The sequence below is a fragment of the Scyliorhinus canicula genome, chromosome 18, assembly GCF_902713615.1.
Source record: "Scyliorhinus canicula chromosome 18, sScyCan1.1, whole genome shotgun sequence".
Classification (NCBI taxonomy): domain Eukaryota; kingdom Metazoa; phylum Chordata; class Chondrichthyes; order Carcharhiniformes; family Scyliorhinidae; genus Scyliorhinus; species Scyliorhinus canicula.
The window spans coordinates 97,020,012-98,018,133 of NC_052163.1; the positions used below are offsets into that span (position 1 = coordinate 97,020,012).

At 50.2% G+C, this 998,122-nt stretch overlaps 6 protein-coding genes across 8 annotated transcripts; 2 read left to right on the plus strand and 4 right to left on the minus strand.

Moving 5' to 3' along the window:
- Nucleotides 1–5,232: 5,232 nt before the first annotated feature.
- Nucleotides 5,233–55,079, plus strand: LOC119953498. The gene is made up of 2 exons (XM_038777840.1): nucleotides 5,233–5,406; nucleotides 53,641–55,079. The coding sequence occupies exons 1-2, from the start codon at nucleotides 5,277–5,279 to the stop codon at nucleotides 55,044–55,046; spliced, it is 1,536 nt and encodes a 511-aa protein (XP_038633768.1). The 5' UTR covers nucleotides 5,233–5,276; the 3' UTR covers nucleotides 55,047–55,079.
- A 2,418-nt stretch (nucleotides 55,080–57,497) lies between these two features.
- LOC119953485 (la-related protein 6-like) lies at nucleotides 57,498–70,181 on the minus strand. The gene is made up of 4 exons (XM_038777816.1): nucleotides 70,075–70,181; nucleotides 68,420–68,579; nucleotides 65,981–66,191; nucleotides 57,498–59,000 (listed from the first exon to the last, which is right to left on the minus strand). The coding sequence occupies exons 2-4, from the start codon at nucleotides 68,569–68,571 to the stop codon at nucleotides 57,915–57,917; spliced, it is 1,449 nt and encodes a 482-aa protein (XP_038633744.1). The 5' UTR covers nucleotides 68,572–68,579; nucleotides 70,075–70,181; the 3' UTR covers nucleotides 57,498–57,914.
- A 10,964-nt stretch (nucleotides 70,182–81,145) lies between these two features.
- Nucleotides 81,146–841,456, minus strand: LOC119953484 (cation channel sperm-associated protein subunit delta-like). Its single transcript, XM_038777815.1, has 22 exons — nucleotides 841,342–841,456; nucleotides 800,389–800,446; nucleotides 758,263–758,339; nucleotides 718,842–718,914; nucleotides 694,155–694,269; nucleotides 635,808–635,875; nucleotides 585,686–585,805; nucleotides 571,452–571,523; nucleotides 530,659–530,815; nucleotides 505,313–505,405; nucleotides 474,552–474,634; nucleotides 436,732–436,905; nucleotides 415,515–415,628; nucleotides 390,944–391,033; nucleotides 332,920–332,978; nucleotides 320,691–320,769; nucleotides 303,527–303,579; nucleotides 199,502–199,576; nucleotides 153,607–153,741; nucleotides 120,771–120,957; nucleotides 113,090–113,244; nucleotides 81,146–81,730 (listed from the first exon to the last, which is right to left on the minus strand). The coding sequence occupies exons 1-22, from the start codon at nucleotides 841,416–841,418 to the stop codon at nucleotides 81,592–81,594; spliced, it is 2,253 nt and encodes a 750-aa protein (XP_038633743.1). The 5' UTR covers nucleotides 841,419–841,456; the 3' UTR covers nucleotides 81,146–81,591.
- Nucleotides 841,457–870,397: 28,941 nt separating this feature from the next.
- lonp1 (lon peptidase 1, mitochondrial) lies at nucleotides 870,398–935,915 on the plus strand. Its single transcript, XM_038776511.1, has 18 exons — nucleotides 870,398–870,906; nucleotides 875,042–875,130; nucleotides 876,400–876,519; nucleotides 877,775–878,012; nucleotides 878,621–878,682; nucleotides 880,671–880,800; nucleotides 885,594–885,677; nucleotides 886,121–886,341; nucleotides 890,132–890,270; nucleotides 891,871–892,049; nucleotides 900,240–900,327; nucleotides 900,594–900,716; nucleotides 902,684–902,800; nucleotides 903,385–903,525; nucleotides 910,175–910,340; nucleotides 930,427–930,635; nucleotides 933,841–934,005; nucleotides 934,677–935,915. Exons 1-18 carry the CDS (start codon nucleotides 870,427–870,429, stop codon nucleotides 934,824–934,826), a joined length of 2,901 nt encoding a protein of 966 aa, XP_038632439.1. The 5' UTR covers nucleotides 870,398–870,426; the 3' UTR covers nucleotides 934,827–935,915.
- Nucleotides 913,908–916,683, minus strand: LOC119952897 (YTH domain-containing family protein 2-like). Of its 2 annotated transcripts, XM_038776512.1 has the most exons (3): nucleotides 915,135–916,683; nucleotides 914,891–914,949; nucleotides 913,908–914,808 (listed from the first exon to the last, which is right to left on the minus strand). In XM_038776512.1, the coding sequence occupies exons 1-3, from the start codon at nucleotides 916,612–916,614 to the stop codon at nucleotides 914,752–914,754; spliced, it is 1,596 nt and encodes a 531-aa protein (XP_038632440.1). In that variant the 5' UTR covers nucleotides 916,615–916,683; the 3' UTR covers nucleotides 913,908–914,751. The 2 variants fall into 2 exon arrangements, with proteins under 2 accessions (XP_038632440.1, XP_038632441.1); XM_038776513.1 differs by having other exon boundaries at nucleotides 913,908–914,970; nucleotides 915,128–916,632.
- Nucleotides 935,916–951,479: 15,564 nt separating the features above from the next.
- Nucleotides 951,480–961,700, minus strand: rpl36 (ribosomal protein L36). Of its 2 annotated transcripts, none has more exons than XM_038777603.1 (4): nucleotides 961,671–961,700; nucleotides 959,353–959,447; nucleotides 953,003–953,137; nucleotides 951,480–951,610 (listed from the first exon to the last, which is right to left on the minus strand). In XM_038777603.1, the coding sequence occupies exons 2-4, from the start codon at nucleotides 959,443–959,445 to the stop codon at nucleotides 951,521–951,523; spliced, it is 318 nt and encodes a 105-aa protein (XP_038633531.1). In that variant the 5' UTR covers nucleotides 959,446–959,447; nucleotides 961,671–961,700; the 3' UTR covers nucleotides 951,480–951,520. The 2 variants fall into 2 exon arrangements, with proteins under 2 accessions (XP_038633531.1, XP_038633532.1); XM_038777604.1 differs by lacking the exon at nucleotides 961,671–961,700 and adding an exon at nucleotides 961,425–961,443.
- Nucleotides 961,701–998,122: the final 36,422 nt, after the last annotated feature.

Below are 998,122 nucleotides of genomic sequence, written 5' to 3' on the forward strand. Positions count from 1 at the left end.
TCGAGTGTATCTCCGTCATGACTCATCGTGTATCTCCGTCATGCACTCTATCTCTACAAGGTGATTTCATTTTTGTGTTTCATTGGCTCCACCATTAGTTTGACTTCATATATATAACATATATATTTGTGTTTCCTTTTATGTCACCTGCTAAGGTTTTGCATATTATCCCTTTGCCGTTCGTGAAACCACCAGGAGTAAAATGAACTATCAGAAAAGGATTGGAGATTTCAAATTTCACATAAAATGGACTTTGACTCTTAATTATATTACAAGGATGTGCTTTTAAAAAATTCTAATTGTCCTTTATCTGGCTGGATTTTAAGAAACCTGTAATCCAATTAAGACTGGCCAAAGAACAATTAGCCATATATACTTTTGATCCTCATCTTAACAAATTGTTAAATTGTATTAACAATTTTAATCCTACCCTTACCATCTGTACCAGCGTATGTGAGATACCCAGGGAATGGGTGTTATGAATGCTACAATTGACCAAGTTTAAAAAAAAATTTGGATGGTATTGTCAATAAACTTATTTTGTTCTGTGTTTAGACTCAAAACTTGGTTTGGTTATTTTTTTCTCATTTGAAAGCATACTTAATGGGACTCCTGCTGTATTGGCAATGTACATATTTGCTAAATTCAGGAAATAACATAGTCAGAATTGGTCTGGTATAAGAGGACAGTAATGCTTACCTCTCCATCCATGGCTCTAACAAACATTTGGGAGGTTAATCCAGGCTAAGATCCCAAAGAGTAAATTGTTTCCAGGCAATTTAAAAAATGAACTGCTACATGTGTTCTTCAATTTACAGTACGAAAGTGCAGATTTCTAAAACATGGAAATTACTTTGAGGTGTTAAAAATTGTAACTAAGGAGTTGGGAGTTCAAATTTCACACAAAAGCCAGGAAAGCAATAATTTAAAAAATAGTCGCCAGCGAATTGGATTGCAGACCTGGAGAAATTGCAACAGATAGCCTAGGTTTAGCAAAATTACAGCTGGAACAGAAACAACTGGAGTTAAAATTCTAAGCTAGAGAAAAACAGAGGAAAGCCAAAAAGAGAGGGGGCAGGAAAAGGAGACAGAACAAGGTGTCCAAAGAGAACAGCAAGAAAGGGAGATATGAATATGTGAACTGTATAGGGACAGGTTCACTGTGCCCACTGAAGAGATCCCCAGACAGAGTACTGAGTTATTCATGTATGCCCATTTAATCCCTAAATTTGATGAGGAAGAGTAGGAAGCCTTCTTCATCTCTTTTGAGAGATGGACTGTAGAAAGGTGGACCCTGCTCCTGCAAAGTTTGTTATTAGACAATGCTCATGTTGTTTACTTTCTACTGTTTGATGAAAGTTTGGCAAACTATGAGGTGGCAAAGGCGGCTATTTTAGGTGCATACAAATTGGTACCAAAGGCATACCATCAGAATTTCTGTACCATCCAAAAATGGGCAGGACCATATTGAATATTCATGGTTAGCTCATGTTTGATTGATGGATACGAGCACTGAAAATCAAGGCCACAAATGAAAACCTTTGAGAAATAATGCTCCTCAAATAATTCAAAAATTCACTCTCTCCCTATAACAATGGACATAGAGGAACAGAAAGTGGTAAGGGCAAGGCAGGCATAAACTCTGGCTGATGATTATGAGCTTGACAAGAAGCCCTTTTCCCAAAGGAAACCCTTCACTGATCACCCACAGCAACCTGATAAGGGTAAGGAAGTGAGAGAGTGATAGGTAGCTGAGCATCCATGGGAGAGAAAGGATGATTGGAAACACAGGGACCCCCTCCTCAGACCAGAAAGGATGGCACTGAGAAAAAGAGTGAGCCTCAATGCCTTGTTGACTGTAGGAGGTTACAGGGAAAGCCTGTATGATTCATTGGGGTACATAGGTCCTATGCAGAAAAGGGGAGATAGGCAGAGAACATAACAGACCAGGTTGTGGCTATGATCAGTGTGTAATCTCTGTGTTGCACACCTGTGAAACTGCAATTGAGACTAGCAAAGTCTCTAAGAGTTACAGAGATGTGTGTTAGAAGGTGTCTCCATTTTCCTAGAGCGACGTGAGTAAACTGTTACACTCAGTAATACTGGTGCCAACAAATCTCTACTGCTGGGAAGAGGCATGACCTTTCCCCAGAGAGTGTAGTACATGCAAAGACTATTGGCCCTGACAATATCCGGGCAATAGTACTGAATACTTGTGCTTCAGAACTTGCCCCACCCCTAGCCAAGCTGTTCCAGTACAACTACAACACTGGCATCTACCTAGCAATGTGGAAAATTGCCCAGATGTCCTGTACACAAGTAACAGGACAAATCCAACCCATACAATTACCGCCCTATCAGTTACTCTCTATCATCAGCAAAGTGATGGAAGGAGTCATCAATTGTGCTATCAAGCAGTACTTACTCAGCAATAACCTGCTCATGGATGCTCGGTTTGGGTTCCGCCAGGGTCGCTCAGCTCCTGACCTCATTACAGCCTTGGTTCAAACATGGTCAAAAGAACTGAATGCCACAGATGAGGTGAGAGTGACTGACCTTGACATCAAGGCAGCATTTGACCGAGTATGGCATCACGGAGCCCTAGCTAAACTGGAGTCAATGGGAATCAGGGGGAAAACTCTCTGCTTGTTGGAGTCATACCTGGAGCAAAGAAAGATGGTTGTGGTGGTGGAGGTCAATCATCTCAACTCCAGGATATCACTGCAGGAGTTGCACGGGGTAGTGTCTTGGGCCCAACCATCTTCAGCTGCTTCATTAATGGTCTCTCTTCCATCATAAGGTCAGAAGTGGGGATGTTTGCGGAAGACTCACAATGTTCCGCACCCTTCATGACTCCTCACATAATGAAGCAGTCCAAGTCCAAATGCAGCAAGACCAGGACAATATCCAGTCTTGAGCTGACAAGTGGCAAGTTACATTCGCACACACAAGTGCCAGGCAATGAGCATCTCCTGCAAGAGAGGATCTAACCACTGCCCACTGACATTCAATGGCATTACCATCACTAAATCCCCCACAATCAACATCCTGGGGATTACCATTGATCAGAAACTGAACTGGACTGGCCACGTTAATACTTTGGCTACCAGGGCAGATCGAAGGCTAGGAATCCTACGGCCAGTAACACATCTCCTGATCGCCAAAGCCTGTCCACCATCCACAAGGCACAATTCAGGAGTGTAATGGAATACTCTCCATTTGCCTGGATGAGTGCATTTCCAACAACACTCAAGAAGCTCAGCACCATCCAGTACAAAGCAGCCCACTTGATTGCTCCCCCTTTCCACAAACAGTCAAACCCTCCAACACCGACAAACAGTGGCAGCCCTGTGTACCATCTACAAGATGCATTGCAGTAACTCACCAAGGTTCCTTATACAACACCTTCCAAACCCATGACCATTACCATCTAGAAGGACAATCTGGAGGTTCCCCTCCAAGTCACTCACCACCCTGACTTGGAAATATATTACCGTTCCTTCACTGTCACTGGGGCAACATCTGGGAACACCCCCCCTAACAGCACAGTGGGTTTACCTACACGGTTCAATTCCAGTACCAGCCTCCCCGAACAGGCGCCGGAATGTGGCGACTAGAGGTTTTTCACAGTAACTTCATTGAAGCCTACTCGTGACAATGAGCAATTTTAATTTTTTAATTTTTTACATGGCACAGGGCATTTTACTGACAGCCTTCAGCTGTCTGCCATGTTAGCTAACAACACATGAAGGATTGACCAGTACTATGAGAGGCTGGCCAGCACTATGCCACGATGATAGAGAAAAACATGGAATTGCATAAAGAAATATTGGAGTTTAAAGAAAACCCATGGATCTAAACAAATGGACATTCAAATCAAAGATGGCTGGAGATGTAAATTTAGTCACTTACTGAAAATAGTTAGTGATGATAATAAGAGAGAATGGAATCATTCCAAGAAAAAAGTCTCCAAAGCACAAATGCCATCCAGAAACTAATTACTATCTTGTATGGAGACAATGGAAGACGGATATCATCTGTATCCTGTGAGCAATGTTCCAGACAGATTTGGGGTTTTTACCGTGCGCCTGTGGATGCGTTAGGGAGTAAATGCAGAAGTTAATGGAGGGTAGTGAGGGTAGAAAGGGATGGAGTTGAGAGAGCATCGTGGTTTTACGCCACGTTTAAGGAGGAGGGTGTCAGCTGTTCTGATCCTTGTTCCGATGTAGCCATGCAAGTGAGGGACTAGGTTGATGTCAGTGATCTTCTATTCCAACACTTACACTAAGATCCTCCAATCGAATGCGTTCCACTATAAAACAGAGAGAACTTAAAACAACAGGTGAGGAAACGGTGAAGCTTACGTCATCTTGTCTAACATGCCCATTCAGGCGTTCCAGCAAGAGACCGGGTATAGAAGTGCCGCAGAATAACATCACCAGTATGGCTTTGGAAAAAGCTTGTCTTCTTCAAATATCCCACTTGGGTCTGTTATCCCTTTCCCAAATCTGCAGTAGTTTAAAAAACTTAGAGGAGCTTCTCACAAATTGATTCAGAATCTTGATATCAGAAAGGTCTAATCTGGGTGATTTGATTTATGCACGAGAGTACTTTTGCCTTTCCAGACAATTTCCGCATCATCTACTCCTACAGAACACAAAACCCTGCAGGTGTTAGCAGCGGTTTACAAACCATCTCGAACTACACATCCTTAATCTCAAACATAACCATAATTTTATTTTTACCCCTTGCACTGCGCTCACCAAGCGACTCCACTAAAAATCTGAAGCCACCTGCCAATGAGACTAAGGTTGAATTACAGAAAATATGAGAAAAATTGGGAACACATGCTCACCATCACCATTTGTCGTAGTAAAATGGGCGACTAAGTGAAAAATTGAAAGATGAAAATTAGATTACTTATATTGAGATCATGCAGGAGAACTGCATTATTATCGTTACATCTCAATATCAATGTGCAAATGATGGCAAATTTAGGAAATATTGCATATGAACCTTTTCCACGATCACTCTTCCCAGTTATCCTGACATTTGCGTGAACTGCGAGGAGTTTTGGAAATTGTAGAATAAAATAACTTTTAATTGCTTGGAACGTGTCAATTCTTACTTAGAACCTCCAATTGTCCATTTTCCGAACATTTCGTTATATATTTGGAACGCAATCTCCCTGGAAACCCATCGATAAACATCTTATTTACTGTACGTCTTTAGCACACTAGGTCGCTTTCTCAGGGACTAAAAAAGTTGGTCTCAAAATGCAGCGTTCGACGGGATTTCAGAATGAAGGATTTTCACAGCGATCCAATCTCTCTCTCCCTGGACAAGCGGTAGCCCAGTTCCCATCAAACTCAGCAACAAGGCGATATGTTCTGCAAGAACATCAAGGTCTGTTGTGTTTCAATTTATCTAATTTCATGATTATATTCTTTTATTTCCACGTGTTGCACGCCCTTTCATATGTACAGATATATGTATAAAACTAAAAAGTGTATGGGTTCTAATTCAGATTTTATTCTCTTTCAGTTAATTGTTCAGTTTTTATGTTGTTCAACGGTGTGGTGCTTTGGTTTGCCTTCACTCCTGACATGTGAAAATCGCTTATTGTCACGAGTAGGCTTCAAATGAAGTTACTGTGAAAAGCCCCTAGTTGCAACATTCCGGCACCTGTTCAGGGAGGCTGGTACAGGAATTGAACCGTGCTGCTGGCCTGCCTTGGTCTGCTTTAAAAGCCAGCTCTTTAGCCCTGTGCTAAACCAGCCATGTTTCAAAATATAAAATATTCACAAGGCATTAAACTTCAATTTAACAGCATCTAAATCTCCTCACAATATTCCAAATTAAGTGTTTGAAGTGCAGGCAGCAGTTTATAGCAACCCCCCCAAAGCAACACACGGAGTTAAAGTTTAGTTGTGGTATTGGTTGAGAGATGAATTTTGACCAGGACACCAGGAAAACGCCTCAGTCTTCTTCCAATAGTGCCTTAAGATTGTTTGCATCTCAGACAGACCAGCCCTTTATTTAACATCTCATCCTTCAGCGATACATCACCTCTTCAATGTTTCACTAAAGCAACAGCCTAGGTCACGTGCTTAAATTACTATAGTAAGAAGTCTTACAACACCAGGTTAAAGTCCAACAGGTTTGTTTCAAATCACTAGCTTTCGGAGCATTGCTCCTTCCTCAGGTGAATGAAGAGGTAGATTCCAGGAACATATATATAGACTAAGTCAAAGATGCAAGCCAATGCTTTGAATGAGAGCATTTGCAGGTAATTAAGTTTTTACGGATCCAGAGAGAGGGGTAATCCCAGGTTAAAGAGGTGTGAATTGTCTCAAGCCAAGACAGTTGGTAGGATTTCGCAAGCTCAGGCCAGATGGTGGGGGGGGGGGTCAATGCAATGTGACATAAATCCAAGGTCCCGGTTGAGGCCGTACTCATGTGTGCGGAACTTGGCTATAAGTTTCTGCTTGGCGATTCTGCGTTGTCGCACATCCTGAAGGCCACCTTGGAGAATGCTTACCCAAAGATCAGAGACTGAATGCCCTTGACTGCTGAATTGTTCCCCGACTGGAAGGAAACATTCCTGCCTGGTGATAGTCACGCGATGTCCGTTCATCCGTTGTCGCAGCGGCTGCATGGTCTCGCCAATGTACCTCGCTTCGGGACATCCTTTCCTGCAGCGTATGAGGTAGACAACATTGGCCGAGTCACACGAGTATGTACCGCGTACCTGATGGGTGGTGTTCTCATGTGTAATGGTGGTACCCATGTCGATGATCTGGCTTGCGCTGGAGTCACCAGGCTAGCTGGGTGAGCTAGTCTACGGAAGCCAGATGGAGAGTGTGTATATAGCTAGTTTATGGCAGGCGTTAGGTTACAGGGTGTTGTTGCTAAGGGTGGGAAGGGGGGTAGTTGATCTGCTGACGAGGGAAGGACTTGGGTTTGGGAACATGGAGGAGGTCAGAGGTGGGGGCTGCCAGGAGGCGGGCCAGGGTAAGTGTGACACAGGGGCTGGGGGCGGCCCCAAGAAAGGAGATGGCTGATCGGTGGGGGGGGGGGGCATGGTGCCCCCCCAACCAGTCTGATCACCTGGAAGTTAGAGGGTTAAACGGGCCGGTAAAGAGGGTACGTGTGTTCGCACATCTGAGGACGCTGAAGGCGGACGTGATAATGCTTCAGGAGACTCATCTGAAAATAGCTGACCAGGTCTGATTGAAGAAGGGCTGGATTAGCCAGGTCTTCCATTTGGGGCTGGCCACTAAAACCAGGGGGGTCACGATTTTGATTAACAAATGGGTGCAATTCGAGGTGGGTAGCACAAGGATTTTTAATGAGGCAAGAGACAGAGCGGTGTTACTCCCATCTATGTCACAGGCCACCACCTCCCTGATATTGAAACGGGACAAAGACCCGGAGGCATGTGGGTCCTATAGGCCAATCTCTCTGCTCAATGGAGATGCTGAAATACTGGCCAAGCTCTTGGCTGCTCGGATTGAGGACTGTGTGCCGGACGTTATTGTGGAAGATCAAACCGGGTTCGTCAAGGGCAGGCAGCTGGTGGCCAACCTAAGAAGGCTGCTGAATGTGATCATGATGCCCCTGGAGAGTAGGGAGGCAGAGGTAGTTGTGGCAATGGATGCCGAGAAGGCTTTCGACCGGGTTGAGTGGGACTACTTATGCGAGGTGCTGGGACGATTTGGGTTCGGGGAGGGCTTTATCGACTGTGTCTGACTGTTGTACCAGGCTCCAGGAGGCTAGTGTAAGGATGAATAGGATGACGTCTGACTATTTTAGACTGTACCGAGGGACAAGGCAGGGGTGCCCCCTCTTCGCACTGCTGTTTGCGCGAGCAATAGAGCCACTGGCAATTGCCCTGAAAGCTTCTAGGGGTTGGAAGGTCCTGGTACGGGGAGGGGTGGAACATAGAGTTTTGTTGTACGCCGACGACCTGCTCTTATACATCACGCATCCAGTGGTTGGGATGGATGAAATCAAGGGGAACCCTGAAGGAATTCGGCTGGTTCTCGGGGTACAAACTGAACATGGCAAAAAGCGAGTTGTTTGTAGTCCAGGCAAGGGGCCAGGAGGGTCGGTTGAGGGGGCTGCCGTTTAGGTTAGTAGGGGACAGTTTTAGATACTTGAAAATGAAAATCGCTTATTGTCACGAGTAGGCTTCAATGAAGTTACTGTGAAAAGCCCCTAGTCGCCACATTCCGGCGTCTGTCCGGGGAGGCTGGTACGGGAATCGAACCGTGCTGCTGGCCTGCTTGGTCTGCTTTAAAAGCCAGAGATTTAGCCCAGTGAGCTAAACCAGCCCCACTTAGGGATACAGGTGGCGCGGGACTGGGGCCGGTTCCACAAGTTAAACTTATCTCGGTTGGTGGAGCAAATGAGGGTCGAGTTCCGGAGGTGGGATGCGCTCCCACTGACGATAGCGGGGAGAGTGCAGACGGTTAAAATGGCGATCCTCCCAAGATTCCTTTTCGTTTTCCAGTGTCTCCCCATTTTCAAGAAGGTTAATAAAATGATTATGGGATTTGTGTGGGCGGGGAAGTCCCCGCAGGTGAGGAGATTGATGTCGAGAGGAACCGAGGGGAAGGGGGGCTGGCGCTGCCAAACGTTAGTAATTACTACTGGGCGGCCAACATAGCAATGGTAAGGGAGTGGATGGTGGGTGCGGGGTTGGTTTGGGGGCGGGTGGAGGCCGCTTCATGCAGGGGGACCAGTTTGGCAGCCCTGGTTACAGTGCCCCTGCCGCTCTGGCCGGCACGGTACTCCACCAGCCCATAGTGGTGGCGACTTTGCGGATCTGGGGCCAATGGAGAAGGCACGTGGGGGAAGTGAAAGCATCGGTTTGATCCCCAGTCTGCGACAATCACCGGTTTGCCCCAGGGAATATGGACGGTGGGTTCCGAGCATGGCGGGGGGCTGGGATTCAGAGGATGGGGGATCTGTTCTTGGAAGGGAGCTTCCCGAGCATGAGGGCGAGAGGGAATGATTTCAGGTACTTGCAGGTGCTGGACTTTCTACGCAGACAGATTCCATCCTTCCCACACCTGCCACTTAGGGGGATCCAGGACAGGGTAGTGTCCAGTGGATGGGTGGGGGAGGGGAGGGTCTCGGATATATATAAAGAACTTATGGGAGCAGAGGAGACGCAGACTGAGGAGCTGAAGCTCAAGTGGGAAGAGGAGCTCGGAGGTGAGATAGAAGAGGGCTTATGAGCGCAGGTGTTGAGTAGGGTAAACGCGACTGCAACATGCTAGGCTCAGCTTGATTCAATTCAAGGTTGTCCACCGGGCCCACATGACAGTGGCCCGGATGAGTAAATTCTTTGGATTGGAAGATAGGTGCGCCAGATGTTCGGGAGGACCAGCGAACCATGTCCACATGTTCTGGGCATGTCCAAAACTCAGGGGGTACTGGCAGGGATTCGCGGATGTTATGTCCCGGGTACTGAAAGCAAGGGTGGCGATGAGTCCTGAGGTGGCTATTTTTGGGGTTTCGGAGGACCCGGGAGTCGAGGAGGAGAGAGAGGCTGACGCTTTGGCCTTTGCTTCCCTGGTAGCCCGGCAACAAATTCTGCTGGCATGGAGGGACTCAAAGCCCCCGAAGTCGGAGGCCTGGCTATCGGATATGGCGAGCTTTCTCAATCTGGAGAGAATTAAGTTCGCTCTGAGATGGTCACTGCCAGGGTTCGCCCGGAGGTGGCAATCATTTATCGACTTCTTTGCGGAAAATTAATCATCAGCGGGGGGAGTTAGGGTAACGTAGATTAGCGGGATAGTTAGGCGGGTCCTTGTAGGAGGGGAGCTGGTTTTTCCACTATGTTGATTGTTCTTTGCACACTGTTTTCTATTGTTGTTGTTTACTTTGCCAAAATGCCTTAATAAAATTGTTTATCAAAAAGAAAAAAGAATTTATGCACCAATTCTACCTCCAGCCCAATCTGTGTAAGTCTTCCATCTCAGTTTTCTTCCTCCACTCTTGAAGCTTTTAAAATCCAACCTTTGCGCCACCAAATCCTTCTACTCCTTACAACAACAGAGTGCCATCCATCAGCAGGATGGTGAAATATGGAAGGAGTTCAGCATTTTTCATATACCCAATCAATATTTTGTTAATACCAATCTATTGAGGAGTGGCGAAGTATTTTCTCACGTATCACAATAATTTGCTTCAGACTGTCTTTAACTAGCAACGGAGATGACAGAGAAAGAGGAATGTGGCATGGCGGGGGTGAGGGGGGCTAAGTATATTTCAAATGAGTAAAAGGACATTATAGGAATAATCAGCAAGCTTCACACAAATGTGAATGGTCAACATGCAACAGGACTATTGGACTAGAAAATGGAAACAAAAAGCAATAAGAAAATATTGGATTCCAGGATTGGATAGGGGCAGCAGAGGCTCATTGAACAGAGGAACTTCCTCAATTAAATGGCATTCTTCACTTTCTATTTCACTTTTGTATTTGGATGGATAATTTGGTTCTGAACACACCCTTTAAGGAAACAGGAGCAAGATTTTCAAAACTGCAGTTAAAATTGGCATAAAGTGTCCAAGGCCCCCATCCCAAAAGTCTAACAAAGTTTCCATGTGATGGGTAAGGTTCTAGAAACCTTTCTTGCTCTTTTTAATGAGTTGAATACCCTCCCACCAGCGCTACCAATAACGTTGCCAATCGGCACCAATAATGTTGCCAAATTAACTAGATATGGCAGTTATTAATGATAATATTGCTTTTCAGGGTCGCCAGGTATCAAATGACACCACCACAAGGTTTTACCGGATATCGATCAAAGATCAAACAACCAGTTAGTTAGTTCAAGTTCAATGATAGTTTATTTACACACAATAATTACTTTGGCATGCAACATAAAACACTACAAGCTAAATTACACCTAACACTACAACAACCTGTACTTAACTTCAGGCACCTGGCTTTATGCAGAGGAACAAGGCCTTTGTTTGGATCTTGCGCGGCTGGGTCTGGAGAAGTTACTTCATTTCTGCTGGGCTCATCCGTCTGGTAGCGATCGTTGGTCTTGAACTTGCTTTTGGTCGTGATGCTGCAATTGGTTTTAGGCGTAAGCCAGGGCCAAGAGAGACCGAGCGCCGGGGCCAAGAGAGACTGAACACATGGCAGTGTCTCTCTTTATCCTTCTGGGGTTTCGCGCTCTTTTGGGCGGTCCTTAGCTTTGGACTCAATAATTCGGCAGGCTTCGATTACTGCTTTCCATTTTGGCCAATAAAGGGGTGGGTGCCTTGATGGTGGGGCGTGTCCTGAGAGGTCATTGACCGTGGCATTTTGGACTCCCTGAGCAAAGGGAGTGGCGCCGATGAGTTTGTTTCTGTATCTGTTACTTGAGTGCAGGGGCGCGATTCTCCGAAACGGAGAGAAACAGCCGAAGCCGGAGTGAAACCCAGAGTGTTTCACTCTGGCGTCGGAGGCCGCTCCTCGCCCCCTATTCTCCCCCCCGGGGGGCTAGGAGCGGCGTTGCACGATTCTCGGGTACCGGGCCTTGACGCTTGCGTCAAAGCGGCGCGCCGGGAATGACGCGGCCGGCGGCGCCTAAGTGACGTCAGCCGCGCATGCGCAGGTTGGCCTTGATCATGGCGGCTTGATCTTGCGGGGCGGCAGAGGGAAAAGAGTGCGTCTCTTAGAGACACCGGCCCGACGATTGGTGGGCACCGATCGCGGGCCAGACATCTGATGAGCATGCCCGCGGTGCTCGATCCTCTCTCCGCCCCCCACAGGCCCCACACTTACCTGTCGCGCGATGTTCACGCCGGCAGCGACCAGGTGTGGTTGCCGCCGGCGTGAACCGGTCGGGGTCATCAGGCCGCTCGGCCCATCTGGGCCGGAGAATCGCCCGTTGCCGGGAAAAACGGCGAGCGGCGATTCTCCGAGCAGCGTGTGGGAGCAGAGAATCGCGGCCCAGGCCTTTTGTTCTGAGGAAATGGGCCATTAGAACGCAAAGTAGCTGGGGTTTTGATAGCGTCTAGCTATCTGAGTTGCCAAAATACATAAGCTCTGAGCGTCTGAGTCCTGGGTTGACCATATTTCCCATGGTCCTTTGCAGGTGGCCATATTTCCCAGGATCCTTTGTAAGTGGCCATCCCAGATGGCTACACCTTATATTCGGAGATAAAATTAATAGGCATTTGGAGAGGTTTGAGTTCAATAAGGAGAGTGATTGTATTTGACTAATCTAACTGAAATTTATGATGAAGGAACAGAGAAGGTTGATGAAGGAATGACAATGGATGTTGTCTATATGGATTTTAACAAAGTATTTGACAAAGTACCACAATAAAGGCTGGCTAACAAAATTAAGGTTCATGGCATAGGAGGGTCAAAGGACAGAAACAGTAAGTAATTGTAAATGGTTGTTATTCAGACTGGAGGACAGTAGACCATAGCATTCTCCAAGAATCAGTTCTAGGACCACTGCTTGCTTTAATGGCACAGTTCTAAAGATTATGTAGGGACAAAGGGATGTTAATGGATCTATGAAGGTGATGGGACATATCAATAGAGTAGTTACCAAAGCACTGAGTGGAGATGATGGGGACAGAGTTTAATGAAAAACAAATGCTAATTTGAGAATTTGGTACAGGTGGGAATTTAGTGCTCAGCAGGAAAGACCTAGCTATAAAAAGCTGGTTGTATACCTTTTCTCAGCCACCTGTACGTATTTAAAAGCATTAATTCAATGAACAGGTAGGTAATTGGTTGACGAGTTTTAAGATTTTCTCTTACAGCTCAGGTAATCCAGAGATTATTACCTCTGCGTTTCTACCTTTATAATTCAGAGGCTGAATTATAATAGGGGCAGTTGTTTAAACCAGAACTGGGGAAATAGTATTTTGTTAAATTTTTAGTTCAAAAAGTTAAACTACTTGATATAACAAAGAGTGATATTTATTACACAAAATGTTTTAAATAGAACACAATAAAAGATGTCAAACCAGGTGATGTATTGCAGCTGAAGCACGTGGGAGCTGGTGACAACCACATTGGCAGAAAACATCTGCAGTTTGAGAAATTTCAGCTCAAAGATGAGACAAAGTCGCAGTTTTAAACACTGACACATTAGGAATGACATTTTATTCCTGGAGAAAGTCACACCCATTAGGCTAGATACCTCTGCTTTGATCCATGTTCAGTGATAGAAGGGTGTAACTAACCGTAAGTGAGGCAGGTATAGGGGCCCAAAGTTAGCAATGGAGGAGCCTCAGTCCCTGAAATTGACACTTGAAGAACACACTTGGAATCTTCTCCCAAAGAACTCTTTCTTTCAGATGGCTTCACAAAGGTTCCACAGTCAGAATTTCAACATTTCCTTCCAGTATTCTTCTGCCCTGAAACAGCACGCGCATGCCACAGACACCCAGCCACATCAACAGAACAGCACACGCATGCCACAGACACGCAGCCACATCAACAGAACAGCACGCGCATGCCACAGACACCCAGCCACATCAACAGAACAGCACACGCATGCCACAGACACCCAGCCACATCAACAGAACAGCACACGCATGCCACAGACACGCAGCCACATCAACAGAACAGCACATGCATGCCACAGACACGCAGCCACATCAACAGAACAGCACACGCATGCCACAGACACCCAGCCACATCAACAGAACAGCACACGCATGCCACAGACACCCAGCCACATCAACAGAACAGCACACGTATGCCACAGACACGCAGCCACATCAACAGAACAGCACACGCATGCCACAGACACCCAGCCACATCAACAGAACAGCACGCGCATGCCACAGACACCCAGCCACATCAACAGAACAGCACACGCATGCCACAGACACTCAGCCACATCAACAGAACAGCACACGCATGCCACAGACACCCAGCCACATCAACAGAACAGCACACGCATGCCACAGACATGCAGCCACATCAACAGAACAGCACACGCATGCCACAGACACCCAGCCACATCAACAGAACAGCACACGCATGCCACAGACACCCAGCCACATCATCAGAACAGCACACGCATGCCACAGACACCCAGCCACATTAACAGCACAGCACACGCATGCCACAGACACCCAGCCACATCAACAGAACAGCACACGCATGCCACAGACACGCAGCCACATCAACAGAACAGCACACGCATGCCACAGACACCCAGCCACATCAACAGAACAGCACACGCATGCAATCTCTGAGCTACCCGGCCACATCAACAGCACAGCATGCAATCTCTGAGGTACCCGGCCACATCAACAGCACAGCACTGTTTCATAGGCTGTATTAAGGCTGTACTAACTTTAGGATTACTTCAGATGTCTACCTTCTCTTGAGCCGATTCAACAGGTCTGGTGAGCTTGTAGCTGTGATTTAGGAATCTTTCCCTACTCCTAACTTTAGTGAACAGCAAGTACATTGTTCAAATTGTCCCCTTTACTTCAGTTTTCCTGCAACTCCTCTTTTCATTCCCTGGTTTCTGACTGTTTTCCAGCTTCAGGGACTTACTTTCAACTCCTTACTTTTTGTCCTGCCTATGCTTGTAGCCTTAGTTCTTTTGAGAGATCTGCTTTCTGCAGTTCCCTTCCTTGTGTTTAGCTTCTTGAGTTACCTGGTTTGAACTGAACTCAAAATGCTTCTGCTGTTCTGAGTGAGTCTCTGGTTGCTAAGCAACAGCTTAGTTTTATTTTACTCCTTAATTGCTTTCATGTCACAAAATCTCAATTACAATGCAGACACAGTTTAAATGAATCTAAATTCATGCTATGGACATGCAGGTATCTTTATTTAACATGATGCTAACTGAAACTTTAACTCTTCCTCTTAGCATTCAAATATAGAAACACAAATTAAGTTTAAAATCATACCTTATTCCTAACATGTAATATAAAATTGTTTAAACCAGTTCTATTTGGTAACAGTAAGGTTCATATAAAGAATAATAGTAACATAAAAATTGGAGTCACTTTATCTGATGTGTGTAGTACCCACAATAAGTCTAATGAACTGCTGGCACAGATAGAGATAAATGGATAGGATGTAATTGTCATCACAGGTTACAATACAGGTTACAAGGGTTGGGTAATAAATATTCCAGGGTATACAATATTTCAAAAAGATGCAGAATGGAAAAAGAGGGGTTGCTGCAATAAAATATGACATAAAGACATTCGTAAGAAGTGGTCTTGGTTCAGAAAATCAGGAGGTAGAACGAGTATGTGTGGAGAGTATGAGTAAACAAGGGTCAGAAAGTCCTGGTGGGAGTAGGTTATAGGCCCCCGAACAGTAGTTAGACCACTGGACAGAGCATTAGGCAAGAAATTATTGAATAAATTATTGGAGCATGTAACAAAGGCAATGTGATATTTATTGGGGATTTTAATCTTCATAATTCAATCAAATTGACAAATGTGGTCTGGAAGATGAGTTAGTAGAATGCTTTCATGTCAGTTTCCTGGAGCAATGTGTTGTGGAAACCACAAGGGATAAAGCTATTTTCAATCTAGCATTGTGCACGGAGGCTAGCTAGTTAGGGTATTGTTGTAAAATCATTTGTCTGTCCTGTGTTACTCTTTTCATCCCCGTCCTGCTGTCTGCTTTTGTCTACAGTCTTTTGGTTAGCTACAACCTTGGGGATTTCTGCTAAACTACAAATTTTAGGCAGAGCCAAACACCCCTGTCCTGATCCACCAGGCCGGGACGTCCCTTTACGTTCTGTGCCAGAATCTGTAAGGTCGATTTGATAGATTTGGCAAGCAGCCAAACGGTTATGTAGAGGTCTGAGCCTTCTCCTATTGTTGCCTGTGATTCATGGAGCCAGCCCGAAATTTTCAGAAAAGAAGGCGGGTCTTCTGCAGAGTTCCATCTTTTGTTCAGTTCTGAGACGGTATCAGCCAGGTTGCAGCTGGAAGGCACTCTCTCTTGAAAGTGAACCCGCGGAAAGCGACATGCCCCGACCGAGCCCCTGGGCAAGCACTCAGATCTTGCACAGACCAGTTGGCGAGTGTATTCACAGACATCTTCAACACCTCACGTCTCCACTTCGAGGTTCCAACCTCCTCAAGAAGACCACCATAATACCAGTACCAAAGAAGAACAAGGTAGCGTGCCTCAACGACTACCGATCAGTGGCCCTGACATCTGTTATCATGAAATGCATCGAGTGGCTGGTTATGAGACGGATAAACGCCAGCCTCACAGACGGTCTCGATTCATTGTAGTTCGCCTATTGCCACAACTGGTCCACAGCAGATGCTATCTCCCTGGCCCAACAATCAACACTCACCACCTCGACAGAAAGGACACCCACGTCAGACTGCTGTTCATAGACTACAGCTCTGCCTTCAACACCATTATCCCGACAAGACTAATAACCAATCTCTACAATCTTGGACTTGACCCCTCCCTGAGCAGCTGGATCCTTGACTTCCTCACCAACAGACCGGAATCTGTCAGGATAGGCAACAGCACCTCCTCCACAATAGTCCTCAACACCGGGGCCACGCAAGGTGTGTGTTCAGTCCTCTACTGTACTCCCTATACACATACACAATTGTGTGGCAAGATTTAACTTCAATTCGATCTATAAGTTTGCAGATAATACAACTGTAGTGGGTCGTATCTAAAACAAAGACGAGTCAGACTACAGAAGGGAGATAGATCACTTTGTTTCATGGTGTACCGAAAACAACCTCTCTTTAAATGTCAGCAAAACCAAGGAACTGATCATTGACTTCTGGAAGCGTAGTACGACACATGCACCAATCTACATCAATGGGCCTGAAGTGGAGATGGCCATAGCTTTAAGTTCCTGGGGGTCACCATCACCAACACTCTGTCCTGGTCCATGCATGTTGATGCAAGAGCAAAGAAAGCCCAACAACGTCTCTACTTCCTACGGAAGCTAAAGAAATTTGGCATGTCTGCATCGACTCTCACAAACATCTACAGATGTGCCGTTGAGAGCATCCTATCGAGCTGCCTCACAGCTTGGCCCAAGAACGCAATAAACTACAGAGTTTGGTGAGCTCAGCCCAACGCATCACACAAGCTTTCCACACTCCCATTGATTCTGAAAACACCTCCTGCTGCCTTAGGAAGGCAGATAGCATTGTCTGAGACTCCTTGCACCTAGGCTTTGCCCTCTTCCAGACCCTTCCATCAGGCAGAAGATACAGGAGTCTGAAGACCCGCACATCCAGACATAGAACAACTTCTTCCCCACAGCCACAAAAGTCCTCAACAACTCTCCCTTGGACTGATCTGTTCCCTGTAAGACACTATTCATGATACCCTATGCTGCTCTTGCTCATGTCATATTTGCTTTGTTTCACCCTTTTTCTGCACTGTAACCAATTACTTATTTGTCTATGTATTTTGTCGGTTATTCTTTTTGTCTACTGTGTAGGTACTATATACATTCCCTTTGCTGCAGGAAAATACTTTTCACTGTACTTCAGTACATGTGACAATCAATCAATGTCTCTCTCCCCACCCCTTCGGCCAGGCGATATCAAAGACCTCAAAGCAAGTTCTGTGAAGAAAGCCAGCTAGTAAGGACTTGAAAATCTCTCCCTCTCTGTCAGGGGTTTTTAAGAGGCATTCTATCTAAACCTGTGGTGACCTTCTTGTTAAAAAAGGCACAGGTATCCATCAGAACCGGCAAAGAGATCTCTTGAATGTGAAAGTGCTAGCCGTTTCTACAGGATGGTAACAATATAATTCTCTGTCTCAGGGGCTGGGAAGAGCTGAAGATTGAAGCTTAAACTGAAAATATTCCTAAAAGTGTGGCCAAAGTTCTAGTGTAGAGCTCAGGCAAAGGGGAATAAACCTATGTTTACCCAGTAAGGAAGCTGTAGTAGTTACACAGGGAGACGGAGCCCCATCTGGTGATAGAGGGGTGAAATTGCACTGATGAGCATCCTGTGTACAGCACCATCTGGCGGCTGACGACAGGAATTGCCCCGACCTGGAACTCTTGGATAAAACAAAGGATGGCCAAAGGATGGAATTGCGTCAACCTGAAGCTCTTGCATTCATTGATTCCCAGAGGCTGCAACCACAGCAGTGAAGACTCATCTCAAACCTACCTATTAATCACTTTTTTTATCCTCACCAACCATTATCTTGTGACTGTCCGGGTGGGGGGTGGGACGGGGATTTGCTTTTCCACTTTTATTAATAAACAGTTTGTTAATGTTTTACTTATAAACCTGGGGCGAAATTCTCCCCTACCCGGCGGGGCGGTGGGTCCCGGCATAGTGGAGTGGCGCCAACCACTCCGGCGTTGGGCCTCCCCAAAGGTGCGGAATTCTCCGCACCTTTAGGGGCTAGGCCCGCGCCGGAGTGGCTCCCGCTCCGCCGACTGGCGCCAACGGCCATTGGCGCTACGCCGCCCAGCGTCGGGGCTGGCCGAAAGGCCTTCGCCGGTCGGCGTGAGTCTGCGCATGCGCCGGAGCGTCAGCGGTCGCTGACGTCACCACTGGCGCATGCGCGGTGGAGGGGGTCTCTTCCGCCTCCACCATGGTGGAGGCGGCGGAAGAAAAAGGGTGCCCCCATGGCACTGGCCCACCCGCCGATCGGTGGGCCCCTGATCGCGGGCCAGGCCACTGTGGGGGCACCCCCAGGGTCCGATCGCCCCACGCCCCCCCCCAGGACCCGGGAGCCCGCTCACACCGCCTACTCCCGCCGGCACAGAGGTGGTTTAAACCACGTCGGCGGGAGAGGCCTGACAGCGGGGGGGGACTTCGGTCCATTGTGGTCCGGAGAATCGCCGCGGGGGGCCCACCGACTGGCGGGGTGCGATTCCCACCCCCGCCGATTCACGGGTGGTGGAGAATTCCGGCCACGGCGGGGGCGGGATTTACGAAGGCCTCGGGCGATTCCCCGACTCTGTGGGGGGTTGGAGAATTCCGCCACTGGTGTCTGTAACTCATTGGAGCAGTGAAGGGTTAAAGATCTTCGGAAAACACAAATTATCGTTTAATTCACTTATGCTGGAACTCAAGGGTCTAGAACTGACTGTGCACTCAGCCAAGGGTGTCGAAACAAGCTTCATTAGTAACATCATTGTAAAAGATCCACTGGGAAATACTGATCATAATGCAATTGAATTCCATATTAAGTTTTAAAACAACATAATCCAATTATGAATAATTATCTTAAACGTAAACAAACTCATACATAGGTATGAGGGGAGAGCTGGCTAAGATCAATTGGATAAATAGACTAAAAGGGAAACATTTAAAGAAGCTAATCAAAATGTTCAACAAAAATACATCCCAGGAAGAACAAATTCAGGGACATGTCCTCCATGTACATAGATCCCTGAAAGTTGCCACCCAGGTTGATAGGTTTGTGAAGAAGGCCTATGGTGTGTTGGCCTTTATTGGTAGAGGGATTGAGTTCCGGAGCCATGAGGTCAAGTTGCAGCTGTACAAAACTCTGGTACGGCCGCATTTGGAGTATTGCGTAAAGTTCTGGTCGCCTCATTATAGGAAGGACGTGGAAGCTTTGGAACAGGTGCAGAGGAGATTTACCAGGATGTTGCCTGGTATGGAGGGAAAATCTTATGAGGAAAGGCTGATGGACTTAAGGTTGTTTTCGTTAGAGAGAAGAAGGTTAAGAGGTGACTTAATAGAGGCATACAAAATGATCAGAGGGTTAGAGAGGGTGGACAGTGAGAGCCTTCTCCCGCGGATGGAGGTGGCTAGCACGAGGGGACGTAGCCTTAAATTGAGGGGTAATAGATATAGGACAGACGTCAGAGGTAGGTTTTTTACGCAAAGAGTGGTGAGGCCGTGGAATGCCCTACCTGCAACAGCAGTGAACTCGCCAACATTGAGGGCATTTAAAAGTTTATTGGATAAGCATATGGATGATAATGGCATAGTGTAGGTTAGATGGCCTTTAGTTTTTGACTTCCCATGTCGGTGCAACATCGTGGGCCGAAGGGCCTGTACTGCGCTGTATCGTTCTATGTTCTATGTTCTATGTTCTAGGGAGAAAGATCCATCCATGGTTTACTAATGAGGTTAAGGATGGTATTGAATTAGAAGAGGCTTCTAGAGTGTGAAAAGTATAGGAGTGTGAGGACTGGGAATATTTTAAAAACCAAAGAGCCACCAAAAAGTTGATAAAAGCCAATAAAGAAAACGGAATGGGAGAATGAAATGAAATGAAAATCGCTTATTGTCATGAGTAGGCTTCAATGAAGTTACTGTGAAAAGCCCCTAGTCGCCACATTCCGGCATCAGTTCAGGGAGGCTGTTACAGGAATCAAACCGTGCTGCTGGCCTGCTTTCAAAGCCAACGATTTAGCCCAATGTGCTAAACAGCAAACTAGCCAGGAGAATAAAACTAGATTGTATGGCCTTTTAAGTACTGTATAAAAATTGCAGAGATCTCCTAAAATAAACATTGGTCCCTTATAAGCAGAGACAGGAGGAATTATCATGGGGAATTAGGAAAGGGCAGATATATTGAACAAATATTTTGTGCTTGCCTTGACAATAGAAGACACAAGTTATATAACAGAATTAGAGGGTTGCCTAGGGGCGATTAAGTGTGAGGAATTAATATTGGGGGAAAAAAGTACTGGAGAATGAAAGGGTTTGAAATCTGAGAATTCACCAGGACCTAATGTCCTATATCCTAAGGTTCTGAAAGAGATAACTGCAGAGATGGTGGATGTGCCCCAGATTCTAGAAAAGTCCCATCAAATTGGATGTTCTCAAATATAACACCACTATTTAAGAAAGGAGGAAGAGAGAAAGTAGGGAAAGACAGGCCAGTCAGCCAAACATCGGAAAAGTGCTGGAATTTATTATTATTTAAAAAAAATATAGGTTTTTTAAAGAGTTTTCATTTATAACAAAGAATAGCAACATGGGTAAATGGATATCACAAATGAAGTACTCCAATTATACAAACCCCACCCAGGAACAAACCACCCTTCCCCCAACAATGTAAACTAAGAACTAACCCCTCCTCCCCCACTAATTGCCAAGACATGAATGGCCGCCACCTCAGATAGAACCCTCCAATCGACCCCCTGATGGTACACTTGACCTTCTCTAGATGTAGAAATTTCATAAGGTCACCCAACGAGACCGAGGCACTGCGTGGAGCAACAGGTCTCCATTGCAGCAGAACGAGCCTCAGGCCTATCAGCGAGGCAAAGGCGAGAACATCGGCCTTCACACTCATCTGCAACCCGAGCAAATCCGATACCCAGAAGGACCAGGCTCCAGATGAATGTTCAGAATCGCTAACGTGGGACTTCCAGTGACAGCATGTGAAAGCAAATTGCACAAAAGGTGGCTCCTACCAAGGTCCCGGTATTTTCAGGAGATTTTAGGTTCTAACCCAGTAGACTGGTGTGCAGTTTGAATAAGTTTGTTGAGGAATGTCAAAATCCTCGTCGAAGGCGACTCCGGGAAAGAAACCCCAGGCTGGGAGCCCAGCAAAGGAATCTGGGGGAAGAAAGATGGCAGAGGCAGCCACACCCATCATGCTAGAGTGATGGCACCGGAGTTGGAGAGGTTTGGCAGGCAGGTGGCCAATCCCTGTCACAAGGGAAGGAGATCAAAGAGTCGTTCAAAGCCACCATCGAGGAGTCATTGGGCCTGATACGGGAGCAGCTGGGCAAGACTGCCAAAACTGTAAAGGAGCAAAGGGAGACACTCAAGGGCGTGGATGAGGCCTTATCATGGCAAGAGGACCAATCTGTCTTGTTGGAAGTGAAGATGCTGCTCATGTTGACAGGAATACAGGTCTGAAGGCCAAAGTGGAGGATCTAGAGAACAAGGTTGAGTTGTATGAACTTCAGTATGGTGGGCTTGCCGGAAGGCTTGGCGGTCCCGAGGCCGACCGAGTATTTTTCAGAAATTCTCTCTAGATTGGGGGTGGGATGAAGTATTCGCCATGCGGGAATTGAACAGGTCGCATCGGTCCTTGTGGCAGAAGACGCGGCCGAACGAGACACCGAAGGCGGTGATTGTGTTTCTACAGTCAGTGGCGGACTGGGTCTAAAAATATTGGTTGCCAGGAGACAAAGGGGGCCCACCCACAACTACAATGCTATCATTTAATTTTCATAACAAATAAATAACATTTTCAAAAAATACATATGGAAAAAAGGGTACAATTAAAATTTTTGTGGAAAAAATGTGTATTTCTTAGTAATTACAGTGTACATGTACTGTACATATTACTGGCAGTAGATACCAAATGTAAATACAGAATGTTATAATTGAATTTTTAATTTAAAATTTTTTTTTAAGTAATTGGTTGATATTTTTAAATAGTTTACTGCACAAGTTACACATTAACAGATAGTTCAAAAGCACAATAGAGCATTGCATGCAGTCCACTATATTAAGAGCAATCGTTTGTGTTCGCTAGATGATTGTGCGAATCTGCCAATAATTGCTTCTGCATCCAATTCATCTAACAATTCCTTTTCAATGGATAGCAACATGTATGATTCCAAATTCTCCTCAGACAGCGAATTTCTTAACCTTGTCTTTATGATCTTTAGCTTTGAAAATGTCCTCTCACATTGGACTTGAGTAACTGATAGTGTGCAGATGACTTTCTAAAGTTCATAAAGGTTATCATATGCCTTGTCATGAAGTCTGTTGGATGCCAGAATTTTTAGTACACACGATGGGCAAGTGCTGCAAATTTTACAATTGTTGCAACTGGAATCCATATTCTCACCATCATTAAGCAATAGCTTTAATACATCAAAGTTTGAAGCAAAAGAAAACAATTCCAATATTACTTGATCTTTGCTGATTTGTGGAAACAGCTTAATAATACCTTCCAATGCTTCATCTTCAAGGACCTTCTCTGCAATAGTTTTTAAACTTTGCTGGGTCCAAGCAGGACAAATCTTTATACAACTGTTTATGTTGTACAAAGCGTGATTCTAGTGACTGGACAATACGATCCATTATTAGGCTAAACACATTTACTCAAAAATCATCTAGAGAATCTGAGGAATTTCTTTCATCATCAATAAGCTCATCTGCCATTCTTTTCGTCTTCCTCTGCCTCTTAACTGGCAATGCTGTTTCCAACGCATCAATTTCCAAGGTTTGATTTTCATCCATATTTATCTGTGAAATCCTGTCATTACATTTATTTACAAATTCCAAAGCCGTGCTGTGAACGTTATCAAATGTTCTTGTCTGTTCCTTCAACTTTGTTGTAGCTGAATCTACCAAACTCCATGCAGTAAACATATCTAAACCACTTGTCTGTAGATAACTTGATAACGGGCTTGTAGTTTCAAATATATACAAGTAAGTAAATGCTGTCAATATGGTTTCAAACTTTAGAAGACTTTGAAGTAAAACATTTGCTTCATGTTTTGTTTTTGCATCAAACTTTTCTGAATCTTGTATCATTGATAAGCATGTCAATAGATTTACGAAAGTACTGGCAGCGGCATCATCAAAACGTCCAAATATAGATGTTGCTGCATTGGATTTTCCTGACCATCTGGTCTCACCAATTAGCTTTAATCGTTTCATTTTTTCTTGTCCTAGATGTTTTCCAACAACTTCTATCCATACAGCCACTCTCTTGTATGATGCTTTCACAAAAGTTGCTATATTCTGGAGCAAATTGAAAAAAGAAACTGCAGGCACACAACATTTTGTTGTTTCAGTTATCACCAAATTTAAGACATGGGCATAGCACCATATATGAAGATGTTGATCAGCCACATCAGCAATTTTACTTTGTAAACCATTATACTGGCCATGGTAGCTTGCAGCGCCATCTGTGCTGTCAGATAAACATTTTTGGGGGTCAATTTTAAGATGCTGTAATGTTTCAATCAATAGATCAAAAAGTCCCTGTCCTGTACCATCATTACTTGGCACAACTGAAAGTAGTTGCTCACAGATAATACCTTTAAGCACATGCCGAATAATAATGCTAAAGTGATCGATGGATGAATTATCTTGTGTTGAATCAACCTGAATAGAATAATATTTTGCTTGAGAAACTTCATGACTAATTCTTTCTTGTATCATATTCTTCATAATTTTGATTAACATGTTTATAGTTGTTTTACTCAGGTATGTAACAAGTCCACCACGGCCTTTACTTTGAGCCTTTCCTTGTTGCTCTAATCATTTGATTCTTTGTTTAGACTTGTTTTGCACTGCAGACACGTGAGCTGCCATAATGGGGTCATATTTTGCCATCAACTGCACTGTAGCTAAAAAATTGCCATGATTCAGAACCTCATTATCTAGAGTGCAGGCCGATTCATTTCTGTGACCTCGAAAAGGAAGTGCTTGCTTGCCTAACATCTTTATGATGTCTATAATCCTCATGACAATACTTCTCTGCTTCAATACTTCTTCTTTCCTTTTAATTAGTGATGGCTGCTGCATGAAGGACACACATTATTTATACTTCGCCTACTGGGCGGAGCCAGCAGGCAGGGTCTACCGTCGTACCTGTAGTGCAAGTCCTACCATACATCACCTAATAAAGGTGTAACAGTGGTTTACCACATTCACCCCCTGTTAAAATTGAGTCCGGCGGGGCTGGTGGAGAACTATATACAGCAATGAATTCATATTTACAATATTTGAGAGCAAAAAAATGTCTTTTGAAGTCCAGTGGACCAGTTAGAGGTTTAACCGGGCCGGGGCCTTAATGTTCCGCTGGGAGCGGTGTAGTGGTGGCGGCGGTGTCGATGCTGGCCTGATGTTCGGTGACTCCGGGAACGTGCCGAAATCCTCTTTGTCCTCGGGCGTGGGCAGGGGGAGGACGGATGGTTCTGAGGGGGGTGCTGATGGGAGTGCCGGGGGGGGGGGGGGGGAGGGGAGGTTGGCGCCGGGCCGGAGGGGTCTGTATGTGTGGAACCTGCTGGTGCCAGGTCCCTGAGGGAGACAGTATCCTGGCGGCCGTCGGGGTACACCATATAGGCATACTGAGGGTTTGCATGGAGCAATTGCACCCTCTCTACCAACGGGTCTGCCTTGTGGAGTCGGACGTGCCTACGGAGCAGGACTGGTCCTGAAGCTGCGAGCCATGTCAGGAGCGACACCCCGGATGTGGACTTCCTGAGGAAGGCAAAGAGACGTTCATGGGGTGTGTTGTTAGTGGCGGTGCACAGTAGTGACCGAATGAAGTGTGGCGCATCAGGGAGGACCTCCTGCCAGCGAGAGGCTGGGAGGTTCCTGGACCGTAGGGCCAGTTGGACGGCCCTCCATATCACCCTGTTCTCCCTCTCCACCTGTCCGTTTCCCCGGGGGTTATAGCTTGTCGGCCTGCTGGAGGCGATACCCCTGCTGAGCAGGAACTGATGCAGCTCATCACTCATGAATGAGATCCCCTGTCACTGTGGATGTAGGCGGGGAATCCGAACAGAGCGAAGATTGTGTTGAGGGCCTTGATGACGGTGGCAGACGTCATGTCGGTGCATGGGATGGCGAAGGGGAATCTGGAGTACTCATCGACCACACTGAGAATATACGTGTTACAGTCGGTGGAGGGGAGGGGCCCTTTGAAATCCACGCTGAGGCGTTAAAAGGGGCGGGAGGCCTTCACCAGGCGCGCCCGGTCCAGCCGGAGAAGTGCGGCTTGCACTCCGCACAGACCTGGCAGTTCTTGGTGATTGTCCGTACTTCCTCGACTGAGTAGGGCAGGTTGCGAGCCTTGATAAAATGGTACAATCGGGTGACAAAGGCTGTCGTGCAGGGCCCGTAGTCGGTCTACTTGTGCGCTGGCACATGTGCCTCAGGAAAGGGAGGGGGTACGAGTCGAGCTGCGTGTACCGATTGATGGTCTGGCTGTAGTCCCCAACCATTCTGTTTTTCTCCCCAGTTTTAACGACTACCACTTGGGCTCTCCAGGGGCTGTTGCTGGCCTCGATGATGCCTTCCCGAAGCAGCCGCTGGATCTCGGACCTGATGAAGGTCCTGTCGTGGGTGCTGTACCGTCTGCTCCTGGTGGCGACGGATTTGCAATCTGCAGTTTGATTTACAAAGAGGGAAAGCGGATCGACCTTTAGGGTCGTGAGGCCGCACACAGTGGAGTGGTAGGGGCTTGCCGATTTTTAGGGTTAGGCTCTGGAGGTTGCACTGGAAGTCCAGGCCTAGTAGTAGGGCAACGCAGAGGTCAGGGAGGACGTAGAGGCGGAAGCCGCTGAATTCTACACCCTGGACCGTGAGTGTGACCGTACAGTACCCCCGGATCACGACGGAATGGGATCCGGAGGCCAGGGAGATTCTTTGGTTGGAGAGGGAGCAGCGCCTTACCGTATCCGGGTGGATGAAGCTTTCGGTGCTCCCGGAGTCCAGCAGGCAAGAGGTCACGTGGCCGTTGATTTTCACGCTGGTCGGTGCGGTGGCCAGGTTGTGCAGACGAGACTGGTCGATTGTCACTGAGTCGAGTCGTGGTCGGTCGTCGCTGAAGTCGAATGATGGTGAGCCTGGGGGGCCCAGGTCCTGAAATGCTGTCGGTGTCCATGTGCCGTGGGGAAGACAAGATGGCGGCATCGGAAGATCTTGAAGGGGACAAAATGGCAGCGCCCATGGGCCGCATGTTGCGGGGGTTGGACAAGATGGCAGCGCCCATGGGCCGCATGTGGCCTGAGGGGGCAAAGATGGCGGCACCCACTGGCCATGCGTGGTCTGGGGAGGTGAAGATGGCGGCGCCCATTGTGCATAGACTAGGGAGGGTGGGTGCGACAGCGGCGACTGCACGGGCCTGGCACACCGCGGCAAAGTGTCCCTTTTTTACCGCAAGCTTTACAAAGGGCAGCGCGGGCCGGGCAGCATTGGCGAGGGTGTTTCTGCTGGCCGTGGGGTCCACGATGCTTAGGAGGGGTGGGCTGCCTGGCTGGGGGTATAGGCCTGAATGTTACGTGAGGCGACCGTCATGGAGAGCGCTAGCTTCTTTGTCTCAGCTAGATTGAGCGTGGCCCCCTCTAACAGTCTTTGGCATATGAGGTCCGACCCAATCCCCGTAACGAACGCGTCCCTCATAAGGAGGTTCGAATGTTCAGTGGCCGTAACGGCCTGACAGTCACATTCCCGGACTAGTGGGATGAGGGCCCGCCAGAAGTCTTCGATGGACTCACCAGGGAATTGAGAGCGAGTGGCGAGTACGTGCCTGGCGAAGAGCGTGTTCATCTTCTGCGCTTAGTTTTCTTTGAGAAGCGTCATTACTTCGGCGTAGGTTGGCGCAACCTGGATAAGCGGGAAAACGTTGGAGCTCAACCTTGAGCACAGGATCTGTATCTTCTGAGCCTCCGAGATAGCGCTGGGTGCCGAGTTGATATACGCCTCGAAACAAGCTAGCCAGTGATTAAAGTCCTTTTTGGCGTGGCTTGATTGTGGATCCAGCTACAGGCAATCGGTTTGATACGGAGGTCCATTTTTAGAAAATCTTGGAGCAATAAATTGATGCATGATCAATTGAACAAAGACTACAGTTGGGTACAACTGAGGCTTTATTGCTCTACGATGTGTGGCCTCCCACAGCAACTGGCGAAATGGCTGCTGCATGGAGGACACACATTATTTATACTCTGCCTACTGGGTGTAGCCAGCAGGCAGGGACTACTGTCGTACCTGTAGTACAGGTCCTACCATATATCACCTAATAAAGGTGTAACAGTGGTTTACCACACTGTGCTCAGTCATCTACTGTACTCCCTATACACACGCGTGTGGTGATCCACTACTGTGTAATTGTGTGTGTGTCTGTATTAGGGGATGTACAGCAGTACCTGTATTACAGGTTTGTCGGTAGCCCCTGCCGGCTAGCTCCGCCCACAGGGAGCAGTATAAATATGTATGAGTTCTCCTGAGCTGCCATTCTACCCAGCTGCAGTTGGAGGATGAACATCTCACGGCAATAAAGCCTCTCTTGTACCGATTTGAGTCTTTATGTGCAATTGATAGCGTATCAATTTTCTGCATCATGGACATCAGAATAAAACCCGATCGCTTGCAGCTGGATCCGCAATCGCCAAACGCCAGAAAAGACTTTAACCTCTGGCTGGCTTGCTTCGAGGCCTACATCACCTCAGCGGACCACGCACCGTCGGAAGCTCAGAAAATTCAACTCCTCTACTCAAGGTTGAGCTCCAGCGTGTTCCCACTGATACAGGACGCGCCGAATTACGCACGCGCCATGAAACTTCTCAAAGGAAATTTTGTCCAGACGACGAACACTCTGTTTGCGAGGCATGTACTCGCCACTCGCATGCAACTACCTGGTGAGTCGATTGAAGACTTCTGGTGGGCCCTTATCCCTCTAGTACGGAACTGCGAGTGCCAGGCCGTCACAGCCACGGAACATTCCAATCTCCTCATGCGTGATGCATTTGTGACAGGGATTGCATCGGACACCATCCGACAACGACTGCGGGAAGGGGCCGCGCTCGACCTAGCGGCCACAAAGACTTTAGCGTTCTCCATGACGGTCGCTTTGTGTAACGTACAGTCCTACCCCGCTTGCCGCATGGCTCACCCATCCTACCCCTCGTAGACCCCGCAACCGACCCACCCGACTGGGGCCGCTTCCGCGCAATATGCCTGCGCTGCTCGCCACACCGCGCACTCTGGGGGTCCCCGCTGCTACTTCTGAGGCCAACAGAAGCACTCCCGCCAGCGCTGCCCGGCCCACGCTATGACCTGTAAATTCTGTGGCAAGAAAGGCCATTTTGCAGCCGTGTGTCAGGCCCGCGCAGTTGCTGCTATCGCACCCGACCTCTCTCCCTTCCCTCAGCCGATCACGCAATGGGCGCCGCCATCTTCTCCCCCCAAGTCCACGTGCGGCCCGTGGGCACCGCCATCTTGCGCCGCCCCCACAATGTGCGCTCCATGGGTGCCGCCATCTTCCCCCCCAGGTCTACGTGCGGTCATTGGGCGCCGCCATCTTGCCCTGCCCCCACAACATGCACTCCATGGTCGCCGCCACCTTGCCCCACGCCCGCAACGTGCGCTGCATGGCGCCGCCATCTTCACCCCCACAGGTACTTCGGATGCCGCCATTTTGTCCTCCCCTCGGGACAGGACCACGGGACCCGGGGGCTGCCGCTCCTCGTCGGACTCCTCGGACGATTGCCCGCTACTCGCCTCCATGGCGCTCGACCAGTCCCGTCCTCACAACCTGGCTACCGCTTCAACGACGGTGCTCATCAACAGCCACCCGACCTACTGCCTACTAGACTCCGGGAGCTTCATCTATCCGGACACGGTAAGGCGCTGCTCCCTCGCGGTCCATCCCGCCAACCAGCGGATCTCCCTGGCTTCCGGATCCCACTCTGTCCCGATCCGGGGTTTCTGTCTGGTCAACCTCACCGTACAAGGCGTTGAATTCAGCGGTTTCCGCCTGTACGTTCTCCCCAACCTCTGTGCTACACTATTACTGGGCCTGGATTTCCAATGTAACCTCCAGAGCCTCACCCTCAAATTCGGCGGGCCCCTACCCCCACTCACCGTTTGCGGCCTCACGACCCTCAAGGTTGACCTTCCCTCCCTCTTTGCCAATCTGGCTGCAGATTGCAAGCCTGTCGCCACCAGGAGCAGACGGTACAGCACCCAGGACAAGACCTTTATCAGGTCCGAAGTCCAGCGGCTGCTTCGGGAGGGTATTATCGAGGCCAGCAACAGTCCCTGGAGAGCCCAAGTGGTGGTGGTTAAAACTGGGGAGAAACACAGGATGGTCGTCGACTACAGCCAGACCATCAACCGGTACACGCAGCTCGACGCGTACCCCCTCCCTCGCATATCTGATATGGTCAATCAGATTGCACAGTACCGGGTCTTCTCAACGATTGACCTGAAATCCGCCTACCACCAGCTGCCCATCCGTAAATCGGACCGTCCCTACACTGCCTTTGAGGCGGACGGTCGCCTCTATCAATTTCTTAGGGTTCCCTTCGGCGTCACTAACGGGGTCTCGGTATTTCATAGAGAAATGGACCGAATGGTTGACCGGTACGGACTGCGGGCCACGTTTCCGTACTTAGACAATGTCACCATCTGCGGCCATGACCAGCAGGACCACGCGCCAACCTTGCCAAATTTCTCCACACCGCATCTCTCCACAACCTCACTTATAACAAGGAGAAATGCGTATTCAGCACAAACCGCTTAGCCATCCTCCGCTACGTCGTCCAAAACGGACTCCTGGGGCCCGATCCCGACCGCATGCGCCCCCTCATGGAGCTCCCCCTCCCCCACTGCCCGAAGGCCCTCAAATGATGCCTGGGGTTCTTTTCTTACTACGCCCAGTGGGTCCCACAATACGCGGACAAGGCCCGCCCACTGATCCAGTCCACACAATTTCCCCTCACAGCCGAGGCACAACAGGCCTTCGCCCGTATTCGCTCAGACATAGCCAAGGCCAGGATGCACGCAGTAGACGAGACACTGCCCTTTGAAGTAGAGAGCGACGCTTCAGATGTCGCCCTTGCCGCCACTCTAAACCAGGCAGGCAGACCCGTGGCATTCTTTTCCCGCACCCTCCATGCCTCCGAAATTCGACATTCGTCTGCTGAAAAGGAGGCCCAGGCAATTGTTGAAGCGGTGCGGCACTGGAGGCATTACCTGGCTGGCAGGAGATTCACTCTCCTCACTGACCAATGGTCAGTAGCCTTCATGTTTAACAATACGCAGCGGGGCAAGATCAAAAACGATAAAATCTTGCGGTGGAGAATCGAGCTCTCCACCTATAATTACAAGATCTTGTATCGACCCGGCAAACTCAACGAGCCCCCAGACGCCCTCTCCCAAGGTACATGTGCCAGTGCACAAGTGAACCAGCTCCATGCCTTGCACGACAGCCTTTGCCTTCCGGGGGTCACTCGGTTGCACCACCTAGTCAAAGGAAGTACGGACAGTCGCCAGAGACTGCCAGGTCTGTGCGGAGTGCAAGCCGCACTTCTACCGGCCAGACCGCGCGCTTGGTGAAAGCGTCCCGCCCCTTTGAACGCCTCAGTGTGGATTTCAAAGGGCCCCTCCCCTCCACCAACCGCAACACGTATATCCTTAGTGTAGTTGATGAATTCTCTAGGTTCCCATTCGCCATCCCATGCCCGGATATGACGTCTGCCACCGTCATCAAGGCCCTCGATTCCATATTCGCTCTGTTCGGTTTCCCCGACTATATCCACAGTGACAGGGGATCCTCATTCATGAGTGATGAGCTGCGTCAGTTCCTGCTCAGCAGGGGTATCGCCTCCAGCAGGATGACCAGCTACAACCCCCGGGGAAATGGGCAGGTAGAGAGGGAGAACGGGACGGTTTGGAGGGCCGTCCAGCTGGCCCTACGGTCCAGAAACCTCCCAGCCGCTCGCTGGCAACAGGTCCTCCCGGATGCATTGCACTCCATCCGGTCCCTACTGAGCACTGCAACGAATAACACGCCCCATGAACATGTTTTTACCTTCTCTAGGAAGTCTACATCCGGGGTGTCACTCCCGATTTGGCTCGTAGCTCCAGGGCTGGTCCTACTGCGTAGGCATGTCCGACTCCACAAGGTGGACCCTCTGGTGGACAGGGTACGCCTGCTCCATGCGAACCCCCAGTATGCCTACGTGGAGTTCCCCGACGGCCGACAGTCTCGCTCAGGGGCCTGGCTCCCTCGGGTGCCGATCCCACTCCCACACACCTCCCCACCCACGCGCTACCCTCCCCTCCCCCGGCACTCCCAGCATCAGCCCCACCAGGTCCATCCCTCGTTCCCCTGCCCACACTAGAGGACATGGAAGATTTCGGCACACTCCCGGAGTCATCCAGCCACTGGCCAGCACCAACACCGCCAGCACCAACACCGCCAGCACCGATGCTGTCGACGCCGACACCGCCTGTACAGACGTCGCCACCACTGCTGTGTCGCTCTCAACGAACCGTCAGACCACCGGTCAGACTCAACCTCTGACGGGCACCGGGTTGCAAGATGGACACTTAATTTTTTTCCCCCTCCCCTCTGTAAATAATTCACGGATTATGTATATAGTTCCACATCACCCCCACCGGGCTCATTTTTAACAGGGGGTGAATGTGGTGATCCACCACTGTGTAATTGTGTGTGTGCCTGTATTAGGGGATGTACAGCAGTACCTGTATTACAGGTTCGTCGGTAGCCCCAGCCAGCTAGCTCCGCCCACAGGGAGCAGTATAAATATGTATGATTCTACCAGCTGCAGTCGGAGGATAAACATCTCACGGTAATAAAGCTTCTCTTGTACCGATTCGAGTCTTTAAGTGCAATTGATAGCGTATCAACGCAACTGTAAGGCAAGATTCAACTCCAATTCGATCTATTAGGTTTGTGGATGATACGACTGTGGTGGGCCATATCTCAAACAATGACGAATCAAACTACAGAAGGGAGATAAACCGAAAACAACCTCTCTCTAAGCGTAGCATCTCCCCCCATCCCTCCCCATCTACGTCAATGGCTCCGAAGTGGAGATGGTCGATAGCTTTAAGTTCCTGGGGGTCACATCACCAATAGTCTGTCCTGGTCCACTCACGTTGATGCAACATCAAGAAAGCCCAACAATGCCTCGACTTCCTTCGGAAGCTATAGATATTCGGCATGTCTGCATCGACTCTTACAAACCTCTACTGATGTGCCATAGAGAGCATCCTATCTGGCTCCATCACAGCTTGGTAAGGCAACTGCTCGGCCCAAGATTGCAAGAAACTGCAGAGCGTGGTGAACTCAGCTCAACACATCACACAAGCTTTCCACCCTCCCATTGATTCTGGCTACACCTCCTGCTGCCTCAGAAAGGCAGACAGCGTTATCAGAGACACCTTGCACCCAGGTTTTGACCTCTTCCAGACCCTTCCATCAGGCAGCAGATTCAGAAGTCTGAAGACTTGCAAATCCAGGCATAGGAACAGCTTCTTCCCCACAGCTACTAGATCTTCAACGCTACTAGACACTCCCTCGGACTGATCTGTTGCCTGTAAGAACATTATTCATGACACCCTAAGCCGCTCTTGCTCATGTATTGCTTGTTTGGCCCTTGTTTCGCACAGTAATCAATTACTATTTGTTGATGTACCATTTGTCAATGTACTCTGTCAATTATTCTTTTGTCTACTATGTATGTACTGTGTATGGACCCTTGGCCGCAGAAAAATACTTTTCACTGTACTTCGGTACGTGACAATAAAGAAAAATGAATCAATTACTGCCTGCGTCAAAGTCTCCGGCAGCTCCTCCTTCTCCAGCGCTTCATTAAACACCCCCAGCAGATGTGGTGCCACGTCAATCGCAAATTACTTATAAAATTCCCTCGGGTACCTATCCCGCCTTGGCGCCTATCCCAACTTCATACCCCTGATACTATCCAGCACCTCCCTCAGCTCCAGGGACTCCTCGAACGCCTGCCTTTTCGCTTCCTCCCCCTAGAGAAATTCCAGCACATCATGAAACGGCCCCGTGTACCCCTCCTCTCCCCCCTGGGTCCACCTCGTAAAGTCCCTGGTAGTGCTCCCTAAATGCCTCATTTATCTTCCCCGGCTCCGACACCATGGCCGGGATTCGCCCCTACCCGGCGGGGCGGGGGGTTCCGGCGTAGCGGAGTGGCGCCAACCACTCCGGCGTCGGGCCTCCCCAAAGGTGCGGCATTCTCCGCACCTTTAGGGGCTAGGCCCGTGCTTGAGTGGTTGGCGCCACGCCGACTGTCGCCAAAACCGGCGCCAATGGCTTTTGACGCCCGCCGCCCGGCGTCGGAGCTGGCCGAAAGGCCTTCGCCGGTTCGCGCATGCGCGACCGCTGATGTCACCACCAGCGCATGCGGCGCGGTAAGGGGGGTCTCTTCCGAGGCGGAGGCCGCCATGGTGGAGGCCGTGGCGGCGGAAGAAAAAGAGTGCCCCCACGGCACTGGCCCGCCCGCCGATTGGTGGGCCCCGATCGTGGACCAGACCACCGTGGGGGCACCCCCGGGGTCCGATTGCCCCGCGCCCCCCCCAGGACCCCGGGGGCCCGCTCGCGCCGCCAATTCCGCCGGCACCAGAGGTGCTCCAATTCCCGCCGGTGGGAGAGGCCTGTCAGTGGCGGGACTTCGCCCCATCGCAGGCCGTGGGGGGCCTGCTGACCGGCGCGGCGCTATTCCCGCCCCCGCTGAATCTCGGGTGGCGGAGAAATCCGGCCACGGCGGGGGAGGGATTTACGTCGGCCCCGGGTGATTCCCCGACCCTGCGGGGGGTCGGAGAATTCCGCCCCACATCTCCAGCCCCAGTCCATATCTTCAATATTTCCCTGGAGGCAGCCTACCTCCGCAGCTGGTGCACCAGCCTTACTCTCCATACTCATATTGCACCCCCGTTGCCCTATGCAGTTGCCCTACCCACTCCCCATTATCAGCCTGTCAAACTGCCCCTGCAACCTTTTCCTCCTCGTTAATCCCGCCCAGGACTCCCTGGTCATGTTCCTCCCTCTTTCCCTATCCGCATGAGCCTTAAACAAAATAATTTCCCCCCGAACTATTGCCTTCAGTGCTTCCCAGAAAACGGCCGCCGACACCTCCCCATTCTTATTCAACTCCACATACTCCTCAATCGCCGTCCGCACCTTATCACAAAAACCTCCATCTGCCAATAATCCCGAATCAAACCTTCACCCCGGTCTCTGCTCTTATCCCGATCTAACCCGTATCTCCTGCCAGTGGGGCGCATGATAACTATCCCCGCATACTCTGCCCCCTCCACCCCTATCAAAATCCACCGACTCGCTACAAAGTAATCAATCCTCAAATACATCGGTGAAAAGAAGGAATACTCCCTTCTCACTGAATTCTGAAAACACCATGGATCCACCATACCCATCTTACCCATAAATCCCCCCCAGCTCCCTTGCCATTTGTACCCTACCCATCAACCTGGAGCTCGATCTATCCACCCTCGGCTCCAGGACACAGTTAAAATCTCCTCCCATGATCAACTGGTACGTGGCCAAATCCGGGATTGCTGCCACCAACCCCCTCATAAAACCCACATCATCCCAATTTGGGGCATACACATTTACCAACACCACCGGTGCCCCTTCCAATACCCCATTCACAATCACATATCTCCCAGCCGGACCCCTCACTTCCTTCACACTCACAAATCCCATTTTTTTGCTGATTAAAATCGCCACGCCCCTCGATTTCGAATCAAACCCTGAGTGGAAAACCAACCCAACCCACCCCTTCCTTAACCTAACCTGGTCCTTCACATGGAGGTGCGTCTCCTGCAGAAAGACCACTCCCACATTCAAGCTCCTGAGGTGCGCAAACACCTGCGGCCTTTTAACTGCCCCATTCAGTCCCCGGACGTTCCATGTTAACAGCCTTACCGGAGGCTTCCGCCTCCAATCCTCTCTAGCGTCCGTCATCTTCCCCACTTAACTCCCACCCCCTAAATTCCACTGTGTACCTAGCTCATCCCAATGGCCCCCTTCTCTGTCCCTGACCGTGTCATCTCTCACCCCCTGCTGCATCGCAACAATCACTTCACCCCCTCCCCCCCTCCCTCGGCCACTGACATGGGACTTTTCTTTGTCTCACCTGTTGGGTGTGGCAGGTGGACTTCTTAGGTGGGCCTGGGGCCTAGAAATTCATGGCGAAGGTATGAAGCATCCTGGTGGAAATGGCTTGCTGGACGATGGGGGGGGGGGGGGGGGGAGGGTTGATGGTGAGAGGCCCCCAACAAGATTGGACACCTGCAACATGCGTGGCCTGCGGGGTGAAGTGTTGGGCAGTGTAGACTTGTGAAGCTAACATATGCCACCAACACTGAAGAAGGTTCAACTCTATTTTATTAACTACTTATAAAATAATAGACATACGAGAATTGTGGGTTTAAACGATGCTAGTTTAACTAGAGACCTGTGCCTGTCCGAACCAGTTGAATCTCTCAGCACGTGGTGTGGTCTGTACTATACTTGATGAGCTCTTGTGCTTCTGAGAGGCAGCATCCAGAATGAGCGGGAAAAGTGATGCCCTCTGCCTTAATAGTGCGTGTTCTAACTGGTGATTGGCTGCGGTGTTTGTGCATGTTGATTGGTCCTAGTGTATGTCCCTCAGTATGTGTCTGCACCATGATATATTGGTGTATATTATGACATCCCCCCCCACTTTAAAAAAATTGTTGATGTGAATGCGTAACAATAAATAGTTGGGTGTGTGAAGAATGTTCCTAATCCTAACTACACGTGAGGTGCGAAGACATATGTCTATATACAGGAAACAAAGCTATATACAAGGGAAGGTGCCTGCTGCAGATAATTAATATGCAGCAAATTTAACAAGAACAATGCTATATACAAACTACTGGAAAGCGATTTTAACAAGGAAGGAAACAGCTCAGAGAGTCCACATATTTGCAAAGTTCATAAATTCAGTCTCCGAGGTGGGCGACGAACACTGGTTGACCGCCTCAAGGGTGGGTCAATAGCCACCAGGTCAGGAGCTGGGTGGGCTGCAGCACAGTCAGGGAGAGGCAGAGTGACCGGAAGCTCTGCACAGTCCATGGCAGGGCCAGCAGAGGGGCTGGGTGGGCTGCAACACAGTCAGGCGGAGGCAGAGTGACCGGAAGCTCTGCACAGTCCATGGCAGGGTCAGCAGAGGGGCTGGGTGGGCTGCAACACAGTCAGCGGGAGGCAGAGTGACCGGAAACTCTGCACAGTCTATGGCAGGGTCAGCAGAGGGGCTGGGTGGGCTGCAGCACAGTCAGCGGGAGGCAGAGTGACCGGAAGCTCTGCACAGTCCATGGCAGGGTCAGCAGAGGGGCTGGGTGGGCTGCAGCACAGTCAGGGGGAGGCAGAGTGACCGGAAGCCCTGCACAGTCCATGGCAGGGTCAGCAGAGAGGCTGGGTGGGCTGCAGCACAGTCAGGGGGGGAGGCAGAGTGACCGGAAGCCCTGCACAGTCCATGGCAGGGTCAGCAGAGGGGCTGGGTGGGCTGCAGCACAGTCAGCGGGAGGCAGAGTGACCGGAAGCTCTGCACAGTCCATGGCAGGGTCAGCAGAGGGGCTGTTCGGAGGATCCCGTGACGACTGTGGAACGAGGCGAAGGGCACGCCGATTGCGGCGCCGAATGGATCCATCCTGTAACAGGACAACAGCAGGTGCAGACCAGCCACCATCCGGGAGATGAATGTGAACCGTGTCGTTGGGCTGGATGTTGGGAAGATCAGCAGCACGTGAGTCGTGTGTTGCTTTTTGCTGCGCCTGAGACGTCTGCATCCCGTGGAGCACGGGGACATGATCGAGATTTGGGGTGTGAATCGATGGCACCGTCGTCCTGAGGGTGCGGTTCATCAGTAACTGTGCAGGCGACAGCCCAGTGGAGAGCGGGGTGGAGCGATAGGCCAACAAAGCAAGATGGAAGTCAGATCCGGCATCAGCAGCCTTGCAGAGTAGCCTCTTGACTATATGAACCCCCTTTTCCGCCTTGCCATTGGACTGAGGGTACAGGGGACTGGACGTGATGTGTGCGAAGTTGTAGTGCCGGGCGAAGCTGGCCCATTCCTGGCTTGTGAAACAGGGGCCATTGTCCGACATCACTGTGAGCGGAATGCCATGCTGGGCAAACGTCTCTTTGCACGCCCGAATGACAGCAGAAGAAGTGAGGTCGTGAAACCTAATGACCTCCGGGTAGTTGGAGAAGTAATCAATGATTAGGACATAGTCCCTGCCCAATGCATGGAACAGGTCGATGCCCACCTTGGTCCAGGGCGATGTGACCAACTCATGGGGCATCAGGGTCTGCCGTGGCTGGGCGGGTTGAAAACGCTGGCAGGTGGGGCAGTTGAATACCGTATTGGCAATGTCATCATTAATGCCCGGCCAATACACAGCTTCCCTGGTCCTGTGGCGACATTTTTCAAATCCTAGACGGCCTTCATGCAGTTTCTCTAGGACCAGCATGCTGTGCAGGATCACGATGCGGTCTAACTTTAGGAGAACCCCGTCAACAACCGCTAGATCGTCACGAACATTGTAAAATTGTGGGCATTGGCCCTTGAGCCACCCGTCCGTCATTAAACGCATGACACGCTGCAGAAGGGGGTCAGCCGCTGTATCGCGGCGAATTTGTACCAGGCGTGCATCCGATGCTGGCAAGTGGGAGGCTGCTAACTGAACTTGAGCGTCGACCTGGCAAACGAACCCTTTGTGATCGCATGGAGTGGTGACTGACCTAGAGAGGCCGTCGGCAACGACAAGGTCTTTGTCAGGGGTATAAATGAGTTGGAAATCATACCTCCGTAGCTCGAGTAGGATGCGTTGGAGGCGAGGCGTCATATCATTCAAGTCCTTTTGTATAATGTTGACGAGCAGACGATGGTCGGTTTCAACAGTGAACTGGGGAAGTCCATGTACATAGTCGTGGAACTTCACAACACCGGTCAGAAGGCCAAGGCACTCCTTCTCAATTTGCACGTGTTCCGTGGAGGTCATTGCCCGTGACGCATATGCAACGGGGGCCCATGACGAGACCTCATTGCGTTGCAGAAGCACGGCTCCAATCCCAGACTGACTTGCATCCGTAGAGATTTTAGTCTCTTTGTTCGGGTCGAAAAAGGCCAGCACTGGGGCCGTGGAAAGCTTGGCCTTCAGTTCCCTCCACTCGAGCTTGTGGCCAGGGAGCCACTGGAAGTCCGTTGTTTTACGAACCAGGTTTCTGAGGGCCGTGGTGTGCGAGGCGAGATTTGGAATAAACTTCCCGAGGAAATTCACCATGCCCAGGAACCGGAGGACCGCTTTCTTGTCCTCGGGCGTTTTCATGGACTTGATTACCGCAATCTTGTCCTCATCCCGCCGCACCCCTAAATGGGAGATATAATCACCCAGGAATTTAATGGCCGACTGGCCGAAGGAGCGTTTGGCCCTATTGAGGCGGAGGCCATGTTCGTGAATGCGCTTGAAGTGGCTGATGTGTTCCTGCAGGGTGGTGGACCAGATTATAATATCGTCGACGTATACACGAATGCCTTCGATTCCCTCCATCATCTGTTCCATTATTCTATGGAATACTTCAGACGCTGAGATGATGCCAAATGGCATTCGGTTGTAGCAGTATCTGCCAAAGGGCGTGTTGAATGTACACAGTTTTCTGCTCGATTCATCCAGCTGGATTTGCCAGAAGCCTTGTGAGGTGTCGAGTGTTATGAAGAGTTTGGCGTGGGCCATTTCACACATGAGTTCCTCACGCTTTGGAATCGGGTAGTGCTCCCGCATGATATTCCAATTAAGATCCTTAGGATCAATGCAAATCCTTAGCTTGCCAGACGGTTTCTTCACACAGACCATGGAACTCACCCAGTCAGTCGGTTCCGTGACTCTGGATATGACCCCTTGGTCCTGGAGTTGTTGCTTGAGGCGGTCCTTAAGGGGCGCTGGGACTCTGCGAGGTGTGTACCACAGGCGTGGCATTTGGCTTGAGTAGAATCTTGTAGGTATACGGGAGCGTGCCCATGCCCTCAAAGACATCATGGTAGTGCTGGATTATGGAGTCGAGTTGTGCCCTGAAGTTGGTGTCAGGAGAGGCAGACATGTCGCTGGGAGAGAGAGAGTGCAACTTCTACACGAAGTTCAGCAGCTTGCATGCCTGCGCACCAAGCAAAGAGACTTTTGAGGTGGCAACGATCTCAAAAGATAGGATAGCTGTGCGAGAACGGTGTGTCACCTCGAGTCGGCAGGATCCACTGGCAGCGATGGCATTCCCATTGTAGTCAAGCAGGTGGCATGCAGATGGCAGGATGGCAGGCTGGACACAGAGGTTGGCGGAGGCGCCAGTGTCCAGGCGGAACCTCACATGGGACCGGTTGACCATCAGGGTGACACACCACTCATCATCCGGATCAATGCTGTGTATGGGAATGGGCTTGGTGCTGCGCTTAGGAGACATCCTGTTCTTGGTTATGATGCCAACGTGGAAGGGGGCTTGCAGGTTGTCGCTGTCAAAGTTGGAGGACAGGTCTGGAACAGGTTCGTTGATTGTAGGCTAAATGGCCCGGACATCCCTGCGGGGCTGGCTGGATCTCCTGAAAGTAGCAGGTTGGGTCCAGCTGCATAAAGCAGCGTAGTGGCCCAGTTTGCCACACCGCAGACAGCGTTGGGTCTTTGCGGGACATTTCCGCTTTAAGTGGGCGGAGCCACAGTTGCCGCACGCCGTTGCGTCGGCACGTTCATTGTGCCACTGCACATGCGCGGGATGATACAGCGAGGTGCGCGCCTGTGCAGAACGGTCTTCGACGTCACCACGTTCGTTGCGTGCCAACGCGGGAGCCCACAAAAAGCACGCGAAAAGGCCGCCATCGTCCAGACTTAGGCCCTGGAGAGACTTTATAACTTGGACCCGTTCTGCCTCGTGGGGAGCTTGCCGCGCCATTTCAGCGGCCTGGATGCGGGAATATCGCGTGGAGGCGTGTTCATGGAACACGCAGGTCTCTATGGCAGTGGACAGGGAGATCTGTTTTACTTTAAGTAGCTGCTGGCGAAGGGGCTCCGTCTGCACACCAAAAACTATCTGGTCACGTATCATGGAGTCAGAGGTGGACCCATAGTTGCAGAACTGTGCAAGGACACGGAGGTGGGTGATAAAAGACTTGAAAAGTTCATCCTTACCCTGTAGGCGCTGCTGAAATACATATCGCTCGAAGCTCCTGTTTACCTCGACCTCGCAGTGGCTGTTGAACGTTAAGAGGACTGTCTTGAACTTTGATTTATCCTCCCCATCAGCGAAGGTGAGCAAGTTAAAGATGTGGAGGGCCTGGTCCCCGGCTGTGGAGAAGAACAGAGCAATATTCCGTGCATCCGAGGCAGCTTCCAGGTCCCTGGCCTCGAGGTACAGCTGGAAGCACTGTTTAAAAATCTTCCAATTGGAGCCCAGGTTCCCGGCAATGCGGAGGGGCGGCGGCAGGCGAACGCTGTCCATACTGCAGGATGGCTGAGGACTGGTGGAAGGCGGATCACTGGTAGGTAGGTCTCAGAAGTACTAACATCCCTCAACTACTGGTACCATGTAGTGTTGGGCAGTGTAGACTTGTGAAGCTAACATATGCCACCAACACTGAAGAAGGTTCAACTCTATTTTATTAACTACTTATAAAATAATAGACATACGAGAACTGTGGGTTTAAACGATGCTAGTTTAACTAGAGACCTGCGCCTGTCCGAACCAGTTGAATCTCTCAGCACGTGGTGTGAGTCTGTACTAAACTTGATGAGCTCTTGTGCTTCGGAGAGGCAGCATCCAGAATGAGCGGGAAAAGTGATTCCCTCTGCCTTTATAGTGCGTGTGTTCTAACTGGTGATTGGCTGCGGTGTTTGTGCATGTTGATTGGTCCTAGTGTATGTCCATCAGTATGTGTCTGCACCATGATATACTGGTGTATATTATGACAGGGGGAACAGGTAAAGAAGGCAAGAGTTTTTGCTCATTTAAACAGCCTTGGAGCCGACGTGGTATTGTCACTGTTAGACTTTGAAATCCAGGATGGAAGGTCTGCAGGCACCACACCAGATTTGAGTCACTGGGAATATAGATGAGAATTGGCGTGTATTCAAACAGCAATTCAAACTCTATGTTGCAGCCTTTGGTCTGCAGGCAAAGCCTGATGAGAGGTGCATAGCATTGCTGCTCACTGTAACAGGTCCACAAGCGATAGAAATATTTAATACGTTTGCTTTCGATAGTGAGGAGGATAACAAGAATTTTTGAGGAAGTTGTAAAGCAATTTGATCGGCATTGCTCTCCAAAACAAAAATGAGACATTTTGAGCGCTACATATTTCGCACGCGCACCCAGAAGGCAGGCAATGGTGAATGTATTATGGCAACCATTCACCACTGTATTGCATTATACTATGTTGATGCCCTTGTGGGCTCCACCTATGGGCCATTGTATTACATTACATAGCATTGTATCATGTTGGTGCCCTCGTGGCTCTGTCCCTGGCTCCGCCCCCTCGGGGGAGGTATATAGATCTGCTGCCCTGCAGGCGGCTCTCAGTGCAGAGCAGTCGCAGGCAGGCATAGTTCTAGTTGATTAAAACCACTGTTCACTTCAACTCTCCGTCTCGTGTGAATTGATGGTCGCATCACCTACCATCGATGATCCACGATCAGATTATGTTCGGGATTTGTAACGGCGAGGTACACGAGAGACTAAGAGAAAATGAGCTTCAGCTTGATGGAATTCAGAATTTGTCATGCCAGCGAGCTAGCTGCACAGCAGGTTAACACTTTTGAATCTCAAACACTTTGGCATGAAGATAGGAGAAGCAGCAGACACCAATAGTGCAGTGACGCAGTCGAGTATAAAACGCGATCCCAACACCGGTGGCCATTTTAAGCAGCCGACTGGATCCTCTATTTCATGCCAGCGATGCAGAAATCGACATTTGCCACGACAATGTCCAGCTCCAAATGTAAAAGCAAAAATCATTTTGCTAAGCAGTAAAAAAGTAGAAAAGTAAAAAAGTAGAACAAGCAAAATTAATCAACATGGTTGATGAAGTATGCCTCGGAGATACGTTCTTCGATGGCATGATTTCTAGTGAGGACAAGGATAGTCAAGATACGCAAAATGACAATGCTTTCATGATGATTTGCAGCAATAGTGAAGTAAATGCAAATACTCCAAATGACAAATGGACAGTTCCATTCATGATTATTGACATATTAATTAACTTCAAACTTGACTTGGGAGTGAGTGCCAACCTCATCAATTTGTCAGATTTAAAAGAGCCGAGAATTAAACTGCAAGTGTGAAATAAAGCAGTATTACTGAAAGACAACAACGGAAATCATAGCATTTACAGTGCAGAAGGAGGCCATTCAGCCCATCGAGTCTGCACCGGATCTTGGAAAGAACACCCTACCCAAGTCCACACCTCCACCCTCTCCCCATAACCCAGCAACCCCACCCAACACTAAGGGCAATTTTGGACACTAAGTGTAATTTATCATGGCCAATCCACCTAACCCGCACATCTTTGGACTGTGGGAGGAAACCGGAGCACCTGGAGGAAACCCACGCACACACGGGGAGGACGTGCAGACTCTGCACAGACAGTGACCCAAGCCGTGAATCGAACCTGGGACCCTGGAGCTGTGAAGCATTTGTGCTAACCACTGTGCTACCGTGCTGCCCCTAAATTAAATTACTATGCTAAGAGCATGCGAGCTCGATGTAACTGTGAAGAACAGAGTTCACAAACAGTAAAATTATCCATTGTTGAGGTGGAACGTAAGTCTCTATTTGGAGTGGAAGTATGTGTGAAATGCTTGAGCTGGTTAAATGAGTTTGCAATGCAAACTGCGCTGCAACCGGACAACATGCATCGGCAGTTTCTATGCTGATGGAATTTTCTGAGTTATTTCAAGGCTTTAGCATTTTACCTTTCATGTATCAAATCCAGTTAAAAGAGAACATGCAACCAGTAATACACACACCAAGACGTGCACCAGCTCCATTGAAAGACAAATTGAAGGATGAGCTAAAAAGGATAATGGTTTTAGGCGTAATTGATGCGACCATCAATTCATTCAAAGACACGAGTTGAAGTAAACTGTGGCTTTAATCGGCTTACAACTGAGCCTGCCTGCGACTATGCTGAACTGAGGGCGGACTCGCAGGACCGCAGCACTTATACTTCCTGCTGAGGGCAGAGCCAAGGGCGGAGCCATGTACATGCTCCTCATCTCCCCCTGTGGGCAGAACCGGCAACGGCTCACAGATGGAGCCCACAGGGACACAGTAATGTACAGTGTAAATTTATAGTGGTTACACATTCACCACATTCACCATGGAACGGCGAGTTCCATGTGCTGGGAGGCTGTCACGGCCTGGAAGTTACATTCGCGTGCTAGGGCTTTAAGATCGCGCAGATAGTCTTCTAGAGACTCCCCAGGGCGCTGGCGGCGAGTTGTAAAGATGTGTCGCGCGTAGACTTCATTCACGGGCCTCACGTACAGGCGGTCGAGTATCGCGAGGGCCTCAGTATAAGAGTCAGTTCCATCAAGTTGAGTTGAAATACGATGGCTCACTCGTGCGTGGAGAAGACTGAGTTTCTGTTCTTCTGTAACAGAGGAGGTAGTCGACACAGCCAGGTAGGCCTTGAAGCACCGAAGCCAATGTAAAAAAATTTCCTTTGCTTCTGCGGCCTGTGGATCGAGTTCCAGTCGGTCAGGTTTGAGGGCTGATTCCATAGTAGTTTTTAAGTTGATTAAATTGATGCGACCATCAATTCATTCAAAGACACGAGTTGAAGTAAACTGTGGCTTTAATCGGCTTACAACTGAGCCTGCCTGCGACTATGCTGAACTGAGGGCGGACTCGCAGGACCGCAGCACTTATACTTCCTGCTGTACATGCTCCTCATCTCCCCCTGTGGGCAGAGCCGTGCAACGGCTCACAGATGGAGCCCACAGGGACACAGTAATGTACAGTGTGAATTTATAGTGGTTACACATTCACCACAGTAATCAAACACATAGAAGAACCTACAGATTGGGTAAACTCTGTGGTGCGTGTAAAGAAGAGAAATAATGACCTACAAATCTGTATGGACCCCAAAAATCTGAATCTCAACATTAAAAGAGAACATTATCCGATATCGAAGAGGGAAGAAGTCACATGTGAGATGTCAGGAGAAACATGTTATCCACATCATGTTTTAGTAAGCTAGATGCTGCACAAGGTTTCTGGGCAGTACAAGTTAGACAAAGAAAGCACAAAGTTCTGTACTTTCAACACTCCATTCGGACGATATTGTTTCTGAAGGATGCCATTTGACATAATTTCTGCATCAGAGATTTTCTATCGTGCCATGGAGCACATCGTTGATGGGATTCCGGGGATCAGAGTTTATGTTGATGACATAGTCAACTGGGGATAAACAGGGGAAGAACATAACAATCGGCTTCTCAGAGTGGAGAGCATTAAAAAGAATGGTTTAAAGTTGAATAAAGAAATTGGTGTTGACATTGTCACAGTTTTAGGAGATAAGCTTTCTGCAAATGGGATACAACCTGATCAAGAAAACAATAACGGCAATTTTGAATATGCCACGTCCCAATGTCAAAAAAGGTACACTGAGAATGTTAGGAATGATAAATTTAGTTGAAAAATGTATTCCTAATATCGCAGCTAAAACTTCATAACTCTGAGAAACAATCAAGAAAGACATGATATTCCAATCGTCTACTAGACATGAACAGCTATAGCAAGCATTACAAGAAGCATTGACAACAGTGCCAGTGCTGACATTTTTTGACCCAACAAAGAGGTCGAAAATATCGACAGATGCATCAAAATATGGGTTGGGAGCGGTGTTACTGCAACAAGACAAGGAAGAAAATTGGTTTCCAGTTGCCTATACTTCCAAGTCAATGTCAGATACGGAACACGGGAATGCTCAAATTGAAAAGCAATGCTTAGGTTTAATTAATGGTCTTACTAAGTTCCACGACTATGCATATGGTCTACCAATGTTTGTAGTGATAACTGACCGCAGACCACAGGTTGCAATAGTTTTTAAAAATCTGTGCGAGATGTCTCCTAGGATCCAGTGCATGATGATGAAGCTACGAAGGTATGATTACGATCTAATCTACATATTGCGCAAGCATCTTATTATAGCTAATACACTATCCCGAGCCACAGGTAGAGAAGAGTTACACTAGCTGGATGATGATGTTCAAGTCCATGTGAGTCTTGTCACTGAGTCTCTTCCAGTATCTGATGACAAATCAAGATTAATAAAGGAAGAAATGACCAAAGACACAGTCTTACAAAAGGCGATAACATATCTCCACGAGGGATGGCCTCAACGTTCCTGCTCCAGCTATAATGTTTGGGCAGAGTTAAGTGATGCAAATGGGTTTTTGCTTCGCCAACAAAGGATTGTAATTCCACAATCGTTAAAGTTGATGATTCTTCCACGAAGGGCACTTGGGAATAGAAAAGTGCAAGAGAAGAGCCAAGGACACAGTTTATAGGCCGGACATCAACCAGAGTTAAGTGATGCAAATGGGTTTTTGCTTCGCCAACAAAGGATTGTAATTCCACAATCGTTAAAGTTGATGATTCTTCCATGAAGGGAACTTGGGAATAGAAAAGTGCAAGAGAAGAGCCAAGGACACAGTTTATCGGCTGGGCATCAACCGCAATATTGAAGTAATGGTGAAAAACTGCACACAGTGTAGGAAGCTTCAGTTCAAATTGCCGAAAGAAACAGTTACTCGAAGATTAGACAGGAAACTGATCTTTCAAAAAAGGAGGCAAAGCAGATTTGATCACAAATCCACAAGAAGGTTCCAACCATTGCAACCAAATGACACAGTCAGGCTGGAAGATCCAAATGGGAGTGGATGGTTAAAGTATCCAAAGGTACTGCAACAGGCAGATCCTCATTCGTATCTGACCATCACTGATGATGGAACAGTCTTAAGGAGAAACAGAAGAGCTTTGCTTGAAGTTCAGCAACTTTGTGATAGAACCACAAGAAGAAATTGTGAACAATCCTAAGACAGTTGCAATGATTCAGTTCAGCATACAGGGCCAGAACAAAGTAAAAATGCACAAATACAAGAACAACAAACAACTGCAACAACAAATGAAGATGAAACACGGTCACAAATTCAACCACTGCTCAGATGATTAACAAGGCAAATACGTAAACCTGTTTAAAAGAATTCTGCATATCATATTGTATTGTAAAACAAAGTCATGAAATAATTACATTTCCAAAGGAAAGGGGATGTGATGATATGCATAAGCACTCATGCATATAATGATGCAAACGACCTCCGAACAGCAGGTGGCAGTGTAGATCTATCATGTGACTCTGCACCTGGGGAAGCTGGGAGTTAGTCATGTTAGTGGATAGTCATACTTGCAGTAGCTCTAGGATAATTGATCAATATTAGTAATTTGTAATATATTTCTCATTGTTATCTTTGCCATACATTTGTTTTATAATAAAATACTTTTACTAGTCAAGAACTAGATGTTCTATTGTGCATCATTCCTACTGGCCATAGCACAAGAACATAACAGTTGGAGCCTTGACTCTTGGAGAGGGTAGGGGAGGATCAGACGGGATTTGTGAAGGGATGGAAGTTGTCATTGAATGTGCACTGGTTGCTGAAAATGGTGCTTACCCCTGTGGCCAGCCCGATTCAGGAGATCATTGTTTTGTTGGATGCAGAGAAGGCGTTTGACCAGGTGGGGACACCCGAAGGCATCAAAGGAGCAGAGGCCGGCACGTTTGTGGCCAAACTGTTGGAAAAGCTCATGTGGGAGGGGGCCTTTGACTGGCCTCTGGAGGTTGACTGAGCACAGAGGGCACAGATGAGGGGGGGGGGGGGGGGGGGAGTAGGCAGGCAAGGCGCAAAGGGTGGTGCAGTTGCTTCACTTCTTAGGCAAACTGAAGATTCTTCAGTGGGTGAGGCAGACGAGGAGGCGCACCTGGGAAGGGAATGAGGTGCCGGTGTATCAAAGACCTGGGTGCAGAACTGAAGAAGAGAGGGCCAGGTTTAACCGGGTCAATGCTGCCCTCTTCAAGAAGAGGGTGAAGTTTGGAGTGGAGTGCTGTACCCCGTCCGCTTCAGAATGCCTTTCCAGAATCGAGAATATTATTTTGGTACGCCAGAGGAATCAATAGAGTTTTTGACGGACAATGGACTGACAGGAGAAGGAGGACATTGAACTGTTGTTTTGTTTGAGAGGGGTTTGCTGACGAGGGTGTGGTTGTTGTGGCTCAATTGGAAAAGGAGTGATGCAGTGGGCATCCGGGGGTGGGCCAGGAGGGTCGCGTGACATGGTTGATCGGCAGGGGAGGGGTGAAGGGAGCTTCCCATCCAGGCTGGTCACGTGGAATGCGAGGGGGCTGAATGGGCCAGTCAAACGGTCACGTGTATTTGCGCACTTGAGAAGTCTGAAGGCAGATGTGCCTTTTTCTAAAATAAGAGATGCATTTAAAGATTGGGGACCAGACAAGGCTGAGCATAGGTTCAGTAGGGCAGGTGTTCCATTCGGGACTGGACATGAAGATGAGGGGGTGGCGGTGGTGGTGAATTAGTGGGTGGTGTTCGAGGTGGGGAACATTGTGACAGATTCGGTGAGGGGGGTGGGGTGAGTGATGGTTAGTGGGAAGTTGGAGGGGATGCCGGTGGTTCTGGTAATCATGTGTGCCCCTAATTGGGATGATGTGGATTTTATGAGTTGGGTGTTGAGGAAGATCCCTGATCTGGACTCGCGCCAGTTGATCATGGGTATGGATTGGACCAGTCGGGCCTGAGGTGGGCAAACGTGTCAGCTGTGGCGAAGGAGCTGAAGGGGTTTATGGAGCTTATGAAGGGGATGGACACGTGTAGGTTTGGGAGGCCAAGGGTGAAGGAATTTTCATATTTCTCCCATGTCCAGGATGTACTCCTGGATTGACTTTTTCGTGATGGACAGAGTGTTGTTGTCATGGGTGGTTGACTCAGATTATGGGCGATTGACTCAGATTATTCGGCGATTGTGGTTTCCGACCACTCGCCGCACTGGGTGGATTTGCGAGTGGACTCAGGGGGACAGCACCCACAGTGGAGGCTGGATCTGGGGTTGTTGGTGGATGAGGTGGAAGAGGTGGTGTGCAAGTGGGTGAGGGTCACCAGTTGGGAATACATGGAGCTGATCGATACAGGGGAAGATTACGGTTACCACACTGTGGGAGGCACTCAAGGCAGTGGTACGGGGAAAGTTTATTTAAATTTGGGCACATGGAGAAAAGGTGGAATGGGCACAGATGGCAAGGCTGGTGGAAGAGATTGAGGATGGATAGGAGGTATTCGAAGGCCCTGGAGACAGGATTGTTGAGGGAGAGGCAGGCTCCAGATAGAGTTCGGATTGGTGTCCATGGGGAAGGCAGTTGCGGAGGGTAATATATGAATATGGGGAGAAGGCGAGCAGGATGTTGGCCCGCCAGCTGAGGAAGCAGAAGGCAGTGAGGGAGATTGGTAGAGTGAAGGATGGAATGGGAAGGGTAGTGCTGATCCCGGTGGGGGTGAATGGGGTGTTTGAGGACTTTTATAGGGGGTTGTAGGAGTCAGAGCCCACGGCCGGGCACAATGGGGGGTGGGGGGGGGGGGGGGGGGGGGGGGGGTAGGAGAGGAGAAGAGAGGGAATGCGGCAGTTCCTGAACGGGTTGGAGTTTCCCAGGAGGAAGCTGGTGCAGGAATTATGGGCTCCTATTGGGTTGAGGGAGCTGATGCAGGCAGGGAAGACCCCGGCCCGGATGGGTTTCCGGTGGAATTTTATAAAAAGTAATCCATCTCCCCTATATTGAAAAAAGACAAGGATCTGGAGTGGATCGTACCGTTTGATATCATTGTTGAATGTTGTTGGTGAAGGTGTTGGCTTTGCTAATTGAAGACTATGTCCTCTGGTAATTTGAGGGCTTAACAGAGTTTGTGAAAGGGAGACTGTTGTTGGCAAATGTGAGGACGCTGCTTAATGTGATTATGATGCCCCTGGAGTGGTGGGAAGTGGAGGTGGCAGTGGCGATGGAAGACAAGGCGGCTTTCGACCGAGTGCAGTGGGAGTATCTGTGGGAGGTGTTGGGGCGGTTCGGGTTCAGGCAGGGGTTTGTGGACTGGGTCTGGTTGCTGTATAAGGTGCTGGTGTATTGATGAACCGGTGAGCTTGGGGCATTTTGGGCTGCATCATGGTACGAGGCGGGGGTGCCCGCTCTCCCTGTTTTATTTTCTTTGGCTATAGAGTAATTGGAATGGCGTTAGAGCATCAAGGGGTTTGAAAGGGATTGTGCGGGGCGGAGGGGGGGGGGGGGGGGGGGGGGGCAAGCGCACTGGGTTTTGCTGTACGCAGACGACTCGTTACATATGTCTGGGTGGCATTGGGGATTTTGGCAGGTTCCCAGGGTACAATTTGAACATGGGAAGAGCGACGATCCCACTGAGACCAGAGGGCAGGGGAGGAGGTTAGGAGAGGTGCCGTTCAAGGAGTTGCGGATGAGTTTTAGATACTTGGGCATTCAGGTGATGTGGGGTTGGGCACAATTACAGAAGTTTTATTTGACTCGGCTGGTGGAGCAAATTAAGCGGAATTTTAAGCGGTGGGATGTGCTGCCATTGTCGTTGTCGGGATGGGTGCAGACAGTGAAGATGAGGGCAGCACGGTAGCATTGTGGATAGCACAAATGCTTCACAGCTCCAGGGTCCCAGGTTCGATTCCGGCTTGGGTCACTGTCTGTGTGGTGTCTGCACATCCTCCCCGTGTGTGCGTGGGTTTCCTCCGGGTGCTCCGGTTTCCTCCCACAGTCCAAAGATGTGCAGGTTAGGTGGATTGGCCATGATAAATTGCCCTTAGTGTTGGGTGGGGTTACTGGGTTATGGGGAAAGGGTGGAGGTGTTGACCCTTGGGTAGGGTGCTCTTTCCAAGAGCCGGTGCAGACTCGATGGACCGAATGGCCTCCTTCTGGACTGTAAATTCTATGATGACGGTGCTGCCAAGGTCCCTGTTCATATTTCAGAACCTCCCGATCTTTGTCCCGAAGTCATTCTTTAAGTGGGAGGAGGAGGGTGGTGGAGGCCGGGACATGGGTGGATGCTCTGCGGAGGGTGAATGTGTCCTTGCTGTGTGCGAGGCTCAGTCTTTTTCAGTTTAAAGTAGCTCATATGACAGTGGTGAGGATGAGTAGGTTCTTTGAGGGAGTAGAGGACAGGTAGAACATAGAACATAGAACATAGAACAGTACAGCACAGAACAGGCCCTTCGGCCCTCGATGTTGTGCCGAGCAAAGATCACCCTACTTAAACCCACGTAACCCGTATACCCGTAACCCAACAATCCCCCCATTAACCTTACACTACGGGCAATTTAGCATGGCCAATCCACCTAACCCGCACATCTTTGGACTGTGGGAGGAAACCGGAGCACCCGGAGGAAACCCACGCACACACGGGGAGGACGTGCAGACTCCACACAGACAGTGACCCAGCCGGGAATCGAACCTGGGACCCTGGAGCTGTGAAGCATTGATGCTAACCACCAGGCTACCGTGAGGCCCACGGTGTGGGCTGTATATAATTTATATAATATCCTTATATAAATGCATGTTCTTTTTGAGGTTTCAGAAATAATCTTCAGGACTTCGTAGAGGTGAATATATTTGTGTGGCAGCACATGAGCCAGGTTGAGCAGTAGTACTCTACTGTTGGGTAGACCTGACAAGTGAAGTCATGCATAAAGTGCTTCGGATCTGCTGCCCCAGGTGGTATCTATCAATTTCAGCATGAGTTTCATCCTGGGTTCTGGAACTGTTGCTGTTAGTGTACAGTACAGTCAAAAGTGATACCCAAATATTTTGGTGTTGAGTCCTGTGCCGCAGAACCCGACACAAAGGTCTTCCCTGGACTGATTGTTCAGGTGTGAAATGAGGATCTTAGCAGTATTTGGTCAGAATCTCCATTTTCTGAAGTAGGTTAGGTCAGATGAACAAAAGTTTGGTCAAAAAGAGGTAGTTTTAAGAGTATCTTGAATGGAAGAAAGTGAAGCAGCAAGGTGTAGAAAGAGTAACCCAGAACTTGGAGCCCAGGTTATGGTCATTATTGGTAGAGCAATAAAAATTGGGGATACATCAAGAGTCCAGAATTAGAGGAGCACAGATATCACCTTTGTGTGCTGGAGATGATTACAGAGATAGGTAGGGGATGAGGCCATGGCGGGGGTGAGACCATGAAAATATTTGAAAACAAAGATACAAATTTTAAAATTAAGACGTTGCTTGACCGGGAGCTAATGTGCATTGGAATAGTTGAGGCTGAAGTGCATAAGGGTTGATTTTCAACTGCCACTGTCTGCTTTTCCTGCAAATTGGGGGAAGTAGCTAGATTAAGCTAAAATCGCAAACTGACCAGGGCCAGCCAAATACAATTTCTGAATTCAGCTGAGGTGCTACATTATTTGTAGGACCTCAACATGTCAGATTAAGTCAATCTGTTCACAACTTGTGTCAAATTTGATGAAGGTGAACTTCTGACTTCATATTTATACCATTTCCTCCGTATCATCGTTGACGTCACTAGTGGCTCAGCTCATCTCTTGTCGAAACCTTAATTCATGCCTGCGTTACCTCTGGATTTGACTATCCCAATGTATTCCAAGTTGCTCTCCCAGATTCTGCACTTTTGTGAACTTAAGACAAGGACAGCAGAATTTGGATGTCCTCAACACACACCCGAGTCTCATTATATTGGTGCTTGCTGACTTACATTGGCTACTGGTAAAGCAATGAGTTGATTTTAAAATTCTCAGCCTTATTTTTAAATTCCTCCATGGTCTCACCTCTCCTTAACCCTGCAATCACCCCATCCCTCAGGGAAATGCTTTTCTAATTCATCCCAAAATCACTCCAACATTAGCGGCCACGCCTTCATTGACTAGGCTCCAAGCTCTGGAATACCATCCCTAAACCTCTTGCCTTGCTCCTTCAAGACACTAGTTAAATTCTACCTTTTTGACCAAGCTTTTGGTAATCTGCCTTAATATCTCCTTTTGTGCATCAGTGTCATACTTCGTTTTGTGCATTGAGTGTTTTATTTCTTAAAGCACAGTACAAATACAAACGGTTATTGTTACAAATAGGTAACACATGTATACTACATGTGTAGGTTCCACTCACTGATGCATGACATAGAAGGCTACTGTAGGCTGTTCCATAAATTCTGCAACATAAAAAAAAAGCCTGTGTTACTGATGTTTGGACCGAAAAGGATCATGAACGATTCTCCTCATTCAGCAACAAATTCCACTTGCTGCTGGTTCATGTGCTCCATCCATCCTGTCCCTGCAGAGAAACCTCAGGATTTCTCATTTCCCTGATCTAGGAGATGCCTGCCCATTGACGGCTGGTGACCTGTCAATCAGATTAATGTGAAGGCTGGTCATGAAAACATCTCGGCCTCTCCTCACTAAGTAGGCAACTGTGTTACGGTTGAAAATCAGTCTAATTGTCTTCCCTATATGTTAAGATAATTATCATTTGATAAGTATCTGTAATGCATACATTTATCAAAAGAGCAAATAAGTATTTGTAACTTTCAAGTAGAGCTAGCTAACCGTATAAATATATACACCATATGTTTTCTGTAGCTCAGCTGGTAACACATCTTCAAATCAGAAGTTATGGGTTAAAATCCCACTCCAGGACTTGAGCGCACAAAAATCTTAAGACGATATGAGTTTGAGGGAGCACTACTGCCTTTTAGATGCAATGTTAAACAGAGGCCCTCTTGGGTGAACATAAAAGATCCCACAGAAATATTTCAAGCAAGAACATTGGATTCTTCCTACTGTCCTGGCCACTCCCTCATTCAATATTACAAAAAACAGAATGTCTGCCCATTATCATATTGCTGTTTGAGAGCTTGCTGTGAACAAATTAGCTGCTGCATTCCTACATTAGTGACTACACTTCAAAATGTACTGTATTGGCTTTAAAGGGCTTTTGGATGTACGTGAAATATGCTCTATAGTTTTAAGCACTGCAAAAATGTTTATTTACAAAAGTGTAAAGCAGATTTTTGAATTTTGTTTTACAGGATTCCATGTAGCTCCATGTGGCTGTCTTTATGACCCCAGAATACACAATATTGGGAATAATGGAACCCACTGTGAATTGCCACCCCGACTTGCTTCACCATATTATAGTCATAACTTTATTTTAAACACAGCAGCACCAATCCCAACACATCCTGACTTGCAATACCTTTCCCCACTATATTGTTCCCCTTCTGACCAAAACAGTACCATTTACCAACCACCCCAAGTCTATTATCAGCAAACTCCAATGTTACATTCGGGAAGAAATCAAGTTGCATATTCCGGTCCATTATTTCCTTTTAATGGTAAAACTCATATGTCCCATGTTCCTGCAAGGTTTCAAAATGATTTGAGACAACATCAGGTTCAATTACAACAGCATCATAACCCAAGACAAAAGCAAAACAATCAACCTCCGAAAGCTTTGAAGTCCGAGGATACAAAGAGTAAGGCAAGCCCACTGCCTGTAGATATGCCAGCTCAGGAAAGTTCTTCTGATCAACGGATCCCAAACTTCAGCCCTACTGTTAATGTTGAACATGAAAAGCAAAATTGTATAGTTTCTGCAACCTGTAATAAAACTCAATTAATGGACGATGAGGAGCAAATGCTTGCCGCACTGGATGCAGTGAGTGAAGAAGAGTTACACGAACTTATTTCTAATGAAAAGACAGCAAACAAGGATTCTGCAAGTCCAGATGCTCAAGTGTCAGATGCACTGCCTGATGAGGTTTCATTAGAAGATGCCATGAAGATGTTTGATTGTATCCCCTTTCATAATACATCACTGAACAATTCACCTGTAGTAATGTCAGGAAAACTTTCTAGTAGTGCAGATTTAAATGAATACCGAACAGATAGCAAGATCAGCCAGGATAATAAAGAAGAAAACACAGCTGAAGATGTTACAAATGCCATGGAGATTCCTTGGGGTGAAATATCTGACCTGTCTCTGACATTTGAGAAAAGTTTAGAAGATAGCATGGGACTTCTAGCACTGCCCAAGGAGCTGATATCCTCGGATTATGAAGTACCTGAGATTGCAGACATAATCACAACAATGGATTTTTTTTACAGTGTTAGCATTTATGGTCTGTTCAATGATGAAATATCAAACTGGAATTCACATATACCATTTTATAATACCATAAAAGAGAACAGTTGCAACTCGGGTGTGATTACCTTACCAAGACCTGGAGAGTCATCTCCAGGAACTGATATTGCCACAAAAATAGTTCTCGACTCTGTCAAAAAGGAAAAGCGACATTCTACAGATATGATCCCACACCCCATCTCTAAGAAGTGTAGAATTGCTGATTCTGCAGCTTTAGAAGCAGTTCAGGAATTCTGTACAGTTTCAATGTCTGCTACAATGAAAAAGCGACTAGGGATTGAAGACCAGTGAATGCTCAATTTGACTTTATGGTGATGTTTTGAAGTTCAGTCCAATACAATAAATACATATTTTAATTGTGTATGTGCAAATAAATAATTTGTGATAAAAATTCTTTTAAGGTGGTCAATAATTCTATTGCACATAATGGAGGAACACAGGCAACACACACAATATCATTGAAATAGCAAAGGATGAAATTGAAAGAGACTGCGGTATCTTAGTAAACCAAATGCTTTTTAATGTCCAACCAATACAGAGTAGCAAGCAACACCTTTACCCCACATGCTCAATCTGGCCCCCCAGGATCACTCCCCCAGTAGAGGGGGGGTGACCCTATTCCTTAAATAAAGAAGGCCCCCAGAAAAGAGACCCCTGTCCGGAAGCCCCCCAGAAAAGAGACTCCTGTCTGGAGGTTAGAGAGCAGTCCAGACAGAGGCAATGAAAAAAAATCAGCGCTGCTTTAACACTCATCTGGGAAATACACGGCGTCAAATACATGCTTGCCAGTACCAGCAGTAATTCTCACCCATGTGATTTCTGGCCCAGAGGACCATAGAATCGTGCGGGCCTGGAGAATATGGTGCCTGGCCCAGTAATTGGATGCTGGGTCTTAATGATGCATTGGCATTGTCCCAATGCCACGAGGCACGAACCTCAATCCCGATGCAGTCATGTTCAACATAGAATGTTGATTTATTAACTGAAAGGAGGGGGTGGGGGAAAAGGAAGCGCTAACCAGATGGATATTTCCTTCCATGTTATTGGGTTCCAGAATCAACCCATAGATGTAATTAATGAGAGTACGACCAGGAGGTGTTGGTTGACTAATTTGTGGTGCAGGTCTCCTAAATTTTGCACAAGCCCCAGGTGCTAGTAAGGAGAATTTGCAATATTGACAAGGTGTGTTTGACTTTGTTTCTGGTGCCTAGGTCGATGTCAGATGGTCAATGCAGTTTCACGTCTTTGACTGCTCTCCAGTTTCAATCCTTTGACTTCATAGCAATTCGATACAACAGAGCCCTTTGCCAGGCTATTTCTGAAGGTCAGCCACATTGCCCTGGATTTGGAGTCACAAGTTGGCCTGACCAGGTAAACAACAGTGTTGTGTTAAGCACACTGAGATAACACTGGCTGCAACTGGATGCAGCTTTAACCAAAAGATACTCCAGACCTTGATGTTAGTTCAATCTGATTTATTGAACCTGTCACACAGTTAGCACAGTTCTCTTGAGTTCGACTCTCTGCTAACCCAAGTGTGATTACTCTGTCTGACTGAACCAGACTAGCTCTTAACCACGTTCTGGAGGTGTTATGTGATATATACACCCTGACTCACTCTGTAGATGTCCCCAGTGGAAAGAAGCGGAGTGTGAGTGCCTCGTGCTTTTTATAGTGGGAAACCACTCCCAAGTGTCTGCCTGGTTATGTCCTGTACGGTGTTCATTAGCCTGTCTGTATGGTTAAGTCCTGTTCTCTATGTTCATTAGCTGCCTGTCTGTATCGCATTATGTGCATGTCTACATATCATGACAAACAGTGGATTCCCTTCCCTGCTTGATCTCCGTGAAGCAGATTTTTATCTCGTGGTCACCATGAAGCTAGCTTTTTATTCCAGATTTATTAAATGCAACCAGCGCCATGGCAGGATTTGAACCTGTGTCCCCAAAGCCTGGGCCTCTGAAATTCTAGTCCAGTGGCATTACCACTCCACTATCACCTCCCCATCAACAATTAATTTACTTAATCTTCTGATGCTGGTTATAATCAAATGATTTCCTCTGGGAGGAAAACACTGAAACTAGCTGATATATTCACCAATGACTTGGAGGACCACACTCTTGGCAGACATCAAGGAGTGAATACTGCTGCTACACTATGATGTACATTGGTTGCAAACAGGTAATGGAAAATCATTTGGGTGGTGGGTATGAGAAGGAGGCAAGCAGGCATTTTCTGAATGACTGGGCCAAAATTGGTCAAGTAATCTTTAATATCTATCTAATGATGTCTGTTGGAGCATCATATATAGACTATAGGATCAGATGAAGGTCACAACTGGGATTCATTCTTGGGATGTAGCAGTGTGTAACATTTTCCCACTGTGGTAGTATGACTAGGGGTATTACAGTACCTTGGAAGTGAGCTGCTATTGCTGCAGAGGACTCGCTGCCCATTGGCCCGGGTAAGTCATGTGCCTCTCAGCCGATTGGCTGAGGAAGTCATGTGTCTCAGCCGATTGGCTGAGAGGTAGGTAGCTCCGCCTACAAGGCGGAATATAAGAACCCATGCTTCCTGGCAGTCGGCCTTTCTTCTGTACGTCTGCTGCCGGGCACACATCTTGTGCATTAAAGCCTATCGTTTGGATCTCATCTACGTTTCGTGTCCATTGATTATGCACCATCCACTACAGCCACTTATTATGGCTGCTGAAAGTGATGTTCACTGTAGTGTCAATAATTCTAAAACAATGCACTCCAATATGCATTTATTTATTAATCAGCAACGATGAAGGAAATGTCACATGTACACCAATCAACCCTATAGTGTAATAATTTTTTCTAAGTTTCTTTGCGTACTCCAAGTACTTTATACACACTTCATTCCATTTTCTGCACAGCATAACAAATAGATAGTAATGGCTTTAGTAACCACAGCTACACTAGTTGCCATAAAAAATATACATAATTTCTGTAAAGCACCTTCTTGCTACAGGAAGAAAATTTCAACTTTTGTTGGTACATGAGTGATAAAGTACTGAATTACAAAGAATGTTGTGCCGTACATTGCAGTTCCTGCAAACTATATTGTGAATCCCTCACTCATCTATCATAAGTGGCCATTAAATCTTTTTTCAAGATGTTAGTTTTGAATAGAAGGTCAGTGCCTTAGTACTATCCTCCCTCTTCCAATGCTGTTATGAAAACCTTTAGTGCCATCTGGGCCAAAAGGAAGACGGACCAGTCTTGAAGGAAGACCTGTGCCATTTTGATGCTTCCTTACTGACTGCTTATATGGTGTTTGGTTGATTTCTAGAGAGGTAGCCTGACTGGCAGCTAGCTTACGTCTTTGCACCCAGGGACTTCCGGAACAATTTCCACTATCCGCCAAATGGTCATGGAATTTCTTAGTAAACTCTGGACTTGTACCTGGACTGGGCCAAACTTCTTGTGCCACAAAATCTGCAAGGGGTGATAGATGGTGATAAACTAAGCTTCTGCGGGAAATGCACTGCCCGCAGTAATGGTCACTCCACGAGTGGGACAAAGAAGTTGTGCTTGATATTTGGCTACTGCAGTTATCGGCATCACATATTTTATGCTGCAAATATCTTTGGACATAAGCAGGTGAATGAGCACCATCAGATTCTGAAGAACTGTAAATAAACTCTCCCATTGGATATTGCATCTGCTCTAACTTTGCTGGCCGTTTTGAAGGCTTTTTGGGGTTTGATTTTTTTAAATCGTCAGATTCATCTGTATCTATGCTATTTATTTTTTTGGTACCTTTTCCTGTCAGTATGACAACTTTAAGATTTTCACCATTGTGGCAATGCTTTTTGCCAAGTTCTTCGTAAGCCTTTTTGGCACCTTCATAATATTCATACTCAACCAAAATGCAAATCTTGGTTCCAACTTCTGGATACTTCAGTGTATACTTTTTCAGTTCAGCAGGAATTTCCCTACCTGGTTGCAAGATGCGAATTGAACTGATTGAACCATGAACACTAAAGATTTTCATTGCTGTTTCCATGATGTTTACATGGCCATGTATTTCACTATTATTCCCTGGAGAATCCTTGTAAAGGTCCCATGCCAGTATACGTTTACTTGGTGGGACAGAGAGGAGGAATTCAGGTACTGGATTTTTTCGCCGAATCTTTGTTCCTTCTTGATTGATTTCTAGTAATTTAGAATAATTCAACGCATAAGCGGTCACCTTCCAGTCCTTAGTCAAACATTTCACCTGTAAGGCAAACAATAGGTTAGAAATGCACAGTAATTTTAAGATGTGGATTAAAGTTTTTAAAAAATGGTATTTAAAGTACCCAATTATTGTTTTCCAACTATAAAGGGGCAATTTAGTGTGGCCAATCCAATGGTGTGCACCTATCCTGCACATTTTTGGGTTGTGACCCCGGGGAGAAGGTGCAAACTCCACATGGACAGTGACCCGGGGCCTTGATTAAGTTATTATTAGGAGGGTTGAAGAGTCTGGTAGCTCTGAGTTTAATGATAACCAGTGGAAGCAAAAGTGGCAAAATATATACATAGTGGAGGTTCTGGAACATTTTAAAAGATGGATTACTGAACTATAGCAATACTGTGATATTTAATTGACAAATATAAAAGTCTGGGGCGGAATTCTCTAATCCCGCGGCAGAGTGTCCATGCCGTCGTAAACGCAGTCACGTTTTAAGGCGGCGTGAATGGGCCTCTCCCACGTCTAATTCTGTTCCCTAGGAGGTGGCCCGCACGGCACTGGAGTGGTTTGCGCTGCTCCAGCTGCAGATCCCAGCATGAACTGGGCGCCACGGGATCCGCGCATGCGCAGTTGCGCCAGCGAAGACATGCGCAGTGGCCTCCTTCAACGCGCCGGCCCCGATGCAACATGGCGCAGGGCTACAGGGACCTGTGCGTGGGAAAGGAGGCCCCCAACCACAGAGGCCAGCCTGCCAATTAATGGGTCCCAATCGCGGGCCAGGCCACATCGGAGGCCCCCCTGGGGTTGGACACCCTCCCAATTCACAGGCCGCCACCCGACCCTTACACGCTGGGTCCCACCGGCCCAGTGCAGGCTAAAACGGTGCCGGCGGGACTCTGCTCCTTTCCTACGGCTGCTTGGAGTCGGCAAATCGGCCGCGTGGAGCGGCCTGCAACTGGCACCACGCCAACCATGCTGGCGCCAATGATGCGGATTCTCCACACGGCGGAGAATCGCGTGCCGGCGTGGCCCGCTCATGGGGATTCTCTGGCCCGGTGCAGGGTTGGGACAATACTGCACCTGATCTTTCGGTTCTGCCATTAAATAAGGGGCGGGACCCCCCCCCCCCCCCCCCCCGCCGGGTGGGAGTATCGCCGGGGGTCGGCATGAATCCTGCCCCCGCCGTCCTCCCAATTCTCCCGCCGCCAAAATCCGGCTGGCGTGAGTCGCGTCACCCGCCTTGGAGAATAGCGGGGTCCAGCACAAGGCAATGGGCACCGGGGCCGCCTGAATTCTCCGGCCTGCGGTGGGCCGAGTTACCGCCCACCTGTAGCCGGTCCCGCCGGCGTAAATTAGAGTAGGTCCCTTACCGGCGAGACCTAGTGGCGCGGGCGGGATCCGGGGGCGGGGGGGGGTTGCCCCCATGGTGGCCTAGCCTGCGGTCGGGGCCCACCAATCCATGGGCGGGCCTGTGCCGTGGGGGCACTCTATTCCTCCGCATCGGCCGCGGTGGTCCACCGCGCGATGACCGATGCGGAGACGAACCCTCCCGCGCAGGCATGGGGATGACGCCAGCACATGCTGGCGCTCCCACACATGCGCCGACTGGCGGAGGCTTAGCTACTGAAGGTGCAGCCCAACGCCGGAGTGGTTCACGCCACTCCGTCCCGCCGGGACCCCACGCTGGGTACGGGAGAATCCCACCCAAGGACTCTCTATTTTAAGAATCCTGCTGCCAAAAGCCAGTCTGATTTTTGCATGGCACGTTATTTCTCAGGGCTGCATTCATACTATATTTCCAACTTTTTTCAGCTCTGGCCCCGCTTCTCTTTTAATCAGTCCTTGCATCGATGTGCACATTTTTTTTGTCTTTTCTGGTTCATACATGTGCTGGCCGATGTTTTTCAAAGGCAGAGCCAAGTTAAAATGTTTAAATCTTTGCTTGTTTGTGGCGGCCATGGATATAGAAACACAAGCTGGCATGGTGGAAGTGGTGTCTTGTATAATATCCTCGAGAGATTCTGTTCAGTGCTTGTTGATCGTGATCTTAGCCATCTTTGTGCCCCAGTGAAGAAGTCTTTATCCTGAGGACGGCCTTGAATTTCTGCATCCCTGTTGTTATCCTGGACTTTCCTCTTGTTGATCATGCTGTTGCCTGCTTGAAGTTCCGTTTACCAGGAAGTGAATGATGTGGAGGTGAGTACTGTTTAGTGGAATGTTGATGCATAAACGTATTTGGGTTTTACATGGCCTGATAATCCTTGAAGGGAAGGGGGGGGGGGGGTGATTCTGTCGCTTTCCTCGCACCTCCCCCCTCACCCAAGTCTCACCGAGAAGGAAGATGATGAGTAAAGTAGAGCAAAATTAGCTTTGTGGTGAACGTAGAGATTTCAGATATATTATCATAGATTATCATAGATATTCTTTAAGTAGTGGTGAGGTAAGGGTTAAAAGCCTGGGTTAGAGTGTTTGACTGCTGCAGTCATTAGGTTGAAAGGCAACAAAGCTTTCAGGAGCCAGACATGCAATGAACAATGGTAAAATGCTTGGGCTAGTGCAATTTGGTGTTAAGGGGATTCCCTGGGGAGGTAATTAGTTTTCAGCTTGATGAGATGATGTTATTGCTGGGTGGAACCAAGGCATCAGGCTTTTTGAGAAAGCATTTTCAGATCAGATCTGGATGAAGCTGGGATCACAGGTCAGGTTTTGCTCTCTGCAATTTAGTTAAAAATAGATTAGCAGTAAAACAATGCAGTCTTGTCCGAGCCAAAACAAAAATGGTTGAAAAAGCTTTTGAAGACATACAGCCAGAGTTTTTGTTGCGAATCTGACTGGAATTAGATCTTTTCTGTAAAGCAATGTCAAGAAATCTCTTTCTCGGTAAAGCAAGTATTCCTCTATGCCATTGGTATTTAAGGTGGACTGAGAGCCGAGATGGTTGTTTCCTTGTTTAAATGGGAATAAAGAGTGCATCATAGTCACTGTATTTGGTAAGAATATTCTGTTTGTAAGAAAGTTTGTTTTAATATACCATTCCCTTATTTATTTGTTCAATGGAGTATTCTTTCTTCACAGTCTCACAAAATAAAGCATTGGGTTTTCTGTTCAGTATCCTAGCAACTGTTGGGGTCGTAATAGTTTGTCCTCAATCTGATTGAGGAAGGTTCCTTCTAGTTAGAGCTAAGCTGTTTAGGTTTGTTTTCCTTTTGTTTTTCTCTTTTTTCTCCATGCTTTAGAAAGCACAGGCAGACTCCTTGTTATCCTGATGAGGAATAGGTTAGATTTGTTTACTCCAGACTTGAAGTCAGTCTTTTCTCCTGAAACGGTTCTGCCTCCAACTGTTTTTGTTGCTGGTGGAACATTACTGAGGACAAGGTTGGCTCCGAGTATCTTTTCTGGGATGATAGTTCTGTGATTTGGCATCATGCCAGCCTTTTCTCCTCCCATCTTGGGGGGGGGGGGGGGAAATAATGCAGCTCCCCATCCATCCTGCTGGAGGCAATTGGGTGCTTTTGATATCCTTCTTGGCCTTGAGCCTGGTGACTATTTGGGTGTGTTTTCCCTCCCCACTGGAAGGGGTGTGCCATTGTTTGATGGTCCGGTGGCCTGTTCGTCCCTTGGACCAGAGACCCAGTGGATGGGCGTCTTTTGCTTGATGCTCATTTCTTACTCCTTATCTTCAATGGGAGACCTAAGATTTTCATAGAATTTACAGTACAGAAGGAGGCCATTCGGCCCATCGAGTCTGCACCAGCCCTTGGAAAGAGCACCCCATTTAAGCCCCTACTTCCAACCTATCCCCGTAACCCAACCGAACCTTTTTGGACACCAAGGTCAATTTAGCATAACCAATCCACTTAACCCGCACATCTTTGGACTGTGGAAAAGAAACCACACAGACCACGAGTAGAACGTGCAGACTCCACACAGACAGTGACCCAAGCCGGAATCGAACCTGGGACCTGTGAAGCAACTGTGCTACCGTGCTGCCCTAATATTCTTGGACTTGTGGACCTCGGTCCTCTCCGTATTGTCTTGCAGCTATACTATGGTTGTCTGCTCTATCCTGGGCCTGGAATGGTGTTTGATTATACTGTGGGCGTCAGCGCAATTCTCATTAGCTCTGGGGTTCTCTAGGTTTCTTATTCCTCTATTAGTTCTGTTCTAAAGCTATAGGTATGATGCAACTCTTATTGACTGTATGCTGCTTGATGCAAACAAATCTTGTATTAGTGGGAGACCCTGACTCATTTTGTCTTATTTGTTGCTATGTTGGTATTATATGCTATATTGGTTTTGCATTGATACCTATGGTTTCCAACCCCCCTCCTTGGTTTTAATGAGACTGCTGTTAAAAAGGTGAGTTCAGCACCACCTTCTCCATGGCAATTAGGGATGAGCAATAAATACTGACATGTCCACATCACATGAATTTAAAAAAAAATTAAATCAAGTTGCCTTACTCTCCTAACCCCAGTGGATACAAGCCTAGTCTGTGCAACCTTCCCTCACAAGACACCAATTCCAGGTATTAATCTAGTAATACTTTTTGAAACTGCTTCCAATATATTTGCATCCATCCTTAAATAAAGAGACCAATACTGTACACAGTACTCCAGAAGTGGCCTCACCCCTGTGCAACTGAAGCATAACCTCTGTACGCTTGTAATCAATTCCCCTCACAAAAACATTCTATTAGCTTTACTAATTACTTGCTGTATTTGCATATAACCTTGATGATTCATGTACTAGGACACCCAGATCCCTCTGCATCTCAGAACTTAATTTCTCATCATATAGATAATATGCTTTATTTTTCTTGCCAAAATGGACAATTACATTTTCCCATTTTGTACTCTATTTGTCAGATCTTAGCCCACTCACTTAACCTATCTATATCTCTTTGTAGCCTCACGTCCTCTTCATTTCACAGCTTGCTTTCCTATTTTAGTATCATCAAATTTAGCAATCATACCTTTGGTTCCTTCATCCAATTTATTTATACAAAATGACAAAAAAGTTGAAGCGCCAGCATAATGTGGCACACCACTCATTACATCCTACCAACCAGAAAGTTACCCATTTATGTCTATTGCTTCCAGTTCGAGCCAATGTCCATACCAACATGTTACCCTGGATACCATGAACTTTTATTTAACCTTTGGGCGTCACGGTAACAGTGGTTAGCACTGTTGCTTCACAGTACCAGGCTCAATGGATCGATGCCCAGCTTGGGTCACCGGAGTCGCACGTTCTCCCAATGTCTGTGTGGATTCCTCCCACAAGTCCCATGCTGTTAAGTGAATTGGACATTCTGAATTCTCCCTCAGTGTACCTGAACAGGTGGAGGAGTGTGGCGACGAAGGGATTTTCAAAGTAACTTCATTGCAGTGTTAACGTAAGCCTATTTGTGACAGTATTAACAAAGGTCATGATGATATGATACGAATGCCTTCTGGAAATCAAGTACAATTCATCCACAGTACATGTTGCTATTTCCCTCCCTTTATAGCATTCCCCTCTCTTAAAACCATGTGGATTCTGCCCGATTATCTAGTGCCCTGCTATACTGTCTTTAATAATAGTTTCTAATGTTTTCCCGATGACAGAATGTAACCTAATTGATCTATAATTTCCTACTGTCTCCCTCACTTTGGAGGTAAAGTACATTTGCTATTTAGTGAAATCTTCCCCAAATCTAGGGAGTTTTAGAAAATCAGACCCCAGGCATCAACTCTCTCGTTCGCCACATCTTTTAAGGGAAAAAAGAAAATACTGGTCTGGATTGTTTTTTCCTTCTGGGAAGCTTGCCTCTACACAAGGATCTTATCAATCCACCCAATGCTCGCCTCCCATCATGCCAGCCTGCATGGCTAAGACCATCATGCAAAGGAATAATAGCAGAGGCACTATGGCAGCAGAAATAGAACACTATTAAAGACCTCCTCCTCATCACAGATCCCACAGCCTGCCCACTCAGCTTCAACCTGCCATACCAACATTGGGCACTCCTCTACTGTTTCCGTACTGGCCAAGGCCTTTGTGCAGTAAATTGACAAAAGTGGGCCTAGCAGGGAACCTGGACTGCAACTATGGTGCACCTCACTCAATGAGTCACATCATTGAAAATTGACCCCTGACAAAATTCAGCCAAAGGCTCAGAGTCCAGCTCCAATTAACCGCTGCTGAAGCCTAATGATTATTGCACACGCCAAGGACTAACGCTCACTTTGTTAAAAATATTACTACATTCTCTTGTAATCGAATGTATCCCTCTTTATTAATCATTTAGTCTTTAAGATTCTGCCCAATCATCTGAGACCTTACACTCCCTCTACCCCTGTCCTCTCCCTCCTTTACTCTCCTGTCGGATGGGGAAGGGAATAAACTATAACCATGTGAAAAAACTAACTCAGGGAACAAAAATAAAAATATAAAATCTTGTGATATTTCCTGGAAGGTTCCAAGACTAATCTACAGATGTTACCCACTGCCTGCTGGTTGTTTTTACTCCATGGTTTGCTTGTTACAAGCACCAAAGACAGATATTGAAACTGTCACTGTAGATAAAGTTCAAGAACTTATGGAAAAAGTTAAAACCGTGGCAATGGGTTTATTTAACCACTTTTTAAACTGAGTTACAGCAAATTATTTATGGTGACTGTACACCTCAGAGGAATGATCCATTTTCCAAGATCTATTCAACAGTATCAACTGGTAATTTTGAACTGAAGATGCATAGTCAGAAGTGACAACAGCAATACTACTGTCTAATATTTGCCCACTTCTAATTTAATTCCATTTAGAGTGCCAAATAAAACAGTCAACTAAGGCAGCTGAAATGCTCCAACATGCCGGATAAGAGAACTAGAACAAAGAACACAATAAGAATCATAATCATTGAATGTTACAGCATAACTAGATCATCCTGCCCAAATTTCGACTGTTTTTTCCCCTCAATACCATCAAGAGATAAATATTAATGTCAATAAGATGATTTGATTACATAGCAAAACACTTACCTTTTTGAATGAAGTAAGAAGTTTAATGCTGATGTAACCCATTTTATTCCTTTTCATGTGCTTTAGTAGAAAACTATCCACTGCCAAGTTTTCATCAGATAAGTAAAATTCAACTTGAGCAATTATTTTTTGAATTTTATCAGAATTTGGAGGGATCCATTCATTATACTCTAAGCATTCATCATTGGTCTCACTCAGGTCACAGGAATTACTGCGTAAAAAACAAGATGGGGAATAAGTCCTCACTTAAAAATCATCACTTAGCTCATCCTTTTGAGACTATTTTATAAATTTTACTCAAATACTTTGAATTTTGTGGCAAATGCTGTAGGCTTTTGTTTGATTCCCCAAAGAGAAATAGCTTATTTCCACTTCAACCGATGCATATATTTTGAAGGCCTTTTATGCTTCTTCTCACTTCCCCTTCACCACCACATCTTCCCCCCACCCCATCAACTCTAATTGGACAAATCAGTAAACCTCCCAAAAGGTTACAATTAATGGCTCATTTCATAAATATGAAAATATTATACTTCTCCTTGACCTTAGACCCAGTACCTTCCCTTTAACCACAATGCTTAAAAATAAAATCCAGAAAATTAAATGCGTTGTCTGCACCGTGCAAAATTGTGCTTCATATGCCCAGAAATCCATCCAAAACGTTCCGCTTTTAATGAGACAAACTTCATTTTAAAAAGTTAATTTTATATAACATGCTCATACATAGAATTGCCCTGCCCTCTTTGGTGTAGCCTGAAGACTTGAGAAGTCTACATATTAGCTAGTCAGCTGCCATCAAGAATCTAAGTCAATTATTACTGCAGTGCCATATCCTCACATTGTATGCTGGGAGTCTGCAGGTCTACTAAGCTGACACTAAATGGCTATTCTTTAAATCTGACCAAGTCTGGCATTATATTAAAACACTTGGATAAGAATGCAAGGAGATTAAACCACTCATTTTAAACAAAAGTAATTCTGAGAAGATTTAGCAAATTAATACCAATGTACTGTATCAGTTTTGGCTCAGTTGGTAGCACACCCATCCTCTGAATCTCAAGGTTCAGGGTTGAAGCGCCACTCCCAAGTCATGAGCAAAAAAAAAACGAGGTTGACACACAGTACAAGGGAGAACTGCACTGTCAAATAGGCTGTCATTTGGCCAAGATGTTAAACCAGGCCTGCATCTGCCTGCTTGGGCAGACATAAAGATCCCACAGCGCTGTTACGAACAAATAAAAGTTATTGGGAAATGGGGAGGAGTGTTCTAGATGTGTGGCATACTATTGACAGGGATTATTATTGGTCAATATTTACTCCTCAAGACGAATATTACAGAAAAAATCTGATTATGGCATCGCTGTTTCAATTTGTAGGAGTTTGCCAACTGCAATTAGCTGTCATATTTCCTACATCACAGTGACTATGTTTTAAAAAGTACTTTGTTAACTATAAGGCATCTGAGATATTTGTGACATCCAGCATGCACCAAACATGCTAAATATAGGTCTATTTACCCCAAGTGAAAACTTTACCTGCAGATTGTTGACATTGCACATGTTAAAGCAATAGCACTGTTTTGCCAGGCTACCCAAGTAAAAAAAAGTAGAACGTAATAATTTTGGGCTATTTATATTCTCCCATACAGTGACGGAGCAGAAGTAATATATTCATTGTTGGTCATTAGTATGCCACACATCTAGAACACTTTTCTCCCCAATCCCCCCAAAAAGGTGGTGGGTGCAAGATCAACTGAAGCTTTCAGGTCTGTGATTGACCAATTTATTATGCATGGGTATCAAGGATAAGCATATGATTTTGCCTTTGCGCAAGGCTTTAGTCAGGCCTCAGATAGAACACTATTTAAAAGGTTTTGGAAAAAGGCCCAAGGGCCACTAGACTAATTCTCAGTTTAAACCAGCTTGGGTATCAAGTTCCATTCAAAGACATGGGAAGAGAAGGAAATTTGTTCAGAGTTGAGTTTGTTCTAATTAAATTAGTGAGGGATAACCAGGGGTATAGCCACAAGTTTATAAGGCTAGATTTAGATTAGACAGCAGGCGGCAGTTCTTTTCCCATAGAATAGTGGTCTTCTTGAATAGGTTGCTAGTTTGTCGGGTTAATGAATTTTGTTGAGTTCCTTCAAGTGAGATCTGAACCCATTCCTGGTTGGGATAGAAATCACCTCTCTGCATGGAATTATCAAGACTAGAACAATCTCTTGAGCTTGTTTGATTGCCTAGCAGGGTCAAAGAAATTTAGTTGGTTTTCGATGAGGGTGTTTTTTTTTTATTTGGCATTATTGATATGTGGAACAAATGCAGATCAATGGAGTTGATGCAGAAAAGGCTAGAACTTAATGACTATTTCTATATATTCAAGAAAAAAAAAATCAAACACCACAATAAATGGAACAATTCAGCCTGACAGAGTACTTACTGTTGGTCACTATTGCAATGGAATTCTTCAGCATCCTCAGTACCGATTCTCTTCCGAATACGTGAGGGGCGCCCTTGTCCTCTTACTTGCACTGGGGAACTGCAACTAGCAGGAGACCCTAACCAAGAAGCTGGCGAGTCCGAAGATGACATTGCAAAACCTTAAAAACAAAACCCAGAAGGAACAAAATCGTAAAAGGAAATAATCAGATATCTTATCAGAATGACCAAAAGTGAACAGAATGAATTCAAACCATCGTGGTGACAGTCAACTGAGGTTTACATTCTCCCTTCGCAGATTATGAATTCAAATGGACCACATCCCAACTACAAAGAAGTGGCTATATAATGTCTTTAGTGCCTTCTAACAAGAGTAAATATTATGCTTTTGTTTGAAAAAAAAATAGGGAGCTCTTATTCTATTATAAGGCTCATTTCAGAAGCTACACTTCTTTCTACACACAGAGATCTAAACTGCTCACTTTAAAAGAAAACACACACATATATATATATTTTTATAAAAATAAAAGAAAATGTAAACACTAGAATATTGACAACCATGAACATATTTCACCTTAAAAAATACACTCTTAGATGCAATAATATTAAACAAATGATCAAATAAAGGAAACCCAAGCCAGCCTCATAATAATTAAGCATAGTGGACAAGTGAGAAAAGTTGCAACACCTATACTTGCTAAAATTCTTTAGTAAGGGTAATAACAAATCTAATACAAGACATGAGGAAATGAGCAATTTTAAAAGTACTGAATTGAGAAGTGTGAAAAACAATCATTTTGAAGTACAAGATTTAAGCAAAAGGTAAATTAATACTACAAATATGAATCTTAACCATACAGAAGCAAAAGAGCATGAAGTGAAACCCTCAAAACACAAAGGACATCGACACTTGAATCTAATAAGAGCATTAACTGAAAAATAAAACTGGTTTCAACTAAGTAGGGGTTCAGGTGCAAACAATAAGAATCTGGTTGTGCTGATTAAATCCTAATTAGTATAAAAGTCTGTGGTTAGAGACATATGATCGCTAGTGTATTGAAAATTTGATACCTTGTACACATAAGATATGAAATGGATTTCATTTATCAGAACTATTTTCTTATGGCCCATCCGTAAGTTGGCACAAAAAGTATTCATCTTTGAAATTCAGTAAATGACCTCCAGTTAATAAATGCTGCTTCATAGTGCTAATCAAAAGACAGCAATACTGAATCAAACCACCACTATTAACAGGTGAGACCTAAAAGTAAAAAAAAATAACAGGTAAGTGTGTTGTAAATATTTAGAAGATGTGAATATTTATTGATTTACATAATTTCCCAGGGCAAAATCAGAGTTCACATACGTATGATGTTAGATCTTGCAATCCCTGTTTCAATTTAAAGGGCTGGATGTTGTATTCTGGTTGAACATGTTTTTCCCCTCCCAATTACACAGTATTGGCCACTCAGTGCAAGGAACTACATCGTGGCCTTTTGTATTGCATGAATCTGGTCCTGTATGGTACAATGAAGACCTCCTTTGCTTGATAACTGAGGGTTTACATGATTAGTTTAGTTAATTGCCTAAGAAATAACCAAGTGCTATTGAACCTGCTTGGCTAATCTGATTGTGGTCTTGACTGCACTTTCCTACCTGTCCCCCGTAACCCTCGACTCCCTGCCTGGGTTATTCCGGGCTGAATTATCCCCGTTTTGGGAGGGGTGGACTGTTCCCTCTCCTCCGCCGTGCTCCGTGTTGGAGTGGCCTATTCCAGTGGGTTGGGCTGGTGTGCCTTTCTGCTGATATGGGTGGGGGGGCAAGTGCTATTTCGGGCTGACTTGTGCTCCTCTTGGGAGGGGCGGAATGGTTTTTCTCTCCCTTCCCCTCCGTGTTGGAGTGGCCTTTTTGCGGTGGGTTGGACTGGTGTGCCTTTCCGCTGATGTAAGGGGGGGAGGGAACTAAAAGATTGCCCTTGATTCCCTTGTTGATCAGAAATCTGAGTAACTTTACCTAACTCAATTCTCTGGGGAAGAGAATTCCAAAGTCGCACGACTCTCTGAACAAAGAAATTCCACCTCATCTTCATCTTAAACCCCTTATTTTTAAAATGTGCCCCCAGTTCTAGATTCCTTCAGGAGAGGGAATATCTTCATAGCATCTGCTTTGTCAAGTCCCGTCAGTCTTCATCCCCATTCAATAGATGGGAGCATAAAACTGTCTGAAATTTGGTACATAAATTTGTAATCTCATTCAAAGAATTAAGCCAAAGATGGCTGGTACATTAAATGGAAAGGGCATCAGTGCAATTGTGAGCGAGTTTAAGACAGAGTAAAGAGAGCTCTACCATTGCATCTTAGAATGGTTTAACTGACTGAGCATTCCATAAAATGGGTCAAATTTGTTTTTTTTCAAAAATGCCTACCTTACAGACGTTTCTTCATGCTCGGCACATATGACTGGGCCATTAATGGAGGAACCAGCAGGCAGACTGAAGACCTGAAGATGAAGCTTCACCGACTCCACTAAGGACATCTCCATTCTTAAGCTCTTCTCCAGAGAACTTGTGTTGTCACAGCCATATCTGCCATAGCTATTTCTGTGGACACTTGTACAATAACCATCACCCTGTACCCTTCCTCAGTCATCTTTGAGCTTCCTTCCACCACTTTCAACCCTCTCTCCATCACCCTATCCTGTTTTCGGTGATCCACTACTCGCCTTTCATTACCCTTGACCAACTAATATTCGGCCTAGAGCTTCCCTCCATCACCATCAGTCAGCCCCCTTACCCTTGGGTTGCCATCCATCATCTTTAACCTTTTATCTATCAACCTCGATCTGCCTTCTGTTACTCTTGACTCTCAGGACTTCACCAATGGCCTTCCCTGTATAACCCTTAATCTCCCCACAATCATGCTTGACTTATTGTCTGTAGACATTGAACCTCCCTGTGTAGTTCAACTTCCCCCTCTGTCCCCTATGCGGCTTTGTAGGATTGTCACCTCCCTGCCTCACTCAGTCAGCTATGCCCTGTTCCCCTTTCATAGCCAACACCATCCCTTCCTTGGTCAGCCATCCCCTATTCCCCTTTCACGCTGCCACCTAATCTCAATCTTCAATGCCTCCTCTTCCAGGTTCGATAGAGTTCCCATACAAGAAAAGGAGTGCCTACTCAGTCCAAACACATTAAATTGAATGCCACCTTTAACCACTTGTTCTGAACGCAGATGTTTCTCATGAACGATGCATTTAATTCCAAAGGCACATCTTTTTTCTCTTCAAAGGCACATTTTAATCTGGTGAAATTGTGTTTTAATAAGCATGCGTGTTAACATATTGAAAAGACGTTCCTGCCACTTGCCATCACCAAACATGATCTGCCCTCTATCCACTGCTAACTTAATAGCCAACTTTCATTCCGTCAGGAAGCTGATATTTTGCTTCTCACTCAGTTAAAAAGAAAGAAACATTAGAAAAGTTGTCTACCTGTTTCATATGAGAAACATTGGTTTGATCTAATCTCCTTCAAAAATAAATTTGCAATATCAACATTATCACATCAGACAGCTCCTGATGCATTTTGTGCTGGCGTAAAGGTATGCAATAATGAGGTTCCACTGTATCAAGGGTTTCCAAACTGGGATCTGCGGTTCCCAGGGAGGCCTCCAGAGGTTCTGTAGGAACCATGGAATACACCTCATTGACAGTTACAAGGTGCGCAAAATGCCTAAAACCATTGTTTTCGCTGTTCGCCATTCAGAATTCAATGAGCACGGTAGCACAAGTGGATAGCACTGTGGCTTCACAGCGCCAGGGTCCCGGGTTCGATTCCCTGCTGGGTCACTGTCTGTGCGGAGTCTGCACGTTCTCCCCGTGTCTGCGTTGGTTTTCTCCAGGTGCTCCGGTTTCCTCCCACAGTAAAGACGTGCAGGTTAGTTGGATTGGCCATGATAAATTGCCCTTAGTGGCCAAAAAGGTTACGAGGGGTTATTGGGTCATGGGGACAGGGTGGAAGTGAGGGCTTAAGTGGGTCGGTGCAGACTCAATGGGCTGAATGGCCTCCTTCTGCACTGTATGTTCCATGTCTATGAAAGCAAAAAAATCAAATTGGCTATTCAGAACCTGGCCTCTCTGAAAATTGATTGCTGATAGGCTGACTAGCCAGATTCTGATTGGTCAATTATATTTTCTCAGTTCCTCTGTTGTTGGTCATAAAGTGTCGAGCAGCAACCCGAACAGCGATTAGGAGCATGAGGAGCAATGGCGGCATCATCCAAGGAGCACAAAGCGTGACAGCAGCATCTAAGGAGTGGTGGTGAAATCCAAAGAGCGTGAGTGGGTACTACTTCCACCGGTTAATATTAAGATGCCATGAGAGGGTGGCTTAGCTTGGAGTTTTTAAAAATAAATTTAGAGTACCCAATTATATTTTCCCAATTATGGGGCAATTTAGCATGGCCAAACCACCTACCCTGCACATCTTAGGGTTGTGGGGGTGGGACCCACGCAGACACGGAGAGAATGTACAAACTCCACAAGGACAGTGACCCGGGGCCCGGATCGAGCCCGGGTCCTCAGTGCCGTGAGGAAGCAGTGCTAAACACTGCACCACCATATTGCCCTTGCTTACCTTGGAATTAATGTTAAGTGACCATCACTTCCGGTGGCGGCTATGAGGAAGTAAGTCACGCATTTGGTGGCTCTCGCTCCGGTCAGACTTTAAGACCTTTTCCCCTGACCTTTTTGAACTTTTGAGCACAGGAGTGAAAAACAATAGCAGTCTAGATCTGAATCCATAGAGTTGTATGGACTTAAGGAACAGAAGGGAGCGAAAACAGGCGAAGAAGGGGCTGAACAAAGGTGGTGTGGAAGCTCAAGTGGGAGGAAAGATGGCCAATGAACAGACCACGGAAAGGACGGTCCAGACAGCACTGGACAACATGCTGCAGGTCATGAAAGAGAGCTTTGCAGCACTGAAGCGGGATAATTTGGAACCGCTCCAGAAAGCGGTGGAGCGACTTGACCAGAGGCTGGATGCTCAGGATAAGAGGTCCGAGGGCAGGATGGTGGCGCAGTGGTTAGCATCGCTGCCTCACGGCGCCGAGATCCCAGGTTCAATCCCGGCTCTGGGTCACTGTGTGGAATTTGCACATTCTCCCTGTGTTTGCGTGGGTTTCACCCCCACAACCCAAAAATGTGCAGGCTAGGTGGATTGGCCACGCTAAATTGGCCCTTAATTGGAAAAAATGAATTGGGCACTCTAAAATTTTTTTTAAAAAGGATAAGAAGATCCAGGCACTGGAGAAGACAGTGGAAGAGCAGGCGGATTTCCAAATGGTAGCGGATATGGAAATTAGTAAGTTGAAGGAGCAGCAGGCAAGGCTGATGGACAAGCTGGAGGACCTGGAAAACAGGTCTCGCCGGCAGAATCTGAGAATCATTGCGCTCCCGGAGTGGGCCAAGGGAGTGAATGCCACGGCATATGTGGCAGACATGCTGCAGAAGCTGGTGGGGATGATTTCTTCCCGTGTCCGTTGGAGCTGGACAGGGCACACAAGAGTGCAGGCGAGGCAGCCACGAGGACCCCCCCCCCCCCCCCCCCCCCCCCGGCGATGGTGGTCAGGTTCCATATGTTCGTGGACAAGGAGCGGGTTCTACAGTGGGCCAAGAGCACAAAGAGCTTCTCATGGAACAACAGTGTCCTGCACATCTACCAGGATCTGAGCCAGGAGGTGGCCAGATGGAGGGCAGCCTATAGACAAATTAAAGAGATTCTGTTTAAAAAGGTCAAGTTCGGGCTACTTTTCCCGGCGCGGCTTTGGGTCACATACCGGGAACAGCAACATTATTTTGACGACCCAGAGGAAGCGATGGACTTCGCTAAGGGGCATGGACTGGTGCCGAACTGAGGACCCATGGACTCAAGTAAGAATGTATTAAGGGATGTTTGCATTTGTTCACAGATTGCCCTTCGCGTTAGCGATGTCGTTCGGCATGCTCTTTTACTTAAAATTGGGGGTGTTCTTGTGTTTGCGTTTGCCTGTTTGAAAGTTTTAAAGTTAAAGCCAAAGTTATAGTTAAAGTTTAGGTTGTTGGGTGCTGGGGGGCTGTTCGGGTTCTCTTTGCTTTTTTTCCTTCTGGGAATGTTGTTTTGTTCTTAGTTTGTTTTTCTCTCTGTTTCGGTCTGTGGTGGTATGATTAACATAGCTGCCTGCCATTGGTGCAGAACACCGGCTTACCACTGGCCCTGGTTGGTCATGTGCCTCTCGTCCGGTTGGTTGAGACCAGTCATGTGACGGCTCCCCGATTGGTCGAGAGGCTGAGTTAACCCTGCCTCCAGGGCGGGGTATAAATACCAGTACTCCCGGCGGTCGTCCTTATACTGTAATCGACCGCAGGACTAACATCTAGCTGATTAAAGCCATACTTTTGTCCAGCAACTCGTCTCGCGTTCAATTGATGGTACATCACGGTCCCAGAGCGATTGCTCGAATAGGGCTGTTCTGGGGAGGTGGTGTTGATGGGAGGGGGGTGGGGGGGGGCGGAGGGGAGCGGGGGGGACAATAGGTGGGAGACATGGTGGTGCATTGAGAGCCACCAGGCTAGCTGCTTTGAGCTAGTCAACGGGAGCGAGGTGGGGGGTGTGTATACAGACAGTATATGGCAGGGGTTAGGTTACAAGGGGCTGTTGCTGGGGGGTTGGGGGTGGGGGGGGGGAAAGAGGGGGGAGGAAGATGATCTGCTGACGAGGGAGGGAACTGAACCAGGTAACAGGGAAGGGGTCGGGGGGTGGGAGCTGCCAAGAGGCGGACCAGGGGAGGCACGGCACATGGGCAGGGGGTGGACCCAAGAAGAGGGATGGCTGATCGGCGTGGGGGGGGGGGCAGGGTGCCCTCCAACCAGGCTGATCACCTGGAATGTTAGAGGAGAATTCAATAAAGACGTATTGGGGGTTTGAATGAAGTAGTAGCACTCTCTCCATTAGCGGGTCTGTCTTGTGTGCCCGGACGTGCTTCCGGAGGAGAACCGGGCCCGGTGTCCTCAACCAGGATGGGAGCGAAGCCCCCGTGGTAGTGCCCCTAGAGAAAACAAATAGTCGTTTGTGAGGGGTCTGGTTGGTGGCGGTGCATAGGAGGGGCCTAATTGCATGGAGCGCGTCGGGGAGGACCTCCTGCCAGTGGGAGGTCGGGTGATTCCTGGACAGGAGGGTCAGTAGGACGGTCTTCCAGACCGTCACGCTCTCCCTCTCCACCTGCCCGCTCCCCCTGGGGTTGTAGCTGCTAGTCCTGCTTGAGGCGATGCCCTTGTCGAGCAGGTACTGACGCAGCTCGTCGCCCATAAAGGACGAACCCCTGTCGCTGTGTACATAGCTGGGGAAACCGAACAGGGTGAAGACACTGTGCAGGACTCTGATGACTGTGTTGGAGGTCATATCGGGGCACGGGATGGCAAAGGGGAAGCGGGAGAACTCATCAATGACGTTCAGAAAGTACACATTTCGATTGGTCGAGGGGAGTGGCCCTTTGAAATCGATGCTCAGGCGTTCAAAGGGCCGGGATGCCTTTACCAGGTGGGCCTTGTCTGGTCTATAGAAGTGCGGTTTTCACTCCGCGCAGATCAGGCAATCCCTGGTGATGGCTTTTACCTCCTCGGTGGAGAAAGGCAAATTTTGGGCGTTGACATAGTGGGCGAGCCGGGTGACCCCCGGGCTGCAGAGGTCATTGTGGATAGCCTTCAGGCGGTCGTCTTGCGCGCTGGCACATGTGCCGCGGGACAGGGCATCTGGGGGCTCGTTGAGCTTCCCCGGTTGATATATGATATCATAATTATAGATGGAGAGTTCGATCCTCCACCGCAAGATTTTATCATTTTTAATTTTGCCCCTTTGCGAGTTGTCAAACATGAAGGCAACCAATCTTTGGTCGGTGATAAGGGTAAACCTCCTACCTGCGAGGTAGTGCCTCCAGTGCCGTACGGCTTCCACAATGGCTTGAGCTTCCTTTTCGACTGAGGTGTGTCGAAGTTCCGAAGTGGAGAGGGTTCGGGAGAAGAAGGCGACTGGTCTCCCTGCCTGATTCAGAGTGGCGGCGAGAGCGACCTCTGAGGCGTCGCTCTCCACTTGGAAGGGGACCGATTCATCCACCGCCCGCATGGCGGCTTTGGCGATGTCCTCCTTAATGCAGTTGAAGGCCTGGCGGGCAGTGGAAAGAGTGTGGTCTTAAATAGTGGGCGGGTTTATGCCACTGGGCATAATAAGAGAAAAATCCCAGGCACCTCTTGAGGGCCCCAGGACAATGAGGGAGAGGGACTTGTAAGAGGGGGTGCATACGGTCCGGGTCGGGGCCCAGGACTCCGTTTTCCACGACATAGCCGAGGATGGCCAGTCTGGTAGTGCGGAAAACGCATTTCTCCGTATTATAGGTGAGATTGAGTTTCTGGGCGGTTTGGAGAAATCGGTGGAGGTTGGCGTCGTGGTCCTGCTGATCATGGCCGCAGATAGTGACATTGTCCAAGTAAGGAAACGTGGCCCGCAGCCCGTACTGGTCCACCATTCGGTCCATTGTTCGTTGGAACACCGAGACCCCATTCGTGACGCCAAAGGGGACCCGGAGGAAGTGGAAGAGACGGCCATCTGCCTCGAACACCGTGTAGCGGCGGTCCTCCGGGCGGATTGGGAGCTGGTGGTAAGCAGACTTTAGATCCATCGTGGAGAATATGCGGTACTGGGCGATCTGATTAACCATGTCTGCAATTCTGGGGAGGGGGTACGCATCGAGGTGCGTGAACCGGATAATGGTTTGGCTGTAATCAACCACCATTCGGAACTTTTCCCCGGTCTTGACGACCACCACCTGAGTTCTCCAGAGGCTGTTACTGGCCTCTATGACTCCCTCATGTAGGAGCCATTGGACCTCGGATCTGATAAATACCCTGTCCTGCAGGCTATACCGCCTGCTGCGATTGGCTGCGGGTTTACAGTTCAAAGTGAGATTAGCGAAGAGTGGAGGGGGGTCAATTTTTAGTGTCGCTAGACTGCAGATAGTGAGTGGAGGTAGAGGTCCGCCGAAGCTGAGTGTGAGGCTCTTGAGATTACATTGGAAGTCGAGTCCAAGTAACAGTGGGGCGCAGAGGTCGGGGAGTATGTACAGCTGGAAATTAGAATAGCTGGCGCCCTGAATTGTTAGGGTCGCGATTGTGCGCCCTTGTATATGCACTGAGCATGAGCCCGAGGCGAGGGAGATAGTTTGCCGTGCAGGGAAGATAGGGAGCGAACAGCGTCTTACCAGGTCAGGATGTACGAAGCTCTCGGTGCTCCCGGAGTCGAAGAGGCACGATGCCCTGTACCCATTGATTTTAATGGACATCATCGAGCTCTGGAGGTGCTTCAGATGCGACTGGTCCAACGTGACTGCGTTGAGTTGCGGGTAGTCGGCGGCTCGATCAGCTGTGCTGGAGTGGCCCCGTGATGTCTGTCCACGCTTCGGACGCGACTGGTCCAATGTGACTGCGTTGAATTGTGGGTAGTCGGCGGCTCGATCAGCTGTGCTGGAGTGGCCCCGTGATGACTGTCCGCTGAGGTCGTAGTCGTCGAGGTTCGGTTCGGTTGACGGCCAAGATGGCGGCCCCCGTTGATCGCACGTGGCGGGTGCTGAAGAAGATGGCGTCCAAGATGGGCGCCCCCCGTGGATCGCACATGGCGGGCGGCGAGGAAGATGGCATCCAAGATGGCGGCCCCTATGAATTGCATGTGGCCGGCCACGTGGAGGAGGGTTGCCAAGATGGCGGCCCCCATGAGTCGCACATGTCGGGTGGGGGCGGAGTCGGCAGACACGCTGCAGCATTACGGGGCCTACGGGCCTGTGAGTTTGGGAGGCGAGTGCTCTGGACTGCGGGGGAGTTTGGAGTTTTAGATTTTGCGAGGCATATTCGGGCATAGTGTCCTTTGCGACCGCAGCTGCTGCAGGTCGTGTTGTGGGCCAGGCAGTGCTGTCCTGGGTGTTGGGGCTGGCCACAAAAATGGCACGCTGCGCTCCATAGTGGGTGGGTGGCCGCATGGCACAGGCCTGGGGCAGTCGCTAGTCGGGGGCCCACGATGGGGTTGCCTGGTCCGCGGGGAATGAGTTCAAACTGCGGAACGCAACCTCCATAGTTGTAGCTAACTCTACCGTGTCCTCCAAGTTCTGGGCCCCTTTTTCAAGCAATCGCTGGGGCACATAGTTAGATCTAAGCCCTGCAACGTATACATCACGTACAGCGAGTTCTATACGTTGGGAGGCTGTTACAGCCTGAAAATTACAGTCCCGAGCAAGGGCTTTTAAATCGCGCAGAAAGTCTTCTAACGACTCTGCGGGGCGCTAGCGGCGAGTCGTGAAAATGTGCCGCACGTAGACCTCGTTAATCGGCCGCACGTACAGTCAGTCGAGCATAGCCTGTGCCTTAGTATATGAGGTGGTACAATTGAGTTGCGTAGAGATACGATGGCTCACCCTTGCGTGCAGTAGGCTGAGTTTCTGCTCCTCTGTAGTCTCGGATGTGCTTGATTCAGCCAGGTAGGCCTGGAAACATCGAAGCCAGTGTAGGAAGATTTCCTTCACCTCTGCAGCCTGCAGGTCGAGATCTAGTCGATCAGGTTTGAGGGCTGATTCCATAGTAGTTTTCTTCAAGTTTTCTAAGACTATTAAATTGATGTGACCATCAATTCACTAGAGACACGATTGGAAGTAAACTGTGGTTTTAATAGTCTTACACCTGAGCCAGCTTGCGACCAGAGGAACTGAGAGCAGGGCTTACGGCTGCAGCACTTTATACTTCCGGTAGTGGGAGGGGTGGAGCCATATGCGGAGCCAAGGGTGGAGCCCTGAACAAGCTCCTCATCTCCCCCTATGGGCAGAGCCGTGAAACGGCTCACATACAGAGCCCACAAGAACATAATACATTGCAATGCAATACAGTGTGAATTACAATAGTATAATTCTCCACAAGGAGCGAGTTTCGGAGGTGGGATGCACTCCCGCTGTCACTAGCGGGGAGAGTACAGACGGTGCAGATGACGATCCTCCTGAGATTCCTGTTTATTTTTCAGTGTCTCCCTATTTTCATTCCACGGTTCTTCTTTAAAAGAATCAATAAAATCATCCTGGGATTTGTTTGGGCATGGAAGTTCCCGCGGGTGAAGAGGGGGATGCTGGAACGGAACTGTAGCGAGGGGGGGCTGGCGTTGCCAAACCTCAACAACTACTACTGGGCGGCTAACATAGCCATGATAAGGAAATGGATGGTGGGTACGGGGTCGGTTTGGAAGCGGGTGGAGGCTGCTTCGTGCAGGGGCACCAGCTTGGCAGCCCTGGTCACAGCTCCCCTGCCGCTCCCGCCGGCCAGGTACTCCACCAGCCCTATAGTAGTGGCGGCTTTGAGGATTTGGGGCCAATGGAGGAAGCATCCGGGCGAAGTGGGAGCGTCGGTCTGGTCCCCAATATGTGACAACCACCAATTTGTCCCGGGGAAGATGGAGGGCGGGGGTGGGAAGGATGGGCGACTTGTTCCTGGAAGGGAGCTTCGCGAACATGAGGGCGCTGGAGGAGAGGTTCGGGCTGGCGAGGGGGAATGACTTTCGGTACTTGCAGGTGTGGGATTTCGTACGTAGACAGGTCCCGTCCTTTCCACGCCTTCCACTGAGGGGGATTCAGGACAGGGTAGTTTCCAGGGGTGAGGTAGGAGAGGGAAGAGTCTCAGATATTTATAAGGAGCTTATGGGAGCGGAGGACACAGGGACCATGGAACTGAAACTCAAGTGGGAGGAGGAGCTTGGTGGGGAGTTGGAGGGAGGCGTATGGGCAGACGCTCTGAGGAGGGTAAATGCAACCGCACCATGTGCCAGGCTCGGCCTGATTCAGTTCAATGTGGTTCACCGGGCCCACATGATGGTGGACCGGACGAGCAAATTCTTTGGGGTGGAGGACAAGTGTGCTAGATGTGGGGGAGGACCAGCGAACCATGTCCACATGTTCTGGGCGTGTCCAAAACTCAGGGGATACTGGCAGGGATTTGGGGACGTCATATCCTGGGTACTGAAAACAAGGGTGGCGATGAGTCCAGAGGTGGCGATTTTTGGGATGTCGGAGGACCCGGGAGTCCAGGAGGGGATAGAAGCCGATGTTGTGGCCTTTGCTTCCCTGGTAGCCTGGCGACGAATACTGTTGGCCTGGAGGGACTCAAAGCCCCCAAGGACTGAAGTATGGCTGTCGGACATGGCAAGCTTTCTCGGCTTGGAAAAAAAATCAAGTTCGCCTTGTGAGGATCACTGTCGGGGTTCGCCCGCAGGTGGCAACCATTCATCGACTTCTTCACGGGGAACTAATTGTCGGGGGGTGGTGGTAGAATAGTGTAGAGTAGGGGGGAAGAATAGGCGGGTCTATTTGCGAGAGTGGTACTGTTATTTGCACTATGTTTTTTGTAATTGGTATCTGCACACAAATGTATATTGTTACTGTTTACAATGCCAAAAATACCTCAATAAAATTGTCTGTTTTTAAAAAAAAAATGTTAAGTGACCATGTGACGGTGCCTTGGCCAGGGGTTAATGTTAAGGGGCCATGAGAGTGCATTTTGGCCAGAAGCTAATATTAAGGGGTGATGTAGCTGCCGAATGTATTTGTGACTGTGTGCCTATTTCTGTCAGAAGAGGCACGTAGAGACAACAGAAAAGTCAGCCTTCAGTTCTTTGTTGAATAAAATAAACATGTTTTATTGGTAATATATGCATCGATATATCTAGAGAAGATTTGCTTACATTTGATTTCTGTGTTCGCACCTATTTCGAGGCAAAAAAGGGGCATCAATGTCATGCGATTGTTTGGGATTCCCTGATGTTCTTGGGGGGTCACTCTGTGTTATGCTGCTCGAAGTTTGGGAAACCTTGAACTGTATGAAAGTCAGTATACAGAACTTTACGTACATCTTTTTCAAATGTCAATAACTGCTATGACTGATTAACAATTCTTGAGTAAACATATCCGATAAAATGAGAAGTAGGTGAGGTGGAGAGGATAGAGAATTATGTATAACTTTATGACTTTTGTGAACAGACTTCAAGAACAGGCCTCAAAACATTTGCAAGTTCACAGTTTAAACATACATCCTGAACACTAACTATAAAATGTTTCCATGCATTCATCGCACAGTAAAGCCAATGAAAATGAATACAATGAATAACAAAATGAGAGCACCAAGCAACAGTTCTGATGAATAAATGATTTCTGGATAGGCTCCATATATAAACACAGCAAATGTGGTACTAAGTTCACAGAAACTGCAAAAAAAGATGAAGAAGAAAGTCAAAATAATTAAATTTGCTACAGTTCTTCCTCCTAAGTATGCAAATGACTTTACAAATAACCCATACCAATAAACAAACATCTTCTGGAAATGTTGTGCCTGATCACCACCCACACAAATTTACAGACATAATTATGAATATATATTTTAGAAATCATCAGTTGAGTATCATGAAATATATCTACTCAATATTATGAAAAAAACATATAATAGAGCAATGTACTGAGGATGTTATATTGCAAATTCACATTGGATCTGGCACAATCTGTGGAGAGAAAAATAGAACAGGGAATTTTCTCAAGCAAGGGGAGGTGGGTTTGTGTGTGATTGGGATAGAGGAGGGATAGGCGTGAGGTTACAGATTGTGATGGATTACAACACTGCGTTTCCTGATGATTCACAGCTCCTCATGGATGCAAAGTTTTGAACTGCTAGATTTCAGAATCTATCCTGTTAGTCAGCCCCACTCATATCCCGTAAATTAATTTCTATGAAGTATGTTGGTAAAGACACGCAGCACGATGGAGGGTGTCCTCAGTGTGAAAACGTTCTATTCAAGGACTGTGTGGTGGTTACTCCTACCAGTATTGTCATGGATAGATGCATATATAATAGGTAGAATGTTGATGACGAGGTCAAGTGTGTTTTTTGTTCCTGTTTGTTCTTTCAGCATCACAGGCCACTGCCACAGGGCAGTCTGACAAATATGTCCCTAATGACATAGCCAATTCTGGCGAAGTTCTCTGTTTATTAAAGCCTTCGTTTTACGAGTACATGTTTCTATGCATTCATCGCAGAGAAAAGCCAATGAAAATGAATACAATGAATAACAAAATGAAAGCACCAAGCAACAGTTCTGATGAATAAATGGTGGTGTTATATAGTCACTCTTGGTGATGGATACTGAAGTCGTTCACCCTGGCTTGGTATCCTCAGTGCTTCTTCCAAGAGGTGTTCAACATGGAGTACTGATTCATGAGCTGAGAGAGGGTAGTATACAAACCTGGTAGTAACCAATAATTTTGAATATAGAAATTCAAACTGCCAGTTGATTGGTGAAATAATGGCATGACAAGGTTTCACATTTTAAGATTTTTACTGTTGCGAACACGCTAAAAGCACTATTGAATAATCACTATTATTGTAGACATCTTATGCTTCAAACTACTTTTTACCTTTAGCACAATCAAGACACCCATTTCACAGATATATTTTATACTAGCCCTTAAATAGTCATTCAATTTTCCTGGATAGTGGCAGACTGCCTGTGAGTATGGGTTGTCTGTGATAACTAACCCTTCTACTGTAAAAAGTAAGAGGGTGGCCAGGGAAAGGATTGGACCACTTAAGGACAGTGAGGGTGTAAATGAAAATGGGAAAGGAGAATGTAGTTTGGAACAAAATAAACAGAGTAAAAGAAACATATAAAAATATAGATAAAGGAACATACATGAGGGAAAGTCAGAGCGCCATTTTAAAAAGGTTGAAGGTAGCAAGCACAGAAGAGGTTAAACGTTTGAGAAAAACAGCAGTTTTGAGAAAACTGCGAGTTCTGAAATAGATGATATAGCTGTCAATTAGTTTAAAAAGCTGATATATCCTCAATTATAACACAAGTGAGTGTACTCGTAAAACAAAGGCTTTAATAAACAGAGAACTTCGCCAGCCGGGGAGATGAGTGCTCACTGAGCACTGCCCACAGGACGTCACCTTATATCCGGCCCCTGGGAGGTTGAGCCGGAGGCGGAGTCCCCAAGGGTTCCAAACCCGGTCTTAAAGGGACATTACATGCATGATCTTAAAGGCACAATACCCATCCATCACATTCACCCCCTGTTTAAGAAAAACACATAGTCGGGGGTGAAGTGGGATCACAAGTCCATTCTCTTTGGAGGCCTGATCGTCCTTGTCGACCTTCTCATCTCGGGCGGTGGTGCGGCGGACACGGACATCTTTGATGAGGGTACATCCGGGAGCACGGTGGCCGGAGCTTTTGTGCGGTGCGGGGTAGGGGGTTGGGGAGTAGGGAGGGTAGCTGGGGGTCGCGGTGACATCATCGGCGTGAAGGAAGGAGGAAGAGGCGTGGGGGGACGGTTGGTTGTGACAGGCGGTGTGGGGGTGCAAGGGGGAACATTGGCGAGGGGGAGAGCGTCAGTAGGGGAACCAGCGGGTGCCAGATCCCGCAGGGAAACTGTATCTTGCCTTCCAGAGGAGTGTGCGACATAGGTGTACTGGGGGTTTGCATGTAGCAGCTGGACCCTCTCAACCTGAGGGTCCATCTTATGGCTCCTCATGTGCCTCTGCAGAAGGACAGGTCTCGGAGTCGGCAGCTAACGTGGAAGCGAGACCGGAGGTGGACTTCTTGGGGAAGGCAAACAAGCGATTGAGAGGGGTCTCATTCGTGGCCGTGCAGAGGAGCGACCTGATGGAGTGGAGCGCGTCGTTTAGGACCTCCTGCCAGCAGGTGGTCGGGAGACTTCTCGACCGTAGGGCCAAAAGGACAGCCTTCCAAACTGTTGCATTTTCCCTCTCCACCTGTCCGTTTCCCCACGGGTTGTAGATGGTCGTGCTGAGCAGGTACTGACGCAGCTCATCGCTCATGAACGATGTACCCCAGTCGCTGTGGATATAAGTGGGGAAACCAAACAAGGTGAAGATGCTGTGCAGTGCCTTTATAATGGTGGCCAAGGTCATATCGGGGCAGGGTACAGCGAACGGGAAGCGGGAGAACACGTCGATGACGATTAAAAAATAGGTATTGCGGTTGGTGGACGGGAGGGACCCTTTGAAGTCCATGCTTAGTCGCTCAAAGGGCCCAGAGGCCTTTACCAGGCGAGCCTTGCCTGGTCGGTAGAAGTGTGGTTTGCACTCAGCGCAGATTTGGCAAGCCTTGGTCATAAGAACATAAGAACTAGGAGCAGGAGTAGGCCATCTGGCCCCTCGAGCCTGCTCCGCCATTCAATTAGATCATGGCTGATCTTTTGTGGACTCAGCTCCACTTTCCGGCCCGAACACCATAACCCTTAATCCCTTTAATAAGAACATGACCCTGACCTCCTCGGTGGAGTAGGGTAGGTTGCGGGACATAAGAAAATGGGCGAGCCGGGTGACCCCCAGGTGACAGAGGTCATTGTGGATAGCCCACAGGCGATCCTCCTGCCAATTGGCGCACGTGCCGCAGGACAGGGCATCTGGGGGCTTGTTGAGCTCCCCTGGACGATACTTAATATCGTACGTGTCGGTGGAGTGCTCGATTCTCCACCTCAAGATCTTGTCATTTTTGATCTTGCCCCGCTGTGCGTTATCGAACATGAAGGCGACCGACCGTTGATTAGTGACGAGGGTGAACCTCCTACCGGCTAGGTAGTGCCTCCAGTACTGCACGGCCTCCACAATAGCTTGCGCCTCCTTTTCGACTGCAGAGTGCCAGATCTCGGAGGCGTTCAGGGTTCGGGAAAAGAATGCTACTGGCCTACCTGCCTGGTTGAGGGTAGCAGCCAGGGCGACGTCTGGCGCATCGCTCTCGACCTGAAAAGGGATGGTTTCGTCCACTGCGTGCATAGCGGCCTTGATGCTGTCGGCCTTGATACGGCTGAAGGCCGACCGGGCCTCAGCTGTGAGGGGAAAAATCGTGGTCTTTTTGAGTGGGCGGGCTTTGTCCGCGTATTTGGGGACCCACTGGGCATAATAGGAGAAAAGCCCCAAGCACCGTTTAAGGCCCTTGAGACTATGGGGTAGGGGGAGTTCCTTGAGGGGGCGCATGCGGTTAGGGTCGGGCCCTAGGACCCCGTTTTCCACGACATAGACGAGGATGGCTAATCGGGTTGTGTGGAAAATGCATTTTTCTTTGTTGTCGGTCAGGTTGAGGGCCCGGGCGGTCTGGAGGAACATTTCAAGGTTTGCGTCATGGTCCTGCTGATCATGGCCGCAGATGGTGACATTGTCCAAGTACGGGTAAGTAGCCCGCAGCCTGTATTGGTCCACCATTTGGTCCATCGTCCTCTGAAAGACGGTGACCCCATTAGTAATGCCGAAGGGGACGCTAAGGAAATGGAAAAGCCGGCCGGTTGCTTCAAAAGCAGTATAGAGGCGGTCTTCCAGGCGGATAGGGAGCTGGTGGTAGGCAGATTTCAGGTATTGCGCGATCCAGTTGACCATCTCTGTTATGCGGGGGAGGGGGTAGGCATCGAGCTGTGTGAAGTGGTTTATGGTCTGTGTGATGAATGTTATCAGTAGCTGCTGTAACAGTACCTTACCTTTAATGCATTGGCCCTTTAAGACCGGGCTTGGAACCCTGGGGGACTCCGCCTCTGGCTCCGCCCCTAGGAAACGGTATATAAGCTGAAGCTCACTCGGCAGCATATATGAGCACACTTCTCGGCTGCTGTTCAGTTCTCAGATGATTAAAGCCTTTGAATCACCTATCTTCTCTCCTGTGTCGTGATTGAGGGTATCTCAATTTAATCATCTGACACATCAAGGTGGACAGCGCTCTAAAGCCGGAGAAACTCAACCTGGACGCTCGGTCGCCGGAAGCCCCGGAATTTTTTTTATATTGGCTGCAGTGTTTTGAGGACTATATTGACTCCTCAGCGATTGATGTTGACGGCGCTCGCAAGCTGCATTTACTACATGCCCGGGTGGGCCACCAACTCTCCTCCGTGATCGAGAATGCTGCAAATTACGAAGCTGCGGTCGAGATACTGACGAAACGCTTCGTGAAGCCGATTAATGAGGTACACGCCAGACATTTGCTCTCAACCTGCAGCCAGCGTTCCGGGGAAACTCTCGACGAGTACGTGGAGAGACTCACTGCGCTCGCGAGGAACTGCAACCATAAAGCAGTGACGGCAGAAACCAACATGAACTTGCATATTCGCGATGCCTTTGTGTCCGGTATCAGGTCCTCGTACATCCGGCAGCGGCTCCTACAAGACGGGGCAAAGGATCTCCAAGGCACGGTAACGCTCGCCTCTTCTCTAGAAATGGCCCACCGTAACCTCCGTACATACTCCACGGACCTTGCAAACCCCTCTCGATCCCCTCCAAACTCGGACACGCTACAGGCCTGTGCCGCGTGGCAATCCGCTCACTCCGGGGGTTCCCCATGCTATTTCTGTGGGCAAGGTCAGCACCCACGGCAACGTTGCCCGGCCCACTCCGCGATCTGCAACGACTACTGGAAGAAAGGGCACTTCGCTAAAGTCTGCCTGGCAGGCCCCAAAGGCCACATCACCAGGCCCAGAAATCAAGCTCCCGGTCACACAGGCCCCGCAACGTGGCCGCGCGGTGGCCAGACACGCCCACGTCCGATGCGTCATGGGAGCGGCCATCTTGGCGGCTGCCATCTTTGAACCCCGACACGTGCGACCGACGGCGGTGGCCATTTTGTGACTCCAGGCGGCCATTTTGTGAGTCCGACTTAACCGAGGACTCTGATTACCTGCAACTAGGAGCGATCACGCTCGATCAATCGCGGCCAGACACGGTAAGGCGCTGCTCTCTGCGCACCCACTCCGCCTCCCAAACTATCGCCCTCACCTCTGGGTCCCACTCGGTTCAAATCACGGGGTATTGTGTCGCTGACCTCGCAATTCAAGACCCTGATTACACCCGTTTTAAACTTTACATCTTTCCTCAACTCTGCGCCCCCCTGCTGCTCGGTTTGGACTTTCAATGCAGCCACCGGAGCCTGACACTGAAGTTTGGCGGACCCCTGCCCCCACTCATGGTATGCAGCCTGGCGACACCAAAGTTGCGCAACCCCCCCTCTTCGCGAATCTCACTCCCGACTGTAAGCCCGTCGCCACCAGGAGTCGCCGGTACAGTACCCAAGACATGACTTTTATCAAGTCAGAGGTTCAGCGGATACTAAAAGAGGGGTCATAGAGGCCAGCAACAGCCATTGGAGGGCTCAAGTATTGGTAGTCCGCTCCGGGGAAAAGCAACGAATGGTAGTGGATTATAGCCAGACCATAAACCGCTTTACGCAACTCGATGCTTACCCACTTCCCCGTATAGCAGAAATGGTGACTCACATCGCCCAATATCGGGTATTCTCCACAGTCGACCTAAAATCGGCCTATCATCAACTCCCTATCCGCCCCTACACGGCTTTTGAAGCAGCCGGTCGGCTGTTTCACTTCCTCAGGGTCCCTTTTGGTGTCACAAATGGAGTCTCCATTTTCCAGAGGGCGATGGATCAAATGGTGGACCAGTACGGCTTACGGGCTACCTTACCATACTTGGACATCACCATCTGCGGCCATGACCAGCAGGTCCACGACGCAAACATGAGAAAGTACCTCCAGACTACCCGGGCCCTCAACCTCACGTACAACAAAGAGAAATGCGTGTTCCACACAACTCGGCTAGCCATCCTCGGCTACGTCATGGTAAACGGGGTCCTAGGCCCAGACTCCGACCGCATGCGTCCCCTTAAGGAACTCCCCCTCCCCCGTAGCCTCAAGGCACTCAAACGGTGCTTGGGGCTTTTCTCCTATTACGCCCAGTGGGTCCCCAGATATGCGGACAAAGCCCGGCCACTCATTAAGACCACGGTTTTTCCCCTGACGGCTGAGGCCCAGTCGGCTTTCAGCTGTATCAGGGCCGGCATCATCAAGGCCGCCATGCACGCGGTGGACGAAGCCATTCCCTTCCAAGTAGAAAGCGACGCATCAGACGTCGCCCTGGCTGCTACCCTCAACCAGGCGGGCAGACCAGTAGCGTTCTTCTCCCGAACCCTCACCGCCTCGGAAATTCGGCACTCTGCAGTCAAGAAGGAGGCACAAGCCATAGTGGAGGCCGGGCGGCACTGGAGGCACTACCTAGCCGGTAGGAGGTTCACCCTCATCACCGACCAACGGTCGGTCGCCTTTATGTTCGATAACGCACAACGGGGCAAAATAATGAATGACAAAATTCTGAGGTGGAGGATAGAGCTCTCCACCTATACGTACGATATTAAATATCGCTCGGGGAAGCTCAACGAGCCCCCAGATGCCCTGTCCCGCAGCACGTGTGCCAACGGGCAAAAAGACCGCCTGAGAGCCATCCACGATGACCTCTGCCACCCGGGGGTCACCCGACTTGCCCACTTCATCAAGTCCCGCAACCTACCCTACTCCACAGAGGAAGTCAAGGCCATGACTAAGGCATTCCAGATCTTTGCGGAAGGCAAACCGCAATTCTGTCGACCACACAGGGCCCGCCTGATAAAGGCCTCTGGGCCCTGTGAGCGACTAAGTGTGGACTTCAAAGGGCCCCTCCCGTCCACCAACCGCAACATCTATTTCCTCATCGTGATCGATGAGTTCTCCCGCTTCCCTTTTGCTGTCCCCTGCCCCGATATGACCTCGGCTCCGTGATCAAGGCACTGCACAGCATCTTCACACTGTTTGGTTTCCCCGCTTATATCCACAGCGACCGGGGTACATCGTTCATGAGCGATGAGCTGCGTCGATATCTGCTCAGCAAGGGCATCGCCTCGAGCAGAACGATGAGCTATAACCCGCAGGGAAACGGGCAAGTGGAGAGGGAGAACGCGACAGTTTGGAAGGCTGTCCTTCTAGCCCTACGGTCAAGGAGTCTCCCAATTGCCTGCTGGCAGGAGGTCCTACCCGATGCCCTACATTCCATTGGGTCGCTCCTCTGTACGGCCACGAACAAGATCCCTCACAATCGTTTGTTTGTCTTCCCCAGGAAGTCCAGCTCTGGGGTCTCGCTTCCACGTTGGCTAACGACTCCGGGACCAGACCTACTCCGGAGACACGTGAGGAACCATAAAATGGATCCCATAGTCGAGAGGGTCCAACTGCTACACGTGAACCCTCAATACGCCAACGTTGAGCACCCCGACGGCAGGCAGGATACCGTCTTCCTGCGAGATCTGGCACCCTCTGGCTCGCCCACCGACCCCGACGCTTTCCCCACTGACCCCCCCCTCCTACCGACGCTCCCCTCCCCGCACCGACTGCCGACCCCGACAGCGCCCCCCCCATAGCGCCCCCTGTCCCCCAGCCGGCGCCGGCACCGATCACCCTAGTCACCCCGGATACGCCCCCCGCTCCAAGGCGGGCAAAGGCTCAGTCAACCGTGCTCCCGGATATACCACCATCAAAACCGACCGTATCCACGGCACCACCACCGGAGTGGAGAAAGTCAGCACGGACGGTCAAACCACCCACAAGACTGAACTTATAACTCCACTTCACCCCCGACGTTCTATGTGTTTTTTTTAAACAGGGGGTGAATGTGATGAATGTTATCAGTAGCTGCTGTAACGGTACCTTACCTTTAATGCATTGGCCCTTTAAGACCAGGCTTGGAACCCTGGGGGACTCCGCCTCTGGCTCCGCCCCCAGGAAACGGTATATAAGATGAGGCTCACTCGGCAGCATGTGATGAGCACACTTCTCAGCTGCTGTTCAGTTCTCAGATGATTAAAGTCTTTGAATCACCGATCTTCTCTCCTATGTCGTGATTGAGGGTATCTCAGTCTGGCTGTAATCCACGATCATCCATTTCTTTTCCCTGGACCGGACTACCAGCACTTGTGCCCTCCAGGGGCTGTTGCTAGCCTCGATGACCCACTCTTTCAGTAAAAGCTGGACCTCTGACTTGATGAAAGCCATATCTTGAGCACTGTACCGCTGGCTCCTGGTGGCAACGGGCTTACAGTCAGGGGTGAGGTTCGCGAATAGTGAGAGGGGGTGCAACTTTCAGTGTTGCGAGGCTGCATACCGTGAGGGGGGGCAAGGGTCCGCCGAACTTCACGGTCAGGCTTCGGTGGCTACATTGGAAATCCACGCGAGCAGTAGGGGGGGCGCAGAGGTGAGTGAGGATCTACAGCTTAAAACGGGCGTATTCGGCGCCCTGGATCGCGAGACTCTCAATATGTACCCCTTGATTTGGACTGAATGGGACCCCGAGGCGAGGGTGTGGTGAATTATACTGTATTGTAATTCACACTGTATTGCATTGCGTTGTATTATGTCCTTGTGGGCTCTGTATGTGAGCCGTTGCGTGGCTCTGCCCATAGGGGGTGATGAGGAGCTTGTACTGGGCTTCACCCTTGGCTCCGCCCATGGCTCCACCCATGGCTCCTCCCATTAACCGGAAGTATAAAGTGCTGCAGCCGTAAGCCTGCTCTCAGTTCCTCTGGTCGCAGGCTGGCTCAGTTGTAAGACTATTAAAACCACAGTTTACTTCCAATCGTGTGTATAGTGAATTGATGGTCACATCAGAGGACGATGGTTTGGGATGTGGGATAGGTGCGCAGGGAGCAGCGCCTTACCATTTCTGGGTGCACGAAACTCTCCGTGCTCCCGGAGTCGAAAAGGCACGGAGTGTCACGCCCGTTGATCTGGATGAGTATCATGGAGTTCCGCAGGTGCTTTGGCCGCGACTGGTCGAGGGTGATTGCTCCCAGCTGTGGGTAGTCTGAGTCTCCTGCCGAGTTGGAGTCACAAAATGGCCGCCCCCGTCGGTCGTACGTGCCAGGATTAGAAGATGGCAACCGCCAAGATGGCCGCCCCATAGATTTTACATAGAATTTACAGTGCAGAAGGAGGCCATTTGGCCCATCCAGTCTGCACCGGCTCCTGGAAAGAGCACCCTTCCCAAGGTTAACACCTCCACCCTATCCCCACAACCCAGTAACCCCACCCAACACCAAGGGCAATTTTGGACACTAAGGCAATTTATCATGGCCAATGCACCTAACCTGCACATCTTTGGACTGTGGAAGGAAACCGGAGCACCCGGAGGAAACCCACGCACACACGGGGAGGATGTGCAGACTCCGCACAGACAGTGACCCAAGCCGGAATCGAACCTGGGACCCTGGAGCTGTGAAGCGATTGTGCTATCCACAATGCTACCGTGCAGCCCCATGACTCGCATGAGGCCGATGATGCGTCAGAAAGGGGCATGTCCAGCCGGCGTGCAGCCACGTTGCGGGGCCTGCGGGCCTGTGAGCTCGATTTTTGGGCCTGTTGTTTCTGTGCCTTGGGCCTGGTCAGGCAGACCCTCGCGAAATGCCCCTTCTTTCCGCAGTCGCTGCAGGTCGGGAACAGGCTGGGCAGCGCTTTCATGGATGCTGGCGCTGCCCACAGAAAAAGCACGGTGTGCCCCCGGTCAGGGCGGGTGGCCGCACGGTGCTGGTTTGTGGCGTGGCTGAGTCTGGGGAAGGCCGAGCGGGGCTCGCAGGGTCCGCGGGATACGTGCCGAGGTTCTGGTAGGCCACCTCCAGGGAGGTGCCGAGCGTTACCGTTTCCTGCAGATCTTTCGCCCCGTTTTCTAGGAGTCGCTGCCTAATATAGTTTGATCAGATTCCAGACACATAGGCGTCGCGGATGTGTAGGTTCATGTGGACCTCCGTGGTCACATTTTGATGGTTACAGTTTCTAGCGAGCATGGTGGGCTTTTCCAAGTACTCGTCCAGCGATTCCCCTGAGCGCTGCCGGTGAGTAGAGAGCAGATGCCGTGCATGTACCTCATTGATGGGTTTTACGAAACGCTTCCTCAGAATCTCGATCGCCGCGCTATAATTGGCCGCCTTCTCGATCAGGCTGGAGATTCTGTGGCTCACCTGGACGTGGAGTAGGCACAGCTTGCGGGGCTCGATGACGTGGTCTGGCGTAGAGTCCAGGTAGGCCTCAAAACACCGAAAGCAGTGTTCAAAAATTTCTTTGGCTTCTGGTGTGCGTGCGTCCAGGTCAAGCTTTTCTGGCTTGAGGCCGCTATCCATCCTATCGTAATCTGTTTATTAAATTGATATACCCTCAATTAGGACACGAGAGAGTGTACTCGTAAAACAAAGGCTTTACAAAGAGTACTTCACCAGCTGGGGAGATGAGTGGTCACTGAGCACCGCCCACAGGACGTCACCTTATATCCGGCCCCTGGGAGGTGGAGCCGGAGGCGGAGTCCCCCAGGGTTCCAAACCCGGTCTTAAAGGGACATTACATGCATGATCTTAAAGGCACATTACCCATTCATCACAGAAGCATAACAGTACTAATGAGGTTTTGTAAAAGTGGCAATCTTGAGAACTAAGTAATTTATTCAGATTTTGTAAATGTAAGTAAAAATAAGTTTTATTTTAAATTTAAACCTGAAACAGTGGTTAATTCAAAATCTAAACCTGAAATAGTGGTTTATTCCAAATGTAACCCTGAAATAGTGATTTACCCAAAAGACTCACTTATACATCCTCAACAGATCCAGACCCTTAAAGGACATTGAGTGATAAGTGAGTTAAAATCCTTCCTTGTATATTTGGGACCCTATAATAACTTAAATATAGTTTGAAATAGATTAGTTCCCATCTGGTATCAGCAAGGGAGTCTAAGAGATAGAAGACCTTAGAGTGGCCAACTAGTTAAGAAGTTATAATAATTCAGAAAGGATTAATATTCTTAATGAAAGCTGACCTTAGAAATACAGGGGGAATTTATGTGTTGAGCCAGAGAAATAGGGTGTGGTACTAAATGAATACTTTCCATCAATGTTCACCAAAGAAAGGGACTTTGTGGAAGATGATTTTTGGGTAGGGTGTGTGGACAGTCTGGATCATGTTAACATCGAAAAGGAGGAGGTATTGGGTCTTTTAAAATATATTAAGGTAGATACGTCTCCTGGGCCAGATGGGATTTACCCCAGATTGCTGAGGGAAGCAAGGGAGAAACTTGCTGGGGCCTTGACTGATATCTTTGTATCCTCATTGGCTACAGGTGAGATCCCAGAGGACTGGAGAACAGCTAATGTGAATTCTCAGGGACAGGATTTATACCCATTTGGAAACAAATGGACTCATAAGCTATTGACAGCATGGTTTTGTGAAGGGAAGGTCGTACCTCAATAACTTAATCAAGATTTTTGAGGAGGTGACAAAGATGATTGATGAGGGGAGGAAGATGGATGTTGTTTACATGGACTTCAATAAAGCCTTTGACAAGATGCCTCATGGCAGACTGGTACAAAAGGTGAAGTCATGAGGGATCAGAGGTGAGGTGGTAAGATGGATACAGAACTGGCTTGGTCACAAAAGGCAAAAGGTAGCAGTAGAAGGGTGTTTTTCTGAATGGAAGGTTGTGACTAGTGGTGTTGCACAAGGATCTGTGCTGGGGCCTCTGTTGTTTATAGTGTACATAAACGATTTGAAAATGAAATGAAATGAAAATCACTTATTGTCACAAGTAGGCTTCAAATGAAGTTACTGTGAAGGAGGAAATTGTAGCCGGTCTGATTAGTAAGTTTGCGGATGACACCAAGGTTGCTGAAGTGGCAGGTAGTGTTGAGGATTGTCAGACGATACAGCAGGACATAGATAGGTTGGAGACTTGGGCAGAGAAATGGCAAATGGAGTTTAATCCGGACAAATGTGAGGTAATGCATTTTGGTTGGTCAAACATAGAGGGGAAATATACCGTAAATGACAAAACTCACAAGAATATAGAAAGTCAGAGAGAACTGGGCGTGCAGGCCCACAGATCTTTGAAGGTGGCAACACAATTAATAATAATAATCGCTTATTGTCACAAGTAGGCTTCAATGAAGTTACTGTGAAAATTAGACAAGGTGGTCAAGAAAGCATACTGAATGCTTGCCTTCATTGGACGGGGCTTCGATTATAAAAACTGGCAATCTTGATGAGGCTGCACTTGGAATATTGTGGACAATTCTGATCACCACACTACCAGAAAGATGTGGAGGCTTTGGAGAGGGTGCTGGTCTGGAGGGTGTTAGCTATGTGGAGAGGCTGAATAGACTTGGACTGTTTTCATTAGAAAGACGGAGGTTGAGGGGTGACCTGATAGAGGTCTACAAGATTATGAGGGGCATGGATAGAATGGATGGGCAGGCACTCTTTCCCAGGGTGGAGGGTTAGTCACCAGGGGAATAGGTTTAAGATCCGTGGGGCAACGTTTAGAGATGTGCGAGGCTTTTTTTTATGCGGAGGGTGGCGAGTGCCTGGATCGTGTTGCCAGGGACGGTTGTGGGAGCAGATACATTAACGGCATTCAAAAGGCATCGTGACAAACCCATGGATAGGATGGGCATAGAGAAATATGGCACCAGGAAGTGCTGAGGGTATTGACAAAGGTTGGTATCATGACCGGTACAGGCTTGGAGGGCCAAAGGGCTTGTTTCTGTGCTGTTTTGTTCATTGTTCTCTTTGTACTTTCAGAGACCACATATAGAAAAATGAAACACACAGGCCCTGTATCCAGATATACATGCCAATTAGCTATCCTTATTTTATCTTAGAAATAAATGGACAGTTTAATGTATAATAATTTGCAACCCAAAATTCTCAAAACATTCCTGGGACTTTGGAAACTAGGGGCAAGGATGCTCTGGCCTTGTTATGCTCTCCAGTGAATAGCAGGAGAGACCTCTATTATTCAACAGCCTCCCATCATTCATTGCCTCCCCAACAAGTGTGACGCAGGCGCTGATTGGTACTACTTTTGAAAAATGCGAACCTGGTCGAAAGGCTTCTGTGGGGAGGTATCAATTTTCGCTCACAGGCAAAGAGCCCGGGGGAACTGGGCTTGCCACCAAAGAGCTCGGCGGGGTGGGCCACCATGGGGGGAGGTGCTGGGGGGGGGGGGGGGGGGGGGGGGGGAGAGAACCGTTGGGGCAATCCTTCATGGCACCACCATGCTAAACCCTGGATCACAACCCCATTCCGGGGGCAACCATTGTCCCTGCCTATCTGTCCCACTGATCATCCAACTGCTGAGGACTCTGGCTGTATGGCTGAAGGCTATCACTAATAGGGAATTGGCAATCGTGGGTAAGTGAGCACTTGACACATGCCAAGTAGATTCCTGTGGGTGGGCGGGCCATGTAGCGTGTTGGAGTCATTGCCTCGCATTCCAACTGCTCCTTGATGCCTGGACACAGTGCTGAACACTGCGGGAGGCAACACCACACATGCAGCAGCCAACATCCGAACACCCAGGGGATGGGACACAGCTCAAGGGACATGTGCAAGGCTGGTGGGTGGGTGAGTGCCACGTGGGGGTGGGGGGAGTTGTTGGCTGGAGAGATGGGCAAAGGATGGGGGTCAGAGGCATCATAATGGTTGTGCAAAGAGTTGTTTAATGTTCTGTACAGTACTCTATTCCTTATAGTGCCGGCCCTCACCCCGCAAACCACCCACTACCTACCTACACACCCCCCACCCTCTCCCCCTACCCCAGTGCCCTCGGTGATCCTGAACAAGCATGGCCCTCCTAGTTCTACCACTACATCGATGTTTCCCCAGGGTGCACCTCAGAAGTAGAGGCAGCTAGCTGCTTCCCTCCTCGTCCCCTGGACCTTGATGCCCCTGGTGGGCGTCCTCTGGGGGCTCTGGGGCTGGAGGGCCCAGACTCACTTATCGACGGCACATGCACAACCGTGCCACCCCATTTTGTGTGCTGCCTATGTGATGTGGCTTCTTGGTGGCTGGTGGCCACAGTCGCAACTTCACGGGACTGGTCTGGGTTGACACTCAGCACACCTCCTCCTGATTGGTGCCCATTGGGCCCTGGGGTCCACCTTGGGATGGAGGGGCAGCTGTTTTTGAGCCCCGGTTGCCCCTGCATCGTCTGGCTGTGCCAGCCCTGGCGGTTCCCCATTGTGTCGATGCTCTCAGCGATGTTCCTCAGTGACTAGGACAAGCTCTGCAGTGCTTCAGCCATGCCCACCTGTAACTAGGACAAGCTCCGCAGGCCTCAACCATGCCCATCTGAGAGCGAGACATGTCCCGCAGAACCTCATCAAGGTCAGCCTGGTACTGGGTGATATATCCCAGTGAGGTGGTCATTCTGCCGAGTCTCTCAGCCATGGCCGTGACCAACTGCGCAACACCTTGGACACCTTCATTCATGGTACCGACGTCATGCACCAGGCTCTCTACTGCTGTCGCCACCCTAGCAGTGTTGGCCTTGGTGCCACTCATTGCCGGCGCCATCTGCTGCGCCTCCTCCAAGTGGCTATTGATCTGCTGGAGTGGCGCTGACATCTCCCTCTGAATGTCCCTATTGTCTCCAACAACTCTGGGTAACCATGTTCCAGAAGCTCAGCCTCAGGCTGGAACCCAGCTGGGTCCTGGCATCCTGCAGCCCTCTGACTGCTGTCTCGCCTGGAGGTTCCTGCCTCCACCTGATGTGCATCATCAGCAGTGTGGTGCTCACCAGATTGTGCCCCAGAAGCCTGACCACTAACATATCCCACCGAGGTGTGTGTATCTGCGCTGGTGGAAGGTGGGAATGACATTTGTGTCGCGACCACCGTGGCATCCTCGGAGCTCTCCTCCGTGTCATGAGAGGGGGCCACCCAGAATGGGTTGGAGCCGTCGGCTGGGGGACCTGTGGGAGAATGGACATGTGGTCAGTGGGACAGATTGGTCAGTCAGTAAGGCAATCACTACTCAGGTTTGACAGGTGGCCTGGGTGGAGCCCAGTGATTCCTCATCTGTGCGGCATCCGCCAGCCTCCTCGTGGGTTACAGATCTGTCCTCGGCCACCCCAGTCACCTCCAGGCACCACTCCTCAAAGGAGGTGAGGATTTCCAAGTCCAGCACCCCACCGCCAGTCCATGGCCCTCTCCCGGCGATTGTGGGAGAGCTTTTCCCGAGGAGACACAGAGAGAGCATGGTTAGCCATACACGGGGTTGGGAGGGAAGGGGGAAGGAGGGCTGGGGCTCACTTGGAGAGTTGGGGGGTGGATGCTCCCTTGTGGGGAGCGGATGGCACTGATATCTACTCACTCCTGCTGCCCCATGTAGGTCTTTGACCTTCTTCCTGCACTGGTGGCCAATCCTCTTGGTCATGCTGCTAGAACTAATGGTCGCTGCCACCTCATTCCAGGCAGCATTGGCTGACTTGTGGCTCAACCTCCGGGCCCCCTGAGGGAACTGGACATCCCTCCTTGCCTCCTGCATGTCCAAGAACCTCTCCAGGTCAGCGTCACTGAATCTTGGGGACAGTCTCCTCTGCGCCATTATTGCGAGCTGGCTGGGGTTGCCTAAGCAAGTGCAGTTTAAGTGTTGCCTGACCTTGTAAGCTGGGGCCTGCCGAGTACGGTTCCGGCGAATCGGCTGGCGAGGCGTTATTTGCGGCAAGAAGCTTGAGGCTTCTTTAAGTGGACCAATAACGTTGAATTGCGTTGTTGATTTTGCTGGGCCGGGAAACTCGCTGCAATTCCTCCTCGCTACAACGCTTGGAAATTTTTCCAGTGAATCGTGCTATAACAGTCTAACTACTGGAAACACAAATATTATTGTCATTGGGTGCGATTCTCCCCCAAAATTTTGAAGTTCATTTGTGGCGGGACTTTCAGGGGGTTTCCTGCCGGCTCTGCCGAAGAGTTCCCCACCACAATTCAATGACACTTTGTCACTTTTTTGAGTTTCTCACCGGTTGAGCCCACACAGAATTTGTTTTAGCACTGGGGACCTTAACTCAGAGATTGGGCCGCCATTTTGAAAGGGTGCCCCAATCTTTAAGTGAGCTTGTGGGCCCCACACCCCCCACTCATGGGCAATGTTACCCCCCACACATACATGGGCACTATCCCACACCTCCCAAGTGGGGACACTCTGCAGTGGGGTCTCTGGGGGTCCCCCCCCTCTTCAGGCCCTCCCTCAAGCCCCCTTACAGCACCCTCTCCCTTCCAGGTCCCCCACCCATCACCCTTCAAAACACCCAGAGGCCCCTACTTACCTGCCCTACACTCCCCCAACCTTCAAATATCCCCTCTACCCTCCTTTCATGGGGGCAAGTCCCCCCTCACCCACTGGCCCTTGGCAATGCCACCCTGGCACTTGGGCACCATTGTACTGCACCCTGGCACCCAGGCAGTGCTCCTGCCAGTTTGGCAGTGCCACCCGGGCACCTTAACAGCCATGTTACTCAGGCCTGCTGTCAGGCAGATTTCAGAACAGGACACATGGGCATCATGGTGTCGCAGTGGTTAGCATTGCTGCCTCATGGTGGTGAGGACCCAGGTTCGATCCCAGTCCCTGGTCGCTGTCCATGTGGAGTTTGAACATTCTCCCTGTGTCTGATCGGGTCTCACCCCCACAACCCAAAGATGTGCAGGATTGGCCATGCCAAATTGCACCTTAATTGGGGAAAAAAAAGAATTTGGGACTTTAAATTTATTTTTTAAAAATGACACATAACCTCCTTAATTTTTATCCTAAACTGAAGGCACAATCCCAAACCATAACCATCTTATAAATCTCATAATTGTAACAATGGTAGGTGGTAATCAGCAGGAGGTTTCCTTGCTTGTGTCTGATCTGATATCATGAGACATCATGGGGCCCAGAGTGAAAAGTTGAGGACTCCCAGCACCATTCGCTCCTTATTGTATACTACTATACCACTGGCTCTGCAGGAACTGTCCTGCTAGTAAAACAGGACATACCCAGGGGTGAAGATGGATGAATCAGAACATTGCTGCAAGATTGTGGTAGTCACCACTGATGTATATACTGTATTACGGTAAGGCCCCTGTACTACAGGTACGGGGGTAGATCCCTGCCTGCTGGCTCTGCCCAGTAGGTGGAGTATAAATATGTGTGCTCCCGTACAGCAGCCATTTTGTCAGCTGCTGTAGGAGGCCACACACCTCTGTGTAAGAAAGCCTCGATTACATTCTAATCTCGTCTCATCGTAATTGATAGTGCATCAAAGATTTGATGTGAATAAGTATGTTGCGCTGTTGTTTGATAAGCTACTTCTTGGGACATTGGTGCGAACTCCGGTGGCAAGACCCACGGCCATGGAGCACAGGGACTGTGCCACATCACTCAAGGACTGGTGCCAGGCCAATGCCCTCGACCTTCACAGTCATAATCCATAGTGACTGTGCCAAGCTCTGGAATGCTACTGCAAAGTTCACTGTGGCCCAGGTAAATGGTTGTTTGTGACATGGCTGCCTTATCCTGTGCATCGGCTACCATCCGCACAGAGTGCCCCAGGCCTTGGACATAGAACATACAGTGCAGAAGGAAGCCATTCGGCCCATAGAGTCTGCACCGAACCATTTAAGCCCTCACTTCCACCCTATCCGTGTAACCCAATATCCCCTCTTAACCTTTTTTGGACAGTAAGGGCAATTTAGCATGGCCAATCCACCTAACCTACATGTCTTTTGACTGTGGGAGAAAATCGGAGCACCCGGAGGAAACCCACGCAGACACGGGGAGAACGTGTAGACTCCGCACAGATAGTGACCCAGCGGGGACTCGAACCTGGGACCCTGGCGCTGTGAAGCCACAGTGCTAGCCACTTGTGCTACCGTGCTGCCCCATCTTGACCCATGGCCGATATCTTCGCACCCAAGACCTTCACCTCAGCTGGCACCCGTTCGGTGTTGGCCTGGTCGTCACCGCCTCCTGCATCTGCTGCTGGATGGTTGCCAACACCCTCTGTAATAATAATAATCGCTTATTGTCACAAGTAGGCTTCAATGAAGTTGAAAAGCCCCTAGTCGCCACATTCCAGCGCCTGTTCAGGGAGGCCAGTGCGGGAATTGAACCCGCTGGTATTGTTCTGCATTACAAGCCAGCTGTTTAGCCTACTGTGCTAAACCAGCCGCTCATGTAGCCCCCAGCTCTGGCCTGCATCTCCAGCATTGATCGGACTGCCCTTTATAGAAGCCCAAGACCCATGTAGATGGCAGCTAGTCCCTGAGGTCGGACTGCCCTCCAACCGTTCGTCCTTTTGAGGTTTCCTACCTCTACCTGATATACCGCTGCATGTGTGTGGTGCACACCGGTAGTCCCAGGGAGCCTCTTCACTGACATGCCCAAGCGAGGTGAGTGTCTTTGGGATGGGTGGAGGGTGTTGGTGATAGCAGGGACAAGAAGGCGGTATGGCCCCGAAAATGTGCTCTGGGATGTTGTGGGGTTACGGCTGTGGGTGTGGGTCATTGGCAGTTTCCACATCATTGACTGGTGAGTCGAGGAGTTGCAGCAAGGTGTGAGGGACCCCAGATGGACCCACCTCATCGACAGGTGATCCCCAGACAGTACGCAGTCCTGCCATCGCAAAGGCCGGCCCTATAAGTAGGGGATGCCAACCTGGCCAGACTATTGGATGCAGTGGAGTCCAGACGGGATAGCCTGTTCCCTCGAGTGGGTCGGAGGGTCAGCCACAGGTCAGCTAGTGCTGCCTGGGAGGCAGTGAGAGCGACTGTCAGCGCGGGGAGCGTCAACAAGAGGATCGTCACCCAGTGCCGTAAAAAACTTAACGGCCTCCACTGAGTCACATGGATGAGTTGGTATTGGTCTCTTGACACTGGTCCCACATGCCACGAATGCCGCCCCCCCCCCCCCTCCAACAGCCCTGCGGTTGGCACCGCACCACCACCCCCAGCACAATACTGCCCCTGTGCCCCTACACACTCTGGCACCCACCTGCATACCCAGCCATGCCCAGCAGTGCCCGCACCTGTCTCCCGCCCCACAATGCATGAAGTATGCGGCTCACAATGCCCTCTCTCTGTCCCCGCAGGAGAAGTTGGCCCAGACCAGATGAGAAAGGGCCCAGACAGGCAATGGAGTGCAGGACATCTTGAGTCCTCAGCCCCTACAAGGCCCTGGAGATTGCAGGGATGACCGAGGACAGATCAGTCACTGATGTCGAGATTGGTCTGCACCGTAGGGTGAGTATCCACTGGCTCCCACCCATATGGCCTGTCACATGTACGTTGTTCATGCCAGACATAATAATCTTTCACTCTCACTGACCACATGTCCATTCTCCCGTGGATCGCCATCTGATGGTGCCAGCCAATCCAGGCTGGCACCATCGTTGCTGTCCATGAGAACAACTCCAAGGATGCCACCGTTGAGGCGTCACAGCTGTCATCCCTACCCTCCACCAGCACAGAGACACACAACTTGGTGGATGAAGGTAGTGGACAGGCTTCTGAGGCATAATCTGGTGTCATGTCAGAGTGGCTTTAAGAATTGGATATTTCAGAAATGTACCTTTAAGAAATAAAGCTGATCATATTACTGAAGTGATGTCACGTCGGGGGGGGGGGGGGGGGGGGAGCTGCGCTCACTTCTGCTTTTTGGGAGTTTTAGTTTCAGTTTGAAGAAAGCTTGGGTGTGGCTGTGAGCTGCATTGCTGGTGATATCTGCCATGAAGGACTATCTCTTAATCCTTTGATGAAATATGAATTGTAAAAAGGTCTCAGTATTGAATATAAATCTAATGTGCTTCTGTTTGAAGGATTTATTAAGTCTTTTGGATATGTAAAGGAACAGTTTGCAGGATTGGGTAGTGTTGTATTATTTTCAGGGTTATCTTTGAAGTAAGGGATGTTAAGAGATCCAATGTATATTGGAAAGGTTAATTTGAGTTCATGGAATAAACATTGTTTTGTTTTAAAAACCACGTGTCCATAATTGTAATACTACACCTGGGGAACAAGCCGTGTGCTTCAAAAGCAACAATCCATTAAAGGTGGGGGTTGGTTGAACTCCATGATACATTTTAGGGTTCTGAAAACACCTCTCCCATAACAATTGGGGGCTCAAGGTGGATAAAAGTCTATCTATTGGATTGGCTTTTGTGAACTTAAAGACAGTGAAGGATTGTTGCTTTTCCGGTGTGGTATTTTAGTTTAAGTGTGCTGTGGACAATGGCTCTTTCAGAGGCACAGATGTTTTTGTGGGTGGAAACTGTCACACGCAGTACCTTACAGACAGAGACTAAAAGCAGACTGTTAGATTTGGCAAAAACATTGCAGTTAACATTACCTGACAAAATGCAAAAAGGTGAGGTAATTATGGCGGTGGCTAAGCATTTAAGTTGCCTGAGATACAGTTTGGAAATGGCAAAAATTCAGTTGCAAATTAAACAAATGGAACATGAGAAAGAATTAAAGCGGCTTGAATACGAAAGAGAGAGAGAGAGGAAAAAGAAAAGGAGAGAGAAGAAAGGAGAAAAGAAAGAATAGCCCTAGCAGAACAAAAAGAAAGAGAAAGGGAGATACAGATCAGGGAAAAAGATAAAGAGAGTTTGAACTTCAGAATATGGCCACGAAACAAGACAGTCGGTTAGAATTGGCAGATGTAAAGGGAAATGTACAGTTGGATGACAGTGATGAGGATAGTGAGAAAGAGCGTCAAAGTCGAAGGCGTGGCGGGGATCTATTTAAATATGTCCAAGCATTGCCAAGGTTTGACGAGAAGGAGGTGGAAGCCTTTTTCATTTCATTTGAGAAGTTAGCTAAACAAATGAAATGGCAACAGGACATGTGGGTGTTACTAATTCAAACAAAGCTGGTAGGTAGAGCTTGGGAAGTGTTTGCATCACTACCGGAGGAGGTATCTGGAACATATGAGGAGGTGAAGAAATCCATCTTAAGTGCATATGAGCTAGTGCCTGAAGCTTACAGCCAAAGGTTTAGAAATTTAAAGAAAGAATTCGGTCAAACATACATGGAGTTTGAAAGGCTCAAACAGAGTAATTTTGATAGGTGGCTAAGGGCTTTGAAAATAGACCAAACGTATGAAGCTCTCAGAGAAATTATACTTTTGGAGGAGTTTAAAAATTCAATTCCTGATGTAGTGAGAACTCATGTGGAAGAACAGAGGGTTAAAACTGTGAGATTAGCAGCAGAAATGACAGACGATTATGAATTCATTCATAAATCAAAGATTGGTTTCCGACATCAGTTTCAGCTGGTGAGGGATAGAAATTGGGGACATGAGAAATACTCAAGTCGTAAAGGTAAAGGTGATCTGATGGAAGACAATAAAGAGAGTGTACCTCAGATTAAAAAAGAAATCCAGGAGGGTGGAAAAGAAATAAAAAGTTTCAAATGTTTTCACTGTAATAAACTAGGCCATGTAAAGTCACAGTGTTGGTGGTTAAAGAAAAGCACTGGAAAGGCTGATGTGGTAAAACAGGATAAGACAGTGGGATTTGTTAAGAGTGGTAAAGGAAAGCCCAAGGGAAGTGAAGGAGGTGCAAATGATTGTACAGCCTGTTCAAGAAGTAATTGTTAAGAAGGTGCCAGATGTCTTTAAAGAATTTACTTGTGTTGGTAAAGTTTACTCATGTGTATCAGGAGGAGCAGGTAAAGAAGTCACAATTTTATGAGATACAGGAGCTTGTCAATCTTTAATGGGAAGAGATGAGGAATTATGTAGTTTGGGAAGACTGTTGCCTGAAAAGAAGGTGATATGTGGAATTCAGGGTGAGAGGAGTAGCATTCCATTCTATAAGGTAAGGTTGGAAAGTCCAGTGAAGAGTGGTGAAGTGGTAGTAGGAGTAATAGATAAACTGTATTCCTGGACAAGATAGTTTATCTTGGGTAATGATATAGCTGGATCGCAGATGGGAGTGATGCCTACTGTGGTTGATAAACCAGTGGAAAATCAGTGTTGAAGGACAAATATCCTGGGATTTTTCCGGACTGTGTAGTAACAAGGTTGCAAAGTCACAGATTAAGACAAGAGGAAAAATCAAAGAGTGAAGATGAAGTTGAAGTGCAATTATCAGAAACCATTTTTGATCAGGTGGTTGAAAAAGAACAAGAACAGGTGGAGGACGAGGCGGATATTTTTAGTTCAGGGAAATTGGCGGAGTTACAACAGAAAGATGTAGAAATAAAACGGATCTATCAGAAAGCATTTACGGAAGAGGAATCTGAGAGTATACCCGAGTGTTATTACCGTAAAAGTGATGTCTTGATGAGAAAATGGAGACCTGTACATATGCAGGCGGATAAAAAGTGGGCAGAAGTTCATCAAGTAGTATTGCCGGTAGGGTATAGAAAAGAGATGTTGCGAGTTGCACATGACGTACCAGTGGGAGGTCATTTGGGAACAAGGAAATCTCAAGCTAAAATCCAGAGACATTTTTATTGGCCTGGACTACATAAAGATGCATTTAAATTTGGTCAATCATGTCACACATGTCAAGTGATAGGGAAACCTCAAGCAGTGATAAAACCAGCGCACTTAATACACATTCCAGCATTTGAGGAACATTTTACGAGGGTCCTAATTGATTGTGTAGGACCGCTTTCTAAAACCAAAAGTGGGAATCAATATCTTTTTACTATAATGGATGTGTCTACTCGGTTTCCAGAGGCCATTCCAGTACGTAATATTACAGCTAAAAAGATTGTGGAAGAGTTACTTAAATTCTTTACTAGATATGGACTACCCACAGAAATACAATCAGATCAAGGATCAAATTTTATCTCGAGGTTATTCAAAGAAGTTATGGATAACTTAGGAATAAAACAATTTAAATCAACTGCGTACCATCCAGAATTGCAGGAAGCGTAAGAAAGGTTGCATCAGACATTAAAGACAATGTTGAGGGCTTATTGTCAATATTATCCAGAGGATTGGGATAAAGGAATTCCATTTGTACTGTTTGCAATTAGAGATGCACCTAATGAGTCAACCAAATTTAGTCCTTTTGAACTAATTTTTAGTCATGAGGTAAGAGGACCACTTAAATTGATCAAAGAAAAATTGGTGGGTGAGAAATCGGAAATTACACTATTGGATTACGTGTCAAATTTTAGGGAACGATTAAATAGAGCAGGTGAATTGGCTAGACAACATTTGAAAGTTGCACAAAATGTGATGAAACGGGTAGCGGACATGAAATCCACAGTTCGTAGTTTTGCAAGTGGAGATAAAGTTTTAGTGTTGTTACCAGTGGTAGGGGAGCCTTTAAAAACTAAGTTTTGTGGACCATATCAGGTTGAAAGGAAATTAAGTGAGGTGAATTATGTGGTTAAAAACACCAGATAAAAGAAAGATTCACCAAGTGTGTCATGTGAATATGCTTAAAAGGTAATTTGAAAGGGAAGGAGAGAAAAAGGTTTTAATGATTCTAACTCAATGTGACGGACCAAATCCAGATGACTGTGAATTTGACATACCTCAAATTAAATTGGAAAATGAGGATGTTCTTAAAAATTGGGATGAATTGTTAATTTACCTTCCAGAGGAAAAGCAAACTGACCTGAAAGAGTTATTGATATCACATGGGCAAGTTTGTAGAGATAAATTGGGAAGTACTAAAATGCCTATACATGATGTAGATGTGGGAAATGCTGTTCCGATCAAATAAGGGCAGCACAGTAGCATTGTGGATAGCACAAATGCTTCACAGCTCCAGGGTCCCAGGTTCGATTCCGGCTTGAGTCACTGTCTGTTCGGAGTCTGCACATCCTCCCCGTGTGTGCGTGGGTTTCCTCCGGGTGCTCCGGTTTCCTCCCACAGTCCAAAGATGTGCGGGTTAGGTGGATTGGCCATGATAAATTGCCCTTAGTGTCCGAGATTGCCCTTAGTGTTGGGTGGGGTTACTGGTTTGTGGGGATGGGGTGGAGGTGTTGATCTTGGGTGAGGTGCTCTTTCCAAGAGCCGGTGCAGACTCGATGGGCCGAATGGCCTCCTTCTGCACTGTAAATTCTATGTAAACATCCATATAGACTTAGCCCGTTAAAATTGGCACAGGTTAACAAAGAGATTGAGAGTATGCTGAAAAATGGCATAATTGAAGTGGGTTGCAACCAATGGAGCTCACCCATAGTGATGGTACCTAAACCAGACGGTACCCAACGGTTGCGTGTGGACTATCGAAAGGTGAATGCAGTTACAAGAACAGACTCTTATCCTATCCCACATTTGGAGGATTGCATTGAGAAAGTGGGACAATCCGCTTTTATTTCCAAATTGGATTTACTGAAAGGTTACTGGCAAGTACCTTTATCTGAAAGGGCGAAGGAAATTTCAGCTTTTGTGATTCCAGATGGTATATACCAGTTCAAAGTTACGCCATTTGGCATGAAAAACGCCCCAGTAACATTTTGGTTAACTAATACAGTCGTTTCAGGATTACCCAATTATACGGTATACATCGACGATCTGGTAGTTTTCAGCCAGACATGGAAAGAACATTTAAAACATCAGAGGGAGTTATTCGATCGACTTCAGGAGGCGGGTTTGGTGATAAACCTAGCCAAAAGTGAATTAGGAAAAGCCCATGTCACTTTCCTTGGCCATACAATCGGACAGGGTCGAATGGTCCCACGGGATGTGAAAACGAAAGTTATTGGAGAGTTTCCGAGACCCTCGACATGGTGGGAAATAATGTAGTTTCTTGGTATGAGTGGATTTTACCGGAAATTTGTACCAACTTTTAGCAGTGTGGTCGCTCCACTGACGGACTTACTCAAGAAGCGTAACAAATTCCAGTGAACAGCGGAGTGTCAACAGGCATTTGACGGCCTGAAGGCTGTGTTAACCACTGCTCCTGTGTTAGCCATCCCAAATTATACCAAACCATTCAAAGTGGCTGTTGATGCGAGTGATGTGGGCGTAGGTGCAGTGCTTCTACAAGACGACGACGAAGGGCTAGAGCGGCCTGTTGGTTGTTTTTCAAAGAAATTGAATTCTCACTAGAAAAAGTATTCGACGATTGGGAAGGAGACTTTGAGTTTGGTGCCGGCTTTGCAACATTTTCACATTTATGTGACCAGCAATCCATCTGACACCATTATATATACTGACCATAATCCTTTGACGTTTTTGGAGCGATTCCGGAATAACAATGCAAGGCTGTTTCGCTGGAGTTTATTGCTACAGCCATTTCATTTAAAAATAGTACATGTGGCAGGACGGGAAAATGTGATAGCCGATGCTTTGTCACGAATGTGATGAATGGAAGGTTTTCGGTTGGAGGAAGAAGAACGGGAAAGATGGACTTTATTATTATGCCTGTTTGCGTGTGTTGTTTTTTAAAAATGAAAACGTATATTTACTGTGTGCATTTCTTAGTGGATGGTGCAAAAGTGAAAAATGAAACCATCTTGAAGTTGTTGGTTTATTTTTTTTTTCTTTGGGGGCGGTGTCATGTGAGAGTGCCTTTAAGAATTGGATGTTTAAGAAATGTACCTTTAAGAAATTAAGCTGATCATATTACTGAAGTGATGTCATGGGGGGGGGGGGGGGGAGCTGAGCTCACTTCTGCTTTTTGGGAGTTTTAATTTCAGTTTGAAGAAAGCTTGGGTGTGGCTGTGAGCTGCATTGCTGGTGATCTCTGCAATGAAGGACTATCTCTTAATCCTTTGGTGAAATCGGAATTGTAAAAAGGTCTCAGTATTGAATATAAATCTAATGTGCTTCTGTTTGAAGGATTTGTTAAGTCTTTTGGATATGTAAAGGAACAGTTTGCAGGATTGGGTAGTGTTGTATTATTTTTGGGGTTATATTTGAAGTAAGGGGTAATTAAGAGATCCAATGTTTATTGGAAAGGTTAATTTGAGTTCATGGAATAAACATTGTTTTGTTTTAAAAACCACGTGTCCATAATTGTAATACTACACCTGGGGAACTAGCCGTGTGCTTCAAAAGCAACAATGCATTAAAGGCGGGGGTTGGTTGAACTCCATGATACATTTTGGGGTTCTGAAAACACCTATCCTATAACACTGGTGAGCACTACACATTTGCTGATGCACATCAGGTGGAGGCAGGAATGTCCAGGGGGGATAGTAGTCGGATATTTGCTGAATCCCAGGGTCCAGCTGGTCCCAGTCCAATGTCAAGCCTCTGTACCCCAGAGCTGATGCATACGCTAGGGTGCGGCCGTGATATTCAGAGGGGGATGTCAGTGACATTCCAGCGGGTCCATTGCCAATTATAGAAGTACTAAAGCTTACATGTTCAGGATATGGATCCGGCAATGCATAGATCGAGGCCAACACTGCTAGGGTGGTGACCACAGTGGCAATCCTGGAGGACAACATCGGCACCTTGATTGGTAGTGTCCAAGGCGCTTAGCCAGTGACAGCCATGACTGAGGGCCTTGACTGCGTGTCCTGGTCACTGGGGGACGTGTCGCCGACACTGGCGGACCTTGCCGAAGCACTGCAGAGCATGTCCCAGTCTCAGGTGGGTATTGCCGGGGCACTGTGGAGCATGACCCAGACGCAGGTGGACATTGGCAAGATACTGCAGAGCTGGCCCATTCACAGAGGGGTATCGCTAAGGGAATCAACATCATAGTGCAGACAATAGGGAGCCGCCAGGGCTGGCAGAGCCAGAGGATGCAGGGGCCCCTGGGCACTGCACCTGGCACCCATGCCCTGCTGGGAACAGCACTGTGGCCAGACTCAGCCACCCCAACCACCCCCACTGATCCACACACCCACTTTCCAATCATGATGTATCCCAAATGCTGCGACCCAGCTCTTGGATGTTTGATTGTTGCCTGCTGTCACTGCGGTTCTGGGGCCTCCAGTGCAAAGGCTGCACAGTCTGAGATGCTTGGTAGTCACACCCACCTGTGACATGGCTCGTCAACCCACGGGTATCTACTTGGGAGCTGTGAGGTGCTCACATAACTAGTATTGCCAATTCCCTATTAGCTATAGCCTTCCGCTGTGCGGCCAGAGGCTGGCACAGCCAGTGTGGGTTAAAGTGACTTTCAACACATTACCACTGATGGGGCTCTCTTCTGGGGTGTTCGGTGGGATGAACAGGTAGCAGCTGGGGTTGCCCTGTTATGAGTATACACAACCTGGGAGTGATATGTCAGAACCGTGGGCACTGAGCCCCTCGTCCCCCAGTCCAGGGAAAACCCCACCCCCCTCCCCCATCGAAGGTGGCTCTTATACACCCCCTATCCCCAATTTGATTTGATTTATTGTCACATGTACCGAAGTGCAGTGAAAAGTATTTTTCTGCGGCCGAGCGAATGTACACAGTACATACATAGTAGACAAAAAGAATAATCAACAGAGAACATTGACAAATGGTACATCGACAAACAGTGATCGGTTACAGTGTGGAACAAGGGGCCAAATAAAGCAAATACATGCGCACGAGCAGCATAGGGTGTCGTGAATAGTGTTCTTACAGGGAACAGATCAGTTTGAGAGAAAGTCCTTGAGGCGTCTTGTAGCTGTGGGGAAGAAGCTGTTCCTATGTCTGGATGTGCGGGAATTCAGACTTCTGTACCTTCTGTCTGATGGAAGGGTCTGGAAGAAGGCAATGGGTGGAAGGGGTCTCTGATAATGCTGTCTACCTTCCTGGGGCAGCGGGAGATGTAGACAGAATCAATGTGGGGGTGGCGAGCTTGTGTGATGCGTTGGGCTGAGTTCACCACACTCTGCAGTTTCTTGCGAACTTGAGCCGAGCAGTTGCCATACCAGGCTGTGATGCAGCCGGATAGGATGTGTCCTGAGCACTGGGCTAGCAGCCTCAGGCTGACTACCCATTTTCCAAAATGGCTACTCACCTTCTCCAAACCCCACAGTAGCTAGTTTCAGGTTTCTAAATATGTGCTAACTGGGAAGCCAGTTAGATCATGGGAGGCTGTTAAATTGGAAGTCCTTCCCGTTACAGGATGGAGTTTGACCTTAATTGGTGATTATTGGTTTCTCGCCAGCTGCAGCGGGATCCGGATCTTGCCAATGGGAGTAGGCCGGTTAGATCAGAAACAGATCGGCACCTGCCGAGGTTCCCGATTTCAGACTCTCCCGCGATCTAACCGGCTCGCTCAGATTCCCAGCTGGCAGAGCCGTTAGACTGCATCCGAGGTCTCTTTCTTCATTGTCCTAAACTTGATCTGATAAGCTTCAGGGACTAGCTCATAAGCATTTAATATTATCTTATTTACTAGCTCATAGTCTTAAAATTGTTCATCAGATAAGCTTGCATACACATTCATGGCCGTACCTGACATAACACTCTGTAACATTTTAACCAACCATCTATTGCCAATTCAATTTCATAGCTATCTTTTAAAATTAGGTTGTAGCCTGATGGATATTTGTAAAGACACCAGCAAAGTGAAGACACCAACAAAGTCTGATAGTTAAAAAGACTAATTTTGTATCAGTATAAACTGCTACAATCTGCAGCCAAGATTAGGGTGTGCAACCAGGTAGTGAACACCACCTCTGATTGGACAGCGGTTCTTGCTGTGCATTGAACAGACAGTGATTGAACACAGACCCCTGTCTTATGCTCCTGAGAGAAATAGTATCGCTGAGAGTCACGACTCCTGGAGTATTCACGACAAAAAAAACAGTGATTGATTAGTGCTTGCCCTGTGAGATTGTGATTGGCAGCATGGTCAGTGACAGCAAAATCTGCATATGACGGAGAGACAAAGAAATTTCTGCAGCGATAACCTGCAGGAACAACCATCATTAGAAGCAGCGCCCTGGGTCTTGGACTCAGAGAGGAAATCAGCATCCACCAACAGGGAAATTGATCACTTTGCCTCTTAATGGGTGGTATTTGGGTCCAAGCTGAGTTTTGATACTTTTTGCAGAGCAGAATCTTTCTTACCCTTTATTGTGGAGTTCTGATATTTTTGTGGTAACTGGCTAAGGTAATATAAAAGAGATTATTGTAGGATTATTTGAGAGTTTGAGTATTTTGACCGGCTAGTCGGCCCAGTTTGTGGGGCAACAAGGTGAAATAGCTTTCAACTCCGTCCTCTAAACTTTAGGCACCAACTGAAGATTCTTGGTTAAATCAAATCTCTCAAAAGAATCAAGAGCCCTCATCTGAAAAATTGGTGAGATCCATTTTCCTGTTCATGCTGACTGGATTTTGTCATCCTGCCGACAGCACATCCCCAGCATAGTTTCCTGGTGGCATGGGTGGATTCAATGGGAAATCCCATTGACATTGGCAGGACCAGAAGGTCCCACTGCTGGCCAATGGCGGGCCACCTCCCATCACCGAGAAACACGGCGCGGGGAACTACCAGAGAATCTCGCCCACTATCTCTCTTCCTTTATTCACTTTGGATAGTTCCAACTGTCTGGCTTCTTTCTTCTCAAAAGTTCTCTATTGCTTTCCCCGTCTAAAGTTCTCTATCTCCTTCTCTATCTCGTTCCTCAATAGCTAACTTCTCTCTCTGAAGTTCAAGATGAAGCTTTTGCATTTCTGTTTCTTCTAATCTCTTTTCCTGCTCTTTATCCATGCAAGTTTTTAAATTTATATTTCGTTTAATCAATTCTTGCTTTCATTTCCTCTTCCAGTTCAATTTTTGCCTTTCTTTCTCTATCTCTTTCTATGTCAAATAGTTTCATTTGCAACTAAAGTCTTACTACCTCCAGCTTTAAGACACTAGTTTCAGATGTCCCTTCATCCAACGTTAAATGTAAAGAAGGACTTAACACTTCAGCCCCACAAAACTCTGGGTGTGATTCTCCGGCCTCGTTGTGCTCTCGCTCAAGCGAAACAAAGCCAGTGAATAATGGAGAGGCCGAAAACGAGAACCACGCCAGGCGCCAAACAGTTTGCGATGCAACCGGCATACTCCTGTAGGCAAAATCGAGATCACACCATAGCATGGTGAGAAACCAATTATCACCACTTAAGCCCTATTTCCATGCAATTATCAGTCACCCGCGAGTTGTTAATGCCATACAGACTGAGCCATCCCTCCCAATTACTACATGTCATTCTCCCGCAGGATCTCTATCTGTTGGCGCCAGCCCATCCGGGGTGGTCCTCACCCCCCTACCTCCCATGAAAACACCTTGGAGGAAAGCTCCGAGGATGCCTCCATCAAAGCGTCACAGCTGTCATCCCCATCCTCCAGCAGCACAGAGACCCACACCTCAGTGGGCAACGGTAGTGGACAAACCTCTCGGGCGCATTCTGGTGAGCACCACACAGTTGCTGATCCACATCAGGTGGAGGCAGGAACACCCAGGCAAGACAGTAGTTGGAGGTCTGCTGGATCTCAGGACCCAGCTGGGACCCAGTCAGATGCTGAGCCTTTGGACCAGGTTTACCTGAAGCTGATGCAGATGCTAGGGTGCAGCCGTGCTTCATGGGAATGTCAGCAACCCTCCAGGAGGTCAATAGCCGATTGTAGGTGCAACAGATGGTGCCGGCAATGTGTGGCATCAAGGCCAACATTGCTAGGGTGGTGACTGCAGTGAGGAGCCTAGTGCACAACATCGGCAGCATGAGTGGAGGTGTCCAAGGCGTGGCTCAGTCAGTGACGGTGTTTATTTTAGCCTCATGTATTACCATTACTAGCTTGTATGAGAAACAGAACTTTGGAGAATTCAACAAGCACATTTGGGTCTCATTAAATTCTTAGAAATCAAATGAGACAGTAGATTAAATATGTTATGAATTCTCATCCCACTCTGTGAATTTACCACATTGTTACTGAAACATACTTCACAATTCATAAATAAAACATCTTCAACATTTTTTTGCTAAAATGGATATAAAGTAGCAAGAAATTAATTCCTGAAGAAAAAAGTAAAATCTAAGGCGAAAAGATGCTGCTGAACCTACCTGTATGTGGAGTTTATCACAATTGCTTTGAAAATATAAAAGCCATTGCGTTTTGCAAACAGGATTCTGTTTCGATACCATCCACCCATAATCTGGTATTCAGAAGTCTTCGGCGCAGTCGGCGGTGGACCTGCTTTCTTACAACTACGGTAATTCTTTGAAATAAAAACAAAGAAATGCGATTGAGTCTCAAAAAAATGAACAACAATTCTGGTGAGCAATGGGAAAGTATTTAGAGAGGACCTCTATCATGTCTCACAGAAACAATCATAATCAACATATTTAAAGCGTTGAATGGTGGTGAACAGATCTTCAGTCAGTAAGAGCGAGTGATGATGAGCAACTGATGTTCTCCCAGCTAACCTTACAGAAATTTTGTGAGGATGAAGGATGTGTTAACAACAAGAAAACTTCTGCTTGTAACAAGGAAAAGCCCTTAAGGTGCTACATTCTATCCAGTTTCTCGGTTGCCTCAGAAACCTAAACACTAAGTTAAGATCTCTAGAACAAAATTGGAGGCCTTTGAAATGTGAATGTTATGACACATGTTAAAAATTCCATATGGGCGGCACGGTGGTGCAGTGGTTAGCACTGCTGTTTCACGGAGCCGAGGATCCGGGTTCAATCCTGGCCCAGGGTCACTGTCCTTGTGGAGTTTGCACATTCTCCCCATGTCTGCATGGGTCTCACCTCCACAATCCAAAGATATGTAGGGTAGGTAGATTGGCCACGCTAAAATTGTCCCTTAATTGGGAAAATTAAAAATAAATTAAAAATTCATATACAGACAATAAGACAAACAAAGAGTTACTTGAAATAGCAAGCGTGAAAAGAACTCTAAAATGTGACATCCAGAAAAGAAAATATCAGTATTTTGACCTTTTGAACAGATCTGAAAAGCTATTGAGATCTCTTATAGAGGGCAAAGACATGGAATGGTCTGGTTGGTTCTGAAATACATGTTTGATGATTAAAGCCTTGTGACTTACTGGGGGAAATGGGCTATGAAAAGCATGACAAGCTGTTAGAAAAAGCAAAAAGTATTTATGTGTGCTTTCCAATGAACAGGCACTACTGTCATCCTATTCTCTTGCCCCGATTCCAGTGTACTAATGCCCGCGCTCTCACCATGTGCCGTTTCCACAACTATCTATTCTAAATTACACAATGTCCGTATATAAGGTGATGGCTGCAACTGTGGTATCAAGTGATTGTGTCCCTTCAACTTCACTTCCTTCTTCCGATTCCTTCATTGCTTAGCGTGGTTCCTGTTCTTAAAGTTTGAAATGACAAGGGTTTGTTTGCGATGAGGAGAGAGGACAAAGTCAGAAATGCAACCTTGTTGAAGCTATTTTAGAAAAGGATATCATATCTAATCCTCTTTCTCTAATCCCATTTCTCCCTCATCCCTCAATCTTTTCTCCTGATTTACAATCTTCTGGTGACATAAGGATGCACTTCTTACTTTCTCTTCTCTCCTCGTCACAACCACACCTTTGTTCCAAATCCATTTCAAATACTCAACAGCCAACACCTTGTATATAGATATTTCATGTTATTTAGGGTAGGATATCAATGGGATTTGCCTATAGCGAGACAGTGGGCACTAATGTACTAGAGTCAGGGATAAGGGAAAAGGATAACAGTGATGCGCACTCACTGGAGGGCACATATAACTGCCTCTTGTTTTTTCTCTCTTGTTTTGAAACTTTAAACAAATATGGAAAAGCACCCAAAACATGCTTTGGCCACAGTGTTCGCCAATGGAATTTCTCATAATGGCTAGCACTGCCTCTTAAATAGAGGTTAAAATATGCAGATGCACGTCTTCCATTCTCGTTAATTCATGCTGTTTCCTATTGTGTGCTACCTTCTCCTGAGAAGAGAGATGTGTGTCACCACGTGTCATGCACAATGTTTTGGTGATGTGGCTATCAAGGAGAATAGTTACCAGTATGTACAAGCTGTGAGATCTGGATGTAAGGCATCCAACAGTGCCTGAGGATGAGGTAATGCATATGAAATGTTACATATGCCTACAGGTTGCCAGTGAATGTTGGTGAATGATAGTTTTATTCATAGTTTATTCATATAGGAGCCAGTTGAATGCATACAGCTAAAGAGTGCTAAATATTAAAAGTGTCTTGACTGGGAACTCAGTCAGTGTCTCATATAATGAATTAACCATTGTATTCCAGTGTATTCAGCACTGAGAGTGCACTGTTCTCTGTCTAATCGACTAATCAGTTCTAGCAAGGTCTCTGCCAAGCTGTGTAACATGGCAGGTGTGAGAAAACAGTAATTTTCCAAAGAGTGCGCACGCAGACGCTAAGGTAGTTTTGATAGGCACCAGTCAATCTTAAATAATGTCCAATGTTTGATTAACAAATCATCCTCTAAGTAACAGAGATTCATTTGGACAAACCGGGAGGTCTCAGCTGCGAACTAGAAACCAATGCAAGTAAAGAGGGGTTAAACCAGAGATAAGAATTCCCTTAAAAAGTAAAACCTTGTGGTCGAGGTCCTTGTTCCTGAATTCCTGAATCATCTGTTTGTTTGTGTTAAAGTGATTTCCTTTGGTGCTTTATTCTTTTTTGCCATGTTTGATTTTTTATGTATTGTTTGATATTTTGTTTCTATGTTTTTATTCAGTTCTTATTGAAGTGAGTAATTAATAATAATAAAGTAGTATTTTTGACACCTCCCACCAACCTGACTACTGATTCTTATTAGAAGATAAAATAAGAGTCCCACAATTTGGTGAGCCAGCCAGGAGTGCTAGAAGGAAGAGACCGAACACACACCGAGGCATCGGGCAGTGGATTGGCAGAACTGAAGTAAGAGACCCCTATGTCTGTGGCCGTTTAGAGTCGAGTGACCTCCTACGTACCCCTTACGAAAACGTCCGGGTTGAAATTGGCCCAAGTCCCAGTACAGACAGACATCTGACGATGTGTGTGTGTATATATATATATAATTATACAACGTTATAGGTATATAGATATATATTGTGACCCCCCACCACCACCACCACTCCCGACTGGGGAATAGTCTATGACTTGAGGCTGGGGCTAGAAAATACTATCTCTGAGTTGAAATGGAGGCTGAACATCTGCCTACAACTTTTAGGGACAACTGAGCAGAAGATATTTTTACAGAAGAAATGTTTCAGGTAACAAAGGATTGCATAGAACAGCAATATGACTTGGCTGAAACCGGTACAGAGATTGAACAGAAATTTCTAAAGCACAATACTTCCAAAGGACAATGGTCCCTTGATGATATAAGAAGAGTTTGGAAAAAAACTACCCATTTGAGAGAGAAAGAACGGACCAAATGGTCTCTGGTTGTGATGAGCCAGCTCTGATAGAGAAACAAGACTATAGCAAGTACCAACTATGTCCGCAAAATAAAAAAACAGAAGGAGCAATTATGGGCAGTCTGTGAGGAGCTAAAGACAGGGAAACCCAAAATTGAAAATCTAGAAAGTTTAGAGAAAGAAGTTGAGAGGCTCATACGTGAAGTCTCTTAACTGAAATTAAGCCTTACCGATTCAAACTCGAAAAAGATGAGCTCAAATTAGTGAATAGCGAGTTAGCATCGGAAAATACAAAGCTTAAAGCGGAAGAATCAGAACTTCAATTGGGAATAAAAGATCTTCTGACCCAGAATAGGGAACTAAAGATAAGTTGCCGGCTAAATCCCTGACCTGGGGAAAACGCCTTTTCAACGGGTCCGTGACACCCATACAACCAAGGCCCGTCCTAGAAACAGTAGATCCAACTCCAGATGTTCCGCATTCGCCAGTCTGCGAGGTAATAGAGGCCATTCCCGACGTGAGACATACTGTCCTAATGAAAAAGGAGCTGGCCGCGACCGCGAGCTCTTCTGCAGCAGTTTCATTTTATCCCAAAGTAAAAGTAATTAAACAAGAGCATTCGAAAAAGAAACTACCAGAGGTGGTCTCAGAGCCTGATTTTGTAACTGATTCGGAATCTTTAGAATCCTATAGCGACTCTGGTGAAGAGATTAGTCAGGAGGAGAAAACACCCCAAAAGTGGAAAACAAAGTCCATAAGAACTCAAGTACACGGTTAGCCACTTTAAAGTCAAAATGGTACAAGACCGAGGCAGTTAAAACAGTGGACAGGGAACAAAGAATTACCTGAGCCAAGTATACCCAACAGTTGATCATTGAACCAGTTAATCAGGAAAAGATTGATAGATGGTCTAAAGAATTACCGAATTCCAAGAAAGGGAGAATGGGATCATGGGGAGGGCTGGAATGATTACAAAATAGTTGCAATCTCCACCCGTTGGACGGAGTCCAGGTTGTATCAGTAATGATCCCTAGATGAAACAGCGGACTGCTTTCCCTGCGTCACTAGGGGTTGACGAACTGCAACTGGAAGAGGGGTGGACTGCGGTTAAGCAGTGGCTACGAAAATGCATTCCTGCCAAAAACTGATTGGGCAAAGGTCACCCCTTGTATTCAGAAGGTGACAGAGGAACTATTAGAATATGAAGCAAGGGTTAGAGCAATATGGAAAGAGCACTCAGGAATGGAAATGCGTGGTGGGGGGGGGGGGGGGGGGGGGGTGGGGAAGCTCCCGAGGTGGGTGGGCCACCAATGATGGGGGATTGCCCCTGGACTGGGAATGAATGGTCATGCCACCCCTGGATTGTGTATGCCATAACGAGGGGCAGCTCCGGTTGCTGCTATCTGTTCCACCAACAGTCTCATGATAGAATCCCGTCCATGGTAATTTGGTGATAGTCACTTTAACCCCGACTGCCCATGGTAGTCGCTGGCCGCACAGCTGAAGGCCATTGCTAATAGGGAATTGGCAACTCTAGTAATGTGAGCAGTTTGCTGCAGGCATGCTCTTGTAGACTATTGAGCACTTTAATATACTGCTGACTGTTTACTGTCTACTGCACTGTTGGAGCTTTGTGTTTATCGGGCCAGCACGGTGGTGCAAGGGTTAGCACTGATGCCTCACGCCACTGAGGACATGGGTTTGATTCCGGCCCCGAGTCACTGTCCATGTGGAGTTTGCACATTCTCCCCGTGTCTGCGTGGGTCCAACCCCACAATCCAAAGATGTGCAGGGTAGGTGGAATGGCCATGCTAAATTGCCCATTAATTGGAAAAGAATAATTGGGTACTCTACATTTTTTTTAAAAAGGAGCTTTGTGTTGAGACCGATGGTGAATACCGATTGACGGTTACTGTGATGTAAGTGATCTGTTTTATCTTTTTGTATGATGTTGTCTGTTTAATAAACAAAATATTCTGAAATGGATTCCCTTGTGTAGGCGTGCCATGCCGCAGATGAGTATTATTGGCTAGCATCCCAATCAGGCTGTGAGGCCTGGATAGTTTGCCTGAACTCCACACCACAGAGGCAGCAGCCAGCAAAAGACCACCCAAGAGCCTCAGCACTGGGGACATCACCACAACCAAAAGGTGTGTGTGTTGATGGGAGAGGGAACCAGCGCCTGGTCCAGGTACCTTTCCAGAGCCCCTCAGGAGAACAGGGTATCCCGCCTTGACTCCACCGCATCCACCAGTCTGGCATGATGGGCATCCCTGGAATTGTGGAGCTGGTCTGTGGCATGGCTGTATGCTGTCTGGGGTTTGTGCTGCAGGATCGGTTTAGATGCTGCTCCCCCTCACTAGCAGGGAGCTGCCGGGCACGGTCCCAGCGAATAAGCCAGTGGGACAGTCATTTGTGGCGTGAAACCCGTGGGGCATCATTAAGTGCCCTAATTAACATTAGATACCAGTGACAGCCTCGCCGAATCGGCCATAGGGAAACACCCGGCATTTCTGATCGCTACCACACTTAGGAACTTTTCCGTTAGATCGAGCCCTATGTATGTCTGACAATGCTTGGCCCACTTCAAATTCTGTGGTTTATTGATAATGCTGAAAGATTTATTTAAAATTGAAATGTATTATTAATCTAAAATCTGTGCAGCATCCTTTTTATCATAAACGTAAATTCATATTACTATTGTCTTTTATTTTGCACATAAAAACAGATTTTTTTCTTAAATATTTGTATGCTAAACAAATAGGTTGCTTTTCACAATTCCTTTTTGCAGTTTTATGATCTATGGTTTCAGTAGAAATTGTAGTTTATAATGAATACTTAATATTTGTGAATCACATTTCTGTTTGGACTATTTTAATATAGGTGTTAGTCCCTAGGCAGAGAAATTTGGTACAAACATATAATAGTGTTGGAAAACCATTTCAGAAGAAATGATAAAAAAATAGGCAAGGAAATGAAAGAACAAAAACACAAATGATGGTAAACAATTGTATAGGGTACTAATGGGTTAATACAAGAAACCGATTAGGCAAGAAAGAGTTGGTGGGGAGACCAATGAAAAGAATTGGAAGAACTACAAAAAAATGGAAGAAAGGATAACTTTCTATCGGGAATTGACTGGCGGGAGGAGAGGGACGCAAGCACAAACAGGAACTGATAGATGGTATGCTGCTTATGGAACCTGAGAAAGTTAAGAATAAATGGAAAGAATACATTTAAGATTTGTATAAAAAAGATGGCAACTAATAGAACTGGAATCAGAGAAAGAAGATATGTCCCTGAGTGATTTTGGACGTGATCTCCTAGAGTATGAAATATTTAGAGGTATAAAAGAGCTGAGGCCAGGAAAAACAGAAGTATATTATGGAATCCCTGCATAAATGATAAAATAGCTTGAGAGAAGACACCAAGAAAATGAATTAACCTGTGTAATGAGATGTACGCTGTGGCCAGAAAACTTTTGATGAGCACAGTGGTCCCATTGGAGAAGAGGAAAAATACCATGAAATTTGAAGCACATTGTGCGATTACACGTGGTAATGTTAAGGTTCTAAAAAATAGACTAGAAACCAAAGCAAGACATTACATCATCTGTGATCAGTTTGATGTTAGGAAGGATTATGGAACTAGAGAGGCGAGAAGTGGTGAGAATGTTAAGTGGAAGAAACATAGAAAACCAGCAAGAAGTGTACATCTGCTTTGTGATTATGAAAAAGCTTTCAACTGAGAAAGCTGGAAAAAGCTATTAAAAGTGCTGAAGGCAATCAGATTTGATTGAAGAGATAAAAGAATGATTATAGTTCCGTGTATGGGACAGACTGCGATAATGATGACATATTGGGTGAAACTGCAATTGTAATTGCGGATGGAACAAAGTTGTCTGCTATCAGTATTGCTCTTTAAAATCTATGTGGAAGCTGTGATAAAAGATGCACTAGATGAAGTACAAAAGATGTAAAAGTAAGATCAACTGGTGACAGTTGTGAGATTTGCAGATGACCAGGCCCTAGTGGCTAGTACAATAAAAGATCTACAACTATTACTAGATAAAATTAATGAGCTGGTGAAAACGTACGTAATGAAAATTTATATAAAATCTAAAAGTTGTGACGACTGAAATAAATAATGATGACAAAGCTGATGTCAAAGTAATTGGCTGACTGCTGGAATTGATATCAAAATTTAAGTACCTGAGAAGCATCTTGTCAGAAGATTGTTGCTGCCATAAAGAAATCAAAGCTTTATTGTCATTTACCAAAATTAATTACCACACTAGTTACAAATTACATAGTTTGGAAACGTTCCTTGAAAATATAAGAATTCAGCATATAGTTTATTTACCTTAAAATTCCAGGCAGTGTGAGGATCGGGATTAGCCTGTTTCTTTAACATAGATGTCCAGTTTTGTACTTCTGACACACATTCAACGTCACTCAAATGGAGTTCATAGGTATAATCATATATCCCGTTCACTTCAAACATTACAAAATGCACTTTCACCACCTCATAATAGCTATTATTATACCACCTGAAATATGATAAAACAGGAAGTGAACAAACTTTTAAAAAATTGGTCAAGATTGCAGGAGAACTCCCTGACCTTATTTAAATATTGCCATGGGCTTCTGTACTGGACTGAAAAATGGGGGTGGGTGGGGGGTGGAATTCTCCATTTGAGAGACTAAGTGTTGATGCCGGGACTGAATTGTGTCCGAATTCATGTTCCCATTGCGGGTGCTGGAGGTTACTCATGATAGCCCACTTTCTCAATGTTGCCCCTTGCCTGAGGCGTGGTGATCCTTAGGTTAAATCACTACCAATCAGCTATCCCTCTTAAAGGGGAAAGCAGCCTATGGTCATCTGGGACTATGGCGACTTTACCTTTACCTTCATTTATGGAGCAGTTCAGAACATGCTAATAGGCCAGCACTCTGCCCACCTGAATCTAGAGCAATTCTCATTCCTGCCAGTGCAGATGTGCTGGGGCCGGGTTTGCACTGGAGACCTTGACAAGCTGAAGCTGCTTATAAGCTCTCCACTCCTCACACACTTATTCTAGACAAGAAGATGGCCCAGCGAAGTGCAGCACAATGCTTCACTGACGCGGAGCTCGATATAACGTTGGATGCGATGGACACCCTCTTCCCCAGGGTGGGCAGGAGTATCCCGCCCACAGTTGTCAACTAGACCTGGGAGGAGGTGGCAAAGGCAGTCAGTGCTGTGACCCTCACCAAGTGAATAGGCTCACGGTGTCGCAAAAGATGAATGACCTCCTTGGGGCAGTCTGGTGGAGCCTCCGCCTATTGTTCCTCTGGCATCACTCCTGTCCTTCACTCCTCACATCACACTCCCATTCCCATACGGGCCATTTAAAACTCACCTACCTGCATGTCCCTCACATCCCACCTTGCACAAAACCCCAACAACTTTATTGTCCACTTTGGCCAGGTGCCTGCACACACATGCCACCATCTACAGACCCCTCCCCCCTGTTTAACCAGCCTCCATGCGTCTCACCATATCTTTGACCCCAGACCTCAGGGCTCTCATCCCCAACGCTCCCCCCCCCCCCCCCCACCCCCAGCAGAGGGCGATGGAATTATCCAGGGAGGTGCAGGGGAGGGCTATCTCTGAAGCGGAGGTTAGTATGCAACAACCAAGTGAGTCCCGAATGCAAAACAATCTCCTTATAGCAAGTGAGTTACCCTTCTCCTCCAGACCGCTCCTTCCCAAGATCTCACCTTGTGTCTTCTCTTTTGTCTTGCAGGATTACCATCAGACCATGCCAGCCGGTCTAGGGTACCTCGCCCCCAGTCACAAACCCAGCATACCGCCCGTGAAGACCAGTCTGGGGAAGACACAGACTTCTCAGCACTGCATCCACCTACACCCTCCACCATGGCAAAGATATCACCTCGGTGGGGCATTTTATTGAGGAGGCTCATGGGTCACCTTCTGGTGTGCACGTCATGCATGCTGCAGCACATCAGGTGGAGTCACGGATGGCTTACCGATCCCAGGAAACACTTCTGGAAAGTATGATCCAATTACTGGCAGAGATGCAGCAGTAGAAACAGGATGGGGCGTCAGCAACTTTCCAGCACCTGTAAGTGGAGCTGGAGGAGTCCAACTGCCTTCAGGTGCACGTGATTGTGCCGATAATTCTCGGTACCCAGGCCAACACTGAACAGGTGGCATCCGCAGTGGAAGTCTTGCATCAAAAAGTCACAGCCATGGGTCAAGACGTTTAAGGCTTGGGGCACACCGTGGTTGATAGCCGAGGCTCAGGTCAGGGAAACCCAGTCACAGGCAGCCATGTACCGGGCCAGATGGACATTGCTGTGGCACTCCACAGCTTGGCCCAGTCATAAAAGGTCATGGCCGAGGGATATCGAGAGCATTGGCCGGGTGCTGACTGACCTAGGCCAGTCACAGAGAAGCATGACTGAGGCAGTGAGGAACATGACACTCACTGAGGGACGTGGCCCAGTCTCAGTGCTCCATGGTTGAGGGCATTGAGACCCTGGTTGAGACGAGGGCAGCCTCCAGGACTGGCAGTGGTGACGGTGGAGCCCCCAGAGTCTACTCCGGCCTCACTTCCATCCTACAAAGTAGCCCAGGAGCCATCAAGCATCCTGAGGGAGGAGGACATGTTAGGGCCCAGCCCCTGCACCGCCCCCCCACCCCCCTGCCTGACACTGATGTATCTGATGGGCAACGGGCAGAACAGGGTTGCACCTCATCGCCTGTGTCACCCAATGTCGGCCGGGCCCATCCAGGTCCAGGCACTCCAGAGGATGGCTGCCAAAGGCATCTCCGGTCAGAGGGCAAGGTGTGCTGCAGGCTCTCTCCATATCTGATGTGCTATCTGAGATCACGCTTAAGAGGAGCGGTAGGCCACCAGTAAAGTTGGCATGGGTGCAGCACATAGGTTAGAGGTAGGAGTCAGGGCACAACATTTGTGTATAATCCCAATTAAACACCTTTTCCACCAATAATCCGACCAGCCTCAATCCTCTGTCTGAAGGGTTTGAGGGATTGGCTGCGCTGGGTATGGAGTGTGTGCCGGGTGGGGGTGTGGGAAGTTGGTGGTGTGGGTGTTGGAGGATGGCATGGGTTAGGGCCTTCAGAACAATTGAACGTTCCACCTGGGGTCACCCTCCCCTCAGAGGTGGTAGGGAACGCGGCCAGAAGTGTGAGGGCAAGTAAGACAGCTTACCCAGTGAGTGACCCATCATCGTTCACCATCTCCATAACAGCATCAATCTCCTGTCCAGCACACTGTAGCGCTAACAATTATACTCAAAGCCGAGAGACTGGTTCAATAGAGGCTTTATTGTTGTACGATGTTGTCCCTCCATCTGCAACTGTAGACTAAGGGTCTGAGCGGCTCTCATGCATATTTATACACAAGCTCCCTGTGGGCGGAGCTAGCTGGCAGGGGCTTACCGGAGGAACCTGTATTACAGGTACAGGCATACATCCCCCTACTGCAGTACGGAGTGGTTATCTCACCACATTCACCCCCTGTAAAAAAATGAGTCTGGCGGGGGTGACATGTAACTCTAATACAAAGGATGCTATTTACAAGAGAGTCCAACAAGGAAAATCAAGAGTCCATCCGGTTAGCAGGTTACAGGTTGAGCCGAATCGGTGGTCGAACGTTCCGCTGTGATCGGCGTAGCTGTGGTGGTGACGTCGGCACAGGCGGTGATGGCAACAATGGTGCAGGTGTTGGCGGTGTTGGTGCTGGCTGCTGGCGGGATGACTCCGAGAGCAAGCCGAAATCTTCCGTATCCTCCAGGGTGGGCAGGGGGATGAGGGATGGACCTGGTGGGGACGAATAGGGAGGCGCTGGGGTTGGCGTGGGAAGAGACAGGGGTGTGGGCATAGGATCGGCACCTGAGGGAGCCAGGTCCCGGAGCGAGACTGTGTCCTGACGGCCATCGGGGAACGCCACGTAGGCATACTGAGGGTTGGCGTGGAGAAGGCGTACTTTGTCCACCAGGGGTTCCGCCTTTTGGTGCCGTACATGCCTACGGAGAAGGACTGGGCCCGGAGTCGTGAGCCACGTCGGGAGCGACACCCTGGATGTGGACTTCCTAGGGAAGGCAAAAACACGTTCATGGGGTGTACTGTTAGTTGCGGTACACAGTAGCGACCAAATGGAATGGAGCGCATCAGGGAGGACCTGCTGCCAGCGAGCGGCTGGGAGGTTCCGGGAACGTAGGGCCAGCTGGACGGCCCTCCATACCGTCCCGTTCTCCCTCTCTACCTGCCCGTTACCCCGGGGGTTGTAGCTGGTCGTCCTGCTGGAGGCGATACCCCTGCTGAGCAGGAATTGACGCAGCTCATCACTCATGAACGAGGATCCCCTGTCGCTGTGGATGTAGTCGGGGAAACCGAACAGGGCGAAAATGGAATCCAGGGCCTTGATGACGGTGGCAGACGTCATATCCGGGCATGGGATGGCGAATGGGAACCTAGAAAATTCATCGACCACACTAAGGATGTAGGTGTTGCGGTTGGTGGAGGGAAGGGGCCCTTTGAAGTCCACGCTGAGGCGTTCAAAGGGGCGGGATGCTTTCACCAGGCGCGCGCGATCTGGCCGGTAGAAGTGCGGCTTGCACTCCGCACAGATCTGGCAGTCTCTGGTGACTGTCCGTACTTCCTCGATGGAGTAGGGCAGATTGCAGGCTTTGATCAGATGGTACAAGCGAGTGACCCCCGGATGGCAAAGGCTCTCGTGCAAGGCACGGAGCTGGTTCACTTGTGCGCTGGCACATGTACCTCGGGAGAGGGCGTCTGGGGGCTCGTTGAGCTTGCCAGGGCGATACAAGATCTCGTAGTTAAAGGTGGAGAGCTTGATTCTCCACCGCAAGATTTTGTCATTCTTGATCTTGCCCCGCTGCGTGTTGTTGAACATGAAGGCTACCGACCGTTGGTCAGTGAGGAGAGTGAATGTCCTGCCGGCCAGGTAATGCCTCCAGTGGCGCACCGCTTCAACGATTGCCTGGGCCTCCTTTTCAACAGAGGAATGCCGAATTTCGGAGGCGTGGAGGGTGCGTGAAAAGAATGCCACGGGTCTGCCTGCCTGATTCAGCATGGCGGCAAGGGCGACATCTGAAGCGTCGCTCTCTACTTGGAAAGGCAGTGTCTCGTCTACCGCGTGCATCCCCGCCCTGGCTATGTCAGATCGAATGCGGGCAAAGGCCTGTTGTGCCTCGGCCGAGAGGGGAAAATGTGTGGACTGGATAAGTGGCCGGGCCTTGTCCGCGTATTGTGGGACCCACTGGGCGTAATAAGAAAAAAACCCAAGGCAGCGTTTGAGGGCCTTGGGGCAGTGGGAGATTGGGAGCTCCATGAGGGGGCGCATGCGGTCGGGATCGGGCCCCAGTAGTCCGTTTTGGACTACGTAGCCAAGGATGGCTAAGCGGTCTGTGCGGAACACACACTTCTCCTTGTTGTATGTGAGATTAAGGAGAGATGCGATGTGGAGGAATTTATAAAGGTTGGCATCATGGTCCTGCTGGTCATGGCCGCAGATGGTGACATTGTCGAGGTACGGGAAGGTGGCCTGCAGTCCATACCGGTCAACCATTCGGTCCATTTCTCGCTGAAATACCGAGACTACATTCGTGACGCCGAAGGGAACCCTAAGAAATTGGAACAGACGACCATCTGCCTCGAAGGCAGTGTAGGGATGGTCCGATTTACGGATGGGGAGCTGGTGGTAGGCGGATTTCAGGTCAATAGTAGAGAAGACCCGGTACTGTGCAATCTGATTGACCATATCAGAAATGCGGAGGAGGGGGTACGCATCGAGCTGCGTGTACCGGTTGATGGTCTGGCTGTAGTCCACGACCATCCTGTGCTTCTCCCCGGTCTTAACCACTACCACCTGGGCTCTCCAAGGGCTGTTGCTGGCCTCGATGATACCCTCCCGAAGCAGCCGCTGGACTTCGGACCTGATGAAGGCCTTGTCCTGGGTGCTGTACCATCTGCTCCTGGTGGCGACGGGCTTGCAATCTGTGGTCAGATTGGCAAAGAGTGAGGGAGGCTCGACCTTGAGGGTCGCGAGGCCGCAAACGGTGAGGGGAGGTAGGGGTCCGCCGAATTTGAGGGTGAGGCTCTGGAGATTGCACTGGAAATTCAGGCCTAGTAAGAGTGAAGCACAGAGGTTGGGGAGAATGTACAGACGGAAACGGTCGAATTCTACGCCCTGTACAGTAAGTTTAACCAGGCAGAAACCCTGGATCGGGACAGAGTGGGACCCGGAGGAGAGAGAGAGATCTGCCGGTTGGCGGGATGGACCGCAAGGGAATAGCGCCTTACCGTGTCCGGGTGGACGAAGCTCTCGGTGCTCCCGGAGTCGATGAGGCAGGAGGTCACGTGGCCGTTGACCAGCACCGATGTGGAAGAGGGTGCCAGGTTGCGAGGACGGGACTGGTCGAGCGTAACGGAGGCGAGCAGTGGTTGATCGGCGGTTGAGTCAGATGAGTCCGACGAGGAGCGGTAGCGACCCGTGTCCCGTGGCCCCGTCCCGGGGAGAGGACAAAATGGCAGCACCTGGAGACAAGATGGCGTCATCTGCAGTACCTGTGGGTAAAATGGCGGCGTCCATGGAGCGTACGTTGTGGGGTCGGAACAAAATGGCGCCGCCCATGGAACGCACATGGCGGTGATGGATGAAGATGGCGGCGCCCATGGAGCGCACGTGGCGGGGCGGCAAAAGATGGCGGCGCCCACTGATCGCACGTGGGGTCGGGGGAAGCGGACAGCGGGGCCCATTGAGGGAGTGGCTGAGGCGAGGGGACCGGCGGTGCAATAGCGGCGACCGTCCGGGACTGACACACCGCTGCAAAGTGGCCTTTCTTGCCACAAGCTTTGCAGGTCGCTGTGCGGGCCAGGCAGCGTTGGCGAGGGTGCTTCTGCTGACCGCAGAAGTAACAGTGGGGACCCCCAGGGGGTGCGGTGCGGCGGGCAGCGCAGGCATAGTGCGCGGGGGCAGCTGCTGGGGGGGCCGTTTGCGGGGTCCACGAGGGGTAGGACGGATGGGCCTGGGGGGCCATTTGCGGGGTCCACGAGGGGTAGGACGGGTGGGCCGAGTGGCTAGCGGAGTAAGTTCGCGCACTACAGGAGGCGGCCGTCATGGAAAGCGCCAGGGCCTTTGCGGCCGCGAGGTCGGGGGCGGCCCCTTCCAGCAGTCGTTGCCGGATGGGGTCCGATGCAATGCCTGTAACAAAGGCATCGCGCATGAGTAAAGCGGAATGTTCCGTGGCTGTGAGGGCCCGGCAGTCGCAGTCTCGTACCAGAGGTATAAGGGCCCTCCAGAAGTCCTCAATCGACTCACCCGGCTGCTCGACGCGAGAAAAAGTTGATGCCTCGCAAACAGGGTGTTCGCCAATGGTGCATAGTTCTCCTTGAGCAATTCCATAGCTGTGGTGTAGTCAGTCGCATCTCGAATGAGCGGAAAGACGCTGGAGCTAAGTCTGGAGTACAGGAGTTGCTTTTTCTGAGCCTCCGTCGGGGGAGGGTCCGCTGAAGAGATGTAGGCCTCGAAGACTGCGAGCCAGTGAACAAAGTCTTTTCTGGCGTGAGGCGACTGCGGATCCAGCTGCAGACGGTCAGGCTTGATTCTGATGTCCATGGTGAATGGGAAATCGTACAACAATAAATTGTAGCGCTAACAATTATACTCAAAGCCGAGAGACTGGTTCAATAGAGGCTTTATTGTTGTACGATGTTGTCCCTCCATCTGCAACTGTAGACTAAGGGTCTGAGTGACTCACACGCATATTTATACACAAGCTCCCTGTGGGTGGAGCTAGCTGGCAGGGGCTTACCGGAGGAACCTGTATTACAGGTACAGGCATACATCCCCCTACTGCAGTACGCATAACTACAGTGGTTATCTCACCACACACACATGCAGGGATCACCCAGGCGGACAGTGGAAGGTGATCTTAAAGGCAGGAGTCGGACTGTGTCAAACAATGATGAGCATTATCAAATCGGCATCATCCTTGACAAGCCCTGCTGATGCTGCCTATTATGACCGCCTCGGAGGCCATGGGCAATTCACCATCTGGTTCCCCATGACAAATATTGAATATGAATTCCCCCGGTAAAACGAAGTGGGGTTTCCCCTTAACAAGAGGGAACCTCACTGTACAAAACACCAACCTGGGTACAGGTCGGGAAGGATGACCCTTCGGGATGAGGAGAGTTAGTTGTGTGTACCTAAATAAACCAGAGTTCATTTTATCCTGCCATACGTTCCTGAGTGTCTCTTTGTTGGATTCTACACTTGCAACAAGGCTGAAGTGGAGCTGCTGCAGGCATCAGGTACTGTACTGCTGAGCCACTTCTAGGCCCCAGGAGGTCTTTACTCCAGCTGTAGAGTTGTTTCACATCGGGAACCTTGAACATTTCGATGTGAGTAGCGATGACTGGACCCAGTACATTGAGAGGGTACAAAATTTTTTTCGTTCAAATGCCAGAGTTGGGGATAAGCGGCAAACTGCGATATTTCTGATCACAGTTGGTGGGCTGACCTACGTGCTGATAAAAAGCCTCTCTCACCTGGATAGGCCAGACTCCAAGTTTTTTGATACATTGGTGACTTTAGTTGAGGTGCATTTGAACCCAATTATAATTCGCAGGTTTTGTTTCCATGTGACCTTGCAGCCCAGGGAGAGTCCAAAGACGCCATCTTGGCACGCTTGAGGACGTCGCTACCACTTGCGAGTTTGGACCCATGTGTTTTGTTTGTGGACTCCACGATGCTGACACCCAAATCAAGTTGCAGCCGCAAAACCGCTTGACTCTCAAATGGGTGATTGACATCGCCATCTTCTGGGAGAGCACAGAGCTCTGTGACCAAGAGCTTCAGGGCATGGCAGTCCTGAACCTTGCCCGTTGGAGTCACGCCAGCCAGCCAGGACCTGACCTGAAAGATGCTACTTTCTTTATACTCCTCAAGGGTTTTGACTGTCCCCACCCTTCTAGATCGTACAAAATCTTCCTTTTCCTTTTTGACAAGGTTCACAATATCCCTAGTTAACCATGGCTCCCTGAACTTCCCATACTTATCCTTTGTTCTCTCAGGAACATGACTTTCCTGAATCCTAATCAACTGTCACTTGAAAGACTTTCATACCGATGTTGATTTACCCTCCAACAGCTGCACACAATCCAAATTCTTCAATTCCTATCTAACATTATTGGAATTTGCACTTCCCCAGTTTAGCACCTTAATGAGAGGGTTATCCCTATACAAAAGTAAACTTACGGAATTGTGGTCACTACTCCCAAAATGTTCCCGTACTAAAACCTCAACCACCTGTCCAGGCTCATGCCCCAATACCAGGTTCAGACTGCCCCTTCCCTACTAGGACTATCTACATATTGCATCAAGAAGCGTTCCTGGATACACCTTACAAACTCTGCCCCATCCAAGCCCCTAGCACTAAGTGAGTCCCAGTCAATATAGGGGAAATTAAAATCCCCTACCACAACAACCCTGTTACTTTTGCACCTATCCAAATCGCTCTACCTATCTGCTCCTCTATCTCTTGCTGGAAGTTGGGGGGCCTGTAATAAACGCCAAACATTGTGATTGCCCCCTTCCTGTTCCTGAGCTCGACCCAGATTGCCTCATTGTACGAGTCCTCAGAGATGTCCTCCCGCAGTACGGCTATAATATTCTCCTTAACCAGTAATGCTACTCCCCCACCTTTTACACCTCCCGCTATCTCTCCTGAAGCATCTATATCCTCCAACGTTCAGCTGCCAATTCTGCCCTTCCTTTAACCATGTTTCTGTGATAGCCACAACATCATAATTCCATTACTAATAAGTACTCTAAGTTCATCTGCCTTACTTGCTATACTTCTGGCATTGAAACAAATACTCTTCAAATCACTGCATTTGAGCAGAGAGGGTGATGTTGTTCTCTTATTTTTATTCTCTATTTTCCCTTCAGTTATTACACCTTCTAAGCTAAAATAAGCTTCGAAGCAGAGATAATAAATTCAGGGAGGTCATGATGAAGCTGTATAGAACTTTGGTAAGACCACAACTGAAGTACTGTGAGCAATTCTGGCAGAATGGTTGCACAGTGGTTAGCACAGGTGCTTCACAGCTCCAGGGTCCTAGGTTCGATTCCCGGTTTGGGTCACTGTTCAAGAGGAGTCTGCATGTTCTCCCCGTGTCTGCATGGGTTTCCTCCTGGTGCTCCGGTTTCCTCCAACAGCCCAATGATGTGCAGGTTAGGTAGATTGGCTATGCTCAGTTGCCCTTAGTGTCCAAAGAAAAGTTAGATGGGGTTACGGGGATAAGGTGGAGGTGTGGGGTTAGGGTGGAGGTAGGGGCTTAGCTAGGGTGCTCTTTCCAAGGGCAGGTGCAGACTCGATGGGCCGAATGGCCTTCTTCAGCACTGTAAATTCTATGACACGACCACACACAGACTGGGGCCCGCCGGAGGAACAGAAGCCGTCCCCAGGGACCAGAACGACTCCTCCGAACTGGAACAGCAAGATAGCGGCCGCAGACATCAGGCCCGGAGCTAGGACCAGGACCCCAAGTGCGCTTGTGAAGATGCGTTTCCCCACTAGCCCCCCAGATGTTAGCGCTCCCTAAAGGCCAGGCATACTATGTTGGGTTGGTTACGTATACAGGGGAGCCTCTGGCCATTGAAGGCCCACCCAAGTGCCTGTGACATATGGGGACCAGTCGACATGTTTGCCCTTGTTGGTGGTCTGCGGTGGAAGCCCCAATTTGTTGGGCTGCGACTGGCTGCCCCATTTGAAGTTGGACTGGCAGAGAGTCTGCCACATGTATCCCCATGGCCCGGAAGGGGTTCTGGCAAAGTTCCTGGGGCTTTTCACCGATGGTCTCGGCACCATCAATGGAGCATTGGCTAAATTCAGCATGGACCCACATGCACAACCCTGCTATTTCCGTGCCTGGCTGGTACCATACACGCTACCCCCAAGGTTGACACCAAGTTGGATTGCCTGTTGTGATTGGGCATCATCTCCCCCGTCCACTGCGCTGACTGGGCTGCACCGCAGGTGTTCAAAGCCGACGGATCCAGGCGGTTGTGTGGGGACTATAAAATGACGGTGAACTGGGTTTCCCGTCTTGACCATTACCTGGTCCCGTGCATCAAGGACCTGTACACCACGCTCAGTGGTGGCAAGATATTCACCTACAGTTAGTTCTTACACCCGTTTGCCGTTTGAGGTTTCCTCGGCCTGTGCGATAGTCCAGCAGGTTATGAAGAACATTGTGAGGGGTCTGCCCAAGATGGCCGTGTTCCTGGATGGCATGCTCAGCACTGGGGCCTCGGACAGGGAAAACCTGGACAACCTGGCTAAAGTCCTCCGGCGGTTTGAGCAGGGCGGCGTCCACCTCCAGAAGGAGAAGTGCGTTTTCAATGCCCTGGGGTCACCTATTTGGGGTATCAGGTGGACCAACATGGCTTACACCCAGTGGAAGACAAGGTGTGAGCCATCCACAGGCATCCACCCCACACGTTCAAACTGAGCTACGCTCTTTTTTTAGGGCTCATCAATTATTATGGGAAATTCATCCCCAACTTGGCCATATTGCTGAGCCCACCCCACCAACCGATGGAAAAGGGGAGCTGGTGGGAATGGGGTTCCCCGCATCTGAAGAAATCCAGGAGGTGAAACAATGATTGTCCTCCGAGAAGTTGCTCACACATTTCAACCCTGCCAAGCCGCTTTTCCTCACGTGCAACGCTTTTCCTTACGGCGTGGGGGCCGTCCTCAGACACTGGATGCCTGACGGATCATAATGGCCAATCGCTTTCGCATCCTGCACACTTGTCGATGCAGAGCGTAACTGCTCACAAACCAAGAAGGAGGGCCTGGCTGTGTTTCGGAGTTCGCAAATTCCACGTATACATCTACGGCAATGGGTTTACAGTTTATGCCGAACACAAACCCTTGCTCGGGTTGTTTAAGGAGAATCGTGTGATTTCCCTGATCGCATCAGCCAGCATCCAGCAGTAGGCTTTGCTTTTGGCCGCCCGAGGAGTATAAGTTGAAAGACCACCAGGCATGCGGATCCCGCACGCCGACGCATTGAACCACCTATCTCTCTCAATGAGACCACCCGCCTCAGCCTCGGAAGTCATAGCTGCCATCAGAAAGTGGATCTAGACGGACCCACAGTAATCCAGGGTCCAACTATGGCACAGTATGGAGCCTAGCACCGGGCCTTGCTCGACGACTTGATGTCCTTCACTGCGAAGCTCCCGGAGCTTAGCGTGGAAGACGGCATCTCATTGTGGAGGATGCAGGTGGTCGTCTTCCAACCGCGCGCCGCTGCTACAGGACCTCCACAGTGGACACCCGGTGTTGAAGATGAAGATGCTCGCCTGGAATTACGTCGGGTGGCCCAGAATCAATTCCAACATTGATAAGGTGGCCCAGTGCTGCAGGCTGTGCCGAGAGCATCAGAATGGTCATGCCAACTGCACCGATGCACCCATGGGAGTGATCGGGGAGGCAATAGTCCCACGTTCGCATCGACTTTGCTGGCCTGTTTCGGGGGCAGCTCTCCTAATCCTAAGACTAGAGGGTCCGTCTTATGGCTCCTTGCGTGCCTCTGGAGTAGAACTGGCCCCGGAGTCGTCAGCCAACGTGGAAGCGACACCCCAGAGGTGGACTTCCTGGGGAAGACAAACAAGCGATTGTGAGGGATCTCGTTCGTGGCCGTGCAGATGAGTGACCTAATGGAGTGTAGGGCATTGGATAGGACCTCCTGCCAGCAGGTGGTTGGGAGACTTCTTGACCGTAGGGCTAGAAGGACAGCCTTCCAAACTGTTGCGTTCTCCCTCTCCACCTGCCTGTTTCCCCGCGGGTTATAGCTGATCGTTCTGCTCGAGACGATGCCCTTGTTGAGCAGATACTTATGCAGCTCATCGCTCATGAACGATGTACCCCGGTCGCGGTGGATATAGGCGGGAAACCAAACAGGGTGAAGATGCTGTGCAGTGCCTTGATTACGGTGGTCAAGGTCATATCAGGGCAGGGGACAGCGAATGGGAAGCGGGAGAATTCGTCGATGACAGTGAGGAAATAGATATTGCGGTTGGTGGACGGGAGGAGCCCTTTGAAGTTCACGCTTAGTCGCTAAAAGGGCTCAGAGGCTTTCACCAGGCGAGCCTTGTCTGGTCGGTAAAAGTGCGGTTTGCACTCCGCAAAGATCTGGCAAGCCTTGTTCATGGCCTTGACCTCCTTGGTGGAGTAAGGTAGATTGCGGGACTTGATGAAATGAGCAAGCTGGGTGACCCTCGGGTGACAGAGGTCATCGTGGATGGCCTGCAGACGGTCTTTCTGTGTGTTGGCATCTCGGGACTCATTGAGCTTCCCCGGACGATATGTAATATCGTACGCCGAGGTGGAGAGTTTGATCCTCCACCTCAAAATGTAATCACTTTTTATTTTGCCCCGTTGTGCGTTATCAAACATGAAGGCTACCAACTGTTGGTCGGTGACGAGGGTGAACCTCCTACCGGCTAGGTAATGCCTCCAGTGCCGCACGGCCTCCACAATGGCTTGTGCCTCCTTCTCAACTGCAGAGTGCTGAATTTCCGAGGCGGTGAGGGTTCGGGAGAAAAATGCTACTGGCCTGCCTGCCTGGTTGAGGGTAGCAGCCAGGGCGACGTCTGATGCATCGCTTTCTACCTGGAAGGGGATGGTTTCATCCACCGCGTGCATGGCGGCCTTGATGATATCGGCCTTGATACGACTGAAGGCCGACCGGGCCTCAGCCGTCAGGGGAAAACCCGTGGTCTTAATGAGTGGTCGGGCTTTGTCCGCATATCTGGGGACCCACTGGGCGTAATAGGTGATGTACCATCAATTGAACTCGAGACACGATGAAGATCCAAACTGTGGCTTTAATCAGCTAGTTGTTAGCCCGGTGGTCGACTACAGAGAAAGGCCGACCGTCAGGAAACCTGGGTACCTATACCCCGCCTCGGAGGCGGGGTCTACTTGCCTCTCGATCAATTGGTGAGCAGTCACATGACTAGTCCCAGCCAATCGGACGAGAGGCACATGACCAGCCAGAGCCAATGGGAAATCAATGCTCTGCACCAATGGCAGTGCTCACATTCATACCACCACATTCACCCCTTGTGGAGAAAGAAGGCGGGGGGGGGTGTAAGTGGAAGAGAAAGGTGGGCTGCCCACTGGCTCATGGCAAAAAACAATACTACTACTACTAACTTAAGGTGCAACAGAATAACAAGGTCCAAACGAAAATGTCCCATGGTCGCATCTGATGGACACGATCAGCCTGTCGGGTGCCCGTGGTGTTCTGGAGGACCGTCGCAGTGGAGCCGGTGACGTCGGGCCGATGGTCGTCCTTGCCTCCGGGAGCATCGGTCGTAGATGTGTCTCCGTACCCCGGGCCGGTGATGGAGACGCTGTAATCGGGGGAGAGGGGGCTTGTGCGCTGGGTCGTGGGGGCGCGGGGGGCGCTGGGGGGAATTGGTGTTGGGGGGGAGGTGTTGATGTACGGGGGGAAGGCCGCACACCGGCGGGTGCCAGGTCCCGAAGCGAGACCGTATCCTGCCGACCGTCTGGATACTCCACGTACGCATACTACGGGTTGGCGTGGAGTAACTGGACTCGCTCAACCAACGGGTCGGACTTGTGCACCCGCACATGCTTCCGGAGCAAGATGGGGCCGGGAGTGGCCAGCCAGGTCAGGAGAGGGGATCCTGAGGACGACTTCCTGGGGAAAAGAAGAAGACGTTCATGAGGTGTTTGATTAGTGGTAGTACAGAGGAGAGACCGGATTGAATGCAGGGCGTCGGGGATGACCTCTAGCCAACGGGGATAGGGAGATCTCTGGACCGTAGGGCAATCAGGATGGTCTTCCAAATGGTGCCATTCTCCCGTTCGACCTGACCGTTACCCCGGGGGCTATAACTGGTCGTCCTGCTAGAGGCTATACCCCTGCTGAGCAGGAATTGATGCAGTTCATCACTCATAAAGGAGGACCCCCGGTCGCTGTGGATGTACGCGGGGTAACCGAACAGGGAGAAGATGGATAGGAGGGCCTTTATGACGGTTGTTGTGGTCATGTCGGGACAGGGAATGGCGAAAGGGAAGCGGGAGTATTCGTCGATAACACTCAAGAAATATGTGTTACGGGACCTCCGGTGGCGGCAATGCGGAGCTAAGCCGCACGTTCGGCAGTTCCCGCTAATTTAGGACTTTTGGGCTCTTTTAAGAGCCCACAACGGCGTTTTTACAACTTTCCCCTGGGGGGGGGGGGGGGGGTGGAAACACAGCCAGTGTGCCCAGCAGCCGGTGGATGGACTGGACTCGCAGTAGAGCGGGCCAAAGGTCGATTCTATCACAGAGAAAGGCGAGAGGCAGGAAAAACAAAATGGCGGCGGGCGGGAAAGCAGCGTGGCAGCAGTGGGCGCGGGAGCAGCAGGAGCTGCTTCAGCGCTCCTTCAGGGAGCTCAAAGCTGAGATTTTGGAGCCATTTAAGGCCTCGTTGGACAAGCTGGCAGCGACTCAGACAGCTCAGGCCGTGGAGGTTCGGAAGCTGCAGCACAAGGTCTCAGAGAATGAGGATGAGCTTCTGGGCCTGGCAGTGAAAGTGGAGACACACGAGGGACTGCATAAGAAATGGCAAGATAGGATGGAGGAGATGGAGAACCGCTCCCGCCGGAAGAATCTGCGGATTCTGGGCCTCGCAGAGGGGCTAGAGGGCTCGGATCTGGCGGCCTACGTGGTCCTCATGTGAAACATGCTGATGGGTGCGGGGTCATTTAACGGACCCCTGGAGTTGGAGGGCGCCTACCGAGTGTCACAGCGGAAACCTAAACCGAACGAGCCGCCCAGGGTGGTGCTGGTCCGTTTTCTCCGTATGGTTGACTGGGAGTGCGTGTTGAGGTGGGCGGAGAAGGAGAGGAGTAGCAGGTAGGAGAACACGGACGTTCGGATCTTTCAGGACTTGAGCGCGGAGGTGGCGAAGAGAAGAGCTGGCTTCAATCGTGCGAAGGAAGTGCTCCACAGGAAGGGGGTGAAGTTTGGCCTTCTACAGCCGGCTCGCCTCTGGGTCACGTACAAGGACCGCCAGCTCTATTTTGACTCTCCGGAGGAGACCTGGACTTTTGTCCAGGCTGAGAACTTGGACTCAAACTGAGGATTGGGGGGGCCGAAGAGAAATGTACTTTGATTGAAGGCTTTGCTTTCCTAGGTATCCTTTTAGCCGATTTTGGCTGTGTTTACTAATGGTTGTTTCATGTTTGTTTTTGCTGTTTTCGCTATTTTGGCTATTGTCATCTGTGTTCTTTCGGGGTTTTTTTTCTGGTTTTGGGGCTGTTGGTTGTTTATCAGGATGCTTTTCTTTGTTTTTTCCACTGGTGGGTTGGGGAGTAGGCTGGGGCCCCGATGGGTCATGTGCAAGCCTCTTTCCCGCGGGTCGGGCTGAGGGGCGGGCTCGGGTTGGAGCGCGGGCTTTCTTCCCGCGCTGGAGGAATTGGGGGCGGGGCCAGCACTGATAGGGAGGGATTGGTGGCTTGTTTCACCGGGGGGGAGGGTTATGGCTACGGCGGGAGAGGCCGGGGTCAGCAGAAGTCAGCTGACTCATGGAAGCATAATGTTGGGGGTAACGCAGCTAGGGGAGGTCCTAGCTTGGGGGGGGAGAGGGGGCTTGGGGGGGGGAGGAGGCGGGGGGGGGGGGGGGGTTCCGGGTTGTTGCTGCAGGGACTGTGAGGGAAGGGATGGCGAGGGGGGGATTGGGTGGGGGGTCTTCCACCGTGGGAAGCGGGCCTGGGGGTTTCCCTGGACACGTGGTGGGTTGAGGAAGGGGTCTGGCTGACAGGCACAGAGGGAAGGGGACGGCCCCCCCGGATTCGGTTGGTTACATGGACTGTGAGGGGGCTGAATGGTCCAGTGAAGCGGTCTCGGGTGTTGGCTCACTTGAGGGGGCTGGGAGCGGATGTCGCTATGCTCCAGGAGACGCACCTCAGGGTTACGGATCAGGTGAGGTTACGAAAAAGTTGGGAGGGATAGGTGTTCCACTCGGGGCTTGATGCAAAGAACTATGGGGTGGCAATCTTTGTGGGCAAGAGCCTATCGTTCGTCGCATCCAAAGTGGTGGCAGACTCTGCAGGGCGATATGCGATGGTGAGTGGGAGACTTCAGGGGGAGCAAGTGGTCTTGGTCAATGTCTACGCCCCCAACTGGGACGATGCGGGCTTCATGCGGCGTATGCTGGGCCTGATCCCGGACCTGGAGACAGGAGGATTGATTATGGGTGGGGACTTTAACACGGTGCTGGATCCGGCTCTGGATCGTTCGAAGTCCAGGACGGGCAGGAGGCCGGCAGCGGCCTCGGTGCTGAGGGGGTTTATGGACCAGATGGCGGGGGTCGACCCTTGGAGAATTTTGGAACCGGGGGGGTAGGGAGTTCTCCTTTTTGTCCCATGTTCATAAGGCATACTCCCGAATTGACTTCTTCGTGCTTAGCAGGGCGTTGATCCCGAGAGTGGTGGGGGCGGAGTATTCGGCGATAGCTATCTCTGATCATGCCCCACATTCGGTAGACTTGGAGCTGGGTAAAGGGAAGGATCAGCGACCGATGTGCAGGTTGAATGTGGGGCTGCTGGCAGAAGAGGAAGTGTGTGAACGGATCCGTAGGGGTTTAGAGAGGTATTTGGAAACTAATGATAACGGGGAGGTACAGGTTGGGATGGTTTGGGAAGCACTAAAGGCAGTAGTCAGAGGGGAGTTGATATCCATCCGGGCGCACAGGGAGAGGGTCGAGAGGGTGAGACGGGTGGCAGAGATGGTCAGGGTGGATAGGAGTTATGCAGACAACCTGGAGAAGAGGCTTTTGAGGAAGCGGCGCAGTCTCCAGGCGGAATTTGATGTTTTGACCACCCGTAAGGCGGAGGCGCAGTGGAGGAGGGCACAGGGGGTGGCGTACGAACACGGGGAGAAGGCGAGTCGGATGTTGGCCCACCAGCTCCGGAAGCTGGAGGCGGCTAGGGCAATTGGGGCAGCCACGGATGTAGATAGGAACCTAGTGCGGGGTGGAAAAGACATCAACAGGGTGTTCAGATCCTTCTACGAGGGGCTGTACCGGGCAGTTCCCCCCGGGGAAGCAGGCAGGATGGATCGCTTTTTGGATAAGCTGGAGTTCCCAAGAGTAGGGGACGAGCGGGTGGAGGGTTTGGGGGCCCCAATCGATTTGGAGGAGCTGGTGGCGGCATTGGGCAGCATGCAGACAGGGAAAGCGCCGGGGCCGGATGGGTCCCCGGTGGAATTTTACAAGAAATTTATAGATCTGCTGGGCCCGCTGCTGGTGAGAACCCTGAATGAGGCTAAGGAGGCGGGGGTTCTGCCCCCGACGATGTCCAGGGCGATTATTTCTTTGCTCCTGAAGCAGGACAAGGACCCCCTTCAGTGTGGTTCCTATCGGCCGATCTCGCTCCTCAACGTAAATGTCAAGTTGTTGGCAAAGGTGCTGTCCAGGAGGGTGGAGGATGTGGCCCCGACGGTGATTCATGAGGATCAAACGGGGTTTGTAAAGGGGAGACAATTGAACGCCAACGTGCGGAGGCTCCTGAATGTCATGATGATGGCACCGGTGGCTGGGGAGTCAGAAATAGTGGCGTCTATGGATGCGGAGAAAGCTTTTGATAGGGTGGAGTGGAGCTACCTGTGGGAGGTGTTGCAGAGGTTTGGATTTGGCGAAGGGTTCATTAGCTGGGTGAGGCTACTGTACAGCTCCCCGGTGGCGAGTGTAGCGACGAACGGGAGGCAGTCGGAGGACTTTCGGCTCTCCAGAGGAACGAGGCAGGGGTGCCCCTTGTCTCCCCTGCTCTTCGCGTTAGCAATTGAGCCCCTGGCCATGGCGCTGAGGGACTCGAAGAGTTGGAGGGGGATTGTGCGGGGGTGGGGGGGGGAGGAACACCGTCTGTCACTATATGCGGATGATCTGCTGTTGTATGTCGGGACCCGGTTGAGGGGCTGCCAGAGGTGCTGAAGATACTCAAGGAGTTTGGGGACTTTTCGCGATATAAGCTCAATGTGGGGAAAAGCGAGCTGTTTGTCCTGCACCCGGGGGGTCGGGAGAGAGAGATAGGGGAACTCCCATTCAAGAGGGCTGAGAAGAGTTTCAGGTATCTGGGGGTCCACGTGGCTAGGACCTGGGGGGCTATGCATAGGCTCAATTTTACGAGGCTGGTGGGGCAGATGGAGGAGGGGTTCAGGTGGTGGGATGCGCTGCCGCTCTCGCTGGCGGGCAGGGTCCAGTCGGTTAAAATGGCGGTGCTCCCGAGGTTTTTGTTCCTTTTCCAGTGCCTCCCCATGCTGATCCCGAAGGCTTTCTTCAGAAGGGTCAACAAGTCGATTTTGGGGTTTGTGTGGGCGGGGAAGGCCCCGAGAGTAAGGAGGGTATTTTTGGAGCGAAGAAGGGAGGTCGGGGGCATGGCGCTGCCCAAATTATGTGGATATTATTGGGCGGCGAACGTGGCAATGATTCGTAGGTGGGTGACGGAAGGGGAGGGTGACGCATGGAAAAGAGTGGCGGCAGCGTCCTGTGCAGGCACGAGTCTGGAGGCTTTGGTGACGGCCCCAGTCCCGCTCCCCCCGGCAAAGTACTCTTCGAGTGCGGTGGTGGTTGTATTCCTTAAAATTTGGGGACAGTGGAGGCGGCATAGGGGGGAAGTGAAGGCCTCGGTTTGGGCCCCGATACGAGGCAATCATCGTTTTGCGCCAGGGAGAATGGATGGGGGATTTGGGAGCTGGCACAGGGCGGGCATCAGACAGTTTGGGGACCTCTTCCTGGATGGAAAGTTCGACTCTGGAGGAGCTGGTGGGGAAGTGGAACCTCCCCCCTGGGAACGCCTTTAGGTACTTGCAGGTCAGGGACTTTGTTAAGGGGCAGGTGGCGGAGTTCCTGCGGCTGCCGCCAAGGGGGGTGCAGGATAGGGTGCTTTCAGGGATGTGGGTCGGGGAAGGGAAGATCTCGGCTATCTACCAGCTGATGCAGGAGGAAGAGGAGGCCTCAGTAGATGAGCTCAAAGTGAAATGGGAGGAAAAGATAGGGGAAGGGATTGGGGATGGGATGTGGTCGGACACCCTGGAAAGGGTGAATTCTTCCTCCTCTTGCGCGTGGCTCAGCCTAATCCAGCTGAAGGTGCTGCACAGGGCTCATATGACGGGGGCTAGGATGAGCCAGCTTTTTGGAGGGGAGGACACGTGTGGAAGGTGCTTGGGCGGCCCAGCAAACCACACCCATATGTTTTGGGCATGTCCGGCCCTGGAGGGGTTTTTGGAAGGGGGTGGCGGGGATTTTGTCGGATGTGGTTGGGTCCAGAGTCAGGCCGGGCTGGGGGCTCGCGATCTTTGGAGTTGCTTTGGAGCCAGGAGTGCAGGAGGCGAGAGAGGCCGGCATTCTGGCCTTTGCGTCTCTAGTAGCCCGGCGTAGGATTCTGTTGCAGTGGAGAGATGCGTGGCCCCCTAGTCCGGAGACCTGGGTCAACGACATGGCCGGGTTCATTAAGTTGGAGAGGATGAAATTTGCCCTGAGGGGATCGGTACGGGGGTTCTTTCAGCGGTGGCAGCCCTTTCTCGATTTCCTGGCGAAGGGGTAGAGAGAGATCAGTCTCTGCAGCAACCTGGGGGGGTGGGTTTGGGGATGGTCGGGAGGTTCGATTTTGCAGCGGTGGGTTCGTTCTGTTTTCTTTTTTTCTGTTCTTTTTTGTATAACCATTTGCTATTTGTTACTATTTATTTTGGGGGGGGTGAGTTCTGCTCTAGCTTCGGTGTGGAAGCACGATATGTATGTTTTAATTTGAGGGAAACCTTTGTTATTGTTATTAGAAAACTTGAATAAAAATTATTTTAAAAAAAAGAAATATGTGTTACGGTTGTTGGAGGGGAGGGGACCCTTGAAGTCTATACTGAGATGTTCAAAGGGGCGGAATGCCTTGATCAGATGCGCTCGATCGGGGCGGTAGAAGTGCAGTTTGCACTCGGCGCAGACGTGGCAATCCCTGGTGACGGTCCTGACTTCCTCAACGGAGTAGGGCAGGTTGCGGGTCTTAATAAAATGGTAAAAACGGGTGACTCCTGGACGGCAGAGGTCCGTGTGGAGGGAGCGGAGGCGGTCGATCTGCACGCTGGCGCAGGTACCGCGGGATAGGGCATCGGGAGGCTCGTTGAGCTTCCCAGGACGATACAAGATATCGTAGTTGTACGTGGACAACTCGATCCGCCACCGCAAGATCTTGTCGTTCTTGATCTTGCCCCTCTGTGCATTATCGAACATGAAAGCTACTGACCGTTGGTCTGTGAGGAGGGTAAACCTCCTGCCGGCCAGATAGTGCCTCCAATATCGCACAGCTTCGCTATGGCCTGTGCCTCCTTTTCCACCGAGGAATGGCGGGTTTCGGAAGCGTGGAGGGTTCGTGAGAAGAAGGCCACGGGTCTGCCAGCTTGGTTCAGGGTGGCCGCCAGAGCTACGTCAGACGTGTCGCTCTCGACCTGGAATGGGAGGGACTCGTCGATAGCATGCATCGTGGCCTTTGCGATATCCGCTTTGATGCGGCTACAGGCCTGGCGGGCCTCCATCGACAGGGGAAAGGAGGTGGACTGGATGAGGGGCGGGGGAGTTCCATCAGGGGGTGCATGCGTTCGGGATCAGGGCCTATCACTCCGTTACGCACTACGTAGCCAAGAATGGCTAGACGGTCGGTGCTAAACACGCACTTATCCTTTTTGTAAGTTAAATTAAGGAGTTTTATGGTTTGGAGGAATTTTTGGAGGTTGATGTCGTGGTCCTGCTGGTCATGGCCACAGATGGTGACATTATCGAGATACGGGATGGTGGCCTGTAATCCGTGCTTGTTGACCATTCGGTCCATCTCCCGTTGGAAGACCGAGACTCCATTTGTGACACCGGATGGAACCCTGAGGAAGTGGTAGAGGCGCCCATCTGCCTCAAACGCGGTGTACTTTCGGTCACTCACGCGGATGGGGAGCTGGTGGTAGGCGGACTTAAGGTCCACCGTGGAAAAAACTTTGTATTTCGCGATCCTGTTAACCAGGTCGGAAATACGGGGGAGAGGATACGCGTCCAGCTGCGTAAACCTGTTGATGGTCTGACTGTAATCAATGACCATCCGGTTTTTCTCCCCAGTCCGAACTACCAGCACTTGGGCTCGCCAGGGACTGTGCTGGCCTCGATAACTCCTTCCTTAATGAGCCTCTGGACCTCGGACCCGATGAAGGTCCGGTCCTGGGCACTGTATCGTCTGCTCCTAGTGGCGACAGGTTTACAATCTGGGGTGAGATTAGCAAACAAGGTAGGCGGGTCCACTTTGAGGGACACGAGGCTGCAGACAGTAAGAGGGGGAATAGGGCCGCCGAATTGGAAGGTCAAGCTCTGCAGGTTGCACTGGAAATCCAGGCCCAAGAGTGCCGGAGCGCATAGACGGGGAAGGATGAGGAGTTTGAAGTTTTTGAAAACCCTCCCCTGGACCGTGAAGTCCGCTATGCAGCATCCGGTGATTTGGACAGAGTGCGAACCCGAGGCCAATTCAATCTTATGCTTAACTGGATGGATGGGGAGCGCGCAGCGTCTTACCGTGTCGGGGTGGATGAAACTTTCCGTGCTCCCGGAGTCCAGCAGGCATCTCGTTTTGTGTCCGTTGAGCTGGATCGTTGTCGTAGTCTTGGTGAGCTTGCGTGGTCACGACTTGTTGAGTGTGATGGAAGCAAGTCGTGGCGAGAGTTCCAGATCCTCCTCGGTGGCAGAGTAATCGCTGGCACGGCCTTCCGTGTTGGCCCAAGATGGCGGCGCCCAGGACCCGCACGTGGAATCGGGGTCCCAAGATGGCGGCGCCCAGGACCCGCACGTGGAGCTGGGGCCCCAAGATGGCGGCGCCCATGGCCTGCACATGGCGTCTGGGTCCCAAGATGGCGGCGCCCGTGGGAACCTCGTGGCGGCTGGGGGCAGTGTTAGCGGCGTCTGCGGGCCGGTCGGGGCAGGTGGAGTGCGGGTTGCGAGGACCGTGGGGCCGTTGCGGGGGCCGGAAGGCGGGCCGGAGAGGTTGGTGCGCGGGGGGGGGGGGGGGCATCCGTGGTCGCTCCGTGGAACAGCAGCGACCGACTTGGTCTGGCAGACCACCGCGTAGTGGCCCTTCTTCCCGCAGCTCTTACACAGAGCGGAGCGGGCCGGACAGCGCAGGCGGGGAGCTTGGAGAGGCCGCAAAAATAGCAACGGGGCCCTGCTAGTTTGTCGGAGCAACCCGCAGCGCAGGCCTGGGGGTGGTTGGGGTCCACAGAGGACGGGGGTGGCGCGTGCCATGAAGTCCAGGGGGTTGCTGCGCGGCCGGGGGCGTATGCGCGGGCGTTCAGGTCAGCAACCTCCAGGGAGGTTGCAAGGGTCCGTGCCTCAGCTAGGCTGAGGGCGTTCTTCTTCAGTGTCAGGCTTCGGTGGCGACACTGAAAGTCCAGACCGAGCAGCAGGGGGGGCGCAGAGGTGAGGGAGGATATAAAGTTTGAAACGGGCGTATTCGGTGCCTTGGATCGAAAGATCTGCAATACAATACCCCTTGATTTTGACCGAGTGGGACCCGAACGCGAGGGCGATAGTTTGGGAGGCGGGATAGGTGCGCAGGGAGCAGCGCCTTACCATTTCTGGGTGAATAAAGCTCTCTGTGCTCCCGGAGTCGAAGAGGCAGGTGGTGTCGCGCCCGTTGATTTGGACCTGCATCATGGAGTTCCGTAGGTGTTTCGGCTGTGATTGGTCGAGGGTGATCTCTCCCAGTTGCGGGTAGTCCGAGTCCTCAGCTGAGTCGGACTCACAAAATGGCTGCTCGGAGTCACAAAATGGCCACCACCGTCGGTTGAACGTGGGCTTGGGAGCTCGATTTTTGGGCCAGATGAGACTTTTGTTTCGGAACCTTGGGCCCAGCTAGGCAGACCTTTGCGAAATACTCCTTCTTTCCGCAGTCGTTGCCGATAGCAGAGCGGGCTGGGAAACGCTGACGAGGGTGCTGGCCTTGCTCACAGACATAGCACGGTGTGCCCCCAGTGTGAGTGGGTCGCCACGCGGCGCAGGCCTGTAGCGTGGACGAGTTTGGAGGGGACCGAGAGGGACTCGCAAGGTCCGCGGAATATGTGCGGAGATTATGGTGGGCCACTACCAGAGAGGAGGCGAGCGTTACCGTGCCTTGGAGATCTTTTGCTCCGTCTTCAAGGAGTCGCTGCCTGATGTGCGTGGATCGTATACCGGACACGAAAGCATCTCGGATGAGCAAGTTCATATGGACTTCTGCCATCACCTCCTTGTGGTCACAGTTCCTAGTGAGTGCGGTGAGTATTTCCATGTACTCATCTAACGTTTCCCCAGAGCGCTGCCGGCAGGTCGAGAGTGTGGTAGTATGACTAGGGAGATTACGGTACCTTAGAACCATGCTGCCATTGGTGCAGAAGACTCGCTGCCCATTGGCCCAGGCAAGTCATGTGCCTCTCTGCCAATTGGCTGAGGCTAGTCATGTGACTACCTGCCGATTGGCTGAGAGGTTGGTAGATCTGCCTACGAGGCGGGGTATAAGAACCCGTACCGGGTGGCAGTCGGCCTTTCTCTGTGCGTCTACTGATGGGCACACATCTACTGTATTAAAGCCTGTTGTTTGGAACTACTTCTCGACTCGAGTCCAATTGATGGTGCATCAATTTAATACACTAGAATTTTGAAATGGAGCTACGGATCAAGCCAGACTGCCTCCGTATCAGCCCGCATGCTGCAATCGCGTCAGCAACGTTTAAACATTGGCTGGCATGTTTTAACAGCTACCTCACCACAGCAGAAAACCGCCCGACAAGGGAACAGAAACCCCACATCCTCCACTCGTGTGTTGGCACCGCCGTTTACTCTCTGATAGAGGATGAATTGGACTATGACGCCGCTATGGATCTGCTGAAGGGACATTTCATCAGGCCAGTGAATCAGGTCTATGCGCGGCACCTACTGGCTACGAGGCAACAATTCCCCGGTGAGTCCCTCGACGAATTCTATCGGGCCCTCATTGACCTGGGGAGAAATTGCGCCTGCCCGCAGGTCACTGCAGCGGAGCACACCGAACTCTTGATCAGGGACGCCTTCGTGGTGGGCATGTAATCATCCCAGATACGCCAGAGGCTTCTGGAAAAGGACACTTTAAGCCTCGCTGAGGTACGGACCCTTGCATCCTCCTTGGAGGTCGCTGACCGCAATGCCCGCACATATGCCCCCGGCCGCGCAGCGGCCCCTTGGGCAGTGTGGCACGCAACCCCCGTCCCCCCTGCCGACTCTGACCCCCCCCCAGACATGCGTTGCAGGGCGTCCCGATAAGCCCACGGGCCCCCGCTGCTACTTTTGCGGTCAGGCCCCCACAAGTGACTACTCCATGATGGATGACGACTCTGAGTTCCTGCCACGACTCACCGCAGTGACGCTGGATCAAACTCGGCCCCGCACGCTTTCCACAGCAACCACACAGATCCTCCTCAATGGTCATGAGACGAGCTGCCTACTGGACTCCGGGAGCACAGAGAGTTTCGTCCACCCCGACACGGTAAGACGCTGCGTGCTCCCCGTTCACCCAGTAAAACACAAAATCGCTCTGGCCTCTGGTTCGCACTCAGTCCAAATCACCGGGTGCTGCGTGGCGGACCTCACGGTCCAGGGGAGGGTTTTAAAAACTATAAACTCCTCGTCCTTCCCCGCCTCTGCGCACCGGCACTCCTAGGACTGGATTTTCAGTGCAACCTGCAGAGCTTAACCTTCAAATTCGGCGGCCCTATTCCCCCCCTTACTGTCTGCAGCCTTGTGTCCCTCAAGGACGACCCCCCTTCCTTGTTTTCAAACCTCATCCCGGATTGCAAACCCGTCGCCACCAGGAGCAGACGATACAGTGCCCAGGTCCGGACCTTCATCAAGTCCGTGGTCCAAAGGTTTCTGAAGGAAGGAGTCATAGAGGCTAGCAACAGTCCCTGGTGAGCACAAGTGCTGGTGGTTAGGACTGGGGAGAAAAACCGGATGGTCATTGACTACAGTCAGACCATCAACAGGTTTACGCAGCTGGACGCATATCCTCCCACCCGTATCTCCGACCTGGTTAACAGGATCGCGCAGTACAAAGTCTTTTCTACGGTGGACCTTAAGTCTGCCTGTCACCAGCTACCCATCCGCGCGAGGGATCGAATGTACACAGCTTTCGAAGCGGATGGGCGCCTCTACCACTTTATAAGGGTTCCATTCGGTGTCAAAAATGGGATCTCGGTCTTCCAAAGGGAGATGGACCGAATGGTTGACCAATATGGTTTACGGGAAACCTTCCCATATCTCGACAATGTCACCATCTGCGGCCATGACCAGCAGGACCACGACATCAACCTCCGTAAATTCCTCCGTACCGCAAAACTCCTTAACCTCACTTACAATAAGGATAAGTGCGTGTTTCGCACCGACCGTCTAGCCATCCTCGGCTACGTAGTGATAGGCCCCGACCACGAACACATGCACCCCCTAATGGAACTTCCCCTCCCCAACTCCCTGAAATCCCTCAAACGCTGTCTGGGCTTCTTTTCCTATTATGCTTAGTGGGTCCCTAACTACGCCGACAAAGCCCGCCCTCTCATTCAGTCCAACACGTTCCCCCTGTCGATGGAGGCCTGCCAGGCCTTTAGCCGCATCAGAGTAGTTATCGCAAAGGCCACGATGCGCACTATCGACGAGTCCCTCCCATTCCAAGTCGAGAGCGACGCGTCTGATGTAGCTCTGGCAGCCACCCTCAACCAAGTGGGCAGACCAGTGTCCTTCTCCCAGACCCTCCACGCCTCCGAAATCCGCCATTCCTCGGTGGAAAAGGAGGCACAGGCCATAGTAGAAGCTGTGCGACATTGGAGGCACTATCCGGCTGGCAGGAGGTTCACCCTCGTCACAGACCAACGGTCAGTGGCCTTTATGTTTGATAATGCACAGAGGGGCAAGATTAAGAACGACAAGATCTTGCGGTGGCGGATCGAGTTGTCCACGTTGAACTACGATATCTTGTATCGTCCTGGGAAGCTCAACGAGCCTCCTGATGCCCTGTCCCGCAGTACCTGCGCCAACGCATAGGTGGACCGCCTCCGCACCCTCCACGCGGACCTCTGCCATCCAGGGGTAACCCACTTCTTTCATTTCATTAAGACCCGCAACCTGCCGTACTCCATCGAGGAGGTCAGGACTGTGACCAGGGAATGCCACATTTGCGCAGAGTGCAAGCCGCACTTTTACCGCCCCGAGCAGGCGCATCTGATAAAGGGTTCCCGCCCCTTTGAACGTCTCAGCATGGCGTTAAAAGGTCCCATCCCCTCCAACAACCACAACACGTATTTCTTAAATGTGATTGACGAGTACTCCCATTTCCCGTTCGCCATCCCCTGCCCCGACATGACCACGACAACCATCATCAAAGCCCTCCACTCCATTTTCTCCCTGTTCAGTTACCCCACATACATCCACAGCGACCGGGGGTCCTCCTTTATGAGCGACGAGCTGCGTCAATTCCTGCTTAGCAGGGGCATCGCCTCTAGCAGGACGACCAGTTATAACCCCTGGGGTAATGGTCAGGTCGATAGGGAGAATGGTACGGTCTGGAAGACCGTCCTGCTGGCCCTGCGGTCCAGGTGTCTCCCGGTTTCCCACTGGCAAGAGGTCCTCCCAGACGCCCTCCACTCTATTTGGTCTCTCCTCTGTACTGCCACGAATCAAATACCTCACGAACATCTTCTTGTTTTCCCCAGGAAGTTGTCCTCAGGAACCCCGCTCCCAACCTGGCTGGCCACCCCTGGGCCCATCCTGCTCCGGAAGCATGTGCGGGTGCATAAGTCCGACCCGTTGGTTGAATGAGTCCAGTTACTCCATGCGAACCCGCAGTATGCGTACGTGGAGTATCCCGACGGACGACAGGACACGGTCTCCCTTCGGGACCTGACACCCGCCGGTGTGCGGCCGCAACACCCAGCACCAGCACCCCCCCTCCAGTCCCGACCGCACCCAGCGCCCCCGCAACCCAGCGCACAGGAACCCCCTCCCCTGGCCCGGCTACCGCTAGCACCGACCAGGGGTATGGCCACAGGACCATGACCGCCGCTTCTGGAGTCACGGGCGACCACTGCTCCAACATCACCGGCACCGCTGCGCAGGTCTAGCAGGACATTGAAGGAACCCACCCGGCTGATCGAGTCAATTTGATGTTCTGATGGACCTTATGGACTCTTTGTGTTCGTGCACATGTCCTTTGCATGTTTCTTTTCATTTTTTTAACTTGTTGTTCGCTTGTATACTGTGTGCAGTGATATTGCCTTTTGCACGTTCGTCGCGGGCCAGTGGGCAGCCGTAGATACCTCGGTACAACTTGAATTATCTCTAGTCATACTACCAGTCTTATGGAGCACCCCCCCTCTCTCTCTTCCACCTCTCCTCCCCCCCCGGCTTCTTTCTCAACAAGGGGTGAATGTGGTAGTATGACTAGGGAGATTACGGTTCCTTAGAACCATGCTGCCATTGGTGCAGAAGACTCGCTGCCCATTAGCCCAGGTAAGGCATGTGCCTCTCTGCCAATTGGCTGAGGCTAGTCATGTGACTACCCGCCGATTGGCTGAGAGGTTGGTAGCTCCGCCTATGAGGCAGGGTATAAGAACCCGTACCGGCTGGCAGTCTGCCTTTCTCTGTACGTCTACTGCCGGGCACACATCTAGTGTATTAAAGCCTGTTGTTTGGAACTACTTCTCGACTCGAGTCCAATTGATGGTGCATCAGAGAGCAAATGCCAGGCGTGTACCTCGTTTATTGGCTTAACGAAGCGCTTCCGCAGGATTTTGACCGTCTCGTACGTGGTGGCCTTCTCGATCGTGGAGGAGAGTCTGTGGCCCACCCTGGCGTGTAGTAAGCTCAGCTTGCGAGGTCCGTCGACTGGAGTGTCTGAGGAGTTCAGATAGGCCTCAAAACACCAAAGCCAGTATTTAAAAATTTCTGCAGCCCCCGGCGACCAAGCGTCCAAATTGAGCTTCTCCGGCTTTAGACCGCTGTCCATCTTGAAGTAATCTGCTAATTAAATTGAGATACCCTCAATTACAACTCGAGAGAGATGATTGGTAATACAAAGGCTTTAATTAGCAGAGAACCAGACAGCTACCGAGAACTGTGCTCGCTGCACACTGCCCACTGAATGTTACCTTATATGTGGCTCTCTGGTTCCAAACCCAGTCTTAAAGAGATCATTACATTAAAGGTGCAGTAATCATTCATCACAGGGCTATATTGGAGCACCCCACCGGAGCAGTCCAGGCATCGGGAGCACATCTTGAAGATGCCCGCTCAATGACGTCCCTGGTTGCTGTATGGAAGTTGTTATAGCAATTCCCCTTTTTAGTCTGGGGCCTCCAGACAGTGGATATTAGCCAATACTTCAGCGGGTAATCCTTGTCACCCAAGAGCCAACTGCTCACCGAGGAAATGCCTTGAAGGTGCCGGGAATCAACGAATGCTCCAGGATGTATGAGTCATGCATGGTGCTTGGGTATCGGATGTGCATGCTGTGCTGCATGATGTCACAGATTAACTGCACATTCAGGGAGTGGAAACCCTTTTGATTGAAGAAGGGCACTCCCTAATGAGCCAATACTCGTAGGGGGACATTTGTTTGCTCATGGCAAATGAATGGAATCCGTTTTGCCACTGATGAATGGCATTAACTGTCAACCATGACCCCCCTTCATGTTGGGATGGGAGAATCGATGCAGCTGTTCCCCATTCAGTGTAGCCTCCAAGGCTGCATTACTGTCTTCCACTGTAGCTATTTAAAATTTGACGTGAAGCTATTGAGTTGAGTCGATCCCTTTCAAATCACAAAATTGGAAATCTGGCTTGCTCTTGCTTCCAGGGCAACAGGCTCTGGATTTGGTGTCATTGACCTGGATCCTGTGCACTGCAGCAGCATAAGTGAGTGAGCATGAGTGAGCATGCATTGATAAGGAGCCTCAGAGCCCAGTTTCATGGCCCTCCCAGACAGAACCAATGTTACTTTTGCTTTTGGAACACTCGATTTTACATGAGCATTGAGATGGTGATGCTGCACCTTTTATTATAAGACAGAGTTTGACCCACCCTCCCTCACTGTCCACATCCCTCTGATTTACTTGGAGCCTCACTATGTGCAGGTAGAGATGCCACGGGTGTGATTCTCCAATATTGGGCCCAAGAGTTTGCGCAGTCGCGTTTCACGACAGCGCGAACCGGGCCCGGTCGCGTACAATTCTACGACGCTGGAGCAGTTCACGCCGCTCCAGCCTCCTTACGTGGTGCCAAATGGGCGCCGCTCTAACCCACGCATCGCAGTTGGGCCGCGCCAACCTGCGCATACGCGGGGTACTTCTTTTGCGCGCCGGCCCCAACCAACATGGAGCCTGTGTTCAGTGGCCGGTCGCGCGAGAAGTAGGCCCCGGGGGGTGGGGGGGAGAGGCCGGGCCACCAATTGGTGGGCCCCGATCATGGGCCAGACACCATCGGAGCCCCCCCCCCGCCCCCGGTGAAGGAGCCCCCCCATCCCCCACAGACTGCCACCCCCCCCGACCATTCCCGCAGAGTTCCCGCTGGCAGCGACCAGGGGTGAATGGCGCAGGCGGGACTCTGTCGCATTGGAGCAGCCGCTCGGCCCATATGGGCCGGAGAATCGGCAGCCACCCCGATTCCAGTGGCCGGCGTCGCGCCAAACGCACCGGCGCAAATGGCGCCATTTCTCTGCACCTCGGAAAATCGCGTGCCGGCGTCGTGGCCCGGTTGCGGCAATTCTCCGGTGCAGGGTTCGGAGAATCGCCGCCCCACATGTTATTCTCCAGGTTCCCCCATTAATACTGGGTCCTGCCATTGGGGTGGTGGACATTGACACATTCCCCCCCTGAGCCCATCACCTATGAAGCACCTGTGCCTCACATGGACCTGTACCCATCCCATTTGTAGGCTGTGTACGCCGTCACTTACAGGGGCTCTCCCACCCTGCCATGAGAGCTTCGCATACATATTATGTGCTCCCTATTTACAGGCAGCGGATGCCCCATGTGACCATCCCCATATTCTCTGAACCCTAATACAAAGCCTGTCGCACCCAGAGATCTTGATTATAGGGGAGCCCTGCACATCAAGCTTTCGCATTTTTCCTTTGAAGCACAAAGCCCTTATCTCTCCCTGCAGCTGGGATATGCCATGCTTCCAATCATTACCCCTGCTACATAGCCACTGCCCTTCTTCATTGTCTCCTTCCTCTGACTTCAGACTGAGGTCCAAATACTAACTATCATCTATGACTTCTTTCCATTTTCCAGCAGTAATGTCTGCATTCTGTAATGCCTATCCGTCAGCCCCTGAACTTAAACAGGTGCGTGGACATTACTTCTGTTTCTAAAGAGGACTATGGACAACAGTGACCTTCACAAAGCACTGCAGCCAGCCTGTTTCGTGTTTATGCAAACCATTCCTAATATGCCACACTAATATGCACCCACCCCATAATCTGCTGTCTGCATGCATCCCCTTCCAGTAATACATGTGCTAGTCCTTAGACCCCCTTGTTTGTCTGCATGTCATGCAGCCTTGTCAGTGTCCACCTTCCTTCCCCTCGGTCTTCCCATTGCCTCCCATTATTCATCGTCTTGAACCACCTCCTTGCCCTCTGCCTGCCACTGTAAGCCCTTGACCAACTCCATTCCTTGCACAGTCTCCTTCCATATTGCCGCCCCTTATCTTTGTCTGCACCACCCCCCTCCCGACCCCCAGTCAAACCTGGGACTTTTGTTGCGGTGGCTGCACAAGTCCTGCAGGAGTGTTGTTCAGATGGACACTGGTGTGTGGAAAAGGGTGGTAGTAGGACCCTGTGCTCCCCAACCCCAAGCATAGTACTGATATGAGTTGGTAATACAAGAGGGTCCATGGGTCCAGCAGCACATGCTGTCTATGAAGGCCAGCCTGCCCCGGCAGGCTACTGTGCAGCGCATCAGAAGTATTGCAGCACTATGGCAGGTCGACTTTACATTTTGCACACGCCTCAAATCTCTGGTGAACTGAGGGTTGGCTTGTGCACATCAGCCTTTATCAATCAGGTTTAACATTGCCGGGATTTCCTGTTGGCGTGATGTAAGATTGAGAGGCCTGACGGGTCTCTGGCGACCAGCTTTTTTTTTTACTGAGCATGCAAATGAATGCAAATGGCGTTTGCACCACCTGCCAGCAGGTAGAGCATCCTGCCTTTAGGAGAATTGCAATGTGATTTTACACCGGCGGGTTTCCAACTTTTTGGCTCCTGCCAGATTCACCATGCCTGCCTGCCAATAAATCCATCGCAGATAGGTTGGGAGAATCCTGCCCTTAAGCTCTGAATTTAGACAGCTCAGACCAGTAGACCAATTTACAAAGAAGAGCACAATTTTCAGAATGGATCTTTATCAGAGGTAGGAACTTCAAATTATTTCCCTACTTAGCCTGGTGACAATTGTATTCCCATTGCTATTCTGGCAATGATTACCTAAATCTGCCGAGAGGAGTTATCAGAACATTGAACTTCCTGGAATGTATGGCTCAAAATGACATCAAGTTGTGCATTTACCAGCTGACTATTTCTTCTTAATATTTTAAATTTGTGACACCTTCTCGGTTTTTTGCCTAAATCAAGCATAGGATCAAGTGCGAGAGCAGGTGTAATGCCTGTTCTTGGCAGCTTGGATCTATGTTTCTTGTGGGGACCAAGAATTGGATTCAATTTGAATTGGTTTTTGGAGCAAGCAAATTGGTTGAATTGGTTTTTGGAGATGGATTAAGGACTTGCCCTGTCCATTCTGCACTTTGGCTTTGTAACTAAGAAAGGAATTAAATTTTAAAATATATATTTTAAATATATTTTTAATTTGTGACACTTTTCTCTGTTCTCTTACATTCTTTTACCTTTTTTCAGACCAGTTTTTATTTTAAGGTAAACACGTTTGAAAGCAGTAAATTTTCTTATTTTATTTACTCCACAAAACACTTTTTTCCAAAGCAGTTTCAACTCACAATAAGATCTGAAAGAACTTACAGCTGGAGCTCTGGTAACCAAGGAGCTGAATAATGTGCCGCCAAAGGGCATCCTAATGAAGCATAGTCATATGTCACAATTAGGTCTTCATTTGCTGAATTCGGTCGAAATAACTTGAGTGGATCATAGAAATTCCTGAAAAGAAATTAATGCTATCAGTATGAACATGGTCAAGGATGAGTTAAATTGTAAAGGTGTTTGGCAACAGAAATTTGTGTTTGAAAGATAATCAGCGGAATTCTCTGTCGGTGGGATCCTTCGGTCCACCGGCAGCGCACCTATGCCCGTGGGTTTCCTGACAGCATGAGGTAGCCACAATGGGAAACTCTATTGGCCTGCTGTGGGAATGGAGAATCCCATTGCGGGTGGGGGCACGGCGAGGCAGAAAATGTGGCTGGCAGACCGGAGAATCCCACCCAATAACTTGCACTTCTACAGCACTTTAAAATAGAAAAACATTTCAAGGAATTACACAAAGAAAAGGAAAATCTGATTGCCAAGCTAAAGAAGTGCGAACCAAGAACCATGTGGATTTTAAGAAGGATCTTCAAAGAGGAGATAGAGAGGAGAAAAGAGGTTCACAGAGTAAATTCTAGAGCAAGGGGCCAAGGCAGCTGAAGCGATAGTTCTCATTGGAAGAATGAATAGGACTAGGTGTGAAAAAAAGGCCTCAGACAGAGGAATTAAGAATCCAGGTGGAGCAATTCCAACCACTTTTATTCTGCTTTTAAAATGGGAAAATGACCAGACGCACAAAACGTTGGACCAAAAAAGGACTTATTAGGAAGAGAAATTTAGAGATTTGTCAATGTAGTAGGTTTAAGGAGAGTCTTGAAGGAAGAGCAAGAATGCAGATATATTCATAGGTCAGATTCCAGAGCTACATACAAACACATTAGGAGAAGGATTAGAAGTGCTGGCTTCACAAACGCTGAAACAAGGACTTGCAGCAAACAATGCTTTATTCACTAGCTGAGCAGCTACTCTGCCCGTATTCCATGCGAGAAGTCCCGTGCTCCCGACATATGACCCATTTTGTAGCTGCGTCCTCAGGTCATCTCGTGACCACTTGGTCTACATCTTCCCCATTTAATTTGAGACAACATGTGGTATAAGATATAACAATGTACATGGACAGAAACTGTGTACAAAAAAAATTAATAACATACAGATTGAACAGGCTAACAATGCATAAGTATTTACATTATATAAATAGTGTTACTACCAGATAGGAAGTTTCCGGAATGGAACCCGTGCTCAAAAACTAACTTTTACTTTAGTTTTAGAAAATGAGGATGAACAGAGTCATAGGACTTTCAATTTAACTACAAACAAAACATTCACTAAACATGGAAAGTTTGACTACAATAAGATACTCCTTCACTCCCATTTACCTTCACAAATGTACACAGATTTTAAGGATAACACAGGTTACAAAATATATCTTGTGCAATCAGGTTTTAATAAACACAGTCCCTGTAACCCAACAGGCTAACTGTGGTCATACAACACCCCTCTCTGATACCAAGTGGCAGATGACACTTAATTGATCTTCTGTGGAATTCCCCAAATGATTGTCACACACAAGTGTTTTCAAACTTCACTCCCAAAAAGAAAAAGCCTTCCTGTCCTAAAGATGTCCCTGGTTACTAAGCAACGCCTCACACTTTCTCCAATGCTCATTTACTTTCATGTTATAATTTTCCTAAGCTCAATGCAGTTTGAATTAAAAGCAAATACTCCCATATTTGCAAATAATTTTTTTTAACATGAATCTAACTAGAGTTATACCCTTCTCATACAGAAACACTAAATTAAACTCGCTTAAATCTATACCTAATCTCTAATATCCAACAATACAAATATATTTTCCAACTACCTCTGTTTCTGAAAATCTGGTGAGCGACAGATTAAGCTGTTGCAGCTGGTGCATAGCCCACCTTGTCTCCTTTTCCCGCACCCCTTTTGGTAGCATAAAGATTATATTCAAAGGCCAGTTATAGACTAGAGGCCGGATTCTCTGGCTGTGCCTGCCCAGCGTCTGGAGAACCCCGCCCGAGGTCAATGGACTTCTCCACTGTCGAATCATAGAATTTACTGTGCAGAAGGAGGCCATTCAGCCCATCGAGTCTGCACCGGCTCTTTGGAAAGAGCACCCTACCCAAGGTCAACAACTCCACCCTATCCCCATAACCCAGTAACGCCACCCAACACTAAGGGCAATTTTGGACACTAAGGGCAATTTATCGTGGCCAATCAACCTAACCTGCACATCTTTGGACTGTGGGAGGAAACCGGAGCACCCGGAGGAAACCCACGCACACACGGGGAGGATGTGCAGACTCCGCACAGACAGTGACCCAAGCCGGAATCGAACCTGGGACCCTGGAGCTGTGAAGCGATTGTGCTATCCACAATGCTACCGTGCTGCCCCTCCTTTTCTCGCCCATGCATTCTTGCAATGGATGAAAGAATCCAGCCCTAGGTGGTAGACTAATCCTGGAACCTTGTGTTTGGTTTGATCAGATGACCTGAGCATTTGGTTATGCCAGTTGGTTACGTTGTAGTTTTTCTCAGGCTGATGTCTGTAGCCATCTGGGATGGCCACTTACAATAAGAAACATGGACAGTCGCAAAGCATAATGGGAAAAATGGACAATGTAAGGTTCAGGCAGACTCAGAACCTGAATGTATATTTGTGAGCGAAGAATCCAGACAGCATCGAAACCCCCAACCTATTAGCATTTTGATGGCCCATCTCCATAAGACAAAAGACTGATACTTGAGCAACCGATACAATCCCAGACATTTCGGCGCCACTCCCTGTACCCAGGAAGCATCAACAACAGGGTCAATGACCGCTTAGGACACGCCCAGCCATCAAGGCACCCGCCGCTTTATTGGCTCAAATCAAATACAGTAATCAGGAACTACCCAATTAATAGGGTCCAAACCGAAGGACCGCCCAAAAAAGTGCAAAACGTCCCATGGATAAAGAGAGAGACCGCCATGCGTTCGATCTCTCTTGAAGCTGGCGCTCCGGCAACGTCAAGTTCAAGTTCAACGCCCGCTACCAGTTGGATGAGCCCAGCTGAGCAGCAGTTACTTCTTGAGACCTGATAGATCAAGATTCGAACAAAGGCCACTGTTCCTCTGACCTAAGCAGGGTGCCTGAAGTTAAGTACAGGTTGTCATAGTTGATAGGTGTAGTTTAACTAGTAGTGTCTATATGCATGGTTAATTGTGTGTGTAAATAAAGTACCCTTGATCTTGAACTAACTAACTGGTGTTTGGCTCTTTGATCGATACCCGGTTGAACCTTATGGTGGTATCATTCGATACCTGGTGACTGAGTAATATAATATCGATATCTAAAGAAAGAAGGGTAACCTGATTGATTGCCATATTTATAGCAGCTAAAAAAGGCAACAGCTATTGGCGACATTGACCCAGAAGTGACTGTGTCACTCCGAGAGAACCCACAAAACGGTTGAATTGGAAATCCAAATTGGCAAAGTAAAAGCAAACCACAAGCGTAAGATCAGCATCGATCAAATCTCCAAGATTCGGAAGTGTGTAATTTGCATGCGTACTACAAGATATATAAGGTAACCTTGATAGATTTTGTTGCGTGAAACTTTCGGGAGTTGCGTAAACCGGAAAATAGCTTGAGCCGTACCAATGTTTGCACCACCACTTTTTTCCCCCTTGTCCCAAATTCCCGGTAGAAAACAGAGATAATTGTAGAGATGGCAATGAAGGCAATGGAACGCCTACATCTCTAGGAATGCATCTACAAGAGCCCGAGGTCGCAGCGACCAACAGAGCAGAACAATGTCCCATATGGGAAGAGGAGGTTAGGAAATACCTAAAGGGAAAAGGATGGCCTCTATGGTCTGAGTTTTGTGTGAATGAGGAAACAGGTCCTGGGAGCATAGGACAAACTTGGTGGGACAACCTGACTGAGATCCACAAGAAGAATTTGAGTAGAGTCCAGAAGCCGATGGCAATCGTGTCCTGCTTGGCACAATTACGAGGCACAGAGGAGGTCGTGAGGACGCTCCGTAGACAACTTGAGGAGAAAGAGAAGAGTAGAGAGGGAAATGTTAGTGAGTGTGAGAGAGTAAATGAGTAACTCCAAGAGCAGCTAGCGGCCAAGGACAAGGAGATGGCTGATGTCAAACGGGCACACCAATCTTGTCTCGCTCACCTAAGTAGCTTTCAAATTCAATATGATAAGGCTTACCAGGACACACAACATGGGGTTTTGGTAAGAGAGGAGACAGTAAACCAAGCAGAACAGTTGAGAAAACAATGCGAGGACTTAAAATTCGGAGGACTACGCCAAGTGCAGGCAGCAAATTGCAAGATTGCAATCACTGCTCTCAGTTCAGAATGGGTTCAGAGATACCGTTGGCCCACAGTTAGATCAAGAAGATGGCCCCGATTGGCAGGAACTTAATTAAACGGCCCATCAATATGTGAACGAGACAGAAAGTCAGAATAGAGCCCCCCCAGGCCCCGAAAAGGAAAGCACCAGCACCACTGACTTCACAGGCAGCACCCAACCCAATGAATCCATCACCACACAGCGTAGAGTAACAACAGAAGAGCAACCCGATTTTGTGTACACCATCCCACTAACCATCACCCAGTTAAGAGATGCCTGTGATAAAATTGAAACTTTGCACACCACGTCAGACTCATACCACTTTTTCTAAGGATTAGGCAACAGACCATCATGTATGGTCTGGACGAGCAGGAAGAAGTAAAACTCATTGTAATGAGCCTTGACCCGTCTGTTAGTTCGGCCCTTTCCGACCCACAAAATGTAGTCTCCAAGACATGAAAACAGCAATCCTAGATGCCATTGGCTACAATAGAGGAGATCCAGTAGAAGGACTCAACTGGTGCAGATGAAAAAGAGAGAGCATCCAACAGCATTTGCTGGATGCCTCTGGATCCACTTCACCGCAGTATTCTGTGATTTAACACGTGCCCATTTATCTGTAGACAATACGGCCAAATTGACCCGTATTCTAGTCTCCCACGCCACGGAGGCAGGACAAAAGGCATGTGTGAATTATGACCCCTCAGACACAGCACACAATGAAGTGTGGGTACAGAAGTGATTATCAAGAGCTTGGGATCAGTCCCAACAGAAAAAGACAGAGTAGGAGAGAGTAGACGCCAACATGAATCCAGGAAGGACACACCAAGACCCCACATGGGTAAATGAAGGCAGAGGTAACACGCAGCACCCTAAAGTGCAGGGATGCTACAATTGCGGACACGAGGGACATTACGCCCAAGAATGCAATGCCCCCCCCCCCGAAACAACAATGGAATCAGTCCACAAATGCCCCACCTAGAAACAATGCCAGACCCATCCACAGCGTTAGCGCCCGATCAGATAATTTGGGCATAAATGGCACCAATTGACGGTGTTGGGACTCCCCAACTTGGGTCTGCGACACACTTTGGGATAAGTCCGGAAGACTGGTAGTTGCAGGCACAGTCCGAGGACACCCAGTAGAGTTCCTTTGGGACACAGGAGGGTCACGAACCACGTTAAACTCCTCCACAATGTACCAGTAAAATATGTGGCTCACTACAAACACCATCACTCTTAGTGGATTTACAGGGCACCTCCAGCAGGGACACATTACAGCCCCTGTGGGGATATCCAGATCGGTAACACTAAAGCTAAGCACTCAGTAGTTTTGGTAGATTTACCCCAGACAGCAGAGCACATCTTGGGAATAGATTTTATAAGCTCACAGAACCTTTCTTTCGACGCCGTAAATAAATGTGTGTGGAAAATGGCCAGAGCAGCACGAGCCCCCGCCATGCTCACAGTAGGAGACTACGCACACAGGATTAGTTCAGTGGGAGAGTACTGGTTTGATCCACAAACCATTACCACGGACAAAACTGTTCAAAAAGTTTTGAAGAGACATAAAGCATTGTTTGCCCAGCACAAGCATGATTGTGGTAAAATTCCAGGAATGGTCAACATTACAGGTCCCGATCCTAAGCCCCAAAAACAATACGGTTTTCCACAGCAAAACAAGGGAGAGATAGCTAAAGTAATCCAGAGTTTATTGGATCAAGGTGTAATTCGGCCCGCAACCTTAACGAACAATGCCCCGATCTGGCCCGTAAGAAAATCAGATGACCAGATGGTTCATGGCGACTGACCATCGATTATAGGGAATTAAACAAAGTAACTCTGTTAGCAGTCCCCACTGTTGCCACGAGTCTTGAGACCATGTTAAAACAGAGACTTCACTCAAAATATTTCATGGTTTTGGACATTAGCAATAGCTTTTGGTCCATTCCATTGGACAAAACGTGCCAGTTCAAATTTGTGTTCACTTTCCAGGGACAGCAGTACACGTGGACGTGCCTTCCACAAGGTTCCACAACTCCCCCTCCATTTTTCACAGACAATTGGCGAACGGATTAGCAAAAGGTTCCCGACCTGAATGCCTCGTTCAGTATGTGGACGACTTGCTCCTACAGACTGACACCAAGGAAGAGCACATTTAGCTTCTTTTGGAATTATTAGGACTCCTAACAGAAATTGGATACAAAATTAACCCCAAAAAAGTCCAAATTCTCCAAGAAAAGGTCACTTATTTAGGTACGCTCATAACGCATGGTAAGCGTGAGATAGAACAGAAATGGATAGATTCAATTGTAAAATTGCCCTTACCCGAAAATGTTACAGCACTCGGTCATTTTTAGGATGGTCGGATACTGCAGGAACCATATAGACGGTTTTGCCACAACAGCAGCCCCACTTTCCGAGCTCCTTAAGAAACGGGCCCCATGGAAATGGCTTCCAAAACACTCAGATGCCGTAGATACATTGAAACGCGTCCTGTGCACAGCCCCCGCTTTGCAGACGCCAGACCCACACTCCCCATATGCGATAGAGGTAGCGACCACCGACTGAATCCTTTTGGCCGTACTACAAGGCACGATCGTTTAGGACCTGTAGCCTATGCCTCACGAGTTTTAGATCCCGTAGAGCAGGGATTTTCAGCCTGCGAAAGGCACTTGCTCGCAGTTTTTTGGGCTGTACAATGCTTTTCATTCATAACAGGACTCAACCCCGTAACCATTTTGACCGAGCACACCCCGACACAGCTATTATTAGACGGTAGGCTAAAGGACAGCACAGTAAGCCAAATTTGTGCAGTACGCTGGACTCTACTCCTACAAGGACGCAACATTACAGTAAAGAGGATAATGACACACACGTTTCTGGCCGACAATTTTCAATATGCAGGAACCCCACATGAATGCGAGATCATTGCAGCCAAGCACAACACAGGCCCCTTTGTTCCCAAATCAGTGCCGAAAAAGACAGGCATCCGACCACAGACACCCCAGCCCACAGGCAAAGCTCTAAAAAATTATGTAGATGGCTCCTCCACAGTTCTATATGGAAAAAGGATCATAGGATATGGAATTTATGTAGAGGACGCGCAGGGACGCACTTTAGAGGAAATCTCATTAAAATTGCCTGGACATTTAGGTTCGCAGGCAGCCGAGTTAGCAGCCATTGCTTACATTGTGCATTCCAGTATGGCCTCGACCTACTTCACCCAGGTCTCCTGCCATCTCAGCCTGTTGATGCCGCAATGTCCCTCGACACTAGATATCATCGACAATGTCCCTCGACAACATGGACCTGGCAGCTATCATCCTCCACCACACTTGTGGGCAGCACAACGGTTAGCACGGCTGTTCCACAGCACCAGAGTCGCATGTTCAATTTCCGACTCGGGTCACTGTCTGTGCGGAGTCTGCACGTTCTCCCCGTGTCTGCATGGGTTTCCTCCAGGTGCTCCGGTTTCCTCTCAGTCCAAAGATGTGCAGGTTAGGTGGATTTGCCATGCTAAATTGCTCTTAGTATCCAATAAGATTAAGTGGGGTTACTGGGTTACGGGGATATAGTGGAGGTGTGGGGCTTAAATGGGGTGCTCTTTCCAAGGGCTGGTGCAGACTTGTCGGGCCGAATGGCCTCCTTCTGCACTGTAAATTCTATGTAATTCCATGTAACTTCAGTCAGCCACAACCTACCTTGACCTCCTATCGAACATCCTCTGCCTTCCCTCAATCATCCTCGACTCTCCCAGCATCACCCTTGAACTACTCTCAGTGACATTTGAACTTCCCTGTCACCCTGTGTCCCACCAAAAAGAAAAGCCACATCTATTCACTGAAAATTCACCAACACCTCACAGACTACGGGCGGGATTCTCCCAACGGGAGTCTAAGTGCCGACGTCGGAGTAAAGACCAGGGTGTTTTACTCCGGCATCGTTGCCCGTTCCCAGACCCCATTCTGGGGCCTCCGTGGGTTGGCAGAGGCGTGGTGTGATTTGCGGGGGCGGGGCCTCGGCGCAGCATCAGAGAGTCAGCGCCGCGTAAAAGACGCGACGCCTTGGGTCCCACGCATGCGCAGTTGTGCAGGCGCCAACTAGTGCATGCGCAGTGACCATCCTCCCCCAGGCCGCCCCGCACAAAAAGGGCACAGGTATATAACATTGCCGGCAGAGGAAAAGAGGCCCGCCGACAGAGAGGCCAGCCTGCTGATCGGTGGGCCCTGATCGCGGGCCAGACACCATCGGAGGCCACCCTCCCCCCCCTCTGGTGAAGGAGCCCCCTCCCACATCCCCCCCACCCCACAGGCCGCCCCCCGAGCATTCCTGCAGAGTTCCCACCGGCAGTGACCAGGGGTGAACGGCGCTGGTAGGACTCTCTCGTGTCAGAGCGGCCCATCCGGGCTAGAGAATCGGCGGCCCCGCCAATTCCAGCGGACCGCAGTCAGCGCAGTGCCAAATGCGGCAGCGCAAATGGCGGTGTAGCCCTCTAAGATGGACACCAGTCTACAAAATGGAGAACCGCAAAGAATACAGGGAAAAACAGCCATAGTAAGGACACACAGCTTGCAGAAGCATTTAGCGTTTTGCACGTACAAAACCGGTTTCAAGGCAGTTGCAGAAACTCAGCCAAAGGTGCAAATAGGAAAGCGATTTGCATACTAATGAGGTGATACCGGCCCAGTCCCAGATACAATAGAAACATTTTAAGTATCAATCGATACTTTTCTATAGCTACCCAGCCAGGATGGCGCCAGAGAAACCAGAACAATGACCCCTAGGAACCGCCCCAGCCATCGAGAAACGACCCCAGGATAGGGGAGTTCAAAACGTATCGATCGGGAAAGACCCAATCGATGAGGGAACCGCCCCAAGGGGGCCTGGACCTCCTGGGACCTATAAAAAGAAGGCCCCACACATGATTCGGTCTGTTGCTTCCTGACTCCGGCCTAGGCTGTTGCATCCTGACTCCAACCTCCGACTCCAGCCTCCAGATCCTGTCTTTCATCACTGGCCGTTGAGCATCAGCCATCTATCAGTAAGTGCCAAAACAACGATCGCTATGTGACCCAGGCATTGCTTATACTCTTGCCGACTTTAATAACCAGAAGTTGCAGACCAAGAACTGGACGAAGGCCTTGCCCCCCTGACCTTGCCTGTTCCTTTCTAGATAAGTATTTAGTCGTTTAATAGTAGGAATAAGTATTAGTCTTTTAGCGTGTGCATGAGTATTTATTATATTTGTTATAATAAACACTAATTGTTTGGACTTACTGATCGGTGTTTAGATTTATTGCTTTGAACTTGACCTTGATAACTTGTGACGGTGTCTCTTACGGAACCTGGCGACTCCAGAGCATAGATACAGATACAGAGCCAAACCAGTGTTAAGCACATGTCCTTTATTGGAGGCGTGTTAATCACACTAACAGTAGAACGAGCAACATTTAGTGGCAGACTCCGGACGGGACGCGATTAGAAGTGGCACCCCCACTCCGTGAGAACCCCAGAAATTTGAATTAGAAATCTGATTGGGAAAAAGAAAAAATCACAAGTGGTCAAGGTGTTCAAACCAATAACGATAATTTGGAAGTGTGTTTTGTGCATGCGTACTAACAGGGTTGTAAGGTTAACCTGAGAGCTTTTTGTTGCGACGAACTGTCGGGAGTTTTGTAAGCAGAACATAGCGAAAGCCTTACCCGTCTTTTAAAATATTACCTCAACACCCCCTGTTCCAAATTTAAGTAAGAAAGAGAAAATGGCCATGCAGGCAATGGAACGCCTCATGAACCCAGAGCAGTTCTTGGTCGCAGTGACCAGCAGTAGCAGAGTAGGTCAGTGTCCCGTGTGGGAGCTGGAACTCCGCAAGTATCTAAAAGGGAAAGGATAGCCCCTTTGGAATGAGTTTAGTATGAATGAGGAGACAGGTCCCGGGAGTATAGGACATACTTGGTGGGAGAACCACTCTCAAATTCATAAAAAGAATTTAAGTAAATCACGCAAGCCGATGGCAATCGTGTCCTGTTTGGCACAGTTGCGAGGCACTGAGAAGGTCGTTCGGACGCTCTGAACAGAGTTAGAAGAGAGGAATAGAATGAGTAAAGTGGATGTCAGGGACATCGAGAAGGAAAACTTAGAACTAAGAGGGAAGCTGGCAGAGAAGGGTAGAGAGGGGGATGATGCCAAGAGGGCACATCAGTCATGTCTAGCCCATCTGAGCAGTTCCCAGACCCAATACGAAAAAGCCTATCAAGATGAGCAACGTGCAGTCCTGATAAGAGAGGAATCGGAAAAGCAGATAGAGGCATTGCAGAGGCAATGCTCTGACCTAAAGGCAGCTTTAAGAGCACTCCATGCTGCCACTACTGAGCAAAGACAGAGCACAGTAGACCATGCAAAATGCAGGAAGCAGATTGCGGAGCTGCAATCGCTGCTTTCAGTGCAGAATGGGTTCCAAAGCACCTTTGGAACGAAGTTAGATGAGGAGAATGCCCCAGACTGGCAGGAACTGAGTGAGACAGCACAGCGCTATGTTCAAGGAACATGTGCGCCAGCAGCGCAGCAGAAAAGGAAAGCACCCCAACTCCCCACAGATCAGATAGCATCCGCACCTATGAACCCAGTCACCACCCAAAGAAAGGCAACCACAGACGGCGCACCCGATATCACCTACACCACCCCCTTAACTGTAACGCAACTCAGGGACGCGTGTGAGAAAATTACTCCGTTTCTTCCCACCGCAGACCCCCACCAATTTTTCGTAAATGTTAAACAGCAGGCTATCATGTACGGCCTGGACGATAGAGAGCAGGTTAAGCTCACTGTTCTGAGCTCAGACCCATCCGTAGTAGCAGCCCTCCCCGACCCACAGAACGTTGGAGGAGGCACACTAGAGGAAATGCACACCTCCATTTTAGATGCAATAGGGTATAACAGAGGAGACCCAGTTGAAGGACTAAATAAATGCAGACAAAAGAGAACAGAGCATCCCACAGCATTTGCAGGAAGGCTGTGGATCTATTTCACTGCAGTTTTTGGCGAATTAAACCGAGCGCATTTGAACCGTGACAACATGGTTAAATGGACGCGCACCATAATCTCCCATGCCACAGATGCAGGACAGAGTGCTTGCAATAGTTACAACCCCTCAGAGGAGGCCCATAACGAGAAATGGGTTCTGAAAAGATTGTCCCGCGCTTGGGAACAATCGGTTCAGGGCAAAATTAGAATAAAGACCCCAGATGAAGCTCAGGCTGCAGCGGACATTCAGGCAGTGAGAGCGCACCAAAACCCCACATGGGTAAATGAAGGGAAGAACAGCCCTCCACAGAAGTCGCAGGAATGCTACAACTGTGGTCAGTTAGGACATTTTGCTAAGGAATGCAATGCACCCCAAAGATCACAGAGAGGCCAGCAGATAGGCACTCTGAACAGAAATAGAGCGAAGCCTATTCACAGTATAGGAATACAGTCAGGACAGACCAATGTGGACGGAACGGACTGACGGTGTTCGGGCTCCCCCACTTGGGTCTGTGACACCCTCTGGGACCAATCCGGGAGACCGGTAGTCACAGCAAAGGTTCGAGGGAAGCCCATAGAGTTACTTTGGGACACAGGAGGGTCCCGCACCACAATTAATTCCACCACCACGGCACAGGCAGACATGTGGCCGACCACATCCACCATTACACTCAGCGGTTTTACAGGACACTCACAGCAGGGACACATTACAGCCCCCGTAGCAATTCAGCTAGGGACCATCTCCACCAGGGGTATTAGTTAATCTACCCCGTACAGCAGAACACATACTGGGTATAGATTTCATGAATGCCCATAGCCTGTCGTTCGATCCAGTAAACCAGTGTGTCTGGCGAATGGCAAAATCAGACTGAGCACCCGCTACTCTCACAGTAGGAGAGTATGCGAATAGGATTAGCGCAGTAGGCGACTATTGTTTCGACCCTGACCACGCTTAGCACGGACAGACAAGTGAGAGTAGTTTTAAAGCGAAACAGGACAGCATTTGCCAGTCATCAGCATGACTGCGGCAGAATGACTGGACAAGTTCAAGTTACCGGACCTGACCCCCGACCACAGAAACAGTACCGATTTCCCCTAGAAGCAGAGGGAGAAATAGGAAAAGTAATAGATAGCTTATTGGAGCAAGGGGTACTTAGGACAGTAGCCTCGACCAATAATGCACCTATTTGGCCAGTGAGAAAGCCCGACGGATCATGGCGTCTGACCATCGATTATCGGGAGCTCAACAAAGTAACCCCAGCAGTAGCCCCCACGGTAGCAACAAGTCCCGAGACCATGCTCAAACAGGGACTCCACTCAAAATTCTTCACGGTTTTGGACATTAGCAATGGCTTCTGGTCAATCCCATTGGCAAAGGCGTGCCAGTACAAATTTGCCTTCACATTTAAAGGACAGCAGTATACGTGGACATGCCTCCCACAAGGATTCCACAATTCACCCTCCATTTTCTACCGACAGCTGGCAAATGGTTTAGCAAAATTTTCCCGCCCCGAATGTCTGGTACAGTATGTGGATGACCTATTACTGCAGACAGACACAAAGGCAGAGCACATTACGCTTCTGGCCGAGCTCCTGGAACTTTTAACCTTGATCGGATGCAAAGTTAACCCCAGAAAGGCCCAGATATTAGAAAACAAAGTGATGTATTTGGGTACAGTCATCACGCACAGCAAACACGAGATCGAATTCAAAAGGATTGATTCGATTGTCAAATTGCCCCTTGCCCAGAATGTTTCAGCCCTCCGGTCATTTTTAGGACTGGTTGGGTACTGTCGGAACCATATCGATGGCTTCGCGACAAAGGCAGCCCCACTCTCAGACCTCCTTAACAGCGCCGGCCCTAGGGTTGCTGGCGCCCCGGGCAAGCTGAACTTCGGCGCCCTTCGGGGGGGGCGGGGCTGGGGGGGGCCGGGGCGGGGGGCGGGGCCGGGGGGGGCCGGGGGGGCCGGGCCAGGGGGGGCCCGAGGGGGGGGCCCGAGGGGGGGGGGGCCCAAGGGGGGGGGGGGCGGAGTGAGCCCGAGGGGGGGGGGCCGGAGTGAGTCCGAGGGGGGGGACCGGAGTGACCACCGGCGAACCTGGATCCATCCGCCATGTTTGTGTGGGGCGGCCTGAGGGAGGGCGGCCACCGCGCATGCGCTGGTTGGCACCGGCCCAACTGCGCATGCGCGGGACCCGAGTCTTTTACGCGGCGCCCCTAGCACATGGCGCCCCGGGCGACTGCCCGAGTTGCCGGTACCTTGAGCCGGCCCTGCTCCTTAAGAAAGGAGCACCTTGGGAATGGCTTCCGCAGCATACAGAGGCTGTGGAAGAGTTAAAGAAAGCCCTTAGCGCAGTACCCGCGCTACAAGTCCCAGACCAACTCTCCCCCTATGCAGTAGAGGTAGCGAGCACAGATCTGACCCTCTCGGCCGTACTACTCCAGGAACGGCACGAGTAGCTACGACCCGTGGCTTATGCCTCAAGACTTTTAGACCCCGTAGGGCAAGGATTTTCAGCCTGCGAGAGGCATCTCCTAGCAGTTTTTTGGGCAGTATAGTACTTTTCGTACATTACCGGACTCAATCCCATCACCATTTTAACCGAGCACACCCCCACACAGTTACTTCTAGACGGTCGACTGAAGGACGGCTCAGTGAGCCAGATCAGAGCAGCTAGGTGGACGTTGCTTTTACAAGGACGGGACATCACAGTTAAACGGACCAGGACACACACATTTTTAGCCGACAACCTCCAATATCCAGGACAGCCCCATGAATGCGAAATTGCAGCACCCCTACACAACACAGGACCCTTCATAGCAAAGACACCCCCCAGAAAGATAGGGAATTCAAGCCAGAGCCCCCAGCACACAGACACGTGTGCCCCACTGAAAATATATGTGGACGGTTCATCCACAGTTTTAGATGGAGAACGCATCACTGGATGCGGAATCTATGTTGAGGATGCACAGGATCGCGCATTAGAAGAAATCTCTTTAAAATTACCAGGACACTTAGGCGCGCAGGCAGCAGAGCTCGCGGCCATCGCATATATAGTGGACCACCCAGATTCGTTTCCCAGCCCGGCAGACATATATTCGGACAGTTTGTATGTCTGTAACAGTTTAACAGACTTTCTACCCCTGTGGAGGACACGAGGTTTTGTCTCCACAGACGGGAAGCCCCTTCCATCAGCCCCATTACTCCGCCATATCTTAGACAAGGCAAAGGATAGGACGTATGGCATAATCAAAGTTAGAAGTCACCATAGGTCATCCCCCCCTGGAAATGTAAAAGCCGACGCATTGGCAAAAGCAGGGTCCAGGCGAGGTCACTCTTGGACACCCTCAGCTAGCGCACCAGCTAGCGCCCCTGTGAGTGCAGTTAAGGTCTCACAGACGGAAATTAAAGATTTAGTTGAGGCACAGAAACAGGATAGAGATCTCAGGGAGATTTTTAAAGGAAATTTTGTGCACCAATACGGTAAGTTCAGACACGCTTTGACCACACATGAGGGTGTGATCATTAAGGATAAACTTTATGTGGTTCCGGAACAGGATAGGAATCAGATGATTGCCTTGTTCCATGACAGTCATGGACACCAAGGGATCGACCCGACCACAAGGCACCTCAGGCAACTCTGTTGGTGGCCAAGTTTAAGAAACGATGTGACCCATTACATCGAGAATTGCCTAATTTGTGCACAAAATAACCCGGAGAGGTACTCGAAAAAGGCACAACTTAGACATACTCGACCAGTTAATGGCCCCTGGACTAACCTCCAGATCGATTTTATAGGACCATTGCCCCCTTGTAGGAATGGCTATAAATATGTTCTGGTCGTTATAGACACCTTTACCAAATGGGTAGAGGCATTCCCCTCACGAACCAATACAGCTAAGACAGCTGCAAAGATCCTGACCCACCACATCTTCACGAGATGGGGTCTCCCGAGAAGTATAGAGTCAGATCAGGGATCTCACTTCACAGGACGGATCATGCAGAACGTCCTGACAATATTTGGCATTAAACAAAATTTCCACATTGCGTATCACCCCCAGTCAAGCGGGATAGTCGAACGCATGAATCGGACCCTAAAATCGACCCTTAGGAAAATGGTTCAGGAGAACAATTCAACATGGGATTCAGTACTCCCATTCGCACTCATGTTCATCCGCAACACGGTTTCATCATCCACAGGATTCACCCCACACACACTCATGACCGGACGCCCTATGAAAGGTACAGAATTCCTTTTAGGACTGGACATGACTAGCCCCGAAGTGACGGCCCTCACACATGAGAAGGCAGTCAAAGACCTAGTTGAGACTGTGAGGTCTGCACAGTTAGCAGCCGCAGTAAAATTGGGAAAAAGACGAAAACAAAGCACAGCTTGCTTTAATAAGAACGTACACCCCACAGAATTTCAGGTTGGACAACAGGTAATGTTATCTGTTTATAACCCCAGCAGCTTTTTGGCACTTAAATTTTCCGGCCCGTATTCAATTTCGGACAAAATTAGCCCCTCCGTTTACAGAATAAAATACCCCAACGGTAAGACTGCGTGGTTTCATATTAACCAACTGAAGACATATGGAACACAGTCTAACCACACACACCATGTCCTGCTAGACGCAGCAGAACATCTCGCCCCGCCCACTAGAGACACATTCCCACCATCCCCCTCACAGACCAGTTCCTCATCGGACTCGCCCACGACTCCGCCCACTGACTTCAGACCACGCCCCGAAATGCCCACAAGCTGCCACAGCAGAGACAACGACACTAACTCTGACAATGAGGACAGCCACAGCACCCCACCCTACAGCCCCCACTTCACTGCGACCCCGACTCCAGTGACCCCATGGAGGTCACCTATGTTAAACACCCAGACCCACCACCCGACCCCGACGACACCGACAATGCCCCTTCAAACTTAGACACCACACTTTGGCACAGGGACAATTCATGGAGACTTGTCCGTAATGATGAGAATGACCCCCAGGTCACATAATGCACAGATCGCATGCCTGATCCATACAAGAGTGTGGGATCCGGGAGAAGAGAAAGACGTGATGTCTGACTCCCGATACGGCAACCCCTTTGTGACCCTGTTCACACAGAGAGAGGAGAAGTGAGGTGTCCAGATGATGTAAAAGAGGAACCGCTTGAGGGAAGCGATATCCTTTCTGATGGAACCTGCACATATGTTTTGTTTGTTTGTGTTTGTTTGTTGTTGATATGTTAAGGGTTTGATTGGAGATCAGATCACAGTCTTTTCAGCTGAAAAGCTTGTGACCGCCTCGCACACACGTTAGTTTGTTCGCAGATACCTCTGAGAACTTCAGTTAAGTATCCTCTGGTGAACCGACAAAGTTCACGACTTGTAATCTGTTTTCAGATGTTGGAGCATCTTGGCTCCTCCCTTGTTTTTCAGGTGCCCCTCTATTCTGTGAATAGAGGCTGCAATCCCACGATGAATACATTCCTACCCGTTCATCTCAGGTTGCTCAGGCAGTGGAGAAACGGCATTGAGGACCCGCCCTGTCTGAGAACCCCTTTGGTCAGCCAAGCTCGGGTATGGCACAGCACGCCTTACCCGGAGATCCCATACAAATCTTACCCGTAGCGGCCCATACGCAACTCATTCGACCTTTTCGTTCAAAATTTGGTTTCATTTTTCTTTAGGTAGCCTTTCGGCAGCCATCCCACATGATATTTACATCCAGGAACATTCGGCTGGTAAATCGCAAAGCCTGCGAGACGGCTCGCAGTAGAAAAGTTGTTAGGTGTATATCTGCTCCTAAATTCGCATTTGAAAAAAAAAATGAGGGGAGTCACAGGGTGTGACTTGGCCATTCATTTAAGGGTCAATTGGAATGAGAGGACAGATACACTAACAGTACAGATATTAAACTGTATTGACAGATACTGTGCTTGATCCCATAGTTTTCGAACAGTCGAAGGAGGGTTCACGGCAAGGATCAGCCATACAAAGGAAGAGAAGGAAGAGAACAAAGAAGACCATGATGGAAGCCTACCTATTTATTTTAAATATTGTTGTATTTTTGCATGTTGAAGCAAATCATGTTTCCCCCACGACCCCCGCCATTAATGTTTCCCACATACCGACTTCTCCGTGCTCAGCACTGATCAGTGAGGTTCAGACCTGGTGCACGAAATTCATGACCTGGTACTCAATGTCGTATGTGATTGAATCACTGTTGGTGATTGCAATTCTCTGCATCATAGTACAGACCCTCAGGTTGAGGAAATGGAAAAGGAGAGCCTCCCGTTCCAGCCCCTCAACCATTTACAGAGTTCAATCCCCTATTTTCGGTTTTCACCAATCTCCCCAACCCCTTGATGCATAGGAAATGTATTTATAGCCATATGTAAATAAAAATGAGACACTGATGTATTATATGGTTCTGAACTCGACTGCCGAGTCAGAAAGCGACATGTAATGTGGTGTGAATGGATAAGACTTTAGAATGTGATGAAATGGTTAAAGCAGGATGAGAGTAGGAATTGTGATAGGTAGAGGTTCCCAAATATTGGTAATGCATGTCCCCTTTGACATAGCGCCAAGTAGAAAATGTGAGTTAAAATGTTCTTGCCATAGTTAAGGACAGAGTAGACGCCCAGGAACTTGCTAAGGACAGGGAACCCAAAAAGGAACCCAAAGGAAATCGAAGTAACATAGACGAACCATACATAGGTGATCCTTCACAATTTCTCGTGAGGATCACAAGGAGGGAATGTAGCCCTCTAAGATGGACACCAGTCTACAAAATGGAGAACCGCAAAGAATACAGGGAAAAACAGCCATAGTAAGGACACACAGCTTGCAGAAGCATTTAGCATTTTGCACAAAACCGGTTTCAAGGCAGTTGCAGAAACTCAGCCAAAGGTGCAAATAGGAAAGCGATCTGCATACTAATGAGGTGATACCGGCACAGTCCCAGATACAATAGAAACATTTTAAATATCAATCGATACTTTTCTATAGCTACCCAGCCAGGATGGCGCCAGAGAAACCAGAACAATGACCCCTAGGAACCGCCCCAGCCATCGAGAAACGACCCCAGGATAGGGGAGTTCAAAACGTATCGATCGGGAAAGACCCAATCGATGAGGGAACCGCCCCAAGGGGGCCTGGACCTCCTGGGACCTATAAAAAGAAGGTCCCACACATGATTCGGTCTGTTGCTTCCTGACTCCGGCCTAGGCTGTTGCATCCTGACTCCAACCTCCGACTCCAGCCTCCAGATCCTGTCTTTCATCACCGGCCGTTGAGCATCAGCCATCTATCAGTAAGTGCCAAAACAACGATCGCTACGTGACCCAGGCATTGCTTATACTCTTGCCGACTTTAATAACCAGAAGTTGCACACCAAGAACGGGACGAAGGCCTTGCCCCCCTGACCTTGCCTGTTCCTTTCTAGATAAGTATTTAGTCGTTTAATAGTAGGAATAAGTATTAGTCTTTTAGCGTGTGCATGAGTATTTATTATAATTGTTATAATAAACACTAATTGTTTGGACTTACTGATCGGTGTTTATATTTATTGCTTTGAACTTGACCTTGATAACTTGTGACGGTGTCTCTTACGGCACCTGGCGACTCCAGAGCATAGATACAGATACAGAGCCAAACCAGTGTTAAGCACATGTCCTTTATTGGAGGCGTGTTAATCACACTAACAGTAGAACGAGCAACAGCGGCGATCCTCCGCACCTCGGAGATTCGCGCGCCGCCTCTGGGCGTCGTTGCTCCGATTCTCCGGCCTGGCGCAGGGCTCAGAGAACGTTGCTTGCTCCATGTCAGCTTTAACCAGTTATGAAAATGAAGATACATGTTTCCCATGCATCTCTAACTTAATTGCAACATCCATTTAATTTAACAAAACCTTTGTTTCAATGACGATTCACAACACTCTAATGTATTTCAAAAGGTTCCTGCCATTTGCCATTGGGGAATCCCAATCCACCTCCAAGCTGCTACTGACTTAATTCGCCATTGTTTCTCGACGTTGGGAAGCTGAAATTTCATCTCACATCTCCTTCAGCCACCGGTAAATTCTGCTTAACAACTGAAATGCAGATGCAAGAAGTGAAGAAAGGACGTTTTGCCATTTCAGGGCTATGGTTTCATAGAACAGTAGTTAATATTCCCTGGCAGGAAATGTGCATGAAATTTGGAACAAATATTTGATTTTAAAAAATAGACTAAGTAACTGAGTGATCACTACATTATACCAAGCAAATTGCTAACTATATGTAGTATGGAGGGCATTAGCTATGAAGAGAGGTTGGATAAGCTTGGTTTGTTCACACTGGAATGACGGAGGTTGAGGGGTGACCTGATAGCAGTCTACGAAATTATGAGGGCCATGGACAGAGTGGATTGTCAGTAGCTTTTTCCCAGGTGGAAGAGTCAATTACTGGGGGACACAGGTTTAAGGTGCAAGGGGCAAAGTTTCGAAGAGATGTGCGAGGGACGTGTTTTTACACAGACGGTATGGGTGCTATTATATTACTCTTTGGTAATATGTCATTACTCTTTGCTTTATATATCCAGAATGTTCTGATGGTGTGATTCTCAAGAAACTACCAATCTTCAACTCAAAGCAAAATAGATTTAATGAATAACGAATTGATTGATGTTGAGTTCATACACTGTTACAGAACTATAACTAGTGATCAAGTAATTCAGAATAAAGTATTAACTATTTTAACTATACGTGCTAACTGTGCTATTATCTATCTCTCTAACACTCTGCTGTTTAGGCACTTCTGGTTCAAAGAGACCCAAGATCCTTTGAGTTCTCCTATTTATACATTGGACTGGATTTTGTTTATTGTCACGTGTACCGAGGTACAGTGAAAAGTATTTTTCTGCGAGAAGCTCAACAGATCATTAAGTGTATGAAAATAAAATAAAAGCAAATACATAATAGGGCAACACAACGTACACAATGTAACTACATAACATTGGCATCGGGTGAAGCATACAGGGGTATAGTGTTAATCAGGTCAGTCCATAAGAGGGTCGTTTAGAAGTCTGGTAACAGCAGGGAAGCAGCTGTGTTTGAGTCTGTTCGTGTGTGTTCTCAGACTTTTGTATCTCCTGCCCGATGGAAAAAGTTGGAAGAGTGAGTAAGCTGCGTGGGAGGGTCTTTGATTATGCTGCCCGCTTTCCGCAGGCAGCGGGAGGTGTAGATGGAGTCAATGGATGGGAGGCAGGTTTGTGTGATGGACTGGGCAGTATTCACGACTCTCTGAAGTTTCTTGCGGTCTTGAGCCAAGCAGTTGCCATAACAGGCTGTAATGCAGCCAGAGAGGATGCTTTCATCACATACGGTGCATCCGTAAAAGTTGGTAAGAGTTAATGTGCTCATGCCGAATTTCCTTAGTTTCCTGAGGAAGTATAGGTGCTGTTGTGCTTTCTTGGTGGTAGCATTGACATGGGTGGACCAGGACAGTTTTTTTGGAGATGTGTATTCCTAGGAATTTGAAGCTGCTAACTGTGGTGATATGCATCATTGTAGATACACAAGGGGTTAATGTAAGTACATGTAGACTAGCTAGACACTAGAGGGAGCACCAGAGACATGACACACAGGCACTCAACCAATAGGTCAGTAAGATAGGACACGACCAATGGGCATTCATGATACATACAGAGGTGACACTACCACAGGGGGGCATTACACCAACCCATATATAAAGGACACAGCACACATGATCTTCCTCTTTCCAGTGGAGACACTCAGTGAGTAAAGGCACAGGGTTGATTCAACACATCATACCCACCACCTGGATTGTAGCAGACTAGTTCGTCAGTCTGAGTAGCTATAGAAGGGTTAACAGTAGAGTCAAACCTAAGTAGGAGAATTGTTAATAGTTCAATAAATGTGTTGAAGCTATCTCCATGTCTGAACCTTCCTTTGTCAGAGTGCACATCAAGGAAGCAGCTTATGCTACGCCAAGAGCATAACAAGACATGGTACCAGTTGAGTGACTGTTTCAATCCATATAGTTACAACTCAGCAAACAGTGACAACCAGCAACAACAGCCAGGCAAGGCGATGTTCGGGATTCCGGATCCGCAGCAGTTCAGGTACCAAGGGAATCTCATTGAAAACTGGCATTGGTTCAGGCAGAGATTCGAGATCTACCTGGTAGCGTCCGACCTAGATGGCATGGCAGATGCAGAGAAAATAATGCTTCTTCTCACCATCGCGGGTCCAGAAGCAGCTGAAATCTTCCAGACCTTCAAATACTCAAAGGGGCAAAACAAGAGCGATTTCCAGGCAGTTCTGGACAAATTCCAAGAATTCTGCGAGGAGAATACAAGAAAAAACGGTAAAAGAAACACCAAAACTCACCATGAGGTAGGCTTGCAGCAGAAATCTGCAGTTTTGAATTGAAGCCATCTTGGTAAAAGTGCTGCACATGCACAGTGGAGAAAAAGGCCCCAAGTAAAGGAACAGCGATCTGAGCATGCTCAATCGCTTCCTATGACCTACATCACATGCACCATGACGTCAGAGGCCCCAGACCACGCCCACTTAAAGGGGAAATGTCCCAAAACACGAAAAAAAAATTTAAACCCGTAAAACTTGATTCTTTTACCTAGAATGACAGCACAATGCCTGAAATTCGATCTGTAGCTGAAAGTAACCTCCGCAGAACCCTGCAACAAGCAGTTAGCACCGCCCAAAGAGATGATGCAGTCCTTGAAGACTATCACTCAGACCTTGAATTCTTCTTTGGACATCGCAAGCCCAATGCCAGCTCCGACACAAAACTTGATGATATGGTCTTGGAAGACAACGACTCAGACGAAGCTTTCACCTTGGGAGGCTACCCCAGTACCAAATCCAAATCGCAACTAGATGTGTTGTACATTCAAGACCCCGATGACGAGTTCTTCGGATTTGAGGATATTCAGCCCAGCACATACGACATCCCGACTCGTGAGTGCAGGGTTATGATGCGGCCTGACACGAAGAGACAGAGAACGGTACAAGCCCACAGAGAGCGGCCTGCTGCCACACAGAGAGTGGTCCACACACCGCTAAGGGTTCCCGACTCTACACAGAGAGTGGTTCACGCACCACAAAGGATCCCAGCCTCTACACAGGAACCGATGAAAGACTCAACAGCGAGACAACTGCATGTCTCCACACAAGAAGTGACTCCAGTGTCACAAGCCTCCGCAGCGAACTCGTGGACAGACTCCACAATAGAAGAAATGCAAGACTCCACACCGCAGTCCTTGCATGAACAAAAAGTGACTCGAGTGACACAAGCCTCCACAGCGAGCTCATGGACAGCCTCCACGATAGAAGTAATGCAAGACTCCAAAGCGCAGTCCTTGCATGAACAAGACCATGGGGGTCTAGCAACCTCCTCTGAGCAACCAGCAGCAAACTATGAAGTCTACCACGCTCCAGTGAACAACAAGAAGACTCTGACAGTCTACCCAGCTCAAGTGAACAACAAAGCGACTATGACAGTCCACCCACATTGTTTGAGCCACCAGAAGAAGACTCTGATAGTCTACCCAGCCTAAGTGAACACCAAGAAGCTACTTAGACTCTACCCACTGTATGTGAAACAAGTGATGACAGCATCCCACTTCCCATACAAGATGTGCAATGTGACAGACCTCAGCTAGTGTGTACAGAGGCACTCGCTGATCACAGTGAGACCACTGGTGACTCCGGTGACACCACGTTACTTCAAATCTCATTCGCTCGAGCCTCTCCACAAGCAAATGCATCCCTGAATGTTTTGACACCAGACGTGGAGCATGAAGAAATCTCAACTGACTCCAGTGAACCTGTTATAATTCCAGACGGGGAGCAACCACAAGCCAAAGCTGATTCAAGTAAGCCAGACATGACTCCAGATGGGGAGCACCGCAAACTCAGTGACGACACGCTCAAGAAAACAGCAGATGCCACAAAGCACGCTGACACGAGTAACTGTGTGAAGGACTCGTATTATCCACAGAGTGTGGTCCTTGAGCACAGCAAACACAACAACAAAACTAACCAACACAACAGCAACATCCAGAAGCGTACCAAAGGCAACATCGTCGACAACAAGCACGACAAAGACTACACCAATGCAACTACGACTGATACGACATGGTACAACTCTGCCCATGAGGGACAGTTACTGCTCAGCTCAGTACAATGACATATCATGGCAGGGCAACGCATCTTCCCAATTCACGTTTGCTGCACTACCAATAGGCAACCTGGCTTTCAGGACAGATGCCATCCAACATCGCTAACACAAGCATCGGAAGAAAAAAAGACTCCAGATCAGACAACAAAGTGATTTGACCACTTGGTTCCTTATGCACAGGGACACTGATGGCGTTCACAAGGACGTGCCACCATCAAAATCACCAACTCACCAACCCAACAAGAAAGACATTCGACCATGATAATTGATGGGTTTTGGACTCATACATATGAGTTGGACTTATTGTTTAATGACTGTTATCATAACTTGTACAGAACATTGCTTATCTACCTGTTTTTTTGTTCAATTTTCTTTAACAGTGTACAGAAAATATGTAACACGAAAAAAGGGGGGATGTGGTGATATGCATCACTGTAGATACACAAGGGGTTAATGTAAGTACATGTAGACTAGCTAAACACTAGAGGGAGCACCAGAGACATGACACACAGACACTCAACCAATAGGTCAGTAAGATAGGACACGACCAATGGGCATTCACGATACATACAGAGGTGACACCACCACAGGACGGCATTGCACCAATCCATATATAAAGGAAACAGCACACATGATCTTCCTCTTTCCAGGGGAGACACTCAGTGAGTACAGACACAGGGTTGATTCAACACATCATACCCACCACCTGGATTGTAGCAGACTGGTTCGTCAGTCTGAGTAGCTATAGAAGGATTAACAGTAGAGTCGAACCTAAGTAGGAGAATTGTTAATATTTCAATAAACGTGTTGAAGCTATCTCAACGTCTGAACCTTCCTTTGTCAGAGTGCACATCAAAGAAGCAGCTTATGCTACGCCAAGAGCATAACAAGACACTAACCATCTCCACCTCGGCCCCGTTGATACTGACAGGGGTCTGTACAGTACTTTCTGAAGTCAATGACCATTGTAGCCATCTGGGATGGCCACTTCCAGAATATAAAATGGATGCTCGCAAAGAATATAGGGAACTGTGGACAATGCTAGAAAACAAGCAGGCACAGAAGCCTGAATGTATATTTGGGAAACAGCTCCCAGATGGAATTGAAACTAAAGGTCGATTAGCATATAGATGGCCCATCTCCGGGAACAAAGGAATGACATTCAAGTAACCGATACTATTGCAGACATCCCGCCGCCAGAATTACACAAACAAAGCAAGGCCAACGGCCACCTAAGACACGCCCAGCCATCAGGGCACCCACACCTTTATTGGTCAAGATCGATAGCAATGATCGAGAAGCGGCCCAATTAATTGAGACCAAGTTTAAGGCTCACCTAAAAGCGCACAAAGCCCGTCCAGGTATAAGAAGGAACCCCCACGAGAGAATTGCTCTCTTGGACTTGGCTCTCAAAGCGGAGAGACCCGTCCGCCAGCATCACCAGCAGCAAGTAAGTTCAAGGTCAATGCTCGTTACCAGATGGACGACCTTAGCTGTTCTCTTGTACCTCATCAAACCCAACAACCTCAGATCCGAACAACGGCCATTGTTCCTCTGACTGAGTTAAGTATAGGCGTTAGTGTTAGAGATAGTTTAGTTTGTAGTACTTTGTGCACGTGTAGATCCTACTGTGTGTGTAAATAAATAGTATTGACTTTGAACTAACTAACTGGCGTATTGGCTCTTTAATCAGTATTCGGGTTTGAACCTTGTGGGGGTATCGAGAGATACCTGCCGACTCTAAGTGTAAACATAATTAGGATTAAGGAAGGCGACCATATTGACTGTTATATATATATAGCATGTAAAGAGAGCAACACCAGCTCTTTACCTTTGCTGGCATTGAGGGATAGATTGTTGTCGCTGCACCACTCCATTAGGTCTCTATCTCCTTCCTGTATTCTGACTCGCCGTTATTTGAGATCCGATCCACTACGGTCTGACTTCGGAAGCTATAATGGTGGGTATGGGTGTGTTATGGGTTGCTGGGGCACTTGACAGCGGATTATAGGTTTCCTGCTCGAACCGAGCAAAGAATGCATTTAGTTCATCGGTGAAGGGTGCACTGCTGCTGGAGATACTGCTCGGCTTTGCTTTGTAGCCCATTGCGTTGTTTAGGCCTTGCCACAACCGGCGAGAGTCTGCAACGCTGGTTGGTGACTCTAGCTTGGTCTGATATTCTCTCTTGGTATCTCGGATGGCTTTGCGGAGGTCGTACCTGGATTACTTGTATGAGTCAGGGGCGCCTGACTTGAATGCCTCAGACCTGTCCTTCAGTAGGGAGTCAATCTCTCGACTGAGTCATGGTTTCTGGTTGGGGAATGTACGTACTGCTTTCTTTGGCACGTAGTCGTCCACAAATTTGCTGATGAAGTCTGTGACAGTGGTGGCATACTCATTTCAGTTGGTCACTGAGTTCCTAAATGTGGACCAGTCCATTGTCTCTAAGCAGTCTTGTAGGAGCTCTTCTGTTTCCTTTGTCCAGCACTGCACGACCTTCTTAGCTGGATTCTCCCGCTTGAGTTTCTGTTTGTATGCCTGGAGAAGGAGCACTGTTTTATGATCTGATTTTCCAAAGTGCGGTCAGGGGATGGAACGGTAGGCGCCCTTGATTTTTCAGTAGCAGTCGTCAAGAGTGTTGTCGCCCCTGGTGGGACGGAGATGTACTGGTGGAATTTTGGTAGTACTCTCTTGAGGTTGGCCTTGTTGAAGTACCTGGCCACGATGAACATGGCCTCCGGGTGTTCTGTTGATGTAGACCACTGTGATAATGGCTGAAGTGAACTCACATGGAGGATAGTATGGACGGCACTTCATGGTCAGGTATTCCAGGTCTAGGGAGCAGTGGGCCACCACGGTCGCCACATCTAAGCACCAGGAGGAATCTCATGAAAAATACATGAATCTAGTTATGCCATCTCGTGGTTGTCTTACACTATGATGTAGTCATTAACTCTTTATATGTTTCTCTATATATACATATCACTACAGGTGCCTGGAACACGCTGACGGAGGAGGTGGTGGAAGAAGGTACGATAGTGACCTTTAAGGGGCATCTAGATAAATACATGAATCAGATGGGAATAGAGGGATACGGACCCCAGAAGTGTAGAAGGTTTGAGGTTGGATGGGCAGCATGGTTGGTGCAGGCTTGGAGGGCCGAAGGGCCTGCTCCTCTGCTGTACCTTTCTTTGTTCTTAAGGGTTCTTTCACAATGTTGGTTACACTTTGCAAACCAATTGGACTCTACACAATACAGTAAATATGAAGGAAGGATGCTACAAATTCTATTTACCCTTGGCAGCAGGAACGGGCACTAGGGCCAGAGCCCCTGTGGTTCCTGGCACCAAGAGGGCCAGGGGTACAGGCATGAGGGAGGGGAAGAGGAGGGGGACATGGGGGGGAAGGGTCAGAAGTGCCTGCTGGGCCACCACGTACCCCGTTGAGCATGGGGTTCCTCTCCTTGCTATCATGTCGACCTTTCACTCCCTGCAGACAATGGATTTGGCATTCAACCAGCAATGGTGGCCTTCCTCCTAGTCGCTGCCGCCCTAGGGCATGCACTGCAGCTGTACAAGCCGGAGCTTCTTGAGAGGAGGAAACTGCAGCAACGGAGCCTGCCCCAGGATAACAGGAGACAGCCAATAAGGGTGGAGTGCTGACTGCCCAACAGGATGAGGAGGAGGAGATGCAAAGAAGGCGCTGCATGAGGCCTCACGTGTACTGGTAGCGCCTGTTATTCGAGGACCAGCCAGAGCGGGCATGTCATCGAAGACTCCGGCTGAGCAGGGCCACAGAGTGACATATCTGCCTGACATGGTGCATCTGGCATCGAGGGGGAATGGGGGAGGACACCCTCACCCGGTGGCAGTCAAGGTGACGATCGCCCTGAACTTCTACTCCATGGGGTCCTTCCAGGCGCCGAGTGGGGACCTGTCCGGAACCTCACAGAGCTTGGTGCACAGGTTCATCCACGCCATCACCGAGTCCCGATGTGCTGTGTGTGTCTGATGGGGGTACACGGCTTCCCTCCTGATAGGGAATCAGGTACAGAGTTACAATACACACACGGGAATTGTGTGTGACTGTTTATTTCTCCCTTTTGTTGCCAGAAAAATTGTGTTCAGCACAATATCCATTTCAATGTAGACCAAACCTACTAGGATACCCGGACAGCGGGATTCACCACCAATTGCTGAGATGCCCCGGAACCAGGGGGTGATTGCCCTCCGAGCACCTTTCTGATGACAGGCTGATCTTCACAAACTGAAAGGGGTTCCACTCAATTAACACGTAGCTGGTGTGTGACAATGAGATGTGCACCATTCATGTCTGCGCCCGGTACCCAAGTGGTGTGCACAACGCCTTCATCCTTGCACACTCGATGGTTTCTGGCCTCTTTGAGGTGCACCCCTGGTTGGGGGATTGCCACCTGGGCAATAAGGATGATTCACTGTAGTCGTGCCTGGTGATGCCCATCCGGAGGCTGCAGATCGACGTGGAGACCGGCTACAACAATGCCCATGCAGTGATCAGGGGCGTGATCGAGCGGTGCTTCGGCGTCCTGAAGAAACGGTTCAGGTGCCTGGATGTCTCCCACATCGTGATGGCCTGTACAACATCGAGCAGCAGAGGGTTGACATGCTGGAAGAGATGGTTGAACGCTTACAAGAAGCATGCGGGGGAAGGCAGAGATGGGAAGGACATGGGACCCGGGCAAGCACGGGAGGCTCCACAAGGTACGTGCCAGGGCCAATGCACATGGGACGCTCTAATTGCCACCATTAAGGTTCACTGACTGGGTGGGGGTGTCTTGTTATGCTCTACGTGTAGCATAAGCGGCTTCCTTGTGGTGCACTTGACAAAGGATGGATCAGACGTGGAGATAACTTCAACACGTTTATTAAACTATATACACTTCTATAACTCAGGTTCGACACTACTGTTAATCCTACTATAGCTACTCAGACTGACTAACCAGACTGCTACAATCCACGTGGTGGGAGTGATATCAAATCAACCCTGTGTCTGTACTCACTGACTGTCTCCACTGGAAAGAGGCAGATAATGTGTGTGGTGTCCTTTATATATGGATTGGTATAATGCCCTCCTGTGGTCGTGTCACCTCTGTGTGTATCGTGAATGCCCACTGGTCTTGTCCTATCTAACTGATCTATGGTTGAGTGTGTGTGTGTGATGTCTCTGGTGCTCCCTCTAGTGTCTAGCTAGTCTACATGTATTTACATTAACCCCTTGTGTATTTACAGTGATGCATATCACCACATCCCTCCTTTTTTATATGTTACATATTTTGTGTACACTTTAAGAAAATTGAACAAAAAACAGGTAGATGAGTTAAGGTATATACAAGTCATGGGAACAGTGATGAAACAATAAGTCCAAATAATTCGTGTGAGTCCAAAAACCATCAAACATCTTGGTCATGGTTGGTAAATTTGATGGTGGCAGGTCCTTACGAACTCCATCAATGTCCCTGTGCCACAGGAACCAAGAAGTGGTCAAATCACTTCACTGTCTGTTTTGAAGTCCCTTCTTTTTGCGATGTTTGTGATGGTGATGTTGGATGGCATCTTGTAGCCGATAAGGTGTTGGCGTTGAAGAGGTACCATCAACAGTATAATTCGATGTCATGTATGTGTCATGTGTTGAAGTTGGATAAGACTGTACATACTGGTTTTGGCCAAATGGTGTGCAGGAAGGGTGATCCTGATGAGAACTGTTGAAGCTCGTCGACTTGGAAACAGAATCGCTGCTGATTCTGCTGATAAATACCTGGTGATGGTGTGAAATTAGAGCTTTACATCTGATAGGAATATGCCATTTGGCCAGGTTGGGGTGCAGCAAATCCTGGGCTGTAACTAAGTCATCCAGTCTGTGGTGCAGATTGCGCCTGTGGTAGTCCTCCTTCGGTCTTGATTCCACTCGTGGGAAATTCGTGATGCTGGCCTGGTTGAGAAGATGCTGCACAGACCGCTGGCTGCTGCATTCCTGACTACTGGGTTTGTCCAGCAAAAGCTGTCATTGGCTGCACTGCTGGTGTGGAAAAAATGTGTGGATATGGCTGTGGGGAATATTGGTATATTCCTCTCGGACTGTAGCCACTGCTTGTTATTACTGACCCAGTGTAATTGTCAAGTGATCCATCTCCTGTCATTGTGGCATCTGCTGTCACCCTGAGCGTGCCAGCACTGAGGCTGCGGCACTCCCTGTCTAGAGTAAAGTTCGGCTTATGTGAATTGGTGTTTGGTTGGTCCCCATCTGGATTCCGGTCTGTCTTAACTGAGTCAGTGTTGGTTCGTTGGTGCTCCCCGTCTGGAGTCTCGTTTGTGTCACCTGCGTCAGGTGTGGTTTGTCAGTGCTCCTCGTCCGGAGTCTTAGCAGGTTCACTGGAGTCCGCTGAGAGTTCTTGAAGCTGTACGTCTGGAGTTGGAAAATGCAGGAATGCATTGACTTGTAGAGAGGTTCGAGCGAATGAGGTTAGAAGTATCGTGGTGTCACCGGAGTCACCAGTGGTGTCACAGTGATCGTTGAGTGCCTCTGTGCACACCAGCTGAGGTATGTCACTTTGCACATCTGACATGGGAAGTGGGATGCTGTCGTCACTCATCTCACATACCGTGGGTAGAGCCTCAGTAGCTGCTTGCTGTTCACTTGGGTTGGGTAAATTGTCAGAGTCTTCATCTGGTGGCGCAAACACTGTGGGTGGGCTATCATTGTCTTGCTGTTGTTCTTCACTTGGGCTTGGACTGTCATCGTCGCTTTGTTCTGCACTGGAGCATGATAGACCGTCATGGTCATCCTGCTGTGCGTTGGAGCGTGGTGGACTGTCATGGTCTTCTTGCTGTTTGCATGGCAGACTTGCATCGTCTGCTGCTAGTTGGTCAGAGGAGGTTGCTAGACCCGCATGGTCTTGTTCCTGCAAGGACTGCACGTTGGAACCTTGCGTTGCTTCTATCGTGGAGGCTGTCCACGAGCTCGCCACGGAGGCTCATGACACTGGAGTCACGTCTTGTGTGTGCAAGGACTGCACTCTGGAGTCTTGCGTTTCTTCTATCGTAAAGTCTGTCCATGAGCTTGCTGTGGAGGCGTGTGATACTGGAGTCACTTCTTGTTCATGCACGGACTGCGCTCTGGAGTCTTGCGTTTCTGCAATCGTGGAGACTGTCCGCGAACTCGCTGTGGAGGTTTGTGACACTGGAGTTACTTCTTGTTCACGCAAGGACTGCGGTGTGGAGTCTTGCCTGTTTTCTTTCGTAGAGTCGGGAACCCTTAGCGGTGCGTGGACCACGCTCAGTGTGGCAGCAGGCCGCTCTCTGTGGGCTTGTACCACTGTCTGTCTCTTGGTTTCATGCCGCAGCATAATTCTACACTCACGAGTCGGGATGTCGTAGATGCTGGGTTGAAGATCCTGAAATGCGAAGAATGAATCCGCATCTGCATCGGATTCAGTATGGGGGTAGCCTCCCAAGGTGAAAGGTTCGTCATAGTCTTCTAGGACCATATCATCACTGTCTGCGTCGGAGCTGGCATTGGGCTCGCGAGGTCCAGAGAAAATATAAAGGTCAGTATCAAAGTATTCCAGGTCGGAATCATCGGTTTGGGTATAGGTAACTGCTTGTTGCAGGGTTCTTTGGAGGTAAATTTCATGTTCTGGTCCAATTTCAGGCATTGTGCAGTCATTCCAGGTGAAAGGGGGTTGTTTTACGGCTTTAAGAGATTTTTTCTTTGATTTGGGACATTTCCCCTTTAAATGGGCCTTTGACGTCATGACGCATGTGGCGTCAGACGTAGGAAGCGTTTACGCATACGCAAATCGCTGTTCCTGGACGGGGCCCGTTTTCGCCATTGCTCCGCATGCGCAAAGGGACCTTCCGTTCGGCGCGCCTTTCGCGCAACTGCGCATGTGCAGTTCCTTCACAAAGATAGCCGCCAATCAAAATTGTTCTCAGCTCCGGGATCTCAGCCTCGTGGTAAGTACTAAGGCTTTTCTTACCTTTTCTTGCTGGTTGGAGTGTGTTTTCTTCACAGTATTTGCCGAATTTGTCCAGGACTGCCTGGAAGTTGCTCCTGTTTTGCCTTTTGGAGAACTTTAACTTTTTTAAAGATTTCTTCTGCTCCGGCACTGGCGATGGCGAGCAGAAGCTCTGTCTTTTCAGCATGGACCACGTTTTGTAGGTCGGCTGCTACCAGGAAGAGTTATAACCTTTGCCGGAATGCCTGCCAGTTTTCGCGGAGGTCGCCGTGGCACTGGAGCCGCTGCGGAACACGGATCTCGAACATCTTGTCTGGGTATTGTTGCTGGTTGTCACTGTACGCTGAGGTATGGCTATACAGATTGAAACAGTCCACTCCTGGTATCATTCTTGTTATGCTCTTGGTGTAGCATAAGCGGCTTCCTTGTGGTGCACTTGACAAAGGAAGGATCAGACGTGGAGATAACTTCAACACGTTTATTAAACTATATACACTTCTATAACTTGGGTTCGACACTACTATTAATCCTACTATAGCTACTCAGACTGACTAACCAGACTGCTACAATCCACGTGGTGGGAGTGATATCAAATCAACCCTGTGTCTGTACTCACTGACTGTCTCCACTGGAAAGAGGCAGATCATGTGTCTGGTGTCCTTTATATATGGGTTGGTGTTACTTTGTTTGGCGGCTTTGCCCTCCTGGGTATCCTGTCGTTTATATTGGCTGTGTTTGTCGATTGATGTTGCCTGTTCGTTTTCGCTATTTTGGTTTTTTTCGGGGTTGTTTTCTGGGCTGTTGTTTATTTACTGTGGTGTTTTGTTGTTTTGTTTTGTCCACTGGTGGGTTGGGGAGTAGTTTGGGGTCCCGATGGGTCATGTGTCCGTCTTTTTCCCGTGTGTTGAGTTGAGGGGCGGAGCTCGGGTTGGAAGCGCGGGCTTTCTTCCCGCGCCGGAGGAATTGGGGGAGGGGGCGGGGGCGGTGCTGGTAGGGAGGGATTGGTGGCTGTGTTGCATCGGGGGGGGGGGGGGGTCATGGTTATGGCGGGAGTAGCCGGGGTCAGCAGAAGTCAGCTGACTCACGGAAGCACAAAGTTAGGGGTAACCCAGCTAGGGGGGCCCTAGCTTGGGGAGGGGGGAGGTTTGGGGAGGAGGAAGAAGGGGTTGTTGCTGCAGGGACTGTGAGGGAATGGATGGTGAAGTGGGGGGTTGGGAGGGGGTCTGCTACCATGGGGAACCGGCTTGGGGGGTTCCCTGGGTGCGTGGCGGGTTGAGGAAGAGCTATGGCTGATCGGCGTAGGGGGAGGGGGATGGCCCCCCGGGTTCGGCTCATCACATGGAACGTGAGGGGGCTGAATGGTCCGGTGAAGCGATCCCGGGTCTTGGCTCACTTGAGAGGGTTGGGAACAGATGTGGCCATGCTCCAGGAGACGCACCTCAGGGTTACGGATCAGATGAGGCTAAGAAAAAGTTGGGTGGGACAGGTGTTTCACTCGGGGCTTGATGTGAAGAACCGTGCGGTGGCAATTTTGGTCGGTAAGAGCCTGTCGTTCGTTGCGTCCAACGTGGTGGCGGATAGTGCAGGTAGATATGTGATGGTGAGTGGGAGACTTCAGGGGGAGCGGGTGGTCTTGGTTAAGATTTATGCTCCCAACTGGGACGATGCGGGCTTCATGCGGCAAATGCTGGGCCTGATCCCGGACCTGGAGACAGGGGGATTGATTCTGGGTGGGGACTTTAACACGGTGCTGGATCCAGCTCTGGATCGTTCGAAGTCTAGGACGGGCAGGAGGCCGGCAGCAGCCTCGGTGCTGAGGGGGTTCATGGATCAGATGGGGGGGTGGGCCCTTGGAGGTTTTTGGAGCCGGGGGGGTAGGGAGTTCTCCTTTTTCTACCATGTTCATAAGGCGTACTCCTGGATTGATTTTTTTGTGCTTAGCAGGGCGCTAATCCCGAGAGTAGTGGGGGCGGAGTATTCGGCGATAGCCATTTCTGATCATGCTCCACATTTAGTGGATCTGGAGCTGGGGGAGGAGAAGGATCAGCGCCCGCTGTGGAGGCTGGATGGGGGGCTTTTGGCAGAGGAGGAAGTGTGTGGGCGGAACCGTAGGGGCATAGAGGGGTATCTAGAAACTAATGATAACGGGGAGGTGCAAGCTGGGGTAGTTTGGGAAGCGCTAAAGGCAGTAGTCAGAGGGGAGCTGATATCTATTCGGGCGCACAGGGAGAGGGGGGAGAGGGCCGAGAGAGAGAGGCTGGTGGAGGAAATGGTAAGGGTGGATAGGAGGTATGCAGACACCCCGGAGGAGGGCCTTTTGAGGAAGCGGCGCAATCTCCAAGTGGAAATTTGAAATTTTAACCACACGGAAGGCAGGAGGCGCAGTGGAGGAGGGCGCAGGGGGCGGTATATGAGTACTGGGAGAAGGCAAGTCGGATGTTGGCTCACCAGCTCCGGAAGCGGGAGGCAGCTAGAAAAATTAGGGGAGCCACGGATGCAGGAGGGAACTTGGTGCGGGGTGGAAAGGACATCAATGAGGTGTTCAGATCCTTTTACGAGGGGTTGTACCGGGCGGTGTGAAGCGGGTGGGATGGACCGCTTTTTGGATAGGCTGGAGTTCCCAAGAGTAGGGGACGAGCGGGTGGAGGGTTTGGGGGCCCCAATCGATTTTGAGGAGCTGGTGGAGGCGTTGGGAAGTATGCAGACAGGGAAAGCGCCGGGGTCTGACGGGTTCACGGTGGAATTTTACAAGAAATTTTCAGATTTGCTGGGCCCTCTGCTTGTGAGGACCCTGAATGAGGCAAGGGAGGGGGAGGGGGGGTGGGGGGGGGGGGGGGGGGGCTCTGCCCCCAACGATGTCCAGGGCAATTATCTCTTTGCTCCTGAAGTGGGACAAGGACCCCTTCAGTGTGGGTCTTACAGGCCGATCTCGCTCCTTAATGTAGATGTCAAGTTGTTGGCAAAGGTGCTGTCCAGGAGGGTGGAGGATGTGGTCCCGACGGTGATTCATGAAGATCAAACGGGGTTTGTAAAGGGGAGACAACTGAATGCCAACGTGCAGTGGCTCCTTAATGTCATGATGATGGCGCCGGCGGCTGGGGAGTCAGAAATAGTGGCGTCCATGGATGCGGAGAAAGCTTTTGACAGGGTGGAGGGGAGTTACCTGTGGGAGGTGTTGCGGAGGTTTGGGTTTGGGTTCATCAGCTGGGTGAGGTTGCTGTACAGCTCCCCGGTGGCGAGTGCGGTGACGAATGGGAGCAGGTCGGCGGTCTTTCAGCTTTCCAGGGGGACGAGGCAGGGGTGCCCCTTGTCTGCCCTGCTCTTCGCGTTAGCGAGTGAGCCCTTGGCCATGGCGCTGAGGGACTTGAAGAGTTGGAGGGGGATTGTGCGGGGGGGGGGGGGGGGGGGAGGAGCACTGGTTGTCGCTGTACGCAGATGATCTGCTGTTGTATTTCGCGGATCCGGCTGTGGGGATGCCAGAGGTGCTGAAGATACTTGAGGAGTTTGGGGACTTTTCGGGCTATAAGCTGAATGTGGGGAAAAGTGAGCTGTTTGTCCTGCACCCGGGGGATCAGGAGAGGGAGATAGGTGAACTCCTGTTGAAGAGGGCTGAGAGGAGCTTTCGGTATCTTGGGGTCCAGGTGGCTAAGACCTGGGGGGCCATGCATAGGCTTAACTTTTCGAGGCTGGTGGGGCAGATGGAGGAGGAGTTTAGGAGGTGGGACGTGCTACCGCTTTCGTTGGCGGGCAGGGTCCAGTCGATTAAGATGACGGTGCTCCCGAGGTTTTTGTTTCTTTTCCAGTTCCTCCCCATATTGATCCCAAAGGCTTTTTTCAGAAGGGTGAATAAGTCGTTTCTGGGGTTCGTGTGGGCGCGGAAGGCCCCGAGAGTAAGGAGGGTATTTTTGGAGCGAAGAAGGGAGGTAGGGGGCCTGGCGCTGCCCAACCTGTGTGGATATTATTGGGCGGCGAATGTGGCGATGATTCGCAGGTGGGTGACGGAAGGGGAGGGTGACGCATGGAAGAGATTGGAGGTGGAGTCCTGTGCGGGTACGAGTCTGGAGACTTTGGTGACGGCCCCACTTCCACTCCCCCCGGCAAAGTACTCCACTAATCCGGTGGAGGTTGCGTCCCTTAAAATCTGGGGACAGTGGAGGCGGCATAGGGGGGAAGTGAAGGCCTCAGTTTGGGCCCTGATACGGGGTAATCACCGTTTTGCGCCGGGGAGAACGGGTGGGGGATTTGGGAGTTGGCACAGGGCAGGCATCAGACAGTTTGGGGATCTCTTCCTGGATGGGAAGTTCGCGACTCTGGAGGAGCTGGTGGGGAAGTGGAACCTACCCCCTGGGAATGCCTTTAGGTATATGCAGGCAGGGCATTTGTTAAGAGGCAGGTGGCGGAGTTTCCGCGGCTGCCGCCAAGTCGGGTGCAAGATAGGGTGCTTTCGAGGATGTGGGTCGGTGAAGGAAAGATCTTGGCTATTTACCAGCTGATTCAGGAGGAGGAGGAGGCCTCAGTAGAAGTGCTCAAAGCGAAGTGGGAGGAAGAGCTGGGGAAGAGATTGAAGATGGAACGTGGTCGGAGGCCCTGGAGAGAGTGAATTCCTCCTCCTCTTGCGCACGGCTCAGCCTAATTCAGCTGAAGGCGCTGCATAGGGCTCACATGACAGGGGCAAGGATGAGCCGGTTCTTCGGAGGGGATGATAGGTGCGGGAGGTGTTCGGGAGGCCCGGCGAACCACACCCACATGTTCTGGGCTTGTCCGGCCTTGGAGAGGTTTTGGAAGGGGGTGGCGGGGACTTTGTCGGAAGTGGTCGGGTCTAGGGTCAAGCCGGGCTGGGGGCTCGTGATCTTTGGGGTAGCTTCGGAGCCGGGAATGCAGGAGGCGAGAGAGGCCGGCATTCTGGCCTTTGCGTCTCTAGTAGCCCTGCGCAGGATTCTGTTACAGTGGAGGGATACGCGGCCCCCGAGTTTGGAGGCCTGGATCAACGATATGGCTGGGTTCATCAAGTTGGAGAGGATGAAGTTTGCCTTGAGGGGGTCGGTACAGGGGTTCTTTCGGCGGTGGCAGCCCTTTCTCGACTTCCTGGCGAAGGGGTAGAGAGTGGTCGGTCTCAGCAACAACTTGGGGGGTGGGGGGGGTGGGTTTGGGGATGGTTAGGGGGTTTGTTTTTTGCGGCGGTAGGTTTGCTATGTTGTTATTTTCTTATTTCTTGTATTGCTGATGTTTTTTTTGTTATTATTTATTTTGGGGGTTGAGTTCTTTTCTTGTGTTGGTGTGGAAACATGCTTTGTTTGTTTTAAATTGTGGGGAGAAAATTTGTTATTGAAAAACTTGAATAAAAATTATTTAAAAAAAAAATATATGGGTTGGTGTAATGCCTCCTGTGGTCGTGTCACCTCTATGTGTATCGTGAATGCCCATTGGTCGTGTCCTATCTAACTGATCTATTGGTTGAATGTGTGTGTGAGAGATGTCTCTGGTGCTCCCCCTAGTGTCTAGCTAGTCTACATATATTAACATTAACCCCTTGTGTATTTACAGTGATGCATATTACCACGGGGGGGGGGGGAAGGACTGACTGCGGGAACGGACACCACATCCCACCTCCACCACCCCTTGCAATCCATTCCCATCTAATCCCCGCGTTGGCAGAGTTGGGACGTGGGGATGGGAGTGATGAGCGCTGGCTGAACTGCGGTCTCTGGGCCCAGCCCACCCTCAACCTCTGCTCGTCATCCGCCCATACCCCTCCCACCCTGCGTCCCTCTGTGGCAGCCCAGCTCAGCCCACACCCTTTTGACAGAGCACCGAGGCTGGTTGTAACATTGTGCGCAATGTTTAATGTGAACAAATATATACAGATATGTGTCCTAGCCCCGAATGCTATACTGTGCCCTGCACCCATGCCAACTTATCTGGTGTCTACTTTCCTGGCTTTACGGGCCCTACCGCTACGCCTAGGTGGATCCCCCATACGGTATATCAGGAGTAGAGGTGGCGTGCTATGATTCCCTATGATACCCTGTGACCTAGGTCCCCTTTGGCAGCCATCTTCTGGGGCAACTGCGTCTGGATGGGCCCAGTTGCTGCTCCAGTGTCCCAGGTGACATTGTGCCACCCTGATCTGCCCGCTGCCTATGTGATGCGCCAGGGACAGGAGGGGGGATTCCGAGGTATTGCAGTGTTTGGGCACCTCCCCTGCGGGAGTCACCGGCATGGACCCCATCACCTCCTCCCTTGGAGTCCTGGTGGCCCCCGGGCTACTCCATGAGACAAGCTTGCTGATGGATCTAATTCCTGAGGCTCCCCATCACCTGGCACTGCCAGTCCCGGAGGCCAGCTCTAGACTCAACCAGCATATGCATGCTCGCAGCCATGGAGCACAGGGAGTGGACCATCTCCATCTGGGACTGCGCCACACCACGCTGCTACTGTGCCACCACGACCAGCACTGGGCCGTGCCATTGACGCTCTCAGCTATGGCTCACTGTGACTAGACCACACTCAGGAGTGCCACTGCAGTGTCCAGGTGGCTCTGGCACATGGCTGCCTGTGAGAGGACAGCCCTGTCTTGGGCCTCCAGCCACCGCCTGCACAGATTTTCCAAAGCCTTGGACATCCTGACCCCTGCCTGAAACCTTCGCCCCCAAGGCGCCCACCAAGGACGCCACCCATTGACATAGGTAGCAGGTGAAGGATGCTAGCTGGCAATCCCTCATGCAATCCATGGCACTGCGACTGCATCTCCACAATCGATGGGACCGTCCGTTCCAGAAGCCTGAAAACCCATCTGGACAGCAGTTAGTCCCTGGGGTCGGACTGCCCCCCGAACATCTGCCCCTTTGGGAGTTCCAACCTCCACCTGCTGTACTGGAACATGTGTGTGGTGTGCACCAGATAGTACCCCAGGACCTCTTCACTAAAGTGCCCAGCCGAGGTGAGTGTCTCTGGGAAGATGGAGGGTGTTGGAGGCAGCTGTGATGGGAAGTCAGTGTCATCCCCGGACCCGAGTTCCAGGGTGTCTCAGGATGCAGGGCTCCCCTGCATGTCGGTGTTGTCCTTGACGATGGTCGAAACACGGGGTTCTGACTGTGGCTGGGGTCGGGGATACCAGAAGGGCTGTCCCATCACCAGCAGCTCTTGCAAGACATAAGACAAGATGCATGATTGCTTTGGGGAGGTGGGGGAGGGAGTGGTGGGAGTGTGTGAGGGTGGGTGTGGTGTGGGGGGTGGTTGTGTGGGTGTGGGGATGGTGGTGGTGGGGAGGGGGAGGGAACACATTTCTCACCCGATGTCAACCTCCACCCCAGCGACTGCCCTTTCTCCGGCCCCTCCAACCATGTCCTGTGCTCTCTGCTCTGCTGCGGGACGCAGGCCTGCTTGCAGTCTTCTCCCACTCCCAACAGTTGTGCATGGCCTTCTCCTTGGAGGAGGCAGGAAGGGGACAGAAAATGCAGTGTTGGACAGTCCAACGTATGCAGCCCAGGGGGTGGGTAGCTGGTGGCTTCAGTGGCCAGGGCACCCAGCCATGGCGGCATGTTTGGGTGGGGGAGTGTGGTGTGGGTGGGGTTTTTGCCGCCCTCCGGCTGTGGTGGTTACGGTTGTGTGGGACCGGGGTTGGTGCCAGGGGCCGCACTGAGGAGATTGTGCAGGATTTTCCAGCACTTTTGGCCGGACCTGATGGTGGTGCCGATGGCGCTGACCACCTCTGCCACATGTGCCCAGGTCTGGCGAATGGCAGTGGTTGGCAGCCTCCTTCCCACCCTAGGGTACAGGGTCACCTTCCTGTCCTCCATAGCGTCCAACAGGGTCTCTACTTCTGCAATGGTGAATCTCAGGACGGGCGTCTTGCTGCCATCGTGTGGGCTGGGATAGTGTGAGTGGGGAGTGAAGTGTGTATATGCGGCTGCAGCTTGTCAACCTCCTGAGTGTCAATCCAGAACCCAGTGAATCCGGCGCTGTTTCCGATTTGAATCAATTGTGTTCCACAAGGCACCGGTGCTAGACTATCTACGGTCAATGAATTGGTCCAGATGCGGCGACAGTTTTTGCTGTCGTAGAACTCCATAATAATTTTTAAAAATGTATTTATTCCAATCTTACATATAAAGATACAAAACAGAAACAATTTGGGGAAACCCCCAACACAGTTATACAATTTGTACAAATTTTTTCCCTTTTTCACCACCACCCCGGTGACGAACAACTTCTCAAACACGACCACGAACATCCCCCATTTTCCCTTGAAGCCCTCCGCTGATCCCCTTAATTCGTATTTGATCTTTTCCAGCTGCAGAAAGTCATATAAGTCACCCAGCCAGGCCGCAACCTCCGGTGGCGTTATCGATCGCCATTCCAGTCATATTCTTCGCCGGGAAATAAGAGAGGCAAAAGCCACAATGTCGGCCTGCTTCCCCTCCATCAGATAACGGCTTCTCTGATGTCCCAAGTATCACCAGCAAAGGGTCTGGCTCAACCACCTCCCCCACTATCCTCGTTAGCCCCGCGAGCACTCCCACCTGGAATCTCTCCAACTATTCACAGCCCTAGAACATATGTGCATGATTTGCTGGTTCCCGCCCACACTTCTTACAGTCATCTGCCACTCCCTGGAAGAACCCACTCATTCTTGCCCAGATCATATGTACCGTGTACGACCTTGAATTGTATCAGGCTCATACATGTGCACGAGGAGGTCGCATTTACCCTTCGTAACACCTCACTCCATACTCCCCAGTTTTTCTCCTCTCCCATTTCCCCCTCCCACTTCTCCTTAATTGTCACCTCTTGTTCACCTCCCTGCTTTCCCAGCCACCCGTATATGTCCCTGATCTTACCCTTCCCTTCCATATCCAGAAGCAGCAGTTGCTCCAGCAGGGAACAAAGATCGGAAGTGTCTGGAATATGAACAGGAATTTTGGCATCTTCACCATTTGGACCCTCTCTACCAGAGTCAAATGCCACGTGTCCCACCTCATCAGATCCTCCCTTACCTCCTCCACCAGCTTTGTTAGATTCCATTTTTGTAGCATCGCCCATTCCCTTGCTACCTGAATCCCCAGGTATCTAAATCTGTCTCTACTACGTTAAATGACAACCCCCCCCCTAGATTGGCTCGCTGACCCAGCTTGTTCACAGGGTGCACTTCGCTTTTCCCTATGTTTAACTTATCTCCGAGAATGCCATGAACTTCCCCTACAGGCCCATGATCCTCTCCATGCTGTCCAGTGGGTCCGATACATATAATAATAGGTCGCGACACCCAATGTTCCCTGTGTCCTCTCGTAATCCCATGCCACTGTCGACCCCCTCAGAGCCATTGCCAGAGTCTCTATAGTTAGCGCAAACAACAGTGGGCACAACAGCCTTGTTTCCCTGTGCAATTCAAAGTTTTGTGAACCATATCATTGGTCCGTACACTCGTCAGTTGTGCCATATACAACAGGCGCACCCATGCCACAAACTATTGCCCAAACCCGAACCTTCCCAGTACCTCAAACAGGTACTGCCACTCCACCCAGTCAAATGCCGTCTCTGCGTCCATGGACACCACTCCCACTAATACCTGAGCACTCAACAGGGTTATGATCACATTTAACAACCTCTTTATACTACTACAACGCTGCCTGCCCTTTACGAAGCCTATTTGATCCGCTGCAACCACCCCGGGATACAACCTTCCATCCTTCTTCCAACTAACTTAGCTAACACTTTCACATCTGCATTTAACAACGATATGGGCCAGTAAGACCCATATTCCAATCGGTCTTCCGCTTCTTCGGTATCAATATGATTGTTTCCTGCGTTATCGTCTCAGGCAGCTCCCCCTTCTCCAACGCCTCATTAAACGCCCCTAAACAGATGATGCGCTAGGTCCGTTGCAAACTCCTTATGAAGTTCCGTTGGGTAGCCATCGGGCTCCAGGTCATTCACCGACTTCATACCCCTTACAGAACTAGAACATACAGTGCAGAAGGAGGCCATTTGGCCCATCGAGTCTGCACCGACCCACTTAAGCCCTCACTTCACCCTATCCCCGTAACTCAATAACTCCTAACGTTTTTGGTCACTAAGGGCAATTTATCATGGCCAATCCACTTAACCTGCACCTCTTTGGACTGGGTTGGAAACAAGAGCACCCGGGGGAATCCCACACAGACACAGGGAGAACGTGCAGACTCCGCACAGACAGTGACCCAACGGGGAATCGAACCTGGGACCCTGGCACTGTGAAGCCACAGTGCTATCCACTTGTGCTACTGTGCTGCCCAGCAGTGTCCAGTATCTCCTGTGGTGATCTTTGTGAGGGGTTTCCAGGATGGTAGATGTAGTGATCACAAAGATACACAAAGCTGTTTTTAAAGAACTAAACTAACTTAATTTTAACACTGCTAAATGTGAGTTTGACACTTATTCCAAATAGCAAACATACATATAAGAATTAAACTACATTCACTAACACTATCTATATCTATTAACTATAACAATTATATTTTAACTAATTCTGTAATACACTGAATCTAATCTACTTGAGTTCTAACCTAATCTGACCCAGAAGTCCAAGAGCCTGTGCAATATGTAGCACTGCCCTTTACCTCCCTCTTGTGGTGAGGCTTAACATAACATTAACTCTTTACATGCTGTACGTTTGTGTAATGTCACCCGTACCTCAGCTCTAAAGACTCCTCAAGGGCCTGCCTCTTCTCTTCCTTCAACTGTGGAAACTCCAGCCTGTCTAAAAAACCGTCCCATGTCTTCACCCCTCCAAGTCCGCCCTGTACAGCTCCTTATAATAATCCCTAAACACCTCATTTATCTTCCCCAGCTCCGAAAACACCTCCTGCCTCAGTCCGTATGTTCAATATTTCCCTGGACGCAGCCTGCCTCCATAGCTGATGTGTAACATTCGATTTGCCTTCTCCCCGTATTCGTACTGCACTCTCCTTGCCTTACGCAGCTGTCCTACTGCCCTCCCCGTCATCAACCTATCAAATTGCCCCTTTTCCTCCTTGCCAATTCCTCCGTGGTGGACACCCTCGAATACCCCCTATCTACCTCAACTATCTTGTTCATTAACCACTCATAATCCTTCCTCCTTTCCCTACCAGCGGACCACCGCTTTTAGTGCGTCCCAAAATGTGGTCGCCGACAGCTTCCTGTTTTGATTCAATTCTACATAATCTTTAATCACAGCCCGCACTTTATCACAAAACCATTTATCTGCCAACAACCCTGAGTCGAGCCTCCACCTCGGCCTCTGTTCCCGTCTCGATCCAAGCCGAGTTTCCAACCAATGGGGCGCATGGTCTGAGATTATTATCCCTGAGTACTCCACCCCCTCCACCCTAACCAAAACCTCCTGATTCACCACAAAAAAGCTGATTCTTGGATTCTCTCTATAAACATGTGAGAAAAAGGAATACTCCCTGCCCCCGGGTTCTTAAAATGCCACAGGTCCACCATACCCACCTTTTCCATAAACCCTCCCAGCTCCTTTGCCATTCCGATCCTACCCACTGCCCTGGGGCTCGATCTATCTACCCTCGGCTCTAGGATACAATTGAAATCTCTTCCCACAATCAACTGGTGCGTGGCCAAGTCTTGCATCGCTGCCAGCAACCCTCTCATAAAACCTACATCATCCTAATTTGGTTCATATACATTCACCAATACCCCACTCACCATCACATATCACCGACCTGGGTCCCTCACTTTCTTCGCGCTCACAAATCCCGTTTTCTTGCCCAGCTGAATGGCCACCCCTGCGACTTTGAATCAAACCCCGAGTGGAATGCCTGACTCACCCAACCCATTCTTAGCCTAACCTGGTCCTTCATGCAGAGGTGCATCTTCTGCAGAAAGACAACCTCCGCCTTTAAACTCCTGAGGTGCACAAAGACTCTAGGTCTTTTCACTGGTCCATTGAGCCCTCACAGGTTCCATGTTATCAGCCTTACAGGGGGGCTTACGCCTCCATTCACCCTACCATCCGTCATCCTCCCCTTTCAGCTCTACCTCTCTTGATTGCATCCTGTACCTGGCCCATCAAGATGGCCCCATCTCCGCCCCTGACCATGCTTCTTCTCCAACCTCGCCGCGTCATATCCCCCCCCCCCCCCCCCCCGCACCCATAGCCACATCTCTCGGCTTTCTCCTGCACCTCACTTCCATTCACCAGCATTACCTGCCAGCGTGACAACTCCTGCCCAAAGGTTCCTCTAACTGACCATCCTACCTCCTTCCCACCCTAACCTCTTCATTCTATGAAGAAGGCTCCCCGCGGACCTCACCCTTCTCCACCCAAACACAGACTCATTTTGACCATAGGTCACCTCCCCCAAGACAAACAAAATGAAAAGCACAGCCACAGGCAGCAGGAGGGGGGGGGGGGGGGGGGGAGACGACACCCATCCCCTTACACCCCTGCTATCCTTTGTCAACCCAATAGAAAAAAGAAACCCCCCCCTTCGGAGGAAAAGAAAAAAGCCACCTTGCTCCTTCCAACCCCCGCTCTACCCATTGTGATGATATGCATAAGCAGTTATGTATATTATGATAGACAAGACCTCTGACGAGCAGGTGGCAGTAGAGAACAACCATGTGACACTTACCTCAAGGAGTTGATAGAGAGTCTTTGTCGTAGATAGTTACAATTTATAGTAGCTCAGAATTAATGTATTATAGTTGGTAGTTTTTGATGATATTCTTACAGTTATCTTACCCGCACAATTTTTAAATAATAAAACTTTAACTAGTCTAAGAACTAAAAGTTCTTTAGTGCATTTATTCCGAAGAATCCCACCTCCACTTCTAATGCCATCACTCTGTTGTTGTGTTCCGACATCAACCTCTCCATTTCTAGGATAAGCGACCCCTGTGCCTCCAGACATTTTTCCACCCTCTCCATTGAGCCCTTCAGGGGCGCCACAGCCCCTTCGATAGCCTTTGATCCATCCTCCTGCATCTCCTTCCTCTGCTGACGGAAATCTTTCCTGATGAAGGGCATCAACCATTCCATCTGGGGCCTTCCAACTTGCACTGACCCTTCCTCCACAGCATCTTTCCAATAGCTGCTGCGCCACAGGTCTCTTCCAGCTCCTTGGCCAGGCCTTTCACCTTTTGGTTTGATAACCAGCAGACATGCCACTCCCGGGGGAACATCTCCTCCGACCTTCAACTACACTTTTCCGTTGAAGATTTCAGATCAAAAGAGCACTATTCCCAGCCTGGGTCACTGTCTGTGCGGAGTCTGCACGTTCTCCCTGTGTGTGCGTGGGTTTCCTCCGGGTGCTGCGGTTTCCTCCCATAGTCCAAAGATGTGCAGGTTAGGTGGATTGGCCGTGATAAATTGCCCTTAGTGTCCAAAAATGTTAGGTGGGATTACTGGGTTACGGGGATAGGGTGGAGGCGTTGGTTTAAGTGGAGTGCTCTTTCCAAGGGCCGGTGCAGACTCGATGGGCTGAATGGCCTTCTCTGCACTGCAAATTCTATGAAACCCGGAGCACCGGAGAAAATCCATGAATACACGGGGAGAATGTGCAGACTCTGCACAGACAGTGATCCAAGCTGGGAATCGAACCCGGGTCCCAGGCGCTGTGAAGCAACAGTGCTAACCACGGTGCTACCGTGCCACCATTAATCTTGCCCTGGCAGCAACGTCTCAGGAACGGAGAATCCGGCAGCCAAAATTCTAGATTAATCATCCAATTTAAACAAACTCTCTAAGTATTTCCAAGGTAGATAGGGAGAACTATGGCAACAGGTGGGAAGAAAATAAGGAGTGTAATAGCTTCTTCAAAACTCCAGATCATTTTGACTGTAATATGAAGATGGCCTGATCTCTGGTTTGCGAAGAACTCAAAAGATAGAGAAACACTGAATTCCATATCTATTACAATAATTTTGGTCACAGTTTTTAGCATTCAAACCATGCTTCTTCAAAATGCACAACCAGGCTGGCTTTAACATCCATGTTACATGAATGGGATAAATAGACTGTCGAGTTCAGGCGTCAGTAGTGTGAAATTACAGTTCAGATGATTTGCGAGTGATCCCATTTGTTACGTAAGAGATCACAAGATCTATGCAAGAGCACCATGTGGTTCAATTGAAGTTATCCAGATAATTAAGTTAGGATAAATGCTGGCAGAATATTCCATTAATAACCTATACATTTCGGGAATGATCCTGTCAGGCAGAAAATATAACCCATTATCTCAATGTCATTCATTTAGCCCATAAATACCATTCAGGAAAATAAAAATATTTAATACTCACTTTTTTATAGTGTATTTGAAATTGTTCTGCAGAACTGATGGATCCAGTATTCCTTTACTGCATGCAGTCACTCTTCTATTTCACAGAACCAATACAGAAAAATGTAATATTTCCATGAAAAACAATTTTGTCAACTAAAACTTTACAAACTCAAATAAGATAAAGCAGCATTAAATTAGCTAGCCTGGTCCCATATTAGCTGGCAACTGGGAGATTAACAAAATGGTGGGTGTCGGGAAATTTAACAGCTCATAAAGAGCTGTAACTAAGATTGAAATGGATTGGCAACAAAATCAAGGAAAGGCAAAACAAAAGTCATGTTGGAGAATTAATTTGCAGCATGGTAGCACAATGGTTAGCACATTTGCCTCACAGCACCAGGGTCCCAGGTTCGACTCCCGGCTTGGGTCACTGTCTGTGCGGAGTCTGCACGTTCTCCCAGTGTCTGCATGGGTTTCCTCCGGGTGCTCCAGTTTCCTCCCACAGTCCAAAGATGTGCAGGTTAGGTGGATTAACCAAGCTAAATTGCCCTTCGTGTCCAAAAAGGTTGGGTTGAATGGGGTTACTGGGTTACAGGGATAGGGTGAAGGTGTGGGATTGGGTAGGGTGCTCTTTCCAATGGCCGGTGCAGACTCGATTGGCCGAATGGCCTCCTTCCACACTGTAAATTCTATGATTCTATGATAATTTAATGGGCAATTGATAGAAAGGTGCATTATACAAACCCCTTTATCTTCTCTTCTTGGTTCCAAACTGTTACATTTGGAGCCTCCAGGGATCTCATGCCCTCCAAATTCTTAATTACACACTGCCACTCAGCAACATATACATGTACACTGACTAATATATTTCTCAAACTCTCTACTGCATCTAATTTGTCATGTTGCTTGTCCTTTATCCAGTATTGAATGGAAAGAATGTTTTAGATTAAATACTGAGAAGACCAAAGCCACTGTCCTCAGCCCCCACAACAAAATTCATGCCAAGCACTCACATATTACTGATCCTTTGATGCTTCTAATGCACATCCAGACTCAAGAGGACACACATTCAAATTGCAATCCATAAGTGAATGAACTGACACATGTTTTCAAGGATATTTTCATGGAAAACTATTGCACTATAAACTGGCTACATAATTCTTGGTCATTTACTGACTTGGGATAAATGCAAATGGGCTCTTTATTTTATTGTTTATGTGCTTCGTGAACTTGCTGCCTAGAAATTCAATGGAATTGAATCTGTTGTTTGGGCATCAAACAGGTGCCTAAGCCTCCAATGTGCCTCAAATGTCTGAGCAGAAAGGCACAAACACCTGCCATATTGGAGCTGGATTTCTTGTTTGTGTCAGAAGCACAAATCAGAACTATTTAAAGACATTAATAATGTATTCAAATATTCTTCTTGAAGCACACTTTTCAGATTTTGGTGTACTCCAATGCCCAAATGACAATGTGCTAAACCTATCCAGCAACCTTTAAATGTATAAGCTCTACCTGACAGGTCGAATGTCTCTCATCAATTATTATTATTATTGGCTATCCCTTGTGAGCAAGGATGGTAAACCTCAATGAATCCAAAGATGGCTGATGAGGCCAATTTGGGATCCAAAGGCTTTATGGCGTGTTGGGAATTTGTTGTCATGTAGGATGTTTCGTCATGCATTATTAGTTCGGACCATGGTTTCCTTTACGTTTTGTCATCGTTGGGTCTCAAAATGCTGGGATCCTTCCCACAGATTCTGCTTTATCTATTTCGGCCCAGGGCGATGGTCTCCCAGAAGTTGGTGTCAATGCTGTATTTCTTCATGTTGGCTTTCAGCACATCCTTCAAGTGCTCCATCTGTCCTTCTCTGGTGTCATAGAACCATAGAATTTACAGTGCAGAAGGAATTCGGCCCATCGAGTCTACAGTAGCCCCTGAAAGAGCACCGTACCTCAGCCCACACCTTCACCCTGTCCGCATAACCCAGCAGCCCCACCTAACCTTTGGACACTGCGGGGCAATTTAGCATGACCAATCCACCTAACCTGCACATCTTTGGACTGTGGGAGGAAATCGGAGCACCCGGAGGAAACCCACGCAGACACGGGGAGAACGTGCAGACTCCGAACAGACTTTAACCCAAGACAGGAATCAAACTCAGGTTCCTGGTGCTGTGAAGTAACAGTGCTAACCACTATGCTACAGTCCTGACTGAGCAGGGAGAAGAACATCTGCTTTGGGAGCCTGACATCTGAACTATATAATCAACTGAACAAAGTTGATGGCAGATAATTATTGCTTCAATGCTTGTTGATGCCTGCTTTTGAACCGTCTTTGATGTTGGTGCATCTGTCCTCTCACTTAACACATACAATCTCTCACAGGCAACGTTGATGATATGGCTTCAGTGCCTCTTAAACATTGTCCATGTTTCAGTAAGATAGGGATTTACAACCACATGGTAGACCATGAGCTTGGTTTCAGTTTAGATTTTATGATCTTCAAACACTCCCTTCCTCAGTTGGCCAAAGACTGCTCCAGCAGATTTTAGGTGATGCTGGATTTCTTTGTCAATGTCAGGATTCTGCGAAAGGTACTAATAGTGTTCCACATTTTCCAGGTTCTCATCATGAATCCAAATCAATGGGGTTGAGTCATGTGCATTTTGAGCTTGCTGGTTTTTTTGTGACTCGTGTTCTCCCTTGGATATTCCTGCCTCAACCTGATGTGCATCAGCAACTGTATAGTGCTCACCAGATTGTTCCCCAGAAGCCTGTCCAGTAATGTCATCAACCGAGGTGTGAGGCTCTGCGATGATGGGAGTGCAGGTGATAGCTTTGATGCTTTAAAGGTGATCCCCTGGAGCTCTCCTCCAAAGTGTTCTACTGGGTGGTGAGGCTGAGGAATTGACTCCGGATGGCCTGGTGTGAACAGATGGAGGTCCTGCAAATCAATGGACATGTGGTCAGTGAGAGGGAAGGATCATTTTGTCTGACAGGCCATCTGGGTGAAGGAACAGTGGATTCTCACCTCACTGGCACATGCCAACCTCGCTGTCTGTGACTGCTCTTTCTTCAGGCAACCCCGTGATTTCCAGGACCCATTCCTCAAAGGGGCGAGGATTCGAATCTCTTGGACTCCGCCCCTGTCTTGGCCCTTTCCTGTTTATTATGGGCTACCTTCTCCTGCGGAGCCAAAGAGAGGGCAATGTGAGCCACATGCTTGATGGATCAAGCAGGTCTATAGCAGGTGGCATGTGTGGGAACGCCACCTGGAAATGAAGGGGTTGTACTGTTGGGCGCTGCGGGTTCTGAGGAACAAGCACGAAGATCGTATGTGGGGAGGGTGCGAGGTGTCATCCAGTGATTTGGGGGAGTGGGGGGGATCTGGGATTTTGAGGGGCAGAATTGATGCTAGAATAGACTTACTTGTTAATAATTGATTCTTGATTGAAAAGGTTGTCAAATATTTTCCCTCCAATGGACAATCAATGTGGTGATTATGCATAAGCAATCATGTAACTTACCCTTGCAGCTCTTTGGAGGTAGTTTGTCTTCTTTATACAATGGACGGCGGTCCTCCTGGTCATGCTGCCCGCACTGACAGCCACCGCCACTGCCTCCCAAGCGGCATTGCTGACCCTGCTGCTGGTCCTCTGACTCCTTCGGGAGAACAGGGTAGTCCGCTTCTCATCCACAGCTTTGAGAAGCCTTGAGACGTTGGCATCCCCAAAGCAAGGAGCAGGTCTGTGAATTGACATGCTTGTGTGTTGATTGGGAGTGAATGGTGAAGGCGCGCTTAAAAGCAGCTCTCCCTTGTTAGCGGAAAGCTGCTGAGGCATGAGTTAGACCAATCAGATAGCAAGGGAGCCAATAATGTTGAGAATCATGTGGGGCTCATTTTTGGCACTAAGTACCATTGAATATGGGACGTGATATCGCCAACCAGGCCTTTGCGAAACACCACGCCAAACGTGCCCAAAACTGGATTTTGAAATTTTCCCATTGAATTGAGCCCTATATCACTTCCTGCGGCTTTGCTGTTCTTCAGTAGTCTGACGGCTTTCACCACTTCCGGAGATGTTGGTTAATTTATTAGTATTAGTAGTTAATAATATATTTCTTATAGTTATCTTTACAACACATTTGTTTTATAATAAATTACTTTAATTAGTCAAAAACTAGATGTTCGATTGTGCATCATTCCTACTGGCCATAGCACAAGAACATGACAATTGATAGCTTCCCTTTTCTTAATCAGATCACCCCATCCTTAGCCTTCAGAGGAGCTGGACATTGAGTATTTGGGCCATAAATAGTGTTTGTGGCAGTGGTGAAGCCATGGATATCATTCATGTCATCAAAGTGCTAATTTCCTATGTCTCTGAGAATCATGCAACACAAAAAGAGCCCCTTAGGCCCACCACGTCTCATCTGCCCACCACATGTTCTTCATGTCACAGATGCACCACTGTACCTTGGGCCGTTACTTACTGGTAAGCCAGTTTGTTTTGCTTTGCGTTTGGGTCTTCTGCAGGGCACAGAAACTCTTGCACTTACGGTTAATCAGTTCATTGATACCTTGAACATTTTCATCAAACCAATTCTGATGTTTCCTAATCGAAAATCTAAATGTCCCTTTGCAGGTCTCAATGATATTGAATTCAAGGGACATCACAATACCTTGGACACTCTCTTATTCTGTTCTGGTCTCAGTGAACATCCGGGAGTTCTCGCCAACTGGCCTCAGCTTTGCAGATGAGCGTTCTCTGGCACAGGTTGATAGCCACGATTAATGTTAGGCAAGTTCGAGGCGGGAAGAGACAGTGTGAGAGAGTCAGAGAGAGAGAGAGAGAAAGAGAGGCAGAAAGACAACAACGGGATTCTCCATTGGCTGACATGGAGAATAGGTTCTGACGCTAGAATCGCAGCGGGTGCCAATTTGATGCCAAATCACTATTCTCCGTCACCTCGACAGTGGCGTCAATGCAGTCCGGAACACACATACAGTAGACACCGTTTGCGTATCATCAGCGGGCCTGACCTAGTATTCTCCACGGCCTCCGCGATGCTCTGCCTCCAATGGGCCGAGTTCCCGACGGCGTGGTTCGCTTGTGCATTTAAAAACCGCCGTTGTGGCTGCTGAGAGAGAGAGGTACGGAAAGTGTCCAACATCGCCATAGTTTGCTGACAGTTGTGTCATTGGCTGTAAGGCTTCTGCCAGGGCCGGGGAGCAGCAGGGTTGGCCAGGAGGTGGCTGTGGAGTCGCGGGGGATGGACGCGGAACACCATTGCCGCAGCAGGAAAGGCAGCCATGCAGCTGCGCAAGCTGCTGGCAGCCCACTGTGTATTTAAGGCCATAGATTGATTGGGTGCCCCCCAGGCCACCTCCCGAGGTATCCTCTGTCCCCATCCAACTCATCAACTGTATGGGTATGCTCCAGCACAGTCAGTGTCATACTGTTGGCTGGGATGAGTGTGTGTGGGGACGGTAATGTGTATATGCGGCTGCAGCTTGTCAGCCTCCTAAGTGTCAATCACAGACTCAGTGAATCCTGCACCGTTTTTCAGTCACTGAATCTATCCAGGTTTGACACCAATTTTGCTGTCATGGAAGTCCACGAATTCTGCGTCGGCGCCAACACTTAGTCTCAGAAACGGAGAATCCCGCCCGTCAAGAGAGAGCTAAAGGGTGCGATTCTCTGACCTTGTTGCGCTTTCACTTAAGCGAAACAAAGTCGGTGAATAGCGGGAGAGGCTGAAAACAAGAACTGCGGCAGGTGCCAAACAGTTTGCGATGCAAGCGCCCTCTCCCGTAGGCAAAATCAGGATCTTACCTGGTGAGAAACCAATTATCACCACTTAAAACCTATTTTCATTCAATTAACGGAAGCCACCCCATATCCTATGGCCTCTCGTCATTCATTGGCCTCCCCAGCAAGTGGTCACGCTGGCGCCGATTAGTGCTCATTTTGAAAAACGTGAACCTGGTGGAAGAACTGCTGCGGGCACCCTAGGTGCTGGGTTTGCCACCCCCAGTGCTCGGCGGATGGTGGGTGATCCTCGGGTGGGGGACCCTCCGCAGGGGTGGCCGACGTGAGGGTGGGGGAGTGGGGCTGGGGGTGGGGGGGAGCAATGGCGTCAACCCCTGGTTCATGTGTACCCATTCCAGGGGCATCCCTTGTCCCTGCCTGTCTGCTCCACTGACCATCTATAACCGCCATCGGCAGCCGAGGCCTCTGACCGTACAGCTGAAGGATATTACTAATAGGGAATTGACAATCGTGGTTGAGTGAGCACTTCACACAACCCAAGTGGATTCCCGTGGGCAGATGGACCATGTAGCATGTGGGAGTCATTACCTAGCATTGAATCACACCTTGATGCCTGGACACTGTGCCTCAACACTGCGGGAGGCAATGTGGTATTGTGTGAAGCAAATAATGGCATGATGGGAAAACTAGTCAAGTTTTCTTGGTACAAGTGAATTTAAACTGATGTCATATAACCTAAGGCACAGAATACACCGAGACAGCCTGTCTATGGGAACCGGGTGACTCTGAGAGTCTAGATAAGGCTTGGAGCTAGAAGTAGTCTTAATACATAACAAGCTGAACAACTATCTCTTCCTGTTCCTAAACAACTTCTTCCCTTTCTTAAAACAAAGACAAGATAATAATATGAAACTCAAGTCCCCTGGAGGTCAGCAAGGTGCCGCCATTGTAACGATTATTACTTATGTTTTACTTTTGATCAAATTCCTGACCAAGCTGTATTCATGTTATCTTGATCCTATAATGTATAAGAATCGCCTTCTTTTCTGTACTATCGCAGACTTGAGACGGACTCAGCAGTTTGTAATTGACTGCTTTCCGACTCCAAGTATCAGCCATATACTGCTAGCAGTCAGTTCTAAATTCGGAAATAAAGTTCAGTTTTGCTTACCTAATGAATGCTGTTTGAATTTCTCTATCACAGTCAAGACGCGGGGAAAATATAAAATACAACATTTGGCGCTGCGAGAAAAAATCCAATATCCTGAAGTGAGCTTCCATGAGGGACTGAGAAAAAGTGATCAAAGCCACGACCGGAGTAAAGAGACAGACGCCGGCACAAGGTAAGATTGACCTTGGTCTCTCTCTCTCTCGGATCTGTGCTGCGACCCCTCATCCCTGACGGAAGTAACTAAACAGGTGACGGTTCTCGAATCTAAATTTGACTGTGAGTACATTTTTTTGTGTAATTAGCAGCAGGTCAGGGACCTTGTTGATCTCGTTTTTCATCCGCATCAGATTTATACAGGCTGTCAATAAATTTGGGTCAGGGACCCTTTGATTAAGTTTTGGGGTCAGGGACCCTGTCAATAAGTTTTCGGGTCAGGGACCTGTCAGTAAATTTTTGGGGTCGGGGACCCTCCAATTTGATTTGGTACCAGAAATTTTGTTTGAGCGTTTTTTTGCCTGGGGCACATTTTACTGACATTATGCAACAAACTTTAGACAAAACTAGCGGCAACTCCCCTCTATTTTTCATGTGTTTAGAAACCTCTTCTCAAGAACGTAATATTCGAAGATTGGCTGCAGCACTGCTATAAACAATAAATTAGGTAACGATATCTGGCCAGTAGGTAACACAGGGAACTTGGAACGTTGACAATAGCATTGATGCAGGAAAAAAAAGCAATCTGGAAAAAACATGCCGGTTTCAAATTGTTTAATTTTACAGTGGAAAAAAAAACAGTCCACTTAACGCAACGAACAATCACTATTAATGAGTTGGAGAGATAAAGCCCGCAAAAGAGATATTAATGAGTGTGTGAACGGTAAATTGAAAAATTGGGAGACTTTAAAATTGTAATGTGAGCTTTGGTATGGAAAACAGTCAAAATGATAAAAAGCAATCTGGCAATAACAAACCTCCTGTTAGCAGAAAAGTAGGACTGGCCAATAAGATTATAGGAAAGGAGGATCCTCCCAGTTGCTCTGGCATGCCGATGTTCCCCTATTCAAGCGATACGGAAGACGAGGAGGATTTGAACCCTGGACCCCACCCTCATTTTGCGCTCCCCGATCTTGCAATTCCACTGTCCTAAGTCCTGACTCTCACTTCTGATCCCATTACCAATGAAACTCCTGCTAACGTATCCCCCTTAGCGACACGCACTCGGTCACAGACGCAAGCCGTAAATATCGAACAACCTTTCTCTACGGAAAACATGATAATTGACTAAAAGATGTTGATTAAACGATCCACAATAAGGGAATTATAGAAGTGAAGTTAATGAGTTACCGATTTAGAAGCATGCTGGCAATAATGACTAAAGTTTAACATTGCTTTTGAACGAAATTTAGATGATCAGATGATGTTAACTAACTACTGCTTGGAATGTTGTACTGGCCTTATTATGATAACAAGTGGTTCTTCTAAAGGACAACAATATGCATATTCGAATAGTTTTTAAACTAATGGCAAAACATTCATATTTCCTCTTGCAAATGTTCCCAAGCTTCCCAAAATGTTCCAAAGTTGTTCAGTTCACACTATATCAGTTTAAAAGAAAGTAACTTTATGAATAAGAGTAATTGAAATGTGAATAAGTTTTTAGATTGCGTGAAAAGACGTAAATGGCATCACGCCAAGTTCTCTGCCCCTTAGATTCTGCAGGAAACATTAACCATTTCAACAGACAGTTGGTCTTTTCTGAATTGACAAAGAAAAAATACTTCTCAAAGAACAGCTAATACCTCTAAAATTAATCAGTGCAAATTGACTTAAATGGAATAACACAGATAAAGTTTTCGAAAGAGAATGAAAAATTTTTGTTCAAAATTTGTCCGCAAGGACAAGGGCTGAATCCAAGAGAGAGAAAGAGAGACAGAGGAAGAGATTGAAGGAGAGAGAGAGAGCCAGCGACAAGAGACAGGAACTGTTAGAGAGAGCGAAAGAGAGCGAGTCAGGGAGAGGCAGAGATGGAGAGGTAGGCAGATAAAGAGAAAGAGCAACAAGAGTTCCAAAGACAGACAGAGTTATGTAGAGAGGGAGAGAGATAGATAAGAGAGAGAGGGAAAGAATTCATATTTCATTTTTCAGACTTTGACTTTAAAAATTATGTTTCAAGCTGTGATTATTTGAAAGAGGTAAAGAGATATCGATGCCAACATGGTCCTTGTTATTACTTGAAACCTTCGCGATAAAAGGTTCCCGTTAACTTTGTAAGGCGGGTGGCATAGAATCTTTACAGTGTCACCTTCGAGCTGTTAATTGGTTTGCACGGAGCGCGATTACTCCGTGATTTAAATTATAATCTCCTGCAGATGCAGATAACTCTGCTTAACAACACATAAACAGGGCAAAAAGCGTGCAGACCCTGACATAAAACATCACACACGTAATTTCCTTAATCAATTGTTAAAATTGTAATCGGAAGGACCATCTGGCATCAGACAAAGTGTGCAATGGGTAAAACTTTAGATACAACTTTTTAAAATGGCAGCGTACTGCAAACGCTGGGTGAACAACTAAAGACCTATCAACAGTAATAGAAGCTCAACAAGTGATTTAGGAAAATAATAGGGGGTCAACTGCTAAAAAGTTAGTTGCTCTATGGAGGGAATATTGTCCAAAATTGAAGGATGCTTCCTTGTTAGCCAGCTGGCAGGATAAAGAATAAAAATTGAGTATAGAATTGACAAGTCTTGAAAACGGAATGCGCACATGGAAAAGAACAAAGTTAGGCTATCCACCTTGATCAGAAAGTTGCTGATTAGACACTGCAAATTCAGAGCGGTAATACAGTGCATTGATAATGGTATGTTTATAGAACTGTCTCAATGCGAGGTCACCAGCTGCAGAATTTAATAACTTCTGTGCCTGCGCCTGATTGCTGTGTTCTATGCTGGCAGCTAACGTTAACCCTGATTACCACTGTTTAAAACACCCGATAGAGTCCAGATGAGAGAATATAGTGACCAAAGCCTTGATAACCGCATTACCATATCACCTATCCCGCAGGCCCATCTTCGAAACTTTCCCCTATTCACTACTCCACAGTGGTGGTCGATTGATTTTGATCCCTCACATTTTTCACCTCCCTTAGATATTCCCAATCCACATGTCACTCTTTGCTACGATCATACAGTAACCTCGCCCGATTTGGAGAGCATTTACCAAGACAAAAAAAGGGTCTCCCTTTCTTGTCGATTTACCCCACAGCCTATGACGTCAGTCGAGACTTGTGTCACCCCACGTGACCCTTTCTGTCAATGAAGGCTACAATGCCAATTCCTTGGGATTTCTGGCAGCTGCACTACGAGGAAAAGCTGATCTTTTCCTTAATGATAGTCAAACCCTACCCGCAGGCACTTTAGAATATTTTAAACGCCCATTTGTCCACATTGGCACACTGCACCATCATCATTCAACCCAATCTACAACTCCTGAACTACCCGCAGATTTATGGGCAGCCTCCAAGCACGAAGTTGGTCTCACTAATGTCCCTCCCGTTGTTATTAAAGTCAAGCCTGATATGCCCTTGCCCTCGATTTCACAGTACCCTTTGCGCCCCGAGGCTGAAGAAGGAGTCTCGGTCATGATTCAATCGTTCCTTCAACAGGGAATTCTGATACCATGCCAATCGCCCTGTAACACCCCGATTCTTCCAGTTCCTAAGATAGGAAGACCATCCGAATAGCGTTTAGTCCAAGACCTCCGGCTTATTAATCAGATAGTTGAACCCTTACATCCCATTGTCCCAAATCCAGCGACAATCCTTAGCAATGTCCCACCGGAAGCGACTATTTTTACCCTTGTTGATTTGCAACATGCCTTTTTTGCGATACCCCTCGCCCCTGAATCACAGTATTTGTTTGCCTTAACATTTAAGGGGACGCAATACACTTGGACTCGACTTCCACAGGGCTTCATTCATTCTCCAAGCCTTTTCTCACAGGCATTGCACTCCCAGTTAGCAACATTAGCACCTCCTGGTGGCTCCACCATCATTCAATATGTTGATGACTTACTCCTTGCCAGCCCTGATTTCATCGCTAACCAACGTGACACTTTTTACCTGCTCATCCGTCTCCATTCATGGGGATATGTGATCCCGCCCGCTAAAGTTCATAAAGGCCAACGACAAGTCAAATTTTTGGATGTCCTAATTAGTGCTACTGATCGCTCCCTTACTCAAGAACGCATTACTCCTATACTGCAGACCCCATTTCCTACATCGCCCAAGCAGGTGCGAGCCTTTTTATGATTAGTGAACTTTTGCAGACAATGGATTCCTAATGTTACTGTGCATTCTAAAGAATTAACTCTGTACTCCTCTCAAAATGCTCCTCTTAAGTTTGAACTACCTGATTCAGCAAAGCAATCTTTTATTACTCCGAAAAACGCCCTGGCTATCGCCCCAGCACTAGGACGACCTATGTATGACAGACCTTTTCACCCAAATTCTTACTGCTGTCCATTTGTTAGTCCAGGCAGCCTCTAATCTAACCCTTCACCAACCAGTACAAGTGCATACTTCACACTATCGTGGCTCTCCTAACGTCTCAGCAAACCCAGCATCTGACTCAAGCGCGATTGAGCCGCTATGAGGTTTCACTATTGCAAAACCCCTACCTCTCTTTTCATTATTGTTCAACATTAAATCCTGCTGTGTTCCTCGAATAGCCCCCCGATAACCTTAACCACCACACGATTGTTTACTTCGGAATCACTTCCTTACCGCACCTCGCCCGGATTTAACAGACAGGCCTATTGATAATCCAGATCTAATTTTTTATGTTGATGGCAGTTCTTCCATTTCCCCATTTCCCGTCCCACAGTCGAAATATGCCGTGGTAACCGACACCGACGTGCAGGAAGCAGCAGCCTTCCAGACCCCTGTCTCTGCACAAAAAGCCGCGCTATTCGCCCTTACTCAAGCATGTATTTTAGCCACTGACAAAATTGCTAATGTTTACACTGATTCTAGGTATGCCTTTGGCGTGACCCATGATTTCGGCCGCCCTTTTGGGTTAAAAATCTCCTCGATGCTATTCAGCTTCCCCGTCAATTGGCAGTTATTAAATGCGTTGCGCACACGAAGGGTGAGACTCCTGTTCAATTAGGAAATGCCCGTGCTGATTCAGCTGCTAAAACTGCAGCTTCATCAGCCTCTTTAATTGTTCCCAGTGGGGCTAATCAGGCTCTAAACCAGGTACCTGCATTACGGACGAAGGGCATGCCAGAGATAGCTGAAGTTCAAAATTTACAGAGGGACGCCTCTGATTCTGAGTGAACACTATGGAAGTCAATGAGGTGTTCGCACTCCTTGACACGAGACCTCTGGCTGACTCCAGTTGGTCAAGTTTGTATTCCGAATTCTTTATTGCCGTTACTTGTTAATTATTTGCATTCTTGTACCCATCTTGGTAAGGAGGAAGTGGTACAGCTACTCCTAAAAACTTGGTGGTACCCAGATTTGAATACAGCAGCGCAAACGCAGCTGGATCGATGCGTCATTTGCATGAAACATAATAAGATTAAAGGTCCTCCGGGAACCACCCCCTTGCCAGATGATCCTTTTGCTTGTATACAGCTTGATTTTATTGAATTGCCAAAAGCACAGTGTTATAAATATTGTTTAGTAATAATCGATGTGTTTAGTAAATGGATTGAAGCCTTCCCCACCACTAATTGTACGGCACATACAGTAGTAAAGTTGTTGTTAACAGAAGTCATGGTGAGCTCAGACAATGGACCACATTTTGTAGCTCGGATCAATACTGAATTGTGCAAAGCCCTTGTAATTAAACAGCAACTGCACTGCGCGTATCACCCGCAGGCAGCAGGAATTCTGGAAAGAGCCAATGGGACTTTAAAAGAAAAATGATCTAAATTAACTGAAGAAACTGGGTTAAATTGGCTAAAAGTATAACCCTTGGCACTGTTTCACATGCGAGTGACTCCCCATTCGCGGACCGGACTGTCAGCTGCAGAGATAGTCTATGGTCGGCCAATGAGGACTCCCTGGGATGCCCATGAAAAAAACCCCTAGAGGGAGTAGACCTCCATGTGATGGGGGAACAAATGCAGAACTATTTGAATCAATTAACACTTTCTTTGAAGTTTCTTCACTCACAGGTAAAACAGGTACATCTACCAGTAACGACAGGGACAGCCGTCCCTCGATATCCAGTGGTCAAACCCGGAGACCTCGTGTTGGTAGAAAAACTGGGACAGAAAGAAACTAGGACAACGCTGGAGCGGACCATTTCTCGTACTACTGACGACGCCAACTTCGGTCAAACTTGAAGGACGTTCAAGTTAGATACATCTATCCGATTGCAAGACGATAGTCTCCAACCCAGACGAGAACACAGGATGAAGATCTTCAGTATAATTTTTGGACTTTCTGGACTACTTAGCCTTGATGGCCACTCGGTAGTAAAAAAAACGAACTAAACGAGACCTGCCTTCCAATACCTATTTACATATGTCATATCTTTACGCCGAAAAATTGAATATTAGCAAGTGTTGGGTTTGTACCCATATCCCCGTCCATTCAAGGGAAGGAATACCTCTCCAATCCCTCGCCTTTCATACCGCAGAAACAGTTGAATGGATTTTACGACAAAACCAAACAGGAATCAGGGGAGATAGGGGGAATATGAAAATATGGAGATCTGTTGGCTATGACATGACTAAATTTTCAGCTTCGTATCAACCTACCTATAATCATGCCTTAACTCCACCCTCCCTCACTGTCCACTCATATAATGTTCAAGGTTCCATATGTTTTAATAAATCAGGGAAAGGAAAGTTAATGGGGCAAAGTAGGTGCAACCTACCAATATAATCCCCTGGATGACATCAGCTGATGATTTTACAGCCGACAATGGAACCTATTTCATATGCGGCACTAAAGCATATCCGTGGCTCCCCATTAATTGGACAGGGTCCTGCTTTTTGGGATATGTCGTACCCCAAATGCGTCATCGACCCACCCTTAAGCACTCCCCCTCGCGAGCAAAAAGAACAATTTCTAAAACGGAACGGGCAAGGCATGAACGAACTGATCTACATGGCCTCAGCATTGGAACATCTGGCAAACGTAATGGCAACAGAAGCCAGGGACACTGGACAGGCACTGGCCGAGGTCTCAGCTGAGCTAGTGGCTGTCCGGACCGTGGCATTAGAAAATCGACTGGCTTTGGATTATCTGTTAGCCTCGCAGGGAGGAACGTGCGCTATCATAGGCCAAGAGTGCTGTACTTAGATTCCAGATGGCTCTGAAAATAACACTAACCTGGCCGACCATATTAAGAGACAGGCTGCTCAAATTCAGGAAATTGGCAGTGAATTTCACGACTATAACCCGCCGGGATGGCTAGGATGGTTGGGTCATGGATTATTTGACTGGATCTTTAAGGCCTTTTTTCTACTTCTACTAATGCTATTAGGGATAGGATTGCTTGCCTGCTTGTGTAAATGCATTTTCAAACGAATCATGGATATACCTATTTAGCTAGTTGTCATGATATGACAAAAGGGGGGAGTGTGGTATTGTGTGAAGCAAATAATGGCATGATGGGAAAACTAGTCAAGTTTTCTTGGTACAAGTGAATTTAAACTGATGTCATATAACCTAAGGCACAGAATACACCGAGACAGCCTGTCTATGGGAACCGGGTGACTCTGAGAGTCTAGATAAGGCTTGGAGCTAGAAGTAGTCTTAATACATAACAAGCTGAACAACTATCTCTTCCTGTTCCTAAACAACTTCTTCCCTTTCTTAAAACAAAGACAAGATAATAATATGAAACTCAAGTCCCCTGGAGGTCAGCAAGGTGCCGCCATTGTAACGATTATTACTTATGTTTTACTTTTGATCAAATTCCTGACCAAGCTGTATTCATGTTATCTTGATCCTATAATGTATAAGAATCGCCTTCTTTTCTGTACTATCGCAGACTTGAGACGGACTCAGCAGTTTGTAATTGACTGCTTTCCGACTCCAAGTATCAGCCATATACTGCTAGCAGTCAGTTCTAAATTCGGAAATAAAGTTCAGTTTTGCTTACCTAATGAATGCTGTTTGAATTTCTCTATCACAGTCAAGACGCGGGGAAAATATAAAATACAACAGCAACACCACACAGACAGCAGTCAATGTCCGAATACCCAGGGGATGGGAGACACTGCTCTGGGGCATGTCCACAGCCGGAGGGTGGGTAAGTGACATGAGGAGGGCGAGATGCCTGCAGAGATGGGCCAACTGTTCAGAAGTTGGCCCACACTGCAGAAGAAAGTGACAGGCACCATACAGATTGTGCATAAGGGTGTTTATTGTGTGTAATAATTCCCCACTCTCCTGATGGTGCTGCCCCCTCCCTCTCTAACCCCCTCCCCCTCTCCCGGTGCTGTCAGTGATCCTCGATTTTCTTTGCCTTCCTAGTTCTACCGCTTTGTTTCGGTGTGTCCCCTGGAAGCACACGAGAGATGGAGGCAGCCAGCTGCTTACCACGTCCCGTGGCCTTTGATGCTCCTGGCGGGCGTCCTCTGGGGGCTTTGGGGCCGTCTCACTTGTAGGCGGCACACAAATAGCCTTGCCCCTTGTTCCGGGTACTGGCTGCGAGATGCGGCCTTATCAGAGGGATAGAACTCGGGGGAGCTGGCGGCCCCCGTTGCCACTCCATGGGATAGCGCCGCGTTTTTTTTAATCATAGAATTTACAGTGCAGAAGGAGGCCATTCGGCCCATCGAGTCTGCACCGGCTCTTGGAAAGAGCACCCTACCCAAGGTCAACACCTCCACCCTATCCCCATAACCCAGTAACCCCCCCCCAACACTATGGGCAATTTTGGACACTAAGGGCAATTTATCATGGCCAATCCACCTAACCTGCACATCTTTGGACTGTGGGAGGAAACCGGAGCACTCGGAGGAAACCCACGCACACACGGGGAGGATGTGCAGACCCCGCACAGACAGTGACCCAAGCCGGAATCAAACCTGGGATCCTGGAGCTGAGAAGCAATTGTGCTATCCACAATGCTACCGTGCTGCACTCAGCGCCCCCTCCATCCACTCAATGCGCATAGGGATGGATGGGCAGATGACTCGAGCTCTGACTGCCCCTGAAACATCTGTCTCTGCCAGTCCTGGCAGTTTCCCATGGTCTGCACTATCAGCCATTCCCATGTAAGAGTGGGACATGTCCCATAGCATCTCATCAAGGTCAGCCTGGTACTGGGTGACATCCTACAGCGAGGTGGACATTCTGCCTAGACCGTCAGCCATGGCCATCACCGACTGCGCAATGCCTTGGACACCTCAATTAATGGTGCCAATGTCATGCACCAGGCTCTCCACTGCGGTTGCCAACAGCAGTGTTGGCCTCGGTGCCACGCATTGCCGGCGACATGTCCTGCGCCGTAGCCTCTGGGACTCCTCCAATTGGCTATGGACCTGCTGGAGTGTCGCTGAAATCTCCCCCTCAATATCCTGGCTTCAACCTAACATCTCCATCAGCTACAGGGAAACGCCTTCCACAGGCTCAGCATTAGGCCGGGACCCAGCTGTATCATGGGATCCAGCAGACCTCCGACTACTGTCTTGCCTGGCGGTTCCTGCCTCCACCTGATGTGCATCAGCAGCTGTGTGGTGCTCACTAGATTGTGCCCAGAAGCCTGGCCACTAACATTTCCCACCAAGGTGCATTTGTCTGCACTGGTGGAGGGTGGGGATAATAGCTGTGATGCCTCGATCCTGTCTTCTCCTGGAAGGCTGGAGAGGGTGCCAACCAGGATGGGCTGTCACTATCGGTTGGAGAACCTGCGGGAGAATGGACATGTGGTCAGTGGGAGGGATGGGTCAGTCAGTAAGGCAATAACAACTCACGCTGGACAGGTCCTTCGGATGGAATCTGGTGGTTCTCGCCTCTACATTGGTGACTGCTATGTCCTTGCCACCCCAGTCAATTCCAGGGCCTGCTCCCCAAAGGTGTTGAGGATTCCTATGTACGGCCCTATACCGCCAGTCTGCCCTGTGTAGGACATTTTTTCCGGAATTGGAGGCCAGTCCTCCTGGTCACACTCCTGGCACTCGCAGCCGCCACCATCCCATCTCAGGCAGCACTGGCTGCCCTGTGGCTGACTCTCCGGGGCCCCCAGGGAACAGGACATCCCTCCTGGCCTCCACTGCATCTATGAGCCTGGCCAGAACTGCCTCCCCAAATCTTGGGGCTGGTCTCCTGGGCAGCATTGTTGCGTGCTGGCTGGGGTTGGCTGTGCAAGAGCTGTGTAAGTGCTGCTCGACCTTGTTAGCGGGGGCTGGCGAACACGGTGCTGGCGAATCAGCTGATGAGGCTTCATTTGTGGTGAGAGGCCCGTGGGGCCTTGATAAGTGGACTCTCCAGAATCGGTTGCATTCTTGGACACACTCATCTCCATCAAGGACGGTCACCTCAGCACTTCGCTTTACCGCAAACCCTCGGATAACTTCACGATGCTTCACTTCTCCAGCTTAAATAAGCCATCCTTATGGACAAGCCCTTTGTATACACAGGATCTTATCAGATGAGGAGGAACGTAACAGCCATCTACAAATGCTGGAAAGATGCCCTCGTACGTACGGAATATGGCGCTCGAGTCATCGATCGACAGTTCCAAAGCGCTACAGCAAAAAAACGCCACAACCTCCTCAGAAGGCAAATACGGGACACAACTAAAAGAGTGCTCTTTTTGTCGTCCAGTACTTCCCTGGAGCGGAGAAACTATGACATCTTCTTTGCAGCCTTCAACACGTCATCGATGAAGACGAGCATCTTGCAAAGACCATCCCACACCCCCACTACTTGCCTTCAAACAACCATGCAACCTCAAACAGACAATTGTAGCAAACTACCCAGCCTTCAGGAGAATAGCGACGACGCCAGCAGACAATCCTGCCATGGTAACCTCTGCATGACGTGCTAGATCATCGACATGGGTACCACCATTACACACAAGAACAACACCCACCAGGTACGCGGTACATACTCATGCGACTCGGCCATCATTGTCAACCTCATACGCTACGGGAAAGGATGTCCCGAGGCGTGGTACATTGGCGAGACCGTGCAGCCGCTGCGACAACGGATGAATGGATATCGTGCAACAATCGCCAGGCAGGAATGTTTCCATCCAGTCGGGAACACTTCAGCAGTCAAGGGCATTCAGCCGTTGATCTTCGGGTAAGCGTTCTCCAAGGTGGCCTTCAGGACGCGCGACAACGCAGAATCGCCGAACAGAAACTGATAGCTAAGTTCCGCACATATGAGTACAGCCTCAACCTGAACCTTGCATTCATGTCTCACTACATTCACCCCCCACCATTTGGCCTGGGCTTGCGAACTCCTATTAACTGTCCTGGCTTGAGACAATTCACGCCTCTTTAACCTGTGATTACCTCTCTCTCTAGGCTCTTCTTCTGGACCTGTAAAGATTTAATTACCTGCGAAGACTCGTATTCAAAGTATCATCTTGCATCATTGACTTTGTCTATATATGTGTTTCTGGAACCCACATCTTCATGCACCTGAGGAAGGAGCTGCGCTCCGAAAGCTAGTGATTCGAAATAAACCTGTTGGATTTTAACCTGGTGTTGTAAGACTTCTTACAATTAATGTTGAATAGTTTTGCCAGCCTTGCGGCAGTTCCTGCTCACAACAACACTTAGAAATCTTTCCGGAGAATCCCACCCAAAGAGAGAGAGAGACAAACAAACAGAGAGAAACAGAGAGAGTGAGAGTGAGAGAGACAGTTATGGTAGCCTTTCTTTGTCAACATGTTCCCCAACAAGGATATCTTCAAAACCAGTAGGTTCACAACTTAAGTTTCTTTTTCTCTCCTATGTGATTCATATGAAGTTATCAACTATCGTTTACTCCATTGCAATTTTTTGCCCCCCATCACTTAGTGATTGCAGTTCAAAACAAACAATCAAATCTTCCTCAAGTACCATAAATGTCAGGTAATGTGGTGGCTCAAGGTAATACTGCAGAGGCTTCTTGTATAACTAAAAGGGGCTTATTGAGAACAGGGAAAAGAATAATTCTATACATGTACAGAGGTCACTGAAACAGGTCTTCACTCTACGACTCCCGGGACCACATTGCCTAAGCCCTGGAATTTTCCCCATTTGCCGGAGTTCATGTGGTCATGCATGATAGGCCCTGAGCTGGTCACGTAGACCACGAGGGATCGTCCCTTAAAGGGGCTGTGCTACCACATACCTGCCTCCCCTTAACTCCCTCAGTAATATATACACAACATGAGTCATTTGCAGTCAATTAGGTACAAGGAAAAATTGAGACAATAAAAAGAGGGAGTCCATAAGTCCTTTACAGGGAATTGACCAGTGCTTTGGGGGTGCCCCCTTGCAGTTTTCTCAAGGGTTGGTGGCGTGACCTCTACAGAACTCCCTGATTTCCTCGGCTCATGCTCGGCAGCAGGAGCACCGATGATGTCTGCTGGATCCACCTGTTCAGCCAATGGGGTTGTTGCCTTTCAGCTCCTTACATGGTCTACATGCTTCCATACTCGTCTGCTTTGCAAGTACACCATGTATGATACTGGACCTGACTTCGCCACAATTCTGCCAGGTAACCACAGTGGGCCAGAATCAAAGTCTTTATATAGACCAGGTTGCCAATTTTAAATTACCTGTTTCCTTTTACTAACTTGTTCTGCTTCCTGTGAGAAATATGCCAAGCCTACACCCTACCTGTCAAATTGGGAAGAACAAGATCCAAGAAAGTCCAGAGGCAATGACACATTAGGAGCTCTACCGGCATCACTCCAGTGGTGATATGGAGTGTTATGGGCCAGGATTTAGAGAACCCCAAAGGGTATCATGGAGTTCACCTGACCCACAACTTTTAATAGATTGTGGTATGGGGAGCACATGGCCCACTCTACAAGTGTGGTACAGCAGAAATGGAAAAGTATTTTTAAAAACAAAACAATGTTTATTCTATGAACTCAAGTTAACCTTTTTAAAACATACAGTGAACATCTTAGCAACCATCAATTCAAATACAGCCCCCAAAGACTACAACACTACGTAAACCTTTAAGCTTTCCTTTTTAACATCATACGACTTAAAAACACATCCTTTATCAGAAGCACATCAGGTTAAAGTCACTACTGAAAACATTTATAATTCTGAATTCACCAAATTATCAAGAGATGGTCTTTTGATGGCAGAGAGATCAACAGAACACCTGCTCTGTCTGGCTTCAGCTCCAACACTGAAAACAAAACTAAAACACACCCTGCAGTCTGCTCAGAAACAAAAGTAAAAAGCTGACAGGCTTCCCAGCTCCACCCACTCTGACATCACTGCAGTAATAAACACCCATTTCTTAAAGATACTCTCATATGACAGGAGTGTAGTGTTAAATACGAGAAGGAAGTTGGCCAACTTCAGGTGTAACAGTCTTTACTGCTTCCTTTTTAAAAATTCATTTATGGGATATGGGCGTCGCCTGTTAGGACAGCATTTATTGCCCATCCCTAGTTGCATTTCAGAAGGTGGCGGTGAGTTGCCTACTTGAACCTTTGCAGTCCCTGAGGTGTAGGTACACCCACAGTGCTATTAGGGATGTGGTTCCAGGATTTTGACCAAGTGACTGTGAAGGAACAGCGATATATTTGCAAATTGTGTTAAGTGACTTGGAGAGGACCTCCAGGTGATGGGGTCCCAGTTATCTACTGCTCTTATCCTTCTAGATGGTAGTACTCGTGGGTTTGGAAGGTGCTGCCTAAGGAACCGTGGCGAGTTCCTGCAGTGTATCTTGTAGATGGTGCACATGGCTACCATTGTTCATCGGTGGTGGAGGGATTGAATGTTTGTGGTAGGGTTGCTAATCAAGCAGGCTGCTTGGTCCTGGATAGTGATGAGCTTCTTGAGTGTTGCTGGAGCTGCACTCATCCAGGCAGGGGAGAGTGTTCCATTACACTCCTGACTTGTGCCTTGTACATGGTGGACAGGCTTTGGGGGGTCATGAGGTGAGTTACTCACCGTAGGATTCCTAGCCTTTTACCTGTTCTGGTAGCCACAGTATTAATATGGCTAGTCCAGTTCAGTTTCTGATCAGTGGTAAGTCCCAGGATGTTGATTGTGTTGGATTCAGCGATGATAATGCCATTGAATGTCAAGGGGTAATGGTTAGATCTTCTCTTGTTGGAGATGCCTGGCACTTGTGTGGAGCAAATGTAACTTGCCACTTGTCAGCGCAAACCTGGATGTTGTCCATGTCTTGCTGCATTTAGACATAGACTGCTTCATTTTCTGAGGAGTCGCAAATGGTGCTGAACATTGTGCAGACATCTGCAAACATCCTGATTCTGACCTTATGACGGAAGGGAGCTCATTGATGAAGGAGCCAAAGATGGTTGGGCCTAGGACACTAGCCTGAGGAACTTCTGCAGTGATGTCCTGGAGCTGAGATGATTGACCTCCAACTACCACAACCATCTTCCTTTGTGCTAGGTATGACTCCAACCAACGGCGAGTTCCCCCCCTGATTCCCATCGACTCCAGTTTTACTCAGGTTCCTTGATGCCATAATCAGTCAAGTGCAGCCTTGATGTCAAGGGAAGTTACTCTCAACTCACCTCATGTTTGAACCAAACCTGTAATGAGGTCAGGAGCTGAGTGACCCTGGCAGAATCCAAACTGAGCATCTGTGAGCAGGTTATTGCAGACCTAAACGTCTGAACTGCTCTCTCTGCCAATCCTCGTAAAGCAACGAGTGCTGATGGAGACCCTGGTCGTGCACTGAGATCCTGGGCGGACCACCGCCACCTTCTGAAATGCAACTGGCGGGATTGTTCGCAGACTTCTTCAACCTCTCCCTACTCCGTTCTGAGGTTTCCACCTGCTTCGAGAAGACCACCAAAGAAGAACCAGGCGACGTGGCCTGGTGGCCTTGACATCTATCATTATGAAGTGCTTCGGCAGGTTGGTCATTAGACACATCAATCACGGTACTCCCAGAATGCCTTGATCCACTACAATTCGCATACCGGCACAACTGGTCCAGCAGACCAACAGCAGACGCCATCTCCCTGACCCTACATTCATCCCTGGAGTATTTCAACAACAAGGACTACTACGTCAGACTCCTAGTGATTGACTACAGCTCCACCTTCAAAACCATAGTGTCAGCCAAGCTCATATCAAGGACTTGGCTCCTCCCTCTACAACTGGATCCTCGATTTCCTGACCCATAGACCACAATCAGTAAGGATAACAACAATACCTCCTCCACGATAGTCCTCATTACAGGGGCCCTGCAAGGCTGTGTACTTATCCCCCTACTATACTCCCTATACACACACAACTGTGTGACAAAATTTGGCTCCAACTCCACGAACTCTACAAGTTTGCTGATGACACGATCGTAGTGGGTCAGATCTCAAACAACAATGAGTCAGAATACAGCAGGGAGGTAGATAACCTAGTGGTGTGGTGTAATGACAACAATCTCTCTCTCAACGTCAGCAAAACTAAAGAGCTGGTCATTGACTTCAGGAAGAGAAGTATCGGACACACCCCTTTCTGCATCAATGGTGCCGAGATGAAAATGGTTGACAGCTTCAAATTCCTAGGTGTGCACAACACCAAGAATCTGTCCTGGTCCATCCACATCAGCGCTATGACCAAGAAAGCATAACAGAGCCTAGACTTCCTTAAGAAACTAAGGAAATTCAGCATGTCCACATTGAATCTTACCAACTTTTACAGATGCACCATAGAAAGCATCCTATCTGTCTGCATCACAACCTGATATGTCAACTGCTCAGACCAACAGTGCAAGAAACTACAGAGTCGACTTCTGGTGGCAGCCATGGAATGAGTGGTCGCACATTTGGCAGCTCCCACTGAAGGTTTTTTTTTCGATACTTATCCCCGGTTGCCCTGCGGATCTTTTGGTGGAAAAAGGTGCAGAGGTGGTGGAGGAAAGTTATACCCCATTGGTATTGGATGGATCCGCGGACCAGAAGTGGGTCTAGAAGGAAGGAGAAGCAAGAGAAAAACCTCTTTTTGCGACACAGGGGAAGTTGGCGGAGGGTAAATGTGCTGCCCTACCAGCCCAATAGTTGACGGAACAATTGGTGGACTTTCTGAATGAGGTTCAGCCATCAGAGGAAGGAGGCACAGGAGGACCTGGCGAAGTTGGTAGACCCGATGAAAGCGAAGATCGACCGTATGGAGCTAATGCTGGATACCAGAGCCAGTCGATTCAGAAAGTGGAGGTGGTGGGGCAGCACGAGGAGCAGCTTACCTCGTTGGTGACCGAGATTGGATGTGGAGGTAGACCCAGAGGGGCTCAAGGAGAAAGTCGAAGATTTGAAGAGCCGCTCTGAGACAAAATTTAAGAATTGTGGGGATGTCGGAGGGCATCAAGGGAGCGCAGCGAAAATGCTGGAGCAGCTGATGGGGGACGGGGCCGTTGACCGGCCCCTGGAGGTTGACCGGGCGCATAGGGCGCTGATGAGGAAGCCGCAGGCGAATTAGCTGCCGAGGCCAATGGTGGTGAGGCTTCATCGGTTCCTGGATAAAGAGAAGATCTTGCGGTGGGCCAGGCAGATAAGGAGATGTACCTAGGAGGGTAATGAGCTCCAGGTATACCAACACCTGGGTGCAGAACTGGATAAGAGGAGAGCCGAGCTCAACAAGTCAAGGCTGCCCTCTTCAAGAAGGGGGTGAACTTCAGGGTGCTGTACCCGTCGCACCTTTGGGTGACCTACAACGGCCGTGAGCTTTATTCTTGGACACCGGAAGAGGCAATGGAGTTTTTGAGAGACAATGAACTGGCAGGATGGGGAGGATATTGAACTTTGGAGGAAGTGTGAGTTTTTGGTTCTCTCTCCCTTTCTGTCCTGTTGTTTGTTTTTTTTTGGGTGATGGTCAGAGGAGAATCTCTCTTCTTTGAGGGGTTGTTTTTTTGGGTCCTTTGGTGGGATCAGAGGAACGTGGAGGTGCAAGTACACCTTATTCTTATTTTATTGTTGTTTTCACTATGGACGTGTGCAGGCAAGGGGGAGGGGAATCAGTGGGGGGTAGGATGTTTGGTACCATGGGTGGGGGCAGCCAGACTAGCTGGGCGGGCTAGTTAACAGGAGTGCGGTGGGGGGTGAGCAGCTGGTTGGAGTGTTAGAGGTGAATGGGATTGTTGTTTAGCTCAGGGGACGGGAGAAAACTGCTGATGGGGTGGGGCTGTCAAGGTGCAGTTGGTGACAGTGGACATCCGAGGATGGGCCTGGAGGGCCGTGTGACATGGGCTGGGGGCTGGCCCAAGAAGGGTTGTGATTGATTAGCAGGGGAAGGGGGTGGGGAATGTGATGGGGGTGAATGGGCCAGTCAAATGATCTCATGTATTCACGCATTTGAGGAGCTTAAAGGCGGACGTGGCATTTGAAGACTGTGGACCAGACTAGGTGAAGGAAAGGGTGGATAGGGTAAGTCTTACATTCAGGATTGGATATGCAAATGCGGGGGGTGGCGGTGCTGATAAATAATTGGGTAATGTTTGAGGTGGGAATATAGTAGTAGATTCGGGGGGGAAGGTTTGTGATGGTGAGCGGGAAATTGGAGGGGATGCCAGTGATTGTGGTGATGCATGGCGGGGTAGACCTGTGGAGGTTTGGAAGGCCGAGGGCGAAGGAATTTTCGTACTTCTCCCGTGTGCACAGGGTGGACTCACAGATCGATTACTTTGTGGTGCATAAGACTCTGCTGGTGGGGGTGGTTGACCCGGGGTATCTCCGACCATGTGCCACATTGGGTGGACTTGCAAGTGGACTGGTGGGGGGTGCCCAGCATCCGCAGTGGAGATTAGACGTGGGGTTGTTCGCGGATGAGGAGGTGTATGAGTGGATGAGTGCCACTATTCGAGGGTATAGGGAGCTGAATGACCCAGGTGAGGTTTCGGCCGCAACCCTATGGGAGGCGCTTAAGGCAGTGGTTGGGGGGGGGGGGGGGGGGGGGTGTTTATATTGATCTGAATGCATAGGGATGGGACAAAGTGGGCAGAGATAGCTAGGCAGGTGGATGAGATTCTGTAGGTGGATAGGAGGTACTGAGTGAAGTGTTGGCTAGTGCAGGCTTGAGAGATGAACAGACACTTCCAACACTGATGAAGGTTCAACTCAATTTTATTAACTACCTTCTAACTAACTAACACACGATGACTGTGGGTCTAAATGATGCTAACTTAAACTAGAGACCTAAGCCTTGTCAGAACCAGTTGATTCTCTCAGCACGTGGTGTGAGTCTGTGCTGGGCTGGATGAGTTCTTGTTACACTGAGAGGCAGCGCCCAGAATGAGCGGGAACCGTGGTGCCCTCTGCCTTTATAGTGTGTGTATTCTAACTGGTGATTGGCTGCGGTGTTTGTACATGTTGATTGGTCCCTGTGTGTGTCCATCAGTGTGTGTCTGCACCATGATATACTGGTGTATATTATGACATCCCTCCTCTTATAAAAAATGTTGATGTAGGCATGTGATAATAAATAGTGTGGGTGTGTGAAGAATGTACCTAACTACGTGTGAGGTGCGGAGACATATAAACAAATCTATATACAGGAAACAAGACTATTTACACAGAAAAGTGCCTGGTGCAGATGACTACCATGAAATGGAACAAACAACGAATCTATAGGGGCAGCAGGGTAGCATGGTGGTTAGCATAAATGCTTCACAGCTCCAGGGTCCCAGGTTCGATTCCCGGCTGGGTCACTGTCTGTGTGGAGTCTGCACGTCCTCCCCCTGTGTGCGTGGGTTTCCTCCGGGTGCTCCGGTTTCCTCCCACAGTCCAAAGATGTGCGGGTTAGGTGGATTGGCCATGCTAAATTGCCCGTAGTGTCCTAATAAATGTAAGGTTTAAGGGGGGGGGGGCTTGTGGATATGTGGGTTTGAGTAGGGTGATCATGGCTCGGCACAACATTAAGGGCCTTTTCTTTGCTGTACTGTTCTATGTTCTATGTTCTATTTACAAATCACTGGAGAACGAATGCAACAAGGAAAGATATAAAAAAACATTTCAGAAAGTCCACATGTGTACAGAGTTCATAAGTTCAGTCTCTGAGGTGGGCGACGAACTCTGGTTGACCGCCTCAAGGGTGGGGCAATAGCTGGCACATCAGGAGCCAGGAGGGCTGCAGCACAGTCGGGGCAGGCAGAGTGACCGGAAGAGCCACACAGTCCACGGCGGGATCAGTAGCAGAGCTGGTCGGAGGATCCCGTGACGACTCTGGAACAAGGCGAAGAGTACACCGGTTGCGGCTCCGAATGGATCCATCCGGTAAGCGGACCAGGAAGGAGCGGGGGGCCACCTGCCTTAGAACAACAGCAGGGGCAGACCAGCCACCATCCGGGAAGTGGATGCGAACCTTGTCGCGTGGATGCATGTCGGGAAGGTCAGCAGCCCATGAGCCGTAGGAAGTTTTCTGCTGCAGTTGAGACATGTCCATGCGGTGAAGCACGGGGACATAATCGAGGTTGGGAGTGAGAATCGATGGCACCATCGTCCTGAGGGTGCGGTTCATTAGTAGCTGAGCAGGCGACAGGTCAGTGGAGAGCGGGGCGGAGCAATAGGTTAGCAGAGCAAGATGGAAATCTGAGCCGGCATCGGCGGCCTTGCTGAGTAGCCGCTTAACTATGTGGCCCCGCTTTTCCACCTTCCCATTGGATTGCGGGTACAGGGTACTGGACGTGACATGCTCAAAGTTGTAGTTTCGGGCAAAGCCGGCCCATTCCTGGCTCGTGAAACAGGGGCCATTGTCTGATATGACCGTCAGCGGAATGCCATGGCGGGCAAACGTCTCCTTACATGCCCTGATCACAGCCGAGGATGTGAGATCGTGCAGCCTGATGACCTCCGGGTAACTGGAGAAGTAGTCGATGATGATGACTTAGTCCCTGCCCAATGCGTGGAACAAGTCGATGCCCACTTTGGTCCAAGGCGATGTGACAAGCTCATGGGGCATCAGGGTCTCCCGTGGTTGGGCAGGCTGAAAGCGCTGGCAGTTAGAGCAGTTGAGCACCACATTGGCGATGTCATCGTTAATGCCCGGCGAGTAGACGGCTTCTCTGGCCCTGCGGCGGCATTTCTCGATTCCTAAATGGCCTTCATGCAGTTGCTCCAACACTAGCTGGCGCATGCTTTGTGGAATGACGATGCGATCCAATTTCAGGAGCACTCCGCCGACAACCACCAGGTCATTGCGGACGTTGTAAAATTGCGGTCATTGGCCCTTGAGCCACCTGTCTGACATTAGACGCATCATGTGCTGCAGAAGTGGATCAGCTGCTGTCTCGCGGCGAATTTGCATCAGTCGTGCATCCGAAGCTGGCAAATGGGAGGCTGCAAGCTTGAGCATCTAATTGGCAGACGAAACCGTCGTGATCACACGGAGTTGTGATCGACCTTGAGAGGGCATCGGCAACGGCAAGGTCCTTGCCAGGGGTATAAACCAGTTGAAAGTCATACCTGCGCAGCTTGAGTAGGATACACTGGAGGCGAGGCGTTATGTCATTCAAGTCCTTTTTGATTATATTTACAAGAGGGCGGTGGTCGGTTTCAACCGTGAACTGCGGAAGTCCATAGACGTCGTAGTCGTGGAACTTCATGACTCCAGTGAGAAGGCCGAGACACTCTTTCTCAATTTGCGCATAGCGCTGCTCTGTGGGGGTCATCGCCCGCGACGCATATGCAACGGGGGCCCATGACGAGGCCTCGTCTCGTTGCAGGAGCACGGCACCAATCCCCGACTGACTGGCATCAGTAGAGATTTTGGTCTCTTTGGTCGGGTCGAAAAAGGCCAACGCAGGGGCCGTGGAAAGCTTGGCCTTCAGCTCCTGCCATTCACGTTCGTGAGCGGGGAGCCATCGGAAATCTATGGTTTTGCGACCCAGGTCTCTGAGGGCCGTGGTGTGTGAGGCGAGATTTGGGATGAACTTCCTGAAGAAATTCACCATGCCCAGGAACCGGAGGACCGCTTTCTTGTCCTCGGGCGTCTTCATGGACGTGATTGCTGCAATCTTGTCCTCGTCTAGACGCACCCCCTGGTGGGAGATGTGATCCCCCAGAAACTTGATACTCGAGTGGCCGAAGGAGCATTTAGCCCTATTGAGGCGGAGGCCGTGTTCGCGGATGCGCCTGAAAACACACTTAAGGGGGGCAATGTGTTCCTGCGGGGTGATTGACCAGGTAATAATGTTGTCGACATATACCCTGACACCGCCGATCCCCTCCATCATCTGCTCCATGATCCGATGGAAAACCTCGGACGCAGAAATGATGCCGAATGGCATCCGGTTGTAGCAGAACCTGCCAAAGGGTGTGTTGAACGTACACAGCTTCCTGCTTGACTCATCTAGTTGGATCTGCCAGAAACCCTTCGAGGCATCCAGTTTTGAGAAGAGTTTGGCGTCTGCCATCTCGGACGTGAGCTCCTCATGTTTCGGAATTGGGTAGTACTCCCGCATGATATTCTGATTCAGATCTTTATGATCAATGCAGATCCGCAGCTCGCCGGATGGTTTCTTGACGCAGACCATGGAGCTTACCCAGTCTGTGGGTTCCGTGACCCTAGAGATGACTCCTTTGTCCTGGAGGTCCTGGAGCTGTTGCTTGAGGCGATCCTTAAAGGACGCTGGGACTCTGCGACGTGCGTGAACGACAGGCATGGCGTTGGGCTTGAGTAAGATTTTGTACATGTACGGGAGCGTGCCCATGCCTTCGAAGACATCATGGTATTGCTGGATGATGGAGTCAAGTTGTGCCCTGAAGTCTGTGTCAGAGGATGCAGACACATCGCTTGAAGAGAGAGAGTGTACTCTGCACTAAGTGGGGCAGCTTGCATGCCTGCGCACCAAGCAAGGAGGCTTTTGAGGCAGCAACAATCTCAAAAAGGAGAATGGCTATGTGAGCACAATGTGTCACCTCAAGGTGGCAGGAGCCGCTGGCAGCGATGGCATTGCCATTGTAGTCCAGCAATTTACACGCAGATGGCAGGACAGCAGGCTGTACGCAGAGCTTGCGAAAATCAGACGACGCGATGAGATTGGCAGAAGCGCCAGTGTCCAGGCAGAACCTGACGGGACCGGTTGACCACAAGGGTGGCACACCACTCATCATCCTGGTCGACTCTGTGGACGTGGACGGGTTTGGTGCCACGCTTAGGGGACATCCTGTTCGTGGTAATGACGCCAATTTGGAACGGGACCTGTGGGTCATCGCAGGCACAGTCGGAAGCAAGATCTGGCGTAGGTTCATTGATGGCAGGCTGGATAGCCCTGATGTCTCTGTGGGGCTGGGTGGACCTCCTAAAAACAGCAGGCAGGGAAGATCTGCACATCGATGGGACTTTTGCGATCCTGGGGGCACTAGAGGAGAAATTTGGGTTACCTCCCAGGAATGCTTTTAGGTACATGCAAATGAGGGCGTTATTCGGGGTATCGGACGAGCCGCGAGTGCAGGAGCCGAAAGAGGCCGGTGTTCTGGCCTTTGCATCCCTGATAGCCCGGCGGAGGATCCTACTAATGTGGAGGGATGCGAAGCCCCCAAGCATGGACGCTTGGATTAACGATATTGCAGGGTTCATCAAACTGGAAAGGATAAAGTTTGCCTTGCGAGGGCCTGTGCAGGGGTTCTCCAGGCAGTGGCAACCGTTCCTAGACTAGAACCCAAACCTCCTAAGCACATCCCAGAGATACTCCCACTCCACCCGATCGAAGGCCTTCTCCGCGTCCATGGCCGCCACTACCTCCGCTTCCCTCTCCACCGAGGGCATCATGATCACATTTAAGAGCCTCCACACATTCGTGTTTAACTGCCTCCCCCTCACAAACCCCGTATGGTCCTCATGGATCACCCCAGGGACACAGTCCTCAATCCTCGTAGCCAGAACCTTCGCCAATAACTTAGTGTCTACATTGAGGAGCGAAATCAGCCTATATGATCCACATTGCAATGGATCCTTGTCCCGCTTCAAAATCAGCGAGATCAGTGCCTGGGACATCATCGGGGGCAGGGTCCCCTCCTCCCTCGCCTCATTAAAAGTTCTCACCAGCAACGGGCCCGCAGGTCCACATACGTTCTGTAAAATTCAACCGGGTGCCCGTTCGGTCCCGGAGCCTTCCCCGCCTGCATGCTTCCCAATCCCTTAACCAGCTCCTCCAGCCCAATCAGTGCCCCCAAACCAGCCACATGCTCCTCCTCCACCCTCGGGAACCTCAGTTGATCCAAGAATCACCGTATCCACCCACCCCCCCCACTCCGGGGGCTCAGACCAATGTGGTGAACCACTGTATGCACCTGTATTAGGGGATGTAACGTAGGATCTGCACTACAGGTTCGCCGGTAGCCCCTGCTGGTTAGCTCCGCCCACAAGGAGCCGTATAAATATGCGTGTCCTCCTTCTGATCAGCCATTTCGCCAGCTGCAGTAGGAGGCCATGCATCTGACTGTAATAAAGCAACAGTTGTACCAATCTGAGTCTTTCGTGCAATATATCGTGCATCAATTTAGACTGTCAGGCCACTGAACATTCCAATCTCCTCATGCGCGACGCATTCGTAACAGGGATTGCGTCGGACCCCATCCGACAACGACTGCTGGAAGGGGCCTTACCCAACCTAACGAGTGTGGCCCCTTCTCTCCATGACGGTCGCATCTCAAAACGTCCAGGCCTACCCGCTCACCGTGCAGCCCACCCGTCCTACCCCTCCTGGACCCCGCAAACGACCTCCCCGGATGGGGCCCTGCCGACTCAATATGCCTGCACCGCCCGCCAATCCGCGCACCCCAGGTGTTCCCGCTGCTACTTCAGTGGTCAGCAGAAGCACCCCCGCCAATGCTGCCCGGCCCGCACCGCCACTTGCAAGTCCTGCAGTAAAAAGGGCCACTTTGCAGCTGTGTGCCTGGCTCGCGCAGTCGTCGCTATCGCGCCCACAATCGCCCCCTCCCCCCTGCTGAACGCACAATGGGTGCCGCCATCGTCTCCTCCTGGGGCCACGTGCGACCAGTGGGTGCCGCCATCTTCTCCCCCCAGGTCCACGTGCGGTCAGTGTGCGCCGCCATCTTCTCCTCCCAGGGCCAGGTGCGGCCAGTGGGCACCACCATCCCCCTCTCCTCACTCCACGTGCGGCCCATGGGCGGCGCCATCTTGCCCCGCCCCCACAACGTGCACTCCATGGGCGCCGCCATTTTGTTCCCTACAGGACCCTGCGACGGTGCCATTTTGTCTCCCCCACGGGGCTGGAACGCCAGATCTGGGTCGCCGACGCTCTACATCTGAAACCTCGGACGACCACCCACAGCTCGCCTCGATGACATTGGACCAGTTTCATCCTCACAACCTGGCCATCGCATTGACTACGGTGAAAATTATCGGCCATGTGACCTCTTGCCTGCTGGACTCCGGGAGCACAGAAAGCTTCATACACCCAGACACGGTAAAGCGCTGCTCTCTCAGTCCAGCCCGCCAACCAATGGATCTCCCTGGCATCCGGATCCCACTCTGTCCCGATCTGAGGGTTCTGCGTGGTCAATCTCACTGTCTAGGGCGTAGAATTCAGCGGTTTCCACCTCTATGTCCTCCCCAACATCTGCGCTGCACTATTGCTGGGCTTGGATTTTCAGTGTAACCTCCAGAGCCTCACCCTCAAATTTTGCGGGCCCCTACCTCCACTCACCGTTTGGGGCCTCGCGACCCTCAAGGTTGACCCCCCCCCTCCCTCTTTGCCAGTCTAACTGGATTGTAAGCCTGTCGCCACCAGGAGCAGACAGTACAGTACCCAGGACAAGACCTTCATCAGGTCCGAAGTCCAGCGGCTACTTCGGGAGGGTATCATCGAGGCCAGCAACAGCCCCTGGAAAGCTCAAGTCGTAGTAGTAAAAACGGGGGAGAAACACAGAATGGTCGTGGACTATAGCCAGACCATCAATCGGTACACGCAGCTCGACGCATACCCCCTCCCACGCATATCTGAGATGGTCAACCAGACTGCGCAGTACCGGGTCTTCTCAACAACTGACCTGAAATCCGCCTACCACCAGCTCCCCATTCGTAAATCGGACCATCCATACACTGCCTTTGAGGCGGACGGTCGGGTCTATCAATTCCTTAGGGTTCCCTTCGGCGTCACTAACGGGGTCTCGGTCTTCCAAAGGGAGATGGACCGAATGGTCAACTGGTACGGTTTGAGGGCCACGTTTCCGTACCTAGACAATGTCACCATCTGCGGCCATGACCAGCAGGACCACGACGCCAACCTCGCTAAATTCCTCCGCACCGCCACTCTCCTCAACCTTACGTACAACAAGGAGAAGTGTGTGTTCCGCATGACCTGCCTAGCCATCCTCGGCTATGTAGTTCAAAACGGACTTCTGGGGCCCGATCCCGACCACATGCGCCCCCTCATGGAGCTTCCCCTCCCCACTGCCCCAACGCCATCAAACACTGCCTGGGGTTCTTCTCCTACTTCACCCAGTGGGTCCCAAACTATGCGTACAAGTCCCGCCCACTCAGACAGTCCACTCAATTCCCCCTTGCGGCCAAGGCACAACATGCCTTCGCCCAGATCAGAGCAGACATAGCCAAGGCCGGGATGCATGCAGTAGACGAGACACTCCCCTTTCAAGTTGAAAATGACGTTTCAGACGTCGGCCTTGCCGCCATTCTAACCCTGGCAGGCAGACCCGTGGCATTCTTTTCCTGCACCCTTCATGCCTCTGAAATTTGGCACTCATCCGTCGAAAAAGAGGCCAAGCTATCGTTGAAGCTGTGTGGCATTGGAGGCATTACCTGGCCGGCAGGAGATTCACTCTCCTCACTGACCAACGGACGGTAGCCTTCATGTTCAACAACACGCAGCGGGGCAAGATCAAAACTGATAAAATCTTGCGGCGGAGAATCGAGCTCTCCACCTATAATTACGAGATTTTGTATCACCCCAGCAAACTCAACGAGCCCCCCGACGCCCTTTCCCAAGGTACATGTGCCAACGCACAAGTAGACCAACTCCGGGACCTGCCTGACAGCCTTTGTCATCCGGGGGTCACACGACTGGACCACCTCGTCAAAGCATGCAATCTGCTCTACTCCGTCGAGGAAGTACGGGCAGTCAGCAGAGACTGCCAGGTCTGTGCGGAGTGCAAGCCGCACTTCTACCGGCCAGACTGTGCGCACCTGGGGAAAGCCTCCCGCCCTTTTGAACGCCCAGTGTGGCTTTCAATTGCCCCTCCCCTCCACCGACCGCAACACATATATCCTCAGTGTGGTCGATGAATACTCCAGGTTCCCCTTCGTCATGCCATGTCCTGATATGACGTTTGCCACCGTCATCAAGGCACTCAACACAATCTTTGCTCTGTTCGGATTCCCCGCCTACATCCACAGTGACAGGGGATCCTCATTCATGAGTGATGAGCTGCGTCAGTTCCTGCTCAGCAGGGGTATCGCCTCCAGCAGAACGACCAGCTACAACCCCCGGGGAAACGGGCAGGTAGAGAGGGAGAATGGGATGGTTTGGAGGGCCGTCCAGCTGGCCCTATGGTCCAGAAACCTCCCAGCATCTCGCTGGCTGGAGGTCCTCCCTGATGCACTACACTCCATACGGTCACTACTGTGCACCGCCACAAATAATACACCCCATGAACGTGTTTTTACCTTCCCTAGGAAGTCCACATCCGGGGTGTCGCTCCTGACTTGGCTCGCAGCTCCAGGACCGGTCCTTCTACGTAGGCACGTCCAACTCCACAAGGCGGACCCCTTGGTGGACAGGGTACACTTGCTCCACACCAACCCCCAGTTTGCCTACATGGAGTTCCCCAACGGCCGCCAATATACTGTCTCCCTCAGAGACCTGGCTCCCTCAGGTTCCACTCCAACACACTCCCCCACCAACGCGCCACCCTCCCCTCCCCCGGGGCTCCCAGCATTAGCCCCCCCAGGTCCATGCCTCCTTCCCCTGCCCACGCAAGAGGACGAGGAAGATTTCAGCATGCTCCCGGAGTCACCGTATTCCCCCAATCTCCCTCGCTGCCTCCCTCTTACGAAGCTGATGTGCCAGCATCCGGCTCGCCTTCTCCCCATACTCATATATCACCCCGTGCGCTTTCCTCCACTGCGTCTCTGCTTTTCCCGTGGTCAATAGATCAAATTCCATTTGGAGGTTTCGTCGCTCCCTAAGTAGGCCCTCCTCGGGGGCCTGTGCATAGCTCTTGTCCACCCTTAATATCTCCCCCACCAATCTCGCCCTCTCCCTCCTCTCTCTCTTCTCCCTATTGTCCCTAATGGAAATTAGCTCTCCCCTAACCACCACCTTCAAAGGCTCCCAGACTACCCCCACCTGCACCTCCCCATTATCGTTGGCCTCCATGTATCTTTGAATACACCCCCAGATCCTCCTGCAGACCTCCTCATCTGCCACCAGTCCCACATCGAGGTGCCATAACAGGCGTTGGTACCTCTCCTCCCCCAACTCTAGCTCCACCCAATGAGGGGCATGGTCCGAGATGGCTATAGTCGAAAATTCCGTTCCCTCCACTTTCGGGATTAGTGCCCTACTCATTATAAAGAAATCTATCCGGGAATAGGCTTTATGGATGATGCACAATCAATGGACACAAAACGTAGATGAGATCCAAACGATAGGCTTTAATGCACAAGATGTGTGCCCGGCAGCAGACGTACAGAAGAACGGCCGACTGCCGGGACGCACGGGTTCTTATATCCCGCCTTGTAGGTGGAGCTACCTACCTCTCAGCCAATCGGCTGAGAGGCACATGACTTACCCGGGCCAATGGGCAGCGAGTCCTCTGCACCAATAGCAGCTCACTTCCAAGGTACCGTAATACCCCTAGTCATACTACCACATTCACCCCTTGTTGAAAAAGTAGCGGGGGGGGCGGGGAAACACGGACATGAGGGGGGGGCGTGTCCCATGAGTACGTGAGACTGGTAGTATGACGAGAGATGTTTAGGTCGTACCATTGCATCAATGGATGCCCACTGACCCGGAACTTATGTGCAAAAGAAAACAGCAACTATGTACAGTGCATAAAATTGGGGGGGGGGGGGAAATGGGGAACAGGCAAGTAACAAAAAAGGACACGAGTCCAGTAGGTCACATCGATTCAATCAGTCGAATGGGCGCCTTCGATGTCCTGCTTGACCTGCGCAGCGGTGCCGGCGACGTCGGAGCGGAGGTCGTCCGTGACTCCGGGAGCGATGATCCTGTTCCTGTGTCCAGAGGGAGGGATTCATGTCCGCTGGGCTGAGAGGGAGTCGGTGGGGCCGGGTGGGGGGGGGGGGGGGTGCTGGGGACAGTTGGGGTTGGGGGGTTGCTGGTGCTGGATGTGTGGCCGAGATCTGGCGGGTGCCAGGTCCCGAAGGGAGACCGTGTCCTGTCGGCTGTCGGGATACTCCACATACACGTATTGCGGATTTGCGTGGAGTAGCTGGACTCTTTCGACCGACTTGTGCACCCGCACCTGCTTCCGGAGCAGAATGGGCCCGGGGTAGCCAGCCAGGTTGGGAGCGGGGTCCCTGAGGAAGACTTCCTGGGAAAAACAAGAAGACGTTCATGAGGCGTTTGGTTAGTGGCGGTAGAGAGAGTGACCGGATTGAGTGGAGGACGTCTGGGAGGACATCTTGCAGTGGGAGACTGGGAGATTTCTGGACCGTAGGGTCAGTAGGACAGTCTTCTAGACTGTACCGTTCTCCCTCTCGACCTGTCCGTTACCCGGGGGTTGTAACTGGTTGTCCTGCTGGAGGTGATGCCCCTGCTGAGCAGGAATTGACGCAGCTCGTCACTCATAAATGAGGACCCCCGATCGCTATGAATGTATGCGGGGTAACCGAACAGGGAGAAGATGGTCTGTAGGGCTTTGATAATGGTGGTCGTGGTCATGTCGGGGCAGGGGATGGCGAAAGGGAAACGGGTGTACTCGTCAACAACGTTGAGGAAGTACGTGTTGTGGTTGTTGGAGGGGAGGGGACCTTTGAAGTCCATGCTGAGACATTCAAAGGGGCGGGAAGCCTTAATCAGATGCGCTTGTTCAGGGCGGTAGAAGTGCGGCTTGCACTCCGCGCAGATGTAGCGTTCCCTGGTCACTGTCCTGAACTCCTCGAAGGAGTAGGGCAGGTTGCGGGTCTTTATGAAATGGAAAAAGCGGTGACCCCCGGGTGACAGAGGTCCCCGTGGAGGGTTCGGAGACGGTCCACTTGTGCGTTGGCACAGGTGCCGCGGGACAGGGCATCGGGAGGCTCGTTTAGCTTCCCAGGCGATACAAGATGTCGTAGTTGTACGTGGACAACTCGATCCTCCACTGCAAGATCTTATCGTTCTTTATCTTGCCCCTCTGTGCATTATCAAACATGAAAGCCACTGACCGTTGGTCTGTGAGGAGGGTAAACCTCCTGCCGGCCAGATAGTGCCTCCAATATCTCACAGCTTTGACTATGGCCTGTGCTTCCTTTTCGACCGAGGAGTGGCGGATTTCGGAAGCGTGGAGGGTATGGGAAAAGTAGGCCACGCGTCTGCCCGCTTGGTTGAGGGTGGCCGCCAAAGCAACATCAGACGCGTCGCTCTCGACCTGAAAGGGGAGGGACTCATCGATAGCGCACATCGTGGCCTTTGCAATGTCTGCTTTGATGCGGCTAAAGGCCTGGCGGGCCTCCATTGACAGGGGAAACGTGGTGGACTGGATGAGTGGGCGGGCTTTGTCGGCGTAATTGGGGACCCACTGGGCGTAATATGAAAAGAAGCCCAAACAGCGCTTGAGGGCTTTGAGGGAGTGGGGGAGGGGAAGCTCCATCGGGGGCGCATGCGTTCGGGGTCGGGGCCTATCACTCCGTTACGCACTACGTAGCCGAGGATGGCTAGACGGTCGGTGCTAAACACGCACTTATCCTTATTGTAGGTCAGGTTAAGGAGTTTTGCGGTACGGAGGAATTTGCGGAGATTGGTGTCGTGGTCCTGCTGGTCGTGGCCGCAGATGGTGACATTATCGAGATACGGGAAGGTTGCCCGTAAACCGTGTTGGTCGACCATTCGGTCCATCTCCCTTTGGAAGACCGAGACCCCATTTGTGACACCGAAAGGAACCCTTAAAAAGTGGTAGAGTCGCGTATCCGCTTCGAACGCAGTGTACTTTCAGTCACTCGCGCGGATGGGGAGCTGGTGGTAGGCGGACTTAAGGTCCACCGTGGAAAAGACCTTGTACTGCGCGATCCTGTTGACCAGGTCAGAGATATGTGGGAGTGGATACGCCTCCAGCTGCGTAAATCTGTTGATGGTCTGACTGTAGTCTATGGCCATCCGATTTTTCTCCCCGGTCTTAACCACCAGCACTTGTGCTTGCCAGCGGCTGTTGCTAGCCTCGATAACCCCTTCCTTCAGAAGCTTTTGGACTTCGGACCTGATGAAGGTCCGGTCCTGGGCACTGTACCGTCTGCTCCTGGTGGCGACTGGTTTTCAATCCGGGGTGAGGTCTGCAAACAAGGATGGGGGATCGACCTTGAGGGGCCCGAGGCTGCCGAATTTGAACGTTAAACTCTGGAGGTTGCACTGGAAATCTAACCCCAGGAATGCTGCCGCGCAGAGGTGGGGAAGGACGAAGAGCTTATAGTTTTTGAACTCCCTCCCCGGACCGTGAGGTCCGCTATGCAACACCTGGACTCGGTGATCTGGACCGAGTGCGAACCGGAGGCCAGAGCGATTCTTTGTTTCACCGGGTAAACGGGAAGTGCGCAGCGTCTTACCGTGGCGGGGTGGACAAAACTTTCAGTGCTCCCGGAGTCCAGCAGGCAGCTCGTCTCGTGGCCATTGAGAAGGATCTTCGTGGTCGCGGTGGACAGCATGCGGGGCAGTGACTGATCCAACGTTACTGAGGGTAGTCGTGGCAGGAACACTGAGTCGTCATCCGGCAGCAAGTGGTCACTTGCGGGGTCCTCAGCGCCGATCCAAGATGGCGGCGCCCGTCGGCCGCACGTGGAGTCGGGCGCCCAAAATGGCGGCGCCCGAGGATCACTCGTGGCGGTGGGGGGTGGGGGCAGCGAGGGCCGCGGGCCGCACGGGGCCCTTGGGGAGCGCGGGGGGGATGACCCGCGGTCGCTGCTCAGGACTGCAGTGACCGCCTTGGACTGGCAAACGGCCGCAAAATGGCCCTTCTTGCCGCAGCCTTTACAGGTTGCGGTGCGTGCCGGGCAGCGCTGGCGGGGATGCTTGGCCTGGCCACAAAAGTAGCAGCGGGGCCCTGTGGGTTTATCGGGGCACCCTGCGGCGCAGGCCTGAGGGGGGTCCGAGTCTGCGTAGGTGAGGGGAGTCACGTTCCATGCTGCACTTGGGGCACCTCACGGTCAGGAGCGTACGCGCGGGCGTTGCAATTAGCGACATCTAGAGGGGAGGCGAGGGCCCGTGCTCCGGCAAGGCTTAAAGTTTCTTTTTCTAAGAGTCTCTGGCGGATCTGGGAAGATTGCATACCCACAACAAAAGCGTCTCTGATTAAAAGTTCGCTGTGCTCGGCCGCAGAAACTTGTGGGCAGGCGCAGTTTCTCCCCAGAACAAGGAGGGCCCGGTAGAACTCGTCTAAAGACTCACCAGGGAATTGCTGTCTCGTGGCCAGTAGGTGCCGAGCGTGGACCTGGTTCACCGGCCGGAGGAAATGTCCTTTAAGCAAGTCCATGGCCTCGTCATAGTCTGTCGTGTCCTCTATGAGCGTGTACACGGCGGTGCCAATGCACGAGTGGAGGATGTGCAGTTTTTGTTCCCTCGTCGTGGGGGGTTTTCGGCTGTGCTCAAGTAACTATTGAAACACGCCAGCCAGTGTTTAAATGCTGCTGTTGCATTTGCTGCGTGCGGGCTAAGTCGAAGGCACTCAGGCTTGATGCGAAGCTCCATCCTTTAAAAACTTGTGCATTAAATTAATGCACAATCAATGGACACGAAACGTAGATGAGATCCAAACGATAGGCTTTAATGCACAAGATGTGTGCCCGGCAGCAGACGTACAGAAGAAAGGCCGACTGCCGGTACGCACGGGTTCTTATATCCCGCCTTGTAGGCGGAGCTACCTAACTCTCAGCCAATCGGCTGAGAGGCACATGACTTACCCGGGCCAATGGGCAGCGAGTCCTCTGCACCAATAGCAGCTCACTTCCAAGGTACTGTAATACCCCTAGTCATACTACCACAGGCACAAGGAAGAACTGATTTTTTTTTGGTGAATATGCAGAGCCTGGAACTTTGGAGATGGGATAAATTTACTTTTATTTTATTTTTTCTCAGTAATGAGTTGTTTTATTTAGAATGTCATGGATTTCCTCAGCTACTGGAGTGGAATTTGTCACAACTATAGATGGCTATAGTCGAAAATTCCGTTCCCTCCACTTTCGGGATTAGTGCCCTACTCATTATAAAGAAATCTATCCGGGAATAGGCTTTATGGATGATGCACAATCAATGGACACAAAACGTAGATGAGATCCAAACGATAGGCTTTAATGCACAAGATGTGTGCCCGGCAGCAGACGTACAGAAGAACGGCCGACTGCCGGGACGCACGGGTTCTTATATCCCGCTTTGTAGGTGCAGCTACCTACCTCTCAGCCAATCGGCTGAGAGGCACATGACTTACCCGGGCCAATGGGCAGCGAGTCCTCTGCACCAAAAGCAGCTCACTTCCAAGGTACCGTAATACCCCTAGTCATACTACCACAATGGACGTGGGAGAAAAAAAATTCTCTGGCCTCTGGCCTGGCAAACCTCCACGGATCCACTCCCCCCACCTGGTCCATAAACCCCCTGAGCAACTTGACCGCAGCCGGCCTCTTACCCGTCCTGGATCTGGAACGGTCCAGTGCAGGGTCCAGCACCGTGTTGAAGTATGTTCAAGTGTGTCTCCTGAAGCATGACGTCTACCTTCAGTCCCTTTAAGTGCGCGAACACCCGGGCCCTCTTGACCGGCCCATTCAGGCCCCTCACATTCCATGTTATCAGCCGGATCAGGGGGCTACTCGCCACCCTCCCCCCTGCCGACTAGCCATCCCCCTTTTTAGGCCAGCCACGTGCCCACGCCTCCCACACCCTCCAGTCTCCCAGGCGGTGAACCCCCGCCACAACTCCCTCTTCTACCTCCAGCTCCCCTTTGGCCAATACAGCAGCATTCCAGTCCCCCCCCCCCCCCCGCCAGACCACCGTCCAGCCATTCTGCTCCCCCATTACGCTCCCGTAAGTCAGCTGACTCCTGCTGACCCCGGCCACTCCCGCCATTCCAACGACCCCCCAGTGTGGGAATCCCCCTGCCTCCCCCTGGCGATCAATATGCGCTCTCCTCCAGCACAGACCTTCCCCCCCAGGCCCCGACCCTCCCTTCCTTAGTGCGGGAAAAAGCTTGCGCTTTCCATCTGAGCCGCCCCCACCCCCAATGGCGCAGCTCCTTTTTCTGCGACCTCGCCCCAGCTTCCCGACCCAGGGCCTCCAACCCTCCCTTCATCAGCGGGGGCCTGCCCCGACAGTACCGGCGCCCACACTCTCACACAGCCCCCACATCATATCCACTCATCCCTTCCCATGTCCCCTCTTCCCAACCCGAAACCAGAAGAACACCCCCACAATACAGTAAACACCCCCCCCCCCCCCCCCCCCCCCCCCTCAACAAACCCTCAGTTCGAGTCCAACTTTTCAGTCTGAATAAAGGTCCACGCCTCATCTGGCATCTCAAAATAGTGGTGATGGTCCTGAAACGTGACCCACAATTGCGCTGGCTGCAGCATTCCAAACTTCACCTTCCGATGGAGAACCGCCTTGGCCCGATTAAAACCAGCCCTCTTGTTGGCCACCTCCGCACTCTAGTCCTGGTAGATACGGATCTCTGTATTCTCCAACCTGCTGCTCCGTTCTTTCTTTGCCCATCTCAGGACACACCCCCTATCCATAAAGCGGTGGAACCTCACCACTACAGCCCTTGGCGGCTCGTTGGCTTTGGGCCTCCTTGCCAGGACTCAATGAGCCCCATCCAGCTCCAGGGACCTCGGGAAAGCTCCCCCGCCCATCAGCGTGTTGAGCATTGTAACTACATATATCACAGCGTCAGACCCCTGCACTCCTTCAGGGAGACCCAGAATCCGAAGATTCTTCCTTCTCGGCCTGTTTTCCAGGTCCTCAAACTTCTCCTGCCACTTCTTGTGTAGTGCCTCGTGCGCCTCCACTTTCACCGCCAGGCCCAAAATCTCGTCCTTGTTCTCTGAGGCCTTCTGCCACACCTCTCGAATCGCCGCCCCTTGGGCCTTCTGGATCTCCACCAGCTTTTCTGTCGACGCCTTCATAGGTGCCAACACTTCTGCTCTCAGCTCCGCAAAGAAGTTTTTGAGGAACTCCCGTTCTTGGCGGGAGCTGCCGAATGTGCGACCTAGCTAAGCATGGCCGCAACCAGAAGTCAAGTAGGGTACTCTTTCTAAGAACCGGTGCAGACTCAATGGGCAGAATGGCCTCCTTCTGCACTGTAAATTCTATGATTCACTTATCATGGAGTCTGCTAACTACTCCTCTGGAACTTGCACCTAGCACTGACCATTCACATGTATGTCGTATTACCCTCTCAATCTTCTTCTAAAAATGGCCAGATGCATCTCCCTTTATATCTGAGTGACAGGTCACATGACGTTGATCGAGAGACCAGATGGTATGTCTGTATCACCACCTGCTGGTTAGAGGTTGCACACCATTCAACTATGTTATAGCCCATAGGCATTTCACCACATCTGCTAGCAGTTTGCTCTGCATGTCAATGTCATTAATGTTGCACGCTAAGTGGTCATGCAGTATGTCGCTCTTCTTTGTGCCAAATTTGCAATACTCGTCCATTTGGAGGGGCGTGGCAACAAAAGCCGAGATCAACTCTCAGTTCCGTGACAGCCAAATTAAACTTGTATTGCTGTAATATGATGGAGGGTCTGGGGTTGGAAGTCCTCCTTCACAAGCATCACTAATTGATCAAACAATTTTGTCGGGAGCCTCCAGGGACGCCAAATTTCGTATTGTAGGTCTGGGGTGGGATTCTTCGAAAACCAGTGGGACGGGCAACTCCGGCGCGAAGGAGTGGCGTGAACCACTCCGGCGTCAGGCCGCACCAAAGGTGGCCGCAGGCCGGCGCAGAAGGGACTTGCGTCATGCCAACCGGTGCCAAAGCGCCTCCGCTGGCCGCACGAGTTGGTGCATGCGCGGGAGTGCCAGCGTGTGCTGCCATCATCCCAGCACATGCACGGGGAGGGGGGAGGTCATCTTCGCGTTGGCCATCGCGGACTGTTACAATGGCCAATGTGGAGGAATAGAGTGCCCCCACGGCACAGGCCCGCCCGTGGAGCGGTGGGCTCCAATCGCGGGCCTGGCCACCACGGGGGCACCCCCCAGGGCCAGATCCCCCCTGCGCCCCCCGAGGCCGCCCGCGGAGCCAGGTCCCGCCGGTAAGTACCTGTCGTAACATACGCCGGCGGGACCGGGCGGAAACGGAAGGCCACTCGGCCCATTGCGGGCCGGAGAATCGCCGGGGGGGACGCTGCCAATGGCCCCTGACTGGCGTGGGGGGTCGGCGAATCCTGTCCCAGGGATCAAAAAATAATCTTCTGTTTATCTTCCCCCGTGATTTCGTTGGCAATAAAGAAATACTGGAGTCGCTGGATATGCTTGCTCCTGTCTTCAGCCCCCTGATCGAACAGGTCAATTTTACAAATCATTGGCTTGATACTTTTCTCCTGATAATTCTGAGATTACTGATTCTTGGAATCATTGTTTGATTTATACACATCGCCAATGTGGTGGCTCGAGGCAATACCGCAGTGATTTTTTGTATAACCAAAAGGAGTTTGTTGACAACAAGGAAAAGAATAACAAAATACAGTCACAGAGGTCACTGATACATGTCTTCGCTTTACAACACCCAGGTTCACATTGCCCAGATCCCTGCTCCCAGGGCCCTGCGCTTTTTCCCCATTGGCTGGAATTAATGCGCTCATGCATGGTAGGCCCTGAGCTGGTCATGTGGATCGTGAGAGATCGTACCTCATAGGGGTTGCGCCACCACATAAGACGCCTGCTTGTTGACAGTTCCAAGGTGAACATGTGATCCTTGATAAAAAATACCTTGTCAGCCTCCAAATGTACAGATCGTGCCATGCCCTTTCATTTTGTAAAACATTCAGTCTGGAGAGATATGGGGCGGGATTCCCCGTCAGCTGACACTGGAACCGGGAAATGCGATTGAGCAGAGAATTGGTTTTGATGCCAATTGGTTTTGATGCCAAAATTGTGGCGGGTGCCGGGTTTACGCCAATTTCCTGGGGCCTCTGCGATTCTCCACTACACTGGGGAATTCCTGACAGCAAGATTCACTTGTGCTTTTAAAAATCAAGAAACAGGCGCCATGGCTGTTGAGGGAGAGAAGGTGGAACAAGCAGAGGCATGGCCGTCTCTGCCAGTCCTGACAGTGGCCGGACTGACTGGAGGTTGGGATGGGGGACACCCTTCCAGGGCCGGGGTAGGGCGGGAGGATGGACTGTGGGGCCAGGGTGCTTCCCCCACGGGACCGGGGGGGTGTCCAGGCACAGACCGTCTTTGCCGCGCACCCCACTGACCACCCACCTTGGTGTCAGGTTCTGCAGTGTCACTGGCCGTATGAGTGCCCCCACGCTCTGATTCATTATCCCCCCACCCCCCCACCTCACCCACCGCCATACCAACCCCCCCCCCCCAAATGGCCTCCACCCGCTGGTGGAGCATCACAGGGCCCACCCATGTGCAGCGCGCAGAGTAGACCCTATGGGGGACACCAGACTGGGGCTGCGGATAATATAGCTGGCATGGGCAACGGCAGCCAACAGTCCCACTGGCATCAGGGACCAGGACCAGAGGACCCTATGGATCCGGGCCCTACTGGGGGGGGGGGGGGGGTGTCATGTGGGGGCAGGATCCGCAGTGCCAACCGTTGAACCTGGTTGGGCATGGGGGTATGCACCATGTTAACTTGTCTGCCTTTCACCCTTTGCAGACAATGGATATTTGAATACAATCAGCAATGCAGCCCTGGGGGATACACTGTAGCTCTCCAAGTTGGAGCTGCGTGAGGAGGAGAAAGCTACAACAGCGGAGCATGCATCAGAGGAACAGAAGGCAGCTGGTGAGGACTGAGAGCCTGCAGTCCAACAGGCTGAGGAGGTGGTGCAAAGGATGGGCTGCACAAGGCTTTGAGTGTACCAGCAGAACCTGTCATTCAATGAGCTGCCGGACCGGGCATGTCGTCGAAGACTTCGGCTGAGCAGATGGACAGTGGGATATATCTGCCAGGTCATGGTGCACCTGGCTCCACGGGGCAATGGAGGAGCATACTCACTCCCGTTGGCCATTAAGGTGACGGTAGCCCTGAACATCTATACAATGGGGTCCTTCCAGGCGCTAAGTGGAACCTGTCCAGAATCTCACAGAGCTCGGTGAACAAGTGTATCCGCACCGTCACAGAGGCCCTTTTTGCCCAATTGGCATAATACATCCATTTCAATGTGGACTAAGCCCACCAGGATGCTCGGGAACCGGCGTTCGCCGTCATCGCCGAGATGCCTCGGTTCCAAGGGGTGATCTACGGGATGCATGTCATCCCACGAGCACCTGCAGATGACAGGCTGCTCTGAGAAATCCGAAAGGGGTTCAACTTGATGAACATGCAGCTGGTATGTGACCGTTAGGTGCGCATATGCACGTTTGCGCCCGATAACCGGGCAGTGTGCACGACGCCATTGTAATGGTACTCTCTTTGAGGCACACCAGCAACTCTGGTAGTGTTATCCGCTGCAGTTGTGTAATTGACGCATATCCAGAGGCCACATACCGATGCTGAGACCCACTATAACGATACGCATGCAGAACCAGGGGTGTGATTGCGTGGAGCTTCGGCATCCTGAAGATGCGGGTCAAGTCCCTGGACCGCACTTCAGGGGCCCTCCAGTATGGCGCTAGAAGGGTCGCCCACATCATGGTTGCCTGCTGCTCCCACCACAACATTGCGCAGTGGAGAGCTGGAGGAGGAGGATGAATGGCAATCCTCATCCGATGAGGAGGATGCAGGGGAGGGCGAGGATGGACAGGACTGGCTCCCGGACAGGCACGGGTGGCCACATAACATTCGCACCAGGGCCGTCCCGCACGGGATGCTCTGATCGGGGTTCGCCAACAGGGGTGGACTGGCCAGGGGCATGGACACAGCATCCCAACCCCCCCATCCTCCAACACCCCCCCCCCCCCCCGCCCCCCCCCTTCACTAGCCTGCCTGCAACCTCCGTGGTCATCACCATGATCCTTGACCTTAACCTTTGTTATCATTCCATTGACTCATTCCAGGCTGCAATAGGTGACATCATATCACAGTTTCAAGTCTTTGAGGATCCCTATACAAGTAGAAATATAAGTCAGGGCACATCCGGCTATCCTCAGAAGGTCATAAGTCGTACATGAGGACAGTGATGCATAGGGGTAGTTCCAGGAGAGTCAAAAGAAACTCCATGATAATTTACTCTCTATCTGATCGTTACCTTGCCACATGTGCATTAATAAAATCCTGGTTTGGACAAGTCTGCAGATTCCTTGCTAGGCAACGAACAATGAACATCTGGTACCAGAGTGATGAAGATTTGAAGATAACGGCGGCAGTGACAAAGCTAAAATTCGGCTGAAGAACTGACCTGATGAACTGCAAGCATTGGCAACTCAATGCAGTAAAAGACACTGAAGCTCGAGATGGATAGACTGAAAACGCCCCACCAGCTTCAAGTATTGAGTAACTAGATGGAAACTAGCGGCCCGTCAAGCAGCAGTTCAAACTCTATGTTTCGGCCCTAGGGCTGCAGGCACAGCCTGATGAAAGGCGAATAGCGTTGCTGCTTACAGTGGCAGGTCCACAAGCAATTGAAATATATAATACTTTTGCTTTTGACAATGAGGAGGACAGCAAGAGATATGATGAAATCATTGGGTACTTTGATCGACATTGCTCCCCCAAAAGGAATTAAACATTCGAGACCTGGCGAATTGTTCAACAGTTTTGACACTGACTTGAGGCTGAAGGCCCAGTCATGCAACTTCAGTAGCATGAAATCTTCTCTGATCCACGACCAAATTGTCTTTGGTGCATCAAATGATAAGCTAAGTGAGAGGTTGCTGTGGGAAGAAGATTTGGTATTGGAACAAGTAATAAAGATTTGCCAGGCGAGCGAGATAGCTATACAGAAAATTAGCACATTCTTCTCGAAACAATTTGGTGCCATCACAGAAGAGGACACCAGCGCCATTAGTGCTGTGATGCACGTCATGAAGAAACGTAGTCTCAATGCAGGTGGCCATTTTAAGCGGCCGGCGGGATCCGCCATCTTATGCCCAAAATGAGGCAATCAACATGGAAAAGTCTGTCCCAGGTGCGGCCACCTTGGTCATTTTGTGAAACAGTGTTTTTCACGTCCTACAATGGGCCATATAATATCAGTAAATGTGGTTGATGAGATACCTGCGGACGAACAGTTCTTCATCGATCTCATTGCAACGAAGGACCAGAAGAGTCCGACCAAAAAAGATGAAGACACAATTTCAAAAAAGAACAAAACAAGTAAGAACTCGCTGCACACCATCAAAACCAGATGGAAAATGATGGTTTTCATAAATAACTCGTTATTACGATGCAACTTTGACTTTAAAATGAGGGCCAACCTCCTTAATCGGTCTGCTCTGCACAAGCTGAACACGCAGCTGAAAGTCGCTGATCGGACAGGACAGCCGGTATATTGCGGTACAAAAAGCTGGACATTTTGGTGAATGTGAACATGAGCTCTCCGTGGACCACATGAGATATATGTTACTGTTTTATATTGTGGACGTGAAAATTGAGTCTATCTTAGGAGCAGATGCATGTGAATCCCTGAATTTAGTTGAGCGACGTATGTCCCAGAACATAGAACATAGAACATTACAGCACAGTACATGCCCTTCGGCCCTCGATGTTGCACCGTCCTGTGAAACCCCTCTAAAGTCCCTCTACACTATTCCCTTATCGTCCATATGCCTATCCAATGACCATTTGAATGCGTTTAGTGTTGGCGAGTCCACTACTGTTGCAGGCAGGGCATTCCACGCCCTCACTACTCTCCGAGTAAAGAACCTACCTCTGACATCTGTCCTATATTTATCTCCCCTCAATTTAAAGCTATGTCCCCTCGTGCTGGACGTCACCATCCGAGGAAAAAGTCCACCCTATCTAATCCTCTGATCATGTTGTATGCCTCAATTAAGTCACCTCTTAACCTTCTTCTCTCTAACGAAAACAGCCTCAGGTCCTTCAGCCTTTCCTCATATGATCTTCCCTCCATACCAGGCAACATCCTTGTAAATCTTCTCTGTACCCTTTCCAATGCTTCCACATCCTTCCTATAATGTGGCAACCAGAACTGCACGCAATACTCCAAATGCGGCCGCACCAGAGTTTTGTACAACTGCAACATGACCTCATGGCTCCGAAACTCAATTCCTCTACCAATAAAAGCTAACACACCGTACGCCTTCTTAACAAACCTCTCAACCTGGGTGGCAACTTTCAGGGATCTATGGACATGGACACCGAGATCTCTCTGCTCATTCACATTACCAAGAATCTTACCATTAGCCCAGTGCTCTGTCTTCCTGTTATTCCTTCCAAAATGAATCACCTCACTTTTCTGCATTAAACTCCATTTGCCACCTGTCAGCCCAGCTCTGCAGCTTAACTATGTCCCTCTGTAACTTGTGACATCCTTCTGCACTGTCCACAACTCCACCGACTTTAGTGTCATCTGCAAATTTACTCACCCATCCTTCTACGCCCTCCTCCAGGTCATTTATAAAAATGATAAACACCAGCGGCCCCAAAACAGATCCTTGTGGTACACTACTAGTAACTGGACACCAGTCAGAACATTTCCCATCAACCACCACCCTTTGTCTTCTATCAGCCAGCCAATTTCTGATCCAAACTGCTAAATCACCCTGAATCCCATGCCTCTGTATTTTCTACAATAGCCTACCGTGGGGAACCTTATCAAAAGCTTTACTGAAATCCATATACACCACATCAACTGCTTTACCCTCACCAACCTGTTTGGTCACCTTCTAGAAGAACTCAATGAGGTTTGTGAGGCACGACCTACCCTTCACAAAACCATGTCTAATCAAATTATTCCTTTCCAGATGATTATACATCCTATCTCTTATAAACCTTTCCAAGACTTTTCCCACAACAGAAGTAAGGCTCGCTGGTCTATAGTTACCGGGGTTATCTCTACTCCCCTTCTTGAACAAGCGGACAACATTTGCTATCCTCCAGTCTTCTGGCACTATTCCTGTAGACAAAGATGACTTAAAGATCAAAGCCAAAGGCTCAGCAATCTCCTCCCTAGCTTCCCAGAGAATCCTAGGATAAATCCCAGGGACTTATCTATTTTCACACTTTCCAGAATCGCTAGCACCTCCTCCTTATGAACCTCAAGCCCTTCTAGTCTAGTATCCTGTATCTCAGTATTCTCCTCGACAACTTTGTCTTTTTCCTGTGTGAATACAGACAAAAAATTCTCATTTAGCACCTCTCCTATCTCCTCGGACTCCACGCACAACTTCCCACTATTGTCCTTGACTGGCCCTACTCTTACCTTAGTCATTCTTTTATTCCTGACATACCTATAGAAAGCTTTAGGGTTATCCTTGATCCTACCTGCCAAAGACTTTTCATGTCCTCGCTTGGCTCTTCTTAACTCTCTCTTTAGAGCCTTCTAGCTAACTTATAACTCTCAAGCGACCCAACTGAACCATCACGTCTCATCTTCACATAAGCCTCCTTCTTCCTCTTGACAAGTATTTCAACTGCTTTAGTAACCCATGGTTCCCTCGCTCGACCACTTCCTCCCTGCCTAACAGGTACATACTTATCAAGGACACCCAGTAGCTGTTCTTTGAACATGCTCCACATTTCCATTATGTCCATCCCTTGCAGTTTTCCTCTCCAGCCGATGCATCCTAAGTCTTGCCTCATCGCATCATAATTGCCTTTCCCCCAGCAATAACTCTTGCCCTGCGGTGTATACCTATCCCTTTCCATTGCTAAAGTAAACGTAATCGAATTGTGGTCACTATCACCAAAATGCTCACCTACCTCCAAATCTAACACCTGTCCTGGTTCATTACCCAGTACCAAATCCAATACGGCCTCGCCTCTTGTTGGCCTATCTACATACTGCATCAGGAAACCCTCCTGAACACATTGGACAAAAACGGACCCATCTAAAGTACTCGAACTATAGTGTTTCCAGTCAATATTTGGAAAGTTAAAGACCCCCATAACAACTACCCTGTTATTTTCGCTCCTATCAAGAATCATCTTTGCAATCCTTTCCTCTACATCTCTGGAACTTTTCGAAGGCCTATAGAAAAGCCCTAACAGGGTGACCTCTCCTTTCCTGTTTCTTAACTCAGCCCATACTACCTCAGTATTCGAGTCCTCATCAAATGTCCTCTCGGCCACCGTAATACTGGGCGCGATTCTCCGCAACGGCCGACGCCGGCGTGAAACCCGGAGTGTTTCATGACGGCGTCAGAGGCCGCTCCTCGCCCTCAATTCTACCCCCCCCCCCGGGGGGCTAGGAGCGGCGTTGCGGGGAACTCGGCCGCCAGGCCTTGACACTGGCGTCAAGGCGGCGTGCCGATAATGACGCGGCCGGCGGCGCCTAAGTGACGTCAGCCGCGCATGCGCAGGTTGGCCGGCGCCAACCCGCGCAAGCGCGGTTGCCGTCTTCCCCTCCACTGCCCGGCAAGACGTGGCGGCTTGATCTTACGGGGCGGCGGAGGGGAAAGAGTGCGTCTCTTAGAGACGCCGGCCCGACGATCGGTGGGCACCGATCGCGGGCCAGTCCCCTCCCGAGCACGGCCGTGGTGCTCGATCCCCTCTCCGCCCCCCACAGGCCCCAAACTTACCTTTCGCGCGATGTTCACACCGGCAGCGACCAGGTGTGGTTGCCGACGGCGTGAACAGGTCAGGAACGTCAGGCCGCTCGGCCCATCCGGGCCGGAGAATCGCGGGTCGCCGTGAAAAACAGCGACCCGCGATTCTCCGAGCGGCGTGTCGTAAAACGCGACACGCCATTTTGGGGGGGGTGGGAGAATCGCGGGGGGTGCCAGAGCGGCCCTCCCGCAATTCTCCCACCCGGCCTGGGGAGCGGAGAATCGCACCCACTGTCCTTGACTAACAATGCCACCCCTCCCCCTCTCTTACTACCTTCCCTGAGCTTATTGAAATATCTAAACCCCGGCACCTGCAACGACCATTCCTCGCCCTGCTCTACCCATGTCTCCGAAATGGCCACAACATCGAAATCCCAGGTACCAACCCATGCCGCAAGCTCACCCACCTTATTCCGGATGCTCCTGCCATTGAAGTAGACGCACCTTAAACCACCTCCCTTCCTGCCGGTACACTCCTGCAACTTTGAAACCTTACTCATGACCTCACTCTCTCAGCTTCTTGTGTACTGGAGCTACAATTCAGGTTCCCAATCCCCTGCTGAACTAGAAGACGGGTGGCCAGCTGAATACCACAGATCCCTACAAGATATCATAGTGTGCACATTTGATGAGGATTCGGAAGAAATCCAAGTGGAGCACAACAAATCAGACATAGAGACGGAAGAGCCAGAGAGCATTCCGCTTGTCTAGTTCACAGTCTACATGAAGCTGTAAGTGCTCAGTGGCATGATATACAGGAGCATGATGAGTCGTATTAAAGAATCTACAAGAGGTGAATGTTAAATGTTCAGAGCATGAGAAGCCGAGGAGCTTCAGTCTGGAGTTTAAGATCGAGCCCAATGAGTATTTCACAAGCAAAGTGATTATGAAATCAAATGGATTTGGGGCCTGACAAGCTTGAATCTTCATTTTTGATGAACCAGAAATCATGGAGTGCACAGGCTGTAAGATCGACTGAAGGGAGGGCAAAAATGTCACGTTGAAAACAATTAAAACTAATCTGAAGCACAAAGGTCGAAGTACTCGCAGAATAGATACAAAAACTTACCAAATGAATCATAGAATTTACAGTGCAGAAGGAGGCCATTTGGCCCATCGAGTCTGCACCGGCTCTTGGAAAGAGCACCCTACTTCAGCCCACACCTCCACCCTTTCCCTGTAACCCCAACTAACCTAAGGGCAATTTAGCATGGCCAATCCACCTAACCTGCACATCTTTGAACTGTGGGAGGAAACCCACACAGACACGGGCAGAATGTGCAGACTCTGCACAGATGGTGATCCAACCTGGGAATCGACCTGGAGCTGTGAAGCAACTGTGCTAACCACTGTGCTACTGTACGACCCACAATTAATGACAAATATTTGTAAGTTTTTTTTATGGTCAAACTGTTCTACTCTGGACTATATTAGATACCAGTATGAAAAAGGTAAATTCTTCCATCCTCCTTATTGTGCCAGAAATATGCATACAACAGATACAATTAATATATGGGTGCAGGCTCCATTCAAAGTGTGCAATGGTCAAGACAAAATTAAGCTCCCCAATGCACACCTTAATTTTAAAATACAGGGGCAGTAGATTGATGCAAATTCTCATTAGTGGGTCTCTGAACTCTTGTTCTTAACAGATTACTCTATGGAATGCCTTTACACCAACTTTCTTCTTCACTGCACCATGCGGCTAAAAGGGTTCATTTGGAATACCTTTAGACCAGAATTAAATATGTACCTCCATAGTGCTAGAGCCCAAATACTAGTCCACGACCAGTCAGAAGTAAAGACAACAAACGCAATGTTGAGCTGATTGTGTTATGCACAGCGAGGTGATCAAATGAATCAGTTGTTGATGGTATGCAACTTACAAGGGACCAGTGAGCTTGTTTGTTCTACACACTAAAAAAAATTACACTGGATCTTTTTTCAAAAACGTTATGGGCGCGATTCTCCCAAAACGGGAGAAATCGTAAAGCTGGCGTAAAACCCGGGCGGGTTTTACGGCAGCGCGCCCCTTGCCGACCGGGGACCGATTCTGGTCCCCGGTCGGGGCTAGCAGCCCGACGCCGTAGGCTCCGGCAAGACGGGCTTAACGAAAATCGATAAGCCCGCTTGCCGGAGTTAGCGCCGGCTGACGCGTCATATGACGTCAGCCGCGCATGCGCAGTTTGGAAGACTCCAACCCGCGCATGCGCGGGTGACGTCATCGCGTTGTTGCGCGAAACCCGCGCATGCACGGGCCAGGTTGCCCCTCAGCCGCCCCGCGAATGGATACTGCGGGGCGGCGGAAGGACAAGTAGTGCGCGGGCATCGGGCCCGCTGCCCGCGATCGGTGCCCACCGATCGCGGGCCCATGGCACCCTTGGCACGGCCGTGGTACGGCCGTGCCAATCGGTGCCATGGTTATTAATAGCGAGTTAGTCACGCCGTTTTTATGAACGGCAAGACCAGGTGTGTTTGCCATTCGTAAAAACGGCGTAAAGGGCTGGGACTTCGGCCCATCTAACAGCTGAGAATCGCTGCCGGCCGTAAAAAAACGGTGGCAGCGATTCGGGTCGGGACTTCGGCGGGGGGGGGGGGGGAGAATAGCGGGAGGGCGGCAAAAATGTCGGGAAGGCCCTCCCGCTATTCTCCCACCCGTCGTGGGGGGCGGAGAATTTCACCCTATATATTTTCACTACCCACAGTGATCTCCCTCCCCACCCAATACAAAATATAGCATGGTTAGAACAAAAGATATTGTCTTCCAGAAACAGAAAAAGTAATCTCCTTGGTGAAATGAAAATATGCTATTTACAAATGAAAAGAGTAATTATTCCAACCACTTTGAGTGCACAGCATTTGGAGTCAAGAGTTGAATCTGACTCAAGAACAGTGTAGCAATTTATAATTGAAACCATAGCTTCATAGCCTGCAGCAAGAATGAAAAAGCTGAAGTTACCCATGCTTTCTGACACTTCACTTTGGCCATGTGGCTTATTTCACTAACAAACCCTTAACACAACTTGGTACTGGGGTGAGGGGAGAAGGAGGATTAACATTGTGTGCACGCACCTTATAAAGCATATTAAAGATGAAACTCATGACAAGATACTGCAGTGAGTCATGGAGAAACACGATTGAACTTCAAGTTCCACTCCTCATTACAGCAGCTTTCAACAGCAGGTTACCTGGGCAGCACGGTAGCATTGTGGTTAGCACAATTGCTTCACAGCTCCAGGGTCCCAGGTTCGATTCCCGGCTTGAGTCACTGTCTGTGCAGAGTCTGCACGTTCTCCCTATGTCTGCGTGGGTTTCCTCCGGGTGCTGCGGTTTCCTCCCACAGTTCAAAGATGTTCAGGTTAGGTGGATTGGCCATGATAAATTGCCCTTAGTGTCCAAAATTGCCCTTAGTGTTGGGTGGGGTTACTGGGTTATGGGGATAGGGTGGAGGTGTAGGCTTGGGTCGGGTGCTCTTTCAAAGAGCCAGTGCAGACTCGATGGGCCGAATGGCCTCCTTCTGCACTGTAAATTCTATGAAGTGTCTTAAAACAAAATCACAAAACACACCACTTTAAAAAAATTGTTTCAAATATGCAGGAAAAAAAGTCTGTGGAAAAAAAATTAAAGAATCATTCCACAGTTCCACAGCATGGAATGCTAAATAAGAATACGGCAGCGAAACTCAAGGCTGACTTTGAAATTGTCTGTCTCCTGCGTGTTGGAACCAACAATTCTACGGACACGTGCTTGTAGGATTAGAATAGCGGTTTTAATATACTCACAACAGAGCCAGCCGGTTAGCCATTGAACTTTAGGTGAACTGGCCGGCTGACCATGTAGCACTGAGCTTTTATACAGGAGCTTCCGGGGGAGGAGTCCTGGGCAGAGCCAAGGGAGAAGCCCCATACAACTCGAGCATTCCCAGAGCTACTCCCCCTGGAGGACAGGTAGTGCAACTGCACTTACAATACAGACACATGTATATACAGATTACAATCCGGTGTGAATCACATTCACCACACTGCGTAAACACATAATTCCGTGCGCAATGTTGTATTTTACAGGAGAAATCATTGCAGACAATGCTGAATCCGATGATGAATATCACAAAGACATGTATGATGCCCTCGAAGGTGAGGCGGAAAGTGAAGGCGTCGAACGTGAGCCATATGAAGATGGGTATGAAATGTTTGAAATATATTTTGCAGGAACAATGATGGACTTGATGAAGAGGCCCAAGATGTGCTGCGCTGGTCGTTTGGCGGGAGTGACAAGGTGGTCACAAGGGACTCCCAGATGGCCCTGGACACTGAGAAGGGCAGGAGCTCTGAGATGGTGCACTCCAAAATAAAAAGTGAGATCGCAGTGAGTGATACCTCAGAGGACCAACTACTGAACAAGTTATTAACAAACAACATCATGCCAATCTTAGAAAAGCTTGCTCAAGAGGCACTTGGTGAATCATCTCAGGCCCCTGAAATAGTTCCAGTAATCGACTCCCTGCTGCTTGAGGTCACTCTATCGGAAGATGAGTGGGAAGATATTGATGATGAATACGATAATATTGATAATGACAATAAGTGGGAAGATATTGATGATGAATATGATAATATTGATATTGATGATGATAAGTGGGAAGATATTGATTATGAATACGATGAGACTGACTCTGATGATGTTGAAAATGATGACTCTGAGAGTGAGTCAGTGGAGGAACGGATGACTATCTCGCTATGCTGCTTGACGGATCACACACATATACTCAAGCAAGACCAGGATCACCCAACGCCTGGATTGCCAGGACCAGAGAGTGTTTGATGGTTCCAAGAATATTCCTATGGCCATGGTTCATGACTCCTTTCATGAACGGTGCCGCAGCTGCATTGTGCTGGCTGACCTGTCCAGAGGACTGCTGTTCTCAAAGGTCTCATGCATTAACATTGCTGGTCTGCTAGTCAGTCACTGCATGGGCATTGCAAACATAGGACAGGATTTTCCATTCTCATTTGTGTCGGGCTGGTTTGGCGCGAGAGTAAAAAGTACTGAGAGAAGGCCTTCGTCGTCTTTCATGGTGACATAAATGGAGGACAAAATTGCCCACTCCCACCATAAATGGGGAGGCCACATTTCCCACTATTCAATGTCGGGAACATCACTGTAATATATTCGCATATCATTATCAAGCCCAAATGCTGGAATCATACACCCATGTCAAATAATGCATCCACACAGGTGTGATGTCAGAATGGTGCGATGTATGACTGGTTTTAGAAGACTTGAACCTGGCAAGCAGAACTCCGAGGGGAGCTAATGAGAAGTGCCCCCAATGGGCTAGTTAACCGCAAGGCCTTGGAGTGGAACTTGGTACAATGTTCGTGCCTGAAGTGAGAAACAGGATGTAGTAGAGTGACAAAGGCTATCACTATTCAGTCATGTAGTGTGGGGCAGGGTGGTATGTCCAACCAGCATGCGAACTAAGGACTGGGCATCAATCTTGTGACCAGGATATGAGTTAGTGGGCTCTGAGAGGCAGCTGCAGATGATAAAGGGACAAAGAAATGGTGCTTAAGAAACAAATGCTATCCGTCAAGTGTCTCTCTTTGATTCTGCTGTTTGGGGGCCATCAGTAATATGGAGCCTGGTGATTTCACTGTCATTCTTCTCACTTATAGGCAGGAGAGAAGCAAACAAAGATGTCAATGGCAGCTCTTGGCACACCATAGCAGGAGCAGAACCATCAAGTGGAAGAGGTCGCAGGACCTGCTCCGCATGCAGAAGATGAACCCCAGAGAGTCGTTGCTTAGAGGCACCGAACCAGACCCAGGGCCAGCATTCGACACCTGACATACCTGCAGATGTCCAAGAACCAGTGTCACAAGACTGGTTCCTGGAATGAGAGGACTGTCCTATGAGAAGAGTTTGACTAGATTAGACCTATAACCCCTCAAGTTTCAAAGATTGAGAGATGATCTCCTAAAAATAACATTCATGAAGCTACGATAAACCAGGAAATGGAAGGGATAGTGTACTTCAAGAAAATTACAGTCACCAGAGAAGTGCTACTGAATAAATTGTTGGAGCTGCGGGCTGACAAGAGCTTGGGTCCTGGTGGACTTCATCCTAAAGTTTGAAAATAAATGTCCAGTAAGATAGTTGATGCATTTTTAATTTTCCAAATCTCCCAGATTTGGGAAAGGTGTGATGAATATAAGAACTTATCATTTATATTTCATATTTATTGCAGCAATGTTATTAAAAATCAGGTCGAAGATGTATACAGCCAGTATGTCTGCTAGAGCTGTGATTAAGGGGTTTTAAAAGTGACATAATCATTGATTTTAACTATTTGCTTGTTTACAGTAGAGGGCAAATGGAATATTTAGGGTTTGAAGAATTCCTGGGGTGTAGATAATTTATAAGGGATTATGTAACCAGGTCATGGGATATCTTGTGGGAGGAGATAGTAGAATGTCTTATGCTTTGGGTAGAGATACTGTAATTAACAGGGGGAGCCAGGTCTGTCTGTAGTTTCAGTTTGCGATGAGATTTTAAATTGAATAGAAGTGTCTTGATTTGGACTTCCGGTGGCGGCGATGTCCGAGTGAGCTGCACATTCGGTGGGCTCTCACTCCGGCGGGGCGGAACAGCTGATTCCCCTGCGATAGCGGGACCACGGGGGCGGCAGAAAAGCTGCCGTGAAAGAAGAGGAGAGCGAGCTGCAGCAAATGGAAGTGTGGGAGGCCAGCAGGTGAGGAAGAAAGAGAGAGAGACGGAGGCAAGGAGGAAGCTGACCTGAAGGGTAAGATGGCGGACCCACGGACCTTCCTTCCTCCAGGACAAAGGGAAAAAAAAGTTTGGAGTTGCTGAGGAGGGACAGCTTGGACTCACTTCAGATGCCCAGGAGGGGGAAAAAATTTAAGGAGCTGGGCAAAGGAAAGCGGCAGCGAAGGCGCTGAGGAGCGGGCTGCGGCACATGGAACAGCGGGATTCCAGAAGGCAGAAGAAGAAGGAGAAAAAGGGACAGAGACAAGGACCTGAAGAAAATTACCTGGGACCTAAGATGGCGGACACACGGACCCCGGACTCAGTAATCCAGCTAGCGCTGGATAACATGCTCCAGGTAATGAAGTCCAGTTTTGAAGCGCTGAAGCGGGACAGCTTGGACCCAATCCAGAAAGCGGTGGATCAGCTGAACCAGAGGCTGGACGCCCAGGATGTTAAAGTTAAGGAGCTGGGAGAGGCGGTGGAGGAGCAGGCGGATGCGCAAACGGTTGCAGCGCTAGAAGTGGACGGCCTGAAAGAGCGGCAGAGAAGACTGCTGGACAGAGTGGAGGAGCTGGAGAATAGAGTCCGCAGGAACAATCTGAGGATGGTCGGCCTCCCGGAGGGGGCGGAGGGAGCTGATGCTGCAGCGTTTGTAGCAGACCTGCTGAAGCAGCTGATGGGGGCCGAAGCCTTTCCGCGACCGCTGGAGCTGGAGGGGGCACACAGAGTGCAGGCAAGGCAGGGGCGGCCGGGCGGACCCCCCCCCCGACGATGGTGATTAGGTTCCACAGGTTCGTGGACAAGGAGCGGGTGCTGCAGCGGGCAAAGAGCGCCAGGAGCAGCACGTGGAACAACAGTGTTCTCCGCATTTATCAGGACCTAAGCCAGGAGGTGGCTCGGCGGCGAGCAGCCTTTAAGAATGTCAAGGAGGTGCTGTTGAAGAAGCACGTGAAGTTTGGTCTGCTGTTCCCAGCTCGGCTATGGGTCACGCACCAGGGTCAACACCACTACTTCTCCGAACCCGAAGAAGCGATGGATTTTGTGAGGGACCTGGGGCTGGTCCCGAAAGGAGACCCCAAGGACGCGAGTTAGGGCCCGAGGATTTCTGTGGGAAGGAACGCCGAATGTGCCTGGACTGCTGCTCAACGGTTTGCTGGGCCAAAGGGGCCAAGCGGAACATTTGAGACTCTTTCCTTTGTTCATGGACATTTATGTGCTTTTTCTCTTTTTTCTGTGGTTTTTTCGTTTTTTTTTCCTGTTTGGGCTTTTTGTGCAGCTCGCGGAAGACACTGGAGCCGGCTTGCCCCAGTGGGTGGGGAGGAGGACGGGGAAACAAGGGGAATGGGACAGGAAGGCGCCGGAGTGTTGAGTCACCGGGCTAGCAGATTGGCTAATCAAGGAAGTCAGATGGGGGGGGAAGTTACAGCCAGTAGATGGCAGGGGTGAGGGTATCGGGGGATGGGGTTAGGGGAGGGGGGGGCTGTTCTGCTGACGGGAGAGGGACTTGAAATAGGCACTGGAAAGGAGGTCGAGGGTGGAGGCAGCCAAAGGGCGGGCCAGGAATGGCGCGACGCACGGGTCAGGGGCCGGCCCGAGAAAGGCTATGGCTGACCGGCGGGGTGGGGGGGGGGGGGGTTGGGATGTGCCCCCCGACCAGGCTGATCACCTGGAACGTCAAGGGACTGAATGGGCCGGTTAAGAGTGTTCGCGCACTTGCGGGCCCTGAGGGCGGACGTAATTATGTTGCAGGAGACACATCTGAAAGTGTCAGACCAGACCAGGCTAAGGAAGGGCTGGATTAGCCAGGTCTTCCACTCGGACTTGGACTCGAAGTCCAGAGGGGTGGCAATCATGATCAACAAGCGCGTGCAATTTGAGGCAGAGGGCATATCCGCAGACAGGGGGGGCAGATACCTGATGGTACGGGGCAGACTGGAGGGGAGAAGAGTGGTGCTGGTGAATATATATGCCCCGAACTGGGGTGACGTGGACTTCATTAAAAGAGTGCTGGGGAAGATCCCGGACTTGGATTCTCGCAGGCTAATAATGGGAGGGGACTTTAACATGGTCCTTGACCCGACTTTGGATCGGTCGTGTCCCAGAACGGGTAGACTCTCAGCAATGGCAAGGGAGCTGAAAGGGTTTATGGAGCAAATGGGGGCAGTGGACCCCTGGAGAGGGACAGCCAACAGGAAGGGGCTACTCGTTTTACTCGCACGTCCATAAAGTATATTCCAGGATAGATTTCTTTGTAATAAGCAGGGACTATATGGGGGAGGCAAAGAACACGGAACACTCAGCAATTACCATTTCAGACCATGCCCCGCATTGGGTGGACCTGCAGTTCGGGGGAGCGAGTTATCAACGCCCGCAATGGAGGCTAGATGTGGGACTGCTGTCGGAGGAGGGGATCTGCGAGAGGCTTCAGAAATGTATAAAAAATTACCTGCAGGTGAATGACACTGGGGAGGTCTCAGCGGCGACCGTGTGGGAGGCGCTAAAGGCAGTAGTGCGGGGGGAGCTGATTTCAATTGGGGCCCACAGAGCCAAGGCAGACCGGGCAGAGATGGATAGATTTGTCAGGGAAATGGGTCGGATAGATGAAGAGCACGCGGAGTCCCCGGGGGAGGTTTTACTCAGGGAGAGGCAGAGGCTACAGGCGGAACTGGGGGCACTATCCACGAGCAGGGCCGTGGAACAGCTTAGGAAGGTGAGGGGAGTGGTGTACGAGTATGGGGAAAAGGCTAGCAGACTGTTAGCGCAGCAACTCAGGAGGAGGGAGGCGGCCAGGGAAATAGGTAGAGTGAGGGACGAGGGGGGGCGCAAAGTGGAGGATCCGGCAGAATTGAATAGGGTATTCCGGGACTTCTATCGTAAGCTGTATACTTCGGGGCCGCCGGAAGAACCGGAGGGGATGAAAAGGTTTCTGGACGGGTTAACATTCCCAACAGTTGGGGGGGGGGGGGCGAGTGGAAGAGCTGGGGGCCCCGATTAGAGTAGAGGAGGTATTGGGGGGCCTAAAGGCCATGCAGTCGGGGAAGTCCCCGGGGCCGGATGGATACCCAGTAGAGTTTTATAGGAAGTTCCCTGAGCTGGTGGGCCCGGTCTTGGCGAGGGTTTTCAATGAGGCAAGGGACAGAGGGACCCTGCCGCCGACAATGTCACAAGCCACCATATCTCTGATATTGAAGCGGGGTAAAGACCCGGAGGTGTGCGGGTCCTACAGGCCAATCTCCCTGATTAATGTAGACGCCAAGCTCCTGGCAAAGGTACTGGCGGGTAGAATGGAGGACTGTGTACCGGAGGTGATTGGGGAGGATCAAACGGGGTTCGTGAAAGGTAGGCAGCTGGCGGCCAATCTGAGGAGATTGCTCAATGTGATAATGATGCCCCCGGCGGGTAGAGAGGTGGAGGTAGTGGTGGCAATGGACGCCGAGAAGGCCTTTGACCGGGTGGAGTGGGACTATCTATGGGAGGTGCTCGGACGGTTTGGGTTCGGGGAGGGATTGGTGGATTGGATCAAATTATTATATCAGGCCCCGAGGGCCAGCGTCAGGACCAACAGAGAAGTGTCGGAGTACTTTAGGTTGTACCGAGGGACCAGGCAGGGCTGCCTGCTCTCCCCGCTGCTGTTTGCGCTGGCCATAGAGCCGCTGGCGATTGCGCTGAGAGCCGCAGAGGGTTGGAAGGGGATGGTGAGGGGCGGGGTTGAACACAGGGTTTCTGCTCCTGTACGTGTCGGACCCAGTGGCCGGGATGGGAACTATACTGGGAATGCTGAGGGAGTTCGGCCAGTTCTCAGGATACAAATTAAATACGGTCAAGAGTGAAATGTTTGTGGTCCAGGCAAGGGGCCAGGAGAACAGATTGAGAGGGCTACCGTTTAGGCTAGTTGAGGAAAATTTCCGGTATTTGGGAATCCAGGTGGCACGAGACTGGGGCAGGCTGCATAAGTTAAATTTGGCCAGGGTGGTGGAGCAAATGAAGGGAGAGTTTCGGAGATGGGATGCACTCCCGCTGTCAGGGAGGGTGCAGACTGTAAAGATGACAATCCTCCCTCGATTTTTGTTTATTTTTCAGTGCCTCCCGATCTTTATCCCACAGTCCTTCTTCAAAAGAGTTAACGGGCTGATCATGAGCTTTGTCTGGGCGGGAAAGACTCCGCGGGTGAAGAAGGCGATGTTGGAGAGGAACCGCAGCGAGGGAGGGCTGGCTTTGCCGAGTCTGGTCAATTATTACTGGGCGGCCAACATCGCTATGATAAGGAAGTGGATGGTGGGTACGGGGTCTATTTGGGAGCGGGTGGAGGCGGCTTCGTGCAGGGGCTCCAGTTTGGAAGCCCTGGTCACGGCTCCTCTACCGCTGCCGCCGGCCAAGTACACCACCAGCCCGGTAGTGGTGGCGACCCTGCGGATATGGGGCCAGTGGAGGAGGCATGTGGGGGAGATGGGGGCGTCTGTCTGGGCGCCAATCTGCGACAACCATCGGTTTGCCCCCGGCAGAATGGATGGGGGGTTCCGAGTATGGCGGCGAGCAGGGGCGGGAAGGGTGGGTGATATGTTCCTGGAAGGGAGCTTCGCGAGTTTGAGGAGCTTGGAGGAGAAATGTGGGTTGGTAAGGGGAAATGATTTTGGATACCTACAGTTGCGGGACTTTGTTCGTAGACAGGTCCCATCTTTCCCGCGCCTCCCGCCAAGGGGGATCCTAGACAGAATAGTCTCTGGGAGGGACGAAGGGGAGGGTAGAGTCTCGGGTATTTATAAGGTGCTCATGAGGGAGGAAGGGTCCCAGACAGAGGAACTGAAACTTAAATGGGAGAAGGAGATAGGCGGGGAAATGGAGGATGGGCTGTGGGCAGAGGCCCTGAGTAGGGTAAACTCGACCGCGACATGTGCTAGGCTCGGGCTGATCCAATTTAAGGTCGTTCACCGGGCCCATATGACGGTGGCTCGGATGAGCAAATTTTTCGGGATAGAGGACAAATGCGCTAGGTGCGCGGGAGGACCAGCGAACCATGTTCACATGTTCTGGGCATGCCCTGAGCTGAGGGGGTACTGGGAGGGATTTGCGGGGGTCATGTCCCAGGTGCTAAAAACAAGGGTGGTGATGAGTCCAGGGGTGGCAATTTTTGGGGTTTCGGAAGACCCGGGCATCCAGGGGGAGAAAGAGGCCGATGTGTTGGCCTTTGCTTCCCTGATAGCCCGGCGACGAATATTATTGGCGTGGAGGGACTCGAAGCCCCCGAAGACTGAGTGGTGGCTTGCGGACATGTCGAGTTTCCTGGGGATGGAAAAAATTAAGTTCGCCTTGAGGGGATCTGTGCAGGGGTTCACCCGGAGGTGGCAACCATTTATTGACTTCTTTGCGGGAGAGTGAGCGTCAGCAGGGGGGTGGGGGGAGGGGGGGTAGAGTAGAGTAGGAGGGAAAATATGGCGGGTAGTACCGGTGGGAGGGGAGCGGGCTTGTGCAATATGTTACGGTGGAAGTATTGAAAGTATGTGGATGTTTGCACATTTTTGCCTTTTTTGCTTCCTTTCTGATGATGTCTGTAACTGTTTATAAAGCCAAAAACTACCTCAATAAAATTGTTTATTAAAAAAAAAAGTGTCTTGATTTGGCTCCTGAAAGATTCTCTTCAAGGTCCTGGCATGGAGAAAAGTAAGTAAACCTGATTTGCAGGTGGTTGATGTTTCAGTCAGTGATTACTTTGGGAATAGCGATCACAATTCTGTAAGCTTTAGTATACTCATGGACAAGGACAAGAGTGGTCCGAAAGGAAGAGTACTAAATTGGGGAAAGGCAGAGTATAACAAAATTCGGCCGGAGCTAGGGAATGTGGATTGGGAGCAACTCAAAACTGATGAAGCTTTAGAGGAATATCGGGAAAGTAGGACGAATCTCAAACGCGCAATAAAGAGGGCTAAAAGGGGTCATGAAATATCTTTGGCTAACAGGGTTAAGAAAAATCCCAAAGCCTTTTATTTGTATGTAAGGAGCAAGAGGGTAACTAGAGAAAGGATTGGCCCAATCAAAGACAAAAGAGGGAATTTATGCGTGGACTCAGAGGAAATGGGTGAGATTCTTAATGAGTACTTTGCATCAGGATTCACAAAGGAAAGGGACAAGACGGATGTTGAGGCTAGGGATGGATGTTTAAATACTCTAGGTCAAGTTGTCATACGGAAGGGGGAAGTTTTGGGTATTCTAAAAGACATTAAGGTGGACAAGTCCCCAGGACCAGATGGGATCTATCCCAGGTTACTGAGGGAATCGAGGGTCGAAATAGCTGGGGCTTTAACAGATATCTTTGCAGCATCCTTGAGCACGGGCGAGGTCCCGGAGGACTGGAGAATTGCTAATGTTGTCCCTTTGTTTAAGAAGGGTAGCAGGGATAATCCAGGGAATTATAGACCTGTGAGCTTGACGTCCGTGGTAGGCAAACTGTTGGAGAAGATACTGAGGAATAGGATCTATTCACATCTCGAAGAAAATAGACTTATCAGTGATAGGCAGCATGGTTTTGTGCAGGGAAGGTCATGTCTTACAAACCTAATAGAATTCTTTGAGGAAGTGACAAAGTTAATTGATGAGGGAAGGGCTGTAGATGTCATATACATGGACTTTAGTAAGGCGTTTGATAAGGTTTCCCATGGCAGGTTGATGGAAAAAGTGAAGTCGTATGGGGTTCAGGGTGTACTAGCTAGATGGATAAAGAACTGGCTGGGCAACAGGAGACAGAGAGTAGTGGTGGAAGGGAGTGTCTCAAAATGGAGAAGGGTGACTAGTGGTGTTCCACAGGGATCCGTGCTCGGACCACTGTTGTTTGTGATCTACATAAATGACCTGGAGGAAGGTATAGGTGGTCTGTTTACCAAGTTTGCAGATTATACTAAGATTGGTGGAGTTGCAGATAGTGAGGAGGACTGTCAGAGAATACAACAAAATATAGATAGATTGGAGAGTTGGGCAGAGAAATGGCAGATGGAGTTCAATCCAGACAAATGCGAGGTGATGCATTTTGGAAGATCAAATTCAAGAGCGGACTATATGGTCAATGGAAGGGTCTTGGGGAAAATTGATGTACAGAGAGATCTGGGAGTTCAGGTCCATTGTACCCTGAAGGTGGCAACGCAGGTGGATAGAGTGGTCAAGAAGGCATACAGCATGCTTGCCTTCATCGAAAGGGGTATTGAGTACAAGAGTTGGCAGGTCATGTTACAGTCGTATAGGACTTTGGTTCGGCCACATTTGGAATACTGCATGCAGTTCTGGTCGCCACATTACCAGAAGGATGTGGATGCTTTGGAGAGGGTGCAGAGGAGGTTCACCAGGATGTTGCCTGGTATGGAGGGTGCTAGCTATGAAGAAAGGTTGAGTAGATTAGGATTGTTTTCATTGGAAAGACGGAGGTTGAGGCGGGACCTGATTGAGGTCTACAAAATTATGAGAGGTATGGACAGGGTGGATAGCAACAAGCTTTTCCCAAGAGTGGGGGTGTCAGTTACAAGAGGTCACGATTTCAAGGTGAGAGGGGCAATGTTTAAGGGAGATGTGCGTGGAAAGTTTTTTACGCAGAGGGTGGTGGGTGCCTGGAACGCTTTACCAGCGGAGGTGGTAGAGGCGGGCACGATAGCATCATTTAAGATGCATCTAGACAGATATATGAACGGGTGGGGAACAGAGGGAAGTAGACCTTGGAAAATAGGAGACAGGTTTAGATAAAGGATCTGGATCGGCGCAGGCTGGGAGGGCCGAAGGGCCTGTTCCTGTGCTGTAATTTTCTTTGTTCTTTGTTGTTCTTAATTGGAATATATATAGTTGTATGTGTAAGGAGTAACTTAAGGTTTTTCCTTTTATTTAAGAATGGTTTTAATTGTTAACTATAAAGCGATTACTTTGATTATTAATGTATTGTATTCCAAACATGTGTAAACAAAAAACAGTAACATATACAATATACAACACACTCCACAACCTCACAGTCCAGTTTGTACAATTTTTCCTCTTTTACCCCCTATCCTCCCCCCCCCCCCCCCCCCCCCCCCCTCACCATGAACAGTTCCTCAAACATTATCATGAGCAACCCCCATCATGTCTCAAAGCCCTCCATTGACCCCCCTAAACTCAAATTTAATCTTTTTCAACTGGAGATGGCTGTACAGGTGCACCAGCCAGGCCACCAGCCCTGGTGGCGTATCCGACCTCCAATTTAGCAAGATCCTTTGCCAGGCAATTAGACAGGCAAAGGCCACAACATCGGCCCCCTTCCCCTCCATTAGCTCCGGCATTTCTGATACCCCAAAGATCACCACCATTTGGGGTATCTCTCTCCAACCCCAAATTTTAGACAACGTCCCAAACACTGCTTCTCTAGCTTCTTGTAACTCCTGAACATGGGCGCATGAATCGTTGGCCCTCGCCCACACTTCATACATTCATTGGTCACCCCTTGGAAGAACCCACTCATTTTCACCCGGGTCCATAAGACCATAAGACATAGGAGTGGAAGTAAGGCCATTCGGCCCATCGAGTCCTCTCCGCCATTCAATCATGGCTGATGGGCATTTCAACTCCACCTACCAGCATTCTCCCCGTAGCCCTTAATTCCTCGCGACATCAAGAATTTATCTATCTCTGCCTCGAAGCCATTTAGCGTCCCGGCCTCCACTGCACACCGCGGCAATGAATTCCACAGGCCCACCACTCTCTGGCTGAAGAAATGTCTCCGCATTTCTGTTCTGAATTTACCCCCTCTAATTCTAAGGCTGTGCCCATGGGTCCTCGTCTCCTCGCCTAACGGAAACAGTTTCTTTGCGTCCACCCTTTCTAAGCCATGTATTATCTTGTAAGTTTCTATTAGATCGCCCCTTAACCTTCTAAACTCCAATGAATACAATCCCAGGATCCTCAGCCGTTCATCATATGTTAGACCCGCCATTCCAGGGATCATCCGTGTGAATCTCCGCTGGACACGCTCCAGTGCCAGTATGTCCTTCCTGAGATGTGGGGCCCAAAACTGGACACAGTACTCCAAATGGGGCCTAACCAGAGCCTTATAAAGGCTCAGTAGCACATCGCTGCTTTTATATTCCAACCCTCTTGAGATAAATGACAACATTGCATTCGCTTTCTTAATCACGGATTCAACCTGCATGTTTACCTTTAGGGAATCCTCGACTAGCACTCCCAGATCCCTTTGTACTTTGGCATTATGAATTTTCTCACCGCTTAGAAAGTAGTCTATGCTTGGATTCTTTTTTCCAAAGTGCAAGACCTCACATTTTCTCACGTTGAATTGCATCAGCCATTTCCTGCACCACTCTTCCAAATTGTCTAGATCCTTCTGCAGCCTCCCCACTTCCTCAGCACTACCTGCCTGACCACCTAACTTTGTATCATCGGCAAACTTCGCTAGAATGCCCCCAGTCCCTTCATCCAGATCATTAATATATATGGTGAACAGCTGCGGCCCCAACACTGAACCCTGTGGGACACCGCTGGTCACCGGCTGCCATTCCGAAAAAGAACCTTTTATCCCAACTCTCTGCCTTCTGTCAGACAGCCAATCCTCAACCCATGCCAGCAGCTCACCTCGAACACCATGGGCCCTCACCTTACTCAGCAGCCTCCTGTGTGGCACCTTATCAAAGGCCTTTTGGAAATCCAGATAGACCACATCCACTGGGTTTCCCTGGTCTAACCTACTTGTCACCTCCTCAAAGAATTCTAACAGGTTCGTCAGGCACGACCTCCCCTTACTAAATCCATGTTGACTTGTTCTAATCCGACCCTGCTCTTCCAAGAATTTAGAAATCTCATCCTTAACGATCGATTCTAGAATTTTACCAACAACCGAGGTTAGGCTAATTGGCCTATAATTTTCCATCTTTTGTCTTGATCCTTTCTTGAACAAGGGGGTTACAACAGCGATCTTCCAATCGTTCGGGACTTTCCCTGACTCCAGTGATTTTTGAAAGATCTCAACCAACGCTTCCGCTATTTCTTCAGCCACCTCCCTCAGAACTCTAGGGTGTAGCCCATCGGGGCCAGGAGATTTGTCAATTTTAAGACCTTTTAGCTTTTTTAGCACCATCTCTTTTGTAATGGCAACCATACTCAACTCAGCCCCCTGACCCTCTATAATTTTTGGGATATTACTCATGTCTTCCACTGTGAAGACAGACGCAAAGTACTTATTAAGTTCTCCAGCCGGTGCTATGTCTTTTCGTCCGACGTCACTTCGTCCAACGACACTTCGTCCACGTCTTTTGGTCCAACGTCTTTTTGTCCGCCCGTCTTTTGGTCCAACGTCTTTTTGTCCGATGATTTTTTTCGTGAAAGACTTTTTGTGACTTGTTACGTTTTTTTGTCGGATGATTTTTTTTGTAAAAGACTTTTGGTAACTTGCTTAGTAGCACTCCACTCCAATCCCCACATTAACTTTTTGTAAATAGAAATCTTCTCTAATGCACAAAGCAAGGTATAATATGCAATAAAGGATTTTTATTACCGGTCTCTTTCCTTTAACGAGCCTCGTTAAAGGATAGTTATTATCGTTCTCTTTCCATTAACGAGCCTCGTTAAAGGATAGATATTACCGTTCTCTTTCTTAATTCGGGAATTTTAAGTAATTAGTAAACTTTTAGATTTTATAACTGCATTTTTAGATTTTTTAACTGCATTTTTCAACTTGCATTTTACTTGCATTTTATCAATTACTTGCATTGTAGCAATTAAATTCACTTGCTGTATTGTACTTGCATTTTATCAATTAAATGGTTTTATACGGAATTAATTTGTAATTGGATAATTGGACGAAGTGACACTGGACCAAAAGACGGGCGGACAAAAAGACGTTGGACCAAAAGACGTGGACGAAGTGTCGTTGGACGAAGTGACGTCGAACGAAAAGACGCGACACGCTCCAGCCATTTCCTCGTCTCCCATCACTAGCCTTCCGGAATCAGTTTGAATTGGCCCAATGTCTACTTTGGCCTGTCGTTTGTTTCTTATGTATTGAAAGAAACTTTTACTATCATTTCTTATATTACTGGCTAGCCTGCCTTCGTATTTGATCCTCTCCTTCCTTATTTGTCTCTTTGTTAACCTCTGTTTGTTTTTGTAGCCTTCCAAATCTTCTGATTTCCCAGTGCTTTTGGCCACTTTATAGGATCTCTCTTTTTCTTTGATACATTTCCTGACCTCCTTTGTCAGCCATGGCTGCCTAATCCCTCCCCGGATAATCTTTCTTTTCTTGGGGATGAACCTCTGTACAGTGTCCTCAATTATGCATACAAACTCCTGCCATTTTTGCTCTGCTGTCTTCCCCACTAGGGTCTGCTTCCAGTCGATTTTCGCCAGTTCCTCTCTCATGCCCTCGTAATTACCTTTATTTAACTGTAACACCATTACATCCGATTTTGCCTTCTCTCTTTCAAACTGCAGACTGAACACAACCATATTATGATCACTGCTTCCTAAGTGTTCCCTTACTTTAAGATCTTTTATAAAGTCTGGTTCATTACATAGCACTAGGTCCAGAATAGCCTGCTCCCTTGTGGGCTCCATGACAAGCTGTTCCAAAAAGCCATCTTGTAAGCATTCCATGAATTCCTTTTCTTTGGATCCACTGGCTACGTTATTTACCCAATCCACCTGCATATTGAAGTCCCCCATGATCACCGTGACCTTGCCTTTCTGACATGCTTTTTCTATTTCCCGGTACATGTTGCGCCCCTGGTCCTGACCACTGTTAGGAGGTCTGTACATAACTCCCATTATGGTTTTTTTGCCTTTGTGGTTCCTCAATTCTACCCACACAGACTCCACATCATCCGACCCTATGTCGTTTAGTGCCATAGATTTAATTTTGTTCTTAACTAACAAGGCAACCCCACCCCCTCGACCCACCTCCCTGTCTTTTCGATAGGTTGTATATCCTTGGATGTTTAACTGCCAGTCCTGAACCCCCTGCAGCCATGTCTCTGTGATGCCTACCACATCATAATCATTCACGATGATCTGTGCCATTAGTTCGTCTACTTTGTTACAAATGCTACGAGCATTCAGGTAAAGTGCCTTAATGCTAACTTTCTTATCATTACAGATATTGGAAGTCCTAAGATGTCCAAAGTTATCCTTCCTTTTTGTTGAATTCCTAGTCTGCCTCAAGCTTAAATCCACCTGCCTACATGTTATCCTCCTGCGTATCTTGCCATTTAACTCCATGCTCCCTGTCGCTTTCACTTTCCCTTCCCCCCAACTCAGAAGTTTAAAGTACTACTGACCACCCTATTTATCCTCTTCGCTAGAACACTGGTTCCAGATCGGTTCAGGTGGAGACCGTCCCAACGGTACAGATCCCCCCGGTTCCAAAACTGATGCCAATGTCCCATGAAGTGGAATCCCTCTTTCCCACACCAATCCATTAGCCACGTGTTTACTTCCCTAATTTTCTTGTCCCTATGCCAATTGGCACGTGGCTCGGGCAGTAATCCGGAGATTATGACCCTTGTATTTCAATTTTCTTCCTAGTGCTTGATAGTCCCCGAACAGGTCCTCCACCCTAGCTTTACCTATGTTGTTAATCCCAACGTGGACCACAACAACTGGATCCTCCCCCTCCCGCTCCAATATCCTTTCAAGCCGGTCAGAGATGTCCCGCACCCTGGCACCGGGCAGGCAACACACCATGCGAGACTCCCGATCCGGCTTGCATAGGATACTATCTGTCCCCCTAATTATAGAATCCCCTATAACAACTACTTGTCGTTTTACTCCCCCCTCTTGAATGGCCTTCTGCACCATGGTACCGTGGTCAGCTGGTTCATCCTGTCCAGAGCCCTTTTCCTCATCCATACAGGGAGCAAGAGTCTCATACCTGTTGGACAAGGTCAAGGGCTGAGGCTCCTGCACTCCTGAACTCAGGTTCCCCCTGCCTGCCTCACTAACAGTCACTCTGAAGTCCCTGATCACTTACTGAATGTGAATTACTTAATCTCCCAGGTGTGACTGCCTCCTGAAACAAAGTGTCCAGGTAACTCTCCCCCTCCCGGAGGTGCCGCAGTGTTTGAAGCTCAGATTCCAGATCATCAACTCTGAGCCGGAGTTCTTCCAGCAACCAACACTTGCTGCAGATGTGGTCATTGCCATTCACAAGGGGAACAGCCAGCTCCCACATCATACAGCTACAGCACATCACCTGCCCAGCCATCTCTGATTAGTTAATTAATTTATTACTTTGTATAAATTTCAGTTTAAAAAAAAACAAACTTGGATACCTCTGCTATAGTCTTTTTCAACGTAGTTCTGGTTAACAAATAAGAAAAAGAAAAATAATAATGCAATAAGGCACTCACCTGCTCACCCCAATGGGTCTTATTATTAGGATAGAGGAGGCGGGCGGGTGGGAGACACTACACGTGTAGTGTCTCGGGTGCTTGACTTCCGTCGAACACCTTGGGTCACTGATGCAGGTGCACCTTCAACTTACGCTGACCGCACTGCACGTATGCAAATCTCCCCAGAACAGCCAATCAGAAGCTCTGCTCTGCTGCCCCCTGCTGGATGCTTGACTTCCGTCAAACACCTTGGGTCACTGATGCAGGTGCACCTTCAACTTACACTGACCGCACTGCACGTATGCAAATCTCCCCAAAACAGCCAATCAGAAGCTCTGCTCTGCTGCCCCCTGCTGGATGCTTGACTTCCGTCGAACACCTTGGGTCACTGATGCAGGTGCACCTTCAACTTACGTTGACCACACTGCACGTATGCAAATCTCCCCAGAACAGCCAATCAGAAGCTCTGCTCTGCTGCCCCCTGCTGGATACTTGACTTCCATCGAACACCTTGGGTCACTGATGCAGGTGCACCTTCAACTTACGCTGACCGCACTGCACGTATGCAAATCTCCCCGGAACAGCCAATCAGAAGCTCTGCTGCCCCCTGCTGGATGCTTGACTTCCATCGAACACCTTGGGTCACTGATGCAGGTGCACCTTCAACTTACGCTGACCGCACTGCACGTATGCAAATCTCCCCGGAACAGCCAATCAGAAGCTCTGCTCTTCTGCCCCCTGCTGGATGGGTCATATGTACCCTGTGCACCACCTTGTACTGAATCAAGCTCATCCTTGTGCAGGAGGAGGTTGATTAAACCCAACGCATCACGTCGTCCCACAATCCCAGTCTGTTTGCCCCTTGAAGCCCTCCTCCCATTTGTTCTTGATCCTCACCACTTACTTCCCCTCCTGCTTCCCAAACCACCCATATATGTCCCCAATCCTGCCCTCTCCCAACCCATCCGGTAACGGCATTGCTCCAATAGGGTGTGCTCCAGCAACCTTAGAAACATCCCCTACTCCTTTTCATGCAAAGACCCTCGCCTGCATACATCTAGATTCACCCCCTTTAGAACTCAAACCTCTCCTGCAACTCATCCAGGCCTGCAAACTTCCCTTCCCAATACAAGTCCCTCACCCTCACCAGCCCCACCTCCCTCTACTTCTCACACATCCCATCCATCTCCCCCGGCTTAAACTTGTGGTTCCCACACAGTGGTGTCAACACCGACATTTCCCCCCCACCCCCCCCCCCCACACCATCGCCTCACCATTTCCACATTCATTGCCCATTATAGTGCAGCTGGTTCAGGAGCGCCAACCCCGCTTTCTGTCTCTGCCTCTGTAGCAGGGCCCTCCTTACCATTGGCACCTACCCCACCCATATAAACTCCAAAATCACTGTCTCCAATTTCCAGAAGAAGGCCTTGGGGAGAAAGATCGGGAGGATTTGGAAAACGAACAAGAACCCTGGCAACACATTCATTTTTACCATCTGGTGTAAACATTACACCATTACATCAGGTGTAATGTATCCGATCTCTTAAAATCCCCACTAATCTCCTCCACCAACTTTGTAAAATTCAACCTGTGCATCGTAGCCCATTCCCTCATTACCTGAATCCCCAGGCCCCTGAACCTTTCCCTAGCTACCTTAAATGGAATTTCCCCAAGTTGCGCCCCCACCCCCCCGGCCCTGCTGCATTCACCAAAACACCTAACTCTTCTCGACATTTAACGTATACCCAGAGAAGGCCCCAATCCATCATCCTAACCATACTCTCCAAAGGATCCCACACGAACAACAGGTTGTCCACGTACAGCGACACCTGGGGTTCCCTGTTCCCTCTCACAATCCCCTGCCACTCCACAGACCCCCTAAGGATCATCACCAAGAGCTCAATCACAGCACGAACAACAACATCGATAGACATCAGAAGCACAAAGGGACTTGGCAGTCCTTGTTCACGATTCTCTTAAGGTTAACGTGCAGGTTCAGTCGGCAGTTAGGAAGGCAAATGCAATGTTAGTATTCATGTCGAGAGGGCTAGAATCCAAGACCAGGGATGTACTTCTGATGCTATATAAGGCTCTGGTCAGACTCCATTTGTAGTATTGTGAGCAGTTTTGGACCCCATATCTAAGGAAGGATGTGCTGGCCTTGGAAAGGGTACAGAGGAAGTTCACAAGAATGATCCCTGGAATGAAGAACTTGTCGTACGAGGAACTGTTGAGGACTCTGGGTCTGTACTCGTTGGAGTTTAGAAGAATCGGGGGGATCTTATTGAAAATTACAGGATACTGCGAGGACAGGATAGAGTGGACGTGGAGAGGATATTTCCATTTGTAGCAAAAACTGGAAGCAGAGGGCACAATCTCAGACTAAAGCGAAGATACTTTCAAACAGAGATGAGGAGGAATCTCTTCAGTCAGAGAGTGGTGAATCTATGGAACTCTTTGCCGCAGAAGCCTGTGGAGGCCAAATCACTGAGTGTCTTTAAGACAGAAATAGATAGGTTTTTGATCAATAAGGGGATCAGGAGTTATGGGGAGAAGGCAGAAGAATGGGGATGAGAAAAATATTAGCCATGATTGAATGGCGGAGCAGACTTGATGGTCCGAGTGGCCTAATTCTGCTCCTATGTCTTATGATAGCAGACACCCCATCTCATTCCCCGGTGCAGCCCAAAACAGTGTGAACTCATCCCATTTGTAAATACAATTGCCACTGGGACTACATATAACAGACAGACCCACACACAAACTTCGGGCCAAACCCAAATCTACTCACAATCTCAAATAAATACCTCCACGCCAACAGATCAAGAAGCTTCCCTGCGGAGACTTCCGTGGCGGCCATGGAGTAGGAGGTTGCACATTTGGTAGCTGCCCCTCGTGACGGACCTTTTTCCCCAACTTTTTTTTGAGTTTTCTTTTGAAAAATCGGGAGTGGATGGGACAGTAAGGAGGAATCCCACACCAGTATATGGAGACATGGACCAGATGTGGTTGGATAGGAAGGAAAAATGGAGTAGAAAAGGCACATGTAAAACCCACAGCACAGAAAAACATGGTAGAAGTGCAGGGTACTGGCTCAGTGGCCCAGTGGTCAACAGAGCAGCTGGTGAAATTTATTCAGGAGGGTTTTGCCAAGCAAAAGTAGGATGGTCCAGACCCAATCAAGGGATCGATCAACCGGGTGGAGCAGGGGCTGGAAGCCCAAGGTCAGCCGATCCAGAAGGTTAAGGAGAAGGTGATCGAGCATGAGGAACTGCACTGGAGTTACAGATGGGGCTGATGAGGGATCAGCAGAAAAGGTTGCAGGAGAAGGTGGAGGACCTGGAGAACAGGTCCCGTCGACAGAACTTCAGGATCGTCGGCCTCCCTGAGGGCAGCGAGGGAACGGATGCAAGGGCATATGTGGCGAATATGCTCAAGAAGCTAATGGGTGATGGGGCTTTTGCCCAACCCTTGGAAGTGGATAGAGCACACACATATCTTACCAGGAGGCCGTGTATCAATGAGCTGCCGAGAGCGATGGTGATGTGAATGCACCGGTTCCTGGATAAGGAACAGATTTTACGGTGGGCCAAGCAGACATGGAGCTGCAAGTGGGAGAACAACATGCTGCGCATCTACCAGTACCTGGGTGCAGATCTGGCCGAGAAGAGCGGGATTCAACCGAGTAAAATCGGCGCTTTTCAAGATGAATGTGAAGTTTGGACTGCTTTATCCAGCTCGTTTATGGGTCACCTATGAAGAGCAGCAACTATATTTTGAGACGCCAGATGAGGCGATGTACTTTTTCAAAAGTGCAGGGCTGGCAAGTGACTGAGATCACTGAACTCTCGAGACGAGTAATGCTGTATCGATTTTGTTAAAGTTATTCTCGCTTTTGCACTGTATGCAAAATGTTTTTTAAAAATATTGATTCTTGGGCTGTTCCTCAGTTTTGTAAGTTAATTTGGTGCTGGTGGGGGAAGGGTGGATGGATCTTCTTTGTATTTTCTTTGTGTTTGGTTAGAACTGCGTTTTTTTTTTTCAATATGTGGTGCTCTCTATAACAAGGGGCTATTTCTGTTTCTAAAGTTAACTTTGTTCTATTGGGAGTTGAATGGAGGGATTTTTCTTTTTCTACTGTTTGTTCACTGGGGACTGGGATATTTTGAATATGTATGTCCAAGCAGGGGGGAGGAGGGAGAACAATGGAGAGATGGGATGTCTGGTGCCATGGGCGGGAGCTACCAGGTCAGCTAAGTCAGCTGGCTCACAGAAGCACAGTTGGGGGAGAGCAGGAGATAAGTTTGATATGGGGGCTTGGGTTTTTGATGTTGTTACTAGGGGGGAGGGGGGAGGACCTGCTCTGCTGACAGGGGAGGAACTGGTACCAGGGAACAAATGCGAGGCTGAGAACGGCGGATGCCCGAGGGCGGGCTCGAGGAGGTGAGGGACGCGAGCAGGAGCTGGCCGAAGAAGGGTAATGGCTAGTCAGCAGGGGGGACTGGGCTGATTACTTGGAACGTCAGAGGGTTATGCAGGCCAGTCAATTGGGCTGATTTACCAATTGGTATGGAGCTAGCTGACCTGTCAGATACGGGGGGCAGGTACATAATGGTGAGTGGGAATCTGGAGGGGATGCGGGTGGTACTTGTGAACATTTATGCACCAAACTGGGATGATGTGGAATTTATGAGGCGGGTGTTAGGTAAGATCCCACACCTAGAGTCACATAGTCTGATCATGGGGGGAGACTTCAACACAGTCATTGATCCAGGTTTGGACTGGTCAAAATCTAGGACAGGGAGGGTGCCAGCCATGGTGAGGGAATTGAAGGGATTTATGGAGCAGATGGGAGGAGTGGACCCATGGAGGTTTGGATGGATAAGAGCGAAGGAGTTTTCTTTTTTCTCCCATACCTACAAGGTATATTCTCGGATTGACTTTTTTATTCTGAGCAGGGCTCTATTGCCTGGGGTGGTGGATACCGAGTACTCGGCAATCACGGAGTCGGACATCCCCACATTGGGCTGATCTACCGATTGGTATGGAAAAAGGGCAGAGCCCGTTCTGGAGGCTGGATGTGGGGCTATTAGCAGATGAGGCGGTCTGGAGGCGGGTAAGTCCATCCAGAACTATCTGGAAATCAATGATATGGGGGAGGTCTCGGCAGCAACGGTGTGGGAGGCTCTGAAGGCAGTGGTCAGAGGGGAATTGAGAAAATAAAGTTTGCCCTGAGAGGGTCAATGTCCGGAGGTGGCAGTCGTTTGTCGACTTTCTCGGAGAAAATTAAAATGTCAGCAGAGGTAGAAATCTAGGGAGGGGCGGGGGGGGGGGGGGGGGGGGGGGGGGGGCGGGTGAGCGGTGGGCTAGGCTATTGTCTTACTGTTAGGGGTGCGGAGAACGGGAGAGGGATGGACTTGTTTTATATAACATGTTTATTTTGCTGTTATCGTTACCATGATTATAAAAACTACAAATACCTTAATAAAATGCTTTTTTTTTAAATCCTTCCCTGTATTGATAGAAATAATGGACTTGGGCACCCGGCCCACTGAAGGAGTCATAACCACAGCCTCCTGATGTTACCGGAGAGCTGCCTGCCCTTTACGAAACCTGTTTGATTCTTAGCGACCACGCCTAGCATGCAACCCTCCATCCTCCCCTTTCACATCTGTGTTTAACAATGAGATCCTTCCCCTTCTTTGGGATTAGTGTGATCGACACCTGTATGAGTGTCTGGCAGCTCCCCCTTCTCCAAAGCCTCACTAAACATCCTCAACAAATGTGATGCCAACTCTGTTGTGAACGCCTTACAAAACTCTGTACAGTCCTGGAGCCTTCCCCGACTTCATCCTCCTAATGCTGTCAAGCACCTCCCTCAGTCCCAGCGGCTCCTCCAATGCCTAGCCCCTTTCTTCCTCAACTGTAGAAACTCCAACCCATCCAGAAACAATTCCAGAACCCCTACCTCTCGACCCGGCTCAACCCTGTACAGCTTCTCATAATACCCTCTGAACACCTCATTTATCCTCCCTGGCTCAGACACTACCTTCCCCTTCTCTCTTTGCACCCTTAAAATTTTCCAAGCCTGCCTCCTCAGCTGGTGGGCCAGCATACGGCCCACCTTCTCCCCATATTCATATTGCAAGCCCCTGGCCCTCTGTAGCTGCCCCACTGCCCTTCCCAGTGTCAATCTATCGAACTGCCCCTGCAACCTCTTCCTCTCTGCCAACAACTCTTCAGTGTATCTCCTGTCCACCTTGACTATTTTGTCCAACAACTGTCCATGCTCCTCCCTCTTCCTCCTGTCCCTGTGTCCCTTGAATGAGATAATCTCCCCTCTGACTACCGCCTTCAATGCCTCCTAGAATATAGAACATAGAACATAGAACACTACAGCGCAGTACGGGCCCTTCGGCCCTCGATGTTGCGCCGACCTGTGAAACCATCTGAAGCCTATTTGACCTACACTATTCCATTTTCATCCATATGTCTATCCAGTGACCACTTAAATGCCCTTAAAGTTGGCGAGTCTACTACTATTGCAGGCAGGGCGTTCCACACCCCTACTACTCTCTGAGTAAAGAAACTGCCTCTGACATCTGTCCTATATCTATCACCCCTCAATTTAAAGCTATGTCCCCTCGTGTTGGTCATCACCATCCGAGGAAAAAGACTCTCACTGTCCACCCTATCTAACCCTCTGACTATCTTATATGTCTCTATTAAGTCACCTCTCAGCCTTCTCCTCTCTAACGAAAACAACCTCAATTCCCTGAGCCTTTCCTCATAAGACCTTCCCTCCATACCAGGCAACATCCTAGTAAATCTCCTCTGAACCCTTTCCAAAGCTTCCACATCCTTCCTATAATGTGGTGACCAGAACTGCACGCAGTACTCCAGGTGTGGCCGCACCAGAGTTATGTACAGCTGCAGCATGACCTTGTGGTTCCGAAACTCAATCCCGCTGCTTATAAAGGCTAGCACATCATATGCCTTCTTAACAGCCCTATTAACCTGGGTGGCAACTTTCAGGGATTTATGTACCTGGATGCCGAGATCTCTCTGTTCATCTACACTACCAAGAATCTTGCCATTAGCCCAGTACTCTGCATTCCTGTTACTCCTTCCAAAGTGAACCACCTCACACTTTTCCGCATTAAACTCCATCTGCCACCTCTCAGCCCAGCTCTGCAGCTTATCTATGTCCCTCTGTATCCTATAACATCCTTCAGCACTATCCACAACTCCACCGCCCTTCGTGTCATCTGCAAATTTACTAACCCATCCTTCTACACCCTCTTCCAGGTCATTTATAAAAATGACAAACAGCAGTGGCCCCAAAACAGATCCTTGCGGTACACCACTAGTAACTGAACTCCAGGATGAACATTTGCCATCAACCACCACCCTCTGTCTTCTTTCAGCTAGCCAATTACTGATCCAAACCGCTAAATCACCTTCAATTCCATACTTCCTTATTTCTGCAATAGCCTACCGTGGGGAACCTTATCAAACGCCTTACTGAAATCCATATACACCACATCAACAGCTTTACCCTGATCCACCTGTTTGGTCACATTCTCAAAAAACTCAATAAGGTTTGTGAGACATGACCTACCCTTCACAAAACCGTGTTGAGTATCGCTAATCAACTTGTTCTTTTCAAGATGATTATAACCCTATCTCTTATAACCTTTTCCAACATTTTACCCACAACCGAAGTAAGGCTCACAGGTCTATAATTACCAGGGTTGTCTCTACTCCCCTTCTTGAACAAGGGGACAACATTTGCTATCCTCCAGTCTTCCGGCACTATTCCTGTCGACAAAGACGACATAAAGATCAAGGACAAAGGCTCTGCAATCTCCTCCCTGGCTTCCCAGATAATCCTAGGATAAATCCCATCTGGCCCAGGGGACTTATCTATTTTGACATTTTCTAAAATTGCTAACACCTCCTCCTTTTGAACCTCAATTCCATCTAGCCTGGTCGACTGAACCTGAGTGTTCTCCTCGACAACATTGTCTTTCTCCAGTGTAAACACTGACGAAAAATATCCATTTAATGCTTCCCCTATCTCCTCTGATTCCACACACAACTTTCCACTACTATCCTTGATTGGCCCTAATCTTACTCTAGTCATTCTTTTGTTCCTGATATACCTATAGAAAGCCTTAGGGTTTTCCTTGATCCTATCCGCCAACGACTTTTTGTGTCCTCTCCTCGCTCTTCTTAACTCTCCCTTTAGGTCCTTCCTGGCTAACTTGTAACTCTCAAATGCCCTAACTGAGCCTTCATGTCTCATCCTAACATAAGCCTTCTTCTTCCTCTTGACAAGTGCTTCAACTTCCTTAGTAAACCACGGTTCCCTTGCTCGACAACTTCCTCCCTGCCTGACAGGTACATACATACTTATTAAGGACACGCAGTAGCTGTTCCTTGAAAAAGCTCCACATTTCGATTGTACCCATCCCCTGCAGTTTCCTTCCCCATCCTATACATCCTAAATCTTGCCGAATAGCATCATAATTGCCTTTCCCCCAGCTATAATTCTTGCCATGCGGTATATACCTATCCCTGCCCATTGCTAAAGTAAGCATAACCGAGTTGTGATCACTATCACCAAAGTGCTCACCTACATCTAAATCTAACACCTGGCCGGGTTCATTACCCAGTACCAAATCCAATGTGGCCTCGTCCCTTGTTGGCCTGTCTACATACTGTGTCAGAAAACCCTCCTGCACACACTGCACAAAAACTGACCCATCTATAGTACTTGAACTATAGTATTTCCAGTCAATATTTGGAAAGTTAAAGTCCCCCATAACAACTACCCTGTTACTCTCGCTCCTGTCAAGAATTATCTTTGCAATCCTTTCCTCTACATCTCTGGAACTATTCGGAGGTCTATAGACAACTCCCAACAGGGTGACCTCTCCTCTACTGTTCCTAACCTCGGCCCATACTGCCTCAGTAGACGAGTCCTCAAGCGTCCTTTCTACCGCCGTAATACTTTCCTTGATTAACAATGCCACACCCCCCCCTCTTTTGCCATCTTCTCTGTTCTTACAGAAACATCTAAATCCTGGAACCTGCAACAACCATTCTTGTCCCTGCTCTACCCATGTCTCCGAAATCGGCACAACATCGAGATCCCAGGTACCAACCCATGCTGCAAGCTCACCCACCTTATTCCGGATGCTCCTGACGTTGAAGTAGACACACTTCAAACCAGCGTCCGGCTTGCCGGTGCCCTCTTTCGAACTTTTAACCCTATCCCTAACCTCTCTACTCTCAACATCCTGTACACCTCCTTCCAGCACCTCCTTATTCTGGTTGGTCTCCATGTAATCTCCAATTGCCGACCTCACCTTTTCACAAAACCCCTTTTCCGCCAAAAGACCCGAATCTATCCTCCATCCCGGCCTCTGCATCTGCCCTACGCTAAGCCTCACCTCCAGCCAATGCGGTGCATGATCAGATATCACAATTCCCGCATACTCTACCCCCACCACCTCCAACAACACCGCTTGAGTACACCTTATACATGTGTGAGAAGAAGGCGTACTCCCTCCCAATCCCCCCAGTTCTTAAACCTCCACAGATCCACCACTTCCATATGCTCCAGAAACCTTTCCAACTCCTTCACCTCCTCAACCTTCCCATTGCCTTGGGGCTCGACCTGTCCAATCTCGGTTCCATCACACCATTAAAATCTCCACCCATAAGCAACTGGTGCTTATCCAAGTCCGGGATCGCTCCCAGTAAACCCCTCACAAACCCCACATCATCCCAATTTGGCGCATATACGTTGACTAGCACCACCAGCGTACCCTCCAGCACCTCACTCACTGTCACATACCTTCCCCAGGTCCCACACTGCCTTGGCCCCCACAAACCCTATTCTTTTGTTTATTCTTTCGAGTCAAACCCTGACTGAAATACTTGTCCCACACATCCCTTCCTCAGTCTAACCTGATCCTTCACCCAGAGATGCGTCTCCTATAAAAAAATCACCTCAGCATTCACACTCCTCAGGTGCTCAGAAACCTGAGACCTCTTAATTGGCCTGTTCAACCCACTGGCGTTCCATGTTACAATTCATATCAGAGGCTTAGGGGGTGCACCCTCCAACAACACACAATAGCCATAACCTCCAACTTTTCAGATACAGTTTCTCCATCTCACACCAACTCTCAGTTCTCCCCAGTTTATGGTCCCTTATAAAACCATTGGCCTCTTCTGGCATTTCAAAATAGTACTCCTGGCCTTCAAAAGTGACATACAGTTTTGCCCAGTACATAGAACATAGAACAGTACAGCACAGTGCAGGCTCTTCAGCCCATGATGTTGTGCTGATCGTTTATCCTAATCTAAGATCAACCTAACCTACACCCCTTCAATTTACTGCTGTCCATGTGCCTGTCTAAGAGTCGCCTAAATGTCCCTCATGACTCTGACTTCACCAACTCTGCTGGCAGTGCATTCCACACACCCACCACTCTCTCTATAACGAACCTACCTCTTACATCTCCCCTATACCTTACTCCAATCACCTTAAAATTATGTCCCCTCATGACAGCCATTTCCACCCTGGGGAAAAGTCTCTGGCTATCCACTCTATCCATGCCTCTCATCACATTGTACACCTCTAACAAGTGACCTCTTTGCCTTCTTCGCTCCAGTGAGAAAAGCCCTAGCTCCCTCAACCTTTCTTCATAAGACATGACCTCCAGTCCAGGCAGCATCCTTGTAAATCTCCTCTGTACCCTCTCCAAAGCACCCACATCCTTCCTGTAATGAGGCGACCAGAACGGACACAATATTCCAAGTGTAGTCGAACTAGGGTTTTATAAAGCTGCAGCAAAATCTCATAGTTCTTTTTTTTTCTTAAAAAATCTTAATTCAAATTTTCAACAAATTTTAACCAACAAAACTGAAGAAAAGAGAAAAAAGAAATAACCCCCCCCCCCGAAATACAGAAGCAATAAATTAACAAAAATAATTAATTAACATGGAAACAAATACACATACCCAGTAAAGAACACCCCCGCCCATTCCCCCCCCCTGCTGAAATTGACCACCCACTAATGCTCCGTCAGGAAGTCCAAAAATGACTGCCACCGCCAGAAGAACCCTTCCACTGACCCCCTTAGGGCAAACTTGACCCTCTCCAATTTGATAAACCCGGCCATATCGTTGATCCAGGATTCCACGCTCAGGGGCCTCGCATCCTTCCACTGCAAAAGAATCCGCCGCCGGGCTACCGGGGACGCAAAGGCCAGAATACCAGCCTCTTTCGCCTCCTGCACTCCCGGCTCCGCTGCCACCCCTTAAATTGCAAGCCCCCAGCCCGGCTCAACCCTGGAGCCAACCACCCTTGACAACGTCTCCGCGACGCCCGTCCAAAAGCCCTCCAGCGCAGGGCACGCCCAAAACATATGGGTGTGGTTTGCCGGGCTTCCCGAATACCTGACACACCTGTCCTCTCCCCCAAAGAACCGGCTCAGCCTTGTCCCAGTTATGTGCACCCCATGCAGCACCTTTAGTTGAATCAAACTAAGCCTCGCGCAGGAGGAGAAGGAGTTCACCCTCTCCAGGGCATCCGCCCACATTCCCTCATCAATTTCCTCTCCCAGCTCCTCCTCCCACTTATCCTTCAGCTCCTCCACCGATGCCTCCTCCCCCTCCTGCATCACTTGGTAGACTGCCGAAGTGATCCCCTCACCGACCCACGTCCCCGAGAGCACCCTGTCCTGAACCCCCCTTGGCAGCAACAGTGGAAACTCCGCCACCTGCCGCCTAACAAATGCCCTAATCTGCATGTATCTAAAGGTGTTCCCTGGGGGGAGGCCCAACCTTCCCTCCAGCTCCTCCAAGGTCGCTAACTTCCCGTCGAGAAAGAGGTTCCCCATCCGCCTGATACCTGCCCTGTGCCAGCTCAAAAACACTCCATCCATCCTCCCTGGTATAAACCGGTGGTTCCCCCGTATCGGGGACCAAATTGAAGCCTTCACCTCCCCCTATGCCACCTCCACTGCCCCCAAATTTTGAGGGTAGCCACCACCACCAGACTCGTAGTATATCTTGTTGGGGGGAGCGGCAACGGCGCCGTCACCAGTGCCTCTAGGCTCGTGCCCATACAGGACGCCGCCTCCATCCTCTTCCATGCAGCCCCCTCCCCCTCCATCACCCACCTACGTATCATCGCCACGTTTGCGGCCCAGTAGTACCCACATAGATTGGGCAACGCCAACCCCCCCACATGCCTACCCCTCTCCAGGAACACCCTCCTCACCCTCGGGGTCTTCTGCGCCCACTCAAATCCCATAATACTCCTATTGACCCTCCTGAAAAAAGCCTTCGGAATCATGATAGGGAGGCACTGGAAGAGGAACAGGAACCTCGGGAGCACCGTCATTGTGACCGACTGGACCCTGTCCGCTAGGGAGAGTGGCAACACATCCCACCTCCTAAACTCCTCCTCCATCTGCTCCACCAGCTTCGTAAAGTTGAGCCTGTGCAGGGCCCCCCAGCTACTGGCTATCTGGACCCCCAGGTATCTGAAACTCCTCTCCGCCCTTTTCAGCGGGAGTTCCCCAATCCCTCTCTCCTGGTCCCCAGAATGCACCACGAACATCTCATTCTTCCCCACGTTGAGCTCCCCATCGCGTTAACCAGCTCCTCCAGCCCAACTGGTGCCCCCAACCCCCCCCCCCCCCCCCCCCCCCCACCTGCTCCTCCCCTCTCGGAAACCTTAGCTTGCCCAGAAAGCGGTCCATTCCTCCCTCCTCCACTGGGGGTACTGACCGGTATAGTTCCTCATAGAAGGCCCTGAACACTCCGTTAATGCCCCTCGCACTCCGCAACAGACTTCCTCCTCCATCCCTAACTCCCCCTATCTCCCTAGCCGCCTCCAGCTTCCGGAGCTGGTGCGCCAGCATCCGACTTGCCTTTTCCCCGTGTTCGTATACCGCCCCCTGTGCCCTCCTCCACTGCGCCTCCGCCTTCCAGGTGGTCAATATATCAAACTCCGCTTGGAGGCCACGACGCTTCCTCAACAACCCTTCCTCCGGGACCTCCGCGTACCTCCTGTCCACCCTCACCATTTCTTCCACCAGCCTCTCCCTCTCCCTTTGCTCCCCCCTCTCCCTATGCGCCCTGATGGAAATCAGCTCCCCCCTAACCACCGCCTTCAGCGCCTCCCAGACCACCCCCACCTGCACCTCCCCGTTATCATTAATTTCTAGGTACCCCTCTATACACCTCCGGAGCCGCCCGCACACCTCCTCGTCCGACAGCAGCCCCACCTCTAACCTCCACATCGGGCGTTGGTCCCTCCCCTCCCCCAGCTCTAGATCCACCCCATGTGGGGCGTGGTCTGAAATGGCTATCGCCAAATATTCCGCACCTTCCACCCTCGGAATCAACGCCCTGCTCAGAACAAAAAAGTCAATCCGGGAGTAAGCCTTGTGGACATGGGAGAAGAACGAAAATTCCCTAACCCCCGGCCTCATGAATCTCCAGGGATCCACCCCTCCCATCTAGTCCATGAACCCCCTCAGCACTTTGGCCGCCGCAGGCCTCTTACCCGTCCTGGACCTCGAGCGATCCAGTGCTGGGTCCAGCACTGTGTTAAAATCCCCTCCCATTATTAAACCCCCCGTCTCAAGGTCCGCAATCCGGCCCAGCATACGCTGCATAAAGCCCGCATCGTCCCAATTTGGGGAGTACACATTGACCAGCACCACCCGCTCCCCCTGGAGCTTACCGCTTACCATCACATATCTGCCACAGCTATCCGCCACCACACTCGACGCCACAAATGACACTCTTCCCCACCAAAATCGCCACCTCCCGGTTCTTCGCATCTAACCCCGAATGGAACACTTGCCCAACCCACCCCTTTCTCAACCTTACCTGATCCACCATCCTAAGGTGCGTCTCCTGGAGCATAGCCACATCCGCCCCCAGCCCCTTCAGATGCGCGACCACCCGGGCCTGCTTGACCGGCCCATTCAGACCCCTTACATTCCAGGTGACCAGCTGAATCGGGGGGCTATTCCCCCCCCCCCCCCCCCCCCCCCCGCCGATCAACCATATCTCCTCCTAGGCCAGCCACGCACCCGTGTCCCCCGCACGGCCCGTTCCCCACATTGGCAGATCTTCGTTCCGACCCCTCCTAAAGGCCTCAGTTCCCCTTCGGCCTTTTCAGCAGCAACCCGGTACTCTCCCCCCTCCCCCCCCCCCCCCCCGCACCCCCCTAGCTAGGGCCCCCCTAGCTGCGTTGCCCTCTCATTGTACTCCCGTAAGTCAGCTGAATCCTGCTGACCCTGGCTGCTCCCGCCACCCCAACGCCCCCCCACCCCGGTGTAACACTGCTCCTCCCATCCCTACCCACCGATAGGCACAGTCCCCTCCCGTTCCGGCCCCAGCGCGGGAAAAAGCCCGTGCATCCAACTTAAGCCCCGCCCCTCAGACCAAAGCGCGGGAAAAAAACCGCCACCCGCTCGGCTGCCCCCCCCCCCCCCCCCCCCCCCCCTTCTGGCGCAACTCCCTTCCCAGGCCCAAACTCCCCCGACCCGGGCCACCCTTCCCTCCCCCGAGGCCCCGTCAACCTTCCCCAACCTTCAACCCCTCCCAACCCAACACTTTCCCCCCTTTCCCAGAGCCCGTCCAACGGGCCTACAAAACATCCCACAAACTTCCCCAAAAAAGCAAAACAAAGGAACAAGGAAGAAAATACCCCAAAACATTATACAACAGTCCCCGACCCCCACTCAAGTCTCAGTCTGAGTCCAGCTTTTCAGCCTGGACAAAGGCCCAGGCCTCCTCCGGGGAGTCAAAGTAATACTGGCGGTCTTTATAGGTGACCCAAAGGCGCGCCAGCTGTAATAGGCCAAACTTCACCCCTCTCCTGTGCAGCACTGCTTTCGACCGGTTACAACCTTCTTTGCCACCAGTCCTGGTAAATTCGGACCTCTGCATTCTCCCACCTGCGGCTCCGCTCCTTCTTGGCCCACCTGAGCACACATGATCGACGAACCGGTGAAACCGCACCAGCACCACCCTTGGCGGCTCGTTGGGCTTGGGCTTCCTCACCAGCACTCGAACTCCAAGGGCCCCTGGAAGGACCCTGCTCCCATTAGCGAATTCAGCATAATGACCACATAGGCCCCCAGTTCCGATCCTTCCAGCCCCTCCGGGAGGCCCAGGATCCACAAATCCTTCCACCGCAAGCGGTTCTCCATTACCTCAAGCCTCATCTGCCATTTCTTGTGGAGCGCCTCGTGCGCCTCCACCTTCAATGCCAGGCCTAGGGTTTCATCCTCGTTCTCCGAGGCCTTTTGCCGAACCTCGCGGATCTCCGCCCCCTGGGCTGTCTGAGTTACCAGGAGCTTGTCGAAAGAGGCCTTTATCAGTTCCAGCAGCTCAGCCTTAAGCTCCCTAAAGCAGCGCCCACTGCGTCCACGCTGCCGGTTCCCCGCCCGCCTCTATCTTGGTCTTCCTCCCTCGCACCTTTCTCTGCTCCAGCGCCGATTTTTTTATCGCCCCGCTCTTGGTCCAGCCCATCCACCGGCAAGGAAGCATTGCTGATGCCTTCCCACACCGGGAAAAGTCTGTCATGCGCCATTACAGGCCCTAAAAAGAGCCCAAAAGTCCGAAAATAGCGGGAGCCACCGAATGCGCGGCTTAGCTCTGCATCGCCGCAACCGGAAGTCTCCAGTTCTTAAACTCAATCCCCCTGTTAATGAAAGCCAACACATCATACGCCTTCTTAACAACCCTATCAATCTAGGTGGCAACTTTGAGGGATCTGTGTACGTGGACCCCAAGATCCCTCTATTCCTCCACACATCCAATAATCCTGCCTTTAACCCTGTATTCAGCATTCAAATTCGACCTTCCAAAATGAATCACTTCACATTTATCAAGGTTGAACTCCATCTGCCACTTCTCAGCCCAGCTCTGCATCCTGTCAATGTCCTGTTGTAACCTGCAACAATTCTCAACACTATCTACAACTCCCCCAACCTTTGTGTCATCGGCAAACTTACTAACCTACCCTTCCACTTCCTCATCCAAGTCATTTATAAAAACCACAAAGAGCAGAGGTCCCAGAACAGATCCTTACGGGACACCACTGGTCACCAACCTCCAGGCGGAATACTTTCCATCCACTACCACTCGCTGTCTTCTTTTGGCCAGCCAATTCTGTATCCAGACAGCCAAATTTCCCTGTATCCCATGCCCCCTAACTTTCTGAACGAGCGATGGAGGCTCCGTTAAGGGGGAACCATAGGTTCGTCCCGGGGAACATGGATGGGGGATTTCGGGGATGGTATAGAGCGGGCATTAGACAGCTGAGGGACCTGTTTATCGACGGAAGGTTTGCGAGCCTGGGGGAGTTGGAGGAGAAATTTGGGCTCCCGCCGGGAAACATGTTTAGATATCTGCAGGTAAAGGCATTTGCTAGACGGCAGGTGGAGGGATTCCCTGCGCTCCCTGCGAGGGGGGTGAGTGACAGGGTGCTCTCGGGGGTCTGGGTCGGGGAGGGGAAGATATCCGATATCTACAAGCTTATGCAGGAGGTGGAAGAGGCGTCAGTAGAGGAGCTGAAAACGAAGTGGGAGGGGGAACTGGGGGAACAGATCGAAGACGGGACATGGGCTGATGCCCTGGAGAGGGTAAATTCTTCCTCCTCGTGTGCGCAGCTTAGCCTCATCCAATTCAAGGTGCTGCATAGGGCCCACATGACTGGGACGAGGAGGAGTAGGTTCTTTGGGGGTGAAGATAGGTGTGTCAGGTGCTCGGGGAGTCCAGCGAACCATGCCCATATGTTCTGGGCATGCCCGGCATTGGAGGAGTTCTGGAAGGGGGTGGCAAGGACGGTGTCAAGGGTGGTGGGATCCAGGGTCAAGCCAGGGTGGGGACTCGCGATCTTTGGGGTTGGGGTAGAGCCGGGAGTGCAGGAGGCGAAAGAGGCCGGTGTGCTGGCCTTTGCGTCCCTAGTAGCCCGGCGAAGGATTTTGCTACAGTGGAAGGACGCGAGGCCCCCAAGCGTGGAGACCTGGATCAATGACATGGCGGGCTTCATTAAGCTTGAGAAGGTTAAATTCGCCCTGAGAGGATCGGTGCAAGGGTTCTTTAAACGGTGGCAACCTTTCCTCGACTTTCTGGCTCAACGATAGGGTACTGGGACAGTAGCAGCAGCAACCCAGGGGGGTGGGGGCGGGGGACGTTGATTATGTTTGCTTATTTTATTTAAATTTGATTTATTTAATTTAAATTTATGGTTAAGTCCTCTTGTTGGGGGGGGGGGGGGAGTGTGATACATGTGATGTTACGGTATGGGGGGAATTGTGGGTGTTATGGGGCTGTTAGTTGCATATTACTGCTTGTTGCTATACTTGTTGTTATATTTTTATATTTTCTGTAAAAAATTCCAATAAAAATTATTTTAAAAAAAAACTTTCTGAACGAGCCTACCATGGGGAACCTCATCAAATGCCTTACTGAAATCCATATACACCACATCCACTGCCCGACCTTCATCAATATGTCTCGTCACATCCTCAGAGGCATGACCTACTCCTCAAAAAGCCATGCTGACTATCTATAATCAAACTATGTTTTTCTAAATAATCATAAATTCTATCTCTCAGAATTCTTTCCAATATTTTGATCACCACAGACGTAAGACTGATGGGTCTGTAATTCCCAGGGATTTCCCTATTCATTTCTTGAACAGGGGAACAACATTCGCCTCCCTCCAATCATCCGGTACTACTCCAGTGGAGAGTGAAGACGCAAAGATCATCGCCAACAGCGCAGCAATCTCTTCCCTCACTTCCCATAGTAACCTTGGGTATATCCCGTCAGGCCCAGGGGACTTATCTATACTGATGCTTTTCAAAATTTCCAGAACATCCTTCTTCTTAATATCAACCCAACAGCAGCCCAAACCGAATCTTCCTTCGGTTCAACATCACCTTGGCCCTGTTGAATCCAGCACGTTTCTTCACCAGCCCGGCATCAATATCCTGCTTTGTTCAGGTATGATTCCCCTCCCATTCAGTCTTGTTTCCCCTGGTCCATCGTAGAATCTTCTCCTTCGCAACAAATTGTGATACCGCACAATCACCGCCACGGCGGCTAGCCCGCTCTCGGCCTCTGCCTTAAAGACCAGTGGGCCCTTACACCTCTGGGGCCTTATCCAGCACCCCCTCCTCCACCAGCCTGGCCAGCATCCTTGACACATATTCTGTGGCGCTCGTTCCTTCCACATCCCCTGGCAGACCCACAATGCCGCCTGGACTTGTTTTCCTGCTCCTCCACCTTCACCCTCAACAACTTGCATAGGTCCCCCAGGACCCCTACCTTTGCCTCCAAGGACACGATCCAATCGCTCTGGTCAGAAACCACCTTCTCCACCTCTCTTATTGTCACTCCTTGTACATCAAAGCACTTCTCTACATGGGACGGTTCTCTCCAGGAAATCCTGGTCCACTCCTCCAACACCTCACCCGCTTCCCACGGCACCTTCCATTGATCTTCGCAGAGGTGTTACTGCTCCCTCAATGGCCTTCAACCAGTCACCATGCCCTTCCTTTGCTGGCAAAATTCATCTTTGATGAAGGCCATCAGCTGTTCCATCTGGGGCTTTTCCTTCGCCCTCCGTCATTCTCACAATTGTTGCTATGTCACAGGTCCCCTCCAATTCCTTAGCCAGATCCTTAAATGTTTTTTGCTGGGTCTGGTAGCCAATAGACATGTCAATCTTCGGGAGAACCTCCCCCTCTAAACCCTCTGCATCACTTTCCTGCCTGATCTACCCCACTAATGGGTTTGTGTGAAATATTGGACTGGATTAACTGTTAAAAGTGGAGTGGAAGCTTTGTTTGAAAGTGGAATTTGTAAAACCTGGACTGGATTTTGAATGCAAACCACCAAGGGAAGGCATTATTATGAAAGAAGAATTTAAAATGTGTTTTGGGAGTGGAGTTTGGAAACTCTGTTGCAGGAAGATATTGACGTGATGGTCAAATGGGCAGATAAGTGGCAGATGGAATTTAACCCTGAAAAGTGTGAGGTTATACATTTTGGAAGTAGTAATCTGACAAGGAAGTTGTTGCAGTGCCCCCTCGTTAGCAGGAGAGCAAACCAGAATTTTAAAAATCCCAGCCTTGGTGTGGGCTGGGCGCAGGTAGTTCCTTCTGGCACCAGTGTACCAGTCTTTGTTCTTCTGTAAATAAATGTTTTGTTCCTTACGCTTCCTGTGTGGCTGCTTCTGTGAACTCAACAGAAGTATTCAATGAATGGCATAACACTAGGAAGTTCTGAGGAACAAAGGGACCTTGGTGTGTTTGTCCATAGATCTCTGAAGATGGAAGGACAGGTTAAAAGGGTGGTGAAAAATGCATATGGGCCCTTGCCATTATCAATCAAATCATAGATAACAAAAGCTGGGAGGTCACCCCTCCATCATCTACACTTGGTCCATTTTCGACCCTTCCTTGACCCATCTAGTTCAATTTCTGGGGATAGACTGTCCACTAATATCCATTACAAACCCACTGACTCCCATAGCTACTTCGACTACAGCTCTTCACATCCCACATCCAGTAAGGACTCCATTCCATTCTCCCAGTTCCTTTGCCTCCGTCGCATCTGTTCTGATGATGCCACTTTTAAAAACGGTGAGATGTCTTCATTCTTCCTTAATCGTGGTTTCCTACCCACTGTGCTCGACAGGGCACTCAATCGTGTCTGACCCATCTCCTGTGCCTCTGCCCTCTCTCCTCCCTCCAAGAACCAGGATAGTGTCCCTCTTGCCTCACTTTTCACCCCACCAGCCTCCGTATTCAAAGAATAATGCTTTGCCAGTTCTGCCAACTCCCGCATGATACTAACACCAAGCACATCTTCCCCTCACTCCCCCTGTCAGCATTTCACTGAGATGGTTCTCTCTAGGAAATCCTGGTCCACTCCTCCATCACTGCCAACACCTCACCCGCTTTCCACGGCACCTTCCCATGCAATCGCAGAAAGTATAACACCTGCTCCTTTACCTCCTCTCTGCTCAACATCTCAGGCCCTGAACACTTTTCAAGTGAGGCAGCAATTCAATCTTGTGTATTGCATTTGCTGCTTCCAATGTGGTCTACTTTACATTGGACAGACTAAATGCACACTGGGTGACCGCTTTACAGAACACCTCCAGTTAGTCAGCAAGCAGGACGCAGACCTTCCTGTCATTTGCTATTTCAACACACCATCCTGCTCCCATGTCCAGATGTCTGTTCTTTGCCTGCTGCAAAGTTCCAGTGAACCCCAGCGCAAACTGGAAGAACAGCACCTCATCTTCCAATTAGGCATATTACAGCCTTCCGGACTTAATATTGAGTTCAACAACTTCGCCCATTTTTATTTCTATCAATTTATTATAATTTATTTCATTGATCTGTTTTCCCCCCACCATTGCCCCCCCCCCCCTCACTCCACTTGCATTAACTGTTCCTAGTTGCCCTATGACACACTGCTCACCTATGTTCTGCCATTCACACATTCTGATCTCTTTATGTGTCACTATCAGCACCCTTCTTAGCCTTAATCACCCCCATTTACATTCCTTTTGTCTTCTGTCCTCGCCATTTTTGTCACTCTCCACCTATCACTGGCTGCCTGTCCAACCCCACCGCTCCACTCCCCCTCCCACTACAGTACAAATCTGGCTCCATTTCCAGTTCTCTCTAGCTTTGACAAAGAGTCATGCAGACTCTGATGTGTTGGGTGCTCTGGATCCGTGAAACACATACAGGCCACCAACACTTAAAATAGTACAACACTATTTTATTAAACTATAAACTGTTGAGCATACTTACTGTGGGTTAACACGATGTTAGATTAACTAAAGACCTGTGCCTGTCCTAACCAGTCTGATCACTCAGCACATGGTGAGAATCTGTGCTGTAAACTATAAGCTCTTGTACTTCTGAAAGGCTGCATCCCGAATGAGCGGGAAAACTGATGCCCTCTGTCTTTGTCGTGAGTGTGCTCTAACTGGTGATTGGCTGCGGTATTATGCATGTTGATTGGTCCTATTATATGTCCATCAGTGTGTGTGTCTGCACCATGATATACTGGTGTATATTATGACAGACTCGAAACGTTAGCTCGTTTTCTCTTCATGGATGTTGTCAGGCCTGCTGAGATTGCCGAGTATTTTCGGTTTTCATTTTAGATTCCCGCATCCGCAGTAATTTGCTTTTAAAAATAAGAGGTTGCCTAATTAAAAGGAGATGATGTGAAATGTTTTTGGAAACCAGTAGTGATTCCCGTCGGTGTTACATCATGCTGGTGGGATGGGGAATATCTGACGTGCCCAGAAGCAACGGCGTTAAGCCATTTATGGATATTAAAATCAATTTAAATTCATGGTAATTAGGTTCATGCCCAGCAAGATTACATTGCCAGCAGGGGATGTGGATGACTCCGAAGTGAGATCTCGCCAGCTCAAATTCCGTTGTGGTCCTTTCACGAGAGTTAATAGCCATAGCAGGATTTGTGCCTGCAGCAAACGGGCTCTGAGAACTTTGCTCATTATCTCAATGGTGAGAGATGAAAAGCTCTGATGTACAAAGGGATCTGGGTGTCCAAGTACATGAATTGCAAAAGGCCTCAATGCAGGTACAGCAAGTAATTAGGAAAGCTAATAGAATATTATCATTTATTGTGCGGGGAATTGAGTAGACAGTAGGGAGGTCATGCTTCAGTTGTACAGGACACTGGTGAGACCACATTTGCAGTACTGTGTACAGTACTGGTCATTTTATTTAAGGCAGGTTGTTGGAAGCAGTTCCTGAAGGGTTTACCAGCCTCAGACATGGGATGAATGGGTTGTCTTATGAGGAAAGGTTGGTTTGATAAGGCCGCAAAGGAGTCCAAACCGAGTAGTACAAAGAAACTTGATTTATTTCCAATAACTATCATAGAAATCACACGGTAGATCGCAGCTGGGTCTGCCTTGCTGGTGTCCAACTGGTTGGCTTTATATATCATACAACTATACATTGTTTAGAATTCCCCCTTATTGTGTAGAGTCCCACTTAATCGTATTCTGCAAGGTTCATGGGAGGTTAATTGTTCCCACCCCTTAAGATACTTAGGGTTAGAATAGTTGGACAGACTAGTCTTGTATCCGCTGGACTTTAGAAGTGTAGGAAGCGACTTGATTGAAACATATAAGATCCTGAGGTGTCTTGACAGGGTGATGTGAAAAGGATGCTTCCTCTTGTGGGAGAATCTAGAAATAGAAGTGACTGTTTAAAAATAAAATGTTGCCCAATTAAAAAGGAGATGACATGAAATGGTTTCATTCAGAGGACGTGAGTTTTTGGAACTCTCTTCCTGAAAAGGTGATGGAAGCAGAGTCTTTGCTCATTTTTAAGGTGGAGGTGGGTAAGCAAGGAGGTGATAGATCATTGGGGGTAGACAGATCAGCCATGATCCTAGTAAGTGGCATAGCAGGCACAACGATCTGAATGACCTACTCCTGCTCCTTGTTTGCATGGAAGCACAAAATTCTTAAGGGGCATGACAGAGTAGATGCTGAGAAAATGTTTCTCCTGGCTAGGACGTCCAGAACATAGAGTCACAGTCTCAGAATAAGGGGTCATCCATTTGGATGAGGAGAAATTTCTTCACTCAAAAATTTGTGAATCTTTGGAATTTTCCTTCTCCAGAGTGCTCTGGGTGCTGATTCATTGCATATATTAAAGACAGAAGTTGATAGATAATTGTCTATTAAGGAATGAGTGGAGTTGAGGCAGAAGATATTGAATGGCGGAGCAGTTTAGAAGGGCCAAACAACTTAACATTTCTGTAGAGTGAGCATATCCCAAGCAAATGAAAGCTAGAATTTGATTCATTTAAATATATTTAAATGAGGTTCTTATTTTAGATGAAAACATTTTTGGCTAGCCTACAAAATTGGCTTGGAATCATGCTGAGTGGAGATCCTGTTAATATTTTTGCCCCTGCTTGTTGGCTTGTTTTTCTATAAACAATACATCTCAAAAGTTAATGGATGGATCTCAACAAAACATGGTACACAGATAGGGTATGGCACTGATGCACCATCAATTGGACACGAGACGAAGATGAGATCCAAACGATAGGCTTTAATGCACAAGATGTGTGCCCAGCAGCAGACATACAGAAGAATGTCCGACTGCCTTGAAGCACGGGTTCTTATATCCCGCCTTGTAGGCGGAGCAACCTACCTCTCAGCCAATCGGCTGAGAGGCTCGTGACTTACCCGGGCCAATGGGCGGCGAGTCCTCTGCACCAATAGCAGCTCACTTCTAAGGTACTGTAATACCCCTAGTCATACTACCACAGTCACCCCCTGTTGAAAAAGAAGCAGGGGGGGGGACGACGCTGGCATGAGGGTGGGATGGCGTCTTGTGAGTACGTGAGACTGGTAGTATGACTAGAGATGTTTAGGCCGTACCGTTGCATCGACAGCTGCCCACTGACCCATAACTCATGTGCAAAAGGAAAAACAACAACTAAGTACAGTGTGCACAATTGGGGGGGGGGATGGGTTTACAGGTAAAGAACAAAAGAAAATCACAAGAGTCCATCTGCAGGCAGAAGTCCACCAGTAGGTCACATCGATTCAATCAGTCGAGTGACGCCTTCGATGTCCTGTTTGACCTGCGCAGCGGTGCCGGCGACGTCGGAGCGGTGGTCGTCTGTGACTCCGGGAGCGATGATCTTGTTTCTGTGTCCGTACCCCGGGTCGGAGCTAGCGGGGGCCAGGCCGGGGGAGGGGGTCCCAGTCCGCTGAGCTGTGGGTGCGTCGGTGCTGGGGGCAGTTGGGGTCGGGGGGTGGCTGGTGTTGGGGGGTGTGGCCGAAATCCGGCGGGTGCCAGGTCCAGGAGGGAGACCATGTCCTGTCGACTGTCGGGATACTCCACATACGCGTATTGCGGATTAGCGTGGAGTAGCTGGACTCTTTCGACCAACGGGTCCGACTTGTGCACCGGCACGTGTTTCCGGAGCAGAATGTGCCCGGGGGTAGCCAGACAGGTCGGGAGCGGGGTCCCTGAGGACGACTTCCTGGGGAAAATAAGAAGACGTTCGTGAGGCGTTTGGTTAGTGGCGGTATAGAGAAGTGACCGGATTGAGTGGAGGGCGTCTGGGAGGACCTCTTGCCAGTGGGAGACTGGGAGATTTCTGGACCGTAGGGCCAGCAGGATGGTCCTCCAGACCGTACCGTTCTCCTTCTCGACCTGTCCGTTACCCCGGGGGTTCTAACTGGTTGTCCTGCTGGAGGCGATGCCCCTGCTGAGCAGGAATTGATGCAGCTCGTCACTCATAAAGGAGGACCCCCGATCGCTATGAATGTATGCGGGGTAACCGAACAGGGAGAAGATGGTGTGCAGGGCTTTGATAATGGTAGCTGTGGTCATGTCGGGGCAGGAGATGGCGAAAGGGAAATGGGAGTACTCGTCAATCACGTTGAGGAAGTACGTGTTGCGGTTGTTGGAGGGGAGGGGACCTTTGAAGTCCATGCTGAGACGTTCAAAGGGGTGGGAAGCCTTGATCAGATGCGCTCGTTCAGGGCGGTAGAAGTGCGGCTTGCACTCCGCGCAGATGTAGCGTTCCCTGGTCACTGTCCTGAACTCCTCGAAGGAGTAGGGCAGGTTGCGGGTCTTTATGAAATGGAAAAAGCGGTGACCCCCTGGTGACAGAGGTCCCCGTGGAGGGTTCGGAGACGGTCCACTTGTGCGTTGGCACAGGTGCCGCGGGACAGGGCATCGGGAGGCTCGTTTAGCTTCCCGGGACGATACAAGATGTCATAGTTGTACGTGGACAACCCGATCCTCCACCGCAAGATCTTATCGTTCTTTATCTTGCCCCTCTGTGCATTATCAAACATGAAAGCCACTGACCGTTGGTCTGTGAGGAGGGTAAACCTCCTGCCGGCCAGATAGTGCCTCCAATGTCGCACAGCTTCGACTATGCTTCCTTCTCGACCGAGGAATGGCGGATTTCAGAAGCCTGGAGGGTACGGGATAAGAAGGCCACGGGTCTGCCCGCTTGATTGAGGGTGGCCGCCAGAGCAACATCAGACGCGTCGCTCTCGACTTCAAAGGGGAGGGACTCATCAATAGCGCGCATCGTGGCCTTTGTAATGTCTGCTTTGATGCGGCTAAAGGCCTGGTGGGTCTCCATCGACAGGGGAAACGTGGTGGACTGGATGAGGGGGCGGGCTTTGTCGGCATAATTGGGGACCCACTGAGCATAATATGAAAAGAAGCCCAAACAGCGCTTGAGGGCTTTGAGGGTGTGGGGGAGGGGGAGCTCCATCAGGGGGCGCATGCGTTCCGGGTCGGGGCCTATCACTCCGTTACGCACTACGTAGCCGAGGATGGCTAGACAGTCGGTGCTAAACACGCACTTATCCTTATTGTAGGTCAGGTTAAGGAGTTTTGCGGTACGGAGGAATTTGCGAAGGTTGGTGTCGTGGTGCTGCTGGTCGTGGCCGCAGATGATGACCTTGTCGAGATACGGGACAGTTGCCCGTAAACCGTGTTGGTCAACCATTCGGTCCATCTCCCTTTGGAAGACCGAGACCCCATTTGTGGCACCGAAAGGAACCCTTAAAAAGTGGTAGAGTCGCCCATCCGCTTCAAACGCAGTGTACTTTCGGTCACTCGTGCGGATGAGGAGCTGATGGTAGGCGGACTTAAGGTCCACCGTGGAAAAAACCTTGTACTGCACGATCCTGTTGACCAGGTCGGAGATACGTGGGAGAGGATACGTGTCCAGCTGCGTAAACCTGTTGATGGTCTGACTGTAGTCAATGACCATCCGATTTTTCTCCCCGGTCTTAACCACCAGCACTTGTGCTCGCTAGGGGCTGTTGCTAGCCTCGATAACCCCTTCCTTCAGAAGCTTTTGGACTTCGGACCTGATGAAGGTCCGGTCCTGGGCACTGTACCGTCTGCTCCTGGTGGTGACGGGTTTGCAATCCGGGGTGAGGTTTGCAAACAAGGATGGGGGATTGTCCTTGAGGGACTCGAGGCTGCAGACAGAAAGGGGGGGGCATAGGGCCGCCGAATTTGAACGTTAAACTCTGGAGGTTGCACTGGAAGTCTAACCCCAGGAGTGCTGCCGCGCAGAGGTGGGGAAGGACGAAGAGCTTCTAGTTTTTAAACTTCCTCCCCTGGACTGTGAGGTCCGCTATGCAGCACCCTGTGATATGGACCGAGTGCGAACCGGAGGCCAGAGCGATTCTTTGTTTTACCGGGTAAACGGGACGTGCGCAGCGTCTTACCGTGGCGGGGTGGACGAAACTTTCCGTGCTCCCGGAGTCCAGCAGGCAGCTCGTCTCATGGCCATTTAGAAGGATCTTCGTGGTCGCCGTGGACAGCGTGCGGGGCCGTGACTGGTTCAATGTTACTGAGGCGAGTCGTGGCAGGAACTCCGAGTCGTCATCCGGTAGGGCGTGGTCACTTGCGGGATCCTCGGTGCCGATCCAAGATGGCGGCGCCCGTCGGCCACACGTGTTGGGGGTGAACAAAATGGCAGCGCCCGGGGATCGCACGTGGAGTCGGGGGCCCAAAATGGCAGCATCCGGGGATCGCACGTGGCGTCGGGGGCCCAAAATGGCGGCACCCGGCGATCACTCGGGGGGTTGGGGGCAGCGAGGTCCGCGGGCTGCGCGGGGCGCATGAGGAGTGCGAGTGGGGGGGATCCACGGTCGCTGCTCGGGACTTCAGCGACCGCCTTTGACTGGCAAACGGCCGCAAAATGGCCCCTTTTGCCACAGCTTTTACAGGTTGTGGTGCGGGCCGGGCAGTGCTGGCGGGGGTGCTTGGCCTGGCCGCAAAAGTAGCAGCGGGGCCCTGTGGGTTAATCGGGGCGCCCTGCGGTGCAGGCCTGAGGGGGTTCCGAGTCTGCGGAGGTGAGGGGGGTCGCGTTCCATGCTGCCCAGGGGGCCGCCGCGCGGTCGGGAGCGTACGCGCGGGCATTGCGATTAGCGACATCGAGGGAGGAGGCGAGGTCCCGCGCCTCGGTGAGGCTTAAAGTTTCTTTCTCTAAGAGTCTCTGGCGGAACTGGGAAGATTCAATACCCACAACGAAAGCGTCTCTAATTAAAAGTTCGGTGTGCTCGGCTGCAGAAGCTTGTGGCAGGCGCAGTTTCTCCCCAGAACAAGGAGGGTCTGGTAGAATTTATCTAAAGACTCACCAGGGAATTGCTGTCTCGTGGCCAGCAAGTGCCGTACGTAGACCAGGTTCACTGGCCGGATGAAATGTCCCTTAAGCAAGTCCATGGCTGCATCATAGTCTGTTGTGTCCTCTATGAGCGTATACACGGCGGTGCCAACGCACGAGTGGAGGATATGCAGTTTTTGTTCCCTCGTCGGGCGGTTTTCAGCTGTGCTCAAGTAACTATTGAAACACGCCAGCCAGTGTTTAAATGCTGCTGTTGCATTTGCTGCGTGCGGGCTGAGTCGAAGGCACTCCGGCTTGATACGAAGCTCCATCCTTTAAAACTTGTGTATTAAATTGATGCACTATCAATTGGACACGAGACGAAGATGAAATCCAAACAATAGGCTTTAATGCACAAGATGTGTGCCCGGCGGCAGACGTACAGAAGAATGGCCGACTGCCGGGAAGCACGGGTTCTTATATCCCGCCTTGTAGGCGGAGCTACCTACCTCTCAGCAAATCGGCTGAGAGGCACATGACTTACCCGGGCCAATGGGCGGCGAGTCCTCTGCACCAATAGCAGCTCACTTCTAAGGTACTGTAATACCCCTAGTCATACTACCACAGGCACAAGGAAGAACTGATTTTTTTTTGGTGAATATGCAGAGCCTGGAACTTTGGAGATGGGATAAATTTACTTTTATTTTATCTTTTCTCAGTAATGAGTTGTTTTATTTAGAATGTCATGGATTTCCTCAGCTACTGGAGTGGAATTTGTCACAACTATCAATGTGTGAGCAAAGTTTTCAGTGCATGTTGTTGGATGTAGCTTGGCCTGAAGCCTCCTCAGTGAGATAGAGAGCATGGTTCATGGCCTCGTCGCCCTGACTTGGTGTTGGGACAAGGCCAAAGATTAGGTTAGGTTAGGTGGATTGAACATGCTAAATTGCCCCTTAGGATGAGGTTACAGGGTGGGGAATAGGGGCTAGGTGGGATGGTTTTTCAAGGGGTCAGTGCAGACTCACTGGTCCGAATGGCCTCTTTCTGTACTGTAGGGATTCTGTGAGGCTGTTGAATCTCACAAGCAGGGCAGCACGGTGGCCTAGTGGTTAGCACAACGGCCTCACGGCGCTGAGGTCCCAGGTTCGATCCTGGCTCTGGGTCACTGTCTGTGTGGAGTTTGTATATTCTCCCCGTGTCTGCGTGGGTTTCGCCCCCACAACCCAAAAATGTGCAGAGTAGGTGGATTGGCCACGCTAAATTGTCCCTTAATTGGAAAAAATAATTGGGTAATCTAAATTTATATTAAAAAAAAGAATCTCACAAGCAGCCTCTTGTAATAATAATAATAATAATAATCACTTATTGTCACCAGTAGGCTTCAATGAAGTTACTGTGTAAAGCTCCTAGTCACCACATTCCGCCGCCTGTTTGGGGAGGCCGGTACGGGAATTGAACCTGCATTGCTGGCATTATTCTGCATTACCAGCTAGCTGTTCACCCACTGTGCTATACCAGCCCCTTGTGAGATTCACAATGCTCAAAACATCTCGTGAGATTCAGCAAAATGTCATGGGATGTCACGATCTGGATCTCACCCTCACTGGGTGTGACCTAGATCTGTATAATTAAATGTGCACAATTTCTCATTTCATAATATTAGTGTCACAAGCAGGCTTACATTAACACTGCAATGAGGTTACTGTGAAAATCCCCTAGTCGCCACACTCTGGCGCCTGTTTGGGTACACTGAGGGAGATTTCAGAATGTCCAATTCAATTATAGCACGTCTTTCGGGACTTGTGGGAGGAAACCGGAGCGACCAGAGGAAATCCATGCAGACACAGGGAGAACGTGCAGACTCCGCACAGACAATGAGCCATGCCGGAAATCGAACCTGGGACCCTGGTGCTGTGAAGCAGCAGTGCTAAGCACTGTGCTACCGTGCCACCCATTTAAATACCAGGATGCCAGAACTCGTTTATTACTGTGGACCCGTTATTTTTTTTTTAAATTGAGAGTACCCAATTAATTTTTTCCAATTAAGAGGCAATTTAGCGTGGCCAATCCACCTAGCCTGCACATCTTTTGGGTTGTGGGGACAAAACCCACACAAACACGGGGAGAATGTGCAAACTCCACATTGACAGTGACCCAGAGCTGGGTTCGAACCTGGGAACTCAGTGCCGTGAGGCAGCAATGCTAACCACTGCGCCACCATGCTGCCCCTCCGTGGACCAGTTATAGTGGCACTTGGGAGAGTGTCCCACGCCATTGGGACTCCGGGTGGGGGATGGGGGGGGGGGGGGGGGGAGTTGTTCTCAGGGGCCTCTCTAAGATTGAAAGGGGTCTGAAAGATCGAGGAAGTCTTCCAAAATGGCATCCAGATCTGTGAGGAACATTTCCTGCTGGTGAGTTTTAGTTAAGTCTGCTGAATCGTGCCAGAAGCACTGAATAAAATTATTTATTTTTTCAGCTTTGTAGTTACAGAGCATCAACTAGACAGTAAAAAACTTCAAGGAAGAACTGCAAAATTGTAATAAGGCAGAGGAATGCACTCTACTGACTGCCTACTTATTAGATTTGTGCTGATTTTCAGCTCCCAATTGTGGTGAACGTATTGCTGCTACAATTCACCATTGTATTGCATTGTATTGTATTGTATTATGTTGATGCCCTTGTGGACTCCGCCTATGGCTCCGCCCCCTCCGGGGGGGTATATAGACCTGCAGCCTGTCGGCGGCACTCAGTACAGAGCAGTCGCAGGCAGGCACAGATCTAGCTTATTAAAACCACTGTTCACTTCTACTAATCATCTCGTGTGAATTGATGGTCGCATCAATTTAATAAGCTACGATATGGCAATGGAAGCCGCCCTCAAACCTGATCGACTGGAACTCAACCCACAGGCAGCTGAAGCCAAAGGAATCTTTTCACACTGGCTCCGCTGCTTTAAGGCCTACCTCACCGCCTCCTCCTCGCCCGCCATCACCGAGGCACAGAAGCTGAGTCTCCTCCATGCCTGGGTGAGCCACAGAACCTCTGTACTAATCGAAGACGCGACCATGTTCGCAGACGTGGTCGCAATCCTGAAAAGCCACAACGTGAGGCCGGTGAACAAAGTGTTTGCGCGGCATCTCCTCACCACACGTTGTCAACGGAGTCGCCGGAGGAATATCTACGCGACCTCAGGGTACTCGCTCGAAACTGCAATTACAAGGACATCACGGCCTCACAGCACATGGAACTCGCCATCTGGGACATCTATGTGGCTGGAGTCCGGTCCAACTATGTCAGACAGCATCTGCTCGAAAAGTGCTCCCTCGACCTAGAAGAGACGGTAAAACTATCCACCTCATTAGAGGTAGCCTCCCAGAGTCTGAATGCTTTCCCCGCCGACCACGCGACTTCCTCGTGGGCGCCGGAGGCGCGGCCATCACCCGACCCGAGGGTGTCCCAGGCCTGTGCCGCGCGGCTGCCCACCCAATCCGGGGGGCTGCCTTGCTATTTCTGGGGTCAGAACTAGCACCCCAGGCAGCGTTGCCCAACCCGGAACGCGACCTGCAGCGACTGCGGCAAGAAATTACATTTTGCCAAAGTCTGCTTGGCCCGACCCAAAGTTGCAAAATCGCAGGCCCGTCTCACAGGGCCGCAGACCCCACAGCGTGGCTGAGTGCCTGCCGGTACTGCCCCCTTCTGACGCGTCATCCACCTCGTGCTATCCGTGGGGGCCACCATCTTTAACCCTACCTGACACGTGCGACTCATGGGGGCCGCCATCTTGGCCACCATCTTCAATGTCACCCGACACAGTGTCCAGGACAGGACTTCTGTCAAGTCGGAGGTCCAGCAGCTCTTGGAGGAGGGGATCACGGAGGCCAGTAATAACCCCTGGAGAGCCCAAGTGGTGGTTGTCATGACCGGTGAAAAGAACCAGATCGTTGTAGACTACAGCCAGACCATAAATCATTACACGCAACTCGATGCATACCCCCTTCCCCGCATAGCGGACATGGTTAATCAGATTGCACACTACAGGATTTTCTCCACAGTAGATCTGAAGTCCGCATACCACCAGCTTCCGATCCGCCCAGAAGACCACCACTACACTGCCTTTGAGGCAGACGGCCGCCTCTTCCACTTCCTCAGGGTCCCCTTCGGCGTCACCAATGTGGTCTTGGTATTCCAAAGAACGATGGACCGAATGGTTGACCAGTACGGGCTGCGGGTCACGTTCCCGTACTTGGATAACTTCACTATCTGCGGCCGTGATCAGCAGGACCATGATGCTAACCTTCAGAAGTTCCTCCAAACCGCCCAAGCCCTCAATCTCACCTACAAGGAGAAATGCGTTTTCCGCACAACCCAACTACCCAACCTCGGCTATGTCGTGGAAAACGAAGTCCTAGGGCCCGACCCCGACCGCATCCGCCCTTCCTGCAACTCCCCCTTCCCTACTGCCCATCTGAGGTTCTTTTCATGTTATGCCCATTGGGTCCCCAACTATGCGGACAAAGCCCACGCACTTATCAAAGCCACCATCTTTCCCGTGACGACTGAGGCCCGCCTGGCCTTCAGCCGCATCAAGGCAGACATTACCAAGGCCGCGGTGTACGCGGTGGATGAGTCCATCCCCTTCCAGGTGGAGAGCAACGCGTCGGATGTAGCCCTGGCCGCTACCCTTAATCAGGCAGGCAGGCCCGTGGCCTTTTTTTCCCGTACCCCCAAAGCCTCCGAGATTCAACATTCCTCTGTCGAAAAGGAAGCTCAAGCCATTGTGGAAGCTGTGCGGCATTGGAGGCACATACGGCCGGTTGGAGGTCCAGCCTCATCACCGACCAACGGCCGGTAGCCTTTATGTTCAACAACATACAGTGGGGCAAGATCAAGAATGATAAAATCCTGAGGTGGAGAATCGAACTCTCCACCTATAATTACGATCTCGTGTATCGTCCTGGGAAGTTCAATGAGCCCCCAGATGCCCTGTCCCGCGGCGCATGCACCAGCACGCAAGATGCCCGACTTCACGCCATCCACAATGACCTCTGTCACCCGGGGGTCACCCGGCTTCTCCACTTCATCAAGGCCCGCAACCTGCCCTACTACACCGAGGAGGTCAGGGCCATGACCAGGGACTGCCGAGTCTGCGCGGAGTGCAAGCCGCACTTCTATCGGCCAGGCAAGGCCCACCTGGCAAAGGCATCCCGACCCTTTGAGTGCCTCAGCGTCGATTTCAAAGGACCCCTCCCCTCCACTGACCGCAACATGTATTTTCTCAACGTCGTTGACGAGTACTCCCGTTTCTCGTCAGTACCTGCTCGAAAAGGGCATTGCCTCAAGCAGGACTACCAGCTACAACGGCCGGGGACAGGTGGAGAGGGAGAACGCGATGGTATATCCTTCTGGCCCTACGGTCTAGAAATCTCCCGGTTTCCCGCTGGCAGGAGGTCCTCCCTGACACGCTCCACTCCATTCGGTCGCTCCTCTGTACAGCCATGAACGAGACCCCTCACGACCGTCTATTTGTCTTCCCCAGGAAATCCACCTCCGGGGTCTCGCTTCCATCCTGGCTGACGACACCGGGGCCTGTCCTCCTCCGGAAGCACGTGAGGAGCCATAAGTCCGACCCCCTGGTCGAGAGAGTCCAGCTCCTACATGCCAACCCTCAGTATGCCTATGTGGCGCACCCCGACGGTCGACAAGATACAGTCTCTCTCCGGGATCTGGCACCCGCCGGTTCCCCAGCGACCATCATCTACGCACCCCCTACACCGAACACCGCCCCGCCCCTACATCGCCTACACACCCCCCTACCCCCATTACCGACCCACCGACCCATGCCCACAGCAACGAGTTCAATGCCCGTGCCCGCAGCGAAGCCGGAGCTGAGGTGATCGCAGCGAATGATCAAGGCGCCGGACAGACTCGATCTGGGAGCCCACTTCACCCATGCTGGACTTCATTTTTTAACAGGGGATGAATATGCTGCTACAATTCACCACTGTATTGCATTGTATTGTATTGTATTATGTTGATGCCCTTGTGGGCTCTGCCTGTGGCTCCGCCCCCTCGGTGAAAGGAATATAGATCTGCAGCCTGTAGGCGGCACTCAGTACGGAGCAGTCGCAGACAGGCACAGATCTAGCTTTTAAAACCACTGTTCACTTCTACTAATCGTTTTGTGTGAATTGATGGTTGCATCACCAATCACTCATTTAATTTCTACATTGATGGTTACGACAACCACAAAATGGCACCCTGACACATGCAATTTTCTCCAAATGATTTTAAAAAGATAATTGTGAAACAACAATGTTCTAATCCAATATGATGAGTGTTTGGTCATTGTTAGTCAACATGAGAAGCCTCAGTGCCTTTGTAACTGAGGTTAAAAGTTTTGAAGATCAAGCTAAACCTAACTGAGCATGTGTCTGTTCTTGTGGTGCTGTTCTTAGTCATCAACTCTAAGTCCTACATTATGCAAATATACTGAATTCTATAATCCTTTAATTATTTTAACATATGTGGCAACTGAATCTATTTGTTGGGTTGAAATAGCTTTACTATGTTTATAGGTGCAATTACTTACTTGGATAATTTTAGATGTTTAGATAATGGACACCCAACATTGATAAATGTGGTCTGCAAAAAGATAGTTAATTTGTTCTTAAATGGGGCATGGATAGTGGATTACACAATATATACAACAAATTATTATGGTATGAAATGATAAATTAACAAACATATATATAATACCAATTTGTCTTAGCTTAATAAGATATATTTTCAATTTTCATTGATGATGTCAGTGAGAATCACCCAGTGAAAAGAACAGATGTGAATTTTGCTGTATTTCTATTCATTTTCATGAGGTGCAAGAGTTGAATCAGAGTTGAATCATCTCCCAAGATATGTAAGAAAAATTATATAAGTCCCAAAAATAGATGCTGGGGTCTCAATGCACAACTAATTCAATGTGGATAGCACACAAATGTTATGCTGCCTGTTCACTGCAAGTGTTAAATGAAATGACCTCCAAGATTGCGGACGAGATACCAAAGCAGTTGATGAGGGAAGAAAACGGAAAAACAACAAGTGTCCTCCGCTCCGAACCAATAAATTGCCTTGGACATTAACACCCCAGCAATGCTAGCAGATGGTCCAAGTTGTTAATCATAGAATTTACAATGCAGAAGGAGGCCATTTGGCCCATCGACTCTGCACCGGCCCTTACAAAGCGCACCTTACTCAAGCCCACATATCTACCCTATCTCCGTTATCCAGTTACCCCCACTTAAACTGTTTTGGACACAAAGGGCAATTTAGCATGGCCAATCCACCTAACCCGCACATCTTTGGACTGTGGGAGGAAACCGAAGCACCCGGAGGAAACCCACGCCGACACAGGGAGAACGTGCAGACTCCGCACAGACAGTGACCCAGCCGAGAATCGAACCTGGCACCCTGCAGCTGTGAAGCAACTGTGATAACCACTATGCTACCATGCTGCCCTATGCTACTGTGCTCCTCTTAGCAGACTTAAGAGTCTGCACTGAACTATATCTTAGAGAGCTATCTACCCAAATGGGAATAGAGTGCCATAGCGTGATTAACCATGTGTTTCCCGATGCTCGGAACGCTGAGAAACACTACGCTATCAAACGGTCGTTCGAGCGCGAACCATGAGGCCGAGGTCGCAATTAGTTCCCGTTTTCTGCACTGAAGAGCTCTGCTCTTCAGAGCTCCGCTCTTCAGAGCTCCTCAGTGCAGGATGAGATTGGGACGCCATCTAACGAACCCCCAAATCACACCCTAAGCCCCGACTCACCTATAAGGGGGTCCTCAGGCCCCCTGTATCCCCTGCACCCGCACAGGGTATCCCTGGGCTCAATCCGCAGCTTGGGGAAAATGCCAGCTTGGTACCTTGGCAGTGGCACCCTGGCAGTGTACTTGACAGCTGGTAGATCCACCTGGGCACCTGGGTAGTGCGAGGCTGCCGGACTGAATGGATCATGGCTTCTGACTTTTCCCCTTCTTTCCTCAAAATGTTCTGCACCCTCAGAGATGTTGTTTACTTAGGAACCACAATTGCATCACACAATGAAACATTTTCAACCCCCCAACTACCATATTTTCTTTAACCACTGCATTTCAACGATTTGTCGTGCTCCCCTGTGCAGTCCCTTGCTCCAGGATGCCAAGCTCGACTGCAATTTTTGCGATGTTGTCAACTTCATTGGTATTTAATACTAAAAACTGGTCAGTAACATCACACCTTCAAAGGATTCCTGTATTTGTTAGTCTTGAGACTGACATCAATGCGAAGATTTGATGGCTACCACTTTTTGGCTACATTTGGCCACCCATTTTAAAAGTTTAAAGTTATGGGCACCATACTAACATTTTTCTTCAGTTTTATCTCGCATCTATTTTATCAAATTTACTTCCATGTCAATATTCTTTTGAAGTGATTTACACTATGTGCGATTTAACCAAAACTTTTCTAAGTGCAGTAGCGAGCGGGAACTGGCACAAGTTTTCCAGGGAGCGTCATCAGGAGGACCGACACCCAGTGCCGCATGGGTGGGTGGGCACCAAACCACCCCCCGCCCATCACAGCCATCACCACCACCACCACCACCAGACAATACGCCAGCCACTTCCAGCATCGTTCCGTGCTCCTGCTCACCCATGTGCAGCAGTGCCGCCCATTTCGCCCCACCCCATATGCCCCACTCCCGCATACTCCTCGTCCACCCCATCCCCCTGGCTCCCCAAAACCCTGCATACACTTCCACAATGAAGGCTGCATTATTCTCATGATGCCCCCACCTGTCTCCACAGGAGAAGTTGGCCCATAACAGACGAGAGAAGGTGCTGGACTTCAGAGTCCTCACTCTCTGTGAGCAACGGGCACTGAAGGTTGCAATGGGTGGCCGAGGACAAATCTGTCACCAACAGAGTTTGGCATATGGTGCAGAGGTGAGGATCCACTGGTCCCCACCCAGATGTCCTGTCATACATGAGTTGTTAATGCCATGCAGACTGACACATCCTATCACTGACCACATGTCCATTCTCCCGCAGGATCCGCATCCGACTGTGCTGACCTAATGGGGGTGTCCTCCCTATTTCCCATGAGAATATCTCGGAGGGGAGCTCCGAGGACACCACCATAATCGTGGCACAGCTGTCATCGCCACCCTCCACCAGCACAGAGACACGCACTTTGGTGGGTGACAATAGTGGACAGCCTTCTGGGGCACATTCTAGTGATAACCACACAGTTGCTGATGGACATCAGGATGAGGCAGAACGCCCAGGCAAGACATCAGGTGGTGGTCTGCTGGATCGCAGCTGGGTCCGAGTCAGATGCTGAGCCTCTGAACCAGGTTTACCCGGAGCTGAAGCAGATGCTAGGGTGTGGCTGAGAGATTCAGTTGGGAATGTCAGCGACACTCAAGCAGGTCCAAAGCCGATTGGAGGAGTCCCAGAGGCTACTCAGTAGAGAAGATGTGTGAAGGGATCAGATCAGTAAATGAGAGAGTCATTTAGGAGTCTGGTAACAGCGGGGAAGAAGCTGTTTTGAATCTGTTAGTGCGTGATCTCAGATTTTTGTATCTCCTGCCCGATGGAAGGAGTTGGAAGAATGAATAAGCCGGGTGGGACGAGTCTTTGATTATCCTGCCCACTTTCTCAAGGCAGCGGGATGTGTAGACAGAGTCACTGGATGGGAGGCGGGTTCGTGTGATGGACTGGGCGGTGTTCACGATTCTCTGAAGTTTCTTAAGGTCTTGGGCCGAGCATTTGCCATACCAGGGCGTAATGTAGCCAGATAGGATGCGTTCTATGGTAAAAATTGGTAAGAGTCAATGTCGACATACCGAATTTCTTTAGTTTTCTGAGAAAGCATAGGCGCTGTTATGCTTTCTTAGTCGTAGGTGGGTGGACCAGGTCAGATTGTTGGTGATATGCACACCTCGGAATTTGAAGCGGTCAACCTTCTCCACCTCGGCAGACACGGGTGTGTAAAACACTTTACTTCCTGGGGTCAATGACCAGCTCTTAAGTTTTGCTGACATTGAGGGCGAGATTGTTGTCGTTACACCACTCCACTAGTCGACCGCCCTCTCGTCTCGGGTGTGTTTGCTTTGTGGTTGGGAAGGGGTGTTGCCCCCCCACCCTGCACCCCCCCCACCCCCACCCCCCCCCCCCCCCCCCCCCCCCCCCCACGGCATTCCCTTTTTGTGACTTTCCAGCCTTACCTCTTTCTCCTTCCCCCGGGTTGCGCATTTCTTTGGTTCCCCCTCTATCTTTGTTTCCTCCTTGTCCTTCCTCTTTTTCTTCCTATCTGTGATGAATGTTATCAGTAGCTGCTGTAACGGTACCTCACCTTTAATGCATTGGCCCTTTAAGACCGGGCTTGGACTCCGCCCCCAGGAAACGGTATATAAAATGAGGCTCACTCGGCAGCATGGGATGAGCACACTTCTCGGCTGCTGTTCAGTTCTCAGATGATTAAAGCCTTTGAATCACCTATCTTCTCTCCTGTGTTGTGATAGAGGGTATCTCAATTTAATCATCTGACACATCAAGATGGACAGCGCTCTAAAGCCGGAGAAACTCAACCTGGACGCTCGGTCTCCGGAAGCCCCGGAAATTTTTTAATATTGGCTGCGGTGTTTTGAGAACTATATTGACTCCTCAGCAACTGATGTCGACGGCGCTCGCAAGCTGCGTTTACTACATACCCGGGTGGGTCACCGACTCTCCTCCGCGATCGAGAACGCTGCAAATTATGAAGCTGCGGTCGAGATACTGACGAAACGCTTCGTGAAGCCGATTAATGAGGTACACGCCAGACATTTGCTCTCAACCTGCAGCCAGCGTTCCGGGGAAACTCTGGACGAGTACGTGGAGAGACTCACTGCGCTCGCGAGGAACTGCAACCATAAAGCAGTGACAGCAGAAACCCACATGAATTTGCATATTCGTGATGCCTTTGTGTCCGGTATCAGGTCCTCGTACATCCGGCAGCGGCTCCTAGAAGACGGGGCAAAGGATCTGCAAGGCACGGTAACGCTCGCCTCTTCTCTGGAAACGGCCCACCGTAACCTCCGTACATACTCCATGGACCTTGAAAACCCCTCTCGATCCCCTCCAGACTCGGCCACGCTACAGGCCTGCGCCACGCGGCAATCCGCTCACTCCGGGGGTTCCCCATGCTATTTCTGTGGGCAAGGTCAGCACCCACGGCAACGTTGCCCGGTCCGCTCCTCGATCTGCAACGAGTGCGGGAAGAAAGGGAACTTCGCTAAAGTCTGCCTGGCTGGCCCCAAAGGCCACAAACAAAATCCTCACCAGGCCCAGAAATCAAGTTCCCGGCCTCACAGGCCCCGCAACGCGGCGCGCGGCGGCCAGACACGCCCACTTCCGACGCGTCATCGACCTCGTGCGAGTCATGGGAGCGGCCATCTTGGCGGCGGCCATCTTCGAACCCCGACACGTGCGACCGATGTCGGTGGCCATTTTGTGACTCCAGGCGGCCATTTTGTGAGTCCGACTTAACCAAGGACTCTGACTACCCGCAACTAGGAGCGATCACGCTCGATCAATCGCGGCCGAAACACCTGCAAAACTCAATGATGCGGGTGCAAATCAACGGCCACGACACTCCCTGCCTATTCGACTCCGGGAGCACGGAGAGCTTTATCCATCCAAACACGGTAAAGCGCTGCTCCCTGCTGACGCTGACCTCGCAATTCAAGGCGCTGAATACACCCGTTTTAAACTTTACATCTTTCCTCCACTCTGCACCCCCCTGCTGCTCGGTCTGGACTTTCAGTGCAGCCACCGGAGCCTGACACTGAAGTTCGGCGGACCCCTGCCCCCACTCACGGTATGCAGCCTGGCGACACTCAAAGTTGCGCCACCCCCCCTCTTCGCGAACCTCACTCCCGACTGTAAGCCCGACGCCACCAGGAGTCGCCGGTACAGTACCCACGACATGACTTTTATCAAGTCAGAGGTTCAGCGGCTACTAAAAGAGGGGGTCATAGAGGCCAGCAACAGCCCTTGGAGGGCTCAAGTACTGGTAGTCTGCTCCGGGGAAAAGCAACGAATGGTAGTGGATTATAGCCAGACCGTAAACCGCTTTACACAACTCGATGCTTACCCACTTCCCCACATAGCAGAAATGGTGACTCACATCACCCAATATCGGGTATTCTCCACGGTCGACCTAAAATCGGCCTATCATCAACTCCCTATCCGCCCAGAGGACCGCCCCTACACGGCTTTTGAAGCAGTCGGTCGGCTGTTTCACTTCCTCAGGGTCCCTTTTGGTGTCATAAACGGAGTCTCCATTTTCTAGAGGGCGATGGATCAAATGGTGGACCAGTACGGCTTACGGGCTACCTTCCCGTACATGGACAACGTCACCATCTGCGGCCATGACCAGCAGGACCACGACGCAAACCTGAGGAAGTACCTCCAGACTGCCCGGGCCCTCAACCTCACGTACAACAAAGAGAAATGCGTGTTCCACACAACCCGGCTAGCCATCCTCGGCTACGTCGTGGAGAACAAGGTCCTAGGCCCGGACCCCGACCGCATGCGTCCCCTTAAGGAACTCCCCCTCCCCCGTAGCCTCAAGGCATTCAAACGGTGCTTGGGGCTTTTCTCCTATTACGCCCAGTGGGTCCCCAGATATGCGGACAAAGCCCGGCCACTCATTAAGACCACGGTTTTTCCCCTGACGGCTGAGGCCCAGTTGGCTTTCAACTGTATCAAGGCAGGCATCATCAAGGCCGCCATACACGCGGTGGACGAAGCCATCCCCTTCCAAGCAGAAAGCGACGCATCAGATGTCGCCCTGGCTGCTACCCTCAACCAGGTGGGCAGACCAGTAGCGTTCTTCTCCCGAACCCTCACCGCCTTGGAAATTCGGCACTCTGCAGTCGAGAAGGAGGCACAAGCCTTAGTGGAGGCCGTGCGGCACTGGAGGCGCTACCTAGCCGGTAGGAGGTTCACCCTCGTCTCCGACCAACGGTCGGTCGCTTTTATGTTCGATAACGCACAACGGGGCAAAATAAAGAATGACAAAATTCTGAGGTGGAGGATAGAGCTCTCCACCTATACGTACGATATTAAATATCGCTCGGGGAAGCTCAACGAGCCCCCAGATGCCCTGTCCTGCGGGACATGCGCCAACGGGCAAAAAGACCGCCTGAGAGCCATCCACGATGACCTCTGCCACCCGGGGGTCACCCGGCTTGTCCACTTCATCAAGTCCCGCAACCTACCCTACTCCACAGAGGAGGCCAAGGCCATGACTAAGGCATGCCAGATCTGTGCGGAATGCAAACTGCAATTCTATCGACCAGACAGGGCCCGCCTGATAAAGGCCTCTGGGCCCTTTGAGCAACTAAGTGTGGACTTCGAAGGGCCCCTCCAGTCCACCAACCGCAACATCTATTTCCTCACCGTGATCGATGAGTTCTCCCGCTCCCCTTTTGCTGTCCCCTGCCCCGATATGACCTCGGCCTCCGTGATGAAGGCACTGCACAGCATCTACACACTGTTTGGTTTCCCCGCTTATAGCCACAGCGACCGGGGTACATCATTCATGAGCGATGAGCTGCGTCGATATCTGCTCAGCAAGGGCATCGCCTCGAGCAGAACGATGAGCTATAACCCGCGGGGAAACGGGCAAGTGGAGAGGGAGAACACGACAGTTTGGAAGGCTGTCCTTAAAGCCGTAAGGTCAAGGAGTCTCCCAATCGCCCGCTGGCAGGAGGTCCTACCCGATGCCCCTCATTCCATTAGGTCGCTCCTCTTTACGGCCATGAACGAGACCCCTCACAATCGTTTGTTTGTCTTCCCCAGGAAGTCCACCTCTGGGGTCTTGCTTCCACTTTGGCTGATGACTCCGGGCCCAATCCTACTACGGAGACACGTGAGGAGCCATAAAATGGATCCCATAGTCGAGAGAGTCCAACTGCTACGCGCGAACCCTCAGTGCGCCAACGTCGAGCACCCCGACGGCAGGCAGGATACCGTCTCCCTGCGAGATCTGGCACCTGCCGGCTCGCCCACCAACCCCGACGCTCCCCTCCCCGCACCGACTGCCGACAGCGCTCCCCCCCATAGCACCTCCCAGCCGGCGCCGGCACCGATCACCCTAGTCACCCCGGATAACCCCCCCCCTGCTCCAAGGCGGGCAGAGGCTCAGTCAACTGTGCTCCCGGATATACCACCATCAAAACCGACCGTATCCACGGCACCACCACTGGAGCGGAGAAAGTCAGCACGGACGGTCAAGCCACCCACAAGACTGAACTTATAACTCCACTTCACGCCCGACGGACTATGTGTTTCTTTTAAACAGGGGGTGAATGTGATGAATGTTATCAGTAACTGCTGTTACGGTACCTCACCTTTGATGCATTGGCCCTTTAAGACCGGGCTTGGAACCCTGGGGGACTCCGCCTCTGGCTCCGCCCCCAGGAAATGGTATATAAGATGAGGCTCACTCAGCAGCATGTGAAGAGCACACTTCTTGGCTGCTGTTCAGTTCTCAGATGATTAAAGCCTTTGAATCATCTATCTTCTCTCCTGTGCCGTGATTGAGGGTATCTCACTATCTGTGGTGAATGTAATATATGAATGTATATATATATACAAATTCACACTGTTATTGTAAGCGCAGTAGCGTCATCCTACCACTAGGGGGAGTAGCGCTGGGAGCACTTAGGAACTTGTACTGGGCTCCACCCTTGGTTCCGCCCACGACTCCTCCCCCTAGTGCAGCTGTATAAGTATCCGTGTCCAGAGTCAGCCTGGGTCACTACGAGTTCATCGACAGGTAACAGGCTGGCTCTGAAGTAAGTTTATTAAAGCCTAGACTCACATCGGAAACACGTGTCTGGTGAATTGATGGTTCCATCAATTTAATCGACTTAAGAACAGTAAGATCGATTATGGAATCGGCCCTCAAGCCTGGACGCCTGGAACTCAACCCGCAGGATGCAGAGGCTAAAGAAATCTTCTCCCATTGGATCCGGTGCTTAAAGGCCTACCTGGCCGAAGCAAGCACAGCCGAAACTACAGAGGATCCGAAGCTGAGTCTACTGCATGTGAGGGTGAGCCAAAGAATCTCAACGCAACTAAACTCGGCCAGTTCATATACTGCGGCGCTAGCAGTTCTCGAATAAATGTATGTAAGGCCAATTAATGAAGTTTACGTTCGCCATGTGTTTACGACTCGCCGTCAGCGGCCTACGGAATCACTCGCCAAATTCCTAAGAGAACTTAACAATTTGTCCAATGACTGTAATTACCAAGCGGTTACAGCGGCTGAACACAGGGAATTGGCGGTACACGATGTTTTTGTAGCGGGTCTCAGGTCTAACTATGTGCGCCAATGACTGCTGGAAAAGGGGGCCCAGGACTCAGAAACAACTGTGGAAGCTGCGACCACGATGGGGGTCTCCTTCCGCAGCCTTAACTCGTTCCCCACGGACCCCACCACTCAATCATGGGCCCCCGACCAGCGACTCCCCCAGGCCTGTGCTACGTGGCCGCCCAGCCACCATGCTGCCCCAGCCAGCCACTATGCTGCCCCAGCAAGCCACTATGCTGCTCCAGCCTGCCATTTCTGCGGCCAGAACCAGCACCCGCAGCAGCGCTGCCCGGCCCACAACGCGACCTGCAGCAGCTGCGGGCGAAAAGGGCATTACGCTAGAGTGTGCCTCGCAAAAAGGGCCCCAGCTTCCAACTCCCCAGCGATTCGCAGTAACCGCTCCCCGCACTCTCAGCCCCGCGGGGCCCAAAACGCTGCGGCCTATGCCCCGACTCCACCCCCTCCAGCCACGTGCGATTCATGGGGGCCGCCATCTTGGAAAACCTCCACTTCGCGGCCGGCCACGTGCGACTCATGGGGCCCGCCATCTTGGACGCCACCTTCCTTGCCGCCCGCCAAGTGCGATCCACGGGCCCGATCGGCATCTCCGCGCTCGGACAACTCAGCGGAGGAATTTGAACAAGACTACAAACTCAGAGGGCAGTCATCACGGGGCCACTCCAGCACAGCTGATCGAGCCGCCGACTACCCACAACTCAGCGCGGTCACCCTAGGCCAATCCCGACCAAAGAATCTACGAAACTCGATGGCAGAGGTCCATATCAACGGGTACAAAACGCCATGCCTCTTCGACTCCGGGAGCACAGAGAGCTTCATACACCCAGACCTGGTAAGACGCTGTTCGCTCCCCGTTTTCCCCGCGCAGCAAACTATCGCACTCGCTTCAGGCTCCCACTCGGTCCAGATCCAGGGGCGCACCGCCGCGACACTCACAATCCGAGGCACTAGTTACTCGAAGTTTAAACTCTACGTATTGCCCAAACTCTGCACGCCACTCTTATAAGGCCTAGACTTCCAGTGTAACCTCAAGAGCCTCACCCTCAGCTTCAGAGGGCCCCTGTCCCCACTCACGATCTGCAGCCTCGCTACGCTGCGAATCCCTCCCCCTCCTCTCTTTGTCAATCTCACTAAGGACTGTAAACCCGTAGCCACTCGTAGCAGGCGGTATAGCCTGCAGGATAGGGTATTTATCAGAGCAGAGGTCCGAAGGCTACTCAGTGAGGGGGTTATAGAGGCCAGCAATAGTCCCTGGAGAGCTCAGGTGGTGGTCGTTAAGACCGGGGAAATATTCCGTATGGTGGTCGACTACAGTCAGACGATAAATAGATTTACGCTCCTCGACGCGTATCCCCTCCCCAGGATTGCAGACATGGTAAACCAGATCGCCCAGTACCGGCTCTTCTCCACGGTGGATCTGAAGTCTGCATACCACCAGCTCCCAATCCGCCCGGAGGACCGCCACTACATTCGAGGCCGATGGCCGCCTCTTCCATTTCCTCCGGGTCCCTTTCGGCGTCACTAATGGGGTCTCAGTGTTACAATGAGCAATGGACCGAATGGTGGACCAGTACGGGCTGCGGGCCACGTTTCCGTACTTGGACAATGTCACCATCTGCGGCTATGACCAGCAGGACCACGACGCCAACCTCCACCGTTTTCTCCAGACGGCACAGAAACTGAACCTCACGTACAATAAGGATAAATGCTTTTTCCGCACATCCAGACTAGCCATCCTCGGCTATGTCGTGGAAAACGGAGTCCTGGGCCCTGACCCGGACCGTATGCACCCCCTCTTAGAACTCCCTCCACCTCATTGTCCCAAGGCCCTCAAACGGTGCTTGGGATTTTTTTCTTACTACGCCCAGTGGGTCCCTCAATATGCGGACAAAGCCCGCCCACTCTTTAGGACCACACGATTTCTCCTGTCAGCCGAGGCACGCCAGGCCTTCAACGGCATCAAGGAGGACATCACCAAAGCGGCCATGCGGGCAGTGGATGAATCCACCCCATTTCAGGTAGAGAGCGACGCCTTAGAGGTGGCTCTTGCAGCCACGTTAAATCAGGCAGGGAGACCCGTTGCATTTTTCTCCCATACCCTTTCCGCTTCAGAACTCCGACACTCCTCAGTCGAGAAAGAAGCACAATCCATTGTGGAGGCTATCCGTCACTGGAGGCACTACCTCGCAGGTAGGAGGTTCACCCTCATCACCGACCAAAGATCGGTTGCCTTCATGTTCGACAACTCGCAAAGGGGCAAAATAAAAAATGATAAAATTCTGAGGTGGAGGATCGAACTCTCCACCTACAATTACGATATCAAATATCGACCCGGGAAGCTCAACGAGCCTCCGGTTGCCTTATCCCGCGGGACATGCACCAGCGCGCAGATCGACCGATTAAAAAGTATCCACAATGACCTCTGCCACCCGGGAGTCACCCGGCTCGCCCACTACATCAGGGCCCGAAACCTGCCTTTCTCCAACGAGGAGGTAAAAGCGGTCACCAGGGACTGCCCGATCTGTGCGGAGTGCAAACCGTACTTCTATAGACCAGACAGGGCCCACCTGGTCAAGGCTTCTAGGCCCTTTGAACGCCTCGCGATTGATTTCAAAGGGCCACTCCCCTCAACTAACAAGAACATTTACTTCTTAAACGTCGTAGACGGGTTCTCCCGCTTTCCATTCGCTATCCCGTGCCCCGACATGATCTCCCACACAGTCATTAGGGCCCTGCATAGCATCTTCACCCGGTTTGGTTTCCCCAGCTACGTACACAGCGACCGGGGTTCGTCCTTCATGAGCGACGAGCTGCGTCAGTACCTGCTCGAAAAGGGCATTGCCTCGAGGAGGACTACCAGCTACAACCCCAGGGGGAACGGGCAGATGGAAAGGGAGAACGCGACGGTCTGTAAGACCGTCCTACTGACCCTCCGGTCTAGAAAGCTCCAAGTCTCCCAGTGGCAGGAAGTCCTCCCAGACGCGCTCCACGCTATTAGGTCCCTTGTGTGTACGGCGACCAACCAGACCCCTCACGAGAGGCTCTTCATTTTTTCCAGGGGCACTACCACGGGGGTCTCACTTCCGGCATGGCTGAGGACGCCGGGCCCCGTACTCCTGAGGAAACACGTCAGGGGGCACAAAACCGACCCCCTTGTTGAGAAGGTGCGCCTGCTCCACTGCAGCCCCCAGTACGCATTCGCCGAGTTCCCTGACGGCCGTCAGGACGCTGTATCCCTCCGGGATCTGGCACCCGCCGGATCCAGCGCCCCCTCTGCCCCCACAGAAGGATCTCTCACACTACACCCCATGTTGCCGCCCCCTTGCGCTCCCGAGTCCACGAGCTCGCTCCACCTGTCCCACGCACCCGCGCCGGCCAGCCCCCAGTGCCCCCAGTCCCCAGTCGAACCAGGAGAGTATGAAGCTCGAATACAACCCTCCCTGGAGTCCACCATCGTACCCCAACACACTACACCCGTCCAGCCACTGCAAGAGGCTGCAACCCCGGTGCTCCGCGGGTCTCAACGGACAATCCGACCGCTGGACAGATTGACGTTATAGACTAGACCACCACCCCCGCCGGACTTGATTTTTTTGCGGGGGTGAATGTGGTGAATGTAATATATGAATGTATATATATACTAATTCACACTGTTATTATAAGTGTAGTAGCGCCATCCTACCACTAGGGGGAGTAGCGCTGGGAGCACTTAGGAACTTGTACTGGGCTCCACCCTTGGTTCTGCTCACGACTCCTCCCCCTAGTGCAGCTGTATAAGTATCCGTGTCCAGAGTCAGCCTGGGTCACTACGAGTTCATCGACAGGTAACAGGCTGGCTCTGAAGCAAGTCGATTAAAGCCTCGATTCACATCGGAAACACGTGCCTGGTGAATTGATGGTTCCATCACTATCTCTCCAGTTTTCTTATCTTCCTCTTCGTTGCTGGCCTTGTACAGGTTTTGGAACAGGCCGACGAACTGCCCCATGCAGTTTGGCAGCCTTCCTCCAAACCTCGGATGGCATACTTAATCTTCTCCAGGTGGAGAAATTCTGAAAGGTCAGCGAGCCAGTCTGCTGTTGTGGGTGGTGCTGCTGATTGCCAGCCAAGCAGGATTCTCCGGCGTGTGATTAGGAAAGTGAAAGCTAGGACGTTGGCCCTCTTCCCCACGTGTAGCTCTGGATGCTCCGATACCCCAAAGATTGCCACTATTGGGCATGGCTTCACCCTCACACTCACAGCCTTGGACATTGCCTGGGAGAAGTCTGTCCATAACCCAGCAAGTTTTGGACAAGCCCAAAACATATGGGTGTGGTTATCCGGGCCCCTCTGGCACCGTTCACATTTGTTCTCCACCTCCAGGAAGAACCTGCTTATTCGGGTTCTGGTCAGATGTGCTCTGTGCATCACTTTGAGCTGCATTAGGCTGAGCCTTGCACAGGAGGAGGTGGAGTTGGCCCTGCTCAGTGCTTCATCCCACCCCACCTCTGGCCCCAGTTTGTCCTCCCATTTCTCATCGAGTGGTGTTCAAGCTCTGTCCAGTAACTGTCCGTACATTTTCCCAAAGAGTCCACCTTCTTTGCTGCTTGTGCCTATCAGGTCCTCTAATAGTGTGGTTTCTGTGACCCTACTGTCTACTTGCGGAGGAAGTGTTTTATTTCCAGGTGCCTCATTTCCTGTCCTGTCGGTAGTCTCCACTTCTTCGTCAGTTCATCTAATGTCGCCAGTCTATGCCTACGTAGAAGTCCCAGACCGTCAGTGTGCCCCCGCCTTGTCTCCATCCTTTGAAGGTGGTGTCTAGCATGGCTGGGGGTAATTTGTGATTGCCGCAGATGGGGTCCATGGGAGACATCTTAGTTAGCCCGAAGTGCTGTCTCAGTTGGACCTACGTTCTCAGCGTGAGCGCTCTCACTGGGCTCATTGTGTATTTTGTTGAGGGGGATGGGAGTGCTGCTGTAGCCAGGGCCCGGAGGGTCATTCCTTTACAGGAGGCCTCCTCCATTCGTAACCACTCTGAGTCGGGTTTGTGCACCCATCCCCTCACTCTTTCCGCCGTCGCTGCCCAGTGGTAGTATTGTAGGTTCAGTAGAGCCAAGCCACCTTTGATTTTCCTTCTTTGCAGTGTCAGTTTGGGAATTCTCGGGTTCTTACCACCCCACGCAAACGCCATGACTAGACCATCTACATTTTCGAAAAACTCCTTGGGGATGAAGATCGGTATGGATCTGAACAGGAAGAGGAACCTTGGCAGTACGTTCATCGTTATCATCTGAACTCTCCCTGCCAGGGAGAGTGGGAGTAAGCCGCACCTCTGCAGGTCCTTTTTTACTTCCTCCACCAGGCTGGTCAGGTTCCACTTGTGGATCTTTGTCCACTCTCTGGCTATCTGGATCCCGAGGTAATGGAATCTGTACAGGAGTCTACCCAGGTGGTGAATCCCACTCCTGACCCAAACAGTTCCAGTACCTCCAGTTCCATTCGACTTTTTGGGTATAAGTGAGATTGTGGCCTGCGCTAGTGTAAGTGGCAGAGTGCCCCATGCCAGCGAGTCCGCGAACATGTCCCTTAGGTGTGGGGCCAGGGCTGGGGCAAATTTTTTATAGAAGTCTGCCGGGAGCCCGTTGGGTCCCGGTGCCTTCCCCGCCTGCATGGAGCTGATGCTCTCCATGATTTATCCCAGATCTATTGGTGCTTCCAGCTCCCCCAGTCTATCTTCCCCCACAACTGGTAGTTCCAGTCCGTCGAGGAAATGTTTCATCCCCCCATCCCCGTCGGCTTGACTGACCTCTTTTGGTTCTATTACCAGTCTCCCTCTGCTATTCTTTACCTGGGCTATTTCCTTCGTGGTTGCCTGCTTTCTCAGCTGGTGAGCCAATAGGCGGCCAGCCTTGGCTCCATGTTCGTAGAAGGTCCCCTGTGTCTGGCGGAGTTGGTACACTGCTTTCCTATTTGATCGCAGGTTAAAGTCCATTTGCAGCTTTTTCCTCTCCACCAGCAGCTCTATGGTTGGAGCCTCGGAGTACTTTCTGTTGACCTCCAGGATGGAGTCAATCAGCTGTTGCATGGCCGCCCTCACTTCCCCGTCTCTGCATGCATTGTAGGCTATAATTTCCCCTGTGATCACAGCCGTTATTGCCTCCCAGAACATGGAAGGTGAGACTTCCCATTCTGTTACTTAGGTAGTCACCTATGACCTGTGATGTTTTCTGGCAGAGGGCCTTGTCGGCCAGGGGGTCCGTGTCCAGCCGCCGTGTGGGGCACTGTGCATGGCCGGTCTCCAACCTCACACCCATGTAGTGTGGAGCATAGTCAGAGATGACGAGCGCGGAGTATTCCGCTCCTACTATTCCTGGAAGCACTGATTTCCGTACTGCAAAGAAGTCGATATGGGTGTATACTTTATGTACAGGTGAAAAGAACGAGAATTCCTTCTCTCCCGAGTGCAGGAATCTACACGGGTCCACTGCCCCCATCAGTTCCATAAATGTTCCCAGTTCCCTAGCCATGCCTGTCTTTTTCCCCGTTCTAGGGCTTGATCCTCAAGGGTCCTGCACGCAGTTGAAATCGGCCCCCATAATCAGTCAGTGTGTGTCGATTTTGGGGATTTCCGCCATGGTCTTTTTTATAAAGACTGGAGTCTTTGTTTTTCAGCGCATCCTCCCCGCTGCCGAACCTGGTCTCTCTCCAAGTTATTGGTTCTCATGAACCCGTTGGCCACCGCTGGGGTGCTAAAGTAATGTTTTTTCCCCTGGTAAGTGACCTAGAGTCTGGCCGGAACAACATATCAAACCTCATCCCACTTTTATAGTACGCCGATTTTGCTCTAATGAATTCCACCCTTTTCTTTGCGAGATCTGCCCCAATGTCTTGGTGGATCCGGATTCTGTGCCCTTCCCATGGGCTCGACTTCGTCTGCCGGGCCCACCTCAAGATCTTTTCCCGGTTGTGGTCCAGTGCAGCATAGCGATGATCGCTCTCGGCTGCTCCCCTGCTTTGGGTTTCGGCCGGAGAAGCCTGTGTGCCTTGTCGAGTGCTGGGGGTTGCGGAAGCTGTCTCTCCCGACTAAGTTACCCAGCCTTTGGGCAATATAGTCTGTTGGGTCCCTGCCCTCTGGCAAACCCACAATAAATTTGGGAGATTCAACCACCCTCCCCATCTTCTTCAGCAGCACCTTCTTCACCCGTGGGGTTTTACCCGCCCACACAAATCCTGAAATCACCGCGTTCACCTTCCTAAAAAGCGCCTTGGGAATAAAAATTGGGAGGCTCTGAAATCCGAACAAGAACCTCGGGAGGACCGTCATTTTTACCGTTTGAACCCTCCCGGCCAATGACGACAGGAGCGCATCCCACCTCCTAAAGTCCCCTTTCACCTGCTCTACCAACCGAGCCAAATTTAACTTATGCAGCTGCCACCTGAATGTCCAAGCACCGAAAGCTCCCCCCTCCCCACCACCTTAAACGGCATCTCCCGCAATCTCTTCTCCTGCTCCCTCGCCTGGATCGGAAAGACCTCACTCCTCACCATGTTCAATTTATACCCCGAAAACCAGCCAAATTCCTCTAAGATCGCCATAACCCTGCCCAATACCTCCCAGCACGTCAGAAATATATAGTAACAAATCGTCCGCATAAAGCGAGACCCTATGCTCTAACAGCCCGTACTATCCCCTGCCAGTCCCTCAACGCTCTCAACGCCATCGCCAATGGCTTTATAGCCAAGGCAAAGAGCAATGGGGAGAGTGTAGATCCCTGCCTCGTCCCAGAGGAAACCCATGCAGGCACAGGGAGAAAATGCAGACTCCACACAGACAGTGACCCCATCCGCCAATCGAACCTGGGACCCTGGAGTTGTGAAGCAACAATGCTAACCACTGTGCTATTGTACTGGCATACGAATCTGATTAATATAACTGGAGTCCATTCAATGTATTTGGATCCCAGCCGATGCATGAAGTCGGAGGGAAGTATAGTGGGGACAGAAACAATGAGAAGTAAGAAAAGAAAAAAAGAAACAAAACACCCGGTGTGCTGCTGTCTGAAAGAGAAAGAACTGAAACAAGCAAAAACAAAATGGAGCAGAGATTATAAACTGAAAGATGAGGTGTTGTTTCTCAAGCTCACATGCTTTCTGAGCCAAATGTGGACAAAATATGTTTTTTTCATTAATTTTATACTTATACACTGGCTATTCAGAGCAATCCAAAATGTTTTATTTTACATTCTTGGCAGCACAAAACCTGAGGAGCTTATTTGAACTCAATCTCCTTTCCTACTTTTAAAAAAATGGTTGATAAAGAGGAATACAAAATATGAACTTGTTCAATTAACTTACTAATGGTGGCATGTCTCTGCAGCGAATCCCTTTATGAAGCATGTCTACAGTCAGGGTTGAAAGCTCACTTGGGAACATCCTAAAATGAAATAAAATCTCTGGATGATCTGTACATTCTATTATATTAAGTTTGACATGGAAATAGACCACATTATGCACGATAGCTGACTAAATTAATCCCATCAGAGCTACTGAGTATTTCTGCAGTAATCTTTAAACGGTTAAAATATTGAGCTATTTGATAAGTATGAATAAATGTTAGACATTTTTATATCTCTAAAACAATCAAAATCTTAAGAAGTGCCTTTAATACTGAGGGATAAGGGTGAATTGACATGCTGGGGTTTGAGGTAGCAAAGGCCACAAATAGTCTCCCATTCTGATAATCTGAACCAACCTCTGCAATTGTGAAATTGATGGATTTACTTTATTCTTTCAATTATGTAGGATCCATGCTCTTGAAACATATAATGTGCTAATAGTTGTGTATATTAATTTAATGCAAAGCATATCACCGATATGTTACATATATACAAGGGCTAATCCAATTTATAATAGCAGTTAAGCACAAGCCTTCCAAAGATGTGCAGGTTAGGTGGAATGGTTATGCTAAATTTTCCATTAGTGTCCAAAGATTAGGTGGGGTTATGGGATTACAGAGATAGGGCAGGGGATTAGGCCTAGTTAGAGTGCTCTTTCAGAGGGTCAGTGCAGACCCGATGGGCAGAATGGCCTCCTTCTGCACTGTAAAGCTTCTACGATTCTAAGAGTGGAACTGGGGTTACATTAAGTATGAGCTGAAAATAGATGTTGGGAGCTCACCAATGCCTGTTCATTTCTATGCAAACAGCAGGTGAACGTCATCCTGCTTGCTGTTTCACATGATTGTGATATGCACCTATCATCACCTGTGATATCCAGTCTGCATTCAGTAGGAGGGTGGCCAGTTTTCTTTTTTATTCGTTCATGGATTGTGGGGGTTGCTGGCCAGGCCAATTTATTGCCCATCCCTAATTTCCCTTTAGAACGTTGTGGTGTGCTGACCTCTCAAACCATTACAGACCCTGTGGTCGGTAATCCACAAAGCTGTTAGTGAGGCAGTTCCAAATTTTTCCCCAGCAACAGCGAAGGAACGGCAAAATAGTTCCAAGTTAGAATGGTGCGTGCCTTGGAGGGGAACTTGGAGTGGTGATGTTCCCATGCATCTTCTGGCCGTGAGTTTAGAAAGTTTTTAAAAATTCATTTATGGGATGTGAGTGTCGCTGGTTAGGCTACCATTTATTGCCCACCCATAGTTTCCCTTCAGAAGATGGTGGTGAGTTGCCTTCTAGAACCGCTGCAGTCCTTGAGGTGTAGGTACACCCACTGTGCTGTTAGGGAGCAAGCTCCAGGATGTTATTCCAGCAACAGTGAAGGAACAGCGATATATTTCCAAGAGGGGGTGGTGAGTGACTTGAGGGGAACCTCCAGGTTGTGGGATCCCAGGTAACTGTTGCTCTTGTCCTTCTAGATGGTAGTGATCGGGGGTTTGGAAGGTGCTGTCTAAGGAACCTTGGTGAGTTACTGCAGTGCATCTTGTAAATGGTACACACAGCTGCCACTGTTGGTCGGTGGTGAAGGGTTTGAATGTTTGTGGAAACGGAAGCAATCAAGTGGGCTGCTTTGTCCTGGATGGTGTTGAGCTTCTTGAGTGTTGTTTGAGCTGCACTCATCCAGACAAGTCAAGAGTATTCCATTACACTCCTGACTTGTGCCTTGTAGATGATGGACAGACTTTGATGGGGTCAGGAGGTGAATTACTCATCGTAGGATTCCTCGCCTTTGACCTGCCCTGGTAGCCACAGTATTAATATGATTAGTCCAGTTCAGTTTCTGATCAATGGTATCCCCAGGATGCTGATTGTGGGGAATTCAGCGGTGGTAATGCCATTGAATGTCAAGGGGCAATGGTTTGATCCTCTCTTCTAGGAGATGGTCATTGCCTGGCACTTGTGTGGTGCGAATGTAACTTGCCTTTTGTCAGCTCAAGCTTGAATATTGTCCAGGTCTTGCTGCATTTGAACATGGACTGCTTCATTGTCTGAGGAGTCACGAATGGTGCTGAACATATCCCAGAAAATGGCGCCGGAGGGAGGGGACTCCCTGCGAGCTCTCCCTAACGGATCCACTTTTTACTTAAATTCCAATCATTCTAATCTTTTAAAATTTAATTCTAAGACGAACATTATTACTAACCTCTCTCTTTTATCTTTTCTTGCAGGCTTGAACATACTCCGAGTCCAGGGAGTCCTTTTGACCTGACCCGACCTCACCTCCAGGACCTGGAAGCGGATTGGGCCCAAACCGGAAGTGAAGCCCCTGATGCACGATCAATTGCACAAAGACGAGAGTTCAATACAACTGAGGCTTTATTACACTAAGACATGTGGCCTCCTACAGCAGCTAGCGAAATGGCTGCTGTACGGGGAGCACACATATTTATACTCCGCCTACTGGGTGGAACCAGCAGGCAGGGAATACCCCCGTACCTGTAGTACAGGGCCTTACTACACCTCTCCTAATATATACAACAGTGGTGATTACCACATTCACTCCTGTTAAAATTGAGTCCGGCGGGGGTGGCGGAGAACTAAATACAGAACAAGTTTCAATATACAGAGGCAAAAAAAAATTTGGAGTCCAGTACAGTCCCGAACCAATTGAAGGTTTAGCCGGTCCGGGGCCATGATCTGACGTTGAGAGCGACGCAGTGGTGGCGGTGATTCCGCTGTCGATCTGGTCCTCGGTGACTCCGGGAGCGTGCCGAAATCCTCCTCATCCTCGGGCGTGGGCAAGGGGAGGACTGATGGTCCCGAGGGGGTTGCTGCTGGGTGCGCTGGGGGAGGGGAGGGTGGCGCCGGGCCGGAGGGGTGTGTGTGTGTGTGTGGGGAACCTGCTGGTGCCAGGTCCCTGAGTGACAGTTCCTGTCCTACTCCGTCTTTGATCTTGCCCCGCTGTATGTTGTTAAATAGGCCGTCGGGGTACATTACGTAGGCATACTGGGGGTTAGCGTGGAGTAACTGCACCCTTTCAACCAATGGGTCCGCCTTGTGGAGTCGTACGTGCTTACAGAGGAGTACGGGTCCTGGAGCTGTGAGCCAAGTCGGGAGCGACACCCCGGATGTGGACTTCCTGGGGAAGGCAAAGAGACGTTCATGGGGTGTGTCGTTAGTCGCAGTGCAGAGGAGCGACTGAATGGAATGCAGTGCATCGGGGAGGACCTCCTGCCAGCTGGACGGCCCTCCAGACCGTCGCTTTCTTCCTCTCCACCTGCCTATATCCCCGGGGGTTATAGCTTGTCGTCCTGCTGGAGGCGATAACCCCTGCTGAGCAGGAACTGATGCAGCTCATCACTCATGAATGAGGATCCCCTGTCGCTGTGGATGTAGGCGGGGAAGCCGAACAGGGCGAAGATGGTGTTGAGGGCTTTGACGACGGTGGCGGACGTCATGTCGCGGCATGGGATGGCGAAGTGGGATTCTGGAGTACTCATCGACCACACTGAGGAAATACGTGTTACGGTCGGTGGAGGGAAGGGGCCCTTTGAAATCCACGCTGAGGCGTTCAAAGGGGCGGAAGGCCTTCACCAGGCGTGCGCAGTCCAGCTGGTAGAAGTGCGATTTGCACTCCGCACAAACCTGGCAGTCTCTGGTGATTGCCCGTACTTCTTGACGGAGTAGGGCAGATTGTGGGCCTTGATGAAGTGGTACAACCGTGTAACTCCCGGGTGATAAAGGTTGTCGTGCAGAGTCCGGAAACGGCCCACCTGTGGCACATATACCTCGGGCTAGGGCATCGGGGGGCTCGTTGAGCTTACCGGGGAGATACTCGTAGTTGTAGGTGGAGAGCTTGATCCTCCACCACAAGATTTTATCGTTTTTGATCTTGCCCCGCTGTATGTTGTTAAACAGGAAGGCTACCGACCGTTGGTCAGTGAGGAGAGTGAATCTCCTGCTGGCGAGGTAATGCCTCCAATGCCGCACAGCTTCAACAATGGCCTGGATCTCTTATTCGACGGAGAAGTGTCAAATTTTGGAGGCACGAAGGGTTAATGAAAAGAATACCACGGGCCTGCCTGCCTGGTTGAGGGTGGCGGGTAGAGCGACATCTGATGCGTCGCTCTCCACTTGAAAGGGTAACATCTCGTTGACTGCTTGCATCGCGGCCTTGGCGATGTCGGCCCGAACACAGTTGAAGGCCTGTTGAGCCTCGGCTGTCAGGGGGAAAAGAGTGGACTGGATGAGTGGGCGGGCCTTGTCCGCATAATTTGGGACACACTGGGAGTAGTAAGAAAAGAACCCCAGGCAGCGTTTGAGGGCCTTGGGGCAGTGGGGAAGGGGGAGTTCCATGAGGGGGGGGCATGCGGCTGGGGTCAGGCCCCAGAACTCTGTTCTGGACCACATAGCTGAGGATGACTAAGCGGTTTGTGCTGAAAACGCACTTCTCCTTGTTATAGGTGAGGTTTAGGAGAGTGGTGGTGTGGAGAAATTTGGCAAGGTTGGCATCATGGTCCTGCTGATGGGGACTCTTCTTCTGAGGTAGTATGGGCTGAGGTTAGAAACAGAAAAGGAGAGGTCACCCTGTTGGGAGTTTTCTATAGGCCACCTAATAGTTCTAGGGATGTAGAGGAAAGGATGGCGAAGATGATTCTGGAAAAGAGCGAAAGTAACAGGGTAGTTGTTATGGGAGACTTTAACTTTCCAAATATTGACTGGAAAAGATATAGTTCGAGTACATTAGATGGGTCGTTCTTTGTACAATGTGTGCAGGAGGGTTTCCTGACACAATATGTTGACAGGCCAACAAGAGGCGAGGCCACATTGGATTTGGTTTTGGGTAATGAACCAGGCCAGGTGTTAGATCTGGAGGTAGGTGAGCACTTTGGAAACAGTGACCACAATTCGGTGACCTTTACGTTAGTGATGGAAAGGGATAAGTATACCCCGCAGGGCAAGAGTTATAGCTGGGGGAAGGGCAATTATGATGCCATTAGACATGACTTAGGATGTGTTGGTTGGAGAAGTAGGCTGCAAGGGTTGGGCACACTGGATATGTGGAGCTTGTTCAAGGAACAGCTATTGCATGTTCTTGATAAGTACGTACCAGTCAGGCAGGGAGGAAGGGGTCGAGCGAGGGAACCGTGGTTTACCAAAGAAGTGGAATCTCTTGTTAAGAGGAAGAAGGAGGCCTATGTGAAGATGAGGCATGAAGTTTCAGTTGGGGCGCTTGATAGTTACAAGGAAGCGAGGAAGGATCTAAAGAGAGAGCTGAGACGAGCAAGGAGGGGACATGAGAAGTCTTTGGCAGGTAGGATCAAGGAAAATCCAAAAGCTTTCTATAGGTATGTCAGGAATAAAAGAATGACTCAGAAGCCGGGATCGAACCTGGGACCTCAGCGCCGTGAGGCGGTTGTGCTAACCACTAGGCCACCGTGCTGCCCTCCGGGAAGCCTTTATGAGATGCGCTTGCTTGGGGTGGTAGAAGTGCGGCTTGCACTCCGCGCAGATGTGGCATTTCCTGGTCACTGTCCTGACCTCCTCGATGGAGTAGGGCAGGTTGCGGGTCTTTATAAAGTGGAAAAAGCAGGTGACCCCTGGGTGGCAGAGGTCCGCATGGAGGGTTCGGAGGCGGTCCACTTGTGCGTTGGCACAGGTGCCGCGGGACAGGGCATCGGGAGGCTCGTTTAGCTTCCCAGGACGATACAAGATGTCGTAGTTGTAGGTGGACAGTTCTATCCTCCACCGCAAGATCTTGTTGTTCTTTATCTTGCCCCTCTGTGCGTTGTCGAACATGAAGGCCACTGACCGTTGGTCTGTGAGGAGGGTGAACCTCCTGCCGGCCAGATAGTGCCTCCAATGTCGCACAGTTTCAACTATGGCCTGTGCTTCCTTCTCGACCGAAGAGTGCCGGATTTCGGAAGCGTGGAGGGTACGGGAGAAGAAGGCCACGGGTCTGCCTGCTTGATTGAGGGTGGCTGCCAGAGCTACATCAGACATGTCTCTCTCGACTTGGAAGGGGAGGGACTTGTCGATAGCGCGCATCGTGGCCTTTGCAATGTCTGCTTTGATGCGGCTAAAGGCCTGGCGGGCCTCCATCGACAGGGGGATCGTGGCTGATTGGATGAGTGGACGGGGTTTGTCGGCGTGATTGGGGACCCACTGGGCGTAATATGAAAAGAAGCCCAAACAGCACTTGAGGGCTTTGAGGGAGTGGGGGAGGGGAAGCTCCATCAGGGGGCGCATGCGTTCAGGGTCAGGGGTTATTACTCCGTTACGCACTACGTAGCCGAGGATGGCTAGACGGTCGGTGCTAAACACGCATTTGTCCTTATTCTAGGTCAGATTAAGGAGTTTTGCGGTTCGGAAGAATTTTCGGAGGTTGGTGTCATGGTCCTGCTGATCGTGGCCGCAGATGGTGACATTATCGAGATACGGGAAGGTTGCCCATAAACCGTATTGGTCGACTATTCGCTCCATCACCCGTTGGAAGACCGAGACCCCGTTTGTGATACCGAAGGGAACCCTTAAAAAGTGGTAGAGTCGCCCATCTGCTTCGAACGCAGTGTACTTTCGGTCACTCGCGCGGATGAGGAGCTGATGGTAGGCGGACTTGAGGTCCACCGTGGAGAAGACCTTGTACTGCACAATCCTGTTGACCAGGTCGGAGATACGTGGGAGAGGGTACGCGTCCAGCTGCGTAAACCTGTTGATGGTCTGACTGTAGTCTATGACCATCCTATTTTTCTCCCGGGTCTTTACCACCAGCACTTGTGCTTGCCAGGGGCTGTTGCTAGCCTCGATGACCCCTTCCTTCAGAAGCCGTTGGACCTCGGACCTGATGAAGGTCCGGTCCTGGGCACTGTACCGTCTGCTCCTGGTGGCGACAGGTTTGCAATCCGGGGTGAGGTTTGCAAACAAGGACGGGGGATCGACCTTGAGGGACGCGAGGCTGCAGACAGTAAGGGGGGCATAGGGCCGCCGAATTTGAATGTTAAGCTCTGGAGGTTGTACTGGAAATCTAACCCCAGGAGTGCTGCCGCGCAGCGGTGAGGAAGGACGAAGAGCTTGTAATTTTTAAACTCCCTCCCCTGGACCGTGAGTTTCGCTATGCAGGACCTCGTGATCTGGACCGAGTGCGAACCGGAGGCCAGAGCGATTTTTTGTTTGACTGGGTTAACAGGAAGAGCGCAGCGTCTTACCGTGGCGGGGTGGACGAAACTCTCTGTGCTCCCGGAGTCCAGCAGGCAGCTTGTCTCATGGCCGTTGAGGAGGATCTTCGTGGTTGCTGTGGATAGAGTGCGAGGCCGCGACTGGTCCAATGTGACTGAGGCGAGTTGTGGCAGAAACTCTGAGTCGTCATCAGGCAGAGAGTAGTCACCTGCGGGGTCCTCGGTGCCGATCCAAGATGGCGGCGCCCATCGGCCGCACATGGTGGGGGGTGGACAAAATGGCGGCGCCCGTTCCTCGCACGTGGAGTCAGGGGCCCAAAATGGCGGCGCCCGGGGATCGCACGCGACGTCGGGGGCCCAAAATGGCGCCGCCTGGGGATCGCACGTGGCGGTGGGGGGAGAGAGGCCCACGGGGCCCCTGAGGAGAGCGGGGGGAGGACCCGCGGTCGCTGCTTGGTACCGCAGCGACCTCTTTGGATTGGCAAACGGCCAGAAAGTGGCCCTTCTTGCCGCAGCCCTTGCAGGTTGCGGAGTGGGCCGGGCAGCTCTGGCAGGGGTGCTTTGCCTGGCCGCAAAAATAGCAGCGGGGTCCCATGGGTTTATCGGGGCGCCCTGCGGCGGATGCCTGGGGGGGGGGTCCGAGTCCGTGGGGGTCAGGGAGGTCGCGTTCCACGCTGCCCAAGGGGCCGCCGTGCCGTCGGGGGCGTATGCACGAGCATTCCGATTAGCAACGTCTAGGGAGAAGGCGAGGGCCCGTGCCTCCGTGAGGCTTAAAGTCTCTCTCTCTAAAAGTCTTTGGCGGATCTGCGAGAACTGCATACTTGCAACAAAAGCATCTCTGATCAGAGGTTCGGTATGCTCGGCAGCAGAAATCTGTGGGCAGCCGCAGTTCCTCCCCAGCACGAGAAGGGCACGGTAAAATTCGTCCAGTGACTCACCAGGTATCTGCTGCCTCGTGGCCAGTAAGTGCCGAGCGTAGACTTGGTTCACCGGCCGTATGAAATGTCCTTTAAGTAAGTCCATGGCCGCGTCATAGTCTGTTGTGTCCTCCATGAGCGTGTACACGGCGGTGCCGACGCACGAGTGGAGGATGTGCAATTTCTGTTCCCTTGTCGGGACGTTTTCGGCTGTACTCAGGTCTTTATTGAAGCAAGCCAGCCAGTGCTTAAATGCTGCTGTTGCATGTGCTGCTTGCGGGCTGAGTCGAAGACACTCCGGCTTGATGCAAAGCTCCATCCTTTAAAATCTGCACACATTCCTAGTACATCTCGACAACAAGGGCTCCCACATCGGGCTCCTATTTATTGACTACAGCTCTGCCTTCAATACCGTAATCCCAGCCAAACTCATATCAAAGCTCCAAATCCTAGGACTTGGCTCCCCACTCTGCAACTTGATCCTCGACTTTCTGACCCACAGACCCACAGACCACAATCAGTAAGAATAAACAACAACACCTCCTCCACAATAGTCCTCAATACCGGGGCTCGGCAAGGCTGTGTACTTAGCCCCCTACTCTACTCCCTGTACACACACGCCTGCGTGGCAAAATTTGGTTCCAACTCTATCTACAAGTTTTCTGACGATACGACCATAGTGGGCCGGATCTCGAATAACGACGAGTCGGAACACAGGAGGGAGATATAGAACTTAATGGAGTGGTGCAGCGACAACAATCTCTTCCTCAATGCCAGCAAAACTAAAGATCTGGTCATTGACTTCAGGAAGCAAAGTACTGTACACACCCCTGTCAGCATCAACAGGGGCGAGGTGGAGATGGTTAGCAGTTTTAAATTCCGAGGGGTACACTTCTCTAAAAATCTGTCCTGGTCCACCCACGCTGCAAATAAGAAAGCACAACGCGCTTATACTTCCTCAGGAAACTAAGGAAATTCGGCATGTCCACATTAACTCTTAGCAATTTTTAGATGCACCATAGAAAGCATCCTATCTGGCTGCATCACAGCCTGGTATGGCAACTGCTCGGTCCAGGACCGCAAGAAACTTTAGAGAATTGTGAACACAGCCCAGTCCATCACACAAACCTACCTCCCATCCATTGTCTCCATCTACACCTCCCTCTGCCTGGGGAAAGCAGGCAGCATAATCAAAGATCCCTCCTACCCGGCTTACTCACTTTTCCAACTTCTTCCAATGGGCAGGCGATACAGAAGTCAGAACACGCACGAACAGATTCATAAACAGCTTCTTTCCCGCTGTTACCAGACTCCTAAATGACCCTCTTATGGACTGACCTCATTAACACAACACCCCTGTATGCTTCATCCGATGCCGGTGCTTATGTAGTTACATTATATACCTTGCCCTATTATGTATTTTCTTTTATTCCCTTTTCATCCCATGTAATTAATGATCTATTGAGCTGCTCGCAGAAAAATACTTTTCACTGTACCTCGGTAGACATGACAATAAACAAATCCAATCCAACATTGTGCAGTCATCCACAAACGTCCCCACATCTGCCCTTATGATGGAAGGGAGATCATTGATAAAGCAGCTGAAGATGCTTGGGCCCAGGACAGTATTCTGAGGAACTCCTGCAGTGATGTCTTGGAGCTGAGATGATTGACCTCCAACCACCACATCCATCTTCCTTTGTGCCAGGTATGACTCCATCCAATGGAGAATTTTCCCCGATTCTCATTGATTCCAGTTTCACTGGGACTCCTTGATGCCATACTCGGTCAAATGTTGCCTTGATGTTAAAGGGGATGTACAATGGGGTGATTAGTAGGGGGGAGCTGCCCCCTACATTGTCGCCCGTGTCCATTTAGCTGATTTTTAAGGACGCAGAGCAGCGTGGGTCATAACGCCCGATATCGTTGCTTAGTGTGGATGCAAAATTGTTAGCATCGTGGATAGAGGATTGTGTGCCGGGGGTGATAGAGGAGGACCAGACGGGATTTGTGAAGGGAAGATTGTTGGCGAATGTGAGTAGGCTGCTTAATGCTATTATGATGCCCTCGGAGAGGCAGGAGATAGAATTAGTGATGGCAATTAATGCAGAGAAGGCTTTCGACCAGGTGGAGAGGGCATATTTGTTGGAGGTGCTAAATCGGTTTGGGTTAGGTCAGGGGTTCGTGAAGTGGGTTCGGCTGTGGACGAACAGGACTGTATCGGAGGTTCGTGGCAGGAGTGGCCGCTCTCTCCGTGGCTTTTCGATTTGGCGATAGAGTGGCTGGCAATGACACTTAGGGACTGAGCTTGGGGGTTGGAAGGCTGAACACAGAGTCTCATTGTATGCAGACCAAATTTTGTTTAATATCTCGGACCCGGTGGGCATTTTGAAAGGATCATGGAGATCTTGAAGCAATTTGGCTGGTTTTCAGGGTGTAAACTGAACTTGGGGAACAGTGAGTTGTTCCCAATTAATGCTAGAGGGCAGGAGAGGAAGTTAGGGGAGATGCTGCTCCGGGTGGTGGGGCACGTTTTGGTATTTGCGAATCCAGGTAGCGTGGAGTTGGGCGACTGGAGTTGAACTTGGCACAACTGCTGGAATGAAAGCAGATTTCAAGAGGTGGGTTATGTTGCTGCTGTCATTGGCTGGGTGGGTGCAGATGGTTAAAATTACGATGCTGCCCAGTTCTTGTTCGTGTTCCAGAACTTCCCCATCTTTGTCCCCAACTCCTTACTAAGAAGGTAAATGGGATACTTTTGGTGTTTGTTTGGGTGGGGAAGACCCAACGGGTGACGAGGGTGTTATTGGAGAGTGGGTTGTTGAGTTTGATGAATTATTATTGGGTGGCAAACATCACAATTGTGAGGAAATTTGCAGTGGAGGAAGGTTCAGTGTGGGACCAGATGGAGGCAGTGTCGTGTTGAGGGGCGGGTTTGAGTGCACTGTTGCTGGCGTCCCTTCCAGTACTCCGTGAGCCAAGCGGTGGTTTCAGCGTTGCGGGTGTGAACCCAGTGCCGGCAGCATTTTGTGTTAGAGGGCATGTCGTTGTGGGCGCCGATATGTGACAGCACAGGTTTGTGCCAACGGGATTGGATGCGAGGTTCCGGGGGTGGTGGCAGGTGGGGATAGAATATTTTAGGGACTTGTTTATAGAGGAGGGGTTCACCCGGAGGTGGAAACTGTTCATTGATTTCTTCAAGGTTGGGGGGGGGGGGGGTTCTTCAAGTCCTTCAAGGACACCTCAGTTTGAATATTCCCTTTCTTTCTCTTTGTAGCTTCAACTGCGGTCAACCTTCCAGCTGTCTGATTGTGCTGCAGCTCAGGGAGGCAGACCGTCTTCCTTAATATGATTGTACCATTGGTGGCCCCTTATTATATAACTGTCGGTAAAATCAACATTTCGTCCCATTTATGCATGCCAGTAAAATTCTGGCTAATGGCTTTAATTTGTACCATTCTACCTATTTTTGAACCCTCTTGAGATGAAGGCTTCTCACTGCAGGTTTGGTTTATAATTCCTATGGGCTGTGCACGTACACCTTCAGAGCACTTACACTTTAATAAGGTTATTGCTTTTGAAAGTGCTATTATTGAGCAGGAATATAACAATTCTAACAACGAATCCGGTGCTTTGACGAATCTGGACATTTCCTCCAATACAGAATTTCATAAAGCATTATCCTTGTTACATTACTACACAACTTGACTGAGAAGCATGGAGCTTCACCCTAGAGGTTTAGACAGGACCTTGGTTGAACGACTTATCTCACAGTGTAGAATTCCCCCAGTATGTACTGAAGTGACAAGTGAGATTGCGTTCAAGTCTGTAGCAGGGTTTGAACCCATAAATTTATAATTTAGACAGTCTATCAACATAGGCAAACCTAATTTGGTGATCTTGGTGAAAATTTCCAAAAAAACTTTACAGTTAATGACAATCATCTCCTCAAGACTGGCAGATGATAGTTATGCATGCCATATGGGCTATGACCAGTAAATGTAAAACAATTAACGTAGCTTTAGTCTACAGAATTGGAAGCATTGTTTTCCCTATCCCCACACTTGGCAAAGGAACTCAAATTGAAAGTATAAATTCTCCATACCTTTCCTGAAGATAATAGTCTACTGTTTCAGAAGTTGGAAGCAGTTTTAGAATGATATCCTGATGTGAATAAAGTAAACAAAAAGAAAGCAATCTGTATTATAAACATTTATATGATGGCTCTTCAGGGGTGAAAATACTATTTTTTCGAGGGCACTTCTTGAAATTTTCTCAAAGGCTACTTAGGATGATTCTTTGGTTTTGTGGGGCACCTTTTTCATTTTTAAATGAAGAGTTGAAGATACAAATCTTCCTTAGTTCTCTCAAATTTGGATTCCAAATGCAATTTATACAAATAAACTAAGGTCAGATTAATCTCAAATTCCAAGGGTGGGATTCTCCATTTCTGAGACACAGGGGGCAATCTTCCGGCCTCGTTACACTCGTGCTCAAGTGTAACAAGGCCAGTGAATAGTGGGAGAGGCCAAAAACGGTAACCACGCCAGGCTCCAAACAGTTTGCGATGCAACCGGCCTGCTCCCCTAGGGCGAATTGGGAATCTCACTATGGCGTGGCGAGATACTAATTATCGCCACTGAAGCCCCATTTTCATACAACAACATCCTGTCATTCACCGGTCGCCCCAGCAAGTGGTCACGATAGCATTGATTAGTCCTCCTTTTGAAAAACACGATCCTGATGGAAGGGCTTCCATGGGACGCCTAGGAGGGGTGTAGCAATCTTTTCTCACAGGCAAAGAGATCGTGGGTGCTGGGCTTGTCATTCCAGTGCTCAGCAGGGGATGAGGGACCTCCGTAGGGGTGGACTGCCATGAGTGGGTGGAGGGGGAGGTGTTGGGGGGGCCAATCGCTCGCGGCACCACCATGCCAACCCCTGGATCCCAAAGGCATACCGGAGTCAACCCCTGTCCTTGACCGTCTGCGCCACCAATCACCCATAACCCCCACTGACTGCTGAGGTCACTGGCTACGCAGCTGAAGGCAATCGCTAATTGGAAATTGGCACTCGTGATTAAATGAGCACTTGACACATGCCAAGTGGGTTCCCGTGGGTAGGCGGGCCATGTAGCATGTGGGAGTCATTGCCTAGCATTCTGATCGCTCCTTGATGCCTGGTCACTGTGTGGGAGTCAACACCATATATGCAGCAGCTAACATCCAAACATCCAGGGGGTGGGACACAGCTCCTGGGACATGACCACGGCCGGAGGATGGGTGGGTTACACGGGGAGGGGGGGTTGCCTGGAGAGACAGGCAAAGGGTACGAGGGTCAGCCCTCATTGCGGAAGAAAGTGGCAGAGGCATCATAATGTTTGTGCAAAAAGTTGTTTAATGTGCTGTACAATACCCCATTCCCGATAGTGCCTCACTCCCACTCCCATCCCACCTGTTACATTACCCTTAGTGTTTCACGCCGGCGTCGACGGGCCTCTTGGCCTAGCAATTCCGTTGCCCACAGGGGACCAGCATGGCGCTGGAGTGCTCTGCGCTGCCGTATGCAGCCCTGCACTGCTCGCTGTGGGTCCGCGGATGCACACTGGCGCACAGCATTGCAGAGCCACACAGCGGGTCAGCGCGGAAGAAGGTGGACCACCCCCCACCCCCCCCCAGACCATGCGTTCCAGCTGATTGGTGGCCACTGATTGCGGGCCTGGCCGTCGTGGAGGACCCCCCTGAAGTCTGATCCCCCCACCAGGATGGCCACCGCGGCTGCGGTTCCGAACTCACGCCGGGTTGAACCATGTTAGAACCACGCCAGCAAGAACTCAGCCGGTCAACCGTGGATAATCGCCGGGGAGCCGCTTTAATCGACCCTTGACCGCGCCGCGTCTACCGCACTTGCATGCGGCTGGCGGCGATTCTCTGGTCCGCAGAGAATTGCGTCCCGGCATCGGACCGGAGTCGCGGGACCTCTCGCCGTCATTTCCAAATATCCGTGCTGGCGTGGGCTCGGAGAATCACGGCCCTGGTCTCCAAGGAACCTCAGGGTTGAAATACCATAACTCCATTTGGTCCTATTCAGTTTCAAACCAAATTTATGTATTATTTGAAACACTTGGAATAATCTTGAATTGTGTTCTTTTCTTGTCAATGACCACACGATTATATCATCCACATATGCACGCACACCTTCAGTCATCTGTACCATCACACGATGAAAAATCTCTGATGCTGTGATAATCCCAAATGGCATCCTGTTAAAACAGTACCTACCAAAAGGCTTGTTGAAAGTACATAACTTTCTACTCGATTCATCTAGCTGTATTTGCCAAAATCCTCTGGAGGCATCCAGTTTGGAAAATATTTTAGCGTTATCCATTTTGCCAGTGATTTCTTCTCTCTTGAGTATAAGATAGTGCTCTCTCTTAATATTCTTATCAAGATCTTTAGGGTCGATGCATATCCTCAGATCACCAGAAGATTTCTTCACACAAACCACAGAACTGATCTAGTCCGTCGGTTCCGTAATTCTTGATATGATGCCTTGACTTTGTAATCTTGCAAATTCAAGCTTCAATCTCTCTCGAAGTGGTGCTGGACCTCTTCTCGGCGGGTGTACCACAGGTGTGGGCATCCAGTTGGAACTGAATTTTGTATGCCTTCGAAGATGTACGGAAAACGATCCAGAATCCCTTGAATGTCATCCTGAATCGGTGATTGAGATGAACTCACAGTATAAATCCTCTGAATTAGGTGTAGATCCTTGCAGGCTTGTGCACCTAAGAGTGAAGATTTGTTTGAATCAACAATCTCAAATCTTAGAGATATCACTGTGTCATGATTGGTAACTATCTGTTATGGGCCAGGGATTAGAGAACCCCAAAGGGTATCATGGAGTTCACCTGACCCACAACTTTTAATAGATTGTGGTATGGGGAGCACACGGCCACTCCACAGGTGTGGCAGAGCAGAAATGGAAAAGTATTTTTTAAAAGCAAAACAATGTTTATTCTATGAACTCAAGTTAACCTTTTTAAAACATACAGTGAACATCTTAGCAACCATTAATCCAAATACAACCCCCAAAGAATACAACACTAAGTAGTCCTTTAAGCTTTCCTTTTAACATCCATAAGACGTAAAACACATTCGACCAGAAGCACATCAGGTTAAAGTCATTACTGTTATTAGTTTTAAATCACCAGGATCAATTTACAGTCTTTAGATTACAGAGGGGGATTCATACACCTTCTGGCTGTGCCTGCAGCTATCCAGCTCAGAAAACTAAACTAAAACACACCCTGCAGCAAACAGCCTAAAACAACAGTAAAAAGCTGACAGACAGCCCAGCTCCACCCACTTTCTGACGTCACTGCAGGAATAAACACCCATTTCTTAAAGGTACTCTCACTACAGATATTTATATACAAACCCATTTATAAACACCCATTTCTTAAAGGTACTCTCACATGACACCTCCCCTCCAAAAAAAAATAAACCATCAACTTCAAGATGGTTTCATTTTTCACTTTTTCACTATCCTTTAAGAAATGCATACAGTAAATATACTTTTTGTTTCAAAGAAAACAACACACGCTAACAGGTATAATAATATAGTCCATTTTTTTCCCTTCTTCCTCCAACTGGAATTCTTCTCGATTGACAGTCTCTTTGAACATGAAGGTCTTTGCACGATCCGTCCATTTCTCTACCAATCGGCATTTCTCTTTAAAGTCAGATACTTTAGTTCAATATCATCACAGAGTCCCTTGCAATTCTCCAACACATGAGCATTGGTTATCACAGCTTTCAGGCAGTCAAATGCCTGTTGAAACACAGTAGCACGGTTGCATTCACAGCTCCAGGGTCCCAGGTTCGATTCTGGCTTGGGTCACTGTCTGTGCGGAGTCTGCACATCCTCCCCGTGTGTGCGTGGGTTTCCGCCGGGTGCTCCGGTTTCCTCCCACAGTCCAAAGATGTGCAGGTTAGGTGGATTGGCCATGATAAATTGCCCTTAGTGTCGAAAATTGCCCTTAGTGTTGGGTGGGGTTACTGGGTTATGGGGATAGGGTGGAGTTGTTGACCTTGGGTAGGGTGCTCTTTCCAAGAGCCGGTGCAGACTCGATGGGCTGAATGGCCTCCTTCTGCACTGTAAAATCTATGATTCTGAAACGCCACTGTCCATTGAAATTTTCGACGTTGCTTCAGTAAGTCCATCAGTGGAGCAACCACGCTACAAAACTTTTTCACAAATGTTCGATCAAATCCACTCCTGCCAAGAAATCATATTATTTCCCTTCGACTTGAGGGTATCGGAAACTCATCAAGGAAAATGACTTGGGCTTTTCCAAATTCACTTTTGGCTAGGTTTATCACTAAACCCACCTCCTGAAGTCGATCAAATAACTCCGTCAGATGTTTCAAATGTTTTTTCCATGTCTGGCTGAAAATTACCAGATTGTCGATGTATACTGTACAATTGAGTAATCCTGAAACAAATTTGTTAGTTAACCGTTGAAATGTGGCTGGGGCATTTTTCATGCCAAATGGCATAACTTTCAATTGGTATATACCACCTGGAGTCACAAAAGCTGAAATCTCCTTCGCCCTTTCGGATAAAGACACCTGCCAGTAATCTTTAAGTAAATCCTGTTTGGAAATAAAAGCTGATCGTCCCACTTTCTCAATGCAATCCTCCAAACATGGGATAGGATAAGAGTCCATTCTTATAACTGCATTAACCTTTCTATAGTCCACACACAACCATTGGGCACCGTCTGGTTTAGGTACCATCACTATGGGTGAGCTCCATTGGCTGCAACCCACTTCAATTGTACCATTTTTAAGCATACTCTCAATCTCTTTGTTAACCTGTGCCAATTTTAAAGGGTTAAGTCGATATGGTTGTTTGATCGGAACAGCCCTTCCCACATCGCCATCATGTATAGCCATTTCAGTACTTCCCAATGTATCTCCACAAATATGCCCATGTGATATCAATAACTCTTTCAGGTCAGTCTCTTTTTCCTCTGGAAGGTGAGTCAACAATTTATCCCAATTTTTAATAACATCCTTGTTTTCCAATTTAATTTGAGGTTTGTCAAATTCAGTCATCTGGATTTGGTTCGTCATTCTGAGTTAGAATCATTAAAATCTCCTTTTTCTCTCCTTCCCTTTCAAAGTATCTTTTAAGCATATTCACATGACACACTCAGTGAGTCTTCCTTCTATCTGGTGCTTTTCCCACATAATTCACCTCACTTAATTTCCTTTCAATCTGATAAGGTCCACAAAACCTAGCTTTTAAAGGCTCACCTACCACTGGTAACAATACTAAAACTTTATCTCCACTGGCAAAACTACAAACTTTGAATTTCTTGTCCGCAGCCTGTTTCATCACATTTTGCACAACTTTCAAATGTTGTCCAGCCAAGTCACCCTACTCTATTTAATCGTTCCCTAAAATTTGACACGTAATCCAATAATGTAATTTCTGATTTCTCACTCACTAATTTTTCCTTAATCAATTTAAGTAGCCCTCTTCCTTCATGACCAAAAATTAGTTGAAAAGGACTAAATTTGGTTGACTCATTTGGTGCATCCCTAATTGCAAACAGTACGATTGGAATTCCTTTATCCCAATCCTCTGGATAATCTTGACAATAAGCCCGCAACATTGTCTTTAATGTCTGATGCCACCTTTCTAATGCTCCCTGCGATTCTGAATGGTATGCAGTTGATTTAAATTGTTTTATTTCTAAGCTATCCATAACTTCTTTGAATAACCTTGAGGTAAAATTTGATCCTTGATCCAATTGTATTTCTGTGGGTATTCCATATCTAGTAAAGAATTTCAGTCATTCCTCCACAATCTTTTTAGCTGTAATATTACGTACTGTAATGGCCTCTGGAAACCTAGTAGACACATCCATTATCGTCAAAAAATATTGATTCCCACTTTTCATTTTAGGAAGTGGTCCTACGCAATCAATTAGGAGCCGTGTAAAAGGTTCCTCAAATGTTGGAATGGGTATTAAGGTCGCTGGTTTTATCACTGCTTGAGGTTTCCCTATCACTTGACATGTGTGACATGATTGACAAAATTTAACTACATTTTTATGTAGTCCAGGCCAATAAAAATATTTCTGGATTTTAGCTTGGGTTTTCCTTATTCCCAAATGACCTACCACTGGTCCCTCATGTGCAAATCGCAGCGCCTCATTTCTATCCCCTACCGGCAAACTACTTGATAAACTTCTGCCCACTTTTCATCCACCTGCATATGTAAAGGTCTCCATTTTCTCATCAAGACATTACCTTTACGGTAATAACACTCTGATATACTCTCAGATTCCTCTTCCGTGTATGCTTTCTGATACATCCGTTTTATTTCTATATCTTTCTGTTGTAACTCTGCCAATTTTCCTGAACTGAAACTATCCCCCTCATCCTCCACCTGTTCTTGTTCTTTTTCAACCACCTGATGAAAAATCGTTTCTGATAATTGCTCTTCAATTTCATCTTCGTTCTTTGATTTCTCCTCTTGTCTTAACTTGTGACTTTGCGACCTTGTTACTACACAATCCGTAAAAATCCCAGGATATTCGTCCTTCAACACTTCAGTTGTCTGATTTTCCACTGGCTTATCAACCACAGTATGCATCACTTCCACCTGCGATCCAGCTATATCATTACCCAAGATAAACTGTATTCCTGGACAAGAGATTTTCTCTATTACTCCTACTACTACTTCACCACTCTTCACTGGAATTTCCAACCTTACCTTATAGAATTGAACACTACTCCTCTCATCCTGAATTCCACATATTACCACCTTTTCTGGCAACATTCTTCCCAGACTACATAACTCCTCATCTCTTACCATTAAATATTGACTAGCTCCCGTATCTCTTAAAATTGTGACTTCTTTACCTGCTCCTCCTGATACACATGAGTAAACTTTACCCACCCACAAGTAAATTATTTAAAGAGATCTGGCACCTTCTTATCAATCACCTCTTGAGCAGGTTGTACAATCTTTTGCACCTCCTTCGCTTCACTTGGGCTTTCCTTTGCCACTTAAACAAACCCTGTCTTATCCTGTTTTACCACATCAGCCTTCCCAGTGCTTTTCTTCAACCACCAACACTGTGACTTTATATGGCCTAGTTTATTACAGTGAAAACATTTGAAACTTTTCATTTCTTTTCCACCCTCCTGGATTTATTTTTTAATCTGAGGTACACTCTCCTTATTAACACCCATCAGACCATTTGAGTATTTCTCATGTCCCCAGTTTCATGGCCATTTTCTGAAGTTCAAACTCTCTCTCTTTATATTTTTCCCTGATCGGTATCTCCCTTTCTCTTTCTTTTTGTTCTGCTCGGACTATTCTTTATTTTCTCCTTTCTCTCTCTCCTTTTCTTTTTCCTCTCTCTCTCTTTCTCTTTCCGCTCTATATCTTTCTCTTTCTTTTTCCAAGCTCTCTCTCTCTCTCTTTCTTTTTCTTTCATATTCAAGCTGCTTTAATTCTTTCTCATGTTCCATTCGTTTAAGTTGGAATTGAATTTTTGCCATTTCCAATGAGTCAAACTGTATCTCAGCAACTTTAAATGCTGAGCCACCGCCATAATTACCTCACCTTTTCGCATTTTGTCAGGTAATGTTAACTGTAATGTTTTTGCCAAATCTAAAAGTCTGCTATTAGTCTCTGTCCGTAAGGTACTGCATGTGACCGTTCCACCCCCAAAAACATCAGAGCCTCTGAAAGAGCCATTGTCCACAACACACTCCCCACTTAAACTAAAATACCACACCTGAAAGCAACCACACCATGCTCACCCCTCACTGTCTTTATGTTCACTAAGCCAATCCAATAGATAGACTTTTATCCCCCTCAAGCCCCCAATTTGTTATGGGCCAGGGTTTAGAGAACCCTAAAGTGTATCATGGAATTCACCTGACCCACAACTTTTAATAGATTGTGATATGGGGAGCACACGGCCCATTCTACATGTGTGGTGCAGCAGAAATGGAGAATATTTTTTTAAAGCAAAACAATGTTTATTCAATGAACTCAAGTTCACCTTTTAAAAACATATAGTGAACATCTTAGCAACCATCAATTCAAATAATACCCCCAAAGAATACAACACTAAGTAACCCTTTAAGCTTTCCCTTTAACATCCATAACATTTAAAACACCTATTACCAGAAGCACATCAGATGAAAGTCATTACTGTTATTAGTTTTAAATCACCAGGATCGATTTACAGTCTTTAGATTACAGAGAGCGATTCATACACCTTCTTGCTGTGACTGCAGCTATCCAGCTCTGAAAACAAAACCAAAACACACCCTGCAGCAAATAGCCTAAAACAAAAGTAAAACAGCTGACAGACAGCCCAGCTCCACCCACTGTCTGACATCACTGCAGTAATAAACACCTATTTCTTAAAGGTACTCTCACTACAGATATTTCTATACAAACCCATTTATAAACACCCATTTCTTAAAGGTACTCTCACATGACATGAATAGCAGAATTCCATTGAGATGATGACATTGCCATTGTAGGTGCGCAGTTGACAGTTCGATTTATTGATTTTCGGAGTTTGCTTCAGCTATGAGAAGTCAAGCCTATTGACCAAATTTGCAGAAGCGCCAGTATCAAGCTTAAACTTGATTGGAGAATTATTAACTTAAAGTACTGTGTTCCACTCCGTATCTGTGTTGATACAGTAAACTATCTTGAGAGGAGATGAGACTTCTGATACTTCTCAATGATGCCTACAAAGAACGAGTCTTCCAAACAAAAATCATTGGAAACATTTTCTTGAAAACCTTCTTCCTTTGTCTCCACACTTCTAACATTCATCTGTTTTGAATTTAAATTCGAAGATTTAAATTTGTGAGTGGATCTGCACTGAGCAGCGAAGTAGCTGTGTTTGCCACATTGTGAGCAAATCTTTCCTCGATCTGGACATTTTTTTTGAGGGTGGGCGTTTCCACACCTTCCACAAGTCATCACGCACAAAATGTCTTTGTGCATGCGCAGATCGGTCTTCGTCCGTCTCTCATCTTTTTGCGAAGTGCGCATATGTAGGCTTAGAATGCGTGTGAACAAGGTGGCTGCCTTGAAACGCTCATCTTTTTCACAACAACACTGCCTTAACACATTTTACCTCGAGGTTCGTTTTTGTGCCCTTTTCTTGGAGAAAAATTTCATTATACTGACTTTTGGATAATTGATGTAAACGGCAACATTTCGATCACTTTCTCAAGCTTGAGACCTTTCTGTCTCAGCAAACGTTCCCTGAGCTTATCATCGATTATTCTGAAGACAATTTGATCCCTGATCATTGAATCATTTAACATGGAGAAATTACAAATTTGAGCTAACAGTTTGAGATCAGTCACGAAGCAATCAATTGATTCACCTTTGTTTTGCATTCTCTTGGGGGCAGCACGGTAGCATTGTGGATAGCACAATCGCTTCACAGCTCCAGGGTCCCAGGTTCGATTCCGGCTTGGGTCACTGTCTGTGCGGAGTCTGCACATCCTCCCCGTGTGTACGTGGGTTTCCTTTAGGTGCTCCGGTTTCCTCCCACAGTCCAAAGATGTGCAGGTTAGGTGGATTGGCCATGATAAATTGCCCTTAGTGTCGAAAATTGCCCTTAGTGTTGGGTGGGGTTACTGGGTTCTAGGGATAGGGTGGAGGTGTTGACCTTGGGTAGGGTGCTCTTTCCAGGAGCCGGTGCAGACTCGATGGGCCGAATGGCCTCCTTCTGCACTGTAAATTCTATGTAAATTCCATGAAACTAAAACGCTCAAAATTTAATTTTATCTGAATTTTGCAATGAAGAACAAACTTTTCTTTAATTACTTCCAATTTGGTCTTATCTCTTGATCTGCAGTAAATTAAAATGAGTTATATAGTTCTATGGCTTGTGGGCCATCCATTGTTAGAAACAGAGCTAATTTACGTTCATTACTCGCATTATTTAAATCTGAAACAGCCAAATACAATTGAAACTGCTGCTTGAACACTCTTCAGTTAACCGGTGATCCGGAGCCGCCATGGAGCTTCCTCCAAAAATCCTGGATTTTTCGATGTCCTGCAGTAACAAGTTGGTGCTTCTAAATTCGAGTTGCATACTACTTTTTCTGACTAAATCCTTACTAACTAGCTTCAGCCAGCATCCTGGTACCATGTCATATTACCCTTGGTGGTAATATGTCGTGTTCTTTCTCTTTTGTTCCAGAATGGTCTGTTGAGTTGGTGACAAAGAATCTACCAATCATTAGATTGAAACAAAATTAATTTATTGTATAATGAGTAATTTAATAAAATTCACACACGCTACTGAACAATAGTTAAAAATAAAGTAATATTGAATCTGTCCAGCAGTAATCAATAATCTAAATAGTCACTATTAATAACCTTGTGTTAACTCTCTCTAATCTAATCTTCTCCTAGTGCTGTTAGAACATAGAACATTACAGCGCAGTACGGGCCCTTCGGATCTCGATGTTGCGCCGACCTGTGAAACCATCTGAAGCCTATCTGACCTACACTATTACATTTTCATCCATATGTCTATCCAGTGACCACTTAAATGCCCTTAAAGTTGGCGAGTCTACTACTGTTGCAGGTAGGGCGTTCCACACCCCTACTACTCTCTGAGTAAAGAAACTGCCTCTGACATCTGTCCTATACCTACTACCCCTCAATTTAAAGCTATGTCCCCTCGTGTTGGTCATCACCATTCGAGGAAAGAGACTCTCACTGTCCACCCTATCTAACCCTCTGACTATCTTATATGTCTCTATTAAGTCACCTCTCAGCCTTCCCCTCTCTAACGAAAACAACCTCAAGTCCCTGAGCCTTTCCTCGTAAGACCATCCCTCCATACCAGGCAACATCCTAGTAAATCTCCTCTGAACACTTTCCAAAGCTTCCACATCCTTCCTATAATGTGGTGACCAGAACTGCACGCAGTACTCCAGGAGCGGCCGCACCAGAGTTATGTACAGCTGCAGCATGACCTTGTGGCTTCGAAACTCAATCCCCCTACTGATAAAGGCTAGCACACCATATGCCTTCTTAACAGCCCTATTAACCTGGGTGGCAACTTTCAGGGATTTATGTACCTGGATGCCGAGATCTCTCTGTTCATCTACACTACCAAGAATCTTGCCATTAGCCCAGTACTCTGCATTCCTGTTACTCCTTCCAAAGTGAACCACCTCACACCTTTCCGCATTAAACTCCATCTGCCACCTCTCAGCCCAGCTCTGCAGCGTATCTATGTCCCTCTGTATCCTATAACATCCTTCAGCACTATCCACAACTCCACCGATTTCGTGTCATCTGCAAATTTACTAACCCATCTTTCTACACCCTCTTCCAGGTCATTTATAAAAATGACAAACAGCAGTGGCCCCAAAACAGATCCTTGCGGTACACCACTAGTAACTGAACTCCAGGATGAACATTTGCCATCAACCACCACCCTCTGTCTTCTTTCAGCTAGCCAATTACTGATCCAAACCGCTAAATCACCTTCAATCCCATACTTCCTTATTTTCTGCAATAGCCTACCGTGTGGAACCTTATTAAACGCCTTACTGAAATCCATATACACCACATCAACGCTTTACCCTCATCCACCTGTTTGGTTACCTTCTCAAAAAACTCAATAAGGTTTGTGAGGCATGACCTACCCTTCACAAAACCGTGTTGACTATCGCTAATCAACTTGTTCTTTTCAAGATGATTATAAACCCTATCTCTTATAACCTTTTCCAACATTTTACCCACAACCGAAGTAAGGCTCACAGGTCTATAATTACCAGGGTTGTCTCTACTCCCCTTCTTGAACAAGGGGACAACATTTGCTATCCTCCAGTCTTCCGGCACTATTCCTGTCGACAAAGACGACATAAAGATCAAGGACAAAGGTTCTGCAATCTCCTCCCTGGCTTCCTCGAGAATCCTAGGATAAATCCCATCTGGCCCAGGGGACTGATCTATTTTTACACTTTCCAAACTTGCTAACACCTCCTCCTTTTGAACCTCAATTCCATCTAGCCTGGTCGACTGAACCTGAGTATTCTCCTCGACAACATTGTCTTTCTCCAGTGTAAACACTGACGAAAAATATCCATTTAACGCTTCCCCATCTCCTCTGAATCCACACACAACTTTCCACTACTATCCTTGATTGGCCCTAATCTTACTCTAGTCATTCTTTTGTTCCTGATATACCTATAGAAAGCCTTAGGGTTTTCCTTGATCCTATCCGCCAACGACTTTTCGTATCCTCTCCTCGCTCTTCTTAACTCTCCCTTTAGGTCCTTCCTGGCTAACTTGTAACTCTCAAATGCCCTAACTGAGCCTTCATGTCTCATTCTAACATAAGCCTTCTTCTTCCTCTTGACAAGTGCTTCAACTTCCTTCATAAACCACGGTTCCCTTGCTCGACAACTTCCTCCATGCCTGACAGGTACATACTTATCAAGGACACGCAGTAGCTGTTCCTTGAAAAAGCTCCACATTTTGATTGTACCCATCCCCTGTAGTTTCCTTCCCCGTCCTATACATCCTAAATCTTGCCAAATAGCATCATAATTGCCTTTCCCCCAGCTATAATTCTTGCTTTGCGGTATATACCTATCCCTGCCCATTGCTAAAGTAAACATAACCGAATTGTGATCACTATCACCAAAGTGCTCACCTACATCTAAATCTAACACCTGGCCGGGTTCATTACCTAGTACCAAATCCAATGTGGCCTCGCCCCTTGTTGGCCTGTCTACATACTGTGTCAGAAAACCCTCCTGCACACACTGCACAAAACCTGACCCATCTATAGTACTCGAACTATAGTATTTCCAGTCAATATTTGGAAAGTTAAAGTCCCCCATAACAACTACCCTGTTACTCGGGCTTTCTCCTTCACTAACACTACCCAACATTCCCTGAGGTCTGATTCATATACAGAGAAGTGGTGGTGCCTTCTAGTTTTTGAATTACACAGAGATGTAATAATTAACCCTTCACTAACTTGCCTATATACATATCATTACTACCACCATCTATCTAATCTCTCCCCCCTACCCCAGTACCCTCAGTGATGCTGAACGTGCCTCGCCCTCCTCGCTCTACCACTACGTCTTGGTGTTTCCCCAGGATGCACATCTGAGGTGGAGGCTGTCAGCTGCTTACCTCATCCTGTGGTCTTCGATTCCCCTGGCGGCGCCATGTGGAACACAATCGATTCCAATGAGAAACGGTGCCGGATTCGCCAGTTTCGCGATTGACATTTAGGAGACTGACAAGTTTAAGTATTCACACTTCACTGCCCACACATACTATCCCATCCAACAAGATGGCAGCAAGAAGCACAGCCCCAAGATTTACCAACGCTGAGCTGGAGACCCTCCTGGATGAGGTGAAGGAGAGGCTGACTCTGGGGGCTCTGATCCGGAGGGCCCCAGCTCACTTGCCGACAGCACATGCACAGCTGTGCCACCCTCCTGTGTGCTGACCCTGAGACACGGCCTCGCCATTGGGGTGGAACCCGGTAGTGCTGGTAGCCACTCTCACCACCCCAGGTCAGCATCCTTGAATCTTGGGGCTGGTCTCCACGACACCATTGTTGCGAGCTCGATGGGGTTGTCTGAGCAAGTGCAGCTTAAGTGCTGCTCGATGTTGTTAGTGGGGGGCAGGCGAGCGCAGTCCTGGAGAATCAGCTGGCGAGCCAGTTTTTGGGGCAAGAAGCCTGTGAGACCTCGTTAAGTGGACCAATTAACATTGAATAGTGTTGCCGGCCTCACTGGGCCGATCGGCGGGAAACTTGCAGCAATTCCCATTCACTACAGCACTTGGACATTTTTCCGAAGAATCGCACCCTAAGTGTTGACACCGATGCAGAATTCTTGGAGTTCCACGACAGCAAAAGTGGCCCCCACCAGGACCGATTCCATGACTGTTAAGGGGCTAGAACCAGCGCCACGTAGAACACAATCGATTCTAATGAGAAATGGTGCCGGATTCACCGGTTTCACGATTGACACTCAGGAGACTGACAAGTTTCAGTATACACATTTCACTGCCCACACACACACCATCCCAGCCAACAAGATGGCAGCAAGACGCGCAGCCCCAAGATTTACCGACGCTGAGCTGGAGACCCTCCTGGATGAGGTGAAGGAGAGGATAACCTTGTACCACGGGCCAGGAAGAAGGCTACCAGCCATCACAATTCGTCGTGCCACGACGCGGGTGGCAGAGGCGGTCAGCGCCACCAACAACACAGTCCGGACTGGCCAGCAGCGCCGAAAAAAATTGGATGTCTTCCTTAGGTTGGACAGCGTGAGTAGGCAGCACTATGCTCCTGACACTAACCGATGTCCAACACACCCGTAACTCGGCAGCCCCCCTTACCCGGTGTTAAGGAATGGGTTAAGAAACATTCCAATTAGATGTGTCATTGATCCAATAATTGACACTGATATGTAAAGAGGCTATAGGTGGCCTTTGGGCAATGTGATGTGATGATAGAGTTTGGTGCAGAGTGTGTTCAACGGAAAATAAAGGTGTTTGAGAAAAGGAGCAGAGCTCTTGACTCTTTACGCAACAGCAGCCAGGGGCTAACAGTGGTAGCAGAGGATGGTTGCTGTGTAAATGTAAAGGGTTGATAGATACAACTTTTCCAGAAGAAAAAAAAAATTCTGCATCAACCAAGGAGTGAGTGAGAAGGAAAAAAAACATGTGGCTGAACCTAGGATAAAGATGGCCGGATATGACTATCTACCATTATTTTGTGAAAGGGGATTGTACAATCAATGGAGAAGTGCAGTTGTTATGTGGACTAAAGTAATTGCCATGGGAAAGAGAAACAAGGTATGGCATTGGTTTTTTCTCTATCTTATGTGAGTAAAATCTGAAGCAAAATATTTTCTAAACTGGAATTGGAACAATTAGACTCAGAAGAAGGTCTGGAGACTCTATTACAGTTTATGGATAAGATTTATCAAAAGGATGACTTGTCAAGAGCGTATGAAGCCTGATCAGAATTTGATAGATTCCGGAAAACAGAGGATATCTCTATGGAGGACTATATAATGGAATTTAACAGACTATACAGAAAGCTTCACAAACACCGCCTGGAATTTTCACAATCGGTGTTGGCATTTAAGTTACTGGACTGTGCTAGAGTGTCCAATATGAATAGGCTCCTTGTTTTGACGGGAATTAAGTTTGTGGATAATGATACCTTATTCAATCAGCTGTTAGAGGCCTTAAAGAAGTTTCTGGGGAAACATTCAATTCCTATGGCTCTTCAGACACAAATGGGTCAGTCAGCAATAAAGCAGATTATGGAAGATACACTATTGACAGGATGGCAAAATCGTACATCTCCGAGTAGGGTATGAGAGTATGGAAGGAGATCAGGACCCAGAAATTATGAGGACAGAAACCCATTTAAAACCTATACTAGGAGGAGGAACATGGAGAATTGAAATAGGAAAATTAACCCCAGAAATGCCCGGGGTATGATAAATCGATATTTTCGGTGTGATTCTCAATACCATTATGCTTTCAACTGTCCAGCATGCTATAATAGAGTGTTTGAAGCTACACATGACATGGAAGAGTCGGAAGAGGAAAAAGATAGTGACCAGAAAGAAGGCATTGTCCTATTAACAAGCAATTTTACCCCGGTAATGAGGGTGTTGGTTGCAGAATCCTTCAACTGTGCTGTATTGGACAGTGGCTGCACATCTACTGTGTGTGGAATTGACTGGGTAAAATGTTACCTGGACTCTTTGAATGCTGAAAATCGTAACAAAGTTAAGGAATTTGACAGTTCCACAAGTTTCAGATTTGGGGGTGACAATACTCTGAAGTCGCTGAAAAGAGTGGTGATCCCTTGCAATATTGCCGAAGTGAATCATTTCATCAGCACAGATATTGTATCAAGTGAGATACCTTTGCTTCTGAGCAGACCGTCGATGAAGAAAGCATACAAGAAACTGGATATGGAACAGGATAAGACAACAGTTTTTGGAAAGACGGTGGACTTACAATTTACACAGTCGGGACACTATTGTATTCCATTACTGACAAATAATATTTCTGGTGCAGTTGTTAAGGTTGTGTTATTGGCAGCTGGAAATGCGACTGTAGCTGATAAAAAGAGTGTTGTATTAAAACTGCATAGGCAATTTGCGCATCCGTCTCCTCGGAGGCTGAAAAATGTTTTAAAGGATGCTGGGGTAAGGGATGAAGACTATACTAAGCTGATAGAACAGGTTAGTTATCGCTGTAAGGTTTGTAGGAAGTACAGAAGGACACCATCACAACAGATAGTAACCCTACCTTTGGCCAGGGATTTTAATGACATTGTGGCCATGGACCTTAAGATCTGGGATAAAGCCAACAATATTTGGGGGCCTCACGGTAGCATGGTGGTTAGCATCAATGCTTCACAGCTCCAGGGTCCCAGGTTCGATTCCCGGCTGGGTCACTGTCTGCGTGGAGTCTGCACGTCCTCCCCTTGTGTGCGTGGGTTTCCTCCGGGTGCTCCGGTTTCCTCCCACAGTCCAAAGATGTGCGGGTTAGGTGGATTGGCCATGCTAAATTGCCCGTAGTGTAAGGTTAATGGGGGGGATTGTTGGGTTACGGGTATACGGGTTACGTGGGTTTAAGTAGGGTGATCATTGCTCGGCACAACATCGAGGGCCGAAGGGCCTGTTCTGTGCTGTACTGTTCTATGTTCTATATATTTATTTAGCATTTTGTAGATTTAGCAACCAGATATAGTTAATCGACCATTGTACGACGTAAAGAAAAGAGAGTAATCCTGGATCAGATTGTGGAAAAATGGATAGGGACAGGAATGTGGCCACCGGCAAAATTCCTTACAGACAACGGGGGAGAATCTGCTAATGATGAGTTCAGGCATAGGTGTGAAAACGTAAATATCACAGTTATGAATGAGGCTGCGGAAAGCCCATTTAGTAATGGAGTGTGTAAAAGAAACCATGCAGTAATAGATTATATTCTCTGGAAAATTTGGCAGATAGGCCAAATTGCAAGTTAAATTTAGCCTCAACATCGGCAGTACATGAAAATAATTTGTTGCAGACGGTTGGGGGCTATAGTCCCATATCAATTAACCTTTGGTAGAAATTCTAAAATTCTGTCCATTTTGGATGACCAGCCTCCAGCTAGGGAAGGAACTACAATTTACTCTGCCTTTGCTAAGCATTTAAATGCATTACATAGCAGTAGAAAAGTTTTTTTGGAAGCAGAAGTCTCAGAAAGAATTCACAGAGCTTTAAGGCATAATGTACAGCCATCAAATACCGTTTTTCAGGAAGGAGACATAGTATACAATAAAAGAGACAATTTTAATTAATGGAAAGGCCCAGGAAAGATCATAGGCATAGATGTCAAAACAATTATTTTGCAACATGGTAATCAAACTGTTGGGGTACATTCATCAAGGATAATGGATATAGATTACAAATTTTCTAATTTAGACAGAGCAGACAGACATGATAATGAACCAGGGTCATCTGGTACGCACGTGTTACAACACTATTATGACCAGTTAACTGATATAGACAGGGTTTCTGTAGAGGAACACAATACTTCTGATGAATTAGAACAGGCCATTTTTCCGAAAGGACAACTGCCAAAAGTTGGTACAAAAGTGACATACTTGCCTGAAAGATCTAGTCAATGTAAGGATGCAACTGTTGTTGGTAGAGCAGGGAAGGCCATTGGAAAGTATAAACACTGGTTGAATGTGCAGCATACAGGGGAAGGTGTCAAGACAATGGATTGGGAACATGAAGTTCAAAAATGGAGGGCACAGAAACGCAGTGCCAGTTCAGATAGTACATCGGATAGTGAACAGGTTCACAGGAAAAAGTCGAGAACTATTGAAAGAACATCCCACAGAAGAAAGAAAAGATCAAGCAGTAGCAGTACAGAATGAGATACCAGTCGGGTTAGGGGACGTAGTTTGTCAAGGTCTCGGAACATGGGTAAGACTACGAATGCTACTAGGAGTAGAAGCCCACATGCATGTGAGATTTTGGTGGCCTCCAATAAATTAGATGAAAAAGTTATCAAAGATTCTAAACAGCAAGAACGGCATAGGCGGAATGAATTTGGGATATACACGGAAGTACCGGATAGGGGACAAAGGGCTCATTCCACAGATGGATTTGCACTGAAAAGGTTCTTCCAGATAGAACTTATAAGACAATGGCCAGTCTTGTGGCAAGGGGATTTGAAGAAAACTTAGAAGATCAGGATTTAAGGGTAGATTCACCCACGGCAGGAAAGGTTATTTTAAAGATCTTCTTGGCTCTATTAGCCACAAAGGCATGGGAATGTAAATCTATAGATATAAAAGCTGCCTTTTTGCAGGGGCATCAGCTTCAGAGAGACATTTTTACCCGTCCTAAAGAGGCAGCTAACACAGAAATTTAGAAAATGTGTATATGGATTAAATGATGAGCCTAGAGTCTGGTATTTTTTGATAAGGTCAGTTTTGTTAAAGTTAGGCTGTTGCCAATTGAAAGCAGATCTGGCAATGGTTTACTGGCACCATAAGGGAAATCTTTCTGGCATCTTTATGATCCATGTCAATGGTTTTTTGTGGGGTGGGACAAGTGATTTTGAAGCTATTGTAATCGCTGGGTTGAGGAAAGAATTCAGGGTTGGAAGTTAGGCTTCCAGCAGAGAGCAGCAGAGCAGAGCTACTGATTGGCTGTTCCGGGGAGATTTGCATATGTGCAGTGTGGTCAGCATAATTTGAAGGTGCACCTGTGCAAGAGACCCGCGGAGTTCGAGTGAAGGCAAGCATCCAGCAGAGGGCAGCAGAGCAGAGCTTCTGATTGGCTGTTCCGGGAGATTTGCATACGTGCAGTGCGGTCAGCCTAATTTGAAGGTGGTTTGTGGAGGGGTTGTTGTCAAGTGACAGTTAAACCCGAAACACTTCCTCAGTGTTTCTCCCTCCCTCCCCACCCCCTCCTCTAATCAAAAAAAAAACCAACCACGGTCATTGGGAAGCGGGAGCAGGGGCCTGTCGTGAAGGTGAGTGAGTACCTTTAAATTTGCTTACCTTTCAGCGGGAGCAGCCTCCAGATTTTTGGCGGGAGCAGGGGCCTGTCAGGAAGGTAAGTGAGTGCCTTTACATTTGCTTACCTTTCAGCGGGAGCAGCCTCCGGATTTTCGGTGGGAGCAGGGGCCTGTCAGGAAGGTGAGTGAGTGCCTTTAAATTTGCTTACCTTCCAGCGGGAGCGAACTCCGGATTTTCGGTGGGAGCAGGGGCCTGTCGGGAAGGTGAGTGCCTGTAACAAGTTGGGTGGTTGCTATACCCGAGACACTACACTTGCAGTGTCCCCCCCCCCCTTCCACCTCCTCTAACCTAAGGGTTTGAGGGAATATCAGGTAAGCTCTTCCTTTCTTTTTCTGATTTTTATCTAGAGGGGATGGCTGAGAAGGCAGTTCAATGCTCCTCCTGCAGAATGTTTGAGGTGAGGGACGCCGTCAGTGTCGCTGCTGATTTCATCTGTGGGAAGTGCACCCAACTCCAGCTCCTCAAAAACCGTGTTAGGGAACTGGAGCTGGAGCTGGATGAACTTCGGATCATTCGGGAGGCAGAGGGGGTCATAGATAGAAGCTTCAGGGAGGTAGTTACGCCAAAGAATAAAGATAGATGGGTGATGGTGAGAGGGGCTGGGGGTAAGCAGTCAGTACAGGGATCTCCTGTGGTCGTTCCCCTTAGTAACAGGTATACCGCTTTGGATACTGTTGGGGGGGGGGGACTTACCAGGGGTCAGCCATAGGGTACAGGTCTCTGGCACAGAGTCTGTCCCTGTTGCTCAGAAGGGAAGGGGGGAAAGGAGTAGAACATTAGTCATTGGAGACTCCATAGTTAGGGGGATAGATAGGAGATTCTGTGGGAACGAGAGAGACTCGCGGTTGGTGTGTTGCCTCCCAGTTGCCAGGGTCCGCGATGTCTCGGATCGTGTTTTCGGGATCCTTAAGGGGGAGGAGGAGCAGCCCCAAGTCGTGGTCCACATAAGTACCAACGGCATAGGTAGGAAAAGGGATAGGGATGTAAGGCAGGAATTCAGGGAACTAGGGTGGAAACTTAGATCCAGGACAAACAGAGTTATTATCTCTGGGTTGTTACCCGTGACACGTGCTAGCGAGTCAAGGAATAGGGAGAGAGAGCAGTTGAACATGTGGCTGCAGGGATGGTGCAGGAGGGAGGGTTTCAGATTTCTGGACAATTGGGGCTCATTCTGGGGTAGGTGGGACCTCCACAAACGGGATAGTCTACACCTGGACCAGAGGGGTACTAATATCCTGGGGGGGAGGTTTGCTAATGCTCTTCGGGAGGGTTTAAACTAGTTCAGCAGGGTATTGGGAACCTGAATTGTAGCGCCAGTACACAAGAAGCTGAGAGTAGTAAGGTCACGAGTAAGGTTTCAAAGTTGCAGGAGTGTACCGGCAGGAAGGAAGGTGGTTTAAAGTTCGTCTACTTCAATGCCAGGAGCATCCGGAATAAGGTGGGTGAGCTTGCAGCATGGGTTAGTACCTGGGACTTTGATGTTGTGGCCACTTCGGAGACATGTATAGAGCAGGGCGAGGAATGGTTGTTGCAGGTGCCGGGGTTTAGATATTTCAGTAAGCTCAGGGAAGGTGGTAAGAGAGGGGGAGGGGTGGCATTGTTAGTCAAGGACAGTATTACGGTGGCTGAGAGGATATTTGATGAGGACTCGAATACTGAGGTAGTATGGGCTGAGTTAAGAAACAGGAAAGGAGAGGTCACCCTGTTAGGGCTTTTCTATAGGCCTCCGAAAAGTTCCAGAGATGTAGAGGAAAGGATTGCAAAGATGATTCTGGATAGGAGCGAAAATAACAGGGTAGTTGTTATGGGGGACTTTAACTTTCCAAATATTGACTGGAAACACTATAGTTCGAGTACTTTAGATGGGTCCGTTTTTGTCCAATGTGTTCAGGAGGGTTTCCTGATGCAGTATGTAGATCGGCCAACAAGAGGCGAGGCCGTATTGGATTTGGTACTGGGTAATGAACCAGGACAGGTGTTAGATTTGGAGGTAGGTGAGCATTTTGGTGATAGTGACCACAATTCGATTACGTTTACTTTAGCGATGGAAAGGGATAGGTATACACCGCAGGGCAAGAGTTATTGCTGGGGGAAAGGCAATTATGATGCGATGAGGCAAGACTTAGGATGCATCGGCTGGAGAGGAAAACTGCAAGGGATGGACATAATGGAAATGTGGAGCATGTTCAAAGATCAGCTACTGGGTGTCCTTGATAAGTATGTACCTGTTAGGCAGGGAGGAAGTGGTCGAGCGAGGGAACCATGGGTTACTAAAGCAGTTGAAATACTTGTCAAGAGGAAGAAGGAGGCTTATGTGAAGATGAGACGTGATGGTTCAGTTGGGTCGCTTGAGAGTTATAAGTTAGTTAGAAGGCTCTAAAGAGAGAGTTAAGAAGAGCCAAGCGAGGACATGAAAAGTCTTTGGCAGGTAGGATCAAGGATAACCCTAAAGCTTTCTATAGGTATGTCAGGAATAAAAGAATGACTAAGGGCCAGTCAAGGACAGTAGTGGGAAGTTGTGCGTGGAGTCCGAGGAGATAAGAGAGGTGCTAAATGAGAATTTTTTGTCTGTATTCACACAGGAAAAAGATAAAGTTGTCGAGGAGAATACTGAGATACAGGCTACTAGACTAGAAGGGCTTGAGGTTCATAAGGAGGAGGTGTTAGCGATTCTGGAAAGTGTGAAAATAGATAAGTCCCCTGGGCTGGATGGGATTTATCCTAGGATTCTCTGGGAAGCTAGGGAGGAGATTGCTGAGCCTTTAGCTTTGATCTTTAAGTCACCTTTGTCTACAGGAATAGTGCCAGAGGACTGGAGGATAGCAAATGTTGTCCCCTTGTACAAGAAGGGGAGTAGAGATAACCCCGGTAACTATAGACCAGTGAGCCTTACTTCTGTTGTGGGAAAAGTCTTGGAAAGGTTTATAAGAGATAGGATGTATAATCATCTGGAAAGTAATAATTTGATTAGAGATAGTCAACATGGTTTTGTGAAGGATAGGTCGTGCCTCACAAACCTCATTGAGTGCTTCGAGAAGGTGACCAAACAGGTGGATAAGGGTAAAGCAGTTGATGTGGTGTATATGGATTTCAGTAAAGCGTTTGATAAGGTTCCCCACAGTAGGCTATTGCAGAAAATACAGAGGCATGGAATTCAGGGTGATTTAGCAGTTTGGATCAGAAATTGGCTAGCTGATAGAAGACAAAGGGTGGTGGTTGATGGGAAATGCTCTGACTGGTGTCCAGTTACTAGTGGTGTGCCACAAGGATCTGTTTTGGGGCCGCTGCTGTTTGTCATTTTAATAAATGACCTGGAGGAGGGCGTAGAAGGATGGGTGAGTAAATTTGCAGATGACACTAACGTCGGTGGAGTTGTGGACAGTGCAAGTTGTGACAGTGTGGATGTTACAAGTTACAGAGGGACATAGATAAGCTGCAGAGCTGGGCTGACAGGTGGCAAATGGAGTTTAATGCAGAAAAGTGTGAGGTAATTCATTCTGGAAGGAATAACAGGAAGACAGAGTACTGGGCTAATGGTAAGATTCTTGGTAGTGTGGACGAGCAGAGAGATCTCGGTGTCCATGTCCATAGATCCCTGAAAGTTGCCACCCAGGTTGAGAGGGTTGTTAAGAAGGCATACGGTGTGTTAGCTTTTATTGGTAGAGGAATTGAGTTTCGGAGCCATGAGGTCATGTTGCAGTTGTACAAACTCTGGTGCGGCCGCATTTGGAGTATTGTGTGCAGTTCTGGTTGCCACATTATAGGAAGGATGTGGAAGCATTGGAAAGGGTACAGAGGAGATTTACAAAAATGTTGCCTGGTATGGAGGGAAGATCATATGAGGAAAGGCTGAAGGACTTGAGGCTGTTTTCATTAGAGAGAAGAAGGTTAAGAGGTGACTTAATTGAGGCATACAAGATGATCAGAGGATTAGATAGGGTGGACATCAAGAGCCTTTTTCCTCGGATGGTGATGTCCAGCACGAGGGGACATAGCTTTAAATTGAGGGGAGATAGATATAGGACAGATGTCAGAGGTAGGTTCTTTACTCAGAGAGTAGTAAGGGCGTGGAATGCCCTGCCTGCAACAGTAGTGGACTCGCCAACACTAAATGCATTCAAATGGTCATTGGATAGGCATATGGACGATAAGGGAATAGTGTAGAGGGACTTTAGAAGGGTTTCACAGGGTGGTGCAACATCGAGGGCCGAAGGGCCTGTACTGCGCTGTAATGTTCTATGTTCTAATGCATTTAAATATATTGGACTGGAAATCAGACAGACTAAGTTAGGGGCAACTTTACATCAGCAATCTTATTTGGAGAGCATCAGCCCAATAGCAATTAGTCGTGGTCGGGTTTCACAAAAAGACGCAGTGATTTCAAAGATGGAAAAAAATCAACTGCGAAGTTTAATTGGGCAACTGAATTGGTTAGGTAGACAGACTAGACCGGACAGTAGTTTTGACGTCTTAGAGTTGAGTACAAAAATGAATGATCCTAAAGTGGAAGACAGCAAACAAAGCGTTGGTCAAACTAAAAATGCAGTGGTGTGTTTTGAGGTTCCCGGTTTTAGGTGACCGTAGGCACTTGAAACTCATAATTTATAGCGATGTGTCCTATGCAAATTTATATGATGGGGTTTCAAGCGCAAGAGGTTATATAATTTTCCTTTTGGGGAACAATGGTAAATGTTGCCCTCTTGTGTAGAAAACAAAGAAAATAAGGAGAGTGGTCGAAAGCACTTTGATTGCTGAGACTTGAAGCCTTGTAGAGGCGGTGGATATGGCCTTTTATCTCAGATATTGACAGATATTTTGGGATTAGGGGATTTGGGTAACATACCCATTGAGTGTGACACTGACAATAAATCCCTGTGGGAAAATGGACACTCTACAAAAAAGTGTCTATGAGAAAATGTTAAGGAAAGAGGGGGATAGCAAAAATTAAATGGGTCGACAGTAGCTATAAATTGTCCGATTGTTTAACGAAAAAAGGGGCTGGTTCATATAAACTTTTGGATATTGTTAATGAAGGGCGCATTTTTCTGTGACTGTCTTTTTTTTCCTTCCAAAAAAAAGGGGCGGAAAATTGTGTATGTTTTTGGGTTTCTTGAAATTTTGTTTTCACCAACTGTCCGGTGCTCAGAATGGCGAGGCCGCCACCCTTATAAAATGTTAATTGGTTCACTTAACGAGGCCCCAAAGGTTTCATGCTGCAAATGATGGTCCCGCCGGCTGATTTGCTGGGACCGCACTCACCAGCCCCCTGCTAACAAGGGAAAGCAGCACTTAAACTGATCCTGCACAGCCAACCCCACTCAGCTGGCAGCCATGCCACTGAGGAGACCAGCCCCACGATTCAGGGATGCTGACCGGAGATAGATTACTGGACACGGCAGAGGGCAGACAGGATTGTTCACCCGAGGGTCTTGCTGGGTCAGCCACAGGACAGCAAGTGCCCCTGGGAGAAAATGGCAGCCGCAGTCAGCTCGTGGAATGTTACCAGGAGGACCAGCACTCAGTGTTGTAAAAAGATCATTGACCTCCACTGGGCCACAGGGTGGGTTGACAAAACCCCCTTTCTCCCCATCCACCCCATTTCCATCCCTCATACTCCCCTACTCCCCATACATCCCACCCCACATCTCCCCATCCCCCCTTACCCGCCCATCCAGCCCATCCCCTTTTTCCCCACCCCCCATACTCTCAACACCCCACAACCCCACGATGAATGACACAAGCGACTCACTATGCCCCCTCTGTGTCCCTGCAGGAGACGTTGGTCCATACCTGACGGGAGAGAGGCCAGACAGGTGGCAGTTGCCAGACATCAGAGTCCTCACTCCCCTACGAGGAACATAGGTGCTGGAGGTCATGGGGGTGGTCGAAGACAGATATGTCACCGATGTAGAGGTTGAAGTGTGGTACAGAGGTGAGGATCCACCGATCCCCGCCCAGATGTCCTGGAACACGTTATTTGTTAATGCCATGCAAACTGGGGGCTCGAAGAGGTCGGGGGCGCAGGCTGGAGGCTGACCTAAAAATGGCTAGGTGGCGGGGGGGGGGGGGGGGGGGGGGGGGGGGTGGTGGGAAGCACCCCGACCAGGCTGATTACATTGAACGTTAGAGGGTTGAGTGGGCCAGTCAAGAGGGTTCGCATGTTAGTGCATTTGAGGGGGCTGAAGGGGGATGTGGCAATGTTACAAGAGACACACCTAAAGGTTACAGACCAGACTAGGTTGAGAAAGGCGTGGGTTGGCCAAGTATTCCACTCAGGGCTGGACACAAAGACCAGGGGGGTAACGATCTTGATCAATAAACGAGTGGCATTCGAGGCAGGCAGAATTGTGTCAGACATGGGGGGTAGATACAAAATGGTGAGTGGGAAGCTGGAGGGGTGCGGGTGGTACTCGTGAACGTATATGCTCCGAATTGGGACAATGTGGAATTTATGAGGAGGGTGTGAGGTAAGATCCCAGACTTAGAGTCACATAACTTGATTATGGGGAAAGATTTTAATACAGTCATTGATCCGGAATTGGACGGTCAAAATCCAGGGCAGGAAGGATGCCAGCCCCGGGAAAGGAATTGAAGGGTTTTATGGAACAGATGGGGGAAGTAGACCCATGGGGGTTTGCACGGCCAAGGGCGAAGGAGTTTTCTTTTTTCTCCCATGTCCACAAGGTATACTCTCACATTTACTTTTTGGTTCTGAGCAGGGCTCTAATACCAGGGGTGGTAGATACTGAGTACTCGGCAATCGCAGTGTTGGATCATGCCCCGCACTGGGTGGATATATGGGTTAGTTTGGAGAGAGGACAACGCCCACTATGGAGGCTGGATGTGGGGTTGCTCGTGGATGAAGTGATCTGTGAGCGGGTGAACAAGTCCATCCAGAACTACCTGGAAACAAATGATACGGGGGAGGTCTTTGCAGCAACGGTTTGGGAAGCTTTGAAGGCAGTGGTCAGAGGGGAATTAATCTCGATACGGGCCCCACAGAGAAAAGGCGGAATGGGCTGAGAGGGATTGGTTAGTGGAGGAGGTGCTCCAGGTGGACAGGAGATACTCAGAGGCCCCGTACGTGGGGCTACTGAGGGAGCGGCGGAGGTTACAGGAGGAGTTTGGACTGTTGACTACAGGGTAAGAGTTGAGGAAGGCAAGGGAGGCGATTTATGAGTACAGGGAAAAGGCAAGCAGAATGTTAGCGCACCAGCTTAGAAAAAGGGAGGCTGCCAGGGAGATAGGGAGAGTGAAGAGTAGAGGTGGGAATTCAGTCCTGGACCCAGTGGGGGTAAGTGAGGTGTTTTAGGACTTTTACTGCAAATTATATGAATCGGAACCCCCGGCGGGGGTGGTGGGGATGAGGCAGTTTTTGGGTCAGTTGAGGTTCCCGAGGGTGGATGAGGATCTGGTGCAAGGGCTGGGAGCCCCAATTGAAATTGAGGAAATAATTGAGGGGCTGGAGGGCATTCAGTCGGGCAAGGCCCCGGGGCCGGATGACTACCCGGTGGAATTGCATAAGAGGTTTTCAGAGATATTGAGCCCACTGCAGGTGAGGACATTTAATGAAGCAAGAGAGAAGGGAGTCCTCCCCCCCCCCAACAATGTCGCAGGCCTTGATTTCATTGATCCTTAAATGGGAAAAGGATCCAGAGCAATGCAGGTCATACAAGCCGACTTCTTTACTGAATGTGGACGCCAAACTGCTGGCTAAGATACTGGTCACAAGGATAGAGGATTGTTTCCCGGGGGTGATAGGGGAAGACCAGACAGGATTTGTAAAGGGCAGGCAACTCAAGGCCAATATTTGAAGGCTTTTAAATGTGACTATGATGCCCTCAGAAGGAGGGGAGATGGAGGTGGTGGTAGCGATGGATGCGGAGAAGGCTTTTGATCAGGTGGAGTGGGATTACCTGTGGGAGATGCTGGGAAGGTTTGGGTTTGGTGAGGGCTTCATTGACTGTGTGCGGTTGCTCTATCAGGCACCAGTAGCGAGTGTGCGTACGAATCGGCTGAGGTCGGGGTATTTTAAATCTGCACCGAGGGACGAGGCAAATGTGCCTCCGCTCCCCGTTACTGTTTGCTCTGACCATAAAGCCATTGGCCATGGCACTAAGAGCTTCTAGGAACTGGAAAGGGCTGGTTCAGCTGGGTGGAGCACCGGGTCTCACTTTACGCAGATGACCTGCTCTTGAATTTTTCAGACCTGTTGGAGGGGATGGGGGAAGTTATGCGGATCCTTGGGGAATTTGGTAATTTTTCGGGGTATAAATTGAACATGGGGAAAAGCGAGATGTTCGCAATCTTGGCAAGAGCAGGGGAAGAGACTGGGAGAGCTGTCGTTTAGAATGGTAGGAAGGAGCTTTTGGTATCTGGGAATCTAGGTGGCTCGGGAATGGGAGGCATTGCACAAGTGAAACCTATCCCGGCTCATAGAACAAATGAAGGAAGACTTTAGGAGATGGGACATGCTCCCGCTATCACTAGCGGGGAAGGTACAGAGTGTGAAAATTACGGTCCTCCCCAGATTTCTGTTTGTCTTTCAGGGCCTCCCCATCTTCATCCCAAGGGCCTTTTTCAAGAGGGTGAATAAGGTTATTGCGGGCTTTGTGTGGGCGGGTAAAACCCCGCAAGTGAAGAAAGTGTTGCTGGAGCACAGTCGGGGGTGGGTGGGTTGGTGCTGCCGAACTTTTGCAATTACTACTGGGTGGCTAATATAGCCATGATTAGTAAGTGGGTAGTGGGGGAGGGTGGTCGGTGTGGGAGCGGATGGAGGAGGCGTCATGTAAAGACACAAGTTTGGGAGCACTGATATCGACACCTCTTCCATTCTCGCTGGCCCGATACTCCACAAGGCTCCACAAGGTGGTGGTGGCGGCTCTGATTATCTGGGGGCAGTGGAGGAGATATAAGAGAGTGGATGGTGCATTGGTTTGGAACCTGATTTATAATAATCATCGGTTTGTACCGGGTAGGCTGGATGGTGGTTCCGGTGATGGCAAAGGGAAGGAATCAGGAGGATGGGGGATCTATTTGTAGACAGGAGCTTCCCCAGCTTGAAAGCCTTGGAGGATAAATTTGAATTGCCAGCAGGGAATGGGTTTAGGTATTTGCAGGTGTGAGACTTCTTGAGAAAGCAGGTTCCAGCCTTCCCGCTACTGCCGCCAGGGGGATACAGGACAGAGTAGTCTCCAGTACCTGGGTTGGAGAGGGGAAGGTATCAGATATTTACCAGGAACTTTTGGATGCAGAGGAAACTCTGGTGGAGGAGCTTAAGGGCAAGTGGGAGGATGGGCTAGGAGGAGAGATAGAGGCGGCTCTGTGGGTGGATGCCCTAAGCAGGGTTTATACATCTTCATCATGTGTCAGGCTTAGCCTGATACAATTCAAGGTAGTCCACCTGGCACACATGACGGTGGCCCGGATGCGCAAGTTTTTTGGGGTAGGGGATAGGTGTGCGAGGTGCGCGGGAAGCCCAGCAAATCATGTCCACATGTTTTGGGCATGCCGAAGCTTAGAGGGTTTTGGCAGGGTTTTGCTAAGGCAATGTCCACGGTACTCAAAACATGGGTGGTGCCGAGTCCGGAGGTGGCGATCTTTGGAGTGTCGGAAGAGCTGGGAGTGAAGGGGACGAAAGAGGCAGACGTCTTGGCCTTTGCCTCCCTGGTAGACCGGAGATGGATCTTATTAATGTGGAGGGACTCGAAGCCCCCGAGTGTAGAGACCTAGGTTAGTGACATGGCTGGATTTCTCAGTCTCGCCTTAAGAGGGTCAATGGTAGGGTTCACCCGGAAATGGCAGCCGTTCGTCGACTTTCTCAGGGAAAATTAAAATGCCAGCGATGCAGAATTCCAAAGGGGGGATGGAGGAGAGGGCCGGATTGTTGTTTTATGGTTTGGGTGTGTGAAGATTGTGATGGGGTTGGAAGTGTTTATTGTACCATGCTTATGTCGCTGTTATTGTTATTATTATAGAAACTTGCAAATACCGTAATAAAAATATGTTAAAAAAATGCCATGCAAACTAACCCATCCCTCCCGCTGGCCACATGTCCATTCTCCCACAGGATCCACATCTGACAATGCCAGCCCATCCTGCGTGCCCCCCCCCCCCCCCCCCACCTCCCATGTGAACACCTTGGAGGGAATCTCCAAGGACACCACCGTATTTGTAGCACAGCAATCATCCCCACCCTCCACTATCGCAGAGACACACACCTCAGTACATGACAGAATTGGACAGGCTTTAGGGGCAAATTCTGATGAGCACCACACAGTTGCCAATGCACATCAGGTGGAGGCAGGAACGCACAGGCGAGACAGCAGTCAGGGGTCTGCTGGAGGTCTGCTAGATCACAGCTGGGTTCCAGTCAGATGCTGAGCCTCTGGACCAGGTTTACCCTGAGCTGATGCAGATGCTAGGGTGCAGCTGAGAGATTCAGAACGGGATGTCAGCAACAGTCCTGCTGGTCCACAGCTGATTGGAGGAGTCCCAGAGGCTATGGGCGCAGATGTTGGCGGGAACAATGCGTGGCACCAAGACCACTTTTTAAAAAAATATCTTTTTATTGATTTTCAAGCGGGAAAGGGACCAGGGAAATATATAACACAAAATTATACAAAAGGAAAACTGAACTCAACAGTCGACAGCAATCAATTCCTTGAAGATAGTTGAAGAAATGGTTGCCATGTACAAAACCATTTCTCAGTTGAACCATTCATGATATATTTAATTTTCTCCAGACATAAAAAGGACATTAAGTCTTCTTTTTTTTTGGAAAAAGTTTTTATTCCAAATTTTTCAATAATTTTTACAAAACACTACAAAAGAGAGAATAATACAAAGAAAACAAAGCAATATATCAACAAAAACCACATAACCCTCTGTCCAGCTAAGGATTTAACAAACAAAACAAAATAGGGCATCTGCCCCTAACAAATAACGTGAAGGGACTTCGCCCTACGGTGGAAGTCCGCGCATGCGCCGGAGCGTCAGCGGCTGCTGACGTTATCCCCGCGCATGCGCAGGGGAGGGGGTCACTTCCGCCTCCGCGATGGTGAAGACTATGGCGAAGGCGGAAGGAAAAGAGTGCCCCCACGGCACAGGCGGGTGAAGCACGACAGCAGCGGGACTCGCCGGGGGGCGGGGGGGGGGGTGCACGCCGACTAGCGTGGAGCGATTCCCGCCCCCGCCGAATCTCCGGTGCCGGAGAATTCGGGATATGGCGGGGGTCCGATTGACGCCGGCCCCCGGAGATTCTCCGACCCGGCGGGGGGGTCGGAGAATCCCGCCCCTGTCCTCTACCCCAAAAAACGTAATCATTCTCACCCCTGTCATATGCACCCGATGTACCACTTTAAACTGAATCAGGCTAAGCCTGGCGCAAGATGAGGAGGAATTGACTCTGCCCAGGGCATCAGCCCACAGGCCCTCATCCAGCTCCTCGCCCAGCTCCTCCTCCCACTTGCCCTTCCGCTCTTCCACAGAGATCTCTTCCGCCGCCTGCAGCTCCTGGTATATTTCCGATACCTTGTCATCCCCTACCCACACGTCCGAGACCACCCTATCCTGTATCCTCCGAGCAGGCAGTCGTGGAATTCCCGCACCTGCTTTTTCACGAACGCCCGAACCTGCATGTACCTAAAGGTATTCCCCGGAGGTAGCCCAAATTTCTCTTCCAGCGCTCTCTGATTGGCAAAGGTACCATCAATGAACAACTCCCCCATTCTTTTGATTCCCGCCCTATGCCAACTTAGGAACCTACCATCTATCCTACCTGGAACTAACCTATGATTGTTCTGTATCGGGGTCCAAACTGAGGCCCCCACCTCCCCCCTATGCCGTCTCCACTGCCCCCAGACCCTCAATGACGCCGCCACCACCGGGCTCATGCCAGTGCCCCAAGCTAGTGCCTATACAGGATGACACTTCTAGCCGTTTCCACGCCGTCCCCTCTCCCTCCATTACCCACTTCCGAATCATAGACACATTCGCTGCCCAGTAATAGTTGCACAAGTTCGGCAGTGCCAGCCCACCCCCCTCAAGACTGCGCTCCAAGAACAATCTCTTAACCCGCGGGGTCTTATTTGCCCACACAAATCCCGTAATACTCCTATTTACCCGCATAAAGAAGGACTTGGGGATGAGAATAGGCAGGCACTGGAAGGCGAACAGGAACTTAGGGAGGACCGTCATTTTTACGGACTGCACCCTACCCACCAGGGAGAGTGGCAACACATCCTACCTCCTAAAGTCCTCCTCCATCTGATCCACCAGGCACGCTAAATTAAGCTTGTGTAAACCCCCCAACTCTTGGCTACCTGGATACCCAAGTACCGAAAGCTCCTCTCCACCATCTTAAGCGGTAGCTCCCCCAATCCCTTTTCCTGGCCCCTCGCATGCACCACAAAAAGCTCGCTTTTCCCCACATTTAACTTGTATCCCGAGAAGTTTCCAAAATCCCTAAGAATCTGCATAACCTCTCCCATCCCCTCCACCGGATCTGCAATATACAACAGCAGGTCATCCGCATACAATGAAACGCGGTGTTCCTCCCCCACCCCAGACCAATCTCGTCCAGTTTCTGGATTCTCTCAACGCCCGCCAGTGCAAAGAGCAGGCGGGACAAAGGGCACCCCTGCCTCGTTCCACGATATAACCTGAAATACTCTGACCGCAGCCGGTTCGTCGAAACACTCGCTACCGGGGCCTGGTACAACAATTTGACCCATCCTATGAATTCCTCCCCAAACCCAAACCTGCCTAACACCTCCCACAAGTACTCCCACTCTACTCGGTCAAAGGCTTTCTCCGCGTCCATTGCCGCTACCACTTCTGCGTCCCCCCCCCCTCCGAGGGCATCATGATCACATTCAGGAGCCTTCGCACATTCGTATTCAGCTGCCTGCCCTTCACAAACCCCGTCTGATCCTCATGGATCACCCCCAGGACACAATTCTCAATCCTAGTGGCCAGGATCTTGGCCAACAGCTTGGCATCTACATTAAGAAGCGAAATTGGCCCATAGGAGCCGCATTGCAACGGGTCCTTATCGCGCTTGAGGATAAGCCAAATCAAAGCCTGCGACATCGTCGGGGGAAGGATTCCCTTTTCCTTAGCCTCGTTAAAGGTTCTCAGCAACAGCGGGCACAACAGCTCCGAGAACTTCCTGCAGAACTCAACGGGAATTCATCTGGCCCCGGGGCCTTACCCGCCTGCAAACTCCCCAACCCCTTAGCCAACTCCTCCATCCCAATCGGAGCCGCCAATCCCTCTAACTGGCCTTCCTCCACCTTTGGGAACCTAAGTTGGTCCAGGAACTGTCGCATCCCCTTCCCCCTGTCCGGGGACACTGACTCTTATAATTCACCATAAAAGTCCTTAAAGACCTTGTTTATTTTAGCTGGACTCCGCACCATGTTCCCCCTCCTATCTCTAATTCCCCCAATCTCCCTGGCCGCCTTCCTCTTCCGCAGCTGATGTGCCAACATCCGGCTTGCTTTCTCCCCATACTCATATACTGCTCCTTGTAGCTTCCTCAACTGGGCCTCAGCCTTCTCCGTGGTTAGCAAGTCAAATTCCGTCTGGAGGCTGCCTTCAACAGCCCCTCCTCAGGGGTTTCCGCATATCTCCTCTCCGCCCTCAGTATCTCCTCACCAATCTCTCCCTCTCCATCCTCTCCCTCTTCTCTCTGTGGCCCCTGATTGAAATTAACTCCCCCCTGACCACCGCCTTCAGCGCCTCCCAGACCACACTCATCGACACCTCCCCATTATCATTGGCCTCCACATAGCTTTGGATACACCCCCGGACCCGCCCACAGACCTCCTCATCCGCCAGTAGTCCCACGTCCATACGCCACAGGGGGGCTGACCTCTCTCCTCCCCCATCTTCAGATCCACCCAGTGTGGGGCATGGTCCGAGATTGCAATGGCCGAGTACTCCACCCCCTCCACTCTCGGGATTAGCACCCTGTTTGCCACGAAAAAGTCTATCCGCGAGTAAGCCTTGTGTACATGGGAGAAGAAGGAAAACTCCCTCGCCCTTGGCCTAACAAATCGCCAGGGATCCACTCCCCCCATTGTCATAATATACACCAGTATATCATGGTGCAGACACACACTGATTGACACACAGCAAGACCAATCAACACGCACAGCACCGCAGCCAATCACCAGTTAGAGCACACTCACTATAAAGACAGAGGGCACCAGTTTTCCCGCTCATTCGGGATGCAGCCACTAAGAAGGACAGAGTTCCCAGCTTGTAGCACAGATCTTTATCATGTGCTGAGAGTATAGACTGGTTAGGATAGGCATAGGTCTTTAGTTTAATCTAACATAATGTCGACCCACAGTGAAAGTATGTTCAACAGTTACTAGCTTAATAAAATAGTGTTGTACTATTTCAAGTGTTGGTAGTCTGTATGTGTCACTGCTGAGGTAAACGCAGTCTCCACGGATCCAGAGTACACAACACATCATGGTACCAGTATGTGATGTTAGAACTTCTTAGACCTACCTGCCAGTGATCTGCCTTCCACCAGCATACAGCCATCCTGCAAAATGGACAGTGTCCGCCCGCCACCGCCGCTCCACATCACCGGTAACCTTGGAGCTAACTGGAAGATCTTCAAACAACGCTTCCAGCTTTAACTTGAAGCCACAGACCTGGAAGCCGCTTCAAACGCCATCTCTCTTCTTCTCCACGGCCGGGGACCACGCCATCCACATCTTCAACTCTCTCGCCTTTGCTGATGGTGAAGACAAATCAAAATTCAAGACGGTCCTCAAATTTGACAGTCACTGCGACATCGAGGTGAATTAAAGTTTTGAGCGCTATGCCTTCCAACAGCGTTTGCAGGGTAAGGATGAACCTTTCCAGTCCTTTCTCACCCACCTCCGCATCCTTGCGCAGTCCTGTAATTACGGGTCCACCTCAAACTCCATGATATGCAACCAGATCGTTTGCGGTGTTCAGTCGGGCCCCCTACGCCAGCAGCTCCTCAAGGTTAAGCAGCTCACCCTAGCGATTGCCATCGAGACCTGCGTGCTGCACGAACACGCCACTAATCGGTATTCACACATCCAAGCAGCTGAAACGGCGTGGCAAGGTCCCCACGAGGCAGAATGGGTACAAGCAATCAAGCAAATCTAGGGCCTCAGCCTGGATGAGGGCGGTCATTTCACGCGCTTTTCGCTGCCTCCCACGCATGCGCGCACTGAACAAGGGGAGGGCGATGCCGACGATCGCACTGCGCAGGCGGGCACCACGTACAACCGCACAGTGCATGCAATGAGCGTACTGACGCTACAACATGCGGCAACTGTGGCTCCGCTCACTTAAAGCGGCAATGTCCTGCAAAATCCCGACGCTGCCTACAATGTGGCAAACTTGGCCACTGTGCTGCTTTATGCTGGTCTGCTCAGCCTGCCAACTCTCGTCGCTCCAGCCAGCCACGTAGGGATGTCCGCGCCATCCAACCCACGGTCACCGAACCCGACTCTGACCTATTGCCTGACATCGACACCGAGGACCCATAGGCACCTTTTCGAGTCGGTATTATTACCAAACACAGGGTGCCCCCTAAGCAAAAAGTCCAGCCTCGACCGGTATACAGCATTGATTCGGATGATGAGTGGTGTGCCACCCTCACGGTCAACCAGAATTCGTCGCCCACCTCAGAGACTAAATTTATGAACTTTTTGAATTTATGGACTCTCTGAATTGTTTTGTTGCTTTGTTTGATCGATTCCCTGGTTTGTATAATGTTGCTCTAGTTACTATTTTGTTGCATACTGTTTATCTGCACCAGACACCTTCCCATGTAAATAGCTTAGTTCTTATGTACATAGTCTTGTAAATATGCCTTCACACTCCACACGTAGTTAGGAACATTCTCACCACACGTTATTTATTACCATAACCACACATTATTTTTATAAAAGGGGGATGTCATAATATACACACCAATATATCATGGTGCAGACACACACTGATTGACACACAGCTAGACCAATCAACACACACAACACCGCAACCAATCACCAGTTAGAGCACATTCACTATAAAGACAGAGGGCACCAGTTTTCCCGCTCATTCGGGATGCAGCCTCTAAGAAGGACAGAGCTCACAGCTTGTAGGACAGATCTTTACCATGTGCTGAGAGTATAGACTGGTTAGGACAGGCATAGGTCTTTAGTTTAATCTAACATAGTGTCGACCCACAGTGAAAGTGTGTTCAACAGTTACTAGCTTAATAAAATAGTGTTGTACTATTTCAAGTGTTGGTAGCCTGTATGTGTCACTGCTGAGGTAGACGCAGTCTCCACGGATCCAGAGTACACAACACATCACCCATCTGGTCCATAAACCCCCTCAGAACCTTAGCCGCTGCCGGTCTCTTACTCTATCTCGATCTAGACCGATCCAGTGTCGGGTCCAGAACCGTATTGAGGTCCCCCCCCCATTATCAAACTACTTGCCTCCAGATCCGGGATCCGACTCAACATCCGCTTCATGAAGTCTGCATTGTCCCAGTTTGGGGCATACACATTCACCAGCACCAGCCGGACCCCCTGCAGCTTACCACTCACGATAACATATCGGCCCCCTTTATCCGCCACAATACCCACTGCCTCAAATGCGACCCCCTTACTCACCAGGATTACGACCCCCCTATTTTTCGCATCCAGCCCTGAGTGAAAAACCTGTCCCACCCATCCCTTCCTCAGCCTAGTTTGGTCCGCGTTCTTCAGGTGTGTTTCCTGCAGCATGGCGACGTCTGCCTTCAGCCCCTTTAAGTGCGAAAACATCCGGGCCCTCTTGACCGGCCATTCAAGCTTCTCACGTTCCACATGATCAGCCGGATCGGGGGGCTACCCACCTTACCCCCCGCCCCCCCACCCCCACCCACCGACTAGCCATCTCCGTTTTTAGGCCAGCCACGTGACCACGACTCCCATACTCTCAAAGCCCCCCAGGGGGAGACTCCTCGCCCCGACTCTCCCTCTTTCCGTCAACTACCCCTCAATCAGCACAGCAGCAACCCAGTTCCCCTCCCCCCCCCAACCTCCCCTTTCCCCGGCCAAGCAACTGCTTAACCCCGCTACCCCCCCCCCCCCCCCCCCCCATTGCACTCCAGGAAGTCAGCTGACTCATGCTGACCCCAGCCGCTCCTGCCTCTGCCTCCGATCCCCTTTTGGATTTCCCATCCAAATCACCAGCTCTCCCCCCACCAAACTGGGCTACTGAAAGTCTCCTCCCCTGCACGCCATATAGACCAACGTGGACATCGAACACAGTGCCGCCCCCCCCCCCCCCCCCCCCCGCCCCAGGTACCGCCCCCACCATTTCACGGGAAAAAGCCACGCTCCCTGCCTGGGCCGACCCCGCCTCCTGTGGCGCAGTTCCTTTTAACTGCAACCACACCCCAGTCCCCGAGAGCCCCAGGCTACGGGCCCACCCATTCCCAAGAAAATGCGGAGAGAAAAAAAGAAATAAACCCCACTAGAACAAGCATCGCCCCCACTCCCTCACCAACATCCCACATAGCATACTGCAAACCATTAATTCAAGTCCAGCTTCTCGTTTTTGATAGAAGTCCACGCCTCATCAAAATAGTGGTGTCGGTCCTGGTATGTGACCCACAGTCTCGACGGCTGTAACAGCCCGAACTTCCCCCGCCTCCCCGTGGAGGATCGCCTTAGCCCGGTTGAATTCTGCCCGCTTCTTGGCCAGCTCTGCACTCCAGTCCTGATAGATACGGATCTCGGTATTCTCCCACCTGCTGCTCCGCTCCTTCTTCGCCCATCGCAGGACAAACTCCCTGTTGGTGAAACGGTGAAACCTCACCACCATCGCCCTCGACGGTTCGTTCACCCTCGGCCTCCTTGCCAGGGCTCTGTGCGCTCCATCCAGCTCCAGGGGCCTCGGCAAGGCCCCTGCACCCATCAGCATGCTCATCATTGTGGTCACATATGCCCCAGCATCCGACCCCTCCACGTCTTCAGTGAGACCAAGAATCCGCAGGTTCTGCCTCCTCGACCTGTTTTCCAGGTCCTCCAGCTTCTCCTGCCATTTTTTGTGAAACGCCTCGTGCACTTCTACTTTAACCGCCAGGCCAAGAATCTCGTCCTCATTGTCAGAGAACCTTCAGCTGCACCTCCTTAATCGCCGTCCCCGGCATCTTCTGGGTCTCCACCAACCTTTCAATCGATGCCTTCATAGGGGTCAGCATCTCCGCCTTCAAGTCAGCAAAGCAGCTTTTTAAGAACTCCTGCTGCTCCCGAGACCACTGAGCCCACGCTATCTGGTCCCTGCCCGCCACCATCTTGTTTTTTCACGCCCGTTCTCCTCTCTGCTCTAAAGCCACTTTTTTGACCGCTCCACTCCTGGTCCACTCCATACAGTGGTTGGGGACCCTCACTGCTACCTTCCCACACCGGAAATCGTCGAGCAAATGCCGCTGAGGCTCCTTAAAAGGGCCCAAAAGTCTGTTATCGGCGGGAGCTGCCGACCGTGCGACCTACCCAGACATAGTCGCAACTGGAAGTCGCCGACATTAAGTCTTCTAACCAGGATGGAGCACTGGGTATTTTCGAGATTTCCAGGTTGACAAAATCTGCCTTCAAGTTATTAATAAAGCAAATGCAAAAATGTCTGCCTCAATCTTAGTGAAACTGCTCGGTAAAGGTGAGATTCCGAATATGGTAGTTAAAGCACAGGGGTCTAGGAGTGTTGAAAAAAGATGACCAAAAGCAAAATAACTTTGGACAGGACCAGGACATGTGGGTATGTTGAGCAGAGGCAAATAAGCACCTATTGCATTTGTTGTCTGTATTGGGGAAAACACATTATTTTGGATTTAGTAAAGTGAATTCTGTGCATAATTTAAAATTGAATTAAGCTTAACTGTGTGGTGAATGTGTAACCACTATAAATTCACACGGTACATTACTGTGTCCCTGTGGGCTCCATCTGTGAGCCGTTGCGCGGATCTGCCCACAGGGGGAGATGAGGAGCATGTACAGGGCTCCGCCCACAGCAGGAAGTATAAGTGCCGCAGCCCTGCGAGTCCGCCCTCAGTTCAGCATAGTCGCAGGCAGGCTCAGTTGTAAGCCGATTAAAGCCACAGTTTACTTCAACTCGTGTCTCTGAATGAATTGATGGTCGCATCAAACTGAGTGCAGGAGAATGTGGAATTGACCCTAGATAGTGGCTCCTCCTACCTGTCATCAGTGAGGCAGGGCCCAATCTCAGTATTGTCTTACTTTCTGAAGAGGGGAGGGCCCTGAGGCTATCATGAGATCATACAGCTTTGATCCACTGCTGGTTGAGGCACAGACAGAATTCTCTCCACCAGAGAATTTAGGGTGGTTGAGGGAAGGATGGAAATCGCTACAGGACAAAATCATGGATTTGAAAATAGCGATATAGACTAAATTTAGGAACAGTTTACGTTTAGGTATTCTGCAGCAGGGTCATCAAGGCATCATAAAGTGTTGTAGGAAAGCCAGACAGTGGGTGTATTGGCCACAAATAAACAGAGATATTGACAAATATGTGCATCAGCCAGCACAGAGCAAAGAAACCATGCAAGAGATGGAAATCGTTACCAGCCCAAGTAGCAAAGTGGGCATGGATTTATTCTATTTCCAGGGTCATGAACATCTAATGGTCATAGATTATTACTGCAACTTTCTAGAGGTGATGATGCTGAATGATTCGACTGCTAGATTTGTTATAAACACAACCAAATCAATTTTTGCACGCCATGGGACACTTCTCAACGTTGTCTCTTTCAATGGTCCGTGTTTCTCGAGTTGGGAGTTTGCAGAGCAATACAACTTCAATCATATTACTTCAAGTCTGCGTTATCCTCAGTCAAATGGAAAAGCAGAGAAATGAGTAGGGATAATAAAGAAATTATTCCGCAAAGTGAGTGATGATGGTCAAGACATATCGTTGCCATTGCAACACCACTGTCAAATGGATTATTAGCTGCTCAGATGCTAATGGGTAGATGACTTCGCATCACATCACCTGAGATCACCATTCCTGATATGGATAATAGAGAGATACATGAACGTATCATGTTAAAGAAAAAGAAGCAAAATGAAGACTATGACAAACAAACCAAACCTCTGTCTGAACTTCGAGGTTTTGTACGAATTCAGAATCCAGAAGGAGGATGGCACCACGTTGCAAAAGTTCTGAAACAAGTAGCACAGGTCATACTGAAACAAGATCATACTGAGTCAAAACAGAACAGGTATCACTGTTCAGGAGAAACAGACGAGCATTGCTACATATCAAGCATAAAGCTCAACCCTATCTTCAGAATGTTATTGCACCAGATAACACCTTCAAGGACATTGACTTTTCAAATCCTTACTTGACACAGGCACAGCAAAAGGATGAGGCAGAGCAAATGAATAACTTGAAGAGGCTGTTTAGAAGAGCTACAAGAAGATCTACGCCAATGTTCCTGAAAGAAGCAACACAAAGAACACCATAGAAGACAAATTGGTCCCAATACAGGAGGCATTGGGGAAGATCGCATTGAATGGCAGAGCAGGCTCGAGGGGCCAGATGGCCTACTCCTGCTCCTAGTTCTTATGTTCTTATCTCGGAGACAATGCAGGAGCATGGTGAAATGCTGAAGGGGGCGGTGGAGATACTGTCGTAACAGTGATCAGTTGGCCTCGCTGGATGCCGAGTTGCAGAGGGTGGAGGACAGAAACAAGGGTCTGCGAGCTAAGGTCGAGGACCTGGAGAATCGGTCGAGGCGGCAGAACCTCAAGATCATGGGGTTGCCAGAGTGGGGGTGGAGGACCCGAGGCTGACTGAATATTTTGCGGTGATGTTTATGAATTTGATGGGGGAGGAAGATCAGGTACCCCCAACAATGAGCTGGAAAGGGCCCACCATTCGCTCTGGGCGAAGCCACGGGTGAATGAACCACCGTGAATAGTGATAATATGTTTTCACAGCTATCGGATTATGGAGAGGGTGCTGAAATGGGTCAAGGAGAATCGGAAGGTGCGGTGGGAAGGTATTTATACATACTAGGATGTCGTGGCTGAATTGGCCAGGAGGCATGTGGCCTTTAACAGGGTGACGTCAGTGCATGTATTTTGGTGTGGTGTACCTGGCGAGGCTGAGAGTTACACACCATTTCTGTCATAATATACACCAGTATATCATGGTGCAGACACACACACTGATGGACACACAGTAAGAACAATCAACACGGGCAGCACGGTAGCATAGTGGTTAGCACAAATGCTTCACAGCTCCAGGGTCCCAGGTTCGAATCCCGGGTCACTGTCTGTGTGGAGCCTGCACGTTCTCCCCGTGTGTGCGTGGGTTTCCTCCGGGTGCTCCGGTTTCCTCCCACAGTCCAAAGATGTGCAGGTTAGGTGAATTGGCCAGGCTAAATTGCCCTCGTGTCCAAATTGCCCTTAGTGTTAGGTGGGGTTACTGGGTTATGGGGATAGGGTGGAGGTATGGGTTTGGGTAGGGTGCTCATTCCAAGAGCCGGTGCAGACTCGATGGGCCGAATGGCCTCCTTCTGCACTGTAAATTCTATGAAATCTGTGAAAAACACACACAACACTGCAGCCAATCACCAGTTAGAGCACACTCACTATAAAGACAGAGGGCATCAGTTTTCCCGCTCATTTGGGACGCAGCCTCTCAGAAAGACAGAGTTACAGTTTACAGCACAGATCTTCACCATGTGCTGAGTGCATAGACTGGTTAGGATAGGCATAGGTCTTTAGTTTAATCTAACAACGTGTTAACCCACAGTAAAAGTATGTTCAACAGTTCTAGCTTAATAAAATAGTGTTGTACTATTTTAAGTGTTGGTAGCCTGTATGTGTTCCACGGATCCAGAGCACCCAACACATCAATTTCCAAGACCATTTCTCAAGATGACAGAGGAAGCAGAGGCTTTTATGAAAGTTCAAGGACGTGGAATGAACTGAGATGGTTTGAATAGGACTTTGCTGGTGGTTGAGATGGGTTTGTATGGGGATATTTTAATATTGTAAAGTTGTGTGTTTTTTCTTATCTTAATGTTCCCCTTTTTTGTATAGAGTTGTTGTTAATTGTAAATTGTGTGGGTTTTTTTGGGTTTGAGGGAATATATGGCTAGAGGGGAGGGGAGGAATATTTGGTAGTTTAGGGGTAATGTGGTAGTATGACTAGAGGTATTACGGTAACCAGCAATGCTGAGACATCGTTGGTGGAGAAGGCTCGCTGCTCATTGGCCCAATGGTATGTAACACTAGTCACCCATTGGTTAGAGCTGTAAGGTAGCTCCGCCCTGTAAGGCGGGTATAAGAGCCCGTATGTTCCCCACAGCTTCCTTTCTGTACCTGAGCTGCTGGGGAGACATCTTGTCTATTAAAGCCTTCAATTTTGGACTACAACTTCACTTCTGTGGTCAATTGATAGTGCATCAATTTAATAGACAAGTTTTAAAGGATGGAGCTCCGCATCAAGCTGGAGTGTCTACAACTCAGCCCCCACGCGGCTAACGCAGCAGTAACCTTTAAGCACTGGTTAGCATGTTTCAACGGCTACCTCGACATGGCAGACGGCACATCTACGAGGGAGCAGAAACTACAGATCCTGCACTCGAGAGTGGGCCCGGACATCTACACACTCATCGAGGACGCTGCGGACTATGATTCCACAATGGAACTACTCAAAGGACATTATATCCGCCCAGTAAACCAAGTCTATGCCCGGCACCTACTGGCAACAAGACGGCAGAGCCCTGGTGAGGCACTAGACGAGTTCTATCGTGCGCTCCTCGTGCTAGGGAGAAACTGCAGCTGCCCACAAGTTTCGGCTAACGAACATACTGAACTTTTGATCCGGGACGCTTTTGTTGCGGGTATGCTGTCCCCGCAAATCCGCCAGAGACTGCTTGGGAAAGACACTCTGGGCCTCAAGGAGGCATGGGCCCTTGCTGATTCACTGGACGTAGGCTCCTGAAATGCCCGCGCCTATGCCCCTGACCGCGCGGTGGCCCCTGGGCAGCGTGGAATCCTCCCCCCCCCCCCCAGCGGACTCTGAATCGCCTTAGGCCTGCACTGCGAGACGCCCCAGAAACCGCTGGGCTATTTCTGCGGACAGGCGAAACACCCCTGACAGCGCTGCCCAGCCCGGTCGGCAACGTGTAAGGGGTGCGGAAAAAAGGGCCATTTCATGGCAGTCTGCCAGGCACGGGCTGTCGCTGCGGTTCCGGGCGGCGAGTGCGATTCGCCGCTCCAATCCTCTCCACGGGCTCCGAGCGGCCCACGAACATCGCCAGCTTCCTCCCCCAGCACCACGTGGGGCCTCCGGACGCCGCCATCTTGCCCTGCCGACACCACGTGCGGGGGATGGGCGCCGCTATTTTGTCCACCCCCAGCCATGTGTGCCCAGTGGGCGCCACCATCTTGGACGGGCTCCAAGGACCCCAGTATGGGTGATTACACACCACCCGAAGACGATTCTCAACTCCTGCCACGATTGGCATTGTGGTCTATGACCATTGACTTGGACCAGTCTCGACCCCGCACCCTTTCCACAGCAACGACGAGGTATTGATCAACGGGCACGAGACGTCCTGTCTGCTCAACTCTGGGAGCACGGAGAGCTTTATACACCCTGAAATGGTAAGGTGCTGTTCTCTTCCTGTCCACCCCGTAAATCAAAAAATCGCCCTGGCCTCTGGCTCCCATTCTGTTGCTATAAAAGGGTATTGTGTAGCGAACCTCACGGTCCAAGGGAGGGAGTTCAAGAATTACAGGCTCTACGTCCTCCCTCACCTCTGCGCAGCCACTCTCCTAGGGTTAGACTTCCAGTGCATCCTCCAAAGTCTAAGTTTCAAATTCGGCAGCCCTATACCCCACCACACTGTCTGCAGCCTCGTGATCCTCAAGGTCGATCCCCCCTCCCTGTTTGTAAACCTCACCCCGGATTGCAAACCCGTCGCCACTGGAGCAGACGGTACAGTGCCCAGGACCGGACGTTCATCAGGTCCGAGGTCCAGCTGCTCCTGAGGGAAGGGGTCATCGAGGCTAGCAACAGTCCCTGGAGAGCTCAAGTAGTGGTGATAAAGACCGGGGAGAAGAATAGGATGGTCATAGACTATAGTCAGACCATCAACAGGTTTACGCAGCAGGACGCGTACCCTCTCTCCCGCATATCCGACCTGGTAAACAGGATCGCGCAGTACAAGGTCTTTTCCACGGTGGACCTCAAGTCCACCTACCACCAGCTCCCCATCCGCACGAGTGACCGCAAGTACACTGCCTTCGAGGCAGATGGGCGGCTCAACCACTTTTTAAGGGTTCCTTTCGGTGTCATCTCTTGGTCTTCCAGCGAGAAATGGACCAAATGGTTGACCACTACGGCTTACGGGTAACATTCCAGTATCTCGATAATGACACCATCTGCGGCCACGTCAGCAGGACCATGACACCAACCTCCGAAAATTCCTCCAGACCGCGAAAATCATTAACCTTAAGTATAACAAGGATAAATGCGTGTTTAGCACCGACCGCCTAGCCATCCTCGGCTACGTAGTGCGAAATGTATTGATAGGCCCCGACCCGGAATTCATGCACCCCCTTATGGAGTTCCCCCTCCCTCACTGCTCCAAGGCCCTGAAGCGCTGCCTCGGGTTCTTCTCTTATTACGCTCAGTGGGTCCCCAACTACGCCGACAAAGCCCGTCCTCTCATCCAAACAACTACTTTCCCCCCGTCGACGGAGGCCTGCCAGGCCTTCAGCCGCATCAAAGCAGACATTGCAAAGGCCACGATGCGGGCCATCGATGAGTCCCCCCCCCCCCCCCCCCCCCACTTCCAAATCGAGAGCGACGCGTCCGATGTAGCTCTGGCGGCCACCCTCAACCAAGCGGGCAGACCCGTGGCCTTCTTCTCGCGTACCCTCCATGCTTACGAAATCTGGCACTCCTCGGTCGAGAAGGAAGCACAGGCCATAGTAGAAGCTGTGCGCAATTGGAGGCATTACCTGGCCAGCAGGAGGTTTACCCTCCTCATGGACCAACGGCCGGTAGCCTTCATGTTCGACCATGCACAGCGGGCAAGATAAAGAATGATAAGATCCTGCGGTGGAGGATCGAATTATCCACCTATAACTACGAGATCCTGTATCGTCCCGGGAAGCTAAACGAGCCTCCCAATGCCCTGTCCCGCGGCACATGTGCCAACGCACAAGTGGATTGCCTCCGAGCCCTTCACGAGGACCTCTGCCACCCGGGGGTCACTCGTTTCTTCCATTTCATAAAGACCCGCAACCTACCTTACTCCATCGACGAGGTCAGGACAGTCACTAGGAACTGCCACATCTGCGCGGAGTGCAAGCCGCACTTCTACCGTCCTGAGAAAGCACATCTGATAAAGGCTTCCCATCCCTTTGAATGCCTCAGCATGGACTTCAAAGGTCCCCTCCCCTCTACCAACCGCAACACGTGCTTCCTCAACGTGATTGATGAGTACTCCCGCTTCTCGTTCGCCATCCCCTGCCCCAACATAACCACAACCACCATCATCAAAGCACTCCACAGCATTTTTTCCCTGTTCGGATTCCCCGCCTACATACATAGTGATAGGGAGTCCTCTTTTATGAGTGTCGAACTGCATCAATTCCTGCTCAGCAATGGCATTGCCTCGAGCAGGACGACAAGTTACAACCCCCAGTGTAACGGACAGGTCGAGAGGGAGAATGGAACGGTCTGGAAGACTGTCCTACTGACACTACAGTCGAGGAATCTCCCAGTCCGCCGCTGGCAGGAGGTCCTCCCAGACGCCCTCCACTCCATCCGGTCTCTGCTCTGCACTGCAACTGCATCTCTGGTTTGTTGCCGGTGCCACGTGATAGCGAGGCTAGGAATAGGGAGAGAGTGCAGTTGAACACGTGGCTGCAGGAATGGTGTAGGAGGGAGGGCTTCAGGTATTTGGATAATTGGAGCGCATTCTGGGGAAGGTGGGACCTGTACAAACAGGACGGTTTGCATCTGAACCAGAGGGGCACCAATATCCTGGGGGGGAGGTTTTCTAGTACTCTTTGGGAGGGTTTAAACTAATTTGGTAGGAGAATGGGAACCGGATCTGTAGTCCAGCAACTAAGGAAGCCGATATTCAGGACGCCAAAGCACATAGTCATACAGTGGGGAAGGTAACACTGACAAAGGAGAGTACTTGCAGGCAAGGAGATGGGTTGAAGTGTGTATACTTTAATGCAAGAAGCATCAGGAATAAGGTGGGTGAACTTGAGGCATGGATCGGTACTTGGGACTACGATGTGGCGGCCATCACGGAAACTTGGATAGAAGAGGGGCAGAAATGGTTGTTGGAGGTCCCTGGTTATAGATGTTTCAACAAGATTAGGGAGGATGGTAAAAGAGGTGGGGGGGGGGGGGGGGGGGCATTGTTAATTAGAGATAGTATAACAGCTGCAGAAAGGCAGTTCGAGGGGGATCTGCTTACTGAGATAATATGGGTTGAAGTCAGAAATAGGAAAGGAGCAGTCACCTTGTTGGGAGTTTTCTATAGGCCCCCCAATAGCAGCAGAGATGTGGAGGAACAGATTGGGAAACAGATTTTGGAAAGGTGCCGAAGTCACAGGGTAGTAGTCATGGGTGACTTCAACTTCCCAAACATTGAGTGGAAACTCTTCAGATCAAATAGTTTGGATGGGGTAGTGTTTGTGCAGTGTGTCCAGGAAGCTTTTCTAACACAGTATGTAGATTGTCCGACCAGTGTGTGCGTGGGTTTCCTCCGGGTGCTCCGGTTTCCTCCCACAGTCCAAAGATGTGCGGGTTAGGTGGATTGGCCATGCTAAATTGCCCGTAGTGTAAGGTTAATGGGGGGATTGTTGGGTTACGGGTATACGGGTTACGTCGGTTTAAGTAGGGTGATCATTGCTCGGCACAACATCGAGGGCCGAAGGGCCTGTTCTGTGCTGTACTGTTCTATGTTCTATGTTCAGAGGGGAGGCCATATTGGATTTAGTACTTGGTAATGAACCAGGGCAGGTGATAGATTTGTTAGTGGGGGAGCATTTTGGAGGTAGTGACCACAATTCTGTGACTTTCACTTTAGTTATGGAGAGGGATAGGTGCGTGCAACAGGGCAAGGTTTATAATTGGGGGAAGGGTAAATACAATGCTGTCAGACAAGAATTGAAGTGCAGAAGTTGATAACAAAGGCTGTCAGGGAAGGACACAAGTGAAATGTGGAACTTGTTCAAGGAACAGGTACTGCGTGTCTTTGATATGTATGTCCCTGTTAGGCAGGGAAGAGATGGTCGAGTGAGGGAACCATGGTTGACAAGAGAGGTTGAATGTCTTGTTAAGAGGAAGAAGGAGACTTATGTAAGGCTGAAGAAACAAGGTACAGACAGGGCGCTGGAGGGATACAAGATAGCCAGGAGGGAACTGAAGAAAGGGATTAGGAGAGCTAAGAGAGGGCATGAAAAATCTTTGGCAGGTAGGATCAAGGAAAACCCCAAGGCCTTTTACACATATGTGAGAAATATGATAATGACTAGAGCGAGGGTAGGTCCAATCAAGGACTGTAGCGGGAGATTGTGTATTGAGTCTGAAGAGATAGGAGAGGTCTTGAACAAGTATTTTTCTTCAGTATTTACAAACGAGAGGGGCCATATTGTTGGAGAGGACAGTGTGAAACAGACTGATAAGCTCGAGGAGATACTTGTCAGGAAGGAAGATGTGTTGGCCGTTTTGAAAAACTTGAGGATAGACAAGTCCCCCGGGCCTGACGGGATATATCCAAGGATTCTATGGGAAGCAAGAAATGAAATTGCAGAGCCGTTGGCAATGATCTTTTCGTCCTCGCTGTCAACAGGGGTGGTACCAGAGGATTGGAGAGTGGCGAATGTCATGCCCCTATTCAAAAAAGGGAATTGGGATAACCCTGGGAATTACAGGCCAGTTAGTCTTACTTCGGTGAGGGGTAGGTCTTGCCTTTCAAGTCTTATTGACTTCTTTGAGGATGTGACCAAGCATGTGGATGAAGGTAAAGCAGTGGATGTAGTGTACATGGATTTTAGTAAGGCACTTGATAAGGTTCCCCATTGTAGGCTTGTGCAGAAAGTAAGGAGGCATGGGATAGTGGGAAATTTGGCCAGTTGGATAACAAACTGGCTAACCGATAGAAGACAGAGTGGTGGTGGATGGCAAATATTCAGCCTGGAGCCCAGTTATCAGTGGCGTACCGCAGGGATCAGTTCTGGGTCCTCTGCTGTTTGTGATTTTCATTAACGACTTGGATGAGGGAGTTGAAGGGTGGATCAGTAAATTTGCAGATGATACGAAGATTGGTGGAGTTGTGGATAGTGAGGAGGGCTGTTGTCGGCTTCAAAGGGACATAGATAGGATGCAGAGCTGGGCTGAGAAGTGGCAGATGGAGTTTAACCCTGACAAGTGTGAGGTTGTCCATTTTGGAAGGACAAATATGAATGCGGAATACAGGGTTAACGGTAGGGTTCTTGGCAATGTGGAGGAGCAGAGAGATCTTGGGGTCTATGTTCATAGATCTTTGAAAGTTGCCACTCAAGTGGATAGAGCTGTGAAGATGGCCTATGGTGTGCTAGCGTTCACTAGCAGAGGGATTGAATTTAAGAGCCGTGAGGTGATGATGCAGCTGTACAAAACCTTGGTCAGGCCACATTTGGAGTACTGTGTGCAGTTCTGGTTGCCTCATTTTATGAAGGATGTGGAAGCTTTGGAAAAGGTGCAAAGGAGATTTACCAGGATGTTGCCTGGAATGGAGAGTAGGTCATACGAGGAAAGGTTGAGGGTGGTAGGCCTTTTCTCATTAGAACGGAGAAGGATGAGGGGCGTCTTGATAGAGGTTTATAAGATGATCAGGGGAATAGATAGAGTAGACAGTCAGAGACTTTTTCCCCGGGTGGAACACACCATTACAAGGGGACATAAATTTAAGATAAATGGTGGAAGATATAGCGGGGATGTCAGAGGTAGGTTCTTTACCTAGAGAGTGGTGGGGGCATGGAATGCACTGCCTGTGGAAGTAGTTGAGTCGGAAACGTTAGGGACCTTCAAGCGGCTATTGGATAGGTACATGGATTAGGGTAGAATAATGGAGTGTAGGTTAACTTCTTCTTAAGGGCAGCACGGTAGCATTGTGGATAGCACAATTGCTTCACAGCTCCAGGGTCCCAAGTTCGATTTCGACTTGGGTCACTGTCTGTGTGGAGTCTGCACATCCTCCACGTGTGTGCGTGGGTTTCCTCCGGGTACTCCGGTTTCCTCCCACAGTCCAAAGATGTGCAGGTTGGGTGGATTGGCCATGAAAAATTGCCCTTAGTGTCCAAAATTCTATGATTAACCGAGGACAAAAGTTCGGCGCAACATCGTGGGCCGAAGGGCCAGTTCTGTGCTGTATTTCTCTATCTATCTAACCAAACGCCTCATGAACTTCTCCTTGTCTTCCCTAGGAAGTCCTCCTCAGGGACCTCGCTCCCGGCCTGGCTGGCAGCCCCCGGGCCCATCCTGCTCCGGAAACATATGCGGACGCACAAGTCGAACCCGTTGGTCGAGAGGGTCCATTTACTCCATGCTAACCACCCTTACGCGTACGTGGAATACCCCAAAGGCCGACAAGACACTGTCTCCCTACGGGACCTGGCGTCGCCGGATCCCCACCCTCGCAACCAGCCCCACCCTCCCCCCCCACCGGTGCACCTCACTGTTGCTCCCGGCCCTGGACAACCGTTTTTCCTGCTGTCCCTGCATGGACCCCCCTGCCCACTGCAGCACTCTACAGATGCTCCCTTCATTGGCCAGTCAACCGCCCCACCAGTGCCACCTGGAGGTCGGGATGCCCCCTTCCCGGGCCAGCCACCCTCACCAGTGCCATCTAGGGGTGTTGAAGCCGCTACGGGGAATGGATCCACACTCCCTGAGTCACAGATGCCTGCACCTCCGCCCACGTCTCCGCCGAAGCTCCGTCGATCGTAAAGGACAACCAAGGCCCCCAATCGTCTGATTGTGTCACTATGAACTGTATATAGACCATTTAATATGATATGTACATGGCCAATTGTGTAATTGCGAAACTGTATTATGTCTTTGTAAATAGTCATGGGCCAGTGGGCAGACGCAGTACGAAGGTAGCGCAGTACCTCAATAGTCATACTACCAGTATGCTATTCAACCCGGGCGGACCACCAGTTATGGTCGGGCGACCAAGTCGCCACCAACCCCCCCCCCCCCCCCCCCCCCGCTGGATTCCTTTTCAACAGGGGGTGAATGTGGTAGTATGACTAGAGGTATTACGGTAACTAGCAATGCTGAGACACCATTGGTGGAGAAGGCTCGCTGCTCATTGGCCCAATGGTATGTAACACTAGTCACCCATTGGTTAGAGCTGTGAGGTAGCTCCGCCCTGTAAGGCAGGGTATAAGAGCCCATGTGTTTCCCACAGCTTCCTTTCTGTACCTGAGCTGCTGGGGAAACATCTTGTCTATTAAAGCCTTCAGTTTCGGACTACAACTTCGCTTCTGTGGTCAATTGATAGTGCATCAGGTAATTTCCACTCAGGGGTTCAGTAGTTTGGGTTTTGGTTTCTTTCTTTTGTTATTTACTTATGTGAAGTGGGCTCTTTGGGTGTCCTTGTACGCAGACGATTTGTTGCAATACATTTCGGAGTTGGGCTCCTCGGTGAATGATAGGAACTAACCTTTTTGTATAGGTAAAAAGGGTTCAATTTAAAGAAATGATTTAAAGACTTAAAGAAATCATAATGGCTGACTAACAGCTATTACATTTCATATTTGACAAGCATAAAATGGCAGACTGCTTGAAGACCCGATAACAAAAACTGCAAATGTTTGCAAAGTCAACCTGAGAGAAAAGCTCTCTTGTATTCAAGAATTTAGAGCGGGTTACGGCCATTGCATTTTCTAGTTGACATGGAATAGAATCAGATATGAAGGTTCCATAGCTAGCAAGGTCAAATTGACCCATGAGAACTTACATGAAAAGTTCTTTGTCTTAAAAAGAACTGGATGACATCCAGGTACGTGTCCAGGATAACCGCATCCCATTCTATCATAACTACAGAAGTCACCCCACCAAAGGAATTTGCTGAGGCAACTTCTTTAGATTACCAACATAGTGTTTCGATCAGTTGACAGACAAATTATGAGATTAAGGAGATCATCAGCATTCAAGGATACACAATGTTAAGTAATAGGTTAAGAGACATTGCAATTAGTTGTCTCATTTATGTTAAGTGTCCAATAATTGACACTGATATGTAAAGGGGCTTCAGGTGGACTCTTGGTCTGGTGATGTGTAGAGTTTTCTGCAGAGTCTGTTGGAAGAAATAAAAGTGTGTTGGTGAAAAAGGAACAGAACTTTTGACTCTTCATACCCCAGCATCTAATACATCTAACACACAATGTTCTGCACCAGCTCGAAGGATGCCATTCAGCAGCGTGGACGACTTCAGGATTATTGATTGGGGTTTTATTGCTGAAGTGAAGAGTAGTGGGGACAGGGGACATCCCTGATAGGCAGGAGAAAGTACTCCAGAAGCAGGGAGTTAGTGTGCATGAGATAAACTTCTGGCCAAACCCAAACCGGAACAAGATTGCAACCAGGTACTCCTACTCACTCAGTCAAAAGCCTTCTCCGAATCCAGAGAGACAACTACCACAGCATCTAATACATCTAACAATTGGTAGCAGAGGATGGTTGCTGTGTAAATGTGAAGGGTTGAAAGATACAATTTTTCCAGATCAAACCAAGGAGTGAGTGAAAAAAAAGGGATGTATGGCTGAACCCAGGATAAAGGTGGCTGGATATGACTATCCTCCCTTATTTTCTGAAAGGGAATTGTACGACCAATGGAGATGTACAGTAGTTATGTGGACCAAGGTAACTGCTTTGGGAAAGAGAAAACAAGGTATGGCATTGGCTCTTTCTTTACCATATGGCAGTAAAATCCGAAACAAAGTGCTTTCTAAGCTGGAATTGGAAGAGTTAGACTCAGAAGAAGGTCTGGTGACTTTATTACATTATATGGATAAGATTTATAAGAAAGATGACTTATTAAGTGCGTATGAAGCATGGTCGGATTTTGATAAGTTCCGGAAAATGGAGGATGTCTCCATGGAAGACTATATAATGGAATTTGGCAGACTACATAAAAGGCTGCAGAAACACAACCTGGAATTTCCACAGTCTGTGTGGCCTTTAAATTACTTGACTGTGCTAGAGTGAGCAACATGGATAGACTCCTGGTTTTGACAGGAGTTCAGTTTACAGATAAGGGTACCTTATTCGAACAGATGACAGAAGCTTTACAAAAGTTTCTGGGGAAACATTCGATTCCGATGGCTCTGATGACCCAAATAGGTCAGCCTTCAATAAGGCAGAATATGGAAGATACACTACTAACAGGATGGTGAAATCCTATGGCCTCAAGACTATAAAAGGAGGCCGAGACAAGGAAATTATGAAGACAGAAACCCAGTTAGAACCTACAATAGGAAGATGAACCCCAGAAATGCACGGAGCATGATAAATCGATGTTTTCGATGTGACTCTCAATACCATTATGCTTTCAACTGTCCAACTCATTATGATAGAGTGTTTGAAGCGACACATGACACGGAAGAGTCAGAAGAGGAAAAAGATAGTGACCAGAAAGAAGGCATTGTCCTATTAACAAGCAATTTTACGCCGGTAATGAGGGTGTTGGTTGCAGAATCCTTCAACTGTGCTGTATTGGACAGTGGCTGCACATCTACTGTGTGTGAGATTGACTGGTTAAAATGTTATCTGGACTCCTTGAATGCTGAAAATCGTAACAAGGTTAAGGAATTTGAAAGTTCCACAAGTTTCAGGTTTGAGGATGATAATACTCTGAAGTCGCTGAAAAGAGTGGTGATCCCTTGCAATATTGCTGGAGTGAATCATTTCATTAGCACAGATGTTGTATCAAGTGAGATACCTTTGCTTCTGAGCAGATCGTTGATGAAGAAAGCACATAATGAAACTGGATATGGAACAGGATAAGGCAACAGTTTTTGGAAAGACGGTGGACTTACAATTTATAGTCGGGACACCATTGTATTCCATTACTGACAAGTAATATTTCAAGTAGAGTGGTTAAAGATGTGTTCATGGCAGTTGAAAATGGGACTTTAGTTGATAAAAAGCTTGTTGTAGTAAAACTGCATAGGCAATTTGCACATCCGTCTCCTCGGAGGCTTAAAAATTTATTAAAGGATGCAGGGGTAAGGGATGACGACTATACTAAACCAATAGAACAGGTTAAGTGATCGCTGTGAAGTTTGTAGGAAGTACAGAAAGACACCAGCACGACCGATAGTAACCCTACCTTTGGCCAGGGATTTTAACGACATTGTGGCCATGGACCTTAAGATCTGGGATAAAGCAAATAATATATTTATTTAGCATTTTGTAGATTTAGCAACCAGATTTAGTCAATCAACGATTGTACGAAGTAAAGAAAAGAGAGTAATTCTGGATCAAATCGTATTTTTCATTTTTCTCCGTCCTCCTAAAGAAGCAGCTAACACAGAAGGCGTACTCTGGAAGTTGAACAAATGTGTGTATGGATTAGAGTCTGGTACTTTTCGGTAAGGTCAGTTTTGTTAAAGTTAGGCTGTTGTGAGTTGAAAGCAGATCCTGCAATGTTTTACTGGCACTATAAAGGAAATCCTTCTGGCATCTTTATGATGCATGTCGGTGATTTTTTGTGGGGTGGGACTAGAGATTTTGAAGCTGTTGTAATCTCTGGTTTGAGGAAAGAATTCAGGGTTGGAAGTCAGGCTTCTGGTTCATTTAAATGTATTGGATTGGAAATCGGACAGACTAAGTTAGGGGCAACTTTACGTCAGAAATCTTATTTGTAAAGCATCAGCCCAATAGCAATTAGTCATGGCCGGGTTTCACAAAAAGACGCAATGGTTTCAAAGATAGAAAAAGAGCAACTGCGAAGTTTAATTAGGCAACTGAACTGGTTAGGTAGACAGACTAGACCGGACATGAGTTTTGATGTCTTAGAGTTGAGTACAAAAATGAATGATCCCAAAGTGGAAGACAGAATAAGAGCAAATAAATCGTTGGCCAACCTAAAAATGCAGGAGTGTGTTTTGAAGTTCCCGGTTTTAGGTGACCTTAGGCATTTGAAACTCATAGTTTATAGTGATGCGTCCTATACAAATGTATGTGATGGGGTTTCAAGCGCAGGAGGTTTTATAATTTTCCTTTTGGGGAACAATGGTAAATGTTGCCCTCGTGCGTGGGAAACAAAGAAAATAAGGAGAGTGGTCAAAAGCACTTTGGATGCTGAGACGTTAAGCCTTATAGAGGCGGTGGATATGGCCTTTTATATAAGTCAGATATTGACAGAAATTTTGGGATTAGGGGATTTGGGTAATATACCTACTGACTGGCACGTTGACAATAAATCCTGTGGGAGAATGTGCACTCTACAAAAAGTGTCAATGAAAAGAGGTTACGGATAGACATCGCAAGTTTGAAGCAGATGTTGGAGAGAGGGGAAATAACAAAAATTAAATGGGTCGACAGTAGCTATCAACTGTCAGACTGTTTTACGAAAAGAGGGGCTAGTTCACGGAAACTTTTCAATATTGTTAATGAAGGGCACCTGTTTCTGTGACTGGTTTTTTTTCTCTTCCAAAAAAATACTGGGGGAAAAAGGGGGGCGAAATCATGTGTGTTTTAGTTTCTTGAAATTTTGTTTTCACCTAATTGGTTTTTTTTCTCCAAGGAAGGGGAGACTGTTAAGTAATGGGTTAAGAGACATTGCAATTAGTTGTCCCATTTATGTTAAGTGTCCAATAATTGACACTGATATGTAAAGTGCTTCAGGTGGCCTCTGGGTCTGGTGATGTGTAGAGTTTTGTGCAGAGTCTGTTGGAAGAAATAAAAGTGTGTTGGTGAAAAAGGAATGGAACTTTTGTCTTTTCATACCACAGCATCTAATACATCTAACACACAATGTTCTGCACCAGCTCGAAGGATGCCATTCAGCAGCGTGGACGACTTCAGGATTATTGATTGGGGTTTTATTGCTGAAGTGAAGAGTAGTGGGGACAGGGGACATCCCTGATAGGCAGGGGAAAGTACTCCAGAGGCAGGGAGTTAGTGTGCATGAGATAAACTTCTGGCCAAACCCAAACCGGAACAAGATTGCAACCAGGTACTCCCACTCACTCAGTCAAAAGCCTTCTCCGAATCCAGAGAGACAACTACCTCAGGAGCAGTTGAGGTAACAGGGGTAAGTATGATGTTATGGAGACAGCGAATGTTTGCAGATAATTGGCAATCCTTTACGAAGCCAGAAATTGGTCCTCAGAAATTATGTCAAGGAGACATGACTCCTCAACACCTTAGCGAGTAATTTCACATCTAATTTAGGAGAGAGATAGATCGTTTGGAGCCACATTCTTCGGGGCTCCCGGCTTTTTAGAGAATAAGTGAAATTGAGGCTTTAGTTAATATATGGGCAGGGACCCATGAGATGCGATCCTCTGGCCACGCTGCACCAGAAAAGCAGTTCACCGCAGCACAGCACGGCCAGTGAAAGCTGGGAGGCCCCGCTCCTGGGATCTACCTGGCTCACAACGCCTCGCAAGATTCAATGCAATCTGGTAAAACATTGCAAGGGAAATCCTGCCCACAATGGGCAGGATCACTTTTTAGCAGATCTGCCAATTAGAGGGAGGCAGTAAACCTTACTCTAATGTGCAGATGCCCGAGGTACCTGAGACTTTGGGATTCAATCCCTTCGCCTTGGGGACTTGTGGACCAGACAGAATGGCACTTGTGGGGGTGTCCAAGTGGATTGGAGGCCCCCTGTTGCATGTTCTTTGGGCAGGCTGGTGCCTTGGCACAACTGGTGCAACCTGGGTATTCTGGCAGTGCCAGACTGGCACAGTGGCACTGCCAGGTTAGTCCTGCCAAGCTGGCATTTTTTGTGCGCCTGCAATTGGGCCGGGGTTGCTTGTTGGGGGGGGGGGCCTCTCCAATGTTCCATGTGGGCTGGGGAAGTGATTGGGGATTCTTTTCGGGGCCTCAGAGATTGAAATGCCATTTAAAAATTTATAGATTATGATAATAGGATGCGAATGTCAGATTAATATTAGAGGGGTCAGCCATGAGGTTATGGGAGGAGTCATGTATCTGGGAAATAAATCGGGAAGCAGACTGGCTTCCAGTGGACAACCAGCTTTGTCGCCATGTTTGTAAAAAAGTCCCCTTTGGCCATGGCATACAGTCTGGCGCCTTAGCATGTCTGCACACAAATTGGGTGGAGGAGCAATGGAATACTGCCTATCTATTTTTAAAATTAAGTCCACCAATTGCTGTTGTTTCAAGGTTCTTGCCTTGACAGTATATGCGTTACGGGAGATTATGTTCCTTGAAAGACTACCTGAAGAGTCTCCCACAATATTGAAGGGGTGGTTGAATCAGACTAATTTGTTTTAATTAAGTCATCTGTGCTGATGGATATAGACTTGCAAAATGTTCTGTCAGAAAATAGGGCTGCATCAAACTTTTATGGAGTTTGACTGCTGTCCCCTTTAAAGATAAGGTGATGGGTGTTTACGTTGGGAAGTGAGGAAAGGAGCAAAGTGATAAACCTCATGCCATCCCAGTTGGGAACATAGACATTTACCAAGACTACCAGGATTTGAAAAAAGATACCGCTAACTATTGTGTACCATCCATCAGAATCTGAGATTACAATTGAGAGGGAAAATTGGACTCTCTTGTTTATCAGAATCACAGTTTCCCTGGTCTTGCCGTTAAAGTTAGAGTGAAAAACCTGGCCAACCCACACTTTGCGTAATCTGGTGTGATCATGAATATGATGATGTGTTCTTTAAAGAAATGCCACTTCCATGTTGTTTCTTAAGATGTGCAAACACCCTTGAGCATTGTGCTAGGCCATTTACCCCCCCCCCCCCCCCCCCCCCCCCCCCCCCCTAACGTTCCATGTAACCACTCTATCTGAGCACCTACACTAGTCATGACTATGGGGGGATTCTACAAGAGAGTTAAGAAAATGAAAAAAAAAATGAAATGAAATGAAAATCGCTTATTGTCACAAGTAGGCTTCAAATTAAGTTACTGTGAAAAGCCTCTAGTCGCCACATTCCAGTGCCTGTTTGGGAAGTGGAGAAGTGAAGAAGGTAAGGAATCAAAGCCATGAGGGCTGCGATATTGTGAGAGTTGTCAAATGTAGAGATACTGATTACTGTCAATATATCACACTTCTAAACTGCTGGAACAGAAACTAAATAGTGCAATGATAAACTCATAACTAAAAGCAAACCATGATTCAAATCCTAAGCCCATTAACAAAAACAGGACGAGCAGCAGAATTCGTGCCTTATGTGACATCCGTTAACTAACCAATCTAGTAGGGTATTCCACTGACAAACAAGGAGAAAAGAAAAACAGCATAACTTAATATACCATTAGACAGTTGCTTTTCTAACCACGTGGCAGGCGCAATGTTATAAAATAATCAGTCAAGTATGTCCTTAATTTGAGCATTTTAAACCGTCAATGCAGGTGTTGAAGAAAAGACACATTTGAGATATGATATTCAGAAACATACACACCAGCTGACCAAGCCTTTTAAGAGTCAAGTATATGCCTCTGTAGGAAAGAGTTTGCGTTGCTTGGTAGTGCTGCGGAATTCTCCATCGGTGGGATCCTCTGGTCTGCCAACAGCTTGCCCATAGCCATTCCGATAGTGGGGGATGGTCGGCTGCGGAGCACGCCACGCAGGAAAATGCGGCTGGCGGACCGGAGAATCCTGCCCATGGTCTTTTCTGTTGAGAGTGATTTGAAAATGGGCAGGGTGGATCATAGCAAAGCCAATTCCTTTTTTGTACAGCGTGGACTTGATGCTGTTGAATACAGCTTGCCGCTTGGCCAGGTCTGCACTCATGTCTCAATATACTCTAATAGGATGGCCTCAGTAGCTGAGGACGCGGTGTTTCCTCCCCAATCAAAAGACCAGCTCTTTGTCTTTGTAGTTTTGGAACCAGGCTATACTGGCTTGTGGGGAGTCACCAGGACGAGGCTTTGGCTGGAGGATGGGGTGCGCCCAGTCCAACTCCAGAGGTTCGGGGAATGTGTCTTCGCCCTCCAAATTTTTTTAAAAGTTTGGATATAAACTGAGTAGGGGTAATGCCGCCAGATCCCTTAGATAATCCCACAATTAGTAGGTTCTGTCATCTGGACAGGTTCTCCAGGTCATTGACTCTATTCCCTAGGCTCTCTTTACTAGCCGCAGCCAGCTCAGACGCCAGTGCGTTGATCCTGTCGCTGTGGTCAGAGAGGGCCATCCCCATATCGGTGATTGTGCTGGCAGGAGAGTAAACAGTTGGGCGAGTGGAGTCGGATCATTGGATGGGAGCTAGTGCCTCCTCCAGTGAATTTCTCAGCTCAAGGGCCAAACTCCTTCCAGATTTGGCCAGCTCGGTTATCAGGATTTTGTTAAACGTGTCGGATGTTAGAAGCGTGGGAAAGGTGGCTACCATCTTGGTTGTGTCCGGTATCTATTTCAGTTGAAGACTTTTAGCTAAAATACTTAACATTTTTTGGGCATTCTTTGCAGTGGCTTGTTGCTTACTCATTTACAATGATTTTTGCAGTCTCAACATACGAATCGCGGCACCGTAAAGGGGGGGATAAACAAAAATGTCAGGGGAGATACCGTGTGTGCATACTTCACTTACATCGCGCAACTGGAAGTCTGTGAAATAACTTTCTGCAATGTTTTGTCTTTGTTTTTGGCATTTCTAGCCCCCGAGGATCAGCTTTATAAACATTAATTAGAGGAATATGCAATTTCACTAACCATTTGGTACTTCCAGTTGTCATCAATAGTCTTGCCGAAAATATTAACTGACGCTTGGAAACTCACCATGTCAGGATTAGTCACTGTAACCTGGAAGAAATCAAAATTCACATTAAATTGTTTTATTAGGTATTTCGAAAAATACCACAGACGTCAGGGCGGTGAAACTGTGCTCCATGGCATTACGGGGGACTTATGCTAAGGAAGCCCCAAAGTGAAAAATGGTGGCCGAATAATTCTGCCACTCCTGGCAGGGTCCATGCGGCACACCTTGCCTGAGACAGTGCTTGTACTGTAATATTTTTTTTTAAAATAATTTAGAGTACCCAATTCATTTTTCCAATTAAGGGGCAATTTAATGTGGACAATCCATCTACCCTGCACATCTTTGGGTTGTGGGGATGAATACCATGCAAACACGGGGAGAATGTGCAAACTCCACGCAGACAGGGACCCAGGCCCAGGATCGAACCTGGGACCTCGGTGCCATGAGGCAGCAGTGCTAACCACTGCTCCACTGTGCTGCCCCTACTGTCATCTCATACATGCACCAAAAACATTTAGAATGGGCAGATATATCAAAAAGCCTCTAATGCTGATTTGGCATGCAATCTACCATTCCCGACATCGAAGGTACAACTAACGCCCTTTTTTAATCACTAAAAGTTGAACATTTAATTAAGGATGACTTTGTTATAATAGAGTGATGGCCTTAGTTCTGGAGTTCAACATGTAGAATCAGTTTGAGTAGAGATAGAAGTTAATAATGGTAAGTAGTGGTTTATGGGAGTCATTTATATGTTTCTAACAGTAACTACATTGTAGGACAGGCATACAGGAAGAAATAATGGGGCTTGTGAAAATGGTAGGGTGATAGTTATGGGTGTTTTTATCTACATGTAGATTGGACAAATCAGATTGGCAAAGGTAGCCTAGGATAGATGATGAGATCATAGAGTGTTTTTCGGAGTTTCTTACAGCATCATATTTTTGGACCTCTCTCTCTTCTCTGTCTTAGGCAATCCCTCAGCATCAAAGATGACTTGCTTCCCCTCTGGGGAGGTGAGTTCTGCAGTGGCAGAATAGTTTAATCCTGGATCCGCAGATTCTGCCATAGGTTTGGCAGGTGCTGCTTGATGAGGGAGTGGGTGGGATTCTCTGTATACTGCACCCTCCTTCCGTTGTTTATGCTTGGCCTCCATGTGCTCCACCATACGATGCTCGAGATGCCTTTGCCAATGCTTTTTCTCCAGTTTGTGTGTTCTAAGGCAAGCAATTCCGATGTGTCGATGGAGATGCTGCATTTATTTAGGGAGGCTTTCAGAGTGTCCTTGTAGCCATAAGACCATAAGACATAGGAGCAGAATTAGGTCATTCGGCCCATCGAGTCTGCTCCATTCAATCGTGGCTGATATGTTTCTCATTCCCATTCTCCTGCCTTCTCCCCATAACCCCGATCCCCTTATTAAGCAAGAACCTATTTATCTCTGCCTTAAAGACACTCAGTGATTTGGCCTCCAACGCCTTCTGCTGCAAAGAGTTCCACAGGTTCACCACCCTCATATTGAAGAAATTCCTCCTTATCGCAGTTTTAAAGGATCATCGCTTCAGTCTGAGGCTGTGCCCTCGGGTTCTAGGTTCTCCTAGAGGACATATCCACTCTATGTAGGCCTCTCAGTATCCTGCAAGTTTCAATACATACCCCCTCATCCTTCTAAACTCCAATGGATACAGACCCAGAGTCCTCAACTGCTCCTCTTATGACAAGCTCTTCATTCCAGGAATCATTCTTGTGAACCTCCTCTGGACTCTTTCCAAGGCCAGCACATCCTTCCTTAGATACGGGGCCCAAAACTGCTCACAATACTCCAAATGAGGTCTGACCAGAGCCTTATACAGCCTCAGAAGTACATCCCTGCTCTTGTATTCTCGCCCTCTCGGTATGAATGTTACCATTGCATTTGCCTTCCTGACTGCGTTTTTCTGCCCTCCTAGTGACTACTTGCCATTGTGGAGCTTGTTTTGGGAGTCTTCGGTCGGCTGTGCGAGTAATGTGGCCCACCCATCGCTAATGGTCGAGCGGAACCTCAATACTGAGAATAATAATAATCTTTGTTAGTTTCACAAGTAGGCTTACATTAACACTGCAATGAAGTACTGTGAAAATATTGGCCTGGGAGAGGATGCTCACGTTGGTACGCCTATCCTGCCAGTGGATTTGCAGGATTTTGCAGAGGCAACATTGGTGATATCTCTCCAAGGGTTTGAGGTGTCTGCTGTATATTGTCCATGTTTCTGATGCATACAGGAGGGAGAGGACTACGGCTGCTCTGTAGACCCTGAGCTTGATGCTGGATTTGAGGACTCCATCTTCAAATACTCTGTTCTTCAGGTGCATGAAGATTGCACTGGCACATTGGAGTTAATGTTGGATTTCATTGTCAATGTCTGCTCAGACCGAGAGGAGTCTCCTGAGGTTTGGAAGACGATCCACATTATCCAAAGGCTCACCGTGGATCTTGACGGTTGGGGGATAGTTTTGTGTGGCAGTTTTGGACCAACCATTGGCTAGATATATATACTAGACCTGGGAATGAGCAGTGAGACAAGAATAATTATGACCTCATAGTGAAGGCACTCTAGATATCAGTTATCGTAGTACAATTGAATTTCACATTCAGTCTGAGGGAGAGGGGAGTGAATCTAAGACTTTGCTACTCATTTTTGTCCCCATCGTTTGACACCATTTGCTTTCAAAAGCTTTCATTTGATTTCAGCTGCTCTCAAATGCAATAATTTTGCCATCATTTCAGGTCAATTGTTCTCAAATGTTATCAGTTTGTCATCATTTGACATCATTTCTACTCACAAACAATCATCTAGCTATTATCAATTACATTTTCTCTCAAAACTGACATCTAGCTATCATTTTCACAAAGAACCATATTAGCGATGTCAAATGATAGTTATCCACTGACATAATTGTCATCAATTTAGGGCGGCACGGTGGCACAGTGGTTAGCACAGCTCACAGCGGCAGGGACCCAGGTTCGATCCAACCTCGAGTGACTGTGTGGAGTTTACACATTCTTCCCGCGTCTACCTGGGTTTCCTTTAGGTGCTCTGGTTTCCTCCTACAATCCAAAGGTGTGCAGGTTAGGTGGATTGGCTTTGTTAAATTGCCCCTAAGTGGGTTATGGGGATAGGGTGGGGATTGGGCCTACGTAAGGTTTTCTTTCAGAGTATTAATGCAGTCTTGATTGGCCAAATAGCCTCCTCCTGACTGTCGGGTTTCTATGGTTGCATGAATTGCCATCCTGCAGTGGTCACAACAAAATGTGACTAACCATACAGCCAGAATTTTCCTAATTACTTTGCTTTGACAAGGGTCATCTGGAATTGAAACGTTAGAGTGTGTAGGGCCACAGTCCCCATCCCCCATATCCCTTATTCCCCACACTCCTCTTGCTCTCCTCCCCTTCTATCCCCCTTCACCCGCACCAACCCTTCCTACTCCCCTATCTTCCCCATTCCCATTCCATCCCTCGCTCTCTCTCCATTCTCCCCTCTTCCTCCTCCTCTCACCAACTGATGATCTCTGTTTACAGGCTCTGGAAACTAGAAGTGACGTTTTCCGAGGTGGCCCTGTTAAGATTTGATGTCAAACAGCATGGATCATAGAGGCCTGAGTGAGATGAGGCCGGGGTCTAGACCGGGAGCAAGGTTGGTGTCCAGCCCAAGAGCAAGGCGAGGCCAAGGTGCAGACCATGAGTAGAGCAAGGTGAGGCTGGGGTCCAGCCCAGGAGCAAGAGGCGAGGTCGACAAGGCTTCAGGGCCTGGAGGCTAAAAGAAGAGTGCAAGAGGCTGGGGGCAGTGAGGAAGGGAGAAAGAGACTAGAGGGAATGAGCGGTATTTTAAAGGGGATGGCGAGATTGAAGGGAGTGACAGGGGAAAGTATGGGCACTGCACGGACCAGAGGGGTGATAGGGGCAGACATTAGACCAGATGTCTTGGAGATCCGGGGCGGGGAAAGGGAGGGGATGTGTCAGTGGGAGGAGAGTTTAGACCCAGAGTTTCAGGGAGTAGGTGGGTGGAAAACATAGACCCTGAGACTGTCATAATCCCCACAAGGACCATGGGGAAGCCATTGTTGATCTCCCTGTGGGACTCATGGAGTTCGAGCTTCCTAGATAAGGGGCGGCTGCCACCCACTGGAGCTCATTAGATCTAAACATAAAAGGTGGCCCAATCAGGGCCTGGAGTTGTTGGTTGTCCCAAAGGGGAAGGTGATTATGGGGCTTCGGCAGGTCCCACTACCAACCACCGAAATGCCACTCATAGGAAAGCTAGAACCTTTTGATTCAGGTACAGATGATAAGGGTCAATATTTTGAAAGCATGATCTATTTTTTTCTAACTACTGATACTACTGGAGATGTAGTGATCTGTACATATACAAGGGGTCAATGTAGATGCAATACAACTGAGCAAGCACTATAGGGAGCACGGGAGAGGTATAAATAGAGACAGACAGAAGGTTAGAGGGCAGTTAGGAGCAGGACACAGACAGGCAGCACTGATGTAACATCGTTTAAGCACTGGAGAGAGAACAAACTCAAAATAAAGCATCTACTTCAACTGTAAGACTACAAGCTTTATTCAGACACAAGGAACAACACATGGTGCCAGAAGACTTCAGAACGCTTACTATAACATCACATAAGCAGCAGACACAGAAAGACCAAAATGGCAAGGAAAACTCCTCCCGGACATTCGATATGGGAAGACTTTGCTAATTTGATTATATTTGTTGTAACCCCACCTCAGCTGAACACAAAAGGTAATTTAAGTAACAACTGGGAAAGATTTAAATAAATGTTCGATATGTATATCATAGCTAATGATTTAGAAGCAGCCTCAGAAGAAATGAAAATAGCACTGCTCATCGCAGGACATGAAGCTACAGAAATATATAATTGCTTCAAATACTTGAAAGGTGAAGACAGCATCAAATTAGAAGTAATATTGAAAAACTTTGAAGAGTACTGTATGGAATTTGAAGAGTATTGTATGCTCAGAGACCAAATTGCACAGGGAATGAGTGATGCAAACCTCAAACAATCACTATCAGAACAGAAAGGGTTCAGTCTAGAAATCGCGAGTGAAAAGTACAGGTCGAAAGGAAATAGTAACTTTAACTTTTTACATAGAAAAAAATGCTGAAATCCACTGTAAAATGGCGTCTGGACACACTTTATAGTCTCCAGGGAACAAAAGACGAAAATCTGCATCTGCGCATGCACAGAAAACAGCAGTCGCGCATGTGCAGTACAAATCAGCCATTTTGCGTTCTGCACATGTGTAAGCTGTGCATGCGCAGTTAGAAAAATAAATTTTGGTCGCGAATCGTTCTGCACATGCGCAAGCCGCGCATGCCCAGTTGAAAGAAAGGATCACACCATTCGAAGATGGTTCTGTGTACAAAAAAACCGCACAGCAAAGATCAATTTGCACATGCGCAATTGATTCCTACGCATGTCGTCATGAGCGTTATGGCGTCAGAGGACCCAGATCATGCCCACTTAAAAGGAAAATGCCCGAAAATTGAAAACAATTTTCTTACCTCAAATGACAGAACAATGCTTGAACTTATACCAACAGTCGAAAATAACTTTCACAACACCCTGGAACAAGCAGTCTGCACCACACAAAGTGAAGTGAACGATAACAACTCCGAAACAAAAAGAAATGATTTGTCTATCGAACAATACTACTCAGACATGGCTGACTTGGCTGAGTTATTCGGATATGATAATCACAGCATCAGCAACACGGTTGCAAAGTTCAACACGACTCTACTCATGGTAGATGAATCCAATACCATGATGCCATGGCAGATCGTCGATACATTGGATGACAGAAATACCCAAGAAGAAGGTGATGCCACACAGAGAGCACAGATCGACTCTACAGCGAGAACACTGCATGACTCCAAAGAGAGAGCGATGAAGGACTCCACAGAGAGTGCGATGAAAGACTCCACAGAGAGAGCAATGAAAGACTCCACACAGAGAGCGACACAAGCCTCCACAGAGAGAGCGACATAAGCCTCCACAGACAGCTCGTTGACAGACTCCAAAATGGAAGCAAGCAAACACTCCATAGTGAACGCCATGCATGAACAAGACCATGAAGGTCTACTCACCGCATCTGAGCAACCAGAAGCAGCCTATGAAAGTCTACCAAGCTCACATAATCAACAAGAAGACAATGTAAGGCTACCCACTGTATGTGAAAACAGTGACAATGTGATCACAATCGACATACAGGATGTGCAGGATCACAGTGAGACTGGCAGAACTCAGCTCGTCTGTACAGAAGCACTCAACAATCAGAGTAGGGATACTCATGAGTCCAGAGAGACCACGTTCATTGAAATCTTGAAGATTTTGACTCCAGAAGAGGTGCACCAAGAGTCCAGAGAAACCACGTCAATTGCAATCTTGAAGATTTTGATTCCAGAAGAGGAGCACAAAGAGTCCAGAGAGACCACGTCAATAGAAATCTTGAAGACTTTGACTCCAGAAGAGGAGTACCGCAACCCACAACAAAATGAAATCTTGAAAATGTTGACTTCAGAAGAGGAGCACCAAGACCAACAAGAAAATGAAATTGTGAAGATTTTGACTCCAGAGGAGGACCACCACGAAAGCAAAGAAGAGGAATCAAATCCATCACAAATGACTCCAGAAGAGGAGCACCAAGGAAGCAAAGAAGAGGAATCAAATCCACCACAAATGACTGATGTCACCAACATCAATGCAACATCAGATCATTCTCACCATTCTCTAGAAGAAATGCTCAATGTAACAGATACCACAAAGGACACACACCAATAACTGTGACAATTACTCAAATTATCCACACGGAACACTCATTGAATGCAACAAGAACAACAAAAACCGCAAGAAGCACAGCAGAAACAAGAACAACAGCAACAACAAAAACAACAAGCACAACAGCGAAAACTACAAGAACAACAACAAAAACAAGAAGCATAACAAAGACAACAAGCATGACAAGAACGACAAAAACAACAAAAACAGAAACAACAAGCACGACAAGAAAAACAAGAACAACAACGAAAACAACAAAAACAGAAACAACAAGCACGACAAAACAACAACAAGAACGACAACAACAAGAACAACAACGCACGAACAAAGACAGAAATGACAGAAACACCAACAATGAAACAATGACCTGTACAACATGGTACAACTTTGCACATGAAGGACAATGCCACAGCACAGTGCAAAAAAATGACAAGACTAAAAACATGCCATGGCATGACAAAGAGTCTCACGGATTCACATCTGTTCCAGAACAAGCAAGCACACCAGCTTTCAAAGCAGATGACACACTAAATTGATACCATAAGCAGAGAAAAAAAAAAGTCCACGTCAGTCGACATCAGTGGTTCAACCATTAAAACACCTCGGGGTGACTTGTTGGTTACTTAACACACAAGAAAACTGACAACATTCCTAAAAGATTTGCAGTATCAATATCACCACGTCAACAACAAAAGAAAAAAAAAACTTACCTAACAAATTCATAAAGCTTGGACTCATAAATGTTTTTATTCAGGTTGGACTCATAAATATCAATTGACTTTGTGTAATAACCAATATCATCACCACTTGTACAGATATAGATATCATAAGTAAGCTAACTGTTTTGTACAATTTTCTTTACCACTGTGCAGAAAATATAGAACATAGAACATAGAACATAGAACAGTACAGCACAGAACAGGCCCTTCGGCCCTCGATGTTGTGCCGAGCAATAATCACCCTACTCAAACCCACGTATCCACCCTATACCCGTAACCCAACAACCCCCCCCTTAACCTTACTTTTTAGGACACTACGGGCAATTTAGCATGGCCAGTCCACCTAACCCGCACATCTTTGGACTGTGGGAGGAAACCGGAGCACCCGGAGGAAACCCACGCACACACGGGGAGGACGTGCAGACTCCGCACAGACAGTGACCCAGCCGGGAATCGAACCTGGGACCCTGGAGCTGTGAAGCATTTATGCTAACCACCATGCTACCGTGCTGCCAAAAAGAAAAAAGGAGAATGTAGTCATCTGTATATCTACAAGGGGTCAATGTAGATGCAATACAACTGAGCAAGCACGGGAGAGGTATAAATAGAGACAGACAGGAAATTTAAGGGCACTTCACAGGAACGGCAACTGGGAGCAGGACACAGACAGGCAGCACAGATGTAATATAGTTTAAGCGCTGCTGAGAGAACAAACTCAAAATAAAGCATCTATTTCAACTGTAAGACTATCGGTTTTATTCAGAAACAAGGAACAACGCAGGCGATGCACTATAAACTTATATTACTGAAGACTTGTTGCGGGCCCACCTACAATGTGATAAAGCGCTTGACTCACCTGGACGCCCCAGATTCCCGGCCGTTAGCTACCTTGGTGACCCTGGTGGGGAGCATTTCATTCCAAAACCACCTCTCATTGTATGCTATTTCCGGTTCCACACGGCTGCTCAGGCCCAAGCCGCGTCGGTGAGTGATGGCACAGTATGCTTGTGAGGCGACTATAAAATGACGGTCAACTGTGTGTCTCAACTGAACCGTTACCCCGTTCCCGGGATCGATGACCTTTATGCAAATCTCAGCTGAGGTCGCATGTTTAGGAAACTCGACCTGAGTCATACTTACCTCCAGTAGCTCAGTGGGCTAGAAAGCTAGCTTGTAATGCAGAACAAGGCGAGCAGTGCGGGTTAAATTCTCGTATCGGCTGAGAGAATTCTGAATTCTCCCTCTGTGGACCCAAATAGGCGCCAGAATGTGGCGACTGGGGGCTTTTGCCAGTAATTTCATTGAAGCCTACTTGTGACAATAAAAGATTATCATTAGTAGTAGTAGGTCCTAGCCCCGAATCCAGACCATTTGTAACCATACACATGCACAGGGGGCTATATGAATACACCCTTTGGGGGTTCCAGTGTGTGTCATATTCTAGCAAGTAATGGAGAACATCCTGCGAGGCCTGCCGCGTGTGGCAGTCTATCTCGACGACGTTCTGATCATGGTCTCATCTGGCCAGACATCTACAAAACCTGGCAGAAGTGCTGGAGCTTTTTGAGAACACCGTCGTCGTCCTCTGGTGGGAGAAATATGTATTAAATGCACTGAAGTAAAGTACCTCAGCTACCGCGTAGACTGTCATAGCTTGCACCCGGTGGAAGAGAAGATACAAGCAATTCGGCAGGCTCTTGTACCAGGTTTGTTCCTGGGAATGGTAAACTACTATGGTAAGTTCCTCCCAAACCTGGCTGTAATGATAGGTATATAGTCAGGTTAGTGAAGGGTTAATAATTACATCTCTGTATAAATCTGAGTTACTACTTCTCAGTATTTAAGACAGCCTCTTAGGGAATTCTGGGAGAAGCATGGTGAAAGCACAAGGAGAAGCTTAGACGAGAGTGAATGTTAATTAGAGATAACACAAGGTTAGATCATAGTGTAGTTAGTGACTAAATAGATTATTGAATGCAGATTCAATATCATTAAATTATCATCTGAAGCTCAGTAGAGTGTTTGAACTTCATTTAATTAGTAGTGTAATAATAAATTATTTTTGTTTCAATCTTTTGACAACACTACATTGGGTCATTCTGAATATTTCAATATATTCAAGAGGCGGCTAGATATAGCACTTGGGGAGAATGGGATCAAAGGCTATGGGAGAAAGCAGGATTAGGCTATTGAGGTGGCTGATCAGCCATGATCGTGATGAATGGCGGAGCAGGCTCAAAGGGCCAAAAGGCCTCCTCCTGTTCCTATCTTCTATGTATCTATGGAAGAAAAGACAAAGGATACAACATATTACCAATCATGGTAATATAACATCATACCATGATTACTACTGAAGCTATATAGATAGATTAGTAAGAATCCAGCTATCAGAAAAAGTAGTATGCGACTCGAACTTCAAAGAACAGACTGCTTATAGACCTGTTACGGCGAAACACCAAAGAATCCAGGACTCATGGAGAAAGCTCACACTCCACGACAACTCTGGATCACAGATGTTAACTGGCGACTGTTCAAACACAGTTTCAATTATATCTATTGGAATCTGATTTAAATGATGCAAGTAATGATCGATTGGAAATTAGCATTATTTCTAACGATGACTGGTCCACAAGCCATAAAACTGTCTAACTTATTTCAATTTGCAACTGACGAAGATAAGACTAAATATGATGTTGTCATAGCAAAATTTGATCTTCACTGCAAGATACAAATTAATGAAACATTTGAGCATTTTGCCTTTAAGAGAAGGGTGCAAAGTAATGGGGAGTCGATTGATTGCTTTGTGACTGATCTAAAGCTCTTAGTTCAAACATGTAATTTCTCCATTCTAACTGATTCAATGATCAGAGATCAAATTGTATTTGGAATAATAGATGAGAAGCTCGGGGAAAGTTTGCTGAGACAAAATGATCTCCAGCTTGAAAATGCTATTGAAATGTGTTGTATGCATGAATTGTCCAAAAGTCAATATATTGTGATTTACAAAGAGCCTCGAGGTAGATTGCGTTGGAGCTGAGGAGCAGCTCAGAAAGATGCATGTTTCGGACAGCAGCCATCTTGCGCACGGACATTTCCGGCCTACACACGTGTACTTTGCAAAAAGACACACGACGGAAGATTGAATTGCGCATACTTGAAGGAACTGTACGCGTGACAATATGAACATCATGCCATGTGGACGCAGTCGACATGCCCATCTACAACAAATAATGTCCAGCATGAGGAAAAATATGCTCACAATGTGGCAAACACAACCATTTTGCTGTGCAGTACAGAACATCTCTTAATGCGACACAATAGAAATCTGTGAATTTAACAAAGGCGCATATGAATGTAAGAAGTGTAGACACAACAAAAGAAACTTATTAGAAAGAACAATTTGCCAATGATCTTGATGCTTACTGCTGAGAAGATTCCTTCTACCTAGGCATTATTGAAATATGTGATGATACCACAGATGTTTTATCTCCTCTCAATCTAGTTCATTCTATTAACACGGAATCTGAATGGAGCACAATGGTTCAAGTAAATGGTTCTGAAATCATTTCTAAACTTGAAACAGGAGCTTCTGCAAACTTTCTCAATAGGCATGACCTTTCGCAACTGAAGCAAACTCCTAAAATCAAGAAATCAGATTGTCAATTGCATGAATGGCAATGCTATCAACTCATTGGGATCGTGCTATTTATTGATGACAAGTCACGACACTGCCATATCTCTAAGATTTGAGATTGTTGAATCTAACAGATCTTCTCTCTTAGGTGCGCAAGCCTGTAAGGATCTTCACCTAATTCAGAGAATTTATAGCGCAAGTTCATCTCTTCCACCTGTTCAGGACGACATACAAGGAACTCTTGATCGCTTTCCGCACGTCTTTGAAGGCATGGGTACTCTTCCCCATCAGTATAAAATTCAATTGAAGCCAGATGCCAAACCAGTGGTACACCCTCTGAGAAGAGTTCCCGCATCGCTTTGTGAGAGACTTGGCATAATATCCAAAATAACAGCACCGACTGATTGGGTCAGTTCAATGGTGTGTGTAAAGAAACCTTCTGGTGAATTAAGAATATGCATCGATCCAAAAGATCTTAATAAAAATATTAAGCGAGAACACTATCCAATACCCAAGCGTGAAGAAATCACCAGCGAAAAGGCGAATGCTAAAGTTTGTACCAAACTGGATGGCTCCAGGGGATTTTAGCAAATGCAGTTAGATGACACAAGCAAGAAGTTGTGTACGTTCAACAATCTGTTTGGTAGATACGGTTTCAACAGAATGCCATTTGGTATTATTTCAACATCAGAAATATTTCATCGAGTGATGGAAGAAATTACTGGTATTGAAGGTGTACGAGTTTATGTGGATGATATAATTGTCCGGTCATCTACACAAGAAGAGAACAATGCAAGACTGTTGCAAGTCTTCCAATGAGTTTCTAAATTTGGTTTCAAACTGAATAGAGCCAAATGTAATTTTGGGGTATCTCAACTCTGAAGTTCCGTGGTGATCAAATTTCGGAACATGGTGTGAGACCTGATTGATGTGTTGGGTAAGCTGGGTCTGCGAGAACTGCGTTTACTGCAGCAGTGAGAGAGATAGGCTTCCAACACTTGAAGGAATACAACTCTATTTTATTGAACTCTTAACTATCATTCAAACTTAAACTGTGGGTTGACACTATGCTGAGTTGACTGGAGACCTGAGGCTAACCTGACCAGACTATCTTACTACTACATAGTGTATGTTCTAGTTGTTGCTCACGGGCTCTGACTGTCTCAGAGGCTGGATCCCCAGAGAGCGGGAAAACTAGTGTCCTCTGGCTTTATAGTGATCGTGTCCTGTCTGGTGATTGGCTGCTGTGTTCTGTGTGTTCATTGGTCATCCTGTGTGTCAATCAATGCCTGTCTGTGCACCATCATATACTTGTGTGTATATTATGACACTGACGATGACAAGGTTTCTGCCATAGGGAAATTAAAGTCCCAGAGGACGAGAAAGCTGTGTTGAGATTCTTAGGTGTTGTGAATTTTCTGAGGAAGTTCATTTCTTTTTTTTTTAAATTTAGAGTACCCAATTCATTTTTTCCAATTAAGGGGCAATTTAGCCAATCCACCTATCCTGTACATCTTTGGGTTGTGGGGGCGAAACCCATGCAAACACGGGGAGAATGTGCAAACTCCACACCGACAGTGACCCAGAGCCGGGATCGAACCTGGAACCTCGGTGGCATGAGGCAGCAATGCTAACCACTGTGCCGCCTCTTGGGGAAGTTCATTCCTAACCTCTCGTCCAGAACTACTGCTTTGCGACATCTCATCAAAAAGTCGACCACTTTTACATGAACTGACATTCATCAAAAAGAATGGATCGATCTGAAGTCACAATTGACTTCTGCACTTCTTTCTTTCTTTGATCCCGACAGAGAAACAAAAATTTCAACGGATGCAAGTCAAAGTGGAATTGGAGCGGTTCTTCTACAGAGAGATGACAATTCGTTTTTTGAAAAAGCATTTTATTAAGGCATTTATAATTTTATAATAACAGTAAACATACAAATATAAACATAGTGCAAAGCCTCCCTCCCTCACGAGTCTCACCTCCTCTAAACGATAATCTAACTCCCCCGCCACCCCCCCCCAACCTCTGCTGACAGTTAGTTTTCCCCAAAGAAGTCGACAATCGGCCGCCACATCCGAACGAGCCCTAGCATTGATCCTCTTCGGGCGAACTTTATTTTCTCAAGTCTGAGAAACCAGGCCATGTCACTAAGCCAGATCTCTGAATTTGGGGCTTTGCGTCCCTCCACACTAACAATATTCGTCTCCGGGCTACCAAGGAGGCAAAGACCAAGACATCAGCCTCTCTCACCCCCTGGACTCCTGGATCTTCCGACACCGAAAATCGCCACCTCTGGACTCGGCACCACCCTTGTTTTTAACACCGTTGGCATGACATCTGTAAAACCCTGCCAAAAGCCCCTAAACTTCGGACATGCCCAAAACGTATGGACATGGTTTACTGGCCCTCCCGCACATCTCGCACACCTATCCTCTATCCCCAAAAACTTGCTAATCCGGGCCACCGTCATGTGTGCCCGGTGGACAACTTGAAACTGAATCAGACTGAGCCTGGCACATGACAAGGACGTATTGACGCTGCTTAACGCATCCGCCCAAAGACCTGCCTCTATGTACCCCCTAGCTCATCCTCCCACTTGCGCTTTAGCTCCTCTGCCTGCATTTCCTCTGACTCCATGAGTTCTTTAAAAATATCCAAAACATTCCCCTCTCCCACTCCCGCTCTGGAAACTACCCTGTCCTGTATCGCTCGTGGCCCTAGGAGCGGAAAGGTCGAAACCTTCTTCGCAAAAAATCCCATACCTGCAGTTATCTTAATCCATTTCCTGCTGGCAGTTCAAATTTCTCCTTTAAATCCTTCAAACAGGGCAATCTCCCATCTATAGCTCCCCCATCCTCTCAATCCCTGCTCTCTGCCATTTCCGAAACCCGCCATCCAGCCTTCCCGGTACAAACCGATGGTTACTGCAAATCGGGGCACAGACCGATGCTCTCTCCACTCCCATATGCTTACTGGGCTAAATCGCTGGTTTTTAAAGCAGATCAAGCAGGCCAGCAGCACGGTTCGATTCCCGTACCAGCCTCTCCGGACAGGCGCCGGAATGTGGTGACTAGGGGCTTTTCACAGTAACTTCATTGAAGCCTACTCGTGACAATAAGCGATTTATATTTATTATATTTATATTCCTCCACTGCCCCCAGACTCTCAGGGCCGCGTCGACCACTGGACTTGTGGAGTACCAGGCCGGCGAGAACGGCAGAGGTGCCGTTACCAATGCCTGCAAACTTGTGTCCTTGCATGATGCCGCCTCTACTCACTCCCACACCGACCCCCAACCCACCCTTCTCAATACCCACTTCTTAATCATGGCTATATTTGCCACCCAGTAATAGTTGCTAAAGTTTGGCAGAGCCAACCCATCCCCCCCCCCCCCCCCCCCCCCCCCCCCCAGCCACGCTCCACACTTTCTTCACTCGCAGGATTTTACCCGGCCACACAAAACCCCAAATCACCTTGTTTACTTGTTTAAAAAAGGCCCTTGGGATAAAGATGGGGAGGCACTGATAAACAAACAGAAATCTTGGGAGGATTGTCATTTTCACGGTCTGTACTCTCCCTGCCAGTGACCGCGAGGGCATGTCCCACCTTCAAAAGTCCTCCTTCATCTGTTCTACTAGCCGGGTCAAATTTAATTTATGTAACAGCCCTCAGTTCAGTACCACCTGGATTCCCAAATAACGAAAGCTCCCTCCCACCACTCTGAATGGCAACTCTCCCAATCTCCTCTCCTGCCCCCTTGCCTGGATCGCAAACATCTCGCTTTGTACCTGAAAACCAGCCAAACTTCCCTAAAACCCTCATAATCTCTCCCATCCCCCCCAACGGGTCGGAAATATACAGAAGCAGGTCGTCGGTGTATAGCGAGACCCTGTGTTCTACACCCCCTCGGACCAACCCCTTCCAGTCCCTTGAAGCTCTTAGCGCCATCGCCAGTGGCTCAATGGCCAAAGCGAACAGCAGTAGGGAGAGGGGCATCCTGCCTAGTCCCCTGGTGCAATTTAAAATAGTCCAACTTCAACCGATTCATTCGGACACTAGCCACCGGTGCCTGGTACAACAACCGGGCCCAATCAATAAAGCCCCGCCCAAACCCAAACCACCCCAACACCTCCCACAAATAGTTCCATTCCATCCGGTTGAAGGCCTTGTCTGCGTCCATTGCGACCACTACTTCCACCTCCCTCCCCTCAGTGACATCATGATCATGTTTAAGAGCCTTCTAAAGTTGGCCGTTAGCTGTCTGCCCTTAACAAACCCTGGTTGGTCCTCCCCTATCACCTCTGGGACACAATCTTCTATCCTTGAGGCCAAGATTTTAGCCAACAGTTTGGCATCAACATTCAATAGGGAGATAGGCCTGTATGACCTACATAGCTCTGGGTCCTTTTCCCGCTTCAGGATCAGTGAGATCGAGGCCTGTGACATTGTTGGGGGAAGAACACCCCGCTCCCTTGCCTCATTAAATGTCCTCTCCAGCAGTGGGCCCAGCATCTCAGAGAACTTTTTGTAAAATTCCACTGGGTAGCCATCCGGTCCCGGGGCCTTACCCGACTGCAAAGCCTCCAGGCCCTCTGCTATTTCTTCAATCCCCATCAGGGCTCCCAACCCCTCCACCAACTCTTCCTCCACCTTAGAAACTTCAATTCAACCAGGAACTGCCTCATCCCCTCTGTCCCAGCTGGGGGTTCCAACTCGTGTCGCTGGCTATAAAACTCCTCTGCTGGGTCCAAGACCGTGTTCCCAGCTCTGTCCTTCACTCTACCTATCTCCCTGGCCACCTCCCTTTTCCTTAGCTGGTGTACAAACATTCTGCTGGCCTTCTCTCCATACTCATATACCGCCCCCCTCGCTTTCCTCAGCTGCTCCACCGCCTTCTCCGTAGACAACAGACCACACTCCATCTGTAGCTTCCGCCGCTCTTTCAAGAACCCTGCCTCCGGAGCCTCCGTGTATCTCCTGTCTACCTGGAGTATTTCCCCAACCAACCTATCTATCTCTGCTCTCTCCACCTTCCTCCTGTGGGCCTGTTTCAATGTTAGCTCCCTTCTTAGCACTGCCTTCAGCGCTTCCCAAACCATTGCTGCCGAGACTTCCCCCATGTTGTCTATTTCCAGATAATTCTGGATGGACTCCCTCACATGCTCGCACACCCCCTCGTCCGCTAACAGTCCAATGTCCAATCTCCATTGCGGTCACTGACCCCTCTCCTCGCACACCTGTAGATCCACCCAATATGGGGCATGGTCCAACACAGCAATCGCCGAATACTCGGCATCTACTACCCCAGCCAGTAGACCCCTGTTCAGAATAAAATAATTGATCCGGGAATATACTTTATGTACATGCGAAAAGAAAGAAAACTCCTTCGCTCTTGGCCGACCAAACCTCCATGGGTCTACCCCACCCATCTGCTCCATTAACCCCTTTAGTTCCTTTGCCATTGCTGGCACCCTCCCTGTTTTTGAGCTCGACTGGTCCGACCTTGGGTCAATGACCATATTAAAGTGTCCCCCCCCCCAGAATCAGCTTGCGTGAATCCAGGTCCAGGTTCTTCCCTAACACCCGTCTTATAAACTCCGCATCATCCCAGTTTGGTGCGTAGACATTTACGAGCACCACCGGTGTCCCCTCCAACTTCCCACTGACCATGATATACCTGCCCCCCATATAAACAACTATTTTCCCCGCCTCAAATGACACCCATTTATTAATCAGGATCGCGACCCCCTTAGTCTTAGAGTCCAACCCCGAGTGAAATACCTGCCCGACCCACCCCTTCCTCAATCTGGTCTGATCTGTTACCCTCAGGTGTGTCCCCTGTAGCATTGCCACAAATCCCCACAAATGTGTGAACACGCGAGCCCTCTTAACCGGCCCATTCAGCCCTCTAATGTTCCATGTGATCAGCCTAACCAGCAGGCATCTCGCCCCCACCCCCGCCGATCAACCACCACCGTTCTTAGGCCAGCCTCCAGCTCGCGCAGGCCCGCACTTTGGCACCCTCCATCCACGACCTCCGACTTCCTATTTGTCTCCCAGTAACAATCCTTCCCCTGTCAACAGAGCAATCCCCCCCCCCCCCATTAATAACACAACAATTCCAAACCTATTAGCATACTTATCATCTGCTCACCCCCCACTGCGCTTACATGAGCTAGCCCGCCCAGCTAGCCTGGTAGCTCCCCCCATGGCGCCAAACATCCTACCCACTATTGTACCCCCCTCCCCCGCTTGGACGTACATATTCAAAAAACACAGTTCAAACCAAACACAAAGAAAAGACAAAGAAGATCCATCCACCCTTCCCCCACCAGCACCAGGTTAACTTACAAAACTGAGCAGCAGTCCAAGAATCAATATAAAAAACATTTCACCTACAGTTCAAAAGCGAGAATAACTTTAACAAAATCAATGTAGCATTACCTGTCCCAAGAGTTCAGTGTCCTCAGTCCCCTGCCAGCCCTTTACTTTTAATAAAGTCCATCGCCTCGTCTGGCAACTCGAAATAGAGTTCCTGATCTTCAAAAGTGACCCATAAATGAACTGGATACAGCAGCCCAAACTTATTAATAATAATAATAATAATTTATTGTCACAAATAGGCTCCAATGAAGTTACTGTGAAAAGCCCTTAGTCGCCATATTCCCGTGCCTATTCGGGGAGGCCAGTACAGGAATTGAACCTGCGCTGTTGGCATTGTTCTGAATTACAAGCCAGCTGTTTAGCCCACTGTGCTAAACCAGACCCTTCACATTCTTCTTGAAAAGTGCCGGTTTTACTCGGGTGAATCCCGCTCTTCTTTTGGCCAGATCCGCACCCAGGTCCTGGTAAATGCACAGCATGCTGTTCTCCCACTTGCAGCTCCTTGTCTGCTTGGCCCACCGCAAAATCTGTTCCTTATCCAGGAACCGGTGCATTCGCACCACCATCGCCCTCGGCGGTTCGTTCACACCCAGTCTCCTCGCAAGTATGTAGAGCGCTCTATCCACTTCCAAGGGTCGAGCAAATGCCCCATAACCCATTAATATCTCGAGCATATACGCCACATAGGCTCTTGCATCCGTTCCCTTGCAGCCCTCAGGGAGGCCGACGATCCTCAAGTTCTGTCGACTACATGTTTTCCAGGTCCTCCACCTTCTCTTACAGCCTTTTCTTCTGATCCCTCATCAGCCCCACCTGTAACCCCAGCTCAGTTAGATGTTCCTCGTGCTCGACCACCTTCTCCTCAACCTTCTGGATCGTCCAACATTGGGATTCCAGCCCCTGCTCCACCCAGCCGACCGATGCCTTGATCGGGTCTAGACTTTCCTCCTTTTGCTTGGCGAAACCCTCCTGAATAAATTTCAGCAGGTGCTCCGTTGACCACTGGGCCGTTGAGCCAGTACCCTGCACCTCTGCTATGTTTTTCTATGCTGTGGGTTTTACACATGCCTTCTCTGCTCGATTTTCTTTTCTTATACGACCACTTCTGGTGTGGGATTCCTGGTCACTGTCCCATCCACTCCTGATTTTTCAAATAAAATTTGAAAAAAGTCGAGGAAAAATACCCAAAACCCAGGGCGGGAGGTACCAAATGTCCGACCTCCTACTCTATGGCCGCCACCGGAAGTCCAGAGATGACAATCCTTTATGGTTACCGGTTGCCTATGCTTCAAGAGCAATGACACCTACTGAACAACGGTATGCCCAAATAGAAAAGGGATGTCTAGGCTTACTAACGGGAATTCTCAAGTTTCACGACTATGTATATGGCCTACCTACATTCACAGTCGAGACTCATCACAGACCACTTGTTCACATCATTCACAAGGATTTGAATGATATGACACCAAGGTTACAGTGTATCCTGATGAAGCTACGTAGATATGACTTTTGACTTATATATACTCCAGGCAAGGAATTGATAATTGCTGATGTGTTATCACATTCTGTTAACTCAGAAGAGCCGTGCTGGCCCATGAAATGTGCGGATGATCTGAACATTCCATCACCTTCGCCTCAAGAATGTTGGTTGAAGCAAAGAAGCGGCATACACAGATCGAGAAGGTTGGTTTGGCTGTCGTTCTCGATGTCAAGAAATTCCATCAATATATCTACAGGCATCACGTCACCATTCTCAAGGACCATAAGCCCCTCTTAGGGCTCTTCAAGGAGGATCGGGAGGTTCCCCCCATTGTTTCTGCCCACATCCAGCGATGGGCATTGCTGCCCTCAAGGAATGATTATGTATTGGAGCACCGTTCCAATGTATTGGAACGGGCCATCTGCCCCTGCTGACTAGGCCACCTACACCAGCAATGGCTGCCATCCATTTTATGGGCTTTCTCCCGGTCATGGCATCCTGCATCCACGGGCCGACCCAGATTGACCCTCAGCTATCCTGCGCCGTCACATGATGCAGTATAGGGCTCAGCACAGGGCTGCATCACATGACCTAAAGTGGTGGTCCCCTAACGTGGATGTGGCCCGCTCCTGACAGACCTCCACAATGGTCACCCCGGTGCATCCAAGATGAGAACGTTAGTTCAAAGCTACATTTGGTGGTCTGGCATCGATGGGGACATCGACCGGGTGGTCTAGCGCTGCGTCCAGTGTCAGGCATATCAGAAGTTGCCTCCTGTAGCCCCGCTCCGCCAGTGGGAATGGCCAGGTCGTCCGTGGTCTCGCATCCATATAGTCTTTGCAGGCCCCTTTCCTCATTCTCGTCAATACCAACTCAAAAGTGGATGGAGGTCATCAAGGTACAGGCGATGACGGCTCGGACCACCATAGAGAAACTCTGGCACATTTTCAGCACGCACGGCGTACCCGAGGTGCTCATAAGAGAATAAGAACTAGGAGCAGGAGTAGGCCACCTATCCCTTTGAGCCTGCTCCGCCATTCAATGAGATCATGGCTGATCTTTTGTGGACTCAGCTCCAATTTTCGGCCCGAACGCCATAACCCTTTATTCCTTTATTCTCCAAAAAAGTATCTATCTTTATCTTGAAAACATTTAATGAAGGAGCATCAACTGCTTCACTGGACAGGGAATTCCAGAGATTCACAACCGTTTGGGTGAAGAAGTTCCTCCTAAAATCAGTCCTAAATCTACTTCCCCTTATTTTGAGGCTATGCCCCCTAGTTCTGCTTTCACCCACCAGTGGAAACAACCTGCCCGCATCTATCCTATCTATTCCCTTCATAATTTTATATGTTTCTATAAGATCCCCCCTCCCCCCCCCCCCCCCCCCCCCCCCCCCCCGCATCCATCTAAATTCCAACGAGTACAGTCACAGTCTACTCAGCCTCTCCTCGTAATCCAACCCCCTCAGCTCTGGGATTAACCTAGTGAATCTCCTCTGCCCACCTTCCAGTGCCAGTACGTCCTTTCTCAGGTAAGGAGACCAAAACTGAACACAATACTCCAGGGTGTGGCCTCACCAAAACCTTATGCAATTGCAGCAAACCTCCCTAGTCTTAAACTCCATCCCTCTAGCAATGAAGGACAAAACTCCATTTGCCTTCTTAATCACCTGTTGCATCCGTAAACCAAGTTTTTGCCACTCATGCACTAGCACACCCAGGTCCCTCTGCACAGCAGCATGTTTTAATATTTCATAATTTAAATAATAATCCCTTTTGCGTTATTCTACCAAAATGGATAACCTCACATTTGTCAACATTGTATTCCATCTGCCAGAAATAGCTCATTCACTAAACCTATCCAAATCCCTCTGCAGACTTCCAGTACCTCATATCAGACAATGATACAGCGTTTACGTGAGTACGGAAATTGCGGCATTCATGTCTGCCAATGGGATCCATCATGTGAGGACCGCCCCATACCAACAAGCTTCGAATAGGTTGTCTGAGCGGGCAGTGCAAACTTTTAAACTCGGCATGAAAAAACAGGCATCGAGATCCTGGGAGACTCGCTAAGCAAGGTTCTTATTCTGCCACTGGACAACACTGCATGCCACAATGGGAATCGTGCCAGCGAAGATGTTGATAGGCCATCGCCACCACACCCGATTGAGTCTCGTTCTTCTGGATATTGGCGGAAAGGTCCGCCGCGATCAGGACCGAACAGAGGCAGGCGCAGGTCGCCACAGGCCATTGCGCGAGTTCGCACAGGGAGACTCAGTCAACGTCCGGAACTTCAGCAGAAGGCCCTTGGATCCTGGGCATCGTGTTGCCGAAAACAGGTCCGGTTTCTTACCAAATACGATGCAGTGCCGCGAGTCTAATCACCACGTAGACCATCTTCAAAGCCACATGCTGGATACTCCCACCAGAACAGCCGGTGATTCAGATGTTTCGTCTTCACCACTGATCTGGACGTCCCTGTTAGCACCAACTCTCCCAGCTCCGCTGATTGCGGAGGATTCAGCTGTGATTTTTTTAAAATTTAGAATACCCAATTAATTTTTTCCAATTAAGGGGCAATTTACCGTGGCCAATCCACCTACACTGCACATCTTTGGGTTGTGGGGACGAAACCACGCAAACACAGGGCGAATGTGCAAACTCCACATGGACAGTGACCCATGGCCAGGATCGATCCTGGGACCTCGGCACTGTGAGGCAAGCAGTGCTAACCACTGTGACACCGTGCTGCCCCCTTCAGCAGTGATTTTTGAGGACACCGAGATGCTGGACGAAGAATCGCCTCGCTCCGACTCAGAAACTGAGATGGACATTCTGCCAATTCTGGAGGTGCCCCTGTTGGCTCCTGTGACTATCTCCCAGATGCTCATCACGTAAACGCCACTCCCTGAACTGATAAACACCTCCACACACCGCGAGGTTGTCACCTGTATGCCATCCACAGGCGAAGCAGTCGAAAGGCCCGGCACACTTATCCATAGATGTGGACTTTGCTTCGGGCTTGTGGGGGAGTAGTGTTATAACCCAATGGAAGTCCCGGGATCAGAACTATACGATTTCCCGTGACCTCCCCGGAAAATAAACTTCCCCTTTAAGCCCTTTAAGTCAGGCAGGCCTTCCCCTTTAAGGGGGCAGGGTTTCCCCTTTACAAGGAAAGCTTTTTCCCAAGGTAGAGGTGTCATTTACTAGGGGGCATAGGTTTAAGGTGCGAGGGGCAAGGTTTAGAGGAGATGTACGAGGCAAGTTTTTTACACTGAGGGTAGTGGGTCCCATCCAGGCCCAGTCTCCCCAGAAGATAGTGACCAAAGAGGACCCAAGTCACAGGACATAAATCGCAGCAGGCGGCCTCCACTCCTGATGTACCACCTGGGGATCTTTCTAGATGTAGCGTAAAGGCCCATAAGGCAAGAAAGGTAGACACCAATTTAGTTGAATGGGTGAATCACACAGTATAGAAATAGGGGCTAGGGCACAGACCTGTACATATATGTTCACCATTTCACAACAAATGCCTGTCCCCACTGCCAGGGGTTCCATTCGCTGACGCTACCCATGCTCCGCAGCCCTCATCTGGCGTCCCCCTGCAGGGGCATCTGTGGGCATTGCCCGTGGATGGGTCGTGTGCTGCCTCACTGGCGGGTAGTGGCCGGTTGTGGGGGGGGGGGGGGGGGGGGGAGGAGAATAGGTGGGTTGAGGTTGTGGGGCAGTGGGCGAGGTTGGTGGGTTGAAGGGTGGGTGCACCCATGCGGCAGATGTCACTCTTCTCAATCATGGGCCATGGTGGGCGGTCAGTGGGGTACACAGCAAGATGACTTCCTTGCAGGCTTGGTAATGGCGTTCTGTGCCTGGACAGCCCGTTCCCGTGGGGTGCCCATAACCCCACGGCCCATCCCTTGGTCACCCCCCCCTCCTGCCCAGCCAGCCCTCCCAGGGCTGGCAGCCCACAGTCGTGATTCTCTCCCTCATGAGCCATGGCACCTGTTCCAGATTTTACATAGAATTTACAGTGCCAAAGGAGCCCATTTGGCCCATTGAATCTGCATTGGCACTTTGAAAGAGCATCCTACTTAAGCCCACACCTCCTCTCTACCCATGTATCCCAGTAACATGACTTAACCTTTTGGTCCCAAGGGGCAATTCAGCATGGCCAATCCACCTAACCTGCACACCTTTGGGCTGTGGGAGGAAACCGGAGCGCCCGTAGGAAACACATGCAGATATGGGGAAATTGCAAATTCCACACAGTCACCTGACGCCAGAATTAAACAAGGGAACCTGGAGCTGCGAGGCAGCAGTGCTATTGACTTTGCCACCGTGACGCCCACCGTGAAACCACAAGTGAAACGTGTTGTCGGTAATTTCTTCCGGAGGCAGTTCATCGCGCAGGCCCCAGAGAATAACCGGTCAGGCCTGCTAATGATATGCAGATGGCGTTTACTGGACGTGCGGAGTAGAACACATTGATGCCACTGTTGAGGCACACCGAGCATGGAATTCTGTCGGTCGCCCGGCGCCAGCCACGATCTTATTTCAAAGATTTTTTCATAGAACTTACAGTGCAGGAGGCCATTCGGCCCATCGAGTCTGCACCGGCTTTTGGAAAGAGCACCCTACGCAAGGTCAACACGTCCACCCTATCCCCATAACCCAGTAACCCCACCCAACACTAAGGGCAATTTTGGGCACTAAGGGCAATTTAGCATGGCCAATCCACCTAACCTGCACACCTTTGGACTGTGGGAGGAAACCGGAGGACCCGGAGGAAACCCACGCACACACAGGGAGGATGTGCAGACTCCGCACAGACAGTGACCCAAGCCGGAATCGAACCTGGGACCCGGGAGCTGTGAAGCAATTGTGCTATCCACAATGCTACCGTGCTTTCCACCCAATCACCCAACGAAGAAACCCATCCCTTACTTTTCTACTGGAATTCTGTTATGTGTTGTTTAAGCACAGCTAGTGTTCTGTAACTGAAGAGAATGGCCTGACATGTATTTTTGTCCTGTAATCAAAACTAACAATAAATTGCCGCAATAGTTCCAACCGACCATTTTTAAAATATACAGAAAGATTTAATGAAGAATGTCAACCTCATAAAATTAGATAATTGTTTCAATGGGAAACTCTAGGACACTTTTACTTTAAAATCCAGCCAGTTTAATATCATTCATATTAAAGTGCAATTGCATTTCTATTTTTGATTATTAATTACTTCAGACATAAAATCAAACTCATTAGATATTATTTTATGGATCATAATCAGCAATATCAAAAACAAAAGGAAATCATCACTTTTCCGTTGCTAATACTCCAGAATATTAAAAAGCTAATAAACAACAATTAATATACATGAAGTTAAATATTTTTCTTTCCATCTCGAATAGCAGTATTGTTCAATTTAAACCATGATCACGGAACACTTACCAGGCAACGTGTATTAGATCCTCGGCTTGGCACAAAAGTGGCAGAGAAATTTAAACTTTCATTCATGTCAATATAGTAAACACGATTTTGAAATTCACTTTGCAGAGTCTCCATCTGAAACAATCAAATGAAAAATTGTTCCTTAATAGTTTAATTGAATATAAAGAGGTTTCACATCGATAGGTTACATAATTGGCTCACTTGGCTAGATAGCAGATCAAGGGTAGCAACGTGGGTTCAATTCCTGCACCGGCTGAGGTTATTCATGAAGGATCTGACTTCTCAATCTTGCCCCTCGCCTGAGGTGTGGTGAGCCTCAGGTTAAATCACCAACAGTCAGCTCAAAGGAAAAAGCAGCTTATGGCCATCTGGAACTGTAGTTACATTACCTTTACAGAATTTAAAACAATGATCTCTAATTTTTCTACACACAATTGTTGAGTCATATAATGCTGTGACAGGATAAAGCAATTTGTATACTACCAAGAGTCGAATAATAAGCTCATAAGATATAGTAGCAGAATTAGGCCATTTGGCCCATTGAGTCTGCTCCGCTATTCGATCATGGCTGATCTCGGGCGAAATTCTCCGACCCCACGCAGGGTTGGAGAATCGCCCGGGGCCGCCGAAAATCCTGCCCCCGCCGTGGCAGAAATTCTCCGCCACCCGGGATTGGCGGGGCAGGAATCGTGCCACGTCGAGCGGCGGGCCCCCTGCGTCGATTCTCCGGCCCGCGATGGGCTGAAGTCCCGCCGCTGGGAGGCCTCTCCTGCCGCTGAGATTTGAACCACCTCTGGTGGCGGCGGGATCGGCGGCACGAGCGGGCCCCCGGGGTCCTGGGGGGGGCGTGGGGCGATCGGACCCCGGGGGGTGCCCCCACGGTGGCCAGGCCCGCGATCGGGGCCCACCGATCGGCGGGCGGGCCAGTGCCATGGGGGCACTCTTTCTCTTCCGCCGCCGCCACGGCCTACACCATGGCGGAGGCAGATGAGAATCCCACCAACCCCGGCGCCGGGCGTCAAAGGCCGTTGGTGGCGGTTTTGCCGGCAGTCGGTGTGGTGCCAACCGCTCCGGCGTGGGCCTAGCCCCCAAAGGTGCGGAGGCCCGACGCCGGAGTGGTTGGCGCCACTCCGCTACGCCGGGACCCCACGCCCCAGATCCTGACCTTAACTCCACCATCCTGCCCATTCTCCAACCCATTACCAATTAAAAATCTACCTAACTCCGCCTTAAATTTGCTCACTGTCCCAGCATCCACTGTACTCTGGGGTAGTGAATTCCACAGCTTCACAACCCTTTGAGAGAAGTAGTTTCACCTCAACTCTGTTTTAAATGTGCTCCCTCTTATTCTAAAACTTTGACCTCTCATTCTAGAGTGCCCCACAGGAGGAAGCACCTGCTCCACATCTACTTTATCAATAACTTTTGTCATCTTGTATTCCTCAATTTAATCTCCCCTCATTCTTCTAACCTCTCCAGAGAATAGGCCTAAACTGTTCAATCCTGCTTTATTTAACAAAAGCTTCAGGTGGGATTCTCCATTCGCTGATGCTGAAATCGCAAAAGGCGATTTGACGGAGGATAAGTGATGCGTTAACAATTGCACACAAAGACTCGAATAGGTACAAGAGAGGCTTTATTACCGTGAGATGTTATTTCTTTGGCTGCAGCTGTAGAATGGCATCTCAGGGGAACTTATGAATATTTATACTGCTCCCTGTGGGCGGAGCGAGCCGGTAGGGGCTTACCGGAAAACCTGTAATACAGGCACTGTCACACATCCCCTAATACAAGCACACACATATATATACAGTGGTAGATCACCACAATAAGTCCCAACGCTAAAATCGCAGAGGGCGCCGATTTGACACCAAATTGCAATTCTCCGTCACCTCGACAGCGGCGTCAATGCAGTCTGGAACACACGTACAGTAAACAGCGTTTGCATGTAATTAGCAGGCCCGACCTGGTATTCCCTGGGGGCATTGTGATTCTCCACCTCCAATGGGCCAAATTCCCAGCGGCGTTGTTCACGTGTGCTTTTAAATATCATGAAACAGGCGTTGTGGCTGATGATGGAGAGGGAGGAGGTAGGACATAGAAAGACGCGACAGCGGGCTGCCATGTCGGACACTGGCTGGGCTGGCTAGGGTGGGGGGGGGGGGGGCCTGCCAGGGCCTGGGACTGGGGCGGTGTCCAAGCACGGACCGCCATTACCACGGTCTGCAAGGCAGCCATCTTGCTGCACACCCCACTGACCACCCACCTTGGTCCCTGGTTCTGCAGAGTGACTCAGCCGTACAGGTGCACCCATCCCTCAACTCTGCACGCCACCCTCAGCCATACTCCCCACCACCCAACTGGCCACCAACCACCGGAAGGGCATCAGGCAGCCCACCCAGGCCAACGCTCACTGTAGCCCCAACTGGGGGCGCTGGGCAGAGGCTGCGAAGCATACCGCTGGCAAGGGTAGTGCCAGCCGCCAGTACCCCTGGCATCAGGATCAGGCACCATGGTGCCAGCCATCGACGGGGCCATTGATGCGGGGATGGAGGGACATGCAGGGGTGGAGTCCGCAGTGCCAACCGAGACCACCATATAGTCTGGTGGACCTGGTTGGGCACCGGGTCTGCACCATGCTAACATGCCAGCCTTTCACCCCTGCAGACAATCGATATTGGAATTCAAGCAGCAATGGTGGCTTTCCTGCTGATCACTGCAGCCCTGGAGGATGCCCTGCGGCTGTAACAGCTGGCGCTGTTCGAGGAGGAGAAAACTGCAGCAACAGAGCATGCAGCAGCGGATACAGTAACGGCGTTCAAAAGGCTTCTTGACAAACATATGGATAGGATGGGTATAGAGGGATAAGACACAAGGAAGTGCTGAGGGTTTTGGAAACGGTTGGTATCATGACCGGTGCAGGCTTGGAAGACCAAAAAGAGCCTGTTCCTGTGCTGTATTATTCTTTGTAGTTTGTTCTTTGAGCCTGCCCCAGTGAAACAGAAGGCAGCCGCCAAGGATGGAGAGTCAGCAGCCCAAAGGCCAAAGAGGAGGAGGTGCCCACAAGGTGCCACATGAGGCCTCGTTTGTACTGGCAGCGCCTGTGATTCGAGGACCTGACAGACCGGACATGCAGTTGAAGACTCCAGCTGAGCAGTGAGACAGTGCGACATATCTGCCAGATCATGGCATCGCGGGGGTATGGGGGAGGACACCTGATCCCAGTAGCCGTCAAGGTGACGGTCGCCCTGAACTTTTACGCGACAGGGTCCTTCCAGGCGCTGCATGGGGACCTGTCAGGGATCTCTCAAACCTCGCAGCACAGGTGTATCTGTGCTGTCACGGAGGCCCTAACTGACCAGGCGGCTCAAGGCATCCACTTCAATGTGGACCGAGCCCACCAGGATGCCCGGGCAGCAGGGTTCGCCGTCATCCATGGGTTTCACAGGCCCAGGGGGTAATTGACGGGATGCATGTCACCCTACGAGCACCTGCAGATGACAGGTCACTCCACACAAACTGAAAGGGGTTCCACTTGGTGAACACGCAGCTGATTATAGAACCATAGAATTTACAGTGCAGAAGGAGGCCATTTGGCCCATTGAGTATACACCGGCTCTTGGAAATACCATACTTAAGCCCACGCCTCACCCGATCTTTGGAAACCAGTAACCCCACTCAACCTTTTTGACATTAAGGGGCAATTTAGCATGGCCAATCCACCTAACCTGCACATCGTTGGACTGTGGGAGGAAATCGGAGAGCCCACAGACATGAGGAGAAAGTGCAAACTCCACACAGTCACCTGAGGCCCGAATTGTATCCGGCTCTCTGGAGCAGTGAGGCCACAGTGCTGACCAATGTGGCATCGTGACCATCAGCTGCGCATCATACATTGCCCGATTCCCAGGCAGTGTGCACGACGCCTTCATCTTGACCCATTCGACGATTCCCGACATGTTTGAGACCCCCCCCCCGGGCGACAGAGGCTATCCACTGCGGTCGTGGCTGATGATATCTACATCAGGCCACAAACTAAGACCGAGACCCGCTACAACCACAGCCATACAGCTTCCAGGAGCATGATCGAGGGGCTTTCGACCTCCTGAAGATTGGATTGGATTGGATTTGTTTATTGTCACGTGTACAGTCCAGACAGACCATTCCATACATGAAAAAAATATATTGTGCAAACATAAATGCACAATGTAATATATAGACACAGGCATCAGGTGAAGCATAGAGTGTAGTACTACTCAGTAGAGAAGATGTGTTAAGAGATCAGATTAGTCCAAATGAAGGTCATTCAGGAGTCTAGTAACAGAAACGAGAAGCTGTTTTTCGATCTGTTCGTGCGTGTTCTCAGACTTTTGTATCTCCTGTCCAATGGCAGATGGAAGAAGTTGGTAGAGTGAATAAGCTCGGTGAGAGGGGTCCTGATTATGCTGCCCACTTTCCCAAGGCAGCAGGAGGTGTAGACAGAGTTAATGGATGGGAGGCAGATTTGTGTGATGGACTGGGCTATGTTCACTACTCTCTATAGGTTCTTACTGTCTCGGGTCGAGCAGTTTCCATACCAGGCTGTGATGCAGCCAGATAGGATGCTTTCTATGGTGCATCTATAAAAGTTGGTAGGAGTCAATGTTGACATGCCGAATTTCCTTAGTTTCCTGAGAAAGTATGGGAGTGTGTTGTGCTTTCTTGGTGGTAGCGTCGACGTGGGTGGACCAGGACAGATTGTTGGTGATTTGCACACTTAGGAATTTGAAGCTGTCAACCATCTTGTGTTGCCCTATTATGTATTTTCTTTTCTTTTCATGTACTAAATGATCTATTTGAGCTGCACACAGAAAAAATACTTTTCACTCCACCTTGGTACACATGACAATAAACAAATCCAATTCAATCTCCACCTCAGCGTTATTGATGCAGACAGGGGTGTGTCTGGTACTTTGCTTCCTGAAGTCAATGACCAGCTCTTTAATTTTGCTGACATTGAGGGAGAGATTGTTGTCGTTGCACCACACCATTAGGTTCTCTATCTCCCTCCTGTATTCTGGCTCATCGTTGTTCGAGATCTGACCCACTACGGTCGTGTCATCAGCAAACTTGTAGATGGATTTGGAGCCAAATTTTGCCACACATCATGTGTGTATAGGGAATATAATAGGGGATAAGTATGCAGCCTTGTGGGGCCCCGGTATTGAGGACTATCTTGGAGGAGGTGTTGTTGTTTATCCTTACTGATTGTGGTCTATGGGTTAGAAAGTCGAGGATCTAGTTGCAGAGTGAGGAGCCAAGTCCTTGGCTTTGGAGCTTTATATGAGCTGAGCTGGCATTATGGTGTTGAACGCAGAGCTGTAGTCAATGAATAGGAGTCTGATGTAGGAGTCCTTTTTGTCGACATGCTCCAGGGATGAGTGTAGGGCCAGGAAGATGGTGTCTGCTGTGGGCAGGTTGTCACGGGATGCAAATTGCAGTGGATCTTGGCATTTTGGGAGTATGGAGTTGATGTGCCTCATGGCCAACTTCTTGAAGCACTTCATAATGATCGATGTCAAGACCATTGTACGATAGTTGTTGAGGCACGTTGCTTGGTTCAGATGCGGTTCAGGCACCCAAACTGCTCTGGAGGGGTCCTCCAGTATGATGCTGAGAAGGTTGCTCGCATCGTGGCGGCCTGCTGCGTCCTCCACAACATCGTGCAGCAGAGGGGCTGGAGGAGGATGGACGCCAACTGTTCACCGAAGAGGAGAATGCAAAGGAGCGGGAGAATGGGCAGGACATGGAACCTAGGCAGGCAAGGGTCTGAGGAGCTAACCCCTGAGGCCACTGCCAGTCCTGAAGGCCCGCTCTGGCCTTGATCAGGGTTTTCATGCTCGCGGTCGTGGAGCACAAGGAGTGGACCATCTCCCTCTGGGACTGCGTACATCACCCATTAACTGTGCCACCACCTTCTGGGTTTGTGTCACATCTTCCAGTGACTGCGCCATCTCCCTCTGGGTTTGGGACACCTCCCTTTGTGTCTGCGCCACGTCGGCCAGCGCCTGCGCAATGCCACCATCGTTCCCAGCCATGACCTGCTGTGAGTCATGCTGTGGGCCACGCTGATAAGAGCCACTGCAATTTCTAGTGGCTCTAGCACATGGTTGCCTGTGAGGCGGCAACCCTGTCCTGGGCCTTGTCCAGGACGTTCACAGAATGCCCAAGCCTTGGACATGCTGATCCATAGCCAAAAATGCCCCCAATGCCTCCACTGCGGATGCCACCTATGCGGTGTTGGCCTGGGGGCACGCATGGTCGGCACCACCTACTGCTGCTGCACGCAGTTGGACTCCTCCAACTGCACCTGCAGGTGCTGGATGCTCGCCGACAACCCCTGATGTAGTCCCTGGCTCTGCGACTGCATTTCCACAATCGATGGGACTGCCCGTTCCAGAAGCCCAAAACCCATCTGGACGGCAGCTAGTTCCTGGGGTTGCCCTGCCGTCCGACCGTATGCCCCCATGGGTGTTCCTCCCTCCACCTGCTGTACCGGATCAGCTCTGTGGTATGCACCAGATAGTGTCCCAGGAGCCTCTTCACTAAAGTGCCTATCCAAGGTCAGTGTCTCTCTGATGGTGGAAGGTGTTGGAGACAGCTGTGACGGGAAATCTATGTTATCCTCCAACCCGAACTCCAGGGTGCCCTGCATCTCGGGTGGAGGGCTGGCATCCAAGCTGCTCTCCTTGTCGCTGCTCGGCTCATGGGGGAGAGGCTCCGGCTGCGGTACTGGCTGGGGTAGGGGACACCAGATGGGCGTGCCCTACCTCCAGCAGGTCCTGCAACACACACGGCAAGACGCATATTTAGACCGCGGGCCGGGGGAGAGTGGGGGGAGCGTGGGGGTGGGATGGTGACGGTGGGGTTGATGTGGGGTGAGGGGGGCTGAGGGTGGAGCTGAGGGTGGTTTAGGGGCAGTGTGGGGGTGAAGGTGGGGTTGAAAGTGGTGTGGGGGTGAGGGTAATGTAGGGGTGAGGGGGGGAGGGTGGAATTGACATACGCAACTCAGCAAGGTCTCACTTCCTCCCCCACGGCCGAACTCCACCCCAGTAACCGCCCGTTCCTCCAGGCCGCTGAACAGGTCCATGGCCCTCTGTTCTGCCATGGTGTGGGGCCGCAAGTTCAGCGGGGGCACCCGGCCATGGCGGCCGGTATGGGGGGGGGGGGGGGGAGTGTTCAGGTTACGGATGTGTGGGATGGGGGTTTGTGCCAGGGGAACAGTGTTGCCTACTCATCCTGGCCGCCCTGAGGAGGCTGTGCCATTTCTTCCAGCACTGCTGGCCAGTCCGGAGGGTGTTATCCAGGCAAGGTGGAGGGCGATAGCTAGCAGCCTCCTTCCTGGGCCGGAGTACAGGGTCATCCGCCTCTCCACCACCGCGTCCAGGAGAGTCTCCAGTTTGGTGTCAGTGCATCTTGGGGCCGCTCTCCTTGCTGCCATCTTGTTGGCTGGGATGGTGTATGTGGGAGTGAAGTGAGTATATGCACCTGCAGCTTGTCAGCCTGCTGACTGTCAATCTTAGACAAGGCGAATCCCACACCATTTCTCATTGGAATTGATTGTGTTCCACGCGCCAGTGGAAAATCAGACAACTGAAGTGTTGAAGGACGAAAATCCTGGGATTTTTCCAGACTGTGTAGTAACAAGGTCGCAAAGTCACAGGTTAAGACAAGAGGAGAAATCAGACAGTGAAGATAAAGGTGAAGTGCAATTATCAAAAACGATTTTTGATCAGATGGTTGGAAAAGAACAGGTGGAGGATGAGGCGGATATTTTTAGTTCAGGAAAATTGGCGGAGCTACAACAAAAAGATGTAGAAATAAAACAGATGTATCAGAAAGCATACATGGAAGAGGAATCTAAGTGGATACCAGAGTGTTATTACCGTAAAGGTAATGTCTTGATGAGAAAATGGAGACCTTTACATATGCAGGCGGATGAAAAGTGGGCAGAAGTTCATCAAGTAGTATTGCCGGTAGGGTATAGAAAGGAGGTGTTGCGAGTTGCACATGAGGGACCAATGGGAGGTCATTTGTGAATAAGGAAAACTCAAGCTAAAATGCAAAAACATTTTTACTGGCCTGGACTACATAAAGATGTAATTCAATTTTGTCAATTATGTCACACATGTCAAGTGATAGGGAAACCTCAAGCAGTGATAAAACCAGCGCCTTTAGTGCCCATTCCAGCATTTGAGGAACCCTTTACAAGGGTCCTAATTGATTGCGTAGGACCGCTTCTGAAAACGAAAAGTGGGAATCAATATCTTTTGACGATAATGGATGTGTCTACTCAGTTTCCAGAGGCCAGTCCAAAATGTAATATTACAGCTAAAAAGATTGTGGAGGAGTTACTTAAATTCTTTACTAGATATGGACTACCCACAGAAATACAATTGGATCAAGGACCAAATTTTACCTCAAGATTATTCAAAGAAGTTATGGATAGCTTGGGAATAAAAACATTTAAATCAACTGCGTACCATCCAGAATCGCAGGGAGCGTTAGCAAGGTGGCATCAGACATTAAAGACAATGTTGAGGGATTATTGTCACGATTATCCAGAGGATTGGGATAAAGGAATTCCATTCGTACTGTTTGTTATTCGGGATGAACCTAATGAGTCAACCAAATTTAGTCCTTTTGAACGAATTTTTGGTCATGAGGTAAGAGGACCACTTAAATTGATTAAGGAAAAATTGGTGGGTGAGAAATCGGAAATTACATTATTGGATTACATGTCAAATTTTAGGAAATGATTAAATAGAGCAGGTGAATTGGCTAGACAACATTTAAAAGTTATGATATGCCATCAATAAACACACGATGAGTGGTGAACGTAACTGAGGCTTTAATACACTAAACAGAAAGCCTCCTAGCCTCAGATCCCGAACTGGATCAGGGACGGAGACCAGCCACCTTAATACCAGCAAGAGGGGAGGCGGAGCCATCGGCAGTGGTTAATACCTTACACATAATACAGTGGCCATTACCACAATACACGTATTATACATTACAGTGGTTTAACAATGGAACAATACAATAGTACAATACAGTGGTTTACCACATTCACCCCCGTTAAAAAAAAAGAGTCCAGGGGGGGTGAAGTGGGCTTAAAGATCATGTCTGCTGGGGGCCTTGACTTTCCGCCGTGATCGCCTCAGTCCCGGCTGTGGTGTGGGCACTGGTGTCGAGACCTGCGCGTCCGGGAGCGTGTTGTCCTCTTCTTCACCCAGTTGTTAAGTCGGTGGAGCGGGGGGGGGGGGGTATATGGGCGGGGGTGGTGGTGATTGCCGGTGGGCCTGCGGGTGCCAGGTCTTGAAGTAGTTGGGAAGTGGTGGAGGGAGACGGTGTAGGGTTGGGGTGGTGGTGATGGTCACTGGTGAACCTGCAGGTGCCAAATCCCGGAGGGAGACTGTGTCCTGTCACCCGTCATGATGTGCCACGTAGGCATATTGTGGATTGGCATGGAGGAGCATGACCTTCTCAATGAGGGGATCTGATTTATGGCTCCTTGCATGCTTCCGGAGGAGGACGGGTCCTGGAACTGTCATCCAGGACGGGAGCGAGGCCCCGGAGGTGGACTTCCTGGGGAAGGCAAACATATACTCGTGAGCGGTTTCGTTGGTGGCAGTACACAAGGGCGACCGGATGGAGTGGAGCACATCGGAGAGGACCTTCTGCCGGCGGGGAGACTGGAGGACGGCCTTCCAGACAGTCGCGTTCTCCCTCGCCACCTGTCCGTTGCCCTGGGGGTTGTCGCTAGTCGTCCTGCTGGAGGCGATGCCCTTGCTGAGCAGGAACTGACGCAACTCGTCGCTCATGAAGGAGGAACCCCGGTCGCTATGGATGTAGGTGGGGAAGCCGAACAAGGTGAAAAGACTGTGCAGGGCCTTGATGACAGCGGCGGATGTCATGTCAGGGCATGGGATGGCAAAGGGGAATCTTGAGTATTCGTCAACAATGAGGATGCACACATTATGGTCAGTGGAGGGGATGGGCCCTTTGAAGTCGATGCTGAGGCGCTCAAAGGTGCGAGAGGTGCGCTCTGTCTGGCCAATAGAAGTGCGGTTTGCACTCCGCGCAGACCTGGTCATGGTCCTGACCTCCTCGATGGAGTAAGGCAGGTTGCGATTCTTTATAAAGTGAAAAAAACGGTGACACCTGGGTGGCAGAGGTCATTGTGGAGGGTCCGGAGTTGGTCTACTTGTGCGCTGGCACATATACCGCGGGACAGAGCGTCTGAGGGCTCATTGAGCTTCCCAGATCGATACAAGATATCGTAGTTGTAGGTGGAGAGCTCGATCCTCCACCTCAGAATCTTGTCATTCTTGATCTTGCCCTGCTGTGTGTTATTGAACATGAAGGCAACCGACCGTTGGTCAGTGAGGAGAGTGAATCGCCTGTCGGCCAGGTAATGCCTCCAATGTCGCACAGCTTCTACAATGACTTGGGCTTCCTTTTCGATGGAGGAGTGTCGAAGAATCGCCGGGGGCCGGCAGTGAATCCCGCCCCCGCCATCCTCCAAATTCTCCCACCCCCCAAAAATTGCCCTCGGAGAATGGCGGGGACCAGCGTAATTCAATGTACCCGGGGCTCCACGAATTCTCAGGCCCGCGATGGGCCGAAGTTCGTTGCCAGTTCCGCCGGCGTAAATTAGAGGGCGGGCGGGCTCCGTGGTTCTTCCGGGGGCGTGCGGGGGGTCTGGCCCCGGGAGGTGCCCCCACGGTGGCCTGGCCCGCCATCGGGGTCCACCGATCCGCAGGCGGACCTGTGCCATGGGGGCACTCTATCCTTCAGCACCGGAGGCTGTGGTCCTCCGCCATTCCCGGTGCAGAGGCGAATCCCTCAGCGCATGCATGGGGAGGACGCCAGCACACGCTGGTGCTCCCGTGCATGCGCCGACTCGCAATGGCCAGCGGAGGCCCTTCGGCACCGGTTGCCATGGCACCAAGCCCCATTCCTGCCGGCCAGCGGGGCGCAAACCACTCCAAGGCAGGCGTAGCCCCTGAAGGTGCGGAGAATTCCGCACCTTTGGGGCAGCCCGACGCCGGAGTGGTTCGCGTCACTCCGTCCCTCCGGTACCCCCCGCCCTACTGGGTAGGGGAGAATCTCGCCCATGGAGGGTACGGGAGAAGAAGGCCACGGGCCTGGTTGAGGGTAGCGGCCAGAGCAAAGTCCGATGGATCGCTTTCCACCTGGAACGGGATGGACTCGTCCACAGCGTGCATCGCGGCTTTGGCAATATCTGCCTTGATGCGATTGAAGGCCAGACGGGCCTCAGCCTTCAGGGGAAAAACGGTGGATTTAATAAGTGGACCGACTGGGCATAGTAGGAGAAGAACCCCAGGCATCTCTTCAGGGCCTTGGGGCAGTGGGGCAGTGGTGGAGGGGGCGTTCCATGAGGAGGTGCATGCGGTCGGGGTCGGGCCCTAGGACTCCATTTTCCACAACGTAGCCAGGGATGGCCAGGTGGGTTGTGCGGAAAACGCATTTTTCCTTATTGTAAGTGAGGTTCAGGAGTTTGGCAGTGTGGAGGAAATGCCGGAGGTTTTCGTCATGGTCCTGCTGGTCATGGCCACAGTTGGTGACATTGTCTAAGTACGGGAACGTGGCCCACAGCCCGTACTGTTCAACCATTCAGTCCATTTCTCGTTGGAAGACCGAGACCCCATTGGTGACGCTGAAGGGAACCCTGAGGAAGTGGAAGAGGCAGCCATCTGCCTCAAAGGCAGTGTATTGGCGTCCACCGGGCGGATAGGGAGCTGGTGGTACATGGACTTCAAGTCAACTGTGGAGAAGACTCGATACTGCGCAATCTGATTGACCACGTCAGATATGCGGAGGAGGGGTACGCATCGAGCTGCGTGTACCGGTTGATGGTCTGACTGTTGTCAATGACCAACCAGTGCTTCTCCCCAGTCTTGACGACCACCACTTGGGCTCTCCAGGGGCTGTTACTAGCCTCAATGATCCCCTCCCATAGGAGTCGCTGGACCTCCAATCTGATACAGGTCCTATCCCGAGCACTGTATCGCCTGCTCCTAGGCTTACAGTCCGGGGTGTGCCCAAGATGGCGGCCCCCGTGGGTAGCGTGTGGCGGGTGGCAGCGAAGGTGGCGTCAAAGATGGTGGCCCCCATGGGTAGCGTGTGGTGGGTGGCAGCGAAGGTGGCGTCAAAGATGGTGGCCCCCATGGGTCGCACGTGGCTGGTGAGGTGCAAAATGGCGTTAAAGATGGTGGCCCCCATGGGTTGCACGTGGCGGCTGAAATTGAAGATGGTGGCAACGATGGCGGCGCCCACGGGTCACACAGGATGGGTGGCGCGGCAGCTGGGGGCGGATCCGAGGTACGCTTTGAAGCAGCTTAGACAGTTCTCGAACGTTGCTGTGGCGTCGGCCGCCTGTGGGTCCAGCTCCAGGCGATCAGGCTTGAGTGATGAATTCATGCTAGATGTTTAGTGTGTTAAATTGATATGCCATCAATAAACACACGACGAGTGGTGAACGCAACTGAGGCTTTAATACACTAAACAGAAAGCCTCCTGGCCTCAGATCCCGAACTGAATCAGAAGCGGAGACCAGTCACCTTTATACCAGCTCGAGGGGAGGCAGAGCCATCGGCAGTGGTTTACCACCTTACACATAATACAGTGACCATTACCACAATACACGTATTATACACAAAATGTGATGAAACGGGTAGGGGACAAGAAATCCAAAGTTCGTAGTTTAGCCATTGGAGATAAAGTTTTAGTATTGTTCCCAGTGGCAGGTGAACCTTTAAAAGCTAGGTTTTGTGGACCTTATCCGATTGAAAGGAAATTAAGTGAGGTGAATTATGTGGTAAAAACACCAGATAGAAGGAAGACTCACCGAGTGTGTCATGTGAATATGTTAAAAGCTACTTGGAAAGGGAAGGAGAGGAAAAGGATGATGTTTTAATGATTCTAACTCAAAGTGACGAACCAAATCCAGATGACAGTGAATTTGACAAACCTCAAATTAAATTGGAAAACGAGGATGTTCTTAAAAATTGGGAATAATTGTTGAGTTACCTTCCAGAGGGAAAACGAACTGACCTGAAAGAGTTATTGATATCACATGGGCAAGTTTGTGGCGATAAATTGGGAAGTACTAAAATGGCTATACATGATGTAGTTGTGGGAATTGCTGTTCCAATCAAACAACATCCATATAGACTTAACCCTTTAAAATTGGCACAGGTTAACAAAGAGATTGAGAGTATGCTTAAAAATGGCATAATTGAAGTGGGTTGCAGCCAATGGAGCTCACCCATAATGATGGTACCTAAACCAGACAGTACCCAACGGTTATGTGTGGACTATAGAATGGTTAATGCAGTTACAAGAATGGACTCTTATCCTATCCCACGTTTGGAGGATTGCATTGAGAAAGTGGGACAATCAGCTTTAATTTCCAAACTGGATTTACTTAAAGGTTACTGGCAAGTACCTTTGTCCAAAAGGGCAAATGAGATTTTAGCTTTTGTGACTCCAGATGGTATATACCAATTCAAAGTTATGCCATTTGGCATGAAAAACGCACCAGCCACATTCAACGGTTAACTAACAAATTTGTTTCAGGATTACACAATTGTGCGGTATACATCGACAATCTGGTAATTTTCAGCCAGACATGGAAAGAACATTTAAAACATCTGATGGAGTTATACAATCGGCTTCAGGAGGCGGTTTTGGTGATAAATCTACCCAAAAGTGAATTTGGAATAGCTCAAATCACTTTCCCTGGCCATACAATAGTCACACGGGATGTGAGACCAACAGTTATTGAGGAGTTTTCAATACCCTCTAGACGAAGGCAATAATGTGATTTCTTGGCATGTGTGGATTTGATCGAACAATTGTGCAAATTGTGCAAAAGTGGAGCGTGATTGCTCCACTGATGGACTTGCTGAAGAAACGTCAAAAATGTCAATGGACACCGGAGTTTCAACAGGTATTTGATTGCCTGAAAACTGTGATAACCAATGCTCATGTATTGGAGAATTACAAGGGACTCTGTGATCAGATTGAACTAAAGTATCTGACTTTAAAGAGAAATGCCGAGGCTTAGAGAAATGGATGGATCATGCAAGGACCCTCTTGTTCAAAGAGACTGTCAATCGAGAAGGATTTGAGTTGGAGGAAGAAGAACAAAAATGGACTATTTTATTATATCAGTTTGCGTGTGTTGTTTTTTGAAACGAAAAAGTATATTTACTCTGCATTTCTCATAGAATGGTGAAAAGGTGAAAAATGAAACCATCTTGAAGTTGATGGCTTTTTTTCTTGGGGGGGGAGGTGTCATGTGAGAGTACCTTTAAGAAATGGGTGTTTAAGAAATGTACCTTTAAGAAATGGGTGTTTATCAGTGATGTCAGAGTGTGGGTGGAGCTGGGCTGTCTGTCAGCTTTTTACTTTTGTTTTAGGCCGTTTGCTGCAGGGTGTGTTTTAGTTTTGTTTTCAGTTTTGGAGCTGAAGCCAGACAAAGCAGGGGCACTGTTGATCTCTCTGCCATGAAAAGACTATGGGCGCGATTCTCCACACTCACGCCGGTTCGGAGAATAGCGGGCCGTGCAAATTTTCACGGCGACGCTGGTCCGACGCCCTCCCGCTATTCTCCGAATCCCGCACAAACTAAACGTTGGCATTCCCGGCAAAGGCCTCGAACGCACCCCCGACACGACCAGAATCGCTACTTATTGGCCCCCCGCTATTCTCCGGCCCGGATGGGCCAAAGTCCCGACGTGATCACGCACTGTTTTCACGCCGGCCAACACACCTGCTTTTCAAGTTCGTCAACCAGTCGTGCTGGCTGACGAGAGCTTCGAGGAGGTGAGCGCACCGCTCAGCGCACTGCTGGAGTCTGGCCACAACGGGGAAGGCATCCCCGAGAACGGGAGGGGGTCCAGAGTGGGGGGGCGGGGGGGGGGGGGAGTGTGGGAGACGGAGGGGGGAGTGTGGGAGACGGAGGGGGGAATGGGGGAGACAGAGGGGGGAGTGGGGGAGACGGAGGGGTGAGTGGGGGAGACGGAGGGGGGAGTGGGGGAGACGGAGGGGGGAGTGGGGGAGACGGAGGGGGGAGTGGGGGAGACGGAGGGGGGAGTGGGGGAGACGGAGGGGGGAGTGGGGGGAGACGGAGGGGGGAGTGGGGGAGACAGAGGGGGGAGACGGAGGGGGAGACAGAGGGGGGAGTGGGGGGAGACGGAGGGGGGAATGGGGGAGACTGAGGGGGGAGACGGAGGGGGGAGTGGGGGAGACGGAGGGGGGAGTGGGGGAGACGGAAGGGGGAGACGGAGGGGGGAGTGGGGGAGACGGAGGGGGAGTGGGGAGACGGAGGGGGGAGTGGGGAGACGGAGGGGGGAGACGGAGGGGGGAGTGGGGAGACGGAGGAGGGGGAGTGGGAGTGGGTAGGGAGAGAGTAAGCGAGTGACCCGTCCAACCCCGGTTACAAACTGTCTGCCACCATGCCATGGCGTGCCGGTCACGAGTACACGGCCGCTGGTTGCCCTGTGGCTTATGGACACAGGCCACTGACGCACCGGTGAAGAGGACGTAGTTAACTGCCCGTTTGATGCAGAAAGTGACCAGGGGTTAGGCTGCCTGCGTGTCAGCAGCGCGACCAGGCCACCGGGACACACAGGTATCCCGTGGCAGGCAGCTGCCTAGGTGTCGACTAACCTCCGTCTAACATGTCCCGTTTCTCTGCCCCCCACCACCCTTCTGTAGGTTAGCACAATGTCTGTGAACAGAACGGCTATGTTCTGCGCAGTGGTTGGGGCCGCTGCACTGCATTTGGAGATGCAGCAGCATCCACAGCCACAACCTGCAGTGGATGCAGGGCCAGCTGCAGCAGCAGAGGGAAGGGCCGAGGATTTGCCAGTCGTCGAGCAGCATGGGGGGGAGGAGGAGGAGGAGGGGGGGGGAGGAGAGAGTGAGGGTGCAGCCACGGCACCAGAGGCGACGACCAAGGCCGAGAGTGTACCGTGCCCGGATATCTTTCCTAACAATGACGGACATCACCTGCAGGAGGAGACTCCGGCTGAGTAGGCGGACGGTGATACATATCTGTCACGGCGTGGCGACCTCGCCCCACGTGGAACAGGGGGAGGACACGCGATCCCGGTTGCCATCAAGGTGACGGTCGCTCTTAACTTCTATGCGACCGGCTCCTTCCAGTCTCCGAGCGGGGACCTCTCCGAGATCTCCCAGTCATCGGTCCACAGGTGTATCCGGGATGTGACTGACGCCCTCTATGCCATCGCGGACCGCTACATCACCTTTCCCGAGGACCGAGCAAGTCAAGACGCACGAGCTTGTGGATTTGCCAGCGTGGCCGGGATACCGATGGTGCAGGGGGCAATCGATTGTGTTCACATCCCCATGCGCCCGCCTGCAGGGGACAGGGTGGTGTTCACAAACAGAAGGGGGACATACTCCATGAATATCCAGATGGTATGCGCCCCCCACATGAGGATCATGAACGTCTGTGCAAGGTTCCCAGGGAGTGTGCATGACTCCTACATACTGGCGCAGTCGTACATCCCTGCGATGTTTGAGGGGCGTCCCCCCCGGCCGAGGGGCTGGTTGCTAGGCGTTAGGGGTTATCCGCTGAGGTCTTGGCTGGTGACGCCTATACGGAGGCCTCAGACTAATGCGGAAACACGATACAACAAGGCCCATGCAGCAACCAGGGGTGTGGTCGAGCGCTGCCTTGGCCTCCTGAAGATGAGATTCAGGTGCCTGGACTGCTCCGGAGGGGCCCTGCAGTACCAGCCCGACAGGGTCGCTCGCATGGTGTGCTGTGCGCTGCACAATATCGCGATGCAGAGGGGAGATGACCTGCTGCAGGAGGCGGAGGGAGAAGCCAGTGTCAGTGGTGCCAGCACAGAGGAGGAGGAGGAGGAGGAGGAGGATGGCGGAGTGGCGGGCGCAGCACGCAGACACGACCCAGGTGCTGGTGATGTCCAGGAGGCGGCACGACGGACCCGGCGAGGATGGCGGGCACACGACGCCTTGGTGGCAGCACGGTTCACGCGTCGCATATGACGTCCCCGCTGAACACCAAACCACCACCTGCATCGCTAGTCGTGCAGAGGGTCAACACACAACTGCCACCAACACAGCCCTCCCCCACCCCCTCTCAGTGTACACTGCTCCACTTAGACATCACCCTTACCACTGGGTCCAGACGGTATGGTACAACATCGATGGCTGTGTAAGCGGGTGTGATCAGTGCCATGTGGAATGATGACAGCCCGCTCTGTGAAGAGCTGTGAGCTCAGAATCGTTAGAGAGAGTCTGACCCATGGCAATAGCTGAACCATCCACCTTGGTGGCCGCTGAGATTGTCACAGACACTCTATCACGTGCCCGCGTGGGCTAGCTGTGGGAGGGGGTGGGGGGGGGGGGGGGGGGGGAGGGACTGCACACCTGGCACCGAAGTTTCACCGCTCGTCAACTCCAGCGACATTCGGTCACCATCAAAAATCCTGTGGCTGTGGAACAATCACACGGTATTACAAGCAAGGTGGAACAGTGCGTTTAATGTGAACATTTACAGGTGCCCTAGCCCCTACAACTAAACTGTACCCTTCACCCATGCCAACTTACTCAGTGTCTATCTTTGTTGCCTTACGGGTACAACTACGTCTAAGTGATTCCCCAGATGATACAGCAGGAGTGGAGGAGGACTGCTGCGAATCGCCCCCTTCGACTTGTTTCTCCTTCGGCAAGCGTTTCCTGGGGCAACCCGGCCTTGATGGGCCAGGCTGCTCTGCGGGCGTCTCGGGTGACGTTGTGCCACCCTGCTCTGCCTGCTGCCCACCCGATGCACCAGGGATGGGACGGGGGGAGGCCGAGAATTCCGGGACGTCCCGTGATGGAGTTAATGGGACGGGCCCCGAAACCTCCTCCACCCTCAGGGAGCCCGGTGGCCCCCGGGCCTCACTTTGGGACAGAGGTGCGAGCGGGGAGGTGCCCCGTCGCGCCACCGACACCTGGCGCTGCCAGTCCTGGAGGCCTGCAACGGTATCCACCAGGATCCGAAGGTTTGCAGAGACGGAGTCCAGGGAGTTAGACATTCCCGCCAGGGACTGTGCGACCTCAACCTGTGAGTGCACGACGCCATCCAGCACGTGTGTCAGGCGGTTGATGCTCTCCGCGACTGACTGCTGCGACTGGGCCATGACCTGCGGGTGCGGAGAATCGCGCCCTTTATCTTGATCATTTGGTGAATTCGGAATTGTGAATATTTTCAGTAGTGAATGTAAACCTGATGTGCTTCTGTTAAAAGGTGTTTCCTTTGTCTTCTGGATGTTGTTTGGGAAGTTATTAAGGATTACTTAGTGTAGTATTCTTTGGGGTTGTATTCAAATTGATGGTTGCTAAGATGTTCACTGATATGTTTTAAAAAGGTTAACTTGAGTCCACAGAATAAACACTGCTTTGCTTAAAAAATACTTTTCCATTTCTGCTGTACCACACCTGTAGAGTGGGCCGTGTGCTCCCCATACCACAATCTATTAAAAGTTGTGGGTCAGGTGAACTCCATGATACACTTTGGTGTTCTCTAAATCCTGGCCCATAACACAGGGTCTGGGGTCCGGTGAGCAAGGGCTCCTGTTGCGGCTGGGGGGTGTGGCATGGTGTGTTGGATAGCAGGGGATGTGGGGAGCGGGTACAATGAAGAATGGAGGGTCTGGGAGTGGAAGACACCGTTGGTTGTCAGTCTCTCACCCTCTCCAATTCCTTACAGGTATTACACAACATGGATTATAGCTTGGACCCTGCAGAGGCTACCCTTGTGGTGCTGCTGGCAAGCCACATGGCCAGACATCAGAGAAGTTGTGGCAGCAGCATCGAAAGGAGGTCAAGGCAGCGACCCATGACCAGGGCCCAGCCCCCATCAGGCCAGGGAGGAGGCCAGCAATGGCCCAAGGTGTATGGGCATCTTTCGAACAGATGACAGGCAGCATGTGCCACAGGAGGCCCGCCTCAACAAGGGGACGGTGCAGCACCTGTGCCATTTCCTTGCACCTTCGCACCATGTGGAGGAGGAGGATGCATGGTCCTGGTGGCCACCAAGGTCACGGAGTCCTGAATGTCTATGCCTCAGGATCATTCCAGGGCTTGAGTTGGACTTGTGTGGCATCTCACAAGCTACCTCCCACAAGTGCATCCATGAGTTCACAGAAGCCCTGGTTGCCCGGGTAGCTAATTATATAAACTTTGACCACTGCGAATATGTTTGTCCCCAGGATGCTCCTCAATGACTGGGTCATCTCCTGGAGTGCTGCAGCATTTCTTATCTGAGACTGGGACGTACTCTGCAGCACCTCGGCTATGCCCAGCTGAGACTGGAACACCTCCCCAGCAATGAAACATCTCTGGAAGGCCTTGGTAATGCCCACCTGAGTCTGAGACATGCTCCGTAGCGTCTCATCAAGGTCCACTTGTTCTCCCAGCAATTTGGAATGCTGTTGAGGCACTCAGCCATGCCTGTCACTGACTGAGCCAAGCCTTGGACACCTCCATTCATGCTGCTGATGACGGCACCGTGTTGTCCTCTGCGCTCCCCACTTAGCAATGTTGGCCTTGGTGCCACGCATTGCCGTGCAATCTTCTGCACCCATAGCCTTTGAGACTTTTCCAATCAGCTATGGACCTGTTGGAGTGTCGCTGACATCCCCCTCTGAATCTCACGTCGGACCCTAGCATCTGCATCAGCTCCGTGTAAACCTGATCCAGAAGTTCAGTATCTGGCTGGGAACCAGCTGGGTCCTGTAATCTAGCAAACCTCTGACTCCTGTCTTGCCTGGGAGTGGGGGGAACCAGCCCAGATGGACCGGATGTGGATCCTGAGGGAGAAAAGACATGTGGTCAGTGGGTGGGATGGGTCAGTCTGCATGACATTAATAACTCACATGTGACAGGTCATCAGGGTGGGAACCAATGGAACCTCACATCTGCGTCATCTTTACATCTGTGACAGATCTGTCCTCCGCAACTTCAGGGCCGGTTCCTCGTAGCGGGTGAGGACTCTGATGTTCGGCATTGCTTTGTCCTGATGCCCTAGAAGCCCAGTCATATCCAGTGAGTCATAGTAGTCTCTAAGGTACATGGAGGGCCAGTATCTGAGTTGGTGATTGTGGTATTATCATAAATGAAGGCAATGCAAGTGTTAATGAAATATATACAGTCAGCCACTAGAGGGAGCAAGTCCCATAAATATATAAGGGATGGAGCCAAGCCTTGGGGGTCAGATGATAAAGAGACAGAAGATACTGAGGCATGAGATAGAGAGCAGTTTTGTACTTGAGAATTCTGCAGTTAGAGATAGCATTGTTTAATACAGCAACCTTCTACTTTAGGAATGTGAACACATCATAGTAAGTAGTGTGAATAAATTTATAGTTTTGTTCGTTAACAAAGCTTGTTGTTCTTTGTTCAACACTACGTATCCAAGCCATCCAGGTAAAGCAAAGCAGAGAACAACACAGTGATGGTGTCACGTCAAACAATGGGATCTTTTCATCAGTGCTGTCATGCTGCTTTTCTTCCTGAGTATGTTGTGGCTGCCCTCCCAATAGTATGTATCATGCTGGTCTGCACAGAGAACCAATAGAATTGAGCAGGCAATAAGCTCAAACTACTGGAGAGGTGCTTTTGTTTCAGCAGCTCAAATTAAGTGACAATAACATTGTCAGAGTATAAACATACAGACGTCACAGATACGGCAAACAAATGTGAAACTGTTAATATTAATTTTTCAATTTGCAAAGCATGCCATGTATTTTTAAATGAAATGTTGCAATACCCTCATCAATTATAATACTTAATGAATAATTAACAAGTGCTACATTTCAATCATATTGGTGGAGCTAATAGACTATCACAAGCTTCAAATTAACAAGGGAATACCAATTTGTATAAACACAAATTTCAACTTTCTTTGCAGAAACTACCAGGAAAACACCTGGTTTCACTATTTCTGTACAGCAGGTTAATATACATATCTGTATATCTTCAAAATTGTTCAAAAGCTAAGTGAATGATAAAGACAAAGCCCAAGGCCCCTTCTGGTTTTTGTCTCCATGATTCTTTGTAATTATAAGAAACATTTTTAAAGTTGCAAGAACAACAACCTAGGACTTACCATACATTCACTCAGGTGCATTGTTAAATTGTTAATAGCTTGGCTGATTTGAATGGCACAGTGTAAGAAGTCGGAGATGCCATCGAAGTAACCATCTTTGGGCTCAACTATGGCCAGATCTCCGTTTTTGTCAAACAGTAGCAATCCTCGAGTTGGTGGTTCAACATGTTTAATCTATATCAGTTAAAACACAAAATTACAGGTTGTGCAACAAAAACCCTTTGCAGTCTCCTGGCAGGCATCTTTTTGATCCTCAGCAGTAATGGCCACTCACTCAGCTACAGCTTCACCCGCCCTCACCAACACCCACCACCCCATCCCATGCCAGGGTCTACCTGACTATTATGTAAGTTTTTTTTAATAAAGTTATTCAGTTAGTTAAAATTGTGTATCAGAGGTAGATAGAGAAATACAGCACTGAACAGGCCCTTCGGCCCACAATGTTGTGCCGAACTTTTGTCCTAGGTTAATCATAGAATTTTGGACACTAAGGGCAATTTATCATGGCCAATCCACCCAACCTGCACATCTCTGGACTGTGGGAGGAAACCGGAGTACCCGGAGGAAACCCACGCACACAGGGAGGATGTGCAGACTCCACACAGACAGTGACCCAAGTCAAAATCGAACTTGGGACCCTGGAGCTGTGAAGTAATTGTGCTATCCACAATGCTACCGTGCTGCCCTTAAGAAGAAATTAATCTACACTCCATTATTCTACCCTAATCCATGTACCTATCCAATATCCGCTTGAAGGTCACTAACGTTTCCGACTCAACTACTTCCACAGGCAGTGCATTCCATGCCCCCACTACTCTCTGGGTAAAGAACCTACCTCTGACATCCCCCCTATATCTTCCACCATTTACCTTAAATTTATGTCCCCTTGTAATGGTTTGTTCCACCCGGGGAAAAAGTCTCTGACTGACTACTCTATCTATTCCCCTGATCATCTTATAAACCTCTATCAAGTCGCCCCTCATCCTTCTCCGTTCTAATGAGAAAAGGCCGAGCACCCTCAACCTTTCCTCGTATGACCTACTCTCCATTCCAGGCAACATCCTGGTAAATCTCCTTTGCACCTTTTCCAAAGCTTCTACATCCTTCCTAAAATGAGGTGACCAGAACTGCACACAGTACTCCAAATGTGGCCTGACCAAGGTTTTGTACAGCTGCATCATCACCTCACGGCTCTTAAATTCAATCCCTCTGCTAATGAACGCTAGCACACCATAGGCCTTCTTCATAGCTCTATCCACTTGAGTGGCAACTTTCAAAGATCTATGAACATAGGTCCCAAGATCTCTCTGCTCCTCTAAATTGCCAAGAACCCTACCGTTAACCCTGTATTCCGCATTCATATTTGTCCTTCCAAAATGGACAACCTCACACTTGTCAGGGTTAAATTCCATCTGCCACTTCTCAGCCAAGCTCTGCATCCTATCTATGTCTCTTTGAAGCTGACAACAGCCCTCCTCACTGTCCACAACTCCACCAATCTTCATATCATCTGCAAATTTACTGACCCACCCTTCAAATCCCTCATCCAAGTCGTTAATGAAAATCACAAACAGCAGAGGACCCAGAACTGATCCCTGCGGTACGCCACTGGTAACTGGGCTCCAGGCTGAATATTTGCCATCCACCACCACTCTGACTTCTATCGGTTAGCCAGCTCGTTATCCAACTGGCCAAATTTCCCACTATCCTATGCCTCCTTACTTTCTGCATAAGCCTACTATGGGGAACCTTATCAAATGCCTTACTAAAATCCATGTACACTACATCCACTGCTTTACCTTCATCCACATGCTTGGTCACCTCCTCAAAGAATTTAATAAGACTTATGAGGCAAGACCTACCCCTCACAAATCCGTGCTGACTATCCCTAATCAAGCAGTGTCTTTCCAGATGCTCAGAAATCCTATCCCTCAGTACCCTTTCCATTACTTTGCCTACCACCGAAGTAAGACTAACTGGCCTGTAATTCCCAGGGTTATCCTTATTCTCTTTTTTGAACAGGGGCACGATATTTGCCACTCTCCAATCCTCTGGTACCACCCCTGTTGACAGCGAGGATGAAAATATCATTGCCAACGGCTCTGCAGTTTCATTTCATGCCTCCCATAGAATCCTTGGATATATCCCGTCAGGCCCGGGGGACTTGTCTATCCTCAAGTTTTTCAAAACGGCCAACACATCTTCCTTCCTAACAAGTATCTCCTCGAGCTTACCAGTCTGTTTCACACTGTCCTCTCCAACAATATGGCCCCTCTCGTTTGTAAATACTGAAGAAAAATACTTGTTCAAGACCTCTCCTATCTCTTCAGACTCAATACACAATCTCCCGCTACTGTCCTTGATCGGACCTACCCTCGCTCTAGTCATTCTCATATTTCTCACATATGTGTAAAAGGCCTTGGGGTTTTCCTTGATCCTACCCGCCAAAGATTTTTCATGCCCTCTCTTAGCTCTCCTAATCCCTTTCTTCAGTTCCCTCCTGGCTATCTTGTATCCCTCCAGCGCCCAGTCTGAACCTTGTTTCCTCAGCCTTACATAAGTCTCCTTCTTCCTCTTAAGACATTCAACCTCTCTTGTCAACCATGGTTCCCTCACTCGACCATCTCTTCCCTGCCTGACAGGGACATACATACCAAAAACACGCAGTACCTGTTCCTTGAACAAGTTCCACATTTCACTTGTGTCCTTCCCTGACAGCCTATGTTCTCAACTTATGCACTTCAATTCTTGTCTGACAGCATTATATTTACCCTTCCCCCAATTGTAAACCTTGCCCTGTTGCACGCACCTATCCCTCTCCATAACTAAAGTGAAAGTCACAGAATTGTGATCACTATCTCCAAAATGCTCCCCCACTAACAAATCTATCACCTGCCATAGTTCATTACCAAATACCAAATCCAATATGGCCTCCCCTCTGATCGGACAATCTACATACTGTGTTAGAAAAGCTTCCTGGACACACTGCACAAACACTACCCCATCCAAACTATTTGATCTAAAGAGTTTCCACTCAATGTTTAGGAAGTTGAAGTCACCCATGACTACTACCCTGTGACTTCTGCACCTTTACAAAATCTGTTTCCCAATCTGTTCCTCCACATCTCTCCTGCTATTGGGGAGCTTATAGAAAACTCCCAACAAGGTGACTGCTCCTTTCCTATTTCTGACTTCAACCCATATTACCTCAGGAGGCAGATCCCCCTCGAACTGCCTTTCTGCAGCTGTTATACTATCTCTAATTAACAATGCCACCCCCCACCTCTTTTAGCATTCTCCCTAATCTTGTTGAAACATCTATAACCAGGGATCTCCAACAACCATTTCTGCCCCTCTTCTATCCAAGTTTCCGTGATGGCCCCACATCATAGTCCCAAGTATCGATCCATGCCTTAAGTTCACCCACCTTATTCCTGATGCTTCTTGCATTGAAATATACACACTTCAACCCATCTCCTTGCCTGCAAGTACTCTCCTTTGTCAGTGTTACCTTCCCCACTGCATCACTACGTGCTTTGGCGTCCTGAATATCGGCTTCCTTAGTTGCTGGACTACAAATCCGGTTCCCATTCCCCAGCCAAATTAGTTTAAACCCTCCCGAAGACTACTAGAAAACCTACCCCCCAGGATATTGGTGCCCCTCTGGTTCAGATGCAACCCGTCCTGCTTGTACAGGTCCCACCTTCCCCAGAAGGCGCTCCAATTATCCAAATACCTGAAGCCCTCCCTCCTACACCATTCCTGCAGCCACGTGTTCAACTGCACTCTCTCCTTATTCCTAGCCTCGCTATCACGTGGCACCGGCAACAAACCAGAGATGACAACTCTGTCTGTCCTGGCCTTTAACTTCTTAGCCTAACTCCCTAAACTTGTTTATTACCTCCACACCCCTTGTCCTACCTACGTCGTTGGTACCAATGTGCACCACGACTTCTGGCTGCTCACCCTCTCCCTTCAGGATCCTGAAGGCATGATCCGAGACATCCCTGGCCCTGGCACCCGGGAGGCAACATACCTTCCGGGAGTCTCGCTTGCGACCACAGAATCTCCTATCTATTCCCCTAACCATTGAATCTCCTATTATTATTGCTTTTCTATGCTCCCCCCTTCCCTTCTGAGCCCCAGAGCCAGACTCAGTGCCAGAGACCTGGCCGCTAGGGCCTTCCCCCGATAGGTCATCTCCCCCAACAGCATCCAAAACGGTATACTTGTTTTGAAGGGGAACGGCCATGACGGATCCCTGCACTGTCTGCCTGTTAGTTTTCTTTTCCCTGACTGTAACCCAGCTACTCTTGTCCAGTACCTTGAGTGTGGCTACCTCCCTGTAACTCTTCTCGATAACTCCCTCTGCCTCCCGGATGATCCGAAGTTCATCCAGCTCCAGCTCCAGTTCCCTAACACGGCCTCTGAGGAGCTGGAGTTGGGTGCACTTCCCACAGGTATAGTCAGCGGAGACACCAGTGGTATCCCTCACCACCCACATCCTACAGGAGGAGCATGCAACTGCCCTAGCCTCCATCCCCCTTACTTTACAGAATTAGCTGCCCCGTAGACCAACTGGACCTCCGCCCTCCGACTCTGCTTCTAGTCAGCTGTACTCTAAACTCCTGGCTCCCTTCACGCTCTTTGATAAATATAGGAAATGAAATGTAAGGAGCACCTTACTCCATCCTCACCTAACTCCCTCAGTCACCAAACTCTCACTGTAGCACTCAAATGCAACAAGTTCAGCACTCCAGTGCAAACAAAGTCTGCACTGTAACTAGCTCAGATTTATACTGTGACTCTGGCCTCTGAAAACTGGCCTAATTCAATTAACTAATTCACAAGCTGCAGCTGCACGTACCTACAAGTAGAACCTTGTTTAAAGCTGATTCAAAATTCACCTTCTTAAGACCAAACAGCAACTTTTAAGTTAATTAACTAAATAAAAGAAATACTAGACTTTAAATAAAAATGAACCCTTATACTCCCTCAGTCACCAAACTCTCACTGTAGCACTCAAATGCAACAAGTTCAGCACTCCAGTGCCTAAATGCTCATTTCTATGATAAACCCATTTTAAAACTGTTTTTAAAATTGCACAGGTTACCATTTTCAAACATAAACAGGAATATTTTTAAAAACAAAGATGAGAGGCTTGTCGTATGAGGAGAGATTGAACAGTTTCGGCCTATACTCTAGAATTTAGAAGAATGAGGGGAGATCAAATCGAGGTATACAAGATGATAAAAGATATGGAAAAAGTAGACATGGAGCAGATGGGCATTCTAAAACGAGAATCAGAGGTAACAAATTTAAAACAGATTTGAGGAGAAACTCTTTCTCCCAAAGGGTTGTGAATCTGTGGAATTCCCCAGCCCAGAGTGCAGGGGATGCAGGGACAGTGAGTAATTTTAAGGAGGAGTTAGGCAGATATTAATTGGTTGAAGGGTTATGGAGGACGGGCAGTACAGTGGAGTTGAGGCCAGGATGGGATCAACTATGATCACATTGAAGGTCTTTAGGCTCGGGAGGCTAAATTGCCTATTCCTGGTCCGAGATCATGGGCGGGATTCTTCGAGCCTCCACGCCGAAATCATGATCGGCGCGAGGGCGAAGAATGGGCATTGACGCCGCAATCCGGTGTGTCACTGCTCCCGTGATTCTCCGGTCCTCGGAGAATCGCTGCGAATCACGCGCTCGGGGGCCATTGACAAAGGCCCTTGCAGCGATTCTCCAAGTGTAACTGGCTGAGTTCCCAACAGCGTGGGTCTCTCATGGACCCACCTGTCAGGAACTTGGCGTGGCGGCTGTGGACTCAGTCCACGGCCGCCCTACTGGGAGGCGGGGAGATCCTTCACTGGGGGGGTGCTCACAGATGGCCAGGCTATCGATCGGCGGCCACCGATCCGGGGGGGCACGCGACCTCGGGGGAGGGGGGCTATCTTTTTGGTGCAGTCCATGGTGTGGGTCTGCCATGTCGTGCGGGGTGTCAGACGAAGGCCACCGCCGTGCGCATGCGCGGACACCCGACTGGAAGTGCAGGACCCCGTATCAGCAGCCAGAGCTGCGAGGACTACTCCGGGGCCCTGGAGAATTAGGTAGGAGAATCACTCTAGACTTTCTTCAGGAAAGTCTGCGTTTTGTCGCTGGAGTGAGGACATAGCCCCATTATTGGAGAATCCCGCCCCCCCCGTGTTCTAGGGAGGGGATGCTCTGGCTGATTTTGCAATCTAGCTCTTGGTCTGTAGCATTGTAGGTAACAGATGAGGAATATATCAGCCATGATAGAATGGCGGAGCAGACTTGATGGGCCTAATTCTGTTCCTATATCTTATGAACTTATAAATATTTCTTAAAATTTATGTTCTAAAACACTAGACGACTCCATTGGTTCATGCAAGACATTTCCTTTCACAATATGCAAAGAAGATTGCGTGAAAGCTTAATTAAAAGAAAAGTACTCCTTAAAACTAATGCAAGTCAAAATGTAATTTGCATCCAGCTCATGAATTGGATCCAAAGCAGGAACCCTTAGCCATACTTTCATTGGAACAGGAACATTCAGTCCCTCCAGCCTGTTCCCCCATTCCTAGCCTTGTGGTGGTGTACATAGAACAAAGAACTACAGCACAGTACAGGCCGTTCGGCTCACAATGTTGTGCCAAATTAGTCTGAAACTAAGATCAAATCAACCTACTCCCAATCATTCTGGTGCACTCCATATGCCTATCCAGTAACCAATAGCTTGAAAGTTCCCAAAGTGTCCGACTCCACTACCATAGCTGGGAGTGCGTTCCACGCCCCAACCACTCTCTGCGTAAAGAACCTACCTCGGACATCCCTCCTACATCTTCCACCATGAACCTTATAGTTATGCCCCCTTGTAAAAGCTACATCCACCGAGGAAAAAGTCGCTGAACATCCACTCCATCGATCCCTCTCATCATCTTATACACCTCAATTAAGTCACCTCTCATCCTCTTTCACTCCAATGAGAAAAGCCCTAGCTCCCTCAACCTTTCCTCATAAGACCTACCCTTGGCTCCAATGAGAAAAGCCCTAGCTCTCTCAACCTTTCCTCATAAGACCTACCCTCCAATCCAGGTGAGGAAATGAACAGAAAGGCATAATGGGTAGTTAGGCCAAGTTAGGAGTAAAATTTTACTGCAGTAGAATAAGGAGTTAGGTTAGTGGACTTTTAAACATCAACTGGGATTCAAGGCAGGAAGAGGGGGATGGGCAGCCACTAAGACCATTTCTTTGTTGCCAGGGATACTGGGAAAAGAGGCCTCAGGCCAGGTTAAGGAATGTGGGGAAAGCCGATGGGAGCTTTGCATTTGCACCGTTGACTTATTTGGTCGTATGTATGTGAAACTTGATGCAACTTGAATGTATATGAAATGAGATGTTTTGTTCCTTTGTCGGCACTCTGGCTGTTGAAGAGGCAGGAGACTGGTTGTGTCCTGCTCTCCCAATAGAGTGAGTCACCCAGCTAGCTGGTTAAAATAAACAATAATTGATACCTGCCAACCCGTCTGAAATTTTATTGAGCCCAGACTGGCAGCAAAAGAATCAGGATTGTCACAGGCAGCATCCTGACAAATCGTCTTTGGACCCTTTCCAATGCTTCCACATCCTTCCTATAATGAGATGCACACAATACTCCAAATGTGGTCTAACCAAGGTCTTATACAGTTGCAGCATAACCTCACGGCTCTTAAACTCAATCCCCCTGTTAATAAATGCTAACACACTGTAGGCTTTCTTCACGGCTCTATCTACTTGGGTGGCAACTTTCAGAGATCTGTGGACATGAACTCCGAGATCACTCTGCTCCTCCACATTCTACAGAACCCTGCCGTTAACCCTGTAATCCGCATTCAAATTTTTCCTACCAAAATTAATCACCTCACACTTATCAGGGTTAAACAACATCAACTGCTCTACCTTCATCTATGTACTTAGTTACCTCCTCAAAGAATACAATCAAACTTGTGAAGCAAGACTTACCCCTCACAAATCCATGCTGACTATCGTGGATTAAGCTGTATCTTTCCAAATGATCATAAATCCTATCCCTCAGGACCCTTTCCAATAAGTTACCTATGACCGAAGTGAGACTAACCGGCCTATAATTCCCATGGTTATACCTATTCCCTTTCTTGAATAAGGGGACAACATGCGCCTCTCTCCAGTCTTCTGGCACTATTCCTGTAGACAGTGAGGACATAAAGATCAAAGCCAAAGGTTCTGCAATCTTATCCCTCGCCTCCCAAAGAATCCTAGGATATATCCCATCAGGCCCATCCTCAGGCTTCTCAAAATTTCTAACTCATCTTCCTTCCGAATATCTACCTCCTCCAGCCTACCAGCCTGTATCGCACTATCCTCCTCAACAACATGGCCCCTCTCCTTTGTGAACACTGAAGAAAAGTATTCATTTAGGGCCTTGCCTATATCTTCAGACTCCATGCACACGTTACCACTACTGTCCTTGACCGGCCCTAACTTCACTTTGGTCATTCTTTTGTTCCTCACATAAGTGTAAAAAGCCTTGGGGTTTTCCTTGATCCTACTCGCTAAGGACCTCTCATGCCCCCTCCTAGCTCTCCTAAGCCCTTTCTTGAGCTCCTTCCTAGCTATCTTGCATCCCTCAAGTGCCCTAACTGAATCTTGTTTTCTCATCCTAACATAAGCCCCCTTCTTTCTCTTGACAAGACATTCAACCTCTTTTGTAAACTATGGTTCCCTTACTCGACCATTTCCTCGCTGCCTGACAGGGACATACATATCAAGGACACGCAGTATTTTCTCCTTGAACAAGTTCCACATCTCAATTGTGCCTATTCCTGACAGTTCCTGTTTCCATCTTATGCTCCCCAATTCTTGCCTAATCACATCGTAATTACCCTTCCCCCAGTTATAAACCTTGCCCTGCCGTATGTTCCTATCCCTCTCCATTGCGATAGTGAGAGTCACCGAATTGTGGTCACTATCTCCAAAATGCTCTCCCACAGCCAAATCTAACACTTGGCCCGGTTCATTACCCAGTACCAAATCCAATGTGGCCCCGCCTCTTGTCGGTCTATCCACATATTGTGTGAGGAAACCCTCCTGCACATACTGGATAAAAACAGCCCCATCCAAACTATTCAAATTATAGTGGTTCCAATCAATATTTGGAAAGTTAAAGTCACCCATGACAACTACCCTGTGACTACCGCACCTATCCAAAATCTGCATTGCAATCTTAGTGGTATTGTCACTACACTCGTGATCAAAAGACCCAGGATAATGCTCTGGGGACACAGGTTTGAATCCTACCAAGGCAGACGGTGACAATTTAAATTCAATAAAAGTCGGGAATTAAAAATCTAATGATAACTATCAAACCATTTTTGATTATTGTAAAAATCCATCTTGTTCACTAATGCACTTTAGGAAAGTAACTCTACTGGCTTAACTTTACTTGGGCAGAGCTGTCACTACAGGGCTGACTCTTAAATTGCATGTTTCATGCACCAAGCACATGTTCGATATGCCATGAGCATAATACATTATGAGGCCTGGAGTCAACGTTGAGGGCTTTCAGGGTAACTCCCTTCTGACTGTATACCATCATGCTGCCAGCTTTGCTGGGTCTGTCCTGCCAGTGGGACAGGGCATACGCAGGGGTGGTGATGGTGGTGTCTGGGTATGTACAGTATGATTCCATGAGTTGAGCTGTCCTTGACCAGTCTGAGACAACTCTCCCAATCCGGATGATAGTAAGGAGGACTTTGCAGGGTTGGCGGGGCTGAGTTTGCCACTGTCATTTCCAGTGCCTAGGTCCATATCAGGTGGTCTGTCCAGTTTCATTCCTTTTTATACAGTTTGTTTTGACACCAACGGGAGTAGCTTATTTTGACCATTTAGAATCTGTGAGTCTGAGGTCAGATGTAGGCCATGGACATTTGAATTCAAATTTACAATTGCCGTGCAGAGATTCAAACCTAGGTGCCCAGAGCAGCATCCTAGCTTTCTCGAGTCCAGTGACAATACCATACACCACCATTATACCAGGAATGATTTAATGACAAAATGGATGATGGTCAGAGGCAAAAGGAAGTGGTAATGTGACAAGTAAAGAAACAAAAGGTGTGGGGCTGGATTCTCCACTGACGGGATTCTACGTTGCGCCGGCACCACACCCATGCCCGGGGATTCCCCGACAGCATGGGGCTATCCACAATGGGGTACCCCATTGGCCGGCTGCCGGGCGCGGAGAATCCCGCTGCCGGCGGGGGTCCGCTGCACCGGAAAATCCCGCCTATGAAATTTTACTATTCAGGTGTCCTTGTACACAAGTCACAAAGTTAACATGCAGAAACATTGCAAAATCAGAGGAAATGGCGTGTTAGCCATATCATAAAAGGACTGAGAATATAGAAATAATACTGCAATTATATAAGGCCACATGTGAGACCACAGTTGGAGTGCCATCTATGGTTTTCATCTCCATACACTGCATTGTCCCCCCCCCCCCCCCCCCCCCCCCCCCCCACCGATGCTGATCAGACCTGAGTCAGTAGGACCAAACAGGAGATGTATGGCCAAAGAGCTGAAATTGTGCTGGAGTTGATGCTTAGTGCATATTTGGGAATTTTAGGAGACAAGACTGAAATCTTGCAAGGTTAGGCCATGATTGAAGATGTCCTAGTTACAGAAACTTTTGGAATGAAGTTTGCACATTCTCCCCATGTCTGGGTGGGTTTCCTCCGGGTGCTCCGGTTTCCTCTCACAGTCCAAAAATGCGCAGGTTAGTTGGATTGGGCATGCTAAATTACCTCTTAGTGTCCAAAGGTTATGTAGGGTTGCGGAAATGGGGAGGGGGTGGGCCTGGGTAGGGTGCTCTTTCAGAGGGTCGGTACGGACTCGATGGGCCAAGTGGCCCCCTTCTGCTCTGTGGAGATTCTATGGGCAGGATTCCCCGAAAACCGGCGTGATGGCCGAGACCGGCACCAGTAACGGCGCGGATCACTCCGGCGCGGGACCCCTCAAAGGTCTCGAAGTCTGGGACTTCCGGTTGCGGTGATGTGGAGCAAAGCCGCACGTTCGGTAGCTCCCGCTATTTTCGGTCTTTTGGGCTCTTTTAAGGGCCCGTAGCGGTACTGGTTAGACTGTTCCCCATGTGGGAACACCTCCTCTAAGATCCTCCACTGGTGGATGGCCTGGAGCAGGAGCGGAGCGGTCAAAAAATCGGCTTTGGAGCAGAGAAAGGTGCGAGGCAGGAAAGGCAAGATGGCGGCGGGCGGGGAATCAGCAGCGTGGCAGCAGTGGGCACGGGAGCAGCAGGAGCTGCTTCAGCGTTCCTTCAGGGAGCTGAAGGCAGAGATCCTGGAACCGCTTAAGGCCTCCCTGGACAAGCTCATGGCGACCCAGACGGCTCAGGGTGCGGAGATCCGAGAGCTTCGGCAAAAGGCCTCGGAGAGCGAGGACGAACTCCTGGGCCTGGCAGTGAAGGTGGAGTCGCACGAGGCGCTCCACAAGAAGTGGTCAGCGAGGATGAAGGAGATGGAGAACCGCGCCCGTCGGAAGAACCTGCAGATTCTAGGCCCCCCAGAGGGGCTGGAAGGTTCGGATTTGGGGGCCTATGTGTCTATGATGCTGAACTCGCTAGTGGGCGCGGGGTCATTCCAGGGACCCTTGGAGCTGGAGGGTGCCCATCGTGTGCTGCTGAGGAAACCCAAGCCAAACGAGCCACCTCGGGCGGTGCTGGTCCGTTTTCACCACTTCGTCGACCGTGAGTGTGTGCTGAGATGGGCGAAGAAGGAGAGGAGTAGTAAGTGGGAGAATGCGGAGATCAGGATCTACCAGGACTGGAGTGCGGAGGTGGCAAAGAGAAGGGCTGGTTTTAATCGGACGAAGGCAGTGCTCCACAAGAAGTGGGTCAAGTTTGGCCTGTTGAAAGACGGACTTCCGGGCGGCAAGCTGAGCAATCGCGCTAAAAGGGGCTCCCGCAGAGTGAAGAGGCCGGGGCCTTTATCTCCGCAGCGGGGAGAGCAGGGCAGGGAAGGGACCCTCCCAACGATACGGCCGGCAGAGGATCCGCCACGGCAGCATCGTCTCTCGTCTTTGAGTATAATTGTTAGCGTTACAATATATTGCTGTGTGATTTTCCGTTCACCATGGACATCAGAATCAAGCCTGACCGTCTGCAACTGGAACCGCAGTCGCCTCACGCCAGAAAATACTTTGTTCACTGGCTTGCAGTCTTTGAGGCCTACATCTCTTCAGCGGACCCTCCCCCGACGGAGGCTCAGAAAAAGCAACTCCTGTACTCCAGACTTAGCTCCAGTGTCTTTCCGCTAATTCGAGATACGACTGACTACACCACAGCTATGGAACTGCTCAAGGAGAACTATGCACAGTCGGCGAACACCCTGTTTGCGAGGCATCAACTCTCTACTCGCATCCAGCAGCCGGGTGAGTCGATTGAGGACTTCTGGAGGGCCCTTATACCTCTGGTACGAGACTGCGACTGATGGGCCCTCACAGCCATGGAACACTCTGACTTACTCATGCGCGATGGCTTTGTTACAGGCATTGCATCGGACCCCATCCGGCAACGACTGCTGGAAGGGGCCGCCCCCAACCTCGCAGCCGTAAAGGCTCTGGCGCTTTCCATGACGGCCGCCTCCCGTAGTGCGCGATCTTACTCCGCTAGCCCCTCGGCCCACCCGTCCTACCCCTCGTCAACCCCGCAAACGGCCCCCCAGGCCCACCCGTCCTACCCCTCGTGGACCCCGCAAACGGCCCCCCCCAGCAGCCGCCCCCGCGCATTATGCCTGCGCTGCCTGCCGCACCGCGCTCCCTGGGAGTCCCCACTATTACTTCTGCGGTCAGCAGAAGCACCCCCGCCAGCGCTGCCCGGCCCGCACCGCGACCTGCAAAGCTTGTGGCAAGAAAGGCCACTTTGCAGCGGTGTGTCAGTCCCCGGTCCCCTCGCCTCAGCCGCTCGCTCAATGGGTCCCGCTGTCCGCTTGCCCCGACCCCACGTGCGATCAGTGGGCGCCGCCATCTTTCGCCGCCCTCGCCACGTGCGCTCCATGGGCGCCGCCACCTTCATCCACCACCGCCATGTGCGTTCCATGGGCGCCGCCATTTTGTCCTGACCCCACAACGTGCGCTCCATGGGCGCCACCATTTTACCCACAGGTACTCCAGATGCCGCCATTTTGTCCTCCCCACAGGACACGGGTCGCTACCGCTCCTTGTCAGACTCATCTGACTCGACCGCCGATCGCCCGCTACTCGCCTCCGTTACGCTCGACCAGTCCCGTCCTCGCAACCTGGCACCCTCTTCCACATCGGTGCTGGTCAACGGCCACGTGACCTCCTGCCTCATCGACTCCGGGAGCACTGAGAGCTTCGTCCACCCAGACACGGTAAGGCGCTATTCCCTTGCGGTCCATCCTGCCAACCGGCAGATCTCTCTCGCTTCCGGGTCCCACTCTGTCCCGATCCGGGGTTTCTGCCTGGTTAAACTTACTGTACAGGGCGTGGAATTCGACCGTTTCCATCTGTACATTCTCCCCAACCTCTGCGCGTCACTCTTACTAGGCCTGGATTTCCAGTGCAATCGCCAGAGCCTCACCCTCAAATTCGGCGGACCCCTACCTCCCCTCACTGTTTGCGGCCTAGCGACCCTCAAGGTCGAGCCTCCCTCACTCTTTGCCAATCTGACCGCACATTGCAAGCCCGTTGCCACCAGGAGCAGACGGTACAGCACCCAGGACAAGGCCTTCACCAGGTCCGAAGTCCAGCGGCTGCTTCGGGAGGGTATCATCGAGGCCAGCAACAGCCCTTGGAGAGTCCAGGTGGTAGTGGTTAAGACCGGGGAGAAACACAGGATGGTCGTGGACTACAGCCAGACCATCAACCGGTACACGCAGCTCGACGCGTACCCCCTCCCCCGCATTTCTGATATGGTCAATCAGATTGCACAATACCGGGTCTTCTCTACTATTGACCTGAAATCCGCCTACCACCAGCTCTCCATACGTAAATCGGACCGTCCCTACACTGCCTAAGGTCGTCTGTACCAATTTCTTAGGGTTCCCTTCGGTGTCACTAACGGGGTCTCGGTATTTCAACACAAAATGGTTGACCGGTACGGACTGCGATTCACTCTCCTCACTGACCAACGGTCGGTAGCCTTCATGTTCAACAACACGCAGTGGGGCAAGATCAAGAATGACAAAATCTTGCGGTGGAGAATCGAGCTCTCCACCTTTAACTACGAGATCTTGTATCGTCCGGCAAGCTCAACGAGCCCCCAGACGCCCTCTCCCGAGGTACATGTGCCAGCGCACAAGTGAACCAGCTCCGTGCCTTGCACGAGAGCCTTTGCCATCCGGGGGTCACTCGCTTGTACCATCTAATCAAAGCCCGCAATCTGCCCAACTCCGTCGAGGAAGTACGGACAGTCACCAGAGACTGCCAGATCTGTGCCGAGTACAAGCCGCACTTCTACCGGCCAGATCGCGCACGCCTGGTGAAAGCGTCCCGCCCCTTTGAACGCATCAGCATGGACTTCAAAGGGCCCCTTCCCTCCACCGTCCGCAACACCTACATCCTTAGTGTGGTCGATGAATTTTCTAGGTTCCCCTTCGCCATCCCATGCTCGGATATGACGTCTGCCACCATCATCAATTCCCTGGATTCCATTTTCACCCTGTTCGGTTTCCCCGACTACATCCACAGTGACAGGGGATCCTTGTTCATGAGCGATGAGCTGCGTCATTTCCTGCTCAGCAGAGGTATCGCCTCCAGCAGGACGACCAGCTACAACCCCCAGGGAAACGGGCAGGTAGAGAGGGAGAACGGGACGGTATGGAGGGCCGTCCAGCTGGCCCTACGGTCCAGGAATCTCCCAGCCGCTCGCTGGCAGCAGGTCCTCCCTGACGCGCTCCATTCCGTTCGGTCGCTACTGTGCACCGCAACTAACAGTACACCCCATGAACGTGTTTTTGCCTTCCCTAGGAAGTCTACATCCGGGGTGTCACTCCCGATGTGGCTCACGACTCCGGGCCCTGTCCTACTACGTAGGCATGTCCGGCACCACAAGGCGGAACCCCTGGTGGACAAAGTACGCCTTCTCCACGCCAACCCTCAGTATGCCTACGTGGAGTTCCCTGACGGCCGCCAGGACACAGTCTCGCTCCGGGACCTGGCTCCCTCAGGTGCCGATCCCATGCCCACGCCCCTTTTTCCCCCCGCGCCAACCTCCTTTTCCCCGGCGCCCCCTTATTCGTCCCCACCAGGTCCATCCCTCGTCCCCCTGCCCACACTGGAGGACACGGAAGATTTCGGCTCGCTCTCGGAGTAATCCCGCCAGCAGCCAGCACCAACACCGCCAACACCTGCACCACCGTTGCCATCACCGCCTGTGCCGATGTCGCCACCACAGCTACGCCGATCACAGCGGAACATTCGACCGCTGATTCGGCTCAACCTGTAACCTACTAACCGGATGGACTCTTGGTTTTCTTTGTTTGGACCCTCGCTTATCCTTTGTATTATAGTTACACGTCACCCCCACCGGACTCATTTTTTACAGGGGGTGAATGTGGTGATATAACCACTGTAGTTATGTGTACTTGCAGTAGGGGGATGTGTGCCTGTACCTGTAATACAGGTTCCTCCGGTAAGCCCCTGCCGGCTAGCTCCACCCACAGGGAGCTTGTGTATAAATATGCGTGTGAGTCACTCAGACCTTAGTCTACAGTTGCAGATGGAGGAATAGCATCACACAGCAATAAAGCCTCTATTGTACTAGTCTCTCGTCTTTGAGTATAATTGATAGCGCTACAGTGAGCGACCGGGTCACGGCCCTGGAGAAGGAGGTGGCGAGACTAGGCGCAACACAGGGGAGCCTGAAGGGCAGAGGAGACGACCAGGAAAACCACTCAAGGAGGCAAAATGTCAGGATAGTGGGCCTGCCAGAGGGGAGCTAGGGTAGAAACCCCACAGCATACGTGGCTGAGATGCTGGGCAACTTAGTGGGGAGGAAAACTTTCCCCAACCCACCGGAAATGGACAGAGCACATCGGTCGCTGCGCCCGTAGCCCAAGGCAGGGGAACAACTGAGAGCAGTCATAGCTAAACTGCACCGGTACCAGGATAGGGAGACAATCCTGCGCTGGGCCAAGGAACATAGAGCTTGCAAATGGGAAGGGCACGCCATTCGAATCTATGAGGATCTTGGGGCAGATATAACTAGGAGACGGGCTGAGTTCAACAGAGTGAAAGCAGCTCTCCACAGGAGCAGAGTGCGTTTTGGTATGCTGTACCCAGCGAAACTCTGAGTCACATACCAAAACAGGCAATACTTCTTTACAGCCCCCGCTGAGGCGAATAGGTTCGTCGAGGAGCACGGGCTGGAAAACAACCAGGCATGACGAGGGGGCCCTGGCAAGGGGCAACGACACGCCGACGGGGGGTTGGGGAGGGGCGAGGCAATGCCAGCCCCCCCCCCCCCCCCCCCGGCAGGAACACCCAGAACAAAGAACAAACCACTGCCCGAGGGACCGCTCCAGGTGGGAGGCCAGGCTCCAGCACGAAGGAACAAGAGTAATGGAGATGGGAGAGCAGGCGAGAGGGGTGCAGGGAAGGATGAAAATGAAAAAATGAAAATCGCTTATTGTCACGAGTAGGCTTCAATGAAGTTACTGTGAAAAGCCCCTAGTCGCCACATTCCGGCGCCTGTCCGGGAAGGCTGGTACGGGAATCGAACCGTGCTGCTGGCCTGCTTGGTCTGCTTTTTAAAAGCCAGTGATTTAGCTCAGTGAGCTAAACCAGCCCCTTGGATGGGGGAAGAGCGGGCAGAAAACCGTAGAGGCCAGGCGGGGTGGAAGCGAGACAATAACCCCCGAGAGGGGAGCCACCGTGCTAGCAGGAAAGCTAGCGCCGGGGGCACGCAACAAAGCAGGGCCGCAGTGCACCCCCAACAGGGGGGAAGGCGCCAGGCAGGGGAGGGGGGGGGGGAACACCCGTCAAAGTCAGGAGAGCAAACGAGGACAGGAAAAGGGGATAGAGGGGCAAAGGAGGGGTATACGGGGGGGGGGGGGGGGGGGGGGGGAGAGACCGGGGGGGCGCACACAGGGAGCGAGAGACCGGGGAGGGGAGATGCAGGGAAGGAGGGACAAAAGAGGCCAGAAAAGGAACAGAGCTACAAAGTGCCACAACCAAGGGCTCGAAACAAGGAACCGCTGCAAGCACCCACCCAGTACGGTCTGTGGGCGAAGGGAGCCCCCCGCGTGGCGGACACACAGTGGGCGGCCATGGTGGGTGCCCCCGGGACAAGGGGGCAGAGAACCGACCGCATGGGGAGAGCAGTGACAGCGGCCATCCTGGACGGCCCACTAACAAAGGGAAACCCCGGAGGGCAGGGGCGCGTCCACCAGATAAGTATGGGTAATCCCACAGGAGCGAGGGGGCAGAAGCCCCCCCACCAGGATAATCACCTGGAACGTAAGGGGACTTAACGGCCCAGTGAAGAGATCCAGAGTCCTCACCCACCTCAGAAATATGAGGGCCGACATAGTCTTCCTCCAAGTGACGGACCTAATGGAGCAGGACCAAATGCGGGTAAGAAAGGGTTGGGTGGGACAAACCTACCATTCCTGCTATGGGGCAAGGGCCAGGGGGGTGGCGATCCTGATCGGCAAGAGGACGATGTTTAGGGCGACAAAGATGGCTACAGACCCAGGTGGGCGGTATGTCATGGTCAGCGGGGCCCTGGATGGGGCACCAGTAGTTCTAGTCATCGTGTATGCACCCAACTGGGACGGCACGAGTTTCATCAAAAAGACCATGGCAGAAATCCCAGACATAGCGACGCATCGACGAATCATGGGGGGGGGGGGGGACTTCAACTGTGTACTGGATCCAAAGACGGACAGATCAAACCCCAAAACGGGGAAAACCTCAAGCATGGCAAATGTGGTGAATGTAATATGATAATTCACACTATGTCTTTGTAAGCGCAGTAGCTTTATCCGACCACTAGGGGAAGTAGCTCTGGGAATGCTCAGGAGATTGTACAGGACTCCACCCTTGGCTCCGCCCATGACTCCTCCCCCTAGTGCTGCTGTATAAATACCCTTGTCCAGAGTCACCCTGCAGTTCACTGAGAGTTCATCAACGGGTAACAGGCTGGCTCTGTAGTAAGTCGATTAAAGCCTAGATTCATATCGGAAACACGTGTCTGGTGAATTGATGGTTCCATCTGCAAGGGAACTCAGTCACTTTATGGAGCAGATGGGAGCAGTGGACCCCTGGAGGTTCGCCCACCCGGGGGAGAAAGAATTCTCCTTCTTCTCCCCAGTAAACAACGTGTACACCAGAATTGACTTCTTTGTGGTGGGGAAAATGGTGCTTACAGGGATAGACAAAGTGGAATACTCCGCAATTGTGATATCAGACCACGCTCCACATTACATGGACGTGCGGCTGGAGACGGGAAGGGCCCAGCGCCCCACATGGAGGTTGGACGGTGCCTTACTAGCTGACAAGGCCTTCAGCGAAAGGATAGTGCGGGCCATAGCAGAGTACAAGGAGAATAACCAAAACGGGGAGGTCTCACCCTCCACGTTCTGGGAAGTGCGTAAGGCCGTACTAAGAGGGGAAATCATTGCCTTCAAAGCGCAGAGATAGGGAGGAAAGGGTGGTTAGGCAGTAGCTGGTCGACTCCAAACTGGAGGTCGACCGTAAATGCTCCGAGGCCCCGACCGTAGAGCTACTGGCGGAGAGGAAAGAACTACAAAGGAACTTTGAGCCGTTCTCCACCAGGAAAGCAATGCACCAACTCCGTCAGGCGCGCGGGACCCTATACGAACACGGAGACAAAGCCAGCCGTCTGTTGGCACACCAGCTGAGAAAGCAGGCAGCCACCAGAGAAATTGCACAAATCAGGGGTACCGGAGGCACATTGGAAACCGAACCAGAGAGGATTAACAAAACCTTCAAGGCCTTCTACCAAGAGCTGTACACCTCAGAGCCCCCAACGGGGAAGGCTGGGATGAACCGGTTCCTTGATGGACTGGACATACCAGTCGTGGGAGAGGGCAGAAAACGGGACCTGGAAGCACCACTAGCACTGAGAGAGATCATGGACAGCATTAGCTCCATGCAGACGGGGAAGGCGCCGGGACCGGACGGATTCCAGGCGGACTTCTACAAAACATTCGCGACAGCGCTGGCCCTGCACCTGCGGGAGATGTTCACAGACTCGCTAGCTAGGGTACACTGCCACCCACGTTAGCACAGGCCTCAATCTCGCTGATACCTAAGAAAGACAAAGACCCAACGGAATGTTGGTCATACAGACCCATCTCACTGCTGAACGCAGACGCCAAAATCCTTGCCAAAAGGCTAGAAGATTGTGTACCCGAGGTGGTCGCAGAGGACCAGACGGTCTTCGTCAAAGGTAGACAGCTTACCTCGAACATCAGGCGCCTGCTGAACGTGATAATGACCCCCTCCGGGGAGAGAACACAAGAGGTGATCGTCCGCCTTTGACAGAGTCGAATGGAAATACCTCATAGAGGTACTGGAGCGGTTCGGGCTTGGAACAGGGTTCACCGCTCCTATACAACGCTCCCATGGCGAGCGTACGGACCAACAATACCAACTCCCAATACTTCCAGCTGCACAGGGGCACTAGACAAGGCTGCCCACTGTCCCCGCTGCTGTTCGCACTAGCAATCGAACCGCTAGCAATCACGCTCAGGGCAGCAAAAAATTGGAGGGGGATCCGAAGGGGAGGCAGAGAGCACAGAGTCTCACTCTATGTAGATGATCTGCTCCTCTACATCTCGGACCCACAGAGCAGCATGGACGGAATCATTGCGCTCCTGAAAGAGTTTGGAGCCTTCTCGGGCTACAAACTCAACATGTGCAAAAGCGAGATCTTCCCAGTACACCCGCAAGGGGGGGGTGGCAGCGCTAAAGGGCTGCTGTTCAAACTAGCCTGACACAAATTCCGCTACCTGGGGTTCCAAATAGCCCATGGCTGGAAAGGGATCCACAAATGGAACCTCACCAGTCTGACGGAGGAAGTAAAAAAAGACCTGCAAAGATGGAACACACTCCCACTCTCCCTCGCGGGGAGAGTCCAGACGATCAAAATGAACGTACTGCCCAGGTTCCTCTTCCTGTTTACATCCATTCCGATCTACATCCCCAAGGCCTTTTTCAAAGCGCTGGACAAACTAATCATGGCGTTCGTATGGGGGGGGGGGGGGGGGGGGGGGGTAAAAATGCTAGGAACCCAAAGAAGGTCCTACAAAAAACAAAATCCAGGGGGGGCGCTAGCCCTCCCAAACCTACAATTCTACCACTGGGCGGCAACAGCTGAGCGAGTAAGGGGGTGGATCCAGGAGCCAGCGGCCGAGTGGGTGCACGCGGAGGAGGCCTCATACATGGGGACCTCCTTCCGGGCCCTCGCCATGGCAGAACTCCCATCCCCACCCAAAAAACACTCCAGCAGCCGGGTGGTGACAGCCACCCTCCAATCCTGGAACCAACTGCAGCAGCAATTTGGCCTGACCAAAATGCCGGACAAGGCTCCCATCTGCAACAACCATAGTTTCACACCAGCACTGACTGACGCCACCTTCAAAAGGTGGAGGCAGGACGGAGAGACACTGACAGTCAGGGACCTATACACGGACGGCAGGATCGCAACACTGGACGAACTGACGAAGAGAAATTTCGGTTAGCCAGGGGGAACGAGCTACGGTATCTGCAGCTCAAAAACCTCTTACGAAAGGAGACAAGGACGTACCCACAACCGCCACGACAGACATTACTGGAAGACCTACTGGACGCAAGTATCCTAGATAAAGGGAACTGTAGCGACATGTATGACTGACTGGTAGAAAGTGCCGACACCGTACTGGACGCAACAAGAAAGAAATGGGAGGATGACCTGGGGATTGAGATAGGGTGGGGACTCTGGAGCAAAGCACTGCATAGGGTCAACTCCACCGCCAAGTGCGCAAGGCTCAGCCTGACACAACTAAAAGTGGTACATAGAGCCCACTTAACAAGAAACCGTATGAGTAGGTTCTTCCCAGAGGAGGAGGACAGATGTGAACGGTGCCAAAGAGGCCCGGCCAACCACGCCCACATGTTCTGGTCTTGCCCCAGACTTGTGGAGTACTGGACAGCCTTCTTCGAGGCTATGTCCAAAGTGGTGGGGGTGAGGGTGGGGCCATGCCCGATAGTGGCGGTCTTCGGGGTTTCAGACCAGCCAGATCTATACCTGGGGAGGAGGGCGGACGCCCTTGCCTTTGCCTCCCTGATTGCCCGCCGTAGAATCCTGTTTGGCTGGCGGTCAGCAGCACCACCCAGAGCTGCAGACTGGCTGTCCGACCTCTCGGAATCTCTCCAAATGGCGAAAATCAAATTCGCCATCCGAGGGTCAGACGCCATTCATGCAACTGTTCCAGGATCTGTTTGTGGCCAACGAACAAGAGGAAGAATAGCCGGGTGGCCAAGAATTAGGGCAAAATGGACGGCAATCGGGGGAAGGTAGCCGGGGGGGGGGGGGGGGGGGGGGGGCTACGGGTTTGTTATGGGGGTTTGTTCTCATGCTTTTATGCTTATTTCTTTTTCTTGTTAATTTATTGTTTTTGTATTGGAGGGGAGGTGTTACTGTTTTTCTCTGTTGTGATAAAATTTGTTGTTGAAAACTTGAATAAAAATTATTTCAAAAAATATTTTTTTAAAGATAGAGCTAGGCACCGTAGTGGGGGGGGGGGGGAGGGTGGGGTGGGTGAGGGATGTAGGGGGTGAGTGTTTCATTGGGATGGTGTGGGAAGACTGGGTCACGTGTGGTAATGTCTATTTAATTGTTATTCTCTTTTTACACTATGTTAATATTCACTCTAGTTAGTTTTGTTATTATTGTTATTACTGTTCTTTTATGAAAAATTCTGCAAAACCTGAATAAAAATACTTTTTAAAAAAAGTTTGGCCTGTTACAGCCGGCACGCCTCTGGGTCACTTATAAGGACCGCCAGCTACTTTGACTCTCCGGGGGAGGCCTGGGCTTTCGTCCAGGCAGAGAAGCTGGACTTGAACTGAGGACTGGGGCTGGGGAACGGTGTACACAGCCCAGAGGCTCTGCCCTCCTCGGTATCCTTTCGCTTTTATCGGTTGTATTTGATGATGACTTTTTGCTGTTCTGCTTTTTCGTTTTTTGGGACTCTCACTGGTTGAGAGTTTGGGAGTGGTTCGCGGTCCTGTTGGGTCATCTGCCCGTCTTTTCCCGCATGTTGGGTCGGGAGGGGCAGGGCTCGGGATGAAAGCGCGGGCTTCTCTCCCGCGCTGGAGGAGTAGTGGGCAGGGCCGGCACTGGGGGAGGGAGGGCGCGGTGGTTGTGTTGAACTGGGGAGGGTCATTGGGATGGCGGGAGCAGTCGGGGTCAGCAGGAGTCGGCTGACTTACGGAAGTACAATGGAAGGGGTTACGCAGCTAGGGGGGCCCTAGCTTGGGTGGGGGGGGGGAGGCTTGGGGGGGGGGGGGAATAGGGAGGGTACCGGGTTGCTGCTAGAATGGCCGAGAAGGAGCTGCAGCATGCAGAGGGGGTCGGGATGGGGTCTGTCGCCGTGGGGAACAGGCTGAGCGGGAGCGGGGGGTGCGGGCACGTGGCAGACTGAGGAAGGATAATGGCTAATCGACGGGGGAGGGGGGCAGGTAGCCCCCTGATCCGACTGATAACCTGGAATGTGAGGGGGCTGACTGGGCCGGTCAAACGGGCCCGTGTGTTTGCACACCTGAAGGGGCTGAAGGCGGATGTGGCCGTGCTTCAGGAGACGCACCTGAAGGTGGCGGATCAGGTTAGATTGAGGAAGGGATGGGTAGGCCAAGTGTTTAATTCGGGGCTGGATGCAAAAAATCGGGGGGGTGGCGATCCTGGTGGGTGTCGTTTGAGGCGTCGTATGTGGTGGCAGACAGCGGCGGGAGGTATATGATGGTAAGCGGCAGGCTGCAGGGGGAGTGGGTGGTGCTGGTCAATATATACGCCCCGAATTGGGACGATGCGGGTTTCATGCGGTGCATGTTGGGCCAGATTCCAGATTTGGAGGCGGGGGGCCTGATAATGGGGGGGGGATTTCAACACGGTGCTGGATCGATCCAGATCAGGACGGGTAGGAGGCCAGCGGCAGCTAAGGTGTTGAGGGGGTTTATGGACCAGATGGGAGGGGTGGATCCATGGAGGTTTGCGAGGCCGAGGGCCAGGGAATTTTCATACTTCTCCCATGTGCATGAGGCCTATTCCCGGATTGATTTTTTCATTATGAGTAGGGCGCTGATTGCGAGGGTGGAGGATGCTGAGTATGCTGGGGGAGGAGAGAGACCAGCGCACGCTTTGGCGCTTGGAGGTGGGGCTGCTGGCGGATGAGGAGGTGAGCGGGCGGGTTCGAGGATGTATCGAGAGATACCTGGAGGCCAATGACAACGGGGAGGTCCGAGTGGGGACGGTCTGGGAGGCGCTGAAGGCGGTGGTTAGGGGGGAGTTGATCTCCATTCGAGCCCACAGGGAGAGGAGAGAGCAGAGAGAGAGGGAGAGACTGGTGGGGGGAGATGGTGAGGGTGGACAGGAGATACGCGGAGGCTCCGGAGGAGGGATTGCTGAGGGAGCGGCTTAGTCTCCAGGCTGAGTTCGACTTGTTGACCACCAGAAAGGCTGAAGCTCAATGGAGGAAGGCACAGGGAGCGGTGTATGAATATGGGGAGAAGGCGAGCAGGATGCTGGCACACCAGCTCCGCAAGCGGGATGCGGCCAGGGAGATTGGTGGAGTTAAGGATGGGGAGGAAATGTGGTGCGAAGGGGGGTAGATATTAATGGGGTCTTCAGGGACTTTTATGAGGAACTGTATCGGTCCGAACCCCCAGCTGAGGAGGGGGGGATGGGGCGCTTCTTGGACCGGCTGAGATTCCCGAGGGTGGAGGAGGGACAGGTGGAGGGACTGGGGGCGCAGGTTGAGCTGGAGGAGCTGGTCAAAGGGATAGGGAGCTTGCAGTCGGGGAAGGCGCCGGGGCCGGATGGGTTCCCGGTCGAATTTTATAAGATGTATGCAGACCTGTTGGGCCCCCTGTTGGTTAGGACCTTCAACGAGGCAAGGGAAGGGGGGGCTCTGCCTCCGATGATGTCTCGGGCGCTGATTTCCTTGATCCTTAAGCGGGACAAGGATCCCCTGCAGTGTGGGTCATACAGGTCGATCTCACTATTACTGCAAGGATCTGTTTTGGGGCCACTGCTGTTTGTCATTTTTATAAATGACCTGGAAGAGGGTGTAGAAGGATGGGTTAGTAAATTTGCAGATGACACGAAGGCCGGTGGAGTTGTGGATAGTGCTCAAGGATGTTATAGGATACAGAGGGACATAGATAAGCTGCAGAGCTGGGCTGAGAGGTGGCAGATGGAGTTTAATGCGGAAAAGTGTGAGGTGGTTCACTTTGGAAGGAGTAACAGGAATGCAGAGTACTGGGCTAATGGCAAGATTCTTGGTAGTGTAGATGAACAGAGAGATCTCGGCATCCAGGTACATAAATCCCTGAAAGTTGCCACCCAGGTTAATAGGGCTGTTAAGAAGGCATATGGTGTGCTAGCCTTTATCAGTAGGGGGATTGAGTTTCGGAGCCACAAGGTCCTGCTGCAGCTGTACATAACTCTGGTGCGGCCACTCCTGGAGTACTGCGTGCAGTTCTGGTCACCACATTATAGGAAGGATGTGGAAGCTTTGGAAAGGGTTCAGAGGAGATTTACTAGGATGTTGCCTGGTATGGAGGGAAGGTCTTACGAGGAAAGGCTCAGGGACTTGAGGTTGTTTTCGTTAGAGAGGAGAAAGCTGAGAGGTGACTTAATAGAGACATATAAGATAGTCAGAGGGTTAGATAGGGTGGACAGTGAGAGTCTCTTTCCTCGGATGGTGATGACCAACACGAGGGGACATAGCTTTAAATTGAGGGGTAGTAGATATAGGACAGATGTCAGAGGCAGTTGTTTTACTCAGAGAGTAGTAGGGGTGTGGAACGCCCTGCCTGCAACAGTAGTAGACTCGCTAACTTTAAGGGCATTTAAGTGGTCACTGGATAGACATATGGATGAAAATGGAATAGTGTAGGTCAGATAGGCTTCAGATGGTTTCACAGGTCGGCGCAACATCGAGGGCCGAAGGGCCCATACTGCGCTGTAATGTTCTATGTTCTATGTTCTAAATGTAGACGCCAAACTGTTGGCGAACATTTTAGCCACGAGGATAGAGGATGATGTGCCGCAGGTTATCCATGAGGATCAAACAGGGTTCGTGAAGGGGAGGCAGCTGAACACTAACATACGGAGGCTCGTGAATGTTATAATGATGTCGGCGTAGAAGGGGAGGCAGAGATAGTGGTGGTGTTGGACGCGGAGAAGGCCTTCGATAGGGTTGGGTGGGGGTACTTGTGGAAGGTGCTGGAAAGTTTGGATTTGGGAAGGGGTTTGTCAGGTGGGTGAGGCTGTTATATGAGGCCCCGATGGCGAGTGTGGCCACGAATAGGAGGAGGTCGGAGTATTTTCCGTTATACCGAGGGACGAGGCAGGGGTGTCCCTTGTCCCCCCTGCTTTTTGCACTGGCAATTGAACCTCTGGCCATGGCACTGAGGGAGTCGAGGAACTGGAGGGGGCAGGTTCGGGGTGGGGAGGAACACCGAGTGTCGCTCTATGCAGATCACTTATTGTTATGTGTGTCGGACCCGGTGGGGGGAATGCCGGAGGCGATGAGGATTCTCAGGGAATTTGGGGATTTCTCAGGGTACAAGCTCAACTTGGGGAAGAGCGAGCTGTTCGTTGTACACCCGGGGGACCAAGAGGGGGGGATTGGTAGGCTCCCACTAAGAAGGACCGAGAGGAGCTTCAGGTACTTGGGGGTCCAGGTGGCCAGGAGCTGGTGGGCCTTGCATAAGCTTAACCTCACAAGGCTGGTGGAGCAAATGGAGGAGGAGTTCAAGAGATGGGACATGTTGCCGCTGTCTCTGGCGGGTAGGGTGCAATCAGTCAAGATGACGGTGCTCCCGAGATTTCTGTTCCTGTTCTAGTGCCTCCCCATCCTTATCCCGAAGGCCTTTTTCAGGCGGGTTAACAGGAGCATTACGGAGTTTGTGTGGGCGCACGGGACCCCAAGGGTGAGAGGGTGTTCTTGGAGCGGGGCAGGGATGGGGCCCAACCTCTGTGGGTATTATTGGGCTGCCAACGCAGCGATGGTGCGTAAGTGGGTAATGGGCGGGGACGGGGCAGCATGGAAGAGGATGGAGATGGCATCCTGTGTGGGCACGATCCTGGAGGCGCTGGTAACGGCGCCGCTACCGCTCCCTCCAACGAGGTATACCACGAGCCCGGTGGTGGCGGCCTCCCTCAAAATTTGGGGGCAATGGAGATGGCATAGGGGGGAGGTGGGGGCCTCGATGGGGTCCCCAATACGGGGGAACCACCGGTTTGTCCCAGGGAGAATTGATGGCAGATTCCTGAGTTGGCACAGGGCAGGTTGATGGAACCATCAATTCAGCGAACACGTGTAGTTGGATCTGAACCAAGGCTTTAATACACTTACAACAGAGCCAGCCTATTCGTCGTTGAACTTCAGATGAACTGCAGGCTGGCTCTAAGGCACTGATCTTTATACATCGGTCCCAGGGGGAGGAGTCCTGGGCAGAGCCAAGGGAGGAGCCCAGTACAAACTCTCGCGTACTCCCAGAGCGACTCCCCTGGTGGTCGGATAGTGCAACTGCACTTACAATGGTGGATAGTGAACATATATACACGGAGTTATATTGGCAAGAATCTATAGTGTGAATCACATTCACCACATTCACCCCCTGTTAAAAAAATGAAGTCCGGCGGGGTGATGGCGCAAAGAGTCAGTCTGTCCGGTGGACGAATTGTCCGTTTTGATCTGCGGAGCACCGGGGTTGCAGCCTCTTGCGGTGGCTGGGCGGGCGTCGAGGTCTGGGGTACGGTTGCCGGCTCCGGGGCGAGTCTTGTCCGAGCCTCATACACCTCCTGGTCGAATGGAGACTGGGGACGCGGGGGGCGGGCTGGTGCTGGCGCTCGGGACTGGTGGGGTGAGCTCGCAGAATCGGGGGCGCAAGGGGGGGGGCGCATAGGGAACAGGGAAAGGAGTTCCTCGGTGGGGGTAGATGGGGGGCTGGATCCAGCGGGTGCCAGGTCCCGGAGGGATACTGTGTCCTGGCGACTGTCCGGGAACTCAACAAATGCGTACTGTGGGTTGGAATGAAGCAGGCGCACCTTTTCAACGATGGGGTCGGTTTTGTGCGCCCTGACGCGCTTCCTTAGGAGAACCGGGCCTGGCGTCCTCAGCCACGCCGGAAGTGAGACCCCTGTGGTAGTGCCCCTGGAAAAAATGAAGAGCCGCTCGTGGGGGATTTGGTTGGTAGATGTACACAGGAGGGATCTAATTGCGTGGAGCGCGTCAGGGAGGACTTCCTGCCATTGGGAAACTTGGAGCTTTCTGGACCTGAGGGTCAGTATGACGGTCTTCCAGACCGTCGCGTTCTCCCTCTCCACCTGTCCGTTCCCCCTGGGGTTGTAACTGGTAGTCCTGCTCGAGGCGATGCCCTTGTCGAGCAGGTACTGACACAGCTCGTCACTCATAAAGGACGCACCCCGGTTGCTGTGCACGTAGCTGGGGAAACCGAACAGGGTGAAGACACTATGCAGGGCCCTAATGACTGTGTGGGAGGTCATATCGGGGCATGGGATGGCGAAGGGGAATCGGGAGAACTCGTCAATAATGTTAAGGAAGTAAATCTTTTCGTTAGTGGAGCGGAGTGGCCCTTTGAAATCGATCGCAAGGCGTTCAAAGGGCCTAGAAGCCTTGACCAGGTGGGCCCTGTCTAGTCTATAGAAGTGCGGTTTGCACTCCGCACAGATCGGGCAGTCCCTGGTGACCGCTTTTACTGCGGTGTAGGAACCAGCTGGATTTAGTTGTGTCGAAATTCTGTGGCTTACCCTCGCGTGCAGTAGGCTGAGCTTTTGTTCCTCCGTAGTTTCAGCGGTGCTGATCTCGGCCAGATCGGCCTTAAAACATTTCAGCCAGTGGAAGAAGGTTTCTTTCGCCTCTGCACCCTGTGGATCGAGTTCTAGACGTCCTGGTTTTAGAGCGGATTCCATGCTTTACCTCGGCAGCTTCTTAAGTGTATTAAATTGATGGAACCATGAATTCAGCGAACACGTGTAGTTGGATCTGAACAGAGGCTTTAATACACTTACAACAGAGCCAGCCTATTCGTCGTTGAACTTCAGATGAACTGCAGGCTGGCTCTAAGGCACTGATCTTTATACATCAGTCCCAGGGGGAGGAGTCCTGGGCGGAGCCAAGGGAGGGGCTCAGTACAAACTCTCGCGTACTCCCAGAGCGACTCCCCCTGGTGGCCGGATAGTGCAACTGCACTTACTATGGTGGATAGTGAACATATATACACGGAGTTATATTGGCAACTATATGTAGTGTGAATCACATTCACCACACAGGTGTTAGGAGGTTGAGGGACCTGTTTGTAGACGGGAAGTTTGCGAGCCTGGGTGAGCTGGAAGGGAAGTTCGGGCTCCCCCCGGGGAACACCTTTAGGTACATGCAGGTAAGGGCATTTGTCAGGCCGCAGGTGGCGGAGTTCCCTCTGCTGCCGCCGCGTGAGGGTCAGGGGGTGTGGGTTGGAGAGAGGAGGATCTTGGCAACGTACCAAGTGATGCAGGAGGTAGACGAGGCCTCGATGGAGGAGCTGAAGGGTAAATGGGAGGAGGAGCTGGATGAGGAGATTGAGGAGGGGACGTGGGCGGACGCCCTAGGAACGGTGAACTCCTCCTCTTCTTGTGCGAGGCTTAGCCTCATAGTTTAAGGTGCTGGATAGGGCTCACATGACCGGGACAAGGGTGAGCTGGTTTTTTGGGAGCGAGGACAGGTGTATTAGGTGCTCAGGGAGCCGAGCAAACCATACCCATATGTTCTGGGCATGCCCAGCGCTGAGGGAATTTTGGAAGGGCGTAGCAAGGACGGTGTCGAGGGTGGTAGGATCCAGGGTCAAACCGGGCTGGGGGCTTGCAATATTTGGGGTTGCAGAAGAGCTGGAAGTGCAGGTAATGAAAGAGGCCGGCATTCTGGCCGTTGCGTCCCTAGTAGCCTGACGGAGGATTCTTCTTCAGTGGAAGGATGTGAGGCCCCCAAGCGTGGAGGCCTGGGTCAATGATATGGCGGGGTTTATTAAACTGGAGAGGGTGAAATTTGTCCTAAGGGGATCAGTGCAGGGGTTCTTCAGCAGGTGGCAACCATTCCTAGATTTCCTGGCAGAACGGTAGAAAAAGGCCAACAGCAGCAGCAACCCGGGGGGGGGGGGGGGGGGGGGGGGGGGACCGTCTCTTTGTTTTGGGCCGAAAGAACGTGTATATATGATGTTCTTTGCTAATGACGGGCGATAATTTATTTCTTCTTTTTTGTGTACATGAGGGGGGGGTTTGTTCTTTCTGTTCTTAGTATTTTCTGTTATTGATATTTTGTGAAAATTTGAATAAAAACCCACCGTGTCACTTGACGCCGCACGGCGTAATCAATGCCACGTGGTGTCACGGCACAAAAGACACCCCCCCCCGGGCATGGGTGTCCCCCCCGGAAGATCCGCAAAGATGGCTGGCCGCCGCGCAGCCCCGTCCCCGCGGATGCCGACTGCCCACAGGATGCCCCAGGGTGGCTACGAGAGAGGGAGAGACCCGGCCCCTGAGGCCTGCGACGCCCGCAGGATGCCCCAGGTGGGCCAGGAGAGAGGGAGAGACGCGGCCCCTCTAGCGTGCGACGCCCGCTGGCCCCCCCAGGGCGGCCACGAGAGAGGGAGAGACCTGGAGCACCATGGAGATGACGCCCCCGTCTCGTGCGGCTGCGGCAACGCAGGCGTGTGACACCCAGCGACGAGGGGAGCAGCCACAGGCCCCCGTTGCAGCCAAGCCAGGACAGCCCTACCCAGGACACCCCTATCAAGGCGCTCCTACCCAGGACACCCCTACCCAGGACATCCCAACCCAGGATAACCCTACCCAGGACACTCCTACCCATCCCATCGATCGCGCCCTGGACCATGGGAAAATCGGCCACGGCAGAGAAGCCCACGGCCCTGGCATCCTGGCTCGCCTGGTCCACAGGGAACCGGATGTAGCGGTCCGCAATGGCATATAGGGCGTCTGTCACTGTCCGGATGCACCGGTGCACCGGTGTCTGCCAGTTGCCGGACAGGTCCCCACTCGGTGCCTGGAATGACCCCGTGGCATAAAGGTTCAGGGTCACCGTAACCTTGACGGACACGGGAGAGGGTGTCCGCCCCCAGTGCCACGCAGTGCCAGGTGTGCCAGCAGGTGGCAGATGTGTGCCACGGTTTCCCGGCTCATCCGGAGTCTCCTCCTGCATTACCGGTCCGTGAGGTCCTGGTACGACGAACGGGGCTAGTACACACGGGCCTGCTCGGGCGTCTCCGTCGCTGTGGCGCCACAACGTCCTCCACCCTCTCCTCGTGCTCCTCCTCCTCTTCGTGCTCCCCCTCCTCCTCCTCCTCGTCCTGTCGGGCGGGTGGCCCTCCAGCCTGGGCGCCTGCCGCCTGCCCCTCTGCAGCATGCTCCTCTGCGGTAGCCTGCGCCGCCTCTCTGCCACACTCCTCCTCCTGCAGGGCAACATGTAGAATAGCTGCCGCCACGGTGGCCAACCTCGCTGGCTGATCAGAAAACATGACGGCCTGCAGGGGGGGGTGAGGACGACAACATGTCATCATTGCCCATATTCTCTCCCCCCCTCCCTGGCACTCGCTCTCCGGTACTGTCCCCCCCCTCTCCGGTACTGTCCCCCCCTCTGTGGCACTCGCTCTCTCCCCCCCTCCCCGGGTACTTTCCCCCCCTCTCCGGTACTGTCCCCCCCTCCCCGGCACTCACTCTCTCCCCCCACCCCCCACCCCCCGACCCCCCTGCCCCTCTCCCCCCACCCACAGACTGCGGCCACGCCGTCACTTCTCCTGCGGCCACCCCCACGCCGTGACCTACCTCCACGCTGAACGACGTCAACCATCAGCACTGGTTGACGCCGTTAAATTACTGTTTTGATTTACGCCGGCGTGATCCGTGGTCACATTGGCGGGACTTCGGCCCAGCCGGCCGGGAGAATACGGAAAGCACCGGGGTCCATAGCCTCCCGACGGCCCCTGCTATTCTCCGAGACCGGCGGCAGGATTGACGCCTCGCCGACTTTTTCCGGTCGGAGACTTCGGGAGACGGCGGGGGTGGGATTGACACCGGCCCCCGCCGATTCTCCGACCCGGCGGGGAGTCGGAGAATCCTGCCCTATGATTCTATGACTTGATTTAGTTTGTTCAAAACCCAGGGAATCTTGTGGTTTTATTCTATTAGAAAGTGTTTTGAATCTCAAATTTTGTCTACTTCTTTAAATGTATTTTTTCACGGGATGTGGGAATCACTGGCAAAGACAGCATATGTGGCCCATCCTTAATTTCCCTTTAATTGAGTGACTTGCTAGGCCATTCATAGGGCAGTTAAGATTCAACGATATTGCTGTTGGTCTGAACAGATTTCTTTCCCTCAAGGACACTAGTGAACTTGATGGATTTTACAACAATTGATGATAGTTGTCGTCATTACCTTTCCTGAGACTAGCTTTATCATTGAATCATAGAACCCTTACAGTGCAGAAGGAGGCCATTTGGCCCATCATGTCTACACCATCTCGGGCGGCATGGTGGCGCAGTGGTTAGCACTGCTGCCTCCAGGCACCGAGGACACCGGTTCGATCCTGACCCCGGGTCACTTCTTGTGGAGTTTGAACATTCTCCCCGTATCTGCATGGGTCTCACCCCCCACAATCCAAAAGATCTGCAGGGTAGGTGGATTGAACACATTAAAGTGTCCCTTAATTGGAAAAAAAAGAATTGGGTACTCTAAATTTAAAAAGAAAGTCTACACTGACACTGAAAGAGCACCTTGCCTTGGCTCACCCCCACACCCTAAAACTCTAACCCCACCTAACGTTTGGACACTAAGGGGTAATTTAGAACAGTGTTTTTCACACTTTTTTTTCCCAGGACCCACTTTTACCAACTGGCGGGCCTTCGGGACCCATGCTGGCCGATGTTCTCGACCCATGCCAGCCGACCTTAGCGACCCACGCCGGCCCACCTACAAACACACCACTATTGCTTACTTTTAATATGGCAGATGAGTCTCCTTGGTCCTCACGATCTCACTTGCTTCATCATTCAATGTGACAATTCTGCGAAGGACTTCAGATGATGGCTTAATTTTCTCGCTGCATCGTTTGGAAAAAATCAAGAGGTTTGTCCTTGACCTCGCCATGTCTTCAAAGGCCTTTGAAGATTTGAGGGTTTTAAACTTATATTTGCCAGTTCCTCCCTGCATATAACACACATGGGCTTTGCATCCTGGTTTCCATTGGCATAATTAAAGCCACATCTCAAGAAATCATCTTTCTACTGTTCAGTTTCTTCTTAATTGTTTGTTCCCCAGAGGCCCTGGCGCTCTGGATACAGCTCACGCCAGCTTTGTCCTGCCATGGACTCTCCTGTGAAGCTCTCTCCAACAGATTCAATTGTGAGATCCTGATCTGTTTGTATCTCTGGCCCTCTCTTATCTTATTACAAAATAATCCATCTTCAGTTCTTCACACAGTCCTGTTGCTTGTAAACAAAATGGAGGAATATCTCCTCCATCATTTCATGCTCAAAGCACAGATATACAGGGTGCATGACCTTCTCTCTGTCACTGCCACTGGTGGAATGACTCCATCATTCATATTCAAAGGTCGGTTGTGGCCAGCCTTTTTAATTTTGGAACTTTATTTCCAATACCTGATTTTTCCAAGTTTTTTTTTAAATTTTCATTCTCCTCCTTTTCCACATTTTCATCAAATGCACAACAAACAAAAGATAACCAACAATGACAAATACTTAAGAGGCTTTAGAGAGGGTGCAGAAGAGATTTACCAGGATGTTGCCTGGTATGGAGGGCATTAGCTATGAAGAACGGTTGAATAAACTCGGTTTCTTCTCACTGAAACGACGGAGGCTGAGGGACAACCTGACAGAGGTCTACAAAATTATAAGGGGCATAGACAGAGTAGGCAGTCAGAGGCTTTTCCCCAGGGTAAAGGGGTCAATTACTAGGGGGCATAGGTTTAAGGTGTGAGGGGCAAGGTTTAGAGTAGATGTACGAGGCAAGTTTTTTACACAGAGGGTAGTGGGTGCCTGGAACTCGCTGCCAGAGGAGGTGGTGGAAGCAGGGACGAAGGTGACATTTAAGGGGCATCTTGACAAATACATGAATAGGATGGGAATAGAGGGATACGGACCCAGGAAGTGTAGAAGATTGTAGTTCAGTCAGGCAGCATGGTCGGCACGGGCTTGGAAGGATGAAGGGTGTGTTCCTGTGCTGTACTTTTCTTTGTTCTTTGTTCCTTGTTCAATCCCCAATCAGCATACCCTTCAACATACAAACCCAAACATCACCCGTACATTCCAAATACAAGAAAACAAAAAGACCAAAAGAGAATCAATGGTCATCTCATACACAGTAAACAATATACTGAACACCCCCCCAGTAGCTCCTCCACCCTCCTCTGCAATGTTTGATGGCATCCAATTCTTAAAAGTGCAAGATAAACAATTTCCATGAATTATACAACCCAACCACAACCCCCCCAACTTCACCTTTTCGAGTGTCAAAATTTCCAGCAGGTCCCCCCAACAAGCCAAGTAACAGAGTGGAGAAGCTGACCCCCACCCCAGCAGGACCCACTTCCGGACAATCAGCGACACAAAGGCTAAAATATTCACCCCCGCACCCGCCTGCAGCTCAGGCTGGTCTGACAACCCAAAAATGGCTTCTCGAGGCCCTGGTTCGAAACTCACATGTAGCACACCTGAAATGACCTTAAAAACTTCCCTCAGATACCCCCCCCCCCCAGCTTCGGGCAAGGCCCAAACATGTGAACATGATTTGCGCATACTCTTCCCACAGCGCTCACATCCACCCCCTCAAAGGTTGCCTCATTCTCGCCCTCATGAGGTGCGCCCTATACACAACTTTCAACGGTATCAGCCCCAACCTTGCCCATGAGGTTGAGGCGTTTACCACAGAACATCTTCCATAACCTCCCCCAACTCTTCCTCACACTTAATCCCCTCCAATGACACTCTGTCCTCCTCCAGAATCTTCCCATAAATCACCGACACCACCCCTTCTCCATTCCCCCTGTCGTCGAAACCTCTTCCAGCAATGTGGAGGCCTGCATTATCAGGAAACTCTCAACCTCCCTCTTGGCAAAATCACCGGAAAACAACCAGAAAAAACCCCCTCAACCAAACATATCTCATGCAAACATACAAATCCAGAAAAAACCGTTGTTACAAAAACAAAGACAAAAATGACCCATATAACGTCATGAAGTAAAAAATATAAAACAAAACTATATGTACATTCTTCCCCTCCCCACAGTCCAAGACCAGTCCTCAGTCCCATTCCGCGCTTCTGCCCCAAACATTCTGCCTTCACAAACGCCTCTACAGTCTCAAAGTAAAAGTCTCAGGAGTTGTAAGTTACCCTCAACTTCACTAGGTACACTCCGCCAAACCACACCCCACTGTTATACAATGCCATCTTAACTCAGCCGAACGCCGCCCGCCTCCTTGCCAGTTCCACAGTTAGGTCCTGGTAAATACAAACACCAGCTCCAGCCCACTGCTTATTTGCCCAATGCTGGACCTTCTCCTTCACATGGTAGCAAACAATCACTGCTCTTGGCGGCTCATTCGTCTTTGGTTTAGGCCTCAACGGCCGATGAGCCTGGTCCAGGTCACTTCGAGAGGAATCTTTTCCCTCCCCCCACCAACTCAGCCAACATCTTGGCAAAGTACTCAGTCGGCTCAGGCCCCCCCAGCCCCTCGGGCAGGCCCACGATCCTCAAATTTTACAGCCCTTTGTTGGCCTCGACCACCCTGTGCAGCTCCTCCCCCATTGAGGTGAGCTGATCGCTGTGCTGCGACATGGCCTTCTCCACTCCCTTAATTTTCTCACCCTGGTCCCACACCTCGGCTAATGCCTTCAACCAGCAACCTTCGTCATGGCAACTGTCTCCTTCACCAATACCTGCAACGCCACCGTCATCTCCTTCCTCCATGTGCTTTGCGAACTGCTTCTCCAATTCCAAAGCCATCACCTCGGTCATCGTTTCTGCCGTAAGCAGTGCGGCCCCACCCAGCGGCCCAGCCGTCGCCTTCTCACCCGCTCCCGGGCTGGCCCTTTTAGTCGACAGCGAAACTTCACGCCCTCCCTTCTTCACAGCAGCTTTCTTCTGATTTTTTGACATTTTCCAGCTTCCTATGCATTCCTACACTCGATCATCAAAAAATTGCCCGAGACCAGGCATTAAACTCCAGAAAATCAAGCCTCGAGCATGAGCCACCCAACGTGTGACTTCCCCTACATACCGCCACCGGAAGTCTGATTTTTCCAAGTTTATGACTTTTTACTACTGAAAATTAGAACAATTTCAGCTGAACATGCACATCCTTACATTTACACAAAAACTTTGGTTTAAATATATTCCCATTTCTTTAGAAATTTAAACTAATATAGAAAAAAGTACAATCTTGTTTTTACTTTACAAACTGCGACTTTAGACGAGATGAAGTAACTTGCAAACACATACAATATTTCTTACTAGTTCAACTGCATTGCACTATCCAAATGTCCAAGAAATCTCCTGCTCCATTCTCATCAAAAACACTTACTTCCTGGTTTCCAGAGATGGGGCACAAAGTGATGACTGTAGGTTTCTTCCAGTGTTGGCATGTGTCAGCTGTGTTGACTGGCTCTGTTTGATCAGTTTCCTTGCCAAACCTGACCTGGCTTCCTTCTCACAGTCCAGTAGAAGCATCCACCCAGTTACAGATTGTTGACCACTTCCTGATCAGTACTTTACGTCGTGGGAGTGCAAGCGGACGTTGTGCCAGCTGTTGATCAGCTTGACCACGGAGCCGCAGGTCGCATACTGCTGATCGGTGGCCGGGGGGACGGGCCGAGCAGCTGACAGAAGGCGAGCACCAGAGCAAAGCTCCAAGCTGGGGCCACCACTGTTGGCATTGTGCGCCCACTTGGACGTCCATCAGTCTAAGTCCCCATCCTCCCACGTGTGCGTGGTGTCCCATGCACAGACCAGCATCACTCCAACCCGCCCTCTCAAACACCGCATCCAATTGGGGACTGCCCACGGCTGGCAATCTTAAAAAATGGTCTCAGCTGGGGACATCTTCACGCAATCGGGAACGCCACAACCAATCGCTCTGCGACCCTCCTGACTCCTGCCCATGACCCACCCGCGGGTCGTGTCCCTGAGTTTGAAAAATCCTGATTTAGAATGGCCAATCCACTTAACCTGCACATCTTTGGATTGTGCAAGGAAACCGGAGCACCTGGAACAAAATCATGCAGAGACACAGTGTGGTAGTCACCACTGATGTATATACTGTATATATATATATATATGTGTTTTACGGTAAGGCCCCTGTCCTACAGGTACGGAGGTAGATCCCTGCCTACTGGCTCCGCCCAGTAGGGGGAGTATAAATATGTGTGCTCCCCGTACAGCAGCCATTTTGTCAGCTGCTGTAGGAGGCCACACAGCTCAGTGTAATAAAGCCTCGATTACATTCTACTCTTGTCTCCTCGTAATTGATAGTGCATCACACGGGGAGAACATGCAAACTCCACACAGACAGTCACGCAAGATGGGAATTCAATCCAGGTCCCTGATGCTGAGAGACAACATGTGCTAACCTCTGTGCCACAATGTCTTTCCATATTCCAGATTTATTAATTGAATTTAAATTCCACCAGCAGCCAAGGTGGGGTTTATTTTATTTTATTCATTCATGGGATGTGGAAGTCGTTGGCTGGGCCGACATTTATTGCCCAACCTTGAGGACATTTAAAAGTCAACCACATTGCTGTGGATCTGGAGTCACTTGTGGGCCAGGCAAGGTAAGGATGATAGATTTTCTTCCCTGAAGGACATTCGTGAACCAGGGGCGGGATTCTGTGATCCTGAGGCAAAGTGTTGACGCCGTCAGAAACGCCGTCGCCGTTTACGACAAGCACCAATGGATGGTTTTGTGGTCATATTTAGATTTTTTATTCCAGATCTTTCTTTTAAATTGAATTCAAATTTCACCATCTGCCATGGCAGGCTTCATACTTGGGTCCCCAGAGCATGACTCTGAGTCTCTGGATTACTAATCCACTGGATTACTAGTCTAGCAACAACAACACTGAGCCACTGTGGTTTTAACCCATATCTGCAGAGTATGAGCCTTGGTCTCTGGATTATTAATCCAGTGACATTACCACTACCGCCATTAATTTTCAGAGCTCATCAGTGCAGGAAATGAGGTAAGTATGACCTTGTGGGACATTCATCTTTGAGGCCTAAAAAACAACAGATTTCCGTTAGATAGCACTCATCCTCAGTGCTGCAGGTACGGAGAAACACCCTGCCATACATGCCTGAAATAGGACTCTTTTTTGTGTGTTAAATCACGTCCCTAATCACTGAATCCCCAATTTCACAGTTTGCACATGTCCAAATCCAAGTGATTAGAATGATCTTATTTATTGGAAAGTCAAACCCCAATTTTTATATACATACCATTACAATCACTCCATCCATATTGAGTATTCCAAAGAAAATTTCTCCATCAGAAGTCATCACAGCAATTTCATTCATATTGTCTAAAACAAAAATGAATTGCAGTATTATTTTTTCTCTCCTGTTATGGGCATTTAGTTGGATGACTCTTGTGTTTCGGAGAGGTATAACTTTTAGTTCGGAGAATTTAATTTTTAACTGGTAAAATAAATGTCAAAAAACAACGTTCAAGAAACTGGTAACCGCACCCCTCCACTCTCCCCTGCCCCCCCGCCCCCCCCCCCCCCCCCCCCCCCCATCCCCCACCACCAGGGTGAGGTACCCAATTAGATACAAAATTGGCTTGACGACAGAAGACAAGGGGTAGTTGTAGAGGGTTGTTTTTCAAACTGGAGGCCTATGACCAGCAGTGTGCCTCAAGCACCAGTGCTGGGCCCACTGTTATTTGTTAATTATATTAATGATTTGGATGAGAATTTAGAAGGCATGGTTAGTAGGTTTGCAGATGACACCAAGATTGGTGGCATAGTGGATAGTGAAGAAGGTTTTCTGGGATTACAATGGGACTTTGGTCAATTGGGCTAGTGGGCCGATGAACGGCAGATGGGAATTTAATTTAGATAAAAGTGAGGTGATGCATTTTGGAAGAGCAAATCAGGGCAGGACCTACTCAGTTAATGATAGGGTGTTGGGGAGAGCTGAAGAATAAAGAGATCTAGGAGTACAGGTTCATAGTTCCTTGAAAGTGGAGTCACGGGTGGACAGGGTGGTGAAGAAGGCATTCGGCATGTTTAGTTTCATTGTTCAGAACATTGAATATATGAGTTGGGATATCTTGTTGAAGTCATACAAGGCATTTGTAAGGCCACATTTGGAATACTGTGTAGAGTTCTGGTCACCCTATTACAGAAAGGATATTATTAAACTAGAAAGAGTGCAGAAAGGATTTACTAGGATGCAACCGGAACTTGATGGTTTGAGTTATAAGGACAGGCAGGATAGACTGGGACATTTTTCCCTGGAGCGTAGGAGGCTTAGGGGCGATCTTAAAATAATGAGGGGCAGACCTGATTAATACTACACTCCTGTATGCTTCACCCAATGCCTGTGTCTATATCTTTACATTGTGTGCCTTGTGTTGCCTTATTATGTATGTTCTTTTTATTTTATTTATTTTCATGCACTAAATTATCTGAGCTGCTCGCATAAAAATACTTTTCACTGTACCTCGGTACACGTGACAATAAACAAATCCAAATCCAATTTCTTTTCCCAAAGGTGGGGGAGTCTAAAACTGGATTTAAGGTGAGGGGAGAGAAATACAAAAGGGTTCAGAAGGACAATTTTTTCACAGAGGGTGGTGAGTGTCTGTAACGAGCTGTCAAAAGCAGTAATAGAGGCGGGTACAATGTTATCTTTTAGAAAGCATTTAGACAGTTATATGGGTAAGATGGTATAGGGGGATATATTCCAAATGTAGGCAATTGGGATTAGCTTAGTGGTAGAAAACTAGGCGGCGTGGACAATATGGGCCGAAGGGCCTGTTTCCATGTTGTAAACCTAGATGTCTCTATGACATCAGGAGCCTTGCCAAAGGGCTTATTTTAAATTTTCCAGCCACAATCCCCGAGCTCATCCAACACCACTCCCAATCCCCAGCCCTGCTTCTAAGCCATGTCCATGGGGTTTGGGGAAATTCTATCCACTACCCATCATCTAAAACTGAGTAAATTAATTGAGCAGAGCAGAAAATCTGGTGATCTCTGCATAATATTAGCCAGTCTTTTGAATGTTAGTATCTAGTTTTCAAAACATATCAATTCAACATGGATATATTTAGAGCGCAATTTAACCACCACATTGCACCTACCATGGATCTGGATGCACCAGTTAAGTAATGGGAAAAGCCAAAATCGAGATTCCAGCCGGGCGAGAATCAGTTTTCTAACTAACCAGCTCTCTCCAGATGGCGAGTTCCGGATCATGCCCAAATACGGTGAGCATATCATTAACCCTCATTTGTATTCATTTCCATCTCATTAGCGAGACTGAAGTTGAATGCAACAGCTTCCGGGAATTAACAGGCTGCCCAACAAGAAATCACGCGGGCGTCCTTTTTAAAAATGTGAAACTGGCTCAATGGCTGCTGAGGAGAACTGAGGAGGTGAGTAGCCATTTCCATTTTCCGGCATTCAGCTCCAGGGCACTGGAGTTGCTACCCAGTGCTCGAGGGGTTTGGGCATGGTCGGGAGCTGAAAAGTTCCAGGTCGGGGGTTGCCCCTGGGCCGGGGGGTGGGGAGAGATTTTCATCTGTGAGGCCTTCAAGCTATCTTTAAATTTTGTGGATACTCATAACAGGGGCAACGACAGCTGCTGCCTGTCTGCCCTACCACATCCAGGACAGGACAGAGCCCTGCTCTTAGTTCCATGCTGAAGGTCATTTTAACTCCCTGTGACTATGAGCAAACTCTAGCTTCATACTGAAGGCTATTGCTATTAAGGAATCAGCCTTGTGAGCTTTGAGAGCACTTCACAGCTGCAGGTTGTGTTTGCTGCTTGCTCCTGCTAGTGGGAGCAAATGCCTGAAGGCTGCTGTTGCTGTTTTCTTCCTTTTCTGTAGCCAGAAAGAAGGACAATTTTTTTCGAAGATACCTGGGTCCTAGAACACTGGGCTCAGGGGGATGTTTGAATCCAGAAGGCAATCCGGTTTGAAGCAAGAAGACACTGTAGGACCTGGTGCGTGACATTGATCCTAATGGGCCACCTGATAACGCCATTGAAGAAATGCTTTTGCAGATTGCTGATGCTTTTGTTGCTGGTGTGGTGAACGCTGCATGTAAGTGGCACATCACCACGGGTTATACAGGCTGGAAGACAAGGATGTTGAACTACAGTGGATGCCATGATTTGATTCCAGTGATATTGAGCTGTGTGGGAGGGCCTGCACAGCTGCGGCTCCTGATCAGAGAATGGCACTGATACGTGGAACAAGTAAGACATTGATGGACATACCATTTCCACAACAAAGTTCTGGGCATGATAACACATTCTCAGGCTTATCCTCCATTTCTGTTGAGGAACCTGTAAGGGGTGATAGCCTGTATTTGCCAGAGAAGGCAGCAGTGTTGATGCAGGATGGAGGCAGCACCCCATGTATAGGGGTCGCCGCACATCTTGAAGGCCCAACTACCCATCAGGCCAAGGAGGAGCGCAGAGGGGAACGCCAGCGATGGCCCAAGGTATACATGTGTCATTGGTGTTTTGAGGAAATGATGGACAACATGTGCCTTGGAAACTCAGATTCAACAAAGAGATAGTGCGGCACCTCGTGGACATGGAACCTGGTGGAGGAGGACGACACCAATGCCCAGTGGTCACAAAGGTCATCACAGACCTGAACGTCTTTCCAACTGGTTCATCCCAGGACTTGAGTAAGGTACTTGTGTGGCATTTCCCAAGCTACAGCCCACAAATGCATCTGTAAGGTCATGGATGCCCTGAAGTTGATACTGAAGTCTGACTCCTGTCTTTCTGCTGACAGTACGCTCACACCTATCTTCTGTACGAGGTCTACACAGGCGGTGTTTGACCACTGTGCCCGGGGGGACTGCGGAATGCAGGCAGGCCCATTGTGAAGATTAACGTGACAGAGTCTTCACATGTATCAGGTGTAACATGTTTCAATTGTGAACATTTGACATTTCCATTTCACCTAGTGACAGACAATGCCGCGCCCGTGCCCAATTAGTGATCCACCCTCTGCTTGATCTTTCATGGCCTGCTACTATATCTAACTATGTCCCCAGGATACACATTGGAGGTGGAGGCAGCTGCTTTACAAGCCCTGTGGCCTTTGATGTCCTATTGGACACCCTCTGGAGGGCCTGTAGCCGGGAGGAGGGGGGAAGGCCGCCTTATCAGTGTCATTGGCATCACCGTGCCATCCTGCTGCCCTTGAGATGCACCAGTGTCAATGATGCGCTAACAATTGCACACAAAGACTCAAATCGGTACAAGAGAGGCTTTATTACCATGAGATGTTATTCCTTCAGCTGCAGCTGTAGAATGGCAGCTCTGGGAAACTTATGAATATTTATACTGCTCCCTGTGGGCGGAGCTAGCCGGCAGGGGCTTACCGGAAAACCTGTAATACAGGTACAGGTACATTGCCTAATACAAGCACACACATATATATACAGTGGTAGATCACCACATTCACTCCCTATGAAAAATTAATCCGGCGGGGATGACGTGAAACTATAATGCATAACCGTGATCTATTTACAGAGGGGGAGGGGAAACAAATCAAGTGTCCATCTTGCAACCCGGTGCCCGTCACAGGTTGAGTCGGACCGGTGGTCGGACGTTCCATTGAGAGCGACGCAGCAGTTGTGGCGACGTCTGCACAGGCGGTGTCAGCGTCGACGGCGTCGGTGCTGGCGGTGTTGGTGCTGGCAGTGTTGGTGCTGGCCAGTGGCTGGATGACTCCGGGAGCGAGCCGAAATCTTCCATGTCCTCTAGTATGGGCAAGGGAACGAGGGATGGACCTGGTTGGGCTGATGTTGGGGGCGCCGGGGAAAAGGAGGGTGGCACGTGGGTAGGGAGGTGTGTGGGCATGGGATCGGCACCCGAGGGAGCCAGGTCCCTGAGCGAGACTGTATCCTGGCAGCCGTCGAGCAACTCCAAGTAGGCATACTGGGGGTTCGCATGGAGCAGGCGTACTTTGTCCACCAGAGGGTCTGCCTTGTGGAGCCTAACATGCCTACGAAGTAGGACCAGCCCTGGAGCTACGAGCCAAGTCGGGAGCGACACCCCGGATGTAGACTTCCTCAGGAAGGCAAAAACACGTTCATGGGGTGTGTTGTTAGTTGCGGTGCACAGCAGTGACCGAATGGAATGGAGCGCGTCAGGGAGGACCTGCTGCCAGCGAGCGGCTGGGAGGTTTCTGGACCGTAGGGCCAGCTGGACGGCCCTCCATACCGTCCCGTTCTCCCTCTCTACCTGCCCATTTTCCCCGGGGTTGTAGCTGGTCGTCCTGCTGGAGGCGATACCCCTGCTGAGCAGGAACTGATGCAGCTCATCGCTCAAGAATGAGGATCCCCTGTCACTGTGGATATAGTCGGGGAAACCGAACAGAGCGAATATGGAATCGAGGGCCTTGATGACGGTGGCAGACGTCATATCCGGGCATAGGATGGTGAAGGGGAACCTAGAGAATTAATCGACCACACTAAGGATGTAGGTGCTGCGGTCGGTGGAGGGGAGGGGCCTTTGAAATCCACGCTGAGGCGTTTAAAGGGACGGCACGCTTTTACCAGGCGTGCGCGGTCTGGCCGGTAGAAGTGTGGCATGCGCTCCACACAGACCTGGCAGTCTCTGGTGACTGTCCGTACTTCCTCAATGGAGTAGGGCAGATTGCGGGCTTTGACCAGATGGTACAACCGAGTGACCCCCGGACGGCAAAGGTTCTTGTGCAAGGCACGAAGCTGGTTCACTTGTGCGCTGGCACATGTACTTCGGGAGAGGGCGTCTGGGGGCTCGTTGAGCTTGCCGGGGCGATACAAGATCTCGTAATTAAAGGTGGAGAGCTCGATTCTCCACCGCAAGATTTTGTCGTTTTTGATCTTACCCCGCTGCGTGTTATTAAACATGAAGGCTACCGACCATTGGTCAGTGAGGAGAGTGAATCTCATGCCGGCCAGGTAATGCCTCCAGTGCCGCACCGCTTCAACGATTGCCTGGGCCTCCTTTTCAACAGAGGAATGTCGAATTTCGGAGGCATGGAGGATGCGGGAAAGAATGCCACGGGTCTGCCTGCCTGGTTTAGAGTGACGGCAAGGGCGACATCTGAAGCGTCGCTCTCTACTTGGAAGGGCAGTGTCTCGTCCACTGCGTGCATCCCGGCCTTGGTTATGTCTGAGCGAATACGGGCGAAGGCCTGTTGTGCCTCGGCCGTGAGGGGAAATTGCTAGGACTGGATCAGTGGGCGGGCCTTGTCCGCGTATTGTGGGACCCACTGGGCGTAGTAAGAAAAGAACCCGAGGCATCGTTTGAGAGCCTTGAGGCAGTGGGGCAGGGGAAGCTCCATGAGGGGGCTGTGCAATCTGATTGACCATATTAGATATGCGAATGAGGGGGTACGCGTCGAGCTGCGTGTACCGGTTGATGGTCTGGCTGTAGTCGACGACCATCCTGTGTTTCTCCCCAGTTTTAACCACCACCACTTGGGCTCTCCAGGGACTGTTGCTGGCCTCGATAATACCCTCCCGAAGCAGCCGCTGGACCTCGGACCTGATGAAGGTCTTGTCCTGGGTGCTGGACCGTCTGCTCCTGGTGGCGACGGGCCTGCAATCTGCAGTCAGATTGGCAAAGAGGGAGGGAAGGTCAACCTTGAGGGTCGTGAGGCCGCAAATGGTGAGTGGGGGTAGGGGTCTGCCGAATTTGAGGGTGAGGCTCTGGAGGTTACATTGGAAGTCCAGGCCCAGTAAAAGTGTCGCACAGAGGTTGGGGAGAACGTACAGGTGAAAACGGTTGAATTCAAGGCCTTGTATGGTGAGTTTGACCAGACAGAAACCCCGGATCGGGACTTACCGAAAGCAGCGCCTTACCGTGTCCGGATGGGTGAAGCTGTCTGTGCTCCCGGAGTCGATGAGGCAGGAGGTCGCGTGGCCGTTGACGAGCACCGTCGTAGAAGCGGTGGCCAGGTTGCGAGGGTTGGTCGAGCGTTATGGAGGCGAGTAGTGGCCGATCGTCCGAAGAGTCCGTAGAGTCCGATGAGTAGCGGCAGTGACCCAGGTCCCGTGGTCCAGTCCCGAGGGGAGGACAAAATGGCGACGTCTGAAGTATCTGCGGGAAGAAAATGGCGGCGCCCATGCAGCGCACATTGCGGGGGCGGGGCAAGATGGCGGCGACCATGGAGCGCACGTTGCGGGGGCAGGACAAGATGGCGGTGGCCACTGATCGCACGTGGAGTCGGAGGATGAATATGGCGGCTCCCATGGTGCGCACATTGCGGGGGCGGCGAAAGATGGCGGCGCCCACTGATCGCATGTGGAGTCGGGGAAGAAAGATGGCGGCGTATGCTGATCGCACGTGGCCCTGGGAGCAGCGGACGGCGGGGCCCATTGCGTGATCGACTGAAGCGAGGGGGAGAGTTCGGGCGTGATAGCGGCAACTGCGCGTGCCTGACAAACCGCTGCAAAGTGGCCTTTCTTGCCACAGGATTTGCAGGTCGCGGTGCAGGCCGGGCAGCACTGGCGGGGGTGCTTCTGCTGGCCGCAGAAGTAGCAGCGGGGACCCCCAGGGTGCGTGGTGCGGCGAGCAGCGCAGGCATACTGCGCGGGAGCAGCCCCAGTCGGGGGGGTCGGTTGCGGAGTCCACGAGGGGTAGGATGGGTGGGCCGTGCAGCGGGCGGGGTAGGATTGCACATTACGGGAAGCGGCCGTAATAGAGAGCACTAAAGTCTCTGTCGCTGCAAGATCGAGCGCGGCCCCTTCCAGCAGTCGTTGCCGGATGGGATCCGATGCAATACCCGTCACAAAGGCATCCCGCATGAGGAGATTCAAATGTTCTGTAGCCGAGATGGCCTGGCACTCGCAATCCCATGCTAGAGGGATAAGGGTCCGCCAAAAGTCCTCAATCGACTCACCCGGTTGCTGAACGCGAGTGGCGAGTACATGTCTCGCAAACAGATTGTTCGTCGACTGGACGTGATTCTCCTTGAGAAGTTCCATGGCTCGGGCATAGTTAGGTGCGTCCTGTATCAGCGGGAACACGCTGGAGCTCAACCTTGAGTATAGGAGTTGAATTTTCTGAGCCTCCGATGGTGTAGAGTCCGCTGAGTGTAGGCCTCGAAAACAGCCAGCCAGTGGTTAAAGTCTTTTCTGGCGTTCGGCGACTGCGGATCCAGCTGCAGGCGATCGGATTTAATTCTGATGTCCATGATGTGGAAAATCGCACGGTAATAAATTGATGCGCTAACAATTGCACACAAAGACTCGAATCGGTACAAGGGAGGCTTTATTACCGTGAGATGTTATTCCTTCGGCTGCAGCTGTAGAATGGCAGCTCAGAGGAACTTATGAATATTTATACCGCTTCCTGTGGGCGGAGCTAGCCGGCAGGGGCTTATCGGAAAACCTGTAATACAGGTACTGTCGTACATCCCCTAATACAAGCACACACATATATATATACAGTGGTAGATCACCACAGTCAAGAGGGGGGATTCGGAAGAACTGGAGACTGCCGTTGTCTCATTGGTGGCAAGCCCTGGGTTGGCCTGCAGTACTTCCTCCTCCCTCATTGTGCCTGTAGGGCCCTGGGGGTCTTCATAGGTTGGAGAGACAGCTGGAGTGAACTCCAGAGGCCTGAGTATTCAGGGTCTGCCAGTCCTGGGGTCTCCCCATTGTCTGCATCATGTGTCAACACTCTCAGTGATGCTCTGATTGGGCTATGTTCTGCATTGCCTTGGCAATGTCCACCTGCATCTGGGACGTGTCATTTAGCAACTGAAACATGATGTCGAGCTCCTCAGCCATGGTCGTCAGAGTGAGCCTTGCCTTGCACACCACCACTCAAGATGTGGATGTCGTGCTACAGGCTTTCCACTGCAGTGTAAATTGTTGGCCTAGCAGTGTTGGCCTTGGTGCCACACATTGTCAGCCTCATCCCTGCAGCCAGAGCCTTTGGGAATCCTCTAATTGGCTATGCATCGCTGGACTGTTGCTGACATCCCCTCCTGAATGTGACGGCTGTGTCTGACCATCTGCGTCAGCGCTGGAAAAACCTTGTCCAGAGGCTCAGCACCTGACTGGGATACAGCGGTGTCCTGGAATCCAGAAGACCTCCGACTGCTGACTCACTTAGATATTCCTGCCTTCACCGCATGTGCATCAGCTACTGTGTGGTGCTCACCAAATTGTGCCCCAGAAGTCTGTCCACTAATATCACCTACCGAGGTCTCTGCTCTGATGGAAGGTGGCGGTGATAGCTGTGATGCCTTGATAGTAGTCTCCTCAGAAATCTCCAAAGCGGTCTCTTGGATGGCAGGGAAGGGGAATGACTCCGGATAGCCCGGTCCCATCGGATGGAAATTCTGCAAGACAATGGACATGTGGTCAGTGAGAGAGACGGATCATTTTGTCTGACATGAACACCTCACTTGAGACAGATCATCTGGGTGAATGGATCCTCACCATTGCGATGCAGGCCTACCTCACTGTAGGAGACTTCTCTCTCGTCAGTCAACTTTGCAATTTCCAGGGTCCATTCCTCATATGGGATGAGGACTCAAATCTCTGGTACTCAACTCCACCCCGACTCCCCCATGAATCTTTGATACTCAACTCCGCCACCCCCCACCCCTCTTGGCTTATGTTCTCTTGCGAGGACAAAGAGAGGGCATTGTGAGCAACATGCTTGATGGGTAAGGGGGGTGTATAACAGGTGGCATGTGTGGGCACCGCACCTGGACATGAAGGGGTTGCTGCTGGATATCATTGGGTTCTGAGGACCAAGCACAAAGATGTGGGGAGGGTGCAAGGTGTCAGTCAGTGATTTGTGGGGGGGTGGCAATGGGAGTTTGAGGAGCAGGTCCTCAGGGAGTGAGTGGTGAGGGAGAATTTAAAAGCATATCCCGATTGTTAAAGGCAACACGCTGGGACACAAGTCTGGCAAATCAGATGGAGAGACAGTCGATAATAGCGAGAAGCTCGTGGGGACTCATTTCTGGCACTAAGTGCCGTTAAATACCGCGACTGTTGAGAAACACCCCACCAAACGTGCCCAAAATCACACGTAGCAATGTTTCAGTTAAATCGCGCCCAATTGGGTGTCAGGTTGAAGCCTTTTAAAATTTCCACTACGTATGTTAATTTTTATATACAAGATTTTCGCACGGAAAACCAAAGGCTCAGGTCTTAATCGGTGTCTCGTGATCAGGGCAGTGCATCTTTAGGAGTGTTTAGACCTTTGATTCCAAACTGCAATATCTGACATTCTAAGATCCAAGAATCAGCTTCCTTTGTCATTTTGATTCGTAATGGAGATGCTCACCATGGTAGATTATACATATTTTGAGTGAAGCAAGGGCTATTTTGTGTTTTTTTGAAGGTCACATGTCAAATGGTAAGACTATCTTCCAGAAAAAAAGAAGAAAGAGTTTGCACCTATACAGTACTTCCTCATCATCAGAACACCCCCAAAGTTGTTGTGTAGTGCTTTTTGAAATGTAGCTAATTTTGTAATGTAAGCAAATGCAGTAGCCAATTTGTGTATAGCAAGGTCCGACAGACGGTAATGATAGACGTGCTGAACTTTTAAAAGAATTGTTAAAACCACAAGAGCACTGCTTTGAGTTCTGGCTGTCACACTTTAGGAAACAATATGAGAGTCCTTAAGAGGGTGCAAGAGATTTATCATAATGGTTCCAGGGATGGGAGATTTTAATTATAAGGTTTGGTTTGAGAAACTGGGGATATTCTCCTTGGAGCAAAGGAAATTGAGCTGAGATTTAATAGCTATGTACAAGGTATAACATGGTTAGATATGTAGACGAGGAAAAATTGTTTCATTAGCTGAGAGTACAAGGATAGGGAACGCAGATGTAGGGAATGATTTAATGGCCTCATGCTGCCCCATGCTCTGAAGGGGTTGGGGGGGGGAAACTGGGGGAGGCGTCCAGCCTCGGTTGGGGTGGGCCACCATAAGTGGGTGAGGTTATCGGAGCGGGGGGGAGGGTTCTCTGCTGGGGTGGGGCCTTTGTTGGGGGAGGGATAACCACACGGGGTATCGTCGTGCCAACTCCTGGATCATGTGTACCCATTCCGGAGAGCAATCCTAGCCCCTGCCTGTCTGCCTTACCAACCACCCATAACTCCCACTGACTGCAGAGGCATCCGGCCATGTGGCTGAAGGCTATTGCTAAAAGGGAACTGGCAAATCGTAGTTCAGTGACTTCACACATCCCAGCTGGATTCCCATGGGAAATCGTGCCATGTAGCATGTGGGGGTTGTTGCCTAGCATCTCAATCAGACCATGATGCAGGAGGCAACACCACAGATGCAGCAGCCAACATACGAACACCCAATGGATGGGCCCCAGACTGGGGACACGTCCATAGCTGGAGGATGGGTGAGTGCAAAGGGGAGGGGACCTGACCTGGTCCAGGTAACATTATGTGCGAGTGTCTGAAGTGCAGGGTGTGGGGCCAGTGAGCAGGAACTCTGCTGCGGGTGAGAGTGCATGGTCTGGGCGTGCCCAGGTGTGGGGGGCAAATGGGGGTGACCGGAGGGTCCCGGGGTTGAAGTCACCACTGGTCGTCAGTCTCACACACTCTCCCAATTCCTTACAGATATCGAAAGGTATGAACGATATTCTGTACTCCGCAGAAATTGCCCTCGTGGTGCTGCTGGGAGGCCAGGCAGCCAGACGCCGGAGAAGGAGCATCATTGGAGACTCTAGGCGGCATCCCATGTGTTGGGACCAGCCCCACACGCTAAGGTCCCAGCCACATCAGGCCAGGGTTGTGATGTTCTCTGTTGTGTCTATCAGGATGTCATAGAATTTACAGTGCAGAAGGAGGTCATTCGGCCCATCAAGTCTGCACCAGCCCTTGGAAAGAGCACCCCACTTACCCCCACAGCTCCACCCTATCCCCATAACCCAAAAACCCCACCTAACCTGTTTGGACACCAAGGGCAATTTAGCATAGCCAATCCACTTAACCTACACATCTTTGGACTGTGGGAGGAAACCGTAGCACCCGGAGGAAACCCTCGCAGTCATGTGGAGAACATGCAGTCTCCGCACAGGCAGTGACCCAAGCTGGGATTCGAACCTGGGACCCTGGAGCTGTGATGCAACTGTGCTAACTACTGTGCTACCGTCTTGAGAACATAGTGTTAAACAAAGAGCATCAAGCTGAGTTGTTAAACAAAGCTGATTTATTTATTACTAAATTAAGATTCTAACCAGTCAACAAGGAATAAGTTATTAAATAAAACTATGATATCTCTAACTACAGAACTCTGCACTGTGCAACTAATCTATCTCACACCTTCTCCCAGAATCCCAGGAGTCACGTGATATTTACATGATTGCTCCTTATCTCCACCTGGTGTGAGAAGTATTAACATTATATTGTTAACCCTTTGTATTCCTTACAATAATCATATTGTTACATCCCTCTTTCTTTGAAGATGTTTGTACATCATCACAGACATTTATACATGGTAATCAATGTATGCTCTGTACATGTAAATACATATTGTTACATGTTAACAATGAGTTATTAACTTTTTACAGTTCATAGATTGAGTCTGTCAGGCATTCTTCCGGTTCGAGTCAACCTTCTCAACCTCGATAGCTCTGAATCAGATGTTGCTGACTTTTCCTTCGTAACTACATCTCATTTTTGGGTTCTTGAAGCTGTAGTTTTGAGTTGTTCTATGTTGAACTCAATATTCGGAAATATTGGCTGAATTGACTTCACTTTCAGAAGTGCCTCCTGTTTCTTCTGAGAATAGAACCTTCATTAGTCATCACAACATATGAGTGTGGACCTGCCTGGCATATCACATGTGCCATACAGGACGATCCTCCAGTGGGCATTTGTACTCTGATGTGATCACCTGGTTCTAGTTTTGCTAGTTCTTTAGCTGTCCTGTCATAATATTATTGTTGCATTTGCTTGATCTGCTTCATTTTGTTTAGAACATGTTCAGTGTCAGGATCTGTTAGTTCTAAGTATGGTAATGTTGTACATAGCTGTCGATTCATCAGCAAGTGAGCTGGCGATAAGCCTGTAGCTGGCGGTGTCACTCTGTAACTTAATAGGGCTAGAAATGGATCACTGCCTGAATCCATTGATTTCTTCAGGAGTTTCTTCACAATGTGAATACCTTTCTCTGCTTTTCCATTGGATTGTGGATAGAATGGGTTGGACATTGTGTGTTCAAAATTATACTGCTTTGAAAATTCCATCCACTTGCAGCTGTCGGAGCATGGTCCATTGTCAGTCATGACTGTGAGAGAAATACCATTTCGAGCAAACACTTCTCCGGGGGCTTTGTAGCCATCTGGGATGGCCACGTCCCAATTACAAAATGGACACTCTGCAAAAATGCAGGGAAAATGGACAATACTGAGAAAGCTAGCAGGTGCAAGGTTTGTCTGTTGATTGTAGCCGTAGCCCCCAGACAAGACCGATACTGCAAAGCCATTACCATACTAATGAGCCATCTCCGGAGACAAAAAGGGTAACATTTAAGCAAACAATACCAAGGCAAACACCCCGGTGCCAGAGGAGACTAGAACGGCCACCTAGGACACGCCCAGCAATCAGGGCACCCACCCTTTATTGGAGGAAACCGATAGGGACAATCAAGAAATGGTCCAATTAATTGGGGCCAAGTTCAAGGTCCGCCCAAAAGCGCGCAAAGCCCCCTTCAGGTATAAGAAGAAGCCCCCGAGAGAGAATTGCTCTCTTGGCCTTGGCTCTCAACGAGGAGAGACCTGCCTAGCAGCTGCACCAGAACAAGTAAATCCAAAGTCAACGCATGCTACGAGACAGACGCTCTTATCTGCTATTCCGTACCAGCTCAACCCCAGCAGCCTCAGAACTGGACATCGGCCATTGTTCCTCTGACTGAGTGGGCGCCCGAAGTTCAGTATAGGCTTTAGTAGTAGTGATAGTCTAGTTGGTAGAGTTTTGTGCTTGAGTATATTTGACTGCGTGTGTAAATAAATGAGCATTGATTTCGAATTTACTAACTGGTGTATCGAGTCTTTGATCAGTATTCGGTTTTGAACCTTGTGGTGGTATCGAAAGATACCTAGCGACTCTTGAGCAAACGTAATTAGAATTACGATACACCAGATACCGCCATAAATAGAGCCAGTTAAAGAGAGAACACAATTAGCAACAGCTTTGATTACTGCTGACTCATTAGAGTTAGGTAAACGTATCAGCTCTGGGTAATACAAATAGAAATCAATGATTAAGAAGTAATATTTACCATGAAAGTAGAACATTCAATGCCAACGTTAGACCATGGAGTCTTTACAAGATCATGCAGTGCCAACTTCTCTTCTTGTTGTTGTGATTGGTTGCGTTGACACGTGTTACATTCTAACACTAGGATAATGATATCTGCATTAATGCCTGGCCAGTAGACTGAGTGTTGAGCTCTCCTTTTGCACTTTTGGATTCCTAAGTGACCCTCGTGAACCTTGTTTAGGATAATCTGTCTTAGTGTAGTTGGAATAACAATACGATCTTGCCTAAGCAGGAATCCATTGATTACGCTTAGATCAGCTCGAATGTTCCTGTAATTAGAACAATTTCCTTTAGACCAACCATCTCTCAGATACCAGACTACACTTTGCAATGTTTTAACTTTTTTGTCTTTTATCAATTTGAGTTTTTAATCTGAGACAGGTAGATTCTCTTCCAAGACGTTAGCTTGAGCTTCTACTACCTGAACTATATTATTCATCTGCGTATCGTCTTCCGTAGCATGGGATATTGCATCTGCTACTACAAGATCCTTACCGGGTGTGTATACAAGCTGGAAATCATAACAACGAGGGTTCATTACGATCCTTTGTAATCTCGGTGACATATCATTTAAATTTGTTTTTATGATATATACTAGTGGATGATGAACCATCTCTTCAGTCAATGTTGGTAAACTGTATTCATAGTCATGGAACTTCTCAATGCATGTCAGAAGACCTAGACATTCCTTTTCTACCTGTGCGTATCGCTGTTCAGTTGGAGTCATCACTCTTGACGGGTAAGCTATGGGTCGCCAATGCTCATCAGAAATTCTCTGAAGTAGCCCAGCTCCTGTGCCATTCTTACTTGCATCGGTAGAGATCTTTGTATCCTTCACTGGATCGAAGAATGATAGTAATGGTGCAGTTGTAAGTGCCGTTTTCAAATCAGACGACATATGTGCATGTTCTTCTGTTCCCGAGAACAGAACCTTCTTCTTGATCAGCTGTCCCAACGCTGTTGTTCAAGAAGATAAATTTGGAATAAACTTTCCAAGGAAATTGAAATAGATAACAATCTGAGAACTGCTTTCTTCTCCGAGGGCGACATCTTATTAATTGCTGCAATTTTCTCGTTGCAGGTTAAACACCTGGGGCAAAATTCTCCCCTACCCGGCGGGGCGGGGGGTCCCGGCGTAGCGGAGTGGCGCCAACCACTCCGGCGTCGGGCCTCCCCAAAGGTGCGGAATCCTCAGCACCTTTAGGGGCTAGGCCCGCGCTGGAGTGGCTCCCGCTCCGCAGACTGGCGCCAAAACTGGCGCCAATGGCCTTTGGCACTACGCCGATCGGCATCGGGGCTGGCCGAAAGGCCTTCGCCGGTCGGCGTGAGTCCACGCATGCGCCGGAGTGTCAGCGGCCGCTGACGTCACCACCGGCGCATGCGCGTTGGAGGGGGTTTCTTCTGCCTCCGCCATGGTGGAGGCCGTGGCAGCGGCAGAAGAAAAAGAGTGCCCCCACGGCACAGGCCCGCCCGCCAATCGGTGGGCCCCGATCAGGGGGCCAGGCCACCGTGGGGGCACCCCCGGGGTCCGATGGCCCTGCGCCCCCCCCCCCAGGAACCCGGGGGCCCGCTCGCGCTGCCAATCCCGCCGGCACAGAGGTGGTTTCAACCATGTCCGTGGGGGAGGCCTGACAGCGGCGGGACTTCGGCCCATCGCGGGCAGGAGAATTCCGCCCCTGGACCGGATATTTGGTCACCCAAGAATGTAAGCTTGGATATCCCAAATTAGCATTTGACCCATTTGAACTTCAAACCAAATTTGTTTCATTGTACTCATTGTAGTACCTGCAGAAGTCTTGCATTGTGTACTTTGCGAGTTGATGACCACATGATTATATCATCCAAGTAAACTCGCACACCTTCAATTCCTTTCATCATCTGCTCCATTGCACGATGGAATATCTCAGAGGCGGGTATAATGTCAAAGGGCATTCTATTGAAGCAATATCGACCATAGGGAGTATTGAATGTGCGTAACTTCCTACTGGATTCGTCCAGTTTCAGCTGTCAGAAACCTTTTGAGGCATCTAATTTGGAAAAAATATTGACATATGCCATCCCACTAGTAATTTCTTCATGCTTTGGGATGGGATAATGTTCCCTTTTAATTTTCTTTTTTAAACCGTTTTTAACCGTTTATTGACTGTGGATATTGGCTTCAAGTTTTCTTTTGTTGAAATATCATTTGAAGTAGAGTCAATCTTTTCTACTATTCCTACAAAGAATGTATTGCATTCTTATTTGCATGAACACTTTTACAGTTTTCTTTTCATTAACTGAACTTCTTCTTGTAAACTGAGGCAATTTCGTTACAGCGCGACACTGCGTGGCAAAATGATGCCGCCTGCGACACTTCGCGCACACTTTCCCGAAGGCTGGGTATTTTTTACTGGGTGGGCATAGCCACAACGTATGCACGCCACAATGCTGGTTGCATCATGCGCAAAATGCGTACCATCTGTAGCGAGTACGCCACAGCCTGAATGGTGTCAGCCACGTTGTTTGTTTTTGTGTCACTTTCGCAAATCAACATTTCGGAGTACTGATTCTTTGCAAATTTACTCACACAACACATACTGATAGCTTCTTCCCACATTAAGCTCTGTTGCCTGAGCAATCTGCCACGCAGCTTCTCATTTTTTTGTACCGAAAACAATCTGATCACGCAGAAGGGAGTCTGTTAATATCAAAAAATTATAGTCTGTGCTTTGAGCCTGAAATCGGTTACAAAACAGTCAATCGATTCACCTGCCTTTTGGATTCGTTTTTGGAAGACATAACGCTCAAACGTTTGATTAATCTGCTATTCACAGTGTCTGTCGAACTTTTCTAAGATAATTTTAGATTTCTTTTTATCACCATCATTCTCAAGGTGGAATGAGTTACACAATTCTATTGCTTGCGGACCAGCCATGGTTAAGAACAGCATAATCACTTCCGGTGGCGGCTATGGCCGAGTGAGCCGCACATTCGGCAGGCTCTCACTCCGGCGAGATTCCCCGCGATAGCGGGACCACGGACCTGAAGGAAGGCGGCAGCGAAAGTGCTGAGGAGCGGGCTGCGGCACATGGAACAGCGGGAGTCCAGGAGGCAGAAGAAAAGAGAGAAAAAGGGACAGAGACAAGGACCTGAAGAAACTTACCTGGAACCTAAGATGGCGGACACACGGACCCTGGACTCAGCAATCCAGCAGGCGCTGGATAACATGCTCCAGGTAATGAAGTCCTTTTTTGAAGCGCTGAAGCGGGACAGCTTGGACCCAATCCAGGGAGTGGTGGGTCAGCTGAACCAGAGGCTGGATGCGCAAGATGTTAAAGTTAAGGAGCTGGGAGAGGCGGTGGAGGAGCAGGCGGATGCGCAGATGGTTACGGCACTAGAAGTTGACAGGCTGAAGGAGCGGCAGAGAAGACTGCGAGACAGAGTGGTGGAGCTGGAGAATAGAGCCCTCAGGAACAACCTGAGGATGGTCGGCCTCCCGGAGGGAGCTGAGGGAGCTGATGCCGCAGCGTTTGTAGCAGACGTAATGATGCAGCTGATGGGGGCCGAAGCCTTTCCGCGACCGCCGGAGCTGGAGGGGGCATACAGAGTGCAGGCGAGGCAGGGGCGGCCGGGCAGACCCCCCCCCACCCGATGGTGATTAGTGTTCTACAGGTTCGTGGACAAGGAGCGGGTGCTGCAGTTGGCAAAGAGCGCCAGGAGCAGCGCGTGGAACAGCAGTGTCCTCCGCATTTACCAGGACCTAAGCCAGGAGGTGGCTCGGCGGCGAGCAGCCTTTAAGAATGTCAAGGAGGTGCTGTTCAAGAAGCACGTGGCGTTTGGTCTGCTGTTCCCGGCTCGTTTATGGGTCACGCAGCAGGGTCAGCACCACTACTTCTCTGAGCCTGAAGAAGCGATGGACTTTGCGAGGGATCAGGGGCTGGTCCCAAAAAGAGGCCCCACGGACGCAAATTAGGGCCCGAGGACTACTGTAGGAAGGTACGTCGAATGGGCCTGGACTGCTGGTCAACGGTTTGCTGGGTCAAAGGTGCCAAGCGGAACATTTGGGACTCTTTCCTTTGTTCATGGACATTGGTTTGGGGTTTTTTTTTTGTTTGTTTTTTCTCTTATGTTTTTGTTTTTTCCTCTTTTTTCTGTTTTTTCCTTTTTGGGCGGATTTGTACTTTTTGTGCAGCTCGCGGAGGACACTGGAGCCGGCACAGTAACGAAGGGGGGCCGGTCAGCAAGGGGGGCCAAGGACGTGGGTTGGGGGGGTTTTTTTTGTTTTGTTGATGTCCATGCCTTCCTGTGCCAGTGAGTTTGCTCCAGTGGGTTGGAGACGGGGATGGGGCGCCGGGGAGTGGGGAGGAGGACGGGAAAACAATGGGAATGAGACAGGAAGGCGCCGGAGTGTTGAGTCACCGGGCTAGCAGATTGGCTAGTCAAGGGAGTCGGGGGGGGGGGGGGGGATCACAGCCAGTGGATGGCAGGGGGGGGGGTATCGGGGGATGTTGTTGGGGGGGTTGTTCTGCTGATGTTGGAGGGACGTGAAATAGGTACTGGAAAGGAGGTCGAGGGTGGAGGCAGCCAACGGGCGGGCCAGGAATGGCGCGACGCACGGGCCGGGGGCCGGCCCGAGAAAGGCTATGGCTGACCAGCGTGGGGCGGGGGGGGGGGGGGGGGGGGGGGGGGGGGGGCTGGGTTGTGCCCCCCCGACCAGGCTGATCACCTGGAATGTCAGGGGACTGAATGGGCCGGTTAAGAGGGCGCGGGTGTTCGCGCACTTGCGGGCTCTGAGGGCGGACGTAATTATGTTGCAGGAGACACATCTGAAAGTGTCTGACCAGACAAGGCTAAGGAAGGGCTGGATTAGCCAGGTCTACCACTCGGACTTGGACTTGAAGTCCAGGGGGGTGGCAATCATGATCAACAAGTGGGTGCAATTTGAGGCGGAGGGCATAGCCGCAGACAGGGGGGGCAGATACCTGATGGTACGGGGGGCAGACGGAGGGGAGAAGAGTGGTGCTGGTGGACTCTCGCAGGCTATAATGGGGGGGGACTTTAACATGGTCCTTGACCCGGCTTTGGATCGGTCGTGCCCTCAGAACGGGTAGACACCCAGCAATGGCAAGGGAGCTGAAAGGGTTTATGGAGCAAATGGGGGCAGTGGACCCCTGGAGAGTCAGACAGCCGACAGGAAGGGGCTACTCGTTTACTCGTACGTCCAGAAGAAGTATATTCTAGGAGAGATTTCTTCGTACTAAGCAGGGATTGTATAGGGGAGGTAAAGAACACGGAATATTCGGCAATTACTATCTCAGACCATGCCCCGCACTGGATAGACCTGCAGATCGGGGGGGGGGGGGGGGGGGGGGGGGGGGGGGGGGGAGCTACCAACGCCCGCAATGGAGGCTAGACATCGGACTACTGTCGGAGGAGGGGATCTAGTGAGAGGCTTCGGAGGTGTATGCGAAATTACCTGCAGGTGAATGACACGGGAAAGGTCTCAGCGGCGACCCTGTGGGAGGCGCTAAAGGCAGTAGTGCGGGGGGAGCTGATTTCAATTGGGGCCCACAGAGCCAAGGCAGACAGGGCAGAGATGGATAGATTGGTCAGGGAAATGGGTCAGATAGATGAAGAGCACGTGGAGTCCCCGGGGGAGGTTTTACTCAGGGAGAGGCAGAGACAGAGACTACAGGCAGAACTGGGGGCACTATCCACGAGTAGGGCCGTGGAACAGCTTAGGAAGGCGAGGGGCGTGGTGTACGAGCATGGGGAAAAGGCTAGCAGACTGTTAGCGCAGCAACTTAGGAAGAGGGAGGCGGCCAAGGAAATAAGTAGAGTGATGGATGGGGAGGGGCTCAAAGTGGAGGACCCGGCAGGATTGAATAAGGTATTCCGGGACTTCTTGAAGCGGGGTAAAGACCCAGAGGCGTGCGGGTCCTACAGGCCAATCTCCCTGATTAATGTTGACGCCAAGCTCCTGGCAAAGGTACTGGCGGTTAGAATGGAGGACTGCGTACCGGAGGTGATTGGGGAGGACCAAACTGGGTTCGTGAAAGGTAGGCAGCTGGCAGCCAACCTGAGAAGATTACTTAATGTGATAATGATGCCCCCGGCGGGCAGGGAGGTCGAGGTAGTGGTGGCGATGGACGCCGAGAAGGCCTTTGACCGGGTGGAGTGGGACTATCTATGGGAGGTGCTCGGACGGTTTGGGTTCAGGGAGGGACTGGTGGATTGGATCAAATTATTATATCAGGCCCCGAAGGCCAGTGTCAGGACTAACAGAGAAGTGCCGGAGTACTTTAGGCTGTACCGAGGGACCAGACAGGGCTGCCCGCTCTCCCTGCTGCTGTTTGTGCTGGCCATAGAACCGCTGGCGATTGTGCTGAGAGCCGCAGAGGGATGGAAGGGGATGGTGAGGGGCGGGGTAGAACATAGGGTCTCTCTTTACACAGATGACCTGCTCCTGTACGTGTCGGACCCAGTGGCTGGGATGGGAAGTATACTGGGAATGTTGAGGAGGTTCGGCCAGATTTCAGGATACAAATTAAATACGGCCAAGAGTGAAATGTTTGTGGTACAGGCAAGGGGCCAGGAGAACAGATTGAGAGGGCTACCGTTTAGGCTGGTTGAGGAAAATTTCCGGTATTTGGGAATCCAGGTGGCACGAGACTGGGGCAGGCTGCACAAGTTAAATTTGGCCAGGGTGGTGGAGCAAATGAAGGGAGAGTTTCGGAGATGGGATGCACTCCCGCTGTCGCTGGCAGGGAGGGTGCAGACTGTAAAGATGACAATCCTCCCTAGATTACTGTTTGTTTTTCAGTGCCTCCCGATCTTTGTCCCACAGTCCTTCTTCAAAAGAGTTAACAGGATGATCATGAGCTTTGTCTGGGCGGGAAAATCCCCACGGGTGACGAAGGCGATGCTGGAGAGGAACCGCAGCGAGGGAGGGCTGGCTTTGCCGAGTCTGATTAATTATTACTGGGTGGCCAACATCGCTATGATAAGGAAGTGGATAGTGGGTACGGGGTCTATCTGGGAGCGGGTGGAGGCGGCTTCGTGCAGGGGCTCCAGCTTGGCAGCCCTGGTCACGGCTCCTCTACCGCTGCCGCCGGCCAGGTACTCCACCAGCCCGGTAGTGGTGGCGACCCTGCGGATATGGGGCCAGTGGAGGAGGCATGTAGGGGAGACGGGGGGGTCGGTTTGGGCGCCAATCTGCGACAACCATCGGTTTGCCCCCGGGAGTATGGATGGGGGGTTTCGAGCATGGCGCCGGGCGGGGGTGGGAAGGGTGGCCGATATGTTCCTGGAAGGGAGCTTTGCGAGTTTGAGGAGCTTGGAGGAGAAATTTGGGCTGGTAAGGGGAAATGATTTTAGGTACCTACAGTTGCGGGACTTTGTTCGTAGACAGGTCCCATCTTTCCCATGCCTCCCGCCAATGGGGATCCAAGACAGAATAGTCTCTAGGGGGCAAGAAGGGGAGGGTAGAGTCTCTGATATTTATAAGGTGCTCATGAGGGAGGAAGGGTCCCAGACGGAGGAACTGAAACTTAAATGGGAGGAGGAGCTAGGCGGGGAAATGGAGGACGGGCCACAGGGCAGAGGCCCTGAGTAGGGTAAATTCGACCGCGACATGTGCCAGGCTCGGGCTGATTCAATTTAAGGTCGTTCACCGGGCCCACATGACGGTGGCTCGGATGAGCAAATTCTTTGGGATAGAGGACAAATGCGCTAGGTGAGCGGGAGGACCAGCGAACCACGTTCACATGTTTTGGGCAAGCCCTAAGCTTAGGGGGTACTGGGAGGGATTTGCGGGCGTCATGTCCCGGTTGCTAAAAACAAGGGTGGCGATGGGTCCAGGGGTGGCAATTTTTGGGGTTTCGGAAGACCCGGGAGTCCAGGGGGAGAAAGAGGCCGATGTTTTGGCCTTTGCTTCCCTGATAGCCCGGCGACGAATACTATTGGCGTGGAGGGACTCAAAGCCCCTGAAGACTGAGTTGTGGCTTGCGGACATGTCGAGTTTCCTGGGTATGGAAAAAATTTCGTCTTGAGGGGATCTGTACAGGGGTTCGCCCGGAGGTGGCAACCATTTATTGACTTCTTTGCGGGAGAGTAGGAGGGATAAATTGGCGGGTAGTACCGGGGGGAGAGGAGCGGGCTTGTGCAGTATGTTACGATTGAGTCCACCATGGTCTTTTTAATGAAGTCTGCATCGCCGCAGTTGGGAGCGAAAATATTTACTCGTGCCCCATCCAGTACACCACTAACCATGACCTACCGTCCCCCTGGGTCCTTAACTGTCCTTGTCGCTGTAAACACAGTCCTCTTATTGAGCAGTATGACCACCCCCACCCTAGCTCTCGTCCCGTAACATGAATGTTACGTTTGTCCCACCCAACTCTTTCTTATCCGCAGTCGGTCCTTCTCCCTCAGTTAGAATTCTTGGAGGAAGATTATGTCAGCTTTCATACTTTTCAGGTGGTTGAGGACTCTGGATCTTTTCACTAGGCCATTAAGTCCACTGATGTTCCAGGCAACTATTCTGATGGGGGAGGTTTCTCTGTGTCTCCCCCCCACAGCATCAACTATCCTTACCTTGTGGATGCGACCCTGAACTCCAAGGATTCCCTTTGTTAGGGGACCAGTCAAGATGGCCACGGTCACGGGAAGGCTGGCAACTATGTGTACAGCATGTGGGTGCGCTCCTGCACTCCGGGGTTCATTTAGAGGCCCTCCAAAGTGGCTGGTTGCAGTGTGATGGAACCATCAATTCACTAGACACGTGCTTTAAGATATGAACAGTGGTTTTAATCTACTTACTACAGAGCCAGCCTGTTACCCGTTGAACTCTCGATGAACTGCAGGCTGGCTCTGGACAAGGGTATTTATCCAGCAAGTCCAGGGGGAGGAGTCGTGGGTGGAGCCAAGGATGGAGCCCGATACAAACTCCTGAGCATTCCCAGAGCTACTCCCCCTAGTGGTTGGATAGCGCTACTGCGCTTACAATGGTATTGGTAAATACAGTGTGAATTACTTTTTTTAAAATAATTTTTATTGAAATTTTTACAAAATATAAACATCTCAATTCTATTAACAAAACAACCGCGGTAATACCCCAAGAACAATACCCACCCAACTTCAAAAGCAACTACAAACAAAAGAAGAAAAAAAAAGAACAAAAGAACACCCAAACAACAAAAGGGAAAGAGATAGCACCCGCCACATCCCACAAACCCATGTACACAGTTCTCCCTCCCTCCGATCCAAAACGCCCCCTCCCTCCCTCCCTACCCCCCACTCCCCGCCCCCCCCCCCCCCCCCCGGGTTGCTGCTGCTGCCGGCCTATTTCCCTACCGTTCCGCCAGGAAGTCCAGGAAAGGCTGCCACCGCCTAAAGAACCCTTGTACTGATCCCCTCAGGGCAAATTTCACCTTCTCCAATTTAATGAACCCCGTCATATCATTGATCCAGGCCTCCACGCTTGGAGGCCTTGCATCCTTCCATTGGAGCAAGATCCTCCGCCGGGCTCCTAGGGACGCAAAGGCCAGAACACTGGCCTCTTTCGCCTCCTGCACTCCCGGCTCCACTGGAACCCCAAAAATTGCGAGTCCCCAGCCTGGCTTGACCCTGAGTCCCATCACCCTCGACACCCTCCTTGCTACCCCCTTCCAAAACTCCCCCAGCGCTGGGCACGCCCAAAACATATGTGCGTGGTTCGCTGGGCTCCCCGAGCACCTAGCACACCTGTCCTCGCCCCCGAAAAACCTACTCATCCTCATCCCAGTCATGTGGGCCCGATGAAGCACCTTGAACTGTATGAGGTTAAGCCTCGCACAGGAAGAGGAGGAATTCACTCTCTCCAGGGCATCCGCCCACATCCCCTCCTCAATCTCCTCACCCAGCTCCTCTTCCCATTTACCCTTCAGTTCCTCCACCGAGGCCTCGTCTACCTCCTGCATTACCCGGTATATGTCCGAAATCCTCCCTCCTCCAACCCACACCCCCGAGAGCAACCGATCCCGCACCCCTCGTGGGGGCAGCAAGGGGAACACCTCCACCTGCTGCCTGGCAAACGCCCTCACCTGCATGTACCTAAACATGTTCCCCGGGGGGAGCCCAAACTTCCCCTCTAACTCCCCCAAGCTCGCGAACCTCCCCTCCACAAACAGGTCCCTCAACCTCCTAACCCCTGACCTGTGCCAGCCCAGAAATCCGCCATCAATGCTCCCTGGGACAAACCGATGGTTTCCCCGTATCGGGGCCTCCATCGAGCCCCCCACTTCTCCCCTATGCCGTCTCCATTGCCCCCAAATTTTGAGGGTAGCCGCCACCACCGGGCTCGTGGTATACCTCATTGGAGGGAGTGGCAACGGCGCCGTTACCAGCGCCTCCAGGCTCGTGCCCACACATGACGCCGCCTCCATCCTCTTCCATGCTGCCCCTTCCTCGTCCATTACCCACTTACGCACCATCACTGCGTTGACAGCCCAATAGTACCCACAGAGGTTGGGTAACGCCAGCCCCCCCCCCTATCCCTGCCCCATTCCAGGAACATTCTTCTCACCCTCGGAGTCCCATGCGCCCACACAAATCCCGTGATACTCCTGTTGACCCTCCTAAAAAAGGCCTTCGGGATAAGGATGGGGAGACACTGGAACAGGAACAAAGACCTCGGGAGCACCGTCATCTTAACGGACTGCACCCTCCAGCCAGTGACAGCGGTAACATATCCCACCACTTAAACTCCTCCTCCATCTGCTCCACCAACCTTGTGAGGTTGAGCTTGTGCAGGGCCCCCCAGCTCCCAACCACCTGGACCCTAGGTACCTGAAGCTCTTCCCTGCCTGCTTCAGTGGAATCCCCTCCTCTTGATCCCCCGGATGCACCACAAACAACTCACTCTTGCCCAGGTTCAACTTATACCCCGAGAAACCCCCGAATTCACTAAGAAGCCTCATCACCTCCGGCATCCCCACCACCGGGTCCGCCACATACAGCAACAGGTCGTCCGCATACAGCGATACTCGATGCTCCTCCCCACCCCGCACCAGACCGCTCCAGTTCCCTGATTCCCTCAATACCATGGCCAGGGGCTCAATCGCCAACGCGAAGAGCAAGGGGGACAGGGGGCACCCCTGTCTCGTCCCCCGGTACAGCCGAAAGTACTCCGACCTCCTCCTATTTGTGGCTACACTCACCATCGGGGCCTCGTAGAGCAGCCTCACCCACCGGATAAACCCCTCCCCAAACCCAAACCTCTCCAACACCTCCCACAAATACTCCCACTCAACCCTATCAAAGGCCTTCTCCGCATCCAATGCCACCACTATCTCCGCCTCCCCTTCCATGGCCGGCATCATAATGACATTGAGGAGCCTTCGCACGTTCGTATTCAACTGCCTTCCCTTCACAAACCCCGTCTGGTCCTCATGAATGACCCCGGGCACGCAATCCTCTATTCTAGTGGCCAGGTTCTTTGCCAGCAGCTTAGCGTCGGCGTTTAGCAGCGAAATCGTCCTATATGACCCGCACTGCAGAGGGTCCTTGTCCCGCTTCAGGATCAAGGAAATCAGCGCCCGTGACATAGTTGGGGGAAAAGCCCCCCCCCCCCCCCCCCCCACCGCCTCGTTAAAGGTCCGGACCAACAGGGGGCCCAACAGGTCCAAATACCTTTTATAAAATTCCGCCGGAAACCCGTCCGGCCCCGGCGCCTTCCCCGACTGCATGCTCCCTATCCCTTTGACCACCTCCTCCAGCTCGATCGGCGCCTCCAGTCCCTATACCTGCTCCTCCTCCACCCTCGGGAAACGCAGCTTGTCCAAGAAGCGCCCCATTCCACCCCCCTCCACCGGGGGTTCTGACCGGTACAGTTCCCCATAGAAGTCTCTGAAGACCCCATTAACATCTACTCCCCTCCGCACCACCTTCCCAGCCTTATCCGTCACTCCCCCAATCTCCCTGGCCGCGTCCCGCTTTCGGAGCTAGTGTGCCAGCATCCTGCTCGCCTTCTCCCCATATTCATACACCGCCCCATGTGCTTTCCTCCACTGAGCTTCCGCCTTTCTGGTAGTCAATAGGTCGAATCTGGCCTGAAGGCTATGCCTCTCCCCCAGCAATCCCTCCTCTGGAGACTCCGCATATCTCCTATCCACCCGCACCATCTCCCCTATCAGTCTCTCCCTCTCCCTCTGCTCCCCCCTCTCCCTATGGGTTCGGATGGAGATCAGTTCCCCCCTCATCACCGCCTTCAATGCCTCCCAGACCATCCCCACTCGGACCTCCCCATTGTCATTGGCCTCAAGGTACCTCTCGATACACCCCCGAACCCTCTCGGCCACCTCCTCATCTGCCAGCAGCCCCACCTCCAAGCGCCAGAGCGGACGTTGGTCCCTCTCTTCCCCCAGCCCGAGGTCCACCAAGTGCGGGGCATGATCTGAAATGGCAATGGCAGAGCATTCCACACCCTCCACCCTCGAAACCAACCCCCTGGTCAGGACAAAAAAATCAATCCTCGAGTAGGCCTTATGTACGTGGGAGAAATACGAGTATTCCCTAGCCCTTGGCCTCGCAAACCTCCAGGGATCCACCCCCCACATCTGGTCCATAAATCCCCTCAACACCTTGGCTGCCACCGGCCTCCTATCCGTCCGGGACTTGGATCGATCCAATGGGGGATCCAGTACCGTGTTGAAGTCCCCCCCCATGATCAGGCCCCCCACCTCCAGGTCCGGAATGCGGCCTAACATACGCCGCATAAACCGCGCATCGTCCCAATTTGGGGCGTAAACATTCACCAACACCATCCCGCTCCCCCTGCAGCTTACCACTCACCATCACATATCTCCCGCCACTGTCAGCCACCACATTTAACGCCTCAAACGACACCTTCTTCCCCACCAGGATCGCCACCCCCCTACTCTTGTCATCCAGCCCTGAGTGAAATACTTGGCCCACCCATCCCTTCCTCAGCCGAAACTGGTCCACCACTCTCAGGTGTGTCTCCTGGAGCATGGCCACATCCGCCTTCAGCCCCTTCAGGTGCGCAAATACCCGGGCCCGTTTGACCGGCCCATTCAGCCCCCTCACATTCCAGGTTATCAGCCGGATCAGAGGGCTCCCTGCCCCCCTCCCCTGCCGATTAGCCATACCCCGTCCCTTGCCCACCACCGGCCAGCGTCCCCCGCTCTGCCAGTTTCCCACGGCGGCAACTCCCCCCCTCCAGCACCCACTGCGTCCTCCAGCTCCTTCCTGACCGTTTCAGCAGCAACCCGGTACCCCCCCCCCCCCCCCCAAGGCTAGGACTCCTCCTAGCCGCGCCCCTCCCTCCATAGCATTCCCGTGAGCCAGCTAACTTCTGCTGACCCCGGCGACTCCCGCCCTACCTCCGACTCCTCCCCACGTGGGACTACACCTCCTCCATCGTGCCCGTCAACGGGTCCTCCCACCCCCCCCCCCCCCCCCCCCCCCCCCCCCACCCCACCCCAGCTCTTGCGCGGGAAAATAAAACAGCCAGCAACGACCCACGCTTCTCAGCCCCGACCCCGCCCCCACCATCTCCCAGCGCAGGAAACCCGCAGAAAGCCCGCACTTTCGCCCTGCCCGGCCCCGCCTCCTCCAGGGCTACTCCCATTGTCAGTCCCCCCCACCAGCTCCCCGAACTCCCCATTTACTCCCCTGCCCGAACCCGTCCACCAGACCCCTACAGAAAAACCCATGTCCAGTGTGAATTACTAAGTTACATTCACCACACGGTGCCTCTCTGATCCTTGCTGCCATGTGTGATCTGTACCCTCCCCTAGTACCCCCCCCCCCACCCCGGCCTCTGTTGTCCCCATAAGTGTTTCTATCTTCTCCCCTCCCCCCCATTTTTCTATACTAGTGCCCCCCCAAGTCTTCCCCCCAGTCCTTTCCTCTCCCCGTTTCATCCCCACTAACCCCCCCGTCTATGGTGGTCTCCCCCCCCGTCACCAGACATCCTTCCCCTGACGGGAGACATGCCACGCCCCCCCCCTCCCATTTGTTCATACTTCCTGGAGCTAGCTTACCCGCTAGTGTGGTGGCTCCCCGTCCTGGGGCCGTTCTATACATCTCCCCTAACTTCTGTGTTTCTTTATCCCCACCCCCCCACCCCCTCCCCACCTCCTCTCCACCTCCTCCTGCGATATGTTGCTCTTGCCCCCTCCCTTTTGAGTCTTAGTTCTACCATTCAAAGCGAGGTAGTACAGTCCCGCGCAAAACAGTTTCACATTGCCCCAGTTGGGGCATCTGGCTCGACGCTGGTTTTGTTGCTGTCGTCCCATCCCATGTTTCTGAATGAATTTGTTCGCGTCTATCAGTGCAGTGAAATAGTATCCATGCCCTGGAAAGTCCCCCAGAGCTTGGCTGGGTACAGCACTACAAATTTTGCATTTTTCATATAAGGGGCTGGCTTGGGCCTGTTAAACTCTGCTCACCCTTGGCCAGATATTCCCCAATGTCTTGGTACACCCAGATTGGGTGTCCCTCTTAGTTGCAGGATTTTGTCTGCATGACCCATTCAAGATTCTTTCCCAGTTTTGGTACCATTGTAGCTTTTCAATGATGTCCCTCGGCTGTTCCCTGGCTTTGAACTTTGGCCGGAGTGACCGGTGGGCTGTCTATTACTGGTGGTTTTGAGAAGCTGTCTCGTCCCACCAGGTTCCCCAGCATTTGGGCCACATACTCCGTAGGGTTCCTGCCCTCGGTCCTCTCCAGTAGGCCCACTATGCAGAGATTCTGGCATCATGACAGATTTTCTTGGTCCTTGGCCTTCTCCTTTAGTGTCTCTTGTCTCGCCACCAACCTTGCTACTTCTGTTTCTAATGTAGTGATCCGTTCACGCTGATCGGTCAAGGCTTTCTCCAGCTCTTTGATTATAGCATCCTGCGTCTCCAGATGCCTCATTGCCTTTTCCTGGGCTGCCTGTTAGGTGATCAGTGCCTTCTCCACAGCAACCTTCACCATTGCCCTCATGTCAATCATAATGGCCTCCTTAAGTGAGAAATTTCCTCCATCTGCTGGTCTGAGGGGTGGCGCTCTGCGTGCAGCCTGGCGGCCCGCCTTGCTCAGGTGTGGCTGGGGCATTGCTGCCATCTCATGCTCGCCATCTCCAAGTCTTTTCTATCCCGGCTAATGTTGTTGCCTCTGCTATCTTTTTGAGCTGGAGAATTGCTGCCGCTTGGCATGGCTCATCTTCCATTTTGAGCAGTGTTAAGTTTGTAAAGGCAAGGGGAGGGATTCTCCATCCAATGATGAGGAATCGCGAATTGCGATTGGGCGGAGAGTTGCGTGTCAGCCGAAAATTGTAGTCGGCACTGGGTGCCCATCGGAATGCCATATTCCAGCGCCTTAATAGCAGCGTGAATGTGGTCCATGGCACGCGCCAGCATGGGCATGCAAATTGTACACTAATGTGCCCGGACACCCTGGACCTGGGAGGACATCCCAACCCCATAGCCCATCCCCTGCTCACCCCGCGCTATTCCCCACAGCTCTGGCAGACGCCCCCTTGGCATGACTGGCAGCCCACCTTTGCACCTTTGGTAATTTGCTTACCTCCTCTTTCTCGCTCATCAGTCATTGTGCCTGTTTCCTGATTTTAAAGACCATAAGTGAACCATGGTGTTGTCACTTCCGCCTGGCAGGAGGCTAAAGAATACCATGTCAGACCAGTTAATGATATGCCATTACTGTACAATTTGCATGCCCATGCTGGCACGTGGTGTGGACCGCATTCAGGCCTCTATCAAGGCGCCGGAACATTCCGATAGGCGCCCAGTGCCGACTACAATTTTCGGTTGACTCGCGACTCTGCCCAAACGCAATTCGCGATTCCTCGTCATTGGACGGAGAATCCTTCCCCTTGCCTTTACAAACTTAACATAGTAATTATATATGATATTAAACAATAGAGCCTTGAACTCTCTCCTTAGTGTCCAGAGGGACACTAGATTTGTACTACATTAATAAACAATTCTCGTTTCACTCTCAAACTTAATCTGCCTCATGAATTGATTTATGATATTATAATAATAATCTTTTTATTGTCACAAGTAGGCTTATGTTAACACTGCAATGAAGTTATTGTGAAAAGTCCCTAGTCACCACATTCCAGCAGCTATTCGGGTACACTGAGGGAAAATTCAGAATGTCCAATTCACATAACATGCACGTCTTTTGGGAATTGTGGGAGGAAACCGGAGTACCCAGTGGAAACCTACGCAGACACGGGGAGAACGTGCAGACTCCACACAGGCAGTAACCCAAGCCGGGAATTGACCTGGGACCCTGGTGCTGTGAAGCCACAGTGCTAACCTCTGTGTTATCGTGCCATTATATCACTCAGCTTGTTCACTTTTATTCCAAATCATGTTGATGTGCAGTACATGAGCACAGAAGGATTTTTTTTAAATCTGCAAAATTAATCTAATTTATATAATGGCAAAGAATAACAATATGTCTTTATCCCTCACTAAAATGAACAGTTTGTTTTCATATTCTGCATAATTTTCCAATGTGCCATCTATAGTGAAGTCTACATCTTGATTAGGGCTAAGTTTCTTACTCAATAATTCCTTCCCATTATAAAAATAACTCATCAAACCCCTGGTAAAAAAAACATCAAAGGAGCCATATTAAGTTGATCAATTAAAGATTACACAATGATATATTTCAGATCAATTGATCACGTTTTAATGCACATACTGGTGATAACTTGACGAATCGATCGCCGTCCACTTAGGAAAGAATTTTCGAAAAACTTGATCAGTTCCACTCGCATTGAATACACATTCTGGCCTGTAAAACAGAGTAGTCATAGATATGGATTATATAGGTCATGACAAAAAATATCTTACTTCAAGCATTGTATATTTAAAGTTTGATACTTGGGTAATCGGCGGTGAAGTGGTAATACTAGATAAGTAACCTAGAGATTCAGGATGATGCTTTGGAGGTGAAAGTTCGTCTGCGGGATTTTCCAATAACGGGGCTATGTCCCCTTGCCGGCGTGAAAAGCGGCGCCAACCCACTCGGCATCAACAGTGCCCGATAATTGGGAATGCTCCCCTTCCTAGGGGGCTAGGTCGTCGCCGGAGTGGTCCCCACAGCTGCAGCCGGCGCGGAACAGCCGGCGCGAGTTCGCGCATGAGCGGAACGGCCGGCGTGATTCCGCGCATGCACTCTACAGCCGGCGTGATTCCGCGCATGCACGGGGGTTCCCTTTTCCGCGGCGGCCCCGGGCCAATAGGGTTCCTACAGGGCCCGGCGCGGAGGAACATAGGCCCCCACGGAACCAGCCCGCCTGCCAATTGGTAGGTCCCGATCGCGGGCCATGCCACCGTGGGGGCCCCTCCCCCCCGGGTCGGATCCCCGCCCCACCCTCCAGGATGGCCCCCGCAGACACACCTTCCAGGTCCCGCCGTCAGGGACCTGAGTAACCCATGCCGGCGGAACATGGCCAAACTCGGCAGCCGCTCAGCCCATTGGGGCCCGGAGAATCGCGGGGGGCCGATTTCAACGGCCCTCAACTGGCGCGGCAGGAATCCCGTGGGCACCCAAGAATCGGCAGGGGAGAATCGAGATACCAGCGTCGGGGTGGCGGGGCCAATTCTTGCATCCCCCCAGGAGACTCTACAACCCAGCGCAGGGTCGGAGAATCCCGGCCTACATCACACAACGGCAGTTGGCAAAATTGAAGTTCAGTTAATAAATCCTGGAATATAAAGCTTGTCTCAGTAATGTTTGCCATCTTTTCATCTGGCCTGCATGTGAACCCAGGCCCACAGAAATGTGGGTGACTCCTAATGGCTGTGGTAGCTAAACATAAGGGGCTGGATTCTCCGATTTTGGGGCTATGTCCGGAGGATCCGTGGCGTTTTACCTTGGAAAAACCGGCGAGGCCCAAGCACCGATCCTCTACCCGGTGAGGGGCTAGCAGCCGCACCACGTAAAACGCACAGCCTTCCCGATATAAACAGCCGGAGAATTACCGGGTTTGTGGATGCGCATGGCGACGACCTGCAGCGGTGACGCCATACAAAATGGTGCCGGCTGGGTGCTGACCTGAACTGCCAAATAGCCCTCGCCCCCAGGTCGAGGTTTATATCCTGTGAGGTTCCTCCCAATTAGGGGGAAGGCTCCACCAACCCCCCCCCCCCCCCCCCCAATCACCCGGGGTGTTCGTACTCCATCGTGTAGGAGGGGAGCCGTATACAATATAGGGCAGGGGTGGGCAAACTACGGCCCGCGGGCCGCATGCGGCCCGCCAAAGGTATTTCTGCGGCCCATCAAGTCATTAAAAAAAAAAAAAAAAAATTTTTAAAAAAAAATTTTTTTTTTAAAGGTTAATGGGTGGGGGTGCTGTTGGGTTACTTACTGGCATAGGGTGGATACGTTGACTTGAGTAGGGTGATCATTGCTTGGCACAACGTCGAGGGCCGAAGGGCCTGTTCTGTGCTGTACTGTTCTATGTTCTATATGAGGCGCCCAGAATCATAACCGGGTGAAGTAATTATTTTACTTAATATACTATGCGGCCCTTTGTGAATTGTGAATTTCTGAATGCGGCCCTTGCACGGAAAAGTTTGCCCACCCCTGATATAGGGTTTGGCCCCTGAGGGGGTCATAATAATAGCCCTCTGAAAGAGGCCAGAAAACCATTCGAGGGCAATTGCAGAAGGGGGGCAACAAATGTTGGTCTTGCCAGTGATGACCGCATCCCATGAAAGGAAGATGAAACTGCTAAATTTTCTTTCCATTAATGTTTATTAAATACATGCAATATTTCAACATTGAAAAAACATTTGATAGGATGTTTTTCTTACATTATTATGTCTGCTGTGGTGTCTATTAAAATAAAAGTGTTTCTAACTCACTAAGCCAAACATTTCACATTTTCTCACAAATTTGCAAATGTGCTTCAGCAAAAATAATTACTGCACAGATTATGGGTAGATTTTAATGCTGCCACTATACGGTTTGAAGTTAGAGGGCCACATTTAATCCAGTGGACAGCTTGTCCACTGTCTACCCACACAGTCTTGCCCCCACTTAAAGCCAGACTCACTTTTCAAAGAGATCTGAGGGGCTGCTGTGTGCTCTGTTTCACGGAGATATGGCTCACTCCTGTTTCACCGGACTGTGCCCTACAACCAGAAGGCTTCTCAATCCACTGAAAGGACCGTATGGCAGCCTCAGGTAAGGCTAGAGTGGGTGGTGTCTGCCTCCTAATCAACACCTTCTGTTTCCTAGGTATAGCAACACTGGTGAGTTTTTGCTCCCCGGACATAAAATACCTGACGCTAAAATGCCGCCCCTACTACCTTCCGCGGGAGTTCAGCTCCGTTATCCTGATGGCAGTTTATATCCCATCCCATGCGGATGTGAAAATCGCGCTAGACGAAATATACAACACCACAAATAACCTTGAAACAAAATATCCCGACGTCTTGTTCATTGTGGCTGGGGACTTCAATCAGGCCAAGGTCAGGAGCGTACTACCAAGTTACCACCAACACATCACCTGTTCCACTAGAGACCCAAACATCCTGGACCACTGCTACACAAATATCAAACATGCCTACCACTCTATCGTTCGCCCACAGTTTGGCAAATCTGACCATGAGGCTGTGCTCCTGCTCCCAATTTATAAGCAAAAACTGAAGCGGGAGAATCCATCAAAGAAAGTCGTGCAATGTTGGTCTGAGGAATCGGATGATCTCCTACAGGACTGCTTCGAGTCAGTGCACTGGTCAGTATTTAAAAACTCTGCAACCAGCTTGAACGAGTACGCCACTATAGTAACTGACTTCATTAGTAAGTGTATAGAAGACTGTGTGCCAAAGAAGCAAATCCGGTGTTTCCCAACGGAATCCCTGGATGAACGGGGATATCCACTGCTTGCTGAAGTCTAGGTCTGATGAGTTCAAGTCAGGCGACCCTGACCTATACAAGAAACCCAGATATGATCTAAGGAGATCCATCAAAGATGCCAAAAGACAGTACCGGACCAAGCTCAAGTCCCAGGCTAGCCACACGGACTCCCACCACTATGGCAAGGCCTGCAAGATATAATGGGCTACAAGTTGAAGACATGTAAAATCGCCAGCGGCCCCCGTGCTGATTCTCCACGCTCAACGAGGCGAGTGCTCGCTGAGTGCCGCCAGCGTGGTTTATGTATGGTCCCACCCGGTGGGACCTCGGAGTTCTGGCTGCGGGGGGCGTCCGAGTGGGGGGGGCGGAGGATCTGACTCCGGGGGGGCCTCCACGGTGGCCAGGCCCATGATCGGGGGCTACCGATTGGCGGGCGTGCTCATTCCAGGGGGGGCCTATGTTCCTCCGCGCTGGGCCCCTGTAGGGCTCCGCCATGTTGCCCAGGGCTGGTTTGGGACGGCATCTGCGCACATGCGCCAGCGCGGAGATGGCCGAGGCACGGATGCGCAGACCAGTACCAGCCGTGTCAGGCCGGCTTTCGGTGCCAAAGCAGTGGACAGCACTTCGGCGACCTTCTAGACCCCGAGGAAGGGGAGAATGACTGGGCCTGGAAGCGCGTTGACGCTGGCGTCAAAACCGACGCGAGCAACGCCGGCGTCAACGGGCTTCTAGCCCCAATCATTCTCCCCTTCCTCGGTGTCTAAAACGTCACCAGAGTGCTGTGCGCTGCTCTGGCGCCGAAAGCCGACCTGACACAGCCAGTACTGGTTCGTGCATGTGCACCGCGGCCAGCGGTGACGCGGCGTCGCTCGCGCCGGTTTGACGCGGCGTCAACACTTGGCCAGATTTCGGAGAATTCTGGCCCTTATAAGTCCGGTCATCACAATACATCCATTTTAATGTGCACTGAGCCCATCAGGATGCCCGGGCCGCAGGGTATTCATCATCACAGAGATGACCAAGGTCCAGGGGGTGATCGGCAGGGTTCATGTTGCTACGAGCACTGGCCCATGACAGGCCAGTCTTCAAAAACCAAAAGGGGTTTCACCCGATGAACGTGCAGCTGGTTTGTGACCATGAGCTGCACATCATGCACAACTGCGTCTGATAACCGGGCAGTGTGCGTGAGCATGATGCCTTCATCCTGGCACACTTGCCGCTTCCTGACCGCTTCTCCTGGGCAATAGGGGTTACCCACTGCTGCTATGGCTGATGACGCCTAACCGGAGGCCACAGATTGAAGCGGAGACACGCTATAATGATGCCTGCAGCATACAAAGCATGATTGAGCGGTGCTTCGGCATCCTGAAGATGCATTTCAGGTGGCTGGAACGCTCTGGAGGGGCCCTCCACTATAGCGCTGGGACGGTCTCCCATGCTGTGGTGGCCTGCTGAGTCCTCAATAACATCTTGCAGCAGAGGGGTGATGTGGTGGATGAGGGGTCTGAACACCAGTCCTCGTCCAACAAGAAGGGTGCGGGGGAGGGCAAAGATGGGCAGGATAGTGGGCTCGGGCGGGCATGGGAGACCACACAATGTGTGCGCCAGGACCAGAGTGTACGGGATACTCTAATCCCCTGCACGTTCCCCGACCAGGAGCCTGAGCAGTGGCACAGACATTCCAGGCCACACCTGGAGTATAGTGTTCAATTCTGGTCACCACACTACCAGAAGGATTTGGAGGCTTTAGAGAGGTTGTTGAAGAGATTTACCAGGATGTTGCCTGGTATGGAGGGCATTAGCTATGAGGAGCGGTTGAATAAACTCGGTTTGTTCTCACTGGAACGACGGAGGTTGAGGGGCAACCTGATAGAGGTCTACAAAATTATGAGGGGCATAGACAGAGTGAACAGTCAGAGCTTTTTCCCCAGGGTAAAGGGGTCAATTACTAGGGGGCATAGGTTTAAGGTGCGAGGGGCAAGGTTTAGAGGAGATATACGAGCCAAGTTTTTTTACGCAGAGGGTAGTGGGTGCCTGGAACTCACTGCCGGAGGAGGTGGTAGAAGCAGGGACGATAGTGACATTTAAGGGACATCTTGACAAATACATGAGTCGGATGGGAATAGAGGGATACGGACCCAGGAAGTGTAGAAGATTTTATTTTAGACGGAAGCATGGTCGGCACGGGCTTGGAGGGCCTAAGGGCCTGTTCCTGTGCTGTTCTTTGTTCTTTGTTCTTTATCCCATTCCCCCGCCTTACAACCTCTTCCATGATTCCTACTGATGTGTTGGGTAGGCTGGGACTGTGTGGACTGCACTTGATGCAGTGTAGCGAGAGACAGACCTCCAACACTTGATAAGATGCAACATGATTTTATTTAACACCTAAACTATTATATATGTTCAACTGTGGGTTGACACTATGCTGACTTGACTGGAAAACTGATACTAGCCTAACTAGACTTACTAGCTACCACATGGTGTTTGCACTGGCCAGTTCACAAACTCTGACTGTCTCAGAGGCTGGGTCCAGAGAGCGTGGGAAAACTGGTGCCCTCTGGCTTTATAGTGGTCGTGTCCTGTCTGGTGATTGGCTGCTCTGTTCTGTGTGCTTACTGGTCATCCTGTTTGTCAATCACTGCCTGTCTGCACTCCATTATATACATAGATGTATATTATAACATCTCCCCCCCTACTTTTTTTATATTGTTTGTGTTTAGATAATAAATATTAAGGTGCATGTGCGTGTGGATGTGTCTATGTGCATGACTATATGCAGAATGTGCTAAAATGAACTTATGTACATAGGAAGGTGTCGCTAGTGCAGATATAGGGCAGATGGAACAGTAAAAACGATATTTACAGAGGTCAAAACGATGAGGTAACAAAATTGTGCAAAGGTTCAGTCTATAAGTTTAGTCTTTGTGGCGGGCGACGAATTCTGGTTGACCGCCTCAACGGTGGATCAGGGGGCGCCTGCACTTGGATAGGCGGGACCGCCGCCAATGCGGTGGTCGCAGAGGTTGACAGGATTGCTGGTAGATCGGTGGCCTCGTGGGAGGGCACGTCTGGAGGAAGCATAGTGTGAGGCGAGACATTATGGTTAGGTGGCGGGCGTGGAACTTGTCTGTTGCCTCCTAGGAAGGAGCCATCAGCCATGCGGACGAGGAACGATCTCGGGGCCACTTGCTTGACTACCACAGCTGTGGCGGACCAGCCGCCGTCAGGCAACCGCACACGAACACGATCAGTTGGGACCAGCTCGGGGAGATCCGTAGCATGAGCGTCGTATTCTGAATTCTGTTGGGCCCGAGACTGCTGCATCTTTTGTATGACCGTGAGGTGGTCAAGGTCTGGAACATGGATGGCTGGAACCGTGGTTCGCAGAATGCGATTCATGAGCATCTGCGTTGGAGACAACCTAGTGGACAGCGGGGTTGCTCTGTATGCCAGCAGCGCCAGGTTGAAGTCGGAGCCTGAGTCTGCAGCCTTGCATAGTAATCTCTTGACGATATGGATCCCTTTTTCGGCCTTCCTGTTTGACTGCGGGTAGTGGGGGCTGGAGGTTATGTGACGGACGTTGTATAGGCGGGCAAAATCAGACCATTCCTGGCTGTAAAAACAGGGACCATTGTCACTCATCACCGTGGGCGGTATCCCATGTCTGGCAAACGTTTCTTTGCATGCTTTAATCATCGCCTTCGAAATGATGTCGGACAGTTTCACTACTTCTGGGTAATTGGAGAAGTAGTCGACCAGGAAGACATAGTCACGCCCCTTGGTGTGGAAAAGGTCAACACTGACTTTGGACCATGAGGAGGTCACTATGTCATGTTGCTGCAGAGTTTCTGTGGGTTGAGCTGGCTGAAATTTCTGACATGTGGGTCAGTTGAGGACCATGTTGGCAATGACCAGGCTGATGCCCGGCCAATAGACTGCCTCCCGAGCTCTGTGTCGACATTTCTCGACCCCCAGGTGACCCTCATGGAGTTGACCGAGCACCATAGCTCGCATACTCTGGTGAGTTTTGCCTTCAGCTCACGCCATTCGTTCTCATGAGCGGGCAGCCACTGGAATTCCGGCGACTTTTTGACGAGATGGCGGAGGGCTGTGGTGTGGGATGCCATGTTGGGAATGAACTTTCCGAGGAAGTTGACCATCCCTTGAAAGCGGAGGACCGCCTTCTTGTCCTCTGGGGTCTTCATGGCGTTGATCGCCAAAACCTTGTCAGCATCTGGCCGCACGCCTTGCTGCGAGGTGTGGTCATCAAGGAATTTGATTTCTGATTGACCGAACGAGCACTTGGCCCTGTTGAGTCGGAGGCCATGCTCATGGATTCTGTGGAAGACCTGCTTGAGGCAATCGATGTGTTCTTGAGGAGTTGTGGACCAGATTATGACATTGTCAACATACACGCGCATCCCTCGATACCCTCCATCATCTGTTCCATGATGCGGTGAAATACCTCTGAGGCAGAGATAATGCCAAAAGGCATCCGGTTGTAGCAGTAGCGACCGAACAGGGTACTGAATGTGCACAGCTTACGACTGGATGCATCCAGCTGTATTTGCTAGAACCCCTTGGAGGCGTCCAGCTTCGTAAAGAATTTGGCATGAGCCATCTTGCTGGTCAACTCTTCTCGTTTTGGTATCGGGTAATGTTCCCTCATGATGTTGCGGTTTAGATTCTTGGGGTCGAGGCAGATTCAAAGCTCCCCTGACGGCTTCTTGACGCAGACCATGGAGCTGACCTAGTCCGTGGGTTCTGTGACCTTTGATATGATGCCCTGGTTCTGGAGGTCCTGTAACTGCTGCTTGAGGCGGTCCTTGAGGGGTGCCGGCACCCGATGTGGTGCGTGGATCACAGGGGTGGAGTTTGGTTTGAGCAGGATTTTGTATCGGTATGGGAGTGTGCCCATTCCGTTGAACACACTGTGGTACTGTGTGATGATGTCATCAATTTCAGCCTGGAAGTTCTCATTAGGTGAGGCCGTCGCCTGTGAAGGTGACATGGTGTGGACTCGCTGAACCAGGTGCAGGAGTTTGCAGGCTCGAGCACCGAGCAGGGATGCTCTGTCAGGTCCCACGATCTCAAATCGCAGTGTCGCTTTAAATGACTTATTGGAAACTCCGAGTTGGCATGAGCCACTGGCAGCTATGGCATTGCCATTGTAGTCAAGGAGCTGGCAGGCCAGTGGAAGAATGCTTGGTCTGACACAGATGGTGTCGAGATCGGATTTCAAGATGAGATTCGTCAATGCGCCGGTGTCCAGTTGGAACCGGATCCAAGCCTTGTTGACTGTGAGGACAGCACACCACTCGTCGTCGGGATCCACGCTGAGGATCGGAAGGTGCTTCACTGCCTTGGAGAAAGGCAGCGCATGCTTCGTAATGATGCCCACCCGATATGGAGATTTGAGACACTCAGCATCAGGATCTGTTGGGGTCGGAGTCTGGTATGGCCTGCTGTATTAAACGGACGCTTCTGCGCCGTGGCTCGGATCACTGGATGTTGGGCAGTGGAGCAGATCTGCAAAGGGCTGCATAGTGGCCAAGCTTGCCACACTGTAGACACCGTCGTGATTTTGCTGGACATTGCCGCTTTAAATGGGCGGAGCCACAATTCAGACACGTCATGGCACCAACGTTAGCGCGTTCCGTGCGCCATCGCACATGCGCAGTGCGGTCGAACGATGTACACACCTGCGCAGTCTGGTCGTCGGTCTCGCCGTCGCCTCGGTCGTGGTGCGCATGCACAGGGGCTCGGGAAAAGCACGCAAAATGGCCACTCTCGTCGATACTTAGGCCCTGCATTTGGGCGATGGCCTGCACCCGCTCCGCCTTGTGGAAAGTTAGCTTTGCCGTTTCTGCCGCCCTGATGTGGGAGTACCGATTGTTAGCATGTTCGTGGAGAACGCACGTTTCGATGGTGAAGGTGAGCTGCTTGACTTTCAGGAGCTGCTGGCGAAGGGAATCGGAGTGGACCCCGAAAACGATCTGATACCGGCTCATGGAATCAGTGGTCGAGTCACAGTTACATGACTGCGCGAGGATGCGGTGATGGGTCAAAAAGGATTGAAAAGGTTCATCCTTACCCTGAAGCCTCTGCTGGAAAACGTACCGTTCAAAGCTCTCATTCAGCTCAATGTCGCAGTGTCTATCGAACTTCAGCAGGACTGTTTTAAATTTCGTCTTGTCTTCGCCTTCAACAAATGTAAGGGAGTTGTAGATGTGGACTGCGTGGTCCTTGGCTGTGGAGAGGAATAGTGCGATCTTCCTGGCGTTCGATGCGGCCTCGAGGTCGGTGGCTTCGAGATAGAGTTGGAACTTTTGTTTGAAGATCTTCCAATTTGCACCGAGGTTGCCAGCGATGCGGAGCTGCGGAGGAGGGCAGACGTTTTCCATGTCACCGGATGGCTGTTTGCTGGTCAACGCTGATTCACTCAAGGTAGGTCCGTCAATTTTCAGCATCACTCACTGGTACCATGATGTGTTGGGTAGGCTGGGTCGATGTGGACTCCACTTGATGCAGTGTAGTGAGAGACAGACCTCCAACACTTGATAGGATGCAACACGATTTTATTTAACATCTAAACTATTATACATGTTCAACTGTGGGTTGACACTATGCTGACTTGACTGGAAACCTGATACTAGCCTAACCAGACTTACTAGCTACCACATGATGCTTGCACTGGCCAGCTCACGAACTCTGACTGTCTCAGAGGCTGGGTCCCGAGAGCGTGTGAAAACTGGTGCCCACTGGCTTTATAGTGGTCGTGCCCTGTCTGGTGATTGGCTGCGCTGTTCTGTGTGCTTACTGGTCATCCTGTGTGTCAATCACTGCCTGCCTGCACTCCATTATATACATAGATGTATATTATGACACCTACCTGCCTCACTGCAGGGTGTGGGTCGTGGGTTGGCAGCAACACCGAGTCTGCCCCTGGGATGGAGGATGATGACGACCCACTCTGGGATGAGAGCTGATGCTCTGCATCGTTCGACAACGTTTGACTCCTGCCCACAGTGGCACTTTCCACTGTTCATCTGGGTGATCCCTGCACACGAGCGGCTATCCTATCACATGGTCCCATTGCATTCTTGAGGTGGTGGAGGTGCGGATGAAGGGGTGGGGGGGGGGGGTGGGAATGGGGATGGGATACGAGCGGTGAGCGCTGTCTGAACTGGGGTCCCTGAGCCACGCCCACCACCAACATTCACCCAGCTCCCCCCAAGCCACATACGCCCACTCTGTGGCCGGCCCGTTCTGTCCTTCACATGCTTCTGACAGCACCGAAACAGGTTGGGCCCTAAAGCTAAGCCTAGTTCGATCCCTAGAAGTGCATGCATGATTGGCACCACCTCCTTCGGTTAGACTCCTCCAACCGCACCTGCAGGTGCCAGATGGTTGCCGATACCCCCTCAAGCAGTCCCTGGCTCTCCGACTGCATCTCCACTATCGATGGGACATCTTTCCAGAAGCCCAAAACCCATCCAGACGGCAGCTCGTCCCTGGGTTCAGGCCTAGCCGTCCGTCCCCACAGGGGTTCCTACCTCCATCTATTATATCATGGCACGCAAGTGGTGCGCACCAGCTAGTGCCCCAGGAGCTTCTTCAATAAATTGCGCAACCAAAGTGAGTGTCTCTGGGATAGGGGAGTGTGTTGGAGATAGATGTGACAGGAAGTCAGTGTTAGCCCGGACTGGTGCTCCAGCGTGTCTCGGACTGTGGGTCGAGGGCTCCCATCGGTGTCCATGTCCTCCTCCTCTTCGCTGCTCTCCTCCTGGGATTGGGGATGGGTTGGGGTCAGGGGCACCAGAGGGGACTGCCGCATCGCCCGTTTCTGCAAGGGGCTGCATGAATGGACTGTGGGTTTGGTGTGGCGGGTGGTGGTGGAGGGGGCAGTGTGGGGGGGTGAGATTGGTGGTGTAGGGGTGGTGGTGGGTGTGGTGACACACATGCCATGGGAAAACGCAATTCAGCGGGGTCTCACTTGCTCGCCCAATACCAACCTCTGCCTTGGTGACCGCCCTCTTCCCAGGCCCACTGATCAGGTCCAGTGCCCGCTGCTCAGCTGCAGTGAGGGGCATCAGGTTCGGTGGTTCCTCTCTGTTTTTTTTCCCTCTCACAGCGATGGTACGCCGACTTTTCCTGGGGGGAGGGAGGGGGGAAAGCCAGAAAACACAGTGTTCGCCTGTCGGACTCATGCAGCACATAGGGTGGGTGGCTGGTGGCCTTCATGGCCAGGACATCCAACCATGGCGGCCAGTATGGGTGTATTTGAAAATTTTAAAAATTAATTGTTGATCACCATGTTTCAAATCTATCTGCAGGCACTGAAACCAACAATTGCAGGTTTGGCACTCAAGTGCCAAGTGGACATAATTTTCCGAGATATATATGAATTCTGCACTCACCCACTCCCACTGGTGGGAAATCATGAAAGACTGAGAGAGAGTGCCCAAGTTTTCAAACATGGCACTGCATTTCCTGGACATAGCCAGATGAGGAAGAAAGACTTCTAGTCGAAGGAAGAAAATAGACCAGAGAGGTAGCATTTGTAGTTTCTGTCGGTGGAGATCACCTGGAGGGTGACAGTTAGGAGCTCTGGAACCAGGCCATGGGCTGGATTCTCTGCCCCGATGCCGAAATCGTGACCTGCGCTGGGGCGGCGATTCTCCAGGCACCGAAAATCAGCGTCATCGGGAAGTATGGCGCGCCACTGTGGGGTCATTCCCAGAGGCCCGCTCAGCAATCCTCCGCCCCTGACCAGCCAAGTTCCCGACAGCGTGGAACTAACCTGCTATTGCTGGTCGGGATGCTCGCGTGGTGGCTGCGGACTCTGGACGGGGGCAGGCGGATCGGAAACCAGGGGGCGTCTCATAGTTGGCCAGGGAATTAATGTACAGGGTTTGAGGGTCAGCCACCCGGCTGATCGGGGGGCTCTTTCTTGGGTCTGCCTCCACGGTCTGAGTCCGCTGGAGGCCGCCGTCATACGCATACTTGACCTCTGAGCCAGAAGTGCACGTAATGATATGTATATGTAGAGATATCTAAAGGTTAATTATAACATCTAACTGTAACACTATCATGAGAGGGCATCACTAGATCCCAATATCAGCTCCTAGAGGATCTTGGTCTCTTTGATCCCAGGAGTGTTTAGTAAGCAGTAATGTATGATAAATAGCTTTCAGTCATTAGCATTTATAGTTGTGAATCATCAGTTAATACAATCATATTTAATTACTTGATTTCTAGAGATAGTTCTGTAGAGTGTCGAACTCAGATATAATCAATCGTTACTTGAATAAATTAGTTTGCTTTAAGTTGAAGACTCGTGGTTTCTTCAGGATCACACCATCAGACCATCTGCATCAACAGCAATTAGTAACGATACATATTACTAGACCGAGTTGATGGAACCATCAATTCTACGGACACGTGCTTGTAGGATTAGAATAGCGGTTTTAATATACTTGGATTGGATTGGATTGGATTGGATTTGTTTATTGTCACGTGTACCGAGGTACAGTGAAAAGTATTTTTCTGCAAGCAGCTCAACAGATCATTCAGTACATGGGAAGAAAAGGGAATTGAACAGAATTCAAGAAAATACATGAGAATACATAATAGGGCAACACAAGATATACAATGTAACTACATAAGCATTGGCATCGGATGAAGCAGACAGGGTGTAGTGTTAATGAGGACAGTCCATAAAAGGGTCATTTAGGAGTCTGGTGACAGTGGGGAAGAAGCTGTTTTTGAGTCTGTTCGTCCGTGTTCTCAGACTTCTGAATCTCCTGCCCGATGGAAGAAGTTGGAAAAGTGAGTAAGCCGGGTGGGAGGGATCCTTGATTATGCTGCCTGCTTTCCCCCGGCAGCGGGAGGTGTAGGTGGAATCAATGGATGGGAGGCAGGTTCGTGTGATGGACTGGGCGGTATTCACGACTCTCTGAAGTTCCTTGCGGTCCTGGGCCGAGCAGTTGCCATACCAGGCTGTGATGCAGCCCGAGAGGATGCTCTCTATAGTGCTCTCTATACTTACAACAGAGCCAGCCTGTTAGCCATTGAACTTTCGGTGAACTGGCTGGCTGACTCTGTGGCACGGATCTTTATACAGCAGCTCCAGGGGGAGGAGTTCTGGGCGGAGCCAAGGGGGGAGCCCAGTACAAACTCTCGAGCTACTCCCCCTGGTGGTCAGGTAGTGCAACTGCACTTACAATATTGATACATATATATACTGGGAACAGAGTGACATTGGTAACTTATAATACCGTGTGAATCTCATTCACCACGTTCACCCCCTGTGAAAAAAATCAAGTCCGGCAGGGGTGGAGGCTCACAGAGTTAGTCTGTCCGGTGGACGAATTGTTTGTTTCGATCTGCGGAGCACCGGGGTTGCAGCCTCTTGCGGTGGCTGGATGGGTGTTGAGAGCTGGGGTACGATGGCAGACTCCGGGGCGGGTCTCATCCAAACTTCATACACCTCTGGCTCGACCGGAGACTGGGGGCGGGCTGGTGCTGGTGCTTGGAACCGGTGGGGTGAGCTTACGGAATCGGAGGCGCGAGGGGGCGGCAGCATAAGGAACGGGGTAAGGGGTTCCTCAGTGGGGGTAGGGGGGGCTGGATCCAGCGGGTGCCAGGTCCCGAAGGGATACTGTGTCCTGGCTACCGTTCGGGAACTCCACGAATGCGTACTGGGGGTTGGAATGGAGGAGGCGCACCTTTTCAACAAGGGGGTCAGTTTTGTGCCCCCTGACGTGCTTCCTCAGGAGAACCGGGCCTGGTGTCCTCAGCCACGCCGGAAGTGAGACCCCCGTGGTAGTGCCCCAGCTCTGGGTGTATAAAGCTCTCGGTGCTCCCGGAGTCAAAGAGGCAGGGCGTGCTGTACCCATTGATCTGGACCTCCGCAATCGAACTTCGTAGGTGCTTGGGGCGGGATTGATCTAGGGTGACCGCGTTGAGATGCGGGCCGCGTGATGAGTGCCCGGGAAAGTCGTAGTCTTCCGAGTGGGCGTCCGGTCGAGTAGATGCCGGTACGTTCTGGCGAGCTTGATGCAGGATCGCTGCGCTGAGTTGCGGGCCGCGTGATGAGTGCCCGGGGAAGTCGTAGTCTTCAGATGAGCTTTCTGAGCATGGAGATGCAGATGGGGCCCGTGGATTGCACGTGGTGAGCGGCGAGGAAGATGGCGTCCAAGATGGCGGCCCCCATGAGTCGCACGTGGCCGGCCGCATGGTGGGGGTTTGCCAAGATGGCGGCCCCCATGGATCGCACGTGGCGGGGGGGGGGCGTAGGCCGCAGCGTTTCGGGCCCCGCGGGCCCGCTGGTGTTGGGAACGATTTGTTCTCTCTACTGGGGAGTTAGAAACTGGGGCCCTTTTCGCGAGGCACATTCTGGCACAGTGGCCTTTCTTCCCGCAGCTGCTGCAGGTCGCGGATCGGGCTGGGCAGTGCTGCCGCGGGTGCTGGCATTGGCCACAGAAATGGCAGGCTGGGGCAGCTGAGTAGCTGGCTGGAGCAGCTGAGTAGCTGGCTGGGGCAGCAGAGTAATTGGCTTTGGCAGCGCGGTAGCTGGTGGGCCGTGCGGCACAGGCCTGGGGGGATTGTTGGTCGGGGGTCCACGATGAGGTCGCGGGGTCCGCGGGAAACGAGGTGAGGCTGCGGAAGGAGACTTCTATAGTGGTAGCAGCCTCCACAGTAGTATCTAAGTCCTGGGCCCCCTTTTCTAGCAGTCTTTGGTGCACATAGTTAGATCTAAGGCCCGCTACGAAAACATCCCGCACAGCAAGCTCCCTATGTTCAGCCGCGGTAACAGCTTGATAATTAGTCATTAGAAAGATTGTTCAGTTCCCGTACAAATTCGGCTAGCGTTTCAGTAGGCCGCTGATGGCGAGTCGTAAACACGTGGCGCGCATAAACCTCGTTAATGGGCCTAACGTACATTTTGTCCAATATCGCCAGCGCTGCGGTGTAAGAACCAGCCGGATTTAGCTGTGTGGAGATTCTGTGGCTTACCCTCGTGTGCAGTAGGCTGAGTTTTTGTTCCTCCGTTGTTCCAGCGGTGCTGGCTTCTGCCAGGTAGGCCTTAAAACATCTCAGCCAGTGGTACAAAATTTCTTTAGCCTCTGCATCCTGCGGGTCGAGTTCTAGGCGTCCGGGCTTGAGGGCTGCTTCCATGATTTACTTCGACTGTTTCGTAAGTATATTAAATTGATGGAACCATCAATTCTACGGACACGTGCTTGTAGGATTAGAATAGCGGTTTTAATATACTTACAACAGAGCCAGCCTGTTAGCCGTTGAACTTTCGGCGAACTGGCTGGCTGACTCTGTGGCACGGATCTTTATACAGCAGCTCCAGGGGGAGGAGTTCTGGGCGGAGCCAAGGGGGGAGCCCAGTACAAACTCTCGAGTACTTCCAGAGCTACTCCCCCTGGTGGTCAGGTAGTGCAACTGCACTTACAATATTGATACATATATATACTGGGAACAGAGTGACATTGGTAACTTATAATACCGTGTGAATCTCATTCACCACACGAGTAATGTAACAGTGCAGGGTATCGGATCTGCAGCAAAAGCTGCGAGATTAATTCCGGGTCCCTGCTAGCCCCCTGCAGGTCTATGAATTTGTTTCACTTTTTTGCAGGAATTTCAGGAGTAAAACTCCACAGTTTTGAGGCCAGCATGGGGACATAGACTCAATAATGGGGAATCCAGCCCCATGATTCTACCACAAGAAATTTAATGATTTGAAATGCTCAAGATAACAATCCATCTTGCTCAATAACTGCACCACCACCAACATCACAATCCTAGCACTTAATCCACCTTAGCTACACATTACATTTATATACCTGACACTATTGTGTCTTTCACAAGTACTACTTTCACCTGGGACAAATATTGCAGCTATTGAACCACCTGAGGCATCTCAAACACAGGGAAACATAGCTGTCAATACAGTTAATAATCTTGATAATAATAATGATTTTAAATTATTTTTTAAAAAATTATAAATTTAGAGTACCCAATTCATTTTTTCCAATTAAGGGGCAATTTAGCATGGCCACTCCACCTACCCTGCACATCTTTTGGGTTGTGGGGGCGAAAGCCACGCAAACACGGGGAGAATGTGCAAACTTCACACGGACAGTGACCCAGAGCCAGGATCGAATCTGGGACCTTGGCGCCATGAGGCAGCAATGCTAACCACCGCGCCACCGTGCTGTCCCAATAATAATAATCTTTATTATTGTCACAAGTAGGCTTACATTAACACTGCAATGACGTTACTGTGAAAATCCAGTGTCTGTAGCTACTAGAGCAGAAACCAGCAACACAAATAACTAGAGGCTAAATCAGAAGTGGGATCTTCACAATGGAATGTACTGAGCCCATACAGGATGGAAGAGACAGATGAGGACCTCACAAAGTCAGGTTTCAGAGAACAACTTAGTGCAACAAACCAAATGCTTGGTGCAATGGCGAACACATCAGGAAGCCTACTGGTCATGGCTTATGAGATGGAGGAGTTGGCATCCACCTTGGTCTATAGGTTGATGGAGAACCTGAAAGCATGGAAAAGTTGGCCAATACCAACTAGCTGAGGTCACAGCAGCTGCTTAGGTAGCTAAAGTGGTGGTTTTGTGTTTCAAGGCTTAAAGGAGACTGCAGGGTGTCCCTGATGTCCAGAAATATGTCTTCCACCAGATCACTAGATGGGCTGAACAGAGGTCCTGAGGAAGTGACATGGGAAACTTACTCGCCTATTACCATGTACCAATTTGTTGCATTGACCTCCTACTGCTCCATCATTGTCTGACACTTGCCAATTAGCCCATATTGCTGAAGCATGCACTGAGCTGTCGCAGTCTGTGGTAGGACCATCACAGTCCACAACTTCTCGAGTGTGACATAGCAAGATATCTGAATCATCCTTTTCATACTCCCAACAGCAATCCACCTCGCTGGCTGCTCACATTGGGTTTGTATTTTGTAGAAATATAAGATGACATAACAGCACTTATATTTATCCATTAACCCAAGCACCATGGTGAATAGTTCAATATTTGTAAATGCTAATGGTTGTATCATGTTTCCATTGATTTTTTTTTATGTTGATAAAGGGAAGTGATGGTAAATAGGTACTGGTGGAATCGGTGGTCCTTCTTATTCTAATCATCACTGGAAAGTGGATGAAATTATTGAGTATGGACTTCCGGTTGCAGTGATGCGGAGCTAAGCCGCACACTCGGCAGCTCCGCTATCAAAGGACTTTCGGGCCCGTTTTAGGGCCCCAAACGGCGCTGCTTCGATGATTCCCGGTGGGGGAAGGTGCTTGGAGGAACATTCCCCGGAATTTATGGTGCGCACCCGGAGTGGGGCAAAGAAAAAGGCGGCAGCAGCTCCCCAGAAAAAGCAGGGGAAGGAGGACAAAATGGCGGCCGGCGGAGCACCCGAGGATTCGAGGATTGCGCTGTTTTGCGGAGCTGAAGGCTGAGTTGCTGAACTCCCTGCAGGCGACTACCAGCAAGCTGTTTGAGACCCAGACAGCCCAGGGGGCAGCCATTCAGGAGTTGCAGCAGCAGGCCACTGATCGGGAGGAGGAGGCCGTGGTCCTCGTGGGGAAGGTGGAGATGCATGAGGCACTTCACAAGAAATGGCAAGACCACTTGGAGGAGCTGGACTTTCGCACGAGGCGGAAGAATTTGAGGATCCTGGGCCTTGCAGAGGGGCTGGAGGGGTCAGATCTACCGTCCTATGTGGCCACTATGCTCAATTCGTTGGTGGGGGCGAGGTCCTTCCATCTGCCCCTGGAGCTTGAGGGAGCCCACAGAGTGCTGGCCAGGAGGCCCAAAGCGAATGAACCCCCGTGGGCGGTGCTAGTGCGATTCCATCGGTTCAGTGACCGGGAGTGTGTGCTGCGCTGGGCCAAGAAGGAGAGGAGCAGCAAGTGGGAGAACTCGGTAGTGCAAAGCTACCAGGACTGGAGTGCGGAGGTGGCTAAGCGGCGGGCAGGGTTTAACCGGACGAAGGCGGTGCTGCATAACAAGCAGGTTAAATTTGGAATGCTGCAGCCTGCGCGTCTGTGGGTAACATATAAGGACCGGCATTACTACTTCAAGTCCCCAGAGGAGGCATGGGCCTTTGTGCAGGCGGAGAAGCTGGACTCGAACAAGGGTTTGGGGGCAGCGGGGTCCGGTGCACTACGGTTGTTGCTGTTTTTGCTGTTGCTGTTTTTGTAATTTTGATACGTTTTTTCTATGCATGTTTTTGCTCTGTTTCCGGGTGGTTCTGTTGGGTATGGTTTTGTGTTATGCGGGGGATGTTGGGGGTTTGGTTTTTTTTTATGTATGGGGCTGGGGGATGGGGTGGAGCTGGAATTTCGGAGCTGCGTCAGAAGGGTGGGGTGGGGCAGTGTGAAAGCGCGGGCTTTCCTCTCGGGGCAGGAGGGGTGGAGCTGGCGGTGGGGACGTGGCCTCTACTGGTTTTTTCCCACGCTGGAGCGGTGCCAAGGAGGAGTGTCAGGAGGGGGGATGACCCCATGTCGGGAGGGGTCGGGTTTTGGCGGGAGTTGCCGGGGTCAGCAGAAGTCATCTGGCTCACGGAAGTACCATGGAGGGTGCGTCGCGGCTAGGAGGGGTCCTAGCCGGGGGGAGGGGGGGGGGGGAGGATACCGGGTTGCTGCTGGAATGGCCAGGAAGGAGCTGGTGTGGGCCAGGGGGTTAAAGGAGAGGTGCTATCGTCATGGGGAACGGGTCGGGCGGGGTGTGCTGGCCTGGGGCGAGCAGTCCATGAGCTATGGCTAGTCGGCGGGGGAGGGGGGTGGGGTGCCCTCTGATCCGGCTGATCACCTGGAACGTGAGGGGCTGAATGGGCCGGTTAAGCGGGCTAGGGTATTTTCTCATTTGAAGGGGCTGAAAGCGGACGTGGCTATGCTCCAGGAGACCCACCTGAAGGTGGCAGACCAGGTTCGTCTGAGGAAGGGGCGGGTGGGGCAGGTTTTCCATTCAGGATTAGATGCGAAGAACCGGGGGGTGGCGATTCTGGTGGGGAAGAGGGTGGCTTTCGAGGCGTCTGAGGTGGTGGCGGACAAGGGGGGCAGGTTTGTTATGGTGAAGGCTAGGCTGCAGGGAGAGAAGGTGGTGCTGGTAAACGTGTATGCCCCAAATTGGGATGACGCTGGCTTTATGAGGCGTATGTTGGGCCGCATTCCGGACCTGGAGGCGAGGGGCCTGATCATGGGGGGAGACTTTAACACGGTGCTGGATCCCCCATTAGACCGGTCCAGTTCAAGGACGGGTAGGAGGCCGGCGGCGGCCAAGGTGCTGAGGGGGTTTATGGACTAGATGGGAGGGGTGGATCCCTGGAGGTTTGGGAGGGCGCGGGAGTATTCCTTTTTCTCCCATGTGCATATGGTTTTCTCCCGAATAGATTTTTTCGTTCTGAGCAGGGGATTGATCCTGAGGGTGGGCTCCACACTGGGTCGCTCTGGAGATGGGGAGGTGCGGGACCAGCGCCCGCTGTGGCGTCTGGACGTGGGGTTGCTGGCTGATGAGGAGGTGTGTAGGAGGGTCCGGGGAAGTATTGAGGGGTACCTTGAGACCAACGATACGGGGGAGGTCCGGGTGGGGATGGTTTGGGAGGCTCTGAAGGCAGTGATCCGGGGGGAGCTGATTTCCATCCGGGCCCATAGGGAAAGGAGGGAGAGGAGGGAGAGGGAGAGATTGGTGGGGGAGCTCCTAGATGTGGATAGGAGGTAAGCGGAGGCCCCGGAGGAGGGATTGTTGGGGGAACGGCGTAGCTTGCAGGCCAAGTTCGACTTGCTGACCACCAGAAAGGCGGAGACACAGTGGAGGAAGGCGCAAGGCGCGGTTTATGAGTATGGGGAGAAGGCGAGCAGGATGCTGGCGCATCAGCTCCGTAGGCGGGATGCGGCTAGGGAAATTGGTGGCGTGATGGATAAGCATGGGAATATGGTGTGGAAGGGGGCAGAGGTGAACGGGGTCTTTAGGGACTTTTACGAGGAACTGTACCGGTCGGAAGTCCAGCTCCTCCAAGTGGTCGGGGGGGGGGGGGGGGGGGGGGGATGGAGAGCTTTCTGAACAGGCTATGTTTCCCAAAGGTGCAGGAGGAGCTGGTGGAGGGGCTGGGGGTGCTGATTGAGTTGGAGAAGCTAGTCAGGTGGATTGGTCAAATGCAGTCAGGGAAGGCGCCGGGGCCGGATGGGTTCCCGGTGGAATTTTATAAAAAGTATGCGGACCTGGTGGGCCTCCTGTTGGTGCGGGCCTTCAATGAGGCATGGGAGGGGGGGGCTTTGCCCCCGACGATGTCACGGGCGCTTTCTTTGATCCTGAAGCGGGATAGGGACCCCCAGCAGTGTGGGTCATACAGGCCAATCTCGCTCCTCAATGTGGACGCTAAGTTGCTGGCGAAGATCCTGGCCACCAGGATAGAGGACTGTGTGCCAGGGGTGATACATGAGGATCAGACAGGATTTGTCAAGGGAAGACAGCTTAACACGAATGTGCGGAGGTTGTTAAATGTTATTATGATGCCGGCGGTTGAAGGGGAGGCGGAGATAGTGGTGGCGCTAGATGCAGAGAAGGCCTTTGATAGAGTTGAGTGGGGGTACCTGTGGGAGGTGCTGGAGAGGTTTGGATTTGGGGAGGGGTTCATCAAATGGGTGAGGTTGCTTATGAGGCCCCAATGGCGAGTGTAGTTACTAATGGAAGGAGGTCAGAGTACTTCAGGCTCCACCGAGGGACCAGGCAGGGGTGCCCCCTGTCCCCCTTGCTTTTTGCACTGGCAATTGAACCTCTGGCTATGGCGCTGAGGGAGTCGGGGAGGTGGAGGGGTCTGGTGCGGGGTGGGGAGGAACATCGGGTATCGCTGTATGCGGACGACTTGCTGCTGTATGTGGCGGACCCAGTGGGGGGAATGCCGGTGGTGATGGAGCTGTTGGCTGAGTTTGGGGGCTTCTCGGGCTATAAGCTGAATCTGGGTAAGAGCAAGGTGTTTGTAGTTCACCCAGGTGATCAGGAGGAGGAAATTGGTAGGCTCCCGTTTAAGAGGGCAATGAAGAGTTTTAGGTACCTGGGGGTGCAGGTGGCCAGGTGTTGGGGGACTCTCCACAAGCTTAATTTTACCAGGCTTGTGGAGCAGATGGAGCAGGAATTTAAAAGGTGGGACATGGTGCCGCTATCGCTAGCGGGTAGAGTGCAGTCCGTCAAAATGACGGTGCTCCCAAGGTTCTTGTTCCTTTTTCAGTGCCTGCCCATCCTTATCCCTAGGGCCTTTTTTAGGAGGGTGACTAGCAGCATCATGAGCTTTGTTTGGGCGCATGGGACCCCGAGGGTGAAGAGGGTCTTCTTGGAGCAGGGCAGAGATGGTGGGGGGCTGGCGTTACCCAACCTCTCGGGGTATTATTGGGCGGCCAATGTGTCGATGGTGCGCAGGTGGGTGATGGAGAGGGAGGGGGAAGCATGGAAAAGGTTGGAGATGGCGTCCTGTGGAGGCACAAGCCTGGGGGCCCTGGTAACGGCGCCGCTGCCGCTCCCTCCTACGAGGTATACCACGAGTCCGGTGGCGGCGGCTACCCTCAAGATTTGGGGGCAGTGGAGGCGACATAGGGGGGAAGTGGGGGGCTCGATGGAGGCTCCACTAAGGGGGAACCATCGGTTTGTCCCAGGGAACATTGATGGGGGGTTCCTGGGGTGGCACAGAGCGGGCATCAGAAAGCTAAGGGACCTGTTCATTGACGGGAGATTTGTGAGCCTGGGAGAGTTGGAGGAGAAATTTGAGCTCCCCTCGGGGAACATGTTCAGGTACCTGCAGGTAAAGGCGTTTGCTAGGCGGCAGGTGGAGGGATTCCCTTTGCTGCCCGCAAGGGGGGTGAGGGACAGGGTACTTTCGGGGGTCTGGGTCGGGGATGGGAAGGTATCTGATATCTATAAGGTAATGCAGGAGGTGGAGGAGGCGTCAGTAGAGGAGCTAAAGGCTAAGTGGGAGGGGGAGCTGGGGGAGCAGATCGAGGATGGGACATGGGCGGATGCCCTGGAGAGGGTTAACTCTTCCTCCTCATGTGCGCGGCTTAGCCTCATCCAATTCAAGGTGCTGCACCGGGCCCATATGTCCGGGATTAGGATGAGTAGGTTCTTTGGGGGCGAAGACAGGTGTGTCAGGTGTTCGGGGAGTCCAGCGAACCAGGCCCATATGTTCTGGTCATGCCCGGCACTGGAGGAGTTCTAGAAGGGGGTGGCGAGGACGGCGTCGAGGGTGGTAGGATCCAGGGTCAAGCCAGGCTGGGGACTCGCGATTTTTGGGGTTGCGGTGGAGCCAGGAGTGCAGGAGGCGAGAGAGGCCAGTGTTTTGGCCTTTGCGTCCCTAGTAGCCCGGCGGAGGATCTTGCTACAGTGGAAGGATGCGAGACCCCCAAGCGTGGAGACCTGGATCAATGACATGGCGGGTTTTATTAAGCTGGAGAAGGTTAAATTCGCCCTGAGAGGATCAGTACAAGGGTTCTTTAGGCGGTGGCAGCCTTTCCTCGATTTTCTGGCTCAACGATAGGGAACTAGGTCAGCAGCAGCAACCCGGGGGGGGGGGGGGGGGGGGGGGGGGTTGTTGACTTTGTTTATTTAATTTAATTTATTTTCAAGTTCTTTTGTTGTTTACCGGGTTTGGGGGGGTGGGGGGAGGGGGGTGCTGAATATATGCGTTGTTGCGGTCTTGGGGGTGTTATGCTTATTATGTTGCTTTATTGTTGTTTATTACTGTTTGTTGTTATATATTTTGTAAAAAATTTTCAATAAAAATTATTTTTAAAAAAAAGAAGAAATTATTGAGTGTAGATCAAGGACTATTTAATGGATCCTAGGTGTGAAATGCATGTTATGCTGCAACAGTGCTTTGGAATAATTCTACCTACGGATTGTCAAAGTTGCCATTCTTCAATTATGAGCCGAGTAAGTACCACCAGGCCATGTAATCATCAATGGCATCAGATATGCTTCCTATCTTCACTCAACCTGCAAGTAAGTACTTCACAGTCAGAGCAATATTGTCATTCAGGAGCAGAAAGCATGACTGACTTCTCACTAACTTGGTCAACCTGAGGTCAGTTGGGGGCATTCTACCATCCACATCCCACTGGAATTGGAGGGCACGCAGCTGGTAAATGCAGGGAGAGGCCACCCCCGGGCTTCCCGACGGCCATTACGCAAGAACAAACCAGATCGCGCAATATGTCGCGATCAGGGTCCCGCTCACCTCGCACAGTTAAATGGGTTTAAGAACCCACTTGACCATGCTTCCAGCAGATCTAACCAGTTCCCGGCATCTATCAGCCTCCCCAAGGATTCCTGTGCCAGGCGCCAATTAGTACTGATCCACCCAATCGTGGATCGGCGAACGGCACCTGGGGGGGGTGGGGGGGGGGGGGGGGGTCTTCCAGCTATTGGAGACCTCTACAAGATCAGGGACAGGCAGGGTGGCACCATGGCTCTCATTTGGCACTGCCAAGGTGCCCAGGTGGCACTGTCATGAAATGAGGGGGCTTTGAAGGGTGGGTGGGTTAAGGCAGGAATTAAGGGGTCTCCAGAAGGTTTGAGGTAGTGAAGGGAGGGGTTCCTGGAAGGGGGAGGTGAAAGGGGGCATGTGAAGGCCTGAAAGATGGGGTGCACTGACTGACCCCATAGTGGGGTGTCCTCACTTGGTGGAGTGTGGGGTAATGCCCATGTGTGTTGGGGGTGACATTGCCGTGGATGGAGTACATGGAAGATCTTCAAGTTTACTGAGAGAACGGGGCACTCTTTGAAAATGACAGCCCAATCTCTGAGGAGCCAGTGTGGCCAGCACCTTCAGCTCCCCAGTGATGAAAAAATTCTAAGAGTGGAATTTAATGCAAATATTTCTCAGTTCATTTGTTGTCGGTTTTTCAGGGATTTTTCCGCTGGCTCTACCGGCTCTATAACGGTTAAACAACACTTAGTTACTTTTTAGGGCCCTGGGGTATTTCTCAACAGTTTAATCCATCCTTTTTTTCAGCACTGGGGAGCTAAACTCAGAACCGAGCTGCAATTTTGAAAGGGTGCACCGATCTCTAAGTGAGCTTGTGGTGGGCAGCATGTGGAGCTGTGGATAGCACTGGGACTGCGGCGCTGAGGACTCCGGTTCGAATCCCGGCCCTCGGTCACTATCCGTGTAGAGTTTGCACATTCTCCCCGTGTCTGCATGGGTTTCACCCCCACAACCCAAAGATGTGCAGGTTAGGTGAATTGGTGACGCTAAATTGCCCCTTAATTGGAAAAAATGAATTGGGTACTCTACATGTTATTTTTTTTAAGTGAGCTTGTGGTTCTCCCAGCCATGGGCAAGGGCACCCCCTACATACCTCACATCCCCCCAAGTGAGGACACCCCTTTTGGGTGGGATTCTCATTCCGACGCCTCGCAGGACTTGGATAGATCCTGCGAGGTGTGAAGGCTGCCAGGATGCCCGCGAGAGGCCTCTCCTGCGATTTATCGGATGCAGAAACTCCCCAGTTCAAAAAAGTGACCTAAGTGTGGTTAGGTAGCAGTGGGAAACTCACTGACAGTGCCAGGGTGAAACTCCCACCTGGGTGCCAGCTTGGCACTGACAAGGTGCTCTGATAGCATGGTTAGCTGACATGGGCACTGCCAAGGTGCCAAGCTGGCATTTTCTGCACAGCACGATCAGGCCAGGTGTTCCCTACGCGGGTGTGCAGTGTGGGTGGTGGGTGGGCAGGGGCCCTCCCATTGTGCATATGGGCTGTAGGGAAGTCGGGAATCGCTTTGGGGGGCTCGGAGATCATTTCGCTACACTGGGGAGTTCCGGTGAGCGGAGCCCCTCAGTGCTCCAAACGGGGCCATGTGCAGCCTCGGCCACTCATTCCCAGTTGAAGCCCCTTATACAACGCCAGCTCGTTGAATAGCCATGTATTTCTCAGCACTGTGAGTACCAGGAAACAGCAATACCGGGAAACACACAACTAAATGCCCTCGCTATGGGACTTTGTACCCATTTGATTGAATCAAGCCCCTCAAAACCTTTCCCTTAAATCATGCCCATACTGTTTTTTGGCTGATATAAGATTAATTTCTGAGCATAACTGTGTTCCAATGAAAACGAGCATCCCACTGATTATTTACCATGATTAGGAGATAAAAGCAGTGTGTTCTGACTCCAGATAACAATGTATCCCCTCATTCCAGGTGGCTGTATAACTGAAGGTACGGAATCAGAATACTTCAAGGAGAAATCATTTGAAGTGAGGTTACCGTAGACTGAAAAATGCCTAAAGTGAAACTAAAGAACAATTGTTAATTATCTAAATTATTACCAAGAAAAATCAAAATCTGCTAACTAATATTTCACAATAGCATTTGAATCTAGGGTGAAACCAGTTATTCAAATCGTCCACATATCATTGGGGTGCACGTTTGGAATTTTCTCTAATTCTGCACATCTTGCTTTCAAGAGATGGATGCGTTGAATACATTTAATAATAATCTTTATTCGTGTCACAAGTAGGTTAACATTAACACTGCAATGAAGTTACTGTGAAAATCCCCTAGTCGCCACACTCTGGCACCTGTTCGGGTACACTGAGGGAGAATTCAGAATGTCCAATTCACCTAACAACATGTCTTTTGGGATTTGTGGGAGGAATCCAGTGCACCCGGAGGAAACCCATGCAGACAGGTGAGAACGTGCAAACTCAGCACAGGCAGTGACCTAAGCCATGAATTGAACCCGGGTCCCGGCACTGTGAATCACTAGTGCCAACCACTATGCTACACTGAGAGAATAACTATGATTCTCAGGGAACCCAGTTATGAGAAATAAAACTTACACTGAGTTAAATTAGACCCCAACATTTGTTTGGATACCGAATGAGAACACAAAACATTTTGTTTTTAACTTGTAGAACTGTGAGGAAAGGATACCCCAGGAGTGATGAGTCTGACCAATAGGTGTCTTTTATGTTGAAATAAACTTTAATTTAAACACAGAATTAACCACATTATTATCAAAAAATAGTTTTACAATTATCAACTAAACAGCTCTTGAACACAAGGAAAAAATTTAACTTACTATCTATATCTGCTACTAACTCAAATTAAGAAACCCAATACAGTTCAAATGCCACTTATAAATAAAGTTAACAAAACAAGGCTTATATGTTCAGTTGTGTAGAGACCTTTGGAGAGAGTTCTTTTCATAATAATAATAATAATAACCTTTTATTGTCACAAGTATGAAGTTACTGAGAAAATCCCTGAGAACGCCAGTCTGGCGCCTGTTCGGGTAAGCTGGCACAGGGATTTGAACCCATGCTGCTGGCCTTATTTTGCATCACAAACCAGCTGTCTAGCCCACTGAGCTAAACCAGCCCTCAAGAGCAGCTTCAGTAAACCTCTGCTCAACCAAACAACAGTTGTCAAAACTGCTGTTCAACTTAAAATCCTTCTGTCTTTTCAGACTCAAATCCTATGGCAAATTGCAAAATTGCAGACACACCTGGTTCCTTCCATTAATTACATCATCTGTAGCCCACTAAGGTGTCACATGACCTGCTTAGCAAGGACTAAATATAACCCCTCATAAATGATTTACTCTCCAAGGAATCTCCAGCAATCATACCAATATCCCATTGGTCCTTTATCTGTAACCAAGTAAGTAAGTGGCTGTAATCAATCATGATCTCACCTTTTATGACTCCTTAATTACATTTTATCAGGCGCACAGTCTGGGTACCTCAACCTAGGTTCTTTAATAACATTACTGCAACAATATGATATGTAACAATTCCTACATTCATCACAGGGGGATATTGCTGAGTATAATGTAGATATAAACATTTGACTTGAATTGTGAGTAGCTGAGAGCGCAGGTTCAATACTAGCAAGCTGTCAATGAGACCAGAAATATTGATCCGTGAATGTAGTTGAGACTGTTACACATATCCAGTAGCTTCATGTACTAATGTTTTTTTTTAATAGACTCCATTAATGGAGTTAATGTTATGTTGATTAATGCCTTCAAAAATCTCAATAAGTATCTGGTTAAAAACAGGGCAAGGCATGTAGCTCCTTCTCAGTTTGAACATAAATTTCTAGGGCGAGATGGAGCAGGTATTTACCATTCAACATAGTACAGGGGATATGTGGAAAGTGGAGTTAAGGCCACAGTCAGATCAGGCATATTATTATTGAATGGCAGAGCAAGCTCGAGAGGCTGATTGGTCTACTCCGGCACCTAATTTGTATGCTTGTATGTGTGTTTATGATTACAAAGGGTATGAAGCCCAGAAATAGGCCATTCAGCTCAACCAGTTCATGGTTGACACCCCACATAACCAAATATGCTGGAACAGTTGCAGAGAATTGAATGTTAGCAAATGTAACTCTGCTATTTAAGAAAGGATGAGGAGAGAAAACAAGGCCATTTGGTCGATGATTAGATGTCAGTGAAACAATGAAATCTATTATCAAGGAAGTCTTAACAATGTATTGGAAAATCATAGCACTATCAGACAATGTCAACATGATTTTACATAGTGGTTGATAAATTTATTAGAGTTCTTTGAGGATATAACTAATAGGGTGGGTAAATAATGATACGACCAGTTCCCAGGGAGGTCCTCCAGTTTATTATCTTCTGTCCGCTCTGTGGGAACTGTCTCGGCACAAGCCACAATTTGTTAAATTTGGGATGGGATACCCCAAACTGTTATGCCCCTAGGTGAGATGGGATGAATTCATGCCCTTTCTTTCTTCAACCCCCTTGTTTTGCTGCAGCAAGATTACTTCAAAAAGGATTCCTTCCCTTGCAGATACTTTTTCACAATCTCAATGTATTTATGTTTTAAAAGGAACCGATTTAGCCAGGCTTTCTTTTTTCTTTGATAAACAATTTTAATGAGGTAATTTTTGGCATTGTAAACAGTAGAATTACAGAACGAGAAAACAAAAGGACTGTACAATAAACAAAGTACATAGTGCAATTGCCGTAACCCGTTCCACCCAGAACTGCCTAATTGACCCCCTATACTACATTCCCCTAACCCTCCCCCCCACCCCCCTGCTGATGATTAATTCTCCGCAAAGAAGTCAATGAATGGTTGCCACCTCCCGGCGAACCCTAACAACGACCCTCTCAAGGCAAACTTGACTTTCTCCAAGCCCAGGAAACACGCCATGTCTGACATCCAGGCTTCCGACTTCGGGGGCTTGGAGTCCCTCCAAACTAGAAGTATCCGTCTCCACGCTACCAGTGAAGTAAAGGCCAAAACGCTGGCCTCTTTCTCCCCCTGGACTTCCTGAGCCCCTGAAACCCCAAAAATCGCCAACTTTGGACCCATTGCCACCCTTATGTTCAATACCCTAGACATGACGTCCTCAAACCTCTGCCAATATCTCCTAAGTTTTGGACACGCCCAAAACATGTGGACATGGTCTGCCGGTCCTCTCAGACACTTTACACGCCTGTCCTCTGCACCGAAGAATCTGCTCATCTGGGACACTATCATGTGAGCCCGGTGGACGACCTTAAATTGAATCAAGCTGAGCCTGGCACATGTTGCAGTCCCATTGACCCTGCTCAGCGCATCCGCCCACAGGCCTTCCCCAATCTCCCCTCCCAACTCCTCCCATTTATGCCTCAGCTCCACTGTCTGCGACTCCTCCGGCCCCATGAGCTCCTTGTGAATATCTGAGACATTTCCCTTCCCCCCACCCATCCTCTAGACACTACCCTATCTTAGATCCCCCTTAGTGGCAAGAGTGGAAAAGATGGCACCTGCCTGCGCAAAAAGTCCTGCACGTGAATATACCGGAATTCATTCCCCCTCGTCAACCCAAACTTGGCCTCCAGCGCCCTCAAGCTAGGGAAGCTCCCTTCCAAGAACAAATCTCCCATCTGCTCAATCCCCGCGCTCCGCCATACCCAAAACCCCCTGTCCAACCTCCCCGGGGCAAACCAATGGTTGTCACATATCGGGGACCAGACCGATGCTCCCATGTGCCTCCTCCACTGTCCCCAAATCCGAAGGGCCACCACCACTACAGGACTGGTGGAGAAACCCGCCGGCAGGAACGGCAGAGGCGCCTTCACCAATGACCCCAGACTGGTACCCCCTACATGAGGCTGCCTCCACCTGCTCCCAAGTCGACTTCCCCACCCCCCCTTATCATGGCTATGTAAGCCGCCCAATAATAGTTGCTGGAATTTGGCAGTGTTAGCCCCCCTTCCCCCCAGTTCTGCTCAAGCATCACCCTCTTCACTCGCGGTGACTTGCCCGCCCATACAAAGCCGGAAATGATCTTGCTTACCCTCTTAAAAAAGGAACATGGAATGAAAATGGGGAGATACTGGAACATGAATAAAAACTTCGGGAGGACCGTCATTTTAACTGTCTGTACTCTCCCAGCTAACAACAGCGAGAGTGCATCCTACCTCCAAAACTCCCCTCGCATTTGATCTACCAGCCGGGACAGGTTCAGCTTGTGCAGTCGACCCCAATCCCACACCACTTGTATTCACAGGTACCTGAAACTGTCCCCAACTAACCGGAACGGCAGCTCCCTCAGCCCTCCCCTTGGCCCCTCTCCTGAACTACAAACATTTCACTTTTTGTCATATTCAATCTGTACCCTGAAAACCGGCCAAATTCCCCGAGGGTCGCCATGATTCCGTCCATCCCCGCCATCGGGTCCGAAACGTACAAAAGCAGGCACCTGCATACAATTAAACCCTATGCTCCACCCCCCCCCCCCCCCACCCCCGAACCAGCCCCTTCCAACCCTCTGAAGCCCTCAGAGCAATTGCCAGCAGCTCTATAGCTAGCGCAACAGCAGTGGGGAGAGGGGGCACCCCTGACTTGTCCAGCGTTGCAGTCTAAAGTAGTCGTAAGCCATCCTGTTTGTCCTCATACTCGTCTCCAGGGCCTGATATAGCAGCCTGACCCAGTCGATGAAACCCACCCCAAATCCAAACCGTCCCACAACCTCCCATAAGTAGTCCCACTCTACCCGGTCAAATGCCTTCTCCGCGTCCATTGCCACCACTACCTCCACCTGCTTTCCCTCTGGGGGCATCATGATCACATTGAGCAATCTTATATTCACCACCAGTTGCCTACCTTTAACGAACTCTGTTTGGCCTTCCCTAGTAACACTTGGCACACAATCCTCAATCCAATCAAGTGGCCAAAAGCTTTGCCAGCAGTTTGGCATTCACGTTAAGAAGGGAGATCGCCTATAAGAACATAAGAACTAGGAGCAGGAGTAGGCCATCTGGCCCCTCGAGCCTGCTCCGCCATTCAATGAGATCATGGCTGATCTTTTGTGGACTCAGCTCCACTTTCCGGCCCGAACACCATAACCCTTAATCCCTTTATTCATCAAAAAACTATCTATCTTTACCTTAAAAACATTTAATGAAGGAACCTCAACTGCTTCACTGGGCAAGGAATTCCATAGATTCACAACCCTTTGGGTGAAGAAGTTCCTCCCAAACTCAGTCCTAAATCTACTTCCCCTTATTTTGAGGCTATGTCCCCTAGTTCTGCTTTCACCCGCCAGTGGAAACAACCTGCCCGCATCTATCCTATCTATTCCCTTCATAATTTTAAATGTTTCTATAAGATCCCCCCTCATCCTTCTAAATTCCAACAAGTACAGTCCCAGTCTACTCAACCTCTCCTCATAATCCAACCCCTTCAGATCTGGGATTAACCTAGTGAAACTCCTCTGCACACTCTCCAGTGCCAGTATGTCCTTTCTCAAGTAAGGAGACCAAAACTGAACACAATACTCCAGATGTGGCCTCACTAACACCTTATACAATTGCACCATAACCTCCCTAGTCTTAAACTCCATCCCTCTAGCAATGAAGGACAAAATTCCATTTGCCTTCTTAATCACCTGTTGCACCTGTAAACCAACTTTCTGTGACTCATGCTCGAGCACCCCTAGGTCTCTCTGCACAGCGGCATGCTTTAATATTTTATCGTTTAAATAATAATCCCGTTTGCTGTTATTCCTACCAAAATGGATAACCTCACATTTGTCAACATTGTATTCCATCTGCCAGACCCTAGCCCATTCACTTAACCTATCCAAATCCCTCTGCAGACTTCCAGTATCCTCTGCACTTTTCGCTTTACCACTCATCTTAGTGTCATCTGCAAACTTGGACACATTGCCCTTGGTCCCCAACTCCAAATCATCTATGTAAATTGTGGGCCAAACACGGATCCCTGAGGGACACCACTAGCTACTGATTGGCAACACCCATTAATCCCCACTCTTTGCTTTCTATTAATTAACCAATCCTCTATCCATGCTACTACTTTACCCTTAATGCCATGCATCTTGATCTTATGCAGCAACCTTTTGTGTGGCACCTTGTCAAAGGCTTTCTGGAAATCCAGATATACCACATCCATTGGCTCCCCGTTATCTACTGCACTGGTAATGTCCTCAAAAAATTCCACTAAATTAGTTAGGCACGACCTGCCCTTTATGAACCCATGCTGCGTCTGCCCAATGGGACAATTTCTATCCAGATGCCTCGCTATTTCTTCCTTGATGATAGATTCCAGCATCTTCCCTACTGCCGAAGTTAAGCTCACTGGCCTATAATTTCCTGCTCTCTGCCTGCCTCCTTTTTTAAACAGTGGTGTCACGTTTGCTAATTTCCAATCCACCGGGACCACCCCAGAGTCTAGAGAATTTTGGTAAATCATCATTAGTGCATCTGCAATTTCCCTAGCCATCTCTTTTAGCACTCTGGGATGCATTCCATCAGGGCCAGGAGACTTGTCTACCTTTAGCCCCATTAGCTTGCCCATCACTACCTCCTTAGTGATAACAATCCTCTCAAGATCCTCACCTGTCATAGCCTCATTTCTATCAGTCGCTGGAATGTTATTTGTGTCTTCCACTGTGAAGACAGATCCAAAAAACCTGTTCAGTTCCTCAGCCATTTCCTCATCTCCCATTATTAAGACCGGCACAACTCCGGGTTCTTGTTCCGTTTTAAAATCAAGGAGATGGTAGCCTGCGACATCGTCTGGGGCAACACCTCTCTGTCCGTTGCCTCATTAAAAACCTTGACCAGCAACAGTCCCAATATCCCGGAGAACTTTTTATAGAATTCTTCAGGGTCCCCATCCCGCCCCGGGGCTTTACCTGACTGCATGGCCTTCAAGCCCTCTAATATCTCCTCAGCTCTGATCGGGGCGCTCAGCCCTTCTACTAGCTCCCTGCCCACCTTTGGGAATGTCAGACCGTCTAAGAATCGTCTCAGCCCCTCCGGCCCCGCGGGGTGCTCCGAGCTATAGAGTTTGCTATAAAAATCCTTGAAAGCTCTGTTCACACCCGCCGCATCCCCTAACAAGTTACCGCCTCCATCCACCACTTTACCTATTGCTCCCTCTTTCTGAGCTGCTGAGCCAGCATCCTTCTGGCTTTCTCGCCATGTTCACATACCGCACCCCTCGCCTTTCTGAGCTGCTGCACTGCCTTACCCGTGGACACCACCCCAAACTCCGCCTGCAGCCTCCTCCATTCCCTCAAGAGCACCGCACTCGGGGTCCCCGCATACCTCCTGTCAATCTGCAAGATCGCTGCCTCTGTCGGTCTGTCTCTGCCCTGTCCGTCTTGTCCCTGTGAGCACGGATTGAAATCAGCTCCCCTCTCACCACTGCTTTGAGCGCCTCCCACACTACCGCTTCTGAGACTTCCCTCGTATCGTTGACCAGCAGGTTGTTTTGTATACACTTCCTCACCCTCTCGCACACCCCTTCATCCGCCAGAAGTCCCACATCCAGCCTCCACTGCAGCCGCTGGAAGCTCTCTTCACTCACCTGTAGCTCTGCCCAGTGCAGGGCATGGTCAGAAATGGTGATTGCTGAATACTGTGCATCCACCACCCCTGTCAGTAGATCCCGACTCAGTATAAAAAAATCAATCCGGGTGTAAACCCTATGGATGTGCAATAAACAGGAGAACTCCTTCCCTGTCGGTCTTCTAAACCTCCACGGGTCGACCCCCTGATGCGACCATCAATTCAACCAGAGACACGAGTAGGAGTAAACTGTGGCTTTAATCAGCTTACAACTGAGCTTGCCTGCGACTGTGCTGAACTGGAGGCGGACTCGCAGGACCGCAGCACTTATACTTTTTGTAGGGGGCGGAGCTAAGGGCGGAGTCCTATACATGCTCCTCATCTCCCCCAGCAGCGGCTCACAGATGGAGCCCACAGTACAGGACGGTCTTCCAGACTGTCGTGTTCTCACTCTCAACCTGCCCGTTCCACCTGGGGTAATAGCTGGTAGTCCTGCTTGAGGCGATGCCTTTACTGAGCAGGTACTGACGCAGTTCGTCACTCATGAAGGACGAACCCCTGTCGCTGTGGACATAGTTGGGGAAACCGAACAGGGTGAAGGCACTGTGCAGGGCGCTGAAAACTGTATGGGAGGTCATATCGGGACATGGATTGGCAAATGGGAAACGGGAGAATTCATCTAGAACGTTGAGGAAATAAATGTTGCGATTAGTTGAAGGGAGGGGTCCTTTGAAATCGATGCTCAGGCGTTCAAAGGGCCGGGATGCCTTTACCAGATGGGCCTTGTCTGGTCTATAGAAGTGCGGTTTACACTCCGCGCAGATCAAGCAATTCCTTGTGACTGCTTTAACCTCCTCAGTGGAGAAGGGCAGGTTGCGGGCCTTGATGTAATGGGTGAGCCGGGTGACCCCCGGATGGCAGAGGTCATTGTGGATTGCCTGAAGGCGGTTGTCCTGCGCGCTGGCGCATGTGCCGCGGGACAGGGCATCTGGGGTCTCATTGAGCCTCTCAGGACGATATACGATATCGTAATTGTAGGTGGAGAGTTCGATCCTCCACCTCAAGATCTTGTCATTGATCTTGTCCTGCTGTGAAATGTCAAACATGAATGCAACGATCTTTGATCGGTGATGAGGGTAAACGTCCTACCTGCGAGGTAGTGTCTCCAGTGCCGCACGGCTTCCACAATGGTTTGGGCTTCTTTTTCGACTGAGGAGTGTCGAAGTTCAGAAGAGGAGAGGGTTCGGGAAAAGAACGCTACTGGCTTGCCTGCCTGGTTCAGAGTGGCAGCGAGAGCAACTTCTGAGGCGTCGCTCTCCACCTGGAATGGGACAGACTCATCTATTGCACTCATGGCGGCCTTAGCGATGTCCGCCTTAATACAGTCGAAGGCCTGGTGAGCCTCGGCTGACAGTGGGAAGAGGGTGGCCTTAAATAGTCGGCGGGCTTTGTCCGCATGCTGGGGGACCCACTGGGCGTAGTACGAAAAAAATCCGAAGCACCTCTTGAGGGCCTTGGGACAGTGAGGGAGAGGGAGTTGTAAGGGTCAGGGTCGGGTCCGAGGACTCTATTTTCCACGACGTACCCGAGGATGGCTCGCCTGGTGGTGCGGAAAACGCATTTCGCCTTATTATAGGTGAGGTTGAGCCTTTGGGCGGTCTGGAGAAATCAGTGGAGATTGGCGTCGTGGTCCTGCTGATCATGGCCGCAGATGGTGACATTATCCAAGTACGGGAAAGTGGCCCGCAGCCCGTACTGGTCCACCATTCGGTCCATTGCTCTTTGGAACACCGAAACCCCGTTTGTGACGCCAAAGGGAACCTGGAGGAAATGGAAGAGGCGGCTGTCTGCCTCGAACGCCGTGTAGTGGCGGTCCTCCGGGCGGATTGGGAGCTGATGGTATGCGGACTTCAGATTCACCATGGAGAACACGCGGTACTGTGCGATCTGGTTTACCATGTCCGCAATCCAGGGGAGGGGGTACGCATCAAGTTGCGTGATGGAACCATCAATTCACCAGACACGTGTTTCCGATGTGAATCTAGGCTTCAATCGACTTACTTCAGAGCCAGCCTGTTACCTGTCGATGAACTCGTAGTGACCCAGGCTGACTCTGGACACGGATACTTATACAGCTGCACTAGGGGAAGGAGTCGTGGGCGGAACCAAGGGTGGAGCCCAGTACAAGTTCCTAAGTGCTCCCAGCGCTAGTGGTAGGATGGCGCTACTGCGTTTACAATAACAGTGTGAATTAGTATATGTACATTCATATATTACATTCACCACATTAACCCCCTGCAAAAAAATCAAGTCCGGCGGGGGTGGTGGTCTAGTCTATAACGTCAGTCTGTCCAGCGGTCGGATTGTCCGCTGAGACCTGCGGAGCACCGGGGTTGCAGCCTCTTGCGGTGGCTGGACGGGTGTAGTGTGTTGAGATACGATGGCGGACTCCAGGGACGGTTGTATTCGAGCTTCATACTCTCCTGGTTCGACCGGGGACGAGGGGCTAGCCGGCGTGGGTGCGCGGGACTGGTGGAGCGAGCTCGTGAGCGCAAGGGGGCGGCAGCATGGGGTGTAGGATGAGAGATCCTTCTGTCGGGGCAGAGGGGGCGCTGGATCCGGCGGGTGCCAGATCCCGGAGGGATACAGTGTCCTGGCGGCCGTCAGGGAACTCGACGAATGCGTACTGGGGGTTGCAGTGGAGCAGGCGCACCTTCTCAACAAGGAGGTTGGTTTTGTGCCCCCTGACATGTTTCCTCAGGAGTACGGGGCCCGGCGTCCTCAGCCATGCCGGAAGTGAGACCCCCGTGGTAGTGCCCCTGGAAAAAATGAAGAGCCTCTCGTGAGGGGTCTGGTTGGTCGCCGTACACCAGAGGGACCTAATAGCGTGGAGCGCATCTGGGAGGACTTCCTGCCACTGGAAGACTTGGAGCTTTCTAGACCAGAGGGTCAGTAGGACGGTCTTCCAGACCGTCGCGTTCTCCCTTTGCACCTGCCCGTTCCCCCTGGGGTTGTAGCTGGTAGTCCTGCTCGAGGCAATGCCCTTTTCGAGCAGGTACTGACGCAGCTCGTCGCTCATGAAGGACGAACCCCGGTCGCTGTGTACGTAGCTGGGGAAACCAAACAGGGTGAAGATGCTATGCAGGGCCCTAATGACTGTGTGGGAGGTCATGTCGGGGCACGGGATAGCGAATGGAAAGCGGGAGAACTCGTCTACGACGTTTAAGAAGTAAATGTTCTTGTCAGTTGAGGGGAGTGGTCCTTTGAAATCAATCGCGAGGCGTTCAAAGGGCCCAGAAGCCTTGACCAGGTGGGCCCTGTCTGGTCTATAGAAGTGCGGTTTGCACTCCGCACAGATCGGGCAGACCCTGGTGACCGCTTTTACCTCCTCGTTGGAGAAAGGCAGGTTTTGGGCCCTGATGTAGTGGGCGAGCCGGGTGACCCCCGGGTGGCAGATGTCATTGTGGATACTTTTTAATTGGTCGATCTGCGCGCTGGCGCATGTCCCGCGGGATAGGGCATCCTGAGGCTCGTTGAGCTTCCCGGGTCGATATTTGATGTCGTAATTGTAGATGGAGAGTTCGATCCTCCACCTCAGAATTTTATCGTTTTTTATTTTGCCCCTTTGCGAGTTGTCGAACAGGAAGGCAACCGATCTTTGGTCGGTGATGAGGGTGAACCTCCTACCTGCGAGGTAGTGCCTCCAGTGACGGATAGCCTCCACAATGGCTTGTGCTTCTTTCTCGACTGAGGAGTGTCGGAGTTCTGAAGCGGAGGGGGTACGGGAGAAAAATGCAACGGGTCTCCCTGCCTAATTTAACATGGCTGCAAGAGCTACCTCTGAGGCGTCGCTCTCTACCTGAAATGGGGTGGATTCATCCACCGCCCGCATGGCCGCTTTGGCGATGTCCTCCTTGATGCCGTCGAAGGCCTGGCGTGCCTCGGCTGACAGGGGAAATCGTGTGGTCCTAAAGAGTGGGCGGGCTTTGTCCACATATTGAGGGACCCACTGGGCGTAGTAAGAAAAAAATCCCAAGCACCGTTTGAGGGCCTTGGGACAATGAGGGGGAGGGAGTTCTAAGAGGAGGCGCATACGGTCCGGGTCGGGGCCCAGGACTCCGTTTTCCATGACATAGCCGAGGATGGCTAGTCTGGATGTGCGGAAAACGCATTTCTCCTTATTGTACGTGAGGTTCAGTTTCTGTGCCGCCTGGAGAAAACGGTGGAGGTTGGCGTCGTGGTCCTGCTGGTCATAGCCGCAAATGGTGACATTGTCCAAGTACGGAAATGTGGCCCGCAGCCCGTACTGGTCCACCATTCGGTCCATTGCTCGTTGGAGCACCGAGACCCCATTAGTGACGCCGAAAGGGACCCGGAAGAAATGGAAGAGGTGGCCATCGGCCTCGAATGCCGTGTAGTGGCGGTCCTCCAGGTGGATTGGGAGCTGGTGGTATGCAGACTTCAGATCCACCGTGGAGAAGAGCCGGTACTGGGCGATCTGGTTTACCATGTCTGCAATCCTGGGGAGGGGATACGCGTCGAGGAGCGTAAATCTATTTATAGTCTGACTGTAGTCGACCACCATACGGAATGTTTCCCTGGTCTTAACGACCACCACCTGAGCTCTCCAGGGACAATTGCTGGCCTCTATAACCCCCTCACTGATTAGCCTTCGGACCTCTGCTCTGACAAATACCCTATCCTGCAGGCTATACCGCCTGCTACGAGTGGCTACGGGTTTACAGTCCTTAGTGAGATTGGCAAAGAGAGGAGGGGGAGGGATTCACAACGTAGCGAGGCTGCAGATCGTGAGTGGGGACAGGGGCCCTCCGAAGCTGAGGGTGAGGCTCTTGAGGTTACACTGGAAGTCTAGGCCTAATAAGAGTGGCGTACAGAGTTTGGGCAATACGTAGAGTTTAAACTTCGAGTAACTAGTGCCTCGGATTGTGAGTGTCGCGGCGGTGCGCCCCTGGATCTGGACCGAGTGGGAGCCTGAAGCGACCGCGGTAGTTTGCTGCGCGGGGAAAACGGGAGCGAACAGCGTCTTACCAGGTCTGGATGTATGAAGCTCTCTGTGCTCCCGGAGTCGAAGAGGCATGGCGTTTTGTACCCGTTGATATGGACCTCTGCCATCGAGTTTCATAGATTCTTTGGTCGTGATTGTTCCAGGGTGACCGCGCTGAGTTGCAGGTAGTCGGCGGCTCGATCAGCTGTGCTGGAGTGGCCCTGTGATGACTGCCCTCTGAGTTCATAGTTTAGTTCGAATTCCTCCGCTGAGTTGTCCGAGCGCGGAGATGCCGATCGGGCCCGTGGATCGCACGATGCGGGCGGTGAGGAAGATGGCGTCCAAGATGGTGGCCCCCATGAGTCGCACGTGGCGGGCAGCGAGGAAGATGGCATCCAAGATGGCGGCCCCCATGAGTCGCACGTGGCCGGCCGCATGGTGGAGATTTTCCAAGATGGCGGCCCCCATGAATCGCACGAGGCTGGAGGGGGCGGAGTCGGGGCATAAGCCGCAGCGTTTCGGGCCCCGCGGGGCTGAGAGTGCGGGGAGCGGTTACTGCGAGTTGCTGGGGAGTTGGAAGCTGGGGCCCTTTTTGCGAGGCACACTCTTGCGTAATGCCCTTTTCGCCCGCAGCTGCTGCAGGTCGTGTTGCGGGCCGGGCAGTGCTGCCGCGGGTGCTGGTTCTGGCCGCAGAAATGGCAGGCTGGAGCAGCGTAGTGGCTTGCTGGGGCAGCATAGTGGCTGGCTGGGGCAGCATGGTGGCTGGGCGGCCGCGTAGCACAGGCCTGGGGGAGTCGCTGGTCGGGGGCCCATGATGGGGTCGCGGGGTCCGCGGGGAACGAGTTAAGGCTGCGGAAGGAGACCTCCATCATGGTCGCAGCTTCCACAGTCGTTTCTAAGTCCTGGGCCCCCTTTTCCAGCAGTCGTTGGCGCATAGGTAGACCTGAGGCCCGCTACAAAAACATCGCGTACCGCCAATTCCCTGTGTTCAGCCGCGGTAACCTCTTGGTAATTACAGTCATTGGACAAATTGTTAAGTTCTCTTAGGAATTCGGTGAGTGATTCCGTAGGCCGCTGACGGCGAGTCGTAAACAAATGGCGAGCGTAAACTTCATTAATTGGCCTTATATACATTTTTTCGAGAACTGCTAGCGCCGCAGTATATGAACTGGCCGAGTTTAGTTGCGTTGAGATTCTATGGCACACCCTCGCGTGCAGTAGACTCAGCTTCTGATCCTCTGTAGTTTCGGCTGTGCTTGCTTCGGCCAGGTAGGCCTTGAAGCACCGGATCCAGTGGGAGAATATTTCTTTAGCCTCTGCATCCTGCGGATTGAGTTCCAGGCGTCCAGGCTTGAGGGCCAATTCCATAATCGATCTTACTGTTCTTAAGTCGATTAAATTGATGGAACCATCAATTCACCAGACACGTGTTTCCGATGTGAATCTAGGCTTTAATCAAGAGCCAGCCTGTTTCCTGTCGATGAACTCATAGTGACCCAGGCTGACTCTGGACACGGATACTTATACAGCTGCACTAGGGGGAGGAGTCGTAGGCGGAACCAAAGGTGGAGCCCAGTACAAGTTCCTAAATGCTCCCAGCGCTACTCCCCCTAGTGGTAGGATGGCGCTACTGCGCTTACAATAACAGTGTGAATTAGTATATATACATTCATATATTACATTCACCACAGTTAATGGTCTGGCTGTAATCAACCACCATCCGGAGCTTTTCCTCGGTTTTGACGACCACCACCTGAGCTCTCCAGGGGCTGTTACTGGCCTCTATGACTCCTTCACGCAATAGGCGCCGGACTTCAGATCTGATTAATACACCCTGTCCTGCAGCCTATACATCCTGCTACGAGTGGCCACTGGCTTGCAGTTGGAGGTGAGGTTAGCGAAGAGTGAGGGGGGGCAGGGGACCGCCGAAGCTGAGTGTAAGGCTCCTGAGGTTACACTGGAAATCCAGTCCAAGGAGGAGCGGGGCACAGAGGTCTGTGAGCACGTACAATTTGAAATTCATATAATTGGCGCCCTGTATCGTTAGAGTCGCTGAGGTGCGCCCTTGTATTTGGACTGAGTGCGACCCCGAGGCAAGAGAGATTGCTTGCCGCGTTGGGAATACCGGGAGCGAACAGTGCCTTACCAGGTCCGGGTGAACAAAGCTCTCGGTGCTCCCGGAGTCGAAGAGGCATGGTGTCTCGTGGCCGTTGATCCGGACGGCCATCATGGAGCTTTTGAGGTGCTTGGGCCGCGACTGGTCCAAGGTGACGGTGCTGAGTTGATGGTAAACGGCGGCATGGTCGGCGATGCTGGAGTGGCCCCGTGATGACTGTTCAGGTTGGGTAGCGGGTGATGGCCAAGATGGCGGCCCCCGTTGATCGCACGTGGCGGCTGTGATAAAGATGGCGTCCAAGATGGCAGCCCCCATAGATCACACATGGCCGGCCGCGTGGGGGAGGATGGCCAAGATGGTGGCACCCGTGAGTCGCACATGTTGTGCGGAGGCGGAGGCGGCAGGCACGCTGCCATGTTACGGGATCTGCGAGCCTGAGGAGCAAGTGTTCGAGCTGGGGTTCGAGTTTTTGGATTTGGCCAGGCAGAACTTAGCGAAGTGCCCTTTTCGCCCGCAGCTGCTGCAGGTCGCGTTGCAGGCCGGGTATTGCTGTCAGGGGTGTTGGGGCTGGCCGCAAAAATGGCACGATAGTCCTCTGTGGTGGGCGGGTGGCCGCGCGATGCAGGCCTGGGGCAGCCTTTGGTCGGGGGTCCACGATGGGGTCGTGTGATTGGCCGGGAACACAGTTAGGCTTTGGAAAGTGACCACCTTGTAAATATCCAGTGAGCGACTGTGCTGAACTGGAGGCAGACTTGCAGGACCGCAGCACTTATAATTCCTGAATACTGAACGTCGTCCGGCTGGGGTTTCCTCAATGAGGCTGGAAGATGCCGGGTGGCAATTAGATCCGGTGCAAACACAGCTAAGTGGGTTCTTAAACTAACTTAGCTAGGCAAGGCCCAGATCATGACATCTCGCGAGATGAGAGAGATCTGGTGAGATCTCACGCGGCATAATGGCCATCGAGAATGCCGGGGAGACCTCGCCCAGGATCTTCCGGCTGTGTCACGCACCGGTTCTGACGGGATTGCACCCCAGACCTTGCCCGTTATAAATTCTAGAAGCTTTCTCTTCACTCCAAGCCTCACTGGTTCTATTGCCTTCTCTGGAGCCCCTGAACACTCTCCAACTCCCTGCCTTGCTGCAGACTTTGGCTGCATGTTCTCTGCCTCTTTGACTGTAAGTAGCCATTCCATAGCTACTCCAATCATTGGAGTCTATTAACCAGACTGTATTCCTACAGATCCCAGCTGGTTTCCTCTAGCCCTTTCAGCTTCTTTTAATTCAAATTATTTTTCCAGACTGCTCGGGAATATTTTTTTACTTAGTGTGCCTCTATCTCCCTTTCCAATTCAACTTTTCTCTTTTGGAAAGCTTTTACCCATTCCCATTCTCTTTCCTGTCTCTCTTCCTGTCTCTTTGAAAAGCTACCACTCTTTCCCTTCTCTCTTTGGTAAGTTCTTCTTTCCAATTCTTGGCATTTTAAATTTTTTCATCTCTGTTCAAGTTACGTTCTCAGAAATTTTACTTATTTCTGCAGCCTGCCTTGCATTCGTAATGTTGGTTTCTGGCCACATGTTGTTATATTATACATCTCTCACACGAGGGAACCTTTACTACCAAGTGCCGAGATAGTGCTTTAGGTCTTTGAGGGACAGAACTTTCAAATCCCTGAAAGTAGCTTTCTCTATTTCTCCCAGAAAAGCACTTGCATCAAAAGTGGACATTTCTAAACTTTACTAATACAGACTCAAGAAAGTCTTTTTTGCAGTTTCTTAAAATTGGTTTCAAAGGACAAGTTACTTTCCCCAATTTAATTTGTTAATTTCAATGGGTGGCCTGGTAGTACAGTGGTTAGCATTGCTGCCTCACAGCACCAGGAACTCGGGATCAATTCCCGGCTTTGGGTTACTGTGTGGAGTTTGCACTTTCTCCCCTTGTCTGTGTGGGTTTCCTGTGGGTGCTCCAGTTTCCTTCCACAGTCCAATGAAGTGCAGGTTAGATGGGGTCATAGGGATAGAGTGGATGAGTGGGCTGGATAGAGTGCTCTTTCAGGTCAGCGAAGACTCGATTGACTGAATGGCCTCTTTCTGCACTGTAGGAATTCTATAGTTCTGTCTGTGGAACAATTCTGTCCAATGGCGCCAATTTGTTATGACCTGCCCCCAGGAAAGGTCCCCAAATTTGTTCCTCTCCCTGTTACTAAAGAGGCTGATGTTATGTGAGGGTATACCAACTTGGAACACTGGTTTGTGGGGTGTGTAGTTTTGTTTTGTTTTAGTGTGAGAAGACAAGTGAAACACCAGTGAAAATAAATAGCCCAGTTGTCGTGTAACAATTATTAAAGACTATTTTTTAAAGTAAAGACAAATACACAGAAACATGATTACTCTACTCTCATGCAATTAAGATGTATTAATTAATAAACACAGTTTATAAAGAACATACCCCTTGTTACAAAATATATCTACAATACCTGAATTCTGTGAGACTTCCCTTGTTCCCCAAACAACATATAAATTAAATAACCAGCTATAGTTACCACATAATACAGGGATGATACTCATATTTGGGAACCATCTTTTCCTGGTCTAGTAAAGATATCTTAAAACTACTTCCGATGGCGGCCATGGTGTGAGTGGTCGCGCATTTGGCAGCTCCTGCTCGAGGCTGATTTCTCAGACCGTTTCCCCGATTGTAGGATGAATGTTTTGTGGAAAAAAAGGTGTAGGGGTGGTTGGTGAATGGATCCATGGACCAGGAAATGGTTGAGAAGGGAGCAGCTGGAGCAAGAGAATCTTTGTGTGACACAGGTTAAGATGGCGGAGGGTAAAGAGTTTGCCTTGCCTGATGATTAGTTGATGGAGAAACTGATGGACTTCTTAAATGAAAAGTTCAGCCGACAGAGGAGAGAGGCCAAGTCGGTGGAACTGTTGAAAGTGGAAATTGATCTTGTGGAACAGAGGCTCAAGTCCCAGGGTCAGGCTATTTGGAAAGTGGAGGAGGCGGTGGGTGGGTGTGGTGAATTATAAACACTAATAATCCACACTGTATTGTACAACATGTGTTGAGCCTGTACTTGTAGTAGATCACGTGTAGTTGCACGGCTCTACCCATAGGGGGAGATGAGGAGCTTATACTGGGCTCCACCCTTGGCTCTGCCCATGGCTCCACCCATGGCTCCTCCCCTAGCCAGAAGTATAAAGGCCGATGCTGAGAGCCTGCCTGCCAGTTCACCTGGAGTTCATCTTGTCACAGGCAGGCTCTGTTGTAAGACGATTAAAACCACTGTTCACTTCTAACCACGTGTCGCGTGAATTGATGGTCTCATCAGTGGGCACGAGGATCAGCTGGCCTCATTGGCAGCCAAACTAGGTGTGATGCAGGAGACCCAGAAGCTGTTAAAGGAGAAGGTGGAGGACTTGGAGAACCACTCCAGGAGGCAGAACCTAAGAATCGTGGGGATGCCTGAAGGCATCGAGGGAGCAGACCCTTGCATGTATGTGGACAAGATGTTGGGAAAGTTGATGGGGAGAGGCCTTTGACCGGGCCCTGGAGATCGACCAAGCGCACAGGGCGCTGATGACGAGGCACAGGCAATTGAGCCGTTGAGGTCAATGGTGGTGCGTCTTCACCAGACGCTGGACAAGGAGAAGATATTGAGATGGGCAAGGCGGACGAGGAGATGCACCTGGGAGAGGTGTGAGCTTCGGGTTAATCGGGACCTGGGTGCGGACGTGGCGAAGAGGAGAGCCAGATTTAATTGGCTGAAGGCTGCCCTCTTTAAAAAAGGGGTGAAGATTGGGATGTTGCTCCCAGCTCGCCTTTGGGTGACTTCCAACAGCCGAGAACATTATTTTGGAACACCAGAGGTGGTGATGGAGTTTTTCAGAGACAATGGACTGGCAGGTGAAGGAGGACATTGTACTGTGGAGGAGGGGTGAGGAGCTGGGTGCTTTTTCTGTTTATCCCTGTAACTTTTGTTTTGTTTTGAGATGTTTTGTTGCGACTGGGGGTGAGTGCACATTTTTATTTCTTGTTGCATTGTTGGTTGCGAGGTGTGCGCGCGGGGGTGGGAAACAGTGGGGAGTTAGGAGGCTTAGGTGTCTTTTAGTGGGGGCTGTCAGGCTAGCTGAGCGAGCTAACTGGAGCGCAGTGGGGATGATCAGGTGGTTAGTGTAGCAAAGGGGGATGGGGTAGTTGTTTTGTTTAGGGTAAGGAGGGGTAGGGGGCTGCTGACAAAGGTATTGTTATTGTGGCGTGGCATGGGAGGGAGTGGTGACAGTCGACATCTGGGGTGGGCCTGGAGGGGATCTAGGCATGGGCCGGGATCTGCCCTAAGAAGGGGGAGCGAGCAGAGATGGCAAGGTTGATGGAAGAGACCTGCGGCTGGATAGGAGATACACAGAGGCCCGGAAACGGGATTGTTGAAGGAGAGACAGAAGCTCCAGATGGAGTCCGGGCTGGTGTCCACAGCAGTGGCAGTGCAGCAGTTGCGGAGACCCAGTGGGGGAGTGTATGAGTACGGGGAGAAGGCTAGTAGGATGCTGGCCCACCAACTCAGGAAGCAGGAGACGGCGAGGGAGAATGGCAGGGTGAAGGACAGTAAGGGTGGAGTGGTATTGGACCAGTGGGGGTGAATGGGATATTTGAGGAGTTTACAGGAGGCTTTATGAATCGGAGCCCACAACCGGTGGGGGCGGGGGGGATATGCGATATGCAGCCAAATATGATGCTTTCCACGGTGCACCTGTAAAAGTTGGTAAGAGTCAATGTGGACATGCTGAATTTCCTTAGTTCCTGAGGACGTATAGGCGCTGTTGTGCTATCTTGGTCGTAGCGTCAAAGTGGGTGGACCAGGCTAGATTTTTGGTGATGTGCACGCCTCGGCCCCATTGATGCTACAGGTTTGTGCACAATACTTTGCTTCCTGAAGTCAATGACCAGCTCTAGTTTTGCTGGCATTGAGGGAGTGATTGTTGTCGTTACACCACTCCACTATGTTCTCTATTGCCCTCCTGTATTCTGACGCGTTGTTGTTTGAGATCCAACCCACTACATTTGTGTCATCAGCAAACTTGTAGATGGAGTTGGAGCCAAATTTTGCCATGCAGTCGTGTGTGAATAATGAGTATAGTAGGGGATTAAGTATTACTGATTGTGGTCTATGGATCAGGAAGTCGAGGATCCAGTTGCAGACTGAGAAGCCAAGTCCTCGGTTTGGAGCTTTGATATGAGCTTCGCTGGGATTATGGTGTTGAAGGCAGAGCTGTAGTCAATAAGTAGGAGTCTGATGTAGGAGTCCTTGATGTCGAGATGCTCCAGGGATGAGTGTAGGGCAAGGGAGATGCCATCTGCTGTGGGCCAGTTGCGACGATATGCGAATTGCAGTGGATCTAGAGATTTCTGGGAGTCTGGAGTTGATGTGCTCATCAGCAACCTCTCAAAGTACTTCTTACAATCATTGTCAGGGCCACCGGACAGTAGTCATTGAGGCACGTTGCCTGGTTCTTCTTTGATACCGGTATGATGGGGGTCTTCTTGAAGCAGGTGGGGATCATGGAACGGAGTTGGTACAGGTTGAAGATGTCCGCGAACATATCTGCCAGCTGGTCCATGCAGGATTTGAGTGTATGATCAGGGACCCCCGTCTGGACCCGTCACCTTCTGAGGGTTCACTTTCAGGAAAGCTGATCTGACTTTGGAAGCTGTGACTGTGGGCATGGGTGTGTCTGGAGCTGCTGGGACAGTCAGCAGCAGTTCAATCGTTTCCTGCTCGAATCTAGCATAGAATGTATTGAGTTCGTATGGGAAAGGTGCGCTGCTGCTGGAGATTCTGCTCGACTTCGCTTTGTAGTCCGTTATGTTGTTTAGGCCTTGCCACAACCGACGAGAGTCTGCAACGCTAATCTGTGACTCTAGCTTGGTCTGATGTTGTCTATTGGTATCCTGGATGACTTTGTGGCGGACGTATCTCTATATCTTGTATAGGTCAGGGTCGCCTGACTTGAACGCCTCGGACATGACCTTCAGTAGAACATAGAACATTACAGCGCAGTACAGGCCCTTCGGCCCTTGATATTGACCCAACCTGTGAAACCAATCTAAAGCCCATCTACACTATTCCATTATCATCCATATGCCTATCCAATGACCATTTAAATGCCCTTAATGTTGGGGAGTCCACTACTATTGCAGACAGGGCATTCCACACCCTTACTACTCTCTGAGTAAAGAACCTACGTCTGACATCTGTCCTATATCTATCTCCCCTCAATTTAAAGCTATGTCCCCTCGTGCTAGCCATCACCATCCGAGGAAAAGGGCTCTCACTGTCCACCCTATCTAATCCTCTGATCATCTTGTATGCCTCTATTAAGTCACCTCTTAACCTTCTTCTCTAACGAAACCAGCCTCAAGTCCCTCAGCCTTTCCGCAAAAGATCTTCCCTCCATACCAGGCAGCATCCTGGTCAATCTCCACTGCACCCTTTCCAATGCTTCCACATCCTTCCTATAATGCGGCGACCAGAACTGCATGCAATACTCCAAATGCGGCCGCACCAGACTTTTGTACAGCTGCAACATGACCTCATGGCTCCGAAACTCAATCCTTCTACCAATAAAAGCTAACACACCGTACGCCTTCTTAACAACCCTCTCAACCTGGTTGGCAACTTTCAGTAGGGAGTCAATCTCCCGATTAAGCCATGGTTTTCGGTTGGGGAACATACGTACTACTTTCTTTGGCATGCAGTCGTCCACACATTTTCTGATAACGTCTGTGTGACTGTCATGTGAGAGTACCTTTAAGAAATGGGTGTTTAAGCAATGTACCTTTAAGAAATGGAACAGCTCATATTACTGAAGTGATGTCAGAGGGTGGGGGGAGCTGAGCTGATCTCACTTCTGTTTTTGGTTTCAGTTTTGAGGAAAAGAGCTTGGGTGTGTCTGTGTTTGCAGTGAGCTAGATCTGCTGTGATCTTTGCCATGAAAGACTATCTCTGAATCGTTTGGGTGATTTAAACACATAATAGTAATGTCTTTAACCTGATGTGTTTCTGTTTAAAGATATTAAGTCTCTTGGATGTTTAAAGGAACAACTGAAGGATTATTTACTGTTGTATTATTCTTGAGGTTATCTTTGAAGTAAGGGATGTTAAGTGATGCAATGTTTATTTAAAAGGAGGTTAAGTTAAGTTCATGGAATAAACATTGTTTTGTGCTTAAAAAACGCACGTGTCCATAATTATAATACCACGCCTGGAGAACAAGCCGTGTGCTTCAAAAGCAACAATACATTAAAGGGGGAGGTTGGTTGAACTCTAAGATACATTTCGGGGTTCTGAAAATGCCTCTCCCATAACAGTGATGGTGGTGACATACTAATTTAGGTTGGTCGCTGAGTTCTTAAATATGGACCAGTCCATTGACGCCAAGCAGTCATGTAGGAGCTCTTCTGTTTCCTCGGACCAGCACTACATTACCTTCTGAACCAGCGTCTCCCGCTTAAGTTTCTGTTTGTATGCCGGGAGAAGGAGCACCGTCTTATGGTCTGATATCCCAAAGTGCGGTCGGGGAATGGAACAGTAGGCGCCCTTGAGTTTTGTGTAGCAGTGGTGGAGAGTGTTGTGGCCCCTGTTGGAACAGATGTGTTAGTGGTATTTTGGCAGTACACTCTTGGGGTTTGTCTTGTTGAAGCCCCTGGCCATGATGAACAAGGCCTCCAGGTGTTCTGTTTAATTGTTGTTTATAACTGTGTACAATTCGTCCAGCGCCTTCTTCACTTCTGACTGTGGTGGGATGTAGACCGCTATGATAATGGCTGAAGTGAAATCTCGTGAAAGGTAGTATGGGTGGCACGTCACAGTCAGGCATTCCAGGTCTGGGGAGCAGTAGGGAGCCAGGGTCGCCACATCCGAGCACCAGGAGGAGTTGAGGCAAACCCCTCCGCCCTTTGCTTTGCCTGATGATGCGGTGTGATCCATCCGGTAAATTGAGAAGCCTTCAGGTTATATAGCACAGTCTGGTGAGGCAGGATATCATGGCTCATATGTTCCTCACCTGTTACCTACAATGTTACAGAGCAAGAGCTGGATTGTAAAATCAGCCAGAGCATCTCCTCCCTCGAACACATGACCTAGGAGCAGGAGTAGGCAATTTAGCCTCCCGAGCTTAAATGCCTTCAATGTGATCATGGCTGATCACATCCTGGTCTCAATCCCATTGTCCTGCCCAATCTCCATAATCCAACAACCTATGACCAATTAAATATCTGTCCAACTCCCCCTTAAATTTACTCACTGTCCCTGCATTCACCGTACTCTGGAGTAGCGAATTCTACAGATTCACAACCCTTTATGAGAAGTAGTTTCTCCTCAAATCTGTATTAAATTTGCTACCTCTTATTCTAAGATAATGACCTCTCGTTTTAGAATGCCTCACAAGAGGAAGCATCTGCTCCACCTCTACTTTATCCATACCTTTAAGCATCTTGTATATCTCGATTTGATCTCCCTTCATTTGTCTAAACTCTAGCAAGTACAGGCCTAAACTGTCAATCTCTCCTCATACCGACAAACCCCTCATCTCTGGAATCAATCTAGTGAACCTCGTCTGAACTGCCTCCAGTGCCACTACTTCTTTCCTCAAAGAAGGGGACCAAAATTGTGCACAATACTCCAAGTGTGGTCCTACCAATGCCTTATATAATTGCAACAACACTTTTTTATCTTTATACTCAATTTCTTTTGCTATAAATGCCAACATTCAATTTGCTTTCCTTATTATCTGCTCCATCTGTATGCGCGTTTTCTGCCTTTTCCTCTTGCAGGCAGGTTTCCATATCTCCAGTCTTTCTAGTTAGCTCTTCCTTCCGGATGTTCAATTGCTTGATTGCCTGATGCACTTCACTCTTCTCAGTTTGTAGCTTTTGCAGCTTTTTTTTGTTTGTTTTTAACAAGCATTTTGTTGAGCTACTTTCAGTATAGTAACAACAAAATAAACAATATACATGAAACCATAAACATAGTGCAAAAGCCATTTACCTCTCGTACAGGTCCTATGACCCCTAACTCTAATCTAAACTACTCTCCCCCCCCCCCCCCCCCCCCACCCCCACGGTCTGTTGACGATTAATTTCCCGCAAAGAAGTTGACGAACGTTTGCCACCTCCGGGTGAACCCTAACAGTGACCCTCTCAAGGCAACCTTGATTTTCTCCAGAGAAAGCGAGCCATGTCTGATAGCCAGGTTTCCGACTTCGGGGGCTTTCAGTCCCTCAAAGCTAATAGTATCTGTCTCCGGGCTACCGGGGAAGCAAAGGCTAGAATGTCTGCCTCTTTCTCCTCCTGGATTCCCGGGTCTTCTGACACCCCGAAAATCGCTACCTCTGGACTCAGCGCCACCCTTGTTTTTAACACCGTGGAGATGACATCCGCAAACCCCTGCCAAAATCCCCTAAGCGTTGGACCTGTCCAAAACATGTGGACATGGTTCGCCGGTCCTCCCGCACATTTTGCGCACCTGTCCTCAACCCCAAAGAATCTGCTCATCCGGGCCACTGTCATGTGAGCCCGGTGAACAACCTTAAATTGAGCCTGGCACATGTTGCGGACATGTTGACTCTACTCAACGCATCTGCCCATTGACCATCCTCTATCTCACTTCCCAGCTCCTCCTCTTACTTGCACTTCAGTTCCTTGGTCTGCGTCTCCTCCGACCCCATAAGCTCCTTATAAATGTCCGAGACGCTCCCTTCTCCTACCCACTCTCTGGAAACTACCCTGTCCTGAATCCCCCTTATCAGTAGGTGTGGGAAGTTGACAGCTGTTCACAAAGGAAGTTCCGCACCTGCAGATACCTGAATTTGTTTCCCCTCGCCAACTTAAACTTTTCCTCCAACGCCTTCATATTCGGAAAGCTCCCCTCTATGAACATATCCCCCATCCTCTCAATCCCCGCTCTCCGCCATAACTGGAACCACCTGTCCATACTCCCCGGGGCAAACCGATGATTATCACAGATTGGGGCCCAAACCGATGCTCCCACTGCTCCCACATGCCGCCTCCACTGGCCCCAAACTCTCAGAGCCGCCACCACCACTGGACTGGTGGAGTACTATGCTGGCGGGAACGGCAGAGGCGCAGTTACCAACGCCCCCATACTGGTGCCCTTACATGACGCCACCTCCATGCGCACTGATGCCAACCCCTCCCCCACCACCCACTTCCTGATCATGGCTATATTCGCTGCCCAGTAATAGTTGCTAAAATTTGGCAGCGCCAACCCGCCCTCTCCCCGACTCTACTCAAGCATTACCTTCCTTACTCGCAGGGTCTTGCCCGCCCAGACGAAGCCCGTGATCACTCTGTTGACCCGCTTAAAAAAGGACTGCGGAATAAAAATGGGGAGACACTGAAATACAAATAGGAATCTCGGGAGGTCCGTCACCTTCACCGTTTGCACCCTCCCAGCCATAGACAACGGAAGTGCGTCCCATCTCCGAAAATCGCCCTTCATTTGGTCCATCAGCCGGGCCAGATTCAATTTATGCAGCTGGTCCCATTCCCGCGCCACTTGGATGCCTAGGTATCTAAAGCTTCCCTTTACTAACCTAAAGAGCAGCTCTCCCAGTCGCCTCGCCTGTCCCCTCGCCTGGACCACAAACATCTCACTCTTTCCCATATTAAGCCTATACCCCGAAAACCGGCCAAATTCTCCTAGAGCTCTCATGATTTCTTCCATCCCCTCTATCGGGTCCGAAACGTACAGAAGCAAGTCATCCACATGGAGCGAAACCCTGTCCTCCACCCCCCCGGACCAGTCCTCTCCAGCCCTCGATGCTCTCAGAGCAATTGCCAATGGCACTATAGCCAGCGCAAACAACAGTGGGTCAGGGGGCACCCCTGTCTCGTCCCCCGGTGCAGTCTAAAATAGTCCGATGCTGTCCTACTCGTCCGTACACCTGCCACAGAAGGCTGATACAGCAACCTGACCCAGTCGATAAAGCCCCGCCCAAATCCGAATCATTCCAGTACCTCCCACAGGTAGTCCCATTCTACCCGATCAAAAGCCTTTTCTGCATTCATTGCAATCACTACCTCCACCACCCTCCCTTCCGGGGGCATCATGATCACATTTGACAGCCTTCTTACATTGGCCACCAACTGCCTGCCCTTAACAAACCCCGTCTGGTCCTCCCCAATAATGTCCGGAACACAATCCTCAATCCTGGAGGACAAGATTTTGGCCAGCAACTTGGAATCCACATTTAACAGGAGGATCAGCCTGTAGGACCCACACAGCTCCGGGATCTTGTCCCGCTTAAGAATCAGCGAAATCATTGCCTGTGACATTGTCGGAGGCAGCGCCCCTTTTTCCCTTGCCTCATTGAACATCCTCATCAACACCGGCCCCAGTATACCAGAGAACCTTTTATAGAATGCCACTGGGTACCCGTCCGGCCCGAGGCTTTACCTGACTGCATGGCCTTCAAACCCTCCACTATCTCTTCCAACTCGATCGGGGGCCCCAGCCCTTCTACCCGCTCCCCGTCCACCTTTGGGAAATTCAGCCCCTCTAAGAAGTGCCTCATCCCCTCCGCCCTGCAGGGGATTCTGATGTGTACAGCCTGCTGTAGATATCCCTAAATGCCTTAGTCACACCTACTGAATCACCAACCAGGTTCCCATCTCCGTCCTTAACTTTCCCTATCTCCCTAGCTACCTCCCTCTTCCTAAACTGCTGTGCAGGCATTCTGCTGGCCTTCTCTCCATGTTCATAGATCGCCCCACTTGCCTTTCTCAGCTGCTCCACCGCCCTCCCTGTGGTCAGCAAGATAAACTCCGCCTGTAACATCCGCCGTTCCCCTGAAAGCCCTGCCTCTGGGGTCTCCGCATACCTCCTATCAATCTGTAGTATCTCCTTTACCAGTCGGTCTGTCTCTGCCCAGTTCACTTTCTCCCTATGGGTCCGGATCGAAATCAGTTCCCCTCTGACCACCACCTTCAATGCTTCCCACAGCACCGCTGCTGAAATTTCCCCTGTGTCGTTGACCTGCAGGTAGCTCTGAATACATTTCCTCAGCCGCTCGCACACCCCTTCATCCGCCAAAAGTCCCACATCCAACCTCCAGTGCGGGTGCTGATTACTGTCTTTACTAACCTGCAGGTCAACCCAGTGCGGAGCACGGTCTGAGATTGTAATCGGCAAGTACCCCGTGTCCACCACCCCAGCCAGCCAGGCCCTGCACAAAATAAAGAAATCAATCCAGGAGTACACTTTATGCACGTGTGAGTAGAAGGAGAACTCCTTCACCCTCAGCTGCCCAAACCTCCATGGATCCAACCCCCATCAGCTCCATGAACCCTCTTAGTTCCTTTGCCATTTTTGGCACCCTGCCCGTTTTCGAGCTTGACCGGTCCAAGCCGGGGTCCATAACTGTGTTGAAAACCCCTCCCATAACCAACCTGTGCGAGTCCATGTCTGGTATCTTCCCCACCATACTTTTTATAAACTCCACATCATCCCAATTTGACACATACATATTTACTAATACCACCTGCACCCCATCTAGCTTCCCACTGACCATAATGTACTGACCTCCCACGTCCAAGACTATTCTACCCGTCTCAAACACCACCCGCTTATTGATCAGGATCATGACACCTCTCGTCCTTGAATCTAATCCTGAGTGAAAGAACTGACTGACCCAGCCTTTCCGCAGTCTAACCTGGTCCGTTACTCTAAGGTACGTCTCCTGCAACATTACCACGTCCGCCTTCAATCCCCTAAGATGTGCGAACACACGTGCCCTTTTGACCGGCCCATTTGACCCTCGAACATTCCAGGTGATCAGCCTAGTTGGGGGGCTCATTGCTGCCCCCCCCTCTCTGCCAATCAGCCATCCCTTCTTAGGCCTGCCTCCAACCCGTGCTCCGCGCCTCCACCGGTCCATCCCAAGGTAGCCCCCACCCCCAATCTCCTCTCTGTCCCTCAGCTCAAGTCCCTCCCTCATCAGCAGAACATTCGCCCCCCCCCCTTCCCCCCTAGTAACAACAAAAGCCTGTAACCCAACCCCTTTACTAAACCAAACATATGGCCATCCCCCACTGTACTTCCGTGAGCTGGCAGGCCCAGCTAGCTTGGTGGCCCCCATCCCCGGCGCCAGATAGTCTCCCACCTATTGTTCCCTTCCCACCCTCGCCCCCCCCCAATCATACGAACAAACTCCAGCATCAAACAATCCCCACACAATTGCCCAACAGAAAAAACACCAAGATTAAAACAAGCACACCTCCATCCACCAACAGTGCAAATGAAAATCTGAACTCACTCAGCTCTACCGCTGGTTCCAAATCAATGCAAACGGCATCACAAACATATTCCATAAAATGCAAAATGAGAAACGTTTTCCAAAAACAGAGAAACAAAAAGAAAAAAAACAAAAACATGAATGTTGCAGCCAAGTTCAAAAGTTCTCACTCCATCACCAGCCCTTTCTTTTTTTCAAAGTCCAACGCATCCTCAGGCGACTCGAAGTAGAAGTGCTTGATCCTCATGCGTGTTCCAGAGATGGGCTGGTTATAACAGTCCAAACTTCACCTTTTTCTTAAAAAGGATCGACCTAATCTGGTTGAAGCTGCTCTCCTCCTAGCCACCTCTATACTCAGGACCTGGTAAACCCGCAGGATGCAATTGTCCCACTTACAGCTCCTTGTCTGCTTGGCCCACTGTAGAATGTGCTCCTTATCCAAGAACCTGTGGAATCTCACCACCATTTCCCTCGGGGGTCTCCCATTCGCAGCTACCTCGCGAGTGCTCTGTGAGCCCTATCCAACTCCAAGGGCCGGGAGAATGGCCCATCCCCCAGCAGCTTCACAAACATGTCTGCAATGTATGCCCCAACATCCGTTCCTTCGGACCCCTGCGGGAGCCCGATGATTCTTGGGTTCTGCCGGCGGGACCTATTTTCAAGGTCCTCCACCTTCTCCAGGAGCTTCTTCTGCTGGTCCCTCAGCAGCCCCATCTCCAGCTCCACCGCAGTCTGATGTTCCTGCTGCTCAGCCCGCGCCTTCTCCACCTTCTGGATCACCCGATCTTGGGCATCCAATCTATGCTCAACCACTCAATTGACTCTTTTATCGGGTCCAAGCAGTCCCGTTTCTGCCTAGCAAAGCCTTCCTGAATGACATACATCAGCTGCTCCATAGACTGCGGAGGTCCGAACCTCCGCCATGCTGTCTTCTATTGCAGCTATAGCCCAAGCCTTCTGTCTTTTTGTTTCTGCCCTTACAAACACTTCTAGTCCTTCTCTCCATACACCAAAGTGGGAATTCAGTAAACGATTGCCACTAGCATCCGTTTTACAATTCAAGTCTTCAAGTCCAGTAGAAAAACGGGGGAAAGGTCCAAAAGTCTGACCAAAGCAGGAGCCACCAGACATGCGATTTACTCCTCCATAGCCACCACCGGAAGTAGTTTCTGCAGTTGAAGCACAGCATTTTGGTTGTGTTATGGGAGAGGTGTTTTCAGAACACCAAAATGTATCATGGAGTTCCCACCTTTAATGGATTGTTGCTTTTGAAGCACACGGCTTGTTCCCCAGGTGTAGTATTGTAATTATGGACACGTGGTTTTTAAAACAAAACAATGTTTATTCCATGAACTCAACTTACTTCAAAGATAACCCCCAAAATAATACACTACCCAATCCTGCAAACTGTTCTTTTACACATCCAAAAGACTTAAAAAATCCTTCAAACAGAAGCACATTAGATTTATATTCAATACTAAGATCTCTTTACAATTCCGATTTCATCAAAGGGTTAAGAGATAGTCCTTCATGGCAGAGATCACCAGCAATGCAGCTCACAGCCACACCCAAGCTTTCTTCAAATTGAAACTAAAACTCCCGAAATGCAGAAGTGAGCTCAGCTCCACCACCCCACCCCCCATGACATCACTTCAGTCATATGATCAACTTCATTTCTTAAAGGTACATTTCTTAAACATCCAATTCTTAAAGGCAGTCTCACATGACAGTTGTTGTCTGCACTTATTTCAAATGCTTTTTTAGACTGAATAAGTTTGTTCTCCAAATCAAGGCAATTCTCTTTCATGTGGCTTCGCTCTCTCTAGAGACTGAATAATGTGCTGAAAGGAGTTCATTTTTATGTTGAGACGGTTTATGACTTGCTGATCCTTCTCAATAAGCTGTTTCTGGTGTTCTATTTCTGCTCGTTGAAACTGAGAGGCCAGTTGCATGGTTTCTAGTTCCCTCTTCTCCTCCCATAGCATAGCTCGTGTCCTCTCCACTTCTTTCATTTTTAGCTCATGGTGCTGTTTCTTTTTTTTAAATAATTTTTATTGAAAAATTTTAAATTTATACAACAACGAACCATAATAAAATACCAAAAATAACAATAATATTAGCAATCATAAACATTCGCCGCACCTCCATGAACACAGCATTTTAACAACAATGCAAATTAACACAATATTAAGTTACATAATAGAAACTACAATAAGGAACAACCCCCCCCCCCCCCCCCCCCTTACACCCCCTCCCCGGGTTGCTGCTGCTATTGACCAAGATACCTATCTTTGAGCCAGGAAGTCCAGAAAAGGCAGCCATCGTTTATAGAACCCTTGTATTGATCCTCTCAGGGCAAATTTGACCCTTTCCAATTTTATAAATCCCGCCATGTCACTGATCCAGGTCTCCACACTTGGGGGCCTCGCATCCTTCCACTGTAGCAAGATCCTTCGTCAGGCTACTAGGGACGCAAAGACCAGGACACCGGCCTCTTTCGCCTCCTGCACTCCCGGCTCTACCGCAACTCCAAAAATTGCGAGTCCCCACCCTGGTTTGACCCTGGATCCAACCACCCTCGACACCGTCCTCGCCACCCCCTTCCAGAATTCTTCCAGTGCCGGGCATGCCCAGAACATATGGGCGTGGTTCGCTGGACTCCCCGAACATCTGGTGCACCTGTCCTCACCCCCAAAGAACCTACTCGTCCCGGACATGTGGGCCCAGTGCAGCACCTTAAATTGGATGAGACTAAGCCTCGCACATGAGGAGGAAGAGTTGACTCTCTCCAAGGCATCCGCCCAAGTTCCGTCCTCTATCTGCTCCCCGAGTTCCTCCTCCCATTTAGCCTTCAGCTCCTCCACTGATGACTCCTCCACCTCCTGCATTACCTTATAGATGTCAGATACCTTCCCCTCTCCGACCCACACCCCCGAAAGCACTCTGTCCATCATCCCCCGCGAGGGCAGCAAAGGGAATCCCTCTACTTGTCGCCTAGCAAACGCCTTTACCTGCAAGTATCTGAACATGTTCCCTTGGGGAAGCCCAAATTTATCTTCCAGTTCCCCCAGGCCCGCAAACCTCCCGCCAATAAACAGGTCCCTCAATTTCATGGTGCTGTTTCAATTCCAAAAGCTCATCATTTTCTTTCATGAGGCCAAGATATGCTGTGCCAGTTGCCTTTTGTTTGCCGCTCAAGATCAGCGCTTCTTGGCTTATTCGATTTTGTTCCGTGCTTTTCAAACCCTTGTTTGTCCTGCTAGAACTGCTAGATGCTAGAACAGTAAAACATATAACTTAAAATACACATGCGGATCATAGAACAGAGAAATTACAGTGATGAGTTATCCTCTATTCATGGTTGAATCTACATTTTCGGCAGGTCTGCTTCATTGATTAAATTTGCTCCAGCACCTGTGTCCAGTTTGATGTTTGTGCTAGTTTGATTAATTATAAGCAGAATTGTCTAATTATTCAAGTGGTTTGGCACTTCTCCTTCTAGTTCAGTGCTTCGGTATTCAGCGCTTTCATAGATCATGTCCACGAAAAAAGAACCTTCCAGGCCATCTGGTGAATCATCAAACTCAGCTTACCTGTTCAGGGCTGCACTTTGTATTATTGCCAAATCACTAACGTTTTTAGCCACAGTTATCACACTGACACTCTTGCAATTCTTGCGGCATTCTTGCAGTTGAAAGGCATTGCTGGGAAAAATGGTTTCTCGTGCCGCATTGGATGCGTGTTTTGCCATATGCAGGGCATTTTCTCGGACCGTGCATTCTGCCGCATCTCCAACATAAACTGGCATTCCCTGAAAATCTCTCAAAATGGCCACCGATCGGATCACGTTTCTGATTTTGCTGTGACACAGCAATGATGGCGTCGTCGGCACCCTCTTTTTTCCTGCCACTTTCTTGTGTCTGGAATGCAGATATTTGCTATTGTGCAATCTCACTGGCCTTACATATTTTTATGGCATCTGTTGGCTTTAAATTATTTTTCCGCAGTAAACACTCACATAATTTGTCACATTGCAGCCTGTATACAATTTGATCTTTCATCAAGGAATCATGGAGGTCTGTAAAATTGCAGAATTGCACTTTTGAGATGTAAATCCATGACAAAACAGTCAAAGGTTTTGCCCAATTTTTGCAGTTTCATTCTGAAAACATAACATTCATAGGTTTTGTTCTTTGTCGGATAGCAATAATTGTCAAATTATTTTTAAGTAGCTTTTTTTGTCTTCCTCCAAAGCAAACTGAAAAGGATTATACAGATCAATTGCTTGGGGAATGGCTACTGTCATTAGGAGTGCTAACTACTGCTACTTAAGGGTTATTACAATGTCTGAGATAGAAACAGTGGGAACTAACGGTCTAACACTAACTGACATTAAGAAACTACAGAGCTACTCTCAGATGGGACTGCTGCACACTCCACATGAAGAACTTCTGAAGGATCACATGGTGCATCCGGGTCCTGGGACTCTGTACTCGCCCCACCTGTGGTCGGATGCTAGAACTGCAACAGGAAAACATATAACTTAGAAATGCACATACAGATCATAGCATTTACAGTGATGATGAACTAACTATTCGTATTATATACAGATGATAGTCTGCCTCTCATCACAACTTCAGCAGCTGAATAGTTGGTCTACAGATTTCAGATTTCTGCAGTTTAGCTGACAGGAGTTGTCTTGCTTCCTTTTCAGCTGTGGCTTTACTGATTTTGTTTGCTTCCAGCAGAGAGAGAGACTTTTATTTTTACCTGCCAGAGCAAGAGGGAAATTTGCTGTCTTTCTTGCTAATGTTGCACACACTCTGACGCACACAAAACATTAGTTCACACTAGCCAGGTTTGCAGCTGTCTTTTAATCCGTCTCTTTTGTATTCCTGGAAGAGGAGAATCCACAATGGGCCTGGTCATAGAATTTACAGTGCAGAAGGAGGCCATTTGGCCCATCGAGTCTGCACTGGCCCTTGGAAAGAGCACCCTGATGTGTTGGGTGCTCTGGATCCGTGGAACACATACAGGCTACCAACACTTAAAATAGTACATCACTATTTTATTAAGCTAGAAACTGTTGAACATACTTTCACTGTGGGTTAACACAATGTTAGATTAAACTAAAGACCTATGCCTATCCTAACTAGTCTATGCACTCAGCACATGGTGAAGAACTGTGCTGTAAGCTGTAAGCTCTGTCCTTCTGAAAGGCTGCATCCCGAAAGAGCGGGAAAACTGATGCCCTCTGTCAATATAGTGAGTGTGCTCTAACTGGTGATTGGCTGCGATGTTGTGCGTGTTGATTGGGTCCTACTGTATGTCCATCAGTCTGTGCGTCTGCACCATGATATACTGGTGTACATTATGACATCCCCCCTTTTATAGCAATAAATAATGTGTGGTGATAATGTTCCTAACTACGTGTGGGGTGTGAAGACATATTTACAGGACTACGTAGATAAGAACCAAGCTATTTACATGGGAAGGTATCTGGTGCAGAGAAGCAATATGCAACAAGAGTAACGAGGTCAACATTATATACAAATCAGGAAAACGATCAAACAAATCAACAAAACAATTCAGAGAGTCCATAAATTTGAAAAGTTCATAAATTTAGTCTCTGAGGTGGGCGATGAATTCTGGTTCACCGCCTCAAGGGCGGGTCGAGAGCCGCCGGTTCATGAGCAGGCTGGACTGCATCACAATCAGGGGGAGGCAGAGTGACAGGGAGTTCTGCATAGTCCGTGGCAGGGTCAGCGTGGAACGAGGCGAAGGGCGCGTCGATTGCGGCGCAGAATAGAGCCATGTGGTAGACGAACCAGGAACGAGCGGGGGGCCACCTGCCGAAGGACAACTGCGGTTGCAGACCAGCGACCATCCAGGAGATGGACGCGGACATTGTCATCTGGAGCCAGAGCAGGGAGATGAGCTGCACGGGAGTCATGAGCCGCCTTGTGCTGCGCCCGAGACAGCTGCATCCGGCAAAGAACCGGAACGTGGTCGAGGTCTGGGACATGGATGGACGGCACCGTCGTCCTCAGGGTGCGATTCATGAGTAGTTGGGCTGGCGACAGGCCAGTGGACAGTGGAGCAGAGCGATAGGCCAGCAAGGCAAGGTAGAAAAAGACCAGGCATCGGCAGCCTTGCATAGGAGCCTCTTGACGATATGTCCTGGTTTAGCTCACTGGGCTAAATCGCTGGCTTTTAAAGCAGACCAAGGCAGGCCAAGGCAGGCCAGCAGCACGGTTCGATTCCCGTACCAGCCTCCCCGGACAGGCGCCGGAATGTGGCGACTAGGGGCTTTTCACAGTAACTTCATCGAAGCCTACTCGTGACAATAAGCGATTTTCATTTCATTTCATGTACTCCCTTCTCTGCTTTGCCGTTGGATTGGGGTACAGGGGACTGGACGTTATATGGGCAAAATTGTACCGCCTGGCAAAGTTGGACCATTCTTGGCTGGTGAAGCAGGGGCCATTGTCCGACATAACCATGAGCGGGATGCCGTGTCGAGCAAAGGTTTCTTTACATGCACAAATGACTGCAGACGAGGTGAGGTCGTGCAATCGTATTACCTCCGGGTAATTCGAAAAGTAGTCCACGATCAGGACATAGTCTCTACTCAGCGCGTGGAACAAGTCGATGCCCACCTTGGTCCATAGTGACGTGACCTACTCATGGGGCTGCAGTGTCTCACGTGGTTGGGCCAGCTGGAAGCGCTGACAAGTGGGGCAGTTGAGCACTGTGTTGGCTATGTCCTCATTAATGCCGGGCCAGTACACTGCCTCTCAGTCCGGTCGGTGGCACTTCTCCACGCCCAGGTGGCCCTCGTGTAGTTGTTCCAGGACAAGCTGGCGCATGATATGCGGGATGACAATGCGGTCCAATTTCAGAAGAACCCCGTCTATTACCGCCAGATCATCTCTGACATTATAGAATTGAGGGCATTGGCCCTTGAGCCAACCGTCCGTTAAGTGGCGCATGTAGCAGGGGTCAGCCGCCGTTTCGCGGCGAATTTGACGAGGCGTTCATCCGAGGCAGATAGATTGTTGGCAGCGAATGCCACATGGGCGTCAACCTGGCAGACAAATCCCGCTGGGTCATATGAAGTGTTGACTGACCTGGGGAGAGTGTCAGCAACGATGAGGTCCTTGCTGGGGTGTATACCAGCTGGAAGTCGTATCGCCGGAGGTTGAGAAGAATATGCTGGAGGAGAGGCGTCATGTCGTTCAAGTCTTTCTGTATTATATTGACCAGCGGGTGATGGTCGGTCTTGACGGTGAATTGAGGAAGTCCGTAGGCATAATTGTGAAATTTAACACCGGTCAGAAGGCCCAGGCACTACTTGTCTATCTGTGCGTAGCGGTGCTCCGTGGAGGTCATCGCACGTGACGCATATGCAACGGGGGCCCATGATGAGGCCTCATCACGTTGAAGGAGCACTGCTCCAATGCCGGATTGACTGGCATCGGTCAAAATTTTGGTCTCCTTTGCTGGATCAAAGAATGCTAAGACCGGGGCCGTGGTCAGTCTTGCCTCGAGTTCCCTCCATTCACGCTTGTGGGCAGGGAGCCAGTGGAAGTCTGTCGTCTTCCTGACCAGGTTCCTGAGAGCCGTGGTATGAGAGGCGAGGTTAGGGATGAATTTCCCTAAAAAATTGACCATACTCAGAAAACGGAGGACCGGCTTCTTGTCTTCTGGTGTTCTCATAGCTGTGTTGGCAGCTACCTTGTCCGCATCTGGCTGCACACCGAATTGGGAGATACGATCCCCGAGGAACTTAATTTCTGTCTGACCAAAAGAGCACTTGGCCCTGTTGAGGCAGAGGCCATGCTCATGTATACGTCTGAATGCACGCTGGAGGCGATTAACATGCTCCTGCGGGGTGGTGCACCAGATGATTATGTCATTGACATAGACGCAAACACCTTCAATCCATTCCATCATTTGTTCCATAATCCTATGGAACACTTCTGATGCAGAGATGATCCCAAACGGCATCCTGTTGTCGCAATATCTTCCAAAGGGGGTATTGAACCTGCAGAGTTTCCTGCTGGATTCATCAAGCTGGATTTCCCAGAATCCTTTTGAGACGTTGAGTTTGGTAAAGAGATTGGCGCGAGCCATCTCACATGTGAGCTCCTCACGCTTGGGAATTGGATAGTGCTCTTTCATAATATTGCGATTGAGATCCTTGGGATCAATGCAAATTCTCAATTCGCTGGAAGGCTTTTTTACACATACCATGGAACTGACCCAGTCGGTCGGTTCCGTGACTCTAGAAATCACTCCTTGGTCCTGGAGGTCCTGCAGCTGCTGCTTGAGGCGGTCCTTAAGGGGTGCTGGGACCCTGCGAGATGCGTGCACCACAGGCGTGGCATTCGGTTTTAATAAAATCTTGTAGGTGTACGGGAGCGTGCCCATGCCCTCGACGACATTGTGGTACTGGTTCATAATGGCGTCGAGCTGCGCCCTGAAGTCAGTGTCCAGAAAGGCAGCAGGAGGGAGAGAGTGAACTCTCTGAACTAGGTTCAACAGCTTGCATGCCTGCGCGCCAAGCAGGGAGGCTTTCGAGGAGCCCACGATTTCAAAAGGAAGGATGGCTTTGCGTGACCAGTGCGTCACTTCATGTTGGCATGATCCGCTGGCAGCATGGCATTGCCATTATAATCTAATAATAGATAATAATCTAATTTGGGGCCTCACGGTAGCATGGTGGTTAGCATCAATGCTTCACAGCTCCAGGGTCCCAGGTTCGATTCCCGGCTGGGTCACTGTCTGTGTGGAGTCTGCACGTCCTCCCCGTGTGTGCGTGGGTTTCCTCCGGGTGCTCCGGTTTCCTCCCACAGTCCAAAGATGTGCAGTTTAGGGTGATTGGCCATGATAAATTGCCCGTAGTGTAAGGTTAATAGGGGGATTGTTGGGTTACGGGTATACGGGTTACGTAGGTTTAAGTAGGGTGATCATTGCTCGGCACAACATCGAGGGCCGAAGGGCCTGTTCTGTGCTGTACTGTTCTAATTCTAATTCTAATAGCTGGCAGGCTGATGGCAGGATGGCTGGTTTGACACGAAGGCTTTGGAGGTCAGACCGCGCAATGAGATTGGCGGAGGCACTGGTGTCCAGGCGGAATCATATTTGGGACCGGTTGACCGCGAGGGTGGCACACCACTCATCGTCCGGTTCGATGCAGTGTACCAGTAGAGGCTGGATTCTTTGCTTCGGGGACACCCTGTTTTTCGTAATGATACCGACTCGAAAAGACGCCTTCGGGTCCTCGGTGTCAATATCGGGTAGCAGGTCCGAATCGGGCTCGGTGACCGTGGGTTGAATGGCCCGGCCATCCCTGCGAGGCTGGCTGGAGCGATGAGAGTTGGCAGGCTGAGCTGATCTGCAAAAAACAGCATAGTGGCCAAGTTTGCAACATTGCAGACATCGTCGGGATTTGGCAGGATACTGCAGCTTTGAATGGGCGGAGCCAGTTGCCGCACGTTGTACCGTCAGTACGCTCGCTGCGCCACCGCGCATGTGCGGTGCGATCGTACGTGGTGCGTGCCTGAGCAGTACGTTCATCGACGTCGCCGTCCACTCGTTCGGTGCGCACAAGCGTGGAAGTCCGCGAAAAGCGCGCAAAATGGCCGCCCTCATCCAGGCTGAGGCCCTGGAGTTGCTTGATTGCTTGGACCCGTTCTGCCTCGTGGGGACCTTGCCGCACCGTTTCAGCCGCTTGGATGTGGGAATACCGACTGGTGGCATGTTCATGTAGCACGCAGGTCTTGATGGTAATCTCTAGGGTGAGCTGCTTTACCTTAAGGAGCTGCTGGCGTAGGGGGTCCGACTGAACACCGAAAACGATCTGGTTGCGTATCATGTATTCGGAGGTGGACCCGCAGTAACAGGACTGCGCAAGCATGCGGACGTGGGTGAGAAAGGACTGGAAAGGTTCATCCTTACCCTGCAAACGCTGTTGGAAGACATCGCGCTCGAAACTTTAATTCACCTCGATGTCGCAGTGTCTGTCAAACTTGAGAAGGACTGTCTTGAATTTTTATTTATCTTCACCATCGGCAAAGGTGACAGAATTGAAGATGGCATGGTCCCCGGCCGTGGAGAGGAAGAGAGCAATCTTCCTGGCGTCTGAAGCAGCTTCCAGGTCTGTGGCTTCAAGGTAGAGCTGGAAGCGTTGTTTGAAGATCTTCCAGTTGGCCCCCAGGTTACCGGTGATGCGGAGCGGCGGCGGGCGCACGCTGTCCATTTTGCAGGATGGCTGTATGCTGGTGGAAGGCAGATCACTTGCAGGCTAACATCCCTCAACTACTGGTACCATGATGTGTTGGGTGCTCTGGATCCGTGGAACACATACAGGCTACCAACACTTAAAATAGTACAACACTATTTTATTAAGCTAGAAACTGTTGAACATACTTTCACCGTGGGTTAACATGATGTTAGATTAAACTAAAGACCTATGCCTATCCTAACCAGTCTATGCACTTAGCACATGGTGAAGATCTGTGCTGTAAGCTGTAAGCTCTGTCCTTCTGAAAGGCTGCATCCCGAAAGAGCGGGAAAACTGATGCCCTCTGTCTTTATAGTGAGTGTCCTCTAACTGGTGATTGGCTGCAGTGTTGTGCGTGTTGATTGGTCTTACTGTGTGTCCATCAGTGTGTGTGTCTGCACCATGATATACTGGTGTATATTATGACACACCCTACCTAAGCCCATTCCTCCACCCTATCTCTGTAACACAGTAACCCCAACTAACCTTTTTGGACACTAAGGGCAATTTAGCATGGCCAATCCACCTAACCTGCACATCTTTGGACTGTGGGAGGAAACCGGAGCAACCGGAGGAAATCCACACAGACAAGGGGAGGACGTGCAGACTCCACAGTGACCCAAGCTGGGAATCGGATCTGGGACCCTGGAGCGGTGAAGCAACTGTGCTAACCACCATGCTACCACGTCTGGGATATAACTTACAGGATGCGATTCCTGCTGAGGCGATATTGAGCTTCTATTATCTCCACAGAAGATTACAGTCTGTCTGTAAAAGGCTTTATGCCTTTGATATGTCCCTATCTGGAAAACATGGTGTGATATTCCACTGACTCTCACAATTTAATATCATCCACACAGGAACTTCTCAGACAGTCACTGAATTTGCATTCTCAGAATTTACATCTTGAGCCATCTTTGGCTTGTACATCCAATCTTAAAAACATATCTGCTTGGCACAGTGGTTAGCATTGCTGCCTACTGCGCTGAGGACTCGGGTTTGAATCCCGGCCCTGGGTCACTGACCGTGTGGAGTTTGCACATTCTCCCCGTGTCTGCGTGGGTTTCCTTGATGCAGGGTAGGTGGATTGGCCACGTTAAATTGCCCCTTAATTGGGAAAAAATAATTGGGTACTCTAAATTTATTCCAAAAAAAATTTTTTTAAACACATCTTCTTAATAATTCAATATGTCCATATATAACTCAAGGTTTTGGTCCATCATCATGACAGTACAAGTAGAATACTTGGATTTCCAAAAGGGATTCAATAGGTACATAGAAAATGATAATAATCAAGTTAAGGTTGCATGGAGTTGGGGGGAAATTCTCTTTATGTCTACTCTATCAAATCCTTTCATATTTTTAAAGGATTTTATTGGGTTATCCCTCAATGTTCTCTTTCCAAAAGAGAGGAGACCCAGTCTGTTCATCCTCTCTTAATAAATATGTATTTTCAGATCAGGTATTATTCTTGCAAATCCTTTTTAAACCCTCTTCAGTGTTTAAATATTTAAACCAGAAATGTGTGATATTACCTAATTTCAATACATGTTCAGCAAAACTGCTATACTTTTCAATTCTATCCCTTTAGAATTAAGCCCAAGTGAATGGTTTGCTTTTTTATGACCTTGTTATCTTGTGTCACTACTTTTACAGATTTGTGTATTTGTATTCACCGATTGCCTTGTTCATTCCCCACATTTAGATTATTTTCTAAATAATCAACAATCTCCTTATTTTACTTGTCAGTTTGTAATACCTCATATTTATCTATGTTGAAATTATATAAGTTTGTTAATATCTTGTATTTTGTTGTAGTCCTGCTGAGCATTGATTATCCACACCCCACAATTCTCCTTCACTGCTGCTCTTCCAATTGTTTCTTTCAATGCTGCATAATTATAATTATTGCAACTGTAAAAATCTCTCCATCATCGCTACTTCTATAGAAATAGAATAACTCCAACCGAACTTGAGGAACACCATGCACCATCAGAGAAATTAGTTATTTCAGAGGAAACACTAGCAATGGGCACTAAAAGCAATTCATTGACTTTATGAGCAGTGAGTGAATAGCTAAGACCAGATCTTTAGTATTAATGAGTTCCATTTTGACAGAATGGAAAGTGATAAGACAGCATTGTAATGAGCAGACAACGCTGTTGTCATGTTTTTCCTTGGATTTCCAAACATTTGAATAGCAATTCAAACGTTGCTGGATGCATAAAAGAAGTTAAAAAGCCAAGTATGAATCTTAACAGAACAAACAGTTCTATAATTAATCTAATGCTAATTGCATTTACATCTTAACAAGAGGCCACATTATAATTCAACAAAAATATAATATCGAAGGGTTAAAGACATACCCACATATCAACTTTTATCAGTAGGGTTAATGATGATATTGTTGGTTGGATAAATGCACCTTCAAATGTTCCCTTTGGATAAATGATAGATCATTTTAAATTAGTATATTCTCGTTTTATATTACAAAAATCCTCAGTAAAAACATTTCTAAAAATATACACCTGCAATATAGTATAAGGAAATCTGAAATAAATAACCACGATAATTGAATCTTGATTAAGATTTTAAAATAGTGATGTCACCAAAGACTCATTTCACCTCTTATCATTGAAGGGATCGGGATATAAATAATCTCAGTCACCAGCTGGATAAGATATCCTGTTCATGTTGACCAACCTGGACCCACTCCCAAGTACACTGTAAGCTAAGGTGATGTAGGTTATATTTTGCTGTTATAATACCAGCTGACAGTACCACTGGGCAAGTTTGATTCCAGAGTGAAACCTGGCTTGATAGAGGAGAATTTGTTTTTAGAAAGCAGAGAGGAAAGTTACTGAATACATTCACAGGAGTCTGCTAATTAACTTTTAACACAAATAATAAAATATTGATTAAACAAGTAAAATAATCTGTATTATATTGAACAAAAGGTTGGAAAGATCTCAATATAAACACAAGAATACAGTTCAAATTCACGTTATTCCTTTACCCCCATCATTATTGTTAAAAACACATAAGCCAATGAAGAACTACCACTACCTTGACATACAAAGACTTCTTGCTCGCATCTGGCACAGTGGCAAACAGCTGTTTTTTGGTGAATTCGTGAGCATTCATATAATGCTTTTCGCCCAACTTATATTTCACTCTGAGATGCCCAGAAAAACCTGCACTTTAAACTCAGTGATGCGCTATCAATCGTACTAAAGACTCAAATTGGTACAATAGAGGCTTTATTACAGTTCGATGTTTGTCCTCCGACTGCAGCTGGTAGAATGGCTGATCAGAAGTCATGCATATTTATACGGCTCCGTGTGGGCGGAGCTAGCTGGCAGGGGCTACCGGCTAACCTGTAGTATAGGTACTACTGTACATCGCCTAATACATGCACACACACAGTTACACAGTGGATCACCACATTCACCCCCTGTTAAAAATGAGTCCGGCGGGGATGGCGTAGAACTATATACAGAATTGTGAATTATTTACAGAGGGGAGGGAAAAAAATATATGTGTCCATCTTGTAATTTGGTGCCCGTCAGAGGTTAAGCCTGTCCGGTGGTTTGACGGTTCGCTGGGAGCGACGTAACGGTGGTGACAATGTCGGTACAGGCGGTGTCGTCGTCGACGGCGTCAGTGCTGGCGGTGTTGGTGCTGACCAGTAGTTGGATGACTCCGGGAGCTTCCTCGTCCACTAGCGTAGGCGGGGGAAGGAGGGATGGATCTGGTGGGGCAGATGCTGGGAGCGCAGGTGGCGCGTGTGTGGGGAGGTGTGTGGGAGTGGGAGTGGCACCCGAGGGAGCCAGGTCCCTGAGCGAGACCGTATCCTGGCGGCCGTCGGGGAACTCCACGTAGGCATACTGGGGGTTGGCGTGGAGCAGGCGTACCCTGTCTACCAAGGGGTACGCCTTGTGGAGTCGGACATGCCTACGCAGCTGCGAGCCAGGTCGGGAGTGACACCCCGGATATGGACTTCCGAGGGAAGGTTAAAAACACATTCATGGGGTGTGTTATTCGTGGCAGTGCACAGTAGCGACCGGATGGAGTGCAGTGCATCCGGGAGGACCTGCTGCAACGAGCGGCTGGGAGGTTTCTGGACCGTAGGGCCAGCTGAACGGCCCTCCATACCGTCCCGTTCTCCCTCTCTACCTGCCCATTTCCCCGGGGGTTGTAGCTGGTCGTCCTGCTGGAGGCGATACCCCTGCTCAGCAGGAACTGACACAGCTCATCGCTCATGAATGAGGATCCCCTGTCACTGTGGATGTAGTCGGGGAAACCAAACAGAGCGAATATGGAGGTGAGGGCCCTGATGACGGTGGCAGATGTCATATCCGGGCATGGGATGGCGAAGGGGAACCTGGATAATTCATTGACAACACTAAGGATATATGTGTTGCAGTCGGTGGAGGGGAGGGGCCCTTTGAAATCCACGCTGAGGCGCTCAAAGGGGCGGGACGCTTTCACCAGGCGCGCGCAGTCTGGCCGGTAGAAGTGCGGCTTGCACTCCGCGCAGACCTAGCAGTCTCTGGTGACTGTCCGTACTTCCTCGACGGAGTAGGGCCTATTGCGGGCTTTGACGAGGTGGTACAACCGAGTGACCCCCGGGTGGCAAAGGCTTTCGTGCAGGGCACGGAGCTGGTCTACTTGTGCGCTGGCACATGTACCTTGAGAGAGAGGGCGTCTGGGGGCTCGTTGCGCTTGCCGGGCGATACAAGATTCTCCACCTCAAGATTTTATCATTTTTGATCTTGCCCCGCTGCGTGTTGTTGAACATGAAGGCTACCGACCGCTGGTCAGTGAGGAGAGTGAATCTCTTGCCGGCCAGGTAATGCCTCCAGTGCCGCACCGCTTCAACGATTGCCTGGGCCTCTTATCAACAGACGAATGTCGAATTTCAGAGGCATGGAGGGTGCGGGAAAAGAATGCCACGGGTCTGCCTGCCTGGTTTAGAGTGGCGGCAAGGGCGACATCTGAAGCGTCGCTCTCTACTTGAAAGGGCAGTGTCTCATCTACTGCATGCATCCCAGCCTTGGCTATATCTGCTCTAATACGGACAAAGGCATGTTGTGCCTCGGCCATGAGGAGAAATTGAGTGGACTGTATCAGTGGGCGGGCCTTGTCCGCGTAGTGTGGGACCCACTGAGCGTAGTAGGAGAAGAACCCAAGGCAGCGTTTGAGGGCCTTGGGGCAGTGGGGAAGGGAGAGCTCCATGAGGGGGCGCATGCGGTCGGGATCGGGCCCCAGGAGTCCATTTTGGACTACGTAGCTGAGGATGGTTGATGCCGAACACGCAGTTGGTGCTGAACACGCACTTCTCCTTGTTATAAGTGAGGTTGAGGAGAGATGCGGTGTGGAGAAATCTGGCACGGTTGGCGGTGGTCCTGCTGGTCATGGCCGCAGATGGTGACGTTGTCCAGGTACAGAAACGTGGCCCGCAGTCCGTACCAGTCAACCATTCGGTCCATTTCTCTTTGGAATACTGAGACCCCGTTAGTGATGCCGAAGGGAACCCTAAGAAATTGATAGAGGCGACCGTCCGCCTTGAATGCAGTGTATGGACGGTATGATTTGCGGATGGGTAGCTGGTGGTAGGCGGATTTAAGGTCAATCGTTGAGAAGACCCAGTACTGTGCAATCTGATTGACCATATCAGATATGCGAGGGAGGGATACGCGTCGAGTTGCGTGCACCGATTGATGGTCTGGCTGTAGTCCACGACCATCCTGTGCTTCTCCCCAGTTTTAACCACTACCACTTGGGCTCTCCAGGGGCTATTGCTGGCCTCGATAATACCCTCCCGAAGCAGCCGCTGGACCTCGGACCTGATGAAGGCCTTGTCCTGGGTGCTGTACCATCTGCTCCTGGTGGCGACGGGCTTGCAATCCAGTCAGATTGGCAAAGAGGGAGGGAGGGTCAACATTGAGGGTCGTGAGGCCGCAAACGGTGAGTGGAGGTAGGGGCCCGCCGAATTTGAGGGTGAGACTCTGGAGGTTACATTGGAAATCCAGGCCCAGTAATAGTGTAGCACAGAGGTTGGGGAGAACGTACAGGCAGAAACCGCTGAATTCAACGCCTTGTACGGTGAGGTTGACCAGACAGAAACCGCGGATCGCGACAGAGTGGAGGCCAGGGAGATCCGTTGGTTGGCGGGGTGGACCGCGAGGGAGCAGCGCATTACCACGTCCGGGTGGATGAAGCTATCGGTGCTCCTGGAGTCCAGTAGGCAGGAGGTCGCGTGGCCGTTGATTAGCACCGTCGTCGAAGCGGTGGCCAGATTCTGAGGACGGGACTGGTCCAGCGTCATGGAGGCAAGCAGCGGGCAGTCGTCCGAGGAGTCAGATGAGGAGCGACAGCGACCCGGGTCCAGCGGTCCAGTCCCGAAAGGGAGACAAGATGGCGGCGATGGCGATGTCCGAAGCTCCTATGAGGGAGAAGATGGCGGCGCCCATGCAGCGCACGTTGCGGGCGCGAGGCAAGATGGCAGCGCCCATGGTGTGCAGGTTGTGGGGGCGGGGCAAGATGGCGGCGTCAACGGGCCACACGTGGACCTGGGGGGAGAAGATGGCGGCGGCCATAGTGCGCACGTTGTGGGGGCAGCGCAAGATGGCGGCGCCCACGGGCCGCACATGGACCTGGGAGGAGAAGATGGCAGCGCCCACTTGTCGAACGTGGCCCTGGGAACAGGAGATGGCAGCGCCCATTGTACGATCGGCTGGGGGAAGGGAGCGAATTCGGGCGCGATAACGGCAACTGCGCAGGGCCTGGCACACCGCCTCAAATTGGCCCTTCTTGCCGCAGGATTTGCAGGTGGCAGCGCGGGCTGGGCAGTGCTGGCGGGGGTGCTTCTGTTGGCCGCAGAAGTAGCAGCGGGGACCCCCAGAATGTGGGTGTGGCGGGCAGCGCAGGCATATTGAGCATGAGTGGCACCAGTCGGAGGGGTCGATTGCGGGGTCCACAAGGGTGGGTGGGCCGCGCGGCGAGCGTGGTAGGACCGGACATTACGAGAAGCGACCGTCATGGAGAGCGCTAAAGCTTTTGTCTCCGCTAGGTCGAGCGCGGCCCCTTCCAGCAGTCGTTGTCGGATGGGGTCCAATGCAATCCCCGTCACGAATGCATCACGCATGAGGAGACTGGAATCTTCCGTGGCCGTGACGGCCTGACAGTCACAGTTCCGTACGAGAGGGATAAGGGCCCGCCAGAAGTCTTCAATCGACTCACCAGGTAGTTGTACGCGAGTGGCGAGAACGTTCCTTGCGAATAGAGCGTTCGTCTTCTGAACGTAGTTTTCTTTAAGGAGGTCCATGGCGTCTGCGTAATTCGGTGCATCCTGGATCAGCGGGAACACACTGGAGCTCAACCTGGAGTAGAGAACCTGGATTTTCTGAGCTTCCGTCGGCACGGGGGTCGCTGAGTTGATATAGGCCTCAAAGCAAGCCAGCCAGTGATTAAAGTCCTTTCTGGCGTTTGGCGAGTGCAGATCCAGTTGCAAGCGATTTGGTTTGATCCTGATGTCCATGATGCAGAAAATCTAACTGTAGTAAATTGATGCGCTATCAATCGCACTAAAGACTCAAATTGGTACAATAGAGGCTTTATTACAGTTAGATGTTTGTCCTCCGACTGCAGCTGGTAGAATGGCTGATCAGGAGAAACCATGCTTATTTATACGGCTCCTTGTGGGCGGAGCTAGCCGGCAGGGGCTACCGGCGAACCTGTAGTATAGGTACTACTGTACATCCCCTAATACAGGCACACACACAATTACACAGTGGATCACCACACTCAGTCCTCTAGTAGATTCTGGAGATCGAAGGAGTGATCTCGGACCACAGAGATCGTGTGGTGGCTCTGGAGGTGGAGGTGGGGCACCAAGGGGACCTGTGTAAAACGTTAAGGTCAACAGTAGAGGAGCAGGAGAATATCTCAAAAAGGCAGAACCTGCGAATAGTGGGCCTGCCTGAAGGACTGGAAGGTGTGAGTGCTATGAGGTACTTCTCGAAGATGCTGGCTGGGCTGGTGGCAGAAGGGGTGCAAGATAAAGCGCATGAAGTGGACCGAGCACATAGGGGACCTATGTCCCCAAGGAAAAAACCTAGAGCTGGGGAGCCGTGCGGTCAGTGACCATGAGACTCCACAAATCTGAAGAAAAAGATGATTCTGCGATGGGCCAGGAAGAAGCATACCTGTGACTGGGAGGGGAATAACGTCTGAAGTTATCAGGACATCGGAGCCGAGTTGGCAAAGCGGTGGGCAGGTTTCAACAAGGCCAAGGCGGTGGCAGGTCAGGTTTGGGGTGCTCTACCCAGCGAAATTATGGGCGACGTTCGGAAGCCGGGAGTATTATTTTGAGACCCCAGAAGCGGCCGAAGACTTCATTAAGGAGCATAAACTGGGAGAGAACTGAGGGGACAATGCTTGGGACTTTGTAATAGTCGGGAGCATGTCTGAAATGGGTGTAGGCATTTTGTGGTGGGGAGGTTGCTGTTTAACGTTGAGATTGTAAGGAGTTGTAGGGGTGAAAAGTTTAAGTGGGGATGGATGCTCCAATCCACCCCATCCTGTTTTATGAGATTGTTTGTGTTTAACATTTATTTGTTTGCTTTTGAAGAAAGCTGCCTGGAGTTCAGGAGAAGTTCTTGTTTGGGTGGGGGAGGGTAAGGTCAGCAGGGAGCCTTCCTCCCTGAGCTGAGGAATGAGGGGGGAGGGAGGAGGAGGTCATTGGGAGATGTCTTTGGGCAGGGGCAGCCACACTTGCAGGTTATGCTGGTGAACACAAGTGAGGTAGTGGGGGAGAAGGCTGAGAGGGGTGGCCAGCAGGAGGGGGAAGTGGGTGGGGGAAGGAGGGGAAGGGGGAAATGGAGAGGAAGTTGCTGTGATGTGGCGGGGTTAGAGATTTCATGGGATGGGCTAGGAATAGGGTGGAATTATTTTTATTGTCACAAATAGGCTTACATTAACACTGCAATGAAGGTACTGTGAAAATCCCCTAGTCGCCACTTCGGAGGCCTGTTCAGGTACACTGAGGGAGAATTTAGAATGTCTAATTCACGTATCAAGCACGTCTTTCGGGGCTTGTGGGAGGAAACCGGGGCACCCGGAGAAAATCCACGCAGACACAGGGAGAAACGTGCAGACTCCGCACAGACAGTGACCCAAGCCGGGAATCAAACCTGTCCCTTGCCGCTGTGAATCAACAATGCTAACCACTGTGCTACCGTGCCCGGGTACGGGAGCTAAGTAGGGAAGATGGCAGACGGTAGAGGGGGTTAGAGGCGTAAGCCTCTGTTAAAGCTGGTAACGTGGAACATCCGGGGACTAAATGGGCCAGTTAAAAGGTCACGGGTGTTCGCGCACCTCAGGAGCCTGAAAGCAGGAGTGGTCTTTCTGCAGGAGTCGCACCTCCGTGTGAAGGACCAGGTTAGGTTAAGGAAGGGGTGGGTCAGGCAGGTTTTCACTGGAGGTTTGATTTGAAATCGAGGGAGTGGCAATTTTAATGAGCAAAAAAATTGGATTTGAGAGTGCGAAGTAGGTGAGGGATCCAGCTGGGAGATATGTGATTGTGAGGTATTGGAAGGGGCACCAGTAGTATTGGCACATGTGTAAACCCCAAATTGGGATGATGGGGATTGTATGAGGGGGTTGCTGGCAGCAGTCCCGGGTTTGGCCAGGCAAAACTGTGTACTGGAGCCGAGGGTGGATAGGTCGAGCCCCAGGTCGATGGGTAGGGTACAAATGGCGAAGGAGCTGTGGGGGGGGGGGGGGGGGGGGGGGGGGGGTGTTTATGGAGAGGATTGGTATGGTGGACCCATGGCCTTTTCAGAACCCGGGGGAAGGGAGTATTCCTTCTTTTCACAGGTCCATAAGGTGTATTCAAGGATTGACTACTTCGTAGTGAGTCGGGAGATTTTGGTTGTGGTGGAGGGGGCAGAGTATGCGGGGATAGTTATCTCGGATCATGCACCCCACTGACTAGAGATTCGGTTTAGAACGGGACGAGAGCAGAAGCTGGGGTGGAGGTTTGACTCGGGGTGGTTGGCAGATGGAGGTTTTTGTGATAAGGTGCGGGTGCCGATTAAGGATATGTGAAGTTATTTCATAATTAGTTAATTTACGGCTCATGCAGAAAGGAGGGCGGAACATGACCGTCTAGTGAGTGGGTAGTGGAGGTGGACAGGGAATACTAAAGGGTGCCCACCATGGAGGGATTGGCGAGGAGGAAAAAGTTGCAAGGGCAATTTGACAGGCTGACAAAGGGGAAGGGGGTAGGGCAACTGCGTAGGGCAAGAGGGGTGCAATATGAGTATGGGGAGAAGGCGAGCTGCATGCTGGCACATCAGCTGTGAAAGCAGGCTGCGTCCAGGAAAATATTGAAGATATGGACTGCGGCTGGTGATGTGGTGTCGGAGCCAGGGAAGATAAATGAGGCGTTTAGGGAGTACTACCAGGGACTTTACGAGGCGGACCCAGAGGGAGAGGAGGCGGGCATGAAGCAGTTTCTGGACGAGCTGAAGGAAGCAAAGAGGCAGTCGTTGAAGGAGCCCCTGGGGCTGAGGGAGTTGGTGGATAGTATCGGAGTATGAAGTAGGGGAAGGCCCAGGGCCAGATGGGTACCCGGCGGAATTTGATAAGGAATTCACAACTGATCTGGCACTACATCTGTTGGGGGCGTTTGCCGGAGACAATGGTGCAAGCAGCAATCACATTAATCCCCAAAAAAGGGAAAGAGCCGGTGAAAAGTGGGTCGTATAGACCCATATCACTATTGAACACGGATGTGAAATTATTGGCTAAGTTGTTGGCGTGGAGAATGGAGGACTGTGTCCCGGGGTGGTTGCAGCAGAAGATCAAATAGGTTACCTGAAGGGCAGGCATTTGACGAGTAATATAAGATGGCTGTTGAATGTGGTGATTGTGGTGATATGATCTGCATACATGTCTGCCATTGGGGCAGAACACCGGCTTACCATTGGCCCTGGTCGGTCATGTGCCTCTCGACCGATTGGCCGAGAGGCTGAGTTAACCACGCCTCCATTAACGAGGTATAAATGGACAAACGCCCGGCGATCGTCCATTCCATTGTAGACGATCGCAGAGCTATGTTCTAGTCTATTAAAGCCTGACTTTTGTAAAACACTCGTCTCGCGTACAATTGATGGCGCATCAATTTAATAGACTAAGACTTTGAAGATGGAGTTCCGGATCAAGCCCGAATGCCTCCGCATCAGCCCGCAAACTCCGAACTCTGCAGAACTTTTCCAACTCTGGCTGACATGCCTCAAAGGGTTCCTAGCATCTACAACCACCCCCCCCCCGCCCCCAACCGGGGCACAGAAACTGCACGTCCTCCACTCCAGCGTGAGTATCGACGCCTACGCAATAATCAAAGAGGAAACGGATTTTGATGACGCAATACAAAAGCTAACAGGACAATTCATCAAACCAGTCAACAGGGTATTCGCCCGACATCTGCTGGCCACCAGAAAGCAGGTCCCCGGTGAGTCACTGAACCAATATTACCGGGCCCTCCATGCCCTGGGGAGGAGTTGCTCCTGCGTAGCAGTCACGGCTACGGAGCACATGGAACTACTGATCAGAGACGCTTACGTGGCTGGGATGCTGTCCCCCACTATCCGCCAGCGGATGCTGGAAAGAGACGACCTCAGCTTAACTGAGACACTGACTCTCTCCTCCTCTCTGGAGGTCGCGGATCAAAACGCCCGCTTCTATGACCGTAGCCAGGCCTCCTGGCACGCTTCACAACCGCCACCCGCCGCTCCCGACCTCACTCACGCCTGTGCCACGGGACGCCCCGACAAGTCCACGGGGCCCCGCTGCTACTTTTGCGGGTTCGCAAAACACCCTCGCCCGCGCTGCCCAGCCCGTTCCGCCCTCTGTAAGAGCTGCGGGAAGAAGGGCCACTACTCCACGGTCTGCCAGGCCAAATCGCTGGCTGCGGCGTTTCTGGACGGCACGCAAAACTCTCACGCCTCCCGACTCGCGCCCCGCCGGCCGACCAGCGCGCCTCTCCAGGCCCTCCCGGCCCCGATCTGCCCGCCTCGCGAGCCTCTCCCCCCCCCGCCCACGGGACCCGCCGGCCGACATGCTCACCTCTCCGGGCCCTCCCGGCCCCGGTCTGCCCGCCTCGCGTGCCTTCTCCCCCCGCCCCCGGGCCCCGGCGCCCGACATGCTCACCTCTCCGGGCCCTCCCGGCCCCGGTCTGCCCGCCTCGCGTGCCTTCTCCCCCCGCCCCCGGGCCCCGGCGCCCGACATGCTCGCCTCTCCGGGCCCTCCCGGTCTCTGCCTGCCCGCCGCGCATGCCTCTCCCCCCCGCCCCCGAGCCCCGGCACCCGACATGCTCGCCTCTCCGGGCCCTCCCAGTCCCTACCTGCCCACCGCGCGAGTCTTCTCCCCCCGCCCCCGGGCCCCGACACCCGACATGCTCGCCTCTCCGGGCCCTCTCCGTCCCTACCTGCCCGCCGCGCGAGTCTTCTCCCCCCGCCCCCGGGCCCCGGCACCCGACATGCTCGCCTCTCCGGGCCCTCCCGGTCCCTGCCTGCCCGCCGCGCACGCCTCTCCCCCCCGTCCCCGGGCCCCGGCATGCTCGCCTCTCCGGGCCCTCCCGGTCCCTACCTGCCCGCCGCACGAGTCTTCTCCCCCCGCCCCCGGGCTCCTGCGCCTAGCCTGCGCGCCTCTCCTCCCCGGCTCGCAGCCGCTCCACTCGGCTCGCCGGCACCGCTAGCTCCGCCCCCAGCGACCACGAGGGCCTCCTGGGCGTCGCCATCTTGGGGCGCCGACCCCACGTGCGGGTCCTGGGCGCCGCCATCTTGGGTCGCCGACCCCACGTGCAGGTCCTGGGCGCCGCCATCTTGGGGCGCCGACCCCACGTGCGGGTCCTGGGCGCCGCCATCTTCCGATCCCGACTCCATGTGCGGGTCCTGGGCGCCGCCATCTTCGGATCCCGACTCCACGTGCGGATTCTGGGCGCCGCCATCTTCGGATCCCGACTCCACGTGCGGATCCTGGCCACCGCCTTCTGGGACTGGCACGCAAGGGGATGCGAGGGGGACGATGAGCAGGACATGGGGCCCAGGCAGGCAGGGGAGGTTGCACGACGTCCGACGTCATCACCGAGGGCCAACGCGCACGGGATGTCTGATCGCCTCCAAGCTCACCAACTAGGGGGGAGGCGGGGGTGCTGGCCAGGAGCACGGGCACCACGTCCCGGACCCATATCCCCTCACTCCCCACACCGCTAGACCGTCCACTTACACACCCCTCCATTATGCATCCCTGCGGCGCTATGAGCTGGGGGCCTTGGGTTGGCAGTGACACCAAGTCTGGTCCATTGGATAGAGATGATGACAATCCCGCTCTCCGATAAGCTCTGGTGCTCCACATCGTATGACGTCTGACTCATGCCCACAGTAGTACCTTCCACCAGGGCGATCCCTGCACGCGAGCTGGCCAGTCCATCACACGGTTCCGTCGAATCCCTGGTGTGGGGGTGCTGTGGGTGGTTGGGGCACCGGGGAGTGGAGGGGGGGGGGAGCATGGTCCTCCCATAAGGCCTCCACTGGTCGTCATCCCCCAGTCAGCCCGGACCAGCCCACCACCACACCCATCAGACAGAAACTGAGGCAGGTTTTAACAGTGTTGATAGGTGTTTATTGTGCAGAAATATATACAGTCTGTGCCCTAGCCCCGAAAACTAAATTGTGCCCTGCACCCGTGCCAACTTAACTTGTGGTCTAACTTTCTGGCCTTACGGGCCCTAACAGTACGCCTAGGTGGTTCCCCAGACCGTTCGGCAGGGGTGGAGGCGGCCTGCTGTGACTCCTGCCCTGCGACAAGGGTCCCCGTTGGCTGGGTCCGGCCGCTGTTCGAGTGTCCCGGGTGGCGAGGTGCTGCCCTGCTCTGCCCGCTGCTCACCCAGATGCACTAGGGACTGGGGTGTAGAGTCTGAGGTGCTGCGGTGTTCCGGCACCTCCCGTGCAGGGGCCATCGGCATGGGCCACAGCACTTGCTCCTCCCTCGGGGTACACAATGGCCCCTGGGCTACTCCATGGGACGGAAGTGCAAGCAGAGCCATTCCCTGAGGCCTCCCCCCACCATCTGCTGCTGCCAGTCCTGGAGGACTACTCTGGTCTCGATTAGGGTCTACACGCTCGTGGCCATGGAGCACAGGAAGTGGACCATTTCCTTCTGGGACTGCACCACATCAGCCAGTGACTGGGCCACCTCTCTCTGGTTCTGGGCCACCTCTCTCTGGATCTGGGCCACCCCACCCAGTGTCTGTGCAACGCTGGCCAGTGCCTGGGAAATGCCGCCGACATTCTCAGCCATGGCCTGCTGTGACTGGGCCATGCTGAGGAGCGTCGCTGCAATGTCCAGGTGGCTCTGGCACATGGCTTCCTGTGAGAGAGCACCAATGTCCTGGGCCTCAGCTACCGCATGCACAGAATGCCCCAGGCCTTGGACACACTGATCCATAGCCAAAACCGTCGCCCCAATGCCTCCACCGCGGACGTCACCAGTGAGGTGTCGGCCTGGGTGGCACAAATGACCGGCACCACTCCCTGCTCCTGCACACAGATGGACTCCTCCATCTGCGCCTGCAGGTGCTGGATGCACGCCGTCATCCCCTTGTGTGGTCCGTGTCTCTAACTGCATCTGCTGAGACTGGATGTTCCAGAAGCCCAGGACCCGTCCGGACAGCAGCTGGTTCCTTGGCCGGTCTGCCTTCCGATCGTCCGGCCCCTCGGCTGCTCCTGCCTCCACCTGCTGTACCGGATGCGATGTTTGGTGCGCATCAGATAGTGACCCAGGGGCCCCTTTACTAACTTGCCCAACTGAGGTCATAGTCTCTGGGATGGTGGAGGCTGTAGGAGACAGCTGTGACGAAATGTCAGTGTCATCATCCGACTGAGCTCTTGGGTGTCCTGAGTCTCGGGCGGAGGGCTGGTGTTCTGGCTGCTCTCCCCGTCAGTGCTCGGCTATCTGGAGGGCATACAATCTGGCACTGGCTGTGGGAGGAGGGCTCCGGATGGACCGGCACCATCTCAGACAGGTCCTGTAAGAAACAAGACAACATGTATGATTAGAAAGTGGACCGAGGGTGCGTGTGGGGGGTTATGGGCTGAGGAGGGTGAGGAGGATGAGGGGTGAGGGGGATGAGGGGTGAGGGGGGTGTGGAATGAGGGGGGGGGGAGGGGTTGGGGGTGGGGGGGGGGGGGTTGTCCACACATGCGTGATGAGGATCAGCAACTAAACAGGGTCTCACTTCCTCCCCCGCCGCCGAACTCCATCTCAGCGACCTCCCTTTCCTCTGAGCCGCAGACCACATCCAATGCCCTCTGCTCAGGCATGGTGAGGGTCCACAGTTCTGGTGATCCCCCGCCGGTCTTCATCCGTCATGGCAGTTGAGTATGGGGCGGGGCGGGGGTGGGGGGGGGGGGTGGAACACATACAATGACACCGTCAGACGGTCCAACGCATGCAGCCCAGGGGATGGGTAGATGGTGGCCTCAGTGGCCAGGGCACCAGGCTGTGGTGCTGGCATGTGGGGCAGGGTGGGGGTTCGGCCGTCCTCCAGGGGGAGGGCCGAGTTACGGGTGTGTGTGGGAAGGGGTTAGTGCCAGGAGCACGGAGCAGCCTACACACCCTGGCTACCCTGAGGAGGTCGTGGAGTTTCTTCTGGCACTGCATGCCAGTCTGGACGATGTTGCCCACGGCGCTGACTGCCTCTTCCATCTGTGTCCAGGCATGGCGAATGGCGGCGCCTGGCAGCCTTTCTCTCGGGCCGGGGTCATCCTTCTATCCTCCACGGCGTCCAGGAGGGTGTCCAGCTCAGCGCCCTGAACCGTGACGCTGTTCTCCTTCCAGCCATCTTGTTGACTGGGACAGTATGTGTGGGGGGATGGAACATTTAAGTGCGCCAATCATGGACCCGGCGAATCCAGCACTGTTTTCCATGCAATTGATTACGTTCCACGTGACGATCGTGCTAGCTCAGTTAAAGTAGCTGAATCGGTGCAGCTGTTTTTTCTGTCGTAAAACACCACTGTTTCCACGCCGGCTTGGCACTTAGTCTCAAAATCGGAAAACCTAGCCCTGAGTCTCAGGAACGGAGAATTCTACCAAATATGATCTTCCTTCAATGTGCCAAGAAATGTGGGGCGGGATTCTCCGTCCCACCGTACCAGAAAACTGGTACAGCACGATCCCGCTGGTAGCACGATCCTCTGTCCCGCCAGCCGGCCAATCGGGTTTCACATCGTGGGCATCCTCATGCTGTTGGGAAATCTGCAGGCGTGAGTGCACTGCCAGCGAAACAGAGGATCCTGCATATGGAGAATCCAGCCCGATATCAGAGAATTGTTCTTTACAGGTCCCTGCTTCAGTTGAATACTGCTTGTACTGAACTACTACAATTTTTGTATCAAAGATGACAGACGGAAGAATCAATAAACAAGTCTCATGAATGATTTAAAATTTTAATTTGACATATACTTAATATTTTTGGCTATTCATTCAAAATAAAACTAGGTTTAACTTGCACTAAGTAGTAACATACCTTCAATATCATTATTGGCCTCATTTGTTTAAAATGCATACCACCATCATTAGACAAGAAAATTATAATTTCAGATTTCGGAACACCCTTCTGATATGCAACAACCAAGGAGCTCGTAACCTGTAAAGGAAGAAAAGTTTATTGAGAAATAATAATAGCTGTAAAAAGAAATGTGAGATTCAAATTTAGGTAACATTAACAGAAAACAATGTCCCCTTGCCTACGCACAAAACATTAAACAAATTGATGCACTATCAATTACAAGGAGACAAGAGTAGAATGTAATTAAGGCTTTATTACACAGAGATGTGTGGCCTCCTACAGCAGCTGAGGGAATGGCCGCTGTACGGAGAGCACACATATTTATACTCAACCTACTGGGCGGAGCCAGCAGGCAGGGATCTAACCCAGTACCTGTAGTACAGGGGGCTTACCGTAAAACACACACACACACATATATATATATACAGTATAATACATCAGTGGTGACTACCACACAAATGTTTTCTGATATTTACTTTTTGTGTTAGATACTGGTTTCAGATGGGGTGGGAAGTGTATATATTGCCTAGTGAGATAGGCTAGAGGCCAGGATGTCTTTAATATCAGTTTTTTTTTGCTCATCAAACTGCTTCCTGCTGCTGCCCCTTAGAAAAGGAAGACTTGCATTTTATAGTGCCCTTCATGAAGTACGTTTGATGTATAGTATTTGGTGTAATGTGGATAACATGGCAGCCACTTTGTCCTCAACAAGCTCCTTCACAATGTGATAATGACCAGATAATGTTTTGGCGATGCCGACGTAAGCAAGGACACCAGGGTAACTTCATTGCTCTTCTTCAAAATAGTGCCATAGAATCTTTTATGTCACCCAAGAGGGTGATCATTAATGTCTCATCCAAAAGACAAACTCTCCAACATTACAGCATTTGACTGAAGTGTCAGCCTTGATTTATTTTTAATGCTCAATGGAGTGAAAGTAAGCCTGCAACCTTCTGACTCAGAGGCAAGAGTGCCACCAACTGAGCCACTGCTGATTCGTGATCAATTTTTCTGACAAGGATAATGAAAATGGGAAAATTGGATACCAAAAAACAGAATGGTGCAGGCAGTTATGGAATAAGATAGTTCAGGAAATACCTCACAGTCGGTCAGTCACAGTCCCCGATTTTAATAATCCCATTAAACTTGGTCAATGGAAGTGAAGTCAAGAGTAGCGATGTGTATCCTCAAAAACTTGAAACATGATTCACCTATCATGTTCACAGTGTAAATTATTACGTACCTAGGCCAGGACCCAATATATAACAGGAAACCAGACGAGACCCCAACATATTTTCAATTTGCAAACTGTGAGGAAAGGAGTGATTCCACTGTCAACTAGGGATTTGTTATATTAAAATAAGACTTAATTATTAACAGAGGATTAACCCCATTAACATACAGGAAAAACAGTTGTTCAATTAACAGTAAGCGTTTTTTAAAAAAAGTCTTATGAGTTTACTTTCCCATCTTCTTCTAAAATTTCAATTAAGCAAAATCCACACAAACAGGTCAAATGCCGCTTCTAAATAAAATTAACACTTAATGGCTTACAGATTTATTCACAATATCCTTTGGACAGAAGTTTCAGAAATCAGTCTGAGAAACACATCTCCTTCCCTCAGAAATCCAGAGCAGATCTCTAAAAATGAAACTAAAAACAACACAAGACAATGCTGAAAAAGAAACTAAAAAGAGACCCAGCCCCTCTCATGAGTGGCATCACAGACTGCCTAGACATTTGCCTTAATCACAGCTTTAGCAGACATACTGGTCGCGATCGAATAGCCTAGTCGGGGGTGGGGGGGGGGGAATGGAGGGGGGGGGGGGGGAATGGAGGGGGGGGGGGGCTATCCCTGGGCTGGGTGGTGAGAGGCTCATAACCTGCGGGTCCAACGGACCACACCACGGTTTGTGTGTACCCATAGCAGGGGAAACTCCAGCTGCTGCCCGTTGATCCCACTGAACACCCCAGAACAGAGCCCTGGCTATGGCAATATGGTGATGGTCACTGTAACCCCTCTGACTGTGGCAGTTCTGGCTGCACAGCTGAAGGGTATTGCTACTGAGGTATTGGCAAAATTAGTTACACGAGTATTTCACAGCTCTCATGTGGATTCCTGGGCAGCATGGTAGCACAAGTGGATAGTGCTGTGGCTTCACAGTGCCAAGGTCCCAGGTTCAATTCCCCGCTGGGTCACTGTGTGAAGTCTGCACGTTCTCCCCGTGTCTGCGTGGGTTTCCTCCAGGTGCTCCGGTTTCCTCCCACAGCCCAAAGACGTACGTGTTAGGTGGATTAGCCATGTTAAGTTGCCCTTAGTATCCAAAAAGGTAAGGAGGGGTTATTGGGTGATGCACGATCAATTGCACAGACACGAGAGTTGAATACAACTGAGGCTTTATTACTCGAAGATGTGTGGCCTCCCACAGCAGCTGGCGAAATGGCTGCTGTACGGAGGACACACATATTTATACTCTGCCTACTGGGCGGAGCCAGCAGGCAGGGACTAGCGCCGTACCTGTAGTACAGGGTCTTACCATACATATTCTAACATGTACAACAGTGGTAATTACCATATTCACCCCCTGTTAAAATTGAGTCCGGCGGGGTTGGTGGAGAACTATATACAGAGCAAGTTTAATGTACAGAATCGAGAAAAAAAAATTTATTTTGAAGTCCAGTGGTTTGCTAGTCCCGAACCAGTTATAGATTTAGTCAGTCCGTGGCCTTGATGTGCCGCTGGGAGCGACGTAGTGGGGCGCGCGCAGTCCGGCTGGTAGAAGTGCGGTTTGCACTCCGCACAGACCTGGCAGTCCCTGGTGATTGACCGTACTTCCTCGACGGGGTAGGGAAGATTGCGGGCCTTTATGAAATGGTACAACCGTGTGACGCCCGGGTGACAAAGGTTGTCATGGAGGGTCCGGAGTCGGTCTACTTGTGCACTGGCACATGTACCTCAGGATAGGGTGTCTGGGGCTCGTTGAGCTTGCCAGGGCGATACGAAATCTTGTAGTTGTAGGTGGAGAGCTCAATCCTCCACCTCAAGATTTTATCATTTTTCATCTTGCTCAGCTGTGTGTTATTGAACATGAAGGTTACCGACCGTTGGTCAATGAGTAGAGTGAATCGCCTGCCGGCCAGGTAATGCCTCCAATGCCGCACAGCTTCAACGATGGCTTGGGCCTCTTTTTCGACGGAAGAGTGCCGGATTTCGGAGGCATGAAGGGTGCGGGAGAAGAATACCATGGGCCTGCCTGCCTGATTGAGTGTGGCGGCTAGGGCGACGTCTGATGCGTCGCTCTCCATTTGAAAGGGCAGCGTCTTGTCTACTGCGTGCATCGCGGCCTTGGCGATGTCGGCTCTAATACGGTTGAAGGCATATTGAGCCTTGGCCATCAGGAGGAAAAGGGTGGACTGGATGAGTGGGCGAGCCTTGTCCGCATAGTTTGGGACCCACTGGGCGTAGTATGAAAAGAACCCCAGGCAGCGTTTGAGGGCCTTGGGGCAGTGGGGCAGGGGTCAGGGTCGGGCCCCAGAACTCTGTTCTGGACCACATAGCCAAAGATGGCTAAGCAGTTTATGCTGAATACGCACTTCTTCTTGTTATAGGTGTGGTTTAGAAAGTGGCGGTGTGGAGAAATTTTGCACGGTTGGCATCATGGTCCTGCTGATCGTGCCCACAGATGGTGACATTGTCGAGGTACAGGAAGGTGGCCCGCAATCCGTACCAGTCGACCATTCGGCCCATCCCCCTTTGGAATACTGAGAAAGTATTGGTGACGACAAACGGAATCCTGAGAAAGTGGTAGAGGCGGCCATCTGCCTCCAAGGCAGTGTATGGACGGTCCGCCTTACGGATGGGGAGCTGGTGGTAGGGATTTGAGGACTACAGTTGAGAAGACCCGGTACTATGCAATCTGATTGACCATATCAGGTATGCGTGGGAGGGGGTACGTGTCGAGCTGCGTGTACCAATTGATGGTCTGGCAGTAGTCCACAACCATTCTGTGTTTGTCCCCAGTTTTCACCACTACCACTTGGGCTCTCCAGGGGCTGTTGTTGGCCTGGATGATGGCTTCCCAAAGCAGCCGCTGGACCTCGGACCTGATGAAGGTCCTTTCCTGGGTGCTGTACCATCTGCTCCTGGTGACGACGGGTTTGTAATCCGGGGTTAGGTTTGCTAATAGGGAAGGTGGGTCAACCTTTAGGGTCGCGAGGCCGCACACAGTAAGGGGTGGTAGGGGCCCGCCGAATTTCAAGGTTAGGCTCTGGAGGTTACACTGGAAGTCCAGGCTGAGTAACAGGGCAGCACAGAGGTTGGGGAGGACATAGAGGCGGAATCCGCTGAATTCTACGCCCTGGACCGTGAGCGTGACTATACGGTACCCCCGGATCGCCACAGAGTGGGATCTGGAGGCCAGGGTGATTCTTTGATTGGCGGGGTGTACCACAAGGGAGCAGCGCCATACCGTATCTGGGTAGATGAAGCTTTCCGTGCTCCCAGCAGGCAAGGGGTCACGTGTCCACCGATCTGCACCCTGGTCGAGGCGGTGGCTAGATTGTGCGGGCGAGACTAGTCGATCGTGACCGAGGCGAGTCGTGGCTGGACGTCACTGGTGTCAGACGATGGAGTGCCCGGCTGGCACGGCAGGTGGGGAAGACAAGATGGCGGCGCCTGGAGGTCTTGGGATGGACACGATGGCGGCACCCACTGGCCACACGTGGCGGGGGTTGAAAAAGATGGCGGCGCCCGTGGGCCGCACATGTTCCGTAGACGGGAGATGGCGGCGCCCATTGGCTGCACGTGGTCTGAGGGGGAGAAGATGGCAGCGCCCACTGGCCACACGTGGTCTGAGGGGGGAGAAGATGGCGGCGCCCACTGGCCGCGCGTGGTCCGGGGAGTTGAAGGTGGCGGTGCCCGTTGTCCGTAAGCGAGGGGGGTCGGGGCGATAGCGGCGACTGAGCGGACCTGGCACACCGTAGCGAAGTGCCCCTTCTTGCCGCAGGCCTTACAAAGGGCGGGACGTGGCGGGCAGCATTGGCGGGGGGGGTTTCTGTTACCCGCAGAAGTAACATCGGGCCCCCCGGGGTTGGCTGGCTGGCGCGTGGCTCAGGCGTATTGGCTGGGTAAGGCCCCCAGTGGGGCGACTGTCTGTGGGGTCCATGATGCGTAGGAGGGGTGGGCCGCGTGGCTGGGGATAGAACATAGAACAGTACAGCACAGAACAGGCCCTTCGGCCCTCGATGTTGTGCCGAGCAATGATCACCCTACTCAAACCCACGTATCCACCCTATACCCGTAACCTAACAACCCCCCCCCAACCTTACTTTTTAGGACACTACGGGCAATTTAGCATGGCCAATCCACCTAACCCGCACATCTTTGGACTGTGGGAGGAAACCGGAGCACCTGGAGGAAACCCACGCACACACGGGGAGGACGTGCAGACTCCGCACAGACAGTGACCCAAGCCGGGAACCGAACCTGGGACCCTGGAGCTGTGGAGCATTTATGCTAACCACCATGCTACCGTGCTGCCTACGGTAGGCGTGAATATTGCGTGAGGCGACCGTCATCGATAGCGCTAGTTTCTTTGTTTCTGCGAGGTCGAGCGTGGCCCCCTCCAAAAGTCGCTGGCGTATGAGGTCTGACCCTATCCCCGTAACGAAAGCATCCCGCATGAGGAGGTTCGAATGTTCCGTGGCCGTGACGGCCTGACAGTCACAGTCTCTGACTAGTGGGAATGAAAGCCCGCCAGAAATCGTCTACGGACTCACCAGGGAGCTGACAGCGAGTGGAGAGTACGTGTCTGGCGAAGAGCATGTTTGTCCGCTGGGCGTAATTCTCTTTTAGTAGCGCCATGGCTTCGTCGTAGTTCAGCGCGTCCTGGATCAGTGGAAAGACGTTGGAGCTCAGGCGCGAATACAGTATCTGGATCTTCTGAGCCTCGGGAATTGGGTATGGTGCAGACCTGATGTACGCTCAAAACAAGCCAGCCAGTGTTGAAAGTCCTTTTTGGCGTTGCGTGATTGCGGATCCAGCTGCAGGTGATCCGGCTTGATGTAGAGGTCCATCTTCTGAAAATCTTAGACTAATAAATTGATGCACGATCAATTGCACAGAGATGAGAGTTGAATACAACTAAGGCTTTATTACTCAAAGATGTGTGGCCTCCCACAGCAGCTGATGAAATGGATGCTGTAATATGTACAACAGTGGTGATTACCACACATTCGTCGCCCAGTAATAATACATCAGATTCGGAAAACCCAAACCCCCTGCCTGCCTTCCCCTCTGGAACAGCACCTTTCTGACTCTGGCCACCTTCCCTCCCTATATGAACGAGGTAATCATTCCTTCAATCTCTCTGAAAAATGCCTTCGACAGGAAAATCGGCAGGCCTTGGAAAATAAACAAAAATCGCAGCAACACGTTCATTTCAACAGCCTGAACCCGACCCGCCAATGACACAGGGAGACCATCCCACCTTGCCAGATCAGCTTTCGCTCTCCCCACCAAACTAAAAATGTTGTACCTGCAGAGCACCCCCCCCCCCACCACTCCCAGGAAACCTGCACCCCCTGGTATCTAAAGTGAGTCCCTGCCCTACGGAATGATAGCCCCCCCCCACCCCTGCCCCCACCCCCAGCCAAGACACCACAAAATATTCACTCGTCTAGATTTAGTTTGCACCCCGAGAAAGACTCAAACACCCGAAGCAGCTCCAATACTCCCCCTATTGACATACTCGGTTCCAACACGTAGAACAGCATGTATTCGGCAAATAAGGACACCCTATGAACATTTCAATATTTTTGCATGTTATTATAAGGTCTCCACTCCCAAATCATCTTCCCATGCTGGATCATCCAGGCACGTCATCAACATTCAATCAGAACAATATGTTTCACAATGGTATATAAGCAAAGTTCACCTGGTGACCTGCACCTCACTCCTCACTTCAAGGTTAGCTTGCCTACATTGCACTGCATAGCGTTCATGAGATTCAGCACCAGGCTTCCCAGGCAGCACAACACGCTCAGTGGGTTATCACAGGCAGGTTTCTATCTTCCAGACCAGCAATAAGATATGGCTTTATATGGGTTGCCACATGTTCCGTTCTGCTGCTTGGCCAGGAATCGTGTACAAGAGATTGTCTAATTCTTGACTAGTTAAATGTTTATTATTAAATAAATGCCTGGGTTAGATAACTATAAGAAATATATTATCATAGAACATAGAACAGTACAGCACAGAACAGGCCCTTCGGCCCTCAATGTTGTGCCGAGCCATGATCACCCTACTCAAACCCACGTATCCACCCTATACCCGTAACCCAACAACCCCCCCCCTTAACCTTACTTTATTAGGACACTACGGGCAATTTAGCATGGCCAATCCACCTAACCCGCACATCTTTGGACTGTGGGAGGAAACCGGAGCACCCGGAGGAAACCCACGCACACAGGGGGAGGACGTGCAGACTCCACACAGACAGTGACCCAGCCAGGAATCGAACCTGGGACCCTGGAGCTGTGAAGCATTTATGCTAACCACCATGCTACCCTGCTTAAAAAACTACTAACTATAATAAATTATCCAAGAGCTACTACAATTATGACTATCCATTATGACGACTATCTCCAGATTCCTCGAAGTAACAGAGCCACGTAGCTGTTGTCTACTGCCACCTGTTGGTTGAAGGTCATACACATTACTATTTACCTGATTGCTTTTCATATCAGCACACAATTTTAATTTAATTTAATTTAATTTAATTTAATTTAATTTAATAATCTTTATTGTCACAAGTACGCTTACATTAACACTGCAATGAAGTTACTGTCAAAAGCCCCTAGTTGCCACATTCCGGCACCTGTTCGGTTTCACAGAGGGAGAATTCAGAATGTCCAAATTACCCAACAGCATATCTTTCAGGACTTATGGGAGGAAACTGGAGCACCTGAAGGAAACCCACGCAGGCACAGGGAGAACGTGCAGTGACCCAAGCCAGGAATCGAACCTGGGACCCTGGCGCTGTGAAGCCACAGTGCAAACTACCGTGCTACCGTGCAATCCTGTACTAGAAAAGGGGGCCAAGAACCCGAGGCAAGACAAAAGGATGCATGGCTAAGGCTGTGAATTAGGCAGGAGAAGGCCTACATGTGTATTGGAGGTAAGAGTGGGGAAGGTTGCACTAAAACACATGATGGGGAGAAAGAGTGTATTACAGTGTAAGTGAACTAATCAAACTGTTCAGGGACTAACAAATGGATATGCACTAGAAGCAAACATGATCAAGGAATACAGGGGACGGATTAAGAGGTCGGTGAGGGAGGAAAAGCTGAACATCAGCGCCTCTGGGATGACGGGAGGGATTTCCATACTCACACAGGAAGGATGTAAGCTGGTCTGGCAGTCAACAGTTCGGCACAACTACCTTCCACCTGACAGCGATGATGCAGTACAAAATTGAAATGAGGAGAAGCTCTACCGTTGAGGGCTCTGCAAGTGGATTGGAGGACAGCTGCATGCACAGGGGGACTGATTAAAGGGGCACCCAACTGAACTGTGCAATCCTAAATGAGGAGAGAGACATAGCTGAGACATGTTATGAACCTTTCAACGATAGTGCAGGGAATCAGGAACGTGAAGCAATGAGTTCCACAAATCAATCTGTTTGTTTTGATTCCCTGTTCACAGCATGGAAATGACTCAGGGTCATAATGATCTGCAGAGAAATTGGATAAATGGACAAGTTCTAGAAGCCTATTAGAAATTTGCCTCTGAATGATTCACAGATGAGAAGCCTCAGACCCTCCTCAAGTCATCTAACTTCCTGAATAAACACTTTTAAAGTTATTCCCAAGAGTGAAGTACTGGAATGCAGTGATTGAGGTTCCTTACATCTGGGCTGAAAGCAGCCTGGTCAAAGAAATGTCAGACAGTCGGTAATTGTGACAAGGGAGGGCGGGTGACCTTGAAAGAAATCCTGCTTTAGCCAACATTTAAGCAGCAAGGACACTCCAACACAGCAAGAAAACACTTGACCTCACATTCACTGTCGAGTCATTGACTGATAAAGGACCTTTGGAGACTTATGCTGACATATGTCTCCTTCTCACTGATAATGAAGAAAGGAAACCATCAGGAATACGGAGGCTGGATTTATCACGGCCTGCATTAAAGCTTTCAGGCAGGAGATGAAGATTGTGATGGAGGCACCTCGATCGCCAAAAGAAGCTGCAATACCCTCAAGAACAAGGGCAAACAATGCCTCCTTCAAACGCAGAGGACGAAGTTCACAGAGATGTCGTGCATTGGCGGCTCACAAGAACCAGGGTGTACAGAGCTCGCATGTCTTATCTTCAATGAACAAGAACAAGTATCGGCGATAACTCCACATGTCCAATGTGACTCACATTTTCCAGAAATTGGCATCATTGGGACTGGAAGGGGAACCATTGCAGATGGCACTGAAAGTAATGGCTGCTCGGTGTCTTGTTATGCTCTTGGCATAGCATAAGCGGCTTCCTTGATATTCACTCTGACAAAGGAAGATTCAGACATGGAGATAACTTCAACACGTTTATTGAACTATTTACAATTCTCTTACTTAGGTTCGCCTCTACTGTTGATCCGTCTATAGCTACTCAGACTGGCAAACCAGTCTGCTACAATCCAAGTGGTGGGTGTGATATTGAATCAACCCTGTGTCTCTATTCACTGAGTGTCTCCACTGGAAAGAGGAAGATCATGTGTGTTGTATCCTTTATATATGGCTTGGTGTAATGCCCCCCTGTGGTAGTGTCACCTCTGTCTGTATCGTGAATGTCCATTGGTTGTGTCCTATCTAACTGACCTATTGGTTGAGTGTCTGTGTGTCATGTCTCTGGTGCCCCCCTCTAGTGTCTAGCCAGTCTACATGTATTTACATTAACCCCTTGTGTATTTACAGTGATGCATATCACCACACTCTGAACTTCTATGTCAATGGCGAAGTAGTAGCTTAACCTTTAGTCCTTTTAAGGGGTGTTCTCTGAGGGAGGAGTCACGTGTCCCGCTTGTCCAATCAGGGATGGAGTTGGGATTTCACTGGGATGTGTTGGGACTTGCCCTGGAAGTTGGACCCTAGAGCTGAGTGTATAACAACAGTTCATGTAGTCTATAAATAGTTGTTTATAGTTGTAATAACTTATTGCATTTTATAAGTTAACCAGTGGAACATGTGATGTATCCTCATATGGCATTGGGCCAGTCTTATCCCGCAGAATGGATGATGGGTCAGAAAGACCTATGGGATATGCATTGAGAACCTTTATAGATGCAGAGAAGAACTATTCACAAACCGAAAGGGCTTCGCTGTCATCTGTGGCATCAAAAAATTCCATCAATATCTAAATGCGAGACATTTAAACTAATTTGTCAGGCGGCTGGGAAAACGAGCTGCAGTCCAAAAATCAGTGTTGAGAGTAGTGAGGTACTGAGGAGGGTATCAAGGTCGCAGGAGTGTACCGGCAGACAGAAAGGTGGGTTGAAGTGTGTCTACTTCAATGCAAAAGGCATCCGGAATAAGGTAGGTGAACTTGGAGCGTGGATTGGTACTTGGGACTACGATGTTGTGGCCATTACGGAGACATGGTTAGAACAGGGACAGGAATGGTTGTTGGAAGTTCCGGGGTATAGATGTTTCAGTAAGAGTAGGTAAGGTGGTAAAAGAGGTGGAGGAGTAGCATTGTTAATCAAGGATAGTTTAACAGTTGCAGAAAGGCAGTTTGAAGGGGATCTGCCTAATGAGGTAATATGGGCCGAAGTTAGAAACAGGAAAGGAGCGGTCACATTGTTAGGAGTTTTCTATAGGCCTCCAAATAGTAATAGAGATGTGGAGGATGAAATTGCAAAACAGATTATGGATAGGTGTAGAGGTCTCAGGGTAGTTGTCGTGGGTGACTTTAACTTTCCAAATATTGATTGGCACCTCAATAGGTCGAACAGTTTGGATGGGGCAGTTTTTGTACAGTGTGTGCAGACACAATATGTGGATATTGTGTGGATTGTGTGGATATTGTATAGTGTGTTTCCTGACACAATATGTGGATAGGCTGACAAGAGGGGAGGGCACATTGGATTTGGTACTGGGTAATGAACCAGGCCAAGTGTTAGATTTGTTTGTGGGCGAGCACTTTGGAGATAGTGACCACAATTCGGTATCTTTCACTATTGCAATGGAATGGGATAGGGCCATACGGCAGGGCAAGGTTTATAATTGGGGTAGGGGTAATTATGATGCGATTAGGCAAGAATTAGGGAGCATAAGATGGGAACAGAAACTGTCAGGGAAAGGCACAAATGAAAAGTGGAGCTTGTTCAAGGAACAAATACTGCGTGTCCTTGATAGGTATGTCCCTGTCAGGCAGGGAGGAAATGGCCGTGTGAGGCAACCATGGTTCACACAAGAGGTTGAATGTCTTGTCAAGAGGAAAAAGGAAGAGTATGTAAGGATGAGAAAACAAAGTTTAGTTGGGTCGCTTGAGAGTTACAAGGTCGCAAGAAATGAGCTTAAAAAATTAGCTTAGGGGAGCTATGAGGGGGCATGAGAAGCCCTTGGCGGGTCAGATCAAGAAAAACCCCAAGGCTTTTTACTCTTATGTGAGAAATAAAAGAATGACCAGGGTAAGGGTAGGGCCGGTCAAGGATAATAGTGGGTGTGTTGTTCCTCGTGACTTAATAAAGCTCGTAGTCTCAAATGTGGAGAAGATGCTTTATTGTGAATTCGTTCTCTCTTCAGAGCGTTACCTACGGCTACCTCAAGTGCTACTAGCTGGCGTGTCTGTGTCCTGCTCCAAGTTCTGCCCTCTGTGAAGTGTGTCCTCACTTCCTGTCCCGGTCTATTTATATGGCTCTCCCGTGCTCCCTCTAGTGTTTGCTCAGTTGTATTGCATCTAGTTAACTTGTGATCACCACATCCCCCGTTTTCTCTTAACATATTTTCTGTACATCGTTAAAGAAAATTGTACATCCTGTCCCGGTGTATTTATAGCTCTCCCTCTAGTGTTTGCTCAATTGTATTGTATCTAGTCAATCTACGATCACCACATCCCCCTTTTTCTCTTTACATTTTGTCTGTACATCGTTAAAGAAAATTATACAAAACAGTTACTTATGATATGCGTATCTATACAAGTGATGGTGCTATTGCATATTTTTTTACAAAGCCAATGTATTTATGAGTCCAATCTTAATAAAACATTTATGAGTCCAAACTTGATGAATTTGTTCAGTTTTTTTTTTCTTTTTGTTGTTGATGACGTGGTGATATTGATATTGCAACTCCGTTGTGAATGTTGTTGGTGTTCCTTGTTATTTTAAGTACCCAATGCGTCATCCCGAGGTGTTTGCATGGTCACATCACTGATGTTGACTGGCATGGACTTTTTTCTGTGCTTGTGGTATTGATTTATTATCTCATCCGCCTTGGATGCTGGTGTGCTTGCTTGTTCTGGAGCAGATGTGAGTTTGTGCGATTCGTTGTCATCCCATGACATGTTTGTAGTCTTGTCATCGTTTTGCAGTGTGCTGTGGCATTGTCCTTCATGTGCCGAGTCGTACCATTGTGTACAAATCGTTGTTTCATTGCTGTTGTTTCTGTCGTTCCTGTCTTTGTTGTTTTCGTTGCCGTACTTGTTGCTGTTTTTGCCGTTTCTGTCTTTGGTGTTGTCGCCGTCGCTGTTCCTGACTTTGTTGTTTTCGTTGCCGTTCTTGTTGCTGTTCTTGTCGTTTCTGTCTTTGGTGTTGTCGCTATCTTTGTTCCTGACTTTGTTGTTTTCGTTGCCGTTCTTGTTGTTTCTGTCTCTGTCGTTGTCGCTATCTTTGTGCCTGACTTTGTTGTTTGTCTTGTCGCGCTTCATGTTGCTTTTGTTCTTGCTGTTGTTGTTCTCGTTTCTGCTGTGCTTCTTGCTATTGTTGTTGGTCTTGTCGCGCTTCATGTTGCTTCTGTTCTTGCTGTTGTTGTTCTCGTTTCTGCTGTGCTTCTTTTGACTTTTGTTTTTCTTGTTATACTCTATGAGTGTCCCGTGTGGATAATTTGAGTCATTGAGCATTTCGTCTCGAGAGTGGTGCGAATGATCTGATGTTGTATCGGTGCTGGTGACATCAATCATTTGTGGAGGATTTGATTCCTCATCTTTGCTTTCTTGGTGCTCCTCTTCTGGAGTCAAATTCTTCTCGATTTCATTTGACGCGGTGTCTCTGGATTCTTGACGCTCCTCTTCTGGAGTCAAAAACTTCATGATGACAATTGACGTGGTGTCTGTGGACTCTTGGCGCTCCTCTTCTGGAGTCAAAATCTGCATGATTTCAGTTGACGTGGTGTCTCTGGACTCTTGGTGCTCCGCTTCTGGAGTTAAAGTCTTCATGATTTCTGTTGATGTTGTCTCACTGGACTCCAGGTGCTCCTCTTCTGGAGTCAAAATCTGCATGGGTTCTTTTGGCGTGGTCTCTCTGGACTCCAGGTGCTCCTCTTCTGGAGTCAAAATCTGCATGTTTCCTTTCGGCGTTGTCTCTCTGGACTGTTGGGTGGCCCGACTCTGTGCTTCTGTACAGACAAGCTGAGAACTGTCAGTCTCGCTGTGATCCTGTACGTCGAGTGTGATCACCTTGTCACTGTTTTCGCTCTGTGCTTCTGTACAGACAAGCTGAGAACTGTCAGTCTCGCTGTGATCCTGTACGTCGAGTGTGATCACCTCGTCACTGTTTTCGCATGCAGTAGGTAGAGGTACATTGTCTGCTTCTTGTTCATGTGAGCTTGGTAGACTTTCATAGTCTGCTTGCGGTTGCTCAGATACAGCGGGTTTACCTTCATGGTCTTGTTCATGCATGGTGTTCGCCAGGGAGTGTTTGCTTGCATCCCTGTTGGAGTCTTTCATCACTCGCACTGTGGAGCCTGTCATCGCTCGCTCTGTGGAGCCTGTCATCGCTCGCTCTGTGGAGTCTTTCTGTGCTCTCTGTGTGGCGTCGTCTTCGTCTTGGGTATTGCTGTCATCCAATGTATCGACGAGCTGCCATGGCATCATGGTGTTGGATTCATCTACCACGAGTAGATTCGTGTTGAGCTTTGCAACGGTGTCGCTGATGCTGTGATCAGCATATCCAAATAACTCAGCCATCTCTGAGTAGTATTCTTTGAAACCCAAATCATCTTGGTTGGCTTCTTCTACCACGAGTTGATTCGTGTTGAACTTTGCGACCGTGTCGCCGATGCTGTGATTAGCATATCCGACTGACTCAGCTATGTCTGAGTAGTATTCTTCGAAAACCAAATCATCTTGGTTGGATTCTTCTACCACGAGTTGATTCGTGTTGAACTTTGCGACCGTGTCGCTGATGCTGTGATAAGCATATCCGACTGACTCAGCCATGTCTGAGTAGTATTCTTTGAAAACCAAATCATCTTGGTTGGATTCATCTACCACGAGTTGGTTCGTGTTGTGCTTTGCGACCGTGTCGCTGATGCTGTGATAAGCATATCCGACTGACTCAGCCATGTCTGAGAGGTAATCTTCGAAAAACAAATCATCTTTTGTTGTTTCGGAATTCTTTTTGTTCTCTTCACTTTGGGTGGTGCAGACTGCTTTTTCCAGGGTGTTGTGCGAGTTATTTTTAACTGCTGGTTTAAGTTCAGGCGTTTTTCTGTGTTCTGAGGCAAGAAAATTTCCTTTTACCACTTTAAGTGTCTTGTTTTCAATTTTCGGGCATTTCCCTTTTAAGTAGGCGTGGTCGGGATGCTCAGACGTCATGACGTCACGCGTAGGAATGAATTGCGCACGCGCAAATCAGCCTTCCTCCTTCACTGTGCGGTTTTGTGTCCATTGCGCATGCGCGGCTTGCGCATGCGCATAACGATCCGCGACCAAAACTTTTTTAGACTGCGCATGCGCGGCGTGCGCATGCGCATAACGATCGGCAACGCAACCTTTTTTTAACTGCGCATGCGCGGCTTCTGGTTCCGGCGCATGCGCAGACGCAATTTGTAGTTCTTTGCTTGCCCGAGACTGCAAAATGTGCTCCGACGCCATTTTTTCGCGGATTTCAGCGATTTTTCTTTCTAAAAGTTGTGAGTTACCTTTTCTTTCCGATCTGGACTGGATTTCAGCGTTTCGGCTTTGTGAAAAATTCATGTTATTTCTTCTTTTTGATCTGTACTTTTCATTCGCGATTTCTTGTTCTTTTCGTGATTTTTTAAGTTTTGCATCACTCAGCCTCTCTGCAGTTTGGCCTCTGAGCATGCCTTGCTGTGCAAATTCCTTACAGTACTCTTCAAATTTGTTTAGTATCGTTTGTAAGCTGTTTCTGTCTTCACCTTTTGAGTATTTAAATCCATTATAAACTTTCGTAGCTTCATGTCCTTCGATGAGAATTGCTATTTTAATTTCGTCTGAGGCTGCTTCTGCATCATATGCTATGATACCGTAATCGAACCATTGTTTAAACGTTTCCCAGACACTTTTTACATTTCCAGTCGTGTCCAGCTGAAGTGTGAATCCAAAGCACTTCCTCCCATCAGCGATGTCTTCCCAAGTCGAATGTCTAGTAGGAGATTTCCATGCCATTTTGTTCTTTCTGTGTCTGCCACTGAGTTGTCCTGTAGTAAGCGTCTGAAGCCACTCCTTGGTACCATGTGTTGTTCCTCGTGACTTAATAAAGCTCGTAGTCTCAAATGTGGAGAAGATGCTTTATTGTGAATTCGTTCTCTCTTCAGAGCGTTACTTATGGCTACCTCAAGTGCTACTAGCTGGCGTGTCTGTGTCCTGCTCCAAGTCCTGCCCTCTGTGAAGTGTGTCCTCACTTCCTGTCCCGGTCTATTTATATGGCTCTCCCGTGCTCCCTCTAGTGTTTGCTCAGTTGTATTGCATCTAGTTAACTTGTGATCACCACAGTGGGAACTTGTGCATGGAGTCAGAAGAACTAGGAGAGGCGTTGAATGAATACTTTTCTTCGGTGTTCACCAAGGAGAGAGGCCATGTTTTTGAGGATGAGAGTGTGATACAGGTGGGTAGGCTGGAGGAGGTAGATGTTCTGAGGAAGGATGTATTAGCAATTTTGAAAAACCTGAGGGTCGACAAGTCCCCTGGGCCAGATGGGATGTATCCAAGGATTCTTTGGGAGGCAAGGGATGAGATTGCAGAGCCCTTGACTTTGATCTTTGGGTTCTCACTGTCCACGGGGATAGTGCCAGAGGACTGGAAAGTGATGAATGTTGTTCCTCTGTTCAAGAAAGGGAATAGGAATTACCCTGGTAATTATAGGCCAGTTAGTCTTACTTCGGTGGTCGGTAAGTTAATGGAAAAGGTCCTGAAGGATAGGATTTATGACCATTTGGAAAGATGTAGCTTAATCCGGGATAGTCAACACGGATTCGTGAAGGGTAAGTCTTGCCTCACAAATTTGATTGAATTCTTTGAGGAGGTAACTAAGGGTGTAGATGAAGGTAGAGCAGTTGATGTCGTATACATGGATTTTAGTAAGGCATATGATAAGGTTCCCCATGGTCGGCTTATGAAGAAAGTAAGGAGGTGTGGGATAGAGGGAAATTTGGCCAATTGGATAAGTAGCTGGCTATCACACAGAAGAAAGAGGGTGGCGGTGGATGGAAAATTTTCAGACTGGAGACCAGTTACCAGCGGATCAGTGCTGGGTCCTCTGCTATTTGTGATTTTCATCAATGACTTGGAGGAGGGGGCTGAAGGGTGGGTCAGTAAATTTGCTCTTGACACCAAGATTGGTGGAGTAGTGGATGAGGTGGAGGACTATTGTAGGTTGCAAAGAGACATTGATAGGATGCAGAGCTGGACGGAAAAATGGCAGATGGAGTTTAACCCTGATAAGTGCGAGGTGATTCATTTTGGTAGAAAAAATTTGAATGCGGATTACAGGGTCAACGGCAGGGTTCTGAGGAAGGTGGAGAAACAGAGAGATCTTGGGGTTCATGTCCACAGATCTCTGAAGGTTGCCACTCAAGTGGATAGACCCGTGAAGAAGGCTTATAGTGTGTTAGCGTTTATTAACAGGGGACTTGAGTTTAAGAGCCGCGGGGTTATGCTGCAACTATACATGACCCTGGTGAGACCACATTTGGAGTATTGTGTGCAGTTCTGGTCACCTCATTATAGGAAGGATGTGGAAGCATTGGAAAGGGTGCAAAGGAGATTTACCAGGATGCTGCCTGGTTTGCAGGATATGTCTTATGAGGAAAGGTTGGGGGAGCTAGGGATTTTCTCTTTGGAGCGGAGGAGGATGCGAGGCGACTTAATAGAGGTTTATAAGATGATGAGGGGGATAGATAGAGTGGACGTTCAGAGACTATTTCCTCGGGTGGATGTAACTGTTACAAGGGGGCATAACTATAAGATTCAGGGTGGGAGATATAGGAGAGATATGTGAGGTAGGTTCTTTACTCAGAGAGTGGTTAGGGTGTGGAATGGACTGCCTGCTGTGATAGTGGAATTGGACACTTTAGGAACTTTCAAGCGGTTATTGGATAGGCACATGGAGCACACCAGAATGACAGGGAGTGGGATAGCTTGATCTTTGTTTCGGACAATGCTCGGCACAACATCGAGGGCCGAAGTCCCTGTTCTGTGCTGTACTGTTCTATGTTCTATTTCACTTTAGCGGCAGACCACAAGCCACTAATGGATTTATTCAAAGAAGATAAGACGATTCCAACAATAGCTTCGGTTCGGATACATCATTCCTTTGACCGAGACGGGTGCACCATCATACTACCAGAAGAGATAAGAACGGCCATGAATTTTCGAGGCACTTTGCCAGTGTCGGCTCAACATATTAAGTGCTGGAAAAACAGAGACCATTATTGTCAAAAGTAAAACAAATAATATTGCATGAATGGCAGAACAAGAGAGCTTCAGAGGAAATGAAGCCTTACCAGATCAGGGAAGATGAGCTCAGCTGTGAGGATGGTATCGATCTCTGGGAGTGGTCACCCCCAGGCCAGGAAGATAATTATTACTGGAAGAATTAAATAGTGCCCATCTGGGTGTGTATAAAATGAAGATGCGAGTGGAAAGCTATGTGTGGTGGCCTGGCATCGATGCTGCAATTAAAAGTATGGTAAAGCAGTCCGATCAGTGCCAATTTCAGCAGAAGTTACCCTGTCACTGCTCCATTATATCAATGGGAGTGGCCAGGTCAACCACGGATTAGGGTCCGTGTCGACTAGTTGAGACCATTTATGAGCACAATGTTTTCATTGTTGGTGGATGCCTATTCAAAGTGGGTGGAGGTGTTTGAGATGAGGGGCTGGATTCTCCGATTCTGGGGCTATGTCCCCATGCCGGCGTGGGAACGGTGACGTTTTATGCCAGAAAAAATGGCGTAAAATGGCCACCGATTCCCCGTTTTGCTGGGGGCTAGCATGCTGGCAGCTTAGAGCACCCGGCTCTAGCTGCCAAAATGGCCCAGAGAATTGCCGGGTCCATGGCCGCACACATGCATGCCAGCGGCCTGCAGCGGCCGCACTGTGCTACATGGCAGAGGCCTCTCCTGGATCAGGCCCAGAATAGTGCTCCCCATTTGGCCGGCTCACACGGCCCGGACCACCCCCTCCACAGTGCCCCCAGCCCCAAATAAAGTTCCCCCCTGCCCGTGGATTGGCCCTCCCCTGACTGTGGCGGAACTGGACTATGTTCGCAGCCGCTACGCTGAGTTCCCGATGGATGAGACCACACGCGACCAACGCCTCAGGCAACGTCGATACGTGGCCCAGCATACTCGGAGAGTACGCCGCTTTGGAGAGGGCGGAGCATCGCGAAAGCAGCATTGCCCTCGATTTGGTCGGGAACTGTGATTCTCCGGCTGATCGCCAAATGTGATTTTGGTGTCGCCAACCGGATAAGCCAGCCCGAGATCCGCAACTGCTTATGCCACAGTTGAGAAGCTGTACCAGTGTTTCACTAAAGGTGCTGGTTTAGCACAATGGGCTAAACAGCAGGCTTGTAATGCAGAACAAGGCCAGCAGCGCAGGTTCAATTCCCGTACCAGCCTCCCCGAACAGGCGCCGGAATGTGGCAACTAGGGACTTTACACAGTAACTTCATTGAAACCTACTTGTGACAATAAGCGATTATTATTATTACAATCTACGGGGCACCGAAGGTTCTCATTTCGGACAACAAAGCAACTTTGCTGGTGCTAGGTTTCAGGCGTTTATGACTTTTAACAGACTAAAACATATCAGAACAGCAGCAGTGCGGACTTTCAAGGCTGGCTTGAAGAAGCAACCACCCACATTTTTAAACATCAACTTGACTAAGTACCTGCTATCATTTACGATCACCCTGCATACAGCTACTTGAGTTTCTTCAGCTGAGCTGCTCATGGGTCGTCGGTTGGTGTTCCCAAACTTAGTGGCGAGGGTGGAGTGAAGCCAGAGGAACAAGACGAGGAATCATAATTTGTTTAAAACTGCAAGAGCACCACGTGATACGAGCGTGGGAGCAGCTGTTTTTTTTCGCAAGCTCATCTCTGCTCATCTTTCAATCTTTGTTTATTATCTTTGGGCGCGATTTAACCAAAAGGTTTCTAAATGTGGTAGCGAGTGGGAACTGCCACAAGCTTCCAGACGCGCGGCCTGGCGAGATCGTCACATTAATTGGTCCACTTATCGAGGCCCCACGGGCTTCACTGCAAATGATGGTCCTGCCGGCTGATTCACCGGGACCGTGCTCGCCAGCCCCCCGCAAACAAGGGAGAGCAGCACTTAAACCAATTCTGTAGTCAAGTCCACTCAACCCACAATCATGCCTCCAAGAAGACCAGCCCCATGATTCGGGGATTCTGACCTGAGCAGATTACTGGCCGGAGGTTGAGACGAGATGGGATGCCCTGTCCCCCCTAAGGGTCTTGGGAGGGTCAATCAAAGGGGAGCCTGGGAGGAAGTGGCAGCGGCCATCAGCTCGGGAGTGTGACCAGGAAGTCAGGCACCCAATGCCATAAAAAGATGAACGACCGCTACCGGCTGCACAGGTGATTTGGCACCAAAGCCCTGACCAACCCCCCCCCCCCCCCCCCCCCCCCCCCAACGGGTATGCCCCTGGCACCGCCCCAGCCAGCATTGTTCCATGCCCCAGCCCATGCATGTCCAGCAATGCGGCCCACGCCACCACCACCCCCTCCATATTCCCCATTCCACCCCCCTCCCAATACGGGCAATCTGCCCAACCCTCCCCCCCGACCTCACCAAACACCCTCACCCCCGAGCCACCATCCCTGAGCCCCTCCCCCACCCACCCCACAAGAAATGACGCATGCAGCTAAAAATGCCCCCTCTGTGTCCGATGGCACCGGCCCATCCGGGGTGGTCCCCCCACCTACCACCCATGAAAACAACTCGGTGGATGACTCCGGAAATGCCACCATTGATGTGTCATCTCTTCCCTCCACCAGAGCAGAGACACACACCTAGTAGGCAACAGTAGTGGAGAGGCTTTTGGTGCACATTCTGGGGTGCACCTCACAGTTGCTGGTGCACATCAGGTGGAGGCAGAAACGCCCATGCGAGACAGCAGTCAGGGGTCTGCTGGGTCCCAGTCAGAAGCTGCGTTTCTTGACCAGGTTTACCCGTGCTGATACAGATGCTAGGGTGCGGCCGTGAGATTCAGAGGGGGATGTCAGCGACTCTCCAGCAGGTCCATAGCTGGTTGGAGGAGGACCAGAAGCTATGGGTGCAGGAGATGGTTCCAGCAATGCTTGGCAATGAGGCCAACTCTGCTATCGGGTGGCCAGCGCAGTGGAGAGCTTGGTGCACAACGTCAGCAGCATGAGTGGAACTGTCCAAGGTGAAGTTCAGTCAGTGACGGCCATGGCTGAGCGCCTCAACAGCGTGTTCCAGCGCTGGGGAATGTGACCCAGTACCAGGCGGACCTTGATGAGTCACTGCGGGCCATATCTCAGTCTCAGGTGGGCATTGCTGAGGCCCGCCAGAGCACGTCATTCCCATGTGAGCATAGCCGAGGCGCTGCGGGACATGTACCTGTCTCAGGTGGGCATAGCCGAGATAATGCAGAGCACGTCCAGATCACTTGGAGGTGTTTCCTAGTTGCAGGTGGGCATTGCCGGAGGACTCCAGAGCATGTCACTGAGGAGCATTGCCAAGTGTGTCAACATTGTGCTACAGATATTGAAGAGCCAGGTGACACAGAAGCAGCTGGGGCTCCATCCAGCTGCCCCTCCATCCCGAGGTGAACCCAGGACCCTATGGGCACAGACGGGTCAGAGGGGGTGCTGTGTGCCGACCCAGAGCCATGCTACAGAGTGGCGGCAGCAGTCACCTGCTCCATCGAGACCCATCCCACTGACAACAGCGCATCTCGGAGTCAGCACCTAGAAAAGGGCAGAAAGGCAGGGCATGTGCCACGAGGTAGCGCGCCGGCATCCTTCAGTCCCAGAGCCGCCAGACGACACCCACCAGGGGCATCAAAGGCCACGGGACATGGTAGAGAGTAGGCTGCCTCCACCTCTGATGTGTAACCTGGGGGCACACCCAGATGCAGCGATACAGTGCTGAAGGCTAAGCAGGTCGAGGATCACTGTGGGGGCACTGGGGGGCGAGGGGGGGTTGGGGAGATGGTGGGGGGAATTGGGTGCATTGTGGGGGGGGGGGCGAGGGAAGGGGAAGCAGGAAGGGAGGTGGGGTGGTGGGGGAGGGGGGAGGGTCTGGGAGGGGTGGAGAAAGAGGCGGCACCATTGGGGGATTGGGGCAGTTGGGGATATCATGTGTAAATTATTAAAAATCGTTGACCTCGGCCATTATGACACCTCAGGCACTTTCTCCAGCAATGCGGGCCCAGCACCAATCCCATGCCCCATTTCCCCAAGGAAAGAGATCCTGGAAGACCAAGCCAAGATGGTGGAACCGCTGAGATCTTGGATCAAGTGAGTGCAGCAGAGGCTGGCGTCCCAGGGCCTGGCGACTCAGAAAGTGGAGGAGGCAGTGACAGAGCACAAGGAGCAGTTGGCCTTATTGGTGGCTGAGGTGGGAGTGATGCGGGTAATCCAGAAATACTGAGGGAGAAGGTGGAGGATTTGGAGAATTGCTCCAGATTGTCGGGATGCCTGAGGCATTGAAGGTGCAGAGGCTGCGGTGTATGTGGCAAGGATGCTGGAGAAATTGATGGGGGAGAGGAGTCTTTGATTGGCCCCTGGAGGTAGACAGGGCGGAGAGGAGGAACCTGCAGGCGGGCGAGCTGCCGACGGCGATGCTGTTGCACTGTTTTCTAGATAAGGAGAATTCATAGAATTCATAGAATTTACACTGCAGAAGGAGGCCATTCGGCGCCTCGAGTCCACACCGGCCCTTGGAAGAAGCACCCTACTTCAGCCTACAAATCCACCCCCCCCCCCGAAACCCAACCTAACCTTTTGGACACTAAGGGCACCTGCACTTCTTTGGACAGTGGGAGGAAACCGGAGCACCCAGAGGAAACCTACGCAGACATAGAGAGAAAGTGCAAACTCCACGCAGACAGTAATCAGAGGCTGGAATTGAATCTGGGATCCTGGAGCTGTGAGGCAGCAGTGCTAACCATTGTGCCACCATGCCGTCCCATCATCCCTAATCCCTAATCCAGTGTCCAGCATCCCTTAACCAGTGCCCATAATCCGCACCCAATGCTCATCATCCCCAATCCAGTGTCATCCATCCCCAGACCAGTGGCCATCATCCCCATTCAGTGCTCACCATCCCCAATCTATGTCCACTGAGGAGGAGTGTAAGGATATTGAACTTTGGAGAAGTTTTGTGTGCTCTTTAAAGTGTTTGGTGTTGGGTGTTCGGGGGCAGGTTGTCATGGGGGAGTGTGCCTTTTGTTACTCTTTAGGGATGGATGGTTAGGTTGGTTGGGGGGCAGGGGGCAACTGGAGGGCTGGAGGGCGGAACGACCGTTGGAGGCCTTTGGAGGGGACCACCCTGCTAGCTCGGCAGGCTAGTTAACGGGATTGAGGTGAGATTTGCCAGGGTGAAGGCTGGAGGGGGGGGGGGGGGGGGGGGGGGGGGGGTTGGCTCTTTGTTTGAGGGCGGGGGGCAGGGAGAGGAGCATTGCTGACATAGATGTGGTTGGTGTGGCGCAGTTGGGAAGAGATCGATTACAGTAGCCATCAAAGGGCGGGCCTGGAGGTTCACATGATGCGGCCAGGGGTTGGCTCAAAAAAAAACATATGGCTGATCGGTAGGACACGGGGTTGGGAGACCCAACTACCAAGCTGGTTAAGTGGAATGTGATGGGGTTGAATGGGTCAGTTAAACAGTTTGAGGAGTTTGAAGGCAAACGTGGCTTTTTTGCAGGAGGCACACTTGATGTTGAGGGACCAGACGAGGTTGAGAAAGGGATGGGTGGGGCAGGTGTTTCATTCGGGGATGGACATGAAGATGTGGGAGGTGGCAGTGTTGGTGAATAAGCGGGTTGCGTTCGAGGTGGGGAGCGTTGTGGCCGATCTGGGTAGGAAGATATGTGATGGTCAGTGGAAAGTTGGAGGGGGTGCCGGTAATTCTGGTAAATGCCTATGCCCTGAATTAGGATGATGTGGATTTTATGAGGCAGAAATTAGGGGGGGTCAGGGGAGGTATTGTGGTCGGGGAAGCCCCAGTGGTTTAGGGGGGATTTCTTGGAGCGGGGCAAGGAAGGGGTGGGTGCTGGCATTGCTGAATGTGATAAATTACTACTGTGTGGCGAATATTGTTATGGTTAGGAAATGGGTCATGGGGGAGAGGTTGGTGAGGGAACAGGTGGAGGCAGCATCATGTAGGGGTACGTGTTTAAGGGCTTTGTCGTCGGTGATTTTACCGTTCTGTCACGAGAATGCCACTTTAAAAAATGGTAGTCTGCTAAAGTTACTGCAGTGATGTCAGAGTGTGGGTGGAGCTGAGCTCTGGCTCTGCTTTTTAGATTAACTTTGAGAAAAGCTTGGGTGAGTCTGTGTTTTTTTGGTTTCGTTCCAGTGCTGGAGCTGCAGTCAGCCACAGAAGGTGTAATGTTGTTCTTTCTGCCACGTAAAGACTCTCTCTTGTTCATTTGATGAATTCAGAGGGATAACTGTTCTCAGTAATGAATTTAAACCTGATTGCTTCTGTTAAAAACATTTTTATATCTTATGGATGTTAAAATGAAAGTTTAAAGATTAAATAGTGATGTATTCTTTGGGGGTTGTATTTGAATTGATGGGTGCTAAGATGTTCACTGTATGTTTTTAAAAAGGTTAACTTGAGTTCATAGAATAAACATTGTTTTTCTTTAAAAAATACTTTCCATTCCTTCTGCACCACACCTGTAGATTGGGCCGTGTGCTCCTCATGCCACAATCTAGTAAAAGTTGTGGGTCAGGTGAACTCAATGATACATTTTGAGGTTCTCTAAACCCTGGCCCATAACAAATTGGGGGCTCGTCCGGAATAAAAGTCTATCTATTGGATTGGCTTAGTGGACTTAAAGATGGTGAGAGGTGAGAATATTGTGGTTGCTTTTCAGGTGTGGTATTTCAGTTTAAGTAGGGAGTGTGTTCTGGATAATGGCTCTTTCAGAGGCTCTGACGTTTTTGGGGGTGGAGATGGTCACACGCAGTATCTTACGGACAGAGACTTAAAGCAGGCTGTTAGATTTGGCAAAAACATTGCAGTTAACATTACCTGACAAAATGCGAAAAGATGTGGTAATTATGGCGGTGGCTAAGCATTTAAAGTTGCCTGAGATATAGTTTGACTCATTGGAAATGGCAAAAATTCAGTTACAACTTAAATAAACGGAACATGAGAAAAAAATTAAAGCACTCATACCAAGAAATCGCATTGTTTCCCGTTGTGTCGAGTGTACCAGAATCTCCCCAATAACGTTTGTTTTCACATCCCGTGTGACCATTCGACCCTATCCGATTGTATGGCCAAGAAAAGTGACTTGGGCTTTTCCAAATTCATTTTTGGCTAGGTTTCTCACAAAACCCACCTCCTGAAGGCGATCAAATAACTCCATCAGATGTTTTGAATGTTCTTTCCATGTCTGGCTGAAAATTAACAGATCGTCGATGTATACCGCACAATTGGGTAATCCTGAAACAACTTTGTTAGTTAACCGTTGAAATGTGACTGGGGCGTTTTCCATGCCAACTGGCATAACTTTGAATTGGTATATACCATCTGGAGTCACAAAAACTGAAATCTCCTTTGCCCTTTCGGATAAAAGGTACCTGCCAGCAACCTTTAAGTAAATCCAGTTTGGAAATAAAAGCTGATTGTCCCACTTTCTCAATGCAATCCTCCAAACGTGGGAGAGGATAAGAATCCGTTCTTGTAACTGCATTAAACTTTCTATAATCCACACAGAACCGTTGGGTACCGGCTGGTTTAGGCACCATCACTATGGGTGAGGTCCATTGGCTGCAACCCACTTCAGTTATCTCATTTTTAAGCATACTCTCAATCTCTTTGTTAACCTGTGCCAATTTTAAAGGGTTAAGTCTGTATGGATGTTTTTTGACTGGAACAGCATTTCCCACATCTTCAATCCCGCCCCCGCCATGTCCCGAATTCTCCGCCCCCCCGAAATTCGGTGAGGGCGGGAATTGCGCCGGTCGGCGGACCCCCGCGGTGATTCCCCGGCCCTCGATGGGCCGAAGTCCCGCCGCTGACAGGCCTTTCCCGCCGGCGTGGTTTAAACCACCTCTGGTACCGGCGGGATTGGCGGCACGGGCTTCACTCCCTGGGGGCGGGCGCAGGGCGATCTGACCCCGGGGGGTGCCCCCACGGTGGCCCGGACCGCGATCGGGGCCCACCGATCGGCAAGCGGGCCTGTGCCGTGGGGGCACGCTTTTTCTTCCGCTCCCGCCATGGTCTCAGCATGGCGGGGGCGGAAGAGACCTCCTCCCCTGTGCATGCGCCGGTATGACGTCAGCAGCCGGCAAAGTCCTTTCGGCCCTGGCTGGCGTGGCGCCAAAGGCCGTTCACGCCAGCCGGCGGAGTGGAAACCACTCCGGCGCGGGCCTAGCCCCTAAAGGTGCGGAGAATTCCACACCCTTGGGGCAGCCCGACGCCGGAATGGTTCACGCCACTCCGACACGCCGGGACCCCCCCCCCGGCCGGGTAGGGGAGAATCCCGGCCAAAATCTCTTCCACCCTCCTGGATATCTTTTTTAATTTGAGGTACACTCTCCTTATTGTCTCCCATCAGATCACCTTTACCACTTGAGTATTTCTCATGTCCCCAGTTACTATCCCTCACCGGCTGAAACTGATGTTGGAAACTAAGCTTTGATTTATGAACTAATTCATAATCATCTGCCATTTCTGCTGCTACTCTCGCAGTTTTAATCCTCTGCTCTTCCACATGAGTTCTCACTACATCAGGAATTGAATTTTAAACTCCTCCAAAAGTATAATTTCTCTGAGGGCTTCATACGTTTGGTCTATTTTGAAAATCCTTATCCACCTTTCAATCTCCATGTATGTTTGACCAAATTCTTTCCTTAAATTTCTAAACCCTTGTCTGCAGGCTTCAGGCACTAGTTCCACCTCCTCATACATCCCAGGTACCTCCTCCGGTAGTGATGCAAACACTTCACAAGCCCTACCTATTAGCTTTGTTGGAATCAGTAATACCCACATGTCCTGTGGCCATTTCATTATTTTAGCTACCTTCTCAAATGAAATGAAAAAGGCTTCTACCTCCTTCTCATCAAACCCTTGCAAAGCTTGGACATATTTAAATAGATCCCCACCAAGCCTTCGACTTTGATGCTCTTTCTCACTATCCTCATCACTATCATCCAACTGTACGTTTCCCTTTACGTCTGCCAATTTTAACCGACTGTCATGTTTCATGGCCATTTTCCGAGGTTCAAACTCTCTCTCTTTATCTTTTCCCCTGATCTGTAACTCCCTTTCTCTTTCTTTTTGTTCTACCAGGGCTATTCTTTCTTTTCTCCTTTCGTCTCTCTCCTTTTATTTTTCCTCTCTCTCTCCTTCTCTTTCTTTTTCCACACTCTCTCTTTCTCTTTCCTCTCTTTCGTATTTAAGCTGCTTTAATTCTTTCTCATGTTCCATTGTTTAATTTGTAACTGAATTTTTGTCAGGTAAAACTTCAGAGCCTCTGAAAGAGCCATTGTCCTCAACACACTCCCTATTTAAACTATAGTACCACACCTGAAAAGCAACCACAATATGCTCACCCCTCACCATCTTTAAGTTCACTAAGCCAATCCAATAGATAGACTTTTATCCCCCTGAAGCCCTCAATTTGTTATGGGCCAGGGTTTAGAGAACCCTAAAGTGTATCATGGAGTTCACCTGACCCACAACCTTTGATAGATTGTGGTATGGGGAGCACACAGCCCACTCTACAGGTGTGGTACAGCAGGAATGGAAAGTATTTTTTAAAGCAAGACAATGTTTATTCTATGAACTCATGTTAACCTTTTTAAAGCATACAGTGAACATCGTAGCTACCATTAATTCAAATACAATCACCAAAGAATACAACTCTAAGTAATTCTTAAGCTGTCCTTTTAACATCCATAAGACATCAAAAAAAGTTTAACAGAAGCACGTCAGGTTAAGTCACTACGGAGAGCAGTTATTAGTTTTAAATCACCAAAGGATCGATTTACATTCTGTAGATTATAGAGAGAGAGACTAATACTCCTTCTGGCTGTGACAGCAGCTATCCAGCTCTGAAATCGAAACTAAAACACACACTGCAACAAATAGCCTAAAACGAAAGTAAAAAGCTTACAGACAGCCCAGCTCCACCCACACTCTGACATCACTGATAAACATTTCTTAAAGATACATTTCTTAAACACTCATTTCTTAAAGGTACTCTCACATGACAATTCACTTTGGGGTTCTCTAAACCCTGGTCTCACTGGCCAGGTACTCCGTGAACCCAATGATGGCCTCAGCCCTAAGGGAGTGGGGGCAGTGGTGACAGCATCTGGGGCTGGCGGGTGCCTCAGTGTGTGCTCCAATTTGTAATAACCACAGGTCTGCACCAGCAGGGCTGGAAGGAAGGTTTATGGGTGGCAGCAGGCAAGGATTGAGCGCTTTCGTGATCTGTTTATAGGAGGCAAATTTGCAAACCTGGAGTGGCAGGAGGTGGAGGAATGGTATGAGTTGCCCAGGGGGAATGGCTTGATGTGTTTGCAGGTTCAGGACTTTGTAAGCAGAGAAGTGCCATCCTTCCCTGGGCTGCCGCCCCTGGGATTGCAGGATAAGGTGCTGTCAAAGGACGAACTAGGGGAAGGGAAGGTGTCAGATGTCTATAAGGAGTTGATGGAGTGGGAGGGGGCCCTGGTGGGTGATAGGATAATAAGCATAAATGGGAGGAGGTGCTGGGAAGGAAAGTGGGGCCCAAGATGTGGCGGAAGCCTAACAGAGGGTGAACACGTCCTCTCCATGTACGAGGCTAAGCCTCATCCAGTTCAAGATGGGACATAGGGCTCATGCATAGAACATAGAACATAGAATTTACAGTGCAGAAGGAGGCCATTTGGCCCATCGAGCCTGCACCGGCCCTTGGAAAGAGCACCCCACTTAAGCCCACAACTCCGACTCATACCCGTAACACAGTAACCCTACCCAACCCTTTTGGACACTAAGGGCAATTTAGCATGGCCAATCCACCTAACCTGCACGTCTTTGGACTGTGGGAGGAAACCGGAGCTCCCGGAGGAAACCCACGCAGACACGAGGAGAACGTGCAGATTCCGCACAGACAGTGACCCAAGCCAGGAATCCAACCTGGGACTCTGGCGCTGTGAAGCGACAATGCTAACCCCTGTGCTATCGTGCCACCCTTACGGTGGCGAAGGTAGGTGTGGCCGGTGTGCAGGGGGGCTCGCAAATCAGGTCCACATATTCTGGGTGTGTCCAAGATTGAGCGAGTTCAGGCAGGGGTTCTCGGATGTGAAGTCCGAGGTGCTGGGTATGGAGGTGGTCCCGAGTCCAAGGTGGCGATATTTGGGGTGTCGGAAGACCCGCGAGTCCAGGAGGTGAGAGAGGCTGATGCCTTGGCCTTTGCCTCCCTGATAGCCCAGAGACGGATTTTGCTGTGGTGGCATTGGAGCTGCCGAAATTGGAGATGTAGGTGAGTGACCTTGGGGAATTCCTGAGGCTGGAGAAGGTTAGGTTCGCCTTGAGAGGGTCGCCAGATGGGTTCACCAGGAAGTGGAAGCCATTTATTAATTTCTTTAAGGAGGTTTGAGAGGTCAACAAGAGGGGGGTAAGGGGGTTAAAACGGGGAAGGCAGGATATGGGTCAGGATTGGCGTCAGGGAAGCGGGCGGAGTGGGGGTTGCTTGGATTGTTGTTTATTTGGCTGAATTATTGAAATGTTTGGTTGTTCTTTTGATTTTGTTTGTAGATATGAAAATGCCTTGAATAAAAATATTTTTAAAAAGAGAATATATATGGGACTGAAGATTGGTCGTGGACTGTGTGGAGAGGAGTTAGAAGAGTGTATATATTATTTTATATATAGTTCTGTTTTATCTTTTACTTCATGCTGCCGTATGTTGTTGATTTTTGAAGCAACGGTTTTTCTGAGATTTGTATGTTGCACGGGACATGTTGGGTTGTGGGGGGCATGTTTTTCTGGTTGTTTTCCTGGGACGGTACGGGGTAGGGAAGGGGAGGGGAGCCTGGGCAGAGACCTCCGCACTAGCAAGCTTAAAACGTTAGCTAGTGTGGTGGGGGGTGGGCTGCGGACATTGGAGCCTGGTGAGCAGGTTTCGATGGGCCGAGGACATGTGAAAAGGGGGGGGGGGGGGGGATCGATACTGGATTTGGTGTTTTCGAGAGGAAGTGGATGGGGGGATTCTGGGAGGGAAGAGGAGTTCGATGGTAACAATGGATAGGGGCAGTCAAGTTTAGTGGGAAGGGCCCAGAGTTATGATGATGGTGGATAGGAAGGTGGGGGGGGGGACCCCCGCTTAGGCTAGTTACATGGAACTTGAGGGGGTTGGGAGGACCAATGAAGAGGTCGAGGGTGCTTGCACACTTGAAAAGTTTCAAGGCCGATGTGGCTATGCTGTAGGAGACTCATTTGAGGGTGAAGGATCAGGTGAGGCTTAGGAAGGGCTGGGTTGGTTCCGGTGGCGGCAATGCGGAGCTAAGCCGCATGTTCGGCAGCTCCCGCTATTTTTGGAATTTCGGGCTCTTTTAAGAGCCCGCAACGGCGCTGTTTCGACTTTCCCCCGGGGGGGAACACAACCAGAGTGCCCAGCGGCCGGTGGATGGACTGGACTCGCAGTGGAGCGGTCCAGAAGTCGGCATTACCACAGAGAAAGGCAAGAGGCAGAAAAAGCAGGATGGCGGCAGGCGGCGAAGCAACAGCAGCGTAACACCAGTGGGCGCAGGAGCAGCAAGGAGCTCAAAATCGAGGTTTTGGAGCCGTTTAAGGCCTCACTGGGCAAGCTGGTGGCGACTCAGACGGCTCAGGCCGTGGATGGGAGTAAAGGGGAGTTAGGGTATTAAAGGATTTGTTTCTGGAGGGCTGTTTTGAGAGGCTGAAGGAGTTAGGGGAGAAATATGGAGTGGGCAGGGGAGATATTTAGATATCTTCAGCTCCGGGATTTTGCTAGGAAGGAGGTACAGGGTACAGAGCTGGCCTCCGCATTGTTGGAGGATATATTGACGACAGGGGTAATGGAGAAGGGGATGGTGTCGGCAATCTGTGGGGAGATTCTGGGGAGGACAAGGTATCATTGAAGGGAATTAAAGCCAAGTGGAAGAGTTGGGGGAGGCAATGGAGGATGGGTGAATGCCTGAACCTTGTGCGCGAGGTTGGGGCTGATACAGTTGAAGGTGGTATATGGGGCACACTTCACGAGGGCGAGGATGAGCCGATTCTTTGAATAAGTGGGTGATGTGTGCGAGCGCTGTGGGAGGAGCCCCACAAACCATGTTCACATGTTTAGGTCCTGTCCGAAACTGGAGGGGTATTGGAAGGAGGTCTTTAAGGTTATCTTGGGGGTGGTGCATGTGAGGTACGCACCAGGGCCCCAAGAAGCCATTTTCTGGGTGTCGGACCAGACTGGGCTGCAGGAGGGTGTGGGGACAGATGTCTTAGCCTTCACCTCGCTGATTGCCTGAATCCACACCTGTTCGGGTGGAAGTCAGCTTCTCCGCCCTGTGCCTCGGCTTGAGAAGGTGAAGTTTGAGTTGAGGGGGAGGATGGAAGGGTTCTACAATTCATGGGCATTGTTTATCCTGCACTTTCCAGAATTAGCATCGGGGGGGAGGGAATAGGGTGGCAGGGGAAGTTCAGTGTATCGTTTATTGTTCACCATGCATGGGATGAACGTGGATTCTCTTTCGGTCTTTCTTGTTTTGTATTTGGGATGTAGGGGGGAGGTTTGGGTTTGTATAATGAAGGGGATGCTGGTTGGGGGATTGCTATTGTATTTGTTATTGTTGGTTATCTTTTGTTGGGTGTACATTTGATGAAAAAGTGGAAAATGAGGAGAATAAAAAAAAAATTCTTGAAAGAATATAGGTGTATATTGTGTGGGCCCTCTCAAACAGCACTCACACCTGTCCTCCGCCCCTTCAAAAAAGTGGCTCATGCTTGTTTTAGTATGGGGCACTTAAAAAACTACTTTTAACTGAATGAGGCTTAGCCTTGCACAAGACGATGCCGTGTTCACCCTCCTCAATGCCTTCCAACACACTCCATCCTCCAGTATCAGCCCACCTCTTCTACCCATTGCGCCTTAACCCTCCCAACTCAACTCCTCTCCTGCCATTCACTGGCACATTCTGGACTTACTACTCTCCACCAATCCCACGCAGGATAAAGTCTGCTCCAACAATGTAGATGGCTGTACCACCGGGAAGGCTTTCAATAACCACTTAACCTAGCTCTGCAACTGGAGGTACTTGAGCACATCCGCATCCATGAGCCCATACTTCTCCTTTAACTCCTCCAAACTGGCGAACCACCCCTACAAGAATAAATCCACCTTTTCCAACCCGCTTTCCCTCCATGCACTAAATGTGACATCCAGCCTTGCTGGTTCAAATAGGTCATTGGTACAAATGGGGGCCAGCCATGAGGCGCTCTCAATCCAAAATGCTGGCGGAGCTGCCTCCAGATTTTGGGTGTGACCACCACCACCACTGGATTTGTTGAATATTTAGTTGTCCCACACTCCCAAGCTCATCACCCTTTAAGAAATGTTTTTATCTTATCACATGGCTTCAGTGATGTCATTGTGTGGGTGGAGCTGGGCTGTGGCTCTGGGAGTTGGTTTTACTTTCACTTTGGTTTAAAGAGAAGTATCTTAGCCTGTCTATCTTCATTTTAAAAGCTGTTTCCAGATTACTTGATGACTTAAAATAAATAATTGCTTTCTGGAAGAAATTCAAACCTGCTGTTGTGGAAAGGAAACAAGAACATCCATACCAGATCTTGAGTGCTGTGTGCTGGGCCACACCTTTGAAAAGGGGGTACTGGTCTATGGGATCTTGTTATTAAATTGGAACAGTTAAAGGGGGAATTTATTAAGGGTTATACATAGATTACTGTAGCTGTGTGGGGTATGTTTGTAGTTGATAAAAATGCTTACTGTGTGTGTTTATAAAAATGTTAACTAAATTCGTAGAATAAAGCTTGTTTTTGATTAAAAGTGCTTCAGGCCTCTGTTGAATAACACCTGAAAGGCAGGCCCTTGTGCTCATCGTAACCAAAATCGCTAAACAGTTGTAGGTCCGGTGAACGCCATGATATACTTTGGAGTTTTCTAAACCCTGGCCCATAACACAAACAACAAAGGAGGCAGCAGACAACCCTGCCTTATGCCACGATGTTAGCAAAAGGTCTCAGGTCATATTATTAGTACAGACACTAGCCAACAGTACCATATACAATAACCGCACCCAGGATACAAACCTCGGACCCAATCAAAGTTCTCCAATATTTTAAAGAGGTACCCCCAATCTACCCAGTCAAGTGCCTTTTCCGGGTCCAGAGATACAATGATTTCCGGCATCGGGCCAGTTGCGGGGGCGGCATGGTGGCATAGTAATTAGCACTGCTGCTTCACAGCTCCAGGGCTCCAGGTTCAATTCCCGCATCAGGTGACTGTCTATGTGGAGTTTGCACATTCTCCCCGTGTCTGCGTGGGTCTCCTCCGGGTGCTCCGGTTTCCTCCCACAGTCCAAAGATGTGCAGGTTAGGTGGATTGGCCAGGCTAAATTAGGGTCCCAAAGGTTAGGTGAGGTTACTGGGTTATGGGGATACGGTGGAGGTGTGGGTTTAAACACTCAATTGCAGACTCAATGGACTGAATGGCCTCCTTCGGCACTGTAAATTCTATGATTCTATGAATATGCACAACATTAAGCAACAGGTGCACATTCGCCAGCAACCTCTGACCTTCACAAACCCCATCTGATCTTCCCCTATCATCTCTGGGAGGCACGACTCCAGTCTTAAAGCCAACAGCAATTTGGCATCTACGCTCAACAGGGAGGTTGGACGGTATAACTCACACTCTGTGGGGTCTTTGTCCACCTTCAAGAGTAACAAGATGGACGTCTGTCCCAATGTCCCAAAGAGAGTGCCCAGCCCCAAGCATTCTCCAAACATGCTCAGCGGCGGTGGCCCCAACTGATCCATGAACCTTTTATAGAACTCGACCGGAAACCCATCCGGCCCCAGTGCCTTCTTTATTGGCATCTGTGTAAGTGCTCCCTGGATCTCTTACAAACAAATAGTACCTCGAACTCTTCCAAAAGCTCCTCCCTGGGAAACTCTAAACCCCACAAAACCTCCGCCATCCCTCGTCCATCTTTTGGTGGCTCCAATATAACTTCTCCGATATAACTTCTCATGAAAACCTCAGTTCGGCAGCATGGTAGCACAAGTGGATAGCACTGTGGTTTCACAGCGCCAGGGTCCCAGGTTCATTTGCCCGCTGGGTCACTGTCTATGCGGAGTTTGCACGTTCTCCCTGTGTCTGCGTGGGTTTCCGCTGGGTGCTCCGGTTTCCTCCCATAGTCCAAAGACGTGCAGGTTAGATGGATTGGCCGTGCTAAATTGCCCTTAGTGTCCAAAAAGGTTAGGAGGGATTTTTGGGTTATGGGGCTAGAGTGGAAGTGAGGGCTTAAGTGGGTCAGTGCAGACTCGATAGGCCAAATGGCCTCTTCTGCACTGTATGTTCTATGTTCTATGAAAAGTTTTGAACACACCAATCACCTTCTTCGGATTGGAAATTACCTTATCCTCCCAGTCCTGAACCTGACCAATCTCCCTATCTGCCTCCCTCCGTCTTAATTGATGCTATATAAACGTCTCCTTTTTACTCGTCTCAACTGCCACACTGCTTTGTCCATTAACATCAATTAGAACTGCATTTGTAGTTCCTTCATGCATGCCAATAATTCCAGGGTTGGATCCCTAGCATATCTACAATCCATGCTTAAAATCTGATCCAGCAATTTCTGTTGCTCCTCCCTAGCTTCCACACGTGTCCTCATGTGCCTTAACTGCTATAATCTCTCCCCTATCACCACTTTCGATGTCTCCCACAGGATCGAGGGTGAAACCTCCCCATTACCATTATTTGCAATGTATACCTCTATGGCCCTCGAGATCCTCACACAGACACCCAAGTCTGACAACAACCCTACATCTAACCGCCAACACCTGCGGTACTCTTGACCAGTTCCAGCACTGCTGCCACTAATCACTTCATGAATGACACATTGACTCAATGTGCGACATACACCTTCATCAATACCACTGGTTACCCGTTCAAAACACCTACCACTATCACATAACGCCGCCTCCCCCCCACCCCGAATCTGCCTGGAACCAAACTCCTTGTTGATGAGGATCGCCACCCCTCGGGTCCTACTGTTAAAGCCCAAGTGGAACACCTGGCTAACCCAGTCCTTCTGGAGCCTGATCAGATCTCTTTTCCGCATGTGAGTCTCTTGTAAAAACACCATGTCGTCTCCCAGACCCTGGGAGATGGGCAAAAACCCTCACTCTTTAAACTGGCCCCCTCAGGCCCTGTTGTAACTACTACTGGGCGGTTAATATATGTTCCAAGTGACCAGCCCAGCTGAGTCAGGGGCTTCAGTCCCCGCCCCCCCCCCCCCCCCCCCACAACCTCGAGTCAGCCATTACCACTGTGCTACGTCATACATTCCTCAACATACCCAGGCCCCTGGCCCACCATAGATTTTAAATTTTATTAGGGTATTTGTAGTTTTTATAATAATAACAATAACAGCAACATAAACATGGTACATAAAACATTTCCATCTCTATCACGCTCTTCGCACCACTAATCAATGAAACAATAGCCAAACCCCTTCCCCGACTAGATTGCAGCGTCTGCTGACATTTTAATTTTCTCCGAGAAACTCGACGAACGGCTGCCACCTCCGGACGAACCCTCTTAGGGCGAACTTTATTTTCTCGAGATTGAGAAACCCAGCCATATCACTAACCCAGGTATCTAATTCCGAGGGCTTTGAGTCCCTCCACACGAACAATATCCATCTCCGGGCTGCCAGGGAGGCAAAGGCCAAAACGCCAGCCTCTCTCACCCACTGGACTCCTGGCTCTTCCAACACTCCAAAGATTGCCACCGCTGGACTCGGCACCACCCTTGTTTAAAGTATCGTGGACATAGCCTTAGCAAAACCTTGCCAAAACCCTCCAAACTTCGAGCAAGCCCAAAACATATGGACATGGTTTGCTGGACCTCCCGTGCACCTCGCATACCTGTCCGCTACCCCAAAGAACTTGCTCACCCAGGCCACTGTCATGTGTGCCCGGTGAACTACCTTAAATTGTATCAGGCTAAGCCTGGCACATGATGAGGATGTGTTAACCCTGCTTAAGGCATCCATCCACAGACCCGCCTCTATCTCTCCTCCTAGCACCTCTTCCTATTTGCCCTTTAGTTCCTCTATCTGGGTTTTCTCCAACTCCTTAAGTTCTTTGTAGATATCTGATACGTTCCCCTCTCCCCTCTGGAAACTACCCTATCCTGCATCCCCCGTGGTGGTGGAAGGAGCAGGAAGGTCGGAACCTGCCTTCTCAGAAAATCCCGTACCTCCAGATATCTAAACCCATTCCCTGCTGGCAGTTCAAATTTCTCCTCCAAATCCTTCAACTAGGGAAGCTCCCGTCTATAAATAGATCTCCCATCCTCTCAATTCCTACTCTCTGCCATCTCCGAAACCTCCCATCCAGCCTTCCCGGCACAAACCGATGGTTGTTGTAAATCGGGGCCCAGACCGATGCTCCCTCCGCTCTCCTATATTTCTTCCACTGCCCCCAGACTCTCAGAGCCGCCACCACCACCGGGCTTGTGGAGAACCGGGCCGGTGAGAATGGCAGAGGTGCCATTATCAGTGTCCCCAAACTTGTGTTCTTACACGATGCCGCCTCTACTCGTTCTCACACCGCACCCCCCCCCCCCCCCCCCCCACCCAAATTACCCACTTCCTAATCATGGCTATATTAACCGCCCAGTAGTAGTTACAAAAGTTCAGCAGCGCCAACCCACTCTCCCCCCAGACTACGCTCCAACAACACTTTCTTCACTTGCGAGGTTTTACCCGCCACACAAAGCCCAAAATCACCTTATTCACCCTTTTTAAAAAGGCCCTTGGGATAAAGATGGGAGACATTGAAAGACAAACAGAAATTTGGGGAGAACCGTCATTTTCACGGTCTGTACCCTCCTTGCCAGTGACAGCGGAAGCATGTCCCATCTCCAAAAGTCCTCCTTCGTTTGTTCTACAAGCCGGGACAAGTTTAACTTGTGCAATATCTCCCATTCCTGTGCCACCTGGATTCTCAAATAGTGAAAGCTCCTTCCTACCATTCTAAACGGCAGCTCTCCCAGTCTCCTTTCCTGTCCCCTCGCCTGGATCACGAACATGTCGCTTTTCCCCATTCTCAATTTATACCCTGACCATAGCAAATGGCTCTATGGCCAGAGCAAACAACAGCAGGGACAGGAGACACTCTTGCCTTGTCCCTCGGTGCAGTTTAAAATAGCCCGACAACCGCCGATTCGTACGCACACTTACCTTTGGTGCCTGATACAACAACAACATCACCCAATCAATGAAGCCCAAACCTTCCTAACACCTCCCACAAATAATTACATTCCATCCGATCAAAGGCCTTCTCCGCAACCCCCCCCCCCCCCCCCCCCCCCCCCCACCCCCTCCCCAAGCCGGGGTTCCGACTCATATAATTTACTGTAGAAGTCATTAAACACCTCATTTACCCCCACTGGGTCCAGGACCGCATTCCCACTTCTGTTCTCTACTCTCCCTATTTCCTTTTTCCTAAGCTGGTGCGCTAACATTCTGCTCGCCTTTTCTCCGCACTAATAAACCTCTACCCTTGCCTTCCTCAGTTGTTCCACCGCCTTCCCTGTACATAACAGCCCAAACTCCACCAATAGCCTCTGCCGCTCCTTCAGTCGCCCCGGGGCTTCCAAATATCTCCTACCCACCTGGAGTATCTCCCCAACCAACCTATCCCTCTCTGCTCGTTCCACCTTTTCTCTATGGGCCCGTATCAAAATTAACTCCCCTCTAACCAATGCCTTCAGAGCTTCCCACACCTTTGCTGCCAGGACTTCCCCCGTATCATTTCTTTCCAAATAGTTCTGGATGGACTTGCTCACATGCCCACACACCCCGTCATCTGCTAATAGTCCCACATCCAGTCTCCATGACGGGCGCTGCCCTATCTCCACACTAACCCATTGATCCACCCAATGTGGGGCATGATGCGACACTGTGATTGCGGAGTACTTGGTATCTACCACCTCCGGCAGCAGAGCCCTGCTCAGGATAAAAAAGTCGATCCGAGAATATACTTTGTGGACATGGGAAAAAAAAAGAAAACTCCTTCACTCTTGGCCGTCCGAACCTCCATGGGTCTACTCCCCCCATATGCTCCATAAACCCCTTTAATTCCATAGCTACGGCTAGCACCCTCCCTGTTCTAGATTTTGACCGGTCCAACCCAGGACCAATGACTGTATTGAAATCTCCCCCATGATCAGATTATGTGACTATAGGTCCGGGATCTTACCTTACACCCGCCTCATAAATTCCACATCACCCCAGTTTGGTACATATACATTCACGAGTACCACCCGCACCCCCACAAGCTTCCCACTCACCATAATGTACCTGCCCCCCCCCCCCCCCCCCCCCCGGTGTCTGCCACGATTCTACCTGCCTCAAATGCCACCCATTTGTTAATCAGGATCGCGACCGCCCCCGGTCTTAAGAGTCCAGCCCTGAATGGAATACCTGGTCGATCCACCCCTTCCTCAATCTGGTCTGGTCTATAACCTTTTGATGTGTCTCTTCTAACATTGCCACATCCAACTTCAATCCCATCAGATCTGCGAACGCGCGGGCTCTCTTAACAGGCCTATTTTGCCCTCTGACGTTGCAAGTAATCAGCCTAGTCGGGGGGGGCTTCCCGCGCCCCCCCCCCCCCCCCCCGGCCGATTGGTCATCACCCTTCTTAGGCCAGCCACCAGCTCGCATCTCTCTCCTCCTCAGGCCTTCCCTCGGGCCTCTGCCGACCTCGACCTCCCTTTTGTCCCCTAGCAACAGTTCCTCCCCTGTCAGCAGAGCAGCTCCTCCACACCCCTCCCTCCCCCCTAGTAAAGCACCAGAAACCGAACCCCCCCCCCCCCCCCCATATCAAGCTTATCACCTGCTCACCCCACACTGTGCTTCCATGATCTAGCTCACCGAGCCAGACTGGTAGCTCCCGCCCATGGCACCAAACATCCTATCTCCCCATTGTTCTCCCTCCTTCCCCCCTGCTTGGACATACATATTCAAAGCATCACAGACCCCAGTAAACAAACGGCAGAAAAAATCCCTCCACCCACCTTCCAATGGAACAGTTAGCTTACATTTCTGAGCAGCTGCTCAAACATCTTATCACAACGAAAACCAAAGGAAAAAGGAAGGCAAAATAAAAAATAACCCCTTGTGACAGAGAGCACTGCATATTCAAAACAACATAGAAGTTATTTTGACCAAATTGCCACCGCAATGCCCTCCCCCAGGGATCAGTGACCTTAATCTCCAGCTAGCCTCCTGTCCTTGATAAAGTTCATAACTTCGTCCGGTGATTCAAAATACAGTTCCTGGCCCTCAAACGTGACCCAAAGACGCGCTGGATACAATACCCCTTCTTGAAGAGGGCCGATTTTGCTCTGTTAAATCTGGCTTCGGCTTCTGGCCAGTTCTGCGCCCAGGTCCTGGTAGATGTGCAAGTCACAGTTCTCCCACACACAACTCCGTACCTGCTTGGCCCACCGCAAGATCTGTTCCTTCTCCAGGAACCGGTGCATTCGCACCACCATCACGGTTCATTTGCTTGCGGATTCCTTGCAAGAGCTCTTTCACTCTGTCATAATATACACCAGTCTATCATGGTGCAGACACACACACTGATGAACACACAATAAGACCAATCAACACGCACAACACCACAGCCAATCACCAGTTAGAGCACACTCACTATAAAGACAGAAGGCATCAGTTTTCCCGCTCATTCGGGACGCAGCCTCTCAGAAAGACAGAGCTTACAGCGTACAGCACAGATCTTCACCATGTGCTGAGTGCATAGACTGGTTAGGATAGGCATAGGTCTTTAGTTTAATCTAACATCGTGTTAACCCACGGTGAAAGTATGTTCAACAGTTTCTAGCTTAATAAAATAGTGTTGTACTATTTTAAGTGTTGGTAGCCTGTATGTGTACCATGGATCCAGAGCACCCAACACATCATAGTAGCAGTAGTTGAGGGATGTTAGAACTTCTTAGACCTACCTGCAAGTGATCTGCCTTCCACCAGCATACAGCCATCCTGAAAAATGGACAGCGTCCACCCACCGCCGCCGCTCCGCATCACCGGTAACCTAGGGGCCAACTGGAAGTTCTTCAAACAGCGCTTCCAGCCCTACCTTGAAGCCACAGACCTGGAAGCTACCTCAGATGCCAGGAAGATTGCTCTCTTCCTCTCCACGGCCGGGGACCATGCCATCCACATCTTCAATTCTCTCACCTTTGCCGATGGTGAAGACAAATCAAAATTCAAGACGGTCCTCTTTAAGTTCGACAGTCACTGCGACATCGTGGTGAATGAAAGTTTTGAGCGCTATGTCTTCCAACAGCGTTTGCAGGGTAAGGATGAACCTATCCAGTCCTTTGTCACCCACCTCCGCATCCTTGCGCAGTCCTGTAATTACGGGTCCACCTCCGACTCCATGATACGCGACCAGATCGTTTTTGGTGTTCAGTCGGACTCCCTACGCCAGCAGCTCCTCAAGATAAAGCAGCTCACCCTAGCAATTGCCATCGAGACCTGCGTGCTACATGAACACGCAACTAGTCGGTATTCCCACATCCAAGCGGCTGAAACGGCGCGGCAAGGTCCCCATGAGGCAGAACAGGTCCAAGCAACCAAGCAACTCCAGGGCCTCAGCCTGGATGAGGGCGGCCATTTTGCGTTATTTTCGCAGACTCCCGCGCTTGTGCGCACTGAACGAGGGGACCGCAACGTTGACTAACGTACTGCGCAGACGCGCACCACGTACGACCGCACCGCGCATGCGCGGTGGCACAGCGAGCGTACTGATGCTACAACGTGCGGCAACTGTGACTCCGCCTATTTAAAGCGGCAATGACCTGCCAAATCCCGACGATGCCGGCAATGTGGCAAACTTGGCAACTATGCTGCTTTATGCAGATCAGCTCAGCCTGCAAACTCTCATCGCTCCAGCCAGCCTCGCAGGGTTTTCCAGGTCATTCAACCCATGGTCACTGAGCCCAATTCGGACCTGCTACCCGATATTGACACCGAGGACCCAAAGGCGCCTTTTCGAGTCGGTATCATTACAAAAAACAGGGTGTCCCCGAAGCAAAGAATCCAGCCTTTACCGGTATACAGCATCGATCTGGACGATGAGTGGTTTGCCACCCTTCCGATCAACCGGTCCCAAATATGATTCCGCCTGGACACCGGTGCCTCCGCCAATCTCATTGACCTCCAAAGTCTTTGTGTCAAACCAGCCATCCTGCCATCAGCCTGCCGGCTATTAGATTGTAATGGCAATACCATTGCTGCCAGCGGCTCATGCCAACTTGAAGTGACGTACAGGTCACGCAAAGCCATCCTTCCCTTTGAAATCGTGGTCTCCTCGAAAGCCTCCCTGCTTGGCGCGCAGGCATGCAAGCTGTTGAACTTAGTTCAGAGAGTTCACTCTCTCTCTCCTGCTGACGCGGCTGCCTTTCAGGACACTGATTTCAGGGCACAGCTCAATGCCATTATCAACCAGTACCACGATGTCTTCGAGGGCATGGGCACGCTCCCGTACACCTACAAGATTTTATTAAAACCGAATGACACGCCTTTGGTGCACGCACCTCGCAGGGTCCCAGCACCCCTTAAGGACCGCCTCAAGCAGCAGCTGCAGGACCTCCAGGACCAAGGAGTGATCTCCAGAGTCACGGGACCGACCGACTGGGTCAGTTCCATGGTATGTGTAAGAAAGCCTTCCAGCGAATTGAGAATTTGCATTGATCCCAAGGATCTCAATCGCAATATTATGAGAGACCAATTCCCAAGCGCGAAGAGCTCACATGTGAGATGGCTCGCGCCAAGCTCTTTACCAAACTCAACGCCTCAAAAGGATTCTGGCAAATCCAGCTTGATGAATCCAGCAGGAAACTCTGCACGTTTAATACCCCCTTTGGAAGATATTGCTACAACAGGATGCCGTTTCGGATCATCTCTGCATCAGAAGACTTCCATAGGATTATGGAACAAATGATGGAAGGTATTGAAGGTGTTCGCGTCTATGTCGATAACATAATCATCTGGTCCACTACCCCACCGGAGCATGTTAATCGCCTCCAGCACGTATTCAGACGTATACATGAGCATGGCCTCCGCCTCAACAGGGCCAAATGCTCTTTTGGTCAGACCGAAATTAAGTTCCTCGGGGACATCTCCTAATTGGGTGTGCAGCCGGATGCTATCACAGCAATGAAGACACCAGAGGACAAGAAGGCAGTCCTCCGCTTTCTGGGCATGGTCAATTTTTTAGGGAAATTCATCCCTAACCTTGCCTCTCATACCATGGCTCTCAGGAACCTGGTCAGGAAGACGACAGACTTCCAATGGGTCCCCGCCGACCAGCTCGAATGGAGGGAACTCAAGGCAAAACTGACCACGGCCCCAGTCTTAGCTTTCTTTGATCCAGCAAAGGAGACCAAAATTTTGACCGATGCCAGTCAATCCGGAATTGGAGCAGTGCTCCTTCAACATGATGAGGCCTCATCATGGGCCCCCGTTGCATATGCGTCGCGTGCGATTACCCCCATGGAGCAGCGCTACACGCAGATAGAAAAGGAGTGCCTGGGCCTTCTGACTGGTGTTGTTAAATTTCACGATTATGTCTACGGACTTCCTCAATTAACCGTCGAGACCAACCATCGCCCGCTGGTCAATATAATACAGAAAGACTTGAACGACATGACGCCTCTCCTCCAGCGTATTCTTCTCAACCTCCGGCGATACGACTTCCAGCTGGTATACACCCCAGGCAAGGACCTCATCGTTGCTGACTCTCTCTCCAGGTTAGTCAATACTCCATGTGACCCAGTGGGATTTGTCTGTCAGGTTGACGCCCATGTGGCATTTGCGGCCTCCAATCTACCTGCCTCGGATGAACGACTGGTCCAAATTCGGCGCGAGACGGCGGCTGACCCATTGCTTCAGCGTGTCATGCGCCACCTAACGGACGGGTGGCTCAAGAGCCAATGCCCTCAATTCTATAATGTCAGAGATGATCTGGCGGTAGTAGATGGGGGTTCTTCTAAAACTGGACCGCATTGTCATCCCGCATAGCTTGCGCCAGCTTGTCCTGGAACAACTACCCGAGGGCCACCTTGGCGTGGAAAAGTGCCGCCGACGGGTCCGAGAGGCAGTTTACTGGCCCGGCATTAATGAGGACATTGCCAACACAGTGCTCAACTGCCCCACTTGTCAGCGCTTCTAGTCGGCCGAACCACGTGAGAGCCTGTGGCCCCATGTGTTGGTCACGTCACCATGGACCAAGGTGGGCATCGACTTGTTCCACACGCTGGGTAGAGACTATGTCCTGACCGTCGACTAATTTTCCAATTACCCGGAGGTGATACGGTTGCACAACCTCACCTCGTCTGCAGTCATTTGTGCATGCAAAGAAACCTTTGCTCGACACGGCATCCCGCCCACGGTTATGTCGGACAATGGCCCCTGCTTCACCAGCCAAGAATGGTCCAACTTTGCCAGGCGGTACAATTTTGCCCATGTAACGTCCAGTCCCCTGTACCCCCAATCCAACGGCAAAGCAGAGAAGGGAGTACATATCGTCAAAAGGCTCCTATGCAAGGCTGCCGATGCTGGGTGTGATTTCTACCTTGCCTTTCTGGCCGATCGCTCTGCCCCACTGTCCACTGGCCTGTCGCCAGCCCAACTACTCATGAATCGTACCATGAGGACGATGGTGCCGTCCGTCCATCCATGTCCCAGACCTCGACCACACTCCGGTCCTTCGACGGATGCAGCCGTCTTGTGCACAGCACAAGGCGGCTCATGACTCCCGTGCAGCTGATCTCCCTGCTCTGACTCCAGATGACAATGTCCACGTCCATCTCCCGGATGGTGGCTTGTCTGCAACCGCTGTTGTCCTTCGGCAGGTGGCCCCCCGCTCGTTCCTGGTTCGTCTACCGGATGGCTCTATTCTGCGCCGCAGTCGACGCGCCCTTCATCTCATTCCACGCTCGCCATGAGATCCACCGGTGTCGCCTTGCCCTCATGCTGACCCTGCCACGGACTATGCAGAGCTCCCTGTCACTCTGCCTCCCCCTGACTGTGACGCAGTCCAGCCCGATCCTGAACCGACGGCTCTCAACCTACCCTTCAGGCCGTCAACCAGAATTCGTTGCCCACCTCAGAGACTAAATTTATGAACTTTTCGAATTTATGGACTCGGAATTGTTTCGTTGCTTTGTTTGATCGTTTTCCTGGTTTGTATATAATGTTGATCCCGTTACTCTAGTTGCATACTGCTTCTCTGCACCCATGTAAATAGCTTAGTTCTTATCTACATAGTCCTGTAAATATGTCTTCGCAACCCACACGTAGTTAGGAACATTATCACCACACATTATTTATTACCACAAACATACATTTTTTATAAAAAGGGGATGTCATAATATACACCAGTATATCATGGTCCAGACACACACTGATGGACACACAGTAAGACCAATCAACACGCACAACACCACAGCCAATCACCAGTTAGAGCACATTCACTATAAAGACAGAGGGCATCAGTTTTCCCGCTCATTCGGGACGCAGCCTCTCAGAAAGACAGCTTACAACTCTGAATGAAAATGAATGAAAATCACTTATTGTCACAAGTAGGCTTCAAATGGAGTTACTGTGAAAAGCCCCTAGTCGCCACATTCCGGCGCCTGTTCGGGGAGGCTGTTACGGGAATTGAACCGTTCTGCTGGCCTACCTTGGTCTGCTTTCAAAGCCAGTGATTTAGCCCTGTGCTAAACATCCCTTGGTCAGGCTGCAGATCCGGTAGATCTTCACCATGTGCTGAGTGCATAGACTGGTTAGGATAGGCATAGGTCTTTAGTTTAATCTAACATCGTGTTAACCCACAGTAAAAGTATGTTCAACAGTTTCTAGCTTAATAAAATAGTGTTGTACTATTTTCAGTGTTGGTAGCCTGTATGTGTTCCACGGATCCAGAGCACCCAACACATCACGCTCTGTCCACCTCCAAGAACCGTGTAAACGCCCCATCTCCCATCAACTTTTCAATCATACTTGCCACATATGCCCTTGCGTCTGAACCCTCACTACCCTCAGGGAGGCCGACGATCTCAGGTTCTCTCTCCTGGACCTGTTCTCCAAGTCCTCCAACTTCTCCTGCAACCTTTTCTGGTGGTCCTTCATCAGCCCCACCTCAACCTCCAAAGCGGTTAAATGGTCCTCTTGCTCGGACACCTTTTCCTCCACCTTCTGAATCGCCCGTCCGTGGGTTTCTAGATCCTGTTCCACCCGATCAATCGATGCTTTAATCAGGTCCAGCGTGTCTTTCTTTAGCTTGGCGAAGCTCTCCTCAAAGAACTTCACCAACTGTACTATCGACCACTTTGCCACTGCACCAGGATCCTGCGACTCCACCGTGCTTTCCTGCGCTACCGGCTCTGCACGCTTCTTCCTTGCTTGACTATGTCTCCTTGCACGGCCACTTCTAGTCCATTGCTTCATACACTGGTGGGGGATTTCTCTTCACTGTCTCACTCTCCACCGATTTATCAAGTGAAATTCCGAAAAAAACGGGACAAAAGGTCCAAACGTGTCATCACAAGCGAGAGCTACCAAATGTGAGACTTCCTACTCCATGGCCACCACTAGAAGTCTCCTGGCCCACCATAGATGACAACCTGCCCCACCCTGAAGATAAGTCAAAGAAAAACTGTTCAGAACATAGGAATGAGGAGCAGAAGTGGGCAATTCAGCCCTTCGAGCTTGCTCTGCCATTCAATCAGATCAAGGCTGATCTCCTTCTGGTCTCAAAGCCACCTCCCTACCTGTCCCCCATATCCCTTTAACCCGATTTTTAAATCAGAAATATATCTATCTCCCTCTTGAAACCATTTAATAATTCAGACTCCACCGCACTATGGGGCAGCGAGATTCACAAATTCACTACCCTCTGCGAGAAGTATGTGTCCTCATCTCAGTTTTAAATCTACCGCCTCTCAACCTATATGTGACCTCTTGTTCTCGATTTTAGTACAAGGGGGAACATTTGGTCTCCATTTGCTTTGTCAATCCCTTTTAATATTTATATACTTCGATCAGATCCCCTATCATCCTTCTGCAAGTTTAAGCCCCAAAAGTTTAATCTCTCCTCATATGTCAACCCGTTAATCCCCGGAATCAATCTGGTGAACCACCTCTGAACTCTTCCAATGCCACCACATCCTTCCTCAAATAAGGAGACCAAAACTGGACACAATACTCCAGATGTGGTCTCACCAGCACCCTATATAATTGTGACACTACTTCTCTACTTTCATATTCCATTTGCCTTTCTTATTTTTGTAACTGCATGCAGACTTCATGGACAAAGACATCCAGATCCCTCTGTCCAGACATATTTTGAATCTGCTTTCCATTTAGATAATAATTTGCCTGACTACTTTTTCGGCCAAAGTGGATTACCTCACACTTATCCACATTAAACTCCATCTGTTTTGGCCCAATCTCCTAGACTATTTATATTTGCTGATCTGCTGAACACTGCTAGCCCTGCCCCCACCCCTCTCTCTCCTTCTCTGCACCCCCCCCCCCCCCCCCCCCCGGTCAGCAGATGACCTGCTGTCTCTGTTAACCCTGTTCCCCTCCCACCTTACCACACTAGACCCATCAAGCCTTGTCTAACTGGCTCAACAAGTTGCAGCCCTACCCCCCAACACCATTCCCATTAACTAGCTTAACTCCTAAAGCTAGCAAGATGACTGTCCCCCATCCCCACCAAGGTCCAACCCTTAAACACCATTAAACCTGAGACCTGTGATTCCCATCTCCCGCCCGTGGCCCTTGCCTTACCACCTTCCATGAATCTAATCTCCTGTAGAAAAAAAGAGAAAACAAAGCATTAACACCCCCCATCATCAATAAACGAATGAGATGCCGCTAAAACCATGACAAACCTAACCCACAACATTACAATATTTACAATAACCACAGCCTAGCTTGTGCAGAAAGAAAATAACGCCCTGCAATCCTCCTCAAACCACACCCAGTCTGTGTTCCTTGACGAAGGACTTAGCTTGCTCCACAGGTCGAAATAATGGCTCCTCGAACTCAACATGAACCTCTGCTTCGCCAGATATGCCATTCCAAGCTGTATACCCTGTTTGTACAGCACCACCTTCACCCTGCGCCTCTTTTCGCCAACTTGGTACCAATGTCTTGGTATGTGCGCAACAGGTTGCCGTCCAGTCAATCTTTCAATGCCGCTTAGCCCACTCGAGGACCTGTTCCTTCCTCTGGCAGCCGGCCAATGGCGTTTCCCATTGTGGGCACTCCCACGCCATCGGGAAATCCGTGGGTGTAAGTGTGCTGCTGGCGAAGCGGAGGATCCCGCCGACAGAGAATCCAGCCCCTCATCTCTTCCCACCAACTGAGTAAACATTGTAAAAAAATATTATATCGGCTTCGCACCCTCCACTCCCTCTGTCAAGCCCACGATTCCGAGGTTCATACGACCTGTTCTCCACATCATCTACTTTGGCTTTCAGGCCTTTGTTTTTATCTGCCAGAATCTGTATTTCAATGAAACCAATTGATCCTCATGATTTGACAGGGCCTCCTCAACCCCCTTCAATTACTCACCCTGCTCCCTCACAGCCCTGGCAGTTTTGTAAAGCTGCTCCCGGAGCGGACCCAGCTCCTCCTCGACGGTTGCTTTGAATAAATCCAACAGTCCCTGCCTTGCCACTCAAATCTATCATTCTCCGATTTCCGAACTTTTCCAGCTCCTGCACCATCGCCTTCATCAGTATTTCCAACGTGACGGACACTGCCACTTCCTCAGCCACCTTGTCACCATCTAATATGGCCACCTGCAACGGACCATGGGAATTATGGCAAACCCAGGACTCAGACAGATACAGAGCCTATGCGTATCTGAAACACAGGTAACCTGACCTGATTGAAAACCCCGCTCGTTTGCATTTTAATGGCCCATTTGCCCAAGACAATAGAACTCCAGTCAAGCAACCGGTACAGCCACAGACTGATCGGCGACATTCGCCTTACTCAGAAAGCACAACTACCAGGGTCAATGACCGCTAAGGACCCGCCCAGCCATCAAGGCACCCACCCCTTTATTGGCCGAAATCGAAGACAGTGATCAGAGCCCTGTCGAACCATTGGGTCCAAGGTTAAGGACCACATCAAAGAGCGCGAAATCCCAGAGGGATAAAAGAGAGCACAGCCATGTGTTCTGTCTCTATTGGATCCGGCCTGTGCCAACCCAATTGCAGCAGGAACAGCTAACCAAGTTCAAGACCAATAATCGCTACCTGACGGATGAGCCCAGCAGACACAGAGCCACTTTCTTCGAACCAGCCAAGTGAAATCCAGATAAAGGCCTTATCAATTTGCACAGTGCCAGTTTCCCTGAAGTTAAGTATAGGTTATTGTAGCTGATAGGTGTAGTTTAACTTGTAGTAGATATTGTGTTTGCATGTCAACATAACTCTTGGGCGGAATTCTCCGCTCCCCACGTGGCGTGGGAGAATTGTGGGAGGGCCTCCCAACATTTTTTACATCCCCCTGGCACCCTCAGCGATTCTCTCCCCCCCCCCCCCCCCCCCCCCCCCCCCCCCCCGCCCCCGTTTGGGGCATCTAGGGGCCCGATTGGCACGGGAGCACCACGACTGTGCTCTGGAGGGGACAGGCCCGCGATCGGTGGCCACTGATCGTCGGGCCAGCGTCCAAAACAGACGCACTCTTTCCCCTCCGCCGCCCGGCAAGATCAAGCCGCCACGTCTTGCCGGGCGGCTGAGGAGAAAGACGGCATGTGCGGATGACCTCAAAAATGCGCCGTTTTGCGCGTCATTTCCGGCGCGACAATGTCGCGGCCGGGAAAGACGGAGGCCTGCTCCTAGCCCCCTGGGTGGGGGGTGAATTAGGTGCGGGGAGCGGGCCCCGAGGCCGTCGTGAACCTCGGCCGATTTCACGACGGCCATCCCGATTTTTATCGGGAGCGGAGAATACCGCCCCTTGTGTATGTAAATAAAGCATCTTTTGAACTAACTAACTGGTTGTGTGGTCATTTGATCGTTATAAGGGAAGGCTTGTGGTTCACCAACATTATTAATAGAGCAACAGAATAGTCTGATATAATGGTGATTTGCCATGTTGGATTTTTCCTGCTTTGTGGGCAGGATACAGCTGAGCAATTTTCCACATAATCGGGTGGATGTCAGTGTTCTGGTGTACTTGAATGTTTGTCCAGGGACATGACTAGTTCTGGAGCACAAAATCTTCAGTACTACTGCCACAATGTTGTCAGGATCCATACACTTAGCAGGAATGCAGTGCCTTCAGCTGTTTCTTGATATCACATGGAGTGGATCGAATTGGCTGAAGACTGGCATCTCTGCTGCTGGGAATACAGGAGGAGGCCAAAATAGATCATCGACTTGGCACTTCTGACTGAGAATGGTTACAAATGCCTCCTCATCTTCAAATACTTTCACAGAGGTGGGGGGCATGGTGGCATAGTGGTGAGCACTTCTGCCTCATGGTTTCGAAAACCCCGGTTCGATCCGGGTCACTGTCCTTGTGGAGTTTGTACATTCTCCCCGTGTCTGCATGGGTCTCACTCCCACAAACCAAAGATGGCAGGGTAGGTGGATTGGCCACACTAAATTGCCCCTTCATTAGAAAATAAAGAATTGGGAACATTAAGTTCATTTTTTTAAAAATACTTTCATTGCCTCACTGCTCCCTATCTCCATAACCTCTCCAGTTCTACAGCCTTAAGAGATAGCAATAGTCCTCCAATTGTGACCTCTTGCGAATTTTGACCCAATTTTATTTGCCGCTGATCTTTGGTTGTCAGTGTCCTGCGCTCTCTCATTTCCTCATTAAGCCTCTATACCTCTATCCTCTCGTTTCAGATGCTTCTTAAAACGTATTCCTTTGACCAAGGTTTTTGATCATTAGCTCTAACATTTTGATGCCAAATTTTAGTTGACAATGCTCCTGTGATGTGCCTTGTGACGTTTAACTACATTTGAGGTGCTATCTAAATGCAAGTTGTTGTTGGATATATGGTTGCTTCTAATTACACAAGGTAAATCATGTCAGATAGTGGCAAAAAAAAAGGTCATTCTTTAACTAGGATGTACCTGACAAAAAGGCTCTTGATTGACACAGCATTGATAGGTTGAAATCCCATTTACTTCTGTCTTTATACCTTTAAAAGAACAAGTGGAAAAATATTTAAAGTTTCTCAATTGAAGACAAAGAGCTCCTCTACTTCATATCAGTTTCCAGCATACACATTCTGAAATTAAACAATACTAGTATGATGGCATTTAGGTACAATAAAACTTGAACAGATTATTAAATATAGTGAAGATAAAATTGAATATGGGCAGGGATGCAAAACAGGCAACTTCACATCATTCACACATGATACTCCCCACCCAATATTCAGTTCAATTAATTTCAATGTTGTTCAAGTGTCATCTATAATTTTTTTTAAAAGAATACAGTTAACAAACTGAACGTTGGTCTAATAGAGGGTGATTCTAGAGAATTAATGATGGAAAAAAGGAAATGGCAGATGAATTGAACAGGTATTTTGCATCAGTCTTCACTATGCAGCAAGGGTTTTCAAACTCAGGGTCGTGACCCGCAGATGGGTTGCGGACAGGTTTCGAGGGGGTTGCGGCACTTGGTTGTGGCATTCCGGATCGCAGGTGGAATGGCCAACGGCGCAACCGGCTTTTAAAAATGCCGGCCCTGATGGACTTTTAAGATTGCGAGGCAATCAGCGTATGCATGCCAGAGCAAGCAGTGCACAGGCCCAGAGCCCAGCGGGTTGGACCGCATGCTGTCCAGGGCCAGTTTTGTTTTCAGAAAACAACGGAGTCCCCCCACCAAAAGTGGCAGCAGAGAGCAGGCCATGTGCCCCATGCGCTGATATCGCAAGTACTGGGCGCGAGAGAGATTCACCTATTTTGCCGCTGCCAGCAGTGCTGGTGTGAACTCCTGGGCCTTTGGTGAACAGCCCATGAAGAAGAAACTGAAAACAGCATAAAGATGATTACTTGATGTATGCGTTATTAATTGTTCTACTGCAAATCAGGATTTAAAGTTCATGTGTATTATATGCATGGAAGCATGGGCAAATGAAAGTTTAAAACCCTCAAAACATCAAAGACATTTTGTAGCCATCTGGAATGGCCACTTCCAACTAGGTACAGGGAAACCCGCAAAGCCTAGCAGGTAAAATGGACAAGCAAAGACTCAGGCAGGCTCAGGGCCTGAAATGCATATTTGCAAGCAAGAAGTCCAGATGGTATCGAAACTCCGACCAATTAGCATTGTAATGGGGCCGATTACCATTGATGGCCCATTCTCACCAAAACAAAGGACTGGTACTCGAGCAACCGGAACAGTCCCAGACATTTCGGCGCCACTCCCTGTTCAGGGGACGCGTAAACAATGGGGTCAGTGGACTTCCGGTGGCGACTATGAGGGAGTAGGACGTAGATTTGGTGGCTCCCGTTTCGGTCGGACTTTTGGACCTTTTCCCCTGACTTTTTTGTGCTTTTGAGCGCAGGGGCGAAATTCTCTGACCCCACGCAGGGTCGGAGAATCGGCTGGCAGCGGCGTTAATCCCGCTCCCGCAGGGTTTTTAATTCTCTGACCGGCCAAAAACCGGCGCTGTGCAAATCCCGCCGGCAGCCTTTGAAAACAGCTGGCGCCGGCGGGATTTCATTATATTTTTGTTTCCACAAATCTCCGGCCCGGATGGGCCGAAGTCCCGCCGACGTGGCCACGGGTCATGTCGGCGAAAATCACAGTAGCTTTAAAACGGTGTCAACCATTGATGATGGTTGACGCCGTTCAGTGTCGGGGGGGGGGGGGGGGGGGGGGGGGGGGTTTGCGGCATCGGGGGGGGGGTTTGCGGCATCGGGGGGGGGTTGCGGCATCGGGGGGGGTTGCGGCATCGGGGGGGGTTGCGGCATCGGGGGGGGTTGCGGCATCCGGGGGGGGTTGCGGCAGCGGGGGGGATTGCGGCATCGGGGGGGTTGCGGCATGGGGGGGGTTGCGGCATGGGGGGGGGTTTGGGGGCAGCGGGGGGGGTTGCGGCATCGGGGGGTGGGGTTGCGGCATGGGGGGGGTTTGGGGGCAGTGGCGTGCAGAGAGGGGGGCGACGGATGCCCGGGGCCAACGCACCGTCGTCCCCCCCCTCTGTGCGCCGCTGCCCCCTACCCCAACCACCCCCCCCTCACCACCCCTACCTCCCTCCAACGCCCCTACCCCCCTCCCCACCACCCCTACCCCCCTCCCCACCATCCCTACCCCCTCCCCACCACCCCACCCCCCTCCCCACCACCCCTACCCCCCTCCCCACCACCCCTACCCCCCTCCCCACCACCCCTACCCCCCTCCCCACCACCCCTACCCCCCTCCAATGCCGCCCCCCCATCTCTCGCAATGCCGCAACCCCCCACCCTCAACGCCGCAACCCCCCCTCATCGCCGCAACCCCCCCCTCTCAACGCCAGGTCCCCCCCCTCTCAACGCCGGGTCCCCCCCCCTCAACGGCGGTACCCACACCCCCCCCTCTGAAGGCCGGTACCCACAACCCCCCCTCTCTCCTCCTCCCCTCTTCCTTCCTCCTCCCCCCCTTCCTTCCTCCTCCCCCCCTTCCTTCCTCCTCCCCCCCTTCCTTCCTCCATTAGTGGGGGGGGGGTGCGGCGTTAGTGGGGGGGGGTGCGGCGTTGAAGGGGGGTAGGGGTGGTGAAGGGAGTAGGGGTGGTGAGGGGAGGGGTTGGGGTAGGGGCAGCTGCGTGCAGAGGGGGGGCGACGGTGCGTTGGCCCGGGGCCCGTCCTCTGCACGCCGCTGCCCCTACCCCAACCCCCCCTCACCACCCCTACCCTCTTCACCACCCCTACCCCCCTCCAACGCCGCCCCCCCTCTCTCAACTCAACGCCGCAAACCCCCCAACGCCGGGTCTGTCTCTCTCTCCCCCCCCCCCCAAAATGCCGGTCTGTCTCTCTCCTCCTCCTCCCCCCCCCCCCCCCCCCCCCCCCCCCAAATGCCGGTCTGTCTCTCTCTCTCTCCCCCCCCCCAAAATGCCGGTCTGTCTCTCTCCTCCTCCTTCCTCCCCCCCCAATGCCGGGTCTGTCTCTCTCCTCCTCCCCCCCCCAAATGCCGGTCTGTCTCTCTCTCTCCCGTATCGCGTCAGTCCGCTGCTGGCCCCTCCGGGAACGGAGAATAGCCGCCTAAAAGGCCCCCACGCCGGAGTCATCTACACCAATTTTGCTCGCCGGAAATCGGCGTTACGACGGTCTGCAGAGAATTTCGCCCCAGAACTGGAAAGCAATAGTACTCAGGCACGGAACCCATACAGAGTTGTATGGACTTAAGAAGCCAGAGGGACCGTAAACAGCAGAAGAAGTGGTCAAACAAGGGCACGGTGAAGGCTGTGAGAGAAACCAATATGGCCAGTGTCCAGAGCAAGGCGCTGACAGCCCAGCCTACATTGGAGCAGCTGCTACAGGCCATGCAGGAGGGGTTTTTAGCTCTGAAGCACGATAATTTGGAGCCACTCCAGAAGTCGATGGACTGATTGGATAAAGGCTGGATGATCAGGCTGAGAAGCTCCAGAAGTTAGTGGAGGAGCAGGCAGACTTTCAAACAGTGGCGACGTGGAGATTCGGAGGCTGAGGGATCAGCAAAAATTGCTTCTGGAAAGGCTGGAGGAGCTGGACAACAGATCTCGCCGGCAGAATGTAAGAATTGTTGGCCTCCCGGAGGGGGCTGAGGGGCTGGATGCTGCCGCGTATGTGGCAGATAAGTTCCAGAAGCTGCTGGGGAACAAAGTGTTCCCTCGTCCGCTGGCGGTGGACAGGGAATACAGAGTGCAGGTGAGGCAGCCGCGACGAGGGAGTGCCGCACGAGCGATAGTGGTCCGGTTCCACAGGTACCTGTAAAGGAGTGGGTTCTGAAATGGGCCAAGAGCACACGAAGCTGTACCTGGGACAAGAGCACCCTGCGTGTTTCCCAAGACCTGAGCACTGAGGTGGCCAGGAGGAGGGGAGGCTACAGGCAGGTGAAGGAGATTTTGTACAAGAATAAGGTGACATTCGGGCTGCTTTTTCGGCGCGACTGTGGGTTACGTATGAGAGCCAGCACCACTATTTCGAGGAACCCGAGGAGGCGATGGACTTTGTTAAGAAGCAAGGGCTGGCTCTGAGCTGAAGGTCTTGGACTCAGGTTGAACTTTTAAGTCTATTTTGTTTCTCTCTCACTTTGAGAAATACCCGCATGCTTGGATTCGTTCTTTTCATTTTTTCAACCTTTTTAGGTTGATGTATTTTGGTTATGATGTGTTTTTCTTGTTCTTTTTCGTGGTTACCCTAAATGTTTCCTTTTTGGGGTCTCTTATTTGGTTGGAGGTTTGGTAAAAAGGCGAAGTTATGATTGGGGTTTCAGGGGAATTTTTTGCAATCTTTTTTCTGTGTGTGGAGGGGAAGGACTGAGAGTGCCTGCTACTTCTTATCTCTATCTATTTGATCTAAATTGCACTATTGTAGGGGATATCTGACTTGTATAGAGTGTGTGTTTAAGCAGGGCTGGTTTGGGGAAGTGGTCTGGATGGGCCGGGGGGAGGGGAGCCAGCGAACAATGGGTGAGACGTGCTGGCGCCGAAGCGGAAGCCACCAGGCTAGCTGGGTGGGCTAGTCAAAGGAAGCCAGGTGGGGGGAGGGGATTCATACAGTTAGACTAGAGCAGGGGTTAGGTGGTAGGATGGTGTTACTGAGGGGGGAGGGAGGGGGAGGAAGTTGTTCTGCTGACAAGGATGGAAACTGGACATGGCAACAGTGAGGAGATTATGGGTGGAGCTAGCCAGGAGGCAGGCCAGAGGAAGCACGACACATGGCTGGAGGGCTGGCCGAGGAAAGGGGATGGCTGATCACCTGGAATGTTAGAGGGCTAAATGGGCCAGTGAAGAGGGCACGTATGTTCGCGCATTTGCGGGTTCTGAAGGCGGACGTAGTCATGCTGCAGGAGACGCAACTGAGGGGAAAGAAAACAAATCGGCAGACAGTGCAGGGATGCATCGTGGCCGTTCCCCTTCAAAACAAGTATACCTTTTTGGATTATGTTGGGGGGGGGGGGGGGGGGGGGGGGGGGGATGACCTACCTGGAGAGGGCCCTAGCGGCTAGGTCTCTGGCATGAGCCTGGCTCTGGGGCTGAGAAGGGAAGGGGGGAGAATAGAAAAGCAATACTGTAGTGATAGGAGACTCACTGGTTAGGGGAATAGATAGGAGATTCTGTGGTCGCGAGCGAGACCCCCGGAAGGTATGTTGCCTCCCGAGTGCTAGGGCCAGGGATGTCTCGGATCATGTCTTCTGGATCCTTAAGGGGGAGGGGGAGCAGCCAGAAGTCATGGTGCACATTGGTACCAACGACGTAGTTAGGAAAAGGGGTGTGGATGTAATAAACGAGTTTAGGGAGATAGGCTGGAAGTTAAAAGCCAGGACAGTAGGTTTGTTGCCGGTGCCACGTGATAGCGAGGCTAGGAATAGCGAGTGAGTACAGTTGAACACGTGGCTGCAGGAATGGTGTAGGAGGGAGGGCTTCAGGTATTTGGATAATTGGAGCGCATTTTGGGGAAGGTGGGTCCTGTACAAGCAGGACAGGTTGCATCCGAACCAGAGGGGCACCAATATCCTGGGAGGGAGGTTTTCTAGTCCTCTTCGGGAGGGTTTAAACTAATTTGGCAGGGGAATGGGAACCGGACATGTAGTCCAGAAACTAAGGTAGCCGTTGTTCAGGACGTCAAAGCGTGTAGTGAGGCAGTGGGGAAGGTATCACTGACAAAGGAGAGTACTTGCAGGCACAGAGATGGGTTGAAGTGTGTATACTTCAACGCAAGAAGCATCAGGAATACGGTGGGTGAACTTAAGGCATGGATCGGTACTTGGGACTATGATGTGGTGGCCATCACGGAAACTTGGATAGAAGAGGGGCAGAAATGGTTGTTGGAGGTTCCTAGTTATAGATGTTTCAATAAGATTAGGGAGGGTGGTAAAAGAGGTGGTAGGGTTGCATTATTAATAAGAGATATGGGGCTGGTTTAGCTCACTGGGCTAAATCGCTGGCTTTTAAAGCAGGCCAGCAGCACGGTTCGATTCCCGTATCAGCCTCCCCGGACAGGCGCCGGAATGTGGCTGCTAGGGGCTTTTCACAGTAACTTCATTGAAGCCTACTCGTGACAATAAGCGATTTTCATTTCATTTTTTCAGATAGTCTAACAGCTGCAGAAAGGCAGTTCGAGGAGGATCTGCCTATTGAGGTAGTATGGATTGAAGTCAGAAGTAGGAAAGGAGCAGTCACCTTGTTGGGAGTTTTCTATAGGCCCCCCAATAGCAGCAGAGATGTGGAGGAGCAGATTGGGAACAGATTTTGGAAAGGTGCAGAAGTCACAGGGTAGTAGTCATGGGTGACTTCAACTTCCCAAATATTGAGTGGAAACTCTTTAGATCAAATAGTTTGGATGGGGTGGTGTTTGTGCGGGGTGTCCAGGAAGCTTTTCTAACACAGTATGTAGATTGTCCGACCAGAGGGGAGGGCATATTGGATTTGGTACTTGGTACTTTGGAACCAGGGCAAGTGATAGATTTGTTAGTGGGGGAGCATTTTGGAGATAGTGACCACAATTTTGTGGCTTTCACTTTAGTAATGGAGAGGGATTGGTGCGTGCAACAGGGTAAGGTTTAGAATTGGGGGAAGACAAGAACTGAAGTGCATAAGTTGGGAACATAGGCTGTCAGGGAAGGACACAATTGAAATCTGGAACTTGTTCAAGGAACAGATACTACGTGTCCTTGATACGTATGTCCCTATCAGGCAGGGAAGAGATGGTCGAGTGAGGGAACCATGGTTGACAAGAGAGGTTGAATGTCTTGTTAAGAGGAAGGATACTTATGTAAGGCTGAGGGAAACAAGGTTCAGACAGGGCGCTTGAGGGATACAAGATAGCCAGGAGGAAACTGAAGAAAGGGATTAGGAGAGCTAAGAGAGGGCATGAAAAATCTTTGGCAGGTAGAATCAAGGAAAACCCCAAGGCCTTTTACATATATGTGAGAAATATGAGGATGACTAGAGCGAGGTTGGGACCGATCAAGGCCAGTAGCGGGAGATTGTGTATCAAGTCAAAAGAGATAGGACAGGTCTTGAACGAGAATTTTTCTTCAGTATTTATGAATGAGAGGGGCCATATTGTTGGAGAGGACAGTGTGAAACAGACTGGTAAGCTTCAGGAGATACTTGTTAGGAAGGAAGATGTGTTGGGCATTTTGAAAAACTTGAGGGTAGACAAGTCCCCCGGGCCTGACGGGATGTATCCAAGGATTCTATGGGAAGGAAGAGATGAAATTGCAGAGCTGTTGGCAATGATCTTTTCGTCCTCACTGTCAACAGAGGTGGTACCAGGGGATTGGAGAGTGGCGTATGTCGTGCCCCTGTTCAAAAAAGGGAATAGGGATAACCCTGGGAATTACAGGCCAGTTAGTCTTACTTCGGTGGTAGGCAAAGTAATGGAAAGGGTATTGAGGGATAGGATTTCTGTGCATCTGGATTTGTGAGAGGTAGGTCTTGCCTCACAAGTCTTATTGAATTCTTTGAGGAGGCGACCAAACACGTGGATGAAGGTAAAGCAGTGGATGTGGTGTACATGGATTTTAGCAAGGCATTTGATAAGGTTCCCCATGGTAGGCTTATGCAGAAAGTAAGGAGGCATGGGATAGTGGGAAATTTGGTCAGTTGGATAACGAACTGGCTAACCGATAGAAGTCAGAGAGTGGTGGTGGATGGCAAATAATCAGCCTGGAGCCCAGTTACCAGTGGGGTACCGCAGGGATCAGTTCTGGGTCCTCTGTTGTTTGTGATTTTCATTAATGACTTGGATGAGGGCGTTGAAGGGTGGGTCAGTAAATTTGCAGACGATACGAAGATTGGAGGAGTTGTGGATAGTGAGGAGGGCTGTTGTCGGCTGCAAAGAGACATAGATAGGATGCAGAGCTGGGCTGAGAATGGCAGATGGAGTTTAACCCTGAAAAGTGTGTGGTTGTCCATTTTGGAAGGGCATACATAGAACATAGAACATAGAACAGTACAGCACAGAACAGGCCCTTCGGCCCTCAATGTTGTGCCGAGCCATGATCACCCTACTCAAACCCACGTATCCACCCTATACTCGTAACCCAACAACCCCCCCCCTTAACCTTACTTTTATTAGGACACTACGGGCAATTTAGCATGGCCAATCCACCAAACCCGCACATCTTTGGACTGTGGGAGGAAACCGGAGCACCCGGAGGAAACCCACGCACACAGGGGGAGGACGTGCAGACTCCACACAGACAGTGACCCAGCCGGGAATCGAACCTGGGACCCTGGAGCTGTGAAGCATTTATGCTAACCACCATGCTACCCTGCTGCCATGAATGCGGAAAACAGGATTAACAGTAGGGTCCTTGGCAATGTGGAGGAGCAGAGAGATCTTGGGGTCTGTGTTGATAGATCTTTGAAAGTTGCCACTCAAGTGGATAGAGCTGTGAAGAAGGCCTATGGTGTGCTGGCGTTCATTAGCAGAGGGATTGAATTTAAGAGCCGTGAGGTGATGATGCAGCTGTACAAAACCTTGGTAAGATCACATTTGGAGTACTGTGTGTAGTTCTCGTCGCCTCATTTTAGGAAGGATGTGGAAGCTTTGGAAAAGGTGCAAAAGAGATTTATCAGGATGTTGCCTGGAATGGAGAGTAGGTCTTACGAGGAAAAGTCGAGGGTGCTCAGCCTTTTCTCATTAGAACGGAGAAGGATGAGGGGCGACTTGATAGAGGTTTATAAGATGATCAGGGGAATAGATAGAGTAGACAGCCAGAGACTTTTTCCCCGGGTGGAACAAGCCATTACAAGGGGACATAAATTTAAGGTGAATGGTGGAAGATATAGGGGGGATGTCAGAGGTAGGTTCTTTACCCAGAGAGTAGTGGGGGCATGGAATGCACTGCCTATGGAAGTAGTTGAGTCGGAAACTTTAGGGACCTTCAAGCGGCTATTGGATAGGTACATGGATTACGGTAGAATGATAGGGTGTCAATTAATTTGTTCTTAATCTAGGACAAAAGTTTGGCACAACATCGTGGGCCAAAGGGCCTGTTCTGCACTGTATTTTTCTATGTTCTATGTTCTATGAAAGTGGTAGACAGGTTTGGTTGAGGAAGGGCTGGGTTAGTCAGGTCTTTCATTCGGGGCTCGACACTAAGACTACGGGGGTTGCGATCCTGATTAATAAAAGGGTTCAATTTGAGGTGGAGGGTACAGTTGCAGATGGGGGCGGCAGATTTGTTATGGTTCGGGGTAAGCTCGAAGGGGTGAGAGTCGTCTTGGTCAGTGTGTATTCCCCTTACTGGGACAATGTGGAGTTTATCAGGAGGTTGCTAGGGAAGATCCCCGACTTGGACTCACGCAAACTGATCATGGGTGGGGACTTTAACACAGTCCTTGACCCGAGCCTGGATCGGTCGTCTTCAAAAACGGGCAGGTTGCCAGCGACAGTAAAGGAACTGAGAGGGTTCATGGAGCAAATGGGGAGAGCTGATCCATGGAGATTTAGCCGGCCGGAGGCGAGGGAGTTTTCGTACTACTCACAAGTCCATAAGGTGTATTCCCGAATTGATTTCTTTGTCATAGGGACTTGCTGGCCGGGATTGTGGGGCAGAATATTCGGCAATTACTATATCGGACCATGCTCCGCATTGGGTAGATCTACAGATTTTTAAGGATAGCTTCCAGCACCCACAATGGAGGTTGGAAGTTGAATTGCTTGCGGCGGTGTGTGAGAGACTCAGAAATACATGCAGAATTACCTGCAGGTAAATGACACCGGAGAAGTTTCAGCAGCGGTGCTCTGGGAGGCACTGAAGGCAGTGATGAGAGGGGAGCTGATCTCAATCCGGGCCCATAGGGACAGGACAGACAGGGCAGAAATGGACTGACTGGTTCAGGAAATCTTACGGACGGACAGGAGCTATGTGGAGTCCCCGAGGCCAGAGTTACTCAGGAAATGACAGAGGCTGCAGGCCGAGTTCGGGGTGCTGACTACAGGCTGATGCGCTATCAATTGCACTTAAAGACTCGAATCGGTACAAGAGAGGCTTTATTACAGTGAGATGTTTATCCTCCAACTGCAGCTGGTAGAATGGCAGCTCAGGAGAACTCATACATATTTATACAGTTCCCTGTGGGCGGAGTTAGCTGGCAGGGGCTACCGACAAACCTGTAATACAGGTACTGCTGTACATCCCCTAATACAGGCACACACACAATTACACAGTGGTGGATCACCACATTCACCCCCTGTTAAAAATGAGTCCGGCGGGGGTGACGTGGAACTATATACATCATCCGTGAATTATTTACAGAGGGGAGGGGAAAATAAATTAAGTGTCCATCTTGCAACCCGGTGCCCGTCAGAGGTTAAGTCTGACCAGTGGTCTGACGGTTCGTTGAGAGCGACGCAGCAGTGGTGGCGACGTCTGTACAGGCGGTGTCAGCGTCGACGGCATCAGTGCTGGGGGTGTTGATGTTGGCGGTGTTGGTGCTGGCCAGTGGCTGGATGACTCCGGGAGCGTGCCGAAATCTTCCATGTCCTCTAGACTGGGCAGGGGAAAGAGGGATGGACCTGGTGGGATGATGCTGGGAGCGCCGGGGGAGGGGAGGGTGGCACGTGGGTGGGGAGTTATGTGGGAGTGGGATCGGCACCCGAGGGAGCCAGGTCCCTGAGCGAGACCATATCCTGGCGGCCGTCGGGGAACTCCACGTAGGCATACTGGGGGTTTGCGTGGAGCAGGCGTACCCTGTCCACCAAAGGGTCCGCCTTGTGGAGTCTGACATGCCTACGCAGTAGGCCCGGCCCTGGAGCTGCGAGCCAAGTCGGGAGTGACACCCAGGATGTAGACTTCCTAGAGAAGGTAAAAACACATTCATGGGGCGTGTTATTCGTGGCAGTGCACAGTAGAGACCGGATGGAATGCAATGCATCCGGGAGGACCTGTTGCCAGCGAGCGGCTGGGAGGTTTCTGGACCGTAGGGCCAGCTGGACGGCCCTCCAAACCGTCCCGTTCACCCTACCTGCCCGTTTCCCCGGGGGTTGTAGCTGGTCGTCCAGCTGGAGGCGATACTCCTGCTGAGCAGGAACTGACGCAGCTCATCGCTCATGAATGAGGATTCCCTGTCACTGTGGATATAGTCGGGGAAACCGAACAGAGCGAATATGGAATCGAGGGCCTTAATGACGGTGGCAGGCGTCATATCCAGGCATGGGATGCCGAAGGGAAACCTAGAGAATTCATCGACCACACTAAGGATATACGTGTTGCGGTCGGTAGAGGGGAGGGGCCCTTTGAAATCCACGCTGAGGCGTTCAAAGGGGCGGGACGCTTTCACCAGGCGCGCACGGTCTGACCGGTAGAAGTGCGGTTTGCACTCCGCACAGACCTGGCAGTCTCTGGTGACTGTCCGTACTTCCTCGACGGAGTAGGGCAGATTGCGGGCTTTGACTAGGTGGTACAACCGAGTGACCCCCGGATGGCAAAGGCTGTCATACAGGGCACGGAGCTGGTCCACTTGTGCACTGGCACATGTACCTTTGGAGAGGGCGTCTGGGGGCTCGTTGAGGTTGCCGGGGCGATACAAGATCTCGTAATTATAGGTGGAGAGCTCGATTCTCCACCGTCAGATTTTATCGTTTTTGATCTTGCCCCGCTGCGTGTTGTTAAACATGAAGGCTCCCGACCGTTGGTCAGTGAGGAGAGTGAATCTCCTGCTGGCCAGGTAATGCCTCCAGTGCCACACTGCTTCAACGATTGCCTGGACCTCCTTTTCAACAGACGAATGTCGAATTACGGAGGGATGGAGGGTGCGGGAAAAGAATGCCACGGGTCTGCCTGCCTGGTTTAGAGTGGCGGCAAGGGCGACATCTGAAGCGTCGCTCTCTACTTGAAAGGGCAGTGTCTCGTCTACTGCGTGCATCCCGGCCTTGGCTATGTCTGAGCGAATACGGGCGAAGGCCTGTTGTGCCTCGGCCTTGAGGGGAAATTGAGTGGACTGTATCAGTGGGCGTGCCTTGTCCGCGTATTGTGGGACCCACTGGGCGTAGTAGAAGAACCCCAGGCAGCGTTTGGGGGCCTTGTGGCAGTGGGGAAAGGTGAGCTCCATGAGGGGGCGCATGCGGTCGGGATCGGGCCCCAGTAGTCCATTTTGGACTACGTAGCCGAGGATAGCTAAGCGTTCTGTGCTGAATACGCATTTCTCCTTGTTATAAGTGAGGTTGAGGAGAGATGCGGTGTGGAGAAATTTGGCAAGGTTGGCGCGTGGTCCTGCTGGTCATGGCCGCAGATGGTGACATTGTCTAAGTACGGAAACGTGGCCCGCAGTCCGTACCGGTCAACCATTCGGTCCATTTCTCTTTGAAATACCGAGACCCCGTTAGTGATGCCGAAGGGAACCCTAAGAAATTGATAGAGGCGACCGTCCGCCTCAAAGGCAGTGTAGGGACGGTCCGATTTACGGATGGGGAGCTGGTGGTATGCAGATTTCAGGTCAATCGTTGAGAAGACCCGGTACTGTGCAATCTGATTGACCATATCAGATATGCGAGGGAGGGGATACGCGTCGAGCTGCGTGTACCGATTGATTTTCTGGCTGTAGTCGACGACCATCCTGTGTTTCTCCCCAGTTTTAACCACCACCACTTGGGCTCTCCAGGGACTGTTGCTGGCCTCGATAATACCCCCCCAAAGCAGCCGCTGGACTTCGGACCTGATGAAGGTCTTGTCCTGGGTGCTGTACCGTCTGCTCCTGGTGGCGACGGGCTTGCAATCTGCAGTCAGATTGGCAAAGAGGGAGGGAGTGTCAACCTTGAGGGTCTTGAGGCCGCAAACGGTGAGTGGGGGTAGGGGCCCGCCAAATTTGAGGGTGAGGCTCTAGAGGTTACATTGGAAATCCAGGCCCAGTAATAGTGTAGCACAGAGGTTGGGGAGAACGTACAGGCGGAAACCGCTGAATTCAACGCCTTGTACGGTGAGGTTGACCAGACAGAAACCCCGGATCGGGACAGAGTGGGATCCGGAAGCCAGGGAGATCCGCTGGTTGGCGGGATGGACCGCGAGGGAGCAGCGCCTTACCGTGTCCAGATGGATGAAGCTATCGGTGCTCCTGGAGTCTAGTAGGCAGTAGGTCGCGTGGCCGTTGATGAGCAACGTCGTCGAAGTGGTAGCCAGGTTGTGAGGACGGGACTGGTCGAGCGTCATGGAGGCAAGCAGCGGGTGATCGTCCGAGGAGTCCGACGAGGAGCGGTAGCGACCCGGGTCCTGTGATCCAGTCCCGAGGGGAGGACAAAATGATGGCATCCGAAGTTCCTGTGGGGGAGAAGATGGCGCTGCCCATGCAGCGCACGTTGCGGGCGCGGGGCAAGATGGTGGCACCCATGGTGCACACGTTGTGGGGGCGGAGCAAGATGGCGGCGCCCACTGGCCGCACATGGACCTGGGGGGAGAAGATGGCAGCACCCACTGGTCGCACGTGGCCCCGGGAGCAGAGGATGGCGGCGCCCATTGCGCGATCGGCTGAGGGAAGGGAGAGAGGTCGGGCGCGATAGCGGCAACTGTGCGGGCCTGACACAACACTGCAAAATGGCCTTTCTTGACACAGGATTTACAGGTCGCGGCACGGGCCGGGCAGCGCTGGCGGGGGTGCTTCTGTTGGCCGCAGAAGTAGCAGCGGGGACCCCCAGAATGTGCGGTGTGGCAAGCATCGCAGGCATATTGCGCGGAAGTGGCCCCAGTCGGGGGGGGGTCGGTTGCGGGGCCCACGAGGGGTAGGATGGGTGGGCCGTGCGGCGAGCGGGGTAGTACTGTACATTACGCGGATGACCTGTTGTTATACCTAGCGGACCCAATGGCGGGGATGAATGGCGTCATGGAAATCCGGAGGAAATTTGGCTGATTTTCAGGATATAAATTGAACATAGCTAAGAGCGAGTTGTTCGTACTTCAGGCGAGGGGGCAGGAGAATAGGCTAAAGGGGTTGCCTTTCAGGCTGGTAGGAGAAAGCTTTAGATACTTGGGGATACAGGTGGCACGGGACTGGGGCAGGTTGCATAAGCTCAACCTGTCCCGATTGGTTGAATGAGTAAGGGAGGAGGTTCGGAGTTGGGATGCGCTCCCGCTGTCACTAGCGGGGAGGGTGCAGACTGTCAAGATGACAATTCTCCCAGGATTCTTGTTCATATTTCAGTGTTTCCCCATTTTCATCCCAAGGTCCTTCTTTAAGAGGCTGAATAAAATTATCCTGGGATTTGTCTGGGCGGGGATGTCACCGCGGGTGAGGAAGGTGATGCTCGAAAGGAACAGAGGGGAGGGGGGGCTCGCGTTGTCGAACTTTAGCAACTGCTACTGGGCAAACATAGCAATAGCGATGATAGGGAAATGGATGGTGGGCACGGGGTCGGTCTGGGAGCGGATGGAGGCTTCATTGTGCGGGGGCACTAGTTTGGCAGCCCTGATTACAACGCCTCTGCCACTCCCGCCGGTGGGGCCAGTGGAGGAGTCATATAGGGAAAGTGAGAGCATCTGCGGTAATCACCAATTTGCCCCGGGGAACATGGACGGTGGGTATCAACCGTGGCGGAGGGCGGGGATTGAGGGTGGGTGATCTGTTCCTGGAAGGGAGCTTTCCGAGCATGAGGGCGTTGGAGGAGAAGTTCAGGCTGGCGGGAGGGAATGACTTTAGATACTTACAGGTGCTGGATTTCGTGCGCAGACTGGTGCTGTCCTTCCCATGCCTCCCGCCAAAGGGGAGGCAGGACAGGGTAGTTTCTAGGGGAGAGGTAGGTGAGGGTAGAGTCTCAGATATTTACAAAGAACTAATGGGAGCAGAGGATACACAGACTGATGACCTAAAGCTTAAGTGGGAAGAGGAGCTTGGGGGGAGAGATGGAGGACGGTATTTGGGCAGAAGCTTTGGGGAGAGTAAACACAACCGCAACATGTGCCAGGCTCAGTCTGATCCAGTTTAAGGTCGTGCACCGGGCCGACATGACGGTGGCCCGGATGAGTAAATTTTTCGGGCTGGAGGACAAGTGTGCCAGGTGCGCCGGCTAATCATGTGCACATGCTCTGGTCGTGCCCTAGACTCAGGGGGTACTGGCAGGGATTCGCAGACATCATGTCCCGGGTTTTGAAAACTGGGGTCGTAATGAGTCCTGAGGTGACAATCTTTCGGGTGTCGTTGGACCCGGGTGTCCAGGAGGAGAAGGAGGCCAATGTCTTGGCCTTTGCTTCCCTGGTAGCCCGGCAACGAATACTGTTGGCATGGAGGGACTCAAATTCCCTGAAGACCAAAGCATGCCTATCGGACATGGCGAGTTTTCTTGGTCTAGCAAAGGTTAAGTTTGCCTTAAGAGGTTCACCATTGGGGTTCACCCAGAGGTGGCAGCCATGCATTGACTTCTTCGCGGAGAATTAATCGTCAGAAGGATGGGGGGGGGGGGGGGGGGGGGGGGGGTAGGGTAGGGTAGTGTAGAGTGGTGGTTTAGGCAGGTTCTTGCGCGAATGGAGTTGTGGTTTGCACTATGTGAGATTTGCTTTTCCTTTTGTACGGTACTATACAATGTCATTGTTTTATATGCCAAAAATACCTCAATAAAATTGTTCATTAAAAAAAAACAATGCGGTCAGTGACCGCTTGGGGCACGCCCAGCGATCCAGATCCCCGCCCACTGGTTAGGAATCGAACGGAGTGATCAGGGATCACCCAATTAGTGGGGCCCAAACTGAAGGACTGCCCAAAAGAGCGCAAAAACCCCACAAGTATAAGAGGAAGAGTTTGCCACCTGTTCATCCTCTCTTGGACTTGGTACCCCGGTCACGGCCATCTCCAATTGCAGCAACACCAGAAGCAAATCCAAGTTCAACGCTTGCTACCAGATGGACGAGCCTAGCTGAGCAGCAGTACTCCTTTGGACTTGAGAAGATCCACAATCGAACAGCGGCCACTGTTCTCTGACCTAAGCCGGGTGCCCGAAGTTAAGTACAGGTTGTCTTAGTCGATAGGTGTAGTTAACTAGTAGTGTTTATGTTGCATGACTAATTGTGTGTAAATAAAGCACCCTTGACCTTGAAATAACTAACTAGTGTTTGGCTCTTGGATCAATAGCCGTTTATATTTTGTGGTGGCATCATTTGATACCTGGCGACTCTAAGCATTAGAATACAGATAACATAGAAAGAAGGGCAAACTCACTGATTGCCATAACTGGAACAGAGGCACAGAAAGGACAGAGTAAAAGAGTAAGAGAAGAAAAGGCAACAGTTATTGGCGACATCTGACAGGATCCGACCCAGAAGTGACCATGTCACTCCAAGAGAACCCACAAAACGATTGAATTAGAAATCCAATTTGGCAAAATAAAAGAAACCACAAGCGAAACCAGTATCGATCAAACCTCCAAAATTCGGAAGTGTGTAATTTGCATGTGTACTAACAAAAGGATATAAGGTAAACTCGATAGATTTTGTTGTGTGAAACTTTCGGGAGTTGCATAAACCAGAAAATAGCTTGAGCCGTACCCGTGTTTGCACCACCGCTTTATTCCCCTTTCTCCCAAATTTCCAGAAGACAGAAGTAATTGCAGGGATGGCCATGAAGGCAATGGAACTCCTTATGCATCCACAAGAGCCCGAGGTTGCAGCGACCAATAGATCAAAACAGCATCCCGTATGGGAAGAAGAGATTCGGAGATACCTAAAGGGGAAAGGATGTCCTCTATGGTCGGAATTTTGCGCAAATGAAGAAACAGGTCCTGGCAGCATAGGACTGACTTGGTGTCTGGCCAGACAGCCTGACTGAGATTCACAAGAGGTTCGTAAGACGAAGGCAATTGTGTCCTGTCTGGCACAATTGCGACACACAGAGGAGGTTGTGAGGACGCTCCGCAAGTATCTTGAGGAGAAGGAGAGAAGTAGAGAGGGAGATTTAAGTGAAAGTGAGAAACTAAATGTGCAACTCCGGGAGCAGTTAGCGGCAAAGGACAAGGAAAGGGATGATGTCAAGAGGGCACATCAATCCTGTCTCGCCCACCTTAGCAGCTTCCAAATCAGTATGATAAGGCCCACCAGGACACACAACGTGCTGTAATGGTAAGAGAAGAAACAGAGAACCAGGTACAACAGTTAAGGAAACAGTGCGCTGATTTAAAGGCAGCCCTCCGAGCACTCCACAGTTCCACCATGGAACAGAGGCAGAGTTTGGTGGATCATGCCAAGTGCAGGCAGCAAATTGCAAAGTTGCAATCCCTGCAATCTGTTCAAAATGGGTTGAGAGACACCTTTGGCCCACAGCTAGATCAGGAAGACGGCCCCGATTAGCAGGAACTCAGTGAAACCGCCCAATGGTATGTAAGTGAGACCGAGAATCAAAATAGAGGCCCCCCCAGGCCCAAAAAGAAAAGCACCCGCACCACCGATTGCACAGGCAGCACCCAACCCAATGAACCCCATTACCACGCAGCGCAGGGTGTCACCATAGAAGGCCAACCCGATTTTGTGTATACCACCCCATTAACTATCACCCAGTTAAGAGATGCCCGCCAGTAGATAGAGACTTTCCACCCCACATCAGACCCACACCATTTTTTCGAACTAGTAAAGCAACTAGTTGTACGGTTGTACCTCATGTACGGTTTAGACGAGCAGGAAGAGGTAAAGCTCATAGTGAAGAGCCTAGACCAGTCAGTTAGCACAGCCCTTCCCAACCCACAAAATGTAGGAGGAGGTAGCCTCCAAGAAATGAAAACGGCCATTTTAGACGCCATAAGCTATAATAGAGGAGACCTGGTCGAAGGACTCAACTGGTGCAGGCAGAAAAAGGGAAAACATCCAACGGCGTTTGCTGGAAGCCTCTGGATCCATTTTACTGCGGTATTTGGTGAGTTAGCCCGCGCCTGTTTATCAGCAGACAATACGGCCAAATGGACCCGTATGCTAGTATCTCATGCCACAGGAGCAGGACAGAAGGCATGTGCCAGTTACGACCCCTCAGACCCAGCACACAATGAAGTGTGGGTTCTAAAACGATTGTCAAGAGCTTGGGAACAGTCTGTACAGAGAAAGACAGAGTAGACGCCTCAATGAATCCAGTAAGGGCACACCAAGACCCCGCATGGGGAAATGAAGACAGAAGTAGCACCCAGCACCCCAAGACACAAGAATGTTACAATTGTGGACAGAAAGGACATTATGCCCAAGAATGTCAAGCCCCCCCCCGAAGCAGCAAAGGAATCAGCACCCAGAAACAATGCCAGACCCATCCACATTATTAGCGCCCAACCAGATAATTCGGCCTAGAACGGCATTGATTGACGATGTTCGGGCTCCCTAACTTGGGTCTGCGATACCCTTTGGGATAAGTCCGGAAGACTGGTAGTTGCAGGCACAGTCCGGGGACACCCAGTAGAGTTCCTTTGGGACACAGGAGGGTCCCAAACCATGTTAAACTCCTCCACCATGTACCAGAAAGAGATTTGGCCCACTACGGACACCATTACCCTTCGTGGCTTTACAGGTCACCTCCAGCAGGACACATCGCAGCACCTGTGGTCGTACAGTTTGGTAACATTAAAACAAAACACGCGGTCATTTTAGTAGATTTATCCCATGCAGAAGAACACATCCTAGGCATAGATTTCATGAATACACACAACCTTTCATTCGACCCAGTCAACAAATGTATATGGAAAATGGCTACAGCAGCGCGAGCCCCCGCCACGCTCACAGTGGGAAATTATGCCCATATAATCAGATCAGTAGGAGAGTGCTGGTTTGATCCACAAACCATTACCACAGACAAAGCGGTTAGAAAGGTCTTGAAAAGACATAAAGCAGCATTTGCCCAGCACAAGCACGACTGCGGCAAAATCCCAGGAGTGGTTAACATTACAGGTCTCAATCCTAAACCCCAGAAACAGAACGGCTTTATAGAATCAAGGATTGCATCGACGAACAAGGCCCCGATTGGTTCATGGCGACTGACCATCGACTACAGAGAGTTGAACAAAGTGAATCCCCGAGCAGCCCCCACCATTGCCATGAGTCCTGAGACCATGTTGAGACAGGGACTCCAGTCGAAATTTTTCACGGTATTGGATATCAGCAATGGCTTTTGGTCCAACACACTGTACAAAGCATGCCAGTATAAATTTGCGTTCCTTTCCATGGACAGCAGTACATGTGGACGTGCCTTCCACAAGGCTTCCACAACTCCCCCTCCAACTTTCACAGACAATTGGCAAACGGCTTATCTAAATTTTCCCGCCCTGAATGCCTTGTTCAGTGTGTGGACGACTTGCTCCTACAGACTGACACCAAGGAAGAGCACATTTCGCTTCTTTCCGAATTATTAGAACTACTCACAATAATTGGATGCAAAATTAACCCCAAGAAACCCCAAATCCTCCAGGAAAAAGTCACATATTTAGGTACGGTCATCATGCATGAAAAGAGTGAAATAGAACACAAACACATTGATTCCATTGTAAACTTGCCCTTGCCCCAAAACATTACAGCACTGCGGTCATTTTTAGGACTGGTTGGATATTGCAGAAACCACATTGATGGATTTGCCACAAAAGCCGCCCCACTCTCCGAGCTCCTAAAGAAACAGGCCCCATGGAAATGGCTTCCACAGCAAACGGATACCGTGGATGCATTGAAACACGCCCTGAGCACAGCCCCAGATCCACACTCACCATACGCAATAGAGGTAGCGACCACCGTCCGAACCCTTTCGGCCGTACTCCTGCAGGAAAGGCACGATCGTCTAGGACCCGTAGCCTATGCCTCATGAGTCTTAGATCCAGTGGAACAGGGATTTCAGCCTGTGAAAGGCACCTGTTAGCAGTTTTCTGGGCGGTACAGTATTTCTCGTACATAACCGGACTCAACCCAGTAACCATTTTGACCGAACACACCCCGACAGCTTTTACTGGACGGCAGACTAAAAGGCGGCACAGTGAACCAAACTGAAGCAGCACGATGGATCCTACTCCTACAAGGACGCAACATTACTGTAAAATGGACAAAAACGCACACCGTTCTCGCCAATAATTTGCACTATGCAGGAACCCCACATGAGTGCGAGATCATAGCTCCCAAGCACAGCACATGCCCTTTTGTTCTCAAGTCAATGCCAAAAAAGACAGGCAATCGACCACAGACGACCAGCCCACAGACAAAGCACTGAGAATTTATGTAGATGGCTCATTCACAGTCCTTGGTGGAAAAAGGATAACAGGATGTGGTATTTATGTAGAGGACGCGCAGGGACGCGCTTTAGAAGAAATTGCTTTAAAGTTGCCTGGACACTTAGGTTCGCAGGCAGCCAAGTTAGCAGCCATCGCTTACATTGTCCAGCACTGCGATTCGTTCCCGACCCCTGCAGACATATATTCAGACAGTTTGTATGTCTGCAACAGCTGAACAGAATTTCTACCTCTCTGGGAATCCAGAGGATTTATTTCCGCCAACGGAAAACCTCTACCCTCAGCCCCACTGCTCAAACATATCCTTCAGACAGCTAAAGGTAGGAAATATGGCACAGTCAAAGTAAGAAGTCAGCACCGTTCCTCCCCACCCAGTAACGTAAAAGCTGACGCCCCAGCGAAGGCAGGCTCACGACATGGCCACTTTTGGAAACCCCCCGAGAGTGCCCCAGTACACGCCGTTCAGGTCTCACAGACCAACATCCAAGACTTAGCCCAGGCACAGAAGGAAGACGACGCATTAAAGGAAATTTTAAAAGGAAACTTCCCAACCCCTCTTTAACGATCCATGAGGGAATCGTTTTAAAAGATGGCATTTATGTAGTCCCCGCCAGGACAGGAACGAGATAATTTGTAAATTCCATGATGGACATGGACACCAAGGGATTGAATCCACCCTTGCCCAGCTCAGACCCCTCTGTTGGTGGCCTGATTTGAAAACCGACGTATCTCATTACGTTGAAAATTGCTTAATTTGTGCATAATACAACCCAGATAGGTACGCAAAAAAAGCCCAGCTACGACACACCCGCCCTGTAAATGGCCCGTCAACAAACCTTCCATTAGATTACATTGGTCCCCTCCCCCACTGCAGAAATGGATACAAGTATGTGTTAGTGGTAATCGACACATTTACGAAATGGGTCGAAGCTTTCCCCTAAAGGACAAATACAGCCAAGGCCACGGCAAAAATTTTAACTGAGCAAATTTTTACGAGCTGGGGACTCCCCTGCAGTGTTGAGTCGGACCGATACAGGCAGCGTTATGAAAAATGTGATGACAATGATGCGCGATCAATGAACACAGAAACAAAGGAGTAGTCCGAATCGAAGGCTTTAATCTACAAGAAGTGTGCCCAGCAGCAGGAGTACAGGAAGTACGATGGCTGCTGGGAAACACGGGTTCTTATACTCCGCCTCGTAGGCGGAGCTACCTTCCTCTCGACCAATGAGAAGACAACACTTGGGCCAATGGGCAGCGAGCCTTCTACACCAATAACAGCTCACACTCCCAGGTACCATAGTACCTCTAGACATACTACCACATTCACCCCTTGTTGAGAAAGGAACCGGGGGGGGGGGGGGGTGGGGGGGAGGGGCATGTGCTTTTTGAGAAGCCGGGGAAGGGGGGGGGGGCGTCCCGTGCGGGTGGGATAAGATACTGGTAGTATGACTAGTGATATGGGATAATACCTCTCCAACGGTGGCTGCCCGCTGGCCCGTAACTATATACTGGGACGTGTTAGCACACGGTAACTATTTACAGAGTTGGAAAACGAGAAAACAAACAAAAAAAAGTCCATTAACAGTTCATATCGACTCGATCAGCCGATCGGGGGCCTTGGACGTCCTCTGCGACCTGCGGAGCTTCATTGGAGACGTTGGAAATGCGGGCGTCCATGACTCCGGGAGCGATGATCCGGTCCTCGTGGATGTTTCCATACCCCTCGACGGAGCTGGTGAGGGCCAGGCCATTGGGGGGGGGGGGGGGGGGGGGGGCGTCTGGTCCTCGAGGCGGCAGGGGTGAGGAGGTTGGTGGGCCAGGGAGGGGGGCGCCTGCGGGGAGCAGTTGCGGTTGGAGGGGGGGTGGGGGGCTGGTGCCGGGGGCGATGGCGGGGATCCGGCGGCCACCAGGTCCTGTAGGGAGACCGTGTCCTGTCGGCCGCCAGGGTACTCCACATACGAGTATTGCGGGTTCGCGTGGAGCAGCTGGACCCTCTCGACCAACGGGTCCGACTTGTGCGCTTGCACGTGTTTCCGGACCAGGATGGGCCCAGAGGCAGCTAGCCAGGTCGGGAGCGGGGTCCCTGAGGAAGACTTCCTGGGGAAGACAAGAAGGCGTTCATGAGGCGTTTGATTGGTAGATGTGCAAAGTAGTGACCGGATTCAGTGGAGGGTGTCTGGGAGGACCTCTTGCCAGCTGGAGACTGGGAGATTTCTGGACCATAGGGACAGCAGGACGGTCTTCCAGACCGTACCGTTCTCCCTCTCGACCTGTCCGTTACCCCGGGGGTTGTAACTGGTCGTCCTGCTTGAGGCAATGCCCTTGCTGAGCAGGAATTGACGCAGTTCGTCACTCATAAAGCAGGAGCCCCTATCGCTGTGAATGTAAGCGGGGAATCTGAACAGGGAGAAAATGGCGTGGAGGGCTTTAATGATGGTGGGCGTGGTCATGTCGGGGCCGGGGATGGCGAACGGGAAGCGGGAGTACTTGTCAATCACGTTGAGGAAGTACGTGTTACGGCTGGTAGAGGGGAGGGGACTTTTGAAATCCATGCTGAGGCGTTCAAAGGGACGGGAAGCCTTTATCAGATGCACTTTATGGGGGCGGTAGAAGTGTGGCTTGCGCTCCGCGCAGATGTGGCAGTCCCTAGTGACTGTCCTGACCTCCTTGATGGAGTAGGGCAGGTTGCGGGTCTTTACAAAGTGAAAGAAGCGGGTGACCCCCGGGTGGCAGAGGTCCACGTGGAGGGCTCGAAGGCAGTCCACTTGTGCATTGGCACAGGTGCCGCGGGACAGGGCATCGGGAGGCTCGTTCAGCTTCCCAGGACGATACAAGATGTCATAGTTGTAGGTGGACAACTCGATCCTCCACCGCAAGATCTTGTCGTTCTTAATCTTGCCTCTCTGTGCATTGTCAAACATGCAGACAACCAACCGTTGGTCTGTGAGGAGGGTGAACCTCCTGCCGGCCAGATAGTGCCCCCAGTGTCGCACAGCTTCTACTATGGCCTGAGCTTCCTTCTCGACCGACGAGTGGCGGATTTCGGAAGCATGGAGGGTTTGGGAGAAGAAGGCCATGGGTCTGCCCGTTTGGTTGAGGGCGGCTGCCAGAGCTACATCAGACATGTCGCTCTCGACCTGGAAGGGGAGGGACTCGTCGATAGCGCGCATCGTGGCATTTGCGATATCCGCTTTGATGCGGCTGAAGGCCTGGCGGGCCTCCATCGACAGGGGGAAACGTAGCTGTTTGGATGAGGGGACAGGCTTTGTCGGCGTAATTAGGAACCCACTGGGCGTAATATGAGAAAAAGCCGAAGCAGCGCTTGAGGGCTTTGGAGCAGTGGGGAAGGGGAGCTCCATCAGGGGGCGCATGCGTTCCGGGTCGGGGCCTATCACTCCATTTCGCACTACATAGCTTTTGTGAGGGCCATGAAGAATCCAGCACGAGTTTTCAGGATACAAAAAAATTACATTTATTTACAATAACATATATATATACAACAGCAACAGCAACTTCCCTTGCTGCTCACTCCTCTCTCTCTCTGGTTCCAAACTGGCCAGCTCTATTTATGCAGGGAGTCTGCTAATGATTTCTCCGCCCCACTCATTGGGGAAGCTCATACTCCAACAGGATTGTGGGATTGTCATTAGTCCCCAGCCAATGGTAAGCAGGCAGGTTATAACAGTAGCCGAGGATGGCTAAGCGGTCAGTGCTAAACATGCATTTGTCCTTGTTGTACGTCAGATTCAGGAGCTTTGCGGTTTGGAGGAATTTGCGGAGATTGGTGTCGTGGTCCTGCTGATCATGGCCGCAGATGGTGACATTATCGAGATACGGGAAGGTTGCCCATAAACCGTATTGGTCGACCATTCGGTCCATCTCCCTTTGGAAGACCGAGACCCCGTTTGTGACACCGAATGGAACCCTTGAAAAATGGTAGAGCCGCCCGTCCGCTTCGAACGCAGTGTACTTGCAATCGCTTGTGCGGATGGGGAGCTGGTGTGTCCAAGGAATCCACTGAAGACCCTGGCGAAGGAGGGCGTCGGACTCGTTTTGCCGCAGGTCGAACACCATTTGCACAAGGCGCTGGATCGGGCGGCGTGTAACGAGATGGAGACTGGCGCTTCCGTGATGAACTGGGTAACGGTTGTACATCCACGGCCTGTGGGCCCGAGGATTCCCCCTCTGAGGTGTCTTGTGTCTCCATCTCGGAGTCAGAGTCTGCTGCCTCCATCATCTCGGCGTCTTTAGTTCCACGCGGTTCTGTCACGACCTGCGCAGGCTTTGAGTGAGGCACCAGAGAAAGATTGTGAGGAATACTTTCCAGTGTGTCTGGTCTGGTCTCTGCAGCTGTAGAAATGAGCTCCTGGGGCGGGAATCTTTGGCAGGGATAGTCTTCTGGACCGAACATGGTTTGCGCTGGAGACGCCCCTGGGCTTGTACCTGGTAAGAGATAGGGCCCGTTTGGCGGAAGATTATGCCAGGGACCCACTGGGCACCACCAGCAAAATTCCGAACGAACACTGGGTCACCGGGCGTAAACTGCCGAAATCGGCCGATGCCGAGAAAAACCATGTCCCTGCCGTTCTTGTGTGCGACGTACTTTTGCGCCAATGTCCGGGGAAACCATGCTAAGGCAGGTGCGAAGTCTCCGGCCCATTAGGAGTTCTGCGGGAGCTACCCCAGTCACCGCATGTGGGATGGTCCTATTTGAAATCAAAAACCGAGCCAGTCTCGTGTCCATCGACCCGGAAGACTACTTCTTTAGGCCTCGTTTGAATGTCTGTACTGCGCGCTCCGCCAACCCATTTGAAGCCGGGTGGTAAGGGGCAGTACGGATATGGCGTATGCCATTCATTTTCATGAACCTCGCAAACTCCTCACTTGTGAACGGAGTGCCATTGTCCGTGACCAGCACCTCGGGGAGGTCATGCGTACTGAAAGACAAACGCATCTTTTCGATTGTTGCGCAGGACGTTGTGCCTCCCATCTTATGCACCTCTAGCCATTTAGACTGGGCGTCGATTAATAGCAGGAACATGGATCCTTGAAAAGGGCCGGCGAAACCCGCATGCAAGCGTGCCCAAGGCCGCCCTGACCATTCCCAGTGATGTAGGGGCGCAGCCGGCGGAAGCTTCTGATGCTCCTGGCAAATGGAGCAGTTTTGGGCCACCTTCTCAATGTCGGTGTCGAGGCCTGGCCACCAGACATAACTCCGGGCCAACATTTTCATTTTCGTCACATTTTGCCTCGCTTGGAGGACAATGCCCGCAACTCGCCTGGGAGCTGTCTATACTGCCCACCATACAGGACTATGTGCCAAATCTTTGACAGGACTGGCTCCGTCTGGGTCCACTCACGGATCTGTGATGCCGTGACAGGCAAGGTGTCCATAAAATTTAGGGTCGCAACCACCTCACCGGTCGTGGGGGTCGACATGGGGCCGGTCGATAAAGGCAATCGGCTCAGTGCGTCGGCATTCCCTATCTGCGTTCCTGGTTTGTGCTCCAGAGAATACACATAAGCAGCGAGCAACAAAGCCCAGCGCTGGATCCGTGCAGAAGCAATGGGCGGTATTGGCTTATCCTCTCTGAAAGGTCCCAGCAGAGGCTTGTGATCAGTCACGATAGTGAAGTGCCGGCCGTATACGTACTGGTGGAAACGTTTCATCGCAAAGACCACTGCCAGGCCCCCCCTCTCGATCTGCGCGTACTTTTTTTCACAGTCAATGTGCGAGAGGCGAAAGCTATCGGCCGCTCGGCCCCGTTCTCCATCTTGTGGGACAGTACGGCCCCAATACCATACGGGGATGCATCACATGTGACGAGCAACGGCTTTCCAGGATCATAGTGGGTTAGTAAACCAGACGACGACAATTGTTGTTTTACCCGCCGGAAAGCGGTTTCTTGCGGCTGACCCCAAACCCAGGTGTGATTCTTCTTTAGCAGAAGGTGCAACAGGGCCAGCGTAGTTGCCAGATTGGGGAGGAACTTTCCGTAATAGTTTACGAGGCCGAGAAACGAACGAAGATGCGAAGTGTCAGTTGGGGCGGGGGCCTGTTGAATCGCGTGTACCTTCTCTGCGACGAGGTGCAAACATTCGCGGTCCACCCGATAACCCAGGTAGACTACTTCCTTCACCTGAAAGAGGCACTTTGTGCGACGTAAACGGACTCCAGCCTCCGAAAAGCGTCTAAGGACAGCCTCCAAATTATCCAAATGTTCCTGCTCTGACGTCCCTGTGATCAAAACGTCATCTAAGTAGACAGCAACACGCGGTAAACCTCTCAAAATGCCCTCCATAACGCGTTCAAAAATAGCGCCGGCAGAGGATACTCCAAAGGGCAAACGTATATATTCATATAGGCCATGGTGTGTATTAATTGTTACATATGGCCGGGAGGCAGGGTCCAGCTCCAACTGTAGGTAGGCGTGACTCATATCTAATTTCGTAAACGAGAGTCCGCCTGCAAGCTTCACGTAGAGATCCTCTATGCAAGGCATTGGGTATCGGTCGAGTCGGGAAGCCGTATTCACTGTAAGTTTATAGTCGCCGCACAAGCGAACTGTGGCATCTGGCTTCATTACAGGTACAAATGGTGCTGCCCAGTCAGCGAAACGGACGGGCCTGATGATACCCAATGTCTCCAAGCGAGTGAGTTCTCCTTCTACCGTCTCGAGCAAGGCGTAAGGCACCGGGCGCACCTGGAAATAGCGCGGCGTGGCTCCTGGTTAGACTTGGATACGGGCTACAGCCCCTTTTATTTTCGCCAAACCGGGCTGGAATACATCTGGGTATTGTCCTAGCACCTCAGTCAATCCTCCAGAAACTGTTTGGAGGATGTGCTGGCACTGCAACCGCAAATGGCGCAACCAGTCCCGACCCAACAAGCTGGGCCCATGGTTGCGCACCACGATAAGTGGGAAACACACCTCCTGGCGTCCATAAACAACAGGGGCCATCGTAGTTCCTGCAATGTCCAATGGTTCCCCCGTGTAGGTGGCCAACCTGGCCTGTGTGTCAGTTAATGTAAGGTCTGTATACCCTGCTTGATTCGGTCGAATGTCCTCTGGGCGATCACGGAGACCGCTGCGCCAGTGTCCAACTCCATCTCAAGCGGGTGACCATTGACCCGTACTGTCACTTTAATGGGGGCCACACGGGGAGCTGCCACACAATGCAGCTGCAGGCAGTCATCCTCCGTCTCTATGTCCTCGGGAGTAGTCGCCGCAGGTTCGGTCCCTGGGCTGGCCCCAGTTTCGGTCGGAATGACGGCGCCTCTGGCACCCCTAGGACCGGCGTCTGCGATGGGTTCGGCGTCTACAAGTCTGACACGGACATGGTTCCTCATCCATTGGTTCTGGAGAAGGCTCCCTTCGGGGAGGAATGTTTGACGGCCACTGACGTCGATCTGGACGTCACCTCGCCCAAGGTACCGCAGGGGTGCGGGGGGATGCTTTCGGATGGAAGGGGTTGCGCCCCAAGGCATGCATCTCCATTCCCTGTAGCTCCTGCACTCCTCATTCTGCGCTCTTTCGGGACAATACTATTTGAATGGCCTGTTGAAAAGTCAATGTTGGCTCGGCTAACAACTTTCTCTGGGTGACCGCACTGTTAATACCGCAAACCAAACGGTCGCGTAACATTTCTGACAAGGTGTCACCATAGTCACAGTACTCCGCAATCCTGCGTAGCCTGGATAGAAAGTCAGCAAGGGATTCTCCTGGAGTCCTCTCGGCGGTATTAAACCGGTAACTTTGGACTATCGTGGATGGGGTTGGGTTAAAATGTTGCCCTTCTAAGTTCACAAGTTCATCAAACGGTTTGGTGTCCGCAGCTGGGTACGTAAGGCTCCTAATCACCCCAAACGTATGCGGGCCGCAGGCAGTGAGCAATATGACCACCTGCCGCTCGTTTTCGGTGATGTTGTTTGCCCAGAAATAGTAACCCATCCTTTGTGCGTACTGGTTCCAGCTTTCCAGCGCAGCATCAAAAACATCCAAACGTCCATACAGAGGCATGGTGTAATAGAAAACAACTTCCAACCGGTAACCAGCAAAAATCCAGGGAGGTCGAACAGCAGTGTAGACAGCTATTCACTTTAACCCTCGTCGCCAGTTTTGTGAGGGCCACAAAGAATCCAGCATGAGTTTTCAGGTTTTCAGGATACAAAGAAATAACATTTATTTACAACAACATATATATACAACAGCAGCAGCAACTTCCCTTGCTGCTCACTCCTCTCTCTCTCTGGTTCCAAACTGGCCAGCTCTATTTATGCAGGGAGTCTGCTAATGATTTCTCCGCCCCCCTCATTGGGGAAGCTCATACTACCACAGGATTGTGGGATTGTCATTAGTCCCCAGTCAATGGTAAGCAGGCAGGTTATAACAGTAGCCGAGGATGGCTAGGCGGTCGGTGCTAAACATGCATTTGTCCTTGTTGTAAGTCAGATTCAGGAGCTTTGCAGTTTGGAGTAATTTGCAGGGATTGGTGTCGTGGTCCTGCTGATCGTGGCCGCAGATGGTGGCATTATCGAGATACGGGAAGGTTGCCCGTAAACCGTATCGGTCAATCATTCGGTCCATCTCCCTTTGGAAGACCGAGACCCCGTTTGTGACACCGAAGGGAACCCTTGAAAACTGGTAGAGCCGCCTGTCTGCTTCGAACGCAGTGTACTTGCGATCGCTTGCGCGGATGGGGAGCTGGTGGTCGGCAGACGTGAAGTCCACCGTGGAGAAGACCTTGTACTGCACGATCCTGTTGACTAGATCGGATATACGGGGGAGAGGGTACGCGTCCAGCTGCATAAACCAGTTGATGGTCTGACTGTAGTCTATGACCATCCTATTCTTCTCTCCGGTCTTCACCACCAGAACATGTGCTCGCCAGGGGCTGTTGCTAGCCTCGATGGCCCCTTCCTTCACAAGCCATTGGACCTCGGACCTGATGAAGGTCCGGTCCTGGGCACTGTACCGTCGGCTCCTGGTGGCAACAGGTTTGCAATCCGGGGCGAGGTTTGCAAACAAGGACGGGGGATCGACCTTGAGGGTCACAAGGCTGCAGACAGTGAGGGGGGGCATAGGGCCGCCGAATTTAAATGTAAGACTCTGGAGGTTACATTGGAAGTCTAACCCCAGGAGTGCGGCCGCGCAGAGGTGGGGGAGGACGTAGAGTCTGTCATTTTTAAACTCCCTCCCCTGGACTGTGAGGTCTGCTATACAACACCCGTGATCTGCACTGAATGGGAGCCAGAGGCCAGGGCGATTTGTTGCTTGACCGGGTAGACAGGGAGAGCGCAGCGTCTTACCGTGGTGGGGTGGACGAAACACTCCGTGCTCCCGGAATCCAGCAAGCAGGTCGTCTCGTGCCCGTTGAGCAGTATCCTTGTTGTTGCCGTAGAGAGGGTGCGGGGTCAAGACTGGTCCAGAGTGACTGAAGCAAGTCGTGGCAGGTAGTCAGAGTCTTCATCGGGCAGTGAGTAGTCACCCGCAGGGTCCTCGGAGCTGATCCAAGATGGCGGTGCCCGTCGGCCGCACATAGTGGAGGGTGAAAAAAATGGCGGCGCTCGTCCCCCACACGTGGCGTTGGAGGCACAAAATGGCGGCACCCGGGGGTCGCACGTGGCGTCGGAGGCGTAAAATGGCAGCACCCGGAGGTCGAACGTGGCGTTGAGGAATGGGGCAGCGAGGGTCCACGGGCCGCACAGGGCCCCTGGAGAGAGAGAAGGGGGAGTCCCGCGGTCGCTGCCCGGGACCACAGCGACCGCTTTGGCCTGGCAGACGGCCACAAAGTGGACTTTCTTCCCACAGCCCTTGCAGGTTGCAGAACGGGCTGGGCAACGTTGTCGGGGGTGTTTCGCCTGGCCGCAAAAATAGCGGGGCCCCGCGGGTTTTTTGGGGCATCCGGTGACGCAGGCCTGGTGGGAGTCCGGGTCCATTGGGGAGAGAGACGCTGAATTCCACGCTGCCCAGGGGGCCGCTGCGCGGTCGGGGTCGTATGAGCGTGCGTTTCTGTTTGCAACATCTAGGGAGGTAGCGAGGGACCATGCCTCCGTGAGGCTCAAGGTTTCTCTTTCTAATGGTCTCTGGCGGATCTGTGGAGACTGCATGTCTGCAACAAAGGCGTCTCGGATGAGGCGTTCCGTGTGCTCATTAGCAGACACTTGTGGGCAGCCGCAGTTCCTCCCCAGTACAAGGAGGGCACGGTAAAAATCGTCCAGTGACTCACCAGGGATCTGCTGCCTTGTGGCTAGTAAGTGCCGAGCGTAGACTTGATTTATCAGCCGGATGAAGTGTCCTTTGAGCAGGTCCATGGCCGCGTCATAGTCGGTCGTGTCCTCGATGAGCGTGTAGATGGCAGTGCCGACGCACGAGTGGAGGATGTGTAGCTTCTGCTCCTTCGTCGGTACGTTTTCCGCCGTACTAAGGTAGCAGTTGAAACAAGCCAGCCAGTGTTTAAATGTGGCTGTTGCATTCGCTGCGTGGGGGCTGAGTCGTAGACACTCCGGCTTGATGCAGAGCTCCATCCTTTAAAATCTTGTAGATTAAATTGATGCGCGATCGACTTCCGGTGGCGGCGATGACGTAGGAAGCCACACATTTGGGAGCTCCCGTTTTAAACGGACTTTTCGGCTCTTTTTAGAGCCCAAAACGGAAATTTTTCGACATCTCCCGGTGGGAGAAGGTGTGCTGATCGACTTTCCCCGCAGTCCATGACTCGAACTCGGAGTGGAATGGGGGAAAAAACGGCAGCAGCTCCCCAGAAAAAACGGGGGAAGGAATCCAAGATGGCGGCCGGCGGAGCTCCAGAGGAATGGAGGCTCTGGGCCCAGGAGCAACAAGCTGCTCTCCTGCGCTGCTTTACAAACTTCAAGGCTGAGGTACTGAGCTCTCTGCAGGAAACGAACAGAAGGCTGTCAGAGATTCAGATGACCCAGGGTGCTGCCATCAAGGAGTTGCAGACGCAGGCCACTGAACGAGAGGAGGAGGCCGTGGTCCTCGTGGAGGGGCACGAAGCACTCCACAAGAAGTGGCAGGAACGCTTCGAGGAGCTTGATCACCGCATGAGGCGGAAAAACCTGCGGATCTTGGGCCTTGCGTTGGGGCTGGAGGGGTTGGACCTGACAACCTACGTGGCTACAATGCTGAACTCGCAAGTGGGGGCCGGGTCTTTCCATCTGCCCTTGGAGCTGGAGGGAGCACACAGAGTACTGGCCAGGAGGCCTAAGGAGAATGAACCCCCGCGTGCGGTGCTGGTGAGGTTCCACCGGTTCAGTGATCGGGAGTGTGTGCTGCGCTGGGCCAAGAAGGTGAAGAGCAGCAATTGGGAGAATGGGGTAGTACGGATCTACCAGGATTGGAGTGCGGAGGTGGCTAAGCGGCGGTCTGGATTTAATCGGACGAAAGAGGTGCTTTACAGGAAAAAGATAAAGTTCGGAATGTTGCAGCCCGCGCGCCTGTGGGTAACTTATTCGGACCGGCATTATTATTTCGATTCCCCGGAGGAGGCGTGGGCCTTCGTGCGGACGGAGAAACTGAACTTGAACTAGGGGTTGGGGGTTGCGGGGTCGGTTGTAATGTTTTATTGCTGGTTTCTGCTGTTGCTATGTCTTTCTTTTTTTTTTGTTTTTTTGTACTTTTGTAATTTTGATATGGTTATTTATGGGGGTGTTGTTCTGTTATTTTTTTTGCTGTGGGGCATTGTTTGGGTTTTGTATCTTGCGGGGAGGATTGGGGTGGTTTGTTGTATTCTATGTCGGGTTGGGGGTATGGAGTGGGGCTGGTATTTGGGAGCTGCGTCAGAAGGGTGTGGTGGGGCAGTGCGAAAGCGTGGGCTTTCCTCTGGTTTCCCGTGCTGCGGGGCTGGGGGGCGGAGACGATGATGGGGGGAGGCGGGGCCTTAACTGGTTCTTCCCCACGCTGGAGCGGTGCCTGGAGGAGGGATAGATTGGGGGATGATCCCACTTTGGGAGGGGTCGGGTTATTGGCGGGAGTTTCCGGGGTCAACAGAAGTTAGCTGACCCACGGAAGTACAATGGAGGACAGTTCGCGGCTCGGAGGGTTCCTAGCCTGGGGAGGAAGGGGGGGGGGGGGAAGGAGAATACCGGGTTGCTGCTGGTAGGGTCAGGAAGGAGCTGGTGGGGGCTGGGGGACAGAGGTGAGGTGTTGTCGCTGTGGGGACTGGGTCGGGCAGGGGGTGCTGGCCTGGGGCGGGCAGTCGACGGGCTATGGCTAGTCGACGAGGGGGGGGGGGGGGGGGGGAGACGCCCTCTGATCCGGTTGGTCACCTGGAATGCGAGAGGATTGAATGGGCCGGTGAAGCGGTCAAGGGTACTTGCTCATCTAAAGGGGCTAAAGGCAGATGTGGCAATGCTTCAGGAGACCCACCTGAAGGTGGCGGACCAGGTCCGCCTGAGGAAGGGATGGGTGGGGCAGGTTTTCCACTCTGGGTTGGATGTGAAGAACCGGGGAGTGGCGATTCTGCTGGGGAAAAATGTGTTGTTTGAGGCATCGGAGGTGGTGGCGGATAAGGGGGATAGGTATGTTATGGTTAGGGGCAGGCTACAAGGAGAGAAGGTGGTACTTGCTAGTGTGTATGCCCCAAATTGGGACGATGCGGGCTTTATGAGGCGAATGTTGGGACGGGTCCCGGATCTGGAGGCGGGAGGTCTGATTATGGGGGGGGACTTCAATACGGTGTTGGATCCTTCACTGGATCGGTCCAGCTCTAGGACGGGTAGGAGGCTGGCGGCGGCCAAGGTACTGAGAGGGTTTATGGACCAGATGGGTGGGGTGGATCCATGGAGGTTTGTGAGGCCGTGGGCACGCGAGTACACTTTCTTCTCCCACGTACATAGGGTCTACTCTCGGATAGACTTCTTCGTGGTGAGTAGGGGACTGAATGCGAGAGTGGAGGAGGCCGAGTATTCGGCCATTGCAATCTCCGACCACGCTCCGCATTGGATAGAATTGGAGATGGGGGAGGTGCGGGACCAGCGCCCGTTGTGGCGGTTGGATGTGGGGTTGCTGGCGGAGGAGGAGGTGTGTAGGAGGGTCTGGGCAAGTATTGAGGAGTACCTCGAGGTGACTGATACGGGGGAGGTTCAGGTGGGGGTGGTCTGGGAAGCCCTGAAGGCAGTGATTTGTGGGGAGCTGATATACATTCCGGGCACACAGGGAGAGGAGCGAGAGGAGTGAGAGGGATAGACTGGTGGGAAACATGCTGGAGGTAGACAGGAGGTATGCAGAGGCACCAGAGGAGGGACTGCTGGGGGAGAGGCGCAGCCTGCAGGCTAAATTTGATGTGCTGAACACTAGAAAAGCGGAGGCACAGTGGAGGAAGGCACAAGGGACAGTGTACGAACATGGTGAAAAGGCGAGTAGGATGCTGGCTCATCAGCTCCGCAAGCGGGAGGCGGCTAAGGAAATTGCTGGAGTGAGAGACAAGAGTGGGAATGTGGTGCGGAAGGGGGTAGAGGTGAATGAGGTCTTCAAGAACTTTTACGGGGAACTGTACCGGTCGGAACCAACGGGGGAGAGGAGGGAAATGGAGAGGTTCCTCAATGGGCTTCCTTTCCCGAAGGTGCAGGAGGAGAAGGTGGAGGGGTTGGGTGCGCCGATTGATCTGGAGGAGCTAGTTAACGGGATCGGGCAGATGCAGTCAGGGAAGGCACCGGAGCCGGATGGGTTCCCGGTGGAATTTTATAAAAAGTTTATGGACCTAGTGGGCCCCTTGCTGGTGCGGACACTCAATGAAGCGTGGGAAGGGGGGACTTTGCCCCCGACGATGTCGCGGGCGCTGATCTCGTTAATTTTAAAGAGGGACAAGGACCCCCAGCAGTGTGGTTCATACAGGCCCATATCTCTCCTCAACGTGGATGCTAAGGTGCTGGCAAAAATCCTGGCCATCAGGATAGAGGACTGTGTGCCAGGGGTTGTGCACGAGGACCAGACAGGTTTTGTGAAGGGAAGGCAGCTGAACACAAATGTGCGGAGATTGTTGAATGTCATCATGATGCCGGCGATTGAGGGGGAGGCAGAGATAGTGGTGGCACTGGATGCGGAGAAGGCCTTCGATAGAGTGGAGTGGGGGTACCTATGGGAGGTGATGGGGAGGTTTGGATCTGGTGAAGGGTTCATTAGATGGGTAAGGCTGCTATATGAGGCCCCGATGGCGTGCGTGGCCACGAATGGGAGGAGGTCGGAGTACTTGCGGCTTTACCGAGGGACCAGGCAGGGTTGCCCCCTGTCCCCCTTGTTGTTTGCACTGGCAATCGAGCCGCTGGCGATGGCGTTGAGGGATTCAGAGAGGTGGAGAGGCTTGGTGCGAGGTGGGGAGGGATATAGGGTGTCGTTGTATGCCGATGACCTGTTACTGTATGTGGCGGACCCGGTGGGAAGGATGCCGGGGGTGATGAAGCTGCTAGCTGAGTTTGGGACCTTTTCAGGCTATAAACTAAATTTAGGCAAGAGTGAGGTGTTTGTGGTGCACCTTGGAGACCAGGAGGAAGGAATTGGTAGGCTCCCGCTTAGGCGGGCAGGGGAGAGCTTTAGGTACCTGGGGGTGCAGGTGGCCAGGGACTGGGGGACTCTTCACGAACATAATTTCACCAGACTTGTAGATCAGATGGAGGAGGAGTTCAAGAGGTGGGACATGCTGCCATTGTCATTGGCGGGGAGGGTACAGTCCATCAAAATGACGGTGCTTCCGAGGTTCTTGTTCCTCTTTCAGTGCCTGCCCATCTTTATCCCCAGGGCCTTCTTTAGGAGAGTGACTAGCAGTATTTTGAGATTTGTGTGGGCACATGGGACTCCGAGAGTGAAGAGGGTGTTCCTGGAGCGAGGGAGGGATAGAGGTGAGCTGGCGCTGCCCAACCTTCTGGGGTACTATTGGGCGGCCAATGTGTCAATGGTGCGTGAATGGGTGATGGAGGGGGGAGGGGCAGCGTGGAAAAGAATGGAGATGGCGTCATGTAGAGGTACGAGCCTGGGTGCCATGGTAACGCCGCCGTTGCCGCTCTCCCCTAAGAGGTTTACCACGAGCCCGGTGGTGGCAGCGACCCTAAGAATCTGGGGACAGTGGAGACGGCATCGGGGGGAAACAGGGGGCTCGATGGAGGCTCCACTGGGTGGAAATCATCGGTTCATTCCGGGGAACAAAGATGGGGGATTTAATGGGTGGCAAAGGGCGGGCATTAGTAAATTGAGGGACCTGTTTATTGGCGGGAGGTTTGCGGGCCTGGGGGAACTGGAAGATAAATTTGGGCTTCCCCAAGGGAACATGTTCAGATACTTGCAGGTAAAGGCGTTTGCTAGGCGATAGGTAGAGGGATTCCCTCTGCTGCCCTCGCGGGGGACGATGGACAGAGTGCTTTCGGGGGTGTGGGTCGGAGAGGAGAAGGTGTCTGACATCTATAAGGTAATGCAGGAGGTGGAGGAGTCGTCAGTGGAGGAGCTGAAGGCTAAATGGGAGGAGGAACTCGGGGAGCAGATAGAGGACGGGACTTGGGCGGATGCCCTGGAGAGAGTCAACTCTTCCTCCTCATGTGCGAGGCTTAGTCTCATCCAATTTAAGGTGCTGCACCGGGCCCACATGTCCGGGACTAGGATGAGTAGGTTCTTTGGGGGTGAGGACAGGTGCACCAGATGTTCGGGGAGTCCAGCAAACCACGCCCAAATGTTCTGGGCATGCCCAGCACTGGAAGAATTCTGGAAGGGGGTGGCGAGGACGGTGTCGAGGGTGGTTGGATCCAGGGTCAAACCAGGGTGGGGACTCACGATTTTTGGAGTTGCGGTAGAGCCGGGAGCGCAGGAGGCGAAAGAGGCCGGTGTCCTGGCCTTTGCGTCCCTAGTAGCCCGACGAAGGATCCTGCTACAGTGGAAGGATGCGAGGCCCCCAAGTGTGGAGACCTGGATCAGTGACATGGCGGGATTTATAAAATTGGAAAGGGTCAAATTTGCCCTGAGAGGATCAATACAAGGGTTCTATAAACGATGGCAGCCTTTTCTGGACTTCCTGGCTCAAAGATAGGTATCTTGGTCATCAACAGCAGCAACCTGGGGGGGGGTTCCTTATTGTAGTTTCTATTCTGTAACTTTATATTGTGATCATTTGTGTTGTTAAAATGCTGTGTTGTTCATGGAGGCGGGGCGAATGTTTATGATTGCTAATATTATTGTTATTTTTGGTATTTTACTACGGCACGTTATTGTTGTATAAATTCAAGATTTTTCAATAAAAATTATTTCAAAAAAAAAATTGATGCGCGATCAATGAACACAGAAACGAAGGAGTAGTCCGAATCGAAAGCTTTAATCTACAAGAAGTGTGCCCAGCAGCAGGAATACAGGATGGTTGGATGCAGGGTCAAACCAGGGTCAAACTAGGATGTTGCCTGGTATGGAGGGAAGGTCTTACGAGGAAAGGCTCAGGGACTTGAGGTTGTTTTCGTTAGAGAGGAGAAGGCTGAGAGGTGACTTAATAGAGACATATAAGATAGTCAGAGGGTTAGATAGGGTGGACAGTGAGAGTCTTTTTCCTCGGATGGTGATGACCAACACGAGGGGACATAGCTTTAAATTGAGGGGTGATAGATATAGGACAGATGTCAGAGGCAGTTTCTTTACTCAGAGAGTAGTAGGGGTGTGGAATGCCCTGCCTGCAACAGTAGTAGACTCGCCAACTTTAAGGGCATTTAAGTGGTCACTGGATAGACATATGGATGAAAATGGAATAGTGTAGGTCAGATAGGCTTCAGATGGTTTCACAGGTCGGCGCAACATCGAGGGCCGAAGGGCCCGTACTGCGCTGTAGTGTTCTATGTTCTACAGGAAGAACGATAGCTACCTTCCTCTTGACCAATGAGCAGACAACACTTGGGCCAATGGGCAGCGAGCCTTCTATACCAATAGCAGCTCACACTCCCAGGTACCGTAGTACCTCTAATCATACTACCACAGACAATATTTGGTATTAAGCAAAAGTTACACATTGCCTATCACCCGCAGTCCAGCGGCATTGTGGAACGCTTGAATCGGACACTAAAGGTCACACGTAGAAAAATGATGCAGCAGCACAACACGACATGGGACACAGTGCTCCCATTCGCTTTGATGTTTATTAGGAAAACAGTTTTGAGCTCAACAGGATATACCCCCCATACCCTCATGACCGGACGACCTATGAAGGGTACCGAATAATTATTTGGACTTGATTTGAGAAAGCAGTCCAGCACATGGTAGAAAATATTCAAGCAGCACAGCTCGCTGCAGCTGTTCAACTAGGAGCTAAACGAAAGCAGAGTAAGGCCTGCTTTGATAAGACAGTACACCCGACAGAGTACACAGTCGGACAGCAAGTGATAATCACCTTATACAACCCCCAGCTCATTCCTTCCCTAAATTTGCAGGACCCTATTCAATCTCGAACAAAGTAAGCCCCTCAGTTTATAAAATTACGTATCCGAACAGGAAAGCAGGATGGTTCCATGTAAATCAGCTTAAGGTTTATGGAACGCAGTGCAGCCACTCGCACTACCTCTCATTGGCGATGGCAAACAATGAGGATACGCCCACTGACAACCCAATTTCCCCCTCCCCCAGCAGCAGCAGCACATCCTTGACCATGCCCCCAGAAACAAATTTCACCCTGACGCTTGATTCGGCTGCTAGCGACAGCGCAACTGAAGCCCCTGAGAGACCCAAACAAAGGACCCACGAACCAGGCCCCAGTCACTACAGCCCCATAGACACCGACCAGGATATGTTCAATCCCTTTGAGACAATTTATTTGCCCACGCCGGAAACTGACCCACCACCCGACGATAGCGACAGCCCCCTTGCCCGACTGCCCTATGGAACATGAAACACTGGCACCGCGATAATACCTGTCGCCTGACAAGGAATGATGAAATGGACCCCACATCGGCACACGCCGCATTAGCACGCAAAATCCATGAACGAGTTTGGCACCCGGGAGATGGTGACAACTCCGAGTCTGACTCCCACCATGATAACCCCTTTGAATATCTTTTCGGAATAGAACCTTGAGGTGTCCAGATGATGAGAGTCAGGAACTGATTGAGATTTACGGTGTCCTATACTCTGATGGAACCTGCCCGCTTTTATGTTTAGCTTGTTTTTAAAGGTTGTTCGTTCTCTCTTGTACGATTTTGTGTGTCGTCCTCACGAACGCTTTCTTGACACAGTCATAACTACTGTTCTGACGCCACATGGCAGTTAGAGAAACAAGTTTGTTGGAGCCCATATATTTAAAAATTCTTATCGTTCTTGGAAGGTCACTCAGGCAGTGGAGTAACGGCACTGATCCCCGCCCTGCCTGGGCACTTCCTATACATTTGGTCAGCCAAGCATGGGTAGCAGAGTAACGACACTGGTCACCGCGCTACCCGGGGATACCACCCATTCTTGTCCTGCCGCGGATCATACGCACCACTCCATTCGGAGAATTGTTTTCGAAACTCTTTTGCTGTTCTTTTTCTTCCCTGTGGTTTAAAGAATGCATTTTGCCACAACTTTTGCCCTTTCCGGTGACCCTTCTGTTGCTATCCCCCACATGCTATTTACATGTCAGAATCACTTGGTTGGAAAAAAAAACAAGTTTGCAGAGGACGGAGAAATTGTCCGCCCACTGAGTCCGACAGACACAGGCTGCGAGAGCGCTCACACTGTGACAAAAAAAATGTTTCTTTCCAGATGTCTTGTCTCTGCAAATGGTTGTTTTTTTTTTAAATGAAGGAGTCACATATGGTGACGATTCTAATGGGAAATTGACGTTAAGGAGAAACAGACAGACAAACGAGATATTAAACAACAAGATTATAACAGACACTATGCTTGTTCCCCATGAAAGATACAAAGATACTCAACGACGAAGGAAAGCCTGAACAAGATGAAGACGACCCTGATGATCTACGTCATGATCGTCGCTGGAACAGTACATTTGCGCGCGTTACCTACCCCCACTGCCCTCACCACACAGGCCCCGAATACGACTACGCAACACAACACCCCCAGCCCGGACACTACACCACACATAGATCCAGCCACCGATACCCCACATGGTGTGAGAATCTCGTTAAGTGGTATTCCATGTCCGAGTAGCCTTACTCGTGATAGCCATATTGTGCAGTGTCATCCAGACAATTGCGGAAATGGAGGAGAGCCTCCCGCCCTCCAGTATATACCTTTAGAGCCCCTTTCCTCAGATTCCAGAAAACCCCACACTCCTTCTGAACCTTTCGCTTTAATAAATTCTGCGGTTGTTGTTTTTGTTAATAAAGCTATTTTTCTGTATGTGAATGTTAGTGATAAGAAGAAATGTGATGCTGCTATCGCATTTTTGTATTGCAAGATAAGTTCTTTGATTGTTAAATAGCAGCATGAGTATAGTCTAGTTAGAGACAGTTAGAGGCTCCCTTTTCATTTAATGTTATATGGCCCCTTTGGAATTTTTGGATACGTGTTGTATTGGGGAAATTTAGGTAAATGTTTTTGACCCATAGGACAGAGTAGGGTAGAACCTGTCCTTGATTAAGGGTACCCGGCATTTCAGAGAACAGGAGAAGACCCAGTATTGTGATCCTTCACAGTTCGCGTTGAGGATCAAGAGGACGGAGTGTAGCCATCTGGGATGGCCACTTCCAACTAGGTACAGGGAAACTCGCAAAGCCTAGTGGGTAAAATGGACAAGCCAAGACTCAGGCAGAGCCTGAAATGCATATTTGCAAGCAATAAGTCCAGACGGTATCCAGACGAAAGTCCAGACGAAACTCCGACCAATTAGCATTGTAATGGGGCCGATTACCATTTGATGGCCCATCCTCACCAAAACAAAGGACTGGTGCTCGAGCGACCGGTACAGTCCCAGACATTTTGGCACCACTCCCTGTTCAGGGGACGCGTAAACAACAGGGTCAGTGACCGCTTGGACACGCCCAGCAATCCAGATCCCCGCCTACCTATTGGTTATGAATCGAACTGAGTGATTTTTTTCAGCAGATGCAGTGAGATCGTAAATCGTCAGCGGAAGTCATAATCAGAAATGTAACATTGAATAACAAGGCAAGTGTCATCGTGAGGACCAAGTAGGCTCATCTATCACATTAAAGGTAAGTGAAAATGGTGGGTCACGAAGGTCGGCTGGTGCGAGTCCCAAAGGATAGCCGATTGGTAAAAATGGGACCTGGGCAAAAAAATTTGAAAAACACTGCTATATAGGATACAAGTACCATCCAGATGCAGCTATAAACCAAGAAATGTAAGGGAGGGGACAGCTCAGGAAAATTAGTTACCAAAGAAGTCGTACTGAGTAAATTGCGGGAACTGTAGGCTCACAAGGGCCTGGGTCCTACTGGACTTCACCCTAGGGTCTTAAAAGATAGTTGATGCTATGATTTTAATTGTCCAAAGCTCTCTAGGTTTGGGGAAGGTCCCATTAGATTGGAAGATGGCGAATATAACTCCATTATTTAAGAAGGGGGAAGACAGAAAGCAGGAAACCAAAGGCCAGCTGGTTTAACATCTGTTCTAGGGAAAATGTTAGAAACTATTATTAAAGGAATTATAAGTAGGACACTTGAATAAACTCAAATAATCAGGCAGAGCCAACATTGTTTTGTGAAAGTGAGATAATGTTTAACCTGGAGTTCTTTGAGGAAGTAGCATGTGCTGTGGCTAAAGGAGAACCAATAAAATGTACATTTAAAAAAAACATTGAAATGTGGTGTCACTGGCAAAGCCACCATTTTTTGACATCCCTTATTGTCCTTAAATTAAGGGTAGTTAAGAATCAACCATCACATGTAGTCCAGATCACGTAAGGAAAGCAAATCATAAGTGAGCCAGATGTTTTTCACAATAATTGATGATAGTTTCATAGTTACCATTACTGAGACTAGCCTTCCAGATTTATTAATTGAATTCAAATTCCAGCAACTGCCATGCTAGGATTTGAACCCATGTCCCCAATGCTTGAGCCTCAACTCATCCTGTGACATTACCATTATGTCATCATTTCCCCATAGTACTTAGATTTAAAAAAGATATGTTGTGGCTTGGTGGTCATGCCCCTATCTCTGGATCAGAAATTCCAAGTTCAAGTCCAATGTCAGGATATACATGCCACGGAAGGAGCGTTTATAACGCAGTTCAATGAGCTGATATTCACCTTTCCACCACTTCCCCACTATTCCCCAAAGGGTAAAACTGTGTAGGTGTGAAGATATACAAAAAAAACCTTCGATTTCTAGAAGGCATTAAGTGGCACATCAAAGGTTATTGCAGAAAATAGAAGCTCATGGCAAGGAAATAACATATTAGCATGAAGAGATGGCTGGCTGGCTAACAGGAAGCACAGAGTAGGCGTAAATGGGTCTTTTCTGGTTGGCTAAATGTAACAAGTCGTACAGTGCATCAGTTGTGGGACCTCAACTATTTATAATTTATTTAAATGACCTGGATGAAGGGATTGAAGGGATGGGTGCCAAATTTTCTGATGATACAAAAAGGCTACAAAAAGACAAGGATAGGTTGAGTGAGTAAGCAAAAATCTGACAAATGGAATATATGGGACAATGTGAAATTGTCCATTATGGCAGGAAGAATAAAACGCATATTATCTAAATCGTGAGAGATTGCAGAGCTCTGAGATACAAAAGGATCTGGGTGTCCTGATCCACAAATCACAAAAGGTTAGTATACAGGGACAGCAAGAAAAGCTAATAGAATGTTATCAGTTATTGTGAGGGGAAATGAATACCAAAGTAGACATGTTATACACCAGTTCTACAGGGCAGTAGTGAGACCACATTTGGAGTATTATATATAATATTGGTCACCAATTTTAAAAAGGATTTAAATGCATTGGAAGCAGTTCATGGGAGGCTTACCAGACTAATACCTGGAGTGAGTGGGTTGTTTTATGAGGAAAGGTTAGACAGGCTAGGCTTGTATCCACTAAAGTTTCGAAGAGTAAATGTTGACTTGATTGAAACATACAAGATCCTGGACTTCCGGTGGCGGCGATGCACTGAGCGGACACACATCAGGTGGCTCTTCTCCCAGTTAGACCCAACACAGTGAATTTATTTGAGTTTTTGGCCCTACAAGCCACCTAAACACCCCCCCCCCCCCCCCCCCCCCCACCAAAAAAACAAAAGGCATCAACAGCGCGAGAAGGAAAGAGGATGTCCACAAACAGCAGCTCAAGGGGACGACGAGAAGTCAGAGGCAGAAGCGGCGGAAAGGGGCAGGACCAACAGGCGGACGGAACGGCGGCCCCACTAGGCGAAGCGGAGGCCCAGGTGAACCAGGAGGGGGAAAGATCGGCGGCTCGAACTGCGGAGCAAGAGCAGACAGCGACATTTCCACCCCCCCGACCCTACACAGAGGGACGGATGGAGGAACGTTTTAAAAAAGGAACTGACCACTATGAAGGAAGTGATCAAGACGGAGTTCCAGGTGGTGATGAAGGAGGTGGTGACGGAAACGATAGCCACCCTTCAGCGCATAATAGAAGGCCTGGGACGGAAGGCAGGGGCCCAGGAGAAAACAATCCTGTACCTGGAGAAGGCATCAAAGGACCAGAGCGACAGGATCGTGGCTCTGGAGGCTGTGGTGAAGAGGTTGATGGCGGCGCAGGGGAACTTAAAAGGGAAGGCCGAGGACCTGGAGAATAGGTCCAGGCGGCAAAACGTCCGCATCGTGGGCCTGCCAGACCGGGGATTAAGGGAATGGGCCCAACGGGTTACATCGCCCAAATGCTGGCCAATCTAGTTGGGAGGGAAGGCTTTCCAAACCCTCCAGAGATGGACAGGGCACACAGGTCGCTCCAGCCGAAACCCAAAACTGGGGAGCAGCCGGGAGCAATAATTGTGAAACGACACTTATTCCAGTACCAGGAAAAGATTTTGAGGTGGGCCCGACAGACAAAATCGTGCTCGTGGTAAGGGCACAGAATCAGGGTCTATCAAGACATTGGTGCGGACCTGGCAAAAAAGAGGGCCAAATGCAACAGAGCGAAATCGGCGCTCTACAAAAAAGGGGTGCGATTCGGCATGCTATTCCCGGCCAGACTCTGGGTTACATACCAGGGTAAGGAACATTACTTCGGCATCCCGACAGAGGCCGATGAGTTCGTAAAAACAAACAACCTGGAGAGAGAACAGACGTGGCAGCGGTGAAGAGGAAGAAAGGGAATGAGAGTGGAGGACAGCCCGAAAACAAAGATTATGATATGGACTATGTTTTTGCACGGGACTGTGCTGCCTCGTTTTCGTGTTCGTCTCTTTTCTCAGTTTGAAGATGGGAAACAGGGAAAGGGGAGAGAGAATAGGGGAAACAGGCAAAGAGGTGAAATAGGGGGTGGAGATGAGTAGGTAAAACACTGGGAGGGAGCAACCGTACTAGCAAGGATGATTAGCACGGGAAGATAGGCAGTAAGAGGAAGATAGGCTGCGGCACACTTCTCAGGGGAGAGGGAGCTTTTGGTCAAAAGGTGGGGGGGTGACAGGGCAGAAAGGGGGCAGAACACGATAGGGGGGACAGAGGGATGAGGGATGGGGGGGATAAAGGTAGGGGTGAACGGAGACGGGAAGGACGCGGAGAACAGAAAGAGAACAAAAACACAGATAAGGCTAGGCAGCGAGACAGACACAGGTCTCAGCAGGCATGGAGCAGGATGAGGAACCAAGATGGCGCCGCAAGCAGCCACTCAGGAGGGCCCCTGGGCAAAGAGAGATCCTGGAGTGCAGGGGTGCACCCATGTGGCATACATATAGTTGGCCATGTTGGGTGCCCCCTGGGCAAAGGGAAACCCCGGAGCACAGGGACCGGACCTCATGGTGAGAGCGGCGCCCGTGGCCATTTTGGACGGTCCCCTAACAAAGGGAAACCCCATAATGCATGGGTGCATCCACCAGCTAAGTATGGTTGTTCTCGCAGGACCGGGGGGGTCAGAAACCCCCCACCAGTATTGTTGCCTGGAACGTAAGGGGACTTAACGGCCCGGTGAAAAGATCCAGAGTCTTCGCCCACCTAAGAAGCCTGAAGGCGGACACGGTTTACCCACAGGAGACACACCTGAGGGAGAAGGACCGACTGTTGTTAAAGAAGGGCTGGGTGGCACCAATGTACCATTCATGCTACAAGATGAGGGCTAGGGGAGTAGTTAAACTGATCAGCAAGAGGATGCGATTGGCTGAGACCAGGGCAGTTACGGACCCAGGGAGAAGGTACATCATGGTCAGCGGTGTCCTGGAAGGGGCACCGGTGGTGCTTTTGAATGTGTACTCACCCAACTGAGACGACACAGTATTTATAAAAAAGACCATGGCGGAAATCCCCGACACTGACACACATTGACGGATTATAGGGGGCAACTATAACGGTGTACAGGACCCACTGACCAATCAATCAAAACCCAGAACAGGGAGAAAGACAGGCATGGCGAGGGAATTAGGAACATTCATGGAGCAGATGGACCGGGAGAAAAGGAGTTCTCGTTCTTTTCGCAAATGCACAGGGTGCACACTCACATCGACTTCTTTGTAGTGGGGAAATCGGTTCTTCCAGGAATCACAGAAGCGGAATATTCGAAGATCGTTATCTCCGACCATGCTCCACATTACATGGATATGAGGTTGGAGACAGAGCAGTACCCAGCGCCCCAAGTGGAACCTGACTAGTCTGGTGGAGGAAGTCAAAAAGGACCAACAGAGGTGGGGTGCACTCCCACTCTCCCTGGCAGGGAGAGTGCAGACGATCAAAATGAACGTGCTATCGAGGTTCCTCTTCCTGTTTAGATCCATACCGATCTTCCAAAACATAGACAGTTTAATCATGGTGTTTGGGTGGGGAGGGGGGGACCCGAGAGTTCCCAACCCATGGGGATGGGTAAACAAACCCAATTCAGAGTGGGTGCGGGTGGAGGAGGCCTCCTGCAAGGGGACGACCCTCCCGGCCTTTACTACAGTAGCACTCCCATCCCCCTTGGTAAAATACACATCAACCCAGTGGTAGCGGCCACACTGAAAATATGGGCCCAATTAAGACAGCACTTCGGGCTGACTAGGATGTCCCCCAGGGCAATCACAAATTCTGCCCAGCCATGCTAGACACTACCTTTAGCAAATGGAGGCAGGACGGGGACACACTGACAGTTAGGGACTTTTACCTAGGGCACAGACTGATGACACTGGTCGAACTGGCGGAGGAATGGGAACTGCCAACAGGACAGGAAATGAGAACCTGCAAATAAAGCACTTCCTCCGCAAAGAAACAGTAGGGTACTTTGGGGCCCTGGAGACTACACTATTAGAGGACCTGATCAATACAGACAGTAAAGAAGGGGGACTCTGTGGGAAAATGTATGGATAGCTACTGGACAGAGCCTGAACACCACTAGACATGATCAGTCAGAAATGGGAGGATGAATTGGGGACAGAAATGTGGTGGGGACTCTGGAGCGAAGCACTGAACAGGGCCAACGCCACCTCCTCCTATGTAAGGCTCAGCCTCATGCTGTTCAAACTGGTGCACAGAGCACACCTGACCAGAATCTGAATGAGCAGGTTCTTCAGGAGGTGAGGATAAATGTGAACGGTGCCAGAGGGGCCCGGCCAACCACACCCACATGTTTTGGGCATGTCCCAAACTTGCTGGGTTCTGGACAGCCTTCTCCGAGGCAATGTCTAAGGTTGTGGGGATGAGGGTGAAGCCGTACCCATACGTGGCAATCTTTGGAGTATCAGAGCAGCCAGAGCTACACATGGGGAAGAGGGCCACGCCCTAGCTTTCACTTCCCTAGTTGAAGAATCCTGCTCGGCTGGCGACCAGTAGCACCATTCACAGCTGCAGACTGGCTTGCTGACCTTTCGGAATTTCGAACCAGGAGAAAATTCAGTATGCCATCCGAGGGTCGAAGGAAGGCTCGTGTAGGGAACACGTTCCAAACCAGATGGTGGCAAATTGTAAATAGGACAACATAAGGGAAGGAAAAGACAAACCTTTCTGTATTGTACAGTGAATGAACACGTCAACAATGTACATAATTGTTTATAAATTTTGAAAATGCCAATAAAAAGATTTTTAAAAAAGAAAAATATAAGATCCTGAAGAGCCTTGGCGGTAGATGCGGAGGGTGTTTCTTCTCATGAGAGACTCCAGGACTAGGGGGTCACTATTTAAAAATAAGGGTTCACCCCTTTAAAATGGAGATGAGACTTCCGGAGGCAGCCATGAGTTGAGCAGGTGCACGAAAGGTGTCTCTCTGGGAAATGTCTTACCAGACCCTTTCAACCCATTAAATAGAGGCAAAAACACAAAAGAAATCCCCCCAACTAACAAACAACCAACCAAAATGCCATAAAAGAGCCACGGAGCCGATAAAGTAGTAAAAGGCGAGAAAGAAGATCCCAAACTCAGAACGACGGTCACGCAGGGTGAAGCAGAGTGAAGCAGAGCAGAGCATGGTGGACTGTGCAAGGTCATCAACACAAATGCTGGAACAGAGGACTTCCGGTGGCAGCCATGAAGGGGTAGGTCGCACATTTGATAGCTCCCACCTGTAAAGGACATTTGGACCTTTTTCCCCCGGTTTTGTTCGGATTTTATGGGATGAATCAATGAAGAGTGAGACAGTAAGGAGAAATCCCCCTCCGGTGTGTGGAGAATTGGACCAGAAGTGGCCGGCTGAGACGACAAAGAGATATAAGGGAGAAGCAAGCAGAGCTGGTAACACGGGACAGCATGGCGGAGGGCAAGGGCCCCAGGGAGAGGGCACAGTGGTCGACGGAGCAGCTGGTGAAGTTTTTCGAGGATTGCTTCGCCAAGCTGAAGGAGGACACGCTGGACCCGATTAAGGCTTCGATTGACCAAGTGGTTCAGAATCAGGAAATCCACGGGAGAGCGATCCAGGAGGTCGAACAAAAGTTGTCAGAGCATGAGGAATATATAACCGTGCTGGAAAGCTAGGTGGGGATGACGAACAACCGCCAGAAAAGAATGCAGGAGAAGCTAGAGGACCTGAAGAATAGGTCCAGGAGGCAGAATCTCAGAATTGTTGGCCTCCCTGAAGGTAATGAGAGATCGGATGCGAGGACCTATGTGACGGACATGTTGGAGAAGTTGATGATGGCTGGGGCGTTCCCTCGGCCCTAGAAGTGGACAGAGTGCACAGAGCCCTCGCGAGGAAGCCCAGAGCGAACGAACCGCCGAGGGCCATGGTGGTACCTTTTCGCTGTTTTATGGACAAGGAACACATTTTGCGGTGGGCCAAGAAAGAACGGAGCAGCAAGTGGGAGAACTGTGAGTTGTGTATTTATCAGGACCTGGGAGCGGCTTTGGCCAAGAGGCGAGCTGGGTTCAATCGGGCAAAAACGACCCTCTTTAAGAAGGGGTGAAGTTCGGGATGCTGTACCCAGCCCGTCTGTGGGTCACACATGAGGAAAGGGACTTCTACTTCGAAACACCAGACAAAGTATGGACCTTTATTAAAGAAAAGAAGGTGGAGGTGAATTAAAAGACATTAAAGACTCGGAGAAGTTCTTTGGCAGTGATTTGTGGTGTTGGATTGTAACAATTTAGTTCTGTGTGAAATAATAGGCTGTGTGGATGGTTAACGGTTGTTTTGTCCTGCAGAGAACTTGTTTGAGGAGGGGATGGGCTTTGAATTTAGTCTGCTTTTTGGGTGGCTATTTTTCTAAAGTGTTTGTTTCTTCACTTTTTTTTTTCTGTTGTTTGTTTACTGAGGAATGTGATGCTGTTAAAATGTTTATTCATGTGGGGGGGGGGGGGAGAGAGAAGTTAACAATAGGGAGACAGACTGCTTGGTGCCAGGGTTGGAAGCTATCAAGTCAGCATGGGTCAGCTGACTCTCGGAAGCACAGTGGGGGGTGGACAGGTGTTAAGCTGGATCTTGACTTGGGGGATTGGGTTTTTAGTGTTGTTGCTGGGGGGGGGGGCTGCTTTGCTGACAGGGAAGGAACTGGTATTAGGGGACAAATGGGAGGTCGGGAACGGCGGCAGCCCGAGGGGGGACTCGAGGAAGCCGGGGGGGGGGGGGGGGGGGGGGGGCGAGCTCAAGGCTGTCCTAAAAAGGGTGATGGCTAATCGGCAGGGGCGGGGTGATGGAAGCCCCCATCAAGGCTGATCAAATGGAACGCGAGAGGACTGAATGGGCTGGTCAAGAGGGCTCGCGTGTTTGCGCTTTTGAAGGAACTGAAGGTGGACGTGGCAATGCTACAAGAGACGCACCTAAAGGTTACAGACCAGACGAAATTGAGGAAGGGGTGGGTTAGCCAAGTGTTCCACTCAGGGCTGGACTTGCAGACCAGAGGGGTAGCGATCCTGATCAGCAAACAAGTGGGAAGCACAGTAGCACAAGTGGCTAGCTCCGTGGCTTCACAGCACCAGGGTCCTAGGTTCGATTCCCCACTGGGTCACTGTCTGTGTGGAGTCTGCACATTCTCCCCGTGTCTGGGTGGGTTTCCTCCGGGTGCTCCTGTTTCCTCCCATAGTCCAAAGACGTGCAGGTCAGGTGGATTGGCCATGATAAATTGTCCTTAGTGTCCAAAAAGGTTAGTAGGGGTTATTGGATTGTGGGGATAGGGTGGAAGTGAGGGCTTAAGTGGGTCGATGCAGACTCAATGGGCCGAATGGTCTCCTTCTGCACTGTATGTTCTATGTTCTAAACGAGTGGCATTCGAGGCTGGGAGAATCGTATCAGACAAGGGGGGTAGGTACATAATGGTGAGTGGGAAGCTGGAGAGGGTGCGAGTGGTACTTGTGAACATAATGTGGTCCAAATTGGGACAACGTGGTATTTATGAGGCGGGTGTTAGGTAAGATCCCAGACTTAGAGTCACATAACCTGATCATGGGAGGGGACTTCAACACAGTCATTGATCTGGAATTGGACCGGTCAATATCGAGGACACGGAGGAGGCTGGCTGCAGCAAAGGAATTGATTGGTTTTATGGAACAGATGAGGGGTGTAGACCCATGGAGCTTTGCACGGCCGAGGACGAAGGAGTTTTCCATTTTTTCTCATGTCCACAAGGTACACTCTCGCATCGACTTTTTTGTTCTAAGCAGGGCGCTAATACCGAAGGTGGTGGATACTGAGTATTCGGCTATTGCAGTGTCGGATCATGCCCCGGGCAATGCCCGCTGTGGAGACTGGATGTGCGGTTGCTCGCGGACGAGGCGGTTTGTGGGTGGGTTTACAAGTCCATCCAGAACTACCTGGAAACAAACAATATGGGGGAGGTCTCTGCAGCAACGGTCTGGGAAGCTTTGAAAGCAGTAGTCAGAAGGGAATTAATCTCGATACGGGCCCACAGAGAAAAGGTGGAAGGGGCTGAGAGGAATAGATTAGTGGAGGAGATACTCCAGGTGGACAGGAGATACTCGGGGGCCCCGGATGCGGGGCTCCTGAGGGAGCGGCGGAGGTTTCAAAGAACAAAGAAAATTACAGCACAGCAACAGGTGCTTCGGCCCTCCCAGCCTGCGCCGATCCAGATCCTTTATCTAAACCTGTTGCCTATTTTCCAAGGTTTACTTCTCTCTGTTCCCCACCCGTTCATATATCTGTCCAGATGCATCTTAAATGATGCTATCGTACCTGCCTCTACCACCTCCGCTGGCAAAGCATTCCAGGCACCCACCACCCTCTGCGTAAAAAACTTTCCACGCACATCTCCCTTAAACTTTTCCCCTCTCACCTTGAAATCGTGACCCCTTGTAATTGACACCCCCACTCTTGGAAAAAGCTTGTTGCTATCCACCCTGTCCATACCTCTCATAATTTTGTAGACCTCAATCGGGTCTCCCCTCAACCTCCGTCTTTCCAATGAAAACAATCCTAATATACTCAACCTTTCCTCATAGCTAGCACCCTCCATACCAGGCAACATCCTGGTGAACCTCCTCTGCACCCTCTCTAAAGCATCCATATCCTTCTGTTAATGTGGCGACCAGAACTGCACGCAGTATTACAAATGTGGCCTAACCAAAGTCCGATACAACTGTAACATGACCTGCCGACTCTTGTACTCAATACCCCGTCCGATGAAGGCAAGCATGCTGTATGCCTTCTTGACCACTCTATCGACCTGCGTTGCCACCTTCAGGGTACAATGGACCTGAACTCCCAGATCTCTCTGTACATCAATTTTCCCCAGGACTCTTCCATTGACCATATAGTCTGCTCTTGAGTTAGATCTTCCAAAATGCATCACCTCGCATTTGCCTGGATTGAACTCCATCTGCCATTTCTCTGCCCAACTCTCCAATCTATCTATATTCTGCTGTATTCTCTGACAGTCCGCCTCGCTATCTGCAACTCCACCAATCTTAGTATCATCTGCAAACTTGCTCATCAGACCACTTATATATCTTCGTCCAGATCATTTATGTATGTCACAAACAGCAGTGGTCCGAGCACGGATCCCTGTGGAATACCACTAGTGGAGTTTGGGCTGTTGACCACAGGGAAACAGTTGAGGAAGGCAAGGGGGGCGATCAATGAGTACGGGGAAAAGGCAAGCAGAATGTTGGCGCACCAAATCAGGAAAAGAGAGTCGGCCAGGGAGATAGGTAGAGTAAATTGTAGAGACGGGAATACGGTCTTGGACCCAGCGGGGGTGAACGAGGTGTTTAAGGATTTTTATAGTAAATTGTATGAGTCAAGTCGGAACCCCCGGCTGGCGTGGAGGGAATGAGGCAATTTATGGATCAGTTGAGGTTCCAGAGGGTGGGGGAGGACCTGGTGGAGGTGTTGGGGCCCCAATTGAGATGGAGGAAATAATCAAGGGGCTGGAGGGCACGCAGTCGAGCAAGACCCCGGGGCTTGACGGCTACCCCGTGGAATTCTACAAGACGTTTTCAGAGATATTGAGCCCACTGCTGTTGAGGACATTTAACAAAGCAAGAGAGAAGGGAGTCTTCCCCCCATCAATGTAGCAGGCATCAATTTCATTGATCCTAAATCGTGAGAAGGATCTGGAGCAATGCGGGTCATACAGGCCGATTTCTCTACTGAATGTGGACGCCAAACTCCTGGCTAAGATACTGGCCACAAGAGTAGAGGACTGTGTCCTGGGGGTGATAGGGGAAGACCAGATGAGATTTGTTAAGGGCAGGTAACTTAAGGCCAATGTTCGAAGGCTTCTAAATGTTATTATGATGCCCTCAGAAGGAGGGGAGGCGGAGGTGGTGGTAGCGATGGATGCGGAGAAGGCTTTTGATCGGGTGGAGTGGACTTACCTGTGGGAGGCGCTGGGAAGGTTTGGGTTTGGTGAGGGCTTTGTTGACTGAGTGCGGTCGCTTTATCAGGCACCAGTAGCGAGTGTGCGTATGAAGCGGCTGGGGTCGGGGTATTTTAAACTACACCGAGGGATGAGGCAAGGGTGCCCCCTCTCCCTGTTACTGTTTGGTCTGGCCATAGAGCCTTTGGCCATGGCGGTAAGAGCCTCTAGGATCTGGAAAGGGCTGGTTCTGGGGGGTGGGGGGCTGGTGTGGAGCACCGGGTCTCGCTCCACGCAGATGACCTGCTCTTGCGCATTTCGGACCCATTGGAGGGTATGGGGGAAGTAATGCGAATCTTGGGGGAATTTGACCTGAATCAGTGCCTCCCCATCTTCATCCCAAATGCCTTTTTCAAGCAGGTGAATAAGGTTATTGCGAGCTTTGTGTGGGCGGGTAAAACCCCGCGAGTGAAGGAAGTGTTGCTGGAGCGCAGTCAGGGGGAGGGTGGGTTGGCGCTGCCGAACTTTTGCGATTACTACTGGACGGCTAATATAACCATGATTTGGAAGTGGGTAGTGGGGAAGGGGTCAGTATGGGAGCTAATGGAGGCGGCATCATGAAAAGATACAAGTTTGGGAGCACTGATAACGGCACCTCTTCCGTTTTCACCAGCCCGATACTCCACAAGTCCGGTGGTGGCTCTGAGAATCTGAGGGCAGTGGATAAGAGAGTAGAGGGAGCATCGGTTTGGACCCCGATTTCTAATAATCTAATACATTTGTACCGGGTAGGCTGGATGGTGGGTTCCGGAGATGGCAAAGGGCAGGAATTAGGAGGATGGGGATCTATTTATAGACGGGAGCTTCCCCAGCTTGAAAGCCTTAGAGGATAAATTTGAATAGCCAGCAGGGAATGGCTTTAGGTATTTGCAGGTGCGAGACTTCTTGAGAAAGCAGGTTCCGGCCTTCCCGCTGCGAGACTTCTTGAGAAAGCAGGTTCCGGCCTTCCCGTTGCTGCCGCCACAGGGGCTACAGGACAGGGTAGTCTCCAGTACCTGGGTGGGACAGTGGAAGGTATCAGATATTTACCAGGAAATTTTGGATGCGGAGGAAACTCCGATGGAGGAGCTTAAGGGCAAGTGGGAGGATGGGTTAGGAGGAGAAATAGAGGCAGGTCTGTGGGTAGACGCCCGACGCTGGGTTAATACATCCTCATGTGCCAGGCTTAGCCCTGACAGTGGCCCGGATGAGCAGGTTTTTTGAGGTAGAGGACAGGTGTGCGAGGTGCGCGGGAAGCCGAGCAAATCATGTCCATATGTTTTGGGCATGCCTGAAGCTTAGAGGGTCTGGCAGGGTTTCGCTAAGGCAATGTCCACGGTACTCAAAACACAGGTGGTGCAAAGTCCGGGGGTGGTGATCAAGGTGTGTCGGAAGAGCTGGGGACGAAAGAGGCCAACGTCTTGGCCTTTGCCTCCCTGGTAGCCCGGAGGCGGATCTTATTAATGTGGAGGGACTCAAACCCCCCGAGTGTAGAGACCTGGGTTAGTGACATGGCTGGGTTTCTCAGTCTTGAAAAAATAAAGCTCGCCTGAAGAGGGTCAATGGTAGGGGTCACCAGGAGCTGGCAGCTGTTCGTCGACTTTCTCGAGGAAAATTTAAATATCAGCAGATGCAGAATTCCAAAGGTGGGGGGGTGGAAGAGGGACAGATAGTTGTTTTATGGTTGGGGTGTGTGATGATTGTGATGGGGGGTGGAAATGTTTATTGTACCATGTTTATGTCATTATTATTGTTATTATTATAAAAACTTGCAAATACCTTAGTAAAAATATATATTTTTTAAAACTAATATGCCTGTGGTGATCACAAGTTAACTAGATGCAATACAACTGAGCAAACACTAGAGGGGGCACGGGAGAGCCATATAAATAGACGGGGACAGGAAGTGAGGACACACTTCACAGAGGGCAGAACTTGGAGCAGGACACATACACCCACACCAGCTAGGAGCACTGATGGTAACCGTAGGGAACAGCTCTGAAGAGTGAACGAACTCACAATAAAGCATCTTCTCCACATTTGAGACTACGAGCTTTATTAAGACACGAGTAACAACACATGGTACCCAGGAGTGGCTTCAGACACTTACTACAGGACAACTCAGTGGCAGATACAGAAAGCTCAAAATGGCATGGAAATCTCCTACTGGACATTTGACTTGGGAAGACATCGCTAATTCGAGGATGTGGATTGGATACCCAGATCAGCTGGACCTGACTGGCAATGTAAGAAATGTCTGGAAAAGGTTTAAACAAATGTTTGATATTAATCTCGTAGCTAATGATGTACAAGAAGCCTCAGACAACATTAAAATAGCAATTCTCACCGCAGTGCCTGTAAATAGGAAAGTGTATAATGGATTTAAATATTCAAAAGGTGAAGACAGAAACAGCTTACAAACGTTACTAAACAAATTTGAAGAGTACTGTGAGAAATTTGAACAGCAAGGCATGCTCAGAGTCCAAACTGCACAGAGACTGAGTGATGCAAAACTTAAAAAATCACGAAAAGAACAAGAAATCGCGAATGAAAAGTACAGATCAAAAGAAGAAATAACAAGAATTTCTCACAAAGCCAAAATGCTGAAACCCTGTCCAGATCGGGAAGAGAAGATTACTTACGACTTTTGGAGATCCAGTCCTGGTGGGAAAGAAAAATCCCTGAAATCCGCGAAAAACGCCAAAAATTGGCGTTGGAGCACATTTTGCAGTCTCCGGTAAGCAAAGAACTACAAATCGCGTCTGCGCATGCGCCGGAACCGGAAGCCGCGCATGCGCAGTTTAAAAAAGATCGCGGTGCCGATCGTTATGCGCATGCGCAAGCCGCGCATGCGCAGTCAAAAAAAGTCTTGGTCGCGGATCGTCATGCGCATGCGCAAGCCGCGCATGCGCAATGGACACAGAACCGCACAGGGCAGGAAAGCCGATTTGCGCATGCGCAATTCATTCCTACGCGTGACGTCATGACGTCTGAGCATCCCGACCACGCCCACTTAAAAGGGAAATGCCCGAAAATTGAAAATCAGACACTTAAAGTGGTAAACACAAATTTTCTTGCCTCAGAACACAGAAAAACGCCTGAACTTAAACCAACAGTTAAAAACAACTTGCACAACACCCTGAAAAAAGAAGTCTGCACCACCCAAAGTGAAGAGAACAAAAAGAATTCCGAAACAACAAAAGATGATTTGTTTTTCGAAGATTACCTCTCAGACATGGCTGAGACAGTCGGATATGCTTATCACAGCATCAGCGACACGGTCGCAAAGTTCAACACGAATCAACTCGTGGTAGAAGAATCCAACCAGGATGATTTGGTTTTCGAAGAATACTACTCAGACACAGCTGAGTCAGTCGGATATGCTTATCACAGCATCAGCGACACGGTCGCAAAGTTCAACACGAATCAACTCGTGGTAGAAGAAGCCAACGAAGATGAAATGGGTATCAAAGAATACTACTCAGACATGGAGGAGTTATTTGGACATGCTGATCACAGCATCAGCGACACCGTTGCAAAGCTCAACACGACTCTACTCATGGTAGATGAATCCAACACCATGATGCCATGGCAGCTCGTCGATACATTGGATGACAGCAATACCCTAGACGAAGACGACGCCACACAGAGAGCACAGGAAGACTCCACAGAGCGAGCGATGACAGGCTCCACAGTGCGAGTGATGAAAGACTCCAAAAGGGATGCAAGCAAACACTCCTTGGCGAACACCATGCATGAACAAGACCATGCAGGTAAACCCGCTGTATCTGAGCAACCGCAAGCAGACTATGAAAGTCTACCAAGCTCACAGGAACAAAAAGAAGACAATGCACCGCTACCCACTGCATGCGAAGACAGTGACAAGGTGATCACACTCGACGTACAGGATCACAGTGAGACTGACAGTTCTCAGCTTGTCTGTACCGAAGCACAGAGCGAAAACAGTAACAAGGTGATCGCACTCGACGTACAGGATCACAGCGAGACTGACAGTTCTCAGCTTGTCTGTTCAGAAGCACAGAGTCGGGCCACCCAACAGTCCAGAGAGACGATGCCGAAAGAAAACATGCAGATTTTGACTCCAGAAGAGGAGCACCTGGAGTCCAGAGAGACAACGCCGAAAGAAACCATGCAGATTCTGACTCCAGAAGAGGAGAACCTGGAGTCCAGAGAGACCAAGCCAAAAGAAACCATGCAGATTTTGACTCCAGAAGAGGAGCACCTGGAGTCCAGTGAGACAACATCAACGGAAATCATGAAGATTTCAACTCCAGAAGCGGAGCACCAAGAGTCCGGAGACACCACGTCAACTGAAATCATGCATATTTTTACTCCAGAAGAGGAGCGCCAGAAGTCCACAGACATCACGTCAATTGTAATCATGGAGGTTTTGACTCCAGAAGAGGAGCGCCAAGAATCCAGAGACACCGCGTCAAATGAAATCGAGAAGAATTTGACTCCGGAAGAGGAGCACCAAGAAAGCAAAGATGAGGAATCCAATTCTCCACAAATGATTGAGGTCATCTGCACCGATGCAACATCAGATCATTCGCACCACTCTCGAGACGAAATGCTCAATGACTCAAATTATCCACTCGGGACACGAATAGAGTATAACAAGAAAAACAAAAGTCAAAAGAAGCACAGCAGAAACGGGACAAACAACAGCAAGAACAAAAGCAACATGAAGCGCGACAAGACCAACAACAATAGCAAGAAGCACAGCAGAAACGTGAACGACAACAGAAAGAACAAAAGCAACATGAAGCGCGACATGACAAACACCAAAGTCAGGCACAAAGATAGCGACAACGACAGAGACAGAAACAACAAGAACGGCAACGAAAACAACAAAGTCAGGAACAAAGATAGCGACAACACCAAAGACAGAAACGACAAAAACAGCAACACGAACGGCAACGAAAACAACAAAGTCAGGAACAACGACAGTGCCAACACCAAAGACAGAAACGACAAAAACAGCAACAAGTACGGCAACGAAAACAACAAAAACAGGAACGACAGAAACAACAGCAATGAAACAACGACTTGTACACAATGGTACTACTCGGCACATGAAGGACAATGCCACAGCACACTGCAAAACGATGACAAGACTACAAACATGTCATGGGATGACAACGAATCGCACAAACTCACGTCTGCTCCAGAACGAGCAAGCACACCAGCATCCAAGGCGGATGAGACAATAAATCAACACCACAAGCACAAAAAAAAAAGTCCATGCCAGTCAACATCAGTGAGGTGACCATGCAAACACCTCGGGATGATGCATTGGGTACTTAAAATAACAAGGAACACCAACAACATTCACAGCGGACTTGCAATATCAATATCACCACGTCATCAACAACAAAAAGAAAAAAAAGCTCTGAACAAATTCATCAAGTTTGGACTCATAAATGTTTTTATTAAGATTGGACATATAACTACATTGGCTTTGTACAATATGCAATAGCACCATCACCTGTATAGATACGCATATCATAAGTAACTGTTTTCTATAATTTTCTTTAACGATGTACAGCAAATATGTAAAGAGAAAAAGGGGGATGTGGTGATCGTAGATTTATTAGATACAAAACAACTGAGCAAACACCAGAGGGAGAGCTATAAATACACCGGGACAGGATGTACAATTTTCTTTAACGATGTACAAAAAATATGTAAAGAGAAAAAGGGGGATGTGGTGATCACAAGTTAACTAGATGCAATACAACTGAGCAAACACTAGAGGGGGCACGGGAGAGCCATATAAATAGACCGGGACAGGAAGTGAGGACACACTTCACAGAGGGCAGAACTTGGAGCAGGACACATACACCCACACCAGCTAGGAGCACTGAAGGTAACCGTAGGGAACAGCTCTGAAGAGTGAACGAACTCACAATAAAGCATCTTCTCCACATTTGAGACTACGAGCTTTATTAAGACACGAGTAACAACACAATGCCTGCTTGTAGCCGACCACTCGGAGTGTGTTAATACGCCTCATGTTTGTGTATATGTTTCCTGTGTGCTCTTACCTTTTCTGTTTTGTGATGAATACAAATGAAAATTTATTTAATTTTTTTTAATAAAATGGAGATGAGGCAAAACCTTTTTACACAGTGAGAGTCTTTTTCCTCGGATGGTGATGACCAACACGAGGGGACATAGCTTTAAATTGAGGGGAGATAGATATAGGACAGATATCAGAGGCAGTTTCTTTACTCAGAGAGTAGTCGGCGTGTGGAACGCCCTGCCTGCAACAGTAGTAGACTCGCCAACTTTAAGGGCATTTAAGTGGTCACTGGATAGACATATGGATGAAAATGGAATAGTGTAGCTCAGATAGGCTTCAGATGGTTTCACAGGTCGGCGCAACATCGAGGGCCGAAGGGCCCGTACTGCGCTGTAGTGTTCTATGTTCTATGTACACAGAGGGTCACAGTGTGATTGGAACTCTTCCTAAAATGGTGGTGGAGGCAGAGTCATTGAATATTTTTAACGCAGAGCTGGATACATTCTTGGTAAGCAATAGGGTGATAGGTTATCTGGGGTATGCAGGATGTTGATTTGATGTCAAATCAGCCATGACATTATTAAATGGCTGAACAGGCTTGAGGGGCTGAATGACCTACTCCTGCTCGGTGTTCATATGTTCGTATTAACTACCAAACCATGTCATTTAACAGGCAGCAAAAGCAATTCCACACCTTTAACAGCCCATGTCAAATTTCACCCTCAATGTACAAATTCACCAATGGTGTACTAAGGCATTAAGCACCAACCTTCTGCAGGAATCCATAATCTCTGGCCCAGACGATAGATGAAAATACGAACACCAATTAGCATCACCACATGCTGCTTCACAAACACTGCAGACATTAATTTATCATTTTCATGCTGCATAACAAGAAAGAAGGGGGCCAGTTAACTCAGTTAGCTAGGTGACGAGGGTATTGTTCAAAATAACACCAACAGCATGAATTCAATTCCTGTTGCAGTTAAGATAGAGGTGGGATCTGCATCCTAGCCTGCCCAAGGCTTGGTGTGGAGTGGTGCCCTTCAGACTAAAAATAATTCCCTCTCAAATAGACAGTGATCCTATGTTGCCTCATGGACTATGGCTAATTATCCAGCTATATCAAAAAGATAACCTTTAAACTATTGGTTTATGCTCTGTGATCCCAGATCAAACAATATGACACCAAAAAATAAAACTTTCCAAGTGAAATTTTCTAAATTTAGGATTACAGTTTATAATAAATAAACATCTGGATTACAGTATTTGAACAATATGCATAAATTATAAAGCATGCTTTCTTCTTAAACTCCGTTTATAAAATGTAGATTTCTTGTTGAAGGGATGACAAAATCATTCTGTGCCCCTAAAGAAGTGTGATTGCTTGATTTCACTTCCAAAGCATTGTCCAACTGGAATGGTACTACAAAGTTATGAAAATTTATTTGAAATTTCTGATTTCATTGAGTTAATGCAACTACTTGGTTAATAGTCAGGCTTGCCTTTTAAACTCCCCTGCTATGACAAATAGGGGCCTATTATTGATTTCTACTGCGAAAGCATGGAGGCTAGAGACGCAGGGTCTGTTCGGGAAGGACCCTGCACAAGAGGAGCCGTCCCCAGAAGAGCAGGGGCCTGCCAGTGAGGCTGGAGAGTCAACCGCCCAACAGAAGGAGGTAGAAAGGAGGAACCGCATCAGGCGGCATGCATCTGTCCTCCAGAGACTTGCCGGGCCGTGTATGCCGCCAAAGACTTTGGCTAATCAGGGAGACACTTCAATATGTGTGCCAGATGAGGGTGCACCTGCAGAACCGCAGAGGTTTGGAAGAGAATGGCTTCCGACGCCAGACTCGGGGTAGGTGACAGTTTGATGCCGGTTCACGATGCTCTGCCCCCTCCAAATCGGTGTCATCAGGACGTGCTCTGTGTCCCGATGCACGGGATCTACTCAGGGCGACCAGAGTGAATATGCAGCACTGTTTTCGGTTTTGCAATTTCGCAGTTAGCCAACGGAGAATCCCGCCCTGAGTGCTGATGCCGTAACAGAATCAATGGACTTCTATAACAGCAAAATAACCGTTAATGGGCTAGCATCGGCGCCACGTGGAACAGGTGTGATTCCAATGAGAAACCGTGTCTGATACGCCACAGTCGGAATTGACGAGAGGCTGCCAAGCTGCAGGCGCATATTAGCACTCCACTCCCCACACACACTCATCTCAGCCAATATGATGGCAGCATGGAGACTGGCACCCCGGTTTGGGGACACGGAACTGGGGACCGTGCTAGATGCTGTGGAGAGGCGGGTGACCCAGTATCCTGGGTGGGAAGGGGGTTGCCTCCGCTGCTGTACACTGGGCGTGGGCACAGATGGCAGATGTCATTCGCATCACGGGCTCCACTGCCAGGACCAGACAGCAGTGCAGGGAAAAACTGCACGAGACCTACTCAGGGCGGCCCTATCCTCCCCCTCCCAGCTCCACCGCACACTTCAAAGAAAACAACAAACAGAAAAACAAAATTCCCCCTCCCCCTCCCCAAACCAAACAGAAACAAAAAGCCTCAGTTCATTACCTTACAATAAAACAAAAAAACAACCCCATGGTAACCAGCTGCAAGTATCTCCGCCTCTCCGCTTCCATTAACTAGATATACTGCTAGCAGGGTGACCCCCGCACAAGGTAAAAATCAAAGTCAACTAACAGTATATCAACGATCTGCCCCCCTGCCCAAACCAAACTTTAAACAGAACAATTGAGGAAAATGAACATTCAAAGCCCCTCCCCCATAAAAAACGCCAATGGTGCGAAATACAAACCCCAAGCACGCCCAGAAAAAACATCGATCAACATCCCAGGCACATCCCCATAGTCCTCCCAACGTTACAAAAACCCCACAAAAAAAGATGAACTTTAACAAAGAACAACAAACCCCAAGGTCTTTAAGCACTTTAGGTCACCCCCAGTCTGTTCTTCTCGATAAACCCATTTGCAACCTCCGGCATGTCAAAATAGTCATCTCTGTCATAGAAGATAGAACATAGAGTGCAGAAGGAGGCCATTCAGCCCATTGAGTTTGCACCGACCCACCTAAGCCCTCACTTCCATCCAATCCCCATAACCCAATAACCCCTCCTAACTTTTTTGGTCACTATGGGAAATATATCATGGCCAATCCACCTAACCTGCACACCTTTGGACTGTGGGAGGAAACCGGAGCACCCGGAGGAAACCCCCGCAGACACAGGGAGAACGTGCAGACTCCACACAGAGTGATCCAGCAGGGAATCAAACCTGGTACCCTGGTGCTGTGAAACCACAGTGCTAGCCACTTGTGCTACCGTGCTGTCCTTTAAAGTCAACCGGAGAAGAGCCGGTTACACCACATCAAACCACACATCGCTCTTGTAGTGTGGCTTTGGCCTTATTAAACTTTTCATGCCTTTTCGCCAGCTCTGTTCCAATGGCCTAGTATATTCTGATGGCATAGCCCTCCCATCTAGTCTCGATAGTCTCGTTCTTTATCCAGATATTGATGAAACCTGACTGATCACCCATGGTGGTTCCTGTAAGGAACCTCCTATTTAAACTTGGTTTCCCTTGTCTATTTCTTTTATTTTCTGTTGTCTTTGCCTTTATAACTTGTGTGCCTGGACAGGTGCTGGGACCTATGCCTTTCAGGTGGACTTCAGCCTTCAATTTTAAAACCAAGGAACCGCCCGATACCAGGTGCTATGTGGTCTGGCCGAAGGAGACCCCCGGGCAATGTGCTATTTGGGTTGGTCCAGTGATGACCTATTGTGATTGACTTGGCTGACAGCCAATCAGCTACTTTAATTTCCCAGGACTTAGTTGGCTCTCGATGCTGGTTGGTGCTGGTTCCGAAATGTTCTGGAAACATACTGGCAGGCTCCATCTTGCAGAATGTTAAGTTTAACTTATGATCAAGAGGCTGGGGAGCTAGATCTAATCTCACTCTCCTCTGTTGACCTTTGATTAAAGACCTTTCTCTCTGCTCAGCCTGTGAGCTGTTGCCAAGTAGTCAGTTTTTGTTTTGATCTAGCAGCTGGGGAGCCAGAGATCTGAATTCTCTTTCACCTTTTTTTTCTTTTTATAAATTTAAAGTGCCCAATTAATTTTTTTCCAATTAAGGGGCAACTTTGCATGGCCAATTCACCTACCTGCACATGTTTTGGTTGTGGGGGTGAGACCCATGCAGGCACAGGGAGAATGTGCAAACTTCACATGGACAGTGACCTATTATTCGTCATTTATATAAATGATTTAGATGACTATGTGGAGTAAGTTTGCGGATGACGCATAGATAGGCCGGGTGGTTAACAGTGAGGCTGAGAGTCTTAGGTTACAGGAAGATATAGACAGGATGGTCAAATGGGCAGAAAAGTGGCAGATGGAATTTAATCCTGAAAAGTGTGAGGTGTTACACTTTGGAAGGAGATATTTGACAAGAAAATATTCAATGAATGGCATCATACTGGGCTTAGCTGCCGCGGCCGGGATGCCCTTGGTCCAGGGCGCAATTGATGGGATGCACGTCGCCGTGCGGCCACCTGCAGATAACAGAGCCGTGTTCACCAATAGGAAGGAGACCTATTCCACGAACATTCAAGTGGTCTGCGACCACCACATGATGATCCTGCACGTCTGTGCCCGGTACCCGGGCAGTGTACATGACACATTTGTATTGGCGCAATCTTTCATCCCCCGGCTGAGGGGCTGATTGCTGGGCGACAGGGGTTACGTGTTGCAGTCGTGGCCGATGACGCCTATACGGAGGCCACAGACTGACGCGGAGAACCGCTACCCATGCAGCGATCAGGGGTGTGATAGAGAGGTGCTTTGGACTGCTGAAGATGAGTTTCAGGTGCCTGGACCACTCTAGAGGGGTCCTCCAGTACCCGCCAGATAGGGTCAGCCTCATCGTTGTGGTCTGCTGCATCCTGCACAACATGGCCCAGCAGAGGGGCGATGTGCTGCAGGCAAAGGAGGGGGAAGTGGAAGAGCAGCAAGATGAGGCGCAGACCTCCCCAGATGAGGGAGATGGGGGCAATGGTCAGGGCAGACGGGCTGGACATGGACGGGTGGCTGCCCACCGTTACCGGCTGGGCCAGCGGGCACGGGACAGGCTGATAGCCGCCTGGTTCACTGACTAGGGGGCGTGCGAATCGGCGGGTATGGCAACATACCGCAGACCATGGCAACACAGCCCGGGCATCCTGGCTCGCCCGGTCCACAGGGAACCGGATGTAGCGGTCCGCAACGGCATAAAGGGCGTCTGTCACTGCCCGGATGCACCGGTGCACCGATGTCTGCGAGATGCCGGACAGGTCCCCACTCGGTGCCTGGTATGACCCAGTGGCATAAAGGTTCAGGTCCACCGTAACCTTGACGGACACGGGGAGAGGGTGTCCTCCCCCAGTGCCACACGATGCCAAGTGTGCCAGCAGGTGGCAGATGTGTGCCACGGATTCCCGGCTCGTTCGGAGTCTCCTCCTGCATTTCCGGTCCGTGAGGTCCTGGTATGACGAATGGGACCGGTACACCCGGGGCCTCCCCGGGCGTATCCGTCGCCGTGGCACCACAAAGTCCTCCACCCTCTCCTCGTGCTCCCCCTCCCATTTCCTCCTCCTCGTCCTGACGGGCGGGTGGCCCTCCAGTCTGGGCGCCTTCCGTCTGCCCCTCTGCGGCATGCTCCTCTGCGGCAGCCTGCACCGCCTCTGTGCCACGCTCCTCCTCTTCCAGGGCAACATGTAGAATAGCGGCTGCCGCCACGTGGGCAACATCGCTGGCTGATCAGGCGTGCCACGGGCTGCATGGGCGTGACTGTGGGACGATGGCACCTAGCCAGGCGGACGATCCCCCCTCCCCAGCACTGTCCTCGGCACTCACTCTCTCCCTCCCACCCCCCCACCCCCCTCCGGCATTGTCCCCCCCCCTCCCCGGCACTCACTCTCTCCCACCCCTCCCCGGCACTGGCTCTCTTCCCCCCCCCCCCCCCCCCCCCTCCCCGGCACTGTCTTCCCCTCCCCGGCACTCGATCTCTCCCCCGCTTCCCCGGCACTGTTCCCCCCCTCCCCGGCACTGTCCCCCCCCCCCCCCCCCCCGGCACTCTCTCTCTCCCACCCTCTCCGGCACTGCCCCCCCTCCCCGGCACTCGCTCTCTCTCTCCCCCCCCTCCCCGGCACTGTCCCGCCCCTCCCCGGCACTCGATCTCTCCCCCGCTTCCCCGGCACTGTTACCCCCTCCCCGGCACTGTCCCCCCCCCCCCCCCCCCCCCGGCACTCGCTCTCTCTCCCCCCCCCTCCCCGGCACTGTCCCGCCCCTCCCCGGCACTTGCTCTCTCTCCCCCCCCTCCCCGGCACTGTCCCGCCCCTCCCCGGCACTTGCTCTCTCCCCCCCTCCCCCGGCACTCACTCTCTCTCCCCCCCTCCCCGGCACTGTCCCGCCCCTCCCCGGCACTTGCTCTCTCCCCCCCTCTCCGGCACTCGCTCTCTTCCCCCCTCCCCGGCACTGTCCCCCCCTCCCCGGCACTGTTCCCCCCCCCCCCCCTCCCCGGCACTCGCTCTCCCCCCCTCCCCGGCACTATCGCCCCCTCCCCACCACTGTCCCCCCCCCCTCCCCGTCATTGGCTCTCACCAGCCCCCCCCCCCCCCCCCCCCGCCCCCTCTCCCCCACCCACAGACTGCGGCCACGCCATCACTTCTCCTGCGGCCACCCCCCACGCCGTGACCTACCTCCATCAGCACTGGTTGACGCCGTTAAATAGGTGTTCTGTTTACGCCGCCGTGACCCGTGGTCCATAGCCTCCCGCCGGCCCCCGCCATTCTCCAAAGCGGGCGGCGGGATTGACGCCTCGCCAACTTTTTACCGGTCGGAGGGTCGGAGAATCCCACCCCATGTCTTCTAACACTTCAGAAAGTGGTTGAAAAATCTCTCTCTCCTCTGCAATGTAACCTTTGAATGATGGATATAAGACTTGACATTATCTGCCCTAAAATGTGTCACTTTCACCATTGTTATGGGCGAGGATTTAGAAAACTCCAAAGTATATCATGGAGTTCACCTGACCTACAACTGTTTATCATTTTGGTTATGATGAACACAAGGGCCTGCCTTTCAGGTGTTGTTCAACAGAGGCTTTAAGCACTTTTAATCAAAAACGAGCTTTATTCTATGAATTTCGTTAATATTTTTATGAACACTCACAGTAAGCATTTTTATCAAACACAAACATAAATAACCCACACAGCTACAGTAATCTATGTATTGCCCTTAATAAATTCCCCCCTTTAACTGTTCCAATTTAATAACAAGATCCCAGAAACCAGAAACCCCTTTTCAAAGGTGTGGCCCAGTACACGGCACTCTTACTGTCGTTACGACTTGGTATGGATACTTCGTGTTTCCTTTCCAAAACAGCAGGATTGAATTCCTTCCCGAAAACAGTTATCTCTTTTAAGTTATCAAATAGCCTGGAAACAGCTTTTAGAATGAAGATAGAGATACAGGGCGGCATTCTCTGTGAATCGGTGCGATGGCCGAACCCAGCGCGAATCACTCTGGCGTCGGGCCCCCCGAAACGCCACAAATTCACCGGCCTGGAATGGGCTAGCAGCAGCGTCACGCCATTCGTGACAGCGTCACCCGTCACGGATGCACGGCGTCATTGACGCCACGCAATGTCGCAGCACAAAAGACGACCCCCCCGAGACCCATCAAGGTGGCCGCCCACCACGCAGCGCCAAGTTTCCAGGAGCGCGACATCGAGGCGCTCCTGGACACAGTGGAGCAGAGAGAGGCCCTGTACCCTAGACACGGCCGCAGGGTCGCTCCACGCCTTAGCCGGCACTTGTGGAGGAAGGTGACAGAGACTGTCAGCGCCGTGGCTGTAACACCAACGACAGGTGCCCAGTGCCACAAGGTCAATGTCCTTGTCAGGACAGCCAGGGTGAGTATTTCCCCCCCCCAAAACCTCCGATGGGCGGCACAGCCCTAGGTGCAACTGACATGGCTGCACCTACCCATGCAGCCTGCAGTAGCAGGATGGGCTGCACACCTCTGCCAATATACACACAACCGCTGGCCTGCATGTATATCTCTGCCTAACACTGTTGCCCTTTATCCCTGCCACCCACCCGCCCACCACAGGAGAAGCGCGCACACAACAACCGGGAGCGTGAGAGGATCGGAGGGGGTCCAGCTGATGTGCGACCACTAACCGTTCATGAAGAGAGGGCCCTGGAACTCGCAGGCGGACCCGAGGACCAGGAGGTTGCAGTTACAGAGGTCTGGGGCACACCACCAAGTGAGACACCCCACGGCCTGCCCCCTTTTCCCCTTCCTCCATATCCCCCTTCCCCTCTATCATAAGACCATAAGACATAGGAGTGGAAGTAAGGCCATTCGGCCCATCGAGTCCACTCCACCATTCAATCATGGTTGATTTCAACTCCATTTACCCGCGCTCTCCCCATAGCCCTTAATTCCTCGAGAAATCAAGAATTTATCAATTTCTGTCTTAAAGACAGTCAATGTCCCGGCCTCCACCGCCCTCTGTGGCAATGAATTCCACAGACCTACCACTCTCTGGCTGAAGAAATTTCTCCTCATCTCTGTTCTAAAGTGACTCCCTTTTATTCTAAGGCTGTGCCCCCGCGTCCTAGTCTCCCCTGCTAATGGAAACAACTTCCCTACGTCCATCCTATCCAAGCCATTCATTATCTTGTACGTTTCTATTAGATCTCCCCTCAACCTCCTAAACTCCAATGAATATAATCCCACGATCCTCAGACGTTCATCGTATGTTAGGCCTACCATTCCTGGGATCATCCGTGTGAATCTCCGCTGGACCCGCTCCAGTGCCAGTATGTCCTTCCTTCACTATCCCCCTTGCCCCTGATCCCCGTCTGCGTGTCTAACCATGCATGCTGTCTAGTGTATTGCAGGACCAAATGTCGAGGCACCCGTCCCCGCGGATGCCGACCGCCCCCAGGACGATCCACGGCAGCCACGGGTAAGGGAGAGACCTAGCCCATCAGGCATACGACGCCCCCAGGACGTTCCAGGGCGGCCACGAGCCAGGGACAGACCCGGAGCACCAGGGAGGCAACGCCCCCGTCTCATACGACTGCGGCGACACCGGCGGGCCACACCCAGCGATGAGGGGGCAGCTGCAGGCCCCCGCCGCAGCCCAGCCAGGACACCCCTACCCACGACACCGCTATCCAGGACACCGACCGCAGCGCACCTCTACCCAGGACACACCTACCCAGGACACTGACACACAGGAAACTGACACACAGGGGACGGGTGGTCAAGAACCACAACCCTAAAGGTCCATGGACTTTGGATCGGATGAGGAGCATGACATAACGCCACTGCTATCTCCTACACCGTCCACCATCACAGAGACACTCATCTCAGTTGGGCACTTTAGCGATGAGGCTTCTGGTACACTCACTGGTGCGCACAACACAGCCGTACCGGTACAGTAGGTAAAAGTAAGGGCAGCCGAGGGGCCGAGCGGTCGGAGGACAGCCCGGCGCGAGCAATAATCTGCCGCCCAGATTGGTCCCGGGTTCCTGGAGTTACCACACCCACCCATAGACCCGATGTAGTCATGGACCCAGGGACGATCGAAGGGGGTGAGGGCCGGCTTGCAACGAGGAGTCCACCCGCGTCCAGGAGCAGGGAGTGGTGTCGGTCATGCGTGCCACCCAGGCCGAAACCGCAAGGGTGACGTCCGTGGTGGAGGCAATGGAGGTTATGGTGTCAGACATGGGGAGCAGTATGCAAGGCCTGGGGCTTTCTGTGCAGGCGGCGTCTGTGGACCAGGACATGGCTGCCCTCTCACAGGAAGCCAATGAGCCAGAACCAGCGGCAGATTGCGGAGGCGCTCAATGCCCAGTCTCAGCAGGCCGTGGCCCAGCCCCAGCAGGCAATGGCCCAGTCTCAGCAGGCCATCGCTGAGGGCATCGGCGCCATTGCCGGCGTCGCCGAGACACAGACAGGGATGGCCAACTCCCTGAGCTCCATGGCTGCAAACTTGCAGACCCTTGTTGATAACAGGGTGGGCCACCAGGACTGGCAGCGCCAGGTGTCTGGGGGCGTTGGATGGTCGGTCCGTTTGCATCCCCGACCATGTAGAGGACCGGGGGCCATCGGGCACCCCGAGGGAGGAGGAGGTGCTGTGGCCCATTCCGGGTCCCTCTGAAGGGGAGGTCCAGGGCCGGCCCACGGCAACTCGGGCAGTCGCCCGGGGCGCCATGTGCTAGGGGGCGCCAGAGACTCGGGTCCCGCGCATGCGCAGTTGGGCCGGTGCCAACCAGCGCATGCGCGGTGGCCGCCCTCCCCCAGGGTGGCCGCCCTCCCCATGGGCGGCCCCCTCCGCCCCCCCTCCCGCGCCCCCCCCCCCCGCCGCACCCCCCCCCCCTCCCGCACCCCCCTCCGGCCGCTCCCCCCCCTCCGTCCGCCCTCCCTCCGTCCGCCCCCCCCTCGGCCCCGCCCCGCCCCCTCTCGGCCCCGCCCCCCCCTCGGTCCCCCCCCCTCGGCCACACCCCGCCCCCCCCCTCACCCCCCCCCCTGCCTCGGCCCCGCCCCCCCCGCCTCGGTCCCGCCCCCCCCCCCCCCCCCCCATAGGGCGCTGAAGTTCAGCTTGCCCGGGGCGCCAGCAACACTAGGGCCGGCGCTGGGGAGGTCCCAGAACACCACAACACCTCGGACCCCCACCCCCCTTCCGTCCCAGGTGCATCTGGTGGGCAACGGGTAAGACAGGCTGGCAGCTCGTCATCCCAGTCGCCCGAGCCGCAGTCTGGCCCATCTAGGCCGGGCCACCCCAGGAAACGGCCGTCAAAGGGATCCCGAGTCACAGGGCAGGAATCACAGGAGTCCACCTCCAGTTCTGCTGTGCCGTCTGGGGAACCACCTAGACGTAGTCAAGGGCCCGTAAGGCCAAGCAATTAGACACCGAGTAAGTTGGCACGGGTGCAGGGCACAGATGAGTTACAGGGGCGACAGTACGTGTATGAACTGTTTGTTTTTAAAAGCACTTTCACACCTACAGAAGCTGCCTTTGTGCTCTGTCCGAAGTGTGCGGGGATGTGGTGCGAGGTGAGCGCCAGTGTGTGTGTGAGGGTTGATAGAACGTCGGCCTCAGGTGAGTGTGCCTCCCCTCCCCCTGGGTCGCCCTCACCACTGTAGCCACTGAAGCTGGCCACTTCCCGACATAAAATGGAGAATTGAAAAGCAGGGAAAATTGGGCAATGTCAGAAAGACAAGCAGGCTGTAGAATCTCTCTGTGTATTCTGCCTGCAAAGAAACCAGACAGCACTGAAACTAACAGCTGCGCATATTAATTGAGCGATTCCCGGTGATTCCCAGGCACAATGGACACAATTAAGAATTGTGGTGAATGTGATTCACACTATATATAGTTGCCAATATTACTCCATGTATATATGTTCGTTATCTACCCGTTGTAAGATCAATGCTGTATATAGTTGCCAATATAACTCCGTATATATATGTTCACTATCCACCATTGTAAGTGCAGTTGCACTATCCGACCACCAGGGGGAGTTGCTCTGGGAGTACGCGAGAGTTTGTACTGGGCTCCTCCCTTGGCTCCGCCCAGGACTCCTCCCCCTGGGACCGATGTAGCCTGCCAGTTCTCTGGAGATTCAACGACGAATAGGCTGGCTCTGTTATAAGTGTATTAAAGCCTCTGTTCAGATCCGACTATACGTGTTTGCTGAATTGATGGTTCCATCAATTTAATACACTAAGAAGCTGCCGAAGGAAAGCATGGAATCCGCTCTAAAACCAGGACGTCTAGAACTCGATCCGCAGGATGCAGAGGCGAAAGAAACCTTCTGCCACTGGCTGAAATGTTTTAAGGCCTACCTGGCCGAAATCAGCACCGCTGAAACTACGGAGGAACAAAAGCTCAGCCTACTGCACGCAAGGGTAAGCCACAGAATTTCTACACAACTAAATCCAGCCGGTTCCTACACCGCAGCACTGGCGATTTTGGACAAAATGTATATTAGGCCCATGAACAAGGTCTTTGCCCGCCAAAGTTTGGTATGTTGCCTCCCAGGTGCAAGGGTAAGTGATGTCTCGGATCGTGTTTTCCGGGTCCTTAAGGGGGAGGGGGAGCAGCCCCAAGTCGTAGTCCACATTGGCACTAACGACATAGGTAGGAAAGGGGACAAGGATATCAGGCAGGCCAGAATCATCTTCGCCATCCTTTCCTCTACATCCCTAGAACTATTAGGTGGCCTATAGAAATGATGCCATTAGACATGACTTAGGATGTGTTGGTTGGAGAAGTAGGCTGCAAGGGTTGGGCACACTGGATATGTGGAGCTTGTTCAAGGAACAGCTATTGCATGTTCTTGATAAGTACGTACCAGTCAGGCAGGGAGGAAGGGGTCGAGCGAGGGAACCGTGGTTTACCAAAGAAGTGGAATTTCTTGTTAAGAGGAAGAAGGAGGCCTATGTGAAGATGAGGCATGAAGTTTCAGTTGGGGCGCTTGATAGTTACAAGGAAGCGAGGAAGGATCTAAAGAGAGAGCTGAGACGAGCAAGGAGGGGACATGAGAAGTCTTTGGCAGGTAGGATCAAGGAAAACCCAAAAGCTTTCTATAGGTATGTAAGGAATAAAAGAATGACTAGGGTAAGAGTAGGGCCAGTCAAGGACAGTGGTGGGAAGTTGTGTGTGGAGGCTGAGGAGATAAGCGAGATACTAAATGAATACTTTTCGTCAGTATTCACTCAAGAAAAAGATAATATTGTGGAGGAGAATGCTGAGACCCAGGCTATTAGAATAGATGGCATTGAGGTGCGTAGGGAAGAAGTGTTGGCAATTCTGGACAAGGTGAAAATAGATAAGTCCCCGGGGCCGGATGGGATTTATCCTAGGATTCTCTGGGAAGCCAGGGAAGAGATTGCTGAGCCTCTGGCTTTGATTTTTAGGTCATCATTGGCTACAGGAATAGTGCCAGAGGACTGGAGGATAGCAAATGTGGTCCCTTTGTTCAAGAAGTGGAGTAGAGATAACCCCGGTAACTGTAGGCCGGTGAGCCTAACGTCTGTGGTGGGTAAGGTCTTCGAGAGGATTATAAAAGATACGATTTATAATCATCTAGATAGGAATAATATGATTAGGGATAGTCAGCATGGTTTTGTGAAGGGTAGGTCATGCCTCACAAACCTTATCGAGTTCTTTGAGAAGGTGACTGAACAGGTAGACGAGGGTAGAGCAGTTGATGTGGTGTATATGGATTTCAGTAAAGCGTTTGATAAGGTTCCCCACGGTCGGCTATTGCAGAAAATACGGAGGCTGGGGATTGAGGGTGATTTAGAGATGTGGATCAGAAATTGGCTAGTTGAAAGAAGACAGAGAGTGGTAGTTGATGGGAAATGTTCAGAATAGAGTTCAGTTACGAGTGGCGTACCACAAGGATCTGTTCTGGGGCCGTTGCTGTTTGTCATTTTTATAAATGACCTAGAGGAGGGCGCAGAAGGATGGGTGAGTAAATTTGCAGACGACACTAAAGTCGGTGGAGTTGTAGACAGTGCGGAAGGATGTTGCAGGTTACAGAGGGACATAGATAAGCTGCAGACCTGGGCTGAGAGGTGGCAAATGGAGTTCAATGTGGAGAAGTGTGAGGTGATTCACTTTGGAAAGAATAACAGGAATGCGGAATATTTGGCTAATGGTAAAATTCTTGGTAGTGTGGATGAGCAGAGGGATCTCGGTGTCCATGTACATAGATCCCTGAAAGTTGCCACCCAGGTTGATAGGGTTGTGAAGAAGGCCTATGGTGTGTTGGCCTTTATTGGTAGAGGGATTGAGTTCCGGAGCCATGAGGTCATGTTGCAGTTGCACAAAACTCTAGTACGGCCGCATTTGGAGTATTGCGTACAGTTCTGGTCGCCTCATTATAGGAAGGACGTGGAAGCTTTGGAACGGGTGCAGAGGAGATTTACCAGGATGTTGCCTGGTATGGAGGGAAAATCTTATGAGGAAAGGCTGATGGACTTGAGGTTGTTTTCGTTAGAGGGAAGAAGGTTAAGAGGTGACTTAATAGAGGCATACAAAATGATCAGAGGGTTAGATAGGGTGGACAGCGAGAGCCTTCTCCCGCGGATGGAGGTGGCTAGCACGAGGGGACATAGCCTTAAATTGAGAGGTAATAGATATAGGACAGAGGTCAGAGGTGGGTTTTTTACGCAAAGAGTGGTGAGGCCGTGGGATGCCCTACCTGCAACAGTAGTGAACTCGCCAACATTGAGGGCATTTAAAAATTTATTGGATAAACATATGGATGATAAGGGCATAGTGTAGGTTAGATGGCCTTTAGTTTTTTTTCCATGTCGGTGCAACATCGAGGGCCGAAGGGCCTGTACTGCGCTGTATCGTTCTATGTTCTATGTTCTATGTGTTCACGGCTCGCCGACAACGGGCTACTGAAACTTTAGCTGAATTTGCACGCGAGTTGAACAATCTCTCAAATGACTGCAATTACAAGGCCGTAACCGCGGCCGAACATAGGGAGCTTGCTGTGCGGGATGTTTTTGTAGCGGGCCTTCGATGTAGCTATGTACGCCAGAGACTATTAGAAAATGGGGCCCAGGGCTTAGAGACTACCGTAGAGGCTGCTATCACAATGGAAGTTTCCTTCCGCAGCCTCAACTCGTTTCCCGCGGACCCCGCTAACCCCGCATGGGCCCCCGACCTGAGGACCCCCCAAGCCTGTGCCGCAAGGCCCCCCAGATATCGCGCTGTCACAGCCGGCCGCCCTACTGTCCCAGTCAACTACTCAAACTATCCAGTTGCTCCAGCTAATTACTCAGCTCCCCCAGCCAGCTACTCAGCTCGCCAAACCAGTTATTCAACTGCTCCAGCCTGCCACTATTCAGCTCCCCAAACCAGTTATTCAACTGCTCCAGCCTGCCACTTCTGTGGACAAAGCCAGCACCCGCGGCAGCACTGCTCAGCCCGATCCACGACCTGCAGCAGCTGCGGGAAGAAAGGCCACTATGCTAAAGTGTGCCTCGGCAGAAGGGCCCCAGCCCTCAACACCCCAACAGTCCAAAAACATCGCCCTCAGCACCAGCAGGCCCGCGGGGCCGGAAATGCTGCGGCCAACGCTCAGGCTCCGCCCCCTCCCGCCACGTGCGATCCATGGGGGCCGCCATCTTGGCAAACCTCCACCATCCGGCCGGCCACGTGCGATTCATGGGGGCCGCCATCTTCATCACCACCCTCCACGTGCGATCCACGGGCCCTAGCTGCATCCCCAGACTCAAACAGCTCATCGGAGGAGTACGACCTCCCCGTACAGTCACCACATGGCCCGCAACTCAGCGCAGTGTTCCTGCATCAAGCTCGCCAGAACCCAGCGGCATCTACTCGATAGGACGCCCGATCATAAGAATTCGACTCCCCCGGGCACCCACCACGCGGCTCGCAACTCAACACGGTCACCCTCGACCAGTCTCGCCCCGAGCATCTGAGAAATTCGATGACGGAGGTCCAGATCAACGGGTACAACACGTCGTGCCTCTTCGACTCCGGGAGCACAGAGAGCGTCATACACCCAGAGCTGGTAAGACGCTGTTCCCTCCCTATTTATCCCGTCACCAAACTATCGCCCTCGCTTCGGGCTCCCATTCCATCCAAATCCAAGGCCGCACTACAGCAACGCTAACGATTCGAGGCGCTAGCTATTCCAAATTTAAACTGTATGTCTTGCCCGACCTCTGCGTGCCACTCCTCTTAGGCTTGGATTTCCAATGTAATCTCAAGAGTCTCACCCTCAGCTTCGGCGGGCCCCTGCCCCCACTCACTATCTGCAGCCTCGCCACGCTGCGCATCGCCCCCCCTCCTCTCTTCGCCAACCTCACCCCGGATTGCAAACCGGTAGCCACCCGCAGCAGGCGGTACAGCCTGCAGGATAGGGTATTTATCAGAACGGAGGTCCGAAGGCTGCTCAGTGAGGGGATCATAGAGGCCAGTAACAGTCCCTGGAGAGCTCAGGTGGTGGTCGTCAAGACCGGGGAAAAATTCCGCATGGTCGTCGATTATAGCCAGACCATCAATTGCTTTACGCTCCTAGACGCGTATCCCCTCCCCAGAATCGCAGACATGGTAAACCAGATCGCCCAATATCGGGTATTTTCCACGGTGGATCTGAAGTCTGCATACCACCAGCTCCCAATCCGCCCGGAGGACCGCCACTACACGGCGTTCGAGGCCGATGGCCGCCTCTTCCATTTCCTCCGGGTTCCCTTCGGCGTCACTAACGGGGTTTCGGTGTTCCAACGAGCAATGGACCGAATGGTAGACCAGTACGGGCTGCGGGCCACGTTTCCGTATCTGGATAATGTTACCATCTGCGGCCATGACCAGCAGGACCATGACGCCAACCTCCACCGTTTTCTCCAGACGGCCCAAAAATTGAACCTTACATATAACAAGGAGAAATGCGTGTTCCGCACAAACAGACGCCATCCTCGGCTACGTCGTGGAGAACGGAGTCCTGGGCCCAGACCCGGACCCCATGCGCCCCCTCTTAGAACTCCCCCTCCCCCATGGCCCCAAGGCCCTCAAACAGTGCTTGGGGCTCTTTTCGTACTACGCCCAGTGGGTCCCCCAATATGCGGACAAAGCCCGCCCACTCTTCAAGGCCACACTATTTCCCCTGTCTGCTGAGGCGCGCCAAGCCTTCAGCTGCATCAGGGACGACAGCGCCAAAGCAGCCATGCGGGCGGTGGATGAATCCACTCCCTTTCGGGTTGAGAGCGACGCCTCAGAGGTAGCGCTAGCAGCCACTTTAAACCAAGCAGGGCGGCCCGTTGCATTTTTCTCCCGTACCCTATCCGCTTCAGAACTCTGACACTCCTCAGTTGAGAAGGAATCACAAGCCATCGTGGAGGCTATCCGACACTGGAGGCACTACCTCGCAGGTAGGAGGTTCACCCTCATTACCGACCAACGGTCGGTCGCCTTCATGATCCTCAACTCGCAAAGGGGCAAAATAAAAAATGACAAAATTCTTCGATGGAGGATTGAACTCTCCACCTACAATTATGATATCAAATATCGACCGGGGAATCTCAACGAGCCCTCGGATGCCCTATCCCGCGGGACATGCGCCAGCGCGCAAATCAGCCGCCTAAAAGCCATCCACGATGACCTCTGCCACCCAGGGGTCACCCGGCTCACCCACTACATCAGAGCCCGAAACCTGCCTTTCTCCAACGAGGAGGTAAAAGAGGTCACCAGGGACTGCCCAATCTTTGCGGAGTGCAAACCGCACTTCTATAGACCAGACAGGGCCCACCTGGTCAAGGCTTCTAGGCCCTTTGAACGCCTTGCGATCAATTTCAAAGGACCACACCCCTCCACTAACAAAAACATTTACTTCCTTAACATTATTGACGAGTTCTCCCGATTCCCCTTCGCCATCCCATGCCCCGATATGACCTCCCACACAGTCATTAGGGCCCTGCATAGTGTCTTCACCCTGTTCGGTTTCCCCAGCTACGTGCACAGCGACCGGGGTGCGTCCTTTATGAGTGATGAGCTGCGTCAGTACCTGTTCGACAAGGGCATCGCCTCGAGCAGGACTACCAGTTACAACCCCAGGGGGAACGGACAGGTGGAGAGGGAGAACGCGACAGTCTGGAAGACCGTCCTACTGACCCTCAGGTCCAGAAAGCTCCAAGTTTCCCAATGGCAGGAAGTCCTCCCTGACGCGCTCCACGCAATTAGATCCCTCCTGTGTACAGCTACCAACCAAACCCCCCACGGGCAGCTCTTGTAAGTGCAGTTGCACTATCCGACCACCAGGAGTCGCTCTGGGAGTACGCGAGAGTTTGTACTGGGCTCCTCCCTTGGCTCCGCCCAGGACTCCTCCCCCTGGGACTGATGTATAAAGATCAGTGCCTTAGAGCCAGCCTGCCAGTTCTCTGGAGATTCAACGACAAATAGGCTGGCTCTGTTGTAAGTGTATTAAAGCCTCTGTTCAGATCCAACTACACGTGTTCGCTGAATTGATGGTTCCATCAAGAATAACAAAGGTCAAGCTAGACTCTTCGGCGCCAGCAGGAGTCCCAGACAATAAGTTACAAACAGCCCCAAGAACTGCCCAGCGATCGGGAAACAGCCCCAGTATTGGGGAATTCAAGCCAATCGATTGGTATGAGGTCCAATCGATTGCAAGCAGGTACAGGGTCCGCCCAGATGGGCGCGAAGCCCCAGTGACCTATAAAGGACAGATCCCAAGTCCAGCTCTCTCTCTTAGCCGGCCCTCCCAGCAGAACACATTTGCAGCAGCTCTCTAAGAACTTGAACGTGAGAAGGAGAGGCCTGGCCAATTGCTACACCGACAAGAAGGAGTCATACAATGCCCGCTACGAGAATAGACACTCCTAACCCCTTTAGTCCAAACCAACTGGAAGCCTGCGGATCCAGGACAAGACAAGAGGCCATTGTTCCCTAATCCGGCAGTTCCCTTATTCCAGATAAGCATTGGCCTAGTTGTGGTAGGAATAGTTTAGTCTTAGTATTATATGCATGAGTAGTAAATAACTGTGTAATAATACACGTGTCTTGTTTGAACTTACTAACTGGTGTATTGAGTCATTGATCTGAACTTGAACTTGAACCTCGTGGCGGTATCATAAAGATACTTGGCGACTCTAGAGCTAAGGAATAAAACAGAGCTAATTGAGTGTTAAGCACACTCACCCAGAACGAGCAACACCATCCCCACCCCCCCCCCCCCCCCCCCACCCCCCCCCCCCCCCCCGGGCAGACACGGCCGCATGCAGGGACGGTCCAGGTGGAGGGTGGTACTGTGGCCATGAGTCAGACATTGTCTAACGATGTAGAGCGTGTTGTCATCATCCTCCATGACCTGCAATAGACACACTTCCACCGGCGACCGTGTGAGCCCGGCCGTTGTGCCGCAGGTGGATGTGCAATGGAGGGGTGGTGTGCATGCGGGTAGGGTGAGAGTGGTTGGTGGTGAGAGGGAGGGGGGTGAGGGTAGTGGTGGGTGGGTGGGTGAGGGTGGTCAGCTGGTGCCGTGGTGTGCAGTCTGTGCCCATGCTCGGCGATTCCTCCCTAGTCAGTGAACCGGGTGGCTATCAGCCTGTTCTTTGCCCACTGGCCCGGCTGGTAACGGTGGGCAGCGATGTTGTCGCGGTATTATATCCCCGGCATGTTCGAGGGATGGCACCCCCGGCTGAGGGGCCGGTTGCTGGGCGACAGTGGTTACCCGTTGCGGTCGTGGCTTATGACGCCTATACGGAGGCCACAGAGTGACGCGGAGAACAGCTACAATGATGCCCATGCAGCGAAAAGGGGTGTGATAGAGAGGTGCTTTGGGCTGCTGAAAATGCGTTTCAGGTGCCTGGACCGCTCTGGGGGGCCCCTCCAGTACCAGTCAGATAGGGTCGGCCACATCATTGTGGTGTGCTGTGTCCTGCACAACATAGCCCAGCAGAGGGGCGATGTGTCACAGGCAGAGGAGGGGGGAGTGGAGGAACAGCAGGAAGAGGCTCAGACCTCCCCAGATGAGGGAGGTCTGCGCTGGTCAGGGCAGACGGGCTGGACATGGGCGAGTGACTGCCCACCGTTACTGGCTGGGCCAGTGGGCACGGGACAGGCTGATAGCCGCCCGGTTCACTTGACTAGGGGGCGTGCGAATCGGCAAATATGGCCACATACCGCATACCATGGCAACATCCAACTACCCAGCACCTCCCCTCACCCACCCAGCACAAGCACCCTAACCCCCCCCCCCCCCCCCCCCCCCCCCACCAACCACCCCCACCCCACCCCGCATGCACACCACCCCTCCATTGCACATCCCCCTGCGGCACAATGGTCCGGGCTCACACGGTCACCGGAGGAAGCGTGTCTATTGCAGGCCATGGAGGATGATGACGACCCGCTCTGCGATGAGCTCCTGGCTCCACATCACTGGACAATGTCTGACCCATGGCCATAGTACCACCATCCACCCGGACTATCCCTACATGCGGCCGTGACACTGCAGCGCACGGGCCTATCCCCTGCCCAGGGGGATGGTGAGGCCGGCCAGGTGGAGGGGGTCACACTCACCTAGGGCCGACGTAAAACCACCCCTCACACACATACACTGGCGCTCAACGTACATGACACCCCCGCACACTTCGGACAGAGCACAAAGGCAGCTTCTGTAGGTGTGAAAGTGATTTTAATTACAAACTGTCCATACACTTGCCCTAGCCCCTAAAACTCATCTGTGCCCTGCACCCGTGCCAACTTACTCAGTATCTAATTGTTTGGCCTTACGGGCCCTTTGACTACGCCTAGGTGGTTCCCCAGACGGCACAGCAGAACTGGAGGTGAACTCCTGTGATTCCTGCCCTGTGACTCGGGATCCCTTTGGCGGCCGTTTCCTGGGGTGGCCCGGCCTACCTGGGCCAGGTTGCGGCTCGGGCGAATGGGATGGGGAGCTGCCAACCTGTCCTGCCCGCTGCCCACCAGATGCACCTGGGACAGAAGTGGGTGGGGGGGGGGGGGGGGGGGGGGGGGGGGGGGAGAGTCCGAGGTGCCGCGGTGTTCCGGGACCTCCCCTACAGGGGGACCCGGGACGGGCCCCAGCACCTCCTAGTCCCTCGGGGTGCCCGATGGCCCCCGGACCTCTACAAGGGTCGGAGGTGCGAACGGACCGGCCATCCAACGCCCCCCACGACACCTGGCACTGCCAGTCCTGGAGGCCCGTGCTGGTATCGACAAAGGTCTGCAGGTTTGCAGCCAGGGAGTTGCCCATCCCTGCCTGTGACCGTGCGACGCTGGCTTGCACATGGGCAATGGCGCCGATGCCCTCAGCCATGGCCTGCTGAAACTGGGCCATGGCCTGCAGAGACTGGGCCATTGCCTGCTGAGACTGTGCCACTGTGTTGAGCGCCTGTGCCATTTGCCGCTGGTTCTGGCTCATGGCTTCCTGTGAGAGGGAAGCCATGTCCTGGGCCACACACGCCGCCTTCACGGAACGCCCCAGGCCTTGCATCCTGCTCCCCATGTCTGACACCGTCGCACCCATTGCCTCCATCGCGGTCGCCACCCGTGCAGTTTCGGCCTGGGTGGCACGTATGACCGGCACCACTCCCAGCTCCTGGACGCGGGTGGACTCCTCTGCAGCCGCTGCAAACCAGCCATCATCCTCTTCCTTCGTCCCAGGTTTGGTGGCTGCTTCGGGTCTATGGGTGGGTGTGGTAACTCCAGGAACCCGGTACCCGTCTGGGCGTCAGATGTTCGCTTGCGCCAGGATGCCCTCCGACCTCCCGGCCCCTCTGCTGCCCCTACCTCCACCTGCTGTACCGGTACGGCTGTGTTGTGCGCACCAGTGAATGTACCAGACGCCTCATCACTAAAGTGCCCAACCGAGGTGAGTGTCTCTGCGATGGTGGAGGGTGTTGGAGAGAGCAGTGGCGTTGTGGCGTGCGCATTGTCAGACTCCGAGTCCATGATCCCCTGGGTTGGTGCCTCGTCTCCACCCGTCCGCTGTGTGTCACTGTCCTGTCTTTCAGTGTCATGTGTGTCGGTGTCCTGGGTAGGGCTGTCCTGGGTAGGAGTGTCCTGGGTAAGAGTGTCCTGGGTAGGAGGGTTCTGGGTAGGAGTGTCCTGGGTAGGAGTGTCCTGGGTAGGGCTGTCCTGGGTAGAGGTGTCCTGGCTCGGCTGCGACGGGGGCCTGTGGCTGCTCCCCTCGTCGCTAGATGTCACGCGCCTGCGTCGCCGCACCCGCACGAGACGGGGGCGTCGTCTCCGTGTTGCTCCGGGTCTCTCCCTCTCTCGTGGCCGTCCTGGGGCATCCTGCGGGCATCGCAGGCCACAGGGGCCGGGTCTCTCCCTCTCTCGTGGCAACCCTGGGGCATCCTGCAGGCGTCGCACGCCAGACGGGCTGGGCTAAAGAGCTGGCTTTTAAAGCATACCAAGGCAGGCCAGCAGCACGGTTCAATTCTGTACCAGCCTCCCCGAACAGGTGCTGGAATGTGGCGACTAGGGGCTTTTCAAAGTAACTTCATTGAAGCCTACTCGTGACAATAAGCGATTTTCATTCATTTTTCATTTGTCTGCCTCTCTCGTGGCCGCCCTGGGGCATCCTGCGGGCGGTCGGCATCCGCGGGGATGGGTGCCTCGACGTTTGGTCCTGCAATACACAATACAGCATGCATGGTAATACACGCGGGCGATGATCGGGGGATATGAGGGGAGGGGGGATTTGGGGGAGAGGGGGTATGGGGGAGAGGGGATATGGGGGAATATGGGGGAGGGGTGATATGGGGAGAGGGGATATGGGGGATATGGGGGGAGAGGGGATATGGGGAGGGAGGATATGGGGAGGGGGTATATGGGGGATATGGGGAAGGCAGGATATGGGGGAGGGCGGATATGGGGGAGGGGGGATATTGGGGATATGGGGGAGAGGGGATATGGGGGATATGGGGAGGGCCGTGGGTGGTTCACTTGCTGGCGGTCCCCCCACCTCTACATCGGCAACCTCCCGATCCCCAGGTCCGCCTGCCAGTTTCCTCATGGACGGTGAATGGTCTCTCATCAGCTGGGCCCCCTCCAGTCCTCTGACGCTCCCTGTTGTTGTGTGCACACTTCTCCTGTGGGGGGCGGGCGGGTGGGTGGCAGGGGTAAAGGGCAACAGTGTTAGACAGGTATATGATTGCACGACAGTGGTTGCGCGTAAATTGTCAGAGGTGTTGGGTTAGCGTTAGGGTTGGTTGCACTGGGGGTGTGCCGCACATCGGGGGGGGGGGGGGGGACTCACCCTGGCTGCCATGATGAGGTTATTCACCTTCTTGTGGCACTGTATGCCTGTCCTCGGTGTCACAGCCACAGCGCTGACGGCCTCTGCCACCTCCCTCCACAGGTGCGACCCTGCAGCCATGTCCGGGGTACAGGGCCTCCCTCCTCTCCTGTACTGCGTCCAGGAGCGTCCTCGATGCTCCTGGAACCTCGGGGCTACGCGGCGGCCGGCCATCTTTGTGGGTCTTCCGGGGGGGGGCATCTTTTGTGCTGTGATGCCGCGCGGTGCGTCCACGGCGGGTGACGCGTCGCGAACCGCGTCACGCCGCTGTTAGCCCAATCGGGCCCAGAGACTTCCCGACGTTTGAGGGGGCCCGCCATTGGAGTGATCCGTACCGTTTTTGCCGCCGGTTTCGGGAGAATCCCGGCCATAAAATTTCAGAAATAACATGAAATTTCAGAAATAAGGTAGCAACAAAGCAGATTTAAGGTCCACCCCAAATTACACCCACCATCACTGTCAAGCTGGTCACAACCTAGAATTCTGAGCGTTCACTTATCAATTTTCCACCTGGGTGTTTTTTGTAGTTACACTTTAATCCCCTTTTGGAAAGTAAAATTCTATTTTCTCACTATTAATTAATCCATTATTCATTAGAAGAAATTCTCAGAGCTGAAATAACCAAAAATAAATACTTCTTTAGCAGATTCGATCAGAAATATGTGAACGACTGCGTGCCAAAGAACGCAGTACATACGTTCCCCAACTGGAAACCATGACTAAATCGCGAGATTGACTCCCTACTGAAGGACAAGTCTGAGGCATTCAAGTTAGACGACCCTGACCTATACAAGAAATCCAGGTACAGCCTCAGCAAAGCCATCCGAGATGCCAAGAGAGATTATCAAACCAAGCTAGAGTCACAAGCAGACTCTCGGCGGTTGTGGCAAGGCCTAAGCAACATATCGGGCTACAAAGCGAAGCTGAGCATTATCTCCGGCAGCAGCACACCTCTCCCCAATGAACTCAATGCATTCTATGCTAGTACGAGCAGTAAACCAACAATCCGCTGTCCGAATGCCACAGCCGCCCATAACTCACCGATACTCACCATCACGGCTTCGGAAGTCAGATCGGCCTTCCTGAAAGTGAACCCTCGGAAGGGGACAGGCCTGGACGGGATCCCTGGTCGTGCACTCAGAGCCTGCGCGGACCAGCTGGCAGATGTGTTCGCGGACATCTTTAACCTGTCCCTACTCTATTCCGAGGACCCCACCTGCTTCAAGAAGACCACCATCATACCGGTGCCAAAGAAGAACCAGGCAATGTGCCTCAATGACTACCTTTCGGTGGCCCTGACTTCAGTCGTAATGAAGTGCATCGAGGGGTTGGTCATAAGACCATAAGACATAGGAGCGGAAGTAAGGCCATTCGGCCCATCGAGTGCACTCAAGTCATCGAGTCATGAAGCACATCACCTCCATACTCCCAGAACGCCTTGATCTACTGCAATTCGCATACCGTCGCAACCAGTCCACAGCAGGCGCCATTTCCCTGGCCCTACACTCATCCCTAGAGCATCTCAACAACAAGGACTCCTACATCAGACTCCTATTTATTGACTACAGCTCAGCCTTCAGCACCATAATCCCAGCCAAACTCATATCAAAGCTCCAAAACCTAGGTCTTGGCTCCTCATTCTGCAACTGGATTCTCGACTTTCTGACCCACAGACCACAATCAGTAAGAATAAACAACAACCCCTCCTCCACAATAGTACTCAATACCGGGGCCCCGCAAGGTTGCGTACTTAGCCCCATACTCGACTCCCTAACAATGAGTCAGAATACAGGAGGGAGATAGAGAACCGAGTGGACTGGTGCAGCGACAACAATATCTCCCTCAATGCCGGCAAAACTAAAGAGCTGGTCATTGACTTCAGGAAGCAAAGTACTGTACACACCCCTGTCAGCATCAAAGGGGCTGAGGTGGAGATGGGTAGCAGTTTCAAATTCCCAGGGGTACACATCACCAAAAAATCTGTCCTGGTCCACCCACGTCGACGCTACCACCAAGAAAGCACAACAGCACCTATACTTCCTCAGGAAACTAAGGAAATTCGGCATGTCCATATTAACTCTTACAAACTTTCACAGATGAACCATAGAAAGCATCCTATCTGGCTGCATCACAGCCTGGTATGGCAACTGCTCAGCCCAGGACCACAAGAAAATTCAGAGTCGTGAATGCAGCCCAGTCCATCGCACGGACCTGCCTCCCATCCACTGACTCCATCTACACCTCCCGCTGCCCGGGGAAAAGCGGGCAGCTTAATCAAAGACACCCCCCCCCCATCCGATGCCGGTGCTTACGTAGTTACATTGTTGCCCTACTATGTATTTTCTTTTATTTCTTTTTCTTTTCATGTACTAACAATCTGTTGAGGTGCTCGCAGAAAAATACTTTTCACTGTACCTTGGTACACATGGCAATAAACAAATCCAATCCAATCCAATCCGAAATGCAGCAGTTCCTTGAATACCAAGTCATTTTTCTGATTTTGAAAAAAATCTACATTTAGAATTTCAAATTATCCAATCTCTTACATACCTTAAACACTCTGGGAAAATTAAGTGGATATAGAGAACTACGAAATCCATCTGTGGTTAGAAAAACAATTCTCCTAAGACAAAAAGGTCAGAAAAATAGCATTAATAGTTTATCAATTGTACAACGACATGTGAATAGATTTAGGATGCAGCCTGTAAAATAAGCAATGTCGCCATAGACCCAGATCACCATAGGCTTCTTTCCCCTTGAGGGAGAGCTGACTGGTGGTGATTTAACCTGAGCATCACCAAAACACAGGTGAAGGGAAAGGTTGAGAAAGCAATTCAGCCAGGAATTGAATCCATGCTGTTGGCCTCGCGCTGTATTATGAACTAGCTGTGATAAACCTGCCCTGTACAGAAGCCAAATGTGAGTTTTAGAAAACTAGTTAAGAGTTGACATTTGTTGAACGGAGCTTAAACTCACTTCCAAACCAGGAAATTACTCGATCCACTGGGGAAAACCATTTGCAAGGATTTTTTGATTGGTAACACTTGATTATGAATGCCAAATTAAAAGGGTGAAAGTGAGCATGTAATTCATTGTTCCTACTTAAATAGTCACTGTGTTTGTCATTTTGGGGTTCACAAAATTTCCCAACATTTTGCACACAACACATTGAAATATTATTCAAAATATACTTATACTGCAAAAAGTGAAATCTTTGATGGTAGCGACATGAAAAGCTTTCAAGGCGACAGAGGGAAGAATTTCACCTTCACCTGACAGATCTTTGAACCTACAAAGAACAAAGGAAAGTATAGCACAGGAACAGGCCCCCTCCAAGCCCGTGCCGACCATGCTGCCTGACTACACTACAATCTTCTGCACTTCCTGGGTCCGTATACCTCTATTCCCATCCTATTCGTGTATTTGTCAAGATGCCCCTTAAATGTCACCATCGCCCCTGCTTCTATTACCTCCTCCGGCAGCGAGTTCCTAGCACCCACTACCCTCTGTGTAAAAAACTTGTCTCGTACATCTACTCTAAACCTTGCCTCTCACATCTTAAACCTGTGCCCCCTAGTAATTAACCCCTCTACCCTGGGGAAAAGCCTCTGACTATCCACTCTGTCAATGCCCCTCATAATTTTGTAGACCTCAATCAGGTCGCCCCTCAACCTCCGTCGTTCCAGTGAGAACAAACCAAGTTTATTCAACTGCTCCTCATAGCTAATGCCCTCCATACCAGGCAACATCCTGGTAAATCTCTCTGCGCCCTCTCTAAAACCTCCACATCCTTCTAGTAGTGTGGTGACCAGAATTAAACACTATATTCCAGGTGTGGCCTAACTAAGGTTCTATAGCTGCAACATGACTTGTCAATTCTTATACTCCATGCCCCGGCCAATGAAGGCAAGCATGCCGTGTGCCTTCTTGATGCACCATTAATTGGACTCAAGTCGTGAAGTAGTTCCAAACAACAGGCTTTAATACACTAGATGTGTGCCCGGCAGTAGACGTACAGAGAAAGGCCGACTGCCAGCCGGTACGGGTTCTTATACCCCGTGGGCGGAGCTACCAACCTCTCGGCCAATCGGTGGGTAGTCACATGACTAGCCTCAGCCAATTGACAGAGAGGCACATGACTTGCCTGAGCCAATGGGCAGCGAGTCTTCTGCACCAATGGCAGCATAGTTCTAAGGTACCGTAATCTCCCTAGTCATACTACCACACTTCTTGACTACCTTCTCCACCTGTGTTGCCCCTTTCAGTGGCCTGTGGACCTGTACACCTAGATCTCTCTGACTTTCAATACTCTTGAGGGTTCTACCATTCACTGTATATGACATGCTGGGAGAGACATCAAAGGGTTCCAACATATCAGATGGAAGACTTTTAGCTACAACATGATGTACTGAAAGACGGTTTAATCATTTTCAGAGCTAGAGAGGGAAGGCCTGCCACACAACCCCATCCCAGGAAAGACCCCTAGTCTGAGCTCCTCCAACCTCCACATCATCTAAAGTAGCCCCCTCAGCACCTTGGATGCAAGTATAGAGGCTCGCCCCCTTGTCCGCCCTCGGAGGCCACGGAGCCAAGTTGGCACTGTCAAGGGGTAGGACCTAAATGGGAGACTTGAGGTGTGGGGGGGGGACATTTGGCCCACCTAACCTGCACAAAGTTGAACACTAAGAGACAATTTTAGCACGGCCAATCCACCTTAGCAGCACAGCTTTGGACTCTGGGAAGGAAACCCACGCAGACATGGGGAGAACATACATATTCTATACAGACAGTCACCCAAAGCCCGAATTGAGCCTTGTGTCTGGCTCTGAGATACAACAGTGCTAACCACTGTGCACCCCCTGGTGCAGAATCAGTCATGACAAAGGGTACGAGCACACTGTCAGCAGAAAAACAGAAGTTGACTAAGTCAGAACCTGAAGAGCACCACAGATTTCCTCACAGCGAGTGACCTGCTGATAGTGCCAACACAGTCCCTTCATCCTGATGTCATGCAACATAGACCCTTGAGGGGGGTGGGAACAAAGAGATCAGGGAAAGGGTGGTGTGTTGGTGGGGGGGTGATGAGCTGACAAATATATAGCCTGATGCCATGAGAATCGAGAGGCTATGAGGGCCTCCCTCATGCCAGGACCTCCTGGCATGTTGGACCCTTGCTGCCACCTGTCCTCCATCCTCGGGTCCTCCTCAGATTCATCCTCCAGCAACTCCTGGTCCTCCTCAGCACATATTCCTCCTCCTCCTTGTCCAGCATGTTGTCCCACTGCTCACAGACGGTGGAAGCCAATAGATCGTGCCCTACTTTGCTGTGGATCAGGAGCAAAATTGGAAACTCAAAAACTGAGCAATTGGGAAAACATCCCACTGCCTATTCTTTTCAAAACAAATTCACACTACCTGTCCATATGCAGAAGGTGTTGGGAGGAAATCAGCGCAGTTTGAACTGTCCATAACATCCTGCAGTTTGCCAAACTGTCCACTCTTATCACTTTGAAAGCTACGGCATGGCATTGCAGGACATTGATCTCACCTGTAGGGGCACATTGCTGCACAGCATGGGTACGATCACTCAAGTAGTCAGTTAGGGCAGTGTTTTTCAAACTTTTTTCTTGGGGATCCATTTTTACCAACTGGCCAACCTTCACAATCCACCATTTTCTCTTACTTTGTTTGCTGGTGGCAAAATGGAGGAATCGCAATCGCGCCCAACGCACGTGATGGCAATGTTCGGGGGCCTTGCCGTGCTCTCTGCCTCCTTCAGGCAGGAAGATTACATTCAAATTTTTTTAAATCTTCTGCGTCTCCAATTGCGCAAATTCGCGGTCTTCAGCCGCAGCAGCTGGCTTTTATATTCAATTTTTATTTATTTTTTGCAAATTGTAACAAGGTTGTTGCACGGCACATTTAATCAAAGAAACCAAAGCCCATGACATTGTCAGACTCTTCAGGTTCTTCCTGTTTCTTCTCTTTCATTTTCTCTTCAACAGCAAAAGGGGCAGCAGTGGAAACAATTGCTGCAGTAGCTGGGGCAATTGTTGCAAATCAGACTATTGATGTCAATATTAGACAATGCCCTGGCAAACAGACTAGGCCAGAAAGGCTCAATGGTCACACAGCTGTTTTAATCAGGGCATTGAGTTTGTCTTCGGTGACAGTGACCTCATCGTCGTGCAGGTTGAGCGAGCTGCAGATACAGGCGAGTTTCGAGGTGGAGGCCATGGCACTGGATCTCTGCGGGTGGATCCAATGGTTCCAGTTGCCTTAGCTTCGTTCAGAAGAACCGAGCACTTCTGAACCGGGCAGAGCGAGCAGCAGCCGGCTTTGAACTATGCTAGCTGCGAGCGGCCTTTTAAACCATATTTTAAAAATGTGGCCACATTGCACATGCGTGTCTGCTCATCGATGCGCATGCGCAAAACTCCGCGCATGCGCACCGATGAGCAGACATGCACATGCAGTGCAGCCGCATTTTTTTCATATGGTAAAAAGGCCGTGATGTGACCATCATTCACTGGAGACACGATTGGAAGTAAACTGTGGTTTTAATAGTCTTACAACTGAGCCTGCCTGCGACCAGAAGAACTGAGAGCAGACTCACGGCTGCAGTACTTTATACTTCCGGTAGTGGGAGGGGACATGGGCGGAGCAGTGGGCGGAGCCAAGGGTGGAGCCCTGTACAAGCTCCTCATCTCCCCTTATGGGCAGAGCCGCGCAACGGCTCACATACAGAGCCCACAAGGACATAACACTATGTAATGCAATACAGTGTGAATTACAATACAGTATGAATTCACCACATTCACCCCCTGTAAAAAAATCAAGTCCGGCGGGGGTGACGGGTCTACAAGTTGAGCCAGTCAGGTGGCCAAGTAGTCCTTTGGGATCGGCGGAGCACTGGGGTTGCAGCCTCTTCGGGTGGCTGGGTGGTGACGATTGTTGTGGGTATGAGGGTGGACTCCGGAGGTGTTTCGGTCCGAGCTTCATTCCTGACTGGTGCGACGGGCGACGGGGGCGCAGGAAACCTATAGGCGCGGGGGTGCCGAGCGTGAGCAGGGAACCTATAGGCGCGGGGACGCAGGGCGTGGGGGGTTGGGTGGGGTGTAGTGTGAGGGGTACCTCGGCGGTGGTGGTGGTGGATCCTGCAGGCGCCAGGTCCCGGAGGGAAACGGTGTCCTGACGGCTGTCGGGGTATTCAATAAAGGCATATTGGGGGTTTGAATGAAGCAGTAGCACTCTCTCAACTAGCGGGTCTGTTTTGTGTGCCCGGACATGCTTCCGGAGGAGAACCGGGCCCGGTGTCCTCAACCAGGATGGGAGTGAAGCCCCTGTGGTAGTGCCCCGAGAGAAAACAATTAGTCGTTCGTGAGGGGTCTAGTTGGTGGCGGTGCATAGGAGGGACCTAATTGCATGGAGCGTGTCGGGGAGGACCTCCTGCCAGTGGGAGGTCAGGAGATTCCTGGACCGGAGGGTCAGTAGGGCGGTCTTCCAGACCGTCCCGTTCTCCCTCTCCACCTGCCCGTTCCCCCTGGAGTTATAGCTGGTAGTCCTGCTCGAGGCGATGCCCTTGTCGAGCAGGTACTGACGCAGCTCGTCGCTCATGAAGGACGAACCCCTGTCGCTGTGTACATAGCTGGGGAAACCAAACAGGGTGAAGACACTGTGCAGGGCTCTGATGACTGTGTGGGAGGTCATATCGGGCCACGTGATGGCAAAGGGGAAGCGGGAGAATTCGTCAATGACGTTAAGAAAGTACACATTTCGATTGGTCGAGGGGAGTGGCCCTTTGAAATCGATGCTCAGGCGTTCAAAGGGCCGGGAAGCCTTTACCAGGTGGGCTTGTCTGGTCTATAGAAGTGCAGTTTGCGCTCCGCGCAGATCGGGCAATCCCTGGTGATGGCTTTCACCTCCTCGGTGGAGAAAGGCAGATTTCGGGCTTTGACGTAGTGGCCGAGCCGGGTGACCCCCGGGTAACAGAGGTCATTGTGGATAGACTTCAGGCGGTCATCTTGCGCGCTGGCGCACGTGCCGTGGGACAGGGCATCTGGGGGCTCGTTGAGCTTCCCCGGTCGATATATGATATCGTAATTATAGGTGGAGAGTTCGACACTCCACCGCAAGATTTTATCATTTTTAATTTTGCCCCTTTGCAAGTTGTCGAACATGAAGGCAACCAATCTTTTTCGGTGATGAGGGTAAACCTCCTACCTGCAAGGTAGTGCCTCCAGTGCCTTACGGCTTCCACAATGGCTTGAGCTTCCTTTTCGACTGAGGAGTGTCGAAGTTCTGAAGTGGAGAGGGTTCGTGAGAAGAAGGCGACTGGTCTCCCTGCCTGGTTCAGAGTGGCGGCGAGAGCAACCGCTGAGGGGTCGCTCTCCACCTGAAAGGGGACGGATTCATCCACAGACCGCATGGCAGCTTTGGCGACCAACCTCCAACCAACTTGATGCAGTTAAAGGCCTGGCGGGCCTCAGCTGACAGTGGGAAGAGTGTGGTCGTAAATAGTGGGCGGGCTTTTTCCGCATACTGGGGGACCCACTGGGCGTAATAAGAGAAAAATCCCCGGCACCTCTTGAGGGCCCTGGGACAATGAGGGAGAGGGAGTTGTGAAAGGGGGCGCACATGGTCCGGGTCGGGGCCCAGAACTCCGTTTTCCACAACATAGCCGAGGATGGCTGGTCTGGTAGTGCGGAAAACGCATTTCTCCGTATTGTCGGCAAGATTGAGTTCCTGGGCGGTTTGGAGAAATCGGTGGAGGTTGGCGTTGTGGTCCTGCTGATCATGGCCGCAGATGGTGACATTGTCCAAAAACGGAAACGTGGCCCGCAGCCCGTACTGGTCCACCATTCGGTCCATTGTTCGTTGGAACACCGAGACCCCATTCGTGACGCCAAAGGGGACCCGGAGGAAGTGGAAGAGGCGGCCATCTGCCTCGAACGCCGTGTAGTGGCGGTCCACCGGGCGGATTGGGAGCTGGTGGTAAGCAGACTTCAGATCCACCATGGAGAATATGCGGTACTGGCCGATCTGATTGACCATGTTTGCAATTCTGGGGAGGGGGTACGCATCGAGGTGCGTGAACTAGTTAATGGTTTGGCTATAATCAACCACCATCCGTAAATTTTCCCCAGTCTCGACGACCACCACCTGAGCTCTCGGGGGCCTGTTACTGGCCTCTATGACTCCCTCACGTAGGAGCCGCTGGACTTCGGCTCAAATAAATACCCTGTCCTGCAGGCTATACCGCCTGCTGCGAGTGGCTACGGGTTTGCAGTTAGCAGTGAGATAGGGGTAGGGGTCCGCCGAAGCTGAGTGTGAGGCTCCTGAGATTACATTGGAAATCGAGCCCGAGAAAGAGTGGGGCGCAGAGGTCGGGGAGTACGTACAGCTGGAAATTAGAGTAACTGGTGCACTGAATCGTTAGGGTCGCGATGGTGCGCCCTTGTATGTGGACCGAGTGCGAGCCTGAGGCGAGGGAGATAGTTTGCCATGCAGGGAAGATAGGGAGCGAACAGCGTCGTACTAGGTCAGGATGTACGAAGCTCTCGGTGCTCCCGGAGTCGAAGAGGCACGGTGTCCTGTACCCGTTGATTTTAATGGACATCATCGAGCTCTGGAGGTGCTTCAGACGCGACTGGTCCAACATGACTGCGTTGAGTTGCGGGTAGTCGGCGGCTCGATCAGCAGTGCTGGAGTGGCCCCGTGATGACTGTCCGCTGAGGTCGTAGTCGTCGAATTGAGGTTCAGTTGATGGCCAAGATGGCGGCCCCCGTTGATCGCACGTGGCGGGTGATGGAGAAGATGGTGTCCAAGATGGCCACCCCCGTGGATCGCACGTGGCGGGCGGCGAGGAAGATGGTGTTGTTGCCTCCGAAGTTGGCCATTCCCTCAATACAAAATGGAGGAACGCAAAGCTTGCAGGGTAAAATGGACAAAGTTTGCAGCACAAGCAGGCTGCACCAAGCCACTGTGTATTCTGTCTGCTAAGAGAGCAGACAGCACCGAAAAGAACATTCCGCATACTAATGAGGCAATCTCCGGGACAGTTAACATAGTAATGGAACGATCCATGGGACAATGGACACAAATAGGGAAGTGATTGCAACATAGTATAGGATACCAGACACCCCGGCACCAGCTGGGTTCGAAGACAAAGCACCTGAAGGCCCGCCCAGTAGCCGAGGGACAGCCTCAGTATTGGGGGGATTCAAACAAATCGATTGGGAAGAGACCCAATCGATCCCCAGCAGATAGAGGGTCCGCCCAAAAGGGCGCAAAGCCCTAGGACCTATAAAAGACAGGTCCCAAACTTAGTTCGTTCTTCTTGACCAGCCTTCCTCTCTTGACCAGCCCTCTCGACCAGCCCTTACCGAAGAAGACCTTGACTGAGAGAGAGGAGAGGTTTGGGACAGCAGCCGCCAGCAAGTAAGTGTCTCACAACGATCGCTACCAGAGATAGACACTCCTGACCCCTTTTTAACCCGTACCAACCTGAAGTCTGCGGACCCAGTGCAGACCAAGAGGCCTTGTCCCCTGATCCGGCAGTTCCTTTTAAGATAAGTATTGGTTTATTTAGTGGCAGGAATAGTTTAGTCATCTTAGCGTGTGCATGAGTAGATTATAATTGTAATATAATAAACTCATTTGTTTGAACTTACTAATTGATGTATGGTTTTATTGCTTTGAACTTGACCTTGAAACTTGTGGCGATATCTTAACGATACCTGGCAACTCCAGAGCTAAGTAATGAAACAGACCCAAATTGAGTGTTAAGCACACTCACCCAGAACGAGCAACATTTAGTGGCGACTCCGCCGGGACTCGATTAGAAGTGGCTCTCCCCCCCCCCCCCCCCCCCCCCCCCACTCCGAGAGAACCCAGAAATTTGAATCTGAAATCCAATTGGGAAAAGGGAAAACCACAAGTGTTCAAGGAGTTCAAATCAATACTCATAATTCGGAAGTGTGTTTTTGCATGCGTAACTAACAGGGTTGTAAGGCTAAACCGAGAGATTTTTGTTGCGACAAACTGTTGGGAGTTTTATAAGTCGGAACATAGCGAAAGCCGTACCCGTATTTTAAAGCATTGCCTTATCATCCCTCGTTCCAAATTAAAAGAGAGCATAAAGAAAAAGAAATGGCCATGCAGGCAATGGAACGCCTCATGAACCCAGAGCAGTTCGTGGTCGCAGCGACCAACAGTAGCAGAGTAGGTCAGTGTCCCGTGTGGGAGCTGTAACTCAGGAAGTACCTCAAAGGGAAAAGATGGCCCCTTTGGAGTGAATTGTGTGTGAATGAGGAGACAGGTCCCGGGAGTATAGGACATACTTGGTGGGAGAACCCATCTCAAATTCATAAGAAAAGTTTAGGAAAAGCACGTAAGCCGATGGCAATTGTGTCCTGCTTGGCACAATTGCGAGGCACCGAGGAGATCATCAGGACGCTCCGAGCAGAGTTAGAAGAAAAGAATAGAATGAGCAAAGTCGACATTTGCGATGTCGAAAAGGATAACATAGGAATTACGAAGGAAGTTGGCAGAGAAGGATAGAGAGGTGGATGATGCCAAGAGGGCACATCAGTCTTGTCTATCCCATCTGAGCAGCTCCCAAGCCCAGTATGAGAAAGCCTATCAGGATGTGCAGCGCGCAGTTCTGATAAGAGAAGATTCAGAGAAGCAGGTAGAGCACTGCAAAGGCAAAGCTCTGACCTAAAGGCGCATGTGCACCAGCAGCACAACAGAAAAGGAAAGCACCCCAACCCCCCACAGATCAGATAGCACCCGCACCTATGAACACAGTCACCACCCAAAGATAGGCAACCGCAGAAGGCGCACCCGAGGTCACATACACCACCCCCTTAACCGTAACACAACTAAGGGACGCGTGTGAGAAAAGCACCCCGTTCCTCCCCACTGCAGACCCCCACCAATTTTTCGCAAGAGTGAAACAGCAGGCGACCATGTACGGCCTGGATGAGCGAGAGCACGTGAAGCTCACAGTTTTGAGTTTAGACTCATCGGTAGTAGCAGCCCTCCCCGACCCACAGAACGTTCGAGGAGGCACCCTCGAAGAGATGCATACAGCTATTTTAGACGCGATAGGGTACAATAGAGAAGACCCAGTCGAAGGCCTAAATAAGTGTAGGCAGAAAAGGACCGAGCACCCCACAGCATTCGCAGGAAGGCTGTGGATTCATTTCACTGCCGTTTTTGGCGATTTAGACCGCGCACATTTAACCCGCGATAATATGGTTAAATGGACCCGCACCATGATCTCCCACGCCACAGGTGCAGGACAGAATGTCTGCAGCAGTTATGACCCCTCAGAAGAGGCCCATAATGAAAAATGGGTATTGAAAAGATTGTCCCGCGCTTGGGAGCAATCTGTCCAAGGCAAGATAAAAGCACAGAACCCCGAAGAAGCTCAGGCTGCAGCAGATATTCAGACAGAGAGCGCACCAAAACCCCGCATGGTTAAATGAAGGAAAGAACAGCCCCCCACAGAAATCACAAGAATATTACAACTGCGGACAGTTAGGGCATTTTGCTAGGGAACAGCCCGCAGAAATCTCAGAGAGGCCAGCAGACAGGCACTCTGACCAGGAAAAAAGCAAAGCCAATCCACAGTATAGGGACGCAGTCAGGACAGATCAATGTGGACGGAACGGACTGACGGTGTTCGGGCTCCCCCACTTGGATCTGTGACACCCTCTGGGGCCAATCCGGAAGACCGGTGGTCACGGCGAAAATTCGGGGAAAGCCCATAGAATTACTTTGGGACACAGAAGGGTCCCGCACTACCATTAATTCCTCCACTACACCACAGGCAGACACGTGGCCCACTACAGCTTCAATAACCCTCAGCGGCTTTACAGGTCACTCGCAGCAGGGACACATTACAGCCCCTGTATCAATCCAACTAGGGAATATCTCCACCCGACACCCCGTTGTTTTAGTTAATCTGCCCCGCACAGCAGAACACATACTGGGTATTGACTTCATGAATGCCCACAGCCTGTCGTTCGATCCAGTAAATCAGTGTGTCTGGCGAATGGCGAAATCTGACAGAGCACCCGCAACTCTCACAGTAGGAGAGTATGCGAATAGGATTAGCGCAGTAGGCGACTATTGTTTTGACCTGACCACGCTTAGCACGGACAAACAGGTTAGGGCAGTTTTGAACAGACACAGGACAGCATTTGCCAGTCACCGGCACGACTGCGGCAGAATGACTGGACAAGTTCAAGTTCCTGGACCTGACCCGAGATCACAGAGACAGTACCGATTTCCCCTAGAAGCAGAGGGAGAAATTGGAAAGGTTATAGAGAGCTTATTAGAGCAGGGTGTACTTAGGACAGTAGCCTCGACTAATAATGCCCCTATTTGGCCAGTGAGGAAGCCCGACGGATCATGGCATCTGACCATTGATTATCGGGAACTCAACAAAGTTACCCCAGCAGTAGCCCCCACGGTAGCAACAAGTCCCGAGACCATGCTCAAGCAGAAACTCCACTCCAAATATTTCACGGTATTGGACATTAGCAACGGCTTCTGGTCAATCCCATTGGCAAAGGCGTGCCAGTACAAATTTGCCTTCACATTCAAAGGACAGCAGTATACGTGGACATGCCTCCCACATGGATTCCACAATTCCCCCTCCATTTTCCACCGACAGCTGGCAAATGGACTAGCAAACTTTTCCCGACCCGAATGTCTGGTACAGTATGTGGACGACCTATTACTGCAGACAGACACCAAGGCAGAGCACATCACGCTTCTGTCCGAACTCCTGGAACTATTGCAAGGCATTGGATGTAAAGTTAACCACAGAAAGGCCCAAACATTGGAGAATCAAGTGATGTATTTGGGTACAGTCATCACACACGGCAAACGCGAGATCGAGTTCAAAAGAATTGAATCGATCGTCAAATTGCCCGTTCCCCAAGATGTTTCAGCCCTCCGATCGTTTTTAGGACTGGTTGCGTATTGTCGGAACCATATCGATGGTTTTGCGACCAAGGCAGCCCCACTCTCAGACCTCCTTAAGAAAGGAGCCCCTTGGGAATGGCTTCCACAGCATACAGAGGCTGTGGAAGAGTTAAAGAAAGCCCTTAGCGCAGCACCCGCGCTACAAGTCCCAGACCAACTCTCCCTCTATACAATAGAGTTAGCTAGCACCGATCTGACCCTCTCGGCCGTGCTCCTTCAGGAATGGCACGAGCAGCTACGACCAGTGGCTTATGCCTCCAGACTTTTAGACCCCGTAGAACAAGGATTTTCAGCCTGCGAGAGGCACCTACTAGCAGTATTTTGGGCAGTTCAGTACTTTTCGTACATTACCGGACTCAATCCCATCACCATTTTGACTGAACACACCCCCCCACAGTTACTTCTAGACGGTCGACTGAAGGACGGTTCAGTGAGCCAGATAAGAGCAGCTAGGTGGACACTTCTGTTACAAGGACGGGACATAACAGTTAAACGAACCAAGAGACACACATTTTTAGCGGACAACCTACAGTATCCAGGACAACCCCATGATTGCGAGATAGTAGCACCCCTACACAACACAGGACCATTCATTGCTAAGACGCCCCCCAGGAAGATAGGGAATTCAAGCCAGAGCCCCCAGCACACAGACACGTGTCCCCCACTGAAGGTATATGTGGACGGTTCATCCATAGTTTTAGATGGCGAACTCATCACTGGATGCGGAATTTATGTGGAAGATGCGCAGGGACGCGCACTAGAGGAGATAGCACTAAAGTTACCAGGTCACTTAGGCGCGCAGGCAGCAGAGCTCACGGCCATTGCATACATAGTGGACCACCCAGATTTGTTCCCCAGCCCAGCAGACATATATTCGGACAGTTTATATGTCTGCAACAGCCTCACTGACTTTCTACCCCTGTGGAGGACAATAGGTTTTGTCTCCGCGGACAGGAAGCCCCTTCCATCAGCCCCATTACTCTACCATATCCTCGAGAAGGCAAAGGATAGGACGTATGGCATCATTAAAGTTAGAAGCCACCATCGATCACCCCCCCTGGAAATGTGAAAGCCGACGCACTGGCTAAAGCAGGTTCCAGGCGAGGTCACTTTTGGACACCCCCAGCTAGTGCCCCTGTGAGTTCAGTTCAGGTCTCACAGACAGAAATAGAGGATTTAATACAGGCACAGAAGCAGGACGAAAATCTCCAGGAGATTTTAAAAGGAAACTTTGTGGCCCAGTACGACAAATTCAAACACGCTTTGACCACACATGAGGGTGTGATTATAAAAGATAAATTGTATGTGGTTCCTGAGAAGAACAGGAATCAAATGATTGCCTTATTCCATGATGGTCATGGACACCAAGGGATCGACCCTACCACAGCACACCTTAGACAACTCTGTTGGTTGCCCAATTTAAGAGAAGATGTTACCCACTACATAGAGAACTGTTTAATTTGTGCACAGAATAACCCGGAGAGGTATTCAAGGAAGGCACAACTCAGCCACACTCGCCTCGTTAATGGCCCCTGGACAAACCTCCAGATCGATTTTATAGGTCCATTGCCCCCTTGCAGGAATGGCTATAAATATGTTCTGATGGTCATAGATACCTTTACCAAATGGGTAGAGGCATTCCCATCTCGTACGAACAGAGCAAAGACAGCCGCAAAGATCCTGACCCACCACATCATTACTAGATGGGGACTCCCCAGAAGTTTAGAATCAGATCAGGGATCTCATTTTACAGGACGGGTCATGAAGAACGTCCTGACCATATTCGGAATCAAACAGAATTTTCACATTGCATATCACCCCCAGTCAAGCGGGATAGTGGAACGCATGAATCGGACTCTAAAATCGACCCTTAGAAAAATGGTACAAGAGAACTATACCAACAAAAAGGAAGGACGGAAGAAAGAGGGAAAATCGACCGTGGATACTAAGGAAATAAGGGAGAGTATCAAATTGAAGGAAAAAGCATATAAAGTGGCAAAGATTGCTGGGAGATTAGAGGACTGGGAAATCTTTAGGGGGCAACAGAAAGCTACAAAAAAAGCTATAAAGAAGAGTAAGATAGAGTATGAGAGTAAACTTGCTCAGAATATAAAAACAGACAGTAAAAGTTTTTACAAATATAAGACAAAAAAGAGTGGCTAAGGTAAATATTGGTCCTTTAGAGGATGAGAAGGGAGTTTTAATAATGGGAAATGAGGAAATGGCTGAGGAACTGAACAGGTTTTTTGGGTCGGTCTTCACAGTGGAAGACACAAATAACATGCCAGCGACTGATAGAAATGAGACTATGACAGGTGAGGACCTTGAGAGGATTGTTATCACTATGGAGGGAGTGATGGGCAAGCTAATGGGGCTAAAGGTAGACAAGTCTCCTGGCCCTGATGGAATGCATCCCAGAGTGCTAAAAGAGATGGCTAGGGAAATTGCAGATGCACTAATGATAATTTACCGAAATTCACTAGACTCTGGGGTGGTCCCGGTGGATTGGAAATTAGCAAACGTGATGCCACTGTTTAAAAAAGGAGGTAGGCAGAAAGCAGGAAATTATAGGCCAGTGAGTTTAACTTCAGTAATAGGGAAGATGCTGGAATCTATCATCAAGGAAGAAATTGCGAGGCATCTGGATAGAAATTGTCCCATTGGGCAGACGCAGCATGGGTTCGTAAAAGGCAGGTCATGCCTAACTAATTTAGTGGAATTTTTTGAGGACATTACCAGTGCAGTAGATAACGGGGAGCCGATGGATGTGGTATATCTGGATTTCCAGAAAGCCTTTGACAAGGTGCCACACAAAAGGTTGCTGCATAAGATAAAGATGTATGGCATTAAGGGTAAAGTAGTAGCATAGATAGAGGATTGGTTAATTAATAGAAAGCAAAGAGTTGGGATAAATGGATGTTTCTCTGGTTGGCAATCAGTAGCTAGTGGTGTCCCTCAGGGATCCGTGTTGGGCCCACAATTGTTCACAATTTACATTGATGATTTGGAGTTGGGGACCAAGGGCAATGTGTCCAAGTTTGCAGATGACACTAAGATGAGTGGTAAAGCAAAAAGTGCAGAGGATACTGGAAGTCTGCAGAGGGATTTGGATAGGTTAAGTGAATGGGCTCGGGTCTGGCAGATGGAATACAATGTTGACAAATGTGAGGTTATCCATTTTGGTAGGAATAACAGCAAACGGGATTATTATTTAAACAATAAAATATTAAAGCATGCCGCTGTTCAGAGAGACTTGGGTGTGCTAGTGCATGAGTCACAGAAGGTTGGTTTACAAGTGCAACAGGTGATTAAGAAGGCAAATGGAATTTTGTCCTTCATTGCTAGAGGGGTGGAGTTTAAGACTAGGGAGGTTATGTTGCAATTGTATAAGGTGTTAGTGCGGCCACACCTGGAGTATTGTGTTCAGTTTTGGTCTCCTTACTTGAGAAAGGACGTACTGGCGCTGGAGGGTGTGCAGAGGAGATTCACTAGGTTAATCCCAGAGCTGAAGGGGTTGGATTATGAGGAGAGGTTGAGTAGACTGGGACTGTACTCGTTGGAATTTAGAAGGATGAGGGGGGATCTTATAGAAACATTTAAAATTATGAAGGGAATAGATAGGATAGATGCGGGCAGGTTGTTTCCACTGGCGGGTGACAGCAGAACTAGGGGGCATAGCCTCAAAATAAGGGGGAGTAGATTTAGGACTGAGTTTAGGAGGAACTTCTTCACCCAAAGGGAATTCCTTGCCCAGTGAAGCAGTTGAGGCTCCTTCATCACATGTTTTTAAGGTAAAGATAGATAGTTTTTTGAAGAATAAAGGGATTAAGGGTTATGGTGTTCGGGCCGGAAAGTGGAGCTGAGTCCACAAAAGATCAGCCATGATCTAATTGAATGGAGGAGCAGGCTCGAGGGGCCAGATGGCCTACTCCTGCTCCTAGTTCTTATGTTATGTTCTTAATTCGACTTGGGATTCAGTGCTCCCATTCGCTCTAATGTTCATAAGAAATACTGTTTCATCATCTACAGGTTTCACCCCACACACACTCATGACCGGACGCCCTATGAAAGGTTCAGAATTCCTTTTAGGACTCGACATGACCAGCCCAGAAGTGACGGCTCTCACACACGAGAAAGCAGTAAAACAATTAGTTGAGACTGTAAGGTCTGCTCAGCTAGAAGCCGCAGTAAAATTGGGTAATAGGAGGAAAGAGAACAAGGCCTGTTTCAACAAAAATGTCCATACCACAGAATTTCAGGTTGGGTAACAAGTAATGTTATCTGTATATAACCCCAGCACGTTTTTGGCACCAAAATTTTCCTGCCCGTACTCAATTTCGGACAAAATCAGCCCCTCAGTATATAGGCTAAAGTATCCCAACGGTAAGGCTGCGTGGTTCCATATTAACCAGCTAAAGGCTTATGGAACACAGTCAAACCACTCGCACCATGTCCTGCTAGACGCAGCAGAACACCTCGCCCCGCCCACAAGAGACACATTTCCACCCTCCCCTCACAGACCAGTTCCTCATCGGACTCGACCCTGACTCCGCCCACCGACTTTAGGACACGTCCCAGAACGCCCACAAGCTGCCACAGCAGAGACAGCGACTGTGACTTGGACGACAGCCACAGCACGACTCTCAAATGCCCTGATTCCACAGACACCACACACATCACCTACGATTCCGACTACAGTGATTTAGAGATCACTTACATTAAAAATCCAGACCCACACCCAAACCCACCACCCAACACTGATGACCCCAACAACGCTCCTTCACATTTAGACCCCACGATTTGGCACAGGGACAATTCTTGGAGACTTGTCTGAAATGATGAGAGTGACCCCCGGTCACACAATGCTAAAATTGCATGCTTGATCCATACAAGGGTGGAGAAGAGGATGACTTGATGTCTGACTCCCGACACGGCAACCCCTTTGCGAATCTGTTCGCAGAGGATAATGAATGAGGTGTTCAGATGATGAAGTAAAAGGAACCGCTTGAGAGATAAAAGGTGTCCTTTCTGATGGAACCTGCAGTATGTTTAATGTTTGTTTGTTCTATGTTTGTCTTTCATTCAGCTCAGAACACCTAGGAGGATTGGCCACAAGACTTTCAGATGAAAAGTTTGTGACCACCTCACATGAACGTTAGTTTGTCCGCCGATATTTCTGAGAACTTGACTCAGCTGAAATGTCTGAAGCCCAGCTCAACGCTTCACCCTTCACCCCACTAGGAGCATCTTGGCTCCCCCTTTTTTTCAGGTGCTCCTCTATTCCGGGAATAGAGGCTGCAATTCAACAATGATTACATTCATGCCCGTTCATTCCAGGTTGCTCAGGCAGCAGAGAAATGGCACTGAGGACCCGCCCTGTCTGAGGACACCCCTCTGGTCAGCTAAGCTCGGGTACAGCACAGCACGCCCTACCCGGGGATCTCACCCAAATCTTATCCGTCGCAGCCCACACGCACCCCATTTCGACTGTCTTATTTCTAAAAGTTTGTTTTCCTCCGGTTTTGTTTTACGCAGCCCTTTGGTTGCAACCCCTCATGCTATTTACATCCAGGAACATTTTGGGATGGTAAATTGCAACACTCTGCGAGACGGCTCGCACTGGTTTAGTAATTAAGTATATGTCTGGTCCTAAATCCGCTTTTGAAAAAAAAAAATGAGGGAGTCACATGGAGGTGACCATCATAAAGGGAAATGTGGAACAAGAGGACAGATACACTTAAAGTCAAGATATTAAGCTGAACACTAACAGATAATATGCTTGATCCCATAGCTTTCGGACGTTCGAGAGAGGAACCGAAGCAACAGCACAGCAAGATCCCAGGAAGGAAAGAGAAGAGAAGAGAGAAGATGAAGAGCGCTCCAATTGCTATGGTTTTAGCTATTGTGGCATCTGCGTGGTTGCGCGTGGACGCGAACCCCCTTTCCCACAGTACAACGTTTGCTAACTTCTCCCAAAGCTAGACCACCCCCAGCCCAGTCAATGGTAACATTACCCCGACCTGGTGTACCAGATTTCTGACATGGTACTCCTTGTCATACGTCATTGAATCACTTAGGATGATTGCAGTTCTCTGTATTATAGTCCAGACCCTCAGGATGAGGAAATGGAGAAGGAGAGCCTACCGCTCTCGTGCCTCAACAGTGTACAGAGTGAGATCCCCTATTTTTGGATTCCACCAGTCCCCCGAACCCCTGGAAATGTAATCAAGTATTTATTTTTACACTCGATGCCTTTGTAAAATAAAGAGATTCTTTCTATCAATGATGTACCTCTGCGCTCGACAGCTGAGTCAGAGAGAATAAAATGTAATGATGCTGCTGTGTGAATGATTAAGGGTTTAGAATGTTGTAGAATGTTTAAATATGAGATGAGAATAGTTTATTGAGGATAGTTAGAGGTTTAGTGGCAGGAATAGTTTAGTCATCTTAGCGTGTGCATGAGTAGATTATAACTGTAATATAATAAACTCATTTGTTTGAACTTACTAATTGGTGTATGGTTTTATTGCTTTGAACTTGACCTTGAAACTTGTGGCGGTATCTTAACGATACCTGGCAACTCCAGAGCTAAGTAACGAAACAGACCCAAATTGAGTGTTAAGCACACTCACCCAGAACGAGCAACAGTGTCCAAGATGGAGGCCCCCATGACTCGCACATGGCCGGCCGCGTGGAGGAGGATTGCCAAGATGGCGGCCCCCATGAGTCGCACATGTCGGGTGGAGGCGGAGTCGGCAGACACACTGCAGCATTACGGGGTCTGCAGGCCTGCGAGTTTGGGAGGCGAGTGCTCTGGACTGCGGGGGAGTTAGAAAGTTTTGATTTTGCCAGGCATACTCAGGCATAGTGACCTTTGCGACCGCAGCTGCTGCAGGTCACGCTGCGGGCTGGGCAGTGCTGCCGTGGGTGTTGGGGCTGGCCACAAAAATGGCACGCTGGCGCTCCATAGTGGGTGGGTGGCCGCGCGGCGCAGGCCTGGGGCAGTCGCTGGTCGGGGGCCCACGATGGGGTCACTTGGTCCGCGGGGAATGAGTTCAGACTGCGGAACACGACCTCCGTAGTCGTAGCTAACTCTACTGTGTCCTCCAAGTTCTGGGCCCCTTTCTCAAGTAATCGCTGGCGCACATAGTTAGACCTGAGCCCTGCAACGTATACATCACATACAGCGAGTTCCATATGCTGGGAGGCTGTTACAGCCTGAAAATTGCAGTCCCGAGCAAGAGCTTTTAAATTGCGCAGAAAGCCCTCTAGCGACTCTGCGGGGCGCTGGCGGCGGGTCGTGAAAATGTGCCGCGCGTAGACCTCGTTAATCAGCCGCACGTACAATTGGTCGAGCATAGCCAGGGCCTCAGTATATGAGGTGGTACAATTGAGTTGCGTAGAGATACGATGGCTCACCCGTGCGTGCAGTAGGCTGAGTTTCTGCTCCTCTGTAGTCTCGGATGTGCTTGATTCAGCCAGGGAAGCCAGTGTAGGAAGATTTCCTTCGCCTCTGCAGCCTGCGGGTTGAGTTCCAGTCAATCAGGTTTGAGGGCTGATTCCACAGTAGTTTTCTTCAAGTTTTCTAAGACTATTAAATTGATGTGACCATCAATTCACTAGAGACACGATTAAGTAAACTGTAGTTTTAATAGTCTTACACCTGAGCCTGCCTACGACCAGAAGAACTGAGAGCAGGCTCACGGCTGCAGTACTTCATACTTCCGGTAGTGGGAGGGGACATGGGCGGAGCCAAAGATGGAGCCCTGTACAAGCTCCTCATCTCCCCCTATGGGCAGAGCCGCGCAACGGCTCATATACAGAGCCCACAAGGACATAATACTATGTAATGCAATACAGTGTGAATTACAATACAGTATGAATTCACCACAGGCCGCTTGCAGCCGGCCTCATTAAAAGCCGTCTACTGCGGTTGTTGCAGGTGAATTTGCGCAATTGGGAGTGTTGCAACGGACGGCTCCGGGACCATCCTGACGCACGCCCACGACCCACCAGCAAGACGTGATCCCGACTTTGAAGATTATTGAGTTGGGGTATTGCTTCCTTGGCTGGAGTGTCCGTATTTCTGTGCTGTTCAAATAGCAGGCCTGTGGAGTTTCCTTTGTAAAGTTTCCTTTCTCTTCATAAAATGGACCCCCTTCATACTGCCTAACGATCCGGATATCTTTCCCAAGGGTTAGATCTTTTATCAATTATAGCATTTCTGTGAGCGCATTGTCTACTACACCTACAAATATTCAGTCTCTGATTAACTCAGATTTCAGGGGCGGGGACTTCCGGTTGCGGTGATGCGGAGCTAAGCCGCACGTTCGGTGGTTCCCACTTTTTTCGGTCTTTTGGGCTCTTTTAAGGGCCCGTAGTGGCGCTGGCTGGACTTTTCCCGGTGGGGGAACACATCTGTTGCGTTTATCTGCCGGTGGATGGACTGGACCAGGAGCGGGGCGGTCAAAAAATCGGCTTTGGAGCAAAGAAAGATGCGAGGCAGGAAGAACAAGATGGCGACGGGCGGGGAACCGGCAGCGTGGCAGCAGTGGGCGCAGGAGCAGCAGGAGCTGCTTCACCGCTGCTTCAGAGAGCTCAAAGCTGTTCTGGTGGAACCGCTTAAGGCCTCACTGGATAAGCTCATGGTGACTCAGACGGCTCAGGGTGCAGAGATACGCGAGTTACGGCACAAGGCCTCGGAGAACGAGGATGAAATCCTTAGCCTGGCAGTGAAGGTGGAATCACACGAGGCGGTCCACCAAAAATGGCAAGCGAGGATGGGGGAAATGGAGAACCGCTCTCGGCGAAGAACTTGCGGATCCTGGGCCTCCTGGAGGGGCTGGAGGGATTGGACCTGGGGGCCTATGTGGCCTTGATGCTGAACTTGCTAATGGGTGTGGGGTCCTTCCAAGGGCCCTTGGAGCTGGAGGATGCCCATCAAGTGTTGCTGAGAAAGCCCAGGCCGCCGAGGGCAGTGCTGGTCCGTTTTCACCGCTTCGTCGACCGAGAATGTGTGCTGAGATGGGCTAAAAAGGAGAGGAGCAGCAGGTGGGGGAACGCAGAGATCCGGATTTATCAGGACTGGAGGTGGAGGTGGCGAAGAGAAGGGCCGGTTTTAACTGATCGAAGGCAGTGCTGCACAAGAGAGGGGTGAAGTTCGACCTGCTACAGCCGGTACGCCTCTGGGTCACTTATAAAGACCGCCAGCTCAATTTTGACTCCCCGGAAGATGCCTGGGCCTTCATCCCGGAAGTGCGACGAGAGGGGCAACGCAGCTAGGGGGGGGTACCGGGTTGCTGCTGGAAGGGCCGAAGGGGAACAGATGGTGATGGGGGGGGGTCGGGTTGAGGATCTGCCACCGTGGGGAACGGGCCATCGGGGTACTGCGGGCTCGTGGTAGGCCGAGGGAGAGTCATGGCTGACAGGCGCAGAGGGAGGGGGAGGAGCCCCCAATTCAGCTGGTCACATGGAATGTAAGGGGGCTGAATGGGCCGGTGAAGCGGGCCCGGATGATGGCGCACTTGAAGGGGCTTGGGGCGGAAGTGGCTGTGCTCCAGGAAACACACCTCAGGGTGGCGGATCAGGTTAGGCTGAGAAGAGGGTGGGTTGGACAAGTGTTCCATTCGGGGTTAGATGCGAGGAACCGGGGGGGTGGGAAAGAGCTTGTCGTTTGTGACGTCGAGCGTGGTGGCGGATAGCTGTGGCAGATATGTAATGGTGAGCGGTAGACTTCAAGGGGAGCGGGTGGTGCTGGTCAATGTGTACGCCCCAAATTGGGACGATGCAGGTTTCATGCGGCGCATGCTGAGCCGGATTCCAGACCTTGAGACAGGGGGCTTGATATTGGGAGGAGATTTTAATACAGTGCTGGACCCGGCCTTGGATCGTTCGAGGTCCAAGACCGGTAAGAGGCTGCCAGCGACCACAGTGCTGAAGGGGTTTATGGACCAGATGGGAGGGGTGGACCCTTGGAGGTTTATGAGGCCGGGAGGTAGGGAGTTCTCGTTTTTCTCCCATGTCCATAAGGCTTACTCCCGGATCGACTTTTTTGTCTTCAGCAGGGCGCTGATTCCGAGGGTGAAAGGGGCAGAGTACTCGGCGATAGCCATATCAGACCACGCTCCGCATTGGGTGGACCTGGAGCTGGGGGAGGGGGAGGATCAACGCCCGCTGTGGAGGTTAGAGGTGGGGCTGCTGTCGGATGAGGAGGTATGTGGGCGGGTCCGTAAGTGTATAGAGGGGTATTTGGAAGCTAATGACAATGGGGAGGTGCAGGTGGGGGTGGTCTGGGAGGCGTTGAAGGCGGTGGTTAGAGGGGAGCTGTTTTTTATTAGGGCACACAGGGAGAGGGGGGAGAAAAATGAGAGGGAGAGGTTGGTGGAAGAAATGGTAAGGGTGGACAGGAGGTACGCGGAGGTCCCGGAAGAAGGGCTTTTGAGGAAGCGTCATAGTCTTCAAGCGGAGTTTGACATATTGACCACCCGGAAAGCGGAGGCACAGTGGAGGAGGGCGCAGGGGGCGGTATATGAGTACGGGGAGAAGGCATGTTGGATGCTGGCCCACCAGCTCCGGAGGCAGGAGACGGCGAGAGAGATAGGGGGAGTTAGAGATGTAGGAGGGAGTCTGGTGTGGAGTGCAAGGGGCATTAACGGGGTGTTCAGGACCTTTTATGAGGAGTTGTACCGGTCAGTGCCCCCTGGGGAGGAGGATGGGATGGACCGTTTCTTGGACAAGCTGGAGTTCCCGAGATTGGGGGAGGAGCGGGCAGAGGGTCTGGGGGCCCCAATCGAGTTGGAGGAGCTGATAAAGGCGATGGGGAGTATGCAGTCAGGGAAGGCACCGGGGCCTGACGGGTTCCTGGTGGAATTTTACAACAAGTTTTCAGACCTGTTGGGCCCGCTGTTAGTGCGGACCCTGAATGAGACGATGTCCAGAGCATTAATTTCTTTGATCTTGAAGCGGGGTAAGGAGCCCCTCCAGTGTGGATCTTACAGGCCGATCTCGCTCCCCAATGTGGATGCGAAGTTGCTGGCCAAGATACCTGCCAGGATGTGGTCCCGCAGGTCATTCACGAGGAACAAACGGGTTTTATGAAGGGGAGGCAGCTGAATGTCAATGTGCGGCGGCTTCTTGACGTCATAATGATGTCGGCGGTGGACGGGGAGGCGGAGATAGTGGCATCGACGGATGCGGAGAAAGCTTTTGACAGGGTGGAGTGGAGCTACCTGTGGGAGGTGTTGAGGAGATTTGGGTTTGGTGAAGGATTCATTAGGTGGGTGAGGCTGTTGTATAGTGCTCCGGTGGCGAGCGTGGTGACGAATGGGAGGAGGTCGGAGGGCTCTCGGTTGTCCCAGGGGATGAGGCAGGGGTTCCCCTTGTCTCCCCTGCTCTTCGCGTTGGTGATCTAACCCCTGGCCATGGCACTGAGGGAATCGAGGAACTGGAGGGGGATTGTGCGGGGGGGGGGTGGGGGGGGGGGGGGGGGGGGGGGGGGGGGGGTGGGGGGGGGGGGGGGGGGGGGGGGGGGCACCGGCTGTCGCTGTACATGTCGCTGTTGCGGTGCATATGGGGGACCAGGAGAGAGAGATAGGAGAGCTTCCACTGAAAAGGGCAGAGAGGAGCTTCAGATACCTGGGAGTCCAGATAGGCAGGAGCTGGGGGGCCCTGCATAGGTTAAACTTCACGAGGCTGGTGGAGCAGATGGAGGAGGAGTTCAGGAGGTGGGATGTGTTGCCACTCTCCCAAGCGGGCAGGGTCCAGTCGGTTAAGATGACGGTACTCCCGAGGTTTCAGTTTCTTTTCCAGTGTTTACCCATTATGATTCCGAAGGCTTTCTTTAGGAGGGTCAACAGGAGCATTACAGGGTTTGTGTGGGCGCAGAAGCCCCCGAGGGTGAGGAGGGTATTCTTGGAGCGAGGCAGGGAGTGGATTGGCACTACCCAACCTGTGTGGGTATTACTGGGCTGCGAACGTGGCAATGATTCGTAGGCGGGTGATGGAGGGGGAGGGAGCCGCATGGAAGAGGGTGGAGGAGGCGTCCTGTGTGGGCACAAGTTTAGAGCCGCTGGTGACGGCCCCATTGTCGCTCCCCCCGGCAAGGTACTCTTTGAGTCCGGTCGTGGTGGCTACCCTCAAAATCTGGGGGCAGTGGAGGAAGCATAGGGGGGAAGTGAAGGCCTTGGTTTGGTCCCCGAAACGGGGGAACCACCGGTTTGTACCAGGGAGGATAGATGGAGGGTTTTTGAGTTGGCACAGGGCAGGTATCAGGCGGATGGGGGACCTCTTCCTCGACGGGAAGTTTGCGACCTTAGAGGAGTTGGAGGAAAAGTGGGGTCTACCCCCAGGGAATTCCTTTCGGTACATGCAGATTAGGGCATTTGTTAGGCGGTAGGTAGCGGAGTTTCCGCTATTGCCGCCAAGGGGGGGTGCAGGACAGGGTGCTTTCGGGGACATGGGTCGGCGAGGGTAGGATCTCTGCAATTTATCAGGTGATGCAGGAGGGGGGAGGAGGCCTCGGTGCAGGAGCGGAAAGCGAAGTGGGAGGAGGAGTTGGGGGAGGAGATTGATGAGGGGACGTGGGCGGACGCCCTGGGGAGGGTGAATTCCTCCTCTTCATGCGCACGGCTTAGTCTAATCCAGCTCAAGGTGCTGCATAGGGCGCATATGACTGGGACCAGGCTGAGCCGGTTCTTTGGGGGTGAGGACAGGTGTGGCAGGTGTTCGGGGAGCCCAGCGAATCACACCCACATCTTCTGGGCGTGTCTGGAAGGGGATGGCGGGGACCTTCTCCAGGGTGGTTGGCTCCAGGGTGGAACCGGGCTGGGGGCTCATTATTTTTGGGGTAGCATCGGAGCTGGGAGTGTAGGAGGCGAGAAAGGCCGGTATTCTGGCCTTTGCATCCCTAGTAGCCCGGCAAAGGATCCTTTTGCAGTGGAGGGACGCGAAGCCCGCGAGCCCGGAATCCTGGATCAACGACATGGCCGGATTCATCAAACTGGAGAGGGTCAAGTTTGCCCTGAGGGGGTCGGTGCAAGGGTTCTTCCGGCGGTGGCAACATTTTTTTGATTTCCTGGCGGAGCATTAGAGGGTGGTCAACCTCAGCAGCAACCCGGGGGGGGGGGGGGGGGGGGGGGGGGGGGGGGGGCTGGTCTATGGGTTCGTTATGGGGGTTTGTTCTTATGTTCTATGTTTATTATTCTTTCTTGTTGTTACTTTATTGTTTTTGTATTGGGGAGGGGTTATTGTTTTCTCTTTTTCGTTGTTGGGATAAAATTTTGATGTTGGAAACTTTGAATAAAAATTATTTTTTTAAAAAAGATTTCAGGGGCGAAATTCTCCCCTACCCGGCGGGGCGGGGCGGGTCCCGGCATACCGAAGTGGTGCCAACCACTCCGGCGTCGGGCCTCCCCAAAGGTGCGGAATTTCTCCGCACCTTTAGGGGCTTAGAGCCCGCGCCAGAGTTGGCACCCGCTCCGCCGACTGGCGCCAACGGCCCTTTGGCGCTACGCCGATCGGCATCGGGGCTGGCCGAAGGCCTTCGCCGGTCGGCGTCAGTCCGCGCATGCGCCGGAGCGTCAGCAGCCGCTGACGTCACCACAGACGCATGCGCGGTGGAGGGGGTCTCTTCCACCTCCGCCTTGGTGGAGGCTGTGGCGGCGGGGAAGAAAAAGAGTGCCCCCACGGCACAGGCCCGCCCCGCCGATCGTGGGCCCCGATCACGGGCCAGGCCACCGTGGGGGCACCCCCCGGGGTCCGATCGCCCCCCTGGCCCCCCCCCCAGGACCCCGGGGGCCTGCTAGTGCGCCAATCCCGCCGGCACAGAGGATGGTTTAAACCACGTCAGCGGGATGAGGCACTGACAGCAGCGGGACTTGGCCCATCGCGGCCGGAGGATCGCCGCGGGGAGCCCGCCGACCGGCGCGGGGGGGGCGCGATTCCTGCTCCCCACCGATTCCTAGGTTGCGGAGAATTCCATCCCACGGCGGGGGCGGGATTTACACCGGCCCGGGCGATTCCCCGACCCTGTGGGGGGTCGGAGAATTCTGCCCCAGATCTTCATATGTGCAGCTTTCAGGCATCCTATACAAATCAGTCATGAATGAATTGACCCGGTTACTGGATATGACAAATGGATTTAGTACTTCTTCAACTTCAGCAGATGAATCATTAATTCCTTGTCTGGCAATATCATCCATTATCGGCCCTATTGGGTAATAAGCAGCTTCTATCATTTATCTAAACCTGAAGCAATCATATATCTAAGGAATCTGTTACTCCAAAGTCCCCAGTTATGTGATTGATCTGGGCTTTGAGTCAGTTCAAATTTACCTGGAAGAGTGGATTTCAGATCCATGCTTAAAATTTTTTGAAGTATAGATTCAGGTTTAAGAAATTGCTGAAATCCAAGATGTCTCCTGCCGCCTTCTGTTTGGTGACAAGGGTTTACCCACACTTCCCCCCGCTGACACCTTGGGCGAAATTCTCCGGTGACCGTCGCGATGCCCGGGACCCAGCGGCAAAAAACAGCGCTGATGACTCCGGCGTCGGGCCCCGCGAACATCAGTATTCTCCGGGCCCGAATGGGCCAGCAGCGGCGTTATGCCCATTCACGTCGGCGTCAACCGCTGACGTCGGGCGACGTACTCAACGCCTCCCCGGCATGGCTACCCAAAAGAGGCCCCCCCCCAACCCACCGGCACTCGCCACTCTGTGGTCTCTCCTCCAACCCCCCCCCCCAACCCCAACCCCCCCCCCCCCCCCCCCCCCACCCCCAACCCACCGGCACTCGCCACATAATGGCAGCACAGAAACACTGTAGCCTCCCGCCGGCCCCCGCCATTCTCCGAGGCTGGCGGCGGTATGGCAGCACGCCGACCCTTTTGCGGGGTGGGAGGATTCTGGACATGGCGGGGGCGGGATTTTCGGCAGCCCCGGGCGATTCTCCGACCCTGCGTGGGGTCGGAGAATTTCACCGCTTAACTGTCCTTGAGAAGTCGATGAATGGCTTCCCACCTCCAGCACCCTGACACCTTCATATGCGCCCTATGCAGTACCTTGAATTGACTAAGGATCGGCCAAGCATACATAGATGATTTGTTCTTCCTCCTCAAAGCCTCCTCCCATGACCCAGCCTCCACGCCCACCCCCGACTCCTCCACCCACTTTGTAAAATAGCAGATTGTCTGCATCAAGTGAGACCCTGTGCTCCACCTCGCCATCCCCACTGCCCCCCAACTATCCCTCTTTAACTCCCTGACGGTCTAAGGCCATTGCCAATGGCTCCATAGTCAATGCTAAAAGTAACAAGGAGAGTGAGCATCCCAGCCTTGTCCCAAGGCATAGCCCGAAATACCCAAACTCACCTGATTTGTTCTAACACTCGCTACCGGCGCCCTATACAGCTACCGGACCCAATCCACAAACCTCTGCACAAACCCAAACCGTCTCAGCACTTCCCACAGATACTCCCATTCCACCCGATCGAACGCCTTCCCGGCGTGGTGCCGGTGCTAGCCCCTTAACAATAGCAGAATCAGAGGCGGGGGGGGGGGGGAGATGTTGTTTCAGGGGGGAATGTAGGGGGGGCGTTTCTGGGAGGGAGGGGAAGGGGTTCGATGTAACAATGGAGAGAGGCGGGTCAAGTCTTATGGGACGGGCCCTGTGTTATGATGATGGTGGAATAAGAAAGGTGGGGGTGTGAGAGACACCCAGTAAGGATAGTCACGTGGAACGTGAGAGGGCTAGGAGGTCCGGTTCAAGAGGTCAAGAGCTGCGCATCTTAAAAGTTTGAAAGCCGATGTAGCAATGCTGCAGGAGACTCACTTGAGAGTGAAGGACCAGGTGAGATTTAAAAAAGGGCTGGGTTAGCCAAGTGTTTTCACTCTGGATTTGATGGAAGAGCTCGAGGGGTAACGGTGTTGGTCAGCAAAAGGGTACGCTTCCAGATGGAGAAGGTGGTGGCAAATCAGGGGGGGTAGATATGTGATTGTGACAGGATGCTAGAGGGGAGATAGTGGCGCTGTTAAGTGTATACGGTCCCAATTGGGACGATGTGGATTCGCAAAGAAAGTGTTTGGGGCCATTCCCAACTTGGACACACCATGAGCTGATTGTTTGGGGGGGGGGGGGGGGGGCTTGGTGCAGGAGCCAAGGTGGGGCAGATCCCGGCCGCGCTCGGCTGGTCCCATCAGGGGGGCGAAGGCGCTGGCTGGACTAATGGTGGAAATGGGAGGGGTGGACCCTTAGAGGTTCCTGCACCCAAGGGAACAGGAGAACACGTTTTTCTCAGCAGTCCATAAGGTATACTTGCGGATCGACTTTTTTGTGGTGGGAAAGGCTTTGCTGGCTGGAATCAAGGGGTCGGAATACCCTGCAATTGCAGTGTCAGATCACGCTCCGCATTGGGTGGATATGGTACTGGAGAAGGGGGTAGTACAGAGGCCTGGGTGGAAACTGGATGTGGGGCTTTTGGGGAACCACGTGTGCTGTGAGAAAATTGAAAAGGTAATTAAGGAATATGTAGGTTTCAACTGTAAGGGTGAGGTGTCGAAGGCAGTTGTCTGGAAGGCTCTAAAGGCAGTGGTGAGGGGTGAGGTAATTTCGCTGAAGGCCAGGGTGGACAAAGGGGAGAGGTTGGAGCGGCAGAGGGTAATAGATGTGATGTTGGAGGTAGATAGGAGTTATGCAGAAGATGGGGACCCAGTGAAGCTGGAAAAGAGGAAGGAACTACAGGCGAGCTTCGACCGACTGTCCACCAGGAAGGCGGTGCGCCAACTGATGACGGAGCAAGGGGTGCAGTTTATGACATGGAGATAAGATGTTATGTTAGCAGGTCAGATCCGGGAGGGATGGCAGCGGCAAGGGAAATTCTTCAGTGGAGGGATAGGGCAGGGAAGTGGGTGATGGCTCCGGAGCCGATTAACAAACTTTTTTGAGGAGTTTTATGAGAGGTTGTACAGATCAGACCACCCGGGGGAGGACCATGAGATGCAGGAATTTCTAGATGGGTTGGAGTACCCGAGGCTAGGGGAGGGGGACAGGGCTACATTAGAAGGAGCAATAGAGCAGGACATAAAGGATGCGATTGGGAGGATGCAGTCGGGGAAGGTGACAGGGCCGGATGGGTTTCCGGTGGAATATGATAAAATATTCAAGGATAAGTTGGCACCCTGGTGGTGGGGAAGTTTTGAAGAGGCGGATAGGAAGGGGGGTGCTGCCACAAACCTTGGGGCAGGCATCGATTTCACTGTTGCTAAAAAAAGATAAGGATCTGACGGAGAGTGTGGGTCGTATAGGCCCATATCACTTCTGAATGCGGACGCAAAATTATTGGCGAAGGCATTGGCGGGTAGGCTGGAGGATGTGCCTCCCCGAAGGTGATAGGTGAGGATCAGACGGGGTTCGTGAAAGGAAGGCAGCTGTTTTCGAACATTAGGAGGGTAGTGAACGTCGTTATGGCACCGGCGGAAGGGAAGGAAACAGAGGTGGTTGTGGTATTGGACACCGAGAAGGCGTTTGACCGGGTAGAATGGGGGTACCTAATGGCAGTTCTGGAGCGGTTTGGATTGGACCAAGATTGTGAACTGGGTAAGGCTATTATATAAGGAGCCGAAGGCGAGTGTCCGCACAAACAATATCAGCTCGAGAAACTTTTCTCTCCACCGTGGGATGAGGCAGGGATGTCATATGTCCCCCCTGCTGTTTGCACTTGCAGTTGAGCCGTTGGCCATCGCATTGAGAAGTTCGGGAGCACGGAAAAGAATAGTGCGGGGGGGGATAGAGCATAAGGGTGTCCTTGTATGCCGACGACTTGCTGCTGTATGTGTCAAAACCGAGTGCGTCGATAGGAGGAATATTGGAGCTACTGCGATTATTTGGGTCTTTCTCGGGGTACAAGCTGAACCTGGACAAGAGTGAGTATTTTGTGATGCTCGGACGGGGGTGGGAGCAGGGGTGGGGGGGCTGCCATTCCATAGGGCAGGGACTCACTTTAGGTATCTGGGGGACAGGTGGCCCGGGAGTGGGGGAGGCTTTGCAGGTACAACATCACTAGTTTGGTGGGGAGAGTGAAAGCCGATCTGGCAAGGTGGGATGGTCTCCCTCTGTCACTGGCAGGTCGGGTACAGGCGGTAAAAAATGAATGTGTTGCCGCGATTTCTGTTTATTTTTCAATGCCTCCCGATTTTCCTGCCAAAGGCTTTTTTCAGGGAGATTGAGGGAAGGATTACATCGTTCATATGGGGAGGGAAGGTGGCCAAAGTGAGAAAGGTGCTGCTACAGAGGGAAAGGCAGACAGGGGGTTTGGGTCTCCCAAACCTGATGTACTACTATTGGGAGGCAAATGTGGAGAAGGTGCGGGGCTGGGTCAGAGGGGTGATTCCCAGTGGGTCAGAATGGAGGAGAGTTTGTGCAGGGGGTCAGGATTGAAAGCACTAGCAACAGTTACTGCTCCCGATAACTCCGGGAAAATACTCAAGGAGTCCGGTATTAGTAGTTTCATTGAAAATCTGGAGGCAGTTTCGCCAACATTCGGGTTGGGGGCAGGGTCAAGGGAAATGCCGATTCAGGGGAACCACAGATTTGAGCCCGGGGAAGTGGGATAGAAGTTTCGGAAATAGGAAGAGAAGGGGATTAAGACGCTAAAAGATTTGTTTCTTAGGGGTCGGTTTTGCAGGATTGAGGGGAGCTGGAAGCGAAGTATGGGCTGGAGCAGGAGAAATGTTTAGATACATGCAGGTTCGGAATTTTGCCAGAAAGGAGATACCGGAGCTTCCCGGAGGGACCAGCCTCCACATTGCTGGAGGAGATGCTGACGACGAGGGGGACTAGAGAAGCGGGGGTAGCGTCAGCGGTCTACGGAGCTATTTTGGTAGAGGAATAAGGCACCACTGGAAGGGATCAACGCAAAGTGGGAGGAAGAGCTGGGAGAGGTTATAGTGGAAGAGGTCTGGTGTGAGGTGCTCTCCGCAGAGTAAATGCCTCCACCTCATGTGGCAAGGTTGGGGCTGATACAGCTGAAGGTGGTATATAGAGCGCACCACACGAGGGCGAGGATGAGCGATTCTTGAAGGAGTTAGGAAGATGTGTGTGAGCGTTGCTGGGGGGGGGGGGGGGGGGGGGGGGGCGCTAATCACGTTCATATGTTTTGGTCCTGTCCAAGCTAGAGGAGTACTGGAAGGAGGTTTTTTAGGGTAATTTCCAAGGTGGTGCATGTGAAACTGGACCCGAGGCCATATTCGGGGTGTCAGCCAGGGTTGGAAACGGGTGCGGAGGCAGATATCGTAGCCTTCGCCTCGTTGTTTGCCCGAAGACAGATCCTGCTGGGATGGAGAGCAGCCTCTCCACCATGTGCCCTGGCGTGGCGGGGGGACCTGTTGGAATACGTGACCCTTGAGAACGTTAAGTTTGAACTGAGGGGAAGCTCAGAGGGGTTCTACAAGTCATGGGCATTATTTATTATGCACTTTCAAGAACTGGATAACATCGAATATTAGTTGGGGGGGGGGAGGGGGACTGTGTATATTAAGGATGACTATGGGTAATCCCTGATTCCTTTTTGTCATTGGTTTATGTAAACATACTGGCCGATGTTTGGGGGTTGGTGGGAGGATAGGATCGTTGTTATTAGAACATAGAACAGTACAGCACAGAACAGGCCCTTCGGCCCTCAATGTTGTGCCGAGCCATGATCACCCTACTCAAACCCACGTATCCACCCTATACCCGTAACCCAACAACCCCCCCCCCCCCCCTTAACCTTACTTTTATTAGGACACTACGGGCAATTTAGCATGGCCAATCCACCTAACCCGCACATCTTTGGACTGTGGGAGGAAACCGGAGCACCCGGAGGAAACCCACGCACACAGGGGGAGGACGTGCAGACTCCACACAGACAGTGACCCAGCCGGGAATCGAACCTGGGACCCTGGAGCTGTGAAGCATTTATGCTAACCACCATGCTACCCTGCTGCCCTTGTTATTGTTATGGGGTTTGACATATCTGTTGCTGATTATTCTTTATTGTTGGTGGGTGTAAATTCAGGAGAAAATGTGAAAAAGGAGAATAAAATTATATTTTTAAAAAATAATAGCAGAATTGATCCAGGTGTGGCACCAATTTTGCTGTCATGAAAGTTCACAAATTCTGCATTGGCACAAACACTTAGTCTCAGAAGCAAAGAATCCCACCCGTGGACTTTCGTGTTTTCCAAGCATAACTCATTCTCAATCACGGCCTCCCCGCCCCACTCAAAAACCTTGTCAAAGGCTTTCTGGAAATCTAGATATACCACATCCATTGGCTCCCCGTTATCTACCGCACTGGTAATGTCCTCAAAAAATTCCACTAAATTAGTTAGGCACGACCTGCCCTTTATGAACCCATGCTGCGTCTGCCCAATGGGACAATTTCCATCCAGATGCCTCGCTATTTCTTCCTTGATGATAGATTCCAGCATCTTCCATACTACCAAAGTTAAGCTCACTGGCCAATAATTACCCGCTTTCTGCCTACCTCCTTTTTTAAACAGTGGTGTCACGTTTGCTAATTTCCAATCCGCCGGGACCACTCCAGAATCTAGTGAATTTTGGTAAATTATCACTACTGTAGTGCATTTGCAATTTCCCTAGCCATCTCGTTTAGCACTCTGGGATGCATTCCATCAGGGCCAGAAGACTTGTCTACCTTTAGCTCCATTAGCTTGCCCATCACTACCTCCTTAATGATAACAATCATCTCAAGGTCCTTACCTGTCATAGCCTCATTTCTATCAGTCACTGGCATGTTATTTGTGTCTTCCACTGTGAAGACCGACCCAAAAAACCTGTTCAGTTCCTCAGCCATTTCCTCATCTCCCATTATTAAGTCTCCCTTCTCATCCTCTAAAGAATCAATATTTACCTTAGCTACTCTTTATTGTTTTATATATTTGTAGAAACTTTTACTATCTGTTTTTATATTCTGAGCAAGTTTACTCTCATAATCTATTTTACTCTTCTTTATAGCTTTTTTTTGTAGCTTTCTGTTGCCCCCCAAAGATTTCCCAATCCTCTAGTCTCCCACTAATCTTTGCCACTTTGTATGCTTTTTCCTTCAATTTGATACTCTCCCTTATTTCCTTAGATATCCAGTCGATTTTCCCTCTTTCTACCGCCCTTCCTTTTTGTTAGTATAAACCTTTGCTGAGCACTGTGAAAAATCGCTTGGAAGGTTCTCCATTGTTCCTCAACTGTTTCACCATAAAGTCTTTGCTCTCAGTCTACCTTAGCTAGTTCTTCCCTCATCCCATTGTAAGCACAAAACACTAGTGTTTGAGTTTACCTTCTCACCCTCCATCTGTATTTTAAATTCCACCATATTGTGATCGCTCCTTCCGAGAGGATCCCTAACTATGAGATTATTAATCAATCCTGTCTCATTACACAGGACCAGATCTAGGACCGCTTGTTCCCTCGTAGGTTCCATTACAAAATGTTCTAGGAAACTATCGCGGATACATTCTATAAACTCCTCCTCAAGGCTACCTTGACCGACCTGGTTAAACCAATCAACATGTAGATTAAAATCCCCCATGATAACTGCTGTACCATTTCTACATGCATCAGTTATTTCTTTGTTTATTGCCTGCCCCACCATAATGTTACTATTTGGTGGCCTATAGACTACTTCTATCAGTGACTTTTTCGCCTTACTATTCCTGATTCCACCCAAATGGATTCAACCTTATCCTCCATAGTACCGATGTCATCCCTTACTATTGCCCGGACGTCATCCTTAAATAACCACCACCTCCCTTACCACCAACTCTGTCCTTCCGAATAGTTTGATACCCTCAGATATTTAACTCCCAGTCGTGACCATCCTTTAACCATGTTTCAGTAATGGCCACTAAATCATAGTCATTCACGATGATTTGCGCCACCAATCATTTACCTTATTCCGAATACTACGAGTATTCAGGTAAAGTACACTTATGTTGGCTTTTATACCTCTGTTTTGAATCTTTTTTTAAAAAATAATTTTTATTGAAAATTTTGAATTTATACAACGAACCATAATAAAATACCAAAAATAACAATAATATTAGCAATCCTAAACATTCGCCCCACCTCCATGAACAACACAGCATATTAACAGCAACGCAAATTAACACAATATTAAGTTACATAATAGAAACTACAATAAGGACCCCCACCCCCCCCCCCCCCCCCCCCCCCCCCCCCCCCGTTTTGAATCTTAACACCTCGATCAGTAACCTTTCCTAAGTTATATTTCCTCTTACCTTTTCTCCTAATTTTCCTGGTCGTTGAACCCATATCTTCATGTAACAACTTGCTGTGTCGCTTACAATTTATGTTTTTATTTCCCGCTTTATTTCTTTTAGTATTACTGGGCCTATTCACTGAGCTCCCCTCAGTCACTGTACCTTGTACTGTCACCGTTTTTGATTTCTAACTATGTCTTCTCTGCCTTACACTTTCCTCCTGACTGCCTTTTGTTTCTGTCCCTGTTTTAATACCTTCCGACTTCCTGCATTGTTTCCCATCCACCTGCCACATTAGTTTAAACCCTCCCAACAGCTCTAGCAAACACCTCCCCTAGGACATCGGTTCCAGACCGATCATGTGCCAGGCTCAGTTTAAAACAGTTTAAGGTGGTGCACCAGGCTCACATGACGACGGCAAGAATGAGCATGTTTTTTGGGGTAGAGGACAGGTGCGCAAGATGGGCAGGGAGTCCAACGAACCATGTCCATATGTTTTGGGCATGCCCGTCGCTTAAAGAATTCTGGCAGGGCTTTGCGAGGGCTATGTCCAGGATTTTGGTCACGCGGGTGAAGCCGAGTCCAACAATAGCGATCTTTGGGGTGTCGGAGGATCCGACAGGAAACGAAAGAGGCCGAAGTCTTGGCCTTTGCCTCCCTGGTAGCCCGGAGATGGATCTTGTTAATGTGGAGGGACTCTAAACCCTCGAGCGTAGAGACCTGGGTTAGTGATATGGCTGCGTTCCTCAGCCTGGAGCGAATAAAGTTTGCCTTGAGAGGGTCCTTGATGGGGTTCTCACGGCGGTGGCAACCTTTCCTTGACTTTCTAGCGGAGCAGTAAAGTGTCAGCAGCAATAGCAGCAACCGGGGGTGGGGGGGAGGGAACTGTTGATATAATGTGCATTTTCATTTTGTATAATGATAGCAGCCACCTTGTTTTGTTAAATATTTTTCAATTATTTTTTTGTTATTTAAAATTTTTGATTGAAAAAGCTTTAATAAAAACACTTTTTTTAAAACGGTGATGACACTACATTTCCAGGACACCCTTCTGGTGGTCACACAAAATATTTGTTTGTGGACACAAAGGGGCCCAGTTTTAGCAAAAATAAAACACATGGTGCTAACGGGGGAGATAGAAAGACTAGCCGAGAGGAATTCCACCCCTAGTCGAGCAGAAGAGAGCAGATCATTGTGGAAGATGGTTCACTGCAATGGGGGCACAAGTAGTTCCAAGTGAAGGCCGTTGAGCCATACTGGCCGAACTACATCATGGACACCCTGGAATCTCAAAGTGAAGATGCTGGCCCAGAGCTATATCTAGTGGTCGGGCCTAGACACAGACATTGCAGCATTGGGAGGTCGGTGCCAAGAATGCCAACAAGGGCAGAAGGTGCCACCAGCAGCCCGCTGCACCCATGGGAATGGCCGGGTAGACCATGGTCACTACTTCATCTCAATTTTGCAGGCCCATTTATGGGTTCAATGTTTTTTGTGATAGTAGACACTCATTCCAAATGGCTGAATGTCTACAAAATGAACTTGGTAAATACAACAGCAACCATTTGCACCTCGTTTGCAGCACACGGTATCCTGGAGGTGTTAGTTTCAGACAATGGATCATGAAGTCAAACGGCATTCGGCACATAAGGGCGGCACCGTACCACCCGGCATCAAATGGGTTGACGGAGAGAGCTGTCCAGACCTTAAAAGTCGGGTTGATAAAACAGTCAGCAGCATCAGTAGACACTAAACTGTCACGCTGGCTATTCGACTATAGGACAACCCCATACACCACAACGGGAATAGCACCAGCGGAGCAACTCATGGGCAGACAACTCCGAACTAGGCCAAGCCTACTATTCCCAAATTTACACGCAAGAGTAGAAAGATACCAAGAGGCCCAATGAAGGGGCCACGACAACACTCGCCGAGAAAGGCAGTTCAACGCAGGTGAAAAGGTATGGGTCAGAAATTATGCGAATGGCCCCACATGGGTAGCAGGAATGGTCAAGGCCAGGACAGGACCTGTGTCATATGAGATAAGTGTTGGAGAACATGTAGTGAAAAAGCACATGCACGAGGTGTGGGCCTCAAATTTGTTTCCTGCCCCGGAGCTGACTCAGACTAGCATACTGAGGACCGTGGAGAATCCTCCCCGACAGACTATTCACACTCCTCTGGCACCACTGGTGGGGACATCGGACTTTGATATGGACACCATGGATGACTCCACGACTGTCCCCCTGCTGCCGGAGGGAAGGGGGCGAACTGCCCCTCAGGCACTCCCATCGGAAAAGACAGGCGCCCAGCCGTTATAACCCATCTATGTCGGAGGCCGAAGTGGAGGATTCAGACCCGGTGCAGAAACAAAGAAGGAGACCCATGAGTCACGAGGACCACGGGAGCCCCTTGGACATTTGTGTGTGTGTGTGTGTGGGGAGAGAAAAGTGTAATGACTTAGACCAGGCCTTTGAGATTGGCCAATAGGAATACAAGTTCCCTGGTTAGTGGCCCAATCAGGGAACCCTTTTCTCTGTATATAACAGGGAATGTCAGATCCTCTGCACTTCCGGTGTAGACAGCAAGCTGAATGCACATGGTTGTTCTGCTGTTGGTTTTGTAAATAAAAGGAATTCTGGTGAAGGGACTTCTGCCTCCGGGGACTTACTACACACTAGAATCGACTTCTTCGTAGTGGGGAAAGCAGTCCTTCCAGGGATAGTGGGAGTGAAGTACTCCATGACCACAGTCTCCAACTACCCTCCACACTACGTGGATCTGAGTTTGAAGAGGGGCCGGGTTCAATGACCCCCGTGGAGGCTGGACACGCCATTGACGCCTCCTCACCGATAAGGCATTCTGCGAATGGATACCACAAGCCATTGACGTTACCAACAACTAAAATGGGGAAGTCTCACTCTCCACATTCTGGGAGGCACTGATGCGGTGATATTGTGGGAAATTATTGCATCTATGTTCTACATTCTCTATGTACAAGGCGCGCAAGGAAGAAGACGGCTAGGCAACAGCTGGTCAACTCCGTACTGGATGTGGATCGGTGGTACTCCATGGCCACAACCATGGAACTACTGACTGGAGAGGAAAAAGCTACAAAATAGACAATGACCTGCTCTCCACCAGGAAAGTAGTGCACCAGCTCTGCCAGTCACAGGGGACTTTTTATGAGCTTGGAGACAAAGCCAGTCGTCAGCTGTGCCACCAGCTGAGAAAGCAGGCAGCCACAAGGGAAATAGCCCAGGTAAGGGACAGGAGCAGCAAACCAATTGCAGCGCCAGAACAGATCAACAAAGCCTTTGCAACCTTCTGCCGAGAACTGTACATCTTCAAGCCCCCAGAGGGAGACTTGCAGATGAGATAGTTCCTCTGACTGGACATGCCTGTCATGGGGGATTTTGGAGACAGGACCTGAAAGCACGATTAGAATGGAGGGCATTCATGGAAAACATTAACTAGTATTAGAAAAGGGAACCCTGCTACCAACATTGGCGCAAGCCTCAATGTCAAAGTTTTCCAAAAAAGACAAAAGGTCTGACAGCGGTCATTGTGATCCCTCTAACTCCTTAACACTGATGCAAAGAACCTGGCGAAGCAGATGGAGAGCTGTGTGCCAATGCTAGCCGCGGACGATCAGACAGGCTTTGTAAAGGGTAGGCAGCTAACAGTGAAAATTAGGTGCCTGCATAGGTTTAAGGTGCGAGGGGCAAGGTTTAGAGGAGATGTACGAGGCAAGTTTTTTTTTTACATAGAGAGCAGTGGGTGCCTGGAACTCGCTGCCGGAGGAGGTGGTGGAAGCAGGGACGATAGTGACGTTTAAGAGGCACCTTGACAAATACATGAATAGGATGGGAATAGAGGGATACGGACCCCGGAAGTGTAGAAGATTTTAGTTTAGACGGGCAGCATGGTCGGCGCAGGCTTGGAGGGCCGAAGGGGCTGTTCCTGTGTTGTACTTTGTTTTGTTCTTTGTTCTTTGAACATGATCATGACCCTACCCGGGGAGAGAACATCAAATGTGATCACATCCCAGGACACAGAAAAGGCCTTAAACGATGTTGAATGGAGGTACCTCAGAGTTCATATAATCATAGAATTTACAGTGCAGAAGGAGGCCATTCGGCCCATCGAGTCTGCACCGGTCCTTGGAAAGAGCTCCCTACCCAAGCCCACATCTCCACCCTATCCCCGCAACCCAGTAACCCCACCCAACCTTTTTTGGACACAAAGGGCAATTTAGCATGGCCAATTCACCTAACCTGCACATCTTTGGACTGTGGGAGGAAACCGGAGCACCCAGAGGAAACCCACGCAGACATGTGGAAAACGTGCAAGCTCCGCACAGACAGTGACCCAAGCCGGGAATCGAACCCGAGACCCTGGAGCTGTGAAGCAACTGTGCTAACCACTGTGTCGCCCAGTTGCTGGAACGGTTTGGATTTGGGCCAGGGTTCACTTCCTGGGTGAAACTACTGTTTCACGAGGCAGGCATGCCCGCTGCTGTTTGCCCTGGCAATTAAGCCTCTGGCAATCACGCTCAGAGACGCAATGGGATGGAGAGGTATCGAAAGGAAAGACAGGGAGCACAGAGTCTCACTCTATGCAGATGACCTGCTCCTCTACATCGCCAGCCCCCTGGCCAGCAAGGAAGGAATAATGAAACTCCTGATGGAGTTTGGAGCCTTCTCAAGTTACAAACGTAACCAGAGTAAGATCAAAATAGTCCCTGTGAACCCACAGTGGGGAGGAGCAGAGCTGGGGGGACTACCGTTCAAACTGGCCCAGATGAAATTCCACTACCTGGGGATCCAAATCGCCCACGACTGGACACTGATTCACAAGTGGAACCCGACGAGTCTGGTGGAGAAATTTAAAAAAGATCTGCAGAGGTGGGGCTCACTCCCACTCTCGCTTTCAGGGACAGTGCAGACGATCAAGATGAACCGGCTGAAGAACCATCTGACTGTTTTTCGGTGGAGGAGGCGGCACCCTAGCGGAATTTACGGACCCAGTCATTGGGAACGGGATTTCACGGTGACTGCACCCCTCGTCGCTGGGAAACCCGTGCGCCAGCATGGGACTGGAATATTCCACTGGCGTGAACAGCCGGTAAAACGCGCCCTACTTTCGCAAGTCCTTTTTCAACACAGTAGATAAGCTAATTATGAGGAACCACGGTAGTGCAGTAGTTAACACTGCTGCCTCACAGCAGTGAGGACCCAGGTTCCATCCTGGCCCCGGGTCACTGTCCGTGTGGAGTTTGCACATTCCCCCCAGGGGTCTCATCCCCGCAACTCAAAAGATGAGCAGGGTAGGTGGATTGGCCCCACTAAATTGCCCCTTAATTGGGGAAAAGAAGAATTGGGCACTTTAAATTTATTTTAAAAAGAATTGAACCCGGATCCCAGGCGCAGTGAGACAGCAGTGCAAATCACTGTGCCACCATGCCAAGCTCAATTACCATCCATTCCTTTGAGAAGCAACTGACCTTCACTCACCAGTTGCTCTCTTTCAGTTAAGATATGCAGCTTCCATTGAGGGAGATTATAGCATTAAAACCAAACACTCTCCATTTTATACTAAAAGTTCAAGCATCAATTTATTTATTTTTAAAATGTTCATTACAACACCACATCATAACCAAAATCTAACTTTAGCTTTAATACTTCAGAATAAATTCTTACTTTACATATAGAGCCACATCTTGGTCACATGGATGGCTAACTATCTGTAGAAAATACTCTGACGCTTCTAATAAATCCTGCCCAAAGTAAAACATAGAGATGGAACATAAGTAACCAACACCAAAATTATGCAAACTCTACCAATAAAAAATAATGTCAATCTTTTTTTGCCTGTTTTAGGAAAATATTATGATTTAGTTCTCCTAACATAGATCATCCCTCTACATTAATCGGAGGATAGGTCAGTGCAATTCATAGGCCACCCACCTGATATGCTGTGCATTTCTGCTTATAATAGGCAGCATGACATAACTGTGACATAACTTTTTGAAACAGTTACATTAACTGTGGTGCGCCATTCCTGACAGCAAGACAGGCACTAGTTTGGCCTGTCTATATATTTAAAGAAGCTCGTCTTTTTTTTTGAAATAATTTTTATTGAAAATTTTTTAATTTATACAACAACGAACCATAATAAAATACCAAAAATCACAATAATATTAGCAATCATAAACATTCACCCCACCTCCATGAACAACACAGCATTTTAACAACAACGCAAAGTAACACAATATTAGTTACATAATAGAAACTACAATAAGGAACACCCCCCCTTACACCTCCCCCCCCCACCCCCGCCCCCAGGTTGCTGCTGCTATTGACTAAGATACCTATCTTTGAGCCTTGAGAAAAAGCTGCCATCGTTTATAGAACCCTTGTATTGATCCTCTCAGGGCAAATTTGACCCTTTCCAATTTTATAAATCCCGCCATGTCACTGATCCAGGTCTCCACACTTGGGAGCCTCGCATCCTTCCACTGTAGCAAGATCCTTCGTCGGGCTACTAGGGACGCAAAGGCCAGGACACCGGCCACTTTCGCCTCCTGCACACCCAGCTCTACCACAACTCCAAAGATCGCGAGTCCCACCCTGGTTTGACCCTGGATCCAACCACCCTCGACACCGCCCCGTCACCCCCTTCCAGAATTCTTCCAGTGCTGGGCATGCCCAGAACATATGGGCGTGGTTCGCTGGACTCCCCGAACATCTGGTGCACCTGTCCTCACCCCCAAAGAACCTACTCATCCTAGTCCCGGATATGTGGGCCCGGTGCAGCACCTTAAATTGGATGAGACTGAGCCTCGCACATGAGGAGGAAGAGTTGACTCTCTCCAAGGCATCCGCCCAAGTTCCGTCCTCTATCTGCTCCCCGAGTTCCTCCTCCCATTTAGCCTTCAGCTCCTCCACTGATGACTCCTCCACCTCCTGCATTACCTTATAGATGTCAGACACCTTCCCCTCTCCGACCCACACCCCCAAAAGCACTCTGTCCATCGTCCCCCGCGAGGGCAGCAAAGGGAATCCCTCTACCTGTCGCCTAGCAAACGCCTTTATCTGCAAGTATCTGAACATGTTCCCTTGGGGAAGCCCAAATTTATCTTCCAGTTCCCCCAGGCCCGGAAACCTCCCGCCAATAAACAGGTCCCTCAATTTACTGATGCCCACCCTCTGCCACCCCCTAAATCCCCCATCCCTGTTCCCTGGGATGAACCGATGATTGCCACCCAATGGAGCCTCCATCGAGCCCCCTGTTTCCCCCCCCGATGCCGTCTCCACTGTCCCCAGATTCTTAGGGTCACCGCCACCACCGGGCTCGTGGTAAACCTCTTAGGGGAGAGCGGCAACGGCGCCGTACCTCACCAGGCTCGTACCTCTACATGACGCCATTTCCATTCTTTTCCACGCCGCACCTCCCCCCTCCATCACCCATTTATGCACCATTGACACATTGGCTGCCCAATAGTACCCCAGAAGGTTGGGCAGCGCCAGCCCGCCTCTATCCCTCCCTCGCTCCAGGAACACCCTCTTCACTCTCGGAGTCCCATGTGCCCACACAAAGCTCAAAATACTGCTAGTCACTCCCCTAAAGAAGGCCCTGGGGATAAAGATGGGCAGGACCTGAAAGAGGAACAAGAACCTCGGAAGCACCGTCATTTTGATGGACTGCACCCTCCCCGCCAATGACAATGGCAGCATGTCCCACCTCTTGAACTCCTACTCCATCTGATCTACAAGCCTGGTGAAATTATGTTTGTGGAGAGTCCCCCAGTCCCTGGCTACCTGCACCCCCAGGTACCTAAAGCTCTCCCCTGCCCGCCTAAGCGGGAGCCTACCAATTCCTTCCTCCTGGTCTCCAGTGTGCACCTCAAACACCTCACTCTTGCCTAAATTTAGTTTATAGCCTGAAAAGGTCCCAAACTCAGCTAGCAACTCCATCACCCCCGGCATCCCTCCCACCGGGTCCGCCACATATAGTAACAGGTCATCGGCATACAACGACACCCTATGTCCCTCCCCACCTCGCACCAAACCTTTCCACCTCTCTGAATCCCTCAACGCCATCGCCAGCGGCTCGATTGCCAGTGCAAACAACAAGGGGGACAGGGGGCAACCCTGCCTGGTCCCTCGGTAAAGCCGCAAGTACTCCGACCTCCTCCCATTCGTGGCCACGCACGCCATCGGGGCCTCATATAGCAGCCGTACCCATCTAATGAACCCTTCACCAAATCCAAACCTCCCCAACACCTCCCATAGGTACCCCCACTCCACTCTATCAAAGGCCTTCTCCGCATCCAGCGCCACCACTATCTCTGCCTCCCCCTCAATCGCCGGCATCATTGATGATATTGAACAATCTCCGCACATTCGTGTTCAGCTGCCTTCCCTTCACAAAACCTGTCTGGTCCTCGTGCACAACCCCTGGCACACAGTCCCCTATCCTGGTGGCCTGGATTTCTGCCAGCACCTTGGCATCTACGTTGAGGAGAGATATGGGCCTGTGTGAACCACACTGCTGGGGGTCCTTGTCCCTCTTTAAAATTAACGAGGTCAGCGCCCGCAACATCGTCGGGGGCAAAGTCGCCCCTTCCCACGCTTCATTAAGTGTCCGCACCAGCAAGGGGCCCACTAGGTCCACAAACTTTTTATAAAATTCCACCGGGAACCCATCCGGCCCCAGTGCCTTCCCTGACTGCATCTGCCCGATCCCCTTAACTAGCTCCTCCAGCCCAATCGACGCACCCAACCCCTCCACCTGCACCTTCGGGAAGGAAAGCCCATCGAGGAACCTCTCCATTCCCCTCCTCTCCCCCGTTGGCTCCGACCGGTACAGTTCCCCGTAAAAGTTCTTGAAGACCTCATTCACCTTTACCCCCTTCCGCACCACATTCCCACTCTTGTCTCTCACTCCAGCAATTTCCTTAGCCCCATCCCGCTTGCGGAGCTGATGAGCCAGCATCCTACTCGCCTTTTCACCATGTTCGTACACTGCCCCTTGTGCCTTCCTCCACTGTGCCTCCGCCTTTCTAGTGGTCAGCAAATCAAATTTAGCCTGCAGGCTGCGCCTCTCCCCCAACAGTCCCTCCTCTGGTGCCTCTGCATACTTCCTGTCTACCTCCAGCATCTTTCCCACCAATCTATCCCTCTCACTCCTCTCGGACCCCTCCCTGTGTGCCCGGATGGATATCAACTCCCCACGAATCACTGCTTTCAGGGCTTCCCAGACCACCCCCACCTGAACCTCCCCCGTATCATTCACCTCGAGGTACCCCTCAATACTTGCCCGGACTCTCCTACAGATCTCCTCCTCCGCCAACAACCCCACATCCAACCACCACAACGGGCGCTGGTCCTGCACCTCCCCCATCTCCAACTCTATTCAATGCGGAGCGTGGTCGGAGATTGCAATGGCCGAATACTCGGCCTCCTCCACTCTCGCAATCAGTCCCCTACTCACCACGAAGAAGTCTATCCGAGAGTAGACCCTATGTACGTGGGAGAAGAAAGAGTACTCGCGTGCCCTCGGCCTCACAAACCTCCATGGATCCACCCCACCCATCTGGTCCATAAATCCTCTCAGTACCTTGGCCGCCGCCGGCCTCCTACCCGTCCTAGAGCTGGACCGATCCAGTGAAGGATCCAACACCGTATTAAAGTCCCCCCCCCCCATGATCAGACCTCCCGCCTCCAGATCCGGGACCCGTCCCAACATAAAGAAGCTCTTCTTGTCTGTTTTTATATTACTTTTTTTTTAATAAATGTTTTTTATTGGGTTTTTGAACATAGTATATTTACAGTTATGTACACAGATTGAAATATATAGTAAAAAATATAACTGGTAGGATATTAGGGGCTGTTTAGCACTGGGCTAAATCGCTGGCTTTGAAAGCAGGCCAGCAGCACGGTTCGATTCCCGTAACAGCCTCCCCGAATAGGCGCCGGAATGTGGCAACTAGGGGCTTTTCACAGTAACTTAATTTGAAGCCTACTCGACAATAAGCGATTTTCATTTCATTTCATTTCATTGTACACCAGCTCAAAAACAGCAACTCTGTACAGTTAGCAACACTTTTAACAAATAAGTAGGCACAAGTTTGTGGTGGTGGGGGGGGGAAGAGAGGACTGGGGAGGTGTATATTTGGGAGAAACAATTACAGTAGTTATATCCAGTACAGAGAGGGTAGTATGAGAATTGACCTAGTGTTGGTGTTGTTACTTGCTTCTCCCGGATGGTTTTCGCTGCATTGTTGTTGCGCGTGTTTTTATATTACTTGTTAGTGTATCCTCTGATGGAACCATCAATTCAGCGAACACGTGTAGTTGGATCTGAACAGAGGCTTTAATACATTTACAATAGAGCCAGCCTATTCGGCGTTAAACTTCAGGTGAACTGGCAGGCTGGCTCTAAGGCACTGATCTTTATACATCAGTTCCAGGGGGAGGAGTCCTGGGCAGAGCCAAGGGAGGAGCCCAGTACAAACTCTCGCGTACTCCCAGAGCGATTCCCCCTGGTGGTCGGATAGTGCAACTGCACTTACAATGGGTAGATAACGAACATATATACCTGGAGTGATATTGGCAACTATATATAGTGTGAATCACATTCACCACACCCTCAGTTTATTGTCTCACTCTTCATTATTTTTTGGCATCTTTTGTTGGTTTTTAAAACTTTCCCAATCCTCTAGCTTACCATTAACTTTAGCCACATTATATGTTCTTTTTTCTTTCAGTCAAATACTATCCTTAACTTCCTTGGTTAACCATGCTTGATTTATCCTCTTTCTAGAACCCTTCTTTCTCACTGGGACATATCTGGAACTTAGAGGAGTAATGCTATATGGCTAGCAAAAAAACTAATTGCTGGAGAGGCTTGAAATATGATCAGAGAGGTGAGTGGGACCAACAAGAGATGGACAACTGAGTAGAAGTATGAAAGAGATTACTGTGATAGGTCACGTCAAAGGCTGAAATGAGGTGGAAGAGGATTAAGAAAGATAATGCACAATGGTGACAGTTACATTTGTGACTTTGATTAGAGCCATTTCAGAACTGTGGCAAGGAAACCCGATTGGAGGAATTAAAATATGAAGTTACAAAAAAGATGTAGGGCGCGATTCTCCAGAAAGATTTCTAAGTGTGGTAGCGAGCGGGAACTGCCGCAAGCTTCCCGGTACTCGGCCCATCTAGACCGGCAACGCTATTCAACTTTAATTGGTCCACTTAAGGGCCCAAGTGCCTCTCATCGAAATGGAGGCTCTCCAGCTGATTCACCAGGACCGCACTTGCCTGCCCCCTGCTAACAAGATCTAGCAGCACTTAAGCAGCACTTGCACAGCCAACTCCAGTCAGCTCACAGCCATGGCGCCGAGAAGACCAGCCACAAGATTCAGCGATGCAGACATGGGGAGGCTCCTAGATGCAGTGGAGGTCAGGAGTGATATCTTGCTCCCCGAGGGTGAGCCGCAGGGCAGCCAATGCCACCTGGGACGATGTGGCGGCGGCCAAAAGCTCAGGGAGTGTGACCAGGAGGACTGGACTCCAGTGTCGTAAGAATGTCAACGACCTACACCGGGCAGCACGGGTGGGTTGACATCAATGCCCCCTCCCCGATCTTTCCGTCCCGAAGAGAGCATCCGTCCTCCCAATTCTCCATGCGGCCCCAACCATCCCTTCACCCTCCCTCTCCCTTCAACCCCAACCCTTCCTTCACACCCCTCTCCCTCAACCCCCCTACAACCCTCTCCCTTATCCGCCCTGGAACCCTTCCTTCACACACCCCAAATCCCACCACTGTGAACACGGCAAGTGGCTAACAATGCTCTCTCTGTGTCTCCGCACAGGAGAAGCTCTCGGACAATTGCTGGGAGAGGGCCCAGACTGGCAGAGAGTGCTGGATTAAAGAATCCTCATCGCCTTAGAGACCGGGCCCTGGAGGTGACTGGGGTGGCCGAGGACAGAGCGGTCACCAACGCAGAGATTGGCAGAATCCGCATAAATGAGGATCCACTGGGTCCCACCCAGAGGAAATGTCAACGGTGAGTTGGTATTGCCACACTGACTGACCCATTCCTCCCACTGACCATATGTCCATTACCCCGCAGCTCCTGCAGCCAACAGCGCCTGGCCATCCTGGGTAGTCCCCTCTCCTGTCTCCCAGGAGAACACCTCAGAGGAGAGCTCCGAGGAAGACACTATCGATGTGTCACAGTGTCATCCCTACCCTCTGCCAGCACAGATACATGCACCTCGGTGGGAAACATTGGTGGACAGTTTTCTGGGACTCAATCTGGTGAGCTCCACATAGCTGCTGATGCATATCAGGTGGATGCAGGAACACCCAGGCGAGACAGCAGTATGTGGGCTGCTGGATCCCAGAACCCAGCTGGGTCACAGACAGATGCTGAGCCTCTGGTACAGGGTTATCCAGAGCTGACGGAGATGATAGTGTGAGGCCAGTACATACAGAGGGAGATATCAGCGACACGCCAGCAGGTCCATAGCCGATTGGAGGAGTCCCAGAGGCTATGGACGCATGAGATGTCGATGGCAATGCATGGCACCGAGACCAACATTGCTAGGGTGCCAACCGCAGTGGAGGGCCTGGTGCATGACGTCATCAGCATAAGTGAACATGTCCAAGACGTGGCGCAGTCGGTGACGGCCATGGCTGAGGGCCTCAGCAGAATATCCTACTTGCTGAGTGATGTGACCCAGTACCAGGCTGACCTTGATGAGGTGCTGTGGGACATGACCAGTTCTCAGATGGACATGGCCAAGGTGTTGCGGAACTTGGCCCAGTCGCAGATTGGCATTGCCGAGGCATTGCAGAGCATTTCCCAGTCACTGAGGAGCATTGTCGAGAGCATTGATACGATGGGCAGCCCATGGGGAACCGCCAATGCTAGCAGAGCCTGGATGCAGAGGCAGCTGGGACTCGAGCCAGCTGCCCCTCCATCCCAAGGTGAAACCCATGGCCCTATGGGTGGCAACCCGTACCCAGCCCACGGATTGGCCACGTTGGCCACCAGCTCCCGCAGGTTCACCTCTCTGATGTGGCTGTGTCTCACAGCCAACACACGGGACAGGGCGGCAGAGCTGTTCATGTGCCAGGACAAGTGAGCCGGGGTCCTCCAGGCTCAGACCGCCAGAGAACACCCGCCAGCGGCATGGAAGGCCATGGGAGGTGGTAAGCAGTCGGTTGCCTCCAACTCAGATGTGCATCCCGGGAACACACCTAGACATAGTGGTAGAGCTAGGAGAGCCAAACACATCGAGGATCACGGAGGACACCGGGGCAGCTGGGGGAATTGTAAAACACAACAGACACCTTTAAGCAGGTATGATGCCTCTATTACTTTCTTCCTCAAAGCGGCCCAACCTCCGAACCCTAGGCCCATCTCTCCAGAGATCTCCCCCTCCTGTTGGCACTCACCTACCCTCTGACTGTGGACATGTCCCCAGAGCTGTGTCCCATCCCATGGGTGTTCGGATGTTGGCTGTTGCGTGTGTGGTATTGGCTCCCGCAGTGTTCAAGCACAGTGTTCAGGCATCAAGGTGTGATTGGGTTGCTAGACAATAACTATCACATGCTATATGGCCCACCCATGTGAACATGTGAAGTGCTCACTTGACCACGATTGCCAATTCCCTATTAGCAATAGCCTTCAGCCGGACGTCCAGAGGCCTCAGTAGTGAGGGTTATGGGTGGGCAGTGGGGCAGACGGGCAGGGACAGGAGATGCCCCTGGAATGGGTACACACGATCCAGGGGTTGGCATAGAATTTACAGTGCAGAAGGAGGCCATTCAGCCCATCGAGTCTGCACCGGCTCTTGGAAAGAGCACCCTATCCAAGGTCAACAACTCCACTCTATCCCCCATAACCCAGTAACCCCACCCAACACTAAGGGCAATTTTGGACACTAAGGGCAATTTATCATGACCAATCCACCTAACCCGCACATCTTTGGGCTGTGGGAGGAAACCGGAGCACCCGGAGGAAACCCACGCACACACGGGGAGGATGTGCAGACTCCGCACAGACAGTGACCCAAGCCGGAATTGAACCTGGGACCCTGGAGCTGTGAAGCGATTGTGCTATCCACAATGCTACCGTGCTGGTGGAGCCACACATGGTCCACATGCTTATGGACCACGCACGTGGCTGTTTCATTTTAAGGAGCTGCTGCCGAAGGGAATCGGAGTGGACCCCGAAAACGATCTGATCCCAGATCATGGAATCAGCCGCTGAGCCATAATTGCATGACTGCGCCAGGATGCGGAGCTGGGTCAGAAGGGACTGAAAAGGTTCATCCTTACCCTGAAGTCTCTGTTGGAAGATGTACCGTTCAAAGCTCTCATTCACTTCAATGTCGCAGTGGCTGTCGAATTTCAGCAGGACCGTTTTAAACTTCGTCTTGTCTTCGCCATCGGCAAACATAAGCGAGTTGTAGATATGGATGGCGTGATCCCCCGCGGTCAAGAGAAATAGCGCGACCATCCTTGCATCTGATGCTGCCTCGAGGTCGGAGGTTTCAATATACAGGAGGAACTTTTGCTTGAAGATCTTCCAATTGGCGGCGAGGTTGCCGGAGATGCAGAGCTGCGAAGGAGGCTGGATGTTTTCCATGTCGCTGGATGGCTGCTTTCTGGTTGTTGCAGATTTACTCAAGGTATGTTCGGCAGGAATAATAGCACTCTGGTACCATGATGTGTTAGGCGGGTTGGTTTGAAGTTGACTGCAACTGGATGCAGGGAAGCTAGAAACAAACATCTAACACCGGAGATGATCCAACACGGTTTTATTTAAACAATGAACGGCTGTACATATTCAGCTGTGGGTTGACACACTACTAATCCTACTGACGACCTCTTACTAGTTCGACCAGACTTACTAGCTACCACATTGCAATAATGTCCACTGACTTGTGCACTCTGACTGTCTCAGTGTCTGGGACCCGTAAAGAGCGGGAGTCTTAATGCCCCGTGAGCTATATAGTGGTAGTGTCTTATCTGGTGATTGGTTGTTCTGTGTTGCGTGTTCATTGGTCATCCAGTGTGTCAATCACTGCTTGTCTGCATCTCATTATAATCACAAGTGGATATTATGACAGCAGCCTTGCAGGATGCGGCAATGGTCCATGCGTGGATGCTGCCCCAGTCCTGTGGAGCTCGCCCTGGCCACACGGCCCATTCCACGTCACCCCCCCCCCCCCCCCCCCCCCCCCCCCAGCCAATCTCCTACCTCCCTACCTATTCTCTCTCCCTCATCAGCCACTATGCCGGTATCACAATTTTTAAATGCACAAGTGAACCTCGCCGTATGAAATTCGACCCACTGGAGGCGGAGAATCGCGGAAACCCTGGAGAATACCGGGTTGGGCCCGCTAATGATATGCCAACGGTGTTTACTGTACATGCGTTCCAGAACGCATTGATGCCGCTGTCAAGGCATTGCGATTTGGCATGAAATCGGCGCCCCCCCCCCCCGCGATTTCGGCTTCGGAACTGATTCTCCGCCCAATTGAGTTCCCTAATTCCTGCAGCAGCTGACGGAATATCCAGGTCAGAATTCCTCTTGCCGAAGCCACACTGAAGCTGAAATGTGATGGAGTCTTCTGCTGCAGAAAGGAATTTTAAATATCTGCCTCAGCTTCCAGGACTTTCTCAGAAGCGTTGTCTTGATTTTTTTTCTGCACCTCTGCTTCTTTAGGAGCTTGTTTTCACATCAAAGTGTTTCATTTAATTTCTCAGTCTTCCAGCATTTCGGTTTGTCTGCATTTTCGGGAAGTCCTGGGTTTTTGTCCCATTGCTTTAACCATATTAGAAGGGCATTGGTTACAGATCAATATATGTCTTAAAGAAGTCTCCATAATCTTATCTAGGTTAACTTTAAGTATTTATGGCAGCACGGTGGTGCAGTGGCTAGTACTGCTGTCTCACGGCAGCGAGGTTCCAGGTTCGATCTTGGCTCCGGGTCACTGTCCGTGTGGAGTTTGCACATTCTCCCCGTGTTTGTTTGGGTTTTGTTCCCACAACCCAAAGATGTGCCGGTTAGGTGGATTGGCCACACTAAATTGCCCCTTAATTGGAAAAAATGAATTCGGCAGACAAAATTTATATTAACAAAAACTTTACGTTTTTATTAACTACTATAACTATTTACACATGTACATCAAGGAGTGTAGGTTAGGTGCTGTCTCCATGCTTAGGTCTAAACATGTTGAGGTCTACACATGTCTCTGCTCAACACTACACTGACTCACATGTCTCTGCTCAACACTACACTGACTCAGAGTGTGGGCCATGTACCCTCTTGGATCACTCTGTGGGAGGTACTGTACTCAGTTTCACATTAATCCTTGGTATGACAGACATTTAGACTACGGTATGCACATCCAGGTCTCTGTTGTTGCACCCCTTGAAATTGTATAATTTGATTGGCAATGTCACTTCGCATTGCTCCTCCCAAAACAGTTTATGCCCTCCTGAAGTCTAGTGGTATCTCCTGTGGTTTACTAGATTTGAGCTTCATATCATCTGCAAATTTTGAAATTATACTCTGTCCAGATCATTAATCTATATCAAAAGGGGTGCTAATACCAACTCCTTAAGGGGATGCCATTGCATATGCAAGCAATATTAGAAGCTTGTGGCCTTTAATTAATCCCCTACTTCTCTCAACGACACAGGATGCATCCCATCCAAACTGGGTGTTTTAGCTATTGCGATGATGTGGAGATGCCGGTGTTCACAGAATTTACAGTGCAGAATGAGGCCATTAGGCCCATTGAGTTTGCACTGGCTCTTGGAAAGAGCACCCTACTTAAGCCCACACTTCCACACTATCCCCCTAACCCAGTAACCCACCGAACCTTTTTGGACACCAAGGGCAATTTATCATTGCCAATCCACCTAACCTGCATATCTTTGGACTGTGGGAGGAAATCGGGGCACCCAGAAGAAACCGACGCAGACACAGGGAGAACGTGCAGACTCCGCACAGACAGTGACCTAAGCCGGGAATCGAACCTTGGACCCTGGAGCTGTGAAGCAACTGTGCTAACCATTGTGCGACCATGCTGCCCTTAAACTGGGTGGACACAGTTAAAGCCCAACAGGTTTGTTTGGAGTCACTAGCTTTCGAAGCGCAGCTCCTTCATTAGGGACTCACCTGATGAAGGAGTGCGCTCCGGAAGCTTGTGACTCCAAACAAACCTGTTGGACTTCAACCCAGTGTTGCAAGACTTCTTACTGTATCTATCGTGGGTACAGGTTGAAAATCCCTTATACGAAATGCTTGAAGCCAAGCGTGTTTTGGATTTCGAAATTCTTCGGATTTCAGAATGTACTGCGCATGTGTGGCGCGCATTGGGAACTGCGCATCGCCCGGGAGCCTTGTGGGATTTCCCACTCATGACATCACGTCGATGCTCGAAAAAAAAAGGCTGATTTTGGATAAGGGATGCTGAACCTGTATGATCAACTTTCAAGGACATTCTCTTTATATGTTTTTATATTATCTAACTACTCTACTATTCCTCCATTGGGGTACAGGCAACATCATACAGACAAATTAGGAACAGGAGTAAGTCACTCAAGCCTGCTCCACCATACGATCATGGCTAATCTGATTGTAACTTTAACTCCATATTCCTGCCTACTCCCGATAACCTTTCACACCTTTATTAATCAATAATCTATCTCCCTCTGCCTTAAAAATACTCACCTGCTACCACGGCCATTTGAAGAAGAGGTCCAGAGACTCTCAACCCCGAGAGAAAAAAGTTCTCATCTTGGTCTTAAATGAGTGACCATTTGGGCCAGATTCTCCGTGTCTGAGTCTGAGTCTAAGAGCTGACGCCAATGGAGAATCCGTGGACTTGCATGTCAGAACAATTGGCGCCACACCTGCACAGATTCTGCTACTGATACACACACACACACACACACAAAAAAGATGGGACAGGACTTCCGGTGTGCACCATGGAGTGAGTGGTCACACAGAGGCAGCTCCTACCCAAGGTTACAGAAAAGAGCTCTTTTTTAAGCAACACGGGTTGGAATTTTGATGAAAAGGCATAGGTGAATGTTGGATGAGTACTTTCCCCCAGGAATGGTGGGCGCGATTCTCCGGACTCACGACGGTTCGGAGAATAGCGGGCGTCGGAAATTTTTACGGCGACGCTGTTCCGACGCCCTCCCGCTATTCTCCGAACCCCGCAAATTGTCGGAGTCGCGTTTCCCGACAAACGCCTCCTTCCCGCCCCTGACACGACCAGAATCGCCACTGAGAGCCCCCCCGCTATTCACCGGCCCGGATGGGCCGAAGTCCCGACGTCATGGCGCCCTGTTTGGACGTCGTGAAACACACCTGCTTTTTAAACTCGTCAACCAGTCGGCCTGGCTGACGACTGCTTGGAGGAGGTCAGGGCACCACTCTGCGCACCGCTCAGCGCACCGCTCGAGTCTGGCCACAACGGGGAAGGCATCCCTGGGAACGGGAGGGGGTCCAGAACGGGGGCAGTGGGGGGGAGACGGGGGAGGCAGTGGGGGAGACGGGGGAGGCAGTGGGGGAGACGGAGGGGGCAGTGGGGGAGATGGAGGGGGCAGTGGGGGAGACGGAGGGGGCAGTGGGGGAGACGGAGGGGGCAGTGGGGGAGACGGAGGGGGCAGTGGGGGAGACGGAGGATGCAGTGGGGGAGACGGAGGGGGCAGTGGGGGAGACGGAGGAGGCAGTGGGGGGCGACGGAGGGGGGGGGGGTTAGGTAGAGAGTGAGCCGTCCAACCCCGTAACAAAATGTCTGCCAGCATGCCATGGTGTGCAGGTGACGAGGACACGGCCGCTGGTTCCCCTGTGGCTTCCGGCCACAGGCCACTGACGCACCCGTGAGGAGGCCATAGTTTACTGGCCGTTGGATGCAGAAAGTGACCAGGGGTTAGGCTGACCGCGTGTCAGCAGCGCGACCAGGCCACCGGGACACACTGGTATCCCATGGCTGGCGGCTGCCGAGGTGTCGACTAACGTCCGTCTAACATGTCCCGTTTCTCTGCCTCCTACCACCCTTCTGTAGGTTAGCGCGATGCATGGGAACAGAACGGCTATGTTCTGCGCAGTGGTTGGGGCCGCTCTACTGGATTTGGAGATGCAGCAGCATCCACAACCACAACCCGCAGTGGCTGCAGGGCCAGCTGCAGCAGCAGAGGGAAGGGCCGAGGAGTTGCCAGTCGTCGAGCAGCATGGGGGGGGTGGGGAGAGGAGGAGGAGGAGGAGGAGGAGGAGGAGGAGGAGGAGGAGGAGGAAGAGGAAGAGGAGAGAGTGAGGGTGCAGCCACGGCGTCAGAGGCGACGACCAAAGCCGAGGGTGTACCGTGTCCGGGTCTCTTTCCTAACAATGCCGGACATCACCTGCAGGAGAAGACTCCGGCTGAGTAGGCAGACGGTGATACATATCTGCGAACTCCTGTCGCACCTCGCCCCACGTGGAACGGGGGGAGGACACGCGATCCCGGTAGCCATCAAGGTGACGGTCGCTCTGAACTTCTATGCTACCGGCTCCTTCCAGTCTCCGAGCGGGGACGTCTCCGGGATCTCCCAGTCATCGGTCCACAGGTGTATCCGGGATGTGACCGACGCCCTCTATGCCATCGCCGATCGCTACATCACCTTTCCCGAGGACCAAGCAAGTCAAGACTCACGAGCCCGTGGATTTGCCAGTGTGGCCGGGATACCGAGGGTTCAGGGGTCAATCGACTGTGTTCACGTCCACATGCGCCCGCCTGCTGTGGACAAGGAAGTGTTCACAAACAGGAGGGGGACATACTCCATTAATGTCCAGGTGGTATGCGACCCCCCACATGAGGTTCATGAACGTCTGTGCAAGGTTCCCAGGGAGTGTGCATGACTCCTACATACTAGCGCAGTCGTTCATCCCTGCGATGTTTGAGGGACGTCCCCCCCGGCTGAGGGGCTGGTTGCTAGGTGACAGGGGTTATCCGCTGAGGTCTTGGCTGATGACGCCTATACGGAGGCCTCAGACCAATGCGGAAACACGATACAACGAGGCCCATGCAGCAACCAGGGGTGTGGTGGAGCGCTGCCTTGGCCTCCTGAAGATGAGATTCAGGTGCCTGGCCCGCTCCGGAGGGGCCCTGCAGTACCAGGCCGACAGGGTCGCTCGCATTGTAGTGGTCTGCTGTGCGCTGCACAACATCGCGATGCAGAGGGGAGATGACCTGTTGCAGGAGGCGGAGGGAGAAGCTAGTGGCAGTGGTGCCAGCACAGAGGAGGAGGAGGAGGAGGAGGAGGAGGAGGAGGAGGAGGAGGAGGAGGCTGGCGGAGTGGCGGGCGCAGAACGCAGACACGACCCAGGTGCTGATGATGTCCAGGAGGCAGCACGACGGACCCGGCAAGGACGGCGGGCACGCGCCGCCCTGGTGGCAGCACGGTTCACGCATCGCATGTGACGTCCCCGATGAACACCAAACCACCACCTGCATCGCTAGTCATGCAGAGGGTCACCACACAACTGCCACCACCACAACCCCCCCCCCCCCCCCTCCCCCCTCAGTGTACACTGCTCCACTTCGACATGACGCTTATCACTGGGTCCAGATGGTATGGCACAATATTGATGGCTGTGTCAGCGGGTGTGATCAGTGCCATGTGGAATGATGACAGCCCGCTCTGCGAAGAGCTGTGAGCTCAGAATCGTTGGAGAGAGTCTGACCCATGGCAATAGCTGAACCATCCACCTTGGTGGCCGCTGAGTTCGTCACTGACACTCCATCACGTGCCCGCGTGGGCTAGCTGTGGGAGGGGGGTAGGGGCAGGGACTGCACACCCGGCACCGAGGTTTCACCACCCGTCACCCCCAGCGACACTCGGTCACCATCACGATTCCTGTGGCTGTGGAACAATCACACGGTATTACAAGTAAGGTGGAACAGTGCGTTTAATATTAACAATTATTTACAGGTGCCCTAGCCCCTACAACTAAACTGTGCCCTTCACCCGTGCCAACTTACTCAGTGTCTATCTTAGTTGCCTTACGGGCCCTACCACTACGTCTAAGTGAATCCCCAGATGATACAGCAGGAGTGGAGGAGGATTGCTGCGAATCGCCCCCCTCGACTCGTTTCTCCTTGGCTATGCGTTTCCTGGGGCGACCCGGCCTTGATGGGCCAGGCTGCTCTGCGGGCGTCTCGGGTGACATTGTGCCACCCTGCTCTGCCTGCTGCCCACCCGATGCACCAGGGATGGGACGGGGGGAGGCCGAGAATTCCGGGACGTCCCGTGATGGAGTTAATGGGACGGGCCCCGAAACCTCCTCCTCCCTCGGGGAGCCCGGTGGCCCCCGGGCCTCACTTTGGGACAGAGGTGCGAGCGGGGAGGTTCCCCGTCGCACCACCGACACCTGGCGCTGCCAGTCCTGGAGGCCTGCAACGGTATCCACCAGGATCCGAAGGTTTGCAGAGACGGAGTCCAGGGAGTTAGACATTCCCGCCAGGGACTGTGCGATCTCAACCTGTGTGTGCACGACGCCATCCAGCACATGTGTCAGGCGGTTGATGGTCTCCGCGACTGACAGCTGGGACTGTGCCAGCGACTGCTGGAACTGTGCCAGCGACTGCTGGGACTGTGCTATCGACTGCTGGGACTGTGCCATGGCGTGCTGCGACTGGCCAATGACCTGCTGAGACTCGGCCATGGCCCGCAGGGCGCCGGCAATGTCGTTTTGGCTCTGGCACATTGCTGCCTGTGAGAGGGCAACCCTGTCCAGGGCCGAGGATGACACGTGCACATTAACCCCAACGTCTTGCATAACCTGACCCATTGCCTCCACCGCGGATGCCACCCGTGCGGTGTCGGACTGGGTCTCTGACATGAGCGGCACCACTCCCTGCTCTTGGACGCGGTCCGACTCCTCTAACAGCGTCTGCAGAGTCTGGAAGGAAGCCCTCATCCCGTCATTGTTTCCCTGGGTTTCCTGAGGCATCGGCTGTGCGGGTGGGTTGATAAACTCCAGGAACTCAGAAAACGTCTGGGAGCCAGCTGCATCCTGGGCCTGGTCTGGCCTCCGCGAGTCCGGGCCCTCTGTTGCTCCGACCTCCACCTGCTGTACCTGCTCATCTGTGATGTGCCAACCAGACTGTGCCCCAGGAGACTCATCACTAAATAGGCCCGCCGGGGTGTGTATCTCTGGGATGATGGATGTGGTGGGAGAAAGCAGTGCCGCAAGCCCGACGCTCTCAATGCTTAGGGCCTCGTCCCATGGTGTGGGGCTGCTCAGCGACAGGAGGGTTGTCCCTGGCCATTTCTGGTGGTGGTGGTGGACTTCGAACCCTCTGTGCGTCCTGGTCCGCAGATTGGGTTGGGGCGGATAGGGCTGCCCGCTGATCGGGCACCCTCTGTTGTGAGGCCCGGGTGAGGTGGCGGCAGACTCCTGTCTCCGTCTGCAGCCAGACGGACCTGGTCGTTGGGCATCACGTCCTAGGGAAGAGAATGAGACGGGTTATTTCGATTTGCTCGGCAGGCCGCTGGACGGTCCCAGTGGGCAGGGTGTGTGAAGGGACCGAGGATGGAGGAGGTGTCCCAGTGGGCAGGGTGTGTGAAGGAACAGAGGATGGGGGAGGTGTCCCAGTGGGCAGGGTGTGTGAAGGGACAGAGGATGGGGGAGGTGTCCCAGTGGGCAGGGTTTGTGAAGGGACAGAGGATGGGGGAGGGGGGGGGGTGTTTGTCAGGGAGGGTTGTCTCACTTGCTGCAGTTCCGCCAACCTCGCATTGCGCGATATCGCGGGTGGCAGACCCCCCAACAAGGTCCAGTGCCCTCTGTTCAAAGGTGCTGAGGGGGTGCATGTTGGGCGAACCCCCTCCAGTCTTGTGCCGCTCACGGTGGTTATGACCGGCCTTGGCCTGTTGGGGGAGGGAACATAGGTAGATCATTACAAAACGGTAGGTATCAGCAGTCCGTTCAGATACTGGCACAGTTTGGGGGGGGCAAGTTGTCATCAGACGATTGCATCTCTCCTCGGGGCCAGAGCGCTGGGTCTGTGACAACTTTGTGAACCACCCTCAAATAACTCTGCCCCAATCCCTCTCCCCCCCCCCCCCCCCCCCCCCCGGGCAGTTAAGGGGGAGGGATGGTTGTGACTAGGGGGCACCCTCATGGCACTTACCCTGGCAGACCTGGTGAGGTCGTGTAGCTTCTTTCGACATTGCTCTGCTGAGCGAGGGGTCTGCCCCACAGCACTGACGGCAGCAGCCACGTCACGCCAGGCCTGGCGTACCGTGCTGGCAGGTTGGCGATGCCCTCTCCGCGGGCGGATGATGCCCCTCCTCTGCTCCACGGCATCGAGCAGCGCCTCGATGTCTGCATCTACAAAGCGAGGAGCAGCTCTCCTCGGCTCCGACATCCTGCCCGACAGATTCTGTGGTCGCCCGCGCCTTTTTACGGCGTCGGGCGGCGTCACATGGGCGGGTTCGTATCGTCGTCGCGTTCCGTCGTCATCACGCACGTAATTGACGCGGCCGCGCTACTAGCCCATTTCCAGGAAGTGAATCCGTCGGGAAATGAAGCCTTCGCGACCGTCGTAAAACGGTCCCGATTTTTACGACGGTTTGCCGACTTTCCGCGGGTGCGGAGAATTTCGCCCGGTATGTTTCTTGGTTATCAGACCCTCAGAAACAGTGCAAGATTTGGCTGAAGCAGCAGCAGACAAAAGCCTCTGCAAGCATGCAGGCGGGGGAAGGGCCAGCTTAGAGGCCTCAAGATGACTTGAGGGCCTTTATGAAAGCTGAATTCTAGCAGCAGAGGGAAGAACTGTGAAAAGATCTCACCAAGGCCATTGAAGAAGCGGGGACGGACTTCCGGTTGTGGTGATGCGGAGCTGAGCCGCACGTTCAGTGGCTCCCGCTATTTTCGGACTTTGGGGCTCTTTTAAGGGGCCGTAGTGGTGCTGTTTGGACTTTTCCCCGTGGGGGAACACTCCTTCTCAGATTCTCCACCGGTGGATGGCCTGAACTAGGAGTGGAGCGGTCGGAAAATCGGCTCTGGAGCAGAAAAGGTGCGAGGCAGGAAAGGCAAGATGGCGGGGGGCGGGGAAGCAGCATCGTGGCAGCAGTGGGCACGGGAGCAGCAGGAGCTGCTTCAGCGCTCCTTTAAGGAGCTGAAGGCAGAGATTCTGGAGCCTTTTAAGGCCTCCCTGGACAAGCTCATGGCGACCCAGACGGCTCAGGGTGCGGAGATGCAAGAGCTTCGACAAAAGGCCTCGGAGAGCGAGGATGAACTTCTGGGCCTGGCAGTGAAGGTGGAGTCACACGAGGCGCTCCATAAGAAGTGGTCAGCGAGGCTGGAGGAGATGGAGAACCGGGACCGTCGGAAGACCCTGCGGATTCTGGGCCTCCCAGAGGGGCTGGAAGGTTCGGATTTGGGGGCCTATGTGGCTATGATGCTGAACACGCTAATGGGTGCGAGGTCGTTCCAGGGACCCTTAGAGCTGGAGGATGCCCATCGGGTGCTGCTGAGGAAACCCAGGCCAAATGAGCCGCCTCAGGTGGTGCTGGTTCATTTTCACCGCTTCGTCGACCGCGAGTGTGTGCTGCGTTGGGCGAAGAAGGAGAGTAGTAGCAAGTAGGAGAATACAGTGATCAGGATCTACCAGGTGGCAAAGAGAAGGGCTGGTTTTAACCGGGCGAAGGCAGTGCTCCACAAGAAAGGGGTCAAGATTGGCCTGCTACAGCCGGCATGCCTGTGGGTCACTTATAAAGACCGGCAGCTATATTTCGACTCCCCGGAGGAGGCCTGGTCTTTTGTCCAGGCAGCGAAGCTAGACTTGAACTGAGGACTGGGGGCTGGGGAACGTTGTACACAGCCCAGAGGTTTTGTCCTCCTTGGTATTCTTTCGTTTTATCGGTTCTGTTGGATAATGTTGGTTTTCTGCCGTTCTGCTTTCTTTTTGCTTTTTGGAACTGTTATCTGTTTATTTGGGCGTTTGTTTTGTTTGGATTTTTATTTTCCTTCACCGGTTGGGAGGGGTTCGCGGTCCTGTTGGGTCATGTGCCCGCCTTGTCCCGCGTTTTGAGTCGGGGGGGGGGGGGTTTGGGAGGGAAGCGCGGGCTTTTTTTCCCGCGCTAGAGTAGTGGGCGGGACCGTCACGGGGGGGGGGGGGGGGTTGTGTTGCAATGGGGAGGGTCTTTGGGGTGGCGGGAGCAGCCGGGGTCAGCAGGAGTCGGCTGGCTTACGGAAGTACAATAGAAGGGGTTACGCAGCTAGCTTGGGGGGGGGGGTGGGAAGGTTTGGGGGAGAGAAAAGGGGGGGGACCGGTTTGCTGCTGAAGTGGCGATGGAGCTGGAGTAGGTAGAGGGGGTCGGGATGGGGGTTTGCCACTGTGGGGAACGGGCTGAGCGGGGGGCGCGGGCACGTGGCGGATTACGGAAGGGTGATGGCTAGTCGACAGGGAAACGGGATAGGTGGTCCCCTGATCCGGCTGATCACCTGGAGTGTGAGGGGACTGAATGGGCCGGTTAAACGGGCCCGCGTGTTCGCGCACCTGAAGGGGCTGAAGGCGGATGTGGCCATGCTTCAGGAAACGCACCTGAAGGTGGCGGATCAGGTTAGATTGAGGAAGGGATGGGTAGGCCAGGTGTTTCATTCGGGGCTGGATGCAAAAAATCGGGGGGTTGGCGATCCTGGTGGGGAAGAGGGTGTCGTTCGAGGCGTCGAATGTGGTGGCAGACAGTGGTGGGAGGTATGTGATGGTGAGTGGCAAGCTGCAAGGGGAGCGGGTGGTGCTGGTCAATGTATACGCCCCGAATTGGGACAATGCAGGTTTCATGCGGCGCATGTTGGCCCGGATTCCAGATATGGAGGTGGGAGGCCTGATAATGGGGGGGGGGGATTTCAACACGGTGTTGGATCCGCCCACTGGATCGATCCAGTTCCAGGATGGGTAGGAGGCCTGCGGCGGCTAAAGTGTTGAGGGGGTTTATGGACCAGATGGGAGGGGTGGACCCATGAAGGTTTGCGAGGCCGAGGGCCAGGGAATCTTCATACTTCTCCCATGTGCATAAGGCTTACTCCCGGATTGATTTTTTCGTTCTGAGTAGGGCGCTGATTGCGAGGCTTGAAGATGCTGAATATTCGGCGATAGCCATTTCTGACCACGCCCCGCACTGGGTGGACCTCGAGCTGGGGGAGGAGAGGGACCAGCGCCCGCTTTGGCGCTTGGAGGTGGGGCTGCTGGCGGACGAGGAGGTGGGCGGGCGGGTCCAAGGATGTATCGAGAGGTATCTGGAGGCCGATGACAATGGGGAGGTCCGAGTGGGGACGGTCTGGGAGGCGCTGAAGGCGGTGGTTCGGGGGGAGTTGATCTCCATTCGAGAGTACCGGGAGGGAAGGGAGCAGAGAGAGAGGGAGAGATTGGTGGGGGAGATGGTGAGGGTGGACAGGAGATATGCGGAGGCCCCGGAGGAGGGATTGTTGCGGGGGCGGCGCAGCCTTCAGGCTGAGTTTGGCTTGTTGACCACCAGAAAGGCGGAAGCTCAGTGGAGGAAGGCACAGGGTGCGGTATATGAATATGGGGAGAAGGCGAGCAGGATGCTGGCACACCAGCTCCATAAGCGGGATGCGGCTAGGGAGCTTGGTGGAGTTAAGGGTCGGGGAGGAAATGTGGTGCGAAGGTGGGTAGACATCAATGGGGTCTTCAGGGTCTTCTACGAGAAACTGTATCAGTCCGAACCCCCGGTGGAGGAGGGGGGGGGGGATGGGGCGCTTTTTGGATCGGCTGAGATTCCCGAGGGTGGAGGAGGAACAGGTGGAGGGGCTGGGGACACCAGTTGAGCTGGAGGAGCTGGTTAAAGGGATAGGGAACATGTAGTCGGGGAAGGCGCCGGGGCCGGATGGGTTCCCGGTTGAATTTTATAAGATGTATGCAGACCTGTTGGGCCCCCTGTTGGTTAGGACCTTTAAAGAGGCAAGGGATGGGGGGTGGGCTTTGCCCCCGACAATGTCTCAGGCGCTGATCTCCCTGATTCTTAAGCGGGACAAGGATCCCCAGCAGTGTGGGTCGTACAGGCCGATCTCACTCCTGAATGTGGACGCCAAGCTGTTGGCAAAGATCTTAGCCACGAGGATAGAGGACTGTGTGCCGCAGGTTATCCAAGAGGATCAAACGGGGTTTGTGAGGGGGAGGCAGCTGAACACTAACATACGGAGGCTCTTGAATGTTATAATGATGCCGGCGGCAGAAGGGGAGGCGGAGATAGTGGTGGCACTGGATGCGGAGAAGGGCTTTGATAGGGTTGAGTGGGGGTACTTGTGGGAGGTGCTGGAAAGGTTCGGGTTTGGGGAGGGGTTTGTCAGTTGGGCGAGCGTGGCCACGAATAGGAGGAGGTCGGAGTATTTACGGTTACACCCAGGGACGAGGCAGGGGTGTCCCTTGTACCCCTACTTTTTGCGCTGGCAATTGAACCCCTGGCTATGGCGCTGAGGGAGTCGAGGAGCTGGAGGGGGCTGGTGCGGGGTGGGGAGGAGCACCGAGTGTCGCTCTATGCGGATGACCTATTGTTGTATGTGGCGGACCCGTTGGGGGGAATGCCGGAGGTGATGAGGATTCTCTGGGAATTTGGGGACTTTTCGGGGTACAAGCTCAACTTTGGGAAGAGCGAGCTGTTTGTGGTACACCCGGGGACCAGGAGGGGGGGATTGGTAGGCTCCCATTGAAAAGGGCGGAGAGGAGCTTTAGATACTTGGGGGTGCAGGTGGCCAGGAGCTGGGGGGCCCTGCATAAGCTTAACCTTAACAAGGCTGGTGGAGCAAATGGAGGAGGAGTTTAAGAGGTGGGACATGTTGCCGCTGTCTCTGGCGGGTAGGGTGCAGTCAGTCAAGATGACGGTGCTTCCGAGATTTCTGTTCCTGTTTCAGTGCCTCCCCACCCTTATCCCGAAGGCCTTTTTCAGACGGGTTAACAGGAGCATTACGGGGTTTGTGTGGGCACATGGGAACCCGAGGGTGAGGAGGGTGTTCTTGGAGCGGCGCAGGAATAGGGGAGGGGCTGGCGCTGCCCAACCTCTGTGGGTACTATTGGGCTGCCAATGCAGCGATGGTGCGTAAGTGGGTGATGGAGGGGGAGGGGGCAGCATGGAAGAGGATGGAGATGGCGTCCTGTGTGGGACGAGCCTGGAGGCGCTGGTGACGGCGCCGCTGCCGTTCCCTCCAACGAGGTATACCACGAGCCCGGTGGTGGTGGCTACCCTCAAAATTTGGGGGCAATGGAGGCGGCACAGGGGGGAGGTGGGGGCCTCGATGGGTTCCCCGATACGGGGGAACCACCGGTTTGTTCCGGGGAGAATTAATGGCAGGTTCCTGAGTTGGCACAGGGCAGGTATCAGGAGGTTGGGGGACCTGTTTATAGACGGGAAATTTGCGAGCCTGGGTGAGCTGGAGAGGAAGTTCGGGCTCCACCCGGGGAATGCCTTTCGGTACATGCAGGTGAGGGCGTTTGTCAGGCGGCAGGTGACGGGGTTCCCTCTGCTCCCGCCGCGTGGGGTCCAGGACAGGGTGCTCTCGGGAGTGTGGGTTGGGGAGGGGAGGATCTCGGCAGCGTACCAAGTGATGCAGGAGATGGACGAGGCCTCGGTTGAGGAGTTGAAGGGTAAATGGGAGGAGGAGCTGGGTGAGGAGATTGAGGAGGGGACGTGGGCGGACGCCCTGGGGAGGGTGAACTCCTCCTCTTCTTGTGCGAGGCTTGGCCTCATACAGTTTAAGGTGCTGCACAGGGCTCACATGACCGGGACAAGGATGAGCCGGTTCTTTGGGAGTGAGGACAGGTGTATTAGGTGCTCTGGGAGCCCAGCAAATCATGCCTATATGTTCTCGGCATGTCCAGCATTGGAGGAATTTTGGAAGGGCGTGGCAGGAACGTTGTCGAGGGTGGTAGGATCCGGGGTCAATCCGGGCTGGGGGCTCGCAGTATTTGGGGTTGCGGAGGAGCCGGGAGTGCAGGAGGCGAAAGAGTCCGATGTTCTGGCCTTTGCGTCCCTGGTAGCCCGGCGGAGGATTCTTCTTCAGTCGAAGGACGCGAGGCCCACAAGCGTGGAGGCCTGGATCAACGACAAGGCAGGGTTTCTCAAGCTAGAGAAGGTGAAATTTGCCCTAAGGGGATCAGTGCAGGGGTTTTTCAGGAGGTGGCAGCCATTCCTGGACTTCCTGGCAGAATGATAGAAACAGGCCAGCAGCAGCAGCAACCCGGGGGGGGAGGGGGGATGTTTTGTTGTTTTGTACTAAACGGACGGGCATAGTTGTTCTGTGCCAATGTCGGGCATTAATTCATTTCCTCTTCTGTGTATACGCGGTGGGGGGAGGGCGTTTCTGTCCTGTCCATTGAAGGGACGGGCAGATGTTTTGGGGGAATGATGGGTGTTAGTTTATCTCTTCCGCTGTGTATGCGCGGGGGGGGGGGGGACACTGTTCTTTCTGTTCTTTGTAAAAAAAAAAATTCTGTCTTTTTGTTGTTGGTATTATGCAAAAATTTGAATATAAATTTTTATTTTTTTTTAAATGATGGGACAGGTTGTGCTGGAGCGTGCCCATATAGCTGATGGGGGGTGAGGGGGTGCACCAGGCACGGGGCACTAGGTTTAAAGTGGGCTATCAGCGGTGTGGTAGTATGGCTAGAGAGATCAGATTACCTTCGAACCAAGCTGCCATTGGTACAGCTGCCTCGCTGCCCATTGGCCCAGGCAAGTCATGTGCCTCTCTGCCAATTGGTTGTGGCTGGTCATGTGACTCCCCGCCGATTGGCTGAGAGGTTGGTAGCTCCGCCCAGAAGGCGGGGTATAAGAGCTCGTACCGGCTGGCAGTCGGCCTTTCTCTATACGACCACTGCCGGGCTCACATCTAGCGTATTAAAGCCTGTTGTTTGGAACTTCACTACGACTCGAGTCCAATTGATGGCGCATCAATTTAATACACTAGACTTTGAAAATGGAACTATGGATCAAGCCAGAATGCCTCCGAATCAGCCCACATGCTGCAAATGCGTCAGCAACTTTTAAACATTGGCTGGCCTGTTTTAACAGTTACCTCACTACTGCAGAAAATCGCCCAACAAAGGAGCAGAAACTCCACATCCTCCACTCGTGCATGGGCACCACCGTTTACTCTATGATAGAGGACGAACTGGACTATGATGTCGCTATGGATCTACTAAAAGGACACTTCATCAGGTCTACGCACGGCATCTCCTGGCAACAAGGCAACAATTCCTCGGTGAGTCTCTCGACGAATTCTATCAGGCTCTCATTGTCCTGGGGAGAAATTGCGCCTGCCCGCAGGTCACTGCGGCCGAACACACCGAACTCTTGATCAGGGACGCCTTCGTGGCAGGCATGCAGTCACCCCCAAATATGCCAGAGACTTTTAGAAAAGGACACTCTCAGCCTCAGAGGCACGGACCCTTGCATCTTCTTTGGAGGTCGCTGACTGCAACGCGCGCGCGTATGCCCCCGGCCGCGCAGCAGCCCCTTGGGCAGCGTGGCACAGCCCCCTCACCCCCGCTGACTCGGACCCCCAGACCTGCACTGCAGGACACCCTGATAAGGCCACGGGCCCCCGCTGCTATTTCTGCGGGCAGGCCAAGCAACCCCGCCCGCGCTGCCCGGCCCGCACCGCAGTCTGCAAGAGATGCGGCAAAAAGGGACATTTTGCGGACGTCTGCCTCTCCAAGTGTTCCCCCCCCCCCCCTCTAGGTCCCCGTGCAGCCCGCGGACCTCGCTGCCTCCACCCCCCACCGCTACGAGTGATTCCCAATCGCCGCCATCTTGGGCCCCCGATGCCACGTGCGGCCCATGGGCGCCGCCAGTTTGAGCCCCCGACTCCACGTGCGACCCCCGGGCGCCGCCATCCTGTTCATCCCCCACCACGTGCAGCCGTCGGGCGCCGCCATCTTGGATCGGCACGGAGGACCCCGCAAGCGATTACTCCGTATTGGATGACGACTCCGAGTTCCTGCCACGGTACACGGTGCAGCACAGTAGCATGGTGGTTAGCATAAATGCTTCACAGCTCCAGGGTCCCAGGTTCGATTCCCGGCTGGGTCACTGTCTGTGTGGAGTCTGCACGTCCTCCCCGTGTGTGCGTGGGTTTCCTCCGGGTGCTCCGGATTCCTCCCACAGTCCAAAGATGTGCAGGTTAGGTGGATTGGCCTTGCTAAATTGCCCGTAGTGTCCCAAAAAGTAAGTTTAAGGGGGGGTTGTTGGGTTACGGGTATAGGGTGGATACGTGGGTTTGAGTAGGGTGATCATTGCTCGGCACAACATCGAGGGCCGAAGGGCCTGTTCTGTGCTGTACTGTTCTATGTTCTATGACTCGCCTCGGTGACGCTGGATCAATCACGGCTCCGCACGCTTTCCACGGCGACCACACTGATCCACCTCAACGGCCGCGAGACGAGCTGCCTACTGGACTCTAGGAGCACAGAGAGCTTCGTCCACCCCGACACGGTAAGACGCTGCGCGCTCCCCGTTCACCCAGTAAAGCACAAAATCACTCTGGCATCTGGGTTTGCACTCAGTCTAAATCACCGGGTGCTGCGTGGCGGACCTCACGGTCTAGGGGAGAGTTTTAAAAAACTATAAATTCTTCATCCTTCCCCGCCTCTGCGCACTGGCACTTCTTGGACTGGACTTTCAGTGCAACCTGCAGAGCTTAACTTTTAAATTCGGCGGCCCTATTCCCCCCCTTACTGTCTGCAGCCTCGCGTCGCTCAAGGTCGACCCCCCTTCCCTGGTTGCAAACCTCACCCCGGATTGCAAACCTGTCGCCACCAGGAGCAGACGGTACAGCGCCCAGGACCGGACCTTCATCAGGTCCGAGGTCTAAAGGCTGCTGAAGGAAGAGGTCATAGAGGCTAGCAACAGTCCCTGGCGAGCACAAGTGCTGGTGGTTAAGACTGGGGAGAAAAACCGAATGGTCATCGATTACAGTCAGACCATCAACAGGTTTACGCAGCTGGACGCGTATCCTCTCCCCCGTATCTCCGACCTGGTTAACAGGATCGCGCAGTACAAAGTCTTTTCCACAGTGGACCTTAAGTCCGCCTACCACCAGCTCCCCATCCGCGTGAGTGACCGAAAGTACACTGCATTCGAAGCGGATGGGCGACTCTACCACTTTTTAAGGGTTCCATTTGGTGTCACAAATGGGGTCTCGGTCTTCCAGAGGGCAATGGACCGAATGGTTGACCAATACGATTTACGAGCCACCTTCCCATATCTCGACAATGTCACCATCTGCGGCCATGACCAGCAGGACCACGACATCAACCTCCGAAAATTCCTCCGTACCGCAAAACTCCTTAACCTCACGTATAATAAGGATAAGTGCATGTTTAACACCGACCGTCTAGCCATCCTCGGCTACGTAGTGCGTAACGGTGTGATAGGCCCCGACCCCGAACGAATGCGCCCCCTAATGGAACTCCCCCTTCCCAACTCCCTCAAAGCCCTCAAACGCTGTCTGGGCTTCTTTTCTTATTATGCCCAGTGGGTCCCTAACTACGCCGACAAAGCTCACCCCCTCATCCAGTCCAACACGTTTCCCCTGTCGATGGAGGCCTGCCAGGCCTTTAGCCGCATCAAAACAGACATTGCGAAGGCCACGATGCGCGATGGCGGACCGAGTTGTCCACGTACAATTACGATATCTTGTATCGTCCTGGGAAGCTCAACGAGCCTCCTGATGCCCTGTCCCGCGGTACCTGCGCCAAAGCACAGGTGGACCGCCTCCGCACCCTCCACGTGGACCTCTGCCATCCAGGGGTCACCCGCTTTTTTCATTTTATCAAGACCCGCAACCTGCCCTACTCCATCGAGGTGGTCAGGACTGTAACCAGGGAATGCCACATTTGCGCGGAGTGCAAGCCGCACTTCTACTGCCCCGAGCAGGTGCATCTGATAAAGGCTTCTCGCCCTTTCGAACGTCTTAGCATGGACTTCAAGGGTCCCCTCCCCTCCAACAACCGCAACATATATTTCTTAAATGTGATTGACGAGTACTCCCGCTTCCCGTTCGCCATCCCCTGCCCCGACATGACCACGTCAACGATCATCAAAGCCCTTCACTCCATTTTCTCCCTGTTCGGTTACCCGGCATACATCCACAGCGACCGGGGGTCCTCCTTTATGAGTGAAGAGCTACGTCAATTCCTGCTCAGCAGGGGCATCGCCTCTAGCAGGACAACCAGTTATAACCCCCAGGGTAACGGTCAGGTCGAGAGGGAGAACGGTACGGTCTGGAAGACCTTCCCACTGGCCCTGCGGTCCAGGTGTCTCCCGGTCTCCCACTGGCAAGAGGTTCTCCCAGACGCCCTCCACTCTATTCGGTCTCTCCTCTGTACTGCCACGAATCAAACACCTCACAAACGTCTTCTTGTTTTCCCCAGGAAGTCTTCCTCTGGGACCCCACTCCCGACCTGGCTGGCCACCCCTGGGCCCATCCTGGTCCGGAAGCATGTGCGGGTCCACAAGTCCGACCTGTTGGTTGAAAGAGTCCAGTTACTCCACGCGAACCCGCAGTACGCGTACGTGAGATATCCCGACGGACGACAGGACACGGTCTCCCTTCGGGACCTGGCACCCGCTGGAGTGCGGCCACACCCCCAGCACCAACCCCCCCCCCCCCCCCCCCCCCCCCGGCCCGACCGTCCCCAGCGCCCCTGCAACCCAGCGCACAGGAACCCCTTCCCCCGGCCCGACTACCACTAACTCCGACCAGGGGTACGGACACAGGACAACGACCGCAGCTCCCGGGAGTCACGGACGACCACCGCTCCAACGTCACCGGCGCCGCTGCGCAGGACCGGCAAGACACCGAAGGCACCCATCCGGCTGATCGAGTCAATTTGATGGACCTTATGGACTTTAATGTTCTGCATATGTTCCTTGCCTGTGTTTTTTTATTATTATTACTATGGTTATTGTTATTTTTTTTCTCCTGTACACTGTATGTAGTATGGTTTTCTTACACGTTCGTCGCGGGCCAGTGGGCAGCCATAGTTACCTCGGTACTACCTGAGAAGGTCTCTAGTCATACTACCAGTTTAATGGAACATACACCTCCCCCCCTCGCTCTCCCGTCACTCCTTCCCACCCCCCCCCGCTTCTTTCTCAACAAGAGGTGAATGTGGTAATATGGCTAGAGATATCATATTACCTTAGAATCAAGCTGCCATTGGTACAGCAGCCTCGCTGCCCATTGGCCCAGGCAAGTCATGTGCCTCTCTGCCAATTGGTTGTGGCTGGTTATGTGACGCCGCACCAATTGGCTGAGAGGTTGGTAGCTCCACCTACAAGGCGGGGTGTAAGAGCTCATACCGGCTGGCAGTCGGCCTTTCTCTGTACGACCACTGCCGGGCTCACATCTAGCGTATTAAAGCCTGTTGTTTGGAACTTCACTACGGCTCGAGTCCAATTGATGGTGCATCAAGCAGCATGCGCAATGCGCAGCTGTATAGCTGCCTTGCCGGCTGTGGTAATGGTGTTGCTTACCCGTCGACTCTGACCCCACAGCCCACCTCTTGGCCATGGTCAACTACTACCCCCAGCCCTGGCAGAAGCCACCCGGCCAGCGGCACGACTGTGGGCAAAGATTGGGGTTTTTGGCACTGTCCATACGTCCTCTCTCTCTCGATCTCTAAGCAGCCAGGTTCACAATTTGAGACAGCACATGTGGACCACGCCATCGGAGGCAAACAAATCACAGGTGGGCCCACTAATGATATGCAAACTGTATTCCAACTATGCTCGGTGTGCGTCGCGTGGATGCCGTTTTCGGGGAGGCGGAGCATCACGATTCAGCATCAAACCAGCGCCTGCCGTGATTTCGGCGTCGGGAGCTATTCTCTGCCCGATCGCACGTGCTGACTTTACCGTCAGCAAACAGAGAATCCCTCCCCTTATTTTAAAATCGTGATCGCTAGTTCTAGATTCTCAGACCTGAGGAAACAACTTCTTTAATGAAAGAGATGCAAAGACTAATGCATCTCAATCATGTTCTGTGCTCCAGTAGGAAATCATCTCTTTAATTTCTCAACTGCTGCATATTTCTAGTATTGATGCTTTTGAAAGAGATCTTTCCAGGTAGCCAGTTGATCTATTTCCTTTTTCGGTTATCTTCTGCAGTTTCTGGGTGTGAGCTTCCGGCCTCGTTACAGCGGTGCTCAAGCGTAACGAGGCCGGTGAATAGCATGAGAGGCCAAAAGCGGGAACCGCGCCAGGCACCAAACAGTTTGCGATGCAACGGGCCTGCTCCCATAGGCAAAATCGGAATCTCGTCGTAGCATGGCAAGAAACCGATTATCTCCCATTTCCATACAATTAACGAGAGCAATCCCTTATCCAAAGGCCTCCCGTCATTCAGCAGCCTCCCCAGCAAGTGGTCACGCTGGTGCAGATTAGTATTCCTTTTTACAAATGTGAACCTGAAGGAAGGGGTTCTGTGGAGTCGAGAAGTAAGTAGCCATCTTTGGTCACAGGCAAAGAGCCCCGGGGTGCGAGGCTTGCCGCCCCAATGCTCGGCGGGGGATTGGGGACCCTCGGATGGAGTGGGAGGGCCCTCTGCAGGAGTGGGTAATTGCCTGCGGCACTACAATGCTAACCTCAGATCCCAACCCCATTCTGGGGGCATTCCTTGTCCTTGCCCATCTGCCACACTGATCACCCATAACGCCCACTGACTGCCGAGGTCTCTAGACATGCGGCTGAAGGCTATCACTAATAGGGAATTGCCAATTGTGGGTAAGTGAAAGATTGCCTGGAGAGATGGGCAAAGAATCCGGGGATCAGCCCGCATTGCGAAAGAAAGTGACAGGGGCATCATAATGGTTATGCAAAAAGTTGTTTAATGTGCTGTTGTAGCCACCTGGGTTGGCCACTTCCCCACACAAAATGGAAGAACGCAAAGGTTACAGAGAAAAATGGACAATTATAAAGAGACAAGCAGTTTGCAGAAGTTCATGTGTTTTCTGGCTGCAAAGAAAGCAGACAGCACCGAAACCAGCAGTTTACATATTAATGAAGCGATCCCCGGGAACAATGGATACAACGATTAGCTACAATTGGGACATTCTATGGCAGGTCAGACTTCCCGGTGCCAACGGGGTCTGAAACAAAAGGAAACAAACCAGTTAGGAAGAACCGCCCCGCGATCAAGGGACAGCCTCAGTATTGGGGGGATTCATACCAATCGATTGGGATGAGACCCAATCGATGGACAGTCGGATTGGGGTCCGCCCAAAAGGGCGCGAAGCCCCTGGGACCTATAAAAGTCAGGTCCCAGGACTAGTTCGCTCTCTTAGCCGGCCCTCCCAGCAGAACACCTTTGCAGCAGCTCTCTAAGAACTTGAACGTGAGAAGGAGAGGCCTGGCCAACAGCTACACCGACAAGTTCATACAACGCACGCTACGAGAATAGACACTCCTGACCCCTTTAGTCCTCACCAACTGGAAGCCTGCGGATCCAGTACAGAGCAAGAGGCCATTGTTCCCTGATCTGGCAGTTCCCTTATTCCAGATAAGTATTGGCCTAGTAGTGGTAGGAATAGTTTAGTCTTAATATTATATGCATGAGTAGCAAATAACTGTGTAATAATAAACGTGTCTTGTTTTGAACTAACTAACTGGTGTATTGAGTCATTGATCTGAACTTGAACTTGAACCTCGGGGCGGTATCATAAGGATACCTGGCGACTCTAGAGCTAAGGAATAAAACAGAGCCAATTGAGTGTTAAGCACACTCACTAAAACGAGCAACACTGTACAATACCCCATTCCTGATAGTACTACACCCCTGCCTCCTACTCCCTCCCCCTATCCTGGTGCCCTCAGTGCTCCTCAACATGCCTGGCCCTCCTAGCTCTACCACCAAGTCTTCGTGTTTCCCCAGGATGCTGATCTGAGGTGGAGGTAGCGACCTGCTTACCTAGTCCCTTGGCCCTCAATGCCTCTGGGGCCGGAGGGCCCCGGCTCACTTGTCGATGGTTCATGCACAGCTGTGTCACTCTGTCTCAGATGCTGACTCCAAGACGCAGCCTCAAGAGGGGTGGAACTCGGGAGAGCTGGTGGCCAGCGTCACCGCCCCATGGGACGGGTCCAGGTTGGCACTCACGCCCCGCTCTTCCCAGTCTGTGCCCATAGGGCCCTGGAGTTCACCTTGGGTCAGAGGGGTAGCTGGTTCAAGCCCCAGCTGGCCCTGCATCATCTGGCTCTGCCAGCCATGGCAGTTCCCCAAGGTCCGCACCATCGTGTCGACAACTTCGGCGATGCTCTCTAGTTATTGGCCATGCTCTGCAGTGGCTCAGCAATGCCCACCTGCAACTGGGACAAGCTTCGCAGTGCCTTGGCCTTGCCCATCTGAGAGCGGGACATGTCCCGCAGAACCTCATCAAGGTCGGCCTGGTACTGGATGCCATTCCCCAGCAAGGCAGACATACTGCTGAGACCCTCAGCCATGGCCAGCACCGACTGCGCAACGTCTTGGATACCTTCACTGTGTCGTGCTCCAGGCTCTCCACTGCGGTTGCCACCACAGCAATGTTGGACTCGGTGCCACTCATTGCCGGCACCATCTCCTGTAGCGTCCGGAACTCCTCCAAGTGGCTCTGGATCTGTTGGAGTGACGCTGACATCTCCCTCTCAATGTCGCAGCCACTCCCTATTGTCTCCATCAGCTCTGGGTAACCCTGTTCTAGAGGCTCAGCACCAAGCTGGGACCAGCTGGGTCCAGGGTTCCAGCAGACCTCCAACTGCTGTATTACTTGGGGTTTCCTACCTTCACCAGATGTGCATCATCAACAGTGTAATGCTCACCAGATTGTGCCCCAGAAGCCTGACCACTAATATGTCCCAACGAGCTGTGTGTATCTGCACTGGTGGAGGGTGGGAATGACAGCTGTGCCACGACTATAACAGTTGCATTCTCTGAGTTCTCGGGATCGGGAGAGGGTGGCGCCCGGGATAGGCTGGTGCCACCGGTTGCTAGACCTGCGGGAGAACGGACTTGTGGTCAGTGGGAGGGTTGGGTCGGTCGGCAAGGCAATCGCTACTCAGGTTTGTCAGATCCTCCAGGTGGAGCCTGGTGGTTCATCACCTGTGCGATGTCCGCCAGCCTTCGCGTTGGTGACTTTGGCCACACCAGTCACCTCCAGAGCCTGTTCCTCGAAGGAGGTGAGGATTCTCAAGTCCAGCAACCAACCGCCAGTCTGGGCCCTCTCCTGCCGATTATGGGAGGGCCTTTCCTGAGGAGACACAGAGAGGGCATCGTTAGCCACACATATGTCAGCACGATGACACACTTTGTCAGCTTTGACAAAGAGTCATCTAGACTCGAAATGTTAGCTCTTTTCTCTCCCTACAGATGCTGCCAGAACTGCTGAGATTTTCCAGCATTTTCTCTTCGGTTTCAGATTCCAGCATCTGCAGTAATTTGCTTTTATCGAGTGTTTAACTCACTGCCACTTCTCTTCCAGGACTGCCTACCCTGAGGAAGTACTGCTCTTCTCTCCGACAGGATTTCCGTATGTCCCTCCCCCACTATCCAACTTCACTGCTTTCCATTTCTCTCTTAGTGCTGGACAAGGGCCGGGATTTTCCGACCTCACGCCTGGGGGGGGGGCCCCGCTGGTCGGGGACCGTTGAGAACTCACCCCCCTGCCCCCGGCAATTCTCCGGGCCTCGACGTGCCCGCCGAGTTCAGCCGAGTGCCACCAGCGTGAGTTGCGTTTGGTCCCACCCAGCAGGGCCTCAGCGTTCTGTCTACGGGGGCCGTCCTGGTGGGGGGTGCAGGGGAATCTGACCCCGGGGGGGGGGGGCTTCTATGGTGGCCTGGCCCGCGATCGGGGCCTACTGAGCGGGCTTGTTCCTGTGGCCACATAGGCCACCTATGTTCCTCCACGCCAGGCCTCTGTAGGGCTCCGCCATATTGCCCTGGGGCCGGCGCACAGACAGAAACCCACGCGCATGTGTGAATTCATGCCGGTCGTGGCGTGCATGCGCGGACTCTCGCCGCCTGTGGCGAGCCTGTTTTCAGGCACCAGAGCTGCGGACACCACTCGGGCGCCATACTAGCCTCCAACGAAGGGGTGGATAGCTGCCAGTTGAGGTCCGTTGATGCCGAGTGGCTCGCTTCACTTTTCACGCCAGCGTCAGAACTTGGCCGCAGGATTGGCGAATCCCGGCCAAGGTGTTTACCAAGACTCGCTTCCACAGCCATATTTCCTTCCTCAGTGACTGTCTTCGTCTCCACAGTGAAATCCACGGAGATTTCAACTTAAATTTCACCCTGCATGTAACCTCCAGGATTACAGGTACCTCCAGGATATACAACATTCTTCAAAATGCTGCCCTCTCCGCATCCTGAAAGCCACACTCAGTGCCATGCGCCGCCACATGAAGACACTTGACATCTCTCCAGCAGCACTGTCTTACTTTCTCTCAAAGCTGTCCCTGTCTCCAGTTTCATTTCATCCTTTACATCATGCAACACCCGAACAAAAATCTTTTCCTGTTTTTTGCAGATGTTAAGGAAAGCAAGCTTCAACAACTTATCAACCCACTGCCCGTCCTAGGCCCTCCATCAGTCCCAATCCCTCGTACCCCATTTCTCCTAGCCCTCGCCGCGTTTTCACCATACCCTCCAACCTTCCCCTCTTTGAGGATGAGCATGCTGTTCTCAGCAAAGGACTCAGTTTTGTACCCTTATGTCCCCACCTCAATGAATTCGGGGCTCAACGTGATGTTGAACTCTTCTTTCTAGTCTTCTTTGGGCAAGAGTCCTTCGCTTGTTCCACTGACCCTTTCATGTGCCTCCAACATTCTGGCTCCAAGTTGACACCCCCACCAGGAAAATTACCTGTCTCGATCTTTTCAGTGAGAACTGTCAACGGGACATTGGCCGTCTTAATTTTTCTGCCCGCTCACCATTCCAACCTCTCTCCTTCCAAACTTTCTGCTCTTCACTCCATCAGGTCTAATCCCGACTTTGTCATCAAACCTGCCGACAAAGGACTTCCGGTGGCGGTGATGACGTAGGAAGCTGCACATTTGGGAGCTCCCGTTTCAAATGGACTTTTCGGCTCTTTTTAGAGCCCAAAACGGAATTTTTTCGACGTCTCCCGGTGGGCGAAGATGTGCTGATCGACTTTCTCCGCATTTCATGACTCGAACTCGGAGTGGAAAGGGGGAAAAAACGGCAGCAGCTCCCCAGAAAAAACGGGGGAAGGAATCCAAGATGGCAGCCGGTGGAGCACCAGAGGAGAGAAAGCAGTGGGCCAAGGAGCAGCAAGTTGCTCTCCTGCACTGTTTTGCAGATTTCAAGGCTGAGGTACTGAGCTCTGCAGAAAACGAACAAAAGGCTCTCGGAGATTCAGACGACCCAGGGTGCTGCCATCAAGGCGTTGCAGACGCAGGCCACTGAACAAGAGGAGGAGGCCGTGGTCCTCATGAGTAAGGTGGAGGGGCACGTGGCACTCCACAAGACGTGGCAGGACCGCTTCGAGGAGCTTGATCACCGCATGAGGCGGAAAAATCTGTGGATCTTGGGCCTTGCGGAGGGGTCGGATCTGACAACCTACGTGGCTACGATGCTGAACTCGCTAGTGGGGGCCGGATCATTCCATTTGCCCCTGGAGCTAGAGGGAGCCCACATGGTACTGGCCAGGAGGCCTAAGGAGAATGAACCGCCGCATGCGGTGCTGGTGAGGTTCCACTGGTTCAATGATCGGGAGTGTGTGCTGCGCTGGGCCAAGAAGGTGAAGAGCAGCAACTGGGAGAATTGGGTAGTACGGATCTACCAGGATTGGAGTGCGGAGGTGGCTAAGCGGCGGTCCGGGTTTAATCGGACGAAAGAGGTGCTCTACAAGAAGAAGATAAAGTTCGGAATGTTGCAGCCTGCGCGCCTTTGGGTAACTTATTTGGACCGGCATTATTATTTTGATTCCCCGGAGGAGGCGTGGGCCTTCGTGCGGACGGAGAAACTGGACTCAAACTAGGGGTTGGGGGTTGCGGGGTCGGTTGTAATACTTTATTGCTGGTTTCTGCTGTTGCTGTGTTCTCTTTTTCTGTACTTTTGTAATTTTGATATGGTTATTTATGAGGGTGTTGTTCTGTTTTTTGTTGTGGGGCATTGTTTGAGTTTTGTATCTTGCGGGGAGTGCTGGGGGGGTTTGTTGTATTCTATATCGGGTTGGGGGTATGGAGTGGGGCTGGTATTTGGGAGCTGCGTCAGAAGGGTGTGGTGGGGCAGTGCGAAAGCGCGGGCTTTCCTCTGGTTTCCCGCGTTGTGGGGCTGGGGGGTGGAGACGATGATGGGTGGGGGGGGCCTTAACTGGTTCTTCCCCACTCTGGAGCGGTGCCTGGAGGAGGGATAGGATGGGGGATGATCCCACTTTGGGAGATGTCGGGTTTTTGGCAGGAGTTTCCGGGGTCAGCAGAAGTTAGCTGACCCACGGAAGTACAATGGAGGACGGTTTGCGGCTAGGAGGGTTCCTAGCCTGGCGGGGAGGGAGGAGGGAAAGGGGAATACCGGGTTGCTGCTGGCAGGGTCACGAAGGAGCTGGTGGGGGCCGGGGGGACAGAGGAGAGGTGTTGTCGCTGTGGGGACTGGGTCGGGCGGGGGGTGCTGCCCTGGGGCGGGCAGTCGACGGGCTATGGCTAGTCGACGGGGGAGGGGGGCGGGACGCCCTCTGATCCGGTTGGTCACCTGGAATGCGAGAGGATTGAATGGGCCGGTGAAGTAGTTGAGGGTACTTGCTCATCTGAGGGGGCTAAAGGCAGATGTGGCAATGCTTCAGGAGACCCACCTGAAGGTGGCGGACCAGGTCCGTCTGAGGAAGGGGTGGGTGGGGCAGGTTTTCCACTCTGGGTTGGATGTGAAGAACCGGGGAGTGGCGATTCTGGTGGGGGAAAAAGTGTCGTTTGAGGCATCTGAGGTGGTGGTGGATAAGGGGTGTAGGTATCTTATGGTTAGGGGCAGGCTACAAGGAGAGAAGGTGGTACTTGCTAGTGTGTATGCCCCAAACTGGGACGATGCGGGCTTTATGAGGCGTATGCTGGGACGGGTCCCGGATCTAGAGGCGGGAGGTCTGATCATTGGGTGGGGGGACGGACTTCAATACGATGTTGGATCCTTCACTGGATCGGTCCAGTTCTAGGACGGGTAGGAGGCCGGCGTCGGCCAAGGTACTGAGAGGGTTTATGGACCAGATGGGAGGGGTGGATCCATGGAGGTTTGTGAGGCCGAGGGCACGGGAGTACTCTTTCTTCTCCCACGTACATAGGGTCTACTCTCGGATAGACTTCTTCGTGGTGAGTTGGGGACTGATTCCGAGAGTGGAGGAGGCCGAATATTCGGCCATTGCAATCTCCGACCACGCTCCGCATTGGATAGAGTTGGAGATAGGGGAGGTGCGGGACCAGCGCCCGTTGTGGCGGTTGGATGTGGGGTTGTTGGCAGAGGAGGAGGTGAGTAGGAGGGTCCGGGCAAGTATTGAGGGGTACCTCGAGGTGAATGATACGGGGGAGGTCCAGGTGGGGATGGTCTGGGAAGCCCTGAAGGCAGTGATTCGTGGGGAGCTGATATCCATCCGGGCACACAGGGAGAGGAGCGAGAGGAGTGAGAGGGATAGACTGGTGGGAAAAATGCTGGAGGTAGACAGGAGGTACGCAGAGGCACCAGAGGAGGGACTGTTGGGGGAGTGGCGCAGCCTCCAGGCTAAATTTGATTTGCTGACGACTAGAAAGGCGGAGGCACAGTGGAGGAAGGCACAAGGGACAGTGTACGAACATGGTGAAAAGTCAAGTAGGATGCTGGCTCATCAGCTCCGCAAGCGGGATGCGGCTAAGGAAATTGCTGGAGTGAGAGACAAGAGTGGGAATGTGGTGCGGAAGGGGGTAGAGGTGAATGAGGTCTTCAAGGACTTTTACGGGGAACTGTACCTGTCGGAGCCAACGGTGGAGAGGAGGGGAATGGAGAGGTTCCTCAACGGGCTTTCTTTCCCGAAGGTGCAGGAGAAGCAGGTGGAGGGGTTGGGGGCGCCGATTGAGCTGGAGGAGCTAGTTAAGGGGATCGGGCAGATGCAGTCAGGAAAGGCGCCGGGGCCGAATGGGTTCCCGGTGGAATTTTATAAAAAGTTTGTGGACCTAGTGGGCCCCTTGCTGGTGAGGACACTTAATAAAGCGTGGGAAGGGGGGACTTTGCTCCCGACAATGTCGCGGGCGCTGATTTCATTAATCTTAAAGAGGGACAAGGACCCCCAGCAGTGTGGTTCATACATGCCCATATCTCTCCTCAACGTGGATGCCAAGGTGCTGGCAAAAATCCTGGCCACCAGGATAGAGGACTGTGTGCCAGGGGTTGTACACGAGGACCAGACAGGGTTTGTGAAGGGAAGGCAGCTGAACACGAATGTGCGGAGATTGTTGAATGTCATCATGATGCCGGCGATTGAGGGGGAGGCTGAGATTGTGGTGGCACTGGATGCAGAGAAGGCCTTCGATAGAGTGGAGTGGGGGTACTTATGGGAGGTGTTGGGGAGGTTTGGATTTCGTGAAGGGATTATTAGATGGGTGAAGCTGCTATATGAGGCCCCGATGGCGTGTGTGGCCACAAATGGGAGGAGGTCGGAGTACTTCCGGCTTTATCGAGGGACCAGGCAGGGTTGCCCCCTGTCCCCCTTGTTGTTTGCATTGGCGTTGGCGATGGCGTTGAGGGATTCAGGGAGGTGGAGAGGTTTGGTGCAAGGTGGGGAGGAACATAGGGTGTCGTTGTATGCCGATGACCTGTTACTGTATGTGGCGGACCCGGTGGGAGGGATGCCGGGGGTGATGGAGCTGCTAGCTGAGTTTGGGATCTTTTCAGGCTATAAACTAAATTTAGGCAAGAGTGAGGTATTTGTGGTGCACCCTGGAGACCAGGAGGAAGGAATTGGTAGGCTCCCGCTGAGGCGGGCAGGGAAGAGTTTTAGGTAACTGGGGGTGCAGGTGGCCAGGGACTGGGGGTCTCTTCACAAGCATAATTTCACCAGCCTTGTAGATCAGATGGAGGAGGAGTTCAAGAGGTGGGACATGCTGCCATTGTCGTTGGCGGGGAGGGTGTAGTCCGTCAAAATGACGGTGCTTCCAAGGTTCTTGTTCCTCTTTCAGTGCCTGCCCATCTTCATCCCCAGGGCCTTCTTTAGGAGAGTGACTAGCAGTATCTTGAGGTTTGTGTGGGCACATGGGACTCCGAGAGTGAAGAGGGTTTTCCTGGAGCGAGGGAGGGATAGAGGCGGGCTGGCGCGGCCCAACCTTTTGGGGTACTATTGGGCGGCCAATGTGTCAATGGTGCGTAAATGGGTGATGGAGGGGGGAGGGGCGGCGTGGAAAAGAATGGAGATGGCGTCATGTAGAGGTATGAGCCTGGGTGCCCTGGTAACGGCGCCGTTGCCGCTCTCTCCTTAGAGGTATACCACGGGCCCGGTGGTGGCGGCGACCCTAGGAATCTGGAGACAGTGGAGACGGCATAGGGGGGAAACAGGGGGCTCGATGGAGGCTCCATTGGGTGGAAATCATCGGTTCATCCCGGGGAACAATGATGGGGGATTTAGGGGGTGGCAAAGGGTGGGCATCAGTAAATTGAGGGACCTGTTTATTGGCAGGAGGTTTGCGGGCCTGGGGGAACTGGAAGATAAATTTGGGCTCCCCCAAGGGAACATGTTCAGATACTTGCAGGTAAAGGCGTTTGCTAGGCGACAGGTAGAGGAGTTCCCTTTGCTGCCCTCGCGGGGGGCGATGGACAGAGTGCTTTCGGGGGTGTGGGTCGGAGAGGGGAAGGTGTCTGACATTTATAAGGTAATGCAGGAGGTGGAGGAGTTGTCAGTGGAGGAGCTGAAGGCTAAATGGGAGGGGAAACTTGGGGAGCAGATAGAGGACGGGACTTGGGCGGATGCCCTGGAGAGAGTCAACTCTTCCTCTCCATGTGCGAGGCTTAGTCTCATCCAATTTAAGGTGCTGCACCGGGCCCACATGTCCGGGACTAGGATGAGTAGGTTCTTTGGGGGTGAGGACAGGTGCACCAGATGTTCGGGGAGTCCAGCGAAACATGCCCATATGTTCTGGGCATGCCCGGCACTGGAAGAATTCTGGAAGGGGGTGGCGGGACGGTGTCGAGGGTGGTTGGATCCAGGGTCAAACCAGGGTGTCCTGGCCTTTGCGTCCCTAGTAGCCCGGCGGAGGATCTTGCTGCAGTGGAAGGATGCGAGGCCCCCAAGTGTGGAGACCTGGATCAGTGACATGGCGGGATTTATAAAATTGGAAAGGGTCAAATTTGCCCTGAGAGGATCAATACAAGGGTTCTATAAATGGTGGCAGCCTTTTCTGGACTTCCTGGCTCAAAGATAGGTATCTTGGTCAATAGCAGCAGCAACGGAGGTGGGTGTTCCTTATTATAGTTTCTATAGTTTCTATTTTTTTTTTCTGCGGTTATGTAACTTAACATTGTGTTAATTTGAGTTGTTGTTAATATGTTGTGTTGTTCATTGAGGAGGGGCGAATGTTTATGATTGCTATCATTATTGTTATTGTTGGTATTTTATTATGGTTCGATGTTGTACAAATTCAAAATTTTTCAATTAAAAATTATTATTTTTTAAAAACCTGCCGACAAAGCTGTTGTCGTCTGGCGTACTGACCTCTGTCTCACAGAGACTGAGCACCAAATCTAAGATACTTCCTGCTACCTCCCCTGGACCATGACCAGACTGCTAAACATCAGCTTTGACAAAGAGTCAGCTGGACTCGAAACATTAGCTTCAAAAGTTACTGTGAAAATCCTCTAGTCGCCACATTCCGGCGCCTGTGCGGGGAGGCCAGTACAGGAATTGAACCCGTGCTGCTGCCTTGTTCTGCATTACAACCCCGCTGTTTAGCCCACTGTGCTAAACGGGCCCCTGGGTGGAGGGAGGGTTGGGTGGAGGGAGGGTTGAAGCAGTGGGTGGAGGGAGGTTTGGGGGAAACGTTCCAGTCTACTCACACATGCTGCCAGGTATAGATCGTTGATCCTCCGACACTGGAGGCCAGTCCTCCTGGTCACACTACCCGAGCTGACTGCTGCCGCCACCTCGTCCCAGGCAGCACTGGCTGCCTTGTAGCTCACCCTCCAGGACCTTTGGGGAACAGGACATTCCTCCAGGCCTCCACCGCACCCAGGAGCCTCCCCAGGTCAACATTCCTGAATCTTGGGGCTGGTCTCCTCGGTGCCATTGTCGTGGGCTGGCTGGGGCTGGCTGAGCAAGTGCAGCTCAACCTTGTTGGAAAGGGGTTGGCAAGCGCGGTCCCGGTGAATCAGCTGGCAAACTGGCATTCGGGGAAAGAAGCCCACAAGGCCTCGTTAAGTGGACCAATTAACGTTGAATTGTGTTGCCGACTTTGCTGGGCCAAGTGCCGGAAAACTGGTGGCAGTTCCCATACGCTACAACTCTTGGAAATTTTTCCAGAAGATCTCACCCTCTGTATTCTATTATCCACTGTATCATGATTCTAACATTTTTTAATAAGTCTCATTTTCTATTTCCTATATTTTTAAATTATCCAGGCACCTTTGCCTTTTGATGCCCTTCTTCTGCCTTGTGGAAATATGTCTATTCTTTTTTCAAATTATCTCATATTCAAAGGTCTCCCATAGTTGATTTGCTGTTATTCCAACACATCTGGACCAAATCTTCTTTTGTCGCACTGAAATTGGCCCTCCTTTTGTAGGTTTTTTCACATTATCTTTGATCTCCATGGCAATCTTGGAATATTTATAGTTTTGGTAGAGGATAGCTCTAGATATGGTACAGTGCATCAGATATATTCACATCTGCACAGTTGGAGATGATGGAACAGCAATGGCAAACATACCAAATTGATCAACTAGGATGGGAGCGGACAAAGGTTTTGATGTGGGCATTACAAAATAAACACGAGAGAGTACTCTTGATGGCTGCTAAGTTTGTAGCAAATAGAGGATCAAGGCGCAGTAGCTTGTATTTCAAAATAATTTTTTTACCAAGAACAGATAGTGGAGGTAGTGTGATGTTCCTTGTATTGTTCTCCAAGATAGCTAAAAGTCGTAGTGTTTACAAAGAACATCAAGCTATGTATTTAAAACAAAGCTAGTTTATTTCACACTACTTTAAATGGTTTGCACACTCCATTGAGAAATAGCTAACAAAATAATAGTATTGAATCTATGTTGCAGTAATCTATTATCTCTCGAATACAACCAACGCTCTTAACTCAACCTCGCACTATCCTTCACCATCAGCTTCTCCCAGAATGCTTAGAGATGCAGCCTTTTATAAGACTACTCAGTGATGCCACTTAAAGTTGAGATACATGAACATCATCTTGTTAACCCTTTACTCTCCTTAGATTATACATATCATTACAGATAGTAGTGTTGGAAGTAGGTGGAGGAAGTTGTTGGTGAGAGATGCAAAGTCGTCGATGGAGCTTGCTTTGCTTGTGATAGAGATCATTTTAAAGGTGGCTGCTTTCACATTGGAGTTTTTACAGTTGGAGCAGAGTCACTCTGTTTTAGCAGAACACAATGAACTTTACTATATAACTGGCTGGCTAGGCTACAGCTCAATTAGAAGTTCTTAATGTTGACACCAGATATCTTAAATGTGAACAGTTCTTTTCCCCAGAAGTAACCTCACTCATTTCATTAAGCATAAAAGGATAGCCCCAAAAAAAAAGACTTGTTTACTTACATGATCAGTTGGGATTTCACCATCTTCAAAGTTCAAAGAATAAGCAAGTTTTATTTCACTGTTAAGAAAACATATAAACCAATAACAATCTCTAAATTACACATCTGAAAATGTATATTTTCCTTTAAAACCTACTAAACAATTTCAGCCTCGAGAGCAATGTTTTTCCATTAACTTTCATTTCACTAAAAGATACTGTGTGGGTATTTTTTTGTAGCTTTAGTCTGCTGTTACAAACATGCAAATTAGGAGCAGAAGGCCACTCAGCGCTTCCAACTGCTCTACCATTTAATGAAATCATTGCTGATCAGATTATCCGTATTCTCTCTTACCACTGACAACCGTTCATTCCCTTGCTAATCAAGAATCTTTTTACCTCTGCTTTAAATATATTCAAAGATTCTGCTTCCACCACCTTTTGAGGAAGACAGTCCAAAGTAATGAAGTGCTTCGAGAGGCTGATCATGAAGCGCATCACCTCCATACTCCCGGAACGCCTTGACCCACTTCAATTCGCATACCGTCACAACCAGTCCACATCAGACGCCATTTCCCTGGCCCTACACTCATCCCTAGAGCATCTCGAAAACAAGGACTCCTACATCAGACTCCTATTTATTGACTACAGCTCCGCCTTCAACACCATAATCCCAGCCAAGCTCATATCAAAGCTCCAAAACCTAGGACTTGGCTCTCCACTCTGCAACTGGATCCTTGACTTTCTGACCAACAGACCACAGTCAGTAAGAATGAACACCAACACCTCCTCCACAATAGTCGTCAATACCGGTGCCCCGCAAGGCTGCGTACTTAGCCCCCTACTCTACTCCCTGTACACACACGACTGCGTGGCAAAACTTGGTTCCAACTCCATCTACAAGTTTGCTGACGATACGACCATAGTGGGCCGGATCTCAAATAACGACGAGTCCGAATACAGGAGGGAGATAGGGAACCTAGTGGAGTGGTGTTACGACAACAATCTCTCCCTCAATGCCAGCAAAACTAAAGAGCTGGTCATTGACTTCAGGAAGCAAAGTACTGTACACACCCCTGTCAGCATCAACGGGACCGAGGTGGAGATGGTTAGCAGTTTCAAACTCCTAGGGTGCACATCACAAAAAATCTATCCTGGTCCACTCACGTCGACGCTATCACCAAGAAAGCACAACAGCGCCTATACTTCCTCAGGAAACTAAGGAAATTCGGCATGTCCACATTAACCCTTACCAACTTTTACAGATGCACTATAGAAAGCATCCTATCGGGCTGCATCACAGCCTGGTATGGCAACTGCTCGGCCCAGGACTGCAAGGAACTTCAGAGAGTCGTGAATACCGCCCAGTCCATCACACGAACCTGCCTCCCATCCATTGATTCCATCTACACCTCCCGCTGCCGGGGGAAAGCGGGCAGAATAATCAAGGATCCCTCCCACCCGGCTTACTCACTTTTCCAACTGCTTCCATCGGGCAGGAGATTCAGAAGTCTGAGAACACGCACGAACAGACTCAAAAACAGCTTCTTCCCCACTGTCACCAGACTTCTAAATTACCCTCTTATTGACTGACCTCATTAACACTACACCCTGTATGCTTCAACCGATGCCAATGCTTATGTAGTTACATTATATATCTTGTGTTGCCCTATGATGTATTCTCATGTATTTTCTTGAATTTTGTTTAATTCCCTTTTCTTCCATGTACTGAATGATCTGTTGAGCTGCTTTCAGAAAAATACTTTTCACTGTACCTCGGTACACGTGACAATAAACAAATCCAATCCAATCCAATCCAATGACTCTCAACTCTCAAAGAGAAAATAATTCTCATCAGCTCTGCCCTAAATGGGCGATCCCTTGTTTTTAAACAGAGGCCCCTAGGGCTGGATTCTCCCAGAAAAGGAAACATCCTCTCCACATCAATCCTATCAAGTGCCCTCAGGATCTTGTATCTCTGAAGAGATGGGAGAGGTCTTGAACAAGTATTTTTCTTCAGTATTTACAAACGAGAGGGGCCATATTGTTGGAGAGGACAGCGTGAAGCAGACTGATAAGCTTGAGGAGATAATTGTCAGGAAGGAAGATGTGTTGCGCGTTTTGAAAAACTTGAGGATAGACAAGTCCCCCGGGCCTGACGGGATATATCCAAGGATTCTATGGGAAGCAAGAAATGAAATTGCAGAGCCGTTGGCAATGATCTTTTCGTCTTCGCTGTCAACAGGGGTGGTACCAGAGGATTGGAGAGTGGTGAATGTCGTGCCCCTGTTCAAAAAAGGGAATAGGGATAACCCTGGGAATTACAGGCCAGTTAGTCTTACTTCGGTGGTAGGCAAAGTAATGGAAAGGGTACTGAGGGATAAGATTTCTGAGCATCTGGAAAGGCATTGCTTGATTAGGGATAGTCAGCACGGATTTGTGAGGGGTAGGTCTTGCCTTACAAGTCTTATTGAATTCTTTGAGGAGGTGACCAAGCATGTGGATGAAGGTAAAGCAGTGGATGTAGTGTACATGGATTTTAGTAAGGCATTTGATAAGGTTCCCCATGGTAGGCTTATGCAGAAAGTAAGGAGGCATGGGATAGTGGGAAATTTGGCCAGTTGGATAACAAACTGGTTAACCGATAGAAGACAGAGAGTGGTGGTGGATGGCAAATATTCAGCCTGGAGCCCAGTTATCAGTGGCGTACCGCAGGGATCAGTTCTGGGTCCTCTGCTGTTTGTGATTTTCATTAACGACTTGGATGAGGGAGTTGAAGGGTGGGTCAGTAAATTTGCAGATGATACGAAGATTGGTGGAGTTGTGGATAGTGAGGAGGGCTGTTGTCGGCTTCAAAGAGACATAGATAGAATGCAGAGCTGGGCTGAGAAGTGGCAGATGGAGTTTAACCCTGACAAGTGTGAGGTTGTCCATTTTGGAAGGACAAATCTGAATGCGGAATACAGGGTTAATGGTAGGGTTCTTGGCAATGTGGAGGAGCAGAGAGATCTTGGGGTCTATGTTCATAGTTCTTTGAAAGTTGCCACTCAAGTGGATAGAGCTGTGAAGAAGGCCTATGGTGTGCTTGCATTCATTAGCAGAGGGATTGAATTTAAGAGCCGTGAGGTGATGATGCAGCTGTACAAAACCTTGGTCAGGCCACATTTGGAGTACTGTGTGCAGTTCTGGTCACCTCATTTTAGGAAGGATGTGGAAGCTTTGGAAAAGGTGCAAAGGAGATTTACCAGGATGTTGCCTAGAATGGAGAGTAGGTCATACGAGGAAAGGTTGAGGGTGCTAGGCCTTTTCTCATTAGAACGGAGAAGGATGAGGGGCGACTTGATAGAGGTTTATAAGATGATCAGGGGAATAGATAGAGTAGACAGTCAGAGACTTTTTCCCCGGGTGGAACACACCATTACAAGGGGACATAAATTTAAGATAAATGGTGGAAGATATAGAGGGGATGTCAGAGGTAGGTTCTTTACCCAGAGAGTAGTGGGAGCATGGAATGCATTGCCTGTGGTAGTAGTTGAGTCGGAAAAGTTAGGGACCTTCAAGCGGCTATTGGATAGGTACTTGGATTAGGGTAGAATAATGGAGTGTAGGTTAACTTCTTAAGGGCAGCACGGTAGCATTGTGGATAGCACAATTGCTTCACAGCTCCAGGGTCCCAAGTTCGATTTCGACTTGGGTCACTGTCTGTGTGGAGTCTGCACATCCTCCCCGTGACTGCGTGGGTTTCCTCCGGGTACTCCGGTTTCCTCCCACAGTCCAAAGATGTGCAGGTTGGGTGGATTGGCCAAGAAAAATTGTCCAAAATTCTATGATTAACCTAGGACAAAAGTTCGGCGCAACATCGTGGGCCGAAGGGCCTGTTCTGTGCTGTATTTCTCTATCCTTTAATCAAGAATCCTCTTGCTCTTCTAAACTCCAGAGGATGCAATCCTGGCCTGTCTAACATTTCTTCATAAGACAACCCACCCAATCCAAGTATTACTTTAGTAAATCTTCTCTGGACTGCTTCCAAAACATTTATATCCTTCTTTAAAAAAAGGGGACCAATACTGGACACAGTATTCCAGATGTGGTCGCACCTATGCCCCATGTGACTGAAACATAATCACCTTAATTTTGTATTCAATTCCCCTCACAATAAGTAATAACATCCTACTAGCTTTCCTAATTACTTGCTGCACCTTCATACTAACCTTTTGCATTTCATGTACCAGGAAACTTTGATCCCTCTGCATCTCAGAGCTCTGCATCACTTATTATTTAGGTAATATGCTTCTTTTTTATTTTTCCTGCCAAAATGGACAATTTAACACTTTCCCACACTGTTCCATTTGCCAAGTCTTTGCCCACTCACTTAACCCAGCCATATCCCTTGTGGCCTCCTTAAGTCTTCTTCTCAATTTACTTTCCTACCTATCTTTGTGCCATCAGCAAATTCGGCAACCATACCTTTGGTCCCTTCATCCAAGTCATTACATAAATTCAAAAAAGGGGCGGCCCCAACACCCCTGTGTCCTGTGCCCCTGTGGCACATCACCCATTGCATCATGCAAACGAGAAAAAGACCCAATTATGGCTACCCATGTTTCCCATTAGGTTACCCCCTTTCATACATGCCAAAATGTTAATTCTTATACAATGAGTTTTCATTTTTCACAAAAACTTTAATATGGCATATTATCAATTCGACTTCCGGTCGGCGAGCTGAGCGGTCGCGCTAAAGGGGGCTCCCGCAGAGTGAAGAGGCCGGGGCCTTTATCTCCGCAGCGGGGAGAGCAGGGCAGGGCAGGGCAGGGGGAAGGGGGAAGGGGGACAACCCCCCCACCCCCAACCGCCCCCCCAACCCCCCCCCCTCCCCACGATACGGCCGGCAGAGGATCATTGGCGGCAGCATTGGCGGCAGCATTGGCGGCAGAGGCGCCGGCAGCAGAGGCAGCGGCAGCAGAGGCAGCGGAAGGTCCAACCAGGTCCACACCCCCCCCCCCTCCCCCCCAGCGGCACCAGAGCGCAGGCCAGGAGCGGAGCGGCAGCGGCCCGGTCGGAAGCGGGGCCCAGCCTGCGGCAAGAAGGGAGCGAAGGAGCAGCGACCTAACCACCTCCACCGGGAGAGCGCGGGGTTCGACGAGCGGCGACCCGAACGGAACAGCGGGGGGCAACCCGAACGGAACAGCGGGGGGCAACCCGAACGGAACAGCGGGGACCAACCCAAACGGAACAGCGGGGACCGGCCACCCCACGCCCCCCCGCCCCCCCCCCCAAACCGGCAGCGACCACCACGAGGCAAGTGTTGCACTAACAATTGCACACAGAAACACGAAACGGTACAAAAGAGGCTTTATTACCGTGAGATGTTATTACCTCAAGTGGAGCTGTAAAATGGCAGCTCAGGAGACCTCATGGATATTTATACTGCTCCTGTGGGCGGAGCTAGCCGGCAGGGGCTTACCGACAAACTATGCAGGGGCTTACCGACAAACCTGTAATAGCCGGTACTATTGTACATCCCCTAATAGAGGCACACACACATATATATATATATATATATATATACAGTGGTATTACCACATTCACCCCCTGTTAAGAATGAGTCCTGCTGGGTGACGTGAAACTATAATATATAAGCAGTGATTTATTTACAGAGGGGGGGGGGGGGGGGAGAAAAAAAATCAGGTGTCCATCTTGCAACCCGGTGCCCGTCATAGGTTGAGTCTGACCGGCGGTCTGACGGTTCATTGAGAGCGACGCAGCAGCGGTGGCAACGTCTGCACAGGTGGTGTCGGCGTCGACGGCATCGGTGGTGGCAGTGTTGGTGCTGGCCAGTGGCTGGACGACTCCGGGAGCGTGCCAAAATCTTCCATGTCCTCTAGTGTGGGCAGGGAACAAGGGATGGACCTGGTGGGGCTGATGTTGGGGGCGCCGGGGAAAAAGAGGGTGGCGCGTGGGTGGGGAGGTGTGTGGGCGTGGGATCGGCACCCGAGGGAGCCAGGTCCCTGAGCGAGACTGTATCCTGGCGGCCGTCGGAGAACTCCACATAGGCATACTGGGGGTTTGCGTGGAGCAGGCGTACCCTATCCACCAGAGGGTCCGCCTTGTGGAGTCTGACATGCCGACGAAGTAGGATGGGCCCTGGAGCTGCGAGCCATGTCGGGAGCGACCCCCGGATGTAGACTTCCTAGGGAAGGTAAAAACACGTTCATGGGGTGTGTTGTTAGTAACGGTGCACAGCAGTGACCGAATGGAATGGAGCGCGTCAGGGAGGACCTGCTGCCAGCGAGCGGCTGGGAGGTTCCTGGACCGTAGGGCCAGCTGGACGGCCCTCCATACCGTCCCGTTCTCCCTTTCTACCTGCCCGTTTCCCCGGGGGTTGTAGCTGGCCGTCCTGCTGGAGGCGATACCCCTGCTGAGCAGGAAATGATGCAGCTCATCGCTCATGAATGAGGATCCACTGACACTGTGGATGTAGTCGGGGAAACCGAACAGGGCGAAAATGGAATCCAGGGCCTTGATGACGGTGGCAGACGTCATATCCGGGCATGGGATGGCGAAGGGGAACCTAGAAAATTAATCGACCACACTAAGGATGTAGGTGTTGCGGTCGGTGGAGGGGAGGGGCCCTTTGAAGTCCACGCTGAGGCATTCAAAGGGGCGGGGCGCTTTCACCAGGCGCGCGCGATCTGGCTGGTAGAAGTGCGGCTTGCACTCGGCACAGACCTGGCAGTCTCTGGTGACTGTCCGTACTTCCTCGCAGAGTAGGGCAGATTGCGGGCTTTGATTAGATGGTACAAGCGAGTGACCCCCGGATGGTAAAGGCTCTCGTGCAAGGCACGGAGCTGGTTCACTTGTGCGCTGGCACATGTACCTCGGGAGAGGGCGTCTGGGGGCTCGTTGAGCTTGCCGGGGCGATACAAGATCTCGTAGTTGAAGGTGGAGAGCTCGATTCTCCACCGCAAGATTTTGTCATTCTTGATCTTGCCCCGCTGCGTGTTGTTGAACATGAAGGCTACTGACCGTTGGTCAGTGAGGAGAATGAATCTCCTGCCGGCCAGGTAATGCCTCCAGTGCCGCACCGCTTCAATGATTGCCTGGGCCTCCTTTTCAACAGAGGAATGCCGAATTTCGGAGGCGTGGAGGGTGCGTGAAAAGAATGCCATGGGTCTGCCTGCCTGATTCAGCGTGGCGGCAAGTGCAACATCTGAAGCATCGCTTTCTACTAGGAAAGGCAGTGTCTCGTCTACTGCGTGCATCCCGGCCCTGGCTATGTCTGCTCTAATACAGGCGAAGGCCTGTTGTGCCTCGGCCAAGAGGGGAAAATGTGTGGACTGGATAAGTGGGCGGGCCTTGTCCACGTATTGTGGGACCCACTGGGCGTAATACGAAAAGAACCCAAGGCAGCATTTGAGGGCCTTGGTGCAGTGGGGGAGGGGGAGCTCCATGAGGGGGCGCATGCGGTCGGAGTCGGGCCCCAGTAATCCGTTTTGGACTATGTAGCCGAGGATGGCTAAGTGGTCTGTGCGGAACACGCACTTCTCCTTGTTGTACGTGAGATTAAGGAGCGATGCAGTCTGGAGGAATTGAGAAAGGTTGGCATCATGGTCCTGCTGGTCATGGCCGCAGATGGCGACATTGTCGAGGTACGGGAAGGTGGCCTGCATTCCTTACCGGTCAACCATTTGGTCCATTTCTCGTTGAAATACCGAGACTCCATTCGTGACGCCGGAGGGTACAGACGACCATCTGCCTCGAAAGCAGTGTAGGGACGGTCCGATTTACGGATGGGGAGCTGGTGGTAGGCGGATTTCAGGTCAATAGTGGAGAAGACCCGGTACTGTGCAATCTGATTGACCATATCAGAAATGCGGGGGATGAGGTACACGTCGAGCTGCGTGTACCGGTTGATGGTCTGGCTGTAGTCCACGACCATCCTGTGCTTCTCCCCTGTCTTAACCACTACCACCTGGGCTCTCCAAGGGCTGTTGCTGGCCTCAATGATACCCTCCCGAAGCAGCTGCTGGACTTCGGGCCTGATGAAGGCCTTGTCCTGGGTGCTGTACCGTCTGCTCCTGGTGGCAACGGGCTTGCAGTCAGATTGGCAAAGAGTGAGGGAGGCTCGACCTTGAGGGTCGCGAGGCCGCAAACGGTATGGGGAGGTAGGGGTCCGCCGAATTTTAGGGTTAGGCTCTGGAGATTGCACTGGAAATCCAGGCCTAGTAAGAGTGACGCACAGAGGTTGAGGAGAATGTACAGAAGGAAATGGTCGAATTCCACGCCCTGTACAGTAAGTTTAACCAGGCAGAAATCACGGATCGGGACAGAGTGGGACCCGGAGGCGAGAGAGATCTGCCGGTTGGCGGGATGGACCGCAAGGGAATAGCGCCTTACCGTGTCCGGGTGGAGGAAGCTCTCGGTGCTCCCAGAGTCGATGAGGTAGGAGGTCACGTGGCCGTTGACCAGCACCGATGTGGAAGAGGGTGCCAGGTTGCGAGGACGCGACTGGTCGAGCGTAACGGAGGCGAGTAGCAGGCGATCGGCTGTCGAGTCAGATGAGTCCAGCGAGGAGCGGTAGCGACCCGTGTCCCGTGGCCCCGTCCCTGGGGGAGGACAAAATAGCGGCGTCTGGAGTACCTGTGGGTAAAATGGCAGCGCCCATGGAGTGCACGTGGCGGGGGCGGCGAAAGATGGCGGCGCCCACTGATCGCACGTGGGGTCGGGGGAAGCGGACGGCGGGGCCCATTGAGCGAGCGGCTGAGGCAAAGGGACCGGGGGCGCGATAGTGGCAACCGTCCGGGACTGACACACCGCTGCAAAGTGGCCTTTCTTGCCACAAGCTTTGCAGGTCGTGGTGCGGGCCGGGCAGCGCTGGCGGGGGTACTTCTGCTGACCGCAGAAGTAACAGTGGGGACCCCCAGGGAGCGCGATGCGGCGAGCAGCGCGGGCGTAGTGCACGGGGGGGGCAGCTGCGGGGGGGGCCGTTTGCGGGGTCCACAAGGGGTAGGACGGGTGGGCCTGGGGGGGCCGTTTGCGGGGTCCACGAGGGGTAGGACGGGTGAGCCGAGTGGCTAGCGGAGTAAGATCGCCCAATACGGCAGGCGGCCGTCATGGAACGCGCCAGGGCCTTTGCTGCCGCGAGGTCGGGGCGGCCCCTTCCAGCAGTCGTTGCCGGATGGTGTCCGATGCAATGCCTGTAACAAAGGCATCGCGCATGAGTAAGTCAGAGTGTTCCGTGGCTGTGAGGGCCCGGCAGTCGCAGTCTCGTGCCAGAGGTATAAGGGCCCTCCAGAAGTCCTCAATCGACTCACCCGGTTGCTGGACGCGAGTGGCGAGTACATGCCTTGCAAACAGAGTGTTCGTCGACTGGACATAATTCTCTTTGAGCAGTTCCATAGCACGGGCGTAGGTCGGCACGTCCTGTATCAGCGGGAAGATGCTGGAGCTCAGTCTGGAGTAAAGGAGTTGTACCTTCTGAGCCTCCGATGGTGCAGGGTCCGCTGAGGAGATGTAAGCTTCGAAGACAGCCAGCCAGTGGTGAAAGTCTTTCCTGGCATTCGGTAATTGCGGATCCAGCTGCAGGCGATCAGGCTTGATTCTGATGTCCATGATTTGGGAAATTGTTGCGCTAACAATTGCACACAGAAACACGAAACGGTACAAAAGACGCTTTATTACCGTGAGATGTTATTACCTCAAGTGGAGCTGTAAAATGGCAGCTCAGGAGACCTTATGGATATTTATACTGCTCCTGTGGGCGGAGCTAGCCGGCAGGGGCTTACCGACAAACTATGCAGGGGCTTACCGACAAACCTGTAATAGCCGGTACTATTGTACATCCCCTAATAGAGGCACACACATATATATACAGTGGTATTACCACAGCAAGAATAAAGAGACTCTCTCTCTCTCTCTCTCTCTCTCTACCCTGGGAGAGTGAGGGGAAAGGAAGAAAAAAATGAAGAACTTTTACAAAAACAAAACTCAAAAGAAAACTGTTAAAGAGAGCGGAGGGGGAAATATATACATATATACATATATTTTTATTATTTTTTTTCCTCTCTCTTCTTGCACTCTCTTGTCCCATCCAAAACAAGCCCACCTAAGAGGAGTTGTATAAAAGGGGGGAAAATAAAGTAGCTAACGAAAGGAGGGAGGAGGGAAGAAAAAGGGAAGAGACAAAGAATAAAGATAGGGTGCGGAAAAGGGGGGGGGGGGGGATCAAGGGAAGAAGAAAGGGAAGTGGGAGGAAAAAATGCCAGAAGAGAGCCAGAGCAGAGGGAGAAGGGCGACCAGATACAGACCGGGCAAGGGGCGAGCCAGCTCAGGCGAGCGAATCGGCTCACGAAGCGGCGGAACAAAAGTACGCCGCATCGAAAAGAGCTGGACCGACAGGTGCCCTCTCCCCCGGGGCCAGTGGGGAGCGGGAACTGGAAGGCAGACTTTACCGAGGTGCTGAGAGAGCAGCTGCAGGTACTCAAGGCAGAGGTGAAGGCAGAAATAGAGGTCGCAGTGCAGGCAGCAGTTGCCAGGGTCATGTCAGGGGTGCAGCAGGCCCTGACCAGACTAGAGGAGAAATTGGATACCCAAGGAGAGAAACTGGAAGCCCAGGAGGTGACCATTAAGGAGCTGGAGAAAGCAGCGACTGACGTGAGCGACCGGGTCACGGCCCTGGAGAAGGAGGTGGCGAGACTGGGTGCAACGCAGGGGAGCCTGAAGGGCAGAGTAGACGACCAGGAAAACCGCTCAAGGAGGCAAAATGTCAGGATAGTGGGCCTGCCAGAGGGGAGCGAGAGTAGAAACCCCACAGCATACGTGGCTGAGATGCTGGGCAACTTAGTGGGGAGGAAAACTTTCCCCAACCCACCGGAAATGGACAGAGCACATCGGTCGCTGCGTCCGAAGCCCAAGGCAGAGGAACAACCAAGAGCAGTCATAGCTAAACTGCACCGGTACCAGGATAGGGAGACAATCCTGCGCTGGGCCAAGGAAAATAGAGCTTGCAAATGGGAAGGGCACGCCATTCGAATCTATGAGGATCTTGGGGCAGATATAACTAGGAGACGGGCTGAGTTCAACAGAGCGAAAGCAGCTCTCCACAGGAGCAGAGTGCGTTTTGGTATGCTGTACCCAGCTGGGTCACATACCGAAATAGGGAATACTTCTTTACAGCCCCCGCTGAGGCGAATAGGTTCGTCGAGGAGCACGGGCTGGAAAACAACCAGCGGGGGTAGGGACGAGGGGCCCCTGGCAAGGGGCAATGACACGCCGACGGGGGGGGTGGGGAGGGGCGAGGCAATGCCAGCCCCCCCCCCCCCCCTCGGCAGGAACACCCAGAACAAAGAACAAACCACTGCCCGAGGGGCCGCTCCAGGTGGGAGGCCAGGCCCCAGCACGAGGGAACGAGAGAAATGGAGAAGAGAGAGCAGGCGAGGAGTGCAGGGTAGGATGGGGGAAGAGCGGGCAGAAAACCGTAGAGGCCAGGCAGGGGAGAAGCGAGACAATAACCCCCGAGAGGGGAGCCACCGTACTAGCAGGAAAGCTAGCACCGGGGGCACGCAACAAAGCAGGGCCACGGCGCACCCCCAACAGGGGGGAAGGCGCCAGGCAGGGGAGGGGGGGAAACACCCGTCAAAGTCGGGAGAGCAAACGGGGACAGGAATAGGGGATAGAGGGGCAAAGCAGGGGTATACGGGGAGGAGGAAAAAGGGAGAGACCGGGGGGGGGGGGGGAGCACACAGGGAGCGAGAGACCGGGGAGGGGAGATGCAGGGAAGGAGGGACAAAAGAGACCAGGAAAGGAACAGGGCTACAAAGTGCCACAACCAAGGGCTCGAAACAAGGAACCGCTGCAAGCACCCACCCAGTACGGTGTGTGGGCGAAGGGAGCCCCCTGAGTGCAGGGGACTACCCGCGTGGCGGACACACAGTGGACGGCCATGGCAGGTGCCCCCGGGACAAGGGGAAACCTCGGAGCGCATAGACCCGACCTCATGGGGAGAGCAGTGACAGCGGCCATCCTGGACGGCCCCCTAACAAAGGGAAACCCCGGAGGGCAGGGGCGCGTCCACCAGATAAGTATGGGTAATCCCACAGGAGCGAGGGGGCAGAAGCCCCCCACCAGGATAATCACCTGGAACGTAAGGGGACTTAACGGCCTAGTGAAGAGATCCAGAGTCCTCACCCATCTCAGAAATATGAGGGCCGACATAGTCTTCCTCCAAGAGACGCATCTGAGGGAGCAGGACCAACTGCGGGTAAGAAAGGGTTGGGTGGGACAAACCTACCATTCCTGCTATGGGACAAGGGCCGGGGGGTGGTGATCCTGATCAGCAAGAGGACGATATTTAGGGCGACAAAGATGGTTACAGACCCAGGGGGGCGGTATGTCATGGTCAGCGGGGCCCTGGATGGGGCACCGGTAGTTCTAGTCAACGTGTACGCGCCCAACTGGGACAACACGGGTTTCATCAAAAAGACCATGGCAGAAATCCTGGACATAGCGACGCATCGACTAATCACGGAGGGGGGGGGGGGGGGGGGGGACTTCAACTGTGTACAGGATCCAAAGACGGACAGATCAAACCCCAAAACGGGGAAAACCTCAAGCATGGCAAGGGAACTCAGTCACTTTATGGAGCAGATGGGAGCAGTGGACCCCTGGAGGTTCGCCCACTCGGGGGAGAAAGGATTCTCCTTCTTCTCCCCAGTACACACGTGTACACCAGAATGGACTTCTTTGTGGTGGGGAAAACAGTGCTTCCAGGGATAGACAAAGTGGAATACTCTGCAATTGTGATATCAGACCACGCTCCACACTACATGGACGTGCGGCTAGAGATGGGAAGGGCCCAGCGCCCCACATGGAGGTTGGACGGTGCCTTACTAGCTGACAAGGCCTTCAGCGAAACGATAGTGCGGGCCATAGCAGAGTACAAGGAGAATAACCAAAACGGGGAGGTCTCACCCTCCACGTTCTGGAAAGCGCTAAAGGCCGTACTAAGAGGGGAAATCATTGCCTTCAAAGCGCAAAGAGATAGGGAGGAAAGGGTGGCTAGGCAGAAGCTGGTCGACTCCATACTGGAGGTAGACCGTAAATACTCCGAGGCCCCGACCGTAGAGCTCCTGGCGGAGAGGAAAGAACTACAAGGAACTTTGACCTGCTCTCCGCCAGGCGCGCGGAGTTCCTGTACGAACACGGAGACAAAACCAGCCGCCTGTTGGCACACCAGCTGAGAAAGCAGGCAGCCACCAGAGAAATTGCGCAAATCAGGGGTACCGGAGGCACGTTGGAAACAGAACCAGAGAGGATTAACAAAACCTTCAAGGCCTTCTACCAAGAGCTGTACACCTCAGAGCCCCCAAAGGGGAAGGCTGGGATGAACCGGTTCCTTGATGGACTGGACATACCAGTCGTGGGAGAGGGCAGAAAACGGGACCTGGAAGAACCACTAGCACTAGGGGGGGAAGGGGAGGGGGAGGGGGGGAGGGGGGAGTTTGGTTCGGTGGGAGAATTGTGTACATGGGTTTGTTGGATATGGCGGGTGTTATCTCTTTCCTTTTTGTTGTTTGCTTTTTTTGTTTTTGTAGTTGCTTTTGTAGTTGGGTGGTTGTTGTTCTTGGGTTTTTACCATGGTTGAGGGGGGAAGGGGAGGGTTGGGGGGAGGGGAGAGGGAGGGGAGGGAAGGGGGGAGGGGAGGGGGAGGGGGAGGGGAGGGGGGGTTTGGTTCGGTGGGAGGGAGAATTGTGTACATGGGTTTGTTGGATGTTATCTCTTTCCTTTTTGTTGTTTGCTTTTTTTGTTTTTGTAGTTGCTTTTATAGTTGGGTGGTTGTTGTTCTTGGGTTTTTACCATGGTTGTTTTGTTAATATTGTTTTGTTATTTATATTTTGTGAAAATCTTAATAAAAAATTATTTTTTTTAAAAAAGAACTAATGATATGGTGCTAAAGAAGGAGGCCCAAAAGCTTACAATCTTTGGACATGACCAGAGCATGTGGGTATGATTGCCAGGCCCACATGAGCACCTTTCACACCTGTCCTGCACTTCAGCAAGAAACAGGCTCATTGTAGTTTTGGTTAGTTGAACTCTACGTACCACTTTGAGTTGGATCAGGCTGAGCCGTGCACAAGAGGAAGTGGAATTTACCCTACAAAGGGTTTCCATTCCACACATCCTCATCCAGGATGGGTCTCAACTCCTCCTCCCATTATGCCTTCACCCAATCAAGCGGCGCAGATTCCAATGAGATGATCCGCTCATAGATATTGGAGAACGTTCTCCTACCCACCCCCCCAGCCCTCGCCAACTGTAAGACTTCCTTCAACAAGGAGGGCTGCATGTGAATGGAAAAGCAGGACAAGCTGCAAAAACTAAGTTGCGCAATTGAAAGTATCAGAACAGGTCTGCCCCGATGGTTGGTAATTTGCAGAAAATTCCTCCCATTTGGCGAATCGCCCCTCATTAAACAGGTTTATTTTCTAGCTCATTCCCATATCTTAAAAGTCGAATCTAAACCCAATGGCGCAAACAAATGGGTTACCAGATATAGTGGCCAATAATCACATGGCACTCAGCTTGTAATGTTGTCTCAGCTGCCTTCATATCTCAGCTGCCACCACCGGGTTTGAGGTAGACTTTGCTGGCGAGAATGGGAGTGGCGTCATCAAGAGCCCAAAGGCTTGATTCCTTACACGAACTTGCCTCCATCTTTCCCCATATGGTATCCAATTTCTTATACCACCCCAACATCGTCTCCACATTGGCCGCCCAGTAATACCTGAGGAAATTGGGTGGCGCCTCTAGAGGTACATCCTGTGAATTCTTGGGTGCCTTATCCGCCCATATAAAGGAATTCACTTACTTGTTCATCTTCACAAACAATGATTTAACAAGAAACATAAGGAAGCATTGAAATAAAAACAGGAACCTCGGCAGAATATTCATCTTGATCGTCTGAACTCTACCAGCCAGGGGCAACAGGAGATTGCCCCACCTCTTCAAATCAGATCCCATACCCTCGAATACACCATGGTATCAGGTGATGATGTTCTTCAGTTGTGTTTGAAAGTCGGCGTCCGGAGATGCTGAAGCCTCAGCGGGTGACAAGGAGTGAACCCTTTGGACGAGGTTTAGGAGCTTGCACGCCTGAGCACCGAGCAGGGAAGCTTTCGTGGATCCTACTATCTCGAAGGGCAGGGTGGCCTTTAAGGAGCAGTGCGACACCACTGGCAGGAGCCACTGGCAGCAATGGCATTGCCATTGTAGTCAAGAGGCTGGCAGGCGGATAGGGTGCTTTCGGGGGTGTGGGTCGGGGATGGGAAGGTGTCTGACATCTACCAGGTGATGCAGGAGGTGGAGGAGGCGTCAGTAGAGGAGCTGAAGGCTAAGTGGAGCTGGGGAAGCAGATTGAGGAGGGGACATGGGCGGACGCCCTGGAGAGGGTGAACTCCTCCTCTTCATGTGCGAGGCTCAGCCTCATCCAGTTCAAGGTACTGCACAGTGCTCATATGTCCAGGACGAGGATGAGCAGGTTTTTTGGGGGTGAGGACAGGTGCATTAGGTGTTCGGGGAGCCCAGCGAACCATGCCCTATGATTTGGGCATGCCCGGCACTGGGGGAATTCTGGCAGGGGGTGGCGAGGACAGTGTCGAGGGTGGTAGGGTCTGTGGTGATCACAAGTTAACCAGATGCAACACAACTGAGCGACCACTAGAGGGAGCACGGGAGAGCCATATAAATAGATCAGGACAGGAAGTGAGGACACACACTTCACAGCAGGCGGGCTGGTAAGCAGGACACACAGCAAGCAAAGCTGGTAGTTAGCACTGGAAGGTAGTTCTAGGTCGAGCTCTGGAAACTGAACGAACTCACAATAAAGCATCTTCTCCACACTTGAGACTGCGAGCTTTATTAAGACACGAGGAACAACACATGGTACCAGCAGTGATTTCAGATGCTTACGACAGGACAACTCAGCTGCAGATACAGAAAGCACAAAATGGCATGGAAATCTCCTACTGGACATTTGACTGGGGAAGACATCGCTAATTCGAGGATGTGGCATGGATACCCACCTCAGCTGGACACGACTGGTAATGTAAGAAATGTCTGGAAAAGGTTTAAACAAATGTTCGATTTTTATCTCATAGCTAATGATGTAGCAGACGCCTCAGACAAAATTAAAATAGCAATTCTCATCGAAGGGCCTGTCAATAGGAAAGTGTATAATGGATTTAAATACTCAAAAGGTGAAGACAGGAACAGCTTACAAACGTTACTAAACAAATTTGAAGAGTACTGTGAGAAATTTGAACAGCAAGGCATGCTCACAGTCCAACCTGCACAGAGACTGAGTGATGCAAGACTTAAAAAATCACAAAAAGATCAGGAAATCGCGAATGCACAGTACAGATCAAAAAGAAGAAATAACATGAATTTTTCACAAAGCCAAAACGCTGAAATCCAGTCCAGATCGGAAAGAAAAGGTAACTTACAACTTTTAGAAAGAAAAAACGCTGAAATCCGCGATAAAATGGCGTCGGAGCACATTTTGCAGTCTCTGGTAAGCAAAGAACTACAAATCGCTTCTGCGCATGCGCCGGAACCGGAAGTCGCGCATGCGCCGGAACCTGAAGTCGCGCATGCGCAGTTTACAAAAGATCGCGGTGCCGATCGTTATGCGCAAGCGCAAGCCGCGCATGCGCAGTCAAAAAAAGTCTTCGTCACGGACCGTCATGCGCATGCGCAAGCCGCGCATGCGCAATGGACACCGAACCGCACAAGGAAAGAAAGCCGATTTGCACATGTGCAAGTCGTTCCTACGCGTGACGTCATGACGTCTGAGAATCCTGACCACGCCCACTTAAAAGGGAAATGCCCGAAAATTGAAAACAAGACACTTAAAGTGGTAAAACCAAATTTTCTTGCCTCAGAACACAGAAAAACGCCTGAACTTAAACCAACAGTGAAAAACAACTTGCACAAAACCTTGGAAAAAGCTGCCTTCACCACACACAGTGAAGCGAACAAAAAGAATTCCGAAACAACAAAAGATGATTTGTTTTTCGACGATTACCACTCAGACATAGCTGAGTCAGTCGGATATGCTTATCACAGCATCAGCGACACGGTCGCAAAGCACAACACGAACCAACTCGTGGTAGATGAATCCAACCAAGATGATTTGGTTTTCAAAGAATACTACTCAGACATGGCTGAGTCAGTCGGATATGCTTATCACAGCATCAGCGACACGGTCGCAAAGTTCAACACGAATCAACTCGTGGTAGAAGAATCCAACCAGGATGATTTGGTTTTCGGAGAATACTACTCAGACACAGCTGAGTCAGTCGGATATGCTTATCACAGCATCAGCGACACGGTCGCAAAGTTCAACACGAATCAACTCGTGGTAGAAGAAGCCAACGAAGATGAAATGGGTTTCAAAGAATACTACTCAGACATGGAGGAGTTATTTGGACATGCTGATCACAGCATCAGCGACACCGTTGCAAAGCTCAACACGACTCTACTCATGGTGGATGAATCCAACACCATGGTGCCATGGCAGCTCGTCGATACATTGGATGACAGCAATACCCAAGACGAAGACGACGCCACACAGAGAGCACAGGAAGACTCCACGGAGCGAGCGATGACAGGCACCATAGTGCGAGTGATGAAAGACGCCAACAGGGATGCAAGCAAACACTCCCGGGCGGACACCAAGCATGAACAAGACCATGAAGGTAAACCCGCTGTACCTGAGCAACCGCAAGCAGACTATGAAAGTCTACCAAGCTCACAGGAACAAGAAGAAAGAGCGGACTATGAAAGTCCAACACGCTCACAGGAACAAGAAGAAAGAGCGGACTATGAAAGTCCAACACGCTCACAGGAACAAGAAGAAGACAATGCACCTCTGCCCACTGCATGCGAAGACAGTGACAAGGTGATCACACTCAACGTACAGGATCACAGTGAGACTGACAGTTCTCAGCTTGTCTGTACCGAAGCACAGAGCGAAAACAGTGACAAGGTGCTCGCACTCGACGTACAGGATCACAGTGAGACTGACAGTTCTCAGCTTGTCTGTACCGAAGCACAGAGCGAAAACAGTGACAAGGTGCTCGCACTCGACGTACAGGATCACAGTGAGACTGACAGTTCTCAGCTTGTCTGTACAGAAGCACAGAGTCGGCCCACCCAACAGTCCAGAGAGACGATGCCGAAAGAAAACATGCAGATTTTGACTCCAGAAGAGGAGCACCTGGAGCCCAGAGAGACAACGCCAAAAGAAAACATGCAGATTTTGACTCCAGAAGAGGAGCACCTGGAGTCCACAGAGACAATGCCGAAAGAAACCATGCAGATTCTGACTCCAGAAGAGGAGCACCTGGAGTCCAGAGACATCAAACAAAAGAAACCATGCAGATTTTGACTCCAGAAGAGGAGCACCTGGAGTCCAGTGAGATAACATCAACAGAAATCATGAAGATTTTAACTCCAGAAGCGGAGCACCAAGAGTCTAGAGAAACCACGTCAACTGAAATCATGCAGATTTGGACTCCAGAAGAGGAGCGCCGAGAGTCCACAGACACCGCGTCAAATGTAATCAAGAAGACTTTGACTCCGGAAGACGAGCACCAAGAAAGCAAAGATGCGGAATCCAATTCTCCACAACTGACTGATGTCACCTGCACCAATGCAACATCAGATCATTCGCACCACTCGCGAGAAGACGAGCACCAAGAAAGCAAAGATGCGGAATCCAATTCTCCACAACTGATTGATGTCACCTGCACCGATGCAACATCAGATCATTCGCACCACTCGCGAGACGGAATGCTCAATGACTCAAATTATCCACTCGGGACACTCATAGAGTATAACAAGAAAAACAAAAGTCAAAAGAAACACAGCAAGAACAAAAACAACATGAAGCGCGACAAGACCAACAACAATAGCAAGAAGCACAGCAGAAACGAGAACGACAACAGCAAGAAGAAAAGCAACATGAAGCGCGACAAGACAAACAACAATAGCAAGAAGCACAGCAGAAACGAGAACGACAACAGCAAGAATAAAAGCAACATGAAGCGCAACAAGACAAACAACAACGTCAGGCACAAAGATAGCGACAACGACAGAGGCAGAAACAACAAGAATGGCAACAAACACAACAAAGTCAGGAGCAAAGATAGCGACAACAACAAAGACGGAAACGACAAAAACAGCGACAAGTACGGCAACGGAAACAACAAAAACAGGAACGACAGAAACAACAGCAATGAAACAACGACTTGTACACAATGGCACTACTTGGCACATGATGGACGATGCCACAGCACACTGCAAACGATAACAAGACTACAAACATGACATGGGATGACAACGAATCGCACAAACTCACGTCTGCTCCAGAACAAGCAAGCACACCAGCATCCAAGGCGGATGAGACAATAAATCAACACCACAAGCACAAAAAAAAAAAAAGTCCATGCCAGTCAACATCAGTGATGTGACCATGCAAACACCTCGGGATGACGCATTGGGTACTTAAGATAACAAGGAACACCAACAACATTCACAGCGGACTTGCAATATCAATATCACCACGTCATCAACAACAAAAAAAGAAAAAAAAAAAAAGCTCTGAACAAATTCATCAAGTTTGGACTCATAAATGTGTTTATTAAGTTTGGACATATAAATACATTGGCTTTGTTAACTAAGGCAATAGCATCATCACTTGTATAGATACGCATATCATAAGTTACTGTTTTGTATAATTTTCCTTAATGATGTACAGAAACTATGTAATGAGAAAGAGGGGGATGTGGTGATCGTAGATTGACCAGATACAAAAACAACAGAGCAAACACGAGCGGGAGAGCTATAAATACACTGGGACAGGATGTACAATTTTCTTTAACGATGTTCAGAAAATATGTTAAGAGAAAAAGGGGGATGTGGTGATCACAAGTTAACCAGATGCAACACAACTGAGCGACCACTAGAGGGAGCACGGGAGAGCCATATAAATAGATCAGGACAGGAAGTGAGGACACACACTTCACAGCAGGCGGGCTGGTAAGCAGGACACACAGCAAGCAAAGCTGGTAGTTAGCACTGGAAGGTAGTTCTAGGTCGAGCTCTGGAAACTGAACGAACTCACAATAAAGCATCTTCTCCACACTTGAGACTGCGAGCTTTATTAAGACACGAGGAACAACACAGGGTCCAGGGTCAAGCCAGGCTGGGGACTCGCGATATTTGGGGTTGGGGTGGAGCCGGGAGTGCAGGAGGCGAAAGAGGCCGGTGTTTTGGCCATTGCGTCCCTAGTAGCCCGACGGAGGATCTTGTTACAATGGAAAGATGTGAGACCCCCAAGCGTGGAGACCTGGATCAATGACATGGCGGGATTCATTAAGCTGGAGAAGGTCAAATCCGCCCTGAGGGGGTCGGTACAAGGGTTCTTTAGGCGGTGGCAGCCTTTCCTCGACTTTCTGGCTCAAAGATAGGGAACTAGGTCAGCGGCAGCAGCAACCCGGGGGGGGAGGGGAGGAAAAAGGGGGGGGGTGTTTCAGGGGGGCATTGTTTATGTTAATTTAATTTATTGTTAATTCATTTTGTTGTTTATTGGGTTTTGGGGGGGGGTTCGTTATATGCGTTGTTACGGGTGCCGGGGGGGGGGGGGGGGGGGGGGGTTTATTATTGTTATTGTTATTATTATTATTGTTCTGCTGTTATAAGTTTTCAAAAATCTCAATAAAAATTATATTTTTTTTAAAAAGAGGCCTGCAGGCGGATGGCAGGATGGTAGGCTTGACGCGGAGGCTTTCGAGGTCAGACCTCGCAATGAGGTTGGCTGAAGCGCCAGTGTCCAGCCTGAATCGGATGTGAGACCAGTTGACCGTGAGGGTGGCACACCACTCGTCGTCGGGATCAATGCTGAGTACTGGGAAGGACTTGGCTTTTGTTTTCTGAAGCATCTTGTGTTTGGTGATGATGCCCACCCGAAAAGGTGCTTTGGGATCCTCAGTGTCAAGGTCCGGAATCATGTCGGAATCAGAATCGGTGACCGGTGGCTGGATGGTTCGGATATCCCAGCGTGGCTGGTGGGAGCGACGAGGTAGTTAGTTGAGCAGACCTGCATGGGGCTGCATAGTGGCCAAGCTTGCCTCACTGGAGACAGCGTCGGGATTTTGCAGGTCATTGCCGCTTTAAGTGGGCGGAGCCACAGTTGTTGCACGTCATGATGTCAGAACGTTCGGTGCACCACCGTGCATGCACGGTGCGGTCGTACGCAGTGCGCGCCTGCGCAGTGCAGTCTTCAGCCTCGCCATCTCCTCGGTCGGTGCGCGCATGCGCAGGAGCCCGTGAAAAGCCCGCGAGATGGCCGCCCTCATCCAGGCTCAGGCCCTGGAGCTGTTTAATGGCTTGCACCCGCTCTGCCTCGTGGGGGCCTTGCCGTGCCGTTTCTGCCGCTTGAATGTGCGAGGATCGGTTAGTGGCATGTTTATGCAGAACGCAAGTCTCGATGGCTCTAGCAAGGGTGAGCTGTTTAACTTTGAAGAGCTGCTGGCATAGGGGGTCCGATTGCACACCGAAAACTATCTGGTCGCAGATCATCGAATCGGAGGTGAAGCCGTAATTGTAGGACTGCGCGAGGATGCGGAGGTGGGTGAGGAAAGATTGAAAAGCTTCATCCTTACCCTGCAGACGCTGTTGAAAGACGTAGTGCTCAAAACTTTCAGTTACCTCGATGTTTTAGCTGGTTTAGCTCACCAGGCTAAATCGCTGGCTTTTAAAGCAGACCAAGCAGGCCAGCAGCACGGTTCGATTCCCGTACCAGCCTCCCCGGACAGGCGCCGGAATGTGGCGACTAGGGGCTTTTCACAGTAACTTCATTGAAGACGACTTGTGACAATAAGCGATTTTCATTTCATTTCATTCATGTCACAGTGACTGTCGAATTTGAGCAGGACTGTATTGAACTTGGACTTGTCCTCACCTTCAGCGAATGTGAGGGAGTTGAAGATATGGATGGCGTGGTCCCCGGCTGTGGAAAGGAAGAGAGCAATCTTCCTGGCGTCTGAAGCAGCTTCCAGATCTGTAGCTTCGAAGTACAGTTGAAATCTTTGTTTAAAGATTTTCCAGTTCGCACTGAGGTTGCCATTGATGCGGAGCGACGGGAGAGGGCAGACGCTGTCCATACTACCGGATGGCTGATCGCTGGTCGAAGGCAGATAACTTGAGGGTAGGTCCATCAAACTCTAACATCACGTACTGGTACCATGATGTTTTGGGTATGCTGGGTCTGTGAGGACTGCGTTTACCGGAGCAGTAACATAGACAGGCTACCAACACTTGTAGAAGTGCAACTCTATTTTATTTAACTATGAGCTGTTAAACATACTTGCACTGTGGGTTGACACTATATTAGGTTGACTGAAGACCTGTGGCTAACCTGACCAGCCTATACTGCTAGCACATGGTAGATGTTCGTGCTACTGACAACAGGCTCTGTCTATCTCAGAGGCTGCATCCCGAATGAGCGGGAAAACTAGTGCCCTCTGGTTTTATAGTGACCGTGCCCTATCTGGTGATTGGCTGCTGCGTTGTGTGTGTTGATTGGTCTTGCAGTATGTCAGTCAGTGTGTGTCTATGCACCATCATATACTTATGTGTATATTATGACAGCGTTCACCTTGCAGAGGGGCTCACTCCACACCTCCTCATCCAGCATGGGTCCCAGCTTCTCCTCCAATCTTACTTTCACACCCTCCACCGAGATCAACTCTTCCCCCAAAATCCATCTATAGATGTCAGACATAACACCCTCTTCCAACCCTGAATAGAAAAGAATACTATCAAATAAGGTTTGAAGACAGCGCATCATAAAAGTCGATCAATGCATCCCCTTAAAAGCCCAACTTTCTCTTTCAGCTCCTCATGGTTGGCAAACCGCCCATCCACAAATAAATCCCTTATTCTCTCCACCCCCTTCCGTTTCCACCCTCCAAATGTGGCATCCAACGATCCCAGTTCGAACAAGTGCTTCGTACATATAGGGGCCCACCTGATCCCAGCCGGAAATGCTGCCGGGGTTGCCTCCTTATTTTTTAAGTGGATAAATCCACCTTGTTTGAAGAGTGCACTTTATACGAGATCACCTGTCCTCTTACCATCGTGTCTCCCATAACGTGGAGGGAGAGACTGATCCATTCCTGTTAAACCCAATGTACTCTTCAATGGCCAGGGCTATGTGTTCACAGAATTACCTCTCCGCCAGTAGCACCCCATCTAATCGATAGTTCCCGTTGGATGGGATCTATCCCAGTTCAAGGTCCACAAAATGTGAAGCATGGTCAGAGATTACTATAGCCGAATACTCTGACACCAAGGAGCAGGGACTTAAAATAGTCTACCCTTGAGTAGACCATGTCCACGTGTGGAAAAAAAAAATTCCCAGTTTTGTGGGTGCAGGTATCTCCACGAGTCCACACACCCCCATCTGCTCCATGTAGGTCCGAAGCACCTTCACCATCTCGGAGGGAGCCAGAGATGTAGACTTCGATCGATCCATTTTGGGTTCAAGCACACAATTGAAGTGTGGCATACAATCAAAGTGTGTGTGTGTACCAGACCAACTGGTGTGTATCAAAATCAGAGATAGAGGAGGCCAGCATCGTCCAGGTTAGGGGGCACATACATTTACCATAACTACCAGTATATACATTTACCATAACTACCAAAGTATCTGCCAAGGACACACTTACTATCACATTGCTACCATTGAGGTCTGCCACAATTCTGGTGTTGATACGGGCACTCACTTATTAATCAAAATTGCTGCACCTTGGGCTCTACCATTGAAATACAAGTACCCTATCCACCCCCTCCGGAGTCTGATCAGATCCCTCATCCACAAATGGGTCACCTGCAAAAACACAACATCAGCGTTTAAATTCTTTGGATGAGAAAAAAACTCTCAATCTCTTCACTGGGTCACTCAATCCCCTTATGGTCCAGGTGAATTGGGGGTGTCTCACAACACACCCCCCACACCCCCTTCTGGAATCAGCCATTTCAACCATCAGGGACGAACAAATAAACCAGGCATCAGTCGGTCAAAGGTCCTCCCAAAATGACAGCCAACTCCACCCCAGAAAACACAAAGAATATTCTAGATCAACCATCAGCCAGCTAACCCCTCCTCCTCCCATCCCCAAACTGGAACCAGACCCACAGCTTCAGAACTCTTTTCTTCCCCCCACCCCAAACCCTGACACTATGAACGCCAAACCAGATCAAACTGATTTTAAGGCTGCAGCTCCTCCCCCCACCAGCAGAATGAATTAGCACAACAGCACTGCCCAATACAAGGATCAACTATTCCTCAAAAAGAAAAAGAGCCCCATAATCCGTACATTCGTTATATTAATGGATTCCACATCATTCCCATAGAGAAAATAAATTTCAATGGCAGAATATCAAAAACTATATACAGAATATCTCACAAGCCCCTTCAGCCCGCACAAGAAGCCTCAAAGAAACCCTACCCCGCCCCCCATAATTGAACACACCAGGACTTGGAAGTTCTGCCTCCTTGACCGATTTCCCAGGTCGTCAACTTCGCCTTCAACCTTTTATTTTTATTAGCCACCACTGCTATCTTGGCCTTTAACAGCACAAGCTGTTTATCATGCCTCATGTGCGCCTCCTCAACATCTTCCAGAATCTCACCATGTTTTTTCACTATCCCGATGGCTTTGCCAAGTTCCACCTGGACAGGGTCCAACACTTCCTCAATCGACGTACATAATGTCTCAGAGGCCAACTTCCACTGCCGCTTGAAGTGTACGTTAAATTCCATAGCCAGCTCATCCGATAGCACAGAGTTTTTCAAATTGGGGGTTGTGATCCATGGGTGGGTCTTGCAACCCGCAGGTGGGTCGCGGAGCAATCGGTCATGACGTTCCCAATCGCGGGCTAAGTGCCCAATTTATGAATGCTGGCCGTGGCTGGATTGAAGTTGAAAATGCCGGCCATGACCAGCCTTTAAATACTAACGATGGAGTCTTCCCACCAGAGGCGGGCAGCAGGGAGCAAGTCACATAACCAGCACATACGCCACAAGCCCTGTACAGCCGTGCTTTGGGCACAAAATCACAGAGAAGAGATTCCTCCATTTTCGAACTGCCAGCAAGCAAGCAACAGGACTGTGAAAAGCTGAAGACGAGTCATTTTGCAAGAAGGAAGAGTTGGCCAAAGACACATAGGATTACACAACTGAATCTGCTAGAGAGAGCTGCACAGGAGAGTCCATGGCAGAACAAAGCAGTGTTAGTGTGAGCTGTATAGAGAGCCCCAGGGCCTCTGGTGAACAGCCTACCAAGAAGAAATTGAAATTGGGAACAAAGTATAAAAGATGATTTCTTGAGGTATGGCTTTGTTAATTGTGCCAGCGCAAATCGGGACCCAAAGCCTATGTGTATTATATGCAGGTAAGTACTGGCAAATGAGAGTAGGATGATAACTATATCTTAGCTTGCAGACATTTTTTCAATTCTAAACAAACTGAACCTCAAATTGCAAGGGAAGGTTGATGATTGCCTTTGGAACTGTGAAGAAATAGATGTTTTCAAAAAGATATTGGAAGTTTGGCAAATGCGAGTACAAACCCAAAACAACTACATGTTCCCACAAGAATTAGTAAGTGTTAGGAAGGGAACTGTCAATAGACTGTCAAGCCTTAATCAGTCGCAACTGGCTGCGCTGATCAACAGTTTTAGTCCTTACTTTCCAGAGGAAAAGTTTCAGACTTTGAAAGACGTGGAAGAAAAGTATTTTTGAGTTTGAGACCTCAAAATGAAGAGACTGAACTTCTACGCCTCACCTGTGATAGCACAGTAAAAACAAGTCACAAGTAAATGAGGCTGTCTGCATTCTGGGAGAGCGTCTCCAAGTAGTATCCACTGCTGAGTAAACAAATCATTTTGTATTACCCTTCACAACAACCGACATGTGCAAGGTTGGAATTTCTATCCTCACAAAGATGAAGACACCACAAAGGAACTCGCTGAACATTGCACCTGATATGCGCATTGCCCTCTCCTGGAGTGAGAACCAAACAGGTTTCCTGGTCGCATTAAAGGTAAGTAAACATTGCAATAGCATATCCATTGTAATCAGGACAACTGATGACTGCAGCTCTGCCGTCACCACCTTTGCTACTACGTTCTACGACCAGAGTCTGTCAAAGGAATACCTAGTCTGGCTTTCCTGGTTTCTTTCCCCTTCCTTTTGGCCATGAATTCGGTACAGGAGGCAAAATTTTGGACCGCTCTAGAATGTTTTCTAATGAAGATCATCCGAATAAACGGGCAAATAAGTTTACAAAATGCAGATTCCAGCTGGAGCTGCCAAAGATGCGACCTCCTTCTTACATTGTCTATGCGGAGTCTGCACGTTCTCAGTGTCTCTGTGGGTTTCCTCCAGGCGCTCTGGTTTCCTCGCACAAGTGCCGAAAGACGTGCTTGTTCAGAGACTTGGACATTCTGAATTCTCCCGTAGTAGTCCCAAACGTTTGGGAGAAAAACGGCCATGGAAAAGGGGGTTAACGGAAGTCCGCCGGTTAGTGAAAAAGCGCAGGAATTGTAAGGAAAGCGAAGGCTGGAGCACCGGGGAAGCCGCATCACTCACAGCACAAGAAATGACCAAGGTAATGGTTGCGGAACTCGAAAAACAGTTCACAAAACACATGGAAGCGATAAAGGAGATGGTGCAGGTCTGAAAGTGCTGGCGGAGGAGGTGATTGCCCCGGTGAGGACGACGGTATCAAATGGAGGTGCAGGAGCAAGGTGAGACACTGAAGGAAGTGGAAGAGGCATTATCGTAGCACAGTGATCAACTCATCTCGATGGGGAATGAGTTGCGCAGGGTGATAGAGACAACAAGGGTCTGCAAGCCAAAATGGAAGACCTGGAAAACAGATCCAGACGACAGAATCGGAGGATTGTGGGTCTGCCCGAAGGGGTGGAAGGCCCGAGGTCGATGGAGTATTTTGCCACAATGTTGGCGAAGCTATTGGGGGAGGGGGATGATCCCTCCCAATATGAACTGGATCGAGCTCATCGGTCGTGGAGGCTGATACTAAAGGCGAGTGAGCCGCCAAGAGTAGTAACTGTGTTTCCATAGGTATAGAGTGAAGGAGAAAGTCCTGTGCTGGGCAAAGAGAAGCGGGAGATGCAGTGGGCTGGAGCTGGTATACATATATACCAGGACTTTACGGTGGAGCTGGCGAGGAGGCAGGCTGTCTTCAGCCAGGTGAAGAAGGCACTGTACATCAGCAAGGTGCAGTGTGGCATAGTATATCCAGCTAAGTTGAGGGTGACCTACAATTCCAAGGACTTTTACTTTGGAACGGCAGAAGCAGCAGAGGAGTTTGCGAAGGCAGAAGGACTGTGGCAGAATTGAGAATTGGTCGTGTACCGATGTATCCTCATGTAACTTTATTTTTTCACTGCGTGTTGGTGTATGTACTAAATGACTCAACGCTGTATACTTGGACAAGAGAAGAGATGGGACTTTCATTTGCAGTGATGGTTCTTTGGGGGTTGTGTGCTAAAGGGGATTTCTTGGTTTTCCTGGGACTGGGCAAGGGGGAAGGAGACCCGGCGACGGATCACCACGCTGGCCGGTTTAAGCCGGCCAATGAACAGGAGTGAGATGGGGGAAGGGCTGCAGCCATCGGAGCCTGGTAGAACAGGTTCCGGTGAGTCTAGCCAGGGTGAAAAGTTGGGGGGAGGAGCAGAGGTTGGGGGGTGGACTTGACAAGAGGAAGTGGAGGTGAGGAGTCTGGGAAGAGGGGTGGGGCAGTGTCTACAATTCATGGGTGTCATTTACGGTACTCTTTGGGGGATTGGATGGCATTGAATATTAGGCCGGGGGGGGGGGGGGGGGGGGGGGGGGGGGTTGGGGGGTGGACTGTATATGTCAATGGTGACCATAGGCGATTCCTGATTCCTTTTTCTTTTTTCCTTTTCTTTATTTTTCCACCTTGGGAAGGTTTGTTTTATTTGATGCTTATATTGTCAGGTGGGCCGTGGTTTGGGGTGGTGGGAGAATGGGATTGTTGTTATTGATAAAGGGACTGACATTGTTTGTTGGTGGCGTGTAAATTCTGAAGACAATGTGAAAATGTAGAATAAAATTATTTAAAACTATAAATAACTATAGAGTACCTTCTCTGTCATTCTCTCAATTTAAATTGGATGCAATAGTTAACTGCAGACTAACCACTGCCAAATTACATTAAACTCAAAGTATCATTAGCCTTTTGTATAGTTTTATCTACCAGCACCCAACAGTTCAGAAAATCATAGATTTAACCAACCACCCATCTGGATAGCTATCTTTTCCAGAGTGCATAGCCCCAGCATGAAATATTTTATTGAGGAGAGAGAGGTGGACAGGGAATTGCAGAGTCTGGGGCCAAGGGACAGCTGAAGACATTGTGGGATGGTGGAGAAATACAGCATTCCAAAATTAGGATTGCTGCCCATGTTTATAATCCCTCCCATTAAGTGCCAACTGCCCAGCCCCTGTAACCTTTCGACGTTTTAGGTCTGTTACAACCATCCTCAATGTTTGCAAAATCCCATGAGCGGGATTCTCTGCCGGCCGTCACAGAAATCGGGAAACGCGATTGGACGGAGAATCGGTTACGATGGTGAAATCGCGGCGGATGCCGATTTGACGCCAAATCGCAATTCTCAGTCGCCTCAACAGTAAACACTGTTTGCAAATCATTTAATGGGCCTGACCCGATATTCTCCGCGATCGTCCGCCTCCAATAGGCCGAGTTCCCGACGGCATGGTTCACTTGAGCTTTTAAAAATCGTGAAACCGGCATTGTGGCAGGTGAGGGACAGAGAGCCATGACAGCAGGCTGCCAGGCCAGACACTGGTGGGCACGCTGGAGTGGTGGGGTGGGATCTCTGCCAGAGCTGGTGGTCACAGGGAAACTGGCCGAGTGTCAAGGGTGACCCCCCCTCCCCCCGGAATTGGGTGGTGTCCAAGCACATACCACCAATGCCACGGCCTGCAAGTCAGCCATCTTGCTAGGCACCCCATTGGCCACCCACCTTGGCCCCTGGTTCTACAGCGATCACCGGCCGTGTCCCCAACCCCCCCATCCCACCCTCCACCAACCAATCAGCTTCCACCTGCCGGCAGGGCATCAGACTGCCCACCCAGGGCAATGCCCCTACAGGGATGTCGGGTGGGAGCAGAGGAGCTTACACAGGCAAGGGCAGCACTAGACAATGGTACCCCTGGCATCATGGATGCGACAGGGCCAGAGGCCCCCATAGTGCCGGGCATCGACGGGGCCAGGGCGTGGAGATGGGGAGGCATGCAGGGGCAGAGCCCGCAGTGCCAACTGGAGCCATTGTGCAGCCCCTTGGACCTGGTTGGGCACGGGGGTACGCACCATGCTAACATGTCAGCCTTTCACCCCCTGCAGACAATGGATATTGGAATTCAACCAGCAATGGTGGCCTTCCTCCTAGTCAATGCAGCCCTGGAGGAAACACTGCGGCTGTAGAGCGGAAGCCGCTCGAGGAGGACCACGCAACAGCGGAGCCTGCTCCAGCAGAAAAGGAGTTAGCCGGTGAGCGTGCAGCAGCGGAGCGTTCCCCAGAGGAACAGGAGGCAGCAGCCTAGGATGGAGATCCAGCCGCCCAACAGAACAAGGAGGAGGAGTTGCAAAGGAGGCACCGAATGAGGCCTCGTATGCATCATCAGCGGCAGTCATACGAGGATCTGCCAGACCAGGCATGCTATCAAAACTCCTGCTGAGCAGGGAGGCAGTGCAACTTTTCAGCCAGATGATGGCACACTTGGCACAGCGGGGGAATGGGGAGGGACACCCAATTCCGGTTGCCTTCTAGGTGACAGTCACCCTGACAGTCCGCCGAGTGGGGACCTGTCCGGGTTTTCATAGATCTCAGTGCATAGATGCATTTGCGCTGTCACAGAGGCCCTTTATACCGTCGGCACAATACATCCATTTCATTGTGGACCAGGTCGCTGCCATCAACGGGATGCCCTGGGTCCAGGGGTGACCGATGGGATGCATGGCCCCCTACAAGCACCTGCAGATGACAGGCCACTGTACACAAACCGAAAGGAGTTCCACAGGGTGAACGTGCAGTTTTTTAAAAAATAATTTTTATTGAAAAATGTTGATTTTATACATTAAATACCGAAAATAACAATAATATTAACAATCATATACATTCGCCCCATCCCCATGAACCCAGCATTTTAACAACAACGCAAATTAACACACTATAAAGTACAGAATAAACACTACAATAATGCACCCCCCCCCCCCCCCCCGCCCCCCTCCCCCGGGTTGCTGCTGCTATTGACCAAGTTACCTATCTCTGAGCCAGGAAGTCCAGAAAAGGCTGCCATCGTTTATAGAACCCTTGTATTGATCTTCTCAGGGCAAATTTGACCTTTTCCAATTTTATAAATCCCGCCATGTCACTGATCCAGGTCTCCACGCTTGGGTGCCTTGCATCCTTCCATTGTAACAGAATCCTTCGACGGGCTACTAGGGACGCAAAGGCCAGGACACCGGCCTCTTTCGCCTCCTGCACTCCCGGCTCTACCGCAACTCCAAAAATCGCGAGTCCCCACCCTGGTTTGACCCTGGATCCAACCACCCTCGACACCGTCCCCTCCACCCCCTTCCAGAATTCTTCCAATGCCGGGCATGCCCAGAACATATGGGCGTGGTTCGCTGGACTCACCGAACATCTGGTGCACCTGTCCTCACCCCCAAAGAACCTACTCATCCTAGTCCCGGACATGTGGGCCCGGTGCAGCACCTTAAATTGGATTAAACTAAGCCTCGCACATGAGGAGGAAGAGTTGACTCTCTCCAAGGCATCCGCCCAAGTCCCGTCCTCTATCTGCTCCCCGAGTTCCTCCTCCCATTTAGCCTTCAGCTCCTCCACTGACGACTACTCCACCTCCTGCATTACCTTATAGACGTCAGACACCTTCCCCTCTCCTACCCACACCCCCGAAAGCACTCTGTCCATCGTCCCCTGCGAGGGCAGCAAAGGGAATCCCTCTACCTGTCGCCTAGCAAACGCCTTTACCTGCAGGTATCTGAACATGTTCCCTTGGGGAAGGCCAAATTTATCTTCCAGTTCCCCCAGGCCCGCAAACCTCCCGCCAATAAACAGGTCCCTCAATTTGCTGATGCCCGCCCTTTGCCACCCCCTGAATCCCCCATCCGTGTTCCTCGGGATGAACCGATGGTTGCCACCCAGTGGAGCCTCCATCGAGCCCCCTGTTTCCCCCCGATGCCGTCTCCACTGTCCCCAGATTCTTAGGGTCACCGCCACCACCGGGCTCGTGGTAAACCTCTTAGGGGAGAGCGGCAACGGTGCCGTTACCATGGCACCCAGGCTCGTACCTCTACATGACGCCATCTCCATTCTTTTCCACGCCGCCCCTCCCCCCTCCATCACCCATTTACGCACCATTGACACATTGGCTGCCCAATAGTACCCCAGAAGGTTGGGCAGCGCCAGCCCGCCTCTATCCCTTCCTCGCTCCAGGAACACCCTCTTCACTCTCGGAGTCCCATGTGCCCACACAAAGCTCAGAATACTGCTGGTCACTCTCCTAAAGAAGGCCCTGGGGATAAAGATGGGCAGGCACTGAAAAAGGAACAAGAACCTCGGAAGCTCCGTCATTTTGACGGACTGTACCCTCACCGCCAACGACAATGGCAGCATGTCCCACCTCCTGAACTCCTCCTCCATCTGATCTACCAGTCTGGTGAAGTTATGCTTGTGAAGAGTCCCCCAGTCCCTGGCCACCTGCACCCCCAGGTACCTAAAGCTCTCCCCTGCCCGCCCAAGCGGGAGCCTACCAATTCCTTCCTCCTGGTCTCCAGGATGCACCACAAACACCTCGCTCTTGCCTAAGTTTAATTTATAACCTGAAAAGCTCCCAAACTCGGCTAGCAACTCCATCACTCCCGGCATCCCTCCCACCGGGTCCGCCACATACAGTAACAGGTCGTCGGCATACAACGACACCCTATGTTCCTCTCCACCTCGCACCAAGCCTCTCCACCTCTCTGAATCTCTCAACGCCATCGCCAGCGGCTCGATTGCCAGTGCAAACAACAAGGGGGACAGGGGGCAACCCTGCCTGGTCCCTCGGTAAAGCCGGAAGTACTCCGACCTCCTCCTATTCGTGGCCACGCACGCCACCGGGGCCTAATATAGCAGCCTTACCCATCTAATGAACCCTTCACCAAATCCAAACCTCCCCAACACTTCCCCACTCCACTCTATCGAAGGCCTTCTCCGCATCCAGCGCCACCACTATCTCTGCCTCCCCCTCAATCGCCGGCATCATGATGACATTCAGCAATCTCCGTACATTCGTGTTCAGCTGCCTTCCCTTCACAAAACCTGTCTGGTCCTCGTGCACAACCCCTGGCACACAGTCCTCTATCCTGGTGGCCAGGATTTTTGCCAGCACCTTAGCATCCACGTTGAGGAGAGATATGGGCCTGTATGAACCACACTGCTGGGGGTCCTTGTCCTTCTTTAAAATTAACGAGATCAGCGCCCGCGACATCGTCGGGGGCAAAGTCCCCCCTTCCCACGCTTCGTTGAGTGTCCGCACCAGCAAGGGGCCCACTAGGTCCACAAACTTTTTATAAAATTCCACCGGGAACCCATCCGGCCCCGGTGCCTTCGCTGACTGCATCTGCCCAAGCCCCTTAACGAGCTCCTCCAGCTCAATCGGCGCACCCAGCCCCTCCACCTTCTCCTCCTGCACCTTCGGGAAAGAAAGCCTGTCAAGGAACCGCTCCATTCCCCTCCTCTCCCCCGTTGGCTCCGACCGGTACAGTTCCCCGTAAAAGTCCTTGAAGACCTCATTCACCTCTACCCCCTTCCGCACCACATTCCACTCTTGTCTCTCACTCCAGCAATCTCCTTAGCCGCATCCCGCTTACGGAGCTGATGAGCCAGCATCCTCCTCGCCTTTTCACCATGTTCGTACACTTCCCCTTGTGCCTTCCTCCACTGTGCCTCCGCCTTTCTAGTGGTCAGCAAATCAAATTTAGCCTGCAGGCTGCGCCTCTCCCCCAACAGTCCCTCCTCTGGTGCCTCTGCATACCTCCTGTCCACCTCCAGCATCTTTCCCACCAGTCTATCCCTCTCACTCCTCTCGTTCCTCTCCCTGTGTGCCCGGATGGATATCAGCTCCCCACAAATTACTGCCTTCAGGGCTTCCCAGACCATCCCCACCTGAACCTCCCCCGTATCATTCACCTCGAGGTACCCCTCAATACTTGCCCGGACCCTCCTACACACATCCTCCTCCGCCAACATCCCCACATCCAACCGCAACAACGGACGTTGGTCCCGCACCTCCCCCATCTCCAACTCTATCCAGTGCGGAGCGTGGTCGGAGATTGCAATGGCCGAATACTCGGCCTCCTCCACTCTCGGAATCAGTCCCCTACTCACCACGAAGAAATCTATCCGAGAGTAGACCCTATGTACGTGGGAGAAGGAAGAGTACTCGCGTGCCCTCGGCCTCACAAACCTCCATGGATCCACTCCACCCATCTGATCCATAAACCCTCTCAGTACCTTGGCCGCCGCCGGCCTCCTACCCGTCCTAGAGCTGGACCGATCCAGTGAAGGATCCAACGCCGTATTAAAGTCCCCCCCCTATGATCAGACCTCCCGCCTCCAGATCCGGGATCCGTCCCAACATACGCCTCAGAAAGCCCGCATCGTCCCAATTTGGGGCATACACACTAGCCAGTACCACCTTCTCTCCTTGTAGCCTGCCCCTAACCATAACATACCTACCCCCCTTATCCGCCACCACCTCCAATGCCTCAAACAACACATTTTTCCCCACCAGAATCGCCACTCCCCGGTTCTTCACATCCAACCCAGAGTGGAAAAGCTGCCCCACCCATCCCTTCCTCAGGCGGACCTGGTCCGCCACCCTCAGGTGGGTCTCCTGAAGCATGGCCACATCTGCCTTTAGCCCCTTCAGGTGAGCCAGTACCCTCGACCGCTTCACCGGCCCATTCAGCCCTCTCACATTCCAGGTGACCAACCGGATCAGAGGGCGTCCCGCCCCCCCCTCCCCCGTCGGCTAGCCATAGCCCGTCGACTGCCCGCCCCAGGCCAGCACCCCCTGCCCGACCCCGTCCCCATAGCGATAACCCCTCACCTCTGTCCCCCCAGCCCCCACCAGCTCCTTCTTGACCCTACCAGCAGCAACCCGGTATTCCCCTTTCCGCCCCTCCCTTCCCCCCCCAGGCTAGGAACCCTCCCAGCAGCGAACCGTCCTCCATTGTACTTCCGTGGGTCAGCTAACTTCTGCTGACCCCGGAAACTCTCGCCAATAGCGCGACCCCTCCCGAAGTGGGATCATCCCCCAATCTATCCCTCCTCCAGGCACCGCTCCAGCGCGGTGAAGAACCAGTTAAGGCCCCGCCTCCCCCGTCATCGTCACCACCCGCCACCCCCGCAGCGCGGGAAACCAGAGGGAAGCCCGCGCTTTCGCCCTGCCCCACCACACCTTTCTGACGCAGCTCCCAAATATCAGCCCCACTCCATACCCCCACTCCGACATAGAATACAACAGACCCCCCCGACCCTCCCCTCAAGATACACAGCCCAAACAATGCCCCACAGCACAAGAACAAGAACATAGCAGAACAACCCCTCCGTAAATAAGCATATCAAAATTGCAAAAGTACTAAAACAAGAAGAAAAAAAACAGAAGAAAAAGAGAACACAGCAACAGCAGAATCCAGCACTAATATCTTACAGCCGACCTCGCAACCCCCAACCCCTAGTTCAAGTCCAGTTTCTCCGTCCGCACAAAGGCCCACGCCTCCTCCGGGGAATCGAAATAATGGTGCCGGTCCAAATAAGTTACCCACAGGCGCGCGAGCTGCAACATTCCGAACTTTATCTTTTTTCTATAAAGCACCTCTTTCGTCCGATTAAATCCGGACCGCCGCTTAGCCACCTCCGCACTCCAGTCCTGGTAGATCCGTACTACCCCATTCTCCCAATTGCTGCTCTTCACCTTGTTGGCCCAGCGCAGCACGCACTCCCGATCACTGAACCGGTGGAACCTCACCAGCACCGCACGCGGGGGTTCATCTTCCTTGGGCCTCCTGGCGAACACCCGGTGCGCTCCCTCCAGCTCCAAGGGCAGATGGAAAGACCCGGCCCCCACTAGCGAATTCAGCATTACAGCCACGTAGGCTGTCAGGTCCGATCCCTCCAGCCCCTCCGCAAGGCCCAAGATCTGCAGGTTTTTCCGCCTCATGCGGTGATCAAGCTCCTCGAAGCGTTCCTGCCACTTCTTGTGGAGTGCCTCTTGCCCCTCCACCTTACTCACGAGGACCACGGCCTCCTCCTCTCGTTCAGCGGCCTGCGTCTGCAACTCCTTGATGGCAGCACCCTGGGTGGACTGAATCTCTGACAGCCTTCTGTTCGTTTCCTGCAGAGAGCTCAGTACCTCATCCTTGAATTCTTTAAAGCAGCGCAGGAGATCAGTTTGTTGCTCCTGGGCCCAGAGCCCCCATTCCTCTGGAGCTCTGTCGGCGGCCATCTTGGATCCCTTCCCCCGTTTTTTCTGAGGAGCTGCTGCTGTTTTTTCCACCTTTCCACTCCAAGTTCGAGGCATGGACTGCGGGGAAAGTCGTTCAGCACACCTTCCCCCACCGGGAGACGTCGAAAAATTTCCGTTTTGGACTCTCAAAAGAGCCGAAAAGTCTCTTTAAAACGGGAGCTCCCAAATGTGTGGCTTCCTACTCCATCACAGCCACCGGAAGTCGTGAACGTGCAGTTGATATATGACCGTCAGAAGCATCATGCACGTCTGCGTCCAATACCCTGGCAGTGTGTACAATCCCATCATCCTGGCATACTCGACAATTCCTGACATGTTGGTGATGCACCCCCCCCCCCCCCCCCCCCCCCGCCCCCTCCTCCACCCCCACTCTCTCAACTGGGGCATGGCTCCCAGGGGTTTCTCACTGCGGTCGTGGCTGATGACCTCTATCCGGAAGTCACAGACCAAAAGCGAGACCTGTTACAACATCACCCATGCTGCAACCAGGAGCTTGATAGAGCGGTGCTTCAGCCTCCTGAAGATGTGGTTTAGGTGTCTGGACCACTCTGGAGTATGACACGGAGGATCGCCCACATTGTGGCTGCCTGCTGCATCGTCCACAACATCATGAAGCAGAGGGACGACATGCTGGACGAGGAAGATGAACACCAGTCCGACAAGTGGATGCGGGGGAGGGCGAGGATGGGCAGGACATGGGGCTCAAGCAGGCATGGAGGCCACATGAGGTGCGCTCCAGGAACAACGAGCACGGGACGCTCTGATCACCTCCAGGTTCACCAATTAGGGGGACAAGGAAGATGAACACCAGTCCGACAAGTGGATGCGGGGGAGGGCGAGGATGGGCAGGACATGGGGCTCAGGCAGGCATGGAGGCCATACGAGGTGCGCTCCAGGGACAACAAGCACGGGACGCTCTGATCACCTCCAGGTTCACCAATTAGGGGGACGTGGGAACTGGCCAGGGGCCTGGACACAGCACCTCACACCCACACACCCCATTCCGGCCACCCCCATGCCTGCAACCCCCTCCGTGATAGTTACCAGCAACACTACACGGTGCAAGCCCTGGGTTGGCCTTAACAGCAGGTCTGGACCATGGGATGGAGGATGATGAACCCGCTTGTCCGACTCCTGCCTACAGTAGCACTTTACACCATCCAACTGGGTGATCCCTACATGCGAGCTGGCCATTCCATCACACGGTCCCATTGGATCCCTTGTGTGACAATGGTGGGGACGATCGGGGGGGGGGGGGGGGGGGGGGGGGGGCAGGCCACGCACAGCGTCCGCCTATACACCCCCCCCATCCTCCGTAGCCCCTCTCTGGCCATCCCAGACAAGCCCACCCCACACACGCATCTCTCTGGCCATCCCAGTCAAGCCCACCCCACACACGCATCCGACAGAGCATTGAGGCAGGTTGTAAGTGTTTTTTGGGGGGTTTTCAGAAAATATTTTATTGAAGCATTTGAAATTTTCAGTTTTAACATTTCTTAAACAACCAAGCAGGCGGGCAAAAAACATTAAAAAATAACATTCCCTACTACCCCCTCCCTAGTTCCTAATTACCTGCACACCAAGTTCCCTGTCCTCGTCTTACACTACCATGCCTCCTATTTTCCAACCCCCTCCCCTTTTCCCCTCCCCCCACTTACTGATGTTCAATTTTCCTTGAAAAAGTCGATGAACGGCTGCCACCTCTGGGCAAACCCCTGAATTGAACCTCTCAAGGCAAACTTAATGAAATGAAATGAAATGAAAATTGCTTATTGGCACGAGTCGGCTTCAATGAAGTTACTGTGAAAAGCCCCTAGTCGCCACATTCCGCCGCCTGTTCGGGGAGGCTGGTACAGGAATTGAACCGTGCTGCTGGCCTGCCTTGGTCTGCTTTAAAAGCCAGCGATTTATCCCAGTATGCTAAACCAGCCCCTAATCTTTTCCAGCCTGAGAAACCCTGCCATGTCGCTGACCCACACTCCTGACTTTGGAGGCTCCGAGTCCCTCCATCCCAGCAAAATCCAACTCCGGGCCACCAGGGAGGAGAGGACCAGAAGAACATCGGTCTCCCTCCCCTCCTGGATCTTCCGACGCTCCAAATATTGCCAATTCTGGACTCGGAGTCACCTTCCCTTCCAGGACCGTTGACATGACATCCGCAAATCCCTGCCAGAATCCATTCAACTTCGGACACACCCAAAACATATGTACATGATTCGCCAGGCTTCCCCCACAGCGTCCACACCTATCTTCCACTTCCTGAAAAAACCTACTCATCCAGGTCAAAGTCATATGAGCCCTATGAACTGGATCAGGCGAAGCCTGGCACACGACGAGGATGAATTGACTCTCCTCAAGGCCTTTTCCATAGTCAGACTTCCAACTTCCCTCCCAACTCTTCCTCCCACTTCCTCTTCACCTCCCCGATTGGGACCCCTTCCCACTCCATCAATTCCTTGTATATCTCAGAGACCCTCCCCTCCCCAACCCCCGTTTTTGACATCACCTTATCCTGTAGTCCCCTCAGCACCCTGTGGGCCCGGTCCACCTCCAACAGCTTGGGAACACACCTTATCAGCTTCTCCAGCATCTTCCCCACATACGCACAGGCATCCAATCCTTCCTTCCACTCTGGCAGACCAACGAACTGGATATTTTGTCTCCGAGAATGGTTCTTCAGGTCCTCCACTTACTCCAGCAGTCGTTTCCGTTGGTCCTGTAGCATTCCGATCTCCGCTGCCATTGCAGTGGACTGTTCCTCTCGTTCCTCTGCCAGCTCCTCCAGCCTCTGGATCGCCTGTCCCCGAGTTGTCTATCTCTCCTCCACACGGTCGACCACCACTCTAATCGAGTCCACCGCCCGGGCCAGGCCCTCCGCACACTCCTTGCGATGTTTAGTGAACTTCTCAGTCAGGAAGTTCACCAACTGGTCCATCGGCCATTGAGATGGCGAGGTCAGACCCTACGTCCCTGCCATTGCCTCCTTCAAACTCACTTCCAACCAACTTTTGATACCTCCTTTTTTGATTTTTCCCTGGGCGCAGCTCCATAAACTAGGGGTCACCTCCTACTCTTCTCGCTTTTACACCTTTATTTTTGAAAAATTCCTGTGGAAACCCAGCTTAAAAACCACAAAAAGACCACCAAGAGCGGGAGCTGCCAAATGTGCGACCTTTCACTCCATGGCCCCTACCGGAAGTTGGTTGTAACAGTGTTAATAGGTGTTTAATCTGCATAACTACTTACAGATACATGCCCCAGCCCCTATAACGCAAGTGCCCTGCACCAATGCCAAATTATCTGGTGTCTAACCTTCTGGCCTTACGAGCCCTAATGCTACATCTAGGTGGATCCCCACATGGTGCATCAGGTGTAGAGGCGTCCTTCTGTGATTCCCACCCTGCAATCTGGGTCCCTGTTGGCAGCCATCTTCTGGAGCACCCGGGCTTGGATGGACCCAGCTGCTGCCCAGGTTCCCAGGTGGCGAGTTACTGTTCTGCACACTGCCCACCAGATGTGCCAGGGACAGGAGGTGGGACGAGACCAAGGTGCTGCAGTGTTCTGGCACCTTCACTTCAGGAATCACCTGCACAGCCCCATCACCTCCTCCTCTCTGGGGTGCCCAATGGCCCCCAGGCTACTCCATGGGACAGAAATCTGAGCGGGGCTATCCCCTGAGACTTCCTGCCCCCTGGTGCTGCCAGTCCTGGAGGCCCGCTCTGGTCTTGACCAGGGGCTGCATGCTGGAGGCCATGGAGCACAGGGAGTGGACTATCACCGTCTGGAACTGCACCACATCACCCATTGACCTTTCTGGGCCCCTGTCACATCATCCAGTGACTGCGTCACCTCCCTCTGTGTCTGCATCACGTCAGCCAATGCCTGGGCATTCCACCAACATTCTCAGCCATGACCCGCTGTGACTGGACCACAGAGGAGCGTGACTGTAATTTTTAGGAATTGACGCACATGTCATGGGGAAATGCAACTCAGCGGGGTCTCGCATCCTCACCTGCGGCCGATCTCCACCCCGGTGACCTCCCTTCCCTCCAGGCCGCCAACCACCTCCAGGACCCTCTGCTCAGCAAAGGTGAGGGGCTGCAAGTCCGCTGGTCCCCCTCCAGTTTTCTCCCGCATCCAGCGGTTATGCGTTTCCTTCTCCTGGGAGGGGTGAGAGAAACAGAAAACGACAGCATTAGGCAGTCCAACACATGCATCCCAGGTCGGTAACTGATGGCCTCAGTGGCCCGGGCATCCGACCATGGTGACCAGTATGATTGTCGACATGTGGCACAGGTTGGGGATTCGGCTGCCCTCCTGGTGGAGGGGGTGGGGTTACAGGTATGTGGGACAAGGGTTAGTGCCAAGGGCACAGTGTTGCTTACTCACCCTGGCCTTTCTGAGGAGCTTGTGCAGTTTATCCTGCACTGCCAGCCAGTCCAAACGATGTTGCTGGTGGCATACATCGCCTGTCACCTGTGTCCAGGCAAGGTGGGCAGCAGATGGCAGCCTCCTTCCTGGGCCAGGGTACCCACCTCTTCTCCACCGTGTCCAGGAGGGTCTCCAGCTCGGCGTCTGTAAATCGTGGTGCTGTTCTCCTCACTGCCATCTTGTTGGCTGGGATGGCGTGTGTGTGAAGTGCAGCATGTGTATGTGGCCGCAGCTAGTCAGCTTCCATGTGTCAATCGAGAATCTAGCGAATCCCGCAGTTTGTCATTGGAATCGATTGTGTTCCACATGGCACCAATATTAGACCCTCAATAGTCACTGAATTAGACCAGCTGCAATGCCAGTTTTGCTGTCGTGGAATTCCAGGAATCCTGCACCCACATCAACACGCAAGTCTCAGGAGCGGAGGATCCAGGCCCATATTTTTCTGTCTTGGTAAATTTCATAATTGTGCTCCCGCCATCCATGTACAGAGAACGAAAGTAGTCCAGCTACTTTCCCTTGGGAGGCATAATTTGTTGACTTTTCTAATATGATGGAATACTTCTATCCTAATACCTGAAAGCAAGTGTCAACTATTAAAAGGAAAGCAAGTGTCAACTATTAAAATGAAAACAACCATCACTGTAATAAAAAGTGCGCATGTTAGCAATCAGCTAACATTAGTCCTCCATAGCATGGGGCCGGTATGATCGTCTTCTGGTGAGAAATAACGTGATAAAATAGGGAGATGTGAGGATCTAACGTCGGGGACCTTTCCCAGTTACATTTCAAAAATATATCGCAGCATTTACCTACACTCATCCGCTGAAGTGAAATAAATAAAATACAACATCTCGGAAAAAAACACCATAAGAGTTGTTGAGGCCATCCGTTCAATAATTTCCACACAAACAAGTTAGATCTCAGATACGTCCGCCCCTCCTTCTGTCTCTCGCGCGCTTTTATTCGAATCACCTTTGGGACCCACCTCTGTCCGAAGCCCCGATTGGTCGTCTGGCTACAACCCTCCTGTTGTCATTGGACAGAGCAGGCACCGGCCGAACGCAGCGTAGCCGCTGGACGGACTGCTCTCGAGCTGAACCGCTTCTTCCAACTGCCTGCGCTCGCGCTGACGGGGGCGGGGGCGGGGGGGGGGGGGGGGGGACAGTCAAGCCAATAAAGAATCGAATCATATAATCCCAACTGTGCAGAAAGGAGGCCATTTGGCCCGTCGAGCATGCAGAGTACCCTCCCCCCCCCCCCCCCCCCCCATAACCCCTCTCAGTCACTATGGGGCAATTTAGTCTGGCCAGTCCATCCAACCACGCATATTCCTTGTGACTATGGGAGGAAACCCAAGGGGTAGAATGTGCAAACTCCATGTAGGCAGTGAGCCAAGGGCGGAATTGAACCCTGGTCTCTGGCGCTGTGAGGTACCAGTGCTAACTACTGCGCCAACATAGTGACTCCAAGCCTTTCATGGTTTTGAACACTCCTATCAAATCTCCTCTCAGCCTTCTTTTCTCCAAGGAAATGAGTCCCAACTTCTCCAATCTACATAACAGAAGTTTCTCATCCCTGGAACAATTCTAATAAACCGCTTGCGCTCTCCAATTCTTCACATTCTTCTTAAAATGTGGTTGCTCACAACTGTGCACAATACTCCAGCTGAGATCTCACTGGTAGTGTCTTATACAAGTTCAATATAACTTCCTTGCTCTTCTACGCTAATCGTCTATTAATAAAGATGTGGCGATGCCAGCATTGGACTGGGGTGAGCACAGTAAGAAGTCTTACAACACCAAGTTAAAGTCCAACAGGTTTGTTTCGAATCACTAGCTTTCGGAGCACTGCTCCTTCCTCAGGTGAGTCACAATTCTTCAGTGTCTCGATAGCGGTGACAGCATGTTGCTTAAATTCTTCCCCCATGTGACCGGGCCGTCCAAACACGGACCGTCATTGTCACGGCCTACAAGGCAGGCATATTGCTGCGCATCCCACTGATCATCTATAGTGGTCCATGGTTCTGCAGAGTGCCACCGGCCATATTGCCCACCACCCCTCACACCCCAGCCACCACCCTCCGTCATACCACCCCCCTCAACTGGCCACCACCCACTGGCAGGGCATCACAAGGCCCGCCCAAGGGCAACGTCCACAGTAGCCCTTACAGGAGGGGATGCCAGATGGGGAGCGTACCGCTCGCATGGGTAGAGCCAGCCAACAGTACCCCTGGCAGCAGGGACAGGTGCCAGGCCAGAGGCCCTCAGTGCCGGGCACCGATGAAGCCAGGGTTGCGGAGAAGAGGAAAGAGGGGGTGGGACATGCCTGGAACATGCGGGCAGGGTCCGCAGTGCAAACCAGGCCAGCCATGCAGCCCATTGGACCTGGTTGGGCATGGGGGCATGCACCATGCTAACAGGTCGGTCTTTCACCCGCTGCAGACAATGGATATTGGAATTCAACCACAATGGTTGCTTTCCTCCTAGTCACTGCAGCCCTGAAGGATGCACTGCAGTTGTACGAGCTGGAGCTGCCCGAGGAAGAGGACCATGCAACAGAGGAACAGGAGGCAGCAGGTGAGGACGGATGGCCAACTGCCCAACAGGCCGAGTAGGACGTGGGAAAGAAGCACCCATGAGGCCTCCTATGTACCTACCATTTCAGACATGCCTTCTGTGGTCATATGTCTGTGAATAGTATTGTACATAGTTAGCAATGCAACCTCCAACCAGCTGGTGGTGTCAAACCCTGGTCACGTGACATGGGAGACTGATCAATTGGTAATAAGGCAGGGCAGCACGGTGGCCTAGTGGTTAGCACAACCACCTCACGGCGCTGAGGTCCCAGGTTCGATCCCGGCTCTGGGTCACTGTCCGTGTGGAGTTTGCACATTCTCCCCGTGTCTGCGTGGGTTTCGCCCCCACAACCCAAAAATGTGCAGAGTAGGTGGATTGGCCACGCTAAATTGCCCCTTAATTGGAAAAAATAATTGGGTAATCTAAATTTATTAAAAAAAAAAAAAAAATTGGTAATAAGGCATATAACAGGACAGTTGCACATCGGGTAGTTCCAGAGCAACCTAGTCTTTATAGTATTCTGTATGTTATCCTTCCACTATCAGTCATGATTGTCAGTGAGACTCGTCAAGACTGAGCCACGCTTCTGGCACCACCATTCAAGATGCAGATGTCGTGCTCCAGACTTTCCAATGCGGTCGCCTCCTGAGCAGTGTTGACCTGTCAGTGACTGTTATAGTTAATAGGTCGGTACTGACTTGCTTCCTTCTGATATGAATTACATCACAACCTTATGATAAGAAATCGGTGTAACTGCCAAATCCATCAACCACCAAATATGCCTGGACCACCTGCACCTCAGGGACTGCAGCAGTTCAAGGTGGAAGCTCATCATTACCTTCTCAAGGATAACTAAGGATGGGAAATAAATGTTGGCCTACCCAGCAATGCCCACACCCATGATGAGACCATCAATTCACCCGACATGTGGTTAGAAGTGAACAGTGGTTTTAATCGTCTTACAACAGAGCCTGCCTGTGACGAGATGAACTCCAGATGAACTGGCAGACAGGCTCTCAGCATCAACCTTTATACTTCTGGTTAGGGGAGGAGCCATGGGTGGAGCCATGAGCGGAGCCACGGGTGGAGCCCAGTACAAGCTCCTCATCTCCCCCTATGGGTAGAGCCGCGCAACTACACGTGATCCAATACAATATACAGGCTCAACACATGTTGTACAATACAGTGTGGATTATTAGTATTTATAATTCACCACATTCACCCCCTGTAAAAATATCAAGTCCGGCGGGGGTGATGGTTTACAGATTGAGTCTGTCCGGTGGTCGAGTTGTCCATTGTGATCAGCGGAGCACCGGGGTTGCAGCCCCTTCTGGTGGCTGGATGATCATGGTCGGTTGGGGTACGATGGCGGTCTCCAGGGGTTATTCTGTCTGAGCTTCATACCCGTCTGGTTCGAGTGGGGGTGCTGGAAGCTTGCGGGCGCGTGGAACATGTGCAGCGAACTGGTAGGCGCGGTGTGGTGGGGTGCAGCGAGTTGGGTGGGATGTAGTGTGAGGGGTACCTCGGCGGTGGTAGTGGTGGGGTTTGATCCTGCAGGCGCTAGGTCCCGGAGGGATACGGTGTCCTGACGGCCGTTAGGGTACTCTATGAAGGCGTATTGGGGGTTCGAGTGCAGTAGAAGCACTTTTTCTACTAGTGGGTCAGTTTTGTGTGCCCTAACGTGCTTCCAGAGGAGTACTGGGCCCGGTGTCTTTAACCATGCCAGGAGCGAAGCCCCCGTGGTAGTGCCCCTGGAAAAAATAAAGAGCCGCTCGTGAGGGGTCTGGTTGGTGGCAGTACATAAGAGGGACCTAATAGCGTGGAGTGCGTCTGGGCACTCCCTGACTTCCTGCCAATGGGAGATCGGGAGATTCCTGGACCGGAGGGTCAGGAGGACGGTCTTCCAGACCGTAGCATTCTCCCTCTCCACCTGCCCGTTCCCACTGGGGTTATAGCTGGTAGTCCTGCTCGAGGCGATGCCCTTGTCGAGCAGGTTCTGACGCAGCTCGTCGCTCATAAAGGACAAACCCCGGTCGCTGTGTACATAGCTGGGGAAACCAAACAGGGTGAAGATACTATGCAGGGCCCTAATGACTGTGTGGGAGGTCATATCGGGGCACGGGATAGCAAAAGGGAATCGGGAGAACTTGTCGATGACATTCAGGAAATACACATTCCGGTTAGTCGAGGGGAGTGGCCCTTTGAAATCGATAGCGAGGCGTTCAAAGGGCCTAGAAGCCTTGACGAGGTGGGCCCTGTCTGGTCTGTAGAAGTGCGGTTTGCACTCCGCGCAGATCGGGCAATCCCCGGTGACGGCTTTTACCCCCGGGTGGAAGAGGTCATTGTGGATGGCTTTTAAGCGGTCGCGCTGCGTGCTGGCGCACGTGCCATGGGACAAGGCATCTGGGGGCTCGTTGAGCTTCCCCGGTCGATACATAATATCGTATTTGTAGGTGGAGAGCTCGATCCTCCACCTCAGAATTTTATCATTTTTAATTTTGCCCCTTTGCGAGTTGGCAAACATGAAAGCAACCGATCTTTGGTCGGTGATGAGGGTGAACCTCCTACCTGCGAGGTAGTGCCTCCAGTGACGTATAGCCTCCACAATGGCTTGTGCTTCTTTTTCAACCGAGGAGTGTCAAAGTTCCGAAGCGGAGAGGGTTCGGGAGAAAAATGCGACTGGTCTCCCTGCCTGATTTAATGTGGCTGCAAGAGCTACCTCTGAGGCATCGCTCTCAACCTGAAAGGGGACGGACTCATCCACCGCCCGCATGGCCGCCTTGGCGATGTCCTCCTTAATGCAGTTGAAGGCCTGGCGAGCCTCAGCTGACAGGGGAAAAAGTGTGGCCTTAAAGAGTGGGCGGGCTTTGTCTGCATATTGAGGGACCCACTGGGCATAATATGAAAAGAATCCCAGGCACCGTTTGAGGGCCCTGGGACAATGAGGGAGAGGGAGTTCTAAGAGGGGGCATACGGTCCGGGTCGGGGCCCAGGACTCCGTTTTCCATGACATAGCCGAGGATGGCTAGTCTGGTCGTGCGGAAAACGCATTTCTCCTTGTTGTAAGTGAGATTGAGCTTCAGGGCCATCTGGAGAAATCGATTGAGGTTGGTATCGTGGTCCTGCTGGTCATAGCCGCAGATGGTGACGTTATCCAAGTACAGAAACGTGGCACGCAGTCCGTACTGATCCACCATTCGGTCCATAGCTCGTTGGAACACCGAGACCCCATTCGTGACGCCAAAGGGAACCCGGAGGAAGTTGAAGAGGCGGCCATCGGCCTCGAACGCCGTGTAGTGGTGGTCCTCCGGGCGAATTGGGAGCTGGTGGTATGCAGACTTCTGATCCACCGTTTAGAAGATGCAGTACTGGCCGATCTGGTTCACCATGTCTGCAATCCTGGGAAGGGGGTATGCGTCGAGGAGCGTAAACCGATTAATGGTCTGACTATAATCTACGACCATGCAGAATTTTTCCCCGGTCTTGACGACCACAACCTGAGCTCTCCAGGGGCTGTTACTGGCCTCTATGATCCCCTCACGTAGGAGCCTCCGGACCTCGGTTCGGATAAACACCCTGTCCTGTAGGCTGTATCGCCTGCTGCAAGTGGCTATGGGTTTACAGTCCGGAGTGAGATTGGCAAAGAGAGGAGGGGGGAGATTCGCAGCGTGGCTAGGCTGCAGATGGCGAGTGGGGGTAGGGGTCTGCCAAAGCTGAGGGTGAGACTCTTGAGGTTGCACTGAAAATCGAGTCCCAGTAAGAATGGGGCGCAGAGTTCGGGCAGGACGTATAGTTGAAAATTAGAATAACTAGCACCTTGGATCGTTAGGGTTGCGACAGTGCGCCCTTGGATGTGAACAGAGTGGGAGCCCAAAGCGAGGGAGATAGTTTGCCGTGCAGGAAAAACAGGGAGCGAACAGCGTCTTACCAGATCTGGGTGTACGAAGCTCTTGGTGCTCCCGGAGTCGAAGAGGCACGGTGTACTGTACATAAGAACATAAGAACATAAGAACTAGGAGCAGAAGTAGACTGTCCGGCCCTTCGAGCCTGCTCCGCCATTCTATAAGATCATGGCTGATCTATTCGTGGTCTCAGAACCACTTACCCGCATTCTCGCCATATCCCGTAATTCCTTTATTTTTCAAAAAAACATCTACCCTATCTTTAAATATATTCAATGAAGTAGCGTCTACTACTCCTTTCGGTAGGGAATTCCATACTTTAACCACCCTCTGAGTGAAGAAGTTCCTCCTTGATTCAGTCCTAAATCTGCTCCCCCTAATCTTGAGGCTATGCCCTCTTGTCCTACTTTCACCTACCAGTGGAAACATCCTTTCTACTTCTATCTTATCCATTCCCTTCAAAATTTTATATGTTTCTATTAGATCCCCCCTCAACCTTCTGAACTCCAGTGAATATAATCCCAATCTACTCAGCCTCTCCTCATACGATAACCCCCTCAACTCCGGAATCAGCCTAGTGAACCTCCTCTGCACCCACTCTAGTGCTAGCACATCCTTTCTCAAGTGTGGAGACCAAAACTGCACACAGTACTCCAGGTGTGGCCTCACCAGCACCTTGTACAACTGCAACATTACCTCTCTGCTTTTAAACTCAATCCCCTTCGCAATGAAGAACAAAATTCCATTTGCCTTCCTAATTACTTGTTGTACCTGCAGACCAACCTTCTGTGACTCATGCACAAGTACACCCAGGTCCCTCTGCATAGCAGCATGCTGCAGCTTTTTACCATTTAAGTAATAATCCGTTCTATTGTTACTCCTACCAAAATGCACGACTTCACACTTATTGACATTATACTCCATCTGCCAGACCTTTACCCACTCACTCAATGTGTCAATGTTCCTCTGTAAGGTTTTACAGTCCTCAGTACACTTTGCTCTGCCACACACCTTCATGTCATCTGCAAACTTGGATACCTTACACGTAGTTCCCAACTCCAAATCGTCTATATAAATTGTAAATAATTGTGGTCCCAACACCGATTCCTGAGGCACACCACTCGTCACTGATTGCCAGCCAGAATAGCATTCATTTATTCCCACTCTTTGTTTCCTGTTAGACAACCAATCCTCTATCCATGCTAGTACTCTACCCTTAACACCATGCATCCTTATCTTATGCAGCAGCCTCTTGTGCGGTACCTTGTCAAAGGCCTTTTGGAAATCTAGGTACACCACATCCACTGGGTTCCCTTTGTCTACCTTGCTCGAAATGTCTTCATAGAATTCCAAGAGATTCGTCAAGCATGACCTGCCCTTCATGAATCCATGCTGCGTCCGTTCAATGGGACAATTTCTATCCAGGTGCCCTTCTATCTCTTTCTTGATAATAGACTCAAGCATCTTCCCCACGACAGAGGTTAAGCTAACCGGTCTATAATTCCCCATCTTTTGTCTACTTCCCTTTTTAAACAGTGGCGTCACATTTGCTGTTTTCCAATCCTCTGGGACTGCCCCAGAGTTCAGCGAATTTTGGAAAATTACCGCCAGTGCATCTGCTATTACTCCAGCCATCTCTTTCAGTACCCTGGGATGCATTCCATCAGGGCCAGGAGACTTATCTATCCTGAGCTCCATTAGCTTGCCCAACACTTGCTCTTTCGTGATAGTAATGGTTTCCAGGTCCTCACCTACCTTCTTCTCTCGGTCAATTGCTGGCATGTTATTAGTGTCCTCCACTGTGAAGACAGATACAAAATATTTGTTCAATGCCTCCGCCATTTCATCATATCCCATAACTAAATGACCACGCTCATCCTCTAACGGACCAATGTTTACATTAGCCACTCTTTTTAGTTTTATATAATTATAAAAACATTTGCTATCTGTCCTTATATTCTGTGCCAGTTTTTTTTTTGTGTTCTATCTTACTTTTCTTTATGGCTTTTTTCGTGGATTTCTGCTGACCTTTAAAGTTTTCCCAATCTTCTAGTTTCCCGCTGATCTTGGCCACTTTGTAAGCCTTCTCTTTCAATTTGACAGCCTCATGTATCTCCTTAGACACCCATGGTAGATTACCTCTTTTCTTACAATTCTTCCTTCTCACTGGAATATACTTTTGTTGAGCACTATGAAAGATTTCTTTGAAAGTACTCCACTGCTCCTCAACTGTCCTACCATAAAATATTTGTTTCCAGTCTACTTTAGCGAGGTCCTTCCTCATTCTATCATAGTCCCCTTTGTTCAAGCATAGGACCCTGGTATTGGATTCTATCATCACACTCTCCATCTGTATACTAAATTCAACCATGCTGTGATCACTCCTCCCAAGAGGATCCCTAACAATGAGGTCATTAATTATTCCTGCCTCATTACACAGGACCAGATCTAGGATAGATTGCTCTCTCGTCGGTTCCATTACATATTGTTCCAGAAAACTATCCCGGATACATTCAACGAACTCCTCTTCAAGGCTACCCTGACCGAGCTGATTTGACCAATCTATATGCAGATTAAAATCTCCCATGATAACTGCTGTACCCTTTTCACAGGCATTATTTATCTCTTCATTTACTGCCCGTCCCAGTGTGATGCTATTATTTGGTGGCCTATAGACTACGCCTATCAGTGTCTTTTTCTTCTTAGAATTTCTAATTTCTACCCAAATGGATTCAACCTCATTCTCCATAGAACCTATATCATCCCTCAATGCCACCCTGATGTTGTCCTTGATTATTAGTGCTACTCCACCTCCCTTACATACCTGTCTACCTCTCCGAAACGTCTGGTACCCCTGGATATTTAACTCCCAGTCGAGACCATCCTGCAACCATGTCTCCGTAATGGCTATCAAGTCATATTCATTCGCGATGATTTGTGCCGTTAATTCATCAACTTTGTTACAAATGCTACGAGCATTCAGGTAAAGTGCCTTAATGCTGACATCCTTATCATTATTAGAGAAATTGGATATCATGAGATGTCCTAAGTTATCCTTCCTTTTTGCTTCATTCCTAGTCTGCCTTGAACTTAAACCCACCTGCACACATGCTAACCTGCTGCTTATCCTTCCATTTAACTCCCTACTCCCTGTCGCTTTCCCTTTCCCTTCCCCCCGACTCAGAAGTTTAAAGTCCTACTGACCACCCTATTTATCCTTTTCTCTAGAACACTGGTTCCAACCACGCCCACATGTTCTGGTCTTGCCCCAGACTTGTGGAGTACTGGACAGCCTTCTTCGAGGCTATGTCCAAAGTGGTGGGGGTAAGGGTGGAGCCATGCCCGATAGTGGCGGTCTTCGGGGTTTCAGACCAGCCAGATCTATTCCTGGGGAGGAGGGCGGACGCCCTTGCCTTTGCCTCCCTGATCGCCCGCCGTAGAATCCTGTTTGGCTGGCGGTCAGCAGCACCGCCCAGAGCCGCAGACTGGATGTCCGACCTCTCGGAATCTCTCCAAGTGGAGAAAATCAAATTCGCCATCCGAGGGTCAGACGACGGCTTCCACAGAACGTGGGAGCCATTCATGCAATTGTTCCGGGACCTGTTTGTGGCCAACGTACAAGAGGAAGAATAGTCGGGTGGCCAAGAATCAGGGGAAAATGGACGGGAATCGGGGGAAGGTAGCCGGGGGGGGGGGGGGGGGGGGGGGGGGGGGGGGGGGGGTTACGGGCTCGTTATGGGGGTTTGATGGCAAGCTAAGGCCCAAAACCAAACTATAAATAAATGCCTATAAACATGTGCCTCGGCCATATTGGGGAATGTAAAATATGTATGCTGGCTAAAGGGGGCGGCCACAATTGTTGTTATGAAGATGCTTACCTGTAAATATTCATGTTAAATTTTTGTGTTTTCTTTTTTCTCTCTAATAATCTGTAATTTGTCATATATAAAATATGAAAACTCAATAAAAAACATTTATTAAAAAAAAGAACACTGGTTCCAGATCGGTTCAGGTGGAGACTGTCCCAACGGTACAGATCCCCCCGGTTCCAAAACTGGTGCCAATGCCCCATGAAATGGAATCCCTCTTTCCCACACCAATCCCTTAGCCACGTGTTTACTTCCCTAACTTTCTTATCCCTATGCCAATTAGCACGTGGCTCGGGCAGTAATCCGGAGATTATGACCCTCGAGGACCTGTTCTTCAATTTCCTTCCTAGTGCTTGATAATCCCCAAACAGGTCCTCCGCCCTAACCTTGCCTATGTTGTTAGTCCCAACATGGACCACAACAACTGGATCCATCCCTCCCGCTCCAGTATACTTTCAAGCCAGTGACTTGAACGGTCGTCATTGAGTTGCGGAGGTGTTTTGGACGCGACTGGTCCAACGTGACTGCGCCGAGTTGCGGGTAGTCAGCGGCTTGGTCCGCTGTGTTGGGGTGGCCCCGTGGTGAATGCCCACTGAGGTCGCAGTCTTTGATCAGATTTTCTGAATTTGGAGAGGATGGAACCCAAGATGGCTGCCCCCGTGGCTCGCACGTGGCGGACGGCGAGTAAGATGGCGTCCAAGATGGCGGCCCCCATGAGTTGCACATGGTCGGCCACGTGGTGGGGATCCGCCAAGATGGCGGCCCCCATGGGTCGCACGTGGTGGGTGGGGGCGGAGTCGAGGTATAGGCCGCAGCGTTACGGGGCCTGCGGGCCTGCAAATTCAGAGAACGAGTGCTTTGAGCCGCGGGAGGGTTAGAGACTAGGGCTTTCTTTGCCAATCACTCTCTGGCATAGTGTCCTTTATGACCGCAGCTGCTGCAGGTCGCGTTGCGGGCCGGGCAGTGCTGCCGCAGGTGCTGGGGCTGGCCACAAAAGTGGCAGGCTGGGGCAGCATAGTGGATGGGTGGCCACGCGGCGCAGTCCTGGGGCAGTCGCTGGTCGGGGGCCCATGACGGGGTCGTGGAGTCCGCAGGGAACGAGTCGAGGCTGCGAAATGAGACCTCCATAGTAGTAGCGAGTTCAACAGTGTCTTCTAAATTTTGGGCCACCTTCTCAAGCAGTCGCTGGCGCACGTAATTGGATCTGAGGCCTGCAACAAAGACATCGCGGACAGCAAGTTCCCTATGTTCAGCAGCATTTACAGCCTGGTAATTACAGTCCCGGGATAAGACTTTTCAGTCTCTTAGAAATTCTTCTAGCGATTCTGTGGGGCGCTGGCGGCGAGTAGTAAAAATGTGGCGCGCGTAGACCTCATTGACGGGCCTCACGTACATTCTGTCGAGTAGGGCCAGGGCCTCTGTAATGAGCCAGTACAATTTAACTGAGTAGATATACGATGGCTCACCCTTGCGTGCAGTCGGCTGAGTTTCTGCTCCTCCATCGTTTCTGTGATGCTTGCTTCAGCCAGGTAGGCCTTAAAACATCGGAGCCAGTGTGAAAAGATTTCTTTCGCCTCTGCATCCTGTGGGTCGAGTTCCAGTCGATCAGGTTTGAGGGCTGATTCCATAGTCGTTCCTTACTGTTTCTTAAGATGATTAAATTGATGAGACCATCAATTCACGCGACACGTGGTTAGAAGTGAACAATGGTTTTAATCATCTTACAACAGAGCCTGCCTGTGACGAGATGAACTCCAGATGAACTGGCAAGCAGGCTCTCAGCATCAACCTTTATACTTCCGGTTAGGGGGAGGAGCCATGGGTGGAGCCAAGGGTGGAGACCAGTACAAGCTCCTCATCTCCCCCTATGGGTAGAGCCGCGCAACTACACGTGATCCAATACAATATACAGGCTCAACACATGTTGTACAATACAGTGTGGATTATTAGTATTTATAATTTACCACAACCCATTAATTAATTTTTGAAAGTACTATCAGACAGCTCACACCTCCAAGATCATCCTGGAAACCAAAGATCAGCCCTCGCTTCTTTACTTCACAACTGATCTTAGTCCCTACTACACTGCTCCTCTATCCTCATCTCATACAATAAATGCAAGAAGCTCATTGACTCCTTTGTTACAAAGATTAAGCCCATATATTCAGCTGCTTCTGTTGCATTCCTTGCTTCCAGTTACCGTTTCCTCTTGCTCGTCAAGCTAAATCTCTCTCAGGCTTTTCACCTGCTATGGACACACAGGCTCTCCCTAGTTTCTGTCCAATCCCCCACATGCCACGTTGATCTCATCAATGAACTGAAGTTTCTACTCTCTTGACACATGGTAGCACAGTGGTTAGCACTACTGCCTCACAGCACCAGGGACCCGGGTTCAATTCCGGCCTTGAGTGACTGTGTGGAGTTTGTACATCTCCCCGTGTCTGTGAGTTTTCTCCGGGTGCTCCAGTTTCCTCCCACAGTCTAAAGAAGTGCAGGTTAGGTGGGGTTACGGGGATAGGGTGGGGGGATAGGCCTAGGTGGAGTGCTCTTTCAGAGTGTCGTTGCAGACTCCATGGCCTCCTTCTTCACTGTAGGGATTCTATGATTTCATTTACACTAAACTGTTCATCACCCAACCTCATTTTCTGACTCTTATGCCAACTAATATTGTAAAAGGGCTGTCTCTCCTCAGGTACTGACTTGCTTCCTTCTGATATGAACAATCACAACCTTTTCTTAAAACACACACCGTCTTGCAAACATGCCGTTGTTAACCAACTCCATGTAATCTCTCCTGTAAATCCATATTTGAATATTTCTGCTTGCACTAAGTCACCATCAACTGTGACTGTTTCTTCATGCATTACGAATATTCAACTTCCTGTAGCCTTTGACATGGTCAATGTCAACATCCATCTCCATTGCCTCTCATCTGTTGTCTTGCTCAGCAGGACCATCCTCACTTAGTTCCGTACCCCTATCTAATCATAACCAGCACATCTCTAACAATGGTTTTTCTTCTCACCACCAGATCATTACCTCCAGAATCACCCAAAGGATTAATACTTGGCTCAGTTTTCTCATCTATATGCTGCCCTTGTCGACATGAGGTCAAATTAATTATGTACACTGTTCCTTCCGGAGACGCTGGGGCAGGCTTCTATCTCTCTGCTTCTAAAGAAGGATAAGGATCACATGGAGTGTGGGTTGTATCGGTCGATTGTCTGCTTAATGTGGATGCAAAAATTCTAGCTAAGGTTTTGGTGTTAAGATTTGTGGTAGTTCTATTGTATATATCGCATATGAGGTGTATTACGGTAAGGCTCCTGTACTACAGGTACAGGGATAGATCCCTACCTGCTGGCTCCGCCCAGTAGGCGGAGTATAAATGTGTGGGCTCTCCGAGCTGCAGCCATTTCGGCAGCAGCTGCGGGAGGCTACACATCTCTGCATAACAAAGCCTCGATTACACTCTACTCTCGTCTCATCGTAATTGATAGTGCATCAATTTATTACGCAGAGATTTTACAACAATGGATCTCCACATCAAGCCTGATTGCCTGCAGCTGGACCCTCAAGCGGACAACGCCAAGTCGGCCTTCGCACATTGGCTAGATTGCTTCGAAGCCTACATCAGATCTGCGACAGAACCAGCCCCAGAGGCACAGAAGCTCCAGATCCTGTACACGCGGCTGAGCCCCGATATCTTTCCCCTCATCCGGGACGCACATGGCGCTACTGAAAGAGAACTACGCTCAGCAGACCTACAAAATCTATGCCAGGCACCTCCTGTCCACGCGGCATGAACTCGGGAGTCTGTGGAAAATTTCTGGTGTGCCCTGCATGTCCTGGCGAGGAACTGCGATTACCAGGCGTTTCGGCCATTGAACATTCTGAACTTCTAATTAGAGACGTGTTCGTTACGGGCATAGGGTCAGCTTACATCCGCCAGCGCCTCTTAGAAGGGGCTACCCTCGACCTCGCAACGGCCAAGAAACTAGCGATCTCACTCACAGTCGCCTCCCGCAATGTACAGGCGTATGCCCCCGACCGCACGGCCCACCCGTCCTGGGCATCGTGGACCCCACCAGTGACCGCCCCCAGCCAACCCCAGGCCTGCGCCGCAAGGCAGCCAACCAACCCCGGGGGCCCCAAGTGCTACTTCTGCGGACTGACTAAAACACCCCTGGCAGCGCTGCCTGGCGCGGAGCGCGGTTTGCCTGCGGGAAGAAAGGACATTTCGCTGCTGTGTGCCAGGCCCGCTCGATCGCCGCTATTGTCCCTGCACCCCCCCACGTGCAACCCGTGGGCGTCGCCATCTTCCCCGCCTCAGAGCATGTGCGGCCCGTGGGCGCCGCCATCTTTAACGCCGCTCACCACATGCGCCCCGTGGGCGCCGCCATCTTCCCCGCCTCGGGACCCCTGCTCGTCGGGCACCTCATCGGGCCGCTCATTGCCTGCAACCGCCGCCGACCAGCCACATATCGCCTCCATCATGATCGACCAGTCCCGACCGCACAACCTCGCGACCGCGTCGACGACAGTGGAGGTCGACGGGCACGAGACATCATGCCTTCTGGACTCCGGAAGCACTGAGAGCTTCATCCACCCCGATACGGTAAGGCGCTGCTCCCTCATGGTACACCCTATTAACCAGAAAATCTCCCTGGCCTCCGGATACCACTCCGTGGCAATCCGGGGGTACTGCACCGCCACCCTCACCATCCAGGGCCTAGAGTTCAGCGGCTTCCAACTCTACGTCCTCCCCAACCTCTGTGCTGCCTTGCTACTCGGCCTGGACTTCCAGTACAACTTCCAGAGCCTAACCCTGATATTTGGCGGACGCCTACCACCCTTTACTGTCTGCGGCCTCGCGACCCTTAAGGTCGACCCGCCTTCTCTGTTTGCCAAACTCACCATGGATTGCAAACCCATCGCCACCAGGAGCAGACGGTACAGCGCCCAGGACAGAACCTTCATCAGGTCTGAGGTCCAGAGGCTGCTACGGGAAGGTATTATCGAGGCCAGCAACAGCCCCTGGAGAGCTCAAGTGGTATTTGTAAAAACGGGGGAGAAAAAGGATGGTCGTTGACTACAGTCAGACCATCAATCGGTACATGCAACTCACCGCATACCCCCTCCCACACATACCTGATATGGTCAATCAGATTGCACAGTACCGGGTCTTCTCGACGGTGGACCTGAAATCTGCCTACCATCAGCTCCCCATTCGCAAGGAGGACCGCGTTTGAGGCAGATGGCCGCCTCTACTACTTCCTTAGGGTTCCCTTTGGCATCACTAACGGGGTCTCGGTCTTCCAACAGGAGATGGACCGAATGGTTGACCGATATGGACTGCAGGCCACCTTCCCGTACCTGGATAACATCACCATTTGCGGCCACGACCAGCAGGACCATGGCGCTAACCTTTCCAAATTCCTCCACACCGCCAAACTCCTCAACCTAACCTACAACAAGGAGAAGTGTGTGTTCAGCACTAACCGATTAGCTATCCTCGGCTATGTGGTTCAAAATGGAGTTCTAGGACCCGACCCTGATCACATGCGCCCCTTCATGGAACTCCCCCTTCCCCACTGCCCCAAGGCACTCAAACGATGCCTGGGGTTCTTCTCGTACTACGCCCAGTGGGTCCCTAACTATGCGGACAAGGCCCGCCCACTCATTCACTCCACCCTTTTCCCACTGATGGCCGAGGCTCACCAGGCCTTCAACCGTATCAAGGCCAACATCGGCCGACACGCGGTCGACGAGACGCTCCCCTTCCAAGTCGAGAGCGATTCATCAGACGTCGCTCTGGCCGCCGCCCTCAACCAGGCAGGCAGGCCCAAGGCATTCTTTTCACCCATGCTCCTGTGGTGAATTATAAACCTACTAATTCACACTGTGTTCCAGTATATGTATTGTGTCCTTGTGGGCTCTGTATACGAGCCGTTGCGCGGCTCTGCCCATAGGGGGAGATGAGGAGTTTGTACTGGGCTCCACCCTTGACTCCGCCCATGGCTCCTCCCACTAACCGGAAGTATAAAGTTCTGTAGTCGTGAGCCTGCTGCCAGTTCATCTCGTCGCAGGCAGGCTCTGTTGTAAGATTATTAAAACCACTGTTCCCTTCCAATCACGTGTCTTGTGAATTGATGGTCACATCAGCTCCATGCCTCCGAAATGCGACACTCCTCTGTCAAAAATTAGGCCCAAGCCATCGTAGAAGCTGTGCAGCATTGGAGGCATTACCTGGCCGGCAGGTGATTCACTCTCCTCACTGACCAACGGTCGGTTGCCTTCATGTTTAATAATACGCAGCGGGGCAAGATCAAAAATGATAAAATCTTAAGGTGGAGGATCGAGCTCTCCACCTACAATTACGACATTATGAGATTTGTAAGGTCAACGAGCCACCAGATGCACTATCCCGAGGTACATGTGCCAGCGCACAGGTGGACCAACTCCGGGCCTTACACAATGGTCTCTGTCACCCAGGGGTCACCCGGTTCTTTTACTTCATAAAGGCCCGCAACCTGCCCTACTCCATTGCGGAGGTCAGGGCTATCACCAGAGACTGCCAGGTCTGCGCTGAGTGCAAGCCGCACTTCTTTTTTTTAAATGTATTTATTCAAAGTTTTCAATAAGTTTACAAAACCCTCCAAAAAGGAAAATAGTACAAAGAAAGAAGGGCAGCATGCCAACAGAACAGAACAACTTAACCCTCTAAACGATAAACAGTTTAGCAAATTAACACCCAATTCAAAACAGGATAGAGCATGCGCCCCTTACAAAAAGGAAAATAAATCCCCCCCCCCCCCACCCGCCGGGTTGCTGCTGCTGTTTATTTTCAATGAAGGTTTTGCAAAATTTTCCATATTAAATAGTAATAATCTTAACACAGCAAATTAGTGAACATTAACATAGTGCATAAAGAGAGTATACATCAGCAATCCACGCGCCTCAGTCCTCCCACCCCCTACCATCGGGGCACTCACCAACCCCCCCCCATGGGTCGCTGCTGCTGCTGAAGTGTTAATTTTCCCCGCGAAGTCAGCGGACGGTATTGTGCCCCCGCTCAACAGCGGCAGCTCTGTACCCTTGGCAAAGTTATTTGCACACGTATATAGGCATCCGTTCATGGTGTTGTCCCTTGCTTCTTCCGGACGGAGTTCGCTGACGTTGTCGTCTCATGCGCACTTCCGCTTCTGCGGCCCTCCCGTCTTCCCCATTTTCTCTGTTCCTGTGGATGCCAAGTTTGTTAACGTTTCCCAGCCTCCTCCCTCCTCTTCCCTGGCTCTCCTCTATTGTTCCCTGTCTCTCCCCTCTGCCCCCCCCCCCCCGTACCCGCTTCTGCCACCCTCCCACCCAGCCCTGTGGTTCACCTTTCCTTCCTCTTAGATTTAGCTGTCCCTCCCCCCCGGTCTATCTCTCCCTCTCATGCTTTGGCTAATTTCCCGTTCTTGGCTACCTGGCTGCTCTTCTGCTTGTTTGTTGGCCACGAACAGGTCCCGGAACAATTGGGTGAACGGCTCCCACATTCTGTGGAAGCCGTCGTCTGACCCTCGGATGGCGAATTAGATTTTCTCCATTTGGAGAGATTCCGAGAGGTCGGACAGCCAGTCTGCGGCTTTGGGCGGTGCTGCTGACCGCCAGCCAAACAGGATTCTACGGCGGGCAAGCCGCACTTCTACCGGCCAGACCGAGCGCACCTGGTGAAGGCCTCCCACCCCTTTGAACGCCTCAGCATGGACTTCAAGGGGCCCCTTCCCTCCACCGACCGAAACACGTACTTCCTGAACGTGGTCGATGAAAACTCCAGATTCCCGTTCGCCATCCCATGCCTCGATATGATGTCTGCCACGGTCATCGAAGCACTCAACACCATCTTCGCCCTGTTCGGTTTCCCCGCTTACGTCCACAGCGACCGGGGATCCTCCTTTATGAGTGATGAGCTGCTCAGCAAGGGCATTGCCTCGAGCAGGACGACCAGCTACAACCCGCAGGGAAACGGGCAGGTGGAGAGGGAGAATGGGACGGTCTGGAAGGCCGTCCTACTGGCCCTGTGGTCTAAAAATCTCCCAGTCTCCTGCTGGCAGGAGATCCTACCCGACGCGCTTCACTCCATCCGATTGCTACTTTGCACTGCAACTAATGAAACCCCCCATGAACATCTCCTTGCCTTCCCTGGGAAGTCCACCTCCGGGGTTTCGCTCCCAACGTGGCTGGCAGCTCCAGGACCCGTCCTCCTCCGCAAACACGTGCGACTCCACAAGGCGGACCTATTTGTCGAGAGGGTACAGCTGCTGCATGCAAACCCGCAGTACGCCTACGTGGCGAACCCCGACGGCCGCCAGGACACAGTCTCCCTCAGGGACCTGGCACCATCTGGATCCCCACCCACGACCCCACACCACTCGGCACCCCCCCCATCTGATTGCCCTGGCGCCATCCACCCTCCCCCCAGCGCACTTCACTACAGCCCCCGCCCCAGGACGATCCGTCCTCCCACTGGTTCCACCCGGGGATGAAGACGAGGACAACACGCTCCCGGAGTCACAGACGACCAAGCCGGCGCCTGCATCACCACCGGGACTGCGGCGCTCTCTGCGGAGGATCAAGGCACCCGACCGGCTAAACTTGTGAATTTTTCAAAATACTGCAAACTTTAAATTCTCGCATACTTGTAAATAGTTTTTTTTCCACCAACCCCGCTGGACTCTTTTTTAACAGGGGGTGAATGTGGTAGAGGTGATACGGTAAGGCTCCTGCTTACGATAAGGCTCCTACGGTAAGTACTACCGTACTACCCCAGTACTACAGGTAGGGGGGTAGATCCCTGCCTGCTGGTTCCGCCCAGTATGCGGAGTGTAAATGTGTGTGCACACCGAGCTGCTACCATTTCTAGTAGCAGCTGCAGGAAGCAACACATCTGTGCTTAATAAAGCCTTGATTACTCTCTACTCTCGTCTCGTCGTAATTGATAGTGCATCATCCCTCACTTTCCCAATCTCTCTCGCCGCCTCCTGCTTCCTCAGCTGATGCGCCAGCATCTTACTCGCTTTTTCCCGTACTCATGCAGCGCCCCCCTCACTCTCCTCAGCTGTCCCACCGGCTTGCCCGTGGATAGGAGACTAAATTCCATTTGAAGCCTCTGACATTGCTTCAAAAGCCCTTCCTCTGAGGTATCTGCGTAGCTCCTGTCCACCTGTAGGATTTCTCTCACCAGCCTCTCTATCTCCACCCACTTCACATTCTCCTTGTGTGCCCGAATAGAAATACATTTTCCCCGCCCCCGATAACTGCCTTCAGTGCCTCCCAGACCATACCCGCCGACCAATCCCCAATATCGTTAACCATTATATACCCCGGATGGATTCCCTCACCTGCTCATACACCTCCTCCTCCGCTAACAGCCCCACATACAACCTCTATTGCGGGCGATGGGCCCTTCCTTTGCTCACTCACAGGTCCAGCCAATGCTGGGCGTGGTCTGACATCACTATTGCTGAATATTCAGAATCTATCACCTCTGCCAGCAGCGTTTTTTTCCAGCACAAAGAATTCTATTTGGGAGTACACCTTGTGCACATGGGAGTAGAACGAAAATTCTTTCTCCTTCAGCCTCCCAAATCTCCACGGATCGACCCCCCCCCCCCCTCCCCCACTTGTGTTCCATAAACCCCCAAAGCTCCTTAGCCGTAGCTGATACCTTCCCCGACCTAGGGCTCGACCGGTCCAGTCTTGGATCCAGGACCCTGTTGAAGTCTGCCCCCATAATCAGCCGATGAGAATCTTGGTGCGTAATCGTTCCCAGCACCCGCCTCATGAATTCCACATCATCGCAGTTCGGAGCATAAATATTCACCAGTACTACTGACATTCCCTCCAGTTTACCACTAACCATGACATATCCCCCCCCCCCCCCCCCCCCCCCCCCCCCCCCCCCCCCCCCCGGGTCCGCCTCTATATTCCCCACCTTGAACGCCACCCGTTTATTGACCAAAATCAACACCCCCTTTGTTTTAAAGCCCAACCCCAAATGAAATACTTCTCAACCCATCCTTTCCTCAACCTGATCTGGTCTCCCACCTTCAGGTGTGTCTCTTGCAGCATGGCTACATCCATCTTCAGTCGCCTCAAGTGTGCAAACACACGAGCCCTCTTGACTGGCTCATTCAAACCTCGAATGTTCCACGTGACCACCCTCCACCAATCAGCCAAAGCTCCTCTTGAGCCAGCCTCCGACCCGTGTCCCGCACCTCCCCTTGGCCCACCATCATCAACTCTCCTCCTCCTCCATTTTAAAGGCCCCACCCCTGTCAGAAGTCATTGCAGTGTTAATGTAAGCCTATTTGTGACACTAATAAAGATTATAAAACCCACCTCTAATGACTTTCAGTCACACCTTGTCATATTTCCTTCGATTCAGTGTTGATTTTAAAAGATCATACTTTGTGTGAACTTCCTAGAGCTAAGTAACTACAGTAAAGGTGCAGTATAATGCAAATTATGATTGTTATTCTTGGTGATTATCCGGTGGCTCCTGTTCCAATGACTTGTAAGGGCAACATCAGGATTGGTTATGATCCTACTGCTAGTAATAATAACCCACAGACATTCACTGTGCATGCTTAAGCACAAAGAATGACCGCTTGGATAAATTGCAACAGGGCATTTGATGACCAGGGACTGGAGAGTGCACTGAACACGGTTAGTATCATTATAATTTTTATTTTAATTGTACAATTTAGATTTTTCACTTGTGCTGCTGAAAAAGGGGGCACTTTGGTTGTTTAGTGATGCTGTGTTTCTTTGTTTCAATTAAAAGGATAGAACTTGATGGAACCATCAATTCTACGGATACGTGCTTGTAGGATTAGAATAGCGGTTTTAATATACTTACAACAGAGCCAGCCTGTTAGCCGCTGAACTTTCGGTGAACTGGCTGGCTGACTCTGTGGCACGGATCTTTATACAGCAGCTCCAGGGGGAGGAGTTCTGGGCGGAGCCAAAGGGGGAGCCAGTACAAACTCTCAAGTACTCCCAGAGCTACTCCCCCTGGTGGTCAGGTACTGCAACTGCACTTACAATATTGATACATGTATATACTTGGAACAGAGTGACATTGGTAACTATAATGCCGTGTGAATCTCATTCACCACATTCACCCCCTGTGAAAAAAATTGAGTCCGGCGGGGGTGGTGGCTCACAGAGTTAGTCTGTCCGGTGGACGAATTGTTCGTTTCGATCAGCGGAGCACCGGGGTTGCAGCCTCTTGCGGTGGCTGGGTGGGTGTTGAGAGCTGGGGTACGATGGCAGACTCCGGGGCGGGTCTCGTCCAAACTTCATACACCTCTGGCTCAACCGGAGACTGGGGGTGCTGGGGGCGGGCTAGTACTGGCGCGTGGAACAGGTGGGGCGAGCTTGCGGAATCGGGGGCGCGAGGGAGCGGCAGCATAGGGAACGGGGTAAGGGGTTCCTCAGTGGGGGTAGAGGGGGGGGGCTGGATCCAGCGGGTGCCAGGTCCCGAAGAGATACTGTGTCCTGGCGACCGTGCGGGAACTCCACGAATGCGTACTGGGGGTTGGAATGGAGGAGGCGCACCTTTTCGACCAGGGGGTCAGTTTTGTGCCCCCTGACGTGCTTCCTCAGGAGGACCGGGCCTGGTGTCCTCAGCGACGCCGGAAGTGAGACCCCCGTGGTATTGCCCCTAGAAAAAATAAAGAGCCGCTCGTGAGGGGTTTGATTTGTCGCTGTACAGAGGAGGGATCTAATTGCGTGGAGCGCGTCTGGGAGGACTTCTTGCCATTGGGAGACTTGGAGTTTTCTAGACCGGAGGGTCAGTAGGACGGTCTTCCAGACCGTCACGTTCTCCCTCTCCACCTGCCCGTTCCCCCTGGGGTTGTAGCTGGTAGTCCTGCTCGAGGCGATGCCCTTGTCGAGCAGGTACCGACGCAGCTCGTCACTCATAAAGGACGAACCCCGGTCGCTGTACACGAAGCTGGGGAAACCGAACAGGGTGAAGACACTATGCAGGGCCCAAATGACTGTGTGGGAGGTCATGTCGGGGCACGGAGTGGCAAAAGGGAATCGGGAGAACTCATCGATGATGTTGAGGAAATAAATGTTCTTGTTAGTGGACGGGAGTGGCCCTTTGAAATCGATCGCAAGGCGTTCAAAGGGCCTAGAAGCCTTGACCAGGTGGGCCCTGTCTGGTCTATAGAAGTGCGGTTTGCACTCTGCACAGATCGGGCAGTCCCTGGTGACCGCTTTTACCTCCTCGTTGGAGAAAGGCAGGTTTTGGGCTCTGATGTAGTGGGCGAGCCGGGAGACCCCTGGATGGCAGAGGTCAACGTGGATGGCTTTCAGACGGCTGATCTGCACGCTGGCGCATGTCCCCCGGGATAGGGCATCCGAGGGCTCGTTGAGCTTCCCCGGTCGATATTTAATATCGTAACTATAGGTGGAGAGTTCGATCCTCCACCGAAGGATTTTATCATTTTTTATTTTGCCCCTTTGCGAGTTGTCAAACATTTTTTTTTTTTTATAAATTTAGATTACCCAATTATTTTTTCCAATTAAGGGGCAATTTAGCGTGGCCAATCCACCTACTCTGCACATTTTTGGATTGTGAGGGCGAAACCCACGCAGACACGGGGAGAATATGCAAACTCCACACGGACAGTGACCCAGAGCCGGGATCGAACCTGGGACCTCAGCGCCGTGAAGCGGTTGTGCTAACCACTAGGCCACCGTGCTGCCCCCGAGTTGTCAAACATAAAGACAACCGATCGTTGGTCGGTGATGAGGGTGAACCTCCTACCTGCGAGGTAGTGCCTCCAGTGACGAACAGCCTCAACGATGGCTTGTGCTTCCTTCTCGACAGAGGAGTGTCGGAGTTCTGAAGCGGATAGGGTACGGGAGAAAAATGCAACGGGCCTCCCTGCCTGATTTAAAGTGTCTGCTAGAGCTACCTCTGAGGCGTCGCTCTCAACCTGAAAGGGAGTGGATTCATCCACCGGCTGCTTTGGCGATGTCCTCCTTGATGCAGCTGAAGGCCTGGCGCGCCTCCGCAGACAGGGGAAATCGTGTGGCCTTAAAGTGTGGGCGGGCTTTGTCCGCATATTGAGGGACCCACTGTGGTAATACCACTGTATATATATGTGTGTGCCTCTATTAGGGGATGTACCCCCGCCAGCGCTGCCCGGCCCGCGCAGTGAGCTGCAAATCTTGTGGCAAGAAAGGCCACTTTGCAGCGGTGTGTCAGGCCCGCGCTGTTGCCTCTATCGCGCCCGACTTCTTCCCCTCTCCCCAGCCGATCGCACAATGGGCCCCGCCATCCGCAGCTCCCAGGGCCACGTGCGCTGCATGGGTACCGCCATTTTCTTCCCCGCAGGTACTCCGGACGCCGCCATTTTGTCCTTCCTTCGGAACTGGATCACGGGACCTGGGTCGCTGCCGCTACGCATTGGAATCTTCGGACTCTTCAGACGATCACCCGCTACTTGCCTCCATGATGCTCGACCAATCCCGTCCTCGCAACCTGGCCACCGCTTCAACGACGGTGCTCATCAACGGCCACGCTACTGCCTACTTGACTCCGGGAGCACCGATAGCTTCATTCACCCGGACACGGTAAGGCGCTTCTCCCTCTTGGTTCATCCCGCCAACCAGCAGATCTCCCTGGCCTCCGGATCCCTCTCTGTCCCGATCCGGGGCTTCTGTCTAGTCAGACTCACCGTACAAGGCGTGGAATTCAGCCGTTTCCGCGTGTACGTTCTCCCCAACCTCTGTGCGACACTTTTACTGGGCCTGGATTTCCAATGTAACCTCCAGAGCCTCACCCTCAAATTCGGTGGACCCTTACCTCCACTCACCATTTGCAGCCTCACGACCCTCAAGGTTGACCCTCCCTCTCTCTTTGCCAATCAGGCTGCAGATTGCAAACCCGTCACCACCCGGAGCAGACGGTACAGCACCCAGGACAAGACCTTCTTCAAGTCCGAAGTCCAGCGGCTGCTTAGGGAGGGTATTATCGAGGCCAGCAATAGCCCCTGGAGAGCTCAAGTGGTGTTGGTTAAAACTGGGGAGAAACACAGGCTGGTCGTGGACTATAGCCAGACCATTAACCGGTTCACGCAGCTCGATGCGTACCCCCTCCCTCGCATATCTGATATGTCAGTTAGATTGCACAGTACCGGGTCTTCTCAACAATTGACCTGAAATCCGCCTACCACCAGCTCCCCATTCATAAATCGGACCGTCCCTACACTGCCTTCGAGGCGGACGGTCGCCTCTATCAATTCCTTAGGGTTCCCTTCAGCGTCACTAATGGGGTCTCGGTCTTTCAACGAGAAATGGACCGAATGGTTGACCGGTACGGACTGCGGGCCACGTTTCCGTACTTAGATAATGTCACCATCTGCGGCCACGACCAGCAGGACCATGACGCCAACCTTGCCAAATTTCTCCACACCGCATCTCTCCTCAATCTAACTTATAACAAGGAGAAGTGCGTATTCAGCACAGACCGCTTAGCCATCCACGGCTACGTAGTCCAAAACGGACTACTGGGGCCCGATCCCGACCGCATGCGCCCCCTCATGGAGCTTCCCCTTCCCCACTGCCCCAAGGTTCTCAAACGATGCCTAGGGTTCTTTTCTTACCACGCCCAGTGGGTCCCACAATACGCGGACAAGGCCCGCCCACTGATCCAGTCCACGCAATTTCCCCTCACGGCCGAGGCACAACAGGCCTTCGCCCGTATTCGCTCAGACATAGCCAAGGCCGGGATGCACGCAGTAGACGAGACACTGCCCTTCCAAGTAGAGACCGACGCTTCAGATGTCGCCCTTGCCGCCACTCTAAACCAGGCTGGCAGACCCCTGGCATTCTTTTCCCGCACCCTCCATGCCTCCGAAATCCGACATTCCTCTGTTGAAAAGGAGGCCCAGGCTATCGTTGAGGCGGTGCGGCACTGGAAGCATTACCTGGCCGGCAGGAGGTTCACCCTCCTCACTGACCAACGGTCGGTTGCCTTCATGTTCAACAACACGCAACGGGGCAAGATCAAAAACTATAAAATCTTGCGGTGGAGAATCGAGCTCTCCACCTATAATTACGAGATCTTGTATCGCCCCGGCAAGCTCAACGAGCCCCCAGACGCCGTCCCCCGATGTACATGTGCCAGCGCACAAGTGAACCAGCTCCGTGCCTTGCACGAGAGCCTTTGCCATCCGGGGGTCACTCGGTTGTACCACCTTGTCAAAGCCCACAATCTGCCCTACTCCGTCGAGGAAGTACGGACAGTCACCAGAGACTGCCAGGTCTGTGCGGAGTGCAAGCCGCACTTCTACCGGCCAGACCACGCGCACCTGGTGAAAGCGTCCCGCCCCTTTGAACGCCTCAGTGTGGTTTTCAAAGAGCCCCTCCCCTCCACCGACCGCAACAGCTACATCCTTAGTGAGTCGACGAATTCTCTAGGTTCCCCTTCGCCATCCCATGCCCGGATATGAAGTCTGCCACCGTCATCAAAGCGCTCGATTCAATATTCGCCCTGTTCGGTTCCCCTGACTACATACACAGTGACAGGGGATCCTCTTTCATGAGCGATGAGCTGCGTCCGTTCCTGCTCAGCAGGGCTATCGCCTCCAGCAGGACGACCAGCTACAACCCCCAGGGAAATGGGCAGGTAGAGAGGGAGAATAGGATGGTATGGAGGGCCGTCCAGCTTGCCCTACGGTCCAGGAACCTCCCAGCCGCTCGCTGGCAGCAGGTCCTCCCTGACGTGCTCCATTACATTCGGTCACTGCTGTGCACCGCTACTAACAACACACCCCATGAACGTGTTTTTACCTTCCCTAGGAAGTCTACATCCGGGGTGTCGTCCTGACGTGGCTCGCAGCTCCAGGGCCCGTCCTACTTCGTAGGCATGTCAGACTCTACAAGGCAGACCCTCTGGTGGACAGGGTACGCCTGCTCCACGCAAACCCCCAGTATGCCTACGTGGAGTTCCCCGACGGCCGCCAAGATACAGTCTCGCTCAGCGACCTGGCTCCCTCAGGTGCCGATCCCACGCCCACACACCTCCCCACCCACGCGCCACCCTCTTTTTCCCCGGCACCCCAACATCAGCCCCACCAGGTCCATCCCTCGTACCACTGCCCACACTAGAGGACATGGAAGATTTTGGCACGCTCCCGGAGTCGTCCAGCCACAGGCCAGCACCAACACTGCCACCACCGATGCCGTCGACACCACCTGTGCAGAAGTCGCCACCGCTGCTGCGTCGCTCTCAACGAACCGTCAGACCGTCGGTCAGACTCAACCTATGACGGGCACCGGGTTGCAAGATGGACACCTGATTTTTTTCTCCCCCCCTCTGTAAATAAATCACTGCTTATGTATTATAGTTTCACATCACCCCGCCAGACTTATTCTTAACAGGGGGTGAATGTGGTAATACCACTGTATATATATGTATGTACCTCTATTAGGGGATGTACAATAGTACCGGCTATTACAGGTTTGTCGGTAAGCCCCTGCATAGTTTGTCGGTAAGCCCCTGCCAGCTAGCTCCGCCCACAGGAGCAGTATAAATGTCCATGAGGTCTCCTTAGCTGCCATTTTATAGCTCCACTTGACGTAATAACATCTCACGGTAATAAAGCCTCTTTTGTACCGTTTCATGTTTCTGTGTGCAATTGTTAGCGCAACACCCACTGGGCGTAGTATGAAAAGAACCCCAAGCACCGTTTGAGTGCCTTGGGGCAATGAGGTAGGGGGAGTTCTAAGACGGTGCGCATGCGGTCAGGGTCTGGGCCCAGGACTCCGTTCTCCACGACGTAGCCGAGGATGGCCAGTCTGTTTGTGCGGAAAACGCATTTCTCCTTGTTATAAGTGAGGTTTAATTTCTGTGCTGTCTGGAGAAAACGGTGGAGGTTGGCATCGTGGTCCTGCTGGTCATAGCCGCAGATGGTAACATTGTCCAGATACGGAAATGTGGCCCGCAGCCCGTACTGGTCACCATTCGGTCCATTGCTCGTTGGAACACCGAAACCCCGTTAGTGACGCCGAAGGGAACCCAGAGGAAATGGAAGAGGCGGCCATCATCCTCGAACACCGTGTAGTGGCGGTCCTCCGGGCGGATTGGGAGCTGGTGGTATGCAGACTTCAGATCCACCGTGGAAAATAGCCGATATGTCTGCAATTCTGGGGAGGGGATACGCGTCTAGGAGCATAAAGCGATTTATTGTCTGGCTATAGTCGATGACCATGCAAAATTTTCCCTCGGTCTTGACGACCACCACCTGAGCTCTCCAGAGACTATTACTGGCCTCTATGATCCCCTCACTGAGCAGCCGTCAGGCCTCCGATCGGATAAAGACCCTATCCTGTAGGCTGTATCGCCTGCTGCGAGTAGCTACTGGTTTGCAATCTGGAGTGAGATTGGCGAAGAGAGGAGGGGGTTAGATGCGCAGTGTGGTTAGGCTGCAGATAGTGAGTGGGGGCAGGGGCCCGACGAAGCTGAGGGTGAGGCTCTTGAGGTTGCACTGGAAATCCAGGCCTAATAAGAGTGGCGCGCAGAGGTCAGTCAGGACGTAAAGTTTAAATTTTGAATAACTAACGCCTCAAATTGTGAGCGTAGCGACGGTGCGTCCTTGGATTTGGACTGAGTGGGAGACCGAAGCGAGGGCGATAGTTTGGCTCACAGGAAAAATAGGAAGCGAACAGCGTCTTACCAGCTCTGGGTGTATAAAGCTCTCGGTGCTCCCGGAGTCAAAGAGGCATGGCGTGCTGTACCCGTTGATCTGGCCCCCATGAGTCACGCGTGGCCGGCCGCATGGTGGGGGTTTACCAAGGTGGTGGCCCCCATGGATCGCACGTGGCAGGAGGGGGCGGAGTCCGCTGGTGTTGGGAGCGATTTGTTCTCTCTACTGGGGAGTTAAAAACTGGGGCCCTTTTCGCGAGGCACACTCTGGCATAGTGGCCTTTCTTCCCGCAGCTGCTGCAGGTCGCGGATCAGGCTGGGCAGTGCTGCCGCGGGTGCTGGTTTTGGCCACAGAAATGGCAGGCTGGGGCAGCTGAGTAGCTGGCTGGAGCAGCTGAGTAGCTGGCTGGGGCCGCAGAGTAACTGGCTTTGGCAGCGCAGTAGCTGGGGGGCCGTGCGGCACAGGCCTGGGAGAATTGTTGGTCGGGAGTCCATGATGAGGTCGCGGGGTCCGCAGGAAACGACGTGAGGCTGCGGAAGGAGATTTCCATAGTGGTAGCAGCCTCCACAGTAGTATCTAAGTCCTGGGCCCCCTTTTCTAGCAGTCTTTGGTGCACATAGTTAGATCTAAGGCCCGCTACGAAAACATCCCGCACAGCAAGCTCCCGATGAACTGGCTGGCTGACTCTGTGGCACGGATCTTTATACAGCAGCTCCGGGGGAGGAGTTCTGGGCGGAGCCAAGGGGAGCCCAGTACAAACTCTCGAGTACTCCCAGAGCTACTCCCCCTGGTGGTCAGGTAGTGCAACTGCACTTACAATATTGATACATGTATATACTTGGAACAGAGTGACATTGGTAACTATAATGCCGTGTGAATCTCATTCACCACAGAACTGTATAGCCAAGGTGGGTGTAATATCCTCGGGGGTTTTCTGTGACCTGTGCGCACCACAGAGACTGGAGTGCATTGAGGGCAATGTAAGAATATTCTTATTTTACAAGTTGTCTTGATTTTATGATATGTTTATTGTTTGCATCCTTTAAAAATGGGAACTTTTGTTGAGATTAATTAATTTGATGCTAACACGGGGTACAATCACCCATAACTGATTAACTTGTCACCGAGCAAGCATGCGTACAACTGCCTGAAAGTTGTAGTGTGGATTTGAAGAGAATTACATAGTCTAAACAGGAAAAAAAAATGTATTACTACAAGGGGACTGGTGGGAGGAATGGGGACGGGCTGATATAAAAGCAAATTAATGCGAAGCTGGAATCTGAAATAAAAACAGAAAATACTGGGCAACCTCAACAATGATGTAGAGATGCCGGCGTTGGACTGGGGTGAGCACAGTAAGAGGTCTTACAACACCAGGTTTAAGTCCAACAGGTTTGTTTCAAACACTAGCTTTCGGAGCACTGCTCCTTCACCTGAGGAGTAAGACTTCTTACTCAACAATGCTGACAGCATCTGTGGAAAGAGAAGGGAGCTGACATTTGGAGTCGGGATGACTCTTCATCAAAGCTAGAGAACTGGAAATAGGGTCTATTGTTGCGGGGGGGGGGGGGGGGGGGGGGCGTTGAGCAGTCTGGCTGGATAGCGGGCCAGCTACAGGTGGAGATTGCCGAAGATGTCCCGCACAGGAAGACAAAGTGAATGTAAATGGCGGTTATTAAGCTAGGTGGTCCTGGCGGATAATCAGCACATTGAAGAGAATGCCCCCCGACCCCAGGGTCAGCAGCCTATCAGAATCTAGCCAATCAGCATTCTCTCTGGAAGTACCTCTGCGAGGTCACCGTAATGCATTGTGGGAATGTAGTATTTGTAATCAAGATGTCAGCCTACATGCGGCTGGGCTTCGTATGTCGCACACCGGTGTTCCGATCTCTCGCCACGGTCACCAGCTCTAGCCCAGTCGGCCGGAATGGCCTCGCTCGCTCATCGAAACGGTTCCATTCGGTGGCGCCTGAGGGTTTGCAGGCCTGTGGTCGGCGCTGGACGGTAACTAGGGTGACAAGGACGGCCTGCGCCAACGGCCAAAGAGCCAGCCCGCGACTGCAACCCAACCCCCGGTTCCAGCAGACCCGCAGCTTCCAGGACTTCAGTGAGAAGAGCAGTGGCGGCTCGGTTCACTCTGGCGACGATGGTGTAGAGGACGGGGCCGGGAATGGTGGAGGGGGGGAAGGGGCTGCAGGCATGGCCCCTGCCATGACCGCCCTCTCTCCCATGATCGTGCCGGATGTTTTCCCCAATGTTCCCCTGATCGCAGTCACCAGGAACCCTGTGTTCCCCAGATTTATTAAAATAGTTGAGGTAGGAATTCTGCGGCGTGCTGTTTCGATTGTAATGCCGATAAGTAGAAGGAAATGTCAATTTAGCAAGTTAGAGCTAAATCTATGTCTCTGGTGGGATTCTTTTGGTTTTACTAAATTTTAGAGAGCGGCTTTGATACATGTGACCTGCTCATTTTAGAATTTCTATCCGTCGTTGGCATAATTATTAGTGTACACGGCACAAAACGGCACATTAAATAAACATTAGATGCAAAATATTTCTTTGAGTGGATTTAAAAGGGGAAAAATTACATACTGGACTACTTTGAAGCAGTTAATAGTTTCCAGTGTTTTCATTTTCAAATTTAAGACTTAAAGGCCAATTCTTTTTGTTTATTTTTAATACACGATTCAATATCGCATATTTTAAAATACACTACTCGCTTGTCACCAGCAGGGAGGGATTGTATCCACTGCCTTTCATTGAATAAGCAAGTTTCGCGTGTGAGGCAATACGGTACAAAGTAAACTTTGCATGGAGTTGCATCAGATGCGCAGTTGACAAGAACAATTGCGAGTTGCTGAGAATTAAATCCGATTGCTGATGCTATTTGTTAGCAGAGAGGCTAGAAGAGGACAGCCACTCTGTTTGAACAGTGGGATGTTCCTGTTTGTCGATGAGCTGATCATTACCCTTGGCTAGAGCCTTGAGACTGCAAGTGAGTTATGACCAGCCTTGTGAATAGATAATTTATCTGGTCTTGTGCAATGTCTTCAACTAAAATGAACAGTCCTACACTCTCCCTCCCTCCCATTCTCTCTCTCTAAGCTTAGCATCCCAACTGATGAGCAAATAAAAAACAAAATTGGAGACAAGCGATAGCATGTAAATATAGTTTTAAAAACATTTTATTAAGGCATTGTGATTCTTTTTAACAACAATTTTGAATGCAAAAATAACACACTGAATAACACTTCCCAACCAACAACCATACTCAGCCAACTTGGCTTACACACAGTTCCCCAGTCCCCCCTCATCCTCTCGCTGATACAGCCTCAATTATTGCACTCCCGCCCCCACCCTATCATATTTGCTAACAGCTCAATTTTCCCTGAAGAAGTCCAAAAACGGCTGCTACCTCCAGGCGAACCCAACGTCGATCCTCGCGGCGAACATCACCTTCTCATGCCTGAGAATCCTGGCCATGTCACTAACTCATACCTCCTATTTCTGGGGTTCCGAGTCCCTCCACGCCAATAAAATCCGTCCCTGGGCTACCAGGGAGGCAAAGGCCAAAACGTCAGCCTCTCTCGCCCCCTGGTCTCCCGGGTCTTCCGATGCTCCAAAAGAATCTCCACCCTCTGGACTCGGTGCCACCCTTGTCTTTAGTACTGTACTCATGACATCGGCAAATCCTTGCCAGAATCCCCTAAGCTTCCTATGTGCCCAAAACTTGTGGACATGATTTGCGGGCCCTCCTGCACATCCCCCACACCTGTCCTTCACCCCTTCAAAAAACCTGCTCATCCGGGCCACAGTCATGTGTGCCCAGTGGACAACCTTAAATTGTATCAGGCTGAGTCTGGCACACAATGAGGATGCGTTGACTCTACTCAGAGCATTCTCCCACAGACCTGCCTCTAGTTCCTTGCCCAACTCCTCCTCCCATTTACGCTTTACCTCCCCTATCTGGACTCCCTCCCACTCCATGAGCTCTTTATAAATCTCCGAGACCTTCCCCTCCCCCACTCCCACTTTCAAAACTACCTTGTCCTGTATTCCCTGAGGCGGTAGAAGCGGAAAGGTTGAGACCTGCCTCTGTGCAAAGTCCCTCATCTGCAGATAACTGAATCCATTCCTTCCTGGCAATTCAAACTCCTCCTCCAAGCTCGGAAAGCTGCCGTCAAAGAACAGGACCCCTAAACGCTCAATCCCAGTTCACTGCCATCTCTGAAACCCCCCATCCGGCGCAAACCAGTGGTTACCACAAATTGGAGTCCATACCAACGCTCCCTCCACTCCTATATGCTTCCGCCATTATCTCCACACTTCAAAGCCGCCAACACCACCGGGCTTGTGGATTACCGAGCCGGCGAGAACGGCAGAGACCAGTGCCCCCAAGCTTGTGCCATTACATGATGCCACCTCCACCCGCTCCCACACCAACTACCCCACTTCCTAATCATAGCTATGTTTAACGGCCAATAATACTTTCTAAAATTTGGTATGGCCAAACCACCTCCCCTCGGCTCCACTCCCAACAGCACCTTCTTAACTCGTGGGGTTATACCCACCGATACGAACTCCCATATCAGCGCATTGACCCTCTTTAAAAAAAGGCCTTTGGTATAAAAATCGAGAGACACTGGTATATGAACAAAAATCTCGGGAGAACTGTCATCTTTACGGTCTGTACCCTCCCCGCCAGTGACAATGGGAGCATGCCCCACCTTTGAATGTCCTCCTTCATTTGCCCAACCAACCGGGCAAACTTAATTTATGTAGCTGCTCCCAACCCGCGCCACCTGGATTCTCAAATATCGAAAACTCCCTCCTACCACTTTGAACGGCATCCCCCCCCACCACCGCTCGCCTGAATCACAAAGACCTCACTCTTACCCATATTCAATTTATATCCCGAAAACTGCCAAATTCTCCTACAATTCGCATAATTTCTCCAATTCCCCCCCTACTGGGTCAGAAATATACAAGAGTAGGTCATCCACATATAACGAGCCACTGTCCTTTGACGCTCTCAGTGCCATCGCCAACGGCTCTGTAGCCGATGCAAATCAGTGGGGAGAGTGGACATCCCTGCCTCGTTCATCAGTGCAGCCTAAAATATTCTGAGCTGGCATGTAAATAATTTGACAACATTGATTTAAATTCAGTCAGCACGGTGGCGCAATGGGTTAGCCCTCCTGCCTCGCGGCACCGAGGTCTCAGGTTCGATCCCGGCTCTGGGTCACTGTCCATGTGAGGTTTGCACATTAGCCCCGTGTTTGCGTGGGTTTCGCACCCAGAACCCAAAAATGTGCAGGCTAGGTGGATTGGCCACGCTACATTGCCCCTTAATTGTAAAAAATGAATTGGGTACTCTAAATTTATAAGAAAAAAACAAAGAAACATTGATTTAAATTTAACAATGAAGCTGTCTTATCAAATATACCATAGTTTAGAATATATTACATTACATTCAAGATTGTTATGCAGGTAAATACATTATGATTTGTACTTCTGAATTATGCAGATCGGGAAGGTACTTGGTGTGATCTTTGATTTCTGCTGAATTTACTGTACTATTCCCAATATTAGGGAGTGATCATTTTCCTTGTGTGAGGAGAGGATTGTGAAGCCTCCTGTGGGCAAATAGCCAGATAAAGCATTTGACTCGCACATGAAGAATAGCTGTTAGGATCCATAGAATCCCTACAGTGCAGAAGGAGGCCATAAAGCCCATCAAGTCGACACCGACCCTCCGAAAGAGCACTCTACTTTGAAAATTTTTTTAGAGTACCCAATTATTTTTTCCAATTAAGGGGCAATTTAGTGTGGCCAATCCACCTAACCTGCACATATTATAGGTTGTGGGGGAGAAACACATGCAGACATCGGGAGAATGTGCCAACTCCACACACACTGACCCGAGATTGAACCTGGGTCCTCAGCGCAGTAGACAGCAGTGCTAACCACTGCACCACCATGCCTCCCAAGAGTCCCGACAGCTCCCCAGTGATAATTCAAGTGTGATATATGATAATTAAAGTGTGAGAGGGTCAAATTCCAGCTTACCTTTAAGGTAATCCCATCCCCTGCACCCTCCTCTCGGCTCCTTTCTCTGCCAGTTGGCTGCTCCCTCACCCCTGCCAGCAGCCAGCCTGCCCGACAGATCCCCTGCAGGTAGTTGCCCTTATGCCACATGTTGGACAAGCGTAATCTAGCATCTAGTAAAGCCATACTGCTGCAAGTGCTACGATGAACACCCCATATGTGCTTGCTAACCTGTACATGTGCAAATATATCTTATGAGGACAAGTGGTTGACAATCTTTAGAATTAAATGAATGGAATGGAATGTTGCTGTTCTCCTTTTGAGATTAAACTGCATGTCTTAAATACTTGAAGTTTAAAGAAAAACGTGTGACTACAGTAAGATGAATATTCACTCTTTTTAGGTCAAGAATAAAAAATTAATGGAACTCCTTAGAAGAAAAGTACGTTTGGCTCAGCCATACGCAGGCGTATTTCTTAAAAAAGATGACAAGTAAGTGATGTTTGCGCCCTTGATAGTTTGCACTAACATCAATGTGTTTAGACACTACACTGGTTTCTGGAATGTTTAAAGGAGAAAACAGCATTACTAGACACAAGTTCTCTTGAAATTACAGTTCTGTTGAAATTACAGTTCAGGTACCTTGACTCTGAAACTTACTGGAGTATTGGGAAGAAAACCATTGTGTGGGAATAATTGGATTTCAAAGATTTGGCACAAATATGGTTGGTCAAATGGCCTCTTCCTGTGCTGTATGATTCTAAGATTCTGATGGGCTGTAAAAATACAAAATGGATCATAATAATTGTCAGCAATGCAGGAGAATAAACATGTGCACTTAGGAGGTCAGTGTAGTAACTTCTGAGCAGTCATATTACAATTTGGTCAGCCTTTTGAACAGATAGTTTATCTGATCATAGATTCACAGATATGAAACCTATCTTGAACAAAACACTTTCATATCTTCAATTAAATTCTATAGACCGTCACTCTTCACGTTCTTTATTTTCTATTTAACTTAACTTACTGGCTCCTCCTTGAACACAGAATTAATATTAACAGACATAAGGCACAGTAATTTGCTCTATATTCTGATTTCAACTGTGTTGGCTCCCCTAAAGGCTCAGTAAGTTTATCCGGTGAATTAGAGTAGCCTGGCAGACCAAAATAAACCCATGTTTGTTCCTTGGTCCGTGTTAAATGACTGATCTTAATTGGTGCCGAATTGCAATAAGTGTGTTCAATGCCTTGGATGAGATGGGAGGAAATCAATTTTAGTTTTTCATTCCTGACCCTCATCCAGTGATTCTTGCTGGAAAGTTCTCTATCTGTACGATGGAGGACAATTGGTTGTGTTGCCGCCCGTAAACCCTCCCCTCACTCTGGCCCTCAGTAATATAGTTGAAAAATTGTTAACACACCATCCAGCTCACATGCAAATTGGCCCATGGGAATTGGTGTGAGACTATCAACGACTTCAGGAGAGGAAGTAAGAAAATAGTAGAAGTAAAAGTTAAGGGAAAATGCTGTTAGCTCAATGGCACTTAATGCCGACTCTGACCCTTGGATTAAATTGACTTGCAATCAGTGTTTAAATGAAGAAAAGAAACAAAGTAGCTTTGTAAATAGGGTGCAGCCAATGGTTTATTTTCAAACTGTCCTGACATTTCTACTGTGGCTTTCTTTTGGTCTGAAAGAATAATTTGAAACCGAGAAACCTGCAGCATTACTAAGTGTTGTTTTAATTATTTAAACCCACAGCAATGAATCTGATGCAGTTGAAAGCTTGGATGAGATTTACAAGATAGGAACATTCGTCCAGATCCATGAGATGCAAGATTTGGGAGACAGATTGCGGATGATTGTAATGGGACACAGGAGGTAAGTTGGACATCAGATTGAGTTCCTTGATTTCTAACCATATAAAGAATTGAACATTTGAATTTTTACAATTCTCGTTTACTAACTGAGGTACCATAAACCGTTCTTCCATCCATGTCAAGTAGTGTGGATTATATTTTGATATATCATTTCCCCCAGTTGCACAGTTAAATAAAATTTATATGGAATTGGTCACCATCAATGATAATTACATTCCTGGTTAAATTCAATCTGCAATTGGGCTTATTCAGTAATTCTGGCAGACTGTAGAATAAGTACAAGAGGTATTAAAATGAATTGCATTAGGATTATTGGGGCTGGTTTAGCACAGGGCTAAAGAGCTGTCTTTTAAAGCAGACCAGGCTTTTAAAGCAGGCCAGCAGCACGGTTCAATTCCCGTATCAGCCTCTCCGAACAGGCGCCAGAATGTGGCGACTAGGGGCTTTTCACAGTAACTTCATTTGAAGCCTACTTGTGACAAGTGATTTTCATTTCATTTTTTTTCATCTCTTCAAATACAAGAACATAATGAATAAAAATTTGGGGTAAGAAACTAATGGTTGAACTAGATTACCTTTCCTTATCAATCAGTTTCCTTAGCATGATGTCCCTTTTCTGAATGACCTCTTCTGTTCCAAAATCACTTTGGGGTTTATTCCACAATTATTAGAAAAAAGCATTATTTAAATTTCCTCATTTATTTTGGTCTCTTTAACTTTACAGCTGTGTCCCATAGTCTTGAAATCTCCTGATTCAACCTTCTGATTCAGAGGACAGTGTATTACCACTGAGCCAAGGTTGTTGCTTTTTAATTGATTGGTTTCTGTGATGTTTTTTCTTGGCTGTATTGAGCCATGTGGAGGGGCAGCAGTGCTACTGTCACTGGACCGGTACTCCAGAGACCCAGGGCACCATCTGGGAACCCAGGTTCAAATCCCGCATGTCAGATTATAAAGTTTGAATTCAATAAAAATCTGGAATTAAAGGTTTACTGGTGACCATGAAACCATTCTCGATTGTCATAAAAACCCATCTGGTTCACTAATGCCCTTTAGGGAAGAAGATCTGCTGCCCTTATCTGATCTGGCCGAATCTGGCCTACTCCAAATCCACAACAATGTGATTGACTCTCAAAGGCCTTCTGAAATGGAGGGCATTTAGGGACGGACATTAAATGCTGGCCCAGCCAGCGATGCTTGCGTCCCGTAAAAATGAATTTAAAGAAACCTGAGAGTTTTTTGATTTTGTTTCCTAGAATCCAATTAAACAGACAGCTGGAAGTAAATGCAGATGAAACAGTTCCTGCAGAATTTGATCAAAATCAACACAAAGTTCAGAGGAAACAAAAACATGAAAGGATTGATGAAGCAGATGGCCAACTCTCAGAGATGGATATGACAGTCCAGTCACTTGTACCTCCAATAGGTGAACTGCTGATGGTAGAGGTGGAAAATGTCATCCATGAGGAATTTCAGGTCACCGAAGAAGTCAAAGTAAGTTGTAAAAGGGAAACTCAAATCTTCTCAAAATAATTTTAGTATGTTGCGTTCTCTTAATACAGGGTTCCCATGTTAGTGCCTTTAACATACTTTCCTTCAGTTAATGATTTATTTAGCAAATAAAGATTTTGGTACAAGGAAATAAACTCATTCTTAGTGCTTCTGAAGTGATAGTGTTTTGCTGTATGTGAATTTGTGGTGACAAGCAGCCTCCAGAATTTTGGAAAATTGCGGAAATGCCAGTGAAATCATAACAAGTGTGTTTGGCCATTGAAGGTATTAGAACCAAGCTTTATCTTGTGCTCACCTGACATCTGCAAACATTATTTCTCCAAAAGCACTAATTACAGGAACTTTGATTTTACTTATCCTTCCATTACTAGCCCAGAGAGACCTATAATTGCTTCCATGGCTGAGGTCTTCTTCAGAAATGTTCTTGCTCTGTGGTTCAATAGTATACTCTTCTATAATCTACATAGAATTGTAAATTGTAAAGCTTGTTTAAGTGTACAAATCACATTTTAGTTGTTTAATTCTTTTACAATATGAAATAACACATCTCAACGAACAAACATTACATAATTTCTGACTTACCTTAACAGGCACTTACAGCTGAAATTGTGAAAACAATACGTGACATCATTGCTCTGAATCCACTTTATAGGTAAGTGTTTGAACATTTGTGCTTAATCAGATAATGGCATCATTTTCAATCTCCTGTCCATGCCTTTTCACGCGTTTTTAAAAAATTTAACCTAAATGAAATAGGGAGATAAAGTCGCCATATTTCCAGATGACCAAAGGCTGCTTTCCCATTTTTCTCTTGCACAGCGTCCAGGAGCGCCTCGATGTCGCACTCCTGGAACCTCGGGGCTGCGCAGTGGCCAGCCATGTTGGCAGATCTTCCGGGGGGGGAGGGGAGGGGGAGGGGAGGGGAGGGGGAGGGGAGGGGGAGGGGAGGGGAGGGGAGGGGAGGGGGAGGGGAGGGGGAGGGGAGGGGAGGGGAGGGGAGAGGAGAGAGAGGCCGCCTTTTGTGCTGTGACGCCGAGCGCCGTTAATTACGGCGCCCGGCGTCAAGTGATGCGCCGCTTCCACAGCGGGTGACGCTGTCGCGAATGGCGTCACACCGCTGCTAGCCCATTAGGGCCTGGAGACTTCACAACGTTTGAGGGGGCCCGACGCCAGAGTGATCCACGCCGTTTTTGGCGCCGGGTCCCGGCCATCGCTCCGATTATCGGAGAATCTCGCCCCAGCTGGCTAAGCTAAACTGGTCCTGATTTACGTGAAATATGCATTCCAGGACTCCACTATCATTTCAGAAAGAGCAGTTAAGTTGAAAAGTCGTGATTAGGTGAAGCCATGTTTGGGATTTGAAATCCAATAGTTTGTAGGGAGAAAGAAAGACTGGGAGGTGAGGACTTCAGCAATTTTTAAAAAATAAATAAATTTAGAGTACCCAATTCATTTTTTCCAATTAAGGGGCAATTTAGCATGGCCAATCCACCTACCCTGCACATCTTTGGGTTGTGGGGGCGAAACCCACGCAAACACGGGGAGAATGTGCAAACTCCACACGGACAGTGACCCAGAGCTGGGATCGAACCTGGGACCTCGGCGCCGTGAGGCAGCAGGGCTAACCCACTGCGCCACCTTGCTGCCCGACTTCAGCAATTTTAAGATCCTATGAGAGAATGAGTTAACGTAGTAGATTCTAACAAAAAAGTGTAGAACAATATATATGGAGCATAAAAGAACCAAGGAGTAATGTAGCTTAGCAATGACAATACCATTTGCATCAGGTAAACACATGAATTACCTCTTGTAAGTAATTGACTGCTTTCTTTGGCAACTTAAAAGATGGTTGTGTTTTGAAAGGAGGGAGCTGGTTTATATTTGATTTCTTTAAGCAGGTGGTCCAATTATGGTTGTTTGCAGGGACAATTAACAACCTCTGCAAAAATTGTGTATTTCATAGATCATAGATTTTTAAAATTTAATTTTGACAACGAATTCCTTTTAATTATTTCAATCCATGCCATTGATAAATATGCCAAGCTAGACTTTACGATAATAATGACAGCAAAACTACCAGCATCCGCTGTGATTACTTCTCTGAAACAGACAGCAACCGAGCACATGCTCGGTTAAATGTGGAAATCCAGAAGTTGCGGTCATGGATTCTACACTTGTGTGTTGTTGAAGTACCCCCTGACTATAATCAAGGTAATTGCTGCTTACTCTGCTTGATGACGGCACTGTGCTGGAAATCCCCTCAACTTGGTGCCAGATTCAAACGAAGATCAGGAAAGGGAAAATCTATTACACAGAGATCACCCAACCTGTGTAGCTGGCTTTTGAGGTCAGCGGTGAGTGCTGTTATTTGCCACTAACTGAAATACTGGCTATTTTGATGAGAGAGATGAGGTCAGTAGAACGGTTGGCTCCTATGCAGCTAATAGTGGAAGTGATTCTCCAGTGCGACATTGTATGTGTTATGAGATACTGTTATTGTTGTGAATAGTCATAGTCAGTTGCTTCATTGCAAGCATTGGTGCACCTTCTCCATAATTTGTTAGAACATTCATGCTTTTTAATTTGCAGTCACCTATTGAATGAAAATAAATGTTGATTTCTATACCTTTTTTTTCCCAGAGAGTCAGTGCTTCAGATGATGCAGGCCGGACAGAGGGTGGTGGACAACCCGATTTATTTGAGTGACATGGGAGCAGCGCTCACAGGTGCAGAATCACATGAGCTACAGGAAGTGCTGGAGGAGACCAACGTAAGATGTCAATTCAGGTTGTTCAGATAGAAAAATTATTTCCAGGTTTCCCATTTTCCTTGTTATTTTATCGTTGTATGTAAGGAATTGATTAAAACTTAAACAGGAGCAATCTGCTGCTTTTATATCAATGCTCTTAAAAGTGGCATATGGAGCAGCAGAGGTGATTTCGGGTATTGTGAATTTCAATTATTTGAAGAAGTCACATTGTACGTTCATTCTCTGAATGTGGATGTTGCTGGCAAGATCTGCATTTATTACCTGTTCCTTGTTGACCAGAGAAGATGATGATGGGCTTCTGCCTTGAACCACCATAATGATTTGATGCAAAGGCGCAGCTTGTTATGCCATTTTAGGCAGCTGTTAAGACAAGATGATTACGTACAGGGTACGGGGAAAAGGCAGGGGAATGGCACCAAGTCATGATGCTTGTTTGGAAAGCTGGTGCAGACACGATGGGCCAAATGGCGGCCTCCTGCACTGTAACAGTTCTGTGATTCTGTACGATTCAACTACATTGTTCAAGTGGGGCCTTCGCATAAATCTTCTCCCTACCCAAAAATGGGCTTAAAAAGCCACATTCAACGTCATGTGGTGCAGTGGCTAGCACTGGGACTACGGTGCTGAGGACCCGAGTTCGAATCCCGGCCCTGCGTCACTGTCTGTGTGGAGTTTCCACATTCTCCCCATGTCTGCGTGGGTTTCACCCCCACAACCCAAAGATGTGCAGATTAGGTGGATTGGCCATGCTAAATTGCCCTTTTAATTGGGGGGGGGAAAAAATCATTGGGTACTCTAAATTTAATTTTTTTTAAAGCCACATTCGTTCTAACTCTCAAAACAAATTTCAGTTGCATCATTGTCATGGGCCAGGGCTTGGAAACAAAGTGTATCATGAAGCTCACCTGACCGATAACTTTTATGTTGAATTTGGCTTCCTAGGCGCTTTTATCAAAACAAAGTTTATTATAAGAATGTAGTTAACATATATAAAACACTTAGCAAGAATTTGTTATCAATTACAAACATGAAAAAACACAACAACTACAGTAATCTACGTATATAACTCTTAATGCATCCCCCTTAGCTGTTCCAATCCAATAAAATCAAAACCACTTTCAAGGGCATGGCCCAGCACACTGTAATCTCACTTGAATGGGACTGGTTCTTTCCCTGAGATTATGGTCCAGTTTCCAACCAGCATATTCAACGCTCCTTTCGGAAAGCAACTCTAGCTTTAAGGTTAGCAAGGCAGTTTCCACACACAATGTGCTTTCAGTTCACGGGAACAGCTTTAAAAGAAAACAGGGAAACTTCCTGCCGCTTAACACCGTGCTTCTTCTTCTGCACTCCAAACAAACAAAACAAAAAATGAAAACGAAACCCCTAAACGCACTGTCACCTGAAAGCCACAGCCCAGCCCACCCACAAATAACATCACTGAAGCAATGCTACAAGCCATGTGGTAAAACAAAGCCTTTCTTAAAGGGACACTCGCATGACATCACTTAATCTTGTTTCTTTCTTCAAGGTAGAAAAAAAACTGCACAACTGCAAGTTTGCAGATGACACTAAGATGAGTGGTAAAGCTAAAAGTGCAGAGGATACTGGAAGTCTGCAGAGGGATTTGGATAGGTTAAGTGAATGGGCTCGGGTCTGGCAGATGGAATACAATGTTGACAAATGTGAGGTTATCCATTTTGGTAGGAAGAACAGCAAACGGGATTATTATTTAAACGATAAAATATTAAAGCATGCCGCTGTTCAGAGAGACTTGGGTGTGCTAGTGCATGAGTCACAGAAGGTTGGTTTACAAGTGCAACAGGTGATTAAGAAGGCAAATGGAATTTTGTCCTTCATTGCTAGAGGGATGGAGTTTAAGACTAGGGAGGTTATGTTGCAATTGTATAAGGTGTTAGTGCGGCCACACCTGGAGTATTGTGTTCAGTTTTGGTCTCCTTACTTGAGAAAGGACGTACTGGCACTGGAGGGTGTGCAGAGGAGATTCACTAGGTTAATCCCAGAGCTGAAGGGGTTGGATAATGAGGAGAGGTTGAGTAGACTGGGACTGTACTCGTTGGAATTTAGAAGGATGAGGGGGGATCTTATAGAAACATTTAAAATTATGAAGGGAATAGATAGGATAGATGCGGGCAGGTTGTTTCCACTGGCGGGTGACAGCAGAACTAGGGGGCATAGCCTCAAAATAAGGGGAAGTAGATTTAGGACTGAGTTTAGGAGGAACTTCTTCACCCAAAGGGTTGTGAATCTATGGAATTCCTTGCCCAGTGAAGCAGTTGAGGCTCCTTCATTACATGTTTTTAAGGTAAAGATAGATAGTTTTTTGAAGAATAAAGGGATTAAGGGTTATGGTGTTCGGGCCGGAAAGTGGAGCTGAGTCCACAAAAGATCAGCCATGATCTAATTGAATGGCGGAGCAGGCTCGAGGGGCCAGATGGCCTACTCCTGCTCCTAGTTCTTATGTTCTTAAAACCTGATCTATTGCATCTTACTTTCTGATTCAGTCCAAGGACTCTAGTTTAGTCTCTTTTAACAACCTCCCTGACTGCCCATGTGTCCTTTTGCCTCTTTTGCGTACTGCAATGCTGACCAGTTGCCTGATACTAATTGCCCTATAGGCTTGAACTGACTACTTTTCTTCTTCCAATCCAAAACTCTCTTTTCCCCCTGTCCTCTTTGTGGTTTAAGCTTAAAGGCCACTTGATCTCAAGATGAATGTGGGCCTCCCTGGCTAACAGTCCTAGAAGGAGACTGTTATCCTCATTGTAATCGGTTGTGAATTTCACAAATTAGCTCATCTGGCTTCAATGCATGTATTCAAATTTTGCAGCCTGTAGCTTTTTCCTTATCCCCGTGTTTAGAAATGTAGCACCTCAAAATAACTCAGCCGTAAAATAAAATAAATCAAAATTACTGGAAATATAGGGCGCGATTCTCCGCAAATGCGGAGAGTCGTGAAGGCTGCCGTGAAACTGGCCGTGTTTCACGGCAGCCTCCGTGCCCTCTCCCGGGACCCGATTCTGCTCCCCGGTCAGGGCTAGCAGCGGGGCCCCGTGAACCTCGGCATCGCAGGCTTAGCGAACTTCGCTAAGCCCGTGCGCCAAGGGTAACGGCGGCTGACGCGCACGATGATGTCAGCCGCGCATGCGCGGATTGGGTGGCTCCAACCCGCGCGTGCGCGGATGACGTCATCACGCATATGCGTGAAACCCGCGCATGCACGGGCCGTTATGCCCCTCAGCCGCCCCGCGGACTGATCCAGCGGGGCGGCGGAGGAACAAAGAGTGCGCGGGGTTCGGACCCGCTGCCCGCGATCGGTGCCCACAGGTGTGTTGGAGTTCGTGAAAACGGCCGTAAAGGCCTGGGAAATCGGCCCATCGGATAGGGGAGAATCGCTGCTCGCCGTAAAAAAATGGCGAGCAGCGATTCGTGTCGTGGGGCGGCCGTGGTGGGGGGGAGAATAGCGGGAGGTCGGGAAGGCCCTCCCGCTATTCTCCGACCCGTCGTGGGGGGCGGAGAATCGCGCCCATAGAATATGAGAGAGATTATTCAGCACATCAAGTTTGCACTGACTCTTGAAGAACAATCCAGTTAGTCCAACTCCCCTGTCCTTTACCCATATTCCTGCAATATTTAATTCCTTAATATCTATTTGCTTCCTCTTTGAATGCTGCTGTGAATCTTTATCAAGCAGTGCATTCCAAATCCTATCCATGCATAAAAAAAGTTTTTTTCTCATGGCACCTCTCATTCTTTAGCAACAATGTCTCTTTGTTTAGTTTTATGTGAACCCTGTACGATTTTATACACCTCTATCAAATCTCTTTCACTGCTCAAAGGGGCACAACCCAGGCTTCATTGGTCTACCCATGTAATGGTGATCCCTCTACCTTGAGGCAGTTCCAAAATTTGACAATCTCCTGTGTGGGCTTCCTATCCTTTACATTTCATAATTTTTCAATTTATTCAAAACTGCTCAGCTATCCTGGTTATCGACCACTCATTTTTCACTGATTCGCTTTCTTCCTTCTCCACAATTCCCTGACACCCTCCTCATGTCCTTCTCTACAAATCATGAAATCAACAGTGCAGAAGGAGGCCATTCGGCCCATCGAGTCTGCACCGGTCATTGGAAAGAGCACCCCACCTAAGCCCACACTTCCGCCCCATCCCTTCATGTTCTTGCATCACCAATGAAATCCTCTCCATCTTGTGGTCATTCTGGCACTCTTCAGTCATCCACATCTTCCTCCTCCATCTTCACTCCAACATTGGATGGCAGAGTCTTTGTCATGGCTGTCTTAACTCTGCCTTCTGGACTTCCCTCCTAAACCTTTGCTCCTCTCCATTTGTCTTTTCATCTTTTTAAAACTGTCTCAAAATACATTTTCTGAAGCAAGCTTTCAATAATTGTCTTGACATTCTTACCATGTTTGTCCATTTTTAAAAAATTCAACACCCTCTTCTTACACGGTATAAAATTGTTGTTTCCCCCAACATTGGTATTTTTGTACTTGTCCTAATGAGTGGAACATTAAAAGCTTTGACGAAATGTATTTTTTCAGCAATACTCAAGTTCTGTACTACCAAGCAGTTATTTTTAATTTTATTTTCCTTTGCCTGCTCCACACCACTAGTAAAGTCTTGTTTAAAGGCAAGTTATGGAATAATTAAATGATCTGCAGATACAGACCTAATAGTTTTATTGGAGATGTGTGGCAGAAAACCTGCAAACGAATAACCTGGTCGGGTATGTTTTTGTTTTCTTTTAGATTCCAAATCGACTTTACAAGGCACTCTCTCTGTTGAAAAAAGAGTTTGAATTGAGCAAACTGCAACAACGTCTTGGACGAGAGGTAACTGGACATTTCATTTATTTTATTTATTTGTGCTTTTGTTGCCTTGTTCCCCTGCTTTCTAATCTTCTGAACATCCTGCCTTTTATCAGGTAACTGTTAGAGTTGATCCTTGCAAAGTTGGTCCTTACCTTTTTGAGTGTAGAGAAAAGCTTCACTTGTACGATGTTTTGAGCTTCAAGCCAAATGTGGAATCCACTATGGTTCAAATTAACTAATCGAGAATAGATATGGAACATGTGACCCTCCTGGTATTTACATACATGTTTGCCATGTATTTTTGATGTGATTCTTCAACAAAACGTAGTAATATTTAGATTGTGTTTTCATTTAAAATACAAGTTCTGACTAAAAGCGTCATTTTCATATCTGCTATTATTATGTTAGTGAATTACAAAGTTGAACCTTGTGTGAAGCTCAGTGAATGTGTTCATAATTCTTAGGTAGAAGAGAAAATCAAGCAGACCCATCGTAAGTACTTGCTCCAGGAGCAGCTAAAGATTATTAAGAAAGAGCTGGGGCTGGAGAAGGAAGATAAAGATGCCATTGAGGAGAAGTTTCGGGAACGACTGAAGGAATTGATTGTTCCAAAGCATGTCATGGAGGTCATTGATGAAGAGCTGAATAAACTCAACTTGCTCGATAATCATTCCTCTGAGTTCAAGTGAGAATACTGGAGTTTTACAAAACCATTTTTCCAGGATCAAATATCTCATGGTGTTTTTAAGAGTGAAACAAAGTTTCTTGAGCTCTAAATTACTTGTAGGCATGAAAAATGCATAGCTTGAAGTTTAAAATGCTTGTGTAGGAACAGCGTTACGGGCTGTTAAGGGGTTGAAGTGTAGTGGGGGGGGAGGTCAGGTGACTAGTTAAATCAATATGAATAGTCACAATGGTTTGAAATATTGAGCATGTGCCCATGAGAGTAAACTTGAAACTGCAATGAATGCAAATACTTCCCCTCCCTTTTTCCCTATCTATCTTTCCGAAATACTTTGTATGCTGCAATGTTTTATTCCCAACACTGAGTTTACTGTAGCCAGGTCTCAATAATCCCTACTTTTTCTTTGTAAGTATTTTTATTCCACAAATTTTCAACATTTTTACAATTTGCAACAATCCCCTAACCCACCAAGCCCCCCCCCAGCAATCAACGGTAACCAACGCCCCAAAGTGCAAAATAAACAAACCCCAACAATTGTAGAACCCATCACTCGCCCCCTTAGAGCAAATTTCACTTTTTCCAGGGTCAAAATCTCCCAACAGGTGTTCCCCCCCCTCATTCCGAGGCACAGGGTGGAGAAGTTAGCCTCCATCCCAACAAGACCCACCTGCGACCAATCAGCGAGGCGAAAGCAAAAACATCTGCCCCCACACCCGCCTGCAGCTCTGGCCGGTCCGACACCCCGAATATGGTTTCATGGGGAACGTCCAAATGTAGAGCCCTTGAATGGTGCTGAATGCTGTCGTCCAAAACCTTTCCAGCTTTGGGCAGAACCAAAACATACGCACGTGGTTCACAGGGCATCTCCCACATCGCTCACAATCCTCCACTCCTTTGAACAGTCGGCTCATCCTAGACTTTATAAGGTGGGCCCTATACACTACCTTCAGCTGTATCAGCCAATGTCTCACGCACTAAGTCAAGGTATTTACTCTCCGCAGCACCTCACCACATTCCCTCAACCCATTTTGCCTTAACCCCCTCCATGGACACCCCATCCTCCTCCAAAATCCTTCCATAAATTGCCGAGATGACCCCCCACTGGCAGTAATCACCTCCAGCAACGAGAAGGCAGATGCTGTCGGGAAGAACTTCCTCGCAAAGTCCCACACCTGTATATACCTGAAACATTCGCCCCACACCAGCCCAAACGTCTCACCCCAGCTCCTTCAGACTCTCAAATCGCCCTCTCAGAAACAGATCCCCCCCCCCCCCCCTTCCCATCCCAACCCGGGAATCTTGCATCCATCCTCCCTGGCACGAACCCATGATTCCCCCTAATCAGCCTCCCCCCAACCCAGCTCCTAAACTAAAATGCTGCCTAAACTGCCTCCAGATTTTCAGCGTGGCCACCACCACTGAACTCACCGACTACTTCGGGAGAGGCGCTGTTGTCAGCGCCTGCAACACTGACCCCCCCCTGCCCCCGCAAGAGCCCGCCTCCATCCTTGTCCACAAAGCCCCCACCTCCCTATTCCATCCATAAATCTTCTCTGGGTTTGCTGCCCAATACTCAAATTTAGGAGGCCCAGCCCCCCTTCCCTCTGCAGCATTACCTTCCTCATCCTAGCCACCTTCCCCACCCAAACAAACAAGATCAGCCTTTCCATCCCCTCCCTAAAAAAAAAACTTTGGGCCAAAAGACCGGCATGCACTGAACAAGAACAGAATCGCGGCAAAACATTCACCTTTACTGCCTGTACCCGGCCCGTCAGTGACAGAGGGAGATTATCTCACCTCAGCAAGTCAGCCTTCACCCGCCCCACCAAGTTAATGAAATTGAACTTCTGGAGCCCTGCCCAATCCCGGGCCACCTGCACCCCCAAATACCTGAAGTGAGATGCTGCCAGACGGAATGGCAGCCCCCACCCCATAAAGTGCTCACTTTTCCCTAAATTCAATTTGTACCCTTAAAATATCCCAAATCTCTGAAGCAACCTCATTATCCTAATAATCCCTACTTTGAGATGGATGCTATCTACCACCTTGATAAAAGAATCCCCATCATATTTCTGGTCCTTTCTGCTCTCCTACCACACCTCACCCCAATCATTGGGCAGTGGTCTGAGTCAGCTGCATTACCCTTGGTGCAGTTTTTCTATTTGTCCACCCAGGTAACCAGTGCATCATACCTGTTGGACTGGACTAGTGTCTCTGGGAGCTCAACCTCAACCTCTCCCTAAGACTCCACTATCCTGCTTCTAAACAGTCATATGCTCCTTTTCCTGGCTCTGTGCTTTTCTCTGGGCTGTGACTGTTCTGGATAAAACTATGCACCTTAACTTTTGGAATTTCTCTAACCTGCAATCTAGCTCAGTGACTCTAAGCTGGAGTGACTCAAGGGTCGGGTGTTGGAATTTGAGGCAGTCTTACTGTCCACAAATTCCCACATACTACAGTCTGGGCACATAACCTTCCCTTCCATCTCTACTCTTTTATAATCTATTTATCTAAAGATGGCCTGAATTACATTCATTAAATAAATATTTATTCATTTTTTAAATGAATGTTCATACATTAATTCGTTTATCTATGTTTTTATCTAACAATTTCCCACTTCATAAAATCCCGACAGTGCAGAAGGAGGCCATTCGGCCCATCAAGTCTGCACCCACCCTCCGAAGGAGCACCCCACCCACCCTACCCGTTATCTATTTGTCTAATGATGGCCTGAATTACATTAATTAAATAAATATTCATTTTTAAAGGAATGTTTATGTATTAATTAGTTTATCTATGTTTTAATATAACAACTTCCCATTTCATAGAATCCCTACAGTGCAGAAGGAGGCAATCAGCCCATAAAGTCAAGTCTGCACTGACCTGCCGAAGGAGCACCCCACCCACCATGTTCCTGTGACCCCCACCTAACCTTTGGATACTAGGGGGCAATTTACCATGGCCAATCCATGCAACCTGCACATCTTTGGACTGTGGGAGGAAACTGCAGCATTCAGAGGGAACCCACGCAGACACTGGGAGAAAGTGCAAACTCCACACAGACAGTAACCCAAGGCTGGAATCAAGTGTAGATCTCTGGAGCTGTGAGGCAGCAGTGCCAACCACTTTCATAGTTTAAACAACTACCGTGGCTTGAAGAGACAAATGTAATATTGTGATACTCACCAACCAATCTCCTACTTACTGTCTTCTAACATCTGATTTTTTTTCTTATTGGTTTTCCTCTCACTCCTTTTTATCCTGCCTCTCATCTTGGGTCTGTCTGGCCACTGTCGTTTGAGTGTTATATTTTAGATTGTCAACTTTTTGCAGTTTTTCTGCTAAGGAAACAAAATTGATAATAAATTACGACCTGATGTGGAAAGGTTGTCCTGGAATTTACATGTACATGCCTGTTCAAATCAAATCAAGAATCAAATCAGCTACCATAATCTAAGCCTAATTAACTCTGGGCTTCTTATTTACAGCAGATAGATGTTCAGGCCTTAAAGAAACAGGGCAATGTATGCAGAATATGAATGTTCTAATTTCTTGCTGATAGGGATCTTAATTCCAGCGAAGTGGCACTTTAATGAGCATGCATGGTGTGCTACTGCATGCAAAAGGACATTGATAGTTGGGAAACAAATTTTTAGCCACATGCCAAAGTACCTTTCCCACTCAACAAGCTTTCTGCTGCTGATAGGCTGGAAGAACCTGCCCTTTGGGTTGCTTGACTGTAGTTTTCTTCTGCTCTTGGTGACTTTTGTTTTTGCTTCACCTACTTTAGCGTGACTCGAAATTACTTGGACTGGCTGACAACAATGCCTTGGGGAAAATGCAGTGAAGAAAACATGGATCTGAAACGAGCCAATGAAGTGCTGGAGGAGGATCATTATGGCATGGAGGAGGTCAAAAAACGCATATTGGTATGAGTTGACTAATCATCAGCACTGTACATATTTAATGGTTAATGGTCTGTACCCTTCCAGTGTACAGTTTGAACCCCATGCTCACTTCATTTAGAAACACTGTGGAGTAGACATCTACTCCCCTGGAGAGGGAGAATTGGATAAATTGCCCCAGATTTTTCTTTCCTATTTGGGCCTATTACAGACCCAGGCTTGGCTGAGATTGGACTTAAGCTCTGGATGTTCTGAACATGTTGACTCAGGGGTGAAGTGCAACAAGATTACATCTTCTGTTGAAGTGAGAGTTCCAGTGAGGTACCACCTTGCTCTTGCTGCCTGCTTTAAACTGCTGAGGAGAAAATCTGCCTGTGTGTCAGAGCTCTTCCACCTACTTAGGGGCAGCATGGAAGCATAGTGGTTAGCATTGTGGCTTCACAGCGCCAGGGTCCCAGGTTCGATTCCCGGCTTGGGTCACTATCTGTGCGGAGTCTACACGTTCTCCCCGTGTCTGCGTGGTTTCCTCCGGGTGCTCCGGTTTCCTCCCACAGTCCAAAGACATGCAGGTTAGGTGGATTGGCCATGATAAATTGCCCCTTAGTGTCCAAAAAGGTTAGGAGGGATTATTGGGTTACGGGGATAGGGTGGAAGTGAGGGCTTAAGTGGGTCGGTGCAGACTCGATGGGCCTAATGGCCTCCTTCTGCACTGTATATTCTATGTTCTATGTACTTTACAGTGCATTTAGAACATTGTCCTAAATTAACTCAATGGGTTCAAAAGATGTTCCTGGTGCTTTGCTTTGTTATTGGAATGGTGTAGTACCACATCTAAAATGGTTTTGAGTGCCTTCTCCAGGGTTTCTCGCCACTTCTGTCCTGAGACAGGTGTGGGTTTTGATGCCCGATTTATAGTGCAGTTCATATTAATGCTAAACTTACTTATTTACAACACAGAAATAGGCCATTTGGCACCATCAGTTCATGCCTGTGTTTATGCTCCACTTAAAACCCCCTTCCATCCTTCGTGGTTAAACTCTATCTGTATAATTTACTATTCTCTTTGCCCTCTCGCTTATCTAGTTTCCCCTAATTGTATCCCTGTTCCTATGATTGTGAGTCTCAAATAATCTCCATTCTTTAGGTAAATAATTTTTTTTTGAATTCTCTTATTTGATTTCTTTTTAAGAAAAGCTTTTATTGTAGTAACATCATGGAGCTCCGGTTAGGTGGGGTAAATCTGCATCGGTAGCACAGTGGTTAGCATAGTTGCTTCACAGCTCCAAGGTCCCAGGTTCGATTCCCGGCTTGGGTCACTGTCTGTGCGGAGTCTGCACGTTCTCCCCGTGTCTGGGTTTCCTCCGGGTGCTCTGGTTTCCTCCCACAGTCCAAAGATGTGTGGGTTAGGTGGATTGGCCACGCTAAATTGCCCCTCAGTGTCCAAAAAATATTAAGTGGGGGTTATTGGGTTACAGGGATAGGGTAGATACGTGGGCTTCAGTAGGGTGCTCTTTGTAAGGGCCAGAGCAGACTCGATGGGCCGAATGGCCTCCTTCTGCACGGTAAATTCTATGATTCAATCTGTAAACCTGCATTCGTAATATACACCGTTCTGTGTTTCCAGGAATTTATTGCAGTTAGCCAACTGCGTGGTACAACTCAAGGGAAGATTCTATGCTTCTATGGCCCACCTGGAGTTGGCAAGACTAGCATTGCTCGATCTATAGCAAGAGCATTAAACCGAGAATATTTCCGGTTCAGTGTTGGAGGAATGACTGATGTAGCAGAAATCAAGGGTCACAGGTATTGTAATCATCTGATTGCATTTAAACATGTCACTACTGTACTGTGAGTACTTGCAGCTGATGGTAACTATAGAAACAGCTTGTGATGTACAGGTGTTGAATTAATATTGAAATAAATATAAACAGCCGGGTCATTGTCTGTGTGGAGTTTGCACATTCTCCCTGTGTCTGCGTGAGTCTCACCCCCTCAACCAAAGATGTGCAGGTTAAGTGGATTGGCCATGCTAAATTGCTCCTTAATTGGGGGAAAAAAATTATTGGCTGCTCTAAATTTATATTCAAAAAATGAAATAAATATAATTCATGTTGAAGCTTTTTATTAAATGTACAAATTAGTAATCATCCAGCCAAAAAATATGGATTTTGTGACTCCTCGTTTCTGTCAGTTTTTTATACCAGCTGCATTTAATTGTCCACAATTACTGATCAGAATTTTGAATTCTGGTTGATTTTCTTTTTCTCTGCTTCCATCCCACCTTTGGCTGTACACTGATTGCAATAGTACAGCTGGTCGCTGTTTCACTTGCGCTCATCATGTGTAAAATATTTCTTCAGAATTTTTAACCCGTGATATTGATCTTTTAAAAAGGATTTTCTGCAGGTGGCGCTACTTGTTACTTGTCAACCATGATCTACTCGGGACTTGGTGACTCTAATGATATTACAATAATCACCATTATGATGCTGTGAAGGGACTATCATAAGAGGAATGAAGTCTATGTAAATAGTGCTGTATGCTAGAAGTGCTAAATTAATGCATTGATTCTTTTTTAAATATTTTATTCCAAACATATTCAAAGATACAAAAACATAAATAAATCAAAATGCATTCTCCACGCCTCACCGTTCACGTTTGTGCAAGTTTTCCCCCCTTTTCAGTACCCCCCCAAACAACGGACAATTCTGCATGGTCATGAACCAACCCCCCCCTGGCCTTTTCTCAAAGCCCTCTGCTGAACCCCTCAATTCAAACTTTATCTTTTCCAGCTGGAGAAAATCGTGCAGGTCCCTTAGCCAGGCCGCCGCCCCGGTGACGTTGTCAACCACCATTCCAACACAATCCATCACCAGGCAACTAGAGAGGCGAAGGCCGCAATGTCGGTCTTCCTCCCCTCCCATCAACTCCGCCATTTCTGATATCCCAAAAATTGCCATCATTGGGTCCGACCCGGCCTCTACCCCCACTATCTTCGATAATTTCTCAAACATCCCCTCCCAGTACCTCTCCAACTTCTCACAGCCCCAGAACATATGCGTGTGATTTTCTGGTCCTTGCCCACACTTCTCTCACATGTTGTCCACCCTCTGGAAGAACCCACTCATCCTCACCCGATTCATATGCACCCTTAGCACCACCTTAACTTGAATCCAACTCCTCTTCGCAAACAAGGAGGTTGAATTCACCCTACGCATCGCCTAACTCCACACCCACCATCCACCCTTCCCATTTCTCCTTAATCCTCACATGTGCACTTCCCCCCTGCTCCCCCAGCCATCTGTATATATACCCAATCCTACCTTCCACTTCCACATCCAGTAGAAGCAATCGCTCCAATAAGATATACTCTGGCAGCTTGGGAAACCCTCTCCATTCCTTCTGCGCAGAGTCCCTCACTTGCATATACCTGAATTCACTTCCCCTCGGAGGCTCCACCCTCTCCCAAAGCTCTTCCAGACTTGCAAACCTCTCCTCCAGATATAAATCCCTCAAGAACTTCACCTCTTATATGTACCATCCTTCTCCCCCAGCTTGAACCCATGGACCCCACACAGCAGTGTCAGCACCGACATCCCTTCCATCCTAAAGCGTATCCTCAACTGGTTCCACACCCTAATCGTGACCTGTACTGCTGGGCTCTCTGTGTGCCGCTGTCACAATGGCCCTCAGTCTAGACCCCCTATAGGACTCCGCTGCCATTCTAACCCCTCTCTTTCCCACCACCACCTCACCTTCTCTGCATTTGCTGCCCAATAGTAGTGCAATAGATTTGGTAACACAAACCACACTTTCTGCGTCTGTAGCAGGGCCCTCTTCACCCTAGGTACCTTCCCTTCCCATATAAACTCCAAAATCGTTGCATCCTGTTTCCAGGAAAAGGCCTTCAGAATGAAGATCAGGAGGGTCTGGAATACAAACAGGAACCTTGGCAGAACGTTCAATTTTACCAACTGGGTCCTCCTGGCTGGTGTCAGGTGTAACGTATCCCATCTCCTAAAGTCCTCCCTAACCTCCTCTGCCAACTTTGTTAGGTTCCATTTGTGCATTGTCACCCACTTCCCTGCCACCCGAGCCCCCCAAATACTTAAACCTGTCCCTGGTAATCCTAAATGGCAACGCCCCCAGACTGACTCCACAACCTGCTGCATTCAGTGGAAACATCTCACTCTTTCCTTCATTCAGCTTATAGCCTGAGAAGGCCCCATACCTCTCCAGAAAAACCATAATTCTCCCCATACTCTCCAATGGGTCCGATACGAAAGCAGCAGGTAATCTGCATACAACGACACCAGGTGTTCCCTACTCCCCCTCACAATCCCCTGCTACTCTACTGACCCCCTTAGGTCCATTGCCAAAGGCTCTATCACCAGCACGAACAAGAGTGGTGATGGCGGGCACCCCTGTCTCGTTCCCCTGTGCAACCCAAAGCTCTGTGAACTCATCACGTCTGTCCATGCACTCTCCACTGGAGCTACCGGCAGCAGGCGCACCCATGCCTCGGCCCAAACCTGCCCAAAACCTCAAACAGGTACAGCCATTCCACCGGCCCTTCCCGACTTCATCCTTTTTATGCAATCCATCATCTCTCTCAGCCCTAGCGGTTCCTCCAGCGCCTGCCTCCTCTCCTCATCCAGCCTTGGGAATTCCAGCTCATACAAAAACCGCCTCATATCCCCTTCCTCATCACCCGGAATGGCCCTTTATAACTTCTGATAGTACTCCCTGAACGCCTCGTTAATCTTCCCTGGCTTCGACACTACCTCCCCCTTCCCTGTCCATACCCTCCGAATTTCTCTAGACGGCCTGCCTACATAGCTCATGGGCTAGAATATGGCCATATTCATACTGCACCCCCTCTCCCTCCGTAGCTGCCCCACTATCTTCCCCATTGTCAACCTATTGAACTACCCTTGTACTTTCTTTCTCTTCGCCAACCCCTTGATAGGGGCACTTGAATATTTCCAGTCCACCTCGACTATCTCGCCCAACAACTGTCCATACTTCTCTGCCCTTCTCCTATTTCTGAGCACCTTGAATGAGATAACCTCCCCACAAATCAACGCCTCACAAAATATGACCGACACCTCCCCATTCTGATTCAACTCCACAGAACCTCTGATCACCGACTGCACCTTCTCACAGAACACCTTGTCTGCCAAAAGCCCCGAGTCTAACCTCCATCCCGGCCTTTTCTCCTGTCTCGAGCTAAGTCTAAACTCCAGCCACTGCGGCGCATGGTCTGAAATCACGATTACTCTGCCCCTACCACCCCCATCAACACCGCTCGGCTCACTACAAAAAAGTCAATTCTGGAGTATACCTTGTACACGTGCGAGAAGGAGGAGTACTCTCTCTCCCCCAGATTGTTAAACCTCCATGGACCCACCATTCCCATCCTTTCCATAAACCCTCCCAGCTCCTTCGCCATCCTCAACCTTCGCATTGACCTCGGGCTCGATCTGTAACCCTTGGTTCCAGCAAATAATTAAAATCGCCTCCCATAATCAACTGATGCATTTCCAGGCCTGAAATTGCTCCCTGCAACCCCTTCACAAACCCCACATTGTCCCGATTTTGGCCCGTAGACGTTCATTAACACCACCAGCGTCCCCTTCAACACCCTGCTCACTATCACGTAACCCTCTCTCCTCCCCCCGGTCCCGCACTTCCTTGGCACCCTCAAACCCCATTCTTTCGCTCAGCAGGGTGGCCAACCCGCTGCGACTTTGAATCAAACCCCCGAGTGAAATACCTGACCCACCCATCCCTTTAATGCATTTATTTTACATGTCTGTTCATGTTCTCACTTCCAGCTACCTTGCTTTGAACAAGGTATTCTAGAAAAGCTTTTCTGAACACTTGCATCATTGAGCGATGCCACAGGTTAAGAATGTGTACAGTATATAAAATGAAAGAGAATGCTGGAAAGTTATGATGGTAAGAAATCTGATAAAAATTAATAATGCTAGAAAGGACCTTGTTTGGTTAAAAAATGTCTAAATATTGTCTTGCCAAGGGCTGCTGAGGTTATATTACTTGTTCGCGATAAGTGGCTTTTGAAGTAAACAGCTGTTTAGGTGAAAAGACTGCAAAAATTCAGAATCATACGTCATGATCATACATGGTGAATACCTTTTTTGGTATCTGCAAAATATGGTGTACAAAGGAACCGGGGTTTTCAAGAAGTCTTTAAAGGACTTGCAAGATTGAACCTGAAATTGAAAGTTTTTCTTTGTATACATTAATCACCTACACAGAATACCAAATAGCCTGTTCAGTATACTCCACCATCAAATGTTTTGTTTTACTTACTGTTGTGAACTATGGAAGGAAGGAGGATTAAAATTGGAATGTTTACATTTGAGGACAAACTAACTAATGTTGTTGGATCTCTCAGAATCCAGTTGTAGAGGTAAGATGACAACCCAAAAATAATGCATGTGTATTGTCTCTCTTGGTGTTCCTGCTTCTTCTTGTTTTGGAAGATTTGCCTCATAGCGAAATGAAGATGAGGACATGTCAATGTAGGTGGCATTGAAAAGCCTTTAATACTGATGAAATTTTGTTTTTTTTAATTGTCAAATTAAGTGTACCAGTTTGCCTACATCAATATAAACATTAAGTATTTTGTGTTAATGTGCAGAGAATGGACTTTTTTTTGTTGAAGTATTGACCTTTTGTTTTTTTAAATGTTTTTATTCTCTACTTTCACATTTCCCCCACACTCAACGCCATCCAACCTCTTAAAGAGTACCGTACATGATACCCAAGAGTTGTAAACAACCCCCCCCCCCCTCCTCCAACCTCGGTTCCTTCCCCCCAACTTTCCACCCCGGCTAGACCACTCGGACCCTGTTCTGCCAGGCTCCGATGGCCGCAGCCCCTCCCCACACCTCACTTCCGTTCACTGGCCGGCTTAAACCGGCCAGTGTGGAGGCCCCTGCCCGGGTCCCTTTCCCCCTTGCCCTGCCCTAGGAAAGCCCCGAAATCCCCTTTTAGCACACAAATCCCGCATATCCACCTACACCACTAAGAGCCTCACTTCGAGTGAAAGTCCCATCACTTCCCTTGTCCAAATATATACAACATTGGCTCCTTTAGCCCATACACCCGCACGCAGTGAAACAAAAAAGAAAAAAATACACTCATGAGGTTACATCGGCACATGGCCATTTCTCAATTTCTCAGTTCTGCCACAGTCTTTCTGCCTTCGCAAACCCCTCTGCTGCTTCCGCTGTTCCAAAATAAAAGTCCTTGAGCTTGTAAGTCACCCGCTTCTGCTTGGCCCTGCACAGGACCTTCTCCTTTACACTGTACCTACGGAAGCACATACCCTTGGCGGCTCACTCGCCTTTGGTACAGGCCTCCACGACCGATGAGCCCGATCCAGTTCCTATCGGGAGGAATCCTCCCCCTCCTCCCAATAGTTTCGCCAGCATCGCGGCAAAATACTCAGTCGGCCTCGGCCCTTCAACTCCTTCAGGCAGCCCCACAATCCTCAAATTCTGTCGCCTGGATCTGTTTTCCAGGTCTTCCATTTTTCCTCGCAGATCCTTGTTAATCTCTCTATTACCTTCCGCATTTCCTTCCCCATCGAGGTAAGTTGATCACCGTGCTGCAATAATGTCTCCTCCACATCCTTCAGCGCCTCCTCTTACTCCTGCACATCCGCCACTGTGCTCGCCACCGCCGTTGTCACCGGGGAAATCGCCTCCTCCACTAGCGCACTCAAAACCTCCCTCATCTCCTTCCTCATTGTCTCCATGTATTTTGTAAACTGCCTTTCGAATTCCCCAGCCATCACCGTAGTTATTTCTTCAGCCGTAAGCAATGCAGCCTCCCCTGGTGCTCCAGCCTCCATTTTCCTTGATGACCCCGCGGTGACCTTTCCACTCCCCGATGGACCTTCAGCTGTTTGGTTTTTTAAGGCCTTTTTTTTGCTCACCCTCGACATTTTCCTTTACTGTGCCTTCACTGTGCCTTCTCCCTGCTTTTGCCACCTCCGTGGACCCTGGGACCGGGCTTAAAGCCCTGAAAATGCCGTTCCCGAACGGGAGCCCTCTATTGCGCGGCTGCTTCCCACCCGCTGTCACTGGAAGTGGCCGTATTGACCTTTTGTTAACGGGTCTTGCTGTTTCAATTTATAGCAATAGCTCAAAGTATAGTCCTAACAATTTTACTAGATTAACAGATTAATGCTGTGAATTTTGAAATGCTCCTGTTGTTAAGATTAGCATCATAAAGAACAAAAGAAAAATCAGAGATGGGAAAAGACTGTCTCATTGAAGCTGACCGTGTCAGTATGTGAACATTTGCCAACCTATCACCCCAGTGCTCTGATACCTGCAAACGAATATAAGAAAGACCATTATCTTAGCCCACTGTTCTTTTTGTGAGACCAAGTTTCTGCTGCATGATCTGAGGCAATTATGTTAAAGTACAATTTACAGAATAAAATGAAATAGGAAGGAGCCCAATGTTACGGTTAGTGCACGCAAGATGGAATTACATCTTGGTATGTGCTGCCAAATTCAGGATTAAGAAGTTTAACTCAACTCCTGTTCTATACTGAATGCTGAATCTCGCTTTTGTTGCTTTAGCTGGGAAGATTTGGATTCTGAAACCTTTGTGTTTTATTACCATTAATGATCCATAGTGCATTACAGCAGGTAATGCAGTGACCTGCCTCTTGCAGCTACCTGTATTGTAACTGCCTTTATTGTTTATGTTGACATAGAGTTTAGAGTCATAGTCATTTACGGCACAGCAAGAGGCCATCCAGCTCGATAAAGTTCATGTTGGCTTGCTGTGACACCCAACCAACCAGTCCCACCCCTTTGCTCTCTTCCCATAGTCCTACACATTTTTTTACCTTCAAGTGCCCATCCAGTTTCCTTTTGAAATCATTGATTGTTTCCTCATCCACCACCCTTGTAAGCAATAAGTTCGAGATTTAATGGTTTTGCTGCATACAAAAAACGTCCTCCTATTCTCTCTGCATATTTTGACCAAACTTTTAATTCTGTGTCTTCTAGCTCTTGTACCATTAGCTAATGGGAGTAGCTTTTCTTTGACTACCTTGCCTAAAGCTATCATATTATTGTACACTTGCATCAGATTTCCCCTTAACCACCTTGCTCCAAGAAGAACAACCTTCGGGCAGCACGGTGGCACAGTGGTTAGCATTGCTGCCTCACGGCACCAAGGTCCCAGGTTCGATCCCGGCTCTGGATCACTGTCCGTGTAGAGTTTGCACATTCTCCCCGTGTTTGCGTGGGTTTCACTCCCACAACCCAAAAGATGTGCAGGGAAGGTGGATTGGCCACGTTAAATTGCCCCTTAATTGGAAAAAAATTAATTGAGTACTCTAAATTTATTTTTAGAAAAAGAACAACCTTGGCTTCTCTAACCTATCTTGTAGCCGAAGTTCCTCCCATCTGGAACCACTCTGCTAAATATCCTCCGCAGCCTGTCAAGCACCCTTATATTCTTTCTAAAGCACGGTGACCAGGACTGAATGAAATAATGTAGTTGGGGCCAAACGAGGACTTTGTACAGGTTCAGCATAACTATCCTGTAATGTCTCTAGTTGTGGAGCCCAAGATCCCATAGACCTTGCTGACCACTCTTTCAGTATGTCCTGCTGCCTTCAAAGATTGATGCGCATGCACTCCCAGGTTCCAATGTTCCTTCACACACTTTAGAATTGTGCCATTAAATTTGTATTGCCTCTCCCTATCTCTTCTGCCAAAATTCATCACCCCACACTTCTCTGCATGAAATTCCATCTATCATTTGTCTGCTCATTCTGCTAGTCCCATGTCCTGTCGCGCTGTATGCCACTCCTCCTTCTTGATATATTTATTTTCAGTCTTCATCCATTCTTGCTGTCAGCTGGGATGTACATTCACAATCAATACAAGTGTTGACAGTAGTATTAAGCTGCATGTTGTATTCCTTTTTTCATAGGAGGACGTATGTTGGAGCTATGCCTGGAAAAGTCATTCAGTGCTTGAAGAAAACCAAGACTGAAAATCCGTTGGTTCTTATTGATGAGGTAAGATTCTTTAAAATAATTGTAATTAGTAGCAGAGGCCTGACTTCTGAGGGCCTTTGCAAAATCAGTGGTGATCAATAATTCACTAATTTGAGACCGTGATTGGCATTTCACTATATTCACATTTTATATTGCACTGCATTTGATCGAATTGTGCTGATCTGGAATGATGAATGAACTAGCTGTTTCTTGCCCATTGCTGGTTACATAGCTCACAAAGACTTCTATCATGTCTGATCCTGTATAATTGCTTCTGCCTGTTGCAGATTGATAAAATTGGTCGTGGTTACCAGGGCGATCCATCTTCAGCACTCCTGGAACTACTTGATCCGGAACAGAATTTTAACTTTTTGGACCATTACCTCGATGTGCCAGTTGACTTGTCAAAGGTATATTTTTTGGTTGCCTTGTCTTGACCTGTTCTCTGCTCTCCTGCACGATTACTGCAAGATCGGTTACTTTTTCTTGTGTTGTAAATTGTAATCTTCAGTTACAAGTGCTGCATGTCGGTGTAAATTCTCAACACAATCAATTCCGTTTTGGAATTTACTACAAATGATTATGTGAAATACAACAGTTTCTTTTTTCAGCCATATTTTATGCGATGCGGAGATCTCAAAATTCTGGATAACATTTTGGGAACAAAAATACTGCTCCCTTGTTCCGACATATTAATACAATAAAGTATTACACTGTAATGCTTAATTTAAAGTCACTTGATTCAAATGATCAATTTTTTAAGCACTAAGTTCCCACTTTGTGCTATTAGTTACATTGAGTTGGCCTATAATTTGAAGTAAACAAGCATTTGTTACGAGAGATGAATAGAATTATCAATTGTATACTGTAAGAATTTATTTTGACTATTAATCCCCTGCTCCGATATAGTTCATACCGTTTAGCAGCTTTCCATGACCTTGTTCTGGTGACTATTCTAAGTCTAAACAATGATTGTTGGCTGCTGTGCACAGAAGATATTGCAACCGTAGAGGATAACACAGCCGAACACAATCCTGTTCTCTCATGGACCTTCCAACTGGACCACCAATCTTGCCCTCTCCTGCAGCAAATCTTGGTGAAAACAGCTTATGATTGATGATTAAATGTGGGACTTCCATATCTGATTTCACATGTAACCATTAAAAAATATATCTTTAGAACTAACCATAAAATATGTTTGTACAGTCAATGCTAGTGTGTTTAAAGGATAACTTTTGTAATCGGGGCTAGTTCTTATGGTATCAGTTAAATGTGTGGGAAGTGAGGTCAATGAGTTGCATCATCCCTCTACTGTTTTATTTTAAATGCTATGACATGTCAAGAGTCAAAGTTTTGTGTTGTACTGGCAATTAGGAGACCATGACATAATGGTAATGTCACTGGACGAGTACTCCAGAGGCCCAGGCTAACGCTCTGGGGATGTGGGTTCAAATCCCATCATAGTAGCTGGTGGAATTAAACTTCAGTTAATAAGAAATCTCTAATTGAGAGCTAATGACCAGGTCTGTCATTATCACCTGACTGTAGGGCATCACTGTGGCATAGTGGTGAGCACTGCCGCCTCACGGTGCTGAGGTCCCAGGTTCGATCCCGACTCTGGGTCACTGTCCGTGTGGAGTTTGCACATTCTCCCCGTGTTTGCAAGGGTCCCCACAACCCAAAGATGTGCATGGTAGGTGAATTGGCCACACTAAGTTGCCCTTAATTGGGGAAAAAATAATTGAGTACTCTAAATTTATTTAACTACCTGGCCAACAGTTTGGCTGTTACATGAGTCTAATGGCTAAAGAGTTAAACCCTCTGAACCATACAATATTAATATTTTAAGCCCTGGTCTTTAGTGATTTTGCCAGTTGATAGTAGAAATACCACCCAAAGGATGGTAAAAATAAGCTGAGATCCCCACTTGTGAGTAATGCCTGTGAGGGCATTAGAGAAGGACAGGTGTGGGGTCAGCTGTTTGGCCTTGAAAGGAACATGGATGTGCCATTGAGTGTGAGATACCCTAAGGCAGGGTGTATAAGCTAATATATATTTTGTCGACAAAATTGTAGCATGTAGTCACATTGGAAACCGCACTAAAGCAGCCCTTCCTGAGCCTCCTGTGCCACCAAATTTGAACACGATTCATCAAATAAGTATTGGCACAAAAGAATGCTAGGGGTTTTGTTGATTTCATGAGCCAGATTACCAGAGACCAGGGGTCACATTGGGACTAGTGTTATAGGTAAAAGTACCCCTGTCTCGGGGCAACCATGTGAAACCATGCCCAGTGAGAATCAGGACTTTTGATAGGGGAGAAAAGGGCTACACTGTTGAATTATCTGCTCTAAACCTGTGTCTCTTACTTTGATAGGTACTTTTTATCTGCACTGCTAATGTGACTGAAACAATTCCAGAACCCCTTCGGGATCGAATGGAGATGATTAACATTTCGGGCTATGTAGCACAGGAGAAGCTTGCGATTGCTGAGGTACACCATTTAGAAACCAGTATAATAGATCTAAAGAAAAAAACTACTACCAGATCTTTTTGAACATGAAGTTACTTTCCATTATTTCTATTATTCTGAAATGGACTTTGAATTGTAAAAGTCATAAAAATAATTGTGCCCTGGTGACTTAAATGCACGCAGAGTTTAGTCTGTGTTCAAAGCTTCCCTTTAATTATGTTCCAATGCTGAGTTCGGTCATGAGGTCTTACTTCATACTGCAACGCACAACAGTGCCATGTTGATGCAGATGTTGTCTTTTGCTTGAGACATTAAATCAATTAAACAAAATCTGCCTGTTCAAAGAGATATAAAACATCCTATGGCACTATTCATAAAAAGCAGGGGAGTTCTGTTAGTGCCTTGGACAACATTTATCATTTAACCAACTTTATCAAAAAACATAATTTTGTTCATCTCCTGTGCTGTTTATGGACCTTGCTATGCACAGATTGGCTGCCGTGTTTGCCTACAAAACAGTAGATGTTGCACTTCAAAAGCAGCTATTTGGTAATGAATTTTATTTTTCTTATGGGTTGCAAACTTTAATTCTTATTTTATTTCAGCGTTATCTGGTTCCTCAAGCAATGAATTCCTGCGGTCTAGACAAAGAGAGTGCGCAGATCACATCTGAAGCACTTACTGTTCTGATTAAACAGTACTGCAGAGAAAGTGGGGTTCGCAATCTGCAAAAACAGGTGGAGAAGGTGAGTGCGCCATGGTTACTTATATCAATGTTCCAACCAGGAAAAGGTTGATCTCTTCCTCAGCTGCTATAAACTGTTTGGCGATGCCCAATTTGAATTCTGCCAGAATGGTTCAGTTCCTGATCTAAGGCTTGATCTAAGCATGAACAAATGATCTGAATGCTAGAAGGGAGGTGAGAATGATTTCCCTTGATCCCAACATTTACCGTGTGGCATCATTGAGCCATAATAAAATTGATGTCAGTGGGAATTGGGGAAAACGCTTTACTGGCTGAAGTCACACATGACATGGTGCATCACAATCTGCTGCCACAGTTTTTGTTGAGAATTATGGTGTAGACCTCCAAGGGTTCTGACTCTATGCTAAGTAAATATTGAGACTGACAAGACTGTTCTAGTTGAACACAAGTATCTGAAGTTTATTTGTAACAACCATATGCAGCTTTGCACAGGTCTTGATCTGGCTTGGTTGTGAACAATTACATAGGCTGATTACTTGTCTGTATTCCTGCCTCATAAAATGCACATTTTTCTGATACAGGGTCACAGGCAATAATGAACATCTGCAATAGAGAGCACAAGCAATACTGAGTATCTAACATGGAGGCTGCACTTTTATACTCCATCTCTCTCACAGTGATGTCACTATGTAGCTTCTTAAAGGTACATGTCATTGTCTTTATTGGCACACATACAATATCACAACACCCTCCATTTTTATTCAGGAAAAACTGAGAGAACAAACATAACAGTGAATGTGATGTATAATAAGAGTGGGTTACGGAGGAGTCTTTTATACATAACGTTTTTGTGATTTGTGGGCGTACGATGTGACCGTATCTAGTTTTCAGGGTGGTGTTCTGGTGGTTATGCATTCTCGGCTTGTTTCTTGCTGGAAATTGGTCACTGCAGGATCATCCTGTCTTTATAGTGTTGGTACTTGTGTTGTCCTCTGCAACTGAAATCACACCGTATCTGAGTTATCGTCATTCTGATTCGTCTGTAGTTCAGAATACACGAATATGCCGATGGTTTCTTCTCTGAACCTGTATATTTTGCAACTCGTATATGACCATGTCTGAGCGCGCTTTTGCAGTACACTTCCTTGTACCCACATCTTTGTGTGGTGATTCTGTAGGCACACACTTGGACCTACATTTAACTATGCTGGCTGTTTTGCTGTTTTCTCATGCTGCCGGGACACTTCTCTCTGCATTCTAGTAAGGCATCATGAGCTTCTGTCTGGACTGGGAGTAGATGGGATGGGCGGGTGGTAAGACATGCCTCCCAAAGATCAAATTGGACGGTAGTATCCCTGTACTGTGGTACGAAGATTGAGCATAACAATTCTGAAAACCTGCTTGATTGTCTTACACTTTGTAAGTGTTGCTTTGATTATCTTGATGGTCAGTTCTGCTAATCTGTTGGCCTGTGGGTAGTGCAAGGAAGATCTGATGTATTTTATCCCAACATTTTGCACACTTCCTGGAAGAGTTGCTCTGTATATTGAAATAGTCAACTCAGCCTATGGTTTCAGGTACACCTACACGCTGAAAATAGCAGAATGTGTCATCAACCACAAAGCTGGTTGCGTCCCTGAGCTGGTGAACAAAAGGGAATTTGGTAAAAGTCAGTTGCCAAGGTGTAATCTCCATTGTCTAGATGGAATAAATCAGTAGCTATTTTCAAACATGGGACAGTGGATTTTGTGTGATAGCAATGGTTCTCTGCACCTGATTGGTTTGTGCACTTGACAGGCATGGCATGTCTGTGTCAGTCTGTCAGTGTCCGTTAACTACCTGGCCAATAGACCGATTCTTTGGCAAGGAGCTTTGTTCATTTTGTGCTCGTGTTTGATGTGTAGTTTACTTAACATGGTTTTACTCATTGCCTGAGGTATGAGGACTTGCTTCCCTTTGAATATGATGCTTCTGGAGGTGCCTAGTTCAACTCTGTAGTGCCAGAATGACCAGATACTTTCTTGATCATCCTTTTAAAATTAATTTATTTTAAAATTTATTTAAATTTCCCATTAAGGGGCAATTTAGTGTGGCCAATCCACCGACCCTGCACCTCTTTGGGTTGTGGCAGGGTGAGACCCACACAGACACTGGGAGAATGTGCAAACTGCACACGGATAGTGACTCAGGCCAGGATTGAACCCGGATCCTCAGCACAGTCAGGCAGCAGTCCTAACCATTGCGCCACCGTGCAGCCTGCGTCTTGAACATCCTTTCTTTTTTTAAATAAATTTAGAGTACCCAATTATTTTCTTTTCCAATTAAGGGCAATTTGCTCCAACACAAAATGAGTGTTTGTACCGTTTGGCCTTGTATATATTTTTTACTGTTTTAATAAAAAGATATGGCCAATTCACCTACCCTGCGCATCTTTGGGTTGTGGGGGTGAGACCCATGCAAACACGGAGAATGTGCAAATCCCACATGGACAATGACCCGGGGCCGAGATCGAACCCAGGTCCTCGGTGCCATGAGGCAGCAGTGCTAATCACTGCGCCTCCATGCCGCCGTCTCTTCTTGCACATCCTTGATGTGCTCGAGTCAACCAGCGATAATAACTTGCTTCATCTTTTGTAGCTGTTGTCTTGTCACATAATTTTGACTTGTCTTTACTGGTAGTGGATCAAGTCAACATGGAGGTTGTCTTCAATATTGCCCACAGGGAAGTCTGCAGGCACATCTCTGTTGTTGGTTTGATTGGATAAACGACTCCGGGTGTTACAGGCTACCATTTTAGAGCCTGAGTTATATTGGACATCGAGGTCAGAGCTCTGAATCTTCACAAGCAGACGTTGGAGCTGTGGTGGTGCACTGGTGAGGGATTTCTGCCAGATCACTGCCAGCGGCTTGTGGTCTGTTTGGATCATGAAATGTTTTCCAAACTTCTGTGAAAATGTTGGATGTCAAATACTAATGCAAGAGGTTTGCATTCAATGTTAGAGTATTCGCTGGTGCAGTGGCTGAGCCTTTGAGCCAAAAGCAACATGTTTGTTGTCCTGCAGTAAGCACGCATCAAGACTCTTTTGAGGTGCAACTAACATGGAGGTGGTACTTTTATACTCCAGCCTTGCACATGGTGACGTCACAATGTAGCTTCTTAAAGGTACATGTCATTGACTGCATTTGCATGCATACAATATCACAACAATATAGAGCACAAATGAAGATGATTATGATTATTGAAAACCTATCATTTCAGGACTTCTTCAGGGCAGTGTGCTGGCCCTACCGTCTTTAGCTGCTTCATCAATTAACATCCTGTATGATAAGGTCTGAAGTAGAGGTGTTCGCTGAAGATTGTAGTTACATCTGCAATTCTTGAGATAATGAAGCAGAATATGACCAGGCCAACATTATTATTATTGTTACATTCATACATGGGCTGATAAGTAGCAAGTAACATTTATGCTATACAACTGGACCAGCACTGTAGCTACAAGAGCAAGCCGGAAACTGTATTCTGCAAGCAGTGACTCACCACTTAACCAGGAGTGTGATTGAACCCTGTCCACTTGCTTGGATGAGCACAACTGCAATAACACTTAAGCTCAACGTCATCCAGGATAAGACAGCCTGCTTATTAGCAGTATCTTCAGTCCCTCCACCACCAGCGCACTTAAACTACACTGTGTACTGTCTACAAGAAGCATGGCACCAAGACTTCTTTGACAGCATCCAAATCCGTGACCTTCCGTGGAAACACAAGAGCAACAGGTGTACGGAAACATTACCTGCAAGTTCTCCCCTTAGTTACACATAATCCTGATTTAGAAATATATTAATTGTTGCTGAAAGAGCACCTAACTGCCCAACAATTCAGAAGGCAGCTCGCTATCATCAAGTCAATTAGGGATTGGTAATAAATGCTGGCCTTGCCGTGTGCATCAAAAAACCATGAATCTAACTTTTTTTTAATGTAAATATAAAGTCTTTGCAGTCTAATGTTTTTTAGCACAGGGTGTAGGACTGGACATGGTACAAGGTTTGGTCCCCATTTATTGTGTCCACAGAGGAGTCCACACGAGAGGCTTAATGAAACTGGTTATTTATTGAACAAGAAAGTATTTACACATTGTACACTGGCCCCAGTCAGGACTTCTCTGCTTGGCTCACACTTGGGCCGAGTTTTATACATAATTTTAAAATAACTTTTGGGGCAGCACAGTGGTGTAGTGGTTAGCACTGCTGCCTCACGGCGCCGAGGTCCCAGGTTCAATCCTGGCTCTGGGTCGCTCTCAGTGTAGAGTTTGCACATTCTCCCTGTGTTTGCGCGAGTTTCGTCCCCACAACCCAAAGATGTACAGGCTAGATGGATTGGCCATGCTAAATTGCCCCTTAATTGGAAAAAATAAATTGGGTACTCTAAATTGAAAAAATGTTTTTAATATTGTGACAAGTAGGCTTACATTAACGCTGCAAAGAAGTTACTGTGAAAATGTCCTAGTCTCCACATTCCGACGCCTGTTCGGGTACACAGAGGGAGAATTCAGAATGTCCAAATTACCTAACAGCACATCTTTTTTGGACTTGTGGGAGGAAACGGGAGCACCCGGAGGAAACCCACGCAGACACTGCGAGAGCGTGCAGACTCCGCACAGACAGTGACCCAAGCCGGGAATCGAACCTTGGACCCTGGTGCTGTGAACCAACAGTGCTACCCACTGTGCTACTGTGCCGCCCATCCTCTCTCCCCTCCCCTCCAAATGAAATGTAACAATCCCTTTTTATTTATTATTTATTTTTTAAATTTAGAGTACTCAATTATTTTTTTTCCAATTAAGGGGAAATTTAGTGGCACCAATTCACCTACCCTGCACATCTTTTTTGGTTGTGGGGATGAGACTCACCCATAAACTGGGGGAATGTTGAAACTCTACACGGACAGTGACCCAGAGCTGGGATTGGACACAAGTCCTCGGTGCCAGGAGGCAGCAGTGCTACCCACTGTGCCACCATGCCGCTCCAGGCTGAGCTTTTATATATCATGTCCGCTGATAGGGCCCCCGCCCCATCTTGCTCAATGAGACCCGGGGATACTAATTGGTCGGACCCCCGAAGGTCTTGTGCGGGTTATAACACCATTGCATTTTCCTTCTTTCTGTCCCACTTTGTTAAATATATGGAGAGAGGGTGTTTCCATCTTGGGAATTGTTTGAAAGCTGTATTGAAATTTTATTGGTCCAAATTTTGATGCAACAAGGCACTTAACATTGTCTACCATTAGCTAAACTTGAGCTTGCACATTTTTTAATTGGATGGCAACACGGTAAGGTAGCACAGGGGGTAGCACTGTTGCTTCACAGCTCCAGGGTCCCAGGTTTGATTCCCGGCTTGGGTCACTGTCTTGTGTGGAGTCTCCCTATGTCTACGTGGGTTTCCTCCGGGTGCTCCGGTTTCCTCCCACAAGTCCCGAAAGACGTGCTGTCAGGTGAATTGGACATTCTGAATTCTCCCTCTGTGTACCGGAACAGTGTGTACCCGAACAGGTGCCGGAATGTGGCGACTAGGAGCTTTTCACAGTAACTTCATTGCAGTGTAAATGTATGCCTACTTGTGACACTAAGATTATGATTTTAAAAAGTGGCTGAATTTGGGAGCTCATAGTGTCATAACATGGGACATTGGGCCTCTGGGACCCAGGTAGACAAGGCAAGTGACTATGTTTCCATAAGACTGAAGAGTTGTGAAATAAACACTGCAAGAACTGAGAAGAGTGTAAACTAAATGGGTGAATTTGATATCAAATCTGGCACAGAAAAAGAAATGAAGAGAAAGATTCATTGGATTAAGAGAGAGAAAAGACAAACTGGGGAGAAAAAAAAAATTATAAATTTCCTAGCGATTAATATCTGAAGAAATGAGAAGTCACATTTCTAAATGGTTAATTTCCAGTACCGGAACGGTTGCTCGGCAGTAATCAACTACGGCTACATTCCTTCCACTTGAAATGTCAAGACTATGTATGGCATGTTTAGTTTGTATCTACTGCGCAGACGGCGACTTCACACCATTGAATGCAGTTCATTGGTGAGGAAGCTCAGATGGTTTGTTTGGGGCAAATCCAACGATCCCTATTGGAAAGAATAACTATGTGTTTGCATGCACATGTCGGCACAAAATGAGAGCCAGTTTCATCATCTTATAGTAACCCGTTTGAAGTTGTTTATTTTATCCCTGTCCCCAGATTCAGAAAGTGGGTATTTATGATTGGGGAGCTGCAGATTGTTCTGGTGAGCTGGTTATCTTGCATAATATTCCTCTGTACTGCTTTTAAAGCCTGGATGCATCATGCAGTTGGGATTGCATTTTAATCTCCATTCTATGTTTTGTGTCGGCGGCACGTGGCACAGTGGTTAGCATTACTGCCTACGGCACTGAGGACCCGGGTTCAAATCCCGGCCCTGGGTCACTGTCCGTGTGGAGTTTGCACATTCTCCTCGTGCCTGCGTGGGTTTCACCCCCACAACCCAAAGATGTGCAGATTAGGTGAATTGGCCACGCTAAATTGCCCCTTAATTGGAAAAATAATAATTGGGTACTCTAAATTTTTTTTTTAATTCTATGTTTTGTGCATGTTTTTCCATTTCATTGAATTTCTGCAAGTGCAAGTGTCGATTTTTCTTCTGCAGGTGTTTCGCAAGGCTGCTTATAAAATTGTACATAAGGAGGCTGATTCGGTGATGGCAACCCCTGAGAACCTCCAAGATTTTGTCGGAAAACCTATTTTCACAGTGGACAGGATGTATGATGTCACTCCTCCAGGAGTTGTAATGGGTTTAGCCTGGACAGCAATGGGTAAGTGGATGAGCTTTGAATTGATTGAATCAGAGCAACATAATAGTATATTTCCAAGGCAGCACGGTGGCTCAGTGGGTTAGCCCTGTTGCCTCACGGCGCTGAGGTCCCAGGTTCGATCCCGGCTCTGGGTCACTGTCCGTGTGGAGTTCGCACATTCTCCCCTTGTTTGCGTGGGTTTCGCCCCCACAACCCAAAGATGTGCAGGGTAGGTGAATTGGCCACTCTAAATTGCCCCTTAATTGAAAAAAATGAATTGAGTACACTTTAAAAAAAAAAAAAAAAATTTTTTAATAAAAAAATAGTATATTTCCAACTACTTCCATCCAACATCGTGCCTCTGCCTTAACTTACATGCTGCAGAGGGTAGCATGGTGGCGCAGTGATTAGCACTGCTGCCTCACAGCACCGAGGTCCCAGCTTCGATCCTGGCTCTGGGTCACTGTCCGTGTGGAGTTTGCACATTCTCCCCATGTTTGCGTGGGTTTCGCCCCCACAACCCAAAGATGTGCAGGGTCGGTGGATTGGCTACACTAAATTGCCCCTGAATTAGAAAATGAATTGGGTACTCTAAATTTATTTTAAAACACTTATGTGCTGCAGAAACCCTTGCCTATGCTTGTTGCCTCTAGACTCGACTATTCCAGTATTCTATGGATGGCCTCCTGTTTTTCACCCCCCATAGACTTTGGGACTGTCCAAACATTTGCTGTCCTCATCCTAACTTGCACTAAATCTCATTTACCCATCACCCTTGTACTTGCTGACCTACATTAGCTTCTAGTTCAGAAGCAATTCTTCTACTTTAAAATTCCCTCCCTCAAGTTAATGTCCACCTGTGGCTGTGCCCATTCCTACCAATCGGCCATTGTTACATTTAAAAGCTTGGTTTAGCAATCTTACAAATAATAGCAATTGCCAATGTGGCTCACAAGTTTCCCTTGCTAAGTAATCACAAACACGTCCCTGAAACCACAATCCTGTTTTGACAGCAAGGTTTTATCAAACATATGTTCTATGTTCTTATAAGAACTAGGGGCAGAAGTAGGCCAACTGGCCTTTCGAGCCTGCTCCGTCATTTAATGAGATCATGGCTGATCTTTTGTGGACTCAGCTCCACTTTCCCAACCGAACACCATAACCCTTTATTCCTTCATCTTGAAAACATTTAATGAAGGAGCCTCAACTGCTTCACTGGGCAGTGCGTCCTTTCCCAGGTAAGGAGACCAAAACTGAACACACCACTCCAGGTGTGGCCTCACTAACACCTTATACAATTGCAGCATAACCTCCCTAGTCTTAAACTCCATCCCTCTAGCAATGAAGGACAAAACTCCATTCGGCGCCTTAATCACCTCTTGCACCTGTAAACCAACCTTTTGCGGCTCATGCACTAGGACAACCAGGTCCCTCTGCACAGCAGCATGTTTTACTATTTTATCATTTAAATAATAATCCCTTTTGTTGTTATTCCTACCAAAATGGACAACCACACATTTTTCAACATTGTATTTGGGGAAAAAATAAAAAATAATTAGGTATTCTAAATTTTAAAAAAATAATAATAAATAAAATTTAAAAAACAAAATAAATTGTAAACAATTGTGGGCCCAACACTGATCCCTGAGGGACACCACTAGCTACTGATTTCCAACCAGAGAAACACCCATTAATCCCCACTCTTTGCTTTTTATTAATTAACCAATCCTCTATCAATGCTACTAATTTACTCTTTTTTTAAATATATTTTTATTCTCCTTTTTCACATTTTCTCCTAAATTTACACCCAACAATAATCAGTAACGAATGTAATGTCAATCCCCATATCAATAACAACAATTCCATCCTCCCACCAAACCCCAGACATTGGCCCGCATGTTAACATAAACAAATGACAAAAAGGAATCAGGAATCACCCATAGTCACCATTAACACACACAGCCCCCCATCCCCCCTAATGTTCGATGTGATCCAATTCTCGAAAGAGCATAATAAATCACGCGCATGAATTGTAGAAGCCCTCCATCCTGCCCCTCAGTTCAAATTTGACCTTTTCAAGCGTTAAGAATTCCAGCAGGTCTCTCCGCCAGGGCACAGGGTGGAGAGGTTGATCTCCACCCTAACAGGATCCGCCTTCGGGCGATCAACAAGGCAAAGTCTACAACATCTGTCTCCGTGCCCGTTTCCAACCCTGGCCGGTCCGACACCCCGAATATGGCCTCCCGAGGGCCCGAGTGCAGTTTCACGTGCACCACTTTAGGGATTATCCTAAACACCTCCTTCCAGTAATCCTCCAGCTTTGGACAGGACCAAAACATATGAACGTGGTTTGCGGGGCCTCCCCCGCAACATTCACACACACCTTCTACCCCCTCAAAGAGCCGGCTCATCCTTGCCCTTGTGAGGTGCGCTCTATACACCACCTTCAGCTGTATCATCCCCAACCTCGCACACGAGGGGTTCACCCTCCGGAGCACCTCACACCAGAACCCCTCCTCCATTCCCTCTCCCAATTCTTCCTCCCACTTTGCCTTATTCCCTTCTAATGGCGCCCTCTCCTCCTCCAAAATAGCCCCATAAACCGCCGATACTACCCCCTTCTCCAGTCCCCCTGTCGTCAGCACCTCCTCCAGCAATGTGAAGCCGGCTCTACTGGGACATTCTGTATCTCCTTCCTGGCAAAGTCTCGAACCTGCATGTATCTAAATATTTCCCCCTGCTCCAGCCCATACTTCCCCCCCCAGCTCCTTCAATCCCGCAAAACGACCCCCAAGAAATCTTTTAGTGTCCTAATTCCTTTCTCCTCCCATCTCCAAAAATTTCCATCCCACTTCCCTGGCTCAAATCTATGGTTCCCCGAATCGGCATTTCCCTTGACCCTGCCCCCAACCCGTAGTGCTGTAGAAACTGCCTCCAAATTTTGAAAGAAGCTATTACTACTGGACTCCAAGTATCTCCCTGGGGCAGTTGGGAGTGGCGCTGTTGCTAGCGCCTTCAATCCTGACCCCCTACACAAACTCTCCTCCCTTCTGACCCATTGGGAGTCAACCCCTCTGACCCAGCTCCGTACCTTCTCCACATTCACCGCCCAGTAACAATACATCAGGTTCGGAAGACCCAAACCCCCTGCCTGCCTTCCCTTCTGTAGTAGCATATTTTTAATTCTGGCCACCTTCCCTCCCCATATGAACGAGGTAATCATCCCTTCAATCTCTCTAAAAATTGCCTTTGGCAGGAAAATTGGCAGGCATTGAAAAATAAACAGGAATCGCGATGCCCCCCCCCCCCCAACAGTCTTGGGCAACCTGCACCTCCAGGCCCCCCCCCCCCCCCCCCCCAGTCTTGGGCAACCTGCACCCCCAGGTATCTAAAGTGAATCCCTGCCTTACGGAATGGCAGACCCCCCACCCCTGGCCGCGACACCACAAAATATTCACTCTTGTCTAGATTTTATTTGTATCCTGAGAAAGACCCAAACACCCAAAGCAGCTCCAGTATTCCCCCTATTGACACACTTGGTTCCGACATGTATAATAATAAGTCATCAGTATATAAGGACACCCTATGTTTTTTTTTGCTGAACAGGATATCACATTTATTACTGAGAAGTGATTAATAATGAAGGGCAAATTCCCAGCTTTTCACTGTTGACGAGGAGTGAAAAAGAATAAGCAGTTTTTGTTTTTCAAAGTTCAGTGTCCAAAAAATTCCTTACAGTATTCCTTTAGTCCAGTCTTCTTTATTAGTTAGGTGGATTTAGACTTAATTTGCGGCAATTTAAAAAAAACTTGCTCACTTTAACTTTTGTGAACAGTAACCATTTTAATTTTTGTGCAACGAAAGGAGGGACAACAGAGAAGTAACAGCTCTTTCCTGGAGCATTTTTGAAACAAAATGAGCAGCATTTTCAGGAAAACGTGGTTAGGGTGGGATGCAGTTCTCAAAAGGACCTGGATGTTTCAGTTTGGGCTCCATAAATTAAACTTGAGTTGGAGAAGGAATCTGTCCACGTGCTGACCCAGCTGTGCGATGACCTTTCGGATGCAGTGAAGCAGCTGGTTTCTTTCCCAAGGAAATGTATTTAAATGTAGCCCACGAACCATAAAAATCAAAAATCGATTTAAAAAATTTTTTAAAACAGAAGGAAAACAAGTTGTACCACTTTGTAAAGTCACAACCGATTGTTGAGAAAGGATTTTTAAACATTTTTCCCCACCTAGTTCTTGCTATCGTTACCAAAGTTCTATAGAAGAGGATTAAAGTTTGACAACTACAAGTCTGAAAGTCGTAGAGTTCACTGAAAATGAAAGAGGGCGAGTGGGAAGGTAGGGACAGGACGGGAAGAAGGGTGCTGGGGGGAGGGGGTCTTCATTATCACTCAATTTCTTGAAGAGAATTCAGGACACGACATTTAGGTCGACGTCACATTTCCAGAGAATACATTGTTACTTGACACGACCTTGGCGTTCCTGTTGCATTAAAAGTACTCCTTCAGTCCAACCTTCACCAGCTGTTGATACTATTTGTCTCTTCCTGGGTCAGATCGGCACCCTTTTTAACACATTCCTCCTCCTCTTGACGTTTTTCGTAATGAGAAAAGTCATCAAAAATGAAAATGAAATGAAAATTGCTTATTGTCACAAGTAGGCTTCAATGAAGTTACTGTGAAAAGCCCCTAGTCGCCACATTCCGGCGCCTGTCCGGGGAGGCTGGTACGGGAATCGAACCGTGCTGCTGACCTGCTTGGTCTGCTTTAATAGCCAGCGATTTAGCTCAGTGAGCTAAACCAGCCCCTGGAGGTCGTATGCTTGTAACTGGCAATAATTTTCAGAACCTGCTTGGCTTTTTCCAAGGGCACCTCCTGAGTGTCTCGGGAGTTGGTGTCAGGTTTATTCTCATTATTTTCCAGACGAATGTGCCGCAGTTGACTATTGGGCACGTCCTTCACAAAAATCCACCTCACGTCAAACCGCCCCTTCCACTTGTCCTGAGACCACACCCCAGCACAAGTGTTGTAGTCCACAGTTGACTTCATCTCGGCGACACCACAGAAGTGACCACTCCCATTGACGCTAAACAAGAGGTAAACAGGACCCTTGCCGTTCATGGTACGATATGCTCCATCCAGTCTCTTATTGCCATGCTCGGTACTACACCAAATGGAATATTTTATAGAGCGATGGATGTCATCCTCAGAGTAGCTCTTAATGATGAAAACTCGTCCGTGTTTGGGATTCCAGTCAAAATCCTTGGGGTTGTAGTTGTTGACAGATCTCAATTTCTCCAAGACTGGATGTGCTTCCACTGAAGCAGAATTTGAATTGCCATGTGCCAGACCAATGCCTCCAGCATCCACTCCATTTTGACCAAAGCCAGCTGCCCGGTTGCGGGGTGCAACCCAGCGGTTTGGCTGTGGCTGCTGCTGTACTGGCTGCAGCGGCACCTGCTGCTGCTGGCCAGACGACACTTGCAGTGGCTGCATGTTCACCACCTGCTGGTTTACTGGCAGCGGAGGTGGCTGGTTTTGCTGCGGGCCACTGGCTTGATTTGATGGTTGAGGAGCACTTTTGGCCACAGTTCCCTTGTTGTCCCAGGTACCAATATCCATATTATGTTTAATTGGAGGTGGTGGAAGGGATGGTCCACTAGATCCACCTTTTGCCTTCTTGGGTTGGGATTTTGCTGGCTTGCTTGCAATATCTGCCCATGAAGTTGGCTTCGGGGGAGCGATAGTAGTTGGTGGCATGGGATTAGAAGGTATTGCATTATTTGAAATAGTCGATATAGGATTACTCCCAACAGCAGAACCTACCATTTTAGATACGTTACTGGCGACCTCACCACCACTTATCTTCAGTCCTGCCATACCTTGGTCAATGCTATTCATACCTGGTGCTTTATTCAGCGTCTCATTCGTGAAAGCTGACTGTCCATCCATCATTGCTCCACCCAAAGAGCTAGGAGCGTAGGCATAACTGCTGGGGCTATAGCCCGAACTTTGAGTGGACTGTCCCTGAGAACTGCTGGTCTCCCATGCCGAGAAGTCCACACCACTAGGAAAGAAATTAAACCCATGCTGGCTCAGGAAAGGAGTGTTCCCCAAAGTTCCTGGCTGTCCAAACATTGCATCAGGTAGGTCTCCATTACTCAGCTGTCCATACGATGTCAGATAGGGCATAGGTGGGTCTCCTCCTGTAGACCAGGCAGCCTCGCTTAATGAATACTGGAACCCTATAGATGGACTATAGTAACTTGGTAGGTAGGAGTCAGACATGTCAGTATATGTATTGTTCTGGTCTGAGTGCTCAAATAAGGCTCAAAGTCATCGTCGTTTAGTGCATCCTTTGATAAACAGCTCCATTTTGCACTTTATTTCCTTGGCCTTTCGGTCTCTGCGCCATTCGGTTTCCGAGCGGAGAGGGAGAGAGAGGTTTTTTTTTTAAAAAGAGGAAAGATCATTAATCGAGTGCCAAGGCTGCGGCCCCCGTGTAAAGGGAAGGGGTGGTCAAGGACACCCTATGTTACGATATGCCGATGACTTATTATTATATGTGTCAGAACTCTTAACGCCATGCATCATTATCATATGCAGTAACCTTTTGCATGAGAGGGCCATGCCCACGTTCCGGAACCAGGACTCTGCAGGGGGCAGCAGAGCAGAGCTACTGATCAGCTGTTCTGGGGAAATTTGCATACGTGCAGTGCGGTCAGCCTAAGTTGAAGGTGGTTTGTGGAGGGGCTGTTGGCAACTGACAGTTAAACCCGAAACACTTCGTGAGTGTTCCCTACCTCCTCCTCTAACCAACCCCCCCACCCCACGGTGGTTGGGAAGCGGGAGCAGGGGCCTGTCGTGAAGGTGAGTGAGTGCCTTTAAATTTGGTTACCTTTCAGCGGGAGCAGGGTTTGAGGGAATATCAGGTAAGCTCTTCCTTTCTTTTTCTTTTTCTTGTTTTTTTTTAAATCTAGAGGTGATGTCAGGGAAGGCAGTACAATGCTCCTCCTGCAGAATGTTTGAGGTGAGGGACGCCGTCAGTGTCCCTGCTGATTTCATCTGTGGGAAGTGCACCCAACTCCAGCTCCTCAAAAACCGTGTTAGGGAACTGGAGCTGGAGCTGGATGAACTTCGGATCATTCGGGAGGCAGAGGGGGTCATAGATAGGAGCTTCAGGGAAGTAGTTACACCAAAGACTGGAGATAGATGGGTAACTGTAAGAGGGACTGGGAAGAAGCAGTCAGTGCAGGGATCCCCTGCGGTCGTTCCCCTGAGTAACAAGTATACCGTTTTGGATACTTGTGTGGGTGGGGGGGGGGGGGGGGGGGGGGGGGGGGGGGCTTACCAGGGGTAAGCCATTGGGTACGGGCCTCTGGCACTGAGTCTGTCCCTGTTACTCAGAAGGGAAGGGGGGAAAGGAGTAGAACATTAGTAATTGGGGACTCAATAGTCAGGGGCACAGATAGGAGATTTTGTGGGAGTGAGATGAGGAATAGGGAGAGAGAGCAATTAAACACGTGGCTACAGGGATGGTGTAGGCGGGAGGGATTCAGATTTCTGGATAACTGGGGCTCTTTCTGGGGAAGGTGGGACCTCTATAGACAGGATGCTCTACATCTGAACCTGAGGGGCACCAATATCCTGGGGGGGAGATTTGTTAGTGCTCTTTGGGGGGTTTAAACTAATTCAGCAGGGGCATGGGAACCTGGATTGTAGTTTTGGGGTACGGGAGATTGAGAGTATAGAGGTCAGGAGCACAGATTTGACTTCGCAAGAGGGTGCCAGTGTTCAGGTAGGTGGTTTGAAGTGTGTCTACTTCAATGCCAGGAGTATACGAAATAAGGTAGGGGAACTGGCAGCATGGGTTGGTACCTGGGACTTCGATGTTGTGGCCATTTCAGAGACATGGATAGAGCAGGGACAGGAATGGTTGTTGCAGGTTCCGGGGTTTAGGTGTTTTAGTAAGCTCAGAGAAGGGGGCAAAAGAGGGGGAGGTGTGGCGCTGCTAGTCAAGGACAGTATTACGGTGGCGGAAAGGATGCTAGATGGGGACTCTTCTTCTGAGGTAGTATGGGCTGAGGTTAGAAACAGGAAAGGAGAGGTCACCCTGTTGGGCGTTTTCTATAGGCCACCTAATAGTTCTAGGGATGTAGAGGAAAGGATGGCGAAGATGATTCTGGAAAAGAGCCAAAGTAACAGGGTAGTTGTTATGGGAGACTTTAACTTTCCAAATATTGACTGGAAAAGATATAGTTCGAGTACATTAGATGGGTCATTCTTTGTACAATGTGTGCAGGAGGGTTTCCTGACACAATATGTTGACAGGCCAACAAGAGGCGAGGCCACATTGGATTTGGTTTTGGGTAATGAACCAGGCCAGGTGTTAGATCTGGAGGTAGGTGAGCACTTTGGAAACAGTGACCACAATTCGGTGACCTTTACGTTAGTGATGGAAAGGGATAAGTATACCCCGCAGGGCAAGAGTTATAGCTGGGGGAAGGGCAATTATGATGCCATTAGACATGACTTAGGATGTGTTGGTTGGAGAAGTAGGCTGTAAGGGTTGGGCACACTGGATATGTGGAGCTTGTTCAAGGAACAGCTATTGCATGTTCTTGATAAGTACGTACCAGTCAGGCAGGGAGGAAGGGGTCGAGCGAGGGAACCGTGGTTTACCAAAGAAGTGGAATCTCTTGTTAAGAGGAAGAAGGAGGCCTATGTGAAGATGAGGCATGAAGTTTCAGTTGGGGCGTTTGATAGAACATAGAACAGTACAGCACAGAACAGGCCCTTCGGCCCTCGATGTTGTGCCGAGCAATGATCACCCTACTTAACCCACGTAACCGGTATACCCGTAACCCAACAATCCCCCCATTAACCTTACACTACGGGCAATTTAGCATGGCCAATCCACCTAACCCGCACATCTTTGGACTGTGGGAGGAAACCGGAGCACCCGGAGGAAACCCACGCGCACACGGGGAGGACGTGCAGACTCCGCACAGACAGTGACCCAGCCGGGAATCGAACCTGGGACCCTGGAGCTGTGAAGCATTGATGCTAACCACCATGCTACCGTGATAGTTACAAGGAAGCGAGGAAGGATCTAAAGAGAGAGCTGAGACGAGCAAGGAGGGGACATGAGAAGTCTTTGGCAGGTAGGATCAAGGAAAACCCAAAAGCTTTCTATAGGTATGTCAGGACTAAAAGAATGACTAGGGTAAGAGTAGGGCCAGTCAAGGACAGTGGTGGGAAGTTGTGTGTGGAGGCTGAGGAGATAAGCGAGATACTAAATGAATACTTTTCGTCAGTATTCACTCAAGAAAAAGATAATATTGTGGAGGAGAATGCTGAGACCCAGGCTATTAGAATAGATGGCATTGAGGTGCGTAGGGAAGAAGTGTTGGCAATTCTGGACAAGGTGAAAATAGATAAGTCCCCGGGGCCGGATGGGATTTATCCTAGGATTCTCTGGGAAGCCAGGGAAGAGATTGCTGAGCCTTTGGCTTTGATTTTTAGGTCATCATTGGCTACAGGAATAGTGCCAGAGGACTGTAGGATAGCAAATGTGGTCCCTTTGTTCAAGAAGGGGAGTAGAGATAACCCCGGTAACTATAGGCCGGTGAGCCTAACGTCTGTGGTGGGTAAGGTCTTGGAGAGGATTATAAAAGAAACTATTTATAATCATTTAGATAGGAATAATATGATTAGGGATAGTCAGCATGGTTTTGTGAAGGGTAGGTCATGCCTCACAAACCTTATCGAGTTCTTTGAGAAGGTGACTGAACAGGTAGACGAGGGTAGAGCAGTTGATGTGGTGTATATGGATTTCAGTAAAGCGTTTGATAAGGTTCCCCACGTTCGGCTATTGCAGAAAATACGGAGGCTGGGGATTGAGGGTGATTTAGAGATGTGGATCAGAAATTGGCTAGTTGAAAGAAGACAGAGAGTGATAGTTGATGGGAAATGTTCAGAATGGAGTTCAGTTACGAGTGGCGTACCACAAGGATCTGTTCTGGGGCCGTTGCTGTTTGTCATTTTTATAAATGACCTAGAGGAGGGCGCAGAAGGATGGGTGAGTAAATTTGCAGACGACACTAAAGTCGGTGGAGTTGTAGACAGTGCGGAAGGATGTTGCAGGTTACAGAGGGACATAGATAAGCTGCAGAGCTGGGCTGAGAGGTGGCAAATGGAGTTTAATGTGGAGAAGTGTGAGGTGATTCACTTTGGAAAGAATAACAGGAATGCGGAATATTTGGCTAATGGTAAAATTCTTGGTAGTGTGGATGAGCAGAGGGATCTCGGTGTCCATGTACATAGATCCCTGAAAGTTGCCACCCAGGTTGATAGGGTTGTGAAGAAGGCCTATGGTGTGTTGGCCTTTATTGGTAGAGGGATTGAGTTCCGGAGCCATGAGGTCATGTTGCAGTTGTACAAAACTCTAGTACGGCCACATTTGGAGTATTGCGTACAGTTCTGGTCGCCTCATTATAGGAAGGACGTGGAAGCCTTGGAACGGGTGCAGAGGAGATTTACCAGGATGTTGCCTGGTATGGAGGGAAAATCTTATGAGGAAAGGCTGATGGACTTGAGGTTGTTTTCGTTAGAGAGAAGAAGGTTAAGAGGTGACTTAATAGAGGCATACAAAATGATCAGAGGGTTAGATAGGGTGGACAGCGAGAGCCTTCTCCTGCGGATGGAGGTGGCTAGCACGAGGGGACATAGCCTTAAATTGAGGGGTAATAGATATAGGACAGAGGTCAGAGGTGGGTTTTTTACGCAAAGAGTGGTGAGGCCGTGGAATGCCCTACCTGCAACAGTAGTGAACTCGCCAACATTGAGGGCATTTAAAAATTTATTGGATAAGCATATGGATGATAAGGGCATAGTGTAGGTTAGATGGCCTTTAGTTTTTTCCATGTCGGTGCAACATCGAGGGCCGAAGGGCCTGTACTGCGCTCTATGTTCTATGTTCTTGTTACTCAACAGGATAATGCTGCCCTCGATGCTCAGCTCTGGGATTTTGGTTGAATAGGCCTCGGGTCATCTGGCAAAGTGTGAGGTTGGGCCCCACATAAGATAATGTGCCTGACACGGGACAGCTGCAGGTCCGTCAGGGTCCAAACCCAAACGGATGATGCTGTTATGGGCAGAGGATCCATAGAATGCAAGGTGGCGATGACTTTTGCCGGCAGAGGCAGGCGTCGGCAACCTTTTGGGGAGTGGGATGTGGCTCAATGCATCTGCGTGGGGAGTATGCGGCCAGCAGCAGGGCCCAGCGTTGGATTTGTGTGGTCGCTATGCGGGGGGGAATCGCTCTGTCCTCCTTAAACAGACCTAACAAAGGCGTGTGGTCCGTGAACACCATGAATGCATGTCCATAAACATACTGGTGAAATTTCTTCACCCTGAAAACAACCGGCAAATGTCCTGGCAGCGAATGCAATGGGGCCCTCCGACCGTTGTCCATGCGGTGGGCTATGACGGCCCCTGCCCCATAAGGAGATGTGCTGCACATCAGCAGGAGTGGCTTGGCTGGGTTGAAATGGGTCAACAACTGGGAAGATGAGAGCTGCTTTTTACCTCTGAGGAAGCCGCTCACTGTGGCTGAGCCCATTCCCATGGCTGACCCTTTTCAACAATCGATGGAGGGGAATCCAGCCGTGTTTCCAGGTTCGGTGTGAACCTCCCAGAGTAGTTTATGAGCACCAGGAAAGAACAAATCTCCAGCGGCCCTCCTGGCAGGGTGGTCTGCCTGATGGCACGCACCTTGTCGTCAACAGGATGAAGGCCTTGGCGGTCCAAGCGGTATCCTAAATTAGTCACCTCTGCTGCGTGTAATACACATTTCTCCTGGCGTAGGCAAACGCCCGCTCCCTTGATATGCCAGAGAACTTTGCACAGGTTTCGCAGATGCCCCCGGTCAGAGGACCTCTCAATCAATACATTGTCTGGATAGACTGCCACACGGGGAAACCCCGATACGATATTCTCCATTACCCACTGGAAAATCTCTCAAGCTGAGAAGACCCCGAAGGGCAATCGGGTATATTCGTCCAGCCCCGGTGCGTATTAATTGATGCAAATCGTTGGGAGCCGGGATCCAAAACCAGCTGGAGACATGCACGCTGATGTCTAGAAACATAGAAAATAGGTGCAGGAGTAGGCCATTCGGCCCTTCAATCCTGCCCCATCATTCAATATGATCAAGGCTGATCATGCAAATTCACTATCCCATTCCTGCTTTCTCTCCATACCCCTTTATCTCTTTAGCCGCAAGGGCCACATACAGCTCCCTCTTAAATATATCCAACGAACCTGTGAGCTTGACGTCAGTGGTAGGCAAACTGTTGGAGAAGGATAGGATCTATTCACATCTGGAAGAAAATAGACTTATCAGTGATAGGCAGCATGGTTTTGTGCAGGGAAGGTCATGTCTTACAACCTAATAGAATTCTTTGAGGAAGTAACAAAGTTAATTGATGAGGGAAGGGCTGTAGATGTCATATACATGGACTTTAGTAAGGCGTTTGATAAGGTTTCCCATGGCAGGTTGATGGAAAAAGTGAAGTCGTATGGGGTTCAGGGTGTACTAGCTAGATGGATAAAGAACTGGCTGGGCAACAGGAGACAGAGAGTAGTGGTGGAAGGGAGTCTCAAAATGGAGAAGGGTGACTAGTGGTGTTCCACAGGGATCCGTGCTCGGACCACTGTTGTTTGTGATCTACATAAATGACCTGGAGGAAGGTATAGGTGGTCTGATTAGCAAGTTTGCAGATGATACTAAGATTGGTGGAGTTGCAGATAGCGAGGAGGACTGTCAGAGAATACAACAAAATATAGATAGATTGGAGAGTTGGGCAGAGAAATGGCAGATGGAGTTCAATCCAGGCAAATGCGAGGTGATGCATTTTGGAAGATCAAATTCAAGAGCGGACTATATGGTCAATGGAAGGGTCTTGGGAAAAATTGATGTGCAGAGAGATCTGGGAGTTCAGGTCCATTGTACCCTGAAGGTGGCAACGCAGGTGGATAGAGTGGTCAAGAAGGCATACAGCATGCTTGCCTTCATCGGACGGGGTATTGAGTACAAGAGTTGGCAGGTCATGTTACAGTTGTATAGGACTTTGGTTCGGCCACATTTGGAATACTGCGTGCAGTTCCGGTCGCCACATTACCAGAAGGATGTGGATGCTTTGGAGAGGGTGCAGAGGAGGTTCACCAGGATGTTGCCTGGTATGGAGGGTGCTAGCTATGAAGAAAGGTTGAGTAGATTAGAAGTCCACAAGTCTTGCTAGTGGACTTGCAAAATTCCACTAACTGTTCCGGCTTGAGACAATTCACACCTCTTTAACCTGTGATTATCCCTCTCTCTGGATCTGTAATGATTTGATTACCTGCAAATTCTTGCATTCCAAGCATTGCCCAGCATCGCTGACTTTGTCTATATAAATGTTTCTGGATCATACCTCTCCAGTCACCTGAAGAAGGAGCTGCGTTCCGAAAGCTCGTGTTTGAAACAAACCTGTTGGACTTTAACCTGGTATTGTAAGACTTCTTACTGCCCTTATTCTTAGCATGTGACACCTAGTTCTCAACGTCCCCAACATCGGGAACACTTTTTTTTAAGAGTGCCCAATTATTATTTTTTTCCAATTAAGGGATGATTTAGTGTGGTCAATTACCTACCCTGCACATCTTTGGGTTGTGGGGGTGAAACCACCGTAGACGCGGAGAGAATGTGCAAACTGCACACAGACAGTGATCCGGAGCCGGGATTCGAACCAGGGTCCTCATCGGGAATATTCCTCCAATATCTAGCCTGTCCAGTCCCATCAGGATTTTCTATTTTTCTATGAGGTCTCCTCTCATTCTTCTAAACTCCAGTGAGTACAAGCCCAGTCGATCCAGTCTTTCTTCATCTGTCATCCTGCCATCCCAGGAATTAGTCTGGTGAACCTTTGCTGGGCACTCTCAATAGCAAGAATGTCCTTCCTCAAACTAGGAGACCAAAACTGCACAATATTCAAGGTATTGTGGTCTAATTTCAGTAAGAAATGCCTACTCCTATACTCAAATCCTTTTGCTACGAAGGCCACCATGCCATTAGCTTTCCTCATTGCCTGCTGTACCTTCATGCCAACCTTCAGCAACTGTTCCACCATGCCTTCCTGTTTTGCCACCAAAGTGGATAACCTCACATTTACCACATTATATAGCATTTGCCAAGTATTTGCCCATGCAGCCAGCCTATGCAAGTCACCTGCAACCTTTTTGCATCCTCCTCCCAGCACACAGTCACCCAGCTTAATGTGGTCTGCAAATTTGGAGATATTACATGCAATTCCTTTGTCAAAATTATTAATGTATATTGTGAACAGCTGGGGTCACAGCACTGAATCCTATGGTACTCCACTATCACTGTCTGACATTCTGAAAAGGACCCGTTTAACTTCGTAAAGGTGCGACTGTCCATGAGCTTTGCGCATAATGCATGGAACAGGGTAACGAGCCAAACGAGAGACACGGTTTACCAACATCTTATAGTCGACGCAAAGGTATACAGAGCCAGCAGGCTTCATCACGGGTACGACTTGGGCTACCCAGTCAGAGAACTGCACAGGTTGCATTATGCTCAACCGCACCAAACAATCCAGCTCTGTATCAACGTTAGGAGTAATGAACTGCTCGGGCACGAAAATAGTGAGACTGCCCCGATGGATCAACACTAATCTTGGCCACTGCCAATTTCATAGCACCCAGACCCTCCTGGAAGACTAGGGAATTTAGCCAAGACCCCCTCGGGTACATGCAGCAGACCCATTGCCAGTCAAGGCGGAGGTGCTGCAACCAGTCGCAGCCCAGCACGCTTGGTCCACCCCCACATGCCACTGCTAACGGCAGTTTGGCCGATTGTTGCCCATATGTCACTGGGACCACTGAAGTACCTGCAATGGCCAATGGCTCCCCCATATATGTTGCCAGCCGGGTATCGTGTCCCCATAGAGCCAATGTTTGGATCCCAATCGGATTTGGTCTCATGTTTAGCAGCTGACTACAGATACTGCTGTTCCGGTATCCAACTCCATTCTTATGGGGTGCCCGATCACCTGATGTGTGACATGGATCGGCGCTACTAGTGCTGCTCTGCAGTGCAACTGCTGGTATTAGTGGTCTACCCCATCCAAATAGTATGCCTGGTAACTGGGAGGCGGTCAGGGACGCTCTCTGGGCCATCTGTTGCCTCAATCTCGGCGGCCTGTCGCTGGCTCATATCCGTGGTCCAGGTCTTCTTAATCGGGTTAGGCCGCTTGACAGTCTTCTGGGCCTCTGTACGGTGGTCCGCATCCCTGTGGTAACGGTCCCAAGGTCAGGGACCCGTCTCTACGAACCCTAAAGGTCTCATGGTGCTTGTTCGGGCTGCTTAAGTTCAGGACTGCCATGCCTTGGAGCTCTTGGACTCCCTGTTCAACGCTTTCATAGAACATACAGTGTAGAAGGAGGCCATTCAGCCCATCGAGTCGGCACCGACCCACTTAAGCCCTCACTTCCACCCTATCCCCGTAACCCAATAACCCCATCTAAACTTTTTGGTCACTAAGGGCAATTTGTCATGGCCAATCCACTTAACCTGCACGTCTTTGGACTGTGGGAGGAAACCGGAGCACCTGGAGGAAACCCACACAGACACGGGGGGAACATGCAAACTCGGCAGACAGTGACCCAGCGGGAAATCAAACCTGGAAATCTAGTGCTGTGAAGCCACAGTGCTATCCACTTCTGCTACCATACTGCCTTGGGAGATGGCTATCTCAACCACCCGCTTCAAATCCTCAGATCTCCGATCTTCTGTTACATTGTTCTGTTGAGGATCCCACAAACTAAGCAGTCTCTCGGGTTTAATGCCACACCATTCCAAACTCGCAGAACTCAGCGAATTTTTGTGGGCAAGCAAAAAAGGCGGTTACGGATTCTCCCTGACTCTGGGTGGCTGTGTGAAATTGAAAACGGTAGGCAATTATCTGTAGCTTGGGTGTTGGCCTGACCAAGGCCACTAAGGCGGTGAAAGACCCCGTATCTGGTGCATCAGGGTGGGTGAGACTTTTAATGATGCTCTGGGTGGCATTACCGCAAGCAATGAGCAGGATTACTGTTTGCCAGTTCATCGCCATGAAAGCATTTGTTCTGAAGAAGTATTGCATTCTCTCGGTGTACTGCTCCCAATCATCAGTATCTGCATTCAATTGCTCCAGTTTTCCAATGTTGAACATCTCTGCCAGAGAGGGGTCCCTGAAGCCTATGAAAAGTGGCGCAGTGGTTAGCACTGTTGCATCATGGCGCAGGTCCTGGCTCCGGGGTCTCTGTCCATGTGGAGTTTGCACATTCTCTCATACCTGCGTGGGTCTCACTCCCACAACCCAATGGATGTGCAGGGTAGGTGAATTGGCCACACTAAATTGCGGCTTTAAAAAAAAAGTGGTCTGAGTTTTCAGCACTTGGCGCCGACAGCAGGTCCACTTGATTCTCGTTGCCGGTGTAGAATCTGCACAGAGTAATCACATGGAACGAGAGGTAGGATGGCCCACACCCCGTAACCTCCACAGGGGGTAGTAACACAATGGAAGAGGTGATTAAATACATGAGCGCATGTGATACCTGAAATCCTAAAAATAAAGGCTGTCAGATCAGGTTTGGATCCTTTGTCGGGCAACCCAGTAAGATCAGGTGTGAGCAGGAACACGTTGTTCTTTGAAAATGGATATTTTGATTATGCCCTATTTCTGAGCTAGGATAAACTCTATTGTTTCATCTGCTCTGGGATGAACATGAACTGTACCAGCAAGGGGAGAGAACCAATGGTGGAGAACCTGCTCCTAGATAATTAGTGATCCTAAACTGGCCACTGGGAACAGTGCAAATAGTATCCTCATGGTGACACTTTTTATCATAATGATAAACTCCAGTTGGGAGCTTACTTCGTTGAACCAAGTTTCGATTTACTTCAATTTGCAGAACAAATCTGCAGCCTATATAAAAACCATGAAATCATCAGCGTGAATAAGTTTTTTTTATAAATGTTTTTTATTTGGTTTTTGAACAACGTATATTTACCGTTATGTACTCCGAATAAGATATAAGAGAAGGGCACACACAAACATATCAAAAAAAGTAATAATAAAAAATAAATAAAGTAACTGGTATTATGCACCAGCTCAACAGCAGCAACTCTGTACAATTGGCAATATTATTTACAACACATAAGTAGGGGAAGAGAGAGACTGGGGAGGTGGACATACATTTGGGTGCCGGAGAAACAATTATAGTGGGAAATACTTGAATGGGACTTGTGTTGGTGTTGTCACTTGCTTCTCCCGGACGGGTTTCGCTGCCATTGTAATCTCGTGCTCACCTCCACTTCAGCCATTCGACCCGTCTTTTGCCTACATTCTCCTTGCTCTCTGTTCCTATAGATGCCAAGTTAGTTATCGTTTCCCGTGTCCTCCTTCCAGCTATCATTTCCCTGCACCCCCCCCCCCCCCCAAAAACTCCCTGGTTCTCCTCTATTGTTCCCTGTCTCTTCACTCCTCCCCTCTGTGGTTCGCCTTTCTTTCCTCTTGGGTTTAGCTGTGTCGTCCCCCCCCCCCCCCGCCCTTCCGGTCTACCTCTCAAGCCTTGGCTACTTTCCCCTGATTCTTGGCTACCTGGCTATTCTTCTGCTTGTTCGTTGGCCACAAACAGGTCCCGGAACAATTGGGTGAATGGCTCCCACGTTCTGTGAAGCCGTTGTCTGACCCTCAGGATGGCGAATTTGATTTCTCCATTTGGAGAGATTCTGAGAGGTCGGACGGCCAATCTGCAGCTTTGGATGGTTCTCCTGACCGGCAGCCAAATAGGATTCTACGGCGGGTGATCAGGGAGGCAAAGCCAAGGGCGTCCGCCCACCTCCCCAGGAATAGATCTGGGGAGACCGAAGACCTCCACTTTCGGGCATGGCTCCACTCTCCTCCTCATCACTTTGGACATTGCCTCGAAGAAGGCTGTCCAGTACCCCCGCAAGTCTGGGGAAGACCAGAACATGTGGGCGTGGATGGACGGGGCCTCCTTGGCACCGTTTACATCTATCCTCCACCTCCGGGAAGAACCTACTCGTACGGGTTCTTGTTAAGTGGGCTCTATGTACCACTTATAGTTGCGTCAGGTTGAGCCTTGCGCACATGGCGGTGGAGTTGACCCTATGCAGTGCTTCGCTCCAGAGTCCCCACCCTATTTCAATCCCCAGGTCGTCCTCCCATTTATTTCTTGTTGCATGCAGTACGGTGTCGGCCCTTTCTATCAGTTGGTCATACAAGTCACTACAGTTTCCTTAATCTAGTATGCTTGTGTCCAGTAACTCCTCCAGTAATGTCTGCCGTGGCGGTTGTGGGTACGTCCTTGTCTCCTTTCATAGGAAGTTTTTGAGTTGCAGGTACCATAGCTCGTTCCCCCCAGCTAGCTGGAATTTCTCTGTCAGTTCGTCCAGTGTTGCGATCCTGCCGTCTGTGTATAGGTCCCTGACTGTCAGTGTCCCTCCGTCCTGTCCCCATGTTTTGAAGGTGGCGTCAGTCAGCGCTGGTGTGAACCTATGGTTGTTGCAGATGGGAGCTTTGTCTGACATTTTGGTCAGGCAAAATTGCTGCTGTAGTTGGTTCCAGGATTGGAGGGTGGCTATCACCACCGGGCTGCTGGAGTTGTCTTTTGGGTGGGGATGGGAGTGCCGTCGTGGCGAGGGCTTGGAGGGAGGGCCCCATGCAGGAGGCCTCTTCTGCACGCACCCACTCGGCTTCTGGCTCCTTGATCCATCCCCTTATTCGCTCGGCCGTCGCCGTCCAGTGGTAGAATTCTAGGTTTGGGAGGGCTAGGGCCCCCCCCTCGATTTTGTTTTTTGTAGGACCTTCTTTGGGCTCCTAGCATTCTTCTCCCTCCCCTTCCCCCATACAAACGCCATGATTAGTTTGTCTAGTGCTTTGAAAAAGGCCTTGGGGATGTAGATCGGAATGGATCTAAGTGGGAAGAGGTACCTGGGCAGCACGTTCATTTTGATCATCTGGACTCTCCCCGCGAGGGAGAGTGGGAGTGTGTTCCATCTTTGCAGGTCCTTTTGTACTTCCTCTGTCAGACTGGCGAGGTTCCATTTGTGGATCCCTTTCCAGTCATGGGCTATTTGGATCCCCATGTAGCGGAATTTGTGTTAGCCTTGTTTAAACGGCAGTCCCGTTAGTGCTGCTCTCCTCCTCCTCCACACCCCCCTCCCCCCATATCAGGTCATCTGCATTCAGTGAGACTCTGTGCTCTCTGCCTCCCCTTCGGATCCCCCTCCAGCTTTTTGCTGCTCTGAGCGCAATTGCTAGTGGCTCGATCGCTAGAGCGAACAAAGCGGGGGCAGTGGGCATCCTTGTCTGGTGCCCCTGGAAGTATCGGGAGTTGGTGTTGTTGGTCTGTACACTCACCATGGGAGTGTTGAATTGTAGTTTTACCCAGGAGGTGAACCCTGTTCCAAGCCTGAACCGCTCCAGTACCTCTGAGGTATTTCCATTTGATCCCGTTGAAGGCCTTTTCTGCGTCTAGGAAGACGCTCACCTCTGGTATTTTCTCTCCGGAGGAGATCATTATCACGTTCAGCAGGTGCCTGATTTTTGAGGTAAGCTGTCTACCTTTGACAAAGCCCGTCTGGTCCTCTGCGACCACCTCTGGTATGCAGTCTTCTAGCCTTTTGGTGAGGATTTTGGCCAGTGTTTTGGCATCTGCGTTCAGCAGTGAGTTGGGTCTGTATGACCCACATTCCGTTGGGTCTTTATCTTTCTTGGGTATCAGCGAGATTGAGGCCTGTGCTAGCGTGGGTGGCAGTGTGCCCCTGGCTAGCAAGTCTGTGAACATCTTCCTCAGGTGCGGGGCCAGTGCTGTAGCGTGAATATGTTTTAATATTTTTGTATATAATGAGATTTTTTCCCCCCCTGCCCATCAAGAGGAGTTGGGGAGGAAATAAAAAGGATTTTGTACTCTTGCATAAAAAGAAAACCACCTAAATTAATTGTTCTTTGTAATCCTCACAATCAGGCGGGTCAACCCTCTTTGTTGAAACTTCTCTTCGTCGACCTAGGGACAGGGAAAGTAAAGATGGCTCTCTTGAAATGACTGGTCAACTGGGAGATGTGATGAAGGAAAGTGCAAAAATTGCCTATACATATGCAAGGGCCATTCTCATGGAGAAAGATGCTGCCAATGACTTCTTGACTCAATCCCACATTCACCTCCACGTGCCTGAGGTAATTTTTGCATACATTGTTTGAGAGCTTTAGTGAACTGTTTTTTGTGTAGTTTATTTTTAAATTTTTTAATGTATTGTATTCCAAGCATATATCAATACACGTTACAGCGAATAAACACCACGGGAAACATACTTCCCGACAATGAACTATACAGTCTGTACAGATTTTTCCCATTTTTCACCCCCCCCCCCCCCCCCCCCCCCCCCCCCCCCCCCGGCGCGACAAACAGCTCCTCAAACACGATCACAAACAACCCCACCTTTCCTCAAAACCCCCCATGAAGAGCCTCTTAACTCGTACTTTATTGCGCCGTAGCGCAGTGCTTAGCGCAGCTGCCACTCAGCGCCGAGGTCCCAGGTTCGATCCCGGCTCTGGGTCACTGTCCGTGTGGAGTTTGCACATTCTCCCCGTGTTTGCGTGGGTTTCGGCCCCACAACCCAAAGATGTTCAGGCTAGGTGGATGGGCCATGCTAAATTGCCCCTTAATTGGAAAAAATGAATTGGGCACTCTAATTAAAAAAAACCTCATACTTTATCTTCTCTAATCGCAGGAAATCGTACAGGTCACCCAACCAAGCCGCTATCCCTGGTGGCGATGCCAACCGCCACTCCAGCAAAATTCGCTGCCGTGCAATCAGAAAGACGAAGGCCACAACATCGGCCTTCCTCCTCTCCATGAGCTCCGGCTTCTCCGAAACCCCAAATATCGCCACCAAAGGGTCCGGGTCCACCGCCACCTCCACTATCCTGGCTAAGACCGTCACTCCACCCAATCAAAAGCCTTCTCCGCATCCATGGACACCACCACCTCTGGTACCAGAGTCCCCGACGGATTCATCACCACATTCAACAGCCGGCCTATATTGCTCGCGAGCTGCCTTCCCTTCACGAAGCCTGTATGATCCAGAAAAACGGATAGGTGGGGTTACGGGGATAGGTTGGAAATATGGGTTTAGATAGGGTGCTCTTTCCAAGAGCCGGTGCAGATGCAATGGGACAAATGGCTTCCTTCTGCACTGTTAATTCTATGATTCATACCCCTGATACTATCCAGCACCTCCCTCAGCCCCAGGGGTTCCTCCAACGCCTGTCTCTTTGTTTCCTCCACCTGGAAAAATTCCAGCTCGTCCAGAAACCGCCCCATGTCCCCCTCCTCTCCCCCCCGGGTCTACCTCATAAAGTGTTATCGTGTAGTTTATGTTGCATTGGGATTATGATGTGTCAAAAAAACCATTGCATCATGAGGCATCACTTCCTCTTCCCCTCTTTTTAACAATGAAAGGATCAATTGAAATGTCTTGTGGTTCTATATTCACAACCACCGCAGTGCAACTGTATTGTTTTTATTCCTCCGCCCCTGCAACAACTGCTGCCACCCAATCCAACTCTTCCCCGTCCACCCACATGCCCAAGTCTAGCTTTTGTGTTTGTCATGTCTTGAATTAGATATGGGAAAATATTCCCACCCTGTATCTCCTCGCTATCTGCATTGTGAATTTCTTCATAAACCTTTGCAGCAATTGTCTATTGGTATGGTTTTAACCATTTAATGTTTTAAATGAAAAACTGAATTGGCAACATCAGCTTGATTTCAAAACAAATGAACCTTTGCTTGTGCTAAATATACTTAATTATATACTCAGCACTGTATTCAGATTCTGCATCATTGTGCAGTTTTGCTAAGTATATATGTGTATCATTAATATGTACAAAGTACTGCATTAACCATGCACACCATACAGTGGTTTTGTGGTAAATGTATACACCACTGCATAGCCACAGCACTCTTTCGGGTATAAACAACCAGTATGGCTAAATATTTGTCATTCCTCTATTAATGCAGAGCTATGTAAGCCAGGTGCCATTTCCAAGTTACATTAGTTAGCCGTAGGCACTGACTCTAGCAACATTCCTCTTTTGCGCTTGTGTGGCTAATCTCACATCTCGTGTGAGTCCACAAAAGATCAGCCATGATCTCATTGAATGGCGGAGCAGGTTCGAAGCGCCAGATGGCCTACTCCTGCTCCTAGTTCTTAGGTTCTTGTGTAACAATATGTTCATGGTTTACTCCTATGATTTGAATATAGCAGAGCTTTCTGTACTGTTGAATAAATGTTTTTTTTAAAAGGTAGGAATCTGCCCTGATGTTTGTTTTCCTGACCCTTTTGTGTTAAATGTTTTAGGACTGAGGGAGAAGACCATAAATACTTATTACAGATATTGTGGGAGGAGAATATTGAAATGCTCATAATTTCCTAGTGTTGATCCTGTAAACTGGGTGCACAATCTTAAGATGAACTATATTATCCAAGTGATCCACGATAATTTTTGATCCACGTACAAACAAAATTAAAAGAACTGGGGCTGTTTAGCTCACTGGGCTAAATCACTGGCTTTGAAAGCAGACCAAGGCAAGCCAGCAGCACGATTTGATTCCTGTAACAGCCTCCCCGAACAGGCGCCGGAATGTGGCGACTAGGGGCTTTTCACAGTAACTTCATTCGAAGCCTACTCGTGACAATAAGCGATTTTCATTTCATTTTCATTTCAAAATTAAAAGAACAGAAAATGCTGCAAATACTCAGGAGCATCTGTGGGGAAAGAAAAAGCATTTATGTTTCACATCAGTGACTTTTCATCAAATGTAATAGATCTTGAGCAAATAAAAGGAAAGGGGTGGGGAATAAACCAAGGAGAAGGTCTGTGATGGGATGGAAGACAGGAGAGATTAACTGACAAAGGTTGATGGTGCAGGCCAAAGGAACTGGTAAAGAAATAAAAAATATATCTAGAGGAGATGTGAATGTTACAATTGTTTTTATCCAAATGATGCTAGGCAAGATGCACAATTTGTGATGTGAGTAGCTATGTGCATTGCCCCACTGTGCTCTGTATCGCAGATGAAAATTAAGATTAACAAATGCAGGAACTAATTCTCAAAGAGTCAGTGGCATTGGGGGCTAGAACAAAGAAAAGTACAGCACAGGAACAGGCCCTCCAAGCCTGTGCCGACCATGCTGCCTGTCTAAACTAAAATCTTCTACACTTCCTGGGTCCATATCCCACCACCACCTCCTCCGGCAGCGAGTTCCAGGCACCCACTACCCTCTGTGTATATAAAAAAAAAAAAACTTGCCTTGTACATCTCCTCTAAACTATTTAACTATTTAAATGTTCTGCTTTATTGAATTGCTTTCTCTAGGGAGCTACACCTAAGGACGGTCCGAGCGCAGGCTGTACGATTGTAACTGCACTCCTTTCTCTCGCAATGGATCGACCTGCACGGCAAAATTTAGCTATGACTGGAGAGGTATCACTTACTGGAAAAATCCTGCCTGTTGGTGGAATTAAGGAGAAGACCATAGCTGTAAGTTATTGTGAAGCTTCTGAAAGAGTAGAATTAAGAGATGCAACCGCATGCAAAAAGCCAAAGACCTGTTTTTGACAGGCTCTTTCCTTTTAAAACTTGGGCTTGCTGTACACATTGAAATAATACAAAGGCCAAAAAAATAGGAATTATTCAATTCCTAGTCCATTTTAACACTCCTTACAAACTAGAAAGTTCTGTACTGTAGTGAGGTTAAACTTTATTCATAATCAGTCTTTACATGATATGAAACCCACTTCAGTTTATGTTTCTTACTCATTAAGATTAAACCATTTTATTCTCCCCAACATCCTGATGGGTATTTTCCTAACAATAGACTAGTGTCTGCAATCTGAAAGCTTAATATAATTTTAAAAAGTAATAAATTTAGAGTACCCAATTCTATTTTTCCAATTAAGGGGCAATTTAGCGTGGCCAATCGACCTACCCTGCACATCTTCTTGGGTTGTGGGGGTGAGACCCACGCAGACATGGGGAGAATGTGCAAACTCCACACGGACAGTGACCCAGGTCTGGGATCGGATCTAGGTCCTCGGCATCATGATGCAGCAGTGCTAACCACTGCACCATCATGCCGCCCTAAGCTTAATGTAATTATGCCAATTAAATTTCACTTAAGAGATTTAAATGCAACCATATTTTTTTCACAGGCAAAGCGAGCTGGTGTTGACTGTATTGTTTTACCAATGGAAAACAAAAAGGACTTTTGTGATCTACCAAATTTTATTTCGGAGGGTCTTGAAGCGCATTTTGTTGAACATTACCAAGATGTGTACAATACAGTGTTTCCAGATAAATGAGATTGAGCAGCGGACAGATAATAGAACTGACCACACACATTTCTGAGAAGTGCATTCTGTAAAAGCAGAATCAGATGCAATGTGCCAGCCCTGGAGGAGATGCATCAGTGTTGCAGAATCGTCGCAACCGCAAAGCCAATGGAGAACATGTGATTTGATCATTTTACTGAAGTAGTATTGTAACCAATCCTGGCACCATATTGTCAGTCAAATATGATTTAAATAAATTTTATTAAGTAATTCTAGAATCTATTGAAATCATAGAAGCTTGATCCAATTGTCATCCGTGGGTTACTTAAAATAAATCAACTGCCAGATGGGGTAGTTGCATTGACCTGGAAAGCTCTACAAGTAAAATGGTTTGATTTCTTTTCCCACTTGGATAGATTCGAGCAATTTCGTGGCTCGTCCAACCAGACTCAAACAGGGTTTCCACTAAAGTTACAGCAGCTACATGAGAAATTAGAAATTCCAGGTATAAGCAAATAGACATGAGAACAAGTATGTAATCTTTCTTTACACTTTTCGATCATGCCTTCCCATTAATTAATTTGCTTCGGCAGCAACAATGTTTCCTGTATTAGGAAGTGGATAGCTATCGATTTTGACTATCCATCCTTCAGATAGGTACAATTTGTATGTATTGGTTTTGTCATACACTACCTAGTACCCCTACAGATGAAATTGCAGGTCCAATCTTGCCAATTTTCCATACAGACATCATGTTTCTGCCTTCAAAATGCTTCTCTTTTAAAAGAAAGTTGGGAGGAGAAGAGCAAGTACACATTTATAAAATTATTGCAGTTGAAGGTCAAGACTATGTTTTTAGTACTACTGCACCACTTGTGGGAAACTGGTAACTTCCAGTTAAATTTTAAAGTTTAATTATTTCCTTAGAAAGCTTTGAAGTCCAGTTTCTATATATTTCTAACTATATGGTTCAAAGTATGAATGCTACTTTGTGCTTCCCACGAGCTATTCACTTTACAAATTCACAAAATCGGTTAAGTTTGTTACAGGGTTCTCCACCTATTAACAGTAAACCTGTGACACTGTTGAAGTATCCATTAAAAGAATTTCAAAAACTAAGCTTAAACTTGTCTGTTGACATCGTATAGTTTTGCTCTGCTGCAGCCAGTTGCGTTCATTTCATTTGGTTCCTTCCAAGTTTGCAGTCACAATTCCAGGACAAGGTTGAGGAAATTGGTTACTGAGGTGCATTAATTTTATCAATTCTCAGTAGGGATTTTTCTAACTTTTTAAATGAATTAAGCAGAGATTTTGGTTAAACATATTTTTGACAACTATATATAGTTTGGCTTGCAACGGGTGAAGTAATAATTAAGACCATTTCATAGGATCATGACTGATCTTTCTTAACTTCCATTAGAGAATTCCAAAGATGCAGTGAAGACATTTCTCATCTCAGTCCTAAACGATCAGCCACTTGTTTTGAATCTGTGCCTCCATGTTCCAGATTATTCAGATAGAGAGAACACCACATGCCTACCCTCGTCAAACTCCTTGGGATCCTGTACCTTTCAATTAGGTAATTTCATTCTTCTAAACTCCAAAGGATATCAACCAAATTTATTAAGCCTTTTGTCCTAAGGACCAATCTGGTGAACCTTTGTTGTGCTGCACTGACTCTAATACGTATAGCTTTTCTTTGAGATGGAGATCAATACTGTAAGAAGTCTTAGAACACCAGGTTAAAGTCCAACAGGTTTGTTTCAAATCGCTAGCTTTCAGAACACTGCTCCTTCCTCCTTCCTTTCAGCTGAGGAAGGAGCAGTGCTCTGAAAGCTAGTGATTTGAAACAAACCTGTTGGACTTGAACCTGGTGTTGTAAGACTTCTTACTGAGCTCGCCCCAGTCCAACGCCGGCATCTCCACATCGGAGATTAAGGGCACGGGTGGGAGAATTGCGGGAGGGCCCCCGGACTAATTTCATGACCCCCTGGCGTCCCCTGCGATTCTCCCACCCCCCGCTCGGAAGAATCGCCGCTCGCCGTTTTTCACGGCGACTGCCGATTCTTTGACCCGTATGGGCCGAGCGGCCTGCCGTTCGCGACCGTTTCACGACGGCGGCAACCACACCTGGTCGCTGCCATCGTGAAATCGCCGTGAGATGCCCGTTTTGGGGCTTGTAGGGGCCTGGTGGGGAATGAGCACCACAACTGTGCTCGGGAGGGGACAGGCCCGCGATCGGTGCCCACCGATCGTCGGGCCGGTGTCTCAATTGGACGCACTATTTCCCCTCTGCCGCCCCGCAAGATCAAGCCGCCACGTCTTGCAGGGCGGCTGAGGGGAAAGACAGCCACCGCGCATGCGCGGGTTCGAGCTGTCAGCCGTCGTGACGTCAGCCGCACATGCGTGGGTTGGAGCCGGCCAATCTGCGCATGCGTGGCTGACGTCACATAGGCGCCGCCGTCGCGTCACTCTCGGCGCTCCGCCCGGTGGCCGAGAGTTACGGAGCGCCGCTCCTAGCCTCATCGGGAGGGGAGAATAGGGGGCGAAGAGCGGCCTCCGAGGCCATCGTGAAACTCGGCCGAGTTTCTCATTTTATGAGAAATCATAAACTTGCAGGTACCTAAACCTCCCCCCTTTTGATCCCCCTCTCATCCCATCTCCAAAACCTCACATCCACCCTCCCAACCCTAATCCATGATTTTTCTTAATTGGCATACCCGGACCCAGCCCCCAGCTTAAAATGTTGCCTGAATAGCCTCAATCGTCAATATGGCCTCCACCATTGGACGCACCGACTACATTCCTGGAGCCAGCGGAAGCAGCATGTATTCCTCTCTGTGGGACCGCCCTCCTAATCCTGCGATCTTCCACCCCTCAGATGAATCAACTTGTCCACCCCTGAAGAAGGACTTTGATAAAAAGACCAGCAGGCACTGAAATAAAAACAAGAATTGCAGCAACACATTCGTTTTAACTCCCTGCACCCGGCCTGTCAACGACAAAGGGAGGTTGTCCCACCTTGACAGGTCAGCCTTTACCCTCCCTATCAAACTAGTAAAATTATATTTTCGGAGCCACCCCCAATCCCGGGCCATCTACACCCCCAAATACCTAGTGGGTTGCCACCAAACGGAATGGCGGCCACACCAACCCTCCCATCCGGGAGACCATAAAATACTCGCTCTTGCCTCAATTCAATTTATACCCAAGAACGTCCTGAATTTCTGGAGCAGCTCCATTATATTCCCCATTGACGCTCGGTTCCCCATCCCTTTCCACAGTCCCATGCTACTGAGCACAATATCCAAGGGCTCTATAGCCAATTCCAACAATAGGGGAGACATGGGGCACCCCTACCTCATACCCCAGTGTGCAAAGTACCCGAGTTCACGCTGTTAGTGCGAATACTCGCCATTGGTTATACAACAGCCGCACCTACGCCACAAACTTGCGCCCAATTCCAAATCTCTCCAATACCGCCATCAAGTAACCCCACTCGACCGATCAAACGCCTTCTCTGCGTCCAGCGCCACCACAATTGTCTCCTTTCCCTCTGCCAGAGGCAGGACCACATTCAGCAACCGCCTCGCATTGGAGAACAGCTGCCTTTCCTTCACAAACCCTATCTGCTCCTCCCCAATCACCTTTCGAAGACATCCCTCCAACCTTGATGCCAGCACCGTGCCAACATCTTGGCATCTACAGTCAGTACAGATATGGGCCTATGTGACCTACACTCAACTGGATCCTTATCCTTCTTTAGCAGCAGCGAAATCAAAGCCTGCCCCATTGTTTGCGGCAAGACACCCCTGCCTGTCGCATCCTCAAACATTCCCACCAACAGCCATGCCAATGTATCCTTAAATTTTGTATAGAATTCAACTGGAACGGGCAGCACAGTGGCGCAGTGGTTGGTGTTGCTGCCTCACGGCACCGAGGTCCCAGGTTCGATCCCGGTTCTGGGTCACCATCCTTGCGAAGTTTGCACATTCTCCCCATGTTTGCATGGGTTTCACCCCCACAACCCAAAGATGTGTAGGGTAGGTGGATTGGCTACGTTAAATTGCCCATTAATTTGAAAAAAATAATTGGGTACTCCAAGTTTTTTTTTAAATTCAACTGGAAACCCATCAGGCCCCGCCGCCTTCCCTGCCTGCATCCTCCCAATCGCCTCCTTCACCACCTGCTCTATCTTCCTCACCCAGCCTCGGATCCTCCAGCCCTTCCAAGAACTCCCTCATCTTCCGCTTCTCCCCCAGTGGCTCCGACCTATGTTGATCTTTATAAAACTCTGAATAGGCTTCCGGTTGCGGCTATGACCAGCTAAGTCGCACGTTTGGCTGCTCCTGCTACAAAGGTGTTTTCGGGCCGATTGGAGGGCCCCAACGGCGCTGTAAGGACAAATCCCGGTGGGGGAAGGCTCCCTGAAGAGAACCAGACCAACTTTATGGTCGGTACCCGGAGTGGGGTGGTAAAGAAAGCAACAGCAGCTCCCAAAAAAAAGCGGGGGAAGAAGACCAAAATGGCGGCCGGTGGCGCACCCGAGGAATGGAGGAAATGGGCGGAGGAGCAGCAGGCCGCTCTCCTGCGCTTCTTTACGGAGCTGAAAATGGAGCTCTTGGAGTCAATGAATGCGACAACCACCAGGCTGATGGGAGCCCAGGCGACCCAAGAGGCGTCGATTCGGGAGCTGCAACAGGAGATGACTGTGAGGGAGGAGGAGGCCACGGTCCTCGTGGGAAAGGTAGAGGTGCACGAGGCACTCCACCTGAAATGGCAGAGCCGTTTTGAGGAGCTGGATACCCGAATGAGGCGGAAGAACCTGAGGATCTTGGGCCTGGCAGAAGGCCTGGAGGGGTCAGACCTCCCGGGATATGTAGCAGAAATGCTGAGCTCCCTGATGGGGGCAGGGGCCGTCCCTTCGCCCCTGGAGCTGGAAGAGGCCTACAGGGTCATGGCTAGGAGGCCAAGAGCAAATGAGCCCCCGAGGGCGGTGCTGGTGCGGTTCCAGCGACTCAGCGACCGTGAGAGAGTGCTGGAGTGGGCCAAGAGGGAAAGGAGCAGCAAGTGGGAGAATTCGACGGTGAGGGTCTACCAGGACTGGAGTGCGGAGGTGGCAAAGCGGCGGGCCCGGTACAACCGGACGAAGGCGGTGCTACATGCAAAACGGATCAGGTTCGGAATGCTGCAGCCAGCGCGCTTGTGGGTCACCTACAGGAACCAACACCACTATTTTGAGTCCCCAGAGGAGGCGTGGGCCTTTGTACAGGAAGAGAAACTGGACTCGAATTAGACCCAGGGGATACTTGGCGGCCGTAGCCGCTCGGGTACTTTCAGCTGAATTCTTTGTTTGGATTTTGAACTCTTGCTGTGGTTTTTCTTCTGATGTTTTTTCCCCCTTTGCCAACTTCCCTTAGTTATTGTTATTGTGGTTCTTCATGGTTATTTATGGTTATTTATGCTGTTTGGTAGAGGGCGACTGTTAAGTACATTGTTATTTGTTATTTATCTGTTATTTATAATGTTAAGTTGGGGAGGTGGGACGGGGGGGAGAGCAGATCGGGGATATGGGCTCCTAGGGGGGGTTCTTTTACAGGCATGGACGGGGACGGGGGTGGAACTGAAGATGGTGGGGTGGGGTGTGGCAGGGCGAAAGCGCGGGCTTTCCTCTGTTTTCCCGCGCGCGGGGCAGAGGAGGGGGGAGGGGAGGAGTGCGGGGCGTGGCTAGCAATGGCGACCTTTCCCGCGCTGGAGCGGGGCCAGGGAGGAGTGGCAAGGGGGGGAGGCCCCCCCCCCCCCCCGAGCCGGGGGGAGTCGGAGTGTGGCAGGAGCAGCCGGGTCAGCGTGAACCAGCTGACTTACGGGAGTACGATGGAGGGTACATCGTGGCTAGGAGGGGTCCTAGCCTGGGGGGGGGGGGAGGGGGGTTAGGGAGGGGCACCGGGTTGCTGCTGAAAAGACCAGAAACGGGAAGTGGAGGACTGGAGAGGTGGGGGGAGGGGGACATCGTCATGGGGAGCGGGTCAGAAGGGGAGGGTCGACCCGGGGCGAGCAGGGAACAGGACATGGCTAATCGGCAGGGGAAGGGGGCGGGTCGTCCCGCGACCCGGCTGATCACTTGGAACGTGAGGGGGTTGAATGGGCCGGTCAAGAGATCAAGGGTATTCTCACACCTGAAGGGACTGAAGGCTGATGTAGCAATGCTACAGGAGACCCATTTGAAGGTAGTGGACCAGGTTCGCCTGAGAAGGGGGTGGGTGGGACAGGTGTTCCACTCTGGATTGGACGCAAAGAACCGGGGGGTGGCGATTCTGGTGGGAAAGAGGGTGTCGTTCGTGGCGGAGGAGGTGGTGGCGGATAAGGAGGGTAGGTATGTGATGGTGAAGGGTAAGCTGCAGGGGGAGAAAGTGGTGATGGTCAACGTATATGCCCCGAACTGGGATGACGCGGGTTTTATGAGGCGCCTATTGGGCCTCATTCCGGGACTGGAGGCAGGGGGCTTGATCATGGGGGGGGGACTTTAACACAGTGCTGGACCCCGGGCTAGACAGATCGAGCTCAAGGACCAATAGGAGGCCGGCAGCGGCAGAAGTGCTGAGGGGGTACATGGAGCAGATGGGAGGAGTAGACCCATGGAGGTTTGGTAGGCCGAGGGCGAGGGAGTATTCCTTTTTCTCCCACGTCCATAGAGTGTACTCCAGAATCGATTTCTTCGTGTTGAGCAGGGGGCTGATCCCGAGGGTACGGGAAGCTGAGTACTCGGCCATTGCGATCTCTGATCATGCACCGCATTGGGTGGATGTGGAAATGGGGGAGGCGCGGGACCAGCGCCCGCTGTGGCGGCTGGATGTGGGGCTGTTAGCGGACGACGAGGTGTGTAAAAGGGTCCGGAAGAGCATTGAGAGCTATCTGGACTTGAATGACACGGGTGAGGTGCAGGTGGGGATGGTCTGGGAGGCCCTGAAGGCAGTGATCAGGGGAGAGCTGATCTCCATAAGGGCGCACAGAGAAAGAAAGGAGAGGCAGGAGAGGGAGAGGCTGGTGGGGGAGCTATTGGAAGTGGATAGGAGATATGCGGAGGCACCAGAGGAGGGGCTGCTGGGAGAACGGCGCAGCCTGCAGGTCAAGTTCGACCTGCTGACCACCAGGAAGGCAGAGACGCAGTGGAGAAGGGCACAGGGCGCGGTCTATGAGTATGGGGAAAAGGCGAGCAGGATGCTGGCACACCAGCTTCGCAAACGAGATGCGGCTAGGGAGATTGGGGGAGTGAAGGAGAGGGGCGGGAAGGTAGTGCAGAAGGGGCAAGAAGTGAACGGGGTCTTCAGGGATTTTTACAAGGAGTTGTATCGGTCTGAGCCGCCGACGAGGAGAGGGGGAATGGAGGACTTCCTAAACAAATTGAGGTTCCCAAGGGTCCAGGAGGGGCTGGTAGAAGGGCTGGGGGCGCCAATAGGGCTAGAGGAGCTAGTCAAGGGAATAGGTCAGATGCAAGCGGGGAAGGCGCCGGGGCCAGATGGGTTCCCGGTGGAATTCTATAAGAAAATGTGGACTTGGTGGGACCGGTACTGGTACGAGCCTTTAATGAGGCGCGAGAGGGGGGGGTTCTGCCCCCGACAATGTCGCAGGCTCTGATCTCCCTGATATTGAAGCGGGATAAAGACCCCGTGCAGTGCGGGTCCTACAGGCCTATCTCGCTTCTGAACGTGGATGCCAAGTTGCTGGCAAAGATCCTGGCAGCTAGAATAGAGGATTGTGTGCCAGGGGTAATCCATGAGGACCAGACGGGGTTCGTGAAGGGGCGGCAGCTCAACACGAACGTGCGGAGACTGCTGAATGTAATTATGATGCCGGCAGTGGAGGGGGAGGCTGAGATAGTGGTAGCGCTGGACGCGGAGAAGGCATTCGATAGGGTGGAGTGGGAGTACCTGTGGGAGACGTTGGAACGGTTTGGGTTTGGGGAAGGGTTTATTAAGTGGGTGAAGTTGCTCTACTCGGCCCCGACGGCGAGTGTAGTGACAAACGGGAGGAGGTCGGAGTATTTCGGGCTCCACCGAGGGACCAGGCAGGGATGTCCCCTATCCCCCCTACTTTTCGCACTGGCGATTGAACCGTTGGCGATGGCACTGAGGGGTTCAGGGGGGTGGAGAGGACTGACTAGGGGAGGGGAGGAACATCGAGTATCGCTGTATGCGGATGATCTACTGCTGTACGTGGCAGACCCAGAAGGGGGAATGCCGGAGATAATGGAACTATTAGCAGAGTTTGGGGACTTTTCGGGGTACAAACTAAATTTGGGCAAAAGCGAGGTTTTTGTGATACACCCGGGGGACCAGGGAGAGGGTATTGGGAGACTCCCCTTCAAGCGAGCAGGAAAGAGCTTTAGGTACTTAGGGGTGCAGGTGGCAAGGAACTGGGGGACCCTCCACAAGTTGAACTTTTCCAGGCTGGTGGAACAGATGGAGGAGGAATTTAAGAGGTGGGACATGGTACCGTTGTCGCTGGCGGGGAGGGTGCAGTCAATCAAAATGACGGTCTCCCAAGGTTCTTGTTTTTATTTCAGTGCTTGCCCATCTTCCTCCCTAGGGCCTTCTTCAAAAAGGTGACGAGTAGCATCATGAGCTACGTGTGGGCGCATGGCACCCCAAGGGTGAGGAGGGTCTTTTTGGAGCGGAGTAGGGACAGTGGAGGGCTGGCACTGCCCAATCTCTCGGGGTACTACTGGGCGGCAAATGTGTCAATGGTGCGCAAGTGGATGATGGAAGGGGAGGGGGCAGCTTGGAAACGAATGGAGAGGGCGTCCTGTGGCAACACAAGCCTGGGGGCCCTAGTAACGGCACCATGGCCGCTCCCCCCCACGAGGTACACCACGAGCCCGGTGGTGGCGGCCACCCTCAAGATATGGGGGCAGTGGAGGCGACATAGGGGGGAAATGGGAGGTCTGTTGGCGGCGCCAATAAGAGGGAACCATAGATTCATCCCGGGGAACATCGACGGGGGATTTCAGAGCTGGTACAGGGTGGGCATACGGCAGCTGAAGGACCTGTTTATAGAGGGGAGGTTTGCGAGCCTGGGAGGGCTGGAGGAGAAGTTTGAGCTCCCCCCGGGAAACATGTTCAGATATTTACAAGTGAAGGCATTGCTAGGCGGCAGGTGGAGGGGTTTCCCCTGCTCCCCAGTAAGGGGGCGAGTGATAGGGTGCTCTCGGGGGTCTGGGTCGGAGGGGGGAAGATATCAGACATCTACAAGATAATGCAGGAGGCGGAAGCAGCATCAGGGGAGGAGCTGAAAGCCAAGTGGGAAGGGGAGCTGGGAGAGCAGATAGAAGACGGGACGTGGGCGGATGCACTGGAGAAGGTCAACTCTTCCTCCTCGTGTGCGAGACTGAGCCTCATTCAATTTAAGGTGCTGCATAGAGCTCACATGACGGGGACAAGGATGAGCCGGTTCTTTGGGGGTGAGGACAGGTGTGTCAGATGTCTGGGAAGCCCAGCGAACCATGTGCATATGTTCTGGGCATGTCCGGTGCTGGAAGGGTTCTGGAAGGGGGTGGCAAGGACGGTGTCGAAGGTGGTGGGGTCCAGGGTCAAACCAGGATGGGGGCTTGCGATCTTTGGGGTCGGGGTAGAACCGGGGGTACAGGAGGCTAGGGAGGCCGGAATACTGGCCTTTGCGTCCCTAGTGGCTCGACGAAGGATATTAATTCAATGGAAGGACGCGAGGCCTCCAAGCGTTGAAACTTGGATTAACGATATGGCTAGCTATATTCAGCTAGAAAGGATCAAATTTGCCCTGAGAGGGTCGGTACAGGGATTCGCCAGGCGGGTGGCAACCTTTCCTTGACTTTTTAGATCAGAGATAGACGTTCGGGGTCGTGGCAGCAGCAACCCGGGGGGGGGGGGGGGGGGGGAGGGGGGGGGGGGGGAGGGAGGGGGGGGAGGGGGGGGGGGGGGGAGGGAGGGAGGGGGGGGGGGGGGGGGGGGGGGGGAGGGAGGGGGGGGGGGGGGGGGGGGGGGGAGGGAGGGGGGGGGGGGGGGGGGGGGGAGGGAGGGGGGGGAGGGAGGGGGGGGGGGGGGGGAGGGAGGGGGGGGGGGGGAGGGAGGGGGGGGGGGGGGGAGGGAGGGGGGAGGGGGAGGGAGGGGGGGGGGGGGGGAGGGAGGGGGGGGGGGGGGGAGGGAGGGGGGGGGGGGGAGGGAGGGGGGGGGGAGGGGAGGGAGGGGGGGGGGGAGGGGAGGGAGGGGGGGGGGGGGGGAGGGAGGGGGGGGGGGGGGAGGGGGGGGAGGGAGGGGGGGGGGAGGGGGGGGAGGGAGGGGGGGGGGAGGGGGGGGAGGGAGGGGGGGGGAGGGGGGGAGGGGAGGGGGGGGAGGGGAGGGGGGGCAGCAAGGGTCGTGGGGGGACATGCACGACTGTAACGCGGGCAAGTCTGCTCGCTGCTCATGTCTGAAACTGTAGGCTGCCTTGTTTGTTAAGGTTGCCTGGGGGGGGGGGGGGGGGGGGGGGGGGAGGACTGGTGCGCGCGAGGAGGGCGGGCGAGGGAGGGACATTTGCCTAGAGGGATTGTGTTGTAAATAATTTAAAAATTAGTAGGGGTAAATGTTTGTATGGAAAAACTCTTTCAATAAAAATTATTTAAAAAAAAATAAAACTCTGAATACTTTATTGATCTGCTCCAGGGCCACCACCAGCTTCCTTATCTTGTCCCGTACCTGAGCTATCTCTCTCGCAGCCGCCTCCCTCTGGAGCACATACCCTGCCTTCTCCACGAGCTGGTAGACCAGCACTCTTTTAAAAAAAAAAATTTTTTTTACAGTACCCAATTCATTTTTTGCCAATTAAGGGACAATTTTAGCATGGCCGATCCACCTACCCTGCGCATCTTTGGATTGTGGGGCGGAAACCAACGCAAACATGGAGAGAATGTGCAAACTCCAAACGGTCAGTTACCCAGAGCCGGGATCAAACCTGAGACCTCGGCGCCGTGAGGCAGCAATGCTAACCACTGCGCCACCGTGCTGCCCCACCCCCCACACACACACTTCTCAACTGGTGCACTGCTTTCCCTGTGGACAACTTGTCGAAGCTTGCCAAGAGGCTTAGGTCCCCCGTGTACTTCCCATCCACCTCCAGAATCTCCTCCGTTTCCACCTTAGCTTTGAACGAGATCACCTCACCCCTCATCACTGCCTTTAGAGCCTCCCAAACCATCGACTGCAAAACCTCCCCCATAAACCCCACATATTCCACAATCACCTTCCTAATCTTATCACAAAAGCTCCAGTCCACTAACAACCCCACGTCCATTCTCCATCCCGGCCTCTGGGCCATTCCCTTCTCCAAAGCCATATTCAACCAATATGGAGCATGATCCGAAATCACTATTGCTGAGTATTCCGACCTCCTAACCCCAGCCTATTAATCCAGCCAATAGCGCCTATCCACCATGGAAAAGTCTACCCTTGAGTACACCTGGTGTACTGGGGAGAAAAATGAATACTCCCTTTCCCTCGGGTGTAAGAACCTCCACAGGTCCACTCCTCCCATCTCCCTCATGAGCCCAGCCAGCGATTTCGCCCCCCCCCCCACCACCCCCACCCCCACGACTGGGCCAGCGAGCTCGGCTAAAATCAGTCCACCTTCAGTTCCTGCACCATATTCTAATCCCCCCCCCCCCCCTCCCCTCTTAACTCATGGATATCGAAATCTAGGATGGCACCCAGAACTCTCTTTCCAAACCCCACATCATCCCAGTTGGGGCCATATAGCCTCGCCAGTGTCAACCTCCCCTCTAGTGCCACCATCATGTATCTGCCCCCCCTGGTCCGTCTCCAACTGAAACCTCACCCTCTTGCCCACCAATACAGGTACCCCAACCCAACCCTTCCTAAGCCTCACATGGGTCTCCTGCAACATCACCAAGTCAGTCATTGTGTGTAAAAATCCTTGATCTCTTCACCAGACCCCCCCTAACGTTCCACATCACTTTTTTAATGTATTTTGTTACAAACATGTATCAAAGCCGGTTACAGACAATCAACACACCAGGAAACATACTTCCCAACAATCAACTAGTCTGTAGAGACATTTCCCCTTTTTCACCCCTCCCCCCACCACCTACCCCCTGCGACGAACAGCTCCTCCAACACGGTCACAAACATCCCCCACCTTTTCACAAGGTCCCCTGCTGAGCCCCTTAACTCATAGTTTATCTTCTCCAACAGCAGAAAGTCATACAGGCCACCCAACCAAGCTGCTACCCTCGGTGGTGATGCCAACTGTCACTCCAGCAAAATTTGCCGCCGTGCAATCAGAGAGGCGAAGGCCATGACATCGGCCTTCCTCCTCTCCATGAGCTCGGGCGACTCTGAAATCCCAAATATCGCCACCAAAGGGTCCAGGTCCACCTCCACTACCCTGGCTAAGACCGTGAACACTCCCGCCCAGAATCTTCCCAATTTTTTGCAACCCCAAAATATGCGCGCATGATTCACTGGCCCTCGCTCACAACTCTCACACTCATCTGCTACCCCCTGAAAGAACCCACTCATTCTCGCCCAAGTCATATGCGCCTTGTGCATCACCTTAAACTGAACGGGCTCATCCTTGCACAAGAGGAGGTCCTGTTTACCCTTCGCAGTGCCTCACTCCATACGTCCCAATTGATCTCCCCTCCCAACTCAGCTTCCCATTTCTCCTTGATCCACATCACTCTTCTGACTGGGGCTCTCTCACATCCTCGCCCCACAAATCCACCATCGTCATAGATTTGGTCCCTGCCCTTCTAGCCTGCCCTGGCCCTTGCCTTTGCTACCGTTGAACCCCCTTGATTGACTTCCTCTTGAAAACACCTCTCCCAGGACCGATCCCATCCCCCCACTTTTCACACCTCCCAGTACCATTGAAATTGTTCCAACAGGTTCCAACAACCGTAGCCCCTTCCCCTCCACATTCCTGTTCACTAGCCAATCTCTGTTTGCTAGTGTGGAGGCCCCTGCCCAGGCCCCCTCCTCCCAATCCCCTCCCCCTTGACCCAGTTGCTAAAACAAAGACAACAAACCCAGTGCAAAACCATGTCCCAGAAAACCGCCATAACTCTAGAAACCAATATAATTGTAACCAACTGTAGACTACAACAAAGATAAACTACCCGTCCTCATTTAACCAACCCAAAAACCCCAGCTGTTCCACCCACAAATGCAGATACGGGGGCAGCACAGTGGATAGCACTGTTGCTTCACAGCTCCAGGGTCCCAGGTTCGATTCCCGGCTTGGGTCACTATCTTTATGGAGTCTGCACATTTTCCGTGTGTCTGCGTGGGTTTCCTCCCACAAGTCCCGAAAGACGTGTTAGGTTAATTGGACATTCTGAATTCTCCCTCAGCATACACAAACAGGTGGCAGAATGTGGCGACTAGGGGCCTTTCACAGTAACTTCATTGCAGTGTTAATGTAAGTCTACTTGTGACAATAAAGATTATTAAACAAAAAACAACCTAAAACAAGAGATAAAGGCTAAGCACACTCCCCATCCCCTCAGGCCTAGTCCCAATCCCATCCCTCATTTCAGTCCCAATCCTTCGGCCTTCACAAAAGCCTCTGCCGCCTCGAAGTAGAAGTCTCTTGAATTGTAGGTCACCCTCAGCTTCATCGGGTAGACCATGCCAAACCTTATGCTGTTACTGTAGAGTGCCACCTTCACCCTTCTGAAGGCCACCCACCTTCTTGCCAACTCTGCCATCAAGTCTTGGTATTTTCAAATACCAGCTCCTTCCCACTTCACCTCATGCCTTCGCTTTTGAAAGTGAAGCATAACTGTCTTCAATGGCTTGTTTGCTTTCGACTTTGGCTTGAGCGACCGATAAATCCTGTCCAGCTCATATCGGGAGGGTTCTTCCCCCCTCTCCCCCTGCCCGCCCCAATAACTCTGCCAGCATCTTCACAAAGTACAGTCGGCCTCAGGCCCTCCACCCCTTCAGGCAGACCCACAATTCATAAATTCTGCCACCTCGACCTATTCTCCAGGTCCTCAACCGAAGCTCGGAGACCTTAAACCTTTGCCATCCTCCACGTGGACCCATCTAGCGATACAGCCTCCGCGAACTTTTACTCACCCTCCTCCCCAGTAGCTTTCTTCTGGGTCCTAAGACACTCCCCACCTCCCTTATGCTTTCCAGAACCAGTCTATTCAAATATTTGCCCTAAAACTGGGCAATAAAATCCAAAATCCAGTGCCTCGAGCATGAGCCATCCAACGTGCAACATCCACCTACATGCCACCACCAGATGCTTGAGCACTTCATTAGTCATAGCCTACCAACTTCAATTGCCTAGTTTAACCCTATACTTGCATGCCCATAAAACAATTCTCCACCAATAACATAATAGGATTGACCATACAGCTTATCAAACCAGCTCTGCCATTCAATATGATCACTGATCTTTTATTTCAAATTCGCTTTCTCACCCGCTCCTGATTTTTCTTGATTCCGATATCAAGAATCTATCTTGGCCTTGAATACGATGGATTGTTCAAAACCCTCTGTGGTAGAGAATTTCAAAGATTCACAGCCCTTTTAATTTTTTCTTAATCTCAGTCCTACATGACTTTTTTATTTATAAATTTAGAGTATCTAATTATTTTTTTCCCCAATTAGGGGGCAATTTAGCATGGCCAATCCACCTACCTGCACATCTTTGGGCTGTGGGGGTCAAACTCAAAACACAGGAGAACGTGCAAACTCCTCACGGTGACCCGGATCAAACCCAGGTCCTCAGTGCCGTAGGCAGCAGTGCTAACCACTGCTCCACCCGCAGTCCTACTAACCTGAGACTGTGGGCGCAATGTAACAGAAATATTTCCGTCATTCCAGGCACATTTGGCTGGGAGTTTCTCCCCGGCTGTTGACGAGCTCCCCACCAAGTCAAATTTGTGGGCGCTGGGTAATTCCTCACTGGCTAGCCCACACTTAGAATTATTTTCATCACTGGGGAACAGAACTAACCAGACCAACTCCCGAGTGATCAGGCCACCGTTTTTAAAGGGTGCCCTGATCTCAAAGTGAGCTTGAGGGTCCCCACACACATGGGCATTACCTCCCAAGCCCACCCGACATTCCTTTCCTGAGCATTACCCCCCCCCCCCCCCACCACAGGCCCCAGCCCTTGGCAGAGCCAGGGTGTCACTCTGTTCACCCAGAATCTCCGATGGCCTGTGGTGACATCCCAGGTGCGGACAATTAAATGTGGACCAGCACTAATCGGCATCTGCATGGCCTCTCACTGGGGAGCCGGTTATATCATAGGAGGCTGTTAGATTGGCCTTCGATATTGCTAATTAGATTGCCCTCAATTAGCTTTGCTCTATATCTATGTGGGATCTGGATCCTGCCAACAGGAATGGAGATCACAAACCGCTCAGTACAAGTTCCAGATTTGGACTTCTCCCAGAATCTAACCAGTTCGCATGGATCCTTGCCGGGCACTAGTTAAATCAGTATTTGTTTTAGATGCTCCAACCGGGGAATTAACATGTCTACTCTTGAGCCTTTTTCGAATCTTGTATGCTTCAAATGTCCTACAGATCCCTATTCTACTTCTCCACACTAATATACCTCATCTTTATGGATAACTGATATTCACCCTCCTTTTCACTAACTTCCAATACACTGGGACCTCTAGAACCTGGTAATTTTGGGAAGTTAGTGAACAGGAGGGAGAATATCAGTTATCCATAGCACTAAAGTCCAATACACCAGAACCTCTAGAATCTGGTAATTTGTGGGGGGAAAAAAAATCAAGGTACACATCCATGCCCGTGGGCAACACGGTAGAACAGTGGTTAGCGCTGTTGCTTCACAGCGTCAGGGTCCCAGGTTCAATTCCCAGCTGGGTCACTGTCTGTGCAGTCTGCACGTTCTCCGTGGGGGTTCCTCCGGTTTCATAGAATTTACAGTGCAGACCGAGGCCATTTGGCCCATCGAGTCTGCACCGTCTCTTTCTTGAAAAAGCATCCTACCCAAGACCACACCTCCACCCTATCCCCATAACCCAGTAACCCCACCCAACACGAAGGGCAATTTAGCTCGGCCAATCCACCTATTCTGCACATCTTTGGACTGTGGGACTAAACCTACGCACACACGGGGAAAACGTGCAGACTCCTCCCACAAGTCCCGAAAGACGTGATGTTAGGTGAATTGGACATTCTGAATTCTCCCTCTTGCGTACCTGAACAGGTGCCGGAATGTGGCAACTAAGGGCTTTTCACACCAACTTCATTGCAGTATTAATGTAAGCCTACTTGTGACAAAGATTATTATTTTGGCCTCCACTCAAGGGTTCGATCACATCCTATGATGTCAAATTTCAGTAATTTACGTTTCTCCTGTCTCTGCTCCCAATGCTAATTTAGTTCAGCACTTACAATTGCAGCGAACAGAGAAATGCATTTGGCCCAATGGAGATTGGCTAATCATGGCTGGAAAAAAGCTCTACAATCTTTATATTGCTGTCTAGTGTAATTTTGTTCTTCCCTTTTTATCTTTTTGGTCCTCCTTTTCCGGTTTCTAGTCATTCCTCAAGCTTGCCACAGTTCTTAGTCTATGGTTCCATGAAAAATAAAGTTCAATACTGTTCTTAGTCTATGGTTCAATAAATTGTAAATTAAGTCCAAGTCAACACAACAGGTAACTTTGAAATAACTTTAATGGTAGCAACTTTTGTACAGATTAATCTTTCTTCGCAGCTGCCTTTCTCATTGCTGCCAGCACATTGCTGAGTTCTTCCCTCTTCCTCTTTGCACGGATGTGAGTGCCAACCTGGAAAAGAATGAACACCAGTTAGTATTTAGCAGCACCAAGAAGCAGAGAAATCGTAATATAAAACTTTTCCAATTATACTAAAAAGTGCACAACAGATGGAATTTCCTATCCCCAACGTGGGCTTCGCTGGTTAGGCCAGAATTTATTACCCATACCTAATTTCCGTGAGGTTGTGGGGAGCTGCTTTCTTGAACCACTGGATTCCCTGTGGTGTAGGTAGCTACAGTACCGTTAGGGAGTTCCAGGATTTTGACCCAGCAAGTGAAGGAACAGTGGTATCCAAGTCAGAGTAGTAAACTTCCAGGTGGTGGTGTTCCCATGCATGCTGCCCTTGTCTTTCCAGAGACTGTGTTCATGGGTTTGGAAGGTGCTATTTAAGGAGCCTAAATCATGAATAACTTCTTCAACCAATTATTCTAAATTTTTGTATTTCATTCATTCCTCACATGCAAGTCTAGGTAGTATATCAAGCAGCAAACAATTGAAGCTTCAACAGCTAAGCCCACTCACAACTCATAGATTTCCTTTACAAAGTACTTCCTCACTTTCTGTTTTAAGAATATATTCAGGATACATCACTCAGACATATTCCACAAACCATAGAATCACTACTGTGCAGAAGGAGACCATTCAGCCATTCGAATCTGCACTGATCCTGTGAAAGAGTACTTCACCCAAGTTCACTCCCACCCAATCCCATTAACCTCAACTACACATATTTTTGGACACTAAGGGGCAGCAGCATGGTCAATCCACTTAACCTGCACATCTTTGGACTGTGGGAAGAAACCCACACAGACATGGGAAGAATGTGCAAACTCCACACAGATTGACCCATGGTTGGAATTGAACCCAGGTTCCTGGCACTGTGAGGCAACAGTGCCAACCACTGTTGCACCCCAAATCTCGTGTTCTGAGCTGTCAAGCAACATATGGGGCTGGTTTAGCACAGGGCTAAATCGCTGGCTTTTAAAGCAGACCAAGCAGCGTGGGTTCAATTCCCGTACCAGCCTCCCCCAACAGGCGCCGGAATGTGGTGACTAGGGGCTTTTCACAGTAACTTCATTTGAAGCCTACTTGTGACAATAAGCGATTTTCATTTCATTTTCACATTGACATGCCTTCATCTGAGAAGATTTGACGTGCTTTGCAGAAAATCATTCTAATTTTGAGTTTATTTTATCATTTTACGGCTACTAACTTCAGCATAGAACAATGAGTAACTGCAAAGGAAAGCAACAACAGTAAGAATCGAACTATCGCCATCTCTATCGACAGGCATAAATGCTGTTGTCCACTTTCTAAAAACCGTTGCAACAGTTTGTTCATTTGTGCAGAAGACCTGAACAAGTGTAACTCGGATGTCTGGCACTACAAGTTGTTACTTACTCGCTTTTTGATGAATTTGAGTGCACGCTTGTCTTTAGAGACCTTCAGCAATTCCATTGCACGCCTTTCATAGGGAGCAAAACCACAGACCTCACGGATCAGATCTCTGACAAACTTGGTGTGCTTGGTTAGGCGCTGAGGAAAAAAAACAAACAAATCAAGAGTTAAAAGAAAACTCAGGATCTCAAGAGCTCCCAATAACAATGTTCAGTTACAATTCCAGATATCCATTAAACTAGCGGCAGTATTCTTCAGATTGCTCCTGGAGCCATATGCCAATAACAGAAATAGGAGGATTGTGGGCAGCACGATGGCACAGTGGTTAGCAATGCTGCCTCACAGGGCCGAAGTCCCGGGTCACACTCTGTGTGAAGTTTGCAAATTGTCCCCGTGCCTGCATGGGTGTCACCCCCACAACCCAAAGATGTGCTGGGTAGGTGGATGGGCCATGCTAAATTGTTCCTGAATTGGAAAACAAAATTGGGTACTCTAAATTTATATTTAAAAAAAAGAAATCGGATTGCGCGCTGAATGGGTGGCTGGAGTGATGATCCAGGAGGGAGGGGGTTTAGATTCCTGTGGCATTGGGGCTATTTTGGGGAGGCGGGACACATACAAGCTGGATGGTTTATATTTCGACAGGCCCAGGACTAATATATTGGTGCTATGGTTTTCCTTATGGTGTGAGCTAAACTAGCTTGGCAGACGGGTCAGAACCTGAGCTGACATTCAGAAGAAGGTGCTGTCTAAAGAACCTAAATTCTGAATAACTGCACCAACCAATTATTCTCTAAAACTGTAAACAGAGGCAGAAAACATCAAAGAAACAAAGGCCAGGAAAAAGACAATGGGGTTGTGATTAAGTGTGTACATACACACACTTCAGAATGAAAGGAATTTAGTGAATAAGGCAGAGGAGATGGGGGGGGGGGGGGGGACCATGTGAGGTGGAATGGTGTGCTAGACGAAACACTGAATAAAGCCACGTGGCTTGAAAAGAGGAATAAAAAGTGACAATCGCACTATTGGGAGTGTTCTATAAACCCTCAAACAGTCAGAAGAAGGTAGAAATGCATACAAGTAGACAAATTGCTGAGAAATGTAAAAAGGGCTATAATAGGAGGGGATTTCAGCAGTCCTAAAACTGGAATAACTGCAGTGCAAAAGGTACAAAAGTCACAAAATCTCGTAAAAAGCATTTAAGAGAACCTTTTTGCTGATACTTAAGCAAGGTCAACAGAAGAAAGATCAGCCTGGTTTAGTTTTATATAATTAATCTGGGTAGGTCTAAGAGGCATCAGTGGGAAAACATTTTTGCAATGGTGATAATTCAGTCATATTTCCAAGAGTCATGGAAAAGGATAAAGATAAACCAGAGGGGAAAGGTTAATTTTACTAAGCTGAGATGCAAATTAGAAAAGGTAGACTGGAAACAGTGTCAGAGCAGTGGGAGGCACTCACAAATCTACATAGAGGCCAGGATAAAGCAGAAAAGAAACTTGACAAGATGCCAAAAGCTCGATATTGCAGAAAGCCTACCACAGAGCATTAAAAATCATTAAAATCAAAGAAAATCTAAAGATGTTTTATAAATACATAAAGAACAAAACAGTAACTAAGGGTCAATTAGAGACCAAAAAGGTAATTGATGCAAGATGGGGGGGGTTTTTAATGAGTTATTTGCACCAGCCTAAACAAAAGAAAGCTACAATGCAAACTGCAGTCAATAATAATCTTTATTTGTATCACAAGTAGGCTTACACTGCAATGAAGTTACTGTGAAAATCCTAAATCCCCAAGTCGCACCTGTTTGGTACATTGAGGGAGAATTCAGAACGTCCTAATCAACTAATAAGCACATCTTTCAGGTCTTGTGGGAGGAAACCCACGCAGATGCAGAGAACACGTGCAGGCTGCGCAGACTGCGATTAAAGCCGAGAATTGAACCGGGGTCCCTGGCACTGTGAAAAACTATGCTACCACTCTGCTCACATGAAATATCGTATGGGATAAGCACAATGATTAAAGGGTATTAAAGAATTTAGCATCTTTCAAAACAGATAAGTCACCAGGCTTGGATGAAACGTATCTTAGGCTTCTAAGGGAAGCAAAGGAAGAAATAGTAGAAACTGTGACCATCAGTTTTCAGTCTTTTCTGGCTGTAGGTGGGGTGGTCAAAGAACTGGAGGACTGCAACATAGTAATGTCACTTAAAAGGGAAGAAAGGATAGCCCAAGTAATTGCACAACAGTCAGCTTAACCTCTGTTGTGGGAAAATTATTTGAAGACGTTGAGACAATATAAATCTGCATTTACAGAAGCACAAGTTAATCACGAACAATCACCATGGATTTTAAAAGACGGTGCTGCCTTTTTTGTTAAAAACGAGAACCGGTGAGGGCGATGTAGTCCACATAAATTTCAGAAACTTTTTCTCAGGATTCCACATGACAGATTGGTCATAAAATGAATGCATTTGAGATCCACGGGAAAGTGGCAAATTGAACCCCAAACTGGTTCTGTGGCAGGAAACAATGAGTTTTGGCAACGGGTAGTGACTGAAGGCGGGCCTTTCCAGCAGGGTTCTGCAGTGTTCAGTCCTGGGATCCTTGTACAAGACCATAAGGAATAGCAGGAGTAGGCCATTTAGTCCCTTGAGCATGTACAATTATTCAATAAGATTTTGGTTGATCTGATTATGGCCACAACGCCACTTTCCTATTCCCAACAATTCAACTCTCTTGTCAATCAACAATCTGTCCACGCAGTCTTGAATATATTCAACGATCCAGCCTCCCCTGCTCCACTAGGGGAAGAGAATTCCAAAGACTAAAACCCCTCAGGAGAAATTCTTCCTCATGATTGTCGTGCATGGGAGTTCTCTTATTTTTAAGCTGTGCCCATTAGTTGGTGCATTGGTGAAACCACATCTGGAGTACTATATACAGTATCAGTCTCCTCATATAATTGCGATAGCAGCGCAGAGACGGTTCCCACAAATGATTCCTGGGTTGAAGGGGTTATCTTGACAAAATATGGCGCAGTGGATTAGCCCTGCTGCCTCATGGCGCTGAGGTCCCAGGTTCGATCCCAGCTCTGGGTCACTGTCCGTGTGGAGTTTGCACATTCTCCGCGTGTTTGCGTGGGTTTTGCCTCCACAACCCGAAGATGCGCAGGCTAGGTGGATTGGCAACGCTAAATTGCCCCTCAATTGGAAAAAATTAATTGGGTACTCTAAATTTGTTTTTTTTTTTAAAAAGCCTGCTGCCTGACGACACTGAGGACCCAAGTTCGACCCCGGCTCTGGGTCACTGTCCGTGTGGAGTTTGCACATTCTCCCCATGCCTGCTTGGATCCCACCCCCACAACCCAAAAAGATGTGCAGGGTAGGAGGATTGGCCACACTAAATTGCCCCTTAATTGGGAAAAAAAAAAGAACTGGGTACTTTAATTTCTTTTTAAAATCTGGACAGGTGGGCTTGTAGCCGTTGGGACTTTAAAAGAATGACAGGTGATCCACTGAGAGGATGCTTCCCTTTGTGAGTCAGACTAGAACTAGGGCATAGTTTTTTTTGAAAAGGGGTTGCCCATCCTAGATTGAGGGAGAATTTCTCTCCCTCAGAAGATCATTAGTCTTGAATTATCTTCCCACCTTCAGAGAGCAGCGAAGGTTGGATCGGCGTCATAGATTTTTGATTGACAATTAAGGATGGCGATGGGGGGGTCGTGCTAAACGCCACTGGTATAGCACAGACGGTTAAACAGTTGGCTTGTAATTCAGAATGTCAGCAGTGCGGGTTCAATTCCTGTACCGGCCTCCCCGAACAGGCGCCGGAATGTGGCGACTAGGGGCTTTTCACAGTAACTTAATTGAAGCCTATTTGTGACAATAAGCTATTGTTGTTATTATTGTTAACAGGGAAGTAGAGTTACGGCAATATTCAGCGCAACCATTTAAATTTTTTTTTTTTATAAAGAGTACCCACTTCACTTTTCCCAATTAAGGGGCAATTTAGCATGGCCAAGTCACCTAGCCTGCACATCTTTGGGTTATGGGGGCAAAACCCACGCAAACACGGGGAGAATGTGCAAATTCCCGGGATTGGACCTGGGACCTCAGCGCCATGAGGCAGCAGGGCTAACCCGCTGTGCCACCGCCCTCAGCTCAGCCATGATCTTATCAAATGCTGCAGCAGGCTCGAGGGACCAAATTAACATTCTCCTGCTAGTCCTAATATGTATAGTTCTAGATTCACCCACGATAGCAAATTTCTTCTCACTACCCACATTGTCAAGCCCCCTCAGAATCTTCTATGTTCCAATAAAGTCACACCACTGTCTTCTAAACTCCAATGAGTATAGGCAAACCTGCTTAACCTTTCCTCATAAGGCAAGCCATTAATCTCAGGAATCAGCCGAGAGAATCTTCTCTGAACTGTTTCCAATGCAACTTTGTCCCTCCTTGGGCAAGTGTGAACAAACTGTACTGTACTTTAAGTATTGACTCACCATCCTGTCCAAGTAACATTACCATAGTCATGCTTTCCCCTTTGAGGTGCAAGAGTTAACTGGTGGTGATTTAACCCGAGGATCATTACACCTCAGACGAGGGGCAAGGTTGAGAAGTCGGAGCCTTCATGAATAACCTCAACCGATATGGGGCTGGTTTAGCACACGGCTAAATCGCTGCTTTGAAAACAGGGCAGGCCAGCAGCACGGTTCAATTCCCGCACCAGCCTCCCCGAACAGGTGCCAGAATGTGGCGACTATGGGCTTTTCACAGTAACTTCATTTGAAGCCTACTTGTGACAGTAAGCGATTTTCATTTTCAATTGAACTTGCGCCTCAGTCCGCAATCACAAACCAGCTGTCCAGCCAACTGAGCTAAAACGGCATTATACTCCCACCTGCCAAACTTTTGCCTGCTCATTTAACGTAGGTTAGGTGGATTGGCCATGATAAATTGCCCTTAGTGTCCAAAAAGGATAGGTGGGGGCATTACAGAGATAGGGTGGAGGCATGGGCTTAAGTAGGGTGCTCTTTCCAACAGCCAGTGCTGACTTGATGGACGAATGCACTGTAAATTCTATCTATATCCCTTTATCGACTCCTAATGTCATTTTCACTACTATCGATCTATTTACCCATCATTGTGTCATCAGCAACTTTAGCAACTGTGAGGACAACACGGTGGCACAGTGGGTTAGGCGGGCAGTGTCACGGCACAGAGGTCCCAGGTTCGATCCCGGCTCTGGGTCACTGTCCATGTGAAGTTTGCACATTCTCCCCGTGTTTGCGTGGGTTTTGCCCACACGACCCAAAGATGTGCTGGTTAGGTTGATTGGCCACGCTAAATTGCCCGTTAATTGGAAAAAATTAATTGGGTACTCTAATTTTTTAATTTATATAAATCATAAACAGTTAATGCCCCAGAACTGATCCCTCTCAGGTTTCAGGTTACATCCTGAAAATGACCCGTTTATCCCGAGTCTAAGATTCCTGTTAGCTAGGTAGTCCTCTATCCATTATAATATCATCCCGCAACACCATAAGCTCTTATTGTGTTCAAACCTTTTAAGTGGCACCTCAACAAATAGCGTTTGAAAATCCAAATAAACTCCACCGTGTCCAATTCTAATAACTTTGTCAAGTATGATTTCCTTCCACAAAACTATGTTGACCCTGCCTGATAGTATTACTATTTTCTAAATGTCCCATTACTAACCTTTTGCATATGAAAATGAAATGAAAATCGCTTATTTCCACAAGTAGGCTTCAATGAAGTTACTGTGAAAAGCCCCTAGTCGCCACATTCCGGCGCCTGTTCGGGGAGGCTGGTACGGGAATTGAACCGTGCTGCTGTCCTGCCTGGGTCTGCTTTAAAAGCCAGCGATTTAGCCCAGTGTGCTAAACCAGCCCCAGTTGCACAGCTTTAATAGAATCTATGTGCTGTCATTTAAAATAAAGCATACAATTTGATTTAGAGTACCCAATTCTCCCAAAGGGGCAATTTAGCAGGGCCAATTCACCTACTGTGCACATCTTTTGAGTTGTGGGGTTGAAACCCATGCAGACAATTTTAGATCTCTGGCTAAACACCCAACCCTCCCTGAATTTTCAACTTAAAAACTTACTTCAGGCCAAGAATGTTACGCTCAAGTCAGCTGAGCACTGCTCAATATGTCAGCACTCCTGAATGGAGGATCAAATAAAGTGATTTTCCTCAACCTGACTTTTATGCTCAATGCTCACAATTAGGCCTGCCTTCTGCTAATATTACTGTTTTTTCACCCCCCAAAGGCTTTTAAACTAATGCATTCAACTCCTTTAACTAGATACACTGTACTCACCCCTCTTCTACGGCTCTGCCTTGGGGCAGTCTCATTCTTGGTTACGGGGTGACCTTTGCGCAGGCCAACTGCCATCGGATACCTGATCGCCATTTCTATACAGAAGAACCAAGGCAATGACATTTAGCAGTCAACACATTAAATTTTACATATAACCAAAAATTCAATGCAATTTCTATACCGTCAGCAATAGCTGTGCTCAGCATGATGAGCCAGAAGGTTGTAGATACAAGCTCCACTCCACTACTGAGCAGACAATGTAGATGGACAATATATGTGATACTGAAGGATTGCTGCATTGGTAGAGGTGCAGTCTGGTGAATGTTATATCTGCCTATACATGTGAACATGAAAGGTCACAAGAATAGCGAGCTCTGCAATGCGCTAACCAACATTCATCCTTCAACCAAAACATTTGATTTTTAGAAGACTATGCATAAACTGGCTGTTGAATTTGCCTACTGAGCAAACCGACTTCCTCTTAATAAATAATTCAATGGGCCATACTGGGTTTGTGAAATGTGCTCTATAAATGCGGGTTTGATTTTCTAACTATTTCCCTATTTCTGAACCATAGACATAATTTAGGAACACGGTCCAATCATCAATACAAAATTGCATTGCTATTAGAAACTGAAGTCATTCTTCTATTGTGTACATTACTTGCCTGAAGGTCCTGCACAATCAGTGATGCTACCAGGTAATTATAGCTGGCTTGAAATGCGTACTTTTAGTCTCTTGCTGGGTTTCCCTACATTTTAGCAGTACACAAAATACCCCAAACTGGACACTAGGTAGGTTAGGCAGCCTCTGTTTAGGGAGAGCGGTAATGTTAGGGTTTTAGATCTTAGGAAACTACAACAGCTGTGTAATGACCACACTATTGCATGCAGGCAAAAATGTTACCACATATGTAAACACCACTTAGGCACACTTCTACAACCAAATGGAGACTTTCAACAATCGTTCAAATCTTTATTCACTTCCCTACATACAGAGACCAAACCTTTAAAAACAGGAAATACAGCAACCAATTTGCTTGCAGCGAGTTCCCATAAATGGCAATGCAATTATTGTTTAGCAGTGCTGATTGAGGAAAATACAATGGCCAGGACAGAGAAATCTACTTCAGAAAAATGCAACTGTATTATCTCCCATCGTACAGCATTCCCCAAGCACTGCAGGTCAGTCTAGATTTTGTGCTAAATCTCCGAGATAGAACTTAACCCACGAGATGGCAACCCCTTACACAGTGACTTTCCACTCCCCTCACGAGGAGGATTTGGCCTCAAGATGATGCAACCACACTCTTTTTGTACCTCGGAAAAATTGTTTGAATCCACCACCCTGACTCAGCTCACAAAACCCTCTTTGATATCTGTTACCTCCGAACTATTCCAACACACCTGCTGGCTGGCTCCTAATATTCCATCCTCTGTAAACTTGAGGTCATCCAAAACACTGCTGCCTGTAATCAACTCTCAAACTTCCAATCACCCATCACTTCTCTGCTCAGTGGTCCACAGCAACTCCTTTTTGTGTAACACTGCCAGCTTTTTTTCAAATCCTTTCATGCCATTGTCCCATCTCTAATGTTTTCCAGCCCATAACTGTGCAAGATATGTATGTGCTCCTTGAATTGTGACCTCCTGAGCATCCCTGACGTTAATTGTTCAATGATTGCATTTTCAGTTGCCCAATGCCCAAACTGTGGAAGGCCCTCTCTAAACCTCTTCCATTAAGACACTCTTTAAAACGTTCCTTCATCACTTAATTTTTGTCTTCTGCCAGAGTATCGCTTCAGATCGCTCGCTGTAAAATCGTGTCACGCTCCTGGGAAGCGCTCAGAATATTTTACTACCTTAAAGACGCTAAATAACTGCAACTTGTGTGTCAGGCAAGGACATAATGAAACTAGTAGTAATAGGCTATTGTCCAAGTTTACACATGCTGAATGCCGAACGGAACTCCGGTGAAGTTCCCGGGGTTGCCAGCAACGGGGCCGACACAAGTGGAGTTAGGGCTTTCAGAAAAAAAAACGTAATTAATCTCAGATCCCGGGGCCAACTCACTGCATCAGTGGCCTTGGAACTTGGGTTCATTCGGCAAGCTGTTCGCACGGCACTGCTTAAAGGCCTCGTCCGGACTTCCGCAAAGAATTACTCAAATGAGACAACTCAACATAAAATAATCAGTCCAACTGGCACACACAACGCTGCTCTACACATTCCTACCCAACAAGAGTCAACCAACCCCAGGATGGTTCAGATAACAAGCCGATTTAAATTTGATCAACCAAATATCATCGCTTTACTCACTGCTTTGCTCTGGCGCCGGGACCGGAAAGACTGAGGGTAAACGGAATGCTGGGATATCAGTACTTCCGCTCAGTACCAGGCTGTGATTACGTCACTAACACTGGAGCGGAAACTTGCCGCCATCTTGTATTATGCGGGTTTGAAGTCTTTTGCAAACAGTTTATTAATTTTACAAAGATATTCAGGGTTTCTGTATGCCCAGTGTTGGAAATAACCCGTACTTTAAATTGGTTCAAAATCACTGAGTAAACAAAAATCTGTACGTTTCTGAAATTATACATATCTTAAACACTAACTTAATAGAGTCAATAGGAGCATCTGAGGGCTCTGCTTCTCCTGGAGCGGAGGCCTGAACAATTCTCGTCCACTACTGTTTGTTCTGTCATTCAATAATACTCCTTTAAGTTGTCTCACTTCTTGCAGATAAAAGGTGTAGCCATGGGCCCCAGTTATTTATGCCTGTCTTTTTGTTGGTTATGTGGAACATCCCTTGTTCCAGTCCTACTCAGGCCCACTCCTGCAACTCTTTTCTATTATATATTTTTTAATTTTAGAGAGCGCAATTCATTTTTTCCAATTAAGGAGCAGTTTAGCGTGGCCAATCCACCTACCCCACACATCTTTGGGCTGTGGGGCAAAACCCACAGAGACACGGGGAGAATGTGCAAACTTCACACAGTGACCTAGAGCCAGGATCGAACCTGGAACCTCGGTGTCGTGAGGCAATAGTCCTAACCACTCTGCCACCGTGCTGCCCCTTTTTTCTGTTATACTGATGACTGCATCAGTGCTGCTTCATGTTCTTGTCTGGACCTGGGAAAAAAGTAATCAATTTTGCTTCCAATTTCCACCCTTCTCATTTTCACATGGTCCATTTCCGATTCTTCCCTTCCTTGAACTCTGTCTCCACTACAATGATAGAATAACCACCAATATTCATTACAAGCCCACTGACTCCCACAACTACAGCTCCTCACACACTACTTTCTGCAAGGACTCTCCCAGTTTCTCTGCCTCTGATCCAATTATTCCACTTTCACAAATGGCACTTCTAACATGTTTGCATTGTTCCTTAATTGAAGTTTCCCTCTCACTGTGATTGATAGGGCACTCAACTGGGTTCCGTTTCCTGTACACCCATTTCAGATTAAGCAGAGTTTCACTTGCATCTCCGTCAATTTGGTTTATTGTATTCGCTACTCCCAATGTGGTCTCTACATTGGGGAGACTAAACGCAACTGGGTGACTGCTTTACAGAACACCTTGGGTCAGTCTGCAAGCATGACCCCGACCTTTATATAAAATTATTATATTTCAAACGTATATGAAAAGTTATAACATACAAACAATTAGTGGAAACAAACTTCCACACAACTACACAGTTTGTACAAACTTTTGCCCTTATTCGTCCACCCCTGACTTCCCCACGGTGAACAACTCCTGAAACGTGGTCACAAACATCTCCCATCTTGCCTCCAACTGAACCCCTTAACTCGTATTTGATCTTTTCCAGGCAAAGAAAGTCATATAAGTCACTCAGCCAGGCCGCTACCCCCGGTGGTGTTGCTGACCGCCACTCCAATAAAATTAGTTGCCGTGCAATCAGAGAGGCGAAGGCCACAATATCGGCCTTCCTCTCTTCTAACATCTCCGGCTTCTCCGATGTCCCAAATATTGCCAAAGGATCAATATCCTCCCCCACCATCCTTGCTAGCACCACAAACACTCCTGCCCAGAATCTCTGCGACCTTTCGTAGCCCCAGATCATATTGGCGTGATTCGCTGGTCCCCACCCACACTTCTCTCACTCATCTGCCACTCCTTGAAAGAACCCACTCATTCTTGCCCACGTCATATTTACCCTGTGTACGACCATGAATTGTATCAGGCTCATCCTTGTGCACAAGGAGGTCGCATTTGCTCATCATAGCGCCTCACTCCATTATCCCCAGTTTATCTCCCCTCCCAGTTGCCCTTCCCACTTTTCAATCTTCACCACCCGCTCACCTCCCTGTTTTCCCAGTCACCTGTATACGTCTCCGATCCTGTCCACCCCTTTCACTTCATTGCGAAGGGGATTGCGTTTAAAAGCAGAGAGGTAATGTTGCAGCTGTACAAGGTGCTGGTGAGGCCACACCTGGAGTACTGTGTGCAGTTTTGGTCTCCACACTTGAGAAAGGGTGTGCTAGCTCTAGAGGGGGTGCAGAGGAGGTTCACTAGGCTGATTCCGGAGTTGAGGGGGTTATCGTATGAGGAGAGGCTGAGTAGATTGGGATTATATTCACTAGAATTCAGAAAGTTGAGGGGGGATCTAATAGAAACATATAAAATTTTGAAGGGAATGGATAAGATAGAAGTAGAAAGGATGTTTCCACTGGTAGGTGAAAGTAGGACAAGAGGGCATAGCCTCAAGATTAGGGGGAGCAGATTTAGGACTGAATCAAGGAGGAACTTCTTCACTCAGAGGGTGGTTAAAGTATGGAATTCCCTACCGAAAGCAGTAGTAGACGCTACTTCATTGAATATATTTAAAGATAGGGTAGATGTTTTTTTGAAAAATAAAGGAATTACGGGATATGGCGAGAATGCGGGTAAGTGGTTCTGAGACCACGAATAGATCAGCCATGATCTTATAGAATGGCGGAGCAGGCTCGAAGGGCCGGACAGTCTACTTCTGCTCCTAGTTCTTATGTTCTGGAAGCAACAGTTGTTCCAGCAGTTTATACCGCGCAACCTGGGGAACTCTTTCCAAACCTTCAGTGTGAAGTCCTTGCCTGCAGGTACCTAAACTCACTTCACCTCGGGAGCTCTACCCTCTCCTTCAATTCATCTATACTGGCAAACCCTTCTTCCAGATACAAATCCCTCATCTTAACCAGCCCCACTTCTCTCCACTTCCTATACGTGCCCTCTAGTCCCCGGGGGGGGGGGGGGGGGGGGGGGGGCGCAGCACAGTGGCGCAGTGGTTAGCACTGCTGCTTCATGGCGCCAAGTCCTGGTCTCTGGGTCACTGTCCGTGTGGAGTTTGCACATTGTGGTGAACCATTGTACACCTGTATTAGGGGATGTAAGGTAGGACCTGTATTACAGGTTCGCCGGTAGCACCTGCCGGCTGGTTCCACCCAGTAGGAGCTGTATAAATATGCGTGTCCTCCATTGATCTGCCATTTCGCCAGCTGCAGCAGGAGGTCACGCATCTGACTGCAATAAAGCCACAGTTGTACCCAACCTTAGTCTTTGTGCAGTTGATTGTGCATCAATTTATTGCAGTCAGATTTTCAACAAGATGGATATCAGAATCAAACCAGATCGCCAGATCAACGGCCACGAGACCTCCTGCCTGATGGATCCGCACTCGCCCGATGCCAGAAAGGACTTTAATCACTGCCTAGCTTGCTTCGAGGCTTATATCAACGCAGCGAACCCCACACCGACGGAGGCTCAGAAGATACAGGTCCTGTATTCCAGGTTGAGCTCAAGCGTGTTCCCGTTGATCCAGGACGCCCCGAATTACGCGAAAGCCATGGCACTCCTTAAAGAGAACTACGCGCAGAAAGCAAACACGCTCTTCGCCAGGCACGTACTTGCCACTCGCTCTCAACTCCTGGTGAGTCCATCGAAGACTTCTGGTGGGCCCTAATCCCACTCGACCGGGACTGTGACTGTCAGGCCGTTACGGCCACCGAACATTCTAATCTCCGCATGCGCGATGCGTTCGTAACGGGGATTGGGTCGGACCTCATCTGACAACGACTGCTGGAAGGAACCACGCTCGACCTAGTGGATACAAAAACATTAGCGCTCTCCATGACGGTCGCCTCCCATAATGTTCAGGCCTACCCCTCTCGCCGCGTAGCCCACCCCTCCTATCCCTCCCTGGACCCCGCAAACGACCCCCCCAGCTGGGGCCCTGCCTAGCCAATACGCCTGCGCCACACACCAGTCCGCGCACCCCGGGAGTCCCCACTGCTACTTTTGCGGCCAACAGAAGCACCCTCGCCAACGCTGCCCGGCCCGCGCCCCACTTGCAGGTCTTGTAACAACAAGGGCCACTTCGCCGCAGTGTGCCAGGCCCGCGCAGTTGTCGCTATCGCCCCCTCCCCCCTGCCAAACGCACAATGGGTGCCGACATCTTCTCCTCCCGGGGCCATGTGCGGCCAGTGGGCATCGCCATCTTTTTCCCCTCAGTCCACGTGCGACCCATGGGTGCTGCCATCTTGTCCAGCTCCGCTAACATGCAGCCCATGGGTGCCGCCATCTTGTCCCGCCCCCGCAATGTGCGCCCCATTTTGTTCCCGCAGGACCTCCGGACGCCGCCATCTTGTCTTCCCCACAGGGAAGGAACGCCAGCGACATCCCACGACCTGGGCCGCCAACACTCTCCATCTGAAACCTCTGACGATCACCCGCAGCTCGCCTCGATGACGCTGGACCAGGCTCGTCCACACAACCTGGCCACCGCTTCACAACGGTGAAAATCAACGGCCACGCGACCTCCTGCCTGCTGGACTCTGGGAGCACCAAAAGCTTCATACACCCGGATACGGTAAGGCATTGCTCCCTCGCGGTCCACCCCGCCAATCAACGGATCTCCCTGGCCTCCGGATCCCATTCTGTCCCGATCCGAGGGTTCTGCACGGTCACTCTCACAGTCCAGGGCGCAGAATTCAGTGGTTTCCGTCTCTATGCCTTTCCTAACCTCTGCGTTGCACTATTGCTGGGCCTGGATTTCCAGTGCAATCCTCACCCTCAAATTCAGCGTGCCCCTACCTCCACTCACCGTTTGCGGCCTCGCGACCCTCAAGGTTGACCCCCCCTCCCTCTTTGCCAATCTAACTTCGGATTGCAAACCCGTTGCCACCAGGAGCAGATGGTACAGCGCCCAGGACAAGGCCTTCATCAGGTCCGAGGTCCAGCAGCTGCTTTGGGAGGGTATCATCGAGGCCAGCAACAGCCCCTGGAGAGCCCAAGTGGTAGTAGTTAAAACTGGGGATAAACACAGAATGGTCGTGGACCATCAATTGGTACACTCAGCTCGACGCGTACCCTCTCCCACGCATATCTGATATGGTCAATCAGATTGCACAGTACTGGGTCTTCTCAACGATTGACCTGAAATCCGCCTACCACCAGCTCCCCATCCGTAAATCGGACTGTCCATACACTGCCTTCGAGGCGGACGGTCGGCTCTATCACTTTCTCAGGGTTCCCTTTGGCATCACTAACAGGGTCTCGGTCTTCCAAAGGGAGATGGACCGAATGGTCGACCGGTACGGTTTGCGGGCCACGTTTCCGTACTTAGATAATGTCACCATCTGCGGCCATGATCAGCAGGACCATGATGCCAACCTCACTAAATTGCTCCGCACCGCCACTCTTCTCAACCTTACGTATAATAAAGAGAAGTGTGTGTTCAGCACGACCCGCTTAGCCATCCTCGGCTATGTAGCCCAGAACGGACTTCTGGGGCCCGATCCCGACCACATGCGCTCTCTCATGGAGCTTCCACTCCCCCACTGCCCCAAGGCCCTCAAACGCTGCCTGGGGTTCTTTTCCTACTACGCTCAGTGGGTCCCAAACTATGCGGACAAGGCCCGCCCACTCATACAGTCCACCCAATTTCCCCTCACGGCCGAGGCACAACAGGCCTTCGCCCGTATCAGAGCAGACAAAGCCAAGGCAATGCAAGCAGTGGACGCGACACTGCCCTTCCAAGTAGAAAGCGACGCTTCAGATGTCGCCCTTGCCGCCACTCTAAATCAGGCAGGCAGGCCCATGGCATTCTTCCCGCACCCTTCATGCCTCAGAAATTCGGCACTCATCCGTCGAAGAAAAGGCCCAGGCCATCGTTGATGCTGTGCGGCATTGGAGGCATTACATGGCCGGCAGGGGATTCACTTTCCTCACTGACCAACGGTCAGTAGCCTTCATGTTCAATAACACACAGCGGGGCAAGATCAAAAATGATAAAATCTTGCGGTGGAGAATCGAGCTCTCCACCTATAATTATGAGATTTTGTATCGCCCCTGCAAACTCAACGAGCTCCCAGACACCCTCTCCCGAGGTACATGTGCCAGCGCACAAGTAGACCAAATCCAGGCCCTACACGACAGCCTTTGTCACCTGGGGGTCACAAGACTGTACCACCTCATCAAAGCCCGCAATCTGCCCTATTCCGTCGAGGAAGTACGGACAGTCACCAAGGATTGCCAGGTCTGTGCAGAGTGCAAGCCGCACTTCTACCGGCCGGACCGTGCGCACATGGTGAAGGCCTCCCGCCCCTTTGAACGCCTCAGCGTGGATTTCAAAGGGCCCCTCCCCTCCACCGACCGCAACACGTATATTCTCATTGTGGTCGATGAGTCCTCCAGATTCCCCTTCGCCATGCCATGCCCTGATATGACGTCTGCCACCGTCATCAAGGCCCTCAACACAATCTTCGCTCTTTTCGGTTTCCCCGCCTACATCCACAGTGACAGGGGATCCTCATTCTTGAGTGATGAGCTACGTCAGTTCCTGCTCAGCAGGGGTATCGCCTCCATCAGGACGACCAGCTATAATCCCCGGGGAAACGGGCAGGTAGAGAGGGAGAACGGGATGGTATGGAGGGCCGTCCAGCTGGCCCTACGGTCCAGAAACTACCCAGCTTCCCACTGGCAGGAGGTCCTCCCTGATGCACTACACCATCTGGTCACTACTGTGCACCACTACGAATAACACACCCCATAAACGTCTTTTACCTTCCCCAGGAAGTCCACAGCCGGGGTGTCGCTCCCGACTTGGATCGCAGCTCCAGGAGCGGTCCTGCACTGTAGGCACATCCGACCCCACAAGGCGGACCCGTTGGTGGACAGGGTACACTTGCTCCACGCCAACCCACAGTATGCATACATGGGTCCCTCAGGGACCTGGCACCGTCAGGTTCTAACCAAACACACTACCCTGCCCAGGCGCCATCCTCCCCTTCCCCAGCGCTCCCAACATTAACTCCACCAGGCCCATCTCTCCTTCCCCTGCCCACGCAAGAGTCATCTGACAGCAGGCCAGCACCACCATCGGTGACACCAGCACCGACATCGCGGCCACCGTTATGTCGCTCCCAGCGAATCGTCAAAGCACCGGATCGACTGAACCTCTAACGGGGGACCGGACCGTCAAAATGGACATTTTTTTTTCTCCTCCACTTCTTTCCTAAGACACTGTACATAATTCTCAACGCTGTATATAGTTCCACACCACCCCTGTCGGACTCATTTTTAACAGGGGGTGAATGTGGTGAACCACTGTCCACCTGTATTAGGGGATGTAAGGTAGTACCTGTATTACAGGTTCGCCGGTAGCCCCTGCCGGCTGGCTCCGCCCAGTAGGAGCTGTATAAATATGCGTGTCCTCCATTGATCTGCCATTTCGCCAGCTGCAGCAGGAGGTCACACATCTGACTGCAATAAAGTCACAGTTGTACTCAACCTTAGTCTTTGTGCAATTGATCGTGCATCACACATTCTCCCCGTGTTTGTGTGGATTTCACCCCCACAACCCAAAGATGTGCAGGATAAGTGGATTGGCCACGCTAAATTGCCCCTCATTCACCGGGAACACTTTGCTTTTCCCTAAGTTTAACTTATACCCAATGAATGCCCCAACCTCCCAACAGGCCCATGGTTCTCTCCATGCTTTCCAGCGGGTCTGAAACATACATTAGTAGGTTGTCAGCAAAGAGCGATACTCGATGCTCCCTTCATCCCCTCCTAATCACTTGCCACTCTGCCGACCCCCGAAGAACCATTTCCAGAGGCTCTATAGCCAGCACAAACAGCAGCGGTGACAGCGGTCACCCCTGCTTTGTTCCCCTGTGCAGTTCAAAATTCTGTGAACCATGTCATTGGTCCGCACACTCGCCCTCAGTGCCACATAGAACGCTTGCCCTCAGTGCCACATACAAGAGGCGCAACAATGCCACAAACTTTGGCCCAAACTCAAACCTTCCCAGGACCTCAAACAGGTATTGCTACTCCACCCGGTTGAATGCCTTCTCCGCATCCAACATGCTCTCAACAGGGTTATGATCACATTTAACAGCCCCCTTATATTACCAGAAGGCTGCCTGCCCTTTATGAAGCCTGTTGGTCCTCCGCAACCACCCCAGGGACACAGCCTTCTATCCTTCCCGCCACCAACCTAACCAGCACTTTCATGTCTGTATTTAACAGCGATATAGGCCTATATGACCCACATTCCAACGGGCCCTTCCCCTTTTTTGGTATTAACGTGATCGTTGCCTGTGTCATCGTCTCTGACAGCTCCCCCTTCTCCAACACCTCATTAAACGCTAAGAGATATGGTATCAGGTTCGTCACAAACTCCTTATAAAATCCCGCCGGGTAGCGCCCCGGGGCCTTCCCCAACCCCTTATACTGTCCAATATCTCCCTCAGCTGCAGGGGCTTCTCTCGCGCCTGCCTCTTCTCTTCCTCCAACTGTGGGAACTCCAGTTCGTCTAAGAACCGTCCCATATCCCCCTCTTCATCCCCCGGGTCCGCTCTGTACAGCTCCTTATAATGATTCCTAAACGCCTCCTTTATCTTCCCCGGCTCTGGCACCACATCCCCAGCCCCAGTCCGTATCTTCAATATTTCTCTGGACGCAGCCTGCCTCCACAGCTGATGCGCTAACTCACCTTCTCTTCGTATTCGTACTGTACCCTCTTGCCCTACACTGCTGTCCTACTGCAATCCCCGTTGTCAGCCTATCAAATTGCCCCTGTAATTTTTTCCTCCTCACAATCCCTCCGTGGTGGGCATCGAGTACTCCCTATCTACCTCCACTATCTCATTCATTAGCCGTTCATATTCCTCCCTTCTTTTCCTATCTGCATGAGCCTTGAACAAGATAATCTCATCTCGGACCACTGCTTTTAGCGCTTCCGAAAAGTGTTTGCCGGCACATCTCCATTTTGGGTCAAGTCTACATAATCTTTAATCAGAGCCCGCACTTTGTTATAAAACCCTCTATCTGCCAACAACCCCGAATCGAGCCTCCACCCTCTGCTCCCATCCCGATTTAAGCCAAATCTCCAGCCAATGGGGCGCATGGTCCGAGATTACTATCCTCGCGTACTCTGCCCCCTCCACCCCGACCAAAATTTCCCAGCTCACCACAAAAAGTCAATTCTGGAATATACCCTGTACGCATGTGAAAAAAAAGGAATACTCCCTTCCCCCTGGGTTCTTGAAGCACCATGGATCCACCATGGTAATGGAGGTGTAAGCCCCCGGTAAGGCTTAAACGTGGAACATGCAAGGGCTCAGTGTTCCGGTCAAAAGATCCCGGGTCTTTGCGCAGTATCCCCATTAATTTCACCCTATAGCTGGCCCATCCAAGTTGCCCCTTTCTCCACCCCTGACCATGTTACTTCTCCAACCTTACCTTGACGCATACACCCCCCCTCCCCCCCCGCCTTCGCTGGGTAGAGCACCCCAAACCTGATCTGCCGTTATTATAACACCGCCTTGGCTTTGTTGAACCCCGCGCACCGTTTTGCCAGCTCAGCTCCAATGTCCTGGTATATTCAGACCTTGTTCCCCTCCCATTCACAGTTGTGCTTCTCCCTGGCTCACTGCAGACTCTTCTTTCTCCACACATTTATGGAGCCTCACGATCACCACCACGGTATTTCAACGAGAAATGGACCGAATGGTTGACCGGTACGGACTGCAGGCCACCTTCCCGTACCTCGACAATGTCACCACCTGCGGCCATGACCAGCAGGACCATGACGCCAACCTTTCTAAATTCCTCCACACCGCATCTCTCCTTAATCTCACGTACAACAAGGAGAAGTGCGTGTTCCGCACAGACCGCTTAGCCATCCTCAGCTACGTAGTCCAAAATGGACTACTGGGGCCCGACCCCTACCGCATGCGCCCCCTCATGAAGCTTCCACTTCCCCACTGCCCCAAGGCCCTCAAACGCTGCCTTGGGTTCTTTTCTTATTACGCCCAGTGGGTCCCACAATACGCGGACAATGCCCGCCCACTTATCCAGTCCACACATTTTCCCCTCTCGGCCGAGGCACAACAGGTCTTCGCCCGCATTTGATCTGACATAGCCAAGGCCAGGATGCACGCAATAGACGAGACACCGCCTTTCCAAGTAGAAAGCGACGCTTCAGATGTCGCACTTGCCGCCACGCTGAATCAGGCAGGCAGACCCGTGGCATTCTTTTCACGCACCCTCCACGCCTCCGAAATTCAACATTCCTCTGTCGAAAAGGAGGCCCAGGCAATCGTTGAAGCGGTGCGGCACTGGAGGCATTACCTGGCCAGCAGGAGATTCACTCTCCTCACTGACCAATGGTCAGTAGCCTTCATGTTCAACAACACGCAGCGGGGCAAGATCAAGAATGACAAAATCTTGCGGCGGAGAATCGAGCTCTCCACCTTTAACTACGAGATCTTGTATTGCCCTGGCAAGCTCAACGAGCCCCCAGACGCCCTCTCCCGAGGTACATGTGCCAACACACAAGTGAACCAGCTCTGTGCCTTGCACGAGAGCCTTTGCCATCCGGGGGTCACTCGCTTGTACCATCTAATCAAAGCCCGCAATCTGCCCTATTCCGTTGAGGAAGTACGGACAGTCACCAGAGACTGCCAGGTCTGTGCCGAGTGCAAGCCGCACTTCTACCGGCCAGATCGCGTGCGCCTGGTGAAAGCGTCCCGCCCCTTTGAACGCCTCAGCGTGGACTTCAAAGGGCGTCTCCCCTCCACCGACCGCAACACCTACATCCTTAGTGTGGTCGATGAATTTTCTAGGTTCCCCTTCGCCATCCCATGCCCGGATATGACGTCTGCCACCGTCATAAAGGCCCTGAATTCCATTTTCGCCCTGTTCGGTTTCCCCGACTACATCCACAGTGACAGGGGATCCTCGTTCATGAGTGATTTTGCTGCTCAGCAGGGGTATCGCCTCCAGCAGGACGACCAGCTACAACCCCCACCCCCGGGGAAATGGGCAGGTAGAGAGGGAGAACGGGATGGTATGGAGGGCCGTCCAGCTGGCCCTACAGTCCACGAACCTCCCAGTCGTTCGCTGGCAGCAGGTCCTCCCTGACGCGCTCCATTCCATTCGGTCACTACTGTGCACCGCAACTAACAGTACACCCCATGAACGTTTTTTTGCCTTCCCTTGGAAGTCTGCATCTGGGGTGTCGCTCCCGACGTGGCTCACGACTCCGGCCCAGTCCTTCTCCGTAGGCATGTCCGGCACCACAAGGCGGAACCCCTGGTGGACAAAGTACGCCTTCTCCATGCCAACCCTCAGTATGCCTACGTGGAGTTCCCCGACGGCCACCACAACACAGTCGCGCTCCGGGACCTGGCTCCCTCTGGTGCCGATCCCATGCCCATGCCCCTTTTTCCCCCCCGCGCCAGCCTCCTTTTCCCCGGCGCCCCCCTATTCGTCCCCACCAGGTCCATCCCTCGTCCCCCTGCCCACACTGGAGGACACGGAAGATTTCGGCTCGCTCCCGGAGTGATCCCGCCAGCAGCCAGCACCTGCACCGACGTTGCCACCACAGCTACGCCGATCACAGCGGAACATTCGACCGCCGGTTCGGCTCAACCTGTAACCTGCTGACCGGATGGACTCTTGGTTTTCTTTGTTTGGACCACTTTGTAAATATTTCATCCTTTGTATCATAGTTATATGTCACCCCCCGCCGGACTCATTTTTACAGGGGGTGAATGTGGTGATAACCACTGTAGATATGCATACTTGCAGTAGGGGGATGTATGGCTGTACCTGTAATACAGGTTCCTCTCGTGAGCCCCTGCCGGCTAGCTCCGCCCACAGGGAGCTTGTGTACAAATATGCGTGTGAGTCACTCAGACTCTAGTCTTCAGTTGCAGCCGGAGGAATTTGATCATGCAGCAATAAAGCCTCGATTGAACTTGTCTCTCGTCTTTGACTATAATTGTTAGCGCCACGACTAGCCCTTCCCCCTCTGCCATCCTTCCACTGGCTGCTGCGCCACAGGTCTCTTCCAACTCCATGGCCAGGTCTTTCACCTTCTGCTGTCGGGTTCAGTAACCAGCAGACATTTAAAACATTTTTTAAATTTAGAGTACCCAATTCATTTTTTCCAATTAAGGGGCAATTTAGCTTGGCCAATCCACCTATCCTGCACATCTTTGGGTTGTGGGGGCGAAACCCATGCAAACACGGAGAGAATGTGCAAACTCCACATGGACAGTGACTGAGAGCCGAGATTGAACCTGGGACCTCGGCGCCGTGAGGCTGCAGGGCTAACCCACTGTGCCACCGTGCTGCCCTGGTAACCAGCAAAAATACCAGTCCCAGGGGGAACTTCTCGTCCGATCTTCACTTTTCTGTCGAAGTTGCACCCAAATTAGGGGGGGAAAAAAAGAGCTATTTTCTACGCCTTCAAGCAGGAGCTGCCCTGTGTGCGACCACTCACAGCATGGCCACCAATGCCACCACTGGAAGTCATCGACCCTGACCTTCCCGTCACCAACCATATTATTGCTGTCATGCCCACCTTAATTCTCTAGTGAAGCCAGCGTAAGCTGGAGGATTGCAATATTTAATTTTTTACTTTCATGAAGTCATAGAAATGGTGTAGACTTGATGGGCTGAATGGCCTTTTCTGTGCCGTGACTCTATGATAGAATTATTATAGCATAAAAGAACATTCGGCCCATCATATCTATGCTGACTTTCTATAGAGCAAAATCCAATCCATTTGCTAGATCCTGCAAGTATTGTTTTGCCTCAAATGCAGCATCTCATCATAGCATTATGCATCTTACAGCTCTCAGTGCTCAACATTGAGTTCAGCCACCTTAGACCTTGCTCCTCCATTGTAACCCTTTTTTTATAGCCCATACATTTTGTCTCAATGCAAAAACATTCCTTCCTGCTCCTCTGGTCATCTATTGTTCTCTTGTACTTAAGTTTGTTACACTTTTGTTGCAATTCTTCCTTCTACAGTATAGTATCTAATAGATTTTCCCTCTTTCAGTTCAGATGAAGAGCCAAACACTCAAAACGTTAACTCCATTTGCTCTTAGTGCTGGACAGTGGTGCAGTGGTTATCATTAAATTGCCCATGAATTGTGAAAAAATTGGGTACTCTAATTTTTTTAAAAGATGCTTATACACCACTCACCGATGTTTATTTGTTTTTTTAATTTCATAAAGTCATGGTATCATTATGGCATTAAAAAAATCATTTGGTCCATCAAGTCCATGCTGGCTTTCTATAGAGCAAAATCCAATCTGTTTGCTAGATCCCGCAGCCCTGCAAGTTTATTCGCCTCAAATGCTCATCCAATTTATTTTAGAAATCACTTATGGTCTGTGCTTTCTATAGGCAACAAATTTCAGATCATTGCCACTTGCTGCGCCACTGACATCCACCCTACATCACTTGCCTAAAACCATAAGTTTTCCCACAGTTCTCGTGTCATCAACTAAAGAACTTTTCTTTTTTGCCTACCTCATCTGAACCCAACATCTTGTATATGTCTCTCAAAAAGTTTCTCCAACTTAATTATTTTTAATTACTTAAAAAATTTAGAATACCCAATTATTTTTTCCAATTAAGGGGCAATTTAGCGTGGCCAATCCAACTACCCTGCACATTTTTGGGTTGTGGGGGTGACACCCACGCAGACATGGGGAGAATGTGCAAACTCCACAAGGACAGTGACCCGGAACAAACCTGGGTCCTCAGCGCCATAGGCAACAGTGCTAACCACTGCACCACCATGCCACTAGTGATGTATAAGTATAAAGAATAATGCAAATTTAGGATAAAATGAGGAAGATGGAGTTTGAAAATAAAGATTTTAAAAATATACATATTCTATTGAGGCATTTATATATTTACACATCAAACACAATCACAAAGCAAAACGAGCCATCAGGGCTGCAAGTAGCCAACTCAACTAAATACCTAACACTTACCATCACACCCACCCCCCCTCCCCAACCTCCGAATTTTATCCCCCTCATTGCTGCCATCTTAACTATTCTCAAATAAGTCGATGAATGGCTGCCATCTCCTGGAAAAACCCTACAAGACCCTCTTCTCAAGGTGAACTTGATCTTTTCTAGCCTGAGAAACCTTGCCAGGTCACCCCCCTGGGCCCTCCATTCTAATAATACCCGTCTCCGGGGTACCAGGGAGGTTAAGGCCATAACCTCAGCCTCTCTCGCCCTGGACTCCCAGGCCTTCTGACACTCTAAAGATCGCTACTTCTGGACTTGGGACCACCTTTACCTTCAGGACCTCCAACATAACATCGGCAAACCCCTGCCAGAATCACCCATGCTTCGGACAACCTAAAACATATGGACATGTTTTGTGTGCCTGCCCGCACAACGCCCACACCTATCTTCCACCCCTTCAAAAAAAAACTTGTTCATCCTGGCCACCCTGTGGACCATCTGAAACAGAATAAGGCTAAGCCTAGCGCACGACGAGGATGCATTCACCTTCCTCAGAGACTCCAACTCCCTGCCCAACTCTTCCTCCCACATGGGTTTCACTACCCCTGTCGGGGCTCCCTCCCAATCCATCCACCCCTATCGGGGCTCCCTCCCAATCCATCAACTCCTTGTAAATTTCAGACACTTTATCCTTCCCTATCCCTGTTCTTAACCCCACCTTATCCTGCAGCCACTGCTTCCTGGGACAACAGGTGAGGAAAGGACAGTACCTGCTTCCGGACAAAATCCCTCACCTGCAAATACCGGAACCCATTCCCCGTGGGCAACAAACTCCTCCACCAACTCCTCCAAGCTGTACTCAATGAATAGATCACCAAACCGCTCAATCCCCCCCCCCCCCCCCCCCCCCCGTTGCCACCCCCAAAACCCCCCATCAAGACCCCCCCCCGGAACAAACAGGTGATTCCCACAAATCGGTGCCCAAACCGAGGTCCCCTCCAGCCACAGGTGCTGCCGCCACTCTCCCCACACCTCAGGGCTGCCACCACCACTGGGCTTGTGAAGTACCTGGCAGGCGAGAAAGGCAAAGGGGCCGTTAACAGTGCTTCCAAACTCGTCTCGTTGCAAGAGGCTGCCTCCATCCGCTCCCACACTGACCCCCTCCCCCACTACCTCACCATGGCGATATTCACAGCCCAATAGTAGTTAATTAAATTCAGGTCAGCTAACCCCCCCCCGCCAGCTGCACCTTCTTCATCTGCGGGGCTTTTACCCGTGCAAACAGACCCCCCATTCAGCGCAGTCACTCTCCTGAAAAAAGCCTTAGGAATGAAGATAGAGAGGGCAGCACGGTGGCACAGTGGTAGCACTGCAGTCTCAGGTTCGATCCCAGCACTGGGTCACTGTCCGTGTGGAGTTTGCCCATTCTCCCCGTGTTTGCGTGTGTTTTGCCCCCACAACCCAAAATGTGCAAGGTAGGTGGATTGAACACACTAAATTGCCCCTTAATTGGAAAAAATGAATTGGGTATTCTAAATTTTAAAAAAAGGAATGAAGATCGGGAGATTCTGAAACACAAACAAGAACCCCGGAGAACCATCAACTTCACCAATTGCACCCGTCCCGCCAGCGGGAATACATCCCCTCTCCTGGAATCTCTTCATTTCTTCCACCAACCAAGCCAAATTCAGCTTGCTCCCACCCCCGCGCCACCTGAATACCCAGATATCGAAAGTTCCCCCCCCCACCACTGTAAACAGCAACTCCCCCAGCCTCTTCTCCTGCCGTCTCGCTTGAATCGGAAAAACTCACTCTCCCCCATATTCAATTTGTACCCCGAAGGCCAGCACGGTGACACAGTGGTTAGCACTGTCTCTGCGCCGAGGTCCCAGGTTCGATCCTGGCTCTTGGCTACTATGGTGTTTGCACATTCTCCCCGTGTTGCGTGGGTGTCGCCCTCACCACCCAAAGATGTGTAAGGTAGATAGACTGGCCATGCTAAATTGTCACTTAATTGGAAAAAATAATGAATTGGTACTTTAAATTTATTTAAAGAAAGAATCTAATACTATCTAAGAATAAGGTGCAGCACGGTAACACAAGTGGATAGCACTGTGGCTTCACAGCGCCAGGGTCCCAGGTTCGATTCCCTGCTGGGGTCACTGTCTGTGTGGAGTCTGCATGTTCTCCCCGTGTCTGCGTGGGTTTCCTCCAGGTGCTCTGGTTTCCTCTCACAGTCCAAGGCTGTGCAGGATAGGTAGATTAGCCATGATAAATTGTCCTTCGTGACTTAAAAGGTTAAGAGGGGTTATTGGATTACGGGGATAGGGTGGAAGTGAGGGCTTAAGTGGGTTGGTGCAGACTCGATGGGCCGAATGGCCTCCTTCTGCACTCTATGTTCTATGTACCTCTAATTTCCCTTCTAAGCCATGGTTTGGCCACGGTTGCCTTTCTACTCTTGTGTCAAATAGGAATAAAGAACTTTTAATATTCACCCATTCGTTTCCTGAATGCCTGCCATTGCCTGTCCACTGTTCTTTTCAGTAATGTTTCCCAGTCCATCATAGTCAACGCATGCCTCATATCATCATAGATTTGAGAGTTAGGACCCGTCTTAGAATCACTATCCACCATGATAAAGAATTCTATCATGTTATAACTATATACATATATACAGTGGAGGGTACTGGTATGGATCTGACTCCATCCTAACTCTTGACACGTGTCCGTTTTTAATTTTTATAAATTTTGAGTACCCAATTCATTTTTTCCAATTAAGGGGCAATTTAGCGTGGCCAATCCACCTACCCTGCACATATTTGAGCTGTGGCAAAACCCACACAAATACGGGGAGAATGTGCGAATTGCACAAGGAGAGTGACCCGGAGCCGGGATCAAACCTGGGACCTTGGCGCCGTGAGGCTGCAGTGCTACCACTGCACCACCGTACTGCCCCTTCTCATGTCTATTTTAAGATTAACTCTGACACTAGGTCATTTGCCTTCTTACATCACTGTGTGGGCAGTACTGTCTTCAGAGGGGCTGGTTTAGCTCACTGGGCTAAATCGCTGGCTTTTAACGCAGGCCAGCAGCACGGTTCGATTCCCGTACCAGCCTCCCCAGACAGGCGCCGGAATGTGGCGACTAGGGGCTTTTCACAGTAACTTAATTGAAGCCTACTCGTGACAATAAGCGATTTTCATTTCATTTCAGTCCTACATTAACCCTGTCTGTCCCAAATCTTTATCCCAAGGATATAGTGTTATTTAAATTTATTTCCTAGTCTTATATTGTTCCAAGTCTTCAGTATTGTTAAAACCTTAATGATATTCCCACATTATTGCTTTAACTGTATTGACATAATTGGAGGCAGAAGTTCATCAGATTGTTGATCCTTCTCTGGTACCACTTCCACCAAATGTGCTATGGTAGTCTCATGTGCAGTAGGTTGATCTGACCATTGGGGAAGAGGATGGACAAACTTGCTCCACAGAAAAAGAGATCACAAGTAAAATCAGAGTCTGAATACCCTTTAGTGTTTGCAAATTCAGGACTATGCTGTTCTGGCTGGTTTACGACAGTGGTAATCTTGATGTCCTCTGCTGTCTGGATGAGATCTAGGGCTCCTGCTCTGAAGAGAGAAAGGCTGACATTTCATACAATGTCAAACCTCAGTGGTTCAAGGGTCATGCCGATGACCGGAGTGGGATTCCCCCTGCTACATGAAGAATCCAGAAGCCTTCGTCAGACAGGACTGTCATCTGAATCTAATTTAAAATTTGTCAGATGGCTATTTACCAGATGTCAGCATTTCAAAACAAAGAGCTCTATTCTTTGATGTCACCTGAGAAGCATGGTTGTATGGCTTCAGGTTTTCAATCTCAATCTCATGGATTCGTTTTTGGCTATTTGTGTCGTGGGTTTTGACTTGCACAATTAACCAAAGTGTCCCCGTCAGTTAAAACATAGTATAGTGCTCACAGGACACTAATCTTTCCTGTGGGGGCAGTTTGCACTGCAGAGCTGACAAATTTGTTCTGGACGATTCAAGAATTGCTTTCCTTGACTTCAGTGGTCCATGTACTTGTGACTTTGTTAGGAAACAAAACAGTTTTAAGTAATTTATATTTATATTGCTAAACATTAGAAATAAGGTCTGGTTTTAGATGGGTTTACTTTAATGTTTCTGTTCCTGAAAGAAACCTACAGTTTAGATTTCATGCTGAACAAAGATGTTTGTATGTATGGGTTTTAGTTTCAATTCCAGCCGGGATTTTGTGTTTAGAGAGCTGTGGTGTGAAAGATAAATATATTTGCTTAGCAACTAGGAACCCTTGTATGGCAAAGCAGACAAAGCTGAGGAGGAATCCGTTGGTGAGAATGCTAGAAAAAGGTTTCTAAAGTAATCCTAAAGTTTGGAATGTCGTATTACCGTCTGTGAACAAATTGTAAAGTAATTGGGAAGAAAGTATTGGCTGGATATCAGAAGTTGTGTAAGAGTGAAAGTCAATCAAGGCAACGAAAACCTAAAGGGGTTGAAAGGACACAATGCAGTGGAGTGGATGCTCTGGTCAAAAGAGTCCGATGGAAAACATGGAGTGGATTTTTGAATGCGAACCACCAAGTGAATGTATTCCCACAAGAGAAGATCTTAAAGTATATTTTGGGAGTGGAGTTTGGAAACACTCACACGACAATCATCTGGAGGATTCGGAGAAATCTGCAACGTTAACTTTATGTACTAATGAAACCATTGTGGCTTAAAATGTACTTTGTTGTCTGTATTAATCTTAAAACCTGTGTGTAATTGTTAAGCTAAGGGGGGAGTAAAGTACTTTAATCCATTTTACATGTTTAATAAATGTTTTTCTTGTTGTTAAAACTAATTAGCTGTCCTGTGACTCTGTTCCTCCATGTTTGATCTTTTGAACCAGAGTCAATTACTAGGGGCCATAGGTTTACGGTGCGAGGGGCAAGGTTTAGAGGATATGAATGAGGCAGGTTTTTTTTTTACACAACAGGTGCCTGAAACTCGCTGCCGGAGGAGGTGGTGGAAGCAGGGACGATAGTGACGTTTAAGGGGCATCTTGACAAACACATGAATAGGTTGGGAATAGAGGGATACACACTCCGGAAGTGTAGTAGATTTTAGTTTAGACGGGCAGCATGGTCGGCGCAGGCTTGGAGGGCCGAAGGGCCTGTTCCTGTGCTGTACTTTTCTTTCTTCTTTGTTGACTCTAATTCTGGTCTGGGCCCTGGGTGAAGCTCAGTGGAGCTGAAAGTGTGGAATTGTGATCTGCTTTGAAAATTGTTAAGTGTCAGTACAGCTGTAAAAGATCACAGGCTTCCAAGACGACATCGCTGTTAACTGTCTGACTGTGGATCTCACAGTGTTTTGTGGATTTTGGCAGGTATTTCAAAATGGCAGCGTCGGTTTCTGCCTGAAAAAGGTCCACAATGGCTGCATTGATTAGCAAGCTGCCAACTTGATTTAATCAGCGTTATGAAATGAAAATCGCTTATTGTCAGGAGTAGGCTTCAATGAAGTTACTGTGAAAAGCCCCTAGTCGCCACATTCCGGCGCCTGTCTGGGGAGGCTGGTATGGGATAACATTGTGAATTCAGGGCGGCATGTGGCTTAGTGGTTAACATTGCTGGCTACGGCACTGAGGATCTGGGTTCAAATCCTAGCCATGGGCCAGTCAGTATGAAATTTGCACATTCTTCCTGTGCCTGCGTGGGTTTCACCCCCACAACCCAAAGATGTGCAGGTTAGGTGGATTGGCTATGCTAAACTGCCCTGTAGTTGGAAAATAAATTTAAAAATAAAAATAATTGGGTACTCAAAGAGTTTATTAAATATACAGTATTAAATTTAAAAAAAAAACAACATTGTGAACTTGAAAAATGTCATCTTGCCCTTGCCGCTGCACTGCACTTGCCCTGCTTGCAGAAGCTGGACTTCAAAGGAGATTTAATGGAGTCTTAAGCTGGAGTAAAACTTCAATCTTTTTTTCTCCCAAACCCTTCTCTCTCTGAAGCTTTTTCTTTCTGGTGAATTTTCTCTCCTCTTCCTTTAGTTGGGAGTTTGTATCAGTTCTGAGTCGTTGAGGGGCAGCACGGTGGCCTAGTGGTTAGCACAACCGCCTCACGGCGCTGAGGTCCCAGGTTCGATCCCGGCTCTGGGTCACTGTCCGTGTGGAGTTTGCACATTCTCCCCGTGTCTGCGTGGGTTTCGCCCCCACAACCCAAAAATGTGCAGAGTAGGTGGATTGGCCACGCTAAATTGCCCCTTAATTGGAAAAAATAATTGGGTAATCTAAATTTATAAAAAAAAAAGTTCTGAGTCGTTGAGCGTGTCCTTTTTCTTAGTTTTTCTGCATTCTGGTGAGGAAAAGGTTTTTGACCAAGATGCTGTCACCATGACGAATCCTGCTTCAGACACCATGAAGTGGGCTTTGTCGTATTGAGTGTATAAACCAACTTTTATTAACAATTCATAACTATATACAGTAGAGAGTACAGAGCTGATTCCATCCTAGGTCTGTACACATCTCTGTCCATCTCCAGACTTACCCCGGCTCTGCGTCATGTACCTTCTTGCCCTGTACTGTAATCAGTCCCGCATTAACCCTGTTTGTACCAGACCCTACTACTACTGTCCATGTGGATAAAAGCAGGGGCTGTCCTTCAATCATGTTAACATTTAATATATTGTTTTTCTTTCCTTTCGTTTGTACTAGATCTAGTTCAGTGGGATTCCTGGGGATAATTTTTTTGTCAGCAGTATTTATGGCCAGAAATATAAAGGACGTGGTATTTCTCACCTACACTATGCCATCATTCTGGAGATTCAAACTCTGCAGGTAGGCCAGAATGTGATAAGTCTGTGTTTAGTTTGTTCTTTTAATCTATTACTGGTTTAGATGGTGCATGTGCAGCTTAAATGTTGATAGTTTGCTTTAAGCCTCTCTCTTGTAATTTTGCTGTAATTGTATGTGTTTTTTAAAATAAATTTAAAGTTCCCATTTTTTTTTTCCAATTAAAGGGCAATTTAGAGTGGCCAATCCATCTACTCTGCACATCTTTTTTGGGGTGTGGGGTTGTAATAATATACAAATGTAGCACAAGTTATAGTACAAGTGCAGTAAAGGGTTAACATCAGAAACTATGTGTAACACAACATTAGATGGCATTGCCAAGTTATTGTATATAAGGCAGCATCTCTAGGAATTCTGGGAGATGAGAAGCTGATGAGAGCATAGTGAAATTTCATTGTAGAGATATAGCACGAGTCAAGTTATTGTGTAGTTTAATAGTTAGAAAGAATATGGATTACTATAATACAGATTCAGTATTAGTTTATTATCTGTTACTTCGTAAAGTGTACAAACCTAACCAAGTTTAGTAGTTAAAATAAATTTGTTTTGATTAAACTTCTTATTTTTATATTAGAACATAAGAACTAGGAACAGGAGTAGGCCATCTGGCCCCTCAAGCCTGCTCCGCCATTCAATTAGATCATGGCTGATCTTTTGTGGACTCAACTCCACTTTCCGGCCCGAACACCATAGCCCTTAATCCCTTTATTCTTCAAAAAACTATCTATCTTTACCTTAAAAACATGTAATGAAGGAGCCTCAACTGCTTCACTGGGCAAGGAATTCCATAGATTCATAACCCTTTGCTACATATGCTACATATCTGGCTGTCTTGGAGGAAAAGGCAAGGAATATAACAGGGGTGAGACCCACAGACACACGGTGAGAAAGTGCAAACACCACGCGGACAATGACCCAGAGTCGGGTTCGAACCCAGGTCCTCGGTGCCGTGAAGCAGCAGTGCTAACCACTGCGTCACTATGGATCCCCTAAATTGTATCTGTGTTAAAGGATGTCTTAGCAATTATGTTTTTAGTCAATTAGGATCTCTATGCAGAACTGAATAAAACTCAAAGCGACATGATGCATTGAAGTAGGAATGCTGTTCAGTCTGCAATCTTTTATTTCTTCTTTATTACTAGAAGAGAGGCTACTTCACATTGATTTCGAATTGTGGCAAAAACGAATAAAATTGCTGTTAACATGCTAAGCACAAGAAAATAATTGTAGATTAAACAATACTGTACGATGAAATAAAATTACTTATTTCTGAACTGTTGTCAGGTCATCTTTTTAAAAACATTTCTCCCTTGATAGCTTTCTCCTGAAAGCATCGACTGCTCGCTAGTGGTATGGTTCTGTAGAACTAACAATCATGTGGTACCCCACCCAAGGGGTCATTATTCATACATATATTTACCTAGGGAACGTTGGCAAGTTTTACAATTGGAGAAGGAATTGCAACCAAGCCCAAACTTGTCTTCATAGCTGTTTACACATGCCCTTTCCAGTAGTGAGTAATCATGACAACGCACCCAAGTGAATTTATTCCTTTGGAGCACAAAGATCAACTGAACTTTTATCACCTCTCAGCTGAGATTGGTTAATTCAACATAGACCAGAGATTTAAGCTGGAAGCATTCCTGACTTGGACGGCACTACAGCACAGTGGCTAGCACTGTTGCTTCACAACTCCAGGGTCCCAGGTTCGATTCCAGGCTTGGGTCACTGTCTGTGCGGAGTCTGCACGTTCTTCCCGTGTCTGCATGGGTCTCCTCCGGGTGCTCTGGATTCCTCCCACAGTCCAACATTGTGCAGGTTAGGTGGATTGGCCATGCTAAATTGCCCTTAGTGTCCAAGAAAGGGTAGGTTGGGTTACTTGGTTACAGGGATTGGGTGGAGGTGTGGGCTTAAATAGGGTGCTCTTTCCAAGGGCCAGTGCAGACTTGGGAGGGCCAAATGGCCTCCTTCTGCACTGTAAATTCTATGATTCTATGTACAGCTCAGCCTCACTGCCTGAACTCCATGTCTGAATTTATCAGCAGACGTAGAGAATGAAAGAAAATATTTGTTTTCAACTCCTCTCTTCTGGTCAGGATACAGTACCAATAGTTATTGCAACTCTTAAAATCATAGAAAGATTTTTTTTTAAATCACAGAATACAATAAGATACAATAGTAGAGTTGACAAGGGGGAGCCAGTGGATGTGGTATATTTGGACTTTCAGTAGGCTTTTGACAAAGTCCCTGTTATGGGCCAGGATTTAGAGAGCCCCAAAGTGTATCATGGAGTTCACCTGACCCACAACATTTAATAGATTGTGGTATGGGGAGCACATGGCCACTCTACAGGTGTGGTGCAGCAGAAATGGAAAAGTATTTTTTTTTAAAACAGACAATTTTATTGAGGTATTTTTGGCATTGTAAACAGTAACAATATACATTTGTGTGCAGATACCAATTACAGAAAACATAGTGCAAATACCAGTACCACTCTCGCAGATAGACCCGCCTATTCTTCCCTCCCTACTCTACAATATTCTACCCCTCCCCGGGCGGACGATTAGTTCCCTGCGAAGAAGTCGATGAATGGTTGCCACCTCCGGGTGAACCCCGATAGTGATCCTCGTAAGGCGAACTTGATTTTTTCCAAGCTGAGAAAGCTTGCCATGTCCGACAGCCATACTTCGGTCCTTGGGGGCTTTGAGTCCCTCCAGGCCAACAGTATTCGTCGCCGGGCTATCAGGGAAGCAAAGGCCACAACGTCGGCCTCTATCCCCTCCTGTGCTCCCGGGTCTTGCGACACCCCAGAAATCGCCACCTCTGGACTCATCGCCACCCTTGTTTTCAGTACCCAGGATATGACGTCCGCAAATCCCTGCCAGTATCCCGAGTTTTGGACATGCCCAGAACATGTGGACATGGTTCGCTGGTCCTCCCCCACATCTTGCACACTTGTCCTCCAGCCCAAAGAATTTGCTCATCCGGGCCACCGTTAAGTGGGCCCGCCGAGCCTGGCACATGTTGCGGTTGCATTTACCCTCCTCAGAGCGTCTGCCCATACGCCTCCCTCCAACTCCACACCAAGCTCCTCCTCCCACTTAAGTTTCAGTTCCTCGGTCCGTGTCCTCCGCTCCTTGTAAATATCCGAGACTCTCCCCTCTCCTACCTCACCCCTGGAAATTACCCTGTCCTGAATCCCCCTTGGTGGAAGGCGTGGAAAGGACGGGACCTGTCTACGTACGAAATCCTGCACCTGCAAGTACCGAAAGTCATTCCCCCTCGCCAGCCCGAACTTCTCCTCCAGCGCCCTCATGTTCGCGAAGCTCCCTTCCAGGAACAAGTCGCCCATCCTTCCCACCCCCGCCCTCCACCACGCTCGAAACCCACCATCCACCTTCCCCAGGAAAAATCGGTGGTTGTCACATATTGGGGACCAGACCGAAGCTCCCACTTCACCCGGATGCTTCCTCCATTGGTCCCAAATCCACAAAGCCGCCACCACTATAGGGCTGGTGGAGTACCTGGCTGGCGGGAACGGCAGGGGAGCCGTGACCAGGGCTGCCAAGCTGGTGCCCCTGCACGAAGCAGCCTCCACCCGCTCCCAAACCGACCCCATACCCACCATCCATTTCCTTATCATGGCTATGTTAGCTGCCCAGTAGTAGTTGCTGAGGTTCGGCAACGCCAGCCCCCCCTCGCTACGGTTCCGTTCCAGCATCCCCCCTCTTTACTCGCGGGGACTTCCCCGCCCAAACAAATCCCAGGATGATTTTATTGATTCGTTTAAAGAAGGACCGCGGAATGAAAATAGGGAGACACTGAAAAATAAACAGGACTCTCGGGAGGATCGTCATCTTCACCGTCTGTACAATCCCCGCTAGTGACAGCGGGAGTGCATCCCACCTCCGAAACTCGCTCCTCATTTGCTCCACCAGCCTGGACAAGTTCAACTTATGCATCTTACCCCAGTCGCGCACCACTTGTATCCCTAGATACCTAAAACTTTCCCCAACCAGCCGAAATGGTAGCTCCCTCAGCCTATTCTCCTGACCCCTCACCTGCACCACAAACATCTCGCTTTTTGCCATATTCAACTTGTAGCCCGAAAACCGGCCAAACTCCCCTAGGATTTCCATAATCCCATCCATCCCTGCCGCTGGATCTGACACATACAAAAGCAGGTCGTCCGCGTAAAGCGAGACCTTGTGTTCTATCCCCTCCCCCTGACCATTCCCTTCCATCCCCTTGCCGCTCTCAAGAGCAATTGCCAGCGGTTCTATGGCCAATGCAAACAGCAGTGGAGAGAAGGGGCATCCCTGTCTTGTCCCACGGTGTAGTCTAAAATACTCAGATGTCGTCCTGTTCGTCCTTGCACTAGCCTCCAGTGCCTGATATATCAGTTTAACCCAGTCCACAAAGCCTTCACCAAACCCAAACCGTCCCACTCCACCCGGTCAAAAGCCTTTTTGGCATCCATTGCCACCACTACGTCCACCTCTCTGCCCTCCGGGGGCATCATAATCACATTGAGTAGCCTTCTTAGATTGGCTACCAGCTGCCTGCCCTTAACAAACCCCGTTTGGTCCTCCACAATCACGTCCGGTACGCAGTCTTCGATTCTGGACGCCAGGATCTTGGCCAGCAGTTTAGCATCTACATTAATCAGGGAGATTGGCCTATAGGACCCACAGACCCCCGGATCCTTATCCCGTTTTAATATCAGTGAGATGGTGGCTTGCGACATCGTTGGGGGTAACACCCCATTGTCCCTCGCCTCGTTAAACACTCTAACCAGCACCGGCCCCAAGAATACCCGCAAACTTTTTGTAGAACTCCACTGGATACCCATTCGGCCCTGGGGCTTTGCCCGACTGCATGGCCTTCAGGCCCCCCATTACTTCTTCAGCTCTAATCGGGGCCCCCAGCCCCTCTACCATCCCCCTGCCCACCTTTGGGAAGGTCAGCCCATCTAAGAAGCGCCTCATCCCTTCCGGTCCCGTGGGGGGGTTCCGAGGTATACAGCTTACTGTAAAAGTCCCCAAATACCCCGTTCAGTCCTGCCGGGTCTCCCACCTGGTTCCCTGCCCCGTCCACTACCGTCCCTATCTCCATGGCCGCCTCCCTCTTCCCAAGTTGCTGTGCAAGCATTCTGCTGGCTTTCTCCCCATACTCATATACCGCGCCCCTGGCCTTTCTGAGTTACTCTATGGCCTTCCCAGTGGATAGAGCTCCTAGCTCCGCCTGCAGTCTCCGTCGTTCCCCAAGTAGCTCTGCCCTTCGGGAGTCCGCATATTCCCTATCCGTCCGTGTCATCTCCTGCACCAGTCTGTCTATCTCTGCCCTATCCGTTCTGTCCCTATGGGCTCGGATTGAGATCAGTTCCCCTCTCACCACCGCCTTCAGCGCCTCCCAGAGCACCGCTGCTGAGACTTCCCCTGTATTGTTGACCTACAGGTAGTCCTGCATGCATTTCCCCACTCTCTCACACACCCTCTCCTCTGCCAATAATCCCACCTCTAACCTCCATTGTGGGCGCTGGTAACTTTCTTTGCAGACCAGCAGACCCAATGTGGAGCATGGTCCGAAATAGTGATCGCCGAGTATTCTGTATCCCTCACCCCCTCCAAAAAGTCCCTACTCATAATAAAGAAGTCAATACGAGAATAAACCTTGTGAACATGTGAATAGAACGAGAACTCCTTCCCTGCCGGCCGGCTGATTCTCCAGGGGTCCACCCCCCCCATTTGTTCCATGAACCCTCTCAGTTCTCTTGCCATTGCCGGGACCCTGCCCGTTCTGGAGCCCGACCGGTCCAGGTCGAGGACTGTATTAAAGTCCCCACCCATAATCAACTTGTGCGAATCCAAGTCGGGGATTTTCCCCAGCAGCCCTTTGATGAAATCTACATCATCCCAGTTTGGAGCGTAAACATTCACTAGGACCACCTTCACCCCCTCAAGCTTGCCCCGGACCATGAGAAATCTAACACCCCCATCCGCAACTGTGCTGTCCTCCTCAAACTTAACCCGTTTGTTAATCATGATCGCGACTCCTCTGGTCTTAGCGTCAAGCCCCGAATGGAAGACCTGGCTAACCCAGCCCTTCCGTAATCTAATCTGGTCTGCCACTTTCAAATGATTACATCCGCCTTCAGAACATCCGCAACATTACATCCGCCTTCAGAACCCGAACACACGTGTCCTCTTGACCGGCCCGTTTAATCCTCTAACGTTACAGGTGATCAGCCTGGTTGGAGGGCACCCTGCCCCCCCTACGCCGATCAGCCACCCCCCTTCTTGGGTCCACCCCCTGCCCATGTGCCACGCCTCCCCTGGTCCGCCTCTTGGCAGCTCCCACCCCCGACCCCTTCCCTGTTACCTGGTTCAGTTCCCTCCCTCGTCAGCAGATAATTCCCCCCCCCCCCCCCCCCCCCCCCAGCAACAACCCCTGCCATATACTGGCTGTATACACACCCCCACCTCGCTCCCATTGACTAGCTCAAAGCAGCTAGCCTGGTGGCTCTCAACTCCGGCGCCACCATGTCTCACACCTATTGTCCCCCCGTTCCCCTCCCCCCCCCCCCACCCATCAACACCACCTCCCCAGAACAGCCCTGTTCGAGCAATCGCTCTGGGACCGCGACAGAGAGAAAACATACAAAGAACAAAGCAACATTCCCGGAATAAACAAAAGCAAAGAGAATCTGAACAGCCCCCCAGCACCCAACAACTTAAACTTTAACTATCACTTTGGCTTTAACTTTAAAACAGACAAACACAAACACACCCCCAATTTTAAGTAAAAGAGCATGCCGAACGACATCGCTACCACGAAGGGCAATCTGTGAACAAATGCAGACATCCCTTAGTACATTCTTACTCGAGTCCATGGGTCCTCAGTTCGGCACCAGTCCATGCCCCTTAGCGAAGTCCATCGCTTCCTCCGGGTCGTCAAAATAATGTTGCTGTTACCGGTATGTGACCCAAAGCCGATCCGGGAAAAGTAGCCCGAACTTGACCTTCTTTTTAAACAGAATCTCTTTAATTTGTCTAAAAGCTGCCCTCCTTCTGGCCACCTCCTGGCTCAGATCCTGGTAGATGCGCAAGACACTGTTGTTCCATGAGCAGCTCCTCGTGCTCTTGGCCCACTGTATCACCCACTCCTTGTCCACGAACCTATGGAACCTGACCACCATCGCCCAGGGGCCCCCCCTCGTGGCTGCCTCGCCTGTACTCTTGTGTGCCCTGTCCAGCTCCAACGGACGCGGGAAGAAATCATCCCCCACCAGCTTCTTCAGCATGTCTGCCACATATGCCGTGGCATCCACTCCCTCGGCCCCCTCCGGGAGCCCAATGATTCTCAGATTCTGCCGGCGACACCTATTTTCCAGGTCCTCCAGCTTGTCCATCAGCCTGGATTGCTGCTCCTTCAACATACTAATTTCCATGTCCGCTACCATTTGGAAATCCGCCTGCTCTTCCACTGTCTTCTCCAGTGCCTGGACCTTCTTATCCTGAGCATCCAGCCTCTGGTCAAGTCGCTCCACCGCTTTCTGGAGCGGTTCCAAATGATCCCGCTTCAGTGCTGCAAAGATCTCTTTCATGACCTGCAGCATGTTGTCCAGTGCTGCCTGGACCGTCCTTTCCGTGGTCTGTTCATCGGCCATCTTTCCTCCCACTTGAGCTTCGGCACCACCTTTGTCCAGCCCCTTCTTCGCCTGTTTTTGCTCTCTTCTGCTCCTTAAGTCCATACAACTCTATGGATTCAGATCTAGAGTGCTATTGTTTTTCACTCCAGCGCTCAAAAGTTCAAAAAAGTCAGGGAAAAAGGTCTTAAAGTCTGACCGGAGCGAGAGCCACCAAATGTGCGACTTACTCCCTTCATAGCCGCCACCGGAAGTCGGAAAAGTATTTTTTAAAGCAAAACAATGTTTATTCTATGAACTCAAAGTTAACCTTTTTAAAACATACAGTGAACATCTTAGCAACCATTAATTCAAATACAACCCCAAAGAATACAACACTAAGTAATCCTTTAAGCTTTCCTTTTAACATCCATAAGATTAAAAACAGCTTTTACCAGAAGCATATCAGGTTACAGTCACTACTGATATTAGTTTTAAATCACCAGGGTCGATTTAGTCTTTAGATTACAGAGAAATTCATAAGCCTTCTGGCTGTGACTGCATCTATTCAGCTCTGAAAATGAAACTAAAACACACTCTGCAGCAAACAGCCTAAAACAAAAGTAAAAAGCTGACAGACAGCCCAGCTCTACCCACTGTCTGACATCACTGCAGTGGTAAACACCCATTTCTTAAAGGTACTCTCACTACAGATATTTATATACACACCCATTTATAAACACCCATTTCTTAAAGGTACTCTCACATGATAGTCCCACATAAGAGATTATAATAATAATCTTTTTATTGTCACAAGTAGGCTTACATTGCCCTGCAATGAAGTTACTGCAAAAATCCCCTTGGCGCCTGTTCAGGTATACAGAGGGAGAATTCCCATGTTCAATTCACCTAACAAGTGTAATTTGGGATTTGTGGGAGGAAACCAGAGCACTCGGAAGAAACCCAGGCAGACACTGGGAGAATGTGCAGACTCCGCACTGACAGTGACCCAAGCAGGAACTGAACCAGGGACCCTGGTGTTGTGAAGCAACAGTGCTAACCACTGTGCTACCATGCTGTGTAAACTTAAAATGCAAGGGATTAGGGGTAGTGTATTGAGATGGCTAGAAAACTGGTTGGCAGACAGAAAACTAAGAGTAAGAACGGGTCTTTTTCAAATTGACAAGTAATGACTAGTGGGGTACTTCAGGGATCGGTGTTGGGACCCCAGCTATTCACAATATATATTAATGATTTAAGTGAGGGAACAAAATCTAATATCTCCAAATTTGCAGATGACACCAAGTTGGGTGGGAGGGTGAGCTGTAAGGAGGATGCAGAGATCCTTCAATGTGATTTGGTCAAGTTGAGTGAGTGAGCAAATGAAGTGACAGATGCAGTATAATTTGGAGAAATGCGAGGTTATCCACTTTGGTCGCAAAAACGAGAAGGCAGACGATTATCTGAATGGCCATAAATTATGAGAGGGGAATGTGCAAAGAGACCTGGGTGTCCTCATACACCAGTCACTGAAGGTAAGCATGCAGGTACAGCAGGTGGTAAAGGCGGAAAATGGTATGTTGGCCTTCATAGCAGAGGAATTGAGTACAGGGATGTTTTACTGCAATTATACAGGGCCTTGGCGAGGCCACACCTGGAATACTGTGTGCAGTTTTGGTCTCCTTACCCGAGGAAGGATGTTCTCTCAGTGGAGGGAGTGCAGCAATGGTTTACCAAACTGATTCCTGGGATGGTGGGACTGATGTATGAGGAGAGATTGAATTGGTTAGAATTGTATTCACTGGAGTTCAGAAGAGTGGGGGGGGGACTCTCATAGAAACCTATAAAATTCTAACAGGACTAGACAGGGTAGATTCAAGAAGGATGTTCCCGATGGTGGGCGTCCAGAAGCTGGGGTCACAATCAGAGGATACGACGTAGACGATTTGGAGAGAGAGCAGGAGAAATTTCTTCACCCAGAGAGTGGTCAGCCTGTTGAATTCATTACCAGATGAAGTAGTTGAGACCACAACATTGTACGTTTTCAAGAAGCAGTTATGAAATGAATGAATGAAAATCGCTTATTGTCACGAGTAGGCTTCAATTAAGTTACTTTGAAAAGCCTCTAGTCGCCACATTCCGGCTCCTGTCCGGGGAGGCTGGTACGGGATATAGCACTTAGGACGAAGGGGATCCAAAGGATGTGGGAGGAAAGCGGGATTAGGCTATTGAGTTGGACGATCAGACATGATCATAATGAAGGGCCGAATGTCCTCCTCCCGCTCTTATTTTCTATGTTTCTATCCTGAGAGTACAGAAGGAAGCCATTTGGCCCATCGGGTCAGCACCGACTGAACAGGTACCCTAACTCTGGCTCACTCCACTACCCCATCCCCGTCACACCAGCTAACCTGCACATTTTAGACTGTGAGAGGAAACCGGAACACCGGAGGAAACCCACACAGACACGGGGAGAATGTACAAACTCTACAGACAGTCACCCAAGGCTGGAATTGAACCCAAGTCCCTGGCACTGTGTGGCAGCAGTGTTAACCACTGTGCCGCTCGGAGCCATTCAGTTCATTATTCCTGTGCCAGATAGTCAGACTCCCCTTTCTCAAAGCCCTTTTAAGTATTTATTTCATCCCCTTTTTAAAAAAAATGTTTTTTTTTAAGTGTCCAATTAATTTTTTGCCCCACTTAAGGGGCAATTTATTGTGACCAGTACACCTACACTGCACATCTTTGGGTTGTGGGGGCGAAACCCACGCAAACACGAGGAGAATGCGCAAACTCCACACGGACAGTGACCCAGAGCCAGAATCGAACCTGGGGTCTTGGCGCTGTGAAGCAGCAGTGCTAACCACTGTGTCACCGTGCTGCCCTCCCTTTTGAAAGTTACTACTGAACCTGCTTCCACCACTTTTTTTAGATAGTACATTTGTGATCACAACATGTTGCTCATATTACCTGATGTTCTTTCACCAAGCACATTGAATGACTCTACTGGTTACCAACATCACTGGTAATAGTTTAAGCAGATGAGAAGAGGAGAACAGTTAGGCCATGTGGCCACTTGGGCTTGCTCTATAAATCAATAAATCATGGCTGATATTCCATCTCAACTACATTTTCCAGTCTAATCCCCATATCCCTCAATTTCCTTCCTATCTAAATGTCTATCAGTGCCGAATGTACTGAGCATCCACATCCCACTGGGGTAGAGAGTTCCTAAAATTCATAATTCTGAATGAAGGCATTTCATAGAAGATCATAGAATTTACAGTGCAGAAGGAGGCCATTCGGCCCATCGAGTCTGCACCGGCTCCTGGAAAGACCACCCTACGCAAGGTTAACACCTCCACCCTATCCCCATAACCCAGTAACCCCATCCAACAATAAGGGACACTAAGGGCAATTTATCATGGCCAATCCACCTTTTTTCTCAACTTGGTCCTAAATAGCCAATTTCATATCCTGAGACTATGACTGCAGGTTTTATGCTCTTCAGTCAGGGAAAACTATCTCCCAGCTTCTCCTCTGAAAAGCTCTTTAACAATTTTAGTTTCAGTGAAATGTTTGAATCACATCTCATTCTTCTACATTTCAAGAATATGGGCCCATTTAACTCAATCTCTCCTCAGAGGACAATCTTTTCATTCCAGGAATCAATCTTGTGAACCCAGTCTAAGCCAAGTTGATCTTTTCTTAGGTATGGAAACCAAAACTGTACATGGTACAAGATGTTCACACTAAAGTCCGATACAATTGCAACAAGGCTTCAACATTCTTCTTCTCCAATGTGTTCCCCCCCTCCACCAAACCTTCCAAATATTTTGCTTTTTGCTAGCTGGTTTTGTGATTCACACCTCAATGCTGGGAATGTTGGCTTGAGAGAGCATGTTGCTGTTGGAACGCCTTTCTTGCCACTGGATTTAGAAGATCTTGGAACAGGCACCTAAAATAACTTCTCCAGTGCTTATCAAGTCGAGGATCTCACTTTTTAAACAACCTTCTCAATGTGGTCTGACTGCTTCAGACTCATGGGTCCATACACTCCCTAGGTCTGTTTGTTCTTTCCCATCTGACTTTTAAAATTGTATCATTTAATTCAAATTGCCTCTACTCATTTTTTCAACCAAAATGTTAAATTTAATCTGCCATATATCTGCTCATTTCACCAAACTGTCCATGTTCTCCTGAAAGCATTTGCTTTCCCCCTCATTGTTTACTACATTTTCAAGTTTCATTACATCTGCAAACTTAGAAAGCAGAGTAGCCAGGGGAGCTAGTGCAATACATTTGTTGGAACTCGAAATTGTTATCCTGAACAATTGTTTTACAAATATTATTTACTCCCCTTTAATTTAGAATCCTTCAGAATTTCTGATCTTACTTAGCAACAGCTATTTTTGGTAAGAAGTTATATCTTTAATGCCAAGACAATCAGTCTCAAACTGAATTTAAATATAGCACTGATGTGCTGTTGATGTCAGGGTGCAGGTTTGTACCAGTACTTTGCACCAGTCAATTCTCACCGTCAACCAGGAAGCTGACTCACTTGGGCCATGTTTGATCTGTAATGATATGTAGACAGACATGTAACTAAAGGGTTAATCAGGGCACCACTAGATCCATTATATAACTGAGCTTCCAAAGGCTCTTGTGCTTATTCCACACAGGAGTAGCCAGATACCAGTAGTGTAGTATAGTTAGATCACAGCCTAGACACCACGTGTAGTTCAGATAGTTTATGTAGTTATATCTCATTACTTTATTTCTACAGTTAGTTCAATAGAGTGTTGAACTCATTTTTAGTTTTATCGTTACTTAGTAAATTTGTTTACTTTACATTGAAGACTTGTGTATTCTTCAAGATCATCTACAAATCAGCAACGACAGATATTACTTTAACCAAGTAACACAACATGATCCTCAAGTAACTGAATATAGAGCAGACGTGGAGCTGAAAACAAGAGAGTGGAACAAGCTGCGTGTGGAGCCTAACAGGAGTGAAGCTCTCCATTTTAGAACCAGACATTACCTCAAGGGAGTATGAAAAAGCTGTGAAATTCTTCCCATTAATTCTGCTAGAAGTTTGAGAACTACTCAACTTGGCCAACATCAGGGTACTAGAATTGGTGTTAGCCCTACCTTGTACTGGGGTTGGAGGGGGGTTGGTAAAAGCACTCATGGCTCTGATCATTATTCAGCCATTTATGCTGGAGATGTGCATCAGTGAAAACATATCAAGCTCGAGTGAGATGCATTCAAGTCAAGAAACTTAACAACATATACCAGGGGAAATACCAGACAGTCATTAAACTAAACCTCAGCAAGGGTCAGCGACTTTAAGAGAGAAAGAAAATGAAGTTAGAGAAAAATATTATATCCATATCAACTAAAACCAATTACTGTTCAAATGTAAACCGGTATTTTTTTGCAACAGGAAGTTTCCCCAGAACTAGAATCCATAAATAAAGAATTTAAAGTGTATTCACAAGTTTTCATTTTAGGATGTTCATTGTTACTCAAATAGGAACTGACAAATCTAATTAGCTGTAATCAATGCCGAACCACAAAATAGTGAAAAACGGTCTGTATACTGTCCACCAGATGGCCACAGATTCACTTTATAAACCAAACGGAAACAGAGAAACTATTTTGCAAACATTCCCTTTTTAGGAGAAACTTGCAACTGTGCTTTGGAATGCTGTATGGTCACTTAAAAAAAAATCAGGATTTAATAAAAATTCAGCCTTGCTGCGGCATAGCACGTAAGACACTACAATTTAAAGGTAAAATGGGAGGTGGTTTGATACATTATCTCAATTTTTTAAAAAACAATTTGCCTCCTCTCCATTTTTCCACTCCTCCTAACTTGAAGGAATCAAACTTTCGCTATCCAGGGCGTCACTCAACTGGCTCCAGTGCCTATACTTCATGTTTCAACCCAAAATCAACACAGATGATGGACAACATGGTCCTGTTGTGCCAGTTACAGAGGCATACTTTCCACGTTTTCTACCCTGCCACACACCCTTTTCAAAATCAGTATCGTATTGAATCATGCGGCATGGTAATTTTCCCTCCACTTTTGCTGCTGTTGATTTCTCCTATCATAGTCGTATTTGCACTCCATAATACAACTGAATTGGTGGTTGACTGGGTATTTGGTCAACCTCTCCCATGCCATTCTGTGGCCAAAATGTGTATGGAGAAAGCTGCAGCTAAATTGACTCAGACATGCACCCATTTTTGATCCCCAACACTTTTAGCTGGGCTCCTTACTGCTGCTGGATCACTCACTACCTGGATAAATGCCAGACAAAGTTGAAGCTAAAACTTGATTTCCTATTCTGTGTTGCAGCTGATCAATATGTTGCTCAATAGGATTACCCAAATTTGACTCCTTTCTTGTTAGTTTGCAGGGAATGAATTTTAGCTATTGAAACTCTACCAAGAGAAATAATATTGTGGTGTGCACATTGTACACTGCTGCAGTCAGTCCACCAAATTACAATACAAGTCTTTAGAAACACAAAATCTATTAGGTAGAAATCTCAAGTAAAAACATATTTGTCCATTTAAATTGTACAGATCTCATTTTTAAAAATCCGAGATTGTTCAAAATCAAAGCTCCTCAGTGTTCGATAAGGATCTATTGAGTTTTTTTTCTCTCCACAAAGACATGACCAGTTGTAAACATGTGGTTTCTGCTGTTGCTTAATGTGTCAGCTGCAGGCGGGTTTTGGATCAATGTTAGGGTGTACAATAATTAAATAATTAGGTGTCAGAATGGCTTGCAGGTTGCATTCTCACCTCTGAGGCTTTTCATTTGCCCTATATTGTGACACAAAGTTGTCCCGGTGCCACAGCACAAGAACCAGCAAAACTAGCACATTGTGTGCACTAGTATTGTGTTCAGTTCTGGTCACCACATTACAGGAAGGATGTAATTGCTCTGAAGAGAGTGCAGAGGAGGTTGACAAGAACGTTGCCAGAGCTAGAAAAATGTAGCTACAAGGAGAGATTGGATAGGTTGGAGTTACTTTCCTTGGAACAAAGAAGGTTGAGGGGTGACTTAACGGAGGTATATAAAATTATGAGGGGAAGAGGTAGAGTGGACATAATAAAACTGTTTCTCTTGGTGGAGAATTCTAGTACCAGGGGATACAGATTCAGGGTAATTGACAGAAGGTGTAGTGGGGACACGAGAAATATTTTTTTTTTGACTCAGAGGGCAGTGGAAGTCTGGAATTCGCTGCCCGAGTTTTTTTTATAGATGTTTTTATTCAGTTTTCATATTTTATATTGAACAAATTACAAATTGTTAGGAGAGAAAAAAAAAACAAACACGCAAAAATTAACATACATATTTACAGGTAAGCATCTTCGTAGTAGTAACTGCGCCCCCCCCCCCCCCCCCCCCTCTCAACATGTTTATTTAGTTTGGTTTTGGGCCTTAGCTAGCCATCGAACCCCCGTAACGAACCTGTAGCCCCCCCCCCCCTCCCGCTACCTTCCCCCGACTATTCTTCCTCTTGTACATTGGCCACAAATAGGTCCCGGAACAGTTGCATGAATGGCTCCCACGTTCTGTGGAAGCCGTCGTCCGACCCTCGGATGGCAAATTTGATTTTCTCCATTTGGAGAGATTCCGAGAGGTCGGACAGCCAGTCCGCAGCTCTGGGCGGTGCTGCTGACCGCCAGCCAAACAGGATTCTACGGCGGGCGATCAGGGAGGCAAAGGCAAGGGCGTCCGCCCTCCTCCCCAGGAATAGATCTGGCTGTTCTGAAACCCCGAAGACCGCCACTATCGGGCATGGCTCCACCCTCACTCCCACCACTTTGGACATAACCTCGAAGAAGGCTGTCCAGTACTCCACGAGTCTGGGGCAAGACCAGAACATGTGGGCGTGGTTGGCCGGGCCTCTTTGGCACCGTTCACATCTGTCTTCCACCTCCGGGAA

Coding starts and splice junctions, on each gene's coding strand:
- LOC119953498 (XM_038777840.1), top strand. CDS start 5,277: ATGCAGCGTTCGACGGGATTTCAGAATGAAGGATTTTCACAGCGATCC. Junction 5,407..53,640: donor TGTTCTGCAAGAACATCAAG/GTCTGTTGTGTT, acceptor TTTGTTTTACAG/GATTCCATGTAGCTCCATGT.
- LOC119953485 (XM_038777816.1), bottom strand. CDS start 68,571: ATGTCATCTTCGGACTCGCCAGCTTCTTGGTTAGGGTCTCCTGCTAGT. Junction 66,192..68,419: donor CATTGCAATAGTGACCAACA/GTAAGTACTCTG, acceptor TTTTTTACGCAG/TAATTCCTGTGACCTGAGTG. Junction 59,001..65,980: donor TTCTTACTTCATTCAAAAAG/GTAAGTGTTTTG, acceptor TTTGCCTTACAG/GTGAAATGTTTGACTAAGGA.
- LOC119953484 (XM_038777815.1), bottom strand. CDS start 841,418: ATGGCCTCAACAACTCTTATGGTGTTTTTTTCCGAGATGTTGTATTTT. Junction 571,524..585,685: donor GGCCAATAATGATATTGAAG/GTATGTTACTAC, acceptor ATTTATCCAAAG/GGAACATTTGAAGGTGCATT. Junction 303,580..320,690: donor GCAGAGACATGCCACCATTA/GTAAGTTAATTG, acceptor ATCTTTTTGCAG/ACCACATTTATCAATGTTGG.
- lonp1 (XM_038776511.1), top strand. CDS start 870,427: ATGTCAGCCTACATGCGGCTGGGCTTCGTATGTCGCACACCGGTGTTC. Junction 878,013..878,620: donor AGGTCACCGAAGAAGTCAAA/GTAAGTTGTAAA, acceptor TTACCTTAACAG/GCACTTACAGCTGAAATTGT. Junction 892,050..900,239: donor GCAGAAATCAAGGGTCACAG/GTATTGTAATCA, acceptor CTTTTTTCATAG/GAGGACGTATGTTGGAGCTA.
- LOC119952897 (XM_038776513.1), bottom strand. CDS start 916,614: ATGTCTGACTCCTACCTACCAAGTTACTATAGTCCATCTATAGGGTTC. Junction 914,971..915,127: donor CATACGACCTCCAGGGGCTG/GTTTAGCTCACT, acceptor TGTGACAATAAG/CAATTTTCATTTCATTTTCA.
- rpl36 (XM_038777603.1), bottom strand. CDS start 959,445: ATGGCGATCAGGTATCCGATGGCAGTTGGCCTGCGCAAAGGTCACCCC. Junction 953,138..959,352: donor GGCAGAGCCGTAGAAGAGGG/GTGAGTACAGTG, acceptor TTTTTTCCTCAG/CGCCTAACCAAGCACACCAA. Junction 951,611..953,002: donor TCAAATTCATCAAAAAGCGA/GTAAGTAACAAC, acceptor ATTCTTTTCCAG/GTTGGCACTCACATCCGTGC.